Source organism: Aedes albopictus, chromosome 2, assembly GCF_035046485.1.
Source record: "Aedes albopictus strain Foshan chromosome 2, AalbF5, whole genome shotgun sequence".
NCBI classification, from domain to species: Eukaryota; Metazoa; Arthropoda; class Insecta; order Diptera; family Culicidae; genus Aedes; species Aedes albopictus.
Genome location: NC_085137.1, coordinates 221791635 through 222744526, shown reverse-complemented (window position 1 = coordinate 222744526; position 952892 = coordinate 221791635). Strand labels below are relative to the sequence as shown.

General features: G+C 40.1%; 13 protein-coding genes and 3 long non-coding RNA genes across 32 annotated transcripts; 8 read left to right on the top strand and 8 right to left on the bottom strand.

The window, feature by feature from the left end:
- Window positions 1–15608: 15608 nt before the first annotated feature.
- LOC109433049 (zinc finger protein 668) lies at window positions 15609–16941 on the top strand. The gene is made up of 3 exons (XM_019709428.3): window positions 15609–15797; window positions 15865–16006; window positions 16377–16941. Exons 1-3 carry the CDS (start codon window positions 15731–15733, stop codon window positions 16801–16803), a joined length of 636 nt encoding a protein of 211 aa, XP_019564973.3. The 5' UTR covers window positions 15609–15730; the 3' UTR covers window positions 16804–16941.
- Window positions 16942–30411: 13470 nt separating this feature from the next.
- Window positions 30412–67130, bottom strand: LOC109411249 (MTOR-associated protein MEAK7). 2 transcript variants are annotated; one of them, XM_029859599.2, is made up of 9 exons: window positions 66963–67130; window positions 66269–66627; window positions 39940–40101; window positions 39647–39874; window positions 39388–39575; window positions 38486–38820; window positions 38186–38412; window positions 34089–34271; window positions 30412–34018 (listed from the first exon to the last, which is right to left on the bottom strand). In XM_029859599.2, exons 3-9 carry the CDS (start codon window positions 40075–40077, stop codon window positions 33905–33907), a joined length of 1413 nt encoding a protein of 470 aa, XP_029715459.1. In that variant the 5' UTR covers window positions 40078–40101; window positions 66269–66627; window positions 66963–67130; the 3' UTR covers window positions 30412–33904. The 2 variants fall into 2 exon arrangements, with proteins under 2 accessions (XP_029715459.1, XP_062707180.1); XM_062851196.1 differs by lacking the exon at window positions 66269–66627.
- An 8484-nt stretch (window positions 67131–75614) lies between these two features.
- On the top strand, window positions 75615–89300 carry LOC109411251 (bifunctional peptidase and (3S)-lysyl hydroxylase Jmjd7). The gene is made up of 6 exons (XM_019684769.3): window positions 75615–75825; window positions 75913–76066; window positions 77035–77187; window positions 77252–77418; window positions 77482–77646; window positions 88964–89300. Exons 1-6 carry the CDS (start codon window positions 75771–75773, stop codon window positions 89236–89238), a joined length of 969 nt encoding a protein of 322 aa, XP_019540314.3. The 5' UTR covers window positions 75615–75770; the 3' UTR covers window positions 89239–89300.
- LOC109411250 (uncharacterized) lies at window positions 89270–94075 on the bottom strand. Of its 4 annotated transcripts, none has more exons than XM_019684768.3 (4): window positions 93354–94075; window positions 92518–92569; window positions 91873–92445; window positions 89270–89813 (listed from the first exon to the last, which is right to left on the bottom strand). In XM_019684768.3, exons 2-4 carry the CDS (start codon window positions 92567–92569, stop codon window positions 89488–89490), a joined length of 951 nt encoding a protein of 316 aa, XP_019540313.3. In that variant the 5' UTR covers window positions 93354–94075; the 3' UTR covers window positions 89270–89487. The 4 variants fall into 4 exon arrangements, with proteins under 4 accessions (XP_019540313.3, XP_062707178.1, XP_019540312.3 ...); XM_062851194.1 differs by lacking the exon at window positions 93354–94075 and adding an exon at window positions 92650–93333; XM_019684767.3 differs by having other exon boundaries at window positions 91873–92569; window positions 93354–94070.
- Window positions 94076–139829: 45754 nt separating this feature from the next.
- On the top strand, window positions 139830–140551 carry LOC115261809 (cytochrome c oxidase subunit 6C). Its single transcript, XM_029863693.2, has 3 exons — window positions 139830–139988; window positions 140158–140325; window positions 140400–140551. The coding sequence occupies exons 2-3, from the start codon at window positions 140159–140161 to the stop codon at window positions 140467–140469; spliced, it is 237 nt and encodes a 78-aa protein (XP_029719553.1). The 5' UTR covers window positions 139830–139988; window position 140158; the 3' UTR covers window positions 140470–140551.
- A 1279-nt stretch (window positions 140552–141830) lies between these two features.
- Window positions 141831–144778, top strand: LOC134287932 (uncharacterized). Its single transcript, XR_009997646.1, has 4 exons — window positions 141831–142178; window positions 142504–142820; window positions 142878–143963; window positions 144255–144778. It is a non-coding gene; the product is annotated as an uncharacterized LOC134287932 (long non-coding RNA).
- LOC134287931 (uncharacterized) lies at window positions 144563–146111 on the bottom strand. 2 transcript variants are annotated; one of them, XR_009997644.1, is made up of 2 exons: window positions 144871–146111; window positions 144563–144809 (listed from the first exon to the last, which is right to left on the bottom strand). It is a non-coding gene; the product is annotated as an uncharacterized LOC134287931 (long non-coding RNA). The 2 variants fall into 2 exon arrangements; XR_009997645.1 differs by having other exon boundaries at window positions 144563–144778.
- Window positions 146112–153949: 7838 nt separating this feature from the next.
- Window positions 153950–168743, bottom strand: LOC109411253 (fidgetin-like protein 1). Its single transcript, XM_029859580.2, has 3 exons — window positions 168472–168743; window positions 167425–168052; window positions 153950–155136 (listed from the first exon to the last, which is right to left on the bottom strand). Exons 1-3 carry the CDS (start codon window positions 168612–168614, stop codon window positions 154012–154014), a joined length of 1896 nt encoding a protein of 631 aa, XP_029715440.2. The 5' UTR covers window positions 168615–168743; the 3' UTR covers window positions 153950–154011.
- Window positions 168744–170348: 1605 nt separating this feature from the next.
- Window positions 170349–212768, top strand: LOC109433059 (serine-rich adhesin for platelets). 4 transcript variants are annotated; one of them, XM_062851190.1, is made up of 6 exons: window positions 192582–193634; window positions 193704–194146; window positions 199033–199222; window positions 199298–199481; window positions 199748–206080; window positions 211850–212768. In XM_062851190.1, exons 2-6 carry the CDS (start codon window positions 193866–193868, stop codon window positions 211903–211905), a joined length of 7044 nt encoding a protein of 2347 aa, XP_062707174.1. In that variant the 5' UTR covers window positions 192582–193634; window positions 193704–193865; the 3' UTR covers window positions 211906–212768. The 4 variants fall into 4 exon arrangements, with proteins under 4 accessions (XP_062707175.1, XP_062707176.1, XP_062707174.1 ...); XM_019709439.3 differs by having other exon boundaries at window positions 192583–194146; window positions 199748–205330; window positions 205457–206080; XM_062851191.1 differs by lacking the exons at window positions 192582–193634; window positions 193704–194146 and adding an exon at window positions 170349–170636.
- A 15167-nt stretch (window positions 212769–227935) lies between these two features.
- Window positions 227936–238119, bottom strand: LOC109433112 (UV radiation resistance-associated gene protein). Its single transcript, XM_019709505.3, has 6 exons — window positions 237826–238119; window positions 229515–230903; window positions 228868–229019; window positions 228726–228800; window positions 228335–228643; window positions 227936–228270 (listed from the first exon to the last, which is right to left on the bottom strand). Exons 1-6 carry the CDS (start codon window positions 237826–237828, stop codon window positions 228135–228137), a joined length of 2064 nt encoding a protein of 687 aa, XP_019565050.3. The 5' UTR covers window positions 237829–238119; the 3' UTR covers window positions 227936–228134.
- An 8346-nt stretch (window positions 238120–246465) lies between these two features.
- Window positions 246466–269075, top strand: LOC109433066 (uncharacterized). Its single transcript, XM_029859576.2, has 3 exons — window positions 246466–247020; window positions 264472–264628; window positions 268863–269075. The coding sequence occupies exons 1-3, from the start codon at window positions 246573–246575 to the stop codon at window positions 268873–268875; spliced, it is 618 nt and encodes a 205-aa protein (XP_029715436.2). The 5' UTR covers window positions 246466–246572; the 3' UTR covers window positions 268876–269075.
- Window positions 251532–257176, top strand: LOC134287930 (uncharacterized). 2 transcript variants are annotated; one of them, XM_062851189.1, is made up of 3 exons: window positions 251532–252326; window positions 252399–253299; window positions 256204–257176. In XM_062851189.1, the coding sequence occupies exons 2-3, from the start codon at window positions 252420–252422 to the stop codon at window positions 256266–256268; spliced, it is 945 nt and encodes a 314-aa protein (XP_062707173.1). In that variant the 5' UTR covers window positions 251532–252326; window positions 252399–252419; the 3' UTR covers window positions 256269–257176. The 2 variants fall into 2 exon arrangements, with proteins under 2 accessions (XP_062707173.1, XP_062707172.1); XM_062851188.1 differs by having other exon boundaries at window positions 251532–253299.
- LOC109433065 (uncharacterized) lies at window positions 264634–698367 on the bottom strand. 4 transcript variants are annotated; one of them, XM_029859575.2, is made up of 9 exons: window positions 696609–698365; window positions 585218–585242; window positions 488494–488564; window positions 445477–445521; window positions 273389–274261; window positions 267763–267894; window positions 267503–267699; window positions 267193–267439; window positions 264634–267036 (listed from the first exon to the last, which is right to left on the bottom strand). In XM_029859575.2, exons 5-9 carry the CDS (start codon window positions 274251–274253, stop codon window positions 265448–265450), a joined length of 3030 nt encoding a protein of 1009 aa, XP_029715435.2. In that variant the 5' UTR covers window positions 274254–274261; window positions 445477–445521; window positions 488494–488564; window positions 585218–585242; window positions 696609–698365; the 3' UTR covers window positions 264634–265447. The 4 variants fall into 4 exon arrangements, with proteins under 4 accessions (XP_029715435.2, XP_062707169.1, XP_062707170.1 ...); XM_062851185.1 differs by having other exon boundaries at window positions 267503–267894; window positions 696609–698367; XM_062851186.1 differs by lacking the exon at window positions 585218–585242 and having other exon boundaries at window positions 267503–267894; window positions 696609–698367.
- On the bottom strand, window positions 614070–617280 carry LOC109433067 (cuticle protein 19-like). Its single transcript, XM_019709454.3, has 2 exons — window positions 616176–617280; window positions 614070–616103 (listed from the first exon to the last, which is right to left on the bottom strand). Exons 1-2 carry the CDS (start codon window positions 616182–616184, stop codon window positions 615762–615764), a joined length of 351 nt encoding a protein of 116 aa, XP_019564999.3. The 5' UTR covers window positions 616185–617280; the 3' UTR covers window positions 614070–615761.
- A 418-nt stretch (window positions 698368–698785) lies between the features above and the next one.
- Window positions 698786–704345, top strand: LOC109622987 (uncharacterized). The gene is made up of 3 exons (XR_009997643.1): window positions 698786–699382; window positions 699456–699757; window positions 704253–704345. It is a non-coding gene; the product is annotated as an uncharacterized LOC109622987 (long non-coding RNA).
- A 30078-nt stretch (window positions 704346–734423) lies between these two features.
- LOC109411260 (nucleolar protein 4) lies at window positions 734424–952295 on the bottom strand. Of its 5 annotated transcripts, none has more exons than XM_062851178.1 (12): window positions 951438–952295; window positions 951069–951222; window positions 943427–943524; window positions 943238–943366; window positions 942362–943168; window positions 754107–754191; window positions 743333–743401; window positions 742796–743262; window positions 742572–742724; window positions 742331–742479; window positions 735240–735418; window positions 734424–735153 (listed from the first exon to the last, which is right to left on the bottom strand). In XM_062851178.1, the coding sequence occupies exons 1-12, from the start codon at window positions 952131–952133 to the stop codon at window positions 734993–734995; spliced, it is 3147 nt and encodes a 1048-aa protein (XP_062707162.1). In that variant the 5' UTR covers window positions 952134–952295; the 3' UTR covers window positions 734424–734992. The 5 variants fall into 5 exon arrangements, with proteins under 5 accessions (XP_062707162.1, XP_062707161.1, XP_062707165.1 ...); XM_062851177.1 differs by having other exon boundaries at window positions 743327–743401; window positions 951438–952293; XM_062851181.1 differs by having other exon boundaries at window positions 742805–743262; window positions 951438–952290.
- Window positions 952296–952892: the final 597 nt, after the last annotated feature.

Genomic DNA, 952892 nt, shown 5'->3' with positions numbered 1-952892 from the left:
GTTGATACCCTAAAGAACAACTTTGTAGAAGATCATATCATGATAAAACTTAATTTAGTTGCGGTTTCGGCCAAGGAAAGCAGGATGAGGAAATCTTCTCCCGTTTACTCTCGGTTGTTATATGCAGCACGTGTTTGTCGGTCGTAGCTTGCGCACTACATCATAGGCAGCTATGTAATTCACCATTGTCTCGATACCCATCCACGTGTGTGAGCGATGGAAATGAAGGACAACATAGCCGCCTATGATGTAGTGCGCAAGTTTCGAACGAACAACACGTGCTGCATGTAACAACTGAGTGTAAACTGGGGAAGATGTCCTCATCCTGCTTTCGTTGGCTGAAACCGCAACTAAATTTAGTTTTATCGTGATATGGTCTTCTACAAAGTTGTTCATTAGGATATCAACTACGATTCTTTCAATTCTGAGCCAAATCGAACTCGCCAAACCAGCGTGGTGTATGAGAGACTGGAGGTCATCCAATTTCCCATATATTTGGACTGAACATCCCATACAAACTTTCAACTCATTTTTAACCGCCAGCTCAGTTTTTAACCGATTGAGCTGAATCTTTCATAGAGTGTTCTTCTCATCCAAAGGCACGATTCTAGGGGGTGCCCCGTGAATTTTGAAAACTTTTTTTTCGCGTCATACAAATGTGGGCCGGTCTAGTGTACGATATCCAACAGGGGTAAAATTTTGGAAATAGAATCTGTCTTTTGGGGAATAATGAACTCGCCTACAAAATTCAGTCTAAAAAACCAATTGATTGTGTTTGGCTATTAAGCATGTAAAATCACATTTCAATAACCCTTAAGCCAGGGTAAAATTTCACATTTAAGTTGAAAACGTTATTTTTAACAAATGAAAATGATCCTCACGTCGATCAATTTCACCCGCAATCGCGGTATTTGTTTTTCATCAGCAATTAGGCGCTATTTATAAACCACGTAGACCAAAATTTGGCAATCTCAGACCACCCCCCTCCCCCCAAAAAGTCTACGTGGTTTATGAACAGCCCCTTATGTATTGATAGAAAGAAAATCTGAAAACAATCAGCACATTTCTGATTTTTTTCTAGAAAACTTCCAGAACAATCAAAGTGTATACAGTCAGGTTTTTTTTACGCGGGTGATACATACCGCGTAAAAAAACCGCGTAAAAAACCGCGTAAAAATAAACCGCGTAAAAATAAACCGCGTTAATTCAAAAATCCGCGTAAAAATAAACCGCGTTAATTCAAAATTCCGCGTAAATGAAAACCATGTTTAATAACTTTTAACTCAATAATTTCCTTCTTGATTTTATATTAAAAAACGAACTCAAAGAACTGTTTTAAGACAACATTTTAAGCTTTTTTCCTGTCACTCAAAATTTCTACTAGTTACACAAACTGCCAAGCTATTGTTTAAAGGTTTAAAGCTTTTACCATCATTGATGACGTCAAACCCGACATCAACCTATCATTCACCTATTTTTATTTTGGCCACCAAACCCAACATGGACCCAATACTTGTTCGATGTTGGTCCAACAGTGGCCCAACACTCGATAAAAATTGACCCGACTTTGACCCGACATTCCCCGACATTCGATATTTTTTCAGTCTGGCGGAATTTTGCAGAGTTTTCTCGTGTTTCGTGCCCAGCTATGTACTCATTCAAGTGACAATGTAGGGTATCGCGCTACTTGGGCGGTGGCTTCTATATTCGTCTGTTTGCCACTATAACTCAGTCAATTTTGAACCAATTGACTTGCAATGTTGTACACGGGTAGATACTATACCTATCTCACCACATTCCAAAAGTTGTGCCAATTGGTTCAAATTTGATTGAGTTACATTGGAAAACAGACGAATATAGAACCACCGCCCAAGTGGCGCGATTCCCTATTCAATTGACTTCAATTTTTCAAAAAATTCAATTGACAATCCCTAATTCAATTGCTCGAGGATTGATAGTTAAAGGTCACAAAGAATTCTTAGAAAATTTTGGGATATTTTAGGTAATCCTAAGTGTTCTGGAACTCACTTTAAAAACTGAGTCATGGCTATGACAGTAGTTTCTCAAGCTAAAATAGTAACCATACATAATTAGACAGGATTTAAATCAATAATTATTCCAAAATAGTTTTAAAATATTTCAAATCAGCCAATTGAACAGAAATGGACATAATAGACATAATTATCTGATAGGTAGATACAATACTAGATATAATAATAATCTCTGGACATAATAAATTACAAATCGTAGATTTGAACAATGAAAAAAGTTCATGAAATCTCAAGAACGGTTTGGATGTCCTTAGACATCTCAACAGATCTGATGCTGTCTATTAAACTTTAAGATGTTCAGTAAGTCATGAAAGATTACAAGTCGTAGCTTTATATTTATTTATTTATTTATTTATTTATTTACACTAAGTCAACAGGTAATACAAGTCACCCCAATGACACTTATCTTACACTTACAGACTGACGCGGTACCTTACATAATTCACGTTTAAAACTACACTTATTTGTCTTACGTGAAGCATTAAAATCAAAAACAGAATAACATTTATTGAACACACGGGACATGCTACGAATCGGTTCGTGTTGACCGTAATTAGTCCTAGCTGAAGGAAGACGTAAAAATGAGTGTGTTCGCAGATTCCGGCGGCGTGCGTTGATGTTTAGCATGCTCAAGAGTGATGGGCAGTCAATATTGCCCTGCAGGAGGTCTCCGACAAAGCATGCTTGAGCAACATTGCGCCTTGCAGCGAGAGGTTCCAAATGTATGAGTTGGCAACGGCTCTCATAACTCGGTAGGTCATGCTGATTCCTCCACCTGCACATTGGAGTAAATCACATCAAAACCTGATCATAAGTGAAAAAACTCAAAATGAAGTAATTGGGTTTTCCGTTGTGTTTTTGCTAAGTGTAGTTATTGTGTAATCGTTTGACAGCTAAGCAGTGTCCAAATGTTTTGTTTACGCTTATCAGAAGAGGTTAAGTGAAGCTGAAGTTTATCCGTTTTCTTTGATATGACTCACAGCGCGTGCTAGTTTTGACCGTACAAAGTGAATGAAATTGATAGTCAATCAAGTCAACGATGCAGTTTGTTAAAGAAGGTTGATGTTGTTATTCTGTTAATTTGAAACCCAAACAAATTGGCGTTGAATTTATATGAAATATTGAAAACCCAGAAAAATATTGAAAAAAATATTTGATGGAATCCTTTACCGTACATTCAAAATGAAATAAGTTGATTTTCCGACTGTTTCCGGAAAATCTGCTTTTAGTGTATGATAAAACTATTGTTCCTCTTTCAAATGCAGAAAGAAAACCTTCCGGATGTTTCCGATTTCAAAAGTTGCAACACTTTGAAAAAATCGTGATAATTATATTATTATATGATATTATTTGCCTTAAAACACTATTTGGCCCTCTGAACGTATTTTTGCTGAAAACTAGAGTCCAACAGCTTTCAAGCAAAAAAAAAAGTTTAAAATCGGTCAACTGGTTCAGAAGTTGTGATTTTTTGAAAAAAATTAGTTTCGAAAAATCTTGACTTTTACAATCATAAAATTGGTCACCCTAATGACGAAATAAAAATTATCCGAAATCTATGAAATACGTTTCATTACTAATTTGGGTTGCATTTGGGTTGCGAAAATGCGTCAAAATAATTTTGATCAGTTTTGATGTACTAGGTGCTCCACTGTGACCTGAGGTGGCGTAAGGCAAAACGAATAAACTTTCGCTGGATTCGCTCAATTCGCTGTACGCTGTTTTCGTAGTAGGGGGCCCAAACGACTGCCGAATATTCCAGAATAGGACGTACAATTGAGCAGTATAACGATTTCAAGCAGTAAACGTTTTTGAACTTCTTGGCAAAGCGCAAAAGGAAGCCGAGCTGCGACGATGCTTTCCCCACGGCATAAGCAACGTGGTCCTTGAATGTCAATTTGGAGTCAAGAAGAATCCCCAGGTCCTTCACTGTCGATACACGATGCAAATGTACTCCTGCCAAAGCGTACTCGTAACGGAAGGTTGTTTTCTTGCGGCTAAACGAAATGACATAGCACTTCGACACATTTAGGGACATTCGATTAACAGAACACCAACCAGCAAAAGCTTCCAGTTGTTGCTGCAAAAAAACGGCATCGCGAGGTTCCGCAATAGTGGAGTACAGCTTCAAATCGTCGGCATATGAGAGCTTCATGCAGTTGAGGATCGAATTGACATCATTCATATACAGCAGAAACAGAAATGGACCGAGGTAACTGCCTTGCGGTACGCCGGATGATACTGGAAACGGGGAAGAAACAGGATCACCAACTTTCACGTGCATACTACGACCGATTAAATAGGAGCGAAGCCAGATAAGGAAGCTGTTGTTCATTCCCAATTTCTCGAATTTGGCGAGTGCGATTTGGTGGTTCATTTTGTCAAAAGCGGCGGAAAGATCCGTGTAGATTGCGTCCACTTGATGACCATTTTCTATCTGTCGTATCAAGTGCGAAGTGAAACACGTCAGGTTTGTGGTCGTTGAGCGTTTGGGCATGAATCCGTGCTGGTCCTGCGAAACATGATGAGAAAAACGCTGTACCAACTGTTGTAGAACTATTTTCTCCATGAGCTTAGAGATGGCACTCAAGGAAGCTATTCCCCGGTAGTTTGAAACGGTCCTCTTGCAATTTTTCTTAAAAACGGGAAAAACATATGACTGCTTCCAGCAATCCGGAAAAACGCCAGTTGACATGGAAAGATTGAACACGCAGGACATTGGAGTAGCAAGCGAGTTCATACAACGTTTGATGACTAGCGGAGGAATACCATCCGGACCGCATCCTGTGGATGATTTAAGCTCTTTACCAGCAGCAATGACCGTATCATTAGTGAAATCAAAACGCAGTGCGGCTGAAGGAAGGCTTGGGACGTTCCGGGTGGCGTTGTTTATGTCCTGCAGGTCAAGGTGTTCATCAACGAAGACACTACTGAATTGAGAGCGAAACAAATCGGCAATTGCGGCGGTAGTATCAGCTTCAAGTAATCCATTAGTCATCGTAGAGGGTAATTCAGTTTCCTTCCGTTGATCGTTCACGTGTCGCCAAAAACTCTTGGGATTCGATTTGAGGTTGCTTTGTAGGCGGTCTAGGTGAGCATTGTAGAGGCGATCGTTAAGTTGCTTATAAGTCGTGTTTGCTTCTAGGTAACATGATCTTGTAGAATCCGCGCCAAAATTGCTGTGACGTCTCAGGGCTGCCTGCTTCATTCTTTTCAGGTTTTTGAGGTCAGCATTTGACCAAGCGGGTTTTACCGGTTCACGTTTAAGCTTTTTGGGAACGAACTGGTCAATAGCATATAGCAAAACACTGGACAAGGTGCTAGCAGCGAGGTTTACGTCCGAATTACTCAAAATTCCGCTCCAATCGACATGAGCAAGGAAACCATCCATTTCGTCGAAGTTTGCTCGGCTGAAATCATACATGACGCTTTCAGAAGTATCGTGGAAGCAACGATATGGTTTTATTTCCAAATTAATCAACAGTGGGAGGTGATGCCTTTCGATTTTGACGAGCGGTGCAGGAGCTTGCGTGACCATGCAGTCAACGATCAACTCGTTACTCACAAAGCATAAATCAAGTGACCGATTATTCTCGTTTTCTACTCCGACCATCTGACTGTGCCCAGCGGTGCAATATGCATCAAGCAGCTCGCGTGAAGGCTCGCCAAGAGAAGATCGAGAAGAACATGGAAAGAAAGCCCCAAGGAGATTTCGCTGCCAGGAAATCGTGCTCATGTTGAAATCACCGAGGATGACCACATTATCCCTAGGAGCCATTTGCGAAACAACCCAGTTGAGTGAATCGATGTGACTCTTTATCAAAGATATCCCAGCAAACCAGAAGTCATATAAGGATGTTGGTCTAAAGTTATATTTGTGAACAATTTAAGTTAAAATTATATAAGCTGCAATAACAAATTAGGTTAAATCGTATACGAAGCCCATAATTTTATCCGATTTCATTTGGCAGTATTAATAATTTCAAATTTGCGTTACCAATTATATAACTTCAAGTTGACATTCTTTAACAACTTCAGATGCACTTGTTGCGACTCCATTATAATCTCAAATGCAAGATTGCATATGAGGTCATATTTGTAAAAATTAATTCATACGGTAAGGGAATCTAGTTGGAGAGCCAGTGGATGATTGAAACTGAGATGATTTTCGAAATATTTCGCTCAACTCAAATAGTTACAGATGCAGGAGAATTGTATTAGATTCACGTACCTCAATGTGCTACTGGCAGCTCCAAGGGCAGCACTGTGGAAGTATCAGTTCAGCCGTATCGCGGATCAGCAGCTGAGCTATTCTAAGTTAATGTTCTCTCGTTCCGCGAACAAAAACCATTCAGATGCTGCTGCACAACCTGATACTAGCATAATTAAAGAATTTCACCAATTTACGAAATCTATTTCACACTTTACTTGTAGTTTCACCAACATTTTTTGCTGAACTTCACACTTTCAACAAAGAGACTGACACGACTTGTTGTTATTTTATTGTTTGTGAATGAGAAATCGTAAAGGGTCAGACTAAGTTATATATGAAGTTATATAAAACACAGAATGAATTCGCCAAGAATTGTGTATCAAAATGATATTGTCAATATGCACGTAGGTGACCACCAAAGTGTGTACGGATATAGCAAATCTGAGCATTGAAAGCAATTCATTTTGAACGAATAAATATTTATTTAATTCAGTTGCGAAAGAGTAATGCCAACCAATTTGTTGGCAGGGTTTGAGTGCAAAATTTTATCATCCAATACTTGTATTTGAGGATTAATGCTCACCAGCCTTCTAATGATTTATATTTGCTTAAATTTCACGTTCTACAACAGTCAGTGATTGATACAGTGGTAGGGTATCTGATTAATGAGCTGCAGGTAGGAAAATCTAGGCTTGTTACTTTCATTTTTATATTTGAAGATGTGAAAATGAAATCGTATATATTGCAAAGCAAAGTTATAAAAAGAAGTTATATTACATGCCAAATGCATTCGTCCGAAGTTGTATAACTCAAAGTGGTTTTCTGAAAACGTACGTATATGGCCTCCAAATTTGTGCGAATAGAGCATATTTGGTGCAGCTTATACAATGTGTTTTGGAAGGATAAGAGTTCACTTAGCACAATTGTAGCAGAGTTATGTGAAACAATTTGTTGGCTGGGATGTCATTCACTCGATCAGGGGGAATGTACACTAGACAAACATACATTTCTGCGTCGACAGTAGAAATTGCGACCCACAGCTGTTCAACCGACGAGCAATTCGGAGGGTTGATCAATCGGGACCTGAACCCAGAGCGCACCGCCAGTAAGACACCGCCCCCGATGCTCTTGTTGCTATTTGACGGCGATCGGTCCTGTCGGTATACGACGTACACCCGTAGACTTTAGGATCTAAACTCCAGAACAGTTTGGATGTCCTTGGATATCCAGAAAATTACTCTGCATCATATTCTACCTTTTTAATGCTGTTAAGCACCAAAACTACAGAAATATGTAGAAAAAACTCTATAATAATGCTTAGAAAAATTCCGGCCTAAAATTTAAAATCCACGTAAATGAAAACCACGTTAATTCAAAAATCCGCGTAAAAATAAACCGCGTTAATTCAAAAATCCGCGTAAAAAAAAACTCGTTAATTCAAAAATTCGCGTAAAAAAACAGCGTTAATTCAAAAATCCGCGTAAAAAAACTCGTAAATGAAAACCGCGTAAAAAACCGCGTAAAAAACCTGACTGTATTTGTAAGTGTAATACATAATTTCATTCAAGGCCTTTCCAATGTCATCAAAGATTCTAAAAGACATTATTTTGAGATTTTCTTTGAGTTTCCTCTGAAAATTCATCTGAGTTTTCTATCATTTGTTTTTCGAAAAACTAACTACAAAATAGAGGCTCTTCCTTCAAGTATCAACGAGGTTTTGTTTTCGGAAATGTCCACCAAAACTTCGTTTGCATTTCTGAAATGAGCTTCATCTATAGTACTTTCCGCAGATTTGTTCGAAGACTTATCCAAGAATACTTACTTACTACTACTTTCAGTCCTGGGTACCCACGGTGGCGCAGAGGGCCGAATTGAAAGATTCCCATCCTGGGTGATTGCCAGCCATCGCCTTGACCTGTGGCCAGGTCAAATTTCTGTCGACTTGCTTGATTTCGTTATTGAGGTTGCGCCGCCATGAGCCTCTGGGTCTGCCTCTGCTGCGATGTCCTGTTGGGTTCCAGTCTAACGCTTGTTTGCAGATTTCGTTTCCGCCCCTGTGTAGAGTGTGGCCGACCCACATCCACTTTCACTCCCGAATTTCTGTCGCTATCGGCTTTTGATGACATCAACGATGGAGCTCCACGTTGGAGATCCAATTGTGAGGCCACCATGCACGAATTATATACCGCAAGCATCTATTGATAAAGACCTGCAGCCGTTGCGTGTTCTCCGCTGATACACACCAGGTTTCACTGGCGGATAGCACCACATTTTCACGTTCGAGTTGATGATTCGGATTTTGGTGCGTCTACTGATCTGGTTGTTTTTCCATACATTTCTTAAACTCGCAAAAGCAGCTCTCGCCTTCTTGATCCGTGCACCTATTATTACAAGTTTTATTTTTGTGTTAAATGTGCTATTTTAACTTGTGAATATTCCCCTAGAATTAATGCACTTTTATAGGGCTCTGGCAGAATAGAGGCCCGCAATCCTATTTCGATTGCCAACATTCAGGCTATTTAGGGCCGTGATTAAGTACTAGAGATGTAAGCCTTTCCCTGGCACAGACTTCAAGTTATAGAACTCTAGTGATGAAACCCGAATCGGTATGCCCCCTTAGGATTAGAAATTCCTAGACTAAAAACTAAAGCTATGAAAGAAACTAATGCTGTGATACAAAAGGTAACATGCCAGAGAAAATACGATTACAGGATTAGCTGATGGACCAACAACATTAATAAAACCTCGTCATCGGAAATCGCTATCCACTAGGGTAACAAGGCAAAATTTATGTTCTCTGTTGTATTTGTCCAAGTGTGATGTCCTAATTTATTACGCATTTGTAAGGTTCCACTATAATATGTTATATTTTAATGTGCATTTGAAGTGCTCCATTATTTTTTCGTAATCGGCTGCCATTTGACTACCAAGATATTGAAAGCTTTCAACATTCTCCACTGATTGCCCAGCTACCGTAAAGCTGGAAGAGTTGACCGTCTTTCTTCCAACGATTTGGTCTTGTTGACGTTGATGGTAATACCTGCCGCTGAGGAGCGATTGGCAAGATCATCGAGCTTGCTATGCATATCAGAGCGCCGTTGAGCTAGGAGAGCAACGTCATCAGTCAACTCAAAGTCATTTAGGCACAGAGAACAGACATCCAAGTCCAGTTCCGAAACTGTGTAAGGAATTTAACGCCCATTTGAAATCGGCAACACAAGTGGCAATACCGTGGCGCTGCAATCGGTTAATTTCTCATACTACAGTCGACTCTCCACATGTCGATGTTCTACATCTCGATATCTCTCCCTATCTCGATGGTTTGGTCGGTCCCTTCAATCTGCATACAATTTAGATTTCTACATGTCGAAATCTCCTTATCTCGATATCTCTCTATCTCGATGCTAACTTGTTCGTTTTTGCTCTAATTTTTTTCTCTATATGTCGATATGCCCATTTTTACAGGTTGCTAGATCTTGTTTCCTAGGAGCAAAACATTCTGGGAAGGCAAAGTGACATTTGTTTGTTGACGGTTTTTCCTAGTTACGGACGATTTTTCAATCTAGTGTGCATTACAAGTTGGTTCTTGAGTTCGATCTCTCCCTATCTCGATGGTCCCTTGAATATCGAGATGTAGAGAGTCAACTGTAATTAAATTCACCACTTGAAATGTTTCAATTCACCACTGACTGTGGCAATATGGTGTTTGGCGGCGTTAGTGTTGTCATCGTATATTGGTTTGCAACCTTACTCAAGTGAAGATTCAAATCCTTACACAACTTTCTGATTGAAATTTGTTCTAGCCTGGATGTCTGTTCTCTATGATTAAGGTGCTCCATGGTAATGAGCTGCCACAGCAATCCACGATTTGGTTCACGGTCAATCGCACCTATCAGGATCTCGTCGATAACGATGAGGAACAGTAGCGGCGATAGTATATATCCTTGCCTCACTCCAGCAACGACCCGGATGAGATCGGACAAAACACCGTTGTGCAGTACTCTGCACGAAAATGCCCTGTACTGTGCTTCAATGAGGTCGACGATTTTCTCAGGGAGACCCTTGCGCCTGAGGGCTTCCCACATGTTTCTGTGATTGAGACGGCCGAAAGCTTTTTCGTAATCAATGAACACCAGGTAGAGAGATTCTTGGAATTCATTGATTTGCTCCAGAGTGATACGGAGCGTGACAATATGGTTCACACAGGATCGTCCGGCACGGAATCCTGCTTGCTGCCGCCGGAGAGTTGCGTCAATCTTTTCCTGTATCCGGTTTAGGATCACTTTGCAGAGAACTTTGAGAACGATACACAGAAACATGATGCCCCGCCAATTATCCCATATAGTTAGGTCACCCTTTTTGGGTACCTTTTTTCATCCCTCATCTGTAGAGCCTTTTAGCCACTGCGTCCATTATTAAGGAATATTGTGGTATGACCTATATTTAATTTGGTGCTAGTCAAATATCCTGTCACAATTGAGCTGTTGTGGACAATGGTTAATGTAACCTTTACTAAGACGCCTTGCATCCAGTCGGCCGCAAATGTCGCGGTTTCCCATACGTTGCAGAATAATTGATGCAATAGTTGTGCGGATACTACTGGGCCAGCTTTGAGCATCTCAGCTGCTATGTGATCGACCCTTGGGGCCCTGTTCGATTTCATGCTACGGATGGCTGTTTCTATCTCCTGCACTGATGGAGCACGGGTGATGCGTCAAACCCTTGGCGGATCATGCTGAGGTGTTGATGGAGTGACCGACACTTCAAAAAGGTTTCCAAAGTGCTCGAACCAGCGTTTCAACTGGTCAGCCGGGTCGGTCAGTAACTGCCAGACGTGCCTTTCACGGGCATCGTAGCATTCAACTTGGTCCCGCTAAGGCGACGTGATACATCGTAGAGGAAACGGATGTCGCCGGTGTTTGCGGTTTCTCGCCTTTGTCGGCTAGGGAGTCCGCTCACGGAGTGTGTGGTAGGATTTCGTCCGGGTGCCAGTGTCGCGCGCGTTTGCTTCGGTGGTTCGATTTTTTCTCTTTCTATTTTGTATTCCGTAGTGAGCATTTCGACGGCGGTGAGTGTGCGGTGGACGCGTCGTGGATCGAGTCGATTCCGAATTTTTCGCCTCCCGTCGGTGCTAGTTCCCAATACACTTTTAGTTGATAATAAATATTTTCTTTTATTTTTTGCATTTACACAAAAGAGTAAAAAGTGTTAGTTCGGGCTCACCGGTCGAAAAAAAATCCGGGCGCCGACAAGCGAGTCGCGTTCAGTGTATTTCTGTGTGGAATAGACTAAAGGTTTCTGCTCCATAGAGGAGTGGAGACGCGCGATAGAATTTTCTTTTTGGCTAGTTTTTGCGTCGAAAAGTGGTCGGCTGTTAACGGCGGTTTGTGTATATTGATCCATTGTCAAATCATATCACCAACCATAAGTGACTCCCGGACTGACAATGTACCTTACCCTACTAACAAAAAATTCCTTCCTGAGACAAACGTGGAGATGCAGCGATTCGCGGTCTTTTTAACAACAACGTTTGTCTTACTAACATTCCCTCGCATCCTCGATGACCGTAAGGACGTGGCCGGCGCCGTTATTGACCCTATTAAAGTTGAGAGCTCTCGAACTGTGTACATTGAGAATAGTAAGCTAGTCCTAAGCCCTTGTGCAATTTCGATTGCTCTGGTCAATCACGGAGTAGCAACTACGAATTGTGCGGTCATCTATGCTGATGCTCATGCTCATGCTCATGCTTGGTCGGCTAGGGAGTCCGCTCACGCTCTTTTGTCCTACAAGATCGTTTCAATTCCTGCTCAAGAGCCGAATAGCGCTGACGGGCAACGGCTTTGGCTCCTCGTGTTTTCGCTCGCTCTATCGCGGCTTTGGCGTTGCTTCGCTTCTCTATCTTCCTCCAGGTATCATCTGTGACCCACTGCTTTCTTCGGGTGCGTAGCTCACCCAAATTATGCTCTCCGGTGACGATGAAGCCGATCTTGATGGCGTTCCATTGATCATCTACGCTTCCACCTCCTGAAATATTCGTAGCACGGTTCTCTAGCTCCTCGACGAAGGACCTTTTCATCGCAGCGTCTTCCAGTCGGCGTGTGTTGAACCGGCACCCGATTTTCTCCTCCTGTCGTTGGATCCTGCCAATGCGCCAATTGAGACCCTGCCATTGTTGCCACTAAACTCTGCAAACAGCTCTCCTCTTTCGCTTATTTCTCCGAGACCATGGCGTCCCATGACGTGCTCATAGTACGAGTTGTCGGAACCAACCTTTGCGTTGAAGTCGCCCAAGAGGATCTTGATATCACCTTTCGGAATCTTGTCCACGACAGCATTCAGTTGACTGTAGAAGTTCTCTTTATCTTGCAATTCGGCAGCATCGGTTGGCGCGTAACATTGGACCATGGTAAGGTTTCGAACCCGTGTTCTGAATCTGGCTACAATTATCCTCTCATTAATAGGTTCCCACTTCATGAGCGCAGCGTGGGCGTGAGCGCTGAGCAGGAAACCAACTCCACGGTGGCGAGGAGCGTGTTCACCTCGTAGGCCAGAGTATAGCAGAATTTGACCCGACGCCAATCTGTGTTCTCAAAAGTTCGGCATACGGACTTCGTTTAGTCCTAGGATCTCAAGCTTCATACCGCATGCCTCATTGGCTAGTTGTGCCAGTTTACCCTGCTGAGCTATGGTTAATACATTCCAAGTTTCAATTCTTGTCCGTTGTTTCGCGCTAAAAGTCGTTGCCGTTAGATCAGTTCGTAATCTTTCATTTTCGGTTTCTGTAACGGTTTTTCGAGTTTCGGAAACAGTAGGTTGTTGGCCTAAGGTCCCACATCCACAGTGGCGGGGCTGCCACCTTAGGTATAGCTTCCGGTGGAGGAGCATTCCATACTCAGCCGCTGGATGCCAGAACAGACGCTGTTTGAGCCGCACCTCCTTGGTGAACAGACGCTCGGGTTGTACCTCCTCAATCTAGCTGAAGTCTGAAGGACAACAGTGCCCAGGCTGCACTACCAGCTAAGCACACAACTCTTAGCTGGCGGTCTTTGTCATCGCTTGACCCGTGGAAGCATGAGGTAGGAACTTGTGAGGTCCAGAGCTATGTTGGACGCTCTCCTTTTCGACTCACCGTTTTGCAGCCTAAGAATGCCTGTGAGATTTCTTCAGGTGTTCTTCGGGAATTCTTCCAAAAGTTCCTCGGGAATTCCTTCAAGAGTTCCAAGAATGCCTCGAGAATTCCTTCAGGAGTTCCTCGGGAATTTCTTCAAGAGTTCCACAAAAATTCCTCCAAGCGTTCCTCGGGTATTCCTCCAGAAGTTCCTCGGGATTTCCTCCAGGAGTTCCTCGGGAATTCATCCAAGAGTTCTTTGAGAATTCTTGAGAGTTCCTCGGGAAATGCTCCAGTAGTTCCTCGAGAATTGCTCCACGAGTTCCTTGGGAAATCCTCCAAGAGCTCCTCGAGAATTTCTCCAGAGGAACTCCTGGAGGAACTAATGGAGGAACTTCTGGAGGAACTCCTGGAGGAACTCCTGGAGGAACTCCTGGAGGAACTCCTGGAGGAACTCCTGGAGGAACTCCTGGAGGAACTCCTGGAGGAACTCCTGGAGGAACTCCTGGAGGAACTCCTGGAGGAACTCCTGGAGGAACTCCTGGAGGAACTCCTGGAGGAACTCCTGGAGGAACTCCTGGAGGAACTCCTGGAGGAACTCCTGGAGGAACTCCTGGAGGAACTCCTGGAGGAACTCCTGGAGGAACTCCTGGAGGAACTCCTGGAGGAACTCCTGGAGGAACTCCTGGAGGAACTCCTGGAGGAACTCCTGGAGGAACTCCTAGAGGAACTCCTGGAGGAACTCCTGGAGGAATATCTGAGAAAATTCCTGAGGGAGCTTCTAGAGAATTTTAGAGAAGCTTCAAGAGATAATTATCGGGGAACTCCTGGAGGAATTTCTGGAAAACTTCTGGAAAAAGTCTCGCAGAACTAGTATTGGAAATAGTAGTGAAATTTAAGAAGAACTTCTAGAGGAATTCGCAAGGAACTTCTGTAGGAATTTACTACGATCTTCTACATAAATTCTTAAGAAACTCCTGGTGGAATTTCAGAAGAATTCCAGAAGAATTCTCAGGAAACTCCTGGAGGAATCTTCGAGGAATTTCTAGAGGATTTCTCGAGGAACAATTCTTGAGGAACTCCTGGAGAAATTCTTCGCGAATTTCATTTCTAGATGAATTTCCGGTGGAATTTCAAAGAATTTCCCGGAATCCCGGAGATTTTTTGTGGAACTCGTGGAAATAGACCCAAGTATTTTTTTTTTTAATCTCAAAGAAATTTTGAACAGAATCAAGTTTTATTGCCGGAGGACTTCTTGGTGAACTCGTGAAGTGAATTTCGTGGAAGTCCTGGAGAAAATGTACGGATTAGTTATGTAGTCATTTCCAGAGAATTCATGGAGAAAGTCTCAGGGAAATCCTGGAGGGATTTTACCGCAAATGCTGCAAGATTTTTTGGAGAGCTTCTTAAGAAATTCCTTTGGTACCCATGGAGAAGCAAAGGAGCAGCGATTCCCGAGATATTCCTGAAGCAATTCTCGACAACTGAATAAATTCCCATAGAAACTCCTGGAGGAATTATCGGGGAAATGCTGGGAAAATTCCCTTGGAAACCCAAAAGAAATTTCCGGGAGCTTCTGGAGAAATTGCCAGAAAACTACTGAAGCAATTCCCGGGGAGCTCCTAGACTTGTTCTCGGGAAACTCCATTGATTATGTATGTACTTGATATGTATAGAGTGCAGAGTGAACATAACATAAATTTCGACTTTATGCTTTAATGATATATGTACCCACAATATGAAGTGTGAAAACATGTGAAGACATTTTAGCGTGCCTTGTGAAGAAATTTGAAATTTCACCTGGCATCCCTGGTCACCATCCACCCACCTTGTCACTAACGAGTCTGGAGGTATACTCGAGACACTTTACTTGTCACCACGCCCACGCCACCCATCTACGCCACCACCCACCTGACGACTACCACCCACCGTGAGTAGCAAAGCGTGTAAAGACGCTAAAAATATCTCAATCGAACAGGCTCATAAAAAAACAATGATAATACGCTGACTAAAACTAATTCATTAAATACCTATTACTACCAGGGTTATTAAATTTGACGGAAAATTGTTTGCCGTAGCAATAAACCACTGATGATGGGAAATCATTCCAATAAGTGTTCCATTTTTTGCAAAGAAAAACACAATCCAGAGTTGTTGGGTCGTTTTATCAGTAGGAGTTTTTTAGTGTGTTATATTTTGTTTACATCCAAGGACGTCGCGACGCTTCTTTGGCTGTCATTCGTCTTGTCTGTTTGCGCTGCGCAAGTGTACCGGAAACGCCGGCTAATCTACGTGAGAATTTGAATTTTAATTTGAAAGTATTGCGTTCGTGGGGTTGTGATAGAATCACATTACACAACGATGCCGAAAAATTATTTGTCATCGCGCTACAATCAGCAATTGCACCAGAACAACGACGACTGGGATGGTAAGTGGAAACGATAAATAACATTCAGAAATGTATTGCCAAACAGTCAACTTTTGTACCGTTTCAGAGCTGTTTTGCAAATTGTTTTGGTCACCGTTTGCCAAGGCCGCAACAGGAACTCGTACCAGAAGCGGTAACATTCTGGGACCGGCTAGAGCAAGTTCATCAGATTCAAGCGACGATGACCTCGCTCCGGTCGAAATAAAATTGTAAGTAAAAATGTTCTATTTTGTTTACAGGCTACGGGTTTATAAGGGTTTCTATATTTTGTCAAACGTATCATATGTGACGGAAGTCTTCTCCCAAACTTGAGAGATTCCGAAGTAAATAACTGAAATTTTTTCCTTAAAAATGACCATTTTTGTAAACCCAGACGCATGACTTTGTTGAATATTATCTGTTTTACCGCTCCAGATATAGAACCTTTACATGCTTTTTACTGTCACAAAATTGGTTCTCCTACTGACCGAGAAATTCCAAAACCTTAAGAACTGCTCCAATTCAACAAAATGTCCACAACATGTGTCTATCTGCCAGTGCTGTATTGAAACCCATTTGAAAGAAAGCAAAATTTTACAGCCACGACGATTGGATCTTCATGGAGTACCCAACGGCACCTGACCAAACAACGAACGCCGAAGACCCGAACGCACCGGACACCAGCCGAACGGAAACGGCTTCACTTCCGTCCGACTATGATTCCGACGACGAGGTCCAACGGAAGTCGTACAAATGCGAAAAATGTTCCAAACGATTCCAGTACGCTCGCCAGCTACGTAACCATTGGACCACCCACAATGAAGATCGTCTGCACAGCTGCGAATGCGGTAAGAGCTTCAAGACTAAGACTTATCTGGGTATCCACCGGCGCAATGCGGGCCACCACAATTGGACCATAAAATGTCCCAAGTGTGGTAAGCCGTTTGCCAAGGAGCGGCACATGGTGCGCCATAGCGAAGTGGCGTGCGCGAAGTTTTTGGCGGCTCGTAACAAGAAGAAAGCTTGACGAGTGTCTGTTGTTGATTTTTTGTGAGCTCATAATGGATTTTAACTGTTGATAATTTTTCTTCTAATATTTGTTTAAATTTGTAATCGTTTCATTTTAATTAAATTTATCATGCGCATATTACAATCGTTTCCAAATAAAACGACTCAACCATTAAAAATGAATTTTTCGTGAAATCAAATCAAACGCAACTTTTCTGGCGTAACGTCCCTACTGAGACAAAGCTTGCTTCTCAGCTTATTGTTCTATGAGGAAGGACTTCAACAGTTTATTAACTGAGAGCTCCCGCTGCTAATGACCATTTTGCTCGCGTATATCGTATATAGCCAAGGAAGTCGAGGGAATTTCCTGGACCGTCCGGGAATCAAACCCGTCATACTCATCATGGTCATGCTGAATACACACGCTTTTGCATCTGTGGCTAAATGGGCCTTCAACTTTTCTAGATATATTCTTTCAAGATTCCATCCTACAATACCTTCAAGATATACTACGTTGCATGAATAACACTAAACATTATTGCGACTATGTTTCGATAATTAATTTTTATTGATGATCAAAATTCAATCGCAGTAAAAATACCACGTGCACCCCTAGCAGTCATCACATCACCCGGGCATGTGGAGACCTTTTTTCAACTTCTCTATCTGCGCTTTCACTTATCTAGAAATTTCCACAAGAAACCATATCGTAAAAATCAACGGTTAAAAAGTTATTACAGTCATACCTCGATATAACGTAACTTCTTCCTCGATATAACGTAACTTGTTTTTGGTTCCAACTTTTTGCTATTCAAATAATACGCAAGACCCAAGCATGCATGCTGGTTTGTTGTTTTATAATAGTAATGATAGCTGAACTAAAATTATGATGTATACATTACTGTACAAATGCTTTTTTTATTCAAAAAGTAGCAAATGTTCAACCTGTCGTATCTGTATTAACAATGACAGACAATTTAAAACACTTTTCAAGCGTTTAATGAGATTTTTTTTTGTTAATTCCTTTCCAAAATAGTTTGATGATAGATCTTCAGCAAAGCAAAGCTCCCAAATACGATCGATCAAAACGATCAAATCTGACTATACATGTCAATGGTTGCTCCTCCGTGATTGATCTGAGCTGGTATCAATTGCACTGAGATCCAAATGAATAAGGGCTGGGACACTCCACTTATTCTCAAAGTGCAATTTAAACAGCTCATACATTCTGGATCAATAACGGCGCCGGCCACGTCCTTATAGTCAGTAAGGAAGCGAAAGGAATGTTAGAGTGTGCTGGTTGTTGCTACTAAAGACCGAGATCACCTCTGCGTCCCCACAACCAGCACGGACTGGGGTATTTGTTAAACGGAAAGGATGTGAGATCTGGGAGTCACCGTTGGGTCGGTGATGCGATCCATGGATAGGGGGTTATTTATAGTGTTCGTAAGGTGATAGATTGTGTTGTGAATAAGGTGAATATGGTCAAGCAGCACAGCACGCTTTGGTTGCATAACTTGTAGGCGTTATATACACTGTGCTGTGAGTGGAAGTTGGAAGGGAGGGAAACGACTTTTTTCCAATTCATTTCTGGTTCTAGCGATGGCTATGAACATATGAATATACATGAGTTGTATATGTAGAGAAAAGAGAGAGAGAGAGAGAGAGAGAGAGAGAGAGAGAGAGAGAGAGAGAGAGAGAGAAAGTGGATAGAAAGATACAAAGTAGGATGAAAGAGACGGGCCAGGGATTGAACCCATGACCTTCTGCATACGAATCAGAAGCGGTAGCCACTAGACCACCAAGCCCGTCATTCAGCAAAGCAAAGCTCCCAAATAACCGAATGAGTAAAAAAACTGGGACTCCATCAGGGATTTACATACGGATTCTTTGGCGAAGCTACTGCAGAGATTTCTTAAAGAACTTCTCAAAATAATCGTTTGAGAATTCTTCAGGAGATTTCTTCATAAATTCATCTGAGGGTTCCATTAGCAAATTCCTGCAGGTGCTTGTACGAGAATTTCACCTGGAATTCTTTAAGAAATCATCTTTGGGAAATTCGTTGCAAAATTCCTTGAACAATTTTTCTAGGAGTTCTGCGATTAATACTCTCAGCTTTTCATTGGGGAATTTATACAAGAAATTTCATCGGGAATTTCTTAAGGAATTTCATTGTATTTTTTTGGAGATTCTCCGACAAGTTTCTTAAGTAATTTGCAGAATTCTTCATTAGATTTGTTCAGAAATTTATCCAGAATTTTTTTTTTTTTTGTGAACTTCTTTAGATATTCCACCGATTTTTTTATCAAGTATTCTTTGCTGAAGTTTTACAGCAATTACTTGTTTATTTTTTTTAGCAATTCGTAGGAGAATACCTCCAAAGATATATTTGGGAAGTTATTCAGGCATTTTTTCGGTGTGCTGATTTATAAAATCATTAGAAATTTCTACAGGGATATTTTGGGAAACTCAACCAGATACTTTATTACGGAATTCACCCAATGGTTCCATCATATTCCGAACATTTTCGAAGAGTTAGTGTCAGTTGAATTTTACGAACAAAAAGAAATGAAAGAATTACATTTTCTAGAAATTATTTTGGTATTTTTGAATTCTACCTCCAGGGAATCCTAGAAGAATTTCTCAAGGGGGTCGTTATGAATCCTTACAGAATTCCTATCGGAAGTTTTTTTTTTTTTCAAGTATTACAACAAGAAGTTCTGCAGGGATTTATTGAAGCATTTTTAGATAATCTTCCCTGGAACATGAGGAATCTTAGGAGAATTTCCCCTGAAATTCAACGGATTCGTTGAAGAATTGCTGCATAGATTCCTCGAGAATCTTTTTTATGAATTCTATCGGGAGTTCCCCGAGTAATGTCATCATGAATTTCTTCACAGATTCTTCAATGAATTTCTCCATACGTCCTAACTGCCGGTGGAAGCATAATTGTCCCATGTGCATTTTTGGCAATATTGAGATTTTGCAGCCCATGACCATGTATCGTAGGGTACTATCATATGGGGAAATAAAAATAGGTAGTTTGTTCCGAAAATTGTTGAAAAAATGCATGGCCGATTTGTAACATTCTTAAAAGTGGACGCATAAGCGTCACGTTTCATAGGAAATCCTATGGAACTATAAAAGCGCTCTAAAATAAAAAATAGTGCTCAAATTAAAAATTGGTTGATGTAAGAACACGATTCAGCACTTATACTTCATAGTTGAGACAATTTACTTTTTTCGAACTTTGGACGCGATTTTCTCGAATGTCTGTTTTTGCACATGGGACATTTATGCGTCCACCGGCAGCTAAGGAATTGTACAAAGGATTTTTTTAGAGATTCCTTCATCAGGAATGCACCTTATAATTGAATCGGTTGCATATCTCTCTCTCGCTCTCTCTCTCTTATTGGCGTAACGTCCTCATTGGGACAAAGCCTGCTCCTCAGCTTAGTGTTCTATGAGCACTTCCACAGTTATTAACTGAGAGCTTCCTCTGCCAATGACCATTTTGCATGCGTATATCGTGTAGCAGGCACGAAGATACTCTATGCCCAAGGAAGTCAAGGAAATTTCCTTTACGAAAAGATCCTGGACCGACCGGGAATCGAACCCGTCACCCTCAGCATGGTCATGCTGAATACCCGTGCGTTTACCGCCTCGGCTTTATGGGCCCGGTTGCATATCTATTTATCTTATTGCATGTTTCTGTAGAGATTGCATGGGCCATTTCCCATGGAATACCTTAATTAATTTCTTGAGGTATTCGTTGGGAGATACCATCGAAGAATCCTTGAGGAATTCTTCCAGGTCGTGTTCCAGATAGTCTATGAGAAATCTCTCCATTAAATCATGGCACATTTATCAGAAAAGTCAATCTTGAATTGTTCGAGAGGTTCTTGAGAGATCCTCCTTACCGAATTTCTCCTGGCATACCGTCGAAAATTCTTTTAAGATTATATGAGCCATTTTTTCAGGGATTCCTAGTGGAATTTTATATGGGATTTCTTGGAGAATTCTTTTAGTGATTCAGGATTTCATCCACGGTTTTCATTAGCAATTTATTCCTACAAGAGTTTCTGTCAGAGCTTCTCTGAGAACACCAATCAGGAATAGTTTTGGGAATGCTTCGAGGATTCCATTAGAATTTTATTCTGAAATTCTCTCAAAGGATGAATTTTAATAATGAATTCATTCAATTGTGTATTATCAATTATGTATAATCTTAACCTCGAAAAGAAAAAAAAACTAATTCATTATTTTTTTTTAAGTATCGTGGCTACAATCATGTGTGATATTTTCCTCAAAATTCTTAGGTTTTCATTTGTGAAGGAAAATTGAGAATTTCTTGAGAATTGCTTGTGCTTTTTTCAAGAAACTTCCGCTTATTACTATAATTCCTAGCTCCGCCTATGTATTGTATTATTTTTCTTATAAAGCTCATCGTCTAAAGATGATTATCGTGGAAAAAAGACATTATTTACCTGCAAAGCGGCAACTTTTGAAAAACATTTAAAGACACCTATCTCCCCCCCCCCCCCTTCACTATTTCCTTGCTACGACTATGCCTAATTCTTTCAATATGGGTTCTGGTGGCTTACAGGGGTAAAAAAGAAAGAATAAATTTGGATTTGATGACTGTGAAATTAGTATGGAATATTGATTATGTGTACTGATTTGAGAACTCAATTTCTCTGCCCCTTGTGAGCCCATATCACTGGCTACGCCTATGTGTTATATTTTTCTTGATAATGCAAAATTCTTAGCTTCTAATTGGCGCAAGAAAATTGATTATTTGTTACTTTATGGTCAAGTTATAATTTTTTGAAATTTTTGGGCGGTTTTGGAAGAATTGATATTTATTTTAATTTTATTTAACAATTTATATTACTGTTTTTCCTAGCTCCGCCCATGATTTGCATTTTTTCTTGGAAGTACTAACCGTGAAAGAAAATCATGATTCGCTTGCAAAACGGGGCTGATATAATTTTTTATATGTTTGGCGAACACATGAATGGGGTTCCCCCATATTTGCCCTTATCCTTGCTACGACTATGTTCGATATTTTTTCTAGCAAGGTGAGTGTTGGCGGTTTACAATGATGGAAGGAAATTGTAATTATATGGATAAACAGCAAAGATATAAGCATTTGAATTAGTGTAACGCTGTTTTTAAGGAGATGCCCATCTTTGAAGAGCCCCTTTTTATCGTTTTTCCTCACTTTGACTATGTATGAAAAATTATCATGAAAGCTAAGGCCCCAAGGTTTTCGGCAATATAAAAAGTTTTACATTTGGTTTCAAAATGAAAAAGATATCAATTCAAATTAGTGTAACGGTGTTTTGTAGGCACCGTCTTCTGAGGCTACTTTTTAGCACCGCGCCTGAGAGTTAACAAGACTTTTTTTTTGCTTCTTGTTAAGTAAAGATGGAAGCACTTTTTTTACTGAACAGTAGTTGAATTAATGTGTTGTTCAGTTGTTAATCATAAACAGAACGCTATTAATCACTGCTCAATAGGAGTCGTAGCGTAATCATTATTTAATCACGGAATGTTCATGTTTTGCTTTGAGCGCTTCATTTCATCACCTTGAGGATTGCGCAAATAGGAAGGCATGCGGCTGGCAAACGACGGGTCTCGAGTGCGAATCTTAACTAAGGTAAATTTATGTCTAGTTATTATTATTAGTTCACAGCATAAGTGCCAATCATAAACACTCGTGAAAATTGAAACATTTTGCATTAAAATTATTTTTAATTATTCTTGTTAAAGCTGAATAACAGCTTTACTAGATAGTGTTGTGTACCAACTGTTCAGTTGGTACACAACACTATGTTTTATAGTTCCTCAAAATTTGTGTGAACAAAATCCGAACAAAGTTTGTGCCTGAAATTTATCCAAATATTATTCAGCATCATGCTGAATAAATTCGCCGTAAATATTCTTGTAAAATGAGTGATTGTTAGTTGGTTAACCTTCTTTTTTTTTACTTAATCGTTTATTAAAGGCTCATGCGCCATCAGGCATAACGGAGCCGAATTCATTTCGAAACTTTTTTACAATTTCATGTTTGTGTCTTATTTACTAGGTTAGCTTTGGGGAACCGTAAAACTCGCGGTTTGGTCGAGGTGAGAGGGAACAATAATTTTTAAGGAAGGGATGGGATGATGGGGCTTTTCGTTGACTCTCTGCAGCATGGCGTGACGTAGTTGCTGCTGGTCAAACGTAGGGTGGTCAAACAACCTGTAACGATGCAAAAAAACGGTTTTCGAGGGGACACGAGGTGGACAAGTGGAACAACAAGATGGGGATATCAAACGAAGACTTCAGCTTGTTTTAAGAAGTTGTACACAAGCTTCATGTACTCAAGATCAAGTTTACCCAACACATTTCTAATGTCTTCCTTTTCTGGTTTCCCTCGGGCCCTGAGGGATGCACATAAATCGGATCTGGCAATACCGTATTCGGGGCATTCCCACACAACATGGTTGATATCCTGATAGCCTGCACCACAGCTACAGCGATTGCTATCTGTGAGCCCTATTCGATAGAAGTGCGAGCCCAGAGAGTAGTGATTGGACATAAGTCGACACATTATCTTGATAAAATCTCGACCCACATCCAACCCCTTGAACCACGCCGTCTTCGATACCTGTGGGAGAATTGAATGTAACCACCTGCCCAATTCACCTGCATCCCATTTTTGTTGCCAACTGACCAAGGCATGATGACGAGCAATCTAAAAAAATTCATTGAAGGCGATATGACGGTCGTAAATATCGCCTTCTATAGCGCCCACCTTGGCGAGCGAGTCCGCTTTCTCATTGCCCGGAATCGAGCAATGCGAAGGGACCCAGACCAAGGTGATATTATATGCTTGATTCGATAGAGCACTCAAAAATGATCGTATTTCGCTTAGGAAATACGTGGAGTGCTTTACCGGCCTCATTGAGCGAATAGCCTCAATTGAGCTGAGACTATCCGTAAAAATGAAATATTGATCAGAGGGAAGAGAGACGATTCGCTCTAATGCGTAGTGTATAGCCGCCAATTCTGCGACATATACTGAGCAAGGACTTTGAAGTTTATAGGCGGCGCTATGAAGCTCATTAAATACACCAAATCCAGTGGAATCATTTGTTTTTGACCCGTCAGTGAAAAACCTTCTGTCGCAACTGACATGACCAAACTTGCTTGCAAAAATTTTTGGGATGTGCTCCGATCGGAGCTGATCTGGGATTCCACGGATTTCTTGCGTCATGGTCAGATCAAAACCTATAGTGGAATTGAAGGAGTCTGGGAAGCAATCGTGGTTGAGAACATTCAAAGAAGGGTGAACCTCCAGAGTCATGTACGAGTAGTACACTGTCATAAACTTTGTTTGATGAAATCATTCGATCAGCTTTTCAAAATTTTCAATTACCAATGGATTCAGCACCTCACAGCGGATGAGGAACCTTAATGACAATTCCACGAAACGATCTGATAAAGGAAGTACTGCTGCTAGTACCTCCAAACTCATTGTGTGCGTCGAGTTCATGCAGCCTAACGCGATCCGAAGACAACGATACTGGATACGCTCTAGCTTCAGGATGTGTGTTTTCGCGGCGGACTGAAAGCAAAAGCTACCGTATTCGAGAACCGACAGTATCGTTGTACGATAAAGCTTTATCAGATCTTCCGGGTGGGCTCCTCACCATGTTCCGGTGAGTGTACGCATGAAGTTGATCCGTTGTTGGCACTTCTGATACAGATAATTAATGTGCTTTCCCCAGGTGCCTTTAGAGTCGAACCAGACCCCTAGATACATATGTGAAAGAGCTTGAGTGAGTTCCTTACCCAAAAATTGAAGCTCTAGATCGGCTGGATCACGCTTCCTAGAAAAGACAACTAACTCAGTTTTCTCCGGAGGGAATTCGATACCCAGCTGCACAGCCCAAGCAGACAAATTGTCCAGGGTATCTTGCAATGGTCCTTGCAAATCTACCGACTCTGGTCCGGTGATAGAAACCACGGCGTCATCCGCAAGTTGTCGTAGCGTGCAATTTTCCACGAGACATTCGTCGATATCTCTGACGTAAAAATTGTAAAGAAGGGGGCTTAAGCATGAGCTTGGTTAACCTTCTTAATAGCAGCACCACTCCCATCGATTTTATGTCCAAACACCATTCTCCTAAAACGAAACGGTTGGTTCGGTTGTCCCCGTTTCTTCTTTCATTCAATTCAAAAAGGTTTGTCAATCATGTTATTCATAAGTGGATAGCCTGATTGCCTTAAGTTTTTTTTAATTATTTTCCAACCCATTAGTCTGCACAGTGGGCCTGACCTTTGTAATATTTGTGTCACATCATCTCTGATATGCTGCAAACATTAATGCTGACAAGAAAATATCAGAAGAAATTCTGATATTTCCAGGATGCTTTTCAATACTGGCTGTGCAAGCACTAGAATAGAATAGAATAAGTAGAATAGTATTCAACTCCCCTATATACTCTTTTACCATGATAGAATTATTAGGCAAAAATATAAAATATGTTAATAGGACGCAATCAGTGATCAGTACTAGATTGAAAGTAGTGAGCTGGATATTTGTATGGTGAGATGATCAATTCTCCATTTCTGTAATGAAATGGTGCCAACAGCGTGGGTATATGAATTCTTGCCTAATTTGATGCTGTTTGAGCAAAAGTTTTGGTAACTGTGTTGTTGAAGTTGCAAGAAATAAATAATATAAAAACACAGCAAGCACTCGGTGTTTTCGAGCGACGCGTTCTAAGGACGATCTTCGGCGGTGTGCAGGAGAACAGTGTGTGGCGGGAAAAAATGAACGAGCTCGCTGCACTTTACGGCGAACCCAGCATCCACAAGGTGGCCAAAGCCGGAAGGATACGGTAGGCAGGGCATGTTGCAAGAATGCCGGACAACAACCCTGCAAAACTGGTGCTTGCAACTGATCCGGTTGGCACAAGAAGGCGTGGAGCGCAGAGAGCACGATGGGCGGACCAGGTGGGACGTGACCTGGCGAGCATTGGGCGCGACCGAGGATGGAGAGCGGCAGCCACAAACCGAGTATTGTGGCGTACTATTGTTGATTATGTCTTGTCTTAATAATGTTGAACAAATATGTATGTATGTAATTTGTAAAACTGGAGGTTTGAGTGTTCGACTGTTTGGATGCACTAGATGTTGGAATTCTCGGCTATGCGGGACGAATTAAACCCGTTGTCGTTCCAAGGAGTTTGGAGACTGCATAGCCGAGAATTCCAACATCTAGTAATTTGTAAAGTTTCAAGGTTTATTGGTTGAAAATGCTATCGATTAGTGTAAACATATATGAAAAATTATATTATAACTACAGTTCATTCCAGAAGTTTTCGTAAAGAACCCTGGCCAAGTTCGCAGGGGTTGACGGTATTAAAGTGAAGGAGTTTCATTTTGATTATTGTAATGTAGTGTTCTTTAGTGAAACATATCACCTTTTTAACACTTTAATGCGCCTCCAACGGTTCATCACGAACCGGCTGCTGCAGATGGAGTATGGCTGATCATATGCATCAGACATGCTCGATAAACAGGAGGAACCGCCGGGGCTCAGTAGAGTCTATTCCCAAGCAATAGTTCCAAGTCGGTTGGATTTGAGAAGGTTTTGATGATCGTTACAAATCCTAATAAAAGTATTATAGGATTTGTGACAGGTTTTGGAACCTTCTACAGCCAGATGACTTCAAAATGTTGTTAGGGCTCTATTTCCCACGTTTCTCGGTTGATTTTTATTACATAGTAATTTATCAATGTCATAGTCGCTTTTTCGAATTTTTACAATGTTAGTTGGTCATATTTTCTTTAAATAAAGCAATAAAAATCGACCGAAGAATCAATAGTGGGAAGGAGATTTGCAGCACTTAATTGTGCTGATAGATTCGAAGCTAACGTGCGAACACTTAAACGCATTGTTGACGTCAATGCGTTCGACGTGACATTTTGGACAAAAACTGACTGCTTTTTATTAACTGAACAACGTTACTTGTGTATGACTAAGTTGACATTTCTAGGCTACGCTTGAGAAAATGACGTGGTTCATCTAGGTAGGTAGGACCGATAGGACAATTGAACGAATTTGAATATTTTTAATAGTATTTGTAGCGGGATGAAAGTTGACATGAAATCTTTATCATTTTAAAATTTTATTGCAATCAACTGACTAACTTGGCGTATTTTTGATTATCTCTTAGATGTTCAGAAGTACAGTTACATATTTCTGTGGATTTTGGACCGATGACAATTTAAGGACACAAGAGATGAACACAAGTAGAAAACGATTAGCGAAATCAAGAAAACAATTTGACACAGGATCGACTATATTTTAACAAATCCTGACTGACTGACTAATTGAAAACTTTCCATTCTTCTACCGTATCTTTCTGAGTCAGTTGCAACAGTGTCTTAATGGATATCATTTTCCGCGTACGGCTGGCAAACTGCTTCTGAAAGATTTCGTACTCTTTTCTATCTTCGGGTCTAGTGTAGAGGTTTCAACTCTATTCAGAGTGCAGCTAGAAACCTAGCAAAAAAAAAAAAAAAAAAAACTACAGTTCATTCCAGAAGTTTTCGTAAAGAATCCTTATCAAGTTTTCGGCAAAATCCCGCTTAGGTTAATAGATTCCCTCAAGAATCTGGAAGAACCCCTCTTATGATACTGTGGGAATCACTCGTAGAGTTCTGCGGAATACCTTTCAGGATTCTGCCAGAATTATTCTCAGCATTCTAAAAGATTCCACCCAGGATTTTAGGGGAATTCTGAGAGAATACTCAAAGGATTCTGGGGGAATTCTTCTCAGGATTCTGGGGGAATCCAATCTTCCAGAATTATATGAGAGTATATCTCAGGATTTTGTGGCAGTCCCATCAGGTATTTTGAAGGAACCTTTCTCAGGATTCTGGAGTAATCCTTCTTAGAGGTCTAAGCTACCTTTTTCAGGATTGTGTGTCAATTCTTTTAAGTTTTTTTGGAGAATTAACCTTAGAATTCCCAAAATCTTTTTTTGTGAGAATCTCTTTCAGTATTCTACATGAATTTATCTTAATAATGTGGAAGAAAAGCTCTTGGAGTTCCTCTCAGGTCCTCAGAATTCCATCAGGATTCTGGGATAATTCTATTCAGGATTCTGGGATAACCTCTCTTAGGATTGTGGAATATTTTGGGAGAATCCCAAGGGAGAGCTTCTCTTAGGATTCTGAGACAATCTATCACAGGATTCTGGGAGAATTCCTCTCGTGACTCTGAGACAATCCGTTTCATAGATGTGGAGTAATTTTTCTCAGGATTCTAGGAAAATCCTCAATGCAACTCGGAGAGAATTCCTACCAAGATACCGGAAGAGTCTTGCTTCCTTTTCTAGGTAATGTCGACCAGGATTCAGGTGTGATCATTTTTACCATTCTTAAAAAATCTCCCATAATTCTAAAGGAACTCCTTTAAGAATACTGGAAGAGTCTCTTAAAAAGTTCTGGGGGAGTATCTTTCATAGTTTTGCAATATTTTATAATATTGAATCGACATTTTTCTTTGTGTTCTCGTTCGTACTTGAGTGGAACGCTGATGGAAGAGTGAACGGTCGTCGGTCGTCAGTGACAAGCAGGGCGAGGAGGCTGAAACATGTCGCATTTCGTCGTTCCCGCGTTTTCGTATTTTTCTTTGTGTTTTTTGTTCGCACTTCGTGTAAACGATCGACGATGGTTCGGTGGCAAGATACCACATTGCCCGCATCATGGTGCTCGTGTTCGTCGTTATTCCGAATTCGGAAATGCTAGTATCCAAGAGATTGTTTTTCAGTGCGTCGGGTATTATCGCTTATGTATTTTTTTCGGATTCTTCGATGGACGATCGGAGAATCAGCGAGTGGTGTGAACGAGTGCACATTTTATATGGTTTGGACCGTTTGCATGCTGAGACCAAAGCCAAACATAGAAAACCAGCTGGTCAGGATTACCCGGTGAGTTCGTTCATTATTATTACTTTTTATATTTGAACATGACATATATGGGGATTTCGGAGGGGTAGCCTAAGGAAGTTAAATGAACTGGTTTCCGGGCAAATGTTCGTGGGGTGGCCAAACTTTGTCACGAGATAACAATTATCATGTTGTTTTCCGAAGGTCTCCAGTGAATTTAGCTTACCCTGCTACAACAAACCATCAGGTAGATCATTCCGTTCCGGTATGACTCTGCAGCCATAGGTAATCCTTGCGCTGATGGTGGGTACACAATCATCATCATCATCATCATCATTTTATAATATTGAATCGACGTAAAAACATCGATTCAAAGCATTCGATTAAATCGGTGAATCGATTCTGCATATCCGATTCGAATCGATTCAAAAAATCGATGTCTCAGCCAGATTTGCCCAATGCTAATGCACATAGGCTTCAATTTTGGGATAACTTTTAAAAAATGGATAGACAGAGAATTGTCACTTTTTTAGATAGTTTTACTATGAGTGTAGAATTAGCATTTATTTATTAGCAAATACACATAAATAAAAATGAAAAAAAAAGTTATTTTTACTTCACATATTTGGAATAGCTAAAAATGATGAAACCCTAGTCCCACGTTCGATAAATTTCTCAAAAATAATAAAATCTATCCTATTCCAACGACCACCCTTACAATGGTAGTAAAAAATCAATGCTAGATGAATGTTCTCAGCTTAAGCTTGAGCTTGAGCTTGATGAGCCATTTTACGAAGCGACAACAATGTTGATGATGATATTGATCTTCACGGGTTATTGGACGCTACCTCCTGTCAAAATTCATTCATAAAATCGGCTCGTAAAATGGATTATTGACGAGCTACTCTCATACAAGGTACCAATGTAGTGGAACGGACCTGGTGTGATGGTTAGTTAGCACACTTGACTATCACGCCGAGGACCTGGGATCGAATCCCACTCCCGACAAACTCGCAAAACGTGAGTTCTTCCTTCGGAAGGGAAGTAAAGCGTGGGTCCCGAGATGAACTAGCCTAGGGCTAAAAATCTCGTTAATACAGATAAAAAAAAAAAAAAAAGGTACCAATGAGATATCTGCCGGGGACCAGACAGGCATCTTCAGTGTGTGAGTGATGGTGATCTTCTGTTTTTAAGCGCCAATGGCGCCTGCCACGTCAGGTTGCAGGTCAATGTGGGGAAGAGGAAGGAAGTGATGATTGTAATCGTTTTGTATCCACAGTAGACCGAATATACCTCTGCGTCTGCACAAAGTTATGCGGATGTCGGAGAATCGGTGGAATATAATGGGAAGATATTGCAGCGCAGTTCGCTTGATTGCTCATAGGCGTTATATGATAGATTGACACTGTGCTATAAAAGTTGTAAGGAAGGAAAACGGATTTTTTTACCCCGTTTCTGTTCTAGCGATGGCTATGAATATGGGACTATACTTGAGTAGAATATATGGAGAGGAGGGAGGAAGTATATAAAAAGATACAAAGTAGGAGGAAAGTGACGGGCCAGGGTTCGAACCCAGGACCTTCTGCATACGAATCAGAAGCAGTAGCCACTAGACGACCAATCCCGTGCTCAATGCTAGATGAATGTTCTCAATAAATAAAAAAGTAACCCACTTTAATTATCACTGTATATTTGTCTTCATTTCGGATCCTGGGCAACGTTTCGTAGCACATTTATATTGATTGACATAGATCGTGGATTTGGACTGCATACATTTTTCATAACGACATTTAACGTAATAGGCAATAACAGAAAATAATACTAATCAATGCTTTACTCTCTAATTTACATTATCATTCATTGTACGCATTGCTTCTAAAACACAAACGATCTGCTTATATGGCACCTGCTATCAAACCTGTGCGTTCATAAGTTCAAAAGGAACAGTAAATGACTATACACGCAATAAATTAATTAAACTCATAGATAACTTTGCACTGAACGGAAATCTCTATATTTACACTTCCCATGCGGCTGGGGGCACAGCAGTTTTGGAATAAATTATTACTTTTTAATAGTTTCATTGCTCAAGCTACTTGTTGATTCTTTCTACCATCATCGCGCGCGCGGCACAATTATAATCACATTAACGAACATCTACGATAAGTTCCCATAAAACGGTTTTCTCCCGTTCATTGCTCGGCCGGCTTTACGGCGCGTGCACGCTTAAAATCTTTGAGACTATCATTCAGCTACGATCACAGACAAACAGATGTACAATCTATGCATGAGCCATTTCTAATTATTTTTTTTTATTTTTTCCTTATTGATGTGACGTCTCAACTAACTAGGATAGAGCCTGCTTCTCATTCATAAGGATATTAAGGAGAAGTCAAGAAAATAATCATTATTAAAATATCGGGGGTCATATACAGAATCTAGACCAGCCGCTCCCAACATCCCCAAGAAACAAAAGTAGCTGAATCCAGTTTCTTAAGCTTAAGTTTGCTTAAGAGTTGTTGGTTCAACTCTTGTACAACGAAATTCTTTGTTGGGTTGTTTTGCTAAAAACTCGTGCGTTTAATACCGCAACTGCACTTAAGTGACAATTGTTACAAATAGATTCAGTAATGCTCCTATTCTTTATTATTATTATTATTATTATTGATGTTTGTAAACTAATGATGCCTAATGCCAAACTCGTCCAAACATTATCCATAAAATGAATATTTTCTTTACAATTTGTTTGTCTGTGATAGAGTTGTTTCACACATTCTCTTGGGCAAGCCACTTTTCTTTCTCGTTTTGTACTTGTTACTGTATTGTTGCACTTTTTATAATATTTCTATTCTCGATTTGGCTACTTTGGATATACCAAATTTACTAAAACTTACTATGCGCGTGTTGTTGATACTCGAGGAGCCAATACGTTTGTGTCACATGAGGAGTAAAATTGTTTATAAGCCGTCTACTTAATACACAATAAAGTTGCTAATAAAAAAAAAACCATTTTTGCAAAAGTGGCAAAAAATGTTAAGTTCATCAAAAACTACCGATGGGTTGCTCTCGCTGAAACCAAAGATTGCACATTGGAGGAAAACAAATCCCAAAAGTGGGAAAAATGATAACTTTCTTTATCCAAGAAACTACGCGATCATTGGTAATTTACTAAAGAATTGATTGTTAAGCGATTCATATACGGAGAACAGCTGTGATACGAATTATACAGCCAGTTTCCTCTAAAATTTATGTTTTTTTAATGAAGAATTTAGTTATTTGTGAAACAAGTTGTAAAATGAAGATTTTCACAGCACGAGTCATACGAGGCTTGCCCAGTTGGATAATTATGACGAGTGCTGTAAAAATCCAGTTTTGCAACGAGTTGCATACAACATTTTTTGCAATGCCAAAAAAATCACTGAGAATGACCAACCGAAATGGTATGTTAGACATACGTAATGCCTGATGTTCATAGGCACAATATGTGTTGAAAAATGGACAAATTGAGTGGAAAACTTGCGAAAAAATCCACGTTGTTCTGGTGGGATTTGAACCCACATCTCCCCAAGTTCGCTAGACAGGGCGCGTTAACCAACTCCGCCACAGAACAAGTAACAATTCTGTGAAGTAGAAAGCCAACCTGAATCCAACGCCCACCTCACCCCACGTTCTTTCCTCGCAATTCACCATCTCCTTCGGTCCTTAGATGTCCACTTCCAACACTCTCTGAGCGTGCCTACGAACAACAGTGAGAGTATGTTATTTTTAGTGTCGAGACTTTTGCCTATCCACAACACGGAACTTGGGGAGACGTGGGTTCAAATCCCACCAGAACTACGTGGATTTTTTCACAATTTTTCCACTCAATTTGTCCATTTTTCAACACATATTGTGCCTGTAAACTTGAGGTTCAGGCATTACGTGTATCCCACAATTTAGTGCTGATTTCGAAACCGTACTTTAACTAGAACAGTTTTTAAGTTTTAGTTCAATATCGAGTTTAACATTTTTTTAATATGAAATTTACTAAAATTCTAATATCTTGCGTTTTTTTTCAACTAATTTTAATTTTTTTTTTCATAAATTAAAAGCTGAATATAATACCTTCCGATGTTCTGAAGCCAGGTTTTGCGTCATATTGATGAAATTCAAGATATTGGCCATTTTATGGGACGATCACCTTAAATTTTAGCAAAATTTTCAAAAATATATGAAGAAACGTATTTTTTCAATAAGAATAAAATAATTTAAAAATTCTTTCTCAACGACCATTTGATATATCACATATAGCCGAGTTACAGTTAAAAAATCAGCTCAATCGGAACACTTATTGCGGAGAATGAGCGAATTTGCTTAAAAATAGAACAAAAATCAATTTCAAATCGTCAACCTTGTATGGAAAATCGAAAAATTTTCCGCTCTACTGTATTTTTTTTTCCTTCGCGTTTTCGAACTCAGGGCATGATTCTACGCCAAAAATGATCATCAGCTTACCGAGTTCAAAAATGCTGTAAACTAGTGTAATCAATCAACTTCATGAAAAAAAATCTTTCAAATGACTCATCGATGGTCTGTAGGTCCTTGAATCAAGAAAGTTATAAACTTGTTCAATCTTTGGGATTGATTTTTCTCTATGTAGACTGGCTTGCCCAAAAAGAATGCCTAGCTTCTTGTTTTAATTTCAGTATCAACGATCCCAAGCGTGCTTGCAGGCTATAAGATATATTTCTGAAGCTAATAACAATTTGGGAGTAGCTGCCTTTGTAAAGAAACGCAAGAGCGTAAAATAAGCATTGTTGGATAAATCTATGCTAAACTACACGAGGTTGTAAAACATATCCATCCTCATCGTGTCATTACAAAATGCAGATACCCCAAAGCACAATTTTCCAAATATTCAAGCCTCGTATTAAGCAATTGATCTTGTGCATATTGCAAACGCCAGATAACATAAAAAACACATTTTAACAAAAAAAAAACAGCAGACTTCCATTATTATCTCTCAATCGTTCCTCGGTAATGTTCTAAAACTACACAATCAATAACACTCTTGTATGTTCATTTTCAAAGGAAATTAAAATTAAACGTATCCAACACATCTACCAGATTTATTTCCGGTGAACACAAATTTCTCCCAAACTTTTTTCTGGCGTTTGATTTCCTTTTTTAATCTCTAGGCTCCTCCCGATACCCGTCGGAGTACTGCTCCCGGCCACTCAACTTGAGCATCGCTTTGCTGTCGGCATTACCATCCAGAATCGATCGACCGGTATTATCTTCCTGCAATTTTGAAAACAAAGGTTAAGATTTAGATCACCGTTTCGGAACCGCCCTTATCAAGCGTCCTTACCGGTTCGTCTTCCTTGACTGGCTTATCGCCGACGCCCCACACCTCAACGTTCCGAACCGTGAACTTTTTGGTGGCACTCATTTGGAAGTATCCCTTGTAGGTGGTGCATGACTCCGAACATTCGCCAATCCCGTACTCGCTGTCCAACCATAATCCCCAGTAATTGTGTTGACCGCCCATGCCCTGGTAAAAGAAAAGAATTTGCATTGAATTGGATGTGTACATGCGTATGAAGCACCAATAGCGTGCCCAATACTCGATGATAGGGGCGATCCTGAACGTTTTGAACTGTGCCAAATCAGTTATTAGGTAACCCCAATCCAAGGTGTCAGGCGACCCGTGCTGAGGGATGAATGGTTGAGGGGGTTTAAAATATGCTCGATCTTTAACGGAGCCCGTAGTGTGGGTAGATCACCTTTTTGGGTTGCGTTGCGGTTAAAGATCTACCAAACCTAAATCTAGTATCGTCCTATTTTTCAATTTAAGAATACATAAGTGACCCGATTTTGTCAGCCCCTTTTTGGAACACATTTTTTGCTCTCCTTGAAAATCTTAACAAAATTTCAAACTTTTTATCTCTCTATGTTCTGCTCTTTATCTGTAGTTTGATGATAAACATGAATGAATTGGTTAAAATTTGACCGTAAGATAACGAGAGCAAAAAGTTTGTCGCAAAATGGGGCTGACAAAATCGGGTCCTTACTGTATGTGTTCTGGTAATTCAAGGAATTATAGTATTGAGTCCTTGCTATTGGTGTTTCAATGACTTCCAGTTTTTTTAATTAAACTAAGTTTACCAACTTTACTTTGCATATAGTTAAAAACCTCACCATCTGAGGCTAAACTCAATGCAAAGGAAATCAAATTGGGTTACGGATCTGGGGGAAGACTTGGCAGTACTGGACCCCAGTACAATCCGGAATATCTCCGAAATGGTTCCGTATATTGCATGGCCACTTGGGTGTAATAAACTTGTACCAATTTATGATCGATTGAGGGTGACTTCAAAAAAAAATAGATGAAAATTGCCGAAATGCCAGCGTTATGTGAAGGTTAATAAGGAAACCTTACCCCATTACATTTTTGTTCCCTCAATACCTAGTTTGCTTCATGTCCTAGTCTAGTCTAGTCTACACATACACAGCCATTCATTGAAAGAATCCTGGAAAATGATAGAATCTATCATTTTTCTTATCATTATTAATGCTTGCAGTACATCTAGGATACATTGCAAGCATTAAAGCGGCCAGGCCTACTGTGCAGCGTTATTTTATATTACAGTGGATATCCACATAAAAAACAAAGAACGGGGACATCTCGTACCAACCGTTCCGTAAAAAGTGAGATTAATATACATCTACGTTGGGAGTGACTTTGCTAAGAAAGTTAATGTCACTCCATGTCCTCTGGAATCCTGGGATGGGACAAAGGTATTTACTCCGAATGCCCTGGCTCTCAACCCGAGCAGAAGAAAATAACAAGTGAATAACATATCAAGGTATTTATCTTATCTTACTACCATACCTAGATATGCTTTTCATCAGGTGGTAATAAGAGGCAAAATAACAAAAACGAATACCAAAATTTTGTATAAATAACACCTTGGAAATAACAAGTCTTGTTATTTCAATAATGAATGCATACCTTAAATTTCAAGTGCTGTATTTGTTATCCCAAAGTTATTGAATAACAAACTAATAACATTTCTTGTTATTCAATGTTTCAGTTGTTCGATGACTTCATGACGTAATAGTCAATCTTGTTCTTTGGTTATTTTCACTAAACCAACAAATACTACATCAATACCAAACTCTGCTCAAATACCTCCAATTGTTATTGTGATGTTCTCATAACATTTGGTAGAATTCCGCAGCAATAACAACTTTTGGTATTATAGCACATGTTGCTCTTTGTATGGTATTTGTGAGGTATGCCCTTCTGCTCGGGAAGCCTAGGCTTGAGCGCCATTACTCGCTCTCTGAAACGATATAAAAAGTAATGATATACGACCCTTCCCTTAGAAACATTTTCCCGCAATTTTCTATGCAATTGATACAAATAGAAAAATAATCAGAAAGATCTCACCAAACTGATTGTGATTGTTGTTTAAACTGTGGCCTTGATATTCATCGTTTTATTCTCAGCAAACTCTAATACAGCAAGCACTTGAATACCTGCAACCCGAGTAGAGCGAAATGGCAAATGAAGGGCAAATTTTACCATTAAAATAGAATGTTTGAATGGCAGAATTTGCTATTAGTTTGTTTGAAATAAGAGTTAACACAACAAAAATAATAACTAAATTTGTATGTCATAACAACTAAAGAATAACTGATTTTGCCATTGTAATAACAAAATAATAGCAAAAAGAATGTCAAAATAATAGCATATTTAAATTATGTTATTATTTTGATAATGTGGCAGGATAGTATGATAGTAACATTCGTTATTATTATGTTATTATACTATTTAATAAAACTCGTCAATTACAAGTTTTACAATGACAGCATATTTTGTAATTTATGTGTCATCCTGAGCTATTCATAAATAACTAAAGAATTGCACATTTAGATATGATAACAAAATATGTTATACTTTAGATATTTGTTTGTTATTCACCTCTACCCGGGAATCCATGAAAACGGGTTTGGTTTTCTTTTGTTTTGAATGGTTCTGTTTCTTGAAGCAATTTCGTTTTTTTCCGAACTGAGGGTTTTTCTATTTACAACGATGCAAGCTTTAGTAAATGCATATATAAAGTAATAAATGCTTGCATTATTGGTTGCCATAATGCTTTTAACATGGTAATGCAATAAAGCATTAAACAACGGCCCTATAGAACTATATCGATCTGTCAAAAATCCATAATGCTGCAATGCTGCAGTCATAATGTAGAGTAAACGCTTCATTACTTGACAGATGTAGAATGAAAGTTAACTTGCATTAGCGTATCTATAATATGACTGAATTAATGTAATGATATAATGCTTGTGGTTACTTGGGTAATGTCACAATAGATCTAAAAAAACTGGTCGCAGAGACAAACCCGAGCAGAAAAAAAAACGTTTGCATAAAAAGGACTTTTTTACCCATTTTTCATGAAGTTCTTTTACACTGGAGTGTCAATGATTTTCTACTGAGCACAAGCAATGCATTGCAGTGTACCTATGCGCTCCATTGAGATAAAATCGTTCAAAACTTTACGTACTTTTTCTAGTAAATATCTAAAGCTCAAATCGCTTCAAGGTAAATTTTAGGTACTTTTTGACCATTTTTAGTTCCGTGTGCACTATTTTGACTGTAGAATTGGTAACACTGTCCCGATTTTTATAAAACTTTGACAGTGTAAAATTGTTGTGTTAAACTGTTTACAGTGAAAATTTCAGCCATTTCTGTTGAGTACTTTCAAAGTAAGAGCAGTTTGAATTTCACTATACCAAAAACCACATCTGCTTATTGTGACATAGTGCGACATATATGGCTATAACTTTTTAACGGTATGATCAAATTGAATGAAATTTTGACAAATTACTTCTACATACATACTTTACGCACATAAAAATTTTCATTGAAATCGGTTCAGTATTTTTGACGCCGGAGTTGAAACGACAAAAAAGTGATATTTTCCAAAATGTTTATTTGCACAAGATTTTTTAGGAAAAACTTTGTAGAAGACCATATTTGTCTAAAAAATCATATGAAGGCGCTGAATGCATCTTTCCTGGTAAATCTGTTTCGTTGACCATTGTGCAGTGGTCTGATTTTACCATATACATACATCAGTTTCTATAAAACCATAAAATTTTGTTTTACCAAGTTGGGTGTCTTAGTACTTATCCCAGGGATGGAAAATATCACGGAATTTCATGGAAAAAAATTCATGATATTTCTTCAGTTCAGCCATTCTCTGTACGATTTTTGGTTCGTGGACATCATTGAGTTATAGTACTGATGGAGGATTTATGATGTCGATAAATATTGCTCACTCGGGGAAGTGGAGTTAAGAAATAACAAAATAACGTTTATATGACATTTCCGATCTCTGCACATTGCTAATGGTTCTGGAACCTTATTTTTACATAATAACCTGTACTTACCATTCCGTTGGGCATTGTTTGTTGGTGTAGATTCAAATACTGATAATGAGGGTTATATCCAGTCGATGGAAAACAACGCATTTTCGGCCGCAACGTGAAAAGGAAGGAATTTTCGTTGCCCAAATAGTTAGGTCCCAGTGCCCAGGATTCTGTTGCATAGCCTCCAAAAATGTACCCGTTTGAGTCCTCTACTATAACTACTGTAGAACCTTGATCTATGATGCGACCTAAAATGCAAATAGAATATTAGATGAATGCACGCGAGTGAGCCACGTGGAGTGGATGGTCCGTAGTAGGTACCTAACAAAGTAGAAAAACTTTCTCCATGAATCTGCGAGGAGAACAAAAAGCGCCACTTGTGCTGCTGTGCATTTGGGAGATTCGCGTTGATAAACAACATCTGCGAGAGATCGGTGAACGCCGGGTAGTCGGGCATGTACTGCAAACCCTCGCATAGTGGGAGCATCGCGTGCAGGACGACCTCTTGCTGAGGAAGGTTCTCTTTTCGCTTGGCTCTGCCGTCATCGGTGTCGTCCTTTTTTCTCTCCTCGGAGCTGTTTTTCACGCTGCGATAGTTGTACAAATGGGAAAACACATGCTCCAGCATTTTGAGGAAAATGGGATTTTTGTTGAGCCTGCCATAACGAAAAGTATAATTAGATTCTAATTTGACGAAAGCAGGAGCGAGGATGTTCTACTGTTTTGCTTTTTATGAGATTGCCATCATCAAATATGCATTGAATGCACGACATTTTCGGTTGAGCCGACACAGTTGGCTTATAAAATAGTAGTTTGCGGTTTTCCTGCGAAGTGGGTTCGAAGAAGCTGTTCAGTGTTAACTACTGTTTGAATAGCTCGGATACACACTGTACGTAAGTAACAACATCCAACTTTAAAGGAGATACAAACCTAAGTAGAGTTTACCTAAATTAACTCTACATAAATAGAGGTTCGAGTGTACTGAAGACTTGCGGCCGAATCTGTTATTGCCTTAGACCATAACGTATTGAAATGTTAAAAGTAGATCTATACTAACACGCAGATTGCGCACCTTCCCAATAGGAAAATTTACGAACTATGATTAATTAATGCTAATCATAAACTTTGTCACCTTTTTGTCGGCTCATCTACCATTTATAGCACATCACTCATTCCATATAATTAGCAGCTGTTTATTTTTGGACACAACTCAAGTCACTTACCAGCGTTCAGCATCTGCTCGAGTAACCTTCTGTGTACCTTGTTGTACCACGTCGTACACTAAGCTCTCGGCTAGCTTCTGTATGCACTCCTTCACGATTCGAAATCCACGTGACTCCCACGATTTAAATTCCGGCCCACCTTCAAGCCTTATCGCTCGCATGTAACTGCTCACCACGGCCTCAACGTACTGTAATAAAATGCAAATATCGTCATTAAATTGTTGCTCTTTTGGTGTCGTCCGTCAACCCAAAAGAATACCTCTTTGATCAATGGATACGCTATTTCGGTGGATTCCGAATCTGGCGATTGGCCCAAACTGCACAGCAATACATTGATTCGTTCTTCCAGCGTACCGCGGACAGTGTAGACATACAATTCAGCAAAACGAGGAAGATCAACAAATGCTGCTCGTTGACCGAGCGGACCAAAGAGAAAATTGGTAATATACTGTGCCAACCGTGGATCCATTTGTGATCCCCAGAATTTCTGAAGAAATTGGAGAAAGAATCAACATAGAATCGATGTTTCGGATTTCCTAGTGCCATACATACCATGAGTTCTTCTTCCTTGCATTTGTCGGAATTTTTGCTGGCTATTCTAAATGAACTGGCTATCAGTGGCAGTTCACTTTTCTCTAGCATTGGACATTTTTCTGCCAACTTTGAACTAGATGACGATATATTGCCCATGGCTTCTCGTATTCCGGACTAGATCTGTGAATTGGTAATATGAAAATGTAGAAATGTTGTGTGTTAATATCCGCATTTGAACAGCAAGTGCCAATAAACTGCTAATATTCATGATCAAGTCTGATTGTATCAAGTATAAAATAAAAGTGAAATCAAGTATAAAGCGTTACAATTAACTGACAAAAGTGGTCCCACTTTGACCTACCTCATGGAATGTTCAAACAAACAATTTTCGTTGCATGTTTTCCTATTTATGAAAAGTGTTTGGTAATCTGTTTTTTTAGCTACTGAATGATATGAAATTCATGAAAATAAAGCTTCATAAATTTATTAACACTCCTGCGTCGATGCTATTTTTCACTTACACGAACGTCTATGCCTCGAAAAAAGTTGGAACGCTAATTTCAACCTTCTATATCTCGGCCGTTACAAGTCCGATTTCAAAAATTTTTTTAGCAATGAATTTTTTAGGATCTCTGGATGAGTATACATGTTTTGAAAATTTTCTCTGATCAAAATTCTAATTTCTAGTACTAAAAAACCCGGAGCAAGTCGTTATAAATTTCGTAAGATTTTTATGTTCGAGCAGAACTTTAAATTTATCGCGATGACGACATGATTTTTTTATGGTGAATAGCCCACACGAGTGTAATAAAGCTATCAATGTGATTTAAGTGATTATTTATAACTCAAAGCACTGCAATATATTCACAAAACTACGTATAATACAGAGAAACCCATATTTTCTTTTGTAACTTTAAATTTGTCGCGATGACCAATGTATTTTTTTATTTTAAAATGTGCGCATATACTTAAAGAAGAAATTCTCAGAACATTGTTGATATTTTTCTCTTCAAAGAACTACAAAAAATTCAGAAAACTACGAATTTTTCAGGAAAAATATACAATTTCGTTATAATTTCAAACTAAACTCGAATTCGCATACGTTTTATAATTTTAAAATATTTGTGTATTTATCCAGAACAAGTTTGCAGAACATTATTGATATAAATCTGGCCAAAGAACTACAAAAAATTCAAAAAACTACGATTTTTCCAGGAAAAATATACAATTTTGTTATAACTTCAAACTAATTTCGAACTCCATACATTTTATGATATTAAAATATTTGCGTATTTATCCAGAATACGTTTATTGATGTAAATCTGGCAGAGAACTACGAAAATTCAGAAAACCACGAATTTTTCAGGAAAAATATACAATTTTGTTATAACTTCAAATTAATCTTGAATTGGGTTTTTAAATTAAGAAAAATGTATCGATTTTTTGATTTTATACGAAAGAGCACCTTTTTCTGAGCCACTATGATTTTTTGCAGATTTTTAGAACGTTATTTTGATACCTAAAATCAATTTCAAAGAGAATTTTCAAAATCACCTTTTGACAGCTGGGTAACTGTTTGACAGCTCCACCCAGTACAAAATGCGACGAGGGGTGATTCGACAAATCGCTCCCATACAAACTTCAAATTGATTTTTAAACAGGTTCCCGGGCACCAAAATTCATGAAAATTTGGATTTCGGCTCAGTTTGGCATGCAGATTCAGAATATGGAATTATCTCAACAACGCTAAAGAAGCCAATTCCCATGCATTTTATTATTTTTAAATATTTGTGTATTTATCCAGAACAAGTTTGCAGAACAATATTAATGGAAATCTGGCCAAAGAACTACAAAAATTCAGAAATTTACATTTTTTTCCAGGAAAGAAATACAATTTTGTTATAACTTCAAACTAATTTCGAATTCCCATACATTTTATGATATTCAAATATTTGCGTATTTATTGAGAACAAGTTTGCAGAACATTATTGATGTTAATCTGGAAGAACTACAAAAATTCAGAAAACTGCGATTTTTTCAGGAAAAAATACAATTTTGTTATAAATTCAAACTAATCTAAAATTTCCATACATTTTATGATATTAAAATATTTGCGTATTTATCCAGAACAAGTTTGCAGAATATTATTGATGTAAATATGGCAGAAGAACTACAAAAATTCAGAAAACTACAAATTTTTCAGGAAAAATATACAATTTTGTTATAACTTCAAACTAATCTCGAGTTCCCATATATTTTATGATATTAAAATATTTGCGTATTCATCTAGAACAAATTTGCAGAAAATTATCTATACAAATCTGGCCAAAGAATTACAAAAATTCAGAAAATTACGATTTTTTTCAGGAAAAATATACAAATTTGATATAACTTCAAACTAATCTCGAATTCCCATGCATTTTATGATTTCAAAATTTTTGCGTATTTATCCAGAACAAGTTTGCAGAACATTATTGATGTAAATCTGGCAGAAGAACTACAAAAATTCAGAAAACTACGAATTTTTCAGGAAAATATACAATGTTGGTATAACTTCAAATTAATTTCAATTTCTCATACATTTTATGATTTTAAAATATTTGCGTATTTATACAGAACATTATGGATATAAATCTGGCCAAAGAACAACAAAAAATTCAGAAAACTACGATTTTTTTTGCAAAACTATTCAATTTTTAAGTAACTTCAAATTGATTTCAATTTCTCATACATTTTAGGATTTTAAAATATTTGCGTATTTATTCAAAACAAGTTTGCAGAACGTTGTTGATACATAGTTTCTTTTCAAAGAACAACAAAAAAATCAGCAAACTACGTTTTTTTTTTCAGGAAAAATTTACAACGTTGTTATAACTTAAAACTGATCTCGAATTCCCATGCATTTTATGATTTTAAAATATTTGCGTATTTATCCAGAACAAGTTTGCAGATCATTATTGATATAAATATGACTAAAAAACTTCAACAAAAAACAGAAAACGTCGAGTTTTTCGGGAAAAGTATATAACTTTATTGTTACTTCAAATTGATCTCGATTTATTATACATTTTATGATTTTAGAATTTTTGCGTATTTATTCAAAACAAGTTTGCAGAACATTGTTGATAATTAAGCTGCTAAGAACTGCGAAAAATTCAAAAGTCTACGAATTTTTCAGGAAAAATATACAATTTTGTTATTACTTCAAATTGATGTCAAAATCCCATACGTTTTATTATTTTTAAGTAATTGCGTATTTATGCAAAACAAGTTGCACAACATTGCTGGTTTAATTCTGCCCAATGAACTTCAAAAAATACAGAAAACTACGATTTTTTTTAGGAAAAATGTACAATTTTGTTATAATTTCAAATTGTTTTCAATATTCCATATATTTGCGTATTTATCTAAAATATATTTGCAGAACATTGTTGATATTATTCGGACAAAAACACTACTAAAAATCAGGAAACTATGAATATTTCCGGATAATTTATAATTTTGTTATAACATAAGATTGGCGACTTTTCCCGCGGTTGCCTATCGACGGGGCCACACTACAATCCGTATGGCAACGATCACGGAGGCCCCGATGACGAGAACCGACACATCGGTGATTAGGGTAACATCGTGGCGCACATTACGGGTCTGGCCAAAATCCAGCTGGTAGACCGCAAGATTTGTATGTATTTAGATCAAAATCAAAAATTTGGGTATTAGAGGGTTAAAAAATGCCCATTTTTCCGAAGCAAACCACTGCTGATATTATGCTGGCCAAAGCACTACACAAATTCAGGAAAATACATTTTTTTCCGATGACGTACATTTTAATTTAACCAATTATAATTAATTTTAAGATTTCAATATCCCATACATATTATGATTTAAAAAAAAGTTTGCATATTTATACAGAACAAGTATTTTTAAAATTCGTAATCTTCTGATTTTTTTGTAGTTCGTTAGAGAGAAAACTATCAACAATGTTATGCCAACTTGTTTTTGTTAAATACGCAAATGTTTAAAATCATAAAATGTATGCGTTTTGGAGATCAATTTGAGGTTATATGACAATTGTATATTTTTCCTGATAAAATCGTAGTTTTCTGAATATTTTGTTATTTTTTGAAGAGAAAACTATCGACAATGTTCTGCAAACTTGTTTTGAATAAATACGCAAATATTTTAGGATCATAAAATGTATGAGAAATTGAAACCAATTTGAAGTTATATCAAAATTGTACATATCTGCTGAAAAAATCGTAGTTTTCTGAATTTTATGTATTTCTTTGGCCAGATTAATATCAATAATGCTCTGCAAACTTGTTTTGGATAAATACGCGCATATTTTAAAATCATAAAATACCGTCGTGCGGGGCTTCTTTTTAAACTTTTTCGTGTTTTTTTTTTCAACTTTATGACATTATAACTCCCAGAGTAGTGAATCGATTTCCACAATTATTAGAAATAATAATCGTGAATATGTATGTAGGTTGTATGCTAAATTTGAACTAAATCCATCAATTAATAAAAAAGTTGTTCATACACCAATCGGACACATCTCATATAGAACCGGATGGGGGCTACTTTGGACATTTTTATCTATAACAAAACTGCACTTCAAATTCCAGGGTTATTTAGAAAACTATTTTGAACCAATACTGTAGTATACTGTATCAAACATGATTCCAATAAATATATGCGTTTTACGATGGTTCTATGTAACTTTTGGTATTATGGGCAGCGTGATATTGCTATATAGATAGCCTGAAAAAAGGGGCCATCAATCTTTTATTTAGGTGAAACGGCCATTTATAATATATAACGATACAAATATTCGATTGTATATGCCATGTTGATACATTTTGAATAAATTCATCAACCCTTTGAAATTTATGAACTGTGGAAACAATGCTTACAGACCAAATGTTCTGATACGTTATGTATATTTTATTGTTTTTTTTTATGTTTTTTCGCGTCCTGACAAGCAATAAACGGTCTGTCTGAAAAATAATTTCAACCAAATGAAGGAAAAATTGTTGCTTCATAATAGTCTCAAAGATGTCAAACAGATTTGAACCACATTTTGAATTCAAAAACTCCATTTTCAAAAGTGTCCAAAGTAGCCACGCATGTCAAAAGTAGTCCCGCACCACGGTATATGAGAAATTGAAATCAATTTGAGGTTATATCAAAAATGTATATTTCTGCTAATAAAAATCGTAGTTTTCTGAATTTATAACGAAATTGTATATCTTTCCTGAAAAAATCGTAGTTTTCTGATTTTTTTTTGTAGTTCTTTGAAGAGAAAACAATCCTGGATAAATGTACAAATATTTTAATATCATAAAATGTAAGTATGGCAATTCGAGATTAGTTTAAAGTTATAACGAAATTGTATAATTTTCCTGGAAAATTCGTAGTTTTCTGATTTTTGTAGTTCTTCTGCCAGATTTACATCAATAATATTCTGCAAACTTGTTCTGGATAAAAACGCAAAAAATTTAAAATCATAAAATGTATGGAAATTCGAGATTAGTTTGGAACTATAACAAAATTGTATATTTTTCCTGAAAAACACCTAGGTTTCTGAATTTTTGTAGTTCTTCTGTCAGACTTACATCAATAATGTCCTGCAAACTTGTTCTGGATAAATACGCAAATATTTTAAAATCATGAAATATATGGAAATTCAAGATTAGTTTGAAGTTATAACAAAATTGTATATTTTTCTTGAAACATTCGTAGATTTCTGAATTTTTGTAGTTCTTCTGCCAGATTTACATCAATAATATTCTGCAAACTTGTTCTCAATAAATACGCAAATATTTTAATATCATAAAATGTATGGGAATTCGAGATTAGTTTGAAGTTATAACAAAATTGTATATTTTTCTTGGAAAAATCGTAGTTTTCTGATTTTTTTGTAGTTCTTTGGCCAGATTTATATCAATAATGTTCTGCAAACTTCTTCTGGATAAATACACAAATATTTTAAAATCATTAAACGTATGGGAATTCGAGATTAGTTTGAAGTTATAACGAAATTGTATATTTTTCCTGAAAAATTCGTAGTTTTCTGAATTTTTTGTAGTTCTTTGAAGAGAAAATTTACAACAATGTTCTGAGAATTTCTTCCTTAAGTATATGCGCACATTTTAAAGTAAAAAATACATTGGTCATCGCGACAAATTTAAAGTTACAAAAGAAAATATGGGTTTCTCTGTATTATACGTAGTTTTGTAAATATATTGCAGTGCTTTGAGTTATAAATAATCACTTAAATCATATTGATAGCTTTATTACACTCGTGTGGGCTATTCACCATCAAAAAATCATGTGGTCGTCGCGATAAATTTAAAGTTCTGCTCGAACATAAAAATCTTACGAAATTGATAACGACTTGCTCCGGGTTTTTTAGTACTAGAAATTAGAATTTTGATCAGAGAAAATTTTCAAAACATGTATACTCATCCAGAGATCCTAAAAAATTCATTGCTAAAAAATTTTTTGAAATCGGACTTGTAACGGCCGAGATATTGAAGGTTGAAATTAGCGTTCCAACTTTTTTTGAGGCATCGGCGTTTGAGTGTTAATGAATCGATTTTAATCGATTCTTAACTGTGTTTCGTATTGCTATCGGATACATTTTAAAACTTTCATGCTTGGCATAAAGACTAGATACAATGTGAGGTTCAAAACCACTGCAATAAATCATTATGACATCCCAGAACTGAATTTCATAATTAAAACTTTTATAAAGGCCTAAAAAATCGTTTATTTTCCTTAACATACACTCAGTAGCAAAAAAAAAGCCGAGCTGATTTTTTCTCCTCAAATCCGTCATGTTCAATCTACTGCAACTTCGGCAAATATCGATATTTTTGGCTGAAAATTTTACCACTTTGTCATCAATATATTGACAATGTATGGTCAAAATTTCAACTTGATAGGAATTATATATTTTGAGTTATAACAACTTATATGAAAAAAATCATTTTTGGACATACTTTTTTCAAAAATCCTTATTTCAGTGCAAAATCTATATAACTTCATAAAAATTTCACTGCAGCGTCAGTAAATATAGGAAATGTTGTGGTCAAAATTTGAAATGTTTTCATCCAGCGGTTTCGACCACAGAAATCGTCAAAGCTGAAATATCAGTGTGGGTGCCTACTGTAGTTTTCACTCCATATTGACTGTGCTGAAACAGCGGTGCAGAAAAAAAGCCGAGGTCAATTCGTTCCATTAATGTTTAGATCTAAATTTTAATAAACAATCCATATTGTATGACATCGATATATATAAAAATGCAGTGGCATACGTGGGACCGCGCATAACTTGCGAACGGAAGGTCCGATTTAGGTCGTCTAAGTTTTGTTCTGTTAGTTTTCACCCAAGGAAGGTTTATGAGGCATAAAACATGGAAATATTGATAGTTTTTGAAAATCGATCTTTCATACCAGGGACCGGGTCTTGGCTAGAAACTTAAAACGTCAAAAAACGCAGTAGGCAAGACAAAGTTTGCCGGGTACAGCTAGTATTTTTTTTATAAATTTTCGTGTGTTATGCTAGTTATTTAGGTCATTCTACACTAGGCCGTCCCTTATTTTGCAAAATTTAGAAATGTTACAAGTTCGTTAGTGGAAAATGATCGTTTTAGCTAAAAAATGATCGTGTCAAAATTTGAAGTCCGTATCTCAAGGCTAAGTGGTTCCTCAAGGGGCCTAAAGTTGTCAAAAATTGTATGGGACCAAAAAAACATGAAATTTTTTTCGACGAAAAAATACGCTATTCTACTAAAACCGGTGATTTTAGGACCCTCAAGGGCCAAAAATGTGCTTAGATTTGCGATATCTCTACTCGTTTTTGAGTTATTGAACAAAATAGGGAAAGTTTCCTTCGAAATCTAAAAAAATGGTCAAAAATGCGGATTTTTCAGTTGTTTTTTGTCAATATCTTGGGAACGAGTAGAGATATCGCAAATCTAAGCACATTTTTGGCCCTTTAGGGTCCTAAAATCACCGGTTTTAGTAGAATAGCGTATTTACTTGTCGAAAAAAAATTTCATGTTTTTTGGTCCCATACAATTTTTGACAACTTTAGGCCCCTTGAGGGACCACTTAGCCTAGAGATACGGACTTCAAATTTTGACACGATCATTTTTTAGCTAAAACGATCATTTTCCACTAACGAACTTATAACATTTCCAATTTTTGCAAAATAAGGGACGGCCTATTCTACACGTAACACATAGTGCGTTACGCGTTACACGTTATGCGTTACAAAACATACATACAGTGTATCAAACAATTGTCCGTACAGCAATTTTTTGGTCGAAATAATTTTTCACTCAAATGTTTATAACTTTTTTATACGTTAATCAAAAACGCTGAAATTTTGACCTATCATGAATCATATATAAATGCTCCATTGGTGAAATTTTGAGTGAGATCGAATAAGTTTTCTGAAAGTTATAGAACTTTTAGTAAAACTTTTAATGTTTTTGAACACATTTTTAAAACATTATATCTCAATATGTAGTCGATGAAACTTTTTCAATATTTTTTGTGTTACAACTTATACCTAAGGCTTTCTTATGCAGCTACGTTTGAGGTTTTATATTCACTACAAAAAATATGAAAAATTTGCTTATACAGTTGTCGATATTTGAAAAATTACCATATTTTGCACATAAAAACTGCCAAACGTTTTCCACCAATAAAAGTGCATTAACTGAACGAAAAATGCATAGGACCTACTCTTCATATGTAGTTTAGTAGGTCCTGTATAAAAATATTACATTAAGAGAGTTCAAAAAAGTTGAAAACACTTGGCACTTTCATTGATCAAAATATGATAAATTTCCCAATAATACTCTGAACATATACAGATTTTTCATATTTTTTGTAGTGAATATAAAACCTCAAACGTAGCTGCATAAGAAAGCCTTTGGTATAAGTTGTAACACAAAAAATATTAAAAAAGTTTCATCGACTACATATTAAGATATAATGTTTTAAAAATGTGTTCAAAAATATAATAAGTTTTACTAAAAGTTCTATAACTTACAGAAAACTTTTTCGATATCGCTCAAAATTTTACCAATGGAGCTTCAATATATGGTTTATGATTGGTCAAAATTTCAGCGTTTTTGATTGACGTATAAAAAAGTTATAAACATTTGAAAGAAAAATTATTTTGACCAAAAAGTTTCTGTACGGACAATTGTTTGATACACTGTATGTTAGTGAATATACAAGTAGTTTGTATAATTTACAAATTTTGACTACTGTGAAAACCTTTTCATAAGCAAGCAAGTGATGTTACATGCCTTAATATATCATACTTTGTGGTTCTAAATTATACCCCTCAACTTGTTTGCTTATAATAAATTTAACATTTACACGCATAACGCGTAACGCACTTTGTGTTACGTGTAGAATGTCCTAAATAACTAGCATAACATACGAAAATTTATAATAATGAGTCATACAATATGGATTGTTCATTAAAACTTAGATCTAAACAATAATGGAACGAATTGACCTCGGCTTTTTTTCTGCACCGGTGTTTCAGCATGGTCAATATGGAGTGAAAACTGTAGGCACACACATTGGTACTTCAACTTTGCGAAATCTGTGGCCCAAACCGCTGGATGAAAACATTTCAAATTTTGACCACAACATTTCCTATATTTACTGACGCTGCAGTGAAATTTTCATTAAGCTACTTAAATTTTTCACTGAAATACGGGTTTTCGAAAAAAATATGTCCAAAACTAGATTTTTTCATATAAATTGTTATAACTCAAAATATATAATTCCTATCAATTTAAAATTTTGACCATACAATATCAATATATTGATGATGAAGTGGTAAAATTTTCAGCCAAAAATATTGATAATTGCTAAAGTTGCAGCAGATTGAACATGACGGATTTTGGGAGAAAAATTCAGCTCGGCTTTTTTTTTGCAACTGAGTGTAAATCGATTTTTTTCTTAACTGTGTTTCGTATCGCTATCGAATACATATTAAAACTTTTATGTTTAGCATGAAGACTAGGTACAATGTGAGGTTCAAAACCACTGTAATAAATGAATATGACATCCCAGAATTGAATTTCATAAGCGAAATTTTTATGAAAGTCTAATAAATCGTCTATATTCTTTAATATAGACGATTTATTAGAGTTAGTCCTTAAATCATTAACCAATTGCCTACCTTTAGGCTTTTATTATGGTTTAGAGGATTTTAATTCTAAAATAACTCAAAAAGTACATAACTTGTAAGAATTTGAACAACATATTCAAATTGAAAGACCCCAAATTGAATAAGTGGGTTTTTTAACACAAACATTGTTTTTTTTTATCTGTGGGTAATTCTCGCTGAGACCGGCCCACTACTTACACCTTATCTTCAAAAATGTTTAAGGTGCCGATTTTCTGAAAGCCCTCGCCTAAATAGTAAGAAAAATGCATTTGGTTACTCAAATTGACGGACCCCCCGTTAGTTAGAGCCACAACAATTTTTGCAGACCCCTCGATTTTGGTCAAATGATGGCTCACTTAAACCGTTATAACTCGAAAGTTTCTCCAACAACCACGTCAAAACGAATTGTTGTTGAAAAGAGGAAAGATAGAGCTACTATTTACAATAATAAAAAGTTGGGTCGGACATATTGTTTTTGGCCGCCATCTTGGATTTTTATACCAAAACATTTTTTTCACCATGAGGGCAACCACCGATTTTCAAAATTTTTGCATCAATTGAAAGCTGGGACATCTATACATAACATATCAAAAAATTAGAGATGTCTTTTTCTTCTTTCAAAAGTTATCTGCAGTTTTGTAAATTAAGCACCGTTTTCTCCATACATTTCCATGCGCACCGGCAACGACATGCAACAGCATCCGAGATTACGCCTGCATGTATACACAGAGGCGCGTGCCGCAAAATTTGGCCAAATCGGAGGTTCGTTTCCGTTTTTGACAGTTTCTCAATAATGCGGGCATTGTTTTTATAACTTTTTTAGTGTTTTGAAAAGCTTAAACCTTCAGTTTTCCATTAGTGGGTTCAGAATTTAAATTCGTGTTCGTAAACACTGTGAAATAACGCTGCATTTATGTAAACGGCCGACACCGGGCCCAGTGCGCAAAAGTGGCATGATTTACAAAACGGCAGATAACTTTTGAAAGAAGAAAAAGACATCTCTAATTTTTTGATATGTTATGTATGAATGTCCCAGCTTTCAATTGATGCAAAAATTTTGAAAATCGGTGGTTGCCCTCATGGTGAAAAAAGTGTTTTGGTATAAAAATCCAAGATGGCGGCCAAAATCAATATGGCCGACCCATCTTTTTATTATTGTAAATAGTAGCTCTATCTTTCCTCTTTTCAACAACAATTCGTTTTGAGGTGGTTGTTGGAGAAACTTTCGAGTTATAACGGTTTAAGTAAGCCACGATTTGACCAAAATCGAGGGGTCTGCAAAAATTGTTGTGGCTCTAACTAACGGGGGGTCCATCAATTTAAGTAACCAAATGCATTTTTCTTACTTTTTAGGCAAGGGCTTTCAGATAATCGGCACCTTAAACATTTTTGAAGACATGGTGTAAATAGTGGGCCGGTCTCAGCGAGAATTACCCCTGTATTAACGAGATTTTCAGCCCTAAGCTAGTTCATCTCGGGACCCACGTGTTACTTCCCTTCCGAAGGAAGAACTCACATGTTGCGAGTTTGTCGGGAGTGGGATTCGATCCCAGGTCCTCGGCGCGATAGTCACGTGTTTTAACCACCACACCGGGTCCGCTCCACAAACATTACTTTCTTACTCAACTCTTTGTGAAACTTTTGGAGAAATTCCTAATGGAATTTCTGGAGAAACTAGAAGTTGCTGTGGAAATTTCTGATGAAATCCTCGCAGAATCAAAACAAAACATCAAATAAGATGGCCAGCAGTGTGTTTTTCCGATGCCACCAGACTTGTCAACAGAGTGGGATTCGATCTCAGGTCCTCGGCGTAATAGTCACATGCTTCAACCATCTCACCAGGCCCGCTCCTCACTTCCAACTTCCTCAATTCTAAAACTTCTTTTTGGATTGACAAAACTGCCTTGCATCAGCAAAAGTCACATTTTTTTTAGAAATAAAAACGTGAAGAATTGTCGAAATTGGTTTTATGGCCTGATGAGAAGTGCAACATGTGGCCAGCGGTCGTTAAAAGTTGAATAGGCTGAGTTTCGCGAAAGAAAAAAACCCTAATTAATCCACCTAGCGGTGATGGCGCCTTTCTCATGCCTTCGAAACCCCATTTCAATAAAACTCGAGCGAAGTGTTTATGTATATCGCACTTTCATACAATTAACAGAAATCCATTTCATGGGTTCCGGGTCATTTGGCCGAACGCCATTTGGCCGAATGCCGTTTGGCCGAACGCCATTTGGCCGAAAGGGTCATTTGGCCAAACGCCATTTGGCCGAATGCCATTTGGCCGAAAAAGGATAATGAACTTAAGTGATCTTGCCACTGTTGCCTATATCAGTATAGCTCGAAAGAACAGCCTTTGATTCAAAGAAGAAAAAATCTCTGACAAAAATAGTCCCAGTTTCAACGCCAACTAATCCCTTGATGGTAAAACTTGAAAGAATAGCCTATGATTAAAAGAAGGAAATATTTCTGATGATCATATTGGCAGCCAGAATGTTATCCAGAGTTTGCCCACGCCTCCAAATCATTTTGATAATAATTCGGCCAAACGGCATTCGGCCAAACGACCCTTTCGGCCAAATGGCATTCGGCCAAATGGCGTTCGGCCAAACGACATTCGGCCAAACGGCATTCGGCCAAATGGCCGGACACCCATTTCATGATACCAGAAATCATATCGTTTATCTGGCTTTCAATGTTTGAGCCTCAAACTGTTAAGAAAAATACGCTATCTTGAATTTGAAGCCGCCATTTAGGATTAAAGATTGCCATCTTGGATGTTCTGGTCACCATTTTTGTAATCCAGGCATCATCCCCATGCCAAATATACCAATGATGCATTGTTTCAGGCCCTAAACTCCATTATACAGCCACGATATTGAATTCGGAGTCGCCATCTTAAATTTTAGATCGCCATTTTGGATATTCTGATCGCCATTTTGGACTCTGGAAGTCTTCCCCATACCAAATATACCAATATTCAGGGTTCGTAATTTTCGTTTCAGCGATACGAAATATGCTATTTTCACGGCGGCGGGAGAGCTTATTTTCATTACTTTGCTTGAGGAACACTTTTCCCCTTCAGCACTTTTTTCGAGAGCAGCGATTCATGATAACTGAAAATCACTTCAACCTGCGGATAATTTCTTTTCGTTCTGTTAAATTTTCACTCGCCAAATTTTCACGAAAATCTTTTCAAAGCAGATTAACAAAAATTGTGCCCGCGACGGGATTCGAACCTGGAACATTACTAAAAACATCTGCGACACGCGCACTCTATCCACACCACCACGCCAACCACACAGAGGGAGTAGAAAATTTACTGCATAAAACTAATCATTGTCGGCGTCATAGGAGTCAAAGAAGGAAACATGATCGGCTGACGAAGGGCAAACGAAATTTTCGCAGCTTTGAGAGTGAGTGAAAAAGTATGTTCACTCTCCTCTTTGTGCGGGAGATTTCGTAAGCCAGATTTTCGCTGAAAATTGGCGTGAGGGATAATTCTATTTTCGTGAGAATGAGCGAAAATTCCGAACGCTGCCAATATTGCATGGTTTTAGCCTAAAACTTCATTAAACAGTCGTTAGAGCCTAAATCTCCATCAAGCAGCCGCCATCTTGGATTTTAGATCGCCATCTTGTACATTCTGGTCGACTTTTTTTTACTCCGGACATCTTCCATGGTTTTAAAGCCTTAAACTTCTTTGAACAGACGCCATCTGGATTTCAGACCGCCATCTTGGATATTCTAGTCGCCATTTTAGGAGTCCAGACATCTTCCCCATATTAAATATTCCCATATAGCATGCTTTAAGAGCCTAAATCTCTAGTAAACAGCCACCGCGCCACCTTGAACATTTGGCTGCCATCTTGAATTTTGGGCCGACATCGTGGAGCTTCTGGTCTCCAGTGTTAATTTCCACACAAAACTCGTCAACCATGCTAAGGGTTACAAAAATTGCCGCAGTTTGATTTATCGCATGATGGGCTAGTTCCGTTTTATATACGGCCAGTTCTACCGGTGCTGGTCCGGATCACTGAAATGACCATAACTCCGGAACGCCTTGGCCGATCTAGACCATTTTGGATAGCAAAAAAATCCGGTTCGATTCAAGCTATAGTCCGACAAATCCGCCAATGGGAAGTGCCTTAAAAGTGAGTGAACTTATTTTGCGCACATACATACACACATACAGACATAATCTCAATTCGTTGAACTGAGTTGATTGGTATATGCGACTTGATCCACCGAGCCTTTTTTCGGAAAATCATTTTTTGAGTGAACATATAGTTTTTTAGTACCGTAAACCGGGGTCAAATTGATCAGCGGGGTGAAATTGATCATTCGGGTACTACATTGTAATTCCATACTAGGAACTCTTAAGCGTCGTAATGATCTTAAACTTTTTACGTCATCTGGTTCATAGCTGTCTAGAGATGAATGTAGACTTTTATTTTTTAGAAAAAAGTTAGTTTTGCCTTATTTTTTTTAAGGAATTTGCAATGTATTTCTCATTTAGCTGAAATCATTGCTACTAAACAATCGATTGCTAATAGGGCTTCCCGTAAATTCTCTGGTTTAACATTTTTGTGGAACCTTGGTTAGGAAGTTATGAAGCTAATCAGAACATGAAATAGTTATAAAAAAGTTTATTTTATGATGAAATAGTCATTTATTGCGATGAAAATCACTTATTGACACATTCTACGGGCCCCGTATCATCAATACCAATTTTTCAAAGTTGAGTTATGGCATATTTGACATTTTTATCACATTCTACAATACTTTTGTCATCCAAAAATGTATTCGACATGATATTAGTGTGACAATAAATATAAATTGAACGACGATCAAGATTAACATTAAAATCGTGATTTTAAGTCTTTTAGGCACACTTTTCATCCAAACTGTCGTATTTTAAACGCCAATACACTGATTTTTCAAAAGTCTTCCATCATTTGTACATAAATGTATGAAGATTTTTTAGCATAAAAAGATTTTTAATCGGAAGACTTTACAACTCTGAAATATGGCTGATCATAGTATGGGTTTTTATTGCGTTGGTGGGGGCTGGCTCACCAAAACTTCCGGTCCGCTTTAGTGCTTTATGCATCATTGTGGCCAGGTGTTGTTCTAGTTTTTCCAACTGTATTGTAAAGCATGAGCGGTGATCCTTGGCATTCTAGTGTAAATTGGGGTACTCGGAATGTTGATCGATTACCGATTATTGCTGGCAGATGCAGTGGAAAGTTTGTCTTAATACGTATCAATCGTCTCTGACAAACGAGAAAAACTGACCTCACTGATTACCTGTCTCTGAGCCAAATTTGGTATAGAGTCTTCAGTCTCCAATTAATCGCTTCATGTTTGATGGAGGCTTTTAATCCAATGGGTTACATAGCCGCTATCCGAATGAAGAGAATAATGTTCCGCGTAATATATCACAAATCAAAAGAGGTGCGGTACATTACGAGGAGCGGATAAACTGAATTGGGTACCAGACCAAGTCCCTGCTGGGTGGCACGAAATAGGTGAGCCATAGACAATAGAATCGTCAATGTCGTAGGGCATAGTATGTGACTATTGTCGAAACAACACTATTTTGGTCATTGTCCAACCAAAATCATAAGCGGCGTCCACTTACACTAAGCGCATAACTATGTTAGGGTCAAGATTAGGGTGAAATTATTGGTAAAATATAATAACACTAGCCAAGATCACAGGGTTTGACTTTAAAGTGAAGGAAGTTAATTATAATTCTTGTAATGAAAATATCACCTTTAACACTTTAATGCGCCTCCAACGGTTCATTGCGAATCGGCTGCTACAGATGGAGTATAGCTGATTTATCAGAAATGCTCGATAAACAGGAGGAACCTGCAAGGGCTTAGTAGTTTCTATACTCAGAAAACAGTTCCAGTCGGTTGAGTCGGGAAGGGTTGCGAGAGTCGTTGTGAAACATAATGAAAACATTTGTGCTTTGTGACGAATCTTGGGATCTTTCTGGAGTCAGCAGACTTGGAATTGTTGTCTGGGCTTTCCACTATTCGGTGAATTTTAACAATCAATATGCAACAAATAGTAGTATCTCGTGTATTCAAATTGCTCATTCACAGTGCTGACATTGTATTTACTTGTGATTAATATTAATTTTTATTTTCAATATCAGTATTTTCATATGTGATAGTTGTTTTATTAGTAAACCCTAATATGTTTTGAATGTCTAATGCTTAATAATGTGTTCTTGCCATATCAATTTAAAATAACTAAGAAACCGAAACCAATAGTGTGAAAGTGCAGCATTTAATAGTGCATGCTTATAGATTCGAAGCCAACGGGTGATCAAGGCTCAAGACTTAAGACTTAAGACGCATACTTGACGAAATCGACAAAAACTGACTACTTCGTCCTATATATATATATTTATACTAATATAAGTGGGCCGCGGAGCTGTGCGGCCCAGTATTTCCTTTTATTTTTTAATTCCAGAAAACGCCATAGTTTTGTAGAAAACTTATCCTGGTACACTCACGAAGTTCCCCAACACAAACGGAAATTGTCCGGAGCAATCAAGATAAGTAAAAACTTTTATAAACAGGCACGCAACTCTTTCTACTACTAGGCAAATAGAATATTAATGTGTTTGCTTATTCATGGCATTCGTGGCGGTGCGGAACATTTTATAATATAGATACCGTACTTAACATTTCTTCAATTCACCTTTAAATAACTGATCTTTAAATTTGTATAAAAACTTGTATCTCAATTATTTTCATCATATTAGTTTTCTTTTATTTCAGAATTTTTAAAGCATTATGGTAGAAAGAGTTGGTGTCATGATCCATGCAAAACTTGAATCTGAAAACTCCTTATTTCCCCCTATGGGTTATAGGGAGGAGCGGGACATTCGAGCCTACTCATCAGTGGAAAGGACTTGCTATGCTAATCGGTTTAGCATAGGGCAGATACAAGTCTACTGGTAGACGTATCGCCCAGCGATTCAACGCAGATTGGCCACGGCTCGGGGGTGCGTTGATTATAACAGAATAACAGAATCATAGTATGGGTTTTTATTGCGTTGTAACGTCACGAAAAATCAACATTTTCAAATTTTATTCAAATACTGAAAACGTTACAAATATGAAATTTTATATGCTCTTTGTACTCGAAAAGATCTTTCAAATGAAACTAAAAGAAAGTAAATCGGTTCACGGAAGCCTGAGTTTCACCTGGTTGAAGTTTGCGTTGTAACGTCACGAAAAAAGTTCTGTGAAAAAAAACACCTCTTTCTGGCTTGGACGGCTTCTGAATTGGACAAACGTAGTTCTATATTCAAAACAGTTTCGTTCTCGTTGTGTAAGAGCTTTTTTCCAAGATATCGTTTATGAATTAAGTACCATTGCCCGTTCATAAACTACGTAGACTTTTGAAGGACGGGGGAGATGGTGTTTGGCCAAAATCTACGATGTTTTTATTTATTTTTTATTTATTTTATTTCACCATCTTCAGCTTATAGCTGTACAGACTGAACAACCTTAAGTTAATTGCCTTATACTATTTTTAAAACTATCTCTACTCTGGTTAAAGTCAAACGTAAAATCTAAACTATTCAGAAGTGTGAAACACTTTTCCAGTGGATTATTCTGCCCATATCCAGTGCGATGAAATGCAGTCCAGAACAACGTACGATGTCGTAACCTACGCACCGGAGCCAAAAAGTTCGCCTGTTGCAGGAGGTCCGGGCAGTCAACACGACTACTGAGAATATCAAAAGCAAACATCCTTCGCAGATATTCTCGCCGCTGCCGCAATGTTTCGAGTCGTATCAGTTGGCAACGGTGTTCATACGGCGGCAATCTTAGCTGATCGTTCCACGGCAATCTTCGGAGTGCAAAACGTACAAAGCAGCGTTGCACTCTTTCTATTCTAGCTACATGTGTTTCGTGATGTGGAGCCCAGATTTGTACGGCGTACTCAAGAATACTACGGACCAACGAACAGTACAGTACCTTCAACGCGTATATATCTCGGAACTCGTTTGCGTTTCGGCGAATGAATCCCAAAACGGCGAAAGCCTTAGCAGTGGTCTTGGTAATGTGTTCCGCGAAGTTCAGTTTGTTGTCGATTGTTACTCCCAAGTCGTTGATTGATGTTACGCGGTCGAGTGTAATGCCATTTACTTTATATGCGAAACTCCGTGGTGTATGACTTTTACAAAAGCTGATCACCTTGCACTTTATCGCATTCATTGTCATTCCATTAGAAACGCACCAGTCCTCTACCGCTTCGATATCTTGCTGTAAAGCAGCACAGTCAACCAAAGAGCTGATGATTCGATAAATTTTCAGGTCGTCAGCATACATAAGATGGAATGATGTCAATCGGTGACACAAATCGTTGACGAAAAGTATAAAAATCAGAGGCCCGAGATGGCTACCTTGGGGGACTCCAGACGGCGTGTTGAAAAGACTAGACGAAGCCGGGTTCAACTTCACGTAAGCGGATCTATCTTTCAGATACGAGCGTAGCCATCTGATTAGCCAATTCGGAAACCCTAATCGCTCAAGTTTACACAACGCCAAATCGTGCGGTACTTTGTCGAACGCCTTGGACAAATCCACGTATATACTGTCGACTTGGCCGTTTTTTTCCAAGCTGGAATTTAACTTGCTGACATAGACCATGAGGTTTGATGTTGTAGAGCGGTTCTTCACGAAGCCATGCTGTGACTGCGAAATAATTGGCTTTGCAGCAAAATACATTTTGTCGTGAATTAAAATTTCAAAATCTTTAGCTAGACAGCATAGTATAGAAATTGGTCGATAGTTCTCAACATGACGAACGTTACCAGCTTTATGGATCGGAGTGATGGCAGCCACTTTCCATGCTTCCGGGAAGACGGCTTCCGATAGTGAGAGATTGAATATCTTACAAATAGGTGGTCCTAGCACTGCAGCACATCGGTGAACAAATACGGGAGGCAATTTATCAGAGCCAGGTCCCTTTGATGGGTCAACAGAGTTCAACACGTTGGTGACGTCGGCGACAGAGAAAGTCGGGCACGGGAATCGGATGTCATATGATGCCAAACTATTCAACACAGCCGGTGAAACCGAGGGGGGATCGGAATTATAAACAGTTTGGAAGAAATCTGCAAAAAGTTCTACCGAACCTCTGACATCGTGACTCGTTTTGTCCCCAAATGACATTTCTGGAGGAACAGATTGCGCATTCTTTCTGCCTTTGAAGTGACGCCAGAAGGAGGATGGATCGGTCTTGACTTCCTCTTGGATACGAAAAACATACTCACGGAAAGAAGCCGATACACAATCATCGTACTCAGCTTCGAGCCTTCGTAGAACGCATCTGTTCTCTTCGGTACGGCATCGTTGAAAACGGCGGCGGGCTTTACGGAGAACGTTACGTCGGTGTCGAAGATCAGCATTCCACCAGGGATGTTTATCCAAACGACGAGGATGTATTCGGCGTAGAGGAGTATGCCTTTCAATCGACCTGAACACAGTGTCGTAGAAGGTGGTGACCATATCATTAACACTGGCGTCTCGAAACAGCTCGTCCCAGTCCAACAGTCGTAACTCATCAATAACAGCATCGTAGTTGCATCGGTTGAAGTCAAAGTTGAAGTCAGCAGTAGTCCTGTCGAAATTGTTCGTTGCAGTTCCTGTGGTCAAGCGTAAAACTAGCGGCTTATGGTGACGGTCAGTGGGCAACATAGCAGAAGGTACTTCGAACAATTCTACTTCACTGCTGTTGTTAACGAAGGCCAAGTCTAGAAGCCTTCCATTGGAGTTACGCACATCACAAATCTGTTGGAGTCCGCTAGCGATCATATTCTCTGTAAACACAAGCTCCTGCTCTGAGGAGGCGTTTGTCGGCAAGTACGAACCCACGTCATCGTCATACGACCAGAGAAGACGAGGCAAGTTATAGTCGCCAACAATTATTACAGAGTCTGTGCCGGTTGCTTTGTTCATAATTTGTTGAACGGAATCGGAATGGGCTACGTATTTGCCTGGAACACTATCAGGTCGCAGGTAGATTCCACATACATATACAGCATAATTCATATAGGATAATTTGACCACGACTTGTTCCAGCATTTCGCATCTGTCAAGTTGAACGAGCGCACTTGGAATAGCTTTCTTTACAGCAACAAGCGTACCACCTCCCCTTTGTAGAGAGCTCGTTGTACTGTTACGATCACATCGGTAAATATTGTAAGCGGAAGAGAGTTCAGTGTTACATACATCACTTTGAAGCCAAGTTTCGGTAATTACGATAACGTCATAGTCACTAGATGCGGTCGCCAGGAAAAATCGGTTAGTCTTGGTACGCATCCCGCCGGCGTTCTGATAATAGATTGTCAACGGAGCATTAACTATTGTTGGCGGTGGAACGTTGGAAAGCGGTGTAGATGGAGTATCACAGGCCGGTAAGGAGGCCTCAGTCAAAGACGTTGTGCCGGCGTTAAGTAAAACAGCAGGAACTAACGCTGTTGGATGGAGGGTGCTGTCGGAGTCTCGGCAAATACGGAAGGAGTGGGCGTCATCAAGGTTGGTCTCCAAAAAAACTGCCTTTTGCTACCAAGATTCTCGAACTCACGAAAGCGAATTCCACGTGGCCATGTTTCCGCCGCGAGTGCGATGGATTTCAGTTCTAGCGGCATCCCGATTTTATACGACACGAAGGAAAGAGATTTGGGGTCTCTTCCACGTGCTACAAGTTTGACCACGCGCAAATTGCTAGTCTTCAGTTGAGACTCAGCCAATTCCACAACTTTAGCTTCAGGAACCTCTGGCAAAATTCCTGATAAGTAGAGCCAAAATTTTGCGGAATCCTGGTCTGTAGCTTCCGGAACCACCAGATTCGAAGCTACTTCGCATGTACCGACTCCGCACATTGCTTTAGCCGGCGGTCGAGATTCAACATCGTCATCACCATCATTTTCTCGTAAGCGCTTGGATCTTGTAGGCTGTGAAAGCGGTGTGCGGTAGAAGGATTGAGGCGTGCGGGGCACGGAGTTAATCAATGTTTTGAAATTGGATTTGATTTCATTCTTGATTTCCTCTAAGACGCTTTCACGAATTTCGGTTTTCATCGATTCAATGACGGTTTCGCTAGCCTTGCTGACCGATACCAAAGCATTGGCAAAACGTGCTTTTGATATTAGGTTTTTGCAGGCCGTGCACATCCATACAAGATGCGCACTTGCTTTAGCCGAAACGTACATTTCTTCAGTCAAGCCGGAACATCGCATGCATACTATTGACGAACAGAAAGCTCCGCATTTGACCGAATCGCCTGAGATGGGATTTGCACATTTTTCACAGACAGTCGTCATTTCGTTGAAACTGGCAACACTGTAAAAGTACTGCTAGTGTCGGATAGATGGCCGATTGGAAAACAATCGATGCAACGCCGGTTCGGAAAAATGGGATGACAGTGACAGGATGACGTGAGCAATAGAAAAATGTCTCACTCTCGATCTCACCTTTGACTTGTCGTTGTGTTCGTCAGGGATGATCGCCGATGTCGACGCGGATGATATGCGTTGAATGTAGTGGTTGTCAACAAACGTAAATTTCGCTGGTAGAACTTTTGACGACGACGATGGATGTAGAAGGTGACCACTTATGCGATGACGAGAATTGATGATGGTTGGTGAGGTTCGGATGATCGTAATAATAAGGCAAAGCAGGAACAGTCGTGTATTATCCAGTTCAAATGTGGGCAGGCTAGGTACAATGTTTGTTTTGGAGGTGCGAGCTGATATGGCAACGGTAGTGAGATGGCAGTAGCGGTGAGATATTTTGCTTGGGTTTACGTGAGGTGAGCAGTAGCGTGAGCAGTAGGTACAGGTGGAGAGCGGCGAGGTGGGAATGATTGCTGGAGGTGGCAATGGCGGGCGAGCAAATACGTCCACTCTCAAGCCAGCTCGGATTTTAATAAAATCTCTATCCTACCTGTCCAAAAATGAGGGCGGTAATATTTGCAGGCGGCTTATCGGTGTTTATTGGGCCAAATTTGCGACGAACGATGATTTCTTGACGTGGGCGACAGTAGATTAACGAGATATTTGTGGAGCGATACAGAAGAACAACACAAACGAAAGCAGTGATGCCAGAATTTTGATGTAATTGTACTACGATGATTTTTTCAATCGTAATCAAATACCACTCAAACCGAAAATTTCTGTGATATCAGTGGTCAACAGACGAAACACTGACGAAATTATAAAGTTATTAAGTTGGTCAAAGACTTACAGTTGATGGATAGTTTGAGTTCCACCAACAGGCGGCGCTGAAGAACTTACCAATTTTAAATTTCATACATCTCAGGACCCCTATTACATAGGAATACGATTTCTTCGGCAAAGTTGTTTCGTAAGTAAAGGACTTGCAGTTGATTTACCAATAGATGCGAGTTTTTGCCACTAGAAGTCCATTTTGCAAAAGCAGGCAAGGTATTAGAATTTCTTGAAAAGTATTCTACAAGCTGGAACTTTTTTCACTTTGGACCAGGGTTGAAAAAATCTCATTCAATTGAATGAATTTCTGCTGAACTGAATGCTTTTGACATTCATTTTCAGCTCCGCTGTGAGATACTTGAAAGTGAACGCAGAAAAATTAAACTACTTTGTGGAGGTAATGACTGCACCATCATCAACACACACTCTGCGCTGATGGATACTTCATGTCAACACCAGCCGCATGAATGCGACTCGCACTCGCCCATAAGCAAGCATGGTGAATTTTTGTCGTTTGAGTGCCGGTCACAGGAAAAATGTTGCTTTCGAACCTCGCCGTCTCCCCAGTGTGAGCGACGAGAGAATTTTTATTCTCTTTTCAATTGCCTCCGTGAAGGATAGGGGCTTCAACGTCAGAAGCGGTGTGGTGAAAAGACAAAAACAAAAACTCACGTTCGTTGGGAGCTTCGGAATTTTTGCAATCGTGCTTTGGACATCTTGTATTCAAATCAAATTGTAATCAAAGATCAATATATAATTCAATATATAACTTTCAAAATTTAATTTGATTTGATTCACTTATTCCTTAGATATAAGAGTTAATAGAACAACAGTCAAGAATATGATTCTGCTTAAAGCACTCCATCTTTGTGTAGAGCTAACCAATCAAGTCCAATATTGTAGAAATTACAGATAACAAGATCAGGAACTATCAGTCAAAATTCGTGAATTTTTGATATATTTTACAAAAAGTTACGGCTTGTTGAATGTGTTTTGGGTAATTAATAAAATTGCCATGCTTTTGAAAATTTGCAACTACCACCACTGTGTGGCAGAAATGAATACCATAAGGCAATTAAACTGAAAGTCCTTGATCTACCAAACAACTTTAATGAAGCAACCATCTTTCCAATTGATCACGATCCTGAGATAAGTTAAACTGAAAACGTGTATGCCCTCTAACGCCTCCTAGTGGAACGATTTGAAATCATACGGCTCATCAATTGAAAGTTCTTGACCAGCCAAACAATTTTGTCGAGGACACCAACTGTCTAAATAGTTAGGATCTTGAAATATATGGGATGGATATTACGTCAGTGTTACATCTATTTTTGATATAGCAAGAATCGCCGACAAACAGACGTAACACCTACGAAATTGAAATTCATATATCTCAGGACTCTAATTACTTAGATTTTAAACTTTTAGAATGTTGATGTCTTTGGAAAAGTTGTTTATCTTGTCAAGAATTTTCAGTTTAAAAGCCGTTTGGATCAAGTTTCTAACTGACTAGTGGTAGTTGAAAATCTCACATCCAATAGTAAATCAGCTGTAAGTTTTTGACTTATCAAATAGCTTTGCCAAAGACACTAACTCTCTAAGTAATTATGACTCTGACATATATAGGATGGATTTTTTTTGTCAGAACTAGGTCTATTTGTCTCTGGAATCACAGAAATTGATGCCCCTAAGTGGTATGCAGATCCTCAGGTATGTCTTTGTTTTAATAACTGCTCGCACATCTTAAAGCGTCTTTAATTGAATCAATGACATTGCATAAATTATTGAAAAAAATGTTTAATTCGACGGCGTGATGAGTTATATGCTGGAAAAATGTAATATCTGGCGGTGCAAAATAATGAATCTCAGCGCGCTAGTCTTTGGAACAAAACTAGAGGAATATGGGTGATACTAAACCAAAGATGGGTGCCGGTGTCATTAACCCTCATGAAGGAGTATTCATACTATTGATAGCAATAACTTGCCCCCCCGAGCCATTTATCACAAAACGGATTTTCAATAGAATAAAGTTTCCCTTGAAGCAGTGAAGATAATGCAATGATATATTCACAAATTCGGGTAAATTTGGCTGATTATTCTGATTCTAACATGATGTGCATTTTCGTGACGTTACAACGCGAGCAGAACCCTGTTTGAAACTGAACGGGCGTTGTAACGTCACGAAATGTAAAAGTCGATTATCCAAAAACAAATCCGAAATTTAAATGTTTTATTCCATTGAGTTGAAGAACAAACCAATAAATTTCAATGGAGGAAAAAAAATTCAGAATATCATAACAATCCGAGCAGATATTTGAAGATGTTGGTAGCGCGTTAGAGGGGGTCGGATTCTAGCGCGTTGTAACGTCACGCTACAAATACGCATTTTGAACACGTTTTTCTAATGAAAACTAAATGTTCAATAGGTCAAATATATCAGAAATTTTACAAGGAATCCGAATATGAAAAAATATTTTGAGGTTTACGCTCGTTTTCATGAGTTATAGTGGCAAATCTGACTACGAATGCGTCAAAACGTTGTAACGTCACGGTAGAATGTGTCAATCAATTCTGTTGAATTGAAACGAAACTCAGTCTGCACAAATTTAGTGGCGTTGTGTATTTAAATTGACCCTCAGAATAGTAATTTTCACCGCAAGCCGCCGTTCAGTGTAGTAAATCCATTTCCAAAATACAAAATTTTTTAAACCAATCATTGCTATGATATCCTGGATTTGCAGAAAGGTTGCATATACGAAATGTTTATTTTTTATATATTACTTGTTTTCAACTGTTTTCGAGTATTTTTATTACATATTGAGTATATTGTCGCGCTTATCTTTTATTAGAGTCCTGCGGCGGTCGTACGCTCGCAAGGCATACCGCCGCATGACAGTCGCAAGGCAAAACAAAAGAAAAAGTGTTCCCGCCAAAAACAAAAGCACGTGGGTTTCGCGAAGTGACAGATGTTTTTGAATGTATTTGTGACGAACGGCAAGAGTAGCTCAGTGGAATGAGTGTTCTTGCTGTCAAACCCCATATAGTGGAATTATATACTTTTAAATCTGGTGACGCTGTTATGATTAGTGACTGTCGCGCTGATATCAGAAGCCAGAGGCAGATAATCGCCATATTCTGATTTTTCTTGAGAGGCATAATACTAATAATCGGATTTCAGCACTTCTTCTTGAGAGATTTCATGGTACCGAAAGTACCGGTACAAAGGCTCAGTCAATGCCGGTATTTCGGTACCAAAAATAGGTCGGTAATACCGGTATTTTCGGTACCGGTACTACCGGTACTACATTCCTAGATCTAAATAACTTTCATGCTATTAGCCCAGCATACAATGCTTAGATTCATTTCAAATGTATAGAAAAGTTTTAGAAATTCTGGCTATTTTCTATACTAGCGAAAGTTGTAATTTTTGGACTTAATTTTCTCCAATGCCTACTTTGGTCGAATGTTACTGTTATTGCGCCGATTAGTGCGGACACAGACTTTGCAACACATCATGATAGATCAAGAAATTTCTTTTCAACTGCGAAGCATTAAATTAGTTCAATAAATTTCTTCAGCCAGCCCTGTCCTTATCAATCCATCGAAACGCTACTAGATATATGAATAGGTACATTATCGCTATAATCATGTGTACTGAATCAGCGTTGCTTATATTCATAACACGATAAGAGTCTAACAAATTGAATTCTCTAGCACCTGTGGCATAGTCGATGTTATTTTGTACCCGTAGGCATTTTATCTATATGAAACTTTTCATTTAGATCCTCAACCTTCATACTCTAGGAAATAGAATATCACATCCTGGTAAACACACTGATGAATGCTGTAGTATTTAGTTTATGATAAACTCACCTTATAATATAAAGTACAGGTTTCTCCAATTTTAATCAATATGATTTAACTTTTTGTGAAGACTGACTTTGCACTACTTTTACTAACATAGTAAACATTCATCCATCAGCAGACACAATACAGCTACCTCGCGATGCAATGACATCTCCATCGAATTAGCTCGATAAACCTTGAACTCTAGTGCTACAAGTAGCTCCTCCTATTTTCGTATTCCATTCACAGCTTGCTGTGCGACTAAACTCACATGCACAATACACTCTTTATTTGCACTGATCAGTCTGTCACTAAAATATGATTAGCTATATTGACAACTGCCTGCCTATATGTACCCCTTCTTTCAGGACGATGCTTCTAGAGGTCTGATTTGATGTGCAAAAATGGAGGCAAACAAGGTTGATCGTCCAGGTAGATTGTGTTCAGGGCTTTTTTTTCGCAATGGTGCAAAAACTGATTCTAATTCATGCGACCTCCTTCGGTGCACTTGCCAGTAATTATAAACAAATCTCTCGTTTCATCACAAAGCCTACTTATAGCAAACGATTCAGAACACAATCAACTTTAATTTTCACTACACAGGACATGGAAATGGACATGGGAGACCGTGCTCCTTACATCGGATGAGTGGCACTTGGCAAAGTATGTCTTGCAAATGCCATATAATAGGACTAGATCTGACTGCACTACAGATGCTCACGTGGATCGGAAATCACTGGAATAGAGTTGAAAATTGCTCGCTTAGTATCACAATTCCTTCAAGCGAACAGAGTTATTGACGACGGTACTTAGAAACGAAAATTCAATTTTGTCTTCATCGAACACGACCGTCATCGATGAGCTAACAACACAGAGTAAAACGGAAGAGTGTTGCGTATAGACGTCCGAGAAGAAAATTTGTTATAATAAGTTTGCGGTGAGAGAACGAATTCGATTGTATATTGTGAGGTATGAGAAGAAGGCAAATGAGCAGTGAGAGGTGAACTTCATGCAATGTATTAGCTACAATTGCATACAATTTGTACGAAAAAAATCTTATAAGATGTTTCAACTGGGTTCTTATAATCAAGTTTTTTTATTAGCGCTCTCAAAGAAACTCAACGGGCCCTAAAAAACCGAGCACGTGTTTAGGAAAGACAAAAAAAAAGTAAATTGTGGCTGCCCGTTGGAGACAGCACTTTGAGAAATTGTTGAACGAATAGCGACAGCCAGAACTCGAATCGATGACGACGGACAGGCTATAGAACCTCCAACTCTACACAACCATAAGAGGGCTGAAGAACAACAAGGCTGCTGGAAAGGACAAACTCCCGGCCAAACTTCTCAAGCATGATAGTGAGCTGCTGTATCAACTCTTACACCGTATTATAATGAAGATATGGGAATAAGAAGAACTGCCTGCTAGTTAATTGGCTGGTCTCATTTGCCCTCTATAACATACAGGGGGTGGCCAAAATGTTTGGGATAGGCACTTTTTTTTTCTCACAAAAAAGTTCAACAAGCTGTAACTTTTTATAGAGTACATCAAAAATTCTCAATTTCTACTGTTTGTCACCCTATTATATGTGCATCATTGGTACAAATTTGAGCTCGATTGGTTAATCTTTCGCGAAGCTTGAACCGTTCTCGTAAAACACTACTTTTTAGACAACTAATTATTGAACTGTCATATCTCGGAAACTAGTGAACCGAATTGAATAAAATTTTGAACGTTTATCAACAATACCTTTATTAATGCTTTTTAAGTTATTAAAACAAAGGTACTTTTTGAACGTTAGTAAAAGTTTTCATTGATTGACACTTGTAAGGGAAAAAAGTGCCTATCCCACACATTTTGGCACCCCCTCTACATCGATAGGTAGCCATTTAGATGTTAATGTTTTATTGGAAAGACATTTTAATATTGACAATACCCTCGAAACTTCAGCTAACTTGGTACTATAGTCGTGGCTAGAGGCAATAACAAACAATAACAAATAGAGCCAATAACAGTGTGAAATCAATTTCGACTCAGTTATTATTAACGACGATCTGAAACTTCTGAGAATGGAATCTTAGCAAGCTGTGGTGACGTACGGACGTGTTTTCGATGCATCTGACATTTGCATATCGGCTCACGTTTTAGATTTCCTAACGGCCTTTTGAAAGATTTAGTTTGCGTCAAATTTAATTTTATTTCTATTCTATAAAATCGTGTTCTAATCCAAAAAAAAATCCAGTGCCTTTACGCGTGTGCAAAAGTGTGTTTGTGGTTCCCAGCTCCTGCATTAGTAGCACTGATGTCGGTGCAATTGAAGCGTCCGTATAACTACTAAGAAAAGGTGGTTGTTTTGGGACGTGTTTTGGGGTCCCTTACGTGAATCCTGAATTGGATGCTGAGCTGCTGATTTGGGAAAGTTCCAACTGCTTTTCCCGTCTTTCAAAAATAAATTAGATGTACAATTACTTCTGGCCTGTATCCAAGCCTGTATCGTACATTAGACTTTCGTTTCCGTTTTTCTCGAACTGTTTATATTTTACATTTTTAACACATTCAGTGACAAGTAGACCACGTTCTCCACGTTTTATTAAAGCCTAGATTCGTAATGTCGCGGGTGTGAAAGGAATAACAGTTTTTATTGAAGTAAAACCACTTCCCATATCCAAACTCCTAGAGATTTCTCGTAGTAACGCAGAGAATTCCTCGGTTATTGGCCTAAGCGAGATTCACGTCATCACTTCCTTCCCTATCCTCAATTGACCTGCATTCGGACGAAGCCGGTGCTGGTATTGCTTATTGAAAACTATTGGGATTCCAGCATTTACACAATGAGGAGAAAGCTAGTCCCAAGCATCACCTGTTGGTTCTTTGTGTAAATGCAGTTGTCCTTGCAATAACAGAGGAGTAACCGTGGGCGGTCAATCATGCTCATGCTCACGACGATCTGAAACTTCTGATCCGTCTTCGAAAAACGTGAGAAGAAGGCAATTCCAACGAACTTGAGATCCTGCCTTGAAAGTTATTTGGAAAGACATGGAAGGATCTTCAGGAAATTGAAAAACGTTTCACTGAGAAACAAAAAATTTACAAATAAAGTTTCTCAATTTAAATTACAAAATTTTTGAAAAAGCCTCAGAAGCCTTTTCCTGCGCTGAAAGAGGATAATGAAATATTATTAAGCAATTTTGAAAGAGCAAAAAAAAACTTGCCAAGCAGTTTGAAAGCGAGTTTGAAAGTGCGCATAATTTCAGTACCGTGATTTCGGGTGAAATTGATCACTTTTCACAGTTTTTCGCTACTAAGTTTTGAATAGTTATCGATATGGTCAAACTCAATGCTTTAAAACAAGTACGACCATGAGTTTCGTCAGTCAACGAGGTTGAAACTTTTACTGCAAATCATTTTATTGCAATAAAAATTATTTAAAATACAAAATCAGTAATTTTAGTTTCGGGGTGAAATTGATCATTCAGTGAAATGTCTTTGTAAGTGCTGAAAATAAATTTTCCATCTGAATTAACCACCACAGAATGCGAAAAGCTTTGTAAAACTTATACAAGTTAAGTGAATTCTTAATTATTTAAGTTTAAAGTTTAATAAATCTAAAGAAAACGCCTAAAAGTATGAAATTTTCATACTTAACTAACTATAACTTAAGCAAAAGTACATTTTTTTGCATAAATATCAATATTTATAGAACTTTTGATGACGAAATCTGGTTTAGCGAACACTTGGAAGCTATAAACATTCATTCGAATATTTATTCCATGTGCAATACAGCTACAGTAGTAACAGAAGTTTCCAAGTGTCTTTGAAATTCGCCAATCACGCAGCTTCGGGAAATATTTAATTTAATGCAGAAATATGTGACTAATTAGCTGTAAAACATGTAAACTCATCATTCATTAACCCTTGAGCCTGATGATGGTCATTCTCTACAAATTGTTTTAAGTTCAAAGCTTTATTTTTGACAAGTAAAAATTGCCCTCACGTCGATCAATTTCACCCCACTGATCAATTTCACCCGAAATCACGGTATGGGTCTCTCTAGTCCAACATTAGGTTGCCCGGAATTTTCTATATTCTCATCAAAAAACTTCCAGAAAGTTGCTTATCATTTTTGGTTAATACAGGGGATGGCCAAAATGTTTGGGATAGGCAACTTTTTTTTCTCCCACAAAAAAATTCAACATGCTATAACTTTTTAAAGAGTGCATCAAAAAATCTCAAATTTTGACTGATTATCAACCTGTTATATGTGCATCATTGGTATAAATTTGGACTCGATTGAATAATTTTTCGCGAAGTTATAACCGTTCGGGTAAAACACTATTTTTAAGACAACTTATTTTTGAGCTGTCATATCTCGGAAACCAATGAACCGAATTGAATGAAATTTTGAACGTACACTAACAATATACAAATTCTTCACAAACTATTGAATCATAGATACTTTTTGAACGTTGTAAAAAGTTATCATGGTTTGACACTTTTTGGATTTTTCTTGAAAAATGTAATTTTTTTAAATCAATGTCAATAAATTTCAGTGTTGATGTCCAAAGATTTTCCACTTCTGTTCTCAAGTTATCTTTAATCAAATATATTAGAGCCTATTTAGATTAAAGGAATAACACATTTAGTAATTTTTGTGTGGTTACAATACCACTTGTTTTCCTCTATATGGGTAAAAATTTCAACCCGGTATAACTTAATTCGCCGTGGGAAAATATTACATTTTATAACGTTGTATCAAGTATCAATACATAGTTGATAAACGTTAAAAAATTCATTCAATTCGGTTCACTGGTTTCCGAGATATGACAGCTCAAAAATGAGTTGTCCAAAAAATAGTGTTTTACCCGAACGGTTATAACTTCGCGAAAAATTATTCAATCGAGCCCAAATTTGTACCAATGATGCACATATAACAGGTTGATAAACAGTCAAAATTTGAGATTTTTTAATGCACTCTATGAAAAGTTACAGCATGTTGATTTTTTTTGTGGGAGAAAAAAAGTTGCCTATCCCAAACATTTTGGCCACCCCCTGTATATTCAACAAATGTTTTCAGTTAGCATATTTTCCTCAACAATGGAAAAATGCTAAAGTTGTTCCAATCTTGAAGCCGACAAAAATCCTGCCGAAGCTTTTAGTTATCTTCCATTTAGCTTACTGTCAGCTATCAGTAAACTTTTTGAAAAACTTATCATAAACAGAATGATGATAGTCGAAGACATTGAACTACTCATCAAGTTTTACAGGTAACGAATTTTACACGTTCCAATAAATCTGAAGATTACTGCACTGGGTAGCACTACTTGACATAGAAAAAGCATTCGGTACACTGAACCAAAAATGCATCCTTTCAATGACTGAAAACCACTTTGCTCGCGCCCTTTAACGACAGGCATTCGAAAATCGGATGACGATCATACGATTCGATTTAAAATCGAATGATTCATACATATGCTTGTGTGCTTGTATGCGTATGCTTGTCATTCGATTTAGGTAAGAGTAACGAATTGAAAATCAGCTGACGATCATATCGCGTTCGAATGCAATCAACTTGTAAAGCTAATGAAAAAATATTGCTTTATGAATGTTGTATTGCATTCAACTCGTAATCATTCGATTTCGTCGTGACTCGTCATTCGGTTGCAGCAATCATTCGAATACGGGTGAATCCTATTTCGGATTGTTGGGAATGATGTTGCATTCGTTTGAAGGATGAAGTTTTCCTTCAGTGTAGTTTTTGGCACAAAGGCTTGACATAAAATTGAAGAAAAAAACAACTTTCCATTATAGGGGAACTTACGTATTTTCAACCTTTTTGTTTTCTTCGTCACGGGGCGTTTTTGAAACCTATTGAACTTAGAATTGGCCTCATGATTGGCCTCATTTATTTATCAATCAAGCTCAATTGGTTCAAAATTGACTGAGTAATAGTGGAAAACAGACGAACATAGAAGCCACCGCCCAAGTGGCGTGATTCCCTATAAAAATTCTGTCAAAAAATTCTCTTTGAGAGCTTTCAGAAATAAGCTAGTATGACACTTTTTGACGAATGCCACATATTTGACCACTTTTGTTAACTATCTGTTTACCAATATGTAGCGGGCAAACAAAAATATTTTTCACTCTCGAAAAACGAGTAGGGACAAACAGAGCCAAACAACTTGCCAAAATTGCCTACACGGACTTTTGTATCAAAAGTCACCGAAAATTGTCTACATATAGAACTTTAACATAATTGGACTGTTTAGTGAATAAAATATTGCATAACCTAATCGAAAGAGCTGATTTTCTTGAATATAACGTGATTTTATTGCATTCCAAATCCTTTGTTTTGTTGGTTAAATAAACAAAACAGTTTTTATTTCCGTGGATAGAATAACAGCTCAATCGACAAAATGACAGTTCGCCCCGAACAAGAAAAAATCTCCATACAAACTTTATATTAATTTTAAAAAGAGTTCCCGACCATCAAAAACGATGAAATTTTGGATGTCGACTAATTTTTGGACGGAGATTCCGTTTATGAAATCTGGAGCTCGATTTGAATAGGTCGTATGTGCTTTTGTCGATATAAAATTCGATCAGTTTATTTTAGTCATTGTAGCAATATGGCAGATATTTTGCAAACTTTTAATGGTGGAACAGAAAGCCTGTTTTGTGAGGATTCTGCTGTATGTATCAACTTTGCTCAATTTCAACTGTTTTCGCTATAATAAGCGAATCCAACTGATCGAATTTTTAATCGACAAAAGCACATACGACCTATTCAAATCGAGCTCCAGAAATAATCTGCATACCCCTAAAGAACCCAATTCTTCCAAGAATTATGGACTTTTATTTACTAAACTTTGCTCAAATGTTCTACGATTTCCACTAAAATGCTCTATCACTATTTGTAGCAAGAACTTCTTAATGTATTTTTTTTTATTCTCCAGTAAATCTCGAGCGTTAGAAGAGACTTAACAAAAGGCAATTCCATACAGAAAATCATAGCAGAAGCGAAAAAATAGGTAAAAGCAGTTGTAGGATATTGGTTCCCTTATTAAGCATGTGGGCTCCCATTTCCATCCTACACAGATCGAAAAAAGAGTGTAAAATGCTGTGACATATGATGCACATGATTGGAGCGTGGGATATCACCGACATGACATATCATGTAAAAGTCATAAAATATCATGTAAACTTCCATTATATGTCATGTAATTCAGCATGACTTTGTGTGTTTACATGATAAATAATACAAATTTACATGATTTATCATGTAAACCATCATAACACTAAGTTTACATGACTAACCTGAAGTTTACATTACGTGTAAATCTCATTATTTTTATCTGTGTACGAAAAACAAAGGACTGAAGCGCTGTTTGATTTGTTTCTTATATTTGTATTTTTTTGTGAAGTTAGCACCCATGAAAACACAAAGAACGGAAGCAATCGGTGTCGTAATCGCTTGTTTTCGAGTAGGAGGAATATGGGAACGTGAGATTACTGATGGCACACATACCCTATAATCAAATTTCTAGAAAAATCCCCACAATAGCGAGTAGAATCAGGTAAACTCTTGGGTAAACTCAATGTGGTATTTTGAGATCCTCACTTCTTGACAGGTTGACTAATAATGGCTCTTCAAACATCACGGCCTACTTGGCAGTATTATAAATCACCACATCTCCTTTTCTTTCAAGTGAAGTGAGAGAAAGTTTCCATAGATGTCCTCAAACAGAAGCGTCACACTTCAGAAGTCCTGTAATGTAGTCATAGCTACAGTTATCTATTCAAAATCGAAAATTCAAACTCGAAAGCTGAATCCTAACTAGATCTTCGACAACATTCGCGTGAACATAAATAAAGTATTTTGTACAGTACACTACTTTTCCAAATACTCGTAGATGCCGTTGGTGTTCTTTTCAATAGTATGTGGAGCACATATCCTTGACGACTGCCTCACTCATCTACCTACATTTACCTACATTCGATCTTCGAAGTTTTATCAAGTAACTGTAACACTCTGATCATTTTATAAGTTCCACAGCATTCTATTTCCACCGGACATGGTAGATGACATCTACCACTCTAACCGATTCTTCTAGGATGAGCTTTTACTTCCTCCAACACAACGCTACGGAAACTCCCTTTCGAGGCGAGCTTCTCTACCCAACTTCCACCGACTTCAGATGTTGTTACGGTAGCTCCTTTTTGGCCATGTAACCTTGAGACTAAAATTGGGTAGACCATATCCTTTCGATTGAATTGATATCCTTGTCTAAATACCTTACCTTTTTTCCGCTGCCAAACCTGGCAAAATGTATTTGTTTATTTACGACCACCGGACCCGACAGATCGTATCTGCCGCTACGGTTGCTCTTTTATAAGGTGAGCATTCTTGGCGCTGGACCCAACGGATCGTATCCGTCGCTTCAGCAGCTCCCTTCGAAAGGCGAGCTTTTTGACAACTACCGGACCCAACAGTTCGAAACTGTCGCTTCGGTTGTTCCCTTCTAGGTGAGCATTATCTCGCTGGACCCAACGGATCGTATCCGTCGCTTCAGCAGCTCCCTTCGAAAGGCAAGCTTTTTACGACTACCGGACCCGACAGTTCGAAACTGCCGCTTCGGTTGCCTCCTTCTTAGGTAGGCATTCTATCGCTGGACCCGATGGATCGAATCCATCGCTTCAGCATCTAGCTCCCTTTTACGGCAGCTCCCTCTTGAGGTGAGCTATTTCTTTTCGCCTGCACCGGCCAGATTTTCATCCGCCGGTGAGCCCTCTTCTGTCTGACCCGATCAGATACTATCCGTCGGGATCAGGCAGTATATATTTACCATTGATAATTATTATTCCAAATTAAATTCCAATCTGCTTCGATTTTCTACGCTGGGTTCTTGTTGGTCGTCGCCAATGTGGTATTTTGAGATCCTCACTTCTTGACAGGTTGACTAATAATGGCTCTTCAAACATCACGGCCTACTTGGCAGTATTATAAATCACCACACTCAATAAAACAAATTCAACAGTTGATTGCATGAAATTTTACGATTCTTCTTTGCGATAAATAAATACCTACACTCAGAAATAAAAGTATACACGGAATAACTATTATTTATGCATTTTGTATCCACATCTCTCTCACTCTCTTTCTGTTTTCATGCTATCTGGTGCTTCGCCTGGGTTGACGAAACACTTCTCTTCAACCCAGGCTAAACGGCAGATAGCATGAAAACAAAAAGAGAGTGAGAGAGATGCGGATACAAAATGCATAAATAATAGTAATTCCGTGTGTACTTTTATTTCTGAGTGTACATTTGAAACAAACCCTCACACATCGAAACATCGAGTTATCAATCTCAATTCTCATTGCTTTCGTGTGGTGTCTCACTCTTGTCTCGCTCGTACCGTGTATGTATTCATAATATTTAGTTCTAGTTGAGCACTGAGCCAGATCAATCGAGCTAGAGAAGGTGTGAGCAACGATAGTAACAGGTTTGCTATCATCCCTATAATAACACAGAAATGGAGAAACCTCTTGTGAAGGAGGCCTTCGAAGTTCTTACCCGAGAAGCCAAAGGTTAGTTGAAGCTTATCGAAAAACTGCATTACTTAACCCGTTCGTTGGTCACCATTTATGTAATCCTTTCTCTCCTAAACCGTGCAGATCTATTTCTGGGAACGAGCCTTCCCGAAACCTATGGGGTGCCAACATCTCTGGAGTTTGTCCGGGACAGCGTGGCGAAAAACATGCCTTTGATCATTCGGGAAGCCACCAACGATTGGCCAGCTGTGGAAAAGTGGAATTCCAAATACTTCAGGTATGTCGTAATGATGCCGGATTAATTTCCGCCAATTAAAAACTACAGATTGACCACGCATATTTTCCCCACTTTTTGGCTCGATTGTTCATAATTTTGAATCGTTTCCAAATGCATGGCAGGAAATGGCACTCACTTATTGCACGGCAGCCAATCAAAATTCGCATCATATTTAGATGAACGATATACCAAACTAAATTAAGTTTTGCGTCCTTTGCTCCTGTAGCTGTGTTGTGCATGTTATGGGACTACCATCAAATAGCATCTGTTTACGCCATCTGTAAACGTTTTGGGTGTAGGTATGTTGTGAATGGTGGTAGAACGCAAGCGGCGTCGATGACACGTGCTACTATCCATTTGCATTAGGGTGGTTCTAATTTGCATGAACACGAGTTTTTTAGAGTTGACTTTTTGAATGTTGATCTGAAATTCTTCATCAACCAGAAGTGCTGATGCTTAGGAATACTTTTCATATACAAACGATAGATAAAATAATCGGGAAAGACAATTTTTTTATTTTCAAAAAAAAATCATCTGTGTAGCTTTTTGTAAAGTGCACAAAAAAATTCAGTTTTTAACTGTTAGTTGACTAACTATTTGTCTACAACAGTGCGCGTCCTGAAATGTTAATGTTCATAGAAAACTATTTATTGAACTGTATTTTTATGAACTGTGCTGAGAATTTTCAGTACCCCTCATAAAAATACAGCTAATTGACCTTTTTTTTTTTGAAAAACGTTCATTATGCCTGTGTCGATAATTTTATCCATCTCTTGCATTTATGTTACTACCGTACAATATACTGAAGTTCAATGCAGGCTAGAAATTAGAGAAGAAAATAGCAAACACACCATCTTTAAACCGCCATGCTTACGTAGATTGTTGTTTGAAGCTATAGCGTTTTCTTTTGATGAGAGTGAAAAACACCAACCCAGCGAAATTTGTTCTTATTCGCGTTAGTTCTGCAGAGAAACGTTCGCGGACAAGGAAGTCACCGTAGCAATCACCCCCAATGGATACGCCGACGGACTGGCCAAACATGAAGGTGAAGACTTCTTCGTGCTTCCTATGGAGACCCAGATGTCGATGGGCGATTTTCTAGAGACGTTAGATCGCAAGGAGTAAGTTATATTTGATCGTTATCCACCAACCAGTCATTTTACATAGATTATAAATTACTTACAGCGAAAGTATACTGTACATACAACGGCAAAACTCAAATCTCACAGAAGATTTCCACGAGCTGTGGCGGGACGTGGATGCGGAAAAACTGAACTTTGCTACCGAGGCCTTCAACAAACAGCCTGATGCAATCAACTTCTGGATGGGGGATGAACGCGCTGTTACTTCTAGTAAGATAGCCTCCAAGGGTTTAGAATTGTACCATTTTCTAAAAGTTTTCTGTTCAATTTCAGTGCACAAAGATCCATACGAAAACATCTACTGTGTGATATCCGGCTATAAAGATTTCATCCTGATACCACCCGTCGATCTGCATAACGTTCCACGACAAAAGTATCCCATGGGAATCTACATGCAGGAAGATGATGGGACTATGGTGGTGGAACCGATTCTAGATGGTGAGTAGAGCTTAATGTGCCCCCCCCCCCCAGATTTTTTTTTTCATGATTTTATATATGAAAATTAGAAGAAAAAAAACCTGAGAGCCGCTGTCTTAATGATAAACATAGATCTATAATAGGAAGCAATCAGTGAAGTACTAGATTGAAAGTAGTGAGCTGGATTTTTGTATGGTGAGATGATCAGTTCTCCGTTTCTGCAATGAAATGGTGCAAACAGCTTAGGTTATATGATTTCTTGCCTAATTTGATGCTGTTTGAGCAAAAGTTTGGTTAACTGAGTTGTTGTATCCACTTATCCGCGAGCGGTAATGGCGGCGGCGGGCATACCCAACCGGTTCGGATTTTGACGTTTCGTGGGGGAAAGAAAAAACAGTTTCATTCTCCTCCTCACCCCTTCACCCACCGTTTGGTGGCGCCAACCGATTGCGATCCCCAAGAAACGTCAAAATTCGAATCGGTTATTTGTGCCCGCCGCCGCCATTACCGCTCGCGGATAAGTGGATTATTTATTTCTTGCAACTTCAACAACACAGTTACCCAAACTTTTGCTCAAACAGCATCAAATTAGGCAAGAAATCATATAACCCACGCTGTTTGCACCATTTCATTGCAGAAACGGAGAACTGATCATCTCCCCATACAAAAATCCAGCTCACTACTTCTAATCTAGTACTTCACTGATTGCTTCCTATTAGGCACGTGTAGTACTAGATTTGTAGTAATGAGCTGAATTAAATCTCCGTTTTTGCAATGAAATGGTGCAAATAGCGTGGGTATTATGATTCCTTGCCTAATTTGATGCTGTTTGAGCAAAACTTTGGATAACTATGTTGTTTATGTTGCAAGAAATGGAGAAACCAACAACATTGTTGCCCAAAGTTGCTCAAACAGCATCAAATTAGGCAAGGAACCATAAATACCCACGCTTTTTGCACCTTTCATTGCGGAAACGGAGAATAGGCTCCTAAAGGCCTATCTAAATTTCTGCATAATTCGATCAAACATTGATTAAAACGGCATGTTTACTCATTTTTTAAGTATTTCTATTAGGTAAAGCCCAAAAAATGTATTTTCAAAAAAAATAATAATTTTTGCAACACTCCTTGTTTAGCACTCAATTTTGGATAAATTTTGTTTACCGTGTATGTCAAACAGGAACATTTGTTGTCAAAAGTGAGCCAATGTGATGTCTTTTGCAACCCACCGTTTCATTTTCGTTACGTCAAGGTTGACCTCGGATGTCAAACAAGACCTGCTCACCATTATTTTATTATCGAGTTTACTAACTATTCTGCCATTGTTTAAGTTCGGAAAAAATAGCATTGAGATCAGAAAAGCATGCTCCTTCGTGTTATGCAGCAAAACCGGGAAGATATTTTTCATTTTAGGACCCTATTGACCTTCTCACCATACTAAAATTCAGCTCATTACTACAAATCTTCTTCTTCTTTTTTCTGGCCAACTAGCACCGTTCGGCGCCAGTTGTGTTTTACGTCGGCTGGGTCTAGGAGCTAAGCCTTAAGTTCCGACGCCCCAGGGAGAAAGCCACCACATACCTAAAGACTCTACATATCGAACCCATCAACACATGGGCCGGGACCTACGGCTTCACTTCCTATCCGAGGGAAGGCGTGATCACGGATTTTATGTCTCAGAAAATCCCATCGGCGTCGACGGGAATTGAACCCCGACCGACGCCGACACTACAAATCTAGTACTTCGCCGATCTGTCCTATAGGGGAGACTGAGGAGACTTGATCCCTGGGGAGACTTGTTCCCCCCATATTTGCTCGGAATCAAAAACATTTCTCTTCTAGCATATTTTTTCCAAAACTACTCCTGGACAAACGACTATGTTTTGGCTATAAGTAATTTCGATTGTACATTGCATTATTTTTTAACGGCTGATGGTTTGTTTTCAGTCCTTCAGAAATCTTTTAGGCGATTCTGAAAAATCTCAATAACTTTGTGAAAATTGAACCAAATCGTGTCAAAATTTTACAGCACATAGTTTGAATGAAATACTTTCAAACTTATTTATCCAAATAAGGCTGTTGTTAACACATTTTAATTTATTCAGCTTAGTATACACAACAGTGACATGGGGAGACTTGATCCCTCGAGGATTACACACACATTATACATGTGAAAAATAAAATTCTATTCGGAAGCCTCTATTTACTTGGAATTCTAGTCTATTCAACGATAAAATGTGTCAGATAATTATAACTTTAGTATAAACCAAGAAAAGGGGGATCAACCCAAGTAACCATGACGCTGGATATAGAGCATTAATTTCGCTTTATAGTGTATTATATGACATGCGATGTAAAGTTGTTTTGTCATATAGGTACCATTAAAGTAGGTTTAAAGTCGAAAGTGGCGCTACTATTGTTGATTTAAAGCAAGCTTTACTGTGGCGATTGCTAAAGCATATAAAATGCTTGTACCATATAGCTAATGCAATAAAATCGTATGGAATGCATACTTAAGGCATCATGTCAATAAAAGAAAAAAAGTATTTTTTCATTTCTCTGTCTATTTTTATCTTCTCATACCTGTTCCGATACTCTCACGCTGATGTTTTTTGTTCTATTTCGGGAATTGAACCTAGACTGCTGAAACTGGACCGCAATGAAACTCGGGCGCGCTAACGATGTGCTACGACTACCATGTATTTTGCACCTGGAAAAATGTGCAACATAAAGTAACGTATACTCAGCTCCTGCTTTATTGAGTTGTGTTTTCAGCAGCTCTAAAAATTTGTGCTAGGGTCTGAATACTATCAGTTATCTTACTGTCCCAAATCCATTCGAAAACAAGCAATTACAGAGCTGACTGATTCCACAAACGAAGATAATATAAAGATATAAATTAGTCTTTGTTGATTCTGTTCTTATTGTTTTCATACGTGCTCACTTCTATCATTTCTTTTGGGAAACGGGTCACTATGTTGAATAAGGAAACCAATATCTCAACCCCACATAATTTTTGTTCTCTCAGCATCTGATTGTCTTCATGTCCCAACCAGAAACCTAAAAATCCATATACATTATAAATTTTCAAACAGCAACATCTGAGTATGATAAACCAAGTTCTACGCAGCAATCTATGAAAATTTGGGTTTGTTTTTTTTTCTTTTGAATGGTTGTTTCTAAAAATGTTCTACAGATTTTTTTTTCGAACTGAGGGTTTTATGCTGTTTACAACGATGAAAGCATTAGTGAAGGCATATATAAAGTAATAAATCCTTGCATTATTGATTGCCATAAAGCTTTTAACATGGTAATGCAATGAAGCATTAAATAACGTCCCTATAGAACTATACCGAACTGTCAAAATCCCATAATGCTTCAATGCTTTCATAATGTAGAGTTAACGCTTCATTACTTGACAGGTGTAGAATAAAAGTTATCTCGCATTAGCTAAACTATAATACGATTGAATTAATGTTATGATATAATGCTTGTGGTTACTTGGGAAGTCTCCCCATTTTGAAAATACGGCACATCCTTAAAAATTTAAGGAAATCTTACAATTTCAAACACTCCATATTCCTCGAAAATACAAGAAAACTCGAAAAGAAAATGAATAGGAAGACTCTGGGATTGTTTTCTCTTTAAATAAACCATATGCTCAAAGGGGGATCAAGTGTCACCCATTTTTGAAAAATGCATCATAAGACATCCCAAGTAACCACAAGCATTATATCATAACATTAATTCAATCGTATTATAGTTTAGCTAATGCGAGATAACTTTTATTCTACACCTGTCAAGTAATGAAGCGTTAACTCTACATTATGAAAGCATTGAAGCATTATGGGATTTTGACAGTTCGGTATAGTTCTATAGGGACGTTATTTAATGCTTCATTGCATTACCATGTTAAAAGCTTTATGGCAATCAATAATGCAAGGATTTATTACTTTATATATGCCTTCACTAATGCTTTCATCGTTGTAAACAGCATAAAACCCTCAGTTCGAAAAAAAAATCTGTAGAACATTTTTAGAAACAACCATTCAAAAGAAAAAAAAACAAACCCAAATTTTCATAGATTGCTGCGTAGAACTTGGTTTATCATACTCAGATGTTGCTGTTTGAAAATTTATAATGTATATGGATTTTTAGGTTTCTGGTTGGGACATGAAGACAATCAGATGCTGAGAGAACAAAAATTATGTGGGGTTGAGATATTGGTTTCCTTATTCAACATAGTGACCCGTTTCCCAAAAGAAATGATAGAAGTGAGCACGTATGAAAACAATAAGAACAGAATCAACAAAGACTAATTTATATCTTTATATTATCTTCGTTTGTGGAATCAGTCAGCTCTGTAATTGCTTGTTTTCGAATGGATTTGGGACAGTAAGATAACTGATAGTATTCAGACCCTAGCACAAATTTTTAGAGCTGCTGAAAACACAACTCAATAAAGCAGGAGCTGAGTATACGTTACTTTATGTTGCACATTTTTCCAGGTGCAAAATACATGGTAGTCGTAGCACATCGTTAGCGCGCCCGAGTTTCATTGCGGTCCAGTTTCAGCAGTCTAGGTTCAATTCCCGAAATAGAACAAAAAACATCAGCGTGAGAGTATCGGAACAGGTATGAGAAGATAAAAATAGACAGAGAAATGAAAAAATACTTTTTTTCTTTTATTGACATGATGCCTTAAGTATGCATTCCATACGATTTTATTGCATTAGCTATATGGTACAAGCATTTTATATGCTTTAGCAATCGCCACAGTAAAGCTTGCTTTAAATCAACAATAGTAGCGCCACTTTCGACTTTAAACCTACTTTAATGGTACCTATATGACAAAACAACTTTACATCGCATGTCATATAATACACTATAAAGCGAAATTAATGCTCTATATCCAGCGTCATGGTTACTTGGGATGCCTTCATAAAAACACAGTTTTGAAAACTTTAACGATAAATTAAAGGCCTTCTGTTATGTATTAACTTGCAATAGATGTTTACCTGCCATTTTATACGGAAATCGAATCTAGTTTTGTGTTTTTCTTAAAGTTTCAGGTAAATTAAGAAAAAAGGATCAAGTCTCCCGTCTCCCCTAGACATTGATTTGTTAAAATATGCGTTGGAGACTATTCGCAACTTGTCACACTTTACACGATCATTGTCCAAAATGGACTATGTGATTGACTCTATTAGTTATGTTTGGAAATATGATACCAGAAATATGAATAAGAATTACTACATATATAAATAGCAATGCTTCTTTTATAATTCGCCGAAAAATGAAATCTTGAGTTTTCAAAGGAATTCTTTTATGGGTATCCCAAAGAAGTTCTGAAATTTCTAGCAGCATTATAGAAAAATATTGTTAAATGCTTGATTAAATGCTTCCTTGTGGAATTCAAGTATCATGTGGAAAAAAATCTGTTAGAATTTGAAATGGAATACAGCTGAAGGTTTTGGAGCCCTAGAGAAAATAGATGTCACATTATAAAGGGCCCATATAGCTGAGGCGTAAACGTGAGTGTATTCGTTAAAACTAGAGTGACTGGAAGGGAGAGTGGCGTCAATGTCAAAATTGGAACAGCGATCATCTGTCAAACCGTACAAATTCCCGTTCCAAACGAGCAAAAGATCTGTCAAAATTTGAACATGACGCCACTCTCCCTTCCAGTCACTCTAGTTAAAACAGGTTAAGGACAAGGTATTTGGAGTACATTGCTCAAAATTTCTAGAGCACCGTTTTTTAGAACCGTTGAACGGATTTGGATTAAAATGCATCACGCTATTGATAACCACTGAACAATTAGCGTGATGCATTTTCATCCAAATCCGTTCAACGGTTCTAAAAAACGGTGCTCTAGAAATTTTGAGCTATGTACTCCAAATACCTTGTCCTTAAAACCATGCTGAAGGTGATTTCTAGTCGGTAACTATAAATTTCATTGACTTTCTTGAACAACGCGTATTTGCGCGTCTATCAAACAATGCACAACTTCAAATGTTCATTGAGGAAGTTATAGAGCATTTAGTTCACCACTGGACTATCGCACTAGTTTTCACGAGTGCGAAAACGCTAATAAAAGTGCGCGATTGCATCAAATCAACTCGGTGTCTTCAGAGCACTTGTTCTCCATAGATTGAAGAAATAGTGCGCCGAAGACATCAACCTGATTTGATGCAATCGCGCACTTTTATTTACGTTTTCGCACTTATAAAGTCGCAGTTCGCAGTCCAGTAGTGAACTAAATGCGGTATATAATATTTTTCAACGTTCTCATTAAACTCTAAGCGATTCAGTCGTTATCCTAGTTTAGACGTAACGCCAAAAAGAAGAGGTAGACAGCTATTTAATCAGGTGGGAGGGGGTGGTTTGAGAAGCCTCAGCAAATTGATACCAACTACCTTTTATAACTAAACGTAACACGATGAAATTGAAAATAATAACATTAGGGTCTGGGACCATTTGGACAGGAGCACCTATTTTGGGCACTTGCTGCTATAACTCAGTTAATTTCAAACCGATTGCTTTGAATTTTTAAGGATGGCTAGATACTGTGCGTATCTGATCATGTTTCAAAAATCAATTCAATCGGTTCAAAATTGACTGAGTTATTGCAGCAAGTGCCCAAAATAGGTGCTCCTGCCCAAATGGTCCCAGACCCTATATTCTTGAAAAGCATTACTGCACTCTTCAGCATTCACGCTGTTGCAGTTTGTACATTAAAGCCTGCGCACTTTAGAATCGGTACACTTTCAACCGGCTGTCACTCAAAAACGGTGTCACTTGGAAAAAAGTGTTGTTAGAAGCAATTGAAACTTATCTATTGTAGTTTGTAGTAAAAATATAAAATTTGCTGTTTTTATATTTTAGATGAACTATTGATCTGAATTCGTAAATAGTGGCAGTTTTTTCTGCACACATTGAGCAAAACCCAATCATTGTCAGATTCAAGATTTGTGTAGGAATATATAATTATCAAACCAATTATCAAATCAATGTTTTGATGCAGAACAATATAAATAATCGTGGCTCGAAAGCTGTATGGACTATTGCTGACGAAATTCATTGGATGTGTTTTGATGGCGTGAAATATCTAACGATTTTTTTTAACAAAACTGAATCTACTCAGAAGTTTTTTTATTTGTGATCATAGAATCACATCTATAGTTCTATAACCAATATGGTTTTCAGTGTTTTATCCATGAAAACTATCTTATTTTAGGCTTATTATGAGGAGTTAGCCTTATGACTGTTAATTTCTGACTACTGTGAGGAACAACTGCTAATAATTCCAAAAATAATTCTGGTTTCGATATGAATTAAGTTAGGCCACTTGAATTGGGGAATTGTTGATCCAAGAAAACGATCCCAGGAAATATTTTTTCATAAAAAATTTCTTTGAGTAAAATTTTGTTTAGAATATAATGTGAATGGACAATAAGGCTATAAGTTTATTATGGTCTTGTGAACCATATTTGTCAAGAGTTTAAGGTCGTAACTTGTTTTGAGCATATTGATTGATTGATTTGTCTTTATTAGAGAGACTTTCAGCCTTTTTTTTTTTGAGCATATGTTTGATGAGTATAATTTTGTTTCTTGTGGAAATATCAGCCCGTAAGCTGTGAAATTTGAAAATATTGACGATCATTGGTTTGTGCAGAATAAAATGGCATGTATTTCACAATCAGGTCAAAATTTTATCTTAAAGAAATAAAAACTGATTTTTTTTATATTTTTCCTACAAAATACAATAAATAAGCTTCATTTGCTTCTTACAACATTTTTTGTAGGTTAAACAGTTTTTGATCTGCAGCCGGTAGAAAGCGTACCGATTCTAAAGTGCGCAGGCTTTACGTTAAAAAAAACCTCATCTATTCTATACAAATCAGGGTGGTGATGGTAGCGGTGATCAATTTCTGTTTTTTTGCAGAAGAGCTTCCTTACAAACTTCAGACGAGTTTAGCACCGTCCAACTGTCAATGAATTGAGCTGAAAATCATAACGAACTGAAAAGGGTGCCCATCGAACTTTTTGAGATGTGTTTTTCCCATATAAGCTTGAGGTGTCCTAGTAAGAATCTCTGCGGGGAATCCATGGTGCAATTCTTGAAAGTATTTCCGGAGAAATATCCTGGAATTCCCCTGGAGGAATTCTTGGACAATTCCTGGGAGAATTCCGAAAGAATCTTCTCCGGATGAATTCCTGAAGGATTACCTGGAGAAATGTCCGAAAGCGCTTCTAGCATGTAAGTACTTATATGTTATAAGTTACAGTGACTGTGAAAGAATCACAGGATATATTTCCGAAAGAATCGCAGGACGACGCGACTTTATGAAGAAACTACTTTGCAGAAACTGCAAGGCGTATTCTTGAAGAAGTTCATGGATGGATTCCTGAATAAATCTGTGGATGAACTCCTTAAAGATTTCTCGGAGATAATTTTGAAAAAATACCTGGATGACTTCTTGGAGAATTTCCTTGCTACTGTTTCCCTCTAAAATTATATTAAAGAATTCCAATACAAATCACTGGAGCAATTTTCTTAGAAATCCTTCAAGTAATTCAAAAAATCTTCTGGTAATCCAGGGAGAAAAAAACATGGGTGATTCCCTGGAAAAGATGATTAACTGAAATTTTTGATCGAACCCCTGAATAAATTTTTGAAAAGATCCCGAGAGGAATTTCTGAAGGAATGACTACAGGAATTCCCGGAGTAATCCTTGAAGGAATTCTTGGAAAAATCCCTAGAGGAATTCCTGTAGGTATGCCTGGAGTAAATACTGTAGGAATTTCTAAAAGTATGCTTCGAGGAATCCCTGGAAGAATTCCTGCAGGAATCCTAAGAGCAATTATGGGAAAAATTCTGAAGAAACCGCATCAGGAATCACTGTAAGAATTCCTAGAAAAATTTCTGGATGGATCCTTTGAGGAATTTCTGGACGAATTCCTGGAGGAATCCCTAGAGAAATTCTTTGAGAAATCACAGAAGGAATTCCTGGAGAAATCCCTGAAATAATTCCTAGATGGAGCAAATCCTGGAGAATCTTCTGGACAAATCTGGAGAAATTCCTGGAGGAATTTCTGAAGGAATATAATTGAAGGATTTCTGGGAGGCATCCTTGGAGAAATTCCTGAACAAATGGCTTGGACAATCCCTGGATAAATTCCTAGATGAATTCCTGATGAAACCTTTAGAGAAATTCTGGGAGGGACCTCTAGAAAAATTCCCGGAGCAATTCCTAGATGAATTCCTGTAGCAATCCCTGGAGGAATTCCCGGATGAATTCTTATAAAAATCCCTGGAAGAATTCCTGGATTAATTCGTGGTGGAATTCCCAAAGGAATTCCTGGAGGAATTCATGCAGGAATATCTGAAGGAATCCCTGGAAGAATTCCAGGAGAAATTGCTTGAGGACTCCCTGGAGAAATTTCTGTATGAGTTCCTGAAGCAAACCCTGGAAGACATCCTGAAGAAATCCCTTGATGAATTCCTGGATGATTCCCTACAGGAATTCTAGGAGGACTCTCTGGAAAAAAAATCAGAAGAAACCTTTTGAGGAATTCCAGAAGAAATCCTTAGAGATATTTCTACAGAAATTCTTGGAAGAATCCCTTTGGGAATTCTTGGGAAAATCCCTGAAGAATTTTTTTGGAGGAACCTCAGAAGAAATGCCTGACGAAGCTCCTGAACAAATTCCTGTCGGAAACCCAGGAAGAATTCCTGGATAAATCCCTAGAGGAATTCTTGGGGAAATTCCTGGCGGAATTGCTGTAGAAATTTCCAAAGAAATTCCTGAATCAATTCCTGAAGGAATTCCTGGAGGCATTTCTAAAGGAATTTCTCCGCTAATTCTAAAAAACCTTAGAAAGTTTTTTAGGGAAACTCTTGGAAAAATCCCTAGAGGAATCCCTGGAGCAATTCCTAGAGAAACCTCAGGAGGAATGCCCGGAGGAACTTCTGGACAAATTCCTGTCGGAAACCTAGAAAGAACTCCTGGAGAAATCCCTAGAGGAACCTTTGTAGAAACATCTGTGTAATAATTTTTAGACGAATCCCTTTAGGAGAAATTCTTTAATTAATTCCTGGAGGAAACCCTGGAAGAATTTCCGGAGGAATCCCTGGAAAAAATCCTGGAGGAATTCCTGCAGAAATTCCTGAAACAATTTCTGAAGGATTCCTTGGAGGATGTCCTGCAGAAATTCCTGGATGAATTGCTGTAGGAATTTCTGAAAAAAAAAATCGCAGTGGAATTCTTGAACCAATTCCTGGATGAATTCCTGAAGAAATACCTGGGGTAATTCCTGAAGGAATTCTTGGTGGAATTCCTGGAGAAGTCCCTCGAGAAATGCCTTTAGGAATATCTGAAAAAATTCCAGGAAAAATTCCGGGAGAAATTTCTGGGGTAATTTCTGAAGGAATCCCTGGAGGATTTTCTGGTGGATTCCTGAAGAAATCCTTGAAGGAATTCCTAGAGGAATCTCAGGACGAGTTCATGCAGGAATCCCTGGAGGAATTGTTGGTGTAATTCCTTGAATCCGGAAGGAATTTCTGGGGAAAATTCTGAAGGAAATTGCGGTAGTAATTTCTGAAGAAATTCCTGGAGCAAACTGGATTCCAAGCACCACCCTAACCTGAGCATGCGACCGCGTTGAGTGCTCAACGCATACTGATTTCGCACTGACCATTCGGTTGGTGAAGAATGCGAATCTTATCGTATAAACAATTCGCTAGTGCTTGTGCTTACATATTTCGAAGGCGCAACCGCGAGAGTCTGGGAGATTGACAAGCCAAAAGAGCGATAAAGTTGCAAAAGACGGCCCGGTTAGGGTGGTGCTTGAAATCCAGTTTGACTTTCTATTTAACAGAATTGACTTGTTCTGTGGCTTGGTTGGTTAAAGCGCCGGACTAGCGATACGGAGTCGTGGGTTCGAATCCCACCAAAACAAGTGGTATTTTTTCACAAATTTATCTCTCAATTTGTCAATTAACCCTTATGTGGCCGGCAGGGTACCCGGGTACCCAACACCCATTCAAAATACACGGTGTAGAAAAAAGCAAAAAGTTTGCCGGCCACATAACGGTCAAACACACACCGTGTCTTCCAAAAAGTTTGAGTTTTTTCGTCTATTTCAGACATACCAGCCGACTGGTATCGGTAAAGGGGAATAAAATTATATAGCATCTCTGCTCAGCAGAGACATGGCCATCCACAAATTACGTAACGTTCAATCACGGCCAACTATTCGAATTATACATAGGTCATTTATGCTCAATGATCAACTCAAGTACAATTTGTTCTTTTGTTCCCACTTCCTTCCAGAGATTTGCAAACCTCGCCTTATCGAGTGGGTCAGTATCGATCCGCTGGAACCGGACCTGGATAGGTACCCGCAGTACGCCAACGCCACCGCGTACGAGATCCGAGTGAACGCCGGAGATATGTTGTATCTACCGAGCCTGTGGTACCATCATGTGCGCCAGAGTCACAAGTGTATTGCGGTTAATTTCTGGTACGACATGGACTACGACGCACGCTACTGCTACTACAAAATGGCGGAAAAGTTGTGCGGGTATGGAGAGTACGAAGAGGAGTAGATCGACAAGGGGTGTAATAAAAAGCGAAAACTGTTGTCAGAAATAAGAAGTTTTATTTCAATTGTTTTGTATAGTTGGAATGATTTTACATGTTCACTAGGCCATGATAAATATGATTAGAATAGTCTTGAAGTTACGTAATAAGTCTAGTTAGAACGAACTGCCTGCGGGCAGGCAATCTACAAACACTGGTTGATAAGGATAAGTATTGCTAGAAGGGGAAATGTTGATGTAGAGAATGACACAGATCTACATTGACGACGACGATCCTGGTCTGTATAGTAAGCTCAACTGGAAGCCGCACTGCTGGCGTAAGTCCGCCAAACTCTCTGGCGCTACTCCCGTGTTCAAGCAGGCTTCTTCCAGCTCGAAAATCACTTGGTCCATCCAGTTCTGCAGGGCATACATTTCTGCGTTCTCTTGGCGGTGAAAATCCAGCTTAATGTTGTTGATTAGCTGATCGTTCTTGCGCCTGAACCGGGATTTTCTCGAGGCTAAATTGTTCCGCGATCGTTCGGCTTCTTCCGTTGAGCTAACGTAATCCTTTCGGAGGCGAGATTTGTTGGGATTGTATTCTGAAAGAATGGAAGATAAGCAAAGAAAGGGTTTATTCGCTGTGTTCCTGTGTTTTCTACCGATTTAGTTAAATGTGCTTGTCATCAAATACTACCAATTGCAAGCACAACTAAGCTAATGACTTACCAGCGTGTTATTGCTAGGAGTTATTCATGAGTTTAATTTCTACAGGAAACGGAAGGTCTACGAGTTCTACGACGGTTCAAAGCGTTTTCTCCAGTACTCACCAACAGATGAACTAGGGTAGGGTCTACATGCAAGGCGGATATTATTTCTGTAATTTGTACAAATGAATTTAATGCCGTAATGTTAGCTTTTCATTTGCTAGATTTTTGATTGTGGTGTTATACTTTAACTGTTCATCACTTTTGAGGTAACGTTATGAATGGTCATCATTTTTAACTTACTTTTAAAAACCGTAATAAAAATTGCGGATTTTTATGTCAATGTAAAAAAATACCAAATCATGAGCGTCCCAAGTGAAAGTACCCGCATAACAGTGTACCCTGTAACACAAAACTGAACAATTTTGTAGCAAATGCAATATTTTTTACAGTTATGTATTGAGGTACAAAACAATCTGTGAAAGTTTCAAGATAATCTAAATATTTTTCAAATTGTTGCGATTTTTTTCAAAATTTTGCTTGGAAGCGAGTTTTTAAACTTCAAGTGGTGTTTCCTCTATTCCTACTTTTTACAAATGGGACTGATATGCGAGTGGGAGCAGTATAGCAAATAGGTACTCAGGGGTTTTATTTTCAAATATTTTTGAGTTAAAAACTGAACAGACTTCCGTCATTTTGGTATAAAAAAAATATCCTAAAACAATAGAACAAACCACAGCAAATTAGCAATGACTTCAATGTGCACTCCAAACTCTTTTTTTATCGAACACGGGCGTAAAAAACGTATTTCGTAAAATGATACAATATTCTCTTTTAATTTGGCAATGCTGCTCAAATATAAAAAATAAGAAAATATTCCTGGTAGAATCTTATAAGATATTCCAGGAATAATTTCCGAAAGCTCGTCCAAAATTGATGCGAAAGGTTTTATATTTCCCAAAAATCACTGGCTCCGAGTATTGAACTTATTGGATTCTTATGCCATACTGAATTTGAAATATTGACAAACATTCAAATGTACCGAAGTTTAACAATGGGTTGCACTCGCTACGTACTATGTAGATATATATACAACTATATCTTATAAGATAACAAGCTGTACTACAGTAAACGTTCGATGATTGCAATATGTTTACTATTCACTTGGCACACGAAATTCATTAACTGCAACGTCTGGCATGCATCAACTACCCTTCAATCAACGTAAAATTCATTCGACTTACTTGGGTTAGCTTGGCACGCCGGATTGTGGCAGTGTTGCCAGATACTAAAAACATTAAGTATCACGCCGTGACACAAAGGTTGTCCTTTGTCGTTTACTTTAACATTGCTCAATATTTGAATTAGTTATTTTATATTCCATGATAATGAGTCATATCTAACTCTTTTTTACCTATGTTGGCAACGACTGAGGCACATTGAAAACACTAAAGTTCTAACCACAAACTTTTAATGTTCCATAACGTCGAAGTTGCAAATAGATACCTTGGATGTGGTTTTGGATGATATTCAATTTGAAGTATTGCATCATCCGTTTGAATGATGCCGCGTGCAATGCTATCGTATGCCGAAGCTGACTAATGGGATACATTTTCAGCATTATAAAGATCTAAACTGTTTTCAGAAGTATTTTCCATTGAAAATATGCAAAGCCTTGGAGGGTCCTCAACAGCGAGTGATGGACAGGCAATAAATTATTTTAAGTTTGCACATTGTCATAAAACTCCGCCCACAAAGCGGCTTTACACTAATCCAGTGACCTAGTAACAAATCTATCCGAAAGTATGCGTCACCACGATGTGTTTACCTGTTCTCTATCGAACCAGGTAAACACGAGCAAAAACATGCCAAAATACACCTAATCCCAAGAAAGGTATGTGTACGGGTTTTTACCAGCTTAGCAACATACAAAGAAAATGGCGAAGGTACTTACCCAGCTCAGTTGGTACTTCGTGCATCCGCATCGCCGTATAACGTTCCTCTCGTAGCCTAGCTCTGTATTCGATCGTAGCTAACTCGTGGGTCAGCTGTCCGTCAAGTTCTGGCCTCACAGCACCCCGAAACCAGTCGTTCATGCACATTGGATTGATCTCGTCCGGATCTGTTACGACAGAACTGTCCGAGTCGGATGTGAACCGAGCACGAGCTGGTCGCATAGCCGATTGCGGAGCTTGTATCACCGACACCGCCGCCGGTGAATCTCGCGGGTAGCCCACGGCATAGTTGTGTTCTGCGGGAGTCCTGCCCGGAGCGGAGAACTGAGCGTCCAGTTGGAAATACCGCAATGGTGGCGGCTCCACCGGATTTCGCGAGTGGTTAGGAAATAACGGTAACGAATGCTGACCAACGCTCATAGCGAAATCCGGAGGGGGAGTTGGCGGGAAACCATCCTGAGAGGAATCCATTGAGGATGCTGTTGAGGCAATGGAGGATCGATCATCTTGCATCTGGAGAACTTGTGCTCTCTGCTGGGTGTAGATGTGTTCATTATGCAAATTGGTATAACCTGCCCGAAAGATCATGTTTTCGTGGTTATCATCATATTTGATCCTTTTCGGTGGGTTCGAATAGGACTCACTGTCGGAAGGGGACGACGAATTATAAGTGTACTGTGCTTTGTATGGCATCATCTGAAATGAATAAAAAGATAAGGCATGATATAATACACACTGTGCAAAGAAATGACACGTAAAAGAATAGAATTTCATACATTCGTTTTGATAAATATAGGCCGCGGGCTAAAAACGTCGATGATAATATTGCCAACATCCGTGGAGTTCTAGCCGTACTACAGTTATGCACAAAAGGTCATGTAATACGTCTAAACACCACGAAAGTAGTACAAATTGAACCTTTCCGTCAATTATAGATTTCTATAATCTACATCGTTAATTCGAAGTCTAATTGATATCACTGACTTCTGATCACATCACCACAATGCTTTTTTAAACTTCAATACGAACTAACGAAATGTCGTTTTCTGCATAAATCAATTGAAAAATATCGTATAAATATAAAAACACTCTATTTCTAACACTTTTCGTACAAACACTTGCTAATTAAAACTGCAGAATTAATGTAGCTTTGAATGTAATTGTCCGTGGAGTTCTAGCCGTACTACAAACCCTAACTGATCATGTAATGCAGCAGAGCTTCACGAACAATCGCCATCCTGCAAAGTCCAAAAAACACAAAAGATTCAGCTGAATACGATAGACCTCGATCCCCATATCTTTTCCGTACTACAATTACTACAATGGAATGCAGTACCGGTAAAAATATGGCGATCGCTGTCCACTCTCGCCGGGAACAGTAGTCCAATAAACTCTCTCCGCCAAACACTCACTCTTTTACACCATTAGATCTATATAACGATCCCAATCCCAATCAATACCAAATTAAATATTTCCTTACCTTGATATAACTCACACACGGTGTAACCACAATGTCGTATCGGAAAACAATGGATCAACGAATCGGTCCGATTTCAGTGCGCTCCTTATCAGATGTGTTCTACGAACAAGGCTCTCATTCGTTTATATCCATTTCCCGAAACTCTACTACTAGGTACCGCAGGCAATACGCGTCCTCGAACCGCAAAGATTTCTACCCGGTCTCTTGGTACTTTTTTGCTCTACCTTAGAAGAGAAAACCAATCGTATTTCGTCATGTACGATCCTGCCCATGTACCCATCCCGTGAGCATGGAGCACACTTTTCCCAGTCCCGAAATTTTACCCGTACTAATCTACCTCTCAACGGTCTTTTTTGTCGGTTGGCTGGCGTACGCATACCTAAAGGTATATTTGCAAGGACAAAGTGATTTTCGGAGTCTTTAGCGCACAATTTTGACTCGGATGGGTGGATAATTGCTAATCAGTTGGATTGGCTGCAAACAAGGTGTTATTGTTATAATTGAGAAACCTGACGGTTACGCCTCTCCGGGCATTTGGGGAAAATTTCAATATTTCAGACCACACCTACATAATTGTCCTTTTAACGGTTTTTTGGCGGCGGTGTTTGCTTTACGATACCCGTATATCCAACGGAAATCATGGCTGGACAAGTTCTACAGAGGACATATAAAAGAAATGAATCAGCGATTTGCTCCAGGTGACTTGAACATGGATATCAGAACTCGAACAACTGGGCATTTCAAATCTTTAAGATTTGATTTTTTATTGAAATGCGCTTCTATATCTTATAATACAAACCGGGGGGACCGACACTTGTTTTGCCAAGCCAAAAAACCTCAAAAAAAAGACGAAAAAGACCAAAAAAGTCGCTAAAACCCGCAAAGCTTTTGCGCAAATTTTTGATATATATTTTGTTTTTAAACGAACAATTCAAATACATACATTGAACAATAATGTTGATGACAATTCTACGATATCTGTGTATCATCAATACTCATTTTTCAACGTTGAATTTTGGCATATTTCACGTTTTTATAATATTCTACATTATTCTTTTTGTCCAAAAATGTATGCAACATGATATTAATGTAACAATAAATATTTATAGATCGACGTTCAAGAATAACAATAAAATCGTCATTTTAAGGCATTTCGGCACACTATTAATCAAAGCTGCCGTTTTTTGAACACCAACACACTGATTTTTCAAAAGTCTTCCATCATTAACAAGTAAATGTACGTAGATTTTTTAGCATACAAAGAATTTTAATTGTAACTCATACTTTACAACTCTTAGGTATGGCTGGTCAGGTCAAAACTATATATTTTTCATGCGTTGTAACGTCACGGAAAAACAACCTTTATGAAATTTATTAAAATACAGAACAAGTTTCAAATATGAAATTTTGTATAGTATTTGTACTCCAGAATACCTTTCGAATGAGACTAAAACAAAGGAAATCGGTTCGCTGACGCCTGAGTTTCGCCTGGTTGAAGTTTGCGTTGTAACGTCACGAAAAAAAGTTCTGTAGAAAGACCAAATCTCTCTGGCTTCTGCAGTGGGCATAGGTAGTTCTATATTCAAAACTATTTCCTTCTTGTTGTGTCTGAGCCCTTTTTCAAGGTATCATTCATAAATTGCGAACCATTAGGGCCCGTTCATAAACTACGTAGACTCTTGAGGGACGGGGGAAGGTGATAAAAAAGTCGTTGGATTGGTCAAAGACTTACAGTTGATGGATAGTTTGGTTTAAAGTTGTACCAAAAAGTGGCGCTAGAGAACTTTCAGATTTTGAATTTCATATAGGGTGACGATGGGTATTATCGGCAGGTTTGTTCTCTTCGTCATGGGGGTTTTTTGTCAGCCAAATTGCCTGAAACTTGGCCATATCATTCAGCTTAGTTGGGAAGGATTTGAGACCAACTCTGAGTTCAATAGGTTTCAAAAAAAAACCCCAAAGACGAAGAGAACAAAACGGCCGAGAATAGGTAATTTCCCCTATTGCGCGGTTATAAGTGCGACGATGAAGTGCGGAATCTCAAATAAAAGTGCGATTTTACGTCAGATCGTTCCGGTGTCTTCACCGCACTTATTCATTAGCTCGTGATGAATAAGTGCGGTGAAGACACTGGAACGATTTGATGCAATATCGCACTTTTATTTGAGATTCCGTCCTTTGTCGCAGTCCAGTTAGCAATGCAATAAACTATATCTCAGGGCCCCATTTACTTAGAAAGAAGGTTGCTTCAGCAACATTGTTTGGTAAGTCAAGGACTTGCAGTGGATTTACCATTAGATGCGAGATTTCGCCCCTAGAAGACGCTAGTTTCCATTTTGCCAAAGCTGGCAAGTGAATAGAATTTCCCAAAAAGTATTCAACGAGCTGGAATTGTGTTCACTTTGGACATATTGTATTCGTGCCGGGTACAGCTAGTTAGTCATAAACGTTCAAAAAATGATTTTATTTGATTCACTTGGTCCCAATATATAAGAGTTAATAAACAACTTTACCGAAGTTACAATAATTCTTATCAATCAGGATCCTGAGATAAACGAAACAAAAAATGTGTATCTCTTCTAGCGTCTCCTAATGGACGGGTTTGAAATCACACGGCCCATCAATTGAAAGTTCTTGACCAACCAAACAACTTTGTCGAAGACACCAATTGTCTAAATAATGAGGATGTTGAAATATATGGAATGGAAATTACGTCAATGTTACGTCTGACTCATATATCTTAGAACCCTGATTGCTAAGAGTATTGATGTCTTTGGAAAAATTGTTTACCTTTTCAAGAATCTTCAGTTCAAAAGTCGTTTGGTTTAAGGTTCTACTTCCCTAGTGGTAGTTGAAAATTTGAAAAATCATACACTTTATAGTTATTCAGAAAAGAAAAGTTGTAAGGTAAAAGCTCCCTTAGTGGAGGTAGTACCGAAAGGGGTGGTAGTGCTAATTTAGTACTATTTCGACCAAAAAGCTTGCAAATGACATTTTCAATAGATGTATCATACCCTATAAATAACATTAATTCAGTTTTGTGTTCAGGATTTGCCAAAAAACCTGTTTTAAACAATTATTTTCTTTAATTTTTTTTTTTGCTCCTTTGCACCTATAGTGATGGTAGTGTTCCTGAAGTGGTGGGTCACATAAGAATTCAATGGGATGCGCCATTGTAGGAACCAATGTTAAATTTTACCTCCATAATACGAACCGTGTACCTATAGCACAGCGTAACCAAAACTTATGTGTCTCAGACAGATTTTGGGCCAATGAGAGTCTATTAAAGGTGGGGAAGAAGATACTTCGTGTGCGTGAGATCCGTGTCTGGTGCAAAACATATCACTACTACAAGCAAAGCGAGCTCCCATAAGAACGCGTGTCAAATAGTGACGTCACTATTTGTGTTTACATTTTTCTTTGCTTACTAATACATAGCCATCTTTTCTTCTTCCTCACCTGTAATATACTCTCATTGATTTTGGGCCGCTGAATCCGAATCCGGGTTCAGAATTGCTCATGCACGTCACAATTTTGAGCTATACCTCAACTTATAGGGCAAAATATGCGATTTTGGGCTTTTTTGACTGCCAGCCATTAAGCATGGACATATTTTTTTTAAGTTATCAAAAGATAAATTGGTCAATAAACATCTATATTAACGACTCATGCAAAATATTTTGTTTTACCAAATCTAATTTAATAGATTTAAGCATTTTATGTTAGTATGTAAACTTGCATGCAACGTGATGCAACTTCTGGAGGGTGACTTGTATGGGAAATATCGTACCTAACATAAATCGCTTAAAACTATCAAATTCGATTTAGTAAAATGAAATATTTAGCATGATTCGTAATATAGATGTAAATTGACCAATTTACCTTTTGATTACTTAAAAAAAATATGTCCATGTTTAATGGCTGGCAGTCAAAAAAGCCCAAAATCGTATATTTTGCCCTATAAATTGAGGTAAAGCTCAAAATTGTGACGTGTTGGAGCAATTCTGAGCCCAGATTCGGATTCAGCGGCCCAAAATCTGTTAGAAACACATAATTTTGCTCTTGAGACAAAAAAAAATGTTGCGCTGTGTAGTTGGTGCAAGTGATTTATTAGCAAAAACTGAAATAAACAATTATTTTTACATTTTTCCTAGCAAATTTAAGTGAAAAACTATCGATTAACGTTTTCAGACTTTTTATTTTGTGGTATTATCAATTTTATTAAATTATTATACTACAAGGAGCTACTAATTGCATTACATTTACCCTATCTTTGTATCAAGTGCCCAAAAATTTTCAAATTTTGGCTGCTACCCAAGTAACCACAAGCATTATATCATAACATTAATTCAATCGTATTATAGTTTAGCTAATGCGAGATAACTTTTATTCTACACCTGTCAAGTAATGAAGCGTTAACTCTACATTATGAAAGCATTGAAGCATTATGGGATTTTGACAGTTCGGTATAGTTCTATAGGGACGTTATTTAATGCTTCATTGCATTACCATGTTAAAAGCTTTATGGCAATCAATAATGCAAGGATTTATTACTTTATATATGCCTTCACTAATGCTTTCATCGTTGTAAACAGCATAAAACCCTCAGTTCGAAAAAAAAATCTGTAGAACATTTTTAGAAACAACCATTCAAAAGAAAAAAAAACAAACCCAAATTTTCATAGATTGCTGCGTAGAACTTGGTTTATCATACTCAGATGTTGCTGTTTGAAAATTTATAATGTATATGGATTTTTAGGTTTCTGGTTGGGACATGAAGACAATCAGATGCTGAGAGAACAAAAATTATGTGGGGTTGAGATATTGGTTTCCTTATTCAACATAGTGACCCGTTTCCCAAAAGAAATGATAGAAGTGAGCACGTATGAAAACAATAAGAACAGAATCAACAAAGACTAATTTATATCTTTATATTATCTTCGTTTGTGGAATCAGTCAGCTCTGTAATTGCTTGTTTTCGAATGGATTTGGGACAGTAAGATAACTGATAGTATTCAGACCCTAGCACAAATTTTTAGAGCTGCTGAAAACACAACTCAATAAAGCAGGAGCTGAGTATACGTTACTTTATGTTGCACATTTTTCCAGGTGCAAAATACATGGTAGTCGTAGCACATCGTTAGCGCGCCCGAGTTTCATTGCGGTCCAGTTTCAGCAGTCTAGGTTCAATTCCCGAAATAGAACAAAAAACATCAGCGTGAGAGTATCGGAACAGGTATGAGAAGATAAAAATAGACAGAGAAATGAAAAAATACTTTTTTTCTTTTATTGACATGATGCCTTAAGTATGCATTCCATACGATTTTATTGCATTAGCTATATGGTACAAGCATTTTATATGCTTTAGCAATCGCCACAGTAAAGCTTGCTTTAAATCAACAATAGTAGCGCCACTTTCGACTTTAAACCTACTTTAATGGTACCTATATGACAAAACAACTTTACATCGCATGTCATATAATACACTATAAAGCGAAATTAATGCTCTATATCCAGCGTCATGGTTACTTGGGTATAGTTTCTCAACTTGTAGAAATTTTTTTGAGAAATTCTAATCATTTGAAAACTATTGTAAAATTTTAATTAGCGTCACCCAGTGACGAAATCTCACATCCAATGGTAAAGCAGCTGTAAGTTTTTGACTTATAAAACAACTTTGCCAAAGACACCAACTTTCTAAGTAATTAAGATTTTTTGTCTCTGGGATCACAGAAGTTGATGCCCTAAGTGGTATGCAGATCCTCTGGTATGCCTTTGGTTCAATAAATTCTCGTACACATCTTAAAGCGTTTTTACTTGAATTGATAACATTGCAGATTATTGAAGAAATGTTCATTTCGACGGCGTGATGAGTTTTATGCTGAACAATCTAAATATCTGGGGATGTATAGTAATGGATTTCAGCGGTCTAGTCATTGGGACAAAATTAGAAGAATATGGGTGGCACTAAGCCGAAGATGGATGCCGGTGTCATTAATCTTCATGAAGGAGTATTCATACTGCTGATAGCAATAATTTGGCCCTCCGAGCCATTTATCACAAAATGGTATTTCAATCGAATAAAGTTCCCCTTGAAGCAGTGAAGATAATGCAATAATAAACCATGAACCACGTTTGAAACTGAACGGGCGTTGTAACGTCACGAAATGTAAAAGTCTATTAACCAAAAAAAATCCGAAATTTATAGATGTCTTTTTTTTCTATCACAAGTTATCTGCAGTTTTGTAAAATAAGCCACGTTTTCTCCGTACATTTCCATGCGCACCGGTAACGACATGCAACAGCGTCCAAGTTTGCGCCTGCATTGTATACACAAAGGCACTTGCCGCAAAATTTGGGCAAATCGGAAGTTTAGTGTTAAAGGTTTTAGTGTTATGAAAAGCTTAAACCTTCAGCTTTCCATTAGTGGGTTCAGATTTAAAATTCGTGTTCGTAAACACTGCGGAATAACGCTGCATTTATGTAAACGGTCGGCACCGGGCCCAGTGCACAAAAGTGGCATGGTTTACAAAACGGCAGATAACTTTTAAAAGAATGAAAAGACAAATTTTTGATATGTTATCTATAAATGTCTCAGCTTTCAATTGATGCAAAAATTTTAAAAATCGGTGGTTGCCATCATGGTGAAAAAAATGTGTTGGTATAAAAATCAATGATGGCGGCCAAAATCAATATGCCCAATCCAACTTTTTATTATTGCAAATAGTAGCTCTATCTTTCCTCGTTTCAACAACAATTCGTTTTGAGGTGGTTTTTGGAGAAACTTTCGAGTTTTAACGGTTTAAATGAGCCACCATTTGACCAAAATCGAGGGGTCTGCAAAAACTGTTGTGGTTCTAACTAACGGGGGGTCTATCCATCCAAATGCATTTTCCTTACTAAAAAAAAAAGACACGGAAACCGTCTTCAGCCAGAGGCTGTACAGACTGAACGAAACTTAACACTAGACAACGGACACGACATACATTACGAGCACCAGTGGATACGAGGAAGAAATATTTCTTGCGAAAAGTTTCATCACTCGGAGCGGGAATCGAACCCTCAACCCCATGGCACGGTACGATCATACGCTTGGTGATGCTAACAGCTCGACCACGAGGCTCCACGAATGCATTTTCCTTACTTTTTTAGCGAGGACTTTCAGAAAATCGCCATCTTAAACATTTTTGAAGACAATGTGTAAATAGTGGGCCGGTCTCAGCGAGAATTACCCAATGCTTTATTGATGGAAAAGTTGTGAATAAAAATATACCGCATGGCAAACGTTCGATGAGCTGACTAGTTATTTCACCCTATATCGAGGCTACGATACTCTGGACAACTTTTCAGTTAAATCAACATTGGGGCGATGCAATAAATAGCAATACATTTTGACTGATTGGACATGCCACATATCAATGATGTTTAACTTTTTTCACAAGCATCTGATTAATTTACACGCAGAAAAATGGCGCTTGTTTAAAACAATAAAACGCATGGTTGATTTTCAAACTGAGAATTTACTTATTCCAAAGTTATATTTAATTGTTTTCATTCAGAGTTTATTGATAAAAACAACCGATTACCATCATTTCATATAATGTCAAAAATTTCATTTGTTTCAACAAAATAAAAACCATAAACATGGTCCGAAAGCACTCACACATCTATAAAATGCTTACCCCAACATCGCCACCAGGGCCCTACATTTTCAATTTCAATTGAAATTTTCAGGCGAAGTTTGTAAACAATGTTTTCAATCGTCAATGGAAACAAGGCGCCGTCGTCGTCGCTCAGCCCGACTGTCATCGTCACCGATGAACCGACGCTGCTGCGTCGTCGCAGATGCCACTTTGTTTCGCACTCACAAGCTCACGCACGCTCGTTCGACATCGAATGAATTTCTCTGTTATAGCTCAATTAAAGAGTGTAACAACCGTCAAATCTGTGTAATGTTAATGAATGCTATGCATATTTTACTGAAATAGTTTATTACCCATAAAAATATTAAGCAAACATACATTTTAGACAATTTGAAAATTTCAATTGAATCCCAGTCGGTGTGAAAATGAGCCGCCACCCGTCGTTGCGTCGAAGAAAGTGACAAGAAGGGCGGATGAAGCGAAGCGCATGCACGTTGTTTTGAATGTTCCCGTCGTCGGCGTCCGTCCGATGCTGATTGGCGCTCGTTTTCAGCGTCATGTTTTGGTTTCGACGATGTAGGCCCCTGATCGCCACAGCGAAGAAGGTGCAGCAAATCCATCACGCCAACTTCCAAGTGCAGCTTTGGTCGTGATGGATAACGCGCAGGTACTCACGACAGCATCCACAAAAAGTTGATCGGTTTCGCCTTTTTTGTCTTTTTCTAGTCGTTCTCCTCGCCATCCGCTTACCGACGATCTAAAAATAGATTTCCGAGCTGCCACAGTTGCTGCCGTCACCAAAACAATCACATTCCGGGTTTGTTAGTGGCAAAAGTGCTGTCGTTTGAATGAATCAATTATTTCATGTTTAAAAAACCATATCTCTGTTTGTTTTAACAAACTGTCAAAAATTTCGACAAATGAAAATATTTGTATTATCAAACAAATGGAACAGTTCAGTTTAAACTAGAAATCAGTTTGTCGCTATAGTAAACTGAAAAATCGGTTGATTTGAACTAGAATTTAATTGTGTTTACAATTTATTTTTCTGCGTGTACGGTGTTCGACAAGGGTTTCCGGCAAATAAGGGCCGAGGGGGTGTCGAAAAATCGTAAAATTTCCCTTACGTAATAAATGGACACCCCATAGGCCTATCCACGCTTTAAAAATGTTCTCAGGTTCGCAAGTTCACCCTCAAATTTTGATTGACATCCAGAAAAAAGTGGCTTGTCAAAATTTCAGCCAAATCCATTGAAATTAAATAAATCAAATCAATTATGTACTTCAAAATATCATAACTACACTAAAACTTGTCAAAAATTGATTATTTTTCCATTAATTGTAAGATATACTTGTCTGCTACAAGTTCTCCGAACAACGTATGTATGCCAACAAAATTCAAGTAAACATATGATATATTATCACATTTGTACTCCGATGAATCTTAAGGCTCAATTGAGAATGGCAAATGCTCCAGAACTAAAAAAGCACCTTTTCCCAAAATGATCCACAAATCGAAGAGAATGAGAATGTCCGATTGTTTATTTAGTCAATTATAACTATCGGACATGCTGGTTTTGTTCATTTTTTCGTCATTCTAGAGAAAAGTATTTTTTCAGTTATGGATAATGAGCCTCTGCACGAATCTGGCGTACTGCTCACTCCCACAGAAATCTTGAAAACAGTTCGCACAGTAAAAGTCAAATGTGACTTTTACTGTGCGCGCTGTTTTCAAATTTTCTGTGGGAGTGAGCAGGACAGGGCAAATTCGTGCAGAGGCTCATATGGGATTCTCATTTAACCTTTTGAAGCCGGAATTTTTCCAAGCGTTATTATGAAGTTATTTCTACGTGTTTCTGTAGTTTTGGTGCTCAATAGCATAAAAATGGTGGAATATCCTGCAGAATATTTTTTCCGGACATCCTAGGTCATCCAAACTGTTCTTGAGTTTAGATCCTTAAGTCTACGGGTGTAACGGTAACTTCTTTCATTATAAAAAGCTTTCATTTGTAATCTATCATGTCCAGTAAGTCTTCTGAAAGTTCAATAGAGAGTATAACCCAAGTAACCACAAGCATTATATCATAACATTAATTCAATCGTATTATAGTTTAGCTAATGCGAGATAACTTTTATTCTACACCTGTCAAGTAATGAAGCGTTAACTCTACATTATGAAAGCATTGAAGCATTATGGGATTTTGACAGTTCGGTATAGTTCTATAGGGACGTTATTTAATGCTTCATTGCATTACCATGTTAAAAGCTTTATGGCAATCAATAATGCAAGGATTTATTACTTTATATATGCCTTCACTAATGCTTTCATCGTTGTAAACAGCATAAAACCCTCAGTTCGAAAAAAAAATCTGTAGAACATTTTTAGAAACAACCATTCAAAAGAAAAAAAAACAAACCCAAATTTTCATAGATTGCTGCGTAGAACTTGGTTTATCATACTCAGATGTTGCTGTTTGAAAATTTATAATGTATATGGATTTTTAGGTTTCTGGTTGGGACATGAAGACAATCAGATGCTGAGAGAACAAAAATTATGTGGGGTTGAGATATTGGTTTCCTTATTCAACATAGTGACCCGTTTCCCAAAAGAAATGATAGAAGTGAGCACGTATGAAAACAATAAGAACAGAATCAACAAAGACTAATTTATATCTTTATATTATCTTCGTTTGTGGAATCAGTCAGCTCTGTAATTGCTTGTTTTCGAATGGATTTGGGACAGTAAGATAACTGATAGTATTCAGACCCTAGCACAAATTTTTAGAGCTGCTGAAAACACAACTCAATAAAGCAGGAGCTGAGTATACGTTACTTTATGTTGCACATTTTTCCAGGTGCAAAATACATGGTAGTCGTAGCACATCGTTAGCGCGCCCGAGTTTCATTGCGGTCCAGTTTCAGCAGTCTAGGTTCAATTCCCGAAATAGAACAAAAAACATCAGCGTGAGAGTATCGGAACAGGTATGAGAAGATAAAAATAGACAGAGAAATGAAAAAATACTTTTTTTCTTTTATTGACATGATGCCTTAAGTATGCATTCCATACGATTTTATTGCATTAGCTATATGGTACAAGCATTTTATATGCTTTAGCAATCGCCACAGTAAAGCTTGCTTTAAATCAACAATAGTAGCGCCACTTTCGACTTTAAACCTACTTTAATGGTACCTATATGACAAAACAACTTTACATCGCATGTCATATAATACACTATAAAGCGAAATTAATGCTCTATATCCAGCGTCATGGTTACTTGGGAAGATCAGTCGGGATATCCTAGGCCATCCAGAATGTTCTTGAATTCCGATCCTTCAGTCTACGGGTGTAACGGTAACTTCTTTCTTTATACTAAGCTACGATTTGTAATCTATCATGCCCAGTAAGTCTTCAGAAAGTTCAATAGACAGTATCAGATAAGTCGGGATATCCCTGGTCATCCAAACTGTTTTTGAGTTCAGATTCTAAAGCCTACGGGAGTAACGGTAACTTCTTTTATTATAAAAAGTAGGCCTGTCCACCTTTTCAAAAATGTTCTCTGATTCTCAAGTCCACCCCCATATTTTGATTAGCATCCTAAAAGAAGTAACAAATCAAAATTTCAGCCAAATCCATTGAAATTAAGGGGTGCATCAAATCAATTTCGTCTTTTTCGACTATTTTTGAACTTCAAAAAATCATAACTACACTTAAACTTGTCAAAACTTAATTCTTTCGGCAGATATTGAAAGCTATACTAGTTTGTTACAAGTTCTCTGAACAACGTATGCCAATAAAATTGTAGGAAAAATGTGTAATTATCACATTTATAATCAGAAAACCTTAAAAAGTTGATTTTTGATAGATTTCGTTCTGGAACACCCTAATATACGTTTAATATAGAATTAAGTTTTGACAAGTTTTAGTGTAGTTGATATTTTGAAGTTAAAAAATAGTCGAAAAACACAAAATTTATTTGATGCTCCTCATGATTTCAATGGATTTGACTGAAATTTGGACCAGTTACTTCTTTTAGGATGTCAATCAAAATATGGAGGTGGACTTGAGAATCAGAGAACATTTTTGAAAAGGTGGACAGGCCTAATAAAAAGCTTCCATTTGTAATCTATCATGTCCAGTAAGTCTTCTGAAAATTCAATTGAGAGTATAACCCAACTAACATTTTTGCTGTATAAGAACTTAATCAACCACTTTCACATAAGCGTTTGTTCTATAAACTCTTATGCAGCTACTATTGTTAGTTGGGAAGATCAGTTGGGTTATCCTAGGTCATCTAAACTGTTCTTGAGTTTAGATCCTAAAGTCTACGGGTGTAACGGTAACTTTCATTACACAAAGCTTCGATCTGTAATCTATCATGCCCAGTAACTGTTCTGCTGCTAGACTGCAAAAAATCCTCGCTAAAGACCATTCAATTGGCCTTGGAACTCTTAAAAAAGAAGATGGTTCTTTTACTAAGAGTGCCAATGAAATTTTATAAACAATAATGGAAATCCATTTTTCGTGTTCTATTCTTGTTTCAAATGAAGACCAAAATTCATCTGCATCGCATACTGTTTTTTTTTTGTTTTGTCCCTATACTGTTGCTAATGAAACCAGGAGATATAGTCATAATGATAATGACTCAACTGAGTTAGAAAGCACCAGGAGTGATACATGTCTTTTGGCCAACGAAATTTCTACGAAACAAAAAGTTAAATGGGCGATTGATTCCTTTGAACCCTTCAAAGCGCTTGGTAGGGATGGAATTTTTCCTGTACTACTGCAGAAAGGTAAAGAAATTTTAACACCTGTTTTAACTAAATTGATCCAATTAATCTTATCGTTAAGCTACATTCCTACTGCTTGGCGAGAAGTGCGGGTCACTTTTATTCCCAAAGCAAATAAGAAGGATAAATCATCACCAAAATCCTTCAGACCGATAAGTTTATCGTCCATTATATTAAAAATAATGAAAAGAATTATTGACGAGCATATTAAATCGTCATATTTCGTTTAAATGCCTTTAATCAAAAACCAATTTGCGTATCAGGAAGGCAAATCTTCGGTAACAGCGCTTCACAACCTGGTTACAAAATTGAAGAAATCTTTTGAAGCAAAAGAGATTTCACTTGCTGCGTTCCTCGATATTGAAGGAGCATTTGATAACACGTCTTACATTTCAATGAAGAATGCTATGACAAAACGTGGTCTTGACAGATGCATTGTTGATTGGATTGGGGAAATGTTATCAAAAAGAGAAATATCATCAACCCTTGGCAGCTCTTCTGTTAGAGTTAAGGCAATGAAGGGGTGCCCACAAGGAGGCGTGCTATCACCTCTTTTGTGGTCTTTGATAGTCGATGATCTCCTTAAAAAATTGGAAGCACTGGGCTTCGAAACAATTGGCTTCGCAGATGATATAGTCATATTAATTCGTGGTAAATATGACTATGTCATCGCTAACAGAATGCAAACTGCCTTGAATATAGTCTCTTCGTGGTGCGAAAATGAAGGACTAAATGTAAATCCTTATAAAACCACGATCGTACCGTTTACGCGTAAGAGAAAAAATATCGATCAGCAATTTGAAATTGAAAGAAACTATTTTGGAAATTTCAGATTCAGTCAAGTATCTCGGTGTATATATTGACAGTAAACTCAACTGGAATCTACATCTTGAGCAAGTAGTTGTAAAAGCTATAAATGCTCTATGGATAACTAAAAAACATTTGGTAAAAAATAAGGACTACAACCGAAAATGATCCATTGGATTTACACGGCAATTGTGAGACCCAGAGTTACTTATGCTTCACTGGTCTGGTGGCCGAAAACTAATGAAAGGTTAGCTCGAAAGAAGTTGGAAAAACTTCAAAGGATAGCTACTCTTTCAATTACTGGTGCAATGCGAAGAACTCCATCTAAAGCTCTTGATACTTCACTATACCTACTTACATTATTGCATCACTTTGTTTAATTAGAAGCTGCAAAGAGTTCTTTGAAGCTAAAAAGAACTAAAAACCTCTTTGAAGGTGACTTAAGAGGACACCTCAGTATTCAAAAAACAATTAGTATCAACTCGTTAGTCACAAGCAATGGTGATTGCTTACGACGATACAATTTTCAACGTTCTTTCCAAGTGATCAATCCTGAGAGAAATATGTGGGAAAATGGTGGCCCACAGCTACAACCAGGATCGATCGTATTTTACACTGATGGTTCTAAATTAACACCTATGTGCCTGAGTCTCATTTTGTACCCAATTTCAAAACTTCAAAAATCTGATTCTCAGCCGTTTCTCAATGAAAGTTAATGAAATTTTGACAGTTGATCACAAAATCCTTCAAGTTTATGTAACCGGTATCATGGTTCCGGATTTTTCCGTTGTTCCGGATTTATGGCCGGGGGTACTGGGGTAACCTCCTTATCAGATATACACACTTAATTTTTTTCGCTGAATCTCGGCAATTTGTTTTGCTTTTTATTGTCGTCGCGGTTGAAACCCGAAGTTTCCCCACACGCGACATTCAATTTTTCTCCAAATCCATACATGAAACCTAACGTCGGACGTAGTGCGCTGGGCAGCGGATCTAGCCCTCTATCCAGCGCACTTTGCCCGACGTACGTCCGACGAACGATTTAGGAGAAAAATCGATTTTCGCGTGTCAAAAATTCCGGTTTTCAACTGCACGAACAATACCGAGATTGGCACCGCCGAGCGCTCAGCAAACTCGTTTTCCAACGAGATCTCAGCAATCGTGTTTTTTGTTTGCTGAGGTTCAGAAGATGTTTTGCCGAAATTCAGCTAACAAGTGTTATTTTTTACCGAGATTCAGTATAAATATTTACTGAGACACGGCGGTGCCGACGTTTACCGAGCTCATCTTAGTGTGTACGTGCAGCCTATTATTTGCTTTCGAAAACAAGCTTGCGGCATATCAAACTTCATGATTTTGCAAAACAAGAGTATTGGACCATGTTTCTAGAGATTTCAGATACACTGGCCACTTCTCCGGATTTTCCGGACCCAGGTGCCCCCAGGGAAGTGGCCATTTACTGACCGGTTCTAAAACCTAGCTTGCGACATATCAAACTTTATGATTTTGCAAAACAAGAGTATTGGACTATGTTTCCAGAAATTTCGGATATACTGGCCACTTCTCCGGATGTTCCGGAAACCTAGTGCCCCCAGGGAGGTGGCCACTTTCTGCTAGGTTCTGAAACCTAGCTTGCGATATATCAAACTTCATGATCTTGCAAAACAAGAGTATTGGACTATGATTCCAGAGATTTCAGATACACTGGCCACTTCTCCGGATGTTCCGGATGCTGGTGCCCCCAGGAAAAGGGCCACTTTCTGACCTGTTTTGAAACCTAGCTTGCGACATATCAAACTTCATGATTTTGCAAAACAAGAGTATTGGGCCATGTCTCTTGAGATTTCGGATACACTGGCCACTTCGCCGGGTGTTCCGGATCCAGGTGCCCCAGGGTAGTGGCTATTTACTGACCGGTTCTGAAACCTAGCTTGCGACATATCAAACTTCATGATTTTACAAAACAAAAGTATTGGGCCATGTTTCTAGAGATTTCGGATACACTGGCCACTTCTTCGGATGTTCCGGATCCTGGTGCCCCAGGAAAGTGGCCACTTTCTGACCGGTTCTGAAACCTAGCTTGCGACATTTCACACTTCATGATTTTGCAAAACAAGAATATTGGACCATGTTTCCAGAAATTTCGGATATACTGGCCACTTCTCCAGATGTTCCAGAAACCTGGTGCCCCCAGGGAAGTGGCCACTTACTGACCGGTTCTAAACCTAGTTTGCGACTTATAAAATTTTATGATTTTTCAAAACAAAAGTATTGGGCCATGTTTCCAGAACATTCGGATACAGTGACCACTTCTCCGGATGTTCCGGAAACCTGGTGCCCCTAGGGATGTGGCCACTTTCTGGCCGGTTCTGATACCTAGCTTGCGACTTATAAAACTTTATGATTTTGCAAATCAAGAGTATTGGGCCATGCCTATAGAGATTTTAGATGTACTGGCCACTTCTCCGGATGTTCCGGAAACCTGGTGCCCTCAGGGAAGTGGCACTTTCTGACCGGTTCTGAAACTTAGCTTGCGATATATCAAACTTCATGATTTTGCAAAACAGGTGCTAGGTTACAGAACCGGTCAGAAAGTGGCCACATCCCTAGGGGCACCAGGTTTCCGGTAAATCCAGAGAGGTGGTCACTGTTTCCGAAATTTCTGGAAACATGGTCCAATACTCTTGTTTTGCAAAATCATGGAGTTTGATATGTCGCAAGCTAGGTTTCAAACCAGGCCAGAAAGTGGCCACTTCCCTGGGGGCACCAGGTTTCCGGAATATCCGGAGAAGTGGCCAGTGTGCCTGAAATCTTTAGAAACATGGTCCAATACTCTTATTTTGCAAAATCATGAAGTTTGATACGTCGCAAGCTAGGTTTCAGAACCGGTCAGAAAGTGGCCACTTCCCTGGGAACACCAGGTTTCCGGAACATCCGGAGAAGCGGCCAGTGTATCCGAAAGCTCATGAGACATTGCCCAATACTCTTGTTTTGCCAAATCTTAAAGCTTTATATGTCGCAAGCTAGGTATCAAAACCGATCAGAAATAGGCCACTTCCCTGGGACACCAGGTTTCCGGAACATCCGGAGAAGTGGCAGTGTATCCGAAATTTCTGGAAACATGGTCCAAAACTCTTGTTTTGCAAAATTATAAAGTTTGATATTTCGCAAGCTAGGTTTCAGAACCAATCAGAAAGTGGCCACTTCCCTGGGAGCACCAGTTTTCCGGAACATCCGGAGAAGTGGCCAGTGTATCCGAAATCTCTAGAAACATGGTCCAATACTCTTGTTTTGCAAAATCATGAAGTTTGATATGTCGCAAGTTAGGTTTCAGAACTGGTCAAAAAGTGGCCACTTCCCTGGGGGCACCAGGTTTCCGGAACATCCGGAGAAGTGGCCAGTATATTCGAAATTTCTGGAAACATAGTCCAATACTCTTGTTTTGAAAAATCATAAAGTTTGATATGTCACAAGCTAGGTTTCAGAACCGGTCAGTAAGTGGCAACTTCCCTGGGGCACCTGGGTCCGGAACATCCGGAGAAATGGCCAGTGTATCCGAAATCTCTGGAAACATGGTCCAATACTCTTGTTTTGCTGAATCATGAAGTTTGATATATCGCAAGCTAGGTTTCAGAACAGGCCAGAAAGTGGCCACTTCCCTGGGGGCACCAGGTTTCCGGAACATCCGGAGAAGTGGCCAGTATATCCGAAATTTCTGGAAACATGGTCCAATACTGTTGTTTTGCAAAATCATTAAGTTTGATATGTCGCAAGCTAGTTTTCGAAGGCAAATAATAGGCTGCACGTACACACTTAATTCAGATTGCCGGGATATCAGCATTTTTCCATTCTTTTGCCGAGATTTGCACAGCCGAGTAATCAGCAAACAACAATTTTGCTGAGATCTCAGCAATTTTGACAGTTGATTGCTGAGCTTCGGCAATCGTTTTGCTGAGAGTCAGCTAACAAATGTCACTTTTTGCTGGGATATCAGCTGATAGTTTTACTGAGCAGACGGCTGTGCGCGTTTTTGCCGAGCCCGCAAATCTGTTTTGAGTGTGTATATCTGATAAGGAGGTTACCCCAGTACCCCCGGCCATAAATCCGGAACAACGGAAATATCTGGAACCATGATACCGGTTACATAAACATGATGGATTTTGTGATCAACTGTCAAAATTTCATTAACTTTCGTTGAGAAACGGCTGAGAGTCAGATTTTTGAAGTTTTGAAATTGGGTGCAAAATGAGGCTCAGGCACATAGGTGTTAAATCATCAAGTTGGTGCAGGTGTCACTGGCCCAAGGATTAATGTATCAATACCTATGGGCAAGTGGCCAACCGTTTATCAAGCTGAAATTCAAGCAATTTTAGAATGTTGTAATATCTGCTTACGTAGAAATTACAGGCATTCAAAAATTTGCATAATGTCTGATAGTCAAGCAGCTGTAAATGCTTTGAGATCAGCATCATGCACTTCAAAACATGTTTGGGAGTGTATCCAATCACTTCAACAAATAGCTTACCGAAATAAGGTGAAGTAGTTTTGGGTTTCTGGACATTGTGGAATTGGAGGAAACGAGCAAGCCGATATGCTAGCAAGACTTGGGTCGTCTCATCAATTCATAGGTCCTGAACCATTTTGTAGCATATCTGGATGTTCTCTCAGAATGGAGTTTAAAGCTTGGAAACAGGAAAAAATAAAATCTATATGGAAAAACACCACAATTGCGAGGCAGTCTAAGCGTTTTATAAATCAAAACGTTGCAAACACTCGCAAAATTCTGGAACTTTCCAAAAAGATTTCAGTACTTTAATTAAACCTTGCAGATTTAGATCGCAATTTGCAAAAATAGCTCACTAAGCTTATAATTGATTACCATAGTTGATATATTATTTTTGTCTTTTTTATACCGTAATTATGAGTCCCAAGTGCATCGGAGCTAATTTATTCGACTGATTAAAAGATATTAAGAGATATTCGACTGATTTAGAGATTGGTAATCAATTCAAGATCTTTTGACAGTTAACAAAACATACAATATTCCAGAATATGTAAACTATTTATTTTTTCTGCTAGTTCAGTCTATGGTTAATGATGCTATTTTTGAAACCAATCCACTTGATACCAAATCAACAATACTATCTAGAAAAATCACACAAAATAAATACCTTAAATACGAATAATACAACAATACGTTTAATAAGTGTAAGAAGGGTTCTGATCACCATTGGCGGCTTAAATCGGGTTTTTATTTATATACCTAGATACATAATTTAATATTTCGTATAGGAAAAGGGTTTTTTCGAGGTCTCGCTGGAGATTTCTGGAAAATTTCTAGCGAAACTGGTATCTGAAGATGCTTAACCACCAGGAACTCGCGCGGTTTGCCACCACCGCCAGCACCACGCTAATACTGAACACAAAAAGCGAGATTTTTTCAAAGTGTTGTACAAAATACAACAGCGCGATCGCTCGAGGATCAACAAAAAACAATATATATATATATATATATATATATATATATATATATATATATATATATATATATATATATATATATATATATATATATATATATATATATATATATATATATATATATATATATATATATATATATATATATATATATATATATATATATATATATATATAAGTTATCGCATCAGTTTGCCCCAACTCCGAAGAAGCCATACTTAGCCAACTAGGAGACATCCAACAACAACAACAACAGTTAGCAACATCGCTAGCAACTTTGAACGAGCCACACAACGGACGATGAGCAAGCTCAGCAGTTTCCACGGAATCCACACCTGTCTTCAACCTTACTGAAACCAGCATGTCAGCATCGCGCCACCGGACGACGCGATCCAATTACGCATATGATAAATTAGCCAGGGAACCATTCCTCTTCCTAGCCAGGCCTCTGTAAGCTTAAAATAATAAACGACAGGCAGTCTTTATCCATTAATCGACGAGTTCAGTTCTGTTTTGTTTTTTTAAAAAACCCGATCCTAAAGCCGAACTCAAAGCTGGCGCAGTCTCGACTTGGGGGATAGCCACCCGTTGTGTTTCATAGTGAAATCGTAGTGTGAAAGCAGATAGGAAACATTGTGTTCATCTAGAAGCTGCAACAAGCGATCATCACCGGCAGAACCAACGTAGGAAGAGCGCCCCAAGGAACCAGAACGCTCGGTAGGCCCGACCAAATCATCTTACCCGCTCTTGGCGTCGCTGGCTGCATACCAGTCGACTCGAGGTAAGTGATCTTTTTTTTATCTATTCAGTGTTAGTTATAAGAAGTGAATAAAGTGTTAGTTATAAGAAGTGAATAAAGTGGTATGATAACTAGGAATATGGAGGCTTTACAAAGGTTGGTTGATGAACTCACCAACCAAATGGAGGCTCAACGGCTCCAAATACAAAATTTGGAGGAAATTAGGCAGGCTTCGGCGGTCCGACCTGTCCCTTCAGTAGTGTCACCTACAAACTTCGATGCATCTAGGATTCCTGATGCAATTAAAATGGTCGTACCGTATGCCGGCGACCCCAAATTACTAGCAACCTGGCTGAAATCAGTCGAAGATAAAATTAAATTTGCGGAAGCAACTTGCCCGTCACAGCAAGACATCGATCGTGCTATGCCCCTATGGACTAGCATTATACGAGACAAAATCGTTGATAAAGCTAACGAAGCTTTGGTGTCAAACCATACTCCGGTTGTGTGGGCTGATATACAAAGCACTTTGAGAGAATATTTTGGGGACAAGAGAGATCTCGGTACACTTGTCACCAAAATATCATACCTTCAACAAGGCCCGAGAAGCATTACCGATTTCTATAATGAATGCAGAGAACTTTTGGCGGATATAATAGCCAAGATTTCTCTCGACAACGACACGGCGGCGTGTGCTAAACCACTAGCAACAAGCTATGAATACATGGTAACCAACGCGTATATTGATGGTTTGAACGAACCCTACTCGACACTCACTAGAGCAGTGGTGCTCAAACTGCGGCCCGCGGGCCGCATGCGGCCCTCGAAGCTCTTGAATGCGGCCCGCAAAGTGCTTAGGAAAGAATAGCTGATTGTTCAAAATTATGAAAAACACGCTAAATCTTATGCAAATATTTGTTAGTTTTTGGTAGCATTAATCTTCACTGACAATATTATTAGTTTTTTATTAATTTGCCTTACCGAGACGATATTGAAAACATTATTTTATCCTTGATTTTATCTCTTTGGAGCCGGATAGGTTCGCCACTGCTGCTGCAATCTCGTTGGCCTTGAATACGTTTGCTATGTTCTGTTTCATCACCGGGGTCATATTGACCCCTCCGGCTCCAAAGGGTTAAACGACGTCCAAATCAAATTTCACTCCAGATGCGTTCTTAACACTCCCTTTACAAAATATTATGATTGGTCAAAAATTTCTACAATTAGTGGGATGTAATAAGTTTAAACAAATATTTTGATGAATTTTGTCTGTTATACAAAACTAGCACTGTTGAAAAGTTTCTTTTGTAGTCTGTAGCATCAGACAAATATGTGTGGTAGATAATGTAGCCAAGTAAAAAATTATTCGCTACTTCAAATGAATCAAATCAGACTTCATGACAACTCATAATATGACAGAATTCTCGATGAACTAGGGTCTTGTACCATTTGGGCAGGTGTACCTATTTTGGGCATTTGCCGCTATAACTAAGTCAATTTACAACCGATTGATTTGAATTTTTGTTCAGAGTTGGGCACGCACAGTATCTAACTCTGTACAAAAATTCAAATCAATCGGTTGTAAATTGACTTAGTTATAGCGGTAAGTGCCCAAAATAGGTACACCTGCCCAAATGGTACAAGACCCTATACGTTTTCAATAGTCAAACTGAGAGCTTTGAGGTAAAAATATTAAAGTGCCAGAGATACTTGTTGAGATTATCCAAAAATCTATGGTACTTGAACACCAGTAAAATGTCCGCAGTAGAAAAGTTAGAACTCCTAAAATGATATATGATTTCAGTTTTATTTCTTTTCAAATCATGATTTTCCAGCGGCCCACGGCTCAGACGCAAAACCCTAATTTGGCCCGCGGTATACTTCAACCTGAGCACCACTGCACTAGAGTGTCTCGTCCGGCCTCATTGAATGAAGCGCATCAAAGCGCAATAGAGCAGTACAACGCGTCTCAACGAAAAAAGGATAAGTTCCCTAAACAACCAGTCACTTTTCAAAAACCAGCCTTAAATAAACCACAAAATAGCTGGCAAAATTCTAGACCACCATACAAACCCTTTCCTTCAGTTCAGCACACATCCTACGGCAATAGATTCCCACCATTTCCATCGCAAAACCCATCATTTAACAGATTCCAAGGTAATGCGTCTTCAAACAATGCGTCTCCGCCACCTCAAGCGATTAAACCCGATCCATCGGGTCAAAATAGATACCCTTTTGGTCAGAACAGTTATAAGCAAGTAGTTCCTTACCAAAGGACAGCACCTACACAAGTAAATTCGCACGAAAGTTCGGAAGAAATTCCTACCGAACTCCCCTATGCCGAGGATCCTTACATCAACAACCCACAACAGCAAGAAATTTATCCACAGACGGAACAATGTGATGAGCTAAATTTTTGTACAGATCCGGATCAACAGAACCCGGAATGAAAAATAATTTCCTTCCGTATCTAGAAATACCCAGAAGAGACGGCAGACCTCTGAGATTTCTAATTGATACGGGGGCAAATAAAAATTACATTACCCCTGAGCTAATACCTGCTAGTAGTATTGCAACTGGACCCCAGCAAAATATTAGGAACTTGAGCGGTACGCATCGTATTAATCAGTACACATATGTGAATCCATTTGTCAACTTTATAAAAGACCTACCTAAATTAAAATTCTTCTTGTTCCGATTCCATGATTTTTTTGACGGATTGATCGGATTTGAATCTCTTCGAACTATCGGTGCGGTAATTGACACAGCATCGAATACCCTTGCAATAAACAATACAACGATAACATTAAAAAAAAAGTTCCCAACTAAGGAACAACTCAACTTCCACGAAGGCGAGACCTTAGTGAAAGAATTTCCCGTTCGAATAAAGGATGGTGATTTCCTAATTGAACATGACATTATGATTGGTCCAGAAGTCATTATACCCTCAGGAGTATACAATGCTCATAATGGTATAGCCACCTTCCCGTTGATCAACCAGAGTAATAAACCAGCAGTAATGAGCATCGACAATGAGGCGATATTTACAGAACTCCTGAATTTTGAAGAGATTGCTCCTAGCCAATCTTCCAAAGATAAAATAAAGGTTAAATTAGACCTTACGAAAAACATTCGAACGAACCATCTAAACAAAGAAGAAGAAGAAAAACTCTTCAAAGTTTTAAAACAGGTTCCAGAGGTATTCTACACAAATGATGAAAAATTAACATTCACCAATGCTGTAAGACATACCATTCACACGAAGGACGAATTACCCGTCTATTCGAAAAACTATCGCTACCCCTTCTGTCATAGAGAAGAGGTCCAAAAACAAATCGTACAAATGTTGGACCAAGGAATAATTCGTCCATCGAACAGTCCCTGGTCCTCGCCAATATGGGTCGTACCCAAGAAGGCCGACGCTTCGGGTACAAGGAAGTGGCGACTTGTAATCGATTACCGGAAACTCAACCAAAAAACCACCGATCGATACCCTATCCCCAATATCACGGACATACTCGATAAGTTGGGGAGGTGTCAATACTTTTCAACCCTGGACCTCGCTTCAGGGTTCCATCAAATAGAGGTCCATGTAAAAGACATTCCTAAAACTGCGTTTAGTGTCGAAGGCGGACACTACGAGTTTGTCCGAATGCCTTTTGGACTGAAAAACGCACCTGCCACGTTCCAGCGGGTGATGGACAACGTTCTCCGAGAACATATCGGGGTACGTTGCTTAGTGTATATGGACGATATCATCATCTATTCCACTAGTTTACAGGAACACTTGGTTAACCTCAAAAAGGTTATGGAGACACTTCGCAAATACAATTTCAAAATTCAAATTGATAAATGCGAATTTCTTCAGAAAGAGGTAGCCTTTCTTGGACACATTGTTACTCCCGAGGGAGTGAAACCTAATCCAGAAAAAATAAGTGCTATTAAAGGTTGGCCATTGCCCAACAACGAAACTGAGCTTAGAGGATTCCTGGGAGTAGTTGGTTATTACCGCAAGTTCATCAAAGACTTTGCACAGATAGCCAAACCCTTGACTCAGCCGTTACGAAAAGGAGAAAAGATTGAACATACGCATGAATTTGTTTCCGCGTTCAATCGGTTGAAAAGTATTCTAACTAGTAGCCATGTGCTACAATATCCAGACTTCTCCAAGCGATTCATTTTAACAACGGATGCTTCTAACTACGCGTTAGGTGCGGTTTTATCTCAGGGCCCCATTGGCCATGATAAGCCGATTGCATTCGCCTCGCGCACGCTCACAAAAACTGAGGAGAACTATTCGGCTATCGAAAAGGAGCTCCTTGCTATTGATTGGGCGTGTAAATATTTTCGACCATACTTGTTTGGCCGAAAGTTCACTCTTTTTACTGATCATAAGCCGCTCACTTGCGCTCTAAATCTCAAGTCGCCAAATGATAGGTTGATCAAAATGAAATTGCGTTTAGAGGAGTTTGACTATGAAATCCAGTACAAACCGGGCAAACAGAATGTGGTAGCCGACGGATTGTCTAGGATTTCACACGAAATTAACATGAATGAAAGTGTATCATCATCATCATCATCGGATTCAGAGACGGTACATTCAGCTGAATCAGATAATGAAGACTTAATCCGCATGGTCGAAACACCGCTGAACTTTTTTAAAAACCAAATTCTTATTGAAAAGGGAGAAAAGAATGAGGAAAAATACGAAGAGATATTTCCAGGAATCTTCAGGCGGACAATGACGCGTGCTTTCTTCGGAGTCCCTATTGCAGTAAAAATCTTCCGCGAATACATGCACCCTACAAGAGTAAATTGTATTCTTTGCCCGGAGGAATGGTTGAACATCATGCAAGTGACCTACAAGAATCACTTCTCACGCGCTAAAAGTTTCAAAATAAAATTAACACAGTTAATTTTACAGGACGTCACCATAGAAGAAGAACAAAATGACATCATTGAGGACACACACCAGCGTGCCCATAGAGGAGCAGTGGAGAACTACGAAGTCATTAAGAAGAAATTTTACTTCCCTAAAATCAAGGACAAGGTACAACGCTTTATCAACCTCTGTGAGACGTGCCTTGAGAGTAAGTACGAAAGAAAACCTTATAAACTCAAATTTGCCGAAACCCCTTTACCAAGAGAACCTCTCGACATAGTCCATATTGATATCTTTATATCAAGCCCTAACATATTCCTTTCGGCAGTAGATAAACTTTCAAAATTTGCAATGTTAATACCCATAAAATCCAGGTCTATACCAGACGTAAAACGTGGCCTCGTTAAATTAATTTCAACATATGGAACTCCTTCCATGATAGTATGGGACAACGAAGCTGCGTTCAAGTCAATTGAAGTCCGAGGACTTCTCCAAAGGTTAAGAGTGCAGTTGTACTACACCCCATCGAACCACAGTGAGGTCAATGGAACGGTAGAACGATTCCACTCTACCCTTAACGAAATATTCATTTGCATTAAAAATAAATATGACGATCTCTCTAATAAAGAAATATATCGCATCGCGACTACTTTGTACAACTCTACGATTCATAGCGTTACTAAATTAAAACCAATTGAAATTTTCTATGGCATAAAAGAAGGAGAAGAGAGACCCTTAAACTTGGAAACCATACTAGAAAACCGCAATAGAATCTTCGACGAAATTATAGAAAAACTAAAAAAAACCAACAACAAACATTAGAAAACAGAAACAAACACAGAGAAGATGATCCAAATTTCATTAGAAACGAACGAGTCTACAATAAAATTCAAGGTATCAAAAATAAAAGAAAAGCCAGGTATAAAAAAGTTGTAATTAAACATAATAGAAGGAAAACTTACGTGGATCACAGAGATATTAAATTGCATAAAACCAAATTGAAACGGAAGAGGAATCCCTTACATAATTAACCATATAGTCTCAAACCTCTATCTAACCTACTAACACCCTGCTATATTTGTTAATTTACAGACCGGAATAATCCCCTTACTGATATTGACGATCACCCTTACTCAAGCACAAAAACTAACCATTAGAAACCTGCACGACGAACCTTTATTGCTTGTAAAGGAAAGACATTGTAAAATTCAAACTGGAACAATTAAAATAATCCACCCGATAAATCTGTCTTCTATAGAAGAAACAGCGGAGATCCTGATTAAATCATCTTACCATAATAATGCCGAAACTACTAATCCACTAACAAATATTTTAAAGTATAAAGCGAAGAAATTATACAGCAACATATATCAACTGAAACCTCAACCACACCACCGATCAAGGAGGTGGAACACCGTTGGAACTGTGTGGAAATGGATCGCGGGAACCCCCGACGCATCTGATCTCCAAGCCATCAATACTACGATGAACGACTTGATTGACCAAAACAACCAACAGATCATAGTTAATCAAAATCTCAACACTCGGATTCAGCAACTTACTCACGCTATACAGGAAGTAACCAATCAGGCCAACCTAAACGACTTGCTAATGGACGACATCGAAACAATTACATCCATCGTAAACGTAGATATTCTCAATCAACTGCTCGAGGACATTCAAGACGCAATTCTGCTCTCAAAAATGTCTATTACTTCAAACAAAATCCTATCTATTCGAGAAATTACAACGATAAGAGAACTTCTTCAAGACCAAGGAATTAACATTCACTTACCGGATGAAGCACTACAATATGTTACGCCAAAATTCGCAACGAGTCATGGAACATTATTATATTTTATGCATGTACCACTGTTAGAGGAGAACACCGCGGAAATCATCAGAATATACCCAATCATCAATAGTAATCAATCAATCATCCAATTCCCAGAATTCATAGTCAAAAGTGGTAACCGTATTTTTGTCACACAAAAACCGGAAGACTTCGTTCAAAAATCTTCATTCTTGACGGATCTCGGGGACGAATGTATCAAACCGTTAATAACCGGAGTGAAGCCTAAATGCAACGTTGTATTCAATAACCAAACAATAATCAAACTAATTTCTGACAACACCATTTTGATATCCAATATAAGGAATCAAACATTAAAATCAACCTGCGGACCAGATAACCGAAGCCTAGAAGGAAATGTGATCATCAATTTTGAAAACTGCACAATACAACTCAACAACGAAACATTTAGAAACGAGGAATATATCGGCGAGCCCAATATCATGTATCTCTCTCTCTTCTTGGCGTAACGTCCTCATTGGGACAAAGCCTGCTTCTCAGCTTATTGTTCTATGATCACTTCCACAGTTATTAACTGAGAGCTTCCTCTGCCAATGACCATTTTGCATGCGTATATCGTGTGGCAGGCACGAAGATACTCTATGCCCAAGGAAGTCAAGGAAATTTCCTTTACGAAAAGATCCTGGACCGACCGGGGATCGAACCCGTCACCCTCAGCATGGTCATGCTGAATACCCGTGCGTTTACCGCCTCGGCTATATGGGCCCTGATCATGTATCATGTATATCATGTATAACGCATTCTATAATCTCAAACCAAACTGGAAGCTACAGGAAGACATCGATTTAGGAAAAATTCATCACGACACAATACAAAACCGACGACACCTCGAGCATGTATACCTAGAACAAAACAATCTCAACTTTAAGTTTTGGAGCCTGTTTGGAGGATTTTCTTTTACCGGAATTACAGCAGTGATTATCATCATGCTAATCATAATCAGATACGGTGGAAAAGGACCGGGACGTTCCTCACTTAGACCAAGCCCACTCATGGGCTCAATCAAGCGTTTTAACGTTAAGTAGAGCCCCGAACAAAGAAGCGAACCGCACCGGTCGCTGCTAAGTAGGGCTCGAAAGCGAAAAGTTTACGTACGGTTCGTAGCAGGGCTTAGAATATAGAGACACGCAAAGTACGGTCTCTATCCGTAGGCTCGTGCGCTCTCTCGCGTTTAGCTCTCTGGGTAGCGTAAAGAGGAGACGAAAGAACATGAGTATGGATTTGTTGCCCGGTATATAGTTTCTAGAGAATGATTTTCTTGTTTTGTATAGGTAGGAATTTATTTTAGTTTGCATCAAATATTTGAAATTTTCAACCAATCAATATCATAGATCGTTACACGAATAAGCTTTGCTTAAGTATGTTATGAATAAAGTTTTCCCTTCTTCGCCAACTTTAGGATCATGCATAACGAAAATGTATTGATTTTCTTATAAAAATAGTTACGATTGTTCATAATCACACCTTTAGTTTTTGATTCGGCCGATCGTTTCGAAACTAATATTTGAACAAATGTATAGTGATTCAGTGAGTTTTTCTATTTTAACACGTACATGTTTGAGCCGGGGTTTCTACGCAGCAAGTAAAGTTTGGTTTCGCTTATTTAGAAAAATGTCCAAATAAATAACTCGCGAAGTTAGTTCCGACAAGTTCCAAAATTATCGTCATCCGTCGCAGATTCCGGTGAGAAGATGTGTGTATTTTCTAACCCGGAAAGATACCATTTGACGGTAATAAGTGACCACAAGGTTTTCTTTCTTCACTTTCCGGGCTGAGATCCTCCGCTTTGAAAGAGCTGTGCTTCGCGTTTCGTTTTGTCGTGAATATTTCGAAAAAGGCAAAGGAGTTTTGGTTTGATTGCTGTTTTTGAAATGGTGGTCGTCAGTGGGTGGTCTATTAAATATAAATTTAAAAATATAAATTAAATAAACGAGACATTAGGAAGAAAGTGTGCGAAATGGGTAACTTCACCCTTGTAGAAACAATAAGGCAAAACAAAAAAAAAATCTGCGAAGACCCCATGCGAATAACAAGAATAGGAGGTTCGACATTAGATCTATAAAAACAACCCAACAATTGGGGAGCTCTTTCCAATATTACACATTTATTCACAGCTCTTTTATCCACATTTTCATATATTTAAAACATATTTAAAACATATTCATCAACATGTTATCTGGATCGCCTTCCTCCTCTGTAAGTTCGAGAAATACCTTGCTGAAAGAAAATATTCTGTACTCCAAGTATTTCAAAGAATCATCTTTGCGCGTAAATACAACGCAGTAGACCTGGCCGCTTTGATGCATGTGTCATATCTATGATATGCTGCGAGCATCAATATTGACAAGAAAAGTAACACGATTGCCTTCCAGGGTGATTCCATACTGGCTGCGTATGTATAAGATTAGATAAAAATAGTTACGATTTTTCAAAGATGCTTTGACTGTACCTAACTCAATTCAGATATCATAGAAACACTTCAGTAAGTTTTTTTTTGTAAAAACAAACTTTAATCATACCGATAATAATCTAAAAAAATGTAGTCGAGCTGCCAAGTTTCATCAATTAAAATAGGCGGTGTGCAGGACTGCCATATTGTAGGTTCCTCGTTATAGAAAAAGCAAGGTGTTGGATGTTAAAATACATCAATTGTTGTATGAAGTGCCAAAAAGGAGAGTGGGCTCATTATGTACTTTGACAAATACGCAGTCTACTTCAAGCGCATAGAATCTGTTTCCAACAAAATATTCATATACCAGCATCCAAAGGATCGCAATATATATTAAGATTTCCGATTGATGCTTTGTAACTAAAAGGTTGTGACTGAGTATAGAATAGGCTGAAGTTGAAATACACGTTAATGAAAAAAGGTTGCGCAAACTTATCGCAGACTGTTAGAAGACAGCTTCTATTATGACCAGGATTCAAAAATCTTGACCTACGCGAAGTTGTAAAGGAGACAACTACGTTATAAATGTGTTGGAAATGCAAGGGATGTAATTATTCAATAAACCTATTTATTAAAAAGATGCTCAAAATCTCAAATTCAGATAAATTTCTTGCGAGAAGGCAACATAGATATCGAAGAGATGGATTTTATTTTAGATAAAAATTCAACCTACAAGTCATACAGTAAGCAACAAACACATAATTTAAAAAAAGATTGCTTGAATTCCGAGATTCAATACAATCATATATTATTCAGAAAAGGGGTTTGGATAAGACTGAAAACAGTTGGTAAAAATTGAACTCAAATAAATAATTCCCTTGGAGATTTGTACCAGTTTTGGTGCGTTTAAGCACCAAAACTGGTACAAATCTCCAAGGGAATTATTTATTTGAGTTCAATTTTTACTAACTGTTTTCAGTCTTATCCAAAACCCCTTCTTTCAAAATATGAGCACAGATTATTATACTGAATAAGATTTGCAATAACACCATAGAAATACACAAAATATTGCGATGATTTACAGAAGTGCAAAAAACCGATGGTACGGATAGAATAGAGACCACCGGTGCGCAAAGGCGAGCGATCATTATTTTACTCACATGGAAACGAACGACCGGTGCGAAAATGGGTGGATAACGAAATTAAAAATCGTTAACGACGTGCTGTTGCGTGTGTAGTATGAAGCCCACGAGTGGGCTTGGTCTTAGGGAGGGAGAAGTTATCGCATCAGTTTGCCCTAACTCCGAAGAAGCCATACTTAGCCAACTAGGAGACATCCAACAACAACAACAACAGTTAGCAACATCGCTAGCAACTTTGAACGAGCCACACAACGGACGATGAGCAAGATCAGCAGTTTCCACGGAATCCACACCTGTCTTCAACCTTACTGAAACCAGCATGTCAGCATCGCGCCACCGGACGACGCGATCCAATTACGCATATGATAAATTAGCCAGGGAACCATTCCTCTTCCTAGCCAGGCCTCTGTAAGCTTAAAATAATAAACGACAGGCAGTCTTTATCCATTAATCGACGAGTTCAGTTCTGTTTTGTTTTTTCAAAAAACCCGATCCTAAAGCCGAACTCAAAGCTTATATATATATATATATATATATATATATATATATATATATATATATATATATATATATATATATATATATATATATATATATATATATATATATATATATATATATATATATATATATATATATATATATATATATATATATATATATATATATATATATATATATATATATATATATATATATATATATATATATATATATATATATATATATATATATATATATAAGCTTTGAGTTCGGCTTTAGGATCGGGTTTTTTGAAAAAACAAAACAGAACTGAACTCGTCGATTAATGGATAAAGACTGCCTGTCGTTTATTATTTTAAGCTTACAGAGGCCTGGCTAGGAAGAGGAATGGTTCCCTGGCTAATTTATCATATGCGTAATTGGATCGCGTCGTCCGGTGGCGCGATGCTGACATGCTGGTTTCAGTAAGGTTGAAGACAGGTGTGGATTCCGTGGAAACTGCTGATCTTGCTCATCGTCCGTTGTGTGGCTCGTTCAAAGTTGCTAGCGATGTTGCTAACTGTTGTTGTTGTTGTTGGATGTCTCCTAGTTGGCTAAGTATGGCTTCTTCGGAGTTAGGGCAAACTGATGCGATAACTTCTCCCTCCCTAAGACCAAGCCCACTCGTGGGCTTCATACTACACACGCAACAGCACGTCGTTAACGATTTTTAATTTCGTTATCCACCCATTTTCGCACCGGTCGTTCGTTTCCATGTGAGTAAAATAATGATCGCTCGCCTTTGCGCACCGGTGGTCTCTATTCTATCCGTACCATCGGTTTTTTGCACTTCTGTAAATCATCGCAATATTTTGTGTATTTCTATGGTGTTATTGCAAATCTTATTCAGTATAATAATCTGTGCTCATATTTTGAAAGAAGGGGTTTTGGATAAGACTGAAAACAGTTAGTAAAAATTGAACTCAAATAAATAATTCCCTTGGAGATTTGTACCAGTTTTGGTGCTTAAACGCACCAAAACTGGTACAAATCTCCAAGGGAATTATTTATTTGAGTTCAATTTTTACCAACTGTTTTCAGTCTTATCCAAACCCCTTTTCTGAATAATATATGATTGTATTGAATCTCGGAATTCAAGCAATCTTTTTTTAAATTATGTGTTTGTTGCTTACTGTATGACTTGTAGGTTGAATTTTTATCTAAAATAAAATCCATCTCTTCGATATCTATGTTGCCTTCTCGCAAGAAATTTATCTGAATTTGAGATTTTGAGCATCTTTTTAATAAATAGGTTTATTGAATAATTACATCCCTTGCATTTCCAACACATTTATAACGTAGTTGTCTCCTTTACAACTTCGCGTAGGTCAAGATTTTTGAATCCTGGTCATAATAGAAGCTGTCTTCTAACAGTCTGCGATAAGTTTGCGCAACCTTTTTTCATTAACGTGTATTTCAACTTCAGCCTATTCTATACTCAGTCACAACCTTTTAGTTACAAAGCATCAATCGGAAATCTTAATATATATTGCGATCCTTTGGATGCTGGTATATGAATATTTTGTTGGAAACAGATTCTATGCGCTTGAAGTAGACTGCGTATTTGTCAAAGTACATAATGAGCCCACTCTCCTTTTTGGCACTTCATACAACAATTGATGTATTTTAACATCCAACACCTTGCTTTTTCTATAACGAGGAACCTACAATATGGCAGTCCTGCACACCGCCTATTTTAATTGATGAAACTTGGCAGCTCGACTACATTTTTTTAGATTATTATCGGTATGATTAAAGTTTGTTTTTACAAAAAAAAACTTACTGAAGTGTTTCTATGATATCTGAATTGAGTTAGGTACAGTCAAAGCATCTTTGAAAAATCGTAACTATTTTTATCTAATCTTATACATACGCAGCCAGTATGGAATCACCCTGGAAGGCAATCGTGTTACTTTTCTTGTCAATATTGATGCTCGCAGCATATCATAGATATGACACATGCATCAAAGCGGCCAGGTCTACTGCGTTGTATTTACGCGCAAAGATGATTCTTTGAAATACTTGGAGTACAGAATATTTTCTTTCAGCAAGGTATTTCTCGAACTTACAGAGGAGGAAGGCGATCCAGATAACATGTTGATGAATATGTTTTAAATATGTTTTAAATATATGAAAATGTGGATAAAAGAGCTGTGAATAAATGTGTAATATTGGAAAGAGCTCCCCAATTGTTGGGTTGTTTTTATAGATCTAATGTCGAACCTCCTATTCTTGTTATTCGCATGGGGTCTTCGCAGATTTTTTTTTTGTTTTGCCTTATTGTTTCTACAAGGGTGAAGTTACCCATTTCGCACACTTTCTTCCTGTCTCGTTTATTTAATTTATATTTTTAAATTTATATTTAATAGACCACCCACTGACGACCACCATTTCAAAAACAGCAATCAAACCAAAACTCCTTTGCCTTTTTCGAAATATTCACGACAAAACGAAACGCGAAGCACAGCTCTTTCAAAGCGGAGGATCTCAGCCCGGAAAGTGAAGAAAGAAAACCTTGTGGTCACTTATTACCGTCAAATGGTATCTTTCCGGGTTAGAAAATACACACATCTTCTCACCGGAATCTGCGACGGATGACGATAATTTTGGAACTTGTCGGAACTAACTTCGCGAGTTATTTATTTGGACATTTTTCTAAATAAGCGAAACCAAACTTTACTTGCTGCGTAGAAACCCCGGCTCAAACATGTACGTGTTAAAATAGAAAAACTCACTGAATCACTATACATTTGTTCAAATATTAGTTTCGAAACGATCGGCCGAATCAAAAACTAAAGGTGTGATTATGAACAATCGTAACTATTTTTATAAGAAAATCAATACATTTTCGTTATGCATGATCCTAAAGTTGGCGAAGAAGGGAAAACTTTATTCATAACATACTTAAGCAAAGCTTATTCGTGTAACGATCTATGATATTGATTGGTTGAAAATTTCAAATATTTGATGCAAACTAAAATAAATTCCTACCTATACAAAACAAGAAAATCATTCTCTAGAAACTATATACCGGGCAACAAATCCATACTCATGTTCTTTCGTCTCCTCTTTACGCTACCCAGAGAGCTAAACGCGAGAGAGCGCACGAGCCTACGGATAGAGACCGTACTTTGCGTGTCTCTATATTCTAAGCCCTGCTACGAACCGTACGTAAACTTTTCGCTTTCGAGCCCTACTTAGCAGCGACCGGTGCGGTTCGCTTCTTTGTTCGGGGCTCTACTTAACGTTAAAACGCTTGATTGAGCCCATGAGTGGGCTTGGTCTAAGTGAGGAACGTCCCGGTCCTTTTCCACCGTATCTGATTATGATTAGCATGATGATAATCACTGCTGTAATTCCGGTAAAAGAAAATCCTCCAAACAGGCTCCAAAACTTAAAGTTGAGATTGTTTTGTTCTAGGTATACATGCTCGAGGTGTCGTCGGTTTTGTATTGTGTCGTGATGAATTTTTCCTAAATCGATGTCTTCCTGTAGCTTCCAGTTTGGTTTGAGATTATAGAATGCGTTATACATGATATACATGATACATGATCAGGGCCCATATAGCCGAGGCGGTAAACGCACGGGTATTCAGCATGACCATGCTGAGGGTGACGGGTTCGATCCCCGGTCGGTCCAGGATCTTTTCGTAAAGGAAATTTCCTTGACTTCCTTGGGCATAGAGTATCTTCGTGCCTGCCACACGATATACGCATGCAAAATGGTCATTGGCAGAGGAAGCTCTCAGTTAATAACTGTGGAAGTGATCATAGAACAATAAGCTGAGAAGCAGGCTTTGTCCCAATGAGGACGTTACGCCAAGAAGAGAGAGAGATACATGATATTGGGCTCGCCGATATATTCCTCGTTTCTAAATGTTTCGTTGTTGAGTTGTATTGTGCAGTTTTCAAAATTGATGATCACATTTCCTTCTAGGCTTCGGTTATCTGGTCCGCAGGTTGATTTTAATGTTTGATTCCTTATATTGGATATCAAAATGGTGTTGTCAGAAATTAGTTTGATTATTGTTTGGTTATTGAATACAACGTTGCATTTAGGCTTCACTCCGGTTATTAACGGTTTGATACATTCGTCCCCGAGATCCGTCAAGAATGAAGATTTTTGAACGAAGTCTTCCGGTTTTTGTGTGACAAAAATACGGTTACCACTTTTGACTATGAATTCTGGGAATTGGATGATTGATTGATTACTATTGATGATTGGGTATATTCTGATGATTTCCGCGGTGTTCTCCTCTAACAGTGGTACATGCATAAAATATAATAATGTTCCATGACTCGTTGCGAATTTTGGCGTAACATATTGTAGTGCTTCATCCGGTAAGTGAATGTTAATTCCTTGGTCTTGAAGAAGTTCTCTTATCGTTGTAATTTCTCGAATAGATAGGATTTTGTTTGAAGTAATAGACATTTTTGAGAGCAGAATTGCGTCTTGAATGTCCTCGAGCAGTTGATTGAGAATATCTACGTTTACGATGGATGTAATTGTTTCGATGTCGTCCATTAGCAAGTCGTTTAGGTTGGCCTGATTGGTTACTTCCTGTATAGCGTGAGTAAGTTGCTGAATCCGAGTGTTGAGATTTTGATTAACTATGATCTGTTGGTTGTTTTGGTCAATCAAGTCGTTCATCGTAGTATAGTCTATTTTACGAAACGACAACAGTGTTGATATTGATATTAACACTCACGGGCTTGGGCGCAACCTCCTGTCAAATTTTCATTCATGAAATGAGCGATCAGCTGATCCGAAACGTCTCGTAAAATGGCTCATTGATGGCTTGGAGATCAGATGCGTCGGGGGTTCCCGCGATCCATTTCCACACAGTTCCAACGGTGTTCCACCTCCTTGATCGGTGGTGTGGTTGAGGTTTCAGTTGATATATGTTGCTGTATAATTTCTTCGCTTTATACTTTAAAATATTTGTTAGTGGATTAGTAGTTTCGGCATTATTATGGTAAGATGATTTAATCAGGATCTCCGCTGTTTCTTCTATAGAAGACAGATTTATCGGGTGGATTATTTTAATTGTTCCAGTTTGAATTTTACAATGTCTTTCCTTTACAAGCAATAAAGGTTCGTCGTGCAGGTTTCTAATGGTTAGTTTTTGTGCTTGAGTAAGGGTGATCGTCAATATCAGTAAGGGGATTATTCCGGTCTGTAAATTAACAAATATAGCAGGGTGTTAGTAGGTTAGATAGAGGTTTGAGACTATATGGTTAATTATGTAAGGGATTCCTCTTCCGTTTCAATTTGGTTTTATGCAATTTAATATCTCTGTGATCCACGTAAGTTTTCCTTCTATTATGTTTAATTACAACTTTTTTATACCTGGCTTTTCTTTTATTTTTGATACCTTGAATTTTATTGTAGACTCGTTCGTTTCTAATGAAATTTGGATCATCTTCTCTGTGTTTGTTTCTGTTTTCTAATGTTTGTTGTTGGTTTTTTTTTAGTTTTTCTATAATTTCGTCGAAGATTCTATTGCGGTTTTCTAGTATGGTTTCCAAGTTTAAGGGTCTCTCTTCTCCTTCTTTTATGCCATAGAAAATTTCAATTGGTTTTAATTTAGTAACGCTATGAATCGTAGAGTTGTACAAAGTAGTCGCGATGCGATATATTTCTTTATTAGAGAGATCGTCATATTTATTTTTAATGCAAATGAATATTTCGTTAAGGGTAGAGTGGAATCGTTCTACCGTTCCATTGACCTCACTGTGGTTCGATGGGGTGTAGTACAACTGCACTCTTAACCTTTGGAGAAGTCCTCGGACTTCAATTGACTTGAACGCAGCTTCGTTGTCCCATACTATCATGGAAGGAGTTCCATATGTTGAAATTAATTTAACGAGGCCACGTTTTACGTCTGGTATAGACCTGGATTTTATGGGTATTAACATTGCAAATTTTGAAAGTTTATCTACTGCCGAAAGGAATATGTTAGGGCTTGATATAAAGATATCAATATGGACTATGTCGAGAGGTTCTCTTGGTAAAGGGGTTTCGGCAAATTTGAGTTTATAAGGTTTTCTTTCGTACTTACTCTCAAGGCACGTCTCACAGAGGTTGATAAAGCGTTGTACCTTGTCCTTGATTTTAGGGAAGTAAAATTTCTTCTTAATGACTTCGTAGTTCTCCACTGCTCCTCTATGGGCACGCTGGTGTGTGTCATCACACGCGCGATCCAATTACGCATATGATAAATTAGCCAGGGAACCATTCCTCTTCCTAGCCAGGCCTCTGTAAGCTTAAAATAATAAACGACAGGCAGTCTTTATCCATTAATCGACGAGTTCAGTTCTGTTTTGTTTTTTCAAAAAACCCGATCCTAAAGCCGAACTCAACCCGATCCTAAAGCCGAACTCAAAGCTTATATATATATATATATATATATATATATATATATATATATATATATATATATATATATATATATATATATATATATATATATATATATATATATATAATATATATATATATATATATATATATAATATATATATATATATATATATATATTATATATATATAATATATATATATATATATATATATATATATATATATATATATATATATATTTATATATATATATATATATATATATTATATATATATATATATATATATATATATATAATATATATATATATATATATATATATATATATATATATTATATATATATATATATGTATATATATATATATATATAATATATATATATATTATATATATATATATATTTATATATATATATATATATATATTATATATATATATATATATATATATTATATATATATATATATATATATATATATATATTATATATATTATATATATATATATATATATATATATATATATATATATATATATATTTATATATATATCGCGGTGTGTCAAAAACCGTTATTAACCCGTAAATACGGACGATCTACTTTTGGTAGAAATGCAATATCTTCTTTGTTTTAAAACATTTTACCCGGAATTTTTTTTTATAGTCAAGGGGAATAGTTGTGCTAAGAAATGCATGGTACCTCCCCCCTTTGCACCCTTCCCCCTTTTGCGGGGAGCCGAAAATACGTGGCTTTTTTATAAATTCAGCATGTTTTTGCTCAAATTTCATCGTTTTGCTAATCATCAATAGTTTTCACTGATCCTAGACATGCAATGTATTACTATTGGACATGGAAACAGCGATCACACAGAACGTTAACATCAAAGACCAAAATACAGCCAGGAACATCGTAGCAGACGCCATCAAAACAGGACAGCGCAGTAAGGTAAATTCAGACGAGACAAGGATTGTAACGGAACTTAAAAAGAAACCAGTATACTACATGAAGGCAGACAAAGGTAACGCGGTTGTTATTATGGACAAGAAGGACTACGACGAACAGATGGAGAAGAAGATAAACGAAGGACCATACAGACATCTACGAGTAGATCCACTACCCGGACTAATAAGGCTGACAGACAAGACCCTGAAAGACTGTAAACCCATCATCGGAGAGGCTCGTTTGAAGGAAGCAAATCCCATTCTTCCGCGGATCAAAGGTCTTCCTAAAATTCACAAACCCGGTCAAGAGATGCGAGAGATTATTTCAGCTGAAGGATCCCCCACCCACAAATTGGCTAAGGGCCGATTTCTTCACCTCGGCTTAACTCGTAAGCCAGGCTTACCCATATAGTTAAACCTGGCTTAACGCCTAAGCCAGGGTGAAGAAATCGGCCCTAAATGGTTAGTTCAAGAGTTCCAAAGTATGCCAAAACCCTTCCCCACCAGTTCGGTCAAAAACAATCAGGAATTCACCCAAAAGTTGTTGGAATCAGGAACCATCAAGGAGGACGAGATTATGGTTTCTTTCGACGTCGCAGCACTATTCCCAAGTGTCCCTGTAAAGGATGCTCTTAATCTTCTCGAGGATTGGTTACTACCCCAAAAGTCTGACGCAGCTTGGAAAGGAAAAGTTAGGACTTATTTACGTTTGGCCAGACTGTGCATGGATGAGAATTACTTCCAATTCCGTGGACAGTTCTACAAGCAGACCAAAGGTGCCCCCATGGGAAATCCCCTATCCCCATTTTTATGCGAGCTTTTCATGGCAAATTTAGAAACCAAGCTTAAGGAGCAAGGTTTACTTCCGGAGAAATGGTGGAGGTACGTCGACGATATTTTCAGTGTGATCAAACGGGAAGCTTTATCTAAGGTTCTAGAGGTCATCAACAATGTACATAAGGATATCAGGTTCACTCACGAGGAAGAAAAGGAGGGAAAACTTCCATTTTTGGATCTATTAGTTAAGAGGGAAGACAGTTCGTCGTTCGAATTCGAGATTTACAGGAAACCTACCAATACCATGCGTGTCATCCCCTATTCGTCGAATCACTCCTTCCAACATAAGATGGCAGCTTTTCACCACATGGTTCACCGAATGCAGACTCTACCTCTAAGCGATGACGGGAAGAATAAGGAACTCACTCACATATTCGAAACAGCGAAAATCAACGGATATAAGGAGAGGACAATTCAGGCCATCATTGACAAAAAGGAGAGGTTGCGATATCGAGGATCCCTAACAACTCTTACCCCTATTTCAGAATCTTTGAAGCGAGTATCAGTCCCCTTCGATCAACACATCACTAATAATTTACGTTCTAGGTTCAGAAATTTCGGGATCGATTTAGTATTTTCTAGCAGAAGCAATCAGTTGAAGACTTCATTAGGCTCTACAAAGGATCCGGTCAACACCCTAAACAAGGCTGGCGTTTACAAAATCAGTTGCTCCCATTGTGATAAGGTCTACGTTGGTCAAACAAAACGGTCTTTGGAGGTTAGATTCAGGGAACATATGGCGGAGGTGGGAAAGGCGCAGAGGACAGTGAATAGAGGTTTGGAATACGATTTCAGGTCGAAAGTTGCTGAACATGTCTTTGAGGAGGGCCACCCTGTAACTACAGAGGATATTCAAATTTTGCGAAATGTAACTTCACCTTGGAAATTGGACGTTGCTGAGAGTCTAGAGATATACAAACAGGTACCTAACACGCTGTTGAATAAGGATCAAGGCAATGGAAGTTCGTGGCTTTTCAAATTATTACCCCCTAAGCACGCTCGTATGGCGTGCGTCTCATAATGTACCTGTGATACATGAACTTTGTTTACCTATCCTGTGCTGGAGGGAAATGCATCTATTCGGCGGTGGAGGGAAATTTTACCTATTCTATGGTAGAGGTTAATATAAATATAAGTTTTTGCATGCTCGGGAGAAAAAAAAAAAAAAAAAAAAAAAAACTACCTAGATTAAGCTACCTATTATTTTTACCTATGATGTATGAGACGTGTTGAATGCGATGGATCTCTTCAGTCGAGTCAAGTACAAGACACTGAAGACGACCTTACAGTTGAGGTCGAAATACGTATCTGTCAAAGGATGCAAATTCTTAGTGGAATTCAAAGGAACCGTACTTAACCCGATTTTCTTTTTTTCTGTATACTGATGATGGAACCTCAGTGCACATCTATAATGCTTTTGGTACACTCATGGGATATACCAGGCTTTCCAAACTATTCTGGAGTTAGGAACATCAAGGCCTACAGGCTCTACTCTTGTTTTTCTTCACTCTAACGGCATAATTCTTTCACGATTGTGACTGTTGCACCTTATTATATTACGAGTATCTCTATTTGTTGTTATTTGGGTGTCTGCTGGCATACAAATGGACCCAATGTATTTTGAAGTATGGGTCGCAATATCTGTAAAACTTAGGATATTTTTATTGTAGCGAATGTTCGCGGAATATAATCTCCGCTACTCCACAGAGTACAATTCTGACAACTTAGCAACAGTCACTTGGTGATCTGGGTCATCCAAACTGTTCCTGAGTTGAGACTTTCAAGCTCTACAAGCTCTACTCTTGTATCTCTTTACTTTATCGATGTAATTCTTCCACGATTACCTCTGTTGTATCTCATAATATGTTGAGTATTTCTTTGTGTTTTTTGTGCATCCACTGACATACAAATGATCTTTATGGTATTTGGAAGAGTTGGAAATTACCCAAGAATTCCTCTAGGCGTTCCTCTGAAATTTCTCCAGAAATCCCTCAGAAGTTCATCGTGATGTTCTCCGAGAACATCTACGAGTTCCTAGGGAATGCCTCAGGACTTCTCGTGAAATTCTTCAGGAGTTTCCCAGCAGTTTCTCGAAAATTTCATCAGGAGCTATGCTGGAATTCCTTCAGGAGTTCCCCAGGAATTACTTCAAGAACTTTTCGAAAAATCCTGCAGGAGTTCCTCGGGGATTCCTCCAGAAATTCCCCGAGTAATCCACGGGAGTCTCCCAAAGATGTCGCCAGGCATTCCTTTAAAACTTCTCAAGGAAATTTTCTCAAGAGTTCCTCCAGAAATTTCTCCTGGGATTCCTCCAGGAATTTCCCTAGGAATTTCCCCAGGGATTGCTCCAGCGATTTCTCTAGAAATTCTTCTTGGGATTCCTTAAATGATTCCATCAGGAATACCTCCAAAGATTCCTTCGTGAATTCCTCCATGGACTCATCAAAGAATTCATTCAGGTATTCCTCCAGGAATTACTATCCGTTCCTTCAATAATTCATCCAAGTTTTCCACCAACAACTAATCCAGGGGTTTCTTCAGTATTCAAGGGATTCTTCCAGAAATTCTTCCAGAGATGCTTCCAGGGATGGAGTTTCCTCCAGAAACTTTTCCAGGGAATACTTCAAGAATTTCTCCAGGGATTTTTTCCGGGTTTCCCGGCTAATTTCTCCAAAAATTCCTCCAGGAATACCTCCAGGAATTTCTTTTGGAATAACTGCTGATTTATCTATGAATTTATCAAGGGATTCCTTTAGAAATTCCTCCACGGTGTCCTCCAGAAATATTTCCAGGATTTCCTCCAGGAATTCCTCCACAAAATTATCCCAGCATACCTCCATCAATTCCAACAGGGGTTCGTCCCGGAATTCCTCACAGAGATTCCTCCTCAAAGTCTTTCAAGAATTCTATCAGTCATTCCTCCAGGAATTCCTTCAGGAATTCTTCCTGGATATACTCCAGGATATATTTCCGAAATTCCTCCAGCAAATACTCCAGGAGTTCCTTCAAGAATTACTACAGGAAACCATCTAGGAATTGTTCCGGGAAACACTTCAGGAATTAGTTCAAAAAATATTCTACGAATTCCTCCAGGAATAACTGCAGGAATTCCTACAGGAATTGCTGTAGGAATTACTACAGGAATTTCTCCAGAAATTCCTTCAATTCCAGTTCTTGCGTGAAAAACCTAACGTAAATTCGGAATTACTCCATGAATTCTTACAGGAAATACTTTATGAAATACTCCAGGAATTCCTCCAGAAAATAAAAATTGAAAAACATAACTTCAAAATTTTCTCGCAGTTCAAGGAAATTGTTAGGAATTCCTCTAAGAATTTCCATGGGAAATTCTTTAAAGATTCCTTCACAAATTACTGCATGAATACTTGCAGAAAGTACTCCAAGAATTCCTTCAGGGTATTCTCCAGACATTTCTTCAAGAAATTCTTGAAGAAATTCCTGGAAGTATTCTTGTAGGAATTCTTGGAGGAATTCCTGAACAAAATCTTCAAAGAATTCCTGGAGAAATTCCCAGAGAGATTCTTGGAGGAATTCTTGAAAGATTTCTTAGAGGTATTGCTGAAGAAATTCATGGAAAGGAATTCTAGAAGGGATTGTTGGAGGAATTCTTGGTGGATGTCTTGGAGAAATTCCTGGATGAATTTTTGGAGGATTTCCCGAAGGAATTCTTGGAGGAATCCCTGGAGGTATTCCTGTAGGCATTTCAGGAGGAATTTCTGAAGGTATTTATTGAAAATCCCTGGAGGAATTTCCAGAGATATTTGTAAAGGAATCTCTGGCAAAATTTTGGGACAGATTCTTGGAGGAATTTTGACATAAATATTGAAGAAAGGTCTTGGAGAAATTTTTACTAGAGTTCCTGTTGAACTTCTTAAAAGAATTCCTGGAAAAATTCCTGGACGGATTCTTGAAGGAATATCTGGAGAAATTCCTGTAGGAATTTTTGGAGAATGTTTTGGAGGAATTCTTGAAGTATTTCCTTGAGAAATATTGGAGGAATTCTTGGAAGAAGTCTCGGAAAAGTTCTTGGAGAAATCCTTGCAGTAATTCTCCGTGGAATCCCTGGAGTTGCCCGGGAGTATTTTCTTGGGGAATATCAGGAGGTTTCCTGAAGAATCTAGGAGGTATTCATAAAGAAATTTCTGGAAGATTTTTTAAATGAATTTTTGAAGAAATTTCTTGAAAAATCCCCGGAGGAATTTCTGGCGAAATTCCTGAAGGGATTATTGGCAAAAATCTTAGAGGGATCTCTGGTAAAATTCTTAGAGAAGGTCCAGTAGGAGTTTTTGAAATTCTTGGAGGGATTTTTGGAAGAATTCTAGGGGACTTCCGTGGAATCCTCGGGAAATTTTCGGAGGAATTCCTGAGGAACTTTCAGAGGAATTCCAGAATACCTGCTGATGAAATTTTCGAGAAACTGCTGGGAATCTCCTGAAGAATTTCACGGGAAGTCCTGAGACATTCCCTGAAAACTCGTATAAGTATTCTTGGAGAACATCACGATGAACTTCTGAGGAATTTCCGAGGAACGTCTAGAGGAGTTCTTGGGTAATTTTCGATACTTCTAAATACCATAAAGATCATTTGTATGTCAGTGGATGCACAAAAAACACAAAGAAATACTCGACATATTATGAGATACAACAGAGGTAATCGTGGAAGAATTACATCGATAAAGTAAAGAGATATAAGAGTAGAGCTTGTAGAGCTTGAAGGTCTTAGCTTCAGAACAGTTTGGATGACCTAAATCACCAAGTGACTGTTGCTAAGTTATCAGAATTGTACTCTGTGGTTCTAAGAGTAGCGTTCGCTACAATAAAAATATTCTAAGTTTGCGACCCATACATCAAAATACATTGGGTACATTTGTATGCCAGCAGACACCCAAATACCAACAAATAGAGATATTGTAATATAATAAGGTGCAACAGACACAACCGTGAAAGAATTATGCCGTTAGAGTGAAGAAAAACAAGAGTAGAGCCAGTAGGCCTTGAAGTTCCTAACTCCAGAATAGTTTGGAAAGCCTGGAATATCCCATGAGTGTACCAAAAGCATTATAGATGTGCACTGAGGTTCCATCATCAGTATAGACTACATTCCACGAATATTTTTCACAACTAAAGCATGATACAGTGTGTAGATATCGTAACTCAAACTTCAAAGTGTATTGGAGGCCATTTGTATTTCACGGAATGGCCAACTACCACAATATCAAGTTGCTCATAGCATAGTGAGGTCTAATGGACATCAACGTGACTAAATTTCTTGAACAGAGTGAACACAAACGATGCGATGGTAGATGTTTCAGATCTTAAGAAAATGAATTCCAGAGTAGTTTGGATGACCTAGATCACCCAAGTCATGTACCGTGAATTTTCTAGGGGGGCTTTGAGGCTTTTTGAGTACCGTAGACTATGTTCTGTGATCATTCATCGAGCATAAAATTTGGTTGAGAATGTTACATTTGTGTCACAAACTTCGGAGTATTTTGGAGGCCTTAGAATAGCTCTGGGATCACAACTTCAACAGACTATGATGGGTAGTAATACATTGCATGTCTAGGATCAGTGAAAACTATTGATGATTCGCAAAACGATGAAATTTGAGCAAAAACATGCAGAATTTATAAAAAATACAAAAAAGCCACGTATTTTCGGCTCCCCGCAAAAGGGGGGAGGGTGCAAAGGGGGGAGGTACCATGCATTTCTTAGCACAACTATTCCCCTTGACTATAAAAAAAATTCCGGGGTAGAATGTTTTAAAACAAAGAAGATATTGCATTTCTACCAAAAGTAGATCATCCCGGGTGTTTACGGGTTAACAAATAAAAATGTCCACCCAAATGGCCGAAAGATATAATATTCTAGTATTTCCAGAAAATTACTATTCTGAGGGTCAATTTAAATACACTTCTTCTTCTTCTTCTTTATGGCTCGACGTCCCCACTGGGACTTGACCTGCCTCGCTTCAACTTAGTGTTCTTTGAGCACTTCCACAGTTATTAATTGAAGGGCTTTCTTTGCCTGCCATTGCATGAATTTGTATATTGTGAGGCAAGTACATTGATACGCTATGCCCAGGGAGTCGAGAAAATTTTCCCGACCGGAACGGGAATCGAACCCGCCGTCTCCGGATTGGCGATCCATAGCCTTAACCACTAGGCTAACTGGAGACCACACAACGTCACTAAATTTGTGCAGACTGAGTTTCGTTTTAATTCAACAGAATTATGTTTTCAATTTTACCATGGACTCGATTTTCAATTAAAAAACGATTCTGTTGGTAACCGGGTTCGAACCAAGAACCTTGACATCACCAGGCTCGCACGCTACCACTCGGCTATCGAACCGGTTGATGTGAGAAGAAACAAAACGCACATAAGAAGCGTTGGTGGGTCGATGATCATGTTTTGCCATGGTAAATTTAAAAACATTTTATGCTTGTCATTACTGCAAGCCGCCTTTCAGTGTAGGTGCCGGTAGTGAGCGAACGTCAAGCGGGAGCAAAAATTGTGTGAGCGTCGTCTGCGTACAATTTGCAAACTACAGAATATTTGGTTTAAATATTATTTTTTAAATTTAATTTAAATATTCTTCAAAAAATAAAACGATAAGAGATGACTAGAGGGAGACCGGAGACGTCTGCTTGTCTGTGACGAAATGTTAGAAGTGTTACGTGTGCTTGTCTATGACTATGACCCTTTATGCCTTTGTCATTTTAGGCAGGATTCATCAAAAGTTTGAACATATTTAATTTGTTTTAATTTGTACTACGTCCGATAAAAAGTAAGGACCGCTTTTAGCAACGCACGGTGGAAAATCAATATGTTTTTGAAGTCCCTAAACCCAAAATAGAAACCACTGGTGGGAAGGTGGGGTGCTATCCTAAAATAGCACCCGAAAAGGAGGGGTACACACTCAATCCTGAATGAGCCATTTTACGAGACGTTTTGGATCAGCTCAAGGATCCTCATTATGAATGAAAATTTGATAGGAGGTTGCGCCCAAGCCAGTGAGTGTTAATAAGCTATTTTACGAGACGTTCTACCGGTGGGCCGCTCAATGTTATTGTTTAAATTTGATGTTTTTGTTTTCGCAAAAAGTAGCATAACATGTGGTGAGCGGCAATCAGATTTTTGCTGGCAGAGATGTTTTGGTTTCTAATGTGGCATGTATCAATCCCCCGAGCTGTATCAAGTCACTAGCAGATGGAAAATCCTCCCCACGGTCTACGGATATTGATTATATTGTTCGTGCAGTTGAAAACCGGAATTTTTGACACGCGAAAATCGATTTTTCTCCTAAATCGTTCGTCGGACGTACGTCGGGCAAAGTGCGCTGGATAGAGGGCTAGATCCGCTGCCCAGCGCACTACGTCCGACGTTAGGTTTCATGTATGGATTTGGAGAAAAATTGAATGTCGCGTGTGGGGAAACTTCGGGTTTCAACCGCGACGACAATAGTGGACGGATTGACGCATTTTTTCAGATAAATGAACCCCGTTTGTTGGATGGGCCTGTATCACATGTTATGCTAGCGAAAATGTAAATAAATGGGCCCACTGGTTGGACATCAAAACTGGTAAACATTAAAAAAAACAGCTGATTTGAAACGTCTCATAAAATGCCTTATATTAATATCAACACTGTTGTCGTTTCGTAAAATAGACTATTGGCTGTTCAGCACTTTTTTGACGAAAATAGAACAGCAGAACTATCGGTAGCTTCGGTAACCGATTTTACTGAGGCTCAGTACACGACCAACTGTCAAAACCGGGTGCAAAAGGTAAACAATGCAGTATAGCTGTATGGGGCTGTCCATAAACCACGTGGTCATGAGGGGGGGGGGTGTACCAAGGGGTGTACACAAGCGAGCGAAAGCAAATAATCCTCAACATTGACTTCCATCAGCTCAAAATCCCGCAATGCAACCTCGAAGTCAAGCTCGAAGTTGGGAATGATTGAACTAACTTTGGGGTAATTTCGATTATCCGTGTAGTGTGAAAGAGACTTTAAAATTAGCTTGAAAAATATTGCATCGGCAAGATTATTTTGCACATCAAAGCAGCCCTTGCCCAAAACGATAAAACTGACTGTTTAACAATCAACGTCAACTGTTCACGTCTGACACATCTGTTTTTGCAGCAGAAGTCCTTTGCGAGTGCTTTTCAGAACATTTTCGTACAAGAAAACCACATTTAAAAGTAAGTTTTCCGGTTAATTTATGTTAAATTTGTTCATATTTCCTTTTGGTAATCAAAGGGTATTGGTTAACAAACTGCCAAGGCGATTTTTAACATTTAACAAGCAGCAAAATGTACCTAGCAAAATTACGTAATGGAGATTGATTGGTTACTTTTTTTTTCATTGCAGAATGTCGGAAGTCACTTCAAAGATCCCGAAGCCAGTGCTGCGTGGATTGCACAACGCCTCCATTAAGCGCAACCTGGCCGTGGCCGGCGTTCTGTGCGTAGTAAGTGTGGCTGCCTTCAACTTCCTTTACGTCCAACCGAAGCAGCAGGCCTACGCTGATTTCTACAAGTGAGTACTCTTGGGAATCCGTTTGGGGTGGAGTGCGTCACAGCAATCAAAAATTCATGTCTTTTTATTTTCAGGAACTACGATGCTAACAAGCACTTCGAGCGTATGAAGAACGCTGGTCTGCTGCAATCCGTGAAGGAATAAACTAGCTCCGGATTGGATCATAAGGATAGTTTATTGCCTCTACATGTTTACCCGTAATAAATAAAAACATCATAAAACAGTAGCTTTCAATTTTGGTAAAATAGAGATTTCCGAGAATCCAAAAGGTTAAGTACCAGTTAGTATTTTCAAAGTTAGGCAAGGAATTGTGACTCATCGAGATGAGCTGCGAACCTTATTTTGAACTCTTTTTAAAAGCATATCTTGCAAAATTATGTTTTGGGCTAATGCCGTTTTTCTTTATTATCCAGTTTCAACCGGTCTCCGAATTGAATGATTCATGGCCATGGGTTAATTTATCACAAGGAGCGCTGATCGATTTGAATAAGGATACAAGAGGTAGCATCATAAGGGTGTGTCTACAATGATCGCTTTTCTCTTCGGTTATTCCGGAAAATACGATTAATGTTCGAATTAGCTCTCGGTGCGTTTCGATGAAGGAAAACTAGCCTAGTTGGACTATAGGGCTAGCATCTAGAACAATTTTGATTTTTGTCCCATGCTAGTGGTCAATCAAGTTCAACCATTGGAGGACAAGGTTGCAACCATTCATTTGCAAAGATTTACATTCATTTGCTATGGGGCACGTTCGGTGTAGTACTAGATTTGTAGTAATGAGCTGAATTTTAGTATGGTGAGAAGGTCAGTTCTCTGTTTCTGCAATGAAATGGTACAAAAAGCGTGGGTATTATGATTCCTTGGCTAATTTGATGCTGTTTGAGCAAAACTTTGGATAACTATGTTGTTTATGTTGCAAGAAATGGAGAAAACAACAACACTGTTGCCCAAAGTTTTGCTCAAACAGCATCATATTAGACAAGGAATCATAATACCCACGCTTTTTGCACCATTTCATTGCAGATACGGAGAATTGACCTTCTCACCATACTAACATTCAGCTCATTACTACAAATCTAGTACTTCACCGTTATGTCCTATTATCTCAGTTCAGAAGCATGCTATCGAAAAACAATGTATGGATGAATTTAACCTTGTAATTTTATCTGAAAGTTTGCCGAATATCATTGGGGTCGCAAACGTTTACTAAAGTCACAGACAAACAGACGTGTCACTTGGAAGAAAATGCGATAAAAATCATCGTCACGCAAACATAATCGCCCAATGCTAATTATGCTGTGGTACGCAAATCCACTGAGTAGATGGCGGTAGTGAGCAAACGTCAAACAGGAGCAAAAACGATGCGAGCGCCATGAGCGAGCGATTTGCGAACTATGGAATATTTGAATAATCCGTTAAAAAGTGAAACGATGGGAAGTGAGTAGAGTGAGACGTCTGTTTGTCTGTGCTAAAGTCGTGAGCGAGCTGTGAAGGCAACTCTCCACGCGGTGAATGTAAATTACATTCACGCTGTGGAAAGTTGCCTTCACAGCTCGCTCACGACTTTGGTATGCGTGTGCGACCCCAATGTTATTCGGCAAACTTTCAGATAAAACTACAAGGTTAAATTCATCCATACATTGTTTTTCGATAGCATGCTTCTGAACTAAGATAATAGCAAATGAATGCAAATCTTTGCAAATGAATGGTCGCAACCTTGTTGGAGGATTGCGTCAGTCTTGTCTAATGCCGTTTTTCTTTTTTAACCTGGGTTGGAACTGGATTGGCGGAAAATGTGTAAACAAACAACGTCAAACAAACTTTAGTACAAGCGAAACCGAAGTCGGGTTGGGGTTGTTTCATATCCGGGGAAATGTACTTATGTGGCCGAATAAAACACTTCACACCCGGACATTACGATAATAAAAACATGCACATTTATTTACAGACTATGTACACAAATTACACAACATTACAATTAATCACAACATATTAAAAGTAACACCGCGGAGAGCGCGCGCGGGCAGCATCTGGCTGCTGCTGCAGATGATGGCGTTCTGCTTTTCTGCTGTATGTTCGTCATCGTCGTCGGCGGCGGCGGCCGTCGTCGTCTATCCATCGTTGTGATAGACACGAGCCGAGCCGATCATGGGGTACACGAATGCTCGTTCACAACAGGTTGAAACTGTGATCTGATCCAGTTCCAACCCAGGTTGGAACTGGATAATAAAGAAAAACGGCATAAGAGTCAGAGATTAGTCCCAAATCTTTGTGCTTTGGTTCGGACGGGAAGGAGGCAACCCTCATAACAGTGGTCTGGGATTGTACCACCTACGAATTTGTGCGACTCGCTTAATGCTAATGCTAATTCGTGCTGAAAAAATCATCATTTTGCAACTTGTTGCATAAATAACTATTTCACCCACTTCTATAAATACGTCGCAACTCGATTCGAATTAGTGCATATTGATGCGCAATGCCAACAATAACCCGTGGTATCAATGATATGTAGCTTATTTGACGTACGATGTTAATATTATTTTACATTTCAGATTAACAACCGGAGAATCTAGGACTTGCATTGGAGACTTGGCCCCATGACCCCCTTGTGCATCAATAACATAAAATAAAATAAACAACCGAAGAATCTAGTAATTCAACCAAATGCCATCAAGATGACGAGGAAACACGGATGAGTTGAACAGACAACTGATTCGAAGCAGTCTAACAATGGTGTGCCTGAACATTGACCAAGCGTATCCTTTGGAGTCTACCCTTCCGCTAACAACACCCAAATTCCCGTGACACCTAGGCCTGAGAGATCGTAGAGTTGTCTACATTACTCATAGTTGTCCAAAACTAACCATCCTTTCCCATCTCTCAACAGTCGCAAGGACGTGGCCAGGACAGTGCTCGACCATAGTGTAGTGTCCGGAGGGACACTTCCGAGCACACCATCCGAATCCCTACACATAGGAGGATTGCGTCAGTCTTGTCTAAGAGTCAGAGATTAGTCCCAAATCTTTGTGCTTTGGTTCGGATGGGAAGGAGGCAACCCACATAACAGCGGTCTAGGACTGTACCACTTACGAATTTGTGCGACTCGCTTAATGCTAATGCTTATACTATTTGATGCGCTATGCCAACAATCAGTTCTGGAGCTCGATTTGAATAGGTCGTATGTGCTCTTGTCGATTAAAAATTCGATCACTTGGATTCGCTCATTATAGCGAAAACCGTTGAAATTGAGCAAAGTTTATACATACAGCAGAATCCTCACAAAACAGGCTTTCTGTTACCGTTGAAATTGAGCAAAGTTTATACATACAGCAGAATCCTCACAAAACAGGCTTTCTGTTACATCATTAAAAGTTTGCAAAATATCTACCATATTGCTACAATGGCTAGAATAAACTGATCGAATTTTATATCGACAAAAGCACATACGACCTATTCAAATCGAGCTCCAGAGTTGTACTTCACTCTGAAGAATTTTCACGTCCGATTTACGTGAAAAGATAGGTAGTTTTCGTCCACCATATTTTTCACGTCACCTTCACCGGAATGTCAGGTAGCTGGACAAATTTGAGCTTCGAGAATCGACGTGATGAGTCAGGTAAATTTGACTCGCGTTTTAGGTATCCTCCTCTCCTCTTCTTGGCGTAACGTCCTCACTGGGACAAAGCCTGCTTCTCAGCTTAGTGTTCTATGAGCACTTCCACAGTTATTTACTGAGAGCTTCCTCTGCCAATGACCATTTTGCATGTGTATATCGTGTGGCAGGCACGAAGATACTCTATGCCCAAGGAAGTCAAGGAAATTTCCTTTACGAAAAGATCCTGGACCGACAGGGAATCGAACCCGTCACCCTCAGCATGGTCATGCTGAATACCCGTGCGTTTACCGCCTCGGCTATATGGGCGTTTTAGGTATCGTTTGCGTGAAATGTGGGTGAGTGCCACTGGAATTTCAGGTAACTTTTACGTGAAAATATTATTAGCGCTACATGAATTTCACGTAATTTATGTACGAATTTTGGATGAAAATAAAGCAGTCTCGCCAGCTTGCAACGTATTTGAAGAGGCAAGAGAATTTGAATCCTTACAAAATGCAATAAATATTCATAGATTTTACCCTACCGTAGAATAAATCTATGATTGCATTTTATAGGGATTTGAAATCTTACTTCCTCAAATACGCTACAAGCAGGTGCTAATATGTAACAATTACAGAAAAATCTTTATCAGTCATTTATTTTACAGTATGTACTTAATAAATTTGCACTTACGTTTCTACATACGTTTCGGATCCTCTGATCCTTTAAAAGTGCAGAGTTCCAAATAAATCCAAGGATGATAAAGCAAAATCTGTGAAGTCCAACCATTTTTAACACTCGTTGAACTTCTCTGTTGGACCTCCGCTACCGTCACGAGAATTATGACGCATTCCAGCTCTGAAATGATTAAACATAGAAGAAGCCACAACTGCGTAAAATTAATCACTATTATTTGCTTTAAACAATTAAAATTAACGTTCAGTACTTACAACAAAACTTGCACGGAAACTTTAGGAAGCCGTTTTGCACCAACCTTCTCGTCGCCATGTTGAATTGTTTTTCACACCTGAAAGTCACGTAACTTTCGTTCAGCGGAATGTTCCAAGTCAAAATACACTAACACGAACGCATCATAGCGGTTTACGTGAAAAACTAGGTGGATTTCACCAAACAGGGCGGTGCCTACGACGTGGTTATCGAGTGACAATGACTAACGCCACGTAACTTTGGAAGTTTTAAGGATAAGCATGAGCTACGTGATATTTCACGTAAATCGGACGTGAAAATTTTTTAGAGTGTTCGCATCTGTAACTTCGCATGTCGCGACTTCGATTTGATGCTGCGACGATAATATCTGGTTATAGGTTAATATGGGTTATAATAGGATGACCCATATGAGACATTTAAAGAATATGACCATTTTCTAGAACTTCGGGATATTTCGGGCTTCCTGCCAAATAGTTCTACACTACAGACCATTAACAGCCCATCAGACATTCTAATAGACATCATTAGTTTGCAAGTAAGCTGCAAACTTGACCATAAGTTACTGTTTACCGTGGCAAATATGAGTAATTCTCGCTGAGACCGGCCCATTATTTACACCTTGTCTGCAAAAACGTTTAAGGTGTCGATTAGCCGGGGCCCGTGGCGTAGTTGGTCACACGTTCGCTTCATATGCGGATGGTCATGGGTTTGAATCCCAGCCCCGGCACTTGCAATTTTTCGTCAGTTGCTTTTCCCCCGAGAGCAACTGACACTGACCCTCTTCTGAGCCCCATGGCCCAAACGGACCCGGATACCTGGACATCGGCGAACTGCTACTCATAATGGACCCCCAATCGGACTGGAAAGGAACAACGGCCATCCATCATCATCCTTGTGCTCATCATTCTACTAGGTATAAAGTAGAAAAAGTGAAAGCAGCAGAAAGGCAACCTGGTTAGTTCGATAAAGTAGAATAGAATCTAGGTGCTGTACAAAATAAATGTAAGTGCAGCTGTCAATTGAAATTACTCACGTAGTGCCCCAGTGGACAATAGAGCTGTAAATGGGGCACGTTCGGTGTAGTACTAGATTTGTAGTAATGAGCTGAATTTTAGTATGGTGAGAAGGTCAATTCTCCGTTTCTGCAATGAAATGGTTCAAGAAACGTGGGTATTATGATTCCTTGCCTAATTTGATGATGTTTGAGCAAAACTTTGGATAACTATGTTGTTTATGTTGCAAGAAATGGAGTAAATAACAAAACTGCTGCCCAAAATTCTGCTCAAACAGCATCAAATTAGGCAAGGAATCATAATACCCACACTTTTTGCACCATTTCATTGCTGAAACGAAGAATTGATCTTCTCGCCATATTAAAATTCAGCTCATTACTACAAATCTAGTACTTCACCGATTTGTCCTATTAGGTTAAGTGATAAAGAATAAAAAAAGGTGTCGATTTTCTAAAAGTCAACCCCAAAAAAGCGAGAAAAATGCATTTGGTTACCCAAATTGATAGACCCCCCGTTAGTTAGAGCCACAACAATTTTTGCAGACCCCTTAATTTTGGTCAAATGGTGGTTCATTTAAACTTAATTTAAACTCGAAAGATTCTCCAGAAACCACCTCAAAATGAAATGTTGTTGAAAAGAGGAAAGATGAAGCTACTTTTTACAATTATAAAAAGTTGGGTCGGCCATATTGATTAAAGCCGCCATCAATGATGACAACCACAGATTTTCAAAATTTCTGTACCAATTGAAAGCTGAGACATTTATACTGCCCCCACTCGCATAACTGTCCCATATGAATAGGAATCCCAGCAAAGATGGGACTGTTATGCGAGTGGGGGCAGTATACATAACATATAAAAAAATTAGAGACGTCTGTTTTTGCTATCAAAAGTTGTCTGCAGTTTTGTAAATCAAGCCACGTTTTCTCCATAAATTTGCATGCGCACCGGCAACGACATGCAACAGCACTAGAGTTGAATGACATCGAAGCAGAGATTTTTTTTATGCGCTAGTGTTGATGTATTCGACGTGAAATGAACCCTAAATAATGATTTCGGTGAAATTCACAAAACCACTAATGAAAAACATGAGTTTTCACGAAAAACTCATTTCGTTTTTTGTGCTTCGATATAACGTATTTACATTTTGCTTCGATATAACGTACACAATTTTTTCCCCAAATTCAAATTATAACGAATTCGCTATATCGAAAGTACGCTATATCGAGGGTACGTTATATCGAAGAATACCTGTCCCATCTACAAAAAGGGCGATGGATTGCGGGAACTATCGCGCGATCACACTACTGAGCGCTGCCTGCAAGGTACTCTCTCAAATTCTATACCGCCATCAATCACCGATTGCAAGAGAGTTCGTGGGACAATATCAGGCTGGATTCATGGGTGAACGCGCTACAACGGACCAGATGTTCGCCATCCGCCAGGTGTTGCAGAAATTCCGCGAATACAACGTGCCCACACATCACTTGTTCATCGATTTCAAAGTATGATACAATAGATCGAGAACAGCTATGGCAGATTATGCACGAATACGGTTTCCCGGATAAACTGATACAATTGATCAAGGCGACGATGAATCGAGTGATGTGCATAGTTCGAGTATCAGGGACACTCTCGAGTCCCTTCGAATCTCGCAGAGGGTTACGGCAAGGTGATGGTCTTTTGTGCTTACTGTTCAACATTGCTTAAGAGGGTGTAAATAGGAGAGCGGGCATAAACGCGAGTGGAACGATTTTCACGAAGTCCGTTCAGCTGCTTGGTTTCGCTGATGATATTGATATTATTGCTCGTAAATTTGAAACGATGGCGGAAGCGTACATCCGACTAAAGAATGAAGCCAGGCGAATCGGACTAGTCACTAATGTGTCGAAGACAAAGTACATGATGGCAAAGGGCTCCAGGGAGGAATCACCGCGCCCGCAACCCCGAATTGATATTGACGGTGATGAAATCGAGGCGGTTGAAGAATTCGTGTACTTGGGCTACTTGACCGACGACAACGACACTAGCAGAGAAATTCAGAGGCGCATTGTGGCAGGAAACCGTGCTTACTTTGGACTGCGCAGAACTCTACGATCGAATAAAGTTCGCCGTAACACGAAGTTAACTAAAACGTTGATTAGACCGGTCCACAGTGGTGCGTTGCTGAACAAAAGCCAGCCAAAACCTCTTACCCAAAACCCTCAAAAACATATGAAAATCATGAAATCTGTCGCAAGTTTTCGCAAAATAAATCATACACCAATCGAAAGCACTGGTCTTAGGCTTATAAAATCGCACAACCTCATCGCGGGCGCGCACGTATTACTATAGTTTAAGATCAATTTTGACTCAAAAATGGGTATTTTTTTAAGAATATCGAAGGATAACTCATTTTTAGGCAGCTTTTTCACAACTTAAATGCCATACAGATGATCTTCACATATCTACGAACAAAGCCTTCGAAGCAACTATTATAGTTCATGCGTTTATTAAAGCACGGGACACTGGCATAGCTGTGAATAAACATTATAGATTTTGTATGAAGGCCATAAACCACAGTCCGTTCAGGAGGCTGTCAAAAATTCAAATTTCAATGAATCGATCTGATATTTTGGATTTCTACAGTTGAAATATTTAGGAATCTGACAAAAAATATTATATCTACGTGAAAAGCATTTTCATTTTTTAGGTTTCGGCCCTCGCACCACTGTGCGGTCGTCCTCTATCGGCACGAAACATGGACCCTACGTGCAGAGGACCAACGCGCCATTGAAGTTTTCGAACGGAAGGTGTTGCGTACCATCTACGGCGGAGTGCAGATAGAAAACGGGACTTGGAGAAGGCGAATGAACCACGAGCTGCATCACCTGCTGAGAGAACCAACCATCGTCCATACCGCGAAAATCGGGAGGCTACGGTGGGTGGGTCATGTCATCAGGATGTCGGATAGCAACCCGACTAAAATGGTTCTCGAGAGTCATCCGATCGGTACAAGACGACGTGGAGCGCAGCGAGCTAGGTGGGTCGACCAAGTGGAGGACATAAGGAGGCATAAGGAGTATAACAAAAATATTTTATCAGTTCATATCGAAACGTCAAACCGACTACAGCATCTTTGCTATACGACGGTTATTTTTGATATTTTTTTTTTGCGAAAAGTAAATCGGTAAATCCGCAAACCTGGGTAAGCACACGTCGGGAAGTGCTCCAGATGCCGCGAGTTCGAAAAGTGGTTCGAATGGACCGTCCTCCATAGTAATCCGGAGGAATTACGATAAAAACAAAATTCGCATAACCTCATCGCATACTGAGATAAATGCTATGGTTGATAAACAACTATTAACTCCAAATCATCACCAGGAACGTCAGCGAAGCACTTCGCTAAATGATAACGGTGAGCATTCTCATGCCTCGGGTGCCGATCAACACGGTGGCCAAATGATTCCGCCCCAATCGCAATCCGAAGGCGATGTAAACAACCGCTACGAAGTGCATCCGAGTGTATCAACTGAAAACATCTTCGACGCTCTTATGAACGACGACGCAAACCACCACCAGCAAAGTGAACAAGCTCGGCCAGGCACTAATGCTAAGATTCGGTGCCCACCGATATTTGTGTACAACTGGTCTGTAACGCAAATTAACAATCTGATGTCCTCTCCAGCGGTCAGTGTGAAGTCGTTTACACAGAAGGTAATCAAGTCCGGAATCCGCCTGCAAGTGAAGGAAAAAGTGGATTTCGACAAAGCGATTGGTGCTCTCAAATTAAGGAACGCAAAATTCTACACTCACGGAACGAGTGACGAGATGCCTATCAAAATTGTTCTAACCGGCCTTCCTGTCTTTGACTTAGGAGAGTTGAAAAGTGAGCTGCATGATAACGGTATTTCACCTTCTGAAGTGAAACTAGTACGCTCGACTTCGGATGGGGATCTCGCCTGGTATCTTCTTCTCTTCCCCAAAGGAGCAATCAAGCTACGTGATCTCCAAAAGACACACGCTCTTTTCAACGTGACCGTAACCTGGCGCTACTACTCCAAAAAGCAAGTTGACGCAGTTCAGTGTTTCCGTTGTCAACAATTCGGCCATGGCATGCGGCACTGCAATATGGAACCGAAATGTGTAAAATGCGGGGAACTTCACCTTTCCAATGAATGCCCCCTACCTTCACTAATCGGAGATGACCGCCAAGCCTCACGTTTGGAAATTCGTTGCGCTAATTGCAGTCAAAACCATACTGCAAATTTTAAGGGTTGCCCTTCTAGGAAGAACTTCATTCAGATGAGTGAAGAGAAAAAAATGCGACGTCGTACTGCAACATCTACCGGTGCTTCGAAACCATTCGGAGCAACATACACTAGCCGCAATAGGAGGTTCGCGGATGTAGTCAAGGAGAACCCTGCTACTGATGCTGCTGTAGGTGGTGCTGCTGCTGCTGTTGGGGCTGTTAAACGTGTTGCTGCTGTTGTTGATCTCGCGGGGTCCGCTTCCGGTAACCAGAGCTGTGCAAATAACAGTTCGGATCTTTTCTCCCTTTCGGAGTTTTTGAGTTTAGCCAACGATCTTTTCACGCGTCTGGCTACGTGTAAGACGAAGGCATCGCAATTTCTCGCTCTGTCTGAGCTGATGTTCAAATACGTTTTCAATGGATAGTTTGAACAGCTTGCGCATCATGAACTGGAACAGTCGTTCCATCCGCAATAAAGAAGGTGAATTTTTCGACTTCATCGACAATCACAAAATCGATGTTGCTGTAGTCACAGAAACATGGTTACAGCCAAATAATTCCATATTCCACCCAAACTACTCTTGTGTTCGGTTGGATCGCTCTACTCAAGTTGCAAACCGAGGAGGTGGAGTTGCCATTTTCGTTCGGGAAGGAATTTCATTCAAACAAGCAGATGGCTTAAACACTACTACTATTGAGGCAATTCAAGTTACTCTCAACTCAGTGCGCACTCCTGTGCACATCATTGCAGCTTACTTCCCTGGGTCATCGAATCGTACGATCCTCAACAACTTTAAAAGAGACCTCAGGAAGATCACCAATTTTACGGAACCTTTTTTCGTTGTGGGTGATTTCAACTCTAAACATAGTCAGTGGCTTTGTTCGAGGAAAAATAAAGCAGGAGAAGTTCTTTTTCAAGAAAGTGAAAGCTCAAATTTCTTCGTACACCACCCCGACAGTTACACTCGCATATCCCCGGGCGGAAAACACTGCTCAGTATTAGACTTGGTGCTATCGAACAACCGCGTTAACATGACTGTACCCAAAACATGTCAAGAACTTTGTTCAGACCATTACCCTGTTGTGTTTACTGTCAACCCTGATAGCCCAATTGAAATCCATGTGCGTAGCTATAAAAACTACAATCGCGCTGACTGGAGCCGCTTTGCCAATTCCGTTAAAAGAAGGCTTGATCTAACAACAGAATTACTGAATAACCTGGACTCCACCGAAAAAATTGACGACAGCATCCATGCATTCGTTACAGCTTTGAATGCAGCCGAAGCAGAATCGGTTCCTGTTGTTAATATCACTAAGAAGAAACACGACCTCCCTCTCCAAACCAAGCTGTTGATTCGTTTAAGGAACGTTCGAAGAAGACAATTCTACAGGACGAGAGATCCTCTCATGAAGACGGTAGTTGATACACTTACCCTGAGGATTCGTGAGCAGTGCGCAGCCCATAGGTACAAGAATTTCGAACATACGATTCGAGATTTGACCCAAGGAAGCAAAAATTTTTGGAAAATTAGCAGACACCTTCGATCTACAATTAAGTACCAACCCCCTCTGCGAGATGGAGATCGTCTCATGGTCTCTAATAAGGAAAAGGCCAACACACTGGCGACCAACTTTGCTCGTGCTCATAACAACATTCTTCGGAGTGACCAAAGAACAGTCGAGGAAGTGAATCACACGATGGAGGTACTTGCTGATTCCAACGAGATGAACCTGGACCCTTCCACCCTAGCAAAACCTACAGAGATCAAGGAAATCATCAAGCGCCTTAAAAGCAAGAAATCACCGGGTCAGGATGGAATCCGTAACGCGTTGCTTAAACACCTACCCCGAAAGGGTCTGGTCTACCTAACTAAAATTTTCAATGGATGCATTAGACTGATGTATTTTCCCTCTATGTGGAAACATGCAATAGTAGTGGCCATTCCCAAGCCCAAAAAAGATGTTACGCTGCCTACCAATTACCGCCCCATCAGCCTGCTTAGCAGCCTTAGCAAAGTGCTTGAACGGATCATCCTCAATCGGTTGAATCGGCATTTGGATACCAATGCAGTGATTCCGAATGAACAATTTGGATTTAAAGCTGGCCACTCTACTAATCATCAACTAACTCGAATAAGGAAAATAGTGAAGGAAGGATTTGTTACCAAAAAATCGACTGGAATGATTATGCTAGATGTGGAAAAAGCTTATGATTCTGTTTGGCAGGAAGCAATAATCTACAAACTACATAGAAGCAACTGTCCGCTGTACATAGTGAAGTCGATACAATCATTCCTTCTCGAGCGAACATTCCAAGTGTCAGTCAACGAGTGTAGGTCAGAAAAGTTCGACATTCCATGCGGCGTCCCCCAGGGATCAGTTTTAAGCCCTACGCTCTACAACGTTTTCACCAGTGACGTCCTTATGGTTGACGGAGTTACTTACGCATTTTTCGCGGATGATACGGCGTTCCTGGTTTCTGACGTCGATCCGAGAATCATCAGCTGCAAACTTCAACATGCGCAGAACAAACTAGAGGAATTCCAGCAGAAGTGGCGTATTAAGACGAATGCTGCAAAGACCCAGGCAATCTTCTTCACGCGAAAGAGAGCTCCAAGACACCTACCAGCAACTGAACTCAGCGTAAATGGAATCAGGATTCCATGGAAAAATGAAGCTTGCTACTTGGGGTTAACCATGGATGAAAAACTACTGTTCGACAAGCACATCAATAGTAGCATCAACAAAGTCAACGGTTTGACACGGTCAATGTATTCGTTGATCAATCGCAGATCATCCCTCCAATTGGCGAACAAACTACTTACAAGTGTGTGTTCAGGCCAGTCCTCACCTACGGCTGCCCAGTGTGGCAAAGTTGTGCTCTGTCCCATCTAAGACGCCTCCAGGTTAAGCAGAACAAGCTATTAAAGATGATCTTCGATTTGCATCCCTGGTTTCCAACAGATGAACTTCACCAAATTGCTGAAACAGAAACTATCATCGAATTTGTTCAAAAGGCAACAAACAGGTTCAAAACATCTTGTGAGATGTCCACAAATCCACTAATCGTGAACATTTTTCCATAAAAGCTGTGATATTTTAGTATAGATTAGGTTAAGCTTAGTTAAGTTATTCGAAGGTTTTTGCTGAATAATTTTTCCCTTCCATTGTTCAAATTTACTGTTCAACCATAATTTCTCCATAAGGACTTACTGATTCATTCGCAGCTGAAAGTGTTACAAATCTCTGCCAAGCCTAACAAAATTGTAAAAGCCATGATTTCTGATAAATAAATAGTGCAAATAAAAAAAAAAAAAAAAAAAAAAAATATTTTATTTTTTCCTGTGCAAGGAACGTAAAGAATTTTCAAAATAATATATCACTTTTTCGTTCATAAAATTATTGAAAGATTCAAAAAAATATATATAATACGGGGCACTGGCCCGTCTTGTCCCCACATACCATACATTAAAAATGATGACTATTATCCATAACGTCTACTTGAAAGTGATCAAAATCCAAATGAGATTGTTATGCGTGTGGTGGCAGTTTAGTTACACTGCAATAATGTGTGGTGACGACCTACCCTTCGTGTATACGACTGTGTGAGAGTGGTGGAGAGCAAAAGATAGAGAATAAAACAGAATTGTTTCGAGAGTACACGCGTCGAGTTGTTTGTTTTCCCGTGCCCGAATTTCGACTGAAATATTATCGTTATCCGGTCTAAATCTTCTCCGCCGTAATTGTCCACCACAAATGAATCAATGAAAATGTATTATCATCTAAGCGTCCATCGTCAGTTATGGAGGTCATCGTAAGGAAATTCGATATGCCTATATTCGATTAACATAATTTATTCATTTAGTACACATCCACCCCCATCTCACTTACCTTTGGTAGTTAGCTGGAAGCACCGGAACCGTAAAGCCGATCCCACTTCACGTACTGTGTCAGATCATTCGGAGACACGCTGGCTCTTACCCGACCGAGCGCCGCCTTAAAATCTTCATAGCACACAGGTCGCACATCGTCCTTCCCGATTTGCCCCAGTTGATCGAAGGGAATTGATCGGATCGGTCCCATCGAAGCTTCGTGGCACAGAACTTTCATATCAGCACCAGAGAAGCCGTCAGTTAGTTGTCCGATCTCACTGATTTCCGCGCTCGAAAGAGAATTCTTCTCACTTCCCAGTAAACGGGACAGAATCTGAACTCTTGCCGGAAGTTCCGGCAAAGGAATGTATAACCGTTTGACAAGCCGACGACGGGCCGCCTCATCGAGTTCCTGAGGACGATTGGTAGCTCCAACGATCAGGATTCTTTCGTCTTCCGCAGTGGCCGCCCCATCCAGTTGAACCAGGAATTCCGTTTTCAATCTTCGGGAACTCTCATGCTCCGTTTCCGATCGTTGACAAAGAAGGGAATCGATTTCGTCTATGAAAACAACCGCCGGTTGATGAACCGAGGCCACGGCAAAAAGTGCCCGAACCATTTTCTCACCATCTCCGATCCACTTGGATGTCAGGGACGAAGCACTGATACTGAAAAAGGTCGATTTGGACTGCGAGGCAATGCACTTCCCAATCAACGTTTTTCCCGTTCCTGGTGGCCCAAATAGTAGAATTCCCCGTGGGGGTCGACGAAGCCCGGTGAAGATGTCCGGTCGCAATATGGGCCAAACGACCGCTTCTTGAATGATAGTTTTGGCATAGTCTAAGCCAGCAATATCGTCCCAAGTCAGCGGCGTGAAACGATCCATGATTTCGCTACGAATTAGCTCTACCATCTTTGGGTCGATATGACGCAGACGTTCGTCTATTTCTTCATCCTCCGGCCTATCCTCCTGACTGTAGCGAGATGAACTTGGAGAGCCTGTAGCGGCACCAGCTCTGTTCGTCTCGTCTGCTCCTGCTTCGTTGCGAACTGGGCACACAAATTTTCCTCCCAATGTTCGGCGACCACCGAGGGATTTTTTGCCATATGAAAAAAGCGGCGTTTTTCCTGGAGGATTTGCGTTGCCGTATTTCTGAAAGGATTAAAATAGTTTCTAATTAAACGAAAACAGATAATTTTACAAAAAAAATCTTATGTTGATAAGCGTTGCATCAGATGCGCCCAAGCAGCAGAACACAACTCTGGTTCATGGATTCAGAAGTGAATGCATATAAATACTAGCTGACCCGACGTGGTTAGCCCGATTAGCCACGTTTGCTGAAAGATTGGTTTTTCAACTCCAAGAATTATCAGAATGGATTAAAATTTAAAATGTTTGATAAGCATATTTTTTTTTTGTAGAAAATTCTAAGCATTTCTTGTACAAATTTCTCCGAATTCAAACAGAAAGTTTATAAATATGGGGTAGCGAACCACTTGGGCAGCGGCCGGTATTTTGGGCACTCTTCGCTATAACTCAGTCACTTCCAAATCAATTGACTTGAAATTTTGTACACGGCTAGATACTTTACGTATATCATCGCATTCCAAAAATTGTGTCAAATGGTTCAGAATTGGCTGAGTCAGTGAAGAGAATTGTCAGACAAAAGAGGCACAAAACAAGCAACAAAGAAGCCGCGGCGATTAATCTTTATCCCAACTGGTAACAGATAATGACATGATCTCGAAAATTTTTGTTGCAGACAAAACAGTAGCTGAATTTGTTGCGTACTTTTCAACTCGTGAATAATCAATATTTACCAACCCAAAATCGAATCTTTTTGATGATGCATCTTCAGCAGCGTTGCAGTGTTTACCGACTCGAAGTTACCGCTCGAAAATCATAATGCAAGCCTAAAAAATCTCCAAACTCTTGGTGCACGATCTTTGTCCTATTCTGTTGAAGTTGGGACAAACCTTTGTCGCATTGGGTAGAATGTCGCAACAAATTCAGGTTGCGACATTGTCATTATTGTTGCGCGATGGTTGAATTTTAATTCACTGGTAATAGCAGAAAAGTGCCCAAAATAAGACCCCTGCCAAGATGGTTCCACTTCCCTATAGAACACGCAATGTTTCAAAATTTTTCTTCTTCTGTTTCTTCCTTTTTGCCCAGGAAAGTACAGGAAATTTCTTCATGTTTGAAATAGAATCCTCTCTACCGTGTGCGCACCTAACTTTGCGTAGGTCCAAACTTTGCGCATTCTTGTAAAATAACGAAACAAATAGCTAAATGTCAACATATTCACCAGTTTAATCATTGCACTAGCATTGTGTAAATATAAACATTATTTGACAAATATTTAATGTCCATAAAATCTTTGTTTATGTTGAATAATAAACAAAAAATACACAAAAATGTCAAAATTTGCCTCGCCTTAACACGGTTGCCAAGAAGTAACTCTACTAAAAATCAACATTTTCCTCGATAAAACTGTGCAACGATGATTAATTTTGCAGTTAATAGGAAGCAATCAGTGAAGTACTAGATTGAAAGTAGTGAGCTGGATTTTTGTATGGTGAGATGATCAGTTCTCCGTTTCTGCAATAAAATGGTGCAAACAGCTTGGGTTATATGATTTCTTGCCTAATTTGATGCTGTTTGAGCAAAAGTTTGGGTGACTGCATTGTTGTATTATTTATTTCTTGCAACTTCAACAACACAGTTACCCAAACTTTTGCTCAAACAGCATCAAATTAGGCAAGGAATCATATAACCCACGCTGTTTGCACCATTTCATTGCAAAAACGGAGAACTGATCATCTCACCATACAAAAATCCAGCTCACTACTTTCAATCTAGTACTTCACTGATTGCTTCCTATTGACAAAAAAAGGTGATATTCTAGTAATATCAATCACAGTTCGTAAGAAATTTTTCAATTTAATTAGTAAATAGTGGTGCGCAATGTTTGGAACCATTATTTGCACTGTGTTCCTAATTTTTGCGCACTTGCAGTAAATGCTCGTTGAACGTGAATACATGACTTATGAACCATTTAAATATTATGTAACACCAGTACTGTTAATTTCAGGCCTGCCTCTCCGCCATGAAGCAAATTTTGTATAGAAATTAGTAGAAAATTGTATGAACCGTAGCACTATGGCAGGCACTCTCCATCTGTCTACAATGAGACGTGATTTGTGAACAGTCCTTCATTTGGATTTTCCAGCGATCAATGTTAGGGACGATTCAAATATGACGTCCACAATTTTTAAGACTTTTAGAACCCCCTCTTCCCCTGGGCCACCCCGTCACGCTTTATAGTATACCTAATACATGGCATATCACACTCTCTCAGACAACCCCAGCACCCCCCCCCCCCCCCCCCCCCCAATATGGACGTCATATTTAAATGACCCCTTATTGTTCCTATCCGTAACGGTCACTTCATTTATTAGGAAGCTTTTACCTTTGATCTTTAGCCACAGGAAACTGTGGGAAGGAAATTGGCCACCCAGCAGAGTTTAGCACAGGGAATCGATAACCGCGTGGGGAAATTGTGATTCGGAGAAAGCACAGAAACTCGCGACGTGCGTTTACAAACGTGTTCTCTATTAAACTGATGAAGAGCAAAGTACAAGGTAAATAATAACAAAGGTAGGGTTTACATTTTAGTTCAGTGGGTCAGCGCCCCAATGGTAAAAAGATATATTCAACACTCCTCCTCGCTGAACTAATGAACGAATTTACCTTTTAATCAGCTTTACCAGTCCAAGATCGGCTACATACTGGTTGATCTTCTGTGGCCCTAACGGTTTGGTAAAGATGTCGGCCACCATCTTGTCGGTCTGACAGTAGCCGAGTTGAATCACTCCTTTCGCGCACAAGTCCTTCGCATGATGTCGCCTAATATCGATATGCTTGCTGCGTTTGTTTTGCCGGTCGAGGGAAACAAAATCGATACAGCTGCGATTGTCTTCGTTAATCTTCGTTGGCTGCTCCTGCTCGGCTCCTAACTCGTCCAACAAGCGTCGTAGCCATACTGCCTCCTGTGCCGCTTCTGAAAGAGCGACATATTCCGCTTCCATAGTGGACATCGATACACAGTTCTGCTTTCGGCTGCCCCAGCTGACCGTCGCACCTCCGAGCATGAAAACAAACCCGCTGGTTGACTTTCGGTCTGAGGTGTCTCCAGCCCAGTCCGCATCGCTATATCCCGTCAAAGTCAATCCATCTTCTCGTTCGAATCCGAGTCGCAATACCAAATCTTCCGTTCCGATCAGGTATCGAACGACGCGTTTGAGTTCGACCCAATCACGCTGCCTAGGACGACTGCTACTACGGCTGAGTATAGACACGGCTGCGGCTATGTCTGGCCTGGTGTTAGTGGCTAAGTACAATAAAGCACCAACAAGGCTGTGGTACTGCACGTTGTCTGCCAATGGTTCACCATCCGCTTGCTTCATGTATCCTGTGTCCAGTGGATATCTTGATGTCTTGGCCTTGTCCAATCCGTGGCGTTCCGCGATTTCGTTGATGAAAGCTTTCTGACTGAGCGAATAGAATCCGTCGCTGCTCCTCTCGACCTTGATCCCCAGGAACTGGCTTATGGGACCCAACGGCGAGATTTCGAAATGCTTGCTCAGCTGCTGCTCCAGAAGATCCATCTGATGCTCATCACCGCTAACCACGACAATATCGTCCACATATATTAAGAGATACATCCACTCACCATTGTCCAACTTCTTCGAAAACAGACAAGCGTCCGAGTCTGATTGTCGAAAGCCCAAGTTCAACAACACTTTCTTCACGGTCGCATTCCAGACGTTGGCTGCCTGCTTGAGCCCGTATAGACTGCGGTGCAGCCTGCATACTAGCTCCTCCTTTCCGGGTGCTGCGTAGCCCGGTGGTTGTCGCATATAAAGTTCCTCACTCAATCTTCCGTTCAGGTACGCATTCTTCACGTCGATGTGGCGAACCTGAAGCTTCTTCTGACCTGCTAGCGCCAGAAGCACTCTGAACGTCTGCGGCATTGAAACTGGTGCAAACACTTCACTAAAATCACTACCGTACCGCTGTTCAAACCCCTGAGCCACTAGCCGCGCCTTGTGGCGCACCACCTGTCCAGAAGCGTCTTTCTTCTTCTTGAAGACCCACTTTGAGCCTATCGCCTGCCGTCCTTTTGGTAGTGGAACTAACGACCACGTTCCCTTCGACAACAGTGATTTGTATTCATCGTTCATAGCGTTTATCCACTTATCACTACACACACTGTTCACTGCTTCACGATAGTTCTTCGGCTCTGGTTCGTCCATCTTCGCAACTCCAACTACAAAATCCTGGTACCTCGCTGGCAGTACTCCGGCATTTCCGCGTTGTGGCCTGCCATGCTCCGCTTGATCTTCATCGAGTTCTTCATCATCCGCTTCGAAAAAGTCATTGTCGCCGTCCGAATCCTCTTCCGGAAAACCTTCACAATCCGCTTCATCGTCGATGCTAGCGTTGTCCGCAAAATCCGGTTCAACCGTAATCAGTTGCTCCGCGTTCCTCCGTGGCATCGCGTCCTTCTCCGCAGGCAGCGTCTTGTGACCTGCGAGTGACTTCTGCTTCTTTTCTTCGTTTTGCGGCTCCTCCTGCAGCTCTGATCCGAGTTCCAGGAACCTGGCATCCCGACTGATGACTATTTTGTTCGTCTGCTTGTCCAGGAAGCGGTATGCCTTGGAACCACAAGCATAGCCGACGAAAGTTAGCTTCTTCGCTCGGCTATCCAGCTTCGCTCGTTTGGCGTCCGGAATGTAGACGAATGCTTCACATCCAAACACCTTTAGGCGGCTCAAATCGGGTTTTTCTCCGCACCATAGCTCCATCGGTGTTTTTGCTACCGATCGTGACGGCAAACGGTTCTGGATGAACGCTGCGGCTGCTATTGCCTCTCCCCAATACTTCTTATCCAAGTTAGCATCAAGAAGCATGCATACCGCCATCTCTTGAAGATAGCGATTCCGCCGCTCGGCTACGCCGTTCTGCTGCGGCGCGTAGCCCGCCGTCAGCTGCATCTGAATACCCTCCTCTCGATAAAATTTCTCAAGCTCATGGTTGACGAACTCGCCGCCTCGATCAGATCGAATTACCTGCGGCTTTCTGCCGAACTGGTTCTCAACCATCCGTACGAAACTCATTATGCAGTGTTTCGCTTCGCTTTTATCAGATAGCAAATACATGACTACATACCTGCTAAAATCATCGATGAGGGTCATGAAGTACTTCTTCCCGCCGGGAGTCACGTTGCTCATCGGGCCGCAAAGATCTGTGTGGATCAGCTGCAACGGCTGCGTCGTCTTCCGTTCGGCTTGCTGCGGGTATGGCAGTCGGGCCATCTTCCCCTCCATACACGGCTCACACACAACCTTGGCACCACAGTTCACTAACTTCATACCCGAAGCCAGCTTTCCACTCTGAATCTTCTCGAACACCGCCGGATCCCGGTGCCCGAATCTTCGGTGCCATGTGTGTTGGCAGTTCACTGTATGACACTGGGTGGTTGCCACCGCTACCCGTTCTGGCTCACTCAAAACGTACAGTCCGCCGCGCCTTTCCCCCAAGGCCACGACTGAGTCTGACACATCACGCACTTCAACACTGTTCTTCGTGAATAGCACACTGTACCCCCTGTCTGCCATTTTGCTCACGGACAGCAGTCCGCCGTCGAGATTCGGCACGTATAACACCTTTTCCAGATTTATTTCCACCGGATCTCCGATACCGTTAACACTTTTCAAAGATCCGCACCCAACACCACCGGATTCAGAGCGATTTCCATTCGCCATCATAACCGTAGCACACGACTCTTCCAGCTTATCGAAAAAACCCTCACTGCTGGTCATGTGGCAAGATGCCCCACTGTCGATCGTCCACAAACGATCCACTTTTGCCGCTGCACAGACAGCATCACTCTCGGTGTGGGCAGAAAAACAAACACTGTTAACTTCCGGATTCTTCACTTGCTTGGCCTTCGCAGCTTGCTGACCGCTGCCACCCGCTTTGCCACCGGATGGGCCTCCACTACTGTTCTTGTCCTTCACGCTTTGCCACTTCCGACAGTCACTTTTAAAATGTCCCGGTTTCTTGCAAAAGAAACATAACTTCTCTTTGTTTACTTTCTGCGTTTTTAGCACTTGTTCCCCGGATGAAGATTTTCCGCCCCGCTCCTGTCGCTTGTGGTATTCGTCCATGAGCTTGGACCGTACCAACTGCATCGTAACATCCGCGTCAGGCCGTGCCTCCAGAGCAGATGCCAAGAAATGGTACGATTCTGGCATGCTCCTAAGCACCATGGCGATCTTCAGTTTCTCCGCCAACACCAAGCCAGCATTCACTAAGCGCTCGAAAAGCGAATCCAACTCGAGCAAGTGCTTCTCAACGTCTCCATTCTCACTTAATTTCGCATCACATAGTCGATTTAGAAGTGACAACTGCGACGACGCTGTCGACTTCTCATGGTATGCTTTTAAAGCATCCCATACCGCCTTCGCACTAACACTATCTTTTATCAACACATATTGACTTTCGTCAATGCACAGTCCTAGCGTAGCACGGGCTTTCCGGTCAGCTTTGTTCCAGGCGTCGGTCACTGGCTCCGGTTTGGCATCCGCCACGACATGCCAAAGATCCTCCCGGATCAAAAACATCTCCATTTGGAACTTCCAACTGGCGTAGTTGGTGTTCCCCAGCTTGCTGATCGCAAACTTTCCCGGATCCGCCATTTTGCACACAACCGGCAATCACCACCAGACAACAATCAGCCGAATGCGTTCCGCACGACGACGCCGAAACCGACCGAACAAACTACCGCGAATAACACCGTTAAACCGACCGAATTCCACGATTCCTCTCTGGGACCATAACCTGTGGGAAGGAAATTGGCCACCCAGCAGAGTTTAGCACAGGGAATCGATAACCGCGTGGGGAAATTGTGATTCGGAGAAAGCACAGAAACTCGCGACGTGCGTTTACAAACGTGTTCTCTATTAAACTGATGAAGAGCAAAGTACAAGGTAAATAATAACAAAGGTAGGGTTTACATTTTAGTTCAGTGGGTCAGCGCCCCAATGGTAAAAAGATATATTCAACAGAAACAACCCCTCATGAAGTTTGGATTGTTCACACGGTACTACCTACCGGGTAGGTGCCGCAGACGAAATCAAGAACTCCGGCGAGGCCTCCGTTCCCCCTCCCTCGTAGGACAAAATATTTCAACAAAGATCAATAGGACGCAATCAGTGAAGTACTAGATTGAAAGTAGTGAGCTGGATTTTTGTATGGCGAGATGATAAATTCTCCATTTCTGCAATGAAATGGTGCAAACAGCGTGGGTTATATGATTTATTGACTAATTTGATGCTGTTTGAGCAAAAGTTTGGATAACTGTGTTGTTGAAGTTGCAGGAAAAAATAATACAGCAACACAGTTATTCAAACTTTTGCTCAAATAGCATCAAATTAGACAATAAATCATATAACCTACGCTGTTTGCACCATTTCATTGCAGAAATGGAGAATTGATCATCTCACCATACAAAAATCCAGCTCACTACTTTCAATCTAGTACTTCACTGATTGCCTCCTATTAAGGGCACACTACCTGATCTGAATAACTTTAGTTTAATGGGCAAACATTAAATAATAGCATTTTTAAATACTTTTTTAAGCAATAGGAAGCAATCAGTGAAGGACTAGATTGAAAGTAGTGAGCTGGATTTTTGTATGGTGAGATGATCAATTCTCCGTTTCTGCAATGAAATGGTGCAAACAGCGTGGGTTATATGATTTCTTGGCTAATTTGATGCTGTTTGAGCAAAACTTTGGATAACTGTGTTGTTGTATTATTTTTTCTTGCAACTTCAACAACACAGTTATCCAAAGTTTTGCTCAAACAGCATCAAATTAGCCCAGAAATCATATAACCCACGCTGTTTGCACCATTTCATTGCAGAAACGGAGAATTGATCATCTCACCATACAAAAATCCAGCTCACTACTTTCAATCTGGTACTTCACTGATTGCGTCCTATTCATAGCATGCGCAAAGTTAGGAACAAGGCAATGAAATAGTTTTTCTATTTTTAGTATTTTTTGGTTAATATTATGATTTTTTTTATATTGCAGACTCAAAGAAGGATCATTAGTCTATCGTATGAGCATGTTGTTCATGATATATTTTGTTTGTTTGTATTTTTTATAACGACTAGAAATTTGATTTTTCTTTACTGCGCAAAGTTTGGTGCATACACGGTAATATTACGTTGTCCTTATTGCAGGAAAAGAGTTTCTTTGATTTCGAAACAGAAAAATCTCGGAACACTTGTGAAAAGTTCTCTAGATCAAATGCATGCCATTTTTGATATCATTTATTCAAATTTAGGAAATTTTCATCCATAAGGAGATTTTTGAAACTACTGTGTTTTTTTCCAGAAGTTTGCTCAGAAGCCATTGTATTCTCAATTTAGTTGAAAATCGGAGTTTTCGACTAGCGAAGTTGGATTTTTCTCCAAATCTGTGAGTCGGACCTAACTAACGAAAGTGTTGCACTGTATATGTACTGTATATACAGCGCATCACTTTCGAAGTTAGGTCTGACGCACGGATTTGGAGAAAAATCCAACTTCGCTAGTCGAAAATTCCGGGTTTCAACTGCACGGAGAATAAAAATGCGAATCTTTTCACTCATCAGAAGCGCAAGAAGGTACACTCAGAAATAAAAGTATACACGGAATTACTATTATTTATGCATTTTGTATCCGCATCTCTCTCACTCTCTTTCTGTTTTCACGCTATCTGGTGCTTCACCTGGGTTGACGAAACTCTTCTCTTCAACCCAGGCTAAACGGCAGATAGCATGAAAACAGAAAGAGAGTGAGAGAGATGCGGATACAAAATGCATAAATAATAGTAATTCCGTGTATACTTTTATTTCTGAGTGTATACTATCATCACGCTAAGCACCTAGAATGTGTAAGACCTACTCATAAGTGCATAATTTCCAGACCACACCAAAAATGTGTAACAGTTATACATTCACAAAAACAGCTCGTAAACTCGTCTAGATGTGAAATGTCGATATTTTTGTTGTTTTCCAAGGTCACTAGTAAACCTAACTAGACTGCTGTTTGCGAATTTAACGATTTTGCGGACACAGGAGCTGATTTTGTGAATGTGTAAGGGTTACACATTTTTGGTGTAGTCTGGAAATTATGCACTTTAGTGCTGAGCGGTCTTAGCGTGATTTTGTAGCATCTTGTCCAATGAATGGAAGAATTGAAGAAAATGTCAGAAAGTGTTCATTCAAGTACACACCTTTAACTCGTGAATAACTGTTATAAGGTTCTAATCCATGAAATGAAAAAAAAAATTCTAGGAGCTTCTCAAGCAACTGGAATATTTTCTTTTCATTTCATCCACCGTAGGTACATAAATATATAGCATAGGCGGCTCTATGCATCCCAGTGAACTTCAGGATATCTAGCAAAATCATGCTGGGGTGACTGGTTCGATTCATGGTCGTCCCTAGAGCTTTTCCAATAGAAATTTTTAATTTGAATTTATCATATTACTGCAAATTCCAGAAATTTGTCGGAAGTTTTAAGAATTTTGATGTTCCAGAACATTCCAGAATGTTTTTCTCATTATTATTTCTGAAAAATTCAATAAATTCCAGAAAGTTTTCGAATTTTTTAGATGTTTGATATAACTATGCGTGACCGGAGGACATACAGACAACAGTTACTCTGGGATTTTATTTATATGAGCTTCTGCACGAATTTGCCCTGTTCTGCTCACTCCCACAGAATATTGACTTTTACTGTGCGCGCTGTTTTCAAACTTTCTGTGGGAGTGAACAGTAGGCCAGATTCGTGCAAAGGCTCATAACTAGCTGTAGCCGGCAAACTTTGTCTTGCCTACTGCGTTTTTTTTTGACGTTTTTCAAGTTTCTAGCCGAGATAAAAAGTCCCCGGTCAAAATATATGCAAGATCGATTTTCAAAAACTCTAATTTTTTCCATGTTTTTTTTTGTCTCATAAATCTTCCTTGGGTGAAAACTAATAGAACAAAGCTAAGGCGACCAAAATCGGACCTTCCGTTCGCAAGTTATGCGCGGTCCCACGTATGCCACTGCATTTTTATATACAGGGTGTTAGGTTCCTGAGTGCAAACTTTTTAAAGGATGATAGAGGACCATAAATGGTGAAAAAAAAGTTCTACGCATATGGTCAAATCTCAACCGTTACGTAGTAATTGAACTTCTCATGTTTTTGACTCTGATTGCCTTAAGGACAAGGTATTTTGGAGTACATAGCTCAAAATTTCTAGATCACCGTTTTTTAGAACCGTTGAACGGATTTGGATGAAAATGCATCACGCTAATTATTCAGTGGTTGTCAACAGCGTGATGCATTTTAATCAGGGGGCCAGCGAAAGGCAAAATCCCCGTAGCTCACAACAAAAACACGTTCAAAATTGTTTGTGCTGAAAATTGATGCAATACACAATTGTTAGAATCCCAATATGGCCGCCACAATGGCCGACTTTGGCACCAACTCACGATTTTGAGGGCACAAATCTCTTCGTAAACAAAACCAGTGCACCTGAGCTTCTTATTTTAAGCTTATTACAAGTGAGCAAGAACAGAATAATAAAATGCATTGTTGTTTGAAGCTTGCTTTTTGAGATTTGTGCGTCTAAAGCTTTGATGCACTGTTGAACCGGGATTTTAAGACGTTTGTCCTTAAATGTGCGGCACAGTGCGCAAAAAAGTGCTTCCCTTGACGATTGCAAATTTATGATCTGAAATGCGACGTTTAAATCGATATTGCAAGAAAACGATAAGAGATAGGGTGCGGGCACCGGTTTTGGCCAGTCTAAGGAAAATCATTTTTATAAAAATAAACAATAATCCAATGGAAACTACCAATGTGTTAAATGGAAGGTTTCGATCTATACTTTAATAGAAAAATGCAGGAATCAAGCTAATACTTGAGTTTTGTATTAAAAGTGGCACTGGCCAAAATAGAAGTATATCCGCAGTTTTGGCCATATTCTCAGCTTTGGTTTCTATTTTGGCCAATCACGTGTATTTCTTATGAGAGTGGCCAAATTAGAAGCACCCTGGCCAAAATAGATATAGGGTAGAAGCTTCAGTTTTGGCCAGCCCGGAGTTTTGGCCATAGTGCGGTATTCAGTCTGTTACGATCTAAATCGGTATAAATTTATTTTTTACTAGGAGATTCTAATATAATATGATGATTACAGCTGTGGAAACCATACATTTTGATTAAAAACTAAAAGAAAAAAAAAAATTCCTTAAAAAATCAGCTCCCATATATCTATTTTGGCCAGGGTGCTTCTAATTTGGCCACTCTCATAAGAAATACACGTGATTGGCCAAAATAGAAACCAAAGCTGAGAATATGGCCAAAACTGCGGCAATACTTCTATTTTGGCCAGTGCCACTTTTAATACAAAACTCAAGTATTAGCTTGATTCCTGCATTTTTCTAATAAAGTATAGATCGAAACCTTCCATTTAACACATTGGTAGTTTCCATTGGATTATTGTTTATTTTTATAAAAATGATTTTCCTTAGACTGACCAAAACCGGTGCCCGCACCCTATGGGAGCTGATTTTTTAAGGAAATTTTTTTTTCTTTTAGTTTTTAATCAAAATGTATGGTTTCCACAGCTGTAATCATCATATTATATTAGAATCTCCTGATAAAAAATAAATTTATACCGATTTAGATCGTAACAGACTGAATACCGCACTATGGCCAAAACTCCGGGCTGGCCAAAACTGAAGCTTCTACCCTAGATGTTTGATGTCAAAGAACGAATTGTAGAGTAGAACAGGGGCCACGACTTTGCCGATGAAAGAATTTTGTTTTATTGCGCATGTTTCAAAAATAATTGACAAAAACAAATTAAAACACACTATTTTGAGCTATTTTGCTCTAGAAAACTTAGTTGTTTAACTAAACCAATCGATTCAACGATGCCATTTGATAGAAAATTCAATAATTTTTCGAATAAGGGTAAAAAAATTGGGATAAGTTTGACCATTTTCAAGTTATAGCCAGTTAAGGCAATAAGAGTCAAAAACATGGGGAGTTCAATAACTACGTAACGGTTGAGGTTTGACCATATGCGTAGAACATCTTTTTTTCGCCATTTACGGTCCTCTATCACCCTTTAAAAAGTTTGCACTCAGGAACCTAACACCCTGTATATAGAAAGAAAGATAGATGCATGATAGGTTTATTCACTCATCATTCTGCGAGATGACCAAAAATTAATCAACGTAGTTTATGGACAGCGCCTTATGAATTTGCTGTTGGGGTGAACATGAATGAAATTGTGTCGGATGACCAGAACAGTTGATACTGACCTTAATGTTTTGGATTTGCAGTTCATCTTTGGCCGTTCGGAAATTGTTTTCGTCAGTCTTACGTTCGGCATTTGCATCGGCGGTGCTTCTAGAGCTGGAAGTAGTTGCAACGGGGCTTCGGGCACTATTTGCGGAGTTTGTTGGAACTTTTGGAGCAAAAAAGCTCCTCGTTGGCGGTGCAAATACTCTTTTCGATATTTCCTCCAGAACTGTGGGCTCCATTCTTTCAATACCTGATAGCGTTGTAATGTTTTCTTTGGGTTGTATCACGGACGTGGCATTAGTTCTAAAACTTATGTCCCTTTCATCGCCGTGAGACTGACGACCCGCTTTGGGATCGCTTTCAAACAGTGATTCCACCATTACATCATTCAACTCCCAGCTGGAACAGTCTTCAAAACGACCTTTGCAAAATCTCTCCGCTGTCAAATAGGATAGGGGATCGTCTAGTGCAATCGCAGAAATTTCCGAGCCTTCAATCTCGTCAACCTCATCAGACTGCCCAGTGGTCGTTAGCAGTTGCATTACTTCATCACAGTAGTTGTTGACGGAATCTGGATCAATCATCGCATCCTGATATTTGTGCAAATGACTTTGTACCAAAGAGCATGTAAATTTTTCATCGTTACTGTAAAATAAAATAAGACGAAGCTTTTACTCCCGGGTAATTTAACAAGACCATGCTAGCATTTTTTTTAATACCTAGGTCCTGGGACCATTTGGGCAGAAGCACCTATTTTGGGCACTTGTTGCTGTAGCTCAGTCAATTTTCAGCCAATTAGCTTGATTTCTGAAATACGGTAAGATACGCACAGTATTAAGGCATGTACAAAATTTCATATCAATTGATTTGAAGTGACTGAGTAATACCTAGACCTAGTAGCAAGTGGCCAAAATGAGAGCTCCCGCCCAAATGGTCCCAGACCCTACTTCCATATGCTCCGGTTCCTTGACCTGAGCAAAAGTTTTGTAACTAGCAGGCTATCGTACTTACTTAAATAAATTACAAAAAAGTTCTAGATTTTTTTTCCCACAGTGCATACTCACCAAGCGAGAGAGTCGTAAAACAGCTGAGACGTACCACATCGCAGCGATTCAACCTTCTCAAACGGATCTTCGAGTTTTTCTGCTTTTGCTAGAGATTGAATCGTCCGGAACATATGCGGTTCATTTGTAGACATTTTTTCCATATTGAACTATCAAAAAATTTAACATGTTTAAATTATTTTAAATCCGAGGAAATCGCGCGCGTTTTGTTTGTGTTGTTTCGAATTTGCTGGTTGCGTTGCGGTCGGTTTGTCACGCTCGTCACGCTAAACATTTTACACGCATCACAATCCAAAGAAATCTACCTAATTACAAAGAGTAACAATAAATAATGTTACTGCGTTATGTCCAGCACAACTTGGCGCAGAACAATACAATATTAAATAAATTTTATTATTTGATGATAATTTGATGATTACTGATGCGTAATACTATATCACTCAGCCAAATAACCTTAAGATTTTCATAAGGGCTCGGTGATCCCGACGTTCATGGATCAAATCCAGTCTGCAAGATTTTTTTGTTCTTTTCATAAGTCTATCTTATGAAATTTGTCATAGCGAGCACGATCAATTTTCATAAGGTATTCTTATGGCATCCATAAGAATTAGTTATAGCAAATTTTCATAAGGTATTTCGATGAATAACGCTAGTTTTTTTCGCTGAGTGTAGGGCACTGCACTGTTTTGATTTTGTATGGGATTTTGAAGTTTCTTGACCTTGTTGTTCACAAAATTTCTGTAAGAGTGAAAGAGAAGGAGAGAATTTCATGCGTTGCCCTATTGTACTGTTTTGATTAAAAAGGGGAATCGGTGAAACCGACTTTACAAAAGTTTGCCTGTTTTCCACGTAATAAATAAATAATAATGATTGAATTTTAGCTCACTCTTTGTATAAAGTAAAGTTAGCGTGAGGGCTTTTGGGCTCTGACATTCATCTAGATCAGTCGCACTACACGGAGCCGCCAAACTACCCAAATTTGAGTTCTTTTGACCCCAGCCCATAGTTTGGTCCAATAACTCAAATTTGAGTAAATCGACGCTTCTTGTAGAAAAAATCATTTATGAAACTTTCCTTCGTATACCATAAAACCACGGGGGTGAATCTTCATCACGAAAACAGCCGCTCGTTTGATTGCTGGACACTAGCGAACCTGGTGGTGGAAAGCAAGCTTTTTTGTACAGCGAGCATAGGGCGGGAGCAAGGCATGCTTGATGATTTTTTATTTCTCCAAGGGAATTCATTCCAATCTACACTGAACGAAAACCCCATCCCGAAATCGACTGATTTGTCCGACCATCCAGTCCAAGTTACCAAAATCGTGTTTTCGAATGACGAATCAGTCATACGGCAATCATCCTAAAAAGCGGATGACGACCATCTTATTCGCGCATGAGTCGACGCACGCTATGTGAATGAATATTGGTTGCAGAGCGAAGGCAACACAGATGCACCAAATTTATTCATCGATAGCGTAACAAGTTCCTTGTTTGTTATACCCGCGACATTGACGATTGTACGCTGCATGTCCTATTTATGGACATGCATCGCAATCTAGCAATTTATGACAAAAAAGTTTAACCATACTTGCATCTTGTCACTTTAATTTGCAGAAGAGAGAGTCGATGAAGAGAACTCTCTCATGTTACTTTCGCCCTTATTTAAACTCAATCTAGAATTAACTTTATTATTAAAATACCCAAAGATTTTTTTTTCCGTGTGCATTATAGCTTGATTCGGTTTACAACAGCAGGCAACACTTCATATCTTGACAGATGACTGATCTAGATAAGTGTCAAACTAGTGTCATCATTTCACGCACACAGTTGAAAAACATGTGAAGAAAACGCGTTTCGCTCTCTTCGCTTTTCGCTCTTCTCGTTTTCACTCTCGCCCGTCGTATCGTAAAAGAGGAAAATGGGAAAAAATGCAAATGGCGGTCGTTGTTATTGTTCGCTGTTAACAAACCAGCTCGATTTTCGGTAAATTGTACACTTTTCGCTACAGTAAACGGCCGGAAAATAGCGTGCGATGTTAGTTTCGAGTTTCGCGAGCGTTTTTGTTGTGTTGGTTGTGTGAAATTGGATTGGTAAAGTGGATTTTTTCGTGACAAAAAAGTGTTTCACCCTCGACGGCTCCTCGGCGGAGCAAAAAGGCTCAAATGGGTAAGAAGCTGTGCTTGGATTTTCGAGTGATTTTTCCTTGCAGTGCAAAAAATGCTAGTTAGCGCAATCTGAACCGTTCGGGCGGATGAAATCAATGCGGAAAACATTGGTCTGATGGTTAAATTGGTGATTGGGATTTCCAGAGAAGTGATTTTCATGGCCAAAAAGTAGGGGGGCTACTTCCAAAAGTGTGAAAAGTGTCCATGAAAAGTTCGTGTTCGAAAGTGTGTTCGTGTGAAACAGCAGGGAGGAAAAAGAAGATGCTTGTGAGATGGCAAAGAAAAGCATAGTTCGATTGGAGAAAAAATGATTCTGATCGACGATGTCTCGTCTTGGAATTGGGGAAATCGGTTGAAACTGATCGGGTTTTCCAACGTGTGAAATTTGTTTTGGGTGAAACACTGGTGACAACATTCTGTGGCAAGAAAAAAGGTCCTCCCATGAAAATATTCTCATCATCATAATCATTGCCGTCGTCAAAATCAAAATGGCTGCTATTGCCTTCACTGGCAGTCACCGTCGTCGTCGTTGCCGTTTTGCTGCTGCTGATGCTGGTGATGGTTGCGAGATTCTCACTAATCGCGGCTCTCGCTCGCGGTTCACCACTGGATTTGTTTGTTTGTATGCGTGTGAGAAACTGTGCTTGCCGGAGTGTGTGTTGGTGCTGATATCGGAAAACACACGAACACCATCAGCTTGCGTCACGACGAAAACAGACTACTCGCTTTTGGGACCGTTCTATCGAAAGGGCTAAGCGGACACGTATCGGATGTAAACAACGAAATAATAATGCAATAATTTCTGGTGTGATTTCACCGGAAGCCTGAATGCTCGTGTGTATCGAGTTGTAGATGCGTTACGTGCGGCGCACAAGAGGTTCCTAGTACTTTTTTTGTTTATGTAAATCATTTTCCAACATTACAGAAGATATACAGGGTTTAGCATACATCTACAGTCATCTTGAATAACGTGAATAATTATTATTTGTAATTTGTTGTTTATTGGGTACGTTAGCCTATTAGTTTTCTCAAACTATACATCAGGTTAAGGATATTATTAATGCTCTATAACTATTGCAAATTTGCAAATCATTATTAATACGAATTATTTATAATCTTCTTGATAACGATAACCTGTTTCATACATTTTCGAAATATTAAGAGAATTTGGTTCTTTAGGGGTATCAGGATTATTTCATATTCGGATTCTCCGCCCAAAAATTAATCGAAATCCAAAAATTCATAAATTTTGGAGTTTGGGAACTATTTTTTAAATTCATTCAAAGTTTGTATGGGGAAATTTTTTTGTTCGGGTCGAACTGTCACTTTATCGATTGAACTGTCATTCTATCCACGAAAATTAAAACTGTTTTGTGAATTTAACCATCAAAACAAAGGTATTGGATTCCAATAAAATCACGTTATACTCAGAAAAATGAGCTCTTTCGATTAGGCTATAGAAAATAACAATATTTTATTCACTAAACAATCCAATTTGGCCATTACGCCATTAATTTGTATGAATTAATAGTTATTTATATAACGAGTTGCAAAAAGTTGTTCTTTCAGCACGAGTCGTACATTTGGATAATTCCGGAGAAATTCGCGAAATGGTCGTAACTGACAAAATGTACACAATTCAAGCATAACTTTTCAATCCGACGTAACTCGAGAATGTAAACAAATCCGGGTTTACTGCTGCATGCATGATTCATAAAGCAAATTGAAGAATCTACATCACTGTTTGATGATTTATTGCTTAATTTGTTTAACTAAGCATTTTTTTCGAAACGACGTATCTAACTATTTTGATGTTTACAACTTTACTGATAGATACACCGTTTTGATATATGAGAAAACCAAACGACGTATCTAGCCAAAATCCAAAGTAACAGATACACCAAACTGGCACCATACAAAAGCGACGTATCTGGCATGACGTATCTCGAACCAACCCGGTGTATGTGTATTTTTGTCAAAATTCATTGTGAAAATGATATGGAATGAGTAGGTTTTGTTCCTTACCTAGTGCGTGCAATATCCCTGGTGATGTTAAGCACGAAAAAACTTATGAAAAGTGTTTTTATGAAAAACTATTTTAGTGAAATGGTCGTCAACATTGACCATGAATTTACTCAGATCAGTGAAAAAGTTAGATACGTCGATTTGAAAAATTATGCTTGAAATACTCACAAACTTCCTTGAAATCACTTTTCTAACTATTAAAAATCACGGGTTGAGTAGAAGGCGTAATCCCATTCTGTGTCGCATGAAACAAAACAAGAATTACGCCTTCCACTCCTGGTGTTTTTATTTACGAAAGTAATAGGAAGCAATCAGTGAAGTACTAGATTGAAAGTAGTGAGCTGGATTTTTGTATGGTGAGATGATCAATTCTCCGTTTCTGCAATGAAATGGTGCAAACAGCTTGGGTTATATGATTTCTTGCCTAATTTGATGCTGATTGAGCAAAAGTCTGGATAACTGTGTTGTTGTATTATTTATTTCTTGCAACTTCAACAACACAGTTACCCAAAGTTTTGCTCAAACAGCATCAAATTAGGCAAGAAATCATATAACCCACGCTGTTTGCAGCATTTCTTTGCAGAAACGGAGAATTGATCATCTCACCATACAAAAATCCAGCTCACTACTTTCAATCTAGTACTTCACTGATTGCTTCCTATAGGCGAAACTGGAATCACAACGTAAACACGGCGATAGTGAAAGGCGAAACTGAAATCAAAACATAAACACGGCGAAAGTAAACGGCGAAATCCTACGATATCCTTGATATCGATTCAAGGCGCATAGTATTGGGCGTATTTAGCATTATCGGGCATAATACAATAAATGTTATTTTTAGTGCAAAAATTGACAAATTTGTACTGTTTCATTAGAAAATCAAGAAAATGTGTCAGAATTGTGTCATTTAGTCTTGTTCATGTTAAATTACTCTGAATTACTCCTAAATAGGAATTGAAATTGTATCAGCAAAATTCGGCTGTTGTTTTCGCAATGTTATTGCTATGTCAGTTACGCCCTATTCGGGAATTACTCCGGAATTACGAAAAGTTCTGAACAATCAAATTTTGCAACGTGTTCCATACAACGTTTTATGCAATGATTTTTTTTTTCATAATGCAATTCATTTGAGTTGCATAAGGCTTTTTCCGGCATCATCAGCATCGGCAGCCATGTTGGATATGAGCCTCAAAATTTCAAAGTGATAATTCTCTGCCACCTAAGCGAATATTCGTATGAAAAAGTATCATCCTATATGCTCACTCGCAGTGATTGCGATAATACTTTTTTTGCAATTCGGCACTATAAATTCTTGCTTTACACTTGCCGTTTTGGCACCGAAACGACCTACTTTGTCGCACTATTCCAAACAATTGCATTATGGTTCATAATGCAACTCATTTTGGTTGCTTTATGAACCATAATGCAATTGTTTGATCATCAATCTGAGTTTCCACCTTGGTTGTCACCGTTTCCACGGTTAGAGCTTGCAAAACTGTGACGGTTATAGTTGGTTATAGCACAGCTTGCTTGATCCATACATACTTCAGGTCAGAGCGTTAATGATTAATCATAAATTTAATCATGATTAATGATTAATGATTAAGATTAATCAAAATCATTAATCATAATCACCAAAAAATCTCATTTAATCATTAATCATTAATCTTAATCAAACTGTTTTTTGCAATCTAATCATTAATCAGTAATCATAATCATAAGAAAAAATATTAATCGCTCATCAATCATTCATCACCAAAAATGATTCATCATATAAAATATATGATCCAATTTTAATTGGTTCAAATGCTGTTCTAAGTAATATAATTTATGATTCTTTTTTCAAAAATCTTCCGGACACAGTTACCTTTAACTTTTTAAACTTCAAAAACATGTTAAACAATAAATATATTTTAATCATTTCCAGTTTTTTGTGATTGATTAATCATGATTAATCATGATTTTTAATCAATGTGCCATTTTTAATCATTAATCCTAATCAATAATCACAGATAAAACCAATTTTAATCATTAATCATAATCTTTAATCATCCTAAAAATCAAATTAATCATTAATCATAATCAATAATCATCAAAATTGGAATTTTAATCACCAATGATTAATCATGATTAAAATTTTTGTTAATCATGAAAGCTCTGCTTCAGGTCTAGTATGTTGGAGCACGTGGTCGTCCCATTGAACTACCGCGAAACATGATGGTACTGACGGAAATGATCATATTCTAGGGAACAATTTTGGCCATTGCAAAAAATGTTGTATGCAACTCGTTGCAAAACTCGATTTTTACAGCACTCTTCGTATTCATCCAACTCGGCAAGCCTCGTTGGGTAAATGTACGACTCGTGCTGTAAAAATCATCATTTTGCAACTCGTTGTATAAATAACTATTCTGCTGCGTTGCTGCAGAATGGGGCACGTTCGGTGTAGTACTAGATTTGTAGTAATGAGCTAAATTTTAGTATGGTGAGAAGGTCAATTCTCCGTTTCTGCAATGAAATGGTGCAAAAAGCGTGGGTATTATGATTCCTTGCCTAATTTGATGCTGTTTGAGCAAAACTTTGGATAACTATGTTGTTTATGTTGCAATAAATGGAGAAAACAACAACACTGTTGCCCAAAGTTTTGCTCAAACAGCATCAAATTAGGCAAGGAATCATAATACCCACGCTTTTTGCACCATTTCATTGCAGAAACGGAGAATTGACCTTCTCACCATACTAAAATTCAGCTCATTACTACAAATCTAGTACTTCACCGATCTGTCCTATTGACAGTTTTTTATCACTTCAAAAATGCGAGGCAAACAATCATCAAAAAGCAAAAAATCAATGATTCGTTTAAAAACTTAGTGATGCAGTAAGACACCTAATGCAACTCAAATGAGTTCCATTATGAAAATAATGCAACTTTTTTTCATTATGCAACTCATTTTAGTTGCATAACGAATCGATACGGAAAAGTAGGTCATTATGATACTGAAATGAGTAGTATAAAATAGAAATTATGATACTGAATTACTTAAAAATACTTTAATGTTCTATTAGTATGTATGATCATTTTATGGCATTATTTTGTCGTTCCATGCAGACAAATAAGTGAAGTTGTTTTGCACAAGACACGATCACAAGGTTAACGACGTTAGATTATTCGATCTACATTTTAATTACAAAGTAATTTCTTTTTGTTTGTGACAAAGTGCATCTGCATACCACTATCACGACGCTTATCATTTGAGGTAAAACTAAAATGCATTCACAATACTATACCTCAAGTGGAGTGACTGGTTTGATCAGGTTCAGTACTCATAAAAAATATGAATGATCTGTGGGCGAATGGGCGAAACCAAGGCGGAAAAACATGTGGCAAAGGCTGTGCTGCGATTTAACCAAGCTGGCACACCTATCGGGACCAATTTGCCCAACTGGCGAAGGGCAATATCCCGACAGATCAGGTCAATATGTTTTGTATTTGTATTTATTAGATTTGACGTAAGCCTGGCAGTTACAAACTATTTTTCAGGTCAAGGAAAGTACCTTATAATATAGAGTATTACATTACAATATTGCCGGGAGGAATCCTCTGGTACGACGAGCGGCATCAATAATAGTAGTTTACGCAACAAGGTGCAGAATGACGATTTTTTACAGCACGAGTTGTACATTTATCCAAGGAGGTTTGCGAGTCTGATAATTACGACGAGTGCTGTAAAAATCGAGTTCTGCACCGAGTTGCGTACAACGTTTTTTGCAAGTTCATAAATTACCGCTTTAGGATGGTTTTTAACAAAACTTTTGCATCAAACTGCACACTGATGATCATAACGTCGTTTAAGAATGTTTAAGAAAATCTGATCATTGCAGGTTATACTGTGCAGTTGTCACGATTTTTCAAAACTGCGTGCAGAAAGAATCAAGAAGTTGATCAAAACTGAAAACAGTGCTGTAATGGTTCATTACGCAACGCATATCAGTGCTGTAATGAACCATTACAGCACTGTTAGTTTGGTGTGGGAAAGTAGGCCTGTTTCTGTCAGATTTGCGTGAGGTAAAACAGCCTATTACGATGAGAAATTGCAAAAAATATTTTTACCCAGAGGAACATAAAACAGTCCAAATACAAATCTGAAATCTCAAACTTTTCCCCTTTAAATGAAAGTTTCAGTAGCATAATCAAATCGAAGTCGCACATGCGAAGTCAATTTGAATCAATGTTTTGTATTGCGCATCATCAACCCTTTCCTTCCCACGACTTTGAACGACTATTTCTATACCATAAAAGCGTTTCCAAAAAAAAAAAGTACTTGAACAAAAATTGTTCCAAATTCGCCAAATTTTTCGAAATTAGCGAAAAAGTTTTTAGTTGCAAATCAATAGTTTCTTGATGGTTTATCAAAAGTTCCACTTTAAAGATACAAATCAACAAGAAAAATTACGTGAACAACAGATCACGATCACAAAAGATGATTGCAATCATTCAAACTTCACAATTTGCTCAAATTATGGTAGAAATAAATCATTTTCCTTAACTTTTCGGCCTCCTTGCACCCTGTTTCGCCATAGTGTACCAGTTATGACAAACCCCATAAGGAATGCATGTAAATAGTGCGAAGTGGAACCCAAATTAACAAATGTGTCCATAACTGGTACATGGTTTCTATCATTGGCACACGCCGTAAAAAATACTAAAAGTAGTTTTGGCTCCAGTTTTATATTTTTCCTGTAAAGTATGAAGACTTATCAATCATTTGACTTATTGTTTACATTCGTCGATCTTCTTCTTATTTTTGTAGAAATAGTTTTTCTTAGGTGGTGCGATAACTGGTACAGGCACCCTAATTGGGTTTTTAAATTTTGAAAAATGTATTCATTTTTTGATTTTTTTATTGGCTGGTTATTCATTTTTTGATTTCATACGAAAGAGCACCTTTTTCTGAGTCACTATGATCAAGGATGGAAGAAAATCACTTCTAACGATAAATGACACACGATACGAACAATCAAAGGTAGCCGTTGCTCATGCGGTAGCATGATGCGACACCCTCGCGCTGTGCCCGCATCACAGAACAATCAATGCATCTGATGCACGCTTTATCGCGTGATCTATCGTTATCGGATCATGTTACAAGTCGCGATAAACTTTATTCATCACGATTAATGCCACTTGTGCACCCGGAACCCGAATTCATGACCAGGAATAAAACACTCATATATATCGTAAAGATTCAGCAAAAAAATGCACAAAAAGTGATTGATAATCGAAATTTATCATTTCGGCTTCATGATAACGATCGCATCGCGGCCGCACATGCCGAGCGATTCATTATTCGCGGAGCATGGTTTGTTATGAATGCTTGACGACAAAATTCTATCGTTGTTGCTATGATCGCGCGATGCCTTCCAACCGCGACACATTTGGGATCCTATCATGATCACTAGATTTCCATCCTTGACTATGATTTTTTTCTCAGATTTTTAGAACTTTATTTTCATACCTAAAATCAATTTGAAAGAGATTATTCGAAATCACATTTTGACAGCTGGGCAACTGTTTGACAGCTCCGCCCAGTACAAAATGCAACGAGGGGTGATTCGACAAATCGCTCCCATACAAACATCAACTTAATTTTTAAATAGGTTCCCGGGCACCAAAATGCATGAAAATTTGAATTTCAGCTCAGTTTGGCAGCCAGATTCAGAATATGGAATTAACTCAACACCGCTAAAGAAGCCAATTCCGTTTGTCTCGAGTTCGTCAAAAATCGATGGTGCCCTAGAGCAACCATGGAAAGTAGAATGTTAAGTTGGATAGCCCACACCAATATGAAAAAAAAAATCGAAAAATATCAAACCTTACCTCTCCTGCATTAGTTGTTCTGGACTCCCAGAAGCTACATTTAAAATTTGAGTAAAATAGGTTAAATGTAGAGCGCTCAACGAGCTTGAAGTTTGTATGGAAAAACTTGGCCAAATGTACATTATCCGCCATAAATATTGCAACACTCACACAATGTGATCATTTAGGTCTTTAAGACACAACATAATTGGTTCTAGATTTGCCCCATTTTTCCTCCTTATTTTGGGTAATACATTCACGTGCTGCAATACCGAGTACGTATTGCAATGATTCTATATTACTGACGGATAGCGTATGTACAGGGCATAGACAAAATGATCGGGACAGGCAAAATTTTCACTTTCCAAAAAATGTTCAACTAGCTGTAACTTTTCGAAAAGTGCATCGAATATTCTCAAATTTTTACTGTAAGTTCATCAACTAGTTGTGTACCAGTGGTTCAAATTTGAGAAAGATCGGGTCATTTTTCACGAAGTTATAAAGATTCTTGAAGAAGGTAAAATTATCCGATAGCCAACTTTGAGCTATTATATCTCCGGATTTAATGAACCGATTGCAATGAAATTTTGACCATTGTTAACTCTGGAAAACATTTGACTTAACTTGACTTGCTCAAACAGCATCTATTTAGGCAAGGAATCAGAATACCCACGCTTTTTGCATCATTCCATTGTAGAAACGGAGAATTGACCTTCTCACCATACAAAAATTCAGCTCATTACTACAAATCTAGTACTACACCGAACGTGCCCCATTGCAATGAGATCCAAATAAATAAGGGCTTGGATACTCTACTTATTCTCAAAGTGCTATTTAAGCAGCCCATACATTTTGGATGTGCCGGCCATGTCCTTATAGTTAGCTGGGAAGGGAAAGGAATGTTAGAGTGTGATGGTTGTTGCTACTAAAGACCGAGAGCACTCTGCATCCCCACAACCTGCACGGATTGGTATTAGTTAAACGGAAAGGATGGGAGATCTGAGAGTCACCGTTGGGTCGGTGATGCGATCCATGGACAGGGGGTGACACATTCTACGGGCCCTGTATCATCAATGCTCATTTTTAAAAGTTTATTTTTGGCATATTTCACATTTTTATACAATCTACATTACTCTTGTCGTCCAAAAACGTATTCAACATGGTATTAATGTAACAATACATATTTATTGAATAACGATTAAGATTAACTAGAACATCGTGATTTTAAGGCATTTAGGCACACCTTTCATCAAAGCTGCAGTATTTTTAACACCAACGCACTGATTTTTCAAAATCATTCCATCATTGCCAGATGATCCTAATGATCCTATGTAGCGTTTTAAGCATTCAATTGTTAATTGTTATACTTTACAACTCTGAAGTAGTGGCTGGTCAAAGTATAGCTTTTTTAAACATTGTAACGTCACGAAAACCTTCATGAAATTTATTCAAATACAAAACGTGTTCCAAATATGAATTTTTTATGGTCTTGTACTCCAGAATGTCTTTTAAAAGAGACTAAGATAAAATAAATCGGTTCACTGACGCCTGAGTTTCACCTGGTTAAAGTTTGCGTTGTTACGTCACGAAAAAAGTTCTGTGGAAAACAAAAAAAAACAAATCTTTCTGACTTAGTTCTATATTCAAAACTATTTCCTTCTCGTTGTGTATAAGCTCTTCTTAGGGTATCATTCATAAATTGCATACCATTAGGGCCCGTTCATAAACTACGTAAACTCTTGAGGGCCGAGGAAAGTGGCGTTTGGCTATAAAAATTCCAAAAATTGTGTAAATTGTTATTTTACTGCGATCATGAAAAATGGAATGGAAAAATGGAAAAAGGAAATCCTCCAGTTATTCCTTCAGAAATTCCTCCAGGGATACCTCCAACAAATTTTCTGACCACTTCCATGTCAGTTCAATACCCCAACGTGCGACTTCATGATTTTTCAAAACAAGTCCAGGGGCCGTCATTATATTTCAGTTCAAATACCCAATAGCAGGTCTAAAGAAATTTGGCCGAGTGGACATGCGAATGTAGGGGAAATTGTGTATTTTCGGCAGTTTTGTTCTCTTCGTCATGGGTTTTTTTTTTCGAAAGCTGTTGAACCCAGAATTCCCAACTTCCCAACCAAGCTGAATTATACGTCCAAGTTTCAGGTAATTTGGACGACAAAAACCCCTCATGACGAAGAGAACAAACCTGCCGATAATACCCATCGTCACCCTAGTTGAAAAAAACTGATGGTCCTTATATATATCTGCTGATGTGCGGGAGGAATAAACATCTAAATATGCATCCGACCTTAGAAGACTTAGCTCACAGCAGTATCTACCAAAGTTGGGACTTAACGCTAGAAAGACAATGATGTACCTTCATACCATATGGTATATCTTTTGTTGACCAGGTATCAATACCAGTTATACAGCACTCCTGTAGATGGATCGTTTTTGCACTTCAAGATTTTTCAAAATAAGGGCAGAAAAGGATCTGTTGAGAATTATTGGCCCAGTGAAAACCAGTTTCTTAGAAGGTTAGAACATGAACTTTTCACTGGTGAACTGGTGGAAAGGTTTCTTAGCAAATCCTTTTCTTATTTTTCAGATATTCCTATTGAACACGTAAACGAACGCTTCCTCGAATTATCAATGTACTAAAAAAATCATTTTTCAGCATGATTCTATAAAAGAATGATGGATGAAATTTCTCTGTCATCTAAGAACAAAACTCCTCATAAATCAAACTTAGTTTTTTGCATTTTATTTTCAAGATTTTTGGGAAAGGTTCTTTTTTTTTGTCTCATTTCAAGGTGTTTGTTTATGTTTTATACGGGAAAACATGTTGTACAAATGTTAAGTTGCACGATTAGTTTCTTATGGTTTGAACATAAAAATCTACCACAATTGTGACAAACAACAGATGTTTTTCTGTCCTTATTCCTCGGACAAAAAAAGCAGCGCTTGACCTTCAGGATCCTTACTTCTCCTGTCTCAACGCTTTCGCAGTCACTGCAACGGTAGAATTTTCTCACCTTACAATGTGTGCTGCAAACCGCTGATTTGCACTTTGCACAAACCAGTAAACCCATGTCTTCATCACACGATTCACAAGTTGCTGTGGGCTTAGATGTTGGTCCATACAATGCGTCAAAGTTTTCTATGAACGTGTTCATCAGATCAACGATATCCGTATGCATTCCAAAGGATTGCTGCTTTCGTGCGGAATCTTAGGAGAACTTACTGGAGATATCCCTAGAGGAATTTTATGGGAAATTCCGTGGAACTATTCCTGGGAGAATTCCTGGAGGAATCCCTGAATGAATTCCTGGAAGAATCTCTAGAAGAATTCGTGGAGGAATCCCACGAAAAGTTTTTGAAGAAATTCCCACAGCAAAAATTCCTGGAGGAATTCCTTGAGGTATCTCTAGAGGAATAATTGGAGGAATCTCTAGAGGAATTCCTGGAGGAATCTCTAGAGGAATTCCTGGACGAATCCCTGTAGGAAATTTTATAAGAATCCCTGCTGAAATTTCCAGAGGAATCCTGGAAGAGTTCTTGTAGGAATTACTGGAGGAATCCTTTAAGAAATTACGGAAGGAATCCCTTGAGGAATTCCTGGAGAAATCCAAGGAGCAATTTCTGAGGGTATTCCAGGAGTAGTTTCTGCAGAACATCCCAGAAGGTACTAAAGAAATCGCTGAAATTCCTGAGGAACTCCTGAAGGATTTCTAAAAAGAGTTCGTAGAGGGCTCTTGGAGGAATCCCTGCAGCAGTTTCTGAAGAAATCCCTGGTGGAGTTCCTGAAGAAACCCCAGGAGGAATCTCAGAAGCAATCCCAAGAGGAATTCTTAAGGTCCTAAACAGTACCTGGAGGAAGTCTTGGATTAATTCCTGGAAGTTTCTAGAAGTGTTCTTGGGGGAATTTTTAAAATATATCTCTGAAATTGTTCCTGAAACAATCTCAGAAGAGATTCCCGGGTTAATCTCTGGAGGAATTATTGAAGGAATTTCTGAAGAAACCACATGGGGAATTCCGGAAGCATTCCCTTAGGGAATCTCAGGAGAGCTTTCTTAGCAAATTCCTGCAAGATTTTTTTCCCGGGATAAAATATCTGAAGAAATCTGTGTCTGCGGTAATTTCTGGACGAATTATCGACGGAATACTTGGATGGACTAAAGGGATTTTGTACAAAATTTCTAAGTAATTCCTGGATTAATTTTTGAATAATCTCTAGATGAAAATTCTGGAAGACATTTCTGTAGAAATACTTTGAATAATTCCAGATGGAATTTTTGGAGCAGTCTCTAGCGGAATTCTGGAAGGAGTATATGGAGAAATTCCTGAAGAAATCTCTGAAGGAATTCCTACAGAAATACATAAAAAGATCTCTGGAGAAATTCCTTGAACTCTTTGAAACTTTTCAAATTGAATAATTATAACGTTTCACAGATTACATTTTAGAACTGATGTATATTCCTTTTGTACATCTGCAATTCTATCTAAAGACCAACATTAGTTTTTTCAGCCATTTGTCATTCGGCTGTTCGGTCTGGATCAGCATATTGCATTTGATGATGGCTAAAGCGTAGTAAGCCGAAACGCGGTACGCAAATCAAATACACATGCGACTTCACCGATAAAAGCCAATCGAACCAAATAATAGTAAAGGTCCATGATGATTATCCAGACACATTCCAGCGTAACGGGACACCGCGAGGAACTAACTTTCGTGAACAAATGACGTCTGCAATCGAATATAATGTTCATGACCATATGGTTTAACAGGTTTTATAACAAGCTTAGTTCCTGATGCAATACTTGTTCTATGGAGTTTTGGTTCCAATTTACTTTATATAACATGTTACATTTCGTAACGGGACACAACGCAGAAATCTTCTTTTTAAAATTTTCAAACTGAAATGCGTATATCAGCTCTGTTATGATGTTTTGAATAATAGAGTCTTCTAGACATTTCTTCTTTGGATTGATGTGAACAATATTGGCGAAGTGAGTTTTACTGAGAAATGTATAGTTTTGGAAATATTCTTGATTTAGTTTTGGGAGCGCAGCGTTACGCTCGCGTGAAAACAGTGTTTTCCAAATGGTGTCCCGTTACCAGGGATGGGAACGCCCACTTGCAACGAGTTACATTCACTTGCTTTTTTCTCAGCTCAGAAGCGTGCAATCAAGAAACGATGTATGGGCGACTTTTACCTTGTGATTTCGTCTAAAACTTTGCCGAATTGAGTAGGGGTCGCACACGAATCCCAAGGTCGTGACAGAGCTGTGAAAGCGACTCCCCACGAGTTGAGTGTAATTTACATTCACCTCGTGGAGAGTTGTCTTCGCAGCTCCCTCTCGACTTCGGTATGCTTTTGCGACCCCTACTTTATTCGGCAAAGTTTTAGACAAAATCACAAGGTGAAAGTCGTCCATACATCGGTTCTTGATTGCACGCTTCTGAGTTGAGAAAACTGCAAGTGAGTGTAACTCTTTCCAAGTGAGTGTTCCCATCCTTGCCCGTTACGGCTAAAAACATCTAGTTGTAGATCAAATGCTTTGCTAGATAGAATGTTGGTGTCTTCGGCAATGTTTTTCAGACAGATGGTAGCTGTCCAGCGGGACACAAATAGGCTTTCAAACCCGCTCTTGCCCTATGGTGGCCATCGGAATGGGCCCTGGGGAACCTGTTTCGAGGTTTATTAAACCTTCACGTATCCGATCCCCGACGACTCATTTTCAAAATGCTGGCATTTCGACAATTTTCATCCGATTTTTTTTTAAGTCGCCCTCATTTGATCATTAATTGGTGCTAGTTTATTATACTCAAGTGTCCATGCAATACCCGGGACCATTCCGACGATATTCCGGATTGTGCTGGGGTCAGGGGGTTGTCAAAATGGCTAAAAGAGATTATTTCGTGTGTTGTTGTGTTTGGACCATCGATTTTCAGCGAAATTTTTGTTGCGAACAGTGAAACACAACTGCTATGCAGATTTGAATAAGTTGGCCCATCCAGATCCTCGTGAAAGGTTCCGCGGGGCCTCATTGAGGACACTTCTGGATTTCAACCTAAACATGCCGTGCGACATATCAATCTTCATGATTTCGAATGACTGAGTCAGAAACGATATACCTACTAGAATATGTATCAACTAATATGGCTACCCCGGAAGATATAGCACAGGTTCCACGGGGGTGTCATTGAAGACATTTCTGGTTTGCAACCAAAACATGCCGAGCGACGTATCAATCTTCATGATTTCGAAATAATGGGATAGAAAAAAAATACTTAAGTATGTATGTAACACCTGGAGCAGGTTCCGCGGGGGCCTCTGAAACACAGAGGCAAAACAGAACTCTTCCCCACCCCCTGACCAGAGTACAATCCGGAATATTTTGGAATGGTTCTGGATACTACATGGCCACTTGAGTGTAATAAATAAGCACCAATTTATGATCGATCGAGGGCGACTTCACAAAAAAATCGGATGAAAGTTGACGAAATGCCAGCATTTTGAAAATGAGTTATCGGAGGCGGGTACGTGAAGTTTAATTGAATCTCCAAAACTATGGTTGTGCGACGTATCTATCTTTGCGGTTTGTCCATATTCTACATTATAATGATCCGAAGAAGATTCAATGATATCTATAGTACATTCTTCCAACACAGTCTTTTCAAGCATATGTTGCATGTTGCTTTAAACCTTTTAAGGTGATTTATCTTTTATACTATGTTATTTTTGGGGAAACGTTGAACTCGACGTTTGGTTGAAATTGAAGATTACAATGTTGTTTTTTGAATGGATGGGATTATTGGGGCTTTCCGTTGATATTTAGCTAACGACAACCAGTAATGATACAAACAAACGGATTTGGAGAAGAAAAAAAGGTTGACAATCAAAACGACAAGAAAGAGGTCGCTAGACTTCGTAATGCATTTTGCATTTTTACGGTGATTAATGGGGTAAACAAGGAATGCCAACCATCACTTTCGGGATCTTCAAGTTATGAACGTTCTGTGATTCTATAAACCTTTTTATACATCATGGTGGTAATCCATAGGCAAGTTAATAAGGCCATAGCATCTAAAGAGTATGCTGTCACCACAAAACTTAATAAAATATCACTTGTTAAACTGATTCACCAGAATACCTGCCCTTTGTTTACGTAGTTTTCGTAGAGAGCTGAGAAGTGGGTTTTGTTCCAGTAGGGGCGTTACACCAAGAATGATAATGAAAATATATACACCCTATAATATCATTTCATCATGGGTACAGATTTTTGGTTAAATATTTGATCAAACCAAACTTCTTTATTCACTTATGAATGTCTTTAAAATTTCCGTAACGGGACACCATGTCTACGTACCCATTGTAACGCCTAAGATAACGCGTCGATCAAGGCAACCCATGTGTTGGAAGAAAGGTCTCCACGAGTACTAAGAGAATCCTGAAAATTATTTTTCTTAAGTTCGTAATAAATTCGTTATTACAACGAATGTGCTATTTTCGTAACGGGACACCATTAAAATGCGGCTATTGCAAAAAGTGCTTAAAACATATCAAAACCCATTTTTATGAAAAATTTTCTTTTGGGTGTATAAAAGATACATTATTATCCTACATTAACAAAAAAATAGGTAAAATGTTTTCGAACTTTAACATGCAAGCAGGCATACTTGAAAATTATCAATGAAAAATTTCATTTTTATTACATAAAATGCTATTACTTCACCTAGCTATTTAAATACGTTACCTGTCAAATTTTAAGTAAAACAAATGGTTTTCCTTAGATTGAATCTAGCTTTTTTCATATGCTGGAAAGCTTGGGGCAAAACAATTACTTTGAAATTTCACACCCTTGGCGTAGAAGTGCGTGGAATGTGTCTCCATTCGAACAAATGGATTTCAACCATCAGTCTTTGAGTCGGTATAAAAGTGACCATTTTCACCAAAGAGCAAGGTTCCAGGAACATCCCGGAACGTGTTGAATGTGGCCAAAAATCCGCGAAATGACTTCCTTTGATCTTGTTTTGTAAAATCATGAAGATTGATATGTCATGTGCTGAAGTTTTGAAGAGGCATAAAAGTGGCAGTTTTCACGGAAGGACCAGGTTCTCGGAACACCCCGGAATGCGTTCAACGTGGCCAAAAATTCGCGAAATGGCTTCCTTTGATCTTTTTTTTTTGCAAAATCATGAAGATTGATTTGCCGCATGCTGGGATTCAAAAGAGACATAAAAGTGGCCATTTTCACGAAAGGACCAGGTTCCCGGAACATTCCGAAACGTGTCCAATGTGGTCGAATATCCGCGAAATGACTTCCTTCGATATTGTTTTGCAAAATCATGAAAATTGGTATGCCGCACGCTAAGGTTTAGAAGAGACATAAAATTGGCCATTCTCACGGAAGGACCAGATTCTCGGAACATCCCGGAACGTGTCCAAAAATCCGCGAAATGGCTTCCTTTGATCTTGTTTTGCAAAATCATGAAGATTGATATGTCGCATGCTGGGGTTTTGAAGAGACACATAAGTGGCCATTTTCACGGAAGAACCGGGTTCCCGGAACATCCCGGAACGAGTCCAATGTGGTAAAAAATCCGCGAAATGGCTTCCTTCGATCTTGTTTTGCAAAATCATGAAGATTGATATGTCGCATGCTGAGTTTTAGGAACCCAACGAAAGTGTCCCCTTGCCTGGCCAAAAACATACCCCAGTACGTCCCGGAATAACTCTGGAACCAAATGGCCAATTTGAAATTTTGGTTTACGTTTCAAAACTAGAGATCTGACCGGTTCTTTTGGGACGTCGATGATCAAAATCGGTCCAGAAATAACGAAGTTATGATTTTTCCAGTCTGATCCTGAATACGCAAATCGTACGTTCAGATTATAAGAAGCCAATTTTCGTCTATCAGTAACCTTGGTTGAGATATTTTGATATAGGGGTAGGCGGGGCATTATGGACACCCGGGGCAGAATGGACACCCTCAATATTTTGAAATATGCGAACTTTTTTGAACTTTCAATGAATGGAGAATATAGTCCATTTGTCTAAAACGTAGTTTCAGGAAAGAAACATTCGAAATTAAAATTATACTTGATTTTACACGAAAAAGTTGCATCTTCTGTTTTTTGTTCATGGAGATTATAATTTTCACACCATCTAAAATAAGATTTAGTGATTAATTTATTGCAGGCCGATTAAAACCTCATATTTCTAGAACACTTGCAAGTTGTTTTGCTGTATCTACATGCTTAACATGTTTATATTTTCTTCTTTATCATATCAAAAATCAAGTTTGAAAATATCTTCTGCTGCCGGGGCAAAATGGACACTCACCTTTTTGAAAGAAGCGGCAAGGGAAAAATATAACCTAAATCACAAACCAACCAAATTCTTCGATTTCAGTATATTTTCGGTTAAATGTTCACTATAGTAGGCAGAGGGTGAAACAAATTGGTCAAAAAACGACAGCAGTGGAAAATAGTTGTTCTAGGCACAGCTGTACATGCCGACAAAAACGAAGCTTTATCCAAAACACCCTGAATTTAAATTAACTGAACAAAAATGAACTACTTCGGCGTATTATTCATCCATAATAGTTGTTTTGCAATGAAATGACTCTATAGGTGTAAATAATGTACGAAATTCGTAAAAGTCTCATGGTGTCCGTATTGCCCCATGGGGGTGTCCATTCTGCCCCGTATGCTTGAAGACGGTCATGAAAAACTAACATTTTTCATAACATTTTTTGACGTGGATAAATCATTTTTCTTCGTGAGCATTATTATGCAATAGATGCTAAATAGACTTTAAAAGGATACATGTATCAAAAAACTAAACTTTTTTGACATCTTGGCAGGTAAAGTTGGCAAAAACCTTAGGGTGTCCATAATGCCCCGCCTACCCCTACTGAATCTGCATGTCAAACTGAGCCGAAATCCAAATTTTCATGAATTTGGAGCCTGGGAACCTATTTAAACATCAAATTGAAGTTTGTATGGGAGCAATTTGATGAATCACCCCTCGTCGCAGTTTGTACTAGGCGGAGCTGTCAAACAGTTGCCTAGCTGTCAAAAGGTGATGTCAAAAAATCTTTTTGAAATTGATTTAAGGTGCCAACATTAAGTGTTAAAAATCTGGAAAAAATCATAGTGGTTTAGAAAAAGGTGCTCTTTTGTATAAGATCAAAAAATCAATACATTTTTCAAAATTTAAAAACCCAATCACTTTGGGAAATCCTAAATAGAATTCCTCCGGCGATTCCTCCTGGACTTCCTTCGGGGATTCCTCCTGGACTTCCTTCATAGATTCCTCCCGAAATCTTTCTGGGAATGTTTCTGATATTTTGCCGTGAGTTTTTCCTTACATTCCTTCGGGGTTTCTCTCTGGAATTATTTTGTAATTACTCTTTTTTTCTGTTCGGGTTAGCCACTGCGACCAGTATTTAGATCTTTTGTGGCAATACCCGTATTCTTAGTATTTAGTGCATGTCGTACTACTTCATTGTCATTAAGAGGCAATGGAGTATCAATTTCTGTACAGTTCTTGTTTTGTTACCTCAGGGATTAAAGAAATCGAATGCGATGAAAAGGTTCCGTTTTCATAGAGATTTAAAACCTAGTGAAAGTGCGCCCCTAATCAAACACAATCAATATGATTTCTGAGAAAAACAAAACGATGGTACTGATATTTATCCATTCATCGGAACTCTAGCCCCATCCATGTCATGCTTCTAGCTTTGTCCCAGGACAACAAAGAAAAACCCGGAACTTTAGGCTAGTTGCAAAACTATGTCAAATTAGAGAATATGTTCTGCAATAAGAATTTATGAGTCCTTGAATTGTCAGAACTAAACAGTCCTTAATAAGTTAGTACGCAATAAGATACGTAAAGCATGTTTGTTTTCCTAACATCAAGTGTAGTCTCGGGTGGGCAAAGTCCGAGTTTTTAACAATCAGCAAGGCAAAATAAATGCAATTTTAGAAACTGCCCAGCTTGACAAAGTGGATGTCACTAGGGTTCGGTTTGGTAGATCTTTCATCAACACAAAAAGGTGATCTACCTACGTTACATGCTCCGTTAAAGATCGAGCATCTTTTAAACCCCCTCAACCATTCATCCCTCAGCACGGATAGCCTGACACCTTGGATTGGGGTTTCCTGTTTGGTGGACTTTTACCCCCGGAACAGGTGGTCCGTAGTGTTTTTCTTAGCCAATTGAGACAACCGCTACCGACACTACACAGCTATCTAGGCTGATCAGGAAAATAAGTTAACATTGATGGTTAACTTCTAAATCCGGCAGTAATTCCTCTTAGAATGCCTTCAGAGATTTCTCCAGGATTCCCTTCGAGGATTCCTCATGGAAATCCTCCAGGAGTCCTCCTGATATTCTGTCGTGGATTCTCCAGATATTCCTTCGGGGTTTCCTTCTGAAATTCATTTCATGATTTCTCCCATGGGGATTCCTCTTGAAATTTCTTCAAAACTCATTCAGGAATTCCCCCTGGATTCCTCCTGGAATTCCGGTTTGTATTCCTTCTGGACTTCCTTTAGGGGTTCCTTCTGGACTTCTTTCGGGGATTTCTCCTGAATTTTCTTCGGGGATTTTTCCTGGATTTTTTTTTTTGAGATTTCTCCTTGAATTCTTTGGAGAATTTCTCCTAGAGTTCCTTCGGGGATTTCTCCAGGAATTCCTTCGGGGTTTCTTTCGAAAATTCCCCCGAAATTTTTGAGGGCTGGTCGGGCTCGTTTGGAAGTAAACCATCAATGTTAACTTCTTTTCCCGATCAGCCTAAATAGGTTTTCTCAATTGGCGAAGAATAACACTACGGATCGCCTGATCCAGTGGTAAGAGTCCACTAAACAGGTGACCCCTAATTTATGGTGTTATGCGGCTTTATGCTTACCGTGCCAAGGAATGAATGGTTAGGGGGGTCTAATAAAAACCTAACCACAAACGGAGCCTGTGGAGAATTAAGGCGTCCTCCACAGTATTATGCCCTTACTGCGCTAATCGGAGCAAAGGTGCAGTGGACCTTGTGTTTCTCCGAGATAATCAGTTGTACTTCTTAAGTCTTAAATTTGAGGCTAAATAAGGGCAAGATTATTCAAATGTTGTAAATTAGCTTAGGGGGCATCCATTAAGTACGTCACGCTCAGAGGGGGGAGGGGGGGTTTTGAAAAGTGTGACAAGCAATGCACTAGGTATACGTAAAACCCGTACGAAGGGGGGAGGGGGGGTTGAAAATTCCCAAATTTGGCGTGACGTACTAAATGGATGCCCCCACCTTACTACCTATATGGGTTCGCTTAATGCGTTTTCGCCATTGGCGTTTTTCAATTGACACCGATTTGGTTTGTCGTTGATGTTTCCTTTTTGTGGTGTGATTGTGATGAGTGTAATCCTGTCTAGTTTGGGTAGTGGCTACGGCTAGGAAACCTCATATCAATTTTCAGCGTAAAAAGCGTGCGTAGCCCAAGTGGCTCTACTTTAAAAAGTTCATTTTCGTAGGATAATTTCTGTATAGGTTACCTTATGAACCCAGTTTTGCATCTTTCGTTATAAATGAATTGTCGTGCCTAGAGCATGCTATATTTTAGAATAACATTACCAGAATGTTTCAACCTTACTTTATGGATGCCTTCAAGCAAGGTCTTGTTTTCAGCATCTTTTCGCTGATATTTGGCAGTATTGCTACGATGATTATATCATCTGAAGTAGCTCAAACATTAATTTGAGATGCTTCAGTTTGATGGAATACTTAGGTAGTACAGTTCATGGATAACTTAACACAGAATTGCACCTAACCCAACTCTGCATAAGCAGAATTTGTCATGAGTTGACTGATTGGCATGTCTCGGATGAGGAGTCGCCATTTGACTTTCTTTTCACTTTTGAGTGTTCCTTCGCAAACTTTGCGTATTCAGGTGTCCCTGCTCTACAAACTAGGGAACCTATACTAGTTGATAGCGACCATATTTTATGGATAACTCGATTGTGGTATATTATAACTATTGCTTTGAAAGAAGCTTGTCTTTCTGAGGTCTGTGTGGACCGCATGAGGTATTTCCGAACGAAACTCTGATCTGTTCAAGTTCAAAATATCTTCGGATAAACCAGTCTTTTGTATAGCTACAAATCTCTAGCTTCTGCCTCGAGGATTGGAGCTATAGAACTGGGCACTAAAAAGCTCTGCTTACATCAAATCTCCAGGAGCAAATGGGGTTTTGTCCTATGTTTCTCCAAAATGATTTGAGTATTTCAAACATGTAGTTTTCTATTGGGTATTTTCATAGCGTGAAATTACTCCATAGTTTTTTCCCGAAAGGGTGCGTGCGTTGTATAAAGTAGGAATAAGTTCCAGATTTATTCGGTTACCTCGTTCTTTCTGAAATGCTTGAAACGCGTTGATTATTACATCTGTGATGTTCGTCTGGCTAACATGCCTATTCATGTGAACTCACATGCTTCCCAATTTGGGATGTCCACAGTGACTCTTTTACACAAAGTTGTATACGTTTTCAAGAAAACATTCGCTCAAACGTAGTTTCTGCTTGGGTGATTTCTTGAATATTGAGGATGCTTTCGATGACGTGCCTTTCAATGTCACATTGAAAGTCGCGTGACGTTACAAGCTACTTCCAATGAGCTAAAGGCTCTATTTACGCTTATGCGTTTTACAGTTCCTTTTCAGGGCACTGATTACACCCATTGTGGTATGGGCTATGAGCTCTCGTTGCGCTTATGCGTTCATTCCCTTTTCTAGGGCACCCCTTCCTTTCATCACTTTTCCCTTTCTTAATCCCATTCCATCCCTTGTCCCTTTCTTCCTCAGGTAAATGATGAAATAGGCTTATATGTATGGCGATGGCACAAATGTCCCAAATGGAGGATAACGTGCCTCTGGAGCCGGTCTTCTGATACCTGATGGGGATTCCTCTTGAAATTTCTTCGGGTTTCCTTTTGAAAATCCTTCGGAGATTCTTTACAAAACTCATTCAGGAATTCCCCCTGGAATTCCTGCAGGGATTTCTCCTATATTTTTTTTCGGGGATTTATCCTGGAATATGTATTGATTTTTCAGAAATTCTTTTGACATTATAGGATTTGTTACTCACGTCATTAGCAAAAGTTGTTTTAAAGTGATCAATTTGACCCCGGTTTACGGCATGCAGAATCTCGAGGGAGTAAACCTGTAGAAAATCGATTGTAAGTTTTAGTTGAGCTTTGAAAAATAAAACAACGAGCTTGTATCCACAGAAATTTAATGGATTTTGTTCCACCAAAAATGATTAAAAAGAATGGTCACCTAATCGACACATCGTCGCTGATACCGTATACGACAAGCGACGTTGTGATAAACATGATAGAACTGCTGTGGGTTACAATCTTTTTGTATGCCTCTAAGAAACACTTTATCAATCTTTAATTTTCTAACTTTTCCGTTGCCGACTAGTATTATCAAACCAGTTTTTTGGTCGGATACGGTAAATTGTATAGATCGTCAAGTAATTTTTTTTTACTCTACTGTCTTAAGTAAAGTCCATATAAGCAGAGTTTGTATATAAGTACAGACTGCTTAAAAAGCCTTTAAGAAGACAGTATAGACCAATAAAAAAAATCCTGAATATCTTCCGGACTTTCGCCAACTCTCAAATCAAAAGAAGTTTTCCAAAAGGTTTACGTCCATTAATATTTTTTTATGTCGTGGGGGGCTGACACGCACACCATTTCGCGAGCGCGCGGTTGCCTTTGTCATATGAATTCACTATATGTAGTAAAAAAAAACAGCGGATCCAGAGTAGAGTAAAAAAAACCGCGAGACAGCCGCTATAGCGCCACCACAGCACTAAAGCAACAACCAGCATAGTAGTAGCAGTAGCAAAAGCAGCAGCAACAACAACAACACAACAACCACAGCAGTAGTGACTAGCAAGCGGCAAAAAAACTATATGACATGACTCTCGGCCTCAAACTCATCAACGATCAACCAAGGAGGAACCTTTCCACATCGCGCAATGAATGGATGGAACAAACGGGACGGGAAAATCTTCTTTTCGTACCGTTGTTGTGTTATACCCTTTTTATGAGATACGCAGAAATGAGGTGAGACTGTGAGATAGGCTGACCAGTGAGTCGTGAGAAATGGCATTGCCTATCATATTTTATTTGTAGGTATACGAGTGTTGCGTTGCCGCCCGCTTTGGGAATAGAGTAGCAACCCACAGTAATGGGATTGGATAGTAATAATGTTGGGTGGTTTGTGTTGGTGTCCAAAGCAGCCAGAAGGTCGGCTGATTGCACGCATTGGTCGTGAGTTGAGCTACCCCTTGACCGATGATCGGTGGAAGAGGACTTTGTCCACTATCAAACCCATTAGAGTGGTTAACGTATGAAACAAAAATCCCTCAAGCATCAATCGCGTCAAAAATACGACAGATGAAAACATACTGGTCAAGGCAAACAATCCGATCGCTCTTACTCAAATATGTTGGGATTGGGAGCTCGCCATTGTCCCGCTTCCTGCGCTTCATCGTCGTCATCTACATCACCCACCGTCTGTCCATTTGTATACACACACCATGTCTACGGGCTGGCTGGTGTTGGTGGTTCCTCCGGTAAGAATGTTCCAATGGTTTAGTGCGATTCATGAATGTACTATGGGAGACACTTTTTAATCAAACCAAGCGGGAAGTTCGAGTTGCGTAAACTTTTTCGTTCAAGTATTGCAAAACATAAAGGCTCAAGCAATTGTCTTCATTTTTCGGAAAACAAAAAGCAGTTTTTTTCGCTGAAAATCAAAACAATGGTCATGGAAATGTAGGGTCTTGCAGCATTTGGGCAGGTGTACCTATTTTGGGCACTTGCCGCTATAACTAAGTCAATTTCAAACCAATAGGGCACGATCGGTGAAGTACTAGATTTGTAGTAATGAGTTGTATGGTGAGAACGTGAGTTCTCCGTTTTTGCAAGGAAATCGTGCAAAAAGCGTGGGTAGTATGATTCCTTGCCTAATTTGATGCTGTTTGAGCAAACGTTTGGATAACTATGTTGTTTATGTTGCAAGAAATGGAGAAAACAACAACACTGTTGTCCAAAGTTCTGCTCAAACAGCATCGAATTAGGCAAGGAATCATACTACCCACGCATTTTGCACCATATCATTGCAGAAGCGGAGAATTGACCTTCTCACCATACAAAGATTCAGCTCATTACTACAAATCTAGTACTTCACCGATCTGTCTTATAACCAGCCACTACAGCATGGGAAATCGAATAAATCTCCTAAATTTCATTTACGAGTTCACGTTTACTTCTCAAATTGCATATGCTAAAGGAAACCGTAACAAAACAGCACTTAGCAAAATGGTTTTTCATCACCGTTCAATTTTTAGTCCGCACGATTAATTTATTGTAATTTTTATTAAAAATGTTAATCGGTTAGTTTACACATTCCACAAACGCTCTGTGGTTCTCTAACGTTTGATTTCACTGCTGCAGACTGCACCAAAAGCTTCCAAATTTAATAAAAAAAAACTTTTTCCTTCGGCGTAATGTAAATAAACATGTTTTCTTCGTCAAAGGAAGGATGCAAGTAAATGTGTGCGTATTTATGCGTATGAAACACATTACAGGTTATCACGCCTAGGACCTGGGATTGAATCTCACTCCCGACAAACTCGCAAATGTGAGTTCTTTTTTCGGAAGGAAAGTAAAGCGTGGGTCCCGTGATGAACTAGCCTAGGGCTAAAAATCTCGTTAATACATATATAAAAAAATATTACAGGTATATCTCGATTTAGTAAACCCTCGATTTTATGTGCTTTGATTTTATGTACATTTTACCCTGATTTTGTGTACATTTTACCTTGATTTTATGTACATATTTTAATGATAAAACTTTTAATATCCAATAGGAGGCAATCAGTGAAGTACTAGATTGAAAGTAGTGAGCTGGATTTTTGTATGGCGAGATGATCAATTCTCCATTTTTGCAATGAAATGGTGCAAACAGCGTGGGTTATATGATTTATTGACTAATTTGATGCTGTTTGAGCAAAAGTTTGGATAACTGTGTTGTTGAAGTTGCAGGAAAAAATAATACAACAACACAGTTATTCAAACTTTTACTCAAATAGCATCAAATTAGTCAATGAATCATATAACCCACGCTGTTTGCACCATTTCATTGCAAAAATGGAGAATTGATCATCTCGCCATACAAAAATCCAGCTCACTACTTTCAATCTAGTACTTCACTGATTGCCTCCTATTAGCTTAAAACTTGCAGTTTGTATTATGATTACTTTTAATGCAGGGGTTTTCAGCCTTTTGACACGCAACGCACTTTATATCTATAAATTGTTTTGTGGAGCACCCTCAAGGAGAAACATCAGAGAATGTAAATATGGCTGCCACAATGGCCGACTTGGACCCCTAATCACGTTTTCAAGAACATCATTCTTGAAAATTCGTAAACAAATGCGTTCGATTTGGAAAAAAAACTGTATCTTTTTTACAAGTGAACAAAGCCAAGATAAACTAGTGTGGCTTCGTCCGATTTGTGCATCTAAAGTTTGTATGCAAAATTGTAATGGGATTTATTGATGTTTCATTTACCGTAATGTCATACTTCCTTTTCTGACTTCATTTTTTTATAAATATCTCTCGCTTTGTCGATGATCAAGATGAGCAGAGTATATTGGGTGATTCTCTGGCGATATTTTTTACAGATCCCTTAGCAATGATAACATTTTTGGCGCATGCATGCAAACTGCCCATTCGCCAGATTTTTCCTCAAAATTTTCTAACAAACTACTTTCAAGATTTCGTATGACTTCCTCGCCGAGAAGTGTAATATATTCCAGATATTATTGATAGATGTATTATACTATCTTGGCGTGTACTCAACCGATTGAATTTCAAAATTTGTAGCAAAGTCCATGAAAAGGTCATTGTAATGCATCGGTAGATTACTGTCAAGATGTGTGATAAAATATTTCCAGTGCTGTCATGGTAAAATCAGAGCTAGTTAGTCAAAGTTCCCCGATTTGACCGTTCCCTTGTATGAATTCCTGGAGGAATCTCTGAAAAAAAAACTGCTGGAATAACTGATGAAAAAAATCCATGAATAACTTTCCTTGAATTTCTTAAGTAATTCTAGGAATACCTATTGAAGAAGTCTCTAAAGATATTCCCGAAAGTATTGCTGAAGCAGTTTCTGAACAAATCTAAATAAATTTCTGAAAAAAGGAGTATTTCAAGAATCCGTTGATAGATTTTCTGAAAAACTTCCAGCAATTACGTAAGAATCTCTGAAAGATTCTGGTGATAAATTTATGAAGGAATCCTTGGAGGATTTCCAAGACGGAATAAATGTATGAAGGGATCCTTGGAGCAATTTGTAGAAGAGAAATGTCTTGAATTTCCGTAATAATTTCTTGTAGGATTTCTAAAGCTATTTTTGGAGAAATTTTTTTAAGAAGGTTCTGAGAAAACTTGATTACTGAGATTCTTAATGTATCCGTGAAACATTATCTAAAAAACCATGAAGTATTTTGGAGAAAGTTCATGAAACGTTTTCTAGAAAAATGCTTTGAAAAAAAATCTGGAGGAAATAAAACAAAGTATTTTCTAAAGGAATCTATGATCCATGCAACATTTTTGGAAGCTATGTAATACTTTCTTGGAGTTCCTGGAGACATTTCTGGAGGACATTCTGAAGTCTAAAGGAAACCCTAGAAGATATTGTGAAAGAATTTCTGATTGAATTACTTTAGGATTTCCTGGATGTTTTTTCAAATAAATCTACAACGAGTTCCCAAAGAAATCTCTGAAAGAATTTCTTTAAGAATCCCTGGGAGATTTTTTTTCAGGAACCCGTGAATGAATTTTTTAACGAATCCTAGGATGGATTTCAGCAAGGCTCCTTGAAAGTGTTATCGAAAAATCTGTGGAAGTTTTTTTTAATTAATCCTTGGAAAAAATTGTAAGGAAATCTCTGGAAGAAAATCTCGAGATATTTCTGAAGAAACTACACAGCTAATCGCGTTCGGTGTTTTTTACCGAAATCTCAACCGCTGAGCGTTCGGTAATGGATTTTAAACGAAAATCTGTAAAAATGTTATCGTTTATCTGTCAAACTCTAACGAACTTCGGTAAAAGTTGCTACCTTTACCGATTTTTTTTCCTGTAAAACAAACTTATCGGTTGAGATTTCGGTAAAATATTACCGAAGTCGGTGATTTTTTCTAAGTGTGCTGGAACAAGTTCCAAAGCAAACCCCGGATTTCTATCGGTCATCAGAAATTCTTTCAGGAAACGGAATCCACACCATAACGGACCGTAATATAGACAGTTAAACAATACCGCATACTGTTACCGAATTTTATCCCGAATGGATGGTTAAGCACGTCTTATGGTTATCGTTTATGCGGAAAGTTAGATGAGTTTTATGATTTTTCCCAATTTTTCAGGTATTTTTCACCAAATTAATTTATCATTATTAGGGTGCCTGTACCAATTATGGCACTACTTAAGGAAAACTATTTGTACAAAAATAACGAGAAGACCAACGAATGTCACCAATATGTTAAAAGATAGTTTAGTTTCCATACTTTACAGGAAAAATATAAAAACGGAGCCAAAACTACTTTTAGTATTTATTACAGCGTGTGCCAATGATAGGAACCCTGTACCAGTTATGGCTACATTTTTTAACTTCGGTTCCTTTTCGCACTATTTGCATGCATTTCTTATGGGATTAGCCATAATTGGTACACTATGGCGAAAAAGGGTGCAAGGAAGCCGAAATTTTAAGGAAAATGATTTATTTCTGCCATTATTTGAGCAAAATGTTAACTTTAAATGTGTGCAACCATCTTTTGTGAACGTGATCTGTTGTTCACATTTTTATTATTATTGATATATATCGTTAAAGGGTGAAAATCAACTATGGCGAATAATTGGTACAATAGCCATAATTGGTACACTTACCCTATCTCCTTCCCCTTGACGAGTCAACGGGCATTGCGATAAAAGAGGAAAATGAGATTTGTTCTAGCCTTGTTGACGCGAGCATAGATTTCAGTGTCTTTTCGAGAATTTTGATATTTTTAGGCTCAGTACAAAACGAATGTCAGACCAATGTTTTCGTAAGGCTATCAATTTCCGTTTATTGAAGTCCCGAATCTATTTTATGTAGTCTTGCTGTACCGTGGGGTGCCCTAATTTCGCCCGGGTCCAAATTTCACTTACTGATAATATTAAGAGATCATAATCATAGAACTAGTTGTTGAATTGTCCAAATTTTACTTTAGATAGTGAAGCTAAAGTAAAATTTGGACAATTATACAATAAGTTTCACGATTATGATCTCTAAACATTATCAGTGAGCGAAATTTGGACCCGTGCGAAATTAGGGCACCCCATGGTATCACATTACAAAAATAATTATGAATAATTTTGAACATTTTTTCTCTTTTCGTCTGTTCTACGCATACAGAATGGCGGCCGATAGCGACGGTGATCAACAGAGCAGTACCAACAACACCAACAGCACGCTAAAGGCGGTTGTCATTTGCGAGGGAAACCTCCACGATCCCGATTTTCAGTCGCGACTAGACTGTCTGGTCGCGAAACTTACCACGCTGGTCGATGAACCAGCGGACAACGGAAAGCTTAAAGTGGACAAGGTAGAGTTTTGCCTCCTCCGCCTCGAAGGAAAACGACCATTTAACCATTGTTTGTGTTGCTTTTTTTTCTCGTAGGTGGAGCCATGGAACAGCGTACGTGTCACTTTGTCCATTCCCAAGGAAGCAGCTGTAAAGCTACGCAAGCTTGCTGCCGAAGGAAACAGTGCGCTGCGAGCCCTCGGTATACTGTCCGTGCAGTTGGAAGGAGACACCGTGTTATCGCTCAGGCTTGTTGGACAAGAAATCGTTTTGAGAACGGGTATGTTTCTGTTTCAGTATTTCCAAAGACTTCATTTTTTTCATTTTTTTTTTTTCATTCGCTTCAGTTTTCGAGTCCAATCAATCCAATAGTTGTACACTATTGGTTAGTTAAAGAAAGAAGGTTTAAGCTACATTTTGTCAGTTGTTTTTACTATTCGATACAATTTATTCATACATACCGCTTTTGTTGTATTGAGATCCTTTTTTGCATAATCATTTGTAATTAATAGTAATATCAAATCAATCTATATTTTATTTATTCAGATAATTCCACCTCGACGGGACCAAGTTCTGGCAGTAGTACGTCAAGTGGCTTAGGGGAATTAACACGGATACTCTCCCAACAACAACAGCAGCAGCAGCAACAGCAACATACTCAGTTGCAACCTGGGCATCAGCCAACATTGCCTCAAGATGCTGTTGCTGGACCTTCGAAAGCTACTCCTCCCATGCAGCCAAAACCTATTGCCTCAGTTGCCACCACAACGGCCACGATGGTCAATGGTCCTCTCGCAGCGGAAGGCACCGTCTTCAAGTCGCCCAACACAATCTGTCCGATGGACGGCAAGCTACCTGCGCATGTGCCAAATGTGGTGGAAAGCAATGAATATCCTTTTGAAAGCATGACCCAAGCCAGGGTTATTCAACGAAGAGAAAATACCCTCGGAATGGGTCCAACAGCTGGTCCGAGTGGTGTAGTTAAGCAGCCATCTTTGGGACCTGGTGCAAGTCATTTCGTAGCACCTAATCCACCGCCTCCACCTCCTCCACCGTCATACCAAACAGCAATTACCACGGTAAAAAGTGCGGTTGGGTCGGTCGGCGGAACCAATACCACTGGAACAACGGTTGGGAACGTAGCAATGACTAGTCCTTTGTTGGTGAATTTACTCCAAAACGAGAGCGCTATTTCGCAAATAGCTGCAGCTGGAGCGCCAAAGCCAGGGTCGGTCGTGAAACAAGAACTAATTGCGGTCAGTGGGACGAGTGCAACTACGATGAAAACCTCCGGTGTAACAGGAATTGCGTCGAACTCTACTGTAGTGAATGCTATCAATGATAATGAACAGAGTGTGAATGATAGTGGTGGTCATCAAAAGACGTCGTGTATTGTGACAAACAGTAATAATCCAGTGAATCCAGTGAGCGCCAACAGCAGTGCTAGCGCCGCAACAACGATATCGGCTTCTGTGACCTCAAATAGCGTCGCGAATACCCAACAGACAATATTAGTGAACAACAGCAACGCTGGTGTTATACCGAACACGACCGGAACAGTTGTAACCGGACCAACGATCAGTGCTAGTGCTAATGCTAATCATAGCATTACGACAAACAGTAGTAACATAAACAATACCGCTAGTAACAATCAGAATGTTTTAAATGTGTCGCCTTCTCTAGTAACTCCACCAATGTCAGTGCCTTCTTCACATAAAAATGTTAGTGTACAACAGCAACAGCAACCAAGATTTAATCTCGGCCCCAGTGGGGCTACCATCGTAAGGCCTTCCACTCAGCAACTCCTAAGACCACAGTTGACCGGAGCTGGAATTGTGCATCAGCAGCAAGAACTGCATCGACCACCCCATCATCCATCGCAGCAGCCACAACAAACGCATTCCCAGTTAAGCTTAAGTCGGTTTCCAATCCAACAACAACAACAGCACCAGCAAAATGTTTCCTTCAGGCAGCCATCAGCACCTCAGACATCGCAGCAACAACAACAGCCATTTAACCCTCGCTGGACTGCACCGGTGCACTCCATGGATTCTGCCACCAACTCCAGCTACCAGGAATTCACCCGGTATCAGATGCAATACAACCTAAGTCAACAACAATTGATCAAACACTCCCAGCCGGGTGCGCCGGGTGGTGATCTGCTGGGTCTTTCCGATCTTCCTGATCTAGGGAAGAATGACCTGGATTCGTTACTACCAACGTTAAACTCTGCCGATCTGGAGGGTGCACTTCTAGATGGGCTGGACCTTGATCTCGAGCAACCCATTGGCTCAGCGGGAACGCTTGCTAAGCCCGAACGACGATGGAAGCAACAGTTTCTAATTAACCCTCTTACCGGTGACCTAGAGGAAACTCAAGTGGAAGAAACGGAAGAGAACGACGACGATGCGATGAAAAGCTTTCCGGAATTTCACTCGGAAATGTCGAACTCGTTGTACTCAGATGATGATACATCCTGTAGCACGGGCTTTTCGAAGTTTACGTCCGATGTTAGCGACACGGAACGATCCAACACAATGGATGGAGCTTCTACGAGTGCATTTGCGAATGCGACAACTATCGTAATGGGTACTTCGATAGGAAAGTTGGGAAAACCGGGAAAGCTGAAGAAAGAAAAGCTAAAGGACGGGACGAAAAGTTCCGTTAAAAACAAAGAAAAGAAGCCTCGGGAGAAAAAATCGTCCTCTTTGAAACAAGTCAAGACGAAAGCAAAAATCGTTGCCTCGGAGAGCGGAGGCGAATCTCCCGGTAGTCAGGAAAAAATCAAACTTAGACTGAAACTGGAAAAGCCCGAAGCCATCAGTGTGAGTTTAGTGCATTCTAATCCGATGGTCGTCGGCAGTATCGGAAGCAGTAGTTTGACCAGTAGTAAAAAAGTGCAATCATCACAAGTGCTAGGAGGGACTTCTGGAACGCTTAGCGGAATGGGAAGTGTTTCCTCCAATCCTTCGGGGGTAAACATTAGTTCGACGTTATTGCCGACGACGTCATTGTCTTCGAGTTCGCTCTCTTCTTCTTCCTCATCGTCCGTACCTGTGAGCAGTGGCACGTCTCAACAGCTGCACCATTCACTGTCTCAGCCAGCTCTCGGCAGCAGTAGTTTTACTGGTACTAACAATAGTGCCGGCATCAGCAGTGGTAGCAGTCCAAGCCTACAAACGCAATCTCCCGCTGGCGAGGAGCTTCGAGTGCCCCCTTTGCACATTAGTTTACGAGGAAAAAACTCAGTGGTAATCAAGAATTCGAAAAAAGATCGGAAAAAGAGTCAAAGTGGGGGTGAGGAGGACAGCGATGGGAACAATTTCCAGCTCAGTAGGAAAAGCTCGATAAAACGGAGTAGCCATTCCACGGATAGTCGTCTAACGGTAGCAATGGCCAACGATGCCAGCATACGATTGAAACTCGATGAATCTGCATCATCTATTGCATCCGGACCATCTTCAATGCCATCCTCACCGAATCATCACAACCACAATAGTATTGGAAACAGTGGAAATAGTAGCGCAGTATCTACGCTCGCTGCTGTTGCCGGTCTCAAAGCAAAATCGAATAAAACAGAAGATCTGAATCAGTCATTTACGACAAATGAGCTATTGGGTTCCGATCATCAGCATAAACGTTCGGCACCGGACTTGGTTTTGAGTCCCAACGGGATGATGTGTCCGGAGAAAAAGCGACGACTTAGTCCCGGTCCCAATGCGAACCAACAGCATAGCAGCGAAGAGTCAAGCATAAGTGCGAGTAACAGTAGTAATAGTGCAGCCACCAGTATCAATGAAATCAATGAAATTTACGAGACTTTGATCTCGTCCACTGCAAGTGGACCTATCGGATCGACAAATGTTGGCACGTTGCCTCATTCGTCTCTGTTAGCAGCGGCAACATCGTCAGCAAAAAACTTGAAGAGCTCCAGCACGAACAACAGTATCAACAACAACGCGTTTGGCAAATGCATTAGCAACAACACCAAGAACTCAGCAAAGCCAGCGCAGTCGAGCCCTACGACGTCGTCCGTGTCATCGCCTGGAGCTCTGGCAGCTGCACCAAATACTAAGAGCTCGACGCAGTCCTCAAAACAGCCATCATCGTCATCCCCATCATCGGAGACGGCAAAAGGTGGTGGTAAGCCACCGGGGAAAGGCGATTCCGATGTTGCCACCGGTGGGGATACAGATGGAAAGGATAAAGAGAGTAATAAAACAAACAGCAATATCGCAACCACTACCTCAGGAGCTACAGATGTGTCCATCAATCAGCGAATAAACAACACCCATCTGCATCATCACAATCGTCCGCCGGAAAAAGCTATCGACTCACCTGCGACTCCCATAGAACAATCCACCAGTCAGCAGCAGCAACCTCCAACGATAGCAAGCGCTAGCGGACATCTTTTGACGCAAGGGGTACGAGGATCTCCGGGATCTCAAGCACAAGGCGAAGATAGTGGCATTGAATCTATGGATGCTTTATCGGAAAAAAGTCCACACCAACTGTCGCACAGTCCACAGGGAAACGAACCAAACAAACTGCTGCGGATGGATAGTCCGAAGGACAAGTCGCTACCTGTAGTGGAATCAAAAGAATCGTCAAAACATGACTCGAGTGGTAATGATAATAACAATTGTCACACCAACTTGGATGAATACATTCAAATCGAGGCAGAATTAGCTAAGATGGAAGGCATGAACGAAATCGCACTCACCGAAAGAACAGCTAAGCTGAATGGAGATCATACGACACTGATGAAACCCAAGCAGCAAGAACTAGATCTTTTGGATCACGCCGCTCTCCTGAAATACGACGGAGCCAATCTTAGCAAAATCCTTGATGACATTGACGACGATGAGCTTGTAATGTCCGACGATGCTACCGTGAAGGGGAAAAATATCGAAGTGTCTTCCAGTGAAAATTCAACCCCTAAACAACAGCAGGACTCGACGACAAAGAACGTGGTCAAAGGAGAAGAGGCAGAAGACTGGCTTGCGGATTCGACGGGAAATAAGCAACAACAGCAGCAGCAACAAAAAGGGGAAGCAAATGTTATACTCACTAGTAATAGTAACAATAATCTGACGGACAAGACCGAGATAAAGCTGGATACCACGCAACTCGTGTTGGAGGATTGTTGTAGCAATAAGGAGGTGTTAAGTTTAAAAAGCGAATGTGATAGTAAGATAGTTGAATGTAAAGCTGTAATTAAAAATGATCCCGAGGAGGCTATCGTTAGTAATATAAAGGAAGAACAAAGCACTAATAATAGCAGTAATGATAGCAGTAATAGCAATTCCATGAAATCAAAACCAGTGATTACGCCGGAAGCGGATAATAAACCTATGCCGATGGAAGTGGCTGCTCCCGTTATTGTGAAGAAAGACGTGGATGTTGTAGAGCCAAAGCCACGACATGAGCAACCTCCTCTCTACAGCTATTCTAGTGAAAAAGCTCGTGAGCGACGCTCGGCTGCTAACTGTACTACTTCCAGCCAGTCACCTGCGCCAATTGTTGAGATAATAGATTTGGACGACTCCGGTAAGTCTGCTGATCTTGAAGCTCCGCATCAACCATCCGATCAACCTCAACTACAAAATGAAGAGATTCATTCGCCACTATCGATCGATATCCCTTTGCATCCGGATTTGGCTGAGCATCGAATAAGAACGCGAGCTTCAAGTAAGCTTGAAAGTCCTCTAGATCCACCCAAGCAAAGCCCATCTGTCGATTCACCTGCCGCTGAGAGACTTAAGAACACTTTGAAACAGACGGCTGCTTCGAGTACACCAACGCTAACGACTGCTGTCAGTGGAGATAGGTTAAGTCCGAAAACGCTGCCGAAAACTGGAAAACGGAAACGCCAAGGATCGGAGAGCTCAACCCAATCCTGTGTCAGTGATGACATTCTTCCAAGTCGGTCGAAGAAGCCACGAAAAGCTGCAGCTGCGGCGGCCGCTGTTACGGAGAGGCAGAAGAAAATTGTTTCCGTTCGTAGTGCACAACAAAGAAGAGCAACGGCAACGGAAACTCTCCCGTCAAATACCCAGGCCGCATCGGCTACTGCTCCAGCGGTTGAAGATTCTTCGGACAGCGATGAGCCATTAATAGAGATTGCGGGTAAATTTAGAAATTCTAAACTAACTAAACCAAGTTCTTCTTCTACTACCACTTCTACCACTTGTACTACTACTACTTCGACTACAACACCATCATCAACCTACTCCTCATCCTCCCCTACAATAGGTGTCGGTTCGGGATCTACGTCTACGGTGGCATCCGGATCACACGAAAAAGAAAAAGTACTTCGCAACCATCATAAAGCGTCCGCCGGATTGAAAACAGGTGGCTCTTCGCAAAACGTCTCATCATCAGCGTCGAGTAATAGCGTCGGTGCGAATAATCCAGCGTCTCATAAATCAAACGCCCATGCAAGTCGATCAGCTGCCGCGCATAATACCCCTGCAACATCTACCGGTACGAATGCAGCAACACTGTCGGCGCCCGACGAGAAAATCAGTACCCGAAGGAGTAATCGCATGACTACGTCCACCCTGTCAACTGCCGCCATGAATAGTAAAGCAAAAGCCAACGCTACGCAGAATTCAGGGGCAGCAAGTGGTAATGCGGACAATCATCGGGACTCAACTCATCACCACGGTGGCGCCGGTACAATTAGTCACCACAAAAACAATCACGTCAACCACCATCATCATTCGTCGGCGTCTACCGGGAATGGTTCGAAGGGAACCGCAGCAGCCACCGGCGATAACAAGGGATCTGGTTCCGGAGGAAGTGGTGCATCTGCGTCGGTGAATGATGCTTCACCTATTCCGGTGTCGGAAGTGAGGCGGAAAACGAGAAGTGCCGGTAAGTTCATCTTTAGATTTGAGTCTAAGTAGCTAATCTTAACATCTGTTTCACTGAACACATACCGTGGGGTGCCCTAATTTCGTGCGCGCGCAAACTTCGTTAACTTCTGACATCTGAGAGCATTATTATCTAATTAACAGCGGAATCATCAAAAATGTGTTATAACCTCAAAACTACATTTGATCTCAATACAATTCACAAAAAAGAAATGAAAAATTTGATTTGTGTCAAAGATTGAAAAATAAATTGCAAATGTATGCAAATAGCAGATGCCATATTCAGAGATACGAGAAAATCAACACTCATGGAAGTGAACAAGTATTTCGATCTCTAGCAGGGTGTCTACTACCTGAAAAAACCTGGAAAACCTGGAATTATCAGGGAATTTTACTCGACCTGGAAAAATCCTGGAATTCTCAGAGAATTTTGGTGACAATCAGGGATTTTCTGTGTTTATCATTTTAATACAAATTTTCGGTTAGAAATGCCTCAAAGCGAATAAAAATTTCAGCTGCGCCGCTATTAACTACCCGCTCGTTAAATATTATTTATCAGATGTAATGAATATCTGACGTTGAAACTAACTTGTACTTTTTTCACAGCAATCTCCTATTTTATGTTTTACCTATTTCGGAAAACTGAGTCGACATGCTTTTATTGTTAGGATTTCAAATTCTCAAAACTTTCAATATATTGCAGCGTTAAATATTTAGTGATATAAATTGTATAAGCTATTTTTCTTTATTTCCATGTGAATGAGCTTACCACAGACAAACAGACGTAACACTTGCGAAATTTACATCGACCACGCTTTTAACGATCATTTTAAATTTTCATAGTTGTGGCTGTCACAACCAGAGGCGTGCGCATCGTTTTTCTATGCGTTTGACGTTTCACACTAGCGCCTTCTGTTGACGATATTGCACAACAGAGTGCTTCGTGCAACTTTTCCACCAGGTGAGGGTAGTGTGAACTGGGCGATGGATTTCCTTGAAAATCGTTCAGGGTGTTACGTCTGTTTGTCTGTCAGCTTACTGTCTTGCAAAATTTATTGAGGTTTGCCTATCAAATTCACAATCGCTTGTAGATGTTGAAAAATACCTGAAGGAACTTAAAGATGACTTCTGGAAGAATTTTTAAACATTTTTCTGGCCATTTCTGGAACGTTTTTAGAACAACTTATAAATGATTCTTAAACAATGTTTGAAAGAATTGATTGATTTAACTTTATTATAGAGATTTTCAGCCCTTGGCTGGTTCGTCTCTTTTTGAAATAATGTTCAACTCTCTCTTTCCCATAGTTGCTTCTGAGCTCCACATATTTTAACGAACTCGAGAGAAACTATTTTCGATGGACATGATGCACTAGTTTCGGAACATGATTACCAACTCATTAGTATATTCTAATAGGACAGATTGATGAAGTACTAGATTTGTAGTAATGAGCTGAATTTTAGTATGGTGAGAAGGTCAATTCTCCGTTTCTGCAATGAAATGGTGCAAAAAGCGTGGGTATTATGATTTCTTGCTTAATTTGATGATGTTTGAGCAAAACTTTGGGCAACAGTGTTGTTTTTTTTTCTCCATTTCTTGCAACACAAACAACAAAGTTATCCAAAGTTTTGCTCAAACAGCATCAAATTAGGCAAGGAATCATAATACCCACGCGTTTTGTACCATTTCATTGCAGAAACAGAGAACTGACCTTCTCACCATACTAAAATTCAGCTCATTACTACAAATCTAGTACTACGCCGAACGTGCCCTATTGTCAATTACTTGTTCCAAAAGTGAAATTATTGACAACCAGAGCTATCGAATTACATTTTTTTTTCAATTAATTTTGAAAGTAGGGATCGTGCACAAATTACGTCACGCTTTTAGTGGGGAGTGGGGGTTTGGCAAAACGTGACGAGCCATACAAAAAGTTTTAGGGTCTCATATAAAAAGTGTTACATAGGGGGGAGGGGGGTTGAAAAAGGTGGATTTTAGCGTGACATAGTTTGTGTATCACCCCGTAGTCCATCTGTAACAATGTTTGTTCATATACTTTTGCTAAAACGATGTTTTGACGTAGAGTAATCGTTCAAATATGTTGTGGAGAAAATAGTTAAAATATTCTGAAGGAATTAAGAAATTAATCTAGTTGAATTTATGTGGACATTTTTAAAATTTTCAAGTGTAACTGGCAGTATTATTTGAAGTCAATTCTTTTGAAACTCTGAAAGGATTTTCTGACTGAAGTCCTATAAATATATCAAACATTGTTGCTAGCAATTTATATAAAAGGAGGAATCACTGGGGAGAAAAATCTAGCGAAATACCTGAAAAAATACATACTTGAGCGATTCTTTTGCGAAACCAATGAAGGTCTTCGTGTGCAATAACTGAAGCTATGCGTGAAAGGTTTCTTTGAGGATTAGTTTAAAAGCGTTAGCTGCAATTTTAAAAATGTCCGACAATATTCAAGAAAGTTTGCACTGGAACTACTCGAAAAAAAATCTGCTGGAACGGCCAAGCTTACCTTTTATAAAAATATAGTGTAATTTCTTGTTGTTTTCCTTGCTAAATTCCTTCATAAATTCATGAACAAAATTTTCAACAAATTATGCAGAAAATTCTTCTAAAGTATCGCCAGGATTGTATTAGGAATTCCATCAAAAAATCATCTCGTGCTTCCGTTCTAAATGCTGGTGGAATGTTCTCCTTAAATGTCATTATAGTTGGAACTAAAAACTTCCGAAAAAGTGGCGTTTCCACGTATCTCTAGAAATCTGAAAACATGTTTAGTTTAGTCGATTTGTTAAACCTGGAATTATTTTCAAAAACCTGGAAAAATCCTGGAAATATCAGGGAATTTCATTTTCATAATTGAGTAGACACCCTGTCTAGCAAAAGTAAATATTCCAATTTATGTTTGATTATTTCAATTCAATATGTTTTATTATAATACGCAACAAAATTACTTGAAAATGCTGTTTTCTTATTTTGTTTCAACATTTATGTTGTTGACGAAATTAGGAACCCACAATTTGTATGGGTCCCTAATTTCGTGCACTCTTTTTTATAACTTTGTTTTAGAGGTTCATGTGTACTTGTTACCATCGCATGATTCGATTATTAATAATAGTTATAATAATTATTTTGATTGGTTTAAATTAGCATAATCTACGCTCATAAACTACGAAGAAAGTGAAAAAATAAACAAACTTATAAATGTGGGAATACTAAATAAGCTCAAGATGATTTTATTTATTTATCCAAACATTGGGAGTAGTAGCTTACAGCCGCTAGTTTCATTGAAGCAAATTATTGCCGTAAGCCTTATTGCCAAAACACAAATTTGGAAGACGACACTTAACTAGAACTAACCTCTCGAGAAATGTGACTATTAACATAATAACAAGGTAAAAAGCTACAATTACAAAAATAAATTGATTCACATTACTGACCATCAGTAAAGTTAGTGAACATTTGATTCAAATAGCAAACAATATATTGTTTAATTAGGATGTCAATTCAATTGCAAAACAATCGTCAAAAATAATAACCCTTAAAACTACAGAGGGATTTTTGGAAATCTTAATGTAAACATCCGAAACGAACATGGGAAACAGCAAATATTCACTCATATTTCGTCACAGACATCGATTTTATCTCCACGTTATGGTTTTATTGGTATTGTACGGGTATGCTACCTTTTGAAAATCACACATTTAGGCGAATTCTACGTCTTTTAGAGTGAGCGAAATTTGGACCCATTTTGAACGAAATTTAGAACCCGTGCACGAAATTTGGCACTTTCAAACAAAACAAAACTAATGCTGTAAACTATCTCGTATAATGTGAAGTTGCCTAATTTATATTTTTCTTGGGAGCTACAGTGCCAGTACTAAATATTATTGAAAAAATTTATCTGATATACTTTATGGTAAAATTTCAGACGTTTATCAAACTTTGAGAATTCTTAAGTACACGAAATATGGGCACCTCACGGTACTTGGTCATAAATAAAAAAATGTTTTAAGGACAAACGTCTTGAAATCCCGCTTAAACGTTGCATTAGAACTTCAGACGCACAAATCTCTAGAAGCAAGCTTCAAACAACAGTGCATTTCATTATTCTGTTCTTTCTCACTTGTAATTAGCCTAAAATAAGAAGATCAGGTGCGCTCGTTTTGTTTACGAAGAGATTTGTGCGTTCGAAATCGTGAGAAGTTTCCACAGTCGGCCATTTTGGGATTCTAACAAGTCTGTCCTTAAAGCAATTTGAGAGCTGTTTGTAGACAGATCGATTGTTTTGACTGCATGTAAAACATCAGCTTGAACTTGATTGCCTCCGAAAAGCTAGTTTTTGGAACACTTCTTCTTCTTCTTTTTGCTCTACGATCCCACTGCACACTGGTTCCAGTCCCATATAAGGGCGGTCAGAAATATGATTATTTTTCGAGTTTTATGATGAAACCGCTAAATTTGATGCATATTTGCATTTCAAATGCGTTTTTCTATTGTTTATTGAAAATGGGCTCAATCGAGTTTTTGGCTTTACGGAGCCGAAAATCATTATTTTGCAGTTTGGGCTACCAGCTCATTTGGATAATCTAAAATTAGTTTGAGTGGTCCACGGTAGTTAAAACTGCTCAAGAATAGGGAAACACACATAATTTGATGGATAGAGATTGTAAAAGTTGGGAAAAAGTGATCCCTGCAAAGCAATATGGGAGGTATTTGTTATTTTTTGAGTATATTGAAGGTAAGACACATAAGTGGCTACCACCAATCTGGTCGCAAACGGTCGCAGCTAAATTTACCAGTAAATCATTGCTTATGATTAAATGGAAGTTTTATAGAAGATTTTCCGAAGGGGTCGGAAGGGGAAACATTTTTTCCAGCTTGTTGAAAATTTTCAGTTTTTTGTACTCTGTGGAAAATGCATCTAATTCAGTCACACTTATTCAAATAAAATGATAAAGAATGGCATCTTAATTTATGATAAGCATCGATTTTAACTGGGGTCTCCAGTAAGCCTGGTGGTTAAGGCTATGGATCGCCAATCCGGGTTCGATTCCCGTTCCGGTCGGGGACATTTTCTCGACTCCCTGGGCATAGTGTATCATTGTCCTTGCCTCACAATATACAAAATTCATGCAATGGCAGGCAAAGAAAGCCCTTCAATTAATAACTGTGGAAGTGCTCAAAAAACACTAAGTTGAAGAAAGCCAGGCCAAGTTCCAGTGAGAACGTCGAGCCATAAAGAAGAAGAAGAAGAAGAAGAAGAAGAAGATCAATTTCAACTATGTAAGAATTTGACATAACACTTTAATAGAGTAGAAACTACTTGTTTTGTTTGACAAAACTAATCGCACAGCAGTAACACTACCTAAGTTTGAAATCTACGACAAATAACTGATAGATTGACGAGAATCTAACTAATTACATAGACCTTTACTACAACCCCTACAACAAAAAACAAATTTTCACACTTTCTACCGTAACCTTCCGGGTCAGTTTGCAACAGTGTCTTCTTGGATGCCACCCTATCCGTGCACGTCTGGTAAACTGCTTCAGAAGGATTATGTTCTTTCCTATCCAAGGCCTAGTTGAAAGGTTTTAGCGCTATTCAGCGACCGGCTAGTAACCTTTCAAAAAGAAAAAGAAAAAAAGTATATCAATCGTTTATTTATGGTCCTCCTGTCTCCAGGAGTATACCACTTTAAATCTGCTTACTGTCTAAAGTTTAAAAACATATTTCCTCTCACCCCACAGGTTTGGAAACCACCACCGAAGGCCGACGAAGAAGAGTGTCCCGCGACAGTAAGTGACCAATCGCTTGCGCCTCAGCCGAGAGTAACTGCAGCGGCACTGTCCCAGACGGTCGCCGCCGCAGCATTCGTCAGCTGTACGACTCACACCAACGACAAAAACGCCGTTTTCTGTATTCGCACTTTTTCGAGCAATCCGACGACGACGAGCTTGATGATGAAGGCAATAGTAGCAGCAGTGAGGAGTTCGAAGAGGATGAGCACAATAACAACGTGGTCGTTGATGTTATCGACGACGAAAACGGTAGCATTGTGGAGGACGAAAACAGCAAAGAGTCTAGCATCTGTGATGATCCGCTGTTCAGCGAAGAGGTGGACCCTCTTTCGACCGGTGGCTCCGAACAGGTGTTACTCGGTGCAACAGAAGACGTTTGCAGCAATGGCAGAAGGGCGGTAGTTGAGGCGCAGTTTAACGGGAGGACAACCCGATCTAAGCACAATGCAAGTACTACTTCTGGTGGCGCTGGAGGCGACGATGAGGATTCTTATGCTAGCGAAATTATCCTCACGACCAACAGTGATTGTAGCTTGGATGAGTTCGTATCGTCGGATGACGACAGCAACCTGGAGATATCTGTGGTAACTATTTCTCTCTACTGATGATAACGAGAACAGTTTAATAGTTTTATTTGTAATGATAACGACTAACTGGATGGTTAAAGTGTTACAATCGGAATATTGACCATCAGGTTTCAAATGTTCATTTTTATATTCTAAGACGAAAGTAACCAAACACTTTCCAAAAGTATGTAAAATTATTTTCGACGCGATTATGAAATTCAGTTTCAACTATGATGCCGTATTGTGAGGTACTATTATACAAACGTATAGTGTTTTTTTTTTCTAATATATTTATTTCAGTATTTTGTATTCTTTTATTGTGACTTGACGCGCTTTCAAAATGATATGATTGTTTTGTATTCGTAATATTTAAACTGTTCATTTTATCAACTGCAGAAGAACTGGTAACAACAGATGCATATATGTAAATATTTTGTAAAAAGTAGCTGAGTTAGCAAGCAATGGACTTATGGAGTCAACTTGGAACAGTTTTGAGACAGATCTGTATATAATAAGTACGTAAATTAATTTGATGGTTCAAGGATGGAAATATTTTATCGACTATGGTTTGCGTTTGCTATTCATTTCTGGTAAGATGGGTCACTACTTTGGTTCATCTAGATATTGAACAGCGTAATCTGTTCGAATTAGAAATGTTTTCGGCCTTCCTGCGCATACAGGATTATCGCTACGTTCTACATGATGTACGACTACATAACTGGGATCTTTGGAAAAGAATAAAACTTGTACAATACTAATTCTGAAAAATCCGTTAACTCGCTAAGCCGTTTGCAGTCAATTTGGCAAACCTATCACATTTGTGCAGGTATCTCTACACAATGTTGCAAATTTTCATCTCACGAATACAATACATCGTATGTGCATGTGCATTAGCATCTTCTTCTTTATGGCTCTACGTCCCCATTGCATGAATTTGTATATTGTGAGGCAAGCACAATGATACACTATGTCCAGGGAGTCGAGAAAATTTTCTCGACCGGAACGGGAATGGAACCCGCCGTCTCCGGATTGGCGATCCATAGCCTTATCTACTAGGCTAACTGGAGACCTAGTGCATTAACATGTGTACTGCTTAGGGGCTGTCCATTAATTACGTAAGGAAGTTTTTGCGATTTTCTGGCACCCCCTCCCCCCCCTTGTAAGATTTTTTGTATGAGAGCCCAAACATTTTTGTATGGCGCGTAAGATTTCTTTAAACCCCCCTCCCCCCATAAACCCTTACGTAATTAATGGACAGCCCCTTATCGATTACCAGATGCAAAGAGGTGGCAAAACGAGTATGATGTAACTCGCAGTGTACACATCTGACAGTGCACCGACTCGCACACCCGAACAGCCGCGTTAGGTTGGTTGTAGAGGCTACCTCGTGAACAGGCTTCCCAAAAGTACCGCATCATGATAGCATTTTGATGGCTGTCACACTCTTATTCCCATGACAGCCTTGTGAATGCATGGTTCATGACAGCCCACAGAATAGAACTCATGCGACCTACAACATCACTGTCGGGAACTGCTCACATCGTCTGCTTTCGCTGTGCGTTCGTTCGCCGATGACAACCTCGGCTCTAGCCCAAACCGTCTCTCGTTGGCTGGACACGAAGTGACGAAAATCGCTGCGCTCGGCCCGAGCATTTTATTTACTTCTGTTGAACGTGTCGAGTATCGTGGTATATCGCACGCTCAAAATTATCGACGCGTTTCATGTATTATGTATTTTTTTTTTTCAAATAGAGAATATGTACCTGTAAGTCTTATTCTAGTAGAGTATTTTGCATAGCATTATTTATTATTGGCATGTGAAATGCACTGCCATGTTTTCAATATAAAAGAGGGTTGAATCTCATATCAGTGGTATATTTTAGCCAGATTACAATTTTGACAAACGCTGGCACAAACTTCTTTTCGCCCCTGGGGCATCTTGTGAAAGGTACACTGAAGTTTTTTTTTACGCGGTTTTTTTTTACGCGGTTTTTTTTTACGCGGTTTTTTTTACGCGGTCCGTCCTAAAAAAAAACCGCGTTATTTCAAGACCCGTCGTAAAAAAAAACCGCGTTATTTCAAAAACCGTCGTAAAAAAATCCGCGTTTTTTCAAAAACACGCGTAAAATAGTCAGCACCACATCTAACGTGACTTGACTTTTTTTACGACGGGTCTTGAAATAACGCGGTTTTTTTTTACGACGGGTCTTGAAATAACGCGGTTTTTTTTTACGACGGGTCTTGAAATAACGCGGTTTTTTTTTACGCGGTTTTTTTTTACGCGGGACCATTACCGTCGTAAAAAAAAACTTCAGTGTATATCATGTTTGTAAAAAAATATTTATTGAGCACATATTTTATGAATAACTTTTAGCGTTAAGCCATGTGCTCCCGTGACAGCCTATGACACCCTTTACGCGACAGCCGGCTTGGTTAGCCGAAGATTGTCATCGCCATGCGGCCAACAATACTGACGACGTTTCCCACTCGGCTCGATACGACTCGAGTATGCAACTGTCAGGCAAGCAGCCGAAGCAGCGGCTGTTTCAATACATCTTTCGCTCATGCGTGTGCGTGCTGTTGGCGATACATTTCTCACTGATGGTGTTGCACACGGTAACGAGAGATGGTCTGCACACCAGGGTCGTGCAATTTCGAAAGGAAAACATGACGTACGACGACTGTAGCAAATCGTTTCCCATGCGAACGGACTGCTGTGATGCTTCATCTCTCACCCAGCAACACACTCGTTCGTTGCTGCTACAGAAACAAGTGTGTATGAAACATGGGATGATACACTTGGATTTTCGCTTCATTTATGAGTCATTGAAATACTTCAACATGCTAAAAACACTATTTAAACCACATTTTTAAATAGTGGTGCACGCCAATAGAATGATAATTATGTTTTATGAAAGAGGATAACAAATTCGACCACTTAAATTCAATTAACCGGCGCCCATAACCATTGAGAGACTAGCGCGCACCAGTGAGACACTAATGCTCTGACGGGTGAAGCACAAGCAATGCGACCGGGTGGGAGACTACCGAGTGGTACGATGAGTGGAAAAGTTTTTTTTAACGACCGAGTCATTAGAAAAATGTATGAAACACTTGAAGTGACTCATTCAAATGTTGCATGAAAGTGTATCATTGAAACGAAATTGTACGCCCCTGACTGCACACATAAGAGAGTGTCGATTCAGCCTTGCGCGGGCTGTTGCGAGAAGGATGTACATTTGGAAAGCCTGCTCGTGAATGCTCGACACGCACACAGATGCACTATTCGTATATACCGACACTATATCAATAAACGTTCCCAGCCGACGATGCTCATCGAAAGCGATGAAAAAAAGGTTTAGCTGAAAGGCAACTGCTCAACGGCGAAAAGGAATAACCAACCAGGCTGATCAGCGTCGAGTCTGTTCGTGTGCAATTCGTACGGGAGGATGGTTTGGCAATAGTAAGCTAGCAAGCTTGCTTCTATACTTGCTGCAGATCAATTTATAACTTAATTTATTTATAATTTGTGAGAATATGGTTTTATTCGAAAACAAACGACTGTGTCACCGTTTGATTCCGTTTTTCTTTTTTGTTATCATACGGGTTCACTTCTAACCAGGAATGAGAACATTTGCTCGCTAGAAGTTACCTTCACATGCTGTTAACTCGTAAAAACATTTTATTAAAATACAATGCATGGATAACTGTTATATTAGTTTTATCTGGTACTTTATCGAACGATTTACTTGCGTAGCATTAATAGTGGAGTCAATTTAATACAGTGAAACAATTCTTTGCGGCGTCAATGTAATTTCCCAAGTAACACACTTGTCACCGAAGAGTCACGGCGGCGCAGGTTTTTGTTGCGCAGAAGTCACTGTGACTTACTTCTAGCAAGAAAGTGTTTATTTGTTAGAAGTAAGTCACAGTGACTTCTGCGCAACAAAAACCTGCGCCGCCGTGACTCTTCGGTGACAAGTGTGTTACTTGGGTTTACATTCACCTCGTGAACAGTTAGTTGCCTTCATAGCTCTCTCAGGACTTTGATATGCGTTTGTACCTCTTGAATTATTCGATAAACTTTTAGGCAAAACTACAAGGTGAAAGTTGTTCATACACTGTTTGATAGCATGCTTCTGAACTGAGATTAGTATAATGTAGTACCTATAAATAAATGTAACATCTCTGCCAAACTCCCATCTCTGCTCTGAATTGCAAACGATTAGGTCAAGATAGTTTCTAACTGACGAGGTATGCTAGTCAAGTGATTTACTAATAAGCTAGCTACCAAGCAACTTGATGATTCGACAGTTCTAAGATTACGGAGCTACTTCATATAATCACTTAAATCTATCGACTCCGTTTGTATACTATCAAAATGATCATCTCAGTACCCGACATTATTTATCCTTATTTACACATAGTTGTTGGATAAGCAAACAGTTCCAACAATAAATAAATGTTAAGAGGCTTTTGCATATATCTAGTCCGGATTCGATTAATTCACATCTAAGTAACTTCGCAACAGCCGATCATTAAAAGAACGAAAATTCCCCGGTCAAATTATTGATCAGTTTCCCTCAAAACGCTTTTGTTGTATTCAGGCTAATGTTATGGGGAAAAGTCGTAAGATATAAATGATTTGAATTTCTTACTAATCTCTGCTTTTTTTAGTACAAATTGTTGGGTTTTCAAAACCCACGCCTCCACTAGATTGTTATGACATTCTGCTGTCAGAAGGCCCTTCAAACGATTAGAACACATTTGTCTTGATATACCTATTCATATCCATATCTATTATAATGATAGATATGGGTATGAATAGATATGTTAAAACAGAAATGTCTTTCGTTTAAATAATTCATAATCATAGGATCAACAATGTATATTGAAGTCAAACCGTAGTCGTTGTCAATGTTTTTGTTCTTACTACATTTAATTATGGCTTTAGTTGAATTATACATTCTGTCTGTCTACGCAACTAAATTTAGTTAGTTGTTGAATGTACACAAATTTCTCAAACTGCGGAAGTAGATAAATTTTTGGACCTCAAAATCGAAAGGAAAACTTGTTCTAAGACTTCTTCTGTACATACAATGCTGATAAATGTTGGAGCCATAGAATATAAGTTGGACAGAAGGTTTGTTTCGTTAAAAGATTCAGGGATTTGTCTCAGTAGCGTTACATGTTCATCTCCATCTAAATAATTTCCCATCAAGTCCACGAACACTTACTCAACATTCAAGCACACCATCAGCCAAACATCTCATTTCTTGTTTATCGAACGCTATATGTACGATGCTAGGAAAATAAATGTGTGTACTGCTTCGCGTAGTTTCCTTACATGTTAAACATGTACGGTGAGCTAGGCTACATTTCATTACTTACTAGCTCGTACAGTTACGTTCATTAAATTCACGCGAGAAAAGGGTGTTAGATCATCTTTAAGCGTAACCTGACACATACACACATACAGTGACATAAGAGTTTAGTTTAGTATGCAATAATTGAACGACTCACTGGAGGTTAATTCAAATAATGCTCTGTATTTACTGATCGTGTATCTATTTCTTATAATTATAGAATACAAAGCAAACGCTAAGAATCAGAAGTAAATTATTGAATAAATTTATACTACAAATTAAATTTATTAAGATCGAAATATCATTAAATACGTTATGGACATATTGCATCTATCGTGACGTCGTAGATGGATGTGACAGGAAAACATAAATAAAGAAATTTATTTTTAAGATCACACGAAAAAAAAAAACAAAAAAATTTCAACGCAACTGAAATAAAAATATTTATAAATATTCAATTTAATTTAATCGCTTACAAAAACACAAATATACATTTGTAAAATGGAGAAAAAATATTTGCTTCCCAGAAAGCTGCTGCTGAAAAGTGTTTAAGCAAAGCATTATTTGTACATTATTCACATGTAAACCTAATATCCTAGCGTAATACACATCTCTTAATCACGAACTTACACAAAGATACACGAATCGCCTCCGAATCCACGCACATACACACGCCACTCGTCACACATTCAAACATTATTCATATACGTTCACCTTCTTCTCGTAGGTTCACGCGGATACAAGCATTCATTCCTTTCTTTCTTGTACTTGAGCATAAATTCGAAAAGAGCGAAATACCTTTTCATCCGTTCTGTTCCTTACTTTCTGTCTTTGTTCTTTCTTAAAGAGAGTCCAACTTTGTAAATCTTTCCTCTTATATAAGTATATATATAATTGCCAGGAAGTAAAATAATATAAGATTCACGAAGCAAAACATAACATTCAAAACAAACACATACACGCAGAAGTGAGAACAGGATGAACATACACGGTGAAAATAGCGTAAACTAATCGGATAAGTGTATGGAGTAGTGGAAAAATGCAACATGCAAACTGATATGCATACATTTACGACACACAAACATGCAGATTATAAAGTATATAAAATGAAAATCAGTAGGAGCGACACTATATACATAGTAACATTGAATAAAAAATATGTGAAAAATAAAAAAAAAAGAATGAGCAAAAAGTAAATAGTAAGTAAACAATTTGTAATATTTGTAGATTTGTTTGTGGACAGGTTAATAATCTAAGCTCTATATAAATATTGTTGAATAGATATATCGTAAAATTGTGTTAAAAGAAAATGAAAAGTTGTTTTATTTTAAAAATACACAAAATCTGGATAATAATTAAATGCATATAAATAATAAATAACAATGATAAAATTACCACTAAATAGTAATTTGTTCTCATCCGAAATCGATCAATTCTTACTAATGATTGGGTTCACGCCGCGACCCGAAATTTTTAGGTATCATAAATGGAACCGTAGAGTAAACCCATGATCTACACAAGTTGTATTAAGCAAAAATGACAAAATTCGACCAAAACTACTTCGGCTCTTCCCGGGAGACATTTGTTCATTCCAAAAGTCATTAAGGAGGAAACAAAGCATCATCCTTTGCCAAAAAAAATCAAAAGCATTTTTTCGCTGAAGTTACAATTAACCCTCGAGCGATCGCGCTGTTGTATTTTGTACAACACGTTGAAAAAATCTCGCTTTTTGTACTCAGCGTTAGCGTGGTGCTGACGCAGGTAGCCAACCGCGCGAGTTACGGAAGGTTAATTTTATTGAAAATTTATCACTGTACAATACTCACCATCTGGATAACAGTGAAATAATTTTCATTGACGGTTTTTGGATTTCTAGCAAGAAAACTGCTTTTGAATAATTGATGACTGAATGATGGTTATTTGAGCCTTAACAAACTGAACGCCAGATTTCAAGCAACTCTCAGTCAGCTTCTCTCCGTACAAACATTCATCTATGCCAGCGAAACTCTTTCATTCGTCTACACCGGACCCCACACGAGCATCAATACTTCATCAATATCGGTATTTTTGTCGGAATTTACGTCAAACCCATCACAGTAAAACCGCTCAGCACTAAAATGTGTAAGCCCTACTCATAAGTGCATAATTTCCAGACCACACAAAAATGTGTTACAGTTACACATTCTCAAAAAAACAGCTCGTACGCTCGTCTAGATGCGGAATGTTGATTTTTTTTGTTTTCCAAGGTCACTAGTAAACCTAGTCACTAGTAAACCTAGATTGCTGTACAAAATTTTTTGCGAATTTAACGATTTTGCGGACACAGGAGCTGATTTTGTGAATGTGCAAGGGTTACACATTTTTGGTGTAGTCTGGAAATTATGCACTTTTGTGCTGAGCGGCGTTAGAGTGATATTTTATCCGAATCATTTTTTGAAAATCTTTCGATTTTTCTGCTCAATCGATAGAATTTTCTACTAAAGGTAGTGATATTGATGAAGTATTTGATGCTCGTGTAGGGTACGCTTAGGGAAGATTCAAAAATTACGTCCATCGTTTTTCGGGATTTCTAGACCCCCCTCCCCCCTCTGTCACGCAATTTCCCTATACCCAATACACGTACCGTAACACTTGTCTAGACCCCCCCCCCCCCTACCCCAAATGTTGAACGTAATTTTTTAACGTTTCCTTACCGTTTATTAAGGTGAAGATATGACGAAGCCACAGCTTAAATTTTCAAGAGCACAAATCTGAAGAACCGGATGACGGATTGCGCTGAAAAGTTGATCGATTGGTCACCTCCAGCGAGTAACCAATCGATCAACTTTCCAACGTAATACGATATCCACTTCTTCACATTTGTGCTCTTGAAAATTTGAGCTGTGGCTTCGTCATATCTTCACCTTAACCCACTTGCACATCGCACACTCAAGATTAGCTGCGTAGCCTGCAGCAACGAACATAGATGACTCGCTTTGGAGAGCACTTAGGGGCGATTTCTTCACCCTGGCTTAAGCGTTAAACCAGGTTTAACTATATGGGTAAGGCTGGCTTACCAGTTAAGCCGAGGTGAAGAAATTGGCCATTAGGGGCGATTTCTTCACCCTGGCTTAAGCGTTAAGCCAGGTTTAACTGTATGGGTAAGCCTGGCTTACCGGTTAAGCCGAGGTGAAGAAATCGGCCCTTAGCCAGTTTCGCTAGTGCTCCTCATCACTCCCTTTGTCCTCGGAAGGCGTGCAGGGTCAGCCACCACGCCCGCGCCCAACTGATGCCTACGTGCAACACAGTCTGACCTGCTGAAGGCAAGGGTATCACTACCCATCAGCCCCTATTATGGCCAATTTCTTCACCCTGGCTTAAGCGTTAAACCAGGCTTAACTATATGGGTAAGCCTGGCTTACCGGTTAAGCCGAGGTGAAGAAATCGACCCTTAGCTGCACGTATCGCAGAGCAATTCAAACATCGAATGCACGCTTTATCGCGGGATCTATCTTTATCAGATCATGTTAGGTACAAGCAGTGTTTGGACGAAAAAGTGATCAGTGAACCACTCGGCAGTTTTTCTTCCCTTCTGTTGGTTCTGTTTCAATTACCAAGCGGTGTATGTTCTCTCGTCGAGTCGCATGGTTCACGAAGGAACACAAAGAGGATACTCCGATATAAACAAGCTGCGGCGATGAGCGGGCATCGCTAAGTGTAACACTTACCGATGATCGCTCATCGTTGGCTTGGGGCAACTGTGAATAATCGTTATTTTCATCAGTATTTAATGCGTTTTCGCTTTAAAAACGTGAAATACTATTTAATTTAACTGTATTCATGACGTTGCAGGTTGTGTAGTCACAATAAAAAAAGAATTATGGCAATAAAATATTCTTACCGAATGCATCGCTTTCATTAGCGTCATCGAGCATCTTCTCTCTTGATTGCGCTCTCGTATCGAACCGGGCAAGAGAATGAACAGCATTTCGGGGAGCGTTTCCGAGCATGTTGGTTCATGAAATGTTACATTCGCGAATGTATCACTTGCTGAGCATGGACCATTCAGTGGTTCGCGATAAAAATCCACACACTGGGTACAAGCCGCGATAAACTTTATTCATCACGATTATGGGCACTTTTGCACCCGCAACCAAAATTCATGATCTGAAATATTACATTCATAATGCTCACGATCTGCAGCTTCAGCAATAAGAATGCACAAAAAGTGATCGAAAATCGAAATTTATCATTTCGACTTCATGATAACGATCGCATCGCGACCGCACATGCCGAGCGATTTATTTTTCGCGGAGCATGGTTTGTTATGAATGCTTGACGACAAAATTCTATCGTTGTTGCTATGACCGCGCCATGCCTTCCAACCGCGACACATTTGGGATCCTATCATGATCACTAAATTTCCATCCTTGATCCCATCCCAGAAAGGACCAAGGGGTGACATTAACCTTCTTAGCATCGTCACCTCCAACGATTTTTATGTTTATTTTTGGTTTTCAATTTATTGCACCGCGGAACTGCCACAAAAGTTCAGCGTATTGGACGCAGTGGCTTAATTTCCTAAGCAGGGGAGCAAAAAAAATCCCCGATGGTCGTTCTACTAACTCGTCTCCAGGAAATTAAAACGCGCACATCATAAATTAAAATGTCAAAGGCCCGTGGCGCAGTGGCCCACACGTTCGCTTCATAAGCGGATGGTCTTGGGTTCAAACCCAGCTCCGGCACCTGCAATTTTTCGTCAGTTGCTCTTCCCTCCCGAGAGCAGCTGGCACCTGACCCTCTTCGGAGCATAGCTCTAACGGACCCGGAATATGGATATCAGCGAACCGTAACGCATAATGAACCCCCAATCGGACTGGAAAAGGAACAGCAGCTGCACATCATGCAGCATCGTCGTGCTCCTCATTCTACCATGGACAGTAGGGTGTCCTAAAATAGAAAAAGTGTCAAAAAGTTAACTTGCTCACCCTTAGAATGATAGATTAGGGTCTTAGAAACAATAGTTCCATACATGAAAACTCAATCAAAAAATATTTAGAGGTTGCACGCATCGTTTTTATGAAAAATGGACGATTTTTGGTATTTTTACCAAAAAAATGCTAATATGAGTTGAAAAATAAAAGAAATAAAAGTCATCAATCAAAGTAAATCATAGTTCTGGGTCCCGCAAACAAAGTTTGGAGGGAGTTTAGGTCGCCAAAGCTGATTTTATATATTTGGCAAAGGTTAACATATCAAGAAATCGCGATTTTTTTCACCAAATTTTTCAAAAATGCTCAATTTATAAGGATTTTGAAATTTTTCCTGTGATTTGCGTTTCCCTTATTTTATAGCAAATTTTGTGTAGATTATTTCGGCTGAAGACAGTTTTGAGCTATCTCTTTCATGAGCTGAGATATCGGTATGATAATGATTACACAATCAATGAAAAAATCGTGTTTTCTTACGTTAATCGATTTTGTTCACTAGTTTCCATGGCTACCATGCAATTAAAACAACACACGACAAATGTTTGACATAATAGTACGTGCAAGTGTACATTTTTTAAGAATGTCAGGAATTATTAGGTTGCTTTGATCATTACTGATTCATACTGCATGACAGCAACAATATGTAAAGGCTTTGAGAGTTAATCATTGTTTTATATCTATACATATACATATGCTGAACATGACTTTTCACACCCGCTTTGTGAACACGAGAAGAATTTTTTTTCTTAGATTTCATCTGTTGATCAGATAACAGTAGTAAGCTACCGGTTCAAAACTTGTAATTTTGGTTGCAAATTATATTTTAACAAGTAAGCTGCGCAGCAGAAAGATTTTAGCATTGACATTTCTTAGATTAACACCTCTTGTAACATATTAGACCAGTCACTAAGTTATATATATATTTTTTTAAAATAATAGTAGAATCTAAACATCCTGATGCTTTCTAAAATCCAACCCTTGCTGCAAATATGTGCGCTAATAGTTTGTTTTCAAAATCAAATTATATATAATAGATCTCAATATTATGTAAAGAATCTGCTTTAGTTAAAATTCGCGAAAAAAAAGAAGAAAAAATATCCTAGTATTCGTATAAACTCCTGCATTTACATCTCATTTCACTTTTATGCTTCTGAACTGAGTTATGGATAAATGAGACAAATGATTGCCAGGTGATCGAAAACACCCTTGCATTTTAGTGGTTTTCAATGTTAGAGCAGTAGTTCTGGTATAACTAGAAAGAACCTATATGTTAGCTTAACAAGAGTACCAACACCTATTTAAAAAGGTAAACATTGTTGAGCGATCTACACATCACTCAAAATCTATCATAGAACTTCACACATGGGATTTGATTGTCTGACTTACGATCACTTATATTATTAAAATTTCACAACGAGTCACTTCTTGAGTCTTTCTGATTCAGTAAGCACAATCAATGTAAAATTATCAAAGTAATCTAATTTTTTTCTGAAAATCTTCAAAAATGTGTACTTGTATAACATAACATGTCAAACACTTGTTATTTGCTTTTTTTTGCATGGTAGCCATAGAAACTAATGAACAAAAACAAATAACATAAGAAGATCCGATTTTTTCATTGATTGTGTTATCATTATTATGCCGATATCTCAACTCATGAAGGAGATAGCTCAAAACTGTCTTCAGGCGAAATAATCTACACAAAATTTGCTATAAAATAAGGGAATTGCGAATCACAGGAACAATTTCAAAATCCTTATAAATTGAGCATTTTTGAAAAATTTAATGAAAAAAATCGCGATTTCTTGATATTTTAACCTTTGCCAAATATATAAAATCAGCTTTGCCGACCTAAACTCCCTCCAATCTTTGTTTGCGGGACCCAGAACTATGATTTACTTTGATTGATGACTTTTATTTCTTTTATTTTTCAACTCATATTAGCATTTTTTTGGTAAAAACACCAAAAATCGTCCATTTTTCATAAAATCGATGCGTGCAACCTCTAAATATTTTTTGATTGAGTTTTCATGTATGGAACTATTGTTTCTAAGACCCTAATCTATCATTCTAAGGGTGAGCAAGTTAACTTTTTGACACTTTTTCTATTTTGGGACACCCTGGGCCCTGTAGCATAATCGGGCTAATAATATTAGCTACAAGTTACAAGTTACAAGTACTAATATTACAAGTGCTAATAATTTGTGTTGCATAAAGGCTCAATTTTCCACTAATATTATTAGCACTTGTAATATTAGTGACCATGAAAATACAAGTTGTTTTGGTTCATTTACCTGTCAAAATTCATCCGACAGTTCACTATTAATTTGAAATGGCAGTTGATATTAGTTTATATTCTGCATTTTCCGCGTAACATCCGGAAATAACTTCATTTATTCCGAAGTTTTGCATTCTTTACACGATAGATCAATGTGCTGCTTGGATAATTTTCGGCTGTGCTGTTTGGATAATTTTCGGCCGCTCTGACGAAACATTTTTTTACAAAGTATGACACTGGAAGTACCTAGATTTTTAGTAAAATGTCCCAAAGATTTAATAGTACTGGTTGAAAAACAATGTATAAAGATTTAGCAACATGTATTATGCTTCTTGTTAAAATCCGAAGTGATCTGGAATGCAAAAATGGAGCTTTTACCTACGTTTATATGTCGCAACTCGATTCGAGTTAGTGTACGTATATTGTAGCTCTTGATTAGCTTAATGATGTGCAATACAAGCAATTAATTCAAATTTATTTCGCATCTGCAACTTTACCTGTGCTTATGCAGTGACCATAATATATAACTTTACCAAGAACCTCCAATCAAAGATGGGTATTGTAGAAACTTTGGAGAACTTGAGAGACTCAGCGGAAATTATATTTTGGATACAAAGTGTACATCAACGCAATTTTCTCTTCTTCTTCTCTTATTCTTCTCTGTGGCTCTACGCCCCCATTGGGACTTGGCCTGCCTCGCTTCAACTTAGTGTTCTTAGAGCACTTCCACAGTTATTAATTGAAGGTCTTTCTTTGCCTGCCATTGCATGAATTTGTATATTGTGAGGCAAGGACAATGATACACTATGCCCAGGGAGTTGAGAAAATCTTCCCGACCGGAACGGGAATCGACCCGCCGTCTCCGGATTGGGGATCCATAGCCTTAACCACTGTAGGCTAACTGGAGACCCCAATTTTCTTTTCAATGAGTTTCGAATACATACTGCCAAATTTAATCGTCGAAAACTGGAATTAAGGTTGACATGTTAGAAATAATATCTTTTGAGTTCATCAAAATGGTAAATCGATATATTCAAAACTAAATATGACTTCTGCAATACTTTAAATCTAACTTGTAAATTATTTTACAAGACCTTTGAGACTTGTAAGCAAAAGTACAAGTCATAGCTAATATTTTATGCTTGTAGTTTGTTTATGCAACATACACTTGTAAATTCTACTAATAATATTAGTCCAACCGACTTGTAGTATTGGACTTGTAACTTGTACTTGTAGTATTTTTATGCAACAGAAAATTATAAGTTATAAGCTACAAGACTAATATTATTAGTAAAATTTTCATTATGCTACAGGCCCCTGGACAGGGTAGAAGAGTGAAAGAAGTACAAAAGGCAACCAGTTCAATAAAGTAGGATAGAATACATTTAGGCGCTGTAAAGTGGAAGTGCAATTGGAATCGCTCACGTAGTACCCTAGTGCACTAGGACATGGACAAAAGAGCTGTAAATTAGGTTAAGTGATTAAGAATTAAAAAAATCACTATTAAAAGACCTAATTGATTGCGATACGCTGTAAGGTACAAAAACGAACATGTGGGACGTAAACAAACTAAATATTCTACTGGGAATGGGAAGCTATACGCACACGCCCTTCAACAAACATCATTCCCAGGAACCTGTTGATGGACGGACGTAAAGTGATTGAAAGGTGGAAGCAGCACTTCAATGACTACCTGAATGACGTGGAGAATGTAGGCACGGAAGGGGGAGGAGACCAAGGCAACATCGGGGGAAACAACTATGTACAGCTTCCGCTCGATAACTGGGCTTTGACGACAGTTCAGTTAGCGGGCATCGCTCGATAACTGGACTGAGCTCCCGGTGCTGGAGGCTATTGTTATATTTTGTTTTGTTTACTGATTTGTAAAATGTGAGGTTAAAATTTGTTCATTTTTGACAGACAACTGCTTTTTTCCTGGACTTTGGTCCAGTTATCGAGCGCCCAATTAAAAAGCAGTCCAGTTAAACAGCAATCAGTTATCGAGCGGATGCTGTACATCATTTTTTTTTGTACAGGTCACATTTTTGCTGTAACTTAGTCAATTTTGAACCGATTCTCATGAAAGTTTGTACACTTGCACTGCCGTGTGCAGCATAGTTGTCCCATGTTCTATGGGAATCCGTATTAACATGGGTCAATTATGCTGCACACGGCAGTGCAGGCATGAGTAGTAAAATCAAGTCAATTGGATCAAAATTGACTGAGTAACAGCATAAATCCGACCCGTACAAAAAAATGGGTGTGGTTATTCCGCCGACGAAGTTATTCCTCCGTTACTGCCTTGGTCTCCCCCTTTCGTGCATACATTTTCCACGCCGAGACAATCACGGGAACTTTCTCACGAGCGAGCGTGAGGTGGTTGGGGGTAGCGGTCGATCTTACGGTGTTTCTAGAAGTGATTCTTGCTATTTTAAAATTCGTCAATATTTGCCTTATCTCAAGTGCGATGTTGGACAAATAAATGTAAAATGTATGTAACAACAACGATTGCCTTACTAACATTCCTTTACTCCTCGAAAACCGTAAGAACGTGAGTGGCGCCGTTATTGACCTTACTAAAAATGTGAGGTCTTGAACTGTGCACATTTAGAATAAGCTAGAACCAGGCCTCATTCATTGGTTTATTGCATAGTTCAGATTGCTCAAGCCAATCAAGGAGTTCGAATTACAAATTGTGCGATCATCTACGCTCACTCATACTCATTACATTTTTCACCTGTCGCAGGATCAAATTAAAACCACGGATCCCTTTACGGATCGGATTATTTAACCGTTTGTGTTTTCAGTAAGACCAAGAAAAAAAAAATGTCATCTCAAATAGACATAAAATCAAATTATTTATACTTTTTGAACTACTTATATTCAACTGTCCCGCTATAACTAACACATTTACATATTTAACCGAGAATTTCGAATGCAAAATTTTCAATAAATAAGTCCAATAAATAAATTCGCCAACAGTTGTTTACGTGATACACAGAAATTGAATTCACAATTGTCAAACTACATTTTCTTTAAGGCCGGGCAGCCGATTTAAATATTTTTCTTCTTCTCGAAACCGGTCACTTGCAGCTGTCCCTGTGCTAAAATGGGGTCCGAAGCGAATTTACCGTTCCTTTTTTCGTCCTCTCTACTTGAATCGCTATACGTATCAACCGAACGGGATATTCTGTAATATTAATAAAGAAAACTTGTGAAAACACCAGAATAAAAAAAATAAAAATCATACTCACCTAGTACTAGATTTGGTTTCTTTCAAATCGGTGACCGAAAGCTGATTGAAAGCATCCGGTACGTCCAAGTTCACCGAAGATGAGCCGGATATGTTCGTTGGGACAGCCTGGAAGGGTTCCTCGATGCTGCGGCCCAAAACGTTAATCGACGGAACATTGAGAATGTCGTACAGGTTTGCCAACGTTGCACGGGGATCTCCACGGCTCAGGCACAGATAGTACTTCAACTGTGAAATGTTCTGATTGAGGAGGAACACCGCGTAGAGCAGAGCGTTAGTCGGAGGGCCCGACCGACTGTACAGTGGGAACCTGTGATAGGAATGAACAAAAACCGACTTGAATCAGTTTTCCGTTATCAGTTACGGAATTTGAATAGGTATATGAAACGTACTCTCGATCAGCCGTTGGTAGAACTTTGATGCAGTCGACCATTTTCGATCGTGATCCTTCGTATTTTATAGGATTCCTGCAACAACAACAATAACAGGTATAATCAGGAAAAGGTTATTGACCAGATGAACCATACTACATACCGTAGTGGAATATTCAATATTGAAGAACACATCATCACAGCATGTGCAACATAGCCCAAAGCAACGCTCAGTGCCAGCGCCGGAGTTGCGTCCGTATACGACTCAGCATTAGGCAGAGCAATGTCGTTAACTGTACAAGTTCCATTATTGTTCTGTAATAAGACAGTGTTATGCAAATTTGTTTTAAGTAGGATGAAAATGGGAGCCACATGGCTAATAGGGGAACCAATACCCTACATACTGCTTATCTATTTTTTGACAGACAACTGCTTTTAACTGAACTTTGGTCCAGTTATCGAGAACCCGGTCAAGGTTCAACCCTAGTCGACGCCGTCAGTATTTCTGAGGCAAAAATATCTGGTCACGCCTTCCCTCGTATAGGGATTGATCGGTTATAGGGACGTATAGGGATCATTGATGGGTTCAATATGTGGTGTCAGGTGTGTGTGTTTGTCTTCCTGAACGTCCGTGTTTAGGCTTAGTATCGGAAATAGGCGGAAGTTAAACTACAGCTGATGCCGAACGGTGTCGGCTGGCCACAAATAAGAAGAAGAGCTCCCAGTTAAGAAGCAATCCAGTCAAAGAGTAGTCAGTTATTGAGTGGGAGCTGTAATGAAAACATGTTGCTTGTGAACTTATGCACGTACCTTAGTTATACAGTAGATTTCGTTGAGGCCTCTCAATAGCCTATGTCGAGCAATCAGCACCTTTTCCCGTAACTCCTGATAGCACTCTTTTTCGTTGGCATACGCTAGTTTCTGTTGATATAGAACCTCTTTTTCTTTGCCATAGTTCCGATAGCTTTCCATCAGTGTCGATTCCGTTTCGATATTAGCATCGATCATTTGGTTCAGCTTCTGCTGCAGCTGTCGTATGCTGCCCCTAAGGCGTTCCTTCTCCTGGGCCAATATCCGGCACCGGAATCGGGCTCGCTCGATCTGTCTTCGGAGCTCTTGCGCTTTTAGTAGTATTTCCGGTTTGATAGGCTCTTTTTCTTGGTAGAGCAAGCGGCTCAGCTGTTTGCCCATGCCACTCCGGTTTTGCTGGGAACTGAGGGAGGAGCGGTAAACCAACTGCTTGTCAGAAAATAGTTCCAAGTTAAGACAGTACGCAGATTTCATGCAGATCCGGTCGGTTAATTCTTTTGCGCTTTCGCTCTCGTATCGTATCCGGCGTTGACGCTCTTGCACTGCGAGAAGCCGCTGTATGTTATAGCTAGGTCTGACTTCCGCTTTGAAGAATTCCATGAAAAGATATCGAATTTTCAGGTTTGTTTCGACCTCCGTTGGAGTCGGGCTAACCGTGGTTCGAACTATGAAAAGCGACTGTTCGTCTGGAGAGCTGGAGCGCAACTGTTGTCCCAAGGATAAGGTTGAGGATAAGCCACCTCCAATTTTGGATATTTTGCATTCCACGTTTAACGCACTACTAGGAGAATACCAACTAGGGGAACTACTGCTATTATCACAGAGCGGATCATTGTTGACGGCCGGTAGTAAGCCTAACTGGGTGCCATCACTGTTGGCCGTTGGTGTTTTCGCCGGAGCCACCGAAGCGGACCGGTTCTCTTCCTCGCCGTCCAGAATGTACTCGGCCGATGTAAAATAACCACCGTGCATTTGAAAAACTAGGGTGTTTTCTTTGAGTCGCTTCTCGCTTCGCCTTGCCAACGGAACCAGGCCAGAAAAGTACACGCCCCAAAGGAACAACAGTTTATCTTCATTCTCTAAACAGGCTCCTGCCTCGTCCTGGCTTCTAGTGTTATGCTGCCACACACGGACACAAACGCAACGCAACGAGGATTTCACCGTCATTGGACAGTTTATCTCCGGCCATATGATGTTACTATGGATGTCCAGTTTTTCGCTGGTGTAGAACGGAGCGGACATTGTCGTCGTATGTAGGGTGAAATACACCGTGCATTTCGGGCGGTCGCATACGATGTTGTGCCCGGAAATTTGTATCAAACTACGTAGGCGAAGTTGCTGAGTAGACAGAGGACTCCAATCGCGACATCTGGGTCGGTCGAACATTTTCTGGAACGTAAAGAAAGCATAGATATTAGATCTGTTACAGGTTCTATTTGTTATGGAGATTTGATTGATCTGATCTCTTTGGTAAAATTTCTACAGAATTTGAATGAAATCCTTGAATTCCTGGGACGATTCGTGGCGAATTATTGATAACGTAGCAACACGGAATGTATTATCCCTAGTCCAGCACAACTTGCCAATGAGGGAATGAAGCAAGCTGTATGAAGCTTGAGATCCTAGCACTGAGCGAGCGTTGTTCGTTGGCCGAACTTTAAAGAACACAGATCATAAAGAAAAATTATGATGTAATCTGGAATAGGAGGCAAAAACACTCGTCGTCACCGTGGAGTTGATTTCCTGAGCGCTAACGTGCACACTGCACTTATTAAGTGGGCACCTATCAATGAGAGGATAATTATGGCCAGATTCAGAATACGGGTTTTAAACCTTACCATGATCTAATGATACGCTTCAACCGATGCAGCCGAAATACAATACAAAGAGAATTTTTTTACAGCCAACCGAATACTGTCTTTTAAAAGATCCCAAACGGTGACAGCATGATCCTCATCGGCGATGGTTGGTTTCGACAACTCGGGCTATAAGCAAAGCATGTCTTGGGACACCATAGTCTCGAAGCAATAAGCGAGAGCGGAGAGCTGTTAGCAGAGTATATGGCAACAACGATATGATGATCGAAGGATTACTCTTTTCCAATGAACCATCAACCACATATGCATTAGCTGAAAATGGAGACCCAGCAGCAGCTATATGGCTTCTGAGGCGTGAAGAAGGCGTGGCAATATTCTTTATCCCAACATGTAACAGATAATAACATGATCTCGATTTTTTTGTTGATGCTAAATTTGATGAGTACTTTTCAACTCGTGAATAATCAACTATTATGAACTCAGAATCAAAACTATTCGTTGGTGGTTATTCAACAGTGATGCAATGTAAAGTAATCTTTGAAAATCGCATTGCAAGGCTTGACTATCTCTGAAAGGGCGGTGAACGATATTTTAAAGCATTCTTTGCAATTTTGACTCTTTAAGCCACTTTCATCTTTTTAACCCTGAGGCTACAAAGACAAAAACCTGAATTACCATTTTCAATCCAGCTTTTTACGCTTTGATAAGGGATGATTCAATTTTTACAATTCTTGCCGACAGCCCTTGCAGCATCAGAGGTCATAAGAGGAGCCAAAAATTTCAGTTCAACGCCACTAGAATGTCAAAAATTTTCACTGTTGATGTTTTTAAGTTTTTCCTTCAGCGTTTTAGTTTAAATTTAACATTTTCTCCAATTTTAGGTACATGATAGCCGCCATTATATGTAATGACGAAACAAAAGGAATGGAAAATGAAGAGGACGTCGAAAAACCGAATGATTTTGTACCAATGGTCACAACTTTGTCATCCGCAACCTCAACTTGCTCATCAACAAACACATTCTGTACACTTGGCTCTGGCTTGGTAACCTTTTGGAATTCTTGATAGATTTTTTTATTCCTGGTATCGTTCTCCCTATCCTTCCAAATCAGTATTCCACATGAGATGCCAGTACAATATAGTTATTTGTAGTGACGTCCTACAACATTGGAACGACTTTTTCTCTAGTTCAAATTACATAAATGAGATTTAGGTTGTTAAAAATTAAAATTCTCTAACATAGCCACTCTGTCCGAGTGACGAATTTGAAATAAGATTTCCAAAATAATTGTGTATCTCATATATTAACGTTTCCCTAATAAATAAATAATCACCCTTTCCCGCATGTTCGTTTTTCCAGAAGGTAATCGGCCAATGCATTTAATCTATTCTGGATTTTCCACTACTGTGCACCCGATAGTAAATAAAAGAACGAACGAGTTTCGCGCTCCAAGATTTGTGAATAACTACAACGCTTTTTTAGTCGTTTAATGAAAAGAATGTTAAATCTGCCGTCATGTGGGTAGATGATGTTGTGGCCATTGGAACAACATCATTTGGTTCTCCGACGTCAACTCATAATTTCTTTATCTACATATCATGTTCAATTTAATTTGGTATTGCCTATGTAATGGTAACTACAATCATGAACCTAAAACTGAAAAAAATGCTTTTATTCAAATCGTACAAAAAATACTCAAGGAAAAACTTGCAAACAACAACGGTAAAGATTTTTGACATTTCGGAAAAGTTGACGTGAAATTTTCGCTTGTATTTTTGGCTACTCTGATGACCTCTGATGCTGCAAGGGCTGTCGGCAAGAATTGTCAAAATTGAATCACCCCTCATCATAGCGTAAAAAGCTGGATAAAATTAATAGGTTAACAAATATGTTTAAAATATTATTATGTTTTTCTTCTTTCCATGGAAAAGCATTACCGCTACTACCGCTATTAAATAGATAACAGCTAATAATTATCGTAAAACGGGTAATCATTGATCAGTGGGGTCATTTCATGTATGTTCCAACAAACATTTTTCATTGAATCAGTTTCTGCTCACGAATAGTATTTTGTAATTTATTATTGTTTAGCTAAATGACATGAAGTTCATGGAAATTCAGTTTCATAATCATATAAGCAAACCGATTTTTCCTTAATTGTGTTTCGTAACGTAGGGCCCATAGCCGAGGCGGTAAACGCACGGGTATTCAGCATGACCATGCTGAGGGCGACGGGTTCGATTCCCGGTCGGTCCAGGATCTTTTCGTAAAGGAAATTTCCTTGACTTCCTTGGGCATAGAGTATCTTCGTACCTGCCACACGATATACGCATGCAAAATGGTCATTGGCAGAGGAAGCTCTCAGTTAATAACTGTGGAAGTGCTCATAGAACACTAAGCTGAGAAGCAGGCTTTGTCCCAGTGAGGACGTTACGCCAAGAAGAGGAGAGGAGAGGAACGTAATGCAATACATTCTCAAACATTTATGCGTGGAATGAATACTAGATGCAATATAAGGATGGAAATCATTAGGGGTACTCATTAAACAGATTAAAATGCTGCGTAAGCCATGATTTTTTGCTTATTTGAAATGTTTCATGATTTTGCGAATGAAATAATCAAAGATTGCCTTGGTGATCGTGACGTTTAATCAGATTAATCAGTTTACGCTGTTAAGTGTATCTCCCTATTGTTTTAATTCAATATGATATCCACGAGTTGATCTTCGCAAACGAAACTTTTAAGAAAGTGCTCTTTTCAATAAAAATATACGATTTTAGGCTTTCAATTCTTGAGGCTTAGTTCATTGCTTACCTTAAGGCGTTATTCGCGGTTTGGACAATCAGAGACCCCGAATCTATAAAAATATATAAAAATGAGTTTGAAGTCCCTTTGAGGCAACAAAACTCACGAATGGCTGAACCGATCGGGATGACTCTTGCAGGGTTTGATTCGTATTCATGGCGGCTGTGTTTATATGTAAAAAAAGTTACGAAAATCAACTTTAAAGAAGAGCAATTGTAAAATTACTGGAATTGTTATGAGCGGGGAAGAAATTTAAAACGATCACAATGAAACCAATCTAGAGTGCGGTGCCAAAATGACTCCCCAGCAGTTGTCAAACAATCACAATCAAAATGGCAGTACAACGTCTGCCGGGGCAGCTAGTATAGTATATTTTCAACACAAACGATTATTGATCACTGTTTAAAATTAGATTAAAAGCCTTTTAAAACATGTTTAAAAGTTTCCCAATACTTTTTCAAGTAGCTTAGCATATCCTCAGTGGACCAGTACTTATTTTAAACATATAAGGACCGATTTCGTCACCCTGGCTTAAGGCGAAACTGGAAGCATTTCCTCATTTTTTTGGTTTTTGATTTTTTATTAAATAACGAAGCAATATTTTCAAAATCGGTTTTCGTGCACATGTAGAGTATGGATCAAGGTATCTTCTGAATTTTTTTGAGGTGGAAAATGTTTTCCATTTTCGCAGAAACCATTTTTTGTGAAATTTTGTTCAAAAATGGTTCCTGCAAAAACGAAAAACATTTTCCACTACAAAAAAAAATCAGAAGATACCTTGATCCATACTCTACATGTGCACGAAAACCGATTTTGAAAATATTGCTTCGTTATTTAATAAAAAATCAAAAACCAAAAAGTGAGGAAATGCTTCCAGTTTCGCCTTAAGCGTTAAACCAAGTTTAACTATATGGGTAAGCCTGGCTTACCCGCTAAACCGACGTGAAGAAATCGGCCCTAAAAGATGTAACGTTTCCTTCACAACCGGACATTCCAAGTTTGCATTGGAAATCACCGTTAATCGCCATGAACGGAGTTTTCATCGGGTCTGTGTCATTTGGAATAAAGTCATTTGGCATAAGGCCGTTTAGCATAAGGTCACTTGGCATAAAGACATTTGGCATAACGGTCATTTGGAATAATGGACACTTGGCATAACAAAGAAGGGTGCATTTCGATTATGCCAAATGTCCATTATGCCAAATGACTGTTATGCCAAATGTCTTTATGCCAAGTGACCTTATGCCAAACGACCTTATGCCAAATGACTTTATGCCAAATATCCCGCTCCCGTTTTCATCAGCCTTCCGAAGGAGATTTACATATTTCTATATGCAGACGATATAGTACTAGTGGTAGTCGGATCCACGGAAAAAGCTATAAGACGGAAACTCCAAGCATCAGTGAACGCCGTCTCTAAATGGGTAAAGGAAGCCGGATTTGAGATATCAGCCGAAAAAAGTTCTATAACACATATATGTCCCCTCCGCCATCGTCCCATCCGTACTACAATAGTAGCTAACGGACAACATATACCATTGAAACAACGTACTCGAATACTCGGTGTCCATCTGGATCGCCGCCTATCCTTCCAAGAACATTTCAAAGAGGTCAAACAGAACTGCCAAACTCGTCTAAACCTTTTGCGCACCCTTTCCAAGAGACACCAGGGTAGTAATCGCGATGTTCGTCTACGTGTAGCGAGTGCAATAATTGATAGTAGATTACTCTATGGCATTGAACTAACCTGTACATCAACCGATGCAATGACCGCTTCACTCGCTCCTGTGTACCATCAGTCGATCCGAATAAGCTCCGGTCTACTACCCTCTACACCCTCCTACTCCGCTTGTGCTGAAAGTGGTAAACTACCTTTTGGGCATCTCGTTACAGAGGCTGTCTGCAAAAGAGCAATCAGTTTCTTGGAAATGACAACAGCTAGCAACGACAGAGTCCTTCTTCTCGATGAGGCGAATCGACTCCTACAGAGACACACCAACGAAGTGCTCCCCCCGGTGGCCGAGGTTCATTGGAACGGAGCCAGAAGTTGGGATTCACAGCGTATCAATCTCGAGACATCTATACAAAGCAGATTTCGGGCGGGAGATAACTTTCCTACTCTTACCAGAACCGTAACAGGATTACTTCGCACCAAATACCACAACTATACGCATCGATACACAGATGGTTCAAAGGACCAGAATCGCGTCGGCATCGGCGTTACTGGTCCTGACATCAACCGCTCTCACCGCCTTCAAGATCCCTGCTCAGTTTTCTCTGCAGAGGCTGCAGCGGTCCTCATCGCCTCTACTACTCCGTCTCCAAAGCCAATTCTCGTCCTGACGGACTCAGCCAGCGTTATTGCAGCCTATATCGTCCGACGTAGCACGACACCCATGGATTCAAGCTATCCAGTTGCAAGCTCAGCCCGATACAGTATTCACATGGATCCCTGGCCACTGCGGAATCCGCGGCAATGAAAAGGCTGACGAATTGGCAGCTAATGGAAGAACTGGAACTTTCTTTACAAACGATGTACCTGGGCGGGATTTGAAACATTGGGTCACCACGATGCTGAGAAATTCCTGGTCAATCGAATGGCTCAACTCGAGAGATCTCTTCTTACGAAAACTAAAAAATAGTACGACTCGCTGGGACGATCCTGAAACTCATCGGGAGCAGAAAATTCTTTCGAGGCTACGTACAGGCCACACAAAAGTATCCCATAATATGGCCAGTACAGGGGCTTTCCGCAAAATTTGTTCCGTTTGCAATGTACCCTACTCTGTGGAACATTTTATCATCAACTGTCCCCAACATGAACCAGCACGCGTTGCGCACTGTATCCCGGATAGCATACTATGTGCTCTAAATAATGACGCAAACAACATTGCACGATTGATGAACTATCTGAAAGATATTGACCTATACCGAAACATTTTAACGACAACTCGCTGAAGACTAGACCACGCACCCGGACAACGAAAAGGATCAACGGAATAACACACAACCAAAATTGAAGGTGAAGACTCTGGCAAACGCATCCGGACTATCCAATGGAAACATCCCCGTTTATAATACGTCTACTCGATTTTCTGCCTAGGAGGGCTAGTGTAATGCCCTCTCTTGATACAGAGATGAACCAGCCGCCGGCTGAAAATCTTTTTTAAAAAGACTTTTTAATAAAGATAAATAATAATAATAATAATATTTATTATATGCCGTTTCGCGTGACGTTATTGATGGACGTACCTTCAATATATGCTCGATAAACAAACATTGTGCAAACAATGAAAGCCTGAGTCTCGCTGCCTCAGCATTTTAAACCTGCGCTAGCTGTGCCAGACATCTCTGGTAGTTTATAAACATTGTATGCACTCATTATCGGATGAGCACATAATGCAGAAAAAGGAGAAGATAAAAATTAATTTCGCGCTGCCAGAGAGAATCAGCTCGCTCCAATTCGGTGAAGCCATCCAATGCAAATGATAGGCGTATTTTAATAGAAAGTGATAACGCAAAAAAGCATATTGTTCGATTGCACGGATTGCGATAATTAGATTATTGGAAAATTCAGGGTAACAAAAAGCTGGTACAAATGGTACGCAGTCTTGGAAGTTTTGGTATTATTTTGCACTGCAAACAACATTGTTATTGCTGAGCCTATTGCTTCTACAGCCCTACTTACCATTGTTTGTCCCCAATGCGAAAAATTACCTCATATTTTTGATGAAGTATGGAATTGTTATCAGCCCTTGCTTGTCGATTCGAATCAGCTCACGTTTTCTACTACCACCGTATGCATAATATTTTCGCTTCGCAACTAAGACCTTCCAGCAAAGGTTGCACCGTAAACTTAGTAGTAAAACTGACAAAACAAACAGGACTTTGTAAACTTTTGGGAATTTTGGTGCAAATTTTCTTTTGTTTGGTTTCTGAAAGCGATCGACTGTGAAATGCAACGTTATCTGTCATGTTTACTGTCATCGCTGCAAAGAGTGTGGAACATAAGTGGGTTCCGATCGTTTTACCTCTTTATTTTACCGCTTAACGAGCAGAAGACAGGCCAAACATTTTAATAGGTCCTATTTGCATTTGAGAGGCTCTCTTTGTTCACTTTTCTTTTGATTATTGCAATAATGGTACACTTTTCAACTACTTTTGTAGTGCAAATCAAAAGACGATTGTTTTGACCATCGTTCAATGCAAGGAGACAATCATAGTACAAATAAACAGCTGAGATATTAACGAAAGAGAGGGAAACCAAAGAGAGCCTCTCTTTTGCAGATAGGAACTTTTTAGACATGTTTGGCCTGACGAGTCTGTTCATATCAGAACTTGTATCAGAATCCCACAAAAGACTGAAACCAAATCGCTTGCCTGGTCATTCACGCAAGTTTACTATTTTTCATATTCGAATCATTACAAAAACATTGATTTTATGAATGAATTTTGACAGGAGGTAGCGTTCAATAACCCGTGAAAATCAATATCATCATCAACATTGTTGTCACTTCGTAAAATAGCTCATTGTATGAATTTCTACTGGCCTGCTTACTCTAACGGAAAATTTTACGTTTGAGCGGTGCCGACACCACTCAAACGTCAAATTTCGTGTAAGAGTAGCCAGCTGAAATTCGTGCAGTAATCCATTGTCCATGATGACGTCACACGCCAACAAACAGCAAGATGTGAAACGGTATACCGTTATATTGTCTACTCGATTGTCTATCCGGTTGGAATCAAGATAGTCATTCCACACACTGAAATAAATTTTGTTGTGGAAACTACCGATTCCATAGTAAAATTACTAACCGTACCTATGATTCTCAACCGACAACAAAATCTGTTAAGGTAACTGAAATATGCTTGAAATTACAATGCATTGTAGCAAATTCAACTGAAAGCATAGTCGCCTCAACAACAAAACATTGTTAATTTTTCCTGGACAAGCATTTTACAACACAGTATGGTTAAAAATACAATGCTCAGTTGTTAAATTAAGATTATTTTTGGTAATGTTAACTGCACTGCTAGTTAAGTTGACAGTATTTTAGTGGAATTAACTGGAAATTCCTGTCGGTTGAGAATCATAGGTACGGTTAGTAATTTTACTATGAAATCGGTAGTTTCCACAACAAAATTTATTTCAGTGCAGACAAACAGACGTAACACTCTTCAAAACGACTTGGCACATGCATTTAACGATCAATTCAAATTTCATTTGATTTGCGCGATCCATCCACCAGATGCGCAAGTGTTCGATCGCTTTGACGTTTGCCAGTGTACACGTTGCTGAATGATGCAAACGAAAATTACAGGCGCTTTGTTTAGTAGTGTGCGTGTTAGATAAACGTCAAATCAAAATCCATCATGGCCGCAGTGTCGCGCGCGGTTCTACCAACAGGTGGCAGTGTGCTCATGAAAAAGACACCGAGCAAAAGTTTTTGATGAATTTCCTTTAAGAGTTACGTCTGTTTGTCTGTGGTCATTCAATCAAAAATTGCCATTTCTTGGTTCACAAGTGTCGCAACTGTTTCGCATCTAGTGCGCTGTGTTGCTGACAACAACGGGAAGGATGCGCATGTGGATGCGCACTACTTTTTGTTGGCGGGAGCGATGTTTTCCACCCGCCGCCACTGTGTCATCCATCATCGATGATCTCACAATTGTGAGCGCGAGACAGATGAGTGCTTAATCATTAACCCGTTTTTTTATACCCCTACACTCAGTATTAAACACAACACGTTCAAGTAAAGTACCCCGGTAGTTCTCGGTCGTATATCCGATTCCGAAGTTTCCCCGTCTTCCCGGTCTCAACCCTGGTCCGCCGCATAGCTAAACCCGTCGGAAGTTCCAACAGGTTATGGGCACCAGTGACGCGAGTGTGATAAATGTCCTCCGCGGGTCGGTAGCTATGGACACTTTGGTGTAAGTCGGAAGAGTTAGCTGTCTGGAAAGCTGAAGCAAAGCATTAGGCTGTGTGAAATTCGTTCGGCGTTTTGATTCGAGTGTTGTTCCCTGTTCCGAGAGTGAACGGAAGAGTTGGCTGACTAAAAGCTGAAAAAGATGGACAAAAGTTGACTTTCTGTTCGGTACATGTGTGAGACTTTGTCGGTGATTGTGTTTGTATCCTGAACGTAGTGAGAAGTGTTTCGTCAGTTGGTTCCTCACTGCCGGTTCGAAGTGAGTCGTGAGTTGGACTGTTGTTTACAAACAGTGTGTCTGAAACTTGTTTGTGACGGTAAAGAAAAACAGAAAATGACGGAGAAAATTTTGATTCCACTGTTGACAAACAGTAATTATTCGACGTGGAGGATCAGAATGCAGGCGTTGCTGATGCGCGAAGATTTCTGGTTTGTAATTGAGGATCCACAACCAGACCCGATTACCTCTAACTGGAAGAGAGGGAACCAGAAGGCGCTGGCGACGATTGCCGAAAGGACGAAGATTTGACCATCGAGCTGGTGAAGCAAAAATTGATTGACGAGTGGCAACGACGATCGGAACAGTCGGAGAATTCCAATGAATCAGACGAGAGGGCGATGAAGGCACAGAGTAAGCGACAGGAGGAGAAGGTATGCTATTATTGCAGGAAGCCGGGCCACTTCAAAAGGAACTGCCGGCTGTTCAAGGTGAACAAGAAGAAGATGATCGTGCCGTTCGAGCCAAGCAGGTTGCGGAGGCGGCGAACCCGATTTGCTTCACAGTTGGAAGTCGTCAGTGTAAAGGTCGTTGGTTTGTGGACAGCGGATGCTCGAACCATATGACGAGTGACAGAAGCTTCTTCGACAAACTGGACGAAACTGCTACAGTGGACGTGATACTGGCTGACGGTTCGAAGTCAAAATCAGCAGGTATTGGAGAAGGTTCAGTGAAGTGTTTCAGCAGCGATGGAAGAGCGCACAAGATTCTAATCAAGGATGTAATGTATGTACCCAATCTGTGCAGTGGATTACCATAGATTTAACTTCAAGATATTAAGGTCAGGAACAAATACAGTTCAATTTGTGACGCCATTCGCTCCCCCAGTAATTTCGCCTGCTCTGCATTTCGCTTGAAGCGGCGCGTTAAATATTCAATTCGCCGCCCTTTTTCACTTTTCTATCAAAGCAAACTTATTCTAAAATTTTCGTTAGCAAGGTAGGAGATTTGCTTGTTTGTTTATCCGGTTTATCCCAAAACTGAAAAATGGAGCATCATAAATCTCTATTCTACCCAGCAGCGTGCACCGTTTATAATGCTGAATCTGTTGGTAGCGCTAAACAGATTCTTGGGCCTCTGAGCGAAACAATCACAACCTTTTTCGACTCCGTGGTGGATCTAGTAAAAAATTCGGACTTCCATTATTTCGTATTTTATTCGATTGGTCATATGCTTGTTTACATGGGAGGCAGCGGGCACTTTAGAGTCTTCGGGTATGCAGCTGGACAGCTGTCGGGCACTGATTGCCCAAATGGACTAGCAGCAAATAATAAGGGATGACCATTGTTCCCAGATCTTGACTGGTACCGAGAGAGATGTGATATGAACGACCCTCGAAATTCATGTGACAGAAGAGCTGGCCGCCTACGCGGCAAACTCCCTGCGGTGTAGCTCGAAGAGAAAAACTGTTCTCGTATAACTGCCAGGCTAGACTTCCAGCGGTACCATTGAACCCTAATTTTCGCGTATGCCAACATTTTCAGTGAAGTTTACTTGGAGCAGTTCTTGAAATTAAAAAAAAAATAGCAATAAAACCTTCAAGGAAGTCATCAGTAAATCCATAGAATTAGCTTAAAAGACACTGAGATCGTCTTCAGTCGGCGGTGAAACAAACTGAACGAAAATTTACGAACGAAAGGAAAAAAAAATATTCTCGCAAAAAGTTTCATCGCCCGGAGCGGGAATCGAATCCTCAACCATGGTGTGATTAGAAGCTTGGTGACCATAACCGCACGGCTACGAAGTACCACACTTGTTGTGTATGACATTTTGCATAATCAAAGGAAAACATGATTAACAGTTAAAAGCGTCAAAAGCGCCGCCTCCTAAGGTGCATTCAAAAATTACGTACTAGGGGATTGGGGTCGCTGAAATATGACGAAACTGGAGTCATGGGCGAATTGTGAGTTGCATATTGATTGTTGGGATTACTCTCTGTTCGGAAGTTAACCCAGAAAGGATATAGAGTGCAGTTCCAAACTTCAAGGTGTGACGTAATCGATCCAACGGGAAAGGTGGTGGCCATTGGCGAGGTCCGTGAGAACCTATATGAGCTGAAATCAGAAGAGATGACGAAGGCGAGTTTCAGTTCTGGACGTCAACGTGATTGTCAGCTAGTTTTTCGGAAACAATCTTGCAAGGCCGCTTTTGCGCCGTCGGATCCTACCGTAAAGAGTGTCGGTAAAGTTTTCAACAAGTACAATCGGGAGCAGTCGTTCGGTCATTACGGGCAGTTCATTCAGGAGGAGCTGCAAAACGACGTGTAGGTCGACAAGCAACAGCTGACGAAGCGGAACGAGCTGGATTCTACCATGAACTTGAAGAAGCTGTGCTGGCACGAGTGCCGGTGCGTTCGAAATTAGAAGTACGTATGTTAGGATACCATACGTTCGAGGAAGAAGACCACAGTGTCTGCTAGCGGTTAAACATCGAGGAGGAGTGTTGGCGGGAGCGATGTTTTCCACCCGCCGCCACTGTGTCATCCATCATCGATGATCTCACAATTGTGAGCGCGAGACAGATGAGTGCTTAATCATTAACCCGTTTTTTTATACCCCTACACTCAGTATTAAACACAACACGTTCAAGTAAAGTACCCCGGTAGTTCTCGGTCGTATATCCGATTCCGAAGTTTCCCCGTCTTCCCGGTCTCAACCCTGGTCCGCCGCATAGCTAAACCCGTCGGAAGTTCCAACACTTTTGACATGATTCAAAAACGTCGCGAATTGGGTCGCGTCGGGACTTAATTGTGCGACGTCCGGTTTGGTGGCGGCTCGACAATAACTGCGGGCCGCGGAGTCATAGTCGCATTTTTTCCCGCAGTCAAGTTCGCAGATTGTGAACAATCCTCGGTACCCATTACGTAATTTATGTTTAGTCTTTTCCTGTCAGATTGGTGTAACACTCTAGATGTAATTTACACAAAAGGTAATTTACACCGGAAAAATACACGGTAATGACTATTACCCGTTGCAAGAAAATAGAGAGCGAAAAAGGTGCAAAATCGCTAATAGACCTCCGCTGGTAAGTTTAATCGTTATGGTGTCTTCTACAATAAGTGCGCGAATTGGCCAAGGAATACTGCGCCGAAAACACCGAAATGATTTTTCTTACAGGCGGAGATGTATGGGCGCTTGCGCGTACAAATTTTCGCGCAACGTATAATATTATTGGGTACCGGACTGGACCAAGGGGCCAGACACTATTAATGTATTTAGTATACTAAGTAATATATTAGTATACTAACGGTATTTTATAAAAAAAATATCGAAGTAGGTATGTTAATGGGTTTTCAATATTTTGACATGTCATTTGATCAGTTACGATGAATAGAAGTGGGAGGTGGTAAATAGATAAGTTGTAAAACTTGCTACGTCTGTCGTTTGGTATCATGATAGTGATGAAACCTATGGTGAGGGCGTGAATGATAAACGTAATCCTGCTTGGTCTGATAAGTTTACTTCAGCTGGTACTGGCGACGTGGTTTCAGTATTAATAAATAAATTTATATGTAATATGTAGTGTATACAAGCGGTCGCCAATTTGAAGTGCGTCCTTTCTGTGAACGGGTTTACACAATGCGGTCAAATACATATTTGTAAATCACTCGTCTTGGGATACTATATGAGGAAATTATGTTCTGAAATCGACACCAATTGATCTCAACAACAAAAAGAAAAAAAAATCAGCAATGAAAAGGTCTGTTAACAACGAGCGATTTGAAATTATTTCTTGATCATCGTTAAGTTTAACAATTTGGTTAAAGGACATTTACAGCTGCCATATATCTCGTAGAGGTCATGATCCAGATTTGACTAATAATCAATTCGAATTCGGATGTTTCTCGTGGCCGTGCTGTTACCTTGCCCAATCATCCTTAGCGGTCCTTGCGTGCTGTTCCGAGAATCCCAAATATATTTTCAGATCTATAAAAGCAAAATTTATCATTAATTACTTCTTTTCATTTGGATGAAATTGACGACGAAAAAATCAACTGATGTTTCCACACTTGTCAATATTGATTGATGGTCGACCTTGTGATCGAAGGTTACTGTGATTTCTACAAAAATATTATTGTCGCGCTTATCTTAGATTCTCAGCAAGCTGCGTTCGAAACGCGCAGCCTCAGATCGCGCCAGACCGCGCACGTATGATTTGTACACGGTGTGCACCTTGGCTAAAACTGTTTTGCAGCCGCCGGGTGGAGCTGTCAGCCGCCGTGTACAAATCAAACGGGCGCAATCTTATGGCGGCTGACTCAGATCAGCAGGATCTGAGTGATTAAGCTAGGATGCACAATAGCATACAATAATATATTAATCACCGAATAATACGTGTCTAACCCCTTGGACTGGACACACAATATTTAAGGGCTGTCCATTAATTACGTAAGGGTTTATGGGGGGAGGAGGGGGGTTTAAGAAATCTTACGCACCATACAACATTTTTTGGGTCCTCATACAAAAAATCTTACCAGGGGGGGAGGGGGGTGTCAAAAAATCGCTAAAATCCCCTTACGTAATTAATTAACAGCCCCTAATGGTTTTCTTTGGTACATTGAGGTCTTGAAATTAGTCTATGGTGGAAGCAAGAGAAAAAATGTCGCTAGTTTGGGAAGATTCAAAAATTACGTCCATCGTTTTTCGGGATTTCCTGACCCCCCTCCCCCCTCTGTCACGCAATTTCCCTATACCCAATACACGTACTATCACACTTTACTAGCCCCCCCTCCCCTCCCCCAAATGTTGGACGTTATTTTTGAACGTTCCGTTTCCCCGAGAGTATCCCTGATATTCAGAAAAAATATGATAAAACGTGCTTAACAATCCTTTCGGGCTATCATATCAAACTTGCTTCTTGTTATTGTCTATCCGGTTGGAATCAAGACCGACATTTAATCAAAAATTGCAATTTTCTTGGTCCACAAGTGTCGAAACTGTTTCGCATCTAGTGCGCTGTGTTGCTGACAACAACGGGAAGGATGCGCACTATTGTTCGTGCAGTTGAAAATCAGAATTTTTAACACGCGAAAATCGATTTTTCTCCTAAACCGTGTGTCGGACGTACGTCGGGCACAGTGCGCTGGATGGAGGGCCAGGTCCGCTGTCCAGCGCACTACGTCCGACGTTGGGTTTCACGTATGGATTTTGAGAATCTTGGGGAATCTTCGGGTTTCAACCGCGACGACAATACTTTTGACATGATTCAAAAACGTCGCGAGTTGGGTCGCGTCGCGACTTGATTGTGCGAAGTCCGGTTTGGTGGCGGCCCGACAATACTTTCATTTGTGGAAGATAAAGACACTATATGCAAAGACACGAAATGTTCCAATTGGAATTCCAAATTTGCTGTCAATGTTATTCCAATCGAGCAGGAGACCTGTCAAACGCGCTTTAAAAGCATTGCTCGACAGCATCATCGTCATGACGCGACAATCATCATCAATAGCAACAATCATCAGATTTCGTGTCTTTAGCATATCTAGACGAACATTTGAAAAGGGCCTATCTGCTTTGCGTAAACAAACATGTTTTTGTCTCTGTAGGGCCTATCTGCATCCACCCACGCACATCAACACCCTTATCAGAAAGAGTGTTCTTCAAGCTATCTGTTAAGGGTGTTGATGTGCGTGGGTGGATGCAGATGGGTTCTACGGAGACAGAAACATGTTTGTTTACAAAAAGCAGATAGGCCCTTTTCAAATGTTTGTCTAGATATTACAGTGTCTTTAGTGGAAGAGAGTCCACGAAGAGAAATCGACCATGCCACCACAGACAAACAGACGTCTCACTCTACTCACTTCTCATCGTTACCCTTTTTAGCGGTTAGTTCAAATATTGAGTGGTTTGCGTAACATAGCCTGGTTAGCATTGGGCGATTATGTTTTCGTGACGATGATTTTTAACGCAATTTGTTCCAAATGATACGTCTGTTTGTCTGTGATGCCACTTTAGCCCTTGGCATAGATTTTTCTCAATATTTACGTTCCGGGTGCAGGCCCTTTTCAAATGTTTCGTGAGATTTGTGGGACATGTTGTGGATGTTTATCGCGTCGTGTCGGCTGAGGAGTCTTGTTTTTTTTGTTTTTTGTTGACAAATAATTTTTTTGATAACATTATTTTCTGTTTACTGATTGTACGCATAGTGAAAAGTTGTAAATATTTAAAACAATCGCAAATTTTAAGAGGAACAATTTGCAGTAAAATAGCTTAAAATAGTAAAATAACGGATATGAATTTAAATTTTATGCTCACGGAGATTTCACTCCAGTTGTTGGGAAACAAGTTCTACGACACCAACGGCCGGGAAACCGACAATATGAAGGATTTGTTTTCGACCCAAAATCGAACAATTGCGAACACCAATGGTCAACAGCGACGCGGACCGAAAGCGAAAGGGAACCTGCTGCAGATGTTGGGCGTTCCTGGGTTGGATAATGCGATCAAAAACAGCAACGATTATATCGAACGGCAGTATCAAGGCTTTATCGATAATCAGCAGGCCCGGTTGGAGTCTTTACCCGAGTCGGAGGAATTTGCCCCGCTCAATCCGGCACACGTTCAGGCCGATTTGTGTGAGGTGCGGATCAAAACGCGGCAGGAATTTGTTAGGATGCTCACCCATTCGAAGAAGATGAAGGACTTGTACCTGGATACGTTAGCAGTAGATGCCGATCGAGGTGAGTAATAAAGGACACTCATGTCTGGCCATAAACCAACTACATTTTTATTTTATTTCTAAATACCCTTACATGGTTGTGTGCACTTTACTTATGACACTCTTTTTAATTAACTCTCAGGAGTACACAAACAGTAGTTAGGTCCGCATTAAAGATTGTGAGGGGCCGGGGCCCGAGCGGATTTGGAGGCCCCTCGCAGGTACTTAAGCGGAGAAACTTAAGCAATATGGAACATAAAGTGAATATGTAGGGTAGCGGACCACTTGGGCAGCGGTATTTTGGGCATTCTTCACTATAACTTAGTCAATTCCAAACCATTTCAGGCCAAACATGTCTAAAGGTCCAAACTGCAGAAGAGAGGCTCTCTTTGGTTTCCCTCTCTTTCGTCAATATCTCAGCTGTTTATTTGTATTATGATTGTCTCCTTGCATTGAACGATGATCAAAACAATCGTCTTTCGATTAGTAATGCAAAAATACTTGAAAAGTGTTCCATTACATAGCAATAATTAAAAGAGAAAGTGAACAAAGAGAGCCTCTCAAATGCAGATAGGACCTATTGAAATGTTCGGCCTGATTTGACTTGAATTTTTGTACACGGCTAGATACTCAACGTATCTCATCGCGTTCCAAAAATTGTGTCAATTGGTTCAGAATTGGCTGAGTTACAGCAGAAAAGTGCCCAAAATAGGACCCCTGCCGAGATGGTTCCACTTCCCTAGTAACCAAAAATGGTTTTTGTGGGGGCGCCTAAAATATGGGGGCCTGGTGCCCTGCTTCACCTTCATGTAGTCATCAACAATTTTTTCGACTGATATCCACGCACCAATGCATCAGCTCTGCCAAAAATAATCACATTAAACGGTATAAAAATCCTCTATCCATGGATCGCATCACTGACCAAAGAACCAGTGTTGAAAATTTCATTTCGTCATATCTAAATTCAATCGCTTACAGCTAATTTTAGAAGCTAAACCTGAGAATATGGTATATGAAAAACTTGTGCGGCTAGACCAGTTCTGCTAGAAAGTCACGGAAAAACCGCTATTTTTCGAATATTTAAGGTAATGTCACGGACCACCTTTGAAAAATGCTAAATGATATTCACCGTGAATATCATTTGGCATTTTTCAAAGGAAGCCCGTGACATTTACGTTAAATATTCGAAAAATAGCGGTTTTTTCGTGACTTTCTAGCAGAACTGGTCTAGCTGCACAAGTCTTTCATATACCATATTCTCAGGTTCAGCCTCCAAAATGAGCTGTAGGTGATTGAATTTAGATATGACGAAATGAATTTTTCAGCACTGCAAAGAACGTCTGTCACAGGGTAACCCCTTGGTGGAAATCTGATCTGGCCAAGCTCGGGAAACAATGTAGAAAGAGTTGGAACATACGACGTTCGGCTGGATCACAGGCTTTCATGTCGGCTCGCAAACCCTACCAGAAAGCTCATCGGTCTGCTGAACATTCGACTGGAGATTCCTTTTGTACAAATGTTTCCTGTTTCAGTGAAGCCAGTCGGCTGGATAAAATCCTTGCGTCTAAGGATTTCCGGGTGAATGAAATTCGTTTGCCAAACGGCGATTTCTCTTCCTCTTATGTGGAACTTCTGCAATGCCTATTTAGTACACACTTCACTGGATGTGTGGATATTACATCTTCGGATGAATCTGCTTATGATTTTGCTGACGACTGCACGACATTGTTAGACGGTATGTGCATCAGCACCCTTTTGACCTAATGCAAAGTGCCTTTCAGGTAGTTGAGGGATGGTGTCGCCAATATGGCCTTTCGGTAAATCCGAGTAAAACAATTATTGTTGTTTTCGGGGAAAGGCGTAACCGTAATGGCGTTCGACCTTTGCTGCCCCCACCCGCATAACAGTCCCATTTGCAAAAAGGAGGAGTTGAGAAAACGGCATTTGAAGTTTGAAAACTTGTTTCCATATAAAACTTTGAAAAATCGCCAAAATTTGAAAAATATTTCGATCATCTCGAAACTTTCACAGATTGCTTTGCGCATGAATATATAACTGTAAAAAATATTATAATTGTTGCAAAGTTGTTCAGTTTTGTGTTTCGTGACACAAAAATCCATTATGGGACTGTTATGCGGGTACTTTTGATATGGGACGCTCATGACTTGGTATTTTTTCACACATTGACATAAAAATTCGTAATTTTTATTATTGTATTTGGAAATACATCGAAAATGATGACTATTCATAACATTAACTCAAAATTGATGAAAAGTCAAATGGGACTGTTTTGCGAGTGGGGGCAGTTTGGGTCTCTTTGATTCTGAAATCAATGTGACTGAACAGGTCAAGTACGTTGGAGTTATTCTTGATTCTAAGCTTTCTTGGACACCTCACATTGAGTTCAGAATCAAGGGGGCTTACATGGCTTTCGGGCAACGCCGGCGAACCTTTGGTAAAACTTGGGGTTTAAAACTCAAGTATATCAAATGTATTAACAACTGTTGTTCGGCCAATATTGGCCTATGAATGTCTTGTGTAGTGTCAAAAGAGCGAAGTGAGAACGAACCAATCAAAATTAGGCCATCTCCCAAAAATGAGCTTAAAGGCGATGTCTAGATCGTTATCTTCAACTTCCACGGCAGCGTTCGAAGTTCTCTTTGACGTTGCCCCACTTCACATTCATCTTAAACAAGAAGCACTTCCTTGCACTTACCGCCCATCGGTACTCGGTTTACTAGAGGAAACTCCTGTGAACCGCAGTTCAACACACACCCTTTTATGAATTGGGATAAAGTTGTCCTTGCTCCGAATGATCTTACAATTGCTTGAAATTTTACATATAGGACATTTTCCCTTCCCAGGAAGAGTGAACATCTGGTTATCTGGAGAGAAGTATTTCAGACGGCGTCGTATGTTACACTAATGGCTCCCTTCTCGAAGGTCGAGGAAATGCTGCTGTCTACTCTCGTGAGCTACATCAGACTTACTCACAGGGTGGACACTGCACCGGCCGAAATCTTCGCTCTTATGTGCGGAGTGCAATCAGCACTTCAGCAGCACGTAATGGGAAAAGCCATATACTTCTGTTCAGATAGCTGCTGCTATTAAAGCACTTGCTTCGGCCAACTCCAGGTCGAAGATAGCTATCGCTTGTCGAACTCAAATCGAGGAGCTGAATTCAGCAAACGCTGTTCACCTTGTATGGGTACCTGGCCATCCTTCCATCGCTGGAGATGAAATGGCTGATGAGTTAGCTCGCACTGGATCATCACATTGACCCTGAGTCAGCTATTCCGATATCGAAGTTGTCGTGTACTCACTTTCAATTGAACTGTTTTAGAGTGTACATTACCCCACATAGCCAAAGTGATCTAAAAGCGAAAGTAAGAATAAGTAAAGAAGAGCTGGAATTCGGAACGAGGTTTGCTGTAAACAAAAAGCAATAAAGTCACTCTCTTATGTTTCTACCGTAGACTAGTGCAGTCCTCTAACATATCACAGTGGACGACGAGGAAAAATTAGTAATTCGCGTGTGAAAAAAAAAGTATTAAGAAGTGCTGGTGATTGGATGTTCTGGACTCTGGCGGTGAAGGATCTGGCTGTTGCTGAGACTCTCCCGGATTAAAGGTAATACATTCGGCATTTGCCGGCCGTGCGGCCATAGTGCTGAACTAATTGCATACAATAGTGATTGAAAGAACCCAATTGTTTGAGAATTCCTTTTCGGTGCGAAAAGCAAAGCTGCCTAGTGAATCAATTTCTAACGCTTTGATTTGTTTTCTTTTGTTTCATAGCCGGTCGACAGCGACGCTATAGGGTAACCAATATAATTTGGACCCCCATATATTTTGGACCCCCTGTGTCGTATTATCACAACTTACACAGGTTTAATGATGAGCTGACTGAAATTTTTAGAATAATTCGCTAAACAAGATCGCTCTGCATGGGCAGCAATCATTTCCTCACTGGAAATATCCTTATTTGCCTTGAAATTATTTTTTGCCAATCTCGTCATCCGGGCGAGTGTCGCATCATGTTTACAAAAAGAGATTGCAGTGCTGAGGAAACTTGCAGATGTAAACAAAAACGTTTATCATTCTAGCGCATTAAATTTGCAAAGTTCGTCTAATCAGCCTTTGTCAATCAAGTAATTAGGATGTGATCCAGCATATTCAAGCGGCAAATTCTTCCAAAATAGTTTCAAACGAGTTTAAACACCGGGTGTCCAAAATATATACTGAAGAGGGTCCAAAATACATTGGGGTGTCCAAAACAGTGAAAACTAATGCTTCAAAAATCAGTTATTTTCATCAAATTTTCAACCAGAAATGACCATGTCTAGATTGAGTTTAAATAAGGGCGAAAGTAACATGAGAGAGTTCTCTTCATCGACTCTCTCTTCTTCAAATCAAAGTGACAAGATGCAAGTATTGTTGAACTTTTTGGTCATAAATCGCTAGGTTGCGATGTAATCTAGCGTCTAAGTGTAAAAAAGTTCGATCGAATTTGCATCTTGTCACTTTAATTTCTAGATTGAGTTTAAATAAGGGCGAAAGTAACATGAGAGAGTTCTCTTCATCGACTCTCTCTTCTGCAAATTAAAGTGACAAGATGCAAATTCGATCGAACTTTTTTACACTTAGACGCTAGATTACATCGCAACCTAGCGATTTATGACCAAAAAGTTCAACAATACTTGCATCTTGTCACTTTGATTTGAAGAAGAGAGAGTCGATGAAGAGAACTCTCTCATGTTACTTTCGCCCTTATTTAAACTCAATCTAGATTTGCAGAAGAGAGAGTCGATGAAGAGAACTCTCTCATGTTACTTTCGCCCTTATTTAAACTCAATCTAGATGTGGATATTTTTAACAGACAGTGGAGGCTTTTACGAACATACTAACATTATCATTATGTGTAAATACCCTCTGAATCTGTTTGATTTTGAATTAAATTCAAACCAATGTCCTCTAGGGGTCCAAAATTCAACCGTTACCCTAGTGTGTTGGCAAAAGTGTTGAGTGACAGAGGCCGTAACATTCGGCGTTCCCAGGTTGATTTGATCCCTGGTTGGTCGGTGCTGGAGCTGCTAGAAGAGCATTGTGTAGTTGTTAGCTGTCGGACGGAAGGACGGACGAGCCAACGAAACCCGTTCAGGAAGATTGAGCTTCACGGAGTCGGATCGATTGTTGCCTGCTAAAGCCGCCGAATTGGGGCGCGGTTGTACGGTGCTTGACGTGGTGGTACGGTGTTTCGTGCAGTGGTGCGGCGCTTGGAGCGGTGGTACGGTGCTTGGTGCGGTGTGGCGGCAGAAAAGGGATAAAGGTACGTGATTGTTTTATTAATTAGACGTGGATCAAACCAAACACGTTTTGTATTTTTCTGTTGCATTTCAAGTGGTGAACCAAACTGCGCGCCATGGGACTAATTGGCTCGATTGACCCGTATGTTCAGGGTACTTCATTTTCTCACTATGTTGAGCAAATGGAGTTCATTTTCTCTAGCAATGACATTGTGGAGGGTAAAAAGAAAGACATTTTTCTAAGCTTGTGTGGGATAACGGTGTTTCAGGAGTTGAAACGACTCTATCCGTCAACGGATTTGAAAACCGTATCCTATGCGGATATTATAAAAAAACTGAAGGAACGTTACGATAAGGTAGAATCGGACATTGTGTTAAGATACAAGTTTAGATGCAGAGTACAGGGTCCAGGTGAGACAAATGAGAATTTTTTGTTGGACGTTAAGTTGCTGGCAGAGGCGTGTGATTTTGGAGAGTTTCGAGACTCGGCTATTAGGGACCAATTGGTTTACGGGGTCTACGATAAGGGATTACAACAAAGACTTTTAGATGAAGAGAATTTAACATTGAAAACGGCAGAGCGTATTTTGAAAGCCAAAGAAATTACAGCAAACAGTTCACAGGCCATTAATAGGAATGGCGCTGTAAATTCGGTGAAACAAAGATTAGGATGGACTGAATCTAGAGATAATAGGAAAGTTTACGAGGATAGAACAGGTGAGAGAGGAAGAAGAGAAAGGAGCAGATTTGATGATAGGCATTCGCAATACTCTCATGGCGGATATAGATCTAGGTCGAGGTCGCAGACAAAAGGACGTTATGCTAATTTTGTCTGCCATTATTGCAAGATGAGAGGTCACATCCAGAAAAACTGTTACAAATTCATCAACGAGCAGAAACGTCCGGTTAAATTTGTAGATGAAGCTGCAAGTGTGGAGAATCCTCATGAGTATTTCAAAAGGCTAAGAGCGGACTACGACAGCGACGTTGAATCAGGTGACTACTACCCTTGCATGATGATAAAATCTATTACTAAAATTAGTAACCCTTGTCTATTGGAAGCTAAAATTGAGGGCAGACCAATCAAAATGGAAGTTGATAGTGGGTCTTCGGTGTCAGTGTTGAGTAAGAGAGATTATTTGAAACATTTTGACGATTTACGCTTGAAAAGTAATACGAAGAGACTGATAGTAGTGAATGGCTCGAATATAAAAGTTTTGGGTTCGGCTATGGTTATGGTCGAATTGAATTCAAAATGTGTTACGTTAGAACTGATTGTTATTGACACTCAACATGATTTTCTTCCTTTGATTGGGCGTGATTGGTTAGATGTATTTTGTAATGACTGGAGAAATATTTTTTCTCGGACTTGTGTGAAAAATGTGACATTGGTGAACAGCCATGACAAAATCGTTGATGGTTTAAAGATAAAATATGAAAACGTTTTTGACAAGGATTTTACTTTTCCAATTAAGGGGTACGAAGCGGATTTGGTGTTGAGAGAAGACAGCCCAATATTTAAAAAGGCGTATGATGTGCCATATAGGCTGCGTGATAAAGTGATAGATCTTTTAGAGGATTTGGAAAGGGACAAAATCATTACTCCGATTAAGACAAGCTTATGGGCATCTCCTGTGGTAATTGTACCAAAGAAGGACAATACGATTAGAATGGTTATCGATTGTAAGGTGTCATTAAATAAGGTTTTGATACCGAACACATATCCGTTGCCCACATCACAGGATGTTTTTGCATCTTTAGCTGGCTGTACTGTTTTTTGTTCCCTGGATTTGACTACTGCCTACACGCAGCTAAAACTTTCAAAGAAATCTAGAAAATTTGTAGTGATCAACACAATTAAGGGTTTATTCACGTATAATAGGTTGCCTCAAGGTGCTTCATCTAGTGCCGCAATCTTTCAACAGATTATGGAAGACATTTTGAAAGGTATTGAGTTTGTGTATGTGTACCTTGATGACGTGTTAATAGCAGGGAGAACACCAGAGGAATGTTTAAGAAAATTAGAGCAAGTTTTAGATAGGTTATCACATGCTAACATCAAAGTCAATTACAAGAAATGTAAATTTTTTGTGAATGAACTACCATTTTTGGGTCACATAATTTCTAATAAAGGTCTCTCGCCAAATCCAGAGAAAGTGTCTACGATACAAGCAGCCAAGAAACCTGAGAACGTAGGTGAACTTAAGGCTTATTTGGGGCTCCTGAATTATTACAACAAGTTTTTGCCAAATTTATCTACACTACTGCAACCACTGTATGCTCTTTTGAAAAAGAACGTTAAGTGTGAAAAGTCTTTTCAAGAGTCTAAGGCCAAATTACTAGCTGCAAACATACTTACCTTTTATGATCCTAAAAAGCCTATAGTTGTAAGTACAGATGCGTCATCGTACGGCTTGGGTGGTGTAATATCACACGTCATAAAGGGAAAAGAGCACCCTATTTGGTTTACTTCGTTTTCGTTGAACAATGCGCAAAGAGGTTACCCAATATTACACTTAGAGGCATTGGCGGTAGTTTCAACGGTAAAAAAATTCCATAAATTTTTGTATGGACAAAAGTTTACCATTTACACGGACCACAAACCACTTTTGGGGATTTTGGGTAAAACAGGACGAAATTCCATTTTTGTGACTAGGCTTCAAAGATATGTTATGGATTTGGCAGTATACGAATACGATATTGAATACAGACCAGCCGAAAAGCAAGGAAATGCTGATTTCTGCTCAAGATTCCCGTTGAAACAAGAGTTTTCGTTTGATTCAGCTGTTGACTATGTAAAATCTCTGAACATATCAAGAGATTTACCTTTGGATTATTCGATGATAGCCAAGGAAACTAAAAATGATTCCCTTTTACAACAGATAATTTTCTACATCAAGAATGGTTGGCCAACTAGGGTACAAAGTCATTTTCGGAATGTTTATGCTCAGAGTCAAGATCTGGAAGAAGTTGAAGGTTGTTTATTATTTCAAGATAGAGTAATAGTGCCGGGCAAACTGCAGTCTAATGTTTTGAAACTCCTTCATGTAAATCACAATGGCATAATTAAAATGAAACAGTTGGCAAGGAAAACAGTTTATTGGTTTGGTGTAAATAAGGATGTGGAAGATTTTGTCAATAGCTGTGATGTTTGTTTAAAAATGAATAACGTTCCTGGAAGCAAAGAAACTAACAAGTGGATTCCAACTGTGAAACCCTTTAGCAGAATCCATGCTGATTTTTTTTACATGAAGGGACACATTTTACTTTTGATTGTGGACAGTTGGTCCAAGTGGTTGGAAATTGAGATTATGGGAACAGGAACTTGTGCTGGAAAAGTTTTAAGAACATTTTCTAGTTTTTTTTGCCAGATATGGGTTGCCGGACATGGTAGTAACGGATAATGGACCTCCTTTTAATTCTAATGCTTTTGTTTCATTTCTTGAAAGGCAGGGAATATGCGTCATTAAAAGCCCACCTTACCATCCTCAGAGCAATGGTCAAGCGGAGCGATTGGTAGGAGTTACGAAAGAAGTCTTGAAGAAATTTTTATTGGACCCCCAGATGAGTTCCTTGAGCTTGCAGGATAAAGTTGATTACTTCCTTTTCAACTATAGAAATACCGATATTGAAGATGGCATATCGCCATCTGAAAGAGTTCTGGGATATAAGCCCAAAACTCTATTGGATTTATTAAACCCCAATAAATCTTTAAAAAGCCATTTGCAGTATCAGCCGAGTGAAAACGTGGTGAGAGGACATTTCCAAAATTGTCTTGATGATCCTTTTGAGAAATTGGTACCAGGGGACAAGGTTTACTATAAAAATCCAGACCTTTCAGAAACGCAACGTTGGGTGGAGGCTAAGTTTACTATAAGAGTCTCTACCAATATATTACAGATCGCCATCGGAGCTCATCTCCTGACGGCCCACAGGGGGCAGATAAAGCTAGCCAAGGCCAATGAACGACGGCGAAATGTTTCGCTTCATGTGGCGGAGGAGAGGACGGTCGGGCGTCGAACGCGAAAGAGAAAACACATCGATTCTGAAGACGAGGAGCCTTTTCTGGGTTTCGAGGATTCCGCTGCACCGCCACCTGCTAGAAACGAGCTGCATCCGGGGGCGTTACAGGAGGATACCCAAAGATCTCAGCCGGGGAGTTCGAAGTCTACACCTGCTGCAGTTAGGCGTTCGAAGAAGAATATAAAGCGATCGAAAAATGATGAATTTTTATATTACTAAAAAGGTGAAACATCAGTGTACATACATTAAAATACGTAGTAGATGAAAAACCAGAGAAAACCTTTCGAAGAATTGAATAATTAAAGATATATGTATTTTCAAACTAAAAGGGGAAGGAACTGTCGTGTACTCACTTTCAATTGAACTGTTTTAGAGTGTACATTACCCCGCATAGCCAAAGTGATCTAAAAGCGAAAGTAAGAATAAGTAAAGAAGAGCTGGAATTCTGAACGAGGTTTGCTGTAAACAAAAAGCAATAAAGTCACTCTCTTATGTTTCTACCGTAGACTAGTGCAGTCCTCTAACATATCACAGAAGTGTTGGGTTAAGCTTTAGATTGACACCTGAGCTGCCACTCAGCACAAACAATATTGGAATAGTTTGGAGTCATGTCGTCAAATAAAATTGTATTGCACCGAGCCATCTCCAGGGGTAGCGAAGTATCTAACAAATCTGTCCCAGCAGAAATGCTGCATGTTGGTCAAAGCATTAACTGGCGACTGCCGACTCAGCTGTCGTATTGCGAATATTCAGCAAGCTCATTCATTTGTGTGTGATAACAGTGAATCCGATTATGGAACTTCGTATCATTTGATATGTAACTGTCCAGTTTTTGCCCAACTGCGTTTCTGAGTACCGTAATACGGGGTATCATTGATCAGCGGGGTAACATTGATCGGCTTGACCGACCTCACAAAATGCTCAAACAAGCATTTTACCGTGTGCGCACCTAACTTTGCGCAGGTCCAAACTTTGCGCATTCTTGTAAAATAACGAAACAAATAACCAAATGTCAACATATTCACCAATTTAATTATTGCACTAGCATTGTGTAAACATAAACATTATTTGACAAATATTTAATTGCCATAAAATCTTTGTTTATGTTGAATAATAAACAAAAAATACACAAAAATGTCAAAATTTGCCTCGCCTTAACACAATTGCCAAGAAGTAACTCTACTAAAAATCAACATTTTCCTCGATAAAACTGTGCAAGGATGATTAATTTTGCAGTTAATTGACAAAAAAGGTGATATTCTAGTAATATCAATCACAGTTCGTAATATTTTTTTCAATTTAATCAGTAAATAGTGGTGCGCAATGTTTGGAACCATTATTTGCAATGTGTTCCTAATGTTTGCGCATTTTCAGTAAATGCTTGTTGAACGTGAATACATGACTTATGACCCATTTAAATAATATGTAATACCAGTACTGATAATTTCAGGCCTACCTCTTCGCCATGTAGCAGTTGTATAGAAATTAGTAGAAAATTGTATGAACCGTAGCACTACGGCAGGCACTCCTCATCTGTCTACAATGAGACGTGATTTGTGAACAGACCTTCATTTAGATTTTCCGGTGGTCAATGTTAGGGACGATTCAAATCCACCATTTTCCAGACTTTTAGAACCCCCTCTTCCCCTGGGCCACCCCGTCCCGCTTCATAGTATACCTACATGGCATATCACACTTTCTCAGACAACCCCAGCCCCCTCCCCCCAAAGATGGACATCATATTTAAATGACCCCTATCCGAAACGGTCACTTCATTTATCAGGAAGCTTTTTCCTTTGATTTTTAGCCACAGGAAACAACCCCTCATGAGGTTTGGATTGTTCACACGGTAGGTACCTAGTACGAACCGCAGACGAAATCAAGAACTCCGGACTCCGGAGGCCTCCGTTCCCCCTCCCTCGTAGGACAAAGTATTTCAACAAAGATCAATTAAGGGCACACTACCTGATCTGAATAACTTTAATTTAACGGGCATACATTAAATAATAGCATTTTTGATTACTTTTTTGAGCAATTCATAGCATGCGCAAAGTTAGGCACACTATGCGCAAAGTTAGGAACAATCGAAGATTTTGTGCGCAAAGTTAGGAACAAGGCAATGAAATAGTTTTTCTATTTTAAGTATTTTTTGGTTAATATTATATTTTTTTTCATATCGCAGACTAAAAGAAGGATCATTAGTCTATCGTATGAGCATGTTGTTCATGATATATTTTGTTTGTTTGTATTTTTTATAACGACTAGAACTTTGATTTTTCTTAACTGCGCAAAGTTTGGTGCATACACGGTACATTCAATCAAATTCTGCTATCGAATGGTATATCGTAATCTGCTATTATTTAGCTATTAAATGACATGTAATTCATAAAAATTGAATTGCATAAATATTGAAATAAATCTATTTTTCCAAAACTGTGTTTCATAACGCCATAAGATACATTGTCAAATATTCATGCTTGGCATGAATACTAGATACAATATGAGGTTCGAAATGACTGTATTAGTTCAATATGATATCCTGGAGTTAATTAATAGTGGGAAGGAGATTTGCAGCACTTAATTGTGCTGATAGATTCGAAGCTAACGTGCGAACATTTAAACGAATTGTTGACATCAATGTGTTCGACGTGACATTTCGGACAAAAGCTGACGGCTTTTTATTAACTGAACAACGTTACTTTTGTATGACTAGGTTGACATTTCTAGCCACGCATGAGAAAATGACATGGTTTATCGAGGTAGGACCGATGGGACAGAACGAATTTGAATATTTTTCATAGTATTTGTAGGGGGATGAATACATAATAGTTGACAAGCAATTTTTGTTTTATTACAATCAACTGACCAACTTGGCGAGGCTTGCTTACATAACAACTGACAATAAAGAAACCTGTTTTCCCTGACCTTCTACGCAATGGACATCCGACCAAACACACGTGTTTTCGTTAATCTCCTAGGCATTATTAAGACATGACGTATGTGCATGACGAAACAACTAGCAGGACACAGTTCCACACGTCTCTTTTTAATAACGACATTCAGCATATTTCCAATAAAACTACACTTCAATAAAGCAAAGACTAAAGCTGCTATGATAGAACAGATCAGAATGACTGAATTGACTATTACCTTGGAGATCTACTTCGAATAACTGACAAATTGACAAGAACCTAACTAAATACATGGACCATACTATAAAAAACCAATTGACAAAAAGAAAAAAAAAGGGGAAACTTTTATTAAAACTATTTTTGTTCAGCGCAGGCCAAAACAGTGTCGACTTGGGCCACACACGCCTACGTACTTCTGTGTGTTGAAACAAAAATAGAGGCTCCTAGAAGCAAATGTACACGGAAAAACGAAAGTACCCAAAAGTGAGTTCATTCGACCCAACTACAAGGTTGCGTGCGGGAAGCCAATTTTGAGTTGCTGGAGTCGATGTTTAGGTAGGTAGTTTGCATTTAGGCGTATACGGCCAAAGTACCAAAAGTCTAGGTCATGAGCGAGCTGTGAAGGCAACTCTCCACGCCGTGAATGTAAATTACATTCACGGCGTGGAGAGTTGCTTTCACAGCTCGCTCACGAGTTAAGCATGCGTGTGCGACCCTTATGATATTCGGCAAACTTTCAGATAAAACTACAAGGTAAAAGTTATCCATACATTGTTTTTTGATAGCATGCTTATGAACTGAGATAGTAGCAAGTGAATGTAACTCTTTGCAAATGGTGAATGCCATCCCTGCCTACGGGTGCCCAGTCTGGGGAAAAATGGGTGCTGTTCCAGCTTCGACGACTGAAAATTAAGCATAACAAGTTCTAAAAATGATGTTCCCTGGCCAAGTTCGCAGGGTTTGACGGTATTAAAGTGAAGGTTATTGTAATGTAGTATTCTTTAGTGAATCATATCACCTTTTTAACACTTTAATGCGCCTCCAACGGTTCATCACGAACCGGTTGCTGCAGATGGAGTATGGCTGATCATATGCATCAGACATGCTCGATAAACAGGAGGAACCGCCGGGGCTCAGTAGAGTCTATTCCCAAGCAATAGTTCCAAGTCGGTTGGATTTGAGAAGGTTTTGAGGATCGTTACACTACTAGAAATATTATAGGTTTTGTAACAGGTTTTGAAAACTTTTTATTGCCAGTAGACTTGAAAATGCTGTTTGGGCTTTCTTTCCCACGATTTTTGGTTGATTTTGATTTACTACTAAATTTACAATAATTTGAGTAATTTACAATAATTAAATATATTTAAATTAGTAATTTTATCAAAACAAATTTGTTTTTTTTTTAAATATTACAATGATATCCAGTAATATTCTCTTTATATAAATCTGGTAAAATCAACCGAATAGTAGGAAGGAAAGTTGCAGCACATAATAGTGCTGATAGATTCGAAGCTAACGTGCGAACAATGGATTACTGCACGATACTACTGGCCTGCTTGCTCTCACACATGGTTTGACGTTTGAGTGGTGACGACACCGCTCAAACGCCAAATTATCTTTGGGAGTGAGCGGGCCGGCCCAAGTTCGTGCAGTGGACCATACTTTAACACTTTATTGACGTCCAATGCGTTCGACGTGACATTTTGGACAAAAACTGATTGTTTCTAAGCTGAAGGACGTTACTTGTGTATGACTAGGCTGACATTTCTAGGTTACGGGGAGAAAATGACTTGGTTTATCTAGGTAGGACCGATAGGACAAATGAACGGATTGGCTCTGTTTTAATAGTTAAATTGTTTTCGTTTCTCGTATCATTGGAAGCCCATGCATGACATGTTCAAAACTAGTGTCTATCATTGGGGATGGCACCAGTGCTGTAGGTGGCTACCAACATAGGTGTTATCGCAGTAAAGGTTGTTGTCTTCAATTGGTATTTGACCATAATTAATTCAACTATACATTTTACATAATATTTCTTGGAGATAGCATAGGCACAGTTGTCAACATAGACAGCATTTTGTGTTATGTTATTTCCAAGAAGTAACAGCAAGGATATAAACATTCCTGGTGCTTCAGGTTTCGCAGGTAAAGATTTATTCTGATAGCTTCATATACTTCACATGACTGAGGGTAGACAGACATGACTAATACATCTACGGGAGGGAAAATGCAAAATTTTGATTAAAACTACTTAGGCACAATGTAAAAACTAGTGTTAAATTGGGCAACATAGCCTATTCCGTCTAAACATTGGTCTTGGTAGAGATGAAATTTGAATAACGGGTTCAGCCTTGACAATCAAGCTGTCACGCAGCTCCAACTGAAAACCCATAAAAAAAAAAAAAAAAAAAAAAAAAAAAAAAAAAAAAAAAAAAAAAAAAAAAAAAAAAATATGATATCTTGGAGTTGAATTAAATAAATGAAACTTCTATAAAACTATTTTTCAATAAAATTTGCGATTTTTTAAAAGAAGGCATTAAATTTCTTAAGCCATTGCCTACCTTTAGGCGTTATTCGCAGTTTGGAAGATTTTAATCTTTAAATAACTTAAAAATTACAATACTTGTAAGAATTTGGACAACATATTCGAAATCAGCGTCCCCAAATTTAGTAAGTAAGGGTATTTTCAACACAAACGAACTTTGATCACTGACATGATCAATGTTACCCCAAATCAACAAAATCAAAAATTAGATTAAAAAGTCTATTTAAACATGTTATAAAGTTTTACAATACTTTTTCGAGTAGCTTAACATATACTTAGAGGGCCAGTACTAGTTTTAAAAATATAAAACATGTAACGTTTGCTTTAACGAGAGAATTATTGAAGAAAGAACGAAAATTCTGATCAATGTTACCCCAGATTACGGTACTCGGTAAACACTTATTAAGTGAAACTGACTTCAGAAACCTCAATCTTCAGGACGTTCTGTTGTTCTTGACCCACTGTGGTAAAGAATAGTTCACTCTTTACATTTTATGCGTTATCACAGTGCCCTTTTCAGGACGCTATGTGAACCCGTTGTGGTTTCCCTTTCCTATCCTTTTATCCTTCCCTTCTCCCTCAGGTAAATGATGAATTGGCCCGTATTAGTGGCGATGGTACAAATTTCCCAAATGGAGGATAACGTGCCCCTGGAGCCGACATACTGATACCTGATACAATGCGTCTCTGAGTTTCTCTGCTGGTGTCAAAGTACACGAATTGTTCAACCGCCTCGGTTTTATCATCGTCGATAGAAATTCGGGGTGGCGGTCGCGATGATTCCTCCCTGGAGCCCTTTGCCATAATGTGCTTTCCCAACTAACATTTATAGTGAATGTAAACGTCAACAAAGCGTCCTCAATACGGCTTGATGCTGAGTTACTGTGTTGTACATATGGACGGAAGCTTCTATGCAAGTGTTATACCAATGAATCTGGCGAACTTAATCCACATGTATATGCTGTGCGACCAGCTTCTATGCCACCAAGTCATAGCTTTTCTCTCGGCCCCTATGTAACCATTAACTGAATAACATCTTGAGAAGGCGCTTTTTCAGCCTTTTCGCATTTGTTAAATAATAGTTATACGGCATCCAAAAATTAATTGATTAAATATAATTAGGTTATGTATACCGTGACGCAATACATGTGGAACTGGAATTATCGCTTTTTTAAAGTACTTGGCGCTACTTGGAATCGAACTTCCGATTTCCGAATCCACTGGTCCCGATAATGTCCTCGCTGCCGCACTGCTATATATAAAAAGCATAGAAAATAGCCCGTTTTATTTTACTCCAGACAAGGCTTCATAATTGTGCCACAAGAAACCTTACCCAACTTCACATTGCTGTAAAAGTTTGTGAAACGTCAAACGCAATAATGTTTACATTGAACAAGCTGTGTGGTTGCGCCAACAGGTTCTTCGTCAAAGCTTCTAGCTGAAATAGTGTTTTTTAAACAGCTACGAAGCGCTGCTGTTTTGTGTATTTGGCAACATTACAAAACGTACTTATAAACGCAGATGTTGTATTGGCTGCGACTTTCACTCGATTTGCACATCTTCCGGCAAATCTTCCGGCATTGAATTAAAGTGCAATAAAAGCAACCCAAATAATTCCACAGCACAGAGATGGATAGCTGTAAATAATTTGTGTAGTAGCTATATATCCCGCCTAAAGTTTGTTTTCATAATAATGTTTACATCCGACAAGCCGTGTTGGTATACCAACAGTTTCTTTATTACAGCTTCTAGCTGTAATGAAATCGCATAACGGCCTTTAAAGCGCCGCTGGTTTGAGGATTTGTCAGTATAACGAAATGTACTGTATAGTAGCAGCTGTTTTGTTAGTGGGGACTCCTATTTGCTCAGGTTTTTATATCTTCCGGGAAATCTCCCGGAGTTGGAATAGGTGGAGTAAAGGCAACCTCAGTGACAAGCGCTGGATTTCTGAAAACCGAGTTTGGTAGCTGTATGGTGCTTGTTTTGCAGTCGTGTATTAGCTTATGATTTATATTCGACTAGCTTCCCTTTTATTCAGCGTTGACTGCTTTTATTCGACGGTCACACAACAGAAAGCAAATGACTGAAGCTTGTAGCGCTGAAAATGTTAGTTGGGTTGTCTTCGACACATTAATTACTAATCCGACTCGCCTGCCTTTATTCTTTAGTCGGGTGTACGTTTCCGCAATAGTCTCAAATTTGCGAGCTATAATATCAATGTCATCAGCGAAACCAAGCAGCTGAATGGACTCCGTGAAAATCGTTGCACTCGCGTTTATCCCCGCTTTCCATGGTCGCTTATTGGCTCCCCTTCCGAATAACACGCTTCATCTACTTTACGATCGCTATGAAACCAAATCTACGTTCTGCCTAATCACCGCCACCACAGTAAATGTGAAAGTGTTGGCGATGGGATCTCACGTTCCAAGACCCATTTTTTCAATCGTTGTCAATGCATTGAGTTGTCCAAAAAATGTCTCACGAAACCTAATGCAAGCCTATCCATATACGTGAGAACAAAAGATGTTTACAAAGTTCTTACAGATAGATTAACACGGGAAATCTGAACACAAACCACTACCACACAGGAATTTGGATTGGTCAATTGACATTGCAATGTAGACTATATACCTACCTACTGCTAACTATCGCGTTGTTGATTTTTGTTTTCTCTCCATATTTTTGCAGACTGGGAATCCTCGAAGTACAATGAAGAGGAAAGGACCCTACTTATCGGCGAATATAACAGACTGCTGTACTTCCTGAAGCACATTTTGGCCAACGTGGAGAATCGAGCGGAGTACGAACAAATCATTGAAGTCATCAAAGGCGCAAAGGAAACTCTGTAAGTGGGATACTTTTTTGCATCGTTTTTTTTATTTAAATACTATTTATATATCGCTTATTCGACAATGGTAGTGCTTAACATTATCCACATCGATTTGGGATGTAGGTAGTCCTATGTTACGATTAATAGAGGGGATATTGCTTCGAATTCAATTGCCTAAATGAGCGACTTGGATTAACTTAGTCATCTGGTCGATGACGGCATTTAATAGGGTACACTGAGTGTAGTTTAAAATTCTCGGAGTGATTTGATGATTGGAATCACATTCGATAGTGCTAATCATGGGGTAATAAACAGTGCATTTTTATTTGTTAATTCTCAACTCAAGATATAATCTAAATTAGTATAGTCATTGCTTTTATGCGTTTTTTTTATCACATGTTCCGGTAATACTTTGGTCGCCGTTGTTTTCTTCCTCTCTTCACTATCCCTGTTCAAAGTTACTAAATTCTAGTAAACATAAGATTCTATCTTTAGATGATTTTATAATTTCGAGAGCTTTATAAGCAATTTGATCGATATTGATTGCTGTCTAGAGGTTAAGAACTCAGAGGAAGTTTTAAAGGCACGTATGTTGAGCGTTTCTAACAAGATTAACTGTGTATTGAAGCATTGTTGAGACAGCGATTTTTCGCCATAAAATATGAACTCTATGTTCAAAGACATTTTCCTAATCCAATCAATTCAGTAGCCACATTTTATCGGAGGAAATCACTGCGTGAACAATGTCTTCAGTACACTGTAAGGAGCGCTATGACGAATATACACATAATGGTGAATGATTATTGCGATCTGCTGGCAACCATGATGGGTTCGCTATTTTATGGTATTGTAAATGTTGTCTTCTACGGGACTAGCAACATTGGACGCACAACGATTGCCAGCCGGATTGTGACTAACGATTTGGCACGACAAATCGCTAGAGGGAACATTGATGCGAATGCTTGTAAATCGTTTTTCCGGTCTCGGCGGTGCATGTTGAGCAGCAGGAAAAACTGGCGGTTGTTTCTGGGGCGATACGGACGGTGATGCACCAGGACTATCGGTGGCGCATATTTCGGCGTAGATGCTTTCCGATGGAGTTCGGCGTTCCGGCTCTTGCATGACGATTGAATCTCGAACGTTGCTATAAGGAAGATCATCCAGTAGACTCCATTGAGTTCGATGTGAGCTTTCGGCGGGTTCTTCTTCCCTGTTGAGACTCTGGAGGTCTTCGAACGACAATATGATCTCTGATCGCTTCTTGTCATTTGCCTTGGATTTGTTTTTGCTGTCGCTTAGCCGCTGTGGACTGGCCAGGTTCAGCAAGTGTTGTATACTGGAGTGTGATTTGCTGTGCTGCTTAGTTTTCACGTGGAACTCGCTATAGAGCTTTTCCGTCATGAAAGATTGTTGTTTCGCGCTGCTTCTAATTGGGAAGAAAATCGTATCTTCCGAGTCAGAAAGAATTTCCTCCGAATTGTTTCTTTCGAGCATGTTCAGGTGGTTCACGAGATCAGGTTTTTCCTTGTTCCGTATATCCATGCTACTGCTGCCACCTTTCAAATCGATGTGCTGCAGTGATAGACACTTTTGCAATCCGCTTCCGCCGCTTGTTTCGCCCGGATTTCCACTAATTCCATCATCGAAGCCAATATCGGAGTTAGCTCTACTCACGATGGTGCCACTGATGTCGATCTCACCAAATCTTTCTTGTATCAATCGGGACATGTCCTGGTAACGATCGATACTGGCTTGTTTCTTATCCTGTTCATCAATCGTTGTTTCCTGCCCTGAACTCTCGTGCGATCGGAATCCTTTGAACCATTTTTTCTTGCTTGGAGTAAATACCTTCATTTTATCGCTCATCCCGGATGCCAAGGACATCGGCTGTTGTTCCGGTTCGTGCCGTTGTTCCGGCGGTTGACCACATTCGAGGTTCTCCAGATCATTTTTACTAAAAAATATGATCGAGTCCTCTTTTTCGTGTCCAGAAGAGGAGTTCTGGCCTCGATCGCTGCTGCCGAACAATCGAGTTAGTTTGAGTCTTTTGAGGACTTCGCTCTTCGGACCAGAGCCACTGCCATTAAAGGAAATAGACAGATGATTCAAGCTATTCGACGACTGCTGTTGTTGCTGTTGTTGGACGGCATTGATCATCTGCTGAAGCTCAACCCAGTTGGTGTCGTTGTCAACCACTCGGGTGAAGTTGTCGCAGTTGAATTGGCAGAACTTGAGAACCGTCTGGACGTTTCCGTTGAGGAACATTCGTTGTTCGTTATCGAATCCAAGCGAGCATTTTGTGAACTTCATCTGTGGAGTTAGGTGTAACTTGGTTAGGATGAGCGATGACGTTAGGTCCTGTTCATCAAGTGGACACGCCACGATGAAATTTTCGTTGCTGATTTTGGCGATTGTGATGTATTCTAAAAGTAGAGAAAATAGTTGTTTATAATCGTTTCCAACAAATATTTACTTAGGTAAAATCGATTGCACAAACTAATAAAAAATAAAAAGCAAATATCAGCTGATAGCTAATGTTACACATTAGCTTCGCGATTCTTCCAACACCATATACTTACCGGGTACGCTATTCTGGGTGCCACCGGTGCTGGCGTTCATACTGGCTATCAATTTTAGATTCAACGGCATGTTGACCTCCGATTGCATGATGAATCCGATTCGATGTACGCACTCCCTGTTGAGTTGCTTCGGCGCTTTGCTGCTACTGTTCGGATGCCCAAGGCTGCTGCTTTTCTGCAGCACTGGAGCCGTATGCTGTTCGATTTCGTAAAACTTCCCTTTCGCCGATAACGAGACGTAGTATATCTACGGAAAGAAGAATACACTCAAATGGGTTTCCGTTCGTTGATCTAGACCCCGCAAACATACCTGTCTATTATCTCCCAGCAGCTGGGCGTACTTGCCACGTTCCTTCTCTGCACTGCCGACGTTTCCGCTCACGGATGCGGTGTCCTTTTGACTAGATGCTGACTTGTGGTCTCCGTCCTGGAATACGGCTAGCAAACGGTAGACTTGGCCTGCCTTGGCTGTTGCTTTGACGTAATGCGTTTTGTGGTTGAAATTGTCTGTAGAAGAAGGCATGCACATATTTAGACTAGTGTATTGAGGATTGTTAAGGGTACGCTTACCATGGGATTCGGTGTAGGCAGAAATGTTTTCCAACGAAAGAAATTTATACACGCGTTCTCGGACCAGTTGAACGATGGTGGTGTAGACGACAGCCGTTTGAGCTCCTTTCTCATTGAGAAATGAGAAATATCCTAGAAAAGGTTGAAATTGTATTTTAGTACAAACTCTAGCTTGTAGAGCATTTTCCTGAAAACCATTTCCCAGCAATAAGAATCTATAACATCCCCCAGTGCATCCCTTTCATGAGGTATTGTTCGTTATAGAGAATGGTGCTCTGGATTCCGGAGGAATGTAAATAATTCGGTGGAATGATTTTCGGGAAAAATGTGTAGCATGCTGGATGTGTAGCATCCTAACCCGAATCAGGATGTTAAAACACCAATTGATATATACTGCCGTGAATCGAAAGTCAGTCCCATATGCATTTTGGACAAAAATGACTTAATGACCGTTTTCGATCTTTCTTGAGATGATCTTTCAGCTGCGTGAATAAAAATATATAGTTTGTTCAGTAAAATTAAAAAAAAACAACACCAAGTCAGATTGTCCCATAATAAAATATAATCGCAAGTCAGTCCCATTACGAACTTGTGTACCTTCCAGTACAAAACTTAACACTATTTTAGCCAGTTTTATATTTTACACTGTTACGTTTTCACGTTTGAAATAATGTGTGAAAGTTTCATGATGATTGCTGAAGTTTTCAATTCATGGCGATTTTTTAAATTTTCACATAGAAATCGAATTTGAAAACTTCAGAGTCAATTTTCTCAATGCCTACTTTTTACAGATGGGACTGACTTACGATTCACGGCAGTATAAATATAAATAAAACTGTGTTTGTATGAAATTGTAAAATTAAAACAATGATTTTGTAGACTTATCGGGTTCGCTCGCATATTACGTAACGCTAAGAGATGAGGGAGGGGTTCCACCGCTGTGTTACGCTCCATACAAACATTAAAATTCTCCATACAAAACTTGTAGGGGAAGGAAAGGGTCTAAAATTAAGAAATTTCGCGTTACGTAATATGCGAATGAATCTGCGCATGTCATTCGAACTAATCTGATGTGAATTCTTGTTGACTTTGATTTTCAGACATCTTCTCTAGAAACTGGTAGAACTAATACAGGATTTTCTAGACCACACTAGACTGGAATTACAAGATTTGTTAAGGTATATAACTATAACGGCTTGTGCTTCGTCGCTTAGGAATAAGATTAGTGAATATTATTTTTAATTATTTGAACATACAATTTGGGTAATATTTACTCTGGTGTATGATTGAGAACACGATATAAATTTAACGCATTGTATCGACTTTGATATAAATAGAATGAAAAGAAATCCAAAATTGTCGCTGTGTGTAGTATTCTAGGGTAAGGTGGAGCAAGATGAGTATCCTTTTCTCCTTTAAAACGTATTATTTAAACACTCAAATGTCAGTGGCCGCGTTGAAAAATTTCGTAAACATGGTTTCCTATAGGTATATTATGCCAAACGTAAAACAGTAGTTTGTACAGGAGTTTAGAATAAAAGTAAATGAAAAGTATAAAAATATATAGTCGTTTGTTAGGAAAAATGATTCTCGCTATGCATAGTTGTGTCCATACATTTTAGGACACCCTATAATACGCCCAGAGGGAGTAAGATGCGCAGAAATTCGCGTAATTTAGAACGATTTTTGCTGTTCAATTTCATTAATCCGTAAGCTGCGAGGCTTACTATTCTGCTATCCTGCTATTATCAACGCACCCCCTGGAATTTGCAATAGAATTAAAAAACTGTAGAGGACAAATGTCGCTGCTGTTCCCTTTGTTCTCGTTCGGAAACATGTCGGGTATCTAACTGTCAAACTGCATACTTTTTTGCTTTGTCATTTATACCTCTGCCTATCTCCACCAGCAAAAGATGTTGCGGCAGCGACGCCAGCAACATTCTTCCTCTACAGTTTATTAACTCTATTGAATTTGCCGATATGCGTTGTCTTTTCACTGAGAAATACGTCTACCTATTGACGTCTTTTATGGGCTTGCCGGAGCAAGTAATGTAGCTAAGCCAAACCTACAACTGTTGGGTTCTTTAGGGGTATTCAGATTATTGCATAATCGGAATCTCCGTCCAAAAATTAGTCGAAATCCAAAATTTCTTCATTTTTGGTGCCCGGAAACTATTTTTAAAATGCTGCATTTAAAGTTTGTATGGGGAAAATTTTTTGTTCGGGGCGAACTGCCACTTTATCGATTGAACTATCATTCTATCCACAAAAATTAAAACTGTTTTGTTTATTAACCATCAAAACAAAGGATGGTACTCAGAAAAATGAGCTCTTACGATTAGGCTAAAGAAAATGGCAATATTTAATTCACTAAACAACCCAATTGTCCCGCCCACTGGTATTTTACAGCTAGTAGTAGGTGCATGTGTAGATGTGAGTATTGTTGTATGTGTGTTTGTGTTGATGTAGTGTGAGAACCAACTCTTTCTATTCCATTTGAGATGTTAGTTTTTTGTCAAACTAATATTTATAAATGAATCATCTATGTAATAGAAAGAATTAAGTGCCTGTTTAAATAACGTACAGCCAGTTAAATCAAACAATGAAAATTAGTATGTATTAAGACGAAGACACAACGAAGCAACGCCCCGAACTCAAGAGTCAAATGACAGGCAGCGCTGACAAGTCGATCGACTGGATCCAATCGAGCAAACACTTCAGCGCAAATCGAATCGTAAATTGTTTGTGACTTAGTTGGATAAAGCGCCGGACTAACGATACGGAGCCGTAGGTTCGAATCCTATCAAAACAAGTGGTATTTTTCTTTTTCAAATTTATCTATCAATTTGAACAAAAGAAGACTAGGTGCGTTCATGCTTTATAGGGCAAGAGTGTATAGGATGAATTTGGAAGCGAAATACTGAACAGTTGCTATAAAAGGCGGCGTGACCTTTTCTTAGCGGCGTTTGATTATAAGGGAGCCAATCTTCAGCATCTTCAGCATGGTGCGCCCATTTTTGTCCTATCGAAAACAAAGCTAATAAGCGCTATTTGTTTTGTTTTTTTTATTTTTGTATTTTTTTGTTAGGAGTGCGCAGGCATAATAACAAAAAGAACGGAAACAATTCGTGCTTAAATCGTCTGTTTTTTGGAATAGGATGAATATGGGGCATGCTTCAGCTCGAAGGCCAAACTTTTTACGTTAACCTTTTGGAGCCGATTTTTTTCGCCGCTGTCGACGCAACCTCGCTGGTGTCGAACACGTTTGTTATGCTCGGTTTCATCGCCGGGGTCATATATGACTTCTCCGGCTCCAATGGGTTAATGAAATCCTACACTATCCTAGAGAGGTGCAGTGAAAGCCGATTGGAATTTCATGCAGCTTCCGGTGAGAACCAGGCGAATACACTAGTTCCATATTTTTAACTTCTTCCGGTTCCATTTTGTTCCCAGATTGGTTATAAGTACCATGTCTTCGTAGCGAGTTCTCTCGGGACCTCGACAAGATATCAACATTCTGTCTTCGGCAAAGTTGTTCAGAACAATAACCACTTGATGGATGGATGGATAGATTTCATAGTTCCGAATTTCCCCACCACGTGGCGCTAGTGTACATTAGAGATGGGTAACTCACTCGCGAATCGACTCAAAGAATCGATTCGCGAAACCGAGTGAGTGAGCCATGACTCTTTTCAAAAAAGTCACGATTCGCTGATGTTCATTACGATTGCGAAAAGAGTTAGTATGACTACGCACTTCATGATGATTCGACGCAGAACATTGCAATCTTTGACAATTAATTTTGTTTCCATACTACTATATTATATGACCGGCTCGCACCAGCGATTCGATTCTTCGGAGAAATTAACGAAAACCTGCGAATCCTGTATTTCACTACGTTATGCTCAGACGTTTGTGCAAATCGTCAATATACATACCATGCAAGTGAATTATGTACGAAAAGAAGTTGGCTCACATCGAAAATTGACATTTTCTTCAAATCCCGGAAATGAGTTACTGAATCGATCAAAAGAGTCGACTCTTTTTTGAGAGTGAATCGGTAGCGATTCACTCTCAAAATTGAATCAGTTTGCCCATCTCTAGTGTACATAGTGACTTTCGGTACGACTTTGGTGAGAGCATCATGGTGGTGAAATTCCGAACTATGTTCTTCATGGCCTAGAAATGCTCGTAGTCCTGAACAACTTTGCCTAAGATCGTACCTTCCTGTCTGGCTTCAATCGCGTGATCTATCTCACCAAATTCATACCGAAAGTAGCGATATACACTAGCACTACGTGGTGGTGAAATTCGGAACTGTACTCTTCATGACCTGGAAGTACTCATAGTCCTGAACAACTTTGCGGAAGATCGTACCTTCCTGTCTGGCTTCAATCTTCAAACAAAGTTATACCGGAAGTCACTATATACACTAGTGCCACATGGAGGTGAAATTTGGAACTATGCTCTTCATGACCTTGAAGTACTCGTAGTTCTGAACATTTTTGCCAAGGATCGCACCCTCCTATCTGGCTTTAATCTCATACTACATCCCACCAAAGTCGTACCGGAAGCAGCTCCACTAGCGCCATGAGGTGGTGAAATTTGGAACTATGCTCTACATGACCTGGAAGTACTCGTAGTTCTGAACAAGTTTGCCAAAGATTGTACCTTCCTATCTGGTTTCAATCTTGTGATAAATCTCATTAAAGTCGTACCGAAAGTCACTATGTACACTAGCACCACATGGTGGTGAAATTCCGCACTATGTTCTTCATCACCTAGAAGCACTCATAGTTCTGAAAAACTTTGCCGAAGATCGCACCTTCCTATCTGGATTCAATCCCATACTAAATATATCCCACCAAAGTCGTACCGGAAGTGGTTGTTGTTCTGAACAACTTTGCCGAAGACAGAATTTTGCTATCTTGTCGAGGTTCCTAGAGAGCTCGCTACAAAGACATGGTTTTCATAACCAATCTGGGAACAAAACGGAACCAGAAGAAGTTCAAAATGTGGAACTAATGTATTCGCCTGGTTCTCACCAGAAGCAGCATGCAATTCTTATCGGCTTTTACTACACCTTTCTAGGATAGTGTAGGATTCCGTTGACGCAAAAAGATTGAAATTTGGTTCAAAAACTGCTGAGGTATGGATGTGTAAAAATAGTTCCACTTTTTTGCCTGTCGATACTTAGCGTGTTAATAAAATTTTACAAAATGCGTAGTGCTCAATTGGGTTCTTTAGGGGTATCCAGATTATTTCATAATCCGATTCTCCGCCCAAAAATTAGTCGAAACCCAAAATTTCATAATTTTTGGAGTCCGGGAACTATTTTTAAAATTCATTTAAAAGTTGTATGGGGAATTTTTTTTGTTCGTGTCGAACTGTCATTTTATCGATTGAACTGTCATTCTATCCACGAAAATTAAAACTGTTTTGTTACATTAACCATCAAAACAAAGGAATTGGAATCCAATAAATTCACGTCATATTCAGAAAAATGAGCTGTTTCGATTAGGCTGTAGAAAATAGCAATATTTTATTCACTAAACAACCCAATTCGGAAACTGTTCGGTGGGGAGTTGGTACCTAGCTTTATGCCACAACAAGTTGAAACACTTACCGGGATAATCCTGTGGTATCTTGTATCCCTTCTTTCGATTATTCCCCGACTTTGTGTTGAACACATGGTAGATCTTGAAGCTACGCATAAGCCGGTACAGCAGAAAGAGCTCCCCATTCGAAGGACTCGAAGCGGCAGATTTCTTCTTCTTTTTCCTCTCTGACGTGCTAGTCGATTCGGCCGAACTGGACGAGGTCATCGTTTGGTCTCCGGAACTGCTTCCGCTGGCTCCATCCGACGTGTACGATAGTCGTACCACACGCGGGAGCGAAAACTTCTCCAGAAATTGCTCGGCCAGCAGTGGCTCCGAGGTCGATTCGCTGCTGAGCTTGGAACCCTTGCTCTCTCCAGTGGAGCAGTCTCCACCGGACGAAAGGGAGTTCAGCTTGTATCGTTGCCGTTGCCTCAGCAGGGCGGCGCTTTCGATTTCGTTTCTTCGCGCTAGGCGGGCATTTTCAAATTCGGCCACAGAGAACATGTTGGCGCTGGTGTCGTGCGAATTGAATCGCCTTAGCTTGGGCTTGTGGCCATCACGGCCGGATGAGGACACGATCGCCAGTGGCAGGTTGGTTTGCGAGTTGAAGGTCGACGCTATCGAATTGCTGCTGATCAAATTGGTACCGAGTGGGGGTGGATTGTTGCTGCTGGCAATGTTCATGTTGTGGCCGATTTTCGCCAGAAAGAACATTGGATTCTGCTTGAATTTCCCTTTTTTACCGAGTTGCTGCTGCAGCTGCTTCTGCTGTTGCGGTGTTGGTTTTGGCATGTGCGGGCTGGATTCGATTAGCCAATTGGCCAGGTGGCGCTGCCGCTCGAACTCGACGCTGGCCCGTTGCATGTCAGCCAGCTTCAGGGCGTCGGCCATGGTAGGATCTGGAAAATGGAGAAGAAGAAACGCCGGGTAATGAAATGGATAACAAAAACTAAAATTTCTTCAATTAGGTATTCTGATGCGGGCTTGTTTTGAAACTTTGAAAATACTCTGTCCCAAAACTAACCTGAGGGTTTTACATACCTATTACCCTTCCTTAACTTTTTTGGTTTGGGCATAGAGTATCTACGAAAAGACATATTTATGTAAAATTATCATTAGCAGAGAAAGTTCACAGCTTAAACTGAACTACAGGTTCTGTATTAATTGGGGCGTTACACCAAGAAAAAGAAGCACACAGTACAGAATGTCTACTACCTGGAAAAAACCTGGAATACCGGGAATCCTCAGGAATTTTTGTAACAGGGAAAACCTTTAACACTCAGAGAATATTTTGAATATTTAGGGAAGTTTTACACCGATTGAAAATAAAACATTGGGTCGTATGAATAAAAAGTTGCGAGCTTAACTTTTTGTAGATCTACTCAGAAAACAAGGTCCAAAGAATTTACTAAGTTGTTGATATGAATAAAATTTTTCATCAATATTTTGTAGTGTTTACTCCTAGTCCTAAAGAAGTAAGAGTTTTACTGCATGTTTGTAGAACTGAAAAAAACGGCCAAACAAATATTTTTTTCCCGTTATGCCGAGGGTTATTTCTGGAACCTAGTTGCTCCGTAAGAACGCTGAAGATCCTTCCGGATGATTATTCGAGAAGCAAGAAGAAGTATTCTGATAACCAAGCTAGAGGAACAAAGGAGGGTTTCTAGTTCTAGAATTACACTAGTTTACAAAATAAAACGAAAGTCGTGAACTTCTGTCAACGACCACAGTTTTTGAAGTACAATTTAGCACTGATTTCGAAACCGTGCTTCAAAATTTTTTAAGTAGAGCGGTTTTTGAGTTTAAGCTCAATATCAAGTTTTACAACTTTTAAAAATATGGAATTAACTAAAACCCAAATATCTTGCGTTTTGTTCAACCAGTTACAAATCTTTTTCCATAAATTAAAAGCTGAATACAATACCATTCGATCATCTGAATGCAGGTTTTGCGTCAGATTGATGAAATTCAAGATATTGGCGAGTTTGAGGGACGATCTCCTTAAATTTTAACCAAATTTCCAAAAAAACATATGAAGAAATGTATTTTTTTCAATAAGAAAAAAAAACAATATAAAAATTCTTTCTCAACGTTTATTTGACATATCATAGGCGAGTTACAGTAAAAAATTCAGCTCAATCGGATCATTGATTACGGAGAATGAGATGTGTGAAGTAAGTGACGTTGCTTAAAAATAGAACAAAAATCGATTTCAAGTCATCAACCTTGTATGGAAAGTCAAAAAAATTTCCGCTCTTCTGTATTTTTTTTTTCCTTCGCGTTTTCGAACTCAGGGCATGATTCTACATAAAAAATGATCATCAGCTTACCGAGTTCAAAAATGCTGCAAACTAGTGTTATCGGTTTAGTCTAAAAAATATCAGGTTTCGAAACTTGTTTTTTTTTTTCATAAGTTACGCCTACGTCTTTTACGCCAGCCACAGACATCTATCGATGAAGACTTCCTAAGTAATCACGCTGATAAAGCTGTACGTATTGCATGTATAAAGCACATATATTGACATGCATTGGCCTACATAAACCATAACAGTTGGAATAAAGTGGGAAAAGGTCCCACTATTGCCGAATTACGATTACTATACTGGCAGAGTAAAGTGGGGCAAAAGTTCCAGTGGGGCAAAAGTTCCTTGAAAAGTTCTTTTAAAGTTTTTGAGTTCAACTCAAATTATTTCTTTCGGATGTCAAGGTTGTTCGAAACCTTTAAGAATGAGAATCTTTCACTCCAAAAATTATGAAAATTGGTTATTATTTCGAAAAATTGTGGCCAAGGTTGTGAATGAATGTTGGTTTTTGATCAAAAAAAAATTAATTTGGAATGGTACTTCCAACGTGTGGATTGTAATTGTAATGAATTCGAACTCGGTCTTTTATTTTGGGGCGTAGCTAGGTATATTTTGAAGATGCTTTGACATGTACAACTTTTTGCAAAAAAGATTTGGAAATCATATTTTACACATGCACAGTAAAACCGCTCAACACTAAGATGTGTAAGACCTACTTGTGAGGCCTCGTGGTCGTGCGGTAAGCGTCACCAAGCGTTTGAACGTACCATACCATGGGGTGAGGGTTCAATTCACGCTCCGGGCGATGAAACTTTTCGCAAAAATGTTTCTTTCTCGTATCCCCTGGTGCTCGTAATGTACGTCGTGACCGTTGTCTAGTGTTAAGTTTCGTTCAGTTTGTACAGCCTCTGGCTGAAGACGGTGTCCGTGTCTTTTTTACTCATAAATGCATAATTTCCATACCACTCATAAAATGTGTAAGAGCTAAACATTCACAAAATCTGCTCCTGCGTCCACAAAATTGTTAAAGTTGCATTTTTTTTTGTATGGAAAGCTAGCTAGGTTTATTAGTGACCTTGGTGAACCAAAAAATATAGCCATTTCGCATCTAGAATAGTGTACGAGCAGTAGGTTGAGTAGGTCTTACACATTTTAGTGCTGAGCAGTTTTAGCGTGTAGTGGGGCAAAAGCTCGAATTGGGTTTTTAAATTATGAAAAATGTATTGATTTTTTGATTTTATACGAAAGAGCACCTTTTTCTGAGCCACTATGATTTTTTTTCAGATTTTTAGAACCTTATTTTGGTACCTAAAATCAATTTCAAAGAGATTTTTTGAAATCACCTTTTGACAGCTGGGCAACTGTTTGACAGCTCCACCCAGTACAAACTGCGACGAGGGGTGATTCGACAAATTGCTCCCATAAAAACTTCATATTTTAAATAGGTTTCCGGGCTCCAAAATTCATGAAAATTTGGATTTCAGCTCAGTTTGACATGCAGATTCAGAATAACGAATTATCTCAACATCGTTAAAGAAGCCAATTGTGGGACAAAAGTTCGAGTGATGTGGCAACTTCTGATAAAAACCTAAAATTCTTCTAAATGTGCATATTATTTCTAAAAATTCAGAAACTAGTGAGATAATTCGGTCAAAGTTATAACTATTTGTCGTTTTATCTGAATTTGGTGAAAACTACTAATTTTTGGTGTGGTTAATTTAACCCTAATTTGGGTAAAATTCAGATCGAGCTTTAAAGTGTATTTCACATCAAGCATCAAATGTTGATTGGTTTCAGGTATTCCTATTACTAAAGTGTCAAAATATTGTGTTGCGGTTAGCAAAACTCGACAAACATTACATTCGAACTTTTGCCCCAACCAGCGGTGCTGTGGGGCAAGAGTTCAAATTGGACGCACACTTACAAAACATGTTGTAACTTAAAATTGAAAAAAAAAATTTGGCGTAACTTTGTTCAGAAAAGTTTTAGCTCATGGATGGTGGAATTGCCAAACGGTATTGATTTATTTTTATCTGCTTTGGTTTTTGGAAAAATATTGAATTTCTACTAGAGTCGAACTTTTGCCCCACCTTACTCTACAGTTTTTTGTAGGGGACATCTAGAAATTCTAACAGAAATTCCTCCAGAAATTTCTTCGCAGAATCTCTCAGAGCTTCTTGCAGGAATTTCTCTATGAATACCTTCAGTTTTTTTTCTAGGAACTAGTTCAAACTTCTTCATATTTTTTTCAAGAAATATTACTAGAAGTACCAGTGTTAACCAGGAATAGTGCAGATTGTTCTTCAGTTCTTCCTAGTATTCCTTTAGAGATACCATAAAAAATCCCTTAAGAAATTTACTCAGTGATTCCATAAGGAATTCCTCCAGGATTATGGTTCAAAAAAAATCAGCGAGCTTTTAACTCATATCTTGAGAAAATGTACAAGAAATTCTTCAAAGCATGAGGTATCTCCAAGGAGTTCTTTCAGGGATTGCTTCAGAAATGTTTCATTATTTTTCTCAAAGAATCAACAAGTACCTTTTGTTCAGGGATTCAGAAAATCTTTAAAAATTCCTCCAGTAATATTTTGTTTAATTTCAGGAAGATCTGCTGAAAAATCTCTGGAAAGATCTTTGAAGGAAATCCAGGAAATATTTCTGACGGAACCGCAGGAGCATTTCCAAAAAGAGCCTTTGTAGGATATTCTGCTGGAATCCCTGAAGGAAATTTCTCAAGGAATTGAGGGTGGAACTTTTGGAGTAATTTGCGCAGGATTGTTTCAAAGGTAGCAAAACTTTATGAAGGAAAAATACATGAAACAACTTTTGAAGAAATCCCTTGCTAAAATTTCTTAAGAAAACCTTAAAACACTGAAACAGCCCCTGGAAATAAATCCGAAGAAATCCTGGGGAAATTGCATAAGGAATTCATGCAGGAATTTCAATAAAAAATCATAAAGGAATTTTCAAAGAAATCTTCAGTCTAATTCATGTAAAAATTTCTGGTTGTATTTTTGAAGGAAGTACAAGGATTTTTTGCAGAAATTCCTGAAGGAACTCGAGAAAAAATGTCGGGAAAAGCTTGGTGAAACTCCAAGAAAAAAAAATGTTGAGGTACTTTAAAAAAGTTTCTGAAGATATCCTTCAGTAGCAGTATTTGGAGGATTATCTTTAAAAAAAATATTGGGGAATTTGAATCTTGAAAAATTTCCAATGAATCTGCTGTAGAAATTCCTAGGAAATATATTTTTTTTTATCTCCATTAACGAGATTTTTAGCCCTAGGCTAGTTAATCTCGGAAACCACGCTGTACTTCCCTTCCGAAAGAAGAACTCACATTTTGCGAGTTTGTCGATAGTGGGATTCGATCCCAGGTCCTCGGTGTGATAGTTAAGTTTTCTAACCATCACACCAGGTCCGCTCCACGTAGGAAATATTCCTGGAGAAATTTTTGATTCCGTAGAAAAATTCCTAGAGGTCCTTGGAGGATTTCCTAGGGTGGGCTTCGTGACCGAGCGGTTAGCGGCATCAGTCGTTTAGGTGTCTCGTAAGCCTCGGAGTGTGGGTTCGATTCCCGCTCCAGTCGGAGAAAACTTTTTGTCAAACGGAAAATTCTCCACTGGGCCACTGGGTGTAATATGTGATGTCCGTTGTCGAATGTTTGTAATGTTCAGTCTGTAGAGGCCGCAAGGTCGAAGACGGTGTAATTGTCTTTTAAATATAAGGAGGAATACTACTGAAACTTCTGAATCTATACACAGTTCTGCAGGAATCAGTGGAGACATTGCTGGTAGAATCACTGAAAGTGATAATTCAAGAATCTTTGGAGGAATTTTTGCTGGATTTTCTGGATGAAGTAATTAAACAAATTTTGGTGACATTCCTGCGATTATTTTCAATGAAATCCTTGAATAAAAACCGAAGAATTTCTGGAGGAGTTCTTTAAAAAATAGCTATTCGAATTCCTGAAGGAATATTCTCAGAAAAAAAACGCTGCTGAAAGAATTTCTGAAACTATCTTTAAAAGAATTTCTGAATGCAGAGATGAACCTGCTGAGAGCTAAGAAAATCTCAATAGGACACGTTCGGTGTAGTACTAGATTTTTTAAAATTCTTAATCACTTAACCTAATTTACAGCTCTATTGTCCACTGGGGCACTACGTGAGCAATTTCAATTGACAGCTGCACTTACATTTTGTACAGCGCCTAGATTCTATTCTACTTTATCGAACTGCTTTCTGCTGCTTTCACTTTTTCTTCTTTATACCTAGTAGAATGATGAGCACAAGGATGATGATGGATGGCCGTTGTTCCTTTCCAGTCCGATTGGGGGTCCATTATGAGTAGCAGTTCGCCGATGTCCAGGTATCCGGGTTCATTTGAGCCATGGGGCTCAGAAGAGGGTCAGTGTCAGTTGCTCTCGGGGGAAAAGCAACTGACGAAAAATTGCAAGTGCCGGGGCTGGTAATCAAACCCATGACCATCCGCATATGAAGCGAACGTGTGACCAACTACGCCACGGGCCCCGGCAAGTACTAGAATTGTAGTAATGAGCTGAATTTGTGTATGGTGAGAAGGTGAGTTCTCCGTTTCTGCAAGGAAATGTTGCCAATAGCGTGGGTAAACTTTTTTGTTTAAATTGCAAGAAATGGAGACAACGACAAAAATGTGTCACAAAGTTTACCTCAAACAGCATTAAATTAGGCAATAAATAGTAATACCCGCGTATTTTGCATGATTTCCTTGCAGAATCGAAGAATTCACCTTCTCACCATACAAAAATTCAGCTCATTACTATAAATCTAGTACTTCCTGATTGCGTCCTATAGGATACAATCAGTGAAGTACTAGATTTGTAGTAATGAGCTGAAATTTTGTATGGTGAGAAGGTTAGTTCTCCGTTTCTGTAATGCAATGATGCAAAAAGCGTGGGTATTATGATTTCTTGTCTAATTTGATGCTGTTTAAGAAAAACTTTGGGTAACTGTGTTGTTTAAGTTGCAAGAAATGGAGAAAACAACAATACAGCTACCCAAAGATTTGCTCAAACAGTATCTAATGGGGCACGTTCGGTGTAGTACTAGATTTGTAGTAATGAGCTGAATTTTAGTATGGTGAGAAGGTAAATTCTCCGTTTCTGCAATGAAATGGTACAAAAAGCGTGGGTATTATGATTCCTTGCCTAATTTGATGCTGTTTGAGCAAAACTTTGGATAACTATGTTGTTTATGTTGCAAGAAAAGGAGAAAACAACAACACTGTTGCCCAAAGTTTTGCTCAAGCAGCATCAAATTAGGCAAAGAATCATAATACCCACGTTTTTTGCACCATTTCATTGCAGAAACGGAGAATTGACCTTCTCACCGTACTAAAATTCAGCTCATTACTACAAATCTAGTACTTCACCGATTTGTCCTATTAGGCAAGGAATAACAAAACCCACGCTTTTTGCATTATTGCATTACAGAAACGGAGAACTAGCCTTCTCATCACACAAAAATTCAGCTCATTACTACAAATCTAGTACTTCACCGATCTGTCCTATTATAAAGACATATCAAACTTCAAGAGAAAATTCTGATCCCTTCAGAAGGATTTCTTGAAGGAACCTCTAGAAGAATTTCTAATGTTATCCCAGGCAAAGTTTCGAAACGAATCCATAAAAAAAACTTCATCAACGAATTCTTGCAAAAATTTCTGAAAAAAATGAAGGAAACCCTTCTTCTTTTTCTTTCTGGCTCGACGTCCCCATTGGGACTTGGCCTGCCTCGCTTCAACTTAGCGTTCTTTGAGCATTTCCACAGTTATTAATTGAAGGGCTTTCTTTGCCTGCCATTGGATAAATTTGTATATTGTGAGGCAAGTACAATGATACACTATGCCAAGGAAGTCGAGAAAATTTTCCCGACCAGAACGGAAATCGAACCGGCCGTCTCCGGATTGGCGATCCATATAGCCTTAATCACTAGGCTAACTGGAGACCCCAAACCAGGAAACCCTGGAGAAATGTATTAAAGATTTCCTGGAAGATTTTATGGCTCTACCCCATTTGGCATAATGCCGTTGAGCAGGGATGGGAACACTCACTTCGAAAGTGTTACACTCACTTGCTGTTTTCTCAGCTCAGAAGCATGCAATCGAAAAACGATGTATGGACGACTTTTGCCTTGTGATTTTGTCTAAAAGTTTGCCAAATATAATAGGGGTCGCACACGCATACCGATGTCGTGCGGAAGCTGCGAAGGCAACTCTCCACGAGGTGAATGTAAATTACACTCACCTCGTGGAGAGTTGCTTTCACAGCTTTGTCACGACTTTGGGATTCGTGTACGGACCCCTACTCTATTCGGCAAAATTTTAGACAAAACCACAAGGCAAAAGTCGCCCATACAACGTTTCTTAATTGCATGCTTCTGAGCTGAGAAAATAGCAAGTGAGTGTAACTCTTTCGAAGTGAGTGTTCCCATCCCTGCCGTTGAGCATAATGCCATTTGGCATAAGAGCCATTTTGCATAACGGTCATTTGGCATAATGGCCATTTTCGAATTTCAGAAGACCTGGCAGGACGAATTTCTGAAAGAGATCCTGGAATATTTATATTATTCGGAGGATTTTCTGATGCTATTCCTAGAATATGTATCGTATCATGATATTTTTTAAACATATAGAGTAAATTGTATTTTCACATACATTATTACCTATTTTTTATGACGTTGAAGAATAGTTTCAAATAGTTATTTATGTAACGAGTTGCAAAATGATGATTTTTACAGCACGAGTCGTACATTTATCCTACGAGGCGTGCCGAGTTGGATAAATATGACGAGTGCTGTAAAAATCGAGTTTTGCAACGAGTTACATACAACATTTTTTGCAATGAGAAAAAATAATCACAGTAATATGTAGGGTTTTTCGCCCTATTCCCGGCACAACATGTAAACAAAATTATGTATAACCTAAATTCATAACGAAACGACTGTTTTCAACCACTTCTTCCGTCTGAATCAGATACCTTATTGATTGAACTTGTTGTTAACAGTGATTGTTGTGAAGATTTTCTGCCGGAAAGTTGATTTTGAACGAGTTTACTGCACCTAGTCCAGCACCAATTCTCGGCACCAGTGCCGAACTTCCAGCAAAATCAAATGGCAAATCACTTCGGCACCCATCTTTGTGGTGCCGAAGTGCACCCGTCTGCGAGTAATATTTGTTTTGAGCACTTGTGCGGCTTCAGAGAGAAAGTGTAGCTCATTGACTGTGGATTCCGTTGTGAAAAGGTTGCGGGAGACGATTACCTACGGAAGGGCGTTTGGAAAATATACGGCAAGTGATATTTTGATTTGTTTTGCTGTGAGGTGCCGGAAATTGACGCGGGTGCCGAAGTAGTTCGAAACCCTATGATCATTTCCATTAGTATCATCATGCTTCCTGGTGGTTGAACGGGATCATCCACGTGTTCCATCAAGCTAGACGCAAAACTTGAATCAAGCAAGCTGTACTATAACCGTCATAGGTTTTCAAGCTCTTGACGTGGAAGCACAGGTTATTGGCTAAACAATTGCATTATGATTCATAATGCAACCCAAATGAGTTGCATTATGAATCATAATGCAACTGCTTTTTATAGTGAGGAAAAGTAGACCGTAGTGACACTAAAACGGCAAGTAAAAAATGCAATATTATAGTGCCAAGTTGCAAAAAATCGTTATATTATATTCAGAAAGGTGGAATAACATTTTCTTGACACTGAAAAAGGAGATTTTTCTGTCGAAGCAAAACGTTTTGATAAACTTCTTAAATTTATGAGAGTGCCCAAAATTTAAAAAAAAATCATGAGCCAACTATGACCAACATAGTGCCGCCAAATTATGAACCGAATTCTTTTTCATTATTCAAGCTTCTTTAACCTTCACGTACCCGACCCTCGACAACTCATTTTCAAAATGCTGGCATTTCGTCAATTTTTACCCGGTTTTTTTTTGAAGTCGTTAAACCCTAAACCCCCCGTGGCTACGCCAGTGGTTCAAACACAATAACATACAAAATAATCACTTTTAGCCATATTGACATCCCCCTGACCCCAGTACAATCCGGAATATCGCCGGAATGGTTCCGGATATTGCATGGCCACTTGAGTACAATAAAGTAGCACCACTTTATGATCAATTGAGTGCGACTTCAAAAAAAAAATCGGATGAAAATTAACGAAATGCCAGCATTTTGAATTTTAGGTGTCGGGGGTCGGGTACGTGAAGGTTAATATGTGTTTTGCCGCCAAATGACTATAATACTGAATACGCTAATTTATTTCACTACTGACCCCCCCAATATCAGGATCCTGGCTCCGCTAGTGATTTTAAGCACACACGTCTAATGAATAACAAAACCAGCACAATGGTTATTCTTATTCTAAAGTGAACAAGAACAATATAAAAAGTATGCTGTTATTACAAGTTGACTTCTTGAGATTTGTGCATTTGTGGTTCTGGTGCAAAGTTGAACTGGGACTTCAAGATGTTTGTCCTTCTACAGTTGAAATCACTGTTGAAAACTAAAATTTTCAAATATCATGTAATATTTCATGCGCGCGATGATCGATGTGATTATATCAACACTGCTTCTAATATTTATCTTGTAACACATAAATAGTAACTAAATGGTTCAGTAAGTTTCTGTTAAACTCATATTCAACAACATGTTCCTATCACTTTTACAAACAAGTTGCTCCTTTGTATGCTCTTTTTGCAATTTATTTTCCTTCGTAAATTTACGGTTGAAAAAGTGCATCCTAATACATTATACGCACAGCACATGCTATTCGTGCGGTTCCATGATAAAGTATACTTGTTCGGCTGAAACAATCTATCTGTGCACAATTGCTCAACAATTATGATACAGCAATTAAACGCAAGCGGAATTCACCATTTCTTACACCTTCTCCGCACCGACCACAATGCTTTATGAGAATTGAAGGTTTGTTTGCGTTATCATTAGGAGGTGCCATAAATTGAGTACCAACAACATCGCGGGCTCCTCAATGATGGTGGTACCATGTGCATGCACAAATGAATGGCAATCGTGGTGTGGAATTGAAGGGTATAAGGCTACAGAGACCGACAGCCAAAACAAAAACGTGTTTCTTGTCTAAACAATTGCAACCATAATTATATGGCGCTTGGTGTGTGATCGTCGCTGGTAGGGCGGTGCGCAGATCCATTTCGCGAACGACGAGGATAGTTTATTTTGACTAATACCGCTCAGCGGAGTTCATCAAAGGTACGGTATCGGATCCAGGGAGGTGAAGCGCGCGAAATAATGGCGCCCATTTAGGCGGCAGCATGCAATGAAGCACTACTGACTGTCGGGCTTAGAGGGAGGGAGGTAGGCACTTCTACTATACCTACTGTGTCCATGGCTGCAGCAAGACGAGCGGCGTGGCTTTATAAATACGCAACTTTGTGCATTCACATTTTGTTGGGTTCGGTGCTAAATTGGGTAGATCGTTTAGATAGCATTGAAAACTGTCTGAATGTGTTAAATTTGTGTAAATGAGACGATATTGTAGGCAACAGTTGGGAGCAATATCGATTGGGCTGGTTAAACTCACTAAGTGGCCATATCTTTCAAGGTAGATAATGTTTGCGTGTGAATAAACCAGTTTAGGAAAACGAAACAAGCATGAGCTAGATACTAGAGTATAGAAGGTCATGTATTTCATTCTGTGCAAAAGCTCATAGAGCTCTTGGTTTAGAAGTATGTTCTGTTCTGTTCTAGTTGCGATGTTATGAAGAAAAAGAAGAACACAATTTAAATTAGTTTTATCTAGTTTAAATTATTCTATTGTTTTAAGCGCTTCATGATTTTCTTGCGACATTTGGCAACTACTTTTCAGAAAACAGTGTTAAGCTCAGTTCTCAAAACCTACCGCCATAACCAGCGTTCGGAATGCTCACTCATTCTCACGAAAATCGAATTCTCTCTCACGTCAGTTTTCAGCGAAAATCTGGTTTGCGAAAACTCCCCTACGAAGAGGTGAATGAAAAAAACATTTTCACTCACTCCCAAAGCTGTGAAATTTACGATTACTTCGATTGCTCGATCATGTTGTCTTTTCTTGAATCCTATGATGACAACGATGGTAGCTTGTATGGAGCAAATTTATTCCCTCTTCTGTGTAGTTAGCGTGGTAGTGTGGTTAGAGTGCGCGTGTCGATGATTTGATTTTAGTCATGTTCCAGGTTCGAATCCCGTGTCGACAACAATTTTGTTAATTTGCGTTGAAAACCTTCGCGTGAAAATTTGGTGAGTGAATAATTTAGCTGAACGAAAAAATAATTATCCGCTGGTTGAAGTGATTTTCAGTGATCATTTGTCGTTACTCTCCAGAAAAGAAGGAGGAGCAAAAAGTGTTCCTCATGCAAAAAAGTGAAAATTAACTCTCCCGCTGGCGTGAGAAAAGCGTATTTCGTATCACTGAAACGAAAATTACGAACCCTGGCCATAACATTTGTTGCTTTAACTATAAACGGTATTGTTACACAACCAAACAGTAAAATTCGTGAATTTCTTAAAATCCTAAATCAAATAATCTAATCTTTCATGGAGTTCGATTCACTCTTCTTAAAATTGAAGTGATAAATGCAAGATGTACCCAAAAGTGCATCTTGTCTCTTAAATTTGACGAAAAGAGGGTCGATGAAGAGAAGTCCATCATGTTACTTTAGCCCATCTTTTTCTTCTCCTTCTTCTTCCTTATGGCTCTACGTCCTCACTGGGACTTAGTCTGCTTCGCTTCCACTTAGTGTTCTTTGAGCACTTCCACAGTTATTAATTGTAGGGCTTTCTTTGCCTGACATTGCATGAATTTGTATATTTGAGGCAAGTACAATGATACACTATGCCCAGGGAGTCGAAAATTTTCCCGACAGGAACCAGAATCTAACCCGTCGTCTCCGGATTGGCGATCCATAGCCTTAACCACTAGGCTAACTGGAGACCCCGACTTTCGCCCTTATTTACACTCAATCTAGGTTTGGGAATTTTTATGGGTTGTCCAAAATAACCCGGAACTCTTTTATTAACACCATTTACTGCCAAAACAGTACCTGGCTTTGCTTTGAATATTAACATTACAACCTTTTGGAATCCTAGAAGCCATTCCAACATACTTTTGAGATATTATAACAAAAAAAAAACAGTGGAACACTACAAATGCACATTTTTTTCCAAACCCTACGTTTCTCCGGAACCACCTATAAAGAAATGCCTCGGAGAGGGGCTAGTACACATCACATCACACCCTGGTTAGCTGCGTATTCTTGCAGCAACGAACATCATGACACGCTTTTTTGGGAGAACACCAAGGTAATGTGCTGGCGCTTTCCTTGTTTCCCGGGTGGCCTTGCCACTCCTTTTGTCCTCGGAAGGCAGGCAGGGTTGACATCACCGATTCCAACTGCTCTGCAAGTACCGTAAACCGGGGTAAAATTGATCATTCGGGTACTACATTGTAATCCCATACTAGGAACTCTAAAGCGTGATAATGATCTTAAACTTTTTACGTCATCTGGTTCGTAGATGTCTAGAAATCAGTGTAGACTATTAATTTTTCAGAAAAAGTTTGTTTTGTCTTATTTTTTTTTAGGAATTTGCTATGTATTTCTCATTTTGCTGAAACCATTGCTACTAAACAATCGATTGCTAATACGACTTCCCGTAAACTCTCTGTTTTAACATTTTTGTGGAGCCTTGGTTGGCAAGTTATGCAGCTAATCAGAGCATGAAATAGTAAAAAAGGTTATTTTATGATGAAATAGTCATTAATTGTGATAATAATCACTTATTTCAAACGAAATTGCCTACCTTTAGGCGTTTAAGAGAAAATTTCAAAATTTAATTTTGCATTTAAAGTATTAAATTCATTAGTTGTAAGATTTTAAACGCTTTATTCGGTTTTAGAAGAGCAAAATTAAGCGGAGAAGGAAATTTTCCTTTTTAACCGATGCTTAATTGTATACTGATCAATTTCGTTCCGAAGTGGCATTTTCAATTTTTTGATATTTAGAGTTATTTAACTTTAAGTTTAAATTAGTTGAACAAAATTCTGTCACATGGTTCCATGGAGATTCACTGGGTACTGGTTTTACAGAAATTCTTTTGGCCATATTTGAATTGGCACTGATGTTATCCGCAAAAGTTGTTTTAAAGTGATCAATTTGACCCCGGATTACGGTACGAATAACTGACACCGCGTATATCGTGATTTGACCTTCTAAAGGCTTAACCTCTATCAGCTAGCACACAGAAAGACTTGCCGACATGGCACCTCTACCTGCCCTGGTCCTTGCTACGGACTCGGACCCAACCCAGTAGACCGAGCACCTTCACCATATTTTGTGCCTCACCGCGTTAATGTAGGGCTCTCTGGCGTGGCGGACCTACAGGAGGATTAACAACAACAATCAGAATCAAAGTGGTAATGGCGAGGTTAAGTCCTCCACAAGAAGTGCACACTTTACCCTCGAACGATCACGCTGTTGTATTTTGTTCAACACGTTGGAAAAATCTCGCTTTTTATACTCAGCATTAGCGTGGTGCAGACGGTGGTGGCCCACCGCGCGAGTTGCGGAAGGTTAAAACAGAATGTCGAGATCCGCTGTGTGAATTTCGGTTAAATACCATGAGAAACTCATGAAAACTGCGGCAGCGACAGGCGAAGTCGAAGGTTCCGAAGCCTACCCAGACGGAAGCCTTCCCTTCACGAGAAGCTCCAAAAGTGTGGCGAATGCTTATGACAAGTAATCTCAGAAGCGTGTGAGGCAGCCGTCAGGTGAGGAGCTACCAGGCGGCGCCCGCTAAGAAAGACAGCTGTTAACCTCGAACCAAGCTGTGCAGGCGATGTGGAGGTGAAGGTCATAAGGCACAAAGCTGAACGAATCGTCTCAAGTACTTGATTTGTTTCGGGAAATCCGCGAACAGCGAGGGAGGCATTAGCTGCCCGGCCTGCAGGTAACGCAACTGAACCTGAATCACTGTGACACAGCTCAGCAACTGTGTCAGAAAGTTGTGGAGACGGATATCCCCATCATATCAGACCCATATCGAGTACCCGCCGGTAATGGAACTGGGTTGCGGATGAGACCAGAAAATCGGCGTCGATATTAACGATGGGTAAATACCTCGTCCAGGAGTTGATGTCCAGGAGTTGATGTGTGCTACTACTGATGGCTTCGTGATCGGAAAGGTAAACGGGATTCTCTTCTGTAGCTGCTATGCTCCTCCGCGTTGGTTGATCAATCGAGCGTTTCACACAGATGCTGGACTGTATGACGACCGTACTGACAGACTGGGCGAAGGCCGGAGGTAATAGCGAGTGACTTCAATGCCTGGGCCGTGGAATGGGGAAGCCGTTTCACGATCGTGAGGCACTGGTTATGGTAGATGTCGATCTGGCTAATGTTGGTGCTAAAAGTCGGAAAGGAGACGAGCCGATTATCGACGTTACTTTTTCTAGTCCTGGTCTAACAAGTTGTTCGAACTGGAGGGTAGACGACGGCTACACTCACAGTGATCACCTGGCGTTTCGCTACATTATTGACTACACCAACAGCAGGCAGCGCTGGTAGAGGAAGAGGCAGCTAGGCCAAGGCCAAGTCCTCGTATTTAGGTGAAAGACATCATACTTCAACGACTAGGTATATACTGCCGTTCTACGCATAGTTGTCCCATGTTATACGGGATTCCCATATAACATGGGACAATTATGCGTAGGACGGCAGTATAGGGAGGCGCTCCGCCATGAGCGAAAGCTACTCGGTTTAAGCGGTGCCGAGCTGGTAGCGGCGCCCTCGCCTGCTTGCGATGCCTAGGCAAGTCCACCCTAAAAATGGCAGACCACCGGCTCACTGGGGGACTCAAGCGATTGCGGACCTGAGCCGCGTCTGCCTACGGGTTAAGAGGCGGGTGCAGCGAGCATTAACAGTGAAAGAGCGAAAGGAACGGCGGGTGGTGTTCGCCGCCGCAAAATCCGCGCTGAAGACCAAGATAAGGGCAAGCAAAAATGCCTGTCTCGAGGGTCTCTGTCAGAGTGACAATGTGAATCCGTAAGGTGATGCCTACAGGATCGTGATGGCCAAGACGAAAGGTGTAATGGCTCCTACAGAGCAATCTTCCGAGATGTTGGAGGGGATCATCAAGGGGCTCTTTCCGCGTCTTGATGCTAGTCCTTGTAGGGACTAGGGCTGGCGATGATGATTGAGTCATCGATGTGGAACTTGCGGGGATAGCAAAGTCCCTCAGCGTAGGTAAAGCCCCAGGTCCGGACGGAGTTCCGAAACTGGTTTTAAAAGTAGCAGGCCCTAAGGATGGCAGAGCCTGGTTCAATTGTCAAAGGCGGGGAAACCACCCGGAAATCCGTCGGCGTATAGACCAATATGCTTTATAGACACAGCGGGGAAGGTACTCGAAAAGATCATCCTCATCAGAATATTGAGGAACACTGAGGATGTAAATGGCCTCCCGATCAATCAGTTCAGCTTTCGGAAGAGTAGGTCGACCGTAGACACTATCTTGTCGGTTACAAAGGCAGCCGAGATAGCGTTCCAGCGTCCAGATTCTCGGAAGTTACTTCCAGAATCGAGTACTTGTTTACGAAACATAAATGGGTCGGAAGTGCTTTTACATAAGCTCAGGAGTTCCGCAAGGCTCCATCCTGGATCTGGTGTTATGGAATGTCATACGACGAGGTGTTGAACTTAAAGTTCCCGGTGGGAATCGTCGGCTTTGCTGACGACATTACGTGGAATTGACTACTGCCCACTCAATCGCAGTTGTGGAGGAGTGGATGAGCTCCAGGAAACTGGAATTGGCCCACCCCAAAACTGAGGTGATGGTTGTGAACAACCGAAAGTCGGAGCAGCAAGCAGTGTAGGTTGAACAGTGAACAGTGTAGGTTTTTGCACTATCACTTTGAAACTCTCCGTCAAACACTAGCTACGAGCTACGGAGGAGCTGGTGCGTGAACTCAGAGAATGGCAAGTTCAGACGCTACACAAGAGGTCCATGGGTACCCATACAGAGATTAAGTGGCCGTGGGGACAACATCCTGGTAGCATTGCTGTCGTATCGTCGGTATACTGGGTTGGATCCGAGCCCGTGGTTGGAAAGGGGTCTCGGGCAAGGTCTGGGCAGGTGGAGGCCCTATGTCGGCACATCTTTCTCGATAATTGCTGTGCAGTTGAAAGCAGGCGTGGTGTCGACTTTGCCTACCTTCCGAAGACAAAGGGAGTGGCTAATCGCTAGCATGCTACCTTAGTGAGCTCCCCAAAGGGAGGCATCAATGTTCGTTGCTGCAGGATGCGCAGCTAACCTTAAGAGTGCGCTTGACACTAGCCTCTCTCTCTGAAGCAATTCCTTATCGGTGGTTCCGGAGAGGCAAAAGATTTAGCGGCCATGAGAATGTTGTAGTGGGTCGAAAATACAGGGGATGGCCAAAATGTTTGGGATAGGCAACATTTTTTTCTCTCACAAAAAAGTTCAACATGCTATAACTTTTCATAGAGAGCATCAAAAAGTCTCAAACTTTGTCTGTTTGTCAACCTATTATATGGAAGAGCAGCACACTTGTCATTGAAAATTTCGAAAAAATGCTCAGTCTGAACACTCAATCAAAATTCATGAGAATCTATCTGTTCTACATGTCATCTGATATAAGCCTACCAAGTTATAATCCTCCCCGTGTACACTTCACTAATGACAGTTCCTCTGTTAAATACGATCTGTCCATGAAACAAGCTATTCATGGAATACCAGATCAACTTCGATGTATATCTATTCCTCGCATTTTTAACGAAAAGTACCAAAATGTCAATTCCTGTAAGAGATTCTTCACTGATGGGTCTCGCATAAATGGATCCACTGGTTTCGGTGTTTTCAATGAAAATTTCACCGCCTTCCGCAAACTTCAGGAACCTTGTTCGGTTTATGTTGCTGAGCTGGCAGCAATCAACTTCGCTTTGGGGATGATTTCCAACATGCCCGTAGACCATTTCTTCATCTTCTCGGATAGCCTTAGTTCGATTGAGGCACTCCGGTCGATGAAACCTGTAAAACATTCATCTTACTTTCTTACAAAAATAAGGGAGCAGATGGGTGCACTGGTCGAAAGATCATACAAGATTACCTTTGTATGGGTCCCCTCACATTGCTCAATTTATGGCAATGAGAAGGCGGACTCTCTCGCAAAGGTGGGCGCACAGGAAGGTGAGATCTATGATAGAAGAATTTCACATGATGAATTTTTCCATTTTGTTCGCCAGAGTTCTCTTCAAAGTTGGCAAAATGATTGGCGAGATGGCCAGCTGGGACGGTGGTTACATTCCATTATTCCTAATGTTTCTTTGCGAGTGTGGTGGTATGGTCTGGATGTAAGTCGCAATTTCATTCGCGTGATGTCAAGACTTATGTCCAACCATTACTCGCTAGACGCGCATTTACACAGGATTAACCTCGCGTTGAGCAATGTTTGTACTAAGTGCGGTTCCGGTTATGATGACATCGACCACGTAGTTTGGCAATGCCCGGATAATGACGCCTCCAGAGCGCTACTTTTGGATACCCTCGAGGCCCGAGGTAGACAACCCTTTGTTCTTGTGAGAGATGTGTTGGGGACCCGCGATGTCACATACATGGGATGTATTTTCGACTTTCTTCGCTCTGCTGGTATAAAAGTTTAATTTGCTTGTGTTTTCTTCTCCAGTTTTTTTTTCTCTGTTTTGTCCTCTTTGTGTTACCAAGCTGCTCCTGGCCATCCGGAAAACCAAGTCCCACAACAAGTTGGTACCAACACCACAAGGCACCGAATACGCTAGCAAGATGCGATTCACCCCCGGATGAGCAGCAGTGAAACCTTTGGCCCAATCCTTACCCTGTCCATCCCTCAAAATGTGACCTTCTAACCTCGAGCTGCCACGAGTACCCTGGCTTCCACCCATTACTAACAGATATCATTAAAAAGTTATTACTCTGTATAATGTATACTATTAAGTACAAAGAAAGATCCTCGGCTCCGTAAAGCGTTATACGCGATTGAGCCCCAAATAAACGAACTAGTTAAAAAAAAAAAAAACCTATTATATGTGCATCATTGGTATAAATTTGGGCTCGATTGATGAATATTTCGCAAAGTTAGAACTGTTCGGGTAAAACACCTTTTTTAGACTATTCATTTTTGAGCTGTCATATCTCGGAAACCAGTGAACCGAATTGAATGAAATTTTGAACGTACACTAACAATGTGTAAATGCTTCACAAAACATCAAAATATAGATACTTTTTAAACGTTAAAAAAAGTTATCATGGATTGACACTTTTTGGATTTTTCTCGAAAAAATGTAATTTTTTTACATCAATGTCAATAAATTTTAGTGTTGATATCCAAAGATTTTCCACTTCTGTTCTCAAATTATCTCTAATCAGATATCTTAGGGCCTATTTAGATTGAAGGAAGAACACATTTAATAATTTTTGTGTGGTATTGTAAATTTTACTTATTTTCCACTATATGGGTAAAAATTTCAACCCGGTATAACCTAATTCGCCGTGAGAAAATATTACATTTTATAACGTGATATTAAGTATCAATATATTGTTGATAAACGTTAAAAAATTCATTCAATTCGGTTCACTGGTTTCCGAGATATTACAGTTCAAAAAATAGTTGTCTAAAAAATAGTGTTTTTCCCGAACGGTTCTAACTTCGCGAAAAATTAACCAATCGAGCCCAAATTTGTACCGATGATGCACATATAATAGGTTGACAAACAGTCAAAATTTGAGATTTTTTGATGCGCTCTATGAAAAGTTACAGCATGTTGAGTTTTTTTGTGGGAGAAAAAAAAGTTGCCTATCCCAAACATTTTGGCCATCCCCTGTAGAGTAGCCCTGGCTTTTACTTCTGTTGTAGAAGAGGGTCCTTAACCGCACACTACCTGGACCTCCCTGTTCAGGTTTCTCTTGAGCAGATTATCTCTCCATTGATTAGAAGAAAATAAAGGGCTTGTCATTCACATGCAGGGGGCGACACTAGTTTTGCCAAGCCGAAAAAAGCCCAAAAAAGTCGAAAAAAACGGTAAAACCCGCAAATGGTTTGGGGTCCAGATATTGGTTTGATCTTATAATATTTAAATGAGATGTTATCATGTCCTTCCCCATACTAATTTTTGATATTATTTTTGATATTTTATCAAGCTCAAACAAACTAATAGCTTATTAGGATCTTCAGTACTTCACTGAGTAAGACATTATGATATTGTTCTGATGTTTTCGTTTACTCGGGTATCTGTGCATAACGGTACCCAGGCTTGACCACGATTCCATTACTATTGCATTTATGGCTTTTACTAGTAATGAATATTTGCCATATCAAATTGATTGATTAATTGCATCACAGGAGGGTTCCTCCATTTCCTGTTGTACACTTTGACGAATAGAAGAAAGAAAAAAAAAGTTCTATAGGTCGTACAAGTTGTTTAGGTACCAATCAGCAAGCTTGCGTTGTTGTAAATTCTGCCAACACATTCTCCCAATCAAGTACAACCAGCTGTCATAAACAAGCTAGCATAAAGCAATAATCAATTATCTGTCATTTTATGACACATATGGCCAACCGGACGGAAAGCAGAATGTTTTGCGGAGGACTGTCTGAGGTAGGAGATAAAATTAATAGTTTCAACGTTGATTGCATATCATTCTGCGGTTATTACTTGCTAATGCTTCTAGGTGATTGCTGCGATTGCTTTCTAATAGGTAACCAATAAAAACTGTGATACCTCATTCTGAACAACTCTGGAATAAAGGTTACCGTGTTGATTCGTTTACCAAAGGATTTTTTATGAATTTTTTAGGGCGCATCTTTGTACATTCTATGCTGTACTTCGCTGTTACAGCGTCATTATCAATCATTTCATGCTCAGTTATTGATTGAAATAGATTGCAGCTTTCAGAAGTTGAGACAGTACGGTCTAACGGTCACTTCGCAGTTACGACGGATTTCGTAATTTACATACTCGCATAGTTTTGCATAAACACCGACAACTGGCACCTATATTTTAAACGTTAAAAAAAGTTATCATGGATTGACACTTTTTGGATTTTTCTCGAAAAAATGTAATTTTTTTACATCAATGTCAATAAATTTTAGTGTTGATATCCAAAGATTTTCCACTTCTGTTCTCAAATTATCTCTAATCAGATATCTTAGGGCCTATTTAGATTGAAGGAAGAACACATTTAATAATTTTTGTGTGGTATTGTAAATTTTACTTATTTTCCACTATATGGGTAAAAATTTCAACCCGGTATAACCTAATTCGCCGTGAGAAAATATTACATTTTATAACGTGATATTAAGTATCAATATATTGTTGATAAACGTTAAAAAATTCATTCAATTCGGTTCACTGGTTTCCGAGATATTACAGTTCAAAAAATAGTTGTCTAAAAAATAGTGTTTTTCCCGAACGGTTCTAACTTCGCGAAAAATTAACCAATCGAGCCCAAATTTGTACCGATGATGCACATATAATAGGTTGACAAACAGTCAAAATTTGAGATTTTTTGATGCGCTCTATGAAAAGTTACAGCATGTTGAGTTTTTTTGTGGGAGAAAAAAAAGTTGCCTATCCCAAACATTTTGGCCATCCCCTGTAGAGTAGCCCTGGCTTTTACTTCTGTTGTAGAAGAGGGTCCTTAACCGCACACTACCTGGACCTCCCTGTTCAGGTTTCTCTTGAGCAGATTATCTCTCCATTGATTAGAAGAAAATAAAGGGCTTGTCATTCACATGCAGGGGGCGACACTAGTTTTGCCAAGCCGAAAAAAGCCCAAAAAAGTCGAAAAAAACGGTAAAACCCGCAAATGGTTTGGGGTCCAGATATTGGTTTGATCTTATAATATTTAAATGAGATGTTATCATGTCCTTCCCCATACTAATTTTTGATATTATTTTTGATATTTTATCAAGCTCAAACAAACTAATAGCTTATTAGGATCTTCAGTACTTCACTGAGTAAGACATTATGATATTGTTCTGATGTTTTCGTTTACTCGGGTATCTGTGCATAACGGTACCCAGGCTTGACCACGATTCCATTACTATTGCATTTATGGCTTTTACTAGTAATGAATATTTGCCATATCAAATTGATTGATTAATTGCATCACAGGAGGGTTCCTCCATTTCCTGTTGTACACTTTGACGAATAGAAGAAAGAAAAAAAAAGTTCTATAGGTCGTACAAGTTGTTTAGGTACCAATCAGCAAGCTTGCGTTGTTGTAAATTCTGCCAACACATTCTCCCAATCAAGTACAACCAGCTGTCATAAACAAGCTAGCATAAAGCAATAATCAATTATCTGTCATTTTATGACACATATGGCCAACCGGACGGAAAGCAGAATGTTTTGCGGAGGACTGTCTGAGGTAGGAGATAAAATTAATAGTTTCAACGTTGATTGCATATCATTCTGCGGTTATTACTTGCTAATGCTTCTAGGTGATTGCTGCGATTGCTTTCTAATAGGTAACCAATAAAAACTGTGATACCTCATTCTGAACAACTCTGGAATAAAGGTTACCGTGTTGATTCGTTTACCAAAGGATTTTTTATGAATTTTTTAGGGCGCATCTTTGTACATTCTATGCTGTACTTCGCTGTTACAGCGTCATTATCAATCATTTCATGCTCAGTTATTGATTGAAATAGATTGCAGCTTTCAGAAGTTGAGACAGTACGGTCTAACGGTCACTTCGCAGTTACGACGGATTTCGTAATTTACATACTCGCATAGTTTTGCATAAACACCGACAACTGGCACCTATATGCTTGCTATTATCCCCCGCAAGTTTACCGATTGCTGGTTGTTTGATCCTATACAAAATACAGCTGCTCACAACTAGGCTAGGCTCAAACAGTAATTAGCGAAACAAGTTTGCTTGGTTCACTGGCCAAGATTGTTCAAGATCATCGGATGCTACTGTTAGAGTTTACTGTGTCAAGAAGCTGCATCAGCTATGCAACTACGTTTATGTATCTTGTTTTCAGCAATTAGCCTAGCAAATCCACCGGAAATTCTACCAGGTATTCGAAAGTTTTCTTGAAGTACCTAGCAGTAGATGAATTATGAACAAGAATTCTTTCAAAGAATTATACTGTAAGAGACACCATCAGAAATGTCTCAAGGAGTTCTGGAACTGTGTCAAAAATTCATCATATTTAAGGAGTTCCTTGAGCATCACCGGCATTTTTTCACTTATTGCTAGTTTTTCATTGTCTGCTAGTGTAATCACCGTATCAGGCATCTATATAGGCTTGCATACATTCAGTTTCGGTAGAGCCGTAATTAGAGTTTGTCTCGTTTGAAGAATCCGCGGAACAGCTCTCCGCTTGTGGGCAGACTTCGATGACTGGTTCTACTGAAACAATCTGCTCCAGTCGGCTACGACTGAGCAGGGTCACCAAAAGTGTGACGGATGTATAATTAAGAAAGACATTAATGTGATATTTACGCGCGAATAACCGGGAGGCGAGGCGGCTCAATGGCGGTAGCTTTGTTTGCAGTGCAGTGTTCGAGCACATTCGAAAGCAAAACTTACCAGCTGCCACTACACCCCCGTCATCCGGCGCGCGTCTATTTGCCAAGCCAGCCGGCTTGGCTACCAGTCTTGCATAATAAATTTGGCTTGTTTCACGAGATTTGAGATTTAACGGTCATTTTCACTATTGTGCATTTTTGGTTACCCCAAGCATTGCCACTGTAGACAGACATACCACCACCGCTGGGGCTGGACGGTGATCAGGGTTGCTACCGTGCTGCGATTTGAGTGAGTTATGTGTTTTGGGTCTGGTTGGTTTTTAAACCTTATCGCTTCGAATCTTAGCGTCAAGTTTAAACTATTTAGTATGAGAAAATGTGGTTTTGATTTGAAAGGTCAATCGTGAAACGTTGATTATTTTATGACGTTTCGTTGATGTCAGAAAACCTTCTAATCAATCATTAACTGATATAATATATTGAGGAGGTAGGACAAGTTTTAGTGAGAACATAGAACAACGAAAGAAAAGTTGTTCAAGATGAAATCTAAATATTTTATGTTCTCCATAGCAACCCTTAGCTTAAAATCATTCGAAAAGATCCATTTGATCATATTCACTGTTTTGATTGGTTTCAATGTAGCTTCGGAATGTTGGCTTTGCAGGGGGGAATCGAAAACACTAGTTAATGATTTTTCCCGACGTTTCGGTCCGTATGGGACCTTTTTCAAGGGTTCAATCGGTCAAGGTTTCGTAGTCAAGATGGCTTTGCTAAACTCAAAAATGTCATGCGGAAGTTTTGGTATAGATTGAGTCCGTTCGGTTTTCAACCGTCGTGATGCGGACAATCTCCTACCCCATAGGACCCCCTAGGTCCCATACGGACCGAAACGTCGGGAAAAATCATAAACTAGTGTTTTCGATTCCCCCAAAAGACTGCAAAGCCAACATTCCGAAGCAAAATCATCCCAGTCGCATCCCAACCAAGGTTTCAATTTTGGAAATTTCTTCAGCTGATTTGGGCATAGAATATCTTTGATATACGAATGTAAAAATGATCAAATGGCAAACACAAACTCCACATAACTGTGGAATTGCTTATCAAACACTTTCAAGCTGAAAGGAGACATCATCTTAGTTAAGACGTTACACACAAATCGGTTTCAATATTAAATTGAACGAATTCATTGTAGTAGCATATCCTATCCAACGAGCGGCAGTAAACCAGTAGCGATTCACACCAATGTTTACAACGGTCGCGCCGCGAGTCGATCAGGTTTCACTTTTCAAATGAAATCATAATATTAGCTCAGCGACTGTGCGCATCTTTACCATTGAGCAGCATTGAAGAAACTTGCACGTCTGACTGCTTCGAGAGGGAAAACAATGCATATGCTGCTGATTTTTATCAACTCCTATTTGCTAGTACATACATACGTGTACGAATGGTAACTGAAGCTTGACCTGAAAACTTGTTGACGAGTAGCCACAGCAAACCGTGCCAAATAAATAAACAGATTTGCTGGTTTGCAGCTTAGAGAAGCATAAGTAGTTGACATACGTTAGAGAACGTTTAGCTGTTTTAGATAAAATTACTGATTCATTACATATGAATAAAGACAACCCAAACCACTAAACATGAAACGCAATCAACCGTATTGGGATATTGGGTTTTTCATTAATGTTTAGACTACTGTGAAAATTTGAGAATCCACTGAATTATCATTTCCCAGCGACATTTCACGCTGATTAAACTTATTTTATTTACTTGTTGTGCATCCGACGCCCGGGGTCTCCAGTTAGCCTAGTGGTTAAGGCTATGGATCGCCAATCCGGAGACGGCGGGTTCGATTCCCGTTCCGGTCGGGAAAATTTTCTCGACTCCCTGGGCATAACGTATCATTGTACTTGCCTCACAATATACAAATTCATGCAATGGCAGGCAAGGAAGCCCTTCAATTAATAACTGTGGAAATGCTCAAAGAACACTAAGTTGAAGCAAGGCAGGCCAAGTCCCAGTGGGGACGTAGAGCCAGAAAGAAGAAGAAGAAGAAGCATCTGACGCCCCTGTCGTGAACTCAGAACTCAGCTGAACTGGTATACGCTAGCCGCTGCGAAGTCGTGTGCGAAAATCGACTGTGATAATAATGAATTCTGGTCGAGTCTAAATGGGTGCAAATATTGCAATAAAACTTGTCGGTACTGCTCTATACAGATCCGTTATGCGGAGTCAGGTTCTGATTCTTCTCAAACACATATTTAAGGCACGGAATGCTCTACAAAGCTGAAATTTTGACATTTTTTCAATCCATTTTTGATTGGTATTCAGTCAAAATTTCAGCTCCATTTGCGAGATATATTTTTAAGAAGTATCAGAACCCGACTCCAGATAATCGAGTCCGGCATGGAACTAAGAACTTTAGTACTCATTGCGAGTTACAAACAGATGATTTTTTCAGCACGAGTTGCACATTTATCTAATGAGGTTTGCCGAGGCTTTACCTTTTGATGAACAAATTATTTTTCGTGGGCGAAGATATGATTTTTGTTCTACCGTCGGTGGGGGTGACAATGGGTCCGGGGGGTGAGATTGGGTCAAAACGGAGAAACAGAAAATTTGAAATAGATCATCAACTATCGCTAATTTATATTGAAAACTTTATATTATTTCAAAGAGTAGATGTTTTCACACGTCATGATGCAGAATAAGATGTTTGGCAATAATAGTTTTTTGTTAAATTTGTGGCTAAACTTATATGATGAAACTACTAGTAAATCACTCTGAAAAAATTTCTCCTTCGTAATGTTTAACACAAGTAGGGTGGGGCGGGGCAAGATGGGTCGCGGGGCAAGATGGGTCAGTGCCATTTTCGGGCGCATTACTCATGTTTTGATTATGTTAATAATTTTGTTAGATGACCAGCATGAATATACAAAAGTTTGGGGCATTGATTGAAAAAATATTCACTCTCGTTGGAAATAAAAAATAAAACGGTTTTTAGCCATTTTTCTTATGCGATACATTCCATACAATCTCCATATAAACGGCCGCGGGGCAAGATGGGTCACCTTCAATTTTGAACGTAGTTTTGGAGCATTCAAAAGTTATTTATTTTTTATTACAAGACTATCTCATAAACAACTTAAATCAAGCGAATGAGCGCTCAAAATTATAACATAAAATTGTGATAATTTTTTAGTGAAAACATCGATTTTCAAGTCGCCTTTGAACCACTCAAATCGTATTTTTTTTTATATTCCGAATAAATATATAAAATGTTTACTAGTAGCTCTTGTTTACTCAGTATGGATATGGAGCATATATGAATGCGGAACAAATCTTATATTTTGACGTTTTTCGTTGAGAAAATGTGAATTACTTAAAAAGTGACCCATCTTGCCCCGCACTTTTTTCACGGCGCAAAATCGATCACTTTGTAAAACTGCTTGTTTAACATCATATTTTGTATTTAATGAACTTTTTATCGACTGTTAGCATAGCTAACTAGTGTATTAAAGAGTAGCGGACGAATACAAACCAATATGATTTGTATTTACAAAGTTATGGTGATCCATCCTTAGGCGACCCATCTTGCCCCGCCCCACCCTACCTAACCATAAACTTTCTTATAAGTGATTAGCTGTACACTGAAAAAAGTTTTCACATTGTTTTCATCTGATTTTCACATGGACTGTTTCCATACGCGTATCCATTAAATTATATGGGAATATCACATAGATTTTGCGAAGTTATGTGATTTTCCAATAGAAGTTATGTGATTTCCTAATGTTTTCCATATACCGTATAGATTTCATGTGAAATTTCCAAAGAAATTTTCATCGGAAAATCCAATAACAGTTATATAGCCAAACTAATGGAAATTTTCCATGTGATATGTGATTTATTTTTTCAGTGTAGGTATTACCTGGTTGATGAAATGAAAAAAGCGAGATGTCATTGCTCTTTTTATTTAAAACTTCAATATTTTTGACCCTATGTCTTAATATTAAGAATGGGGGTGAGATTGGGTCAAGCAAGTTATCGAGTGCACATAACCTTACTAAAAATTCAAGTTGTTATCCAGTCCCCGTTTGACGTTAGAGTGGTAGCATATTTACCGTATCTTCATAAAAGCACGCTTTCTTTCGAAAATATGTCGAGAAGTGTCAAACGAGTGTGTTTATACGTTTAGTGCCAAAAATCATTTATAACAATACACCCATGCATTTGGACATCTCCTCTAATCATCAGCTAATCTTTAGAGTACTGCAATATCGTAAGCTCACAAAATAGACTTAATAGCGTTCCTCTATCTCGAGATGGAGTGATTTGCTTTAGCAATATAGAGGCCAATGATTATGTACATAAGAGTTTATAACGGATGGTTTGGTTAAACATTTCTTATGCAGTATATTAAAACTATCATGTTTTTTTTTACAATCAATCTTTCAATGCGCCCTCCCTCATTGTAATCCCCCCTCCTCTCATGAAGGTTGAAACTCTAAATGAGGATGATTATGATGGCTAAAAATGGCGATACAGCATACAAACGTTGTTTTATCAAATTTCAACCATTTTTCGGTTGTATTAGGTCTTTTAGGTGGATTAATCATCTTTTAAAATTACCTAAATATTTATTCGATTCGATTTATTGATAACATTGTGTTTTAAGTAGGTTTACTAGATATGATCAATAAAATTAACTTATATTCTCAGATAGGCGATTTCGAATACTTTGACCCATTCTCACCCCCTCTAAGGGGTGAGATTGGGACAATTTTCAATCATTTGTAGTTTAGTAAGCAATTCATATAACGTGATACTTTCTTGCTAAACTATCATTACCACATAGAAGAGTATACATACCAAATAAAAAGTTATTCCGACTTCATTTTTATTTGTTATTTAACAAACAATCTTTGAGTATCCTTTTTTGACCCATTCTCACCCCCAACGACGGTACGCTGATACTATCATGGTGTTGTACCGAAATTAGACGCTTTTCAATTTTGAGTTAACAACTTACAATGGCGACTAACCTCCAAGAGATTGAGGAGGAGGTTGGCCGGTTGAAAACACAACAAAACCACTGACTGGAGCAGATCACCTCCCGCATAAACGATAACCATAAGAAGTGCTGACCCACCCATTCATGATACAATTCGAACAGTATGCGGTATTGTTTAACCGTCTGCATTACGGTCCGTGTATGGTGTTGGTTTATTAGGGCTACCAAGCGAGCTTCTAAAATACGGTGGAGAAGCACTGGTAAGAGCACTACACTGGGTCATTACCAAGATTTGGGAGGAGGATGTACTACCAGAGGAATGAATGGAAGGTATCGTGTTTCCCATCTACAAAAAGGGCGACAAGTTGGATTGCGGGAACTACAGCGCGATCACACTACTGAGCGCTGCCTACAAAATACTCTGTCAAATGTTATGCCGCCGTCTGTCACCGATTGTAAGAAAGTTCGTGGTACAATATCGGGCTGAATTCATGGGTGAACGCGCTACAATGGACCAGATGTTTGCCATCCGCGAGGTGTTGCAGAAATGCCGCGAATACAACGTGCGCACACATCAACATTGCTGTAGAGGATGCAATAAGGAGAGCAGGGATAAACACGAGTGGAACGATTTTCACGAAGTCTGCTCAGATGCTTGATTTGGCTGATAATATTGAAATTATAGTTCGCAAATTTGAGAGGATTGCGGAAACGTAATCCGACTAAAGAATGTAGCCAGGCGAATCGGATTAGTCAATAATACGTCGAAGACAAAGTACATGATGGCAAAGGACTCCAGGGAGGAATCACCGCGCCTGCCACCCGATTTTCTATTCGACGGTGATGCAATCGAGGCGGTTGATGAATTCGTGTACTTGGGCTTACTGGTGGCCGCTGACAACGACACCAGCAGAGAAATTAAGAGACGCATTGTGGCAGGAAATCGAACTTACTTTGGACTCCGCAGAACTCTGTGATCGAACAAATTTCGCCGTCATTCGAAGTTAATTATCTACAATACACTAATTAGACTTGTAGTCCTCTATGGGCACGAAACATGTACACTAAGTAGTTGACGAACGCGCCCATGGAGTTTTCTAACGGAAGGTGTTGCGTACCATCTTCAGGCGGGGTGCAGATGGAAGACGAGATTTGGAGAAGGCGAAAGAACCACGAGCTGCATCAGCTGCTGAGAGAACCAACCATCATTCACACCGCGAAAATCTGGAGGCTACAGTGGGCGGGTCACGTTATCAGGATGTCGGATAGAAACCCCACTAACATGCTTCTAAAGATTCTTTCGACCAGTACAGGAAGATGTGGTGCGCAGCGAGAAAGGTGGGTCAATTAAGTGAAGGGCGATTTGCGTACTTATCGCAGAGTGCGGACACCGCGGACACACAACCAAGGACCGAGTAGAATGGAGACGATTCTTCTGTACAGCAGACGACACTAAGGCTTTAGATCAACCAGTATTTGTAAAACGTACAAACCTTATTGAGCTTTCGGAAAGCAATCTTTGTGTCTGAGGCGAGACTTACCAGTATATGGAACATGTCTTGTGGAGATGCGATGAGCATCGTGAGGTCAGATCTGAGTTGTATGAAACACTCCGAGTCGGAGGAAAACAACAGAAACCTGTTAGAGTAGTGTTGGCAGGCCTCCTTCCTTTGAAAAAAAAAACATGAATCTCATTTATTAGTTTTTGAAACGTGTTGGTGTCAGAATTTGATCGACGTACATTCCTTGGTTTCGGTGTCCTCTATTTGGTGCTGTATAAGATATGGGGTAACTGAGTGTGTGATGACTCTATCATAACTCTAATTGGAGGGATTCTCATGACTGTGGTCTATGTGGTCTTCGTGTCTTCTGAACTTCTTAGCCTTTGATCAATCCACCATTGCATTGGTAAGTATTTTTGTTGATCGTGTATGGTGTGAATCAGCAATGTAGGTATTTATTCATGAAGAAGTCAAAAGCACTATTGCAATAAAGAAAGTATAACTATAAAACCCATCAATCCGTATCGTGTCGTTACACCCATACGGGAGCATCCATTTCCAGTAAACCAATGTAACTTTTGTCGCCACGCGACCAAAGCTTATTTACAGTTAACCGCAAACTTTTTCTACACGGATCCAATGCTTATTATCTATAGGGGCATCTGGGGAAATCACTATGCAAAAAATATGGTGAAAAGACGAAATCGCGTGAAATAGTGGCCCGTATAAAATATGCATTGTTTCACCGCATCCATATTGAAAAAGTGCAATATTTGCTTTTTTTCGCCAGCAGGCCAACAGTCTGCTCTGCCGCGGTGGTGTGTAGGCGGCCATCGTCTGGACATACAGGGGATAGACAAAATGATCGGGACAGGCAAAATTTTCACTTTACAAAAAATGTTCAACTAGCTGTAACTTTTCAAAAAGTGCATCGAATATTCTCAAATTTTTACTGTAAGTTCTTCAACTAGTTGTGTATCAGTGGACAAAATTTGGAAAAGATCGGACAATTCTTCACGAAGTTATAAAGATTTTTGAAAAAGATAAAATTATCCGATAGCCAACTTTGAGCTGTTATACCTCCGGATTCAATGAACCGATTGCAATGAAATTTTGACCATTCATGACTTATATAATGAACTCTGGAAAACATTTGACTTAACTTGAAATTTTTAACAATCGAAAAAGTTATAGCGATTTAATTTTTTTCACGATTTTTTACTAAATTGGTCTATTTTTATTATGCATCCCATTACTTTTTCAATTTATTGGCGGCTATGTTGTTACTTTCCTTCAAAACGCATTTATATATAAGTCAATTAGAGGGAAACTAAATGAACTATAATTTGCATCTTGAATTTTGAAACGATGTTGATGTTTTGGATAATTTGGTGTTTTATTAGAAAAATAATCTAATCGTTATAATTTTCTTCCGTGTTAAGAATATTAAGTTAAGTCAATGGTTTTTCATAGCTCATTATATAGGTCATTAATGGTCAAAATTTCATTACATTCGGTTAATTGAATCCGGAGATATAACAGTTCAAAGTTGGCTATCGGATAATTTTATCATTTTCAAAAATCTTTATAACTTCGTGAATAATTGTCCGATCTTTTCCAAATTTTGTCCACTGATACACAACTAGTTGAAGAACTTATAGTAAAAATTTGAGAATATTTGATGCACTTTTTGAATAGTTACAGCTAAATAAACATTTTTTGAAAAGTGAAAATTTTGCCTGTCCCGATCATTTTGTCTATCCCCTGTATCATTATTATTGGATCAACGGTTTTGTGGCAATTTGCATTTTTTGCCATACATCACAATATTATTAGTGCTTTGTTTTTACTTCGTTCACACACGTGCAACTTCGCACAGGTTTGTAATTTGGTAGGTATGTAGGTGCGGTGTACCTACTGCACTAGTCATTGATGGTGGTGGGCGAGCGGAGAAATTGCAAAGGTGTGAACAGATACCGAATGTTTATAAGTTACAAACCAGCGTTGAATATAAATGGGATGTCGTCGGAGGTACCAGATCGGTTGGGTTTATGCAAATAGCTTGCACCAATAGTGCAGAATAGCAATTGAGTGGTGAATGGTATGCTTCTATTATTGCGGAACTACAGCTGATTTGTTCAACCCCTAGCATTATGATATAGTGTTCATGGGAAAAAAGTGAAAACTGTTTCATAACATGATGTATGCTGGTAGATACGTGTTTGAAATGGATGCGCCCTTATTTGCATAGTAATCAAAATTTGAACTATTTCATTACAAATATAACAAAACACAGACTTAATATCCCAAGAATCATTTTAATAATTAATTAATCTTGTATAGGTTTTGACAACCGTCATAAAACCTAATACATTTTATTTTGGTTTAAGGCGAAACTGGAAGCATTTTCTCATTTTTTCGGTTTATGATTTTTTATTAAATAACGAAGCAATATTTTCAAAATCGGTTTTCGTGCACATGTAGAGTATGGATCAAGGTATCTTCTGAATTTTTTTGAGGTGGAAAATGTTTTCCATTTTTACAGAAACCATTTTTTTGTGAAATTTTGTTCAAAAATGGTTTCTGCAAAAACGAAAAATATTTTCCACTACAAAAAAAAAATCAGAAAATACTTTGATCCATGCTCTACATGTGCACGAAAACCGATTTTGAAAATATTGCTTCGTTATTTAATAAAAAATCAAAAACCAAAAAGTGAGGAAATGCTTCCAGTTTCGCTTTAAGGATCTTTTTGTCTAAAAAAATGTTACTTGGGATACTTTTTTGTAATATGACTTTACAATCGAGCCGTAAAATTAACTATTGGGAAATTATTGATTGATAACAAGATTTTTTGGGAAAACAGAATACGAATTGAAACAAAGGTTTGTCAGTTGTAAGCAATACCATTAAAAAAACATAGAATAGTTAGTTCAAAGCGTACGAGCTTGAAGCGTTCTTTACCACTTATAAGGACCGTATCGTTAATTATGAGTACACCTTTGAGGCTGTGTATTAAAAGACTATGCCTTATTTTGACAACTGCTATGTGTCTATGTGTTGCTAACGTTGTAAACAAACGATAACCTTCATTAAAAGTTAAAGTTTTTCCTCAAGTGGAACAATGCGAGGGTTTACGGGGAAGAAGCGAAAATCGATTGTGACCAGGCACTGCAATGAAAAATGATCATCGCTAAGAAAATTAGCAAAAATTGAATGTGTTTGGGTTTTTGTTGTCCCAAATGCTATCAAACGATTCGGTATGCATAACAAACTGAAAGACTTACCCGGACGCGACAAAAAAAACAGGTGCATCCTAGTCAAATTTGGACAGCAAAATTTGCAAAATCGTTGAAGGAAAATAGGAGGTGTCCATTAGAGATTACGCAAAAAAGTGTGCAACGGCTGTTGGTATGGTTCAACGCGCCAAGGAGCGTAATTCCCTGAAGACCTACCCAAAACAGAAATGTTCAAAACGCATTAAAATTCTGGTGGATTATGTGAAAACTCGAGCATGAAAACTGTACGACGATGTTTTGAGCAAAAATTGCATGTACATAATCATGGATGATGAAACGTATGTCAAATTGGACTACAAGGGACTTCCAGGGGCGCAGTTTTTCACTGTGAAGCATGGCACGGATGTTACGAATTAGGAAAAATCGATTTTTTGCGAAATAATTGAGAAAATGTGTTGGTTTGGCAAGCAATTTGTCAAAGTGGTATGAAATCGTCACCTTTCTTCACCGTCCCAAGTATGAACGTCGAAATATACCGGAAGAAATGTTTCCAGAAACTTATTCTGCCACTCATCTGAAAGCACAAAGGTCCTCCATTACTTTGGCCGGATTTGGCATCTTGCCACTACGCGTGTGACAACTTTGACAGGTATGAAGAAAACAATGTCCAATTTGTGGAAAAGGCAATGAATTGAAGGGTTGCCCGCAAATTAGGCACATTAAGAAGTACTTGGCTTTGATGAAAGGGAAACTACGGAAAAAGGATAGAGGAGCAGAGGACGTCACAAAATTCAAGAAAAAATGGGTCAACGTAAGCAAAACCATCGTCGGAACGGTTGTCCAAAACCTTCTGAAGAACGCCAAGAAGAAAGTGCGAGAGGTGGCAAGAACCACGAAAAATTAAATATACAATCATGTCATGGGCTTTTCTGATGGTCAATAAACAATGTAATTGAATTTAATTTACAAAATAAATAAAACATTTTTAAATACAGCAATTTTCAGGTGTACTCATAATTAACGATACAGTCGTTATCGCTTTATAATCAGTTTTAGAACAAACAAAAAATAGTCCCGCTAATTGTGATATAATCTTAAAATGGTACTAAATATGTAGATAACTGATGTTCCAACGCTCGCTAATATCTCATTGTGTTTCCATCAACGCGTGGGCAGTATTGCATTAATTTTCGCATTCATCGATCAAAAAGACCAAAACAAAACATCATCGGGAAAATGCATAACTTTCTCCTTCGGCTGATTGTTCCGTATTTGGCGTGGTCGTTGTCGTCACCTTAAAACACGATGCTATCCATCTTAAAATTCAAGAGGGAGTGTCGCCAATCTACGGTTGTTACGTTACGACAACAACCGACGGTGCAATACTTTTATAGGTGCTTACTCTGTCTGCGCCATAGGGTATTATATTGAAATTATGCCAGAGCAGAAGAGAAGCACCCGGGTCGGGTGACAGAGTACTTTCAGATGGGTGCAAATAAAAATGGATTATATAGAGAGGTACCCACTTGGTATTCCGAGAGGCGCATGACGACGCGTCGCGATTTTACGCCCACGCGCGCAGCCGCCTCCGAGAATCAGGAATTTCCTTGTTCTTTTTCTGTTTTTACAATACGGGAAAGTAATACCTCCAACAGTATCGGTTAAAAAAAGCCATCCAGTTAGATTGCCTTAAAATAAGAAAATGAGTGTTCATTTTCTGAGTTTGAAATAATAGTTTGAAGAAGAAATCAAACTCATATATTGAAAAGTTCTAGAAAACAAAGTGGATTTTACTGAAACAAATTCAGTAAAAATTAATATGTACCCAAAAAATTAAGTACCGTAAAACGGGGTAACTTTGATAGTTTTTCAGCAAATTTTCCTAATATTTGTCGATGTAACAGTATTTCCCCTAGTTTTATATTTTTAAAACAAGTACTGCGGTATTAGTTATCAATTGCAATTGAAGGATTCGATAATCTTAAATATTTTGGGTGACTTTTAATTTTTCGCGAGAACCAGATTTTCGTTTTGGGGTAACTTTGATAGTGCCCTGAAAAACACATCAAATCTTAAAAATTATCACAGATTGAAATCTTAGGAGTATGAACATGATAAGAGAAGCCTTATGGAATATATCAGAAAGATTTTTAATATCAAAACATTGGTTTTTGACTAAATTCTACATATAAATATGAGTTTGTGGAGTACTGAGTGAAAACCACAGTGAATTTAGCTATCAACATCTTTATCTTTGTAAAATATATATGTTTAACGGTTCATCAACATATGATTACACGCTATTCATGGTGAATTTTCTTTTTTTGTGTAGTTTTTGAAAGTTTTATTAACCAATTTTGAATCACATAGATTTATCTACATGAAATTACAAGGGCATTACATACTTTTAGGCGTTATCGATGTATGGAGATTTATGTCCCAATTTACAAAATTGCTTCCATTTCCTAAAAACATACTTCGTTAAGAGATTCAAGGCCAGGTTTGGATTCTATCGAGAATAAGAGTCCATTCGTTGAAATAATAGTTGAAACGAAGTCGTATAGCAGATTGTTTGAAGGGGTTGACAAATGCCAAAAATGTCAACAATTTTCATTTTTTGTCCAAAAAGTTGTACATAAACTAGGTTGCAATGAAAATACGTCTAAGATGAACTTTCATATTTATAGAATTGATCTACGTTTGCTTTTTTCTTAACCGGTTGAAGGAATCATAGTTATATGATAAACTATACAATGCCTGTCGCACTATCAAAGTTACCCCGTTTTACGGTACCGTCTTCCAGATCTCCTAATTTCTGTAAAGGTTCAGATTACCGAGTGTTCAGCAAGCATGGCTAGAAACTACCGAACGATCGGTAAAAAATGACTGAACTTTGATAAATTTGTACACTGAGCTTCGGTAATCCAAACTTTCAGCGAAATTGGAATAGCCGAACAAGGGGTCTAAAGTAAGTTTGTACTCAGTCGGAGATGTGCTGCTAATGTTTCACAGTAGAATACAGTTGCACGACTCTACACTAGACCTGTTCACTTTTTTTGACCTACCCGTGTCACTTCAAATTATCAATCCACATGCAAAAACAAGTCTTCAGTCCAAAATTGAGCCAAATTGATAAAGGTTTTGAGGTGTATCAAATCGATTTTGTGTTTTTTCGAGCATTTTCACGAAAATGTACTCCAACATCCAGAAAATTGCACCGAAAAGGTACAGAAAACACCGTTAAAATATAGTTGGAACAATGCTCTACAACTTTGCCGAAGAAGGTGTTTAAATTGCTTATTTCAAAGTTATTCAACAATTTTCGTTAAAACATCGCGAAAATTACAATATTTTTACGGTTTTTCATGTAAAAGTCATGTAAATTTACGTTGTTTTAAGTGACTAATTTAATTAGCTATTGCTCCTATGTGTTACGAACATTTCGTCCATACATCATTTTAGTGTAGGAACTCGTTTTCATTGATTAATTATCAAAAGTATGTCACGTTGATACTAAAAATCGCATAGAGTTGCCAGCACAAAATTAAACAAAGTTACCCATGATTGAAACGTCATTACATTTCTTTGTCGCATCTGCATCAGTTTCAATTTGGTGTAGATGGTTGAGCATGAGACTGCCGATTCGAAGATTCAAGGTTCGAGCCCTGGAATAGGATTTTTTGCGTCTCGATCCAGCTATAAGTTAATGAAACTACACTCTGCATCTCATTGCAATTTGGCATCATAGCCTTGTTTCGAAACCGTAGAGTGCATAGTAAGAATGAAGTTAAACCGCAATGCTAATTTTACACCAATTACAGAATTCATCGGAAGGGACATTGCTGCAATTTCACTAGAGGTGCCAACCGCGAAAGGAAAAACACAAATTTTTGTTGCATCTGCGTACTTTCCTGGCGATGTTGAGGAAGTACCTCCTCCAGAAGTTGCAGCATTTGTGTCCCACTGCAGAAGCCAGAACAGAGGGTATATCATCGGATGCGATGCTAATGCCCACCATACTGTGTGGAGTAGCACGGGAATCAACAACAGAGGTGAGTCCCTTTTTGATTTCATAACTCAAAATGACATCGACATATGCAATAGGGGAAATTCTCCTACATTTGTTAATGCCATAAGGCAAGAAGTGTTGGATTTAACTCTTTGTAGCTCAATATTATCAAGTAGAATAGAAAATTGGAGTGTATCTGATGAAGTTTCATTGTCAGATCATAAACAAATTCTATTCGAGCTTGAAGCAAAAGAAATTCTAAGGGAAACGTTTAAAGATCCTCGAAAAACGAATTGGGAACTATATTGTTCTCGACTACTACATCAAAATGAACTGATTTCGGATAGCATTACCACTTCCATTGAACTTGAAAAAGCAGCTGACTGCTTCACTACTTCAATAACAGAGGCTTATAATGAAAGCTGTCCAACTAAGGTACGCTCCAGTAGCAGAGACGTTCCTTGGTGGAATCCAAGATTAGAAAAACTTAGAAAAACTGCTCGAAAACAATTCAATCGAGTAAAACTCACCCTAAACTGGTCTCCGTACAGAGAGGCTTTAACAAACTATAATAGAGAAATTAGAAGATCAAAGCGGTTTAATTGGAGACACATGTGCGAAGGCATAGAAAGTACTCCTGAGACTGCAAGACTTCAAAAAGTTCTCTCCAAAGATCATGCTAATGGTCTTGGAACGCTAAAAAAGACTGATGGGTCTTTCACTGGAAATTCTCAAGAAACCTTGAATTTAATGATGGAAACTCATTTTCCAGGATCTATTCCTTTTCCTTCTGCTCAAAGCAGTCGAAATGTCAGTTTTTGTGGATTAACTAATGGATCGGAAAACACTGACCTAGCAAACTACATTTTCACATATTCAAAGATCGAATGGGCACTAGACTCTTTTGATCCATTTAAAACTCCAGGTTTAGATGGAATTTTACCAGTGCATTTACAAAAGTGCAAGGATAAAATTATTCCAACTTTGATAATACTTTTCAAATCTAGTTTTCTACTGAGGTACATTCCAACAAAGTGGAGACAAGTTAGAGTAGTTTTCATACCCAAGCCTAATAAAAAAGATAAATTGTCGCCGAAGTCATATAGGCCAATAAGTCTTACGTCGATCTTTCTAAAACTAATGGAAAAACTTATAGACGAGTATATCAAGTCTAATATACTTAATGATAAACCATTAAACAGAGCTCAATTTGCCTACCAAACGGGCAAATCAACAACATCGGCTCTACATTCATTAATTACAAAAATAGAGAAAACTTTTGAACATAAAGAAATACTTCTGGCAGCAGTACTTGACATCGAAGGTGCGTTTGACAACGCTAGTTTTGCGTCGATGAAAAGGGCCATGAGAAATAGAGGCTTTTCTAGACTTATAATTGATTGGATTGAAGTGATGCTGTCTAAAAGGGAAATATCAGCATATCTTGGGAATTCAGTTGTAAAAGTAACAGCTGTTCAGGGCTGTCCTCAAGGGGGAGTCATTTCTCCCCTCCTCTGGTCCCTAATTGTTGATGATCTCCTTGACAAATTACAGTATCATGGATTCGAAGTAATTGGCTTTGCAGATGACATTGTCATTGTGGTCCGCGGAAAATACGATAAGATTATCTCTGATCGGATGCAAACAGCGTTAAATTTCACTTTAACCTGGTGTAAAAATGAAGGGTTGAATATTAACCCTGCAAAAACTACAATAATCCCGTTTACCAGAAGACGCAAAATCACCTTTTCAGTTTTGGAACTTGGTGATGCTCAGCTGTCTTTATCTTTGAATGTAAAATTTTTAGGAGTCATACTAGATAGCAAGCTGTGTTGGAACAATCATGTTGAACAACAGATATAAAAAGCAAGAAATGCTTTCTGGGGCTGCAAAAGAACTTTTGGAAAGAAATGGGGTCTAAAACCAAAGATGATTCTATGGATTTATACGGCCATCGTGAAACCTATTATTACTTATGCTTCTATTGTTTGGTGGGAAAAAACCAAACAAAATGCTACGCAAACCAAGTTGAACAAGCTTCAAAGGCTTGCAACTGCTTCACTAACTGGGGCAATGGGTACTACACCATCTAAAGCCCTAGACGCGATGTTAAATATTCTTCCTTTACACGAATTTATACAAATGGATGCTGTTAAAAGTGCTCTGATACTAAGAAGGCCCTCGAGAGCCACCAGTAGTGATCTAAGAGGACATATGAGCATTTTAAAAACTTTTAATATCCGTCCAATATACCTAATGAATGAAGATTTCATGGTAAAACGTAAATTTTTTGATCATTCATTTCGAGTTCCCGACGTGACTCGTCAGGATTGGGCAGCTGGAAAACCAAATTTTCGATCTGGCTCAACAATCTTTTTTACTGATGGTTCGAAACAAGATAACATGGTAGGGGCTGGAATACATGGCCCTGGAGTTAACGTTTCACTACCATTAGGAAGGTGGCCGACAGTTTTTCAGGCCGAAGTTTATGCTATTTTGGAATGTGCCGACATCTGTCTCAAAAGGCGCTACAAAAATGCTAATATATGTATTTGTTCGGATAGCAAAGCAGCTATAAATGCTTTGAAGTCCAAAATCTACAATTCAAGACTAGTTTGGGAATGTACCATGCTACTGCAGCAGTTGTCCTATCGCAATAAGGTTAATCTGTACTGGGTTCCTGGACATTGCGGAATAGAAGGAAATGAAAAAGCTGATCAGTTAGCAAAAATAGGGTCATCCATACAATTCATTGGGCCTGAGCCATTTTTTGGAATAGCTCCTTGTGCCCTAAAAATGGAATTAAGGAACATTGAAAAAACTAAAATAAAACTTATCTGGTTGAATACTTCAGATTGTCGTCAATCTAAACGATTCATAGAACCAGATGCATCTAAAACACTAAGGTTAATGAACCTGAACAAACATGATTTAAGTATTTACACTGGACTAGTAACAGGCCACTGCCCTTGCAAATATTACTTAAGTATAATTGGGAAAGTACAAGATAACAAATGTCGTTTCTGTAAATTTGAGAGCGAAAGCTCTGAGCATTTATTGTGTGAGTGTGCTGCACTTTACCAAAAGCGCCGCGGTTACCTTGATAAGGGCTTGATGGAGCCTTGGGAAATCTGGGCCTCTCATCCCAAGCAGGTATTGGATTTCATACGAAATGCAGTACCTGATTGGGAAACACGCCAATAGCTGTGAGGATGATCATTTCTCCATAGTGATGAGTCTTTTCAGTACGGCAAAAATAAAGAGGATGACACCACAATAGATCAAATTAATGGTCGCAGTGGTACTATGTCCCCAACAGGAAAAAAAAAAAGAATGAAGTTTCCCTTTATCGTGTAGTTGTGTAGCTTGTAGCTAGATAGATGCAAGTAATCTCCACCGTTGTATGATAAATTTTGATTCCAAAAGCAGTTCCATCATCGTATTGAATTGTTTTAGTTAAATTAATCGCTATCAAACAGATGTCCAATATTTCGTCCAGCTGATCTCGTCGACGATTTCTTGTCAACAAGTAAACTAAATATCTAGCTAGTCCTGGAATGGGCTTAATTGGCAGGTCCCGATCATCATTATTTGGGAGATTGCGTGTAAGCCATGGGCCATGGCTCATGGCAGATTCATCATCCTAACTGCTACAAAGAAAGAAAAAAAGATTATTATGTATTTGAGCTTGAACCTGGGACCTTCTGATCCGCAGGCTCGAGCCTTATCATCTGCGCCATTTCTGATACTTGAATCAAAAGACATTAGAATACGATGGCATGACGTCTTAATCATGGGTAACTTTGTTTTAATTCGTGCTGGCAACTCTACGTGATTTTTAGTATCAACGTGACATACTTTTGATAATTAGTCATTGAAAACGAATTCCTACACAAAAACGATGTATGAACGAAATGTTCGTTACACAAAGGAAAAATAGCTAATTAATTTAGTCACGTAAAATAATGTAAAATTACATGACTTTTATATGTAAAATCGTAAAAATATCGTGTTTTTTCGTGATTTCTCAACTAAAATTATTGAATAGCTTCGAAATAAGCAATTTAAACTATATCCTAACGGTATTTTCGGCACCCTTTCGGAGCAATTTTCTGGATTTATGAGTAAATTTCTGTAAAAAACGGTTTAAAAAACACAAAATTGATTTGATACACCTTTAAATCTTTATCAATTTGGCTCAATTTTGGACTGAAGACTTGTTTTTGCATGTGGGTTGATAATTTGATGTGTCACGGAGAATCGGAGAAAAAAAGTTTCAAAGTGAACAGGTCTACTCTACACTTTCATTCGGCACTGTATCCTTAGAAATGGGTGGCTCAAGTCGAAATTGCATCCGATCTGCCGATTGCCATTATCATCCCTTGTGGAAGATGTAATGTTAATCAAATTTAAAGACGTGGTAATGTGCAATAAAGCAGAGTTTTGAATAACTCCAGTCTATCGGTGTGAGATTCACAAGAAAGTTATATTTATGGATTTGTTTTGCTACAAGTTTGCATTCAAACATTGAATTTGGTATTTTTTCCCCGAAATTTAGTGTACGAGAATGTAAGCTTAAGTTTATAGTATGTACCGTGATTTCGAGTGACATTGATCGACTTGCCATGTGTGCTCTATAACTAATCCTTCTGACTTTAGCTAGATTGAGGACGTACGACCGAGGGTCTGTTCACCAAGGAGGTGCGGCTCAAACAGCGCCTGTTCTGGCATCCAGCGGCTGAGTAAAAAACGCTGCATCACGCCTTGCTAGATTCAAGGTGGTAGCCCCATCAGCGTGGTCGTCCCAGTGTTGGTTGGCACGCCAAACAGAACTGACACGATGACATTCGGCGAGACAGGAGTGTTGGCGTAGGCCCACCACCCGTATAAATCCCCATTGCGAATAACATAGGAGGAAATACGACTCGATACAATTGGTAAAGATCCACGCAACGAAATAAGGACTACGATTGGAAACTTGGAACATGGAATTGCAAGTCACTTGATTTCGTAGGATGTGACAGTATAATCTACGACAAATAACATCACCGCAACTTCCACATCGTGACGTTGCAGGAACTTTTTTGGACTGGACAGAAAGTGTGGAAAAGCGGACATCGAGCGGCTTATATCAAAGCTTTGGCACCACCGATCGACTGGTAACATGACACGTTCTATAGTGTTGGGCAAGATGCGATAACGTGTGATCAGGTGGCAGCCGATCAACGCAGTTTCATCAACCACAGGATCACCAATGTGCACTGTCACTGTCCATACGAAAGGAGACCTGATGACGAGAAAGTAGCGTTCTAGGCGCAGTTAGAGCAAACATACGATGGTTGCTCGCCGCGTGACGTGAAAATCTTTGCCAGAGACATGAACGCGCAGGTAGGAAGGGAGGAAATGTACAGATCGGTAATCGGACGAAACAGCCTGCACGCCGTATCGAATGACAACGGCCAGCGATGCGTAAACTTTGCAGCCTCCCGTTGTATGGTATGTAGTCCGATGCACCTTCTTCCCCCGCAAAAATATCCAAAAAGCCATTTGGAGATTACCCGACCATCAAACAGAAAACCGAATGGATCACGTTCTTAGCGACGGTAAATTCTTCTCGGATATAATCAATGTCCGCACCGCACATACCGCAGTGCGAATATAGATTCGGATCACTACTTAGTCGCTGTATGCATGCGCTCAAAACTTTCGACAGTTATCACCACGCGTCGAAGTCGAACGCCGCGGCTCAACATCGAGCAACTTCGTAACGTAGAAGTGGCTCAAGACTACGCCCAGCAGTTAGCAGTGGCTCTACCAACGGAAGAGCAGCTTGGCGCAGCTACACTTGAAGATGGCTGGAAGGACATCCAATCCGCCATAGGGAGTACCTCGGCTACAGCACTAGGCTTCGCGACTCCGAATCACAGAAACGACTGGTACGACGGCGAATGTGAACAGTTGAAAAACGAGAAGAATGCAGCATGGGCGAGAATACTGCAACACCGTACGAGAGCGAATGAGGTACGTTACAAACAGGCGCGGAACAGGCAGAACTCAGTCTTCCGGATGAAGAAGCGCCAGCAGGAAGAACGAGATCGCGAAGCGATGGAAGAGCTGTACCGCGCTAAGGACGCACAAAAGTTCTACGAGAAGCTGAACCGCTCGCGCAGAGGCTTTGTGCCACAAGCCGACATGTGCCGAGATAATCACGGGAATATTCTCACGAGCGAGCGTGAGGTGGTCGAGAGGTGGCGGCAGCATTACGATGAGCACCTCAATGGCGACGTTGCAAGTACCGAAGGTGGCGTGGTAACAGATCTAGGAGTATGTGCACAGGACGAAAGACTTCCGGCCCCTGACCTTCAAGAGATTGAGGAAGAGGTTGGCCGGTTGAAAAACAACAAAGCCGCTGGAGCAGATCAACTACCAACCGAGCTTCTAAAATACGGTGGAGAAGCACTGGTGAGAGCACTACACTGGGTCATTACCAAGATTTGGGAGGAGGAAGTATTACCGGAGGAATGGATGGAAGGTATCGTGTGTCCCATCTACAAAAAGGGCGACAAGTTGGATTGCGGGAACTATCGCGCGATCACACTACTGAGCGCTTTCTACAAGATACTCTCTCAAATTTTATGCCGCCGTCTATCACCGATTGCAAGAGAGTTCGTGGGGCAATATCAGGCTGGATTCATGGGTGAACGCGCTACAACGGGACCAGATGTTCGCCATCCGCCAGGTGTTGCAGAAATGTCGCGAATACAACGTGCCCACACATCACTTGTTCATCGATTTTAAATCGGCGTATGATACAATTGATCGAAACCAGCTATGGTAGATTATGCACGAATACGGATTCCCGGATAAACTGATACGATTGATCAAGGCGACGATGCATCGAGTGATGTGCGTAGTTCGAGTATCAGAGAGATCTCGCAGAGGGTTACGGCAAGGTGATGTTCTTTCGTGCTTGCTGTTCAACATTGCTTTAGAAGGGGATAAACACGAGCGTAGCAATTTTCACGAAGTCTGTCTAGCTGCTTGGTTTTGCTGATGATATTACAGCTCACAAATTTGAGAGGATTTCGAAAACGTACATCTGATTAAAGAATGAAGCCGGGCAAATCGGATTAGTCATTAATGTGTCGAAAACAAAGTACATGATAGCAAAGGGCTACAGGGAGGAATTACCGCGTCCGCCACCCCGAATTTCTATTGACGGTGAGGAAATCAAGGAGGTTGAAGATTTCGTGTACTTGGGCTCACTAGCGACCGTCGACAGCGTCCCCAGCAGAGAAATTCAGAGACGCAATGCGGCTTTTGGACTCCGCAGAACTCTGCGATCGAACATAGTTCGTCGTCGCACGAAGTTAACTATCTACAAAACGCTGATTACACCGGTAGTCTACTATGGGCAAGACACATGGACGCGCCCTTTTCAAATTTTCAAACAGAAGGTGTTGCGTACCGTCTACGGCGGAGTGCAGATAGAAGACATGATTTGGAGAAGGCGAATGAACCACGAGCTGCATCAGCTGCTGAGAGAACCAAGCATCGTCAACACCAGGAAAATCGGGAGGCTACAATGGACAGATCACGACATCAGAATGTCGGATAGCAACCCAATAGAGCAGATCGGTAAAGTACTAGATTTGTAGTAATGAGCTGAATTTTAGTATGGTGGGAAGGTCATTTCTCCGTTTCTGCAATGAAATGGTGCAAAAAGCGTGGGTATTAAATATGATTCCTTGCCTAATTTGATGCTGTTTGAGCAAAACTTTGGGCAACAGTGTTGTTGTTTTCTCCATTTCTTGCAACATAAACAACATAGTTATCCAAACTTTTGCTCAAACAGCATCAAGTTAGGCAAGGAATCATAATACCTACGCATTTTGCACCATTTCATTGCAGAAACGGAGATTTGACCTTCTCACCATACTAAAAGTCAGCTCATTACTACAAATCTAGTACTACACCGAACGTGCCCCATTAAAATGTTTCGTTTTTTATTCTTTATCATTTAAACTAATTTACAGCTCTTTTGTCCACGTGAGCGATTCCATTGTTAGAAAACGGGATAGTTTTGTGAAAGTTTAATGAATAGAAATCAAGAATGGTTTGAAAAGGCAAAATTTTGTGTTTACTTCATGTTCCGGAACAGTTTCTTCACCGAGAAAATCCGATCTTACTACCACACATAAAAAGAGCCATCTGTTATATTTTTAGTTTAGAATGTCGATCTATTGGCCCACTTATTACACTTTATACTGCGCCTAAATGTATTCTATTCTAATTCTACTATATCGAACCTTTGTGCTGCTTTCACTTTTCTACCCTGTCCACGGTAGAATGATGAGCATGATGATGTTGATGTGTGGCTGCTTTGCCTTTTCCATTTCAATTGGGGGTCGTCCATTATGAGTTGCGGTTCGCCGATATTGAAATTCCGAGTCCGTTAGAGCTATATGCTCCGAAAAGGGCCAGGTGTCAGCTGCTCTCGGGGGGAAGAGCAACTGACGAAAAATTGCAAGTGCTGGGGCTGGAATCGAACCCATGACCATCCGCTTATAAAGCGAAGGACCACTGGAGACGCACAGCCATGAACCGAGTCGAATGGAGAGAACTCCTACGTACAGCAGAGGACACGCAGGCCTTAGTCTGATCGGTAAGGTAAGTAAGTGGAGATGTGTAGAGGAATTGACAGTATACATTTACTAATAATAAATCGTACTTACTTACTGCTCTTTAGAAATCACAAGGTCTCACCTGAAATAAGAAATAAAAGCAATTAGAATAAAAACCTAACAGTACGAGCTATTACATTCAATTGAACGCAGATATTTCTGCTATTTGTTATTTTCAAACTAGCCTTTCAATACATGCGCAACATCAGTAACCGTGAGAAATTCAAATCAACCAAAGCAACTAACCAATGGAAACATATTAAAGTTTGGAAGCATTGTTTTCAGCCGAAGGTTACCTACCACAAGTCTTGTTTCTGTGACATCGTACATATTCAAATTTTAGCTCGATTGTTTTTTCGTTCTCAAAATTAAGCATAATCAATCGCCTACCGGTTCATAGCATGCAGATTTTTTATGTCCCTTCGTTGCCATCTTAATTGCCAGAAACTAAGCAAATGGGTAATCCAAAAGCAGTTTACCAATGTTACAAACAAAGCCAAAGAAACCATTGCCAGGAATGTACGACAAACTCCGCCACTCCGAGTGATTGTTGTTGCGGTCTTACCTTAGCAACAATAGACAATGGTTCCAATCACCCGCTCCAAAGTCATGTTTTTCACATGCCAAAACAGCCACTTGCAAAGACGTTAAAAGGCAACTTAACGAGATAAACTCGCGCACTTCGGGCTCGGAACATTCGCGCTATCCAAATGGCAGCTCATCGCATCGCGCAGGTGAAGTGCGACGAGAGATGCAGATCATTCCGCTGTGTTATGTATGAGTAGTTGCCGGCATGCAATGTCGATCATGATACCGAGCAGAATAATAAACCACGCGGTCAAGTTTGGTAGTTTCGGGGCACCACCAAGATTGAGGTGGATTAGATTGCATAATCGGGAGGTGTTACTGGGGTGGAGAACGTTTCGCTCGCTGCAGTACCTTTACCTTCAATGAGAAGGCGTGATGTTACTCATGGTCTTCGATTTATTTTATCGAATAATTTAGATTTGCGCTCTGTGATTTCACTAAGTGTTGTTGAGTTTTGTTTTAAAACACTTTCGGACCTTCACTTTTCACTTTCTGGTGGTTTCATGGTCATCCATGATGGTCCCGTTTCGGTGCGAGACAGTTTATGACCCATGGCGGTAGGTATAGTTTGCATTGCTAAATACTTTGGGGCGTGATTATGTGGGCGGATGAGTGCGTGAGAGCGTGAAGATATAAGCATTCATGGTTGTGCTGTGCACTATGTTTAACCGGCAAATGAGCTGAATAGTTACGTCGGTACGAGTTACGACGAGTGGAGTTTACGGGTGTGATAGCGGACACGCGTCGTGGAGTATCCGATTGGTGGGTGTTGTTCGTGAAATTATGCCCTAAAATTTGTTAAAGGGAAAGGTAACCAACCATTTGTAATTTGCTGGTAGGTCCGTTAAAAACAACAAAGCAATCTCTTAAGGTTGTTGTACAAAATTTTTCATAGAATTAATCAGAAATTCCTCAACAGGACGCGTGTCGTTGTAAAAAGTAAATACAACACCACCAAAAAACCTCGCTCGTCGTATACAGCGTGAGTGCGGTGCAGTTTTAGCTGCTTGATGGCGCGCGTCCTGAAAGGTTAAAAAATCCTTAAACAAATTCCTCGTGAATTCATCTAAAGGATACAAATTTCTACAAATACACGAACACTTTTCCATCGTTTTAACAAGGTCCTATTGTAGGTATTGTTCAACTTGAGGTTCTAGAAATTTAAAATAAATTATCTTCAAAAATTTCAACGTCATCGAAAAGTGTCTGAAAACGACATCGGTAGTTACTTATTATCTAACGAAATTACTTCGGAATATTTTTTCTCATAAAAAATACGAACCTCTGGAACTTTTTTGAAATTTTAGCGAAATTTCATAGAGAAGGCATTTGGAGTACATTGTTCAAATTTTCTAGAGCACCGTTTTTTAGAACCGTTCAATGGATTTTGCTGAAAATACATCATGCTGATTGCTGAGTGATTATCAAAATCGTGATGCATTTTTATCTAAATCCGTTTAACGGTTCTAAAAACATGTTTTAAAAAATTCGAGCAATGTTTGGAGTACATACCTGGTCCTTTAAGCTTGTTTTGGCAATAATGTTTACATCCGACAAGCCGTGTTGATATACCAACAGTTTCTTTATTATAGCTGTAATGATATCGCAAAATGATCTTCAAAGCGCTGCTGGTTTGTGGATTTATCAGTAGGCGAGTTGTTAATTGTACCTATCGTTTGTTTGATGAGTTGCGCCGGTGATGTCATGCTGCACGATAAGTTTCTCCTGCAACAACCAGCCAGTTCATCAAAGAGGGCTCAGGCTAATTTGATTGGAAAATGGCAGATGTAAACAACACCTAATTGATTTTTTTGTTTTTTAGACATTGCGGCAACTGCAAAAAGTTTATGGATGCAACGGAGGAATTGCTGGACCAGTTCCCGAAGGAGAATATCTTGGTAGAATTCTCGGATGAATGTGTAGAGAAAAACCCGGAAAACATCGCTAGAAGTTTCAAGAAAGGAAATTGTGCACTTGTTTTCCGTTCCCCCAGACTCCTACAGGAGCTGCTTATGGAAATTTCTCTAGGAGTTAATTCTCTGGACTCCTTCCGAAGCTCCTCGTAAAAAACAATGAAGAACTCACCCGTAAGATTTATGGAGAACTAGAATTTGCCTTGATAATTCCCCGGAAAGACTGCTGGAGAAATTCACAGCAGGATTTACTGAAAGATTTCGAAAGAATACATGAGAGATTCCCTGACTGAAATCGCGGGAGCGGAAGTGCTAAAAATTGCCATAGAATTCTAGAAGGTAATTACTTGAAGAATCCCAGAAAAAATTGCTCGAATAACACCCAGTGGATAACTCCCCTCCGGGTATTATTCAAGCGATTTTTTCGGGGATTCTCCCAGGAACTTCTCCCGGGATACATTAAGAATTTCACTAGAAATGCAACTATAAATTCTAACCGGAGATTCTTCCAGAAATGCATCCGGGGATTCCTCCAGAAATTTCATTGGGCGTTTCAACAGGAACAGATCCGAATAATCCTACTAGAGGAATTCCTTACAAAAGATTCACCTAAAGTTTTTTCCTGGAATTGCCACCGGGATTCCACCAGGAATTCCTCCGCGGATTCTTCAGAAATTCCTCCAGGAATTTTTCCGGTGATATTTTCCAGGAATTCCTCCGAGGATTTCTAAAGGGACTCTTTTTCGGGGACTCTTCCTGGAATTCTTTCCGAAATTTCTTCCGAAAATCCTCCTGAAATTCTTTCGGGAATCCCTCAAAGAATTCCTCCGGTTGTTTTTTTTTTTCAGGGATTCTCCCAGGAAATACTCTTGGAATAACTCCAGAAATTTCTCCGGATATTCCTCCAGTATTTTTATCGTGGATTCTTCCAGGAATTCCTCCAGGAATACTTTTGGGGATTTTTTTTTACAGAAATTCTTCTAGCGATTCCTCTACTAATTCCTTTATGTATTCCTCCAGGAATTCCATTAGGGATTCCTACAGAACTTCTACCGAAGCTTCCTCCATGAATTCCTGGAGATTTCATGAGGAAGTTTCACCGAGAATTCCACCAGCAATTTCTCCAGAAATTCCTCTTGAGATTCTTCCAGGGCTTTCAATGAGGATTCCACCAAGGAATTCATCCGGGGATTTCTCCAGAAAATTACTCCGGAGATTCTCCTGTAATGGATTTCTGTGGGGATTCTTCCAGGAGTTCCTCTAAAGGCTCTTCCTGCAACTTCTCCGGGAATTCCTTGAGTAATTCCTTTAGATATTTTTCAAGGAATTCCGTCGGGGATTCCTCTAATAATTCCTCCGGGAATTTCTCCGTTGATTTCTCCAGGAATTCCTTTGGAGATTCCAACAGGGATTCTTCCAGGAATTCATTCGAGGACTCTTTTTCGATTTCCTCCGGAAATTTCTGCAGGAATTCCTCCGAGGATTTCTCTTGGGTTTCCATCCGGAATTTCTACGGGGAATCCACCAGGAATTCCCAAAAGGCATTCTTCTCAAAATTCTCACCGGGGATTTCTACAGGAAACCTGGAGTTTTTCCACCGAATATTCCGGGATCTCCTCCTGGATTTTTTTTTAGTATTTCCCCATGAATTCCTCTTGAAATTCTTCGGAAACTTATCCAGAAATTCCTCCGGGGATTCCTCCAAGAATTACTCCGGATATTGCTACAGCATTATTTTTCGGGGATTCTTCTCTCGGTATAACGTCACGAATTCTGCCGGGTTCATTCAACTTTTTTTTTTAGATTCTTCCAGGAATTACTGAACTTCAGGAATTCTTCTGAGGATTCTTCCAGGAATTCCGCCGGGGATTCTGTGTGGTATTGAATCTGCATTGTTATTCGACTAGACTTCCAATGCACGCTAGTAGCACCACGGCATAAATATCGTAGCACATGGTCTGCCAAATGCACATCAATCCATCTAGTAGACGCGCAAACTGAAATTCCTCCGGATATGTTCTTGAAATTCCTCCGGATATGCTCTTGGAATTCCTTCTAAGATTATTTGAGGAATGCCTTCGGAGATTTCACCAAGAATTCCGCCGGGTATTTCTCCGGATATTCCTTCAGGAATCCCTACAGGAATTCCTTCAGGAATACTTCCGGAGATTTCTACTGGGCTTCCTCCAGGAATTTCACCTGCGATTCCACCAGGTATTCCTCCGGGGACTCCTCCCGGAATTCATGCGGCAATTTTTCAAGAATTCCACCAGTAATTTCATCGAAGATTCCACCAGGAAATCCCATCGGGGTATTTTTCTGGGATTGCTCCAAGAATTTCACCGGTCCATCGAGGGCAATTCCAAGAATTCTTCCGGGTTTGCCTTGAGAAATTTTTTCGGTAATTCTCTCAGGAATTCTTCCGGGGATTTTTCCAGGATTTCCTTCGGGGTCTCCTCCTGGAATTCTCTCAGAAATTTCTCTCACAGTTCCTTCTGGAATTCTGTCGGGAAATTCTCCGGAGATTTCTCCAAGAATTCCTTCGCGATGTACATCAGCATTTTTCCGATGATTCTCTCAAAAATACCTACGGGTATTCCTCCAGCAACTATTTTTGGAAATTTCTCCAGGATTTTTTCAGGGATTCCTCCAAAAAATTCAAAAGCCGGTATTCCTGTTGGAAAAAGGAATTCCCGGAATATTTCTTGAAGGAATCCCCGGAGAATTTTCCAATACTATTTCAGGAGTATTTCCGGGAAAAATCTCCGAAAGAACTCAAGGAGGAGTCGAATTTATGGACGAAACTCCGGATGGGGTCCAGATTGAATACCTGGTGAAATTCCTTGAGAAATCTCTGAAGGAATCTTCTGAGGAATTCCTGGAAGAATCCTCCGTGAAATTCCTGAGAGAATCTCTGGAGGAATCTCAGGAGGAATTCTTGGTTGAATCCCCGGTGAAATTCCTCGAGAAATCTCAGACGGAATCTTCTGAGAAATTCCTGGAAGAATCTCCCACGGAATTCTTGGAGGTGCCTCCAGAGGAATTTCTCAAATAATCTCAGAAAAAAATGTTGAAGGAATACCCAGATGAATTTCTGGAAGAATCCCCGGAGAAATTGCCGGAAAAATTCTAGGAAAATTCCTCGGTGGCATCACGGGTGAAATTCCTAGAGGAATCCCCGGTGGGACATCCTGGTGAAATATCAGTTAAATTTCAAAGGAATTCCTTGAAGGAATTTCTAGAGAAATTCTCGCAGGAATTCCGGAATGAGTAGCCGGAGGAAATCCTGGAGCAATCCCAGATAAAATTCCTTGGGGGCTCCCAGCAGAAATCTCCGGAAGTATTCCTGAAGAATCTCTAAGAAAATTCCCGATGAAATTCCTAGATGAATCCCTGAAAGAATATCTGGACAAATTAACGGAGAATTCCGGGAGAAATTTTCGTAAGAATCCCAGGAGGAGTCTCCGGAGAAATTCCTGTAGATATCCCCGGAGTAGTCCCTAGAAGAATCCTCGCAGGAATTCCTGAAGGAATCAATGGAGGAATTTGTGAAAGAATTCCTGAGAGGATCCTCGAAAGAATTTCTTGAGGAAAACACGGATGAATTCCTGGATGGATCTCCGGTGAAATTCACGGAGAAATTCTAGGAAAAGTCCTCGAATCACCGGTGAAATTCCTGGAGGAATCACTGAAGGAATGCCTGGTAGAATCCCTGAAAAAAAATCTGGAGAAATCTCTGAAGGGATTTCTGGAGGAATCCCTGAGGGGAAACCTGCAGGAATTTCTGAAGGAATCTCTTCAAAAATTCCTGGAGGAAGCTCCGAAGGAATTCCTGGAGGAATCTCCTAAGGAATTCCTGGAGGAATCGTCCTGATTTCCTGAAGAGGTATCTCTGAAGGATTTTCGGTAGGCATCTCTGAATGAATTCCTGGAGCAATCTCTGAAGGAATTCCCGAAGGAGTCCCTGAAGGGATTCCCGAAGGTATTTCTAGAGGAATTTCTTAGGAAATTCCTGGAGGAATCTTTGATGGAAAATCCTGGAGGAATCCCTGAACGAACTTCTAGAAAAATTGAATTTCTGAAGGATTTCCCCGACGAATCCCTGAAGAAGTGGCTGGAAGAATCCTTTAAGGAATTAATGGAGGAATCCCTCAAAAAATCCTTGAAGAATCCCCGAAGGAATTCCTGGAGAAATCTCCGAAGGAATTTCTGGACGAATCCCCCAAGGAATTCCAGGAGAACTCCCAGAAGGATTTTCAGGAGCAATCCCCGAATTAATTCCTGGAGAAACCCCCGAATGAATTCCTAAAGGAATCGCCGAAGGAATTTCTGGAGGAATCCCCGAAGGAATCCCTGAAGGAATTCCTGGAAGAATCTCTGAAGGATTTTTTGAAGGAATGTCTGAAGGAATTCCTAGAGGAATCTCTGAAGAAATTTCTGGAGGAACCTTCAAAGGAATTCCGGGAGGAATCCTTCAAGGTATTTCTGGAGGATAGTGGAGGAATCTTTAAAGAATTCCTGGAGGAAGCCCTGAAAAATCCTTCAGGGATTTCTCCAGGAATTCGTTCAGGAATTCTCCAGGAATTCGTTCAGGAATTCGTCTAGGAATTCGTCCAGGGATTCCTCGAGGAATTTCTTCAGGGATTCCTTAAGGAATTCCTTCAGGGATTCCTCTAGGAATTCCTTCAGAGATTCCTCTAGGAATTCCTTCAGAGATTCCTCTAGGAATTCCTTCAGAGATTCCTCTAGGAATTCCTTCAGGGATTCCTCTAGGAATTCCTTCAGGGATTCCTCTAGGAATTCCTTCGGGGATTCCTCTAGGAATTCCTTCAGGGATTCCTCTAGGAATTGCTTCAGGGCTTCCTCTAAGAATTCCTTCAGGGATTCCTCTAGGAATTCCTTCAGGGATTCCTCTAGGAATTCCTTCAGGGATTCCTCTAGGAATTCCTTCAGGGATTCCTCTAGGAATTCCTTCAGGGATTCCTCTAGGAAATCCTTTAGGGATTCCTCCAGGAATTCCTTCTGGGATTCCTCCAGGAATTGCTTCGGGGACTCCTCCAGAAATTCCTTCAGGGATTTCCCCAGAAATTCCTTCAGGGATTTCTCCAGGAATTCAGTCGGTAACCACTGCAGGAAATGCCTTTGGAATTCCTCGGAGGATTCCTCACGAAATTCTTCCGGGGACTCCTCCTGGAATTCCTTCGAGAATTGCTTCAGGAATTCCTCCGGGAATTTCTCCTGGAATTTGACCTGGAATTTGTCCGGGAATTCCTCCAGGAACTCCTCCTTGGATTTCTCCAGAAATCATCAGGAATTCCCAACGAAAATTCCTCCAGGAATTACCACAGAGGATTCATTCAGGAATTCCCGCAGGGGATACATCCAGGAATTCCCGACAAGGATTCCTCCAGGAATTCGCACCGAGGAATTCTCCAAGAATTCCCACCGGGGATTTGTCCAGGGATTTTTTCTAGGAAATCCTCCAAAAAACCTTCAGGAATTCCTCCATGGATTCCTTCAGGGATTCCTCCTGGAATTTCTCCGGGAACTCCTCCTGGAATACCTCCGGGAACTCCTTCAGGGATTCCTCCGAGGACTTCTCTCGGATTTCCTCCAGGAATTCCTACTACAGATACCTCCAGCTATTTCTCCAACACTTTTTTCGGGGATGCTCCCAGAAATTCCTCCGGAGATAACCGCAGAAATTCCTACGGGAATTTCTCCAGGAATTCCTTCGGAAATTTCTCCGGAAAATCCTCTAGAATTTTCTCCAGGTATTCATCAGGGAGTTTCTCCAGGAATTTCTGATATAATTTCCTCCAGGAATTCCTCCGAGTATTCCTCCAGCATTTTTTGAGGGATTCTCCCAGGAATTCCGCAGTGGATAACTCCAGAAATTCCGCCGGGGATTCCTCCAGGAATGCCTCCGGGAACTCCTCCAGGAATTTCTTTATGAATTCAGCCTCTAGAAATGCCTCTAGGAATTCTACTATAGACCCTTCGAGGAATTCTTCCGGGTATTTCTCCAGCAGTTTTATTCGAGGATTCTCCCAGGAATTCCGCTGTGTATATCTCCAGGAATTACTCCGGGAATTTCTCCTGGAATTTCATTTCGAATTTCCCAGGCAATTTCTCCAGAAACTCCTCTTTGGATTTCTCCAGAATTTCTTCTGGGGATTCCATCAGAAAAAATCCCTGGAGGAATTCCTGGACACATCCTCGGTGGAAATTCCTGGAGGAATCCCCTGTAAGAATTCCTGAATGAATCCCCTGTGGGAATTCCTGGAGGAATTCTCGTTGGGAATTTCTGATGGAATCCGCGGAAGAATATCTGGAGGAATCTCTTGTGGGAATTCGTGGATGAATTCCCGGTGGATATTCCAAGAGGAATTACATTCCTCGAGGAATCCATTAGGAAATTTCTGAGGGAATCCTAGGAGCAATTCCTGGTGGAATCTTCGGAGGCATTCCTTTAGTTATCCTGTGAGTAATCCCCAGCGGAATTTCTTGGAGAAAGCCGGAAAAATTTGCTGGACGAATATCTGAACGAATTCCTGGGAAAATCCCCGGAAAAAATGCTGGAGCAATTTTTTCCAAAAAAGAGGAAAAGTTCCAGGAAAAATCAATAGTAGGAATTTCTGGAGAAATTCGCGGAGGAATTCCAGAATAAATTCAAGAGGAATTTTATTAGGAGTCCCCGGAAAAATTCCAGGAGGAATTCCAGAAGGAATCCATGGATGAATTCCTGATGGATTTTCTGGGGGAATGCCAGGAGGAATTTCTGATAAAATCTTCGGTGGGAATTTCTGGAGGAATCACCTGTGGGTATTCCTGGAGGAATTCTCGTTGAGAATTCGTTGGGAAATTTCTCCAGTAATTCTCCATAAATTCTTCCGGGGACTCCATCTGGAATCCCCAACAAGAATTCCTCGAAGAATTCCTGCAGTGGATTCCGCCAAGAATGCCCGTCGAAAATTCCACCAGGAATTCCTAACAGGGAATCCTCCTGGATTTTGTACCGGGGGAACCTCCGAGAACTCATATCGGGGATTTGTCCAGGAATTACTCCGGGGATTTTTCCAGGAAATTCTCCATGAATTTCTCCATGGTTTTTCCAGGAGTTCCTCCGGGGACTCCTTCTGAAATTCCACCGGGGATTCCTCCTGGAATTCCTCCGGGAATTTCTCCAGAAATTCCTACTATAGATTCATCCGGGAATTCTTCCAGGGATTCCTCCAGAGATTAATCCGAGAATTCATCCAGGAATTCTTCCGGGGACACTTTCTGGGATTTTTTCGGGAATTTCTCCAAGAATTTCCACGGGGATTCGTCTAGAAATTCTATCGCGGATTTCTCCAGGAATTCCACCTAAGAAACCTCCAAGTATTATTCTGGGTATATCACCAGGAACTACTCCTGGAATTTCTCCAAGAATTCCAAGTTCTCCAGAAATTCTTCCAAGGATCCCTCCAAGAGTTTCTTTAGGATTTTTTTAGGAAATCTCCAAGGATTGCTCTGGAAAATTCACCGTAGATGCCACTTAAAGTTCCTCCGGGGACTTTCCCTAGAAATCCACCGATAATTTCTCCATGCATTTCCCAAGAGTGCATCTGGGAATTCTTCCAGAAATTCCTCTAGGATTTCCTATTTGGATTCTTCCAGAAACTCTTCAGTTATATCTCCAGGAATTTCTCTGGGGTTTCCTCCATGAATCCTTCCGAAGATTGCTCCAGGAAATCTTCCGAATATTCCTTCAGGAATTCCCCCAGAGATTCTTCCGGGGATTGCTCTAGGAACTCCTTCGGGGACTCTTCCTGGATTTTTATCGGGAGTTTATCCGTGGATTCCTCCAGAAATTCTTCAGAGATTTTTCCAAGAATTCCTCCGGGGTTTTCGATGAGAATTCCTCCGGAAATTCCTCAATTCATCTTTCGGGGATTATTCTTGGGATTCCTTCAGGAATTTCCCGGAGGATTACTCCAGGAATTTCTCCGGGAAATTTTATAGGTATTGCTCGGGGAATTTCTAAGGGAATACCTCCGGGGATTCCTCCACGAATTCCTCTAGAGATTCCTTTAGGAATTACTCCAGGGGTTCTTCCGGAAATTGCTCTGAAGATTCCTCCAAGAGTTGCTTCTTAGATTCCTCCAGGAATTCCTTGGGAGATTCCCCCAGAGATTCTTTCACGAATTACTCCGGAGATTTTTCCAGGAATTCCTCCGGGGATTCCTTCAGAAATTTCTTAGAGTATTCCTTCAGGAATTTTCTCGAGTATTTGTCCAGTAAGGCCTACTGAGATATCTCCAGGAATTCCGCCGAGGACTTGTTCTGGATTTTTTTTCGGGATTTTGTCCTGGAATTCCTCTGGGGATTTCTCCAAAAAATATTCAGATTCCTCCTGGAATTCGTATGAGATTTTCTCCAGGAGTTCTTCCGGGGATTGCTCCAGCAATTGCTCCGGATTATCTTCCGGAGATTACTCCGAGAATTCCTCCAGGAATATCTCCGGAAAATTTCTTACGAAATTACTCCAAAAAGTAATCTCTTCTATGGGGATTCCTCATGAATTTATTCAGGGATTCCTCCAGAAAGTCGTCCAGGGTTTCCTCCAGAACTTCCTCCGGAGACCCCTCCAGAAATTGTTCCAGGGATTCCTTCTAAATTCCCCCGGGGACTTCTCTTGGAATTCTTCTGGGAATTTCTTCAGAAATTTTCTGGGAATTTCTCCAGAAATTCTTCCGGTAATTTTTCCACAAATTTCTCCGAAAATTTCTCCTTGGATTCCTCCACAAATTCTTCAGGGATTCCTCCAGGAATACCTCCGAGGTTTTCTTCAGAAATTCCTCCGACAATTCCGCTGTGGAGCCCTCTAGGAATTCCTCCGGGAATTTCCCCAGGTATTCCTATAGGGATTCATTACGAGATTTCTCCTTTAATTCCTTCAGGGATTCCTGAAGGAATTCCCTCAGGGATTCTTACCGAAATTCCTCCTGGGATTCTGCATGGTATTCTTCAGAGGAATTTTAGAAGGACTTTCTGGAGGAATTCTAGGCGGAGTCCTTGAATAAATCTGGAGGTTTTTTTTTTTTGGAAGAATCCTTTGAGAAATATCTGGAGGAATCCCTGGAGTAATCCCTAAAAGAACCCCTGTAGGAGTATTTGATGACATTCCTGGAGGAATGCAAACCGGAGGTATTGCTGCAGGACTCCCCGGAGGAAATTCCTGTAGGAATTTCTGAAGAAATAAGTGGAGGAATAAATGGAGGAAGCCTTACATGAATCCCTGAAGGAATCCCTTGTGGAATAACTGAAAAAATCCCTGTAGGAATCCCTTGAGGAATCTCTGGAGTAATCTTCTGAGGAATCCATGAAATAATCCCTAAGTAATCACTGGAGGAATCTTTAGGGGAACCCCTGAAGGAATTCATAGAGGAATCCTCGATGCAATCCCTGGAGGAACCCTTGCAAGAATCCCTGGAGAAATCCCCTATGGATTCCCTGAGATAAACCACTTAAGATATTCCTGAAGGAATTTCTGGGGGAACTCCTTAAGGAATTCCTGGAGGAAGTTCTTCAGGAATTTCTGGAGGAACTCCTTAAGGAATTCCTGGAGGAATCTTTTGAGGAATATCTAAAGGAATCCAAGAAATTATCCATTTGGAATCCCTGGAGGAATCCTTGGAGGAATCTCTGAAGGAGATCTTGGAACAGTTTCTGGAGCAATCTCTGGAGGAACCCTTGGAAGAATCCCTGGAGAAACCCCCAAGGATTCCCTGAAGTAACCCTTGGAGTAATCTCTGAAGGACTCCCTGAAGGAGTTATTGCTGTATTCCCCGGAGGAATCCTGTGGGAGTCCCTGAAAGACTTCCTGGAGGATTTCTTGAATGAATCCTGTAGAAATCCCTGAAGGAATTTCTGGAAGAATCTTTGGAGGAATTCCTGAAAGAATTTCTGAAGGAATTCCTTGATGAGTCCTGGAATTCTTGGAGGAATTCAAGAAGGATTTCCTGGAGGAATCCCTGAAAAATTCCTGGAGGAGTCTCTGAATGAATTTCTGCAGGAATTCATGAAGGAATTCTTGGAGGAATCCAAGAAGGAATTCCTAGAGGAGTCCCTGAAGGAATTTTGGAAGAATCTCAGATGGAATTCTTTGATAAATCAATGAATCATAAGGAATCCCTGGGGAAATCTCTGGAGCAATTTCTGGAGGAATTCCTGTAGTAATTCCTTGATGAATACCTGAAGGAATTCTTGGAGGAATCCAAGATGGTATTCCTGGAGAATCTCTGAAAAAATCCTGTAGAAATCCCTGAAGGAATTCCTGGAGGAATGTTCGGAGTAATTTCTGGAGGAATCTCCGAAGAAATTCCAGGAGGAATCTCTGGAAGAATTCCTGGAGGAGTCCCTGAAGGAATTCCTGGAGGAATCCTTGAAAAAAATCCTGGTGAAATCTCTGAAGGAATCTTTGGAGGAATTGATGGAGGAGTCCCTGAAGGAATTTCTGAGGAATCTTCGATGGAATTCCAAGATGAATCAATAAAGGAATCCCTGAAAAACTTTCTGGAGGAATCCCTGAAGGAATTCCTGATGGGATTTCTGGAGGAATACCTTCAGAAATCCTTAGAGGAATCTCTGGAGGAGTCCCTGCAGTCATCCTTGGAGGTATGTATCCAGTTGTGCTTTTCCTGATCATCATTGTAATTTGTATGAAAAACCATAACCTTAAACCATTTATGCCTTGTTTGGTCGATCAAATTTTCCTCGTTACTAAAGAACGGTGAGCTAAAATAACTCTTTTCGGATCTTACCGGAATTGGCTCCGAAATATTCGCCTATATGCGCCTATAAGAGATTGTAAATCGGATCAAATTTTTTTTTGAGAGCGTGTGTCAAATAAAATTTGGAACGATCATGCTCGTGTAAAAATATGACAGGGCTCATCAGCTAATTTCATTCATCAGACTTTTTCTGAGATAACCAAAGCCTACAACTGTCAGCTGTCAAATTTGTGCTTCCTACCTTTCGCTCCCCTGCGTAGCTCAACAGCTCAGCATGATCCACCTTACGATGGGTTGATGAGCTGCCTGGTTGTTGCAGTTGAACAACTTATCGTGTAGCGTGACATCGATGTGACACCACCGACGTAACTCATCGAACAAACGATAGGTTCAATTGGAAGCACCTTTGGAGGATTCCCCAGAGAGAACTCTTGGAGAAATACTCTGAGGAAACTCCTGGAAAAATATCTGGAGGGAATTGCTGGGTAATCGCCAGAGGAAACTCCTGGAGGAATTCCCTATTCTCAAACCGATGCTCTGGAGGAATCTCTTCTTCTTCTTCTTCTTCTTCTTCTTCTTCTTCTTCTTCTTCTTCTTCTTCTTCTTCTTTATGGCTCTACGTTCCCACTGGAACTTGGCCTGCCTCACTTCAACTTAGTGTTCTTTAAGCACTTCCACAGTTATTAATTGAAGGGCTTTCTTTGCCTGCCATTGCATGAATTTGTATATTGTGTGGCAAGTACAATGATACACTATGCCCAGGGAGTCGAGAAAATTTTCCCGACCGGAACGGGAATCGAACCCGCCGTCTCCGGATTGGCGATCCATAGCCTTAACCACTAGGCTAACTGGAGGAATCTCTAGGGGAACTTACGAAAGAATCGCTGGAGAAAATACCCAAAGGAATCTTCAAAAGAAACTTCTGGGAATCCCCAAAAGGAACTCCTGCGGGATTCCCTAAGTGGTTACATGTAACATGCATTTTACGGTATTCCCAAAAAGGTATCCTGGAGGAATCTCCAAAGAAAATTCCTGGCGGAAACCTCAAAACGAATCCCCGTCGGAATCACCATGAGGAATTCCTGGTATCAGGTATCAGAAGGCCGGCTCCAGAGGCACGTTATCCTCCATTTGGGACATTTGTGCCATCGCCATACATATGAGCCTATTTCATCATTTACCTGAGGGAGAATGGGACAAGGGATGGGAATTGGGAAAGGGAAAGGTGATGAAATAGGAAGGGGTGCCCTAGAAGAGGGAATGAACGCATAAGCGCAACGAGAGCTCATAGCTCATACCACAACGGGGTTAATCAGTGCCCTGAAAAGGACACTGTAAAACGCATAAGCGTACAAAGAGCCTATAGCTCATTGGAGGTAGCTTGCGACGTCATGCGACTTTCAATATGACATAGAAAGGCACGACATCAAAAGCATCCTCAATATTCAAGAAATCACCCAAGCAAAAACTACGTTCGAGCGAGTGCTTTCTTGAAAACGTATACAACTTTATGTAAAAGAGTCACTGTGGACATCCCAAATTGGGAGACATGTGAGTTCACATGAACAGGCATGTCAGCCAGACGAACATCACAGATGTGATAATCGACAATGCGTTCCGAGCATTTCAGAAAGAACGACGTAACCAGATAAATCTGGAACTTATTCCTTCTTTTTACACGCACGCACCCTTTCGGGATAAAACTACAGAGTAATTTCATGCCATGAAAATACCAAATAGAAAACTACAAGAGTTCAAAACATGTTTGAAAAACTCAAATCCCTCTGGAGAAAAATAGGATAAAGCCCCATTTGCTCCAGGAGATTTGAAGTAAAGAGAGCTTTTTAGTGCTCACTAAATCGATTCTATAGCTACAATCCTCGGGGTAGAAGCTAAAGATTCGTAGCTATACAAAAGACTGGTTTATCCGAAGATATTTAGAACTTGAACAGGTCCGAGTTCCATTCAGGAATACCTCTTGCGGTCCGCACAGACCGCAGAGGACAAGCTTCTTTCAAAGCAGTAGCTATGGTATACCACAATGAAGGGCGTTGTAATAACAAAACCATAATGAAACTCTCTTGGAGTAGCAATGGAAGCGAGTTATCCATAAAATGTGATCGCAATCAATTATTACAGGTTCCCTAGCTTGTTGAGCAGGGACGCCTGAATACGCAAAGTTTGCGAAGGAACACTCCAAAGTGCAAAAAGGTCAAATGGAGAGTCCTCATCTGACACATGCCAATCAGTCAACTCATGACAAATTCTGCTCATGCAGAGTTGGGTTAGGTGCAATTCTATGTTAAGTTAACCATGAACTGTACTACCTAAGTATTCCATCAAACTGAAGCATCTCAAATCAATGTTTGAGCTACTTCAGATGCCAAATATAAGCGAAAAGATGCTGAAAACAAGAGCTTGCTTGAAGGCATCCATAAGGAAAGGTAGAAACATACTGTTAACGTTGTTCTAAAATAGAGCATGCTCGAGGCACGACAGTTCACCTATAATGAAAAAAGCAAAGCTGGGTTCACAAGGTAACCTAAACAGAAGTTACCCTACGAAAATGAACTTTTTGAAGTAGATCCACTTGGGCTACATACGCTTTTTACGCTGAAAATTGATCTGAGGTTTCCTTGCCGTAGCCACTACCCAAACTAGACAGGATAACGCACTTCACAATCACAGCACAAAAAGGAAACATCAACGACGAACCAAATCGTGGTCAATTGAAAAACGCCAATGGCGAAAACGCATTAAGCGAACCCATATAGGCAGTAATGTAAGCTAATTAACAACATTTGAATAACCCCGCCCTTATTTAGCCTCAAATTTGAGACTTAAGAAGGGCAACTGATTATCTCGGAGAAACGCAAGGTCCACTGCACCATTGCTCCGGTTAGCGCAGTAAGGGCGTAATACTGTGGAGGACGCCCTAATTCTCCACAGGCTCCGTTTGTGGTTAGGTTTTTATTAGACCCCCCTAACCATTCATTCTTTGGCACGGTAAGCATAAAGCCGCATAACACCATGAATTAGGGGTCACCTGTTTAGTGGACTCTTACCACTGGATCAGGCGGTCCGTAGTGTTATTCTTAGCCAATCGAGACAACCGCTACCGACACTACACAGCTATCTAGGCTGATCGGGAAAAGAAGTTAACATTGATGGTCAACTTCCAAACGAACCCGAACAGCCGTTAAAAAAAAAGGGAAATACTGGCGAAAGCCCCTGACTGAATCCCTGGCGAAGTCCCAGACGGATTTGGCTGGAGTTCCCCTACGTAATTCCCGGCGGAATCCTCAGATGGGATTCCCGGTGGAATCCCAAGAAGATTACCAGAGGAATGTCAGGAACGAGTTCCCGGTTCCTCATAAGGAGCGCTTAACCGAGATCTTAACGGAATCTCCAGAGGAAATCATGGCGGAATCGTCAGAGAGAATTCTTTGCTGCATCTCCAAAGGGAATTCCTGTTCTAAAGGGAAATCCTGTTAAAATCTCAAGACGGAATTCCGGACGGAGTCTCCAGAGAGATTTCCTGGCAGAATCTTCTGAGGGAATTTTAGGCGGAATCTTAATAGGAAATTCTTGGCCGAATTTCCAGAGGAAATTTTTTGTTGAATCTCCACAGGAAACTCCTGGCGGAACCTGCAGAGAGAATTCTTTCCAGAATCTTCAGAGGGCATCTGTTGGAATTTACAGATGGAATTCCTGGCTGAACCTTCTGAGAGAATTTCAGATGGAATCTCAAGAGGGAGATCCCAGCGGGATCCTCCCAACAAAATCCCATGACAGAATTCCCAGTGAAATCTCCAGAGGAAACTCTTAGCACTCTAGAGGGAATTTCATGCGGAATCCCTAGTGAGAATATCCTACCGAATCCGAAGGGAATTCCTATTAAAATCAGCTGAAATTGAGCTGAAAGGATACTCGGCAGAATTACCAGGAAGAGTTACAATAAGATCTGTGAAACATCCAAATCTTTGACGTTTGTTTTGCTACTTTTCAAAAATGAGTTACCTTGATTTTTCATCCAAGCATGCAACATTGAATAAATCACGCGCAACAAAAAACTGACAGCGCAACTCATCAAAATTACTCACCAAAGACGTTTGGTGATTTTACCAACACAGCTAGGGTCTAGTGTAATGTTTGGTGTGCTGATATCTGTACGTGTATCTGTATCGCTCAAATATGCAGAAATCACATATCGAAAAGCCATAATCCCGCCAGGAAAAACAAGTATCGGAACAATGATAGATGGCGTGGCGGCAGAGTTCTCGTTATGGTGGAATTGGAGCCCGGGTTCTAGTGGAATAAATACAATTAGTTCTTGGTCGCGCACAGCGACACATCAGCAAAAAGCTGGTTATGTCCACGAACTAAGGATTTAGTGTATCCTGATCCGTCTATGAAACACAGCTTCATCAGCTATTTCCCAGATGTGAACAATTTAGTGCAAATTGCTCTGAAAATGTGGAGTGGTGAAAGTCATTCTGGAATAGTGTTAGGTTCAGGTCATGGCTTGCTATTGAACAAGCCATCTGGAAGCACAACAAACTTGCCAGCTGTCGTTTGGTTTTCCAATATGGCGGATTGTATAATTTCGCATATTGGAATACCTTCCTTTTACTTACCTTGAGTGTATGGGTCGCACACGCATACTAAAGTCGGGACAGAGCTGTAAAAGCGACTCTCCACGAGGTGAGTGTAATTTACATTCACCTCGGGAGAGTTGCCTTCGCAGCTCCCTCGCGACTTTGGTATGCGTTTGCGACCCCTACTCTTTTCGGAAAACTTTTAGACAAAATCACAAGGCAAAAGTCGTCCATACATCGTTTCCTGATTTCAAGCTTCTGAGCTGAGAAAACAGCAAGTGAATGTAACTCTTTGCAAGTGAGTGTTCCCATCCTTGGGTACTGATATTGGCCATGCATCGGAAACCTAGCAACACCCTTGTTTTACTGCCAAATTCTCCCCAGTAGGAAGTTTAGGACCCGGGTTTTAATATTAGTAGCAATATCATTTCAATAATGGAACATATGTGTTCAGTAATAAGGATTCTAGTATGTTCCTTGCGTACTAGCACTTTCCAGTCTTCGAAGAGTTAGTATATACATGGATCCCTAACCCAATTTGATTTCCTTTGCATTGAGTTTAGCCTCAGATGGTGAGGTTTTTAACTATATGCAAAGTAAAGTTGGTAAACTCAGTTTTATTCAAAAACTGAAAGTCACCAAAACACCAGTAGTAAGGACTAAATACTATAATTGAATTACCAGAACACATATTCCAAAATTGAAAAATAGGACGACACTAAGGCGATCTACCCACGCTACGAGCTCCGTTAAAGATCGAGCATCTTACCCCATCAACCATTCATCCCTTAGCACGGGTCGCCTGACACCTTGCCTGACACCTTGGATTGGGGTTACCTGTTTGGTGGACTTCTACCCCCGGAACAGGTGGTCCGTAGTGCTATTCTAAGCCGGCAGCTACACGGGCATAGGAGCACTATGCTTAACAATGGAACCGATATCCTGTCATAGACATACCCAAGGACATACCATTACAAAGAAAAAAAAATCAGTCAGAGGAATTTCCATTACAAAAAAAAATGGTTCGTTTCGGGAATCGAACCCGAACTACTTCAGAGTGTCTTACCGAATAACTATGTTTTCACTGGCTGATCAATATATCCCAACACATACAATGTGGTCAACATCAAATTGGCGTATTCAACTAGGGCATGAAGCATGACGTTTACGAACCTCTCATTAGGAAATCGATTTTCTAGAGAAATTATAGCCCTTTGGTTTACTTAGTAGTGCGTTTTACGCGCTTCCCATTGACTACAATGTTGCTTTTATTTTGCCATACTTTCAAACATCTGATGTGCAATGTTTCAATTCATGGATGATGCTTTAGTTGAGGGCATATGTTGCGGCAACAAAACGCACGTACACATTATTTACACACATATCGTATACACAGCATCCATTAATCCGGCTGCGAGTATGGTCGATCTTAAATCTATTCTTGCTGTCTGCGTCAGAGCCTCACGGGCCACGGCGGCAATTGAAGGCCTTGACGCCCGCACAAAACAACCATTTGCGGTCGTTTCATGGACCCATATAGGTACCGTGAATGGAAGAAGAATTGGTTCATCCGGAATCCGGAGCATTTTTCAATTGAATACAATTTAGCAGTAGGATCTCCTACGAGCTAGCTTATAGCATAGCGTAACCGTTCATTGTTTGTTCATTAGTAAATTGGAAAGTGATTAGGGTAGCACCAACTCACGGTATAGTAGGATATACAGTGTGAAGCTTAATAAATCGAAGAGTTTACCTTTTCCCGTATACCTCATGCCTCCTGCTGATTCCATCGTATGACGATGCGGTGCATTTATTGCCTCGGACTAAACTAAATGGAATGTCGATTTGATTGGTGCTTTGCTACTGAAGATTGAAATGCAACTAGCTTCGATTGAACTGTATTTTGTCTTGTTTATAGGTATTTGCAGCTCTTGATCTAAGGCAGGCTTAACCTAAGATCAACGAGTGTTTGCATAATCATACGATACGCGATTTGTTCGAAATCGTCGAGTAACGGGTCTTGAGCGGGACGTCTTTTTTCCATCTACCTATTTATACTAATCTATACTACTAATGAACTGAGTCTACCTCTAGGGGTCGTAAAAGTACGGGAGAGCTTCATTCGGAAATGGTTATATCGCCTTCGCCAGATATTGGTTTTGGAATAAATTGACAAGATTGTCTACAAGACTATGTCATACACATACTATGAAGAAATCTAGTCACATCTTGTCCTTCACTAATAAAACCAAATAATTGCAGCAATTGCTTTCACCGCTTCTATATGCACCAAAAAGACAAAACCCTATGTTACTGTGAGTAAGCCGTTTAAGCCGAATAAGCAAAATTAACATTTGAAAAACCCTAATTCGCTAAATGGTCTTATGTTCCACGGATGGAACCATGTTAGGTTCGGAGTATCCGATTCGTCAGCAGTCGGCTCGTACAACTCCGTCCATAGCTCAATGCGAATGAAACGAAAAAAAAAACGTGAAATCTAACTATAATTAATCGAGGTCAGTTAGAGCGCCAGATTTCACTGTCATTCGCATTTAAATGATTCAGCTGGTTGATTACTGAATAAGCATTATGGAATGTGTACATATGCGCACTTGCTGCTTCATACGGATGAACTGATGGTCGGATGTCGGATGTTGTTTGGCATGTGAATATGGCGGATGTAACGCATCGTCACTACAGGGTAAAAATCTCGTTGAATTTGAGAATAATTTGAGAAGTGGAACCACCCCGGCTTCTAATTTGGGCACTTTTCCACTATAACTCAGTCAATATTGAACCAATTGATATATATTTTATGTACGCGATGAAATACGTATCCAGTGTACCGGATTGTCTCAGCCCCTGGTAGTATTCTGGACTGACTGACTAAATCAGAACATTTTTATAAATAAATTCTCTACTCATAAAAATTGATTCTGAGTTCGTCAAATACTAGCAATGAGTGGTGCAGGAGATCTATCTACACACTAAGATCAGTTTGCACTGCTTTGAAAATAGGGCTTAATGTTACTACCATTCGAGTACCGTAAAACGGGGTAACTTTGATAGTTTTTCAGCAAATTTTCTTAACATGTTTTCATGTAACATCATGTCCCCTAGTTTTATATTTTTAAAACAAGTACTGGGGTATCAGTTATCAATTGCAATTGAAAGATCAGATAATTTAAAATATATTGAGTGACTTTTAATTTTTCATATGCGGGAGAATCAGATTTTCATGTTGGGGTAACTTTGATAGTGCCCTGAAAAACACATAAAATCCTAAAGTATCATCACAACTTGAAATCTTAGGAGTAAGAACATGATGAAAGAACCCTTGTGGAATATATTAGATTGAATTATTATGACAAAACATTGATTTTTTAGTAAAATTCTACATTTAAAAATGAGTTTGTGGAGTACTGAGTGAAAAACACACTGAGTTACCTATCAAAAATCATTATCTTTGTAAAATCATATTTTTAACGGTACATCCACATATGGTTGCATGCTATTCATGGTGAATTCTTTTTGTTTGTGTTGCTTCTGAATATTTTATAAACACATTTTGAACAAAGCAGCATTATTTACATGAAATTACAAGGCCATTGCATACTTTTAGGCGTTTAATGGTGTATGGAGGATTATGTCCCAATTTACTAAATTGATTCCAGTTTTTAAAAACACACTTTGTTAAGAGATTAAAGGCCAGATTTGGAATCTACTATGATGGATCTACCATGAATAAAAGGCCATTCATTGAAAAATAGTTTAAAAAAAGTTATACAACAGATTGTTTGAAAGGGTTGACAAATGACAAAAATATTATCAATTTTTATTTTTTGCCCAAAAAGTTAAATATATACTCGGTTTTGATGAAAATACGTTTAAAATGGACTTTCATATGCATATTTTTGATCTACGCTTGCCTTTTTCTTAACTAATTGAATGAATCATAGTTATAAGATATACTACACCATGCCAGTCGTGCTATCAAAGTTACCCGCATTATCAAAGATACCCCATTTTACGGTAAACATTAATCATACTTAAGTAAGTGTTACGCAAATGTGGGTAAACAATACTCATACTCATAATTTATAAGCATACACATTCACATTTATATCCATATTTTTGGTTAACTCGAAATATCTCTGTGGAAGAATCTCTAGAAAAATCGCTTATGAAACCCAAACGGTGGTGAAATTGCTGAAGGAATCCTCGGAGAAAATACCCGAGGAATTACAGGACCAGAATTCTTGAAGGAATCCCGTAAGTTAGTTCTGTACAAACCTCTAGAGGAGTTCCCAGATAATTCCCTTAAGTAATTTCTGAAGAAATCCTTATTGCAATCTCCTAATAAAATCCATAGCGGCATTCGTAGAGGAATGAGGAAAAAATGATGAGTTCTCGGCATAATTCCTCGAAAAAGTTCTGTGGGGTTATCTGGAGCAATTTCTGAAAAATAATCTATGGTGAATTTCAAAAGAATTCCCAGCAATAAATTCTAGAAGAATCTCTAAAAAAAATCAAGAGGTAGTCATAAAAGAAATTTTTTAAGTTAAACCAGAAGATATTCCTGTAGGAATGCCACGAGGAATAACAAGAGGAACCCCCGAGAAATCCATAGAAGAAGCTATATACAGAAATCTATCGAGGAGTCTTCCCTGAGAAATTTCTGGACACATCCGGAACTTTTTTTAAACAAATCATTACACATTGGTCGGGCTCCATACAAAGGGGTGGCCAAAACTCTCAAAAAAACGAATTTGATATTTTTAAACTTTATTTTATCTTATAACAAAGTTAATGTATTGTAGTTTTATGATTCTTAATTCAAAGCATACCAACTTTTATATTTCAATGCCATTTTTACCACCAAAGTGGCCTAAGTCACAAAATTGAAAAATGAATCATTCGAAAAAAGTAAAATATTATAATTTTGAGAATGTAATATATGTTTCATGTTATCCAGCATATGAAAGCTTGTTGTTGAGCAGTTTGAATGCACGTATGGTGCAAAATTTATGTGTCACAAAACTTTTCAAATTTTCATATATTGTTCTTTAGGAATTTTGATAACTTTTAAGTTCAAAAACGGTTCGTGTCGTCACGTGTCGCCGCAATTTCGAATAGTACATCTTAAACATCATGCCTAGGACTGCATAAAAACGTTTAAATATTTTGCAGAAATTTTTCGGTTTTCAAATAAGAGCTGATTAAAAAATTCGTGTTTTTTCATATAGTTTACGTTATTTTTCTATTTTTGACTGAAATAAAATAGTAGTTTACGCAACAAGGTGCAGAATGAAGATTTTTACGTACATTTATCCAACGAGGCTTGCCGAGTTGGATAATTACGACGAGTGCTGTAAAAATCGAGTTCTGCACCGAGTTGCGTACAACTTTTTTTGCAGCTTCATAAATTACCGCTTGAGGATAGTTTTTAACAAAACTCTTTCATCAGACTGCACACTGATATTCATAGCCATCATTAAGGAAATCTGATCATAGCAGGTTATACAGTACAGTTGCCACAATTTTTCAAACCTGCGTCCAGAAAGCATCAATAAGTTGAACAAAACTGAAAACAGTGCTGTAATGGTTCATTACGCAACGCAAATCAGTGCTGTAATGAATCATTACAGCACTGTTAATTTGGTGTGAGAAAGTAGGCCTTTTCCTGGCAGATTTGCGTGAGGTAAAATGGCCTATTACGATGAGAAGTTGCAAAAATTATCTTCCTTCATTTTTTTACACGTTTTGAACTAACTTGATTGGATTTGATCGAAAGTTGATCATTTAATTGAATTCAAATTGAATTTCTAACAAAAAATTCAAAAAATGTGGGGTTTCAAAAGGGGTATTCAAAAATTACGTAACTTCAATAACTTAAAAAACTGTATAAGTCAGTAATTATACAGTTTTTGAAATTATTGAAGTTACGTAATTTTTGAATACCTCTTTTGAAACACTAAAAATACTAAATAACATATCTTGACAACCTATAACTTCGATTAAACACATAAAAAGAGTTTTGGCCGAACTTTATCTCTTTCCGACCATTGTGCATTAGAGGTATCCCCGGAGGAATCCTTGGATGAATCCAAGGCTGAATCTCCGGTAGAATTTTTGGAGGAGTTTCAGCAGAAAGAATCGCTAGGAAAATCTCAAGGTAAATTACAGGATGAATCCAAGGAGCAATGCTAGGAGGCATTGTAGGAGAAATCACTACAGAAATGTCTGGATACATCACTGAAGAAGTTCCTGGGGAAAGTCCTGCAAGAATACAGCATTCAGAGGAATCACAGTAGGATTTTTAGGAATAAAAAATACTTCTGGGGATATCAAATGAGAAGTGCCTGAAAAAATCTTGGGGACATTTCGAAAGGTACCTACAAGGTATACCTTGTTGGCTACAAAGTAACTTTACTCCAACGCCGAGCGAGCCAGCGAGTTCGCGGCCGCCCACGAAGTCGCCTACCTCTACCGGGTTCTCTGCTGAATATTGTTTTCGCTATTCTTTCTTCCGACATTCGTCCTACGTGGCCAACCCACTGAAGTTTGCCGTATTTTATTGATTTCACAATATTCGCATCTTCGTACACTTGGTACAACTCGTGATTCATGCGTTTGCGCCACACTCCATGTTTTTGTTTCCCACCGAGAATTGTCCGCAGCACTTTGCGCTCAAAAACTCCAAAAGCATTTCGGTTTGCCTCCTTTAACGTCCACGCTTCGTGACCGTAGAGGGCAATCGGAAGAATCAGCGTCTTATACAGAGCGAATTTTGTTTGCGTTTACAAGTTACGGGACCTAAGCTGGCTACGCAATCCGTAAAAGGCCCTATTCGCAGCTGCAATACGCCTATTCACTTCACGGTAAACGTCATTGTCACATGTAACAAGTGTTCCAAGATAAACGAACTCTTCAACAACGCAATCAACACATCCCCATCAATCACTACCTCAGCACTATCGCCACTAGGCCTGCTTCTGTCTCTACCCGCCATCATGTACTTCTTCTTGGTAGAGTTAATCGTCAAGCCTATCCTTGCTGTGTCTCTCTTCAGAGGAGCATAAGCTTCCTCCACTGCCCTACGATCGATGCCGATGAGATCAATATCGTCCGCAAAGCAAAACCGAGAGGTGGAACCCGGGAAGCCACCTGGTAACCCGTAGGCATATAGACCTATCTGCCTCTTTTTGTCTGACAAATCTCTTCTCTGGCTGTTGTGGGGTGTGAATTTAGTTTAGTGGTATTCCCCTTGTGTTTCCGTCCCCTAGCAAGCATCAGTGATAGCCATCACCATGACGACGTTGTCGGTGTGGAGCTGCCTCATTGAGGAGAGGAGCTTTATTGGCGGAGCAAGTCGCCTTCATCGTGTGGTTCCGGATTATGCCAAGTGATTCTACTGTAGTGATTCAGTGAGCTACGCACTATTCACAGCTGTAACTAAAACGGCCGAGATAGCGCTCCAAAAGAATCTGGGAAAAAGTAGCAAATTTCTTGGCTTGAAATCAAAATTTATCATTTTTTTGCGATTGTGTCCCGTTACGCTCTATTTATTTATTTTTCTAAAATAAAAAAGTTCCAAACTCCATTTATAAGCATGAATTGAATCTTCTAATCAAATCTGATCGTTTAATATACTGGTTGGCGTCTGAAACGTTGGCATGTGTCTACCGAACTAACATTTTCAGCGCTATAAGCTTCAGTCATTTGCTTTCTGTTGTGTAACCATAGAATTGAAGCAGTCAAAGCTGAATAAAAATGAAGCCAGTCAAAAATAAACCTTAAGCTAATACACGGCCATAAAACAAGCACCATACAGCTATCAAACTCGGTTTTCAGAAATCTATCACTTGTCACTGGGGCTGCCTTTACTGCAGTCTATTCCAACTCCGGGAGATTTCCCGGAAGATGTGAAAACTTGAAGAAATAGAATAGGAGTCCCCACTAACAAAACAGCTGTACAGTACAATTCGTAATACTAGCTGTGTTGGTAAAATCACCAAACGTCTTTGGTGAGTAATTTTGATGAGTTGCGCTGTCAGTTTTTTGTTGCGCGTGATTTATTCAATGTTGCATGCTTGGATGAAAAATCAAGGTAACTCATTTTTGAAAAGTAGCAAAACAAACGTCAAAGATTTGGATGTTTCACAGATCTTATTGTAACTCTTCCTGGTAATTCTGCCGAGTATCCTTTCAGCTCAATTTCAGCTGATTTTAATAGGAATTCCCTTCGGATTCGGTAGGATATTCTCACTAGGGATTCCGCATGAAATTCCCTCTAGAGTGCTAAGAGTTTCCTCTGGAGATTTCACTGGGAATTCTGTCATGGGATTTTGTTGGGAGGATCCCGCTGGGATCTCCCTCTTGAGATTCCATCTGAAATTCTCTCAGAAGGTTCAGCCAGGAATTCCATCTGTAAATTCCAACAGATGCCCTCTGAAGATTCTGGAAAGAATTCTCTCTGCAGGTTCCGCCAGGAGTTTCCTGTGGAGATTCAACAAAAAATTTCCTCTGGAAATTCGGCCAAGAATTTCCTATTAAGATTCCGCCTAAAATTCCCTCAGAAGATTCTGCCAGGAAATCTCTCTGGAGACTCCGTCCGGAATTCCGTCTTGAGATTTTAACAGGATTTCCCTTTAGAACAGGAATTCCCTTTGGAGATGCAGCAAAGAATTCTCTCTGACGATTCCGCCATGATTTCCTCTGGAGATTCCGTTAAGATCTCGGTTAAGCGCTCCTTATGAGGAACCGGGAACTCGTTCCTGACATTCCTCTGGTAATCTTCTTGGGATTCCACCGGGAATCCCATCTGAGGATTCCGCCGGGAATTACGTAGGGGAACTCCAGCCAAATCCGTCTGGGACTTCGCCAGGGATTCAGTCAGGGGCTTTCGCCAGTATTTCCCTTTTTTTTTAACGGCTGTTCGGGTTCGTTTGGAAGTTGACCATCAATGTTAACTTCTTTTCCCGATCAGCCTAGATAGCTGTGTAGTGTCGGTAGCGGTTGTCTCGATTGGCTAAGAATAACACTACGGACCGCCTGATCCAGTGGTAAGAGTCCACTAAACAGGTGACCCCTAATTCATGGTGTTATGCGGCTTTATGCTTACCGTGCCAAAGAATGAATGGTTAGGGGGGTCTAATAAAAACCTAACCACAAACGGAGCCTGTGGAGAATTAGGGCGTCCTCCACAGTATTACGCCCTTACTGCGCTAACCGGAGCAATGGTGCAGTGGACCTTGCGTTTCTCCGAGATAATCAGTTGCCCTTCTTAAGTCTCAAATTTGAGGCTAAATAAGGGCGGGGTTATTCAAATGTTGTTAATTAGCTTACATTACTGCCTATATGGGTTCGCTTAATGCGTTTTCGCCATTGGCGTTTTTCAATTGACCACGATTTGGTTCGTCGTTGATGTTTCCTTTTTGTGCTGTGATTGTGAAGTGCGTTATCCTGTCTAGTTTGGGTAGTGGCTACGGCAAGGAAACCTCAGATCAATTTTCAGCGTAAAAAGCGTATGTAGCCCAAGTGGATCTACTTCAAAAAGTTCATTTTCGTAGGGTAACTTCTGTTTAGGTTACCTTGTGAACCCAGCTTTGCTTTTTTCATTATAGGTGAACTGTCGTGCCTCGAGCATGCTCTATTTTAGAACAACGTTAACAGTATGTTTCTACCTTTCCTTATGGATGCCTTCAAGCAAGCTCTTGTTTTCAGCATCTTTTCGCTTATATTTGGCATCTGAAGTAGCTCAAACATTGATTTGAGATGCTTCAGTTTGATGGAATACTTAGGTAGTACAGTTCATGGTTAACTTAACATAGAATTGCACCTAACCCAACTCTGCATGAGCAGAATTTGTCATGAGTTGACTGATTGGCATGTGTCAGATGAGGACTCTCCATTTGACCTTTTTGCACTTTGGAGTGTTCCTTCGCAAACTTTGCGTATTCAGGCGTCCCTGCTCAACAAGCTAGGGAACCTGTAATAATTGATTGCGATCACATTTTATGGATAACTCGCTTCCATTGCTACTCCAAGAGAGTTTCATTATGGTTTTGTTATTACAACGCCCTTCATTGTGGTATACCATAGCTACTGCTTTGAAAGAAGCTTGTCCTCTGCGGTCTGTGCGGACCGCAAGAGGTATTCCTGAATGGAACTCGGACCTGTTCAAGTTCTAAATATCTTCGGATAAACCAGTCTTTTGTATAGCTACGAATCTTTAGCTTCTACCCCGAGGATTGTAGCTATAGAATCGATTTAGTGAGCACTAAAAAGCTCTCTTTACTTCAAATCTCCTGGAGCAAATGGGGCTTTATCCTATTTTTCTCCAGAGGGATTTGAGTTTTTCAAACATGTTTTGAACTCTTGTAGTTTTCTATTTGGTATTTTCATGGCATGAAATTACTCTGTAGTTTTATCCCGAAAGGGTGCGTGCGTGTAAAAAGAAGGAATAAGTTCCAGATTTATCTGGTTACGTCGTTCTTTCTGAAATGCTCGGAACGCATTGTCGATTATCACATCTGTGATGTTCGTCTGGCTGACATGCCTGTTCATGTGAACTCACATGTCTCCCAATTTGGGATGTCCACAGTGACTCTTTTACATAAAGTTGTATACGTTTTCAAGAAAGCACTCGCTCGAACGTAGTTTTTGCTTGGGTGATTTCTTGAATATTGAGGATGCTTTTGATGTCGTGCCTTTCTATGTCATATTGAAAGTCGCATGACGTCGCAAGCTACCTCCAATGAGCTATAGGCTCTTTGTACGCTTATGCGTTTTACAGTGTCCTTTTCAGGGCACTGATTAACCCCGTTGTGGTATGAGCTATGAGCTCTCGTTGCGCTTATGCGTTCATTCCCTCTTCTAGGGCACCCCTTCCTATTTCATCACCTTTCCCTTTCCCAATTCCCATCCCTTGTCCCATTCTCCCTCAGGTAAATGATGAAATAGGCTCATATGTATGGCGATGGCACAAATGTCCCAAATGGAGGATAACGTGCCTCTGGAGCCGGCCTTCTGATACCTGATACCAGGAATTCCTCATGGTGATTCCGACGGGGATTCGTTTTGAGGTTTCCGCCAGGAATTTTCTTTGGAGATTCCTCCAGGATACCTTTTTGGGAATACCGTAAAATGCATGTTACATGTAACCACTTAGGGAATCCCGCAGGAGTTCCTTTTGGGGATTCCCAGAAGTTTCTTTTGAAGATTCCTTTGGGTATTTTCTCCAGCGATTCTTTCGTAAGTTCCCCTAGAGATTCCTCCAGTTAGCCTAGTGGTTAAGGCTATGGATCGCCAATCCGGAGACGGCGGGTTCGATTCCCGTTCCGGTCGGGAAAATTTTCTCGACTCCCTGGGCATAGTGTATCATTGTACTTGCCACACAATATACAAATTCATGCAATGGCAGGCAAAGAAAGCCCTTCAATTAATAACTGTGGAAGTGCTTAAAGAACACTAAGTTGAAGTGAGGCAGGCCAAGTTCCAGTGGGAACGTAGAGCCATAAAGAAGAAGAAGAAGAAGAAGAAGAAGAAGAAGAAGAAGAAGAAGAAGAAGAAGAAGAAGAGATTCCTCCAGAGCATCGGTTTGAGAATAGGGAATTCCTCCAGGAGTTTCCTCTGGCGATTACCCAGCAATTCCCTCCAGATATTTTTCCAGGAGTTTCCTCAGAGTATTTCTCCAAGAGTTCTCTCTGGGGAATCCTCCAAAGGTGCTTCCAATTGAACCTATCGTTTGTTCGATGAGTTACGTCGGTGGTGTCACATCGATGTCACGCTACACGATAAGTTGTTCAACTGCAACAACCAGGCAGCTCATCAACCCATCGTAAGGTGGATCATGCTGAGCTGTTGAGCTACGCAGGGGAGCGAAAGGTAGGAAGCACAAATTTGACAGCTGACAGTTGTAGGCTTTGGTTATCTCAGAAAAAGTCTGATGAATGAAATTAGCTGATGAGCCCTGTCATATTTTTACACGAGCATGATCGTTCCAAATTTTATTTGACACACGCTCTCAAAAAAAAATTTGATCCGATTTACAATCTCTTATAGGCGCATATAGGCGAATATTTCGGAGCCAATTCCGGTAAGATCCGAAAAGAGTTATTTTAGCTCACCGTTCTTTAGTAACGAGGAAAATTTGATCGACCAAACAAGGCATAAATGGTTTAAGGTTATGGTTTTTCATACAAATTACAATGATGATCAGGAAAAGCACAACTGGATACATACCTCCAAGGATGACTGCAGGGACTCCTCCAGAGATTCCTCTAAGGATTTCTGAAGGTATTCCTCCAGAAATCCCATCAGGAATTCCTTCAGGGATTCCTCCAGAAAGTTTTTCAGGGATTCCTTTATTGATTCATCTTGGAATTCCATCGAAGATTCCTCAGAAATTCCTTCAGGGACTCCTCCATCAATTCCTCCAAAGATTCCTTCAGAGATTTCACCAGGATTTTTTTCAAGGATTCCTCCAGGAATTCCTTCAGGGACTCCTCCAGGAATTCTTCCAGAGATTCCTCCTGGAATTTCTTCGGAGATTCCTCCAGAAATTACTCCGAACATTCCTCCAGGAATTCCTTCAGGGATTTCTACAGGATTTTTTCAGAGATTCTCCAGGAATACCATCTTGGATTCCTCCAAGAATTCCTTCAGGTATTCATCAAGGAATTACTACAGGAATTCCTCCAGAAATTGCTCCAGAGATTTCCCCAGGGATTCCTTATGATTCATTGATTTATCAAAGAATTCCATCTGAGATTCTTCCAAAATTCCTTCAGGGACTCCTCTAGGAATTCCTTCTTGGATTCCTCCAAGAATTCCTTCATGAATTCCTGCAGAAATTCATTCAGAGACTCCTCCAGGAATTTTTCAGGGATTCCTCCAGGAAATCCTTCTTGAATTCCTCCAAGAATTCCAGGACTCATCAAGGAATTCCTTCAGAAATTCTTTCAGGAATTCCTCCAAAGATTCTTCCAGAAATTCCTTCAGGGATTTCTACAGGATTCATTCAAGAAATCCTCCAGGAAGTCTTTCAGGGACTCCCACAGGATTCCTCCGGGGAATACAGCAATAACTCCTTCAGGGAGTCCTTCAGAGATTACTCCAAGGGTTACTTCAGGGAATCCTTGGGGGTTTCTCCAGGGATTCTTCCAAGGGTTCCTCCAGAGATTGCTCCAGAAACTGTTCCAAGATCTCCTTCAGAGATTCCTCCAAGGATTCCTCCAGGGATTCCAAATGGATAATTTCTTGGATTCCTTTAGATATTCCTCAAAAGATTCCTCCAGGAATTCCTTAAGGAGTTCCTCCAGAAATTCCTGAAGAACTTCCTCCAGGAATTCCTTAAGGAGTTCCCCCAGAAATTCCTTCAGGAATATCTTAAGTGGTTTATCTCAGGGAATCCATAGGGGATTTCTCCAGGGATTCTTGCAAGGGTTCCTCCAGGGATTGCATCGAGGATTCCTCTATGAATTCCTTCAGGGGTTCCCCTAAAGATTCCTCCAGTGATTACTTAGGGATTATTTCATGGATTCCTCAGAAGATTACTCCAGAGATTCCTCAAGGGATTCCTACAGGGATTTTTTCAGTTATTCCACAAGGGATTCCTTCAGGGATTCATGTAAGGCTTCCTCCATTTATTCCTCCACTTATTTCTTCAGAAATTCCTACAGGAATTTCCTCCGGGGAGTCCTGCAGCAATACCTCCGGTTTGCATTCCTCCAGGAATGTCATCAAATACTCCTACAGGGGTTCTTTTAGGGATTACTCCAGGGATTCCTCCAGATATTTCTCAAAGGATTCTTCCAAAAAAAAAAAACCTCCAGATTTATTCAAGGACTCCGCCTAGAATTCCTCCAGAAAGTCCTTCTAAAATTCCTCTGAAGAATACCATGCAGAATCCCAGGAGGAATTTCGGTAAGAATCCCTGAGGGAATTCCTTCAGGAATCCCTGAAGGAATTAAAGGAGAAATCTCGTAATGAATCCCTATAGGAATACCTGGGGAAATTCCCGGAGGAATTCCTAGAGGGCTCCACAGCGGAATTGTCGGAGGAATTTCTGAAGAAAACCTCGGAGGTATTCCTGGAGGAATCCCTGAAGAATTTGTGGAGGAATCCAAGGAGAAATTTTCGGAGAAATTTGTGGAAAAATTACCGGAAGAATTTCTGGAGAAATTCCCAGAAAATTTCTGAAGAAATTCCCAGAAGAATTCCAAGAGAAGTCCCCGGGGGAATTTAGAAGGAATCCCTGGAACAATTTCTGGAGGGGTCTCCGGAGGAAGTTCTGGAGGAAACCCTGGACGACTTTCTGGAGGAATCCCTGAATAAATTCATGAGGAATCCCCATAGAAGAGATTACTTTTTGGAGTAATTTCGTAAGAAATTTTCCGGAGATATTCCTGGAGGAATTCTCGGAGTAATCTCCGGAAGATAATCCGGAGCAATTGCTGGAGCAATCCCCGGAAGAACTCCTGGAGAAAATCTCATACGAATTCCAGGAGGAATCTGAATATTTTTTGGAGAAATCCCCAGAGGAATTCCAGGACAAAATCCCGAAAAAAAATCCAGAACAAGTCCTCGGCGGAATTCCTGGAGATATCTCAGTAGGCCTTACTGGACAAATACTCGAGAAAATTCCTGAAGGAATACTCTAAGAAATTTCTGAAGGAATCCCCGGAGGAATTCCTGGAAAAATCTCCGGAGTAATTCGTGAAAGAATCTCTGGGGGAATCTCCCAAGGAATTCCTGGAGGAATCTAAGAAGCAACTCTTGGAGGAATCTTCAGAGCAATTTCCGGAAGAACCCCTGGAGTAATTCCTAAAGGAATCTCTAGAGGAATTCGTGGAGGAATCCCCGGAGGTATTCCCTTAGAAATTCCCCGAGCAATACCTATAAAATTTCCCGGAGAAATTCCTGGAGTAATCCTCCGGGAAATTCCTGAAGGAATCCCAAGAATAATCCCCGAAAGATGAATTGAGGAATTTCCGGAGGAATTCTCATCGAAAACCCCGGAGGAATTCTTGGAAAAATCTCTGAAGAATTTCTGGAGGAATCCACGGATAAACTCCCGATAAAAATCCAGGAAGAGTCCCCGAAGGAGTTCCTAGAGCAATCCCCGGAAGAATCTCTGGGGGAATTCCTGAAGGAATATTCGGAAGATTTCCTGGAGCAATCTTCGGAAGGATTCATGGAGGAAACCCCAGAGAAATTCCTGGAGATATAACTGAAGAGTTTCTGGAAGAATCCAAATAGGAAATCCTAGAGGAATTTCTGGAAGAATTCCCAGATGCACTCTTGGGAAATGCATGGAGAAATTATCGGTGGATTTCTAGGGAAAGTCCCCGGAGGAACTTTAAGTGGCATCTACGGTGAATTTTCCAGAGCAATCCTTGGAGATTTCCTAAAAAAATCCTAAAGAAACTCTTGGAGGGATCCTTGGAAGAATTTCTGGAGAACTTGGAATTCTTGGAGAAATTCCAGGAGTAGTTCCTGGTGATATACCCAGAATAATACTTGGAGGTTTCTTAGGTGGAATTCCTGGAGAAATCCGCGATAGAATTTCTAGACGAATCCCCGTGGAAATTCTTGGAGAAATTCCCGAAAAAATCCCAGAAAGTGTCCCCGGAAGAATTCCTGGATGAATTCTCGGATTAATCTCTGGAGGAATCCCTGGAAGAATTCCCGGATGAATCTATAGTAGGAATTTCTGGAGAAATTCCCGGAGGAATTCCAGGAGGAATCCCCGGTGGAATTTCAGAAGGAGTCCCCGGAGGAACTCCTGGAAAAACCATGGAGAAATTCATGGAGAATTTCCTGGAAAAATCCCCGGAGTAATTCCTGGACAAATCCCCGATATGAGTTCTCGGAGGTTCCCCCGGTACAAAATCCAGGAGGATTCCCTGTTAGGAATTCCTGGTGGAATTTTCGACGGGCATTCTTGGCGGAATCCACTGCAGGAATTCTTCGAGGAATTCTTGTTGGGGATTCCAGATGGAGTCCCCGGAAGAATTTATGGAGAATTACTGGAGAAATTTCCCAACGAATTCTCAACGAGAATTCCTCCAGGAATACCCACAGGTGATTCCTCCAGAAATTCCCACCGAAGATTTTATCAGAAATTCCTCCTGGCATTCCCCCAGAAAATCCATCAGGAATTCATCCATGGATTCCTTCTGGAATTCCTCCTGGAATTTTTCCGGGGACTCCTAATAAAATTCCTCTTGAATTTATTCTGGAATTCCTCCGCGAATTTCTCCAGAAATTCCTACTATTGATTTTTCCTGGAACTTTTCCTCTTTTTTGGAAAAAATTGCTCCAGCATTTTTTCCGGGGATTTTCCCAGGAATTCGTTCAGATATTCGTCCAGCAAATTTTTCCGGCTTTCTCCAAGAAATTCCGCTGGGGATTACTCACAGGATAACTAAAGGAATGCCTCCGAAGATTCCACCAGGAATTGCTCCTAGGATTCCCTCAGAAATTTCCTAATGGATTCCTCGAGGAATGTAATTCCTCTTGGAATATCCACCGGGAATTCATCCACGAATTCCCACAAGAGATTCCTCCAGATATTCTTCCGCGGATTCCATCAGAAATTCCCAACGAGAATTCCTCCAGGAATTCCCACAGGGGATTCATTCAGGAATTCTTACAGGGGATTCCTCCAGGAATTTCCACCGAGGATGTGTCCAGGAATTCCTCCAGGGATTTTTTCTGATGGAATCCCCAGAAGAAATTCTGGAGAAATCCAAAGAGGAGTTTCTGGAGAAATTGCCTGGGAAATTCGAAATGAAATTCCAGGAGAAATTCCCGGAGTAATTCCTGGAGATATACACAGCGGAATTCCTGGGAGAATCCTCGAATAAAACTGCTGGAGAAATACCCGGAAGAATTCCTCGAAGGGTCTATAGTAGAATTCCTAGAGGCATTTCTAGAGGCTGAATTCATAAAGAAATTCCTGGAGGAGTTCCCGGAGGCATTCCTGGAGGAATCCCCGGCGGAATTTCTGGAGTTATCCACTGCGGAATTCCTGGGAGAATCCCTCAAAAAATGCTGGAGGAATACTCGGAGGAATTCCTGGAGGAAATTATATCAGAAATTCCTGGAGAAACTCCCTGATGAATACCTGGAGAAAATTCTAGAGGATTTTCCGGAGAAATTTCCGAAGGAATTCCTGGAGAAATTCCCGTAGGAATTTCTGCGGTTATCTCCGGAGGAATTTCTGGGAGCATCCCCGAAAAAAGTGTTGGAGAAATAGCTGGAGGTATCTGTAGTAGGAATTCCTGGAGGAAATCCGAGAGAAGTCCTCGGAGGAATCCCTGAAGGAGTTCCCGGAGGTATTCCAGGAGGAGTTCCCGGAGAAATTCCAGGAGGAATCCCTGAAGGAATCCATGGAGGAATTCCTGAAGGTTTTTTGGAGGATTTCCTAGAAAAAATCCCTGGACAAATCCCCGGTGGGAATTCTTGGAGAATTCCTCGGTGCGAATTCCTGGAGGAATCCTTGTCGGGAATTCCTGGATGTATCCCCTGCGGGAATTCCTGAATGAATCCTCTGTGGTAATTCCTGGAGGAATTTTCGTTGGGAATTCCTGATGATTTCTGGAGAAATCCAAGGAGGAGTTCCTGGAGGAATTCCCGGACAAATTCCAGGTCAAATTCCAGGAGAAATTCCCGGAGGAATTCCTGAAGCAATTCTCGAAGGAATTCCAGGAGGAGTCCCCGGAAGAATTTCGTGAGGAATCCTCCGAGGAATTCCAAAGGCATTTCCTGCAGTGGTTACCGACTGAATTCCTGGAGAAATCCCTGAAGGAATTTCTGGGGAAATCCCTGAAGGAATTTCTGGAGGAGTCCCCGAAGCAATTCCTGGAGGAATCCCAGAAGGAATTCCTGGAGGAATCCCTAAAGGATTTCCTAGAGGAATCCCTGAAGGAATTCCTAGAGGAATCCCTGAAGGAATTCCTAGAGGAATCCCTGAAGGAATTCCTAGAGGAATCCCTGAAGGAATTCCTAGAGGAATCCCTGAAGGAATTCTTAGAGGAAGCCCTGAAGCAATTCCTAGAGGAATCCCTGAAGGAATTCCTAGAGGAATCCCCGAAGGAATTCCTAGAGGAATCCCTGAAGGAATTCCTAGAGGAATCCCTGAAGGAATTCCTAGAGGAATCTCTGAAGGAATTCCTAGAGGAATCTCTGAAGGAATTCCTAGAGGAATCTCTGAAGGAATTCCTAGAGGAATCCCTGAAGGAATTCCTTAAGGAATCCCTGAAGAAATTCCTCGAGGAATCCCTGGACGAATTCCTAGACGAATTCCTGAACGAATTCCTGGAGAATTCCTGAACGAATTCCTGGAGAAATCCCTGAAGGATTTTTCAGGGCTTCCTCCAGGAATTCTTTAAAGATTCCTCCACTATCCTCCAGAAATACCTTGAAGGATTCCTCCCGGAATTCCTTTGAAGGTTCCTCCAGAAATTTCTTCAGAGATTCCTCTAGGAATTCCTTCAGACATTCCTTCAAAAAATCCTTCAGAGATTCTTCCAGGAATTCCTTCAGGGATTCCTTCGGGGATTCCTCCAGAAATTCCTTCGGCGATTCCTTTAGGAATTCATTCGGGGGTTTCTCCAGGAATTAATTCGGGGATTGCTCCTGAAAATCCTTCTGGGAGTTCTCCTGGAATTCCTTGGGGGATTCGTCCAGAAATTCCTTCGGAGATTTCTCCAGGAATTCCTTCGGGGATTCTTCAAGGATTTTTTGAGGGATTCCTCCATTAATTCCTTAAAGGATTCTTCCAGCCACTTCTTCAGGGATTCGTCGGGGAAATCCTTCAGAAATTCAATTTTTCTAGAAGTTCGTTCAGGGATTCCTCCAGGATTTTCCATCAAAGATTCCTCCAGGAATTTCCTAAGAAATTCCTCTAGAAATACCTTCGGGAATCCCTTCAGGGACTCCTTCGGGAATTCCTTCAGAGATTGCTCCAGGAATTCATTCAGAGATGCCTACCGAAAATCCTTCAGAGATACCTCTTCAGGAAATCAGGACGATTCCTCCAGGAATTCCTTAGGAGATTCCTCCAGGAATTCCTTCGGAGCTTCCTCCAGGAATTTTTGAAGAGATTCCTTCAGAAATTCCTGCAGGCATTCCTTCAGTGATTCCTCCAGGAATTTCACCGGTGATTCGAGGACTTTTCCTAGAATTTCTCCGTGAATTTCACCGGAGATCCATCCAGGAATTCATCCGTGTTTTCCTCAAGAAATTCTTTCGAGGATCCTCTCAGGAATTCTTTCACAAATTCCTCCATTGATTCCTTCAGGAATTCCTGCGAGGATTCTTCTAGGGACTACTCCGGGGATATCTACAGGAATTTCTCCGGAGACTCCTCCTGGGATTCTTACGAAAATTTCTCCCGGAATTCTCCGTTAATTTGTCCAGATATTCTTTCAGGGATTCATCTAGGAATTTCATCGGGAATTTTCTTAGAGATTCTTCAGGAATACTTCCGGAGATTTCTGCTGGGAGCCCCCAAGGAATTTTATCTGGGATTGCTCCAGGATTTCCTCCGGCTACTCATTCCGGAATTCCTGCGAGAATTTCTCTAGAAATTCCTTCAAGGAATTCCTTTGAAATTTAACTGATATTTCACCAGGATGTCCCACCGGGGATTCCTCTAGGAATTTCACCCGTGATGCCACCGAGGAATTTTCCTAGAATTTTTCCGGCAATTTCTCCGGGGATTCTTCCAGAAATTCATCTGGGTATTCCTTCAACATTTTTTTCTGAGATTATTTGAGAAATTCCTCTGGAGGCACCTCCAAGAATTCCGTGGGAGATTCTTCCAGGAATTTCTCAGAAGATTCCGTCTGAGATTTCTCGAGGAATTTCACCGGGGATTCAACCAAGAATTCCTCCTGAGATTCCTCCAGAGATTCTCTCAGGAATTTCACGGAGGATTCTTCCAGGAATTCCTCAGAAGATTCCTTCAGAGATTTCTCAAGGAATTTCACCAGGTATTCAATCTGGACCCCATCCGGAGTTTCGTCCATAAATTCGACTCCTCCTTGAGTTCTTTCGGAGATTTTTCCCGGAAATACTCCTGAAATAGTATTGGAAAATTCTCCGGGGATTCCTTCAAGAAATATTCCGGGAATTCCTTTTTCCAACAGGAATACCGGCTTTTGAATTTTTTGGAGGAATCCCTGAAAAAATCCTGGAGAAATTTCCAAAAATAGTTGCTGGAGGAATACCCGTAGGTATTTTTGAGAGAATCATCGGAAAAATGCTGATGTACATCGCGAAGGAATTCTTGGAGAAATCTCCGGAGAATTTCCCGACAGAATTCCAGAAGGAACTGTGAGAGAAATTTCTGAGAGAATTCCAGGAGGAGACCCCGAAGGAAATCCTGGAAAAATCCCCGGAAGAATTCCTGAGAGAATTACCGAAAAAATTTCTCAAGGCAAACCCGGAAGAATTCTTGGAATTGCCCTCGATGGACCGGTGAAATTCTTGGAGCAATCCCAGAAAAATACCCCGATGGGATTTCCTGGTGGAATCTTCGATGAAATTACTGGTGGAATTCTTGAAAAATTGCCGCATGAATTCCGGGAGGAGTCCCCGGAGGAATACCTGGTGGAATCGCAGGTGAAATTCCTGGAGGAAGCCCAGTAGAAATCTCCGGAAGTATTCCTGAAGGAATTCCTGTAGGGATTCCTGAAGGAATATCCGGAGAAATACCCGGCGGAATTCTTGGTGAAATCTCCGAAGGCATTCCTCAAATAATCTTAGAAGGAATTCCAAGAGCATATCCGGAGGAATTTCAAGAACATATCCGGAGGAATTTCAGTTTGCGCGTCTACTAGATGGATTGATGTGCATTTGGCAGACCATGTGCTACGATATTTATGCCGTGGTGCTACTAGCGTGCATTGGAAGTCTAGTCGAATAACAATGCAGATTCAATACCACACAGAATCCCCGGCGGAATTCCTGGAAGAATCCTCAGAAGAATTCCTGAAGTTCAGTAATTCCTGGAAGAATCTAAAAAAAAAAGTTGAATGAACCCGGCAGAATTCGTGACGTTATACCGAGAGAAGAATCCCCGAAAAATAATGCTGTAGCAATATCCGGAGTAATTCTTGGAGGAATCCCCGGAGGAATTTCTGGATAAGTTTCCGAAGAATTTCAAGAGGAATTCATGGGGAAATACTAAAAAAAAATCCAGGAGGAGATCCCGGAATATTCGGTGGAAAAACTCCAGGTTTCCTGTAGAAATCCCCGGTGAGAATTTTGAGAAGAATGCCTTTTGGGAATTCCTGGTGGATTCCCCGTAGAAATTCCGGATGGAAACCCAAGAGAAATCCTCGGAGGAATTCCTGCAGAAATTTCCGGAGGAAATCGAAAAAGAGTCCTCGAATGAATTCCTGGAAGAATCCCTGTTGGAATCTCCAAAGGAATTCCTGGAGAAATCAACGGAGAAATTCCCGGAGGAATTATTAGAGGAATCCCCGACGGAATTCCTTGAAAAATATCTAAAGGAATTACTCAAGGAATTCCCGGAGAAGTTGCAGGAAGAGCCTTTAGAGGAACTCCTGGAAGAATCCCCACAGAAATCCATTACAGGAGAATCTCCGGAGTAATTTTCTGGAGAAATCCCCGGATGAATTCCTTGGTGGAATCCTCATTGAAAGCCCTGGAAGAATCTCAAGAGGAATTTCTGGAGAAATTGCTGGTGGAATTCTCGGTGAAACTTCCTCATGAAATCTCCAGGAATTCATGGAGGAAGCTTCGGTAGAAGTTCTGTAGGAATCCCTAATGGAATTCCTGGAGGAATACATAAAGGAATTAGTAGAGGAATCGCTAGAAGAATTTCTGTAAAAAAAAATCCCCAAAAGTATTCCTGGAGGAATTCCTGGAAGAATCCACGATAAAAATACTGGAGGAATATCCGGAGAAATTTCTGGAGTTATTCCAAGAGTATTTCCTGGGAGAATCCCTGAAAAAAAAAAACAACCGGAGGAATTCTTTGAGGGATTCCCGAAAGAATTTCAGGAGGATTTTCGGAAGAAATTTCGGAAAGAATTCCAGGAAGAGTCCCCGAAAAAGAGTCCCTTTAGAAATCCTCGGAGGAATTCCTGGAAAATATCACCGGAAAAATTCCTGGAGGAATTTCTGAAGAATCCGCGGAGGAATTCCTGGTGGAATCCCGGTGGCAATTCCAGGAAAAAACTTTAGGTGAATCTTTTGTAAGGAATTCCTCTAGTAGGATTATTCGGATCTGTTCCTGTTGAAACGCCCAATGAAATTTCTGGAGGAATCCCCGGATGCATTTCTGGAAGAATCTCCGGTTAGAATTTATAGTTGCATTTCTAGTGAAATTCTTAATGTATCCCGGGAGAAGTTCCTGGGAGAATCCCCGAAAAAATCGCTTGAATAATACCCGGAGGGGAGTTATCCACTGGGTGTTATTCGAGCAATTTTTTCTGGGATTCTTCAAGTAATTACCTTCTAGAATTCTATGGCAATTTTTAGCACTTCCGCTCCCGCGATTTCAGTCAGGGAATCTCTCATGTATTCTTTCGAAATCTTTCAGTAAATCCTGCTGTGAATTTCTCCAGCAGTCTTTCCGGGGAATTATCAAGGCAAATTCTAGTTCTCCATAAATCTTACGGGTGAGTTCTTCATTGTTTTTTACGAGGAGCTTCGGAAGGAGTCCAGAGAATTAACTCCTAGAGAAATTTCCATAAGCAGCTCCTGTAGGAGTCTGGGGGAACGGAAAACAAGTGCACAATTTCCTTTCTTGAAACTTCTAGCGATGTTTTCCGGGTTTTTCTCTACACATTCATCCGAGAATTCTACCAAGATATTCTCCTTCGGGAACTGGTCCAGCAATTCCTCCGTTGCATCCATAAACTTTTTGCAGTTGCCGCAATGTCTAAAAAACAAAAAAATCAATTAGGTGTTGTTTACATCTGCCATTTTCCAATCAAATTAGCCTGAGCCCTCTTTGATGAACTGGCTGGTTGTTGCAGGAGAAACTTATCGTGCAGCATGACATCACCGGCGCAACTCATCAAACAAACGATAGGTACAATTAACAACTCGCCTCCTAGCTTCCCTGCCGATGCGAGAAAATTTTTCATTTGAGTGCACGCAAACAAACAACCCCTAGCAACACTACAGAAACCGATAGGGCGCAACGTAAACAAACTCGCCAGCTGCCACCTCTACCTCCCCCGCCAAATACCTCACCCCGCATCCATTGACTGCTTAGATTCCATCACCTTCCTTCAATACATCTTGCTTACACTATTCGGCAAACTTTTAGACAAAACCACAAGGCAAAAATCGTTCATATATCATTTCTTGATTGCAAGCATCTGAGCTGAGAAAACAGCAAGTGAGTGTAACTCTGTGCAAGTGAGTGTTAATTCCCATGCCTGGTTTACGGTACTCTTGTTTTGTTTTCTAAGAAAACAAAACAAAAACTGTATCAAAATCGATACTTTATTGCCCCTCAATGGCAATTGAGTAATGCGACATGCAATACACTAAGGACACGGGTAATGTCACAATAGATCTAAAAACTGGTCGCAGTGACAATCCCGAGCAGGAATGAAAAAAATAGTGCTCCTACTCAAAGCAAAGAATTAGCCTAGTTAGCCAAGTGGTTAAGGCTATGGATCGCCAATCCGGAGACGGCGGGTTTGATTTCCGTTCCAGTCGGGAAGCTTTTCTCGACTCCCTGTCATAATGTCATTGTGCTTGCCTCACAATATACAAATTCATGCAATGGCAGGCAAAGAAAGCCCCTCAATTAATAACTATAGAAGTGCTCAAAGAACACTTCTCTCTCTCTCTCTCTCTGGTGCAAAATCAGTAGTCAACTGATATGACTAATATTTCGCTGCTCTGGCTGGAGTACGATAAAAGCAGCCATCAACATGTTGCAACAAGGCAGCTGAGAATAACGTTGGGTATGTGGAACAGAGCCGGAGGAAGGATAGGTTCAACGATGAGCGTAGAAAGATTCAAGAAGAGAAGAACGCAGCGAGGACGGTGATGCTGTAGCACCTTTCTGAACTGAAACGAAGAACCTCATGCTTTTATTCCCATGATATCCACATCAGTGAGCCACAGTTGAGTCTGAGTGGTAAGCATCACCGTCTGTGAATCCTAAGGTCGTAGGTTCGATGCTGGATGTTGGAATTTTTTTTTCAAGAAAAAGGTCGACAAGTCTTGTCTGGTATTGTTTTGATCTTGTTATATTTTAACGAGCTATCATTGAGCAATTCACCATTGTTATTGCTATTGTTTCTGATCTTTTACCTCTTATATCAATAAAACCAATATCAGTTTTTATTCTTCAGTAATTCAATCAGTAATAGCTGAGTATGCTATTCATTAGTTTTTATTTACGCCTACTCGGGCACCTACTAAATGTTTCCCACCATTCTAGTGCTCTATCGTAGCCCTAGTGTTGTCTACTATAAGTTAATCGTCCGCATTGCTTTACTTTACTTACAGTTTGCCACAAGTCATATAACCCGAACCAGGCAGTGTTAAGGTGCCAGGGCACATTATGCCTACGATGATGCGATGATGTCAGTGATTTATATGGTAATAAGCCTTATATATTGTTAAGGTTACCAATGTGTCCATGTCCACTCATAGCGGGTCGTTCGTCTCTTCATTAACTCAATTGTGGCTTGCTCCAGCCGCGTGCTTAACTTGGCAAGGTCATCTGGAGGAAGTTTTCCTCTACTAGAGTCTCTAGAGGCTAGACTCTACTAGACAGTATGTTTCCGTTTATCGTTCTTGTTATGGCCTCTTTCGTTGTCGGTTGATTGTTTTTGTTGTTATTTTTAGCCCTACGTTTATAGTTGAATCAGTTAAGTCCAACACCGCGGTGGAATAGAATCATGCGAAAAAGGTGTTTCGTTTGAAATTAGAATCAGAATCACGCACAAATTTGGAGGTGTTTGTGGCTTTTTGGTCGTTAAATGAAGCGATGATATGAAATAGGTCCTACTACACCTGTTATGACAGCATTATTTATGTTTCAAATCTTCCGCTATGGTAACCTTGTTTGAAGATTAATTGAGGATTTTATTTGATTTGGCTGTGGCGGAACTATAAAATCATATTAGGTTATATGATTTTCTTTATCATCTTAACTTTATCGGTAGGAAGGGTTTTATTAACCTTCACATACCCGACCCCCGACAACTCATTTTGAAAATGCTGGCATTTCGTCAATTTTCATCCGATTTTTTTGAAGTTGCCTTTAATCGATCATAAATTGGTGCAAGTTTATGACACTCAAGTGCAGGGACGTGCAATTTCGAAAAAAAAAACATGACGCACGAAAGCTGTAGCAAATCGTTTCCCCTGCGACGGGACTGCTGCGATGCTTCATAACTCACACTGCAACACGCTCGTTCATTACTGCTACTGAAGCAAGTGTGTTCGAAAATTGAAGTGAAACACTTTGGATTTTCGTTTCAATTGTGGGTCATTGAAAAATTTCAATGAGCTTGAGCTTGATTGACCGCCCGTGGATGCTACTCCAGTATCGCCAGACCAGCTACACTCACACAAGGACCAATGAGATAACTGCCGGGGACTAGCAGGCATCTTCAGTGTGTGAGCGTTGGTGATCTTCTATTTTTAGGCGACAATGGCGCCTGCCACGTCAGGTTGCAGGTCAATGTGGGGAAGGGGTAAGGAAGTGATGATTGCAATCGTTTGTATCCACATCTGGCCGAATATACCTCTGCGCCAGCACAAATTCATGCGGATGTTGGAGTGTTGGTGGGAATTGGTTGGCAGAAGGTTCACACATTGGTGTGTGGATACCAGGGGAAGGTGATAGAATTGTGTGTTTATATTATTTTGAAGATGTGCGGCACAGTTCGCTTGATTACATAACTTGTAGGCGTTTTCTAATAGGATTGTGACACTGTGCTGTGAAAGTTTAAAAGGAAGGGAAACGGCTTTTTCAACGCGTTTCTGTTCTAGCGACGGCTATGAACATGTTTATATACATGAGTTGTATATGTAGAGATCAGAGAGAAAGTATATAGAAAGATACAAAGTAAGAGGAAAAGGACGGGCCAGGGATTGAACCCAGGACCTTCTGCATATAAATCAGAAGCGGTAGCCACTAGACCACCAAGCCCGTCCCTTGTGGGTCATTGAAAAATTTCAATGTGCTAAAAACATTATTTAAAACAATTTTTCAAATTGTGGTGCACGTCAATAGAATGATAATTATGGTTTATGAAAAAGGAACACAAGTTCCGCTTAAATCCAATTACAGGTATACCTCGATTTAGTGGACTCTCGATTATATAGACCGTCGATTTTATGTACATTTTACCTCAACTTTATGTACATTTTTTAATGATAAAATTTGTAATATTCAATCAGTTTAATACTTGCAGTTTGTATCATGATGACTTATAATGCATGGGTTTTCAGCCCTTTTGAATCGTGGAGCACTTTATATCAATAAATTATTTTGTGGAGCACCCATATTAGACCCATATGACAAAATGTGTGATAAATTATTTCTAGTGCTGTCATGGTAGAATCAGAGCTAGTTAGTCAAGATTCCCCGATTCCAGCGTCCCTACACGTGTACCTGGAGGAATCTCTGAAGGAACCGCTTGAGCAATTCCTGAAGGAACTGCTGGAACAACTTCTGAAAAATCCATGGTACAACTTTTGAAGAAATCCCTGCCGAAATTTCTGAAGTAATTCTAGTAATATTCAAGAAGTCTCTAAAGTATCGCTGAAGAAGTTTCAGAAGAAATTTAAAACAATCTGAAGAAAATTCTAAATAAATTTCTAAATGAATTTCTGAAAAAGGAATATTTTTAGAATCCATAGATGGATTTTTTGAGGAAGTTCCGGAAGGAATAACTGGAAACTCCCAGTGGAATACCTAACAAAACCTCTTGAGGTATTGTTAAAAAAAAATCCTGGAGAAATCCCCAAACAAAAATCCTTAACATTTTTTGAATTCCTTGATAAATCCATAGAAAAATTCTTTGAGGTATGCTTGGAGGAAATCCTGGAACAGTTTCTGAGAAAATACATACTTGGCGGAATTTCTGATGAAATCTCTGCAATAATGTCATTCAGCTTTTCCATTGCAATCCTCTGTAGAAGTCTGCAAAATCTGTAGGAAATTTTCTTTGAGGATTTCCTAAGACTTTCTTAAGAAATCCTTGGAGCAATTTCTGGAAGAGAAATGTTTTGAAGGAATACCGAAAGGAATGTGAATAAATTTAGGGAATTTCCTTAATAATCTCTTGTAGAGAATTCCTAAAGCAATCCTTATAGACAGTTCATTAGAAAGTTTCTAAGGACATTTGAAAGAGTTTTGAGCTTCTGATCCTCAATGTATTCGTGAATCATTCTAAAAAAAATTGTGGAATATTTTTAAGAAACTTCATGAATGGTTTTCTAGATGAATGCTATGAAAAAAAAAACCCAAATTAATCCACCTAGTGGTGATAGTGCCTTTCTCGTCGAACATGTTATCACAATCTTTCCGACAACGTAAGTCAAAGTGTTTCTGAATCCGAATGTTTTTATAGAAAAGCAAGCATTTTATCAAAGACATCTTTGAATTGACTTAAAACTTATTGATTGTACATAGTCCGACGTTATGTTCAACGTATAAGCAGGGCTGACAAATATCAGACTTCTCAGTTGACTGCTTGAGCACTTTGTTGAGCACCTTCACTAACACTGGAGGCTGATCAATATCAAGACGATACTAGCAAGCTTGTAACAGTCAGGAAATTTGAACATTTTGTAAATAGCTATAATAAAAAAATTGAATAGCATGTAGGTAAGTGTGAATGCAATTCCCTTAGGATATGCAAATCAGAGCCGCGAACACTGGCCGAAACTTCACGTAGGAGAGTCCATTTATTCCTTGGATAAGGTGGGAAAGGGATAGCTGAACAATGATAAGGGTCGAGTTATCCATCGTAGTTACATGGTCACGAAGGTTGTCGGGAAATACGAACTTCCGGTTCGTTGAAACTTACCATTTCTTAAACTGAGGAATAACAGACTCATCCATTTCGTCCGTGACATCCAACCTGATTGGAAGAGTTGATAGTTCGGTTCGGCTCTTGCACCAAGTATTATCTTAAGTGAAGTTAAATGCATGTCAGTTAATTAATTTTGTTGTTCAGTCCATAGATATTCGTAGAAATAGTGTGCGTAAAGAAAGTGTGCGATTTACGATAGGAAAGTCCAAGCTAAAGGTAATAGGTGTGCTCAATTGTGCTATATTGTATATGTGCTAATGTGACTTGTGTAGCCATTAGGCTATTCCTCCACTCGCAGCTTTCATACCACACGACGTGGATCTGGATTCCCCACGGACGAGATTCTGCCGGTAGATACGTGGTGACCGGTAGTGGACCGATCCGTCAACACATCGGTCCGATACGGCTAGGTGTCTTAGGAGACTTCGACTGGCGGACGCGCCTTCTAGTCTTCGCAAGCTCTAACGTTCCATCACCTTCCACCGCCGCCATTCATCTCGGAAGATCATCGACCTTATTGGACAGGTCATCGACACCACGTAAGCCATCGACATACGGTGAGTCAGACCAACTTATTTCGGATTGGAGTGTGGTGCCCGTTTAGGGCACCATGGAGAATTTTTATTAGCATTCGTGGACTGGAGGATGTGTCGGAGGAACTCGTAGTCCCGACGAATAACGAAGTGCGAGTCTGTGAAACGTGCGTGATTCCGAGTAGTGCTTCCGTCTAACCGGTCCACGGTTCAGGAGCGCAGAGTTTGCAGTAGATGCGCCTATAGCTAATGTGACGTCACGCGTAGGGAACCCATTAAGCACATGAGCATGAAGCCAGAGTTAGGGAAAGAGAGAGAGAGGAAAGTTGAAATCGCACACTAGAAGCTAGGGAGAAGTAACGAACACCGCTAATGTTATAATGAAGCGAAACGAAATAGAGATCTCGAGATAAACTGTCTGTTTAAATAAAATTATCATGCGTTTAATATAAGCTTCCTCAGAGTTGATTAGTTGCATGCATTTGACTTCCCACGCGTTCGAGTCATTGGGTTCCCGGTCCTCCATACTCATACATCTGTTGAGTTTGACGAAAGGGGAAACAAATACGCTTCCGATTGAGTTCCGTGTCGCGCGACGAGAAATGATTCTTCCCGTGAGGAGAGAATCTCTCTGCGAGAGATTCGAGATATGAGTGGTTTCTCACCGGTTTCTGAGTGGATATCGTGACTGTGCGACGATGTTGCGGTAATAGGGTAGTCCCGTTCGGCCCTTTTGTTGAAGCCAGCTGGATCGATCTGTAAATCCTTTCGAGGTAATCAAATGGACTCGCCCTCCGTAGAGTCTCATCCGGGAAATATAAATTGGGCCGTGGTCTCCCTTCCGGGGAGTGGCGCATAAGCCACGTGTTTTTTATGCTGGATCGCCCAGGCTGGCTACAAGCTAAGCTATAACTCTTTACACAATTACAGATCACAATTTTTTTCTGAACATTTGAGCTATATCTTATTGACCGTTGAAAACAAGAGCGATAGGTAGTGAGTATAGTGCGACGTCTGTTTGTATGTGGGTTTAATTAGTTAGATTTTGTTCTCTTACACATATTTATCGCTTGCATTGATTTTATTTACTTTCGTAGTTCCGGCGAAGCACCAAACGCTGGTTGTGCAACCCTACCGGTAGTCTGTAATGTGGTGTGAGCCTATTTTCTAGTTAACCGTTCCTCGGGTTATTCAAAAAGCCGTGATGTAATATGTTACATGGTACATTTGGTTACTTTCGATGCGGTACCGGAACAGGTTCCGGAGCACACCGGGTCTCCCAAATATAGTCTGAGACTATTTCATTGCTAACGTTCATTAGGTTACCCAAAAAAAAACACGATTTGATTTATCTCATGCATGGGTGGGTATAGATCACTTTCACATTTGACCACTTCCAGTGGGACACCCAGAACTGGTTTCGGGACACTACCGGTTGTCTAAAATATGGTCTGAGGATATGTTCTTACGAATCAATCATCGTGTATTCAAAAAAGCTGCTATTTGATGTACTGTCAAACGTGCATTTCGTCAGTTCCGGCGAGACACTCGAAAGTGGTTCCGGTACACTACCGGTAGTCTCAAAGTGGCCTGAGACTTTTCTTGCTGTCCGTTCTGCGCGTCGTCGATAAAGCCGATATTTAATGCGCGGTGTGCATGCGTTTGGTTCCGTTCTACACTTGACCACTTCTGGCGGAGCACCTTTAACCGGTTTCGGCACAGTATTGGTTTTCCAAAGTGTGGTCTATGATTGTTTCTCTTGTTAACCGTTCATCAGGTTACCAAAACAGCTATTTATGGGGTTGGTTCTCCTTTACATTTGATCACTTCCGATGGGGCACCCTTAATCGGTGAGGAATACTACCGGTTGTTCCAAATATGGCCGGAAACTTTTTTTTTGCCAATCAAGATACCTAAAAATCCGCGATTTGATTTGTCGCATGGATTTGGTTCACTTTTTTGTTTGGCCATTTCCGGCGGGACACCCGGAACCGGTTCCGGATCACTACCGGTTCAGATACATATGGTCTTAGAATATTTTCCTGCTGACTGTTCATCAGGATATCAAAAAAGCCACTATTTGATATGTCGCATGTATGGGTTTGGTTAACTTTTAAAATGGCCACCACTGGCGGGACATCTGGAACCGGTTCCGGAACACTACTGGTTCCGATATGTTCTGAGAATGCTTTCCTGCATACTGTTCATCAGGTTATCGAAAAAGCCGCGGTTTGATATGTCGCATGCATGGTTTTAGTTCAATTTCATACATGGCCACTTCCGGCGGGACACCCGGAACCAGTTCCGGAACACAACCGGTTCAAATATGGTCTGAGAATGCTTTCCTGCTTACCTTTCATCAGGATGTCAAAAAAGCCACTATTTGATATGTCGCATGCATGGGTTTGGTTAACTTTTATACTTGGCCACCTCCAGCGGGACATCTGGAACCGGTTCCGGAATACTACCGGTTCCATCCAATATGGTCTGAGAATGTATTCCTTCTTACTGTTCATCAGGGTATCGAAGAAGCTGCGGTTTGATATGCCGCATGCATGGGTTTAGTGCACTTTTATGTTTGGCCACTTCCGGCGGGACACCCGGAACCGGTTCCGGGACACTACCGGTTCAGATATGGTCTGAGACCATTTTTCTGCTTACCGTTCATCAAGTTATCGAAAATGCCGTAGTTTGATGTGTCGCATGGATGGGTTTGTAGCGTTTTCATATCTGGCCCCTTCCTGGGGTACCGATCCGGAACACCTAAATGGCCATAACTCCGGAACGGCTGGACCGATCCAAACCATTTTCAATAGGAAACAATGGGACCAGATTCCCCGTCGAATGAACCGTCGGTCATTAAAATCGGTTCAGGTTTACTGCCAAAAAGTGATGTGAGTTTTTTTTTGTACACACACATACACATATACACACACACATACATACACACACACATACATACACACAGACATCACCTCAATTCGTCGAGCTGAGTTGATTGGTATATGTAACTCGACCCTCCGGGCCTTCTATCGAAAAGTCATTTTTAGAGTGAACATATAGGCTTTCCAGTACACTTAGTGTACGAGAAAGGCAAAAAACAGAAAATCGGGAAGAATCTCTATTAAAGAAATCCGAAGAAATTCGTAGATAAATTTCTGGAACAATCTATGAAAAATTTTTTGAACCCATTTTTGGAAGCTATCCATGCAAGACTTTCTTAAGGTGTTCTTGGTAAAATTTCTAAATGATATTCTAAAGTTTAGAGGAATCTCTAGAAGATTCTGTGAAATAAAATCTGACTGAATTTCGTAAGAATTCCCTGGATGATTTTTTGAAGTAAATCTACGAGCAGTTTCCAAAGAAGTCCCTGACAGAATTTCTTTAAAAATCTCTGGAAGATTTTATCAGGAGCTCGTGAAATTTTTTTAAACGAATCCTGGGATTGATTTCAGCAAGGGTCCATGGAAGATTTGTCGAAAAATCTGTAGAAGTTCGTTCAAAGTCATCCTCGGAGAAATTTGTGAAGAAATCCATGGAGGAAAATCTGGTGGTATTTTTGAAGAAATTATTGGTCGAATTTATAATAAAAACCATGGGAGATTATCTGAAAGAACCCCTGGAAAAAAAAATGTAAAGGAACTCCCAGGGTAGTTTCTATAATAATGCCTGGAGAAAATTCTCGAATGGTTCTCACATTTTTTTAAGAAACCCTGGAGAAATTCCTAGAGAAATCCCAGGAAGTTTTTTTTGACAGAAATTTAGATTAAAAGAAATCTTTGGAGCAATTTCTAAAGCAATCCCTGGAGAAAGTTTTGGAATAAATCTTTGGGAGATTGTTTGAGAGAATGCTTAAAGGAATTTTCGAAAGATTTTTCGAAAAAAAACTGAAAAAGTCTCAAAAAAGGTAAAGGAGGAATTTCTACAAAATTACATACACATCTCTTTCTGAAAATTCTGGAGAAATCCTTAGAAATTGGAAGTTACTGTGGGAATATTTGGGGAAATCCTTGGAAGAATTTCCAAAGTTTCCCAGTTCAAATTTTTTAAGGAACTTTTGAAAAAAATTCTGAATGCATCGCTGAATGTTTTATTAAAGGAATCTCTGGAGAAATTTCTGAATAGGGTGCCTGTACCAGTTATCGCACCACCTAAGAAAAACTATTTCTACAAAAATAAGAAGAAACCCGACGAATGTAAACAATAAGTCAAATGATTGATTAGTGCTCATACTTTACAGGAAAAATATAAAACCGGAACCAAAACTACTTTTAGTATTTAGTATTTATTTATAGGAACCCTGTACCAGTTATGGACATAATTGTTAATTTGGGTTCCATTTCGCACTATTTACATGCATTCCTTATGGGATTTGCCATAACTGGTACACTATGGCGAAATAGGGTGCAAAGAGGCCGAAAAGTTAAGGAAAATGATTTATTTCTACCATAATTTGAGCAAATTGTGAAGTTTGAATGATTGTAATCATCTTTTGTGATCGTGATCTGTTCTTCACGATTTTTTTCTGGTTGATTTGTATCTTTAAAGGTTGAAAATCAACTATGGCGAATTTGAGGTACTATTGCCATAACTGGTACACTGAGCCTAAATGTCTAAAGATATTTCTGAAGGAATCTCTGAACGCATTTTTGTAAGAATTCCTCTATAGAGGAATTTCTACTCTTATTCATGGATATTTTTTTTTTGAAAAAAGTGGAAGAATTTTAGAAGTAAATCATGAAAGATGCTTTGAAAGAATTCTTTGGGAAATTTATAGAATAGAAGGAATTTCTAAACAAATCTATGAAGAACGTATTAATGAAAGATTTTTTGAAAGAATCCGTGAAGGATTTTTTGGCGGAATACTTGAACAAGTTTCCACAAATAAAAATAGAATAGAAGAATTTCTGAAAAAAAATTGGTAGATTTTCTAATGAAAGCTCCAAAAGATTCTCGTACGAACGCCTAGAGCAATTTATGAATAAATAACCAAAGGAATTTCTGAAACAATCCCTGTGTGAATTTCCCGAACAATCTCTGAAATGATTAGTGAAAAATCATGGAGGAATTGGTGAAGCAAATCTTGCCAAATTTCGTTAAATAATTCTTTGTGACTCTTCTGGAGGAACACATGGAAGATTTTCTGAAATATGCTGTAACATGATTTGATGTGGAAAGTTATATTCGGAGACCGTCGCAATAAAGTTGAAAATTCTGGGTTCACTTAATTTAATTTAACACCCCAGAATCGCAACGAAAAGCGACCGAGCAGATAGCGGCACAAAACTACACTTCTCGTACAGAAAGATCGTTCAGCAAATACAGCACAACCAGTAATCACGCTCTATAAGGTGTTTGTCATTGTCGCGAATCTCTAAATTTCCGAAGGAACTCTTTGAGGAAGTTCAGATGGGATCCCTGGAGGAATTCAGAAACTTTTTCAATTTTTTTGGCACATTTATGCAAATAACGTTATTGTGTATGTCAATTGCTCAAAATATTGGCTTTTGAATCAACCTTACATAGTTTTGCACACAAAAGATTTCGATCGTAACAAAAAAGCGAGATACCGTAAACTGGGGTGTAGTTGATCAGTGGGGTGAACCTGATAATAGTGTGATCAGGATATGGACTTGCAAGGAAGTTACCATTCCATTTTGATGTTACGTCATTGACATGCGAATGGTTAAAATACAATTGTTTCTTCCTTGAAAGTCTATATCCGCGGATAATTGAGTGATCAGGTTCACCCCACTGATCAACTACACCCCAGTTTACGGTAGTGGTTTATTCGTTATTTAGCGAGAATTACTAATATAAGCCAAAAACTCCGAGCCTTTTATCGAAAACTCAATTTTCATGCAATTTTTGTATGTTTTGGTACATTTTGGTATAAAACTTACATAAAAATAAAACAAAAAAAAATTGCTTCGATTTTATGTAAAATTCGATTTTATAGGCATTTCAAAAATTGAAATGTCCACTAAATCGAGGTATACCTGTAACCGGCACCCGTAACCATTGAGAGACTAACGCGCAAGAGTGAGGACCTACTGCTCTGCCGAGTGAAGCACAAGCAACGCGACCCCGAAGAGAGACTACCGAGTGCTACGATGAATGAGAACGTTTTCCGATTCGAAAAGAAAGACTCGAATAGTGTGTCGAACAGATAAAGTGACTCATTCAAATGTTGCATGAAAATGTATCATTGAAGCGAAATTACACGCCCCTGCTCAAGTGGTCATGTAATATCCGGAACCATTCCGGAGATATTCCGGATTGTACTGTGGTCAGGGGGGTGGGGAGGGGTATGTTTTTCCAAATGGCTAAAAGTGATTATTTCGTGTGTTATTTTGCTTGTGAGGCCCCCGCGGAACTTGTTTCAGGTGTTCCAGAGCGGCCACATCAGTAACAACCATACTTCAGTCAACTTTTTCTGCCCCATTCTCTTGAAATCATAAAGTTTGATACGTTGCACGGCATGTTTTGATTGCAAACCTGATATGTCCCCGATGTCACCCCCGTGGAACGTATGCTAGATGTTCCGGGGTGACCATATTAGTTGATACAGACTTCAGGGTATCGTTTCTGAATCATTCAGTCGAAATCATGAAGTTTGATATGTCACACGACATGTTTTGGATGTAAACCAGAAGTGTCCCCAATGAGGCCCCCACGGAACCTGTCACGGTGATCCGGATGGGTCAACTTATTCAAATTTGGTTATCGCAGTTGTGTTTTATTGTACGCAATGAAAATTCCGTTAAAAATCGATGGTTCAAACAAAATAACACACGAAATAATCATTTTTAGCCATTTCGGCACCCTTCCTGACCCAAGTACAATCTGGAATATCTCTGGAATGGTTCCGGATATTGCATGACCACTTGGGTGTAATAAACTTGCACCAATTTATGATCGATTGAGGGTGACTTAAAAAAAATGGATGAAAATTGACGAAATGGCAACATTTTGAAAATGAGATGTTGGGGGTCGGGTACGTGAAGGTTGATAGGTTAACGTTTCAACTGATGCAAAGCCTGCTTCTCATATTGCTGTTCTATGGGCATTTTCACAGTTATAAACTGAGAGCTTCTTTGCAATTGACATACAAAAATGCATTCGTATATTGTAAAATCGTCAGGCTGTCCCGATAATAATATATGCCCAAGGCAGTCAAGAATATTTTCATTATAAAAAGATGATGGATCATCGAACTCGTCAATTTCAACATGACTGGACTATACAGGGTGTTAGGTTCGTGAGCGCAAACTTTTTAAAGGGTGATAGGGGACCATAAATGGTGAAAACGAATGTTTAAAACATATGGTCAAATCCCAACCGTTACGTAGTTATCGAACTTTCCATGTTTTTGATTATTATTGCCTTGACTGGCTATATCTTTAAAATGGTCAAACTTATCGCAGTTTTTTACCCTTATTCGAAAGATTATTGAAATTTCTATCAAATGGCATCTTTGAATCGATTGGTTTAGTTAAATAACTAAGTTTTCTAGAGAATAATAGCTCAAAATAGTGTGTTTCAATTTATTTTTGTATATTATCTTTGAAACATGCGTAATAATTTGAAATTCTTTCTTAGGTAAAGTTGTGGCCCCTATTTCACACTACAATTCGTTCTTTGGCATAAAACTTCTAGCTCTTATCGTTTTCTTTCAATTTTGATTTAAATGTGCGGCACAGTGCGCAAAAAAGTGCTTGTACCTTGACAGTTGCAAATTTATAATCTGAAATGCGATGTTTAAATCGAAATTGCAAGAAAACGGTAAGAGATAGAAGTTTGATGTCAAAGAACGAATTGTTAGGGGCCACAACTTTGCCTAAGAAAGAATTTCAAAATTATTACGCTTTTTTCAAAGATAATTTACAAACATATATTAAAATACACTACTTTTGAGCTATTTGCTCTAGAAAACTTAGTTATTTAACTAAACCAATCGATTCAAAGATGACATTTAAAGTTATAGCCAGTTAAGGCAATAAGAGTAAAAAACATGGGAAGTTCAATAACTACGTAACGGTTGAGATTTGACCATATGCGTAGCACAATTTTTTTCACCATTTATGGTACTCCATCACCCTTTAAAAAGTTTGCACTCAGGAACCTAACACCCTGTATACAGTTAATGACGCGCAGTGCAATAATTTGAAACTCAGCCAACTTGTTTGTAATGTCCCTTATATTAGCTCAAGGCCACACAAATTCTACGGTTGATTAACGACCAATCGTTTGAAGTCGATTCCCGCATCATCTGGTACGACTAGGTCACATTACCAGCCCGCGTACTTATGCGAAGCATCCCGCCGCCGAATATGAATGCAATATTTTGCTTGGCACACGTGTAACGTCAGCTAGTGACTGTCGGCAAAATACCACAAAATAGTCATTAACATTGCCAACCAGCCATATATTTAAATGGGTTTGTAGTTCTGCGCAGGCAGAACAATTTTAATGGCCATCATATTCACTGTTTTCGACGTTTACGAGCTTGTTCGGGGAGGCCGCATGTAGATGTGAGAAAACTTCTTCCGCGATTTTATTGGACCCGTTAAATATGGCTGGTCACACTAGTAAATATTGGCTTTGGTAACGGTTCTAGCAACGAGCAAACCAACGCAGAAATCGTATCCAGAGGGGGTAGCCAATTATTCAAATGATCTGCTGCGTGGTTTACGGGTGATCGACGATCGCGACAATCAACTACTGCACATTCTGGTAGGCTGGTTGGCGGACGACGGTCACCCACACATCATGCTGTGAAGCAGGACTGTCAACTTTGATTTCATCTCTAAACTGTAATGACGTAGTAATCAGCTCAAGTTGTTGAAACAAAGGAGAAGCTGAGTCGAATTTCGCTCTCACTGTCATATAAAGTAAATGTTTAGATATGACGCTATTCATATTTTACCCAGCGTGTCCACAGCAATTTAGTTTCCCTTTGCGTCAAGAGTGCGTCTTTTCCAATCGTGTCTAGCCTATTAATTTTTGGATTATGACTTCCTGAGGCGCCCATACTACCGCACATGATGCATGGCTAATGACCCGTTCGATTACTACCATTACCATTAGATCTAGATTTGTTTCCACTGCGCCACATTTGCACGGGGACGATCGTTTCGCGGCAGATCGCTGTCAGTGGGAACCGTAACTGGTTTTCCATTTGTGCTCTCAATTCCTCTTATCTTAGTTAGTATTTAAACGCTCGTATATGTGCAGTGTGCACATTGGTTCAGATCGAACGCAGATAATGAAAAGACTGCAGGGAGATATGTTCAAATCGCATAATAAATAAATCCAATTCCATTCAATAAGTGTTATACTCAATTGAACTCTTATGGCGTTGCAATCGGTTTGTCACGATCTCATTTCTTCCACGGCCCGGCTTTCGTCGTCGTCATCATCAAACAGAGCTAAGGTTGAGACCGAGAAAATGTATGCATGCATTCATGTATCACCGCAACACAAGATTCGCGGATCTCCTCTGTCATGTCGCTCTGTCAGGCGTGGAAGGTCAAGCACGCCCTCGACTCGGTTTGGGTCCCATTTCATCCCAGCCGGCATCAGCGAGCGAGCACGCTTCTTGCGCTAGATTTTTACTTTCAGGCGCAGTGCACTGCAGAGCGCGTGACCTACATTGCGGTGAGTATTGGTTTTCCTTAAATGTTGCTTCGTGTTGCATGCAATAGGGTTACTATTACTAGTAAGATAGCTTTTTGAATATAAATTGAAAATAACCATCATCCTCGTCTCCAGTTAGCCTAGTGGTTAAGGCTATGGATCGCCAATCCGGAGACGGCGGGTTCGATTCCCCTTCCAGTCGGGAAACTTTTCTCGACTCCCTGGGCATAGTGTATCATTGTACTTGCCTCACAATATACAAACACATGCAATGGCAGGCAAAGGAAGCCCTTCAACTAATAACTGTGGAAGTGCTCAAAGAACACTAAGTTGAAGAGAGGCAGGCTAAATTCCAATGCGAACGTCGAGCCACAAAGAAGAAGAAGAAGAACCATCATCCTTGCAGGCAATATCTACATGATATCGCTTAGATGAAATAAATTTTATTGTTTGCAGTGGGCGAGCGTATGCATCATCAATTTCTTCTCGTGATAACACTACCGTGAGAGGCGACGGGCGATCAATCAGACTCAAACGGATAGATTTCCTGTCCATTCCTCGAAATACGACAAACACAAAGCTAGTCTGGAAAATTGCGGAACAAAATAGCTACCTTAGATGAAGCTATTGCGTTGATATCGGTACTACGAATGTAGTACTCCTAAACCGTTCATCACTAGTTCTTGATATGGGATGAAAAGACAAAGAACAAGTGTTTGGGAAGTCGTAGGAGTCATAGCGAAGGATTTTTTTTGTTAAATATTGAAATGTTTCTGAAAAACATACTTTTACTCTTAAAAAATCTCTGGTGGAGTTCTTGGAAATGCATCCGGAGTAATTCTTAGTATATCTGAAGTAAAATCAATTGACTTCCTTCAAGTAGTCTTGGAAAGTTTCCTTTTTTTTCTTCTCTGACTTCTCTAGCTTTGAAGTGGGCCAGTAGATGATGATTATTTTCTCAGTTTTTCTTTTGGAATTTTCTCCGAAGAACTAGGTTGTTTTTTTACGAATTCCTGAATTTTTTTTTCCTCCAGGGACAAATGAATTCTCAACAAAATATCTATGCGATAGATTGATGCCACAAAAAAATAAAATCAATAAAGAAATGAATAAAGAAAATTAAAAATGAAGGAAACCTTTCTGTAACTTTTTTTGTAGCTTGTCATATGGCCGGGGTTCTGCTAAACCGAACTAAGCGCCAAAAAGTTTATTCCGAGATAATTAAACTTAAAGTTCAACCATTCACAAATAAACAACAGCGAAGATTATTTGAAACTTTTCCGCACATATATAACTTACAAGCCTTCATTGACCATCAGAGATGAAGAATACATGTAAATTATTTGAATTCATCGATATAATTACATTTCATTCCTCGGTACTTTGCACTCAGTTCACTCTGGCTGATCAAAAACATTAGAAAATGGTTTATAGTTCAGTTTGGCTGGATGTGTTTTTTTGTTTCAGGTGAAACCAGTTGGATTGTGAAAAAAAATCTCGATTTTTCATCGTCTATTAAGTTGAAATCGATATCACTCACAATTCCTTACATGAATCAGAGAGGACGCATATAGTATGGTAGCACGGAGGTCTCAAAATAGTTTGAAACCTGAACGGCGGAGGCCCTCCCACCTCAGCCCTTCCCACCCATGCTTTTTTTCATAAGCGGTGCATGTGCTGGCATACAGTAAGAGTAACTATGTCAAATGATGGCCTTGCATGCCCTGAGGTCCTGAGATGTGAAAGTCGAGCAATTTCTGTACTTCAAAATTATGCTGGTCGAAGAAAACCATGAAAATGTTCTGCCAAAGTGCACTAAGTTCAAAACAGTTTTCAAAAATATTAATGAGATTCGAACTTGGATCATCTTAGTGATAACCAAGCGCCTTACCACTAGGTCATATTACCTAGCTGAAGGTCAGTCGTCAAGTCTGAATCAAGTTCTAAACATTCTTCTCAAGGATGGTTTTCGTGAAAACGACATTTTTCGATCAGCCAAAGCGAACCAAGTGTTTGACTTTTTTCAAGCTTTATTATTCTAATTAGCCTTTTCGTTCAATGACGGCTCCTGTGTTAAATTATCAGTATGAGGTGTAGCGACATAACGCAGGTATTCAAAACCAGTTGGTTTTTGTACTGTTGAGAATAAATTGATTCTTATATGTTGTGGACTTGGTTCGGTCTGGCAGAATTTGATTTGGAAAAATGGCAATCAGCGCCATCGAAACATAATTGGTCGGGGTTCTGCTAAACCGAACCAAAGACCATTTTTTGAAAAATTGAGTTTTCTTAACCATTGGGTGAAGAAAATGATTATCTTCCTTCCATGTAAAAATCCAGTAATTCTGACAGCTCTTTGTGGAGTAAATTCAAAATTTCTGTTTTGCAGAACATTCAAAACATTATTTTGCATCCAACCAGAGTGAACTGTAAACCATTCGATAGAATCAGCTAAATGTTTTAGTTTTGGTCCAGGTGATGAACATTTCAAGCTCTCCTCATCGCTGTCAGATTTCTAACTTCTAACCGACTCATAGTAACAATCTGTGAGAGAAATGAACAAGTTATTAAAAATACGGGTGTTGGAGGAATCAATTATGTTTCGATGGCGCTGATTGCCATTTTTCCAAATCAAATTCTGCCAGACCGAACCAAGTCCACAACATATAAGAATCAATTTATTCTCAACAGTACAAAAACCAACTGGTTTTGAATACCTGCGTTATGTCGCTACACCTCATACTGATAATTTAACACAGGAGCCGTCATTGAACGAAAAGGCTAATTAGAATAATAAAGCTTGAAAAAAGTCAAACACTTGGTTCGCTTTGGCTGATCGAAAAATGTCGTTTTCACGAAAACCATCCTTGAGAAGAATGTTTAGAACTTGATTCAGACTTGACGACTGACCTTCAGCTAGGTAATATGACCTAGTGGTAAGGCGCTTGGTTATCACTAAGATGATCCAAGTTCGAATCTCATTAATATTTTTGAAAACTGTTTTGAACTTAGTGCACTTTGGCAGAACATTTTCATGGTTTTCTTCGACCAGCATAATTTTGAAGTACAGAAATTGCTCGACTTTCACATCTCAGGACCTCAGGGCATGCAAGGCCATCATTTGACATAGTTACTCTTACTGTATGCCAGCACATGCACCGCTTATGAAAAAAAGCATGGGTGGGAAGGGCTGAGGTGGGAGGGCCTCCGCCGTTCAGGTTTCAAACTATTTTGAGACCTCCGTGCTACCATACTATATGCGTCCTCTCTGATTCATGTAAGGAATTGTGAGTGATATCGATTTCAACTTAATAGACGATGAAAAATCGAGATTTTTTTTCACAATCCAACTGGTTTCACCTGAAACAAAAAAACACATCCAGCCAAACTGAACTATAAACCATTTTCTAATGTTTTTGATCAGCCAGAGTGAACTGAGTGCAAAGTACCGAGGAATGAAATGTAATTATATCGATGAATTCAAATAATTTACATGTATTCTTCATCTCTGATGGTCAATGAAGGCTTGTAAGTTATATATGTGCGGAAAAGTTTCAAATAATCTTCGCTGTTGTTTATTTGTGAATGGTTGAACTTTAAGTTTAATTATCTCGGAATAAACTTTTTGGCGCTTAGTTCGGTTTAGCAGAACCCCGGCCAATTGATTCCTCCAACACCCGTATTTTTAATAACTTGTTCATTTCTCTCACAGATTGTTACTATGAGTCGGTTAGAAGTTAGAAATCTGACAGCGATGAGGAGAGCTTGAAATGTTCATCACCTGGACCAAAACTAAAACATTTAGCTGATTCTATCGAATGGTTTACAGTTCACTCTGGTTGGATGCAAAATAATGTTTTGAATGTTCTGCAAAACAGAAATTTTGAATTTACTCCACAAAGAGCTGTCAGAATTACTGGATTTTTACATGGAAGGAAGATAATCATTTTCTTCACCCAATGGTTAAGAAAACTCAATTTTTCAAAAAATGGTCTTTGGTTCGGTTTAGCAGAACCCCGACCATATAATCATTCTTATGTTTCCTTCAAAACATCTTGCAAACGAATACAAATCCGTAATTTTCTCTATTCCCAGATCAAAGAGAACTCCTCTCTAGTCTAGTCTAATCTAGTCTAGTCTACTCTAGTCTACATATACACAGCCATTCATTGAAAGAATCCTGGAAAATGATAGAATCGACTAATTCTATCATTTTTCTTGTCATTATTAATGCTTGCAGTACATACATCGGAGATGCATTACAAGCATTAAAGCGGCCAGGCCTACTGTGCAGCGTTATTGGTTTTACAATAAAGCCATTGAGTGGGGACATCTCGTACCAACCGCTCAGCTTTTTAGAAAATAAAATACGTGAAAATCGATGGGGGTGACGATGCTAAGAAAGTTAATGTCATCCCTTGGTCCTTCGCTTCCTGGGATGGAACACAGGTATTTGGTCCGTGTCCTGGCCCTTATGCCTAGGCTTCAAAGAGAACTCCTCTCTAATGATGAAATTGATTTCATAAAAAATGCGCTGCAAGATCCTCTAGAGAAGTCCAAAAGGTTGTATGAAATTTTTTACGAAGAAATCGCTGAAAGAATCCCAAGAAATATTTTTGAAGGAACCACGGGAAAAATTTCGAAAGAATACTCGTTGGAATGAAGGAAATTTCCTGGAGAATTCCTTGAAATAATTTTCAGAGAAATCTCTGGGTGATTGTTATAGGAAGCCCAACATAAATTTCTAAATAAAATCCGTTGGATAATTTCTGAAGAAGGCGTCTGCAGTTAGCCTTGTGGTTAAGACTATGGATCGCCAATCCGGAGACGGCGGGTTCGATTCCCGTTCCGGTCGAGAAAAATTTCTCGACTCCCTGTGCATAGTATATCATTGTACTTGCCATACATGAGCATGAGCATGAGCATGAGCATAGATGACCGCACAATTCGTAGTTGCTACTCCGTGATTGACCAGAGCAATCGAAATTGCACAGGGAACCAATGAATAGGGCTTGGGACTAGCTTACTATTCTCAATGTACACAGTTCGAGAGCTCTCAACTTTAATAGGGTCAATAACGGCGCCGGCCACGTCCTTACGGTCATCGAGGATGGGAGGGAATGTTAGTAAGACAAACGTTATTATAAAGACCGCGAATCGCTGCATCTCCACGTTTGTCTCAGGAAGGATTTTTTGTTAGTAGGGTTAGGTACATTGTCAGTCCGGGAGTCACCTATGGTTGGTGATATGATTTGACAATGGATCAATATACACATACCGCCGTTAACAACCGACCACTTTTCGACGCAAAAACTAACCAAAAAGAAAATGCTATCGCGCGTCTCCATTCCACTAGGGAGTAGAAAACTTTAGTCTATTCCACACAGAAATACACTGAACGCGACTCACTTGTCGACGCCCGGATTTTTTTTCTCGATCGCCGTGCCCGAACTAACACTTTTCACTCTTTTGTGTAAATGCAAAAAAATGAAAGAAAATATTTATTATCAACTAAAAGTGTATTGGGAACTAGCGCCGACGGGAAGCGAAAAGTTCGGACCGACTCCGCCGTCGAAATGCTCACTTCGGAATAGAAAAACAAAAAGAATCAAACCACCGAAGCAAAAGCGCGCGACACCGGCACCCGGACGAAATCTCCTTCACACACTCTATATCATTGTACTTGCCATACAACGTACAAATTCATGCAATGGCATAACTGTGGGAGTGCTCTTAGAACACTAGGCTGATGAGAGGCAGGTCAAGTTCCAATGCGAACGTTGAGCTATAAAAAAGAAGAAGAAGAAGTTTAAATTTTAAAAGAATCCCAAGATAAAATATTTCTTATAGAATCCTTGGAGGAAGTTATGGTAGAACCCTTGAAAAAAATTCTGAAAAAAATCTTTTGTCGAATTCCTGTTGAACCTCTGGAAAATTGCTTAAAAGAATCCCAAGAGGAGATATTTCTGATGCATTCCCTAAAGAGCGTTTTGTTAGCATTTCTAAAGGAATTTCATAAGAAATCTTTTAGTGTAGAATTAGCATTTAGGTTAAAATACACGTTAATATAAACAAAAAAAAAAGAAATCTTTTGCTGAATTCCTGTAGAAAAAAAAACCTGGAGAAACTTTCAAAAGCATCTTCAGTGAATATCCGAAATAAGGAAAATTCCAAAAGGAATGCCTGGAAGAAATTCCTAGACAAATGCCTGTAGAATCTCTTATGGAAACCCATAGAAATTCCTAGCAAACATTTCTGGAAAAATCTGCAGAAAAATAAAGCGAAAAAATCGTGGGGAAAGTAATGGAGAAAATGTAATTTTCTAAAATTGCCAATGGCATCCATGAAGACTTTTTTTTGCAGGAATTGGTGTAGGAACTACCTTTCGAATTTTTAAAGAAATTATTGAAAGAATATGTGAAAAAAAAACTGGAACACATTCTGGAAAACATCTTGAAAGAATATTTGAACGAATTCCTGAAAAAGATTCTAAAAATCCTTGGAAAGTACTGTGAAGGAATCCCTGGAGGAATTTCCGAAGGAATCCATGAGAGGCATTCTTCTTCTTCTTTGTGACTCGATGTCCCCATTGGGACTTGGCCTGCCTCGCTTCAACTTAGTGTTCTTTGAGCACTTCCACAGTTTTTAATTGAAGGGCTTTCTTTGCCTGCCATTGCATGAATTTGTGTATTGTGAGGCAAGGACAATGATACACTATGCCCAGGGAATCGAGAAAATTTTCCCGACCGGAACGGGAATCGAACCCGCCGTCTCCGGATTGGCGATTTATAGCCTTAACCACTAGGCTAACTGGAGACCCCATGAGAGACATTCTTGGAGGAATTTACGGGAAACCATAGACGGTTTTCTAGAGGAATTCTATATTATTCTATATTTTTTAAAAGAATCAGAAAAGCAATTTTGAAAGGATTCAACGGCTTGGAGATTTTTTTGAAATATCTAAAGGAATGGCTTAAGGAATCCAAAAAAAAAAAATCTTAAGGAAACCGTCGAAAAATTTCTGAAGAAAAATAATTGCTAAACAAATTTATTGAAGAATTAGCTGTCCCGGCAAACTTTGTATTGCCAAACTGTGGTGGTTTGACAACTGTTGAGGTCATTGCGGCACAGCACTCTATAGATTGGTTTCATTTCGATCGTGTTGATTTCCTTCACAGCTCATGAAAAATCAGTGTTTTATCAATTTTCTCACTTTTGTAGTTCATTTCTGTAACTTTTTGTACATATAAATACAGCCACCACGTATACGAATCGAACCGTGCTAGAGTCATGCTGTTCCGTTCATCCGTTCGTGAGTTTTGTTGCCTCAAAGGAACTTCAAACTTATTTATGTATATGTTACTAGCTGTACCCGGCAAACTTTGTCTTGCCTACTGCGTTTTTTGACGTTTCAAGTTTCTAGCCAAGCGCCCAAGTCCCCGTTCAAAATGTATGAAAACCCGATTTTCAAAAACTCTCATTTTTCCCATGTTTTTGGCCTCATAAACCTTCCTTGGGTGAAAACTAACAGAACAAAACTTAGACGACCCAAATCGGACCATCCGTTCGTAAGTTATGCGCGGTCCCACGTATGCCACTGCATTTTTATATATATAGATATATATATACATTTCTAAAGGAATTCTTAAAGGATTTTGTGAAGGAATCCATAGTAGATTCCGAAAGGATCCTGGAAGGATCTTGGGAAATCATACATGAATTAAATTATATCTATAAAATAGTTTTTCAAGGGAACCCATTAGATAAATATATATAAGAATCTATACAAATTTTTGAAAGAAATTTTGGAAAAGTTGAAGATATTCATAGAAGATTTCCTACAAAAAATTGTGAAGGAACTCCTTAAAGAATTGCTGAAGGCATTTTTGAAGAACATTTCCAAATTAATCCTTGTAAGATTTTTTTTTTTCGAAAATCCTTACAGTAAATTTTGAAGGAAACTATGGAAGATTAAAAAAAAACCTCTGGGAAATGTCTTCAGAAATCCTTAGATCAATTTCTAAATAAATTCCTAGAAAACTTCCTGAAAGCCTCTTTGAAGGATTTTTAAAGGAATCCGTGGAGTAATTACTAAAAATATTTATCAATAAAGGATTCCTTCGATATATTTCAGGAGGAAGAATCCTTAAAAGAATTTCTGATGGAACCAGTGAAGTGTCGACATATTTTTTCAAGCTTTCCGTGGCAACAAGGCGATTTTCCAAAACCAAGAAAATACGATAATTTGTGAGTTCACTTCGTAAAATCGCATACGTGTGATTAGCTTCATACAATTTGAGCGCATTATTATTCTCAAAAACTCATATTCACTCCTCTTTGCAGAAGCGAGTCGAGAAAGATGCAGCAAACGGGTTGTTGTGAACAAAAAAAAAAACGCTAGTGCGATGCGATGCGTCATTCGTTTTGCATTGTTATTCCTTGCAGTTCGTTCATGCTTCGATCGGAAGCGAATGAATGGCAGGGAGCGATCGAAGCGGCTACTGCCATAATTACAACGAATTTTTCCCGTTTTTCTTTATTATCCAGTTCCAACCTGGGTTGGAACTGGATCAGATCACAGTTTCAACCCCAACCCGACTTCGGTTTCGCTTGTACTAAAGTTTGTTTAACGTTGTTTGTTTACACATTTTCCGCCAATCCAGTTCCAACCCAGGTTAAAAAAACGCATTTGGGTGTAATGTCAAATGTGTATTATTTCAGTGTTTTGTTGAAATGCTAAATTACCACAGAAAATAATGCATATTTTTCGACATACACGGAGACAAATTTCGTTCGCTTGAAACAAAAATATTCATGTTTATTCGGTAAACTGATAAAATGTTTAAAACTAAAAGACTAACGCAATAACATATGGATTTCGACAATACCCATCGAGAAGCCCCCCGCACAGTGGGATCATTCTGAAAAAAGACGATCAAAACCTCTAAGAGCCGTTAGATGACATTTTAGCATATAGGTGTCTTTGGAAGATATGTTCAGAAAAATCTTCTCTATTTTTATGCATATTCACTGTATGGTAAAACTGTAGGGTGAACCCGAGCAAAAAAATATTTTTTAAAAATAATTTTTTAGAGGGTAGATGTCTCCAGCAAAGTTGTAGAACAAGTAATTTCAAGTAACTTTGCTGAAGACACCATATAGTTTGGACTTAATTTTTAGGGAGAAAATATGAAAGTTTAAAAAACAACTTCAAAATCAGTTTTTTGAATTTTTCCATGACTATATCGTGAAATTTCAACGTGATATGTTCTACAAGTTTGTAGGTACTACTGGAATACACTATCTTGCCGAAGACACCAACTCTGTAAAATTGAAAATTGCTCCAGTAATCCAATTTTTTTGATTTTTTTTTTTTACTATTTTCACTATTGAATATTTTTTGAATAGGCACTTTTTGGCAGCCGTGCTATCAAAATTTCAATGCTTTATCATGTCCAGAATAGACCAAAAGTGACTTAAGAATCGGGTCTGATAAGGCACTTTGATTTCTGATGCTATTTTAATAGTCATTTTTCAAAGAAAATATTCACAAATTTCATACAAATCATTTAATACAAACTGAAAACTCACGAAAACCTTTCGACATTAATATTTGTTAATCAAAATAGTATTCTTGTTGGAATAGTCTACATTTCTAACACTGTGGTTGGCTTAACATTGAACACCCGACAAAAAATATCGTTTTTTAAATTTTTAGATGAGTTAAAAACTCACTACTGAATATTTTTTGAGTAGGCACTTTTTAGCAGCCGTGCTGTCAAAATTTCTATGGTTCATTGTGTCCAGAATAGACCAAATTTGACTTAACAATCGGGTCTGATTAGGCACTTTGATATCTGAAGCTATATTAATAGTAATTTTCAAAGGAAATATTCACAAATTTCATACAACCTTTCGATATTATTTTAGCACATCCAAGTAGTACTTCTGAATAAATAAATAAACAAGTTAAATAAATGCAGACTATTTCAAATGTTAGTGTCATTTATTTTGAACTACAAATTTTGAAAGAGGCAAAAGCATCTTTCTTTGAGTGATTTCCTCATCTACGAAATCTTTCTCAAAAAGGCACAAAACCTTTTTATCTTTTCAAAAAATCGTTATAATATAAACTTAAAACTAAAGGCTCCTCCGGAAAAGTATCCATAATCGAGCCGTGATCTTGATGCAGATTTGTCAAGGGATGAACCAATGTAATATGTCTACGATGAAGGAAGTTTGAAAATCATGAACAGGAATCGACCTAACGGACGCAGTTTTTGAAAACTGGAAAAAATAAATTTTAAGGAGTATCAAACAGCATAACCAATTTCAATAAAATATCTGTGAAGAATTTTCATCATAACGTAAGATTTACAACCTAGAATATCTCCAACAGATACTGGCTATTGCAATGTAATGTAACAATGCTTCACTCGTTTTATTTTATTTATTTTTTATTTTCAACACAAAACTTGTAGAGGCATTCATTATATTTTCGCTTTTTTAGTATTTTAACCGAAGTTATAATGTTAACATAGCAAATGAAAAAAAAAAATGTTATCATTGTTATAGTTGATTGATTAATGTATGTAACATAAACAAATGCATTTGGAATTACAATAAAAAAAATAGACAAAAAACACAGTTTTTAAATGGTGTTAAAAACTTATTCAATGTAAAGTCAACCACAGTGTTAGAAATGTAGACTATATCAACAAGAAAACTATTTGGATTAACAAATATTGATGTCGAAAAGTTTTCGTGAGTTTTCAGTTTGTATTAATTGATTTGTATGAAATTTGTGAATATTTTCTTTGAAAAATGACTATTGAAATAGCATCAGAAATCAAAGTGCCTTATCAGACCCTATTCTTAAGTCACTTTTGGTCTATTCTGGACATGATAAAGCATTGAAATTTTGATAGCACGGCTGCCAAAAAGTGCCTATTCAAAAAATATTCAATAGTGAAAATAGTAGAAAAAAATTCGAAAAAATTGGATTACTGGAGCAATTTTCAATTTTACAGAGTTGGTGTCCTCGGCAAGATAGTGTATTCCAGTAGTACGTACAAACTTGTAGAACATGTCACGTTGAAATTTTACGATATAATCATGAAAAAGTTCAATAAACTGATTTTGAGGTTGTTTTTTAAACTTTCATATTTTCTCCCTAAAAATGAAGTCCAAACTATATGGTGTCTTCAGCAAAGATACTTGAAATTACTTGTTCTACAACTTTGCTGAAGACATCTACCCTCTAAAAAATTATTTTGAAAAAATATTTTTTTGCTCGGGTTCACCCTACAGTTTTACCATACAGTGAATATGCATAAAAATAGAGAAGATATTTCTGAACACATCTTCCAAAGACACCTATATGCTAAAATGTCATCTAACGGCTCTTAGAGGTTTTGATCGTCTTTTTTCAGAATGATCCCACTGTGCCCCGTTCCGCCGTCGAGAACATAAACAAAACTCACAAGTTCCACCTGCAACATGAAACAAAATTTCCTTTTGCAAAAAAAGGTAAGGTTCACCAAAAGTTTTCACGAAATCTCGTTGTTTTTGGGAGCGTATGTTATCTAATAGAAGTACACTTGATGTTGGCATTGGAAGTACAACACGGGAGGTAGTTTTTCCAGGGAAGGAAACGACTTAATAAGTTTAGTGGGAAAACAAATACGACCTGCCACAAAAAAAAACAAAAATATTTAAATTTATTTCTTACATAATCTGTCAGAAGAAGCATTTTTGTTTCAAACATGGATTGCATTAGCTTCAAATGTGACGTTCGATTTGCTCCAAACAGTTTTATTTTTGTGGCCTGAACAAATTGACAATTTATTTGAACTTACCTAAAATATTTTTGATTTTAACATAGTTTTTTTCTGCGTATAAAAAAACTCTATGCATGCATTGCATATTATGCAATCACTGAAGAATCACAGCGCTGATCGATCGCTTGCGATACGCGTGAATAATTCCGGAGTGTGGCTTGCAGCCGTTCGCCGGAGTTTGTTATCGCTGCTGATAAGCAGGAACAAAAATTAAAGCAACAACCGTTCGCTGCTAGCACTGCCTTCCAATGCGAATCATATTGGAAACCAGGAGCCTGGTCGGAATTTCTGGAGAGATCTCATGAGGAATACCTGAAGGGATTTCGACAAGAATCATGAAAACATCCTGGGAGGAATCTTTGGAAGAATTCTGGAAGTAGGCCATAGAGAAACCCTGATAGGAATCCCGGGAAAAATACTTTCAGACAGAAATCCCTCAAAGAACCCGGAGAGGAACTATTTAAGGAATCCCAAAAATTTCAGGAGGAATATCGGAAAGAATCCCTATAATTATCTCAAGAGAAATATCTCAAGAAACTTCTGGATGAATCCTTGCAGGGGTTTTCATACCTTTTGTCTCACGGTGCATTATTTGTATTTTTTTGCGCGGTGCACCGGTTCATTATTTTTAAAGGACGTTTTTCGAAGTGCATACTGACAACTTTACTTATACTCATTGGTAAAGTACTTTTTTGGCACTGATTGAATGTGTTACTGTTTTTTTTCTTTACTTCTCCTCGTAGCCCCAAATAGAATAATTAATTATCCTGTATCATTTCCTCGCCAGAAGTTTTCAGTTAACATCCTTTGAAATTTTTTGCCGGAACCCTGAGTGGGAACATTTTTATCGAAATCTTGGAAAATACTTGGTGGATATAGCGTGAATTTTGACAAAGTTGTTGTAGCACAATATTGACAATATTTTTGGTAGATTCTTCTCAATTATTTTTTGCAGGATGGAATTTCGGAATATTTATCGGGAGTTTGTTTACTTGACTAAAACGACGCACATGATTGCTGGTAGATACTGTGGCAGGCCTTGGGGTAGTGGTTGGAGTGAATGTGCATTAAATTTTAATCCGGTTTCATCCCGAGAGTGCATTCTCACTTGTAGCGTGGGTTGAAAATGGACAATTTTCAAACAAAACTTAGTGGAGCTGCTCGAGTCGCGGTCGACTTTTCGGCAGAATAAAATTTACTTCAAGTAAATGTTCTTCTACAAAGAAAGCTCATTTTCGAAAAGATCTAATGTTGTTCTGGTTTTCAACATCTCGTTCATTTTACAATTTGTGTTTTGATTCAAATTTTTGTTATGCTAAGTGACACAGAAATGTAGGCGAACAAAGTCTAAACTGCCAAGATGGGGAAACATGTTTCAACTCATAAGATCATTCCTGTATGTGGTTTCACCATTATTATAATTGAATGGTGTCAAAATATGTTAACATAAATCATCCTTCTAGAAGCCAGGCAGGGTAACCCACGCAAAATCTTGTGATTTCTCAATTAAAATTGGCAACTTCCGGTTTTTGTTGATTGCAATTGAGATGATTTTATTATCAGGTACCTAGTTCCCAATGAGATTGAGTAACATATGAAGATGCATGGTCGTTGATGCCTACGCTTTCCATGTTTGGGGTCATGCAAATACGATGACCATCGTTTAGGAAGAGAAAAAATGGGTCTGAAAAGCATTTTTCGGGATAGACATAATTTTTGAATATTTTTAAAAAGTGGCATCTTACATTGCAGATGGTCTTTTTGTACCACTTCCGTTTTACGTGACAGTGTAATTTCGTGAATATTTCTACTGAATTATCAAGCAAATGTTTTTAGTTGACTTTGGATGTCTGACAAATGAGACTATTTATTATTTAAAACGATGAAGGAATGGCATCTTACCCCGCTTTATCCTTATATAATACCTCATGGCCTTATTGATGTATCGTATTGCTTATTGCGTAAATACCTGAAATGAAACCAAAGAGATAGGTAATTAAATAAGTGTTTATTTTGCAAAAATATATCAAGTAATGTATTACTTTTGAAAAAAAAAAACTCAAAGAACCAGGACACCTTAAACATATTTGAAAAAAGAGGACAGTGAAACAAGCTGAATCAAACGAGACGAAAATAGCTGAAACATATATTGCGAATTACACAATAAATTCTGATTGCAAAACCGCTGTTCATCGAATAGGTCTTTTTATTTAGAGCGTCTTAAATCGAATTGGAGCTACACGCTATATGGTCGGCGTTAAGTCAGAGGGGACCAAGTAACAAAATTGATGAAAATTAGATTTTTAGGGCATTCGATTAAGAATTACTTAAGCTACTTGAAACATTCACCCAATTTTCTTAATGTTACTATTAAGGAGAGTTATACCACAATTTTCTTTTGATTGAACTGCAAAAATCGATAATATTGTGCAGTCAGAGTGGACCATATGCTTGTTGTCAAGAGAGTTGAAAAAATATGTATTGGTTAAAATCCAATAAATAAAATAATTTATCATCAAAATGTGATACTTTTCCAAACCGTATGACTCCCTAACGCATTTTTTGATGATTATTGATCAAGAAAGCACGTGAAATTCCATTTTATTATGGTCAATATCGTATTTTACAGATCATCGTGTTGAAGCATATTGTGGCATTTCGCGTGCAGACAAAGTGGACCATGTGTCTCTAAGAAAAATAGTTGAAATTACCTTATTCTTCGTAATCCTTTCCAAATCAAAATATGTTTATTTAGTAGCTGTTGGGCATCATATTGAAATGTACCAATACCCGTTTCATGAAGAAATTGATTTTACCGATTATTTAAGAATTGTGTACACCTAAACCTTGATTTACGTCCACTATTGGCTTAGCGAAAAAAAAATTTACCGACAAAATAATGATCAAAATACACATTTTTATATTTTTGTACACTTCTCCTAATCACGAAGATGTTTTAAAAAATATAAAACTGTTGAGTTTGCTAAGACAATGAACGGTAGAATTTTTTGTCGGTCAGCCAAGCATGGACGTAAAAAAAGGACAAGGTGTACTTGGTTCACTCTGCCTGAACGATTTTTTGAAAAATGCCAGTCCTCTGAATAAATTAATATGAACTATGTAACTACAATTATTTCAAAAACCTACCGGACTATGAGAATACATTCAAAAGTTGTTAGCTATTAAATGTTCAAGTTGAGAATCCTTAAATAGCTCATAAATTGACTACCCTGCATGTGATATTGAACTGTTGTACTTGGTCCACTCTGACTGAACATAAAAATTGAAAAAGGTAATCAACAGTGTAATAACAGAAATAACAAATTGCAAACTTCCTGCTCACATTATACACTGCTCCTATTAACTGTTGTCCTACTTGTGCATTATTTTTCCATCAAATATGTAAAAACATAAGTGTAAACTGTAGTTGGTTGAAGATTTTCCCAAAACCGTTCAGTCAGAGTGGACTAAGTACAATCAATTACTTAGCAATTTCTCGGTTTCAAGCTTTATTTTACGTTTTTTCGCGATCAATACAGAGCGATGTTGTGATGAATAGTTATTAAGATTTATGGCAAAAATTCAAGAACATTTGTTGAAAAACTCAAAACTTATAGAGTTGCAAACTTTAAAGTCATTTTTCTAGAAATTAAGTAAAAGACACCCCAGTCAACCAGTGATCGTATACGATGTTGTATAAGATGATAAAGTGGAGGCCATATACGTGCATGCCTCCATTTAGGCGCATGTAAAATGCACGCATATCACCTCCACTTTAACATCTTACACAACATCGTATACGATCACTGGTTGACTGGGACATGGTCCTCTCTGACTTAACGCCGACCATATGATCTTCACATGGTAACTCTATAAATCGAATACAAAAATGCAATTGTGCGACTGTCGAACGTCTTCTCCCGAACAACGTAACTCCTGATGACCTACCCCCTCTCTAGATTACCTCCACCGAATGTCGAGAGCAATTTCTCTTGACTGGTTGACTGACCACATTTGGGCATGGTCGTGATCCATACACTCTGCACTTGGTGAAATTATTCGATTTTAAACCAGAAAACACACATCAGCTATACGAACAATGAGACAGGGTACAGTGCTGGAGGTCGATTGGCTCAAGAATATCTTTAGGTATGTGAGACAAGAGACTACGTGTGCCATGCCAGCGAATAAGGGGAATTCATTAACCAACACGTGACAAATTGTTTGCACAAAAGTCAGCCCTCCTGAAGAATGCAGAGCCAGAGCCCACGTTGAAAAACACATGTTGCCGTCTTGTTGCAGGAGATATTTCGTATGAATATTCATTCTGATCTGTCACCGTGGCAATACGGAGCCCTACATTGCTGACGCGATTGCTTATGCATAAAATTCATAGGTCAGCACTGCAGCAGCCCTCATGATGCGCTTCGTTCACGCACAAGCGTTGATAATTGAATGTTCTACGAAACATTTGGATCAGCCCATGTCGAAACATTTGGATCAGCCGATCAGCGTGAAATATCGATGCGTGCGTGTGGCGATTTGATGATTTGTCTCCTTCAATTTGTCATGTTGTCTGTCGATTTATGTACATAGGTATACAGCAGCGGAAAAAATAGGCATGAATTTTAAATTCTCGGTTTCTTGGTCAAAGTTAAACCCGTCCGTGATGGTGGTCGACGACGGGAAGACCGATATGGAAACTTGTGACAGAGGTCGTCGCTGCTATTTATAGCAGGAGGGCGTTTTTGTAGAAGACGATGAGATGCCCTGCTGTGAATTTTCTGTAAGGGTTTTGCTTTTGATGTTTCAATTGAATCGTGAATCCTGATGTCTCAACAAATACGTAAAAAGCGATTCTACTTAAACTGACGAACGTCTTGTAAAAAAAACTTGATTTTTCGACCGCAAATTGAAAATAGCTGATACAACTCAATCAAATCGTTTATCTGGTAATCGCACCTTAACACATTTTCAAATTACGTTTATTTTTTTTTCAATTTTTGTGTGTTTTTCGACGAATTGAGGGAGGATAGTTAAATGGATCTATTAAATGTTTTGTTAAAGCCCATGTTGCGGGAGCAATTCGTTTATCCGAACTCTTTTTAGCATTACGCAAACTCCGAGTTATTCTGGGTGCGATACAGCTTAAAGCTGGAATGCTTTATTTTAATTAGTAGCGTAAGTGTACCAATTACACAAGTTAACAAAATAAAATGAAAGTCGTGAACTTCTGTCAACGACCAAAATTTTTGAAGCACAATTTAGTGCTGATTTCGAAACCGACCTTCAAAAAATTTAAAGTAGAACAGTTTTTGAGTTTTAGCTCAATATCGAGTTTTACAACTTTTCAAAATATGTAATTTACTAAAATTCAAATATATTGCGTTTTGTTCAACCAATTTTAAATATTTTTCCGTAAATTGAAAGCTGAATACAATACCATTTGATCATCCGAATACAGGTTTTGCGTCAGATTGATGAAATTCAAGATATTGACGATTTTTAGGGACGATCTTCTTAAATTTTAGCAAAATTCCCAAAATTTTTTGAAGAAATGTATTTTTTTAATAAGAAAAAAACAACCTAAAAATTCTTTCTCGACGTTTATTTGACATATCATATGTAGGCGAGTTACGGTAAACATTTCAGCTCAATCGGAGCATTGGTTACGGAGAATGAGATGTTTGAAGTGAGCGACTTTGCTTAAAAATAGAACAAAAATCGATTTCAAATCATCAACCTTGTATGGAAAGTCGAAAAAATTTCCGCTCTACTGTAATTTTTTTCTTTCGCGTTTTTGAACTCAGGGCATGATTCTACACCAAAAATTATCATCAGCTTACCGAGTTCAAAAATGCTGTAAACTAGTGTTATGGCTATAGTACCAATTATTCGCCATAGGTTATTTTCACCCTTTAACGGTGTAAATCAACAAGAAAAATTTTGTGAACAACAGTTCACGTTCACAAAAGATAGTTGCACTCATTTAAACTTCACATTTTCCTCAAATCATGGTTCCTTGAAATTTCGGCTTCCTTGCACCCTTTTTCGCCATAGTGTACCAGTTATGGCTAACCCCATAAGGAATGCATGCAAATAGTGCGAAAAGGAACCGAAGTTAAAAAATGTAGCCATAACCGGTACAGGGTTCCTATCATTGGCACACGCTGTAATCAATACTAAAAGTAGTTTTGGCTTCGTTTCTATATTTATCCTGTAAAGTATGGAAACTAAGCTGTCTTTTAACTTATTGATGACATTCGTTGGTCTTCTCGTTATTTTTGTATAAATAGCTTTCCTTAGGTAGTGCCATAATTGGTACATCCACCCTATACAAGAAAGCATAGTTAAGGTTTATCTTACAAATTTCGGTTTGGAGCTCGTTTGTGCTCGTCTAACGTATTTGTCCAGCAACCTGTGATAATTCAGATGTAGGTTAGAACAATACATTTTTGGAATAATTAAATACTTACAAGTTTGATCGTGTAGGAATGTTTCTAGTTATAAGTTACAACTGTAGATTTAAGTTCCTTTGTAGATATAGCATAATTAATATAAGCTTTACGTTTAATAACGAATAACTTTGGGTATTCGTTCCACTTGCACGTATTTTGGCTCTCAGGCCATGACAAAGACTTCTCATTTCATACTTCTCTTTTCTGCATGTCATCGTTTGGCTGTTGGCAAATTCATGTCATCACCGATGTCAAATCGGACAGTGTTGGCAGCAACAGCCCACACATTTTGATCAATGCCTACCTGCTTCATTAAAACACGACATTTGTGGGGAATGTCTATGATGGTCACGGGAAGATTCTTAGGAAACTGTAGCATAATCAACGAGCACCGTTTATACTCAGGAAAGTTTCATGGCTTTTGATACATTAGAAAGTTGAAAAATACTGATAACTTATAAAACCTATTTCGATTTCTTTTGTCCTTCTGATACTTTAATTGTGATACAAAATTGACCTTTATATCACCCGCTAACACTCACGGTTACACTATTGAAATAGCAGATATCATAAGGAATTAAATAGAACCCCTAGAGGAACCCCGCGAGGGGTCCCAAAAGAAACTCTGGGAAGAATTCCTAGAAGCGAATTCCGGCAGAAATGCCGGAAGAAATTCTGGGGAAATTTTGGAATTATCTAAAAAAAACCCGAAGGAGCCTCACCAGGAATACCTGGAGGAATGCCTGAAGAAATTCATAGAGAAATTAAACAAAACATTATTGCTGAACAATTGATGAACAACCCGATCTTAAGCTTAATTTCAAAAATTATGGCTGAATAAGGTTGTTATTGAGCTATCATTGTTAGTTGTGAATCGCTTGAGGTATCTTGGGAGGAATCCCGTGATTAATCCCTGGAGAATCCAGAGATGAATCCCTGGGATGATCTCAAGAGGAACCCTATGAGATATTTTTAAAACGGAATCACTGCGGGTATCCTGGGAGAATCCTTTCGGCAATCTTGGGGGTGAATTCCTGCGGGAAATCCCAGCAGGATCTCATTTATTTAGTATGAAATCGTTGTTACGATAAAATTAAATCAACAATTCCTCAACAGTCCTGTATACTCTGCCGCATCCCGCACTTGCCAGATCGTTCTGCGCCTGGTCTACCCACCCTCCACACAGCCCTCCAGGATTTCTTGTACCGTCCGGATCTCTTGTGAACACTAGCTTTGTAGGGTTTTTATCTGGCATTCTCATAACATACCCTGCCCATCGTTTCCTTCCAGCTTTTGTCGCCTTTCGGAAGCTAGGTTCGCCGTAGAGTACAGCAAGCTCGTGGTTCGTTCTTCGCCACAAACAAGCATGCATGCTGAATTGTTGCTTTATAATAGTAATGATAGCTGAACTGAAATTGTGCTGTACACATTACTGTACAAATGCTTTTTCAGTTGAAAAAGTAGCCGATGTTCAACCTTTCGTATCGGTATTAACAATGATAATTCAAAACTCTTATCAAGCTTTTAATAAGATTGTTATTCGACTAACACTACATAATTCCTTTACAAAATAGTTTAACAAGACCTTTTTCTACTTCTTGTTAAGTTCATGTAAAAAAATTTCACATATATTTTTATAATGTGTTTTTCACAAGTCAAATAAGCGTTTTCATTTCATCATACTTCGACTCAGTGTACAGGATGAAAAACACGTGTTTTTAACTGAACAGCAGCTGAATTAATGTGTTGTTCAATTTTTAATCATAAACAGACCATTATTTACCACTGCTGAACAAGAGTCGAAGTGTGATCATTATTACACCATGAGAAGTTTATGTTTTGATTTGAGCGCTTCAATTCATCATCTTTAGGGTGGTGCAGATAGGAAGGCATGCGGCTGGCAATCGACGGGTCTCGAGCTCGAATCTTGATTTAGGTTAATTTATGTGTAGTGATTATTTTTCACAATAGTTGTTCACAGCATAAGTGCCAACCATAAACTCTCGTGGAAATCGAAAATTTTTACATTTTATTTATTTTAAATCATTTTTGCTTAAGCTGAATAACAGCTTTACTATATAGTTGTAAAATGATTTAACAACAAACAATTAATTTGGTACACAACATTATGCTTTAAAGTTTCTCCAAATTTGTGTAAACAAAACCCGAACAAAGGTTGTGCTTGAAAATTATCCAGATGTTGTTGAACATCAAGCTGAATTAATTCGTCGTAAAGGTGCTTGTAAAATGAGTGATTGTTAGTTGGGTAGCTAAGAGCATCGCCTGGTGAGTGTCGGATCTAACGGAATAGTTGATTTGACGAGAAGTGAAATGTTTTACAAAAATCATTTATTTTAGGGTTCTGCATCGTGCCTTTCCGAACATCGATATATTCATATATGTATACATTAGATGAAAGGTGAACTAACGAAATTCTATGATGACCTTGTGGTTAAGTGCGGGGTGTATAGTCGTATATCACAGAATATGCCATCAAAGGCCATCTTTCAACAACGGACAATATTTCTTCTACATGTCTGTAATTAATCTGCACTGAATACACACTTAATTACATGTCCCCCAAGAGCAGCGCGTTTCTCAGGTAAGTAAGAACTGCTTTCAATTACCGAGAAGCGCGAAGCGGGCCCCGTTTCTCACTCGTTTACACGTATAGTAAAATGTATTACTTTGATAAAGAGATATGCAATTGTGGTCTGTTGCAGTTGAAGCCACCACCGTCAGAACTGCAATTTGCATTTGGCGAAAGAAGATTAATGGTGTCCCACACAAAGTGCATACAGAACTCGCCAACCGACTCAGTGTTGTTCTTTCTAGTTGATGATAATTTATTTCAACTGCCAGTCCAGCAGAGATGCACTGCCCAAGATACACGCATTTGCAACCTCATTTTGTTCGCAGCGTTTCTTAAGGCCTCCTCTCGGCATACCATCACACTGTAGACCACGACGACCGACGGGAGAGGACATCACCATGTCACGTCTCTTGGCATCTTGGGTCCGATCTGCCTGGAGCGCAGAAGATGAGATGATGCGACAATAATAGTCACCGAGAATACTGCGCGAATGGCCCCACCACAGCTTGGGATCATTAAGCCGGGAATTCTATTCTTGCGCAGTAGTCATCATCGGTGCGCCATCGTCGTCGTCGTCCACCCCGCGGGGACTATTGGGACTCGATTCTTGCTTGTGGTGTGTGGTGCAAGAATTTTACAAAACGTGGCAAATCTTTCGTTGAATAGATAAGCGATTGAGAGAGTCATTTTTCATATTTCTTCAGCAGGATGATGATGCACTGCAGCTGAGATGAACCTGTTTGGATAGGTCTGACTGCCGTCTGAGACCGTAGGAAAAGTAAAATAAGGTTCGTTAACCTTAGTCTTGACTTGACTTAAGGTTATCGACTCGGACATTTTGAACAAGTTTATGGATGGATTGAAAACCCTACATTTGCGGTCATCGAATGCATGGTGTGTATTAAAAAAATACGAATTGTTAAACTTAGGACCTTTTTTTACTCAGATGTATAATGTGCTGAAGATAGTGTGGTTAGCGGTGGGTAGTTTGAAGAAGAATCTATGTTGTGCAAGTATTCTGTTTGCTATCTCGGTGTTGGAATACAGAATAAATTCTGAGAAGAAAAAAAAATAAATGGCCTGAGGAGAATGTAACCCGTTTTCGTAATTGGCGATTTTCAAACTCAAGATGATGAATTTGATGAGTTCGTTCTGATATGCACTGCGAAGTTGTCCACAACTCTTAATAATAGTTGTTTACATATTTTTGATACTATTTTTCTTGTTTTTTATCATTTTGGGAAGGGATCATTACAATTTGTCTCGTTTCAGAGAGCGAGTAATGGCGCTTAAGCCTAGGCATAAGGGCCAGGATACAGAGTAAATACCTGTGTTCCATCCATCCCAGGAAACTAAGGACCAAGGGGTTACATACATTAACCTTCTTTAGCATCGTCACCACTATCGATTTTCAAGTTTTGTTTTGCTTTCTAAAAGGCTGAGTGGTTGGTACAAGATGTCCCCACTCTATAGCTTGCTTGTAAAATCAATAAAGCTGCACAGTAGGCCTGGCCACTTTAATACTTGTAATGCATTCCCGATGTACTGCAAGCATTAATAATGACAAGAAAAATGGTAGAATTAGTCGGTTCTATCATTTTCCAGGATTCTTTCAATGAATAGCTGTGTATGTGTAGACTAGGCTAGACTATACAACGTTGACCCACTCTAATGTATATCTACTGCTTTGAAAACTAGTTTACAGATTTTTAGTAGAATCATCATTTTTGGATTTTAGTGTAGAATCAAGCCATGAGTTCAAAACGCATAGGCAAAAAATCACAATTGAGTGGATTTTCTTTCGAATTTCCATTTGAAATTTGTAAATTTCTGCACTACAGTTTCGGCCGATTGCCGCAAAATTGCCTCCAGCCTGTTTTGGATGACACGTGCTTGCCGCCCGGTTGCTGCGATGCGAAAGAGGTCGATCGCCGGCGGCGCGGTCTCTCCTGTCCGACCGGCTCGAGTCTTCGTGTCGCTGACGACCGACGACGTGCGCGTCGCGACGTCGCGAAGTCGCGATGTCTGATGGAGCGCGAATATTGTTGTCTCGGTTGGGTTGCGGTGTTCGATGATGCGCGAATGCTGACGACTCGCATCTCTGCGCATAGAGTGCTAAACTGGTATGCCACATCTTCCTTCTCCTCTCGACAAAAAAACACCCAAAAAAAAAGGTTACCATCTCCCAGCTACATATTGTATACGGCCTTCATATGCGTCTGGAATATTATTTCGTCAACCTATTGATTTACTAAAACACAGGGTAATTCAATTGATTCTAGGCAATCGCACTAAGCCAATAACAGAAACATTTCGTTGCCAGAATCTCAGACGATCTCATGAGTCGTGTGCCAGTTATATTCAAAAAATTTACTTCTTAGCTGTTGAAATTTGCTTCTTCGCGGTCCTGCTTGTTTTTTTGAATAAACCTGCACTTGTTTCTCACTAGCAGAACACCGGAAGGGCCCGTTCGCATGGTTGCAACCACATCTCGTCATTTAGAGACGACTATGGTTTGACCAAATGCATAAATGACCACCATGTTTTCATTATACTCCTCCATTACTGCATTACTATGTAGTTTGAATATCGACTCTTCCTTCACTCTATATTAACATTCAATCATAACGTTACTCAGGATGCTTCTTTCGCCTTCGCTTGTCCTCACGAACCATAGCTTTTAATTTAGCTTTGTGATCTCTCTAGTTGCTGTCATGGTTTTTCTTCTTCTTCTTCTTTTTCTTTGTGGTTCTATGTTCTCACTGGAACGACTGCTTCTTTCCAACTTTGTGTTCTTGGAGCACATTTACAGTTTTCAATTGAAAAGGAGTATTTATTAATGCGAACAAAGCTTTTATTTGAGAATCCTTAAATATGTTATTATTCCATGCACGGTTTTGTTTGAAACATAATTATTCTGACTATTGTCAAAATGCCCGTGTTAAGTGATTCATACCTAACAGGAATTTCGATGACATAATCTGTTGATCGATTTTAATTCGCGATTTTATACAAGTTGTTTTCAACATTGCCTTTTATTTACAAAAATGTTACTGAACATGTTTTGACCCGGGAAACCGAAAGTCCCAGGCACGAAGCAAAAAGCAAAAACTGCTCATACTCTACCCGGGAATATTAAAGTCCCTGGTAAGGGGGCATTGGCAGTAGCTGAGAGTCGTCTATCAAGGAATCTAAAAGTCCCAGATAGGAAAACTAAGCCCACTGCTACTCAAAATCCGCTATACACGGAGGTTGTGAGCCAAGTACGCATAGGAATAATACCAAAGGACTATCCGACTACAGCTCTAACAACACAACAGCTAATATTGGTACAAGACACCATTATTAACAAAGTAGTGGAAAATCGGGGAACAGATGTAAAACCGATTTTCAGAGGCTGCACCATAAAAACAGGCTTCCTTGTTATCAACTGCCACGACCAGGCTACAGCGGACTGGTTAAAAAGGATAACTCCGAGCCTACTTGTATGCGAGGGAGTTGAGTTGATAGCGGTCGACGAAAAGAACATTCCTAGATCGGAAATCTTGGTAGCCTACCTGCCAAAAAGCGCCACTAAAAGCAACGAGCAAATAATGGCATTCATCGAGTCACAGAATGACATGGACACGGATTCCTGGAGAATTCTGCAAAGATCTTCCCCTAACGGGAATGATGTTGAGCTGGTTCTCACAGTGAACGAGGACTCAATGCAGAAATTGACAAGATGGGGATTTCAAATCAACTACTTGTATCACACTGCAAAACTACGTCGGGTCAAGAAAAGCAGGATCGACAAGCAGGACAGTAACACTGACTGTAGAGAGGTTCAGGATATGGCAATGGAAACGGAAGTCGCCAGTATGATACAGGGCAAAGACCTAGGGAACACGCTGCCGGGCCCTCAAGTGGACCAGCAGCAACAAATTCCTGGGCCAAGTCCGGTAAATACTACTGGTGATGAATGTGAAAGTTCGTCTAAAACTGAATCCCAAGAAGGAACTGCTAAAACGAATCCGAAAAAGGATAATAACCGTGGTGAGAACAACAGTAGTTCACTGGGAATGCAAAAGAAGGTCCCAGAAATCTCCAAAGAGTCCACCACAAAAGGCACAAAAACTAAGCCGACGATCCGCCAGTCACAAAAAAGCGGATCGTCAACGCAATGACCAACATAAAATTGGTTCAGGCAAACCTACAGCATGCAAGAGGGGCATCAGGCGTACTTTTGCAAAGGTTTGCCAAAGAAGACCTCGACCTGGCGTTAGTACAGGAACCGTGGGTCAACAATCATAGGGTGATGGGCCTTACTACACCAAAATGTAAGTTACTCTATGATGATAGCCATCCTTCTCCAAGGACAGCTATCTTAGTAAATGGAAGGATTAATTTTACTCCTATTACAGAATTTATCAAACGAGACATCGCAGCCATCAGGGTGGAGGTTCCAACAACCAGGGGTAAGTCTATCGTTAATATAGCATCAGCTTACTTTCCTGGTGATGAAGAAGAAGCTCCGACGTCCTCAATCTGCGAATTTGTCACCAGCTGCAGACAACAAAACCAGCAATTTATTATCTGCTGCGATGCCAACGCTCACCACACTGTATGGGGAAGCAGTGACATCAACAAACGAGGTGAGTCCCTTTTAGAATATATTTCTGCTAATAACATTGATATATGTAACAGAGGGGACAAACCCACATATGTTAACTCAAGGCGACATGAAGTACTTGATTTAACACTTTGTAGCCAAATTCTAACAGATAGAATTACCTCTTGGGAAGTATCTGACGAGGTATCTCTCTCAGATCATAAGCATATCACCTTCTCAATAGAGAGGGGAGAGACCGTGAGGGAATTCTATCGAGACCCCAGGAACACCAACTGGGATCTCTACAAGCAAATTCTTGCGAACAAGCAACCTCTGCTGGACGAAAAAATAAGAACAGCAGAGCAACTAGAAGAAGCTTCTAGGATGGTCACTAACAAAATTATACAAGCATACTACGAAAGTTGTCCACAAAGGGAAAGGAGTTCAAACAGGAAAGTCCCTTGGTGGAACAACGCTCTACAAAAAATGAGGAGGAAAGTAAGAAAACTCTTCAACAGAGCAAAAGCAACTTCGGATTGGGGCCAATATAGAAAGGCTCTAACCGAATATAGCACTGAAATAAGGAAAAGCAAACGAAGACATTGGAGATTCATGTGTGAAAACATCCAATACACTTCAGAAGCGGCCAGGCTTCAAAAAGTCCTTTCTAAGGAACACTCAAATGGCCTAGGCAACGTTAAGAAGGATAATGGCACATTCACCAGAAGTCCTTCAGAAACATTGGAAGTACTGATGGAAAAACATTTCCCAGGCTCATTTGCTGTTGATGAAAATTCATCGGGACAATTGAGGACAAATTCTGGACGCAATATGAACAGAAAAGATGCACTCATGGAATCCCGAAAAATTTTCACAGTGGCAATGGTGGACTGGGCAATAAATTCCTTCGACCCTTTCAAATCTGCTGGAGAAGACGGCATTTTTCCGGCGCTAATACAGCACGGTAGGGACATAATCATCCCTGCTTTAGTTGAGATGTTTATTAGTAGCATGACACTGTGCTACATTCCCAGTTGGTGGAATAAGGTAAGAGTGATATTCATACCAAAAAACGGCAAACGGGACAAAACACAGCCTAAAGCATACAGGCCAATAAGCCTAACCTCAATTATACTCAAAATAATGGAGAAGATTCTGGATGAGCATATCAAAGGCTCGTTTTTAAAAGCTCACAAGCTAAATAAATTACAGTTTGCCTATTGCAAAGGCAAGTCGACGGTAACAGCCCTTCACACGTTAACACAAAAAATAGAAAAAAGCATCAAATACAAGGAAGTAGCGTACTGTGCATTTCTTGATATTGAAGGTGCGTTTGATAACGCTTCACATGCTTCAATCAGATCAGCTATGTATAAACGGGGCTTTCATGGCTCAATCGTTGACTGGATCACTGCAGCGCTGAGAAATCGATGTATTGTCTCTAGACTGGGCGAATCAACCATTAAAGTAAGTACGTCTAAGGGCTGTCCCCAAGGAGGTGTACTTTCACCATTGCTGTGGTCTTTAGTTGTTGATGACTTGCTTAATAGTTTAGTGGCAATGGGATTCGAAGTCATTGGTTATGCAGATGATATCGTGATAGTGGTAAGAGGGAAGCATGATGAAACGCTATCAAACAGAATGCAAATAGCGTTAAACTACACTCTTGCCTGGTGTAAAGGAGAGGGATTAAACGTAAATCCCTCAAAAACTACTCTTGTAATTTTTACAAGAAAAAGAAATGTCAATATAAAGGCACCGTCCTTGGATGGGGTACAGTTGACATTCTCCTCCAGGGTGAAATATTTAGGAGTCATACTAGATAAAAAACTGAACTGGAGTGAACATCTAGAGCATGTAGTAAATAAGGCAACAACTGCTCTTTGGGCCTGTCGGAGAGTGATCGGGGGAAAGTGGGGGCTAAAACCCAGGATAGTTCATTGGATCTACCTGGCAGTTGTTAGACCCAAAGTCTCTTATGCCTCTCTAGTCTGGTGGCCTAAAACCAAAACCAAAACAGCCCAACGAGTGCTGGCTAAACTTCAACGTTTAGCAACAGTGTCAATAACAGGAGCTATTCGAAGTACTCCTGGTTCAACACTAGATGCCTTAATGCATCTGCTACCCTTGCACCAATTTGTGCAACTAGAGGCAAAGAAAAGTGCCTTGAAGTTAAAAAGATATAAGAACATCTTAGAAGGCGATCTAACAGGACATTTGAAAATCTTAACCAATGTTACTGTAAATCCACTAGTAATACAAAATGAAGACTGGATGGAACCAAAATTCATCTTAGATATACCATACAAAGTTTCGATTGATGATCGGAGCGTATGGGAATCAGGAGGACCAACGGTTCGACCAGGATCTATTGTATTCTATACGGATGGATCGAAAATGAGTGATAGAACTGGGGCTGGAGTATATGGACCCAGGACTAAACTCGCCATACCAATGGGTAAATGGCCAACGGTGTTCCAAGCTGAAATTCAAGCTATTTTGGAATGCGCTGCCATCTGTCTTAAAAGAAAATATAGACATGCGAATATCTATATCTTTTCAGACAGTCAGGCAGCTTTAAAGGCAGTCTGCACATTTGAATGTTATTCTAAGCTAGTATGGGAGTGCATTACACTACTGAAGGAACTGGCTGGAAGGAATACTGTAAAATTATTCTGGGTACCAGGTCATTGTGGAATTGCAGGCAACGAAATTGCGGACCAGCTAGCTAGGGAGGGATCTCTGGGTGCCTTGTATGGACCGGAACCCTTCTGTGGAGTATCATCAAGTGCTCTATCGATGGAGCTAAAAAAATGGGAGAAACAGAGCGTAGGAGCAAACTGGCATACTGCACCTGGAATATCCCAGTCAAAGAGATTCATCGTGCCAAGCGTGAAAAACACGAACACACTACTGAAACTTAGTAAACGCGAATTAAGTGTGTACACAGGATTGTTAACTGGGCACTGCCCATCTCGACACTTTCTATTGAAGCTCAAGAAGATTGAATCAGAAGAATGTCGGTTCTGTGGTTTCAACTCTGAAACCTCGGAACATCTACTTTGTGAGTGTAGTTTTCTCTTTAAGAAGAGAGAACGTTATTTCGGTGGATGTATCATGCATCCCCGAGATATCTGGTGGAATATAAATCCCAAGAAGGTAGTGGCTTTCATTTTGGAAGCTATTCCAGACTGGGGTATAATGCAGGCCTAAAAAAAAACAATCGCTAGTTCTTAATACTAGTGAGTGTACTAATGTACTGCATAAAGCAACTGGGTCTTACCACAATAGATCAATTAATGGTCGCAGTGGTTGTGTACCCCTACAGGGAAAAAAAAAAAAAAAAAAAAAACATGTTTTGGCAATCTAAATGCGGTGCATGTCTTAAAAGCTCCATATAACGTACGTATGCCTTTGCGTGGCAGTAGTTTGACAGATTTGCCATTGAAAAACTTTCAAAAATGCAAACTAAGACGTAATGAATGATGTGTTAAAGACTTTATATGTTGGTTCATATACAAGTTTTATGTCCGGTTGCTACCACATTTGGTATGTTACTTTTTCTTGATTTTTCCAACGAAATGTACCTTTCATCGTGAAACAAAACTCGCCCGAGAATACTAAATTGACATGAAATCTTTTCTAAGCGAAATCGTTTTCATTCAAACGGTTGTCCAATCGGTCCGCAATAGCACCTTATAATTACAACCCTTAGAAACCACAACATAAAACATCTGGTGGATCAATTGAGTATTTTTCGTTTAACGGAAATTTTCCTCCACCTGCAGCGCGAATCGAGTCGTCTGGGGCACTCACAATACGCCAACATTACTAATGTCGCTACCTGCACGACGGTTTTTCAAATCTTTTGTTTTTATGCATGAATTTCAACATTATAGGGCACATTCAACTTGTGAAAGAAGCGTTCAATGCTGTTAAAACAACTCCGGGATTTTCGAATCTATAAAAATTGTACAGTAACTTTTATATTTTCCATAGTTTCTCAGTCCGAGATATGTACTTCTAATTTCGGTGACTCTCCAAACACATCCGAGGCTATCAGTACACCACAAAAGCGGACGCATAACCACGTCCGCTGGGTTTCTTTCCAAGGAGTCGCAACAAGCACTATTTGCTGTCGTTGTCGCAAGTCTTACGAACATGAATACACGTGAGCATCCTGTAGCTTCTCGTTAAAATCAAGAAATGAATTCCTTTACAATATCGACGGTAGTCCAAACGCGTCTGAAATTGCGCACACAAGTCCATGTATGTGGATTTATGAACATTGAGCTGTCACTTCTCGAGCTTCGATCTGCATCCATGTGTGGATTTTTCCATTTTATCCCGGCGGAACTCCAATCGCGCCAGATCCTCACACAAGTATATGTGTGGATTTTTCCATTTCACCCCGGCGGAACTCCAATCGCGCCAGATCCTCACACAAGTCCATGTGTGGTTCTTTTCACTTCCCCCCGGCGGAAGTCCAATCTCGCTGGATCCTCACACAAGTCCATGTGTGGCTCTTTTCATTTTCCCCCGGCGGAACTCCAATCGCGCCGGATCTTCACACAAGTCCATGTGTGGATTTTTCCATTTTCCCCCGGCGGAACTCCAATCGCGCCGAATCCTCACACAAGTCCATGTGTGGTTCTTTTCATTTCCTCCCGGCGGAACTCCAATCGCGCCGGATCTTCACACAAGTCCATGTGTGGATTTTTCTATTTCACCCCGGCGGAACTCCAATCGCGCCAGATCCTCACACAAGTCCATGTGTGGCTCTTTTCATTTTCCCCCGGCGGAAATCCAATCGCGCCGGATCCTCACACAAGTCCATGTGTGGTTCTTTTCACTTCCCCCGGCGGAAGTCCAATCGCGCCGGATCCTAACGTGTGGTTCTTTTCCATTTTTTTTTCAATCAGCACTCATAACCTCTCTTGCTCTTCAGCGTCATTGCACAATCAAATATGGTATCGCGCCACTTGGGCGGTGGTTCTATATTCGTCTGTTTGCCACTATAACTCAGTCAATTTTGAACCAATTGACTTGAAATGTTGTACACGGGTAGATACTATACCTATCTCACCGCATTCCAAAAGTTGTGCCAATTGGTTCAAATTTGACTGAGTTAGAGTGGAAAACAGACGAATATAGAACCACCGCCCAAGTGGCGCGATTCCCTAGCATTACTTTGCGAGTATGAAAAAAAAAATCACTTCCACCAAATATGCTTACCATTTAGCTTATATTGCAATATGTTTTCGGCCTTCACAATTTATTTGCTCTTAAAACTTTAAGCAGCAAACCTGGCAGGATCACCAATGTAAATTTCTGCACTACAGTTTCGGCCGATTGCCGCAAAATTGCCTCCAGCCTGTTTTGGATGACACGTGCTTGCCGCCCGGTTGCTGCGATGCGAAAGAGGTCGATCGTCGGCGGCGCGGTCTCTCCTGTCCGACCGGCTCGAGTCTTCGTGTCGCTGACGACCGACGACGTGCGCGTCGCGAAGTCGCGATGTCTGATGGAGCGCGAATATTGTTGTCGCGGTTGGGTTGCGGTGTTCGATGATGCGCGAATGCTGACGACTCGCATCTCTGCGCATAGAGTGCTAAACTGGTATGCCACAAAATTGAGCAAAGCAGCTCACCACATTCATTTTATTTTCCGCAACCAATGCTACGATAGAGCTGAAATCTTATAATTCAACTGTACTTTGAGAAAGCATTGTTTAATTGTATTTTTTCTCGATCCATAAACTCGTTGATAACACGACTTGCATCAATCTGACAATCTTAGTAAATTCCCTGTTTTCAATAATGTTTAACCTAATACTTAGTAATAACTCAAAATCGGAACAACTTCATTTGTTGAGCACGATTTTGAATTCAAAACTCCCCTTAAATTCAGAAACACCCCTGATACCACTTGTAACTCCCTCATATACCCTAGAAAACCGCTAAAACGATACTGGAAGCTCAATGAGACCTCCGGAAACACATTTGAGAACCCCTGAAATGCAAAGCTTGGTACTCTAGAACCCTGAGGCTTCTATAGGACACCTAAAGTGTCCTTGCAACCCACCGAGCTCCCAAGAACCACTATTGTCAAATCTAAAGGGGTCCACTAGTGTCACCGATTTAACATGGTAAGAGAATACGATCTACCCAATAGTGAACCGCAGCAACCCAATAGTGAACCCTGCGGTCCATTATAGGATAATTTGATCGAGATTTCAAATGATTATTTTATGAGGAATAGAAGGTGTTTTGGTTCGGGTTTTATGTGCAATGTATAGGAAAAATATAAAACTTGTTGCGCAACCATTGGTACAGACAATCCAATTAGGATATCCATATCATGATGCTTTTACGATGATAGGAAATTTCAGCTACTAAGGGGTAACCTATTGATTAAAATGCCCTATACGTCGAGCGAGGTTTTTTGTGTTAATTCAATGTTGTTTTAAATGTTTGGAAACACTTAAATTGACTTCCTGTGCTACCCCATACAAAAAATAGTGCTTCACGCATACGGTAAACATTTTTCCAGGTGGCAGCAACGTACACTGAACGTAAATATACTACTACAGATCTTCTTAGGAAATATTTCGATTAAACTCCTTGAAAACCTCAAAAAGCATCTCAAGAACAAAACGTCTTGATTGAACGATTTGTCTTTATTTAAAAGACTTTCAGCCCTCACACAAAACTTCTTGATCCTAACACGGGGTGAGACAAACGATTTCATATGCATTATGTTTAATTTTTCACAATAAATAGCGACAAAACAAATAAGATGGGGAATTCCCATAAAAAAACCGTATAATTCAATCCAATGTTGCACAAGGAATCCCCCATGATCAAGCAAAAAATCGATACAAAGTATGAGCTTCAGGATTAGATCTTTCGAATCCTGCAGATGCTGTATCCCAGTTCGAAAACAGCATTCGAAAATTTCGTCTTTGTAGTAGAAAAATGAACATATCTCATCAACGCATTCATGGATTTTGAAATGTTTTGCCTAAAAATAACAATGCCAATGTTAATGTGTCAATAGCGTTAGCGTTAGCGTTAGCATAGTTACGGTATACTTCGTAGATTGGATACTAACAACATTCATGTACCTTTTGCTAATCTTGCTCGGATTGCTTTTCGGAACAAGGCCGGGGAGTTAACTTTGCTCCAATCTTATGCAAGAATATCAAAAGCACAAATGTCATTATTCCCGGCCACGCCCATCTTTACCGAAACTTGGGATAGGGGAAGGAGTGTTGATGTAGCACTTATTTAAGAGGCCTCCGACTCAGTGACACTCCCATAAAGTGGGTGGTTGGGAGATGTATTATGTAGGTCAAGGATTCGCCTGAAAAGCTAGCGATGGACCCACGGCATTGGTTGTTTACTTGGTTAAAATTTAATCTTTTGAAGGCCGGCAATCAAAAGAGATTTTTTTCTATTTATTGTTAAAATAATTATGGTTCTGCTCAGTGAGAGGCCCAAGCAGAACCGATCTCTTCAGGGTAATCGAAACTTTACAATAAATGTTTGAAACGTGTGAAAAAAAAAGTTGTCGATCCGAGAAAAAAAACCTCAATTGACATAAAAAAACGCGAAAACAACGAAAAAAAACATCTCAATTTATTAAAAAAATCACGTAAAACGAGTTGAACGAAAACGCGAGAAAAAAATGGCGACTCGAGAAATAACAAAATAGGCAAAAGAAAAGGAAAAAAATCAACAAAAAATCGCGTTAAGCAACAACAAAAACATCTCAATTTATCAAAAAATAAATAAAATAAAAATAAAACAAAATTGCGTAAAACGAGTAAAAAAGTTAGAGATCCGAAAAAAAAAACACGCACATCCACACCCACGACATTACGACACTCGGCTCGAAGAAAAACGACGCGGACAACGTGGTCTACCCGCCACCGAATGATACGGCGATCTTGGCCCTTCAATAAATAAGAAGGATGTTTTGTCGTCCTGACTGCAGGGTTGTCCGCTTGTACATCTGAAATAGAAAATAGTATTAAATGGTGATAGGCTCACAACTGTTACATAATTTTCGGAAATAAATCTCTCTAGACATAGACAAAAATTACCTGAATCCTCCTGAAACAAATGGTTTATTAACAATGAAAAACATAACACAAAAAAAGTAGAACAAATTGTGATCTTGGAATTTTCCTGCATTTAAATTAACAAAGCTAAAAATTACAAGATCACAATTTGTTATGCTAGATCTAACGCCGTAACGCACCATTATAAGGTGATCTACCCACGTTACGGGACAATGCCAATGTTAATGTGTCAATAGGAACCTAAACTTTATAAGAGACGCAAACTTCATAAAATTTAAAACAAAAAACCCAGATTTTTCCACCTTGTGGTCGATAAACAATGACTCATGCAGTGTATTTGAGAGCTTGTTATTGCTGTATCATAGTTCATCACATATTTCTACATTTTGTATAGTAGAATAATATCACTTGGTCTACAACAAAGTAGAAGTGAAACTCAATAACTTGAACATAACAAAATAAGATTGCCCAACAAAACATGTTATAAAAAGTAATACTTTGAAAATTTAATAAGAACAAATTATGATATAAAAACAGGCTATGTGATTCTGTCGTTATGAATTTTATATTCTCCTCTGCTCGGATTGTATTTGAGTCATAATCATAATATAATTTGGAAACTTATTGATGGCTTATATTCGGACGTTATGTTAAACGTATAGGCAGAGCTGAAAAAGATCAAACCTCTCAGTTGACTGCTTGACCACCTTCACTAGCAGAGGATGCCGATCAATATCCAAACAATTCGACGAAGTTTTTTTTTTATGTACAGCCTATATTCTATTATTCTATTATCACTGATTATAAGATTAATAAAAAAAAATGACAAAAAAGTAACTCTAGACGCAAAAGGGACTTGATGCGATAAAATTTAAATTCTCCCATACAACGTTGATCCACGTCTACACCTCAGAAATCTAAATTGTTGGGATTTGACGAAATTTTTACTTTTGCCAAGATATTGTTCTTTTTTCACATATTTATCGCATGCATCGATTTTATTCACCTTCCTGATTTCGGCGAAGCATCCAATTCTGGTTCTCCAACACTGCCGATCATCTTAGATGTGGTCAGAGACTATTTTGTTGGTGACCGTTTATCGGATTATCGAACAATCTGATATTTTATGTGTCGCATGCATGGATTTGGGTCAGTATTTTAATTGGTCACATCCGGCGGGATGCCCGAAACCGGTTCCGGAACACTACCGGTTCAGATATAACATACCGGTCTAAGAATATTGTCCTGCTTACTGTTCATCTGGTTACCGAAAAAGCCGCTATTTGATGTGTCGCATGCATGTGTTTGGTTCTCATTTTTAAATGACCACTTTTGGCGGGACACCCGGAACCGGTTCAGATATGGTCTGAAACTGTCTGAAACTATTTTGCTGTTTACCATTCATCTGGTTATCGAAAAGGCTGTGGTTTGATGTGCCGCATGCATGTGTTTGATTCACTTTTATAATTGGCGGGACATCGGGAACTGATTTCGGTTCAAATATAACATACCGGTCTGAAACTATTTTCCTGCATACCGTTCATCTGGTTATCGAAAACCCCGCTATTTGATGTGTCGCGTGCATGGGTTTGGGTCAGTTTTTTAGTTGGCCACTTCCGGCAGGACACCCGGAACTGGTTCCGGAGCACTACTGGTTCAGATATGGTCTGATGTGAAATTTTGCGATCGATTTTCAGTGCTAAAGAGACTGGTTATCAGCCGGGCTTGGTGGTCTTATGGCTACCGCTTCTGGTTCTTATGCAGAAGGTCCTGGGTTCAATCCCTAGCCCGTTCCTTTCCTTCTACTATTTATATTCTAATTCACTTTCTCTATACTCTCCTCTCTATGTATCTCTTTCGGGACGGAGCGCAAAAAAAATGAAATCTCCATACAAATGGCCCAACTTTGGATTTCCAGAACTCTTAGATTTCCCAACAAAACTACAATTCTTTTTCCTCATTTGAAAGAACTACTCTTTATGTTTCGATTTCTTTCTGTGACTACTACGAAAATAAAAAATCTGCTATAGATAAAACTTTTTCATGTTTTACGGTTTTTGACAAACAAAAATTTGTTTACACACATACAAGTATAAGTAATGGCTGAATTATTAACCCTAAAAGGGATACCTAAAAGGGATACCATTGGACCCCAGGCGCCTTTCAGAGCTCGTCTTTGATGGAACACACTCAGCAATGTGACGAAACTGAGGCCATGAAGGGTTAACACAGCTAACATTACAAGCAACAAAGTCTAAACAGATGAAAAAATATGCAAAATTGTTACCGCTCAACAGCACAATTGTGCTGGTTCATCACGAAAGGGATAAACAACTCATGTGTATTCATATGTTCATAGCTTCGTGGGCTTCGTGGCCGTGCGGCTAGAGGCGTCAGTCATCTAGACGTTTCGTAAGCCTCGGAGTGTGGGTTCGATTCCCGCTCCAGTCGGGGAAAACTTTTCGTCAAACGGAAAATTCTCCACTGGGCCACTGGGTGTTATGTGTGTTGTCCGTTGTCATATGTTAGTGGTTGTTCAGTCTGTACAACCTCTGGTTGAAGACGGTGTAGTGTCTTTTTTTTTTTTAAATAGTCATCGCTAGAACCAGTAACGGTTAAAAAGCCAATTCCCTTTCTTCCAGCACTGTGTCAATCTATCAAATATCGGCTACAAGTTATGCAATCAAGGGAACTGTGCCGTTTTAGCTCCATAGTAATAATCGTACTAACCTATCACCTTACGCCTGGCATCCACATACCAATGTGTGAACCCTCTGCCATCCATATCCCACCAACAATCCGGCATCCGCATGAGTTTGTGCAGACGCAGAGGTATTTGTATTCGGTCTGATGTGGATACAAACTAGAACAGCTATGGCAGATTATGCACGAATACGGATTCCCGGATAAACTGATACGATTGATCAAGGCGACGATGGATCGAGTGATGTGCGTAGTTCGAGTATCAGGGACACTCTCGAGTCCCTTCGAATCTCGCAGAGGGTTACGGCAACATTGCTTTAGAGGGTGTAATAAGGAGAGCGGGGATAAGCACGAGTGGGACGATTTTCACGAAGTCCGTTCAGCTGCTTGGTTTCGCCGATGATATTGATATTATAGCTCGTAAATTTGAGACGATGGCGGAAACGTATATCCGACTAAAGAGTGAAGCCAGGCGCATCGGATTAGTCATTAATGTGTCGAAGACAAAGTACATGATGGCAAAGGGCTCTAGGGAGGAATCACCGCGCCCGCCACCCCGAATTTATATCGACGGTGATGAAATGGGCTCAGTGGTGACTGCCGACAACGATACCAGCAGAGAAATTCAGAGGCGCATTGTGGCAGGAAATCGTTCTTACTTTGGACTCCGCAGATTTCTACGATCGAATAAAGTTCGCCTTAACACGAAGTTAACCATCTACAAAACGCTGATTAGACCGGTCGTCCTCTATGGGCACGAAACATGGACCCTACGTGCAGAGGACCAACACGCCCTTGGAATTTTCGAACGGAAGGTGTTGCGCACCATCTACGGCGGAGTGCAGATGGAAGACGGGACTTGGAGAAGGCGAATGAACCACGAGCTGCATCAGCTGCTGAGAGAACCAATCATCGTCCATACCGTGAAAATCGGGAGGGTTCGGTGGGCGGGTCACGTCATCAGGATGTCAGATAGCAACCCGACTAAAATAGTTCTCGAGAGTCATCCGACCGGTACAAGAAGACGTGGAGCGCAGCGAGCTAGGTGGGTCGACCAAGTGGAGGACGATCTGCGGACCCTACGCAGAGTGCGGAACTGGAGACAAACAGCCATGGACCGAGTGTAATGGAGGCGGCTACTATGTACAGCAGAGGCCACCCCGGCCTTAGCCTGATCGGTAAGGTAAGGTAAGTTGGATACAAACTATTGCAACCATCACTTCCTTCCCCTTCCCCACATTGACTTGCAATCTGACGTGGCAGGCGCCATTGTCGAAATAGAAGATCACCAACGATCACACACTGAAGATGCCTGCTAATCCCCGGCAGATAATAATGGTTCCTTGTGTGAGTGTAGCTGGTCTGGCGATACTGGAGTAGCGTCTACGGGCGGTCAATCAAGCTCAAGCTCAGCTGGGCCTTCATCCACCGAAAAGTCTCAACGGTCGGGCAACCCTACACTTGGTGGATGGTCTTCTTCGGAAGTGGCGCTTGAGCCATCCTACTTTCCTCCTCCTCTTCTTGGCGTAACGTCCTCACTGGGACAAAGCCTGCTTCTCAGCTTAGTGTTCTATGAGCACTTCCACAGTTATTAACTGAGAGCTTCCTCTGCCAATGACCATTTTGCATGTGTATATCGTGTGGCAGGCACGAAGATACTCTATGCCCAAGGAAGTCAAGGAAATTTTCTTTACGAAAAGATCCTGGACCGACCGGGAATCGAACCCGTCACCCTCAGCATGGTCATGCTGAATACCCGTGCGTTTACCGCCTCGGCTATATGGGCCCTCCTACTTTATAAAAGGGAAGTCAGCGAGGCTGACGGTTACACATAGCATTGTTCAGTGTATGTGTTGTATTGTGTATATATTCGAAGACCTGTTCTCAAGGGACTCCTTGAAGATCTAAAAAAAAATGGACTCACCACATCCAGTGCTGCAATTTTTCGACAGGCCTTTATGATAGCGATATTTTGCTTTTTTCATTTTCTTTGTTTTGGTTTTCCTGTCAAACTTGCTTTCCGATCAGCAACACGGGAGCGAAATGAAATAGGTACTCACACTCGCACGCAGCTTGCTGAAAGCGAGAACTGACAGGGCTAAAATTCCATTCAATTTTCTGTAGTTGAGTGTTTTCACCCGTGCTAACGTATAGGGCACTCACTCTCACAAGCCACCGCTTGAGACGAATGGCCTTTCAGCATGAGTAGTGTGTGGATGATTGGGAATTGATCTCGTTGGGTCGCTCACGAATGGAGCTCTCGGACTCTGTCAGTTCTCACATCGAGGAACTGAAAACGACCGCCGCAGTCATTCATTTTCGGCTGAAAAACAGGCACTGAGACTGATATTTTGCAGGACTGACCACATCACAGAATTTTTTGCATGAGGTTTTGTGAGCATAGCCTATGTTCATAGTGCTTCAAATGATCGATAGTAGCACGTGTAGATTTAATGATTTAAAAATAAGAGAGTTCCTGAGAACTCTTGAACAGCCCCATAATATGCCCATGGGCCCCATATGGATATGTTGTTTTGAAATCAAATTCGTTTTGAAAGCCTTTCAAGACTCAAAACATAAATTGAACTTAGACAAAATTCTGCTATTCTGCTATTCTGCTATTATCAACGCATCCCCTGGCTTTCGCCCATCTGCGTTGTCTTTTCACTAGGCAATACGTCTACCAATTGATGTTTATGGGCTTGCCGGACCAAGTCATGTAGCTAAGCCAAACACCCCACCTACAACTGTTGGGTAGGCACCATTGTCCCGCCCACTGGTCTTTTACAGCTAGTTGTAGGTGCATGTGTGCGTGTAAGTATTGGAGTGTGTGTGTCAGTGTTGGTGTATTGTAGGCGCCAACTCGTTCTAATCCACTCTGATAGCTAACACCCTATTGAACCATTACCCTTAAATTTGGCAATCTATGAAATAGAATGAGTTAAACGCCTGTAGAAAACAGTCAGTTAAATCAAACAAGGAATATTAGTATTAAAGCGAAGATACAACGAAGCAACGCCCCGAACCTCGAGAGCACAAACCCCAAGAACCAAATGACAGGCAGCGCCGATAAGTCGATCGACTGGCCACCATCAGTGAATAACCAAACGAGTAAACCCCCCAGCACAAACTGCCACCAGCTCTCCCGACCTGCGCCCAACAAATCCGAGGCACAGCCCAGCCTTAGCTTCACCTTAAAACCAAAATCTAGATTACAGAGCACAATACTTCCCAAGTAACCACACAGCTCGAGCCGCAAATCACGCACAACACGGCACAAATAAGACAAACACTACCCCGCCCGTACAACCGAACCCGACCTAGAGTAGAGAAGGGTCTCTTTCCACTCCAACCCGGACTCAACTGCACCCACAGGGCAGCGCACCTCACCCACACCGCACTCATTCATGCATCACTGTCCGAGCCGCACGGTCACCTGGGTTGAGTCTATCTGCATGACCTCGCCCAACCCGTAACGCAGAGTTTAAGTCCCTCTCTTGCATTACAAAGTACTCCCTCTTCCCAAAAATCTGTGCGTGGTATAAATGAGATCTTAAGGCTGAAGAAATCGTCACCAATACAACCGCCAACACTGAGCACTCAATGATGTCGGCCTTATCAACGACGACCCCCTCAGTCCCAAACCCAATTATCCCACACTACCCAAGTAACCACCCTGCTGAAGCCGTAAGCACCACACGCACAAAGCACACACACACCGACACGCACCACCCCACACAAACCACCAAGGCCGAACAAAAGCGGAAAGCGGTGCCACCACTGCTGAATCACGAGTTTTTCAGTATAATTCAGCAATCGTAGATCCATTCTTCGACCCTACTCAGCCCTAACGGTCCATAGCAATGCCTGTCAATATATGCGCCTCACACATGCAACCCCTACACCCTAACAGTATGGTCACTTGGGTATCCCTGGGTTTTGACATGATGGTCAGGGATCACAGCCATCAAAACGTTCCACACTTTATCAGGGCTTACGACCTGTAGACATGATGATTTCTCAATAGTTTCAAGCTCTTTCGGACCTTCCGCTATTGGAGACCATCATGGCTAGCGGTGTTAAATTGAACTTAGACAAAATTAAGAAAAAAAAGGGATTCGAACCACTAATCATCTCTATTCTATATGCACTCACGCATTGAGAATTTGGGGTAAAATGGGAGACTGGTATTCATTTATGCGGTTTCATCGTGGTGATTAAAACCTAAAGAAGTCATCACAGATGGAAACCGCGTAGGAAGTTTACGCGTTCTAAAGATGAGGATTGCTGTACACATTAAACTGATGTATAGAGCAAACGCATATGGACCAGTCATTGTCAATACAAAATGTGAACAATAGCATCAGTAATGACTCATAATGTGTCATATTCATATACTTACCCTAATTAAAGGAAGCATTGACTCTCTACACAATGGAACAGTATTATTACAGACTCCTCGTCGATGTCATTGACACATGCATTAATAAAACCACGCAACTGGAGTTTCGGATCGGTTCCCATTTGCACCCGTCATCGTTAAAAATTGACGTAGCCTCCAAATCGATCACCCCCCGGGCGTTTACATAACCGATCGGCAGCTGGATCCAGCCAGCCAGCAAGCAGTCCAACACCCTACAAAACGGACGGCATCCCCCACATTTGTAGGTAGGTAACAACAACAGCATCACGAATCGCGATGCGATCTACGATTCTGCTATTGAGGGAATCGGCATAAAATGAACTATTACTTTCAATTTTCTGGTACAATTGGCTCTTCAATAACTTCTGTTGATTAAACCGCGATGTGGCTCACTGATACACACCACGTTTCAGTTGCGTACCCCAGTACTGGTCGCTAGAGTTTATTTTGATTGTTACATATGTATAGACTAATTTTTTTTGTTTGTATTTATGTGTATTTTAACTTATGCTAATTCTACACTTAGTATAGACTAATGTATTTGTTCTACCAATTTTTCTTGGACTTCATCTCACCGAGAGGTTATTGAACAACGACGTTGATATCGAAAAATCTTACATTAATGCATTTCAGGACAAATGTCGAGTATCCACTCTAAGATGCATTTCACTCCGCTCTCACAGACTCTTCGGAACGCGTGCGTGTGGGAAGCGTGCTGCGCGGCGTCTCAGTCGAATTGCAGGAAGGCTTACCCGAAGCTGATGAGACTCGCAAACGTAACTATAACGAGCATTGCGACCTTGAGAAACTACCACATTCCAAATAAGGTGTTTCTCCGTTTATTGCGCGCGCCCGCCGACTGTATTACGAGTACGCGACCTGGTGGTAATTACAACCTAGCTCGCTGTATTGTACTGCAGGTAGGTAAGTCATGGACCCGAGAAGGGAAGTGTTTGCTGGGGAGGGCGACATTCGCACAAAAAAGATCAACCGCAAAATCGTCTCAGAAGTGCGGCGAAACATGAATAACAAAAACGCGTGCGGCTCGGCTCGTGAGCGCAAAATTCGGATTCCTGAGTATTGTATGCAGATTGCGCGGTGGCATTGCGACGCGTAAGAGATCCGTATCGTGAGACGGAATGCGCCGTGACTCCCATGGGTGTTTTGACGAAAAGGTGGTCCGAGCATAGGTGCAGGAAAGTTAAAATGGTTTGCATAATCTTTTTTTAAGGAATTCTTAGACTTAATCTCTTTTTAGTTATCAATGGCTTTTGTGCAGTGCGAGCTTTTTACCTTCCGTTGGGCATTGTGTGTAAAACTGTGGCAATGAACGAGTGCAGTTGCTGCTGCTGCTGCAGAATGTCGCTCCAAGGTGCAAGGTCACACGTTTATGGCTTACACAATGAGACATTTAATGCGGTGAATTAAATGTGATATAATAACACAGACAATGCTTGACGGTAAGGGAAATTTTAAATTAGATTATGCTTCATAAACTTATAGCTTGTAGGGTTTATTATTATACAATAACCAAACAGTCATCAAAACCTAGGAGCATGTGCGACCGCTGAAGTCGTTAGCTCCCAAGAATATCTTCCAGGATTCTTTCGGGAACTTCTTTCGGGATTCCTCCAAGATCTTCTTCCGAGAATTTTCCAGGAAGCGTGATATTCTCGGCCTTTGCAGTCAAATAGAGCAGCGAGAACGATATTGTCCCTATATTCGACGGTTTCGGTAATATATTTTATCGCCACAATCCTCGGTTTGTGGCTGCCGCTCTCCATCCTCGGTCGCGCCCAATGCTCGCCAGGTCACGCTCCTCCTGGTCCGCCCATCGTGCTCTCTGCGCTCCACGCCTTCTTGTGCCAACGGGATCAGAAGCAAACACCAGATTTGCAGAGTTGTTGTCCGGCATTCTTGCAACATGCCCTGCCCACCGTATCCTTCCGGTTTTGGCCACCGGTTTTGGTCGCCGTAAAGTGCAGCGAGCTTGTTCTCCTTCTCCGCCACACACCATTCTCCTGCACACCGCCGAAGATCGTCCTTACCACGCGTCGCTCGAAAACTCCGAGTGCTTGCAGGTCGTCCCCGAGCATGGTCCATGTCTCGTGTCCGTAGAGGACCACCGGTCTTATTTAGCGTTTTGTACATGGCGCCTTTGGTGCGTGGGTGAATCTTTTTCGACCGCAGTTTCTTCTGGAGCGCGAAGTAGGCCCGACTTCCACTGATGATGCGCCTCCGAATTTCACGACTCACGTTGATGTCAGCCGTCAGTAAAGATCCGAGGTAAACGAATTCCTCTACCACCTCGAAAGTATCCCCGTCTATCGAACCATCACTACCCAGACGGATCCGGTCGTGTTCGGTATCGCCTATCAGTATATGTACTTTGTTTTTGAGGAATTCACCACCAGTCCGACCTTTCCTGCTTCGCGTTTTAGGCGGGTGTACAGCTCTACCACCATTCCAAATATTCTGGCGATAATGTCCATGTCGTCCGCAAAGCACACAAATTGACCGGATTTTGTGAAAATCGTTCCCCGGCTGTTGAGCCCGGCTCGTCGCATCACACCTTCCAGAGCGATGTTGAAGAGTAGGCACGAGCGTCCATCACCTTGTCGCACTCCCCGGTGAGATTCGAATGAACTGGATAGTTCACCAGAAACCCTTACGCAGTTTTGCACACCGTTCATCGTTGCTTTAATAAGCTTCCCAGGAAAGCCGTTTTCATCCGTGGTTCTTCATAGCTCTGCGCGGTCGGTACTGTCGTATGCCGCTTCGAAGTCGATGATCAGGTGATGCATTGGAACTTGGTATTCACGGCATTTCTGGAGGATTTGCCGTACGGTGAAGATCTGGTCCATTGTCGACCGGCCGCCGATGAAGCCGTCTTGATACCTTCTCACGAACGTGAGGACGACGGAAGATGATCTGGGATAGCACTTTGTAGGTAGCATTCAAAATAGTGATAGCCCTGAAGTTCTCACATTCAAAATGGTCACCTTTCTTGTGAATGGGGCAGATTACCTCTCCCTTCCACTTCTCCGGTAGCTGTTCGGTTTCCCAGATCTTGACTGTCAGCCGGTGCAGATAGGTGGCCAACTTTTCTGGGCTCATTTTGATGAGTTCAGCTGCGATACCATCCTTAACAGCTGCTTTGTTGGTTTTGAGCTGATGAATGTCATCCTCAACTTCCCTCAGCGTGGGAGTTGGTTCATTTCCGTCCCCCGCTGCTCTGGCATCGCCGTGTGTACGTTCTCCACGCCACACAGTGGGACGAAATCAAAAAAAGTGGGACATGGGTATTTACTCAGAAACTATTGGAATTAGCGTTATGTGGTCTTCTACAATGTTTCTCCATTTTACAAGTACTTTAATTTGATGTAATAAAATTTCACTTAAGGGTGGTATACACTTGGATAAAAAAATTAACTTTTTTATTTTACGTCAGAATTGAAAAATGTCTAAGAAAACATTGTAGATAATGTATTTAAAAGAAACTTTGTCGAAGACCGAAAAATTCTATCTCGCAGTTAAACAAAGTTATAGGGCAAAAATGGTGTATATGTCCCTTAAAATCGATTTTTCGAAATATCTTTTTAGAATGAATTTTCCCAGTTTTCCAATGTTCAGGAAAGTTGTAGATACTGCAAAAATACACATTTTTTTTGAAGACAGCAAATGGCTATCTTTTCGTTTAAAAGACTTAGGAATGTTTTTCTTACTTTTTTATACCAACTTTAGGGGGATAGATCATACAGAATAGCGGCTATTAGCAGCTAATTTCCACGTTATGTTTTGCATGAACTTACACCCTTTCGATACATATGCAAAACATAACGGGATCAAGCGGGATTCACTACACTTTTTCAATTTATGTATCTTGAGATTTTAACACATATACCCCACTTAACAAACAGTATGTTTGAAAAATGATTTCAAAACATTTTTTTTGATTTTGTATTTGATTAGTAAAGTTGTAGATGTATAGAAATACACTACCCGGCATAAGTCCTCCTCTCCTCTTCTTGGCGTAACGTCCTCACTGGGACAAAGCCTGCTTCTCAGCTTAGTGTTCTATGAGCACTTCTACAGTTATTAACTGAGAGCTTCCTCTGCCAATGACCATTTTGCATGTGTATATCGTGTGGCAGGCACGAAGATACTCTATGCCCAAGGAAGTCAAGGAAATTTCCTTTACGAAAAGATCCTGGACCGACCGGGAATCGAACCCATCACCCTCAGCATGGTCATGCTGAATACCCGTGCGTTTACCGCCTCGGCTATATGGGCCCTACCCGGCATAAGTATAGACCTACAAAAAATATTGCAGCAATATTGCATCACATTGACTGAACTCAATATCTCCAAATCCTGAGGACTTACAAAGATGCTGTCTTCAGCAAAGTTATTAAGCCCAAATAAGCAACAAGTTTTCTGGAGGCGGTATTTTTGTACGTGTTCTGGTTTTAAATATATCGAGGTTAGTCAGTGAGTGTCAGAGTGTAATTTTTGAAAGTGATTTCAAACCAATCTAATATTCAAAGGTCAGAGCTGTTTACTGTTTAGTTTAAGGTTGATTTGAAGGAGAAAAGTGATACATACATACATACATTTATTTGTTCTACATCACATTTAAGACAAGACATAATCAACAATAGTACGTCACAATACTCGGTTTGTGGCTGCCGCTCTCATCCTCGGTCGCGCCCAATGCTCGCTAGGTCACGCTCCACCTGGCCCGCCCATCGTGCTCTCTGTGATCTACACCTTCTTGTGCCAACCGAGGTAGTAGAAAAAATATTATCTCCAAATAACTGTTTTTTTAATTTGTCTTTATTCCTATTAGTTCTCAGGAATTGATGTTTTTTACATAATCGAGCTCTGTAATCTGGTCTATTTGGTAAAACCGTGTATTTTTGAGCATCTACAACTTTGCAGATCAAAGGCAAAATAAAAAAAAATAAAATGAAAAAATCTTTTAAACATACTGTTTGTTAAGTGGGGTATTTGTGTTAAAATCTTACGATACATAAATTGAAAAGGTGTAGTGAATCCCGCTCGATCCCGTTGTGATTTGCATATGTATCGAAAGGGTGTAAGTTCATGCAAAACATAACGTGGAAATTAGCTGCTAATAGCCGCTATTCTGTATGATCTATCCCCCTAAAGTTGGTATAAAAAAGTTAGAAAAAGATTCCTAAGTCTTTTAAACGAAAAGATAGCCATTTGCTGTCTTCAGAAAAAATGTGTATTTTTGCAGTATCTACAACTTTGCCGAACATTGGAAAACTGGGAAACTTCATTCTAAAAAGATATTTCGAAAAATCGATTTTAAGGGACATATACACCATTTTTGCCCTATTACTTTATTAAGCTGCGAGATAGAATTTTTCGGTCTTCGACAAAGTTTCTTCTAAATACATTATCTACAATGTTTTCTTAGACATTTTTCAATTTTGACGTAAAATAAAAAAGTTAATTTTTTTATCCAAGTGTATACCACCCTTAAGTGAAATTTTATTACATCAAAATAAAGTACTTGTAAAATGAAGAAACATTGTAGAAGACCACATAACGCTATTTCCAATAGTTTCTGAGTAAATACCCATGTCCCACTTTTTTAGATTTCGTCCCACTGTGCGCCATTCAGGTGCTGATCGAAGTGCTGCTTCCACCTTTCGATCACCTCACATCCGTCCGTCAAGAGGCCTCCGTCCTTACCCCTGCACATTTCGGCTTGCGTCACAAAGCCGTTGCGGGATGCGTTGAGCTTCTGGTAGAACTTCCGTATTTCTTGGGAACGGCACAGCAGCTCCATTTCTTCGCACTCCGCTTATTCCAGGCGGCGCTTTTTTCCCGCTTTTTCTGTTTCCGGTTCTGTTTGCAACGTTCCACGTTCTCTGGGGTTCCGTGCTGCAGCATTACCGCCCGCGCTGCGTTCTTCTCTTTCAAAACCGTTCTGCACCCTTCGTCGAACCGTTCGCTCCGTCGATTCCTTTCTATGTACCCGATGGTGCTCTCGGGTGCGTCGTTGGTGGCTGCTTTCACTGTACTCCAGCAGTCCTCTAGAGGGGCCTTATAGAACTCACCCTCTTGCGGCAACGCGGCCTCGAGATTCTGCGCGTATGCTAAGGCGACATCCGGTTGTTTTATTCACTCTACGTTGTACCGTGGCGGTCGCCGGTACCGTACATTGTTGATGACGGAATGTTTTGGGCGCAGTTCGACCCATCACCAGATAGTGGTCGGAGTCGATGTTGGCGTCACGATAGGTCCTGACGTCGATAATGAAGGAGAAGTGCCGTTGGTCAATCAGAACGATGGTGATTTGAGATCTGTTGCGGTGATCTCCAGGTGTAACAATATTGGAGGCTGTTGGAAAGGTGCTACGTATGGTCATGTTTTTGGAGGCAGCGAATTCAATGAGTCGTAGGCTGTTTTCGTTCGCCTGCTGGTGGGCGCTGAACCTCCCAATCGTCGGTTTGAACTCCTTCTTCTGGCCTTCCTGAGGGTTTAAATCTCCTATGATGGTCTTTACGTCGTGGCTTGGGCAGCGGTCGTACTCGCGTTTGAGCTGCCCGTTAAATGCGTCCTTGTCATCATGAGTGTTTCCGGAGTGTGGTATGTGCACGTTTGTTTATTATGCTGAAGTTGAAGAATCGGTTCTTGAATCTCAACCAACACATTCTATCGCCGATCGGCCACCAACCGATCACGCGACATCATGATGAAAGCTGTTCCCAACTCGCGTGTGTTGCCGTAGCTCTATTAGATGGCATGATTACCTTAAACGTTCGCACCATGGATCCTGTCCAACACACCTCCTGCAACGCTACGATGCCGAACCCGTGGTCCTTCAGTAGATCGGCGAGTATGCGGGTTCTCCCAATGAAGTTGAGAGATCGGAAGTTCCACGTACCGAGTTTCCAATCGCAAGTCCTTTTTGTTCGCTGGCGTAGTTGCCATTGGGCTCGGTTCGTATTATTCTGTTGCTGATTTTCCGTTACAATGGTTTTTACGGCTGGCTCGTAGGGCCTGACACTAACCCCCTACTTTCCGGAGGACCATAGTGCACAGTTGAGCTTAGAGTCCTTCCCGGGCACTCGGAAGTTGATTATCCGCCCTTAACATGGGAATCAGACGCTGTTGTGAATCGCTCCTCCTGGAGAACAGACGCTCAGAAGCAATGAAAATAATAGGTACAAAATCATCGGTTGAGACCTCACGCCTTTCATCAACTAATTCCTAGTTTATGAACTAAAGCAGTCAAACCAACAATATTTATAGTGCATTTGAAACAAAAGCGCACTAATTGAGCTACGATTCAATTACTTATTACCATTGTCTCAATTACTGAAAAACGATACCTTTTCGGCAACATACCCACACTGCCTCCAGCTAACTATGAACTGCATCATTATATGTACTACTGGCCGATCAACAAACCCCAGATCTACTACGATGCCTTGCTCAAACGAGCCGAGTCTCACCGGAGCAATCGTTAGCTGATTTATTACAGTATTAATTGCACTTTCACAGGCGCATTTACGCGGCGGATGGTTTCCACACATTTAAAAATTAAATCGACTGTTGTCGGAAACGAACCGAACGGCCCCGTTGCTGTTTGTGCCTCCGCTGGCGCTGGCTGGCTGCTGCTGGAAGGAAGGAACTGCATTGCTATCACCACTTACCGTTGCTGTTGCACCAGAGCACCACGAAGAGCTCTCAAAAACTCCGATCAAATTGAGCGAGCAGTCATTTGTTTTCTTCGAACTGAGGTGGTGCGAATGACCCCGAAAATTGGAGTAACTTCAACTGGCGGCGCTGTGGTGAGAGGTCCGACACCGGAGCCAGGGTTACGTAATGTGGTGGTGTCTTCTGTGTGCTGCTCTGGCCGATGCGTGTATGGAAGCAATTACTATCATGCATACCTGCCTGGTCTGGCCGCCTGCCTTATCCGAAAGTGCGGGTAGAGTAATTTGCACACTGTCTGTCAATTACTTCGCTTGCGGCTTCGCACATACTGCAAATTGTATGGCAGTATGGCATAACAACGATTCCAAAGAACTTTCGAAGCGTTGTTACATGGAATGTGCGTGGAGCTCAAATTCATAGTAGATACATGACATGTTGAGGAAGCTTTTCATAATAGATAATCTAATTGGTCTCTACAGCATTTGTTTACCAAAGGTCAGACGATAGAACTCAAACTACAGCAGTTAAGAATGACATTCACTAGCTCAAAACCTTATCAAGATGCACCCAGAAAAGTAAACAACCTGTTTTTATCGGTTGATAGTTAGGTTTTGGGAAACCGAATACAGTTACCAGGGAGTGGAATAAAGGCGACGGCTATTAAGAATGTGGGAATTTTTGTGCTACATATATCTGTTTTAAATGCCGCCTATCCCAAGTGCTATCTCAAGTTATCAAGCTGGCTTCATCGACGGTCGATCGAAAACGGGCCATATCTACACCGTACGGAAAACCTCTAGAAATTCCTAGGGTTCCTTGCTAACGGCTGACAACAACGTGTGCCGTGAATTACAAAGGCTTATCATCAGTGAGAGTCGTGCCTTCAGAAGAACTGCGGTAAAAACCCCCCGGTTCACCACCGCACCAAATGTACAATGTACAAGACGCTAATAGGCATAGGCGAAACTACTGGGGGTGCCGGGGGTGCCAGGCACCCCCTAGAATTTAAATGCATTACTATGAAATATGGGGTGATGAATGATGAATGGACGAACTAATGAATATTAGTTTGTAGGGCACCCCCTGGCAAAAAATCGTAGTTTCGCCAATGCTAATAGGACTTGTGGTCCTCTACGGACACGAGACATGAACCATGCTCGAGGAGGACCTGCAAGCACTCGGGGTTTTCGAGCGATGCGTGCTAAGAGTGATCTTCGGCGGTTTGCATGAAAACGATGTGTGGCGGGAGAGTATGAACAACGAGATCGCTGCACTCTACGGCGAATCCAGCATCCAGAAGATTACCAAAGCCGAGAGGATACGGTGGGCAGGGAATGTTGCAAGAATACCGGACAACTGCTCTGCAAAGTTGGTGTTCGCGACTGATCCTGTTGACACAAGAAAGCGTTGGTGGAGAGCAGAGAGTACTATGGGCGGACCACGTGGAACATGATCTGGCGAACATAGGGCGTGACCTAGGGCGTGACCGAGGATGCGGAGTGGCAGCTACAAAAAGAGTATAGAGACGTACTATTGTTGAAGTTGATAATGTGTTACCTTACCTGTGTTCACTTTTCAATGTTAGCTTTTACCGGCAAAAAAATCAAACCATGGCAGGTAGTAATCGATAAACACCAACAACAATAGAAGAGCCTTTCAATTCACAGTGACCTTCAATATCTGTTTTCTTCGAAAACACCTGAGCCCAATTAGACTGATTGATTGGTTCATGCATTGCGCATGATTTTCGTTTGGATTTTCGATCAAAAGAAAAACACCTCACGTGGTTGGTGGTTTTGTGCGTGTGAAACGCGCGCATTGGTGAAATTTTGACCCGAATTTGATCTTATTTGCCAAATCAAACGAAATCAAGACTTTCCTTGCCAGGGCCCGTGGCGAAGTGGCTACATGTTCGCTTCATAAGCGGATGGTCATGGGTTCGATCCCAGCCCCGGCACTTCGTCAGTTGCTCTTTCCCCCGAGAGCGGCTGGCACTTGACCCTCTTCTAAGCTCTCATAGCTCTAACGGACCCGGATTATTGGATATCGGCGAACGGCAACCCATAATGGACGACTCTCAATCTGACTGGATAAGGAACAACAGCCACACATCATTTCTTCATCGTGCTCATCATTCTACCAAGGACAGGGTAGAAAAGTTAAAGCAGCATAAAGGCATACCAGTTCGATATAGTAGAATAAGAATATAATAGAATACATTTATGCGCTGTACAAAGTTGTAAGTGCAGCCGCCAATTGGAATCGCTCACGTAGTGCCCTAGTGGACAAAAGAGCTGTAAAATAGGTTAAGTGGTTAAAAAAAGAGACTTTCTTTAGTCATTGAAATGGCATCAGATCGTCTCAGATGTACTGTACACATTTACATATTTTTTTTAAATTCCGTATCGGTCTGAGGGTCTCCAGTTAGCCTAGTGGTTAAGGCTATGGATCGCCAATCCGGAGACAGCGGGATCGATTCTCGTTCCGGTCGGGGAAAGTTTCTCGACTCCCTGGGCATAGTGTATCATTGTGCTTGCCTCACAATATACAAATTCATGCAATGGCAGAGAAAGAAAGCCCTTTAATTCGGCACCAACATTTCAAAAGGGCGTAACTGCATTTACAACCAATACCTTCTCACAAAGCTGTGGAGCGTATCCCATCCCTCTCGAGCAATCCACTAGCACAAATAGAAAGATAAAATCCTCATCTTTTGATTAATGGATGTGAATTGCGTGAGATGAATGAAATACGACCCACAGCTCTGTGAGAAGGCATTGGTTGCAAAAGCAGTTACGCCCTTTTGAAATGTTGGTGCCGAATTAATAACTGTGGTAATGCTCAAAGAACACTAAGTTGAAGCGAGGCAGGCCAAGTCCCAGTGGGGACGTAGAGCCATAAAGAAGAAGAAGAAGATCGGTCTGAGTCAGCGCATACGAACTAAAACTCTCGCCGTTCAGCGAATACTCAACGAATATTTTTTTCACAGTATACTCGTACATGTCTTATTTGTAAAAGTGGGCAGAGAACGTCGGAATGTTTTTTGGTACACAGCATGTTTTCCATTATGATTCGCAGTTAAATTCACTCTAAGTACTTATTAAAACTTACTCCTCCACCATCGAACATTGTTTATCAACAGGTTTGAACCGTTTACGAGCCATCGGATGCGGCCACCAGACATAATCTCCGAAAGAACCTGCTACATACTGTATATCGGGGTTCACATCAATAATTCATTTGTTGCAGCCTCAAGTATAGACTTTAGCAGTATGGTCTTAGGTATACTTAACCCTTCATTTTGGATTTTTCACCTTTTTGACTTTTTCATAAATGAAGATACAGTATTGGTGTCTTCAGCAAAATTGCAGAAAAATGTATTGTTGTGAAGTTTTTCGAACAAATTATTACCTTATTTACTCAATTTTAAGAGTTTTGTGTCATTTTAGTGAACGATCTCTTGAAATTTCGTTTTTGTTATAGCTTTTTCTAGCGGTTTTGGGAATTTTCGTGTGTTCTACAAAGTTACACACCTCTTCCTGATTTTTTACTTGTCGGAATAACGCGGAACAGAGCCCGCATATATACCTGGAAGAAATCCCAGTTGTGGAATCCATGAAGAAATCTCTGGAGGCATTTTGAAGGAATTCCTGGAGTGATACTCGCACTCCTCCAGGAATTATTGCTGTAGTTTCCCATGCAATTGCTGCTATCATTCCTACACAAAAAATTGCTGTTATTCCTCCAGATATTTCTCCAAAATTTCTTACTTTGATTCCTTTAGACGCTGCGGTGAAAAGGTTCTTCGTCGATGAGCTAGAGAACCGTGCTGCGGATATTCCAGCAGGTGGAAGCGTAGAGGATCAATGTAGCGCCATCAAGAACGCCTTCATCGCCACTGGCGAGAATAATTTGGGTGAGCTAGGCACCCGGAGAATGCAGTGGATCACAGATGATACCTGGAGGGAGATAGAGGAGCGAAGGAACGCCAAAGCCGTGATAGAGCGAGCGAAAACAGGAGGAGTCAAAGCCGTAGCTCATCAGCGCTATTCGGCTCTCGAGAAGGAATTGAAACGCTCATGTAGACGGGACAAAAGAGCGTGGGCGGACTCCCTAGCCGATGCAAACGCCGGCGACATCCGTCTCCTCTACGATGTTTCACATCGCCTTAGTGGGCTAAGATGAATGCTACGATGCCCGTGAAAGACACATCTGGAAGTTACTGACCAGTTGAAAAGTTGATTCGAGAACTTTGGAAACCTTTTTCAAGTGTCGGCCACGCCATCAACACCTCAGCATGATCCGCCAAGGGTTCGACGCATTACCCGTGTCAACACCGAAGCTCCATCGGTGCAGGAGATATAAGCAGCCATCCGTAGCATGAAATCGAACAGGGTCCCAGGGGTCGATCGCATATCAGTTGAGACGCACAAAAGCTGACCCCGTAGTATCCGCACAACTACTGCATCAATTATTCTGCAACATATGGGAAACCGCGACATTTCCGGCCGACTGGATGCAAGGCGTCTTAGTCAAGGTACCCAAAAAGGGTGACCGGACTGTATGCGATAATTGGCGAAGCATCATGTTACTGTGTATCGTTCTCAAAGTCCTCTGCAAAGTGATCCTGAACCGGATACAGGAGAAGATTGACGCAACTCTCCGACGCAGCAAGCAGGATTCAGTGCCGGATGATCCTTTGTGGACCATATTATCACGCTCCGTATCATTCTGAAGTAAATAAGTGAATTCCAAGAGTCAATAGAGAGACAATTGATTACGACCGTCTCAATCATAAAAATATGTGGAGAGCCCTCAGGCACAAGGGTGTCCAGTCCATGAGAAAATCATCGGCCCCATTGAAGCACAGTAAACGGCATTTTCGTGCAAAGTACTGCACAACGGTATCTTGTCCGATCCCATCCGGGTCGTTACTCGAGTGAGGCAAGGATGTATACTATCACCGCTACTGTTCATCATCGTAAACGACGAGATCTTGGTAGGTGCGTTTGATCGTGAACCTAATCGCGGGTTGCTGTGGCAGCCTATTCCTGAGGAGAACCTGAATGACTTCGAATTGGCTGAAGACGTAGCTCACCAACGTCAACAAGGCCAAATAGGTTTTTTTGGCAAAGAAACAACTAGAAAACCTTTATGCTAAATGACATTCTAACTCCTGCATATAATTAACGTTTAGCTTTACTTATTTTGGAAATAAAAATACATTGGAAATTAAGATACAATATGTTGATCTTAAGGACATACTTGTTAGAATCCCAAAATGGCCGCCACATTTTCCGACTTTCGAGGGCACAAATCTCTTCGTAAACAAAACCAGCGCACCTGATCTTCTTATTTTAGGCTTATTACAAGTGAACAAGTACAGAATAATAAAGATCTTTAAGGTACACCGGGGCAAGTTGAAACGGGTGGGGCAAGATGAAACAGTGGGTTAATATGATGTTTTCTAATGATGATAAAGAGTTTGATCGCCATAACACATAGTTTTTGATTCAAACAATCTTTTAGCGAAGGACAAATTTCCAAATTGTATTGAAATTTATTTCAAAACTTCGTGTTTCATCTTGCCCCACCCGTTTCAACTTGCCCCGGTGTACCTTATTGTGTGAAGCTTGCTTCTTGAGCTTTGTGCGTTTGAAGTTTTGATGCACTGTTAAAGCGGGGTGTCAAGACGTTTGTCCTTAAAATTATTAAGATCGTTTTGCTTATCCTTTCATAGACCAACAGTTTTTATTTTCAAGGCTCAATTGTCATAAAGCTTTACGGAGCCATGTTTGCAATTCATACATAGACGAGAGGTCAATGGGAAAGCTTTTTTATATCATGATTATTTCTAATATTTCAGATATTTCTTATTGTTGGTATCGTTTATTTTCAAGGCTCAGCTACCATAGCGCATAACAGAGCCGATGTATGTTGTAGCATATTCACGTTTTTAATGTATGAAAAATATTGTAAGACAAGGCATACATAGCTGTTATGTGCGCAGGTATTCAGCAAGACTACGCTGATGACGTCTGGGATCGATTTATGACCGTATTGGAAATTTTATAGACTTTTCAATGGGCTTTCAATTTGTAATGTTTTGCGTTGGTGTCCCGTTATGCTCTGTGTCTTAATTTTCTCGAAGTAAAAAGGTCCAATTGGACGCGTGGAATGTGTCAAATGCAAAAAAGGTAAATTGGCAAAGACAATTTTCAGTAAATAACTACGGAAGTGGTCAATAAATTTCAATAGAAACTGATGAGAAGATTTTGTTCTAGCTGGGACGCTATGCCAATAAAAAAAAAAGAAAGATGTTTCAAATAAAGTTGTACATCCGCATATCTAGAACGAAAAAGAGGCGACACACTTAAACTTATTAACCCATGTTAAATGTTTCAGCTTTTGTAAATGTTTACGTTACATACATTTTTGATAATTTTTTTTGTCCTAAATGTGTAATTGAACGTTGTTTTATTTTTCCCATTTCAGATAGAACCTAATTTTTACCACTTCCACAAGCATTAACGGCAGCCTATTTATTGCACCCATAAACAAATAGAAACGCTCCATAGGAAATCAAAAAGCGCTCCATAAATAATGAACATATGTTCCATGAAAATGTGCAATGTTACCCATAAATAATTGAAAACGTTCCATACTTTATAAAAAATGTACCGGTAAAACAAAAAATTTCCTCATTAAAAGTGAAATTTTGCACCAATAATTAATACTGAAATGTTCCGTAATAAAATACAAATGCTCCATAGACAAATGCAAATGCTCTATAAAAAATTAAAATTGTACCCATAAAAAATTGAATATTGCTCCATAGAAAAATTGAAATTGCACCATAGAAAATAGATGAATTCTCCATAATATTGTCAAACTGCACCATAGAAAATATGTATTGCTCCATGAAAAATTGAAAATACTCCATAAATAGCACATTCTCATAATTTAATTCGACAGGGCTGGATTGCTTTACATTGTACTGCTTTAGTGGTGCAAATGTTTAAAGTTATGGATAATTTTCATTTTTTTATGGAGCAAATTGTATTTTATGTGGTGCAGTTTGATAATACTTATGGAGCATACGTCTTTTTTTTCTATGGTGCAATTTCAATTTTTTATGATGCAATTTGATTTTTCTATGGGTACAATTTTAATTTTTTATGGAGCATTTGCATTTTTCTATGGAGCATTTGTATTTTATTATGGAGTATTGCAGTATTATTTATTGGTGCAAAATTTCACTTTTAATGAGACAATTTTATGTTTTACCGGTACATTTTTTATAAAGTACGGAACGTTTTCAATTATTTATGGGTAACATTGCACATTTTCATGGAACATATGTTCATTATTTATGGAGCGCTTTTTGATTGTCTATGGAGCATTTGCAATTTGTTATGGTTGCAATAACCTTTTGCCAGCATTAACCAATTACTCTATGCAGTGCCGGATTTAGAAGGGGGCATGTGGGCCAGGGCTCCGGGTCTCCACATTTCAAAGGCCCCCACAAAATTTCACTTCACGAAAAAAAAATGATAAGCAAGAAAAAAAGTACCGCACGAAACTCCATTTTATTTTTGTCATAAGAACTTCAAATTACTGTCTACTGTCAAAATTTATGTGAAATGTTGTGGCTCTTTTGAGAAAACTGTACTATTTGTCCAGGTGTTTATGAAAGTTTGCCTACATACACTGCGGCCACTTTCTATAGCCGCACCCACGATTTCACACTTCTAGCAATTTCTACGATTCAATCGATATGTGGAACGATGTGTATCAACTAGTGTTTGTAAAATATATAATTAACATGAATAAGTTTTGTAAATTATTTGTTTGTTAAGCGAAAAACACGTTATTTTCATAATTTAGGTGACCATTTTCTATAGCCGCACTACGGGTTTTTCTTCGGTTATCTGATTTTTCATAAGAAATAATTTGATCAAACTGTCTCAAATGACACAATTAAGCTAAATCAAAACAAAACTAACGAAAAGCAATGAAAAAATCAATTAGTTTTCTTAGTACAAAAAACTACATAATTTTCACTATTTAAGTTCTCTTAAAATACCAAAAACAATATTTTGAGTTGACAAATATATTTTATTGCTTCCTATCGGCAATATTTCTTTGAAACATGATTTCTTGTATGCTTTCTATAAGATTTGAAGCTGTAATACCAATTTTACAACTGCTTTTCTGGAACTTTAGAATAAAATTTAGCCTAATATTTGCGTTATTTTGATAAATACGCTATACTTATGACAATATATCACTGAAAATTCAACTAAACAGTCGCTAATGGTCCTCATGAATACAGATTTAATTAATCCTAATGGATAAAAGAGCTTAGTTTTGCGCCAGCGCTACACAAAATTTTGCCCAATTTTACAATTTATGATATAAACTCAACTGGAACTACAGGAAGACTACAATCATAACCCCTTCCTTGTCTTTTGCCCTAAAATCAACAGAAACATCTATATTTTAAATCTTTTGATAGAAAAACATCATTTTTACTTTATCAAATAGCGTCAAATTGATGGAAAGTTGGATAAAAGCTGTTATTACAAATTGTCTTCATAATTAAAAATATTCATCTTATGTTTAAATGGTAGCGAAGACAATGCTGACCTTCCAAGTTTAGTGTGATGAATTCCCGAAGTTTCTTCATTATGTACTGATGTTGTTTACGATGTCCCATATAGCCGAGGCGGTAAACGCACGGGTATTCAGCATGACCATGCTGAGGGTGACGGGTTCGATTCCCGGTCGGTCCAGGATCTTTTCGTAAAGGGCATAGAGTATCTTCGTGCCTGCCACACGATATACACATGCAAAATGGTCATTGGCAGAGGAAGCTCTCATTTAATAACTGTGGAAGTGCTCATAGAACACTAAGCTGAGAAGCAGGCTTTGTCCCAGTGAGGACGTTACGCCAAGAAGAAGAAGAAGAAGCCTCAAGTATAGACTTTAGGAGTATGGTCTTAGGTATACTTAACCCTTCATTTTGAATTTTTCACCTTTTTGACTTTTTCATAAATGAAGATACAGTATTGGTGTCTTCAGCAAAGTTGCACAAAAATGTATTGTTGTGAAGTTTTTCGAACAAATTATTACCTTATTTACTCAATTTTAAGAGTTTTGTGTCATTTTAGTGAACGACCTCTTGAAATTTCTTTATATGTTTTTGTTATAGCTTTTTCTAGTGGTTTTGGGAATTTTCGTGTGTTCTACAAAGTTACACACCTCTTCCTGATTTTTTACTTGTCGGAATAACGCTCCAAGTGGAACAGTGGAACAGAGCCCGCATATATACCTGGAAGAAATCCCAGTTGTGGAATCCATGAAGAAATCGCTGAAGGCATTTTGAAGGAATTCCTGGAGTGATATTCAGACTCCTCCAGGAATTATTGCTGTAGTTTCCCATGCAATTGCTGCTAAGATTTCTACAAAAAAATGCTGTTATTCCTCCAGATATTTCTCCAAAATTTCTTACTTTGATTCCTTTGGACGCTGCGGTGAAAAGGTTCTTCATCGAGGAGCTAGAGAACCGTATATTCCAGCAGTTGGAAGCGTAGAAAATCTATGGAGCGCCATTAAGAACGCCTTCATCGCCACTGACGAGAATAATTTGGGTGAGCTACGCACCCGGAGAATGCAGTGGATCACAGATGATACCTGGAGGAAGATAGAGGAGCGAAGGAACGCCAAAGCCGCGATAGAGCGAGCGAAAACAGGGGAAGCCAAAGCCGTAGCCCGTCAGCGCTATTCGGCTCTCGAGAAGGAATTGAAACGCTCATGTAGACGGGACAAAAGAGCGTGAGCGGACTCCATAGCCGACGAAGGCGAGAAAGACGCAAACACCGGCGACATCCGTCTCCTCTACGATGTTTCACGTCGTCTTAGTGGGAATAAGATGAATGCTACGATGCCCGTGAAAGACACATCCGGAAGTTACTGACCGACCCGGCTGACCAGTTGGAAAGCTGGTTCGAGAACTTTGGAAACCTTCTTCAAGTGTCGGCCATCAATACCTCAGCATGATCCACCAAGGGTTCGACGCATTACCCGTGTCAACACCGAAGCTCCATCGGTGCAGGAGATATAAGCAGCCATCCGTAGCATGAAATCGAACAGGGCCCCAGGGGTCGATCGCATATCAGTTGAGACGCACAAAAGCTGACCCCGTAGTATCCGCACAACTACTGCATCAATTATTCTGCAACATATGGCGCAAGGGTGTCCCTGAGAAAATCTTCGGCCTCATTGAAGCACAGTTCAAGGCATTTTCTTGCAGACTACTGAACAACGGTGTCTTGTCTGATCCCATCCGGGTCGTTGCTGGAGTAAGGGCAAGGATATATCCTATCACCGCTACTGTTCATCGTCGTAATCGACGAGATCCTGGTAGGTGCAATCGACCGTGAACCAAATCGTGGATTGCTGTTGCAGCCCAATACCATGGAGCACCTAAATGACTTCCATCTGGCCGATGACGATGCTCTCCTAGCTCAACGGCGCTCTGATATGCAGAGCAAACTCGATGATCTTGCCAATCGCTCCTCAGCGGCAGGTCTTACCATCAACGTCAACAAGACGAAATCGTTGGATGTAAACACGGTCAACCCTTCCAGCTTTACGGTAGCTGGGCAATCAGTGGAGAATGTTGGAAGCTTCCAATATCTTGGTAGCCAAATGGCGGGCGATGGCGGCACCAAGATTGACATAGATGCACGGATCAAGAAGGCGAGGGATGCCTTTGCGAGCTAAAGAAATGTATGGAAAAACAACCAGATCAGTCGACGCACCAAAATCTGAATTCCAACTCTAACGTGAAATCCGTGCTGCCGTACGCCAGTGAAACCTGGTGTGCATCAGTGGAGAACACTCAGCGGCTGCAGGTCTTCAACAATAGATACCAGCGGTATATAATTAGTGTATGGTGGCCTCACAATTGGATCACCAACGTGGAGCTCTATAGTCTATGCCATCAAAAGCCGATAGCGACCGAAATTCTGGAGCGAAAGTGGAGGCCAACACTCTACGCAAGACGAAATCGGCAAGCAAGCGTTAGATTGGAAACCAGCAGGACATCGCAGCAGAGGCAGACCCAGAGCCAATTAACAACGGATCAAATGTTCAACTTGCGGATAATCCTAGACAAATTTCGGGAGTACAACTTGCAGGCTCAACATCTGTTCATAGATTTTAAAGCAATATACAGTTCAGCGATTAAAAAAGAGATTTGGCAGAAAATGTCAGAACATGGTTTTCCGGGGAAACTAATTAGGCTGATTCTCACAACGCTGACTGGATCAAAATCATGTGTAAGGATCGCATACGAAGTGTTTACCCCTCGTTTGTGACCTTGGATAGATTGAATATACCAATAAATTATTTTACTGTTAAACATTGCACTTGAAGGAACGATTAGGAAGTCTTACATACAGAGGAATTATCATCACACGATCGCACATGTTCCTTACTATTACGATTTTGATCTCATCGGGATCGATCATATGGCAGTGGATGAAGCTTTATGGTCCTCTGAGGAGGAAGACAACGAGGATAGGCTTCACGATAAACTCGACCAAGACAAAGTACATGTTTGCGGATAGAGACAGAGGCAATCCTAGCAGTGTTAGTGCTGAGGCAGTGATTGTTGGACATGTGCTTGAAGTTGTTGCTTCCTTAAACCTGATTTAAGGTGAATTTGAAGTAGCTCCTTAAAATCCTTTAAATCCCCTTCAATCCTTTTCTATCCCATTAATTAAAACTCCTTTATGGCTCTCAAACCCTCTTAATCCTCTTTTGAATTCCCCTTGAAACCTCTCTCTTTAACCACATTGCTTCTCCATTAGACCTTTCTCGTCCACCGAACCATTACGTAAATTAATTGGTTCAGTTCAATTTAATTTATATTAGATATCGCAGTGTTATATCATAATATTATCACGGTATTGCGCAATTGTAATTATGTTTTATCTGGCCTTCTAAATATTTATCAACATTCAAATAAATGCTACATAATCCATAATACGATACCCTCCACACGTGTAATTCCATTGTGTGTCAGTCCTCCACATCAAATCGATTTGTCACTAAATGCTCCTAAATCTCAGCCAGTTACTCGATCTGTCAAACATGTTAACAAACCGGTAAGACACCCGCAAAACTGCCTACAGGCAGATCAATCATGATCTTTTTTTTTGTCTGTTTTTAATAATGCGCTAAGCAAACGGTATTTTCCTTCTGGCTTTGTCAGACTCATAACTCTGAGAGCTGGATGGCACACATACCGTTCGCATGACATGCGGGGAGCTCGTAACTTTTCAATAAATTATTGTGATGTGGCTTTTCAACGTCCACCAAGCTAAAGCAACAACGCCAGCAGGGATAGGGTGCGACTCAAAACTCTTTGCGTGCTGCACACTCTGCTACGAGACAGCACAACAAACTAGAAGGAGACGAGTACGCGCAATCGGTTGTGTGTTGCTCGCTTGCTTTGCCGCGCGCTGGAGCTCTCCTGTCTCTCACGCTGCACTCTCTCGGTGCTTGTCTCCGTACTTTGCTCTTGGCTTGATACTACGCATGATTGCAAAAATTTCGAATCAAACGACCCATCACTTGTCAACCCTTGACAAGTTTAACAACTTTGCCGAAAATACAAACTCTTCAATTAATTTATTAATTGTTTTTTTCTGTTTGGAGACAAGCGCAGTCCCAAGCACCGTGCATTACTCCCTGCGCCGTAGAGCTAGTGCTGCGATTGTCTCTCGCACAATTACGAAAGCTCTCACTCATACGTCTCTTGTCTCTCGGCAAAACGGGAGACGAGTGTGGTAAACGAAACCGGAATACACCTACCGCAACTAACATCCGAGCGCAAAACTCACAATCGTCCGTTCGCCGCAAAGATACTTTCTAGAATGACTCCTTTTTCCCATTCTCAACACAAGACCCGACTCTTCAAACGACAATCATCGGTTTTCTCTCTCTGGCACATACCATTTTCATTCTTTCGCATTCATTCCGTCTATCATACCATTCATCAGCGAACGCGTGCGTCTGTCTGTCCTTAAATTGTTTTGTGAAAAAATATTGCACAGTAGAAGTGATCTTTCGCAGTTTATTACAGTGAAAAGAAAAGAAAAGATACAAGCGACACCATTCTTGTCGCGACATGTCGGTGAGAAGGTGAAAGATGAAAGTGGAGTGCGAAAGAAAATCTGCATTTATTGCGTTCTGCTGCGGCTGTGTTGTGGAGGGGTTTTCATTTCTTGCGTAATTGATCTTGTAAGTGCCTTCGGAAAAAGCAATTGGAAAAGATTTTCGAAGATAGTGTAAAATGGCGCTTTTTTATGGTGAAGATGCTTTGGGAACCAAAGGTGTGCTGTTGTAAAAGGTATGTAGTCATTGATAGCTTGTTCAACATTCAGATTGCCCCGCGATGAGCTACCATCAACACCACAAAGCTGGTGCCGTGTACAACCACAGCCAGTGAAATTGTATTTGAATGTTTTATAAATTATACAGCAACGCGGCAGTTGAAGCGTTAAAATATTTGACTCAAATTTTTGACTGTTACCACGTGTGAGTGGGGCGATAAGGTACCTTTTGGTACTGGATGTGTAATTGCTCCATTGACAAAATAGGAATCGTTTTTTAAGCTGAAAAAAAAAGCTTTGTTTGAATTGCTTATGCATTAAGTACTGGTCAATAGTTAACATTATGTTTTTATAAAATACACAATAAAATGTGTATAAAGGCATTGAGTGGCTGAACTCGAGGTTCAATGGAGGAAAAATGTTTTTGGATGTTCTACTACAGTCGAGCTCAGCATGTTTGTTTTATTGTATGGAGTTGGTATATTGTTTACATGAGATGACGAATGACCGAAAGACAGATGACCCTAAGATAGGAATAATATATTATAATCCGATTGATCGTCTTGTGTATAAGAAACTGTGATTAAATTCACTAAGCATGTGAGCATCGTACGGTCAAGAGCTGCGGTCGTAGCTCTTATTCGAAATTGCACAGTGAATCAATAGGACTAGCTAAACATTTCCCATGTTAACAGTGCAAAAGCACCCAGCTTTGAAACGAGCCGATAAAGCCGCCGTCCACGTCTTTATGGTCATGAGGAAATTAAAGCATTGTGTATTCGACAACCGTATGTGGCGGGACAATCAGCATCATCATCATCATCAACCGTTAGAGACAGAGAAATCCTTTGCATTCCAAGGTAATCTCTAATAGGAGTTCTTCCTCTTTTTATTGGCGTAGTCTGTCAACTTCTTTTCAGCTTAGTATTCTCTAAGCACTTCCATTGTAATTAACTGAAATTATTTTCCTATCAATTTTATGCACAAGGGAGTCAAGGAAATTTCCATTACGAAAATATCCAGAGCCGACCGGGAATCGAACTCGTCATCCTCAGCATGGTCTTACTGAATACTTACGAGTTTTTCGCTTCGACTGCCCCTTGGTAGGTTAACTGTTTAGCGATCCATACGTACAACCACACACCTTAAATGCTAACCAAACACGAACATGAATGATTGATTTCGAGATAAAGGAAGCAACTCTACTGCTGTGATTAAATTCACTATGATAAAAGTTAGGACTCATGTCGAGTTTGTATAAAATTACACTGTGCTATAAACCGAACTGATTTTCACCGTCTCTAATAGTTTTCAATTTTGGAAAAAAAAAATACCGACTCTACAGTTACGCACAGGAATATCTCATTCGTAGTTGAATTTATCTTCTATCAACTATACGCTTGCCAGACGATTAAGTCCAGCTTTAGTCGTCCCCTCTACGTCTTGTATCAGCAGGAATAAACAATAACATTTGGCCACAATTGTCTACAAGTACCTTAAGTCGTTTTATACACTTTCAGTCAGCTTCCGATTGCCGTCCGCAGTAATCGCCGTTCAGAGATTCGCCAGTGTTTTCCAAATTCCACGCACCGTTCCGCTGTACACCGTCGGAGAGAGCTCTGAGCACCAACAGCTCAAATTCGCTATATGTTTGTCGGTTCTCCTCAACCATAGACTTGATGCCGTGCTGGACCATTGATATTTTAGGACGTGATACAATGTTTGTGGATGGAAACGTTGATCTATTACAGTATCTTGAAACACACGGTATTCGCGATCGTGATGTAATGTGTCGTAAAAAAAAATATGTACAATCTTTCAACTCGACTGTCCAATCTGGATTTTCTGAGAGTAAGTACAATCAAACAAAATGTGTGAAAGTTCATCAATATTACCAAATCCTCGGTGAGGTTGAAACGTAATAAATTGTTCATTCGTAATCTTTATCTGATTTTGCGAGCTTCTATGGAAAGATGTGTTCGTGTTTGATTTTTTTATAAATCGCTACATCGTACGTTTCATCGTGTGAATGAATTGGTGGATTAGGACCAGCTTTTCATCAGAACCTAGGAATGTTGAAGAATTTACCTCGTGATCTGGTCGGTTATATTGGTTATAACAATGTGATAAAACTCATCGACAGGGCATGAAGTTGGTCATGGTTTTACTGCAGATAGGTTCACTAGAATGTATAGATATTGCAAAAAAAAAAAAACATTGACACGAAAGACATGGGGAAATCCGTGATTGAATTCACTGAAGATGATGTGATTAAATTCACTATTGCGGAAAGATCGGAACAGTGCTATAAGAAGTACTCATCGAAAATAAGACAAGTTCTGTTTGAATTCACGAGCGTATAGAAGACTGTGATTAAATTCACTGCCATGGTGAAGAAATGGAGAGCGATGTGTCAAGCAAGTGATAAAACTCTTTTACAGCGGAATGAGTTGTGATTAAATTCACTGAGAATGAAGAGATGATTGTGATCAATTGCATTGAAATTGGAAATAATAAAGGGCATTATGAGAAACAAGTGATGCAACTCCGGAGACCAGAAGGGTATGTGATTAAATTCACTAAAACTAAGCAAGTTAGGATTAAATTCATTGACATGGTGAATAACATACAAAGTATCGCAAATCATGTATTAAACCTCGTTAAATGTATTAAGAAAGCACTACGAAAAATGTGGAGAAAAAAAAATAAAACAGTACACCGTCTTCAACCAGAGGCTGTACAGACTGAACAATGTTAGGCAACGGACAACACAAAACACCCAGCGGACCAGTGAAGGATTTCACTTGACGAAAAGTTTCCAACAATTGGAACGCGAATCGAACTCTCATTTCTTGGCATTCACGATATTCCATTTTCGTAATGGAAATTTCCTTGACTCCCTTGTGCATAAAATTGATAGGAAAATAATTTCAGTTAATTACAATGGAAGTGCTTAGAGAATACTAAGCTGAAAAGAAGTTGACAGACTACGCCAATAAAAAGAGGAAGAACTCCTATTAGAGATTACCTTGGAATGCAAAGGATTTCTCTGTCTCTAACGGTTGATGATGATGATAATTTTAATTAATTTGATATTTGGATCAATCTAGGATTAATTCGTATGTGAAGATAAATTGTATTGATTAGGGATTAAATCGTGACCTATTTTTGAATGGCTTGGATTTGTATTGGACTTGGACTATATTTGAAATGGATTGAGATTGATTTGGATGAAGTTTGGAATGGAAATGGATCGGATATGGATTATGTGTATAACTTTAATTGGATGTGGAACAGACTTGAAATGGATTTGATTAAGATTTGAAATAGATTTGAATTGGATTTGGATTGCATTAGGGTTTGGTTTGGATTAAGAAAATATTTTGATTGAATTGGGATCCGAGTTCGATTGGATTGGAGTTAGACTGATTTGGATAAGATCTTGATGGATTTGAAATGAACATGAATCGGATATGGATTATATTTTGATTAAATTGGATGAGAAATGGATTTGGATTTTGATTGGAAATAGACTGGGTTTGGCCCAAATATAATATTTATATATCCATTTTTAACCTATCAAAATCTAGCAAAATGCAGTCCAAACCCAGTCTATTTCCAATCAAAATCCAAATCCATTTCTCATCCAATTTAATCAAAATATAATCCATATCCGATTCATGTTCATTTCAAATCCATCAAGATCTTATCCAAATCAGTCTAACTCCAATCCAATCGAACTCGGATCCCAATTCAATCAAAATATTTTCTTAATCCAAACCAAACCCTAATGCAATCCAAATCCAATTCAAATCTATTTCAAATCTTAATCAAATCCATTTCAAGTCTGTTCCACATCCAATTAAAGTTATACACATAATCCATATCCGATCCATTTCCATTCCAAACTTCATCCAAATCAATCTCAATCCATTTCAAATATAGTCCAAGTCCAATACAAATCCAAGCCATTCAAAAATAGGTCACGATTTAATCCCTAATCAATACAATTTATCTTCACATACGAATTAATCCTAGATTGATCCAAATATCAAATTAATTAAAATTCGATCCAATTCCACTCTAACTCCAATACATGCACAAATCAATTGTAATCAGATTCAATTATAGTTTATAATCAATCAAAATCCATTCTGAAACCGAATGAAATCCACTCCATATACGCTCCACATTCAATTCAATCCAGGTTTGACCAAAATATAATCCATATCCATTTCAAATCCAATCAAAATCTAGCAAAATACGATCCAAACCAATCTCCGATAGAAATTTAAACCAATCGAAATCCAAATCTAATCCTTTCCGAAACAAAACCCATTGCACATCCACTTTAATCCGAATATAATTCATATCCGATTAATGTTCCAAATTCATCAATATCTGATCTAAATCCAGTCTAACTCCAATCCAATTCACATCAGATCAAAATTCAATCCTAATGCAATCCACATCCAATTCAGTCAATATTTGATATACACATAATCCATATCTGATCCATGTATATTCCAAATTAAATCCCAATCCATCTCAATTAATTCCAAATATAGGCCAAGTCCAATACATATCTCTGCCATTTAAAATTGGGCCACGATTTAATCCATAACCAATTCAATTTAACTCCACATACAAATAAATTCAATATTGATCCAAATATAGTCCATATCCATTCCAAGTTTACAAAAAAACCGATCTAAATCAAGTCTCCTCTGTAATACAAAACCAATCTTCTCTCCAACACATAACTCCAATACAAATCCAATCCAATAGAAATCAAATCCACTCCAAATCAGTAGCAGTCATTTCAATCTAAATATAATCCACATCCGATCCATAACTATTTAGAATCCAACCCAATTCCAAACCAATTCCAGTCTAAATTCAATGCAAACCCAATCCATTTTAATTATTTCTCCTAAATCCAATCTAAGCTCAATGCAAATCATCCCACCCATGTCTTCGCATAGGAATTACGGCCAGCTCACAATTGTTCCACTCATGTCCCTCACGCATGAGAATTACGATTTTCCTTCCACCCATGGTCATTCGCATAGGAATTACGAAAATAGTTTTCTTCTCTTTCCCACCCATATCCACTCACATGGGAATTACGGACATTTTCTTCTTTCCCACCCATGACAACCTGCATGGGAATTACGGATATCTCAAAGCTGTTCCACTCATGTCCTCACGCATGAGAATTACGAAAATTTCAATCAAACTGTCCGATACACGTTTTCTTGCTAAAAACCTCGCTACAAACGATGAAAATACCTACCGACTCCGCCATGTGGTAAACGAAACCGGAATACACCTACCGCAACTAACATCCGAGCGCAAAACTCACAATCGTCCGTTCGCCGCAAAGATACTTTCTAGAATGACTCCTTTTTCCCATTCTCAACACAAGACCCGACTCTTCAAACGACAATCATCGGTTTTCTCTCTCTGGCACATACCATTTTCATTCTTTCGCATTCATTCCGTCTATCATACCATTCATCAGCGAACGCGTGCGTCTGTCTGCGTGCGCACGCAAACAGAATACAATCATCATCATTCTGTTCTTCTTCTAGTACTGCGTATTTTCAAACGTCTTAAAGCACGCTCATTAAATTTCAATCGGATATTTGGCAGAACACCCCATTCACTACATCCTTCCTCTTCTCTACTCTTTGTGTACTGATCGTAAATTACTTGATCTAAAATTTTAGGTTAGTTCTTAGCTAAAATTTTGTGCGAAAACATGCAAATCATCATATCCAGTTTAATCAAAGTGAACTCAATACAAAATTTATTGATTTTTATTTCATTGAATTCCATATCCAAATCCAATCTATATCTTATTCAATTTCAAAACAAGACCAATCTAATCCAAATTCAACAAAATTTATTCCAATCCAAATCTGTTCCTAATCAAACTCAAATACACTCCAAATCCGTTCCATATATCCAATTCAATCCAAGTTTGATCCAGATGTAATCCAAATCCTATCCAAATCTTGCAACATACGATCCAAACCCAATCTAACTCCAATCAAAATTGAATCCACATCTAATCCAAAACCAATCAAAATTCATTTCACATCCAAATTAATCCAAGTTCAATCCAAATATAATCCATATCCAATATATATATATATATATATGGCGTTTGATTCGAATCAGTCGAATCTACATCGGAATCTCAGCAAACATACGACCTATTCGAATCGAACGCCTGATATGTATGTATTTTGCAAATCCATCAAAATTTCAACCAAGTCCAGTTTAGATCTAAATTTAATCAATAACAGATCCAAATCAAATCCACTCGTAATGCAATCCAAATCCAATTCATTTATACTTTAAACCAAATCAAGTATAGCCTAAGTCTAATACAAATCGAATCCATTCGAAAATAAGTCATGATTTAAACCATGATAAATTCAAATTAACTCCACAACCGAAATTTATCCAAACATCAAATAAATCAAAATTCGATCCAATTCCACTCTAAGTCCAATACAAGTTCAAATCAATTGAAATCAGATTCAAATATAATCTATAACCAATCCAAATCCATCCTAAAACCAAATCTAATCCATTCCAAATTTGCTCAACATTCAATTCAATCTAAGTTTGGCCCAAATATAATATTTATATATCCATTTTTAACCTATCAAAATCTAGCAAAATGCAGTCCAAACCCAGTCTATTTCCAATCAAAATCCAAATCCATTTCTCATCCAATTTAATCAAAATATAATCCATATCCGATTCATGTTCATTTCAAATCCATCCAGACTCTTCAAACGACAATCATCGGTTTTCTCTCTCTGGCACATACCATTTTCATTCTTTCGCATTCATTCCGTCTATCATACCATTCATCAGCGAACGCGTGCGTCTGTCTGCGTGCGCACGCAAACAGAATACAATCATCATCATTCTGTTCTTCTTCTAGTACTGCGTATTTTCAAACGTCTTAAAGCACGCTCATTAAATTTCAATCGGATATTTGGCAGAACACCCCATTCACTACAACGAGCACTTGCGATTGTGTGAAGCACACCCTTTTTTCGCACCGCACGGTGCATGCCGCCAATCCCTGAACGCCAGTCAACGATGGCGGCGTGGGGGTCGCTGGACGCGAAGGGGTATGCTTTATGTTATTTCTTTGCAGCTCCGGGTAGGTCACGCTGACTGGCTGCTGGCCGCCGCTTGCTAGATCCAGGGTGAAAGAATGCTTCGCTATTGTCGTTTGGTGTATCGATTGTAGACCCCTCGAGGGGACCCTAAAGCCCGCGGAGATTGAGATCCAATAAACCCAATCAATATACCTAGTTGGAGAACGACCCAGCCGCAGTGTGACCGCCAGCCCTATCTAATACACAGCCAGCGTTGAACGGAAAAATGGTTTTGTGGGTCTGGCTGGCAGAAGGTGATTTTAACATGACGTGTGGCAGGAAACCTGTTATCGACCGTTTCGCGCTAGCAGCAGAGCGCGCGGGGCTGTTGACTCGTTAAGTTGGGCTTCAGCTAGGTATAGAGGTTGGTTCGCAGTTTATGCGCGTTGTCGCGTCGTCGCTGGGTGACTTAATTTAATGGGAGGTCTCTCAGGCATGCTGGTTGAATGGCGTGGACTGACTGACCGAGTGGCTGGCTGGTTTATGTAACGGAAATTGGCCGATGCATTCAGGTTGGTTTTCAAGGTTAGTAGGGATTATGAAATGTTTCTGTGTGTGTGAGTACGCCTATCAGCTGAGGGACATTTCCTTTCTAATGGTAATGTGGAACTGCGACGCGTGTGTTTGCAGAAGAAAATGGTTTTTGATCGATTGCGGATAAAAAGTATTAATTCAGGTTTTACCTTTTTCACAGTTGGAGCCAGCCGATCACGATTGATACATTGTATCTAAAAATAAATAAAAGTAAACGAATAAGTTAGGAATTTCGTTGCAGTTCATAACTTAGGAATGGGTACATAGTAGAAAACGAGTTTTGATACGATGAAGGATTTCAAGGGAGAAGAAGAAAAATGATCTTAATATAGCTTGTGCGGTGCAGTTGTTTTAGGTATTTGTTTTTTATTCCTCCAATTAAATACTCTTGCGGCAATTCCTTTGGGAATTTCTTCAGTAGTGCCTTTGGTAATTCGATAATGACTCTAAGGAAATTCTTTAAGGAATCGCTTCTTTCTATACAGCCATTCTAAAGAAAAACGATATAGTGCAACTCCGATTGTCGTGAAACTAGGTGGGTTCGTAGTTGTTCGAAAATACATTCATTTATTTAGTTAACATCAAATTCATGATAATACTGAATCAACAATTTTCCGCCATAATACTCGATATGCAGCTGCAGCTCTCCAACGTCGGTCACGCCCAACACTCGCCAGATCACGCTCCACCTGGTCCGCCCATCGTGCTCTCTGCGCTCCACGCTTTCTTGTACCAACCGGATGGTTAGCAAACACCAACTTTGCTGGGTTGTTGCCCGGCAGTCTTGCAACATGCCCTGCCCATCGTATCCTTCCGGCTTTGGCCACTTTCTGGTTCGCCGTAAAGTGCAGCGAGCTCGTGGTTCATCCTTCTCCGCCACACACCGTTCTCCTGCACGCCGCCGAAGATCGTCCTTAGCACCCGTCGCTCGAAAACTCCGAGTGCTTGCAGGTCCTCCTCGAGCATCGTTCATGTCTCGTGTCCGTAGAGAACCACCGGACTTATTAATGTCTTGTACATGGTACATTTGGTGCGGGGGTGAATCTTTTTTGACCGCAGTATCTTCTGGAGCCCATAATAGGCACGACTTCCACTGATGATGCGCCTTCGTATTTCACGGCTCACGTTATTGTCCGCCGTTAGCAAGGAACCGAGGTAGACGAATTCTTCTACCACCTCGAAAGTATCCCCGTCTATCGTAACATTGCTGCCAAGGCTTGTCCTGTCTCGCTCAGTCCCACATACCAGCATTAGACCTGTTCACTTTGAAACTTTTTTTCTCCGATTCTCCGTGACATATCAAATTATCAACCCACATGCAAAAACAAGTCTTCAGTCCAAAATTGAGCCAAATTGATAAAGATTTAAAGGTGTATCAAATCGATTTTGTGTTTTTTTAACCGTTTTCACAGAAATTTACTCATAAATCCAGAAAATTGCTCCGAAAGGGTGCCGAAAATACCGTTAGGATATAGTTAGTACAATACTCTACAACTTTGCCGAAGATACTATGGTGTTTAAATTGCTTATTTCGAAGCTATTCAATAATTTTAGTTGAAAAATCACGAAAAAACACGATATTTTTACGATTTTACATATAAAAGTCATGTAATTTTACATTATTTTACGTGACTAAATTAATTAGCTATTTCTCCTTTGTGTAACGAACATTTCGTCCATACATCGTTTTTGTGTTGGAATTCGTTTTCAATGACTAATTATCAAAAGTATGTCACGTTGATACTAAAAATCGCGTAGAGTTGCCAGCACGAATTAAAACAAAGTTACCCATGATTAAGACGTCATGCCATCGTATTCTAATGTCTTTGATTCAAGTATCAGAAATGGCGCAGATGATAAGGCTCGAGCCTGTGGATCAGAAGGTCCCAGGTTCAAGCTCAAATACATAATAAACTTTTTTTTTCTTTCTTTGTAGCAGTTAGGATGATGAATCTGCCATGAGCCATGGCCCATGACTTACACGCAATCCCCCAAATAATGATGATCGGGACCTGCCAATTAAGCCCATTCCAGGACTAGCTAGATATTTAGTTTACTTGTTGACAAGAAATCGTGTCGACGAGATCAGCTGGACGAAATATTGGGCATTTGTTTGATACCGATTAATTTAGCTAAAACAATTCAATGCGATGATGGAACTGCTTCTGGATGCAAAATTTATCATACAACTGTGGAGATTACTTGCATCTATCTAGCCACAAGCTACACAGCTACACGATAAAGGGAAACTTCATTCTTACTATGCACTCTACGGTTTCGAAACAAGGCTATGATGCCAAATTGCAATGAGATGCAGAGTGTAGTCTCATTAACTTATAGCTGGATCGAGGCGCAAAAAAATCCTATTGCAGGGCTCGAACCTTGAATCTTCGAATCGGCAGTCTCATGCTCAACCATCTACACCAAATTGAAACTGATGCAGATGCGACAAAGAAGTGTAATGACGTTTTAATCATGGGTAACTTTGTTTAATTTTGTGCTGGCAACTCTATGCGATTTTTAGTATCAACGTGACAAACTTTTGATAATTAGTCAATGAAAACGAATTCCTACACTAAAATGATGTATGGACGAAATGTTCGTAACACATAGGAGCAATAGCTAACTAAATTAGTCACTTAAAGCAATGTTAATTTACATGACTTTTATATGAAAAACCATAAAAATATTGTATTTTTTCGCGATTTTTTAACGAAAATTGTTGAATAACTTTGAAATAAGCAATTTAAACACCGTAGTGTCTTCGGCAAAGTTGTAGAGTATTGTTTCAACTATATTTTAACGGTGTTTTCTATACCTTTTTGGTGCAATTTTCTGGATATTGGAGTACATTTTCGTGAAAACGCTCGAAAAAACACAAAATTGATTTGATACACCTCTAAACCTTTATCAATTTGGCTCAATTTTGGACTGAAGACTTGTTTTTGCATGTGGATTGATAAATTGATGTGACACGGGTAGGTCAAAAAAAGTGAACAGGTCTAACCAGCATGTATTTTGTCTTAGCCGCATTCACCACCAGTCCGACCTTTGCTGTTTCGCGTTTCAGGCGGGTGTACAGTTCTGCCATCGTTCCAAATGTTCTAGCAATAATATCCATGTCATCCGCAAAACAGACAAATTGGCCGGATTTCGTGAAGATCGTACCCCGGCTGTTGATCCCGGCTCGTCGCATCACACCTTCCAGAGCGATGTTGAAGAGTAGGCATGAGAGTCCATCACCTTGTCGAAGTCCCCGTCGAGATTCGAATGAACTGGATAGTTCGCCCGAAATCCTTACGCTGCTCTGCACACCGTCCATCGTTGCTCTTATCAGTCTGGTAAGCTTCCCGGGAAAGCTGTTCTCGTCCATGATTTTCCATAGCTCTGTGCGGTCGATACTGTCGTATGCCGCTTTGAAGTCGATGAACAGGTGGTGCGTTGAGACCTGGTATTCACGGCATTTCTGGAGGATTTGCCGTACGGTGACGATCTGGTCCGTTGTCGACCGGCCGTCGATGAAACCGGCTTGGTAACTTCCCACGAACTCATTTACTTTAGGTGCTTCAGTCGCTCTAGATCGTACCGGGGCGGCCGTGGGTACTGTACATTGTTAATAACGGAGAGTTTTGGGCGCAGTTTAACCATCACTAGGGGGGTCACCGACCTTCATCCAGGGGGTCGCAAGGGACAGTTGAATATTTGACTGTAACAGACAACAAATGAGGGAATTTCTATGGTGGGTCGCGTAGAGTACGTCTGCTGGCAAAGGGGGGTCGCGCACCCGAAAAGTTTGGGAACCTATGCTCTAAACATTCGCACCATAGATCCTGTCCAACACACCTCCTGCAGCGCTACGATTCCGAACCCGCGGTCCTTCAGTATATCGGCGAGTATGCGGGTGCTCCCGATGAAGTTGAGATATCTGCAGTTCCACGTACCGAGCTTCCAATCGCAAGTCCCTTTTCGTCGCTGTGGTTGTCGCCATTGGTATCGGTTCGCATTCTTCTCTTGTTGATTTTCCGGTGCTAGTCTTTTTTACGGCTGGCTCGCAGGGCCTGACACCAACCCACTAACCCAGGGAGCTGGGCTTACCTTCCCGGAAGCTACGGGTTCTGCATTGGCATTTCCTCCAACTACAGTGCTAAATAGCTAGGCTCAAGCGCCAGTCTTCGCCGGGGGTGGTGTTTTTAAATGGGCGCCCAGGAGATAATATTTTACCTGAGCTTCCACCCCCAAGAATCTCCATCCCTCTTCATTGAATAATCATCACAGGATTTCCTGAATGATTATCTTGGCCCTACAGTATTAGGAAAAATCAAAGAAGGAGTATCAAAAGAAATCATGGACGGAATCCCTAAAAAAAATAAATAAATAAATTTAAAAAAATCTGGTTGTGATCTCTGGAGAAATCCTGAAAGAAAATCCAGAAGGAATCGCAGGAACAATCCTGAAGTAATTCCTGAAAGCATTCCATGAGGAATGCTGAAAGAATCCTCATGGAATGCTTACCCCGAAGAAATTTCAAAAGAATACCTGAATGGAAGCCGGATGGAATCCATGGAGAAGTTTCACCTCTTAATAAAAACAAAATGAATAAAACCCGAGAGTATTTCCTAAGTTAATTTCGTAGGGGGAGGGGGGGGGGGATTGAGTTGATGGAGAAATTCTTGAAAGAATCTCGAAAAAATCTCGGGAGCAATCCTTAATGAAAACCCGGGAATTATAAATGAAAAAAAAAAAATCTGGGGACACTTACAGAAGGAATCCCATCAACAATCCCTGCACTGATAAAATACTTTCGTAAAAGCTCAACGAATATGCTTCGTAAAACCAGTTTTCGTAAATTGAAAGCAATTCGCGTAAAATGTACGGTCCATTCGTACCATTACGCTGAAACAGTACAAATGGAGTTGTATCATGTACGAAATCACGAATCCGACAGACGCTAAGCTTGCTCATTCGTAGGTTTTAGCTCCCGCTTTGTAGAATGAAACAAAACAAACAGATGTTAATCGTTTTTTTACTAACCATGCGTAAAAAGAAAATTTCGCTTCGTAGAATGCAACAAAGCTTTGTAGTCATCACTGATGTTTGAGTGGAGCGCAGAGAGAACAAAGCAACCTGTTTTCATGTGCATATGACGGTGCGTGTGCGAGAAGAGGAAAGGAAGCATGCTCTCAGTAGGAAGTATAAGCTATTTATAAATTGAATCAGAGTAGAAAGCGTTCTGGTTGTTTCCGAACGGTTTCAACAAGCGCCTACAGATGGATGTCTAGCACTGGTAGGTATCAATCAGAAGATACGTGTTTGGATCCTGTGAAAACCAAGCTGATATACGAGTGCTATTTTTTTTTCAACATGATTTATGTCCGACAAAAAAAGAGACAGAAAAAATCTGTGTTATTGCGTCGGAGTGATCTTTTTTACGAAACGAACTCAAAGGCACACTACGAATCTTTTCGTTGCAGAAAACAACGAATGGCATTCGTAAACCGGACGAGCGATTTCGTACTATGCAACAAAATATTTTTTCAGTGTGAAGGATTCTTTAGAAGAATTTTGGTGTAATCCCTCAAAAACCTAAATATGAGGAGCCCCTAATAAAAATCTGGGCGAGATCTTCGAGGAAAGCCTGAAGGAATTATTGAAGGAATTTCTGGATGAGTCCCAAGAGAAATGTGGGAATCCCGGGAAAAACCCGTTAAGGATCCCTGAAGGGATAATTAAAGTAAACTCGGAGGAATTCATCGAGTACCGGTATAAATTCCAAGAGAAAATTAATAAAGAAACCATGGGATTACTGAAAAAAAAAAACAGGGGAAATCTCCAAATGAATCCTTGATGTATCGGAAGAAATACCTGAAAGAATGCCGGAAGGAGTAATGGGTGAAATCAATGAATAAATATCAGAAAGGGACCTAGGCAGAAATCCGTGAATCAGTCTCAGGAAGAATCTATTGAGGAATTCCAGAATGAATCGCGGAAGGAATCTGTAAAGAAAACCTATGAAGAAATTTTTTGATGAATCACAAACTATGAATAAAATAACCCTGAGAGGAATTTCCAACCAGAATCCGGAAGAGTCCTTGTCAGAATTATGGTGGAATCCCTAAAGGAATTCCTGAAGAAATTCCTAAAGAATACTCGGGAAGGACCAATGAAAGAATAAGGGAAAAATCCCGAAAGAAATACCGAAGAAAATCAAGAAATTTCCAAAGGTATAAATAATAAGATAAATCTCGGAAAGATTATATGAAAAAATGCTGGAAGAGGTCAGGGACAAATCGATGAAGGAATGTCAGGATGAACTTTGGAAGGAATACGTCAAAGAAACCCGTAAACAATATACGAAGAAATTCCGGGAGGTATGAATTAAGGAATTCCTGAAAGAATCCCGTACAAGTCCTTAAACAAAGCCCGGAAGAAATCACTGATGCATTCCCAGCAGAATAACCAGCAAGATCCTTAATGGATTAACTTCGGGAAAAATATTGGGAGAAATATTGGAAATAATCCCGAAAGGAAGCCCGGGGGAAATCACTAAACAAATTCCACGGAAAATGTCTGAAGACTTCCTTGAAAGAATCCCGGGAGAAATCAATGAAGACCCGGGAGCAATCTCTGTAAGAATCTATCGAGAAATCCTTGATGGTATCGTAATCCTAGAGATATTAAATTCCTAGAGGAAACCGGGAGAAATCCCTACAAGAATACCGCCAGAAGTCATGGAATCAATGAAGTACTTAGTGAAATCCATGGATAAATTTTGAAAAAAAAAACCAGGGAGGAATCTCGGAAGGAATTCCTGGAGAAATCCCTGGAAGAATCGTCATAGGAATCATTGGAAGAATTTAAAGTAATCCCTGAAAAAAATTTCGTGAGTTTCACTTTGAAAATATCGGGAGGAACCCCTGAAAGAACGCTGGGGGAATTCCTGGAAGACTCTTCAAAAGAAAACTTCAAGGGGTCCCAGGAACAACCCTTAGTGGAACATCCGGAAAAAAAATTCTAGGAGAGATCTTGGGACAAACCTCTAGAGGATCCCTGGGAAAATTTTATAGTGAAAACAGGTCGAAATACTAGTAAAATCCATGGAAAGTTATCGAGAGATAATGCTGAATATTTTCATAAATAAATTCCTGTGGCCCTATAAATTACATCAGTGTCATCTATAGCGGTTACTTGTAACTAAATATCTTCTCTATAGATAGCCCTTCAACGGTTTGTTGAAGACGCCATTTTTATATTTCTTCACTGAGTCAAGTTATTAGCAACAGTAGTGTTTTCATCCCAGTGCTGAATTTCTTACTAATAATTATATATAGGTATTACCGGAGTAAGTTTGGTTAGATAAACATATTTGCAGAAAACACAAAAATTGTACCTTTTTGCTGGGCTGAGATATATTCAAATTAAATTATACTACAGCACCGTTCTGCGAGAAAATATGTAACTAGCGATAATTTGAATAGAAGATTAACATCCGCATGAACTACTTCGCCGAAAACACGAACTTCAAAATTTTAACTCGAATTAAGATATCAGGAACCCTTCACTGCCAGCATGATCTACTGCACGAGCATTTACAGTTGTTTCTATATGGGCCCTTAACTCCTACCATCCCTTACATACACATGTAAGTATAAAATAAGGTCAAATTTCATTGTCACACTATTTAAATGTGCGTTTTACACAATACGTAAACATTGCAAAATCCCATTGAAGCTTAAAGAATCCATCTTGGAATCCATTGTAAAGGTTTTAAATTGCCACTTTCAAAGGCCAAAAACGGCACAGTTGACAGTTCAAGCAATCAAACGCATCTCAAGGTGTTGGACAATACGCGTGAATAAACAGCCAACTATTTCTTTCCATTGGATTGCGACAAACGCACGCGATGCACGATGAGAATTTTTCGGCACGTGAAACAATAACACAAACAAATTGCCCAGGCGTTTTTCTCGACGACTACGACCGACGGCCCCGCGTCCGCCCAAGCCCTAGATTTGTTTCTTGAGGGCTACCCGGACAGAGCTTGACTTAGACCGCATTGCATTAAGCCTTTGTCCATGTTGGCATGTGGAAATATTTTAAGAAAACACTGCGCGTACCGTTTAGTATGTACTGCGCTTTGTAAGCCGCGCCACGCTGAGAAGCTGGATCTTTTGTTGGCGCAAGAAATGGTCGTCGTCGCCATCGTCGGTGGTGGTGAGAGGGTTCTTGCAAAACGGTTGGCTATCGTTAACGCCATGCGGACTGCTCCTTACCTTACCAGCAACTCGAAAGGCAAAGACGGCCACCAGGTGCCGGTAATTAATTTGTTTTCCCATTGTCTGACTCAATGCCCGATTATATTCTCGATTAGGCGTGCAGCGAAAACAAGGGGCGACCCAAATTGACGAATTGTTTATATTTTATTGGGACAGCCGACGACAACAGCGTTTGTCGTCACCATCAGAAGTGCAACGGTATACACGGTGACGAATGATGGTTCTTGTTTGTCCGGTTTCACTTTTGTATTTGGTAATCCGGTTTGCTGCTTGCTACGTGCGCAGATAGCGGGAGTTTGCGAAAGGGAAAGGGGTCAATGCCGAGCTTTACCGATTGAATAGGCCGAACAGGGCAAATGTAGGGTCTGGAATCATTTGGGCAGGGGGCTATAACTCAGTCAATTTTTACCCACGGGGGTTCAATCTTTCCGCATCGACTAGTGTCTAAAATGACATGGATTACCCGTAATGGAGTCACGGGAAATTTAATCGAACGCATCTGCATCAACCGAAAATGAAGACGGAGCCTTCTTGATGTGCGGAACAGACGTAGCACCGACATTGCGTCCGACCCTCACCGACCCTAATCGGCGAGATCCGGCTGCGCATTGTTATGGTCCATCGACAGAATGAGAAACTCGGGCTCCGGTTCAAGTCACGCTGACTGAAAGACGCTGCGGTGAAAAGGTTTTTCGTCGAGGCGCCATAAAACTGCTCTGCGGATATTCCGGAAGGAAGAAGCGTAGAAGATCAATGGAGCGCCATCAATTCATCGCCTAGCTACGCACCCGGAGAAAACAGTGGATTACAGATGACACCTGGAGAAAGATAGAGGAGCGAAGGAACGCCAAAGCAGCGATAGAGCGAGCGAAAACACGAGGAGCCAAAGCTGTAGCCCGTCAGCGCTATTCGGCTCTCGAGAAGGAAGTGAAACGCTCATGTAGACGGGACAAAAGGGCGTGGGCGGGCTCCCTAGCCGACGAAGGCGAGAAAGCCGCTAACACCGGCGACACCCGTCTCCTCTACAATGTTTCACATCGCCTTAGTGGGACTAAGATAAATGCTACGATGCCCGTGAAAGATACGTTTGGACAGCTATTGACCGACCAGTTGAAACGCTGGTTCGAGCACTTTGGAAACCCACGTCATCAATACCTCGGCATGGTCCGCCAAGGGTTCGACGCATTACCCGTGTCAACGCCGAAGCTCCATCAGTGCAGGAGATAGAAACAGCCAACTCTAGTATGAAATCGAACAGAGCCCCGAGGATCGATAGCATATCAGCTGAGATGCTTAAAACTTATCCCGTAGTATCCGCTGCATCAATTATTCTGCAACATATGGGAAACCGCGATATTTCCGGCCGACTGGATGCAAGGCGTCTTAGTAAAGGCACCTAAAAAGGATGACCTGACTGTATGCGATAAGGCCGGAACAAATCTCATTTTCTTCTTTTGTCACTCTGCTCGTTGACTCGTCAAGGGGGAGGATGATAAATAATAAATGTATTTGATGAAAAATTACTCAAACAATTAGGCAAAATCGTCAAACTCCTCGAATTCGTTAAGAAATTTTCTCGACGACTCTTATTTCACTTTTAAGTTTTTAAATTTCCTTATTCATTTATTTGTGTCCCCCCTCAAAATGTCGAATTCCGACAAAAAATTTCCGAGGGGGGGTGACATAAGAGAAAATCGAAATTTGTGTCAGCCTAATTGGCGGGGTATCATGTTACTGTGTATCGTTCTCAAAGTCCTCTGCAAAGGATACAGGAGAAGATTAACGCAACTCTCCGACGGCAGCAAGCAGGATTTCGTGCCGGACGAACCTGTGTGGACCATGTTGTCACGCTCCGTATCATCCTGAAGCAAATCAATGAATTCCAAGAGTCTCTCTACCTGGTGTTCATTGATTACGAAAAAGCTTTCGACCGTCTCAAACACGGAAACATGTGGGGAGCCCTCAGGCGCAAGGGTACCCCTGGTATCAGTAGGTCGGCTCTAGAGGCACGTTCTCCTCCATTTGGGAAATTTGTGCCATCGCCATGAACACGAGCCTATTCATCATTTACCTGACGGAGAAGGGAAGGAAAAAGGATAGGAGATGGGAAAGGACAGGTAAGGGAATAGGATCGTCATACTCGCAAAAGCGTACCACAATGGGTTCACATAGCGTCCTGAAAAGGACACTGTAATAACGCATAAGCGTGCCACAATGGGTGCGAACAGCGCCCTGAGAAGGGCACTGTGATAATGCATAAAGCGTAAAGAGAGCCTATAGCTCTTTACCACAGCGGGTCAAGAACAACAGAACGTCCTGAAGATTCAGGTTTCTGAAGTCAGTTTCACTAAATAAGTGTTTCCCGAGTACTCGGAAACGCAATTGCGCAAAAGCTGGACAGTTACATATTAAATGATACGAAGTTCCATAATCGGATTCACAGCTATCACATGCAAATGAATCAGCTTGCTGAATAATCGCCATGTGATAACTGAGTCGGCAGTGGCCAGTCAATGCTTTGACCAGAATGCTGCAATTCTGCTTTGACAGATTTGTTAGATACTTTGCCACCCCTAGAGATGGCTCAGTACAATACAATTTTGTTTGACGACATGACTCCAAACTATTCCAGTATTGTTTGTGCTGAGTGGCAGCCCAGGTGTCAATCTGAAGCTTCACCCAACACTTGGATACCGGAATAGCTGGCTCAGGGCCAATGAAGTCATGTGATGCTCCAGTGCGAGCTAACTCATCAGCCAATTCATTTCCAGCGATGGAAGAATGGCCAGGTACCCATACAAGGTGAACAGCGTTTGCTGAATTCAGCTCCTCAATTTGAGTTCGACAAGCGATAACTATCTTCGACCTGGAGTTGGCCGAAGCAAGTGCTTTAATAGCAGCCTGGCTATCTGAACAGAAGTATATTACTTTGCCCATTACGTGCTGCTGAAGTGCTGATTGCACTCCGCACATAAGAGCAAAGATTTCGGCCTGAAAAACGGTGCAGTGTCTGCCAAGTGAATAAGACTGATACAGCCTTAGCTCACGAGAATAAACACCAGCACCTGCTCGACCTTCTAGAAGGGAGCCATCAGTGTAACATACGATGCCGTCTGAAATACTTCTCTCCAGATAACCAGATGTCCACTCTTCCCGGGAAGGGAATTTCGTGGAAAATGTCCTATATGGAAAATTACAAGCAATTGTAAGATCACTTGGAGCAAGGACAACTTTGTCCCAATTCACCAAAAGTGGAAACAACGAGGTGTGTGTTGAACTGCGGTTCACAGGAGTTTCCTCTAGTAAACCGAGTACCCATAGACGGTAAGTGCAAGAAAGTGCTTCTTGTTTGAGATGAATGTGTAGTGGGACAACGTCAAAGAGAACTTCGAGCGCTGCCGTGGGAGTTGAAGAGAACGCTCCAGACATCGCCATTAAGCACATCCTTTGGAGATGGTACCCCTGAGAAAATCATTTGCCTCATTGAAGCACAGTACAGAACATTTTCGTGCAGAGTACTGCACAACGGTGTTTTGTTCGATCCCATCCGGGTCGTTGCTGGAGTGAGTACTATCACCGCTACTGTTCATCATTGTAATCGATGAGATCCTGGTTGGTGCGATTGACCGTGAACCAAATCGTGGATTGCTGTGGCAACCCATTACCATGGAGCACCTAAATGACTTCGAATTGGCTGATGACGTTGCTCTCCTAGCTCAACGGCGCTCTGATATGCAGAGCAAGCTCGACGATCTTGTCAATCGCTCCTCAGCGGCAGGTCTTACTTTCAACGTCAACAAGACGAAATCGTTGGATGTAAACACGGTCAACCCTTCCAGCTTTACTGTTTTACAGTAGCTGGGCAATCAGTGGAGAATGTTGAAAGCTTTCAATATCTTGGTAGCCAAATGGCGGTCGATGGCGGCACCAAGATCGACATAGGTGCACGGATCAAGAAGGCGAGGACTGCTTTTGCGTGTTTAAGAAATGTATGGAAAAACAACCAGATCAGTCGACGCACTAAAATCCGAATTTTTAACTCGAATGTGAAATCTGTGCTGCTATACGCCAGTGAAACCTGGTGAGTATCAGCGGAGAACACTCAACGGCTGCAGGTCTTCATCATTTTTTTTTTTGTAAAAAAATCTTGTTTTATTTTCTGCTCTATAAAATAGTTTACATCAAATCCTTAAACTAAATTTAAAATGATCTAAACTTCTATCTTCAGTCTTTGTTTCAATTATACAGGGTGACTGGTAATTCGTGTTACACCCGAAAGGAGGTGAAAGTAGACCATATTTGCAGCAAAAAATTTTTCTACAGGTAGGTCCGGAAATCACTGCTAAATGAGTTATTCAAAAATTAGTGTTTTTAAATTACCCCATCTTTAAACCTCTCTAACTCAGAAACTATGAACCGTATAATCAATCTAAGCGCATGGATAGAAAGCTTAAAGCTTTGTCTTTTAATGCTCTTTGGACAGGTAATTGATAAAAAGTCATTTAAGTGCAGAAATTTTGACTTTTATGTAAAAAGTGCCTAAAAATGTACCCCTTTTTCACCTTTTTTGATAGTTTATTCGTGAAAAACGTGATAAATGTGAGAAATGTTCTTCTACAAAACATTCATTTTTTGATACGCTACCAAACTGTCCTTTAGTGCAACATTGTATCTTTCATAGTTTTGTCACAATCTTGAATTCAAAATCTGGTGAAATAATTCAATGTTTTTATTGCAATACTGTCTGGCAACCCTACACGTTTGCTTGCTGTTGGTCGTCGTGCGCATGGCAACGAAGTCCGGCGTCGCGGTGGCGGTTATCGTTTGACAGAGCCAACAGTGAACGGAAAATTGCGCGCAATGTTTATGAATCAATCTCAAGGCATCCTTTTCTTTGGGTGAAGATTCAATTCGCCTAGATGCCATACACCCAAACCCACTCACTGGTGGAATTTAGCGAGATCATAACGCTGGGTGGCACCGTTTTAAAGGATATTCAAACCTACGGGCCGAGACTGGGCCCGGGCCGGGGCCGCGGCCGAGACGCGATAGGGCTTTTGTCGCTTCGTTCTCACTGCACACAATGCTCACCGGGCTATAGCGCCTGCTCACCAAAAATTTATGTTGCGCGAACGCACGCACAGTATGAAGCGGTTGTCATTTATTTTTGTTTTTTTTTGCGCACTTTCTCCAGTGTGTTTGATGTACATTCATCCAGAACTTTCTTTTGTAATTTCTACAGGAATCTGGGATTCCTCCAGGTTTTTTATGATTTCCCTTGGAATGCTTTCTGGGACTCTCCCGTAGTTCTTTCTGGAAAACTTCTAATGAGATTCTTCTAGGAGTCCTTCCTGGTATTTCTCCAGCTACTCCGTCTGGGTTTTTGTCCTTTAGTTCTACTAAAATTTCTTCTGGGATACTTTCAAGAACTGGTTTAGAATTTTTCTCCAGAAATTCTTCCAGGAGTAGCTTCCCACAGTTTATTTATTTTCAGTTCAACGGGAAGCCCTCCTGATGTTCCTGAGAGTGAGTCCAGGAGCTCCCCAGGCATTCCTTCAGGCCGCCCCCAAAAAATACCAAGGGAATTTCTTAAGAATTAGCTCAAGAATTCCTCCAGCATTTGTCGTAGAATCACCCTAGGATTTTGCTGGGAGTTTCTCCATTATAACTCTGGTAATTAATGCAGGAGTTCTCCAGCAATAATGAATGCATGTTTCTCTTCAGGATTTTTCCCGAAAATTACTGAAGGACTCAAGGGATTTCTCCAGAAATTCCTGCATTAATACCACCAGGACTTCCTCAAGGGATTCCTCCAAAAAATCCTCCACGATGCCAGCTAAAAATTCTTCCAGTAGTTCTTCCAGGAATAACTCCAGAAATTCATCTCGAAATTCCTACAGGAATTTCTCTTCAGGAATTGTAGAAGGGATTTCATCAGGAATTCTTCCAGGGATTTCACAAGACAATTTTTCAATAAATTGCTCCAAGACTTTCTCTAAGAATTCCTGCAAGGATTCATCTAGGAATTCCTCTGACGATTCCTCTAGAATTTTTTCCACGGTGTCCTCCAAAAATTCTTCCAGTTATTCCTCCATGAGTTCCTGTAGGAATTTATCCCGAAATTCTACCAGGAAATCCTGCAGGGATTCCTCCAGGAATCCCACCATAAATTCCTCCTGTAATTGCTGCAGGAGATTCTCTAGAGGTTCCTCCAAGAATTCCTCTAGAATTCCTTCCAGAATTTCTCCCTGGAAATCATCAAGAAATTCCTCTAGAAATTCCGTCAGTAATTCCTCCGGAAATTCCTTCAGTAATTCCTCACAGAATTCCTCTAGGAATTTCTACAGGGATTTCTTCAAAAATTTCTCCAGAAAGTACTCCAGGCATTTCTCCAGGAATTACTTCATGAATTTCTCCATAAATTATTCCAGGAATTCCTCCAGAAATTACTTCAGGTACTACTCCAGGAGTTCCTCCAAGAATTCCAACGGAAATTGCTCAAGGCATACCTCCAGAAATTCCATCAGGTATTTTTCCAGGAAGTCTTTTTGGAAATACTCCAGGCATAACTCCAAGAATTTCTCCGTGAGTTACTCCAGGTATTCCAAGATGTCCTCCATTTTTTTTCCAGGAATTCCTCCAGTGATTCCGTCATAAATTTCTCCAGTAAATGCTCCAGAAAATTCTTTAGAGATTCCTTCAGAATTCCTTCCTGTATTTCCTCCAGGAAATCGTCCAGAAATTTCGCCAGTGGTTCCTTTAATAAATCTTCTATGGATTCCTCCAGGAGTTTGTACAGAATATCCTCCAGAAATTTCTCCAGACATTCCTCCAGAAAACACTCCAGAAATTCCTCTAAGAATTTCGCCAGTGATTTCTTTCGTCAAGAAATTTCGCCAGTGATTCCTTCAATAAATCTTCTAGGGATTTCCCCAGGAATTCCTACAGAATATCCACCAGAAATTCCTCCAGGCATTCCTCCAGGAATTCCTACAGAAAATACTCCAAGAACTCTTCCAGGAATTTCACCAGAAATTACTCCAGGAATTCATCCACGAACTTTTCCAGAAATACCTCACGGAATTCCTCCGAAAATTTCTCCAAGAATTCTTTCAGGAATTTTTCCATAAAGTCTTCCAGGATATACTCCATGAATTACTCCAAGAATTGCTTCAGGAATAACTCGAGGAATTCCTCCAAAAATTCCTCCAAGAATTCCTTCAGGAATTCTTCCATAAAGTCTTCCAGGAAATACTCCATTAATTACTCCAAGAATTGCTTCAGGAATAACTCTAGGAATTCCTCCACGAATTGCTTCAGAAATGACTTCGGGGATTCCTACGGGAATTCTTCCAGGAACTACTTCAGGCTGTCCTCAAAAAAATTCTACAAGGAAATACTTACGGGATTCCTCCAAGAATTACTCCAGGAACTACTCCAAGAAAGCCGTCAAGAAATCCTCCCGGAAACAATCCTGAAGGAATTCTTGGAGGAATTTTTGGAGGAATTTCTGGAGAAGTTCGTGGATGAATTCCTGGTAGAATTCCTGGAGGAATTCGTGGAGTATTTTCTGGAGAAATTCCTAGAGGAATGCCTGGATGAATTTCTGGTGGATATTCTGTAGGAATTCCTGGAGGAATTCCTAGAAGATTTATTAAAGGAATCACTGGCGAAATTCTTAGAGGAACTCCTGGAGTGTTTTCTGAAGGAGTGCCTGGAGGATTTTCTGGTGGATATTCTGTAGGAATTGCTGGAGGAATTCCTAGACAATTTATTGAAGGAATCACTGGCGAAATTCTTGGAGGATTTCCTGGAGTGTTTTCTGGAGGAATTCCTGGATGAATTTCTGATGGATATTCTGTAGGAATTCCTGGAGGAATCCCTAGAAGATTTATTGAACGAATCACTGGCGAAATTCTAAGAGGAATTGCTGGGGGAATTCCTGGAGGAATTTCTAGACGATTTCATGGAGGAAATTCAGGAAGCAATTCTGGAGGAATCTCTAAAGAATTTTCTGGAGCATTGACTTCTAGTTATTCCTCCATGAGTTCCTACAGGAATTTATCCCAAAATTCTACCAAGAAATCAAGCAGGGATTCCTCCAGGAATTCCTCCAGAAAATCCTCATGGGATTCCTTCAGGAATTCCTTCAGGAATTCCTTCAAGGAATGCTCCCGTGAATCATCCAGAGATGCCTCCAGGAATTCCTTCAAGGGTTCATTCAGGAATTCCTCCTGGGATTCCACCATAAATTCCTCCTGTAATTGCTGCAGGAGATTCTCTAGAGATTCCTCCAAGGATTCCTCTAGAACTCCTTCCAGAATTTCTCCCAGAAAATCATCAAGAAATTCCTCCAGGAATTCCTTCAGTAGTTCCTCACAGAATTCCTCTAGGAATTTCTACAGGGATTTCTTAAAAAAAAATTCTCCAGAAAGTAGTCCATGCGTTTCTTCAAGAATTACTTTATGAATTTCTCCATGAATTATTCCAGGAATTCCTCCAGAAATTACTTCAGGTACTACTCCAGGAATTCCTTCACGAATTTCTCCGGAAATTCCGAAAGGAATACCTCCAGAGATTCCATCAGGTATTTTTCCAGGCAGTCTTCTTGGAAATACTGCAGGCATAACTCCAAGAATTTCTCCGTGAATTGCTCCAGATATTCCTACAGGATTCCTACAGGTGTTTATCCAGGATCTACTGCAAGATGTCCTCCAAATTTTTTTTCCCAGGAATTCCTCCAGTGATTCCTTCATAAATTTCTCCAGTAAATGCTCCAGAAAATTCTTTAGAGATTCCTCTAGAATTCCTTCCTGAATTTCCTCCAGGAAATCGTCCAGAAATTCGTCCAGGAATTCCCCCAGCAATTCCTCTAAGATTTTCGCCAGTGATTCGTTCAATAAATCTTCTAGGGATTCCTCCAGGAATTCCTACAGGATATCCACCAGAAATTCATCCAGGAATTCCTCCAGAAAATACTCCAGGAATTCCTCCAAGAATTTCGCCAGTGATTCCTTCAATTAATCGTCTAGGATTTCCTCCAGCAATTCCTACAGAATATCCACCAGAAAATCCTCCAGGCACTCCTCCAGAAAACACTCCAGGAGTTCCTCTAAGAATTTCGTCAGTGATTCCTTTAATAAATCTTCTAGGTATTCCTCCAGGAATTCCTACAGAATATCCACCAGAAATTCATCCAGGCATTCCTCCAGGAATTTCTCCAGAAAATACTCCACGAATTCCTCCAGGAATTCCACCAGTAATTACTCCAGGAATTCATCCACGAACTTCTCCAAAAATTCCTCCAAAAATTCCTCCAAGAATTCCTTCAGGAATTCTGCCATAAAGTATTCCAGGAAATACTCCATTAATTACTCCACGACTTGCTTCAGGAATAACTCTAGAAAATCCTCCAGGAATTTCTCCAGGAATGACTTCAGGGATTCCTACGGGAATTTTTCCAGAAACTACTTCAGAATATCCTCAAAAAAATCCTCCAGGAATTCTACAAGGAAATACTTACGGGATTCCTCTAAGAACGACTCCAGGAATTCTACTAGGATCTACTCCAGGGATTCCTGCACGAATTCCTCCTGGAAACAATCCAAGAATTCCCATAATTTCTCTTTGAATTACTCCTGGAATTCATAAAAAAAAACCTTCCGGAATTTTTCCAAAATTCCTCCCAGAATTCCTTTTAGAAATGCCTCAAGGAAATGCTTGAAGAATTTATTCAGAAATTCTTTAAAGAGCAGATTCAGAAGTGGCTCCAATCTTTTAGGAATTCCTTCACGAATCATTTCAGGAATTCCTCTTCCTCCTGAATTCGTCCTGAAATTCTTCCCGAAATTTCTGAAGGTTTTATTTTAGAAATTCCTCAAGAATTTTTTCAGGAAGGCCTCCAGAAATTCCTCTCAGAAACACTCTAAGAATTTCTCCATGAATTACTTCAAGGCTTTCTTCAAAAACTATTCCAGAGCCTACTCTAGGAATTACTCCAGGATTTCCTCAAGAAATGTCTCTAGAATTTCCTCCACGAATTCCTTCGGTTAATCTTCCAGGAATTCCTCCCGGAATTATCTCAGGAACAGGAATTCTTTAAAGAGCTACTCCAGGGATTCCTCTGGGAAGCGCTTCATTTTTTTTTTTCAGGAATAGCTCCAGAAACTCCGTTAGAACTTACTCTAAGAATTCCTCCAGGAATCACTACAGTATTCCTCTAGGTAGGATGTCATCCGGAAATTTATCTAAGAATTCCTCCCAGGAGTTCCTTCGGAGTTTCTTTCAGGAATTACTCCCTGGAAGAATCCCTGGTGTAATCCTTGGAGGAACTCTTAAAATAATCCCTGGAGGAGTTTTTGAAGAAATACCTGGAGGGAGTCTTGGAAGAATTCCTGGGGGATTTCCTTGAAGAAATTTCATTAGGAATCCCTTGAAAAATACCTGTAGTAAGCCTTGAAGGAGCTTTTGAAAGAGTCACTGGAAGAATTCAAGGAGGAATCCCTGGAGCTATCTCACAAGTTATTTTTGGAGGATTTCCTGGTGGAATTCATGGAGAAATTTTTGGAGGAATTTTTGAAGGAACTACTGGAGGAATTTGTGAATGAATTCCTGGAGGAGTTCGTAAAGTAATTCCTGAATAAATTTCTTCAAAAATCCCAGGAAGAACTGTTCGAGGGATTTTTGGAGAAATTCATAGAGGGATTCTTGAAGCAGAAATTCCAACAGGATCTTCCCCAAAAATCGCTCCACAATTTTCCCTGAAAGTCCTCCAGGAATTATTCCAGAAACTGCTACGGGAACTCCCCCAAGAATTCTTTCAAGATTTCAATCAAGAATCCGTTCAAAAATTTTTTCCAAGAATTTCTACAGAAATTCCTGGATGACATCCTACCTTGAGGAATTACTGGAGTGATTCCTGGAGGAATTCTTGGAGTAAATTCTAACGGAGTTTCTGGAATCCCTGTAGTAACTCTTTAAGGAAAACTTTACCTGAGATAATTCCGGGAGGAATTCCTGGAAAGTTAACCGAAGGAATTCTTGAAGGAAGTTCTAGAGACATTTCTTGAGGAAATCCTGAAGAGAAACATGCATTATTGCTGGAGAACTCCTGCATTAATTAACAGAGACATTTCTTGAGGAAATCCTGGAGTAATTCCTGGAGTACGTTCTGGAATACTTCTTCAAGACGAATCCCTGGACGAGTTCCTGAAAAAATTCGTGAAGGAATTCCTAAAAGATTGGCTGGAGGCACTTCTGGAGGAGTTCTTTAAGGATTTTCTGAAGAAATTCTTGAAGCATTTGCTTGAGGTATTTCTAAAAGGAATTCTGGGAGGAATTTCTGGAAAAATTTCAGAAGCAATTTTTGGACGAATTGCTGGAGTAATTCAAAGAGAAAGTATGGGAATTCTTGGCTTGTTTCCGGGAGGAATTCTTAACGGCTTTCCTGGAGTAGTTCCTGGAGTAATTCTTGGAGGAATCCCGTAAGTATTTCCTTGTAGAATTCCTGGAGAATTTTTTTGAGGACAGCCTGAAGTAGTTCCTGAAGGAATTCCCGTAGGAATCCCCGAAGTCATTTCTGAAGCAATTCGTGGAGGAATTCTTAGAGTTATTCCTGAAGCAATTCTTGGAGTAATTAATGGAGTATTTCCTGGAAGACTTTATGGAAGAATTCCTGAAGGAATTCTTGGAGGAATTTTTGCAGGAATTCCTCGAGTTATTCCTGAAGCAATTCTTGGAGTAATTCATGGAGTATATCCTGGAAGACTTTATGGAAAAATTCCTGAAAGAATTCTTGGAGAAATTTTCGGAGGAATTCCGTGAGGAATTTCTGGAAAAGTTCGTGGATGAATTCCTGGAGGAATTCCTGGAGTATTTTCTGTAGGAATTCCTGGAGGAATGTCTGGAGGAATTTCTGGTGGATATTCTGTAGGAATTCCTGGGGGAATCCCTAGAATATTTATTAAAGGAATCACTGGCGAAATTTCTGGACGAAAAAAATAACTGGCGAAATTCTTAGAGGAATTTCTGGAGTGTTTTCTGGAGGAATGTCTGGAGAAATTTCTGGAGGATATTCTGTACGAACTCCTGGAGGAATCCACAGAAGATTTATTAAAGGAATCACTGGCGAAATTTCTGGACGATTTCCTGGAGGAAATACAGGAAGGAATTCTGAAGGAATCTCTAAAGAATTTTCTGGAGCATTTACTGGAGAAATTTATGAAGGAATCACTGGAGGAATTCCTGGAAAAAAAATGGAGGACATCTTGCAGTAGTTACTGGATAAACATCTGTAAGAATCCTGTAGGAATACCTGGAGTAACTCACGGAGAAATTCTTGGAGTTATGCCTGGAGTATTTCCAAAAAGACTTCCTGGAAAAATACCTGATGGAATTTCTGGAGGTATGCCTTGAGCAATTTCCGTTGGAATTCTTGGAGGAACTCCTGGAGTAGTACCTGAAGTAATTTCTGGAGGAATTCCTGGAATAATTTATGGAGAAATTCATGAAGTAATTCCTGGAGAAATGCCTGGAGTACTTTCTGGAGAAATTTTTGAAGAAATCCCTGTAGAAATTCCTAGAGGAATTCTGTGAGGAATTACTGAAGGAATTTCCGGAGGAATTACTGACGGAATTTCTAGAGGAATTTCTTGATGATTTCCAGGGAGAAATTCTGGAAGGAATTCTAGAGGAATCCTTGGAGGAACCTCTAGAGAATCTCCTGCAGCAATTACAGGAGGAATTTATGGTGGGATTCCTGGAGGAATCCCTGCAGGATTTCCTGGTAGAATTTCGGGATAAATTCCTACAGGAACTCATGGAGGAATAACTGGAAGAATTTTTGGAGGACACCGTGGAAAAAATTCTAGAGGAATCGTCAGAGGAATTCCTAGATGAATCCTTGCAGGAATTCTTAGAGAAAGTCTTGGAGCAATTTATTGAAAAATTGTCTTGTGAAATCCCTGGAAGAATTCCTGATGAAATCCCTTCTACAATTCCTGAAGAGAAATTCCTGTAGGAATTTCGAGATGAATTTCTGGAGTTATTCCTGGAAGAACTACTGGAAGAATTTTTAGCTGGCATCGTGGAGGATTTTTTGGAGGAATCCCTTGAGGAAGTCCTGGTGGTATTAATGCAGGAATTTCTGGAGAAATCCCTTGAGTCCTTCAGTAATTTTCGGGAAAAATCCTGAAGAGAAACATGCATTCATTATTGCTGGAGAACTCCTGCATTAATTACCAGAGTTATAATGGAGAAACTCCCAGCAAAATCCTAGGGTGATTCTACGACAAATGCTGGAGGAATTCTTGAGCTAATTCTTAAGAAATTCCCTTGGTATTTTTTGGGGGCGGCCTGAAGGAATGCCTGGGGAGCTCCTGGACTCACTCTCAGGAACATCAGGAGGGCTTCCCGTTGAACTGAAAATAAATAAACTGTGGGAAGCTACTCCTGGAAGAATTTCTGGAGAAAAATTCTAAACCAGTTCTTGAAAGTATCCCAGAAGAAATTTTAGTAGAACTAAAGGACAAAAACCCAGACGGAGTAGCTGGAGAAATACCAGGAAGGACTCCTAGAAGAATCTCATTAGAAGTTTTCCAGAAAGAACTACGGGAGAGTCCCAGAAAGCATTCCAAGGGAAATCATAAAAAACCTGGAGGAATCCCAGATTCCTGTAGAAATTACAAAAGAAAGTTCTGGATGAATGTACATCAAACACACTGGAGAAAGTGCGCAAAAAAAACAAAAATAAATGACAACCGCTTCATACTGTGCGTGCGTTCGCGCAACATAAATTTTTGGTGGGCAGGCGCTAAAGCCCGGTGAGCATTGTGTGCAGTGAGAACGAAGCGACAAAAGCCCTATCGCGTCTCGGCCGCGGCCCCGGCCCGGGCCCAGTCTCGGCCCGTAGGTTTGAATATCCTTTAAAACGGTGCCACCCAGCGTTATGATCTCGCTAAATTCCACCAGTGAGTGGGTTTGGGTGTATGGCATCTAGGCGAATTGAATCTTCACCCAAAGAAAAGGATGCCTTGAGATTGATTCATAAACATTGCGCGCAATTTTCCGTTCACTGTTGGCTCTGTCAAACGATGACCGCCACCGCGACGCCGGACTGCGTTGCCATGCGCACGACGACCAACAGCAAGCAAACGTGTAGGGTTGCCAGACAGTATTGCAATAAAAACATTGAATTATTTCACCAGATTTTGAATTCAAGATTGTGACAAAACTATGAAAGATACAATGTTGCACTAAAGGACAGTTTGGTAGCGTATCAAAAAATGAATGTTTTGTAGAAGAACATTTCTCACATTTATCACGTTTTTCACGAATAAACTATCAAAAAAGGTGAAAAAGGGGTACATTTTTAGGCACTTTTTACATAAAAGTCAAAATTTCTGCACTTAAATGACTTTTTATCAATTACCTGTCCAAAGAGCATTAAAAGACAAAGCTTTAAGCTTTCTATCCATGCGCTTAGATTGATTATACGGTTCATAGTTTCTGAGTTAGAGATGTTTAAAGATGGGGTAATTTAAAAACACTAATTTTTGAATAACTCACTTAGCAGTGATTTCCGGACCTACCTGTAGAACAATTTTTTGCTGCAAATATGGTCTACTTTCACCTCCTTTCGGGTGTAACACGAATTACCAGTCACCCTGTATATTTTAAATACTTTGATAAACATGTTCATCGTTTGGTCTCGTTTTACTCTATTCAAAAAAGTTAACTCAGGGAATTGGAAATCGGCATTACGAATGTTTGCTAGTGTGTACTTCCATAATATTATTATTTTTCTGCAATCAAAAAAACAAGTGCTCAAGAGTCTCACTAATATTATTGCAATCAGCGCAATATGGAGAGGAGATTCTTTTCTGACGATATAACAATTCTTTGCATGCTATCTTTTTGTGCACAAAAAGATAGCATACTGATCTTTGGATGGATAATAGTTGTTTACTGTTAGTATTTTCGAAAATTCTTTCCCAGCAATGATTTGGGTGATCTCTTATTGGTTACGGGAATGGTAATTTGTCAATCATCTTTTTGTAGAGTGCGGCTGATAGCAAAGAATTGGAATCGTCAGATCTAATTTTACGAAGTTCTAAAATCGATTTATGAAGATAACTGAAGTTAGGAGGCAATTGTTTCATTGGTACATTTTCAATAATTTGGTTGAGGTCTATTAAACTATCATCTCTCGCGAAATGAAGCTTATCCAGGAAAAGTGCTTTGCATTTAAGATCAGGATTATGTAAGTTCAAACCTCCTTTGAGTTTTGGTAGCGTCAAATCATTAAAAGCTACAATTGTTGGATGTCCTTGCCAAAGATATTGTCGAATTAATTGTATTACTTTTTTACAGGTATTTGCTAGCATTGGAATGATAGATCCAACATACCATATTTTTAATAGTGCAAATGTATTTATAAAAGTGATTTTTTGAATTAAATTCAATTGTCTAGTTTTGTTCATCCAAAGAAATCTTGAAAGTTTTGTGAGAGTTGATTTCCAATTCTGTTCAATGGTGTCACCTATTGAACTGTAAAATATTATTCCTAGAATTTTTACCTCATCAGTTACGTTTATCCAATTCGGTTAATTTTCTGAATTGATTGCCCCTAATTTGATTGCTTTTGTTTTGGCTAAATTAAATTCTGCCCCCGGAATGAGACAGAAATGGTCAAATATTTGCTTGATTGCATTAATTTTCGAAAAATCCTCAACTATGACAGATATGTCATCTGCATATGCACATACTAGATCAAGATAGCCATTGCATTCACGCCTCAAGATTTGTATGAGTGGTTCCAAATACAATACAGGTCGGACTCGATTATCCGGGTGACTCCAAAATTATTTCACCCCGGATAATCGAATCACCCGGATAATCGAGCCATGCTTCTTTTCTGTTGTTTTTGATGTTCTTCAATCAAAAACTGTTCGTTAAACATAGAAGCTAACATACAGACGTTGTAGTGCCTAAACTTAACGTCAGGTCTTATTATAACCATGTTTTTTGAAAATGAAATTTTAGTTGAAAAATGTGAAAAAATAAAAACAATTTTCAAATAGGTTAAATCCAATTTTTAGGTGTTGTATTTGATGTTTATCACATTTTTTGACATATTATAATCTTAAATCTTGTAAACAAAGCATAAACAAACTTTTCCCCGGATAATCGAGCCATTTTTGCCGGATAATCGAGCCTCGGATAATCGGGCCCCCGGTTAATTGAACCCCCGGATAATCGAGTCCGACCTGTACAAATAAATGCATGCTTAGAGGATCCCCTTGCTTTACAGAGCATCCTAATTTGATATCTTCCGTTAAATGGCCATTTATCAAGATTTTCGAACAGGAAATTGAAAAAATATGTTTAAAAAAATCAATGAAATGCTTGTTAATGTTCATTTTTTCAAGTGTTTTGAATAGAAATTCATGATTGACCCGATCGAATGCGCGTCTAAGATCGAACGATATAAGAATTCCTTTTTTCCGTTTATACTTGAACATTGGAATTCTATCTCTGATTGCTAGAACAGCTTGAAATATATGTTTTTTAGGATTTGAACATTTCTGAGATGACGTTAGCAACAAAGGCATTAAATCGTTTAATCTATTTTTTAAAATTCGCGATAATATTTTATAATCGAAATTTGTCAACGTAATAGGTCTGATTGAATCGATGTCATCCGTATTATTTTTTCTTATTAGAACAACATAGCTTTTGACAAAATCCTGATTAATAGCGCCTTGAATAGCATCATTCATTACATAAGTAATTTCTGTTCCTATTATATTCCAACATTTTACATAAAATTCTTTTGTCAATCCGTCAAGTCCAGGGGATTTCTTAGAAGCACTTGAACAAATGGATTTAAACACCTCATCCACTGTGAACCTGTCCATCAAAGAATCGTTCGCTGCACAAGCATTGGATATCGATTTTTGGGGTGAAAAATTAATATCATAATTAGGGACAATGGAAATTCGCGGCAAAATTTCTTAAATTTCGCGGGCTACTATTGGTAATTTCACGGCACTGTTGCGGTTCCATATTTTTGACCGTTTTGCTGAAGAAAACTCTTGTTTTGCATGCCAAATAAATAATTCACTTGGTTTTCAGAGGTCTAATCATGAATTCATTAAAAAAAAACAAATTTTACGAAAATTAGAAAATAAGCATACATTGAAAACACAGTAAACATGTATTATGCGATACAAAATCGTGTGTAATTAACCATTATCAAAAGATATCAGTCAGTTTATGTTTAAAAAATTGAAATTGACGGAAATTTGTAAGGCATTTTCACAATTTTGTCAATTTTCGAGGTATTTCGCGTGATTTCTCACAATTCGTGGTCAAAGGTAAATTTCGCGGATTCCGCGGCATTCGCGAAATCGCGAATTTCCATTGTCCCTAATCATAATCGATCTTGGTTTCTTGAAATAGATTTCGAAAATAATCAAATATTTTGTGTTCAATGTCAGTAGAATCTTCAAAAGTGGAATCGCCTATCGTTAGTTTTTCAAATCTTGATTTCTGTCATTTCTGAAATTTTTGTCCTACGTGGAAAGTACTAGTTTCTTCGCCTTGAATGTACGTTTCATTACATCTTTTGTAGAAGAATGAATATTTTCGCTGATGTGATAGCATTATCGCTTTAATTTTGTTGATATTTTTAAAAAGATCCCCTCTCGCACTACCATAATCGTCGTAACATCTTTTGAGACAGAAATAGTAATATTCCATGGTTTCATTAAATACTCCGAATTGTTGTTTTGACTTCCATTTTGAAAATGAAATCAATTTAGGTTTTGTAAAACAAATCCACCAGTCCATCCAAGATCTATGAAAACGTCGACGACTTGTCCAATAAATCCATTTAGTTTGTAACTCAGCTAGAACTTCATCATTTAAGACCTCTGCCCTGCATGTCCATACGCCCCTACCATCTCTTTTACTGCACTTTGGCATCTTCAATCGACTAATGATAGCTTTATGATCAGTAAAGCAATTAATTAGTAATTTTGCATCAACAATTTTGTCCTTCAGACTTTGATCAACATAGATTCTGTCTATCCTTGATCCACAATTTGGTCTTATGAATGAGTATTCAATGTCGCTTTTGTGTATCTTTTCCCAAGTGTCAATGAGTCTAGCGTTCTGTATCAAGTTTTTTAATTGTGGACTTATGTTATTTCCATTCGTAGAGTCTTTTGCGTGTGTTATTGAATTGTAATCACCTCCCCTTACCAGTGAACTGCACGGCCTGTTCAAGAAAAAAGGAAGAACCAGTCTGAAAAAATCTTCTCTCTCCTTGCGTTTCTGGCTACCAGACGGAGCATAAATCGAGCATACAAGAACATTATTCTCGAGTAGCACAGTTGTTATACGTGTGTCTAAGCTTTTGCCAATAGCTTTAATACGAATATAGTCTCTAAGTATTATGGCAGTACCACGACGCATGTTATCTATGTTGTATATAACTTTATAGTCAGGAAAATCGAAATACCGTTCGTGAACCTCTTGCAATAGAATAATATCAAGTTCCATTGATCTAATAAACGATCTGAAAGCATTGATTTTAGTCTGATTCGAAAAAGCATTTAAATTAACACTGCCAAAATAGTAAGTCAAACAATCCATCACGAGAAAAAAAAATAAGAAGAAAAATTGTTCAGCTATGAAATTGAAGAAAATCAGCTAACACTTATATGTTTTTTCGTTACGGCCTGGGTCTAAGCCTCTCCTCATCAGTTGTGGTATCAGTCTCTTGTCTTTTGTGCTTCGTCGTGTTAGTATTCGATTTTTTATCATTTTTCTGATTTATTTATTTATTGACGTCAATCAGAAGTAGACCGTTTCGTTACATTTTAAACCTAAGCTTATTATATATTGTTTTTACTTAAACTAATTTATATTACGATTTAACATAAATTGTTTTTTCAGTTCTGTTTTTGTCATTGTAAAGTCTATGGTTTGGCAATGTTTATTGTATATAGAGATAATTCGGTTTAAAGGGCCAAATTTTGCGTAATCATTATGATGATGGTTGGTGGAAAAAATGCTACGTTTCCGTAGTGGTCTAGAAGAAGCATAAAAGTTTAATTTTGATAAAAGTTCCATCGAGTCGATACGCTGCGAAACCATATCATTAACAAACGATAACATTGCAAATTCTCGGCGTTGCTTAAGTGTTTGAATATTAATGAGCATACATCGTGCTTCATAGGATGGGAGAGGCAACCTTGTCCAGCCTAGTTTGCGGAGTGCAAAAAGTAAAAACTGTTTTTGAATTGATTCTATGCGTGTTTCATGTGTTACTGAAAATGGTGACCAAACTATACTACAGTATTCTAAAATTGAACGCACATAGGCGATATATAACGTTTTTATAGTATATGGATCATAAAAATTATAACTAAACCGTTTAATAAAACCCAACATGTTGTTTGCTCTATTGATAATTGTATTATAGTGGTCTATGAATGTTAGTTTGGAATCTAAAAACACTCCCAAATCTCTTATTCTTGTACATCTTTCCACAGATTGATTTCCTAGAAAAAATGTCCTATTGGATGTACTACGTTTTCTGCTTAACTCTATGGAGTTGCATTTTTTTACATTTAGTTGTAGTAGACTCTTGATGCACCAATCATAAAATATATTAATTTCATTTTGGAAAATGTTCACATCTTCATCGTTTAATATTTCTAAGTAGAGTTTCATGTCATCGGCATATATGAGGACTTTTACATGTTTAAGGATAAAGCAAATGTCGTTAACGTACAAAATGAACAGTAAAGGGCCTAAATGAGATCCTTGAGGAACTCCTGATGTAACTTGAATTGGTTTTGATTTTGCCCCTTTGAATTTAACAATTTGTTGTCTGCTAGTTAGATATTACCCATTTTAGAAGACTTCGTTCGAATCCAATTTTTTCTAATTTGAACAGTAACATTGGTATATCAATGCGGTCAAATGCTTTACTGAAGTCTGTGTAGAGGGCTTCTACGCGATTACCGTTATCCATTGCAGTTAAAGAATAATTTACGAATTCGAGTAAGTTTGTACATGTTGAGCGTCCTTTGAAAAACCCATGTTGATTATTAGTTATTCTGTTCTTCACCATATGAAATAAAGTTTTATTAACTATTGCTTCGAAAACTTTGGGAATGCAAGAGATAATAGCTATTCCACGATAATTACGTATGTCAGATTTCTTACCGCTTTTAAAAATAGGTACTAAGAAAGAGCTTTTCCATGTTTTCGGAAATACACCAGATTGCAGCGACATATTGAAAAGCCAAAATAACGGGATGGTTAGTTCCGCTGATAGAGATTTTAAAAAGACAGGTGGAATCCCGTCAGGACCTGCACTTTTAGAGACATCTAGACTTTTAAGTGGCCGCGGAGAGGAAGTCCCGGTAGCGGTGCTGTCGCGGCGTCGGTCTACTGGGTTGGATCTGAGCCCGCGGTTGGAAAGGGGTCCCCGGCAAGGGTCGGGGTAGGTGAGACCCTGCTGTCTGCAACCTACGGATGCAGCTGATAGGGCCTGAAGGGTAGTGATACCCTTGCCTTCAGCAGGTCAGATCGGGTTGCATGTGGGCATCAGTTCTTGATGTCCGCTCAGCAGTAGGGCGCGGGCGGGGTTGACCCTGCCCGCCTTCCGTGGACAAAGGGAGTGGCGAGGACCACTCGGGAAACTGGCTAAGCGCCAGCATGCTATCGTGATGGACTCTCCAGTGCGAGTCATCGATGTTCGTTGCTGCTAGGCTACGGCAGCTAACCTTGAGGGTGCGATATGCACTAGCCCCTCTCTGAAGCAATACCTTCTTGGTGGTTCCGGAGAGACGTAGGGTTTGGCGACCATAGGAATGTGTTTTAGTGGGTCGAGGAGAGAGTAGTCCTGGCTTCTACCGGCATTGTAGAAGACGGCCTCATCCCCACACTACCCTAACCTTCCTGTTAGGGTGTCTGATGAGCAGATTTATCCCCCTATGGTTTAGAAGGAAAAAAAAAAAAAAAAAGACTTTTAAGTGTATCCATAATGTCATGTACTTTAATTTGGGTCATTTGTATGTCTTTTGAAAATTCCGGAAGAAATGAAAAATATTCACGGTCCCGGTCCTCCTCCGAAAAAGTGGTGTAAACATCTTGAAAAAAAGTAGCAAAGAGATTGCAAATTATTTCGGAGTTGTCGCCAGATTTTTCATCAAGATGCATTTCCGATGGAAAGTTGTGTGATTTCAATTTTGATTTTACATAATTAAAAAAGTTTTTTGGGCATGACTTTATTTCCCGTTCAGTTTTTGCATTGTAATCCTCAGATGCGATATCGATGGCGAGGTTTAATTGATCACAAATATTCAAATAGTTAGTCAAATATTCATTACTTTTATGTTTTTTGTACGCTTTGTGGGCTTTTTGCTTACGATTCTTTAGATTTTTAATTTCATTGGTAAACCAGATGGGATGTTTTGAGCTACGGTGCCGTCTTCTTTTTATTAAAGGTATTTCATCGTGTATTATTTCAAAAAGTATTTTGTAAAAAGTGTCAACGGCAGTTTCAACATTTTCTTCATTCCTCAAAATATGCTGCCAGTCTACTTGACTCATTTTTCTACTTATATTTTCGTAATTAGCTGATTGATAATCATGAACCTCTTCAAAATCACAATTTCGGGTCTGTTGTGTTCATGGATGAATAAAGAATATTCAATTGCGGTATGATGAGATTCATTTTTCCATAAAGGTGTGAGTGATTCTACTACGCAAAAGTCTTCATCAGTGTTCGTCATTAAAAGATCCAAATAACAATTATTCTGGTTTTTCACATGGTTAATATAATTTAGACCCAAGCTTGCTGATGTATCACATATGAATTGCAAAGCTTCGTTTTCACCAACAATTGGAAGCAGGATACTCTCATTGTCAATATCTGGGAAGAAATCAATATCACGTTGATTGAAGTCCCCATAAATGTGTACTTTAATTTCGGGAGGAAAAGTGCTAATGATGTGTTGAGCAGTTTGATAAAACTTTTCAAATATGATTTTATGAGCATTTTCTGGGGGGAAGTACACAGAAACAAAAACATGTGTTTCGTCAGCTGTGCGAACTTTAACCCATACATGCTCGAACTCTTTAAATTTTGTGATTTTTATAATATCTGCATTTAAGTCTGCTGATACAGCGACTAAAACACCGCCACCTGACTTCTTCTCAGACATTTGACAATCACGGTCATCTCTAAAAACATTGTAGTTGTTTGCAAATAGTTCTTCGCTCTTAATAGTTAGTAGTTTTAGTTTCAGTATTCGGATCATCCGAATCCAGTTCAGAATCCATCTCCGTAGACTCATCAATTTTGTTAGTTGGTGTTAGTTCATAAACGTTCGCCAATACTGGGTTATCTTTTGTTATCGGATGCTGCAAGAGCCGTTCTCCCTGTTTCCTCTCACCTATTGTCATCATACTACTACCAGCCGCTTGGGTACTCTCACCAGTAGCTGCCGTCGTAATGTTCAGGTCACGTGGTTCATCTTCCATCCTCTCATGGTATTTGTTCAGGTCGCCAGACTTCGTCACTACAGCAGCATATGATGACCTTGCTCGTTCCATCCTAACGTTGACAGATCGACCATCTCGTTCTGCCAGAACCATTTTGTTCTCCACGCATCCCCGACCACGGTGAGCCTTGTACCCACAATGGCGGCACGTGGGAGTCTGGTTTTTGTAGGTTACGTATGTTTCTTCGCCAACGAAATCGTTCCAAATTTTATTGACGAGTAGCTGACCTGATTATGTGTCGAACCCATACAGATTTGTTTGGGTTCTTAACTTGTGCTCAGAAAAAGACCCACTGCGAACTTTTGCCCCGTGCGAACTTTTGCCCCGCATTACTCTACTGAGGGAAATTTGATATTTCTTCTTGTCGACTTCGATGAAATGTTTACGGTCGTGCTTGTTGACTGTGTTGATTGCCAGCTCCAGGGTGGCGCACTCGACAATGAGCGCAAACTTCGCATTGCTTAATTGAATCGCGTCAACGTCATCGTAACCCAGGTTTAGCTTCTGGTTTACGAAAAGATGAGCTCCTCTTGTTTCGGTAGCTTGGGTAGGTTGCTGAAATCGATCAGGAACGCATTTCGTCTAAACGCCGACATCGTCGGCCTTGGATTCCGTCACCAATGTGGTGGTCTCAACTAACTCACACACGAGAACTTTTCGTCACCTCTGCTCCGCTCTATTAAAAACGATCTACACGGCTCGACGACAAGGTTGCCACATTTAAATCTGTATATTTTTCGTAAAAAATCTGTATATCTGTATTTCTTAGCAAAAAATCTGTATTTTCAATCTGTATCCATAATATTTGAGAAAAGGCAAAAAATAGACTAAAAAACAAAGAAAATCCAAGTATTTATAGCTCTAATTGGGATTGTCACGCTGATTTTTTTGATGACAGCAATATCCAAAATTTGTATTTTGACTTTGGCTCAAAAATCTGTATAAATCTGTATTGTTTTTTAGAAAATCTGTGCACATATCTGTAAAATCTGTATAATTTCTAAGTTTTCAAAAAATCTGTAATTCTGTATATACAGATTCTGTATTGGAAAATTTCCGTAAAATCTGTAAAATACAGATTATTCTGTATGTGTTGCAACCCTGCTCGACGATCAGAATCAAACTTGACAATAGATACCTGCGGTATATAATTCGTGCATGGTGGCCTCACAATTGGATATCCAACGAGGAGCTCCATCGTCGATGTCATCAAAAGCCGATAGCGACAGAAATTCGGGAGCGAAAGTGGAGGTGGGTCGGCCACACTCTACGCAGGGGCGGAAACGAAATCTGAAAACAAGCGTTAGACTAGAACCCAGCAGGACATCGCAGCAGAGGCAGATCCAGAGGTTCATGGCGGCGCAGCCTCAATAACGAATTCAAGCAAGTCGACAGGAATTTGACCTGGCCACAGGTCAAGACCTGGCCCAGGATGAAAATCTTTCAATTCGGCCCTCTGCACCACCTTGGGTGCCCAGGACTAAAAGTAAGTAGTAAGTAAGTCTGCGGTATAAAATTCGTACATGGCGGCCTCACAAATGGATCCCCAACGTGGAGCTTCATCGAATCAATCATTGACATCGCGAAAAAGCGCTTGTTGAATTTGTTCAATCGATTCCTGGAAAACCCCATTGCTCTGGAAGACTGAAGGAAAGTGAGGCTATGATATAGCTATTCAAAAATAAGTGAAATCCACGTTGGATCATAATTCGTAGCGTCCATTTTGTTACTATGTTGTCATGTCTACGGAAGTTAGCGGAGCGAAATGATTCTCTTTCGACTGCAAACATAAGTTGAATCGTGTAGCCTTTATAGGATGTACATGATTTGTCATATAATCAGCAACAACACCAATAGAAGCTGTGTCTATCACACGCTTTAAAGACAAGTCACACGGTAAACTCAAAAAATACAACCTTCTTTCCCGCTTCCATGAACCATGAGCTGTCCCAAAACACAACTAACCCAGCCGTTGACCCATCTCTTCTTGAACGGCCTTGACCGGCTCTCTCTCTCCTGCATTCAATGCACCTGGAAGTGCTTCAAATGCCAAAATCCCCTCGAGAGTGTAGTTGCTCCGTTTATTGTTTTCCTCGCAAATGCGAATGCCCCACCTCAATATATAGAGATATCCACTTCAGCTTTCAGCAGCACAGGTCAGCCAGACACTTCCGAATGGAGCAGACTCATTGACGCCCACACGCAACTTTGTCTTCACGCGAGTGCTTGTGTTTGCTTGCCATACATATTTTTTCCTAGTCAACAATAATGGGGCGCAGCCAAAGCTCGATGACCGGTGGTATAGTGGCACCCGGTCTTGAGCACTGTAGTGCGGTGGCACACGGTGTTCACACGCAGAATTTTCGGCGCTCGCGTTCAATGTCAAAGTTAAACAATTTCCTCGTGCACGCGGTCAGAGCCACTGCGTGGCGGAATTCTTCAGGCATAGGATGACAACAACGCACTGGCCACGATGACGACGACAACACTTCAGGCGGATCTGGACATGGACGTGGGGACACGAACGTACGTTTATGGCTTGTGGTTCGCCAACGGCAATGGAATGAACAACAAGTGTTCCGTTCGATTGGACGGCGTGTTTTACTGTTTTCAACGTTCGTCATGTTTGGATACATTTAGTACTATTTAGTGTAGTGCAGCTGTTTTGTACGGCGTTTCCTTATTGTTTCAGCATTTTATGGGTGACAATTTCCGACGTTTTTGGATCACTTATTGGCGCACAACAACGGTGGGCTCCATTTGATGCCTATATGTATATTAGCGTTTCTGCTAATCCTTACTGTAAGCAATGTTCTTTCGTTTCCGATTAGGGGGTTCATAAACCACGTAGACTCTCTGGGGAGAGGGGGACAAAAGTCTACGAGGGTGGGGGGGGAGGGGTGCGGAGTCTGAGATGACAAAAATTTGGTCTACGTGGTTTATGAACAACCCCTTAGATTATTGGCAATTTTGCATACAGATAATAGAAACAACAACTTATTCCCAAAAGATCAATCTATACAACAACACTTGATTGTTTCAATAACAGAAAAACACAAAACTTTGTTACAGTTATGTTGAGCAACCAACAAGGTAACCAAGCATACAGCCTTCACCTTGGATGGCTTAACTGAGATAATGTAGGGTATTGGTTCCCTTATTAAGCATGTGGCTCCCATTTTCATCCTACTAAAAACAAAGGAATGAAGCGCTGTTTGTTTTGTTTCTTAATTTTGTATTTTTTGTTAGAAGTGAGCACGTATGAAACACAAAAGAACGGAATCAAACGGTGCCGTAATCGCTTGTTCTCGGATAGGATGAAAATGGGAGCGTGAGATTACTGATGGCACTCGTACCCTATTACTTCGTAATGTGCATTCTCTAGAACCAAAACGTTTAAAACAATGCACCTACCTAGCCATAAACCTTTCCCAATTCCGGCTATTATTCAAATACCATAGCCGTGACAAATTGTGAGAACCTCCAGAGCAAAACATGCAAAATTAGTGACTTATGTCATCGGTTCAACTGTCGCTATAAAACCTCCCTAATGCGACAGCAACAGCAGCCGTAAGAGCGAAATGACCCTCAGCTTCGCTCGCGTTCATTGTCTGCAGATTCCATGTGGTAGACTCAAAACACTTCAAAAGCAATCCTCATCGTCCTTAGGAGAACCAAATCATTAATTATCATAAAAAAGCGTCGCACTCGAAATTCCCACCATAAACGGGAAAGCCATTATTCTATGAGGTCTCTCTCTCTCTAGTGCTTGTAAAGACAACACACGCCTTCGCTATCGTCATCATCATCATCATCATACACCACAAAGTATCACACGGGCCTCAAGAAGGTAATTGACATTAACCTTGACCGAACTAGCTGGGCTGATATCCCCCTGCTGGCTTGGCCGACCGTCACGCGGTTATAATGAACAGATTTGCAAGCGGCGCGAGATCACTTGCAATGTCGTTGGCACTCTTTTGTTCCGATGGCAATTATTGCAGACGCTTCATATTAAGCTACTAAAGCAGGATTATACGACAAGGTTCGAATCAGCCTGGAGCAAGTTCACCGGGTGGTTTTGAAGTTGCGAATAAAACAGTGGCTTCGCCCCACAACTTATGAACTGCAAGTGTATGCTGTGTAACAGCAACTGTCACTAACACTTTTAGGTTACGCGTAACCTGTTCATAGGTTTTATTGAATTGTCCAAAATAAGTCTCACGAAACCTACTGCAAGCCTATCCATATACGTGAGAACAAAAGATGTTTACAAAGTTCTTACAGATAGATTAACACGGGAAATCTGAACACAAACCACTATCACACAGGAATTTGGATTGGTCAATGGCGATAAGTTCCACAGCATATTAGACGCCAATCACGTATTATCCCCAATTTTTTTAGTCATCAAGCAGTATTATCCTTGATTTTAATCGGAGTATTAACTTTAATGCGCCGATTTCGGCGCAGTAATTTTTTCGGGAATTCCTCCAAGCATTTCTTTTAGAATTCCAATGAAGATTCCTATTAATTCCTTCGGGGATTTCTCCGTGTCCGGGAATCACCCCAGGGATTCCTCCGGTAATTCCGACACTGATTTATCCGGGAATTCTCCAGGAATTCCTCCGCGAATTCTCTCAGGAATTCCTCCAGGAACTCCTGAGGGTATTCTTTCGGGGATTCTTCCAGTTTCGTTCTTCGGGGATTTCTTCACGAATTCGTTTGAGGATTTCTTTAGAAACTCTTTCACGGATTTTTACAGGAATTAACATGGGGTACCGCCGAGGATTTCTCCAGAAATTCCTTCGGAGATTCCTCCAGTAAATCTTTCGGAGATTGCTCCCGGAATTCCTTCCTTCCTCCAAGAAATTCTTCAAGGTTCCCTTCAGAAATTCCTTCTGTGATTCCTCCAGGAATTTATTTGAGGGGTTTCTCAAGGAATTTCTTTGGGAATTCTTCCAGGAATTTCCTCGGGAATTCCTCCAAAAAATCCTTCGAGGATTCCTTCAGGAATTTCTTCGGGAATTCCTGGAATTATTTCAGGGAAGCCTCAAGGCATTCATTCAGGGACTCCTCCAAGAAATTCTTTCGGGGATTCTTCCAGGGATTTCTTCGGGGATTCATTCAGGAATTTCATGGGAAATCCCTCCAAGAATTTATTCGGAAATTCCTCCAGGAATTTATTCGGGAATATTCCTCCAGGAATTCCTTTGGGGATTCCTCCAGAAATCTCTTCGGAGATTCCTCCAAGAATTCTTCCGGTAATTTCTCCAGGAAACCCTTCGGGGACTCATCCAAGAATTTCTTCGGGGACTCCTCCAGAAATTATTTCAGGGATTCCTCCAGAAATTTCTTTAAGAGGTTTCTCAAGAAATTTAATCGAGGATTCTTAACACTCTAATACCCAAATTTTTGATTTATATCATTTTTCGTCATCTAAAATCGATTTAAACATGTTTTGGAAGATGATTCTTTTTAATTCTTGATTTCGTGAATTTCAGTTTTTGATTTTTCTAATTTTTATTTTTGAACATCCCCACACTTTTATATTTTTCCTGGAAGCCCATTTGGGGAACGGATTTTTTGAGATGAAAACATTTCGAGATTTTATGATTATTGTTGAAATATTATTATTTTAAATTTTTTTCTCATAAAATTTTATTTTCCGTGTAATTTTAAGTAAAATAATTTTAAAGTGTATTCGATTCCCTTAAACTATTAAACAAGGATAGAATGATTTGGGAAAAATTTAAAATATGTTAATTGTAGCGATTCAATACAAAATAAACAATGACTTCTAAAAGGTGACGAAAACATCAATTTTTCAATGATTTTTAAAAATGTAAGTGCGCTTCAAAATACACCAAAAACCATTTTGAGATATACAGAACAGTCCTAAATATCAGCCAAAAATATAAAAAAATGATTTCCCACGAAACATAAATTACAAAAATGCTCAAACTATACCCTGTCTAAAGGCGGGATTGGGTATTAGAGGGTTAAAGGAATTTCCTCGGGAATTCCTCCAAGAATTCCTTCGGGGGTTCCACCAAGAATTATTTCGGGTATTCCTCTAGAAATTCATTCGGGGACTCCTCCAAAAATTTATTCGGGGATTCCTCCAGAAATTCTTTCGGGGATTTCTCCAGGAATTTCTTCGGGGATTCTTCCAGGAATTTCTTTGGAAATCCCTCCAAGAATTTCTTTGGAAATTCCTCCAGGAATTCCTTCGGGGATTTCTCCAGGAATCTATTCAGGGATTCTTCCAGAAATTTGTTTGGGGATTTATCCAGGAATTTCTTCAGGGATTCTTCCAGGAATTTCCTCGGGAATTCCTCCAAGAGTTCCTTCGGGGATTCCTCCAGGAATTTCTTCGGGTATTCCACCAGGAGTTCCTTCGAGGATTCCTCCAGAAATCTTTTCGGAGATTCCTCCAGGAATTTCTTCGGGGATTCCACCAGGAATTATTTCGGGGATTCCTCCAGGAATTCATTCGGGGACACCTCCAAGAATTTCTTCGCGAATTCCTTCAGGAATTTCTTCGAGGATTCCACCAGGAATTATTTCGGGGATTCTTCCAGGAATTCATTCGGAGACACCTCCAAGAATTTCTTCGGGGATTTCTCCAGAAATTTTTCGGGAATTTTTTGGGGAATCCTCCATGAATTTCTTCGGAAATCTCTCCAAGAATTCCTTTGGAAATTCCTCCAGGAATTCCTGCGGGGATTCCTCCAGAAATTTCTTCGGGAATTCCTCCAGGCATTCTTGCAGGTAATTTCTCCAGGAAATCCTTCGGGGATTCCTCCAACAATTTTTTCGGGGATTCCTCCAGAAATTCTTTCGGGGATTCCTCCCGAAATTTCTTTGGGGATCTCTTCAGGAATTTCTTCGGGGATTCTTCCAAGAATTTCTTCGAGAATTCCTGCAGGAATTCCTTCGGGGATTCCTACAGGAGTTCTTGCGGTAATTTCTCCAGGAAATCCTTCGGGGACGCCTCCAAGAATTTCTTCGGGGATTCCTCCAGAAATTATTTCGGGGACTCCTCCAGAAATTTCATTGGGGGATTCTTCCAAGAATTTCCTCGAGAATTCCTCCAGGAATTTCTTCGAGGATTCCACCAAGAATTGTTTCGAAGATTCCTCCAGGAATTCCTTCGGGGACTCCTTCAAGAATTGCTTTGGGGATTCCTCCAGAAATTTCTTCGGGGATTCCTCCAGAAATCTCTTCAGAGATTCCTCCCGGAATTTGTTCGGAAATTCCTCCAAGAATTCCTTCGGGAATTCCTCCTGGAATTGCTTCGGGAATTCCTCCAGGAATTGCTTCGGGAATTCCTCCTGGAATTGCTTCGGGAATGCCTCCAGGAATTCCTTTGATGATTCTCACAGAAGCCATCACTGAGAAAATTTCTTGAGGATTCCCTGAGTGAATTCCTTGAAAACTATCTGAGAAAATTTCTTAAGAAATCCCAGATGAAATTACTTAAGTAGCCGATGCGAATTTTTTTTTGAGTAATCCCTGAAGGAAAGTCTTGAGGATGTTCTGATGTACTTTCTTGAAGAATTTCTCAAGTAATCCATGTGGAGAACGTGCCTCTGGTGCCGACCTACTGAATCCATGCGGAAATTTGTTCAGGATTTTTTGACGATTTTTCTGAGAATCCCTACCGAAGCTTTATGATTAAACCCTAAGGGAATTCCTTATAAATTCTCTGAGAAAATTTCTTGAGGATCCACTGAAGGAACTCCTTGAGGATTCTTTGAGGAAATTCCTTGAGCAAATGTCTTGAGTGATTTCTGATGGAATTTCTTGAGGATGTATGTGTGCGAATGTCATGGATCATTCTTGAGCGAAATTATTGAGGATTCCCTTAAATAATTTCTCAAGGATTCTCTGAGGAAATTTATCAGAGGATTTCTTGGAAGCACATCTGGATTCTCGGAGATTCCCGGATTAATAATATCTAGATGAATTCTCGATAGAGTTTCTGGAGAAACTCCCTAAGGACTTTCTGGACGAATTCCCGCAGGAATTTTTGGAGAAACTCCCGGAGGAATTTCAGGAGGAATTTCAGAACAAATTCCCGGAAGAGTTTCTGAAAATAATTCTGGAACAGTTCCCAGAGCAATTTTTGGATAAATTCCTCGTGGAATTTTTTGAGAAATTCCGGGCAGAATTTGTGGAGAAATTCCCGGAGGAAATTTGAAGTAAATTCAGAGAGGAATTTCTAGAGAAATTCGCAGAGGGTTTTCTGGTGGTATTATCGGAGGAATTTCTGGATGTATTCCCAGAGATTTTTTTAAAGATATTTCTTAAAGAATTTCAAAACGAATTTCTGGAAGAATTTCCTGAGGAACTTCTGGAAAAATACCCCAAAAAATGGAAGAAATCCCGAAGAAATTTCCGAACGGATTCCTCGTGAGGATTATTAGAAGAATTTCTGCAAGAACTCCTAGAAGAATTTCCAGAGGAATTTCCGAAGGAATTTCTGAATTTCTAAAGGAGATCCCTAGGGCATTTTTGAATGGATTTCCGAAAAATTCTTCTAAGAATTTGTGAAAGAATTCTCAAAGAAGTTTCTGGAGCGTTTCCTAAAGAAATTCCTGGTGGAATTCCCAGATGCATTTACGGAGGAGTTTTTAGAGGAATTTCCATGAAAAAATGGGAGAAGTTTCTGAGGAATTCACTGAGAAATTGCTAGAGGAATTTGCGGAAGAATTCCTGGAGGGATTTCTGGAGTAATTCCTGGAAGATTTCCTGGAAGAATTTCTGAAGCAGTTCCCGGAGGAATTTTTGGGGGACCTCGTGGAGTAGTTTCTTGAGGAATACCCGAAGGAGCTTCTGAAGGAACTCCCGGAGTAATTGCTTGATAACTTTCCGAAAGTATTAATAGATGAGTCCATAAATTTATTTATAGAAGAATTCCCGGAGAAATTTCAAGAGCTATTTTTTTAGGGATTTCTTGAAGATTTTCTTGAAGAATTCTCTGAGGAATTTCTAGAAAAATTATCGATGGAATTGCTGAAGTTATTTCTAGAGAAATTCCCGCAAGGGATAGTTGGTCTCTCACTGCTCGCTAGATAAGATTCTGATTTGATGGGTAAGACATTGTCACATTTATAGTGACGAATCAAGAGTTCCGAAACTTGTATAGCAGTTTTTTTTTATGAAACCCAAATATATAAGTATACTAGCTGACCCCGGCAAACTTCGTCTTGCCTACTGCGTTTTTTGACGTTTCTAATTTCTATCCAAGGCCAAGTCCCCGGTCGATTTTCGAAAACTCTCAATTTGTCCATGTTTTTTGCCTCATAAACCTTCCTTGGGTGAAAACTAACAGAACAAAACTAAGACGACCAAAATCGGACTTTCCGTTCGCAAGTTATGCGCGGTCCTACGTATGCCACTGCATTTTTATATATCAGGCCAAACATGTCTAAAGGTCCTATCTGCAGAAGAGAGGCTCTCTTTGGTTTCCCTCTCTTTCGTTAATATCTCAGCTGTTTATTTGTATATCGATTGTCTCCTTGCATTGAACGATGGTCAAAATAATCGTCTTTTAATTTGTACTGCAAAACTAGTTGAAAAGTGTACCATTACATTGCAATAATTGAAAGAGGAAGTAAATAAAGAGAGCCTCTCAAATGCAGATAGGACCTATTGAAATGTTTGGCCTGATATATAAATAGCACATATATTGACATTTTTGAAAAAAAAAAAATAAAAAACAATCAACTAGCAGTAAGTTTTCGAAACAGGCATTAAAACTTTCACCACATACTTTCACTGTAAATTGACCAACTGATTATCTATTATGGTTTCAAATTTGGGAAAGATCGGACTATTTCACATGACGTTAGAAATATTCTAGTAAAAGGCATAATTATCAGATCGCTAACATTGAACTGTTATATCTCCGCATTCAATGAAAATACATTTTGAGTATTCATTACTGATATAATGAGCTTTAAAAAATGTTTGACTGTAGGATATCACGGTACGTGGCACTGAAATAGGATGACGAGAAAAGGAATCGTAGTTCGCTGTGTGCACGGATGGATGTGTATTTGATTCGCTGTCACGTCTCAGCTGAAAATTCGATTCGGCCGATGAGAAGATTCCGTGTGTGATACCAAAGAAGCTCGGTGATGTACTCTTTTTCTGTGAATGTGTGCGGCAACTTTATGCAAGAAGTAGAAGAGATGCAGCGGTAACAACGACAATCTGTGTACTTTTATAAGACGCCACCGCCTCAAGACGAATTGAATCCGAAAGTTGGGATTGACATAGTATAGGAAATCATGCTGAGAACGTTCGTTATAATTCTGTATATTTTCATGAATTCACTTGTTACTTTCTGTTAAACTATTATTGATATTCTAAGTCTATTATAATCGTTCTCGTTTCAGAGAGCGAGTAATGGCACTTAAGCATGGGCTTTCGAGTCTGGACTCGAGGGGAAAATTCCTGTATCTTAACCCAGGAAGGAGAGCTAACAATGGAGTGACAATAACTTTCTTAGCAACGTCACTCCCCACGTTTTTTCCATCACATCTTTAAAGCACTCCAGGGAACGGCCGACGGAATGTCGCCGTTCTATTGTTTTGTTTTGGTTTAATTTAGACATGGGAAAGGCACTAACACTAATTGATGATTCGATGACAGCATCGCAATCTTTGATGATTGATATTATTATTTGCCAATTAATATTAAATATAAAAAAAATCTTCATTTTTCACTGGTTCGCACCAATGATTCGATTCTATGATGGAATAAAAGAAAATCTGTGAATGCTGTATTTTACTACGCCATGCTAAGACGAATGTACGAAAAGTCAGCTCACATCGAGAAACAATATTTTTATTTGAGTTCAAGAAGGCAGTAATGGAAGGGCAGTGGAGTAGTTTGGCTAATTGAAAATGGAAGAATTATATAATAGCATCTCCAGTATGTCAAATTTGTATTTGATTTGATATTGGTTTTTGATATGTAATGGACTCGGATTGGACTTGAAACTATGCTGATAGCATTATATTTGAATTAGATTGGAGATGAATAAGAATTGGATTAAAATCGGATTATGGGTTGTATGGTAAGTAGAATGTATTAAATTAGGTTTTGTCTTAGCTTTTCATTGGGTTTGGTTCGAATTTATATAGAATTTAGACAAAATTCGTAGTTGAATATAGATTAGATTTTAACTGAATTTGTATGTATATGGATTGGATTTGGATAGGATTCGCAACAGATTTAGATTACATGAAAACTGGCCTCGGCTTAAATCCGAATTGGATTGTATTGGATTTGGATTTGATCTTAATTGGATTAAATTTGGATTGGATTAGGATTGAATTGAATTTTGATTTTTGATTGGTTATGAATTTGATTTGGATTGGGGTTGCATTGGATTTGGTATGGATTTGGAATTCGTTTAGGTTGGACTGGATTTGGATTTTGACTGGATTTTGACAGGATTATATTTTTGGATTGGACCTTTCAACTTAATAGGTCACAGTGGTGGTGAACAAACGTTTTTTATCTAATGATGGCTGAATAAGGTAGGCCGAAAAGTTATGCCACAACGATTTGGAAAGTATTTTTTCACCGAAAAAAATCAACAATTCTGAAGCATACTGTTTGTTTTGAATATTTTAAACTATGGACAACATTGTTGCAAAAGTTCATGTCATTAAGAACGAAAGAAACTTTACACCAAGGATTTTATATGTCAAAATAACTACTCCAACCAAGACTCAAGCATCATTTGCAAAGTAGCATACTCCTACCTACTTATCTATAGGGCACTGCATGAAAAGCTTTCCTTCTCTTTCACTTTTACAGAAACTTTGTAAACAACAAGGCCACGAAACGTCAAAATCCCATACTAAATCAAAACAGTGCAGTGCTCTATAGCTATGCACATTCGTAAGTCCACAATTAGTCATTACTCAACCTGTCGGCAACGCACAAAGAAACTGCACTTGTAAGCGAATTCCGTTGTGGTTGCGGCGCATTTGACAAATAGCACGGTGCTGCACTGGTGCCAGCCAGATTCCACATATGCGTTTACAAACCCTGACTCTGACTGAGTTCAACGGAATTGACGCCATCGCCAGCTGGAGACCGGTTTGCAGTTGGGGCACAGCAGAGGCCCACAGCAAATGCTCTCAATTATGCTAACAAGACCGATAAGGCGTTCGAATTGTAGATAGGTAGGTATATGCAATATGCAACGGTTCACTCTACTGGAGCAGATAGGCAAGGCACTGTGGCAAATTGGCATGCATCACACTATACTATATCGCTTACCTTCAATCTGTGTTCAGGCTGTGTTTTTCCTCACATTCGGGGGAGGGCAATCCGGACTCAGTAAATCATTTCTGCGAAGGAAACAGAGAAGGAAACCAGGAAATAGATAGCAATTATTATTTTTGATTATTACTCAACTCTGTGAGAAAATGTGTGGCATTTGCTATAATTTAAATCAAGATGTAAACAGTCATTTCGGATGGAGACCCGTGCCATCGTGGTAATAAATGTGGCCGAACAAGTGAAGAGGACGGAACGTCCGTAGGAAATAGCAATTTCTCAGCCAGTGAAACAATTGTTGAGTCGTGATAGGGACTTGACTGAAAGAAATGTCTACGGTTGATGGAATGAACTATCGTTCCGCCATTTTCAAATATTGCTTCAGAATTAATTGAAATTGAAGAGCTGATTAACGAGATGCGGTGGCTGCTGATGGGGATATCCGAGCAATGCGAAACCTTATTGCATCGTTGTCGTTGTCGTCATCACCGAGTAACCATTACGAAGGTGGAGTAATGTCGCGTGGATACAGTTTTTGCCGGGAATCGGCGCGAAACTTTCTCTTAGGTTTGATCACCTCCATCATTGGAGTCCGAAGCTGCGGTAAATACTGTTGCAAGCAAGCATAATGACGCATCTGACGGTGATCTAAGGGTAATGATGCAATAGCTATAACCATTGGTGGTCGCATACCTTGGTTGCTGTACCGGCGATGATGAGATTTTACCATTGAAGACGCTTTGGAGATGTCCACGAATGTCAGTTCGTCTCTTCACCATTCTCCTAGACCTAGAGTTATCTTGAATGAAGAAGAGTGGACAATGATAGTGGAGTTTTTTCTTCGGTTTATGATTTTCACCTTTTTGCAATGACATTTTTAAATTGATAAAGTGTGGTCTTTGTGAATGATGTTTCCGATGATAATTCGCTGATTGCTCAGTGGAAGCATGCGACCAATGTAGGTCAATGCTGATCGTAAAATATTTCGTTCAAATTAAAGGAATCGGATTCAATAAATACAAGCATCCATCAAGTCGGTATAGTGGCATATGCTGGTATCGAGTCTGTGTCGAAGCACGTTGGTTTCAACATACGGTAGCCATCGGGATTAACGATGCACATGGACTTGATCGTTTCTACACTGGCTGGTATGGTGCTGCGATTGGATGCAATTCACAACTTCGAGAAAATAATAAAATATCAATGATAGAGTTGATGCGATATAGGCATATCCGTTGCACTGACTGCTGGCCAACTGTATGTCAATGACGAGAATTTTATGAATCGGATGCAAAGTGGTAAAACCAGGGAGAGTGTGACATGATTATTAATTAACCCTCTAATACCCAAATTTTTGATTTTGATCTAAATATCATTTTTCGTCATCTAAAATCGATTTAAACATGTTTTGGAAGATGATTCTTTTTGATTCTCGATTTCGTGAATTTCAGTTTTTGATTTTTCTAATTTTTATTTTTGAACATCCCCACACTTTTTTATTTTTCCTGGAAGCCAATTTGGGGAACGGATTTTTTGAGATAAAAACATTTTGAGATTTTATGATTATTGTTAAAATATTATTATTTTAAATTTTTTTCACAGAAAATTTTATTTTCCGTGTAATTTTAAGGAAAATAATTTTAGAGTGTATTCGATTCCCTTAAACTATTAAACAAGGATAGAATGATTTGGGAAAAAATTAAAATATGTCAATTGTAGCGATTTAATACAAAATAAACAATGACTTCTAAAAGGTGACTAAAACATCAATTTTTCGATGATTTTTAAAAAAATGTAAATACGCTTAAAAATACACCAAAAACCATTTTGAGATATACAGAAAAGCCCTAAATATCAGCCAAAAATATAAAAAGTTTGATTTTCCACGAAACAAAAATTACAAAAATGCTCAAACTATACCCCGTCTAAAGGCGGGATTGGGTATTAGAGGGTTAAAGACTATCAATGATCGGCACCACATGATCCGACACTGGGGTTTTTTTTTAAGGTTATGCAGCTAATGACGGTGGGTTTGATGCGCTTTTGGCGTCGAATGGAATCACCTCTAATAAGCGAAGTATTTTTAGCTCAAATTTATGTCAATTTGCGACCGATCTAAATATGACATGAATATCGAATAATAACAAATATTTTCACACGAGTTTTTGGTGCTCCGTATGAACTTGCATTTTTATATCGACTTGCCGAAACTCGTCTTATTCGCGATATATCTGCGTTTCGGGAGTACTGAGATTTGTTTAATTTGGTGAGTTCGTTCTTACATATCATTTTGAAAATTTGGTGCCTGAACGATGATCAAACGTATACAGTGGCCATAACTCAGACAACCGATTTGCACGTATTTTATGACCGTGGTATACGTACTTTTATACATTAAGGTTACATCGCATATGATAATGCAAAAGTACCTTATGCATACAAAAGTGGAGGCTATGTACGTGCATTGCCGGGACAATATCAATACTCTATGACTTGAAGCGTTATCCAGGGTGGCCAGTGAATTTCAGATTTTGATTTCCCGGTTTTTTTCCCGAAATTTTCAATTTTTTCCCGGTTTTACTTGTTTGTTTACTTGTGTTGAATAAAATAATCCCTATCGGTTCAGGAGCTGTTCCAGAATAAATTTGAGAACTAACATATGTTTGAATTTTCAATTAAACTCCTGGGTGAACTTCAAGAGATTCTTTTGGGTAAAATTCAGAAATAATCTCTTAAGAATTTTAATTCCTGATGACATTTTTTTGCAATGCCAGTGAAACATAGGTTTCTGTAAAAACTGTACATGTACATTTTTGCAACTGTAACTGTACTTTCACATTTCTTCTCATTTTTAGTTTGAACGTCAAAACATCATTTCCACTAGAATTGATACAGTATGCCTGATACTTGTGTTAAAATTTTGAAGATGTTCCATATCAACTTAATTTAAACAACATGTTCAGATTCAGCCATTTTTGGCACACAGGCTTCTTTGAAAAATTCTTCATTACACCAACAAAGATAGCCATGAAGAGGTTTGACACTTCACAGGTCATTTTGACAGACTACACACATGCACGAAAAAGACGGATCATATAGTCTACTTTATCGATTTTGTTGCCGTCCTTTTCATGCTCATGTTACATCTGTCAAAATGACCTGAGAATTGTCAGTCATTTTGAGGTTAGGTTCGTTGGTGTAATAAAAAATATTCAAACTTTTGATGGAAAGCAATTATGTTACAGACATTCTTGCATGAATCGCCCAAGAAACCGTTTTTCTTCGCAGTACGCAGTTGCGAAGGAATGACAATTCAAATGGCTGTCACTGTGGAATTTTTATTCCAGGAATTGGTCTAAAACTTTCTTGAGCGATTCCTTTTGAACACGAAACTGGCCTTATTGCTGAATTCCTTTGAGCAATCGTTAATTCCTTTTAACAATTTTACATTTTTTTTAGAAAGCCTATAGGCTTTATTGTTTTGTGTTCGTCTCTCATGTTCCATATAATAACATTATTGGTTTTAGTAACACTTGCCAAAAAAACTGCTTAGAATTACGTTTGGCCAAGTAAAAATACTGATTCTAGGTTTAAGTTTAGTTGTACATAACTGTTGTTAAAATTTAGCCAACGACAACGTCCTATTTACTCCATTTAGTCTGTCTTTCATCAATTCCTTGTTGCTGTTGTTAAAATACATTTCCCACAATTTCAATTTGATGTAGACAAGTGAAAAGAAACATGTGAGTGCCCTTGTTAGTTTTTGTAGCATTATTGTATTTTGGTGACATCGATACAAGACTAATTCAGAGGAATATTGCCCTTTACTAAAGTTTACTGAAACTCTTTACATTATTACGCAGGAATTATAAATTATTGTTCCTTGTTGATTTGCTGAAAACTAAGAATAAAAACAGTTATAACTTTTAAAATGACTTAACAGATCGACTTCAGCAACCGATATTATGATTTTAAAATTCTCAACATCTAAATATAACGCAAGTCGTATTTTCAATAAAATATATCGAAATATTGCAACTTCTGTTAAACCAGCAACAAGCTTGGCATTACAGATTATTAATAATTAGAAATAATAGAGCAGTATGGAATTATTCCTGGAAATGCAAAATTTTACCGGTGGCAATCTGAATTCCCGAATATTTCCCGGTTTTTCCCGGTGATTCCGAATTCCCGGCTTTTTCCCGGTTCTCCCGGTTTTCCCGGTTCGCTGGCCACCCTGGATCTTACGCGATTCACAGTGTGCTCTATTGCGATGAAATATAGCATCTTATTCGAATCAACGTGTCGGACTTAACGGGGTTAGCGAGTCACACTTTCCAAATTAAGGAGAACATGCCTCTGGAGCCGACCTACTGTTACCTGGGTTGGATGTGGCCGTTAAAACCGTCTCCACAGGGCTCAAGATACACCTTTTTCGTAGGTGAGTATTTTATCACAGAACTCAACTGGTTCATGCTCGTTGAGCTCGCTCGCAAGCCCAAATGCTTGATTATGACATTCTAACTCAAATTCACCTCAGTGTTTGTAGATATGCGCTTCGCTTCCCGAGCAAAGGCGGATAGCAAAATGATAACAAGTTCTGTTACCTGGTTTTCATTCGTTTGATAATCGAGTTTGTTATCATTTAGGTTGAATTAAGAGCCAACATAACAAAAATGATTACCCAAATTTACTCCAAAAATACCAAAATGATAAGAAGTTAGGCTATCATTGAGTTCAAGTTGATGATAACTAATTGTGTTATACAGTATTTTATTCAACATTACATGCAATGATCAACAAGAAAAAATACAGCTGATTGATAACTGGATTTGTTATCATTTGGTTATCATTCAGAGCTATTTTACCGACCAAAATAGCAAAAATCTACTTTACCGACATAGTTACCAGTTGAAAAAAGTTTCTTATAATTATAATTCATGTTTTCAACTATTGTGCCTAGTGGATCTCGAACCCTGATCGAGTGATTACCGGTCACAGCCGATACCCTGTACCAAAGGGACTCAGTGAGAGGGAGAGTGGTTGAAGGCTACGCTTTTGTACTGCAGTCGCATTGAAGATGGAAAGCGGAATCTATTTTTAGATTCGAAGTCCACCAGACTCTCAGTTTTGGGAAAGCTTTGAAATGTGCGTTTGGAAACTGATAATATATTTTGTTATTATTTAGTATTTTTATGATATCGCCAAAATGATATGATAGACCAAAATTATTGATAACTAAATTTGTTATCATCAATTGGAAAAGATAATAACAAAAATAATAATGTGATAACACCGATAACATAGTTTAGTATCAAAGTGATATCACTTAGTTATCCGTCTTTGCTCGGGTTACCTGCGCTGTGCATGTTTGGCAGGCGATCTGGAGTTAAACAGCAACTCTTCCATTGTTGACTCCATTGTTCCTCTTGAAACAGTAAACGATTCCCGCTTATATGACTTTGCATGTACACTTTAACGAGTTTATTTGTGCATTTATGCGACTTTATTTTTACACCAATGTTAAATAAAGTGTCATAAGAAAATGTACTAAGTGAAGCCTTACACAATCATCGCAGTACGTATTTAGGCGAATTTATGCGTGCATCCTTATCCGACCCCCAGAGCGACCCCTGGTTGTCTGGGTACCTTTCCACTAACAACATCTCCTTGATTCCTATGAGAGGTGTAGAGATCTTTAAAAGTTTCGTAACCCATATACGCCCAGCATCTTATTTATAGGACAGATACCCCGAACACCCAGCGTCCTATAAATAGGACAGTCCTTTTGATGTGATTTTTTTCCAGAATTAAGCAAAATTTTTGAATACTTTTTTCAGAGAAGATGTTACTCCGCATCCATACCTTGTTCATAGTGGACAATATAGGTTGTGAGTGATTCACTAGGTGGCGTGAACGGTGCTGCGAAGATTACATATTTTCACGATCTATGAGCTTCATTTCCAATGCGAAAGAAATTTAGTTCCCTGGAATCTTGACAATTGTAAATAATTTATAGTTTATGTCTTCGGCAGAGTTGTTAATCAATACATATAAAAGTATGGTATGTTTGTATGTTTATATGCTTGCCTGTTTATATGTTTGTCTATTTGTATGTTTATGTGTATGCAGCCTCCATAGATAATCGATATAGTTCAACTCCGATTGTCGTGAAACTTGTGGGCTTCTAGTTCATCGAAAACAAAACAACAGACCCGTATTTTTTATATTGTCATTAGAGTGATCAAATTTCAGATAGGGTGGTTTAAAAAATCAAAGTTTTCAAAAACTAAAAATTTTCAAAATATCAAAACTTTTCAACCGATTGAACGATTATAAAGTTATTTTTTTTGAAAACTATTGAATTCTAGTTTTCAGGAAAAATACGTTTAAGGAGCCAAATCGTGTTAAAATGCAACGAAATCGCAAATATATTAGTTTGTATGTATGTTCCGGCCAAATTTGATTGATATTGCTTGACGCATTCCAAAGTTATATGCGTCAAGCAATATCAATCAAATTTGGCATACACATTCCTTAGGTTGTACAGGTTATGGATATGGATATTGGAATTCAAGATGGAGGTTTAGGTTCCAAGATGGCTCCAGAATGTATACTATTTAACTGCAATGCGGCTTCCGATAACATGCAATATTGGTATCTATCGAAAGGGTTTGGTAAGTAGAACTCAGAAATAAACATCCGACTCCATTATGAAAATCAAGATGGCGGACCATAATCCAAGATGGCGGCCTGTGGGTATTACAACCGGCAGAGGGGGTATTTTTGGCTATGGCAGTCTTTCAACGGCTGCAAAAACAATTAATTCATTGTAACCCGATGGTGATAACTGAAACTGTCGGGTTACTATGCAATAGCTGTTCTTGCTGCCGTTAAAAGACTACCAAGGCCGAAAATACCCCCTCTGCCGGTTATGCATGTCTATATGTTTGTATGTTTGTCTATTTGTATGTTCAGATGTTTGTATGTATGTACACAGAGAACAGACGTTTAATCTTGAACAACAATACGTTGAAATCGTGTGTAAAGGACTTAAGTGCACCTGAACGACATCAACGGAGACTGCCCGACTTATAAACTCGATTTGACCACACGATGGCAGTGTTTATCGTTAAAACACACTAGCCCACAAAGCGACACGAGCGCTCGAATGCCAAAAACGGCAAACACTGGAAACAAAAATGAAAACATGGCAGTGTTAGTGATGGGACCACGCAACAGGAGTATAAAAACATACTCTGATATGACCGTTACAAAGTTTTACACAAGGCAGAAAGCAAAGATAGATGCCTGTTCTCTGTGATACAACGAGCATCGCTTGCCATGCGTGTGTCGATATTCCGGGCTTTCTGCAGAAATTTTTGACTCCCATCATCGGGTTCATAAGCATTTGGATGAAATAAGACTTGCGTACCTCATAGTTGAGTTTCAGTTGTAAAACAATACGAAAACCACTATGTGAACAGGGCAAGACAAATATTCCTACAGTTTATGTTGCGAGCAAACTCAAAAGCCATCTTTGTCATAATCTGCTAACCAAAAAACAAAGCGTTGTTGACGGCCTTCTTTGTTGCCTGTTTTTTGCTTGCAGTGTCATATTCTGCGTACACTGCTTATGGAATAACAACAGGAACTCTGGAAATAAGGAGTTCAATCCCTACAGGAATGCCAAATAGAATAACTAAAAGCACTCTTTCAGGATTTTCTAAAACAATCCCTGCAGAAATCCCTGAAGAGATCTCAGGAGCAATCTTCACAGCAATTTCGAAAGGAACATCTGAAAGGATCCCGGTAGGAATCCTGGGGAAATTCTCGAGAGGAATGCCTGAAGAAATCATGGAAAGAGTTCCTGCAGGTATCTCGAGAAATCTCATCTTATCTAATTCTCACCGTTTTACCGTCCACTCAATCATCTTTTCTAGCCCTCACCTTTACTTTCTGCTCTAGCCTTACCTTATCCTCCACCCTACCTTCTACCGTACTCTCTATCCTAATCCTTCACTATACGCTCTACACTAGTCTCCATCCTACCATCTACCATTACCCACCGATCGATAGATATACCCATGATCTATGGTATACCTATTGCATGGTATCATGCTCATATTACCATTCCGTGGCCACCAACGTGGATTACAAAATAGCGTCAAATATCGATTTTTGATTCTACTCATCGAGCCCGATCGATAGATAGCTATATGGCATGGTATCATAGCTTAACCTTTTGGAGCCGATTTGTTTCGCCGCTGTCGACGCAACCTCGCTGGTGTCAAACACGTTTGTTATGCTCGGTTTCATCGCCGGGGTCATATATGACCCCTCCGGCTCCAAAGGGTTAAACTACTATTCATTATTGGCCGCCATTTTGGATTATGGTCCGTCATTTTGATTTTCAAAAATGGCGTCGGATATTTATTCATATACCTTATCGATAGATATTCATATCGCATGGTACATATTCGAAGCCGCATTGCCGTTAAATAAAATACATTCTTGAGTGATGGCGGGCATTTTGGAACCCAAGTCGTTTCATAGTCATCGTCGCATGACATGCATATGTTGCGGAGCGCCTTTGTTGCCAACATACACCGCTTAGGACAAAGCGTTTGTTATTCGACGTCATCCGTTTCTGCGAACCCTGTTTATTAGACATTCCTCCCGGAAAGGAATATGGAAGAATATAGATTTCTTCAGGCAACCTTAGATTTTTTGGGTATTCGTGCCGGACTTTCTGATGGGATTCCCTGAAAAATTCTTCCCGAGTTTTTTTTTTTCAGGGATTTCTTTAATTAATCTTTCTGGGATATCTTCTATGGTTCTTTCAGGGATTCCTGTTGAGCTTTCATTCGAGATTCCTACCATGATTCCTCCAAGGATTCTATCAGGTAGTCTCTACGTGGTTCCTCCAGGAATAAAGTAATCCCTGATTCAGAAAATCACTTCACAGATTCCTCCTGGTATTATTTCAAAGATTTCTATTATGCTTAGAAAATTCTAGTGTAACTCTTTCAGGTATACGTGCCAGGATTCCTGCTGGTATTCCTTGAAAGATTCTTTTTGGGTTATTTTTTAGGGATTTCTTCTGTGATTCGTTCAGTCGAGATTCCTCTCAGGATTCTACCAGATATGACTCTCAGAATTCCTTTAGTATACCCTCCCGGGATACCTTTAAGGATTTCTGCCGGGATTGCTTTAGAAAATCTTGAACTGACAAATGCTCCAGTCGGTTCCTTCAGGGATTACTGCTGAAATTCCTTCAGGGAATCTTGAGGGAGTCTTTCAGGTATTCATGCCAGGATTATTGATGGGGTCATCAAAAATTCATCTCGGTATTTTGACATTCCACAAGGGATTTTCCCTATGATGCCACCCGGGATTTTTAAATTATTTTTTTCAGGGAGTCTTGCCGAGCTTCCAGCCGGAATTTCTTCCGTGTTTTTTTGAGGATGCCATGGGGATTCTCAACGGCATTTCTTTCGGAATTTGTTTTGTGACTTTCAGGGATTTCTCCCGGGATTTCTACAGAAGAACTTCCTCCAGTGTGAGTAGCAGCTAATGAGAGTGGGATCATAAGAGAAAAATAGAGAAACAGAGAGAAATATGCTTTTTGATGCCCGTAGATACTCTAGTAAACCATGACGTCATCTGCCAGTCATTTTTTTATTCTTCTTGAGCAGTGCTGTCATGGTAAAATCAGAGCTGGTTACTCAAGGTTCCTAAATCTCAGCGCTCCCGATACTGGCAACATTACGTGTTTTTCGTTTTTATCGCGGAAGGGGCATTTCTGCAAGATTTTTTCTATGAGTTCAACAAGAATTCTTCTAAAGAGACCTTCGAGTATTCTTTTAGAATTTAGTCCATAGCATGTCCTTCTTAAAAACTTTCTCCATGAATACCGCCATTTTGCAGAATGATTTCAACAAAAAATCCCCCGAAGATTGCCCCAAGGATCCTTTTTGAATGCATTTCAGGGATTCTCTCCGAAATTCTTTCAGAAATTTTTCTTCGGTATGCTTTCAGCAGTTTCTCAATAAATTTCACAAAATACTCATTTTAAAACTATTCCACGGATTTGTTCGAAAATTCATACAGAAATTCATCCTGGGATTCTTTTAGGTAATAATAGGAGTCTTTTTCAAGAGGATTGCTGTGGAAGTTCGGGCATGTATTTTTTGATATATTTCTTTAAACGCTTTTGTCCGAATTTTATCTAGAAATATCAGAATTTCTGTTAGGATTTTTCCTTAGGATTTCTCCAGATTTTTTTTTCTAGAAATTTCTCAAGCAATTGTATTGGATTTTTTTCAAGGTTTTTCAGAAATTTCTCAATGTGTTTCTTCTAGAAATTCTGTTTTTTTTCCAGAAATAATTCCACATATTCAAGGTTTTTAATCAGGCATTTATTTAGAAGTTTCTCCCGGGATTTTTTCATACATTTTTCTGGTGGTGCTTCAGATATTTCTGCGAAGATTCTCTTAATTCCATTCAATTTAGTTTCATTCAATTACTGCACAAATTACTCCAAAATCCATTCCAGGGCATTTTTTTTTGATATTTCAAGAAATCCTTATATGATTACCTGCCGTTAGTTTTCATATTCCAGTTCCTCCTGTTGGTTTTTGGTTCTGCAGGATTTTTTTTTTCAGAAATTTACCCTTCAGGTTTTTTTATAATTATTTCCTCAGAAATTGAACGGGAAATTCTTCTATGAATACCTCCAGAGAGAGGTATCTCCAAAAGTTCTTCTAGAGATTTCTTTAAGGATCCATGAGAAATTTACTGAATGATCAATCAAGCATTCTTCCAGTACAAATGTCTGCAATTGCTGTCGGGATATTGGCAAACATTTTCAAGGGATTCTTGCAGAAATTCCTTTCTGGATTTCTACAGGATTACCTCCAAAAATGTCTCAAGCATTTTTTCCATGAAATTTTTTTCAGAGCTCCTCCAGAAGATTCTCAAGATTTTTTTTTCTTTTAGGAATTAGGGAGATATCTAAAGGAGTTTCGTTAAGTATTTTTGCAAGCATTCATCATGTAATTCCTCAAGAGATAACTTCAGAAAATGTTTCACGAATGTCCTGGACAAAAAATATTCAAGCCTTTCTTCTAGAAATTTCCAAAGATATCAACAGGAGTTTTATTAAGAAGAGATAGAGATCCCTTGAGACAATCATCCAGGGTATTCGATAGAGAATGTTATGGAGAAAATTCTTCCAAATCCCTGAAGGAATATCTTACCCAACTCTTATAGGAATCTTTGAAGGAATGCCAGGAGTTATTTTTGCTGGAGCCACACAGGAACAATTTCTAGAAAATGGATGTATTTTCACAGCAACCCCTGATGGAATTTCTCATGGTATTCATAAAGTTGCCTTATGGGTAGTACGCTGATCGCAAGAAATTTCTTGGCCTATCTCGATGCGTGGGAAATTCAGGCAAGGAATCGCTCAAGAAATGCGAAAGCGTTGCTTTATTCCGGATCCTAGTACGGAGCTGAAACGAAACGTCAAATCAAGTGAGGCTTGCTGTGTTAAATTTCTTGACCATTCCGGTCACGGAAAAATAATGCACTGAACGAAAATTACTTGAGCGATTCCGTTTGAAGTGCATACCTCGCATTAGAAGAAATACCAAAAGAATAATTTAAGACGGTTTTCTTAAAAAAATAAGAGAACATTTGAAAAAATCATTCACTGTAATTCCAAAAGAAATTACCCAAATTCCGCTGTAGTCTCTGAAGATATTTTTGAAAGAATCCCTGGCGGATTATCGAAAGTTATCTCTGAGGAAAATTTTTAAGAAATCTCCCGTAGAATTTCTCAAGAATTACTTTTGAATTAATCTCTAGAGAAATATCTGGAGAAATTCGTATTTTTTTGATGAAATCTCAGGAGGAATTTTCGAAGAACTTTATGGAGAAATTCTTGAAAAAAAAAAACACCTAGGAAACCTTGGTGGAATTCCTACTTTATTGAGTAACTAAAAAAATCTCAGTAAAAATCATCGATAAAATTCTTGGAGGAGTTTATGAAAGTGTTCCTGAAGTTATCTGTGGGTGGACATATTCCCAAAGAAATTCTGGTAGGAATACTTGGAGAAACGCCTTGATTAGCTTCTTTGAAGATCTCTAGAAAAATTCTTGGGATATTAGAAACTTTTTCAAAAAAAAAAAAAAAATGGTATGTAAACTTAACCCAAAGTTGCCAAATTTTCTAAAAAATGAATATAAACTTACGGCAGTGTCGCTGGAAATTGGGTCGACCAAATTTTAAGATGATAGGGGTAATATAACCCATTTTCTATTAGCTTTCAACTGCTTTTTACAAAACTTAGCTAAAAAATCTAGAAAAAAAGTTATTAAGGAAATTAACTCTTCATGTCATCGACCAAAAGTTTGGGGTCATCCCTTAATATGATGTATCAGCCAAAAGTTTGGGGTAACTTTCGTAAAACATGGAAAAGTGATTTGATGATATCTTCGTCATTTATAGTTCAATTTTAATTCTTTTTGACTCATTTCAAAGATAATTAACTAAATTTACGTTTGATGTCTTTAACTTAACGTATTTAACGATTTTTGTGTATAACAATGTTATGTAAAGTTAACACATTTCACCACACTTCAAAAAATGAGGCAAATTTACGTTAAGTTCTAGTATGTAAATTTCAACAAATATGTGTGGTTCAATGTCTATGCAGTAAGTATCATTCATTTTGTTTCAAATAAGCCAAGAAGAAATAAAATTGAATGGAAGATGACAAAGATATCAACAAATCACTTTTCCATGTTTTACGATAGTAACCCGAAAGTTTTGGTCGATGACACCAAGAATCAATTTACATAACTTTTTTTTTTTGGATTTTTTAGCTAAGTTCTGTAAAAAGCAGATGAAAGCTAATAGAAAATGGGTTATATTACCGCACTCATCTTAAAATTTGGTCGACCCAATTTCCAGCGACACTGCCATAAGTTTATATTCATTTTTTAGAAAATTTGGCGACTTTGGGTTAAGTTTACATACAATTTTTTTTTTTGAAAAAGTTTCTTTTAAATCGTATTTAAAGTTTCTTTGACTTATTATCTTTTGAATGAGACCTAGGGTTTTGAAATCGGACGCAAATTGGCGAAGATATGGGCCTAAAAAATGACATGTTTTTGAGGGGGTGACCCCAAACTTTTGATCGGAAGTGTACATATATACGGATCAGAATACAACGATAGGATAAAAGTTGTGCTAATACAGAGCTTGAAAAAAAAATCTGGTGTTGAGGACCCATAATGAAGATTTTGTTTTGAATTACACCATAGGCTTCCATTTTTTTTCGCGATATCATTTTTGTTTTATTGGAGCTTGACTGTTGATAACAAATTTTTATGAAGATTACAATTGTGAGACACCTTAGGCGTTAACAAGTTAAGTATGTAGGTATCGAACTAATCATCCTTCCCCAGCTGTCGCAAGGATGCGGCCAAGACATCTCTCGACTATTGGAGGTCTGCACCAATATTGATTTAGAGTCAAAGATAAATCTAAATTCTTTGTGGTAGCGTGTGGGAAAGAATATACTAAAGAATATACATATATTGGATATGCCGCTAAAGATGATGCACTGATTTTCAGTGACTGAAAATATCCCGGGTAGACGAGAATATCTAAATCATATCTCAAATCGAACACTTTTTGCTGTCATAGCTCGATGTGATTTTGATGAGTTATTCAAAAATCTAATGAATATTGCACGAATAGCTCAAAGTGATATGATATCAGTTTTTGTTCTTGTCAAAATAGCTGAAAATTTCTACATAAGAACAAGTTTAGCTCTTCTGCACGAAATGGAACACATACACCCATAGATATGGCTCAATGTTAGTGAAATGCCATGTGCTCCCTTCTGAGCTGTGGAAACGAAGAGCCGCATGCTCTTATTCCCATGTCATTTACAACAGCGAGCCACAGTTGAGTGGTAAGCATCGCCGCCTGTGAATCCTAAGGTCGTAGGTTTGATGCTGGATGCTGACATTTTTTTTTATTTTTTTTTTCTAGAAAAAAGTGACAAATCTTGTTTGCTATTGTTTTGATCTTGTAATATCTTAAAGAGCTATTATTGAGTAGTTCACCATATTAGATTTTGCTATTATTTTTGTTATTTTACCAACCAAACCAATATCAGTTTTTGCTCTTCAGTAATTCAATCAATCATAACTGAATATGCTATTTATCAGATTTTTCCACCTACTCGGGATGGCTACCCAGGTAACCAATAAGCATTTGAGTAAGTAGTACATCAGTCTTATATTTGCATTTGATCTGCTAGCTGCCCGAGCATAGCAGTATGACAGCATAGATACCTTCAATAAGCATTCAAAATGCAGTTCAAAAACCGTCAGTTGCTATGTAGCATTCCTAATGCACATTTTGTTTTGGGTTTTAAGCATTCCAAATGTCATTTGAAAGCCACAAAACTGCTAAAAAAATATTGTTTTTCTGCTATGTTTGAAGCACCAAATTCGTTTTTCATATTTGTCGCATCGTCGCGTCTATGTAAACAATTACCGATGTCTGTTGAAGTTACTTTATGTGGTAAAAGTATTACTCATGTCAAACAAACATGGCGTAGTGAAAAAGATGATTTTACATTTCTGTTCCTGTGGCCATTACCATCTTCCTCGTTCAACTTCGAACAAACACTCAAAGTAAAATAATGCCTCCTGAGCAGTAATGATAGTCAATCACTACAAAGTTAAAATAGGACCAAAAACCAGCGCACTTCACAGCTTCATTTTCAGCCTATCCTGTTGCGCGCAGCAGTTCCTTCCAACACGTTCTATTGCAGGGTCTTGAGATCGAGTCGCAGTTAGAGAAGTTATCAGCAAAAAAAAAACACCTACCAGAAAATATGCCGTACTAAATGATAGTGTAAAATGACAGAGCGAGTGTTGGAGCGGAAGTGAGAGGGGCGATGTTTTCTACATATTTTAGTTTGTTTCATTTTAGGCGTTACAGTCAAGGTGTTACTATTTTGACAGTTGTTTAAGAAGTTCCTGAAGGTACAGCATTTAAGCAGCCGTATATTGGGCCAAAACCTGCATTTATGTAGCATTAAAGGCGCATATATGGCTGAGTGGCATTAATTGACCAGCTGTAAAGGCGCATATAATGCTGAATTAATGCTGAAGAAAGTGCTTATTGGTTACCTGGGTAGTAATCTCATCGAGTTCATCATCGTCCGCAAACGCTATCTAGAATTCACATACGCATTGGTGACATCCGGTTGTTTCAGTCGCTCTTGTCCGTATTAAGGTATGGCACAAATTTCCCAAATGGAGGAGAACGTGCCTCTAGAGCCGACCTACTGATACCTGATACCGTATTAAGGTGGTCGTCGTTATTGTACAATATTAATAACGATAAGTTTTGTGCGCAGTTTATTTATCAAGAACTGCTGGTTGTCATTCAGCATGTGGTAGATTTTCGATTCCGTCTGTTGGGATGATATCCGATTAGAAACATCAATAACCAATGGTTCATGTGTTCAAAAATATACTTCTTTTTCTCCAGACGATATTTGCGTGCATGATAAACTTGATAAAAAACTCACAAACGTCACCGCCAGTTCAATTTGATACGCTTGTCACAGCTTTAAGGAAGCGAATGCCCATTGCAAGACAGCACAATACAAGTCAATCAGCAAAATGCTGCACAAATTATTAAGCACAAGGTCATACCAGTGTGCCAATACGCAAAATCATCGGCTTCCATAAGTTTAACTCAGTGGGGAAGCCGTGCGCAATCATAATTCCAGCTATTCGCTGCGCTTGGCAAAAATTGACAAGTCCCCATTGAGTGAGTTATGACCACTAAAAAACTATGTCCATTCCATGTCAGCAGGCGGTACCTATTCCTCTTTCTTAACACGCACAAACAAAAATACAAACGTGACCATTGTGCTAGCTAGCTAGGAATCAATCGTTTCAAAGCATCAGCATGACTCCGACGAAAAGGTTCCATTCTCAATGGTACTCACATGTGTCCAGTTCAGCCAGACTCGGAAGGAGCCCAGGTCGAGTCCCAGACGACAATTTGCACAAACCACAACACGCGATTTAATCTCGTCTCCTCTCGCGCACTACTGGACTAAGACGGACAGTGCCGGGCAGTTTTGGTTGGTATGTGTACTGTACAAATATAATCCCGCTAAGGTTTGTGAGTCGAGGGCTTATCGACGCGACGACACACGGTGGGGACAAACGGCAGAAAACCTGCTTTGCTTTTGTCTTTCTGACTTAGCAGTCACTAGCGGCTGGACGAATCCATTTCTGTGCGAGAACTCCTGGAGACCCCGCGGTGACCCTCAAGTTAAGCCGGGCAGTTCCCATTCTGGTACTTTGCGATACACTACTGTGTGATGTTGCTCAAAAAACATGAACTTTTTCTTTAATAAGAACTGCGTCTGACAGTTAAAAATTAAAAACTCTATACATATGTCAAGCAGACATGGCTTAACGTTGAACAATTCGTCATTGAAATCATCGTCATCATCAAACAGTTGAAAGCAGTTTTTTCGTTCAAAACAAAAGTCTGCTATGAAAATATATTCACTGTACTCCACATGAGGAATAGAATGCAGTGAATATATTTTCATGGTCGATGTTTCGATTATTGATTTCAGCTCTTGGCAGGTTCGTCTCTTGTCGATGTTTTGATTTACAGCGAAAAAACTGCTTCTTATTTTCTAAGAAATAATGACGGATGCTGGAGCCCTAAGACATGGATTCCTTCAGGAATTCTCTCGGGATTCCTCCAGGAATTCTTTCGGGGATTCCTCCAGGAATTCTCTTGAAGATTCCCCCAGGAATTCCCTCGGGGATTCCTCTAGCAATTACCTCGGAGATTCCTCCAAGAATTCCCTCGGGGATTCCTCCAAGAATTCCCTCGGAGATTCCTGCAGGAATTCCCTCGGAGATTCCTGCAGGAATTCCCTCGGAGATTCCTGCAGGAATTCCCTCGGAGATTCCCTCAGGAATTCCCTCGGAGATTCCCTCAGGAATTCCCTCGGAGATTCCTCCAGGAATTCTCTCGGGATTCCTCCAGGAATTCCCTCGGAGCTTCCTCCAGGAATTCCCTTGGAGATTCCCTCAGGAATTCCCTCGGGGATTCCTCCACGAATTCCCTCGGGGATTCCTCCACGAATTCCCTCGGGGATTCCTCCACGAATTCCCTCGGGGATTCCTCCAGGAATTCCCTCGGGGATTCCTCCAGGAATTCCCTCGGGGATCAACCAAACTACTCCGGAGATCATAACTTCAGGTCTACACTTGTGATGCCAAGATGCGTCAAGTAGCGTTACATAATCCGCTGTATTTACCAAAGTAGTTCGATGAACAATAAGCGTTGTTATATATTTTCAGGATATTATGGGTCATCCTTACTGTCATGGAGGTTAGCTAATAAAAACAACCACTGTAACATGAGGTGATTTCGTTTAAGATAGTAACGTTACACAACCAAATAGGATCCATGAACCACTTAACTCTCCACTCTCCAGGGTCACCTCATGATAGTTTTGTGATAATTTAGGTCATCCAATATTGCATTGAGTACACGACTTAATTCTACACTTGCAATGCTACACTGAATAATGAACCATATGTACTAATATTTTACAAAGACTAGTAGGCATTGTACAGTACCTTTGAAACATTTAAAGTTGTTTAAACCAAGGTTTAAACTTTTATGAAACTCATGATTTGAAATCTGCATTTGTTGTAGTCATTATATGTGCTATAAAAAAATTACGCTATCTAGTCCAAAACACCCAGACCTGCGAACTTCTGTGAATCTCAGAGTCATTTCAAAATACCTTTGAGCAGGATTACTAAACTTCCCTACTATTAAGAACTTCCAGCTAAGCTGAAAATATGACATCTCGAATATCCAACAGCACAAATCTGAAAAGCTAAATAACGGTTCGTGCTGAAAAATTGATCGATTGATCACCACCAGCGGATAACCAATCTATCAACTTTTAAGCGCAAACCGTTTTTTGGTTGTTCAGATTTGTGCTTTTAAAAATTCGAGATGTGGCTTCGTTAAATCTTCATTTTAACGTTTTTATCGAAATTCTTTCCCGCTACATAGAGTAACCCTACATAGTTAATCATGTTCACTGAATAGTTAAAGGTCACAAGGCAGTCTTAGAAAATGTTGGGGTATTTTGGGATAGCCCAAGTGTTCTGGAACTCAGTTCTTTAAAATCTATGGCTATGTCAGTAGTTTTTCAAGCTAAAACTAGTAACTACATATAACTAGACAGGGTCCACATCATAAACATTCCAAGATACTTTGAATAATTCCACATCAGTCAATTGAACATTCAGAAGATCTAGTGGACATGATAGATTACAAATCGTTGCTTTGTATGATGAAAGAAGTTACCGTTACAATCGTAGACTTTTGGATATAAACTCAAGAACAGTTTGGATGACCTGGTACACCTCAACTGATCTGATACTGTCTATTGGAATTTCAGAAGACTTACTGGATATGATAGATTACAAATCATTGCTTTCTACATAGAAAGAAGTTACCGTTACACCCGTAGACTTTAGAATCTAAACTTAAGAACAGTTTGGATGACCTAGGATATCCCGGCTGTTCTGATACTGTCTATTAAACTTTCAGAAAATTTGCTGAACATGATAATGAAAAACGTTAAACTTGTAGTCTTCAGGATCTAAACTAAAGAATAGTTCGGATGACCTAGGATATCCAGAAATAATATTCTGCATCATATTCTACCCTTTTAATTCTATTGAGCACCAAAACTTCAGAAATATGTAGAAAAAAATCTATAATAGCGGTTGGAAAAAATCCGGCCTCAAAGGGTTGAAAGAAATGAAAAAAAAAATCAATTCTTCGCATAACGCTTCTACGTTTTCTATCCTATACGATATTAATGTGTAAACTAGGATGCTTCCCAATGCTATTTCTTTCACCTCAATGATGCGGTCTACTACCGTGTGCAGCATAATTGTCCCATGTTCTTTGGGAATCCCTATTAACATTGGACAACTATGCTGCATACAGCAGTCTAGGGCATCCTCCAGGAATTCCCTCGGGGATTCCTCCAGGAATTCCCTCGGGGATTCCTCCAGGAATTCCCTCGGGGATTCCTCCAGGAATTCCCTCGGGGATTCCTCCAGGAATTCCCTCGGGGATTCCTCCAGGAATTCCCTCGGGGATTCCTCCAGGCATTCCCTCGGGGATTCCTCCAGGAATTCCCTCGGGGATTCCTCCAGGAATTCCCTCGGGGATTCCTCCAGGAATTCCCTCGGGGATTCCTCCAGGAATTCCCTCGGGGATTCCTCCAGGAATTCCCTCGGGGATTCCTCCAGGAATTCCCTCGGGGATTCCTCCAGGAATTCTCTCGGGGATTCCTCCAGGAATTCCCTCGGGGATTCCTCCAGGAATTTCCTCGGGGATTCCTCCAGGAATTCCCTCGGGGATTCCTCCAGGAATTCCCTCGGGGATTCCTCCAGGAATTCCCTCGGGGATTCCTCCAGGAATTCCCTCGGGGATTCCTCCAGGAATTCTCTCGGGGATTCCTCCAGGAATTGACTCGGGCATTCCTCCAGGAATTCACTCGGGGATTCCTCCAGGGATTCCCTCGGGGATTCCTCCAGGAATTCCCTCGGGTATACTTTCAGGAATTCCCTCGGGTATTCTTTCAGGAATTCCCTCGGGTATTCCTTCAGGAATTCCCTCGGGGATTCCTCCAGGAATTCCCTTGGGGATTCCTCCAGGAATTCCCTTTGGGATTCCTCCAGGAATTCCCTTGGGGATTCCTCCAGGAATTCCCTTGGGGATTCCTCCAGGAATTCCCTTGGGGATTCCTCCAGGAATTCCCTTGGGGATTCCTCCAGGAATTCCCTTGGGGATTCCTCCAGGAATTCCCTTGGGGATTCCTCCAGGAATTCCCTTGGGGATTCCTCCAGGAATTCCCTTGGGGATTCCTCCAGGAATTCCCTTGGGGATTCCTCCAGGAATTCCCTTGGGGATTCCTCCAGGAATTCCCTTGGGGATTCCTCCAGGAATTCCCTTGGGGATTCCTCCAGGAATTCCCTTGGGGATTCCTCCAGGAATTCCCTTGGGGATTCCTCCAGGAATTCCCTTGGGGATTCCTCCAGGAATTCCCTTGGGGATTCCTCCAGGAATTCCCTTGGGGATTCCTCCAGGAATTCCCTTGGGGATTCCTCCAGGAATTCCCTTGGGGATTCCTCCAGGAATTCCCTTGGGGATTCCTCCAGGAATTCCCTTGGGGATTCCTCCAGGAATTCCCTTGGGGATTCCTCCAGGAATTCCCTTGGGGATTCCTCCAGGAATTCCCTTGGGGATTCCTCCAGGAATTCCCTTGGGGATTCCTCCAGGAATTCCCTTGGGGATTCCTCCAGGAATTCCCTTGGGGATTCCTCCAGGAATTCCCTTGGGGATTCCTCCAGGAATTCCCTTGGGGATTCCTCCAGGAATTCCCTTGGGGATTCCTCCAGGAATTCCCTTGGGGATTCCTCCAGGAATTCCCTTGGGGATTCCTCCAGGAATTCCCTTGGGGATTCCTCCAGGAATTCCCTTGGGGATTCCTCCAGGAATTCCCTTGGGGATTCCTCCAGGAATTCCCTTGGGGATTCCTCCAGGAATTCCCTTGGGGATTCCTCCAGGAATTCCCTCAGGGATTCCTCCAGGAATTCCCTCGGGGATTCCTCCAGGAATTCCCTCGGGGATTCCTCCAGGAATTCCCTCGGGGATTCCTCCAGGAATTCCCTCGGGGATTCCTCCAGGAATTCCCTCGGGGATTCCTCCAGGAATTCCCTCGGGGATTCCTCCAGGAATTCCCTCGGGGATTCCTCCAGGAATTCCCTCGGGGATTCCTCCAGGAATTCCCTCGGGGATTCCTCCAGGAATTCCCTCGGGGATTCCTCCAGGAATTCCCTCGGGGATTCTTCCAGGGATTCCTTCGGGGATTCCTCCAGGAATATTTCCTCTGGAATTCCTGGAGGAATCCCCAAGGGAATTCCTGGAGGAATCCCCAAGGGAATTCCTGGAGGAATCCCCAAGGGAATTCCTGGAGGAATCCCCAAGGGAATTCCTGGAGGAATCCCCAAGGGAATTCCTGGAGGAATCCCCAAGGGAATTCCTGGAGGAATCCCCAAGGGAATTCCTGGAGGAATCCCCAAGGGAATTCCTGGAGGAATCCCCAAGGGAATTCCTGGAGGAATCCCCAAGGGAATTCCTGGAGGAATCCCCAAGGGAATTCCTGGAGGAATCCCCAAGGGAATTCCTGGAGGAATCCCCAAGGGAATTCCTGGAGGAATCCCCAAGGGAATTCCTGGAGGAATCCCCAAGGGAATTCCTGGAGGAATCTCCAAGGGAATTCCTGGAGGAATCTCCAAGGGAATTCCTGGAGGAATCTCCAAGGGAATTCCTGGAGGAATCCCCAAGGGAATTCCTGGAGGAATCCCCAAGGGAATTCCTGGAGGAATCCCCAAGGGAATTCCTGGAGGAATCCCCAAGGGAATTCCTGGAGGAATCCCCAAGGGAATTCCTGGAGGAATCCCCAAGGGAATTCCTGGAGGAATCCCCAAGGGAATTCCTGGAGGAATCCCCAAGGGAATTCCTGGAGGAATCCCCAAGGGAATTCCTGGAGGAATCCCCAAGGGAATTCCTGGAGGAATCCCCAAGGGAATTCCTGGAGGAATCCCCAAGGGAATTCCTGGAGGAATCCCCAAGGGAATTCCTGGAGGAATCCCCAAGGGAATTCCTGGAGGAATCCCCAAGGGAATTCCTGGAGGAATCCCCAAGGGAATTCCTGGAGGAATCCCCAAGGGAATTCCTGGAGGAATCCCCAAGGGAATTCCTGGAGGAATCCCCAAGGGAATTCCTGGAGGAATCCCCAAGGGAATTCCTGGAGGAATCCCCAAGGGAATTCCTGGAGGAATCCCCAAGGGAATTCCTGGAGGAATCCCCAAGGGAATTCCTGGAGGAATCCCCAAGGGAATTCCTGGAGGAATCCCCAAGGGAATTCCTGGAGGAATCCCCAAGGGAATTCCTGGAGGAATCCCCAAGGGAATTCCTGGAGGAATCCCCAAGGGAATTCCTGGAGGAATCCCCAAGGGAATTCCTGGAGGAATCCCCAAGGGAATTCCTGGAGGAATCCCCAAGGGAATTCCTGGAGGAATCCCCAAGGGAATTCCTGGAGGAATCCCAAAGGGAATTCCTGGAGGAATCCCCAAGGGAATTCCTGGAGGAATCCCCGAGGGAATTCCTGAAGGAATACCCGAGGGAATTCCTGAAAGAATACCCGAGGGAATTCCTGAAAGTATACCCGAGGGAATTCCTGGAGGAATCCCCGAGGGAATCCCTGGAGGAATCCCCGAGTGAATTCCTGGAGGAATGCCCGAGTCAATTCCTGGAGGAATCCCCGAGAGAATTCCTGGAGGAATCCCCGAGAGAATTCCTGGAGGAATCCCCGAGGGAATTCCTGGAGGAATCCCCGAGGGAATTCCTGGAGGAATCCCCGAGGGAATTCCTGGAGGAATCCCCGAGGGAATTCCTGGAGGAATCCCCGAGGGAATTCCTGGAGGAATCCCCGAGGGAATTCCTGGAGGAATCCCCGAGGGAATGCCTGGAGGAATCCCCGAGGGAATTCCTGGAGGAATCCCCGAGGGAATTCCTGGAGGAATCCCCGAGGGAATTCCTGGAGGAATCCCCGAGGGAATTCCTGGAGGAATCCCCGAGGGAATTCCTGGAGGAATCCCCGAGGGAATTCCTGGAGGAATCCCCGAGGGAATTCCTGGAGGATGCCCTAGACTGCTGTATGCAGCATAGTTGTCCAATGTTAATAGGGATTCCCAAAGAACATTGGACAATTATGCTGCACACGGTAGTAGACCGCATCATTGAGGTGAAAGAAATAGCATTGGGAAGCATCCTAGTTTACACATTAATATCGTATAGGATAGAAAACGTAGAAGCGTTATGCGAAGAATTGATTTTTTTTTTTCATTTCTTTCAACCCTTTAAGGCCGGATTTTTTCCAACCGCTATTATAGATTTTTTTCTACATATTTCTGAAGTTTTGGTGCTCAATAGAATTAAAAGGGTAGAATATGATGCAGAATATTATTTCTGGATATCCTAGGTCATCCGAACTATTCTTTAGTTTAGATCCTGAAGACTACAAGTTTAACGTTTTTCATTATCATGTTCAGCAAATTTTCTGAAAGTTTAATAGACAGTATCAGAACAGCCGGGATATCCTAGGTCATCCAAACTGTTCTTAAGTTTAGATTCTAAAGTCTACGGGTGTAACGGTAACTTCTTTCTATGTAGAAAGCAATGATTTGTAATCTATCATATCCAGTAAGTCTTCTGAAATTCCAATAGACAGTATCAGATCAGTTGAGGTGTACCAGGTCATCCAAACTGTTCTTGAGTTTATATCCAAAAGTCTACGATTGTAACGGTAACTTCTTTCATCATACAAAGCAACGATTTGTAATCTATCATGTCCACTAGATCTTCTGAATGTTCAATTGACTGATGTGGAATTATTCAAAGTATCTTGGAATGTTTATGATGTGGACCCTGTCTAGTTATATGTAGTTACTAGTTTTAGCTTGAAAAACTACTGACATAGCCATAGATTTTAAAGAACTGAGTTCCAGAACACTTGGGCTATCCCAAAATACCCCAACATTTTCTAAGACTGCCTTGTGACCTTTAACTATTCAGTGAACATGATTAACTATGTAGGGTTACTCTATGTAGCGGGAAAGAATTTCGATAAAAACGTTAAAATGAAGATTTAACGAAGCCACATCTCGAATTTTTAAAAGCACAAATCTGAACAACCAAAAAACGGTTTGCGCTTAAAAGTTGATAGATTGGTTATCCGCTGGTGGTGATCAATCGATCAATTTTTCAGCACGAACCGTTATTTAGCTTTTCAGATTTGTGCTGTTGGATATTCGAGATGTCATATTTTCAGCTTAGCTGGAAGTTCTTAATAGTAGGGAAGTTTAGTAATCCTGCTCAAAGGTATTTTGAAATGACTCTGAGATTCACAGAAGTTCGCAGGTCTGGGTGTTTTGGACTAGATAGCGTAATTTTTTTATAGCACATATAATGACTACAACAAATGCAGATTTCAAATCATGAGTTTCATAAAAGTTTAAACCTTGGTTTAAACAACTTTAAATGTTTCAAAGGTACTGTACAATGCCTACTAGTCTTTGTAAAATATTAGTACATATGGTTCATTATTCAGTGTAGCATTGCAAGTGTAGAATTAAGTCGTGTACTCAATGCAATATTGGATGACCTAAATTATCACAAAACTATCATGAGGTGACCCTGGAGAGTGGAGAGTTAAGTGGTTCATGGATCCTATTTGGTTGTGTAACGTTACTATCTTAAACGAAATCACCTCATGTTACAGTGGTTGTTTTTATTAGCTAACCTCCATGACAGTAAGGATGACCCATAATATCCTGAAAATATATAACAACGCTTATTGTTCATCGAACTACTTTGGTAAATACAGCGGATTATGTAACGCTACTTGACGCATCTTGGCATCACAAGTGTAGACCTGAAGTTATGATCTCCGGAGTAGTTTGGTTGATCCCCGAGGGAATTCCTCCAGGAATTCCCTCGGGGATTCCTCCAGGAATTCCCTCGGGGATTCCTCCAGGAATTCCCTCTGGGATTCCTCCAGGAATTCCCTCGGGGATTCCTCCAGGAATTCCCTCGGGGATTCCTCCAGGAATTCCCTCGGGGATTCTTCCAGGGATTCCTTCGGGGATTCCTCCAGGAATATTTCCTCTGGAATTCCTACAGGAATTTCCTGGAGGATTCCTGCAGGAATTTCCTCGGGGATTCCTCCAGGAACTCCCTTAGTAAACCGTATTTGAAATAGGATTGAATAGGTACTGATTAATGATGGTGTTTGAGTTCTTATTGATGCATGTGTACAATGTTAATGTACATACACACGCAAATAGTTATAGAATGAATCATTCATTAATAAACATTTGAGTTATTTTAGTAAAAGAGTAGATTAAAGTTCCCATTACACTAGTTTACAGCATTTTTGAACTCGGTAAGCTGATGATCATTTTTGGTGCAGAATCATGTCCTGAGTTCGAAAACGCACAAGAAAAAAATTACAGTAGAGCGGAATTTTTTTCGACTTTCCATACAAGGGTGATGATTTGAAATCGATTTTTGTTCTATTTATAAGCAAAGTCGCTCCTTTCAAACATCTCATTCTCCGTAATCAATACTCCGATTGAGCTGAAATTTTCACTGTAACTCGCCTACACATGAAACGTTAAATAAACGTCGAAAATTTTAAAATAGGGTTTTTCTTATTGAAAAAAATACATTTCTTCAAAAAAATTTGGGAATTTTGCTAAAATTAAAGGAGATTGTCCATAAAACTCGCCAATATCTTTAAATTCATCAATCTGACGCAAAACCTTTATTCAGATGATCGTATGGTATTGTATTCAGCTTTTAATCTATAGAAAAAGATTTAAAATTGGTTGAACAAAACGCAATATATTTGAATTTTAGTAAATTACATATTTTGAAAAGTTGTAAAACTCGATATTGAGCTAAACCTCAAAAACTGTTCTACTTAAAATTTTCTGAAGGTCGGTTTCGACATCAGCGCTAAATTGTGCTTCAAAAATTTTGGTCGTTGACAGAAGTTCACGACTTTCGTTTTATTTTGTAAACTAGTGTTATACGACAAAGTGGCAATAACATTCGGTGTCAGTGACATCATTCTTACTTCTTACGGTTTTCACTATTACATCGCTCTTCGTACTTTGCCCGAACCATACTTGCTACAAAACCAGTTTGTGCCCAGGAACTGTTCGATTATGGTGTAATATGCAACACACAGTCATAACATTCATTTTATGTATATGCATTTGCCATATGCCCCGAGTCCGTCAGATGAGACACCGCTTATGGTCATACACAGCTCGTGGCTACAAAGGCAAGCGCAACGGCCTCGAGACCGTTTCCACGAACGTTCCTTTCCGCTGACCTCAGTCGCGCAGACCAAACTGACACTTTCTTATCGAATTCGCTGAAGTTTGAGAAATTTGCATATGTTTCAAAACATATCACGGCGGCATACGGCGGTTCTTCATAGGAAGCGGTTTGTGCCGTCCCAAACGACAACCTTTTCACGGTGGTGGAGCAAATTTGTCCATCTCCTTTCATGCAAAAGCGCCGCATTTTCACGCGATGGATACGGAGACACAACTGTTAGTCAAACATTCAGCCAACCATTCGGGATTCCACGGTTGGCTCGAGGTCTGCACTATGGTTCGGCTGAAATGACTCATTGAGGACGTTCGATGACCGACTGACGTGTTGGGTGGAGTTGGGTTCTATAAAAAGAGGTGAGTGAATTGAGGAACCGGTTGATGCTGACTTGGTGACATTTTTTTTGGGTTGACTGAGCTTGATGGAATTCGGTGTTTTGATTATGGTGCATATTGTTGCAAAAATTACAGTGGGCGTGAACGACATTAACAAATTAACAACTTATTGGAAATAATAAAAACCGTTACATTTGGCTCAACACATTCAGAAGGTAATCATTTAACCTTTATTTTTTTCGCAACCTGGATGCCCTAGACTGCTGTATGCAGCATAGTTGTCCAATGTTAATAGAGATTCCCAAAGAACATGGGACAATTATGCTGCACACGGTAGTAGACCGCATCATTGAGGTGAAAGAAATAGCATTGGGAAGCATCCTAGTTTACACATTAATATCGTATATGATGTTGTATAGGATAGAAAACGTAGAAGCGTTATGCGAAGAATTGATTTTTTTTTCATTTCTTTTAACCCTTTGAGGCCGGATTTTTTCCAACCGCTATTATAGATTTTTTTCTACATATTTCTGAAGTTTTGGTGCTCAACAGAATTAAAAGGGTAGAATATGATGCAGAATATTATTTCTGGATATCCTAGGTCATCCGAACTATTCTTTAGTTTAGATCCTGAAGACTACAAGTTTAACGTTTTTCATTATCATGTTCAGCAAATTTTCTGAAAGTTTAATAGACAGTATCAGAACAGCCGGGATATCCTAGGTCATCCAAACTGTTTTTAAGTTTAGATTCTAAAGTCTACGGGTGTAACGGTAACTTCTTTCTATGTAGAAAGCAATGATTTGTAATCTATCATATCCAGTAAGTCTTCTGAAATTCCAATAGACAGTATCAGATCAGTTGAGGTGTACCAGGTCATCCAAACTGTTCTTGAGTTTATATCCAAAAGTCTACGATTGTAACGGTAACTTCTTTCATCATACAGAGCAACGATTTGTAATCTATCATGTCCACTAGATCTTCTGAATGTTCAATTGACTGATGTGGAATTATTCAAAGTATCTTGGAATGTTTATGATGTGGACCCTGTCTAGTTATATGTAGTTACTAGTTTTAGCTTGAAAAACTACTGACATAGCCATAGATTTTAAAGAACTGAGTTCCAGAACACTTGGGCTATCCCAAAATACCCCAACATTTTCTAAGACTGCCTTGTGACCTTTAACTATTCAGTGAACATGATTAACTATGTAGGGTTACTCTATGTAGCGGGAAAGAATTTCGATAAAAACGTTAAAATGAAGATTTAACGAAGCCACATCTCGAATTTTTAAAAGCACAAATCTGAACAACCAAAAAACGGTTTGCGCTTAAAAGTTGATAGATTGGTTATCCGCTGGTGGTGATCAATCGATCAATTTTTCAGCACGAACCGTTATTTAGCCTTTCAGATTTGTGCTGTTGGATATTCGAGATGTCATATTTTCAGCTTAGCTGGAAGTTCTTAATAGTAGGGAAGTTTAGTAATCCTGCTCAAAGGTATTTTGAAATGACTCTGAGATTCACAGAAGTTCGCAGGTCTGGGTGTTTTGGACTAGATAGCGTAATTTTTTTATAGCACATATAATGACTACAACAAATGCAGATTTCAAATCATGAGTTTCATAAAAGTTTAAACCTTGGTTTAAACAACTTTAAATGTTTCAAAGGTACTGTACAATGCCTACTAGTCTTTGTAAAATATTAGTACATATGGTTCATTATTCAGTGTAGCATTGCAAGTGTAGAATTAAGTCGTGTACTCAATGCAATATTGGATGACCTAAATTATCACAAAACTATCATGAGGTGACCCTGGAGAGTGGAGAGTTAAGTGGTTCATGGATCCTATTTGGTTGTGTAACGTTACTATCTTAAACGAAATCACCTCATGTTACAGTGGTTGTTTTTATTAGCTAACCTCCATGACAGTAAGGATGACCCATAATATCCTGAAAATATATAACAACGCTTATTGTTCATCGAACTACTTTGGTAAATACAGCGGATTATGTAACGCTACTTGACGCATCTTGGCATCACAAGTGTAGACCTGAAGTTATGATCTCCGGAGTAGTTTGGTTGATCTGGAATATCTCAAAACTATCATGGAATGACTCATGAAATGCTAGGGGGATTACAAATTGCACTTGGATGTGTAATATTACAGTTCATTGTCAGAATAACTACTGTTACTGTGATATCTAAACTTCAGGACACGACCCTTAATGTCCCAAACGTTCATAATAATATATAGTAGACTTCAAATTGGTCTAGTAACCGCGGTTGATTATGCAACGTTACTCAGTATATAAGATATGGCTGCTGTTACGAGTGTAGACCTGAAGTTTTGAACTATAAGATAGTTTGGCTGACCTGGAATATTTCTATAGTGTCTCTAAATGAAATTTGAAACTTCAAAAGCTTCACAATTCCAAGCATATTATGCAATGCTGATGATGAATCTGGGCTTGTTAATGAAATATCTGTAAGTAAAAAGAAAATCAGATCAAGTACTGTTCCTCTTATTTCCACTAAGAATTTGCATCCTTTGACAGATATGTATTTCGACCTCAACTGTAAGGTCGTCTTCAGTGTCTTGTACTTGACTCGACTCTGTGAAAGGATGCCAATTCTTAGTGGAATTTAAAGGAACAGCATTTAAGCAGATATTCTTTTTACTTATGCAATGCTGTTATTTATAGTGAAAACACATAAATTTATTTTTGATTTGAAGGAATTCATTATAGAACGGTTTGGACGACTCTGAATGTCCCAAAGGTTTATAATAATTTCTAGTAGAGTTCAGATACGTCCAATAACCGTGGTTCATTATGGAACGTTACTCAGTATAGCAGATATGGCAACTGTTACGAGTGTAGACCTGAAGTTTCGAATTCCAAAGTAGTTTGGCTGATCTGGAATATCTCAATAGTGCGTAATGACATTGTAGATTTCAGGAGCTTCACGGAACCCAGTAGATTATTCAATTTTATTATTAATGGCGAAAACACATAAAATTGTTTTGGAAGATTTGAAGGACAGTTTGGGACATCTAGAACATCCCAGAATATAAAACTCCTTTTGATATCTCGACGAAGGTTAGATAATACATATGAACGTAACTCATATGGGTAATTCTCGCTGAGACCGGCCCACTATTTACACATTGTCTTCAAAAACGTGTAAGGTGCCGATTTTCTGAAAGCCCTCGCCTAAAAAGTCAGAAAAATGCATTTGGTTACTCAAATTGATGGACCCCCCGTTAGTTAGAGCCACAACAATTTTTGCAGACCCCTCGATTTTGGTCAAATGATGGCTCACTTAAACCGTTATAACTCGAAAGTTTCTCCAACAACCACCTCAAAACGAATTGTTGTTGAAAAGAGGAAAGATAGAGCTACTATTTACAATAATAAAAAAATGGGTCGGCCATATTGATTTTGGCCGCCATCTTGGATTTTTATACCAAAACATTTTTTTCACCATGAGGGCAACCACCGATTTTCAAAATTTTTACATCAATTGAAAGCTGGGACATTTATACAAAACATATCAAAAAATTAGAGATGTCTTTTTCTTCTTTCAAAAGTTATCTGCCGGGGGGTCCATCAATTTGAGTAACCAAATGCATTTTTCTTACTTTTTAGGCGAGGGCTTTCAGAAAATCGGCACCTTAAACATTTTTGAAGACAAGGTGTAAATAGTGGGCCGGTCTCAGCGAGAATTACCTTAGATATATATATATATATATATATATTCAGCTTTTAGAACAACTGTTATGTAAATTATTTCGTTTCTCAAAACTTCATGTTGTTCAGGATGTTCTAGGTTGTCCATTAAGTCTCAAATACAAATATTCTCGTTTTTCCTTTATAAAGGTCTCAATTTGCACCAATTTTGCCGAAGACAGTATTCTGTTTTATTGAATGTGTGAATTTATACAGCCGTCTCTATGTTGGGGTCAAATAGAACTCTTCCGGCTCCCCACGGTTGCTCTAGAGCACCATTGATTTTCGACGAACTCGAGACAAACGGAGTTAGATAAATATGATACAATAGTTTTGACAATACAATCGTAATCTCATTAGTTGAACCCAACTGCCCACTACTTGTTTCAATAGTGGAACTAATGATAAACAATCAAACGGTTATTGATTTACAACTTAATACTTTTTCGTTGATTTCGAAAAGCTTGGCCAATTTGCAAAAACTTTTATGGGAAGCAAAAAGTTAATATTACGACGTCCCGTAATTCCTCCAGAGAGCCCTCTAGAGATTCAACCCAGGGTTTCTCTTGAAATTCTTTCGAGTCTTCCTTTCAGGATTCTTCCGGAAATTATTTATAGTATTCTTCTCCAATAGTTCCTTCTTTCGGGGATTGATCCTGGCAATCCGAAAGGGTTTCTATATGGATCATAATGTAATGACAATGTAAAAGTTGTGCTGAAGGAGAACCTGAGAAAATTATCAAACTGTTAACTTCTCAAAAAGATTTTTTTTTCTTTTTTTCATCAAAACATATTCTTTGAGGTTTACCTGCTTGGTGGTTTATTGACAGGCGAATTACTACCACCATAAAAATATTTGTCAATTATTAAACAGTTCGTTCAAGTTCAGCATTTATTAATTGTCTAGTGGCCAAACTAATACCACGATTTAGAATTTTTCCTTCGTAGGAGAATATACTGTTCATTCAAGGCCTGATTTTGGATCGTTATTTCAATTATTCGGGTTAAATACACTCCGTTTTATATTCATTCAGTCTAGTATCATTTCAGCCTAATATCTATTCGGCTTAATGCCCGAATTTGTAATCCGTCTCAAAAGAGCTTTCTTTTAAATAATCAAGAAATCTGGAGGAAGTTTTTACCAAAAACTTTGACAGCAAAATGAAAATATTCATTAAAATATCTATCATTCAGCGGTAAAAGTAGGGCTTCACCGAGGTTCTCAAAATAAAAAATGGCAGAAATAAGTAAAAAAGAAAATCGTGTTAAGTACTGCACGCTATGTCTGAACCAGCAGATTATAAAAAAATGAATGTACATCGGGTTTCTTTTCATAAAACATCAGTATTCAAGCTATATTTTCATTTGCAGAAGGTTTTAAAATATTCTATCGGTGAAATTTCTTCCATACATTTTGTATGGGAGAGAAATTGGCCGAAAATAAGAATTTCATGCAAATTTGTATGAAAAACAGCTAAAAAAGCGAAAAAATCAAAATTTCCCCGATGAAATATTTTAAAACTTTCTGCATATGATAATATAGCATGAATTCTGACATTCTGTGGAAAGAAACCCGATGTATACATTCAATTTTTATAATCTGTTAGTTTAGACATAGCGTGACTGTTCCTTTGAATTCCACTAAGAATTTGCATCGTTTGACAGATACGTATTTCGACCTCAACTGTAAGGTCGTCTTCAGTGTCTTGTACTTGACTCGACTCAAGAACAAGACACTTAAGACGACCTTACAGTTGAGGTCGAAATACGTATCTGTCAAACGATGCAAATTCTTAGTGGCACAGTGCGCAAAAAAGTGCTTACATTGACAGTTGCAAATTTATGATCTGAAATGCGATATTTAAATCGAAATTGCAAGAAAACGATAAGAGATAGAAGTTTGATCTCATAGAATGAACTGTAGAGTGGAGCAGGGGCCACAACTTTGACTAAGAAATAATTTTTAATTATTACACATTTTTTCAAAGATAATTAACAAAAACAAATTAAAACACACTTCTTTTGAGCTATTTGCGAAAACTTAGTTATTTAACTAAACCAATCGATGCAAAGAAACCATTTGATAGAAGATTCAATAATCATTCGAATAAGTGTCAAAAAACTGCGAAAAGTTTGACCATTTTTAAGTTATAGTCAGTTATAGCAATAATAGTCAAAAACATGGAAAGTTCAATAAATACGCAACGGTTGAGATTTGACCATATGCATAGAACAATTTTTTTCATCATTTATGGTCCTTTATCACCTTTTAAAAAGTTTGCACTCAGCAATCTAACAACCTGTATGTAATTGATGAAGTGTCGATAGAAAACTCAGCTGTGGAGCAGGCTCTGTCTCAGTTAGAACGATATGTTATAAACAGAAGAAGTGAAAGAATGTTTAACAAACTAATTTGCTTGAAAAATGTTTTTAATTTGCATTTGAACTATAAACTAAACATACTCACCTACAATAATTCGAAAAGATGTCCAAAATTCGTTCAAAATAAAATATGAAAAAATCCCTCCAAACGAGGGTCAATGGCCGCATAATCGACTTCCACCAATCATGTGGGGGAAGACAAGCGCAAACGTATTTTTGCAAGGAACCTGTCCTTCTTCTTTGCGGGACATGCAACTTAAATGAGATCGTTTGGCGGAAACAAGTAAAAACAGAGCGAAATACATATTATCAAGAACGGAGCGATGAGATAAGCTGTTGTTGAGCAACTCGTTTCGTTCGTTGTAGCTGTTTTGTTTTTCTGCTTGTTTTCTCCGAAATCGGCGTCCATTGTGGTGGAAAATTACGCAGATCAGTGGGAGTCGTCCAGCTGTCTATTAGTGCTTATTAGAGGTCCCACGACCAACAGAGATGGTCGTCACTCGTGTGGGCGCCGTTGATCATGGGATGGAAATTAAAATGAAAGATTTGATTCAGGGAGCGTAGAAGATATCGTTAGTAGCCAATGAATTAAATAATTTCTCAGTGTTTAAAGTCAGTGTGCAAAGTGTTTCAATATCAACTCCGAGATATGTGACAAGTTTTCTCACTTTGATATTCTTTTGAAACTACCACACAAAATGCTAATTTATACGTTAACAATAAATCAGTTTACAATCGTCTTAAGCAGAAGTAGAAAATTGAAGAGACAAAAAAAGTATGCTGAACTTTTTAGAAATCCCTAAATCCTGGATGATTTTTTTTCTTTATCTCCAATCTATAACTCACTCCCATTTGGTATTCGGATTTCATCAAACTAGGGCACCTGTTCCCATCGGGTTTCTGTTCAAGTGCATCAATTCGGTCATGTACTGGTTTGCACTGTCTCAGACATGCTTCGCGTTCAATGCCGAAATAAGGTCAGATATTAAATTTCATCTGGAGAAGAAAAAAAACAAATCGTGACTCCCTTCCCATCCTGTGCAGCCCTGATAGCAAAGTGTATATTCATAATCCGGAATTATATGGCGTGTGCACACATGCGAAACTCAGACCAGTTTGAACAAGTGACTTAAAGAGCGTCTGAACCTGTATCAAAATTAGTAACAGACCCCGTCGGAAAACTTATCGCATACTGAAGGTTACGTATTTATACAGGGTGTTAGGTTCATGAGTGCAAATTTTTTAAAGGGTGATAGAGGACCATAAATGGTGAAAAAAATGTTCTACGCATATGGTCCAATCTCAACCGTTACGTAGTTATTGAACTCCCCATGTTTTTTACTCTTATTGCCTTAACAGGCTATAACTTTAAAATGGTCAAACTTATCGCAGTTTTTTTACTCTTATTCGAAAGATTATTGAATTTTCTATCAAATGGCATCTTTGAATCGATTGGTTTAGTTGAATAACCAAGTTTTCTAGAGCAAAATAGCTAAAAATAGTGTGTTTTTATTTGTTTATGTCAATTATCTTTGAAACATGCGTTATAAATTAAAATTCTTTTTTTGGCAAAGTTGTGACCCCTGTTTCATCCTACAATTCGTTCTTTGACGCCAAACTTCTAACTCTTATCGTTTTCTTGCAATTTTGATTTAAATGTGCGGCACAGTGCGCAAAAATGTGCTTACCGTGACGAATGCAAATTTATGATCTGAAATGCGACGTTTAAATCGAAATTGCAAGAAAAAGATAAGAGAAAGAAGTTTGATGTCAAACAACGAATTGTAGAGTGGAACAGGGGCCACAACTTTGCCAATGAAAGAATTTCAAATTATTACGCATTTTTCAAAGATAATTGACAAAAACAAATTGAAACACACAACTTTTGGGCTTTTTGCTCTAGAAAACTTAGTAATTTAACTAAACCAATCGGTGCAAAGATGCCACTTGATAGAAAAATCAATAATCTTTCGAACAAGGGTAAAAAAAACTGCGATAAGTTTGACAATTTTAAAGCTATAGCCAGTTAAGACAATAAGAGTCAAAAACATGGGGAGCTCAATAACTACGTAACGGTTGAGATTTGACCATATTCGTAGGACAATTTTTTTCACCATATATGGTCCTCTATCACCCTTTAAAAGGTTTGCACTCAGGAACCTAACACCCTGTATGTATAACAAAATTAAAATTTAAGGAAGCAGTGCAATGGATAGTATCTGTGCAACTGAAACTTGACCTATCCTGGAAATGTAGATTTAATTAAATTTAAAATAATCCGATAATTGAAGGGTATGCCTTTCAGATAAAAAAAATCTGGAATCACTCTCACTCCCGTCAAACTCCTTTAGCCGGATGAACGTTCGCCATCGTCTCAAATTTGGTAAGGTGCTGTCCATAAACTACGTACACTCAGTTTTGGCAATCTCAGACCCCTCCTCTTCCTCGTTGACTTGCGTCCATACCAAATTTCGAAAACCAAAGTCTGGTCAGAACCCACCTCCCCCTCTTAGGGCCGATTTCTTCACCCTGGCTTAAGCGTTAAACCAGGATTAACTATATGGGTAAGCCTGGCTTACCGGTTAAGCCGAGGTGAAGAAATCGGCCCTTAGAGTCTACGTAGTTTATGGACAGGCCCTAACTATTTGATCAATATCATCGGCGAAACCAAGCAGCCGAATGGACTTCCTGAAAATCGTTCCACTCATGTTTATCCCCGCTCTTCGTATTACACCCTCTGAAGCAGTGTTACACGTAGTTAAAAACTGTTACATCTTAAAGCCTGTAACAAAAGGACCCCGTCATATCGCTCACATTTTTCTATTAGTTCATAAATTTACACCTTGTTCTCAGTATAGACACGTATAGAGCTTACATTCAACTTTTCATACACTATAAAGTCAAATTCAGTGAAACTTGCATGATTTTTGTTTACGTCAGGTGTAGTTTTCAGATTTTTATGTGTACATAGCAAGCACGCACGCAAGGAGAGATTCGAAGGGACGCGATAGTGTCCCTGATACCTATTTGCACTACGCACTAACTCGTCGCCTTGATCAATCGTGTCAGTTCATCTGGGAATTCATCGGCAGACGATGCAATATCTAAAGCTAAAGAAGCTGGACGAGCGGATAAGTGAGATTAACGAGAGCAGTAATCTCATCACTCTGAGGGAGTCTATCTAGTCTACGGAGCGATGAGTATAGCAACGCGGGTGACCACGTCAGTACACCAGTGAGTACCAACGAGCCAACTCCCACGCCGAGGGAAATTAAGAATCCGAATCTGGAAGACCGGACATGTATCGTAGAAGTTGAAGGCAGGGGTAATTTGTCCCATCTACAAGAAAGGTGACAAGTTGGAGCTTCCGAGCGATTATAATTCTGTAGCCTACAAAGTGCTATCCCAGACCATTTTCCGTCGTCTGTCACCCAAAGGTAAAGAATTTGTGGGAAGTTATCAAGTCGGTTTTGTCGATGACCACTCGGAAACGGACCAGATCTTCACCGTGCGGCAAATCTTCCAAAAATGCCGAGAGTATACCAGGTTCCAACCAAGGAATTGGCATCCCTATTCCACCAATGCAATGTTTTCGTAGCCAGCATAACAGCGGCTCAAGCGTAGGGCTCAAGCTGACAGCCTATCTTTCAACACAGCAGCATAATTTTAATGCGAGGTAAGAAAACAAGAAGACCATAGCAGTCCCCTGGTTCCAACGCACCATCTGTTCATCGACTTTAAGGCGGCGAACGACAGTAAACAAATTTGACACTGAACAAATTTTACTGAATTTAACATTGAACAATTTCTTGTATGGGATGTTGAATGCAAGGTTCATAAATATACTTTGGGTTTGTTCCAATGAGCGAATTAAAATAAATTTTTACTTAAACTTGACAGTTCTCCTACGGAAAAAATAATCGAACTGGTAAGTTTAAGTGAAAATTAATTATTATTCTTCAATTGTAAAAGACCCTTCTTAGATTTAGTATTTTCAAAATGTCTATAAAATCAAATTTTACATAAAATCGAAGCATTTTTTTTATTTTTTTTATTTAAATTGTATACCAAAATGTATCAAAACATACAAATACTACAAAAAACTAAGTTTTTGATAAAAGGCTCGGAACTTTTGGCATACATTAGTAATTCTCACTAAATAACGAATAAACCAATATCTCGCTAGCTTGTTATGATCGAAATCTTTTGCCTTCAAAAATATGATTGAGTAGAAAGAGACGAACCAGCCAAGGGCTGAAAGTCTCTCTAATAAAGACAAATCAATCAATCAATCAATGATTGAGTAATTTTAAAGCCAACATTTTGTGGACATATACAATAAGGTTTTTGTATAAATGTCCCAAACAATTCAAAAATCTCAAAAATTTATTCAGGGATTTTTTAAAAAATGTCTCCGAGGATTCCTTTACGAATTGCTTTAAAAATTCTCCTTCTCGAATTTCTTAAGATTCTAGAGAGATCCCTTCTAAAATTCCTCAAGGGGTTTCGGAAATTTAGAGATTTGTGACATGCACTAGATAGAGAGTGATTACTGATAGTGCTGTATTTGCCGAATGATCTTTCTATACGAGTAGTGTAAGTTTGTACCGCTATCTGTTCGTTCGCCTTTTGTTGCAATTTTGTTAAATGAATTTGAGTGAATCCAGAATTTTTACTTCATTTCTACGGTCCCGTAAGAAAACTTTCCAAATCAAATCATCATGTCACATATTGTTACAGAAAATATTCTACGTGTTCATCCAGAAGTATTACAAAGAAGTCTTTTACGAAATCTGTCATGAATTGCCTCACCAATTCCTTCAGCATGTTTCATTCATTCATTTTAAGGACAGACTTGTTAGAATTCCAAAATAGCCGACTTTGGCACCTAATCACGATTTCGAGCGCACAAATCTTTTCGTAAACAAAATCAGCGCACCTGATCTCGTTATTTTAAGCTTATTACAAGTGAGCAAGAACAGAATAATAATATGCACTGTTGTTTGAAGCTTACTTCTTGAGATTTGTGCGTCTGAAGTTCTGATGCACTGTTCAAGCGGGTTTTAAAGACGTTTGTCTTTTTAAAGATTGTTTGAATAATTCGAGAAAATCTCGAGAATTACCTCTGGATATATATTTATTCAGAAATTTATCTAGGCATTCGTTCGGAGAATGTATTGGAAATTCCTTTGGAAAATCTACCAAAAATGTCTTCATAAACTCTTTCCATTCTCATGGGGGTTTCCAGAAAATCTTTCACGGATTCATTCGGAATTTTCTTCCGATTTTTTTTTTGGAATATGTTCCAAAAGTTTCTTCAAAAATTTGTACAAACATTTGTACAGGGATTACTTTGGAATTATTTCAAAGATTTCAACAGAAATTCCAACAGCAACTTCCTATTTCTCCAAGAATTCCACTAACGATCCCTCCAGAAATTTCATAAGGAGTTGTGTATGAATTTCTTTAGAAAATCCTTCAGAGAAATAATAGGTGATTTTCTACATTTTTTTTAGAAAAAAACCTCGGAAAATCCTTGAAGCATTCTCTCAAATGAGCTTCCAAAAACTTATTCCAAAACATTCTCCGTGGTTTGCTTTACAAATTGCTGCGCAATTTTTTTGAAAACCTGAATATCTGTTAGAAAATCATTCTAGGATTTCTTTAGAAATCCCTCCGGGGACTCTTAAAAAAATTGAGATCCATTCGGGAGTTTTATGCAGGGATTCCTACATGCTTAACTTTTTCTGCACTAAAATGTGTAAGGGTTACACAAAATAGGTCAAATCCCATGGCACTCATCGAGTGAGTAAGACTTCTTCTTCTTTTTCTTCTTCTTTCTGGCTCGACGTTCCAACTGGAACTTGGCCTGCCTTTTCTCCAACTTAGTGTTCTTTGAGCACTTCCACAGTCATTAATTGGAGGGCTTTCTTTGCCAGCCATTGCATGAATTTGTATATTGTGAGGCAAGCACAATGATACACTATGCCCAGGGAGTCGAGAAAATTTTTTCGACCGGAACGGGAATCGAACCCGCCGTCTCCGGATTGGCGATCCATAGCCTTAACCACTAGACTAACTAGAGACCCCGAGTAAGACTTACACAGATCGAAAATCAGCTCATGCAACCACATAACCGTATATTTTGCAATAATTTCGGCATTGGAACCTCGTTTGGTTTACAAATCAACTTGGAATTCCAAAACATATTTCTCTTAAAAATGTGAGAATAGGAGCAGTTTGTGTTAATGTTACTCATTTAATGAGTGCCTTCAATTTCCGTGTATAGAATCTCTCATAGGGGTTCCGTCACTATTTTTTTGAGGATTTTTTTTTCAGAAAATCTCCCATGGCTTTTAATTTAAATTCGTCTAAAAATTATTCAGAAATATTTCCTCCAGGTTGTTTTTCACAAATTTCTCCAAGGTTTTCTTTGCCCGTGTAGCTGCCGGCTTAGAATAGCGCTACGGACCACCTGTTCCGGTGGTAAAAGTCCACCAAACAGGTAACCCCAATCCAAGGTGTCAGGCGACCCGTGCTGAAGGATGAATGGTTGAGGGGGTTTAAAATATGCTCGATCTTTAACGGAGCCCGTAGCGTGGGTAGATCGCCTTTTTGGGTTGCGTTGCGGTGAAAGATCTACCAAACCGAACCCTAGTCCTAACTGCTTCCAACTAGTGGAACAGCATAACTTAGTAATCAAAGGAAAACACTTTGGTCCTTATTACATTTTACACCTTGTTGAAAGTGATAGGTCTCGGTTTTAGGTGTGGCCGAGATAGACCTTGAAACAGGGACAAATGAATTAGTATTCCTAATCTTTTATTCGGTGTTCACTAGTTTGAAACAGTAAGGACTAGGGTTCCGATGCATGGTCAATATCGGGATCATTTCTTAACTTTATCGTTAGGGGATCCGATTTTGACTGAAAAAGGAGCGTATTCAAAGCGGAACCTATCAATCAGAATCCTCCCTTGCGATCAAGTTGAAAATGACTACTGTGATAAAACCGAATACTTTATAACTTCTCAATGGTGATAAAGTAGTACGACATGCACTATACAAATGACACGGGATATACCACAATAGATCAAATAATGGTCGCGGTGGTTTATGTTCCGAACAGAGAAAAAAAAAAGGTTTTCTTTGAAATAAAAACATCCTCGGATTTTCGATATTTTTTTCATGGACCCTGGCTAAAATTCATCCTAGGATTAATATAAAAAATCTTCCACGAGCTTCTGAAAACATCTCCCAGGATTTCTCAAAGAAGTTCTCTACTAATTTCTTTAGTTTTTTTTTCATAGCAATTCCTCCAGAAATTGGTCGAACGCTTTGATCTTAAAACCTTCCATGAACTTTCTCAAAAATACTCCATGGATTTTTATTAAGGAAATGATTCACGGATACATTAAAAATCAGAAATTCAGAACTCCTTCAAAATTTTCTCAGAAACTTTCTAAAGAATTTCCTCTAAGTATTGCTTTAGAAATTCTATAACAGATTATTGAGGAAATTCCTAAAATTTCTCCACATTCCTTTAAATATTCCTACAAGGTATTTCTCTTCCAAAAATTGCTTCAAGAATTTGTTAAGAAAGTCTTAGAAAACCCTCCAAGGATTCATTTAGAAATTTTTCGACAGATTCTCTCACGGATTGTTATAAGGATTCTAACGGAAAGGCTGGAAGACATTCTTGTAAAGATTCCTGCAGTAATTCCACCGCGTATTCCTCCATGTATTTTTTCAGAAATTACTCCAGGATTTCCTCCAGAAGTATCTCTAGAAATTTTTGTTAGGAAATTTCTCCAGGATTTTTTTTTTCAAAAAAACATCAGAAAAGGTTTTGTAAGGTTTCCAGGTGTTACTTTAGGTATTCCTTCTGGATTTTCTTCTGACAATTCATCTTAAAATATTTCTGTTTTTTCTCAGAAATTCTTTCTTCTAAAATTTCTCCTGAATTTTTTTCAGCGATAGTTTTAGAAATATTTTTAGAAATTTCTGCAATATTCCTAGAAATATTTCAGAAGTTACAGCAGGGATTTCTTTAAAAGTTGCTCCATGGATTCTTTCAGAAGTTGTTCCAGAAGCTCCTCCAGGAGTTACTCAAGCGGATCCTTACGAGATTCCTCCATGAATTCATACATGGTGTTGGCGAAGAAAACACAGTCTCGTAGCTGTAGGACTGACCAGCTTCAAAGATGAAAATATATTTAGCTTCAATAATTCTGTTATTAAACATAATTCATACATATTCTTACATTTCTGTGTTTTTGCTCAATTTACCAAATTCTCTTGAAGCCACGACGTTTCGCAAAAGATCTATAATAATGATTGTCAATCAAAATCTGCTATTGAAAGTATGAGAAACTGACATCTCACTAGTTCATCAATAAGTAATATTCGATCCACAAGCTTACCTAACTGACTCCTGTTCCTGTAACACTGCGCACTTTCTGAATTCACGTAGAAACTACTACAAACTTTAATATTTAATAAACTGCATATTCCACTTACTACGTGATAAGAGTTGAAATGATAAACTGAATACGATTGCTATTGTTTGACCGAACCTATCTGTTTTGCCATACGTGTATAACTATACTCTAATCTTCGCATCGCACGTATTGGTTTCAATTTGCTACACATTGACCACTCGTATTGATTGCCGGGCAGCACAGTGATCACGGTAGCACATGGGAATGTATCATTGAAGGAGTTTTGAAATCAGGGAACTAAGACTAACTAGCTCTGATTTTGCCATGACAACATAGTATACACACTAAGATTGTATAAGGCATCTACCAAACTTATCAGGAATATATTACAATTCTCGGTTGGAAGTCATAAGAAATCTTGAAAGAAGTTCGTTAGAAAGCTTTGAGAAAAAAAAATTACGAATGGTCAGTTTGCATGCATTTGCCAAAAATGTTGTCATTGCTATCTGCTACCCCATATACTGAGGTACAGATACAGGTGGCGCAGATAAACATTGCGAACCACTAGTTGCCTCTTTTGTTCTACCGCTGGTCTTATACACTCAGCGAAGTAAACTACCGAAATTCATCAAAATACCTTATGAAATTTAGCCATAACTCTAAAGGATGGATGCCATAAGAAAACCTTATGAAAATTGAACATGCTTATTATGACCTAATTACATAAGATAAACTTATGAAAAGAGCAGAAAAATCACAAAATGACGCAGACTGGAATCGATCCATGAACGTCGAGATCACTGAGCTCGTGCCCAACCCACGCGGCTATCGACGCTTGAGAATCTCGTGTTGCTAAATGTGTATAAAAGCCAAACTGTGAATCGATTCTGCGTCATAGACCGACCCTACGAAAATCGTTGTAGCCGTTATGGATTGTTTAAAGGCCACTTCATAAGTTAGACCTTATGATAATCTTAGGTTTATTTGCCTGAGTGTACAACTCAATTAGTAACGTCACTAATTGAGTTGCATTTGATCAGCGGTAGAACAAAAGAGGCAACTAGTGGTTCCCAATTAGAGATGGTCGGGTTTCGGGTTTTCAAACCCGAAACCCGACCCGAACCCGAACCCGACGGGTACGGGTCGGGTTCGGGCTTGGAAATTTGAAAAAAGCTCGGGTACGGGTCGGGTCCGGGTTTAAACAATTTCAAAATTTTCGGGTACGGGTCGGGTCGGGTTTGAATAATGTCGGGTTCAAGTCGGGTTTGGTACCAATGTAGATAAATCAGTATTCAGAAAAATGCTTTATTTGTTGTATCCGATACATTTAATGATTATTATTTAATCGGGTTTCGGTCGGGTTTATTGGCAATTTTTTTTTCGGGTTCGGGTCGGGTTCGGGTTTGATCATCGAAAATTTTTCGGGTTCGGGTCGGGTCCGGGTTTGACGGAACAAAAAATTCTCGGGTACGGGTCGGGTCCGGGTTTTAAAATAGAAAATTGTTCGGGTTCGGGTCTGTAAAATCAGAAACCCGACCATCTCTATCCCAATGTTTATCCGCGCCACCTGTGTCTGTACCTCATTGCATATGTTCCACTCATCGTGTTAAGCGACAAAGTGAGAAATATTTATAAAAAATGAAGTCAGAAAAAGAAGTATGAGAACCCCTGCATCATAGTACATAAAATCAAATGTCCACTAAATCGAGGTATGCCTGTACCTTTGCTGAACTTTCAGCAAAGTTTGGTGAATTTCAGCAAAACGTTACTGGTGATAAGGAAAGTTTACTGAACAAATCAGCACATTTTGCTAAATTTTAGCAAAATTTTTGCTGAAACCTTCAGCTCGGCAAAATTCAGTAAAATTTTGTTGAAACCCTCAATCGATTTTTGGTGTGTGCCTTACCTATAACGTTACGTAATTTATGAATGATCTCCAAGAAGCAATCGAAAGAGGTACGTTTCACTGAAACGTCGTTTCTGTCATCATCAGCCGGCCCCGCGTCAGCAGAAACAAACGCGATGCTTGTTTTAGATATTTAAACTGGATCGTATGCCGTTCAGACAACAAAACTCAAACCGTCGTCGTCATTGTAATTGTTTTTGTAGGAAGCACTTTTGGCTGGCAGCTCGTCCATCAAGTCCCCACGTCCCCTCGTGAATCGCGCCTAGATCAGCGCGAAACCACCGCGTGTTTCGCGATCAAACAAGGCACTGACTGTGACTGACACTCTGTGCCTCATGTTCGATGCCGTCGCGCCAAGAAGTAGCGTAATGATGCCTAAATAGCTGACAATGCGAAAGCTAGACCCGCTCTTTGTCAGCTTCGTTTTGGCACAAGTCGTCGGCAGCGATCTAAGTCGCGACAACGCGGGATGCTGCTGCTCGTTGCTTTGTCGCCGGTCGCTGTGACACCAAACCTAAACTAGTCTGGTTTGATTACTTCCCGAGCAGAAGAAAATAACAAGTCAAGGTATCAAGGTATTTATCTTAAATATGTACTACCATACCTTGATATGCCGTTTATTGAGGCAAAATAACAAAAACGAATACCAAAGTTTAGTATAAATAACACTTAGAAAATAACAAGTCTTATTATTCCAATATTGAATGCATACCTAAAATATCAAGTGCTGTATTTGTTATCTCAAAGTTATTGAATAACAAACTAATAACATTTCTTATTATTAAATGTTTCATTTGTTCGATGACCTCATGATGTAATAGCAAATCTTGCTCTTCGGTTGTTTTCTATGCTAAACCAACAAATACATCAATACCAAACTCTCTTCAACTACCTACAACCGTTATTGTGATGTTCTCATCAAATTTCGTCGAATAACGCAGCAATAACAATTTAAGGTATTAGATCACATGTTGCTCTTCGCATGGTATTTGTAAGGTATGCCCTTCTGCTCGGGTTTCGTTACCATCATAGGCATGAAGCATGGTGTTTGGTGAAGCAAACGAGACTGTACGGCTGTGGTGCGATCGATCGGCGGCCCTATGGTAATGCGGCCGATCTAGGAGCACGCGTATACCGGGACAAACGAGATTATGATTCGTCATGTCGAGATGTCCACTGTTGAATGGATGCACAAGAAACCACCTTGATCCAAATCTTGGGGTGCTGCGCGTTACGTCATTGGAACGGTCCACACCTTGTAGAGGAAAGCCGGTGATCAACTATGTTTGGGGGGACAATAGAACAGATACAGTTACGTTTCGTCAGGTGAGATCGTTTGGTCTCTTTACGGTGCGTGACCGTTCCTGTATATGTCAAACAACAAGCTTGGTTGGGAGAACAAACCGGCTTTTCGGCTATTGAGAACGGAAGATTGATTTGTCAATCAAAGTTGGTTTCTACATGGTGAGATCGCTGTTGCAGTCTTTTGGAAGGTGGATAGATGGCAACTGAGCGAGCAAATTAGATAACTGTTAAGTAGAAGAGTTTTCTTCTTATTTATGATGTAGGCAGTTCTTAACGTGGTGGTTTCAGCGAATATAAAATGTAGCAAGCTTGTATCTTCGAACTGAAATCTACAACCGCATAATATAATTAATCGACGCAGATTTCAACAAATGATTATTATTTTGTAGGACTATAACATATCACTTCCGGGGTATACAGTTTCCGACTTAAGTATTGTTCTTTTATTATGAAGTTTGATTTAGAAGCATGTGTTTTTTCTTCAAGCCAAGCTGTATACGATCAGTTCAATCTTCTACTGAAATGGTTTATCATGAACATTAGATTTTGCAGGACTTTTATTCATGTTCTATGTCTCTTCAACTTTAACAACCGTCTGTCGCTAGAATTCAGCAAGTATACCTGGCGATTGATCTTTGGATTTTTTTTATTGTAAATCCAATAGAAACTTTAAATGCTGGGCCTCTAGAATTTATGATCCAAAAGGTAGGACTGGACTGGAGCGAAATTCTATATTGTATACTTTATGACTTATTTTTAGATGGGTTGTTCTGACGATGGGTTGAATTTTCTGAAAAAGAGAAGCGAATAGATGTGGATAAAGGTGTTTCGTATCGCTCAATTCTTTATGCGCATATGCAATACAATTCAGAAGGAAAGTTTTCAGTGCGACTTTTCCAGAGACAGATTATAAAATACAAACACTTAAAACATATTCTTTGAGTTGCCGTTCGTGCTCGCCATTTTTAAGAGCACGAACGGCAACTCAAAGAATTGCTGGAAATCTTGGCAGAAGTCTTTGAGGGCCCTCTGGTGAAATTCTTGGGGATGGTCCTGTAGGATTTTATAGACGAATTCTTGGAAGAATTCTAGGCAGATTTCTAAGAGGAATTCCTGGATGTATTCTTGGAAAAATTCAAGTGGAATTTTTTGTGGAATCCTTGGAGGAATTTCTGATGATATTATAAGAGGAATTCCTGGACGAATCCCTGCAGGACCTCATGAAGGAATTTAAGAAGTAATTTCTGGGGGAACTTCTGAAGGATATCCTGATGGAATTCCAAGAAGTACCCATTTAAGAGTTCCTGTAGGAGTGCCTGGAGTAATTTCTGGAGAAATTTTTCGCATAATTTCTTTAAAGATTTTTTGGATGAATTTCTGAGGAAACCCCTGAAGGAATTCTCGGACGAATTCTTGGAGTAATCCTAGAAGCATTTTCTTGAAGAATTTCTAAACTTTTCACGAAGGATCTTGGGAGTATTCATGGAGGAAATTCTGGAGTAATTAATGCAGAAAAATCTTAAAAAATCCCTGGGGAAATCCTGGAAGAATTCTTTGAGGAATTTCTGTAGAAAGAAGTTCCTAAAGTACTTTCTGTAGAAATTTGTTGAAACATTTCTTGAAGAATTCCAGGAAGCATTTCCAGAGAATTGCCTGAAAGTAATCTCGGATGAATCTCTGGAATAATTTTGGGGAAAATTTCTGGAGGACTGCCTACAGATTTCTGCAGGAATTCTTTGAAGAATTGCCGGAGAAATTCCTAGAGGGATTTTTGGAGAAATTCCTTGATGAATTCTTGAAGGAATAGGGTCCTAAAATGAAAAATAGTTTCCCGGTTTTGCTACATAACACAAAGAAGCATGCTTTTCTGATCTCAATGGTATTTTTCCCGAACTTAAACAGTGACATAATAGTTAATAAACTCAAAAATAAAATAATGATGAGCAGGTCTTTTTTGACATTCGAGGTCCACCTTGACGTAACGAAAGTGAAACGGCGGGACATCACATTGGCTCACTTTTGACAACGTATGTTCCTGTTTGACATACACGTTAAACAAGATTTACCCAAAATTGAGTGCTAAACAAGGAGTGTTGCAAAAATTCTTGAAATTTTTGAAAATATATTTTATGGGCTTTACCTAATAGGAATACTTAAAAAATGAGTAAACATTTCGTTTTAATCAATGCTTGATCGAATTATGCAGAAATTAAGATAGGCCTTTAGGAGCCTATTGCTGGAGAAATTCTTGGAGGAATTCCTGAAGGAATGCTTTGAGAATTTCTTGGAGGAATTCCTGGAGAAATTATTGGAGGAAAACCTAGAGAGATTCTTTGAACAATTCTTGGCAGAATTTTTAGAGGAATTTCTGGAGATATTCTTAGAGAAATTTCTTGTGGAATTCTTCACGGAATTCTTGTAGAAATTCTTAGAGGGGTTCTTGAATGAATTTCTAGTAGAATTCTTGGAGAAACTCCTGGAAGATTTTTCGAGCAATTCCTATAAAAAATCTCGGAGGAATTCTTGAAGGAATTATTGGCAAAAATTCTTGGAGGAACCCCTGGAAAGATTCTTTGAGGAATTCTCGGCGAAAGTCTTGGAGGAAATTCTGAAGATTTCATTTGGAGGAAATGCACCTATTAACCCTCTAATACCCAACCCCGCCTTTAGACGGGGTATAGTTTGAGCATTTTTGTAATTTTTGTTTCGTGGAAAACCAATTTTTTTATATTTTTGGCTGATATTTAGGACTGTTTTGTATATCTCAAAATGGTTTTTGGTGTATTTTAAAGCGTATTTACATTTTTTAGAAATCAATGAAAAATTGATGTTTTAGTCACCTTCTAGAAGTCATTGTTTATTTCGTATTGAATCGCTACAATTAACATGTTTTAAATTTTTCCCAAATCATTCTATCCTAGTTTTATAGTTTAAGGGGTTTGAATACACTCTAAAATTATTTTCCTTAAAATTACACGGAAAATAAAATCTCCTATGAAAAAAATAAAAATAAAAATATTTCAACAATTATCATAAAATCTCAAAATGTTTTCATTTCAAAAAATCCGTACCCCAAATAGGCTTCCGGGAAAAATATAAAACTGTAGGGATGTTCAAAAATAAAAATTAGAAAAATCAAAAACTGAAATTCACGAAATCGAGAATTAAAAAGAATCATCTTCCAAAACATGTTTAAATCGATTTTAGATGACGAAAAATGATATTTAGATCAAAATCAAAAATTTGGGTATTAGAGGGTTAAGTAAAGAGATACAAGAGTAGAGCTTGTAGGGCTTGAAGGTCTTAATTCCAGAATAGTTTGGATCACCAAGTGAATATTGCTGAGTTATCAGAATTGCACTCTGAGGCTCTAAGAGTAGTGTAGATTATATTCCACGAGAATTCGCTACAATACTTCAAAATAGCTCGATTGGTTAATCTTTCACGAAGCTAGAACCGTTCTCGCAAAACACTATTTTTTAGACAACTCATTTTTGACCTGTCATATCTCGGGGACCAGTGAACCGAATAGAATGAAAGTTTGAGCAATTATCAACAATATATTAATGCTTGAAAATCCTTCAAAACATAGGTACCTTTTCAACGTTGAAAAAAGTTATGTTGATTTGACATTTTCACCCATATAAAGCAAAATGAGTCAAATTTACAATACCGCACAAAAAATACTAGATGTGTTCTTCCTTTAATCCCATTTAAGAGCCCATTTATCTAATATATATTATTATAGATATCTTTAGAACAGAAGTAGAAAATCTTTGGATATCAAAAATAAAATTTAATGACATAGATGGGAAAAGTTTACATTTTTTCGAGAAAGATCCTGAAAGTGTCAATCCATCATAACTTTTTTCAACGTTTGAAAAGAATTTTAAAGAATTTTCAAGCTTTAATATATTGTTGATAAACGTTCAAAATTCCATTCTTTTCGGTTCACTGGTCCCCGAGATATGACAGCTCAAAAATTAGTTGTATAAAAAAATAGTGATTTACGAGAACTGTTCTAGTTTCGTGAAAGATTAACCAATCGAGCTCAAATTTGTACCAATGATGCACATATAATAGGTTGACAAACAGTCAAAATTTGAAAATTTCTGATGCACTCTATGAAAAAATGACAGCATGTTGAACTTTTTTGTGAGAGAAAAAAAGTTGCCTATCCCAAACATTTTGGCCACCCCTTGTACATTGGGTCCATTTGAATTTATAAAAAATACAAAAAAGCCACGTATTTTCGGCTACGAACAAAAGGGGAAGGGTGCAAAGGGGGGAGGGCACCATGCATTTTTAGCACAACTATTTCCCTTGACTATAAGAGAAGCGCAGTAGGCGTTGCCGCGCGCAGACGTGTTTTGATCTGCTCATCACATTTACTCCACGTTCGCCAGCTTGTTTTTGCGATTCGGCTGACGGTTCGACCGGTGCTACGCCATCCGGATGGTTTACCGCGTATCAAAAAGTGATAGTTCTGCTAGGTTCTGTGTGAATTTAATTAACGAGAAAGTGATTTATTGATTTCGGGTAGAAGTCAAATTTAGTGCAAATTTTGTTTCGCGGCCGCTACGCCATCCGGAAGTTTTCGTGTCTTGTGTATGATTGGGTTGCTAGCAGTTCGGTTAGCTTTCGTTGTGCGGATTTTCTTCGTGATTCCACCACTGAAACGGCCGACGCAATTCCACACCGTGAAAAGATGTACTAGTGTTCATTCGAAAAAATATGGATTGGGTATTCCTCGGATGATTTGAATTTCAAAAAGTGAATATGTTATCTAAAGTGGATGAAAATGCACGCATTCGGAATGTGGTCTAGCGATGACCGATTGTTCGCGTGACAGGGGTAAAACGGGTGGAAATCAAAATGAGTGGTGTTTACCTGGGTGGATGTTTCCATAGTGATGCAGTGCTGCCTTGGATGGCCTTTGGTGTATATTTTATGCTACATGAAAAACTAAACACATGGCTGGAGCAACATTTGAAAAGGGCCCAAGAGGTCTTGTGTCTTTTTTCTAAAACGCTCCGTAGGGCATAACAGCAGCCCGCCCACGCAAATGAACACCGTTATCCGAAAGATCGATGTTTGCTCTATCTGATAACGGTCTTAGTTTTTGTGAATAAGCTGATGGGGGCTCAGGAGCGACGTGTGAAGTCATTGTTTACCAATGCTTGTATGCCCTTTTCAAATGTTGCTCCAGATGGGTTTGATTTTGCCGACTGAAGTGGAGATACGCCATCCGGTGAAAAGTTTACTGGAAAATTTTCAAAAGAAGAGTTTGCGATTGTGTTTATCCGCCGGTTTCGCCAGAGTATGACAGACTACGAGTAACTTGGTGAGATATTTCTTATCAAAATGCTTAATTTTATTTATGTATACGTGTGAAAATTGCTACACTAAATACGCGCCAGAACCAAAAATATAAATTTTTGATTCAGGAAGTGTTAATGCATTTCAGATATCCATTTGATATCTGGATGCATTAATGCGGGGCTTACTGTTGCAGAAGACGACCTCAGGATGCACGTGCGAGTCAAGGCATACCTCGAAATGGGTCGTTAGATGTACAGTAGAGCTATCACCTTCCATCTCCAGGACTAAAAATGTTTACGTCTATGCATAAAAGTAAATGGCCAAAACAGACGCAGACATTTTTCTTCCATAAAAGCACTGCCGGTCAGTGGGCGATGGATTGTACATACATACATACATACATACAACTATTTCCCTTGACTATAAAAAATTCCAGTGTAGAATGTTTTAAAACAAAGAAGATATTGCATCTCTCAGTTCGTGTTGAACAACCGAAGTGATTGGTCGTTCTTTTCGCAAGTTTAGAGCTAGAGGTTGTTTTTGTGGTTGTAAGAGAATATTACGGAGCGCTAGGGCTACGCCATCCGGCGTTTTTGTGTTCGGTTTACCGTGATTTCGTGCCGCAAACCCGCGACCTCTTTCGCGTACTGTGCATTGCTCGTAACAGGCGATCATACGAGTGAAGTGCTATAGTGCTGCAAACTTCTTGTTTGGACGACCGGGCGCCTCCACCCAGCATCACCGGTAGTAGTGTAAATACAAACTACCAAGTTGCCCCTTCGGCAACCACAGTACTTGTGTAGTGTTAAGTGCTTTGAAGACATCTGTGCGCAACAAACGACGAACCCTATAGTTCTGGACAAGTCTATTTTCTATTAAGGCAGGGTCAGATTTCCATCTCTTTTCCTAATTCCACCGCGCTGGGGTAGGTAGTGGGTGACCACTATCACTTTATGCGGTTTCTTGATCTCACTGGGTAAGTTGTGAGTGCGCTCACAGCTAATGGCCTCCACTAGCGGGGGCGGCCCTGGGGGGCCAAGAGGAAGAACGCTTCCATTGTTTATGGACCCTCGCAACGAATTCGGTGCTGTAACAACCTTGTTGATGACAGGAAAAGACGGATCCAACCTCCCTATCGAACCGTTCCTCATTGGGAAAAGTCTCGAGGACTGGGCAGGACCAATCGATGACGCTAAAAGTGAGGGTAAATGTACGAAGTACGTTATACGAACGCGGAAACCTGCGCAAGTGGAGAAACTCTTGAAAATGACACATCTTTGTGATGGCACAGAAGTTTCGGTAGTTCTCCATCCAACTCTCAACATCAGTCGCTGTGTCATTTTTGCTATGGATCTGATCCATAAAGAGGAGAAAGAAATCGTGGACGAGCTCAGCTACCAAGGCGTAATCAAAGCTCGAAGGATACTGAGAAGCAACAAGGAAAGGACCTCGGCGATTATCCTGACATTCAATAAAAGTGTGTACCCCTCGGAAGTGAAAGTCGGAGTACTCATTTTTGAAACACGTCCATATTACCCCAACCCAATGTTATGTTTCCACTGTTTCGAGTATGGTCATGCTCGATTCAGCTGTGTGAACCCCAAACGCTGTTACAACTGCTCACTGCCACACGAAGAAAGAGAAAAATGTGAAGACGCATCGTACTGCAGAAACTGCGAGAAAGATCATCGACCCACCAGCCGACAGTGCCCAATCTACAAAAAGGAAATGGATGTCATTAGAACGAGGATCGATTACAACCTTTCGACAGCAGATGCGCGAGCGCGTGTTGAAGCCGGAAATGGCAGTTACGCACAAATTACTGCCCAACAGCGGCTAGATCAAGCACGAGTAAGTGCACTAACAGCACAGTTAACGGAGAAGCAGAAAAAAATAGAGGAGCTTGAGAACAATCTAGCGCATGTTACGCAGGTCCTGGAAAAACGACTCAACGATCTTATCACCGAAAACGTAGAAAAGGACAAACAAATCAAGGAATTACTGGAACCAACGAGACGAAAGGATCAGCAAATTGGAAGCCGCAAACAAAAACATGGAGAAATACATCGATGACGTGGAGGTAAGATCAAGATCTGACTCCCAAAACAGTGAACCAAGCCAACCATCAAACAGAAGTAAAAAACACAAACCAAAACGGCCAACTCCGCTGAACGATAATGATCGTTCTTCTAGATCAAACATGTCACCACCGCCGAAGAAACAACCAAACGCAGTTAGAAGTCCCATCATGACGAGAAGCACAACAAATCACCGCTCAGGGAACGAAACGGTAGACCTATCCGAAGTAGACCACGAAATGCACAGTGATCCCCCCAACATCACTGATTATGGACCAAGCAAAAACTCATAGTTTAACGTCAACGATAGCCTTCAACCCTACCGCAAACACCCGGAAAAACCCCCGCACAATAGAATCAGATCACCCTATCACAATACTTCAACACAACCGGTTTGAGGAGTGGGAACGTGCAGTACCACACTCACTTCCTAAGGAAGCGCAACAGGAAGGGAACTCTATCCGGGACGTCATACCCCAACCCGTTGACGGAGAACCCTACTGTTCGGCCGGTTCTAGTTCTCCTCGCAAAAAACTTGCAATCAGTACAAACCAGTTCGTAGATCATCCTTTCCCTGATAATCCAAAAATAATTATCCTTCATCCTTCTTATAACAATAATCCATTTTCTGACCCGATATGCCAAAATAATAGACCAAAACTCAGAACCGAACCAAATTCCATTTTGGAAAACCCTACAAACACATCGTTTTTAAAACCGAATTTCGATGAGAGGAGTAGGAAACCAAATTCAAATTCTGCAAGGATCGGAATGGGGTCCGTAATCCCCAGGCAAGTCTCCGCACTGGCCCTGACCTCAGATGTTCCCAGTTCATGGATTGAGCCTGTGGCGGCAGCTGGTGCGGGGAGCTTGTCTGAACCTCAGGCAAGTAACCATGTTTCTCGTTCTCAATATACGAATCATACCGCAGAATCCTTCACAGTGCACGAAAACCTGTCGACAGCATTTTTGGCATCACCCGGTTCAAGATCAGAACCAACCAACCGGCTTGTTCGTTCGGAAACAGGCTCCAACACCAATCTCATCGGGTTCAACCATCAAGCCTTCATACTACAGTGGAACATACGTAGCGTGTGGCGGAACTATGCAGAGTTTCGCAAAATCGTAGATGACAACAACCCAGCAGTGATCTGTCTTCAAGAAATGATGACTAGGAAGACGAATAACCTACTCAACAATAACTACGAATGGACGATTCGTAGTCGACCAGAAAGTATGGGCAACGGCATTAGTGGGCTCGGCATCCGCCGAGATATTCCGCACCAAGTGATAGACATTACAACGGATCTCCTCGTATGTATAGCAAGAGTAGGTAAACCCTGGAATCTCACGGTGGTGTCAATCTACGTCCCGCAAACCGTAAGTAGTGAAGTGCTTACAACTAAATTGACAGGTCTTGTACAATCTCTCGAACCACCTTTCCTACTGTGCGGTGATTTCAATGCGGCTCATGAAGTGTGGGGTAGCTCTTTATCTAATAATCGTGGTCGATCTCTCTTGGAATGGGCAGTAGACAACAATCTTCTAGTACTTAACAATGGTTCTTCCACGCACTACCATGCCGCGACAGGATCTTTCTCTGCTATTGACGTGTCACTTGCATCAAATTGTCTCGCCTCCAAATTTTATTGGCATTGCGATGAAGATTTGCACGGTAGTGACCATTTCCCAATCCTCATTCACCAAAACAATCCGCTCCCAACCATCCTGTCGACGAGAAGATGGCTTTACAAGGATGCCGATTGGAACAAATATGAAGAACTAGTTGCTACAAAAATTCCTGCAAACAACGACGTCTCTATTGAAGCAATCACTCAAGCTATGTATGAAGCTGCTTCGGAATCCATCCCCAGAACCAAAGGTATCCCTGGTAAGAAATGTCAGATATGGTGGAATCGTGATGTAGAGCAGGCGGTAAAGAAACGAAGGAAAGCATTACGAAAATTACGTAAGTTGGAAGATGGCAATCCTACCAAAGAGTCAGCCAAACAGCAGTTCAACGAGTCGAAACGCGAAGCCAGAAAAGTGATTGAGGAAGCCAAGGCTAACTCCTGGAAGAGTTTTCAAGAAATATTCACGTCAAAATCCAGTACTTCAGAAATATGGCAGAATTACAACAAACTCACCGGAAAGCGGCGTAATAAGGGACCTGGGATCGTTATCAATGGAGAACACAACAGCAATCCCACGGTGATAGCAGACTATCTCATTGATTATTTTGCCTCTACGTCGGCTGACACAGGGTACTCCGAGGAATTTCTGCGAAAAAAACGAGTTAGAGAAGATATTGAGCTGAACCTTGAATCAAAGGAAGCTTCCCCTCTGGATCAACCTTTTTCCATGCAAGAGCTATTTCGTGCACTGGAAAGTGCGAACGGAACATCAACCGGCGCGGACAACATAGGCTATCCTATGATAAAGCATCTCCCTTTCCACTGCAAAGTGACTCTCCTTGAGGCTTTCAACTATATTTGGACTACTGGAGACATACCACTGAGTTGGAAAGAAAGCATTATAATCCCTATCCCGAAGCCAGGAGAGTCTACCAACGATGCAAACGGATTTCGCCCCATCTCATTGACTAGCTGTGTCTCAAAAACAATGGAAAGAATGGTCAACCGTCGGTTAATGGACTTCCTCGAAAGCAAAGGAAAACTGCATCCACGGCAGTTCGCGTTCCGTAAAGGAAAAGGGACCACTAGCTATTTTGCGGAACTCGATGGAATCATCACAAATGCCGCAAAAATGGGACAGCACTGCGAAATTGTAACCTTAGACATTAAAAAGGCATTTGACCAAGTCTGGCATAGGAACATCTTAGAGACGATTATAGAAAGTAATCTTGGAACCAGAATGAACAGATTCGTTAATAGCTTTCTACAGCATCGATCAGCAAGGGTCAGTTTCGCCGGCGTTTTATCGAAATCGAAACAACTGCAGAATGGAGTCCCTCAGGGCTCTGTATTGTCAGTATCGCTCTTCCTTTTAGCCATGAATTCCCTGTTTTCAGTTGTTCCGAAAAATGTACACGTCTTCCTTTACGCCGACGACATAATACTTGTAGCTACAGGAAAACGTGTTGGATACCTAAGAAACAGACTTCAAAAAGCTGTCTCCTTGGTAGAAAAATGGGCCAGTAGTACCTATCGGGTTTGTGTTATCACCATCCAAGTCATCTACTATGCACTGCTGCAAACTAAACCGCCATCACAGATGGCACCTAGAGGGAGCCAAAATTCTTCTGAACGATACGGAGCTAGAGAAACCAAAAGTGACAAGAATACTTGGCGTTCTTTTTGATAGGAAATGTACCTTCAATGCGCACACGAAACATTTGAAAGAAGACTGCAAAAGCCGACTGAACTTTTTGAAGGCAATATCAGGAGGAGCAGACCGCAAAACATTGCTTTATATCGGAAACTCAGTTGTTATCTCAAAACTTTTCTACGGATTGGAGCTTCTGAGAAAAGATAATATAATGAAACTTGCTCCAATTTATAATCAAGTCATTAGAACAGCATCAGGAGCTCTTAGAACATCTCCAATATTATCTCTTGTAGTTGAATGTGGATGCCTTCCATTCGAACATAGAGCTACTTTAGCAATTATTAGAAAAGCATGTGCAACTTTAGAAAAGTCTGCAGAGGACAGCAATCAACTTTGGCATAAAGCTAATGCTGCTTTCCAAATGCTGACTGGGCATCAACTACCAAAAATATGCAAGTTGCAGACCGTTTTCCACAGGGCATGGGACGAGAAAATTCCATCTGTTGACTGGACCATTAAAAGAAAAGTAAAAGCTGGACAAACCCCTTACTTGGCAAAAGAGGCTTTCCGCCAACTTATTTCGGAATGTTACCAAAACTACCATCACTGGTATACAGATGGCTCACTTGCAGAAGGAAAAGTAGGATTCGGAGTGATTGGACCTGAAATTAGAATCGAGGAAAGTCTTCTCAATCAATGTTCAGTTTTCACTGCCGAGGCTGTAGCTTTGGCTCAGGCTGCTCATCGTGCTGAAGACAAATCAGTGATATTCAGTGACTCCGCCAGCTGCCTTCAAGCGCTGGAATCAGGTAAATCAAGGAACCCATATATACAAAGGATCGAGAAGGTGGCGAAAACGAAAGATCTGCGGTTTTGCTGGATACCAGGGCATTCAGGAATCCCAGGAAACGAATTGGCAGACAATGCCGCAAACCGCGGTAGAGACAAACCAACCGTTCTAGATGATGTACCGACGCAGGATATTAGCAAATGGGCTGAAAAGGAAATTTGGTGTGCACACCAAAGAACCTGGGACCAAGCACCTCGGAACAACCTGAGGATAATTAAGCCAACTGTGAGCAGATGGATTGATCGGCAAAATAGGAAAGAGCAAATAGTTTTGACTAGACTACGAATTGGGCATGCCTGGTTTACTAAATGCCATCTTTTTGAGAAGAAACCTCCCGAAAAGTGCAACCAATGTAATAGGAACCTATCCGTACATCATGTGCTAGCTTCATGTCCGTTACATAATACAGCGCGTCTAGAATTAGGAATTAGTAATGAACTCCAAAAAATTCTTTGTAATAGTCAAAGTATCGAAGCTAAGCTAATTAGTTTTACGAAAAAAATTGGCATTTACAAGTGCACGTGAATTGTGAAGTATTAGGTTAAACATATTTGCTAAATATAATATGCGTTAGAGACGAATGCCCCTTCAGGGTAAAGTCTCTATAAACAAAAAAAAAAAATTGCATTTCTGCCAAAAGAAGATCGTCCCGGGTGTTGACGGGTTAATTCGATCTGCCATCGAGAAAAAAACATTTGAATGCCACATTAGTACCTATTGATAATTTGAATTGTCCTTACCGAATCCACAATAGAATCTCAAGAGGAATAGCGTACCTGTAAACAGAAGAGAGGCAGTGTTGATTAGTCTGGTATTAGATGAATGAATAATGTATTGATTGAAGTCGAAAGTATTTTATAGATGAAACCTGAATTATCCGTTAAAAATAGCGTATTTTAGCCCGACTGTAATACCCATGCGATTCTCTGCAGACCTTATTCTATTCGAAACTCTGATCAAAACTATATCTTTAACATCCATTATTGGGATTTTAAATTTCGAAAAATTTATTGATTTTTAGAAGTACTTAGAAGCAATTTCAAAGATTTTTTGATAAATGGACAACTACTTGATAGCTCCTGTAAAAATAATCCATCGAGGGGTGATTCAACAAATCACTCCAATACAAACTTCAAATTGATTTTTAAATAGGTTCATGAAAATTTATATTACGTCCAATTTAGATTACAATTCAGAATATGGAATTATTTCAACGCCGCTGAAGAAACCAATTATAAATACATAGAACATTTAATACGATCACCTCAGTGATCGTTTATCCTCTCGCATATAATCTTCTTTTCCGTTTATGTTAATCCAATAATGCTATGTATAGGGAGCAACGTGACACGAAGCGAGTAATTATCTATATACAAACCCACATTAGACATCACAAACGCACAATGATTGTAACTCAAGCGAATTGCTTGCCGTAGACCTGAGCACGTATAGCTACTCTCGGTTGAACAGCTAAGGGACCGTTCGAAAACCATGAAGACTTTTGCACATCTGAGATTCTGATCTAACTCCTCCCCCGCTTGGACTTCCATTCACAAACGTTTTTGAAATTCTTCTTATTTTTTCTCAAATTATCTTCGTAATTTATGAACAGTCCCTAAGAAGCGTTTCGTAACAAAGCATCCGCTTACAACAGATGCAACTGAAGCAACTCAGTCTATATGAGACACAATAGCTCACCACCGTCACATCGTTCAATGCAAAAGCTCAAATTCCCGCACGTGTATAATAATCAATCAAGCATCCCTTCAATAATGATTGTGTGCCGTGAACTTGCACAGCAATTCAATGTCAAGAACGTCGCGTTTTTATCCTCCAGAACTGGATCGACGACTTGTTGCCCGAAACCCGATATTCATCAGCCCGATAGCGCATGCAGGGAAACGCTTCGCCAGGAATGCCGTTCAGCAAATTACGTTTCGAACTTCGAAGTTCTTCCATCATAGGTTCTGCTTGGGATGCATAGAGGACACTAAAAGTTGATATAATGGGTCATTAATTACGTGTGCGGCCCCCTGTTCGGACGGGGAGGCTCGTCCGGGTGGTCGGAGAAGGTCGTTCGTTAACCTGGTTTTCAGCTGAAAACGGCTGGAGACCAACCGGGAGATGGCATGGAAGAAGAATGCCGTGCGAATTGTCGGTTTATCGCCAGAAGGGGTATTGTAGGTAGGTAGATGGCCGTACCGTAACCGTGCCGTGCGTTTGCCGAGTGCAGCGTGGACCATACTGGAAACTCTAGTTTTTGTTTCGTTTTTATCGAACAGTCGTATCTGCCATTGATGGATGAGATGGGGATGCAGCCAGCGTGGTAGCCTTGGGGTTGAAGATTTCTTCACAGCATGATGGTGATTACGATTTGTCACGTTCTTGTTGGAAGTGTTATGCAATTAAAAGGTCATCATACGCATGATGAATGGCAAGGGTTGATTCCTTAGTAATTATAAAAATCGAGAAAGCATGACATGGTTTCGTGTCAAGTTTCTGGCATTGTAAAACTCATAAAGCGTAAAGAGACATTTTACATCCTCGGACCAGAAAAAATGCCGACGGGTCTCCGAGTTGTTATAAAAGGAAGACAAGGACTAGGATCCCCTCCAAAATTTCAGGAGAATGCTCTGTAGGAGCCATTACAGCTCTTGTTGTGGCTGTAAGCATCACGATCCTGTAAGCATCACCCCACGGATTCGCATTGGCAATCTGACCCTCAAACAGACCACCAGTGAGACGATGGTTCACATTTCTAGGGTGGACTTGCCTAGACATGGTCGCATCGCACGCACGCAAGAGCACCGCTACTAGCTCATCATTGTATAAACCAAGTAGGGTTCACTTACGCAGGGAGCGCCTCCCTAACTGCCGTTCTACGCATAGTTGTCCCATGTTATATGGGATTCCCATATAACATGGGACAATTGGGCGTAGAACGGCAGCTAACTACCCCTTCGTCGAAGTATGATGTCTTCCACCTGCAAGGGCTTGGCCTTGGCCTAGCCGCCTCTTCCTCTATCCACTGTCTGTTGTTGGTGATCGCTGTGAGTGTAGATATAGTCTACTCTCCAGTTCGAACTACTTGGGGGATGTACATATATAACGTAAGAGCATTTTCACTATTTTCCGATACCCCCTCTCCCCATTGAAAGATTTTTTGTATGAGAACCCAAATATTATTGTATGGAGTGTAAGATTTCCTAAACTCACCCTTCCCCTAAACCCTTACGTAAGTAATGGACAGCCCCTTGTTAGGCTGGGACTACAAAAAGTAATGTTAACAATCGACTCCACACCGTTTCGACTACAGGTACTGTGAATATTACGCAACTTACTATAAAATCCGTTTCCGACATTCTTAGCAAACTACAGTAGAATCACTTGGCATGTTACGGGACCTCACAATACAGGCGACTGGCTCCGCCAAAGCTCCACTCCTCAATGAGGCAGCAACACACTCACTGTCTCGTCATAATGATTGCTGTCACCGATGGGAAAGACACGCAAGGGGAATATCACTAATCATTATTCACACCCCACAGGTACTACAGGTGCCGACATTAGCCAGGTCGATCAGTGCCGCTAGCAGGATGTGACCTCACTGATTCGTGATACGGCTTCCCCGGCATTGGAGTCACCCACTATTACCATCGGCCTGTCAGCACCGTCGCCCGGGTAGACGTGAATATCATAATCATATCTTAAAACGATCAAATTTTGATGTCATATCTTAATATGTTATTGACAAGATATTCAAAAAGTTGCCAAACATCTGCTCAATATCTCATGGTGATATGATTTCAAAATCAGTACTTAATTTGATCTTTGGAAAGCCTAGCGCAACCCGCTGTATAAATGTCGAAATTTCCCAACATTGCTCTAGTCTAGTCTATACATACACAGCCATCACTAGGAAGAATTCTGGAAAACGATAGAATCGACTACTTCTATCATTTTTCTTGTCATTATCAATACTTGCAGTGAATCAGTGATGCATTACAAGTATTGAAGCGGCCAGGCCTACTGTGCAGCGTCATTGAATGAAAATTAAAATCTTAGAACGGGGACATCTCGTACCAACCGCTCCGTGTAGTATGTGGTATAGAAGTTAAGCAAAAACGTTGGGAGTGACTTTGCTAAGAAAGTTAATGTCACTCCGTCAAGGCTCCTCCTCCTGGGATGGGACATAGGAATTTCCCCATATGCCCGGGCTCGAAAGCCTAGGCTTAAGCGCCATTGCTCGCTCTCTGAAACGAGATAAACATATTTTGATCCCTTCCCCGGTTATACTAAAACAATCAAATTATAGGCGACTAAACTGTGAAATGTTTATAGACTCAAACTTCCAACATCAAGGCATCTCATAAAAATAAGAAAGATCTCACCAAATAATCAAACTTCCAGTATCCTTCCAGCAGTGGGCCTTGATGTAGTTGAAAACGAAATCATATTCCCAAGATTAGACATCACGCTATCGCCAGTTTCCCGCTTTTCTTTGTTTAAGCAGCGCTCTGAAGAATATCCGATTACAAAGAACACCATTTCACCCACTAGTTCATCGCTTTTTAAACAATTCACAAAAAAATCAGCCATTTAGTTAAACTTTCATCGGCCAAACCGATGAAATAAGTCACTTTGAAGCGAGAAAACACGTGACCGTTTTCGATTGTAGCTTCCGGGCTAATTGCTGTTTTCTTCTCGTAATGCTGATTATACATTCCCAATACACTGGAACTTGAAAGTAGGAGCCCAATTAAAATCACAACCGAAACTATTGAGCGCTCACAATTTTCTTCTAAGGATGGCGTAGCACCGACAATTATTCGTCGAAATTTCACAACATTGCGCATAAAAACTATTTTAAGTTTTCAACTTTCATTATGTGCTGTCCCCAAATAACGTAACGCTTCAGGAGATAGGGGTTCAATAAATTCCGTAACGCTCCAGGGAAATAGGGAATACAGCCTAGCGTTACGACCCATACAAAAAAGTTGGAGTTATCATACAAAGGCACATTATGGATTCCGCCAGATCCTCATGAACCAACCACCGAGTTCAAAAATATCTAATTTAGCGTTACAGAATAAATGGATGTTCCCTTATGTACACCACAAATTTTACAATCGAGCACTGGGACATAAAGTAAGCAGAAGTGGCCTTCATTTTCAATAAGCGGTTTTATGGATGCGGTAATTGAACAAAAAAAAAAGAGTAATCGGCACAAAAAAAAATGCTTATAATCGATATTTGCTTTTCTTTAAAACAGGCACAAAAATATATACTGTTTTTATCTGATAGGTTTCTTAATCCCAGTTTATAATTATTTTATTTTACTGTGAGTAAACCAGCAGAGGCTTTTCAATTGAGCCCGATGACATGAGCTGGACCTCGATGTCGAGCTTGCATATGTGGTACGAATCCAATAAATGAATCACCGGACAATTTGGGAACTTTATCGGCCCGCTAAGCAAAATACATCCATTTCGAGAAACGGATCGTTGATTCTAGATTCAGCATAACATACCGCTGCAGACGACAAGCTTTTTGAGTTTCAATCAACGAATTGCGTAGCGATTTTGCCTCGGGTATACGAACAGACGACAGTCGTGACGACTACGATCTTCTAAATGTTTCCAAAGCTTTTCTGGGCGACAGTTCACAATAGAGCACGTTCAGTGAAGTACATAGGGTAATTGATCCGATCATGGATGAGTTAAGCACTGGGTTCATGCTTAAACCACAATTGTATCGCCCCAAGCAATTTTTTTACTTGGATTGAATTGAAAATAATAAAATATATCCTTTATCTACGGGAAAATAACGAAATATTACCACTTTGAGGTTGTTATGAGCATTTTATTCGTTTTTATCTAAAAGAACATTGTGTTCCTATTGTTGCGGTATTTGTTCCTAATGTTGCGGTATTTGTTCCTAATGTTGCGGTATCCCATTGAAATCATATGGGATACCGCAACATTAGGAACACTACCGCAACAATAGGAACACAGCAGCAAACATATTAAGGAAAATATTTTTTTAAATAGGTTTTTGGGCAAATCTTAAGCAAACAAATGGTGCAATCTCATAATTTAAGTACAATACATCTATTAAAAATACCTTTTGGTAACATTTCAGTCGAAAAAGTGCTCAATTGGCCATTACCGCAACAATAGGTACTACCACAACGATGGGAACAATTACCCTACTAGATTTTTAGCTATTTTTTATGGCTATAAGGGGCTGTCCATAAACCACGTGGTCATTAGCCCCCCCCCCCCCCCCCCCCCCCGCGTGGTCATTAGTCCATACAAAAATGTTTATTCGTCCATACAAAATGGTCATTGGCCGAAACCCCCCCTTCCCCCCCTCATGACCACGTGGTTTATGGACAGCCCTTAAGGTGAATTCTCCGTTTCTGCAACGAAATTATGCAAAAAGCGTGGGTATTATGAATCCTTGCCTTATTTGGCGCTGTTGGAATAAAACTTTGGAAAATTTTGTTGCAAGAAATGGAGAAAACAATAACACAGTTACCTAAAGTTTTGCTCAAACACCATTAGGTTAGGCAAGGAATCTGGCAGGAGCCAGGCTTTTTGCGTCATTTCGTTGCAGAGATTGAGAATTTACCTTCTCACCATACAAAAATTCAGCTCATTACCACAATCTCTAGTACTTCACTGATTGCGTCCAATTGGTGGAAATTCGTCCTGTTTTAGGCGCAAAATAAACCAAACATGTTTCTACGCATGTCGTTTTTAAAGTTGGATCACTAGCTTTGTTAACAATTCAGAGAAAGAGCATAAAATGTGAAATCATCTAGAGAAAAGTGCTCTCTTAGTTTAGGAAAATATGTAATTCCCAATTGAGCCCTAATTCATCTTTATTTTCCCGTCAGTTTGCATTTTTTGGGTTTGCATTATTTCACGTCAGTTTGCAAATTTTGGGAGGAATTATGGTGGCATTAATATTCTGCAATAAAACATTTATCATTGAGAAATCTAAAAAATACTGCTCAAGATCAAAATTAGCTCTTCACATTTCCATCTGCAACATCCAGAAATCGAAAGATCTGAAAATTACTGCTCAAGATCAAAATCAGTTCTTTGACACATTCATCTATAACATCCGAAAATTAAAAGATCTGAAAACTACTATTCAAGATCATAATTAGTTCTTTCACACATTCATCTACAACATGGCGCGACCAACCAACACAACTACCATTAACCGCAACCACCTTGGAAAACATAGAACTTGATGCTCTCACTGCTCATAAATCACAAGGTCATAAGTTCGATTCTGGTCGCGGCCATTTTTCTTTTTTTTTACTCTAATCCATCTGTCAGATCATTTTATGATATTGGTTAGATATGCTACAGCCCAGATCTCCCCAGATATTGGTCTGATCTTATAACATCAAAATGAGATATTATTATGTTATTCCCCATACTAATTTTTGATCTTATTTTTGATCTTTTATCTCTTATGTCAAACAAACCAATATCTAATTATGATCTTGAGTACTTCACTGAGGAATATCAAATAATGATATTGTTCTGATTTTTACTTCTACTCGGGATCGTCTGTCCAGCATCTGCGTGAACTGCTCGATTGACCACCGTGGAGGCGCATAACAGCTACAGAAGAAGATCCTGTTTACTTTGGCGACCACGAAGCCCTCATAGGTAGTAAACACCAATTCCTGGACGGGGTGTTTACCCGTCTTCCATATCGCCGCCATTTTCTGGACCCATCCGCGACCCAATTGCCGTTGCCGGCGGGTACTCGGTATAGGTCCGCTATGATGGCGATATCCGTCTTCCACTCAGAAACCGCCTGACAAAGCAGTTGCTGAGCCGCGTCAGAGTGGTTCAGGTTCAGCTGCGTTACCTGCACTGTAAATTGTTTACTGCGGCTTTCTTGAAGGCCGTGTACCTTAGACTACCCGTTGGATGCCTGTTGTTCACGGATTTTCCGGTACAAATCAGACAAATGGGTGGACTCGTGCTGCCTTGTGTCTTATGGCCTTCGGCGTCGCATCACCTGCTCAGCTTGCTCCTGTCAGGGCCTTTACAGCCCTGACAGGAGCCCCATGAGTTGTATCCTGGTTCCAGATGCCTGAAGCAACCTTTCGGTGGCTCATGGAAGGTCAGACGGCATACTGAGCAGCCTACCTTGATATTTCTTTCTTTAACCCTAAAAGGGATACCTTCATGTTTCTCAGTTGCCTCAGTTTCGTCACCTCGCTGAGTGTGTTCCATCAAAGACGAGCTCTGAAAGGCGCCTGGGATCCAATGGACCCCAGGTATCCCTTTTAGGGTTAACGGACTTGTTCACGTCCGCCATAAGTAGCTGGACCAAGTCTATCCGTGTCCCTGCCGGCCCCTTCCGTAGCCGAACGGCTGCTGTAGCCACCTGCACCTTGCAGTGTTGCTGCCGTTCCTTGACGAGCTCTTTCACTTCAGTGACCTCTTCTAGGTTCTTCACCTAGTCGCCTCTGCTGTAAGAGGCCTCACCTCAACCCTATTGCCAAGGACCTTTTTCGACAGTCTTTTGAAGGTGGCGGCCTTGCGTTCTTTTTCGCGCTCGAGCTCAAAGATCATTTCACCCGTACGAGTACGTCTAATACTGCGCATGCTGTCTCCTAGATCCACGAGCTTGGCATCACTTCGCATCGTCCTCAAGACGTCCAAGTACTTAGACTGTTTGGTCTTGATGACGAGCGCGTCGCCTTTTACGCGTTGGTCCACTGCACGAATTTACGCTTGCCTGCTCACTCCCACAGAAAATTTGACGTTTGAGCGGTGCCGACACCTCTTAAACGTCAAATTTCGTGTGAGAGTAAGCAGGCCAGAAAAAATTCGTGCAGTAATCCTTTGGCACCTACTCTCCTACGCCTTCATGGTTTGGCATCCCTAACCTCCTCGACTTGCGGTTTTTTCTTCTTCCTTTTCCGGTCGACTTTCGCCCAGGGGGGGTCTCCAGTTAGCCTAGTGGTTAAGGCTATGGATCGCCAATCCGCAGACGGCGGGTTCGATTCCCGTCCCGGTCGGGAAAATTTTCTCGATTCCCTGAGCATAGTGTATCATTGTACTTGCCTTACAATATACAGATTCATGCGATGGCAGGGAAAGAAAGCCCTTCAATTAATAACTGTGGAAGTGCTCAAAGAACACTAAGTTAGAGAAAGGCAGGCCAAGTCCCAGTGGGGACGTCGAGCCATAAAGAAGAAGAAGAAGGGTCTTCCCCTGGGTTCGCCCTACTATGTGGTTGCTAAGGGCCTAACAACGGTCACAACCCCCTGTTCTCTTCCATCCGGGACGGGCCAGTCTTTTCAGACCCACCCCTCCGATTTGCCGGCATTACTGCCGACCTTTGGGGTTAGTATACTTCTAGCCTTGAGGGCGCTTATCAAAGCCAGTCGCATCCACCACACCTTTTAGGCTTCTTGCGAAAGCAAAGGCCTCCGTCTGGGTAGACTTCGTAATCTTTGCTTTAGCCGGTTCTGCCGCTGCTGCGGTTTTCGCGAGTCTTTCGTGATCTTGCTTGGCATCTTTCATCGACTTACGAAGTCATTTTGAGGTCCTTGCTTATGTTGGGCTTCGTGGACGCAAAGCCGATAAAGTTGCCGAGGTGCTGCTCAGCCATCTTTATTGCAGACAGCCCATCCCTTTTTTGGTTGATGATGGCCCTCATCAACCATGCTCCGTCCACGCTAGCCGGGGAATAAATCGGAGCTCCCAAGCTGGAGCTGCGTGCGCTGCTTCCAGCTACTGACTCCTCAATTCTCCTGATCGGAGTCCTAGCCAACCTACTTCTTGCGAAGGGGTAAGCCTCGTCGTTACCGGCACTGCTCGATCTGTGATTTTTGTTAAGTTGACTCATTTTGGATCCCACGAGTAGCACGGAAAAAGAGGTCCACCATGGCAGAGGCACCAGTGCCACTGGCGTAGCCAGGGGGGGGGGGGTGGTAGGTTTACCCCCCCCCCCAAAGCCAAAATTTCTAGAACAAATTTCCTGTAAAAAAAACGCTTTGTGATGAAAAATTTTTTCGGCTGCGCCGCTATTTTGAACATATTGCTTAAATTCAGTGTATATTTTTATTAAATGTGAGTGTCAAATAAAAAAAAAGGTAATATTGAACATCGAAAACCCCTCCCAGACCAAATTTCTGGCTACGCCACTGACCAGAGCCTTGCATTAACGCGGTAAGCGACCAAATACCGTTGGGGGTACCCAGCTACTTCACAGGCTCCGTTAACGAACGAGCATCTTTTTCACCCATGTTTTCACCCCCTCGATCACTTATTCCTCGGCACTAGTCGCTTGACATCTTGAATTGGGGTTAGTAGTCCTATTCTTAGCCGGCTACTACGCGGGTGACTCGCAAGCGGGGGGTTTGTCAAGCCCCGGGACTGTAATTCCTGCTGCCCCGGCTGGCGACGGTATACTGGGTTGGGTCTGAGCCCATGGTTGGAAAGGGTTCCCCGGTAAGGGTCGAGGCAAGTGGAGGCCCAATGTCCGCAACTCCTTCTGGTGCTAGCTGATTGGGCCTGAGCCTTCAAATCGTGTTGCACGCAAGTATCAGTTCTTGATGCTTGCAGAACAGTTGGGCGCGGGCGTAATGGTTGACCCGGCCCGTCTTCCGAGGACATAGGGGATGGTGAGGACCTCTTGGAAAACAGGCTAATCACCTGCATTCTACCTTGGTGGACTCCCCAAACCGAGCCATCGATGTTCGTTACTGCAAGCTACGCAGCTAATTTTGAGGATGCGATGTGCACTAGCCTTTCTCTGAAGCAATGCCTTCTTGGTGGTTCCGGAGAGACGATGGGTTTGGAGGCCTTGGGAATGTTGTTTAGTGGGTCGAGGAAAGAGTAGTCCTGGCTTTAACTTACGTTGTAGAAGACGGTCCTTAAGGAAATATTTGTTTGAATCCCAAAATAGCCGCCTGAATGGCGAACTATACCGTCTACCCACGATTTGGAGAGCACAAATCTTTTCGTAAACAAAGCCAGCGCACCTGATCTTTTTATTTTAGGCTCATTACAAGTGAGCAAGTGGGCTGCAAAACGGTGAGTCGATAAGGAGAGCGTCCAATATAGCTCTGGTCCTCACAAGTTCCTACCTCATGCTTCCACGGGTCAAGCGATGACAAAGACCGCTAGCTAAGACTTGTGTGCTTAGCTGGTAGTGCAGCCTGGGCACTGATGTCCTTCTGACTTCAGCTAGATTGAGGAGGTACGATCCGAGCGTCTGTTCACCAAGGAGGTGCGGCTCAAACAGCGTCTGTTCTGGCATCCAGCGGCTGAGTAAGAAACGCTGCACCACGCCCAGCTAGATCCAAGGTGGTAGCCCCATCAGCGTGATCGTCCCAGTGTTGGTTGGGACGTTAAACAGAACTGGCACGATGGCCCTCCGGCGAGACAGGAGTGTTGGCGTAGGCCCAATAAGCCACCCGTAAAAATCCCCATTGCGAATAACATAGGAGAAAATACGACTCGATACAATCGGCAAAGACCCACGCGACGAAATAAGGACTACGATTGGAAACTTGGAACATGGAATTGCAAGTAACTAGGTTTCGCAGGATGTGACAGGATAATCTACGATGAACTACATCCCCGCAGCTTCGACATCGTGGCGTTGCAGGAACTTTGTTGGACTGGACAGAAAGTGTGGAAAAGCGGGCATCGAGCGGCTACCTTCTACCAAAGCTGTGGCACCACCAATGAACTGGGAACAGGATTTACAGTGTTGGGCAAGATGCGACAACGTGTGATCGGGTGGCAGCCGATCAACGCAAGGATGTGCATGTTGAGAGTTAAGAGCCGTTTCTTCAACTACAGCATCATTAACGTCCACTGCCCACACGAAGGGAGACCCGATGACGAGAAAGAAGCGTTCTACGCGCAGTTAGAGCAAACATACGATGGTTGCTCGCCGCGTGACGTGAAAATCGTTGTCGGCGACATGAACGCGCAGGTAGGAAGGGAGGAAATGTACAGACCGGTAATCGGGCGAAACAGCCTGCACGCCGTATCAAATGATAACGGCCAGCGATGCGTAAACTTTGCAGCCTCCCGTGGTATGGTAGTCCAAAGCACCTTCTTCCCCCGCAAAGATATCCACAAAGCCACCTGGAGATCACCCGACCATCAAACAGAAAACCAAATCGACCACGTTCTAATCGACGGTAAATTCTTCTCAGATATAACCAACGTCCGCACATACCGCAGTGCGAATATAGATTCGGATCACTACTTAGTTGCTGTATGCATGCGCTCAAAACTTTCGACAGTTACCACCACGCGTCGAAGTCGAACGCCGCGGCTCAACATCGAGCAACTTCGTAACGTAGAAGTGGCCCAAGACTACGCGCAGCAGTTAGCAGTGGCCCTACCAACGGAAGAGCAGCTTGGCGCAGCTACACTTGAAGATGGCTGGAGGGACATCCGATCCGCCATAGGTAGTACCTCGGCTACAGCACTAGGCTTCGCGACTCCGAATCACAGAAACGACTGGTACGACGGCGAATGTGAACAGTTGAAAAACGAGAAGAATGCAGCATGGGCGAGAATGCTGCAACACCGTACGAGAGCGAATGAGGCACGTTACAAACAGGCGCGGAACAGGCAGAACTCAGTCTTCCGGATGAAGAAGCGCCAGCAGGAAGAACGAGATCGCGAAGCGATGGAAGAGCTGTACCGCGCTAAGGACACACGAAAGTTCTACGAGAAGCTGAACCGCTCGCGCAGAGGCTTTGTGCCACAAGCCGACATGTGCCGAGATAATCACGGGAATATTCTCACGAGCGAGCGTGAGGTGGTCGAGAGGTGGCGGCAGCATTACGATGAGCTCCTCAATGGCGACGTTGCAAGTACCGAAGGTGGCGTGCTAACAGATTTAGGAGTATGTGCACAGGGCGAAAGACTTCCGGCCCCTGACCTCCAAGAGATTGAGGAGGAGGTTGGCCGGTTGAAAAACAACAAAGCCGCTGGGGCAGATCAACTACCAAGCGTGCTTCTAAAATACGGTGGAGAAGCACTGGTGAGAGCACTACACTGGGTCATTACCAAGATTTGGGAGGAAGAATGGATGGAAGGTATCGTGTGTCCCATCTACAAAAAGGGCGACAAGTTGGATTGCGGGAACTATCGCGCGATCACACTACTGAGCGCTGCCTACTAGGTACTCTCCCAAATTTTATGCCGCCGTCTATCACCGATTGCAAGAGAGTTCGTGGGGCAATACCAGGCTGGATTCATGGGTGAACGCGCTACAACGGATCAGATGTTCGCCATTCGCCAGGTGTTGCAGAAATGGCGCGAATACAACGTGCCCACACATCACTTGTTCATCGATTTCAAATCGGCGTATGATACAATCGATCGAGAACAGCTATGGCAGATTATGCACGAATACGGATTCCCGGATAAACTGATACGGTTGATCAAGGCGACGATGGATCGAGTGATGTGCGTAGTTCGAGTATCAGGGACACTCTCGAGTCCCTTCGAATCTCGCAGAGGGTTACGGCAAGGTGATGGTCTTTCGTGCTTGCTGTTCAATATTGCGTTAGGAGGTGTAATAAGGAGAGCGGGGATTAACACGAGTGATACGATTTTCACGAAGTCCGTTCTGCTGCTTGGTTTCGCTGATGATATTGATATTATTGCTCGTAAATTTGAGACGATGGCGGAAACGTACATCCGACTTAAGAGTGAAGCCAGGCGAATCGGATTAGTCATTAATGTGTCGAAGACAAAGTACATGATGGCAAAGGGCTCCAGGGAAGAATCACCGCGCCCGCCACCCCGAATTTATATCGACGGTGATGAAATCGAGGCGGTTGAAGAATTCGTGTACTTGGGCTCACTGGTGACCGCCGATAACAACACCAGCAGAGAAATTCAGAGGCGCATTGTGGCAGGAAATCGTGCTTACTTTGGACTCCGCAAAACTCTACGATCGAATAAAGTTCGCCGTAACACGAAGTTAACTATCTACAAAACGCTGATTAGACCGGTCGTCCTCTATGGGCACGGAACATGGACCCTACGTGCAGAGGACCAACGCGCCCTTGGAGATTTCGAACGGAAGGTGTTGCGTACCATCTACGGCGGAGTGCAGATGGAAGACGGGACTTGGAGAAGGCGAATGAACCACGAGCTGCATCAGCTGCTGGGAGAACCAACCATCGTCCATACCGCGAAAATCGGGAGGCTACGGTGGGCGGGTCACGTCATCAGAATGTCGGATAGCAACCCGACTAAAATGGTTCTCGAGAGTCATCCGACCGGTACAAGAAGACGTGGAGCGCAGCGAGCTAGGTGGGTCGACCAAGTGGAGGACGATCTGCGGACCCTACGCAGATTGCGAAACTGGAGACAAACTGCCAGGACCGAGCGGAATGGAGGAGGCTACTATGTACAGCAGAGGCCACCCTGGCCTTAGCCTGATTGGTAAGGTAAGGTATGTTATTGTTATTGTTAAAAATAAGCTTTAAAAAATTACTTTCAATTCCGTCAAAATAATATTTGATCAATTGGATCCCCATCATGATCAACTTGTCCACAAGACAAATTTGTGGAAACGTTCTAATTGAGAAAAAAAGCTGTTGTGCGCAATAAAATAATTAAATAACATAAAAGATTTAATGTATTGTGAAGTTTGAAAGGTTTGAGTTCACATCATTTTTTTGTTTGAGAGTGATTTGCCCTTCTTCAAACTATAGACTTTTTTAAAGTTACTTTATAACCATTTCTTGCTTGCTCTCAGTTCCAATAATTTATTTAACTTTCGCATATAAATCTGAACAAAAATAAAATTTTACATTTTTACAATCGTTATCGTTGGCTAAACGATCCCAAACAAATAAAAAAACGAGATTTATTTTTCAATAAGATTTTAAATTATCGTTAGATTGGGAACACTTCTGGATTGAAAACTTTGGAAAATTTCTGGGGAATGGTACATTCTGGCAAATGGTTTTCTGGCAAACGGTCGTCACCTATTAGTGAACTCTTATCACCGGAATAGGCGATTCGTAGTGTTATTCTTAGCCAATGGAGACAATCGCTACCGATACTACACAGCTATCTAGACTGATCGGGAAAAGAAGTTAATATTGATGATCAACTTCGTACAGGCCCGAACAGTTGAAGATTATAAATTCCTGAAGGCACTCTATTGGGGTTTGTTTAAAAAGTACTAGCACTTTACGACTTAACTCAAAGGTTAACAATAACATCTGACACATGCATCGATACGATCGTACAAGGCTTTCACGCTCCGTTTACATAGACAACATAATTTCCATGCTCATAATGATTTCATCTCTGAACGCCGGCAGCAGTAGTGCAATTGAGTCGCTCGTAATTGATCCTGCTATGACCCCCGCGTATTTGGTAAGCCTACCGCTGTCAATAGGATATTCTCAATACTTCTTCTAAGACGCTCAGCTCCATGCATGATGCGTTTATGCTTCAGTGGGTGCACACAAGCTGGAAATATTAATGACTACAAATTGCTGATAAACACCGTACTCACAAACCACTGAATGAATGGTGGTTGTCGGCGTGGCGGCGCAGTGTCCGATTGTATTGCAATAATCAAACTTCACACAACAACATCAGTAGGTAAGTATCTACTTGCTGGCCTCCTCACTCTCTCTGTTACCCGTCGTCCGTCGGCGCAATTATGGCCATCGAATTGGATTTTGGATTTTGCTCTTTTCTTCGCAAACCACCAAACTGCTCTGCACCAGCGCGGGCGCAACGCCATTGATTGGCTCGTAAACATGTGTTTTCCACTGGTAAGTATTATCTCGGTTCGAATGAGTCGTTTTTCTTCTGATGTTGGGGAAGGTGAAACGTTGCATAGTGCAACGTTGAAGGTTACCTAATGAAGTGCTGAGCCATATCCACTGTATGTTTAACTTACACTTTCATCATATTAATAATTTGATAGAATTTTGGTGAAAAAAGGTAGATTTTTGACAATTTTTACTAAAGTAGTCATTAGAGTGGGTCAATGTATGGGAAAATTGAAGTTTAATCGCATAAATCCGGAACAAAATTTTTTCGATCCCTATTATTGTCAAAAACAACTCTTTCAAAATTTGGGTGCAATTGGTTGCGCTTCACGTTCAGCATTTCGGTTGAAAAATGTATCAACCGTGTCGAACTAATTCAATATAATTTAGGTGTTTCTTTTTTCAGCCTTTTTAATTTTCTGCTTTTTGTAATTTCAGCTTTCCGTATTCAGCCTTTTGAGATTCAGCCCTTTGTTAGCATCTCGTTTAGCCATTACGCTATCAATGGTACATTATGTTCATTTCCCCCCTTAGCTTTAATACGTGACTCTGGGAAGCTTGATTTGGTTCGACTTTTCCTCTTGCTGATCGCGTGCAACCTCGATTTCTAACATGCGCTCGCGCATTGCTGGTATAGATACCTCGTGTACTTCTGTATGCGCTCTTTTTGCACTCTGCTGAGTCAACGCTGGCTGGTTGCCTGGCCGCCTCAAGTCAAATGTTGACTAGTATAGTGCAAAGCTGAGCTGACCGGTAGTAGTGAGGGTAGGGCCTACGTGAAATTTATAATAATTACTGCATGTTTAGTATAAATTTAATTTCGCTTTTGCACTGTTCTTGTTCGCGTTTCGTTATGCTGGTGGATGGCTTGTTGGCACCGGTGTTGCTGTCGGTTTTTTTTTCTGCGTGGCTACCTATTTACGGATTACTTATTATTACCTGTAGATTCAATCGTTCTTGCACGAGGCGTCTTACGCAATGCAATGTTGGCTTCTGGCCTACAGGCGGGCGGCTAGCCGCCACCCTTCAGTCCGTGATCGGTGGCGATCTATGCTAGAGCCTTAGTCGGACGGAACCTCCTCCGACGACGACGACGACGCCGTGATGGATTTAAATAGGTTGCCATGAAGGCTTTCGGAATTAATTTTACAACTTACAACCCCAGTCGGTCGGTCGATCGGTCGGTCGGTAGGTGCAACGATCGGATGCAGCCAGGTGTGAAATGGTTGCGGTAATTGATTTGCCGGTTGCATTGTGCATGTTGGGGACAAGTTGCTCACCGTTGCATTACACGTTCGTTGCATTGTTTTCCGCTTTCGTAAATTTGAATTATTTTGATGACATGCTGGCATGGGCTATGGTGATTCACTATGCTTGTTGTGGCCAGGGGTTTTCAATTTATGATAGATGTTTTGACAGGTCTGGGAATGATATGTCCTATGCAATATACTAGGAATCATGATACAAGGATATAACATGGGATTCATTGCCGTAGGGTACCGAGTCACTTGGGCAGTGGCTTTTATTGTGGGCACTTTCCGCTATAACTCAATCAATTTTGAAGCAATTGACACATTTTTTGTAACGCGATGAGATAGGTATTAGACTGGGTCAACAAAGTTCGGAATACAGCTTTTTCGATTTCTTCTCGGATAAACGATAACCATAAGATGTGCTTAACCACCCATTCGAGATACAATTTGAACAGTACGTGGTACTGTTGAACCGTCTACAGTGCGGAAGTACGGTCTGTGCATGGTGTTCGTTTATTAGGGTTTTAGCGTCCAAAACAATGTGCAAAATTTGGGAGCGATTGGTTGTTTCTCCGTATTCCGAATTGCGATTGAAATTTGTATGAAATTTAGTATGGGAAAACGTGCTTTTTTGCATTTTTCTCATAAATTGAAATTTTTCTTCTAAAACGATCTAACAATGGCGTGGAAGCATACCCAACTAACAATTGCAAGCTGCAAACAAGCATGCATGCTGAATTGTTGCTTTATAATAGTAATGATAGCTGAACTAAAATGTTGTTGTATATATTACTGTATAAATGCTTTAAGTAGCCAATGTTAAACCTTTCGTATCGATATTAACAATGATAATTTAAAACACTTTTCAACCGTTTAATACCATTTTTATTCGACTCGCAGTACTTCCTTTACAAACTTGTTTAACAAGACCTTTTGCTGCTTTTTGTTAAGTTTATGTAAAAATTAGCACACGTATCTGTATAACGTATTTTTTTGCAAGTCGCATAAGCGTTTTCGTTTCATCATACTGCGACTTAAAGTACAGGATTAAAAACACGAGTTTTTTACTGAACAGCAGCTGAATTAATGTGTTGTTCAGTTGTTAACCATTGTTCTGTGCTAATTCACCACTGCTTAATTGGAGTGGAAGAGTGATCATTATAAAACCACTAGAAGTTAATGTTTTGGTTTGAGCGCTTCAATCCATAATCTCTAGGATGGCGCAGATAAGAGGACATGCCGCTGGCAATCGACGGGTCTCGAGTTCGAATCTTGATTTAGGAAAATTTATGTGTAGTTATTATTTCACAATAGTATTAAACTCTCGTGGAAATTGAAAATAATAATGCATTTTATTTGTTTTTAATTATTTTTGCTAAAGCTGAATAATAGCTTTACTACATCGCTGTAAAACGATTTAACAACAAACAGTTCAGTTGGTACACAACACTATGCTTTATAGTTTCTCCAAATTTGGGTGAACAAAACCCGACCAAAGGTTGTGCCTGAAAATTATCCAAATGTTATTCAGCATCATGCTGAATTAATTCGGCACGGTAAAGGCTGGGTATGCTGCGCAATTCAGATCCCATTGTGATCTACTAGCCTCTGCCCAGCAACTACCTTCTCGTGGTACCGGAAACTATGAGCAACCTTAGGGAAGATCGGGTAACCAACCCCGGTGGGAACTTTGGTTACCCTACTTAGGCTGACAGGGAAGGGGGGATTTGACAAGACCAACGGCAACGACCCTAGCAAAAAAAAGGACTTGCGATTGGAAACTGCCGACGTGGAACTGCCGATCTCTCAACTTCATTGGGAGCACCCGCATACTCGCCGATCTAAATACTGAAGGACCGCGGGTACGGCATCCTAGCGCTGCAGGAGGTGTGTTGGACAGGATCCATGGTGCGAACGTTTAGAGGTAATCATACCATCTACCAGAGCTGCGGCAACACACGCGAGCTGGGAACAGCTTTCATCGTGATGGGTGATATGCAGAGGCGCGTGATCGGTTGGTGACCGATCGACGAAAGAATGTGCAGGTTGAGGATCAAGGGCCGATTCTTCAACTTCAGCACAATAAACGTGCACAGACCACACTCCGGAAGGATTCTGTCACATTCGCCCGAAAACCATTCGCCCGAATGGCAAACGCCCGAATGACAAACGCCCGAATTCCAATCGTCCGAATATACCAATCGCCCGAATAGACCATTCGCCCGAATGGACCATTCGCCCGAATAACCATTCACCCGAAAAGACCATTCGCCCGAAAGACCATTTACCCGAAAGTCATGCGCCAATTCCATGCAATTTCTTAGGACAAGTTTTTTTTTGGTTAGCCATGATGAAAGTTTAAGGACAGGCCCATTGTGTACTTAGTATCCGACCAATCGCAAGAACAGCTGGACTAGCGCCAATAATAATCATATCAGCTTAGTTTGAAAGAACGGCCTATGTTTTGAAGAAGGTCTAATTGCTTGTGAAAATATTACATATTAGGTCATTAATTGTTACAGCATTGCTGATCGAAAGGATAAAGACAATACTTCAGCACAGAGTAGTCAACACTTTTAAGTTAATAGTGTACACGCCTGATCTACTCGGAAAAACTACTTTTCGTTAAAATGAACAATAATTGATAAAAATTGGAACGTGTGAGCTAATTCAGCATTCTTATTTGAGCAAGCAGTTCTTTTGAAATCAGGTTTGGAATCCAGAAGTTGTAAAATCGTAAAACGTCAAGGTTCCCCATAACAGAATAACTTAAAGAACAGCCCATGATTGCAAGAAGAACAAATTTCTGATAACAAATGACATAAAATTGAATTTAATTTCCATGAAGGTGAAACTAGAAAGAAAAGCCTATTAACAAAAGAAGGGACAATTCCAATCAATCCCTACTAACAAAAGTAGCTGCATAACAGCTTATGGAGCAAACGCCCTTGGAAGAAAGCTCGCTTAAGCTCTTATACAGCAAAAATGTTAGTTGGGATGTTTCCACAGCTATATTGCCGAAAATGTTTGTAACAGTATAAGTCTTAAATCAGCTTGTGTTCAAAGAAAGCAAAAAACTCCGATGAAAATGGTTGCAGTAACTTTTAGTTGATAATGGCGTTCAGCCATACGCGTGGACGACGCCTAAACTGATTTCAGAAAAGTGTTCTAGATTATTATGGTTTTCGGGCGAATTGTCTTTCGGGCAAATGGTCTTTTCGGGCGAATGACTTTCGGGCGTTTGTTACATTCGGGTGTTTGTCATTCGGGCATTTGGAATTCGGGCGAATGGTTTTCGGGCGCATGTGTCAGAACCCTCCGGAAGCATTTGTATTTTCGGCAAAATGCTTAGGGAGTTTTCCCGGCAAATTATTTGGAAATTGTTTTACAATTTATGATACAATTCAGATTGTTTTTGGAAATCCCTCAGTAATTTCTTTTGAACTGGTACATTTCTTCGGTAATACGTTTGGAATTTCTTACAAAAACCTTTCAGAACAATATTTAAAATTTCATTGCTAATAACTTTAGAGGCTTCTTTTGCAATTCATTTAGGAGTTTTTTTTTATTGTTTTTGGCATTTCCTATTTCATTGGTTGATATTTATGAAGTTTTTCGCCAATCGTTTCAAAAGCACCTCAAGCTTTGTTTTAAGTATGAATGAATGCCTTAAATAATTATCTGAGAAATTTTCAAATTAATGCCGTAAGGGATTTTCAGAGGGGAACAAGAACAAGGTTTAAAAGGAATTGCTGAAGAATTTTCAAAACAAATTGTCGAAGGAGCTCCCAAAGGAAGTGCTGACACCGAAGTGCTTTCGAAAGGGATTACCGAAGAAATTTTGTTTCATCGAGAATTACAAAAACAAAATGCCGAATTTCCACTAAAATTGCCGACGCGCGCCATCAAGTAGCGGAAACTGTACGGCGCTCGCGCTTCATACGGCGAGTGAGGTTTTTTTTGGTAGTGTTGTTCTTTTTAAAACGGCGCGCGTCCTGATGGGTTAAATACAATAAAACTATAAATAATTACAGAAGGAATCACAATAAACTTACCGAAGAAATTATCAAAGGAATTGAAAAAGAAATTTCCGAAGGAATTTCAGAGAAATTGCTGCTAAAATTTCAAAACATATTATTCTTCGCTAAAAAAATTCCAACGGAACTACCACAGAAATTAAAAAAAAACATGCTGCAGGAAAAAGAAATTGCCAAACCAATATACAAACGAATAACCACAAGAAAATCCAAAGAAAATAACGGAGAAGTTTCAAATTAATTTTTGAAAATATTTCATGAATTTTTATTTAACAGTGAAAAAACTGAAATACTCAGGGAATATCGGGAATACTCTGGGAATTTTTTGGAAAAAATAAAACATTGGATCGTTTAAAAATAGCTATTTCTTCACTACAAAAATAAAATTCACAGAGTTTACTTCATCACGGATATGAATTACATTTTTTTGATTATGAGGTGTTAGTGTATCCTTCTAGAGAATTGGCTACAACGATTTTACAAGAATTTTTTTCATGGTTACATTCCAAAATTTCTTTGGAAATACTTCTCACAATATTCCTCGGTATTTTTTCACACCATTTGTCTTGGTATTCTTTTTGAATTTCTTCCGGAGGTTCTTCCGAATTCCTACCAGCATTTTTCCAAGATTCGAGCATTTTTTTTTCAGGATTCTTCCTTGAGAATCTTACAAGATTCCGGAATTCCGATCGATTTCTTTTGTTTTTTTACGAGAATCATACAGAATTTCTCTAGAGGTTTTCCCAGTATTGCTCTCACAGCTCCTGTTGGTTTCTATCAGCATATATATCGAGATCGCCACAAGAGTTTCTCTCAGGATATACCGCAGATGTTGCCGTGGAATTTCTGTGATCGTGTCTTTCGGGAATCCTCTTAAAGAAGTTATTCTTGAAATTTGTACTAAAGCTCCTCCAAGGGTTTTAAGGAGTTTTCCACTAATTTTCTGCAGGAATTACTTGTGGGATTTTTTCCTGTGATTTCACCAAGAAATTTCCAATAGCTTTCTTCTAGAGTTTCTGCTAGGTTTTCTACAGAAGTTTCAGCTGGTATATTTCCCAAAGGTTCTCGCGGCATTTCTTTTAAGATTTCTCTAGGAATTTCTCACGGTGCTGAAGATTCCTTCCGGTGTTGAGTCAAATGCGAGAAGTCTTTAAGATTGAATCTAATTTTACTTTGTTCCTTTCCGTTAGTTAGCCAGTTCAATAACCTTTGTCAAGGGCTATTTATGTACGGTCATGATAGTTCATGTGTGCGTGTCTGTGAATATGAAAAAGGCAATTGTGAAATTTGTTGTGTGGAGTAAACTTTTTCGTTAAACTTGTCGAACAGCCGTGTGATGGCTTTTTATTGAGGATTTAGATCTTTTTTTTATTTATTTATTTCAATTCATAGTACATATTTAACAGTTAGTAATTAAGTATGATCCCTATTGAACTATTGTTCTTTGAAAGGGTCATCAGATCTTATTGAACTAGCTTAGTTAATTATTCATTACAATTAAAAAAGAAAGATAACAAAATAACAATGATTATAACTAGAAAATAAGTTGTTCACATGAACTCAACGAACAATGAAGGTTTCAATATTACTTTTTATATGAGCTATGAAACGACGTTTAAACTGAGCTATGGATTGAGCGTTCTTGATGTCCTCTGGCAGTCGATTAAATGTGTCTGGTCCTATATTCTGGAACCGTTTCCTTCCCACCTCAAATCTGAAACCAGGTCTCTGCAAGAGATGAGCGTACCGCGTGCGATAGTGATGGGATGCGGAGTTGAACGACCAATTGTGGTGTATGTTGAGGCTATTCGTGGTTTTGTACATGATCGTACAGACTCTGAGAGTGTAGAGTCCTTGTATTGGTAGAATATTATGTTCTGTCGTACTGTACAGATCGTTCGTTGGATGTAGGAAAGGTAGCTTGAATATTGCTTTTATACATCGGTTTTGCTGAATTTTGATGTCCTTGAGATAGGTGTTATAAGACGATCCCCAAGCAGAGATACCGTACTGGTACCGGCTATGGATGTACGCGAAATACACTTTGAGCAGTCCATGTTGAGGCATATATCTCGCGAGTTTACGCAGAATCCCACACAGAGATGCACAGTTTGCAACAATTTTCCGTATATGAACGTCCCATCGTAGTTGATCATCTATGTGAACACCTAAGTATTTGTAGCACGACACCCTCTCGAGAATCTCTCCTTTGATAGTCAGAGTAGGAAACAATGAAGTTTCATCCTTTTTGGCACCAAAAACCATCAATTTTGTTTTGCTCAGGTTCAGCGCAAGAAGGTTATTCTCTAGGTAAGCTGTAACAAGATGTAGATCGTTGCACATATGTGGATACAGTTCAGCCACAGAGTTGGTTTTGTACGTAAGCGCTGTATCGTCTGCAAATAATCTAGGTTGTCCTTCCAACGGGAGCTTTGCAATATCGTTTATATAAAGCAAAAACAGCAAAGGGCCGATGTTGCTTCCTTGAGGAACGCCACAACTAACGCTTCGATACTCACTACAAATCCCGTCAACCATAACCTTCTGATATCGACTGGTGAGATAGCTATTAATGAGATCATTCGCAATACCACGGATTCCATAGGCGTCGAGTTTCTTCAGCAGTATCGAATGATTAATGGTGTCAAAGGCCTTAGACAGATCCAAAAACACTGCTCCGGCTACCTTCTTTCGATCTACAGTTCGAGCGATGTCGTCAACCAACTCTAAAATAGCTACATCGGTCGTAGATCTTTGTCTGAACCCGAATTGTCTTTCATAAAGCAGGCCTGTAGTCTCTAGGAAACAGTGCAAACGTGTCGACAAAAGTTTTTCAAATACTTTGTTGATAGTTGGTAGGACGGAAATGGGTCTATAGGGCACTGCACGAAATTCTCTCCTTCTCTTTCACTCTTACAGAAATTTTGCAAACAACAAGGCCACGAAACGTCAAAATCCCATACAAAATCAAAACAATGCAGTGCCCTATAGTTGGTTGGATTTGTTGGATCGCTGCTTTTGAAGACTGGATACACGAGGGCCTTTTTCAAACAGTCGGGATACGCTCCAGATGACAAACTATCATTGAAGCAGTTGCAGATAATACCGGATAATACTGCGCTGTACTGCTCAAGTGCTGATATAGGGAAGCTGTCTACTCCTGTTGCTTTAGAGCTGTCTAATGTTCCTATGATGTTGATCACTTCTGATTGTGTAGCAGGTCTGAAGAATATAGATCTTTCAGATAACTACACGGTATTGAACCTGTTGATATTGCCATCCGATTGCAAACAACTAGCAACGTTTTCTCCCACAGATGTAAAGAAGCTGAATACATCACCTACTTCACTTTTGAACTCACTGTTTAACATAGTACTGGAAGGAGCGTTGTGAAAAGCTGGTGTGCAAAGGTGCTGAACAATTGCTACGCGGTCGCATATGCTCCTGGGCTTCACAAACGATATCTACATCATCGGGATCGACCGTTGGGCCGTGGAAGAGGCGTTTATACCTTTAAAGAGGGAGACTGCGAGAATTCGACCTCTGATTTACACCACAAAGACCAAGTACATGACTGCTGGTGGTCAACGTCGATCCGACCGTGGTATTGGTGACAAAGTCGTACTAGGAGGTGTTGTGGACGAATTTGTTTATCTTGGTACAATTGGTGCAGGACCGAAACCAATGCAGGCGAATGCTTCATTCGACGTAGACGCGCGGCTGCGAGTTGTAGCCCATCGAGATCAAGTAAGTCAGTTGCTTCCCAAGGTTTTGCTAAAAATACTTCAAAAGTGACGTCAAGGCAATGCATCTATGCTAATCAGCAAATGATTTGTTTTCCAATTTCCAAACTGTCCCGAAGACGTTCATTGTAGCAATAATCAAATTTCTACATGCCGCTTTTCCAACACCGACGTCATACCACACGCGGACTGACTCGCTCATCGTTCACCACAGCTAGCCAGTAATTGTTGCGCTCTAGATAATCCAAATATCGCAACAGAAATCGCGATTTCCCCTTCACCGGCGGCCCGGGCGACGCTTGAGCAGTAGCAGACGTGAAAACATGCAAGCGCGGCGCCGCGCCGCTGCCGGTCTGCAGTGTTTTCAGGTGTGAAGCACGCCAAAATTCCATCCGTTTTCCGTTGGTGGCTCGCCTCAGCATTGATACCTAGTAAAACTCTATTACTAATCGATCGGAATTGGTATTTGATGGGAAAATCAATGCTCACACGCCCAGTCATTTAGAGTATTTCATGATTATTTTTTTGCTGATGCTATTCAATCGTTGAACTCAGTTTACTGCGGCTAAGGCCATTCCCATTATGTGTGTGGCCTGGGTCAGTCGTATTAAACGAAGTTGGTATCACTTTACGGTGGTCATCACCTGCAAAATAACTGGTTAGCCTAAGGCTGAACGAACAGGTCAGGTTCGCCGTGAGTGATATGTTGAAGTTACTGGGTTAATGATTCGCAATGCGGTGAAGTGCTTCTGCGCGAAAATCGGGGGGATTCGGCATGCCGCATTTTACGATACGTGTGTGGTTATGAGTTTTGAGATTTAATTGCTCGTAGTTATTTTACTGGGTAGAATTAAAAGAGTCGCACGGAAGACGGATCACAGTATGCTGTCATAAAGCTACTGCTCGAACAGATAATTTACACCAAGTAATTGAATACTGCGGCAAATGATATTTTCCTTGTTAGTACCTCCGAGGTGTTGGGTTGTAAGCTTCCATGCGTTCTCCACAAACATTCCATATCACTTATATCATCGTCTTTAAATATAGTTAAATATAAAAAATGAGTTTGCATTATCTTTACAACTATTAAAACACAATAAAATGTCGATCGAATGTAGGATACGACCAGTAGTGGTGGGCACGATAGTCGTTAACCGTTAACGTATTTCAGACGAACATTTGCTTCTATTCCCACAAAGGTCACTTAAAAGTTCACTATCAATTTTCTCCAGAAAATTGAAATTTTTCAGAAGAGCCGTAGCTTAGAAATGCAAGTTACGCAACTGAATCTGAACCACTGTGACGCAGCTTATCAACTGCTTTGTTAGGCAGAGTAGCTGAGTGGAGGACGGATTTCGCTCATCCCGAGTACCAGCCGGCAACGGCGTTTGGGTCACGGATGGGTCTCGAAAAATTGTGGCGTTATGGACGATGGGTAAATAAATACCCAGTCCAGGATTTGGTGTCTACTATTTACGAGGACTTCATGGTCGCTAAAATAAACGGGGTCTTCTTCTGTAGCTGCTATGCGCCTCCACGGTGGTTGATCGAGCAGTTCACCCAGATGCTGGACTGTATTGCGACCGTGCTTACCGGGCGAATTCCAGTGATATGAGCGGGTGGCTTCACTGTGTAATGGGGAAGTAGTTTCAAGAACCTGCGGGGTCATATCCTGCTAGAGGCACTGGCTATGATAGATGTGGATCTGGCTAATGTCGGTACCTGTAGTACCTTTAGTCGGAACGATTCGGAGTCGATTGTCGACGTTATTTTTTGTAGTCCTGGCCTAACAAGTAGTTTGAACTGGAGGGTAGACGATGCGATGGCTACACTCACAGCAATCACCTGGTGGTTCGCTACAGTATCGACTATAACAACAGCAAACAGTGGGTAGAGGTAGAGGCGACTAGGCCAAGGCCAAGCCCTAGTAGGTGGAAGACATCATACATCATACATCATACATCAGTATGATTCATACTTCAACGACGAGGTATTTAGGGAGGCGCTCCGCCGTGAGCGAAACCTACTTGGTATAAGCGGTGACAAGCTGGTGGCAGTGCTCTCGCGTGAGTGCGATGTGACCATGCCAAGGCAAGTCCACCCTAGAAATGGTAGACCACTGACTTACTGGTGGACTCAAGCGGTTGCGGACCTGTGCGGATGCAGCGAAAAGAACAGAGAGTGGTGTTCGCCGCTGCAAAGGTCGCGCTGAAGACTGAGATAAGAACAGCACAGCAATAGCGGCACTGTTCCGGATGATGTCCAATAGCTCTGCGGTGTAGCATCATCCATGCTAAGTTTTTTTCCTTCTAAACCATAGGGGGAAAAATCTGCTCAACAAACACCCTAACAGGAAGGTTAGGGTAGTGTGGGGTTAAGGCTGTCTTCAGTAAAAGCCAGGACTACTCTCTTCTCGACCCACTAAAACACATTCCTATGGTCGCCAAATCCTTCGTCTCTCCGGAACCACCAGGAAGGCATTGCTTCAGAGAGGGGCTAATGCACATCGCACCCTCAAGGTTAGCTGCGTAGCCTACAGCAACGAACATCGATGACTCGCTTTGGAGAGTCCATCACGGTAGCATGCTGGCGCTTAGCCAGTTTCCCGAGTGGTCCTCACCACTTCATTTGTCCTCGGAAGGCGGGCAGGGTCAACCCCGCTCGCTCCCAACTGCTTGGCAGACATCAAGAACAGTAGAATAACTAGCCAAAGAAGTCCAATGTCGCAGCTGTTCGTGTGGCTAACATCTAGTATGCCACGGCCTTACAGCACCAGCAGCGGTACTAGAAGTGTCTAGTTAAATTTGTTTGCCAAAACAAAAGGTCCTCTACAAGATGACCACTAAAAATAGTAAATTAGTGCAATTAACGTTATTAAAATATTTAAATGAGAAAAGTGACTGCAGCGCCATTGAAGTTCTAGTGTATTTCTATTTCAAGAACTGATGCCCACGTGCAACCCGATCTGACCTGTTGAAGGAAAGGGTATCACTACCCTCCAGGCCCTATCAGCTGCACCAGAAGGTTGCTGACAGCAGGGTCTCCACCTGCCCCGACCCTTGCCGGGGACCCCTCTCCAACCGCTGGCTCGGATCCAACCCAGTAGACCGACGCCACGACAGTACCACTACCGGGACTTCCTCTCCGCGGCCACTTAAGGTTCAATTGAGGATGACAAATGTTCCAGAACTAAAAGAGCACTTTTTCCCAAAATGATCCACAAATCGAAGAAAATAAGAATGTCCGAGTGTTTATTTTGTCAATTATGACAATCGGGCACGCTGGTTTTGTTTGCTTTTTTGTCATTCTAGAGAAAAGTGCTTTATCAGTTTAAGATAATATGCGATTTTCATTTGAGCCTTAATCGCTGTAAGGGTCGGTCTCGACCGCAGGGCACCAGTATGACCTACGAAGCCGACTCCGAGCCCCTAAACCATCTCTTGTACTGCATCTGAACTAGCCATTCTCCGAGTCTACGCGCCACCTCCTCTGTAGCTCCCAGACGATATGGGTGATAGCCGTTGAATCGGCGTTCCAGCCAAACTCATCCCTACACATTCTCTGGATCAAATTGTCCGGAGTTATGTCCTCCCCGCATGTGGCAAGCATGCGGTCACGCATTGTGCGAAAACGCGGGCACACGAACAAAACGTGTTCCGCCGTTTCCTCTAAACCATTATTGCACACTGGGCATTCGGGAGAATCCGCATGCCCGAAACGGTGTAGATACTGTCGGAAGCAACCATGACCTGAAAGGACCTGTGTCAGGTGGAATGAAACTTCCCCATGGCGCCTATTAATCCAACTATCTACCCTCGGTATCAACCTATGGGTCCACCTTCCTTTGGTGGAACTGTCCCACGCGCGCTGCCATTTGACCATAGAGGCAATCCTGGCAGTCCTGCGTATGCCTCTTGTGCCGCGCACTCCATGTGCTCACTGATAAGGATGCCGATAGGCACCATACCAGTAATGACGCAGAGAGCGTCGTGTGACACGGTACGGTATGCGCTCGCAACCCTCAAGCACATTAGCTTGTAAGTACTTTCCAGCTTCCGTCGGTAGCATTTAGTACTTAGCGCAGTGCCCCACGCCGGGCCGCCATATTTAAATATGGACACTAGCCAGAAGCTTGCGCTTACTGGCGTACACCGCAGAGCTATTGGACATCATCCGGGACATTGCCGCAATAGCCGTGGAGGCTCTTTTACAGACATAATCAACGCGGCTATCGAAGGTAAGCTTATCGTCGATCATCAAGTATTTGACGGTCCTACATTAATAAAAACAAAAAAAAGTATTTGACGGAGCGCTTTGACAGGATAGTGCACTCACCTACAATGATCTCCGCTTGCTGCTCTGACTTCCGGTTGTTAACAACCGTCACCTCAGTCTTGTGGCAAGCCAGCTCCAATTTCCTGGACCGCATCCACGCCTCCACAACCTTGATCGAATGGTCGGTAGTCAACGTCACCTCCTCGATCGCTTCACCGTAGATTTCGACCGTAATGTCATCGGCAAATCCGACAATCTCCACTCCCACTGGGTACTCTAACCTTAACACCTCGTCGTACATGACATTCCATAACACCGGACCCATGATGGAACCTTGCGGGACTCCTGAGGTTATGTGAAAGCACTTCTGCCCACCTCCGTGTCGTAAGCTTGTACTCGATTCTGAAAGTAACTTTCGAGAATCTTGTACAGGTACCCCGGTATCCCCAGACGCAAGAGCGCATCGGCTATAGCAGACCAGCTGGCGCTATTAAACGCATTCCTAACATCCGAATTCCCCTCCTCTTAGGCTCGAGTGCTTTCTCGGCGGTTTTTGTAACCGACAAGATAGCGTCTACGGTGGACTTCCCCTTCCGGAAGCCGTACTGGTTACTCGAAAGGCCATTTTCGCCCTCGGTGAACCTCAACATTCTATTGAGGATGATCTTTTCGAGCACCTTCCCTCATTGCGAACGACGCGTTTGATCGCCTTCCAGGTAGCATTGTTCTTCCTCTACAAGTGGTTGAGGAAGCGTTGCCTGTACGATAGGCAAACAGTTTCAAACAATAAACAAATCGCTTTCGCTCTTCGTACATATGTACAACAGAGATGGTTATATTTGCGGTTTAGGGGAAGATGATATAGATCGATGAGATTAGAATTGAACCTTATGACAACTAAGTTGCCGGGTCATTAATTGGCTCGGTAGCTTAGTTGGTAAAGCACTTGTCTAGCGAATAAGGGTCGTGAGTTCAAATCTCACCTGAGCTGTGGATTTTTTCTCAATTTAACCAATAATTTACCCATCTGTACATATGTACGTTGAGTTATTTGAATTTCATAATTTGACCACACGGATTGGTATTACCGAAAATTTGCACTTCAAGTGAGTCAGGTTAATGTTGTTATTCTGTTAATTTGAAACTCAAACAAATTGACGTTGAATTGACATACAATATTTGAAAATATTGGAATCCTTTACCGTACATTCAAAATGAAATAAGTTGATTTTCCGGCAGTTTCCGGGAAATCTGCTTTTAGTGTATGATAAAACTATTGTTCCTCTTTCAAATGCAGAAAGAAAACCTTCCGGATGTTTCCGATTTCAAAAGTTGCAACACTTTGACAAAATCATGATAATTATATTATTATATGATATTATTTGCCATAAAACACTATTTGGCCCTCTGAACTTATTTATGCTGAAAACTAGAATTCAACAGCTTTCAAGCAAAAAAAGAAGTTTAAAATCGGTCAACTGGTTCAAAAGTAGGGATTTTTTGAAAAATTTTAGTTTCGAAAAATCTTGACTTTTACAATCATAAAATTGGTCACTCTAATGACGAAATAAAAAAATACGAAATCTATGAAATACACTGCCCATAATCGCATAGTTGACGTAAGCGCCACTGTAGTTTTCAGCACGCTTTTGAAATTTTAGCAATGATTAATGAGAAGTTTATGATTTTTTTAATGTTAATATCTAGCGAGTGATTAGATCTTGTGCTCTTTTGAATAAAACTGGTCACAACTATGCACATTTTATAGATATTAGCTTGTGAGTGCTCACATTGTCAATGGTGGTTACGTCAGCTATGCGATTATGGGCAGTACATTTCATTATCAATTTGGGTTGCATTTGGGTTGCGAAAATGCGTCAAAATAATTTTGATCAGTTTTGATGTACTAGGTGCTCCACTGTGCGGCGCTAAGTATCGAAAACTACATTGGTAAGCTGGTATGTTCTTATAGGCTAATGTGCCTGAGGGTTGCAAACGCGTACCATACCGTGTCACACGATGCACTCTGCGTCATCACTGGTATGGTACCTCTCGGTATCTTTATCGGGGAGGGCATAGAATGCTTCGAAATGCGCGGCACAAGAGGCATACTCAGGACTTCCAGATTCATCTCCATGGCAGCGCGTTTGGGTCAGTTCCACCAAAGGAAGGTGGACCCACAGGTTGATTCCGAGGGTAGATAGTTGGGTTAACCGGTGCCATGAGGCAGTAACATTTACTTGACTTAGATCCTTTCAGGTCATGGCTGCTTTCGACAGTATCTACATCGTTTCGGTCATGCGGATTCTCGCAAATGTCCGGTTTGTGCTGGTTTAGAGGAAACGGCGGAACACGTTTTGTTCGTTTGCCCGCGTTTTCACACAATGCGTGACCGCATGCCTGCCACATGCGGGGAGGACACAACTTCGGACAAATATGTCCAGAGGATGAGGGATTGGCTGGAATACCGTTTCAATGGCTATCACTCACATCGTCTTGGAGCTCCAGAGGAGGTTCAGACGTTATACAAGAAGTGGTCCAAGGGTTCTAAGTTGACTACGTAGGTCATAACGGTACCATGCGATTGAAATCGACCCTTACAGCGAAAAAGTGGCCGCGGGAAGAACATCCTGGAAGCGTTGTTGTCGGGCGTCGGTTGGATCTGAGACCGCGGTTGGAAAAGGCTCCCCGGCAAGATGAAGGTCCCACTGTCAGCAACTCCTTCTGGTGCTAGCTGATAGGGCCTGATCCTTCAGTAGTTTAAATCGCTAACATTAAGGGTGCGATATGCACAAGCCCCTCTCTGAAGCAATGCCGCTTAGTCTTGCACAGATAGTAGAGAGTTGCAAGTTGGAATAGTTTGAGAATCCCTGCTATGATCAATTCAACTTGGAACAATCCTGCGTTTAAGTGAGGGATTGTCATAATTTATACATATCTTGAATTATCATTTTTGTTTGTAAAATGCTGACGTAAACTGATGCTAACATTAATTCCAAAGTGTTGACCGAGAGTGTAAGTAATGGCGAGTGTTTTTTGCGAGTTTTGAAATTAGTCATGCCAACAAGCATTGTTGATAGTATAACATTAGCCAATCAACCATCTCAAACAAACTTCACTTACTAACTACGTGCTCAAGCTGTGAGCCCAACATCAGTGGTAATCATTTCAAAACAACAGTACAAAAACATTGTGGTTGAAGCTAACCGGATGGTAATTGGCAATGCTCAAGGCAGACAGAAGCAATAGAAATCGGCAGAGGAAGCCGGGTCGGACGGATGACCTACAAACACAGCAAACCAAATGTAGGTAGGTACGCAACGCATACTCAATACCCATGTACTCGTGACACGATTGGCAGCTACTGGCAACAGGTATATGCAAGACCATCTCAAGGGTCATCGAAAATTACCCCTAACAACCATAGCGACTAAAACAACGCATCGCCGCTTCTCAGAACAGCCAGGAACCTCATTAAGACGAACTGAACGGCCCAACGGCGGTGCAAAAAATAACAATATGATCATTTTTCAATGGGTACCCTCAGCTGGTCATCCATCCCATTATCGGCTTACATTCTGATGCGCCGGCTATCGAGCCAAGTGATCCTATTAGTTTGTTATACGCAAAATTACCCTTCTCTTCGCCTATGGTGAAGCGATTTTTTTTCTGTTCCTCTCGCCATTCTCAGCGAATGGAAGGCCTGGTATATGATCATGCAGCAGCCAGAGTGTTCCAAAAATTTCCTCTATCGAGTGGAATAACGGATCTTCTTGGGCACTTTTTTCGCCAAAGGGAGGCGCAGCAGCACCGCATCGGATGGGGCACATGGAGCGAATAACAGCACATTTTTCACACACCGCACCGCACCGTGGTGGTGCGGCACTAGGTCGTTCGTCGTTCGAGAGGAGATATGGGTGTGATTTTTTTTTTTCGGATCTATTCTTTGCTCTCAGACGATGAATAATTGACTGGGTATAGGTAGGAAAACATACACCTGGTGTGACCAATGATGTGGGAATTTTGTTGTTGCTGGTGGCTGCAGAGAGCGGTAGCTGCTCGGCTTGTTGGTGTAGGTTACCTAGGTTTAGTGTATTTCGGGGTCATTAGTGGCAAAAACATGGTTTTGTTATTGATGCTGATCGGCGGGTTGAGTTATTGGATCACAGTGGAATGTTAATTCTGTTTTCTTGAGTTGTTATAGCTCAACGTAACTACATACAAGGTAAGATTTTTCCGCAAATGTCAATAACAATTAATCTGCGTTAGTTTTGATAAATAGGTGTTTCTACTCTAAAATATAAATATTTCGGCAAACCTCAGAAAATTTTCTGAAGAGGTATTGTTAGCAATTTCAGAAGGAATCTTAGAATAACATTGGGGTAATTCTCGCTGAGACCGGCCCACTATTTACACCTTGTCTTCAAAAATGTTTAAGGTGACGATTTTCTGAAAGCCTTCACTGAAAAAGTAAGGAAAATGCATTTGGTTACTCAAATTGATGGACCCCCCGTTAGTTAGAGCCACAACAATTTTTGCAGACCCCTTGATTTCGGTCAAATGGTGGCAGATTTAAACCGTTATGACTCGAAAACTTGTCCAAAAACCACCTCAAAACGAATTTTTGTTGAAAAGACGGAAGAGGCCATATTGGTTTTGGCCGCCATTTTGGATTTTTATGAATTATACATTTTTTCACCATGATGACAACTACCGATTTTCAATTTTTTGCATCAATTGAATGCTGAGACATTTATACATAATATATAAAAAAAAAATAGAGATGTATTTTTCTTCTTTCAAAAGTTATCTGCCGTTTTGTAAAACACGTCACTTTTGCGCACTGGGCCCGGTGCCGGTAGTTTACATACATAAATGCAACGTTATTTCGTAGTGTTTACGTACACGAATTTAAAAGCTGAACCCACTAATAGAAAGCTAGGATTAAGCTTTCCAAAACACTAAAAAAGTTATAAAAGCAATGCCCGCATCATTGAGAAACAATAAAAAAAACGAAAATAAGACATCTCTAATTTTTTGATATGTTATGTATAAAGTCTCAGCTGCAAAAATTTTAAAAATCGGTAGTTGTCATCATAGTGAAAAAATGTTTTGGTATAAAAATCCAAGATGGCGGCCAAAATCAATATGGCCGACCTAACTTTTTATTATTGTAAATAGTAGCTCTATCTTTCCTCTTTTCAACAACAATTCGTTTTGAGGTGGTTTTTGTACAAGTTTTCGAGTTATAACGGTTTAAATGAGCCACTATTTGGCCAAAATCAAGGAGTCTGCAAAAATTGTTGTGGCTCTAACTAACGGGGGGTCCATCAATTTGAGTAACCAAATGCACTTTTCTTACTTTTTTAGCGAGGACTTTCAGAAAATCGGCACCTTAAATATTTTTGATAACAAGGTGTAAATAGTGGGCCGGTCCCAGCGAAAGTTACCCATTGTGGTAGCATCATTGGAGGCATTTTGGGAGAAATTGTCATAACAATTTATGCGGGGAAATTGCAGGTGGAATTTTTGGGTAAATTTTGGGAGGACTAAGCGGGAGTATTCCTTCAACAGAGTTAGGAATATGTCTTGACGTACATATTAAGGCGAAACTGGGTCCATTTCCTCACTTTTTGGTTTTTGATTTTTTATAAAATAACGAAGCAATATTTTCAAAATCGGGTTTCGTGCACATGTAGAGTATGGATCAAGGTATCTTCTGATTTTTTTCCAGATGTAAAATGTTTTTAGTTTTTGCAGAAACCATTTTTAAACAAAATTTCACTAAAGAATGGTTTCTGCAAAAACGAAAGACATTTTCCAACTGAAAAAAAAACAGGAGATACCTTGATTCATACTCTACATGTGTACGAAAACCGATTTTGAAAATATTGCTTCGTTATTTTATAAAAAATTAAAACCAAAAAATTGAGGAAATGCTTCCAGTTTCGCCTTTAGTAGTCGTTATCGCAGAAGTTTTTGGGGTAATCCTTGGAGAAGTTTCTGATGGAATTTCTGGAGAAACTCACAAGGAGCCATTTTTTGAAGAATGCTCGTAATTTTTTAGGAGAAGTTTAGGAAAGATATTTTGGAAAAGTTTCTGAGTGAATTCTCACATAATCTTGAACGAAACCTTCAAGACAATCCTCGCAACTATTTCTAAAGGAAAGTTTGGAATATTTCCCTGAAGAATTAATGGAGTAACTCTAAAAAATGCTTTCGCATTAATTTCTAGGGGGAAAACTAAGAAGAGATTTTGGAAGAATCCCTGGACGAATCAACGCAGAAGTTCAAAAATCTATGTCCTCGAAGCAGGGATGCCAGATTATTTTTTAAAAATATCTGTATCACTCTTTTCAAAAATCTGTATCCCATACAACAATAAAATAGTCCCTCTAGCTCAAAATTCTGTATTTCATATAAAACTAAATCTGTAAATGTGGCATCCCTGCCTCGAAGAAACTCATGGAATAATGCTTCAAAGAATTTTAGAAAAAAATTTCGGAGCAATTTCTAGACTCATACTTTCTCAGAAATTCTCACAGAAACTTTTGAAAGAATCCAAGCAGGAAGGAGAAGATTCTTTTTAGAGTAATCCTCGTGAAAAATCTGAAACGTGAATAGTACGAAACCATTCTAGAGTATTCTTCAGTGTAATTTATGGAGGATTTTTTGAAGAAACTCAAAGCTGAAAGCTCTTTTGAAAAAAATAGTAGTTGATAGTAGTATTGCTGGCCGGGCTCCCCAATGAGCATTATTTCATGATCATGGCCCTTGAGAACTGGGAAACACTGAACACCGGAGATTCCATCAAAACCAAAATGGCTCTAATATTTCGTGTGTGGATACGGTACTGCCTACTAGTGGGAGCGGCAGCAAAAAAAACGGTAAGCAATCCAAAAAATGGATCCCCTAAGAAGTGTAGAATATGTCAAATGGAGGCACCACGAAGGTGGTAGCTACGAGTTCAACGGCACTCACACCATAATGACAGGAAGAGGTCATTGCGGTCAAGGAACCCAACAGGGGAGAAAAAAAAAACATTTTGATGGCCAGTTAGTCTTGTAGAGGTTGTGAGAACAGTCATAAAACCTAATACCTTTCATTTTCGTTTTATGATGGCTTTAAGAACCTCTTCTAGTCTGTTTGACTTCAAAATGTTACTTGGGAAGTGCAGCTGTTGCCAGAGCTCAGTGCTAACGTTCTGTCCGTGAGCCAAATTGTGAAGCAGTTACTAGCAATGCTATTGAAGACACTTTAGTGCTATAACAGTGAGAGTAACACGTTAACAGATTCAGAGATCAAAATGGCTTCCGTGCTTACAGTGCACTGCAACAATTTTGAAATCCATCTTGGTGACTTGGCGAAGAACGAGTAGTGTGTTCATTGATCGGAGCCGGAATTGCGGTGAGCAAGGAGTTTTACGAGCCCTGCAGGCTTGCTAAAACAGAAGCCTATGCCGAAGATCTTACTATCCTGCAGAAACAGAAAGAATCAGAGGGACATTGTTCGTTGAAACTTGACCAAAACTTGAGTAAAAAGAAAATCGGGTCAAGTACTGTTCCTTTTTATTCCATTTAGAATCCTTTGACAGCATCATTAGCAAATTTATACGTACTAGCTTTTATAACTAAACGCAACACGATGAAATTCCATATAACAACATTATATTCTAAAAGCATTTAGGCAGTCACGCCTTTCTATTTTGTACAATACGTTGAAAAAAGCTCGCCTGTTCTACACAAATCAGCGAGTTGCTGGTAGTAATGGCCAATTTCTGAAAGATTTAGAATTTTTCTGTCTCGTGCAGTATTCTGGACCTCATAATATATGTTTTTAATTACTGAAAAACTTTCGTAAGATATCATAGCTCAACTCTTTCAGAAATTACGATTTTTCTATGACTAACTCATAACTTCATCATGATTTCCTTCAATTTTTTTGTCCAGAAAATGGAAACCCGTCCGAAGCTTTTTTTGTAAATGTCTACACCATATCTTCCACGACTAACTGGAGTTCTTTCAATTTTTATCCATCCAGTTTGTCTATGATTACCAGCAATCTTGGAGAGTCCTGGATCTCTATTCCTCTAGTAATAAACCTTTAGTTTATTGTTCCGAGTACATCCTTGCCGGAATTCCCTTAAAGACAGTTTTATGTACTCATATACTCATCTCAGAGTATAATAATATAGAAATGTCAGTTGACGTATTCCTGGTTAAATACTTGGAAGAATTCTTGAAGGTTTTCTCGTAAAATTTTTGAAATTATCACTGGAGGAAACCCTTGATGTAAGCCTCGATGTAGGAACTCCCGGAGAAATTCCAGAAAAAATTTCTGAATGTATACCTGATGGGATTCCGAGAGGAATCCCTGGATAAATCACTAGAGAAATTCTGAGAGGAATCCCTGGGAAAATTTCGGAAGAAATCTCTTGTGGAGTTCTGAGAGGATTTTCTGAAGAAATCATTGGAGAAAATTCTGGAAGAATTCCTGGAAGAATTGTAGAAGAAATCCCTGTAGAATGTCCTGGAAGAATCCCTGAAAGAAATCCTGGAGGAGTCTTTGGAGGAAAAGCTGAACCTCACGGAGTTCCTGAAGGAAACTCTGGAGGAATTCCTGGAGAAATCCCTGTAAAAATTCCTGTAGGAATCTCTAGATGAATTCCTGGAGTAATTCCTAGAGGAATTCTGGGAGGAATCCCTGGAGAAAGGATAGCAAGTTTCAACTGGATGGTTGTTAACTTTGGGAGATTTCAGATTTCAATCGAATAGATTACGTTGATCAATTGCTTATCATCGCCGAAGTTTAGGTTTGGCTATCGAGCCCTGAAGATAGTTCAATAGCTGGACCGAAACGTCGGCGATGATAAGAAATGAATCTTACTGAAAGCCGGAATCTCCCAAAGTTCCATGGAGAGATTTTCTCTTGAGAAATTCCTGAAAAAAATCATGGAGGAATTCTGAAGGTACACGTGGAGAAGAATTTGAAGAATTATTGTGATAAATTCATGAAGGAATTTTCGAAGGAATTCCTGAAGGAATTCCAGTGGGAATCCCTGGAGGAACTCTTAGAGAAATCCCTGAATCAAATCCTGGAGAATTCTTGGGAGAAGTGTCCGGAGGAACATCTGCACAAATTCCAGGCGGAGTCCCTGAAGAATTTTCTGGATAAATATTGGTTAATTTGCGACCGCCTTGATAATTTATGGGTTTTTTTTGTCGCTATATCGGTCTTCGGGATTCTTTAAAAACAACCGTTTAGGTTAAAAGCCGGCGTTTCGAATGTTTATTCATTCATCCTCAGGGAAAACTACAAATTTCACATGTAGTCACTTATTAACATATAACATACAGATTATTCAATTTACTTACACCAAACAGTTATTTCTATGTCAAGTGGTTTTAGAACATGGATTATGAAACGGCTGAAAAGTGACACTGCAATATTTAAACAAAATTCGGATAAATTAACGGAGAAACACCTGGAGGAATTTTTGGAGCAATCCCTGGAGGAATATCTGAAGGAATACCCGAAGGAATCCCTAGAGGAATTCCGGGAGAAATTCCTGGGGAAATTTCTGTAGAAAACCCTTATGAAATTCCTGGAGGAGATCCTAGAAGCATTTCTGGAGGAATTCCTGAAGAAATCCTTGGAGGAATTCCAGGAGGAAGCCCTGGAAGGATCCCTGGAAGTATTCATGGAAAAATCCGTGAAGTAATCCCTGAAGTAATGCTTGAAGGAATCACTGAAAGAATTTCTAGAGGAATTCCTTGATAAATTAATGGAGAAAACCCTGGAGGAATTCTTGGAGGAATCACAGGAGGAATTTCTGAAGAACTACCTGAAGGAATCCCTGCTCTTCTTCTTATTCTTCTTTATGGTTCTACGTCCCCACTGGGACTTGGCCTGCCTCGCTTCAACTTCAACTTTCCAGGGATTCCTCCAGGAATTTTTCTAGGATTTTTTTCCTTCAGGAATTCCTACAGGGATTCTCCCAGGGATTTCACCTAGGATTTCTCCAGGTTTCTTTGGATTCCTCTAGAAATTTCTTCAAAGATTCTTTCAGAAATTGCCGTAGTGATTTTTCCCTGAATCTCTCCAGGAATTAATCCAGGAATTCCTCGATGGATTCTTTCATAGATTCCTTCAAGAATTGGAATTTATACAGGGATTCCTCAGGGTCTCCAGTTAGCCTAGTGGTTAAGGCTATCGTACACCCATCCGGAGACGGTGAGTTGGGTTCCCGTTCCGGTCAGGAACATTTTCTCGCTTCCTTGGGCATAGTGTATCATTGTGTTTGCCCCACAATATACAAATTCATGCAATGGCAGGCAAAGAAAGCCCTACAATTAATAACTGTAGAAGTGCTCAATGAACACAAAGTTTAAGTGAGGCAGGCCAAGTTCCATTGGGAACGTAGAGCCATGCAGAAGAAGCAGAAGTTCCTTCAGAAATCCCAAAAAGGCACTCCGGAATCAATCTTAGGGAAGAATGTCCAGAATAAATTCAGAAAAACTCTGACAGATATCCCAGGATCAGCACCGGAAAGAATCTTCTGAGAGAAGACCCAGAAGAAACTCCGAGAGCAATCTCAGATAAAACTCCAGAAGAAATCCCACGAGCACCTTTAGGGAATATACCAGCTGAAACTCCTGTAGAAATCCAGGAAGACAATCTAGAAGAAATCTTACGCAGATATCTTGAAGAAATTGCAGGAGAAACTTCGGGCGAAATATCGGGATGAAGTCTTGCAGAGAATTCTGAAATATTTTAGGGGGAGTTCTAGAAGAAATCCAACTCCTGTCGAAAGTCTGGAAGTAATCCCGGAAAGATCTTCTGGGGAAGTCCCAAAAGGATAAATCTTCAAGAGTAGACTTCACTTCTTACAATACTTCCCTCGCATTCGAGCTCTCTAGAAATGGCCCCAAACTTTAAGGGCGATAAAAATCGAACTATTTTATATTGCAAAAACTTAAAAGAAAAAGTTTTCAAATCGGTCAACTAGTTTTTAAGATATCGTGATCACCGTAACGGCACTCGACGGGCTTGGTGGTATTTTGACTACCGCTTCTGATTCGTATGCAGAAGGCCCTGGGTCCAATCCCTGGCCTGTCCCTTTCCTTCTACTTTGTATCTTTCTATATACTTTCTCTCTTCTAGCTACCTATACAACTCATATGTTCATAGCCATAGCTAGAACCAGAAACGGTTTAAAAGCCGTTTCTCCTCCTTCCAACTTTCACAGCACAGTGTTTAATCTATCATATAACGCCTACGAATTATGCCATCACGCGAACTGTGCCGCAAGCTTCATAGTAATAGTCACACGAATCTATCGTCTTACGCCTGGCATCCACGCACCAATACGTGAACCCTCTGCCAACCATATCCCACCAACATTCCGACATCCGCATGAATTTGTGCAGACGCTGGGGTACATGCGGTCTGCTGTGGTTACAAACGATTGCAATCATCACTTCCTTCCCCTTCCACACATTGACCTGCAACCTGTCACCCAAAAATAGAAAGATCACCAACTATCACACCCTGAAGATGTCTGCTAGTCCCCGGCAGATATCTCATTGGTTCGTTGTGTGAGTGTAGCTGGTCTGGCGATACTGGAGTAGCATCCACGGGCGGTCAATCAAGCTCAAACTCAAGCTTCAAACGTATCGCTTTTTTGTAGTATGTTCAATAATTGTAGTGTAGTAAACTCGTTTTGATTCAAACGAACATGTTCCACAAGTAGTATCTACTACAAAAAATGTAGGTTTTATACTTTTTAGTCACACGACCCGTGTTGCATTCTCACCTTTATGTATTAATATATCCTCGATCTGAAAATAAAAACAAAAATATTTTTATTAGAAAGGTCGGAGTTGTGGTGTTAAATATGAACCATTTAACTTATACGTTTGGGCTAGTGAGAAGTCCCTTTGTTCTGAATTCTGTGCATCTTTCAAGGTACATCATAATTTAAAAACTTGTGCCAACCGATAAACAAATTTGCCCTACAAAATATTATAAAACAAAAAACAAGAATAGCACTCCAATATATCTTCCACGGCCTTCGGGACCAGTTCCGATAAAATAAAGCTGACACCCCACAACTCCAATTAGCTTAATAATAATCCACAATTAAAACACGTTAATTCAATTTCCTTGGCGTCCGCGGATTGCTTGCAAGCCAGCCGCATTCACGAATAAAAACGACAATGTTATGCCTCCCGTCGCAAATAACGGCCATAAATACAGAACCCGCGACACCTCGCCGAACAACGAACACGGGAGAAGCACACTGGCTGGATGCCCCAGCTCCGGTCGGTCCCTTCTTCTTCTAGGTGGAATCGCTGCGAGTGCTCGTAACTCATCCGGTCGTTGAATATCTCTATATCGAGAGCTTGTACGGCATCCGCGAGTAGAATAGTTGTTTTAATGTTTACCTTCGGGAGTATACCCGGTGCAATTTATCCATTTTTATCTCGTTGCATGTGCAGGTCGTACATGCACCCATTGTGGAGACAGACAGTAGGTAGACCGTCGACGTCGTCGTCGTCACGTCAATCGGAGTTGGATCATGGCATGGCGGGATTGCGTGCGTGGGCGTTTGGGAATGAGTTTCTGGTGCTTTGTTGACGCCCCCACCGACCGACCGCTTCCATGGCCCATTAGTAACACTATGCGCTGAACGCTCTGCGTAGAGCTAGTAGTGCATATGGCTTGGTTCAGCCTGGGGGTCTGGTGATCGTGCCTGCAATGCACTCTTAAATCTCAGGTAATTAATTTTTCGTTGTCTCAATCTCTTAGTCCGGACTGAACGAATACGTGGAGGAAATATGTAGATTTCACTTTTGCTCACAACTGCTCGTTTAAACATAAGTTTACGATCAAGTTTGAAGCAGAACGAGGTTCTAGATGTGGGTTCGCATACTGATTGTGTGAACTGGTGTATGCAGACTGTAGCTTTTATTTATTGTTAGTATGCGAATAAATAAGTCTAATAAAGTATTTTGTTGAAATGACCATGGTTTGAGTAAGGTTGATTGATAAAAACTGAGTTGAAATACACTTCATGCTCAGCCTACACGCCGCCAAATTCTAAGCCTCTCCTGGACCACCAAGAAGGCCTGCTTCGGAGAAGGCCAAGTGCACATCGCACCCTCAACGTTAGCTGCGTAGCTATGCAGCAACGAAAATCTATGACTCGCTTTGGGGAGTCCACCAAGGTAGCATGCTGGCGCTCAGCCAGCTTCCCGAGTGATCCCTACCACTCCTTTTGTCCTCAGAAGACGAGCATGGTCAACCCCCACCCCGCTCCCAATTGTTCTGTAAGCATCTCATGAACTGCTACTGCGTACAACGCGATATGGTCTGCTGAAAGCTTAGGCCCTATCAGCTAGCATCAGCAAAATTTGCTGACAGTGGGTCCTCCACCTGCCCGGCTCTTATACTCCGGGCAGACATGTTATTATTATTATTATTATTTCTTTATTATAGAGATTTTCAGCCCTAGGCTGGTTCATCTCTTTAAAAATATGACGGGGGTTGAGAAGGGAAAGAGGAGAACCCTGGCAGAATCAGGGAGGGGAAAAGGGTTTAACAGAGTTTTTGTGCGTAGTATGAACGCGAAAATAACTGGCAACTGGTGGGGTTGTCTGGTCCGAGTCTAGCTGGGTCTGTCATAATCAAGCTTGGTAGGTCTTGTAATAATCCATCGGGGTCCGTTTTCGTTGCAGGTCAGTCTTCTTGGTTTGTAGCTCCGTTCGTGTTCCAAATACAGTTCCTGTGGTGCGGTCTGCCTCAGAATCTCACTCCGTGCCAGTTCGGGTTTGGAATCCACATGAAACCGGGATGAGTGAGTCGCAGGTTAGTTTTGTTGTTGTCCGTGTCAGGCTGGGTCTTTCATTGGCTTGAGGGAGTGGATGTTTGGTTCCTTAGAAGTGTCCGTTGTTTGAGCTGGGTCGTTATCGGGGTTTGTGGTTACAAGTTCAATTTCAAAGAGAGTGCCCTTGATGTGCTCAGGGCTCCACCCTGTGCGAGTCCTGGCTTGGAACCCACAGGGGGCAGAGATGACGAGCCACGGACAGTGGGATGTTTTAAATTTGGTCGTACAGCCCTGCGTCTTTTAGAAATAGAAGCAACGTTGTTTGCCGGACCTCATCTGGAGATAGAGCGCTTTGTATGTCCGTAATATTGTACTGAGTACGTAGATCCTCCAAGGTTCTGCAGTTTGCGATGTTCCACTGAATTTGGTTCTGAGCAGGAATCGCAACGAAGTCGGAAATTTCCGGCGCCGCCCATACTATGGGAAAGTCTAGTATGCCCTGTTCGCAGTCTAGACAGAACAACTTGATCTCTTCGAGATGTCAGGTCCGGCCAACGCTGCGGGCTCGGTTTGATCTTCCGGATAAAAAGTGTTTGCCTCGACCAGAGAGAGTCCCACGCTTCTCTGACCCTGTGTCTAAGCCACATCTTGACATCGTCCCCCGGTATCTTCGGGGTGAGGAGTGCTCCTTCACGACCGAGAGAAGCCAGGCTGTCAGCTTCTTCGTTCCCCTTGATACCGCAGTGGCCCGGCACCCACATGAAGGTGACCTCATTTTGGCATTCGTTCAGCAACTCCTGAATCTCCTGGACGAAAGGATGTTTATTACTAGGGCTCTGCAGAGCATCGAGTACGCTGGCCGAATCTGACACGATTAGCAGTGGGGCAGAGCGGGGGTGAGCAATGGCTCGCGATATCGCTGCCGCCTCGGCTGAGAACACCGAGCACAGGCTTCCTAGTCGGTGAAACTCGTTGTAGTCTTTACTATGAATGCCGATGCCAACCAACTCATCCTTTTTAGAGCCGTCAGTGTAGATAATTTCCGTTTCTCGGTACTTCTCACAGACTCTTCTTGCAAAGCTGGCCTTGACGCTTTTAGGGTTTGCGCCTTTGCGGAAATGCCTCTTGATGGTTACGTCCACCATTGGCTTCTCTGCCGCCCAGCTTCTAGGGCCGATCCGGTGGAGACCAGCCACCGGGGGAAGCCGAGGGATGGCCATATCCGTTAGGGCTCGGTTGGCTTGGTTGCCGAGGAAGCCAACGGACATCGTCAATTGTGCTCTGTAGGTATCCGACGGCTCGGCAGCTAATCGTCAAGGTTAGCTTATGTTGAAACGGCAGTGCACCTATCTCGGCACAAGCTGCCAGGGCAGGTGTTGACGGTAATAAACCTGATATTGTGCGGATTGCACCGTTGTAAACTGGTCCTAGGGTATTCAGTAACTGCTCCGTCGCCCGGCAGGTGATTTCGACCCCGTAAAAAATTCGGCTGGTGATAATAGCATCGGCTACTCGAAGACGGGACTGTCGGTCACTACGCGTGCGTTTCCCAGATATCGCTCTGAGCAGATTTAATCGGGTCTTGCATCGGTCCTTGGCCTTGCCAAAATGGTTGCGAAATGAAAGCGTTCGATCCAGTGTGATTCCAAGCACTTCTAAGGTTTTTTGATTAGGGATCGGAACACCTTTGACTTTCAGCTGTGCTGAGGGATGCGTGTGACGATGTTCACAGATATGCAGCCGGGCACATTTTTTAGCTGCAAGCTCAAAACCATTTTTGTCCGCCCATCCAGCGACCGCAGTGACTGCGGCTTGCAGCTTCCTCCGTGTGGCCTTTGGGTGTTTACCGGTGACTAGCAACAGAATGTCATCTGCGTATACTAGGATGTATACTCCTGCTGGCAAGATGTTGAAAACACCATTCATTGCTACCAGGAACAGGGTTACCGCAATTACCGAGCCCTGGGGGACTCCAGTTTCCTCTCGAGTTGGCTTGGATAAATGGTTGCCAACTTGGAAAGTGCGGTTGGTAAGGTAGTGCTTGATGAAGTGCAAACAGTGACCTGTTACGCCCCAATCGGCGAGCTGCTGCATGACTCCCGGCATCCAGGCTCTGTTATACGCTTTAGCCAAGTCTAGTGATGCTACCTTAATGTGGTCTCCTCTCTCCAACGCTTCGTCTAAAATTTGGCCCAGGGCGGCCAGGTATGACCCCGTGCCGTGGCCAGCTCTGAAGGCGTGCTGCCTGTGATCCAGACGGCCTTCGGTTTCGAGGTGATGCAAAAGCCGTCTGTTTACCAGTCGTTCCATCACTTTGGCAATGCAGCTTTTTTTTTTTCTTTACTTAAAACGTGTTTATTTATATTCTGGTTTTGTTTGTACAGTGTTACAAGCACATGTTATTAAAAACAATTCAATAGTTTACAATTGTATTACAATCAAAACTAAATTTTAGAACATCAACGGATAGCACTTCTGGATCATTTGAAAAAACATAATTTAAAAATTCTACAAATATTCGAGATGCTAATGTTTTTTCTACCTCAGTGTATGCTCTCAAAACTGGAAACTTAAAAGTATCGAAGCTAACATTTCTGAACTTTCTCCTATTTAATAATTTTATCTTTGTTACGGTAAACCACCAACAGTTCCTAACTTTCGAGCATGTCGAAAATTTATGCTTCAAATCCTCAATTTCTTGAGGACAATAAGAACAATTTGGAGATGCACGACTGCCAAAACGAAACTGTTTTTCAGCACAAATGATTTTCTCATTGATTAGGAGAAACCATGTAACTTGATGGTCTGATGAAAGGTGTCTATCAAATACATTCTTCCAAATAACGTTCCAATTATATTGTGGATATTTCTCGATCACATGTGGCTTTGGTAACTTACTACACAAAAGGCTATAAATGCTATGAGATGTTGGATTATGTTTGATGTTTTCAGGAATGTATGCGAGTTCTAAATATATAATTTTAAGAAAATGAGCACTAACTGGTAAATCTTTAACATTTGGTGGATTTTCAATTCGGTCAGTGTAAACATGTAGAAAAGGAGAAACGTGTCGCAATTGTAAGTATCTATTGATTAGTAGAGATTTACATTTATATTCTGGCGCAATGAGACCTAAACCTCCTAGTTTTCTGGGTAGACAGAGTTGATCGAAGGAGACTCTCAATGTACTGCGGTACCACAAAAAATTTCCGTAAAGTGTTTTAATTTTAGCTAGCGTTTTCTTGTTAACCGAAATCGTTGACGACATATACCAAATACGAGATGATGCATAAGTATTTAAGAATATCACCTTTTGTATTAAATTCAAACTTCTAAACTGACTATTCCAAAGTAAAAATCTCAAACTCTGTAAAACTTCATCCCAGTTCTTTTGCATCATTGAATTGCTGTTGTTGTTGTACCACAATCCAAGGATTTTTAAGTTCTCGTTCTGTTCAACCCAATCAGGTAAGATATAATTGTTGTTCGATCCTATTTTCATTGCCTTAGTTTTTTCATATTTAACTTTTGCTCCCGCTACTGATTCGAAATCTTCGAATATTTGCTTAACTTTGCAAAGCTTTCGAATATCTTGTATGATCAAACTTATGTCGTCCGCGTAACTGACAAGCAAATCTACGTCTACTTCACAAATCCTATTGAGTTTTTGCAAGAGCGGTTCAAGATATAAGCAAAACAATATCATTGCTAAAGGGTCGCCTTGTCGTACTGACCTCTCAATCCTAATTGATTCAGATAAATTACCGTTAATCAGAATCCTCGAAAATGTATGTTCCTGGCTAATTTTTATAAACTCAACAAATCTGTTATTTATACCCATTTTTGACAGTGTTCTTAATAAAAATCCATAGTTGACCCTATCGAACGCCTTTTCTAGATCAAATGAGATAAGTACTCCTTTCTTCTTTTTTAAGTTAATTTCTAAAATTTTATCTCTAATTCCACATGTGGCTTCAAAAATTGTTTTTGAGCCATTAGAACACTTTTGTGTATTGGACAATAATATCCCATTCAGTTTTATCAAACGATTTTTCAGAATTCTTGACACTAACTTATAATCAAAGTTTAATAAAGTAATCGGTCTATAACCACCTAAACTGTTATTCGCATTTTTCTTTTTAATTAAAACAATCACTCCTTCTAAAAATTTCGCTGATGTTTTTCCGTTAATTACTTCATTTGCTACAAAGACAAGTTCTGATTTGATGATTTCCCAACATTTAACGTAAAAAGTTTTAGTTAAACCGTCACTACCAGGACTTTTTCGCGATTGACTAGACTTTATAGCTTTTAACAATTCATCTTCTGAAATTGGATCCATCAATTCTCTATTCGCAGGAAAATTATCTGGTACTGTGTTCTCTGGCTCAAAAGAGCTCGATGCATTTGTTGGACTATTAGCATAAAGTGTTTTGTAAAATTGCGTTATTTCTTTGGTGACTATCTCAATGTTCGATTCTTCTTGTCCGTGTATAAATAAAGATTTTATTTTGGTTTTTTCTCTACGTTGTTTTTGTTCTCCCACCTGATAAATTGATGCATTTTCCCCACATATGAATGTTTCGGAACGAGTATAGAAATGATTGGTTATCTCCCTTTGCAAAGCAAGCATCTTACCTTTTACTTTTTGGATTTCACTCAATAACCCTGGATTCGTCAAATAATCTTTATATAAAATGTTTAACGCTGCGTAAAAAAATTCCATTGAATCATGATAACGTCGTTTGAGTAAGCTGTATTTCCACTTGAAAAAAGAAGCTGTTTTAACTTTTGCATATTCATTCCACCACGAAAACCAAGAATCAAAATATCGTTTTTGACTCACCCAATATGCCCACTTTTCCCTATACTCTGCTAAGTTTTCCTCCGTCAAAACAATATCATTCAATCGCCACAATCCTCGTCCAAACGATCTACCCAAATTTGGTAGTCTAAGTTTCATAATTACTACCTTATGATCGGAAAATGAACAAAGATTTGTCTGCACAGTTCTCACTTGCTCCTTCAAATCCTCACTTACATAAATTCTATCAAGTCGCGCCCCCGATCCGTTTCGAATAAAAGTGTAATCAACTGTGTTTTTATGAACTATTTCCCATGCATCTTTCAACTTCAAAGATTGTACAAAAAACTTCAACGATTGACTGAAATTCGAACTATGATTAGCATCTTTCTTGTCGATGACCGAATTGAAATCACCTCCAACAATCAACCTTGCGTCTCCATGATTAATGTAGTAGTGCACCGTGTCTGTGAAGAATCTTTCTCTTAGAGCTTTTTGAGCGCTACCGGAAGGAGCATATATGTTACATATAGTTGTGTGGTTTTCAATTTTTAAGCTTATTATTCTGGAGTCGATACTTTTTTGTATATGTGATGTTTTGATATGAGATTTGACCAATATAGCTGTACCACGTTTGTTGAGATCAATGTTTGAAAAGGTATCGAAACCGCTAATGTTAATGTGCTCATGAACTTCCTGCTACATCAATACATCTAGATCCATCATATAGACGAACGATCTCAAAGCATTTAATTTGTTATCATTTGCAATTCCATTGATATTAAGAGAGCCAATGTTGTACGAGAGCATATCCATTTCACGATTACTCTGAAGAATCTATCGACAGACTAAGCTTTTTTCGCGATGGAGACTTACACACATCTGTGTGTGTACCATCCATATCATCATCAGAAATGTCGAGACCATCAAATGTGTTGGAAACTTCAATACCAGAGACGCTGTTGATCGCTACAAGTGGATCACGTGCTTCTTTTGAAATGTTCGTTTTGGCAGATGTGCTTTTCATGTTGTCGTTGGTGAGTTGATTTTTCGTTTTACTTGAGGTGTTAGTGTTAGTGTTAATGTTAGTAGTCTTAATCGCTTGTTTATCTTCTACGGTGTTAGTATTAGTAGCCTTTCTCGTTTGATGCGTAGTCTTGCTGAATAGTTGGGTTAGGTTGGTGTAGCTCGGGCCTGCCTCATCCCCTGTCTCCCCGCTTGCCACTTTTCGTGTTTCCTGACCTGACTGAGTTTTCAATGCCCCTGCATAATCAACTCCTGACGCTTTCAACCTATCACTGATGTTACCTCCATTGATCTGCATTTCCATGTATCCAGCTTCTATGCATTTCCGCCCCCAATGCACAGGTTTTCCGCAATGTCGACACGTTTGTTGTTGGTGTTTGTATGTAACCAATGTGACTTCCCCGTTGATGTTGATGTAAGATGGGATCGCTGTGTGTAATCGGATCCTGACTGACCTGACACCGTTCGAAATACCTTTCAGAACAGCTGGTTCCGTCCAAACTTCCTCCTTCAGCCAGACTACGTCACCGAATCTTTCCAATTCCTTTTCAATCGACGAGTTCTCCGTTTGCGGTGATATATCGTGTACACGAACCGTTGTTGCTCCATCTTCCATAAACACGTTGACCTTGTACTTCACGTTGTCCACGCTGATCTCGTAAATCCCATCGTTACGCTCTGTGATTGCTACGGCCTGTTCCTCCGTCTGACACTCGATGAACACCAAGGACTTCCCTGTGTTATGTTGCAACGACTGGATGCTCGAAAACTGTATTCTTAACTTGTCGTGTATGAACTTCGCGATCAACTCCATGTTAACTTTCCTGACCGGCAAATTTGCGAGATCGATGACCAACGTGTTAATACGTGGTCCGTTCGACGTTAGGTGATATGGCGATGAGGCCATTGTTTTGTGTTTGTTCTGTGATTTATTGTTTTATTGTTCTATTGAACCAGCCGAAACTGGAAAAACGAAATAGCGTATATAACACTCCGCGCGATACAATAGCGTCTGCTCTGAACGAAAGCCAAAGAGTAACTGTGATATCGCTCTGAGCAGATTTAATCGGGTCTTGCATCGGTCCTTGACCTTGCCAAAATGGTTGCGAAATGAAAGCGTTCGATCCAGTGTGATTCCAAGCACTTCTAAGGTTTTTTGATTAGGGATCGGAACACCTTTGACTTTCAGCTGTGCTGAGGGATGCGTGTGACGATGTTCACAGATATGCAGCCGGGCACATTTTTTAGCTGCAAGCTCAAAACCATTTTTGTCCGCCCATCCAGCGACCGCAGTGACTGCGGCTTGCAGCTTCCTCCGTGTGGCCTTTGGGTGTTTACCGGTGACTAGCAACAGAATGTCATCTGCGTATACTAGGATGTATACTCCTGCTGGCAAGATGTTGAAAACACCATTCATTGCTACCAGGAACAGGGTTACCGCAATTACCGAGCCCTGGGGGACTCCAGTTTCCTCTCGAGTTGGCTTGGATAAATGGTTGCCAACTTGGAAAGTGCGGTTGGTAAGGTAGTGCTTGATGAAGTGCAAACAGTGACCTGTTACGCCCCAATCGGCGAGCTGCTGCATGACTCCCGGCATCCAGGCTCTGTTATACGCTTTAGCCAAGTCTAGTGATGCTACCTCAATGTGGTCTCCTCTCTCCAACGCTTCGTCTAAAATTTGGCCCAGGGCGGCCAGGTATGACCCCGTGCCGTGGCCAGCTCTGAAGGCGTGCTGCCTGTGATCCAGACGGCCTTCGGTTTCGAGGTGATGCAAAAGCCGTCTGTTTACCAGTCGTTCCATCACTTTGGCAATGCAGCTGGTAAGTGTGATTGGGCGAAAGTTGTCCACAGTGTTTGTGGGACCCGATCCCTTCGGAATTGGGATAACGATGCCGTGTCCCCAACTGCTGGGCAGAGTATCGTTTAGCCATTCTTTATTGATGGTGTCTAACAGGCGCTTCTTACCGATCGGGGGGAGATTTCGGAGCATCGGGTATCCAATTTTGTCTGGGCCGGCTGATTTGCCTTTGGTTTTCCGAAGGACGAAGATTAATTCCTCCATTGTGAAGGGTGAGTTGAAAAACTGTCCCTGATCCGCCGGCACTATAAAATCAGTGACGGCTGTTGCAGCTGTCGGATGTCGCTTAAGAAAGGCGTCACTGTATCGGTTGATAGATGATATTCCCCCAAAATGGTCGGATGGAGCATCCGCTATTGTTGCTGCGTCTCTGGTTGTGGTATTTTGTATTTTCAGGGCAAATCCCTTTTGTCGCCTTTTTCCTTGCAGAGCATTCAATCGTCCCCAAAGTTGGGACGCAGATTGGTCGTCGTTAATCTGGTCTAGGAAGGTGGCCCAGGAAGCATCCTTTGCCTCTCGGATGACCTGCCTGCACTTGTTTCGAGCTTCATGCCATTCGTTCGCTATTTTCTCCCAATCCGGGTGTTCAGTCGGGAGTCGCTTCAGGTACCTCAGAGCTTTCCGACGTGCTTTTACCGATTTCTTTACCTCGTCTGTCCACCAGTGGAGAGCTTTCCGGCCTGGATTAGGGCTGGTTTGGGGTATCGTGTTCGCCGCTGCCTCTCCAATGACAGAGGAAAGATCCAGTATGTCTTCTGGGGGGTTAGTATATAGACGATCCTCAAGCTGCGCTTGAAAGCTAGCCCAGTCTGCTTGGTCAAACTTCCATCTAGGCCTCCTGGAAGTTTTTGGGACATCGCTGCCCGTGAGGGTGACCAATATTGGCCGGTGATCGCTTCCGTGCATGTCCTGGTCTGCTTCCCACGTCAATTTTATTAATTATCTGTGTGGATGCTAAAGTGACGTCTATGGCCGATTCTATTATGTTTTCCTTGCTTCTGCGGTTCACTCGGCCAAAGGTATTAGAACCGTCATTCAAGATTGAAAGTCCATGTTTGTTGGCAGTGTTGACAAGTATAGAACCCCGGAGATTTGATGTCCTGCTTCCCCATGCTCGATGATGACTATTGACGTCACCGAGGATCAGCCTAGGTTCTGGAATCTGTTGGAGAATTTCGTCAATCTTTTTCTTTAAGTCTGGCACCTTTCCATTTGGCAGGTATAACGACACGACGGATAGTGGGAAAGGCCATGTGATCCGTGCTGCGATTATTGGTAGGTCGCTGTTCAGATCTATCAACTCCGAGGATAGTTCGGTGGCTATTCCCAATGCAACCGAGTGGTAGATGTTCTGCTCGGTTCTGATATACCATCGATGGCTACTTCGAAGAGTTCGGTTCATTTGTTCTGTTGTTGCTTGGTGGACCTCTTGCAGGGCAATCACTGCTGGAGCGTGCATATCTTGGAGTATCTCCAGGTCTGGGAGATTATGGAAGAAGCCGTTAATGTTCCATTGCAGGGCTAAAACCTGGCGAGGGCTTCGGGCTGGAAAATGGGTCTTACAACCCGGGTTGGGGTTCCCGGGATGCCCAGGTTCCTCGCTTGGAGGACGAACCCGGTTTTTGTGGGACTTACAGCCCGGGTGTGGGTTCCCGGGATGCCCACCCGGCCGACGTCTTGTAACGTCGTGATTGGCAGTGGTATTGGGGGATCGGTGCTGGAATGTACGGCTCTTGCTGAGGTTTCCGGATTCTGGTATGGCACGATAGGTGTAACATTCGGTTATTGGCTCTGGGTTGTGGGTTCTATCTGCATCTATAGCAACGTGGAGTCTCTGCACGGATGAACTACAGCTTGGGTTGATGTTCCCAGGAAGCACATGCGACCTGCCTGCTTTGATCACGGCGTAGGGCCCGTAGCGAGCGCTGTGCAACTGGTCGTAAAGCTGAGAGTTCCAGGCGGCTGGCCCAAGTGGGCCTAACGGCGCAGTTTCGTCGGAGGGTTGGTGGCGGGACTTACAGCCCGGGTTGAGGTGCCCGGGATGCCCAGACGTCTCACAGAGAGAGTCATTCGGTCTGGAATTCGATTTACTGCGCATCTGGTTCAATCGAACAGGAGAGTTTGAGATACGACAGTATCTGAAGGGGTTTCGTCTTGGGTTGGTGTTCGCTCCCACGACGTCCTTCCGAGGATTGGGCGATCCGATTTTTTCCAACAGAGTAGTTGCTTGGCTATTGTTAACTTTTTTTGGGTTGAGGTTCCCAGGAAGCACGTGTGACCTGCCTGCTTTGATCACGGCATGAGGCCCATAGCGAGCGCGGTGCAATTGGTCGTAAAGCTGAGGGTTCCAGGCGGCTGGCCCAAGTGGACCTAACGGCGCGGTCTCGTCGGAGAGCTGTTGGCGGGACTTACAACCCGGGTTGAGGTGCCCGGGATGCCCAGGCAGACATGTGATACGAGTGTGATACTTGAATGAAGATAATTATCAGTGTGGCACACATTTCAAACTCAATTGTACCGTGATTCCTGGAGCGACTAAACAACCGGATGTCGCCACAGCATACGCGCAGAATCTCGAGGCCGCGTTGCCAGACAAGGGCGAGCTCGATGAAGCTCCTCTATAGGACTGCTGGAGTACAGTGAAAGCAGCCATCAACGACGCAGCACCATCGGGTACGTGGAACGGAATCGACGGATTAAATGATTCAACGAAGAGTGTAGAACGGTTTTGGAGGAGAAGAACACAGTGCGGGTGGTAATGCTGCAGCAAGGAACCCGACAGAAGGTGGAATGTTACAAACAGAAGCGGAAACAGCAAACCTGCCTCTTTCGGGAGAAAAAGCGCCGCTTGGAAGAAGTGGAGTGCGAAGAAATGGAACTGCTGTGCCGTTCCCAAGAAACACGGAAGCTCTATCAGAAGCTCAACGCATCCCGCAACGGCTTCGTGCCGCGAGCCGAAATATGCAGGGATAAAGACGGAGGCCGCTTGACGGACGGACGTGAGGTGATCGAAAGGTGGAAGCAGCACTTCGATCGGCACCTGAATGGCGTGGAGAACATGGGCACGGAAGACCACGGCAACAGAGGAAACGACTACGCCAGTGCAGCGGAGGACGGAAATGAACCAACTCTCACGCTGAGGGAAGTTAAGGATGCCATTCATCAGCTCAAAACCAACAAAGCAGCTGGTAAGGATGGTATCGCAGCTGAACTAATCAAGATGGGCCCAGAATAGTTGGCCACCTGTCTGCATCGGCTGATAGTCATGATCTGGGAAACCGAACAGCTACCGGAGGAGTGGAAGCAAGGGGTAATCTGCCCCATTCACAAGAAAGGCGACCATTTGGAATGTGAGAACGTCAGGGCGACCACTATTTTGAATGCTGTCTACAAATTGCTATCCGAGATCATTTTCCGTCGTCTGTCACCTAAAACGAATGAGTTCGTGGGAAGTTATCAAGCCGGCTTCATCGACGGCCGGTCGACAACGGATCAGCTCTTTACCGTACGGCAAATCCTTCAGAAATGCCGTGAATACCAGGTCCCAACGCATCACCTGTTCATCGACTTCAAAGCGACATACGACAGTATCGACCACGCAAAGCTATGGAGAATCATGGACGAAAACGGCTTCCCTGGGAAGCTGACTAGATTGATTAAAGCAACGATGGACGGTGTGCAAAACTGCGTAAGGATTTCAGGTGAACTATCCAGTTCATTCGAATCTCGCCGGGGACTGCGACAAGGTGATGGACTCTCATGCCTACTCTTCAACATCGCTCTGGAAGGTGTGATGCGACGAGGCGGGCTCAACAGCCGGGGAACGATTTTCACAAAATTCGGCCAATTTGTGTGCTTTGAGGACGACATGGACATTATCGCCAGAACATTTGGAACGGTGGCAGAGCTGTACACCCGCCTGAAACGCGAAGCAGCAAAGATCGAACTGGTGGTGAATGCCTCAAAAACAAAGTACATGCTGGTAGGCGGAACCAAACACGACCGGATCCGTCTGGGTAGTAATGTTACGATAGACGGGGATACTTTCGAGGTGGTGAAGGAATTCGTCTACCTCGGATCCTTACTGACGGCGGACAACAACGTGAGCCGTGAAAATCGAAGGCGCATCATCAGCGAAAGTCGGGCCTACTACGGGTCTGTGGTCGAAAAAGATTCACCCACGCACCAAATGCACCATGTACAAAACGCTAATAAGACCGATGGTCCTCTACGGACACGAGACATGGACCATGCTCGGGGAGGACCTGCAAGTACTCGGAGTTTTCGAGCGACGCGTGCTAAGGACGATCTTCGGCGGTGTGCAGAAGAACAGTGTGTGGCGGAGATGAACGAGCGCGCTGCACTTTACGGCGAACCCAGCTTCCTGAAGGTGGCCAAAGCCGGAAGGATACGGTGGGCAGGGCATGTTGCAAGAATGCCGGACAACAACCCTGCAAAGCTGGTGTTTGCTACTGATCCGGTTGGCACAAGAAGGCGTGGAGCGCAGAGAGCACGATGGGCAGACCAGGTGGAGCGTGACCTGGCGAACATTGGGCGCGTCCGAGGATGGCGTACTATTGTTGATTATGTCTTGTCTTAAATGTGATGTTGAACAAATAAATGTATGTACGTATGTAGGTATGTTTGGGATGAAAAATATGTTCGATTGTGGGATTGAAAATATGAGCACTATTAACAATCAAAAATCTTGTGGTAGCGGTAGTTGCAAATTCAATCCTTTGCAAGAAATGGGCTAACAAGGTCTTCTCTAGGAGATGGATAAGGGTCATCAATAAAAATATAAATGGAATCTCTGCGGTGGAGGTGGCTGCGCAGTAGCTTGACTTTATCATTGACTTGGTGTCCTCGAGGTTCAACATTAGCAAGGACCTCAAGCAGGCCCTGCTGAGAATTCGAAAGCCAATGACGGCAGCTAAGCAAGACCATGAGAAACATAGGGAACTGCGGTAGCGGCTGAATCCGTGAAGTCAAAGGTACCGAAGTCTACCCAGACGGAGGCCTTCAGTTTCGCAGGTAGCCCAAAGAGTGTGGCGGAAGCGATTGTTTAGACAAGCAATCGTAGAAGAGTGTGAGCCAGCTGTCAGATGAGAAGCGACTAAGCGGCCCTTAACTCCGAAGGTTGGCACGGCAGTAAAACCGACAAGTCGGACCGCAGTCAGGTGTCCTGGAAAGATGGGAAAGTTGGCATGAAAATGCCAGGTCCATCATGGATCGAAGGAAAGAGAGAGTTACGGCAGGAGGGCAGGTACCAAGCGTAAGAAGGGCGACGCGCTCGTCATCTAGATTGAACAAGTCAAATACTCGGAACTCTTGAAGGTGATGAGGAGCGACGCCAAACTCGTGGATCTGGGAGCTGACGTGCGCAGTATTAGACGTACTCGTACGGGTGATGTGATCCTCGAGCTCAAGTGCGACAAGAAGCACAAGAGCGCCGTCTATGAAAGTCCGGCGGAAGAGGTTCTTGGAGAGGGTGCCGAAGTGAGGGCTCTTGCAGCAGAGGAGTCTCTGAAGGTGTAAAACCTAGACGAGTGCCCGGCGGGGTCAGATATTCTGCTCCAGGCACTGGCTATGCTTAATGTCGATCTGGCTTATGTCGGTACCGTAAACTGGGGTGTAGTTGATCAGTGGGGTGAACCTGATCACTCAATTACCCACGGATATCGGCTTTCAAGGAAGGTGCCATTCCATTTTTACGTCATTGGATTGCGAATGATTAAAATGTAATTGTTGCTTCCTTGAAAGTCGATATCCACGAATAATTGAGTGATCAGGTTCACTCCTCTGATCAACTACACCCCAGTTTACGGTACCAGAAGTAGTTTTAGTGGGAACGGAGCGGAGGCGATTATCGACGTTGCTTTTTGTAGTCCTGACCTAACACTTCGGACTGAACGATCGCCTAGTGGTTCGCTACAGTATCAACTACAATAAAGACAGGCAGCGGGTGGAGGAAGAGACGGCTAGGTCAAGGCCAAGCCCTCGTAGGTGAAAGACATCATACTTCAACAACGGAGGGAAGGCGCTCTATTGTGAGCGAAACCTACTCGGAGTAAGCGGTGACTAGTTTACTGGTGGACTCAAGCGATTGAGGACTTGCGTCGCGCTTGCCTACGGTCTAGGCGGCGGATGCAGCGAGCACGAACGAAGAACGAGATGAACTGCGGGTAGTGTTCGCCGCTGCTAAAGTCTGGATGAAGATTGAAATAAGGTCAAGCAAAAAGGGCTGCTTTGAGGGTCACAGTAAGAGTGCCAATGCGAATTCGTGGGGTGATGCCTACAGAGTCGTGATGGCCAAGACAAGAGGTATAATGGCTCCTACAGAGCAGTCTCCATGGATGTTGGAGGGGATCATCGATGAGCTTTTTTCCACGTCATGGTCTTAGTCCTTGTCCTCCTTTTGTAGGGCAGCCGGGGACTGGGGCTGGCGGTGAGCAGAGGGTCACCGATGTGGAACTTACAGGTATATCAAAGTTCCTTATTGTAAGGAAAGGCCCTCGGTCCGGACGGTGCTCTGAACCTGGTCTTAAAAGTAGGTATTGCAGAGGCTCCCGGGATGTTCAGGTCTGTTATGTAGAAATGCCTGGACGAGAGGGTTTTCCCAGAGGTGTGGATGCGGCAGAGCCTGGTCCTATTGCCAAAGGCGGGGAAATCACCCGGAGATCCGTCGGCTTAATAGCAATATGCTTGATCGACAAGGCGGGGAGGTTGCTCGATAAGACCATCCTCAAAATCAACTGAGATTAAATCAATTGACTGTTGAGGCACATCGAGGGTATAATTGGTAGACACTATCCTGTCGGTTTCAATTACTGTCGAGATAGCACTCCAGCGTAAAAGGAGAGGGATTCGCTACTGTGTAGTAGTAACTTTGGATGCATGAACCGCGTTCAATAGCGCTAGTTGGGCGGCTATTGCCGATGCACTCCTGCGTCTGGGGATAACCGGGTACCTGTACAAGATTCTCGGAAGTTACTTCCAGATTGGAGTACTAGTTTACGACACAGAGGTGGGTCAAAAACGTTTACTCATAACCTCAGAAGTCCCGCAAGGTTCCATCCTGGGTCTGGTGTTATGGAAAGTCATGTACGATGAGGTGTTGAGGTTAAAGTTCCTGGTGGTAGTGACAATAGTCGACTTCCCTGACGACATTACGCTGGAGGTCTATGGTGAATCGATTGAAGAAGTGAAATTGACTGCAGCCAACTCGATCGCAGTTGTGGAGGAATAAATGAGTCCCAGGAAAGTGGAATTGGCTCTCCATAAAACTGAGGTGGTGGTTGTGAACAACTAGAAGTCGGAGTAGCGGTGAAGAAGATTGCATTATCACATCGAAGTGCTCCGTCAAACATTTGGGAATGATGATCAATGATAAACTTACTTTCGGTGGCCACGTAGATTAGGCCTGCAAGAGGGCCTCCACAGCTATAGTGGCACTGTCCTAGATGACGTCCAATAGCTCTGCAATGCATGCCAGACGGCTTCGATAAGCCAGTCGGTCAAGGAAATTTTTATATTGAAAATTTCCCTGACTTACTTGGCATAAGAGTATCTTCAATGCTTACTACACGATCCACACATGTGAAATCGTCATGTAGAAAAATGTCATTGGAAGTGCTCAAACAACTCTAAGCTGAGATGTGAGCATTGTTTCTGTTCACGCCAAGAAGAATGAACGATATGTCATTGTAAAATAAATCAAACTTCTTTCACATCTAACAGATTCTTCATTGAAATATAAACGATTAATTCAGACCACTCTAAATAGTTTTTTGCTGTAGTATATCATCCACATTCAGTCCAGTCCCGTTGAAAGATCGACGTCAATACCGATCGTAGGATGAACCTACCTACAATTTCCAGGCTCCCATCCCTCATAATTATTAACAAATCATCCCCGCCTCATCATCATCATCATCGTCGTCGTCGTCCGTCGCTCTTCTAGCCACTCTGTGGTCGTTGCGTTGAAGGCTCCGGCTGAAGCCGGTTGACCTCAACCCCGACGACACGAGGATCCCGAAGTCAATTGCGGTCATCGCCGCCACCGCCGTCGCCGAAAAGCATTACCATCAGGGACCAACCCACGACACTACTGCGCGTCCGTGTGATCCGCGTTACCACCATCCACTTTCGATCAGATGACCACCAATCATTTCCGCGTTTTAACGATCGCTTGCCGCAATTATACACATTCCACCTGGGTTAACCTTTTATCGCAATCGTCTCTGACAGGAAAAAGGCAACCGAATTGACCCATTTCGCCGAGATTCAGATTCGGATCTGGTCATGCTCAAATGCACTGCAACAACGCAGTGGCGGGTAGGGCCAACGAGCAGTCGATCGATCAACTATAGCTCGATTCGGGAAGAAGACCTGATCGAAGGTACCTTCCAAAATTGACCGGGGTCCGAAATTGCTTGCCCTCCAATCTTACACGGTAGGCGAGCGCACACGTCGTCGTCAGAGGGACTTAATGTAGGCCACCCAATTAAATTTTCGACCGGCCCGCCTCCTCTCGCTTTCGGTGGATCCTCTCCATTTTACTATATGCCTAGATAGACCTAGTGAGAGCAGGTCGTGCATCACGTTTAGATTCGCTTTTTCTGCAGCAACTACCGTGAGCAGCAATTGTTCGGGAGTCTACCAGGCAACCGACCAACCGTAGAGGATGGCTGTTAGCCATCAGATGAGAAAAGAAACCATTTCAAGTGCGAAAAGTTAGCTAGCGATGCTGAAGAAGAAAACAAAAAAATGCTACAGATTGAGCGTAATTGTTCACCACACAGTTGATTGTAATTTGATGAAAATCAACAATAGTGGGTAGGTATCAGGAAATTCCGATTCACTTTCAAATTTACATCCAGTGGTGTTTTCCAAACAGAGCACAAATCCCAAACCCCCACTTGTCACAGAAGAGTCACGGCGGCGCAGGTTTTTGTTGTGTAGATGTTAGAAGAAGTATGTCATAGATTTCTTTCTCCGCCTTTTACCTAAAATGCCGAGCTGACGGTTTCAGCAAAAAAAAATGCTGAAATTTAGCAATTTTTTGTGGATTTGTTCAGTAAGCTCTGCTGATCACCACCCAAGTAACCACGCTGCTCAAGCCGTAATGCGTGCCTACATTACAGTGTATATAAAACGAGAATTACTGTGTATGTACAATTAAAGTTGGATTAAAGTGGGAAAGGGTCCCAATATAGTCGCATTGTAGCTAATTTCAATTTAGCTTTATTGGGGCCCTTCCCCACTTTAATCCAACAATAATTGTACATACATAGTAATGCTTGCTTTATATACACCATATTTATGCATGCATTACGACTCAAGCAGCGTAGTTACCTGGGCAGTAACGTTATGCTGAAATTCAGCATACTTTGCTGAAAATTCAAGAAAAAAAATTGTTGGACCCTTCAGCTCGGCAAAATTCAGCAAAATATTACTGACAGCGTTTGGTGTGTAGTTCCGTAAACTATATGAGTAAGAACAATTCCTCCAAGATTCTTTCCAAAGCTTGCTGCAGTGAATCCATCATGGAAGCCTCCGGAAATTCCTTCAAGAATGAATCTAAAGATTCCTCGCGACAATTCTTTTGGGATTTGATCTGAGATATACTTAGAGGTTCCTCCAGTGGTTGTTCCAGTGCTTTTTTTTGAGGTTTCCTTCAGGAATTTCTCCAGAGATCCTTTAAGTAAGGTATTTCTGCAGGTATTCCTTCAGAGATTTCTACAGCGATTTCTCCATTTAGTCCTTCTGGGATTAGGTTATTGCTCCAATTATGTCATCTGGATTGATTCGAAGTGTTTCTGCAGGAATAAGTTCCAAAAATTCTTTCAGAAAAATTTACTATAAATTATTTAAATATAATCCAGAAATTGTTTGAAAAAATGTGTAATAAAACTTAAGGTATTTAAGTATTTAAGTATTCCTTTGATAATTCGTCCAGAAATTATTGTATAGACATCGATTTCTTCAGATTTTTTTATCTAGGGATTCCTACTGAAATTCATCTGGGAATTCGCTATAAAAGCTCTCCTGAGATTCCCTAAAGAAATCCTCATGAGTTTGCTTCTGGGATTCTTCATGGGGTATCTTCAGAAATTCTTCCAAGAATTCCTCCAGGGATTCACCCAGGAATTCCTTCTGTGATTCCTTCAGGAACAACATACGGAACTATTTCAAAAATGCCTGCAGAACTTTTCTGGGGATTCCTTCAGAAACTTCTTCAGGAAATAATCCAGGATTTCAGGATTTTCTCAGGAATTTCAGCGAATTCTTCAATACTTCCCCTGAGATTTCTTTAGAAACTCCTCTTGGAATTCCCTGAGAAATTAAACTTCGTATTTCTCCTAGAATTCTTATTGGGATTCCTCCAGGAATTCCTCGAGGGATTCCTCCAGAAATTTGTCTAGGAATTCTTTGAGGATTCCCCTGAGAATTCTTGCATGAAATCTTTAAAAACTCCTACAGGGATTCGTCCAAGAATTCTTCTAGAAATTCCTCTAGGGATTCTTCTAGGAATGCCTCTAGGAATTCCTCTAATTCCTCTAGCGATTCCTCCAGGATTTTTTTCAGGGATTACTCCTGAAAGTGCTCCAGTAATTCAAGGATTTTTTCCAGGGATTCCTCGTAGAATTTATGCAGGGAGTAATCCAGGAAACCCTCTAGAGATTTCTCAAGGAGTTTCTCTAGAGATTCCTCGAGGCATTCGTACAGACATGCCTCCAGGAATTTCTCCAAGGGTTCCTACAGGCATTCCTCCAGGAATTCATCGAGGAATTTTTCCAGGGATTTCAACGGAAATTCTTCCAAGAATAGTCACGGATTTTCCCCAAGAATTCTAGAGATTTCTCCAGGAATTCTTCCTGGGTTTCCGACAGGAATTTGTCCAGGCATTCTTCCTGAGGTTATTCCAAGAATTTCTCTAGAAATTACTCTAAGGATACCTCCAGGAATTCCTCAAGAGGTTTCTTCAGAAATACCCCAGGAATTCCTTCAGAAATTCCTCCAGGAATTGATCCACGAATTCCTTCAGAAACTACTACCGCAACTCATCAAGGAATTTCTCCAGCAAATCTTCCAGGGATTCCTTCAGAAATTCGCCCAGAAATTGCATCGGGAGTTAATCCAGGAATCATTCCCAGAACTCCTCCAGGGATTCCTGCATGAGATCCTCCTGAGATTCCTCAAGAAATTTCTTCAAGGATTTCTTTAGGAATCATCCAGAAAATCCTCCAGAGATTGCTTCAGAAATTCGGGCGTAAATTTCTCCCGGAGTTTATCCAGGCATTATTCCAGATATTTCTCCAGGCATTCTTCCAGGATTTTATCCAGGCATTTCTCCAGGGACTCCTCCAGGAATTCCACCAAGAATTCCTCCATGAATTACGTCTGGTGTTTCTTCAGGAATTCCTTCAGGTATTTCGGTAGAAATTCATCTAGGGATTGCTCTGGGAACTCTTCTAAAGGTCCCTCCCAGAATTTCTCTGAAGATTTCATCAGGAATTCGTCTAGGAATTTATCAAGGAATTTCTCCAGGGATGCCTCCACGAAATCCTTAATTTATTCCTTCAGAAATTCCTCAGGAACTTGTCCAAGGATTTCGCCAGGAATTTGCCCAAAAGGTTCTCTAGGATTTTCTTCAGAGATTCCTCTAGGAATTGCTTCAGGGATTTCTCCAGAAATTCCTCCTATGAGTTTTCCAAGAATCCTGCTAGGGATTTCTCCCGGAATTCGCCAACAAATTCCTCCAAGGATTCATCCAGAACTTTTTCTACGAATTCCTACAGAGATCCCTGATGCGGTTTCTTCAGATTTTGTTTTCCAGGGATTCCTCCAGGTATATTTCCAGAAATTTCTCCTGGAATTCCTACAGAGTTTACTCCAGGCATATCTGCAGAAATTCCTCTAGAGATTTCTCCAGGAATCTCTTCAGGGATTGCTCCGTGAATTTCTGTGGTGATTCATTCAGAAATTCCTCTCTGGATCTTTTCAAAAATTTATTCAAAGGTTAGTTCAGAAATTCCCGTACCCCTCCCATCATCTTTTCAGAGATTTTCCAAGATTTTTTTCCCAGGATTACCTGAAGATCTTGTGAATTATTCGAAGGATTTCCAGAGGAATTCCTGCAGCGATTTGCATTGGAACACATGCAAAATATTATAAGCTTCAGAAGAAGCAATGCACGAGTAAACAAAAACCCTTAATCCTTCAGAAATTTGTCAACGCTACCAGCACCACGCTGGTTTGTGTAGAATAGGCAAGGTTTTTTCCAGGTTTTTTTTTTAAAGTAATGTACAAAATACATCATCGTGACTGCTGAAGATTGAAGTAATGCTTTTCAAGAATATAATAATATTATTTTCAATTTCATCGTGTTACCATTAGTTTAAAAGGTAGCTGGTATAAATTTGCTAAGGCTGCTCAAACCAACCTCTCCAGGCCGAACAGCTGTCTTTGCCCTTTTTACTTTATCTTTTTGGCGTAACATTGAAACTAGGATAACGCCTGAATCTCAGCTTAGAGTTAATTGAGAACTTTTATAGATATTATAACTTCCGCAATGAACATTTTAATTTGTGCATTGTTTGATAGGCGCGCAAATACTCGATGTCCAAGAAAGACAAAGATATTATAGTTACCGACTAGAAATGGGCCCTTTATTATGTAACATATATTTTCTCTGAATTCCATTGTAAATTCTAGCAGATTTTTTTTAACAAAATAGTTTTTCAAACCATTGCTACTTATATAATTCTGATTATATCGTTATCTCAGAGTCAATTACAAAGACCATTTTGGATAATGACCTTGTAAAGAGTGATACATTGAGAATAGTCTCTAATAACTATCAATTTGAACACTTATTATGCCATATCAATATCGAAGTATTACAGGTCTATGTTTGTCATTAAGACAGTGTTTTTTCAGTTTTTTTTTGTTAATTTCCATATATAAAGTCATGAAAAATTTCTGAGGAGGGCCTGGCGGATTCTGGGGGGGGGGGGGGGGCAGGCCCCACAGCCCACCCCTCTAGCTACGCCAATGCAAACTGAGTCCTATCACCATGAACACTCCCTTTTGGTATAGAAACCAATTTCCAACACATTCGCATTTGTGCCCATTAGGATAAAATCAAACTGTAGTTGAGCCAGAAAAGAGATGGTAGGCTCACTTGGTTGAGGATAGTCTAACAAGCGTATGACGTTGTTAATCCTCTTATACCCAAATTTTTGATTTTGATCTAAATATCATTTTCCGTCATCTAAAATCGATGTAAACATGTTTTGAAAGATAATTATTTTTAATTCTCGATTTCGTGAATTTCAGTTTATGATTTTTCTAATTTTTATTTTTGAACATCCCCACACTTTAATATTTTTCGTGGAAGCCTATTAGGGATACGGATTTTTCGAGATGAAAACATTTTGAGATTTTATCATTATTGTTGAAATATTTTTATCATAATTTTTTTTCATAGGAAATTTTATTTTCTGTGTAATTTTAAGGAAAATAATTTTAGAGTGTACTCGATTACCTCAAACTATTAACCTAGGATAGAATGATTTGGGAAAAAAATAAAATATGTTAATTGTAGCGATTCAGTGCAAAATAAACAATGACTTCTAAAAGGTGACTAAAACATCAATTTTTCAATGATTTTTAAAAAATGTGAATACGCTTTAAAATACACCAAACATTATTTTGAGGTATACAAAACAGTCCTAAATATCAGCCAAAAATATAGAAAGTTTGATTTTCCACGAAGCAAAAATTACAAAAATGCTCAAACTATACCCCGTCTAAAGGCGGGGTTGGGTATTAGAGGGTTGTTAAAGGGAGGCAGGTTTTGAGGTGTACAATTGTGGACTCAATCTTATTTTTGTTAAGGTTTTTAATTAAATGAAGGAATGAATATCCACGCGGAAAACATCGCTGAGTTTCCTGAAGTGTACTGCGGATGTGTTCCAATTCAAATAAATTAAAGCTGAAAGTGTAATGACTAACAACACATCGACAATTAGTTTCAAATTTTATACTTACCTCAGAAATAACTGGATAAGTTCGTCATGTTTCTATGACATTTGACAGTTATCTGTGTATCAGATCTTCAGTATCTCAATTGATTTAATCCAAAAACATATTTCCTGAACCAACTGAATCGAATTATTCTTCGGCTTCGTTATGTCCCTTCCCGATAGCGTTCCCCTTGTTGCCGGACTGGTTTGATTCAGCCACAAAGCCACCTCAAATGCTGCACCTCCGGCGCTTAACGGGCGAACGGCGGTAATGTGGTGGCGACCGGTATGTATAACGACCGCTTTCCTGCACCAAATTCAAATCCGAACGTGCAAGCGATTTGTTCCGGTACAGGCCATTTGTACCACTTACTAAGACGGCCGGTCGTCGTCACCAACCGACCAAGCTTGTGCGCAACTCTGTGACACACAAATCGTGGCATACAAAGTGTTCCACCATTTCGAACCGCGCCGGGTTATGGGCAACTACAATGTTCTACATCGGATGTTATTGGTTTGTGCGCTCTTTACGTGAATGTATCTACGTACCTATATGCATATGTACCATGTACCACCAGCCAGTCCGCCAGCGCCAGCAGTAATGGTCCGGGAGGAGGAAATTGGAAACATTTTGCCATCGTAGTGGAACAGAAACATACCTATTACAGATTAATATCTTAATTATAATTTCCAAGGTGAACCAAAAGAGCACCAGTTCCACGATCTGCACCACCGGAATACAGCTCATGTGTTTGGATTTCGAGTTCTTACCGTTCTTTTTTGTTCTGCAGTCTATTTGCTTACGGGAACAAATTTGGATGCAGAACATAGTGCAGACATATCGATGTGGTTCTCACTTTGAATCATTGCAATGCCGAAGTCACGTTTATTATTCAGTATGGATAATAATGGGCTGCAAAACAGTGAGTCGATAAGGAGAGCGTCCAACATAGCGTCCAACATAGGGTAATTGATCCGATCATGGAGGAGTTAAGCACCGGGTACATGTTTAAAGCACAATCGTTATCGCCCCAAGCAAACTTTTTACATGGATGGAATTGAAAATAATAAAATCCATCCTTAATCTACGGGAAAATAACGAAATATTTCCACTTTGATGTTGTTATGAGCATTTTATTCGTTTTTATCTGAAAGAACATTGTGTTCCTAATGTTGCGGTATCCCATTGAAATCATATGACTAAAAATACCTTTTGGTAACATTTCAGTCGAAAAAGTGCTTAATTGCCATTACCGCAACATTAGGTGCTACCACAACGATGGGAACAATTACCCTATGTAAAACTTCGAAAAAGCGCTATGACTTGCTAACTTTTGCGATTGTAATGAAACCTGCAGAAACTACTCCAAACATGAAACCATAAGTGAGGGGCCCAGATACAAAGGAGTGTAAGTGACCATTTTATCGAATTTGAGTTAAGCAATCAAACAAATCTTCAGACTTTAAGCGTAAGATTTTTTTTATATTAATTAGAAAAATTACAATAAATTGGAGAAAATTGAGTTGATTTTGAATCTTCTGACATTTTGTATTTTATTTTTTATAGAATGAGAAAATCTGCAACAGATACCCAAGAGGTGGTTCCTCGGGTGATGTGGGGATCGACCCAATAAAAACTCATTCTCTCCCTTCCTTACCTTCGCGGTACGCCCGTTAGGGATGACTTCGAGAAGGGGGGGGACCGTACATGAGTACACTCTAATAGTAAGCGTTCCACCAGCTACCGCCTTAAGTTGTTCACTCTCCCCTGGAGGCTCGGGTCCTGGCTAGTACTTAGACTACCCGTTGAACTCAAGCTCCTGGATGGGGAAGGGGGGCCAACTCAACAAGCTGTTGTTCGGCTCGCCATTTACTCTGTAATTCAAGTACGATTCGAGAAACCGTGGAAGTAACGGAGTCCCACTTGTTCGCCCCCATACACATCCTTTCAACAATGTTGTCAGGCGTGATATCTATACCGCATACCTCCTGCATACTCGACCTTTGCTCCACGAAACGTGGACATTCAAAGAGCACATGCTCCGCGGTCTCGTCGCAGTCTGCACACTCCGAACATGCGGGGGAGCCTGCGTGTCCGAATCTGTGCAGATACCACCTAAAGCACCCATGACCTGACAGAAATTGAGTCAAGTGAAAATTCACCTCGCCATGGGGCCTGCTCGTCCACATGGACACGCTCGGTATGAGCCTATGTGTCCATCTACCCTTGCTGGAGGAATCCCATTCCCTCTGCCACTTCAGCATAGACGAGGTTCAGGCGATACGCCTCGCGCCTCTTATGCCGCGTCGCTCGAAACATTCTTCATCCTCTGCCACTACTAAAGCTATGGGCATCATGCCCGCTAGCACACATACCGCGTCCTTTGAGATCGTGCGGTATGCGCTCACCACCCTAAGGCACATCAGCCTGTTTAACCACTAGCGCCTTCGACCATGCAGCGGCGCCATACCGTAGTATGGAGACCGCTACTGCCGCGAGCAGCTTACGCTTACTCGAGACTATTGCCGAGCTATTTGACATTATCTTTGACAATGCCATTATCGCCATGCTTGCTTTTTTGCAGGCATATTCTACGTGGCTTTCGAATTTCAGCTTATCGTCGATCATGACCCCCAATTGCTTCAGTGAGCGCTTAGAGTTGATCGTGCATCCACCTGTGGTGACCACTGCCTGCTGTTCAGACTTGCGGTTGTTTACCACCACCACCTCCGTTTTGTGGTGCGCGAGTGCCAAATGTCTCGACCTCATCCAGTCCTCCACTATGCCAATTGCGTGAGTTGCTGTCAGTTCCACTTCCTCTATCGACTCGCCGTATACCACGAGGGTAATATCATCGGCGAAGACGACCAGCTTTACGCCCGGTGGAAGTTTGAGCCTCAATACGCCATCATACGCCGCGTTCCATAGTACCGGGCTCAAGATGGACCTTTGCGGTACCCCTGCGGTGATGTTGTAGCTCCTCTCGCCTTCCTCGGTGTCATAGATTAGCACCCTATTCTGGAAGTAGCTCTCCAATATCCGGCATAGGCTAACCGGGACTCCTAGGTGGTGTATTGCGCACTCAATGGCGGCCCAGCTGACGCTGTTGAACTCATTCTTAACGTTCAGCGTGACGACCGCGCAATAGCGGATTCCTGTTCGATTCTTTTAGAGCGCTATCTCGGCCGTTTTGGTTACAGCCCTAATAGCGTCCACCGTCGATCGATTCTTCCGGAAGCCGAACTGGTTATCCGAGAGACCAGAGTCATCGGGTTTCTCGGTATAGGCCATCAGCCTCGACAGAATGATCCGTTCCAACAGTTTTTCGGCGGTGTCCAGCAGGCAGATAGGTCTGTATGCCGACGGGTCGCCAGGTGGCTTCCCGGGTTTGGGCAGTAGAACCAATCTTTGCCTTTTCCACCTCTCCGGAAATTCGCCTCTGTCTAGGCACATCTGCATAGCCATTCTGAACATGTCAGGCTTAGCCTCGATGGCCGTCTTGATGGCTAATGTCGGGATACCATCCGGACCCGGAACCTTGTTCAACTTAAGCGACTTCGCTATTGCAATGAGTTCGTCGTTCGTCACCGGGGCTACCTCGCTATGGCCGGTTTGGCTATAGGAAAAGGGGGCCCATGGTCTTGTATCGTGGCGCGGGAACAGCGTTTCCACGATCTTCTGCAGCATCGCTGGGGAGCGTTCTGGGGGTGCTGACGCGCCCTTCGTTTTGGCCATGACTACTCTGTAGGCATCACCCCATGGGGTCGTGTTGGCTGCCTGGCAGAGATTTTCGAAGCACGCCCGCTTACGAGTCTTAATCTCTTTATACAGTGCAACAGGATGCGCGGAGTTCTGCGATTTCTGGACACCACCAGTACACCGGTTTGCGTCCATTTCTGGGTAGGGATCGCCTTGGCATAGCGGCGTCACATGCACGGCTTAGGGTTCCGACTAGATCATCGCTGGATAGATCGTCGGTGTTACCCTCCATAAGCAATCGCTCCACAAATGCCGGCTTATTGAATCGCGAAGTCAGCCATCCCCGATGACGGTCGATGACCTTCAGCTGAGGCCGTCTTCCTCCGTGTTCCACTCTGTATCGAATCGCCAGATGGTCACTATGCGTGTATCCATCGTCGACCCTCCAGTCCGAGCTAGGGTTTAGACCCGGGCTCCAGAAGGTCACATCAATGATGGACTCTGCACCATTCCTACTGTAGGTTTTTTTGTAGCCTACGTTCGCGACATCCAAGTTTAGTCTAGCCATAGCTTCGAGTAAGGCCCAACCTCTCGCGTTAGTCAAGCGGCTACCCCACTCAATCGCCCAGGCGTTGAAGTCTCCACCGATGACCACAGGACTCAATCCCACCATTGCGCTTGTTAACGATTCCAGCATAGACGAGAACTGGTCTATCGTCCACCTGAGAGGGGCATAACAACTGCAGTAGTATACCCCGTTGATTGCGAAGCCCTCGTGCGACGTGGAAACTATTTCCTGGACCGAAAAACGACCGGTTGTACAGATCGCCGCTAGCTTGGTCTTATACGCTACCCAGTTTCCGTTATCGGAAGGGATGCGGTATGGGTCCGATAGTAGTGCGATGTCTGTACTTGACTCCGAGACTGATTGCCATAACAACGGTTGTGCGGCTTCACAGTGGTTCAGGTTTAGTTGTGTAACCTGCATTATCGTTTGGAACTTCGACCTCCTTTCTGGACATTTAGACCCGCCCGTCGTGTGGTCCTTGTTCGCCGTGCAAATCAGGCATTTTGGTTCAGAGTTGCAATCCCTGGCGATATGGCCTTCTACTCCACACTTCCTGCAGAGCTTACTCCGGTCTGGGCATGCCCAGGACTTATGCCCTTGCTCAAAGCACTTGAAGCACGCCACTGGCGGCTCGTATATGCTGAGCGGGCACACTGACCAAGCTACCTTGATCTTCCCGACTGAAATCGCCTTGTTCGCATCCCCTACGGGGAGTTTGAACGCGGCAATCTGCGTGCCAGCCGGACCTTTACGCGGGCGGATCGATGCACTTGGTACATCTATCTCACACTGCTGTTTGAGTGCGGCTGCGAGCTCCTCTGCGTCGGTAATCTCGTCCAGGTTTTTACACTGGAGAGTTGCCTCCGCCGTTAGGGCTCTAACCTGCACCTTTTCGCCAAGTACCTCTTGGGCTAGTGCTTTGTAGGAAGTACTTTTATTAGCTGCTTCCTTCTCCAGCACTAGCATCATCTCTCCAGTCCTGGTGCGCCGGATGCTTTTTACATCCGCGCCCAACGGTGAGAGACGATTCTCGCCTCGCATGGCCTTCGGCACCTCGGCGTATGTGTCTGCCTCGGTTTTGAAGACCAGCTCGTCACTTCTCGCTCGTTTGCGGGCTGGTTTCGTAGTTCTCACCTTCTTCTTTTTTCCTACCGTAATCCAAGGGTTCTCCTTCCCTTGGTCCGGTTGCATTTTGTATGGGACGATAGATTGGTGCAAAACTTTAAACCTCATTTACGCAAAAGTTGCATTTTGTCACTTACCATTCTTTGCTTGTATTACTTGTCATTATGAAACAATCTGAATTGGTGTTGTTTTTCTAATTTACTAAACAAATCATATGTTTTTTTTTATTCACGCAGATGAAAGATAATCTGAAGAAAGATACAATTATTCAACTTTGCGCAAAGTGTGAGACTGACTTGCGATTCGTGGCAGTGTACTAATCGCTGAAACCGAAAAAAAAACTTATCATATCGCGCGTGGTTTAACACGGATAAATTTTATATGCCTGGTATGATGTTATAGAATTTTAAACAAAGTAGAACCGAATTAAACGCTATGTTTTTTTGTGTCATTACAGGTAATCTTCGATATAACGTACCCTCGATATAGTGCATTCGATACACGTACATTTTGTTTCGATTTAGCGTACAACATTGAAAAACAAATATTTTTCTTCAGTAATAACCCTCACATGGGAGCGTCCATAAATTACGTCACGCAAAAACTGCCCATTTCCAAACCCTCCCTCCCCCGTATGTCACACTTTTTGTATTAAACCTCTGAAATTTTTGTATGGGTTCTCACATTTTATTAAACCCCTCTCCCCCTAAAAGCGTTACGTAATTCTATGGACGGTCCCCATCAACTACAAAATCACTCAAATCAATGTATTGTTGCAGCATCAGCCTTGTTACCCAAAATTAGCGCAAATTGGAAAAAAGTGTACGTTATATCGAAGCAAAATGAACATTCTATAGAAGCACAAAAGACGAATTGGCTTTTTCGTGAAAACTCATGTTTTTCATTATTGTTTTTGTGAATATCACTGAAATCATTATATGGGGTTAATTTCACGTCGAGTCCATCAACACTAGTACAAAAAATGTATTTTTTCTGCTTCGATATAACGTGCGAAGAGACAATTTATGTGTACGTTATATCGAAGAGTACCTGTAAAAGAATTCTTATGAAATGGATAAAGTGCGATATTTATCAACTTATCACTTAAGTTTGGTTGAAATAAATTTTCGAAGGCACTAGAACGGCACCATCACCGCTAAGTGGATTGATTGTTTTTAATTTAGAATTTTAACTTTTCGACCTTCACGGTTTATTGTTACTCGATATTTCGTCACAGATTCGTAATTTTGAAAGAACTTCCGGAACAAATTTCGATAAACCAAATAATAACAACCAATTTGTTGGCCCACATTGTGGACAAGGAACTTTCGTTTAACTTTATTCGGTAGTTATAAAAATCTTAATGCTCTCCGCATAGACCAATTCTAAAGTGAAGAACAAATCCCAGTCTTTATACTCAATGATGCTGATCGATATGAGAATAGCTCTCGCCATGCGGGTGCTGGGCATGTCCGACGCGCTGCACATGGGCCTGGAATCCGTTGTGGTCATCGGAGTTGTAGGTCACCACCCGGTGGGTTCCGTCGGCTTCATCGACCGAGTACGATCCAACCACAACGTCTCCGTCCCGGTGCTCCCACTGGCTCTTGTGATCACCGGTGTGCGGATCCATAACTCCGTATTCGAATTTGTACTTCGGGTAGGCATCGTAGTGGTCGTCGTGTTCCTGATGCTCCTCAACTACGTAGTATTCCGCCGATACTACCACAAGGACTAAGCAGGCAACCAATGCGATGACCTGGAAGGATGGGTTGTTACAAGATTAAGGGATGTTAGGTTGTTGCGATTCAGGGATCTTCAGATCACTCACTTTGAACATTTTGATTTTTTTTCTGAACTGACGTTGACCACGGGTTGCAGTGCACTGGTAGAACACTTCGGATGAACTGATGCCGTTAGAAGCGCATCACAGATTATTTATACTGAATTGATCTGATCGGTCGGGGTTCGCTTCTTACAACCGTCTCGAGTTCGTCGGGGTTCGAGAACGTACAGTCGTTATTCCGAAAAAATGCATAATTTTCCAATTTTCGCGTTCCATTCATGGTAACTTCTGCCATCATCATTGCCGTTTCAACTTACCTAGCTACTATTGGTCTCCTCCGGTTGTTGGCTCCAAAGTATGGCTCGCAGGGGCCCGACCTTGCGAGACATTGAACGAAAGAAAAATTGAAACTTCTTGAGAATTACCGGTCGCTATCCGTACGTGGCCTTCCTCTCGCTCGCTTCCACCCCTTTGGCACTTGATATACATTGAAGTATTGGGCTGTTTGCTTTCGAAACAGTTCGCAGTTGTAGCTTTTTTCCTTCGAGCTATCGTCTCTTTCCGACCGATCGACGTCAGCTTCCCATGGCACGGCGGTGGATCGGGGGCCCGATTTCTGGGTATTTGTTGCTTCAGTGCAGTTCAGTCCATACCAGCTGGTGTGGTTTATGCTCATTTTAGAGCATTTTCAAATTTACCGCTATAATGGGAGGAATTTGTTTCAAGTTGCTCGCCCCTCAACTCCTCCGAGATGGATGGGATTGTTTGAATCGTACACGAGTTACATACATTATGTGCAATTGGATGGGTTAATCACCAGAGCGGCAGTGGAAACTCTACCACGGAACTTTGGTTCAGTTTGGTTGATCGTCCTGCCGGAATGATCAATTTTTGGTGTCATTACTTGGCATCATTGCTTTGTCCATTCGTTGCATTGTGAACGGTGTTATGAGAATGATTGGATATTTCATTATCTTTTGTCTTTATTGGTCTTATATCATTCTGGCTATTTATATGAGACCATATGGGAATTAAGTTGTGTTACTCAGGATGATGTTAATGGTTTCCAGTAATTATATTTATTTAGTGTAGAAACAGGAAATTCAATATCACCGAATCGAACATAACACTTGTCAGAATACTGACTAAAAACTATCACATGTACCTAATGCTTAGGAACTAAAAAAAAGGTTCTTGTGGGTCCCCTAAAATATGCGTCAGTTCATGTTTGAAAATAGAGGACTGCCTTTTTCTTATCTTTAAAACGGTTTTTTTTATAAAATCTATTTTCTTCACATTTCTTGAAAACGTCATATTTTGTATTCAATCAAAAGGTCTAAATCAAAATAAACATCTGCATGTTTTGCTACTGGGTTTTTTCCTCCTCTTTTGGGGGAGATTAAGCTACTGCGTCTAATAAGCTGAACTTTTGTGGCATCCTAATGGGTAATATGTTGTACCAACGATTTAGTGCAGGGGTTCTCAAACTTTTTCAGCTTGCGACCCACTTTTGATTTTTATTAGAGTTGGCGACCCACCAGCACGCATTTTCAAAAAATACGTCATTTTTCTGCAAATTTGACCCATGATTTGATCTAACTTTTTAAATAACGTTCGTTACGTAGCAATCAAACTAAAATAATATGTTTTTTTTTAATTTACAGTGTTTTTTTTTGTTTAATTAAAAAAAAGTCTGAGTAAGAGTAAGGTGCTCTAATGTTCAGCTTCAGTAAACTCTTGCGTTGTCTTAAGAATTTGAGATAGGTTTCCAAGTTTCTAATATATTTAATCAGTCTGGATCCAATGCAACACTATAAAACACATTCTAGAAAAAAAAAAACAATAAATATTATATATTTTTTACAAAGTCTTTGAAGATATAGTGGCAGATTTAGGCTTCTGTGAAATTTCAAAGTTTTTAGAATTATAGCTGGATGATCAGATGAATCTTCATGAAACTTTTAATCTTTTTCTTCATACACACGTATTTTTTCTGTTATTCGTTAAAATCACTTTTCAGTTGTTCTGATATCCATAAAAATTTAAATTATTGACATTAACAGAATTTTACCGAAGCTTAGCTTTATTGTAGGTCGGTAAAAGTAAGGTTTCTTGTCGAAGTTTGTTATTTTCTCCTTTTGCTGATTTTTGGTATTTGTTTTGCATTTTTTGATATTTTAACTGCTGAACTCGGCGTGTTAATCTACACTCAATCGAAAAGGGTATTCTGCGTAGAAGTTTCGAAAAGTCAATACAAGAATGTAAATCTAACTGAAACACAAACTGCAAGCAAAAACATAAACTTTTTTTTTCCACCACTTAGGTTAAATTCTGAAATGTTACCCTGATCTTGAACTTTTTGATCAAAAACTCAATTTTAAAATGCAGACAATTCAACATTCAAAGTACTCCCGATTAAGACCTATAAAAAAATTAACAGAATTAAGGAGAACCCGAATTCCTAGAACTCTGACGCTTCTCCAAGGGAGTATTTTTATAATGAAAAATGGCTAGCAATATCATTTGACATAAGTTAATTAATAGACCGGCCCACATTTGTATGGCGAGAAAGAAAAGTTGGAAAAATTCACGGGGCACCCTCTAGAATCGTGCCTTTGGATGAGAAGAACAATCTGTGAAAGATTCAGCTCAATCGGTTTAAAACTGAGCTGGCGCAAATGAGTTGAAGGTTTGTATGGGATTTTCAGTCCAAATATATGGGAAATTGGATGGCCTACAGTCTCTCACTCAGTACGCCGGTTCAGCGAGTTCGATTTAGCTCAGAATTGAGAGAATGGTAGTTGATACCCTAAGAAACAATTTTGTAGAAGACCATATCATGATAAAACTTAATTTAGTTGCAGTTTCAGCTAACGAAAGCAGGATGAGGACATCTTCCCCCGTTAACTCTCGGTTGTTACATGCAGCACGTGTTTGCTGTTCGAAACTTGCGCTCTTCATCATAGGCGGCTATGTTGTCCTTCACACCAATTGCTCACGCACGTGTGCGGGTATCGAAAAAATGAAGAATCACATAGCTGCCTATGATGTAGCGCGCAAGCTTCGACCGACAAACACGTGCTGCATGTAACAACCGAGAGTAAACGGGGGAAGATGTCCTCATCCTGCTTTCGTTAGCTGAAACTGCAACTAAATTAAGTTTTATCGTGATATGGTCTTCTACAAAATTATTCCTTAGGGTATCAACTACCATTCTTTCAATTCTGAGCTAAATCGAACTCGCTGCACCGGCGTACTGAGTGAGAGACTGTAGGCCATCCAATTTCCCATATATTTGGACTGAAAATCCCATACAAACCTTCAACTCATTTGCGCCAGCTCAATTTTAAACCGATTGAGCTGAAATTTTCACAGATTGATCTTCTCATCCAAAGGCACGATTCTAGAGGGTGCCCCGTGGAATTTTTTCGACATTTTTGTTTTTGGGCCGGTCTATTAATTAAGCCATTTAGGGTAGCGAACCACTTGAGCAGCGGCCGGTATTTTGGGCACTCTTCGCTATAACTCAGTCAATTCCAAACCAATGGACTTGAAATTTTGTACACGGCTAGATACTATACGTATATCATCGCGGTCCAAAAATTGTGTCAATTGGTTCAGAATTGGCTGAGTTATAGCAGAAAAGTGCCCAAAATAGGACCCCTGCCGAGAAGGTTCCACTTCCCTATTACAATATCACTCAAGCCCTCGCGACCCACCAAAAATCAACCCGCGACCCACCAGTGGGTCGCGACCCATAGTTTGAGAAACGCTGATTTAGTGTATGAAGTTTTATATAGAAGGCTTTTGAAAAAAAATTGCATGACTGGAAAAGAACGCTTCAAATTGTATGTGACAGTAAGTAAGAGAAACACAATAACTATATGCGTGTTTCCGATGCTAGATTCTATGTATCCAAATTTATAATAATATACTCTAGGAAACCAAAACATCTACCAGGATCCTTCCCTGTACCGTTGCATGTACAAATTCATGGAAGCGGTGCTCTTCCCGCGGACTAACAGTACCGTCATTCTCCATAAAGCATCGTAAAATGGATCTGGCACAAGACCCGGCTGGATTGTGAAATTCTTCACCCAATATTTTCCGGATGGAAATGGACACAGCCCTTCCGGACCGACCTGAGGTATGTTTGATGTTTCTTTAAAAAGATGCTGATATTCTCGGTAGGTGGTATTTAAATAGTCACAAAAACGTTGACTTGGGATCTTCATGGGATACTCCACAAATTGATTGTTGCCGAGGCGACTATAGGCAAACTTCATTTGATGCTGTTGAGAAAAAGGAGTTTGAATTTGGAAAATTGTTATTTTTGTAGCCAACTTACCAAGTAGTTATTGTCCACGTCAACGAATACATCGACCGTTCCATTTAGAACTGCGCAAGTACGATTCAGTTTAGTTACGCGAAGGTCTGCCTTAAAGATATTAAATCCGGTGGTTTGCTCGAACCGTTGCAGAATGAGTTCACCTTCCATTGCCAAGGATGGAAGAACTTGGAGGATTACAAGCGGCACGACGAAGTGGAACATGATGCTTCTAACTAAAGAATCGATCATCACACGAGCTGTAGCTGTAACGCTTTGAATGAATCCATGGCATCGAAGCCGAATATATGAGGGTTCGATATCTATATTGCTTCCGTTTGACATGGCCGCTAACATGACAACAGTCCGGTTATTATGCAACATACTTGTTTTATTATTTACATTGTTGAACATGTAACTTGCAACATGTAAAAGTCGACTGCACGCACAATTACTTGTGTTGCATGGAACACACAGTCATCGTAAGCGTTGTCAACATCCGTTCTTTTCAATTATTTTGGCAAGAAAGCAAAAGTGTTATATTAAATTCACAAAACAGCAGCTACTTACAAGTGATAAACTATTATAACATAGTACATTGAGGTAGCTGTCGCCAGGAACTATTAACGAGCTTATCAACATAATCCGTTGCTTACCTGAAACGAGAAAAAGTAAAACATAAACTAATTAATAATTTTCTCATAGCAAATCAAAACAATACCAAACGTATGAAGTTTAATGATAAACATAATTTGATGAATTAGAATTGTAACAATAATTCATCAATGTGTTGTTAAAACTCGTTGAAGTCATAGTGAGCATGAGCATGAGCAGCCGTCCACGGTCATCGAGGATGGGTTAGTAAGACAAACGTTGTTATAAAGACCGCGAATCGCTGCATCTCCACGTTTGTCTCAGGAAGAAGTTCTTGATAGTAGGGAAAGGTATCCATTGTGGATCTAAAGCCTGGAACACATAGCGTCCGTTCCGTCGAGGTTTGCGTTTTTTTGACAGTTTTCCCATGGGAAATGTGTCAAACAACTGTCACGCACACGCAAACGTATGCATTGTGTGGGGCACTTAATAGTCACCCATGGTTGTTGATACGAACTGACAATGGCTCAATATACACAAACCGCCACCCAAAACTATTCACTTTTCCACGATAAAACAAAGCGAAAAAAATCTATTACGCGTCTCCACCCCATTAGGGAGCAGAAACTTTTAGTCTATTCCACACAGAAATAAACTGAACGCAACGCTCTATATGGACTGCCATTGCTCACTTTATACGAAAAGTAAACAATCTGATGATCGCTCAATACTTACTACAAACTACACAACAGGATATTCAAACTGACTCGTCACTGCTCGCTTCACTCGGGAAGCAAACGATCCACAAACTACGTCAATGTTCAACTCTTAGACCCTCAATGGTCACTCAATGTTAACTCTTAGAACCTCTTTTACTGTACATAAAAACTTGATTAGGAGTAAATGCCGTTACTTGAAGTAACGGACCAATCAAAGTGTGTTTCAAATATAAAAATTAGACAAAACAGGCAAAAATAAATTAAAAAAAAAGTCTACGGTAATAGGGCACGATTGGTGACGTACTAGACCCGTAGCAATGAGGCGAACTCTCCGCCTCCGTAAGGAAACCGTACAAAAAGCGTGGGTACCATGACTCCCCGTCCAACCCGACGCCGTCCGAGCAAAATGTCGAAAAACCGTATTGTTGTTTTCTTCATTTCTTGGCTCTTCAACATCATAGTTTTCCAAAGCTCAAACAGCACCAAATTAGACAAGGAATCACAACACCCACACCCCCTGCACAACCTCGCTACAGAAACGGAGAAACCGCCCTCCCACCACACAAAAAATCAGCCCATTACCACAACTCCAGCACTACACCGAACGTGTCCTTTTGCACAAATATTATCTCAATTAGTTACAGTAAACAATAGTATGAAACGAGCTCACCCATTCATGTGCCTCCATCTATCTCTCCATCGCTGGTTGTCCTGGTTTCTTGTAATCAGTGGGAGAACATGGACCCAAAATCGCAACTTTTAGAAGCCGCTGATTTGGCAAAGCATCAAATACCTATTTCTATGTAAAAAATGACAAGGAATCGAATGGTGGTGGTCTCGTTTTGTGCAGACCACGGGAAAGGTCCCATTTCGCCCCATTTTGCCCTTTTTTGCACTATTTTAATGCAAAATATAACAAAGTAGCAAACATAAACCTCTGCCGCCGACATATAACCCGGGAAAACGTTAAATACTATAGTAGAGGTTGTTCTCAATTGAAATGGATCATTTCCGTGCTGACCAGATCACTATAACGCCCCATTTTGCCCCACACTACTTATTAATTATGAAAAAACTAGTTTTATCTATGGATTTTCAAGCAGTTTTCGATGTTTCCATTCAAATCATAGCAATCATGATGGAAATATTCTTAAACAACTGGATAGAGTTGATTTCCACCATGGCAGAGCACGAGTTGTGGCTTACTTTGCACCAATTCTCCCTTATTTTCATGTTTCGGTGCTAAATTTTACCAAAAAGCATATGAAGATCTCCGCTAACGATCTGTATCTATAAAAAAAGTTCAATATTTCAGCGAAGATGATCCACAATGAGGGTGGAACATTTTCATGTTGTCCCATTTTACCCCATATTCCTTAAAATTATTAAAATGAGTTTTTTTTAAGTTCTCCTGATGTATTCGAAGCTTCCATGCAAATCATAGCAATCATGATGCAAATACTCTTTAAAAAAAACTAGATAGAATTGTTTTTCACCATGGAAGAGCACGAGATGTGACCTATTTTGCCTCAATTCACTTTAATTTTGATGTTTCGGTGCCAAATATGTCCAGAAAGCATATGAAGATCTCCGCTGATGTTCTACATCCATAAAATACGTTCAATATTTTAGCAAAGATTATCCACCACAAGGGTGGAGCATTTTCAAGTTGCCCATATCACGATAATGTTCCATTTTGCCCCATATTCCTTCAAAACTATGGAAAATTAGTTTTTTCATATATTTTCAACCTGTTTTCGAAGTTTTCATGTAATAACATGCAATTATGACGCAAATACTCTTAAATAAAACTAGACAGAGTTTATTTTTACCATGGATGAGCAATGGATGTGACCTATTTTGCTCCAATTCATTCTAATTTTCATGTTTCGTTGCCAAATTTGACCGGAAAGCATATGAAGGTCTCCGTTGATGATCTACATCCATTATTATTCTAGCAAAGATTATCCGCAACGAAAATGGAACATTTTCATGCTGCCCATATCACAATAATGTCCCATTTTAACCCATATTCCCTAAAAATTGAAAAAAATAGTTTTGATAGGGTTTCAAGCTGTTTTCGAAGTTTCCATGCAAATTATGTCAATCACGATTCAAATACTTTTAAGAAATGAAATAAAGTTGATCTTCACCATGTAAAAACACGGAATGTGACCTATTTTGCCCCAATTCAGTCTAATTTTTATATTTCGGTGCAAAACTTGACCAAAAAACATATTAATGCAACTGTTGGTGATCTATATCTTTTAAAAACGCTCAATACTATAGAAAAGATAATTTGATATGAGGGAAGAACATTACCGTGCTGTTAAGACCCCATATACCTTAAACATGATGAAAATTTATGTTTCTCCATAGCTGTTAGATCTACTTTTATATCCTTCGAATAAAGAATAATAAAGATGTTATAAGTCCAAGGCTTATGCAGTCTCTCAACAAAAAAAAAATCCCTTAACAACTCAATTGCATGCACACGTTTCCTTGATTCGCGTCGCCACGTTTATGCCCTAGATAGACTTGATTTCCACCATGGCAAAGCACGAAGTGTGATCTATTTTACCCCAATCCACAGTTGCAGTTGAATAATAATGGATGTAGATCATCAACGGAGACCTTCATATGCTTTCCGGTAAAATTTGGCAACGAAACATGAAAATTAGAATGAATTGGTGCAAAATAGGTCACATCCCTTGCTCATCCATGGTAAAAATAAACTCTATCTAGTTTTATTTAAGAGTATTTGCATCATAATTGCATGTTATTGCATGAAAACTTCGAAAACAGCTTGAAAATATATGAAAAAACTAATTTTTCATAGTTTTGAAGGAATATGGGGCAAAATGAAACATTATCGTGATATGGGCAACTTGAAAATGCTCCACCCTTGTGGTGGATAATCTTTGCTAAAATATTGAACGTATTTTATGGATGTAGAACATCAGCGGAGATCTTCATATGCTTTCTGGACATATTTGGCACCGAAACATCAAAATTAAAGTGAATTGGGGCAGAATAGGTCACATATCGTGCTCTTCCATGGTAAAAAACAACTCTATCTAGTTTTTTTTAAAGAGTATTTGCATCATGATTGCTATGATTTGCATGGAAGCTTCGAATACATCAGGAGAACTTAAAAAAAACTCATTTTAATAGATTTTATGGAATATGGGGCAAAATGGGACATTATAGTGATATGGGCAACATGTAAATGTTCCACCCTCATTGTGGATCATCTTCGTTGAAATATTGAACGTTTTTTATAGATACAGATAGTTAGCGGAGATCTTCATATGCTTTTTGGTAAAATTTAGCACCGAAACATGAAAATAAGGGAGAATTGGGGCTAAGTAAGCCACAACTCGTGCTCTGCCATGGTGGAATTCAACTCTATCCAGTTGTTCAAGAGTATTTGCATCATGATTGCTAAGATTTGAATGGAAACATCGAAAACTGCTTGAAAATCCATGGATAAAACTAGTTTTTTCATAATTTATAAGTAGTGTGGGCGAAATGGGGCGTTATAGTGATCTGGTCAGCACGGAAATGTCCCATTTCAATTGAGATCAACCTCTACTATAGTATTTAACGTTTTCCCGGGTTATATGTCGGCGACAGAGGTTTATCTTTGCTACTTTGTTATGTTTTGCATTAAAATAGTGCAAAAAAGGGCAAAATGGGGCGAAATGGGATCTTTCACGTGGTCTGCACAGAACGAGACCACCACCATTCGATTCCTTGTCATTTTTTACATATAAATAGGTATTTAATGCTTTTCCAAACCAGCGGCTTCTAAAAGTTGCGATTTTGGGTTCATTTTTTCCCACTGTGCACTGGCGTAGCCGCTTTATCACGATGCACGATGCATTATTTCTACATCCCCACAAGATTAATTTGGTTAAAATTCTCAAAACAACACCAACGACTTCCGAAGGGCACTATTATGAAAGATTGGCGTTCCAGTCAAAACTCGACTTATTTATTTTGATAAATAATTATTTATTTCTAGCACTCTATACTTGAAAAGTGTGTTTCAGTTGGAATGGAACTATATTTTCAAAGAATAAGAACAAGTAATGTGATGAAAAAAACTATGCTCATTCATTCTAGTTTATATTTTGAGACGTTATTCATCTTTATTTTTTATTTTGTAACAGTTTTTTACATGAGTTTAAATCAGTCATTATTGTCTTTTGTATGTTTTCCCGGAATTTCAATATAACTTACTTTACCACGAGCTGAATGGGGCACGTTCGGAGTAGTACTAGATTTGTAGTAATGAGCTGAATTTTCGTATGGTGAGAAGGTCAATTCTCCGTTTCTGCAATGAAATGGTGCAAAAAGCGTGGGTATTATGATTCCTTGCCTAATTTGATGCTGTTTGAGCAAAAGTTTGGGCAACAATGTTGTTGTTTTCTCCATTTCTTGCAACACAAACAACATAGTTATCCAAAGTTTTGCTAAAACAGCATCAATTTAGGTAAGGAATCATAGTACCCACGCTTTTTGTACCATTTCATTGCAGAAACAGAGAACTGACCTTCTCACCATACGAAAATTCAGCTCATTACTACAAATCTAGTACTACACCGAACGTGCCCCATTGATTTAAATTAACATAGATCATGGCTTCCTTCATCAAAGGATCAATTTATGATGTGAAGCTGAATTTTACTGATATTTACTTCCACATGAAAATAATTTTGCAAGTATGTTTGTCAAGTTCTATATTTAAGCTTTAACACGTTTTGGTACCGTTCCAATATTGAATATTACTCAGATGCTCATTTTTAGGGACAATGGAAATTCGCAATTTCGCGAAATTGGATCTCGTCCACGAAATTTGAAACATCCTGCGAAATCTGGCGGATATGAGAAAACACCCTACAAATTTACATTAATTTTAAACTTTTATGCGAAAATTGGCTGTTAGTTTTTGACAGTGTTGAGTAATTTACGATTCCTTATCTGCATGATAAAACATTAATGCATTTTAAATCTATGCTTCTTATCTCATGATCATCAAATTTGTTACTTTTTCGATGAATTTATGATTGCACTTAATAAAAATTTCAAACATTTGGCCTTTAATGTTGAAGTTTTCATCAACAAAACGGTCAAAATTGAGAGTCCGCGAAATTCACAATAGTAGCCCGCGAAATTTGAGAAAGTTTGCCGTGAATTTCTATTGTCCCTACTCATTTTTATTGCAATAAAAAAAGCAACACAATTAATCTAGTAATGATTTTTTGTAAAGAAGTCGAACTTGGAAAAACAAACAAGATTAAATATTTATATAAAACTGTTTCTTCCTATAAACTTATTAGGATTTGAGAGAAAATTGAACGAAATGCCCGAATTGTTTTCATTGTATGCCACCATAGTCACAAAATGATGAATGTTGACAGTGTTCATTAACATACCATAAGTTGTTAGAGAATTTATCTTTTCATATGAGTTTCTTAGATTTTCAAAAAGATTTTTAAAATTCTCACTTGGGATTTGTCTATAACTTTCGGAAATATATTGTTGTACATTCTAAGTTAATTATTACATTTCAGCACTCTCTTATTTTACACAGTATGCAATATTTTGCTATAAAACAATTTACTTTTAGCAAGAAGAGTCTCACATTGACGAAGTGACATCACATTTAAAAAATCAAACGCAGCGTGACAGCGCTCTGCTTTATTTTTATTTATACAAACGACCGGTGCGAAAATGGGTTGGGTAGCGGAATTAAAACCAGCTAACGACGTGCTGGTGCATGAGTAGTTTACAGCCCACGGGTGGGGTTAGTCTTATGACAATGCACAATTGGTAGCTAACCCACCTACCAATAGCCTTCCCTGTACAGTTTCACGTACAAATTCATGGCAGCGGTGCTGCTTCCGCGAACTATTTGGATCGACATTCTCCAAAAAGCACCATAAAATGAAACTGGAAAAAGCTCCGACTGGATTGTGAAATTCTTCAACCAATACTTGCCGGATGGGATGTTTCTTCAAAAAGATGCTGATATTCTCGGTAGGTCCCATTTAAATATTCGCAAAAACGTTGGTTGAGAATTTTCATGGGATATTCCACAAATTGATTGTTTCCGAGGCGACTATAGGCAAACGTCAATTGATACTGTTTTGAATAAGAAAAAGCGGTTTAAATTTGAATATTTTTTTTATTTGTGTAACCAACTTACCGAATAGTTATTATCCAGATCGTTGAATATATCGATCGTCCCATTTAGAACTGCGCAAGTCCGATTTAGTTTAGTAACACGAAGGTCTGTTTTAACGATGTTGAATCCACTGGTTTGCTCGAAACTTTGTAGGATAACCTCACTTTTTATTTCTAAGGATGGAAGGACTTGGACAATAACAAGCAACAATTTGAAGAGTAGCATAGTGTTTTTAAAGAATCTATCATAACACAATGAGCTACCGGAGGTATAATACCATGAATGAGCTGACGACTCCGAAGCCGTGAGGGTTAGATATCTATATTGCTTCTGTTTGACATAGCTGCTAACATGAGTACAGTTCCGGTTATTGTGAGACATGTATGTTTTATGCATGCTTGATTGTTGATTATAACTAGAGGGTCTTGTTTCCCGGACTGAAAAAAATCCCAGGATTCGGGATTTTTATTTTCCAAATCCCGGGATTTCCCGGGATCCCGGGAAAAATCTAAATTTTCTAAAAAACGATGAAAAAGTTAATGGAACGATTTCTTAAGCACTTTTAATTAACTTCGATTAACTAATAACCATTATATTCGAAAGAAAATACATATTTCATAGACATTTGATTGTGTGAGGGCAGCTGGAGACATCCAAAGGTATTTGTAAATTTTCAAATAAAGTTCATCCTCTTCCGTAATAGGTTAACTTGGGCTATAGGTTAACTTCTGCCTTACTTATCCGAAGGATTTTTTTGACAGAACTTGATGATATTTCTAGAGTAATTCCTTACAATTTACCCTGAGACGTGAATGAATTCAGTGTGAGAATTTCATGACGGAGTTAAAATGGCAGTGTTGAAATGGTGATTTGAAAACTTCAAACGGCAATTTCTCAAGATATTATTTGTCTGCATTTTATTTTTTTTATCTTTAAGAAAATGTGTGACTATTTCAATTATATGTATATCCATGTAAATATTTTAGAATCTCGATTAGTTGTTTTGGTGAAATACATTGAAGAAACTGTGAAAAAAATCCAGAATAATTCAAGACAGACCCTCTCAACAAGCTTCTTGTTAAACTGATATGAATATCTTCAAAAAAAATCCTTATAAAATTCTTTCGAAAATTTATTTATGATTTCCATTTTAACATTTCTATCCCGAAAGTCCATTGATCTTTTTTTCGATTTATTTGGCAAGATGACAACTTTAACAATTTATTCAGATGTTTTTTTCGGTGGTTTTAACAACAACTTTTATATTTCTATCATTTCCATTATATGGCATTAAATTATATTCTTCGATTTTATTGTACGATTCGGTTTATTTGGTTTTTTTTTGCAATTCGATATTGCTCTGTTTTTCACCATAAATCATCACAGAAATTTCTGCAGAAGATCTAAAAACGGTGTGCTGTTGTAAATAAATTCCTGATTTCTCTGAGAAATTTCGTCAAAATTATCACTTGTATTATCTCTAGTGATTGTTGAAATGAGTTCCGCAGAAAATTTCGCCTGGACTTAAGAACAAAATGTCTCAACGAATTTTATCGCAAATATCTTTACGAAATCGTCAACAAATAGTTCAAAGATTGCCAAAGTCCTGCAGAGGTTAGGGATTGTTTATCCGTTTTTTTGAAAATTCTGCGAATTTTCCTCATAGTTTAAACGTAAATGTGCAAGCAATTGATCAGGGCTGTTGAATATTATATAACAACACAGTATTCTTAAGGGATAACTCCAGAAACATCTAAAAATATTTGCAACAGTTTACATATTTCACATATTGTAAAAATGTTGAACATTGCCATAAATTTAAAGAATACTACCAGAACAATCTAGTTTGAAATAAATCATTTTATTTTACAGTCCGATATTCTGTCTGTTGATTCAGTTTGATTTTAATTGTAATGTAACGCCACACAAATTAAAAATGGAAAGACAGTAATAAATTGTAAAATGTAAAATCAATGTAGAAACAAAAGATTTCGGCTCAGCTATGCCCATGTGGCGCCCGAGCCTTCCAAATAAACGAATAAGTAAAAAAAATGAAAAATGAATGACATAAATTCAGCCAAAATATCTTTGGTTTAATTAGTTGGATTTTCATTTAAACTTGATTTAAGTAGAAATAAACTATACCTGACAGATAGCGTAGAATTGGATGGAAAAAGGAAACATTGATAAAGAGAAGATTTCAAAGTAAAAAGATTTGTTTTAGTATTGCCATTTTTTTTTTTATTTTCGGGAAATCCCGGGAATTCTGAAAAATATCCCGGGATTCGGGATTTTTCAGATCCCGGGATATCCCGGGATTTTTGTCCCGGGAAATCCCGGGCAAGACCCTCTAATTATAACCGCATTAGGTACTGCGAAAATTTACGTACAACAAACATTCTAATTCAATCCACGTTCTGAAACCATCCATTTCAGTCATATTGACAAGACACGAAATGGCAATATAACTAGTTGAAATTCATGAAAAGCAGCTAAAAGTGACATCAAGTGACTAATAAAAACTCAAATAAAGTACTCTGTAGAAGAATATGCCAGGTGCTACTCACAAATTGATCAATACAAATAGTCGCTTACCTGAAACGAGAAAGAAAAAAAACATGTTAATGAATTTTTCATAGTAAATCGTTAAATACAACACCAAACTCGACACAAATGCCACTCTAGTGGTAAAGTGTCTTAATAAACTAATAATAATAACACCAAACGGTTTATGAACAAACATAATGCAGTCCCAAAAATCTTCAAAGTGAGTTCTTATTATCTAGGAAATTATTGACGCTTCGTTAGCTCTCGTGACTATGCTCCACTTATAAGATCGGAACTCTGTGAGCTTGTTCTATTTATAATCCGACTTCGTGTTGAAACCGCAACACACAAATCTGAACACAAACGTCTATTTATGTTTGACGTTCAATTAAAACACGTTTTTTTACACGGAGCAAAGATGCTTAAATTTGAAACAACAAACATGGTTTTGCACTGCAAACATGATAACTGTTAACAAACTGTTTTTGTTGATTCAAACCCATTTCAGTCGTTTGAAATTACCAACGGAATTAGTTGTTTCTAATATTAATTTTTTTTTCTAAAACAAACACAAGCATGGTGGTCTCAAATCCATAATATTAGTTTGTTTTTACCGGATTTCAGGTTGTTCATTTTTAATCAGAAGTCAATGAATCAAACCAAAATCATAGATCACTTCAACCGGAGCTGCCGGGTAAAATAAAAGAACCGGTCGATTAGAGAAAAAACAACCGGAAAATCAGTTCAAAACAAACCAATATTTCAGTTTGTTACAGAGTTGACATGCTGCCGTCGCCGCCTGCCTTATACTGTTATCGCCATCATTGTTCGGCACCGAATAATTTAGTGAAGAATTTATTCCTTTAACCATCCTTCAAAGAAAGTAATAGGCATTTCAAAATTACAACAAAGTTCTTTGTGAAATGCACAAATGAGATTCAGCAGTAAATTAGTAAGTTTTAATCTTTTGATAATGTTGTATTTAAAATAACAAATTGCATTATTTTACCACCCAGTACACATTTTTATTGCCAAATAAAGCCATTACGAAGCAGCGAAGAGTTTTTGCAGATTTATCTACAGCTCTTCCTTCAACATCGAAGATCTTGGAGGAAGTTCGACTCCTTATGTGTATATTTGGAGGTTTTGGCTTTCAGTCTGAAATCCATAACCTCTAAACATATGTAAGACAACTATGGACAAATAACACAAAAATTGTTTATACAAATTAATAAGTAGACAAAACTAAGAGGTAGTAGCATTATATTGGTTTACCAGCAAGAAGCAGATGTAAGAATTTATCTCTTTTATTTTATTATGTATCTATAATTCTCCTCTTAGGCAAGGAATTCCTGTAGGAAATTATGGAGAACTCCTGATTGAATCCCTAAATAATACTCAAAAGGCAAACAAAGGTAAGCTTTCCGTAGCCTCTCGAATTTCGAGGGGTGAACGACGATTGCTTCTCTCAGCAGCTGATGCAGCTTGTGATTCATTCGCCTTCTCCAAGTCCCGTCTTCCATCTGCACTCCGCCGTAGACGGTACGCAACACATTCCGTTCGAAAACTCCAAAGAAGCGTTGGTCCTCTGCACGTAGTGTCCATGCTTCGTACCCATAGAGGACTACCGGTCCAATCAGCGTTTTGTAGATAGTTAACTTCGTGTGACGTCGTACTTTGGTCGATCGCATAGAGTTCCGAAGAGTCCGAAGTAAGCTCGATTTCCTGCCACAATGTGCGTCTCTGAATTTCTCTGCTGGTGTCGTTGTCGGCGGTCACCAGAGAGCCCAAGCACACCGTCTCGATTTCATCACCGTCGGTAGAAATTCGGGGTGGTGGGCTTGGTGATCCCTCCTTGGAGCCCTTTGCCATCATGAATTTTGTTTTTGAATTAATGACTAATCAGATTCGCTTGGCTTCATTCTTCAGTCGGATGTACGTTTCCACCATGGTTTCAAATTTGCGAACTATCACATTAATATCTTCAGCGAAACCAAGCAGCTGAATGGACTTCGTGAAAATCGTTCCAATCGTGTTTATTCCCGCTTTCCTTATTACGTCCTCTAAAGCAATGTTAAACAGCAAGCACGAAAGACCATCACCTTGCCGTAGCCCTCTGCAAGATTCGAAGGGACTCGAAAGTGTCCCTGATACTCGAGCTGCGCACATCAGTCAATCCATTGTCACCTTGATCAATCGTATCAGTTTAGGGGCTATCCATTAATTACGTAAGGGTTTATGGTGGGAGGGAGGGTTTGAAAAATCTTACGCGTCATACAAAAACATTTGGGTTCTCATACAAAAAATCTTACAAGGGGGGGAGGGGGTGTCGAAAAATCGCTAAAATTCCCTTACGTAATTAATGGACAGCCCCTTATCCGGGAATCCGCATTCGTGCATATTCTTCCATAGCTGGTCTCGATCGATTGTATCATACACCGATTTAAAATCGATGAACATGTGATATGTGGGCACGTTGTATTCACGTCATTTCTGCAACACCTGGTGGATGGCGAGCATCTGGTCCGTTGTAGCGCGGCATAAAATTTGAGAGAGTATCTTGTAGGCAGCGCTCAGTAGTGTTATCGCACGATAGTTCCTACTACTCTACTTACTTTCAGTCCTGAGCATCCATGGTGGTGCAGAACCCCGAATTGAAAGGTCTCTATCCTGAGCGATTGTTGGCCATCGCAGCGATGCATCGCCTTAACCTATGGTCAGATCAAATTTCTGTCGATTTCCTTTTTTTCCTTGTTGAGACTGCGACACCATGAGTCTCTGGGTCTGCCTCTGCTGCGATGTCCTGTTGGGCTGAAATCTAACGCTTGTTTGCAGATTTCATTCCCGCCCCTGCGTAGAGTGCGGCCGACCCACCTCCACTTTCGCTCCCGAATTTCTGTCGCTATCGGCTTTTGATGACATCGACGATGGAGCTCCACGTTGGAGGTCCAATTGTGAGGTCACCATGCACGAATTATAAACCGCAAGCTTCTATTGATGAAGACCTGTTAGCCGTAGAGTGTTCTCCGCCGATACACACCAAACTTCACTGGCGTAATGAAGCACAGATTTCACATTCAAGTTGATCATTCGGATTTTGATGTGTCGACTAATCTGATTGTTTTTCCATACATTTTTGAAACTCGCAAAGGCAGCCCTCGCCTTCCTGATCCGTGTACTCATGTCGATCTTGGTGCCACCATCGGCCGCCATTTGGCTACCAGATATTGGAAGCTTTCAACATTCTCCACTGATTGCACAGCTACCGTGAAGCTGGAAGGGTTGACCGTGTTTACATCTAACGATTTGGTTTTGTTGACGTTGATGGTGAGACCTGCCGCCGAGGAGCGATCGGCAAGATAATCGAGCTTACTCTGCATATCAGAGCGCCACTGGGCTAAGAGAGCAACGTCATCAGCCAGTTCATAGTCACGATCAATCGCACCTACCAGGATCTTTTTGATTACGATGAGGAACAGTAGCGGTGATAGGATACATCCTTGCCTCACTCCAGCAACGAAAATGCCCTGCACTGTGCTTCAATGAGGCCGATAATTATCTCAGGGACACCCTTGCGCCTGAGGGTTCTCCACATGTTTTCGTGATTGAGACGGTCGAATGCTTTTTCGTATTCAATGAACACCAGGTAGCGAGATTCTTGGAATTCATTGATTTGCTCCAAGATGATACGAAGCGTGACAATATGGTCCACACAGGATCATCCGGCACGGAATCCTGCTTGCTGCCGCCGGAGAGTTGCATCAATCTTCTCCTGTATCCGGTTAATGATCACTTTGCAGAGGACATTGAGAATGGTGACAGCAACATGATACCCCACCAATTATCGCATACAGTCAGGTCACCCATTTGGGCACCTTTACTAAGACGCCTTGCATCCAGTCGACTTTAGTAATACCTAGAAGTTCACTTGGGTGAATCTTTAGAAGATTTCTAGAATAATCTCTGGAGTAATTCGAGGAAGAAATTCTCGTTAGAATCCAAGAACATCGATATCCTTTTTTTGTTATGTTCATTAACCCCTATTGTTGTTTAACTTTAGCGAGGTTCAGAAGTACAAATTGGTATCGTTACCAAATGGACGCTTTTGGCCTTCCCCCCAAAACATAACACGCTACCGGCGCAAATAGGAATCATTTATTGATAGACAACCCAATCTACCAATCAATCAATTCATTTCCTTGGTAGTGTGGAGCGTGGAGCTGTTGTGGCATCACAGTGCCAGAGTTAATTAGTACCTTACTCGCATCATTGGCCAATTATTAGCCATCGCAGCAGTGATTGCTACCTGTTGATTATTTGCAACAATTACCGCATATCCGTCGATTACCCCGAACCACCACCACCACCGCGCCATGCCGAGAAAACATTGTATCCTAGCGAAAAGAAAACGATTCGCGTGCGGTTTGCATATTTCCAGTTGACGTCGTCGTGAAACATTTCATAACGCTATTAAAAACTGTACACTGCCATTTTAATGCCCACATTATTGGGGGGACCCGATAATGACGAAGGGTAGCAGTAGTAGTACGTTTTTCTCAGATCCATTAATATGGGTTAATTTGCGAAGTATTTTACGCATTTTCCAAGTCTCTCGCCAAAACGACTATTAGCGGGAGCGATCGTGTAAATTGCGGTTTGCTCCCATGCCGAGCAACGGTGGTTCACTATATGTCAAAAGATTGTATTTCGTAAAAAAATGTTTAGGATATAGGAAATACATGGAAACTTTGTTGACTTTCTTTCGGCAACAAATGCAAACAAAAAGAACAAGCATAATACATTCATGTGTAATTAGAGCTCATATTGCTACTAGACATATTACTATCCGTCCCACAGTGAGCGTTAGACGGGATTAGGGTTCACGCGTCTGCCTTATCCACTTTCGACGGGTCGCGCCAATTGTAGGCTGTTCCACATCCCAGAGAGACCGTCGCGTCTGGCGCAGTGTGCTAGCAGCAGCTGCTCCCAAGTCTGCGTATAAAGTAGTTCGCACCATGACCAAGCGATTTGGTTCTTTCTTCCCCCGATCGTGTCTATGATGGGGACTAGGTTTCTCCCACAACACGCTTATATAGGGAGGTAAAGCCAAGGCTACCCAGTACCGAACCTTCCCACCGAGCATCGGTCGTACAGCCATGCGTGCACCCAGACCTGAGCAGCGCGAAGCCACACAGCAAAGCCATCCGAATGTCGGAAAATAGATAAAATTATTAATAATCTGTTTAGCTCATGTTGTTTTTTCCCTATGCTTTGACCGAAACCGTTAGGCGGCCCGAGAGCGGCAGCGGCGTCTGGAGCTCAGATATTTGTCTTGGAGATCAGTACCAGTTCCAAACGGTTATGCAGGTCTCGAGGTCCGATAGCAGTTACGATCGTAGGAAATGTATGAAATTAGTATTTAAGGATCGAAAATTTTGATTTTGCAGAAAACCAGAAAAAAACTGAAGATTTTTTTGCCATTATTCGATTAATATTTGAAATGAAAATTCGGAGAAAGAACTCTGTTCAAAACGGTAAAGATTTCTGGCCCGGACCCCCATATTTTAGCATTAGCATTAGCGTAGCAACGGTATACTTCGTAGATTGGGTACTAACAACATCAATGTACCTTTTGATAATATTGCTCGGATTGCTTTTCAGAACAAGGCCGGAAAGTTAACTTTGCTCCAATCTTAAGTAAGAATACCAAGATCACAAATGTCACACCCATCTTTACCGTAACTTGGGATAGGAGAAGAAAATGTTGATGTAACACTTACCCATAGCCATGCTATAAATCACTTACACCAACTGCCAAGCCTCAAAACAGTGGGAACGGTATTTTTCAACTTCTAATATCTCAGCCGGTTTCCATCCGATTTGTAAAAGTTTTGAAGCAATGACTTTTCCCAGCTTCTAGATGAATATAACGTGTTCAAAATGCCCATTGAACCAGTTATATTTTTGAGACCTCAAAAACTCGGGGCAAGTACCTTAAAAAATGCAGTTTTTGTGAAGCTATTACAAAAGTAAAGTAGTTTCCACGCATATTTTGATATAAATTGCCTATATTGATAAAGCAAAAATATTGCATAAAAATATCTGAGATACTCAAACTTAAGACTATAAAATCTTCACAGAATTACGTATAATACAGGAAATTTGTATATTCGTTTTGAACTTCACATTCATCGCGACAACCCTTGTGTTTCATTGCTCGAAAACAATCACTTGTATATATGAATACTTTTTCAAAACAATAGTGAAAAGTGTGAACCTTAGGAACTACAAGATTTTCACAAAACTACGTAAAATACAGAAAATTTGAATTTTTAGTTTGAACTTCACGTTCATTGCGGCAATCCCTGTGTTTTGTTGCGTGAAAACAATCACACATATGTTAAAATACTTTTCCAGAGCGATGGGGACAAGTATGGATCTTAAAAAATTACAAAATCTTCACAAAATTACGAATAGTACAGGAAATTTGTAATTTTGGTTTGAATTTCACGTTTCCCTGTGTTTTGTTGTTTGAAAACAATCATGAACTTTACGTTTACCGCTACAATCCCCGTGTTTTACATATTGCTTGAAAACGATCACGTGTCCATGAGTAAACTTTTTCAAAACGGTTGTAAAAATTATGAATCTTGAAAACTATAAAATTTACACAAAATTACGTATCATAGAGAAAATTTGTATTTTCAGTTTGAACTGACGTTTATCGCGGTAAACCCTGTGTTTTGTTGCGTGAAAACAAATACGCATATGTAAAAATAGTTTTCCAGAGCAATATGGACAAGTGTGGATCTTAAAAAAACTACAAAATACTCATAATATTACGTGTAATGCAGATTTTTTTTCGGTTTGAATTTCAGGTTCATCGCAACAATTTCTGTGTTTTATTGTTTGAAAACAATTATGTGTACATGAAAACACTTTTTCGAAACTATCATTAAAAATGTGAATCTTAGAAACCACAATTTTTCTCACAAAATAACGTATAATACAGAAAAAAGTATTTTCAGTTTGAATTTCACGTTCGTCACAACAATCCCTGTGTTTTGTTGCGTAAAAACAATCACGCATATGTAAAAATACTTATCCAGAGCGATGATGACAAGTATGGATCTAAAATACTACAAATCTTCACAACTTTACAAAATTACGTATAATACAGCAAATTTGTATGTATTTTCGGTTTGAACTCCAGATTCATCGCGAAAACTCCTGTATTTTTGCTTGAAAACAATCGCGAACAATGACCGGCACAAAAAAGATACAAAATTGATAAATGTCATAAGAATGTTATTTCGTCATTTGCCAATTTCACTGCACCCAGTAGGAAATGTTAATCGACGACATCATTGATAATAATCATCAATAGTTTTAACTGATGATTGACATGCAATGTATCACCCATCATAGTCTGTTGAAATTTTCATCCTATGGCTATTCTAAGGCCTCCAAAGTACTCCGAAGTTTGTGTCTCAAATCCAACATTCTTCTTCTTCTTCTTTATGGCTTTACGTCCCCACTGGGACTTGGCCTGCCTCGCTTCAACTCAGTGTGTGAGCACTTCCGCAGTTATTAATTGAAGGGCTTTCTTTGCCTGCCATTGCATGAACTTGCACATTGTGTAGCAAGTACAAAGATACTCAATGCCCAGGGAGTCGAGAAAAATTTTCCGACCGGAACGGGAATCGAACCCGCCGTCTCCGGATTGGCGATCAATAGCCTTAACCACTAGGCTAGCTGGAGACCCAAAAAATCCAACATTCTAGGGTACTCGAAATGCCCCAATGCACTGCTAGAAAATCCATGGAGCATGAATTAGGTGATCTAGGTCATCCAAACTACTCTGGAATTCATTTTCTTAAGATCGACTGGATCTACCATCATTTGTATTTACTTCAGGTATTCCTCCAACAATTTCTGCCAATAAGAAATTCTTCAAAAGTTCTTCAAGGAATTCCTCTAAGAATTCTACCATAAATTCCTACAAAAATCTCTTCAAGAATTCCACCTGGAATTTTTCCAATAATTCTTCCAGATATTCCTCTTCAACTTCTGTCAAGAATTCCTTAAAGAATTTCTCCAGGAAGTCCTCCAAAACTTTTGCCAAGAAATTCTCGAAACATTCCTCCAGGAATTCTTCCAAGAATTTCTCCACGAGTTTTTTCAAGAATCTCTCTAGGAATTTTCCCAGAAATTCCTTGAAAAGTCCCCCAGAAACCTGCAGGAGATCTTCCAGAAGTTCTTCCAAAAATTACTCCAGGGATTTTTCCGAGATTTCTCTCAGGCGTTTCTCCAGAAATTCCAACAGGAAGAAATTTTCAAAGGAATTCCTACAAAAATTACTACAAGAATTCCTCCAAGAACTTCTTCAGGAGTTCTTCGAAGAATTCGTCCAGATATTCCTCCATTCGTTTTTTTTTTCAAGAATTCCTCCAGATATTTCTCCATGAGTACCTCCAGGATCCTTCAGGAAATCTTTAGAATATGCTCCTGGGATCACCCGACTAGAAGCCCATAACAAGATCATAACAAAATTATAACATATTGTTGTAAAAATAACAATAGTTGATATTATTCTGTTATAAGGATTTTTTCATGTGAATATCCATCACAAATTCATATTAACATTTGTTATAATTTTAGTAACAAAATTTTAACAAAACTTGTTTCATTCATTCAATCAGACGTATAACAACATTTGTTATATTTACATCCATTGTAATATAATTGCTTCTAACATAACTTCGTAACACGTTTATTGCAATATTTGTTATATTTTCTGTAATAAAATAATTTAAATAATTTAAAAGATTTTTCGTGTTGTCGCGAAAAAGATTGATAGTTTTTGATATTTTGATCACTCGAGCCATGAGATTTATAACAAAACTTGTAATAGATTTGTTCTGAAATATATAACAGAACTTGTATAATTTTGTTATGATTTCGCATGTTTAGTCTAACAAAATTTGATATAATCTTGTTACGATTATATCTCAGCTTGTTATATTTTTGTTTAAATTGGAACAAGTTAGGTTAAAATTTTTGTTATTTTTACTACTAACGGTACAGGTTTCATAACAACCGTTGTTATTTGGAATTCTTCCAAGAATCCCTCAATAAATTCCCTATGGAATTACACCAGGAAATCCTCCAGAAATAGCCCCAGAAATTTATTTGGAAATTCCTTCAGGAAGTTCTCCAGGAATTCCTCTTATGATATCGTCAGGAACTCCACCAGGAATTCATCCAGGAATTCCACCAAGAATTTCCCAAGAATTCCATCAAGACTTCCTCAAGAAATTTCTCCAAGAATTCATCTAAGAATTTCTTCAAGACATCTGAAAGAAGAAAACGTGAAGTCTCTAGGACGTTAAGGTGATACGGGACGCCGTGTCAATTTTCCTATCTTCTCTTTCTATCAATTTCTATCGCATAGAAGAGGCTGAAAAACAATCAGCATATGCACTGCACGTGAGCATACACAATGATAAGTTTTGTTCCATAATATGAAGTAGAATCTGAGATTATCATCTTAGGTGAAACAGAGCAATGACGGATATTTCCTCGATCGTCCCGTTCGCCCTTAAACTAAAAAGTTAGATAGCAGAGATGCATTTGAACGCGTTCTGTTCATGTTCTGTTCAAAAGCTGTGCTCACGTGAGCCGTGTTCATGTTCAAACATTTCAAGTGCCTGATCACAGTGCTCTTCGTAGCTAGTAGCAACAGGTAGCAGATAGCAACAAATTTCTACCGTGCGTATGTGTCATGCAGCTATTCTTTCTGCATATGCTAGATATAGTTCCAAACTACAAAATGGAATTTGGAAGTAAAAATTAAATGATTCGATAATTAAATGATGGTTCAAGGTATCGAATGTGTGAACCTATTATTTAGTAATCTATTTGGAAGATATCCGAGCAATTACGGCATAATGCATGGGCCCCACACTGTGGGACAACCGACGGAGGCTTAACTGCTCCACGAATAGTATCGAATAAAAGGAATTTTCTCACTACACCCGGCCAAGCTCGGAAATCTATTTGTGTTCAACGGTATTATGACGTGGTTCTTACGCCATCCGCGTATCTGATGGTCCCAACCAGCCAAGAGTACGACAATATCGTTGTAATGGAATCGAAAAGCTCTCCCGGCCTGTTGTAATCAGAATGGCATACCTAACTAGAGCTAAGGGCTCGGAAGCATTGCAATGTTTCTTTCTCGTTGATAGAAAACGCTACTTCAAATTTTGCAACCCAATTCAAACGCATCTGACCCAAGATCAATTTTGAACACCGCTCTGTGTTCAATCTAGTAATCTAGATTGTGTTCAAAATTTTGAACATGCTCTCGAGAGCTTCAAGGGAACAGTTTTGGCACGCTCACAGCTCATGAGCGTTCAAAATGCATCTCTGTTAGATAGTGGTGCCACCTATGCGGATAAGTGGTGAACTACTAATTTCTTGGCAATTAATGCTTCGGATCATTAGAAAAAAAAAAAACTTTTGTACATGACACCAGTGTCGGAAATGGATCCTGGCCATAAGTGCAGTGTGGGCAAACAATATTTCAACAACGAGTGCGTGTATATGAAAGTCGCTTTAAAAAATACGACACTTTTTTGACAAATTGGAAATTGCATTCTTTGTCATTAAGCGAAGCCATTCGTTTCCTAAAAGTGCGCCGCGAATGAAATGATCTGAAAACCCCTGCTAACTAGCCTAATAGCTGGAGACTTCAAAGTGTATCGATTCTAAAGTGCCCCACTTTCCACATAGGGACCGTCCATAAATGACGTAGCTTTTTAAGGGGGGGGGGGGTAGTCTGAGATTGTGTAACGAACCTTGTATTGGGTATGGGAAAATATGCTACGAGGGGGGAGAGAGAGTAAAAAATCGGCCAAAAGATGCTACGTCATTTATGGACGCTCCCATAGGTATTCCATGCCAATATTTTACCTAGAATGACGGATATTTTGAGATTATGCAAGCTTTTATCACCAAATTAAAAATACCCATCTATCCAAAACCAGACAATCAGATAAATGATTTTGCACTTGTGAATGAACCTGAAATCGCAATCAAGTTAGGTATGTAAATCGCACGAGGAAAGATTACGTGACACCATTTGACATACATATTGAGGAAACCAACCGATAAAAACGAGATCAGCCAGCAGCATAGTAGGTACAGAAAGAGAGAGGTCAGGTCACACGCTGCGCTGGCTGCAGACTGGTCCAGGCACCCTGTCACTATTACCCAAGCAGCACACTTTGTTACAACTAAATCACGGTAATTTCTACGCGACAAATTCAAAAATCGATTTTGAATGACTGCAACGTCGATTTCTACAGCTATGTCACCGAAAAAGCGCAGGAGGTGGAGCCTTTGTGCAACATGTTGTTCGTCGCATAAGAGATTAGATGGTAACCAATGTGTAATATAGTTTGTTTACATAGCAGTAGAAAAATAAACTCAAAGTTACATTGCTTGTTTCGTCATAACAATTATGGAAAATGATAAACGGTGGATCAAACATGGCAATGGCGATTGGAAAAAAGTATCTCTCAAGTAAAATGGAAATGTGTTTCGTCAGTGCACCGTCTTAAAATTGACTGGGAATTGTATTTTTCTGGTGAAATTGTCAATTTTACTAGCGGAAAACACGTGCGCTTGCCAAATTCGAGAATTTTAGCATATACATTTGCACATCGCACTGCTTCGTTGTACGATTTTTGAACGGGATAAAGGATACTGCACTTGTAAGGCCAATTTATTTGTGAATTCTGATAAGTTTTCTTTTCTATTCTGTTTGCTTACGACTCCATAATCATAATTGAAAAATATATTAGGTCAGTTTTTTGTAACTGATACAACTAATCGCCATTGTGATGATTAGGCAGAACCAACATTGTCGGTTGGATGTCTGAAGATCCAATATCAATATCCACCTCAAACATTACTTCATACAGAATTCCCAACTATAAGTTTGAAAGCAAGATTTTTTAAATTCACGAAACCGTCATACTTGAGTTTTTTTTTTACGTCAACCCGTATTTCGACCCAATCAGATAAGTTTAAATAAATCGCACTAGATAAATTGCCTTTCCTCCATCAAAAAATATACTCAAGAGTAGGTAAATTCAACCCAAGACCCCCGCTCCTCTTAAGCAAACAAATCAAATTTGAGTAAAACCACATTTTCCCGAAATTGACTTATTTGGCCCTCCTTGGGTCAATGCATCTCTATTTGTTTTTTTTTTTTTTTGCCAAACTAGTTTATTCGATGAACTATTTTTTTTTTTGGTAAAATTCATCCAAAATACAGGTAATTCGGATTTTCCGTAAGCTACTTTAACATGATAAGTTCTAAACATCGTGTTTGTTAAGTTTTAGCATACGAACATATCTAATTACCAAATACTTTTGACGTGCAGTGTTGATCTTAACCTACTAGTAACAGTTAGGTTGCACATTTGTTACCAAGTAATCGTACGTTTTCATGCGTCTCATATGCGTTTACAATGAAACAACAAAAAGTTACACTGTCGTCATTTGGAAACGACTTTCGGTAACATGATACAAGGCAACTAAACTTTGACTTCGCAGTAACTAGTCTGGTCATTTGTTTTGGTTTTTGGTTTCGATGTAACAAGACAATGTCAATAATGTAACTTTCTGAATTTGACAGTTCAGGAGCATATTTCACGAGAGTCACTATGTAACATTAATGTAGCTTCTGCCGAAATAAGGTTGCATTGTGATGTCTGAGCAACCAGAATGTGTACTGCAAATATAAGATTGTTACCATTAGTCTACAGTGAAACGGCTATGCAATATTTTTTATTTTTCTAAAATATTCCGTAAGTTACAAGTGCTACTTGGGAGCGCACCGGTTTGAAGCAATAAACACCGTATTCACGAGCGCGAAGCGACCAATCGACCGAGCACGCCAAGATAAATTAGACCTATGCGCTTCCTCATAAAGCATGTCAAAGGACAATCACGGTGCCTCCACAGACCGCTATTATAAAATAAAAATGTCCATCAAAATTAAGTTTAGGGATCGAATCCTGGTGCCATTCTGCACCTCTGGGAAAATTTTTAAAATAATCCCTAGAAGGAATCTCGAGAAATCTCGATTTGATGTTTTATACCAAGAAATTTCAAAGAAATCCATGTTCAGATTGGACAATATCGCTTAAATACCTACAAAAATGTCCCCAAAGTGTTCAAAGTTGATTCAAATCAGTATATATTTATTCAATTATACATATTTATTATTTACTACTCCCCCTAACTCAATTAACTGACTAAACTGACATAAGTATGTTTTTCTAAGTCATACATCGGTTTTAACATACGTAATTCTTAAAAAGCGATTTTCCCATTGTTTTATAAACGTATTTTACTCCCAAATGTTGTACATTAAAATTTTCCCTAATTCTACACATGTCTACTATTTGCACTCGAATTTTCATAGCGATAATAGCGTTCACTGTGGAGTTATGGCAATAAATGTGAAACAGTGTTGAAACATTTTTGTTTTTATGATTTTCTACTGAGTTGATTAAGTATTAAGTAGCGTTGTATACTATAGTGTGCCTCTGTGCTCCGTTGAGATAAAACCGATCAAAAATGCATACTACCAAATATATGGAAAACTTAAGGACAACCCAGCCAGCAATTTGGTTGCTATATCGAAATTGCAAATGAAACAGTCACACATATATAGCACCAAGGAAATCGTATTCAATGCACGAAACAGGCATATACATACTAAAGTGGAGGCCATATCGAAACATATATACGATTACAGCGATTTCATCCAACATAATTTACGACTTCTTGAAAAATGTCTACGATTTCGCCGATTTTATCCGTCTAAATATACGATTATGCAAGATCTTATTACGATTGAGAGTACCGATTTACGACTCAAGATTTTCAAATTAAAAAAAAAATTGGTATTCAGTGCGAATCGAACTTAGGTCCTTTGATTGAGAGCTGCGCGTCATCTCTATTGGCCATATTGCCAAGTTGAAAATAAAATAGAGAGTTCAAAGTGAATGGCATGAAACGAATAAAGATTAGCATGATACGGGGCGTGACTTGTGGTGGGAGCGTTGTTGTTGTACATTGAGTGGCACCAAAAATGGTGCCGTGCAAGAAGCCCGGAATTCGCATCGTTGTTGGAATTTACACATCACTTATTGTAAGTCATCTGCTAGTACGAAAACCTATATATTTGGTTGTAATTATTGCTACCATGGAATGTGTCAACAACAACGAAAATACAAATTTGTGATAAATACCATTTTTTACTTTTTCTCCACCATACAAATATGTAAACAAAACCATTTACGATTTCCGTGATTAAAATTCGACTATAAACAGTGCAGTAACAATCATATGCGACTCCAAAAATGAATATACGATTTCTACGATTTCATTCACTTCGTATACGACGCAAGTGTGACGCAAACGATCAATATACAGCATTGTTATAGTTGTATACGATTTTACCGATTTTCATCATACCTTTAGGTAGCAATCTCGATTTAGAAGATTCATATACGATATGAAGCGACGAATTCCACGATTCAAAGAAATCATATATACGATGCTAACGATCTTGCTGCTTGACACTAAGAATGTATGTTTTTTTACGATTATATCCGATTCTGTGCGATCCTACCGATTGCATCTCGCACCTTTTATGATCGGAGACGACTATATGAAACAAAATCGCAACTGAAATTTAGTTTGGCATGAAATGCGATTTTACGCAATCATTGTCAACAAATATACATATTATTATACAATTCTGATTCAATATATGAAAATATACGATTTTTTACACTCAATGATTTACGATATGTGGTTGGCTGGGAAGGTACATTTAAAGTACATAGCTCCAATTTTCTCGAGCACAAATCTAGAGAACCGTCAAACTGATATGAAAATAAACTCAATGTAACTCAATATTTACTGTTCGAAAGTAAGCGTCAAGTCATATTTTTACCCAGATACGCTTGATGGTTCTCTAGATTTGTGCTCGAGAAAAATGGAGCTATGTACTTCAAATACCTTGTCCTCAAGTGATTTAAAAAAAAAACATTTTTAAGTTGGGTGCGAATTTTAAAGAAAATCAGTTGCATCGTATTCTTCCTTGCGTAAAACATATTCCTTGAAAAATGTAGCCACCTTTTATATAAATAGCGCCTAATGTTCACGAGAGATATCCTAGTTGATAAGGAAATACCATTTGGAAGATGTTATTCTACTTCGACGTGAATCCACAACAACGCATTATGTAATTAATTTAAATAAAAAATAGTATCCTGTTATTTTCCACATACATATATCTCAGTGATTTTCTAGTGTTAATGTGCAAGAATATGCAGCACTTTTCATTTAAAAAATGTTCAAAGTTCTGGGCAATATCAAGGCAAATCAAAGATAACTACGATGTACCCCGTAACGTGGGTAGATCACCTTAGAATGGTGCGTTGCGGTGTAAGATCTACCAAATCAAATTTTGATCTTGATATTTACCGTATTTTTAAATATTACAAGATCAAAGTTTGATGCTCTTTTCCTTGTGTTTTGTAGTATTTGTGCTTCAATGTACTGCTAATTAAGATTTTATTTCAGCAGGATTCAGGTAAATGTATCGTACGATATAAATAATATTTCAAAATTATGTAACTGTCGCGAGCGTATCACTAATATGTAGCTTATTTGACGTACGATGTTAATATTATCTGCATTAACATGTCTAAAGGGTCTAACTCGTTTTGTAAACAAACATTGTTTCTGTCGCTATAGGGCTCATCTCGATCCACCCACGCATCTGGGGGCCGTTATCAGAAAGATCTATCTTCGCTCTTTCTAAAAACGGCCCCCAGATGCGTGGGTGGATCGAGATGAGCCCTACAGCGACAGAAACAATGTTTGTTTACAAAACGAGTTAGACCCTTTAGACATGTTAATGCAGTTATTTAATATTTCAGATTATCAACCGAAGAATCTAGTAATTCAACCAAATGCCAACAAGATGACGAGGAAACCAGGATGAATGGGCAGACAACTGATTCGAAGCAGTCTAACAATGATGTGCCTGAACGTTAACCAAGCGTATCTTTTGGAGTTTACCCTTCCACTAACAACACCCAAATTCCCGTGACACCTAGGCCTGAGAGATCGTAGAGTTGTCTACATTTTTCATAGGTGTATAAAACTAACCATCCTTTCCCATTCCTCAGCAGTCGCAAGGACGTGGCCAGGACAGTGCTCGATCATTGGAGGATTGCGTCAGTCTTGTCTAAGAGTCAGAGATAAGTCCCAAATCTTTGTGCTTTGGTTCGGACGGGAAGGAGGCAACCCTCATAACAGCGGTCTAGGACTGTACCACCTACGAATTTGTGCGACTCGCTTAATGCTAATGCTAATGCTAATGCTAAATCAAAGATAAGGTACACCGGGGCAAGTTGAAACGCGAAGTTTTGAAATAGATTTCAATATTATTTGGAAATTTACCCTTCGCTAAAAGATTGTTTGAATCAAAATATATGTGTTATGGCAATCAAATTGTTCATCATCATTTGAAAACATCATGTTAACCCGCTGTTTCATCTTGCCCCACCCGTTTCAACTTGCCCCGGTGTACCTTAACTACGATGTGTACGTAGCTGCTACTCCGTGATTGACCAGAGCAATATCGAAGGTGCACAGAGAACCAATGAAAGTAAGGCTGCTCCAATTGGGTTGGTAATCAAAAGACACACAACAAGCAACGTTTTTTGCCTAGATTTTTTTTCTGACTTGTGTACACTGTCAAATGTTTGTCAGATAATCCTGAGCTACCGGATTATGTTAGTGTAAGTTATTCAAATCCAAACTCAGCTAATTTCTAATCATGATTCTGATTATAAAGATCGTATATCGTATATACCACAACGCACTTAATCAACTCAATAGAATGTTATAGGTAAATATATGTTTCAACACTGTTTAACATTTATTGCCATAACTCCTCAGTTAACTTTTTTTTTTGTTTTTATTTATGTGTATTTTAACTACACCCAAACCTTATTTTACGTCCACTATTGACTTAGCGAAAAAAAATTCTACCGACAAAATAATAATCATAATACACATTTTTATATTTTTGTACACTTCTCACAATCACGAAGATGTTTTAAAATATATAAAACTGTTGAGTTTGCTCATTGTCTTAGCGGTAGAATTTTTTGTCGCTGAGCCAAGCATGGACGTAAAAAAAGGACGAGGTGTAGTTGCTAATTCTACACTGCCTCAGTTAACGCTAATATCGCTATGAAAATTCGAGTGCAAATAGTAAACGTGTTGTAGAAACGAGGAAAATTTTAGTGTGTAACTTGGATGCAAAATATTTTTATGAAACAATGATGAAAAAATCTATTTTTAAATGCGTTTATTAAAACCAGTACATGGCTTAAATAACATACTTAAGCCATTTTAATCAGTTGAGTTGGGTGAGTAGTAAATATGTATGTATAATTGAAGTAACGTTAATATATATATATACGGGTTTGAAACAACTTTGAACACTTAGGGGACAATTTTTTATATGAATTTAAGCGATCTGAACATGGATTTCTTTGAAATTTCTTGGTATAAAACATCAAATCGAGATTTCTCGAGATTCCTCCTAGGGATTATTTTAAAAATTTAATCCTCTCCGAGCAATTCTCCCCCACGTACCTACATCGAACGAACACGATCACACGATGCGATGGATAGAAGAAAGTGTTGGCGCAAAATCCGTACAGTTGTTGGTAAATACAGGGCTTCATCTCGAAATCGAACAAGCTATGGGTTTGGTTCATGTTTTCGAGGTGATCCCCAGTGCCAACAGTTGCTGAGTTGATCGGCTGTCGTCGGTTTGGTTACTTGGTCGCTGCTTGCATTGCATTGCCACAACAGCTGCTAGAGCCTGATGATTGAGCTTTTCGGTGAGATTGTGGGATCGGAGCTGGAGTCGCATAATCGTCACAGCTGGAGAATGTACCCACCTACCTATATATCGTCTGTTCAGCATGTTTGGGGAGGTGGTACGATAGATTCGAGAGAATGAGATTGGCAATGTAGTGCCAGATTTGACTAGTCACGGGCAACGGAATCTTCTTTCTTACGGTTACTATTTATGATTCGGGTTGAACAAATAGGTCACTCTGGAACCAAATTAAAATTTTTTGAAAACGCTGTTTTAAAAGGGACTAGTATACAATGTGAAATGATCTACAAATGTAGCTATTATAGAAAATAATCATATGCATCAATAGCCGGGTGCTGGAGTTTTAGAATTTCACACTGTTTGATTTTAAATGAGAAGAGAAAGTGGAAGAGGTAGGCCAAGATTCAGTGGAGTTCTTAGACGCAATGGGATAATCAATTCATTGATCAACTCCCTTGAAAACAGTTGCTGACAATCCTTATGAACAGCCAATCCCAATATTTACAGCATCAGTAATCTCGGTCGTCAATATGTCAGACACCCACTATTATACATATGGACGCCACCCTTTTCTGAAAACTTCCAGTCCGTGCCCTTCGGGTGACTAATGCATCGTTTGAAACCTCGAAGAGACGCCTGGAGATGAAACCAGACCTTGATGGATCGTTGTTATGCAATGAAAAGAATTTACAGTCCGGCATATCTTGTTTCTACTCGGGCTCCACACTGTGGGTGTGTGATGTATGAGTTAGATGTTAGACGATCAACAATCACATTGCAGCGATTGCGCGTCGTCGATCAACTGTGGAGATTTAAATAAATAATCGTTGGAATTTGAGAGTACTCAATTCATAACCAGCTGTACGCTATCGGATTTCAACAGAATCGTTGAATGAGGTGCAATGTGTAGGATCGGTTAGTGGAATAGCAGAAAAAAATATTATTGATATAAGTATGAGGAAGAAACGATTTGGGAAAGTAATACTTTGGGAGCGTAAATATCTAGCCTAAAAAGCACAAACAGACAAAAGACTCTGATGTTTCCCGTCGTACACCGATTTAACATTATTTTTAAAAATTTGGTACACTGAAACCTCCATTTGGGTAGGATCCCTTTAGGTAAAATCTATTTAGGTCCCTCCATTTTGGTAATGTTAGCTAAATGGAATTTGATTGTGTTCAGAGCAGTTGGAGTACTCAAGATTATAAATAAAGTTGGTTTATGAAAAAAAAGCATAATTGAGAGTCAAGGGACGTTTACGGAGTGTTTAAGGGTTAAAAGTCTAAGAGTATCCGAGAACTCCCTGGAGTTTAGGCCATATGATCTACAAGCGTAATCAGTGATCTCTTGAAGCGTTATGAATGAAATTTCTGCTTACACAGTCTTATGTTCCTATGTGTTGTCAAGTGGTGAGTTCGTTGTCAGTTTGAGGATCTCTAAGAACTTTCTTGTGTATTGGTCATCGGATCTACCAATGGTTCTTTAAGGTTCTCCAAAAACTCCCTTCAATATAGGTCATCGAATCTACGAGGGCTACTAGTTGTATCTAGGAGCATTAGGAAGAAGGTTTATACTCACACAGCTCCAGGCATCTATGTTCTATCAAGTGGTGGGTTCTATGATTGCATAGCATATCCAAGAATTCCCTAGAGCTAAGATCATCTGATCTACAAGCGTTATCAATGATCTATTGGAGTCTTATGAATGAAATTTATGCTTGCATAGCATCATGCAACTGTGTGCTGTCAAGTGGTGAGTTCGTTGTCAGTTTGATGATCTCCAAGAACTTCCTTGACCATAAGTCATCGGATCTACTAACGTATTTGGTTGTCTCTAAGAGATTGACGCAATAGAAGAAAAAATAAATGGGCTTCTACATATATTCCCCTGAAACCGTTCTGAAGACCATTGAGATGCCTTGAAACGCTTGGAAACGCCTCTAGAAACCCCATCAAATCTTCATGAAATTCACCTGAGAGCCTCTGAACCCCCCCTCCCCGAAACCACTCTGAAACCTCCCGAAACGGCCTGAAACGCATTGAAACGCCTCAAAACGATTTGAAACGCCTCCAAAATCCCTATGAAAGCCCATGAGCCTCTGAGGCCCCTTAACCCTCCTGAAACGCATGGAAACGCATTGAAACGCCTTGAAACGCTTTGAAACGCCTCTCCTAAAACCTCCTCGGACGCCCTGCAACAAATTGAAAACCTTTGAAATATCTTGAAACGTTTGGAAACGCCTCTGAAACCCCTACAAAACCTCCATGAAATTTACCTGAGAGCCTCTGAAGCCCCCTAAAACCCCTGTGTAATCATCTGAAATGCCCTGCAACGCCCTGAAACGTGTTGGAACGTTTTAAAACGCTCTGCAACGCCTCTAAAATCGCTATGAAACGTCCGTAAAATTTACCTGAAACGCATTGAAACGCCTTGAAACGATTTGAAACGCCTCTGAAATCCCTATAAAACTTCCGTGAAATTTCCCTGAGATCCTCTGAAGCTTCCATAATAGCCCTGTGAAACACATTGAAACGCCTTGAAACGCCTCTAGAACCCTCATGAAACCTCCGTTGAATTCACCTGCGAGCCTCTTAAGGACATATATGATCGAATCCAAAGATGGCCGTCACAATGGCTGCCTTTCAAATACCGAAAGCACGGATATAGTCATCTAAGCAAAAAACAGAGTTCAAAATGCAATGAGTAGCCTTGCTCACTCGTGGTAAACATTGAGTAGCATATTCGTTTTTGGGCATTTTGTGGATGACGAGATCGGTGCTTTCAAAAACGCGGGTCAAAAATGCCCTTGGACGTGCTCCCATTTCACCTTAAGCCCCCTCAAATTCATCGGAAACCTTCTGAAATGCCCTGAAACGCATTGAAATGCTTTGAAATGCCATGAAACGCTTTGAAATGCCTCTGAAACCTCCTTGAAATTCACCTGCGATCCTCTGAAGTCCCCTTCAGCCCGGCACAAATGTCCCGAATCCCGGAGGATAACGTGCCTCTGGAGCTGGCCTTCTGATACCCCTGCAGCCCCCCTTAAACCTCCTGAAACGCCCAGAAACGCATTAGAACGCCATGAAACACCTTGAAACGCTTTGAAACGCCTTTTAAACCCCTATAAAACCTCCGTGAAATTCACCTGAGAGCTTCTGAGGCCCCCAAAAACCCTGTGAAACCTTCTGAAATTCCTTGAAATGGTCTAAAACGCATTGAAATGCCTTGAAACGCGTTGAAGCGCCTCTGAAACCTCCGTGAAACTAACACGCAGAAAAAAGCATGGTAAAATCAAAAATATTACAGATAAACTCAAATAAATTGTCGATTTGTTCTGGCAACAAAAATAAAACTGTTTGGAGCAAATCGAACGTCACATTTGAAGCAAATTCAATCCATTTTTGAAACAAACATGCATTTTCTGACAGGTAATGTTAGAAACAAATGTAAACATTTTTGTTTTTTTTTGTGGCAGGTCGGCCCTACGGAAATATTTGTTTTCCATTTATATTTACAAAGTCATTTCCTTCCCTAGCAAAACCTATTTCCCGTGTGGCACTTTCAATGCCAACATCATGTAGATAACATACGCTGTGAAACTTGACTTTTTTGCAAGAGGAAATCTTGTTTGGTGCTGCAGCTGGAACTTGAGAGTTTTGTTTATGTTCTCGACGGCGGAACGGGGGGCTCTTCAATGGGTATTGTAGAAATCAATATGCAATTGAGTTAGTTTTAAAAATTAATATTTTAGTTTTAAATATTTTAAATAAACATGAATATTTTTGTTTCAAACGAACGAAATTTGTCTCCGTGAACCTGAGAGATTCCGAAGCCCCCAAAGCCTCTCTGAAACCTCCAGAACCTTGAAACACATCTGAAATCAGAATGAAATCCATGTAAAACGCACCTGAAAGCCTCTGAAGCCCCTTAAAATACCTCTGAAACCTCTTGAAACGCCCTGAAGCGCCCTGAAACGCCTTGAAACGCTTTGGAACGCATCTGAAACTCCCGTGAAGTTTACATGAGCGCATATGAAGCCCCCTAGAAGCCCTCTGAAACCAACTGAAACGCCTTGAAACGACCAGAAGCACCTGGAAACGGGGGGGATCAGAGCCCCCTAAAACTCCCTTGAAATCCCTCTGACCATATCTACTTTACATCTGATAGCCTGACCCCCTCCCTTTGCATCTGCAAGCAACTTGCCCTTCTCAAACTTCTTTGCAACCTTGAAATCCATTTAGGTAATGAACTGAATCCATTCATTAAGGTAAAAATTCTATTTAGGCAGTCCCGACTCGTTACCTAAATGGAGGTTCGGATGTATTTGGCAAACTGGCCATCCGTGGCGCTCTCATCGTTTTTGTTCGAGTTTGACGTTTGCCCACTACCGCCACCTAGTTGATGGTTGGACTATTGTCAGTCCTTTTAGCATTGGGCGAACATGTTCCCGTGACTATGATTTGAATCCAAGTTTGAATCGAAAAGTGTTACGTCTGTTTGTCTGTGAGGGAACTTTAGAGGGACCTACATTAGGCACTTACTGCCGTAACTCAGGCAATATTGAACCAAATAAGTTGATTTTTGAGATACCCCAAGTAACATACTTGTCACAGAAGAGTCACGGCGGCGCAAGTTTTTGTTGCTCAAAAGTCACTGTGATTTACTTCTAACAAGTAAGTATTTATTTTCGAATGAGTGTAGGGCGGATTTAAAAGGTACTAAACTGATTACACTCATTCGAAGAGGGTATTCTGCTAAGAGGATTCGAAAAGTCGGTACCAGAGTTGATGTACACGTGCTGTAGTCCCATGTGCGGGAGCCACATTGCAAGCAAGCTCTTAGGAGCACAGTACATTTTGAGACTGAAAGTTGTGCGCCTCATTTTTCTCAAGATGTGTCTCATGAGCTTCGTCTCATGCGCTGATTAAATTAGAAAACTTCACGACAAAAACTTCCTAAACGAACGAGATTTGAAACCTTAACCTTTGCATTGAGAGTCCCTAGTCGTATCGCATAGACCAACCAGACACTTGTGTTGTATACGGAAAAAAAGTTGTTGAGGTTCTTCGTTACCAAGAAGTTGTTTTTCATCTTACATACCAACAGCTCACGCAGCGCATGAGACGAGCTCCCCGGGAGCTATGTGCCTAGCTCGCACCCACCAGATTTTCGTGAGCCTCCTAGCAGCGCAGCACACTGCGATTTTGAAGAGCTGGGAGATAATTTGGTGGGAGGCTCGCTGTCACATTTATGTACACATGAGCAATGGGAAACTCTGGTCGGTACAAGAAGTATTTATTTGTTAGAAATCACAGTAACTTCTGTGCAACGAAAAATTGTGCCTTCCTGACTCTTCCTGGAGGAAGATAGAGGAGCGAAGGAACGCCAAAGCTGCGATAGAGCGAGCAAAAACACGAGGAGCCAAATCCGTAGCCCGTCGCGCTATTCGGCTCTCGAGAAGGAAGTGAAACGCTCGTGTAGACGTGACAAAAGAGCGTGGGCGGACTCCCTAGCCGACGAAGGCGAGAAAGCCGCAAACACCGACGACATCCGTCTTCTCTACGATGTTTCACGTCGCCTTAGTGGGACTATGATGAATTCTACAATGCCCGTGAAAGACACGACTGGACAGTTACTGACCGACCCGGCCGACCAGTTGAAACACTGGTTCGAGCACTTTGGAAACCTTTTTCAAGTGTCGGCCACGCCATCAACACCTCAGCATGATCCGCCAAGAGTTCGACGCATTACCAGTGTCAACACCGCAACTCTATCAGTGCAGGAGATAGCAACAGGCATCCGTAGCATGAAATCGAACAGGGCCCCAGAGGTCGATCACATATCAACTGAGATGCTTAAAGCTGGCCCCGTAGTATCTGCACAACTGCTGCAGCAATTGTTCTGCAACATATGGGAAACCGCGCCATTTCCGGCCGACTGGATTCAAGGCGTTTTAGTAAAGGTACCCAAAAAGGGTGACCTGACCGTATGCGATAATTGACGGGGCATCATGTTACTGTGTATCGTTCTCAAAGCCCTCTGCAAAGTGATCCTTAGCCGGATACAGAAGAGATTGACGCAACTCTCCGACGACAGCAAGCAGGATTCCGTGCCGGACGATCCTGTGTGGACCATATTGTCACGCTCCGTATCATCCTGGAACAAATCAATGAATTTCAAGAGTCTCTTTATCTGGTGTTCATTGATTACGGAAAAGCTTTCGACCGTTTCATGTGGAAACATGTGGGAAGCCCTCAGGCGCAAGGGTCTCCCTGAGAAAATCATCGGCCTCATTGAAGCACAGTACAGGGCATTTTCGTGCAGAGTACTGCACAATGGTGTTTTGTCCGATCCCATCCGGGTCGTTGCTGGAGTGAGGCAAGGATGTATACTATCACAGCTACTATTCTTCTTCGCAATCGATGAGACCTTGAAAGGTGAAATTTACCGTGAACCAAATCGTGGATTACCATGGAGCACCTAAATGACTTCGAATTGGCTGATGACGTAGCTCTCCTAGCTCAACGGCGTTCTGATATGCAGAGCAAGATTAAGGTTCTTGCCAATCGCTCCTCAGCGGCAGGTCTTACCATCAACGTCAACAAGACGAAATCGTTGGATGTAAACACGGTCAACCCTTCCAGCTTTACGGTAGCTGGGCAATCAGTGGAGAATGTTGAACACTTTCAATATCTGGTAGCCAAATGGCAGCCGATGGTGGCACCAAGATCGACATAGGTGCACGGATCAAGAAGGCGAGAGCTGCTTTTGCGAGTTTAAGAAACGTATGGAAAAACAACCAGATTAGTCGACGCACCAAAATCCGAATTATCAACTCAAACGTGAAATCTATGCTGCTATACGCCAGTGAAACCTGGTGTGAATCAGTGGAGAACACTCAACGGCTGCGGGTCTTCATCATTAGATGCCTGCGGTATATAATTCGTGCATGGTGGCTTCACAATTGGATCTCCAACGTGGAGCTCCATCGTCGATGTCATCAAAAGCCGATGGCGACAGAAATTCGGGAGGGAAAGTGGAGGTGGGTCGGCCACACTCTACGCAAGGAAATGAAATCTGCAAGCAAGCGTTAGATTAGGACCCAGCAGGACATCGCAGCAGAGGCAGACCCAGAGGCTCATGGCGGCGCAGCCTCAACAACGAAATCAAGAAAGTCGACAGAAATTTGACCTGGCAACCCGATCAGAAAGGCATAACAAAATTATAACCGATTGAGTTATTTATTTCAAAAAATTTTCATAACAGAATGAGTTATAAAATTCGCCGGTTAGGTGTTAAAATAACAAAAATTATAACAAAAATTGCTCTAGCCATAACATAATTATAACAGGTCTTGATACAATTTTAACAAATTTATAACAACGTGAGATATAATAAATCTTGGAATGATCGAAAAATTATAACACATGTTGTTATAAATTAGATATAAATATATTGGGTAAAAATTGAGTTGGGTAAATTTTAACTCATTTTTTGGTTAATTTTTATTAAGAGTGTTATTTATTTTTAGCGAAAAGTTTTTTTTTGTATAAAAAACTTGCCCCACTTAGTATGTAAAAAACCCACACCCAGACGGGAATCGAACCTAGGACGCCAGCCTTCAACTACAATCCGGCGCCTTTATCCATGAGGCCATTGCAGCACTTGAAGTGAGGGAAGGTTTAAGATCAAGTGGTTCTTCGTTTTGGTGGCTGGTCTATAAATAGACTCGTTTGTCCAACGCACAGGCGAGGGAAACTATGACGTCACATAAAAGTATTCTTGATACAATTGATCGCAATTACGTCATCTTAGGATATAATAACAAAAGTGGATATAATTTAGTTACAATTGTAACTCAAGAATGTGCTCTGCATTTTAGCATGTTTTGTCTCGTGATTCAGACCAGAAATCAATGTCGTATCTTCTTTAAAGTGGTAAAGATAGTCAATCGCTCTCAGACATTGAAAAGAGTGGTACAGTAATGTTCCGATTTTATCACCCCCTTTCCATAAATGTTTTCAAACACTGTAAAAATCTATATGCGTTTTCAATATTTTGAACGTTGGAAAGCATGCATACAAACTTCATCCTGAAGAAGAGGGAGGAGATTTTCCCTAAAATGTAACAGGGCATTAATAAAAAATGAAGGTCTGACGCGTGGAGGTGGTGATAAAGTCGGAACATAACTGTATACAATTTCACCTTTTCTTGGCGCTAGCGAGATAATTATCTAATGTTTCTCACCATAAAGGAAGTTCCTGCCTAGCAAAGTTATGCAGTAGTCTTGTGATTGGAAATTACATCACTTCGTGGCGTTAGTATGCATTCCTGGAGATTGTCAGATTTAGGTGGCTTGTGAAATAAAAAAATAAGTGTTTAAAGCCCAATTTAAACATTATATGGTACAAGAATTGACATACTAAAGCAACTTTGTGAGTTTTGCTTTGCCTCGTGATCTCATATAATGTTTTTATTTTCAGCAAAAATACTCACAACTAGCAATTTCCTCAAGTATTCCAAGCTACTAGGTACTTCACTAAATACTAAGTATTCCAACTTCGAACTTCGGTATTTGCCTTGGCATTTGCTCAATATGCATGACGATGTCCATCAACATATCGATAATATTCTGCTATTGATTGGTTTTTCAAAAGCTTTTAACAGGGTTTCTCATTTTGAACTGCTGCAGAGATTATCACATCTATTTGATTTCCGTTGAGATTCTGTGTCACTGAGTAAATCCTATTTGAATAACCGCTTTCAAATAGAGGAAGTTAAAGCAAATCATTCTAGCCCGATCGGTATTCCATCGGGAGTGCTACAAGGATCGGTTTCAGAACCATTGCTGTTAGCCATATGTGCCAACGGCCTTCCATCATCTTTGAAAGTATGTAATATCTATATTAGCTCAAAAAATCGTTTTTGCTCCACACCGCTTACTGGGGGAACAGGGTCGTTGAAATATGATGAAATTGGAGTCACGTAAAAATCACCAGTTGCGACGCCCTGATTGAACTATTTGATGGGCATCACTGCAATTAGCAGTGAAACATAGTAGCCATGATTTCTGTGTTCTATCTTTGGACCCATATACAGCAGCAATGTTGCCTGCTGGGAAGCTGGAGGATCACTGTTAAAGTTTCTCCAGTTCGATGAAAATCGATAACTAATTAATTAGCCGTCCGATTTCAAAGCGGTCTTCGGCAAAGTTGTAGCTAATAAAGTTGCCTATGAGTATCAGGGTTCAATTAATCATCTTAGACAGTTGAGAAAATGTTACGGTCGATTGAATGAAAAACGTCGTTTTCCCGTAGTAATTCCCATATAAACTTTGAAGGGCTTGTGCAGTCTCAATTTTCAACCAAATTAGCTCAAATTTTGGGAGGAGACATAGATTCTGGTTACAAATCGAATAAGCGGTGTGGAGCAAAATCGATTTTTTGAACCACGCTAATCTACATGTTTGCAGATGATCAGCAGCTGTATTTCTACTGAATTATTATGAACGTTAATTGTATGGCATATATTTAAGTCATGTTATTTTACAACGAACATTCACGATAAAATAATAGCATGAAACCAGCTCACCCATTTATGCGAATATGGCTTTGCTGCTGCCGAACCACCGCACACTACTCTATCAAAGTTTCTAATGGTAAACGATTGCAAAAATTATTACATCAGTTTGATTTCAGTAGAGATTTTGTATCATTGCTTTAATCCTATTTGAATACCGCTCTCAAATTGTAAGTGGATGTTAAACGAAATCATTCAAACATGATCAGTGGAGGATTGTGACACTTAAAACTTATTACAGGAATGTTGACAATCATCCTTTTCAAATCCCTTTTGATGCCTCACTTATCATATAGATTAGAATCAATATTAAACGCTTCTGTAGCTGCATATAATTGTTTGAGATGTGTCTAGATACTCTAGTACTACTAGTAGCACTCGTGTCCTGAATAAAGGTAGCCAATATCAGTGGAGCACGCTTAATTTTTTTAGCACTAATATATGTGTAACCCTAATAGACCAAATCCGTGGCGCTCAACGAGTGACTAAGACTTACATAGATCGAAAATCAGCTCGTGCAACCACTTACGCGAATATTTTGCAATAATTTCGGCATGGGAACCACGTTTGGTTTACAAATCACCTTGGAATACCAAAACATGTTGGTATTTGACAAAAATTTACGACAAACATGCCTAAAGGTCCAATCTGCAAAAGAGAGGCTCTCTTTGTTCTGATTCTCATTAAATTATCACGATGTCACATTTTTACAATTTGTTATGTGTAGATCAAAAAAGGGTTGCTTTATCTACCATCTGACATGAGAAAAATCCAAATTCATAAATACAAGTACGTTGTAATCAAAATAGAGGAGACTTAAAGAGAGTCTCTCATCTCCAGATAACCCCTATAGGCATGTTTGTCGTCAAATGGGAGCGTACGAGTAATTTTGAAATTTGTGTAAATGTTAATCGTTCAATGAATGCCATGCAAAAGTGTAAACTTTGGTTCTCCGTGAGGAGTAGTGGCTGGCCCATATAGCCACAGCTGTAAGGGCGTGGGTAGGGTATCCAGCAAGACCACGCTGGGTGTGAAGAGTTCGATTTCCGGTGGGTCCAGGAACTTTGCATAAAGGAAATTTTCTTGCCTTCCTTGGGCATAGAGTATCTTCGTGCCTGCTGCACGATGCACACATGCAAAATGGTCATTGGCAGCGGCAGCTCTCAGTTAATAACTTAAGCTGAGAAGCTGGATTTGACCCAGTGGGGACGTTACGTCAAGACGAAGAATTAGTATGGGAGTGAAGAGTATGGCTGTACACCACAGAGCGGCGAAATTGCGCACCAAACACCACCTGTAACATATTCATTTGACATACACTTCATTTTCAAAACTATAACTGAGTTTGTTATAATGTTGATATAAAGATGATCAACATGAATTTATTTTGATTATAACTGATCTTGTTATAATTCTGATATAATTATATCAGGTTTTCAGATCAATTCTGTCAAATATATCTAAATATAACAAACGTTGATATATATATCAACCGTTGATATAATTTTGTTACATTTTTGTTATGCCTTTCTGATCGGGAACAAACCAAGGCGATGACTGGCAATCGCCCAGGAAGGAAATCTTTCAGTTCGGCCCTCTGCACTATTGTGGGTGCCCAGGACTGAAAGTAAGTAGTAAGTAGATTTCGGTTCTTCATCCGTCAGAGGACATTTTCTCGACTTCTTCGGCTTAAAAGTAGTAAATAAAATTTAAACCGTTTCTAGAGATTGCTTGTGCAAAACGAGCTAAAATAGAAAAAAAGGTTGGAAACGCCCTCATAATGAGCAAAGCTGTAAACTAGAATGCATTCAGCTTCAATTATCAAATACTCCTTTGGTAGGAAGGTTGCAAACCTGCTGTATTTCGCGATAGTTACTTCTCAGCAGCAGCATTCTCTGGCTGCCACAAAGCGCACCTATTTCTTAATACGCTCTCTGCGATCTTCTGCAATTTATGCATTATCACGAAAATGAGTTTGAACAACCTCCACCGCAGCTCAAAATAAGAAAACCACAAAAGTGTCTAGCGAAAATGAACTCCAAACCGCAAGACAGCTCAAGAAATCGCCCCATGCGCACGCCGTGGAATGACACGATACACGACGATAGCATCGCAGAAGAGGCAAAAGTTCCAACGAAAAATTGTAAAACACCATTTGCACATAAACGATTACGCATTTATTAAAGGCGACTGCAAACGACGACACGACAATTTTCTGCTGCTGGAACGCGACGCGACGGATGACGACAACTGAACGCCCGGCCCCGGGTCGGTCAGAGCTCGCTCTCTGATCAGTAGACGCAGTAGGCACATGAAGCTCTGCAGCTCATCGGGTGGCTAAAAGACTGGACATCCACTAGGGTCAACTTTTTTTATTTAACTCTTTGCATTTAAAGGGTCAAAATTTCTTTATAACGATTTTATTTTCAGTCTTCCTCTGTCTTCCGTTTTCTATTTATCTCTCTGTTTATCTTTCTGTTAATCTTTATTTTCTCTATTTTTATCATTGTCATTCTGCGTTGTACATTTTAGCTTCTTTTCACATTGTATCGTTCATCTTCGGATTTCATTTTTTCAATTTTATTATGTTCAGTAAGTGATTCTTTCGCTTCAGAATGCTGAATTAATTATGGTCAATTTTCAACGAAACCAGTCATAGTGCTGGAAAACTTTCGGAGCTGGTAGTTGGTTGACTTTGCCTACCTCAATCCACCTTCGCCGCCGTCGCAGATGTGTACCGAGACCGACTGGCGTATGCGCAGCGCAGTTGTTACCGACAACCTTGAGAAGTGGATTTTATAATTATGAGAGACGGGGCGGCCGCCGGGTGTGTATTATATAACCATCTCTCCTTTTCTCGGGCTGCTCTTGGTAGGTACCACCGCACCGCAGAGCTACGTGCACATCAATCCAAACGGTAACCGACCAGCAGCAAAGTCGGAATCGCGCAAAGCCACCACAGCAGATAGGAATGGGTAAAGTGCCAAATCGAGTCAGATAGAAAGAGCGAGCGTCCACACGGAGGGCACGACGAAGTTCGGTCTCGAGAAGTAGCGAGCAGACACTCTTACCCGGCAAAGATCAACAAAACATCACCGCCGATCGCGCATCACATCGCCGCGTGAATGCGTAATCGTTGACGAAAGTTTACAGGGCATGGCACGAATGGGGCAAAGTCTGCTCCGGAGGATTTCATCCCGGGCGGTTTGGGCCCCTTGTGCAGTGGTTGTGCAGTACAGTGTGGATTATTTTTTATAATGTCATAGTTGCACGCAAATTACTGGAGTCGAAGTGGAGCAATAGTGATCGCTGAAAGGGAGGAATGGGTATAAATTGTTCACACAAACGTGTCTAAAATATTTATATATAGCTTTACCCATGTAAAAATCATCAAAATCAGTAATTAGTATTGGCTGAGATAAACTTGGAGCAAGAGAATTTTGATTGGAAAATCTTGTACCTTTTGGAATTGGAATGTATTAACTCTTGCCCAGCAGGGTAAACTGGCACAACTATCCAATGAGGCATGCCGTATGAAGCTTGAGATCCTGAGACTGAGCGAAGTCCGTTGGCCAAACTTTGGAGATTGCTTCAACTACGCACCCAGAGAAAACAGTGGATCACAGATGATACCTGCGGGGGATAGATAAGCGAAAGAACGCCAAAGCTGCGATAGAGCGAGCGAAAACACGAGGAGCCAAAGCCGTAGCCCGTCAGCGCCATTCGGCTCTCGGGAAGGACATTTCCGGCCGAATGGATGCAAGGCGCCTTAGTAAAGAAACCCAAAAAGGGTGACTTGACTGTATGCGATAATTGGCAATGCATCATATATCCCTCTCAAAGTATATCGTTCTCAAAGTCCTCTGCAAAGTGACCCTTAACCGGATACAGGGGAAGATTGGCGCAACTCTCCGTCGGCATCTAGCAGGATTCTGTGTCGAACAATCATGTGTAGACCTTTCATTTTATTGATATCGTGCATTTATCCGAAATGGCGATTGAAAAACCTCGAAAATTTTCGTTTATCAAAAATTTCAAATCAATGTCGCTCCTCTGTCGCCAGTTTCTGCTTCGATTCCTGTTTGAATTATTTTAACGATTCCTCCAGAATTTTTCCGCGATTTGCTTCAGAAATTCTTCATGAGTGTCTTTTAGAAAACTCTTTAGGGACTTTTTTTTTTCATTTTTATTTATGTGTATTTTAACTTACATGCTAATTCTACACTCCTTTAGGGACTTTTCAACAAACTTCTTCAGAAACTTTTCCATGAATTAGTCCAAAAGTTTCTCATAAAATTCTTCTAAGAATTCCTCCTTCAGAACCTAGTCCGACAATTACTTCACACAAATTTTCTTAACATTTTTTTCTTGGAAGTTTTACATAGTTATCTCAAAAAGTTCCTCCAGATACTCCCCAGAGATTCCTACAGAAACTCCTCCAAAGATTGCTTCAGAAATTGCTTCAGAGAATTTTGTTTAGGAATCTTTTTAGGATTTTTCTTGGAATTTCCAGGCATTCCATCAGAAATTATTTCAGGGAACGCGTGAAAAATTGCTCTAGTATTTGGGAGATGTTTCTTAACGAATCGCTGGTGAATTATCTTAACTTATGACATCCCTGAAAAATACTTTTGCAAGAATATTCGAAAGATTATTTCAAGAAATCCCTGGAGAAATTTTCTAAAGAATGGTTAAAAAATCCCAGTAAGAATGTCTGGAATGGTGAATAATTTTCTGAAAGAATCTCAAGATAAATTTCCGTAATAATACATGGAGAAATTTCTTAAGCATGGAAGATTTCTTATTAACATTTGTTCGTGCTGAGTTTCCTCCGAAAATTCCTCTAGCAATTATTTTAAATTTTATTCTATGGATTGTTGTTCACTTCGATCATTTTGCAAGATATTCTTTTTAGAACACTATATCTCCAGCAGTTGTTTCAGAACATCCTCCAAGAAACCCTTCAGTAATTTGTATATGGATTTATTTAAGAGCTTCTCCAATATCTTTGTCTGTAGTTTCAGCACGAATTCCTGCATACATTATGTAAAGGATTCATACAGATTTTTTTCCGAGATTTACTTCAGAAATTCCTCAAGTGTGTCCTTCAGAAAACTCTTCAGGGATTTTTCACGAAACTCATTCAGAAACATTTCCTTGAATTAGTCCAAAAGTTGCTTATAGAATTCTTCTAGGATTTCCTTCAGAGTTATTTCGAGGGGTTTCTCCAGAAACAAGTCCGACGCTTCCCGAGCAGAGGAAAAAAGCTCAATATTAACATATTTTGATATGGAGAACAAAAAGTGATATTTGTTTGTTTGAGATAATAGGTAAAAGTACTGAAAATAATATCTCAATTTTGCTCCTGCAACATCATCATCATAGCACGTTTAGCTTTTGTTAAGATCTAACCAATAGCAGTGAGCTATTTGAATGAGCTTCAAATATCATATTTTGCTATAGGTTAGATGGTTCAAGAACAAATTTTTGCTTTTATTTTCACTACTTTTACCTCTTATCTCAAACAAACCAATATCACATTTTGATCGTCAGTACTTGAACTCTGCCCGGGTTACTTCAAAAAGAAAAATCTCATAAAATTCTTCTAGTCGAGGCCCGTGGCATAGTTGGTCACACGTTCGCTTCAGATGCGGATGGTCATGGGTTTGATTCCCAGCCCCGGCACTTGCAATTTTTCGTCAGTTGCTCTTCCCCCGAGAGTGGCTAACGCTGACCCTCTTCTGAGCCCCATGGCTCAAACGAACCCTAATACCTGGACATCGGCGAACTGCTACTCATACTGGACCCCCAATCGGACTGGAAAGGAACAACGATCATCCATCATCATCCATGTGCTCATCATTCTACCATATATAGAGTAGAAAAGTGAAAGCAGCAGAAAGGCAACCAGTTCGATAAAGTAGAATAGAATACATCTAGGCGCTGTACAAAATGTATGTGCAGCTGTCAATTGAAATCGCTCACGTAGTGCCCTAGTAGACAATAGAGCTGTAAATTAGGTTAAATGATTTAGAATAAAAAAAATCTAAGAAGTTTTACAAAGTCATCTCAAGAAGTTCCTCCAGGTACTCCCCAGAGATTCCTTCAGAAACTCCTCCAAAGATTACTTCAGAAATCGCTTCAGAGAATTTTGTTCAGCAATTTCTTCAGGATATTTTCCTGGAATCATCAAAAATTCCTTCAGGAAATCTGTGAAAAACTTCTCCAGTATTTTTTGTGTAATTTCATGAAGATCTTCTTTAAAACCCGTGAAGAATTATCGGAAAGAATTCTTGGAGGAATCTCAGAAGGAATCCCAGGAGGTATTTCTGAAGGAACCGCAGGAGCAGTATCAAAAAGAAACTTTCTAGAAATGTTTACAGTATAACCCTGACAAAATTTTCAAAGGGATTTCTGGAGGAACCCTTGGAAGAATTCTCAAAACAATCGCTGAAGAATTTTTGAAAAAAGCTCCAGATAAATTTCTGAGAATAAAATTCATGGAAGAATTTCTGCGAAATCCCTTACTGATATTCGAAGAAAAATCCTGAAACTACTGCAGGAATCACTGGAAATATTTCTGGATAAATCCCTGAAGAAGTTTCAGAAAGAATCATTTAAGAGATTTTTGAATAAATCTTCTGTCTAACCTCTGTAGAAGTCTCTGAAGATTATACTTCTGAAAGAATCATAGGGAAATTCTTAAAAAAAATCTAGAAGATGTTGCTAAATATATTCCTTAAGTAATACCTGGATAAACTGTTTGAGAAAGCCTTGGTGGATTTTTTTGGGAATTGGAGGAATCCCTTATCAAAATTAATGGATTTTCTTGCACAATAGTCATAGGGCTGCGAACCACTCGGGCAGTGGCCGGTATTTTGGGCACTCTTCGCCTATAACTTAGTCAATTCCAAACCGATTGACTTGTAATTTTGTACACGGCTAGATGCCATACCTATCTCACCGCGTTCCAAAAATTGTGTCAATTGGTTCAAAATTGACTGAGTTATAGCAGAAAAATGCCCAAAATAGGAGCCCTGCCGAGATGGTTCCACTTCCCTAAAAGTTTTGTGAAGTTCTGTGTGCATTTTTGCATGAAACACTGGAGAAATACCTGCTTGGAGCCATGGAGAAATTTATTTAAAAATCCCTAAATGTTTATGTGAATTGTTTGTAAATTGTTTGGAGATATTTTTGAAAAGGAAACTTCTATAAATTAAGGAGAGACGAATGATCAGCACCGTGTGACGACCCATATACAAATTTTAGAGGTCCCATACAAAGCTCAGCCATAGGGGAAACGGGAGGTTTAAAATGGACAATTTTTGCGTAATGCCTTTTTTAGACGTTCTTCTCAATGAAGCAACTTTAGACGGAATACATAGAAGGTTCACTCTAGTAACTTTAATGGAAATTTATAGAAGAATCTTTGAAAGAATTTCTGAAGAGAACTTGGGAAATGTTTCTTAACGAATCGCTGGTAAACTATCCTAAGCCATTCCTGAAAAAATACTTCTGTAAGAATATTTGGAAGATTTTTTTAAGAACTCCCTAAAGAAATTTATTTAAAATCTCGCAGTAAATATGTCTGGAATCCGTGAATGGTCTTCTGAAAAAAATCTCAGGAGAAATAATCCATGGAGAAATTTCTTTGGTACGGAAGGTTTTCCATGAATATTCTTGGCGAAATTCCTGGAAGTTCGGGGAGGAATCTCTAAAGAAATTCGTGGAAAAGTTTGGGAGATTTCGGCTTTCAGTCTAATAGATTGCGTTGATTATTTTTTATAAGGCATTAGTCAACGCAATCTATTAGACTAAAAGCCGAAATCTCCCAAAGTTAACAACCATCCAGTCGAAACTTACAATTCGTGAAAAAGTTTCTGAAGGGATCCGTGGAAAATTATCATAAAAGAATCTATGATAAAATCTCTAGAAAAGTTCCTGAAAAAAAATAGGATTTAAGTAGGATCGGGAATCAAGTACGCCTCTATTATTAGGCCAATAGGAATAACCCGAAAATCTATCAAGGGAAAAAGTCATCACTTTACGAATGGACGTGCTCTCACCGGATCAACTAGCAGGTTGTCCGTGAGGAGCTCTATTTGTTATGCCCCCTTGCTTTAGTCTTGCATTAGCCTTCCTTGAGCCTAGCTTAAGCCTTGCTTTAGACTTGCTTTGACCTTGCTTTAGCCTTGCTTGAGCCTTTCTTAAGCCTTGCTTTAACCTTGCTTTGACCTTGCTTTAGCCTTGCTTGTGCCTTGCTCTAGCCTTGCTTTAGCCTTGCTTTGGCCTTGCTTTAGCCTTGCTTGTACCTTACTCTAGCCTTTCTTTAGCCTTGCTTTAGCCTTGTTTTAGCCTTGCTTTAGCCTTGCTTTAGCCTTGCTTGAGCCTTGCTTTTGCCTTGCTTTAGTCTTGCTTTAGCCTTGCTTTAGCCTTGCGTTAGCCTTGCTTTAGCCTTGCTTTAGCCTTGCTTTAGCCTTGCTTTAGCCTTGCTTTAGCCTTGTATGAGCCTTTCTTAAGCCTTGCTTTAACCTTGCTTTGACCTTGCTTTAGCCATGCTTGTGCCTTGCTCTAGCCTTGCTTTTACCTTGCTTTAGCTTTGCTTTAGCCTTGCTTGTGCCTTACTCTAGCCTTTCTTTAGCCTTATTTTAGCCTTGCTTTAGCCTTTCTTTAGCCTTGCTTTAGTCTTGCTTTAGCCTTGCTTTAGTCTTGCTTTAGCCTTGCTTTAGCCTTGCTTTAGCCTTGCTTTAGCCTTGCGTTAGGCTTGCTTTAGCCTTTAGCCTTGCTTTAGCCTTGCTTTAGCCTTGCGTTAGCCTTGCTTTAGCCTTGCTTTAGCCTTGCTTTAGCCTTGCTTTAGCCTTGCTTTAGCCTTGCTTTAGCCTTGCTTTAGCCTTGCTTTAGCCTTGCTTTAGCCTTGCTTTAGCCTTGCTTTAGCCTTGCTTTAGCCTTGCTTTGGCCTTGCTTTAGCCTTGCTTTAGCCTTGCTTTAGCCTTGCTTTAGCCTTGCGTTAGCCTTGCTTTAGCCTTGCTTTAGCCTTGCTTTAGCCTTGCGTTAGCCTTGCTTTAGCCTTGCTTTGGCCTTGCTTTAGCCTTGCTTTAGCCTTGCTTTAGCCTTGCTTTAGCCTTGCTTTAGCATTGCTTTGACCTTGCTGTAGCCTTGCTTTAGCCTTGCATTAAGTTTAACAGGTTTCAGAAAACATTCTGTTACAAAGATAACTAATGACAAAAAAAGAACAAGTTCTCCTACGATGTATTTCTTTTTCTGTAATTGTACTTTCCATTTACATGCAGGATTTATCAAAAAAGTTTTTTTTATCGGTGATTGTATCGGTATATTGTCAAATCAACCAATCAATATCCATTGCAGAAACGTCTCAAGGCATCGGTGATATCACCGAAATCGGTCTCCATTTAAATTTTCTAAATAGTTGATCAACGGCGTAACGTGATCGCATGCAAAGCATGCTCAATTTTTATCGCCTTCCAGAAAAGTGGAAAAGTGTGGAAATTTCGTTTCCCCGCCGCCCAGCTTATTCAAATCCATCCCGGAAATCCCAAATTTCGCTATCAATAGTAGGAAACAGAAATCGTAGTAGAAAACTCCACTGCTCGCGGTTTAATTGCCGTGTTACTTGAAAGCCAACCGCACTCAACCGTTTCATGAATAATTGAAAGTGTACACAAACAGAGGCGAAAGCGCAATCTTAATGAGCGAACCCCACTCGATAAGACAATGCAATGCGCGCAAAAACAAACTCCAATAGAGAGAAAGAATAATTCGGAGAACCGCGCGGCCTTAACAAAACCCCCGAAAAGAACGGTAATTCAGACAGAAGTAGACGCGCAGAATGATAATTAAAACACGGTACGGTTAAAAATCTCCCAAGATTCGAAGAGACCCCCGCTTTGCGGTACATTGAACCGGCTTCGAAGCTTTGAGGTTGATTTTTGGTAGCATCAACCGAAACCGCCGACAATGACCAAAAGAAAATAAAAAACATTCGATTTGGGATCCAGTCCAGTCACCAAACGAATCGCCGACGACAGACAGACGGTTAGCTGGTGAATTTGAACAGTGCCAGACATTGTTCCTTCAATAGTCGGTGCTGGCCGGGGGTCCAGGAGGGTTGGTCTTATTGATTTAATGAGTTGCACTTTTCTTCAGATGGAAATCACCTTTGTTGTGGATGGTAAATGATTACAATATGAATGAAGCGATCAGCGGTAAAATGAATCATGAGAACTTTTTTTTCTTAATTCGTGAGTTGAGACAACACAACTGAGCGAATCTCGAAGGGTTAATACTCTATCGCTTCTAAAGGATGAGGCTCGTCAATAACAGAATTGAAATTCGCAAAATCACGCAATTGTTCCATTCATGCGTTCTATTGAAGCAGAAAATAAAAGGTTTTTAATGAAATTCTTGTCTGACGTGCAAAGGCTAGAACGATCATTTTCTACTTTCAATGATGACAGCATTGTTCCTCAGGAACGTCAAGTTCAAGTTTGCATACAACTAATATGTTATTCAACTATTACTGAGTCATCCTCATCATTAGGCAAAACCGCAGCAACAACTGCTGACTACTTCTTCCTTACTCAGTACAGTAGCATGGTATAGGATAGAGCATTGTAATTATCAATATCACTTTGATTGGCAAGCGATCGTCAATGTTTTAATCGTGTCTATGCATATAGAGTTGTGCATAGATTCTTGTAGAAGCTGCTGTAAAGCTTCCGGTAGCTTCAGATCTACGGTTTTGTTTTCATATTATTATATCTGATTCAAACATCTACGAAGAGATCGTGTATATAGCCGGGTAGACGAGAATATCTAAATCGTATCTCAAATCGAACACTTTTTGCTGTCATAGCTCGATGTGATTTCGATGAGTTATTCAAAAATCTAATGAATATCGCACAAATAGCTCAAAGTGATATGATATCAGTTTATGTTCTTATCGAAATAGCTGAAAATTTTTACATAAGTACAAGTTTAGCTCTTCTGCACGAAATGGAACACATGCACCCATAGATATGGTTCAATGTTAGTGAAATGCCATATGTGCCCCTTTCTGAGCTGTGGAAACGAAGAACCGCATGCTCTTATTCCCATGTTATTTACAACAGCGAGCCACAGTTGAGTGGTAAGCATCGCTGCCTGTGAAATCTTTAGGTCGTAGGTTCGATGCTGGATGCAGACATTTATTTTATTTTTTTTTTCTAGAAAAAAGTGACAAATCTTGTCTGCTATTGTTTTGATCTTGTAATATCATAACGAGCTATTATTGAGCAGTTCACCATATTAGATTTTGCTATTATTTTTGTTCTTTTACCTTTTATATCAATCAAACCAATATCAGTTTTTGCTCTTCAGTAATTCAATCAATCATAACTGAATATGCTATTCATCAGATTTTCCCACCTACTCGGGATGTCTAGAGTCTAGATGTATGTGCACAAAAGAACATGATAAATTGACTGCAGGCTTGGAAAAATGCGATTAGATACTATCTGTGATACCGCCTTTGAAAAAGGTGGATACAAATTTTGATTTTTACTTATGAACCAAAAACGAAAAATCGATACCAACATGCTAAAAATAATTTAAAAAAAAAAATTAAAGTAAAGTTGCAAAAAATGCCCATTTTTTAAATGACCGTTTTTATCCAAAGAAAGACAATTTGATTGTCTAAAAGTTCGGTATATATTGAAAGATGAGCACTTTTAAGGAAAAATACTAGACCCTTTTAGAATTATATGTTTCTCATGTGTGGGCCACCCTAGTGCACATGCACCTACGTTGTGTTAATTAAACAGTGCTGTCATGGTAAAATCAGAGCCCCCCCATACTGGTACACTCCCAAGGAAATGACTTCACTATTGTGCCTAATTAGTAATTATTCCGGTTAAACCCTTCCATGCATCATTATTTAACTTTTTTCTGTAATATATATCGCGGAAGAGACATTTTGCATTCTTTTCATGATATTTACAAGAATTCTTCTTAAAATGGTTAGAAAATTCTCCAGAATTACTACCAGGGACACGTCAGAAATTGCTTTGGGAATTATTTGAGGAATTATCAAAACAATTCTGGAATGTTTACAGAAAGACAATTCTCGCAGAATTTCTTAGAATGATTGTAGAAAGAATTCTCCTAAAGATTCCTCTTAGTGACCCTTCAAAATGCATCTCTGTCTTCTTGTGGAGCCTATAACCATTGCTACAGAGACGGGCAAAAACCCAAAAGAAAATCGTTAGAAAAGTGCAATCATCGGTAATTTGAGTCGAAGCTGGAAATCCTTTTAAATACCTAGAAGTAAAATTAGATTGCTTTTTCATCAGCATCATCAGTTTGATCAGAATATGAAGAGCCATTAGAATTAAAAGTTACTGGTTGTAAAGTTTGTGGGAATGGTACAAAAAACGAAGGTACCTATCATAACTTCTTGTGGAGCCTTGTAGCCGTGGTGAGAGCCACTAAGCTTCTAATCGTACAAAAATGTGGAGTGAGGGTTTGATTCCCGCTTTGGGCGATTCGTAAAAATTGTACATTCTCAGTATCCACTGGTGCATGCTCCGTGTATCCCTTGTCAAATGTTAAGTTTCATTCAGTCTTTGGCTGAAGACGGTGTCCGTGTATTTTTTTAATTTCTCCAGGGATTCTTATTCTTTTAGGAATTTCCACAGATATTGGTAATTCTTCAGAAGTTTCTCCTGATTTTTTTTTAAAGATTAATACTGAAACAGGCCTACGGGTCTCTTCCTGGGATTCCTTAAAAGATTCTATAGAAAATTCTTTCATATTAAATAAATACATTCTTGTAATTTTTCATGTATTTATTGAAACGTTTTCGAATAAATTCCTCTAGTAATATTGTCAGAATTTTCACTGATGTTTCTCTTTAGATTTCCCCAAAAATTCTCAAGAAATTCTTCTAGGTTTTTTTTCGGGAGTTTGTCCAGGTTTTTTTTTTCAGAATTTCCCCAACGGTTTTCCTTTAGAAATTCAGATTTTTTTTCTACAAACTTTATCAGAAATTATTGCTTAAATTTCTCCAGAGGTTACAGGTTTTACTTTTTCAAGCATTTTTTCTTTATTCTTTCTCAAATTATTTGCAGAGTTCCTTCATAAGTATTTAAGTGTTGTATTCAGAGAACAAAAGGGGACAACTTAAGTTTTTTTTATCAGGTATTCTCTTAGGTATTATCCTAGACATTCATCCAGAATTTGTTCATAAAATAACTTTAGAAATTGCTTCAGGATTTCTTTTCCCTAAGAAACTTTTTTTTCCTGAGAGTTTTGAAGATTTTTCTTGAGGCAATCCTCCAGTGATTTCATAGAAATTCCTTTAAGAATTCCTTAAATAATTCTTCGTATTCTTGTGTAATTTTCGGAAGAACTTTTGAAAATATATGGAGGAATATCTGAACAAATTCTGCAAAGATCTCTAAAGGAGATATTTCTGATGTAACCACTTGAGCAATATCTTAAGAATATCCTTATAAGAATTTCTACAGAATTCTCAAAAAAAATCTTGGAGAAAAATTCTCGAAGCAATCCATGTGCAAAAAAAAAAATTAAGAAGAATTTCTGAAAAACTCCTTGCAATTTTTTTAAAGAAATCCCTCGCTCAAATTCTTAAAGAAATTCTGAAGAAGTCTCTGGTAATAAAAAAAAATCTCCTCTAAGGAATTTCAGAAATATTTCTGAAGTGTCCGCATGGACCTCTTAGTCTATGAAAGTATCAGTACACTTACCGCGTACAACCTACAGCGAAACTCCACATTTAGGTGCAAGAATTTTTGGCAATGAAGAAATCTTCAGTAAAATCACAGTAGAAATCTTAGGATCTACTTTTGAATCTTTGGAGGAGTATCAGAAGGAATCCTCGGGAACTTCTTGAAGAAATCTCAGGAGAAATTTCTAGGAACTTCTGGAGAAACTTCTCGGTAAATCGTTGGTAAAATTCCTGGATAAAATATTGAGGAATTTTGGAAAAGATTTTCTAGAAGTTATTTTAGAGGAAACAATGGACAAATTCCTGAGAAAAAATACTGAATACCTCGAGAAACGCATAGATATAAGCATCTGCAAAGATCTCAGAAAAATACTCTTGAGATATTCCTAAATGAGATTTCGTAAAAATTCCAAGGACATATTTTTGAATAAATTTCCTAAAGAATCCACGGAGAAATCCTTAGTTATCCTTAGAGAAAATGCCGGATAAATTTCTGCGATAATACGACGAGCGAAACATATCTGAAGGAATCTCTGTATAAATTCCTGCAGGAATTAACGCCTAAATCACTAAAAGTGATAATGTCAGAATCTTAGAAATAATTTTAGCAGGATTTTCTGGATGAATCCCTGACGAAATTTCTGGTCCCCTTTATGTGGACATTTTCAATGGGACTCCTAGATCAATTCTTGAGCAAATCTCTGTTGGAATTCCTGAAGAAAAACCTAGAGAAAATTTCTATAACTTTTTTAAATGAATTCCCAGAATAATCTATGTTTTCAAAGTGCTTCCACGAGTAACTCTTAATGGCTTCGGGATAGTTTCTAACAGTGTATCTCGGGATTTATGCAGAAGTTTTTCCAGGCATTCCTTCTGATTGTGTTGTTCTATGCTGTGCTTGCATCACTCCTGTAGGGGTGAGTATGGCAACATAATCGATCACGTTCGCTATTGTCTCGAGTGAAAATCAAAACAATAGATGCGTGGGTGTTTAGTATTCAGTATTGTGTTGTTCTTTGCTGTGCTTGCATCACTCCTGTAGGGGTGAGTATGGCAGCATAACCGATCGCGTTCGCTATTGTCTCGAGTGAAAATCAAAACAATAGATGCGTGGGTGTTTAGTGTTCAGTATTGTGTTGTTCTTTGCTGAGTATTGTGTTGTTCTTTACAGAGAAGAACATTAATCAAGATAATTAGATGATCGGCATTGAACCACAAAAACCCCACAACAATTGGTGAGATCTTTCCCATATTATTTATTTATAAATAATTCTTCTTCAGTATATTTACTTTATAACTGCATATAAGTTGAAAATTCGCTATTTTCAACATCCTCTCATCTATTGGAAGATGCTTCAGTTCTGGGCTCTTTCTAAGTTGATGAAGGGATTTATAAATGCTTGCAAGGACTTGGCCAGGTGTGTGGAGCTGAGTGAATCTATGACATTGTAGATAATAGCGACATCAGCAATGTCAATGGAAATATTCAACTTTGCAACTCCATCCAAGATTTGTGCAAGTATTCATGCTATGCTATGCTATGCTAAGTTTTTCCAGGCATTCCTTCTCTTTTTTTTTTTAAAGACACGGACACGTTTAGTACTTCCAGTGAGCTATTCGCTCTTTGAAGGAAGCACGACACTAGACAACGGACTAGCATGCAACGCCCAGTGGCGCAGCCAAAAACTTTTCCTGACAGCTGCAGCGGGAATCGAACCCACGCTCCTAGCACGATGCGACTAAATGCTTTGTGACACTAGCCACACGACCACGAAGCCACCTGGGTTTACTCCCAGAACTTTTTTTTTCCGAAATGTCCCAGTTTCCCTTAGGATTTATTTCGAGATTTCTCCAATTAGTCTTTGAGGTATTTTTTTTTAACAAATTTGACCGAGAATCCTCCAGATATTTCTTAAAAGAAATTTTGTAAATTATCCCAGGAGACATTCCGAGAAAAACTCTGAGACATTCTGGGAAGAACTCTGGAGACAATTATTGAAGAAAGTCCAAAAAGGAGCATCCAGAATAATTTCTGGTAGAGATTCCGAAAATGGCTCTGCGAATAATCCCGAGGGAATCTGTAAAAAAAAATAATCTCATGTGGATCACTTCAAAAAATAAGTAATCAACTATAAGGAACAGCTTTGAAAAATATTCGTAAAAACGCGGGAAGACCTCCATGAATAATACCAGCAGTAGTCCTGCAGAAATCACGGAAAAATTTGCAAAAAAAATTAGAAGAAATTCCAGGATACATTCTGAATAACTTTGGGAGACATCCCAGGATCAACACAGGAAGGACTCTTTCAAGGGGAGTCCCGGGAGAAACTGCGGGAGAAATCTCAGGTGAAACATCAAAAGAAATCTCGCGAGAACCTCTGGGAAACATACCAACTGGAACTGCTGTAGAAAACCAAGGAGAAACTTCGGAAAAAATCTAGGAATGAATTCCTGCAGAAAATTAGTCAAAAACTCCTTAAACCCCTGTTACGGGTATAAATATTTGATACAATTATAAGACAGAATAATTGTTTAACCCCTTCGGGACGACTTGTTTCGCCAACCTCGCCGCTGTAAAACGCGTCAGCGAGGAGAAAATGACCCAACCGTCCTGAAAGGGTTAATGAGATTAAAGTTTATATTCCGTGCGTTCTTTGTGTTGTATGTTCTATTTTATGAGGTTCTGGAGAAAGGCCCATGAAATGCAATCCCACTTTGATTGCCAATTCAGGGCATTTAGGGCAGCGGTCAAGTACTAGAGATGAAACCTTTCCCAGACACAGACTTCAAGTTATAGAACTCTAGTGGTGAAACCCAAATCGGGATGCCCGATGAGGATTAGTTTTCCTAGACAAAATCAAGCTATGAACAATCTAAAATACAATTCCAGGATGACTGATGGACCAGGAACAAATATGAAACCTCGTCATCCCGTGATCGGAAGATGTTATCAACCTGGATAACTGGGTATATTTGTGGTCTGTATTGTGCTGCGTAAATTTGTGATGTATTTTATTGTGTATTTGTAAGGTTCAGTGTGTCGTGTTATGTTGATGTTTTGTGATAATTAACTTTATTTTACTTGAGTAACATGGCGCCAAACGTGGAGCCCTAGCATTTGTAGGGTTCCATATTGAATTTATGCAACATAGCGCCCAACTAAACCCCGCACAGCTAACCGGAAAGATTATAACGACAGTTTTAAGGCCATTTTAGTTTTTGGACAAGAGCTCGTCCATAAAAGTAAAGTTTAGTTGAGGTATTCGTTACAAAATCTGGAGTGCAGTTTGGCTTTCGGGTAACATAAATCTAGCTTTGAGTTGATGTGTTTTTTGGGGACTTGTTAGTCTTGTTCACTGCTACGTTTCTGGAATGCATTGTGGCTAGCTATGGTAGCATAACTCGTTTTGGTTTGTTTTGAGTTTAGGTTAAGTTATTTACCTTTATCGTAGTGTTAAGTATATGGCCTTAACACTATTGTTAGAAGGTTATAAAGCATATGGGAGCTGAATTTTTCGTGAATCTATGAACGATTCACGAAAAATTCTTGCTCAAACGTTGGATTGTGGTACGGGTATAAATATTTGTTACAATTATAAGACAGAATAATTGTTTAATGAGTTTAAAGTTTATATTTCGTGCGTTCTTTGTGTTGTATGTTTTATTTTAACTTGTTTATTTTAACTTGTTAATGCACATTTATGTGGTTCGAAAAAAAGGCCAATGAAATGCAATCCCACTTTGATTGTTTCAGGCCATTTCGGGCAGCGGACAAGTACTAGAGATGTAAACCTTTCCCAGACACAGACTTCAAGTTATTGAACTCTAGTGGTGAAACCCGAATCGGGATACCCGATTAGGACTAGTTTTCCTAGATAAAATCAAGCTATGAACACAGCAGCAAAGACTGTGAACTAAAAGGCAAACTGCCATCTAATATACAATTCCAGTATGACTGATGGACTAAGAAAAAATATGAAACCTCGTCATCCTGTGATCGGAAGATGTTATCAACCTGGATAACAAGGCATATTTGTGTTCTGTAAATTTGTGATGTCTTTTATTGTGTACTAGCTGTCCCGGCAAACTTCGTCTTGCCAAGCTGTGGTGGTTTGGCAATTGTTGAGGTTATCGCAGCAACGCACTCTACTGCCCATAATCGCATAGTTGACGTAAGCGCCACTGCAGTTTTCAATACACTTTTGCAATTTTAACAATGATTAATGAAAAGTTTATATTTTTTTTCACGTCGATATCTAGCTAGTGATTAGCTCTTGTGCTCTATTGAATAAAACTGGTCACAAGTACGCACATTTTATAGGTATTAGCTCGCGAGTGCTGACATTGTCAATGGTGGTTACGTCAATTATGCGATTATGGGCAGTCTAGATTGATTTCATTTCGATCACGCTGAATTTCTTCCCGGCTCATAAAAAATCAGTATTTTCACAATTTTTATACTTTTTTCAATGATTTTTTTTTTACATATAAACACAGCCACCATGAATACGAATCGAACCATGCAAGAGCCATCCTAATCGGTTCAGCCGTTTGTGAGTTTTGTTGCCTCAAAGGGATTTCAAACTCATTTATATATATATATATATATAGATTTGTAAGGTTATGTGTATCGTGATGTGTTGAACCTTTGTAATCACATTATTACAAAATATAGTTGTACAACAATTTGATTGAAAAAAATTGCAACTGTTGATGCCAATTCACAACAATCGATCCTTCTTCTACATAGTTCTAGCGCATTCTCTTAGACAATTATGCTCCAAGTTCAAGCTAGAATTCACATTTAGATATCAAGTTCAACCGCAACTCCAAGTTTGGTAGCACTTATCTGATTATGTTTCCGAAAGATACATCTGATGGCCGAGTTGCCTCCCAATCGCAGGCTGGCGAAGGTACCTTGCAAGGCCGCTTGATTTCTCATTCGCCAGCCAGCCAGCCAGCAGCAGTTAGTGGCCTGCAGCTATTAGTGTCTATTCGTGCGCGCGGATGTTTGATTAGTTGTTTAAAGATAATGACTTTTCGTTTCGTCTCGTTGTTGATGGCGTTGATGGACGATGATGGCGGCGGCTGCGGCGGTGGCGATCGTACTGCAGCAGCCTTACGAAAGGCTGTTTCGATTGGTGATGGTCGTGTTTGCCCATAGGAGTTGGTCACGCTGCCTGGTGCTGGCGATTAGCCGGGTTCCTATGAGGCACATGTGAGGATAGAATTGCGCAAGACCTAGAAGTCTAGCCTTTTCATTCCGCGCTGTGGATGATGTGAGTCGTCCGAGCTGGTGTTTCAGTTAGAATATTTGAACAATCGATGACTCAACAGAAAGGCGCGGGGCAAATGCTAATAGAGACCGGTAGCTGGGCTTCTCCAAACAGGTGATGTAAATATTTTAGAACTAAGCAACGGGTTGTTTGCGCATGGTTAGACTCAGCCGAATCGGATGCTCGGATCATTGCGGTTGATTATAGTGGACGAGTACATCGACCTTGTCAAGAACTGTCAGATAATTGTTAGGTTCTTTTTTGGGATGATTGTTGTGCATAAATCAAGCATGAAATTACCTTTCCCAAACAATGGATGAGACGACCTTGGTATAGCTCTACAATTTCAGACCGCAATTAGTTAACAAATGAGTTTATTTCGAATGCAAACCAAATCGTCAACCACTTGTCTTTCAACAAGCGACAACTTGTTGCACAAAACGGTTGATAATTTATTGCCAATTCAGCAGCTTCCAACAGCTCTAGACAACATCATCCACCTAACGATTGCAGAACAACCGCAGCAGGTAGGCCACTTGCCCGAGTTTCTTCCCACAGCCCCCCATTTCCAAAACTAGCCAAATAATGTGCGATAATTTGAAAATAAATGAATCGTTTGGCGCAACAAAAAGCGCTCCCATTATGCTGCTACCGTTGCCGGAGCCATCGGTAATTGCTAGCAAACTAACTCTCTGGGCACGTCACCTACTTTGGGCGAGTCCATCTTCGTCTAACGACGAACCAGCAACCGACACAAGCATTAGAGCATCACAAAAAATACCTCCAATCCACTCTCTTATCTTCCCATTGTAATCTTAATGCTTTCCAAGCTCAGCAATCTCCTTGGGCTTGGGCGGGGTGTGAGATGGAAATGTCGGGTTTGCCAAATGTTTAGCCAACTTCTGTTTGTTGCGTTCATCTTCGAGAGGAGTTGCTACCGGGTGTGCTGTCAAAACCGGCCGATGGGCAACTGGAGATAGCCAAATGTTGAATGGACGATGAAAAGTAAAACGGCAAACAGCAGTCGACACTTGGCGGATTATAATAGATACAAGAATGAATTCTAGATTGATTTCACATGTTCTTACCATTTATTAACGTGATGGTCAGTCAAGGAGAGTTATATTAGATTTGGCCCAACCGAAATTGGAAAGTTTAGCCACCGTTAATATTTATGTTCACCGTTAGGTTTATGAAATTGAATAATTTAGGAAGCGTTGGCATCATACTCGTTAAGTAGAATTTGTTGTTCACGATAATTGAGGCCCAAAATTGGAACACTATTTGTAGATCTAGACATGTTCTGATTGATAAAGCGTGACAGCAGTTCAATTTCCTACACCCAACATACTTTTGGCAGATATCCAGCAGATTTAGCTGAGTTTTGCCATGCTGGCCTGGCTGCATTCTGCAAAACAAATATCTGAATTTCAGCACCATTTATTTACTTATTAATTTATTTATTTGTACTGATAGACTAAAGTGGGGCAAAAGTTCAAATGGGGCAAGAATTTCTTTTGTAGTTTTTGAGCTCAATTCAAATTATTTCTTTCGGGTGTCGAAGCCTTTTTGAAAAAAAAAGTCTTTCACTCCAAAAATTATGAAAATTGATCAATATTTCGAAAAGTTATGACAAAATGTTGGTTTTTGATCAAAAATTTGTAATATGCGATGATCCTTCCAACCAGACTTGTTAGAGACCACAGTCATTGGAACTTTTTCGTCGACATTAGGCCTCCTTTGACTCCGACATTCGCAACACAAGCAATCAAACTACCGTACGAAACAAAAATGTCAAACGAATGCACTTCACCACGATTGCGTCTTCGGGAGACGCTTCGGTTTTTGTTATTCCTGTCTTCTTCGATAATGAGACCTGTGTTGGCCATATGTGCGTCGTATTCAGTGCAACATGCAAGAATAAACTAATATTAACATTCATAATCGAAATTGGTTGAAAATCTATGCGAAAAGCTAAAATTAGACAAATGTCATCGTGTCATACGACTTTGATTTGACATATTCTTATGTTTATTGATCTTCGTTCTACCGCTCGTGTTGTGTGTAAGAGGTAACGGTAGCGCACGAATGTAACAAAGCAATCTGACACACGACTGCGGCAACGAAATGAAGGTAGTGAAAAGTGTCGAATGTTTACAAGACTGCTTCCAACGCATCGAATGGAATTGTAATGAAATCGAATTCGATATTTTATTTTGGGGCGTAACTAGATATATTTTGAAGATGCTTTAGAATGTATAACTTTTGGCAAAACAGATTTGGAAATCATGTTTTACACATAGTGGGGCAAAAGTTCGAATTGTGGAGCAAGAGTTCTAGTCTTGCGGCACCTTTAAATAAAAACCAAAATTATTTTTTATCTGAATTTGGCGGAAAACTACTAATTTTTAGTGTACTAAATTTAACCCTGATTTGAGAAAAATCCAAATCGAACTTTAAGGTGTATTCCAGTTGCCCGTTGCCGGCTTAGAATAGCACTACGGACCCCCTGTTCCGGGGGTAAAAGTCCACCAAACAGGGAACCCCAATGCAAGGTGTCAGGCGACCCGTGCTGATGGATGAATGGTTGAGGGGGTTTCAAAGATGCTCGATCGTTAACGGATCCCGTAACGTAGGTAGATCGCCTTTTCGTGTTGCGTTACGGGGTAAAATCTACTGAAACCTTGTGTCGTACTGCTTTTCCAATTTTGGAATATGCGTTCTGGCAATTCAAGAAATCATAGTATTTAGTCCTTGTCACTGGTATCGTGGTGACTTACGGTCTCTGAATAAACCTAAGTTAACCAACTTTACTTTGCAGATAGTTAATCGGGTTATTGATCCATGTATGTACTAACTCTTCAAAGACAGGTAAGTGCTGGTATGCAAGGAACATACTAGAAACCTTATTACTGAACATATGTTCCATTATTGGAATGGCATTGCTGCTAATGTTAAAACCCAGGTTCTAAACTTCTTACTGGAAAGAATTTAGCAGTAAAACAAGGGTGATGCTAGCTTTCCGATGCATGGCCGGCCAATCATCAGTACTCTTGTTTTGTTTTCTATATTGCTCCTGAAGCACATAAGAAAGCAAAACAAAAACTGTATCAGAATCGATACTTTATTGCCCTTCAATGGCAATTGAGTAATGCGACATGCACTACACTAAGGATACGGGTAATGTCACAACAGATCTAAAAATTGGTCGCAGTGTCAAACCCGAACAGGAATAAAAAAAAGTGTATTCCAGTTCCGACATCAAATATTAACTTGTTTTAGATATTCCTATTACCAAAGTGTCAAAATAGTGTGCTACGGTTAGCGAAATTCTACAAACACTAGATTTGAACTTTTGCCCCGGTGCACTATGGGAGATTCCCTCCCATACAAGCAGGCGGACAAAAATATTTTTATTACATTTTCGAGGATTTCTTAGTTTCCTTTATTTGGTACAGCTAAAATATATTGTTAATGAAGATTTTAAAGCATCTCGATCGAGTTTTGAAAAGGTTGTATTTTTAATATGGCAGTATAACTGATAGTGCATAAAAAAGTTTGAATTTTTTAAATTTTATCTTATTTTTATGTTTTCTTCACTTGGAATGATCAAAATAATGTGGATTTACTGAAAAAAATAGTTCCAAAGGGAATCTGCTTAAAATTTTTGAGAATCGTCGTTTAATCTCAAGGGGCGTTTCCATGTGAAAAAAAAACGCTGAATCTCCCAAGACTGCAATTTACCGCAGCATTTCGCATTGAAAATCGTTAGTGTAGACCTAAAGTTTGACCAAAGACGGATTTTGGGCCTGGGAATGTGTGGAAAAAAAAAAGATGCCGATTGACAAAATTCGAATTTTATGCCTTTTTCAACTTCTTCTTCTTCTTTTACCGTTTTTGTTACAATTTGTTTTTTTTTTTTACAAATAGTTGAATTCACAAAACCACCTGTTTGTTGGAAAGATTGGTTCATTACCTTACCAATGATGTATTTAAACCAATAGATGATGATGATATTAATTAGAAAATATCGATTTGTTGTTATATGTTGTTTTTTAGCGAAAATCGTTTTTTTAACTTTACTTAACTTTGATGCACAATATCTTTGTAACTACATCAACTAGAAACTTGAAAATCTAGATCATTGCAACTGATGTGATATTTTATTGGTTTTTGTAAAAACTAAAACTTTTTTGTGACCAACACGCAAAACTAGTTATTTTCTACCACATATTGAAATTCCATCATGGTAAATCATCAATTGGATTTTTAAACGAATTTTAAAGATGCCCAATCAGTGATATTCACACATCATCACAGTCAGTCCAGTTCTGATAGAACAAGGAAAGTGACGGTGACTCAATAGAGCGCACGCTGGCTTAGTCGGCCTATCCAAATCAGCGATTTGCTTAGCATTGACAGTGACCGAGTGCAACTCTGCGCATGGCTCACCCGATATTTTTAGCTAGAAATGCATTCAAGTCAATTGCTTGTTGTTTCGTATTTATTGCTAAATTTAGAATAGCCTCTTTGATATTTTTCAATTGTGAATTTTTAAATGTATTATGGAAAATTGGATTTATTTATGAAATTTGTGCATTTGTTGAATTATTCCTGGAAGAATCTATGACGAAAGGTCGAAAGACATATGGTCGAAGGACAAAAACTCGAATGAACAAAAGGTCGAATAGGACAAAAGGTTGAATGGACAAAAGAAAAATTGGAAGACATAAAAAAGTGATGAGCATTTGACAGAAAAACGATAGTAAAAATTTCGATAGGTGATTCCAAAATTTTTCAACATTTCAATAAATAAAACATTGTTGAAAGATAGGAAATTGTCTACTAAAACTTGCAATAGCTAATATGCAGCAATTTATTGCCGCAGTGCAATTCAAAATAGGTGCCCATAAACGATAGAAAGCAAAATTAGCACTCTATGACATTTGTGTGACATTTGTGAGTCTCCAGTAATAGCCTAGTGGTTAAGGCTATGGATCACCAATCCGGAGACGGCGGGTTCGATTCCCGTTCCGGTCGGGAAAATTTTCTCGACTCCCTGGGCATAGTGTGTCATTGTACTTGCCTCACAATATACAAATTCATGCAATGGCAGGCAAAGGAAGCCCTTCAATTGATAACTGTGAAAGTGCTCAAAGAACACTAAGTTGAAAATAGGCAGGCCAAGTCCCAATGGGTACGTAGAGCAAAAAGAAGAAGAAGAAGAAGAAGAAGAAGAAGAAGACATTTGTGTGATATTTTTTATTCGGTGACTGTGATTCTGTTTAGCCCTTTTGTAACACAATATATAATCTATCAGATCAATATCCCTTTAGTGATTTTGATTTGCATTATTCACGGCAAGATTTGTTTATAAAACTGTTTGTCGTAAAGGCATCGCAGTAATGATTTAAATACATTCGTTTGTCATTCTTGCGATAGGATTTAACATTTTATACGAATAGAATTTATATTGAATGAAATGAAATGAAATAAGATTTTACATGTACACTCCCGATAAAAAGTTTGGGGTCACCCCCTCAAAAACATGTTATTTTTTTAGGCCCATATCTCCGCCAATTTGCGTCCGATTTCAAAACCCCAGGTCGCATTCAAAAGATAATAAGTCAAAATAAATTTGAACATGATTTAAATGAAAACTTTTCATTCCCTGTTGTGCATTTGGACGAGTCGGACGTGTGCTCCGTATCTCACCACGCGATAGACCTCGTAGAAGTAGAGTTTTTTCCCCCGCAATTGCGGAAGGTTTTTTATATCGTGCGTTCTCCTGCTTGTGCGAAGTGTAGTGTCGCAAGGTGGTATCCAGCGCAACGCGGAAGCGAGGTGCTTGCATCATCGTACATCAAGGTCAACGAATAATCGCATCCAAAAGTCATCATTATCGCCATCATCAGCCCCTCCGTCAACAAAGAGGACGGCGGCGACGGGTGCGAAGGCAGACGCGACGGACAGCTTTACCATCTGCCTGCTTGTGATAAATATCTACCTGCTCCGGTCAGATAAGTATCACTCTTTCGATACACTCTTTTGTCCGCCCAATTTGTTTTGATCGCTTTTGTCTATTGTATCCCCAGTCCACATTCGACCACGTGCTTTTTTTTGACATCCACAACAGTGGTTCCCAAACTACTGTATACGGGTAAGGGTGTACAAACTGTAAATAACAGAACATTTTTTTTTTGTTTTTTTTATTAGCTATTTTTTCTTTTTTTTTCAATACCGTTTTTTTTGCATCCTACAGGGTGCGCTAAAATAAACATAAGAATTGAATTCGTATATTATTAGTACAAGTTTTTTTTTTTTTTGCTTTATTTTTTTTTCTATATATTATTAATATTGTTTGGTTTACAAACCAAACAGTTGTCGTCCTAAGGAAGAAAGTGCACTGTAAATACTTTAAGGTTTTTCTCTTCCCCTTTTGCACTTTTGAGTTATTTTCCATAAATTTGTTTCCACATGGACGATTCGATTGGAGGCGAAACGCCTCCCAATGATATCATTGCTCGTACGCGGTTTTATCAGCCATCTTCGCCTGGACCTTGGGTTGTCTATTTCCGGCGCAAATGCAAACCATTGAATATGCTTTCGATTTCTCGAGAGCTGACGCGTAAGTATCCTGGGACCGTTATTCACCAAGTGAAAGCATCCAAGCTGCGTGTTACCGCACCTAGCTACAAAGCAGCAAATGAAATTGCTCAACACGAAGCGTTTACTGTTGAATACGCGGTCTATGTGCCAGCACGAGAAGTGGAGGTGGAGGGGAAGATCCTCGACGAAATGCTGACATGTGAGGACATCAAGACCGGCTTTGGTCGATTCAAAAATAGGTCAATTCCTGATGTGGCTATCCTAGACTGTAAACGCTTATCTAAGGTTTCCATGGAAGGAAATAAAAAGGTGTACTCGCCTTCAGCGTTTTTTCGAGTGACTTTTCCAGGTTCCGTCCTCCCGGAATTTGTTGTAATTGATGGTGGTTTTTACCCAGTGCATCTTTTTAGGCCGAAGGTTTTTAATTGTACCAAATGCAAGCAGTTTGGTCACAGTGATAGCTTTTGCGACAACAAGCCCCGTTGTGGCAAATGCAACCAAGCTCACTTGGAGGACTCTTGCACACAGGAAGCGGAAAAATGTAGCTACTGTGGCGGAGATCCACACGACTTGCAAGTTTGCCCGGCTTACAAAAGACGCATTCGAAATGAGAGTCGCTCTATCATAAAGCGCTCCAAACAGACATATGCGGAGATGGTGAAATCTTTTAAAACACCAGATTCCGTGTCTGAATCAGCTGTCCCAGTTGAAAATCCCTATCAGGAGTTGTCTTCCGATGATCAGGACGATGGCGAAACTGATGAGGGTGGATCTCTTTCGGAGGTACACGCACCTGGAAAAAGGAAGTCATCATCTTCCCCGGGATTGCGCCGAAAGGTCTTTTTAAAGTCTTCCCTCAAAAGTTTGCCTAATGATAAAGGAGACGGGGTAAACTTAAAAACTCCGAAGAATCAGGTTCCTCTAGCTTCAGCTCCATGTTGTAGCAAGAACCTGTCACCCCCGTCTCCGCCTGTTAAATACACTTCAAAGAGAAATAATCGACAAGGTAGCAAGAAAAAAGCTACCAAAGTTCCTCGCAGTTCAAGCAAGCCTCCTAGACCCAAGCGAGGACTGTTTACTTTTAGGGTTCTCGTGGATCGCTTATATAATGCCCTCAGCCTTCCAGAAACATTAAGAGGCATTATTGATATGTTTATACCTACAGTAGAAGAATATTTTCGGAATCTGACACAATCATGGCCCCTCCTTGCTGCGATCATATCTTTCGATGGATAATTCATCAAGTGAGGTACAAGATATGATCACTGTGCTACAGTGGAACTGTCATAGTCTAAAACCTAAATTAGACCTGTTTAAGTTTTTGATTCACAACTCTGATTGTGATATTTTTGCCCTTTGTGAAACATGGCTTTCTTCTGAAGATGAACTCAACTTCCACGATTTTAACATTATACGCCAGGATAGAGATGACCATTATGGGGGAGTTCTTTTGGGGATCAAAAAGACTTACTCATTTTATAGAATTCCAATCGCGACTCATCCTGGCGTAGAAATCGTCGCTTGCCAAATAAACGTAAAGGGTAAAGAACTTTGCGTAGCTTCCGTTTACATTCCTCCAAGAATTTCAATTAACCGCCGTCATCTTTGGAATGCGGTTTCTGCACTATCACATCCAGTTTTAATTCTGGGTGATATGAACGCGCATGGTACAGGGTGGGGCGAACCATATGACGATAATAGAGCGGCCATTTTCTATGATTTGTGCGACGATTTCAATTTGAACATTTTAAATACAGGTGAAGTGACACGTATTGCATCTGACGGCAAAGAAAGTCGTCTCGACCTATCACTGGGGTCAAGCTCACTATTATTCGATTGCTTGTGGAAGGTAATCGAGGATCCTCATGGTAGTGATCACTTACCCATTATAACCACCATAAAGCATAATAGTGAAAGGTCAGACCATCCAATTCAGGTTCCTTTTGACCTCACAAGGAATATCGATTGGCAAAAGTATGCAGAAGCGGTATCTTTTGGCATCGAATCATTCAATCCCCTCCCACCTTTGGATGAGTATCGATTCCTGTCTGAACTGATATATAAAAGTGCATTAGAATCACAAAAACGACGTGTTCCAAGTGCAACCTTCAAAAGAAGACCAGCCACACTAGGTTGGGATGATGATTGCACCCAGTTGTATCTTAAAAAATCTGATGCTTTCAAAACTTTTCGTAGGCACGGTACCTCAGATCTTTATCAAGAGTACGCAAAGCTCGAAAGACAGCTGAGAAACCTGCTGAAAGCGAAGAAGCGTAGTTATTGGCGACACTTCATTGAGGGTCTCTCAAGAGAAACTTCAATGACAACGCTTTGGAGAGTGGCTCGCAACATGCGAAACCGCTCTCCTTCTAATGAGAGTGACGAATACTCCAACCGTTGGATATTCAGCTTTGCGAAAAAGGTCTGCCCAGACTCAGTCCCAGCACAACCGATTTCTTGGGAAACATCCCCAAGAGACGGTTCTCTGGACAGACCCTTCACTATGCTGGAACTTTCTATGGCTCTTCTTTCATCAAACAATTCCGCTCCGGGAAGCGATATGATCAAGTTCAATCTTCTAAAGAATCTCCCAGATATCGCGAAAAGACGATTACTGGACCTGTTCAACTCATTCATGGAGAACAACATCGTTCCGCATGAATGGAGACAGGTCAAAGTAATAGCTATTCAAAAGCCTGGTAAACCAGCGTCTGATCATAATTCATACCGCCCAATTGCTATGTTATCATGTTTAAGGAAATTGTTGGAAAAAATGATCCTATCACGACTCGATCATTGGGTCGAATCGAATAACTTGCTTTCAAATACACAGTTCGGGTTTCGCAAGGGCAAAGGAACAAACGATTGTCTAGCGTTGCTTTCAACAGATATTCAACTGGCCTTTGCGGAAAAGGAGCAACTGGCTTCAGTTTTCTTGGATATTAAGGGCGCCTTTGATTCAGTTTCCATAGGAATATTGTCAGAAAAACTGCACAATAGTGGACTTCCAGGAATTTTAAATAATTTCTTGTATAATTTGTTGTCAGAAAAACATATGAGCTTCAATCTCGGACAACTGACAACTTCCAGAATAAGTTACATGGGCCTACCCCAAGGCTCATGTTTAAGTCCCTTGCTTTATAATTTTTACGTGAAAGACATTGATAGTTGCTTGGAAGGACAATGCACGCTAAGACAACTTGCAGATGATGCTGTGGTTTCTCTAAAAGGCCCACATGCAGAAATGTTGCAAAGACCATTGCAAAATTCTCTAAATAATCTGTCAATCTGGGCAAGAGATTTAGGGATCGAGTTTGCTCCGCAAAAAACTCAATTGGTTGTGTTTTCTAGAAAGCGGAACCCAGCCCAACTGAAACTCAATCTTTTGGGAATAGAAATCGACCAGTCTTTGACTTCGAAATACCTTGGGGTCTGGTTTGATGCAAAAGGCACTTGGGGTACCCAAATCAAGTATTTGGTGCAAAAATGTCAACAAAGGATCAATTTTCTACGCACAATTACCGGAACATGGTGGGGTGCTCACCCGGAAGACCTCATAAAACTTTACAAAACGACTATTCTCTCTGTTATTGAGTATGGCTCTTTCTGCTTCCACTCAGCAGCAAACTGCCACCTAATAAAGTTGGAACGAATTCAATACCGTTGCTTGCGTATTGCTCTCGGCTGTATGCACTCAACGCATAATGCGAGCCTTGAGGTCCTGGCAGGGGTGAAACCTCTCCAGAACCGATTCTGGGAGCTCTCGCTAAGGTTACTTATCAAGTGTGGAGTGAGCAACACACTTGTCATTGAAAATTTCGAAGAAATGCTCAGTCTGAACATTCAATCAAAATTCATGAGAATCTATCTGTTCTACATGTCATCTGATATAAGCCTACCAAGTTATAATCCTCCCCGTGTACACTTCACTAATGACAGTTCCTCTGTTAAATACGATCTGTCCATGAAACAAGCTATTCATGGAATACCAGATCAACTTCGATGTATATCTATTCCTCGCATTTTTAACGAAAAGTACCAAAATGTCAATTCCTGTAAGAGATTCTTCACTGATGGGTCTCGCATAAATGGATCCACTGGTTTCGGTGTTTTCAATGAAAATTTCACCGCCTTCCGCAAACTTCAGGAACCTTGTTCGGTTTATGTTGCTGAGCTGGCAGCAATCAACTTCGCTTTGGGGATGATTTCCAACATGCCCGTAGACCATTTCTTCATCTTCTCGGATAGCCTTAGTTCGATTGAGGCACTCCGGTCGATGAAACCTGTAAAACATTCATCTTACTTTCTTACAAAAATAAGGGAGCAGATGGGTGCACTGGTCGAAAGATCATACAAGATTACCTTTGTATGGGTCCCCTCACATTGCTCAATTTATGGCAATGAGAAGGCGGACTCTCTCGCAAAGGTGGGCGCACAGGAAGGTGAGATCTATGATAGAAGAATTTCACATGATGAATTTTTCCATTTTGTTCGCCAGAGTTCTCTTCAAAGTTGGCAAAATGGTTGGCGAGATTGCCAGCTGGGACGGTGGTTACATTCCATTATTCCTAATGTTTCTTTGCGAGTGTGGTGGTATGGTCTGGATGTAAGTCGCAATTTCATTCGCGTGATGTCAAGACTTATGTCCAACCATTACTCGCTAGACGCGCATTTACATAGGATTAACCTCGCGTTGAGCAATGTTTGTACTAAGTGCGGTTCCGGTTATGATGACATCGACCACGTAGTTTGGCAATGCCCGGATAATGACGCCTCCAGAGCGCTACTTTTGGATACCCTTGAGGCCCGAGGTAGACAACCCTTTGTTCTTGTGAGAGATGTGTTGGGGACCCGCGATGTCACATACATGGGATGTATTTTCGACTTTCTTCGCTCTGCTGGTATAAAAGTTTAATTTGCTTGTGTTTTCTTCTCCAGTTTTTTTTTCTCTGTTTTGTCCTCTTTGTGTTACCAAGCTGCTCCTGGCCATCCGGAAAACCAAGTCCCACAACAAGTTGGTACCAACACCACAAGGCACCGAATACGCTAGCAAGATGCGATTCACCCCCGGATGAGCAGCAGTGAAACCTTTGGCCCAATCCTTACCCTGTCCATCCCTCAAAATGTGACCTTCTAACCTCGAGCTGCCACGAGTACCCTGGCTTCCACCCATTACTAACAGATATCATTAAAAAGTTATTACTCTGTATAATGTATACTATTAAGTACAAAGAAAGATCCTCGGCTCCGTAAAGCGTTATACGCGATTGAGCCCCAAATAAACGAACTAGATAAAAAAAAAAAAAAAATGAAAACTTTTCAAAAATGTGTGTATGTAAACTTAACCCAAAGTTGCCAAATTTTCTAAAAACTGAATATAAACTCACGGCAGTGTCGCCGGAAATTGGGTCGACCAAATTTTAAGATCAGAGCGGTAATATAACCCATTTTCTATTAGGTTTCGACTGCTTTTTACCGAACTTAGCTAAAAAATCTAGAAAAAAAAGTTATTAAGTAAATTAACTCTTGATGTCATCGACCAAAAGTTTGGGGTCACCCCTCAAAATGGTGTATCGGCAAAAAGTTTAGGTTCACTATCGTAGAATATGGAAAAGTGATTTGTTGATATCTTTGTCGTCTATCATTCAATTTTAATTCTTCTTGGCTTATTTGAAACATAATGAATGGTACTTACTGTACAGCCATTGAACCACACATATTTGTTAAAATTCATACACTAAAACTTAACGTAAAATTGCCTCATTTTTTGAAAGTTGGTGAAATGTGTTAAATTTACATAACATTTTTATACATAAAAATCGTTGAATACGTTAAATTTAAAACATCAAACGTAAATTTAATTAATTATCTTTGAAATGAGCCAAAAATAATTCAAATTCAACAATAAATGACGAAGATATTAACAAATCACTTTTCCATGTTCTACGATAGTAACCCCAAACTTTTGGCCGATACACCATTTTGAGGGGTGACCCCAAACTTTTGGTCGATGACATCAAGAGTTAATTTACTTAATAACTTTTTTTTCTAGATTTTTTAGCTAAGTTCGGTAAAAAGCAGTCGAAACCTAATAGAAAATGGGTTATATTACCGCTCTGATCTTAAAATTTGGTCGACCCAATTTCCGGCGACACTGCCGTGAGTTTATATTCAGTTTTTAGAAAATTTGGCAACTTTGGGTTAAGTTTACATACACACATTTTTGAAAAAGTTTCACCTAAAGCATGTTCAAAGTTTCTTTGACTTATTATCGTTTGAATGAGACCAAGAGTTTTGAAATCGGAAGCAAATTGGCGAAGATATGGACCTAAAAAAAGGGCATGTTTTTGAGGGGGTGTACATGCTTATGCGATATGTGGTTCACTGGGAATTTGATGCTGAATAATCGTTTTCCAACCATTTGAAAGCAGACTTCATTTGAACAAAAGCTGAGCACAAGATGTACAATGCATTATTCAGCCCCGAAAGATCTAAATTTGGTGATTTATCCAATGTTATGCTGGTTTAATGTTCATTGAGAGGCTGATTTAAGGCTTAATATGCACTTAGACAGCAATCAATTGAATTTATTGAATTTGGTAGAAAATAAAAAAAAAACATATTTTAAACTTATTTTCACCATTTGCGACTTTCCTTTTCCAGTAGAGATGCTTCGGAATGTGTAAATCAATCTATGGGAAAACTGGGAATTGAACTCGGAACTTCTGATTTATAGTCACTCACCTACTGACTCAAATACAAATAAGCAATCATTGTTTCAACTCTTTTTGTCACATTGGAGACTCTATAGTACAGCTAATCGCCAACCTTTTTTAATTACAGCATTTTGTATCTATCTACACTCAACCAAATAAACTTAAGATTTTCATAAGGCTTTCATAAGCTTATGAAACGGCCTTTAAAGAATTCATAATGAATAGGATGAATTTCGCAATGACGCAAAATCATCTCACAGCTTGGGTTAATACCCATATATGCTTAGCAACATGATATTCTCAAGCGTCGGTAGCCGTGCGGATAACACGGGCACAGTTCATGGATCGAATGGATCATGGATCAGTCATTTTACGATTTTTTTGCTCTTCATAAGTCTATCTTATGAGATTTGTCATAATAAGCACGATCATTTTTCATAAGGTATTCTTATGGCATCCATAATTTTTACTTATAGCAAAATAAAAACATAAGGTATTTTTATGAATTTCGTTAGTTTTTTTTCGCAGAGTGTACTGCTTTTGCTTCCCAAGTAACAATTTCATTGCTGATTAGTGTTGTTTGATTTTTATTAGGGTTTTATTACAGCAATAATTGAAACTCGCAGTTTTATGACTGCTTTTATGAAAACCATTGATAAAATGTTTTATAGTATACTTGAAGATATCCATAAAGACAGATTTTAAGAGTAAACAAATCTTTTCGATTTGTAAACCTTCCGGCAATCATTATTACCACAATAAAACTGTTAAAACTCTCAACAGATGGCGATCCGTTAGATCAGTAATGACATCTGTTGGTGGGAAAGCAGAACTACGACATTTCTAGGTTTATTGCGGTCATCATAAAAGTAAACTTGCTTTCGTTTTATTTTCGCTGATGATGGTTGTCGCCATATTGAAGAATTAGCTAACGTGAATGGAAAATAGTTAATTTTGCTCAAATTAGCAATGAATTGTTAGTTTACCACAATTTCCATAGCATGCTCACATAAATAAACTCTCTCTGTTGAGTTTTTTTGTGATTCGAGATAGTTTTACTAAATAAACAAATTGATTTATTTCATTCTAGGAGGATAATATTCACTATTTTTGAAGCGCATTAATTTTATGATTCTGCCACCCCAATATTCACGGTAAAATTAAATGCGCATAAGCCGACTAACACAATAACAACTAAAATATTACTTTGAAATGATCGCATCTACTCACGAATGATGTATCGTCCTGAACTTTACGTGCCATCGAAGAAGCTTCTCTGCATCTTGATCTGTCATGGTTTTTGTTGAAAAAAAAACAACAACAATCGAGAATGGGAAATTTTTCTACTAGATTTTAAAACGGTTTTATTGCTACTCTTAATGCGGTTTACAAAACCTCTCCGAGAGTGGTCCACTTAGCCGGAAGATGCTCTTAAAGAGGTTATCAAGAGGTTTTGATGTATAAATCAGATTTTTTGCGGGTTTTATAAAATTGGTCATGAAGATCTCTTGTAGAGCCGAACAAAACTTAAAATGTTACTTGGGTTGCTTGCTCCTTTTTAAGAAAAAACACTAGACCACGGGTTCCCAACCGGTGGTCCGCGGCCACAATTGAAGGAACAAATGTTCAGTATAAAACGCTCTCAGAAGAAAAAAAAAATTTCGGCTGCGCCGCTATTTAAGAGCTACCACTCAAATTGAATGTATATGTTGACAGGTACATCATTGTTTACGAAATGTGAGTGTCAAATAAAAAAAAAGTATCATTGATCGTCGAAAATCCCTCCCACAGTAAATTTCTGGTTACGCCACTGTACATAAATAACTCGGTTTCATCTATTTAATTCATATTTTTTTCTAAAAAAAATCATTGGGCCCCAAATGTTTTGACAATTTTTAAAGGGGATCGACACCTCAAAAAGGTTGGTAACCCCTGTACTAGACTGTATCAAAACAAACGCTCGAGGTCGCTGCTCCCATCAGCTGTTCTGAAACGTCTCAAAAATTGGCTCATTGTTCGTTGAAAAATAGCAGTACAATCAAGATCAAGCTACTTATTTGGCAATTATGCTGACCACTAGCTGGCTAGGGGGGCCTTTGTGTAGAGGCCGTTCACTGACATCTCATAAAAAAATCACCGAAAAGAAAGTGACATTCGAGGACTGCCAATAGTAGTCTGACATGATCGAGGAAAACAACAGGAAAACCTTTGCAATTAAAATCATAACAATAAGGTTTTTTCGATAATTTTGAAAAATTCACATTTTTTTAAATCCAAAGATTTTTTTTTATTCTTAGCAGTTTATTTTATAGTTAGTTCTCCAACAAATGTGTATATATTTTATCAACAACGGTGCTGCTGCAGTATTGTTGATCGTTAAGCTTATTTGATTTATGATGAGTGAACATTTATGACGTCTTCGAATGGTGAGAATTAAAAACATAAAGGAAAAAAAAACGACAAAAATGTTAAAAAGACAAAGGGGCTTTTGCCTCTATAAATTTTTTAGTTAAAAATAACTAACATTAACAATGTGGAAAAGGCGTAGCTTCAGTTTACCTGTTCCTCCTTGCATTAGCATCAAGCGAGTTGCATAAATTCGTAGGTGGTACAGTCCTAGACCGCTCCCAAGCAACACACTTGGACATTAATAAGTTCTTGTAATTTGTATGCAACTATATTGAAAGTTATGCCATTTAAACCAATCGTCTTATTAACGACTAAATTGCAACCAAAAAAGCGCAAGAGGTGAAGCCAATATAAAACATCCATTCGTGATATAAACGGTTTTAATACGCAATCGAATTATAACCAAGATACAACTTATAGTCGACTCAAAAAATGGTAACCGATTCGACAACTAGTCAGCTAGTCACCACATTCGTCACTGCCAATTATTATGTATCAACAGATTCGTTCAGGTGATTAATTAATTGTGTGCATAAATATGCCGCAAATAAGGCTGACCGAGAACGTCAATTTGTGTGCCGCTCCAGATTTATCGGTAAGTTACGCATTTTAGCTCCGTATTCTCAACGCGCCTCAGTCTACCTATCATTTTGCGAGTGAAAATTTAGGCATTTGTGGTAAAAATTAACTCGCCTTGCTTTGGCGGAGTGCATTTAAGCAGCTTATTTAATGCACCCATAAAATGCTGAAAAATAATTTTAGAATTTAGAAAGATACTGTTTGCTGAATTATGTCTATGTGAATCCGTATTGACAAAGTACAACAACGATGCACGTGGTATTCAGAACCTCCAAACTACCAAAAATTGGATTCTTTTGACGCAATCCTATAGTTCGGCCCAATAAGTCAACATTTGAGTGAATCGATTAAACTCACAGAAGGTAAATTGCCTTAACCTCCAACTTAAAATATATTCAAGAGTAGGTAAATTCAACCCAAGACCCCCTTCATTCAACCCAAATTTAAGTAAAAAATTGGCTTATTGGCGTCAAGGACCCCCATTGGGTAGACGCATCTCTGTTTATTCACGACAACATCTGTGGGGGAGAGAGGAAAAACAACCTAATTTTGGGTAACTAATCACTTTGATATACTCATTTTAGGGTCAAATCGACCCAAAATAAGGTAGTTTGAATTTTCCGTGTAGGACATAAGGCTGTCCATTTATTACGTATCGAAAATTTCACGTTTTTTGTAAAAAAATGTAAACCCATTGTAAAATTTTTCGTGGGAAACTCCTTTATTAAAATCTTCATAGTGGTTGGTACCAGTCGTTCAGTACTGCGAAAATGAGGCAGAATTTTTTTATTGGGTCAATATTATACTTCCAATCATATTTTTTTTTCCATTTTACCCCTCTAATTTTATAAAATATGGAATATGTCGATAAATTTATGAAGAAAAGGTTACATTTTATTTGTACATGATTTCGTTATTTTTGAAACATTTTGGTTTTTTATAGTGCATTTTATATTTTTCGTGATCACAAAAATATTTTGCCGCATATTTTGGAACTTCTATCTCTTCTGTCAAAATTGTTCGTTATGTTCTAAATAAGTTCCAGGTGCAACATGTTTATAACAATCAGAATCATTGTTTTGGTTGATTTGGTTTGTAAACGGTTTTAACTAAGATTCGTTGAAACAATCAGATCATACTTCAGTTACAAATTGGTTTCGCAAGTTTCAACTAATGATGACGTTTGTTTTCATTTTGCTAGTTGTTATAAAACTGTTGCACCTCAGTTTGACATTACCAACAGGGTTTTAATAGGTTTTAATTTTGTTTGTTTCATGAAAACTCAGTTGCAACATGTTTGCAACGATGATCATTTCCATTTTAGTTGCAGGTGCTACTTGGGCTGTTATGAGGGTTACCTCCTTATCGTCCGAACGAAAGCACAAAGATTTGGGACTAATCTCTGATTCTTAGACAAGACTGACGCAATCCTCCAATGGTCGAAAACTGTGCTGGCCACGTCCTTGCGACTGCTGAGGAATGGGATAAGGATGGTTAGTTTTGGACACATATGAAAAATGTAGACTGCTCTACGATCTCTCAGGCCTAGATGTCACAGGAATTCGGGTGTTGTTGGTGGAAGATTAATCTCCAAAGGGTTGGTAAACGTTAAGGCGCAAAAAATAGTATTTGGTTGTGTTGAGACAGCTGCCAGCATTATTCATCTGGCTTGTTTTTCCATCTCAGTCGTTGCAGGACTAGATGGCCGAAAATCTGGAATAGCGAACGGTATTAACATCTTTCATTGAATTAGCTATTTGTGATACGCTTGCAACGGAATATACCTTACGATAACTCCAGCATTATATAATAAACTCAACTGACTCCTCCAGAAACAAAATGTTCATACAGGTACTCTTCGATATAACGTACAAAAAATATTCTCTTTGTACGTTATATCGAAGTGTATGTTATATCGAAGCAGAGAAAAAATAATATTTTTTATTCTAGTGTTGATGTATTCGACGTGAAATTAACCCCAATTAATGATTTCGGTGAAATGCACAAAACCAATAATGAAAAACATGAGTTTTCACGAAAAAGTCATTTCGTTTTTTGTGCTTCGATATAACATACATTTTGCTTCGATATAACGTACACTAAATTTTTCGTAAAATTGCGCTAATTTTGGGTAACAAGGCTAATGCTGCAGCACAGCATAGATTTGAGTAGTGATTTCGTAGTCTAACTGAGGGCTATTTCTGGGAAAAAATGAAAATTTCAATGTTGTACGTTATATCGAAGCAAAATGTACGTTATATCGAATTCGCTATATCGAGGGTACGCTATATCGAGGGTACGTTATATCGAAGAATACCTGTATCAGTAAACACAGTTAACACATAAACGGAAACACAAAAAAAAACTACATCAAATCTTGATCCTGGAATGTTCCTACAGGATCCTGACTACATTTGTTAGGAAAATTACAAGATCAAAATTTAATATGGTGGATCTTACGCCGTAACGCAGCATTCCAAGATCATGTACCCACGTTACGAGAAAACTTCAGTTTACCCGTTCCTCCTAGCCAAAAAATTGGAGTCCTCGCTAAATTCATGTACCGTCCTACCCCGCTTATTCGATAATTTTTATTACGACACATTTGCAAAATCCCGTTTATTTGTCGAATTAAAAAAATGATCAAATGTCACAGCGCACTGTGGGGAAAGTGGTGACCAAAAATCGAAATACTGGCTTGCTTTGAATGGCGTGTCTTGTATACCATTTGATAGTTCAAACCTAGATTCCTAAAATTTCAGCCCTCTCAGCGGGGGATTGTCTTCTTATTGTACAAATTGGGACGAATGTTCTCGGAATTTAATGATATTTTTTTACTAGTAGGGTTTATGTTAAAATTATGAACAAAACCTAAATTGAAGACAATCATCAATCAGGAATTAGGAAAATACATATTTAAACATTCCTTGTTAACATTAATCTGGATGCAGAATTTTGCGATATATGTACCTGAAAACATGCGTCTTGATTGGAAAGCACTTCCAAACTTCATACTGCACAATAATGATCCTCAATCAAGCAAATCAGACTCAGTTGAAACTCAACCAAATGGAAGCATTTAAATCGAAGGTACGAGTAGTGCTAATATCAACCCTGCGCCGTGCAATTTCGATCCATAAACACCATAATTGAAGAAAATGAATCTTACCTCTTAGCTGCTAGGTACTCGTTGGAATGCGCTGCTACTCACAAACCGCGTCGAATTGATCGTTGACAAGCAGCAGCAGCAGCAGCAGCAGCACCTGAACGAGAGTTATCCAACACACCCTCTCCTCCCGGGCGGCGCGGAATGGTGGTGCAGTTTGGAGTGTGTATGATAGTCCAAAATAAGCCCTAGTTTAATAAATTGGGCACAAACAACAGTCGTCGAGTCGAGTCGAGTTTGCCTTTTTCTCCAACACTGACTGTTATTTTCGCGCACCACTGACGATGGATGAAAGGTAAGGCACTGCTGACCACGAGACTGAGGTGGAAAATATGTGCGCACGGCGATGTATAATTCAATAAATTCAAAATATAATCAAAGTGAAACTCCCTTTTTGCTCGCTTAGCTTGCAGATCAACCACTGAGCACCACAAAACACTTACACCGGAATTCGTCGGACAGCACTTTTCTTCCTGACCAAATTGCTTCTCGACACCTCTGCACGGAACGGGGTTCAGTCGATTGTGACCGGAGAGATATAAAAACTTTTAGTTGCCGTTTAGGTATGGTTTTATTGAATAATTGAAACCGATCGTAATAAAGCTGCACGAGAGTCGGCCGTTCGAATTCACACAAGACCAAACTTCAACCGTGGGGATTAGATAACTTCTCACTTGAGGTTCACTTGGTTGTTAAATGTCAACACTGAACTAGCAGAACCTCCACACATGTATCCACAGGAGTGTTAACTTTTAGGAACCGAAGATGACCTTTCGTTTAACAGCGACACGAATCTTAAAATTGAATTACAATCCACAAAGCTGGCCGCTTCTTTTGTAGCTAGCTATCACACGCCAACGCTTCTGGGAACCTACAGGAATTGCTGGGGTCGATTGGTAACGGTGTCTTTCTTTTCTGCTGCAACTCCACACACCACATTCGTTCCACCATAAACACATACACAACTCATATGGCCAAGTACAAATTCCGTATGTTTTCGCCTTTGCACCTTTTTCCTGCTTCTTTGGCACCAGCGCAGTTCACAGATTGGACCAAATCTCTTACGTTCTCGTTTGCCTCCGGCTGAACTCGGAACCACTATAAAGTATCCACCTCTTCACCGCGCAACGAACGGCTTCAGAACAGACGACTCGATTTCTTCTTTCAAGTTTCTTCCTTCCTAACCGGAGATTGGACCGCGCGCGGACCCCAGGATTTACTCGTATCACTCAACACCTCAGAGCGTTTCACCCTCGTATTTGCGAATTCGTACACACCGCACTTCTGCGAAAAGCCATCAAATTTTCGATTTCCCCATAAACTTGCGCAATTCCTAACGTTTCCTTCCTTCTTCGGAGAAGCACCGACCATTAAAATTCATTAGCCACCAAGATCTTCCAGTTTCCCAAGTAAACCCGAAACAACGTCCGAAGCGCTGCAGCGATGGCTCAGTATCTGCCGAAAATCACGTTCAACAACAGTATTATCCATCTGATTGTACGATAACACCAAGTTCACCAACAACACTACCGCTGCTGCTCAAATGCTCACCGCCAACCACAACGAAACACACGCGATCCAACGCGACGACGGGCCACACGATGGAAAACACACGTCCAGCTTCGATAGCGTCTCGATGCGAAATAAACGGAACACGACGCGAACTGGACTGATGGAGGTTGAGTGCCGTCGTCGTCGTCGTTGCCGGCGCGCGGCCCCGAGCGATTGCAAGTGAGTGCCAACACAGCCTTCCCCCATGGCAAAATTTGCAGAGTTCTGCAGACTACCTACCTTAGGAGTGCAATGCAGAGATGGTGCAGCAGCTAGCGGTATGTTGGCGGCGGCGGTAATCGTGGAGATCCCAAGTTCGCACTTGAACGCATTGCAAAAGCTTAATCCACACGGCCGAGTGGAGAATGATCGAACTGATTAACCGAGAGGTGCAGCCAGCAAGGTTGAGCGTATTGCGATCCGAAAAAAGCTTTTGATGCAAATGCAATGGATTACCCGCTTCGGCGGAAATTGCAACAGATGGCGCTAGTGAGCAGGAGTTTTTCACCGTTGAAAATGTATGCAGAAAGTCATAAAAATGAGTTTTTTCCACTAATAAAACATTTGTCGGAAAAAATATTTGGTACAGGTTGTAGGTCACAGTAATAGCCATCTGCGGTACCAAATCTGGAGCTCGATTTGAAAAGGTCGTATGTGCTTTAGTCGATTAAAAATTCGATCAGTTGGATTCGCTTATTATAGCAAAAACCGTTGAAATTAAACAAAGTTGATACATACAGCAGAATCATCACAAGACAAGCTTTCCGTTCCATCATTAAAAGTTTCCAAAATATCTTCCCTATTGCTACAATAACTAAAATAAACTTATCGAATTTTATATCGACAAATGTACATACGACCTATTCAAATCGAGCTCCAGAAATATTTTTTGCCAACATTTCGTAAAATATGAAATATATGAAAAAATGTTCAAATCTCCATACATTTTTTGGATCGAAAACTTCTGGCTCGATATTTATTGGTTGCTCTTCCTTTTTCTATACATGGCATAATTGATAGTGATATACATGGAGTCATGTTTGCTTTCGCATCTGTCAAACAGAAAACAAAGAACGAAAACAAAAAGTTTGGAACCAGCAGTCGGCAACCTCGGTAGCGGAACGGAAAAAAACGAGGGGAAGCGAGAAAAATAAAACGGCACGATCCGGAACGCCGGGCACCAGTATCTACGTCGTTCGCAGGGAAATTGTTCAAATCTCTAACAGGTTTGTATTTACCTTGATAAGCATTATGTTTAGATGATGCGAATTAGATTTGTGTTTACCTTTTGTTTTGCAGAACCACGAAGAAGCATCTGTAACCTGGTCAAGCCGGGAGTGTTCCTTTGGCCGCTAATGGATGTCACACTTTTGGAGGAAACAACCCGCCCGATGAAAAGCCTAATGTCGGCTGCCAAATTATTCCTGTCGTGCTGACTAATTTTGGATGACATCTGCGTTGCTGCGCATTGCCGTTGCCGTGACCCATGTACGGTTAGAGGAGACGGGAACAAACTTCCGACGGCGCTGTACAGATGATTATCGCGCAAGTGTTGCGCACCATTGTGAGAGAGAGCAGTATATGCTCAACACAACAACAAGGTAGGAATACTTACAGGGGGAGCTCAGGATGGGCCAATCGCGTTCAAATTTCTGAACAAGAACGAAGTAAAGTACCTTTGGATATTATCGGCAGGTTTATTCTGTTCGTCATGGGGGGAGGGCTTTGTCGGCCAAATTTCCTGAAGCTTGGTCATATATTCAGCTTGGTTGGGAAGGATTTGAGACAAACATTGAGTTCAATAGGTTTCAAATAAAATAAAAACCATGACGAAGAGAACAAAACTGCCGAAAATACATAAGCTTCCCTATGTAGGTAATACCTAGACATTGAACTTGCGTGTCAGAGCTCAAACGCAGCAAAACTCAAAAACATATTGCGCATTTCCCACCCCACTGGACCCCTTTCGCAGTTAGTTTAAGTGCGGGATCGTGAATAAAACTGCGATTTTGCATCTAATCGTATCGGTGTCTTCTGCGCACTTATGCATTACAAAGTGCTGAATAAGTGCGCAGAAGACACCGAAACGATTCGATGCAAAATCGCAGTTTTATTCACGATCCCGCACTTATACTAACTGCGAAAGGGGTCCAGTTGAATGGGAACTGCGCAATACCGTTCAGATCCCCATTTGACTCTGAGTTGTTATGCGCTTACGTTCTACTGATATGTCATGTATGGGTCCTGCAAAATTATGATTTCACGGTACATGTCCTTCCAACATACGTTATGGAGTTGGGGTGAGGCAGACACGGACAAATACGTCATAAAGAATTTGTAAGTTGTGGCCTCGGACCTTTCCTTTCCAAATTTTCAAAGAAATTTCCTTTACGTAAAGTCCATGGACCGACTGGGAATCGAACTCGCCACCCTCAGCATGAATATCCACGCCTATACAGCTGTGGCTTCGGCGGACATTAAGATATTGCACCGAAATACATATTTTCCCGAACGCAAATGATTCCTTCAGAGTTTCCTTCAAAGATTCCTACTTGAGTTTTTACAGAGTACCTTCAGGTGTTTATTCCGAGATTCCTTCAGAGGTTCCTCCAGGAGTTTCTTTAGGGATCCTTTCAGACATCTTTCTGGGATCCTTCAAAGAGTTGCTTCAGGAATTCCTCCAGGAGTTCATTCTGAAATTTTATAGGGGGGTTTCTCCATGGATTCTTTCAGAGATCTTTCCGGAATTCTTCCTGGAGTTCCTGCAGGGTTTGTCCCAAGAATTCTTTTAGGATTCAAAGATTTCTTCAGGAGTTCCATCAGGGATCTTTACATGAGGTTTTTCTAGGAATGCTTCTAGTAGTTTCTTATGCCATTCCTCGAAGACTTTCTTTAGGGATTCCTTCAGAAATTGCTTTAGAGATTCTTCAGGAGTTCCTCCAAGAGTTGTTTCCGTAGTGTATTTTCCAAGGATTCCTTCAAGAGTTCTTCCAGAGATCCATTTTGAAGTTCCTTCAGGGATTTTTACTGGAGTTTCTTCCGAGGTTCCTTCAAAGATTCTCCCAAGAGTTGCTTAAGAGAACCCTTCAGGAATTTCTTTAGTACTTTCTTTAGTACTTCTGTCAAGGGAATCCCAGATTTCCTCCCGGAAGTTGATTCTGGAGTTTCTAAGACTTCCATCAGGGATTTTTGCAGGAGGCCGTTCATGGATTTATGTAGAAGTTCGTTCAGGAATTCGTCCAGCAATTGTTTAAAGAGTTCCTTCAATAGTTCTTTTGGGGATTTTTGTTTTATCCAGTAGCTCAATCTTGGATTCTTTCAGGAGTACTTACATGGAATCCTTAAGGTATTTCTTCAGGAGTTCCTTCAGAGATTCCTTCAATGATTGCTTCTTAATTTCATACAAGGATTCTTCCAATAATTCCTTCTGATACCCTTTCAGGGATGTCACCAGGGATTCTTCCAAAAACCATTCAGTTTTTTTTTAATAGGAGTTCATGGAATTGTTCCTGCAATCCTTGGAATCCTTCCAAGAGTTCCTTCAGATTTTTTTTACAGTGTTTTCGTTAGAGTTTCATTTCGGAATATCTTCTTGCGTTTATCCAGGAAATTATTCAGGGATTCTCCAGGCTTTTCAGATTTTGCTCGAGAAGTTCCTTCCTAGTTTCTAAAAACTCCTTATGGGGATCGTCCAGTAGCTTCTTAAAGGATTTCTTCAATTGTTCCTTTAGGAGTTTTCCCAGGAATTTTACAGGAGACGCTCCAGGAGCTCTTTCATGTTTTAATCCACCAGTTCTTTCAGGGATTTTTCTAGGATTCCATTACGAGATTCATTCCAGCAGTTCTGTCAGAGATTTCTTCAGGATATAACGACTCTTCTTGGAGGTCCTTCAGACATGTGGAGCGGACCTGGTGTGATGGTTAGAACACTTGACTATCACGCCGAGGACCTGGGATCGAATCCCACTTCCGAGATGAACTAGCCTAGGGTTAAAAATCTCGTTAATACAGATAATAAAAAAAAATCCATTTAATGGATACTTCCAGGCATTTTTCAGGAGTTATTTCAGGGATTTAACCAAGAATTCAATCAGGATTTCTACCAGGAGTTCTTTGAGAGTTTGTTCAGCTTTTTACCCAAGAGTTCCTTCAAGATTTTATCCAGGATGTCCTTCAAGGACTTCAGAGATTCCTTCTGGAGTTCCTCTAGGTTTTTTTTTTCAGATTTCTCCTGGAGTACCATCTGAGATTTCTTTAGACATATCTTCAAAGATTTCTCCACAAGTTCCTAAAAAGCTTTCTCCAGGAGTTCCTTGAAGGATTCCTTCAGGAATTCTTTTTAAATTTATTCTAGTAGTCTTTCAGAGATTTCTCCAGGGGTTCCATCAAATGATCCTTCCAGGAATTCCTTCAGCGATTCATTCAGGGTTTTATTCCTCTTTCCAGGAGTTGCACCAAGGATTCCATCACAGACATGTGATTCCATCATATTTTTTATGGATTCTTCCAGGGGTTTATTTAACCCAACTATATTGCCACCTACTGTTTGTATTTTTTCTGTTTTATAACAATTTATTTCGAACTTTTTTTTGGTTTAAGCAAAATTGGGAACTACACAGTTTATATTATGGGTTAAGCCCTAATCCACTCTAAAATCTCTTTTCCGGCTTTTAGTCGAAGTCAAAAGAAGAAAAATACCCTAAACGGGCAGTGGCAAGAATATTGCCACCAGCGCTGGTGGCCTAAACGGTCAGTGGCAACTATATTGTCACCTCAAAAGCTCGTATTTGGGATAAACGGGCAGTGGCAACTATTTTGCCACCAGCGTTTTTGGGCTGAACGGGCAGTGGCAACTATATTGCCACCTAGATTTTTGAGAGTTTCTTTCAAACAAAAATTGTTTTGTACATGTTATCATGTATATAATTATTTCCATAATAGTATGCGTTGACAACTCTTCTAGTTTTCTCGGCCTTATAAAGGGTTAGCAATTCATCCTGGAGTTCATTCAGAGATTCTTTCAGGAACTCTTCTAGATGTTTCTTTCGGCTGAGGGTTCCTACAGGATTTTTTTTATTTCTTCAGGGATTCTGCGGGGATTCCTTAAGGGGTTACATAAGGAGATTTCTTGAAAAGTTTTATAGATTACTCAAAGGCTTTATTTTGTAGTTCTTTCAGTTCCTTCAACTCCTCCAAAAGTTCTTTCAGGGTTTCATCCTGAAGTTTATTCAGAGATTCCTTCAGGTGTTCATTCTGGCTTGTGAATCCTCCAGGAATTCCTTCAGGGAATCCTCCTGAAGCTTTTTCATGAATTACTTCAGGGATTCATTCAGAAATCTTCAATGTTTTATCCTGAAGTTCCTAAAAGGATTTTGCCGGGATTTCCAAAAGAACCCTTCCAGGAGTTTATTCAGTTTACTTAGAGATTTTACCAGAAATACTTCCAGGATCTTCGCTGTGTATCGTCAAGTGCTTATAAGGTAGTGGTAACGATCTTCTGGGAGTTTTTGAAGTTACAGCTATAACGTTAAACCATTGGAAGCACCGATTGCAATGCTCACTGATACACCTGTTAGTCTGTGCTACCCAGTGTTGGTAAAATCACACTCAAAGCTCACTCATGAACCGCTCCTGCGTGAGTAAACTCGCGCGCGATTCTGAATCATTTTCTCACGCGCGAGATTTTCATGCAAAATCTCGCTCTCGCGAATCAAGCGCCGAAATCTCGTTCGCTTGTAAAACGAACCCAAATCAATTTTAACGACATCCAATGTTATTGTACGATAGGTTTGCTTTTGTTCTATCATACAATTCTAAAAACTTCGATGTAAATAATAAGAACACCAAGAAATAACGCAATGAGTAAAATCGCGAGTCAACTCATGCATGATTTTTTCGGCAGTGAGTTTGGCGAGTCAAGAATCGCGCGTGAAACAACTCAAGCATGAGATTTGAGAATTTGAGTTTTTACCAACACTGGTGCTACCCTTATAGCTTATTGCGCATTGCAAACGGCACTAAAAGGTTTCCTAACGGCATGAGTTGGGAATTTGCTCCCGTTGTATTCTTAAATATTTTGTTTTATATTTCTTGCAGTTTCTTCTGGCGATCATGGCTGTTCCGGTTACCAACCCCACCCCATGGCAAACGAAATCAGATGCATCCCTATAAATACCTATAATACCGGACAAGTTCAAAAAATCTTTATCTACTATTATATATATTTATAAGTAATAAAAAAAACCTTTGGGGAGGGGGGGGGGGGGGTGTGTGTGTGGGAGTCTGTATAAAAAAATCCGAAAATCTTAGGATTGGTTCACCATATTCTCCAAAGTTATAACTTCGGAATATTTCATAACTTAATTTTGCATTTATCTACAACTAACCAAAGCTGGTTCGCCAAGTTCTCCGCAGATGCGAAGTGATGCAGCTCCTTACATCCTTTAATAGTTGGATAGTGATTCTTTTTTGAATCACAAATAACAAAGAATGGTTCACCAAGTTCTCTAAAGTTGCGAGGTGACGCACAACCTTGCATCTAAACCTTTGAAATAGTTGGTTAGTGATCCTTGCGTTTCCGGTTCACCAAGTTCTCCAAAATTGCGAGATGACGCACATTCTTATATCACAAACTTTGAAATGATCGCAAATAACCAAAACCGGCTCATCAAGTTCTCCAAAGTTGCGAGGTGACGCATATCCTTACATCTAAACCTTTGAAATAATAGATTAGTGATCCTTGCGTTTCCGGTTCACCAAGTTCTCCAAAATTGCGAGGTGACGCATATCCTTACATCTAACCCTTTGAAATAATTGATTAGTGATCCTTGCGTTTCCGGTTCACCAAGTTCTCCAAAGTTGCGAGATGACGCACATTCTTATATCTCAAACTTTGAAATGATCGCAAATAACCAAAACCGGTTCATCAAGTTCTCCAAAGTTGCGAGGTGACGCATATCCTTACATCTAAACCTTTGAAGTAGTTGGTTAGTGATCCTTGCGTTTCCGGTTCACCAAGTTCTCCAAAATTGCGAGGTGACGCATATCCTTACATCTAAACGTTTGAAAAAGTTGGTTAGTGATCCTTGCGTTTCCGGTTCACCAAGTTCTCCAAAATTGCGAGGTGACGCATATCCTTACATCTAACCCTTTGAAATAATTGATTAGTGATCCTTGCGTTTCCGGTTCACCAAGTTCTCCAAAGTTGCGAGGTGACGCATATCCTTACATCTAGAACTTTGAATTAGTTGGTTAGAGATCCTTGCGTTTCCGGTTCACCAAGTTCTCCAAAGTTGCGAGATGACGCGCATTCTTATATCTCAAAATTTGAAATGATCGCAAATAACCAAAATCGGTTCATCAAGTTCTCCAAAGTTGCGAGGTGAGCATATCCTTATATCTAAACCTTTGAAAAAGTTGGTTAGTGATCCTTGCGTTTCCGGTTCACCAAGTTCTCCAAAGTTGCGAGGTGACGCACATCCTTACATCTAAAACTTTTATATAGTTGGTTAGTGACCCTTGTATGTGATCAAAAATAACCAAAGCCGGTTCACCAAGTTCTCCAAAATTGCGAGGTGACGCATATCCTTACATCTAAAACTTTTAAAAAGTTGGTTAATGATCCTTGCGTTTGTTCTCAAATAACCAAAACCGGTTCTCCAAAGTTGCGAGGTGACGCATATCCTTACATCTAAACCTTTGAAATACTTGGTTAGTGATCCTTGCGTTTCCGGTTCACCAAGTTCTCCAAAATTGCGAGGTGACGCATATCCTTACATCTAAACCTTTGAAATAGTTGGTTAGTGATCCTTGCGTTTCCGGTTCACCAAGTTCTCCAAAATTGCGAGGTGACGCATATCCTTACATCTAAACCTTTGAAATAGTTGGTTAGTGATCCTTGCGTTTCCGGTTCTCCAAGTTCTCCAAAATTGCGAGGTGACGCATATCCTTACATCTAACCCTTTGAAATAATTGATTAGTGATCCTTGCGTTTCCGGTTCACCAAGTTCTCCAAAGTTGCGAGATGACGCACATTCTTATATCTCAAACTTTGAAATGATCGCAAATAACCAAAACCGGTTCATCAAGTTCTCCAAAGTTGCGAGGTGACGCATATCCTTACATCTAAACCTTTGAAGTAGTTGGTTAGTGATCCTTGCGTTTCCGGTTCACCAAGTTCTCCAAAATTGCGAGGTGACGCATATCCTTACATCTAAACGTTTGAAAAAGTTGGTTAGTGATCCTTGCGTTTCCGGTTCACCAAGTTCTCCAAAATTGCGAGGTGACGCATATCCTTACATCTAACCCTTTGAAATAATTGATTAGTGATCCTTGCGTTTCCGGTTCACCAAGTTCTCCAAAGTTGCGAGGTGACGCATATCCTTACATCTAGAACTTTGAATTAGTTGGTTAGAGATCCTTGCGTTTCCGGTTCACCAAGTTCTCCAAAGTTGCGAGATGACGCGCATTCTTATATCTCAAAATTTGAAATGATCGCAAATAACCAAAATCGGTTCATCAAGTTCTCCAAAGTTGCGAGGTGAGCATATCCTTATATCTAAACCTTTGAAAAAGTTGGTTAGTGATCCTTGCGTTTCCGGTTCACCAAGTTCTCCAAAGTTGCGAGGTGACGCACATCCTTACATCTAAAACTTTTATATAGTTGGTTAGTGACCCTTGTATGTGATCAAAAATAACCAAAGCCGGTTCACCAAGTTCTCCAAAATTGCGAGGTGACGCATATCCTTACATCTAAAACTTTTAAAAAGTTGGTTAATGATCCTTGCGTTTGTTCTCAAATAACCAAAACCGGTTCTCCAAAGTTGCGAGGTGACGCATATCCTTACATCTAAACCTTTAAAATAATTGATTAGTGATCCTTGCGTTTCCGGTTCACCAAGTTTTCCAAAGTTGCGAGGTGACGCATATCCTTACATCTAAACGTTTGAAAAAGTTGGTTAGTGATCCTTGCGTTTCCGGTTCACCAAGTTTTCCAAAGTTGCGAGGTGACGCATATCCTTACATCTAAACGTTTGAAAAAGTTGGTTAGTGATCCTTGCGTTTCCGGTTCACCAAGTTCTCCAAAGTTGCGAGGTGACGCACATCCTTACATCTAAAACTTTTATATAGTTGGTTAGTGACCCTTGTATGTGATCAAAAATAACCAAAGCCGGTTCACCAAGTTCTCCAAAATTGCGAGGTGACGCATATCCTTACATCTAAAACTTTTAAAAAGTTGGTTAATGATCCTTGCGTTTGTTCTCAAATAACCAAAACCGGTTCTCCAAAGTTGCGAGGTGACGCATATCCTTACATCTAAACCTTTAAAATAATTGATTAGTGATCCTTGCGTTTCCGGTTCACCAAGTTCTCCAAAATTGCGAGGTGACGCATATCCTTTCATCTAAACCTTTGAAATAGTTGGTTAGTGATCCTTGCGTTTCCGGTTCACCAAGTTCTCCAAAATTGCGAGGTGACGCATATCCTTACATCTAACCCTTTGAAATAATTGATTAGTGATCCTTGCGTTTCCGGTTCACCAAGTTCTCCAAAGTTGCGAGGTGACGCATATCCTTACATCTAGAACTTTGAATTAGTTGGTTAGAGATCCTTGCGTTTCCGGTTCACCAAGTTCTCCAAAGTTGCGAGATAACGCGTATTCTTATATCTCAAAATTTGAAATGATCGCAAATAACCAAAATCGGTTCATCAAGTTCTCCAAAGTTGCGAGGTGAGCATATCCTTACATCTAAACCATTAAAATAATTGATTAGTGATCCTTGCGTTTCCGGTTCACCAAGTTTTCCAAAGTTGCGAGGTGACGCATATCCTTACATCTAAACGTTTGAAAAAGTTGGTTAGTGATCCTTGCGTTTCCGGTTCACCAAGTTTTCCAAAGTTGCGAGGTGACGCATATCCTTACATCTAAACGTTTGAAAAAGTTGGTTGGGGAATTGCGGGTAACACCGTCAGGGTGGGTAAGCCCGTCACCTCAATGATTTGACCAGAAAACAGTTATTTAGTAGCTTTTTGGCCACACATCTCATTTGGTTTTACCATTTCTACTATTTTGAAGCACATGATACCAATATTGACCTGTCAAACGCGAAGAAAATAAACAAAACAAACACACGCGTCATCGCACTAATGGCGGATGTAGTTTTTCGTCGGTAGAATTTAGCCTCGGGATTACAAAACAAGTGCAGAAATTCACTTTCATCAATCATGTATTCTCATCTGTACTATTCTTTAGTGCCAAGATTCATCAAAAGGTCAGTTTCGACAATTATTCAGGAATTACGGTGTAATTTATAAAAAGTGGGCTTTTCGGGTAAGCCCGTCACTCATCGGTGGGGGTAACACCGTCATGCTCTTTGGATCACCGGGTGTTTGTTGAACTGACTAGGCATTTCTATTAGGTGCTACGCAACTACAAACGAAAGAACAACCGAGGAAATTTCTACATGGGTTTCTCTTGGAATTCCTGTGGGATTTTTTTATAGAGATTCTTCCATTTATTCCTTCGGTGATTTATCCAATTAAATCTTCTATGATTTCCCCAGGAGTTTCTGCTTGGATTCTTTTTGTTCCTTCAGAAACTTATAAGGGCATTATTCTCAGCGATTCTTGCGGAAGTTTTGTAAGGATCGCTACTGGCAAGATTCATCCAGGAATTTCTACAAGAAAATCATTGAAAGATTTCTCCAGGGATTCTTTCAGGTATTCTTTCAGGAATTCTTCTTGGGATTTCTTCAGGTATCCTTCCAGTGATTCATCAAGGAATCACGTAAGGGCTGACAAAATAGAACCAACATTACTTTTATCAAGTTCAGTTATTTGAGGGACAATCACGTTTAACGCTTTACGGAGCCGAACATTATATCAAGGTTAATGTTCTGTTATATCGATGTACGACTGTGTACATGGCTTCTACTCACAAAATATGAAAACATGTTCAGCTATTTGGGTGAATGTCGTTTGCCCGAACGCCATTTGACCAAATGCCATCTGATCGAATAATTTGTTTGGTCGAATGCTGGTTGGCCGAATAATGTTCGGATGAATTCAGAGGAACGGGAAATCTTCAGATAATCACAAGTGAGCTTAAAGCAATTTCTCAAACTTTAAGCGAAGATTTCCCCATCCTGTAACATATATTATCCTATTTTTTCTTATTTAGAAGGATTTTTTTGAGATTCTAGTTGCTAATATGATCATCAAATTATTTTCTTCTTTTGATAACTGGCGATTCTTCCGAGTTTAACCGTTAAAGAATCATTTAGCGCTGGAACTGCCAATATTTTCATCAGAAATTTTTCATTCTTCCATTTGGCGAATAGCATATGCCCGAACGCTACCAGGGATTTTTCCTTCTTTAACCGTTCAAGACGTTTGTCTGTTTGATTCCAAAACTGCACCATACTCGAGTATGCATATAGCCGATGCGGTTAGTGCACGGATAATCAGCATGACAATGGTGAGAGTAATGGGTTCGATTCTCGCACGGTCATGATCGCTTAAGAAGGTTTTTTTTCTTTTTCGACATTCGGTAAAAATTATCTTTTCGGCCAAATGGTGTTCGGCCAAATGTCATTCGGGCAAATGACCCTGAACCGAATATTTCATTTAAGCTAAAATAAACTACATCTAATTGATAACGAATGACTTCCGGAAAGATTTTATGTGTAGCATATACTTAAGTATTAACCATTATAGGATCTCCGGAACCTGTTTCAAATAACAAAACGACTGATGTACAATGATTGGTAAACCATCACTACACATCAAAAATATCTTTAAAATATTTTCAATTTGATATCCTCAAAATTTTCTTGAAAAACAGGTATGACGGACTTACCCCGATAGGTGACGGCCTTACCCCATAGGGGTGACGGTCTTACCCGCACTGAATTAAAAACATCAATATTTATTACGGTTGTATTATGCACACTGTTCGTCAGAATAAACATATTTTGACAATTGTAATGCACAAATCTTATAAAATACTCATGAATCAAAGATTCTGCGTACTGAAAATATTCATTTACGCCTTACATTAATTTTGAAAAATCCCAATGCTTAAGGTGACGGGGTTACCCCTTCCTCCCCTTAGTGATCCTTGCGTTTCCGGTTCACCAAGTTTTCCAAAGTTGCGAGTCGACGCATATCCTTACATCTAAACGTTTGAAAAAGTTGGTTAGTGATCCTTGCGTTTCCGGTTCACCAAGTTCTCCAAAGTTGCGAGGTGACGCATATCCTCAAATTTAAATCTTTGAAATAGTTAATTAGTGATCGTGGTGGTTAATCACTAAAGTGGTGGTTAAAACTAAAGACAACGCTTCCCCCGTATTTTCTATTTAGGGAAACTTACGTATTTTCGGCAGTTTTGTTCTCTTCGTCATGGGTTTTTTTTTTGAAACCTGTTGGTCTCAGAGTTGGCCTAAAATCCTTCCCAGCCAAGCTGAGTTATATGCCCAAATTTCAGGCAATTCGGCCTACAAAAACCCCCCATGATGAAGAGAACAAATCTGCCGATAATACCCTTCGCCACCCTATGTCTCTTGAAATTCCCGTTAAGGTAGCCCCCTGCTTTAGCACATCTACTTTCCACATGAAGATCACTTGTTTCTAATACTGCCTCTAAACAGCATGTTCTCACAGATTGCGGAGCATAACCCACTAGCGTATCTATTGCGGCCCACAAAAATAAATCCGGAGGAAATGAGTTTCGAACATTTATTTGAAAATACATGGTTTTTAATTTTCACTTATGAGTTCTACTTGTACATCGATGGCACCATCTACCGCTCTTCTCGGATGATTCGTCTATTTCTTTTGCGCCCCAACAGTTGCTGCCCAATCTTCCGGGATTAATCCGTTCCGCAGCATGTCCACACTTGGGTTGGCCGACTTGTTTGAAGCGAATCGTTTTCAGCCTTGAAATGTTTCGACGTGATGGTTGCTTCTCCATGGGACCATCCTTCCACCGGGTGTTCACGCGAAGGGATTTTTGTTTGGTCGTTGTCAACAACATTCCACTTCTTGACCATCTATACCTCCTTAGTTCCGTTCCTTCCGGATGCTTTTCCAATGGATACATCACTTTTTTCCCCATTCGCATGATTCGGTTCGATGTACTGGGATGCCAATCCTGCGGGAGCTTTTCCGTTTGGATCGGAGCAGCTGGCTATTACGTCCATTCACGACAATCGGTTCTACGGGAAACGATTTAATTCCGGTCTTTTCACACGCGTAATTTACTTGTTCGCACAGGTTCGCACTATTTTCTAGTTCATCTTCCGCAAATCAACTAAAATTTTAACGTTTACGATTACGATTTGATTTGTTTTTGTTGTGCGGATGTGAATGATTCCACGGCACGGGACACAAATCAGCTGTCAAAACGGTCTTGCCGTAGCTTTACCGTACTGAACCAACTTTGGAATAAAGTGGTTAATTTATACATTTTTAAATACACATAATTAAAAAAATATGTGACCTGTAATTGTTTTTTAAACAAATAAAATATAAATGTAAAACAATGCGTTGAAAAGAGATAAAAAAAATTAATTTACAGCATAATCTCAAGCAAAAACATTTGAAAAACTGCCTTCCCTAATTTGGTACAATCACTGTAAGCTTGTTTTCGCTACAGAGTCACCATCTGTTGGAATTTGATGGAACTTTCGATAGTTTTCGTTAGTTTCCGACAGAGTTCAAGAAAACTTGAAGCGCCTCTCGCGGTGGAAAGTGTCGGAAGCCGATGCAGGTAGTTCATTGTGTGATGTGTTATTGCTTGATGTGCGTGGAAGTTGCATTCGCAACATTTGGAAATTCCAGCTGTAGAACATTCTCGTGAATAGATATATATCCAGAATAAACACAAGATTCAATTAAATACAGTGTATCAAACAATTGCCCGTACAGCAATTTTTTGGTCACAATAATTTTTCATTCAAATGATAATAACTTTTTTATACGTCAATAAAATACGCTGAAATTTTGATCAATAATGAACCATATATTAAAGCTCCATTGGTAAAATTTTGAGCAAGATCGAATAAGTTTTCTGAAAGTTATAGAACTTTTAGTAAAAGTTATGAGATTTTTAAACACATTTTTAAAACATTATATCTCAATATGCACGCGATGAATTTTTTCCATTTTTTTGTGATATAGCTTATACCTAAGGCTATCATATGTAGCTTCGTTTGAGGTTTTATATTCACTACAAAAAATATGATAAATCTGTATATGTTCAGAGTGTTTTTTGGTAATTCATCATATTTTAATCAATAAAAAGTGCCAAGTGTTTTCAACGTTTTTAAACTCTCTAAAATATCACATTATTTTAATACAAGACCTAATAAACTACATATGAAGAGTAGGTCCTATGTATTTTTCGTTCAGTAAATGCACTTTTATTGGTGGAATACGTTTGGCAGATTATATGTGCAAAATAAGGTAAATTTTTAAACATCGTCAACTACATAAGCACATTTTTTATGTTTTTTGGAGTGAATATAAAACCTCAAACGAAGCTGCATATGAAAACCTTAAGTATCAGCTGTAACAGACAAAAAAATTGAAAAAGTTTCATCAAGTACATACTGAGATATAATGTTTTAAAAATGTATTCAAAAATCTAATAAGTTTTTCTAAAAGTTCTATAACTTTCAGAAAACTTATTCGATCTCGCTCGAAATTTTACCAATGGAGCTTTATTTATTAGAGCATGATTGGTCAAAATTTCAGCGTTTTAAGTTGATGTATAAAAAAGTTATAAACATTTGAATGAAAAAATATTTTGACCAAAAAATTGCTGTACGGACAATTGTTTGATACACTGTACATATTCAAACTGAAGCTTAGGAGAACATATGCAGATGGATCGACAAAATTCAAATTACACCAGTAGTAGAGTCTGGGACCATTTGGGCAGGAAAACCTATTTTGGCCACTTGCTGCTATAACTCAGTAAATTCCAATCCGATTGACTTGAATATTTGCACATGGTTAGTTACTGTGCGTATCTGATCATGTCTCAAAAATCAAGTCAATCGGTTCAAACTTGACTGAGTTATAGCAGCAAGTGCCCAAAATAGGTGCTCCTGCCCAAATGGTCCCAGGCCCTAATTAATACACTTTGAATATCTCCTAAATCAACGTTTCGAACTTGTACCGACTTTTCGAACCCTCTAAGCAGAATACCCTCTTCGAATGAGTGTAATCAGTTTCGTACCTTTCAATTCCACCCTATGTTGCTTATCCTTTGACAGATACGCGTATTTCGACTACCACTTGTAATCTTCCTCAGTGTCAGTTATCCAGTTAGTGGATAACTGACACTGAGGAAGATTACAAGTGTTTGTCGAAATACGCGTATCTGTCAAAGGATAAGCAACATAGGGTGGAATTGAAAGGTACGAAACTGATTACACTCATTCGAAAAACGTTTTGAAACCTAAACCAGTGAGATTTATAAACTGTATTTCATATTCAGTTACCTATTTCATATTTCTTTTGAGCTTTAACAGTGTAATTACTTATATTTATAATATTTTCAGTGAGTGGCTAAGATGCAAAGGGGTGTAATTGTTCATTTTTTCGATTTTGAGCTGAACATATCAAAAAATTCCTCAAATTTCAAGCTTTCAGGAACATTTTGCAAAAAAAAAACGAAAAAAATTGGGTCGATTTCGAAACATTATACATTTCGTATGGGATGAAAAATAGATCAAAAACTTTGAACCTCATTCGCTCGAAACGAAATCGAGTTTTGTCACTTACACCCATTCGTAGCTTATATGTACATATTCTAGCTGAGGAAGCCTTTCGTAGCCCGTTTTTGCGAGGCTCAAACTGCAAATAAATTTTATTTAATATCAATTTTGAGGTTATAATGTTTACATCTTACAGTAAGTTTCCTTATTGCTCTCGGCGAGATTTTGCTCTTATGCAGGTGGTAATGGAGGTTATGTGCTACCTGAAACTGTTCGGACATTGTTAAGATTTTTCATGGAATAATCACTCTATAGTCTTCTAGCCTTACTGGTTTCAATAGTCGCTAATTCCCTACGATTCTACAGTGCTTGTAGGCCCTACAATGTAGGGGTCACAAAGCTAGCAAATTTCTATAAAAAGGAGGTTAAGAATAAGCATTAATTTGTGGAAGACAACGATCAACACCACCTAGTATATCGAATTCAAGTTTAGGATAATCAAGTTAGCTTAACTTTCACGTTTGGGAATATGTACTGATTGTACGTTTAAATTGTTGCGAAAATTTACTTTCAGCTCGCGCCCATTTTCTCCGAACTGGCTTCTTCGACTTTTGTTTTGTTTACGTCCACCTATCCTAGCAATCCAAAAGGGCCTATTCATCGTTAGTTGTAACACTAGCTTTAATATCTATGACCATTTAACAGCTCGCAGACGTAGTGTACGTTATGGGTAAAAATAAAGACCTGATGCAAAAGGAGGGTTAAATGCACAGAACAACAGAAATAGGTCAAGGTGTATGTATACATAATCAGATTTTTTACGGTATGCGGTATGAGTTCTCAACAGTTGAAAATTTGGTAATTCGTTTAGAAATGGAATTGGTTCCGGAACAATTGTCAATCCTTTTGTTCCCAGCTGTGAAATTAAAGTTCAAAAAATCGCCAACAGCCCATTTCTCAACAGAATTTGACCAAATTTAAAATGCGAACTCGCACAACACTCTAGTTTTGGAAATATATGGGTACAATATTGCCTTGAACTTCTGGACGAAGTAAGGTCGGTGGGTCACTGGTTCAAGTCGGGTAAAATAAGGCCAAGTACGATTTGTACCACTAAAACTTTCTTCTTAAGGGGCTATCCATCAATTGCGTAAGGGATTTTTTACGATTTTTCGACACCCCCACCCCCCCTTGTAAGATTTTTTGTATTAGAGCCCAAAAATTTTTGTATGGCTCGTGACATTTTTCAAACCCCCCCCCCCCCCTCCCCCTATAAACCCTTACGTAATTAATGGACAATGGACAATGGAATTCCATTGCCTAATGATAGTTCAAGTTGCTACAGGTTCGATTTTGCGCTTCTCCGATGGGTCTCCTTTGAGTTCTTGGGATATTGAACATTCCGAAAAAAGCGGTTAGCTCCAGAAACCAATACTACACCAAACAGTAGTAAGTAAATTTATCGAATAGATTCCTGAGTATCCGGGAAGACCTGTTTGAAGTCAGATCTTGAGCTCATGGAACTGTTGATAAACAGAAATCACATATTTTACGTATGTATGTGGAACCTCTGTACTGATGATGATGATGATGATGATTGTGTACCCACCATCAGCGCAAGGATTACCTATGGCTGCAGAGTCATACCGGAACGGAATGATCTACCTGATGGTTTGTTGTAGCAGGGTAAGCTAAATTCACTGGGGACCTTCGGAAAACAACATGATAGTTGTTATCTCGTGACAATGTCTGGCCACCCCACGAACATTTGCCCGGAAACCAGTTCATTTAACTTCCTTAGGCTACCCCTCCGAGACCCCTATATATGTCATGTTCAATTATAAAAAGTAATAATAAGGAACGAACTCACCGGGTAATCCTGACCAGCTGGTTTTCTATGTTTGGCTTTGGTCTCAGCATGCAAACGGTCCAACCATATTAAATGTGCACTCGTTCACACCACTCGCTGATTCTCCGATCGTCCATCGAAGAATCCGAAAAAAATACATAAGCGAGAATACCCGATGCACTGAAAAACAATCTCTTGGATACTAGCATTTCCGAACTCGGAATAACGACGAACACGAGCACCACGATGCGGGCAATGTGGTCTCTTGCCACCGAGCCATCGTCGATCGTTTACATAAAGTGCGAACAAAAAACACAAAGAAAAATGCAAAAACGCGGTAAAGACGAAATGCGGCATGTTTCAGCCTCCGCGCCCTGCTTGTCACTGACGACCGACGACCGTTCACTCTTCCATCAGTGTTCCACTCAAGTACGAACGAAAACACAAAGAAAAATGCAAAAACGCGGTAAAGACGAAATACGGCATGTTTCAGCCTCCGCGCCCTGCTTGTCACTGACGACCGACGACCGTTCACTCTTCCATCAGTGTTCCACTCAAGTACGAACGAAAACACAAAGAAAAATGCAAAAACGCGGTAAAGACGAAATGCGGCATGTTTCAGCCTCCGCGCCCTGCTTGTCACTGAATATTAAAAGCACATGTTCACAACAAACTCGCGTATAAAATATAAGAGGCCGAGCGATTAAATACAATTCGGGAGCAAAGGTATTCTACCAACCGCGACATTGTCGTGAATTCCCGTCCGAACTCACTTCACTCGCGTCCGTCATCGGGCAAATCCGTTTCAAAACTGTATGTGGAACCTCTGTACTCTACATAAACTCATATTTTATCATGTATCAATGAGAAGTCCTCTCACAACTATTCCTAGGAAAATTTGATGACTTAAGCGTAGTCATGCCTTGACTTCAAAGAACTGTAGATGGACTATAATTAGAGCTATTTCCAAAAGGAAAACAGCGGTTGGCTCCAGATACCAATACTTCGCCAAACAAAAGTAAGTAAATTCCTCGAATAGATTCCTGAGTACCCTAGATGGCCTTGAGTTCATTGAGCTGTTGATAAACCATAATCACATGTTTCACCTATGGAACCTCTGTGCACTACATAAACTCATATTACATCATGCGTGACTGTAAAGTCGCTCATAACTATTCCAAGGACAATTTGATGCCTTGATTCCAGGTGAGAACCATAGATGGGCAGCAGTTGGAGTAATGTATTAGTATGGCAAACATATATGTTAGCTTTTGTAACCGAAATTACACAGAATAGAATAAATAAGCTTTTCGATTAGATTCATGAGAACCCAGGATGATTTGGTTGAAATTAATGCAAGAACTCAATTTGTTGTAGCTAAACTGTTATTATAGATTTTTATATGCATGAGGACTACTGTAAATTGTCCTACTTGCACATAAACAAGAAAATTTGAAATATTACGTGAATGTGAACAAAGTGAATGATGATGCATTTTTACACGATATGAAAATGTATTGGCATGTATTTTACAGATACAGCGCAGCGCAGCATGTACAGTACAGAACAGTTCGTCAGCATGTACAAAGTCTCAATCCTTTCGTTTTGCAAATAAGATGTGTTTGGATTTGAATATTTGGAAAAGTAATGCAAAATAATTCCGAAATGTGAGTTTATGTAGTACACAGAGGATCCATAGGTAAAACATGTGATTACAGATCATCTACAGCTCAATGAACTCATGGCCTGACTTCAACCAGGCCATCCTAGGTACTCAGGAATCTATTCGAGGAATTGATTTACTTAAGGACTGTATCGTTAATTATGAGTACACCTGGAAATTGCTGTATTTGATTTTTTTTGTTTATTTTGTAAATTTAACTCAATTACATTGTTTATTGACCATTAGAAAAGCCCATGACATCATTGTATATTTAATTTTTCGTGGATCTTGCCACCTCTCGCACTTTCTTCTTGGTTTTCTTCATAAGGTTTTGGACAACCGTTCCGACGATGGTTTTGCTTGGGTTGACCCAGTTTTTCCTGAATTTTTTTAAGTTTCTCAAAAACGATAAAAAGTACAGTAAGTTAAAAGAAATAATTATGATTGTGTAAGATTGAGTGCTATGCACGGTAAATTTGTCGAAACATATGAAAGTGATATAGGGTATTGTACCATTTGGGGAGGTGTATCTATTTTGGGCACTTGTCATTATAACTAAGTCAATTTCAAACCGATTGATTTGAATTTTTGTATAGAGTTAGGCTCGTATAGTGTCTAACTCTATACAAAAAATCAAATCAATCGGTTTGGAATTGACTTAGCTATAGCGGCAAGTGCCCAAAATAGGTACACCTGCCCAAATGGTACAAGACCCTAATGTATTTATTCAGAAAGTCTGTCCAAACTTTCTAAATTGTTATGAAAACATGTGCTGGTGATAGCCAACTTCCAAAACAATCAAAAGTGCAAAAAAGGAAGAGCCCACAACTCACATTTTGTGAGTTTGTCGGGAGTGGGATTCAATCCCAGGTCCTCGGCGTGATAGTCAAGTGTTTTTACCATCACACCAGGTCCGCTCCACAGTTGTATGTAATCTGGTCGTAATGTTGCTGACTTCAACGAAAAGTCCACCTGCCCAGACATGACTTATTTAAGTCAGTCCTTATAAATCTTCATACTATCAATACACTCCTTGAATACAATCCTTGATGGTAGTCCTAGAGGAGTTTATAAAGTAATCCCTGACCGAATTCCAGGAGGGATTCTTGGAGGAATTTTTGGCAGAAGTATTGGAGCAATTCTTTTAGAGTTCCTGTAGGAATACTTGAAAGAATTTGTGGAGAAATTCCTGGACGGATTTTTGGAGGAATTCTTAGCAGAAGTCTAGGAGGAATATCTGGAGAAATTCTTGGAAAAAATCCTTAAGGATTTTTTGAAGTAATTTGTGCAGGATTTTTGGAGAAATTGTTAACAGAATTCTTGGAGTAATTCCAGGAGAAATCGTTAAAGGAATTCTGGGAAGAAGTCTATGAATAGATCCTGTAGAAATCCCTGAAAGAATTCTTGGAGAAACTCTGGATGAATTGTTCGAAGAATTCATGAAGAAGTTCCTGAAGAAATTCCTGAAGTAATTTCTGTAGGAATGCCTAGAAAAATTTCTTGGCGAATTCCTGGAGGAATTTCTGGAGAAATGCCTGAAAGATATCTCGGAGGAATTCCAGGAGTAATTTTTGAAATAATTTCTGGAGGATTCCCTGGAGGAATTCTTAGAGGAATTTCTGGAGAAATTTCTATAGGGATTCTTGGAGGCATTACTTGAAGAATTCTTGGAGGAATTCCTGGAGAAATTCTTGGAGGAATTTCTGGACGAATGTTTTTCTTGGAAGAATGTCTTAGAGAAATTCCTAAAGGATTTTTTGAAGGAACTTTTGGAGGATTTATTGGAGGAATTCCTGGAGAAATTATCGGAATAATTCCTTAAGCAATTTTTGAGGATTTCCTAGAAAAAATAATTAGAAGGAATTCCTGGAGAAACTTTTAAAGAATTCCCGGGAGATTTTTTGGAGTAATGCCAGTAATAATTTCTAGAGGAATTTATGGAGAATTTCATCGTGGATCCTGGATGAATTCATGAAGGAGTTTTTGGCGGTATTCCTGGAGAAATTCCTGGAGCAAATGCTTGACAAAAGTCTTGGAGTACAAAAGAATCATGAAAGTATTTTACTAATAGTGTGAAGAGGAATAAGAATAGAGCCTGCGGATCTTGAATGTCTTAATTCCACAGTAGTTTAGATGACCTAGATCACCAAATGAATACATATATCAAAGTTATTTTCATTACAATCGCAGGCTTTTGTCATTATAATTGCCTAGATCATATTCGGCCAGCTTTCGCGAAAATGAAAATGTGTTGAGATATACACATTGGGATACAACAGTAATAATCGTGAAAGATTTACACCGATAAAGTAAAAAGATACAAAACTAGAGCTTGTAGACCTTGAAGGACTACATTCTAGAATAGTTTGGATGACCAAGTGAATGTTGCTAAGTTATTAGAATTGCACTCTGAGGATCTAAGAGTAGCATGGATTATATTCCGCGAGCATTGCTTCAATAAAAATATCCAAAGATTTACAGATATATCGACTCATACTACAAAATACATTGGTGTCCATTTATATGCCAGTGGACAGAACACCCAACTAGCAACTCATAGAGATACTCGTAATATTATGAGGTGCAACAGACACAACCGTGAAAGAATTATGCCGATTCAAGAGTAGAGCCTGTAGATCTTGAAGGTCCGAATTCCAGAATAGTTTGGAAAGCCTGGAATAATCCATGAATGTCAAAAATATCATAGTTGCGCACTGAGGCACCATCAGCACATAGACTATATTCCACGAATATGTTTTACAATTAAAGCTTGAAACAGTATGTAGATATCGTAATCCAAACTTCAAAGTGTATTGGAGGTCATTTGTATTTCACGGGATGTCCAACTACAACAATTTAAAGTTGCTCGTAGCATTATGAGGTTTAATAGATATCAACATGACTTAATTTCTTATTGAACAGAATGAACACAAATAATGCTAGATCTAGTAGATCTTAAGAAAATGAATTCCAGAGTAGTTTGGATGACCTAGATCACCCAATTTAGGCTTTTTGAGTACCGTAGACTATGTTCTGTGATCATTCATCGTATATAAAATTTGGTTCTGCATGTTGGATTTGAGACACAAACTTTGGAGTACTTTGGAGGCCTTAAAATAGGTCTGGGATGAAAACTTCATTAGAATATAATGGGTAGTAATGCAGTTTAAACTATTGATAATTAGCAAAACGATGAAATTTGAGTAAAAGCATGTAGAAGGGAAGTGGAACCATCCCGGCAGGGGTCCTATTTTGGGCACTTTTCTGCTATAACTAAGCCAATTTTGAACCAATTGACACAATATTTGGAACGTATAATATAAATACAAAAAAGCCACGTATTTTCGGGTACCACAAAAAGGGGAAGGGTACCATGCATTTCTTAGCGCAACTATTCCCCTTGACTAAATATAAGAAAAATCCAGGAAAAATAAAGAAGATCAGTTTGTATCTAGCTTTCGAAGCGAAAACACGTAGTTTGCCACTCGGTTAGCGTTTCCAAAGTTGTTTTCTCTACGGTTTGTTACAATGGCTGCCAATGGAAATCTCGGAGCAGGTAAACCCCGCGCGCGGAAATATGGTCAATCGGGCGGTGGACCATTTATCGTAATCGCGGAATCCGATAACGAAGAACTCCAACTTGCACGGCTAGCTAAGCTGGTGATACGAGACTTCGGAGAAGCCTATGTGAAAGCATTGCAGATGTCACGTAGAAAGGCGAAATTCCTCATGGCCTCCGCAGAGGCGGCCAACGCTCTATCGACTAAGCAATACGATGCTGTGAAATGGAACATTCCCCAAAGGCTGGTGGAATGCTTGGGAGTAGCATACGTCGAGAACGTTGAGGATGAGGACCTGGACTATTTGATTTCGTTTGAGAAAGCGAAGTGCTACCAAGTTAACAATCCCGAGATAATCGAGGTTAGGCGAATGGAGAGGAAAGGAGAGAGAGGACCAATACAACTACCGTTGGTGGTTATCACGTTCGCCGGACATAAAATTCCATCGCATGTCGAATTGGACGGCGCTCTGTACCCTGTTCGGCAATACAACTATCCGGTTAGACAATGTCGGCAGTGTTGGAGATTTGGCCACGTCATGAAACAATGTAAAAGCAAGCGTAGATGTCAATCCTGTCAAGCCGAAAGTGTAGATGAGGAGCACGTCTGTATTGGAGGACCACTCTGCGTTAATTGCTCTGGAGATCACAGAGCCAACGACAGCAAGAGATGTCCAATTTTCGAGAAAAAGCGTGAAGAGGAGAAGAAGAGGCAATCAAGTTTTTCGCAAGGAAAGACTGACTGGTTCGCCGCTCTGGCTCCGAACAATAATGTTGATGTAGCTGTGGAGTGTACCGCAGTCGAACACAATACCAATGCAATCGGTACTTGGCGTACCACTGAAGTGATCCCAAGCCCAACTGAGCAACCATCGAAATCGTTCTCGACCGCTGCAGTATCAGGTTCAACCGACGAAGAGGCAATTAGCATGAAGCGCAAAAGCTCAGAGAAACACGACTTCAGCGATGACGAAGCTTATCCGCCGTTGAAGGTGCGGTCCACAGTCGAAGTGGATATCATCGTCAGCAGCGATGATGAACATGTAGAACAAGGAGAATCGTCAGCCTTTCAACAAACAGTTGCTGCCGTAGGAGAGGATATACCGTGTGATATGTTCTCCGATTTGGACTCGACCGCAGGAGAGGTTATAAACATACAACAATTTCTCTCTACGGAACAAAGTAGTGGTGGAGAATGTGAGTCTCCCAACCGTTTATGAGCTCCACCAAGAACAACAATTCGACCCATGTACCCCTGAAGTTTCTCCAATGGAACTGTAGGGGCATCAAGAAAAAACATACAGCATTAGTAAATCTTACCAACACACTCGACACATCAATTATATTACTTTCGGAGACACATCTGGATCCATCAATGCAGTTTCAACTTAAAGGTTTCAAAGTGCTGAGGAAGGACCATCAGAGAAACTCTAGAGGCGTTATGATAGCCGTCGACGAGCGTATGAATCCTATGCCTTTACTTCTCAACGGCCCAGCAGGGATCGACGTGATTGGTTGCTCGATCGTAAGTTCCCAGGGAACTTTAACGATAGTTTCAATTTATATTCATTCTTGCTCAACAGTTAATGCACGAGAGCTGCAAACATTCCTCGAATCAATTCCAAAGCCTTTTATTGTGGGTGGGGACTGGAATGCCAAACACACTCTCTGGGGAAATCGAGAAAACGACAGAAAAGGAAACGCGGTACACGACGTGCTTGAAACTCTTGGGTTGGTCGTTCTCAACAATGGAAATCACACCAGGTTCGATCGGTCTAGAGCGTCCAGTGCTATCGACCTAACGGTCACGACTGCGGATATCAGCTTATGCTTCAACTGGGATACTTTGGACCATCCCTTCAGTAGTGATCATGTTCCTATTATATTTGATATGGAGCATACCACAAGCGATACTGCGAATAAAAAACCGTTCCATCGCGTAAATTGGGAAGAGTATCCAGCAGAAGTATTGAGAAGAGTAGAAAGGTCAACATGTGAAAATTTCGAAGTCTTCTATGATATTATCCAAGAAAGCATAGTGTCTGTGTCTACACCCAGAAAAAATAATAACTGTTACAGAACGCCACAACCATGGTGGGACTCAGAACTGGATAGGAAAGTGAAACAAGTTCGCGATAGCTTCCGTGCGTGGAGGCGTAGTGGTTATTCCGTGTGTTTGTATGAAGCGTACCAGAAATGTGAAAGTGAATTTAAGCAAATGGCCAAAGCTAAGAAGAGTGATGCGTGGAGTAAGTTTTGTGATTCGTTGGACAGTGACACATCTCTACCTGCATTGTGGCGCATGGCCCGTAAATTCAAAGGAAGACACAGTAGTAACAATCCAAGAGATCCAGAAATGATGGACGAGCTTCTTCAAAGATTGGCCCCTGCATCCACCATGGAGCCGTTGCATACTGGGCTACCCGTTGAGGTGAATGATGGAACACAGAGCTATTTCTCCATTCAAGATTTGGATAGAGTTCTAGAAGAGACAAGTAACTCAGCTCCTGGGGTTGACGGAATTTCTTATGCTGCCCTACGATATCTACCCAATGATGCCAGAGCAGTGTTGCTGAAAATTTACAACGAAGTCTTCATCTCAGGAGTCATTCCTGAAAGCTGGAAAGTGTTCAACATAGTGCCCATTCTGAAACCCGGTCAAAGTGCAGATGCAGCTAAATCGTTCAGACCGATTGCTCTTGCATCCTGTTTCCGTAAAGTGTTTGAGCTGATGATCAAGGAGAAGGTGGAGTGGATAATGGAATCTGAAGATTTGTTTACGGAAAATCTCTGCGGATTTCGCAAAGGGAAAGGTACTCAGGATGCCCTGTTATCAATAGTTAACGTTGCACGTGAAGCGATATCCAGCCGCGAGCATGCTCTCATGTGCATGCTAGACATACGAAGTGCTTATGACTGTGTAAATATCAACAAGCTGGTGGACGAACTTTTACGTTGGCGTATTCCCGTCAATCTTGTCAGAATCATCTACTACTTGTTTCGGGAACGAAGGCTAAATGTGCAAATCAACGATAGTGTGAACAATATACGAACTACCTGGATAGGGCTCCCACAAGGGTCTCCACTTAGCCCATTGTGTTTCAATGTGTACATAAACAATGTAGTGAAGAACGCGTCAGAACGAGATGGAGTGATTCTAGTTAGCTTTGCAGATGACATGACGCTGGTGACGTCTGGGAAGGATATAGCCAGGAGCGAAACAGTGGTCCAGCAAGCGTTGGATGGTGTAGTGTTCGACCTCACGAATATTGGGCTGGAATTATCGCCATCTAAATGCAGTACCCTGCTTTTTGCTTCACGTAAACCCGTATACGAGCCGAAGATCATCATTGGAAACGCTCGGATCCCTCACGAATACAACGCCAAGTTATTAGGGTTATATTTGACTTCAACTCTCTCCTGGAATAATCACGTGCAATACCTCAAGCGCCGAGTGTACCCCTACATAAACTTCCTTCGTAGTGTGGCTGGTCAGACATGGGGTTCTCACCCCTCAGTGCTGTTGAAAGTCTATAAGTCTTGTATAAGACCAATACTAGAGTATGGAGCAATATTTTTTGCAGACTGCCCCGAGTGGATCTCAGTCCAGTTAGATCGCATTCAGTGGCAGTGTATAAGAATATGCATTGGGGCCACGAAAACTACCCACACACAGTCATTGGAAGTGTTGAGTGGTATCGAACCTCTTCAGATCAGGAGAGAAATTGCTGCGGAAAACTTCGTGAGAAAAAGGTTCTCTCTTCGTAAGTGGCATGAGAAATACGCTGTACCGGTGATGGCCCGAGATGATACATCGTCTGCAATCAGCCGAGGTATTATAAGGATGAGGAACGCATTAACGGATGATGGGAGATTACTTGATCGTCTACCTTGTTATGTGTACGAAAGAGAAGTAAAACACTATGTGCCGAAAATCGATCTCTCCATTCATTCAAAACCAGGAAATGCGAATATGAGTTGGGATCAACAGGTTCAAGAAGTCTTGTCGACCAGGTATGATGGGTACACGTGTTTAGCCACGGATGGGTCTAAATGTGAAGACGACGTAGGAGCAGCGGTGATTTCTGCATCTCTACCGGAAGCTATATTAAGGAAACTCCCGAAGTGCTCATCCGTGTTTACTGCAGAAATGGTTGTGCTATTAAGTGCAGTGCAAAGCTTATTTGACTTGGGTGGCAGAAAGTTCGTCATATTAACAGACAGTATGAGTAGCTTAACTAGCCTGGCCAGCAACAGAATAACAAGTTCTACGCCTATGTTGTGGTTCGAGATCCGGAAGAATTTAAAGCTTTTGAAGGATGCAGGATATACGGTCAGCTTTCTTTGGGTCCCAGCTCACAAAGGAGTCAACCTAAACGAAGAAGCGGATAAGGCGGCAAAAGAAGCTTCTTTGCGAGGAATCCCTGACACAACGTTCATCTTCAGCATGGATATACGGCCAAGTTCAACATCGAGCTCCATGGCTAAATGGCAGCAGAGATGGAACAGCAGCGATAAAGGCAGATTTTGCTACAGTATCTTGCATACTGTGTCCCCAATTCCGTGGTTTTTGGAAGAAGGCTTGTCGAGGCGTGAAGTGGTGGTTTTGTGCAAACTAATTGCGAACCATTCCCGGTTGCCAGCTCATCTCTACAGAAATGGAATAATAAATTCGCCAGAGTGTATTTGCGGTTCTGCAGAGGCGTCTCCAAACCATATTTTCTTCGAGTGTGCGCAATATGAACAATCCGATCCCAGGCGGCGGTTGTGGATAACGGTACGGCAGGAAAACGTCCCTCCAGATGTGGAAACTATTCTTAGAAGAAGACGTATAGACATTATGAAGTGCTTATGTGATTTTGTAATCCGGAATGAAATCGACATGTGATGAATCATAGGTTATCAAGTTTAAAGCACCAAGCTTGGCTGTGAAGGTGAACAACAAAAGCCAGATTTAGTAATAAAGTTATTGGAAAAAAAAAAACCCTAATTTATCCACCTTGCAGTGATGGTGCCTTTCTCGTGCCTTCAAAAACACATTTCAACACAACTCAAGTGACATGTTGATGAATATCGCACTTTCATACGTTTAACAGAAATCCATTTCATGGCATCAGAGATCATATCATTTATCTGGTTTTTGGTTTTTGAGTCTTGAACTCTTTAAAAAAACAGCCGCAATCTTGAATTTTGAGCCACCATTTAGGATCTATGTCCAGCAGCTTGGAAATTCTGGTCGCTATTTTTGGACTCCAGACTTCTTCCCCATATCAGATACATCCATATTGAATGGTTTTAGAGCCCAAAACTCCATTAAACAGCCGCAATTTTGAATGTTGAGACGCCTTCTTGGATATTCTGGTAGCTATTTTTGAACTCCGGTTGTCTTCTCCATACCAAATATACCCATATTGAACGGTTTTAGAGCGTAAACCTCCATTAAAAAGCTGCCATCTTGAAGTTTATGCCGCCATCATGAATTTTAAGACGCCATATATCCATATAGTGAACATATAGCCTTTCAGTACACTTCGGTGTACGAGAAAGGCAAAACAATATTTTCGAGCTTAAATGCTGTAGAAAACTAGGATATTTAACTAAACCAACAGATTGAAAGATCTGATTTTGATACACACTAAAAAATTCTGAAATTTGCACGAGACAGAAACATCAATGAACGTAAACATTTTTAAGACTGAATCACAATTGTACGCGCATCATGTTAGTCCTGGTTGGTTGCGTTAGATGTCAACAAATCCACTTTACCAGAAACGTAGAATTATTATTACATTCATCTGCCACCTTCCAACTCGGTGAAATAGCCGAGAGGTAAGAGATGTGGCTCACAATCAGCAGATCCTGAGTTCGAATCCAGACATGTTATTATTATACTTTTATATGTTTTATTTATCAGATCGGTTCTAGCGATTGCTAGACGTTTAGAAAATATAAGTCCAAGGAGACGTAAATTTACATGTTTTGATCTCTAAATTTGTGTCTTTGAAGACGCTTGTATATGTCAGGTTCAGGACATCTAAAATGACATGATTTTTTTTCTAGGTGTGTAGAAAAGTCAATAAACTTTCGAATGAGGGTTAAAAAGCTGCAATAAGTTTGACCATTTTCAAGTTATAGCCAGTTTGAGGCAAGCAAAGTCAAAAACATGTAAAGTTCAATTACTATGTAACGGTCGAGATTTGACGATATGCGTACACATTGTTTTCACTATTGGTGATCCTCTATCACTTCTTAAAAAGTTTGCATTCACCCATCGGGACCCCCCGGAACCGGTTCCGGAACACTACCGGTTCAGATATGGTCCGATACTGTTTTCCTGCTAACCGTTCTTCAGGTTATCGAAAATGCCGCCGTTTGTTGTGTCGCATGAATGAGTTATGTTCAATTTTATATTTGGTCACTTCCGGCGGAACACCCAGAACCGGTTTTGGAACACTACCAGTTCATATATGATATGATACTGTTTCCCTGCTAATCGTTCACCACGTTATCGAAAATGCCGCTGTTTGATGTGTCGCATGCATGGGTTTGATTCTATTTTATATTTGGCCACTTCCGGCGGGACATCCGGAACCGGTTCTGTAACACTACCGGTTCTGATATGGTCTGAGACTATTTTCCTGCTTACCGTTCATCAGGTTATCAAATATGCCACGGTTTGATGTGCCGCATGCATGGGTTTGGTTCTCTTTTATATTTGGCCACTTCCGGCGGGACATCCGGAACCGGTTCCGGAACGCTACCGGTTCAGATATGATCTGATACTATTTTCCTGCTAACTGTTTATCAGGTTACCGAAAATGCTGCTGTTTGATGTGTCGCATGAATGATTTATGTTCAATTTTATATGTGGCCACTTCCGGCGGGATACCCAGAACCGGTTCCGGAACACTACCAGTTCAGATATGGTCTTATACTGTTTTCCTGTAAACCGTTCATCAGGTTATCGAAAATGCCGCTGTTTGATGTGTCACATGCATGGGTTTGATTCTCTTTTATATTTGGCAACTTCCGGTGAGACATCCGGAACCGGTTCCGGAACACTACCGGTTCTGATATGGTCTGAGACTATTTTCCTGCTTACCGTTCATCAGATTATCGAAAATGCCGTGGTTTGATGTGTCGCATGCATGGGTTTGGTTCTCTTTTATATTTGGCCACTTCCGACGGGACATCCGGAACCGGTTCCGGAACACTTTCGGTTCAGATATGGTCTGAGACTATTTTCCTGCTTTCCATTTATCAGATGATCAAAAATGCCGTGGTTTGATATGTCGCATGCATGGGTTTGTTGCATTTTCATGTCTGGCTCCTCCCAGAGGTACCTATCCGGAACACCTAAATGGCCATAACTCCGGAACGGCTGAACCGATCCGAACCATTTTCAATAGGAAACAATGGGACCAGATTCCGCGTCGAATGAACCGTCGGTCATTAAAATCGGTTGGGGTTTACTGCCAAAAAGTGATGTGAGTTTATTTTGTACACACACATACTCACACACACACATACACACACACACACATACATACACACACACAGACATCACCTCAATTCGTCGAGCTGAGTTGATTGGTATATATGACTCGACACTTCGGGCCTTCTATCAGAAAGTCATTTTTGGAGTGAACATATAGCCTTTCCAGTACACTTAGTGTACGAGAAAGGCAAAAATAAAGAAGATATTGCATTTTTAGCAAAAGAAGAACGTCCCGGGTGTTTACGAATTATCCCGGGAGTGGTCGCGTCGTGTACTGAGTGCACGCACAATGAAAAACGTACGCTTGTGGTACACATCATGAGCGTGGTGTCGCTGAAGGTGGTCGAAGATGCAACTGCTAGGACAATTTAAACTTTTACAAATTACAAAATTACAATTGACCAAGATTAAATTTGTTTTCTAAATTAAATGTGCCAAACGAGAACGGCTGCCTCGATGCTAGTTACCAGCCGTTCAAACAACCAGACTCCAAACATCTCATTTCGTACAGCACAACGTGCTCCAACATCCCAATGCCGCCCAACATCAGCCAGCAGTCAGCAGCAGCCAGCACATACACATGAAGGCAGCAGGGTACGGCAACCAAGTGACCAAACTGGTTTTTTTCCATTTCTGCCACAAGAAAGCTTAATTCTATGGGCTGCAATTTTTCGTTAGTTTGCTCTTGCTGCTTGGCACACTACTCACAGTCGTTGCCGTCGCCGTCGTCGTCGTCGTCGTTGTCTCCGCCACCGCAAACTGCTGCTGCTCCGCGGCCGCACCGTGGGGTAGCCTCATTGGCGGTGTCCTACGCTCTTTTACTTCTGACGTAAACCGCGCCCGTTTCCAGTTTCCACCGCGGTCCCAACCATGTTTTGGTTGGGGCCCGACGCGGCAAGCTCGTTTTCTGTGGATTTTGAGTGGCAATTTGCCATCAGAGCTTGAAGAGAGTGAGTTGCTTCTAGCGAGCTTTGGTTTCAGTTGGTGTAATCGCAAAAGCACGCGATGCGAAAGCGCGGTACGTGAAATGTTTCGCAACAATCGCTCAACAGCAGTATGGAACATATGCCATTTCATTCTTTTAAAATGAATAAATTCTGAATCTTCTACATTCGGAACAGAATGAATATGGAGAATGTGAATAAGGGAACGTCCATAAATTACGTCACGCTTTTAAGGCGGAAAACTCAATGGATATCCTTTTCAAGGGTTTCTTGGAGGAAAAATAAAGAATATCAACATATAGGGGAACTTACGTATTTTCGGCAGTTTTGTTCTCTTCGTCATGGGGGGTTTTTTGAAACCCATTGATCTCAGATTTGGCCTCAAATCCTTCCCAACCAGGCAATTTGGCATACAGAAAACCCCCATGACGAAGAGAACAAACCTGCCGATAACACCCTTCGTCACCCTATATTCCTGAAAGAATCGCAGGACAAATTTCTGTAGGAATCTGAAGCGGGAGCTGCAGCGGGTATTCTTGAAAACAAATTATGGATGGATTTCTTAACAAATCCGTGGATGAACTCCAAGAAGATTTTTTGAGATAATTTCTGCTTCCTGTATGCATTCTTCTAAAACTATCTTAAAGAATTCCAATAATAATCGCTGGAATAGTTCCTCGAAATCTTCCGGTAATCCTGGAGAAATTCGTGGGTGCATCCCATGAAAAGATGATGGAAACATTTCGGAAATTTCTGAAGGAACTACTGAATAAATTTTTCAAGAGATCGCGAAAGAAAATTCTGAAGAAATTACCGGAGGAATTCCTCGAGCAATCCGCCCACCCGAGCAGGAGAAAATAGCTGAAGAATAACAAACTCAGGTATGGAAAACCGAATACCTACAACCTGAATGAGGTATTAAGAAGCCCTGCATAAGAGGTAAAATACCTAAAATAATAACTGATGTGTTTCCTGTGCATAACACGCGAATAATGACTTCAGGTATGGTAATACCTAAATAATAATCGGTGATTTTTCCATACAAATTGCGATTTTTCCATAGTTGAATAATACCTCAATCAGTCCTCAAAACCAAAATAGTAACTTGTTGAGGTATTCTATCAATACCTACAAAATACCAAAGTAAGTTATTTTCAATACATGGACAACCGACCAATACCTGGTTTTGGTATGATACCTGACTTTGGTATACTCCAGTTATGTGTCAGTTATTCGTTCCTGGTCGGGCAGCCAACACAAAGCCGTATATGATGTAGAATAGGATGCGAAAGTGGAGGCCATATGCGTACATACTTCCATTTTACCGCGTGTAAAGTGTACGCATATCGCCTCCACTTTAGCATCCTATTCTACATCATATGCGATCGTGTGTTGACTGGGCGTGGAAGAGTTCCCGGAGTAATCCCTAGGAAAATTCTTGGAGAAATCCTAGGAGGCATTTCTGGATGTATCCCAGGAGAAATTCCTGGATGAATTCCTGGAGGAATTTTTGAAGGGATTATTGGAGAAATCATTAGAGGAATTCTTGGAGAAATCCCTGGAGAAACGTTTGAAGGACTAACAGTAGGATTTCCTTAAGGAACACCTGGAGAATATCCTGGTTGAATTCCTGGAACAATTCCTGGAAGAATTCCTGGAGTAATCTCTAGAGGTAATCTGGAAGGAATCCCTAAGGAAATTTCAGGAGGAATTCCTAGAGGAATTTCTGAAGAATCCGGGGAGGAATCTCTAGAAAAATCCTTGGAGGAATTCCCGGGGGGATTTCTGGAGGAATCCCTGAGGGATTTTTGAAAGTAGGAGGAGGTCTTGGAAATTTCTTAAGAAATTCCTGGATGAGGTTCTGGAGAAATCCCTGTTTGAATTTCTGGAGGAATTCCTGGAAGAATCACTAGAGAAATACCGGGAGAAATCCCTGGAGAAATTTCTAGAGGAACCCTTTGAGGAATTTTTGGAGGACTTTCTGGAGGGACCCTTAGAGGGATCCCTGGAAGGATGCCTGAAGAAATTCTTTAAAAAATCCTGGAGGAACTTCTGGACAAATTCCTGGGGGAATCCCTTGAGAAATTTGAAGAGGAAACCGTGGAGGAATTCCTGGAGAAATCTCTAGAGGAATTCTTGGAGGAATTTTTTGGAGCAATCTCTGGAGAAATTGCTGGAGCAATCCCTGGACGAATTTCTAGTGAAATTTCTGATGGAATACCAGGAGGAATCCCTGAAGCAATTCATGAGGGAATTCCTGAAGAAGTTCCGGAATAAATTCCCGGAGGAATTCCAGAGGGAATTCCTGGAGTTATCCCTGAAAAAAATCCTGAAGGATTTCCTGAAGAAACTCTTGGAGAAAATAATGTACGAATTTCTGAGCGTACTCCTGGAGGAATTCCTCAAACAATTCCTGAAAATATCCCTGGAGGAATTCCTGAAGAAACTCCTGGGGTAATTCATGGAGGAATTATGTGAGGAAATCCTTAAGGAAGGCCTAAAAAAATCCATTTAAGGAATTTCTGGGGGAACTTCTAGATGATCTCTTAGAGGAACTTTTGAATGAATGGCTGTAGGAATATCTAGAGGAGTGCCTGGACGAAATTCTGGAGGAATCCCTGGCGGAGAATTTCTTAAAAAATCACTGGAGCATTCCCAACAGGAACCCCTGAAGATATTTCTGGAGGAATGTCTGTAGGAATAACTAGAAGAACTTCTGGAGGAATCTCTATTGGAGTTTTCGAAGGATTTTTTAGAGGAATCCCTGCAATAATTCCCTGAAGAATTCCTGGAAAAAATCTTAAATTCGCGGAGAAATTTCTATAGTTATTCTTGGAGGTATCCCTAGAGGAATTTCAGGAAGAATTCATGAAGGAATTCCAAGTTTCTGAAGAATGCCCAGGAGGAGGAACTGATGACATCACAGAAGGAATTCTTGGAGAAATTCTGAAGGAATCTTAAGAAGAGTTCACGAAGGAACTCCTGTAGGCATCCCTATAGCAGTTCCTTAAGGAATCCCTGGGTAAATTTCTGAAGAAATCCCAGGAGAAATCCCGGAAGCAATCCCAAGAGGAATTCCTCCAATTTTGTTGTTGTTGTTGGACCATTTCCGCCAAGCAAAGGACATCGCTACTGCCTTACGGCCATTGATCGGTTCTCTCGGTGGCCTAAGGCGTTTACCATATCGGACATGACTACGCCAACGATTGCTGCAGCTATAGTCTCCGGATGGATTGCTCGGTTTGGTGTTCCAGCCAACGTCTCGACCGACCAAGGAGGGCAATTTGAGTCATCGCTGTTCTCCGAACTGACTCGCGACCGGGTGGTCGATATTCCACTCCACTACCGCTAGAAGGAAACCTAGTCTAGGAGTACTGTAGCATCATCAGCTTCATTCGTGTCGCATCATCAATCGGTGCGACATCCACAGCATCCGCGACCGAAAGGTCGTCCACTACACCGACCCGAGCAGAGGAGAATATCAAATTAATAACTACGAAATCGCATAATCTGTTTTTATATCTTGTTTTGTTATTATTTATTTATCAAGGCATAGCTTTTCCATAACACATTTTGTTGGACAATCTCATTTTGTTAAAATCAAGCTATTGATATACATTCACTCAATTTTATTCCAATAACATGTTTTGTTGAAGTACAAGTTTTGTTATTGTTATACTATTGATCAACAATAGCACAACAGTAACAAGTTTTGAAATCAAAGCAACAATTCGATAATAATGACCTGTCCTTTTATTTTGTTCCATTTTTATATTCAGTTAGGACGGAAATTTCTGATCTAATCCTTTGAAAATTCCTTTAATAATATTCGGAAAAACACTTGGAAGTTCTGGAGGAGGCCTTTGATACCCAGGAGAAGTATTCAAAAGAACTCCTGACGCAATCTTCCTAGAGATTCAAAAAGTAATTCTTCTGAGCAATTATTAGAACTCTTGACAAAATCTCTTAAAAAACTCATCGAGAATTTTCCTGGTGAAATTCTCAAAAAAAAAATCAGAAAAATCTTAAGATGAAATTCGGGACAAATAATCACGGGAAATTCTGGAGGATTTCCTGGAGGAGCCTTTGAAAATCTGGGTAGTCTAAGCTAGAAATCGAAAGATAAAGAGTAGTTCTTTCAAATGAGGAAAAATAATTACTGTTTTATTAGGAAACCCAAGAGTTCTGGAAAGTCAAAGTAAAGCCATTTGTATGAAAATTTCACTTTTTTGAGCTCCGTCCCAAAAGAATTATATCCCTTTTGGGATTATAATTCACTTAATTACGGTTTTGATATTATAACAAATTTTGCTTTTCGCTTATTATCAATAACATATTAATATCAAAATTTGTTATTGGAATATTTTCAAAATTCACTGTTATTAAGTTGTTATTGAAACTCACAAAACAAGTTATTGAAATGGTTTTCCAAGAACATTTTTTTGTTATGTTATTTGTTTTTTTGCCGCTTATGACAGACAAGTTTGTAACATAATATGTTATGTTAATAACTTAAAAATAATCGATTCCATGATTCAGTTATTTTACCCAAATAACACAGCTCCTTATGCTTCTGTTATTCCCTTCTGCTCGGGGACGACTATCTATAATAGTATCTACAACTGCTCTCAAATTTCTTTCGAAACAACACACTATTGTACCTCTCATACCATCCACACTTACAATAGCAGACAATGTATCACTGATTGAATTTTAATAAACCGAACATTATTAGTATTAGCTGTACAACTCAATTGGTGCACGCACACCGTCTCTTTTCGACCGAGAGAAGCCCCATACAAATTGTTTGTACGCTAAAGGAGCAACAAATATTTATTCGTGGACTCACAGAGCAACAGGGGACAATAAGTGAAGTTGACAATACAATATCAAAAATCAATCAAGCAACTGATATCACAACTGAATGAATTTAAATGAGCTAGGAATAGTTATTTGTAATTTAGAAAAAAAAATCAAAATGGAAGACACACCCATAAAGTGGCTTTCTTTCGAAAAACATGGAGTTCGTCCGTCAAGGTAACCAATTCGGTAGTTTTATTGAAGGGTTTCTGGAAAATTATGTTCTCAATGTTTAAAGATTAATCTGGTTGCAGTACTAAATAGCAGTTTACAATCGGTAAGTCGTGGTAATCTGGCAAATTGCAATTAGCAGTACATTACATAGTTTACATAGTACGTTTCATTTACAGTTGCCTCTCAGCCAATGAAATCATGTCTCCTTTCCGCGTCTAATAGTACTCGTATTCTCTGTAGTTCGATTCAAAAATAAATATAATTTCTTTGTAGTTCTATATCACCCTGTGTTTTGTATGTTTTCGCAAGTTTTCGAAAATTTTAATTTCTAACGTCATTTATTTAACACTTTTTACAAAACTTAAGTATAATTACGACACGCACTGGTTTCGTTTCTTTGCATTATTTTTTCATCTTGTTCTAAACTGTTACCGTACAGGTAGCTTTTGGTATTGTGTGTTTATGCAACGTAACATCCTGCCGCTAGTTTTTTTTTGTTTGCTCACTATGTTCATAAAATAAAATAGATAACTTCAACCGCTACAAAGTGTACCCACACTAGCAGATCTACTGCTGCTGCAGAAGGAGGTTCTCCAATTCGTCCGCACTTCGCATCAGGAACGCTGCACTTTCCCGGTAACCGGTCACCAGCTGCTTGACGGCGGTTATTTCGGCGCTGTTCAGCTTGTGTGCCAGGATAGGTCGCTTCATTGACAGATCGGTGGGTGCTGAAAGGGATAAAGGGTGGTGTTACTTAGCTGTTTAGGGGGGATAGGAAGCCCACAGGAGGGAGTCGGTTGATTGCATCGCTTACCAGTACCAGTAGCGGACATGGTTGTACTCGTGCTGGTGGAGTTGGTGGCCGAGTTCATGAAGTTCTGGTAGTGTTGAGAGCGATTGGTGAAACCGGTGTTGTAGTCGTGGAAGTTGGATATTGTTGGCACGGTTGTAGGAATGGTGGGTGTGGAGCTGGCACTGGCACTTGGGATGTTTCTGTGGAAACAAAAAATAATAGAAAGGAAAGTTGTCATTAATAATCACGTTGTTGGCTATTGAAGTTGATTTGAGAGTGAAGACAACTATGCTTCTGTAAGTTGATTAGTGTAACAGAATGTTTTCCAATTGTTTAGTAATATTTGTATGAATCTCATTTAAATATTACTTTCATAATGTTTATTCCAGGTGTTCACACTATAATCTTGATTTGGAATAATAAATTTAGATCGTTCTTATTTTCCTATAGAGTTTTGATACTTCTACGCAAAATTTCTAGAAGTTTCCGCCTACTCGGAGTATCTGTATGCCTAAGAGGATTAGGCTCTATGGATGTCATTAGTTGATTATTGCTCTTATCCTAATGAGATTTATTCAGATATATTGGATGTTGTTACAGTACAAATATTGTAGAAGGTTGAAAAAATCACCGCTTTTTGGATGCTGTTTAGGCTCTTCTTCCATTCCAACTAGTCTTGATACATCAGAAGAGATTTAGGGACAGCTCCAGCCGTCGAAAGAACACTCTAGAACTTTACGGACGTCCTCCAGATGCTACCTGCATCAATTCCTCCACCAGGCCGTGATACTTGGTTATCTTGCCGGAGAACATTGTAGATATATCTATTTTGCTGAACCGGGACCGGTTGGCACTTGTAGTAGATTACAAATATGTTGCCTATATTTACCTTACCGGTCACTAAGGCCTGACGGACCTCTGCTGTACACAGGAGTCGTCTCCATTACACTAGGTCCATAACTGTGTGTCTCCAGTTCCGTACTCTGCGAAGAGTCCGTCAATCGTCCTCCACTTGATCGACCCACCTAGCTAGCTGCGCATTACGTCTTCTTGTACCGGTCGGATGGCTCTCGAGAACCAATTCCTTCAATTCCCGTCTTCCATCTGCACTCCGCCGTAGATGGAACGCAACACCTTCGTTAGAAAACTCCAAGGGCGCGTTGGTCCTCTGCACGTAGGGTCCATGTTTCATGTCCATAGTGGACGACCGAATCAGCATTTTGTAGATACTTAGTTAACTTCGTGTTATGGCAAACTTTATTCGATCGTAGAGTTCTGCGGAGTCCAAAGTAAGCTCGATCTCCTGCCACAATGCGTCTCTGAATTTCTCTGCTAGTGTCGTTGTCTGCGGTCACCAGTAAGCCCAAGTACACGAATTCTTCAACCATCTCGATTTCATCACCGTCGATAGAAATTCGGGGTGACGGGCGTGATGATTCCTCCCTGGAGCCCTTTGCCATTATGTAATTTGTCTTAGAATCAATGACTAATTCGATTCGCCTGGCTTCACTCTTTAGTCGGATGTGCGATTTCGCCATCGTCTCAAATTTCCGAGCTATAATATCAATATCATCGAACTTCGTGAAAATCGTCCCACTCGTGTTTATCCCCGCTCTCCTTATTACACCCTCTAACGCAATGTTGAACAGCTAGCACAAAAGACCATCACCTTGTCGTAACCCTCTAAGAGATTCGAAGGGACTCGAGAGTGTCCCTGATACTCGGACTTCGCACATCACTCGATCCATCGTCGCCTTGATTAATATTTCTCTTCTTCTTCATTATGGCTTTACGTTCCCACTGGAACTTGGCCTGCCTCACTTCAACTAAGTGTTCTTTGAGCACTTCCACATTTATTGATTGAAGGGCTTCCTTTGCCTGCCATTGCATGAATTTGTGTATTGTGAGGCAAGTACAATGATACACTATGCCCAGGGAGTCGAGAAAATTTTCCCGACCAGAACGGGAATCGAACCCGCTCTCTCCGGATTGGCGATCCATAGCCTTAACCACTTGGCTAACTGGAGACCCTAGTTGATTGATTAATCGTATCAGTTTATCCGGGAATCCGTATTCGTGCATAATCTGCCATAGCTGTTCTCGATCGATTGTATCATACGCAGATTTGAAATCGATGAACAAGTAATGTGTGGGCACGTTGTATACGCGGCATTTATGCAACACCTGAAGGATGGCAAACATTTGGTCCGTTGTAGCGCGTTAACCCATGAATCCACCCTGATATTGCCCCACGAACTGTTTTGCGGTGATAGACGGCGGCATAAAATTTAAGAGAATATCTTGTACGCAGCGCTCAGTAGTATGATCGCGCGATACTTCCCGCGATCCACCTTGTCGCCCTTTTTGTAGATGGGACACACGATACCTTTCATCCACTCCTCCGGTAATGCTTCCTCCTCCCAAATCTTGGTAATGACCCAGTGTAGTGCTCTCACCAGTGCTTCTCCACCGTATTTTAGTAACTCGCTTGGTAGTTGATCTGCTCCAGCGGCTTTGTAGTTTTTAAAATAGCCAACCTCCTCCTCAACCTCTTGGAGGTCAGGGGCTGGAAATCTTTCGTCCTGCGTACGTACTCCTAAATCTGTTACCACGCCACGTTCGGTGCTTTCAACGTCGTCATTGAGGTGCTCATCGTAATGCTGCCGCCACCTCTCGACCACCTCACGCACGCTCGTGAGAAGATTTCCGCGATTATCTCGGCACATGTCGGCTTGTAGCACTAAGCCTCTGCGCGACGGGTTAAGCTTCTCGTGGAACTTTCAAGTGTCCTTAGCACGTTAAAGCACTTCCATCGCTTCGCGATCTCATTCTTTCTGCTGGCGTTTCTTCCACCGAAAGACTGAGTTCTGCCTGTTACGCGCTTGTCTATAACGTGCCTCATTCGCTCTCGTACGGTGTTGCAGAATTCTCGCCCATGCTGCATTCTTCTCGTTTTTCAACTGTTTACATTCGCCGTCGTACCAGTCGTTTCAGTGATTCGGAGTCGCGAAGCCTAGTGCTGTAGCCGAAGTACTACCTATGGCGGATCGGATGTCCTGCAAGCCATCTTCAAGTGTAGCAGTGTCAAGCTGCTCTTCCGATCGTTGGACCCCTGGTAGCTCCTGCGCGTAGTTTTGAGCCACTTCTACGTTACGCAGCTGCTCGATGTTGAGCCGCGGCGTTCAACTTCGATGCGTATTAATAACCGTCGAAAGTTTTGAGCGCATGAATACAGCAACTACACTCTCGTGCAAAAGTTTGGGGTCACCCCCTCAAAAACATGGAAATGTTTTTCGGTCATATCTCAGACATCTTTCATTTAATCCAGTCGATCTCAGACTCTATCGAAAGATAAAGAGTTAGATTTGATTCGTAGGTACTTTTCACAAATGTTTTATGAAATTTTTAGAATAAAAAGTTTACCTAAACTTTCATGTTTTTCCTAAATCTGTACGAAAAATTGTTTTCCGTGTAATTCAAAATTGGGTCGGCCAAATTTTAAAATTAAAGTTGCATTAGAACCCTATTTCTATCCTCTGTGAGAGCCATTCATTAGATTTTAGCGGAAAAAAATCAGAACATAGTTTAAATTAGTATGGATTTTATATACCATTTTCTACCTTAACTTAGTCTAGAGCTTAGTTGATGAACATTTCATAACCATTTCTGTGTCTTACCATTCAACTATCAAAGAAAGAATTGAAGTTGCATCGAAAAAAAATTTGAACAAAAATCCGACTCAGACTTCATTTGGAAGGTGACCCCAAACTTTTGCACGGTGACTTGTAAACTTAACTCGAAAATTTTAATTATGTTATGAATTTTTCGGCTAAAATCTAATGAATGACTCTCAAAGAGGATTGAAATTGGGTTCTAATGCAACTTTAATTTTGAAATTTGGTCGACCCAATTTTGAATTACACGGAAAACAATTGTTCGTACAAATTTAGGAAAAACATGTAAGTTTAGGTAAACTTTCTATACTAAAAATTTCATATAAATTTTTTGAAAAGTACCTACGAATCAAATCTTACTCTTTATCTTTTGATAGAGTCTGAGAACGGTTGGATTAAATGAAAGATGACTGAGATATGACCGAAAAACATTTCCATGTTTTTGAGGGGGTGACCCCAAACTTTTGCACGGGAGTGTATGTAGTGAACCGATTCTATATTTGCACTGCGGTATGTGCCGACTGTTTTTTTTGTTTTGTTTTTATTTATGTGTATTAACATAACGCTAATTCTACACTTGCCGACTGGTTATATCCGAGAAGACTTTACCGTCGATTGAAATGTGGTCGATTTGGTTTTCTGTTTCATGGACGGGTGATCCCCAGGTAACTTTATGGATATCTTTACGAGGAAAGAAAGTGCTTTGGACTTGGACTAGCGAACCACTTGGGCAGCGGCCGGTATTTTGGGTACTCTTCGCTTCAACCAAGCCAATTCCAAACCAATTGACTTGAAATTTTGTACCCGGCTAGATACTATACGTATCTCATCGCGTATGGCAGAAGATATGTGGGACTCCTGGTAGCTGCGTGGACCCAGCCAACATACTATAGTATATGCTTCTTTATAGAATTATCAAGTGTAGGCGATATACGTTAACTTTGCACACGGTTTAATGGAAGCATGTACACATATAACCTATTCTACATCATATAGGATAGCGAACCACTAGGGCGGCTGGTATTTTGGGCACTCTTCGCTTTAACTCAGTCAATTCCAAACCAATTGACTTGAAATTTTGCACCCGGCTAGATACTATACGTATCATCATCGCGATCTAAGAATTGTGTCAATTGGTTCAGAATTGACTGAGTTATAGCAGAAAAGTGTCCAAAAAAGGACCCCTGCCGAGATAGTTCCACTTCCCTACGGCTTGGCTGGGTGGTTTTCTAGCACCATGTTGAAGTATTGCGACATCCGCCCGTGAATACCGTGAACTTTTTTTGTACTAATGGTTCAGCACGAAATCGGGTTCTGGTGCAGCCTAATTCCTGGTACATCAGAGATCCTCACGTATATCCTGAGCGGATACAAAGGCCACTCCAATACAGTGCACAGTGGAAAAAATCGACCCAAAAAACGGATCTTTTGACGCCGCTGGTTTCGGTACGTGAAGTTGACCATTTCTGACGTAAAAAATACGAAAAATCGATTGGAGCTAAATTCATTCGCCGCACGGCACGGGAAGTGGTCCATTTTGCCCTATTTTGCCCCATAGAATTACTTACTTCGAAACGAAGCATTTCCGGCACATGATGCGTTCGACAAAGATTTTTTTTGTAATGATCAGAGGCATTGATTGCTAAGAAATTAGTAGTTCGCAACTTATCCGCATTGGTGGCGCCACAATCGCACTTGTTAGTTTTACGTCCTGGAGACATCGCGTCTTGGGCAAAGTTGTCCATTTTGACAAAATAAGCAACTTTTCTTAGACGTTAAAATTCCACAGCCTACTGTTTTGGAGTTATTGTAAAAATAAATTTATGTAGTAAAAATCAGTCTTTTGGTTTTTTACGAGAATATGTGAATTTAGAATATTTTCTGTTGCAGATATGTCAAATATTAACTTTCGGACAGAAGTTGGTGGAGTATTAACATGAAAAATTGAAGAAAAAATTAAAATATCTAAAAAATGGTGTAAATTTCAAATTATTATGACTCACAAACCGCAAAAATCGTAACTTGAAATTTTCAGCAATCAATACACATCAATACTAGGCAAACTGTCAAAAATTTGAAGAGGTATATTTTAATGTTTTTAATATATTTGACCTTTTGTAATAGTTTCGTAAAGGTGGTGCCAGCGTCTAACTTTTGACCGTGACACTATAGAGAGTTGGTTTCTTCGAGAAAGTTATTTGTTTTCACAAAATGAACAACTCATTCATAGGCGTCGAAATTCCATGGCCTACTGTTTTCAGGTTATTATTAGAAAAGCATTGTTTATGTTTTTGAAAGAGTATATATTCAGAATAAACTACATCTGCCAATAACTCAAACATAGTTTGTTTAGATTGTCTCTAGGACGTAAAACTAAAAGATTAGATAGTGGCGTCACCTATGCGGATGAGTTGCGAACTACTTATTTCTTGACATTTAATGCCCCTGATCATTACAATAAATTTAGTCCCAGACGTCATCTGCCGCAAATGCTTCGTTTCGGAGTAATTAATTTTGTCCCGCTAGATTGCGATCTTGGCCCTTAGTGCAATATACATGCGCTGGTAGGTGGAACCTAACACGACACACGTTATGTCTGAAAACTAGCAGATTATAAAAATTGAATGTACATCGGATTTCTTTCCACAGAATGTTAGAATTTATGCTATATTAGCATATGCAGAAAGTTTTAAAATATTTTATTGGGGAAATTTTGTTTTTTTTTTCATTTGTTTATGTAAGGAAAAATAGTCACCGATAGAATATTTTGAAAATATAGTTTCAATGCTGATATTTGGTGAAACAAAACCCGATGTACATACATTTTTTTATAATCTGCTGGTTCAGAGATAGCGTGCGATAGGTTTTGTCTAGAAAGTAAGGGGCTGTCCATTAACCACGGTATTATTTCTGAATATTACAAAACCATCCTCGATCCTCCCTTACTTCAAAATTTTATAGAAGAAAAAGAATTATCGATTAGATGGCTGGAGAACATCCTTTACCTTCTTGACAATAATCTTCATAATATCTCGTACTACCGAAGCTTGAAGGAACTATCCTCTCACTTATTTTCTTCTAAGTAACTTTATTGAATTGCTAAACATTTGAGCTGATACACTGAGTTCGCGGGGAAAACCCAGTGTAAGGCAATAGTTGATTGGACTCCATTTCAAGATTTTGAAGATTTTGTTGAGTTTTTTGGAAAACTACCACAAACTCAAAACTTTGATAACTACCTCTCAACAATAATAGATAGAAGAACTTATGTATTTTTGGTAGTTTTGTGCTCTTTGGGCGATATTTTAAAATCTGCTGAACTACGACCAAGTTTCAGGGAATGGCCGATAACTCCCGTCTTGAAGAAGAGAACCAAACTGCCGATAATACCCAAAAGTCATACTATCTGCTCAACATTTTCATTAACACAATACTTACAGTTTCATCTGGTTCATATCCGGGGTGGTATTCTGTATAGGAGACATCTTAGGAACACTGGCCATGGGCTCCGTTTTGACTGCAGGTACTGCTTCCGTTTCGCACTTCAACGTCTGATACAGACTCGGTACGTTCGGAGGTTCAGAAGTCTAAAATAAACAAAACGTTAAACCATCTCTCCTACTTCAATACATTTAACAAAGCTTCCTCTCGACAAGAGCATTGGAAGGGGACATTTTACCATAAAACTTACCGCCGTTGTTTGATTCACCGATTGACTGATAGGTTCCAAACCTATTCGCATCCGTTTGGCATTGAGGCTCTCGTTTTCGCAGGCCAGCGCCAGAATCTGTTCAGCTTGCACGGAGGTCAAATGAGCCGGTGTGGGACGTGACTAAAATGTAACAAAAACGTTCTTTCAGTTAAACCTATCCACACATCCATACCATGTGCTTTACGATCAACCTCACTTACAGTGTTCTCCCAGCCCTCGCGAGTTTTCTTGTTCCTCCGGCAGGACTTCAGATAGGTTCGTATGCGTTTGCGAGCCCGTTCGGCAAACTCGGGGAACTGGCGGGTGCAGGAGTCAATTATGGCTTGGATCTTTTCCTTGGGTTGTTTAGAAATGGGAATGATGCGGTCCAAGTTTTCGTCAACAAACAACCGAACAAACATGTTAAACGCCTTCAGCCGCTCCGGATCGTTAACGGTGGCTTCAATGCGATCTTCTGAATCGTCCTCCGATAGATCGTCGTCATCTTTCTGCTCCGAAGAGTTCGTTTCGTCCTGTTGCTCAATCGGGGACGGCTGCTGTCGCTCAGGGATTGGGAGCTGGTTGAAGGAAGTTTTTGCGTTCATTGCCAGGGCATTTTGATACTGTTGCCAGAGATTGGTCATAGTGGCAAGATCTGGACCTTCAGTACCATTTTGAGCTGTGGGGTGATGGGAAAGATTAGTTTGTATGTGTTCAAGAGTACAGTTGTTCGATACACTAACATTTACCTGCCGCCGAATTCTGGTAGTTCCACGCCAGGAGCATCAGTTTGAATTTATCTGCGTCTTTGATCAAACCTGAAGTTAAGAGATACAAATAATATTTATTGTGGAATACAAAAAAATCCTTATTATGGTCATTTTTTTAATATGTAAATCATAGCATGTACTTTTTATTAGATATAGTGAGGTTGCCCACATAGCCGAGGCGGTAAACGCACGGGTATTCAGCATGACCATGCTGAGGGCGACGGGTTCGATTCCCGGTCGGTCCAGGATCTTTTCGTAAAGGAAATTTCCTTGACTTCCTTGGGCATAAAGAGTATCTTCGTGCCTGCCACACGATATACACATGCAAAATGGTCATTGGCAGAGGAAGCTCTCAGTTAATAACTGTGGAAGTGCTCATAGAACACTAAGCTGAGAAGCAGGCTTTGTCCCAGTGAGGACGTTACGCCAAGAAGAAGAAGAAGAAGTGAGGTTGTGTGCCTCTCTAAAGATTTCAAGAGGAAATCACTCAATGGGGTTTTCCCTAATTTAAAAAAAAATCGAGAAAATGCCACTTTAGGCGAAATTGATTAAATTGATTGGTGCGAAAGTATTCAATTCAACATCAGTAAATGCCGGGGCCCGTAGCGTAGTGGCTACACGTTCACTTCATGAGTGGATGGTCATGGGTTCAATCCCAGCCCCGGCACTTGCAATTTTTCGTAAGTTGCTCTTCCCCCCGAGAGCGGCTGACATCTGACCCTCTTCTGAGCATATGCTCTAACGGACCTGGAAACTTGGATATCGGCTAACGGCAACTCATAATGGACCCCCAGTCGGACTGGAAATGGAACAAGAGCCACGCAGCAACATCGTGCTCATCATTCTACCATGGACAGGGTAGAAAAGTGACAGCTGCACAAAGGCTACCCAAGCAACACGACTTGTTGCTAATCCAGTAACAGTAACCTTAGTGCAATTTATTCACTGTCCGTATTACGAACGACAGAACACAATTGCTTCTTCTTTGAAACCCAAAAAGCGCAGATTCTGAATTCTTATGCAACATAAACGAGAAGGAATGATAAAAAAGTTGGGAAAAGATTTTGTCCAGACTCGAACCATGGACACCAGGAGTATTATCTACTCACCTTACATACTACACCAAAAGCTCTGTGAGAGAATCGATGCTCAACGCACCATAAAAGCTACTGAAGTTACTTGTTACTTTATTGCACCTTCTTTGTCACAAGTTAGAGAACTGTCAAAATGAAAATACGCTCAAGTTTTCTGTAACGCATATGGAACCTAATCTGAACAAACAAACCAGAGTTAGATGTTTCATGCATGTTACATAACACTTTTAGTGTAAGCTGACTGTATTATCACTTGCGAGCAATATGTAAGCTCCGCCTCCATAGATCGATGTCAAACACGTGGTAATTTGTGATTTCTATGAAACAAAGCTGCAACTTTACGGATTTCGGAATTTAAATGCAACTCAAATGACAAGATGGAAGTTTCGTGTGCTTCTAGTGCAACTCAATTAGACCAAAGCATAGAAAGCCACAATCTGCATGATGTTGCAAGTGCTGCTTGGGGAACAGTTTGAATTAGAATTTGTGGATTTAGAATAGAATACATTTTGGCGCTGTACAAAGTGTAAGTGCAGCCGCCAATTGGAATCGCTCACGCAGTGCTCTAGTGGACAATACTGCCGTGTGCAGCATAATTGTTCCATGTTAATAGGGATTCCCATAGAACATGGGACAACTATGCTGCACACGGCAGAATAGAGCTGTAAATTAGGTTAAGTGATTGAAGTTTAAAAAACATCAGTAAAAATATAAAAAAAAAATCCAAGATGGTGGTCCACAATTGAAGTTGGTGGCTCTTTTGAGGAGTTTTAGGCTCTAAAACCATATAGTACAAGTATATTTGGTATACGATATATGTCCGGAACAGGGTTGTTAACGTTAATCAACGATTAACGCCGTTAACGTTAATTCTTATCCAAATCAACGTCAACGCCGGTGCGTTGATTTTCTTGGCAATCAACCTTAACGTTAACGGGTTGCGTTGAATCAACGTCAACGGAAGCCGTTGATTTAATCGTTGAAAACCGTGCGATTTATGCTGTTGTAAATTTAGGGTAAACGCGCGGGTATTCCGCACCACCATGCTATGGGTGACAGATACGATTACCCGTCGGTTCAGGAACTTCTCGTAATGGAAGTTTCTTTGGCTTTTTTGGCAGAGTATGTTCATGCATGCTACACGATACACGAATGCGAAATAATCATGGGTAAGGAAGTTATAAATGATCAACTGTGGAAGTGGGCTTGAAACACTAGTCTGAGAAGCAAACTTGGTCGAGATGTTACGACAAGGGCAAAAAAGAGTGAGTTTTTTTTTCAATTCTGGGGTGAATAGTTTTTAGGATGCCATCACGAGTTATTGTAAGATTCGCAATGAGTTTTTCGCTTTTCATAGTTTCTGAATGTTGCTAAAATTTCTTTTACTGTACCGTCTCTTTAGTCGAGCACAACCGCTAAGGATACCTTAGTGGTATAGGAAGCTCAACAGGACATTAATGATCAGGCTGCCGTACATACCTACTAGCTAACTACCGATCTTTTACTGGTTGTTGTTGCATTGCATTGTCACTGATCAACCACGTGTTACCAACGACTTCCTGTCAATCACAGCAGGCATGCATATGTCAAACGCCAGTGTCATTTGAAACAATTTCCTTATCAAATCCTATCAAATCTACCAATGAGTAAATTGATTTAAGAAGATCAAAAAACAAGAATTTCCTTCAAGATCTTTTTGAGCATTGAACATTTTTGGATTACAGAAGACATTTAAGATTCTCAAGAGCTCAATACCTAATTTGGGGCTTCAAACGAAACAAAAATGCTGAAAACTGACCGAGAGCTGAAAAATCAAGATTCGACAGTTGAATTCTCTCCAGCTGAACCTCCAAGGTACATCCAACGAAAATTTCTATGGAAAAACCTGTACATTATTGACCAGTTAGGAGAAATTTCGGGAAATATTTTTTTGCAAGTTTTTTTTTGTTAAGATATACTTTTTTCTATAGAACGTTGTATTTATGTATGATACATCTTCATTTGAAATTAGACATCAATGATTGAATTCATCCTTGGCCGAAAATCTTTTGAAATATCTGTCGAAGCCATCATGTTCCACTTTTTTTTTCATTTCGAGTTCCATCAAATTGACTTAGGTATATGCTGTCTTATATGCTTTATAAATGACTAAATGCGCTGACTCGTTACCCATCAAAAGGCGCCCATATTAGTGGACTAATAACTCTTCGCGCACTAGGCAAGGTTCCAATACGTCGCTTAAAGAGTTGCCACATATAATTTTGGGTTAGCTAATGGAACACGAGACAAATCTTATCAAGTCAATTTAGAATGGCAGAAATTATGAAGAAAATCTTGCATTTTTCGTTTTTGACTCAAGGCTAGCTCGATTGACGGTAGTTTTAGAGCTAGAGAATGTTATTTAAACTAAACCCTAATTCAGAGAAATTATCACTGATTCACATTTATAAATAAATAAATAAATTAACGTAAAATTAACGAAGTCGTTGACGTTGGATCAACGCTCTGCGTTAACGTTAACGTTGATCAACGCGCCTGAAAAATCAACGCAAAATTCGCTAATCGTTACAATTAACGTTAACGAATTAACGAAACGGCGTTAACCGTTGATTAACGTTAACAACCCTGATCCGGAATCCAAAAATGACGACCAGAATATCCAAGATGGCCGCTCAAAATCCACTATGAAGGTTAAGTATTTAAGATGTCGACTGCTCTAGGGAGTTTTAGGTCCTAAAACCATCCAATATGGATATGAAGATGTCCGGAGTCGAGAAATAGTAACCAGAATATTCAAGATGATGACCCCAAATACAATATGGTGGCTCACATTGCAATATGGTGACTGATTAAAGCAGCTTGAGGCTCTGAACCATGCATGTGCATATTTGATAGAGAGAAGATGCCCGGAGTCAAATGGTAACCTGAATGTCCAAGATGGTGGTTCAAAACCCGTTATGTCGGCTCACAATTTAAGATGGTGGCTGTATAAAGGAGGTTAGACTCTGTAACCACCCAATATGGATATAGTGGATATGAAGAAGATGTCCGAAGTAAAAAAAAATGGTGACCAGATGACAGCCTTAAATTCAATATGGTGGCTGTTTTAAGGAGTATTGGGTTCTAATACTATGCAATTTGGGTATATTTGTTATGGAGAAGATGCACAGAGTCCAAATATGGCGACCAAAATATCCAGGATAGTAACTCAAAATCAAAGACGGCGACTGAAAATTCAAGATAGCCACTGTTTTAAAGAGTTTTATGATCGTAACCCATACAATATGGGTACATATATTTAGTATGGGAAAGTTGTCCGAAGTTTAAAAATGGCGATCAGAAATGTTTCTATATTTGAAATAGCTAAGACATCCGGAGTTCAAAAGCTATGATCAGAAAATATTATATATAAGATCAAAACTCAAGATGACCGCTTTAAGATTCTAATATTATGCAATATAGTAGTATTTATTAAAGACCGGCGCGCTGCAATGACGGCGTTATAGGCGTAAATTTTTTCATTTCATTTTCGTGAATTGTTACTGCTAGTCAATAGAATGTCAATATAGAACAATTTGTTTTCTATATACAAAGTACGTACAATGTGTGCCTACGTTGTGCGATAGGTTTGATCGTGAGGAAATCATGGGTTTCAATAAAAACTCACACGAGAAATTCGCTAAAGGTTTTTGAGGACGTTCACCAGGAAATAAATAAAGGATTCCTCTGGGTAGATGTGCACAAAATCATACACCTGTCCTAAGAATATTTCTATCACACATTTTAGGCCAGTGTAGTACCGTCATGATAAAATCAGACCTGTTTTTCTTTCTGGAATAATTGCAGGAACTCTGTTTTCTGAGTTCGGCAAAAATTCCACCAAAAATATCTTCAGTAATACCTTTTTTATTTTTTTTTTCAGGAATTCATCATGAAAATCTTCACAGGATAGGATTACAGGTTTTTTTTTTTTCTCTAGATATTCCTCCGGCTTTTTCTCCAATTCCTCCAGAAATTTCTAAACAGATTAAAGGGTAGTTCCTCTAACGATTACTTTAGATGTTTCAATAAAGATTCCTCCAGTTATTTATTCAGTAATTCCTCCAATTATTTTTGAAAATTCTTCAGAGGTTCCTCCGGGTATGCATGTCAAAACTACTCTATCAAATTTCTGTAGAAATTCAGGAAGAATTGCAGGGAGGCTTTCTGAAACTTTTACAGGGGCTCCTCGAGAGGTTGCTGCAGATTTTCTCTTTAAATTCCCCCAGGATTCTTCTTAGGAACTCCTCCGGGACTTTCTTAGGCATTTCTTCAGAAATTCTTTTACAAAATTCTCAGGAGATTCTTCTCGAAGATCCTCTAGGGGAGTTTCCCACAAGACCCTTAAAAATTCCTTCTGGGCTTGCATCATAAACTTCTTTTGGAACTTATTGAAACCTTTCTTCAGGGAGTCCTGAAGAGTGCCTGAATAATTTCTGAAAGAATAGAAATTATTCCAGCACTCTTCAGGACTCCCTTGAGAGATTCTTCTAGGAATTCTTTTCGAAATAACTTTTCATTAATAACTGACACGATTGCATTTTTTGTATAAAATGTCATAAATAAATAAAAAAAAGATCCAGGCATACCTTCAAAAAATCATTTTTTTAAGAAATTTCTTCTGACAGTCTTCTGAGAATTCTTCCAGATTTAATCTATATTTCTGTTGCCAAATTTTTCTCCGAAAATTCCTCTGTGGATTACTTCAGAAATTGCTTTAAGAATGTTGGTCCACATAATTCTTCCAAGATTTACCTCAGAACATTTTCCAGGAATCTTTTTCTATCTCTAGCGGTTTCTTTAGAAATTCCTTCGGGGAACCCTTGAAGAATTTCTCTAGTATTTTTTTTTTGTGATACTTCTGTAAAAACCCTTCTAGAGATTACTTCAATTACCCATGACAAAATTTCTAAGGAGTTCCTACACAAACCCTTGAAAAAAATCCAAATTATTTGCTGTTATTTTTTGTAAAAATCTTGATGAATTTTTGAAGAAGTCCCTTGCAGCAATTAATGATGAAATCCTTAAACTACAAATGGAGTCTCAGGAGATATTTCCGAAGGAATTCTTGAAGAAGTTTAAAAAGGAATCCAGGGAGGAATTTCTGAAGTAATCCTTGGAGGATTTCTTCTAAGTAATTCTATCTAATTCCTGTTGAAATCCCTGAAGATATACTTTGAAAAATCCCTGGAGGAAGATCTGAAAGAATCCCAGGAAAATTCCTGAAATAATTCTAGGAATTCTGCTCCTATTTAGTTGATTGATAAATGTTTATAAATTCGGAAACCTATTTTTAAAGGATTCCTTGGCAGAATGTCTGGAGAAACATCTAAACTTCTGTAAAGGTTTCTAGACAATTTTGATGAGAAAATTCCAAAGGAATTTCTGTGAAGTTTAAGGAATTATTTTGGAAGACATCAAGATTTTCTTAACGAATCCGAGCAAAATTTCCCAAAGGTATCCTTGGAAGAAATCCTGGAGGAATTTTTAGACAAATACATGAAGGAACTTTCGAAGGAATCTCTGTTTGAACTACTACAGGAATCTCTGATTTTGATTTATCTTTATTATAGACTTTCAGCCCTTGGCTGGTTCGTCTCTTCAGGAATCTCTGGAGGAATACCTGCTGCAATCACTGAACAAAAATTGAAAACGAACTTTTGGAGGAATTCCAGGAGACATTAATGCGGGATCTTTGGATCGATTCGCAGGAAAAATTCCTGTAGTAATCTCTGAAGGAATTCGTGAAAAAATATCTGTACGCATTACTAAACGAATCCCTGAAAAGTCTAGAAAAAAACATTGAAGAAACGTAACGATATATCTGGAGACATCTTCGGGAGTGTGAAGAATTGGCAAAAAAAAACATCCCTGCAGAAATTTTTGAAGGGGTTTCTGAAAAAAAACCCCTGCAAGATTTTCTGGAATAATCTATGGCCTCTGGCATCTGATGGATTCCATGAAAAAAGGAATTCTTGAAAAACACTGAAGAAGATAAGTTGGAGATAAGTTTGAAGGAAGCCTTGAAGAAATCTATTGAAAAATCCCAGAATTTATGAAGGAATAACTATATAAAGGAATGCCTGGAGTTATCTCTGAAAGTGGATCTTCGTTTAAGTACGTTTCTGTAGCCTTGACATTAGGCTAACTGGAGACTCGATTTTATGTACATTTTTTTAGTGGTAAAATTTTTAATACCCAATCAGTTTAAAACTTGCAGTTTGTATTATGATGACTTATAATGCTGGAGTTTTCAGCTTTATGACAAGCGAAGTACTTCATATCAATAAATTGTTTTTTGGAGCACTCATAATAGCGCCAAAGCATAACTCATACATCCCTTTCTGATTTCAGTTTTTATGAATATCTGTCGCTCTGTCGATGCTCACGGTGAGCGGAGTATATTTTTACAGATCCCTTAGCGATAACAACATTTTTGCGGATGCATGCAAACTGCTCATTCGTCAGACTTTTCCTCAAAGCTTTCTAACAAACTTTATTGAAGATTTCTTATGACTTTCTCACCGAGAGATGTAATGTATTCTTGATTTGTTTGGTAGATGCCTTATACTATCATGGCGTGTACTCGGCCGATGGAATTCCAAAATTTGTATCAAATTCCATAGAAGGGTAATTCTAATGCTTCGGCAGATTTCTGACAAGAAGAATATAAATACATTATTTCCAGTGCTGTTATGGTAAAATCAGAGCTTGTTAGTGTGAATTCCCATGGATGAAATTCTGGATGAATCTCTGAAATAACCGCTTGAGCAATTCCTGAATGAACTACTGAAACAACTTATTAAAGAATCCATAAAATCCATAGAATCCTTTTGAAGAAATCCTTGCTTGAATTTTTGAAGTAATTCTTGGAATTTTGAAGAAGTCTCTAAAAATATTTCCGAAGGTGTTTCTGAAGAAATTTCAGGATGAATTTAAAAAAAAAAATATGAACAAAATTTACAATGAATTCCTGAAAAATCCGGAATATTTTAGGAATCTATGGATGAATTTTCTGAAGAAATTTCAGGAGAAAACCCCAGGAATACTTAACAAAACCTCTTGAGATATTTTTGAAAAAAAAAATCTTTTTTTTTAATGTATACCTGGTATTCCTCCTGGAGGAATCCATAAAGAAACTCCTAGAGTTACGCTTGGAGGACATCCTGGAGGAATTTCTGAGAAAATTCACAGAGGAATACCCGGTGGAATTTCTGATGAAATCTCTCTTTGAATTCCTAAAACAATCCTAGGTGAAAATTTATTTGTTAGCTTCTGAGAAAACTTTGAAGGAGTTCTGAATTGATGATTCTTAATGTATCTGTAAATCATTTTCTACAAAAATCCATGGAATATTTTAAAAAAAAGTTTATCGGAGATTTTCTAGGTGAATGCTTTGAACAATTTCTCGAGGAATCTCTGAAGAAATTCATAGAGATTTTTTTTTGAGATTTTTTCAGGAACTTGTGAAAGATTTTTAAATCGAATCCAAGTATGGATTTCAGCACGGGTCCATGAAAGAATCAACGAAAAATCTGTGCAGGAGCCCCTAGTAGAGTTTCCATAGGAATCCCTGCAGAAAATTCTCGAATAGATCTCACACATTTTTAAGAGTCCCTGGGGGAATTTATAAAGAAGTCCCAAGAAGATTTTCTAATAGAAATTCAGATTTACAAAAAAAAACAACCCTGAAGCAATTTCTAAAGCAAACCCAGGAGAAAGTTTTGGAAAAATTTTTTGGAAGATCGTTTTAGAAAATGCATAAAGGAATACCCGAAGGATTTTTCGTAATGGAAAGAAAACTAGAAAAGTCCCAAAAAAACAGAGTAAATCTCTGAAGGACTTTTCTAAGAAATCCCTGGCGAATTTCTGAAGAAACTCATACACAACCTTCTTCTGCTGCGGGAATTTCTGGCGAAATCCTTAGAAGAATTTCCAAAGTAACCTCAGTACATTTTTTTAAGCAATAGTTAAAACCCTGGAATAGTTGCTGAAGGCTTCTCTGAAAGTTTGATTAAAGGAATCTCTGCAGAAATTTTTGAAATCTTTTGGAATAAATTTCCCAAGATTTTTTTAGGTAAATTTTCTAAAGAAATCTCCAATAGATTCTCCAAACGAATGCCTAAAGAAATTTCTGAATAAATATTCAGAGCAATTTCTGAAAAAATCTCTGAAATGGTTTGTGAAAAACTATGGAGGAATTGGTTACGCATTTCATGCCAGATTTCATAAGAGAAATCTTTGTAACACCTCTGCTCTGGAGGAACATATGGAAATTTTTTTGGAATAATCTGTAACATGATGATTTGATTTCGAAAGTTTTCTTCGGAGATCATCGTAATAAAGTTGAAAGTAAGTGAACCATGTACTTTGTTTAACACCACAGAGGTGCAACAAAAGGCGGTCGAGCAGATAGCGGTACAAACCTACACTACTCGTACAGAAAAATCATTCGGCAAATACAGCGCACCTAGTACCACGCTCCATCAAGTGCTTGTCACGAACCTCTAAATTTTCTGAAGAAACCCCTTAAGACATTTCAGAAAGGATCCCTGGAGGTATATCTGTAGCAATTTGTGAAGGAATTTTTTTAAAGCAATTCATAAAGGAATTTCAGGGCAAATCCTCTGGAGACATTTTCAAAGATTTTCTTTAAACTTCTGTTATTTCTGAGAGCAGATTACATAATTTTGTTATAGTCTTGTTATGTGCTCGTGGTCTGGCACAATTAAAGTATCAGTAGTTATTGATAGTTTCAAATAGTATCATTACTGAGCTGAGAATTAGGTTCAATCCAAGTTGGAATAGGATGCCAACAGAAAGAACCCAAGCAGCACCTGCAACATCATGCAGATTGTGGCTTTCTATGCTTTGGTCTAATTGAGTTGCACTAGAAGCACACGAAACTTCCATCTTGTCATTTGAGTTGCATTTAAATTCCGAAATCCGTAAAGTTGCAGCTTTGTTTCATAGAAATCACAAATTACCACGTGTTTGACATCGATCTATGGAGGCGGAGCTTACATATTGCTCGCAAGTGATAATACAGTCAGCTTACACTAAAAGTGTTATGTAACATGCATGAAACATCTAACTCTGGTTTGTTTGTTCAGATTAGGTTCCATATGCGTTACAGAAAACTTGAGCGTATTTTCATTTTGACAGTTCTCTAACTTGTGACAAAGAAGGTGCAATAAAGTAACAAGTAACTTCAGTAGCTTTTATGGTGCGTTGAGCATCGATTCTCTCACAGAGCTTTTGGTGTAGTATGTAAGGTGAGTAGATAATACTCCTGGTGTCCATGGTTCGAGTCTGGACAAAATCTTTTCCCAACTTTTTTATCATTCCTTCTCGTTTATGTTGCATAAGAATTCAGAATCTGCGCTTTTTGGGTTTCAAAGAAGAAGCAATTGTGTTCTGTCGTTCGTAATACGGACAGTGAATAAATTGCACTAAGGTTACTGTTACTGGATTAGCAACAAGTCGTGTTGCTTGGGAAAGAAATAGGTAAATAGGATAAAAACATATCAACTGGATCGAAGACAGGTACCCCACATCAAAAACATTACTTCATTCATAGATAAATATTTGAGGATCTTATGAGAGAATGTTAATATTACCTGCATATGCATCTTCACCGGCTGCAGCTCCAGTTGTGCCATTGTTTTCGGGTGTTTCGTTGTTAAACGGCATAGATAATGAGTCCTGAAAAAGAATGATAGAACGACCGGTTAAGTTATTGCTTAATGTCATGTCATACAGAAGTACAGAGCAAGAACTCCAGAACATTTATGTTAAAAATGATGAATTCTAACACGCTTTCAACGCATTTAGTAGTGAACGAATTTCAAAATGATAAGATGAATTACATGTTTAGAGGATGATAAAAAAAATTCTACTTCTGTGTGTCTTATCATGAACCATTGAGAACACTTCAGATGGCCAGTGAAACTGGACGAAATCGCAATATGCGGCGGAGGAACGGACAGCCGGACGAGATGATTTCATTGACTTCGCATATATTTCCGGCGACTGATGACGACGACAGCCCGAGCAGGCAGTGCGTAAATAGCGAGCATGCTGCTGATAGCGCGACTGGAATGGGTGAAGAAGATGAACGAGATGTTCAAATTAGAGTGTGCAGCACCGCATACGCAGCAGGAGGAAACTGGTGCCGTTCGGTGGGATGAGTGGACCATTCTGTGCGCCCCCTTGGGCTATTTGGTTCGGGATCAAAAGCAACTGCAATTGCACCGCCACGCAGCCATTGGTGATTAAGTGCGTTGCATGGGAAACTGAAGGGCGCTGTTGGTTGGGAACGGCAACGGATGCATCTGGAGGAGCCTGTGGGTGGTGCAGTGTGCACCCTTCGCTCGGATGCTACACCGCAGTCGACCGAGAGTGGAAATCGATGTTTGTGCCTTCATTGCAGGAAAACAGGCAGCTTATGTTGGATGTGTCGAGTGGAATGGGAAATTCGAAGGATGTACGGTTGTTCTCCCTCTAAATCTATCCCATACAGTGGATACCATCGAGGGTGAATCGATTCCTACATGGCACACGTCTGTATTCGGGAGCGCCAAACGTAAAAAGAAATACCAAACTCGGCGTAGATAATATATTATTCTGCGTTCCCTGCCTAGGACTGAACTACTCAGCACGAAAATGCTGCTCGACACGGGACCATGGGGAAACGACGACGGGTGCGTGAGATGGGATGAGTTCAATACATATAATCCCCATCAACCACCCACTATTCGGACATGTCCTCGATTCCGCTGTCACCCCCGTGTCAGAGCGTGGACCCGAAAGCAACCCTCGCAAAATATAATCACTCTCGTCTCCTGAAACTTTAGCCTTTATAAGAATTTCCCAACCCCTCGAGTGCTACCCAAAACTCCTTCCGTTGCACCTCACTCCCACGGCGACCAACAAAACCGTACCGCCAACCGCCCCCGTAGCAACTATTCTTCGGTCCTTCCAACTTTTCGTCTTACACAGGGATACCATCGGAGTGGCACCAAGAACAAAACCTTGGTCCCCTCGTTGTTTTTTTCTTCGTTCCATCGTCAACGTCGACATCATCCTCATCTTCGTAGTCGTCGTCGTCGTCGTCGTATTCTTCGTGTTCTTCCGCTTTTGCAGGCTCCCTTGTCATATCCCCAGGTCTTCTTTCTTCGGCTTAAGATTAATTAATTTTTATATTTTCAGCCATCAGACAGCACAGGAAAAAGGATCGCTCGAAAAGGGTATCAGTAATGGGGACTGATGCCGGGGAGAGGGAAAGTGGTGGGGGGAAGAAATGCGGGTACGGCGGAAATGCCGGACGGTTCCTTGCTAGAGAACTCCAACCGAGAGCCAAGATAAGAAAATGGGAAAAAATGAGCGTTGCGTTGGGGAGAGGGTAGGGTGAAGGGATGGGGATAAACTTAGATGAGGAAGCTGGGAGGAAAATTCGATTCGGACTTTTTTCGACGTTGGCTGCCGGCAGCTTTAGCCGTGTATAGAACAGGGTTTTCCAACTGATTGCAAGATATGAAGATTAGGTTTAAAAGCTTGAAGTTTGGATGAATAAATAGTGCTCCCAAAAACGATGTTCGAAAGTCAAGTGCGCGACCCTTAAGGCAGTATTTTTATAATACGTTTCGATTTTCTAAAACAAAACACGTAGAGGCTTTGCCAGGGCAATTTTTGAAAAATAACCGTATAAATCGTAATACTTTTTTCAACTACCGATTTTTCCAGTATTTTGGTATTTTTCTATGTACCTCTAAACGTTCTTGAAGGGTATCGGTATTGCGCTTATGTTGATTTCAGAACCGATTTTGTGTTAATGAAGTCTTTTTTCAGCATTTTTCAGCAAAATCATCTGAAAAAAATCATGTACTGTTCTTATTTTCAACAACAAAAGAAATATCTCATTGTACTATTTATAGGGTGACGAAGGGTATTATCGGCAGGTTTGAAATTTGGGCATATAAATCAGCTTGGTTGGGAAAGATTTGAGGCCAACTCTGAGACCTAGAGGTTTAAAAAAAAACCATGACGAAGAGAACAAAACTGCCGAAAATACGTACGTCCCCTATTATAAATTTCTGTGGAAAAAAGAGTTGAATTATCTTGTTTTCCTCCGGAAGTTTCTTCAGAAGTCAATTAGGAAACTCCCCCCAAGAGCTGGTTCGAAAAATGCTCCAGTATTATTCTCTCGGATTCCTTCAAGAATTTATTTTAATATATCTCCAGAAGATCCCACGGAAATTCCTCATAAAGTTCGTTTGGCAGTTTATCGGGTATTTTTCGAAGAAACAGTTGTGAAATTTTTTGAAGGAAATCTTCCAGAAAATTCCGAAGTAACTTGTTTAGAAAGTTATACCACAGAGCAGGAGCACTGCCTCTCTGTGGTTGGCAATAAACCTTAACCTTAACCTTAACCTTAACCTTAAACTCCGGGAGAAATACACAACGTGGGACCTGATCAACCGCTGGACCCAAACTTGGTCCAGAAGCGCATTCGTTGAGAAATTCCAGGAAAAAAATATTCTGAAGTATTTTTAAAAATACCTCCTTGAGAAATCCCCGAAAGAGCTACTGGACAAAATCTCATTGCAACTTTCTTAGAGACAGCCGAAGGAATGCCTGAAGTATTTTACGAAATGGTTCCTAAAAAAATTGGAGGCACCCCCAAAGGATTTTTGGAGGAACTATTGCCCAAATAATTAATTGAATCGTGGATCATCTGCAGGACTCGTAGATGATTCTTCTGAAGGATCTTGGATTGAAATGGCTAAGTAGTCTTTAAATTACCGATTGAACTCATCAATTGATCTGCCAAAAGATTCTTCTCTAAACTTTCCAAATATTTTTTTGGGAGAATTTTCGAAACAAGTGCTGGGAAATTGCACAAAGATTTCCTAAAGGGTTCTTATTTAATGCCAAAGTCTACTGTAGAACTGCAATTAATTTCCTGAAGAAATATCCAATTTACTTCCTTGACAATTTTTGGTGTAATTTTGAGATTTTTTTCCGAAAAAAAAATTGATTCGTACACTTCTAAATATACTCTTTGAGGAATACCTAAGATATTTCCGACTAACTCCAGAAGGAATTTTTAAAATAACTTATGGAGAAGTGCCCGAAAAAACTCTCCTGGATTATTTTTCATTAGAATTTCATGGGGAATTCAAGTAGGAATTTCAGAACTCCTCAAGATTTTTTTGTAGAGTTTCTAGATTAACTCATGGAAGGATTCTCGAAGAAGTTTCTGGAGGAGTGATATACGAAGCTTCTGGATAAATTTGCAAGAGTACTTTTGAAATAGTTTCCGAAGAAACTTTTCCAGAAATAATCAAATGCACTCTTGAACAAATTCACGAGAAAATAATTGTAGGAAATGCTGAGGGAACTTCAGGAATATTCCCTTTAGGAATTTTCCAAATTTCCTAGAGAAATTTTCATAGCTGCTCCATAAGGATTCTTGGGAAAAAAATCCGCAATAACTTCCAAAGAATATTAAAAATACTGGTGACACTCTCAAAAGAAATTCCAGAGGAACACCAGAAGAAAAACTAACAGAGAATTATACAAATAAATTCCTGGAAAAAATGCTATCCAACTTCAAAGAATTTCTGCAGAAACTCCTGGGAGAAGTGAAAGCTCTAAAAAATATTGCAAATCAATTCTTAAAGGGATTCCCGAAGAAACTTTCGAATGAACTTCGTTAGGAATCCTCAAATTCAGCAAGATCTTCCAGAAACGTTTCCAAATTTACTCCTGGAGAAATAATTGGTGAAAGATTATCATGGAGAAGTATTCGAAGGAACTCTGGAAAAAATCGCAAAGGAACTTCTGAAAGAAATGTTGAAGAAAGATATAAAGAATTTTGAAGAACTGTCAAAAGAGTTTTCGTACTCCTACTGCAGGAATTCCCGAAGTAGCTCCTGAAGTAATTTTGGAGAAACTTCTATAGAATTTTACGAATGATTTCCTGGAGAAGTTATTGAAAGAACCATTAAAAAATACAAAAGAGCTTCTGCAAGAATTTTCTAAGACACTTACTTAGAAGAACTTCCATATGAACTCCCTGATAAATTTTCGTAAAAAAGAAGTCCTAAATGAACTCCGAATGAATTCATGGAATAGATAGAACTTTTAGAGGAATTCTCAAACAAACCCTTGTCAAATTTTCTGAAGTAATTTTTGGAAGCATTCTCGAGGAAACTGCTGGAAGAATCGTTGGAGGAAATCCTTATAAAATCACTGAAAGTCTTCATGGAGAAATATTCTAATACTAGCTGCCGAAATTTAAATGCTGGTTGAATAGGAACACTCGTGAGTCTTATTAAAAAAAAACACATTTTTTGTTGCGCTACTGATTACTGGTTGTTCACTCCTCACTTCGTATTTTCCACTCCTCAGTGCTTCAAACTCCTCACTTTTATTTTTTTATTTCTCATTCCTCACTGCTAATTACTTACTTCTGAACCTAATACTGCTCACTTTTCTATCACCATTCCTCATTGTTTCCAACTTCTCGGTATTCACTCTCATATTTACGGCGTGAGAGCTCTTATATTATCAAACAAGTTATATTATGCTACAAGTTTGCTTACCAATACATTTTCATATTAAGCTTCTGAAATGAGTTATAGGCAAATGAGTCAAACGATTTTCAGGTAATTCAAAACATCCTTCACTCCTCTTTTCTCACTGCGCACTTTTTCCCATTATTCACTTTCACTGCTTATTGTATAGAGTTTACTTCTCACCTCTCGCTATTCACTACTCACATCTCACTCTGAATTTTTCACTTCTGAAACCTCACTCTTCACTGCTCAATACTGAGTTATCACTCTTACTAGTCATTCTTGACTCCTCACTGCTCACTTCTTCACACTCCTCACTGATTCACGCTCTCCACTTTTCATTTCGCTATTCGTGCTTCTCACTTCTCAATCTTCACTATTCACTGAACATTCTCTACTAATTATAGCTCACTCTTCACATATCAGTCTACACTGCTCACTTCTTATTCCTTACTGGCCGCTCTCAATTGGTTAGTAGGAAGGCGTGTTGCAGGATTCCCAGAGCCAATGGGATTTTGCCTAACTGGAGATGTAAGCGAATATCTCAGGCGTAATCCAAGATAGCGCCATACTTTCTTTGGCTATGTTGTAGTACTAGAAGAGATCAACCATACAATGCCAACTAACATCCAGTGAGTTGGTAATTTGGCCGATAGAGGAGCTATCTAGAAGTATGTAGTAGCTATGTACACTCGCCAGTAGAAGCACACATAAGTTATCACATGCGATATCTCAAGATCTAGTTTATTTGGAACCGAAGTAAACAAAGTTGGACAGTAGGTCAAGAACAATCTTGTGATTTCATTGCTAGGTGACGCTAGTTGTCAAGGCTTTATCTCGGGATCCAGAGCAGATATAAAAGTGATATCTTCGGCAACGTTCTTCAGGAAGTCGAGAGCAGTCTTGTGATTAAAAAGACGCGGACACCGTCTTCAGCCAGAGCATCTACAGACTGAATGAAACTTAACACTAGACAAAGAACACACGGACCATGCACTAGTGTATACAGAGAAGAAACTATTCTCACGAAAAGGTTCATCACCCAGAGCGGGAATCGAACCCTCACCCCATAGCACGGCGCGATTAGAAGCTTGGTTACCCTAACCACACGGCTACGAAGCCCCAAAATTAAACAATAAGTTGGTGATTTTGCTGCAAGGTGGTGCTTGTTGGCAAAGTTTTAAACAGCTCTATCACGAAATCCAGGTAGAAAAATATTTGGCAAAGTTCTTCAGAGAGTATAGAACAACCTGGTAATTCAACAATTAGTTGGTAGTTCACCGCTTCGTGGCGCTAGTTGGCAAAGAAGTTTAAATCTAGATCCGATAGAGGAGTGTTTACTCCACTTTAAACTTTTCTCGCTTGGGATCCACAGCAAATATAAGAGTTTCGTCTTCGGCATAATTCTTCAGGAAAACAAGAATATTCTGGTGAGTCAGTCAACAATTAGTTGATGGTTGTGCTACTAGGTGGCGCTAGTTAACAAGTGAAGTTTTGAACTTCTCAATCTCCAGATCCAAAGCAGACAGAAAAGTGTCGTTTTAGGCAAAGTTCCTAACAAAAACAAGAGCAATCTGATGATTCAACAATAAGATGGTGATTTCACCACTAGGTGGCACTAGTTAGCAAGTAAAGTTTTAAACTTCTCTTACTCGTAATTCAGAGTAGATAGAAGCATGTCGTTTTCGGCAAAGTTCTTGAGGAAGAGCAACTGGTGATTGAAAAATTAGTTGATGATTTCGCCGCTAGGTGGCGCTAGTTGACAAAAGAGCCGTAGCGTGCGGTTGGCCAGGTTGGCCCCAGCCAAGGGCGCCAGCCTCAGAGGGGCCCCGAAAAGGCCTAAGACTAGAAGGAAACAGGATGATGCTGTTTTCTTGAATGTTATCAAAATTTCACTATTTACAGTATCGAAGATTGATTGTGTGTTTTTTACGTTCTTCAATATTCTAGAAAAATCAGATTTTACTAGATTATTTTGATTATTTACCATGAAATAACCTGGGAATTTACCCACTATTTATGTTGAGAATAATAATTTTTAAGTTTTTTTTATGTACAAAGCAAAATATATATGCTTTCGAAATGCTAGTGGAAGCTTCTTTTTGAAAATTTGTAAATGTTCTTACTCTGGAATATCTAGAAATTACTTCTGATAGTTTTCATCGCCTTTATTCAACTATTTTACAATGTCCACTAATAGTATTTTAAATGGAAAATATTCAGGTCATGCTCTTTTAGTTCAATTTATTGTTATTTCCAGTAAATGTTTATTTGGAATTTACATCTAACAGAAATTATCGAAATCGTTTTCACTTAAAAACTATTAGCGAGTTTTTTTTATTTCTTCAATACAAATCCAGGAGTTTCTTTATATTTTTTATCAGGTAATTATTTGAAATTTATTGCTGCTTTTTTTCAAAAAAATCTTTAGAACATTCCAATAGTTCTTTCAGAAATTCCTTTTGGATTTTCTTTGAAAAACTCCTTGAGAAACTCTCACAGAAACTCCTTCAGGGATTCTTAAAAAATCAAATCAAAATCTCTTCTTGAGATTCTTCTCGAAATTTCTCGAGGGATTCCTTTTGAAATTCCTCCTGGGGGTTTTCCGAAATTCTTAAAGAGATACCTGCAAAAATATCTCTTTAAGGATTACTTCAAAACCCGTAATTAGATTTCCTCATTAATTCTTTCATGGATTCCTACAGAAACTCCTGCTGGAATTTCTTTAGAAATCTCTCCAAGAATTTCTTAAGAAATGGCTCTTTAAAAATTCTTTCAGGAATTCGCTTTTCAGAAAATCTTCTAAAGATTTCTTCAAAAATTCTATCAAAGTTTTCTTCAAAAAGTCTTCTATAGTTTTCTTTATAAGAAAGAAATCTCTTAAAGTGCTTGGCAAATCTTACATTGATTCCTTTAGAAATTGTCCCATGTTCTCTAGAGATTGCTCAATAAATTTCTGCTAGATTCTCACTTAAAAACCATTCATGAATTTCCTCATAAATTCCTCCAGAAAATCATAAATGCGTATTTTTTTCATAGATTTCTCCAAGTATTCCGTGAGAAAATTTCTCCACAGATTTATTTTTTCTTAACTTTTTGCAGGATTTTCTTTAAAAAAATCATCCAGTTCTTCATTTATGTATTTCTTCACAAACTGTTGCAGAAATTCATGTTATTCTCTCCATATAATAAATTGTAAACTTTATTTAAAGTGTCTCCTGGATTATCATCAGGTATTTCCCCGGATATTTCTGTAGGAATTCCTCCAGAAATTCTTGCGCAATTTCATTCAGTGATTCCAGCATGTACTCTTCCAGAGATTCCAACTGAAACTTACATCGAGATCTAATGATTTCAGAAAATTTTCTCACGGATCTTCTGGGACATATTTTGATTAAACTTACGACTTAGCCTTAGTGGGATTCTTGAAATTCAAAATGTGTTCGTACTTATGCTCGTATAGAAGAAAAACATTGTGGAAAATGTTTGGGCGACTCCCAAAATCCAACTTCTAAAGAAATTTTGAAAAAATAATAACGACAAACTTTTGCAAATTAAAAATGATCAATTAACGTGGGACGCCAATCTGGATGCTTGCCAAGGGCGCCTTGGGACCACGCTACGGCTCTGGTTGACAAGTATAATTTTAAACTTCCCTAGCTCGGGATCCAGTGCAGACAGAAGAGTGGCGTCTTTGACAAAGTTCTTCAGTAATTCAAGAGCAATCTACTGAGTTTTAAACGTCATTATATAGATGGCGAACTAAATTGTTCGTAATGTCACCACTAGGTTTCAAACACAGTTTAAATTTTCTTTATCTCGCGATGCAATTGATATGTAAAAGTGTCATCTTCAGCAAAGTTCTTCAGGAGGTCAAAAGCAATTCCTCAGTTTTCATTACAGATAAAGTATACAAAAATAAAAGCAAATAAGGAAGTTCTCATTGCAGCCTTTAAAATAACATTGTTGGTTTCTTAAAACAAAATCATTGACAAAAATTAAATGAAGATGTTTACAGTGTGTCCAATTGGAATCGACTCAAAATCTCTGCGTACGTTGGACTTCTATCTTCTTTGGATCCAGAAAGAGAGGAGTTTGAAACTATAAATACTTGCCAACTAGCGCCTAGCGGCGAAAACATCAACTAATTGTTAAATCTCCAGATTTCTCTTTAATTTCCGAAGAACTTTGCTGAAGATGACACTCTTCTATCTGCATTAGATCCCGAGATAGAGAAGTTTAAGTTTTGCTTGTCATCTAGCACCACTAGCGGATTGCCGTGTAATAGGTGACCGAGTAGGTAGACGGAACCCTTGTAGTGGGAGTCTAGGCTGTACAAATTTTTAAAAAAAGTTCAATTTACAATTAAATTATGTAACAAATCATAACAATTTTTAATTTCCCATTCACAACTTGTTCATTTCTCACTCATGCCAGTGTTTGTAAAACCTTGCCTTTAGAGGATTAAATGACCCTCACGTCGATCAAATTCACTCAAAATTACAGAAACTGATCCTTGGACCATTCCCTTGGCGAACCACTGCCCTGGCATCCGCCCTTAGGTTCGTTATCCAGCCAGCTAGCAGCAGCATCAGCAGCACAGTGTCCCCCCGACCAACATCGCCGGGATCCAACTTTTATATTTCTTCGAATGTGGCGTTGGGATCAAGGAGGAAACCCTCTTTCCTGATTCTTCTGGAGGTTCCTTAGATTGCGGTGCGGAGCAACGGCGGTGTGGCTGCTGCCGATGCTGTTGTCGACCAATTTTCATCCTTCCCCCTTCCACTGCATCCAGGCAGCAGGCAGCAGGATCCAGGCAGGCAAGGCAGGACCATCACGACGAAGCCAGCCAGCGACAACAACGCAGCAGCAACAACGGTAGGGTAGGAAATCTTGGCGACGACGACGACGACCAAAGGGAATGAGCCCAAACGGGAAACAGTGTGTAGCATCTCTAGCATCAACGCTGCTGGCTGCCGGCCGCCACCCCCACCGTCAAGGAAGGGACGACGTTCTTGCGTCGGTGTGTATTTTTTCCCTGCCTTCCTGCTTGACTGCACACTGTGCTACTGCTGCTGCTGCTGCTGCTGCTGCGGCTCGGTCGTCGGTGTCCTAGCCAGCGGAGGAAGGACACACAAAGAGTGTGGATGCTTACCGTCCGCCAGCAGTGCCTTATTGCTTGGTGGGAGGGTTCCTTCCTCATTTCTTGTTGGCGCTCAAACTGTCAAGAATTAAAAAAGATAGATGACATGGAAGAGGACTGGAGGTGTCCTTTCCAGGTTCGACTTCTGGCACGGGAGGCACGGAGGAATGGTGGCGAAAGCGACCAAATAGCTTTTTTTTGGGAATGGTTGGAGTGGGAGTATAGAGGAGTGGGAGGTTAGACTTTTCTCTGTGGGTGTTTTTTTTTTCTTGCTTAAAAACAAGTGGACCTTTTCTCGAGTTCATCGGTAGGAGGATCCGTGTATTCGGTCCTAATGGTTCGAAAATGGTATCGATTTTTAGTGATTTTTAGTGGAGACTTCCTGCTAGCTGTGGCCATAAACGTGCGGATTCAAATAAAGATGGACTTAACATTTTTTTTAATTTTTTTTTGCATTTCTTGGATGTGATAGCATGTTTTCTAAACAGCTACCAGGGGACACTTACAGAATTTCTTGCACCTTTCGAAAGCTCAAATTTCATGGTTTTTCATCAAGCCAATAGGCACTGTGCCGATAACCAACGATGGATCTGACCACTTCTGGATACTCCAGAATCGGATCCAATAGGGATCCAAAAACAACTCTCAGAATGTTTTGCAACTGTTCCGATCGACGACTTGGCACAGGGTGGCAATAGCAGAAGAGAAAAGAATGCACCGCTGTAAGAAACGGAAGCACGAAAAAGCGGTGATTGCTGAAGCGAAGAAAAACATGGACAAGAACGATATGCGTAGGTTCTATGCAATTACACCCGATTCCTTTTTTTTTGCACGTGTCTGGTTTTTGCTATAACCCAGTCATTTTTCAACCGATTCTCACGAAATTTTGTACACTGATAGTTCTAATGGTGCCTACATGTGTACAAAATTTCATGAGAAGCGGTTGAAAATTGACTGAGTTATTGCAAAAACCTTACCCGTGCAAAAAAAAATAATCGGGTGTATCAATAACGCGCTTACGATATGCGTAGTAACTGTTTAGAAATTTGCTGACAAACAAAATAACCAATGGTGGAAGCTCGGTGTCTCTTCGACGATTTGCTTCATAATCGTAATTGACGACGGCCAAACAGTTGAACCAACTAACACTGGATATGGTTAAGAATGCCATTAAGGAACTGAAAATCAGCCTGATCGAACTTCTTAAGCGCTCTAAGGGCGTGAGTATTCAGCATGACTATGCTGAGGGTGACAGGTTTGATTTCCGGTTTATCCAGAAATTTTTCTTTTTGCTTCGGAATGTTGGTTTAAAACCGAACGGACTCAATCTATATGAGTACAGTGCACGACGAAAAATATGTATGAAATGAAAATTGTCCTTGTAATCTACCATTTAGACGCATGCCATTTTTGACCAATTGGTAATTTGTAAAACTAACAAAATGTTTAAAAATGTTATATTGATAGTTGAATAACTATATTTTAGAACCCTTGAAAAAGGACTCATACCGAAAGGACCGATATAAACTAGTGTTTTCGATTCCTTCGGAAGGGAAGTAAAGCGTGGGTCCCGAGATGAACTAGCCTAGGGCTAAAAATCTCGTTAATGCAGATAAAAAATAAAAAAATAAAAAATTCCCTCAAAAGACTGCAAAGCCAACATTCCGTAGTATCTACAGAAACCTTCGTAAATTTCCTTGACTTACTTTGCCTGCCACACGATATACACATGTGAAATGGTCATTGGTAGATAAAGCTCTCAGTTAAAGAGCTGTGGAAGCGCTTATAGAACACTAAGCTGAGAATTCGGCTTTATTTCAGCGGGGACGGTACACCAAGAAGAAGATGAAGAAGCGTGGAAGCGAGTAGCTACATGAATCAATCTATCAGATTCTTGAAATTATATGGGAAGATGTAAAATTACCCAGCAACTGGTTAGATGATCTCATATGTTTAATCTACAATGAAGGGTATCGGCAAATTCGGCGTACAAAATACTGACGTGTGTCCTCCTCAACGGACTAAGACCTCTTGTGGAGTCCCTCTTCGATAAGTAACATTTCTAGTTTTCATGAAGATCAATCCACGACGGGTCAAATATTTAACCCTAGTAGGATGTTGGGGTCAATTTGACCCAGACAGGCTCGCTGAACGTGCACTACGTCATCGTGGTCCGCCTAGCTTGACATCTTAGGAGAGTTAATCTATGGATGATCCTAGACAAATTTCGGGAGTATAACATGCAGACTAAGGTGGCCCACACTTATATGAAAAACAAAAATTTCGAAAAATGCCAAGTCTTACCTCCTCAATCAGTTGTTTTGGACTCCCAGAAGCTACGTTCAAAATTTGAGCAAAATCGGTTGAGCCTAAGGGGGCGCTCAAATCGCTTGAAGTTTGTATGGGAAAACTTGGCCAAATGTATGCAGAAATTTTAAGTTTTCGAATTTTGCCGCTAGGTGGCGCTGTTAGCGTTCAATAATCAAACCCTTTGGTATTATTGTAGATGACTATATGCCAAACAACTTTGTCGAAGACCGCAAAGTGATCCAAAGTCTGTGAAAAAAATTATACCCTAGGTAAAGTGAGGATAAACTTTATTGTTATTGTTCCAATACATGTAAAGGAATAATATCAATAATGAAATCTCAATACATTGCCTCACCTTGCCTAGGGTATAACTTTTTTCACAGCCGTCGGATCACTTCGCGGTCTTTGACAAAGTTGTTTGGCATATAGTCAGAGTCACCTACAATAATGCCAAAGGGTTTGATTATTGAACGCTAACAGCGCCACCTAGCGGCAAAATTCGAAAACTTAAAATTTCTGCATACATTTTGCCAAGTTTTCCCATACAAACTTCAAGCGATTTGAGCGCCCCCTTAGGCTCAACCGATTTTGCTCAAATTTTGAACGCAGCTTCTGGGAGTCCAAAACAATTGATTTAGGAGGTAAGACTTGACATTTTTCGAAATTTTTGTTTTTCATATAAGTGTGGGCCACCCTAATGCAGACTCACTATTAATTTTCAAGAGTAAAAAGTGTGGGAAAAAATAATGTTGGCAAATTATGCAAGAGCATTGTTTTCCAGGGAAGCTTATGACTGAGGCTGGTACGTGGCTACGCTGAAGTGACCAAAATCTAGTGTTCGAATTGCAGACGAAGTGTGTTTTCCTTTGCAGCGATCATTTAAATGTTCTTCGCGGCATTCGTAGAAGCAATTAAGAGGTTGTGCGTTTGAAGAAATGGTATCACAGAGACCAGTCCGCTCGGAAATCGTTGAAAACTTGTATGAAGAATGGAAGTGTACCTCAACGCCACCAACAGAGGCTACCCGACATATATATAAACTTGCTTTGACCATACGATGTCGATACCAATCTATGAATCTATAGCATATGAAACGACACTAGCGCTTAATTGTCGAGGACGGGAAATCCGAGAATTCCGTTTCCGCCATTAATTTAGTTGCATAAGAATATCAGAAGATTGGGAAAGACAATAGACAACTCGTGGTTCGCAGTGTTTATCTGCGCCACTTTAGTAGAATGTATTCTTCATTGCACGAACGAAAACTTTGACAGGTCACAGGTCATTTTGACAGATAACGCGTAAGCTGTCAAGTCTCCATGTATGTTCTCTATGGTATAGGGTTTTTGACATCATTTCTGGCACCACAGGTAAACAAAATTGTGTATTACCTCAATTCACAACGTTTTCGTCCGCTTCTATCATCTAAATCAGATACTTTATTGCGCGAACTTGTTGTTAACAGTGATTGTTGCGTAGATTTTCTACCGGAAAGTTGATTTTGAACTAGTTTACTGCACCTAGTCCAGCACCAACTCTCGGCACCAGTGCCGAACTTCCAGCAAAATCTAATGGAAAATCACTTCGGCACTCATCTTTGTGCTGACGAAGTGCACTCCCTGCATGTGATAATTATATTGAGAACTTGTGCGGCTTCAGAGTGAACGTGTAGCTAATTGACTGTGAATCTCGTGGCAGAAATGGTGCGGGAAGTGCGTTTGGAAAATATGCTGCAAGTGATATTTTGATTTGTTTTGCTGTGAGGTGCCGGAAATTGACGCGGGTGCCCAAGTAGTTCGAAACCCTATAACACTTCTCGGAATTATTTTAGGGATTCCTTAAGAAAATTCTATCTTCAGGAATTTCTGGTGAAATTATTCAAGATAATATTTCTTCCGGCGGTTCTTCCAGGAATTCTTCAAGTGCTTTTATCCAGGGATTCTTCTAAAAATTCCTCATGGAATTTCCCCAGAAGCCTCTATTGGCCTTCCTCCGGGAATTCTAGCAGGGATTTCTCAAGAAATTCCTTCTGCGATTCTTTCAGCAATTTCTCCTATAACTCCTCCAGAAGTTTTAACTGTGGTACCTTCAGGAATTCTTCCGGGCTATCTTCCTGGGATTTTTCTAGGGATTCCTTCAAGGGTTTATCTAGCAGTTTCTCCTGAGATATTATCCAGGGGCATTTCCGAAATTTCTCATGAGATTTCTCCAGGAACTCTTATGAACTCCAGCTGGGATCCCTCAAACAATTCCTATAAGGACTCCAGAAATTCAAACGGTGATACTTCCAAGATACTTCTAGGGTTTTCTGTTGGCTTATGTACTTCCTGCAAAACTTTCGGGAAATCTTTCTGAGATTCCTCCAGAAAAGCAAGCATCTTTAGAGATTTAATCCATGAATTCCAGCTGACATCCCACAAACAATACCAACGATTCCTTCAGAAATTACCCAGAAATTGTAATACCTTCAGGAGTTCTTCTAGGGATTTATATAGAGATTTCTCGTGGGATTTCTTGAGGAATTTTTGCTTTGACTACATTCTTTCAGAAGTTCCTACGATGATTACTCTAGAAATTCCTTCAGAGATTTTAACTCCTCCAGTTCCATGGGATTCATTCATGAGCTCCTCGTGTGCTTCCTCCAGAAATTCCAGCTGGGATTCTTCAAGCAAATCTTTCTGCGGTTCTTCCAGCAATGCTTTCCAGGACTCCTCCAAAATTCTGGCAAACGTATTTTTGATAACACAAAAACAGCTCAGAATGATGAACATATCTTGAAAAATCATGAAGTTTGAGGTGTCACATGGAGGTATTGAATAATATATTAGGACACTTAGTGAAAAAAACAACTGCACGGGTAAAAATCCGGAACCCAAAACTTGACAAAAAAAAAGTCATAAAATATGCCGCTTCATGATAACATGACTAAAAGTCATAATATCATGACGATAAAGACGAATGTCATAAATAAAACACACACTTTTCACCCAATCATAACGCATTTTGCATGTTTTGAGTTCTGGATTTTTACCCGTGTGTAACTCTTCAATGGATACATTAAAATTGCTGAAATATGACCGGGACACTTTATTAAATACTCACTCACATCAACACTGATAGCTATCAAACCAATTACCAATATTCATGAAATTTTGGAAGAAAGTGTCTGTATGTGTATAACTGATTAAGGAATTTCATCATTATCTTTATCAACAACTTTTTGTTTTCGAGGCACAGTCAAGAGTAATGCACCGATTTATTATGAAATTTGGCAGAAATGATAGACAAACATCAAAAAGTTTTCAATCAATTTTTTGGCAAATTTTACCGATACGTTGAAGAGTTATCCCGATTATTGCGGATACAGGCTTTAATAACAATTTCACAATGAAAATACAGGGTGCGCGCGATATTTTTGACTAAATTATGCCAGCCACACAAAACGCTTTTTTTAAATATAACGACAATTGAAATCTAACAAATGTCATTTTCCTGAACAATTATGAATTTTTGAATGTTTTAGGAAGAAAAAAATATCCTATTGTCGACGACCTTTTTTGAACGATCCTGAGAGCGCCGGCAAGTCCGTTTTCGTGTCATTTATTATGTTTTGGTCAACATCTGTATTATTTTAGATAAAATTAGAATAACTATTGTGTAAGGAATTTCAGCGACATCATTGTCATAAACGCCAATCGAGAAATATTCCAAAATTTTGAAAAATGCATGTTTATTCCGACAACATAAGTTAAAATTTATTAGTGCAATAAGGGCAGTTGTCTTCTATTTGCATTTTTTCGACAGTGCAGTACGCTATGAAGCCGATTTTTCCAGTATAGTTGGGGGACTACACGGGCTTGTTACCTACAAACAATTAACGAGGTGGATTGGAAGATAACCGAGAAATAACTAAAAGTAGACAGAAATTCCAACCCGAGCATAGAGTGGCCAAATGATTTTTAAGAAAATCCAAACCTAAACTATTCTGAGTATTATCACCTTAATTTGCTGTTTAAGATACTCATAAGCTACAGTGAAAATTTGAGTGGAGTCAGTCTAAGGGGACGCTAGACGAATATGAAATTTATGTGAAAAAAGTATACAAAAATGACATAGTTTTTAGTTTTTCACCGCAAGGTGGCGTAAGAAACGTTAAAACGTTAAATAATTCTTGAAGCATATCTGCATAATGACGACACGTGTATCCTTTTCGGGTTTTTACACAATGCGTTTACCTCATTTCGTCTTATTTACACAACGAATAGTAGAACACGAAATACTTTTGGGGGCACTAGTGTAAAACATGTAAAAACACTTTCCCACACACTAAAAACTAATTAAATTTAAACGAACTGTAAAATGAGCAAACTTTGAAAATACACGAGTTGAATCTCTCAATCAATTGAATTTTACATGGAAATAAATGCACATATTTAGTACATGTACTTTCATTTACAATCACATGTTTATTTATTTGATTTCATTCTCATTATAATATTCAACAATTTATATAAAAATAAATGGATAATACCTCATTTTTCAACGAATTCAAATTGAATTTTACATGCACGTGTAAACATCTTTCACATCAACATTGAGAAACCAGCCATGGAGGAGCTTTTTCCTCGTCGGTCGGTTTGTAGTCTTTCACTCATAAGTTCGACATTTATTGCGTTCTGCACTTCAGTTTAATGGGTGAAAAGCTATTTAAACATAGGAGAGCTATAAGGAGAAGCAAGGCGCAAAAGGATTCATCGTCTAATCGACTGTGCGAAAGGAAAACTTCAGGTAAGCAGAATTCAGCTTAAACTTGATGACCCCACGGGAAATCAAAGGGCAATTACTAATCAATTGTTCCATTTCTTCCACAGGCAGGGTTTCAGGATGAAACAAATATGCACTTCTTCCTATGCATTGGATTCAAGCCGCGCCGGAATCAAGCAATGATGTTGAAATGTTGGACCGCATAATTGATTGCGTAGCGGCAACCTGGGGACTCACGGGATTCGACGGCTTCTGGAGAAAAAGTGCGTGTTTCGTAGATTACTACTTTCAAAAACAATTGCGGCATTCGCATCATGAAATATATGCTCTAAGTTCGAGTTAAAACTGTTCTATATAGTGTATTTTTAATTGATTGCTGCCAATATCGATACCCGGGGGAGGGAAAAGGCATCCTAAATGTGAAAAAAAAAAACAAAGACAGAAATAAAACCACACGCCGTCGGTGCGGGTGCTGCGGTGCGTTTAAAATTCAACGACATTGGAATTTACACGAATCGTACTCCTTTTCCAGTCGTGTAAAAATAAAACGTGATGGAATATTGCGTTTATTTTCATGCTCCAAATATGTGCATGAAAATAAACTGAAAATTACATTTTCTTTTTAACTGTGCATATCGTCACTTCTTTATTTTTAAAAGCTTTATATTTTTCACAGTTCACTAGAAATGGGATGTATTTGATGCTGTTGGATTTAAATTTTTAACGAAACCCATTGATGAACTATCTTTGTTTAAAGGTAAGGGCAAAATTACACCCTGGCCTGTATGTATCAAGTATAAGCTAGATTTTGCCTTTGAGGCAGGTAGTACGCACATTTTCTTCCCAAGTAACCTTTTGATGACTAATTAGTTTTGCAGAGGTTTTAAACACGTTTAATATTGGTTTTATAATGGCTCTAAGAACCACTTCTAGTATATAAGACTAAAACATGTTACTTGGGTTGTTACTATTGTAAAGTTGAAAATACTACCATTCATCATGGAATTACACAGTTATATTTACCGTGTAATACCGTTTAATAATAAATAAAAGGAATATTTCAACACACAGCTGCTGTTCTTGAAGGCAATAAAAAGACACAGTTCTTACACTTCATTGATTGTTCCGATTGTCCAATATAACACATTTTCGGGAATATTCATTTTAGCATTCTCATAATAGTTCCACTGCGTTCTATATTTGGGTTTATTCCCCAAAACACTTCACATTGTTTCTATCACCAAAAAGTGGAAAGCCCTTCCACGCACATGAGTGTCCTTTTTAGTTATCATCGTTTTTCTTTATCCACCCCAACAAAAAGTCCTTCTGTTTCCACAAATCCACACACCCACACACGCACACACTCACCTTGCTGTTGTGCAGCATCGCGGATGCCTTTCTTTTCGCTGCCATCCCCAACAATGACGGTTGGTATTATTCCGCGATTCAGGCGATTTACGATTTCACACGAGACCAAGCGCAAAACAAAATACGGCGAGCGCGGGCCGCGGGTTGAACAACGAGCGACCGACCGGTGGAAGCACGTGCACGTGCACACACGTTACGTTGTCGGATTTGAATCCACGATGGAAAAAAGAATGAAAAAATGCACGAAATTCATTCAACGATTCGTATTCCGGGAAGGGCACATTCGAGCAGCGTCAATTCCGTTGATTCAGGATCAACGCCGTTGATCGTTGTTGTTTGATGGTGGGTTTTTTTTTAGAAAAATCCAGTTAGGGTTGAAAGGAAAAAGAGAGAAAAACAAGGTGGTTGATTGTTGGTTTGATCACTTTCTTCTGTGGGGGAATTAGCTACAAAACACACAGTTCATTTGGGCGATTGGGTAACAGTCTTCTCTGATTTGAATATGACCAACTCTGATTCCAGTTAAAACTCACTCATTGGTAATGTACACACTTTGGACTGGGCTTCCTACACTGACTGACTGACTCTGACTTGGCTGGGTGGTTGAAGCGAGAAGTTTGGCCGTAAGAAAACCGATCCGCACTCGACGACGAGCAAAGCAGCACAAACGCTCTGCCAGGACCAACCGACGACTATTATTATCCTTGAAGGAAAAATGTAAGATGGAATGCGCCCTCGTCTTCTTGAGTTCGGGGGGAGGTTGCCACTGCTAAAGATCTTCTCCTTTCGGGTGGCAGTCGGTCTCTCTCACTTTCTATCCAAGCAGGAAGCACCACCACCAGGACCAAACACACCAACGACCCAAGTCTCAACTTCTTCTCGGGGTGGTTGTTCGGCTTCTTGCTCAAGAGGGAACCCCTTTTCCGTTGATTAGGGGGTGGTAGCTCTGTGATACCGAGCCGTTTGGTTCCTTCTAGGTCTCAGATTCTGTGCTCGAATCTCAAACAAGCCGCAAAGTGGGTGGTATTCCTTGAAAGCTTCTTAGAAATTTAACCAACCAAGTCACTAGATGAAGAAAATAATTCCTCTCTATGTAGCAGCTCTGATCTTCCCAAATCCTTCCGGAGCGCCGTTTTCCGATGTCACTACTCGCCGAATACTAAGTTTTGACTGACCAAAACATCCTGGCTGCACCCTCTATACATAGGAACAGCAAAGGCAAAAGCGCTCGTCCCTCCGTCTAAACCATCTGCGGGGGTGGAGACGGGACCGCTTTCTCTTATGTACCGAAAAAGTTTTTTTCCGCTGTACGCTGCTTCCTTCCCGAGGATAGCAGCGGGACTACGACGAGAGCTCCTGCATTATGTATTGCTGGATGCCCACCGCCGTCGTACGAACCCATCAGCTACCTCACAAAAATCCCTTTTCTGCCTTACCCATTCCAAATTACCACCCCACACAGAGGGAGTGGAGGAGGAATAGGGACCGCCGGCCGTCGTCGTCATCGTCGTCAGGCGCGCACGTGGGATGAGAAGCGAACCGACACCCCCTCAACCAATCACTCACCCAACGCAATGCCAACGGCACAGCAGCAGCGCGCCGCGATGATGAGAACGCCAACAACGGCAACGGCAACAGCCCTTCTTACTCCGTGTATACGGTACGTATCTACTGCACGAGGAAAACTCTTCGCGGCGTTTCTGAACGGTGGTGGCGGGATTATGCTGCTGCTGCTACTACTCCGGGTATGCAACCCTCTCGGTGCGATACTCTTACGGCACACGGCCTTGTTCTTGCATCTCGGTGGCCCTTCGCTCTGTAGCAGCAGCACAGCGCGGTACGACGAACGGCCCGTTTCAATCATCGCCAGTGTGCGGTGTGGTGGCTGCTTCTGTTTTGGTACTGTGCGAATAGTGGGTGCACCTGATGGTCATAATCAGATTTGATGATCACATGGAAGCTTTAACACAAGTAGCACAGTACATTATGAATCATAAAGCTGTGCGTCTTTTTTTTTTTCTTTAGATGTGCCTCATGAGCTTCGTCTCATGCGCTGATTAGAATAAAAAATTTCACGACAAACACTTTCTACGCGAACGAGAATCGAAACCTTACCTACTCAAAGGGTATCCTTAGTCGTATCGTGTAGACCAACCAGACACTTGAGTTTTGTACGAAAAAAAAGTTGATTGGGATCTTTGGTATGTACCAAGAAACATGTCTTGCATTGGCGTAGCTAGAAGGGGGACCCGGGAGGCCACGCTGTTGCATTTTGAACATTACGTTGAAAAAAGCTCGCCTATTCTACACAAATCAGCGTGGTGCTGGTAGCGGTGACCAATTTCTGTTTTTTTTTCAGATAAACTCCCATACAAACTTCAGACGAGTTGTGAAAATCAGAACGTACTTAAGAGAGTGCCCATCAAACTTTTTGAGATGTGTTTTTGCCATATAAGCTTGAACCACCCTTTCCTATATTGTAAATACTCATCTCAGAACATAATCTTATAGAAATGTCATTGACCGTATTCCCGGAAGGATCCTTGTAAGATTTTTTGAAGGTATTCTCGAACAAGCATTGAAACTATCACTGGAGGAAATCTTCGAGATGTCCTTGTATGAATTTCTGCAAGGAACCCATGGAGAAATTCTTCAAATTCAAATTCAAATTTCTTGAACGAATACCTGGATGACTTCTTAGAGAATTGCCTTGCTCATGTATCCCTCTAAAATTATATTGAAGAATTCCAATACAAATTGTTAGAGTGATTCCTCTAGAAATTCTTCAAATAATTCAAAAAATCTTGAATCATGGAGTCCTTCAATCCTGGTACTCCTGGAAAAAAAATCTTGGGTGAATCCCTGGAACAGATGATTGACGGGTTACTTAAATTTGTGAACGAATCCCTGAATAAATGTTTGAAAAGATCCCGAGAGGAATTTCTCAAAGAATCACCACAGGAATTCCCGGAGCGATCCCAGAGGGAATTCTTGGAGAAATCCCAAGAGCGATTCTTGCAGGTATGCCTGTAGTAAACACTGTAGGAATCCTTGGAGGAATTTCTGAAAATATATCTGGAGGAATCCCTGGATGAACTCCTGGAGGAATCGTAAGAACAATTATGCGAGGAATCTCTCGAAAAAAGTCTCACTTTTCGAGTCGCAGGAACCGCATCAGGCATCCCTGTAGGAATTCTTGGAGAAATCACAGAAGGAATTCCTGGAGAAATGTTTGAAGCAATTCCTAGATGAATCTCGGGGGGAAATCCTGGAGAATCTTCTGGACAAATTCCTGACGGAATCCCTGGAGAAATTTCTGTAGGAATTTCTGAAAATTTAATCGAAAGATTTCTTGGACGCATCCCTGGAAAAATTCCTGGACAAATGCCTGGTTCTATCCCTGGATAAATTCCTAGATGAATTCCCGCTGAAATCCTTACGAAGAATTCTGGGAGGGACCTCTAGAAGAATTCCCGGAGCACTCCCCAGATGAATTCCTATAGAAATCCCTGAAGGAAGAATTTCTATAGAAATCCCTGGTGAAATTTCTGGATATATCCATAGAGGAATTATTAAAGGGATTCCTGGACGAATTCCTGCAGAAATACTTGGAGGATTCCCTGGAAGAATTCCAGGAGAAAATCCTAGAGGACTTCCTGGAGAAATTCCTGCATGAGGGGAAGAAATTCTGATGGAATCCCCGGATGAATTCCTGGAGGAATTCTAGGAGGACTCCCTGGAGAAATTTCAGAAGAAACCTTTTTAAGAATTGCAGGAGGAATCCTTAGAGAAATTCTTGGAGGAATCCCTGGGGGAATTCTTGGAAAAATCCCTGGAGGATTCCCTGAAGCAATTTCCAGAGGAACCTCAGAAGGAATGCCTGGAGGAACTTCTGGGCAAATTCATGTCGGAAACCCAGGAAGAATTCCTGGATAAATCCCTAGAGGAATTCTTGGGAAAATTCCTGGAAGAATTACTGTAGGAATTTCCGAAGAAATACCTGGAGGATTCCTAAAAAAATCCTTGGAGAATTTCAGAAAGAACTCATGCAGGAATCTTTGGAGGAGTTCTTGGAATAATTCTTGGATGAACTACGGGAGGAATTTCTGAAGGAAACCGTTGAGGATTTCCTGGAGAAATTCCTTGAGAAGTTGCGGTAGTAGTTTCTGAAGGAGTTCTTGGCAGAATTTCTGAAGGAATTCCTGGGGTAATTCTGAGAAAACTTCTTGAGAAATTGCTGGAGGAAACCTTAGAGGAAACTCTTGGAATAATCCCTGGAGGAATCCCTGAAGCAATTTCTGGAGGAACCGCAGGAGGAATGCCTGGAGGAACTTCTGAACAAATTCCTGTCGGAAACCTCGGAAGAATTTCTGGAGATATCCCTAGAGGAATCCTTCGGCAAATATCCGTGAAAAAATTTCTGAAGGAATCTCTGGAGGAATCCCTGGAGGAAACCCTGGAAGAATGTCCGCAGAGGCCCTGGATAACATTTTGGAGGTATTCCTGAAAGAATTTTTGAAGGAATCCTTGGAGGATTTCCTGCAGAAATTCCTGGATTAATTGCTGTAGGAATTTCTGATGAAATTCCTGCAGAAATTCCGACCAATTCTTGGTGGAATTCCTGGCAGAGTCCCTGGAGAAATGCCTGGATATAATTCTGGAGTAATGCCTGGAGGAATACCTGGAATAATTTCAGGATAAATTTCTGGGAGAATTTCTGAAGGAATCCCTGGGGTAATTCTGAAGAAACCTCTTGAGAAATTCCTGGGGGAATCCTTAGAGAAATTTCTAGAGGAATCCTTGAAGAATCCCTGGGTGAATTCTTGAAAAAAAATTCCTTGAGGAGTCCCTGAATTAATTCCTAAAGGAATTTCGTAGAGGTATTCTCAGATGAATTCCTGAAGGAATTTCCAGAGGAATTCCAGGACGAATTGCCAGAGGAATTTCTGGAGGAATTCTTGGAGGAATTTCTGGAAGAAATACTGGAGGAATCATCGGAGGAATTCCTGGAGGAATCTCTAGAAGATTCCTTAGAGGAATCCCTGAAGGATTTCATGCTATATTCCTGTAGGACACCCTGGTGCAATTTCTGGAGAAATGCGTGAAAAAATCTTGGAGGAATCTCTAGAAGAATTCCTGAAGGAATCCTTGAAGGAGAAATTTGAGGAAGAATTTTCGGATGAATCCCTGGAAAAATTCCTGAAGAAATTTCTGAACGGAAACCCTGGAAGATTTCCTTGAGAATTCCTGAAGAAATTCTTGAAGAAATTTCTAGACAAATCTCAGGAGAAATTCATGCAGGAATTTCTAAAGGAATTCTTGGAATAGTTTCTGGTTTAACTCCGGGAGGAACTCGTGGGGAATTACTGAAGGAATCCCAGGAGGATTTTTAGGAGAAATTGCGATAATAATTTCTGAAGGAATTCCTGGATCAATTCCTCGAGGAATTTTTGAAGGAATTTCTGGGGTAATCCTGGAGGAATGTCTGATGGAATCCCTATAGAAATCCCTGGAGGAACTCCTGGAGGGATGCCTGGACACATGCCTGTTGGAATTCCTGTTAGAGAAATTCCTTGAGAAATTTCTAGAGGGGTTCCTAGAGGACTCCCTGCATAAATCCCATGAGTAATCCCTGGAGGAATTCCTGGATGATTTCCTTGAAGAATCGCTGGAGCAATTGCAAGAAGAATCCCTGGTGGAATTCCTGGAGAAATCCCTTAAAGGATTCCTGGAGGAATCTCTAGAGAAACTCGTAGATGAATCTCTAGAGTAATTTCTAGAAGAATCTCTAGAAGAATTCCTAGAGGAATTCCTGGACGAATCACTGTAGGAATTTTCAAAGGAGTCCATGCTTGAATTCTCAGGGGAATCCTGGAAGAATTCCTGGAGAAATTTCTAGAGGAATCCCTTGATCAATTCATAGAGGAATCCATTAGGAATTCCTGGAGAGTAATCCCAGGAAGCATTCCAGAAGAAATACAAAGTTCAACTTCTGTGGGAATTCCAGGAGTTTTTGAGGAAATCTCAGTACTGGAGAAATCGCTGAAATTCCTGATGAAATTCTGGAATCTTGGAGGAGTTTCTGAAGGAATCCCAAGAAGAGTTCTTGCAGGCAATTTTAAAATAATCCCGGAAGTTGTTCATGAAAGAATTGCCGGATGAATGCTTGGGGGAATTCTTGGAGGAATTTCTAAAGAAACGCCATGAGGAATCCCGGAAGCAACCCCATGAGGAATTCCTGTAGGAATCTCTGGATGAAAAAAAAAAAATCTGGAGAAATCCGTGTCTGTAGTAGTTTCTGGACGAATTATTAAAGGAATACTTGGTCCATAAAGAATTTTTTGTACAATTTTTTCAAGAAATTATTGGATTACTTTTAAATGATATCTAGTAAAAGAGAAATCTCTGAAGGAATACCAGTAGAAATACCTTGAGGATCTCTGGAATAATTTCTGAAAAAGCTCCTGAAATAACATCTGAAACAATTCCAGTAGCAATATCTGAAAGAATCCCAAGACTTATTGATGACAGAAACACATAAGCAATCCCAAAAAACTACTCGTAAGAATTACTGCAGAAATCACTACAGAAATTTCTTAAGGTATTCTTTGAAAACTTATTGGAAGAAATTACGAAGGAATCTATTTAAGAATTTTATTGAAATTTCAGGATGAGTTCATGAAAAAACTCAAGGGAAGAACTTCTGAAAAAATCGCTCTCTATTATTCTTAAGATGCCTCTGGAGATCGTTTTAAAGAAATCCTTGAAGGAATTTCTGAAGAAATATTCAGTAAAATCTTTGTGGAATCAAGAGAAAGATTTGAAGAAATCCCAGGAGAAAGTTCTGAAGGAGTTCTTGGAAAAACTCATAAAAAAACTTTCTAGCAATTCCTAGAAAAAATATTAAGGAAATTTTAGGAAGAATCATTTAAAAACATTTTTGGTTGGTTTTCTGAAGCGTACTTGGACGCAAATAATGCAGCTTCTGTAAGATCCCTAAAAAAAACTCTTTAGATATTTCAAAAAGAGTTCCTATAGAATTTTCTAAGAAATATTTGTGATTAAAATCCTTAAAGCATCCATGGGGAAATTCTGCATCATTTGAAGCAAATTTAGAAGGAAACGCCGTATTAACTTCTGTTGATATCACTGCAAGAATCTTTGGAGGGATTTCTGAAGGATTTTCTGAAGGAATGCCTTTAGAAATTTCTTGACACAAACCTGTAGATATGTATAATGGAACACATGGAGCTGTTTTGGAAAATCAATAGTAGATTCTTTTAAGAAATTCTTAGAAAAAAATATGGAGGAATCTCATAAAGAATTTCTGATCGGATCTTCAGGGAAATCTCTCAAAAGTTCCTGGAAGAATTTAAAGAAGAAACTTAGAGGATTTCTGACGGAGTCTTGAATATTTTCTAAAGAAATCTTTAGAGACATTTTTGGAGGAATTTTCTGAAAGTATAGAAAGGCATCGGTGAAATACAAGACTGAAAGTAGTAAGCAGGGCTTTTGTATGGTGAAGATAAAAAATTCTTCGTTTCAGCAATAAAGTGGTGCAAACAACGTAGGTTTTACGTTTTTTTGGATCACTGTATAGCTGTATTCTCCGTTTTTTGTCTTTTCAACAACTCAGTTACTCAAAGTTTCGTCCAAACAGCATCAAATTTCGCAATAACTCATATACCCACGTTGTTCGCTCACAACGCAAAACATTATCTTTACATATAATGTAACCAAATAAAAAACGATTTTGTCCCACTATCTCCATCCCACTACATCATCGCATAGCACAAGACAAGAAATTCATAGGCAACGGCAATATAGCAGCATAGTTTTAGTCCGTGGACCATGTGCTCCTATATCGAGGGTGGCAACAGCCAGAGCCAGAGCCAGAGCCCTACTCTCCTCCGGTCGTCAACGGTGGGTGGGTGGGTGTTTGGTTGACGGTGGGCTTTCAGTGGAAATCATCTCCACTCGGTTCTCACCCCACTGACTGCGTTGATATGGTGCACTCTCCCACTTTCTCTCTCTCTTTGCTCTGTCTCTCGCTCTTTACGGTGATGCCAACCAAAAGATCTAACTGGGGAGACGGCCAGCAACGATGCCGTTCTTCCGCTACGCTGCTGGCTGGTGGGATGAGGATGGATGGGCTCATCACAGAAGCATACGCCGCCGAGGAGGAACCGAGTCGTAGCCGACACCGCGCCTCACACTACGGAGTCGGAGCTCGATGGGGTGCCTTGTCACTGTTCGGTGGGTGTAAGGAACGTTTGGAACTAAGCCTACGGACGACGAAGCACCATCCAACTGACGAGGTTCTGCGAAGGAACGGTGGAGTATGATACTCATTCCTAGGAACGGGAGATTCGTGGGCATGGGCGGGCACCCACCACCACTAGCAGAGCCGCTTGCCAAAATACCGCGATGGAGATGGGTGCGGCGAGCAGCAGAATAGTGTATGTATATGCAATATGCTTATTACTTTTTTTCAGCGTACGGTTGATTGCTGGTGAAAATGTAAGGAAGGGTGTTACAGGCCATAGTTTTGGAAGAAAAATATAAAAGAATGAGCTGAAATATATAATCAGCGTATCTATCACTATTGTGATTAGAAATTACGTTCCAAGTAAGAAGACGCCTAGCTCTCAGCTTCTCTTTTATTAACTGAATGCTTTCTGTGTCATTAGACCATGTCCTAATCTGTACTGGTCTCTGCCGGACGCCATTGCATTGCGATACCTAGCCAGCATCGACTATCTCTGCCTGCACTTGGAACCGGCCAGGCCACGACCAACCTTAGGGAAGATCGTTCATCAACACAGGTGTAGTTTTTGGTTGTAGCCTGACTGCGAGGTAGGGTTTGCTTCTGTAAAACTGAACGTCCAAACTCTAGGTTAGGAACGGTTCACAACACTGTCTGTTCCTGTCGTTAGGGATCGTTATCTGATTATCGTCCAAGTCCTGGGAGCAAGCCGTAAATGAATTATTATAACGGAAAGTGAACAAAACGGGCTTGGTGGTCTAGTAGTTACCGCTTCTGATTCGCAAGCAGAAGGTCTTGGGTTTAATCTCTGGTCCGTCCCTTTCCTACTTTGTATCTTTTTATCTACTTTATGCATCGTTCTCTTCTCTACATATGTATATTCATGTATTTATAGCGATCGCTAGAATTCAAAGTGGATTGAAAAAGCCGTTTCCACAGCACAGTGTCAAACTATCATGTAACGCCTACAAGTTATGTAAACAAGCGAACTGTGCCGCTTCATCTTTATAATAATCAAATCAACACATACCATCACTTTACGACTGGCATCCAATGCAAAGTGGGAAAAAATAGGTATAAAACGCGAATATATTTAATATGTATCTCTGCTCGGAGTGGATGAATTCGAACGAATTTTTGACACAAACTGTATAAAATTTATTTAATCTCTATAGTTTCAGATAAGGAGGGTGTCATTTGTTGCACGATGCTGGAAATCAGTGTATTGAGCTCGTTTTACCCCGCGATCTCTCTTTCACACCTTTTTGAGAAAATTCTTATTTATTCCCGACTGTCGTGCAAAATAAAGGACTTATTCAACTCGTATTTGTATAAAAACTTGCATAGTATCGACAATTTGACATAAGATTAGTCCTGTTCGTATCGATTGCGTTCCACTCCGAACGGAGATGGATGTGAACGCATAAAGAAATAGGGAATATCGGGGTTATTTGAAGATATTTCAATTTGTTTGGACGTGCGGTGAGCTAAACCAGCTTCATTTGATACTACGGAAAGTGTTTATACGAACACGAACTAAATAAATCGTTTATTTTGTACTCCAGGATTTTTCTTAAAAGGTGAAAAAGAGAGAGTGTGGCAAAACGGACCCGACACACTGATTTCCAGCATCATACGGCGATTGACAACCTCCTCATCTGAAACTATATGTCAAAAATTCATTCGAATCCATCCACTCCGAGCAGAGATATTGAATTTATTCGCGTTTATACCTATTTTTTCCCATTGTGCAATGTGTGAACTCTCTGCCAATAATAAGCATTAGAACTCTATGGACTTATCCACCGATGAACCAAATTCATCGCGGTCCGAGAATTTTGACACTAGAGCGAGGTCGTTTCCAATCAGAATTGAACGATTCTGATTGGGAATGGCCCCGCTCTAGTGTCAAAATTCCCGGACCGCGATGAATTTGGTTCATCGGTGGATAAGTCCATATATACTAGCGTGGGTCATCGGAACCGTTAGCTCCAGTGGGGTGACACGACTGTCAAACTCGGTACATCGCCGCTCCACCCAACATCATTTTTGGTACGGCGCGTTTTGGTACCCACTTTCTGGTCGGTTTACCCTAACTTGCTCCTGATTTTCGGGTGTGTGGCTCGTGTGTTGCTAGTGCTTATTTCAGAAATTACACATTTCAAACGAAATCGTTGTTTTTGATGATTGTTTCTCTTTCCTTATCACTTTGCACGATATTATATGTAGCAGCGAAGCAGTGTCGATGTACTCGGTACATCGCCGCTCCACCCAACATCATTTTTGGTACGGCGCGTTTTGGTACCCACTTTCTGGTCGGTTTACCCTAACTTGCTCCTGATTTTCGGGTGTGTGGCTCGTGTGTTGCTAGTGCTTATTTCAGAAATTACACATTTCAAACGAAATCGTTGTTTTTGATGATTGTTTCTCTTTCCTTATCACTTTGCACGATATTATATGTAGCAGCGAAGCAGTGTCGATGTTTCCAGCGCATGTTTTCCATGAATTAAGCAATCAAAACAAAAACATTGGACGCCATGTTGAATTGAATGCTGGGTAGATGATTCGGGCCCTTCGTCATCCCCCTGGTTAGCTCCGATCAAAGCTTTTTTGATTTCATTTCGGGTTCTGAGTAGCTGTGCAAAATTTGAGCACGAACGGTTGCGTCTGCAATTTTCACATTGCCACACATTGCATTTGAAATATGTATGTGATTTTGTATGGGACAACATACTTTTTTGCATTTTTGTCGTCTAAAACTTTTTAACCGAAAATGTAAAATAAAAGCCTAGGATGTTCTGAAAAACTTTAATGAAGCCCGTCAAGCGATCCGATGCTTGTTAATCAAAGTTATATTCAACAAACCGTATATATGTGTTCAAGTTTTAACATGTAAAGGAATAACAATGGAAAACTGCACGAATTTATACTGGCCTGCTTACTCTCACACGAAATTTGACGTTTGAGCGGTGTCGGCACCTTTCAAACGTCAAATTTTGTGTGAGAGTAAGCAGGGCAGCACAAATTCGTGCAGTGGACCCGGACCCTAGCAACAAAATCATGCTGTTTCGGCAAGCAATGTCAACGCAATAACTTTTTTTCATAAGCATCAGATCACTTCGTGGCTCTCGACAAAGCTTTTCAGGACACCCTAGGCTATGTTTTCACATTATCGGTAACATGGTTTTAGAAAAATTCGAGCTCCTCATGAGGGAAATTGGAAAAAAAAGTGTGTTTCCCCATGTAAAATCCTATACAACCTTCGAACGCGATGCGCAAAACGTAGACATAACCGATCGTGCCCAAATTTTGAACAGTTATTTAGGGTCTTGAAATAGGACTTAAAAAGCTAACAAATTCCCATTTTTTTCATATAGGGGATGACCCACTCTAAAAAATACTCTATAACCATGGATCGCATCACCGACCAAAGGTGACTCCCAGATCTCCCATCCTTCCCCTCTGAAAAACACATTGTTGACACAGTAACAGAATTCACTTATTTTCGAGCTAAAGTGGAACATCACTCTCTAAGACCAAGCCCATCCGTGGGCTTCATACTACACACGCAACAGCACGTCGTTAACGATTTTTAATTTCGTTATCCACCCATTTTCGCACCGTTTGTTCGTTTCCATGTGAGTAAAATAATGATCGGTCGCATTTGCGCACCGGTGGTCTCTATTCTATCCGTACCATCGGTTTTTTGCACTTCTGTAAATCATCGCAATATTTTGTGTATTTCTATGGTGTTATTGCAAATCTTATTCAGTATAATAATCTGTGCTCATATTTTGAAAGAAAGGGGTTTTGGATAAGATTGAAAACTGTTAGTAAAAATTAACTCAAATAAATAATTCCCTTGGAGATTTGTACCAGTTTTGGTTCGTTTAAATATATCATTTTCTCAATAATGTATGATTGTATTTAATCCCGGAGTTCAAGCAATCTTTTTTTAAATAATATGTTTGTTGCTTACTGTATGACTTGTAGGTTGAATTTTTATCTAAAATAATATCCATCTCTTCAATATCCATGTTGTCTTTCTCGCAAGAAATTTATCTGAATTTGAGATTATGAGCATCTTTTTTAATAATTAGGTTTATTGAATAATTATATCCCTTGCATTTCCAACACATTTATATCGTAGTTGTCTCCTTTACAACTTCGCGTAGGTCAAGATATTTGAATCCTGGTCATAGTAGAAGCTGTCTTCTAACAGTCTGCGATAAGTTTGCGCAACCTTTTTACATTAACGTGTATTTTAACATCAGCTAATTCTATAGTCAGACACAACCTTTTAGTTACAAAGCATCAATCGGAAATCTTAATATATATTGCGATCTTTTGGATGCTGGCATATGACTATTTTGTTGGAAGCAGATTCTATGCGCTTGAAGTAGACTGTGTATTTGTCAAAGTACATAATGGCCCACTCTCCTTTTTGGCACTTCATACAACAATTGTTGTATTTTAACATCCAACACCTTGATTTTTCTATAACGAGGAACCTACAATATGGCAGTCCTGCACACCACCTATTTTAATTGATGACACTTGGCCCGGAAAGTGAAGAAAGAAATCCTTGTGGTCACTTATTACCGTCAAATGATATCTTTTCGGGTTAGAAAATACGCACATCTTCTCACCGGAATCTGCGACGGATGACGATAATTTTGGAACTTGTCGGAACGAACTTCGCGAGTTATTTATTTGGACATTTTTCTAAATGTGCGAAACTAAACTGTACTTGCTGCGTAGAAACCCCGGCTCAAACATGTACGTGTTAAAATAGCAAAACTTACTGAATCATTATACATTTCTTCAAATATTAGTTTCGAAACGATCGGCCGAACCAAAAACTAAAGGTGCGATTATGAGCAATTGTAACTATTTTTAAGAGAAAATCAATACATTTTTGATATGCATGATCCTAAAATTGGCGAAGACGGGAAAACTTTATTCATAACATACTTAAGCAAAGCTTATCAATTTAAACCTATTATTTTCTGCGTTTGTATTGTCACTCTATCACAATTGTATGTCAGACAATTTGTTGTATTATTCGTGTAACGATCTATGATATTAATTGGTTGAAAATTTCAAATATTTGTTGCACACTTAAATAAATTCCTACCTATACAAAACAAGAAAATCATTCTCTAGAAACTATACATATACCTGGCAACAAATCCATACTCATGTTCTTTCGTTTCCTCTTTACGCTACCCAGAGAGCTAAACGCGAGAGAGCGCACGAGCCTACGGATAGAGACCGTCAGGGGCGTTTAATTTCGTTTCAATGAGACACTTTCATGCAACATTTGAATGAGTCACTTTATGTGATTGACACACTATTCGAGTCTTTCTTTTTGATTCGGAAAACGTTCTCATTCATCGTAGCACTCGGTAGTCTCTCTTCGGGGTGACGTTGCTTGTGCTTCACTTGGCAGAGCAGTAGTGTCTCACTCTTACGCGTTAGTCTCTCAATGGTTACAGGCGCCGGTTAATTGGATTTAAGCGATCAAACTTGTGTTCCTTTTTCATAAAACATAATGATCATTCTATTGGCGTGCATCACTATTTGAAAAATTGTTTTAAATGGTGATTTTAGAACATTGAAATTTTTCAATGACCCACAATTGGAACGAAAATCCAAAGTGTTTCATTTCAATTTTCAAACACACTTGTTTCAGTAGCAATAATGAACGAGCATATTGCAGTGTGAGTTATGAAGCATCGCAGCAGTCCCGTCGTATGGGAAACGATTTGCTACAGCTTTCGTGCGTAATGTTTTCCTTTCGACATTGCACGTCCCTGGAGACCGTACTTTGCGTGTCTCTATATTCTAAGCCCTGCTACGAACCGTACGTAAACTTTTCGCTTTCGAGCCCAACTTAGCAGCGACCGGTGCGGTTCGCTTCTTTGTTCGGGGCTCTACTTAACGTTAAAACGCTTGATGGAGCCCATGAGTGAGCTTGGTCTAAGCGTATCAAGTTGAAAGCTCTCTGTATTAGTGTTCGTGAATTGTCATAAGAGAAGATGATGTGCGTATTTTTTTCATCTACACACAAACAGTAACAACTTTCATACGTAGATAGCGTTGCAGTAGTGTCCCCCATGCACAAGCAGAGTGGGCATTCTTGATGTTATTATTTTTTGGCTCAAACTGATTTGATTTTAGTACTTGTGTGTGTATCTTGCTCATTTCAGAGTAACTTTTTCTAAGCGTGTAACCGTGCTTAGGGACGTAGAGTGATCTCGGTCTTCAGCAGCAACAACCATCACATTATAACATTTCTTTCCCTTCCCAACTGACAGTTAGGACTTGGCCGGCACCGTAATTGATCACAAACGTATAAGTTGCTTAAGTTGGGCTTTAAGAATAAGTGATGTGTCACAGTCCTCATTCATTTGAATATCAGTGCAATTGACACCTGGTCACATCAATCACGGAGGAGCATCCATTACTTGCACCGTCAGTCTATGAAAAGCTAAGCTTAGCTGAGGGAAAATCGACAAGAAAGAAACACGAATAAGAACCAATGGCAACGACCACCAGCAACGAATAAGCCTTTAAAATCTGCTAAACCACCTGAAACTTCTCTGAAAACTCTTGGAACGCTCCCGAAATCTCTGGAAAACCTCTTTAACACATTGAAACCCCTCAAAATTCTATTGAACTATCCGGAAACCCCCCGAAAGCCCAACATCAGCAACATAAAACTCCTTGAATCCCCCTAAACATACTCTGAAACCCCTAAAATGCTCCCTCGCCCCCTCCAAACGAAAACTCTTGAAACACTCCCGAAACCCCTGGATCCATCTGAAACCGGTTGAAAAGATCTGAAACCTAGTGTAGACACTCCTGAAGCACTCCTCAAACCACTCAATAATAGAGACGCACAGAAACCCCCTAAAATTTTCTTGATGCGCTGTCGAAACCCTTTGGCTGTCTCTTAAAAACCTAAAACGCTTTTGAAACCCCTTGAAACTCGCCTGAACACCCCCGAACAAAACCTTATTAGCATAAGCATTAAGGACAGACTTGTTAGAATCCAAAATGGCCGCCACAGTGGCCGACTTTGGCACCTACTCACGATTTCGAGGGAACAAATCTCTTCGTAAACAGAACAAGCGCACCTGAGCATCTTATTTTAAGCTTATTACAAGTGAGCAAGAACAGAATAATGAACTGCATCACGGCGTGCATATGGTGAAGGTTTATCACAAAAAATTAGGCATCGCCAAATCCGCCGTTTTTCGAAAATATGGACTTCTAGCTTTCATTTAACGTGTTCCCCAAAAAAATCCACCGAGGGATCCCGAACAACTTTTTCAGAATACTGTTTTTCCCCATACAAAATGCACGGTTCCAAATTAATCCCTATTTCTACTTAACAAAGATACCCAATTTTTGTATGAAAAAGTTCCCCCGATGGAATATTTCGATGTTGGGCTTGAATGAAAGCTGGTAGCGTCAACTTTCACGTAGCGTAAAAATTAGCGATGCCCATTTTTTTGTAATAAATTTGTTCTACCAGACACACCGTGGCATTGTTGTTTGAAGCTTGTTTTTTGAGATTTGTGCGTCTGAAGTTTTGATGCACTGTTGAAGCGGGATTTAAAGACGTTTGTCCTTAAGCAAGTCACACAAATTCGTAGGTGGTTGGTACAGTACTAGACCGCTATTGTAAGAGTTGCCTTCTTCCCGTTCGTACCGTAAACCTTGGTCAAATTAATCAGCGGGGTGAAATTGATCATTGTAGTTCCATACTAGGAACTCTTAAGCATTGTAATGATCTTAAACTTTTTACGTCATCTGGTTCGTAGCTGTCTAGAGATGAGTGCACCCGAGCAGAAGAGAATAGCAAAATAATAACTACAAAATAACATAACCTGTTTTTATATCTTGTTTTGTTATAATTAACTTATCAAGGAATTACTTTTCCATAACATGTTTTGTTGGACAATCTTATTTTGTTATTATCCAGGTAGTGACATGCTCCCATTGAACAAAAATTTAAATAACATGTTTTGTTATGGAGCAAACTAAGTTATTATTGTGATATTGAGAGTGTACAAATATTTGATAAACAATATCACTACAATAACAAGTTTTAAATTGTAACTACAACATTGGACATTTACGTTCTTTACAGTATTCCGTATTTATTATCTTATTATTCTAATTATTATTCTTGTCAGCTTAATATCTTATGAACACTTCGACAATTATGTCCTGTTTTTTTATCATTTTTTTGTATCCAGTTGCATATAATTGTATCCATTCCATAGAAAATCTCAGAATATTGTAATACTTGGTGCATTAGTAGTTCCTTGGAGACTCATATGTTATAATTCACAATTAAGATAGCTCTATCTAAATGGTGGTCCAAAAATATTGCTTTTGGTTTGTTATCAATAACTTTTGAAGATCAAAATTTGTTATTAAAATATTTTCCAAATCCATTGTTATTAAATTGTTATTGACACAAACAAAACATGTTATTAAATTGGTCTTCTAGGAACATTTTTTTGTTATGATATTTGTTATTTTGCCGCTTATGACACGCAAGTTTATAACAAAATATGTTATGTTAATAACATTAAAATAACTGATTTCATTACTCAGTTATTTTGCCAAAATAACGCATTTTGTTATGCGATTGTTATTTTCTTCTGCTCGGGCAGACTTTTAGTTTTTTTAGAAAAAAGTTTCTTTTGCATATTTTTTTTAGGAATTTGCAATGCATTTTCTCATTTAGTTGAAATCATTGCTAAACAATCGATTGTTAATAGAACTTCCCGTAAATTCTCTGTTTTAACATTTTTGTGGAGCCTTGGTGTGAAAGTTATGTAGCTAATCAGAACATGAAATAGTTATAGAAAAGTTCATTTTATGATGAAATAGTCATTTATTGTGATAGAAATCACTTATTTCAAATGAAATAGCCTACCTTAAGGTGTTTAAGGTGGAAATTTCAAAATTTAATTTTACATTTAAAATATTAAATTTAATTTTTTGATATTAGGAGTTATTTAACTTAAAGTTTAAATTTGTTGAATAAAATTCTGTCACATGGTTCCATGGAGATCCACAGGGTACTGGTTTTACAGAAATTCTTTTGGCAATATTTGAATTGACACTGATGTTATCCGCAAAAGTTGTTTTAAAGTGATCAATTTGACCCCGGATTACGGTACTAAAGTACAAATATTTGAGACTAATCTGTGACTCTAAGACAAGATTGACGTATTCCTCCAAAGATCGAGAGCTGTCCTGGCCACGTCCTTGCGATAGCTGAGGGATAGGAAAGACGATTAGGTGTCACGGGAATTCGGGTGATGTTATTAGAAAGATAAAGGCCAAAGGATACGTTTGGACAACGTTTAGACATATTGGTGTCGAACTAAACCTTATATGAAATTTATCATTAACCTCGTGGTGCCACCTGAAAATGCTCTGTAGCAGGCATCCAGTTTTTCACTCACGTGATCAAATTCCACGGATTTTTCCACCTCCGCGATAATGATTTTTCACTGAATGGGATGAAAAATAAAAGTCTCTCACTCCAGCACTCACGATAATTCTTTATTACACCAACGAACCTAACCTCAAAGTAACTGACAACACTCTGATCATTTTGACAGATGTAACATGAGCATGAAAAGGACCGCAACAAGATCGATAAAGTAGAATATATGACCCGTCTTTTTCGTGCATGTGTGTGGTCTGTCAAACTGACCTGAGAAGTGTCAAACATTTTCATGGCTAGCTTTGTTGGTGTAATGATTTTTTTTTTATCTGTATTAACGAGATTTTTAGCTAGTTCATCTCGGGACCCACGCTTTACTTCCCTTCCGAAGGAAGAACTCGCATTTTGCGAGTATGTCGGGAGTGGGATTCGATCCCAGGTCCTCGGCGTGATAGTCAAGTGTTCTAACCATTACACCAGATCCGCTCCCGGTGGTGTAATGAAGAATTCTATTTCTCTCCATCCACAACTCACGGATAAACAACAAAGCACAAACAAACAGACGTAGCATCTCGAACATTTTTCGATTCAATTCATAGTCACGGAAACATATTCGCCCAATGCTAAAAAGACTGAGTTTGGCCAACAACCACCTTGGTCGCAGTAATGGGAAACGTCAAACTTGAAAAAAAGCGATGCGAGCGCCACGGGTAGGCAGTTGGCCAACTTTCAAATATTTTAAGTAGGCTGTTAAATCAGTGTACGATGGAAGTCATCAGATTGTTACGTCTGTTTGTCTGTGAACAAATCATAACATTTTTCACTCCGTCTGCAAGTCACACACATGTCTCCTCCGATGTACGATATCAATTACAGTTGGGTCTCCTACATACATACATTTATTTGTTCAACATCACATTTAAGACAAGACACATTCAACAATAGTACGCCACAATACTCGGTTTGTGGCTGCCGTTCTCCATCCTCGGTCGCGCCCAATGTTCGCCAGGTCACGCTCCACCTGGTCCGCCCATCGTGCTCTTTGCGCTCCACGTCTTCTTGTGCCAACCGGATCAGTTGCAAACACCAGCTTTGCAGGGTTGTTGTCCGGCATTCTTGCAACATGCCCTGCCCACCGTATCCTTCCGGCTTTGGCCACCTTCTGGATGCTGGGTTCGCCGTAAAGTGCAGCGAGCTCGTGGTTCATTCTTCTCCGCCACACACCGTTCTCCTGCACGCCGCCGAAGATCGTCCTTAGCACGCGTCGCTCGAAAACTCCGAGCATGGTCCATGTCTCGTGCCCGTAGAGGACAACCGGTCTTATTAGCGTTTTGTACATGGTACTTTTTTTGGTGCGTGGGTGAATCTTTTTCGACCGCAGTTTCTTCTGGAGCCCGTAGTAGGCCCGACTTCCGCTGATGATGCGCCTCCAAATTTCACGGCTCACGTTGTTGTCAGCCGTCAGTAAGGATCCGAGGTAGACGAATTCCTCCACCACTTCGAAAGTATCCCCGTTATCGTAACATTACTACCCAGACGGATCCGGTCGTGTTCGGTTCCGCCTACCAGCATGTACTTTGTTTTCGAGGCATTCACCACCAGTCCGACCTCTGCTGCTTCGCGTTTCAGGCGGGTGTACAGCTCTGCCACCGTTCCAAATGTTCTTGCAATATTGTCCATGTCGTGAAAATCGTTCCCCGGCTGTTGAGCCCGGTTCGTCGCATCACACCTTCCAGAGCGATGTTGAAGAGCAGGCATGAGAGTCCATCACCTTGTCGCAGTCCTCGGCGAGATCCGAATGAACTGGATAGTTCACCCGAAATCCTCACGCAGTTTTGCACATCGTCCATCGTTGCTTTAATCAGTCTAGTCAGCTTCCCAGGAAGCCGATTTCGTCCATGATTCTCCATAGCTCTGCGCGGTCGATACTGTCGTATGCCGCTTTGAAGTCGATGAACAGGTGATGCGTTGGGACCTGGTATTCACGGCATTTCTGGAGGATTTGCCGTACGGTAAAGATTTGGTCCGTTGTCGACCAGCCGTCGATGAAGCCGGCTTGATAACTTCCCACGAACTCATTCGTTTTAGGTGACAGACGACGGAAGATGATCTGGGATAACACTTTGTAGGCAGCATTCAAAATAGTGATCGCCCTGAAGTTCTCACATTCCAAATAGTCGCCTTTCTTGTGAATGGAGCAGATTACCCCTAACTTCCACTCCTCCGGTAGATGTTCGGTTTCCCAGATCCTGACTATCAGCCAATGCAGACATGGGTCTCCTATTAGACGCTTCTACACCCTTTACCACTGCAAATCCCAGCTGTCTTGCAACCGATCAAGCTGTTTTTTTTACTGTTATTAGAGTATACTAAAAGCTTGTCAAATTCCAAAAATGACGTGAATTGGTTGGAAGACAACCTGGAAATAACAGTGGGCGTAAAGTGGGTGGCTGCGTCTAATAGGAGACCCGACTGCATAAAATCTACTTGTTTCCAAGGCCATCAAGAAAACACGGCACCACTCAGATGTCGATCGGGTGAAAACGTAGATTGGGGTAGACTGATCAACCATTTTCTCCTGCGAGAGCAAACAATTTGTGAGTGAGCGCTAGTTAGAGAGAGCATACTTTTATCCCGCAAATGAACTGGAGTGAGAGCCTTTTCAATCGTCTAGGTCTAGGGTGCAAGGAAAATATCACAAGTTGTTTTATCCGGATAATATAAATAGCTAGCTGTGTGATAGATAATTAGGGTCAAGTGGGGAAAGATGCCATATTTCAAACTTTCGTAGTTTTCAATGATAATTAGCCTCATTTGTTAGGCTTTCAAAGTGGTAACAGCAACTAGACAATATTTGCTCGATACTTCAACAAAACTATTCACTAAACTATTGCATTTTCATCGATTTTTATCGATTTTAAAAACTGATTCGTTGGTGCAAAAAGACCATCTGCCATGGGGTAAGATGCCACTTCATGAAAACATTCAAAATTACGTCCATCAGTTTTCGGGCTTTTTCGACTCACTTTCACCCCTCCGTCACGCTTTCTCCGTATACTCAATACATGGAGAGTCGCCCTCTCCTCGCTAAACGATGGTCGTCAAATTTGAATGACCCCTAACATGGAAAGCATAGCATACATATATATCAACAACCATGCGCCTCCATATGTACCTTAATCTCCTTGGAAACACATGACTGGTAATAAAATCACCCGAAAACCTGAATTGCAAACACGATAAACCAGAAGTTGCCAATTTTCATTGGGAAATCATAAGATTTTCCGTGAGTTTGGCGGCCCAGCTTCTAGAAGAATGTTTAATGCAAAAATATCTTGACACTATTCATCTATAGTAATTAGTATTTAAGCTATATTCATCTATAGTAATTAGTCCCACTCAGGAATGATTTTATTAGTAGGGCCATTTTACCCCATCTTGGCATTTTAGGCTCTGTTCCCCTATAAATCTTCTTCTTCGGAAGATGAAGGAATTGTGCTGGTCTCAACAAACATGGAAGTTCTACCTGAAGCTTGACGGACATAAGGTGGCTAAGAAGTGTCTGAAAGGCGGAAGCAGCACTTCGATGAGCACCTGTACGACCGGATAACATAGGCACAGGGGACAAATCCAGCGAAGGGAACAATTACGACAGCGAAGTAGAAGGCGCGATCGTTCGTACCCTAGTACGTTTTGCATTAGTTTAACACTGCGTAGTTTAGCTATGCGCCAGAGCTGCCCAATTTGTGCTGATGCTGTTGACGACATGCAGCTTAGGCGCTGTCTGTAAACTATTTACGTAGACTCATTTTCGGTCACTTTCGGTATCCAGGAGTTAAGCTGATCCTGTATCCCCTATGGCAACAGCTGCAAAAACGTGGGTATTCAGCAGATTCGATTCCGGCCATTCGTAAATGAAACTTCCTTGATTTTTTTGGGCATGGCATTGGCACATGACGCTCTTAGTTAATAACTGTAGAAGTGCTCATAGAACACTATACTATAGAACACTATGCTAAGCGGCGTTGTCCCAGATGTGACGTTACGCCACGAAGAAGAAGAAGAAGAAGAAGAAGAAGAAAAATTAAGCTGGTAATAGGCAACGAATATCTAGATAGTGCGTCGCAAACAAATAACCTAGCTATTTCATTATTAAGGAGTACCTGTTTATGCAGAGACAAACATGATGACTCGTTTGCCACAGAATAAAAAACTCCAGCGAAATGAAAGAGTCAATTAGTCTTGAAGCACGCATCTAAATCCTACATTCATGAATCATGATTCACTCAAACAACCTTCAGCCAAAAATGTTAATTCTACTCTCTTAACTTGTGAGTCAAACGTACCCCCTTTATACTTATTTTCCTAAAATACGGATACCGCGATATCCGTATATTCTTCCTCTACGTTGTCAATTTTTCGGCCTGCCAAAACAGTGGTAAGGCAGTCTCTTTGTAACGAATATCCATCCACGAAATGAGGATCACGTTTCGTGAGTTTCGTTCTGACATTTTCTCCGAATTGAAGGACTCTCGGCGTCACGAAACATGTCATCTGGCCCACGTACAAAATCCTTTTGACGGCAAAGGCAATAGCTATGGCGGCAGCGGGTATATTTTCCATCTTCCACCCACCCGCGATTCGGAGGCCTTCCGGATTGTGCCTAAGGAACATGACGACCAAAAAGGGATGTAAGGATGAGGATTTTAGTTGGAAAACATCGCGCCGTCGTCGTCGTCGTCGTCGTCGTCGAGCTACACACAAAGCTTCTGGCATCCGAGCGAATATTGGCAAAAGTGAAAGAAGCGGGGGTCCCGGCTTGAAACGCAAAAACTCGCGCACAGCACCATGCGATACCAGAGGCAGCAGCAAGAGGCTACCAACATCCGACGACGAACCAGTTTTCGCCAATAGGTTGAGAGATCCAAGTTGAGTCTTGTGCACCAACGACGGCGACGACGACAGCGAGCGGCGTTTTAGCAGAACCCTTCATTTCCCACTCCAATCGCCACTCCGGTCGGTCGTCGTCAGCGTAGCGTAGGTACCAAAGCCCTGGCGCAGGAAGGAGGAAACCCATCCAACAGCCACCCCATAAAAGCTTCCAATTCCGTTGGCACTGGTAATCATTTTTCCTTTCGGTGTTCCTTCCAAAAACTCATTCTCGAGTCGAGTCTGCCGCTGCCGCTACCGCGCGTTTTTGCCAAAATCAGCATCTGACTCTCTACCTCGCTTTCCGATACTGTCGTGGCGGCGCGGCGGTGGTTGGTTGGTTCGTTGGTGTACCTTCTATCTTCTGGGGTTTTTATCGTGGTTCAGTACAGCCAAACTCACTCTTCCCACGAGACGGCCCGTGGAAGGTACCATCAGAAGCATGGTTGCCATCAATGATTGGTTCTTATTGTGATGATCTAAGTCATGTCACTGGATATGTTATGAAAGAATCGTAACATGTTCAATCGGATTTAAATATTAACTGCAATAATTGAGGGTGAGAGGGCTTTTAAATAGTAGATTCGCGTTTCCGGAAGTGAGTAGATTATTTATTTCAGAGGACTTAATTGCTATGAAGTTCACTGTAAGAATTTCTGGTGGTAACATGACCAGACATTTAATCAATCATTAGTGGATTCGTTAAGAAGGATTATTTGTTGGCTCACCTGCTGGAGCGGGGTGACTTTTGAGGCATTTATTTTTTCAAAATACCTTGATGTTGATCATCAATATTAATTTCATTACCCGATCAGGCTAGACAGCTGTGAAGTACATACATACATTGATTTGGTCAACATCACATTTAAGACAAGACACAATCAACAATAGTACGCCACAATACTCGGTTTGTGGCTGCCGCTCTCCATCCTCGGTCGCGTCCAATACTCGCCAAGTCACGCTCCACCTGGTCCGCCCATCGTGCTCTCTGCGCTCCACGCCTTCTTGTGCCAACCGGATCCGTTGCAAACACCAGCTTTGCAGGATTGTTGTCCGGCATTCTTGCAACATGTCCTGCCCACCGTATCCTTCCGGCTTTGGCCACCTTCTGGATGCTGGGTTCGCCGTAAAGTGCAGCGAGCTCGTGGTTCATCCTTCTCCGCCACACACCGTTCTCCTGCACACCGCCAAAAATCGTCCACCGCTGAAAATCATCCATCGCTCGAAAACTCCGAGTGCTTGCAGGTCCTCCTCAAGCATGGTCCATGTCTCGTGTCCGTAGAGGACCACCGATCTTATCAGCGTTTTGTACATGGTGCATTTGGTGCGTGAGTGAATCTTTTTCGACCGCAGTTTCTTCTGGAGCCCGTAGTAGGCCCGACTTCCGCTGATGATGCGCCTCCGAATTTCACGGCTCACGTTGTTGTCAGCCGTCAGACGAATTCCTCCACCACCTCGAAAGTATCCCCGTCTATCGTAACATTACTACACTGACGGATCCGGTCGTTTTCGGTTCCGTCTACCAGCATGTACTTTGTTTTTGAGGCATTCACCACCAGTCCGACCTTTGCTGCTTCGCGTTTCAGGCGGGTGTACAAATCTGCCACCTTTCCAAATGTTCTGGCAATAATGTCCATGTCGTCCGCAAAGCACTCAAATTGACCGGATTTTGTGAAAATCGTTCCCCAGCTGTTGAGCCCGGCTCGTCGCATCGCACCTTCTGGAGCGATGTTGAGGCAGGAGAGTTCATCACCTTGTCGCAGTGCCCGGCGAGATTCGAATGCACTGGATAGTTCACCCGAAACCCTTACGCAGTTTTGCACACCGTCCATCGTTGCTCGTTTGCTGACTAGACTGATAGCTTCCCAGGAAAGCCGTTTTCGTCCATGATTCTCCATAGCTCTGTGCGGTCGATACTGTCGTATGCCGCTTTGAAGTCGATGAACAGGTGATGCGTTGGGACCTGGTATTCACGGCATTTCTGAAATGATTTGATTTGTCGTACGGTAAAGATCTGGTCCGTTGTCGACCGGCCGTCGATGAAGCCGGCTTGATAACTTCCCACGAACTCATTCGTTTTAGGTGACATACGACGGAAGATGATCGTGGATAGCACTTTGTAGGCAGCATTCAAAATAGTGATCACCCTGAAGTTCTCACATTCCAAATGGTCGCCTTTCTTGTGAATGGGACAGATTACCCCTTCCTTCCACTCCTCCGGTAGCTGCTCGGTTTCTCAGATCCTGACTATCAGCCGATGCAGACAGGTGGCCAACTTTTCTGGGCCCATCTTGATTAGTTCAGCTGCGATACCATCCTTACCAGCTGCTTTGTTGGTTTTGAGCTGGTGAATGGCATCCTTAACTTTACTCAGCGTGGGAGTTGGATCATTTTCGTCCTCCGCTGCACTGGCGTCGTCGTTTTCTCCGTTGCCGTGGGCTCCCGTGCCTACGTTCTCCACGCCGTTCAGGTGCTGATGGAAGTGCTGCTTCCACCTTTCGATCACCTCACGTCCGTCCGAGGCCTCCGTCTCTATCCCTCCATATTTCGGCTCGCGGCACGAAGCCGTCGCGGGATGCGTTGAGCTTCTGATAGAACTTTCGTGTTTCTTGGGAACGGCACAACAGTTCCATTTCTTCACACTCCGCTTCTTCCAGGCGGCGCTTTTTCTCCCGAAAGAGGCGGGTCTGCTGTTTCCGCTTCTGTTTATAACGTTCCACGTTCTGTCGAGTCCCTTGCTGCAGCATTACCACCCTCACTGCGTTCTTCTCCTCCAAAACCGTTCTGCACTCTTCGTCGAACCATTCGTTCCGTCGATTCCGTTCCACGTACCCGATGGTGCTCTCGGCTGCGTCGTTGATGGCTGCTTTCACTGTACTCCAGCAGTCCAGCTGTGTAGTGTCGGTAGCGAATAGTTTGACTGGCTAAGAATAGCACTACTGATCACTCAATTGATGCTGTTATGCAGCTTCATGCTGATCGTGCATAGAAATGAATAGTTAGAAGGATCTAGTAGAAACCTATTCACAAGCGGAGCCTGTGGAGTACCAGGGCACCCTCCACAGTATTTTGCTCTTCCTGCGCTAACCGGAGCAATAGCGCGGTGGACCTAGTGTTTCTCAGCTGCCCTTCGTTAGTCTCAAACTTGAGGTTGAATGAAGCGGGATTATGGAGATCGTATCGTCGATCAGTGCGGTCGCGTTTTCAATTCGGTCCGAGTCGCGCGTATTTTATTTTAATTATTTTTGCCTTGTCTGCACAGCATTTAGTTGTTTCAAAATGAGCTGCAGAATTTGTAAAAACGGAGTGAGCGACAACCGATTTTTGTGGAAATGTGACAGCTGTTCAAAGCGGTTTCATGCTGCTTGTATCGGAGTCAAGCGAGAGCATGAAGACTTGGTGCGTGAATATATGATTCCAGCATGTAGTGAGTGCCAATCTCGCGTTAGTGTGGATCTTAATATGAAAGAGTTGATATGCCAACAGTCACTTCTTTCTGACCAAATTAAACTACAAACTGAAGTGAATCATCGGTCTACGCAAAAACTGCTGCACGATAGCGTTTTACATGGGGCGCTTGACCACATTGAGGCCCAGCTCGACTGCATAAAAAGCGAGCTAAAAAATGTAAACAAAGTTAGCTCCTCCACTGCTGCTATTTGCACCATCAAAAACCAAGTGTCATCGTTTTTCAACGACATGCTAGAAGCCGTTAACACTAAAGTAATTGAATCGCTCAAGTCATCGATGGTTTCGGTGCAAAATGGAATTGACGGCATCGGAGTTATGACTAATGAAATATCTGATAAGCTTCTTCATCACTGTAAGGAGGATCATCATACAAATCCTGTCAATATGGATATGTTAGATGAATTAAAAACCCTGTCTGCCGCTTTCACCAGTTTCGAGTCGAAGCTACAAGCTCCTTTGATATGCCCTACTCCAACAATTGCTGACGAATTGGAAGAAATCGATTTAAATTTGTTCGCCCCATCTGCAAACGATAATTCTGATGATGGTTGGAAGTGGTTCAAGGGACGACGAACGATTTGGAAGAAGTGGAAAGCTGACTGGAATGATGACTCACAGCATAAAACAGTCAAACATCGTTCGAACCGTAATAGGAGAAGGCCATTCGAGAAAGTCAACCAGGATTTCGACAATAACTATAATAATGTATATTTCAACTATAACAACAACGTGGACAACAACATCAATAATAAGCGCAGTACCTGACAAAGCACTTTTGGAAGCAGCTAAGCGTCAATTCGCTGGACCTCCTACAGTTTTAACCAACAGCCAGTTTATACGATTCAGACAGGGTGAGACTCTCAACCCTTCAATTCAGACGAGTGGCTCCCGACATACAGCAGATGAGTCTTGGAGCATGGTGCAACCGTTATCATCCAGACATCACAGAGGGACCCGATTTTTCTATACTAAGGACGCAATACTCGCAAGAGGATAATAGTAAGTCAGAAATATGTTTTTCTAGTAAAGAGGTTATCGTATATTGCCAAAATTTTAACCGAATGAAAGGCGCCAAAAAAGTTAATGAAATATATAGGCAGGTTTCCGCTAGTAATTTCTCTGTCATATCAGGTACAGAAACGAGTTGGGACGAAAGCATAAGTAGCGAGCAAGTTTTTGGAAGTCGATTTAACGTTTTTAGAGATGATCGTGACAAAGCAGTATTTAATAAGAAATCTGGCGGAGGAGTATTAATCGCCATTAGTGCCAATTACGAGTCGGAGCAAATTTCAACCAGCAAGTGTAAAGAATTTGATCATGTTTGGGTCAAATCATCAATAGGGAGTCAGGTAGACCTGTGCGCCGCCGCGCCACGCCGCCGCCGCCGACACTTTCTGTCCCACGCCGACGCCGACCGATGTATCGGCGGCGCGCCATACGCCGCTGTTTGTCACGCCGCCGATTTTCATTTTTCGCGCCGGTGATCAGTGCACGAACAAAATTAAGTTTATATAAAGTTGAGATAAAAAATCTCACGATCACTATCATAAGAGTTTGATTACAATATATCGCATTTAGTTCACCACTGCAGTAGTCCATGGACTGCGCACTCAGTCTTCATAAGTGCGAAAACGTAAATAAAGGTGCGCGATAGCATCAAATCAAGTGCCGAGATTTTTAACCTAGGGCTAAAAATCTCGTTAATACAGATAAAAAAAAAATCAAATCAAGTTGATGTCTTCGGCGCACTATTTCTTCAATCTATGCTGAATAAGTGCTCTGAAGACACCGAGTTGATATAGTGCCATCGCGCACTTTTATTTGCGTTTTCGCACTCGTGAAAACTAGTGCGATAGCCCAGTGGTGAATTAAATGCGCTATAATTGATTTGCCAATTCTTAGAAAACACATTCACATCTCTCCAGAAGCTTCTTCAGAGACTCTTCCAAAAGGATTCCTCCAGAAAAATCTTCAGGGTACTCCAGGATGTTTTTTTTTCTGAAGATCTCTCAGGAAGATCTCGACAGGAGTACCTTCAGAGATTAATCCAGAAGATCCTTCAGGAAGTCTCATAGATTAGTCTGAGAGTTCCTTCAGGAATTCCTACAGGAGTTTCTCCAGGATCTAGTCCAGGAGATTCCTCAGAGATTCCTCCAGGAGATCCAAAATAAATTCCTGGAATTTGTTCAATAATCTCTCCTGAAATTCCTTCAGAGATTCCTCTTGGAATTACTTCGGGATGCCTCAAAAAAAAATGCACAGATTCTTTCAGGAGTTCTTCAAGGATTGCTCCATAAGTTTCTTTTGTGATCTCTCCAAATCGCTCAGGGGTCTTCCTAATAGCTCCAGTAGGATTCAGGGATGCCTCCATGTGTTCATTAGGAATTCCTTCAGAAGTTCCCTAAGCTATTTCAACGTGAGATCGTTCAGGTATTCTTCCAGAAGTCCTTTTAAATATTTTTTTCAGGAGGATTCATGAAGAATCAACTGAGAAGTTTCTTCAGGAAATCCTGCAGGAGGTCTTTAGAAATCAGTCTAGGAGTTCCTGCGGGGATTCCTTCTGAAGTACCATTAGAAATTCCAACACCACTTCTTTCCAGGAGTTCCATCATAGATTCCTTTAGGAGTTTCAGGGATTCTTGCAGATGATTCTTCAGAGATTCCTGCTGAATTTCTTCAGGGATTCCTACAGAAGTTCCTTCAGAGAATCTTATACGAAGATCCAAGGATACCACCAGGACAACCCAGGGATTACCCCAGAAGTTTATTGAGCGATTCCTATATAAGTGTTCCTTTCAAGATATCTTCAGGATTTCCTTAGGGGATAGTTCGAGAAGTTCCTTAAGGAATTCTTCCAGAAGTTCTTCCAGGGATCGCTCCTGGTGTTCTTTCAGATAGTAGATTGAGATTGAGATTTTTTCAAGAAGACTCACGGATGCTTTCAGGAGCTACATCAGAGATTTTTCCGGAAGCTCATTCAGGAATTCCTACAGGAGTTTCTTCAGGGTATCTTTTAGGAGTTCCTTCAATAATTCCCTTAGTATTATAATCAAGCATATTTTTTGAGGGATCTTACATGTAGTTTCTACAAGAATTCCGCAAGGATTTCCTTCTGTAATTCTTTAGAGAATACCTCTTGCAAATCCTACCCCTACCCGGAAGGATCCGCTGAAAATCCTTCGAGGATTCCCCTGGAGATCCTGTGGATAATCCTACCGGAATTCCATCGAGGATTTCCCTGGGGGAATCCCTGCAGGGATTTTTCTTGTATTTTTTTCGGGAATTCCTCCTAGACTTCCTTCAGGGGTTCCCCTGGACTTCTTTCGAGGATTCCTCCTGGCTTTTTCCTGTAATTCTTTCGGGGATTCCTGTTGGAGTTCCTCCGGAGATTCTTCCTAGATTTTCATTCGGGGTTTCCTCCTAGACTTCCTTCGAGGATCCCTCCTGAATTTTTTCGAAGATCCCTTTTTATATTCCGTCAAATTTCTTTGGTGGATCCTCTTAGAAATCTTTCAGAGATTCCACCTGGATTCGTCATGGAATTCTTCCAAGAATTTCTCCTGCACTTCATTTAGAGATTCCTTTTGGAATTCCTTCGGGTATTCCACCTAGATATCCTTCATGGATGTCTCCTGAAATTTTTTCGGGGCTTTCTCCTGATATTCTAAAGTAGATTTCTCCTTAAATTTCTTCGGGGTTTCCTCCTGGAGTTTCTTAGGTGATTTCTCTTAGAATTCCTTCGGAGATTCTTTCTGGATTTGCTTCAGTGATTACTCATGAAATTCCTTCCGGAGCTCTTCTGGAAATCCTTTGGGATTTCCTTCTAGAATTGCTTCAGTGATTTATCCTAGAATTCCTTCAGGGATTCCTGAATTCCTTCGGAGATTTTTACTGGACTATGGAAATTCCTTTTGAAAACCCTTCAAGTATTCCGCTTGAGAATTCCTTTAGGGGTTCCTCCTGGGATTCCTGCAGGGATTTCTTCTTTTATTTCTTCGCGTATTTCTCCAGGAATTGATTCAGAAATTCTTCCAGAAATCCCGTCAAATATTCCTGCTGGACCCCCTTCAAGGATTTCTCCTGGACTCCCTTCGGGGAATTCCTTTAGGGCTTCCTGGAATTAATTCGAAAATTCCTCCTTTAATTCCCTCGGGGATTCCTTCTAGAGTTCCTTCGGGGATTTATCCTGAAATTTCTTTGAGGATTCCTCCTGATATTCCGTCACGGATACCTCCTAAAACTTCTACGGGAATTCCTCTTCGATTTTTTTCGGAGATTTCTCCTGGAATTCTTTCGGGGTTTCCTCTTGGAATTCCTGCGGGAACTCCTCCTAGAATTATTTCAGGGTTTCCTCATGGAATTCCTACGAGAATTCCTATTGGATATTTTCCGATGGTTCCCTCTAGAAATACTTTGAGGATTTCTTCTAAAATTCCTTCAAAAAAAAAGTGGAATTTCTTTGGGAAGTCCTCCTGTACTTCCTTCATCAAATCCTCCTGGGGTTTTTTTTTTAGAATTCCTCTTATTATTCCGTCGTGGATTCCTCCTGGAATTCCTTCGAGGTTTCCTCCTGGAATTCCTCTAGTAACTCCTCTTAGATTTTTTTCGGAGATTCTTCCTTTCATTCTTTCAAAAAATCCTCATGGAATCATTCCTTCCGGAATTCCTTCAGGATTTCCTTCATGAATTTCTTCGGTGATTTCTCCTAGAATTCCTTTGGGAATTTCTCCTTGTATTCGAAGATTCTTCCTGGAGTTCCTTGGAAGATTCCTTCTTAAGTTTCTTTGGAGATTCCTCCTCCACTTTCTATGGAGATTTTTTTCTATGGAGATTCGTCTTACAATTCCTTCGGTGTCTCCTTTTTGAGGAATCCGCTTTTAATTCCTTCGGAGATTCCTCCCTGTAGAAATTTCTCCTTCAATTTCTTCGGGGATTTTTTCGAGACTTCTTTCGCGGATTTCTCCTAAAATTCATTCGGGGATTTCTCCTGATCGGGGAATACTCCTGGAATTCCTTCGGGATTTTCTCATGGAATCCCTTTGGTGATTTCTCTTCCATTTCTTCGGTGATTCTTGCTGAAATTCCATCGGAAGTCCTCCTAGAATTTCTGCAGGATTTCTTCCTGGAATTCATTCGGTGATTCTTCCTAGAATTCTTTAGAGAATTTCTCCTGGAATTCTGTCGAAGATTTCTCTTGGAATTCCTTCGGGGATTCCTCCTAGAGTAATTTCGGGGATTACTTTTAGAATTCCTTCAGGGTTTCTTTTGAAGGGTTCTTCGTTCGAGGATTCTTCCTAAAATTCTTTCAAAGATTTCTCCTGATATTTTGTCGGGAATTCTTTCAGGATTTCTTTCTGCATTCCATTCTGAAATTCCTATGGTGATTCCTCTTGGAATTTCTTCGGACATTCCTTCTAGAATTCCTTCGGACATTCCTCCTAGTATTCCTCCGGGAATTCCACTAAAAATTCCTCCAGGGATTCGTCTTACAATTCCTCCGGGATTGTTCCTAGAATTCCTTCGGAGTTTTCTACCGGAATACCTTATGGGGTTCCTCCTGAAATTCTTTCGAGCATTCCTCATGGAATTCTTTTGGAAATTCCTCCTAGTATTCTCTCTGAGATTTCTGCTGGAATTCCTTCAGAGATTTCTTCTTGATATTTTTCGTTGATTCCTGCTTGAAATCCTTCGGAGATTCCTTCTCAAATTCCGTAGGGGATTCGAATTCCTTTGGAAATTCCTGCTGTAATTCCCTTCGGATTGCTGCTTGAATTCATTTGGGGGATCCTCCTGGATTTTTTTTTTTCGAAGATTCGTCCTAGATTTCCTTCTGAAATTCCTCTAAAACTTCTGAGAAAACAAAAGAAAAGCTGTAGAAAAATCAATATTCAATTGCCCTTCATTTGCAATGGAGTAATGCAACATTCATTACACTAAGGATACCGGTAATGTCTCAATATTCCTTTCCAATTATAAATATTTGTTATCCTTGACCTCGAAACAGCCGCGAGTACTTCGGCTTCCCAAACTAATATAGTATTAACTGCCCATATTCGCATAGTCGATGTAATCACCACAGACAATGTCATCGTGTGCATATTTGTGTCTAATTTTATTCAATAGATCACAACATCTAACCCGTAGTTTTTTTTTTTTTTTACTTATTCGTTTATTTGGAAGGCTTGGGCGCCTCATGGGCATAACTGAGCCGAAATCATTTGTTGTTTTTTTTTTTACAATATATTTTACATTTTACAATATTTACTGCCTTAATGCTATGTTAGTTTGGGGAGCCGAAGTACTCGCGGCTGTTTCGAGGTTAGGGATAAAAAAAAAAATAAAATAAAATTGGGAAGGAGGAATTTAGGGGTCTTAAACTAAATTATTTGCTAACTTATACTAAAAACATTGATGGGGCAAAATGTCCTTATCTGAAATGGAACAAAAAAGAGAGGACTTTATCGGTAGACAACGACAAGAAGAGGACAAACGGAAGGGGGTGACGACAGACAGGGGCGATCAACAAAACCAAAGGGCGGACAACGAAAACAAGGAACGTACTACATCAAACTCTGACATCAACACGTTTCAAAAACTGGTAAATCAGGTTCATGTATTCCAAATCAAGTCCTGCCAACACTTCTCTAACGGGTTTCTGTTGTTTTCCTCGGACCCGGAGAATTTCATGCAGCTCAGATCTGACCTCACGATACTCATTGCATCCCCACACGACATGTTCGATATCCTGGTAAGCTACGCCACAGACACAGAGATTGCTTTCTGAGAGCCCAATACGGAAGGTATGTGCATTCAACAAATAGTGGTTGGACATCAGCCGACACATTACACGAATGAAATCGCGGCTCAAATCCAACCCTTTGAACCATGGCTTCTTCGACACCTGTGGAATGATGGAGTGCAACCATCTACCCATCTCTCCATCTCTCCATTTGTGTTGCCAGCTGAACAAGGTCTCCTGACGGGCCAATGCAAAAAATTCGTCGAAGGCGATTTGACGCTCGTAAATATCGCCTCCGCTAGCGCCCACCTTAGCCAGAGAGTCCGCTTTCTCATTGCCCGGAATTGAGCAATGTGAAGGGACCCAAGCTATGGTGATGATGTATGAGCGTTTGGACAAAGCACTCAAGACTTGGCGTATTCCATTCAGGAAGTACGCTGAGTGCTTCATCGGTTTCATTGACCGAACAGCCTCCAGAGAGCTTAGACTATCGGTAAAAATGAAGTAGTGCTCAGGTGGAAGAGTGCGAATGTACTCTAAGGTGTAGTATATAGCCGCTAGCTCAGCAATGTATACCGAACATGGCTTTTGAAGCATGTAGGTGGCGCTATGAAATTCGTTGTAGACACCGAAACCACTTTGGTCATCGGTTTTCGAACCGTCTGTGAAGAACTGTCTGTCCCCGCTAACATGCCCGAACTTACTTGCAAAGATCTGTGGAATACCTACGGAACGAAAAGATTCCGGAATACCGGTGATCTCATCCTTCATAGAGAGATCAAAATCCACTGAGGAGCTGTCGAAGTTTGAGAAGTTGTCACGATTGGTGTTAACCGGAGATGGGCTTACCTCCAGCGTCATGTACCAGTAGTACACACTCATAAAACGAGTTTGAGGGTTCTGTTCGAGCAGCTTTTCGAAATTTTCTATGACCAATGGATTCACAACCTCGCATCGGATGAGGAACCGGAACGATAACTCCGCAAAGCGGTCTGTCAGAGGCTGTACACCAGCGAGTACCTCTAAACTCATAGTGTGAGTTGAGTTCATGCAACCTAACGCGATCCGAAGACAACGGTACTGAACCCGTTGAAGCTTCAGCAAGTGTGTTTTCGCCGCGGATTGAAAACAGAAGCTACCGTATTCTAAAACCGACAGAATGGTTGTTTGGTACAGCCTGATCAGATCTTCCGGATGTGCTCCCCACCATGTTCCGGTAATAGTTCGCATAAAGTTGATTCGCTTTTGGCATTTCTGTATCAGATACACAATGTGCTTCCCCCAGGTGCATTTGGAGTCGAACCAGACGCCGAGATATTGAGAAGACATGCTATGAGTGATTGTCTTACCCATCAGATGGAGCGGAAACTTTGCCGGTTTGTGTTTTTTAGAAAAGACAACCATCTCAGTTTTCTCTGGAGAGAACTCGATACCCAGCTTAAGAGCCCAAGTAGACAAATTGTCCAAAGTATCCTGTAGTGGTCCTTGCAGATCGACTGCTATTGATCCCGTTATAGAAACAACACAGTCATCCGCAAGCTGTCTTAACGTGCAATTTTCCATGAGACAATCATCTATGTCTCTAACATAGAAATTGTAAAGAAGGGGGCTTAGACATGAACCCTGGGGGAGACCCATGTAGCTAATTCGTGAAACTGTCAAGTCGCCATGAGCGAAACTCATCTGCTTCTCAAACAGCAAATTATACAAAAAGTTGTTCAAAATTGGTGAAAGGCCACTTTCGTGTAGTTTGTCGGAGAGAACATCGACACAAACTGAATCAAAAGCTCCCTTAATATCCAAAAACACTGAGCCCATTTGCTGCTTTTGAGCAAAGGCAAGCTGAATTTCTGAAGTAAGCAACGCAAGACAGTCGTTCGTTCCTTTGCCTCTGCGGAAACCAAATTGTGTATCAGACAACATGCCATTCGATTCAACCCATTTGTCCAGTCGAAAGAGAATCATCTTCTCTAACAACTTCCGTAGACAAGACAACATCGCGATTGGACGGTACGAATTATGATCCGACGCGGGTTTCCCGGGTTTTTGAATAGCTATCACTCTCACTTGCCTCCAATCATCCGGAATGATGTTGTTATCCAGGAACTGATTGAACAAGTTCAACAAGCGCCTCTTTGCGACGTCGGGGGGGTTTTTAAGCAAGTTGAACTTAATTCGATCCATTCCTGGAGCGGAATTGTTACATGAAAGAAGAGCAAGTGAGAATTCAACCATCGAAAACGGCCTATCCATGTCGTCCCTATCCTCGGAAACATCACGAATTATTCGCTCCACGGGTACGGAATCTGGACAAACTTTTTTTGCGAACTTGAGAATCCACCGAGGAGAGCTTTCTCGATCCTCGTTTACCGACGACGCGTTACGCATTCTTCTCCCGACGTTCCAAAGAGTTCTCATTGATGTCTCGCGCGATAAACCCTCGACGAACCGACGCCAGTAACCGCTTTTCTTCGCCTTGATCAAGTTTTTGAACTTGCTTTCAAGGGAAACGTACCGCTTGAAGTTTTCGACCGAACCGCGTTTCCGAAACTCTTTGAACGCAGCGGATTTTTCGCGATAGATTTCTGTACACTCGCTATCCCACCACGGATTGGGGGGTTTCCTGCGAGCCGATGGACCTGGCACTGGCCGACGTTGTGCCTGAAGCGCGCTACTGATGATCAGTTCTGATAGAAACTGATACTCTTCCCGCGGTGGAAGGACTTCTACCGATTGCTCACCGTCGATAATTGCTTCCGCGTACTTCCCCCAGTCAATGTGTTTCGTGAGGTCGTAGGAAATGTCGATAGATGGAGGTTGCCGTGAACCATTGGAAATAGAAACAGCGATCGGAAGGTGATCACTACCATGGGGATCCTGGATAACCCTCCATGAGCACTCCAGCGATAGTGAGCTCGAACAGATTGAGAGGTCTAATCGGCTGTCTCTAGGACTGCCATCTTTAGCTGGAGGCGCCACTCGCGTAACTTCTCCGGTGTTCAAAATTGTCATGTTGAAGTCGTCGCAGAGGTCATATATCAAAGTTGAACGGCTGTCATCGTACAGTTCCCCCCAGCCTGTACCATGGGAGTTGAAATTATTTATTTATTATTTATTTACTTCTTACAACTTATAACAGCACAAATAATCTTCTAATGATTTTCAAAGTATGTGTGTTACAACTAATACCAATGAGCAACTACATATTAGATTTAAAGAAAATGCTGGTTCTTTGCCTAAAAGAAAAGTAACTATTTGTAGATCTGCAGTTTCTGGGCAGATCATTCCAATTTTTTATAGCGCGATGACGGAAAGATTCTTTTAAATAATTGGTGGAACACAGAGGAACAGTCAGTAAGGACACACGTGAGGATCGAGAATAGCAGAAAAAACTCTCTAAATAAGGTGGAGGATTGTTTAACAACTTATAGGTTTGAATGCATAATCTAAATTTAAAGTGGTCCGTTAAGCTACATCCAAGTATAGTATTTTTGTAATTCGAAATATGGTCATACTTTTTCAAATTGCATACATATCTGGTGACAGCATTGAATGCGAGATTTAATTTCTTTAGGTTTTTCTTAGAGACAAGTCCAAACAGAACGTCACAGTAATCGAACAAGGGCACAATCAATGATCTAGCAAGCTGAAGTCTTATATGTTGTGGAGTAACATGTCGTAATGTTGCAAGAGAATGTAAAGCATTATAAATTTTACTGCAAACAGAAGTGACTTGGCTGTTCCAGTTTAAATTAGAGTCCATCAGAAGACCAAGGTTTTTAACTACTTTTGTGTATTCAATCAGCTCATTTCCAACTTTAATTTGTGGAATATCAGCCAATGTTGAACGTTTAGACCGGAAAACTATGGTTTGAGTCTTCTTCGCATTTAAAGACAATCCATTTTGCTCGCACCATCTTAAGATGCTACGAACATCAGAATTAATGTGTTCTACGATACCAACAATGTCGTCAGGCTTTCCAGAGATGTAAAGTTGGCAGTCATCTGCATATAGATGAAATTCACAGAATGATAGACTACGCGGTAAATCATTTATGTACATTGAAAAGAGAAGTGGTCCGAGAATAGATCCTTGTGGTACACCGTTAGGTACTCGGATTGTACCGGATTTTTGCTTGTCAAATTCTACGTATTGAACACGGTTTTCTAAATAAGAGCGTAAAAGTTTAACAGAAAAGCGGTCCAAATGAAAATTATTCCTTAGCTTGTTACATAATAAATGGTGATCAATTGTATCGAACGCTTTGCTGAAGTCCAGAAGGGCCATAATAGTAATCATTTTCTTATCAAGGGCTTCCCTAATATCATTTTCAATCTTTATCAAGGCAGTAGCAGTGCTGCATGCTTTACGATAACCAGACTGTAAAGGACATAGTAGTTTTTTTCTGGATTAAATACTCGTTGAGTTGATTTGAGAGAATTGATTCAAATACTTTTGAGAGGGCGCTAAGAATACTAATTGGACGATAATCTTTTTCTGTAGTGGGATTGTCGATCTTTCCAATGGGAATGACTTTAGCAATTTTCCAGTCAGTGGGGAACTTAGAAGTTGTGATACAGCAGTTGAATATATCTGTAATATGAGGAAGAATGACACACAAGGACGACTTCAGAATGTTCAATGGAATATTGTCATTACCAATTGCATCACATGAAGTGGAAGTGAATTCTGTAAGTACTTCATCAGAAGTTGAAATCTCCCATAAGCAGCCGTGGCTCAGGCATAACCGAGCAGATGTGGGCGAGATCCCTGCGAGATATCGCAGTTCTCGGTGGAAGATATATGGAGGCAAAACTGAGGGTTTTACCTCGGATAGTCACCTCACATGCGACGGCTTCGATGCCCGTCATCGGATGGAAATCGACTCTGTAAAATGAGTGCTGCTTTTTGATCCCTAAAAGCACCCCTCCGTATGAGTCGGCCCGATCAAGACGGATGATGTTGAAATCGGAAAAAGGTAAGGTTACATCGGTTGTCAGCCATGTTTCGGATAGCGCAAAAACATCGCATTGTAAATTGTTAATTAAAAATTTGAAAGAGTCTAATTTTGGTACGATACTACGACAGTTCCAGTGTAGCACAGAAATCATATCTTCGACCTCGGTGGTTAAATTAGCCATCGAAAGATACGAATGTCGCAAGGAGGGGCATTTTAGAAGCCAACTGCTTCAAAAGAGGGGACACACAAGGAAGAAGTGCTTTGACAAGGCTCTTCACGGAGTCGGAAGCATTAAAGAAGTTTAGGATGATGTCTACGATGCCAGAAAGCGTAAACATCGGAGCACCAAGGGGTTGTTCCTGGTTCTCCGAATGCTGTCCCTCTGGCTGAGAAGTCGAAAAAATTGGGACATCTGGGATTTTTGATGTTCCCGGGAGCGAAGGAAAGTCGCGTTCATCTTGGATTTTGAATCCAGGAGGTGAACGTTTGGCGCCTTTCTTAACACTCCTAGAATTTGTCACGGTGGGTTGGGGGTCACTGCTAGGCAGATTCCGAGGTTTTTTGGTGGGTCTCTGGAGCCTCATCCGTTTCCTCGTTTCACCCTTGAAAACAAAGGGAACCCCGTCCCCGACCTCAGAGTCAGAGCCCTGATCATCGAGAGATAAAGAGGAGTAGATGTTACGGGATTCAACAACCGGGGCAGCGTTTTTCAGCATTTCGGCGTAGCTTCGCCGTGATCGCTGCTGCAACGACCGTTTTTGATGTTTTTTCTGCTGTATGTACCTTGGGCAAGCAATCAGATCATGTGGACGGTCGCTAGCACAATAAACACACTTGGGCGGTGTTTTACACGCACCGTCCACATGTCTCTCGCCGCATGTTGCACAGCGAGGTTTATTGCTGCAGTACTGGGCGGTGTGGCCCAGCTGCTTGCAATTGATGCAATTCATTACCTTCGGTACATACAGCCTCACAGGTAGCCGAAGTTTGCCAATCACCAGCAGATCTGGTAATGCAGATCCGGAGAAGGTCACGCAAAATTCTTCAGATGGTGTGTAAACCTTCTTCTCGCCCTCCTGGGATACCGAATGCAGTTGCCGGCAATCCAGTATCTGGACAGGAGGTAGAGAAGGGTTATGGAAACGACCACAGCCTTGCATGATCGTTTCGCAGGTCAAAGATGCGTCGGCGACCTTCCCCGAAATCTCAATCGACGCGCTCGGAAGGTAGACAAAATACTCAAGAGTAAACAACTCGCAGGCCACAATCTCATTAGCGTGTTTTCGGTCGCCTACTGTCACCCGAAGCTTAGCTGTACCGACCATGTCAATGGAGACAACGGAAGAATACCGCTTAGTCAGATCCTTGCTGATTTGAACGGTGTTCAAACGTTTGCCTTTGGGTCGGAAGAAAACAACATATGGCCCGCCAAAGTCGGGAGGGTAGGCCTTGAGGCGGGGGGACGTCGAAACAGATTTACTGTTGGTGTCCATTGGAGAAGCACCAGGGTGAAGGGAATCAAAGGGGTTAGCATTTATTTCGCCTTGTTGGCTCGAGCAATCCGATGCCAATAACAAAGCTTCGTTGATGCGGTACGATGTACCCCCGCCATCATCATCATCGCCCATTGTGGCAGCTAACTACCACCACGGGGCACTCAAAAATCTTAAACTAACACTTATCACGGGGGCGAAATAATCAAAAAAAAAAATCAAGGGACAAAATTAACGCTACAGGAAAATCGAAGAAAAAAACTGCTTATATACCAAATTAAATCTAATCAAAGAGTCAGTGGAGAGGGGGGAACAACGAGGGGTAACTTTATGTACTTATCTTTGTGCACTCTGTTTAGCCACAGGCTCGACGACGACAGGTCCAAGCGATCGGATCGCCCGCACTGGGAGGAGGCGAGCTGCTGCTGAGCGCCGACGTTGGTGTGCGGCGGGACGCTCTCTGCTCTTCTCTCGGTGGGCTGCTGCTGTCGACGACGATGAGCTTGGGTACTCACTGGAAAAAGCCGATCACGGCCGCGCGAGCGGCGCGGTGTGCGGGGGGTGCTGCGCACGATAATCGGACAATGCGCCACGTGTTACGATGAAAACGAGAATTTCACTCGAATTAAACAAACTTTTGCGGTAAAAATTGTGGCCTAGCCAACCGCACTCGTCCCACTAGGGATAATCACTGAAATGTGAACACTTGAAACACTAGCACGCCGAAAAATAGCCACCGAACTGGAAAGTATCGAAGACAAACCGGACGACCGAGAAATTTCGACTGTCTCGCACGAACGCTAGACAAAGAATCAACCCGTAGTTAGATGTTAACGTGGTGAAAATCTTGAAATTTATATTTCTGGAGCTCGATTTGAATAGGTCGTATGTGCTTTTGTCGATTAAAAATTCGATCAGTTGGATTCGCTTATTATAGTGAAAACTATTGAAATTGAGCAAGGTTGATACATACAGAAGAATCCTCACAAAACAGTCTTTCTGTTCCATCATTAAAAGTTTGCAAAATATCTGCCATATTGCTACAATGACTAAAATAAACTGATCGAATTTTATATCGACAAAAGCACATACGACCTATTCAAATCGAGCTCCAGATTTATTCATTGTTAAAATTCCAAAAGCATGTTGAAAAATACAGTGGCGCTTACATCGACTATGCGAATATGGGCAGTAAAGAAGAAACATCACAGAATACAAATATGGCTGCCACAATGGCCGACTTGGTCTTCTACTCACGTTTTCAAGAGCACCAATCTTAAAAATTCAACATAAACAAATGCGCAAACAAATGCGCTTGATTGAGAAAAGCTAGCTTTTTTGCAAGTGAGCAAAACCACGATAAACAAGTGCGGCTTGGTTCGATGCTTTGTTCGTCAAATTTGTGCCTCTAAAGTTTGTATCCAAAATTACAATGGGATTTTTTGATGTTTCACCTTAAGGCAGTTAAAAATTTGAAAAATGCAAACAACGTAAAAACAAAAATGTACAAATCATTTCGGCTCATTTATGATCATCACAACACACATTTTAGCTGTCCAGGAGTGGAACAAAAATAACTCTTGACTCTTGAGCAAACTTTAGTTTAATAAACTGTTTTTCAACTGGTTCTGTTTCTTGGGGTTTGGCGGCCGAGCCTTCCAAATAAGTGAATATGTAAAAAAATGTCGCAATAGGTCTAATCACGCAGTGACGGATCCGACCAGAAATAAAAAAAGGTATTCATTTTAACGTAATAGTTTATGTCATCAATGGTCATGAAAAAGCTCAGACTACAAATTCTAGAGCGTAATGACAACTTCTTCGCTTTGCCAATGTGGAAATTAAGGTCAAATTTTGGTCACGCCGATTCACGCCGCCGCCGCCGCCGCCGAAAGCTGCCACCGGCGTGACGCCGATGACGCCGCCGCCGCCAATCAAAAATGGCCCTCACGCCGCCGCCGAGCAAAATATAGTCGGCGCACAGGTCTAGAGTCAGGTTCATATATTTGCAACGGTATATTTTTCACCTGAAAATGCTAAAAAAGAGTCATACTTAAAATTTTTCACTATTGCTGAGCAAATTATTTCAAAGTTCAGTCCAGAGACAAATATTCACTTATATGGCGATTTCAATCAACGATCTGTAAATTTTGTTATTGATGACGAAAATGACTCTCTATTGATACCAATTGTGGGTGACAATGAAACACTCCAATGCCTTTTCGAAAACAGTTCAGAAATTGGTCTCAATCAAGTCAATCATATTAGAAATGAGAATAATTCATATTTAGATTTACTGTTTACTAATATGACTGATGATTTTTGTGTGACAGAATCATTAAGCCCGTTATGGAAAAATGAAAAATTTCATACCGCAATTGAATTTTCCATTTTCGTACATAGTACCTCGGTGAGGCCTGATGATATTTTTTTCGAACCAAGCTTCGATTACAAAAATGCTAACTTTGAACTCATTAAAAGAAAACTGAACTGTATAGATTGGCAGACTCTTATTCGTGACTCGAACATTGATCAGGGTGTCGATATATTCTATCGTACTATCTTCGATATAATTGAACAGACTGTTCCTAAAAAGCGGAAGAAAGTGAACATACATAGAGTACCTGTATGGTACAATCATGACATAGTAAATCTTAAGAATAGAAAACAAAAGGCTCATAAAACCTACAAACGCAATAGGAACGATTCAAACCTTGCGTTCTACTTGTCTATATGTGATCAGTTAAACTTAGAGATTAAAAGAGCACATGAAAGCCATATCAACAAAATTGAAAGCAATATCAAGTCAGACCCTAAATCGTTTTATGAATACGTAAAAGACAAACAAAAATCCAACAAGTTTCCATCAAATATGCAATTAAATGAAAAGGTAGGAAATAATTCAGATGATATAAGTAATTTGTTCGCCGATTTCTTCCTGAACATTTATACAACTCATGAAAATAATATAAGAGATTACGATTATTTCTCTTTCCTTCCAGAACCGACCAAAGACATTGCAGTAGATAATATATCTCCTATTGAGATTTTACAGCGCCTTGAAACCTTAGATCCCTCTAAGAGTGCTGGACCAGATGGTCTACCACCACTCCTTCTGAAGTCACTTTCGAAAGAGCTAGTTAAACCACTTTTCTGGCTATTTAACTCATCTCTTAAGTCCAACTATCTTCCGCATATTTGGAAAGAATCTTTTTTAGTCCCAATTTTTAAATCAGGTAAAAAATCTGATATTAAAAACTATCGCGGAATAGCCATTTTATCCTGTATCCCTAAATTATTTGAATCAATAATCAATGACAAGATATTCTCTCAAGTCAAATGTCTAATAACTTGTAATCAACATGGTTTTTTCCAAGGACGATCAACGACCACTAATCTATTGCAATTTGTAACATTTTCAATTAACGCCATGGATAGAGAGCATTATGTTGAAACACTGTACACTGATTTCAGTAAGGCATTCGATAGAGTTGATATTGCTTTATTACTATTTAAATTAGGTAGGCTTGGTTTCAATCCTGGATTGTTAAAGTGGATACAATCGTACCTATCCGATAGAACCCAAAGAGTGAGATTTGAACATAGCATATCCACAAAAATAATTGAGGTTACATCCGGGGTACCACAAGGATCTCATCTTGGTCCTCTATTGTTCATTTTATTTGTCAATGATGTAGAACGTGTCTTGAATCGCCTCAATGTTCTAATATAAGCTGATGATATGAAACTGTTTCTTGAGATATGTAATTCAGCAGATCTTGATGTATTCCAAAATGAAATAGATGTTTTCCATAACTGGTGTCAGAAAAACTTGCTTGAAATTAATGTTAAAAAATGCGTTTCTATTTCATTTACAAGAAAATATACGGTTGAACCAACAGCTATTTACCTTAATAAAATACCAGTTGAACGATGTGAGCAGGTTAGAGATTTAGGTATAATTCTTGACTCTAAATTGTGTTTTAATAGTGATCATCACCACAACATCATATACAAAGCAAGTAACAAGCTAGGATTCATAAAGAGATTCAGTTACCATTTCAATGACCCTTACACAATCAAGACATTGTATATTACATATGTTAGACCACTTCTTGAATATTGTAGTATTGTTTGGGCTCCATAGCATGAAACGCATATAAATCGTATAGAGTCTGTACAAAAACAGTTTTTGCTTTTTGCGCTTCGTAAGCTTGGCTGGACGACACTACCTTTGCCCTCTTATGAATCGCGATGTTTGCTAATAAATTTGGTTGGTCTCAAAAAAAGAAGAGAATTTGCCATGATAGCCTTCATCAACGATGTTATATCACAGAAAGTCGACAGCGCAGTTATGCTAGAAAATCTAAATTTTTACGCTCCCACTCGTCAACTAAGAAATAGGAATCTATTTTATATTAAATACCAAAGAACTGACTATGGCATTAATGGGCCTATTAATAGAATGATGTCGTGCTATAATAGTTATTGTAAAGCAATTGATATAACAATGAATAGATCGAAACTTAAACATGTTTTCTTTTCAAGATACACAAGGCAATAAAACAGGTGAAAATAGAATTTAAGAATTTCATTGTTACAGACGTTATTTATTATAAATTTTACTGTAAAATTTGGTCTACGTATTGATTGACGACAAATAAATAGATATAATCGATTAGTTTAAATTACCATTAACTAAATGGTTTCGCATTGTGCGATTTTCACAGTGTATTCTGCGTTTCCTCGCCTTTGGCGTTTTCCAATCGATTCCGATCTGATTTTGTTGCTGCTGTTTTCTTTTGTGCTGTGATTGTGAAGAGTTTAGTATTGCCTAGATTGGGTAGTGGCTACGAGCTCAGGACAATATTCAGCATGGAAAAACAGCAAAGATCAATCTTTCCAGTATTATGCAAAATGGTACAGCCCAAGTGGCTTTAGTCCAAGAACTTTATATTCGTAAGTGGATTTTCTATCTAGGAAACCTTGTGAACCCGGTGTTTGTTACTTTCAGCGAAAATGTAGTGGCAAACTCGCGTGTCATGGCTCGAGCCTGTGTGCTTTTTAACAACGCAATCGTTGCTATACCCGTCTCATAATGATGTATGTGCTGTCACAACTGATGTATCTGTTGGAAACCTTAACAGAAAATACGTCTACTGTTCGGTTTATTTACCGCATGATGAACCATCCGCTACGAATGCTTTCAAGCAAAGTTATCCCATACTGTACTTCAAAAATCCTTCTTCTAATTGTTGGCAGTACCACTCGGGAAACTGGCTAACCGCCAGCATGCTACCGTGATGGACTCTCCAAAGCGAGCCATCGATGTTGGTTGCTGCAGGCTACGCAGCTAACCTTGAGGGTGCAATGTGCAGTAGCCCCTCTCTGAAGCAATGCCTTCTTGGTGGTTCCGGAGAGACGAAGGGTTTGGCGACCATAGGAATGTGTTTTAGTGGGTTGAGGAGAGAGTAGTCCTGGCTTTTACTATTGTTGTAGAAGACGGCCTTAACCCCACACTACCCTAACCTTCCTGTTAGGGTGTCTGTTGAGCAGATTTTCCCCCCTATGGTTTAGAAGGAAAAAAAAAATGTTGGCAGTGATGCTAATGCTCACCCTATCATCTAGGGCAGCACAGACATCAACTTGAGAGACTCTAGTTTGATGGAAAACTTATGTAGGTAGAACAGATCTTGGATTACTTAACGAAGGCAATCGCCCAACCTTCAAGGTATCTGCTAGAGAGGAAGTGTTAGACATAACGCTTTGCTCTAGCAGAATTAGCCACGAGCTGACTAATTGGCATAGTCAGATGAAGAATCTTTATCTGGCCATCGCTACATCTTTTTTGAACATGTAAATGTTACTTTGCAAACTTTGCGTTTCAGAAATCCCCGGTTAACCAACTGGGACCTCTTTACCGATTTGGTTGCAGCCTAATTTCATGGATACACACCATCCATTGACATTTAGATGATTTAGATGACGCCGTTGATACTACAACAACCTTCATAATGGAAGCTTTTGAAGAAGCTTCCCCTCTGCGGTCTGTGAAGACCACAAGAGTAACTCTTTTGTGAAGCTCAGGAAACAATATAGAAAGAGTTAGAACAGACGACGTTCGGCTGGATCGGAGGCTTTCAGGTCGGCTCGCAAGGCCTACCAAAAAGATCTTCGGTCTGCTGAACGATCCGACTGGAAAAACCTTTATACAAATGTTTCCAGTTTGAGTGAAGCCAGTCGGTTGAACAAAATCCTTGCAAAATGTAAGGATTTTCAAGTGAATGAACTTCGTTTGCCGAATGGTGATAGCCATTCGCAATCCAATTACGGAACATTAAAATGGAATGGTAACTTACTTGAAAATCAGTATCCGTGGGTGATTGGGTGATCAGGTTCACCCCGCTGATTAACTGCACCCCAGTTTACGGTATCATAACTTTAGAATCAATTGAATGAGCACTAAATAGCTTTGCTCCTTTCAAAACTCCTGAGGCAGATGGAATTTATCCTATTTTGCTTCAGAAGTGATTTGATTACTTAAAACATGTTTTGAAAAAAACTACTTGTTTGCTGTTTTGCTACAGGGTATATTCCCAAATCCTGGCGGGATATTACTGTTAAGTTTATTCCGAAAATGGGTCGTGCGTCGTTTGAAGAAGCACAGCGTTTCAGACCTATCAGTTTGACCTCTTTTCTTTTGAAATGCTTAGAACCCATTGTCGATCATCACATCCGTGATGTTCATCTGGCCAACGTACCTCTTCATGTGCACCAACATGCCTACCATTCTGGTAAGTCCACTGTGACTCTTTTCCACAAGGTTGTTTACGGTATCGAGAAGGTATTCACCCAAAAGCAATCCTGCTTGGGTGTTTTCTTAGTTATCGAGGGTGCCTTTGACAACGTGCCTTTCGGTGCCATATCGCACCAAATCATGGTATATCTCCAATGGTTTCTAATTAGATTCACCAAATACTCAAAAACCGACATCTCTTCTCGACATTGCGTTAAGCGGCGATTAGGAAATCGAGTGTTTGTGAATGCCCTCCAGGGGGAGTCTTGTCACCACTTTTGTGGAATCTCGTAGCAGATACGCCATTGAGGCAACTCAATAATAGCGGTTTTCCTACTTATGGTTTTGCCGACGACTACCTAACATTGTTAGTCGATATGTGCATCGGTGCCCTTTTTCGACCTGATGCAAAGCGCTTTTCAGGTAGTTAAGGGATGGTGTCGCCACCCAGTCAACCAGTGATCGTATAAGATGTTAAAGTGGAGGCGATATGCATACATTTTATATGCGCCTAAATGGAAGCATGCACGCATATGGCCTCCACTTTATCATCTTATGCAACATCCTATACGATGACTGGTTGACTGGGCAATATGGTCTTTCGGGAAATCCGATTATAATATCTATTGTTCTTTTCACGGAAGCACGGAACCGTTATGGCGTTCGACCTTTGCGTCTCTTTGATTCTGAAATCAATGTGACTAATCAGGTAAAAAACGTTGGAGTTATTCTTGATTCTAAAATTGTTTTGGACGCATCACATTGGGGGTTCAGAATCAAGAAAGCTATCAGATAATGTCGGCGAACGTTTGGTAAAACCCAAATAAATCAATTGCATTTGAGAGACGAAACAGCCAAGGGCTGAAAGTCTCTATGATAAAGACAAATCAATCAATCAATCAAATGGATTTACACAACTGTTGATCGACCAATATTGGCCTATGGATGTCTTGTGTGGTGGCAAAAGAGTGAGAACAATCCTATCAAAATAGGGCCATCTCCGAAGGATGTGCATAATGGCGATGTCTGCAGTGTTCTTTTCAACTCCCACGCCAACGCTCGAAGGTTTCTTTGACGTTGCCCCACTACACATTCATCTTGAACAGGAAGTACTTTCTTGCACTTATAACCTATCGGTACTCGGTGTACTAAACTCCTGCGGAGTTTACGAAAACTCATGTGAATCGCAGATCAACACACACCACTTTTTATGAATTGGGAAAAAGTGGTCCTTGCTCCAAGTGATCTTATAATTGCTTGTAATTTTCCATATAGGACATTTTCCACGAAATTCCCTTCCCGGGAAGAGTGGATATCTGGTTATCTGGAGAGAAGAATTTCAGAGGGTATCGTATGCTACACTGATGGCTCCCATCTCGAAGGTCGAGCAGGTGTTGGTGTCTACTCTCGTGAACTAAGGCTGCATCAGTCTTACTCATTTGGTAGACACTGTACCGTTTTTCATGCCGAAATCTTTGCTCTTATGTGCGGAGTGCAATCAGCACTTCAGCAGCAAGTAATGGGCAAAGTAATATACTTCTGTTCAGATTTTTCCCCCTGTTGGGGAAATTAAGCCACTGCGTCCAACTAGCTGAACTTTTGTCAAGATTTTTCTACGTAGTCTGAACCTTGAGAAATAGTTTTATTCTGGAGACACATAAGAGAAGTGCGGTTGAATTCAGAATAAACTAGACCATCATTTAAAATTTGTTGAAACTTAAAGTTTGGCACCACGGACCAACCATTCACCCACCTCGATCCAGTAAGGCAACGACTCGCCATCGAGAAAGCACCCACAATATAGCAGAACGTCATCGTCTCCGACAGCGTCGTCGTCATCCACCAAGAGCAATGTGCCACGGCCAACAACAGCCACCTATTCGGTGATGATGGAAGCAAAATCGTCCACGTTGGCTTCCGTTTGGCGCTCATCTCTCGTCTTTGCTGCGTAGGTACCTACCTATATTTTCCACTATCTAGGACCACCAGCCAGCGGCAGGCAGCACCCATCCAGCTTTGATTCCACGCTAAGTTCCTCCGTGTCCTGACAACCAACCACCCCCCTATCTGAATGAACAAAAAAAAACTTTCAGATCGTGATGGTCTCCTCTCGTCTAGGACTAGATGTAGCATCCTTATAACGGCGGATATTCCGTAGAATTATAGTGTAGCCGGCAAACACACGGAGAGTGCAGGAAAAACTGATTTTTTCCTCGCGTCCACTCGCGTTGCTGTCTTGCACCGTCCGAATGGGTTTTGGTTTGGGGTCGTTCAACTAGCAGCAGCAGTAGCACCGAATGACGATGCCAGCAAACAAGGATCCTTTCTGGTTCAGTAATATTTTCATTTAGGACTTCCAAACAGTAGTGCGCAGTAGTTTTTTGTGTGTATGTGCACCACATCTTGCGGTTGAGTGAGTAAAAAATCGAGGATTCTGGAGACATTTAATTTCTGGAGGTGGAACGCTCGAGAACAACTAGCTACATATTCTGCGGTGCTTTGGGATGAAATTGATTACATAACCGTCGGGAACCCGCGTTCACAATTAGTCTAATTTTAAAAGTAGAACTCCTTTCTACCTAAATTATTGTTACACAAATAGTGATATGAGGGTGGAAAAGAGTAAAATAAAACACAACGGCAGCGTTGTAGGAGGTTTGTTGAGCCAGATCCATGCAGCGAACGTGTAATTGTTCCAACTACCAGAGCTGTGTGACGCAACGTGCGGCAATAGGATAAGGCTACCCCATCATTTATCGAATTAATTGATGTCATTTATTGAACTTCCTTCAAAATTTAATGATATACGGTTTCATTTGTAAGGCATTCGAAGTGTTACAGCAATTATACAATATTTGCTTGAAACTAAAGTGGGAACATTCACAAAAATGGTTCCTAGATAGCCCTAAAAGGGGTGGATTCCAAGGGCTTCAAAGGCGTTCCAAGGGGCTTTAAGGACGATTCAGAGGGCCTTTAAAGAACGATACAAGAGGTTTCAGGGACGTTTCAGGCATTTCAAATGAATTTCACGTTTTAAGAGCGTTTCTAGATGTTTTAGGGGCGTTTGATAGCATTTTTGGGGCGTTTCAAGGGGTTTTCATGAGCATTTCAGGAGGCTTCTAAAGCCTTTTAAAGGCGTTCCAAGGGACATTTAACGTAGATTATGATTATTCAAGGGAGGTTCCAATCGAATTACGGAGGTTTCAGGGGCGTTTTGAGGCATTTGAAATTAGGGTCGTATCAGGGGGTTTCAGAAAAACCCTTAAATCCAAGGAGTTTCGGAGCATTCCAAATAGATTGCGAAGATTGCGTTTAAAGGCATTTCAGCGGCGTTTCATAGGGGGCTTTAAAAGATTTTGTGAAGAGGCCTCTGAAAATCCTCTGAAACTTCCTGAATTGCCTCCAATATCCCCCAGAACCTCCATGGACCCCATGTAACGCACCTGAGGCCTTACAAAGCTCCCGAAGAGTCTGTGTAACGGCTTCAAAAGCTGCCAAAGTCCTCTGAACCTTCCAGAAATTCCTCCGAAATCCACTAAAACCCCATCGGATCTCATGTAACGCACTTGAGACTCTCCGAAACTTGCTCCGAAACCACCGAGAACACCTCCGTAACGCCTCCGAAACCTGCCACAAATGCTCTGAAGCTCACTGAAATGCCTTAGAAATCCACTTAAAACCCCCTCGGACCCCATGTAATCGAAATCCACATAACACCTCCTCGAACCCCATGTAACACACGTGGAACCCTCAGAAACCACCGCACTCTAGACTCTTCGAAACCACCGAAATTCCTCCGTAACGCCCACCGAAAATCTTCTGGATCTTCCTGAAATGCCTCTGAAATCCCTCTAAACCCCCTCGAATGCAGTGATGGAATTACTCTCCTCATGAAGCAATTCGCGAGTGTAAAGCCAACACGAGGCTTACTCACGATTCCGAGAGTAAACAGTGTGTGAGTTTATTCGCACCCGCCTGCTCCGTGAGTAAGAAGCAAAACAAAAACAGAAACAGTCATGAGCTTTTATTCGTGAAGAGCTAGTGGAGGTGCGGGAAGTGCATTTTGTTGTGGTTGTAATAGCAAATCCAGTGATTATCCAACATAAACTAATGCTTTATGCTTCATTGTTCCTGAAAAGCAGCACTGTCAGTCGTTAAAATGCGTTTTTCGTCAAAATGCAAAAAACTCACGAAACTTCGCGAATCACATGCGAGTGCTTACCAGCTTCGTTTACTCACGAATAAAGAAGTGCGAGTATTCTCGGGCCCCTGTTGTTTACGAGTATGTTTGTTTTGGTTTGTGTCTGCTCAGCTGCAATCTTCATCATTTTCCATCCCTGCTCGGACGTCTTCAAAAGCCTGCGTAACGCCTCTGAAACTCGCCAAAAATTATCTGAATTTTCCAGAATAGCCAGCAGAATCCCCCTAAAATGCCCCTGAGATCACCTGGAACGCCCCTGAGACACCCTGAAACACCATAAAATTGTCTTGAGATCTCAAGAATCCCTCTGAAACTCCCTTGGATGGTATCCAAAATGCCTATGAAACCTCCAAAAATTGTCCCTGGGATCTCCAAAAACGCCCCTTAGACTCCCTGAAGCACCACTGAGATTTCCTGAAGCCCCCTGGAACCCCTTGAGACCCCCTGAAAAGATGACCTCCTGGTACCACCTTAAATGATCCTGAAATTCCCTGAAACGCCCCTGACATCTAGTGGAACTCCTCTGGAACCCCCTGAGACCTCTTTAAGCAGCCCTGAAGTCCTTCGGAACCCCTTGAGACTCCCTAAAACACCCCGAAGCGCTCTTAAGACGCCCTGGGACCCCCTGAAGCTCCCTGAAACAGCCCGCTGAAACACCCTTGACGCCACTAAGATCTCCTGGTATCCCGTTGAAACCCCTCGGGACCTACCCAGGCAGCACATATGTCACAGAAGAGTCACGCAGCGCCGTTTTTTGGTTGCACTCAAAAGCTATAGTTATGTTATTGTAGCCTCATGTTAGAATTACTTGCCTTTGACTTGTATGCAACCAAAAAACCGCGCTGCGTGACTCTTCTGTAACATGTGTGCTGTTCGGATACTGAAACGGCCCTGCAACCTACTTTCGCCCTTAATACACTCCCTAGCCGCAGTTCCTATAGTTACCGTAATTTTAGCATTTGCTTATGCATAATATTGGTTCTGAGTAGTTCAACACCTCTTCGTAAATGACATTCCACCGGACACCGGACTCAGGATAAAACCATGCGGGAATCCTTACTTACTTACCGGTCAGGCTAAGGCCGGGGTGGCCTCTGCTGTACATAGTAGCCGCCTCCATTCCACTCGGTCCATGGCTGTTTGTCTCCAGTTCCGCACTCTGCGTAGGGTCCGCAGATCGTCCTCCACTTGGTCGACCCACCTAGCTCGCTGCGCTCCACGTCTTCTTGTACCGGTCGGATGACTCTCGAGAACCATTTTAGTCGGGTTGCTATCCGACATCCTGATGACGTGACCCGCCCACCGTAGCCTCCCGATTTTCGCGGTATGGACGATGGTTGGTTCTCTCAGCAGCTGATGCAGCTCGTGGTTCATTCGCCTTCTCCAAGTCCCGTCTTCCATCTGCACTCCGCCGTAGATGGTACGCAACACCTTCCGTTCGAAAACTCCAAGGGCGCGTTGGTCCTCTGCACTTAGGGTCCATGTTTCGTGCCCATAGAGGACGACCGGTCTAATCAGCGTTTTGTAGATGGTTAACTTCGTGTTACGGCGAACTTTGTTCGATCGTAGAGTTCTGCGGAGTCCAAAGTAAGCACGATTTCCTGCCACAATGCGCCTCTGAATTTCTCTGCTGGTGTCGTTGTCGTCGGTCACCAGTGAGCCCAAGTACACGAATTCTTCAACCGCCTCGATTTCATCACCGTCGATTTGAATTCGGGGTGGCGGGCGCGGTGATTCCTCCCTGGAGCCCTTTGCCACAAGGGGTGGATCACTCTTGAAACATCTGATGTATCAACAAAATTGTTTGCATTTGTGGTAGAGTATCAATTAATATTCGTTTCCCTTCGTGTGCCTCGTACGCGCCCGATAGATGCCGGTCGGTGTGCATCGTGGCACATGCGGTCAGTCTATCTTCTGCCATACGATCGTACAGTTCACTCCGCCTCGCAGCGCGCGTGTTATTTGCACTTGACCCTCGAGGATCGTTACCACAAGATGGCGACGAGGATGTAGAATCCTGCGATTATATTCTCTTGTGTTTAGTGTGATGGATTATTAATTCAAAAGAAAAAGAATAAGTATCAGTAGAAAAATGTGTGGAAGTGAAGCTTTGCTGAGCGTGGGGGAAAGGCGGATAAGTGAACGACATGATGCGGTGAAGTGATGCATTGATAAAATTATGATTTGAAAGAAAAAGTTTTTGAAGAATTGTGTTGTAGAAGAGGTGGAATACGGCCGACAATCGGTGCAAATCAGTGCCGCATTAAAGTGAAAAGAATGAGTTTCGCAGCGCGATAGATTTTTCTGCCCCGCTTCTTTTGTCATTGTTCCTGTTGCTGCTAGAAGTGAAAGCGCCATCCAAGGTCACGCTTGTGAATAGGCGGGGGATTTATGTCGTTCGATTTTATTGTTGTAACCTTGAGGAAGTGTGAATTTATTTCAACAACCGAAGATCATATGTAAAAAGAAAAGAGAAAAGAAAAATGTTTGATGCTAGGTGCGTGAATGATGTGCGCAAGCGTGTGAACATCGATCACTTCCTGCTACTTCTGCAGGTGATTACTGTAATAGCGTATGCAATTAGATTGCTTTCGCTTTCAGTGCAGCGCAGTGTGTTATCAATTATGCTTATGTGATTTAAACATTCTAGTAAATGTATCATATGCTGTAAAATAAAGGTAAGTCTTTCTGAAAGCATTGTTTTCAAGCCAGAGCAGCTATCACATGTTCCATAGCCTTGTAAATTAATTGATGACTACACAATCCATCAGTTGTCATATACGTCATCATGAAACAAATTTGTCTTTTTTTTTATAGATTTGAAACATAACGGAAATAAATAGTAAATGCTGAACATTATAACGATATGATTTTTGGTTACCCATGATTCTAACAAATATAAAGTGTGAATGATGCCGTGGTGAGGAATTAACATAAATTTGAGCCGCACTTTCAATGAGGCATGTGCGTATACATATCACAGATGACTTTTCAAAATGCAGATTCCGCTCATAGAAGTGCGGCACCGTGGTTGTGCAGCTAGTGTCACTAAACTCTTAGTCGAATCGTACGGAGGAGCGCGGGGTCGATATTCACCGCAGCTGTCAGAAATTGTTTTTTTTAATTTTCTTAAAAATAAAAAAACACTGAGTTTTACAAGCTAGTCCATTGTTTAGTGTCGTGCTTCCTTCAAAGAGCGAAATAGCTCACTAAAAGCATTGAACGTGTTCGCGTCTTTTTCAATAAAACCGTACGAGTGATCGACGAAACGATACGAAAGTATATCTGAATAGGAAAAAGGTTACTGAGAAATGTTCGAGAATGATCGCTCGTAAATGATGCGAGAAAGTAATCTTATGGGCAATCGATCGTAATATAACAATAATATGTCTCACAAGTTGTCACTTTTGCATGATGCGAAAGTGTAGTCTAATAAGTTTTTGCTCTTAAATGTTGTGAGAATGTATCTCATGATCATGAACTGTCGCTCTTAAATGTTACGAGCAGATATCTTATGAATGATCGCTCTTGGATGAAGCGAGGATATTCGCTCTTAAATGATGCGAGAAGGTACCCTCATGAGTAATCGCTCTTGAATGTTGCGAGAATGTTACTCATGGATTGTCGCTCTTGGATGATGCGTGAATGTAGTCCCATGAATTTTCGCTCTTAAATGTTGCGAGAATGTTATTCATGAACTGTCGCTGTTGGATGATGCGAGAATGTAGTCTCATAAACTGGCGCTCTTGGATGATGCGCGGATGCTCGCTCTCAAACGATGCGAGAAAGTGGTCTCATAAGTAATCGCTCTTGAATGTTGCGAGAATGTTACTCATGAATTGTCGCTCTTGGATGATGCGAGAATGTAGTCTCATAAACTGGCGCTCTTGGATGATGCGAGGATGCTCACTCTTAAACGATGCGAGAAAGTGGTCTCATGAGTAATCGCTCTTGAATGATGCGAGAATGTAGTCTCATGAATTATCGCTCTTCAATGTTGCGAGAATGTAACTCAAGAATTGAAGCTCTTGGAAAATGCGAGGACGTTCGCTCTTAAATGATGCGAGAAGGTGATTTCATGAGTTATCCCATTTAAATCATGCGAGAATGTAACTCACTAATAGGAATGTGTTCCATAAATTACATAAATTATTACACTTGAGTGACACAACAATGTTCGTTTTAAATTTTGCGAGGATGTGTTCTCTTGAAATGTCGTTCTTGAGACATGGCTAATTCAATTGACGATAATTTCAATCTCCTGAGCGATTACTTCTAAATGATGCAAAAATGAAATATTGGATAAATGGGCGATTATGTCGATTGGAGCATGATTTACTGTTCTTAAACGAAGAACGATTCCTAAATGGATTACCTTGAGTTATGGAAAATGAGAAAAGTTTATGTTTGTGTTATCCTATTAGATACGATTTGTAGTCAAAAATGGACGACGAGAAACTACGTATTTCAGAATGATAATCCAGCGACGTAAAAGATTTGATTGATATCTCACATAGAAGTAGAACGTATGTATATGTTGTAGGAATAATGCGACCTTCGTTAAATAATACATCATAAATGCATGCTGTTTGTTACTGCTTTTTACAACACTGCTCTACTTTATTCATTAACCCTGTGGGGCCGGCGATGAAAAAACTTGTTCGGTAGCAGTGGGACTGCAGCAGTAGTGACGAAAAACTCCGACTCCAAAGGGTTAAACAAAACACCTTTATTCATAGATTGTAAAACCCAAGAAAAAAAAGTAAAAGAATTTGGACATATCTTTGACTATTAGACTGTTTTTTTTTAAAGATAAATCACTGCGTTATCACTCATGGCTAAGATATGGTTGCTTTGCCAAAAAGTATACTGTTTGCCTAGTGAGGTTATGCTAATGAGGTCGTTCGTTATGATCTGTTATTGTTACTGCACATTCATGAAGGGAACTTATAAGGCAGTTTTGGCTGTATAACAGGCTTGCTAATGCTTAACTCTAGTCGTACATTAGCATCATTATGACCCAGACAGACACGATGATTGTGCACTATGTCCGCGTGGTGAATGTCAGCTAATGCACGAAGAAGGTTAATGGGTATACAGCATTGTCAGCGTATCGTTCTTTTACACTCACCACTATGAAAGATTGTCTGTGTAAATAGTTCAAGAAGAAAATGAGAGAGTTAATAATATATACTATGAAAAGCGTGGAAAATAGATCAAAAAAAAAAAAAAATTGTATCCGAAACTGGAATTAATAAACGAAAATTCATATTCGAAAAAGATGAGATTTTTCATCTATTGAGGTACAACTATTTTAGCTGGTTTTCTCGTTAAGAATGCATGCATCATACTTCTGTTCTATTAGCAGAGTAACGTGTCCCCTTCGGAATAAAAAAAATATCCTAGATTAATTAGACTACATGAAGAAGAAAAACTTTACTGTGTCGTGCAATATTACTTGGACTGATCGTTTAGTGTATAGAAGCGCAATACTGAATTGAATATCAAGAATGAACGTATCCTCGATAGTACTAAAAAAAATGTCAAGTAATATAGAACGAGTGCGATAGTCCAGTTCGTGATTCAGAAAAACTTATTCATGCAAGGTGTTAAAAATGTTATTCGTTGACGCTGACAATCATCCTATCAAGAAATGTTGGAACGATTGAGCTGAAAAGAAAATGGCGTAACAAAGTGCAGTTATTACAGTCTATTCTTCCTCGTCATGACATGATTTTAGTATGAAGTTGTCACTTTTGAAAATGAGCTTCTTGTTTCTCATCGTGATGCATCATGATGCGTATTGAGGAAGTATGTGTTAAAATTTGAATGAATAGTGCACAATATTTTAAATTGTGTATGCAAAACAAAAATCCATCATTACAAGGGGTGTTACATTATAACGATTGTAATTGTGGATTGTCAAACAAACAAAAGAAAAATAGAATGAATAATCAAATAACGACGCAGTCTTCACCGTAAATATTTTAAAATTTATCGAGAACTAGGCTCCGAAAAATGAATAAGAATCTGATTAAGAGCGGATGGTGTGCGTAAACAATTGCAAAGTATTATCTAACCGATGAAGGTCGTAAAAAGATTTTATGATAACAAGTACCAGTATACCTCTCATCAAGTTTACTAATCCTAACTAAATTTCGTAGTAACATGATGGCATGTTACATTAGGTGTAAAATATGTATATTCAAAACATTTGACATTTGAACGCCTTATTGTAACATCCGTTAATCAGAAATATGTAAGAGAAAACGTAGCATCATTCAAGTTAGGTTTGTAATATCTAAACTTCAGCTGTGGTATTGTACAGTGTGTTTCCTTTTGCCATAAATATTAGGAACCGATACTTTATTTGCTAGATAATGACTCGCACCATACGTAATATATTTTTTTTGAAATAAGTATTGTGAATAGAATAATCCGTGACTTGATCAGATGATCAACTATTGAGTATCAAAAGGAATATGGAAAATAAACTAAACGTAACCCAATGCGATGTGTCATTGGAAGAATCACAGTATTTATCTAGCTGGAGATACATATGTTACCAACATTTCAAATGACAAGTGTTTCTTTTAGATGTTATTTAGGTATGCGATTCGTGTCATAACTATGAAAATATCCAAGCCCTCGGTTATCATTGTTTCACCAGTACTTTATTGGGTTTCTTATCAATGTTTAGACTACTGCGATAATTTGAAAATCCACTGAATCATCATTTCCCAGCGACATTTCACACAAATCAAACTTATTTTGCTTAGCTGTTGTGCATTTGACGCCCCTGTCATGAACTAAACCGAACTTGTGTATGCCAGGCGCTGCGAAGTCGTGTGCGAAATTCGACTGTCATGATAATGAATTTCGGTCGAGTCTAAATGGGTGCAAATGTCGCAATATAAATACAATTATGAAAAACTCTAAAACTTTGTATGAGAGTTGATGTCATATAAATCAACATAGTTGAGCAAAACAATAATAGTTAGATTCTGGTTACTTGATTTCAAATAATTTAATATAAAAAAGAATGGATATAACTATGTTTATGCTACTCAATGGAAGAAATAATATGTTGATGAGTAGTATTTGAGTAGTATTGTTTGAGTAGTCCACAGCGGGCGTAATCACCAAACATAAACATCATAACGCAGGCTTATAACGTTAACAGGTCATTTATATTCTGTAAATAGTCATTTACGAAATAGTTCACATGAGTATGTATTGAATGTTTTATATTAGCTGGTTTCCAAGCAAAACAATAAAACGAGTCATACTTAATTTGATCACCAGTAAATACTATGAAGTAAAAAAAAAATATAGTGAAAAAGAACAACCTTTTTTATAGGAAAAAGGGGATGTGGTAGAGTATCAATTAATATTCGTTTCCCTTCGTGTGCCTCGTACGCGCCCGATAGATGCCGGTCGGTGTGCATCGTGGCACATGCGGTCAGTCTATCTTCTGCCATACGATCGTACAGTTCACTCCGCCTCGCAGCGCGCGTGTTATTTGCACTTGACCCTCGAGGATCGTTACCACAGCATTCAAATGCATTTCAATGCATTCATTCATTAATTCAGTAAATTGCCAACCCATGGCTTGCTATAGCATTTGATGATTGATTGATTGTTGGCAGTTATCAGTTTCGAACAACAAATGAGTTTCAAATAGTGCTAACTGTCTAGCATACCGATCCAATTCACTTTAGCCGCCCGAAGATCTGGTGTTATCTTATAAACGATCGATGATATTACTGGCCGGACGGTATTGTAGGGTAAAAGCACTAGACTTTACCTCTCCAAAATTCTGCTCTAATCTTCGCCACTTTATACATAAAAAATGGAGTTTGTATGGGGAGGGCCAAGACTAGAGCATTTTTTTTTTTTGTTTTTATTTATGTGTATTTTAACTAGACTAGAGCAGTGGCGAAGTCTAGTGCTTTCACCATATTAGTAGCAACGCGAAAATAAAATAAAAACAAAACTCCGGGTTTGATTATTCCTTCCGGTTCCACAAGGAGGTAGAGATACCAGTCATAAGAAAAGGTTAACGAGCACACAACGGGATATATGTTATTCCTTCAGATAGACATTACTAGATATTTTTCGTCACCCAGCAAACCGCAGACCGTCGCAGACCTTGTAAATAATTCCGATCATAGGTCTTCATGTACCAGGCGTAACAAATTCCCATTTTAGGTCGAATCATGTGCTCGAAAGGTATGCCAGTTGAGATGCAGAATTCTACTTATCAAGGAGTAGTAGTAGAATGGCAACTAAATTGCCGGATCGACATTAACTTTCCTGAATTAATAAAAAAAATCTATTCTTACTATATGTGAAGAACTAACTCAACCCTTCAGAACGTGCGCCATTGTAATAAATACAGCACTACCAAAACATCTCGTTCATCTTATACAGCGCTATAGCGCAGTGCAGGGTCAGGATCGAACAGGCGCGCTTCCTGCAAGGTTAATATTCACATATAGTGCATCTATATTACTATATTTTATTCTTTGTTTAACATTGATTCTTTTTCTATAGTTTTTTCTACATTTTTTGAGGTAGTGGCACCAGGCATCAGGTCACAGCCAGATTCTGGACGTCGAGTACTAGTACATATATTCTTAATTGTGGAGAAGCCTGTCCAACAGTCGTTTCGATCCGTTGTCAAAACTGCTCCTACAAAAAAATGACATATTATAAGTTTATCTACTATTGATTAACAGAACTTTACTAACGATTTCGGTCTATTTTTCCATTTTAGCTATGATAATTTCTGTATTTATAAATAAAGCATCCATCACAGCGATTTTCTTCCACACTTTTGGTTTGACATTCGCGTATACGCGTATATTTCAATGCTAAGTAGATGGAAAAACATTAAAATGCATTTCTATACATTAAATGCAAATCGAATGCACATTCAAAGAGTGATCTGCCCCTTGCCTTTGCCATCATGTACTTTGTCTTCGACACATTAATGACTAATCCGATTCGCTTGGCTTCACTCTTTAGTCGGATATACGTTTCCGCCATCGTCTCAAATTTACGAGCAATAATATCAATATCATCGGCGAAACCAAGCAGCTGAACGGACTTCGTGAAAATCGTCCCACTCGTGTTTATCCCTGCTCTACTTATTACACCCTCCAAAGCAATGTTGAACAGCAAGCACGAAAGACCATCACCTTGCCGTAACCCTCTGCGAGATTCGAAGGGACTCGAGAGTGTCCCTGATACTCGAACTACGCACATCACTCGACCCATCGTCGCCTTGATCAACCGTATCAGTTTATCCGGGAATCCGTATTCGTGCATAATCTGCCATAGCTGTTCTCGATCGATTGTATCATACGCCGATTTGAAATCGATGAACAAGTGATGTGTGGGCACGTTGTATTCGCGGCATTTCTGCAACACCTGGCGGATGGCGAACATCTGGTCCGTTGTAGCGCGTTCACCCATAAATCCAGCCTGATATTGCCCCACGAACTCTCTTGCAATCGGTGATAGACGGCGGCATAAAATTTGAGAGAGTATCTTGTAGGCAGCGCTCAGTAGTGTGATCGCGCGGTAGTTCCCGCAATCCAACTTGTCGCCCTTTTTGTAGATGGGACACACGATACCTTCCATCCATTCCTCCGGTAATACTTCCTCCTCCCAAATCTTGGTAATGACCCAGTGTAGTGCTCTCACCAGTGCTTCTCCACCGTATTTTAGAAGCTCGCTCGGTAGTTGATCTGCTCCAGCGGCCTTGTTGTTTTTCAACCGGCCAACCTCCTCCTCAATCTCTTGAAGGTCAGGGGCCGGAAGTCTTTCGTCCTGTGCACATACTCCTAGATCTGTTACCACGCCACCTTCGGTACTTGCAACGTCGCCATTGAGGTGCTCATCGTAATGCTGCCGCCACCTCTCGACCACCTCACGCTCGCTCGTGAGAATATTCCCGTGATTATCTCGGCACATGTCGGCTTGTGGCACAAAGCCTCTGCGCGAGCGGTTCAGCTTCTCGTAGAACTTTCGTGTGTCCTTAGCGCGGTACAGCTCTTCCATCGCTTCGCGATCTCGTTCTTCCTGCTGGCGCTTCTTCATCCGGAAGACTGAGTTCTGCCTGTTCCGCGCCTGTTTGTAACGTGCCTCATTCGCTCTCGTACGGTGTTGCAGCATTCTCGCCCATGCTGCATTCTTCTCGTTTTTCAACTGTTCACATTCGCCGTCGTACCAGTCGTTTCTGTGAGTCGGAGTCGCGAAGCCTAGTGCTGTAGCCGAGGTACTAACTATGGCGGATCGGATGTCCCTCCAGCCATCTTCAAGTGTAGCTGCGCCAAGCTGCTCTTCCGTTGGTAGGGCCACTGCTAACTGCTGCGCGTAGTCTTGAGCCACTTCTACGTTACGAAGTTGCTCGATGTTGAGCCGTGGCGTTCGACTTCGACGTGTGGTGATAACTGTCGAAAGTTTTGAGCGCATGCATACAGCGACTAAGTAGTGATCCGAATCTATATTCGCACTGCGGTATGTGCGGACGTTGGTTATATCTGAGAAGAATTTACCGTCGATTAGAACGTGGTCGATTTGGTTTTCTGTTTGTTGGTCGGGTGATCTCCAGGTGGCTTTGTGGATATCTTTGCGGGGGAAGTAGGTGCTTCGGACTACCATACCACGGGAGGCTGCAAAGTTTACGCATCGCTGGCCGTTATCATTCGATACGGCGTGCAGGCTGTTTCGCCCGATTACCGGTCTGTACATTTCCTCCCTTCCTACCTGCGCGTTCATGTCGCCGACAACGATTTTCACGTCACGCGGCGAGCAACCTTCGTATGTTTGCTCTAACTGCGCGTAGAACGCTTCTTTCTCGTCATCGGGTCTCCCTTCGTGTGGGCAGTGGACGTTAATGATGCTGTAGTTGAAGAAACGGCCCTTAACTCTCAACATGCACATCCTTGCGTTGATCGGCTGCCACCCGATCACACGTTGTCGCATATTGCCCAACACTATAAATCCTGTTCCCAGTTCATTGGTGGTGCCACAGCTTTGGTAGAAGGTAGCCGCTCGATGCCCGCTTTTCCACACTTTCTGTCCAGTCCAACAAAGTTCCTGCAACGCCACGATGTCGAAGTTGCGGGGATGTAGTTCGTCGTAGATTATCCTGTCACATCCTGCGAAACCTAGTGACTTGCAATTCCATGTTCCAAGTTTCCAATCGTAGTCCTTATTTCGTCGCGTGGGTCTTTGCCGATTGTATCGAGTCGTATTTTCTCCTATGTTATTCGCAATGGGGTTTTTTTACGGGTGGCTTATTGGGCCTACGCCAACACTCCTGTCTCGCCGGAGGGCCATCGTGCCAGTTCTGTTTAACGTCCCAACCAACACTGGGACGACCACGCTGATGGGGCTACCACCTTGGATCTAGCTGGACGTGGTGCAGCGTTTCTTACTCAGCCGCTGGATGCCAGAACAGACGCTGTTTGAGCCGCACCTCCTTGGTGAACAGACACTCGGATCGTACCTCCTCAATCTAGCTGAAGTCAGAAGGACAACAGTGCCCAGGCTGCACTACCAGCTAAGCACACAACTCTTAGCTGGCGGTCTTTGTCATCGCATGACCCGTGGAAGCATGAGGTAGGAACTTGTGAGGACCAGAGCTATATTGGACGCTCTCCTTATCGACTCACCGTTTTGCGGGAATCCTGAGGTTATGTGAAAGCACTTCCGACCCACCTATGTGTCGTACCCGGTACCTTGTACAGGTACCCGGGTATCACCAGACGCAGGAACGCATTGGCAATAGCCAGCCAACTGACGCAATTGAACGTGTTCCTTACATCCAGAGTCACTACAGGTCGGACTCGATTATCCGGAGTCAGTTTCTGGCATTTCCCATAAAAATGGCTCAGAAACGGAATGCTGTAAGAAGCTGAAATTCTGACTGATCACTAATAAAAGTAAGCCTGACAAAATATCTAAATTTCAGTTTTATAGCCCGCATGAACAACAATCATTAAACGTGCTTAACCACCCATTCGTGATACAATTCGAACAGTATGCGGTGTTGTTGAACCGTTTCCATTGCGGTCCGTGTATGGTGTTGGTTTATTAGGGAGAGCATTCCGTTCCCCAGATATATTTTCGTGAAGCATCAGAAACCGACTCCGGATAATCGAGTCTGACCTGTACTGCACAATAGCGAATCCCCATCCTCTAACGCTGGAGTGGCGAGGACCACTCGGGAAACTGGCTAAGCGCCAGCATGCTACCGTGATGGACTCTCCAGAGCGAGTTGCTAGTTGCTGCTAGGCTACGCAGCTAACCTTGAGGGTGCGATGTGCACTACCCGGGTAGAGGCTAATGGCAAACAAAGGACAAAATAATAACTGGTTTTGCCATCATATCTCGTTTTGCCATTCTTCTTTTATTATGAAAAACTTAAAATGGCTAATTAATAGCAAAATATAGAATCATAGCAAATCTTGTCATTGATATGTTATTCATGAATAATGCTAAATAACACATCAATAACAAAAATTACTATCATGGTAAAACTTGCAATTTAGCACCTTTTATAATGAATTGTATAAAATATCAAAACAATAACATAATTTACATTCCTAGCTAAATTTACCATTATTCTGATATTGTGAGAAATTATTTATAAACATTAGGCACCATAACATATTTTACTCTTAATATACCATTAACTATTATATTGTATATTTCAAGCATAACGGTGGCTACGTTCATCAAAGTGAATTTGATTTTTAAGTTCGTTTCGTTTTAAGTTTTTAATTTCCACAAAATAAAACTGTTTTTACATTGATTGATGAACTTAAATTTTATTGAAGAAAAAAAAAGAAATAGCTCATTTTACCTTTCTTCTGCTACTTTGAAATAATAACTGAATGTACCATTATTTTAAAATTGAATTTAAACAACTAAACCTACCATTATTTTGATCGCCACATAAACAGCTAAATTTGTTCTTATTCTGTTATCAATAAATCAAGAATGTCATATTTTGTTATTCACCGATAACAGTTAATTTGGGTCTTATTTTGTTATCAATATCTCAATAATAACTTATTTTGTTCTTCAATTTAATCCGCATGCTTCACCATTACTTTGTTATTACAATGGCAAAATAAGCTATTTTTATGATTTTCTGCTACCAAAATTTTGTTATTATTTTTGTTATTTTAACTCTTATTTCAAACAAACAAATAACACATTTTGCCATTCAAACATTCTGTTTTAATGGTAAAATTTGCCATTCTTTTGCCATTAAGCTCTACCCGGGTAGTCCCTCTCTGAAGCAATACCTTCTTGGTGGTTCCGGAGAGACGTAGGGTTTGGCGACCATAGGAATGGTTTAGTGGGTACGAGGAGAGAGTAGTCCCGGCTTTTACTTTTGTTGTAGAAGACGGCCTCAGACCTACACCTAACCTTCCTGTTAGGGTGTCTGTTGAGCAGATTATCCCCCTATGGTTTAGAAGGAAAAAAAAACGCTGGAGCGCTATCTCGGCTGTCTTTGTAACCGACAAGCCAGCGTCTACAGTCGACCTCCCCTTTCGGCCTTTGACAATAGAACCAGGCTTTGTCGCTTCAAAACCGTAGTAAAAACTGTTTCGTCCAGGCAGTTCTGCAGACCTGATTATCCCGGGAGCCTCTGTAATAGCTACTTTTAAGGACAGGTAAGGAGCTCCGTCCGCTGCCTCCTAGTTCGTAGGCAGGCGCGGTGCAGGTCCGCAATCGCTTGAGTCCACTAGTAAGCCGGTGTGGTCTCCTATTCACCATTTTGCAGCCCATAGATGACCAAGGCAGTAGTGGGAGAAATGACTAAATCAGCACAGGGAACGGAGTGGAACTCATCAAGGCCCGGAAAAGTTGCCCACCTGTCTACACCGGATAATAGTTCGGATCTTGAAGATCGAACCGTTATCGAAGAAGTGAAATGAATGGGTCATTTTCCCGATCAACAAGTAATGTGACAAGTTGGTGTGTGAAAACTTCCGAACATTCACAATTCTGAATGTCGCCTACAAAGTACAATCTCAGGTCTTCTTCGTTGTCTTTCACCCATCTTAGCTCAAAGAGCAAACTAAACCAGAAAGTCCTTGGCATTAGGAAATACCATTCTCAGTGTCCCATCAATTTTCAGTCTACACTCAGCTCCATTCATCTTTTCATTCATTCTGAAGTACGACGGTAAACAGTACATATATTCAGATTTTTTTAATGTACGAGTACGGCAACTACGACGACGATGACGACAACTGGAGTACACTTTTCGCATTTATCGTTCTTATTGTCTGCATACCATACAGCACACCATCGCCGTATTGTGCAGTATATTTAAGTCCTTGCCTCTTCATCAACCCGGAAAGCCGAAGCGCAACAGGTGGAGCTGTATCAAATTTTATTTCCTTTTTATTATGCTGCCGCCGCTTCAACATATCTTTCTATTCACGAAGAACCGGCTGGGTCGTCGGTCGTGCGACGAACTAGCAACAACACACAACACAACTGCAAAGAATCTCCTCCGTTGCTTCGTAGTGGCAGCGACAGCATGGTCATGAAATTGCAATAAATCTGGGTGAGAGAAGACTTCGCGCCAAGCACGGAACTGTTGTTTACAGCTTTTCTGTGGTGTGTGAACATTGAACCAGAGCGGGAGAAATCGAGTGGAATCGTACTCAGCAGGGCAATTTGTACTAAGTTGACGATTACGGAGGGTTTTGACAAAATGTCGGTCGTAAAATTGGTGAGTATTGAGTGCGATAAAAATATGGACAAACTATTGTAATTCAATGATGGACAACTTTCAGGGCGGCTCTTCCAACACAAATCTGTTACAAATCATCTCGAATATCGCACAAATTGGGTTTTAAATATGATGTTTATTAACAACTATCTGAGCAATAAGCTTAAACGCTACTGCAATATCTATCATTGATTGCTCTATTTCACAGATTTAGAAAACCTCCATTTGATTTACTTTAAGGGCAAACGTCTTAAAATCCCGTTTCAACAGTGCATCAGAACTTCACACGCACAAATTTCAAGAAGTAAGCTTAAAACAGCATTCATTTATTATCATTTATTTAGTTAACATCAAATTCATGATAATGCTGAATCAACAATTTTCCGCCATAATACTCAATTTGCAGCTGTAGCTCTCCAAGGTCGGTCACGCCCAACACTCGCCAGATCACGCTCCACCTGGTCCGCCCATCGTGCTCTCTGCGCTCCACGCCTTCTTGTACCAACCGGATGGTTAGCAAAAACCAACTTTGCAGGGTTGTTGTCCGGCATTCTTGCAACATGCCCTGTCCACCGTATCCTTTTGACTTTGGCCACCTTCTGGATGCTGGGTTCGCCGTAGAGTGCAGCGAGCGCGTGGTTCATCCTTCTCCGCCACACACCGTTCTCCTGCACGCCGCCGAAGATCGTCCTTAGCACGCGTCGCTCGAAAACTCCGAGTGCTTGCAGGTACTCCTCGAGCATCGTCCATGTCTCGTGTCCGTAGAGAACCACCGGTCTTATTAACGTCTTGTACATGGTACATTTGGTGCGGGGGTGAATCTTTTTTGACCGCAGTTTCTTCTGGAGCCCATAGTAGGCACGACTTCCACTGATAATGCGCCTTCGTATTTCACGGCTCACGTTATTGTCCGCCGTTTGCAAGAAACCGAGGTAGACGAATTCTTCTACCACCTCGAAAGTATCCCCGTCTATCGTAACATTGCTGCCAAGGCTTGTCCTGTCTCGCTCAGTCCCACCTACCAGCATGTACTTTGTCTTAGCCGCGTTCACCACCAGTCCGGCCTTTGCTGCTTCGCGTTTCAGGCGGGTGTACAGTTCTGCCACCGATCCAAATGTTCTAGCAATAATATCCATGTCATCCGCAAAACAGACAAATTGGCCGGATTTCGTGAAGATCGTACCCCGGCTGTTGAGCCCGGCTCATCGCATAACACCTTCCTGGGCGATGTTGAATAGTAGGCAAGAAAGTCCATCACCTTGTCGTAGTCCCCATCGAGATTTGAATGAACTGGATATTCTTTTTTGTTATTCTTCAATCACTTAACCTTCTTCGTGCATTAGCTTGCGCGCACCTCGCCGACGTAGTGCACGTTTAGGGGTCATAATGACCCTAACACACGAAGAGGGTTAACCTAATTTACAGCTCTATTGTCCACTAGGGCACTGCGTGAGCGATTCCAATTGGAAGCTATACATACACTTTGTACAGCGCCTAAATGTATTCTATTTTAATTGTACTGCATCGAAGTGGTTGCGTTGCGCTGCTTTCACTTTTCTACCCCATCATGGTAGAATGATGAGCACGAGGATGTTGATGTGTGGATGTTGGTTGTTCCTGTTTCCAGTCCGATTGGGGGTCCATTATGGGTTGCCGTTCGCCAATGTCCAAGTATCCGGGTTCATTTGAGCCATTGGCTCAGAAGAGGGTCAGTGTCAGCTGCTCTCAGGGGGAAAGAGCAACTGACGAAAGTGCCGGGGCTGGGATCGAACCCATGACCATCTGCTTATGAAGCAAACGTGTAGCCACTACGCCACGGGCCCTGGCAATGAACTGGATAGTTCACCCGAAATCCTTACGCTGTTCTGCAAACCGTCCATCGTTGCTCTTATCAGTCTGGTAAGCTTCCCGGCAGGCTTGTCCGCACTGAGCGCATGAAAATTCTGCTCTTTGGATTTACACCATCAAGCACATCATAAATTAGAAATCTTTTCATCTTATCAGATAGAAGGATGTTGAAATATTGTAAATGTCAATTCGAACTGTCAAAAAACCGCACCGCAGAGCCACACGGAGCGCGCAAAGAGATTTTCACCCGGGTGAAAACACTCTAGTGAATTTCACTTTGAACGGCCCGTGCGGCGCTGTGGTGCGGTTTTTTGACAGTTCGAAATGACATTTACAATATTTCAACATCCTTCTATCTGAAAAGATGAAAAGATTTCTAATTTATGATGTGCTAGATGGTGTAAATCCAAAGAGCAGAATTTTCATGCGCTCAGTGCGGACAAGCCTGCTTCCCGGGAAAGCTTTTCTCGAGAATAATTTTCCATAGCTCTGTGCGGTCGATACTGTCGTATGCCGCTTTAAAGTCGATGAACAGTTGGTGCGTTGGAACCTGGTATTCACGGCATTTCTGGAGGATTAACCATACGGTGAAGATCTGGTCCGTTGTCGACCGGCCGTCGATAAAACCGGCTTGGTAATTTCCCATGAACTCATTTACTTTAGGTGAAAGACGACGGAAGATGATCTGGGATAGCACTTTGAAAACGGCATTCAACATGGTGATCGCTAGAAAGTTCTCACACATTAACTTGTCGCCTTTCTTGTGGATGGGACAGATTATCCCTTCCTTCCACTCCTCCGGTAGCTGTTCGGTTTCCCAGATCTTGACTACTAACTGGTGCAGACAGGTGGCCAACTTTTCTGGGCCTATCTTGATGAGTTCTGCTGCGATACCGTCCTTACCAGCCGCTTTGTTGTTTTTGAGCTGGTGGATGGCATCCTTAACTTCCCTCAGCGTGGGAGTTGGTTCGTTCCCGTTATTTCTTCCGCTGCCTTGGTCCTCCGTGCCTACATTCTCTTCGCCATTCAGGTGCTCGTCGAAGTGCTGCTTCCACCTTTCGATCACCTCACGTTTGTCCGTCAGGAGGCTCCCGTCATTATCCCTGCAGATTTCGGCTTTCGGCACGTAGCCTTTTCAGGATGCGTTGAGCTTCTGGTAGAACTTACGTGTTTCTTGTGAACGGCACAGCAGTTCCATTTTCTCGCACTCTGCTTCTTCCAGGCGGCGCTTTTTCTTCCGGAAGAGACGGGTTTGCTGCTTCCGCTTCTGTCTGTATCGCTCCACATTCTGTCGGGTTCCATGCTGCAGCATTACCGCCCGCGCTGCATCCTTCTCCTACAGAACCGCTCTCCACTCCTCGTCGAACCAATCGTTACGTCGATTCCATTCCACGTACCCGATGGTGCTCTCGGCTATGTTGTTGACGGCTGCTTTGACTGTACTCCAGCAGTCCTCTAGAGGGGCCGCATCGAGCACACCCTCGTCCGGCAACGCTGCCTCGAGATTCTGCGCGTATGCGGTAGCAACATCCGGTTGCTTCAGTCGCTCTAGATCGTACCGGGCGTTTTCGGTATTTGGGTTAGTTTCGTTATTGTCTAACGCCTAAACAGCGTGCCTGCACAGCGCGTTCTACCCAAGTAACCACAAGCATTATATCATTACATTAATTCAATCGTATTATAGTTTAGCTAATGCGAGATAACTTTTATTCTACACCTGTCAAGTAATAAAGCGTTTACTCTACATTATGAAAGCATTGAAGCATTATTGGATTTTGACAGTTCGGTATAGTTCTATAGCGACGTTGTTTAATGCTTCATTGCATTACCATGTTAAAAGCTTTATAGCAATCAATAATGCAAGAATTTATTACTTTATACATGCCTTTACTAATGCTTTCATCGTTGTAAACAGAAAAAAACCTCAGTTCGAAAAAAATCTGTAAAACATTTTTAGAAACACAACCATTCAAAAGAAATGAAAAACAAACCCAAATTTTCATGGATTGCTGCGTAGAACTTGGATTATTATGCTCAGATGTTGCTGTTTGAAAATTTATATTGCGTATGGTTTTTCTGGTTTCTGTTTGGGACTTGAAGACAATCAGATGCTGAGGGAACAAAAATTATGTGGGGTTGAGATATTGGTTTCCTTATTTAACAAAGCGCCCCGATTTCATAAAAGAAATGATAGAAGTGAGCACGTATGAAAACAATAAGAACAGAATCAACACAGACTAATTTATATCTTTATATTATCTTCGTTTGTGGAATCAATCGGTTCTGTAGTCGCTTGTTTTCGAATGGATTTGGGAGAGTAAGATAACTGATGGCATTCAGACCCTCTAGCACAACTTTTTAGAGCTGCTGAAAACACAACTCAATAAAGCACGAGCTGAGTATACGTTACTTTATGTTGCACATTTTTCCAGGTGCAAAATACATGGTAGTCGTAGCACAGTGTTAGCGCGTCCGAGTTTCATCGCGGTCCAGTTTCAGCAGTCTCGGTTCAATTCCCGAAACAAAATAAAAAAACATCAGTGCGAGAGTATCGGAACAGGTATAAGAAGATAAAAATAGACAGAAAAATGAAAAAATACTTTTTTTTCTTTTGTTGACATGATGCCTTAAGTATGCATTCCTTACTGTTTCATTGCATTAGCTATATGGTACAAGCATTTTATATGCTTTAGCAATCGCCACAGTAAAGCTTGCTTTAAATCAGCAATAGTAGCGCCACTTTCGACTTTAAATCTACTTTAATGGTACCTATATGACAAAACAACTTTATATCGCATGTCATATAATATACTATAAAGCGAAATTAATGCTCTATATCCAGCGTCATGGTTACTTGGGTAATGAACGGTGTTATTCCCCAATCGACCTTAGCCTGTTAAACAGAATTCCGGACAATATCTGGTACGCTGAATTGAGAAGTGTTATTCCTTCATACTTAGTTCACGCACTCCAGTCGATACCCTTTCTTGTAGAGAGGGCAAATGTTACTGCCTAACCAGCTACATAGCAGGCAGTTCTTCCTCTTCCCATATCGTCAATGCTAATACGATGAGGAGTAGATACAGCTGCTTACTACTGTGCTTGACTAGCTCGACCAGGAGTTTGTCCTTTCCAGTAGCCTTGTTGTTCTGCCGTCCTCTAATGGCTCTCTTGACCACGTGTAGCGATGGAGGTTCCGTCGTCTTCGAATTGAATTCTCCCAGCAGCACATATGTCAGAAAAAAGTAGTGACAATTAAGGTTTTTGGTTGCTCACGAGTGAGTCTATACCATTTGCACCGTTCAACAATTCATTTATCTATCAGCAGGTTTCCATCACGATCGTTACGGAAGAAGGCGCTTTTTTCTCCGCACACCATTAACGTTTTTGTAAAACCTCCGCATGCTATTCTGTTCCATACTCTCTTGCGCCTGAGCAATCACATTTTCCTTTGCTGGGTCCCCGATAGCAGCATCCGGCTTCTGGTAGGTAACATATTCTTCTCGTTCGTTACATTCTGGCATTCCTCGTCGAGCCACCCATTCCTAGGTCGTCTCTGAGCAGTTCCTATCACCTCCGGCATTGTCGTACTCATCAAAAGCAAAATTTTGATATCAAGCCTGTTTTTTTTTATAGTGCGTGTACTCAGTACACAACGTGACCGCTCCCATGTTAACAAATGTTCTCGGAACTGAGAAACTATTTCCCAACATTTCTTAAAACGTTTGATCGCCATTAAATCATTGCCCGCCGATTCTCCAAAAAACCATTTCAAACTAACTTAGCCCCATTCCGATCTGCTACGAGCTACCATCCTTCGACGACGACAACGACGATGACGACGACGGTTGCCCTAGCTCTAGCTAGGGAGCTGTAGCTCTAGGAAAATCTCATTTCGTCCGGCAGCGGTTTTGGGCTTGGCAGTTTGTCCACTGCGCTGTGTGATCCCCCTTTCCAGGGACTGTGACGTTCCTTAAATACATTTTTTTTTGTGTGCGGCCGTCGCCACCGCCACCGCCACCGTTGCGAAACAGGATATTCCCGAAAAAAAGGACTCACCCAAGCAGAGGAGTAGCGGATTATGGTCTTGGTCCTGTGTGCACCCGTCTCTATCTCTACCCCATCCCCAGAAATAAGGCTGCTTCTGGACCGGGTGGCGAGTGTGTGTGTGTCTGTAGATACACTCAGTTTCGAAGGTTTCTCATTTTTCCATTTTCATTTTTTTTTCGCCCTCTCGGCTCTGCGTTTTTTCGCCTTTGGTCGGTCACCGCATTTTATTTCTTTCCTGCAACCCACACTTCGACGCTGCTGCTGGCCGTTTCCGAGGTGAAGGAGGAGGAGGCGCACGGGAAATAGCTGCACGTGTACGGACCGGGTGGGTGGGAGTTCGGAATTGAAGGACTCTGCACCGGGGCTTTCGCATTAGAACCAAGGATACCCCCCGAACGGAACGCTAGACGACCGAACCAGAGACGTTGCCTCCGGTTCGCCATACCCTCTGCGTTTGAAATGAAGGGGATCAGAGGGATAGCGGGATAAAAATTCTGACGATGGAAGTTGAAAAGCAGCACCGCCATCGGTCGCTTGATGGTGTTTATAGCATCAAAAGCATCCATTCCGTATCTGCTGAGGACCTCGAAGGACAGGGAACGGGGTTCAAACTTTTTCTTCGGACGGGAACGGATTTGGGGAGGGATGTGAGGAAGAAAATTTACAGAGGGAGCGATAGGACCCCGTTTTGGGGGAACAGGATGGAATGGAGATATGCTGGAAAAGTATATCCGCTTGGCATATCCGCCTCTTTTTTTCCTGACCGCCCACATTCGTTCATCAGCATGGGGGATATGTTGCAAAATGCGTCGATGAATGTAAAAAGTGCTCAAAGAGACTTCCGACGATATTGTTATGATGTAGATTTAATTTGGGAATATTTCCAATTGTATGTATACTAAATATCGACTATATATAATGTGTAATTTTTCATCGTACGTATTTCACAAGTAAACTTGGCTAGCACAACACCGATTTCCAAGACATCGTCCCCCAAACACCACCCACAGTACCAAATGAAGTACGCGTCGTGCCTGTACGCTCGCATCGCGCGAGCCATCGTCGTTCGTTAGCTTGGCCTGGAATGACTGTTGCCGCTGTCCCCTACTCCCTCTATTGCGGGGAGAAAAAAAAAGGATGAGGATTTTGGAAACTTTTCCGTAAAGGACGAAGGAACAAATTTTGCTAGAGACTGGAGATTGAAGACTGTGTTGGACGAACATTTTCTCTGCGCAAAAAAAAAAAAAGAAATCTGCCGAAACCGTAGGACGATGCTGGGAAGGGCCCCGAGACCCCGGGGTGTGGGTAGCGCCGATATGCCAGCATAGAGCAGATCGCGTAGGACACTGCTGCTGATGTGTCCTGCTGACGTTGTTGGTTGGTCGTTAGGGAACCGAGGGAGGGGGTGAATTGGGGCAAACACCGCGTAAGCATCGCAAAAGAACCGGCCAAGCCCATCCAAGCCGAACCGTATCAACCCGCAATGGAGCACCCAACCAACGAACGACGACGGCGCTAGCGGGAGTATTCTGTGGAAAAAGCGTCCATGGAAAACATTTCTGTACATAAACCCTCCGCCACTAGGACGGACGACAAGACACAGCGCAGTGTGGCGTCGACGACGACGACGACGACGATGGTTTGGCCATCTATACATATCTTGCAGGGACCAACCAACCAACGAACGGTAAAGCCCCCCAATGGTACCGGAATCCCTGAATGATTTTCCCCTTGCTGAGTCGCACCCCAGTGCAGTGTGCCAACGTTGCTGGTAAGTAACATCTAAGCACAAGAGTTTCGGATGTAGCGTTGATGAGAAAAAAACTGTAGAGCAAGATCTGGACTAGGAAAAAAATCCCTCAGTTCAGTCAAACTCATATTAACATTCTAGGAATGGAAAAGCTCGGGAAGATGATTGCAGCCGACAAACCACGGTGAAGCTTTGAATGAAGTATGCTTTTGCATTCTTTTCATTAAATATCTGAAGTTCCGGGAAACCAGATGAATGATATGGTATAGCCTTATTGGTGTATTGAAAATAAAAAAAAAACTGAATGCATCTTCACTGAGTATTAACACAGAAAAGCCAAACCAGCTTTCCAGAAGACTCGGAGAAGTGACCAGTGTATCCAAGATCTCTAGAAACATGTTCCAATGTACACTGTGGTGCATAATTGATCGGACAAACGCCGATTTTCATACAAAATGGCCAAGTTTGAGATGCTGTTACTATGGTTTGCTTTGTTGGATTGAGCTCAATTTTTGACACGGAACTACAAATATGCTGAATTGTGTGTATACAAAGTATAAAATGTTTTCGTTCACAGGTCTGGGCGTGGCAAGGCGTTGAAAAAATTGCAAAAGTGATCGGACAGCGGCACGCGTGTAAATCAAAGGGGTACCGCTGTCCGATCACTTTTGCAATATTTTCAACGCCTTGCCACGCCCAGACCTGTGAACGAAAACATTTTATACTTTGTATACACAAAATTCAGCATATTTGTAGTTCCATGTCAAAAATTGAGCTCAATCCAACAAAGCAAACCATAGTTACAGCATCTTAAACTTGGCCATTTTGTATGAAAATCGGCGTTTGTCCGATCAATTATGCACCACAGTGTACTTGCTCTGCAAAATCATGAAGTTTGATATGCCGCATGCTACACACTTAGATATTTCTGCCGAAGCTCAGCAAAAAAATTGCCGAGATTTGCACAGCCGAGCGCTCAGCAATCATCTCGGCAAAAGTTCATATTGCTGAGCGTTTCGGCAATCCAAAATTTGACATAATGTCAAAAATTGCCGAAAATCTCGGCATAAATTTTGCTGTCAGCTCGGCAAAAATAATCAAAACAAAACATTAATTGCCGAATAGTCAGCAAATTTGAGCATGTAATGAAATGCCGAGCTATCAGCAATTTTGTCGAGATCCACCAAGATTATTGGTAGTTATTTCCACAAATAAATCATCCAATCTATTCTGTTTTGTTTTATTCATGTATTTCGTGTTAAAACCAATGGTAACAAATAAATAATACAGTTTTGGTTGGTTTGTAAGCCGCTTCAGCTGGTCGAAAAAATCAAAATTAACTTCATGGCAAAATGTACGTCCATCGAGGCGTCTACAACTTAAAAAGAAAAAAAAAAAGCAAAAGTAAAATACTCACAACCAATATATCATCCCACAAAAGGCTTTTTGAAGCACCGAATATTTGCTTACCGTCTTCTGAATTTAGAATTTGTTTGCAGCCTATCACAGTAATACAAATTTTGCACTTGGACTTGGTGATGCTGAAGGGAATGAAGCAGCTAAAAAAGTGACAGCTGCGTTGTTGAATGTCAGCAAAATGAAGCGCCTTTACCGAAATCTCGTCAAAAGCATTTGCTGATTTCGGCAAATTTATTGTTAGCCGAACAATTCAGTAAATTATTTTGCCGAAGTTCGGTATACAGTTGTTATTTTCCGGAATTTCGGTAAATATTTTTAACGAATCCCAGCAAAAGTATTTTCAATTGCTGGAAAATCAGCAATTCTTTGAGTTGCCGTTCGTACTCGGCATTTTTTGTTGCCGAGCTCGAGAATATGTTTTAAGTGTGTAGGTTTCAGAACCGATTTAAAACCGAATTATAGGTTGTAGATCTATCGGATAACGAGGTTACCCCAGTACCGTCGGCCATAAACCCGGAACAACGGTGAAATACGGATTCATGATCTCGGTTTCATGCGCTAAAAGGGGATTTGTGATCAACTGTTCATAAGTTTTCGTTGAGAAAAGGCTGAGAACCACAACATTATAGTTTTGAGTATGGGTGCTAAATCAGGCTCAGGCGAACAGTTAAAAGTTAAAAGTTCAAAACCCCTTTTTCAAAGACAACATTGTAGTGTTCCTGGTATCTAACAGGCAATAAAAGGCTTACCATTCTTTAGTCTACCACTACAAAGCAGTGATTCAATGGTGTGCTATATACTCTGATGTTATTATATACAAGTTTGAAAAAAAATGTCTCTGGCTGCTAAAGCCTGTATCCGCAATAATCGGGACACAGATATACAGCTGTAACTCTGAAATAGACACATTAAAATTGCTGAAATTTGGCCTAATAACATCTTAAGATGTGTTCATTTCATCTACAAAATTTCATGTGAATCGGTGCAGTACTTCTTGTTGTAGCAATGAAAGAGTAGAATGTGCGCCATTGAATTTTGTACAGCCCCTAGTTTTGCTTATCAGCACTGTAACATTTGAATTTGGCAAAGGAAATGGCTAAAATTTTGAACACAAACCTCTCAATCTACATTTGTTGCATGGGCAAAATTTCAAAAAAATCGATGCATAATCAACAATTTTATAGTCGAAACATATATTGGGACTGAACGGGATTTTAGCCCTCCAGAGAGCAATCAGTCAGCGCCCTATATTGTTTCGATTGTACTATTGAAAGTACTATACCAATAATCAACAAATTTTGTTGGCATAATATACTCATAATCAACTAGGGTGTGGGACCATTTGGGCAGGAGCACCTATTTTGGGCACTTGCTGCTATAACTCAGTCAATTTTGAACCGATTGACTTGATTTTTGAGACACGATCAGATACGTACAGTATCTAGCCATGTACAAAAATTCAAGTCAATCGGTTTGAAATTGACTGAGTTACAGCAGCAAGTGCCCAAAATAGGTGCTCCTGCCCAAATGGTCCCAGACCCTACCTACTGTGAAAATTTCATGAGAATTGGCAGAGAAATTAAAAAGTTATGAGTAGGCAAACATCGCACATGAAAACACGAAAAAAATCAATAACACTCACCACTATCAACACCAGTAGTTTTCAAATCAATTGATCAAAGTTGATGAAATTTAGCAAGATAATGTCTCTATAAGTAGGTATCATAACTGCTAACGGAATTTTTTAATTATTATTACAGAACTTTTAACTGTAGCGTAAAAAAAAAACAACTATTATGCGAATGAAAATTGATCATCATTGTACAAAATGCTTAAAACCACGTCTGATTGTTTTTCATCCACAGTTAAAAGTAATGTATCGATTGTTATGAAATTTGGCACAAATTATAAACATACACCAAAGAGTTCTCAGTCAGTTATTTGGCCAATTTAACCGATCCATTACAGAGCTACAGCCGTACTTCTGTGTCCCGATTATTGTGGATACATGCTTTAGGCAGTTTCAGTTCAAAAGATGAATTCAACAATCGCAGTTTGTGTGTTATTTCGTTAACCAAACTCGACAGTGAAAAGTCTCTGACCTCAAATACATCAAGTGGCTGCGAGAAGAAAAAGGTTTGCGTGCGCAATTTAGTGAAATTAGCTGTGAAACAAAGGTTGTTCCTATAAAAGCCCTGTGGAAAATTAAAAAAAGGTATGAATAGTAATTGAATAGGAAAGAAACGAAATTGCGTTGCTAGGGCAGCAAGTGAAGTGACAATGATCAATACGATCACTGCCAAGGTAAAAACATCTTGATCACCGCGTTACAAAGGTAACAAAAGATAAAGGGCCTACTGAGAAAGCTATACCAGTGATAAGTGAAAAGTGAAAAAAAGATAAACGAGGGAGAAGTGTATGAGATTGTTGCGCTCTATAGTGTATCTGTGTATCTATAGACTGTTTCGGAAATTATAAATACACTAACCATTGACTGTCATTTCAATTTGAGCACAATATTCAGAAAAGTTTATTCTAACTCTTATAGTAAACGTAGGCTGCAAAACGGTGAGTCAAAAAGGAGAGCGTCCAACATAGCTCTGGTCCTCACAAGTTCCTACCTCATGCTTTCACGGCTCAAGCGATGATAAAGATCGCCAGCTAAGAGTTGTGTGCTTAGCTGGTAGTGCAGCCTGGGCACTGTTGCCTTTCTGACTTCAGCTAGATTGAGGAGGTACGTCTCGAGCGTCTGTTCACCAAGGAGGTGCGGCTCAAACAGCATTTGACATCCAGTGGCTGAGAGAGTATGAAATGCTCCTCCACCGGAAGCTATACTTAAGGTGGCAGCCCCTCCACGGTGGATAGGGGACCTTAGGCCAACCACCTACTGTTTCCGAAACCCAAAAAAATGTTACATAAACCGAAAATGAAAGATTACGCACTGATTCAACGTCAACGACTTTAAGCACGAAGCATCGGACAAGAATTGGATCTTGGAATGTATTAAAAAAAGACACTACAACGTCTTCAACCAGAGGTTGTACAGACTGAACAAGCACTAACATTAGACAACGGACATTACACGAAACACACCCAGTGGCCCAGTGGAGAATTTTCCCTTTGACGAAAAGTTTTCCCCGACTGGAGTGGGAATCGAACCCACAAACGGAGGCTTTCGAAACGACTAGATGACTGACGCCTCTAGCCGTACGGCCACGAACCTACAAACCCTAGCTCAGCAGGGTAAACTGGCACAACTAGCCAATGAGGCATGCCGTATGAAGCTTGAGATCCTAGGACTGAGTGAAGTCCGTTGGCCGAATTTTGGAGCAATGGCGTCGGGTCAAATTCTGCCAAGTACACTCTGGATGAAGTGGGAACCCATCAATGAGAGGATGATGGTAGCCAGATGCAGAACACGGGTTCGAAACCTTACCATGACCCAACGTTACGCGCCAACCAATATGCTGCCGAATTGCAAGACAAAGAGAACTTTTACAGTCATCTGTTTGCTGTCGTGGACAAGATTCCGAAAGGTGATATCAAGATCCTCATGGGCGACTTAAACGCGAAGATTAGTTCTGACAATTCGGACTATGGGCACGTCAATGGACGCCGTGGTCTCTGAGTAATGAACGAGAACGGAGAGCTGTTTGCAGAGTTTTGTGGCAACAATGACATGGTGATTGGGGGATCGCTCTTTCCTCATCGATCAGTGCACAAAGTGGCATGGGTTTCCCGTGATGGCGTCACGGAAAATCAAATCAACCACATCTGCATTAGCCAAAAATGGAGACGGAGCCTCCTTGATGTGCGGAACAAACGTAGCGCCGACATTGCTTCCGACCATCATCTCCTATTCGGCGTGATCCGACTGCGCATTGCAAGGATCCATCGACAGGAGGAGAAAATCGGGTGCCGGTTCAACACACGCCGACTGTAGGACGGTGAAAAGGTCCTTCGTCGAGGAGCTAGAGAACCGTGCTGCGGATATTCCGGAAGGTGGAAGCGTAGAAGATCAATGGAGCGCCATCTAGAACGCGTTCATCACCACCGGGTGAGCTACGCACCCGGAGCAAACAGTGGATCACAGATGATACCTGAAGGAAGATAGAGGAGCGAAGAAACTCCAAAGCCGCGGTAGAGCGAGCGAAAACACGAGGAGCCAAAGCCGTAGCCCGTCAGTGCTATTCGGCTCTCGAGAAGAAAGTGAAACGCTCATGTAGAAGGGACAAAAGATCGTGGGCGGACTCCCTAGCCGACGAAGGCGAGAAAGCCGCAAATACCGGCGACATCCGTCTCCTCTACGATGTCTCATGTCACCTTAGTGGGACCAAGAAGAATGCAACGATGCCCGTGAAAGACACGTCTGGACAGTTACTGACCGACCCGGCTGACCAGTTCAAACGCTGGTTCGAGCACTTTGGAAACCTTTTTCAAGTGTCGGTCACGCCATCAACACCTCAGTATGATCCGCCAAGGGTTCGACGCATTACCCGTGTCAACACCGAAGCTCCATCGGTGCAGGAGATAGAAACAGCCATCCGTAGCATGAAATCAAACAGGGATCGATCGCATATCAGCTGAGATACTCAAAGCTGATCCCGTAGTATCCGTAGGAAACCGCGACATTTCCGGCCGACTGGATGCAAGGCGTCTTAGTAAAGGTACCCAAAAAGGGTGACCTGACTGTATGCGATAATTGGCGGGCATCATGTTACTGTGTATCATTCTCAAAGTCCTCTGCAAAGTGATTCTTAACCGGATACAGGAGAAGATTGTCGCAACTCTTCGACGGCAGCAAGCAGGATTCCGTGCCGGACGATCCTGTGTGGAGCATATTGTCATGCTCCGTATCATCCTGGAGCAAATCAATGAATTCTAAGAGTCTCTCTACCTGGTGTTTATTGATTACGAAAAAGCTTTCGACCGTCTCAATCACAAAAACATGAGGGAAGCCCTCAGGCGCAAGGTTCTCCCTGAAAAAATCATCGGCCTCATTAAAGCACACTACAGGGCATTTTCGTTATGCACGAGTACGGATTCCCGGATAAACTGATACGATTGATCAAGGCGACGATGGATCGAGTGATGTGCGTAGTTCGAGTATCAGGGACACTCTCGAGTCCCTTCGAATCTCGCAGAGGGTTACGGCAAGGTGATGGTCTTTCGTGCTTGCTGTTCAACATTGCGGAGCACAGCGAGCTAGGTGGGTCGACCAAGTGGAGGACGATCTGCGGACCTTACGCAGATTGCGGAACTGGAGACAAAACAGCCATGGACCGAGTGGAATGGAGGAGGCTACTATGTACAACAGAGGCCACCCCGGCCTTAGCCTGATCGGTATGGTAAGTAAGGGCATTTTCGTGCATAGTTCTGCACAACGGTGTTTTGTCCGACCCCATCCGGTTCGTTGCTGGAGTGAGGCAAGAATCTATACTCTCACAGCTACTATTCTTCATAGTAATCGATGAGACCCTGGCAGGTGCAATTTACCGCGAACCAAATCATGGATTACCATGGAGCACCTAAATGACTTCGATCTGGCTGATGACGTTGCTCTCCTAGTTCAACGGCGCTCTGATATGTAGAGCAAGCTCGATGATCTTGCCAATCGCTCCTCAACGGAAGGTCTTACTATCAACGTTAACAAGACCAAATCGTTGGATGTAAACACGGTCAACCCTTCCAGCTTTACGGTAGCTGGGCAATCAGTGGAGAATGTTGAAAGCTTCCAATATCTTGGACGCCAAATGGTGGCTGATGGTAGCACCAAGATTGACATAGGTGCACGGATCAAGAAGGCGCTTTTGCGAGTTTAAGAAATGTATGGAAAAACAACCAGATTAGTCGACGCACCAAAAGCCGAACGATGCCATCGAAAGCCGTAGCGTCAGAAATTCGGGAGCAAAAGTGGAGGTGGGTCTGGTACACTCTACCCAGGGGCGGAAACGAAATTTTCAAGCAAGCGTTAGATTGGATCCCAGCAGGACATCGCAGCAGAGGCAGACCCAGAAGTTCATGGCGGCGCAGCTTCAACAAACAAGCAAGGCGACAGAAATTTGACCTGGCCAGAGGTCAAGGCGGTGGCTGGCAATCGCACAGGATGGAGATCTTTACATTCGGCCCTCTGCACCACCGTGGGTACCCAGGACTGAAAATAAGTACGTAATGGATGGAAGATATCGCGTGTCCCATCTACAAAAAAAGGGCGACAAGTTGGATTGCGGGAACTACCGCGCGATCGCACTGCTGAGCGCTGCTTACAAGGTACTCTTTCAAATTTTATGCCGCCGTCTAACACAGATTGCAAAAAACCTCGTGGGGAAATATCAGGGTGAATTCATGGGAAAATGCGTGATGCAGAATTGCCGCGAATCCAACGTGCCCACACATCACTAGATCATAGATTTTAAATCAGCGTATGATACAATCTATCGAGATCAGCTATGGCAAATGACACGATTGATCAAGGCGACTCCTCCGTACAGCAGAAGATACTCAGGCCTTAGGCTGATCGGTAAGGTAAGTACACTTTATAAAAAATGATTCATTATCCGTCTCTTCACAACAATAGCCTGCACGAAACCACAGATCACCCTTGAGCATTTCAATCACTCAACCTTATCAAGTGTTAACTTTTCAAGCGCAATTAAAAACTATAAATGACAGCTACAAGTTTTACACACAATGTATGTACCAAGTAGCTCGATTTTTAGTAGTTTTCAATCACAACCCATGTAAAATCCAGCATCGTTTTGGGATGTATTACTTGAAACCCGATCGAAAAATGGGTCCCATGTTGTACCTGAGCTAAAAAATCTCATTTTTTCGCCACGCCACCACGCTATGCTAGATTTCCCCACGTCTCGTCTATGCAAAAACGCACTTGAACATTATGCAAACACATGCTACCCCTAAAACATCCCCAAGGTACTGCCAGGCTGTTGTGTATGCACGAAGACCCGTAATGGAAAGCTAGTCCCGTGTCCTTTTTTGTCTACTCCAGCCAGCCCGCGTGCACCTCTCGGCGACGACGTCGCTCTTATATCATAAGCCGGGCAAAACTTCTTCCTATCTGTGTGGCGTGGCACCTTTCGTTGGCTACTGGCCTCCACCAGCAGAACACAAATCCATAATCCTGAGTGAATGCACACACCGCACACGCCACACGGTCCACATGGGCGCGATGACGACGGAAAGGACCGACGAAGACGCACACGAGGATGGGATGAGTGAGTAGATTTGTCCTGGGCCTGGGTTGATGCCGCCGAGCTGGGGTTCGCACCGCAAAAAGAAAACTCAATTCCGTCCCATCATGCGTGCACTCTCAATATAGCCAGCCATGCGTAGCCCTTTTCGCGTCCTCGCCACGGACAACCGGTACTGTGTGGCAGTTGGTGGACGATGGATGGAAACCGTAGGATCCTACATTCTCGGGCACAGAGGACGTCAGACGTGTGTGATGGTTCTACCACAGACAAACAGACGTAACACTGACATTTCCCATCGTACACCGATTTAACGGTCTATTTAAAAATTTGATAGTTGGCCGACAGCCCACCCGTGGCGCTTGCATCGTTTTTGATAGAGTTTGACGTTTGCACACTACCGCCACCTAGTTGATGGTCGGCCAAACTCAGTCCTTTTAGTATTGGGCGAACAGGTTTCCGGGACTATGATTTGAATCGCAAAATGATCGACGTGTTACGTCTGTTTGTCTGTGGTTCTACGGTCGGAAATAGGTCCAGTGTGCGTCTGCTACTACTGCATAAAGGCGCCCTTGGTTGCTCTGGTGCCCGTGTCATATCTACACACATTCTCTCTAGAAGTGGAAACGCATCGGGAAAAAGATGATGAGATGGTCCCAAAAAGCCGGCACCCGTTGGAGTTTTCGACGCAGTCATGTGTGGTACCGTGCGGAGGGGGAACGTTACAACGAATATGACAAAACCTTAGCCATTAGGTACTTTGTCGCACTGGATCAAATATAAATAACTTACGTCAACATCAGGTATCAGTAGGTCGGCTCGAGAGGCACGTTCTCCTCCATTTGGGAAATTAGTGCCATTGTCAACATCGCTTTCATTCTACTCTTTTCAACGGCTAAAACTCTCTATAATACACATATCGCTCGCTCACAGTGCTCGCATTGTATTTGCCCTTGTTTGACGTTTGCTCACTACCGCTGCCTGCAAAGCGGTTTGCGAAACAGTGTGATTAAATAGTATGTATTGGGCGATAAGTGATACCTCTGTTTGTCTGTGCTTTTACTGGATCGAATAGACCAGCTAGACCAGCTCTACAAGAAAGTCACGGAAAAAATTCGTATATTTTTGAATATTTTAGATCAATGTCACGGACTACCTTCGAAAAATGCCAATTATATTCATGGTGAATATCAATTATTGGCATTTTTCGACGGTAGTCCGTGACATTCGCCTTAAATATTCCAAAAAGAGTGGTTTTTTCATGATTTTCTTGTAGAACTGGTCTAGCCGCACAACTTTTCCATATTTCATATTCTCAGGTTGAACTTTTAAAATGAGCTGGATGTGGCTGAATTTAGATATGTAGAAATGACATTTTCAGCACTGCCTAAAACAAACTGTATGAAATATGCTGAAAACCTCAGGATTGGCTTCATTATGTTTCAAGTCTACTTTTTCATTATTGAAACATATCAATAAGCGTTTTGATATCCGAAGGGATATTTTTTAACTTACTTGGGGAATGTAGCTTGAGATTTCGTACCTGAAATGAAAGAAAAAAAAGAAAGAATAAGTTAACAAGTAGCAAGAGTAGAAAAAACTTAGTATTTCCGAATGGAACTTTCTGGCTGCTTAAGAGGCTAACAATGAGCCTTTCTGGAACTTTGCAAACAAGGTCGGGCAAGGCTAATTGTTAGCCTCTCAAGCAGCTTGAATGCTGCTTAAGATGCTACTTGGAACTTTGTCGGAACTTTCAAGTTCCCATAAGTTCATTTCAGTAACTTGTTGTACTAAGGATATTTTTTTCATTTTAGCAAAAACAAATGTATGAGAAAATTTTCATAGACATTAAAATTGAATTTATCAAATTAATTGATTAAAAGTGCAAATGAAAAAAAAATGTGACGCCCATCGGATTCGAACCGAAAACCAGTGCGTGAAAGCCCTACACTCTACCCCAACACCACAATTGAGATGAAGTTCAAAGCGGGTGAAATCTGACTTGAATCAATACTTTGTCGACACCTAGATTTATAAACTTGTGCAGTAGCGCAGTTAACTTTATCATAACAAGTATTAACAGCAGTGTTGAAAATGTCATTTCGTCAGAACTAAATTCAACCGCCTACAGCTCATTTCAGAAGCTGCACCTGAGAATATGGTATATGAAAAAATTGTGCGGCTAGACCAGTTCCACAAGAAAGTCACGAAAAATCCGCTCTTTTTCGAATATTTAAGGTAAATGTCACGAACTGCCTTCGAAAAATGCAAATGACAGTCATGGTGAATATCAATTGGCATTTTTTGAAGGTAGTCCTAGTTTACCTTAAATATTCGAAAAAGAGCGGATTTTCCGTGACTTTCTTGTAGAACTGGTCTAGCCGCACAAGTTTTTCATACACCATATTCTCAGGGCCCATATAGCCGAGGCGGTAAACGCACGGGTATTCAGCATGACCATGCTGAGGGTGACGGGTTCGATTCCCGGTCGGTCCAGGATCTTTTCGTAAAGGAAATTTCCTTGACTTCCTTGGGCATAGAGTATCTTCGTGCCTGCCACACGATATACACATGCAAAATGGTCATTGGCAGAGGAAGCTCTCAATTAATAACTGTGGAAGTGCTCATAGAACACTAAGCTGAGAAGCAGGCTTTGTCCCAGTGAGGACGTTACGCCAAGAAGAGGAGAGAGAGAGGAGAGAGGATTCTCAGGTTCAGCTTCTAAAATGAGCTGTAGGTGGTTCAATTTTGATATTGCGAAATGACATTTTCAGGACTGATTAACAGTATCGCAACGGTACGGGTGCAGGTTATCACGCAGTAGGACCCGGTTTAAATCTTCTCCAGGAGCTGTATCATATATAGTTAAAGTTAGTCATGTTTCATGCAATACGAGTAATTAACAGGCTGTGGTGAATCTGGCAAATACATTACAGAAATGCGGGGCAAAATTTCGCACGGGGCAAAAGTTCGCAGTGGGTCTTTCTCTGCGCACGAGTTAAGAACCCAAGCAAACTTGTATGGATTCGACACATTATCAGGCCCGATACTCGTCAACAAATATTGGAACGATTTCATTGTGCAGTAGCAGAGTTATGCAAAAAAATGTGTTTCCAGCTGTTTTGATGTAATTTTTTAACCTTTTGGGATAAGAATTTGTAATCACTGAAGGAAGAAGAATTACATAACCTCTTGATGTCGGAGAATCGCCATTCCATAGTAGTTCCGGAGATGCACTCGAATAAACAAAAATCTTCTTGTGCTTCTCGTACACGGAGCCGCCAAACTACCCAAAATTGAGTTCTTTTGACGCAATCCCATAGTTCGGCACAATAAGCCAAATTTGAGTAAATCGATTAAACTCACACTAGGTAAATTGCCTTCACCTCCAGTAAAAACATTTACTTAAGAGTAGGTAAATTCAACCCAAGACCCCCCTTCATTCAACCCAAATTTGAGTAAACCTGCATTTACCCAAAATTGGCTTATTGGGCTCAAGGACCCCCGTTGGGTAGATGCATCTCTGTTTGTTTTAGGTATTAAGTATCTAGTTTATTCGATATACTCAGCTTTGAGTAAAATCGATCCAAAAATTAAGTAGTTTGATTTCACCGTGTAGGAAGGAACATTGAAAGCCTCGACAATGGGGCAAAATTTCGCATTATATTTTTGGATCTACAGCATCGATATAGTTACAGAATATTTGAAGCAATGACGGTTACGTATTGAAACTACTATACTATGTATAATTTGTGTAGTAGGCATCCTAAAATCGTTCTGACAGACGGTTTCACCTTATTTTTGGAAGAAGACCGATTATATGGCAATCATTGTATTCGCCTATATATGTACATAAAAAAATGAAAAATTGATCAAAAAACATTTTGGAACGTTTTTTTCGTCATATTCGTGTCATCCTTTGAAAGTTTTTGGGTGTATTATGTTTCTTTACTTGGTTAGGGTCTTTCGTAGCTTTGTTTGTAAATTCACACTTCACAATTCATCACTATACTGACGAAGATTGGACTAAAATATAGAATAGTTTTGCGGCATATTTGATTTTTTTTTTCAAGTATTTTGTGTAACTCTTACCACAATAATTACCCCACAATGTAGTTTGACAAATGCTGGAAAAGAAAGCTCTAAGTTTAAAGTTTTGGAAGTGTTCATAAAAAATGTGATTATATTTGCTTCATTTAGAAGTACACTGGAACCTCTTTTTATGCACATGACTGGGACTGCATAAATTAAAAATGTGCATAAATTTAAAAAGGCATAAAAAGAGGGAAATTTATGCACAAATCAAGTTTGGGCTTTAATTTGAAAATCTAGTTTGCGAGAACAGATCTTGCTCCTGGGCAGTTGAGGTGGGGCTGAGGAGGTTTCCAGAATGTTCCCAGAGAGCCCAAAAAGGGGGTTCCAAGGGGCTTCAGGGGCGTTTTGAGGGGTTGTTTCGGGGGATTTGAGGAGCCTTACAAGGGTGTTCTGTCAAGAATTTTTGGTGTTTTAATGGGATTACGGAGAATTCTGGGGTATTTCAATAGTATTAAGTGGATTTCAGGAGCGTTCCAAGGGGCTTTAGGGGCAATTCAAAGGATCTCAGGAGACTTTAAAGGGCGTTGCATGAGGTTTGAGGAGCGATTTAATGACCTTTCATTAAGGTATTTCAGATGCTCAAACTTCCTGAAATGCCTCAAAAATCCCCCTTGAACCCCCCGGGGACCCTATGTAACGCACCTGAGAGGCTTCGAAACCCCTGAGAACTTCTTCGTAACGCTTCCGTAACGCCTCTGAATCCCCCGAAAATGCTCTGAAACGTCTTGAAATGCCTCAAAAATCCCTTTTATATCGCCTCTGACCCCATGTAACGCACCTTAGACGCTTCGAACCCCACGAAAACTCCTCGTAACGCTTAAGTAACGCCTCTGCATCCCACCACAAATGCTCGGAAACGTCCTGAAATGCCTCCAAAATGCCCCTTAAACCCCCTCAGACCGCATGTAACGCACCTGAGAGGCTCCGAACACCCCGAAAACTCTTCCGTAACGCTTCCGTAACGCCTCTGAATCCCACCAAAAATGGTCTGAAACATTTTGAAATGCATCCAAAATCCCCCTTAAACCCCCTCGGACCCCATGTAACGCACCTAAGAGGCTCCGAACACCCCGAAAACTCCTCCGTAACGCCTCTGCATCTCGCCGAAATTGTTCTAAAACGTCTTGAAATGCCTTCAAAATCCCCCTTAAACCCCCTCGGACCCCATGTAACGCACCTGAGAGGCTCCGAACACCCCGAAAACTCGTCCGTAACGCTTCCGTAACGCCTCAGCATCCTGCCGAAATTGTTCTAAAACGTCTTGAAATGCCTCGAAAATCCCCTTAAGCCCCCTCGGACCCCATGTAACGCACCTAAGAGGCTCCGAACACCCCGAAAACTTCTCCGTAACGCTTTCGTAACGCCTCTGCATCACGCCGAAAATGATCTGAAATATCTTGAAATGTCTAAAAAAATCCTCCTAAACCAAAACCCCCAAAACGTCTCCGTAACGGTTCTGAAAGCAGCCTAAAATGCTCTGAGGCTCTTGAAATGACTCCGGAATCCCCTCAAGACCCACTCGGAGCCCATGTAACGCACATGAGACCTTCGGAAACACCCAAATACGAACCTGTAACCTTCCTTTGCTCTCATCTGTAAACACCCCCCGGTTACCGTTGCAATAGTTCCTGTCATTATTAAATATTCTTATGCACAATATTGGTTCTGAGTAGCTTTCCCTCTTTTTATGCAGGGCATAAAAAAAGGTGCATAAATTAAAAGTGCATAAAAAAAACATGCATAAAAAGAGGTTTTAGTGTATATGTCTAAAGATGCAATATTTGCTTGTGAACTGAAAATGCAGGCGGCTGAGCGATTAACTCATCCGCTTTCGTAGATAGGAAAACTATTTGAATAAAAAAAGACACTAGACCGTCTTCAACCAAAGGTTGCACAGACTGAACGATCACATTGCTTCGGAATGTTGGCTTTGCAGTCTTTTGGGGAATCGAAAACACTAGTTTATGATTTTTCCCGACGTTTCGGTCCGTATGGGACCTTTTTCAAGGGTTCAATCGGTCAAGGTTTCCTAGTCAAGATGGCTTTGCTAAACTCAAAAATGTCATGCGGAAGTTTTGGTATAGATTGAGTCCGTTCGGTTTTCAACCGTCGTGATGCGGACAATCTCCTACCTATCGGGCGGTCTAGAATTCTAGACCGCCCGATAGGTAGGAGATTGTCCGCATCACGACGGTTGAAAACCGAACGGACTCAATCTATACCAAAACTTCCGCATGACATTTTTGAGTTTAGCAAAGCCATCTTGACTAGGAAACCTTGACCGATTGAACCCTTGAAAAAGGTCCCATACGGACCGAAACGTCGGGAAAAATCATAAACTAAAGCATTGTCCAGTTAGAATCCGGACGCAAAGGATAATTTATTGTGACGCTCTAAATGATCATAATCATATTTTTTTCACTGCAGTCTGATCATAAACAAGTCCTCTATTGATGGTGAAAATTTCATCAATTTTCTTGCTACGAGTGAAAAATTATTTCAGATTGAAGACATGCGAAGGAAAAAAATCTTGCACAAACACGCTAAAAATTTAGGGTGGTCAGGTACAACAGTCGCGAAAAATGTTAATATCTCCAAAACCATTATGTGTGATGTGCTCAGATGTTGTTAACCATGCCATGAGGAAGTGTCCAAGGAAGGTTGAAGTTTATGTTCATGGATAAATCTGCTTGGAATTCCAAGATTTGCCAGGAAGTTCTAACTCTGGACATCGTTTTCTCACATCACGATTTTGACACCAAATGTGTACAAAGATGACAATCTCAAGAATCGCGTGCTGCTTTTCAAAAATGCACACAAGGGATCTGTAGAGGTTTGAGCTACATTGGTGAGCTATCACGACAGCCTGAGATGTGCAGCGGTGTCATCACTGTTGGATAGTGTTTATTAACGAAAAAACACTCAAATTTCGCATCTTTGGAATTCACTGAATAGCCCTTAATTTCGCAAGAAGAGAAATATTTGGCAAAGTTTCTTTGGAATCCTAATCAGACTGGTAGAGGGTCTCAGGACACTACAGAGATGACCCGATTGTTAAACAAATACACCGAAGGGGTTGATGTTAAAATTTACTACCATTGTGCAGATTTTTAAGGAAGTTATCACGGAAAAAATGAGAAAATGTATTAAAAATTAAATAAAATAATTTCAATGATATTTTTCCATGAAACTACAGTAAATTATCTTTGTTTTGAGGGCTTAACCTTTTCAGTTTGTTCTTCCACCTCTGAGATATATGTGATTATCTGCGTCCGGATTCTAACTGGACAATGCCTTAGTGTTTTCGATTCCCCAAAAGACTGCAAAGCCAACATTCCGAAGCAAAATCATCCCAGTCGCATCCCAACCAAGCATGAACGATCACAAACATGAAACAACGGGCAACACACGAATATCCAGTAGCTTTCTTCTTCTTCTCTGTGTGGCTCTACGTTCCCACTGTAACTTGGTCTTCCTCTCTCCAACTTAGTGCTCTTTGAGCACTTCCACAGTTATTTATTAATTGGAGGGCTTTCTTTGCCTGCCATTGCATGAATTAGTATATTGTGAGGCAAGCACACTATGCCCAGAGAGTCGAGAAAATTTTCCCGACCGGAGCGGGAATCGAACCCGCCGTCTTCGGATTGGCGATCCATAGCCTTAACCACTAGACTAACTGGAGACCCTCCAGTAGTTACGTGGCATTGGTGATCAGCAGCAGCATCCAGTTCAGTCTAAGCGTCATATAACCCGCATTTTGAACCACTTGCAAGAATACCGTTATGGCAAAGTTGCGAGAAGGCTGAAAACTTTCTTCAAGAAAACAATGTTGTAGAGACCTACGGGTGTGTTTTATGTGTCGCATATCTCACTTTCTAGATCATTTGGAAGATTTGTCAAAAGGATAAAAGCTTTCGAATTTTTATACGAGGTTTTCAATGAATTTCTTTGGAAACTGTTATGGAAATTTTCCGGCCAATTAATAGGAAGCTTCCTCGGTGTTCCATTGAAAATTTTCAACAATTCCTTTGAAAACAGGTTCGTCATTTTTTTGGCAATTGATTTAGCACTCCTTTAGAAACCCATATTTCATTTTATTTGAGAACTCATTTAGATTTTTATGCTTTGATTTTGTTATTTCTTCGGCTAGTATTTCAAGAAATTCTATTAGAAATTTTTTTGCCAGTTTTATTTTTTTTTCAATCTTTCAGAGATCTCTTTAAGAATCTTGTTCGAATTCATTTAATTGCTTCGGTATATTGTTAGGATAGTTGTCTAAGTATTATTTATTATTTTTGCTTTTGGCCTTTCTCGTACACTAAGTGTACTGAAAAGGCTATATGTTCACTCCAAAAATGACTTTTTAATACAAGGCCCGGAGAGTCGAGTCACAACCGGTAGTGTTCCGGAACCGGTTGTGGGTGTCCCGCCGGAAGTGGCCAAATATAAAATTGAAAATAACTCATTCATGCGACACATCAAACAGCGACATTTTCGGTAACCTGAAGAACGGTTAGCAGGAAAATAGTATCAGACCATATCTGAACCGGTAGTGTTCCGGAACCGGTTCCGGATGTCCCGACGGAAATGGCCAAATACAAAAGAGAATCAAACTATGCATGCGACATATCAAACCACGGCATTTTTGATGATATGATGAACGGTAAGCAGGAAAATAGTCTCAGACCATATCTGAACCGGTAGTGTTCCGGAACCGGTTCCGGATGTCCCGCCGGAAGTGGTCAAATATAAAAGAGAACCAAACTATGCATGCGACACATCAAACAGCGGCATTTTCGATAGCCTGATGAATGGTTAGCAGAAAAACAGTATAAGACCATATCTGAACCGGTAGTGTTCCGGAACCGGTTCTGGATGTCCCGCCGGAAGTGGTCAAATATAAAAGAGAACCAAACTATGCATGCGACACATCAAACCACGGCATTTTCGATAATCTGATGAACGGTAAGTAGGAAAATAGTCTCAGACCATATCAGAACCGATAGTGTTCCGGAAACGGTTCCGGGGGTCCCGATGGATGAATGCAAACTTTTTAAGGAGGGATCATTAATGGTGAAAAAAATGTGTACGCATATGGTCAAAGCTCAACCGTTACGTAGTAATTTAACTTTACATGTTTTGTTTCGGATTATAGCTCGAGCCGAACCGGAGTTTTACCGCATTGTTTGCTACTAAAAATGGTTCGGATAGGTCGAGGCGTTCCGGAGTTATGGCCATTTCAGTGATTCGGACCAGCACCGGTGGAACTGGCCGTATATAAAACTGAACCAAGCCCCATCACACATCAAACTGCGGCGATTTTTGTAACCTTTAGCATGGTTTACGAATTTTATGCGGATACGAACACTGGAGACCAGAAACTCCACGATTTCGGTCCAAAATTTAAGATGACAGCCTGATATTCAAGATGGCGGCTCCAAATTTAAGATGGCGAATGTTTAATGAGGTTTTAGGACTTGAAACCATGCAATGGTTCCGAAAATGCAAAAATGACAAACGGAGTATCGAAGATGGTGGTCTAAAATCCAAGATGGCAGCTCAAAGCTCATAATGACTCCTGTTTAATGGAGGTTTAGGCTCAAAACCATGCAATATGGGTATATCTGGTATTGGGACGAAGTCTGGAGTACAGAAATGAAGATTAAAATATCCAAGATGGCGTCTCAAAATTCATGATGGCAGTATAAACTTCAAGATGGCAGCTGTTTAGGCTCAGGTTTAGGCTCTAAAACCGTTCAATATGGTATGGTGAAGACAACCGAAGATCAAAAATAGCTACCAGAATATCCAAAAAGCGTCTCAATCAAAATGGCGGCTGTTTAATAGAGTTTTGGGCTCAAAATAGCGACCAGAATTTCCAAGCTGTCGGACTGTAATCCTAAATGGCGGCTTAAATATAAAGATTGCGGCTCAAAAATCAAAATGCAGATAAGCGATATGATCTTTGATGCCATGAAATTGATTTCTGTTGTACGTATGAAAGTGCGATTATCATCAACATGTCACTTGAGTTGTGTTGAAATGTGTTTTCGAAGGCACGAGAAAGGCGCCATCGCCGCTAGGTGGATTAATTAAGGTTTTTTTCAACACATTCTTTTTTCTTCCTATGAGTATTTGCTCAGTAACTGTAACGAAAATTCAATACAAAATTTCTTTGAGAAGTTATTTGACAACAACTTTTAAATTTTTGCCGGCGATTAGGAAATTTCTTTTGGAGTTCTTTCGAAAATGCCTTCGACGACTATTTCGGTATTTTTTTTTTTGTAAATTTCTCTTGCAATGAAAATTTCTTCGGGATTACCTCATGTAATTTTAGTAGCAATTCCTTTGGAAAGTCCTTGAGTCATTCATTTTGGGTGACTGATGTATTTTGATACGGAGATCAAAAAGTGATATTTTTTATTTGAGATAAGATGGTAAAAGTACTAAAAATAATATCTCAAATTTACTCCTGGAACATCGTCGTCATAGCGGATTCAGCTCTTGGTAAGAACAACCCAATACAGTGAGCTATTTGATTGATATATAGATATGAAATTTCGGTATATCTTTTTAAATGATTTTCGTTGTTTGGGATGTTCATATGACATTAATATTTTTAGAGGAATACTTGAAGAATATAAAGGAAAATTACTAAAGAATATCTCACAACAAATTCGAAAGTTTTTTTTTTTTGAAGAAATACATGAGAGAATTTCCAAAACATTCAATAGGAGTTTATCGAACAGAATCATTGGAATTTTTATTGAAAAAACCTTTAGAGGCGTTTATGGAGGAATCAATTTCAGCAAGTTTGCAATAAATGTATGGAATATTTTCTAAAACAGATGATTGAAGAAATTTCTGGAGCAATCGCTATTATATTTTCTGAAGATTACTTTGGAGGAATTTCCAAAGAAATAGGTAAACTTTGGAATGAATTTATGAAACATTGAACAATAACCATATCAAATACTGACAAAGCCAAGCGAATGGTCGCAAACTTGTGGCAGATGATCGATAGAGCTGATCATCTCTAATGCATACCTAATGAATACCATTTGTTCAGATGAAATTATGGATGGAGATGAATTTGTGAAGGTACCTCAGGATTTGGTTTCTGCATAACTAATCAAGCGACAACGGAACCATACGAGTCGAATGGATATTAGTCTAGGAGTAAATCTAATCTGATGTGAGAAAGTGAGCTTTTTCCTGGCAGATTTGCGTAAGATATTACGATGAGAAATTGCAAAAAAATACTATATGGTGGACATATTGCAACACAGCTCGATTTGAAAATCTTAATTTAGAACAACTTTGGTTCAAAAAAGTCATTCCACTCCTGTCGACAGTAAAATCCAGAAAAAAAAACCCCACCAGTACGCAGCATCTAAGGGATGCAGTTCCAGCGATGACGATGGCAAGTGGTGTACAATCCAATCTGTGAGGGTTGCAACGTCGACGACGGCCGGCGATTTCTGCAACGAAACGGCGACAGGGCCCCTTCTTCTCGGTAAGGTGGATTTCGTCGGGCGCTCATAGTTTCATTTGATTATACCGTTTTTTTTTTTTGCTCCCCCTTAGCCTCAGATGTAGGTATTACGGTAACATCCAGCACAGGACAGGCAGCAGCCGAAAAAAGAACGCTGAAAAATTTAAAAGCATCCCCGTCCTACCGCCGCGCCGTGCGTCTTTGAGCTTGCTTTGCCGGAAAGGATACAGAATGCCATTCCAGCAACCAAGAAAAAAAAAACGGCTCATGGCTTCGACGTCGTGGCAATACCCTTCTCATCCCAGAAGAGACCTCATTCGCACCACCCTCGCGCGGTTCCTCAGCGCAGCGCTTCTTGTGCTTCTGATGGCTTGGATGGCAGGAGATACCGGGGCAAAATCCGCCTTCAAAGGAAATGTGGAATGTTTCTGGTTTGTTTTACAAAATATTCAATTTAGTTTATTACCAACCTTTAATTGGCCAAAAACATTCACGGTAGAATTTCCTAAAGTTACTTTTGAACAAATTCCTTGATTTACTTATAGACAAATTTGCGGTAAAATTGACAAAGAAACTTGAGCTCGCAGAGGAATTTATCGAAGAATTCCCATGTTCCCGAAAGAACTCCTAGAGGAACTCCCAGTAGAATTCCTAGAGCAATTCGTATAAGACACAGACACGCTCAATGCTTCCAGCTCTTTGAAGGAAGCACGACCCTAGACAACGGACTAGCATGTAACGCGCAGTGGCGCAGCCGAAAACTTTTCCTGACAGCTGCGGTGGGAATCGAAACCACGCCCCTCAGCACGATGCGACCAAATGCTTGGTGACACTAGCCACACGGCTACGAAGCCACATAGTGAGACTGTTATAAAAATTCATAGTGGGATTCGTAGAGAAATTCCTAGTGGAACTCCCACTTGAGCTTCGAGAGGAATTCCCAGTGAAAATAGGGGTAGGCGGGGCAATATGGACACCCTAAGGTTTTTGCCAACTTTACCTGGCAAAATGTCAAAAAAGTTTAGTTTTTTGATACATGTATCCTTTTAAAGTCTATTTAGCATCTATTGCATAAGAATGCTCACGAAGAAAAATGATTTATCCACTTCAAAAAATGTTTTGAAAAATGGTAGTTTTTCATGACCGTCCTCAAGCATACGGGGCAGAATGGACACCCCCATGGGGCAATATGGACACCATGAGACTTTTACAAATTTCGTACATTATCTACACCTATAAAGTCATTTCATTACAAAACAACTATTATGGATGAATAATACGCCGAAGTAGTTCATTTTTGTTCAGTTAATTTAAGTTCAGGCTGTTTTGGATAAAGCTTCGTTTTTGTCAGCATGTACAGCTGTGCCTAGAACAACTATTTTCCACTTCTGTCGTTTTTTGACCAATTTGTTTCACCCTATGTCTACTATAGTGAACATTTAACCGAAAATATACTGAAATCGAAGAATTTGGTTGGTTTGTGATTTAGGTTATATTTTTCCCTTGCCGCTTCTATCAAAAAGGTGAGTGTCCATTTTGCCCCGGCAGCAGAAGATATTTCCAAACTTGATTTGTGATATAACAAAAAGAAAATATAAACATGTTAAGCATGTAGATACAGCAAAACTACTTGCATGTGTTCTAGAAATATCAGGTTTTAATCGACCTGCAATAAATTAATCACAAAATCTTATTTTAGATGGTGTGAAAATTATAATTTCCATGCACAAAAAACGGAGGACGCAACTTTTTCGTGTAAAATCAAGTGTAATTTTAATTTCGAATGTTTATTTCCTGAAACTACGTTTTAGACAAATGGACTATATTCTCCATTCATTAAAAGTTCAAAAAAGTTCGCATATTTCAAAATATTGAGGGTGTCCATTCTGCCCCGGGTGCCCATAATGCCCCGCCTACCCCTACTGAAAAAAAATCCAATTGAAACTCGTAGAGGAATTTCCACTGGAACTCCTAGAAAAATTCCCAATGAAACTCCTAGAGGAAATCTCAGTGGAATTTCTTGAATAATCTAGCGAAAATCCTGGAGAATTTCCTGTTAGAAATTTAAATAAAATTCCTACCTAACTATAGAATTATTGAAAGTTAAACATTAGAATCCTCGACGGAAATCCCAAAATATTTCACAATGGAATTCCTAATAGAACTTCCAGTTAAACTACTAAATAAGTCCCTTGTGGTATTCTTAAAGAAATTGAACTTCTAGAGGTATTCTCAATGAAACAATAAAACTTCAAGAGGAATTCCTGGCTGATTTCGAAGAGAAATTCGGTAGTGAAACAAAGAATTCCCAATTCTTAGGAATCCCTGAGGAATTTCCTAGAGAATTTCTAGGAAGAATTTCTAAAGGAATTTCCTACGTAACTTCCGAGTATTTCACAATGGAATTTCGAATAGAACTTTCAGTGAAACTCCTGAATGAATTCCCAATGGAACTCATAGAAGAGCTCCCTGTGGAACGCCAAGATAAATTCCCAGTGAAATTCCTAGAACAATTTGCAGTAGAAATCTAGACAAATGCTTGGTGGATTTACAGGAGAAATTGCTGATGGAACTCCTTAAGAAATTTCTTACTTAACTTAACTTGAAGATTTAACTATAGAAGACGGGCGGAACACCTGGAGTAAATTCGCCATGGAATTTCTAATGGAAATTTGAGTGAAACTCCTGAACAAATTCCAGAAAAACTCCTAGAGAAAGTCTCAGTGAAACTTCTAAAGGAATTTTCTGTAGAGCTCCTACAAAAATCCCGGAGGAATTTCTAGAAGAGTTCCCGGAGGAACTCATAGAGGAACTCCCGGAGTAATTTCTGAAGAAACTACAGGAATAGTCCCCTAAAGGGCTGATGAAGAAATTTCCTCAGTTCTGAATATTTACAAACTATCTTGAATCTCGTCATACACCCAAAAATACTAGTTTTCTCCAAAATCTCTAGAACCTTTTTTTAATTTTCGGCGTTCCAAATTTTTAGAACTATTATAAATTCTGACAAAACAATGGGTCATCGCTTGAAACAAACTTACACTTGGAATGACCCTAGACTAAAAAACTAAAAACGTGCACTACGTTTTTCCAGTGGTTTTCTTCCAATGACACCTTCCACACCGAACTCCCCTACGTCAACTTGCTTGGGCTAAAAATGGTTTTCATTTACCCTTCCCCCGGGGTGCTTTATCGCAACGGTAGCAGCAGCAGCAACAGCAAAAGCGATAGACTAGAGGGATATGGCCGGGTTTCTTTTTCGGTCCTCAGCCCCCACAGGCCCACTGCCATGTTGCCATCGCCTTGTAGATAGGCGAGGTATCGTCGTGGTAGCTGGCGCGGTGGTGCCTTCTACTGTGGGAGCACACGGCTAGCTGGCCGCCCTTTGGATGTCCTACACAGAACGGAAACGCAGCGGGGAACTTCTCCCGAAACAACCGAAAACCGAAAACTCGAGGGCGGCTGGCTTGATGGAAGCCATAGCCACACTTAGGAAGACAGTGGAGAAACATTTTCACCGAAATACGCTCACGCTGCTGGCTGCTGACGAAGACGAGGATGGAAGCATCGCAACGAAGTGGAAAGGTGGTGGTGGCAGGAGACGGGGGTGTAGTGGTTCTGGAGACCCCGGATGGGATCGTTTGGTGGAAGTAAATTCGATCCTGAGAGATGAGGAAGTGGCACTGTGGGTGATCGGTTTCCAATCTAGCAGTGGATTCCATGTTTCTATTTACGAGGAATGTTTCTACGCACATCATATTTTCGCTACCATATTGATGCACTAATACGGACGATGACTATAATAAAATCACAAGTTCTCAACAAATTATTAAGAGAATTGAATTCTACAGAAATTCTGGCAAGGGCCTCAGCTAAATGAAGAAGGTATCCAGCACGACCATGATGGGGGTGACAGATTCGATTCCAGGTTCATGAACTTTTAGTAATAAGGAAATTACCTTGACATACTTACATACATACATACATACATTTATTTGTTCAACATCACATTTAAGACAAGACATAATCAACAATAGTAGGCCACAATACTCGGTTTGTGGCTGCCGCTCTCCATCCTCGGTCGCGCCCAATGCTCGCCAGGTCACGCTCCACCTGGTCCGCCCATCGTGCTCTCTGCGCTCCACGCCTTCTTGTGCCAACCGGATCAGTTGCAAACACCAGCTTTGCAGGGTTGTTGTCCGGCATTCTTGCAACATGCCCTGCCCACCGAATCCTTTCGGCTTTGACCACCTTCTGGATGCTGGTTTCGCCGTTAAGTGCAGCGAGCTCGTGGTTCATTCTTCTCCGCCACACACCGTTCTCCTGCACACCGCCGAAGATCGTCCTTAGTCGCTTAGTCGCTCGAAAACTCCGAGTGCTTGCAGGTCCTCCTCAAGCATGGTACATATCTCGTGCCCGTAGAGGATCACCGGTCTCATTAGCGTTTTGTACATGGTGCATTTGATGCGTCGGTGAATCTTTTTCGACCGCAGTTTCTTCTGGAGCCCGTAGTAGGCCCGACTTCCGCTGATGATGCGCCTTCGAATTTCACGGCTCACGTTGTTGTCAGTCGTCAGTAAGGATCCGAGGTAGACGAATTCCTGCACCACCTCGAAAGTATCCCCGTCTATCGTAACATTACTACCCAGACGGATCCGGTCGTGTTCGGTTCCGCCTACCAGCATGTACTTTGTTTTACAGGCATTCACTACCAGTCCGACCTTTTCTGCTTCGCGTTTCAGGCGGGTGTACATCTCTGCCACCGTTCCAAATGTTCTGGCAATAATGTCCATGTCATCTGCAAAGCACACAAATTGACCGAATTTTGTGGAAATCGTTCCCCGGCTGTTGAGCCCGGCTCGTCGCATCACACCTTCCAGAGCGATGTTGAAGAGTAGGCATGAGAGTCCATCACCTTGTCTCAGTCCCCGGCGAGATTCGAATGAACTGGACAGTTCACCCGAAACCCTTACGCAGTTTTGCACACCGTCCATCGTTGCTTTAACCAGTCTAGTCAGTTTCCCAGGAAAGCCGTTTTCGTCCATGATTCTCCATAGCTCTGCGCGGTCGATACTGTCGTATGCCGCTTTGAAGTCGATGAACAGGTGATGCGTTGGGACTTGGTATTTACGGCATTTCTGGAGGATTTGCCGTACGGTAAATCTGGTCCGTTGTCGACCGGCCGTCGATGAAACCGGCTTGATAACTTCCCACGAACTCATTTGTTTTAGGTGACAGACGACGGAAGATGATCTGGGATAGCACTTTGTAGGCAGCATTCAAAATAGTGATCACCCTGAAGTTCTCACATTCCAAATGGTCGCCTTTCTTGTGAATGGGGCAGCTTACCCCTTCCTTCCACTTCTCCGGTAGCTGCTCGGTTTCCCAGATCCTGACTATCAGTCGATGCAGACAGGTTGCCAACTTTTCTGGGCCCATCTTGATGAGTTCAGCTGCGATGCCATCCTTACCAGCTGCTTTGTTGATTTTGAGCTGGTGAATGGCATCCTTAACTTCTCTCAGCGTGGGAGTTGGTTCATTTCCGTCCTCCGCTGCACTGGCGTCATCGTTTCCTCCTTTGCCGTGGGCTGCCGTGCCTACGTTCTCCACGTCGTTCAGGTGCTGATCGAAGTGCTGCTTCCACCTTTCGATCAACTCACGTCCGTCCGTCAAGAGGCCTCCGTCTTTATCCCTGCATATTTCAGCTCGCGGCACGAAGCCGTTGCGATATGCGTTGAGCTTCTGATAGAACTTCCGTGTTTCTTGGGAACGGCACAGCAGTTCCATTTCTTCACACTCCGCTTCTTCCTGCCGGCGATTTTTTTCCCGGAAGAGGCGGGTCTGCTGTTTCCGCTTCTGTTTATAACGTTCCACGTTCTGTTGAGTCCCTTGCTACAGCTTTACCGCCCTCGCTCCGTTCTTCTCCTCCAAAACCGTTCTGCACTCTTCGTCGAACCATTCGTTCCGTCGATTCCGTTCCACGTACCCGATGGTGCTCTCAGCTGCGTCGTTGATGGCTGCTTTCACTGTACTCCAGCAGTCCTCTAGAGGGACCTCATCGTGCTCGCCCTCGTTTGGCAACGCGGCCTCGAGATTCTGCGCGTATGCTGAGGCGACATCCGGTTAGTTCAGTCGCTCTAGATTGTACCGTGGCGGTCGCCGGTACCGTACATTGTTGATGACGGAGAGTTTTGGGCGCAGTTTGACCATCACCAGATAGTGGTCGGAGTCGATGTTGGCGCCACGATAGGTCCTGACGTCGATAATGTCGGAGAAGTGCCGTCCGTCAATCAGAACGTGGTTGATTTGAGGCCAAGGTCACCCTGTTTACTAATTTTCCTAATTTTTTCCAGAACTTGCTTTAAAATTTCAGTTACTTTTAGGATTCTTCAAGGGCTTTCTTTACAGAAGGGGTTTCACCGTGAAATTTTCTCGGGATTTCTCCAACAATTGCTTGAACTGTTCTTTTAAATTATAAATATGCGTTTTTACCTTATTCTTGCAACGTTTCTCAAGGTTAATTTTCAATCTTTTATCTATATTTTTAAAACTATTTCAAAAGCGATTACTCCCAAGGATTCCTCCAGACATTTTTATAAGATTTGCTCAGCAATCTCTTCATGACTCATGAAGAAATTCGGTCACGGATATTTAAATATTCCTACAAAAAATCACGCACTCAGCCAGAAGTTTCTTCAAGAACTCCACCAAAAATTTCAGCAGGGTATTCCTCTAAGAAATTTCAATGCATTTTTTGTTAGCGTTGTTATTTATCCACAAATTTCTTCAAAGCATAATTCAGGAATTTCTCCAACTATCTTCAAGTGATTTCTGGAACATTTCTTTAAGAAAATGTACAAAGCGTCTCTGAAGTAAATTTTCGACTGATTTTTTTTCCTGAAATTATGAAAGATTTTTCTCTTCAAGAGTCTTCCTCTAAAAATTTCTGCAGCAACTGCTTCGAGAATGCTTCCAGGAATATTGAAAAAGTATTGCTCCATAAATAGCTGATAGTTTTTTCAGGTATTTCTCTAAAAATTTAAGGATTCCCTGAACAGTTCTTCAAGTAATTCTGTAACATTTCCTCCAAGAGTTCCTTCACAAGTTTTTCCAGAATTTTTTGCCAATGTTTTTTTTTTAGAAATATCTTCAAGAATCGAGCAAGCCATATCCCTATGGATTCTTCCCGAAGTTTCTCCAACAGTTGCTAATAGTAATTTTATCAAAGAATTCTTCCAAAATTTCTGTAAGACTTCTCCCGGGAACTTGATAGGAAAGTACAACCACCACGACAGCACTTCTATTTTGGGCACTTTTCCGCTGTAACTCAGTCAATTTTGAACCAATTGACATGACTTTTTGTACGTTGTGGAATACGTATAGTATCTAGCCGTGTACTAAAGTTCAAGTCAGATGGTTGAAATTTGACCAAGTTAGAGTGAAAAGTTTCCAAAATACCAGCCCATGTGGCTCGACACCCTAAATCAAATTTTAGTAATTTCTTTGAGGATTCCTCTAGATAGTTTACAAAGCAATTCTTTAACAATTACTTCATGAGTTTCTTGCAAGAAATTACTTATGCAAGAATATCCTAAGGTATTCTTCAATAAATACTGACATAAATCTATAATGAGTTCCTGGAAAAAATTATAAAAAATATTTTTCAAGAAAAAATTACGAGAATATCATGGCGAAATTACTGATTGGAAAAAAGACTGGATGAGCTCTTGCGTATGGAGAAAACTTGGAAAAGGGGAAGATATGGAAGAATTCTTAAAAGAATTCGTAAAGATGTTCCTTGTAGAGGAATCCTTAATAACATCTGAAGGAGTCAAGGTTCAAGGTCAAGCCTTGAAGGAATTCCTTTCGGAATTCTAGGATATTCCTGTAGAAATTCTTGAAGAAATCTGTGACATTTTGGAAGGATACTGGATGAAATTTCCGGGGATCGCTGAAAAAAGGTCTTCCAAAAAGTTTTCCAGAGTGGATTCATATGAAAAAAAATCTGAAATGAACCACTTCATTGGAGGAAAGTCGTTAGGTAATATTCGAATAAACCACTTAATACATTCTGGAGGAATTTCTACAGGAGCTCTTGATGTAATTGCTCCACGAATTGCTTTGAAAATTCCTTGAGAAAATTCTGTAGTAATTTGTTTGAGAAACTCCAGGTGCAGTATCCTATCGCAATTTTTGAAGCGATTCTTAGGAAAACTAATTCTCGATGCACTCCTGCAGAAATTCGTTGAAAAACTTATGAAGCAATACATGGAAAACTTCCTGTCGTAATTTCTGAGGGATTATCTCAAACTATGTTTGACGAACTGAAAAGGCAATTTATAAAGGAAATATTTACGCAACTTATGCAAAAAAACACCTAAATTTCCTCTTGGAAGACTTCTGAGGCTAATCCAAAAAGAACTAATGAAGAAACATTAGTAGGGGAATAGAAACGCCATTGAAGGAACCGATGAACACAGTAACTTTTGAAGCTATTCCCGCAAGAAATCCTCAAAGGATTCTCACAAACAAATTTTTCGGACGCATATTCCCACTGTGCACCTTGCACCCCTAAAATGCGCTTTCTTTTTTCCTCCCGAATGGAGGTAGCTCCATTTTCCAGAAGCGAGCAGGAACTTTTCGGTGCCCGTTGCCACGCCAACTCACTTGACACTGCCACCACGCTGCAAGGCTCAACGCAGCAGTAGGAATCTAGACGCGAACCTACATCAGAAAAGCGTTTTTTTTTTGCTCGACGTAATTTTTCGGGAATTGTTTCTCCATCACACGGATGCTCTGGTGGCCAGTGCACGATGGTGATGCGGTTAAACCATCGCATCGCATTGCCCCCAACCATGCATCGCATCGTCAGAGATGTAGTTTTCCTGGACGAGGACAGCTCAAGACTCCTCCGTATCCTTCGCAAGCGTACGGACAGACGTACCTGCCTAGCAAGGGCACTATGTTGCAAGTGATTTTTTTTCGTCGACCGTATAAACGAGCCCGTATATTCTGGTCGCACTTTGCAGCGGAAAACGCAGACTTCCCCCGTTGGACTCGACTTTTCCAACGCAGAAAACCGGACTGGCTACGGGTCTGTGTGTTTGTAGATATAATTATTAATAATATAATTTAGCGAAAATGTATACGCCTGAGATGGAGGCAAACTGCTTTTTGCCTAGTGCCCTTGAAGGACCATTGCTGGAATGTGAATCGGAAGGGTAAAGTATGCTTGGATTTTCTCTGCTAGGATCAGCAAAAAAACAGTAGGAGAAACCTTTTTTTTTGCGAATGGAACAGATGGGTGGCCGAAAGGGCCCAAAAAGGATGACGAGTTCATCTAATGCAACGATGCGGTTTAAACGCTGTTGTCTCTTAAAAATGTGGAAACGTATCTGTGTATAATAAAATATGAATTAAACCTTGTAGCTACATGGGTTGGGATTAGACGTACACGGCTAGTTGAACGAGGACCGGAAATCGGAGAATGTATTGGGAACTACGGGTGGTCTCCTTAATACATGGTCGTAGCAAGGGACTGACGCGATGGTAGGACTGCAAAGAATTGATTGAAAAGGTTGTTCTGCTTCTACACGATATCTTTCTCTTCTTCTTTTTTTCTTAGTATTCTCCATCGTCTTCTTGTTCACTTCATTCTTCATTTTCCTTCGTCTTCTTTTTCTTCTTTGTTCTTCGTCTGCTTATTCTTTTTTTCTTCTTATCTTTTCTTGGCCTGTCTAACTTAGTAGAAGGACATCATAACCAAGCTGGGTTCCAGATCTAATATGATCGTGTGTGGCCTTTTATAGGCGCACTTCTAAGAACCCATGCACAGTCGACCGTTCATTTACCAGCTACGCAGAAATCTGGATGAGCAGGTTGCTAATTCTTCCCGGGTAGGATCTTACACAAAACTCGTTCCGTCTTGACAGACGTCGGATAGAAAGTCAGTTTTAAAAATAGGCTGCAAGAAATCCTTTACACTTTACAGCCTCTGATAGCCGCTCGTCTACAATCAAGGTATAACTAATCCAAGAAGAAGCAAGAGTAAAGTAAAGCGAGCTTATGAAGTTGGAACAGAAACAAACACAGCTTCAGTTGGAAGTGAAGACTAAATAATTAGAAAAGCAGAAGAAATACTAAGAGACAGATGAAGAGTCAGTTTCGCGACAGCAATCATTGGAAGTGGAAAACATACGACTTACTCTTACTGCAATGACTTATGGAAAGCTAATTGGAAAGAATAGCCATCCAAACGGAGGTTGAAGTAGAAAAGACACGAAAACTCCATTGCCGACCACACCCATCTTCTCCGTTACGAGTTTAGGAAAGGATGTGGTGATATGACATCTACTTTACGAGAGGCCAGCAACTCACTGACACCCGGATAATGCGCCTTCGGATTTAACGACTCACACTGTTGTCAGCCGTCACTGGACATCCGAGGTAGACGAATTCCCACACCACCTGAAGATATCCTCCTCTATTGTGTTGTGACATTTCTACCAAGACGGTTGTGTGCGGATCCGCTTACCAACATTTGCTGTATTTTTGACGCATTCACCATTAGTCCGAACTTTGCTGTTTCGCTTTTGAGGAGGGTGTACAGCTCTGCCAGAATTCCAAATGTATTGATGATAATTTCCATGCCTTCCGGAAAATACACAAATTGATCGTAAAAATCTTGCCCGGCTGTTAAGCCTGACTCGTCACATTTACACTTACAGAGCGATGTTGAAAAGTAGGCATGAGAGTTCGTCAAACTGTCGCAGTCCCTGGCGAGATTCGATTAAGCCGGAATATTCACTCACCCTTACGCAGTTTTGCACACGGTCCATCATTGCTGGTAAGCTTTCCAGGAAAGCCGTTTTCATCCATAGTTTTCCGTAGCGCTATGCGGTCGATACTGTCATATGCCACTTTGAAGTCGATGAACAGGTGATGCGTTGGGACCTGGTATTCACGGCATTTCTGAAGAATTTGCCGTACGGTGAAGATCTAGTCCGCTGTCGATCGGTCATCAATGAAGTCGGCCTAATAACTTCCGACGAACTCATTTGTTTTAGGGTACAGACGATGTAAGATGATCTAGGATAGCACTTTGTAGACAGCATTCAAAATGGTGATCGCTCTGCAGCTCTCACATTCCAAATGATCGCCTTTCTAGTGAATGAGGCAGATTACCCCTTCCTTTCACTTCTTTGGTAGCTTTGGTAGCTGTTCATCTCCCGTGTCTAAGTACGTTCCCCACACCATTCAGGTGCTCGTTGATGTGCTGTTTCCACCTTACGATCACCTCACGTTCATCCGTCGAACTTCTGGTAGAATTTCCATGTTTCATGGGATTGGCACAGAAGTTTTCTTTCTTTGTACTGCGTTTTTACAATAATGCAGGTTTGCTATTTCCGCTTTTGTTTATTTATAACGTTCCATGTTATACACTAACTAGGACCTTTTTTTTAACTTATTCGTTTATGTGGAAGGCTCGGGCGCCTCATGGGCATAACAGAGCCGAAATTTGTTTGTTTTTCAAAAAAACCTTTTTTTGTGCATGTTATTTTTATGCACTTTTATTTTATGCACCATTTTTATGCCCTGAATAAAAAGTGGGAAAGCTACTCAGAGTCAGAACCAATATTGTGCATAACAATATTTGATGACGGAAACTATTGAAACGGCGGCCAGGAGGTGATCAAAGAAATGTTCCAGGGACGTTTCAGGAGGTCCCAAGGGGTTTCAGCGGGGTACCAGGAGATCTAAGGGGGTGGGAGTGTTTGGTTGTCTGAGGGGGTTTTCGAAAACATTGCCGAGGGTTTCACAGGAGGTTCGACGGGTTTTGTATGCGTTACAGGTACGTTTTCGGGGGTTTCCGAAGGTCTCGCGTGCGATACATAGAATCCGAGGAGGTTTTAGGAGGATTATGGAGGCATTTCAGGAAGTTTCAGAGCATTTTCGGCGAAACTCAGAGGCGTTGCGGCATGCGTTTACGGAGGAGTTTTCGGGGAATTTGAACAGTCTCAAGTGCGTTACATTGCACCCGATGAGGGTTTAAGGGGGTTCTTAGAGGTATTTCAGGAAGTTTCAGAGCATTTTCGGCGAGATTCAGAGGCGTCACGGAAGCGTTACGAAGGAGTTTTCGGGGGTTTCGGAGCCTCCCAGGTGCGTTACATTGGGTTTAGTGGAATTAAGACATATCAAGAAGCTTCAGAGCATTTTCGGCGGTATTCAGAGGCGTTACGGAAGCATCTAGGAAGATTTTTCAGGGGTTTCGGAGCCTCTCAGGTGCGTTACATGGGGTCCGAGGCAGAGTTGCACCCTATCACTGTCAATGGTAAGCAAATAGCTAATTTTGATAGGCCGACTGCGATCCAAGCCAGCGTGCGCTCTGTGGCGTCACTTTTCATTTTCATTTTCCTTTTCATTTTCCATCAGAACAGGAGTGACTGTGATGGTGTGTGGATATTAGTGATAGGCCATCTTTAATCCATCCATCCAAATAAAGGATTACCAGAATGAAATTTTAAAATGTAGTTTAACATAACTAGTATTGTACGTTAGTCACGAAACAAATTTAGTTTTTTTTCTAAAACCACAAAAATATCAGTCAATTTGCAATGATAGGGATCTAGAGTGCCGATCAATATCAAGTCGTTGCGTGTCACTGTCGTCCTGATATTAATCGGCCTGCAGTGATAGTAACGGTGGTGCAATATCAGTAGTCAACTGACAAGACTGATATTGCGCAGCTCTGGTCCAAGGGGGTTTAAGGGGGAATTTAGAGGCATTTCAGGAAGCTTTAGAGCATTTTCGGCAGGATTCAGAGGCGTTATGGAAGCGTTACGGAGAAGTTTTTGGAGGTTTTTGGAGAAGTTTTTGGAGGTTCGTTACAGTAGGTCATAAGGGATTTAAGGGGTTTTTGAGGCAAATCAGGAAATTTTAAACTATTTCAGAGGCGTTATGAATGCGTTACGGCAGTGTGTGGATTTTTATCGTGAACCACTGAATGGTCCATACTCAGCAAGTGCTACATTCGCGAATGTAACATTTCGTGAACCGACATGCTCAGGAACGCTCCTCGAAATGCTGTTCATTCTCTTGCCCGGTTCGATACGAGAGCACAATCAAGAGTGAAGATGCTCGATGACGCTAATGAAAGCGATGCATTAGTTAAGAATATTTTGTTGTCATAATTCGTTTTTATTATGACTACACAACCTGCAACGTTATGCATACAGTTAAATTAAATAGGAGGCTACATTTTTAAAGGGAAAACGCATTAAATAATGATAAAAGTAACGATTATTCACAGTTGTCCCAAGCCAACGATGAGAGATGATCGGTAAGTGTTACACTTAGCGATGCCCGTCCATCGCTGCAGCTTGTCTATATCGGAGTATCTTCTTTGTGTTCCTTCGTGAACCATGCGACTCGACGAGAGAACATACACCGCTTGGTAACACCATTCCGCCAAATGGCTTTCAACCAAATGACCGAACACCGATCTGCACGAAAGTGATCATAGGGCACTGCATTATTTTGATTTTGTATGATATTTTGACATTTCTTCGATGTTTGCAAAATTTCTGTAAGGGTGAAACAGAAAGCGACAATTTCATGTAGTGCCCTATTAGGAAGATATATAAAAATTTCAGTTTACTGTGTGAGCACTTATTTTAATTTGCAAGAAATAAATAATACAAACAGTGCTGAAAAATTCATTTCGCTATATCTAAATTCAATCACCTACAGCTCATTTTAGAAGCTTAACCTGAGAATATGGTATATGAAAAACTTGTGCGGCTAGACCAGTTCTGCAAGAAAGTCTACCGCCATTTTTCGAATATTTAAAGTAAATGTCACGGACTATCTTTGAAAAATGCCAAATGATATTCACCGTGAATATCATTTGGCATTTTTCAAAGGTAGTCCGTGACATTAACCTTAAATATTCGAAAAATAGCGGTTTTTCCGTGACTTTCTAGCAGAACTGGTCTAGCCGCAAAAGTTTTTCATATACCATTTTCTCAGGTTCAGCTTCTAAAATGAGCTATAGAGTAAGGTGGGGCAAAAGTTCGACCCTAGTTGAAAATTCAACTTTTTTTTCAAGAAATCGAAGCAGAATGGTGATTCTACCATCCATGAGCTAAAACTTTGCTGAACAAAGTTATGCCATAAGTCTTTTCAATTTTGAGTTACAACACTTTTTGTAGAGTAAAGTGGGGCAAAAGTTCGAGTGGGGCAAAAGTTTCTTTTGAAGTTTTTGAGCTCAATTCAAATTATTTCTTTCGGGTGTCAAAGTTGTTCGAACCCTTTTTGAAAAAGAGTCTTTCACTCCAAAAATTATAAAAATTGATCAATATTTCGAGAAGTTATGACAAAATGTTGGTTTTTGATCAAAAAATTGTAACATGCGATGGCCCTTCCAACGCATGGAATGAAATTTTAATGAAATCGAATTCGATATTTTATTTTGGGGCGTAACTAAGTATATTTTGAAGATGCTCTAGCATGTATAACTTTTTGCAAAAAAGATTTGGAAATCGTATTTTACACATAGTGGGGCAAAAGTTCGAATTGTGGGGCAAAAGTTCGAGTCATGTGGCAACTTTAGGTATAAAACTAAAATTCTGCAAAATGTACATATTATCTCTAAGAGTGATGGAATTAGTGAGAAAATTCGATTAAAGTTGAAAAAAAATGTTGTTTTATCTGAATTTGGCGGAAAACTACTGATTTTTGGTGTAGTAAATTTAACCCTGATTTGGGTAAAATCCAAATCGAATTTTTAAGTGTATTCCAGTTCTAACATCAAATATTAAGTGGTTTCAGGTATTCCTATTACCAAAGTGTCAAAATAGTGTGCTACGGTTAACGAAATTCAACAAACACTAGATTCGAACTTTTGCCCCAGTGGTGGGGCAAGAGTTCGAATTAAACACACACATACAAAAAGTGTTGTAACTCAAAATTGAAAAGACATTTGGCATAACTTTGTTCAGCAAAATTTTAGCTCATGGATGGTAGAATCCCCACACGGTATTTATTTATTTGTATCTGCTTCGATTTTTTGAGATAGGTTGAATTTTCAACTAAGGTCGAACTTTTGCCCCACCTTACTCTATGTGTGTGTCTAATTCGAACTCTTGCCCCACCACTGGGGCAAAAGTTCGAATCTAGTGTTTGTGGTATTTCGCTAACCGTAGCACACTATTTCGACACTTTGGTAATTGGAATACCTAAAACCATTATTATTTGATGTTGGAACTGGAATACACTTTAAAGTTCGATCTGGATATTACCCAAATCAGGGTTAAATTTACTTCACCAAAAATCAGCAGTTTTTCGCCAAATTCAGATAAAACAACTTTTTTTTCAACTTTGATCGAATTTTCTCACTAATTCCATCATTTCTAGAGATAATATGTACATTTTGCGGAATTTTAGGGTTTTACCTAAAGTTGCCACATGACTCAAACTCTTGCCCCACAATTCGAACTTTTGCCCCACTATGTATAAAATATGATTTCCAAATCTTTTTTGAAAAAAGTTATACATGCTAAAGAATCTTCGAAATATACCTAGTTACGCCCCAAAATAAAATATCGAATTCGATTTTATTACAATTCCATTCCATGCGTTGGAAGGACCATTGCATATTACAATTTTTTGATCAAAAACCAACATTTCGTCATAACTTTTCGAAATATTGATCAATTTTCAAAATTTTTGGAGTGAAAGACTCTATTTCAAAAAGGCTTCGAACAACCTTGACACCCAAAAGATATAATTTGAAGTGAGCTGAAAAACTTCAAAAGAAACTCTTGCCCCACTCGAACTTTTACCCCACTTTACTCTAGGCGATTGAATTTAGATATGACGACATGAAATTTTCAGCACTGTCTGCGAGTATGCGGGTGCTCCTAATGAACTTGAGAGATCAGCAGTTGCCGGTTGGTGATTTTCGGGAGGATCGCTTCACTTGAATGGCATACGTGTGTATGTTGCTGTTTTTTGTTAATCGGTAACTAAACAAATTCATACTTCCAGTTGAAACAATAAAATAAGCGTCTGCTCAACTATTCTTCCCTTGCTTCATCCATGGTCATCAGCACGTCGCGTCGCACCCACGGAGTGGAACCGTAAAAAGTTTTTCTTTTTTTCGCTCCCTTTCGAGGTTTCTTGCCGACCGCCAGGCGTGACGGAGGTGGTGATGGTGGGATCCTGTGCATCCTTTTATTTTAATTTAAATAATTGTCTAAAAGGGTTCTCGTACGGGTTCTACCTGCCTTTATATTTCACGGTCTATTCCTTTTAACGGAATAAAAGTTGTTCAAGCGGCGATGGGGGTGGGTAGGGTAGACGAAGGTGCGTGGTGGTCGGCATGGAACGAGTGCGACTGGACCATAATTTTTAATTGAAATTATGCAATCCGAGGGAGTCTCGCAAAAAGATTGGAACGCTTGTTCTGAAATGCTCCGCATCTGGGCGGCTGCTCGTTCACCAGACTCACCGGGGAGCAACCCTTCCGGACGGTAAGACAAAATTCAAACATAACTTCTCGAAGATTGTTTAACAACCTTATGTGCCTATGATTTATTATTAAGAAAATGTTCTTCAAGAAAACCAATCTCCTCCGTCTTGGCTCTCGCATTTTCTCTCAATTATGTGCCTACATATAGGTACATATTTCTTGAGGGGGAAGTTGTTTAATAAGACTTTATATCTCAGACTACTGCCTATGGAGGAGCATCTCATATGCCACCCGAGAGGAACATTACCACCCCCAGCATCAATGCGCCCACCGAAGCAGGCAGCCACCCTCCGGAAACCCCCTTGCGTGCCACCCATCGTCAAAACACGACCAAACCCGGTCTCAAGCTCGATGCCGGCAAACTCACTAAATCTCCCAACCCTTCTGTGCGTGCGGCAAGCTCCGTAGTGTAGGCACTATAAACAAAACGTGTGGTAAATGAAATTTTATGTTAACCCATCCCAGTCTCAGTGCGAATCTCCGTTGCATTCTGGGGTGCATTTGCCAGCGTCATCGCCCCATAACAGGATAGCACACTCTCACCCCACTCTTGCCATAATGAGGGTGGTGCACGGCATTGGCATCGGGTGCTTCGAACTCCCTTCATCAGATCAGAATTGCCTGCCACCCATCAGCAAACCAACATCTCCCTCAATAGTCGTAAATTCTGTGTCGCCCGCTCGACTGTATGCCTCCCTAAAGGAAATGCACGCGACTGCAATCGAATGGGAAAGTTTTCCCCCTAGTTCCAGATGATGACGGTGATGGAGACAGAAGCTGCGTACCCAAGTATAGTTCAGTTTTTATTTCCAAATGCGCAACACTTGCTCGTCCCCATCGCCATCGGCTTAATGGAGTTGATTGCAGTATCACTGTCTGTGCGCGATGTCATTCCCCCTCGGCCACACCGGCAACAAAAATGCAATTTAGCGCTGCATTCCAATGCAAATCTGAGCTAAACGTTGCAGCGTCTGTACTTGATTAATGGGAATGGGGTGAATTCAAATGTAAAACATATTTTCTTTGTGCGAAGAAATGAATCAGTTGTTTTAGAAACAACATAAGTTCATTTTTTTCATACTATATAAAATTCTTATATGAAACAATCTGTAAAAGAAACCCACTGGAGTTCTTAAGAATATAAAGAAGTCAGTTCCAGAATGAAATCTTGAGGGAATTCTTGAAGAAAAACTAGGAAATTCCTAAAATAATTTCCAAGAGAATTTTTGAAAGAATTCCTGAAAGAATCCCTGAAGAATGCTTGCAGGAATCTCAGAAGGGATTCGGAAGAATTTCTGGAGAATTAGCTGGAAGAATTTCAGAAGAATTTGCTGGAGAAATTCCTGAAGGACTCCCTGAAGAGAATCATGAAGGAATCTCTGCTGGAATTCCTGAAAGAATCTCTGTAGGAATTCCTGAAGCAAACCTTGGAAAAATTCCTGCAGGAACTCCTAGAGGAACTCTTGGAGGAATTTTTGGTGCAATTCCTGGACGAATATCTGGAGGAACTCTTGAAGGAGTTCTTGGACAAATTTCAGGTAGAATTCTTGAAGGAATCCCTAGTGGAACAACTGAAAGAATCACTGGAGGAACTCCTGAAGAAATCCCTGGAGCAATTTCTGGAGGAGTTCCTGAAAGAATTCCTAAAGAAATTTCTGGTGGAACTCTTGAATGAATCCCTGGAGGAATGACTGGCAGAATCTCAGGCAGAATCATGGAGGAATTCAAGAAGGGGGATTCGCTGGAGAAATCCCCTGATGTAACCACTGTAAGATTCCTCGAAGGAATCGCTGGAGAAATCTTTGGAGGACTCCTAGAAGAATTCCTAGTAAAAATCCTGGAGATATTTCTGAAGAATCCTTGATACAATTCCTAAAGGAATTCCTGGAGCAAATTCTAATGGAATCCCTGGAGCAATTCCTGAAGAAATCCCTTAAGGAATTCCTGAAGAAATCCCTGGAATAACTCCTGAAGGAATCATTGGAAGAATTACTTAAGGAATCCCTGGAAAAGTTTCTGTAGGAATTCCTGAAGGAATCACTGGAGCAATTCCTTGAGGAATGAATGTAGGTATTCCTGGATGTATTCCTGAAGGAATCCCTGGAGGTATCAATCCCTAGGAATTCCTGAAGGAACCTCTGCACAAATTCCTTAAGGAATCCCTGAGACAATTCCTGAAGGCATCTCTGGAGCCGTTCTTGGAGGAATTATAGAAGGAACCCCTTGAGGAACTCCTAAAGCAATCCCTGGCGCAATTCCAGAATGAATCCCTGGGAGAATTCTTTAAGGAAATCCCTGGCGAAATTTCTGAAGAAATCTCTGGAAGAATTCCTCAAAAAAATCCATGAATTGATTACTAAATGAATCCCTGGAGGAAATGCGGCACCCTGGAGATATTCCTGAAGAATCCCTGGAACAATTCCTTAAGGAATTCTTGGAGCAATTTCTGATGAACCCCTGGGGCAATTCCTGAAGGAATCCCTGGAGCAACTTCCGAAGGAATCCCTGGAGGAATTCCTGAAAGAATCCCTGCAGTAACTCCTGAAGGAATCCCTGGAAAAATTCCTTAATGAATCCCTGGAAAAATTTCTGAAGAAATCTCTGGAGATATTACTGAAGGAATTCCTGGATGTATTTCTAAAAGAATCACTGGTGGTATTCCTGAAGAAATCCGTGGAGGTATTAATCCTTGGAGGTATTCCTGAAGGAACCCCTGCATAAATTTCTAAAGGAATCCCTGAGACAATTCTTGAAGTCATCTCTGGTGCAGCTCTTGGAGGAATTCCTAAAGGAATCCTTGGGGCAATTCCAGAATGAATCCCTGGGAGAATTCCTTAAGGGATCCGTGGAGGAATTCCTGAAGGTATCCCTGGAGGAATTTTTTAAGGAAATCCCTGGCGAAATTTCTGAAGGGATCCCTGGAAGAATTCCTGAACAAAATCTCTGAATTAATTCCTAAATAAAACCCTGGAATTACAAAAGGACACCCTGGAGGACTTACTGAAGAAATCCTAGGAGGAGTTCCTGAAAGAATCTCTGGAGGAATTCCTAAAGGAATCCCTGGAGGATCTCCTAAAGCAATCCCTGGAAGAATTTCTGAAAGAATGCCTGAAAAAACTTCTGAAGAAATCTCTGGAATAACTCCTAAAGGAATCTTTGGAGGAATTCCTGACGAAATCCTTGGTAGATTTCGTGAAGGAATCCCTGGAAGAATGACTGAAAGAATACCTGGAGGAACACCTGAAGTAAACCCTGGAGGAATCTATAGATAAATTCCTGAAATATAGTGTAATTCCCTGGAAGAGTTCCTGATAAAATCCCTGAATTAACGATTACGATCTAATCTGACTATACATGTCAATGGTTGCTACTCCGTGATTGATCTGAGCTGGTACCAATTGCACTGGGATCCAAATGAATAAGGGGTGGGACACTCCACTTATTCTCAAAGTGCAATTCTAGCAGCTTGGATTTTGGATCAATAACGGCGCCGGTCACGTCCTTATAGTCAGTTGGGAAGGGAAAGGAATGTTAGAGTGCGCTGGTTGTTGCTACTAGAGACCGAGATCACCTCTACATCCCCACAAACAGCACGGACTGGGGTATTTGTTAGACGGAAAGGATGGTAGATCTGGGAGTCACCGTTGGGTCGGTGATGCGATCCATGGATATGGGGTTATTTATAGTGTTCGTAAAGTGATAGATTGTGTGGTGAATGAGATGAATAAGGTCAAGCGGCACAGCACGCTTTGGTTGCATAACTTATAGGCGTTATATACACTGTGCTGTGAGTGGAAATTAGAAGGGAGGGAAACGACTTTTTTCCAATTCGTTTCTGGTTCTAGCGATGGCTATGAACATATGCATATACATGAGTTGTATATGTAGAGAAGAGAGAGAGAGAGAGAGAGAGAGAGAGAGAGAGAGAGAGAGAGAGAGAGAGAGAGAGAGAGAGAGAGAGAGAGAGAGAGAGAGAGAGAGAGAGAGAGAGAGAGAGAGAGAGGAAGTGGATAGAAAGATACAAAGTAGGATGAAAGGGACGGGCCAGGGATTGAACCCATGACCTTCTGCATACGAATCAGAAGCGGTAGCCACTAGACCACCAAGCCCGTCTTGTTCCTGATAAAATCCCTGATTTAATTCCTAAATGAAATCCTGGAGGAATTGCTAAAGGACACCCTGGAGATATTACTGAAGAAATCCTTGGAGGAAATCCTGAAAGAATCCCCGGAGCACTTCCTGAAGCAATCCCTGAAAGAATTTCAGAAGGTATTACGGAAAAAAATCAGAAGGAATCTCTGGAAGAATTCCTAAAGGAATCTTTGGAAGAATTCCTGACGGAATCCTTGGCAGATCTCGTGAAGGAATCCCAGGAGCAATATCTGAAAGGGTCCCAGCAGAAATTGCTGGTAAAACCCATGAAGAAATTAGAATCGCTGCCAGAATTCCTGGAAGAATCCCTCGGAAAATCCCTACAGGCATTCCTGAATGCCTAAAAGAGTTCCAAAGAAAATTCTTAGAAGTGTTCTTTAAGGAATTCCTGAAAAAAAATCTGAAGAAATCTCTGGAGCAATTTTTGTAGGGATTCTTGAAGGAATCCCTGAAGCAATTCCTAGAGGAATTAATGGAGGAATTTCTGGAGGAATTTCTGGAGATGTTCCTGGAGGAATTATTTGAAGTATTCCGTAAGGAGTCCCCGGACGTATTCCTGAAGGAATCCCTGCAGGTATTTCTAAAGGAATCCCTGGTGGTATTCCTGGAGAAAACTTTGGAGATATTCTTGGAGGAATTTCTAAAACAATTCCTGAAGGCATCTCTGGAGCAATTCTTAGTGAATTTCCTGAAGGAATCCCTGTAGAAATTTCTAAAGGAAACTCTGAAAGAATTCCTTTAGGAATCCCTGAATTAATTTCTTTAGGAATCCCTGAAGGAATTTCTTTAGGAATCTCTGGAGGAATTCCTTGGAAGAATTCCTTTAGGAATCCTTGGAGGAATTCCTTTTGGGATCCCAGGAGGAATTTCTTTAGGAATCCCTGGAGGAATTCCTGAAGGAAACCCTGGAGAAACGCTGGAGCAATCACTGAAAGAATTCTCAGAAGAATTCATGGAAGAATCTTAGTATAAATATTTGTAAGAACTCCTGAAATTGTATATTCAGCAATCGCAAGATAAATTAATGGAGGTCTCCGTAGAAATAGTTAGGGACATAAAAAGAATCTATGGATGATTCCTAAGTGTATTTATCTTCAAAGGCGTTACTGACAGAATCCTGACAGAAAGGGTGAGGGAATCCCCAGAAGCTATTTTAACAAAGCATTTTCCACTACGAAAGGCCAATCGTCAGCGTATTTATTCCCAATAGAATTTATCGCTCGCGACCTACCGCAATTCGGTCACGTTTGGCTAAGGTTCGGCGGACGTGATATCGGCCGGCGGTTGGTTTGAAGATTCGCATGTGTTGAGTTGGAAATGTAGCAACGAATTTGAAGACGGTCCACCAGTTAAAAGCCATCAAATTTAAGGTCCCATCCAACAAGGAATGGTTTGGTTAGACGAGGTGCTACTTGATATCCGTTCTAATAGTCTCCTCTTCCAAGCTGAAGCTGCCTGCTTGCTAAATATGTGCAGCGCCCCAATGTTAACTGACTTGCCTTCCGAGAAAGTGGGCATTGCGTCTCCTCTGCTAGTGTTCTTGGCATCGAACGTTATGAAGCATACGATTTGCTCATTACACATTCATGTATAACATCGGAGCATCGTGGCAGGTGGAATGGGAAATTTAGGCTTTGCATCAACACTGCCACTGGGTGGAAATGGAAAGCGAATATTGTGAACCTCGTGTGATGTAGGAACATGTCATACAATAATTGGGATTCTTTGACTCAGACAATATATGGATCATTTGTATAACTATAGTGAGCCGAACCAGCAAAATATATCATATAACTTCTTTTCCGACACTGTGTCGTCAGCTTTCTTGATACATGTTTCAAGAAACAGCTCGGTTTCTTAAGATATCCCATCCCACAGTTGTCGGGCAACGTCATATATATTATTTTGTAGGCAGTTTTCTGCATTGGAACTGGCCCGATCCAGACATGAAAGCTCTCCCTTTGTCTGAATCTTATTCCATCACAACTGGACTGATTGCGATGGCGGGTAGATATCACTGATAGGGGGATTTTTTTTTATTACCGTACGGGTTCGGGCCGAAGGGTCTCAGATTTTCATGAAACTTTTTCCACTGGCAGGGCTCATGGATATATGAACAAAAAAATATTGAGGAAAATTCAGGGTCGCCTATTTTCCCGGAAAATTCAGGTGGAATTTTTTTGTTTTCCCCTGACATTACTTATTTTGAAAAATCATAACTCAAGAACGAAGCATCGTAGAAACAAAGTTTTTTTTAGAAAATGAAAGCAAATTTTCTGAGAAGTAAAAAAATATGAACTGGAAAAAGTTTCTCACAAAATTTTCCACAGTTTAGAAAATTCGTAAAGAAAAGCCGGAAAAACTATGCCCGAATTCGTGGAAAATTTTCGAAAAAATATTTTTGAGAAAGTTATTCTATAAGCTTTAATCGCTGAAATTTTTGGAATGCACTTTTTTTTCGTTTTTGAGTTTTGGCCAATTTTGTTGGAAAAGGTCCAAATGTGCCATAAAAGCCTTTTGTTTGAAAAATCATAACTCAAGAACGAAGCATCGTAGAAACAAAGTTTTTTAATGAAAATGAAAGCAAATTTTCTCAGGAATCCAAAAAAATATGAAATGGAAAAAGTTTGCGACAAAATTTTTCACCGTTGAGAAAATTCATTAAGAAAAGCCGGAAAAAACTATGTCCGAACTCGTGGAATTTATTTTAAAAAATATTCTTGAGAAGTAAATTTCATAAGCTTTGGTCGCTGAAATTTTTGGAATGCACTAAATTTTCGTTCCTGAGTTATGGCAAATTTTGTGAAAAATGACCATATAATATAGGCTTACATGGTCATTTTCACATAATCGACCATAACTCAGTAACGAGAAAAAAGTACATTCCAAAAATTTCAGCGATCAAAGCTTATAAAATTACATTCCCAAAAATATTGTTTTGGAAATTTTCCACAAGTTCATATTTTTTTTTGGATTCCTGAGAAATGCTTTCATTTTCATTCAAAACATTGTTTCTACGATGCTTCGTTCTTGAGTTATGATTTTTCAAAGTAAGTACTGTCAGGGGAAAACAAAAAATTTCCACCTGAGTTTTCCGGGAAAATAGGCAACCCTGAATTTTCCTCAATTTTTTTTGTTCATATGTCCATGAGCCCTGCCTGTGGAAAAAGTTTCATGAAAATCTGAGAACCTTCGGCCCAATTTGTAGGATAATAAAAAAATGCCCATAGGCCATCTTTGAAATTCGTTTAAAAATCAAAATAAACCATGATGAAATTTGAATTTGTGGTACAGCAAAACAAGTTTTGTATGTTCATCATTAAAAATTTTGAGTTCTTCATAATATCGCCAAAATATCAGTTCAGTTGCTATGATAGTGCTCTGGAGTGCAATTCAGTATAAAGTTGTTGCCGGTCACTATCATTTTGATATTGATCGGCCTACAGTGATAGTGACGGTGGTGTAAAATCAGTTGTCAACTGACATGACCGATATTTCGCAACTCTGGTATTTTCCAGACAAAATTTAATGTCTTGGTAGCGGTAAAATGAACCCTGGTATGCTTTATCCGGCACTTTTTGTATTCTCATGAACATTTTACTTTTACAGCCTTTCAGTTGAGCGACAGTTGAGATATTCAAAGGGCATGGTAAAATATAACTTGTTTTAATGATGATGTTAAAAATGAATTTTTAATATTTTTAATTACTCGAAAATTAAGGCTATTTTTTATTCTGCTCTCGCAGTCAGAAAAACTGATTCACTGCTTTAAGCTACAACGTTGCCGTTCAGAGGTTATAAATATTTTGACTTCCAAACTAATTTGTAAAGTTCTGAGAAACATCTTGAAAAAAAAACTGCAACGAAACCATTGATTTCAAGAGGCAGATAGATCAAAAGCTAGTTAGATAAATTCTCTTCAAAATTATTTCCATTTTTGTTCAAGATACACGCTATAGTTTGTTATTTTAAAAAAAAATCATAGCAATCAATATATACAAATTTCAGACAAAAAATATTATTTTCACCAGTTATGGTAAGGTGCGACGAAAATGTAAGAGAGTTACCAAAAAAATCCATAGAATCTGAGTTGCATTTCTTACTTTTTAGAATTTATCATTTCTAATCATCATCTTGAACCACATGTAGACCCCACACTTGAAGATGCTGGATGTTTCCTGGCTCGTGTAGGCTGGAATCGATTTTCTTCCCAACACCCAAAACCCAACTCCGTCCCAACGCAACGTTTGGACGAGAGACACGGAATTTGAACATGAAACAACATTATAGTAAGCACAAGGCGACGATAGCCAGCGATAGGAATCGACAAAGCTCCCTACCTTGGCAGCCGCCAGCAGCCTAAGGATCTCATCAGAACGGGTCCGAGGTGGTTGCCGTTCGCAGTCCTTAATCTTGCACCACCCTACTTAGAACACCCTCGACGAAGATGCCCCTTTCGAAGCACACATATATGCGAGTCCGTTTGTAGAAAACTCATCCCACCTTCTTGGCTCACCACCGAACCGGTCGGGTTGGAAGTGTGCAGTCAGTGTACCCGCTCCTGATGGGCTGTGGAGCTGGACGCCTTGGCCTCGAACAACCACCCACAGTCTTTTCTTATCAAATGTTTGGTGTATGCTGCTTCTGTCTCTCGCTACACTGTGTGTACGGAATTATGTGTGTATGTCCCCTGCTCTGGAGAGGGTGGTCGAATGTATCCCGTATCTTAGGAAGCACTGGCTGTAGTGTGATGCCGGTTGGTAGCTCCCGGCTCAAGACACACTCTACGGCTAACCGAAGTCGATTTGGACCCCGGACCAGTTTTCCTTCGTCATCTCCTTGGAGCCCTTCTGTCTTCCATACCCCGCCCGCTCTTTCCGCCTTTGAAATCCTAACCACTCTTGGACTGGCCTCCCTACTCTCCACCGCCACTGATCCTGATTCCTCCATCATCAAACATCCTATTATATAGATGAGTTTTCTTAGAAGCCAAACTTTGCCAAATGCCATCCCAAGGACCCACCACCGACCGTCCGACCGGCCGGGTTTTGCAGGAGGCAACCAGAAGGAAGCGTGTAGGTGGACTTGATACCGGAAAGTGTGCGGTGTCCGGAAATGGAGAAGGAAAGGCATCTTAGCGTGTAGAATGAATAGCTCCCAGCGACGGACGGGTGGAGTAGCGCGGTGGAACGAACACGAGCTGAGGGCCAGAGCAGCAAGGGACGAGGACCTGGTCCATTTTCGTCCCTCGGGGGAGGAGATCTGATCCTTTCATGTACACCAAAATCCACCACGGCAAAGGAGGAGGTGAATCTGGGGGGGGGGGGGGGGTAGGAGAATGTACGTCTTAGACGAGAAGAAACACCATGACTCAGAAGAAATAGTTGAACTTTTCCCAGCTTCTTTTATTTCCAGCTTTGTCCCAAAACGGAGACCAATAAAAGAATTTCGACGTTGGCAAAAAGAAATATGATTATTATTCGATGAGGGGCGAGCGCGTTGGTTCTCAACCTTTCCGGTGGGGCTTAGCTTGCTGCGTATCGGTGGCAGGAATGTGTTAATAGAAGCGTTTGTAAAGGACCATTCCTATCAGAAAATCGTTTATCAATATAAAGAATAGAAGCTAGAAGTTAGAATATCTATACAAATAGGCAATAAATAGGTAAAAATTGAAACTTTTTTCATGCAACTTGATCATTTGTTCCATTTCTAATGGAATTTTACCCGTTGATTCCGAATCTGACTTAAGAATTCCTGTAACACGTACAATTCTTGAGAAAAATAGGGTTTTATTCTCAAGATTTCATATAAAATAAAATATTGTCTTTTTATTTTAATTTTTGATCTGCTCATCATAACCAATATTTATATTTAATAGATTTCCATCCGGATTCAGAAACTGATTTAAAATTACATACAGTTTTTGAGAAACGTAGAATTTTATTCACAAAATTTCTTATTTTCATAGAAAACTAGCTGACCCCGGCAAACTTTGTCTTGCCTACTGCGGTTTTTGACGTTTCAAGTCGGAGTCCCCGTTCGAAATGCATGAAAAATCCGTTTTCAAAAAATCTCAATTTCTTCATGTTTTTTTCCTCATAAACCTGCCTTGAGTGAAAACTAACAGATTAGAACAAAGACGACCCAAATCCGACATTCCGTTTGCGAGTTATGCGCAGTCCCACGTATGCCACTGCATTTTTATATATATAGATAAACTATTGTCTTTATAGTTTCATTTTTTGTAACCAATATTTTTATTTAAAAGATTTCGATCCACTAATTCTGGCCTAAGAATTTGTGTAACACGTTTTTGTAGAAAAATAGGGTTTTATTTACACAATTTCATATGTTCATAAAAAATGAAATATTGTCTTTTTAATTTAATTTTTTTATCTGTCCATCATAACCAATATTCATAATTCATAGATATTCATCTACTGATTCGGAAACTGACCTAAGAGTTTCTGTAACACGAACAATTTTTGAGAAAAAAATGAGGTCTTATTCACAAAATGTCATATTTTCATAGAAAATAAACTATTGTCTTTTCTCGTATTAACTATAAAACGATAAAAAACAAACTATTGTCTTTAAAATTTGATTTTTTTTTATCTGCTCATCGTAACCAATATTTATATTCAACAGATTTTAATGCACTGATTCGGAATCTGGCCTAAGATATTGTGTAACACGTACAGGTTTTGAGAAAAATAGCGTTTCACATCACAAAATAAAAAAAAAAAAACATTGCCTCTATGATTTTCAGTTTTTTTTTTTAATTTAATTCTTAAATTTAAATCTGCTTGTCATAACCATTATTGATATTCAATAAATTTGTATCCACTGATTCGGAATCTGACCTAAAAATTTCTATAACAGGTACAGTTTTTGAGAATAATGATTCTTTATCACTATTTTCCATTATTTTATGGAAAACACAGTTTTTTCACTTATCATTTAATTTTTGGTTTAAATAGTAGAACGAAAAAAAAACGGTTATAACGGTTTAAATGAGCCAACAATTGACCAAATTCGAGGGATCCGCCAAAATTCTTGTGGCTCTAACTAACGGGGGTTCACCAATTTGATTAACCAAATGCATTTTCCTTATTTTTTGGGGAGGACTTTCAGAAAATAGTGGGGCGGTCTCAGCGAGAGTTACCCAATTGTTTGATCCATTACCCGAATTTACACGAATATATGGAAAGTAATAAATAAAACTGTGTTTTTCTCAAAAACGGTACTTGGTATAAAAGTTATGGGGGATATTTTATTTTTTTCAAATTACCAGATATAAATTTATAACATACAAATATTTGTTATGATGAGAGGACCTAAAAATTAAAAAAAAAATAATATTTTATTTTCTATAAAAATATGGAATTTTTTGAATAAAACCCTATTTTTTCTCAAAATGTTTACTAGTTACAGAACTTCTTAAGTCGGATTCCGAATCAGTAGTACAAAATCTATTGAATATGATTTTTTTTTTATCTGTATTAACGAGATTTTTAGCCCTGGGCTAGTTCATCTCGGGACCCACGCTTTACTTCCCTTCCGAAGGAAGAACTCACATTTTGCTAGTTTGTCGGGAGTGGGATTCGATCCCAGGTCCTCGGCGTGATAGATATGAAAATTGATTATGATAAGCAGAAAAAAAATAAAGAGACAATATACTCCTATGACAATGCCAACTATTATGGAACTTTTTGATAATTTAGTTTTTAAACCATTTTTTTTTAAACTATATCGGATAAATTGAATTCCTCTTTTATTCATTATTTTATAGGAAAAGGTTTCATTAAACAGCCATTCCATAGAAAAACGATATAGTGCAACTCCGATTTTCGTAAAACTGGGTTTGTAGTTCATCGAAAATAATTAGACCCGTTGTTGGTGTGATTTCGCTCTTTCGGAGGTCTTCAAGCAACTCGCTCGTTTCCGCAGAGTATCGCTAAAGCTGCAATAGTATTCATTATTACTTCAGTTTCCTTTTTAATGGCTTGTACTTACAACTTAGTGTCCGAAATAATTCAATTTCACACAAACAGAACACTAATCTAGATCAACTGGTTTAAGAATCTACAATCATACAAATTATTAGATTATTAAAAAAAAGGGATTCAAATTATTACATCAAATCTTCTACCGTCTTCGATTTAATCTTGCTTATCTTTCTACATGACCATCATAGATGACAGATCTGCAATGACAATTCGCAATCTTTTGAACCAGTATACCGATTTTAAACTTTTTTTTTGTTTGAAAGCTATTGAATTGTAGTTTTAGGAAAAAATACGTTGAAGGAGCCAAATTGTGTTTAGCGCAAAAAAAAATGCATTTATTTTAGTTTTTGTTTATGTTTTTTTTATATCTTGGGAATTATAGCGAAACCCTAGTTTTAAATTTTTATTAGAAAATTTGGCGTAACATATAAAAAAATCACAAATGTATGGTGTGTAGTTTTTGAGATATGATTTTTTGAATATAGAAAGTCATATAATTTGATACTAGCTTCTCTCAAATTGCCCAACATTGTAAACGGTCATTAAACTATGCTTTGTATTGCTTTTTGAGTGATTCCTGATAAGGATAAGGATTTAAAATATAATCGAATTTAAAAAAAGTTTTGTATGAGAAAATTTGACCTTTTATTTTCAAAACATCATATCTCAAAAACTAAAAAAACATACATCCCTGATTTTTTGATATGTTACGCCAAACTTCCTAAATTTTCTGATAAAAGTTTAAAACCAGGGTACCCCTTTGGCCCCGAGATCATGAAAACGTGGAAAATTTAAAATAAATGCATTTTTTTTGCACCACAACACAATTTGGCCTCTTCAACGTTTTTTTTTTCTAAAATTACAATTCAATAGCTTTCAAACAAAAAAAAAAGTTTAAAATCAGTCATCTGGCTCAAAAGTTATGATTTTTGCCTTTCTCGTACACCAAAGTGTACTGAAAGGCTATATGATCACTCAAAAAACGAATTTTCGATAGAAGGCTCGGAGGGCCAAGTCACATATACCAATCAACTCAGTTCGACGAATTGAGATGATGTCTGTATGTGCGTATGTGTGTATGTGTGTATGTGTGTATGTATGTCTGTGTACAAAAAGGTCACTCACTTTTAAGGCACTTCCCATTGGCCGATTTCGGATTATAGCTCGAATCGAACTGGAATTTTACCGCATTGTTTGCTAGTAAAAATGGTTCGGATCGGTCAAGGCGTTCCGGAGTTATGGCCATTTGAGTGATCCGGACCTGCACCGGTAGAACTGGCTACATATAAAACTGAACCAAGTCCCCGACCAAGCCCCATCATGCGACACATCAAACTGCGGTGATTTTTGTAACCTTCAGCATGGTTGACAAATTTTGTGCGGATATTAACACAGGAGACCGAAAATTCTACGATGTCGGTCCGAAATTCAAGATGGCGGTCTAAAATAAAAAATGGCGGCTGTATAATGGAGTTTTAAGCCCTAAACCATGCAATATGGGTATATTTTGTATGGGGAAGATGTTTGGAGTCCAATAATGGCGACCATAATATCCAAGATGGTGGTCTAAAATCCAAGATGGTGCCTCCAATTCAAGATGGCGGCTGGTTAATGGAGTTTTAGGCACTAAAACCATGTAACATGGGTGTATTTTGTATGGGGAAAATGTCTGGAGACCATAAATGGAATCTGAGTATCCAAGATGGTGGTCTAAAATTCAAGATGGCGGCTCCAAATTCAATATGGCGGAGTATAACAGAGTTTTAGGCCCTAAACCATGCAATAAGGGTATATTTTGTATGGGGTAGATGTCCGGTGTCCAAAAATGGCGACATGAACATTCAAGATGGCGGCTTCAAATTCAAGATGGAGGCTGTTTAAAGGAGTTTTAGAACCAAAACCATGCAATATGGGTACATTTGGTATGGCGGTCTAAAATCCAAGATGGCGGTTCCAAATTCAAGATGGTGGTTGTTTAGTGGAATTTTTGGCTCTAAAACCATGCAATAAGAGTATATTTTGTATGGGTAAGAAGTCCGGAGTCCAAAAATGGTGACCTGAACATCCAAGATGGCGGCTCCAAATTCAAGATGGTGGTTGTAAAGTAGAGTTTGTGACTATAAAACCATGCAATATGGTTATAATTTGTATGGAGAAGGTGTCCGGAATCCAAAAATGGCAACCTGAATATTCAAGATAGCGGTCTAAAATACAAAATGGCGGCTCTAAATTCAAGATGGCGGCTGTATAACGGAGTTTTAGGCCATAAAACCATGTAAGAATGGTATATTTTGTATGGGGAAAATGTCCGGAGTCCAAAACTGGCAACCTTACTATCCAAGAAAGCGGTTTAAAATTCAAAATGGCGGCTTCAAATCAAGATGGTGGCTGTTTAATGGATTTTTAGGCCCTAAAACTATGAAAAATTGGTATGAGGAAGGTATCCAGAGTCCAAAAATGGCGACCACAATTTCCAAGAGGGCGATCTAAAATCCAAAATGGCGGCTCCAGATTCAAGTCGGTGGCTGTTTAAAGCAGTTTTAGACCCTAACTGCATGTAATATGGGTATATTTGGTATAGGGAAGATGTCTTCAGTCAAAAATGGCGACCGCAATATGCAAAATGGTGGCCCAAACACCAAGATGACGGCTCCAAATTCAAGATGGTGGCTGTTTAATGGCGTTTTAAGCTGTAAATTCGTGTCATATGGATTTATTTGAAATAGGGACGAATTGTGGATTCCAAAAAATAGTGGCCAGATGGTGGCTGTTCAATGGAGTTCTGGGCTCTAAAACCATGCAATATGGGTATATCTGGTATGGGGAAGAAATGTGGAGTCTAAAAATAAAGATCAGAATAATCAAGATGGCGGACTTAAATCCAAAATTGCGGCTCAAAGTTCAAGATAGCGGCTTTTTGTTATGGTTAAATGGGAGAGCGTGCAGGTGCATTTTTGACTCGCATTTTTGAGAGCACCGATCTCGTCATCCACAAAATGCCCGAAAACGAAAATGTTACTCAATGTTTATGACGAGTGACCAAGGCTACTCATTGCTTTTTCAGCTCTGTTTGTTGTTTAGATGACGAAAGCTCTGTTTGTTGTTTAGATGACGAAATCCGTGCTTTCGGTATTTGCAAGGCAGCCATTGTGACGGCCATCTTTGGATTCGCTCATATATGTCCTTAAGGTATATAGGTGCAAACATCAAAGCTACATAAACGATACGATTTCTGGTGCCATGTAACGGATTTTTGTTTAACGTATGAAAGTGCGATATTCATCTACATGTCACTTGAGTTTTGTTGAAATGTGTTTTCGAAGGCACGAGGAAGGCGCCATCACCGCTAGGGGGATTAATTAGGTTTTTTTTTTTAATTAATCCTCGTGCTCATCATTCTACCTTGATAGGGTAGAAAATGAAAGCAGCGCAACGGCAACCAGTTCGATACAGTAGAATTAGAATAGAATAAATTTAGGCACTGTACAAAGTGTAAGTACAACTTCCAATTGGAATCGCTCACGCAGTGCCCTAGTAGACAAAAGAGTTGTAAGTTAGGTGAAGTGAATGAAGAATAAAAAAAAAACATTGTTGTCACTTCGTAAGTTGGCTCATTGTAGTAGTATAGTAAAGTGTAGACAAAGTGTCTAGATTTTAATAGTAGTTTACGCAACAAGGTGCAGAATAAAGATTTTTACAGCACGAGTCGTACATTTATTCAACGAGGCTTGCCAAGTTGGATAATTACGATGAGTGCTGTAAAAATCGAGTTCTGCACCGCGGTGCGCACAACTTTTTTTGCAATTTCATAAATTTCCACTTAAGGATAGTTTTAGACAAATTTTTTTCTTAAACTGCACACTGATGTTCATAGCCATGCTTAAGAAAGTCTGATCATAACAGGTTATACTGTGTAGTTGTCACAATTTTTCAAAACTGCGTCCAGAAAGCATCAAGAAGTTGATCAAAACTGAAAACAGTTTTGTAATGGTTCATTACGCTATGCAAATCAGTCCTGTAATGAATCATTACAGCACTGCTTATTTGGTGTGGGAAAGTAGACCTTATCCTGGCAGATTTGCGTGAGGTAAAACAGCCTATTACGATAAGGAATTGCAAAAACTACCTTATTATTGGAGAGATGAAGAAATGGCTACAAATTGGCTACAATTATACAGGGAACCAATACGATGAACTGCATGGGACTAACAGGCATCTTCAGTGGGTAAGTATTATTAGACACGGCAGATCGTACATACCAGTGGTAGGAAACCAGTGACAAGTCTCGTTGAATAAATATGCGACTCATGCTGTAAAATTCTTCATTTTGCAATTCGTTGCATTAATAACTATTATATTGAATGGGCTCTTACACAATGTTGATTCACTAGATGTGAGAAAAGGATTAACTGAAATCAGTGGAAATTACAATGCTTACCAATAAATTGGAAAACCACTGGTCTAGCACACCCTGCTCTTCTTACTATCCTGAAGGATAAGATGTTCTTCCCATATTGGGTGTAGGTAGGGACAGAAAAGTAAAACCTGCAAAACTAAGAAACTGAAAAATACTTGCAGTTTGATACGGCAGTCGAACGGAATGCGGCAGTACTGGGTCTTGTCTTACCGAGCTCATCGCCTTCGTGTTTCAAAGAAGGCTGGAGTACAGTCCCCGCCCGGCTCGCTGCCCTAAGGGGCCAAAAACAGTTCGGAATAATTGAAATAGCTCCAAACAAACTACAAGTTATTCCTATCGCCGAAATCATCGCACAAGATATCCCACCGCACCGCACTGAGATAACTTTTGCGATTTATCCCGTCTGGAAGAGTTTCCTCCCGAACGTACTTAGGGGCTTTCGAAATATGATGTAGGATGTATGTGCCATGTTGTCGGGCACCGGGGACAAGGATTAAAGCAGCTTCGGGAAAAATAATTTCAGCCAACCACCCATTGCCACCCACAGCCATTAGAAATGGGAGTTTTTCTTCGCTGTGCGCTCAATCGCGCACTGCTCTAGGATGACACCGCCAACGCCATCAACCGAATCGAAAGAGGGAACCCTTATTGGAGTTGATGTTAATATATTTTTTATACTTTCATCCCACAGCAGAGCCCCAATCGATATGGGCAGGAATACCACCACCACGCAACCCAACTCCCTCCAGCTGGCGGATGAACGTGTTGAAAAACGTATAGAATCTCTTTTTTTTCTTTTCGTTCAATGAATGAGCCACGGTCATTTTGGGGAACCCTTATCATTTGAGCAGTTGACGTTTATACCTGACTGCAGCTTTTGAGTCACCCACAGTTCACAGTCAGTGCAGTATGCTGATTCATTGGATTTTGACTGTTAAGAATAAAGTTTGATTCCGTTCTAAAAGTGAAATGTTCGTTTGGTGGGTCTGATTCCTCCACCTGATGAGGTTACTGATATTGTACATAAAATGTTTCTACTATAGACACCATGCAAATGCTACAAGCGCATAAATTTGCTGGCACTGTCATTTTGGGCTTTTTTAGAAATAGCGTACAGAGGTGCAAATGTTAGTAAAAATCGACGTAATTTCTGAACAGCCTCTGATAAATATCTAATAAAAAACACGATGAAAGATTTTTCCAGATACTTACTTCGTTTTCACACAAAACATTTTTTTCGGAATAGATCTTAAATGTAACGGAAAACTTTCAGAGCAAGCTTAGGAGAAATCACAATTATTATTATTATTATTATTTATTAAAGACACTTTACCACGTTTGGTAGTGGCATTCGTGTCTGAGAAAACACAATAGAAAATCTTAAAAATGTTGAGAAGACATTTTTGGAGGCATTTCTAAAGATATCAGGGAAAATACCTAAGCAGATACCTGCAATTTCCTTTTGGAAATTCCATGGTTCCATTTTTTTTTTCTTCAAAAGAAATATTAAACAATCTCGAGAAAAAAGTCTGGTGGCATCCCTGAGTTAATGTTTAGAGGAAACTTTACTGGGGAATTCTGAAGGAATAGCTGTATAATATGCTTAAGAAATCATTATTGGAACTGTTGAGATGCTGAAATAAAATCTGGGATAGTTGCTAATAAAACGCCGAAAGAGTAAAAGATATCTTAAACGTATCTCTAGATGATTTTCTGAAGAAGATCTGTGGAGAAATCTGTAGAGGAATCCTGAAGATAGGTGCCGTTCCCCTAGCTGGGAGTTTGTAGTCCAGCGCCAGATTCAGAAGATTCCTTGCCGGGAGTTTTACTGTTTTGTGTGAAAAGTAAACTCCTATGAAATCACTGAAATAGTGTTTCTGAGACAACCCACACTGAAATTTCCAAAGGAAATCTTAAAAGCAGCCCTGGAATGCACATCTTATGTTCTAGTGGAACCTTTCCTTGGATATAAACCAACTACACCTATTGATAGCAGCTTCCTTTAACCAACTTAAATGGCTTTAGTGTAGGATTCAATCATCGCAAGCCTACAATTCCGACTTCACTACCTTTTCAAACTCACTTCATATCTCAATCGTTTCTCTATATACATGCACTCTCTTTGACCATTTCAGTGTGGCCAATTTCAGTGAAGCATTAAGGTGTCCCAAAATTGCACATGGTCAAAAAGCTTGGGGGCTCACTCTGCAAATGATTACTAAGGATATTGGTAATAAGATTCAAACAAATATTTTTTTACCGTACAAAAATTGGCAACACCCACCATTTTTATATTTTTTACAGCTTGATGTACACACTTAGTTTTTTTTCGCTAAATCTCGGCAATTTTTCTTGAATTTGACCGAGATTGGCACCACCGAGCACACAGCAAACTTGTTTATCAACGAGATCTCAGCAATCGTGTCGTTTGTTTGCTGAGGTTCAGGAAATATTTTGCCGAAATTCAGCTAACAAACGTAATTTTATACCGAGATTCAGGTTTAATATTTGCTGAGACACGGCGGTGCCGGCGTTTGTCGAGCTCATCTTAGTGTGTAGATCCAAACTACTTGGGAAAAATAATTAACGACATGTTTTGCCGGTATATTATTTATACTGATTTTTTGAATTTACTAAAATTTGTCACTTTTTGATATACTATGTATTTTACCCATCATAAAAAGTATCTCAACCTAATGCTAATTTAAAACAATTTCAATAAAAAGATATGAAATTTTATGAGGAAAAATCTTGCCGAAGACCGCATGGCGTTTTGTCTATTCGTTTTAGAGTTATTCACGGTTTACTATTTGGTGGAATTTGATTTTTTAGGTATTTTTCTAAACAAGTCACATAAGAGCTGCCCAAAACCACATACAAAGTAAAAAAAACACTTATGCTCAACTAGTTTTGGAATTATGGTGACATCATTCATTGAATTTTTGCTTCCGTTACAAATCCATTTTCTTTGATATACCGTATGCGTGATAATGTTTGCACCATCGTCAAATAAAATTCCAGTTTGACTTGTGAAGACAATGTATTGTTTTTTTTTGCAGGCATTTAAGCTATTACTCATATCCTAGTAGGCTGTGAATAAAAAGTGTTGAGTTTCTTAGTTTTACACTTGCATAATGACTAAGTGACAACCTAGCTCGTGATTTGTCCACGCGCAAATGTCGAAAAGTATCCGTGGTAGTGTCAAAGTCAAGATTAACAATTTTTGAATTTGTTTTTTTATTTTGACATTGCATAATGGTATAGACATTGGCACACAAACAAAAGTTATAATAACTATTGATTCTGGAATTCGATACGGATCGACAGTTTTACGGAAATCGAAAAAAACGGAGGTTGCGTTCGGGCAAATTCAAGACTTTCTTATATGGCGCTACTCGTAGCTCCTGGATGCCATTGGTAATAATGTAAGTTTTTTTTCTATGGTCGAAGAATCATAAAGGCCACCGTAATTTTCCTTTTCGATATGCCATGCCGTTAAGTCGCTGATTTCGCGTTTCTTTGCCATTTTTCTCATTGAGCGCATATAATTCACCCAAATCTTATTTTTGGTGGCAGCGATAGCTTTCTTAACCCATGTTAACCTTGGACGACCAGTGGACACCTTCGGGAATAGTTGCCCTTGCTTTTTTTCGGTCTAAGACTGTTTTACGGTTCTCCTGAACACTCCTGAAATGTCTTTTTTAACATTTGCGCGTGGACAAGTCCCGACTACCGCTGCTACCCCTTCATGGTGCAAATTTTAAACTTAAGAAATCGGATTTCTTTACCCGCAACCTACTGTGATATGAGTTAGAGCTTACGTACATGCAATAAAAACCAAGACATTTTGTGTACAGGTGATATGGGTACCTTATTTGTACGATGGTGCAAACATTATCACGCATACGGTAGAAAGGTAACTGCTAGAGAGAAACTTTATCATTAGGTGCCATGGCCTACTGAGATGGCCTCAGTAGGCCATGGCATTTTCAACAGTTCTGTACTGACAATGGTTTATACGAGCGTTACACATAATTAAACGCACGGCACATTTTCTATAGCATTAAGATGCATTCCGCGAAACATGCCGTTTTTATTTTTCAAAGATGTTGTTCAAATCGTTCAAAGGTAGGGTAAATGATGATGGTTGGACCAATTTGGGGTATTTTAATACGTAGTCAGAATTCAAGTCGAGTTTAACATATGCTGGTAAACTTTTTGCATTCCATACTTGGGATTGATGGAAAGCTCTACTCTTCTAGTTTTCAAAAAGGGCCGACAAAACATTGATTTGTTTGAATAATAATTATATAAATACAGCCGAACCTCCATGAGTCGATGTTCCTTGACTCGATATTGACTCATGGAGGTAAATTTTTACATACTGAAAAATAATTTCTGGGTTACTATGATGGCCCCCCAAAAAGCTTCCCAAAGGATTTTTGTTCCACTACTCGATATTTCCTTGAGTCGATGGTCCCTTGAATATCGACTCATGGAGGTTTTACTGTAGTTATTATTAACCTTCATCCAGCCAACGTATATTTTTCACCTTCGGAAAAGCACAAAAATGGTCATAACTTTTTTGTTTTTCAATGGATTTTGATGAAATTTTCACAACTTCCCGAAAAACTCTTCTAGTTTATGTTGCCGGGGACATGGGTGCCTGGTCCACATGGTTCCGGAGTTATTCCGGATTGTCTTGGGGTACCAAAATTGGCCACATACTTTGCGCAACGTATATCTCAAGATCCCGATGAGGTAAAAGTATAGTATCTTCGGCGAATTTGTTCAGCAGGTTAAGAACTAACTGGCAACGGCGACTTTGGTTCGCGATTCGGCCGCTAGGTGGCGCCAGGGTCAAAAATGTTCAAACCCTCATATCTCAGAAACCTGATAAGATAGAATGATGCTGTCTTCGGCAAAATTGTTCAGTAAGCTCAGAACTATCTGATAGTAAAGTCTTTGGTTTGGGATTTATCCGCTAGGTGGCGCGTTGTGTCTGAAAAATTCAAACACGTATATCTCGGTACCCTAATGATGTACAAGCATGCCGTTTTCAGCAAAGTTGTTCAGCAGGCTAAGAACTAACTGGCAACGGCGACTTTGGTTCGTGATTCGGCCGCTAGGTGGCGCCAGGGTAAAAAATGTTCAAACTTCTATGTCTCAGAATCCTGATAAGATATAATGATGCCGTCTTGAACAAAGTTTTTCAGCAAGTTCCTTTAGGAATATCTCCGGGAATTCCGTCGGGACTTTGTTCAGGAAATCCTCTAGGAATTGCTTCGAAAATGTCTTCAAGAAATTGTTCGGGAAATCCTCCGGAATTTTGTCCAGCAATTCCTCCGGGATTTCTCCCAGAAATTCTCCCGGGAATTTCTTCAGGAAAACCTTCGGTTTTTTTTTCAAAAGAAAAATCCACTGGGAATTTCTCCAGGAAGTCTTTCGTGAATTATTTTTTTCAGAAAAACACTCTGAGAATTTCGCCAGGAATTCTTCTGGGAATTTCTCTAGGAATTCCTTCTTTGTTTTTTTTTTCAGAAATTCCGCCTAGAATTTCCCCGGGAATTCCTCCGGGAATGCCTCTGGAAATTCTCCCTGGAATTTCTCCAGAAATTCCACTAGGAGTTTCTTCAGGAAATCCTTCCAAAATTTTTCCTGGAATTCCACTAGGAATTTCTTTATGACTCCCTCCACGATTTTCTCCGGGAATTCTCCTAAGTCTCCCATCAGCAACTACTCCGGTGATTCCTTCAGTAATTTCTCCAGGACTTTTTTCGGGATTATTTCCAGGAATTCTTTCTGGTATTTCTCCAGGAATTTTCCCGGGGATTCCTCCAGGAATTCCCTCAGGGGATTCCTCCAGAGATTCTTCCAGGAATTTCCTGAGGGGAATCCCCCAAGAAGGAGGGATCTTTGAAGAATATTCCAGAGGAATTTCTGGAGAAATTACCGGAAGAGTTCATTCAAAATTTACTGAGGAATTCCAGGAGGAAATCCTAGAGAGATTCTCAGAGGAATACTTGGTGAAATTCACAGAGGATTTTCTGAGAAAATCCCGAAGATTTGCTTTTAAAACTTCCGGAGGAATATCAGAAGAGACCCCGGAGGAATTCCTGAAAGAATTCCTGGAGGATTTTCTGGAAGATTTCTAGAAGAAATTCCCAAAATAATTCCTGGAGAAATTCCCGGAGGAATTACAGGATAGATTCCCGGAGGTATTCGTAATGGAAATCCTAGAGGAATTCCGGGAAAAATTGTCGAGGGTTTTGTGAGAAAACAAATCACAGAAGACATCCTGAAGAGATTCCTGGAGAAATTCCCAGAGAATTTTCTTGAATAAAAGAACCGACAGTTTTCCTTTAAAAAATCCCGTATATATTCCTGAAGAAACTCCAGGAAAAATTCCCGGAGAAATTCCTTGAGAAATTCTTGGAGGAATTCCTATAGAACATCCCGGAGGAATTCTTAAAGAAATTTCTCCAAGTGTTTGGACGAAAAAGTGATAAGTGAACCACTCGGTCGTTTTTCTTCCCTTCTTCTGGTTCTGTTTCAATTACCAAGCGGTATATGTTCTCTCGTCGAGTCGCATGGTTCACGAAGGAACACAAAGAAGATACTTCGATATGGGCTTATCCACCGATGCACCGAATTCATCGCGGTCCGAGAATTTTGACACTAGAGCGGGGCCATTCCCATTTAGAATTGAACGTTTTCCAATCAGAATTGAACGATTCTCATTGGGAATGGCCCTGCTCTAGGGTTAAAATTTTCGAACCGCGATGAATTTGATTCATCGATGGATAAGTCCATAGCTGCGGTGAAGAGCGGGTATCTCTAAGTGTAACACTTGCCCGTGTAGTTGCCGGCTTAGAATAGCACTTCGGACCCCCTGTTCCGGGGGTAAAAGTCCACCAAACAGGGAACCTCAATCCAAGGTGTCAGGCGACCCGTGCTGAGGGATGAATGGTTGAGGGGGTTTAAAACATGCTCGATCTTTAACGGAGCCCGTAACGTGGGTAGATCTCCCTTTTGGGTTGCGTTACGGAGTAAGATCTACCAAACTGAACCCTGGTGACATCCAGCTTGTTAAGCTAGGGTAATGCGTTCTGGTAATAAGGACTCATGGTACAAAGCCCTTGTTACTAGTGACCAGGGCTGAAAATCGTCGCCGTACGACCAAAAAAGTCGACGACGAGAACGAAAACTAGATCGTCATCGTTGCTCGTTCCACATCGGATGACTTATTCAAGCCAGCGAATCGTCGTGAAGGGCTTGCGTCGTGACGAAAACAAAATCTTCATTCGTTTTGTTTCGTTCTTCGTCCAAGTGCGACTAGCCGACGGAGTCAATGTTGCCACCAGCAACACACAAAAAAAGGTTTTTATAAAAAAAAATAATTGCACCTGGAATCAAACAACGAACCTCTAGATTGCCAATCCAGTACTCTTACCAACTGAGCTAGTGAGGTTTCACACCATCGTAAGTGCCGAAACGCCAATAAAAGCTATTCCCAGTTGGCGTTTGCTTGGCTCGTCGTCGCTCGTTTCCAGGAAACAAAGAGGACGACGAAAAAGTTGGTGGGTGACTATTTATGATTGAGCTTCGTCGTGAAGCCCGCAGTCGGCGACGAAAAGGCCAATCGTCACCGTTGTTCTTTCGGATGAAGATTGTTTGGCCAGTAGTACACAGGGTCAAATATTTGACAAGGAAAGAACTCAAGAAACAACATCAGTTTGACACTAATGAAAATTTGATCGAGTCAAACAAGATGTTTGAGCATTGGTTTCTTTTCGGACAAATATTTGACCCTGTGTACTAGCAGCTTTTTATTGTAATCTTCACGCAGTGGTGACGAGAAGGACGATTGTCAACCCTGCTAGTGACAGTTTCTAAAATTGCATTTATTTTGCCTTACGGATAGTTAAAGACTCGGTTTGTCCTCACCGAGACTACACTTGATGTAAGAAAAACAAACATGCTTTGCGTATCTAATTGCGTAATAACCTACTAAGGACTGATAAGTACTGGTGATACAAGGACTCACGTGAATTCTTATTACCGAACGCATTCTCTAATTTAACAGCGTTTTGCAACTAGCCTAAAGCCCCGGGTTTTTCAATGTTGTCCTGGAACTAAACTAGAAGCGAGACACGGATGAAGCCAGAGTTCCGATGCATGGACAAATATCAGTTCTACCGTTTTGTTTTTCTCAGAAATAGAATCGATTATGTGTGAATAAGGGCGCACTTTCGCTGGGATTTATTTCCCTGTGAAAACGGTACTTTTTCATCATATTCGATTTCTCGAACCTGTGAGGTAACAAAACAAGATCTGTACAGAAATCGATGCTCCATTGGCTCTCAATGACAATGGAGTAGTACGACATGCACTAAATACTAAGGATACGGGTATTGCTACAAAAGATCTAAATACTGGTCGCAGTGGCTCATCCGAACAGAAAAAAAGTGTAACACTTACCGATGATCTCTCATCGTTGGCTTGGGACAACTGTGAATAATCGTTAATTTTATGAGTATTTAATGCGTTTTTGCTTAAAAAACATGAACTACTATTTATTTTATCTGTATTCATAACGTTGAAGGTTGTGTAGTCACAATAAAAATGAATTATGACAATAAAATATTCTTACCGAATGCATCGCTTTCATTGGCGTCATCGAGCATCTTCTCTCTTGATTGCGCGCTCGTATCGAACCGGACAAGAGAATGAACGTTCCTGAGCATGTCGGTTCACGAAATGTTACATTCGCGGATGTATCACTTGCTGAGTATGGACCATTCAGTGGTTCGAGATAAAAATCCACACACTGCCCGGAGAAGTTCATGGAGGAATTCTCGGAGGCACTCATGGACGAATTCCTGGGGGAATTCTCAGTGAAATTTCCGAAAAAAGATCTTGGAAAAAAGTACGAAGGAATTCCTGGAAAAACTCCCAGAAGAATTCCTGCAGAAAATGCCGAAGAAATTCCTGAAGGAGTTTCTGATGGGAGTCCTAGATGAAATGCTGGGGAAATTTCCGGAGGAATTCCAGGAGGATTTTTTAGAGGATTTCCCGAAGTAACTTCTGGAGGATGTCCTAGAAGAATTCCTGAAGAAATTCCTAGAGGAAGTTCTTGAGGAATTTCCAGTGAAATTCTTGGATAAATTCCCGGAGAAATGCCTAGAAAAATACCCGGAAGAGTACCTGTAGAAATTACCGGAGACATTCCCGGAAGAAAAAACGAAGCAAAAGAAGCAATATTGTAGGGCGACAAAATTTGTCTGCAGGGGGTCAAAGACGGTGTTAAGTTAAAGTATTGCCTCTTGTACCACCGTACTCGACCGTCTACTATCCTTCCAAATGACTCTTAGCTTGCTGAATACAAATATTTTCTGGACGGAACCTATCAAATAATATCACAACCAAGGACACCAGATACGTCTTACTTCCTCTTAACATTCAGAACAATTTGCTGAACGTTTTCCGATTTTTGAGATAAAATTGTTGGAATGTTTTGATTGCTGGTGTCAATAGCGTTGCCATTGTAACGAGATACACGTGATTCAATATTATACACAAGATGCCACCTAGTGAATAAATCACAAATCAAAGACTCAAATATCAGACAGTTTTTAGCTTGCTGAAGAACTTTGTTGAAGACGGCATCATTATATCTTATCAGGATTCTGAGATATAGAAGTTTGAGGATTTTTTATCCTAGCGCCACCTAGCGGACGATTCTCAAACCAAAGACGCCATTGGCAGATAGTTCATAGCCTGCTGAACAACTTTGCTGAAAACGGCTTGCTTGTAAATCATTAGGGTATCGAGATATGTTGTGTTTGAATTTTTCAGACACAATGCGCCACCTAGCGGATGAATCCCAAACCAAAGACTTAGTAGTAGATAGTTCTGAGCTTGCTGAATAATATTGCCGAAGACAGCATCATTCTATCTTATCAGGTTTCTGAAATATGAGGGTTTGAACATTTTTGACCCTGACCCCACCTAGCGGCCGAATCGCGAACCAAAGTCGCCGTTGCCAGTTAGTTCTTAGCCTGCTGAACAACTTTGCTGAAAACGGCATGCTTGTACATCATTAGGGTACCGAGATATACGTGTTTGAATTTTTCAGACACAACGCGCCACCTAGCGGATAAATCCCAAACCAAAGACTTTACTATCAGATAGTTCTGAGCTTACTGAACAATTTTGCCGAAGACAGCATCATTCTATCTTATTAGGTTTCTGAGATATGAGGGTTTGAACATTTTTGACCCTGGCGCCACCTAGCGGCCGAATCGCGAACCAAAGTCGCCGTTGCCAGTTAGTTCTTAACCTGCTGAACAAATTCGCCGAAGATACTATACTTTTACCTCATCGGGATCTTGAGATATACGTTGCGCAAAGTATGTGGCCAATTTTGGTACCCCAAGACAATCCGGAATAACTCCGGAACCATGTGGACCAGGCACCCATGTCCCCGGCAACATAAACTAGAAGAGTTTTTCGGGAAGTTGTGAAAATTTCATCAAAATCCATCGAAAAACAAAAAAGTTATGACCATTTTTGTGCTTTTCCGAAGGTGTAAAATATACGTTGGCTGGATGAAGGTTAAGCAAAGAAATCTGATCTTGGTTGGACCATCACTGATTATGGTTGGACCTAAACTCTAATCATGGTTGGACCAACCGAAAAAATAGTGTATTCTTTTGTTGCTTCAATCGATATGAAGTTAAACAATTATATTTTCAATCAATTCAAATATAATAAGTGCTTCATACTTTTGGGAATCAGTAAATAATTGAAATATAGTACTATCTTACAAATTTGAAAAGCGCACGTGAACTTTTCTTTTCCGGGGTTGGGATCTGATGCTAATGGGAATGACACTAGGATGTTGTCTACTAATTCGCTAGCAGCCGATGCAGCTAGAGGCAGCAGAGTACTACTGAGCGGTTGAGATTTTGAAGTTTCTTGGTGGTAAATCGAAGAGATTTCATTCTCCTCCTAATTTCTTCACCCAACGCTTGGTAACGCCAGCTCACCAACCGAAGACGATCCCCAAAAACATCAGAACATACCAGCTGTTCAGTTGTAGTCACGTCTGCAATTACCGCTCACGGACTTAGTCGATGCAGTTAATAGAAAGAACAAGATGGTTTGGTAATTATTTTATGTTTATTTTGGAAATGTGTAGTTTACAAGGTTCTTCAAAAGGGTGCTCAAATATAAAACAGCAGCTTTCGCCATCGCTCTATAATGTAGTTGTCTGGCTCTGTTTCCGTGATCGGTCCTCTTGGATCTTCTTCGGGTCAAAACAAGGACCAACCCCAAACTGGGTAAACCCAAATAGCGTGGGGCGTTTGTGATCCTGCCACCCAATAAAAGCACAACCAACATCCGCGCATGCAATAAGGTTGGTTGTTATTTCACAGAACCACCGGACCACAGGAGTGCTCGGCCACTCCGTGGGCGTATATCGACATGGTACAATCACACACTAAATCGCACGGCACACGACATTCTAAAAGATCGCTTCGAACAGTTTCGAACATCTGATTTATAATTGAAGCACTTTGATAATTTACTTCAAACCGGTGAACGCGTTGAAACTTTTAATTGTCAGCGCGCGAAAACAACTGTAAACAAGCTGAGCCGGCCATAGCAACCATCATGGTAACGGTTAGGTCCAACCAAAATCTTACGTAGGACCAACATCCTAGGGACCAACCATGATCAAAATTAGAGTGCCCAATTTCACTAATTAATGAGATTAGGGGTAGGCGGGGCATTATGGACACCCGGGGCAGAATGGACACCCTCAATATTTAGAAATATGCGAACTTTTTTGAACTTTTAATGAATGGAGAATATAGTCCATTTGTCTAAAACGTAGTTTCAGGAAAGAAACATTCGAAATTAAAATTATACTTGATTTTACACGAAAAAGTTGCGTCCTCCGTTTTTTGTGCATGGAAATTATAATTTTCACACCATCTAAAATAAGATTTAGTGATTAATTTATTGCAGGTCGATTAAAACCTGATATTTCTAGAACACATGCAAGTAGTTTTGCTGTATCTACATGCTTAACATGTTTATATTTTCTTCTTTATTATATCAAAAATCAAGTTTGGAAATATCTTCTGCTGCCGGGGCAAAATGGACACTCACCTTTTTGAAAGAAGCGGCAAGGGAAAAATATAAGCTAAATCACAAACCAACCAAATTCTTCGATTTCAGTACATTTCCGGTTAAATGTTCACTATAGTAGACATAGGGTGAAACAAATTGGCCAAAAAACGACAGCAGTGGAAAATAGTTGTTCTAGGCACAGCTGTACATGCCGACAAAAACGAAGCTTTATCCAGAACAGCCTGAATTTAAATTAACTGAACAAAAATGAACTACTTCGGCATATTATTCAACCATAATAGTTGTTTTGTAATGAAATGACTTTATAGGTGTAAATAATGTACGAAATTCGTAAAAGTCTCATGGTGTCCATATTGCCCCATGGGGGTGTCCATTCTGCCCCGTATGCTTGAAGACGGTCCTGAAAAACTAACATTTTTCGTAACATTTTTTGAAGTGGATAAATCATTTTTCTTCGTGAGTATTCTTATGCAATAGATGCTAAATAGACTTTAAAAGGATACATGTATCAAAAAACTAAACTTTTTTGACATCTTGCCAGGTAAAGTTGGCAAAAACCTTAGGGTGTCCATAATGCCCCGCCTACCCCTATTAATGGAAAATTGTAAATTTTTAATGCAGCAATGTGAAGATCACAAATTTTCGCAACAGTAAAGCACAAAAAGTTTATGAACTTGAAGGAGAATATATATTTTGTGGGTGTTGCAAATTGAGTTATTTTGATATCTAGATTGTGCCAAGACGGGGTCTCTTTAAAGTCGTCAATTATTCAACAGATTTCCCAACAAATCCAGGAAAGTCAGTATAATTTCATATAAGAAAGGGTTATTTGTTAATTTTATCAACAAATCTGGTCATTTTTCTTTGAAAATGTTAACAAAATCGATATTTTTTCAAATTGGTCCAACCATGATCAGTTTTTGGACTGGTCCAACCATCATCATTTACCCTATGCATAAAACGATCTAGTAGTCCCTATTAATTCGATCAACATATAGAATGAAAAAATGACAACACATGTTTACATCCAAAACTGTTGTTTACCAATAATTGCCTACCTTGTCTTACTGTATGCCGTGTATGTGTTTTGGTAAGCACATTGTTCTAATCTTGGATAACATTACATTAACTCGCTGGTTCATCTCATCCCACCCGTTTCAATTTGCTTTGGTGTATCTTATTTTCGGTGTTGACAAGATAGTTCAAGTCAGTAAATGTTAAAAAAGACATGCTCTGCTTTTTAGAATTACTTGAATTGGAACTTATTATCTAAAAATTGATATTCCTACGAAAGGTATTGCCACTGTTTACTGGGCTGTTTCACTGGTCCAGGACTTATACGTCATCGTGCGGAGAAATAATTGAGGAAATCGACAGAAAAGTAAGATTCCTTCGAAAATATGGCTCAACATTTTCTGGAGAATATCTTTAAAATATCAATAGGCAGTACGAAGCTTGTCGAGAGAGCTAGGTTTTCTAGAATTCTTTGCTAGTTAGTTTCTGTATGAACGGATTGAATAACAAAACCACACAAAACCTTAAAATCAATTAGTGATGTCACCATAATTCCAATGTCCATGTCCGTGTGCGTATTCTCTCATCAGTACATCTTTCTCTTCTTTCTGGCATTACATTTTAGCTGAAACAGAGTCAACTTCTCAGCTTGGGAGTTTTAGTACTTCGGCAATTATGACCAGATTTTCTGTCCCTCGTATTGAGTGACAAATATGGGGTACTTCAAGCACACGGTCTAACCTCACTTTCCATATTATAGGGTACGAGTGCCATAATTAATCTCACGCTCTCATGTTCATCCTATTCGAAAACAAGTGATTACGGCACCGATTGATCACGTTCTTTTTGGTTTCATGCGGGCTCCCCGAGCAGAGGAGAACATCAAAATAATAACAACGGAATCATAAAATCTGTTTTTACATCTTGGTTTGTTATTATTAACTTATTGAGGTATTACCGTTCCATAACATGTTTTGTTGAACAATCTTATTTTGTTATGATCGTGCTTTTGGTATATTTGCTATACATTACATTTCAATAACACGTTTTGTTGTAGCGTAAATGGAGTTATTATTGTGTTAGGAAACGTTCATAAATTACGTCCCGCTTTTATGGGAGAGGAAGAGGGGTGCAGCTAAGTGTGACGACCCATACAAAAATTTCAGAGGTTTCATACAAAAAGTGTGACATAGGGGGGAGAGGGGTTAAAAATGGGTAATTTTTGCGTGACGTAATTTATTGACGTTCCCTTATTGAGACTGTAAAAATATTTGATTTTTAATAGCGTTACTTTTTTGTAAAAATATTTGATCTTTAATAACGTTGTTCACAGTATTCCGTGAGGAACTGATGGGAAAATATTATTTATTCATCAGTTTCTTTTCCTCTTCTTTTTGACATTACATTCTAACTGTGACAGAGCCAACTTATCAGCCTTTTGTTTTATAAGCACTTTGATAAGTACCGTCGTTCGGGGTGTACTTGCCTAGAGGGTAACATTGGTCCATCGATCGCAAGGATTCAAAATAAGTCAGAGAATTCGACGGTGGACGCAAACTATCTTAGAATTATGTATTATAGTAGTCTACCACACAATATACAGCCCCGTCGTATTCTAAACGTGCGGAATAGTGGCTCAATGACACCCCACACGACGGTATACCTGTTTTTTTTTCAGTTTCTGTCGGGTACGAGTATATAGAAATTGCAACAGAGTGTTAGCCATTTTACGTTTTGGATCAGCTGGTGGAATTCCAGGATGAACTACACATTTCGGACAAAAATGTCAATAAAGAAGCCAGTCAAGAAGAAGAAGTCACCAAGAAGAAGAACTTGATTGTTTTAGACATTTTATTTTTATTGCTTTTACTGCATCGAGGTCCCTTTGATTTTGATATCATAACTCGTTTTGTTTCCTGATTGTTTTCAATAACTTATTCGTTTCAACATTTGTTATTGAATATTTTATTAATTCGCTGTTATTAAGTTGTTATTGAAACTAACAAAACGTTTTGTTTAACTGGTCCTGCAGGAACATTTTTTTGTTATGATTTTTGTTATTTTGCCGCTTATGACAGGCAAGTTTATAACATAACATGTTATGTTATTAACACAAAAATATCTGATTTTGTTACTCAGTTATTATGCCAAAATAACAAATTTCCTTATGCTTTTGTTATTCCCATCTGCTCGGGATCCACTTAATTTTACTCTTTCAAACCCGAATAACGCGTTAAAACTCTGACAACTAGGAGTTTTGACACTTAATATGCAAAATTAAATTATGAATTATCTTGAATTTTTAAGTATTTAACTGCCGTTCTACGCATAATTGTCCCATGTTATATGGGATTCCAATATAACATAGGAAAACTGGGCGTAGAACGGCAGCCTAAGGATGGATTCCATGAAGAAATGCAGCAGGCACCCCTGAAGTAATCCTTAGGGAAATTTTTGAGGCAGTCATGGAGAAAACAAAAACCATGGAAATGATCTTTGAGGGCTACCCCACTTCAATTTTGTATGCAACTTCTGGTGGAATCCTAGGATCAGCTGACAAAAACACCAGAAAAAGCTTAAGTAATAATTTTTAATCCTACATATTAACAATTTTTAAAGTATTGAAATGCAAGAAAATTACAGCCATATTGTCACTTAAAGCTAAACTGGAAGCATTTCGTCATTTTTCGGTTTTTGTTTTTTTTTTTGTTGAACAAACGAAGCAATATTTTCAAAATCAGTTTCCGTACATTTGTAGATTATGGATTGAATATCTTTTAATTTTTTTTTCGTGGTGGAAAATATTTTCCATTTTTGCAGGAACCATTTTTTTCCGAATTTGGTTTAAAAAAAGTTTCTGAAAAAAAAACGAAGTGTGTACGAAAACCGATTTCGAAAATATTGCTTCGTTATTGAATAAAAAAAAATGAGGGATTGCGTGCAGTTTCACATTGTGCTATTCCGCTAAATGATGTGATCTTTTTTGAGAATTTTTACCTGTAAATTTTGTTCTTCCAATGAATCTTTATTTTGTTGAGAATAACATACTCTATCACTAAACTTGACTGAAGCCACTGGGCTTCATCCCGAAACACTCCCTTTAACAAAAAAAAAATACTCTTCCGTCAAAGTGTCAAAAGGAAAAAAGGGAAAACGCTTTTCCTCCAAATTATTATTGCGTATTTTTTCGGAGCAAATTTCTCCAAGGAATACCAACCCCCATGCTATCCGACCGGCTGGAATAGGGACGGTTGACGACCGACCGCCCCTCGCTTGCTCGTTCGTCCGTCCGGCAGATGATGGCTGGATCCCAAAAGTTGACTGAGGCTTTCAGGCGGAGGCTTCCGAGTAGGGGGCGGAAGACCAACCATCGCCGTCGTCATGGCTGTCTCTCCACAGTCGATCCAAAGGGAACGCAAACCGAAAAAGGGGGACAGAGTAGGGACCGTCTTCGGTTTGATGGCAGCGATGGGTTGGGTAACGTCTTAGAGAGTGGCACAGCACACTGCTGATGCTGGTGCTGGTGCTGCTGCTGCCGCTAAGATGTGTATAAGAAGGAGATGCTTCTACCGGATCGGATGGGGTCTGGTGCTTGTCCTGGCAAGGAAAGCAAGCAGGCATCCAGTCAGGCAGCCCCAAGCTCCGGAATGAAGAGTCTTAGCCTAGCTATGTATTCAAGCAGTGGTTACCAAACGGCCCTTGGCGGAACTCGTTGTGGTTCGCAATATGGTTTTGTAAAAAAAGGTTCCAAACGAAGAAATTGCAAATACAATCAAGTGAATGCGGATTTTTATTTTCAAACTTGAAAGCCTAAATGTACTGAAAACTTTTCGAGAATTTAGGCGGCCTTACTACACAGTGCCAATATTGAGTTCTACAACTTCGGTCACACCAAAGCACGTTGTCGATAGGAAAATCTAGTATGCGGTATGTTTAATTAATTATTATAATACCTCGTATATAAACCGGAGCGATCAAGAGAACGCTCCAAACAACGCCATAAGGCACGTCCTTTGGAGATGGCCTAATTTTGATTGGATTTTTCTCACTCCGCCCTTCTGCCACCATACTAGACATCCATAGGCCAATATTGGTTGAACAACAGTTGTGTAAATCCATTTGATATATTTGGGTTTTAGATCCCAAGTTGTACCAAAAGTTCGCCGGCATTGCCTGAAGGTTATACAAGCTTTCTTGATTCTGAACTCAATATGAGGTGTTCAGGAAAGCTTGGAATCAAGAATGACTCCAACGTACTTTACCTGTTCAGTCACATTGATTTCAGACTCAAAGATACGCAAAGGTCGAACACCATTACGGTTTCGCTTTTCCGTGAAAAGAACAATATATGTTTTAATCGGATTTACCTCAAGGCCAAATTAGCGACGCCAACCCTTAACTACCTGAAGAGCGTTTTGCATCAGGTCGAAAAGGGTGCTGATGCACATAACGACTAACAATGTTTGGTAGTCGTCGGCAAAACCATAAGTAGGAAAAACGCTTTTATCAAGTTGCCTCAGTAGCGTATCTGCTACTAGATTTCACAAAAGTGGTGACAAGACTCCCCCTTGGGGGCATCCACAAACACTCATTTCCTAATCACCGCTTGACGCAATGTCGAGAAGAGATGTCGGTTTTCAAGCATTTGGTGAATTCAATTAGAAATGATTGGAGATATACCATGACTCCGTGCGGCTTCCAATATGGCATCAAAAGGCACGTTGTCAAAGGCACCCTCGATTTATAAGAAAACACCCAAGCAGGATTGCGTTTGAGCGAATATGCCTTCTCGATATCGTAAACAACTGTGTGAAAAAGAGTCACAATGGACTTTCCAGATTGATAAGCATGTTGGTTCACATGAAGAGTCACATTGGCGAGATGAACACACGGATGTGATGATCGACAATGCGTTCTAAGCATTTCAGAAGAAAAGAGGTCAAACTGATAGGTCTGAAACTCTTTGCTTCTTCATACGACGCACGACCCATTTTCGGAATAACCTTACAGTAATATCCCGACAAGATTTGGAAATATACCCTTTAGCAAAACTGCAAACAAGCGAAATAGGATAGATCCCATCTGCTCCAGCAAATTTGTGTAGTGTAAAGCTATTTAGTGCCCACTGAATAGATTCTAAAGTAATGACACTCCGAGCCGAAGCCAGAGAGTCATAACTACAAGAAAATACATCAGGTTCAACAGATGTAATATCCACACATACGAGGAAGTGTGTACTGAATAAACATTCCAAAACTTTCTCATCAGAGGAAGTGAAATCACCATTTGGCAAATGAAGTTCGTTCACTTGAAAATCCTCAGATTTTGCAAGGATTTTGTTCAACCGACTGGCTTCACTCAAACCGGAAACATGTGTACAAAGGTTTTTCCAGCCGGATCGTTCAACAGGCCGGAGAGCTTTCCGGTAGGCCTTGCGAGCCGACCTGAAAGCTTCGGATCCAGCCGAACGTCCTCTGTTCCAACTCTTCCTACATTGTTTCCTGAGCTTCGCCAGATCAGTGTTCCACCAAGGAGTTCCTCTTGTAGCCTTCACGAACCGCAGAGGACAAGCTTCTTCAACAGCTTCCATGATGAAGGCCGTTGTAGTATCAACGGCATCATTTAAATCACTTGGAGTGTCAATGGATGTTGAGTATCCATGAAATTTGGCCGCAACCAAATCAGTAAAGGGATACCAGTTGGTTGACCGGGATTTCCTGAAACGCAAAGTTTGTGAAGTAACATTCACATGTTCAAAAAAGATGATGCGATGGTCAGATAAAGATTCTTCATCTGATACATACCAATTGGTCAGCTCGTGACTAATTCTACTAAATCAAAGCGTTATATCTAACACTTCCTCTCTACTTGGGCGTAGCCAGCTTTTCGGCCAGGGGGGGGGGGGGGCGAGCACCCTTACACTGAAAACCACTATGCAGTAACAAGGAGTTCAAATACTTCATCATTTAAAAAAAAAGTGAAGCATGAGATATGGGTGATTAACAGGAATGGTTTAATGGAAGATCATATATAATTATAATCCTGAGGAATTCCTCAAAATATTGCTGAATTTCTTAACAAATGCCATCAAGAATTTAAATTTATCCAGCAGTTTCTCCAGAAATTTCTTTAATATTTTTCCAGGTTATTTTAATGTAGATATTCCAGCAGAAATTACCTTCGGAAAACTTGCAGTAATTCCGTTGGGAATACCTTCAGAAATTTCTTCAATAATTCCTCCAGAAGTTTTATTACGAATTTCACCATGCATTCTTTTGAGAATTTCCCTAGTAATTCTTTATAAATATCATTCTTAATTCCACCAGAAATCCGTTTGAGAAGCTCCAGAAAATACTTTAAGAATTTCTCCGGGAATTCTTTCAAAAATTCCAATCAAACTAAGGTTCCTATACTTGAGGAATACCCTCAGAAATTTTTGGAGAAATTTCTTCGAAAAATCCTTTAATGAATTCCTTCGGAATTACCGGAAAAAATTCTTTGAAAATTTCTAAACAAATTCTTTCGGAAATTCCTGGAGGAATGTCTTTGGAAGTTGCTAGAGGAATGCATTCGGAAATTTTTAAAGGAATCAATTAAAAAATAATTTCAGGAATTTATTTCGAAATCCTTGAGGAATTCCACCGGAAATTCCTTGACAAATTCTTCAGAAATTTCTTGAGGAATTCCTTCATTTCTAAAGCTCTTTGAAAAATTCCATAAGACATTCCTTCGAGAGATCTTCTACGATTTCCTTTAGAAGATTTTTCGGGAATTCCTTGAGAAATTTCTGTGAAATAGATTTAGAATATTCCTTGAGGAACTCCTTTGGAGTTTTCGTGAGCAATTCTTCCGAAAATTCCTTGAGGAATACCAAAAATTCTTGGAGGAATTCATCCGGAAATTTCTGTGAGAATTCCTTCCCAAGTTCCTGAAGCAATTCTTTCGAAAATATTGAAAAAAATCCACTAAAAGTCTCATGAGATATCCCTTCTGAAATTCCATAAGGAACTTCTTTAAAAATCTTTTAAAACTCCCTTGAAAAAATATTTCGGAAATTCCTGAAGAAATGCTTTTTGTGATTTTTTATTTCCTAGAGGAACTCATTCGGAAATTCTTTAAAGAATTCCTTTAAAAATGCCTTGATAAGGAAAAATCGGAAATTGTTAAAGGAGTTCGTTTGGAAATTTTTTTTGACATACATATGTCTGAAATGTCTTATGGAATACCTTCGGAAATTTCATGAGAAATTGTTTGATAATTTCGTTGAGGATTTTTTTCGGTTTTTTTTTATAAATCTTTACGAAATTTATCAAGGAATTCCAGCGAAAGATCCTTGAGAAGTTTCTTCGGAAATTCCTCAAGAAATTCCTTCAAAAATGTATTGTGGAACTCCTACGAAAACTTGAGAAACTTCTTCAAACATTCCTTCAGAAACACGTTTGGGGATTATGTGAGAAAATCCTAATGAAATTTTATGAGGACAACCGTCAAAAGTTTTTGGAGGAATTCATTCGGAAATTTTTGGAGGTATTTCAAGGCAAATCCATAAGAAATTTCTTTGGAAATTCCGGGAGGGATTTCTTTGGAAATTCGTAGAGGAATTCCTTCGAAAATTCAAGAGAAAATCCTTTGAAAAATCCAGGAGAAATTCTACGGAAAATCCTGGACAAACTCCTCCGGAAACTCATGGAGGAATTCTTCGGGAAAATCCTGGAGGAATTCCCTCGGAAATTCTTGGACGAATTCCTTTGAGAATTCGTGGAGGATTTCCTTCGGGAATTCCTGGAAGAATTTCTTCGGAAATTTCTGGAGCAATTCCTTCGGAAATTCATGGAGAAATTCCTTCAGAAATTCCTTGAGCGATTCCTTCGCAAAAGTCCTGAAGGAATTCCTTCTGAAATTTATGGAGGAACTCTTTCGGAAATTCGTGAAGGAATACCTGGAGAAATTCTTTCGAAAATTCCTGGTGGAATTCCTTCGGACATTCATGAAAGAATTCCTTCGGAAATTCCGGCAGAAAATCCTTTGAAAATTCCTGATGAAATTCCTTTGAAAATCCCTGGAGGAATTCCACCGGAAATTACTGCAGGAATTCCCTCGGAAATTCCAGGAGGAATTCCTTCGGAAATTTCTGGAAGATTTCCTTTGGAAATTCTTGAAGAAATTCCTTCGGAAATTTATGAAGGAATTCCTTCGGAAACTCCAGGAGGAATTCCTTTGGAAATTGCAGAAGGAATTTCTTTGAAAATTCCTGGAGGATTTCCTTCGGAAATTCCTGGAGGATTTCCTCCGGATATTTCTGAAGAAATTCAACCAGAAATTCATGGAAGAATTTCTTAGGAAATTCCTGGAGGAATTCCTTTGAAAATTCGTGGAGGAAATCCTTTGAAAATTCGTGCAGGAATTTCTTCAGAAATTCGTGAATGAATTCTTTCGGAAAATTTCTGGAGCAATTCCTTCGGAAATTCATGGAGGAACTCTTTCGGAAAATCCTTTGGCATTTCCTTCTCAAAATTGCTGGAATTACTTCGGAAAATTCTTTAGAAATTCCTTCGCAAAACTCCTGGAGGAATTCATTCGGAAATTCATGGAGGACATCGTTTAAAAATTCCAAGAGGAATTCCTACGGAAAATTCCAAGAAGAATTTCTTCGGAAACTCAAGGAGGCATTCCTTCGGAAAATCCTTTAGAAATTCCTTGGCAAAATTACTGGAGGAATTTGTTCGGCAATTCATGGAGGAATTCCTTTGGAAATTTCCAAAGGAATTTCTCCAGGAATTTCCGACAGAATTTCTCCTGGAATTTCTGAAGGAATTCTCCCTGGAATTTCCAAAAAAAAAATCCTTCAGTAATTTCCAAAAGAGTTTCTTTAGGAATTTCCGAAGGAATTCCTCCAGGAATTTCCAATGGAATTCCTCCAGGAATTTCCAATGGAATTCCTCCAGGAATTTCCAATGAAATTCGTCCGGAAATTTTGAAGAAATTCATCCAAGAATTTCCGAAGGAATTCCTCCAGGAATTTCCGAAATAATTGCTCCACGAATTTCAGAAGGAATGCATCCAAGAGATTCTGGAGGGATTTCTCCAGGAATTTCCGAAGAAATTCTCCTAAGAATTTCCGAAAGAATTCCTGCAGGAATTACCAAAGGAATTCCTCCATGAATCTTCAAACGAATTCGTCCAGCAATTTCCGAAGAAATTCCTCCCGGAATTTCCGAAAGAATTCCTCCAGGATTTTTTGAAGGAATTCCTAACGGAATTTGTAAAGGAATTCCTCCATGAATTTTCGAGGGAATTTCTCTTGGAATTTCCAAAAATAAAATCTGAAAAAAAATTCCCCAGGAATTTCCGAAGGAATACCTCCAGGAATTCCTGAAGGAATTTCCGAAGGAGTTCCTCCAGGAATCATAAAAAGCATTCCTCTAAGAAGTTTAGAATGATTTTTTCCAGGAATGTTCTAAGGAATTCATCCAAGGATTATCTCAGGATTATCTCTATAGATTTCTGAAAGAATTCCTCCAGAAATATCTGGAGGTATTCATCCAAGATTTTTCGAGGCAACTCCCCAAGGAATTTCCGAAGGAATTCCTCAAGAAATTTCCGAAGGAATTCCTTCAGGAATTTCCGAACGAATTCCTTCAGGAATTTCCGAAGGAATTTCTTCAGGAATTTCCAAAGGAATTCTTCCAGGAATTTGCGAAGAGATTCCTCCAAGAATTTTGGAAGGAATTCCTTCTGGAATTTTTTAAGGAATTCCTCCAGGATTTTTTGAAGGAATTGTCTCAGGAATTCCTAAAGACATTCCTTCTGGAATTTCCGAAATAATTCCTCCAGGAATCTCCAAAGGAATTCGTCCAGCAAATTCCGAAGGAATTCCTCCTGAAATTTCTGAAAAAATTCCTCCAGAAATTTCCGAAAGTATTCATCCAAGATTTTTCGAAGGACCTCGCCAAGGAATTTTCGATGGAATTCCTCCAGTAATTTCCGAACGAAGACCTTCAGGGATTTCCGATGGAATTTCTGTTGAAGTTTCCGAAGGAATTCTTCCAGGATTTTGCGAAGGGATTCCTCCAAGAATTTTGGTAGGAAGTCCTCCAGGAATTTCCAATGGAATTCGTCCAGCAATTTCCGATGGAATTCCTAAAGGAATTTCTGAAAGAATTCCTCCAGGAATTCCTAAAGGTATTTCTCCTGGAATTTCCGAATAAATTCCTCCGGGAATCTCCAAAGGAATTCGTCCAGCAATTTCCGAAGGAATTCCTCCCGAAATTTCTGAAAGAATTTCTCCAGGAACTTTTTGAAGGAATTCCTAACGGAATTTCCGAAGGAATTCCTCCCGGAATTTCCAAATAATTCCTTCAGGATTTTCCGAAGCAATTCTGCTAGGAATTTCCGACGGTATTCCTCCAGGAATTTCAAAAAAAATCTAAAAAGAATTTCCGAAAAAAATCCTTCAGGAATTTCTGAGGGAATTCCTCCAGGCATTTCCGAAGGAATTCCTCCAGGAATTTCCAAAAGAATTCCTCCAGCAATTTCCGAAGGAATTCGTCCAGTAATTGCCGACGAAATTATTGCAGGAATTTCCGAAGAAATTCCTCCTGGAATTTCCAATGAAATCCGTCCAGCAATTTCCGAAGGAATTCCTCCCGCAATTTCCGAAAGAATTCCACCAGGAATTCCTAAAGGAATTCCACCTGGAATTCCAAAGGAATTCGTCCAGCAATTTCCAAAGGAATTCCTCCCGAAATTTCTGAAAGAATTCCTTCAGGAATTTCCGAAGGAATTCCTCCAGGCATTCCGCTAGGAATTTCCGAAGGAATTCCTGCAAGAATTTCCAAAAAAAAATCCAAATAGTATTTCCGAAAAAAATCCTTCACGACTTTCCGAAGGAATTCCTCCAGGACTTTCCGAAGGAATTCTTATAGGAATTTTCAATGACATTCGTCCAGCAATTTCCGAAGGAATTCCTCCAGGAATTTCCAAAAGCATTCCTCCAGGAAGTTTGGAATTATTTTGCCCAGGAATTTGGTAAGGAATTCACCTAAGGATTTCCTCACGAATTTTTCTATGGATTTCTGAAAGAATTCCTCCAGGAATCTCCGAAAGTAATAATTCAAGATTTTCCCAAGGAATTGCTCCAGGAATTTCCGAAGGAACTCTTCCAGGAATTTGCGAAGGGATTCCTCCAGGAATTTTGGATGGAATTCCTCCAGGTATTTCCGAAGGAATACTCTCAGGAATTTTCGAAGATATTCCTCCAAGAATTTCCGAAGGAATTCCTGCATACATTAAAAAAAATACGAGGATGCAGGAGAATTTTACTTTTACTAGTCAAAAACAGCTCTGATCATCTAAGTTTTTCGATTAAGTTAGAATATAGTTGCTCGGTCAGGGGGGGCGGTTAAAAATGTCACTCACTCCCCAAATGTACCAAGAACAAAACGCTAAGAATATCGGTGGTGCTCTTCGAACATGACTACGCACGACGACTTGCAAGCACTTGGAGCTTACGTACGACGCTTACTAAGGCGATCTTCGGCGGTATGCAGGAGAACGGTGTGTGTCGACCAAGGATGAACCATAAGCTCGCTTTGCAAATACTGTAGACAGGACATAATGAGAGAATACCGAAAAACAACCCTGCATTGTTGGTGTTCTCTACTGATTTGGTTGGCACAAAGATCATGGTGGGCAGACTAGGTGAAGCGTTATGTGGCGAACGTTGGGCGTGAAGTGACCGACGTTTTGGAGCTGTAGTTGCAAACCAAGGGTTATGGTGGCAAATTGATGAATCAGTATTGTCATTAATTGATGTAAAAACATAAATAGTGTTTTAAAAAGCATTGCCAGCCTTCAAGAATAAACAACTGGCCCGCAGCAGCTAACATACCTGAGGACCACTGCATCCAAGGAATTGAGATTGGGACGAAAACCAAGAAGGGTTGCCACTCTGAAGCTGCCGCTGTATATACTTATTAAATATAGGATCCTAATGCTGGGGTGGTTTCTTGAGCTAGAGGGGACTCTATACTCCAAATGAGCTGCCCACTCCATCGTCACCCAAGAAGCAGGGTTCGGTTCATTTTCTGACTCGCTCCTTTCGGATGGAGCATTCTGGTCCAGAGGAGCGCACAATCTTCGGTCGACGTTCTGTATCTCGACACACCAAGAGGAATCTTCCCATTCCATCCGGTTTCACCGCTTTGGCAGTGCTCGATGTTTATGTATAGGGGTGTACCAAGGAGTATTGCTTCTTGGGTGGCAAGGTTCCTTGTGCTTACGACTGACTCCGGTGAAACATCAGAAGAAGCACCATCACCACCACCTACTTTTGACAAGCCGCCCAACGTTGGAAACAAGGGTCGTGGAATGGGTAAATTGAATGGCTACTGCACCAAGAACAGGCACTATGCAGGGAGTTTCGAACGGGGTGGCTGTTATATGTATAGTGAAGAATAACATCGGCCTCCCCATCCCCGGGGTGGGTTTCATCTTCTCCCGAAATTAGAATCAAATTGGACAAACCATAAGGTACTGCAAGATCCATACAATGTAAGGCATACTAAGGGAGTGTGTTTCAGTCATTTCATGTTGCATTTATCTGTATAGTCAAAACATGATAATAATAACAATACTTAACATTCTCAGACAATGATTCCTTGCGGTTCGATAAATTTTGTACTTTCTAGATATTCCGGCCGTTGAAACAAGCATGTCGTCCTCAACAAGTCTCACTTCGATCTAAATTAAAAACGCTCGAAGCCTTCCCCTTCCACGCCAGTAATAATTACTTTCCATCGTTCCTGAAGACACCGGAATAGGGCGCTCGCTCACTCACGCCTCAGCAGAGAGATACACGAGCGAGCACGTGTCAAAACGGCGCACCCTTAGAACTAATGGTGTACCGTCCTACTTGCCATTCAGTTTTTGCGCCGCTACCGCACATTTCAACTCCGTCAATTTGTCCCATCACTAGTGCGGTACCAACAATAGTCCAACCCCATCCCTTATTCTGACGAACCACCACAGCATACCGGTGCGGCGGCACCAGTCAGTGACACGAGAAGGGGTTCTATCCCATCCCTCCGCGTGGTCGGTCGACAGTCAGCGCCAGAACGGGAACAAACTAATTCCATTAGTCCCACTTTAGGACGATACTTTTAGCCTTAGCGCACCTTAGCGCGACTTTGAAGTTCACTCGCACATACCATCCTAGTTCGACTTGGTGTCATCAAGCCACCACCGACCGTAATAACCATGCTGATAGGCTTGACGTCGAACCACTCTTTGTCATTAAATCATTTTCACCATTATTAGCTCGTTGGCGGACGAACGGTGGTGCTGCCTAGATCTAGAAACTTAGAAGCATGTTGACCACACTGCACACTCTACTCTGGTAGACTTTCTTCCTCCATCGGACTAACTGTGTGTTTAGCGATTGTCATACTCGCTTCGGCATAGCATAACTTAATACAAGTGTGGATAAATGATAGCCAATCTAAGGCAATTGCAGTAACCGGTAGGACGCGAAACCAATTGGGGTGATCACTAATCATCCAATCAATTTGTTTGTAATAGAACCATAAGAACTAAAATTATTAAATGTGCAAAAAAAATTCAATATGGACAACACGGGAACATCGCTTTCCAGCAGGGATCGATATTGGGCGAGTGACAGATCCCGTGACAGACAACTACAACGAAATGATTGGGGATAAGGGAAAACGTCAAACACTTAGAACAAACTGAAGACAGAACAAGTGGACAAACACGTTAAAATTTATCTTTTTCTCTTAAATTCTAATATTGGTTGAATTCGATTAAAACTTAAACTGTATACACTAATGTAAGTAAAAGAATTGAATTTGAACTTAACATATATAAAAACTTAAAATACACTTATAGCTATTATCAACCTACATCTAATTGTTATCGTACGACGGGGAACATATGTACACGTGAGGACTAAAATTGTAAGTCTACAAACCTAAATCTAGCTTAAACCCTAACTAAATGCTAATATATTTTAGCTTGAAGCTTACTCAAACCCCAACACAAACGAGTTTGCTATAGGACAGTCCGAAATCGTCCCCGCTCCGGTAACAAACTTCAAGAATTTTATATTCTAACCTCAACTATCGTTGATCTGGACTAATCATTCGGCTCCGGAATGACAACAATGCCATCTGAGGCTGCGAGCAACGTTGGGGAAATGACGGAGGATAGAAATTGCCGCGCCTGCAATCAACCAGATGAAGCAGATAGTCAGATGGTTCAGTGTAATGGTTGCAGACACTGGTACAATTTCAGATGCGCTGCTGTCGGGGATAGTATCGCCAATGACAGCCGAATATATCTTTGTGGTTTCTGCTCCGCATCACCCGCTGCGTCAGTATCCCAATCTACAACGGCGAGCGCACGAGAGGCCAAGTTGAGGCTCGAAATGCAACGGCTGGCCGAGGAGAAGGAGCTACGGGCTAGATTGCTAGCGGAGAAGGAAAAGCAGGAAAGGGATATGAACGAAATGGCTATGCGACTGGAGAAGGAACGGAGGGACAAAGCAATCTCTGATATGATGGTACTGGAGAAGGAGTTTATCGACAAGAAGTACCAACTGTTGCAAGCCCGATTGGAAGAAGACGACGACGGAAGAAGCATTAGAAGTCACCGTAGTGCCGGTCATGGAGTGGACAAAGTTCGAGAGTGGATGAACACACAACCAGCAGTGACCCTGAGTACCAATCCTGGAGGAGTAGGCCCCACTGGACTCACGTCTACAGCAGCAAATGTCATCCACCCACCGTCAGCATCCACGATCACTAGGAACGGTGCCGACCAGCCAGTGGCAGCTACGGATGAAATCTCCTGTGTAACCTCTTTCGCTCCTACGTTCAAGGACCTGATATCACCAGTGACGACGACCCACATCGGTTTGCCAGTTGAAACTTTAACATCATCTCCGAGCAACGTTCCGTCTGCACCATTGCAGCAATCCACACCGAGAAGTTCAGCAGCTAATGCGGCAGAGATTGCATCATCACTGCCATACTCAGTACCTGCAGGTTCGAGCATCCCAGGTCCAAGTGCTATTCAGGGTTTGTCTTATCCAAACGCAACAGTCTCGGTAAGTAACCGGCCAGGTGTAGCTGCAAATGAAGGTCATCCGTCTGGTGGTGTGGGCATTACGGGAACCAATCCCGGCATTAATTATAGTCGAGTTCCACATGCACTCACCCACACCAGTGTAGCCAACTATCAAGTGAATCCAACGATAGGTGCAATGCCTGTTAGTAGAGTTTCTGCTCCGGCATCCAATAATCCCCCCTGGTTAAATAGTGGTCCTGCCTATCCTAGTTTACTGCCAAGATACCCTCCGCACTCGACTCTTCCACAATATTGTTCTTCCTACTCCTTTGTGCCACCAAGTGTTGCGATCAACTCACAGAGTGGCCTTTCTCACACTTCCGCTGTACCTTCTGGTATGAATCGTGGTGCGTACAACATTCCCCCGTATCAACATCCAGGGATCAGTGTGACTAGTTACCAGACTCCCATCTTCTCGGTACCGCAACCATCTAGCATACAGTCAATGCCGCCACCTGGCCCCACTTCTCAGCAGTTGGCCGCCCGACATGTTGTACCGAAGGAACTTCCGACGTTCGCCGGTAATCCAGCAGATTGGCCTCTTTTCTGGAGCAGTTATGATACATCCACACAAATGTGTGGATACACTGATGCAGAAAACTTGATGCGGTTACAGCGGAGTCTGAAGGGTGATGCAAGGAAAGCCGTCAGCTGTTTCCTATTACATCCATCGAATGTTGCCGAGGTGATGAACACGCTGCACTCACTCTACGGTCGTCCAGATGCTATAATCTACACGCTACTTAACGAAGTACGAGCGACTCCGGCTCCAAAACCGGATAAACTGGAGACCCTGATCAACTTTGGACTTGCTGTGAGAAACCTTTGTGTACATCTTGTGGGCACTAGACAGGAGATGCACTTGGCGAACCCGGTTCTGTTGCAAGAGCTTGTAGAGAAGTTACCTGCAAACATCAAGCTCGATTGGGCGCTCTACAAACAACGCGTGCTGGTGGCGGATCTTCGAGCTTTTGCCGACTATATGAATGTGTTGGTCACAGCGGCTAGTAGTGTCACAACCATCGTTGCTGATTCCGGCTCGCAGAAAGCTGATCGGCTAAAGGGGAAGACAAAAGCATTTGTGAACCCCCACTCAACGGAGGATGCACGACAGGATTGGCGCAAAAAAGGAACGAGCTCCGGAGGCGATACGTCTGATGTCAGAGTAGACCGACCATGTGTAGTCTGCAAAACACCTGGGCACAAACCGAGAGACTGCGATTCGTTTAAACGTAAAGGCCTTGCCGATCGCTGGAAGGTCGCAAACGAGTTGCACCTGTGTAAAAGGTGTTTGTATCCGCATGGACGATGGCCGTGTAAGGCTTCGGCGTGTGGCGTGGATGGCTGTCAGCACCGGCATCACCGTCTTCTTCATCCAGGCGAACCACAAGCAGAAGGCACAAGAACCGTCACGGATACAATCACGGGAACGGTAGCTGTTCACCAACAGTTGCGCGATAAGATACTATTTCGCATAGTTCCAGTGTTGCTGCGCGCAAATGGAAAATCGGTGCAAACCTTTGCCTTCCTCGACAGTGGTTCCGATTCGACACTAGTGGAAAGTTCGATCGTGAAACAGCTAGGACTAGTTGGTCGGCCTGCTCCACTCTGTATGCAATGGACAAACGGAGTGAAACGAACAGAAACGGCGTCGCAAGAAGTTCAACTCTACATTTCCGGAATAGATTCAACGAAAAGCTTCGTACTGAATGGAGTTCACACAGTTCAAAGTCTGGACTTACCTCGACAGTCATTGAGATTTGAAGAGGTTGAAAGGGATTTTCCGCATCTCCGAGGGCTTCCTGTGAAGAGTTGTGAAGACGCGTCACCGCGTATCCTAATAGGACTGGACAACGCTAAGGTTAAAAACACTTTGAAGCTGAGAGAAGGTAAACCCGACGAGCCAGTAGCTGCCAAAACAAGGATCGGTTGGGTTGTATTTGGACGAAATCGAGGTTCTGACGAAGATAATCCTCATCGTGTTCTCCACTGCTGTAGCCGATCCAGTGATCACGATAACGAACTGCACGAACTAGTGAAAGATTTCTTTCGTGTTGAAGGAACAGGAGTATCATCGCCTAACGCTCTTGACTCAGCCGACGACCGTCGCGCTCGGGAAATCCTTGAGGCCACTACAGTTCGTACTCCGGGTGGGCGGTTCCAGACGGGACTGTTATGGAAATACGACCAGCTGCAATTTCCCGACAGTAGGCCCATGGCGGAGCGTCGTCTACACTGCCTGGAGAAACGGTTGCAGAAATCACCGGAACTGTATGACAACGTGAAGAAACAGATCGTCGCGTATCAGGAAAAGGGCTATGCGCATGTAGCCACAGAACAAGAGCTAGCCGAAGCGGATCCACAGCGCGTGTGGTACTTACCATTGGGAGTCGTCGTCCATCCAAAGAAGCCGGAAAAAGTGAGAGTAGTTTGGGATGCGGCTGCGACAGTCCGAGGCGTTTCTCTCAATTCCGTGTTACTAAAAGGACCTGATTTGCTAACATCTCTCCCGGCGGTACTTAGTCGATATCGCCAGAGACAGGTGGCCATCGGTGCGGATATAAGAGAGATGTTCCACCAAGTATTGATTCGCCCGGAAGATCGTCACGCGCAACGGTTCCTGTGGCGGGACAGTCCTTCGCTTCCAATACAAGTCTTTGTTATGGATGTGGCTACATTCGGATCGTCGTGCTCTCCGTGTTCACTGCAATTCGTGAAAAATTTGAACGCGGAAGAACAAGCGGATGAATTTCCGAAGGCGGCCGAGGCGGTGAAGACAAGCCACTACGTCGATGACTATTTGGACAGCGTGGATACAGTCGACGAAGCAGTGCAACTAGCGGAAGATGTAAAAACCGTTCACGCCAGAGGAGGGTTTGAAATTCGGCACTGGCTGTCAAATTCATCGGAAGTAATCGAGCGAATCGGAGAATGCAGCAGTGAATCAAGTAAATGTTTCCTGAAGGATAAGTGCAGCGGCACAGAACGCATCTTGGGAATGACTTGGTAACCAACGGAGGATGTTTTGTCGTTTTCAATTCAACTACGTGCTAATCTGCAGTCTTTGATAACCGAAGCTGTAGTTCCGACGAAACGGGAGGCCTTGAGTCTCGTAATGAGCGTCTTCGATCCTTTGGGATTGGTAGCTGTGGTTCTGGTTCATGGGAAAGTGCTGCTTCAGGATGTGTGGAGAGCCGGCGTCGATTGGGACGAGACCATTCCGATGAATCTGCTCGTCCGCTGGAAAGAATGGATTCAGACGTTGAAACAGCTTGAAGTCATTAGAATTCCTCGTTGCTATTTCTCTGGCTACGGTCAGCAATCGTATGATTCGCTGGAATTACACATATTCGTCGACGCCAGTGAATCAGCATATGCAGCTTGCGCGTATTTCCGAGTGGTAGACTACGGCGTAGTTCGTTGTTGTCTTGTGACGGCGAAGACAAAAGTCTCTCCACTTAAACCGCTATCCATTCCACGGCTTGAGCTGCAAGCTGCAGTGATGGGAGCACGCCTTATGAAAAGTGTCATTTCTAACCACACACTGAAGATACACCGAAAAGTGCTCTGGAGCGATTCCACTACGGTGCTTTCTTGGTTGAGATCCGATCCTCGGCGCCACACGCAGTTCGTGGGATTCAGAATCGGAGAGATCTTGGAAACTACGGACGTCGAAGATTGGAGATGGGTCCCGACGAAATGTAACGTCGCAGACGAAGCCACCAAATGGGGAACCGGGCCCAACATTGAATCAAATAGCCGGTGGTTCAAAGGGCCAAAGTTCCTTTACGAGCAAGAAGATTACTGGCCTCGGCGTGAACTACCATTAATTGAGTCAACAGAGGAATTGCGAATTGTGAATGTGCAGGCTCATGTCAGCGTAGATCAAGTAGTCAACTTCCAGCGGTTTTCGAAGTGGGAGCGGTTAATACGTACTTTCGCATTCGTACGACGCTTCTACGAAAACTGTCAGCGGAGGACAAGGAATGCGCTAACATATTCTACCTCACACTTTAGTTTCGAAGAACTGAAGAATGCGGAGTTCGCTGTCTGGAGATTGGTTCAGCTAGAAACATATCCGGACGAATTTGGCTTGCTGCTGAGAAACTGCCATATCCAACCGGCACAACAGCAGAAAGTCAAGAAAAGTAGTCCACTCTACACCAAAGCTCCAATGATCGGTGAAGGAGGACTCATTCGCATGGAACGTCGTATGCGACACGCAGAATGGATTTCCAACGACGTGCAGTTTCCAGTGATTCTCCCAAAAACCAACTATGTGACATTTCTTCTGGTCGATTGGTATCACCGCAAATTCAGACATGCAAATGGAGAAACTGTCGCGAATGAAGTTGTGCAGAAATACTCTATTCCGGCACTACGAGCACCGACGAACCGACGTGACAGTGGTGTTTCAAAAGTGTCCCCCCTAAATTTAACGGTCGACCAGCGAAGCGAGCGAACGCTTCTGTCAAATCAGCGCAGACACGAACCTTTTCCTATATGAACACACGGGGGTTTGGTGTCAAGCTATCAAAACAACGCGAACCGTTATAGAGGCGGCGGTAGTGTTCGGCTATTTTTCATCATGGCGTCGGGGACAACAAATTTGAATTTATTTGTTCTAGCTGTCACGTCGGTTCGTCGGTGCTACGAGTATTAGTGAGGTCCGTTCGTGCTCGCTGTAACTGGTGTCGTGTCTACAGGGCGAAACCGCAAACGCCACCAATGGGACCCTTACCAGCATTGGCGTATCTAGGATTTTTTCCTAGGGGGTGCCTAGGGGGTGCCAGTTTCATTGGCTTCCATGTTGCTTTTTTTGTAAGAAAAAATACCGATCCACCCTCAATTTCTTAGTATAATGATATACTGCATCGCGGGAAAAATGAAATACATGGAATTTGTATTTTCAGTTTGAACTTAACTACTTAACAATCATCGCGACAACCCCTGTTTTGTGAATTGAAAACAATCAGGTCCATTAGAACATTTTCGAAGCAATTATTAGACGCGTAAATCTCGGAAGCTATAAAATATCCACAAATTTGCGTGTAACTTGTATTTATCGTGACATCCTCCTTGTTTTATTGCATGATAACAACCCTTATAAAAATAGTTTTCGCGAAAAAATTTAAGATTTATAAATAGGGTATCGCGCCACTTGGGCGGTGGCTTCTATATTCGTCTGTTTTCCACTATAATTCAGTCAATTTTGAACCATTTGACTTGAAATGTTGTACACGGGTAGATACTATACCTATCTTACCACATTCCACAAATTGTGTGAATTGGTTCACTGGTTTGACTGAGTTATAGTGGAAAACAGACGAATATAGAAGCCACCGCCCGCCCAAGTGGCGCGATTCCATACCTTAAATTGCAAAATCAGGATACGTAGTTGCATTTTTGGTTTGGCCACATTAATGGCTAAAAAGCGTTTTTTAATTGGTTGAATATTACCACTTGGACATGGAAATACTTTTACAGAAAAATTGTGAGTATGATTCTCAAAACTACAAAATTCGCACTCGATTATCCTGAGTTCCGTTCTGAAGCTTCACTAACATATTATCAATCCAGTTGAAACCCGGAATTTGATGCGAGCAAACTTCGATTTTTCTCATCGGGATTACTCTTCAGGCAATTCCTTTGGGAATTCTTTTAGTGAAGCCTTTGGTAATCCATTCGACAATGAAAAAATTTTCGGCATGTCATTTTTTGGACTTTTATTATTTATGCTATTCGGTATTCCCTCGCAAATTCCTTCGCCAATTCCTCCGAAAACTGCTTCGGAAATTCTCTCATAAATCGCTTCTATAATTTTATTGAAAATTCTTCAGACAATTTCTTCTAGATTTCTTCACTTTTTATGTAAGGAATTCCTGCAGCAGATAATTTCGAAAACCTTCGGTAATTCCGATGTTACTTGCATTGAACTTTTTTTTGGGAATATCATCAGCAGTTCATTCGGAAATTTTGGAAACTTCGATTATTGGGAACTTCTTTCGTAATTCCTTTGGAAATTGATTCGGAAAATTTCTTAGAGATTTCCTTAGGGAATTTATTTGAAAAAAAAAATCTTTGGCGTTTCTCTAAAAATTCTGTCAAGGTGATTCTTTGGCTAATGAACTAATGAACTAATGAACTAATGGAGTTCTTTTTAAATTTTCTTCAAAAATTCCTTTGATGGTTTCGGAAAATTATTTGAGAATTTTTTCAAAATTTGTTTGATTTTTTTATTGAATATATTTCGGCAATTTATTTTGAAATTGGATTTGGCCAATTTCTTTAAAAAGTCGTAATATTTTCTTCAGGAATTCCTCTGATAATTCTTATATGAATTTTTTTGGCAACTACTTTGAAAGCTCCAGCAATTTCTTTGGGAATTTGTAAGTATTTTTTTCGTGAATTTCATAGGATATTCTTTGACCAAGACCAGTTGAGAATTACTGATTTTCAAATTCAGCAATTTTTGGAATCAATTAATATAAATACAATTGAATCATGAAGAATTTCAAAAAAAAAAAAATCACGATAAATTTGCTAATAAATTTGCAAAATAACTGAAAAAGAAATTGTTGAAATAATTTTAAAGGAATAGCCATGGAAATTATAGAAAAAAAAATCCAAAGAAATTACTAATGAAATTCTAATGAAACTTCGGCAGAAATTTTCAAAAAAAAAAACAATCATGCCGAAGGAATCCTCAAAGAAATGACTATACTACGGTCTAGCGAATACGGAGTCGTAGGTTCAAATCCCACCAGAACGCAATTTTTTTTTCGCAGATTCATCTCTCAATTTGTCAATTCTGTGCCTTCTAAGTAATTACAAGTTTTTCCCGTACATTCCTATAGGATACCACTAGAGATTTATCTAGTAATACCTCCTAGGATTTCTCTGGAAATTACAACTATTCCCGAAATTCGTTTAGGGATTCCTCTAAAGATTTCTATTGGAATTCCTGGAAGAAGCCCAAAAGGATACCCAGGAGTTAAACCGTGATAAATTTCTATAGTAATCCACGAATCAAAATTCTAGAGGAATTCCTGGATGAGTCTTTAGAAAAATCACTGGAAGAACCAAGGCATTTCTGGAAGTATCCTAGGAAAACTTCCTAGAAGAATCCTAGCAATAATGCCAGGAGTAATCCCTATAGGGATTCCTGCAGGTATCACAGTGAGAGGAGCTAGGAGGCATTCCTGAAATATTAGCAGCAGCAGGAATCGCTTATGGAATCCCAGGAGGAGTTCCTGGATGAAAGTCAAGAGGATTTCCAAGAAGAGTCCAATAAGAAATATTTGGAGAAATCCCAGGATAAAAAACTTTTAGGATTTCCAGGAGGAAACACAAAAGATACTTCTGCAAGGCTCCTAGAAAGATTTCCTTGAACAAACCCTGTAAGTTTTTGAATGAAACCCTTGAGAATAATTTCTAGAAGAATTCCTGGAGGTATTACAGTTGGAAATTCTGGAGGAGTCCTAGGAGGAATTGCTGGAAGAACCCATTAGAAATTTATGAGAGAATCCTTGGATAAAATATCTTTGATAAAAATTCCTGGAGTTATCACCGGAAAGGTTCTCAAAAAGTCACAGGAAAAATCTCAAGAGGTATTCTTAAAAGGACTCTGGGGTGTGTCATTGTAGAAATCGCAGCTGAAATCCTAGGAAAAATAGCTGGAGGAAACTATATAGGGATCTATAGAGAAACCCTATCAGGAATGGCTAGGGGAATCCAAAGAAAAAATCTTTAGAATACCTAGAGAAGTCCCTGCAAGAACCTCTAGAGGTATTCTGGAAGAATCTATAGAGAAGGCCTTGAAGGAATTGCAGGAGGAATATCTGAAGGAATGTCAGGAAGATTTCCCGGAAGAATTCCAGCTATAATGCTAGGATAAATTCGTAAAGAATTTCTGAATGTATCATAGTAAGAACTTCTGAAGGATTTGCTGGAAGAACCGCAGAAGGAGTTGTTTGAGGTATTCTTGGAGGAAGGCCAAAGGGAGTTTCTTCAGGAATTCCATGAAAAATTTCTAGTGGAATCTTCGATAAAATCTCTGGAGGAATTCCCGAATGAGTGCTTAGAGAATTCTCTGGTAGGACAACCAAAGAAAATTCTGTAAGAATCCCAGGAAGATTATCTGGAAAGATACCAGCAAAAAAAGCCAGGAGAAAGCTCTAGAAGATTTCGTAGCATAATTTCTGAACTACCGTCAAGGCACCATTCACCGTGGGGGCTCCATTCACCGTCTGCCTTCGAATATTTTTTCATTATTTCCAAATTACGATTGAATGATATGACAATTTCCCTTCAATTTCACCAATACAACACTAATGTATTGTTACCATGGCAAAACGCTCATTAGAAACATTTAATCATTTTGACACTAAAGTGTGTTTACATGAAGCGGGTTTCTGCTCGTTCACTGCATTCATAGTGAAAAAACTAAAACTGCGCTAAGGTGCTTTAAGCGATAAACTAAATGTAGTAACGTTTTTATTCCACCAAGAAGCAATTAAATTCACATATCAGGTATGTATTTTGCATTACCGAAGTAAGTTTAACAAGAAAGTACGATTACTCGTACTTTTTAATTGAAACAAAAAGGCACGGTAAATGGGTACCCTATAAATCAATGGTCTCCATTCACCGTGCCCTATACTGTCCCATATATCTAGAAAAAAATGAAAATTTGAACATTCGTTTTTCTAATAAAATCTTGCAAGTTATTACTTGAAATGAATTTAATCGAAGAAAATTCCCTTGGCTGGGTTGTTTTGATCATTTTTAAACAAAGTAGAATAAAATTTCTCATACACGGTGAATGGGTCCCTACTACCACGGTGAATGGTGACCTACCACGGAATTAGGCTACCCTACTACCCTCTACTAATTGTACTATATCACCAAATTTTGTGAAAAATTTTCTACTTCTGTGGATATTGCTTTAATTTTAACCTATAGTGAAGGCAATTAAAAGCGGCACCAACAGTGTTTATAAGACTGGTGTCAAATGACAGCCCTTATTTGCCCCGAATCCTCTTAGATCCACGGTGAATGGTGCCTTGACGGTACCACAGTTAGAATTTATTAAGGAAGAATAGCAGGAATTGCTAAAGGAATCCCTGCTGGAATATCTGGAGCAGCGCTTCCCAAAATCAGATTTCGTGGCGCCCCCACGTGACGCAGGCTCGCTTTTTCTACTCCTTTTAGCGAGCCTGCAAGAGGCTGGTGCGTCGCGAAAACGGAGTTTGGTAAGCGCGGATCTGGAGGAATTCATAGAGTTCCGGGAGGTATCATAGAAGTTATTTCCAGAGAAATCGTAAAATCAGAAATGCCGGAGATATCCTGATAGAAGTTCCTCTAACAAATGCCTGGAGTTCTCCTTGAAAGAATCGGTAAAAATATACTGGAGGAATCCCTGGTGGAATCGCAGGAGGAATTTCTGGAGGAATCTCAGGAAGATTTCCCGAAAGTATTGCAGCAAGTAAGTATGCCAGGTGAAATCGCTGGAAGTATTTCTGAAGGAGTCCTAATGGGAATTGCTTGAACAATTCCAGCTGGAATTCATGGAGGAAGGCCAACAGAAGTTCTTGGAGAAATCCCTTGTGGAATTTCCGGAAGAACCTCTGAAGAAAGTCCTGGTTATATCTTGAAGAATCACCGAACGGATTTTTAGAAAAATCCCAGGGTGATTTTTTGGAAGAATTTTCGAAAGAACTAGAACCCTAGTAGTATTCCTGAAGGTATCACAGTGAGAATTTTTGGAGGAGCTCTAAAAGAAATTGCTGGAATCCTAGCCACAGTTCCTGGAGGAAGACCGATATAAGCTCCTGAAGGAATTTTATGAAAAATCTCTGGAAGAATCTCTGAACAAAATCTCTGAAGGAATTCCTGGAAGAATCACCGGAGGAACTTCTGAAAGGATCCAATAATCCCACCAGGAAATCCTGGAAAAAATCTAAGAGAAATTTTTAAAAGAATCCCTAGAAGAATTCCAAGAAGCACCATAGTAAGAATTCCGAATGAAAGCCTACAATAATTGCTGGATCAATCTCTACAGAAATTTCTAGAATGTGCAACCCTATAAGAACTGCCTGGAGAATTCTGAGAAAAGTTTATTAAAGAAATATCGGAAGGAATCCATAAAGAAAGCCTAGAGAAATCACTGTATAAATAAATAAAGGCATTTCTGGAGGAATCCATGGAGAAGTATGTTGATTGTTCTTACCCATATCCAAAACGCCAAAACGTACAACAGGTATATATATAATTCTGGGTGTGTTTAAGTTTTATGCTAGGTGAGTACGACTGGAATATATTGATTCCGGAATGCTGGCTTTCTCAGTCTTTTCTAAATTTGTCCTATCCTTGTAGTTACCCCTTGAAAAAGGCTTAATAAAAAGCCGAAACGTCGGGAAAAGCAAAACTTGCCGTTTTGATTTACCCAAGACTGAGAAAGCCAGCATTTCGGAATTTAAGTTTTATTCGAATGTGCCATTGATAAATATTGGAATTTATTGTGCGAAATTTTAAATTTTGGTGACTGTCATGGAAAAATTCTAGGGGGTGCCAAATTTGTTCTAGGGGGTGCCAGGCACCCCTGGAACCCCCCCTAGCTACGCCAATGCTTACCAGCTGTACGGCTAACCCCGTACGTACGTCCTTTCTCCTTTGTCGGGTTGGACTATTTCGGGCCAATTACAGTGAGGATTGGCCGAAGCAATGCAAAACGATGGGTAGCACTCTTCACATGCTTGACGGTTCGTGCGATACATTTGGAGTTAACTATGAGTCTTTCCACTGAGGCTTGTAAACTGGCCATCCGGCGCTTCATTGCGCGTAGAGGAGCACCGACCGAAATTTATTCCGACCAAGGCACGAACTTCCAAGGAGCCAGTCGGGAACTTCAAGAAGAGATCGCCGTCATCAATGACTCTCTTGCGGGAACTTTTACGAACGCAACGACGCAGTGGAAATTCAATCCTCCTTATGCACCGCATATGGGAGGTGCCTGGGAAAGGCTTGTTCGGTCCGTCAAAGCGGCTCTAAATTCCACAGGGGTGAGCAGAAATCCGGACGACGAAACATTGATGACGGTATTAGCAGAGGTAGAGGGTATGGTGAACACTCGCCCACTAACATATATGGCGTTGGAGAATCCGGAGCAGGAAGCCCTAACTCCGAACCATTTCTTGCTCTTGAGTTCTTCCGGTGTACATCAACCAGCAGTGTCAGCAGCGGACCCTTGCATGGCGTTACGATCAAACTGGAATCTGGCACGCTCGATGTTGGATCGGTTTTGGGCCCGGTGGATCCAAGAATACTTACCGGTTATCTCGAGGCAAACCAAATGGTTCGGCAATGTCAGAACCTTGGAAGTCGGTGATCTGGTGATCATAATACAAGATAACATCCGGAACAGTTGGACAAGAGGGAAGGTGGTCCGCGTTTATCCTGGAAAGGATGGCCGCGTTCGCAAAGCAGACATACAAACTTCTGCGGGTATAGTTCAACGGCCGAATGAGGCTTTTGAAAAATCCCTGGAAGAATCAAAGGCATTTCTGGAAGTATCTCAGGAAAACTGCCTAAAAGAATCCCAGCAAGAATGCCAGGAGAAATTCCTAGAGGGATGTTCCTCCAGAATTTCTGGAGAAGACCTAGGAGGCATTCATGAAACATTAGAAGCAGCAGGAATCGCATATGGAATCCCAGGAGGAGTTGCTGGATAAAAGTCAAGAAGAGTTCATGGAGGAATACAATGATAAATATTTGGAGAAAACCCAGGAAAGAATTCCTTCAAGAATTCCGGGAGGTATGACAGTAAGAATTTCTGGAGGAGTCGTAGGAGGAATTTCTGGAAGAACCACAGCAGGAATAGCTTGGGAAATCCAGCTGAAATTCCTGGAGGAAGGCCAAGAGGAGTTCCTGGAGAAATCTTATTAGAAATTTATGAGAGAATCCTTGGATAAAAATTCCTGAAGAATCACCGGAGAGCTTCTGAAGAAATCACAGAAAAATCTCAGGAGGTATTCTTAGAAGGATCCTAAGATGTATCATTGTAAAAATCTCAGATGAAATCCTAGGAGAAATTGCTGGATGAAACTATACAGGAATTTCTAGAGAAACCATATCAGGAATGCCTGGGGGAATCCAAAGAAAAAAAACTGGGAATACCTAGAGAAGTCCCTACAAGAACCAGTAAAGATATTCTGGAAGAATCTAATCAGAATGCCCTGAAGTAATCCCAGGAGGAATTTCTGAAGGAATCTCAGGAAAATTTCCCGTGAAAATTCCAGCCACAATGCTAGGATAAATTCGTAAAGGAATCACTAGAAGAATTTCTGGAGGTATTGGAGTTGTTTGAGGTATGAGGTATTCTTGGAGGAAGGCCAAATTGAGTTTCTGCAGGAATTCCATGAGGAATTTCCGAAGGAATCTTTGGACAAAATCTCTGGAGGAATTCCTGGATGAGTCCTTGGAGAAATCCGTAGTAGAACATCCAAAGGAATTTCTGCAATAATTCCAGGAAGACTGCCTATGGAAAGATCCCTGCAAAAAAAGAGGAAAAAGCTCTAGAAGAATCCGTAGCATGTAACAAAATAATAGAAAATTAATTATTTCAGAAGGATTAACATATCACGATACACTGAACCTTACAAATGCACAAACGAGAAACATCACAAATTTACACAGCACAACACAGAACATGAATGTGCCCTGTTATCCAGATGGATAGCTTCTTCCGATAACAGGATGACGAGGTTCCATGTATTGGTTTTGGTCCATCAGTCATTCTGGAATTGTATTTTAGTTGACAGTTTACCTTTTAGTTCACAGCATTTGTTGCTGTATTCATAGCTTGGTTTTGTCTAGGAAAACTTATCCTAATCGGGCATCCCGTTTCGGGGTTCGATACTTGAGTTGAAAGGTTTATATCTCTAGTACTTTACCGCTGCCCGAAATGGCCTGAAAGTTGGCAATCAAAGTGGGGTTGCATTTCATGGGCCTCTATTTTTCCAGAACCCTATAAATGTGCATCAAGTTATGGGAATATATACAAGTTGAAATAAAACATACAACACAAAGAACGCACGAATAATAAACTTATACCGCATTAAACAATTATTCTGTCTTACACCACATTAAACAAATATTTATACCAGTAACAAGCATAGTTTCTCAAGTACCAAGGTTAGAATTTATGCAGGAAGAATAGCTGGAAAACCCGCAGGAATTGCTTAAGGAATCCCAGCTGGAATATCTGTAGGAATTCCTAAAATCCCGGGAGGTATCATAGAAGTTATTTCTAGAGAAATCATAGAATCAGGAATGCCGGGGTTATCCTAAGGGAAGTTCCTCCAACAAATGCCTGAAGGAATACCTACAGTTCTCCTTGAAAGAATCGGTAGAAATATACTGAAGGAATCCTTGATGGATTCGCAGGAGGAGTTTTTGGAGGAATCTCAGGAAGATTTCTCGTAAGTATTGCAGCAAGTAAGTTTGCCAGGAGAAATTCATAGAAGTATTTCTGAAGAAGTCCTAATGGGAATTGCTTGAAGAATTCCATCTGGAATTCATGGAGGAAAGCCAATAGAAGTTCTTGGAGAAATCCCCTGTGGAATTTCTGGAAGAACCTCTGCGGGGAAGTCCTGGATATACCCTTGAAGAAATTTCTGGAAGATTCACCGAAGGAATCTTTTTTTTTAATCCCAGGGAAATTTTCCGGAAGAACTGCCCTAGTAGAATTCCTGAAGATACCACAGTGAGAACTTTTGGAAGAGTTCTAAGAGAAATTGCTGGAAGAATCGCAGCAGGAGTTGCTTGAGTTGCCAGCCGTTCCTGCCGAAAAATTTGGTTTCTAGAGCAATTGGTAAATTTTTGATAAATCAACGAAAAAAGCTTCAAAATAAGGCCATTTTTAAGGCTCTATGAAACATCACACTTTTAGGTGGATTGATACTTTTAAGAATCTCAAACTCATATTCATCATATAATATAGTATTGGTAGTAGTATCAACCTTGACCAGAATTTTATTAACTTGCTTTGTTGTCGATACGGAACAAGTACGATTCCCTTTACCCGTTCTCACCCTTCCGAGTGAGAATGGGTCATTTTTCATACACTTGCAGTTTTAAAGAAAATTGACAAACTTCAAATATTTTTTCATCATTTGTGCATGCATTACCAAAGATCACATTTCAGTAACCGAAGGACTTTTTCACTCAAAGAAACAAAGGTTATTAAACAATGAATGTGGAAGTATCCATTTTTCACCCATTCGCACCCCCAACGACGGTGAGTTTTTTTACTTACAGGTATTCTACTAACAAGCTCAAGTTCATCATCAGGAATATTCTTTTTTATTCCTACTGAAAAAAATCCTGAAGTTCTTGGAAGAATTCCAAGATTTGTTCAGGACACCTAAAACTACATGATTTTTCTAGCTGTGTTGAATAATTGGAATCAACGTAAACGACAACCTTAAAGATCGGTGAAAGCCATTCAAAACGGCAAACCACAGCTGCATGTGAATTAAAAACAACCCAAGAATAGGTTTTATAAAGAGTAGAGTACCAAGGGATAACGGGTAAGAAGAATGATATCAGAATCCGAAACTAGAATTATTGAAATCGGCCTAAATGTTGTTAAAAGTAGAAGTAATTTTTGTAGCACAAAACAGTATGAAACAGAATGACATGCGGACATTTCATGGAAGTGTCTAAAACATTCAGATTAAAAAAAAACACTGTTTTCTACTACCAGGAAAGTAACTGGCTGACATATAAAGCAATGATAACTACTAGACAGAAATAGTACTTCCAGACCTACGAATAGAATGCACATCAGCGACGACATGAAAATGTGGAGCCTCAAGACGAGTGGAGATTATGAAAATAGCGGCAGATAGAATTGTAAGGATGCTGGACAGGACGAGCTCCCAGTTGAACTTCCAAAAGAGAGCATTGAGCACCTGCACGAAATACTACACTTTATTCTGTTGGAGAAATGATAGTGAGGACATAATCCTGCTTTACGGACGTTTCTGTTTCTTTGCAAAAATTCCAGTCATACCACTGCTGCGAATATCATAGTTTTCTAAGGAAGTTGGCTAGGAATAAAGTTAGCTCTTACTCACTTGATTTTTTTTACCTAGCCATGAATCTAATTTTGCCCGCTCTTTCTTCAATTATATCTACGGTATGCTAAAATTTTCAGAAAATATGAAAAAGTATCTCATTGTCACCATACCTTATAGAATATATATTGCAACATAAATCCCAAGAACATTTTAAGACTACTCACCATATTCAATGCGTCGTCGTCCGTTACACCCATACTCCTGGTCAGGTCCAAATAGGTGGAAGTAATCGGTCTCGAATCATTCCCATCAATATCACTATCACTGTCACTATCTTCGGAATCATCGTCATGAGTACTGTTTAGTTTGATTTTTTCACTCACATCACCAGCCTCACACACTATCAATTCTTTCGACGATTGGTCTCCTTCATTGAACGAACGTTCCCTATCTTCGATACCAACCGAAACCATCTCCCCATCAGGCAGTTTTCCATTTTCAGCAAAGACACAGTTTTCATTCGAGGCACTTTTACTCACATATCGGGAATTGGCCACAGACGTCTTATCAGACTCTGGCGTTCCGGTCAAATCCACCACCGGTTCTTCCTGTTTCTCTACTTCCTTGGCCACCCTTTCACCCACCGCACCACCTCCGTTCTTCTTCGTTGCATTATCGTAGAATGTTTTCAGCAACTGATAGTACATCGCACCGTCCCGTTCACCGTTTTGCACTTTGTAATAGTCTATCAACTTTGAATAAACTTCTTCGCTATTTAATCTATCGAAACTTGAACTACCATCACTAAAACTATTCGGTAACAAAGATTGCGGACTGGAAACTCTTTTGGGTAGGGAACATTCCTTGGTTTCCCTATCATCGAAAGATTCATCAGTCTTCGTCGTTAGCGGGCTTTCGGTCCGCTCCGTTTTGGCTGGCGAATGGGGTCTCAACGCTTTGGAACATTGGCTGCACAGGGACAGGAACTTTGTTACCGCTTCCCGCGGTAGAAATGCATACGTTTCTGTAATCTGAAGATTGTGGACGACGTTAATTGAAATCGAAACGACATGGGAAGCTAATTGGAATGTTATAGTTACCGTTCTGTACGTTCGTTTTTGTCCAGCGTGTCGACTTGAACGACTGCCCAACGAAACGTGCACGCCGTAAATGATGTTGAAAAAGTTTTCAACAACAGCCACCTTTTTGAATGGCTGAGAATCGGTTTCCTGAAATGAATCGGGATTTTTAGTTATCTACATTGTCCAACTTAACAATTAACCACAAACCGCCGTATTCGGAGCAAATAGTAGACAGCCATCATTTTCTTCCTGATTATGGAAAGCGAAAATATCTTGAAATCCTTCCGGCTTTGATGTAGTGAAACCTGTCAGAATGAGATAGTATGAATACAATTTTAGAAATGTTCGGTAGTGCATATTATTTAGTTCATAAAATCCTCGAATTTCTGTGGATATCGGTTTCTGATGGCATCGTCTATGGAGCTCAATATTCGAAATCCAGTATCAGGTACCAGGCCTAAATATAAACCAAAAGCAGTGGTTGTTGGAGAAAACTCCGAAGAAATTACAGGAGAAATTCATGCAGATATCCCAGAAGGAACCACCCAGAAAATTCCGGGAGGAATCTCCGAAGTAATTCCGAGCGGAATCCTCAAAGGTTTCTCAAGAGAAAACCCCGAAGGAGCTCCGAGAGGAATCCCCATAGGAATTCACGAAGAAATTCAAGAAGGAATCCCCGAAGGAACTCTAGAAAAAATCACCGAATCAAGAAGGAAACCTCAAAGGAATTTAAAGAGGAATCCTGGAGGAATTCCATGAAGAATTCAAGGAATTCCAGGAAGAATTTACAAAAAAATCAAAGAGTATTCCTCCATAGGAATCCCAAGAGGAAATTCCAAAGTAATTCCAGGAGAAGTAATATCAGGAGGAATACCCGAAGAAATTTCAGGAGGGGATCTTGGAGGAAGTCTAGCAGGAATCCCCGAAGGAACTCTAAGAGGATATCCCGGAGGAATTCCCAGAGGAATCTACGACGGAATATATTATATATATATCAAGTGATATATATCAAGAGGAATCCCCGAAAGAATTTCAGGAGGAATCTATGAAGGAAGTCAGGAGGAATCCCCAAAGAAATTCCAGAAACAACTTGCATAGGAATGCGAGAAGGATTCCTCGAAAGATTTCTGGGAGGAACTATCGAAAAAAAATCCTAGAGGAATCCTCGAAGAAATTCCATGAGGAACCCCTGGATGAATTTGAAGAGGATCTTCGAAGGAATTTTAGGAGGAATCCCCGCCGCAAGAGTTTCAAGAGGAAATTCCGAAAGAACTCCAGCACGAATCCCACAGCAATTCCAGCAATAATGAACCAAGAAATTCCAGCAGGACTCCTCAGTCCAGTGGAAAATTCCAAGGGAATTCTAGCAAGGATCCCCAAAGGATTTCTAGGAGAATTCAACGAAAAATATCCAAAGGGTATCTCTTAATGAGTTCCAGGAGAAATTCCTGAGAGATTTCTAGGAGGAATCACCGAAGGAATTCCAAGAGGAATCCTCGAAAGAATTCCAGATGAAAATCTTCAAGGAGTTCCAGTAGGAAACTCCGAAGGAATTCTAGGTGGCATTCCCAGAGGAATTCCATGAGGGATCCCCGAAGGAATTCTAGAAGGAATCTCTTTAAAAATTCGAAGAGGAATCACAACAGGAATTCCAAGAGGAAACTACGAAGTATTTCCAGGAGGAGCTCACGTAGAAATTTCAGGAGGAATCCCCGACGGAATACCAGGAGGAATCCCCGAAAGAATTACAGGATAAATCCCCAAAAGAAGTCTAGGAGGAATCTTCGAAGGAATTCCGAAAGAATTCAAGAAAAAATCTCCGAAAGAATTTCAGGAGGAATCCCTGAAGAAATTCTAGGAGGAATTCTACGAGGAATCTTCGTATTAATTCCAGGAGGAATCCCCGAATCCAGGAGGAATCGCTGAAGAAAGTACAGAAAGAATACCCGACGGAAGTCCAGGAGGATTTCCTGAAGGAATTCCCGGAGAAATCCCCGAAGAAATAACAGGAGAAATCTCTGCAGGAATCCCAGGGCGAACCCCTGAAGGAATTCTTGGAGGAATCCTTAAAGGATTTCTAAGCGGAATAATCGACGAATTTCCAAAAGGAATTCATAGAGGAAACCCCATAGAAAGTTCAGATGAAATCTCCGAAGAAATCTCAGGAGGAATTCCCGAAGGAACTGTAGGAGGAATCTCCGTAGGAATTGTAAAAGAAATCATTTTAAAAAATCCAGGAGGAAACCCCGAAGGAATATCAGGAGAAATCCACGACAAAATATCAGGATAAATCCCCGAAAGAATTTAAGGAAGAGAACTCAAAGGAAGTATAGGAGGAAACTCCGAAAGAATATCTTGGAAGAATCACCGAAGTAATTCCATGAGGAACCCCCGAAAGAAATCCAGGTGAATTTTTCAATAGAATTTAAGGAGGAATCTCCAAAGATATTCCAGGAGGAATTCTTGGAGCAAGGAAGTTTAGGAGGAATCCGCGAAGAAATTACAAGAGAATCCCAGGAGGAACTCCCCAAAGAACTACCGAAGTTCTTTCGGGAGTTCCCCCTGGAATTCCTGGAATACCAAGTGGAATCCTCGAAGCATTTTCAGCGGAATCTCTCAAAGAGAATCTTTCCGGGTAGGGGAAAGGATTTGTAAGAGCAATCTTCTAAAGAATTCCTGGAGGAATTCCAGAAGATAATCCTGGAGGAATTCTTGTAGAAACTTCAAGAATATCCTGGAGATATACCTGATTATAATCCTTAGGAAATTATTGAAGGAACTCCTACAAGATTCCCTGAAGGAACTCCTGTAGGAATTACTGAATGAGCTTTGGCAAAAATCTCTGATGTAACTCCTGGAGGCATCCATGAGTTCTCCTGGAAAAATCTCAATCTCAATCTACAATCTGAAAGAACCCCAGGAGCGATAAATGGAAAAACTCCTGGAGGAATCCCTATTAGAACTTTACGAGGAATCCCCTAAGGATATCCTGAAGGAACCTTAGAAAGAACTCCTCTATACGAATCCTTGAATAAACTTCTGGGGGGAATCCCTGAATTCTTCTGGAGGTATCCTCGGATCCTTACATAAGATTCTCTAATGGAACTCATGGACTAATTTCTGTAAGAACTCCTACAGGAATGTATAAAGGAACTTCAGAATGAATCCCTGTAAAGCTCCTAGACTAATTTCTGAAGAACTCCTGCAGGAATTTCTGAAGAAGCTTCTTACGGAATTCTCTATATGTTTTTTTTTTTTGCAGAAATCACTGAAAGAACCCTCCGTGAAGAAATTTATAGAAGAAGCCGTGAAAGATTTTTCGAGGCAACCGATGGAGAAATTCCTGAAAAAAACCCTGGGATTACTATGTAAATATAATTCCTGGAGTTAATTCTGAAGGGGGAACGTCCACAAGTTACGCCACGCTTTGAGGTGGGAAGAGTTCCGAAAAGTGTGATTATTTCACGTCCTTTAAAATTCCTTATAAATAAATCATTTTAGGAGGTTCTCCATAGAAATTCTTTGGAAAATTTATGAAGGAACTTAGAGCAAACTATTTCTGAAGCAACATTCGGTTTTTTTTTAAGAATCCGTGGAGCAATTCCTGATATAATTCGAAACTCTTCATTTTCTAAAAATGAAACGCTGTTAGAAAGTGTGGAATCCATGGATGTAAGTGATCTGAAAGATTCACCAGATAAATTTCTGAAATAATCTATGGAGGAGTTTCTTAAGCATGGAAATTTTTCTAGAAGAATTCATGGTAAAATATTCTTGGTAAAAATATGATCAGCGGCGCGCCGGGTCAATATAACTAGCGGCGGCGGCGTGGAAAAATCGACGGTGACGGCGGCACGGCGGCGCACACGTCTAGTTAACTCTCTACATCTCGATATTGAAGGGACCATAGAGAAAGGGGAGATCAAATTCAAGAATCAATTTGTAATGCACACTAGATTGAAAAATCGCCCGTAACTAGGAAAAACCGTCAACAAAGAGATATCACTTCGCCTTCCCAGCAGAGCTGCCAGATATACAGATTTATATGTATTTTACAGATTTTGAATCATTCATACAGATTGCGTTTTGTATGAAATACAGATTTTTTAACTACCGAATAACGTATGGGATACAGATTTTTTTAAATAATTTTGTATAGGATACAGTTTTTCTAAAATACTCATACAGATTTTTCAATAAAACATCTGACAGTCCTGCTTCCCAGAATGTTATGCACCTAAGAAACAGATCTAGCAACCTGTAAAAAGTGGCATATCGACATATGGAAAGATAATCTGGATCATAAACATGCAAGATCGCATCGAGCTAGAGAGATATCGAGATAAGGAGATATTGACATGTACAGGGGATAGACAAAATGATCGGGACAGGCAAAATTTTCACTTTTCAAAAAATGTTCAACTAGCTGTAACTTTTCAAAAAGTGCATCAAATATTCTCAAATTTTTACTGTGAGTTCATCAACTAGTTGTGTGTCAGTGGTCAAGATCGGGCTATTCTCCACGAAGTTATAAAGATTCTTGGAAAAGGTAAAATTATCCGATAGGCAACTTTGAGCTGTTATATCTCCGGATTCAATGAACCGAATGCAATGAAATTTTGACCATTTATGACTTATATAATGAGCTATGAAAAACCGTTAACTTAACTTAAAATTCTTAACACGGAAGAAAATTATTGCGATTAGATTATTTTTCTAATAAAACACAAAATTATCCAAAACTTCAACATCGTATCAAAATTTAAGATGCAAATCATAGTTCATTTAATTCTCCTCTAATTGACTTATATATAAATGTGTTTTGAAGGAAAGTAACAACATAGCCGCCAACAAATTGAAAAAGTAATGGAAGACATATTAAAAATAGACCAATTTGCTAAAAAATCGTGAAGAAAATAAAATCGCTATAACTTTTTCTCTTGTTAAAAATTTCTAGTTAAGTCAAATGTTTTTTAGAGTTCATTATATAAGTCATAAATGGTCAAAATTTCATTGCAATCGGTTCAAATCTGGAGATATAACAGCTCAAAGTTGGCTGTCGGATAATTTTACCTTTTTCAAGAATATTTATAACTTCGTGGAAAATGGCTCGATCTTTCCCAAATTTTGACCACTGATACACAACTAGTTAATGAACTTAAATTTGAGAATATTCGATGCACTTTTTAAAAAGTTACAGCTAGTTGAACATTTTTTGAAAAGTGAAAATTTTTCCTGTCCCGATCATTTTGTCTATCCCCTGTAGAAAGGTAAAATGTATGCAGATTGCAGGGACCGACCAAACTATCGAGACAGGGAGAGATATCGAGATGCAGAACATCGACATACATGTAGAGAGTCGACTATACGTTCAAAAGACACCAAAACCATTGTGAGATATACAGAAAAGTCCAGCCAAAAACATAAAAGTTTTGATTGCCAAGGCAAGAAAAACACAAGAATGCTCGAACTACACCCCGTCTAAAGGCGGAATTGGGTATTAGAAGGTTAAGTATAGAAATAAAGCATGAAAAGTTTACAACTCAAATACAAAGTAATCAGTTAAACGGTACACGGTGTGTTGCGTAGAACAACTTTATAATAAAAAAATAAGTAAGTCTGAAATTTTGCCCTATGATACTTTGGGCCATTCCCTTCAATTTGCTGGGTCGGTGGAAATCATCCATCGGGGGGTCTAGAGCAAAAATTTTTTTTGAAGGTTTTTCATGCAAAAACTGTTAAAAGCGCATATTGTAAATTATTGCATCTCCTACAAATAGTCACAACTTTTTTGTCTATGAACCATAAAATTTTCAGACGTTTCGAAGTAGTATGCTTAGATGACTGTGTGAAAATTTCATTGAAATGTGTTGAATGGTTTTCAAATAATACCAAAACTATCAAACGCATTCTAAAATACTAAGCTTAGTAGCAAAAGTCCAACAAAATATCTATATATATTTTTTTTATAAAATAATACATGAAAAATATTTAATTCTAAGCCTTGAGCGGTACTGTGAAAAATTGTTTTTCAAATGATGAACAGATACATAGTCAAATGCATGAAAAGAAAACAAACACACACTGCCATTATGTAGCTTTTCAATAAAGTATTAATTATTTATTTCAAGAACGTGGTTTTGCGTATACATGTTCACAAGTACAAGTATGCCTCTATTACGTATCCTATAATAAACACAATTATCATGATTGCTGAGCACGTCGGACTTTCCCAAAAAAATATTGAAATGTTAATTAGTAAGCCAAGAAAAGCACTCGAGGATTGGGAAACATCTCTGTTTTGAGGAAACTAAATAATTTTGAAACTAATGTTTACAAGCTCAAAATTAAATAGTATTTCACCTTAGTCAAACAATAAAAACAAGTAAACTCTGTTAAAGACCTCATTATAACATTGAAGTTGTGGGTATGAGTCTACATTAAAACACTGTCTTGATTGAAGAACACAATAACGAGAACTGAATTCAAAACAGAATTCAGTTGGGCAATATTCGATCAAAGGCAACTTTACGGTACTAAACATAGTTTCTGGATTATTCCACGATATTTGACATAGCAGCTAGACCTAAACTTAAGTTTGTCTTTGAATTCAATAGTAATATGATGCTTATTGCTTATGCCACCATTTATTAACAAATAACTGATAATAAGTACTGAAAGAATAGTTGAAAGAACGGAGTATTTATTGAAAATGTTTCTACATTAATCATGAAAATAGGCTGTTCAGCATAAAGCCTAGGATAAACAATTCGATAACAATGACTTAAATAGTCTTATCGATTTGTATATCATATTTAAAAAATATTTTCTGTGTAATTTAAGACCTCCAAGCATGAGGAAGAGTGATTGATCATTGTTATGGCGTTGTTTACTAGTAGAATATTTTCAATATAAAACTATATCTTTCGAAAAAATAACAAACCGTTTTTTTTGTAATCCAAATTATTAGGTCACGCTCCCCCGAAGCCTTTCGCTTGCAATTTGATATTTAGATAAGACCTTAAGCATTAAAAAATGGAAAAAATAAACATGTATACGTAAAACCACGTTCTTGAAATGAATAATTAATACTTTATTGAAAAGCTACATAATGGCAGTGTGTGTTTGTTTTCCTTTCATGTATTTGACTATGTATCTGTTCATCATTTGAAAAACAAGTTTTCACAGTACCGCCATCATAATGACTCAAGGTGCTTAGAATTAAATATTTTTCATGTATTATTATATAAAAAATATATAGATATTTTGTTGGACTTTTGCTACTAAGCTTAGTATTTTAGAATGCGTTTGATAGTTTTGGTATTATTTGAAAACCATTCAACATATTTCAATGAAATTTTCACACAATCATCTACGCATACTACTTCGAAACGCCTGAAATTTTTATGGTTCTATCTTCAAAGACAAAAAAGTTGTGACTATTTGTAGGAGATGCAATAATTTACAATATGCGCTTTTAACAGTTTTTGCATGAAAAACCTTCAAAATTTTTTTTTGTTCTAGACCCCCCGATGGATGTTTTCCACCGACCCAGCAAATTGAAGGGAATGGCCCAAAGTATCATTAGGCAAAATTTCAGACTTACTTATTTTTTTGTTTTAAAGTTGCTCTATAAACACACCGTGGGTAGAATGTAGATTTGCAAGATTTTTTTTCTAAACGCATTCAATATTTCGCGGTAGCTCGTTTTATAAGGTCAGATGCTTTTCAAGTTTGGCGTAATCATTCGACATATCGCATGCTATTATTAATCTTGCTTTTATAGTGAGTACAGGTAATAACAAAGGCTACAAAACTCAATACTTGGCATTGCATAACAATGTGTTACCTTTTGTTTTCACCCAGAATCGAAACTTGGAACTATCTGGGTTGTTCATCTCCTGTCCCTTCAGAGCTTTAATAATCCGGGCTTGCTTCTTCAAGGTGATGGTTTTCGTTTTCGCTCGATCGCCGTACGTTCGAATCACCCACGGTTGAAAAATCTGCGACGACGCATTACGAAAGAATATACGTAAACAAATAAGTGCAACACGTCACAACACAATATCGATGCCTTTCCATATAGAAAGCCAACAGCAGTCCCAGACAAGCGGTAAATACTGCAAAAACTCCTACGGCGTGCAATAATAGTAATAAAAAACAGAAGCAAAAGCAAAACACCGAAAGCACTTGAACTGAATAATAAAAGTCTATTTACTTCGAACATCTGATCACGTGTGTAGTCGTATTTCGGTCGTTTCCGCCGTGGCGAATCATGTTCGTCATCGCCACCGCCTCCGCCTTCCTCCTGCACTTCCGGCTGTCTCATCGACCTGTTGTTGCCACTGCTATCCCGTGTCCCTCGGCTGGCATACGGCGAACATTCATTCAAATCAGCTGATCTGAACGACGACGAGCTCAACGACTTTTCACTTTTCTGCTGTGCACACTGTTCTTTTCGTGCGCCCTCACGACCACCCACAACGAAAGGATTTTCCCCGTCATCGCCACCCACCGCCGCCACGCCCGACACCGCACTCGTTTGTCTTCGTTCCGAGCTCGACACCAAGGACAACAACGACGATGACGACGAACAGGACGAAAGCGATGATTCTTTGCGCTTTCGTTTGTTACGATGATGTTGCTCTTGGAGGGCCTGCTGCCGCCGGAGAAAGTTGGGTTGTAAACTGAAATTTTCCAATATATTTTCCCCGAACAATGCCGAAGACGATGACGTCGGCGAGTGGTGGGTTTTATCCGTGTTGGTAAACGGTTCTGACGACAACATTTTCCGCAGAGTCGATTCAGTTCGATTTGCGCCAAAAATATTCAAATGACCGTGTGACTCCATTCGATTTTCGCGAATTTCTTCTCCCGTTGAGAACGGACGACCGAACAATTCGAAACTACTCATCTGACCGGTTTTCTATTCCGGGCAGTAACAATCAGCTAACAATCCACCCACAACATTAAAAACTAAAATTTGGGAAAACCAGCAAACGTAACTACAAAACACAACGAACGAACAAAACTTAAAAACGACCGTTCTAGCCTCTAAAGACCCGCATTGCAAACTGAGATGACCATCGTCCAGAAAAGACCCATTCTCCTGAAGAAACTGACCCCGCATCCGAAAACTCCGAAAAAGAAACCGGAAAACCTGATTATGTCTCAAATCAGGAAAGGAATCATGCCGAAAAAAAAAACAACTGTCAAGGAACGTGAATTTGAAAGTCTCAAAATATTCCCCCAATTGGTGTCCGACCATTTACTTGTAAGTAGGGGAATTTCCCCTCCAATGCAACAACAGCGATGTGCGGTAGTGTTGGTTGAAAAAGTAAAAGGACCGCGCTAGCTGCCGTTCGTCCTATGGGTGTGAGGAGCTGTTTGAGTTTTTCCGTGCAGACACCGACCGGTGTGTTTTTGTGTATGGTTTGGTGATGGGTGGTGGAATAGTGCATGAAATAATTAACCGCATCAACAATACACAATGGTCCTGGAGCCGAGTGTTCAAAAATATTATTGGACAACACGTAAGCCTGGCTTACTGGTTAAGCCGAGGTGAAGAAATCGACCCTAAGGTATTTTTTTACACTGGAGATACGTACCGTGTAAAAAAAACGTGTAAAAAACCGTGTTAATTCTCGAATCCGTGTAAAAAAATACCGTGCTA

Bases quoted from the DNA above. Each gene is read 5' to 3' on its own strand.
- LOC134287930 (XM_062851189.1), top strand. From the start codon at position 252,420: ATGGGACTAATTGGCTCGATTGACCCGTATGTTCAGGGTACTTCATTT. The intron at 253,300-256,203 runs GTGACTACTACC...AATATATTACAG, and splicing joins CGACAGCGACGTTGAATCAG to ATCGCCATCGGAGCTCATCT.
- LOC109411251 (XM_019684769.3), top strand. From the start codon at position 75,771: ATGGAGAAACCTCTTGTGAAGGAGGCCTTCGAAGTTCTTACCCGAGAA. The intron at 76,067-77,034 runs GTATGTCGTAAT...TTAGTTCTGCAG, and splicing joins TGGAATTCCAAATACTTCAG to AGAAACGTTCGCGGACAAGG. The intron at 77,188-77,251 runs GTAAGTTATATT...AATTACTTACAG, and splicing joins GAGACGTTAGATCGCAAGGA to CGAAAGTATACTGTACATAC.
- LOC109411250 (XM_019684767.3), bottom strand. From the start codon at position 92,569: ATGATGCCATACAAAGCACAGTACACTTATAATTCGTCGTCCCCTTCC. The intron at 89,814-91,872 runs GTAAGTACCTTC...CCATTCTTTCAG, and splicing joins CGAAGTACCAACTGAGCTGG to AATACAATCCCAACAAATCT.
- LOC109433066 (XM_029859576.2), top strand. From the start codon at position 246,573: ATGAATTTAAATTTTATGCTCACGGAGATTTCACTCCAGTTGTTGGGA. The intron at 247,021-264,471 runs GTGAGTAATAAA...ATATTTTTGCAG, and splicing joins AGCAGTAGATGCCGATCGAG to ACTGGGAATCCTCGAAGTAC.
- LOC109411249 (XM_029859599.2), bottom strand. From the start codon at position 40,077: ATGGGCAATATATCGTCATCTAGTTCAAAGTTGGCAGAAAAATGTCCA. The intron at 34,272-38,185 runs GTAAGTACAGGT...TTCTTTTACCAG, and splicing joins AAACAATGCCCAACGGAATG to GGCATGGGCGGTCAACACAA. The intron at 34,019-34,088 runs GTAAGGACGCTT...TCAAAATTGCAG, and splicing joins CAGTCAAGGAAGACGAACCG to GAAGATAATACCGGTCGATC.
- LOC109433059 (XM_062851190.1), top strand. From the start codon at position 193,866: ATGATCGGTGGAAGAGGACTTTGTCCACTATCAAACCCATTAGAGTGG. The intron at 194,147-199,032 runs GTAAGAATGTTC...CTACGCATACAG, and splicing joins TGGTGTTGGTGGTTCCTCCG to AATGGCGGCCGATAGCGACG. The intron at 199,223-199,297 runs GTAGAGTTTTGC...TTTTTCTCGTAG, and splicing joins GAAAGCTTAAAGTGGACAAG to GTGGAGCCATGGAACAGCGT.
- LOC109433065 (XM_062851185.1), bottom strand. From the start codon at position 274,253: ATGGCCGACGCCCTGAAGCTGGCTGACATGCAACGGGCCAGCGTCGAG. The intron at 267,440-267,502 runs GTATGTTTGCGG...TTCTTTCCGTAG, and splicing joins TGCTGGGAGATAATAGACAG to ATATACTACGTCTCGTTATC. The intron at 267,037-267,192 runs GTAAGTATATGG...CTCTACTTTTAG, and splicing joins CACCCAGAATAGCGTACCCG to AATACATCACAATCGCCAAA.
- LOC109433112 (XM_019709505.3), bottom strand. The intron at 228,644-228,725 runs GTACGTTTCATA...TTCCTATCACAG, and splicing joins CTACCAACGGCTGATCGAGA to GTTCCCACTGTACAGTCGGT. The intron at 228,271-228,334 runs GTGAGTATGATT...TTAATATTACAG, and splicing joins GAAACCAAATCTAGTACTAG to AATATCCCGTTCGGTTGATA.
- LOC109411253 (XM_029859580.2), bottom strand. From the start codon at position 168,614: ATGGAAAAAATGTCTACAAATGAACCGCATATGTTCCGGACGATTCAA. The intron at 168,053-168,471 runs GTGAGTATGCAC...TTTATTTTACAG, and splicing joins TTTTACGACTCTCTCGCTTG to TAACGATGAAAAATTTACAT. The intron at 155,137-167,424 runs GTCAGTATCAAC...TAATCCTTTCAG, and splicing joins TGCAAATCCAAAACATTAAG to AAATACGGCAACGCAAATCC.
- LOC109411260 (XM_062851177.1), bottom strand. From the start codon at position 952,133: ATGAGTAGTTTCGAATTGTTCGGTCGTCCGTTCTCAACGGGAGAAGAA. The intron at 943,169-943,237 runs GTAACTATAACA...CACAATCTTCAG, and splicing joins AAAAACGAACGTACAGAACG to ATTACAGAAACGTATGCATT. The intron at 735,419-742,330 runs GTAAGTATTGTG...TTGTTTCCACAG, and splicing joins GATATGAACCAGATGAAACT to AAACATCCCAAGTGCCAGTG.
- LOC109433049 (XM_019709428.3), top strand. From the start codon at position 15,731: ATGCCGAAAAATTATTTGTCATCGCGCTACAATCAGCAATTGCACCAG. The intron at 15,798-15,864 runs GTAAGTGGAAAC...GTACCGTTTCAG, and splicing joins GAACAACGACGACTGGGATG to AGCTGTTTTGCAAATTGTTT. The intron at 16,007-16,376 runs GTAAGTAAAAAT...AAAATTTTACAG, and splicing joins GCTCCGGTCGAAATAAAATT to CCACGACGATTGGATCTTCA.
- LOC115261809 (XM_029863693.2), top strand. From the start codon at position 140,159: ATGTCGGAAGTCACTTCAAAGATCCCGAAGCCAGTGCTGCGTGGATTG. The intron at 140,326-140,399 runs GTGAGTACTCTT...TTTTATTTTCAG, and splicing joins GCCTACGCTGATTTCTACAA to GAACTACGATGCTAACAAGC.